The 1,153,433-nt window shown below is 42.4% G+C and overlaps 3 protein-coding genes and 9 long non-coding RNA genes across 22 annotated transcripts; 9 read left to right on the top strand and 3 right to left on the bottom strand.

Annotated features, from left to right (window-relative positions):
• Positions 1-82,436: 82,436 nt before the first annotated feature.
• LHX2 (LIM homeobox 2) lies at positions 82,437-117,219 on the bottom strand. 4 transcript variants are annotated; one of them, XM_072123420.1, is made up of 5 exons: positions 117,088-117,219; positions 105,928-106,130; positions 104,742-105,121; positions 85,945-86,150; positions 82,437-85,082 (listed from the first exon to the last, which is right to left on the bottom strand). In XM_072123420.1, exons 2-5 carry the CDS (start codon positions 106,125-106,127, stop codon positions 84,795-84,797), a joined length of 1,074 nt encoding a protein of 357 aa, XP_071979521.1. In that variant the 5' UTR covers positions 106,128-106,130; positions 117,088-117,219; the 3' UTR covers positions 82,437-84,794. The 4 variants fall into 4 exon arrangements, with proteins under 4 accessions (XP_071979521.1, XP_071979519.1, XP_071979520.1 ...); XM_072123418.1 differs by lacking the exon at positions 117,088-117,219 and adding an exon at positions 109,151-109,969; XM_072123419.1 differs by lacking the exon at positions 117,088-117,219 and adding an exon at positions 109,337-109,969.
• Positions 117,220-201,416: 84,197 nt separating this feature from the next.
• DENND1A (DENN domain containing 1A) lies at positions 201,417-659,761 on the top strand. Of its 4 annotated transcripts, XM_072125842.1 has the most exons (24): positions 201,417-201,587; positions 218,925-218,995; positions 287,464-287,507; positions 338,665-338,714; positions 341,208-341,327; positions 394,225-394,294; positions 396,726-396,806; positions 404,178-404,231; positions 424,960-425,070; positions 447,391-447,491; positions 469,434-469,479; positions 490,699-490,800; positions 520,895-521,020; positions 591,838-591,939; positions 592,016-592,103; positions 592,309-592,349; positions 593,983-594,054; positions 595,613-595,669; positions 603,488-603,619; positions 639,127-639,186; positions 647,595-647,683; positions 654,214-654,342; positions 654,697-654,949; positions 655,445-659,761. In XM_072125842.1, exons 1-24 carry the CDS (start codon positions 201,571-201,573, stop codon positions 656,657-656,659), a joined length of 3,231 nt encoding a protein of 1,076 aa, XP_071981943.1. In that variant the 5' UTR covers positions 201,417-201,570; the 3' UTR covers positions 656,660-659,761. The 4 variants fall into 4 exon arrangements, with proteins under 4 accessions (XP_071981943.1, XP_071981944.1, XP_071981945.1 ...); XM_072125843.1 differs by lacking the exon at positions 639,127-639,186 and having other exon boundaries at positions 201,418-201,587; XM_072125844.1 differs by lacking the exon at positions 654,214-654,342 and having other exon boundaries at positions 201,418-201,587.
• Positions 659,762-670,786: 11,025 nt separating this feature from the next.
• Positions 670,787-741,911, bottom strand: CRB2 (crumbs cell polarity complex component 2). 2 transcript variants are annotated; one of them, XM_072125547.1, is made up of 13 exons: positions 741,652-741,911; positions 721,896-722,558; positions 715,277-715,472; positions 715,044-715,183; positions 712,017-712,199; positions 711,613-711,726; positions 684,094-685,053; positions 683,109-683,656; positions 682,205-682,370; positions 681,239-682,097; positions 679,873-679,989; positions 678,070-678,190; positions 670,787-673,462 (listed from the first exon to the last, which is right to left on the bottom strand). In XM_072125547.1, the coding sequence occupies exons 1-13, from the start codon at positions 741,722-741,724 to the stop codon at positions 673,238-673,240; spliced, it is 4,365 nt and encodes a 1,454-aa protein (XP_071981648.1). In that variant the 5' UTR covers positions 741,725-741,911; the 3' UTR covers positions 670,787-673,237. The 2 variants fall into 2 exon arrangements, with proteins under 2 accessions (XP_071981648.1, XP_071981647.1); XM_072125546.1 differs by lacking the exon at positions 670,787-673,462 and adding an exon at positions 674,188-677,098.
• A 3,893-nt stretch (positions 741,912-745,804) lies between these two features.
• Positions 745,805-763,959, bottom strand: LOC140077924 (uncharacterized). Of its 3 annotated transcripts, none has more exons than XR_011849853.1 (3): positions 763,924-763,959; positions 762,549-762,628; positions 745,805-745,922 (listed from the first exon to the last, which is right to left on the bottom strand). It is a non-coding gene; the product is annotated as an uncharacterized lncRNA (long non-coding RNA). The 3 variants fall into 3 exon arrangements; XR_011849851.1 differs by having other exon boundaries at positions 763,899-763,948; XR_011849852.1 differs by lacking the exon at positions 763,924-763,959 and adding an exon at positions 763,737-763,826.
• A 61,702-nt stretch (positions 763,960-825,661) lies between these two features.
• On the top strand, positions 825,662-832,586 carry LOC140077242 (uncharacterized). Its single transcript, XR_011849740.1, has 2 exons — positions 825,662-826,236; positions 827,491-832,586. It is a non-coding gene; the product is annotated as an uncharacterized lncRNA (long non-coding RNA).
• An 8,832-nt stretch (positions 832,587-841,418) lies between these two features.
• LOC140077348 (uncharacterized) lies at positions 841,419-846,655 on the top strand. The gene is made up of 2 exons (XR_011849770.1): positions 841,419-841,962; positions 843,209-846,655. It is a non-coding gene; the product is annotated as an uncharacterized lncRNA (long non-coding RNA).
• Positions 846,656-897,937: 51,282 nt separating this feature from the next.
• On the top strand, positions 897,938-904,011 carry LOC140077264 (uncharacterized). Its single transcript, XR_011849742.1, has 2 exons — positions 897,938-898,391; positions 899,796-904,011. It is a non-coding gene; the product is annotated as an uncharacterized lncRNA (long non-coding RNA).
• Positions 904,012-922,608: 18,597 nt separating this feature from the next.
• Positions 922,609-929,809, top strand: LOC140077293 (uncharacterized). Its single transcript, XR_011849754.1, has 2 exons — positions 922,609-923,134; positions 924,723-929,809. It is a non-coding gene; the product is annotated as an uncharacterized lncRNA (long non-coding RNA).
• Positions 929,810-971,719: 41,910 nt separating this feature from the next.
• On the top strand, positions 971,720-974,672 carry LOC140077240 (uncharacterized). Its single transcript, XR_011849738.1, has 2 exons — positions 971,720-972,171; positions 974,097-974,672. It is a non-coding gene; the product is annotated as an uncharacterized lncRNA (long non-coding RNA).
• Positions 974,673-1,012,923: 38,251 nt separating this feature from the next.
• On the top strand, positions 1,012,924-1,017,563 carry LOC140076527 (uncharacterized). Of its 2 annotated transcripts, none has more exons than XR_011849606.1 (2): positions 1,012,924-1,016,784; positions 1,017,492-1,017,563. It is a non-coding gene; the product is annotated as an uncharacterized lncRNA (long non-coding RNA). The 2 variants fall into 2 exon arrangements; XR_011849607.1 differs by having other exon boundaries at positions 1,017,489-1,017,563.
• A 20-nt stretch (positions 1,017,564-1,017,583) lies between these two features.
• On the top strand, positions 1,017,584-1,052,237 carry LOC140076528 (uncharacterized). Its single transcript, XR_011849608.1, has 3 exons — positions 1,017,584-1,017,722; positions 1,019,602-1,019,934; positions 1,052,094-1,052,237. It is a non-coding gene; the product is annotated as an uncharacterized lncRNA (long non-coding RNA).
• Positions 1,052,238-1,126,529: 74,292 nt separating this feature from the next.
• Positions 1,126,530-1,150,543, top strand: LOC140076397 (uncharacterized). The gene is made up of 3 exons (XR_011849592.1): positions 1,126,530-1,126,632; positions 1,149,681-1,149,749; positions 1,150,339-1,150,543. It is a non-coding gene; the product is annotated as an uncharacterized lncRNA (long non-coding RNA).
• The last annotated feature ends 2,890 nt before the right edge of the window (positions 1,150,544-1,153,433 follow it).

Below are 1,153,433 nucleotides of genomic sequence, written 5' to 3'. Positions count from 1 at the left end.
GTCGCCTAAATGCTAAATTTCTACGGAGCTCAATATTATGTGCCTTTAATAATCCTGATTTGGCTCCTGAGTATAATTTGCTAATTTTCCTATAGTACCCCAGCAAATTCCTAATGTATAGTCGCAATCAAAGGAGATGTCTCATCATAGACACTGGTGGGATATCACTAGGTTAAGCTATGTCCAATTCATTTCACTATAATGGGATATTATAGGCTTAGTTTTTCATTTATTTTCATGTATAGGTGCTAGCAGCTAGGAGCTTTCTGGGTCCCCCATGTACTGATTTCTGATTGTATCTTTAAGAGTGGATATATCTGGTTCTTTGAAGATGTGGAAATGATCCTGTTTAATAAAACACGAGAATTGTGTTTCTAGGTACCAGGGTTCAGGAGATATAGGCTTTTGAAATGTGTACCCCTCAGGCCCATCAGCTGAAGGCAGAAGCTGCAGGAAAGACTTGGCTTACATATTGGGGGTCATTTACTAAGGGCCCGATTCGCGTTTTCGCGACGTGTTAACCGGATATTTCCGATTTGCGCCGATTTCCCCTGAATTTTGGCGCATCGGCGCCGGCATGCACGCGACGGAAATCGGGGGGCGTGGCCGAACGAAAACCCGACGGATTTGGAAAAACTGCCGCATTTAAAAAAAAATGTGTTGCGGAGCTTGCACTTACCTTCACTCAGCCCGGCTCGGTGTATTCCAGTGCGTTTCGGGGAACTTCAGTGCAGCAGCGCCACCTGGTGGACATCGGAGGAACTGCCTTAATAAATCCCGGCCGGACCGAAATCCAGCGCAGAGAACGCGCTGCTGGATCGCGAATGGACCGGGTAAGTAAATCTGCCCCATTTTCTCAGAAATGCACACGTACAAGCATCCACTGCATTTGTAGCTGAACTTGGGGCAAGGGTGATGGAATAAGGCTGAACATAGTTATAACATATTATCGTAAAAGTTTATTCAGTTTTACTACTTAATAGTAAAACTGAATAAAACTACAAAAAAATACCTTAATAGGAAAAATGACAAAAAAGTGTGTTTTTTCACATTTGTAGTAATTTATAAGCTAATTTTATAAGTAGAAAATATGTTATTAATGAGACTATGCTATCAAGTTAAAGTTTTCCATGTCATAAAGCAAAGTAAAATTGTAAAATGTTTCCAAAGATATCGTTATTTAAAGAAGAGCATAACAGAACTGCAAAAATCGATCTGGACATTCAGGTAGCAATAACCCTCAGTCATAAAAGGGTTAAATAAATAGGCAAATGCTTTAAGCTTGGCTTTAATACCCTGGTGAAATTCTAGGCATTTTTTGGATTCTCTTACCAAAACAATCCATAACATTGAACCAATTAACTCCTTGATTTCCTATTATTGGGGTCCGGGGTCTCCCATGTTTCTCACAGGTAATAGTAGCAACAAGTAATATATTTTTTCAGATATATTATGATTAAACCATATCTTTATGGCTTTAATATTGCATATTCCTATCTTTTCTTTTGCTATATATTTTATAGATAAATGTAAAAAAATTAAACATGAAGGGAAATTAATTTGGAGTTCAATGATGTAATGATGGTGTAGAGGGCAAACAAAATGACAATGATACCATGACATAGCAGCCTTTATCTTGTCCTATTTAATAGGGGATGACCCCTGCAGCATGCAGGCTATAAAGGTTAGTACATGAACATGTAGAAGTCACCACAGTATAAAAGCAATGCAATGGGTCAATGCATCCTGTCAGCCAAGCACATACTTGTCACCACTAGATTCTGCTATGTCATAAGTAGCAACCTAGTTTTCACAGTTCAAGAGTTTCTAAAATTACATTCGGCCTAATTATATATTCAGGAAGTCAGATGTAGAAGTGAGAACAGACAAATATTATGTCAAGCACCAATATTGTCTCTATTCAGAGGATATTTTTGATAGTGCAAAGAAAATTTAAAGGAGACTAACCAAATAAGTTCAATGGCCTTTTAGTCCAGTTAAAATTAGTTATGTTGCACTTGTCACTTGTACCTCAAACTCCAAAGTTGAGGCTGCACCACTGAACGATTCTGATAAGATACTGATAAGATAAGACACTATTCTAGCTGGAAAGGATGTACATATCAAAGGTGCGGAGGTGCGGTTCTTAATGTGCCTTTGCCTTGGCCCCTGCGGAGGCAGAGAGAGAGAGTTTAATATAATGGTGAAGAAGGGAGCCAACACATCCCTGCATCACCATTGATCCTCGGCTGCTGCCATATGTAGCAGATCCCACAGCAAGCAGGGAGCCTGGTGGCAACCAATGGTCACTCAGGTGAATTAGTCATTCCAATTGTAGCATCTAAGTGTTCAAAGGCAGAGATCCAAAGGTGGAACTGTTTGAAAGTTAAAACCCCAAGGTCCCTCGATTCTTCTTGCTCATTTACAAATATGTGATACCTCTTTGCCATGTCTGCATCTCTGTGCGCTAATACCACAGAGACTGCCACCTTGCTGTCCATGCAGCAAAGCCAAACTGGCTCCAGCCCACCAACCACTGGACTAGGACTGAACATACTTTCCAAGTTCCAGATCCACAACCAATCCACGGCCTTGTATGTGCCTGCAGGAGCTATTTTCAAGATTTTTGTTTTTCAAGTGGGATCCCTGGCCTGCCAATAAAACCATAGGCCTCCCCTTCTCCATCTGCCTGGGGATATATTACTAAACACACATTGGAAGTACCCCAGGGGGTTTCCTTCTCTATATTGCTGCCTCCCCCTCAACTTGCATCTCCCTGCTGGCCCTGCTGGGTGTGGACAAGGCCTTTTTTCATGGACTTAGCCACTGTGACATATCCTAGTGTTAAACCGCAACAGCCAACCACTCCGGTAACTGGGAATCCAGCTGTCTCTATACTGCAGTGAGGCCCTGTGGGGTATCTTTGCACATATTCTTCATGCACCTTTAGACACCTATAGGAAGGCTTGGTCCACAAACAAACAAGGTAGAGTATGTCCTAGTCAGAACTGTTTTGCACAGATCACTTATAACTGTCTGGCTTAGAGGTTGTGGATCCTCTGAACTACTGCGGACGATGACACAAGCCCCTACCTGGGACGGGAGTCTTTCACCAGAGCCCGCCGCAAAGCGGGTTGGACTTGCTGCGTCGTGGTACCACCAGGCGTGACTTGTCTGCAGTGGCAGCCAAGGTTGAGGTATGGAAACAGCAGGCAGTCTTATAGTTGGGGACAGGCAGGAGGTCAGGATGGGCAACACAGGATCAGAGTCGTAGCAACAGATCAGGGCAGGCGGCAAAGGAGCGAAGTCAGAAACGGAACCAGGGTCACAACGGAAATACTTAGAAACAGCACAAGGCTGTCCCCATACAAAACAGCTTTCCCCAAGGCTCAAGGCACAAAGATCCAGCAGGGTGTGATGGGAGAGGCAGGTTAAAATAGCCTTATGGGAAAATGGCCAGCTCCAATTAATGGTGCGCTGGCCCTTTAAATTTTGTGACGCTGGCGCGCGCCCTAGGTCGCGTGGTCGCGCATGCATGGAGCGATGCTGGGACTCGGGAGCGGGGACAGGTATATGGCGCTGCGCCTGCGGGGAGCAAGGGGCACGGGTGAGCCCGCGACCCGCAATATGGGTCGCAAGACCACCTGTGACAATAACTTTGTGTTTATGAAGATCCTTGAAAAACAGATGCCAGACTGAAACAAATACCCCATGAAAAATGGATGTTAACATTCATTTCCAAATGCTTTTGACAATGTTCGTATGCAGGTAACCTTAGTCTGTAGAAGCTTATAAATATCATTAGTATTAAGTATAAGTATTATTAAGTATTAGTATTTTTAAGTATTAGTCTTAAAAAACAATCCATAAAAGCAAACATGGGACAATTTATAGTGAATTTTTAATGTAATTGTAGTATCTTAGCAACACAACACAACAGTATGTGTTCCCTTGGTCAGGCTTACGTTGTGAAAATTGAGTAAAGAGTAAATGTGTTCCAGTAATTCTGTTCAAACAATGCACAGCTGCGGACCCACTGTTATGCATTCCCACAGTTCCCAGCCCCAAGGACCCGTGTGTAATACATATAGGTCAAAATGAACTGAGGCATGGTGTTAACATAATCTAGCCTGTGCCGTAGTGTGGAGATGCCTTGGTCATCTGAAGTGTAAACATGGTTTAATACCACAGTTAGGAATTACCATCGACCATTTATCATGTTTCAGGAGACAGCTGTACAATTCATTATCCCCAAGCAGATCTGTCTACACCCTCCGAAATCACAAATGATTGAAAGTTCAATCTCAAAAGCAAGAACAGAAAGTCTGCCGCCACTGTCTTTTTAACAAATCAGTTAATTTCATCATATATGCATTGTGTGATACATATGTCAAGCAAATGATGCAATATTTTTTAGGATTTTTCCCTTCCAAATTAAAAAAAAACCTCATGACCAATTATAAAACGAAGGCCTTTATACAGTGCCCTGAAGTGGGAAAGAATAGTTACAAATCTATCATAGTTTTGGATGCACTGTGCATTGCATAATTTTGATGGGAGCGCCTTTTCCTATGAGACTACCCTTTTTTCTTTAGGTCAAGTCTCTTAATGCGCTAATGTGAAATGAGTCTAATAACAGTCTAAAACCCTTGATAAATGTAGTTCCACGCTTTATTGATGCAAATTAGGACAGAATTAAGTCAGAACCATCCATTCAGAAATCTGGCCCAATGATCAGATTATCTAATATGTTCTAATAAAGCAAACCCTATTAGGAAATTTAGAAGCTTTAGCTTCATATCTGATGGAGGATCGATGGTAATTGATAGTTTGGTCGAAGCTAGTGAGAGAGTGACAGCTCACTTGGGCTGATTTCAGCAATCTATTTTTCCATATCTGCCAACATTTTGGTAAAATTTTCAAGAATACTTTTTGATAAAGGGGGAATTAAGTACAGTATAGTCAGAATTATCTTAATTTTTACAATGCATGATGATAGATAAGTCACATGTCCAATAAACACTATACTGGGGATATGAGAGGTGGATATTGGAGATTGAGAGATTATATAGATGTCATTAAAGGTGCTGATTACTCAGGACCCCTCACAGGAGAGGACGTTTGGTGGGCTGGAGCTGCAGGAGATGTTATGATGAGCCATATTCCTAAAGGAATCTGAATATCCTCCAGGCATTCTCCGCATGCACCAGTAAGATATTGGTTAGTTGATGGTGAAAGTATATATGGTGATATAGATCGTTCCAATTCCTTTCAGCAAGGCCAAGGCTAATAGCCCCCCCACCCCCCGATTTGTGTCGCGTGATGCGCCAAAATCCAATCGCATGCACCAAAAACCTCAGTTAAATGCGGTGCAACACGGAAACCTTCAGGAAACCCGGCGGAAATGCGTGGACCCTTAGTAAATGTGCCCCAGTGTCTTAATTTTTGCTCCTAAAGAGGCACTAGGTAGGCACTATTTTCAGGGGATGTCTTACATGTTTTACATGAACAACAATTTAAATTGTATTGTTGAACAAAAATAAAATCAACATTTATTGATATACTTTAATCATTTCATTAAAAACAGCAGCATAAAGCATCTGCATTCGATCAAGAAAGTCTTGCAAATCTATATCCATATACAACAATCTATGGTACATTTACCAATCCCAGCATTTATGAATAAAAATGCTATATTTTTTTATTTAAAAACCATCATCTCAGCAACTTCTCTAACATCATTATAACTCTCCAAAATCTGAATTTCATGCTGAATTTCTTGTGACTCATTTTCTAACAGAATCATTGGCCCAAATCTCTCATGTTTAGGACTTTCCTTCAATAAGGACTTCTTGTCCAGGTAGTTTCTTGTAGCACATTTGAAACTCAACAGTCAGTGCTTTTTATCCCATGAATTCCTCACCCATGTCACAACCTCTTGTAGAATCTAAATTATCTAACAATACTAATGTATGGCTATATGGTGTATACTCCTCTCAGCAGATAAGGCAAAATTTCCGTCTCTTCAGCATCCCGGTTCATCATGGAGGTCATATTACAGAACATGGAAGAATCAGTTCATCATGGCTTCTCTACATGCGTCTTACATATGAGCACCTCCAATGTTGGTTATGTCTTGGACACCTTCTCTTTTCATGGAGGTGAGTCTGTTCCTTGTCTGATGGGCAACGGATGAATCAGCCTGAAAAAAGGCTTGTTGTCGCTTAGGCATTTTTTTCGTATGAGCCACAGCAATGTTGTGTCAAAACTGCAAATATCCAGGTAGCAGCAATATTTAATAAAACATTATCTTCTCATGGTACTTGTCAAATTCACTTCTAATATAAATTTTTTTTTAAATCCAGTGTCACACAGACGACAGAAGGTACTTCTATGACAGAGAGTACACGGGGGGGAAGTCTCTATGGGAAGAGTCCAGAGGGAGGAGTCTGTGGATCCTCTGGACCACCACGGGACATAGAGTACTAGCCGCAACCCGGGACCGGAGTCTAATTGGCACCCTAGTCTTCACCAGAGTGCCACCAGGTTGTTCCACGGGCGCGACTAGGCCCGCAGTGGCAGCCAGGGATGACAGGGATGTAGGACACAGTCTGAGCCTGGGATGACAGCAGGAAAGCGGCTTGAAAGGATGAGCTGGAACTCATGGCAGGCAAACAGGCAGTAGCTGGCACAGGACCCAAGCGGGCAGGAATGGAGAAGTCCTTGGAGGAGAGTTGGTGGCATGGAGGCGTCTGGGAACGCTGGAGAAAGGAAACACGGAGGCTTCTGGAAATGCTGGATGAACACGGAGGTGTCTGGAAACGCTGGAGGAACACAGTGAACACGGAGGCGTCTGGAAACGCTGGAGGACATGAGCGTCTGGAAACGCTGATGGGCTTTCTTCCTCAGCAGGAACCGCTGTGGGAAGCGAGGTGTGGAAACCTTGGGAATTCCTTCTAGAATGCTGAAACGATGCTGAAGATCCGACCTCGTCCTTATAATTTGGCACCTCCCTTCACTCTCCGCCGGATCTTCAGCATTGTTTCAGCATTGTACAAGGAACTTCCAAGCTTTCCACACCTCGCTTCCCATAGTAATTCCTGCTAAAGAAGAAAGCCCATCACCTTTTCCAGACGCTCCATTTCCTACAGTGTTCCCAGACGCCTACATGTTCCCTGTGTTCCTCCAGAGTTTCCAGATGCCTCCGTGTTTCCTATCTCCAGCGTTCCCAGATGCTCTTGGTTGCTCCCGTCTTCCAGCATTCCCGGACGCCTCCAAGCCACCAACTCTTCTCCAAGGACCTCTCCGTTCCTGCCAGCCTGGGTCCTGTGCCAGCTACTGCCTGCTGTGCGTTCCAACTCATACTTACAAGCCGCTTTCCTGCTGTCATCCCAGGCTCGGACTGTGTCCTACATCCCTGTCATCCCTAGTTGCCATTGCGGGCCTAGTCGCACCCGTGGAACGACCTTGTGGCACCCCACCGCAGCAAGACCATCCCGCATCTGGTGAAGATCAGGGTGCCACTTAGACTCCAGTCCTGGGTTGTGGCTAGTACTCTCTCTCCATCTCCCGCGGTGGTCCAGAGGGTCCACTGCTCCACAGACTCCTCCCTCCGGACTCTTCCCATAGAGACTTTCCTCCCAGGTACTCCCAAGTACCTTCTGTTGTCTGTGTGACCGTTACAGCCAGTACATGACTATGTTAAAGACAACACCCTTCACCTGGAAATCGATACTGCCTGTACCACTGATCACTTTATCCATTTATCCTAACTTTAAAAATTGGATTTAAAACAATATAAACAGCCGTTCCCTTATATAAGAGATAGCCTTGTACTTCAACTAACATAGAAAATAGAATTAGGGGAAGAATCTGTATGATGCCTAATTTGCAGACAACTTCCAAGTTTCTGAATTTCAGGATATCGCTAATTTGCGTATCGGTTAACTGTGTATTAATTAAGAAATGACAGATTTAATAGACCAGCAGGCTTCAGTTCCTGAAAGGACAAATGGACCTGCTCTTGTCAATAAACGAATAAATGAGCATTTTCCATCTCTTGCAATTAAACATTTAACAGGAGAGCTCTTATCTTTCCCTATAACAAGCCAATTAACAGCCCGCTCCTTGTGTAGAGCAATGAGCAACTAATTCACTTTAATTAGATTATTGTGAAAGGGTTAATTGGCAACACTTTGCGTAACAAGTTGAGTGTTTTTACGAGCCTCCTCATTTCACTAGTAATGAAAAGGTTAATGAATGTCCCAATATCAGTGGAAAGTTTAATGAGTGCACTTGTCCCAGTAAAAGGGTGAGAAAATCAGCTAATTATTTCATGATCGCAGCATCATCATCTAAGCACAGGTAGACCGCCTGGCCGTATCGGAAAGTTTAACACCTGCGGTATGCCAAAGTGGACATTTAAGAGCTGATTTTGGAGGTCTACCCTTTCAAGCATCAAAGTTGACTGAAGATCTTAGGATTTCCAGTGGATTAAATTGAACTGAATAAAACACACCATGAGGGAGAAGAACGTGTTTTGAAAAACTAGAATAAAGGTTTGAAAAAGTTTCGTTCGGTTTGCCCTGTTGACCTCAGACTAAAACAACTCACTGGAAGCTGGTGGTGCTTCTTAGGTATCTAATACAAAAGGAGAGCTGTACTGCAGAGTTTTTGTGTGTACTTAAAGAAGAGGCTTGTGGGTTTTGAAAGGTTCTATAGAGAAGCACCGAGAAATATTACAGGGGAAGTAACAGCTTTAAAAATCTTTGTTTTCGGGCTATAGATAGAACGGTGACATGATCTCAATAATTATTGTATCCGAAATAATTGTACCTATTTCTCTATCACATTTAGAATATGGAAGAATGAGGATCACAGAAACTGGTAAAATGCCACATGGATGCTGAATCAGTGAAAGGTATTGAAATTTCAATAATCTTTCTAGAAGAAAGAACCACCATGAGTGCATTATAATTTATTGAAAAACGAATGAGGGTTAAATGGTTTGGGGGCACTAACAATTTCTCTGGATATACAAGAATAGAAAGGATCTGTAGCAAATATAAAAAAGGATAGTTGGTTCTTACTGTTGGTTTTTACTGCCCTCAAATGCACTGAAAATATCTATTACAGCCTACCTACCGTGGTACTAGCTGACATCTAAGCAAGTACTAACAATGGATCATATGAATCTCCTTGTCCCCACCATTTTTTGGGTTTCTATGACCCGCACACCACTTTGGTTGCCTCAGGTGGCGAGCAGGCTACCCGGGGGAGGACTGGGGTGTGAACACCTGGCCCATTAAGTTAACTATAGTCTACACCAGAGCAGCCCAGAGGCTCTTAGTGGATACCGTCGCTGTAGTGCTGGTGCTGCGAATTTTAAGACTGGAGTTCTAAACGCCAGTCTTAATATATCCCTCCCCAATATCCTCTGAGAGTTACCAAGTGTTCCAGCTGCCTGGTCTCTGTTTCTACACTTTGTACAGGGATAGAGGTTTTTGTAGAAATATGACTGATACAGCCAATCAATGATTAATGACATCACTCCTGTTTGCTAATTGGGTGCAGCGGTCACTTGTTTCCAGAAACTTATTTCATCCAGCCCCCACGGGTTAACCATTGAGCGTAGAAACCCCATTTAAAGGCTTGTTAGCCAGCCAACCATCATCCAGCTCTGTACTGGTGAGATGCTACAAACCCAACTGATAAGTGTCTGTTCCCTTTGGAGGACAAAGTGGATTAGTCATGTTTTGAAGCTCTTTAGTGGGTCAGACCCAGATATACAGTGGACTTGCAGTTGGCAAAATAGTGAGGTTTTCTATTAGTGGCGTAATTAGAAGCTGATGGGCCCCAGTTCAAAGTCTGTGCCAGGCCCCGACTATAATGTATGCTTTATAGTAATAGTCTTCTCATATGGGAAAGTGACACCATAAGGGCCCCCTAAAAATCTTGGGCCAAGGTGCGATCGCAACCTCTGCACTCCCTAAAGTTAAGCCCCTGTTTTCTGTCCTTTTAAATTTGCTTCAATTTCCCATGGAGCATTGTCTGTGTGATTGTCTGTGTCCAAAGGTTTCAGTATGGATGTCCTTGGTGCACACCATTACTGAATGGGGTATCAGTTGAGGTATACACATGATACTCTCATTTCCAAATTTGAGATACAATACAACTTTTCTTGGCTGCCATTGCTTAGACCTCTAATGGTGCATTTCATTATATGCCACCAGGTCTTCATCGGTTGTCACTAATAAAGGGATATATGGTATGATATCCATAACTGCAACAATTGCCCAAATACAGTTTATTTTACTCTCCCTGCCTAAGAAATCGTCTCTATTTTCAATTTGCTACATTCCAGTTCTTTAAATAAAAGTATCTCTTCTAGCTCAGATCTTTTGTCATAGTCAGCAGAAATTTGTCCCATTCAGCAAATTCTGTGTATCCATGTATTTGAGTGAACCTCATGTTGAACAATAGAAATTGCGAACACTTGATGATTGTAGCGAGATATTATTAAAAAAAAAAAACCTTCTGGGAATGTGGTGTCCTTTATTTGCCAACCCATTTATCACAGTTAGCTAAGATTGTGAAAAGATTATTAGAACCAGCAGCGAGATAAAATAAATGTGGTCTGTGTTGAATCGCTGTATGCAGTAGCATGGGATCACTAGAATACCCTATGAAGAACCTTCTATGAAGCCCCATAAGACAACTTTTCATTATACAGTATATGGGCCAAGGGCAAGAAATATACTGAATATACGTTATATTATAGATCACTAATTTCAACAAAAATGTAAGAAATCTCTAGGGCTACAAATTCATATATCATAGATAGTCTCCTGCTCGTATCTCAGGGGGAAGCGCGACTCCACATTCCCCTCTTATCCGGCAATGCTTATCTCCAAATCACAATGCCGCTGCTTTGCTTCCAAGAACAGACAGCCGATGCACCAGCTGACAAACAAATTACTTTATTAATAGTTTTATCCATTTTTTTTTTTTAATAAAGTAATTTGTTTGTCAGCTGGTGCATCGGCTGTCTGTTCTTGGAAGAAGAGCAGCATCAGTCTAATTTGGTGACAAGCATTAATGGAAGAGAAGGTATTTCTGTTCTTGGATGGGTATTTCTATGATCCAATTTTTTAAATGAATTTTTATTTTAGATGCAGAAGTGCAAATTGTAATGCTCACCAACACACCAACTTCATCCGTTGTATTGGTTTGCCCAAGAGCCATTGGTTCCTACCTCTAGTAAAGCTACAGTACACAAAAACCTTATTCACCACCAACCTGGGCAGGGGTGTAACTAGGAGAGGCTGGGCCCCATAGAAGGCTTCTGCATGGTGCCCCCGCCCCCTTAAAAAAGAATATCCATATTTGTACACTCACACATGTTTATACAATCACACACATTTATACACTGATACACACATTTATATTATTATATACACACATACAGTTTTACATTCATACACAAATCTATACACTCTTACACATATGCAAACAATGAAACACTAATGTTCACACATTTATACACTTATACATACAGTATATACACATCATATATATATATATATATATATATATATATATATACACTCGTACAGTATATACTCATTTTATACACACGCTCACATACAGTACATACACAAATAGAAAAACATATAGTATATATAAATTAAATTATACATACAGTACACACCATATATGCACATGTATACAGTATAAACATACCATATACATACATAAAGCATATATACACCATATTTGCATACATACAGTACCATATACAGATATATAGCATATACACACATAGTGAGAGATTTATCAGCAGTCTCAGAGAACAAAACTATTGAAGTTGCTTGTGACAACCAATCAGCACTCAAATTTAATTATCTCATAGCAGCTCTGATTGGTTACCATGAGCAACTGCAACAGTTTTGCTCTCAGACACTTCTGATAAATCTCTGCCATAGAGTATATACACCATACACCACATACAGACAAACATTTTGTATATTTATATTTGTTCGGGTGGGGCTTTAAAAATAATAAAGTGATAACAATAATATAATAACAACAAAAGAGAAATCTAGATCACATTTGGTGGGGCTACCATGTGCCTTCAAAACAGCATTAATTATTCTAGGTGTATTTGTACATAGTATTGGAAGGGACCTGGTAGGAAATTGTTCTAAACATCACCAAACATACGCTAAAGATACTTTTTTTTAAAGCATACTTACTTTGCAGCATTGTTTAAACACTTGTCTAAAATTTCTGAAAATTTCCGTATGCTAAAATGTATGACAAAAGATGAAAAATAATGTATTGATGAATATCCATCAATGCTTTTTTTTTATTAGATGTTAGACAAAAAGGTTACCACTGCTGCACAAGAGGACTTGCAGTGGTGTGAACACAAGTGTAGGCTTTCAATAAGTTGGAGCTGGAGAAAAAGAGTGCACTAGTCCCAGAATGTACACACAACTTTTCAGAACAATATACAATGGGGGTCATTTATCTTTATTTTTGTTCCTGTTTATTCTGTCTTTTTTGAGGCAATGTTTGCGCCTTTTTTGGGACATTTTGAAAAGAATTTATTTTTTTGTCAATTAGACACATTTATCTTCTATTCCAGTTGTGCTAAATGTCGCAAATGACATTAATAATTTAAATTAATAATTAATAATTAATTAATTATTAAGTTTTAAGGTATTGCATAAAAATCTCTCAGCCCAACTTGATGTTTCGCCAATCAGTCATCGGGGGTGCCATTGTTTTCTTTTATTAGATGTTGCAATATTGCATTTATAGAATCCAACAAAGATTATGGATGAGCATATATACTGTATACAAAATTATATTTTCACTAGGTGCACAGTTCTCCCTATTTGCTCCTTAAATTTATTCATACATGTCTATGGATGAAGACAGAAACATATGCACTTTATATTTAGCTTTTATAATTTATTATTTTATACTGATTTTATTTTAGGAATATGCTACTTTTTCTCATGACGGAAATTCAGCCCTACCAGAAAAACAAAAAAAAACCTGGAATATTTCTCCTTTAAGAACCTTTCACCCTGTGCTAGGGCTAATCTCATTGCAAAAAATCTTTGGGTTTGGAGATGTGGGCCAGTAATGCATTCCATGTCCTGCTGCAGCTCCTTAATTATTTTCTGTGTTGTGCATATTACAAAGGATAAATCATGGGCATATCGAGAAGTGTTTTCTCATTCTAAGGCATATCAGAATCTTGCTGACACTGATCCAGAGCTGAGAATGTCACTCCTGCATAAACATGATGTCATTTCCATTCCATTCATACTCCTGCCAGACAGCTGCTGTCAGCATCAGTGAAGAAAAATGCCACCTCACTTGTGACAGCTGCCACTAGAGGTACTTTGTACATAAGCCAGTCTAGAAAAAAAACAGCCAGGCATGCAGATGCTATTTAAAGCAGAAGACCATAAAACTCACCACAGAATGCTGTATAATGCCAGTGTGTGTGCCCTTTAATTAATCATCTTGTTTGTACATGGAATTTCATGTTCTCCTTCTTCTACTGTAAATAGAGGACTTCTTATTTATGGGGGGGTAATAGATCTGCACTTCAAGAATGGCATCATATTCGTTTTGCAACTTGTATAGATGACCTTCAGATGTTGTGATTACACCATGTATGCTCCGATGACGAGACACTTTCATGAAGCACGTCCTTCGACCGAGGCTAGCCTTACATTACATTGTGACCTACACCCCAAATAACTAAAACAGGATATTTATTTCCTTAAAGTCAAGTCTATTTTGAGTCCTGCATTCCTCAAGTGCATCATTTTATTGTTTCAACCTGAAAAGTCATAACATTTTTTTTTGTTTTTATTAAAACTGCTAACTGCAGACGTTTTTTGTGGGACAGTTGTATTTTCAAATGGCATGTTTGTATATTTGCTATATTCAGTATATTTATTAATTATATATAGGCCCACATTAATTAAAGCCTTTGCACCAGTTTTCTGTCTGACTTTGTATGAAAAAGAATGTGTAAACTGCTTGCACATGTGTCTAAGAAGTGTTTGCATTAGTTTTGTGTCGCACTTGCACTCTGTCCGACAAAACAGAAAAAAATGTGCGCCCAAAAGGGCATTCCGGTGCACATTTGGACTGTGTGGCACAATTGTGTCTGCGCCATTATTCTAAAGCATAACCAGAAAAAAAAATGGTGCATTCTGCTGGAGAAGTGCAGGGAGCGCCAGATTCATGAAGAATGTGTTACACCTTTCACTGCACCCTCTACTTCCTCTGCTGCAGCGAGATTTCATTTACTCTTTCTCCCTCCTCTCTCCATAGACTACTATAACTTGATACTTCTGCAAGCTGGCTGCCTAACTTAGGAGAACAAAAAGATCTATTAGAGAATTCAGGGTGAATGACCTGGAGGGAGAAAGAAGAATTATTGTCTTAGAAAGTTATATTAGAAAGTTTCTTCTATCTACCTGCACTTTTCATTTATGCAAAGTTTGTTGAAAGTTCAGTAACCATTTAAAGTGCTATGTTAATTTTGTATGTTGTCAGGCTTACTTGAGTTTCATGGAAATTAATCTAATTCGCCAGCGCTATCCTCAATTTATAATATATGATAAAGATTATATAGTGTAAATCAGCATAGCAATTTCTCTACCAATACTACCAGTAGTCCTAATTTTATTTCTAATGCTAGCGCCACGTTCAGAGCAGCTCAAGTTCATCACTCTATAGAAATCAATTTGCAGCTTTTATCCTTCACTGTAATTACACAATCCGACTCTGTAACATATTATCAGGACAGAACTGATTCGGAAATCCAGACATTGTACGCCTTTCCTACTTAAGTTTCAATCTGGCCAATTATCTGAGTGACATGTTGATCCTTAATGACAACTGCAACTACAACCTTCCTTTCGTCTGTCTATAAACAACGTGCAATTTTGAACCTTAAAGGAAAATTTACCATAAAAATACAGCATGATAAACCAGGGACCATGACTGTGGTAATCTTCTTATATTTGTTATTCATGGACTCCTCCCTTCTAAAATCAATTTTTACAATTATGCCTTGGGTGATGTTAGCAGTGCCTCTCTGTGTTGCAGTTTCACAGGCTGTTGCACTGTCCTCCCCTTCCCTTCTCAGCACTTCCCCCTCTCTCTGCCTAATGTAATCTTACAACAGCAAAGGAAGTTTCGGCATACAGTGGGAGGGGAGAAGTGGACCTGCATTTCTGCACGCCCTGTTGGTTGGTGGCAGATGGGCCAGGGGCGTGCATGAATTACGTAACAGTGGAGCCTTAGGCTCACTTGAATATCTTAAAGTCTTTTTCTCAAAAAAATGTGGCCGTTCCCAGAGATACCAAGATAAGATTATTGCAAAGGGGACGTGGACTAATCATCTACCATTAGGAAATCTGATGGTAGATGTGTTTTAAAGATGCAGATAAAATTGAATTTAACAGTGGGTCCGCCTTAATAAGTGCAAGGAAGCCTTATGAGGCTCGGAGGTGCATGTGGCATGACAAAAGCATTGTACAAGTAGACTGGCTGGATGACCTTGAGAATATTCACAACTGGGATAGCAGGGGCTGCATTGCAATTCCAGGCATTTACATTTATTCAGGAGGCATTTCTTGACAAGGTGGATTGTGAGGAACGTTACCGTATAACCAGGATGCATGGTGTAGGTATTTTCTTATACTGGATGCACAATGGGGGAATTATTTTAAAAAGGGAGATCAATGTAGGCATTCTTTAATCGAAATAATTAAGTAAACAAAAATGAAATAGGGTAGTGGCATTGCTTTTTTTTTAAATGAGATAGACATAGCAAGGGCATTTTTCTAAAGGAGATCTATCATACAAATCTAGCATGATAAACCAGGGGCTCTTGCATGGGGCACTATGGCTGTGGTAATCTTCTTATATTTGTTATCCAGGCCTCCTTCCTTCTAAAAATATACTATTAAACTTATTCTAATGAGCTAGAAGGGCTCTAGGGGGTGATACCTTTACTGTCTAGCCCTCCCCTACCAGTACCTTAGCACTTTCCACCTCCCTCTGTCTGATGTAAGAGAAACAAAGACATAGGCATAGACTGCTGCAGCTAATAGTAGGGTTATTGCCTCACCCCAAGTGCTTTATACTAGAGTGCTTTACATTAAGTATTATTTAAATTCAAGCCCTACTTTATTGTGCACATTTGATAGATTTGCAGCTAGCCCCTAGCCAAACTAGCTGGAAAAGAATTTTTCAGTGTTGCTCCTGATATATCTTTAAAATCCAGATGTGGCCGTAATTTCACTTCTCACCTCACTAAAATTTTCAACCTCTCTCTCTCTTCTGGTGTCGTTCCCTCTTCATTCAAGCATGCTGTTGTTACCCCTTTACTAAAGAAACCTTCACTGGACCCATCCAATGCTACAGACCGGTTTCATCTCCAAACTTCTGGAACTCCTGGTCTATTCTCGACTAACCCACTATCTCTCAGCTAACTCCCTCCTTGACCCCCTCCAATCTGGTTTCCGCTCTATGCAGTCCACTGAAACTGCCCTTTCTAAAGTCTCCAATGATCTCCTCACTGCAAAATGCAAAAGTGACTATTCTCTCCTCATACTCCTGGATCTATCGGCAGCGTTTGATACTGTGGACCACCAGCTCCTCCTCAGGATACTTCACTCCATTGGCCTCAAGGACACTGCACTCTCTTGGTTTTCTTCCTATCTCTCTGACCGCACTTTCAGTGTCTCCTTTTCTGGATCTTTCTCTTCTCATCTTCCTCTCAGTGTTGGTGTTCCTCAGGGCTCAGTCCTTGGTCCTCTTCTCTTCTCCCTCTATACTGCCCCCATTGGACAAACCATCAGCAGATTTGGTTTCCAGTATCATCTTTATGCTGATGACACCCAGCTACCTTATATACTCGAGTATAAGCCTAGTTTTTCAGCACAAAATTTGTGCTCAAAAACCCTAACTCGGCTTATACTCGAGTCAACTAAAACCATAAAGACAAAACTCACCTTTCTGACGTCACCCATAGGTCCTCTTCTGTCTGAGACAGTCTGAGACAGAAGAGGACCTATGGGAGACGTCGGAAAGATGAGTACAGTGTTATTTTTTTTCCTTCTACAGGGGCTGGGTAGGCTGTATGCTACAGGAGTTGGGTAGGCTGTATGCTACAGGGGCTGGCAGACTATATACTGGGAGGCTGTAACCAATGCATTTCCCACCCTCGGCTTATACTTGAGTCAATAGGTTTTCCCAGTTTTTTGTTTAAATTAGGGGTCTCGGCTTATACTCGGGTCGGCTTATACTCGAGTATATACGGTATATACTTCTGCACGTAACATTACCCCTGCCTTAATCCAGAACACAAACTAATGTCTCTCTGGTGTCTCTTACATCATGTCCTCTCTCTTCTTGAAACTTAATCTTTCTAAAACTGAATTTCTTGTCTTTCCACATCTACTAACCAACCCAATCCTGACCTCTCCATCTCGGTCTGTGGGATCACTATAGCACCGAGGCAGCAGGCCCGCTGTCTTGGGGTTGTGCTGGACTCAGACCTCTCCATTTCACCATATATTCAATCTCTTGATCGCTCTTGCCGGATGCATCTCAGAAACATCTCCAGAATCCGACCGTTTCTGACATTTGAAACTTCTAAAATGCTAATTGTTGCACTTATTCACTCTCGACTAGACTACTAGTCGAGAGTGAATAATCGGTCTTCCACTCGCTAAACTCTCTCCTCTATTCTTAATGCAGCAGCCAGGCTCGTCTTTCAGGCCAAACGCTACACGGATGCCTCCAGTTTGTGCCAATCACTGCACTGGCTGCCTTTCTCTTTCCGTATTCACTTTAAAATAATAACCCTCATCCACAAAGCTCTGCATAATGCTGCACCTCCCTATCTCTCTTCTCTCCTCTCAGTCTATCGCCCTTCCTGTGCTCTTCGATCTGCCAGTGACATTAATTCGAACCTCTCATGCACGTCTCCAGGACTTCTCCCAAGTTGCTCCAATTCTCTGGAATGCCCTTCCCCGGACTCTCAGACTAATACCCACCTGCCAAAGCTTCAAAAGTGCTCTTAAAACCCATCTCTTTAGGCAGCCTATTACACTCCCTAACTGCATGAAATGTCAACTCTCCCTTTACTAATCCATCCTATGTCCTTCTCCCGTCTGTTAATTTTCAAACAGCAGATATATACCAAGCTCCAGGCTTCTCTGCAGACTTTTTCCCCTAGGACCCTGTAAATAAGATGGCGGCTGATGGCTGGTTCAAACAGCAAAATTTGTATTTATTAAATTATTTTATATTGTTCCCTTATAAAGAATGGCTGGACCATTATACAACCTCTTGTGTCACCCCCTCATCCTCATAGTCTGTAAGCTCTTGTGAGCAGGGCCCTCACTCCTATTGTTCCATATGACTGTCTGTTCTTTGTAATGTAATATAGTTGTATATGTCCCATATGTTTTGTAAAGCGCTACGGAATTTTGGAGCAAATCGAGGTTAAAAGGTCATAAATAAACTCCAGTCCTGACCTGGCGTAGGAAAAACTTTAGAAGAAGTTGAAGAAAAGTTTGAGACTTTTGTGCGACTTTTGAATAAAAAGTCACAAAAACCCTATAGGCACAGCTGCCTGATATATTAACCTCTAAGATAAATCAAACAAGTCCAAAAGTCGGATAAAAACAAGAAAAGACAGACAGAAATGTCCCGATTAAAGACAAATGACCCCCAATGTAGTCCAAAACTTAGACAACATCATTCAACTGGGAATGTACGCTATGAAATCGGAGCAGGAAGAATCCACCTATAATCTGTTCTAAGTCAAATCTATCTTTGAAAGATGGGGGGCACTCATTTTTAACAAAGGAAGCTATATCATATTTGTAAGAAGAAAAAATTATTCCAAGCTGTCAGTTATAGATGTGTTATGATGTATCTAATATACCGCTTATGTGAAGGTAATTCTGAACCTGTTTCAGAAGCACCAACACCATTACAGAGCTATACTAACAGTAAAAGGCTCATTTTAGCTACAGTATATCTGTTACATTTTCTTCTACCCCATATAGCCCCTTTTCCCTTTCATCATTCCCCTCTTACTTGGCTTCTATGGAGACCTACCATTTCATCCTGCTAGTGAGCTGCACTCTGTCTTGGGAGAGTGGATTTAGAAGATAATTTAAAGTGGACATATGTTTTGAAGAGAATAAAAGCAGTAGGATAGTCCCTAGCCTTCTTCCATTAATGCCACTGTCAAAATCATTGAGGTAGCAGAACATACCGATAAGCACTGCCACACTGTGCCACATAGCGGTCCTATCGCCAGCCATATTTTGCATCGTTCCAGCGTATATTCATGAGGAGGGCGTCCAGGCACTCCCCTCTCTTCTGTCTCTCCTGGACGGCCCCTCATGAATTCGATGGACTACTGCAAATTAATGGCTTTCAGTTTTATGTGTTACTCAAGATCATGAGTAAGGCGTAAAGCCGAAACACAACAGTTTTCCTGTGGTGTTCAACACTTCTTTGTTACTTTGTGAAGTGTATATAAAAAGGTTTTATATACTGTGAGATTGTACTTTACATTGGATTCTTGTATGTTAGCGAATACTACTATTTCAATTTCAGGTTTCAATATTTGCAGATGATACTAAGCTGTGTAAAGTAATTAATACTCAGGACAATAGTATAATATTACAGAGGGATTTGTGGAAGCTTGAGGAATGGGCAGAGAAATGGCTGATGATGTTTAATGTAGATAAATGTAAAGTTATGCACTTGGGCCATGAAAACAGAAAGTACAATTATGTTCTAAACAGTCAATTACTTGGTAAAACTGCAGCTGAAAAGAGGGTGTTGGTGGATGTTAAACTTAATTTTAGTGACCAGAGCCAGGCGGCTGCTAATAAAGCAAATAAAGTTATGGGATGTATCAAAGGAGGAATAGATTCACATGATAAGGACATAGTTTTGCCCTTATACAAATCACTAGTCAGACCACACACGGAATAGTGTGTACAGTTTTGGACACCAGTGTATAAAAAGGACAAAGTAGAACTGGAACGGGTGCAGAGGAGAGCAACCAGGATTATTAGGGGAATGGGGGCACTGGAATGCAATGATAGATCACTAAATTTGGGGTTATTCCATTCAGAAAAAAGATGTCGGGGAGACCTCATTACAATGTACAAAGGGCAGTACAAGGATTTTCTCCAAATATCTTTTTATACCTAGGCCTGTGACCAGGACAAGAGGGCATCCTCTGCGCCTAGAGGAGAGGCGATTCTACAATCAACATAGACAAAGGTTCTTTACTGTAAGAGCAATGAGACTATGGAACTCTCTGCCGCAGGAGGTTGTTATGGCGGACTCATAAAATAGGCCTGGATGGGGAAAAACATTTGTTTCATTCTTAAAAGTTGGACTTGATGGACTTGTGTCTTTTTCTAACCTTATATACTATGATATTATGTTCTATTTATTTTTTTAGGTCCGATGACCACTCAGTCTTATATTTTGTATAAATAAAGAATATAACTATTTTGGTGTGTTACTTTTTTAGTTATTTATTGTTGTCTATGCTACCTGTAGGTATTCATGTTTGTAGCAATTGATTAGATATTTGTTTTTAGGTCTTATTTCTTGATAAGTATTCAGTTTTATATAGGCCAACCCCTTGAAAAATTCCTTTGCTCAATATTATTCTCTGCAGGCTTCTCCATGATGACATATTTCAGAAAATTTTAACCCAAATTCTCAGGTATTTAGAGGAATAAGGTTTCATTCACATCTAGTTTTTGCCCTTGTAAGGATACGTCAGGTGGATTCTCGACTCACGTGATGTCCTTGATGCAATATGAATAAAGACCAATAACTTTTGTGGAAGAGAGCTTGTTCATTTGGGATTCTCGACTTACCCTTAAAATGGAGAGCCAAGACATATACCATTGTATGCATATACCACAGGATACATTGTCAAGCTCCTACCCCCTGATTGGGGAAGGAGGAGTGAACATGAGCAGAAGCCAATGATTTTCAAGGTGTTTCCCCTCGTAACGTCCATGCCCTTATATGGGGACCTCCCTTAGTTTACACTCAGCAGAGGCTGTGGGAGGGATGCAATGCGCTGCATCCGTTCCCAATTTCCTCCTATGGTCTGATCCATCGATCAGCAAGAGGGAGCCTTTTCCAATGTATACTGTGCAGACAGAGAAAATATATGTTTATATATACATTGGGGCTCATTTACTTTTCCGTTTTGCGCGGAATTCCACCGGGATTTTGGCACATGTGATCGGATTTTGGCCTAATCGCGCCGGCTTTCACGTGACAAAAATCGGGGGGCGTGGCCTTCGGACAACCCGACGGATTCGGAAAAACCGCCGAATTTAAAAAAACGCAATGTGTCATAAGATCAGCACTTACATGCACCGAGAAGAAGCAGGTGAACTCTGGCGGACCTCGGCGCAGCAGCGACACCTACTGGATATCGGGCGCACAACCTTAGTGATTCCCGGCAGAACTCGAATCCACATCGGACAACGCACCGCGGGATCGCGACAGGACCGGGTAAGTAAATGAGCCCCAATGAGTGTACACATCGGGAACTGTCCTAGTGTATATGCTAAGCATATACAAAAAATGAAATGTGAACCTAGACTAAGGCTTTGATTTATAATCAAGGTCCAAAGGAGCTGTAATGGTTTCAGATCAGGCAAAGACATTACAAGAGACAAGTTACAAGCAGCAGGGAAGACGAGTGCACAGCAGAGAGCCGGCTATATACTTTTGTGCAGCAGCACTCAGCAGGCACTTGTCCAAATACAGTAATATACACAGTGGTGAGGTCGCTCGTGCATATTTCGAGGAAAATAGGATTTTTTTTTTTCGACTGAGGTGCCTGGAAAAGTAGGCAAATAATCTGTTTTAAAAGTTTGTTTTGCTCAGAAATCATTACCGTGTCTGCACTACTGTCAGCAGTATAAATATACCTGCTGTTTGCTGACTGCAAAAATGTGTTTGTCCAGCAGTACAAAATCTGCCATTGATGATGACTTGAATTCTCAAGGTAACAGAGATAATTGCTCCGCCAGACAGCAACAAAGCTATTTTCTTAATGATCTTGTTTGTCTTCTGTCCCTGGGACTCCCGTTGTCACAATAAGAGTATTTAATTTGTCCGCTGTATAAATACCTACAAGCTGACTGTGTAAATGCACAAAGTCAAGCAAAATTTCACCTTTGCATGCAAAATCCTTTGAGGTTTTACCTCTAGTATGTCTTCTGGTGTCAAGTGTATTTATACTGTTGCTACCTTTTTCTGTTTATGTACAGTACTAATTGTATAATACAAATTATGCAATACATTATAATGGTTATTTACAAGGAAATTATATGTAGTGGGGACATCTCAGCACACACAATAAAAGTACCATATATACTTGAGTATAAGCCGATCTGAGTACAAGCCGAGGCCCCTAATTTTACCACAAATAACTGGGAAAACTTAATGACTAAGCATATGCCTAGGGTGGGAAATGCAATGGTCACAGCTGCCCGAGTAATGTAATGCCCAGCAGCCTCCCAAAGTAATGTAATGCCCAGCAGCCCCCCCCCCCCCCGAAATGTAATGCCCAGCAGCCCTTGCAGTAATGTTATGCCCAGCAGCCTCCCCCAGTAATGTAATGCCCAGCAGCCTCCTCAGGTAATGTAATGCCCAGCAGCCTCCCAAAATAATGTAATGCCCAGCAGCCCCCCCCCCCAGAAATGTAATGCCCAGCAGCCCTTGCAGGAATGTTATGCCCAGCAGACTCCCCCAGTAATGTAATGCCCCATGCAGCCTCCCCCAGTAATTAAATGCCCAGCAGCCTCCTCAGGTAATGTTACGCACAGCAGCCTCCCCCAGTAATTAAATGCCCAGCAACCTCCTCTAGTATTGAAATGCCTAGCAGCCTCCCCCAGTAATGTACTGCCCAGCAGCCTCCGCCCGTAATGAAATGCCCAGAAGCCTCCTCCCAAAATGAAATGCCCAGCAGCCTCCCACAATAATGAAATGCCCCATGCAGCCTCCAACAGTAATGAAATACCCAGCAGCCTTCTCTAGTAATGAAATTCCCAGCAGCCTCTCCCAATAATGTATTGCCCAGCAGCCTCCGCCTATAATGAAATGCCCAGCAGGCTCCCCAGTAATGAAATGTCAAGCGGCCTCCCCCCAGTAATGTAATTCCCAGTGGCCTCCCCCAGTAATGTAATGCCTAGCAGCCTCCCCCAGTAAAGTTATGCACAGCAGCCTCCCCAGTAATGAAATGCCCAGCAGCCTCCTCTAGTAATGAAATGCCCATCAGCCTCCCCCAGTAATGTATTGCCCAGCAGCCTCCGCCCACAATGAAATGCCCAGAAGCCTTCTCCCAAAATGAAATGCCCAGCAGCCACTTACAGTAATGAAACGCCCAGCACGCTCCCCATTAATGAAATGCCAAGCGGCTTCCCCAGTAATGAAATTCCTCATGCAGCCCCCTATTAATGAAGGAATAGGAGGCGCACAGAACATAGGAAGGTGAGTATGTAAGTTTATTTTTTTTATATACTTGTCTATAAGCCGAGTTGGGGGTTTTGAAGGTTTTTTTGTTTTAAAAATTTATAAATATGCTATGAAAAGGTGTAAAGGGTTTTACAGAAAATACAAAATATTACAAAAATATTGATAAAATATCCTCTGATATATAAAATTCACAACACGTTTCTGCTTCGTACAGAAGCCTTACTCAGGTGCCAATAACATACAATGGGGCTCATTTACTAAAGGTTCGAATCGCACACTTTCCTTGGGTTTCCCGATGATTTCTAATTTGCACCGAATTGCCCTGGGATTTTGGTGCGAAAGTCACCGGCTTTCACGTGACTGAATTTAAAAAGGAATTTGTGTCAGCAACTCGCATGCACCAGGAAGAAGAAGGTGAACTCCGGCGGACCTCGGTGCAGCAGCGACACCTGGTGGATATCGGGCAGACCTTAGTGAATCCCGGCAGACCCGAATCCTCGTCAGAGATTCGCTGCTGGATCGCGACTGGCCTGGCTAAGTAAATGTGCCCCAATGTTGCAAGTCATTTTTTATATGTGCATAAAGATAGCAGGAAGCAATAGGAGACGACATAAATAAATCAACAAAATAGACAGAAATGGATGCTAAAAAATGGAAATGGAAAACAAAAGGATATTTCCTTATGATAGTTCAATGGCCTTATTAAGGCACTCAACCCGGAAGCTTATAAATCCAGTAGGATTCTCTCCTATTGAAGGCAGAAGCCATCTGTAAGGAGACTCTATATTTGGTCAATTAGAGTAATGATAATAGACTCAATCTCTTAGAGCAGAACTGTTTTAATTGCCCATGGCAACCAATCAGAGCTCAGACTTCTTTTTCCCACAACTGTTTATAAAATTAAAGCTGAGGTCTGATTGGTTTCTGCGGGCAACTAGAACAGTTTTACCTCCGAAACTTCATGATAAATCTCCCCCATAGTCTCTCTAATGTTCAGAATTTCTCAAGAGACTTTGTTTCATGGAACTGATTTTAGTTTTGTATCAGTGTCCGTTTACTCACCTACGCATGGACTGGGTAGTACAGCCAACATATTGGACACCATACTAGTTTGTTTGTACTACTCTTTGTCTTTGGATGGATTCAGGAGTTATTTTTAAGAAATATGTAAATTTTGCTCATAACAGGAAGACATGTTTTTAGGATAACTTGTGTCTGAGAATCTTTGATAGATCAATTATACCAGATGTTGATGTCTTCTTTGAGGAGCAGTTTTTACAAATGTAACATAATTGGCTAAATGGGATATTGTTTAGCCATCTTTTGATAAATGCACACTTTTGTCATTTAAATAGCTGTTAGCATCTCATTTTTTTGAAGTAGGTCTTGGATGCAAAGTTGCCAGGGTCATCCTTGAATATTTTCAGGTACAAAATGACGGTATTGGATTAATATGTGTGGTATTTGTCCATTTGTAGCTTTGTATTTTCCTTTTGTATAGAGTGCATATTGTCTATTATTTGCCACAATTGAGCAATAAACCTCCCTATTGAAAGTTAAAAAGACAATATTGGTTATACTGATATTAGTGGTGAACTTCAAACCCCAAGATTTTCTACAAAAAGAAGAGCATCTGCTGGCTTGCCTTCCCAGAGAAGGAACAAATCATCGATGTTACATTGAAGTTACTTCCCCAGTAGGCGAGAGATGTATATGGTTTGGATATCGAACTGGGCCATAAACAGATTAGAATAACTTGTGGCAGTCCAAGCCCCCATAGTGGTAAGGTATCGCTGGTGGTATAATTGGTCCTAGAACATAAAAATTTTATGTTCAGTCATTTTATATTGAAATCTTTTTTTTTAGCAGGTGTACTAGTTGGTGGGTAAGTTAGAAGTATGTTGCTTCGATACCTGAAGTATAAAGATGTTACTACATTGAGCAGATACATCAAGGTTTAGGAATATTACATTATGAACAAATTATAGTTCTTGTAGGGCCTGAATGAGGCTACTGGAATCGTTAAGATAGGATGGAAATGTGGTCATATATGCAACATCCCCCACCAGGGTCTAGCCTTTTCTTGGTGGCCAGGAAGCAGCCGGGGCCCTGAATACCGGAGTGACAGCCTTGGCCACGCTGTAATCACGGTGCTTGGTATGGGGGCCGAAGGGCTGACCTACAAACTGGCAGGTCTCCAGCAGGTGGTGCAACAAAAAGGAGGGAGAGGCTAATGCAGTGGTTTCTCCCTGGGGCAACCCCTGAGGTGTCTGTAGGATGAGTCCCTAGGTGATGGATAGGAAACCTGTGGTGGTAAGCAGCCTTATCCAGGGATCAGACGGAGGCTACGTTGTGCAAATCAACTTACAGTTCTTTATTTAACAGCAGGCAACAGACAGAAGCCCTTCCACACAACAGGGGTTTTTATACTCCCTCTGGTCCAGTGGTAGCACCTCTCCAATCACCTTCCAGCTTGTGTTACAGAAATTATTGGATAATTATATATCACCAGTGAACTGTTGCCTTGCCAGGCAGTAGATACAGCTGCAATTACCCAATACTCAGATTCTAAAACCTTCCTAGAGAGGCGATCAATATCCCTAACAGCTCTTGACCTGAGGAGGATGCTTTTTTCGCAACTGCCAGCCTGCCTATGTGTTGGCAGGGGTGTTGCATACATATTCTGTAGAAAGAGGTCCACAAAGTGGGAGAGTTGGCCAGTAAAGGCCTCTATACCCGATATGCATGTCTTCTCATCTTTGTGGAACTGGTTTGTCGCCCTTTTGTTAATGGTTCATAGTATTTCCTATCTGATAACATGTATAAGGCTTGTTGTATGTTGGCATCCCTATCTTCTCTTCATCTTCTCTTTGTCTAATCACAGCGTGAAAGTTATTTTTAAGGGTGTATAGCGCTACCAATTCAGCTGAGGATAGGTATTTATCCTTAGATTGTCATGTTTTTATTGTCCTGAATTCTTGAGCCACAGAAGAATAGAAGGATTCTTTACTGTGGTCCTTATAACTTGTATCGTTAAAATTATTTTTTTTAACATTTTGTTGAATGACAGAATGAGGGCGAAATATCTTAGAAGCATGTGTTCTAGTAAATGTATTCAAGTCAACAAAAAACTTCGAAAACGTGTGCGGCAGTAGCTTGAGAATAAAGCAACTTTGTTGTAAAATATGTGACGATAGATTGAATATTTTGACTGTGTCAGAGTGGGCAGTGTGACCACTGGTTAAATTATGGTCGGTGTGAAGTTCTTATTGTTTTTAGGTTTCTTCAGTATTTTTTTCATACATGTGGTATTGGCAGTTCTGGAAGATTTTGCAAGCTGTCCACCAGAGCATCCTCTGGATTGTTTTTAAAGGGAACCTGCAATCAGAAATTGGCTTAATAAACCAATACCAGTATGTTGTCAAGCAGCTGAGCAGCTTCTAGATGATGTTTGTTTCAAGGCCCAGATTGATGGTTACATCCAGAAAATCTACTTTAAAGTGAGATGTTAATTGGTTATATCAAGTCAGGAAGCCATGAAAACCTCCTCCCATGTGATTCACATCATGTGCTGGACTTCAGGAGATCTGGTCAATGATGTCTGTGGACAGAGGAACATAATCACAATGAAAGGACGTTCTTAGGCAGACAAAGCTGTTAAATTCTACGCCTCCTTGACTTAGTAAAATCAAAATCAGACAGAAGTGGACCCGCGCTGACATTGGGGGAGCAGCGCTGCGCATCGGGGCCACCGGAGGGTGAGTATACAAGGTTTTTTTTTAAGTGCACATTTTTTGTGCTGAAAAACTCAGCATATACACGAGTATATACGGTAGTAATCTGGTCACTCGTCCTAGAACTCCACAGAATGTACAATTTTAGGCTACCTGCAAATGAACATGTGCAGTTCCGAGGCCACAAACAACATATCCATGGCCCCGTTTCTGTAGTCTGTACATGATCCAGCGTATGATCTGTAGCTGAGCTTTATGTCTGCAAAAATGGTTTGGCAACATTATTCATATATACTACATATATAGCTGTCTTATCTTTGTTTACAATATATCTGGCACCACTTGTTGGATCGTTAACGTTAACGCTTTGGTGCAGTACTGTTACCTCTCATTTATGAAGAATTTTTGGTCTATTAGTTTTGCACTACTGTCTTATCTTCAACAGGTCCTTGAGGGCTTCTTGAAGACAGTAGCCATGGAAGAATGTAAGAAGAAAATAAAATTCTAGAAACAATGTTTTGTTGTTTTGTTTTTTTTTTTATTTTGGGATGGGCAACTGGAAAAATTTTGTTGCTTTTGTATTTTGTAGCCTTTTTCTTTTCACCTTCTGGTTAAAATCATCTTTTCTGCAATTGCAGAATATTTGTTAATTCCAAACGATTTTATTTGGTGTATGGGGTATATTATGGACTGTAAAACAGGAGATGTTTTAGATTAAGTGTTTTCTTATTTGTTTTCTTCTTTGCTTTGGTAGGCTTTTGGCAGTGTCTTGTGCTCTTAGAACATCTCTTAATATTGTTCAGCATAATTTCTAATGTTCTATTCTGAGAATTGTAAAATTTAGTATACATTATTAGTACAACAATAAACTTGTTTTATTTATTAATTGCCCCTCTTTGTCCCCTCTGATAAATACTAGTAGATATCAATGACGTTCCCCATGAAGAGCTTATATTTGTACTTGCACGTGTTGGTCGAAGTGTTGCTACGTTTCCATTTAATGGAAGGGAAACTTCCCGATGGAGCTGGAGGAAATGGTAGGCTATCCTCATCTTGCCTCATCTATCCTCATCAATTTGCCTCCACATTTTCTACAGAAAGCCCTTTCAGTGGTCAGTCTGGTGAAACGTCCCACGTTATGAAGACAGAAATACCAAGGTTTAGTGCACAGACATTGGTGGGCAATTCATAGAACTTAGTCTTCAGTTTTATCTTCCCATGAAATCTAAGTATCATTATTGTATCATTCGAAGACAATGTATTTCTATGTATTTTATATTTCTACATTCCAGATGATCACTGATAATAATTGACGTAATAATAATCTTCCAGTTTTGTAAATCCATGAAACTTTATACCTTACCTGTTCTGGCATAATACACCCTCATAGCTGAATTTCTAGTGTATGTTATACATGTGGTAAACTGTCACTGGGGGAGCTTTGGGTGACCTTGGGTGACTTTATCAGCATTCATGACCATGAACATCATACTGTATGCCATCTATAATCCAGCAGGCCACATGGCACATCTCGTGTACTAGGGCATCTCTTACCTGCTCTACAGATGACATAGGATATCATAAAACATATTATCATCAGTGCTATAATTCTTACATTATCGATAACCTATAAAATGTTGGTTACAAGGAAATTACCTGCACAGTCACTAACTTTATCAGATATTTCTATTTTTGAAAATTTATATCCATTAGCTGCAACGTTGATACATTGTGCAGCTTTTGTCCTCAGTTTTTTATTCCACGTGATCTCTGTGGTCCAGGGGAGCGAAGGATTAAGAAAACAGGAACAAAATCTATAAAATCTGTTGTTCAATCAAACACAATTGAAAAGTGCAGTTAAATCATCTCAGACCTGTCCACTTGGCTTAGTTCTTGTCCAAAATCCACTTCTAATTTGCAGTCCAGTTGCAGTTACTGTTTCTGCAACACTTATAGCCATATCCCTGAGGCCACATTCTCACATGGCATTTTGAAACACCATCCCAAGGCTGAACCTGTGATCACATGTTGAGATAAGTTTCAAAACACAATCAAAACTCCATGTTTGAACGCGGCCTGAGACTGAGCAACAACCAAAGTTTTTAACCAATAACCAAGGTCTTTTTCAAGTGTAAATGGTAAATTATAAATGAGGATTTCCCAGGATGTATGATAGGATACCTTGTTCTCGAATATGGTCAGGTTGTACAGCCTGAAAAATCGCATGACAAGTTCCTGCTAGTTATTCTCATGTACATGTTGGTAATGTTATGACACAAAGCATCCAGGTACACTCACCGGCCACTTTATTAGGTACACCAGTCCAACTGCTCGTTAACACTTAATTTCTAATCAGCCAATCACATGGCGGCAACTCAGTGCATTTAGGCATGTAGACATGGTCAAGACAATCTCCTGCAGTTCAAACCGAGCATCAGTATGGGGAAGAAAGGTGATTTGAGTGCCTTTGAACGTGGCATGGTTGTTGGTGCCAGAAGGGCTGGTCTGAGTATTTCAGAAACTGCTGATCTACTGGGATTTTCATGCACAACCATCTCTAGGGTTTACAGAGAATGGTCCAAAAAAGAAAAAACATCCAGTGAGCGGCAGTTCTGTGGGCGGAAATGCCTTGTTGATGCCAGAGGTCAGAGGAGAATGGGCAGACTGGTTCGAGCTGATAAAATGGCAACAGTGACTCAAATCGCCACCCGTTACAACCAAGGTAGGCAGAAGAGCATCTCTGAACGCACAGTACGTCGAACTTTGAGGCAGATGGGCTACAGCAGCAGAAGACCACACCGGGTGCCACTCCTTTCAGCTAAGAACAGGAAACTGAGGCTACAATTTGCACAAGCTCATCGAAATTGGACAGTAGAAGATTGGAAAAACGTTGGCTGGTCTGACGAGTCTCGATTTCTGCTGCGACATTCGGATGGTAGGGTCAGAATTTGGCGTCAACAACATGAAAGCATGGATCCATCCTGCCTTGTATCAACGGTTCAGGCTGGTGGTGGTGGTGTCATGGTGTGGGGAATATTTTCTTGGCACTCTTTGGGCCCCTTGGTACCAATTCAGCATCGTTGCAACACCACAGCCTACCTGAGTATTGTTGCTGACCATGTCCATCCCTTTAATGACCACAATGTACCCAACATCTGATGGCTACTTTCAGCAGGATAATGCGCCATGTCATAAAGCTGGAATCATCTCAGACTGGTTTCTTGAACATGACAATGAGTTCACTGTACTCCAATTTCCTCCACAGTCACCAGATCTCAATCCAATAGAGCATCTTTGGGATGTGATGGAACGGGAGATTCGCATCATGGATGTGCAGCCGACAAATCTGCGGCAACTGTGTGATGCCATCATGTCAATATGGACCAAAATCTCTGAGGAATGCTTCCAGCACCTTGTTGAATCTATGCCACGAAGAATTGAGGCAGTTCTGAAGGCAAAAGGGGGTCCAACCCGTTACTAGCATGGTGTACCTAATAAAGTGGCCGGTGAGTGTATATTACACATGACATAAACCAAAAACAATACGTCATACATAAATTAATACTGTAGAACATCTAACAGTAATATGTACCAGAAGAGCCAAAAGCATCTTTAAATAATCACATAAAATACCAAAAGAAGAAGCAAAAGAGGAAAAGAAACACAAGGCTACAAAATGAGTAATGGAAAAGTGATAATCTTTACTACATATCAAAAGACATATATACTATATAAATTATATAAAAAATAAAAGATAAATGCATCACAGGACAAGAAACATAATGCACGCCAGGTGATAGGTCCTGATAAAGAGTAGTACAGATAATAAGTTGTATAAAGTCACAGAAGCACATATAATATAGCAAGAGGTAATAGAACCTAGACACCAGTATAAGTATATATGCTTACAAAAAGCAATAAGGTGAGGAGTGTACCATAGCTACCAACAGATGTACTTCCAACGTGACAAGAGACATAACATGATCAGTGATAGATAAATAAACGCCAAAAAGTGGTGAAAATAACGTTGGAGAGACAATTACAGGACAGACTATTACCTGGCGTGCAACCTTATCTTTGTTTACAATATATCTGGCACCATTTGTTGCACTGTTATCAGCGCTCTGGTGCAGTTCTGTTGCCTCTCATTTATGAAGAATTGTGGTCTATTAGTTCATCACTACTGTCTTATCTTCAACAGGTCCATGAAGACTTCTTGAAGACAGTAGCCATCGAAGAATGTGAGTAGAAAATAAAATTCTACAAACAATCTTTTGTATGGTTTTTTTTTTTGAGGGGGGGTGGCAACTGGGAAAATTTGGTTGCTTTTGTATTTTTTAGCCTTTTTCTTTTTACCTTCTGGATAGAATCATCTTTTCTGTAATTGCAGAATATTAGTTAATTCCAGAAGATTTGTTTTGGTATATGGGGTATATTATGGACTGTAAAACGGAATTTGTGTTTTCTAATTTTTTCTCTTATTTTTTTTCTCTTTATTCTTTGTCTTGGTAGGCTTTGGGCAGTGTCTTGTGCTCTTAGAACATCTCTTAATAGTGTTCAGCATAATTTGTAATGTTCTATTCTGAAAATGGTAAAATTTAGAATTTATAATTAGTACACCAATAAACTTATTTTATTTATTAATTGCCCCTCCTTTTCCCCTCTGATAAATACTGGTAAATATCAATGACATTCCCCATGAAGAGCTTATATACTTACACTTGTTAGCTAAAGCGTTGCTGTGCTTCCGTTTGATGGAAGGGAAACTTCCTGATGGAGCTGGAGGAGATGGTAGACTATCCTCATCTTCGGTGGTACACATCACCAATTTGCCTCCACATTTTCGGGAATAAGCTCATTCATTAGGCAGACTTGTAAAATATCTCACGCTAGTGCACAGACATTGGTGGACAATTCATAGAACTTAGGGCACATCCCCATAGACGGCAATAGCGGCGCGGCACAGATCCGGCCTGCACACCGCAAAAAGATAGAGCATGCTCTATCTTTTGGCGTGTGTGCGGCCGTGCGCCGCTATTCTCTATGGAGGGAGGAGGGGTCACCTCCTCTCCAGCACAAGGCGGTAGGCGTGTGAATTGACCCTTAGTCTTCAGTTTTCTCTCCCCATGAAATCTAAGTATCATTATTGTGTATGTGAAAGGACAATGTATTTCTATACATTTTGTATTTCTACGTTCCAGATGATCACTGATAATAATTGATAAAATAATAATCTTCCAGTTTTGTAAATCCATGAAACTTTATAGCTGATTTTGTAGTGTATGTCGTATGTGTGGTATACTGTCACTGGGGGATGCTCCGGGTGAACTTGGGTGACTTTATCAGCACTGCCATTGAGGACCATGATCACGCACTGTATGCTGTCTATAATCCAGCAGGTCACATGGCACATCTCGTGTACTAGGGCATCTCTTACCTGCTTTACAGATGACATAGGATATGATAAAACATATTATCATCAGTGCTATAATCCTTACATTATCGATAACCTATAAAATGTTGGTTACAAGGAACTTACCTGCACAGTCACTGACTTTATTAGATATTTCTATCTTTGAATAATTATGTCCTTTATATGCAATGTTGATACATTGTACAGCTTTTGTCCTCAGTTTTCTATTCCACGTGATCTCTGTGGTCCAAGGAAGCTAAAGATTAAGAAAGAAGGAACAAAATCTGTTACTACTTCAAACACAATTGAGAAGTGGCGTCAAATCATCTCAGACCTGTCCATATAGTTTAGTTCTTGTCCGATACCCACAGTCAAGTTGCAGTTACTGTTTCTGCACCTCTTATAGCCATATCCCTGAGGCCTCATTCACATATTGCTGAACCTGCGATCACATGTTGAGATAAGTTTCAAAACACACAAACGCCTTGTGTGAACACGGCCTGAGACTGAGCAATAACCAAGGTTTTTTACCAATTGCCAATGTTTTTTCATGCTGCATTCATTAAAAAAAAAGTAAATGGTAAATTATAGATAAGGATTTCCCAGGAAGTTTAATTAGAAACCTTGTTCTCGAATATGTTTCGGTTGTACAGCCGGAAGTTCCTGCTTGTTATTTTCACAGTCTGTCTCGTATGTAGATGTTGGTTTTTGTTACATCACTTACAACGCATCCAGGTATGTTACACGTGAGTCTAGAAGGGATAGAAGATCATATTTTAGGCTTTGAGCACAAAACATTATTTTACTCTTCATCCCTTGTTATACTAAAAAGTATTTCCATTTTAAAAATTTCATAAAATTTGCAAAGCCAACAAGGCCAATTAGGCCTGGCAGGTGGGGAGCTTTGGCCTAGATCTACCCTAAGGGACAACTCAGTGAGCTAATGGCTTGGACTATATATCAGTAGGGGGCACCGTTGTGATTTGTAAGTCGGTATGCAACAAGAGAAGAATGGAGAGGGTCCTCTCCATAAAGCCCAGGTATTTGTTACATATGGCATTTATTCAATTTATTATTTAATTTAACATGTTAATTGATATGTGTTGGTGTTGATCCTTAAAATGCCACTTACAAAGCTGGTAGAAGCGTTTAATTGACAGTGGTGCACAAGGATTGGTAATCATCGATGCCCCTGTGTCATCAGGGGGTGACGATCTGTTGCTATAACAGTGCAGAGTTTCTGTGAGAATCCAGGACCTGTAATTTGCATAGATCTATAACAGTCTATTGCAATATATGGACAGTACAACGGACAGTAATATTTCAGTATATGGTAAAAGCGATCAGGCCTCATAGTGTTAAAGTACACTAGGGGACCGGAAAACTGTAGAAATTTTTTTCAAACAGTTAAAAAAAATGTTTTAATCCATGAAAAAATGTTTGCCAAAATTTAAAATAACCCCCATTTTCCTATATTGTAAATAAAACTAAATAAACAAACAAAATCACAAACATGTTAAGTATCACCGCAATGGTCCTGATCTATAAAAATATAAAAGCCCGTAATAGAATAGTAAATCCCGTAATGGAAAATAGCATCCAAGTATCCAAGAAAATGACACCTCCTACGACTCCGTTCACCAAAGTATGAAAAAGTTATTGGTCGCAGAATATAGCAAAATGGTGAAATTTATATTCGTAAAGTTTTTAATTTTTGAAACATAACAAACCGATTTTTGGTATATTCATTATTTCAACTCAAAGAATAAATGTTAGGTGATATTTGGAGGTCATTGTGAACCTTATAAGAATAGAGCCCACAAGAAAATGCCACCAATATTTTGTCAATTTCACTGCATATGGAATTTTTGTTTAAAGCTTCCCAGTACACGCATAGAATATTAAATACTGTTACTTGGAAGTACAAAATTCAGTACACTGAAAAATTTAAAAGTTATAGAGTTTTAAAGGAGGGAAGAGAAAATGGAAATGCCAAAACAAAAAAAGGGCATTCGTGGTGAGGGGTTAAACCATTCTCTACTGCTATTATATTGCATATAACTTACTGTTCCTCCAAAATTGATTCCTCCAGACTTTTCACTATCTGCAAAGAAGTAAAGAACAGAGAAAATCTTTTTATAATCAGATATCGATCACAAGATCACTATATAAGGGGGTTTAACATGGGCCTTTAAAGAGGAGCAGAATCTGGTCTGGTTTTTAACACTAAATGGTCATGGCCGTGAGGAACATATTGTCATGTCGGTGATCATTTTGTAGCAGTCGGGTCATGAGACCCTACAGTTTTCTTTTGACCTATGGGAGAGATATAATATCTCTAAATATCATGATTTTAATAAAAACTTTTTGGAAACTGGCCAGTGATGGGCGCAGTATCTGTTGTGACACAGTCTAAGTCATCACTGTTGAATACTGGAGATGCACCCTGGGCAAAGTCATCACCTGCTTCTTTATCATAAGTCCTGAGTCCTGTGGATAAGACATAAAAATACCAATGTACTGTGCACAATATCAGAAATGTGGACTGTGTGTATAAAACATCACAAGTACAACTTACGTTTGGGGATTGGTGTTTCCTCGCTTGTAGATTCACCATCATCTTCCGAAATAACAATGACATTGTTACATCTATATGAAGAATTATAGAGATATACAAATTAGAAAGGAATTCTAACAATGAGATGCCATATATTTTATACTGAAAAAACCCCAAAAAGTCCAGGGACCACAAGGATCATTTATGATGGCTGGATGATGGACATAGATCTCAATAGAAATGTCTCCTCCTCAGGACCTGAGCTCAGTATTGAGAAGATTTGCTGTAACCTACCTGTAGTTATCATCACTGGATAATGGTAGAAATGAATCTGATTAGGAGAAACAGAAAATGAATATGTCAGATGGTGAATGTAGAGACAGGCAAATAGCATAAATTTAATAGTTTTTCTTGGACTCCTGCAGTTAGATGAGGGTTTGAATCTTCACCACAGACCAAAATAAAGAAGCTACATTACACCAGAAAATATTGGGATCGGTTTGAGGTGTTTACTAAGGAACATAATTAAGATTTCTGGTATAACAGGCACCGACAATTGTCTAATAAGTATGAATGTTTCAGACACTGATAATTTGCTGGGCATAGTCTAAGGCGTATAACAATAAAGCACAACAGTGTCCATTGTCTCTTACTAGAATATTAGTCATAGTTCTTTGTGGGGTCAGGCTTTAGAATAAAAAAAAAAATTTAACATAGGAAAGGTTTGCAAATATTTAAGTCTTAGAATAGAAAAAAATTGTTAAAAACCTATAAGAAGACACTGAACAATCCAGAGCAAAGCTGTGCTAAATCTATTCATTGAGAAGGAACATATGAATAGAGACTTTATTGTATAAGAGCTCATTACCTGGTTCTCTGGATATAAACCCAGTATGGAAACCATGTTCCTGGTCTTGGTTTGGAAGTCTCGGTTTCTTTATGAGACAAGGTTAGAAAATGAAAGCAAGATAAGACTAAAAACCTCTAATGTGCAAAGAATTGTTAAAATATAAAGTTATTTTCTAAAGTGCTTATTCTCCCAATACCCAAACAAAACTGTTACGCGCAATTTTCAGATATATCTCAGGTTCACCCAAATATCAGCAATATTTCTTGATCCATTGAGTTGTTACATGTATTATAAGGGCACAATGGTATAAATTTTAGACACAGAACATATTAGAAAATTGCTCACCTGATCTAATTCCTTGTCACTCGTATTGTCCTCTGAATCAGAGATGACAATAATGTTTTTCAAATGCTTTTTGTTCGCCATTTCTGCAACCACAGAATAGCAGATTCTCTCTCCGTAATGCCTTCAATAACCCTCAACAGAATTAGCCACTACATGGCAAATGTCCATTGTTACCTGCGGCCCTCAAGGTGTAGAATTTTGTGGCTCGGTACAGTGCAGCCGCAACACAATAATGGTGCAAATAAATACATGTGCAAGTAGTCAGACAGAAAACAAGTGCAAACACTTGTGGGCCAGTATTTTTTATTTTTAAATTGGCTAAGAATTCCTAAATATAGCATATATATATATATATATATATATATATATATATATATATATATATATATATACATATATATATATATATATATATATATATATATATATATATATATATATATGGGTAAATAGGACTATTAATTTTCTTGATTTTTTTTCTTTTTTCTCTTATATTTGCAACCTTATTTGGCACATTTGAATATTTGCACCAGGTGTAGGAAGAACTTTAGAAGGGGTTGCAGAATAGTTTGCGACTATTGTGCGACATTTTATTAAAAAGTACCCAAAACCCCACATAATCACTTGCCTAATAGATCAACTTCTAAGATAAATCAAAAAAGCCCAAAACCAAAAAAATCCTGACTAAGGCTACAGTCATGGCCATAAGTTTTGAGAATTATACAAATGTTAATTTTTAAAAAGTCTACTGCATCAGGTTTTATAATGGCAATTTGCATATACTCCAGAATGTTATAAAGAGTGATCAGTTTAATAACAATTGATTGCAAAGTCAATATTTGCCTAGAAATTTAAATTGTTCCCCCAAAACACATTTCAACTTCATTGCAGAGCTGCCTTAAAAGGAGCAGCTACCATCATTTCAGTGATTGCTCCAGTAACACAGGTGTGGGTGCTGATGAGGACAGGGCTGCAGATCAATCCTTCATGATTAAGTAAGAATCACACCACTGGACACTTTAAAAGGAGGCTGGTGCTTGGCATCATTGTTTCTCTTCTGTTAACCATGGTTATCTCTAAAGAAACACGTGCAGTCATCATTGCACTGCACAAAACTGGCCTAACAGGGAAGAGCATCGCAGGTAGAAAGATTGCACCTCAGTCAACAATCTGTCGCATCATCAAGGAATTCAATGAGAGAGGTTCCATTGTTGCCAAAAAGCAAGCGCCAGGACCGTCTCTTAAAAGTTTTTCAGCTACGGGATCGGGCTACCAGCAATGCAGAGCTTGCTCAGGAATGGCAGCAGGCAGGTGTGAGTGCATCTGCCTGGTGTCAAGGAGGGCAGCAAAGAAGCCACTTCTCTCCAGAAAAAGCATCAGGGACAGACTGATATTCTGCAAAAGGTACAGGGAGTGGACTGCTGAGGACTGGGGGAAAGTCATTTTCTCTGATGAATCCCCTTTCCGATTGTTTGGAACATCTGGAAAATAGCCTGTTCGGAGATACCACCAGTCTTGTCTCATGTTAACTGTAAAGCATCCTGCAGCCATTCATGTGTGGGGCGGCTTCTCAGCCAAGGGAATTGGCTCTCTCACAGTCTAGCCTAAAAACACATCCATGAATAAAGAATGGGACCAGAATGTCCTCCGAGAGCAACTTCTCCCAACCGTCCAAGAGCAGTTTGGTGATCAACAATGCCTTTTCCAGCATGATGGAGCACCTTGCCATAAAGCAAAGGTGATAACTAAATGGCTCAGGGAACAAAACATAGAGATTTTGGGTCCATGGCCTGGAAACTCCCGAGATCTTAATCCCATTGAGAATTTGTGGTCAATCATCAAGAGACGGGTGGACAAACAAAAACCAACAAATTGTGACAAAATGCAAGCATTGATTGTGCAAGAATGGACGGCTATCAGTCAGGATTTGGTCCAGAAGTTGATTGAGAGCTGCCAGGGAGAATTGCAGAGGTCCTGAAGAAGAAGGGTCAACACTGCAAATATTGACTGGCTACATTACCTCATTCTAACTGTCAATAGATTTTGTTACTCATAATATGATTGCATTTGTATTTCTGTATGTGATAAAAACATCTGACAAATACACATAAAAACCAGAGGGCAACAGATCATATGAAAATATAATATTTGTGTCATTCTCAAAACTTATGGCCATGACTGTACCTTCACACGGACGTCAATGGGTGCATGGCGCCTTTCCATGGTACCATTCCATAGCAGGGAGAAAGATAGGACACATCCTATCTTTCGCCAGAATATGGCGCCATATGCCATATACAATATTGCTATATAGAGGGGCGGGGTGAGCGGCGCTCATCCCCTCCTCCTCTTCCCGGCGCCGTCATGTGCCCGCCATGCTATGGTGCGGCGGGCACACGTTAATGTGTAGCCTTAAGATGAAAGACCTCCCGCCATGAAAGTTTTACATTATGGTATGGGATAAAATTGAAGTATTTTAGAAATGACTTTATTGCATTTTACTTACAATGTATATTTCCAGAATTATCATATAAATACAGAAGAATGCGGTGGATACAAGTTTGAAAGACTCTAAAGGAAGGCTATACAGAAATGACAGTGCATTGTGAGTTGCATAGTAAATGAGTGTTCTTGTTCATAAGGTAATTTTCTTTTATCTCGCTTTGTGCACAACTAGAAGAGCCGCCGCGGCAGATTACAACTGTCTACATGTCTTAGTGCACTGTGGAGTGAATTCTCTATCCAAGATAATACTACACTACAGGGACGTGGTGTGTGTGCTAAGTATATGACCACACAATACACGTAGTGTAAATGCAAGGCTTGAGTCACCCTTAAAGAGACAGATTTGCATAGATGATAGTTTGCTATATATCATTAATATGTTGTGCACATAATCATTCATTTGACGCTGCACTGAAATGTGACCACAGTGGAAATGTATCCAGCATAGGGGTAGTTTTATATTCAAGGAAGGTTTGTTTCTGAATTAGATTTGTCAAATTTATTTATATTTATCACATTCATCGGACACTTGACAGTCAGGAAATCCGGAGAGAACGGCATGCTGGAATAACGGGTTGCTATTTTATACAAAATACACTCATAAGGGAAAATCTGATAAGAACGCATTTCATACCAAAGTACACTGGAGTAAGATGGGCCGAGTGCTTCATAATAAGTTTGGTGCATCTTTGGCTGTCTATATATCAGAAAGAAGTCTATGACTACTATAAACAGGCACAGATTTGCATTATAATTTATGTAAAATTTTGGAATGAATTATAATACTTTGTTCAAGCTCCTAACCCTGTCCTCTTTTATCAAAAGTGGCTATAGAAGTAAAAAAGAAACATAAATGCCTTGAACCAATATTACTGAATTTTTTTTGCAACAAAACTATTAAATTGTCAGGGTTTGTACCGGTGTCCTTTGGCATTTCTGGACGGTTCTCTACCGCTGTGCTATGTGGTCTGATTATTACTATACTATATACTATAAACCATACACTATAGTCGGGGGCCTGGCACAGACTTTGCACCAGGGCCCATCAGCTTTAAGTTACGCCACTGGTAGTCGGGCACCATTTAAGGCTGGTTTTGTCATTAAGTATTTTTCTAAGTATCTGCAGCTTATCTCTGGCTCTGTTCTGTTAGAACGTCTATACTATTAGCTATTACAAGTTAACTATTAGCTTGTTACTTTGTCTATGGTGAGAGATTCTGAAGTTTGTCTGTTATCTTGTATGCACTCAACACTTTCCTGTCTGTTCCCCTTTGCCTGTGTTTATGTAATTGTACATGCCTTGTGGACTTGCTCTGGTTGTTGTTTGTTATTCCTGTCCTTCCCTTTTCCCTCCTTCCTGTATTCAGTCTTGGTTGCGTGTTTGTGTGCATGCTGGGATTGCTAGTTTGTCAAGTTTCTTGCAGCAAACTTTTTGTTAGGGGGCCAAAATTTAGTACACCTTTAGTCCTTTTCCCTACATTCTGGATAGGTCTTCATGTTCAGAGAGAGAGAAGTTGGCAGATCTGGAGCTAGCCCGGGAAAGCTGACCATCACCCACAGGCAGGGACTAGATTGGCTATAGAGTAAGGGTCAGTTTTTGCTTCCCTTCTTCTTGCTGTTCTCTCTACACAATTTCTTGCTTCCTTATAAACCGTGACATTTATACGGTTCATGCATGCCTCTTGTTTTTTTCTCATTAAATTTTCCAATGGTTTTAAAGGACATTTACCGCCAGATTACCTTAGGGGTTTACAGGCACAGGTTTTCTTATGTTCTTGAACGTCCGTTGTACTGAAAAATCAACTTTATACAAATATGCTAATGAGTCGTAGGCGGTCAGGCCTATGTCAGCTGAGCTCCTCCTGGCTCCGTCCGCTAACAAATTATGCATGCCCCTTTATAAAAATTAATCCTTTGAACCTACTGTGAACGCTGCAGACAGCTGGTGATAAATATATACAAATATATAGTTTATATTTGAAGTAAAGCAAATTTGTAAAATAGCTGCCTTCAGCATGACATTTTAAGAATTTTTACCTTTTTCTGAGACATATATTTTGAGAATAAACAGTCTTCAATGCTGGATTAGAGCTACATTCACCGGCCACTTTATTAGGTACACCATGCTAGTAACGGGTTGGACCCCCTTTTGCCTTCAGAACTGCCTCAATTCTTCGTGGCATAGATTCAACAAGGTGCTGGAAGCATTCCTGAGAGATTTTGGTCCATATTGACATGATGGCATCACACAGTTGCCGCAGATTTGTCGGCTGCACATCCATGATGCGAATCTCCCGCTCCACCACATCCCAAAGATGCTCTATTGGATTGAGATCTGGTGACTGTGGAGGCCATTTGAGTACAGTGAACTCATTGTCATGTTCAAGAAACCAGTCTGAGATGATTCCAGCTTTATGACATGGCGCATTATCCTGCTGAAAGTAGCCATCAGATGTTGGGTACATTGTGGTCATAAAGGGATGGACATGGTCAGCAACAATACTCAGGTAGGATGTGGCATTGCAACGATGCTCAATTGGTACCAAGGGGCCCAAAGAGTGCCAAGAAAATATTCCCCACACCATGACACCACCACCACCAGCCTGAACCGTTGATACAAGGCAGGATGGATCCATGCTTTCATGTTGTTGACACCAAATTCTGACCCTACCATCCGAATGTCGCAGCAGAAATCAAGACTCATCAGACCAGGCAACATTTTTCCAATCTTCTACTGTCCAATTTCGTTGAGCGTGTGCAAATTGTAGCCTCAGTTTCCTGTTCTTAGCTGAAAGGAGTGGCACCCGGTGTGGTCTTCTGCTGCTGTAGCCCATCTGCCTCAAAGTTTGACGTACTGTGCGTTCAGAGATGCTCTTCTGCCTACCTTGGTTGTAACGGGTGGCAATTTGAGTCACTGTTGCCTTTCTATCAGCTTGAACCAGTCTGCCCATTCTCCGCTGACCTCTGGCATCAACAAGGCATTTCCGCCCACAGAACTGCCGCTCACTGGATGTTTTTTCTTTTTCGGACGATTCTGAGGAAACCCTAGAGATGGTTGTGCGTGAAAATCCCAGTAGATCAGCAGTTTATGAAATACTCAGACCAGCCCTTCTGGCACCAACAACCATGCCACGTTCAAAGGCACTCAAATCACCTTTCTTCCCCATACTGATGCTCGGTTTGAACTGCAGGAGATTGTCTTGACCATGTCTACATGCCTAAATGCACTGAGTTGCCGCCATGTGATTGGCTGATTAGAAATTAAGTATTGGACAGGTGTACCTAATAAAGTGGCTGGTGAGTGTATATCCTCTTCTAAGTTTCCATTGAAATTGCTGGCAACAAATGTGCTGGTGGCAAACCTGTAGAAATTTATAATTTGAACATAATGGATGGGTTTTCACCAGAAATGGCTTGCATTACCAATGTTAGTCAATGTATGCAGTTTAAAGGAAATCTACTATTAAAATCCATCACGATAAATCATGAACACTAAGTTCTAGTTCCAGGCACCGCGACTGTGGTATCCATGGCCTCCTTCATTCTAATATCAACTTTTAAAATTATTCTAATGAAACCCGAGGCTTTACAGGCTGTTACACTGTCTCAACCTTCCCCCTGCTCTCCTCAGTACAGAGATTACAGCAGGAGGTGCTCACAGCACAAGTACTGAGGGAGCAAGGGAGAGGGAAAGACAGTGTAACAGCCTGTAAATCCAGGTCACAGAAGATCTAGGATAGCCCCACAAGCTCATTAGAATAATTGTTGATTTTAGAAGGAAGGAGGTCATGAATAACACATATAAGATTACCACAGTCAAGGTACCTGGATCTATGAGTAATGTCCCTGGTATATCTTGCTTGATTTTGATGGTAGATTTCCGAAGAGTTTAAACATTGAAGGCAGGGATGAGGTAAAGCAGGACAGACATAAGATTTCCAACTTTTTTGGACAGTTTTGTTTGTTTTTTAAACCTGCTGGATTAAAAAAATAAAGATAATACAAAAATATTGTAAATATCTACCATAGTACTTTGTAACACTAAGTATACTGTAAGCAGCACCTATTAAAGAAAATCTATTCTAAGTAAAGTCATCTCTATTCATTCACATTATGCACAAATATACATTTCCTCAGATTCTTGCCATAGTTCTCTATATAATATTTCTTTTATAGTAATCTGTTTGCATGGTGTGTTTTTCTGCAATTAAAACCTGCATATATATACAAAAACAATAATAATGTTATGTCATGCCGTTCTCTCCCTAGGTAGCTGCTGGAATGTCTCATTTTCTAAACAATCCTTTGAATAATGCTCTGGGGTTTTGCATAATTATATAGTAGCACAAACATCCTGTATCAAAGATGCGGGGCCAAATTAAAATTCATAAATATTGACAATGCTGAAAAAAAAACGCTTGTTTGAAATCTCTCCTGTGCTTTTTATTTCCTAAGAATTGGATGTTCACTGCGAGCCGTGCTATTTCAATTCGGGTTCATAATATCTTATAGAAAAAAATTGTCGTTCTGTAACGTTATACTGATGTAATCTCATTTGCATAGAGGTTTTGGTGGATGAATAAATTAATTTAAATTATATTCTTGTTTTGTAAATAGTAATTATTCTTTTAACAGGCCTGTATTAACCACAAAACATTGCACAAGGCATGAAATATTCCATGGATCCATCTATAGTGATGGTTTACTTCTCATATACAGGATTTTTACTGGCAGAGACTGGGCACGATATGGTGGTAGAGGGGTCTATGTTTTCATAATAGTTTGCACCGAGGAGTTTCAAACTCAAGATATACAGGCAGTCCCCGGGTTACATACAAGATAGAGTCCATAGGTTTGTTCTTAAGTTGAATTTGTATGGAAGTCGAAATTGTATATTTTATAATTGTAGATCCAGACCAAAAAGATTTTTTCCCCAGTGACAATTGGAGTTTCAACATTTTTTGCTGTAATTGGACCAAGGATTATCAATAAAGCTTCATTACAGACACCTTACAGCTGATTATTGCAGTCTGGGACTATAGTAAAGCATCCAGAGAACTTCACTGGAGGTCACAGTGGTCAGAGGGGTCCGTCTTTAACTAGGGGTCATCTGTAAGTCCGGTGTCCTTAAGTAGGGGACCGCCTGTATTGCATTGAAGGTAGAAGGTATTAGGCTAAGTGCTTTAAGTGGTTGGCCATTACTATTACATGTACTAGGGTACTGAACCCTCCTGCAGCGAACCCTCGTATTTACTTTCATGCAGTCTTCATGTTAGATTTTTCTCTTCATAGTAAATCCTTGAAAGTGTTGGTCACTTGGTTGGCTGCTGTGAAGGGGTGTTTCTTCATCATGGAAAATTATTCTGTGATCTTCCACCACTGTGATCTTCCACCACTTAGTATACCATCAACTGAGTATTTCTTTCTCAGGATGTACTAAACTGTAGATTTTGCACTTCTAAGGCTACATTCACATGAACCTATGCGGGACGTATATACGGCTGACTTATATACGGCGTATATACGCCCCCCATACACTTCTATGGGCTCACGACCCTTTACAGGAGTGGTACAGGGCAGCACACGTGCAGCACAGTACCGCTCTGTAGCCCATAGAAAGATAGGACATGTCCTATCTTTCTATGTGATACGGCGCCGTGCGCTGTATATTCCCATGGAGAGGGGCGGGGGTGAGATGCGCTCATCCCCTGCCCCTCTCCACAGTGCCGATCGTGTGAATGTAGCATAATATTGTATCAATTTCTCAGATGTTATTTTTTCTGTTTTTGCAAACAGTAAAAAAAAGTAAAAAATAGGTTTGTGTTAGTGTCAGAATAACTATATGGGGGTTATATATCAGGGCCTCTGCGCCACATCACATTTGCCTGATACCATGGTCAGATTTCTATCCATTGGAAGTAAGCAATGAAGCTTTCTATAGAATGACAGCAAGCAGAGATCCGCAAAATTTTATTATTTTTCATCATACAAACAATAACATTAATTTTCCAAAGTGGGAATGCCTCTTTAAGGCTACATGCACACTGCCGTGTGCCCGCCGCACCGTAGCACGGCGGGCACACGGCAGCGCGGGGAGAGGAGGGGGAGGTGAGCGCAGCTCACCCCCGCCCCTCTCCATAGCGATGTGTGGCCGCGGCGCCGTAATACGGGAAAAGATAGGACATGTCCTATCTTTTCCCGGGCTACGGAGCGGTACGGTGCCGCACGTGTGTTACACCGTACCACTCCCGTAGGGCGCCGTGAGCCCATAGAAGTGTATGGGGGACGTATATCGGCCGCATATATGTCGGCCGTATATACGTCCCCCATACTGTAGTGTGAATGCAGCCTAAGAAATATGTTTTAGCTTTTGGAAATGCAGCCAGCACGTATACCTAAAGGTACGAAGGGCAATTACTCTTTTGAAGGTTATTTCTATTACCCATCCAAAATAGTAAAAAATAAACAAATATTTTTGTGCCCACAACAGATACAGACCTTCTGTATATATCTTCATTACTAGAGACTATAGGAATATTCTAAGCATTGTTAGCTTCCACAAAATGGGAAGCAGAAGTTAATTCATGAGCCAAATCACAAAGGTAACTGTAGCCATGGAGTCACATTGGTCTTTATAGCAGCTGCAGACACCACATGGTCAGATGTTTGCTATGTCACTTTGTTTTTATTAATGTAAGATTTATTGCAGTAATGAGTGTTTACCCTATTTTTTGGAGTAATGTGTGTTAAAGCCTCCCCTTTAACATAAATTATTGCTATTCCCTTTACATTCGAAAATAAATTATTGCTGTTCGCTATACATTTGAAAATCCTATAAATATGTATTAAAGCCATAATACATACCAGTAAAAAATTTACTTTTGCTGAATGTAATTACTCTTTAATTTACAATTTTGTATTTCTCCATTTTTCCCAACATTTTTCACATCTCTTAAAACCTAATTAGGCCCAGATCACAAATGTCATCAATATACACTACACTAGTGTGAGAGTGAACTACGCTGAATAGCTTGCATGCAAAGTAGATATTAAGTCATCATGAGTAGATACTGCTTTACACAAAGCTGAGCTACTGCGGTGACTACCCAGGTCTGGACAGTTTTACCTCTTGCAATGGTCAATAGGGACAGACAGAGACCTAATAATGGCCTCCAGATCTACCATCCTGTGAGTCCTACACAAGAGGCTGGGTTTAACCCCTTAACGCCGAAGCCACTTTTCACCTTCCTGACACGGCCCGTTTTTTCAAATCGGACATCTGTCACTATAATAATTTTGGAACTATTATAATTTTGGAACGCTTTAACATATCCAAGTGATTTTGAAATTGTTTTCTCGTGACACATTGTACTTCATGTTAGTTAAAAAAATTTGGTGGTATGTTTTGCATTTATTTATGAGAAAATCAGATATTTGGTGAAAATTTGGAAAAATTCTCAATTTTCGAAATTCAAAATGTTCTACTTTTTCCACACATAGTCATAACAGCAAAAAACATAATAACTAACATTCACCGAATGTCTACTTTATGCCTCCATGGTTTTTTGTACATACTCTCATTTTTGTAAGATGTTATGGGGCTTTGAACACCAGGTGCAATTTTTTAAGAAGGCAGGACCCGACTCCAGAAGAGGATCGCTCAGCCCCGGGACAATGGCAGATCCCGGGGCTGCGATCGGAGCCACAGACACACATTCCCCCCCCCCCCCCGGTAAGCACCGTGGGAGGGGGGGATCTGATTGCCATAAAATGCCCTAGACACGCCGCAGTCAGCGCAACCGCGGCGTATTAGGGGTTAACACCCGCGATCGGAGAAGTCTTAGAGGCGGGTGTCGGCTATAATATATAGCCAACACCCGAAGCTTCTGGCGCCAACAAAATAGACCAACAGTCAATATGAAATTGACAGATATAATATACAATAAAAAAGTATTTCAGTACAGTTTGCAAACAATCAGAATATGTAAAAAAGAAATTAAAGTTAAAAAAATGTTTACAAATATAACTATATCAGTAAAAAAAAAAATTTTAAATCCCCTTTACCAAGTTCACATTTATTTATTGTGTAAAAAGATGACACTCAAAACAATTGAAACTATGACCCTCAGAAAACAAATCAGCAAAAAACATAATTTTTTAAAATGGGAGGGGGGTGCGGTTTGTACATTTTTGTCAATTTTTTAACATTTAAACTACAGTCATAATTATGGAACAAAAAAATCAACATGGTGCTGTAAATTTAGTTTTAGAGAAACAAATCCCAAAAAACTAATGCATTAAATATTTTTTTATTCCCCCAGCACAATGTTTTAAATGGGTTGCTGCAACTGTTTCTGACGTTGTGAGACTGTGATTGACAGCTTGCTATGCAGAGTTTAGTTTAGTGTGAGCTTGGTAAGGGTTCAGTGGCAAGTCAGGTAGTTTAATCTTAAACCTAAGTGCGCGGGTCAGATATAGTTTGAGTGTTGTAAGGCTGAGCCAATTAGCGGCTTGGGTGATATCCAGTAACTCCACATATACATGTTACCCACTTTGTTCAGGGGCGGGTTATACTGGGCTTGTTGCACTTATACTTTTGCTATTGTGATATTGCTGTGTATTCTGATCCTTGATAAGTTTTTTAACTCCTCTTTGTCTCGTGATTCTGTACTTCGCCTTCATCTCAGTTTTGATCTGGTTATCCTGAATTTGGTTGTGTTTGTCTGCAACCCAACCCACAGATACATCATATACCAGGAGTCTATAGATGTATCCTGGGCACCATGAGGGCAGGGATTTTCTCACACACTGGCGCAAAATCTCCCACTATGTGTGCCTATGTCTGTGTAGCTTATTTAAGTGTATATGTATTCTGAAGTAAAATGTGATTAATGAAGGTTACATCAAGGATTTAGGAATGTAAGGCCCTGATCCTAAATTTACACCTGAGCCCACTGGGGTCTTGTTACACCACAGAATGACAGTAAAAGAAAAATATCAAAATATCAAAAGCTTGTAACTGGTTAAACTATGGATTACTAACATTGACCAATTAGGGGTTATTTATGATTGGTGTTCCTGGGTTTTTTTGGCGTAAAACAGTCTTTAAAAAGTTGCATTGAGCTTTTTTGGGACTTTACAGAGCTGTTTCCTCCACTTCATTAACCCCTTCCCGCCGCGGCCCTTTTTCGATTTTGCGTTTTCATTTTTCACTCCCCACATTCAAAAATCTGTAACTTTTTTATTTTTCCATGTACAGAGCTGTGTGATGGCTTATTTTCTGCGTAACAAATTACACTTAAAAATGGTGGTATTTAATATTTCATGCCATGTACCGGGAAGCGGGAAAAAAATTCCAAATGCAGTGAAATTGGTAAAAAAACGCATTTGTGCCGTATTCTTGTGGGCTTGGATTTTACGGATTTCACTGTGCACCCCAAATGACATGTCTACTTTATTCTTTGGGTCGGTACGATTACGGCGATACCAAATTTGTATAGGTTTTATAATGTTTTCATACATTTAAAAAAATTAAAACCTCCTGTACAAAATTTTTTTGGGGAATTTTGCCATCTTCTGGGGCTAATAACTTTTTCATACTTTGGTATATGGAGCTGTGGGTGGTGTCATTTTTTGCAGATTTTGATGACGTTTACAATGTTATCATTTATAGGACTTTACGACATTTAGATCACTTTATATAGAATTTAAAAAAAAAATTTTAATGGCAAAAAAGTGCCATTTTCGACTTTGGGCGCGTTTTCCGTTACGGGGTTAAACGCAGTGAAAAACCGTTATCATATTTTGATAGATCGGGCATTTTCGGACGCAGCAATACCTAATGTGTTTATGATTTTTACTGTTTATTTATTTTTATATCAATTCTAGGGAAAGGGGGGTGATTTGAATTTTTAGGTTTTTTTATTATAATTTTTTTATTTTAACTTTTTTTTTATTTTTATTTTTACTATTTTTCATACTCCCTAGGGTACTTTAACCCTAGGTTGTCTGATCGAGGATTTTACTACTCTTACATTACCATGTGCTGACAGCACATGGTAATGAATGGGTTAACCCGAAGTAGCTTCGGGTCTTCGTGAGACCCGAAGTTACCATGGCGACGGATCGCCGCTCCCCGATGACGTCTTTTTGAAGCCGCCGGCACCTTTGCCGGCGCCGATCAGCGGTAAAACTCCCGCGATCGGTGCCGGCACCGATCGCGGGTGTTACCGGTAAGCCTTTGCTGCAATATGCAGCAAAGACTTACCGGCTATGGAGAGGGCTTGGCCCGCGAGCCCTCTCCATGTACCGGGACCCGACATGTGACGTACTATTACGTCACATGTCGGTAAGGGGTTAATCTGGCTTAAACATAAAACTACTGCTAGGGCAACGCTGTGCAACACCGTGCAAAGCCAGATTCATGACTTGAGACTTTTGCAAAAATGTCCCATGAAAAGTCTCACAGTTACTCCAGTCCACTGCTGTGGCATTTTATGTAGTTTAAGACTTTTTTGGGACTTTTTGAAGAAAAATACCTGACTGAAAGTAGACCATTTATTGAAGGGCTGAAGCCACTTTAATGAATATTATGGGCAGCTGAGGTCCAAAAATAGACAGAGAACTGTCCCAAGGAGCATCGTAATGAAAAATAACCCCAATCCTGTTTAAGACTGGTATGAATGTGTGCAGCCCATGTATATGTGCCATATGTCGGCGCGATCCCATGGGCTGCACACAGTGCAGTGGATAGAAGTCCCTGTATTAAACAGCCGCTTCCGAAGTGTAGTTAATCTGGCAGAGGGAACGTACTTGCATTATATATAATATTGAATGTTAAATCTATGTCTGCTTACTTCCAGAGACAGATGTCACCCATGTCTATGTCCATTATGGAAGCGTTGACCTTTTCATGTGAATTAAGCTCAAATTTCCATTTCATTTACAAAACATTTACTGTTTTGTAATCCATACTACATTAAAGTTTCTGTCCTCTTAGCTGCATGTGGGTTTGATATGTGCCAAAAAGTTGGTTAAAGTTATATAAAAGGATATTTCCCAGTTAAAATGGGCTGGAAATAATTCTCTAGCATTTACCATTTTCTTTAATATGGAACGTTAAATCTTAAGGGAAGGAGAATATTTGGGAAATTCCCTCTACCAAATGTTTCTAGGATAAAAAGTTGCTGTGGAGGGCATTATGACACATTGGGGGTCATTTACTAAGGGCCCGATTCGCGTTTTCCCGACGTGTTACCCGAATATTTCCGATTTGCCGCGATTGTACCTGAATTGCCCCGGGATTTTGGCGCACATGATCGGATTGTGGCGCATCGGCGCCGGCATGCACGCGACGGAAATAGGGGGGACGTGGCCGAACGAAAACCCGACGTATTCGGAAAAACTGCCGCATTTAAAAACGGAAAATGTGTCGCTCGGGACACGCTTACCTTCACTCAGCCGGCCTCTGTGAATTCCGGCGCGTTCAGATGCTTTTTAAATCCCGGCCGGACCCGAATCCAGCGCAGGATTTGGGTCCGGCCGGGATTCATCAAGGTAGTTCCTCCGCCGTCCACCAGGTGGCGCTGCTGCGCTGAAAAGCATCTGAACGCACTGGAGTTCACCGGGCCGGACCAAGTGAAGGTAAGCGCGTCCCAAGCTACACATTTCTTTTTTTAAATGCGGCGGTTTTTCCGAATCTGACGGGTTTTCGCTCGGCCACGCCCCCCGATTTCCGTCGTGTGCATGCCGGTGCCGATGTGCCACAATCCGATCGTGTGCCAAAATCCCGGGGCAATACAGAGGAAATCGGCCAAATCGGAAATATTCGGGTAACATGTCGGGAAAACGCGAATCGGGCCCTTAGTAAATGACCCCCACTGATTTCAAGCCCAACTCTACTGCCAAAGGCAAACAACTAAATATAATGTATGGTTTGGCATGAGACTAGAATTTCTGAGAATCCTGTAGGGCAATACTAAGAACACAAACACAGGAACATATGATATAACAACTATAGACCCCAAGACTGAATATAAAGTTCACCTTCCCCATTCAATCACATGCATAAAACTAAAAGTAAAATATTTATTGTAATAAGTACAAATACAATTTATTTTAGAAACCCTTTATTATAAAAGTAAACAACGGAAAAAAAATTGCATTTATGTGACAAGAATTTCAGAATTGCACATACTGTAGTATATAAAATCTTAATGACCTAGGGTTCCAACATTTGGAGATGGTGAAGGCTATTTACATTTTTGCAACCAATTCTCTAAGGGGATTTACTGTCTGGTGTTTGGAGTTTCAACCCCTGGGATTCTGATTGCTCACAAGAACAAAGGTCTACAAATGCCCCCAAGTTCCCATATGAACTGATCAGCGTACAAAGGCTGCCTCATTTATCAAGTTCATGACACTCACAGTACTTTGGGAGTTACAAGTAACCGTAGGCAAGCTCCTAAAGAAGTCATATAGACATCTTCCAGCAGAGGCAAGGCCCATCGCTCCAGATTTTCCATTAAATTAGCTTGTGGAGAAGTGGGGGTATCAGGTTTATTATTTTAGATGAAGAAATAAAGATTGGGGACCCTCATAAGTCAGTTATAATAATCTATAGTATATAAGAACAGTCACTTTATGGCTGCGTTATACACTGGACCACAACTGGTGATCATCACAAATAATAATAATAATTCATTATTTTATATAGCGCCTACAGATTCCGCAGCGCTGCACAGAGCTTGCCAAACAAAGTGATAGTTTTATAATTTACCTCCTTTATAAAACAGATCAAATATGGTGATGGATCAAAAACAAGCAAATAATAATTGTCAGATATAAATAAGGTACTGAGCATGCGGGTACAGTGACTAGGGCGTGATCAGTAAATACGTCACTGGATATAATGATTGCCTCATAATACACATCATGGTTGTTACATTCTATGAAGATATCTTCTGCTAAAACTGCTTTACCTTACGACAGATATGTTACAGAATATTCCAGCTGCTGGATCTTTAAAGTTATAGGTGCTTGTATTTGCCACCAGGCACAGGGTGTGTCCCTAGGGCCCCTATAGTTTATAGAAAGGAGAGGGCTATTACCTACAAGATGACAATTGATGATGATAGTTTTATGGTTGATCGTTTTTGTTAATACTGACCAAATATCATAATTACTTAGAGTTGAGTGAATCATATTGATTGAGTATTAATCAGCTTTTAATGAGGGGTGCCTATTATGATTAGTGCCTATGGCAACCATCCATAAGGCCAGTTGAGCCACTTGCCTCAGGCAGCACCACTTTGGAAAGATGGGGGCAGCATAAGAGGCACAGCCAACTGCTATAAAACAGGAACTGACACCTAGAAATAGTGACTCTTCACATTTGATGTCAGAGTGTTTTGATGTCAGAGTGTGGGTGTGAGGAACGGCATGGAGAACCCGCATTTTATAAAAAAAAATAACTTGATATATCACTTCTGGGTGGCTGCAAAGATTTTAGATTCATCTGTGGATTTAAACATAAATGGTAGAAAGAATCACACAACAAGCAATCATAAAGATAAACTCTTTCCTGCATCTGATAAACACAAACTAGACAGCTCCAATATCAGATCAATGGCTGAGTTGAGTCACTGCAGCTTTGAGAACATTCAAATTGATAAAAGTTGATCTGTAGTAACCTGATCTGGCAACAAAAATTCTGCTTCCTATTTCATTCACTGTTTATTATTGTTTAAGGCTGGGATTACATCACATTTTTTGCCATACGTTGTAAGGACACATTTGGCACAGACGTATCCCACTGTAAGCTTATACAGTGGGATACATCACCGGAGGACCCTCCTGCAGCTGGTGATTGGCCACTACCGACGTACGGGGGTGTTTCCCCAGTGATGTCACTGTCATTATATGGACAGTAACATCAGTGGGTTCCGGCCCCCTCCTGCTCAGCAATTTATCTGCTCAGTGAAGTTGGGGGGAAGGATGCAATATGCTGCATCTGCTCCCTATAGGCTTCTATTGCCTTCACTGAGCGCATAATTCACTCAGCAGGAGGGAGCAGGATGGAAAGACATAGCTTTGCTGCACCTTTCCATTCTACCTTCTTCACTGGATAAGACGTAAAGTGGTAAGACGATCTCCTCAGTCTGCCACTATATGTCAATGGGGCTCATTTACTAAGGGTCCGCGGATTCTGTCGGGTTTCCCGAATATTTCCGATTTGCCCTGGATTGCCTGGGGTTTTTGGCGCACACGATCGGATTGTGGCACATCGGCGCCGGCTTGCATGTGACAGAAATCGGGGGGCATGATGTTGGACAACCTGACGGATTCGGACAAACCGCGGAATTTAAAAACGAAATTGTGTTGCAAGATCAAGCACTCACATGCACCAGGAAGAAGAAGGTGAACTCCGGCGGATCTCAGCAGGGAAGCGACACATGCAGGAAATTGGACACACGACCTTAGTGAATCGCAGCAGACCCGAATCCTCGTCAGACAACGCACCGCGGGATCGCGACAGGACCAGGTAAGTAAATCTGCCCCAATGTGTGCGCTCAGCGTATACGTTGGGAGTGTATACTGAAAACAGGGCGTGAACCCAGCCTTAGCTGCTCAGCTCATCCGTATGGGTGTTGGATGTTGAGATCATCACCAAACTCATATTGAGGAACTACTCTATACAAATATTCTCAATATTATTGGCCCGAAAACACCCATTTTACCTAAAAAATTATAAATAAAAACAAAAGCCAAGTTAAAGTTCTGTGCAGATTCTAACATCCCTTTAAAAAAGAGACAAGGACATTTTCCACATAATTCTAGGTTTATTTCTTCCTGTTTGAAGTGGTTCAGCTTTCACATAAGAATATCAAGATTAAGCAGCAGATCCGCGGCTACATTCGCAATGTGACAGCTCCCTCTCCCCAACTCAACTGCCAGACCGTGTGTCATGGTGAAGGATTATTGGTACAGTACGAATAACACGCTGAACTGTACTGAAACAAGCTCCTTCTCCTGGGAGATGCATTACAAGAACAGAGGCCATAAATTAACATTGCATGTCAAATTCTCAAGCCCGGAAAGCTATCAGAGCAAATTCATCCAGGGCTTTTACAGTTCAGCCTTTGTGGAAAAAAATCATTGCTGGTTTCCAGGCTATTTATAAATCTAGAACATGCATGAAAGGATCCAGTATCATGGATTACATTTAATTTTAATCCTGATTATACCATGTTAAATCTGGTGTTCTCTCCTGGAAAGTACTACTGTAATATTATGCTATGGAATATCAATCAGCATGGGATGATTAACCAGAAACGAAACTGATATAGAAATACCTCAAAGTAATCTAAAATACTTATTTTTAGGAGATGCAATTAATAGTTGTTTATTGAAGGGGATTTTACATGCAAGAAAGTTCTCAAATTTTAATCCCATAATGACGTTTATACAATAAAGATCATTAAACCCCTTTACTTCACAATTTCACAAAATTTGCTGTTTTAGCTCCTATAACTCAGTGGTGGTTAGTGTAAGATTGTAGACGGGGACTCTCTGAGCAGACACTTCATGATCCCCCTATTGCTATGAAATGCTATGTGCTGACAATGTGCTTAGATTATCAGGGCTTAAGGTTTATCTACACTTTCTTTTAGCTTCTGAAAATTCTACTAGTATCTCTGACACATAGAGAAAGAGAGATGAGACAGACCAGATTTGAGAGATGATGAGATGGATACAAAACACAATAACACTCTCAGTTCTGCTAACTCACCAGTAAAACACAAGTCAATCTGATATATGCTTCCCTCAGATAAAGACATTGTCTGTCTGTAGCTCGTAGAGTAAGTCTCTGCACACTGCTGCTTGCCGGCAGAAACTGCCTGTGTCTCAGCTGGTCAAGTAAAGCAGGGGGGGTGAGACAGGAGGCAGAGAGCACTGCAATGTGCAGACAGGAGAAGCTATTAATGAGAAGAATCTGACCATAGAAGATTTACGGCCATATCCAACCAAAATTGTATACACCAGGACTGATAGAGACAGCTTGGAATTATTTCTGTGAAATGCTGTATTTTTGTTAATAACACAGAATTAGAAAATGTGTTATTTTGTTACCCTGAGTATATTTAAGAATTTAGTCTTTGTGGGAATATCCTTTTAAATACATATTCCTGAATGGACAGTACATCACAGAAATCAATCCGCCAGAGAATGTTTTAATGGCTGCTATACATGTTCAAAAAGGGCCAAGATTAGAGATGAGTGCACCAGGGGTGTCCCACTGACCAATCACAGCTATGCCTAGTAGCTAAGGGTATCAATTTTCTGGATAAGTTGCCTGCCTGCCAATCTGACAAAATATCCTGGTCAATCCTGAACCCTGAACCCAAACTTAGATTTCATTTTCACTCATCTATAGCCAAGATGTTGTGAAAACTAGATTCTTGAGAAAGGACACTAATTTACTCTGACTGCTATATTCATTTTTTCATTACTGTGGATCAACATTGACTTTGGCCTCATGCACACACCTGAGTGGTTTTGCCATGAGCTGGACACTCAAACAACAATTAACTCATTTCCCCACTGCCTTGTATTGGGCATGTTAACTTGCAGACTATGGCCATCGGCAGTGCTCACCCATTGATTTCAGATGGGCCGCAAGCAATGGCATAAGGCTCATTGCTTGTGGTCCACAAAATACACACATTTCTGAGCATGAGACCTTATGGAATTTTTTTCCCTGCTGTGTTTCTGAATAAACACTGTGCTTGATGTATCTGCATTTTCTTCCACCTAATACATCATGATATTATGATTCTGTACTATAAGTCATTATTATAGATATTTTGTCTTCTTCAACCTTTAAGAGCTTAAATCTTAGGAAAAGTCATCTATTAATTACTAAAAATATTTATCATACCTTAATTAATAGTGCTTTGGAATAAAAACTAAGATTTTTATACATTTACAATGCATAACTTACAAGTCCCTTCTTTTGAAAGTGTTTTCTTCTTTGTATTTTATTTAGAAATGTTTGGACAGTAGACAAGTGCACAAGTTTGTACACCTAAAGGGGAAGTCGGCAATGCAGGTCACAACAGAGATATCATCTAAGAAGAATAACCCGGAAGAATAGTCAAGAACATAAGCCAAATATCAAAAAACCCAAAGTATAGCCATACATCAAGGGGAGGACAAACAAAAAAGATAGCAAGAAAATCTTAAACCAGCAATCTGGAAAGGGCACACAGGGGATTTGAGAGCTGTGAGTATGAGAGTGTTAACCATTGCCAGTTCAGAGCAAAGTTTGCATAGAGCTGCGAAAAGTAGATTTAAATAGCAATCCAGCCATAGAGCACTGTTTAGACTGCTGACTGACAAATAGGATTCAGCATTTTCCTGGCAGTACGAACTGCAGAAGACATAGACACAGACATACCAATAATACAGTAATATCCTTCCCTGAACGGAGACTGGCTCACCTTGTAAGTCCTCACAATACAGCTCAATCACCATGCCTTACTAGTAAGGTGCATAACATAAAGCAGCTAAAGAGAGTGTCTTAGGTCTAAAAAAACCTCCTGCTTTGTAGATTTTTAATAGAATCTGAAACATGTTTTTTGGCAAACCAATAAGCATGAAAATAATCACCTTGTGTGGATTTTAAAATCAGCCTGCAAGTGCATTGGGGGTAGACAAGGAGCGTAACTACAGCGGTATCCACCATAGCAGCTGCTATGGGGCCTGCAGTGTCAGGGGGCCCCGGCATCCGACCTGACACACTAAAAAATTGAGGATGTTCACCATTATATACATATACTGCACATTGTAAAGCAGAGTATGTACATAAAAGTGCACATCTTCCACAGTACAAGGCATCAATAAGAATGTCGGGGGAGAGGGGAGCAGAACGGAAAAACTAGGGATGTCTCATCTCTAATTCCTGCCATGTACTTCCCACATTTGGTCAGCAGCTACTGGGACAGACCCGTGTAAGTGTATACATATATATTTCAGTGTATACATGTTTACGTATAAGTATATAAATGTGTGAGTATACAAATATGTATATTTTCTGAGGGAGTTCAGTATTCGGCCTCTCCTAGTGGACCTACCCTGAGGGTAGGTCCAGCTTGACTACGTTTCACTACACTTTGGAGATTTTGTCATTACTCAATCTCCTTAGTAGACCTCAGAATCTAAGTATGTATTTTAAAGAATGAAACAAAACCACAATATCCATAGGAAATCCTTACAAACACTGGAAGAATATACAAGTAGTACTCAATGGTAGCTGTCATTAACCAGTAACCTTCACTGTTCATGGAGGATACCGACGTGTTCCCGTCATATGATGATCACACACAGGTGTGCAGCGTGTTACTGTCTGAGCTCCGTCTCTGCAGCTGTGGGGAAACTTGCATCACGTTTCAATATCAAATTATGAATAATCTGTGTTTACTCATAGTGTATAACACCTGATCAAATTGTTGGCATAAATACAATAATGCATTTATTATGTTGATATTATTCAGTCTGCTATTCCATGATCTGACCAGCGTGGTCTTCAGGAATATTGCTGCCTTGTCTTCATGCACTGAATTTACAGCAGAAACTGTAGTAAAAAAAAAAATGCAGATTGCGGCTTTGGCATGAATGTTAATATTTCTTTGAAGCTGTTAAAGGTCTTTGTGCATATATAATAATGTAACTGTTTTCCTTGCTTTATTCTTAATTGTCTGGAAATCTTCACAAGATGAAACCTGTGGGAGAAGAAGAAACTAGATGAGAAGCCTAGTTAATTCATGGGGCTATTTACAGCTCCTGATACTGGAATGTATAGTACAATAACCTCTTTACCAATGACATTAAAGACATGGATAACTATTTGAATAATTTATATTTTATATAAAATCATTCTCCATTTTTAACTTTATTTTGTATTCATGCGCTTATTTCCATGCCTTTGCTTTTTTATTAGGGTTGGAGCAGCCTTTTAATTTTTTTATACATAATTGCAAAATTATGGGCATAAAAATAGAGATTAAATTTACAGAATTTAACCTGTTTGGTGCCACCACTAGAGGGAGTTCTGTATATAAATGGTATACATTATAGAGATGCCTAATGGTGGCAGTCAGGAAAATGCAGTAATTTTTTTTTAATTTTAAAAGATTTTGTCAAAAATAATTTTACAGTTTTAGGCTGCATTCACACACACCTATTGGGAACTATATATACGGCCGACGTATATACGGCGTATATACGTCCCCCATACACCGCAATGGCCTCATGGTGCCATACGGGAGCAGTACAGTGCTGCACACGTGCGGCACTGTACCATTCCATAGCCCTTAGAAACATAGGACATGTCCTATCTTCTGCCAGAATACGGCGCCGTGGAGCAGCGCTCACCCCCTCCTCCTCTCCCAGCGCGCCGAGGTGTGCCCAGCGTTCTACGGTACGGCAGGCACACGTCTGTGTGAATGCAGCCTTAGAAGATCAGCTGTCTTTCCTAAGATTTCAGTATAAAGCTATTCCTAAAGCTATGGGATAAATCGTTGGACGATTACTCCTCGTGGCCCCATTCCACCACAAGCAGCTCTTAATAGAGATAAAACCATAGGCTATCTAACCAAGACACCTCAAAGGTGAGCACCCTAACTTTTAATTCACCCAATTGATACCTATATGCTACACTTGAGTCTTTGCGCCCTGTCTTTTTGATTCAGTGAATCAGTCCATCTCAGATCCTCAGTATAAAGCTATGGCAGAGAAGGGAGCAATAGGATTTACGGACACCCAGAAATAACTGTCTGTGTCTACATTCTACATATTGCACAGTATCAGATGGTGCAGGTACCTACCCCAGACTTTAACATCCACTTTGCTATTTAGCTGTACAAGACTAATGTGAACGTTACCTTTAAGTCTAAAATCTCAAAAAACATATGCAGCGAATACTGCTCTATACAATGGCCACTAGGACAATTGAAGATGTTTTTTCTCTGTGTCTAGTTCAGTCCTGGGAAGTTAGGATCTACATTAGTCCAAAGACTGTAATACTCATCTCACCCGGTTACATGGATCATCATCACATATTCTAAACATAGCAACATGACATGAATACTGTGTGAAATGTTCCTGTAAGGGTCACTATTCAGGCTCTTCCATTAGTTTAATTGTTAGTGTTAGGCTCACATTGTTTAAAAAAAAAGACTTCACATAGAAATGTCAATGTTGATAGAATTTCCTGTTTTCGCTATTATCTGATATTCCATGCAATCATATTGACCAGTCCCTCAAAATCATTGTATTACCTTACTAAAACTGTGTACAGGTAGACACATTACCTAAAAGAAGGCACGATTACATCAGCTTAATTATCCCTACAAAACAAAGAATCCATCTAAAATCCATTATGACCATCACAATAGATGGATAATAGATGATTTAGCATATTTAAGCTCTTGAATAAATGTGGCAACAATTTGTTTAAACACGAATCATAACCATATTAATAGACAAATAAATTTGTCATCTGAACCAAGGTTTACAGTCACGATAATGGTTCTATAATGATAGTAAACCTTGGTTCAGATGACATTTTTAGCCCTCCATTGTAGCCCTCCTAATGTATTCTACAACGTATCCTGCTGTATGCTCATATATTGTCTGGATCGGCTGATTTGTTTTTATCAATGTTTAAAAGGGTTGTCCGGGTGTTTTTAAAATTTTGGAGCTGGTCTGGGGGCAGATTTTTAACAAAACATACCTGTATTCACCTCCTACATCTCTCCCAATGTCACGTGCTGGACCCCGATGAGTTCCGCTTCCGGAAAGCTAAGGTGGCCGTCGTTGCCCACCTGTCCCCATATCCCAGCACCTGATACAGCGCTGGGAATATGAACAGGTGGACGCTGCAGGCCACCTTGGCCAGCCAGAAGCCATACTCAACCAAGTGCTTTCTTGACACTTACACTAAACGTGTCCAAAAATCGAGATATGACCCCAAACTCAACATCCCTTTGTACTCTAGTGTTCGCTGTCCATCTCTACACGGATCATAGGTAAGTGCTGGTTCCTGACTCTTAAGGCGACAGTAAACTCTCCCTTGACTTCTCCAAAATTCTAGGATGACAATTTTAGCTGATACTACATGCTGCTGATTGTCCAGTCATCTTGTCCTACATGCACTCACGTTACAGCGAGTACCTGACGATAATTCCAAATTGAATCATGGGAATGAGGGGCTTTTTCGAAAAAAAACCTCTGCCTTAAAATCTTTACCACCCCTAGTAAAGAAATAGAAAAAAGGAGGAGTTGTTTTGTTCACAATGCTAGAAGTAGTATCAATTGTGAATATTGCTGGAGAGAGACTTCTCACCACCCTAGGCCTTATAATTTACCGCTTCAAGTAGAATCTATCTATTATTTAGGCCTTAACCAGCAGCTGGCAAGGCTTTTTATCTCCAGCATCTTTAGTTCCTTGGGATCTTTACCTCCCACAACTATTATACACATCATTGTAGTCAATCTTTACTCTCATTCAGATTACATATTACGTTTAATGTTCATCTGACAAAGGCGATTTGAAGTATTCTTCCATGATGATAAGTGTTTCATGAAGAATCTTCTACACTACATCCAAACCGAAAATCCCAAGCCCCCGAAAAAACTTTTCTTGAAAACCATGTTTCAAGATGAAGTGATCATGAAGACAAAAGTGCCTCTTTTCACCAAGAATTCTATGTGGCTTTTAATCTTGCAAAATCTTGAATGCTATGTACCGTAAAATACCTAAATTATGACAAGTGCAATATTTTAATCATTCGATTTAATGGTGGACAAAATTTAATAAAACCTCGAGGACTCGTTAGACCAAACTCTGGCCCCACAAGGTCCAAAAAAAGACCAGCGGAATAAGAAGAATACTTTCAAAAGGTTCATCTTTATCAAAGAGAAACATTTACCAGCAGACTCAAAGTGTGGGATACTCAGAGGTATTGCTTGATACAGCGGTGATAAAGAATAAGACTCAAAGAGATAGAACATTCTTCACTACTGGAAATGAGAATGGAAAGATCAGACTGCACAGTAGCCGTGAATGTGTTCAATCACGGAACAATGACCAGAGAAAAATCAAACTTTTCCTGTGATGTATTCAGTCGTTGTAAATATAACTCTCAGTCTGTATGAATGTACAAGCTGAAAGCGAGATACTTTACCTTGGTCTCCAGTTGCTTGCAGTAGGTTGTTGGGTAGTCAGTGCACTGTTTGTACTGTAGTATGGAGAAGTGAAGATATTTCAGTCCTGGGACGCAGAGGAAAAAACGGCAAGTCTTACAAATAAAGTTTACTTAAAGGAAACCTTTCATATTGGAAATGCTATTCAATCAGCTAGTACAGGGAGAGAGGAGCAGATTCATATATAATATATAATTTGTCATTTATTATTTAAATAAGTGGGTGGTCTTGATGAGTGATTGGCAGCTATCTCAATACACACATTCATACATAGCAGGGCTACCTTGGCCTAAAAAGAGCAAGGTTTTAAAATAATAAATTACAGTATATACATTTGTTCAGCTCCCCCTGCTCTATAACATGATGCCTAGAGATAGGACACTTTGTACAATTTGCTCTGCTACTACTACTCTATAACATACTACCTGAGGATTGGACACTATGTACAATCTGCGCAGCCCCTCCTGCTCTATAACATGCTGCCTGCGTATAGGACACTTTGTACAATCTGCTTAGATCCCCCTGCTCTATAACATGCTGCCTGCAGATAGGACAATATGTACAATCTGCTCATCTTCTCCTGCTCTATAAAATACTGCTTGCAGATAGGACACTTTGTACAATCTGCTCAGATCCTCCTTCTCTATAACATGCTGCCTGCAGATAGGACACTTTTTACAATCTGCTCAGCTCCTCCAGCTCTATAACATGCTACCTGCAGATAGGACACTATATACAATCTGCTCAGCTCCTCCTGCTCTATAACATGCTGCCTGCAGATAGGACACTATGGGGCAGATTTACTTACCTGGTCCATTCGCGATCCAGCGGCGCGTTCTCTGCGGTGGATTCGGGTTCGGCCGGGATTCACTAAGGCAGTTCCTCCGACGTCCACCAGGTGGCGCTGCTGCGCTGAAGTCCGCTGAAATGCACTCAAGTACACCGGCCTATTCCTGGTGAAGGTAAGTGCAAGCTCCGCGACACTTTTTGTTTTTTAAATGCGACGGTTTTTCCGAATCCGTCGGGTTTTCGTTCGGCCACGCCCCGATTTCCGTTGCGTGCATGCCAGCGCCGATGCGCCACAATCCGATCGCGTGCGCCAAAATCCCGGGGCAATACAGGGGAAATCGGCGCAAATCGGAAATATTCGGGTAACACGTCGGGAAAACACGAATCGGGCCCTTAGTAAATGACCCCCTATGTACAATCTGCTCAGCTCCTCCTGCTCTATAATATGCTGCCTGCAGATAGGACACTATGTACACTCTGCCTAGCTTCTTATGTAGAACCTGATACCAGCAGAACCAAATGCTTTTTCTTTGTAACAGGTTCCATGTGTGCCAAAAAATTTACTTTTACTTGTGTAAATATTATTTAGGGTAGACACTTTCATGTGCCTTTAGAACTTGAGGAAGGACTTGGGGTTTAATGTCCTTTTAAAGGGCAAGTCTGCTTTAGACAAGCTCTTTAAGCTGGACGGGACCACCAACAGTAACCAGATTACCAGAGTAGTGACTCTAACACCTCTGACATTTGACTTTATTCCAGGGACAATCCAACATCAATGTTTTGCTTTCAATGCAGCAAATATAAACTGTAGAAGGCATTAGAATGTTTCAATTGAAACCAATAGTCCACAATTGTTACACATATCGCTGATGATTAGACAGGTTCCTGTCACAGTTACATAATGAAGAAGATAACAGAGCTGCCTCCGTATCCATATGCTCAGGGATTTTGAAGAATAAAGAGATAAATGACTACCCTCTCCTCCCAGCAGGCAAAAATGGTTTTCCTTCCTGTCTGATGCGGTGATGAGGCATCATGGTATTGATAGCAGAGTATAGTACAAGAGAAATTAAAAAAATAAGATCATACAGTAAGCAATACACATAGAATCAGTGGAATCAGGAGTAGTTTTTTATGTATTGGAATGTTTCTTTAAATACAAATAAGATAAGCTACACATAGAAAATGCCATCCTCTTAATCACTGCTCCCTATAGACAATTGCCTATTGTTCGTAATAATCATGTACTTTACAAACTGTACTCATTGTAACACATATTATTATTGTATAAATTAAAGTTAATTTATAATGTGAAAATTTTACCATTGAGCTGAAGGAAATCCCTTGATTCTAATTAATGAGTTTATTAATCAATTACATAAATTAAACTGTTAAAAAGATAATGGATATATATATATATATATATATATATATATATATATATGCAGACAGACTGTGGCCCACATTTACTAAAAACAGTGCAGTGTGTACTATGTGCAGTTTGCCTGTGTATAGTGCAGAGGGCACCAGATTCAGGGTTTCTGGCGCACGTTCTTCATGAATCTGGCGCTCCCTGCTCTGCTCCGACATTTTTGGTGCACCTTTAACATGGGGAGTGCAAGAAATTTCTGTTGGACTTTCCATGATGAATGTTGGGCACGGGCCGACTGAGCAGCGGAACATCCCCTTCAGTGACGAAATTTGTGTTGCATAGAGAATAGTGCAGCCACTCCATTAAAGGGTTGCGTGTAACACAAATGTGGCGCGGACATTTCTTAAATACCTGTGCAAGCAGCTTGCACATAAAAGAACGCACAAAGTCCAACAGAAAACTGGTGCAAAGCCCTTAGTAAATTTGCCCCATGGAGTTTAGATATAAGTTAGATGGATAATACATATGTAGAGAAGATCCAGCTTAGCCTTGATTGAAAGCTCCCTGCCACACCCAAGAAGCATACAAATAAAATGGGGATTGCTTATTTGTTTCACAAATTTCTCAAATGTCTCTCAAATTGTTCCTCAAATTGTCTCAAGAAAATCAAGTTCATTGCCCTACAAGGACATATCTAAAGTGTATATGTCACCTGGAAGCTAACAGAGTCCCCTAAACCAGTGGCCCCAACTGTTTGTAACCACAGACTGGCTGCATCAAATTTTTCCAGGGAGCAGGTTGGGAAACCTTATCCCCCCACCCACCCATGGCCCCTAGAAAGAAAAGATTTGTGCACCTAACTACAACCCAAATAATACCCCCTTTCCTGCAGGAGTCCTTCTTATAATACCTCCTTTCTTGCAGCCCCATCTTATAATGCTTCCTTACCTGCAGCCCCATATTATAATGACCCCTTCCGCTGCAGTACCAAATCTTTTAATGCCCCCTTTTCCTGCTGCCCCCATCTTATTATGTCATTTTCCATAACCTCTGTTTATAGTTCCATCTTTTCTGTAGCTCCCTTTTGATAGTGTTCCGGTTTTGTAGCCCCCACTTAAAAATGTCTCAATTCCTGCAGCCATCTCCTTATAGTGCTCCTTTTTAATGTAGCTCACTCCTTATAGTGCCTCTTTTTTCTGTAGCCCCCACCTTATAATGCCTCTTTTTCTGTAGCCCCCTCCTTATAGTGCCCCTTTTCTGTAGCCCCCACCTTATGATGCCTCTTTTTCTGTAGCCCCCTCCTTATAGCCCCCTCCTCCTGATGTAGCAGCCGTATCAGAGTTCATACTAAGGCTACATGCACACGATGTATACATCGGCACTGCAGAGAGTAGCATGGGCTGGGCGCAGCTCACCCCCGCCCCTCTCCATAGGACTATACAGCGCACGGCGCCGTATGACGTAGAAAGATAGGACATGTCCTATCATTCTACGGGCTACGGAGCGGTACGGTGCCACACGTGTGCTGCACCGTACCGCTCCCATACAGGGCAGTGAGCCCATAGAAGTGTATGGGGGACGTATATCGGCCGTACATACGTTGGCCGTGTATACGTCCCCCATACATGTGTGTGAATGCCGCCTAACAGTGATCTCTTCAACTTGCTGTTTACTTATCACTGGCACAAAAATAATGTTACATTTCTGGATTTGACTCTCATCTCAGGGCATAGAGCCACATATAGAAAAGAAACAGCAGGCAATACCATGTTGCATGGAAATTCTTGCCACCCCAGACATACATTTAAGGTTAGAACTGTTGGAGAAATGTTAAGAGCTAGACTAAAACCACGTCTATTAATTAAATTAAAACAAAAATCAGCAAGAGACTTGCCACTTGTGGTTACCCCGAATGGAAAGCAATCAGTAAAAATCAGTTACAAAATGAACTTTTAGACATATACAGACAAAAAATGTTTTTCGTAATAACCCTACTTTTGTTACTACATACACCCAAGAAGTGTATAAAATGCAAACTTTTTATCGCGCTTCTAAACAATAAAAATGCATACATGTTACGGCACCCTGAGTGTTTGCTTTTTGATGTGTATTGTGAATCACCTTTGTAAGTGTTCACACCTGTGGCTTGCTGCAATTGCTGGGATTCACTTCCTGCCCTTGTAATAATAATAATAATTCTTTATTTATATAGCGCAAACAGATTACGCAGCGCTGCACAAAGCATGTCAAATTGTTCCCTGTCCCCATGGGGCTCACAATCTATACAGTATGTTTTGGAGTGTGGTAGGAAACCAGAGGATCCGGAGGAAACCCACGCAAACATGGAGAGAACATACAAACTCTTTGCAGATGTTGACTTGGGTGGGATTCGAACTCAGGGCCCCAGCGCTACAAGGCAGAAGTGCTACCCACTCACAATGTCCGTCCACCTACACACACTTAATAATAATAATGTCCCACTGTCTATAGCCACCCACTTGTGTAACCTAAAAATTTTTTTTTATATATACTCACCTTTCCTTGCTCCCCCAAAGCAGCAGCAGTCTTCACTTCTCTCCTCCCTGTGTCAGATTTACATAGGTCGGAAGCCTGCAGACACAATGTCATGACATTATGAAGTCTTCCAACCTCACCCTAGCATCCAGCTGCCGCAGAGAGGAGAGAAAAGAAGACCGCTGCTGTACTGGCGGAGCAGGGAAAGGTGAGTATATATAGACCACTGCCCTAAACCTCAAATAGAGGAGGGATGAAGAATTCAGATGATATATCCATATATACAGATAGATATGAGATAGATATAATATTGACAGAGAGATGTAATAGATAGATAGACATTTTACTCTTTAATATTACTGATTCTTTCTTCTTTCTATTATGTTTGTGGCTTTTTTCTCAGTTTTTACAGTTCTTGTCATAGAAAACCTATCATTAACCTGTAAAGAAGAACTTTATTACATGAATACATTTACCCACATATAACTACCTTTAGATACAGGTTCCTATGACAGCAGCACCTCATGAGGGTAACATTGCCACTTAATGTCCCCCCCCCAAAAAAAAAAGATGATGGACTGCTGAGCTTTATGGAACTGAACAATTCTTCTAGGTGAGCTCCACTAAACTTCAGCAGAACTGTTCAATTATCCTGACAGATTATTTAGCATATTTATAGCAAGTTACCTGTGTTACATATTTCCAATGTTTATGACATTGTGCTAATTGATATAAGACAAACATTTTACACTACAGCAATGGATACAATCAAGTATTGCCATATAGTATCATTATTAGAAGCACAAATGTGTCAAATATTTTATGAATAAAAGCCTTTTTTTGTGTTTATTTCATATCCAAAACCTAAAACGTATAGTCAGATAGTGAAAGTTGAAGAGCAGCCCCTAGTGTTAGATTTGGAAATTGCAGTTTTTGAACAAATAACAATATTATACCTTGGTCATACTTAATAAAGTAACACTAACATTTTTTTTTATCATATAATTCCTAAAATATAGGGATTACAGCTACATATTTTAGTTGTTTTACCATGTCCAACATCCCCTGTGGTCTCATGCAAAAACCAGTGCAACTGTGTCTAAAATCTAGACACCAAACACAATGAAAAAACTTTATGCTATACGCTATATATTTAAATATATGTAAATTTTTGTGTAAATGTGTAAAACAATGGGGCTCATTTACTTACCCGGCCCAGTCGCGATCCCGCAGCACGTTGTCCGACGCTGATTCGGGTTCTGCCGGGATTCAATAAGGTCCGTGCGCCCGATATCCAGTAGGTGTCGCTGCTGCGCCGAGGTCCGCTGGAGTTCACCTTTTTCGTCCCGGTGCATGCAAGCGCTGATCTTGCGACACAAATTCTTTTTTAAATTCTGCGGTTTTTCCGAATCCGTCGGGTTGTCCGACGGCCGCGCCCTGTGATTTCTGTCGCGTGAAAGCCGGCGCCGATGCGACACAATCCGATCGCGTGCGCCAAAATCCTGGGGCAATTCGGCGCAAATCGGAACCTTAGTAAATGAGCCCCAATGTATCAATGTAAAACAGGAAAGATGGGTCTTAGAGGCTTGAAGTGCAAAAAAGTGAACATTCAAAAATAGAATAAAATAGGCCAAAATTGGCCATTGGGGTTGGCTATATCGCTGGTGTAGCATAAAGATAAAAACTACATTTGCTCTAAAATGACAAAAAAATACATTATCACTATGCAAAGTTTTTACTGTTTATTAAACAATTCCTTTTGTGAAGCAACTTCAGAGCCTGATAGTCTCCATTTTATCATTGTACAGTGCATCATATGGCGGCATATACTTACCACTCTACACTGCAGAGCCATAAGGAGAGAGTAAAAAATTTCACACGGCATTTATTAATAGGGTTCTGCTGCTACCTTAAGCCTCTTAGAAGAGTTTTTTCACACCAATTTAAATGTTTATTAGTTAAAGGTACTGTCCACACTTTTTCAACTGCTACGTCAGGAATTGCAACTCATTGGAGGTCATTTATCTTTATTTTTACTTGCTGTTTTTTCTGTCTTTTTTGAGACATTTTTGGGCGCATTGCCATTTTTGCGACTTTTTGGGCACATTTTGAAATGTCTGCCGGACATTAGGAGACACATTTATCTTCTATTTCAGATGTGCTAAATGTCGTATATGACATTTATCAATTCAAATTGTCTAAAATTGGTGACATTTTTTGGCGCAAAAAACTCCAGATGAAGACATACTTAAGGAAAACATAGAAAATGGAAATAATTGACCATTTAACACAAGGAAAAAGTGAGATTGATGAATTACCAAAGAAGCATACGGAAAAAGACAGGCAAAATCTAGCCAAAACAAACAAGAGATAAGATAAATGACCCCCAATGATTTAGATTGAGATAAACTGCAACACCACACATGGCCCATACACATCTTTGGCACTGCTGATGTAGAATCCCAAAAATACCTTTTTATTTGACTTGTGCACAATATACAAATTTACATAGTCATATCCTCACAGAACAGAACATTCCAAATTCACCAGGGCAATAGATATGCAAGATCTGACATTCTGCTAAACTGTCAGTACAGGGTTAACCCTTCCCCCCAAAATTTCCATACTTATGCTACAAATCTTAAAGGGCTTCCCTGGTAATGTGCAAATCACATCAGCACTGCACATGCTCCAATTCCTTAATATAGTCTTTCTTACCTTTACTTCCTCATGCACTGATCTGGGGTTCCATAGGGATCCATAGGGATCTATGTATATACTCCACATCCATTGGGGATGGAATTTTAATACTGACTATATTAGGAAATTAGAGCATACATTTTGCTCAGTTATTTCAGCTATATTTATGGTTTGCAGGATAATACATTTAACCTTCATGACCTATTTTATTAGTTTTTAACAAATTATTTAATTAATTACAAAGCAGATATCTATAGGAGATGAAAATAAATCAATTTATAAATCAATAAATCAATTTTTTATGAAAAGAAAAATAAAAAATGTGCAAAGTGCTCTCTGGAAACATCCTAATAATCGAGCCACAATAAGGCCTCATGAACAGGAACGTTTACTACACCTTCTTCAAAATCTATAGTCAAGTGTTTGGTGCCTTTTTATGTTTTCTGTATTATTTTTCTAGTTTTTTCTATGTAGAACAATTTTAAAGCACCATAAAATATATAAAATATCTTCAAGAACAGTTTTTAAAGGTTATCAACCATTTGAAAAAAAAAACCACCAAGAATACTCACCTCCACTCCTTTTGATGTTGATCCTGAAGCTATCCATCACTAGTCTTGACATCCCAGGATCACCTAAAAAAACTGAGTTAGAATTAGCAGCACGGAGCACAGGGACAAGATGTCCGGCATTCCGGGCCGATATTTATGCAAGCCCCCGCACCTCCCCCTCCCATCATGGGAGCGTAGGAGAGCAAGGCATGGTAGAGGGAGGTCATGTATAATTAGTAACCCGGAGTGCCGGACATCTTGTCCCCGTTCTCTGTGCTGCTAATTATAAGTTTCTTTTCTAGGTGATCCTGACGTGTCAAGACTAGCGACGGACAGCGCCGGGATCAACATAAGAGGAGCGGAAATGATTATTTCTAGGTGTTTTTTTGTTTTTTCAAATGGTTGATTTCTTTAATAATCCGAGCTTTTAAAACAATCACAGTTAAAATGTGTTTGCTTGTGATGATAAAACCACATAATTTTGCATCGATTTTGCAAAAAACGCAGCAAAAATCATGATTCTACTAAAACTTGTGGGTGCACATTTGTCACAATATATCCCATTGATCCCATTGGCTCTGAACCTCTAGATGTTTACATTTACTGACAATAGACAGAAATGTTAAAAACCTCAGAATAATTAGAAATTGTGCACAAACATTAACATTTCCATGAGAGCACTTTGATCACTCGAGTTGCAAGCAATTACATTAATGCAAATTCACACCTATCAGAAATTTCTGCTGCTGTCCTATTTATCTGAACAGAATCTGCAGAAAAGCATGAACTTGCCACCAAAACAACATCTATTCAGACGAACAGAAATGATTTTCTGTGACAAAATCTGCCCTGTGTGACTATATGTATGAATAGCACTGGATCCATATACCATATATATACTCGAGTATAAGCCTAGTTTTTCAACACAAAAAATGTGCTGAAAAACCCTAACTCGGCTTACACTCATGTCAAGAATAAAAACAAAAAGTGAACTCACCTTCTGACACCCCCCCCCAGGGGGTCCTCTTCTATCCATCGATGCTTTGGCATCGGCTCCATGTCCCCACACAGTCCATTGCAGGGATCATGACGTCAGCCGCACGCTCACATTCTAGTGTATGTGCCGGCATCGACAAACACTATGATGTCAGCAAGCTTCGGACGCCATAATGCATGCGACGGACTGCGTGAGGACACGGAGCATCGATGGATAGAATAAGACCTGCCGGGGGAGGGGGCATCGGTTGGGAGGTGACTACACATTGTTTTTTTCCTGCCTATATACTGGGGGTGGCAGGGACTGCAGTCTATATATTGGGGGCAGGGGGTAGTGGCTATATACTGTGGGTGACAGGAGCTGCAGGCTATATACTGGGGGCAGGGGCTTCAGGCTATATTCTGGGGGGCATGGGGCTGTAGGCCATATACTGAGTGGCAAAGGGCTGGCTGTATACTGGGGGCAAAGGGCTGGCTGTATACTGGGGACATGAGATATACTGGGAGCAAGGGGCTTCTGGCTATATACTAGGGGCACGAGCAGTCAGGTTATATACCAGGCTTATACTCCAGTCAATACCAGGCTTATACTCCAGTCAATAGGTTTTCCCAGTTTTTTGTGTTAAAATTAGGGGTCTCAGCTTATACTCAGGACGGCTTATACTCCAGTATATACGGTAATATAAATAGTTATATCTACTGGAAGGAGAGGGATTGATAGAGAGAGGGTTAAATATCACACGGCAGTCCCTTAGACAAAGGGGCACATATACTTTATTTTTGGTTTTGTGCTCCTGGCTTTTTTTCTGCATTTCTGATGGTGTCTAAGAAGTTTTGCCTTTTTAATACTGAGTAATGGTCTTTAGTTTAAAGTCGCAAATAGCTTTCCTGTGCCTGACAACAGCAGGTATGGTCTTTAACATCTAGAATCAGGTGATAACTCAGGGAACCCTGGCAAAAAACTAGACAATGGTGAACTTTGAAGCAAGGTTGTCTTATGCTCAAAAAAAAATTTGCAAAAGTGCACATGTGCCACGAAAAAGAACAAAGAGCCAAGTAAAATTAAAGGGACATGTGCCCCAAAGAGCACCCAACACTGTGGGGACAGTTTATTAATATCTTACACTAGTCTTCATCATTTGGTCTATAGAAGTAAGATGGACCAGAATTATTGAGAAACTTCCTCTCTTACTAATTCTGCTACATCCCTTGTGACAGAATATACCAGCCAGAAATTTGCATAGATTTCAACTATAACCTTTGACCCTCCTCTTCTCCTCAATTTTAATGGGATGAGCCTTGTACGTCTAGAATGATAAATTGCCTTGAGTGTTTAATTTTTTTTCAAAACTGAAATGCAAAATAACAAAAGCAATGAATATTAAAGTATTATAATTGTCTCACACATGAGCAATACCTACAAACTGAAAAGTGTGCACATTTCTAAATAGCGTTTATGAAGATGATTGTTGCTTCTGCCTGCACAGCATGGGGAGCTCTGGTGCCAATGTATGCACATCTCAACTCTTCATGTGATTGACAGGAATGGATCAATATCCCCAGTGGCCCATGCCATAAGGAAGGTCTTGTCTCTATAAGGTTTAATTCTTAAAGGTTGGACTTGAAGGACTTGAGTCTTTTTCCAGCCTTATATACTATAATACATCAAACAGATGACTAAAACACTGACTAAAGTATAAGACAACATACACAGTAACGATTCCACCAATGACAAATAACTACATATACATAATAAATACATCACATTAACCTGTATAGTTATATAGAATGTAAAGTGCTCAATACAAGTCAAGGTATTTGCTTACAAACAAGTAAGGCAGACCCTGAGTTACGTACAAGATAGGTTCTGTTTTGGTTAGGTTATGGTTTGTTCTTAAGTTGAATTTGTATGTAAGTCGGAACTGTATATTTTATTATTGTAACCCAAGCCAAATTTTTCTGGTACAATTGGATACAACCAAGTTTAACAATTTAGCTTAACTGCAGACACCATTGATAACTGTCACAGCTAATTACTGTAGCCTGGGATTAAAGTACAGTAAGGTACCAACATCCAGAGGTCCGTTTGTAACTAGGGGTCGTCTGTAAATTGGGTGTTCTTAACTAGGGGACCACCTGTATTGCACATTACCCGGAGGATAACAGTGGACAAGGGACAAATACAAAATACATATATAGAACAAGGGTGTACACAACATGACATGTTGACATGACACTCCAAAGATCTTTTTATACCTAGGCCTGTGACCAGGACAAGGGGGCATCCTCTACGCCTAGAGGAGAGGCGATTTTACCATCATCATAGACAGGGGGCATCCTCTACACCTAGAGGAGAGGAGGTTATACCATCACCATAGACAGGGGGCATCCTCTACGCCTATAGAAGAGGCGATTCTACCATCATCATAGACAGAGGGCATCCTCTACGCCTAGAGGAGAGGCGATTCTACCATCACCATAGACAAAGGTTCTTTACTGTAAGAGCAGTGAGACTGTGGAACTCTCTGCCGCAGGAGGTTGTTATGGCCGACTCTATGTACATGTTCAAGAGAGGCCTGGATGACTTTCTGGAGAGAAAAAATATCACGGGTTATGGGGATAAAACATTTATTTAATTCTTGAAGGTTGGACTTGATGGACTTGCGTCTTTTTCCAGCCTTATATACTATGATACTATGTATATCGCCTCTCTTTTGTCAGGGATATCCCATGGACTGCGCTGTTTATAGTAAAAAAAAAAAGTAGATGATATTTTATAAACTATTCAAATCCTTTTTGTATAACAAAGTGTTATCAACTTTACCTAACTATAAAGCATACTTTCTGTACTATAGTACCTAATTATCCTATCTTGTGAATCTAGTCAAATTGATAAATAACAATTAGTGAATAATAGTGACATGTTGGGTAATATAATGTATACTTATCAGGAATCAGAACAATTGCTGTTGGGAACATTGGGGCCAATAAATTAAGACTGGTGCCGTGTGGGGCAGTCATAATAATCAGTGCACTTGACCAAAATTATGAAGAGGTTTTGGCATCTTAGTAATTCTAGTACAGCACTTGGGTGTTGGAATTTAACTCTATAGCAGTTGTGGCCTGATTTGGCCTGTTTTTTGAAGAATGTTATAGTAATTTTGGCTAATCTTGTCACTCCTTGTTCCTTGCCATGCTTGGTCCACTTTTTAAAAAAAAATGCTAAAAACTGTAAACTCCATGGTGTGCAGCAGCAATTGTGACTTTTTTGTGCCTTTTATGCCAAAAAACTGGATCACATGATGCATGAGACAGACAGGCTCAAGGAGGTTGAAATCAGGGCTGAGAAGGGCTGTTATCACTTCACAAAAAAAAATTTCTTTTGCTCTTGAAATTCTGTCTTTAAAATAAAGATAAACTATTCATTCCAATGTTAAAGCAATCGTACTTTGCAGCATTTTACTCACATGCTCCGAAAATTTTGACATCATCGGGGGGCGCTAATTGCCATGACAGTCAGGTGCCTTTGAGTGGTTTCTATGGCTGTCAATTGGCATTTTCTACTGCAAGGCAAAGAGGTTATTTTACACAACTTTTACAAATTTTTTATTGAAATATAACAGAACTATATAAATTTGGTAGCTCTGTAACCGTACTAACTTAACCAATAAAGAGGTTGTGTGAAGAGGGCCACACAGTGAGTAAAAGCAAAACCTGCTAAAAAATTGCATTTTTATTGCTCAATTCCACACCATGTGGATTTTTTTCCAGGTTCTGAGTAAATAGCACAAGAATTACAATTGGTCCAGCAGATTAAATGTGGTACCACAGCTCAGCCTATTTCACTTTTCCGAATTCTTTTCACTCTTTTCTCAGCTGTAGAGAACTGAGCACTTTTTCTAGGAAAAACACTGATCATTATTTTTGGAAATCTTTATAAATTGTCACCTCCATATATCTCTGAACCCATCAGGACCTTCTGCTTCACTCTATTGCCATCCGCTCTTCTCACAAGCGTATCCAGGACATCTCCCATGCATCTCCGAATTCTACAAAAATGTGTCAGACTGTCCCCGACTTTCCAAACCTTCAAACGTTACCTGAAAACCCTCCTGTTCTGGATCACTTACAATACACAATAATCCCACTGCTCTGTTCCCTCACCTCACGTCTACATCTTCCCTTCCATCAAGATTGTGAGCCCTCATGGGCAGGGGCCTCGTTTCGGAAGGATCCTGAGGAGGCAAAACCTAGGTAAGGCAAGGTGTTTGGCGTTTTTAATGCTTTTGATATGCACGGTTTTGCTATGGTATTGTGAGAATATACAATAAAAATATTCTCCCTTTATCTTGGCGGTCTGCACTATCTACCCATAATTCCCAACATAGGATCAGCAGTGTACCATGGCCATGAAGGTGAGATGGGGTCTACCCTCGGATCCAGTAGAGGAAAACGGAGAGAAGAGTGATAAAAACCAAGGGGATCTTCCATTTTTAATCTGAGAGAAGGTGGTGAGATTGCTCATTTGAAGGTACCATATGGAGTAGAGCACACATTTATTTGACTTTGTGAATTTCTGGCTATTGTGGGAGTGTGCCTAGTCAGTGGTTTCCCTGGACTTTTAACTCCTTGTTTTCCGGACATGGAATTTCTGCAGAATAGGGTCCTCCTTCCACTTGTTTCCACTTGGAATTATAACAAATAATAATACATTGATATAGAAAACTTGTTAGAATACGTCATAGAGGATGGTTCCACTGCTGAATTACTGTCATGTTGCAAAGTGTGGATGTTTCTGAAAATTGTACAAATCCCATCCACGACGCCTCTGCTATACATCACAGTGTGTTGGCTTCTATTGAATTTGCAGCTAGCCTGCTGGAACACTGGTCGTATAGAGGACGCTACTAATTAGGATTCATACATTTCCTACATGTAATTCTTATTCTCAGTATCCTCCATATACACTATTTGATAAATTTACATTTTCCCTTTCTAAGTCACAAAAAGTTTTACAAAACAAAGTATGTCTGCTCTTTAACACATTTTCAATGCATTTTTCTCAGACCCACTTTAGTTATTCAGTGTGAATGCAAACATTACATAAAATGCCTATCTGAATAAGGTTTAAAAACAAGCCTGTTGTAATCCGTTGAATTTCAATACGTAAAGCCAGTGTCGGAAAAAAGCTGTATTGTAGAAAAGATACTTCACATGTTTGCTGTGTAGGCCATAGATTTGTAAAGACTGAGTGGAGGTAGCACAAAGGAACACAATATAGAAAATGAGGACAGAATGGAAGAACTCAGCTGTAGTCTTCTTATTGTAGGGTTTTCATGTCTTGATTTAAACCTTTTTCATTGTACACTTGGTTTCCACCAATCTTGTTTTGAGATCTCTAGCGAGGAGTGATACCAACACCTCCCAAATCTAGTACTTACCCCAAGCTTAACAAGTTATCTTAGCAAGTTAAATAAAATTAATGATTGGGTAGTTATTTTTTGTAGAGTGTCTTCTTGGTAGGAAGAATTACTATATATTAAGGTTTACATAAATGTCTTAGCTCGGTTTTATGGTTGGCCAGGAAAAGTCAAGTCAAAACATGGCAAAATTAAAAGTGGATGTAACATCAAGTCTTATGGTCTCCGTCTGGACATAAGGGCCCGTGGTCCTTCAAACGAGGACAAATATCGATCAATAAACAGTTGTAACACAAAAAAGCCCTCCAGTGTCATAGTATTAGGCATATGTACATGCATCAAAATAAACAAAGAGCAGATAAATTGATGCTAAATACTGCACCTGGGTAGAGATATGGGTCCTGTACCGAGTGTGAAATCCCGATGTGGTGCAATATGGTAGAACACTTGGTGCCTTCCTGTACAAAGCACTACCCCCTGATAAAGGTGTTTCACCAAATTGAGATAGTAAAAGTACCCATAAAATATGAAAAAGGTTGTCTGAAGCTGATTATTTTGGTGGAACTGGCAGAATTGCTTAATGCACATGAACTCTCACCTACGCCATATTGCGGTACTGAAGGATTGACTGGGTAAAATGTAATCATTCCCAATCCTTTCTATGTTCTGATGATGGCCAACCATGCTGTCCAATAGTAGGTTATTCTGTGTCTGATCAGAAAACGAAAGCACACACAGCTGAACTGAGCTCACAAGAGATTGGGGGAGATTTATGATAAGTTTCTGAGGTAAAACTGTTCAAGTTGCCCACGCTAACCAATCAGAGCTCAGCTTCCCACAGCTGTTTATAAAACTAAAGCTGAGCTCCAATTGCTTTCCATGGGCAACTAGAACAGTTCTGCTCTAATAGACTTCTGATAATTTTTTCTATGTTAATCTGACAGCTATGGAAAGTATATGATTGCCATAATAAAAGTTTATAACGCAGGGGGCAAACTCTTAGCAGTTATGTACATTAAATGGGTATTCTGAGACCAAAAATTTCTGACCTGTCTATATTAAAGATTATCAATATCATATCAGTTTAGACTGAACCCCCGATACTTCTCTTGATCTGCTGCCTGAGATCGTTGGATATATATGTCGCCCATAGGCCAGCAACGGGCGCAGGGCGCACACTTACGGCACTATACTGTTCTGTAGACAGGAGAAAGATAGGACATGTCCTATCTTTCCCTGGAATACGGCGCCGTGCCCCATGTCTCTCTATGGAGAGGAGCGGAGTGAGCGGCGTTCATCTCCTCCTCTCCCCAACCCCAACATGTGCCTGCCTTTCTACAGTACGGCAGGCACACGTTAGTGTGAATTTAGCCTAAGATGACCTTCCTCCCCACAGGCCAGTGATGTCACATCTATTTGCCATGTAGCCTGGAGGCAGCTCAGTCCTATTCAAGTGGATGGTGCTTAGCTGCAATAACAAGCCCTGCCACTGCACTATATATGGCAGTGTTGCAAAAAATAGTGGTAGGTGGCACTCAGGAGAACCACATCGGAGTAGGTCCAAACATATTCTTTTTTATTAGGCTTCAGTCGTGCATCAGTACATGGATAAAAAGAATGCGTAAGATCGACGCGTTTCGAGGTTTAAAACATCTTAGTCATGATCTCCACATGATCATGACTAAAACGTTTTAAACGTCGAAACGCGTCGATCTTATGCATTCTTTTTATCCATGTACTGATGCACGACTGAAGCCTAATAAAAAAGAATAAGTTTGCACCTACTCCGATGTGGTTCTCCTGAGTGCCGCCTACCACTATTTTTTGCAAGTTTGGAGATTTCAGCAGTCAAGGATCTGACGGCGTGCACCACCACAGGTTTTAGGTGCAGGAGGACATCTTGGTGATTGGGTGAGCGATCCGAATTTTTTTTCTGCCTTATATATATGGCAGTGTGGTTTAGTTTCTTCATTGGGCAGATCGTAGACAACACATTTTTTCGGCACACTTTGTTTTGGAACAATGCAGTTTGTCTGGAGAGAAGAGTAATGCTGAGGTTCTCATCACACAATTGTAAAGGTAATAAAACCAATCACGGTTACGACATCTCTCTCCAAGGGCCTAGAACCAGCCAGGTGCCATTTGCTTTGGCACACACCTTTGTTTGTTTTGCGTGTAACTATGTTTCAATTTATGCTCTAGAGATGCCGCATAGGGGACCGATAAAGACTTGTTTCTTCCCTCTTATAACTGTATTTTTCGTCTGCACTTGATGTCCTTATGTTAACCTGACCGCATGCAAAAGAGAGCTCTTGCTCTCATTTTGTATGGCATCCTGGACACCTCCACCCGGTGCCCACCTGAGTTTGTGGGTAATTACACACAGCTGCTGCCTGTGCTCATCCTTGATGCTCTTATCACAGAAGTTGCTTCTTTTTCAAATATATAACAAAAAATTATATCAAAGCAAGTAGCGAGGTGACACATGGATAGGGGATGCTCGGTTTTCATTTTTCAGGCTAGTTCACAAATATTCCTGGTTGTTATTTTTGTGGCTCTTTGCTTTGCTGTAGCCCCGAGATACCAAACAGTCGCTACCATTCCCCAACAGACGACAAACAGTCCCAGGGAGGATTAGCGGCAGAAACAAAACAAGCAGATGTGTTATTTTCAGTTACACGGAAAGGGGATGGAGGCCGCTTAGTATTCAAGTCACCAATCAATCCCTGGCAGCCTTTACGTTTGAAGGGAACTTGTCACCTAAAAATAAGTTACCTCTTTGATAAGTGGAATGATTAGATTTTTAAGGTGGAATGCGGCAAAATAAATAGTGTACACATTTCTTTGTTGTTTCTTTTGTTCAATTACTTTCTCTTTAGTATGACCACAACATTTATTGACAGCTTAAAGGGGAACTGTCACCCCAAATTAGTGCCCCCATCCAAACACACCTACTGAATCTACTCCCCGGCCCCTTTCTAATGATGCCCATTTTAAAGCCCTGGCATTAATCAAACTTCAGTAATCTTCGCTTAAGAATATAACACATAACATACATGATGTCTGATCGACGGACCAGCAGTCCGGCTTATTCATTCGGGGGCTAATCACTGCATTTTTCTGGGCATAACATTCTGCTCAATCCTCATAGAAGCAAGTTTATTTTTCATCAAAAATTGAGAATGTTGTACAACATATTGGTCCTTAAGAATTATTTACCAATAACCTAATTAGAACTGTGAACACCCAGATTGGTACAGGACTGGGTTTTTTTCGGTGTCCTGGGAAATATTCAAATAAGTTTTCCAGGATGGGCCAGGGAAACTGCCTCTTTTAACTACCTTGGAAGGCAGCCCCTTCAACATCAAGTGCATGATTTTCGGGAAGCCTAATGACATGATGTGAATAAAGCAAAAACAGTGTATCTATTCTGGAAGGAACAGATTCCCAACTGTAGACAGCACTGTTTCGAATGCATCTCAATCCCACATAGTGGCATAAGGCTTCTCGAAAATCATGCTTGGTATTACCTTACAAGGGAGCAAAAAGGGGCATTGTTTCCCTTGGTCCGTCCTGGAAAACATATTTGCATGTTTCCCAGAATCCCCTAGTGGAATATCAATGGTTTTAAGTTTCCACACACCTACAGGGCTCCCTTAATGGCAAAGTTTTATTTATGCCTGCTAAAGAGTCTCATGATGAACTGAGACTTGCACCCAAAATCCTATGGTTGTGGAAAGACTCACTATATATACACAAGTATAAGCCGAGCCCCCCCCCCCCCGAGGCCCCTATTTTTACCACCAAATACTGGAAAAACCTATTGACTCGAGTATAAGCTGAGGGTGGAAAATGCATTGGTCCCAGCCTCCCAGTATATAGCCAGCCCCCAGTAGTATACAGCCAGCCCCCTTTAGTATATAGCCAACCCTCTTTAGTAAACAGCCAGCCCCCTGTAGTATATAGCCAGTCCCCTGTAGTATATAGCCAACCAGCCCCCAGTAGGATATAGCCATCCAGCCCCCTGTAATATATAGCCAGCCCCTTGAGTATATAGCTAACCCCCTTTAGTATACAGCCAGCCCCCTATAGAATATAGCCAGCCCCCTGTAGTATATAGGCAGCCCCCTTTAGTATACATCCAGCCCCCTATAGAATATAGCCAGCCCCCTGTAGTATGTAGGCAGCCCCCTTTTGTATATAGCCAGCCAGCCAACTTACATAATCACCTACCGGCGTCCCCGATGCCCGGGTGCGGCTCTCCGATGCTCTGTGCAGGTCCTGCGGCTGTCATCTGTGTGCACTAACAATCGGCAAAGACGCATCCATGCACTTTGCCCCCCGGCGCACACTATGATGTCATCAGCGGTGACACCGCCACATCATAGTGTGCGCTGGCCGGCAGACCGCATGGCTGCACTTCTCCCGGCTAATAGAGCATAGAGAAGACAGAAGAGGAGCTATGGGGACCGGAGCATCAGGAAGCCTGGCAAGCATCGGGGGTGCCAGAAGTTGAGTATGCCAGTTCATTTTTTTTATTGACCCGTGTATAAGCTGAGGTGGGGGTTTTCAGCACATTTTTGTGCTGAAAACCTCAGCTTATACACAAGTATATACTGTAACAATTTTGACCAATGGGGATTTCTGATATAAATGATCAAGTTTATTCAATTATGAGTAGTGGCTAGGATATACAAGATTATTCCAGAAAATAAAATCAAAATGAAAGATCTGAATACCCCAGCAAATAATGGATCATCGGTCTATCTTGTAGGTGTTGCCCAAGACATGGACACCATCTGGAAGGCCGCCATATTGGATCAACAGCTTGTTTTTCAAAAGGGAAAGTTGTAATGCATGATATAAAAAAGACCAATATTGCCTCAGAAATCGAATGCCACAATCTGATTTTTAATATATCAGTCGTGGTTTCAAAGTTATCAGCACAAGTAAGTTGAAGCAAACAAAATGCACAACTATTTAATGTGTTGTCCATGGTGCTGAACACAGAGCTGTCAAGAACCCTCATGAAGGGGAAGATTTATCATCAAGTTTCTGAGGCAAAACTGTTCTAGTTGCCCATGGAAACCAATCAGAGCTCAGCTTTAATGTTATAAACAGCTATGGGAAAATAAAAGCTGAGCTTTGATTGGTTGTCAAGGGCAACTAGAACAGTCATGCTGTAAGAGACTTATGATAAATCTCCCCCAAAGAATCTATGGAGAATGTCTGTAGTGATAACTTTATTACCACAGGAGATATCAAAGAAAATCTGATTTCTGAAATTGATAACAGATTTCTGAGAAAATTCTGGTCTTTTCATGACCAACTTTACAGCTGAAAAACATGCCCCTCAAATAATCCAATTTGGCGGCTCTTAAGATGCTGGCCATGGTTGGGTCAGGGTCTAAAAGATACAATTAGTTGCTGGGGTATTCCTTTGCACTTTAGTTTCTGATTAAAAATGGTGTTCTACTCACCCTGTATATAGAGGTCATTGTGCAAGGAGAGGGAGGAGATAAGGAATGACATCATGTATTGTCAGTAGTAATGTAATGGTGGGTCAGTGTTATCTATATAGAGGTCATTGTACAGGGAGGGGGAGGAGATAAGCTGTGACATTATCTATTGTCAGTAGTGATGTAATGATGGGTCAGTGTTATCTATATAGAGGTCATTGTACAGGGGGAGGAGATAAGCTGTGACATCATCTATTGTCAGTAGTGATGTAATGATGGGTCAGTGTTATCTATATAGAGGTCATTGTACACGGAGGGGGAGGAGATAAGCTGTGACATCATCTATTGTCAGTAGTGATGTAATGATGGGTCAGTGTTATCTATATAGAGGTCATTGTACAGGTAGGGGGAGGAGATAAGCTGTGACATCATCTATTGTCAGTAGGGATGTAACAGGGAGGGGGAGAAGGTAAGCTGTGACATCATCTATTGTCAGTAGTGATGTAATGATGGGTCAGTGTTATCTATATAGAGGTCACTGTACAGGGAGGGGGAGGAGATAAGCTGTGACATCATCTATAGTCAGTAGTGATGTAATGATGGATCAGTGTTATCTATATAGATGTCATTGGAAAGGGAGATGGAGGAAATAAGCAGAGACATCATCTATTGTCAGTAGTGATGTAATGATGGGTCAGTGTTATCTATATAGAGGTCATTGTACAGGGAGGGGGAGGAGACACGCTGTGACATCATCTATTGTCAGTAGAGATGCAATAATGGGTCAATGTTTGTAATGTAATGACTCATTGTCATTGTATTCCTAGGACCATGCTAGAACCTAGAGTTATACTCTTTCATTCAGGCCCTGCATAATTAGCTTTGGCTGGAGTGTTTCATTAATTTAGGCTTATGCTGGATGATAAATTTGGTTTATCTTCAGATACTTTGATTTAATTTTGTGCTACACTTTTCTTGATTCATTTTAATCCTCATCCTTTTCCCATTACCCTTTGCCCCGTCCCTTGTAGGCATAATTCAATCTACTGTGACTGGAGTGTTCCTTTAAATTGATGTATTTCTACCATATTGGACAAAATTAGTAAATCTACCCCATTATCTAAGAAAGAATGACCACATAACATCTGGCCTGCACCCAGAGGTTTTATTTGAAGCTGATGATCTTGAAACCCCCCAACTATAATATATTATTTTATACACCTTATGGTCCCCCCTAAGACTTCCGGGCCGGGTTGAACCCTCTGAAGCTATGTCCATATCTGCACCAAACAAATTTAAAGAGCGATTGTTTGAGCCTTGTAAAGTAATGTAAAATAAAGATGGATAAAATAATAGTAAATCCACTTGAATGAATTATGTCACGGACAAAATTTATTCTTCATATCAAGAACACTAACGTTTCTGTATTAAACAAGAACAAAAAGGCATACGTTCATTCTATCTTAAAAATTACGCATTGCTGAGGTAAAGTTATCCATCCAAAAGATGCAACAACATCTCAGAATTGTTCTGACCTTATCCAACATTACAAAGAGGGGGAAATTTCACAATATTCTAAAGCAGCTGTACTGTAGTCTTGGCTCGCGTTGCTGTTGGTCTGTAGCCCCCACCATTTTTATTGAACCACTTGCCAATCAGGTGGTAAACAATTTTAATGGAGACGATAGATCAACATTGTGAAGGAAAGCCAAATCCGAGTACCTCTGTGCTAAGAAATGGAATGGGCCCAAAACAAAATAAATGAAGCAGCTTTTGTTTATTAGTATATTTTTTTTCCTGCTTTATACCTTTTTTTTTTTTAGAGACCAAACAAAACTTTACAAAAAAATTACACACGGGTCATCAATTTTTTACAAGGTTGGTTTGAATTGGCTTTATCAATATTATTAATGAACACTAACTATGAGTTTAGTCATAAAGGGCATCATTTCTAAATACTTCTGGAGACTCTCAGAGTCGGAGTTGGCCTGTAACATATTCCAAAGTGTTTCAGGCGGGTGGCACTGAATGGGATATGTTTTTTCTTTGTGTGAGGAGTGGTATTGTGTGCCTTTCTTAATTTCCTCATCTGCATTCAAGGAAGCTACATGGGTTTTTTTTGTAGACATCTATACTGAGTTTGTTGGAAGCTGGTGTAGTAAATTTACAGTAAGTAAAAGTGCTGTAAAATGACCAAGTGCAATTTTCTGCATTACATAGCTTGCAAAACATGTCAGACAGGTGTACTCAAAAATACAATAACATTTTATGTTCTGGTTTAGCCCATTATGTTACTCAATGAGAGTTGTAGACAATATGATGTATATATAACTAAAGTATGGTTTCCTAATCAAGGCCTCATGGGGGGATCACTAGGAAAATTCTTACGGTGCCCATACACCTTCAATAGCTGCCAACAGCTATTTCTTATGTTTCTCGCATAAACATGTTTGGTGGTCTGAATGGGGAGGTGTTGTGAATGGGGAGAATGGATAAAAGTCACTGCCTGACTTCTCAGGCACCGGCTTAATAATTGGATCGGGTGTTGAATTTTATTGTGTCCGATAATTCTTTCCCCTAGTCATCAACTGACAAGACATTTGGGAGGCTTCCATACACTTCAGATGATCAGTATGCCCTAGGAGGCTGGCCAATATTAAGCTACTAATAAGCATAAAATTAATTAACATTGGTTAAATGGGTTGGTATAGTTGGTTTTGAAATCAACTTTCTTTTATTCAAGTCTCCACATTCCAAACTCTTGAGTAGACGTCTTGAAACTTGAAATGTATGTAAACGCTAATACTGCATAGCCTGGCAGCTAATATTAAGATCACTGGTTGATGGGGAAAGATTTAAGATAATAACTTGGTTTACTCCAATTAAAAACTTTTCACAGTGAAGAATATAGCAAAATAAAGGAACTTCCAACAATGGTGGGCCGATATACTCTCATTGGGCCTTCAAGTATGTTCCTGCTAATTTGTTCTCTTTTGTCAGTGTTCACATGTCTCTCAAACTAGCCAATTGGCTTCTGCAGTAAGCCCGGCATGTTATGTAAGTTAGTTTACAGAACTGGAAGCAGACAGGCTTCAATCTGTTGACTGGGACATCATTAAAAAAGATGTTATGGTATACATTTCACACCTCAAAATTCAAGACCTCAATAAGAACATCTTTCCCTTTGACCAATGTTGCCTCCCGCACAAAAACCTGTCTGGTTGTTGGTAACAGTGCAAACTTTTGTAAGTCACTGACAGAAACCACCACATTATCTATAAATGCTGAAATTGTACACTACTCACTCGATCAAAGTTCTGTCCGAAAATGTTTAAAACAAAGTAACTTTTTTTTAAGGACTAATTGAAAGGTAACAAACTTCTTTAACAATTTTTGTTCTGGTCATAAATATACAGAGAGAAAATGTATGTTGATAAGACAGTATATAAGGCACATAACAGTCTTTGAGAATACAGAAGATTCAGCCAACTTAAATTAATGGTTCTTTCCCTTGTTTAGTCCACAAAACTGTATAGTTACACAAATGTTGTGTTGCAGATACATCTTCCAAGCAATCCTTCAGTTTATCAAAACACCAGTACAATGAACTCTTCTTCAAGACCGTCCACCAAAAATGTAAATCATTCATTGAACAAAGTCTCTATTAAAATACACTTGGAAATCGACTAAAAATATTCTTTTTCTTTAAAGAAACTTTCAAAGAGTCATCAGAAGAGATTTGTGAGTGTTGTCTGTGGAGGGCTTCGAGATTCATGTACGTCCAAGCTGCCAGGCACCGAAGTCAGTACGGAGGTCACAGTTGGCATGGTGGGGTTAGTTAAGTCTGTTAATGTGGTTGGGGTAGTGGAGGGACTCATTGAGGCATTTGAAATTTCAGAGGCTGGTCCTGATGGAGTCCCGGCTTGAAGAGTAGAATCTGATGTTTTGTCCACACCGTTATTTTCTTGCCGCAGAAGGTTTCTTCTGAATTTGGCGCGTGCATTTTGAAACCATACCTAGAAAAAAAGAAAAAAAAGATTTAGATGATTCTTGGCTAAGAATTTTTTTATTTTTTATTTTGTCCAAGTGTATAGAGCAGGATCAATATCATAAAAGTAAGTGTATTTGTACAGCATGCTCTGTTAATTGCATAGAGCACTAGGTTGTCTAAGTTAAAGCGTAGTATGTCAGACAATATAATGTCTAGGGATTTAGAAGTTTAGAGCTACAAGAACACATTGGGGGTCATTTACTAAGGGCCCGATTTGCGTTTTCCCGACGTGTTACCCGAATATTTCCGATTTGCGCTGATTCTCCCTGAATTGCCCCGGGATTTTGGCGCACGCGATCGGATTTCGGCGCATCGGCGCTGGTATGCATGCAACGGAAATCGGGGGCGTGGCCGAACGAAAACCCGACGGATTCAGAAAAACCGCCGCATTTAAAACAAAAAATCTGTCACGGAGCTTGCACTTACCTTCACTCAGCCCGAGCCGGTGAACTCCAGTGCGTTCCGATGCTTTTCAGCGCAGCGCGTCCTGGTGGACGGCGGAGGAACTACCTTAATAAATCCCATCCGGACCCGAATCCAGCGCAGAGAACGCGCCGCTGGATCGCGAATGGACCGGGTAAGTAAATCTGCCCCATTGTACCAGTATTAGTACTCATTAGACTCATTCATGATATCATCCAATATCCATATGTAGTCAACAGTGTTTTGGCCCATATGTTGGTGCTACTTACTTTCATTATGATACACATAAGATGATTCAAAATTTTAAATTCAACATTTGTTATATATATTTTTAAATGTTTTAACTGTATAGTTTTTGTACATTAATTATTTATACTGGTATTGTATACATATCTTATATATACCTGTAAAACTCTTTTGGTTAAGCCTGTCTTCTGTGCTAGTTGCTTTAAGTCCTTGGCATCTGGATTGTGGTTAATAGCAAAGTAAGATTTCATTGTCCGCAGCTGATGGTGTTTGAAAGAGGTCCTCATGCGTTTGGTTTTCTGGTTAGGGGTGTACTGTTGGTCTCTGTCCATGTGGTCTCCATCATTTTCATTGCAGCTTAGAGCTAGCAAGAAAAAAGAGAGGGGATGTTATTAACTGCAGTGATCAAACAATATTCTAGTTCTCTTACAATGGATTTTACCACTAATGTGAACAAAGTCAACTGGAATTGTAAATAAAATGTCTGAGAAAAAAAAAACTTGGAAAAATTTTGGTTGGCTAATTATCTGTATACGCTTGACTTCACCCACCTGTGACAGATGAGGAATAAGTATCATGTGACCATAGTAATCAAACTAACTACGCCAGTTCACATCCAGGGACTACTAGAAACCACAACAGTGGAAAATCGGGAATAATACAACAACATGGACGTGCGCTTTAAAACACCTTTAGTGGATAATGAAATTCAGAAATAACTAATATAATTTCAACAGTTTTTAGTTCTACCGGCTTACCGGACAGGCACGATCTCAGGCTGTGGAAGGCCAAAATGGATTAAAATTATAAAAACCTACAAAAATTTAAACTACCCAAAAACATGACCTTAAAATGTTGTCCCAACTTTTGGACCTCTACTGCTGCCAGAGTTTGGAATGACACCAAAAAAGCCTTCATTTCCACTAAATCTACAACATATTGTATTTATTGACCTACTGTATTTTTATTTTTTCGGATGAATTTTTGACCCTCCCCCAGCCAAACATATTAACACCACATGCGATATATGTAAACTTTGCTAATGACTTTTTATTGACATTGTTTACAATAATTATCATTTCACTAATTATAAAATTCAGCAAATTATTAAATACTAATAAGTTATCCAACTTTTAGATGATCCAATGTGCACATGAGTCATGTAAGATCTAGATAATTTAGAAAACTATATACAACGCGTCTGCAATTCATTTTGACATGCTTAAAATTTCTACTTAGATATATAGAACCCGAGCCTTTTTGTACTCTGGGTGAATAAAGTACCCACATATTTTTCTATTGATCTTTTGGTGTGCTGCCATTTTTTTGTTCTATTTATTGATGGATTGATCAAGTCCATAATGGTGTGCACCCGCCGTGGTTGCTTGTGCTGTTGGATACTTTTTGATACGTACTTAGATATATAGATATATGGACCATACACACAAAGGAGAATACAAAAAAGATAGATAGATAGATAGATAGATAGATAGATAGATACAATGGGAAAATACAAGCAGCGCTCAAGACGTCTTGAGTAGGTGGGTGCAGGCAACACAGGACTGGGCCTAGAGTCCTCCAGATAGAGATTTGAAGAAAACGTGCAGCACTCCGTTTGTGATGAAAAAAATAAATGTGGTTCTTTTATTCCATCACATATTACAATAGCGACGTTTCGGCTCAAGAGAGCCTTTTTCAAGCTGAAAAAGGCTCTCTTGAGCCGAAACGTCGCTATTGTAATATGTGATGGAATAAAAGAACCACATTTATTTTTTTCACCACAAACGGAGTGCTGCACGTTTTCTTCAAATCTCTAGATAGATAGATATGAGATATATAGATAGACAGGCAGATAAATAGATAGATGGTAGAGTGATAGATAATTAGATTGATTGATAGATATATGATTAGATTGATAGATAAATATAAAAACAGACAGATAGATAGATAGATAGATAGATAGATAGATGATAGATAAATAGATTGATTGATAGATAATTAGATTTATAGATAAATATATAGACAGATAGATAGATATGAGATAGATAGATATGAGATAGATAGATAAATATGAGATGGATAGGTCAGGGGGTGGATAGATAGATCATAGAATGTAAAGATGAAATTAATAGCTGTTAGATAGTTAGATAGAAGTTATAGCTAAAAAGATGGACCATAGAATAGATTGATAAAACTAGATGATCTATAGATGCACAATTTGATAAACAATAAATATCATATAACTCATAGACATAGATGCATAGCTAGTGTAGATTAAAATACTCAATATATATAATGTATTGGTGAAAATACATTAGATTAATTGTAATTCATAGATGAATGGATAAAAATAGATGATAATGGGTGATATATGATAGATAGATAGATAGATAGATAGATAGATAGATATGAGATAGATAGACAGATAGATATTAGATATATAGATATATAGCAGATAGAAACAGAATATATAGATGAAAATAAATGGCTGATAGAATCTATAGATAAAAATAAATAGATATGAGAAAGATGATAAAATATATAGATACAGATAGATTGATAACTGGCTGACAGAATGTATGGATATATATAGATTATATTATGTTATGAAGCCACTGTAAAACAAAGAGTAAATGGCTTTTATTGTTTCTAGTACTACATGGATAGGTTTGCTTCTGTAGTATCATTGCAAATTTGTAGCCTGGTATCTAGGACGCTGGACTCGTAAGATCTGTACATCATTATCATTTCTTGGAGCAACGAATCTCATTGTTTTTTGAATTATGCAAAAGAAATGGGGCAACGTCATTACTGCAGAGGTAACACCAACAGAGACTGGGAACACTGCATACTTGAGAAGGAGCGGTTTCACATTGTAAAAAGATCCTATAGTGTGATATGTAAATGCTCCTGGCATAGCTCTCCAGCATAATGCAGAATAATCTGCTAATTCTGTATGCCAGTGCCAAAAGCGTTTTATGTTAGTTAGGACCAACATGCCAAATCAGAAAAGTGATGTGGCATTTACTATGTGTAAATGCATACATAGATTAAAGTCAAAATCGATGCGGCGCGTTAGTAAGATTACAGGGTGTACATTATTGCTATACATCCTACATAACTGTTTCTTAACAAAAGAAAGGGAATTGTGGGAAAAAATATCAGTTGCAATGTAGCCCATTTAAGGGAAAGCTATAGGAGTAAAAGATGTATATAAAAGGTACAGATGTAGTAGAGCTGGAATTGTATTTGCTTCTTCAAATCAACATAATAATATTACAAAGCGTATTATCCAATGGCAAACTCAACTCTGCTTCACTAGCATAGTCAAGCTGAAAAAGAGGTCCGGAGATCATGAGGCGATAACCATCAAATCAGGTAAGACCTGGCTTTGTGCCATTGCACCCAATCTGAGTTTGGTATTGGAAAATTACAGCTCAAATCTTGCTAAGTTGCTAAGAACAACAAAGACAGATTTGCTGTTTAATAGAACTGATTAAAGCACAGATGTCATTAACAATATTAAGGCACTTAGGTTGCACCCCAAAACTGCACCGAACATGCACAGAAGAGAATGCCTAATTAAGGGTAGGATTTGCATAATCCAACTGCTTTCCCAGGACTCTTATTTGAAATTCGGGGCCATCATTAAGAGTTCAATTTTCTATGGGGCACATTTATCATATGCTGCCGCTAAGTCCCCCAGTGTATGATGGAATCCCACCCCAGACCTGGCCTCCTGATAAATCCCTATATCCCTATACCAGATCCGGCCTGCTTTGAAACTGCACCAAAGCCTGTGTCTGAATGGGCGCAGACTTGTGCTCAATGAGTTATGGACAACCTATAGCTTCTGTGCAGCCCACCACACCCCCTTCACAGGACTCCACACCCACTTGGCATAATGGGGAAGTAGGCAGGGGTGTAACTTGAGGGGGTGTCGAGGGTGCGGTTGCAACCGGGCCCAAGAGGCTTTGGGGGCCCATAATGTGTCACTTTCCCATATGAGAAGACTAGTACTATAAACCATACGTTATAGTCGGGGGCCTGGCACAGACTTCACACCAGGGTCCATCAGCTCCAAGTTACCCCACTGGAAATAGGCACAATTCCTGGCAGTGCACCAGGAAATCACCCTTATTTCAGGGCTTGGCCAGTTTTCAGTTATACAAGCCCTGATAAATGGGCCCCTATATACCTATGCTAAAGGTCAATTAGGAATACCAAGTGGAATATCCATGAAATAAACCAATCAGTTCCTAACATTCATTCTTTTCAAAACTTTTAAAATAATCAGATTGTTTGCTAAGGGAATTTGCTCCATTTTTATCTGCGCAAGTTTTTATATACAGCTGCCTTGAAATGAGTAAATTATCCAAAATTTGTTTTGAAGAAGCTTTGTTGAAATTTTTAAAAGATTCAGTCGGGGTCCATGTTGTCCTGGAAATAGGTATGTAACCCCCTCTAGTCCTCTAAAACATCCCTAAATGGAATCTACCATCAAATACAATCATGATAAACCTGGGACACTTAGTCATAGATCCAGGCACCGGGACTGTGGTAATCTTCTTATATTTTTTATCCATGACCCCTCCTTCTTTCTAATATAAACTTTTAAATTTTTTATACTAATTATATATATATATATATATATATATATATATATATATATATATATATATATATATATATAGATTGCCCCTGTGCTCTGGCTTCACAAGCTGTTGTTACACTGCAGCAGCACATCTCAGTCTCACCATCCCCTCTGTACTTCTTTCTGGCTCATTAGCATAGTTTTCAAAGTTGAAGGAAGGGGGCAATGGATAATAAAATATAAGCATATTACTACAGTCACAGAGCCTGGAGCTAAGTAAGTGTCCCTAGTTTATCATGATGGATTTTGATGGTAAATTTTAGCTCTTGGATGATCTGACCCAAGCTCTTCTTACTTTTGTCACCAATCAGCCAAACATATGCAAAATTATCATACCCACTGGTCTTAAAACTAGTCGTAATGTCAAATCAAACTAAAACGTTGATAGTTATTTGAGTTTTGTCTCACATTACAATATTAAAATACAATTTTTGATTAAAAAGTTGTATGAAAATCGAAAAAGGGGCTATTTTTGTCGAAAAACATCTCTCCTTATCTATAGACTGTGTGTGATAGCCTCGTAACTAGTATTATCTAAATACAGTTTTTTGACGATTACAAAATTTGTCTAATTTCTAAAACTAAAAAAAAACATTTAAACATACGACCTATAAGGGACCTCTGGGTTAAAAAAGAAAGGGTCAACAATTAAGGAAAACTAAATAGGGAAAAACAGTACAACTAATCCAAAAGGGTACTTTAATACTTTAGATAAGTGTTCATACATGTCTCTTGGTACACAGTAGTTACAAAGAGCAGCTCTTGTCCTATCCAGCATTATTAAATTGTGTAATGCTTCATTTCCCCTGTGGAGGCACTGCAGGAAAACCTCACACTTGCTGCCAGGTCTTCTTACAGATCACAGCTGATCACTGGAGGTTGAAATAGACTTTTTGGCTATGGGACTCCTATAACATGTTGGAAAAATGTAATAATTATAGATAGAAGATAAGAAAGAAGTAAAGAAAGAAGACAGATGATGCTGATTAGTAATAATTTTTAGAAGCATGGTTGGTAGGGTATTCCTTGCTAAAGAGTAAACCACCAGGAGTTGGAAGGTATGCCATTTGATAGGCTGCCAGATAGTTTAGCAGCTGGCAATTGTCCATGGAAGTCTGTACTTAACTCATTAACCGCTGAACAATATCTCATCACTTCACATTCCACAGAGCACAAGAAAACAAGTAGCTTTATCCACCGTACAGCACATAAGCTTCTAGCCGCTATTCTCAATCACAGATGATCTTCCAGGAGGCTCCTATTACTAATGTTACCTCCGGAATTTTCTTTGTGGTCATACACAAACACTTTTAAAAAAAAAAAGCTTTTTGACAAAAACATTTTGACCGACCAATATTCCATTTTATTATTATTATTTTTTATTATATTATTATTTTTATAAAGAGGCTTAGAACACAGAGCCTAAAAAAATGATGTGAAAAGCAAGGTATATGTGGTTACAAAACTGGTTTCAATTTTCAGCAATTCTTTGGCCTGGCTTGGAAAAAAAAAATCAATTGCTTTTGAAAACGAAGCGAGCTTTAGCCGCAGCCAAAACTAACTGACTTGTCTCCAAAGGACAGCAAAACTTGTTATTGTAATAGTGACACATGAAATCTGTTGATTGCTTGCAAAGTACTCTGGCACAGGCCTACGCCAAATCATTTCATTTCGCAATGCAGAGAGAGGGGTGTTCACTCCCAAACTATTCTGTGGAATAAACTCCAAGGAATCTGCTGCTTTAACTAATGATTTTGTTATATCAGATAGAGCAGAGAGTGGTCGATAAGTGCTACCTCCACACAGATATGTTACATCTTAGTCATGCAGATGGAAGATCCTACATATTGAATTCTTAGATATTGAGCGGCATAACTGGAACCTCAAATCAAAAGGACCTCAACATATATACAATCATATATTGGGCCCTTAGACCGAACTAGGGTTGCCATTTGGCCTATTTTTAACCATAAGGACAGATGAGACTAAGGGCCACATTTATAATAATAATAACAATAATTCTTTATTTATATAGCGCACACAGATTAAGCAGCGCTACACAGAATTTTGCCAAATTGGTCCCTGTCCTCATGGGGCTCACAATCTAATCAACCTACCAGTATGTTTTGGAGTGTGAGAGGAAACCAGAGGACCCGGAGGAAACCCACGCAGACAATAGGTCAAGTTAATGAATAATTTTATTATTAAAAAACCTCTTCTAACCACAGCCGTTTCCAGAGACCCCTATATGATTGCTAATATTTTTTAGCTCCACCCCCTGCTACAGAAGATTCCAGAACCTCTATGGCGCCACATATCATGGATAATATTTTTTAGCCACACCCCTGCTTCAGACAGTATTTTTGAATGTCAAAAATGGCAACCCTAATTCAAATATATAATTTGAGTATTGCCATACCCATATATAAATATATATAGTAGTTTAATCGGGAATAGACACTTCAATGATCATAATCCAGAAAGCAGGTCAATCCGGCTCTTTATAAGGTACAGTAGGCCTTAAACATGACATAGGGGTAGCACAAAGGAGCACATTTATCATTTGATGGTGCTAACTGCTCAAGCGTATGATGTTTCCCCCTGGCTTCCGGCTCTGGCCTCCTGAAAGATTTGGGTGGTCAGCTGTGCTGTGTCGGCATGGCAGTTCTACGTCAGACACACCCTTCTTCTTGCACCTCCATGCTCATTTGGCGTGGAGGTGACGTAAGTGGGAAAATAGGGCACACGGCCAGGAATTGCATTTATTTCAGAGCTTGTACACCAGATTTCAGGCATACAAGCCCTCATGAATTTCGCACATAGGGCAAAGGGAAATGCACTAAATGTATTAAAAGATACATACAAGATCATTCTTGGCCGCAATCATCCTAGATAACTCCACCCCCATTTTTCATTGCTTTTGAAAATAAAAGCTGCAACTTATAATAAAAATATTGAATATTTCATTTTGTTTTTCTATTGTATAAAAATAGCAAAAATACAACGACAACTTCACCTCGTAATCCTTTTCTATTCACTATAACAAAAATATGGAAGAAAAACAGAAATGAATTACAATAACTGTAATCTTAAGCATTTGTCATATTAGGAAATACCAATGTAGAGTAATAGTAAATCTGCTCCAAAGATGACATAACAAACAAAGTTCTTCTCCTTGGCTTAGGAATCCATTGAAAGTACAGAAAATAACCCAAAGTTCAAGAATGTATTTTACATTAGAACTGCTCAAGAATATGGGGCCCAGGGATATAGAAATAGCAAAGAGTTAAGATTCCTTTCCTCCCTATTTAGATATTTGGTTGGGAATTACTCTACAGAAAGAATAAGTCCAGCACTTGTAATACAATGAAGCACATTGTGCAGCAGACTGGGTTTATCCCTCTTGTCTGAGTGTGTTGAATCTCTTGAAGAACTGCAATAGGGTAAATCTCTTTGGGAAACGAGCTAGAATTTCTATGACAAACCATCAGGGTTGCAAAGGTAGTGGAGTTGAGTTTGTCACTTCAATATATTAACCTCCAGCCCTATTGAAAACCATTGATAACCCACCAGGACATTGTGATAATACATATGGTAACACACTAAATAAGCATTATGTTTACTACAACAGCTAATCCAACCCATAGTGCATGTAAACCTACTCTTCTTGGAGTCTATGATAAGAGTATGAAAAAAAAAAGTAAAAATAATAAACCAAACCCTGCTACATCGATCTAAAATAATGCCGGAAATATCAAATGTATATATCATAGCTGTCACTTCTAGCCTCGTGTACAGACATTTAGGCAGCTGTGTCTCTGTTTTTCCAGGATTGTTTAGCTTATGTAAGAGGGTGATGCGTGGTTTACTTTTATGGTGCAATAGGAGGGGATAGTTAACACATGTAAAACAAATCAAACCGAAACAGAAGTGGATGAAGTCAAGTACATTTCAAGAGTAGACTTCCAAGTTTATCACCGTACCATACAATGTAAGGAAATGATCATCAGCCAAAGTAGCGCTAAATAGTTAATCATTAGTGTGGATCCGGTTCTGTTCTGAGATGGATTTATTATTCAGTACAACTTAAAGTAATGTCATTCTACTGAGATCTCATCATTTACAAGGACATCTGAATGATGGGCAGCAGGGTCGCTGAGTGGGTAGCACTTCTGCCTTGCAGCGCTGGAGTCCTGGGTTCTAGTCCCACCCAGGGCAACATCTGCAAAGAGTTTGTATGTTCTCTCCATGTTTGCGTGGGTTTCCTCCAGTTTCCTCCCAAACTCCAAAACATACTGGTAGGTTGTTTATATTGTGAGCCCCATGGGGACCGGGACTGATTTGGCAAACTCTGTGTAATCTGTGTGAGCTATATAAAAAATAAAGAATGGATGGTGTCTGGCTTAGTTTCCTGTAAGTCACCAAGTTTCCTCCTACCATTCATTGATGTATTGGTTAGCTATAAGATTTCCTAAAAATTTGGCTTCATGTTTCCGTGTGATGTGTGTGTATTTGATGGTGATACAAATCTCTGTGTATGTTGACATGTTTGTGTATTGTATTGTATTGGTGTGTTGTCAGTATTGTGTGTATTTGTATTGCATGTAATGTGTATTTGTTTGTGTATTATCTGTATAATTCCTTTACCCATTCCCAGCCTGATTGAAAAATGTATTTAATAAACTAAGAATGACCAATTGAAAGTGAAAAATTCTACATGGAAACCATAAGGCTTCCACCTACAGCTCCAACATGGAGTCAGGAGCTCATTTCCTTTTACATTAAACCCCCCATTGTCTCAGAGAATAGAGTAAACTCACAATAGTTAGAGAAAGCTAAACCCATGACAATGCAGAGCACCCTCACAATAAACTTTCACCATACAATCCATATACTTTCTTTCTTCCCTGGGAATTAGGCCCATGTAGGGATTCAGCATTTACCCCAATGACTGCTCTCCAGGGGAGGGAGGGTAGAAATCTCCCTGCTCTCAATGTACTATTGCTATGTAAACAGCTTGTCTATTAAACAAACAACATATAGGGGACAATAGTGTCACTGTGGTCAGTACTACAGTACACTACATGGTGCATGGGCTAGGGTGGGAAGTGTACATAAACTATTATTAGATCATTAGTCATTTTAGCAGTAGCAGTATGCTAATGTTGTAACAGTATTAAACAACTAATTTACCTTTACACTACATTGGGATATCCTAATATAACAAATGTTTAAGATTACAATTATTGTAATTTATTTCTGTTTTTCTTACATATTTGTGTTATAGTGAATAGAAAAGGATTACGAGGTGAAGTTGTCGTTGTATTTTTGCTATTTTTATAGTATAGAAAAGCAAAATGAAATATACAAAAAAATGCTCCTATTAGTATCATTTCTGTAACTTCTCTTTCTACATCTGCTACGTTTAGATCGATAGATGGACAAAAATTAGATCGGATCTTAGAAGGGTTTGAATATGAATGTGAAATTTAAGAATAGTTTTAGTACAATGTTAGCAGTGAGATGTAGTTTTTTAGTCAAAATACAAAAAGAGTTTTTGTATCTTGCCAAGTTGGTGACTATTTTGCTTAGCCACGCCCCCCATAATTCATTATAAAGCAGACGTGACAATAATTTGGGTATACATGGTATAATTAATTCTTAAGGGGTTTAGTATGACTGCCCTATATTCTGTCTATGAACATGAACCCAACAATCTGATACAATGACAGCTGACCTCTTGGATTTCCGACAGTGAGGTAGAGGAAAGGATAAAGGGGTTTCAAATGAAATGTTTATAGGGTGTAGCTGGTATATAACACATTGGCCTTTTAACAGCATTGTATTAATACCTACATTCTATAAGTAAACAGGCGAGAGGTTAAAAATAAAATCACATGATCACTATGTTAAGGATTTAAGAAGGAAAACACAAAAGGAAGTTTACAGACTAAAAACTTGCAGAGTCACTCAACTGCCATGCCAAGCCATTAAACCTCCATCAAACGTGGCAGAGTTAATTACAAGTCATAGTGTAAGAATGACAGCTTGGCAGCAATGATACTGCATTATGTCTGCCACTGTGGGAACAGATATAATTAACTCATTAAATAGCCTCTGATAAGGTCATGCATAATGTATTGCCATATTTGTGGATAATATTAATATTAAGTAAAGAGGGGAAAAATTAGATTCTCTGCAATGACCTTGAGATGGTTTTACAGGAAATACTTATGTAGAATTTATGAATGACTTGTAGATTTGGAAATCCAGTGCCAGTAATCTAACCACTAACGCTGCCTATAAGCTTACATTTATTAAGGCAGATTATTTTTTCATGAGTTTGACTTTTTAGAATTTTTTCAAAATAAATTATTTTAAATTTATAGTAATTTTATTCGTTGGTGTCATTGCAGTTGCACAAAGTAGAATATATGTATATATAAAGTATTAGAAAGCAGGAAATATATCTCCTTTGAACACAAAAAGAAAAACACATCTGGATGATTTTTATGCATGTGTGTTTATTAACAAACATTTGGGGTTTTTTTTAGATTAGATTGTTGTTTATTATTATTGTCTATTACATTCTTAAATCATTGATATTTGGGATGTTTCTGTTAAATGTGTTCTTGAATGGATTACAGATCACGAAGAGCTAAAAAAAAGTGCCTTAAAATCCTGCAAGGGGGAGGGGGGTATGTGGAAAAACTTTTAGAAACATTTGTCTATTTTTAACACAAAATAACTCTTGTTTGCTTTAAATACCACATTCTTATTTCATTGTTTTATGCAAAGAAACAGAACATTTTTAAGAAGCAGGGACATCTTTTATCAGTTTTTTTATCAAAATCCAAAAAAACGCTACAAGAGTGTTATTTTTTTTGTGTCAGTTAAGATAAATTAAAAAATAGTTTCACCACTTGACTTATTTGTTCTTTCTTTCATTTATTTAATTTTAATTAATTTTAAAAAATGTAAAAAAAAAAAATGTTCAATGAAAACGTATGAGAGAAATTGTATAATTCTGGGATTATACACACTGACTGCACATTCTTGTCTTTGCACTTTTTTTGTCTAATACATGTTTTACTTCTGTTTTTAGGGATCTGATTAATTTTTAAGTTACAAAAGTAAAAATGGGCTATATAAACATGTATTTCTTTCACTTTCATTGACTGATCAGTTTAAGTTCTTTAAAAATAGTGGGATTTGCAAGCAGAAAACCCCTAATTTGAATGGAGTTTTATAGCATGCCACAGTCCAATCCTCTTGGATCAACTAAAAAGAAAAAGTAAGTATTCAAATGCTATTGTGAATCCAACCTTAACTTCGGTGGCTATTGGAAAAATAAATTCAATCCAACATGATGGATTTCATTTTTTCAATATTTAGAATCAAATATATTTATCTCCTAACAGTAATTTTAAAAACTTTTGCTAGTTACAACCAATGAGATTCAATTTTGGTTTCTTATGTGCATAGTCAATGATTTCTATATTTTAAGGGTTAGTGAATTTATTGAATGTTATTTGGTTTGTTAAATATTTTTTTTTTCTTTTTATATCATTTTTCTCTTTCTGTTGTTTTTTGTGTTAAAATATAACTATACTCTAGGTATGACAAAATTTAGCCAACACATAGTTATCAGCTTATGTAATACTGGATACACTTTTTAGGAGTCTAGGGAACAGAACAAGATGTGCATTCTGGATTCTATCCTATTGAATGGTGTCATTATTGTTTTTTGTCTCTAGTGTTAAAACATGAACCGTGCTCAAGTGGAGTTTTATCTACACTAACCAGTGCTAACCCTAGGGTGATGGCAAATTACTACACTGGGAGCTTGAACATAAGAGAATCTCACCAATTTGTAAATAATTATGTAAAAATTGTAAAGCACATAAACGAAATATAAAGTAACATTAAACTAATCATCAAGGATTTTATTCTATAGAATATTTATTCTTACAACCTAATACGAATTTTGTCCTAAATTTTAGAATTGATAACTGCCACCAGAACTGATGCTGAATATTGAACAATAATTATTCTACATCTCTGTGAAAAATTAACACTGAATTCCATTTATATCACAAGCTAAAATAAGAGTTGTGGTAGTAAAAATAATTCCCCAGAGAAAATATTAATTCTATTTAACAGTGCATCATCTTAACCCCTTCTACTCCAAAGCAAATGGCTACACATGTGATGGTGATGGTGTTCAAAAGCTAACATATTATTGTGAATTATGATATCAAATTTGTAATTACTATTTATGAAATCAATACAAGTTGTCTCTGAAGTGTATAAAAAGGTAATGTAAATCAAAAGGAAAACTAAAAATCTATAAGTCAGGGCATTCTGTGCAAAAGGGCGGCACAGCTTCAAAATACATTTAAGGTTTTCAGATCTCTGGGAAAATGATCCCTTGGCTCAGTTCAATTTCTGTTTTTTTATTCCATTTTTGGCAGATTCCGTTTAAATCCTTAAAAAATGACTGGATTCAGTTAATACCCTAATTATAAAGCTTAAAAAAAATTCTATTAGTGTGGGCATTGCCTTTGAAAGACTCTATTCATTTCTGTTTCATTACAGACATGTAAAGAATAATAGTTTGTCCTAGTTTAGTCAGGATGCATTTTTTTTTTACCAGATCCCAAAATTTCTTCAGTCAAAAAAACATGAAGAAAATACAGAGTGAATAAAGTTCCTCTACTTCTTCATCTTTCTGAATGTAGAAGCAGATGGGTTTGACAAAAAAATTGAACTTATATCAATTGATGGATCCTAACATGTATCAGTTGGGAAGTCAATGCAGATAAGATGCAAACATAAAATAAAAATTCAAAATAAAGTCAGAATTTTTTTAAGTAGATTTTTTTAAAATGTGGCTAAAAGTTATGGCTAAAATTTAAAGTTGGTCAAATTCACTTTTATACACACAGTTTTTTTTTTTTACTTTATTAAGAGGAAGTTTGTGTTTTTTTTATTTAGAATATTTAGTCATATTCCGAATTTCTTTGTTTTTCCTTTCTTGCTTGTACATCTACAACACAGATTGTCCTCATACACATAGGTTCTTAAGCCATTTCCCTGTTTATGTGCAGTGTACATTACATTTATGTATCTGTATACAGTATATCTGTTTACCATATTAGTAACATATAATTTATATAGCCTCCAATAACTAATTATATCCCTAATAAATTGTTATTCATTAAAAATATTACAACATAATTGTTCTGTTAATTTTTAGTAATGATTTTAAGTGTACTTTTGTGTCTTTGTGGGTCTCAGTGTGTACTAATTATTTTGATTTTGTTCTAGTATTGAAATCTTTTCCACTGACTCCCATAGGCACTGAAATTGTTTGCACTGCACATACTCCAAACTACCTCTAGGGGGAGCTGCAGAGCTGTAGTTTTCAGGCAGGCAGTGTCACCAGAAGAACATTAAAGCATTGTCACTTTCAGCCTGCTTTTAAATAACAGAAGCTCAATTGCTCCTTTCAATCCTATTTATCGATTTACGATAAATAAAAAAAATTATATTTTGTTTAATATTATGTATCTTTATACTACATTCACTTTTCGAGGTACAGGAGATGTAAACAATTCTACAAATATTGCAATTTTCCATTGACTATATTGACTATTGACTAAAACTAATCTAATATTTTATTGAATTTATTATAGTTGAATTTAAGGATTCTTCATTATAATTGATACAATGTCCTGATTCTGTTGTATTTTATGTCATTTTGCGAAATCCCTATCATTGCACATTTATTTGCCTATATTGGTTATATTTCCATTTACTTTCCTGTTGTAAGCCCCATGTGATAAAATAATTACAGAGTATAAGATTTCCGACTGACATAATCGCTGTGTAATTATCGATTTTCACTGGGAATTGTTAAAAAAAAAAACAGCTAAGAAACTGAGCAATGTTATAGTGTTGTATGCACACATATGACTATTGTAAGTCATAATATAAAAGTAGTATATTATTATTATATATTGTCCTTAAATACTTAAGTACTTCGTTTTGTGATTAAGACAGATATTAGACAGATAGATATTGATAGTTATGAGATAATTGATAGATAATTGATAGATGATAGATAAAAAGATGATAGATAGATGATAGGTAGATATTAGATGATAGAAATAGAATAGACAGGTATTATACATCCTTTAAAAATACATTGAATACATTTCTGTTAACCCTTTATATGCTGTATATTTCTGGTTGGGGAGATACTCTACATTGAATGTGGAAACTATAAAGATGAAGTCCAGGCTTCTACCTACCTCTAGAGGTGCAGCCCCAGCATAGAGTCAATACTCAGGAGCTCATTTCCTTTTACATTAAACCCCCCCATTGTCTCAAAGAATAGAGTAAACTCACAATAGTTAGAGAAAGCTAAACCCATGACAATGCAGAGCACCCTCACAATAAACTTTCACCATACAATCCATATACTTTCTTTTTTTCCCTGGGAATTAGGCCCATGTAGGGATTCAGCATTTACCCCAATGACTGCTCTCCAGGGGAGGGAGGGTAGAAATCTCCCTGCTCTCAATGTACCATTGCTATGTAAACAGCTTGTCTACAGTCTATTAAACAAACAACATATAGGGGACAATAGTGTAACTGAGTGGTCAGTACTACATTACACTATCGCAGTGCATGGGCTAGGGTGGGGAGTGTAGAAAAACTATTAGGTCTTGTAGTAGTAGTATTTAACTAACCCTATAAAAGTATTAAACTTCTAATCATATACTATATTATAATTACTACACAGTTTTTACTGTACTACAATTACTTCTTCTACCATTTTGTATTATTAAGATTATCAATACTACTATAGCTGCTGCTGCTACTATTACTTCTACTATTATCCCCACTACAGCTACTAATTATACTATCACTAATGCTAACATTATTACTACTGTTACAACTACTGTTGCTACTACATCTACTATTATCCCCACTACAGCTACTTATTATACTATCAATAATACTGATATTATTACTACAGTTACTACAACTACTGTTGCTACTGCTTCTTCTATTATCCCCACTACAACTACTAATTATACTATCACTAATACTAATATTATTACTACTGTTGCTACTACTTCTACTATTATCCCCACTACAGCTACTACTTATACTATATTTAATACTAATATTATTACTACTGTTACTACAACTACTGCTGTTACTACTTCTTCTATTATTCCCACTACAAATACTAATTATACTATCACTAATATTAATATTATTACTACTGTTACTACAACTACTGTTGCTACTACTTCTACTATCTTTCCCACTACAGCTGATAATTATTATCCCTAATACTATTATTATTACTACTGTTACTACAACTACTGCTGTTACTCCTTCTTATATTATCCCCACTACACTACTAATTATAATATCACTAATACTATTATTGTTACTACTGTTACTGCAACTATTGCTGTTATTCCTTCTATTATTCCCACTACAACTACTAATTATACTATCAATAATACTAATATTATTACTACTGTTACTACGTCTTCTATTATCCCCACTACAACTACTTATTATTCTATTACTCTCATTAATATTACTACTATTATTAATATTATCTCTACCATTGCTATAACAGCTGCAACTACTACTTCTATTATCCCCATAACAAGTATTAATTTTACTATACCTACCACCATTACCACTGCTATTATAAGCTACTTTGCTGCTCAAATAGAGCTTTACTATATTATTACTATTATATTTAAATGCAAATATTACAGGAATCAGGATTCTTATCAATATTATCAGTATTAATATCATTATTATTACTATTTTATCATCACCAGTCTAGTTACTGCTGTTGTTTTTACTATTTTTATATCTACATTCTTATCTACATTTTCATGTTTGACAACACTGTTCTGACTTCTACTACTACTGATATCACCAATACAAGTAGTAATATCACTACAATTACCATATGATAATACTACTGGAACTATCATAAGATCTAGTAGTGATCAGAGTATTCACAGCCCTCTGTACATGACCTATCTGTATTAGGATGACTACAAACAAGGCCTGGGAGGCCTAGAATTAACAGTTTGTGGTCACAAAGAATACAAATCCATTGCTACAAATGCACTGGCACCAGTCACAGGTAGTATATTCCACTTTATACTTTACAGGTGCTCCTGTATGAGAACTATCCCAGGCCTTGATTTACTTGACCTAAAAAAAGCCATCAATACTAGAAGCTGAGGGTGAATTCCGATCACATAGAGGGAGAGGGATAGAGGCTTTTTGAAGTCCTAGTTCCCTTCTGAGCTATTTTCTGCTTGTCAGGATCCATCCACGTCCAAATTGCCCCAGCTAAATCTCCTGGACCCTGCACAGTTATTGGGGCACAATGGCGACTCTTTACCCCTTAACAAAGAACACAGAGACTAAACAGGATTAATACAGATAGTGCTGTGTTCTCTAAATGGTTAAACGTTAACCCCTTTGGTGCCAACTGTACCAGAAACACTTTTTTGAAAAGTTTCTGACAGAAGCAGATTTCCGCCTGAGAGGTGACATTATGGACCATAGTAATTACATCTGTGGGGACTTGGTGTGGGGGAGATGGGGCAGGGTTATTACAAGTACATGCATAAATATTATCTATCTTTCTAACTCTATGTAATATAATTCTTACATATAATTCATTTATCTTCATATAGTATCTTAGTAGTATCTGTTTTATATATTTATCTACCAATATTTTCTATCTGTGTACACATTTTTCTTGCATCAGTTTTCTTCATTATGTAATTCTATTTCTATATTATCACTCTATACAAATCTAGGACTACCTTATCTATTGTTTAGCAACCAACAACTGAATATGGCAAAAATTATATGACTGTGATCCTTTGGAAAGCTTTAGATCTTATCAGAACTCAAAAACATCCCCCCAACACAACTTAAGCAGTAGTTTTAGATGGATAGATAGATAGATAGATAGATAGATAGATAGATAGATATAAGTTATGAAATAGATAGATAAATATAAGTTATGAGATAGATAGATAACTCCTGCTTTAATATATAAATACATATATATTTTTTCCTAATATATAAAAGTAAATTTAGTAAAGCAGAAATCAACCAATACATTTTGTAGATACTCTAATAAACAGATAATTATTCCCTTCATTATTACAGTATTCAATAGGAACCTACAAAATTCTTAAGTTCTATTTCTTTCTCGATTCCAAAGAACCAGGTGTCACATTCTTAACAAACGCAACTCAATTCTGCTCATTATAATATCACGTATAATAGACCTGAAGCTGGATATCCCCCCCCCCCCCAATGAAACAACAGACTATTATGTGATATTTTATAAACTAGAATTGTAACATTTTATATATCCACTTCTTCTTCTCCCTAATCAACTACTTTCCATAGAAGACATTTCATTATCCCCACAATGAACATAGGTATACATGTATATCTTATAATGAACTGTTCGCATAGGCAATAACATACAATTAATAATCATACATGACTCATGGGCTGCTGGGTATGATTTTAGAGGGGAAATTGGTCTACTCTTTATGAGGTGATGTATAAAGCAGGGACCAGAATTGTGTTACTGGGTGTAATTATTAACACAAATACAGTCAGGAAAGCCGCAATCACAGCCTATTTCTGTTATTTATTGAGCGCTTCTGTGCGGACTGGAACCTGATGCAGGAGCTGCACTGCCACTCACATCTTATTACCCAGCACTCCACTCAGGCCTGGCACCTGCAACACCTGCTTAATCCCCGAGCTAGCACAATGCACACCCCTTTTTGCATTTCTAGGGTTAAAATATACTATATTCTATATATATTTGTATATTTAAAAATATACTCTATCATTTTAACCCATTATGCACAATGCCCCCCCCCCCACCTACATACACATGAATTCTGAATATTACACAGTGCTATTATAGTCCGGATCCTCCGAGACAGTGCAGCTAGTCTTTCCTGATCACATGAGCTTCCTTGAAGAAGCTTCTTCCGCTCTACCTTATTGCCATTCATTGCATCTCTACCTGAAGTGAAGAAATGCTAAGATCCCGGCTCCTGCAATTACCAGCTTGACAGCACTCGATGCAAATAATTATCCCCAGCCAGGCTATTATTATCAGTTGAGATTTAATAAATGGAAGCTGTTTGGTGTAATCAAGAGGAAAACACAACATTAGGAATAAATGAGAATGCAGCTGCTTACCTGCGTTATAAGCTGCCAGGTCTGCACCAGGCCCTGGACTCTTCCTCTTCCTAGGCCTGCCCTTCTGCACAGTTCCCACACCATTGTAATAAGGCAGCCCCAAAGAGGTCGCCCCAGACCCCAGTCCTGAACCCTTCCCTGATGTCACATCCGAGTGATTAAAGTGGACTTGATACTCTCCCTGGATTAAAGTCTCAAAGTGAAGCCTGCAGTAGACCAGATTGTCCTTCATCCCAAAATGGTCCCCAGTGGTCAACATTTTGTTGCAAGTGTTGCAGGTAAAGCAGTTGAGGTGGTAGACTAAGTCCCTGGCTCTCATGACCATCTCAGAAGCTGAGATCCCCAAGTGACATCTGGCACATCTCTGGACTGAAAACCTCCTGAAAATACAGAGCAAGGGCACAAGTTATAGCCAATTAAACCTGGACAGTAGGACTTTCGCTGAGCTTAAAGGGACCACCATGTACAAAGGCTCTAGAACATCATTCATATATCTATCTTTATAGACATTTTCTGGTCTCAAATAACATCTTACATGGGACTGCAGATTACATAGCCATTAGTAAATAATATACATTAGGATGTGTGTGCCTTTAAGGATCACACCATCAATACTATATGTAACTTGTTATTCATAACAATGGGAAACATACAAGATCATTATTACCATACCCAATGTCAATCATCCCACATCCATGTAACCTGCTTAATCTAAAATTAAGGTGGGACTTTACCCTTTACATGCACTCACTATTGTCCCAGAAGCTGAGCCATAAAGAGATGTTTGCCTTGGTTTATAACTAAAGAGGAACCAACTCTCAGAATTTCACAGAATGAAATAGATTTATAAGAGACCTGAGAATTCTGTTTTATTATAGAAATATTATTTTAGTGGTTTATGGTAGTAATGGGGGCAGTGTTATTGTAAGAGAATGGGGTATAATCACAACCTGGTGTGGGTTTGGGTTTTACAAGTTGAGCAGTTGTTGTTTTTAATATTGTACTGGTGAAGGTTGGTCATAATAAAATGTAGAAGAATAACTTTGACTATAGATATGTAGAATGGGGAAAAAAACATGTCATTTATGTTTCCTGAATGTAATTACGTATAAAGACACATGTATCAGAGCTGAATAGATAGAGATATTAAAAATATAATCCCCTCCATATAGGGAGACATTCCTACCTGTAATAGTCCTCTTTGCAATAGATGCTGCCATCTTTACTGAAGCAGGTGAGCTCAGACTCCAGGTTTAATTTACATTCACAACACTTTAAGCAACGCATGTGCCACTGTTTGTCCACTGCCAGGAGGTAATACCTGTCCGAGATCTTCCCTCCACAGCCGGCACATAGAGCAGCCCTGTCATTACTAATGGAGGGCATCGTCTGTGGGGGGCAAATATAAAGACATTAATATCAGATCACACACTTTTCATCATACATATTGCACTGTATCAAGTGAATCAAAAATTCTTCCTTAGCTATTGCCTCTAACCCTAGCCCTACCACTATTAAAATCCAAAAGATTGTAATAATAAAATAAATTACAATTTGAATTGTGTAGAATCATCATACACTCCAATTCGATACATGAGTCCAAACAGCTTTCAATCAAAACCAGAAATAAATAATGAACATACAATCACCTTTTAACATAATATAAAACTATATACAATTCACAGGAATTCATTTAGCATTGCAAACTTATAAGGAAATCAGAAACTCTTCATTAGGCACCAATGAGGCTGAAAGGGTTAACTACAATTTGAAATCAAACTATTATTTTTTTAGGCTATTTCTTAAATCCAGTTTAAAACTTTTTTACTAAAGCATAGCACTTAAACTCACATTACATTTATATGTTATTGTATATGATATTGATCCTGAGTTTCACCCTTTATGATCTGCGCATTTATTTTTATATTTCATTTAAATGTTTTTATTTTTGGCAAATTTATATTATAAAAAGATCTTTTAATACAATTAAGAAAATTTCAAATATTAAGCCATTTTCTAAAGCAATTAATTCACATGCATTAATCCATATCCATCTACTAGACACATGTAGATAACAGTGAGTCTTAGCTTTACACTAGAGACATAGGCTGATCGCAGGAAATACCGATCATTGAACTCGACTTACTAATAATAATTTTATAAGCTATTTCCTGAAAGTCACAGAAGTCAAAACAAACTCTGTATTAGGCATTCATGGAAAAAAATGTAAATAAAAAAAATAAAAATATCCTATTTACTTATAGGGGAAATAAATGTAGGTTTTATTTCAATTCTATATTATTTTAATTCTTTATATGACCAGTTTTTGTCATACAAAATACTTAGTTAAATCCTCTTATATATACATTATGCTTGATACATTTTATTTACAATAAATTTTTATATTGATCCCTATACTTTTACAAATATATAATTTTTTTTGGTTTTTGCTTGTTCTCTTCAGTAGTTAAGAACTTAATTTCTTTGATTTACATTGCTATGTCGCCATAAAAATATTTAACAAAATAATGATAAAATAAAATCCAATTTCTGTTTTTAGCTTAAGATCATCTCCTTAATACAATTCTTTCTTTTAAACTTATATAGATGTTATTGAAACTTTGTTGCTGTTTTTGTTGTTTCTTTTTAAGCTCTATGCTGATTCAATCACATGGTTACACATCTATCAGAGGTTGTTTATTTTCTATATTTTCATGTATTTAAGCATTTTTTGGCAGTATTTTAGTACATGATTATATGTCACTTTATAAAAGTCAATTTAATGACATTTGTTTCTCTTCTTTTTATATTAAATTATTGGAATTTTTAGTAAAATTGGTTGTTTGTTCAATGATTTTACTTGCTACTAGTATTGTTATTAGTACTGGCACAGCTACTATATTGCTATTATTTCCTTACCTTAGAATTGTAGCCTGCAGCTCAGGGCCCCTCCCCACCTCGGACTTGAATCCCGGCCACTGCCTACCCTCTATGTCTTTCCTCTGTCTATAACAAAGCTGATGGTTTATTGTTATATATATTAATCTATATAAATATATACTTATACATTCACTTTGACCTATTTTTACCCTTTATTGATTGAAATATCTACAATATCACCCATGAGCTGTTATTTTTTGGCAGATAAAGTATTATTCTTTATTTCTTTGGCTGTGTGATATAACATCAAATAATAATTAAAGAATTGCAGTATTTTATGCACAAAATATTATAATTATAAGGACTATGTTTTTTCTATTTATTAATCTTCATTTGCTAATTTATATTCATCTTCTGTGCACTGTACAATGTAGAGGACACAGAAAAGAAACCCCTCACTTCATACTCGAAACATCACTTGAAGGCAGAAAATATAGATCCCTAGACTGGTCTTATTTTAAATAATTTTATATATACTGAGAATATAATCTTTACACATTAAAAAAAATTAAAATAGAGACACTTTAGTTTAATTTAAAAAAAAAAAGATTCTTTTTTTAAGTTACATTTTTTAATTTTTATTTTTATTTTAAAAACATTTCTAATTATTTTCTGTAAATGAAAATGGATAAATAAAAAATATTAAAAATGATTCACACAAAACCTAATGTATACCCTTTATAATATTAGAGTGATATATATATTTATATATATATATATATATATATATATATATATATATATATATAATTTAGCTTCCTTTATAATTTTTAGGCTATACAAGTTATATTTTTATTGTTATTGTTTAGTAGTTTTTGGTTATATTTTCAAAGTTTAATTTATTTTTTTAAATTGATATGAAAATGTATAGTTGAAATTTTAATGGCCGAACATTTAGCTACTAGCAATGTTTATGACTACAATTGAAATTACTGGATAAGAATTATTTTGCTATTCAATGATTTGCATTGTAATATCAAAGGCTTCACAAACTAAAATACAAGATATTTCATTTTAAATACCACCTAAAGGTTTAGAACTGATTTTATATTAATAATTTGAAACATAAATATTAAGGTTGCTTGACATTTTTATAGTTGTTTTTGTTATTTTTATGGAGTTACAATTATGTTAGATCCATTGACTACCATTGTGTCATAGCTGTTATACTACATTTATGAACATGTATATTAGATGTTTACGTGAAGAACAATATGATAATATTCTGCTCTGATATCTGGTTTCACATAGCTAAATAAGCAAATTATACAAAAAGATGTCTGTTTTCCTTCTTATTGTACATTGTTGGTATCAATGTTATAATGACTGCTGCATCTCCTATCATTATCATTACTAGTAGTATTACTATAACAACAGTTATTACTATTATTTATCTTTCATTTGATATAATTGTAGCCTGCAGCCTTGGCCTTTCCCCACCCCATCCTTGAATCCCGTCCGCTGCCTACCGTCTCAGTCTCCCCTCTGTCTATAGCAGAGCTGATGGCTGAGGCTTCAGTTTTGGATCTTCTGTCCATCTCGTCGATGACCCCATGCATCTCCCCCCCTGATAGACTGTGGAAAAGCATCTCTGGAGCGTGGAAAGAACACTTGTGGTGGGAATCTTTACAGATGCTGTGGTAGCTGCAACCTACTTCCATAAACTGGAGTCCTAAGCCATGCATTGACTGTCCCCCCTGAGGAGCAGACTTGTTCCTGGGATGGTTCCTTTTTCGATGAAACCCAAAACTCACAGGTGTTAAAAGTCAATGTCCTAAGAAGGTTTCCTTCCTCAAGAATGTCATGTGATGATCCCGATAGCTAGAAGGCTAACCTTGAGGACATTGCTGCTGCTGGTGCTGGAGGTGGTTGTGGTGGGGATCCTCAGGTGGCCTCTGGAGTTGTAGGACTTCTCAGTGTGGTCACAAGCACAACTGTCCTATAGCTTTAAATGCTATAAAGATCAGATGAAAAAAGATGCAGTTAGACATCTAGGCCTCTCACAGTGCAGATGGGACAGGATCCATTCATCATCTGCAACATCTTTGACTCAGTCCTCCAAAAAGGAGCAGAAGTTTGTGCACCGGAGAAATAGATTTCTTATTTATTGATCACAACTAAATTCCCCAAATCAAGTTGAGAGTGTTGTGTGGGTCCTGTGGATCTTCCTGCAGGCAGGGCTGAGTATGAGTAATGGGGGAGGAGGGTCTTCTGCATGGACTTGGTGTAATCCCTTAAAGTGAGAAGCTCTCTTCTTTATTTCTGTTCTGCAGTCCTGTGTGCACTGAGCTCTGCACCTTTTCTACAGGGCCTGTGATGTCATCACAGGCCTCATCCCCATTGGCTGCTGCCTGCCACTGGCTGCTTATTATAGACAGCACTGTGTGTATGGGGTGGGGGGCACAGCAGTTTGCATGCAGCAGAGGGTCTGTTCTCCTCTCCCTTATAATATGCTACCCTGTACCATAACGTCAGACGGACTTTGACTTGGGCACTGCATCTTCTTCCCGTTTTACGTTCCTAAATAATCCATTCTGATAGTAAGCACAATGAATATTTAAGATGGGTGCCCCAAATATTGCAAAGCAAAATTTAAGTTATCGCAAATTTAGTGTTATATTGCTTGCAATAATATTATAATTACTAAAATTCTCATTTCCAATGCAAAGATTAGATATCACACACTTTGATATAGGTCACTGATATAAAAGAGAGTTATAATGGGTATAATATAGTTATCGTATTATAATACATTCAATAACGCTTTTTAAAAAAACTACCCCCCTCTCTGTCAGGTCTCATAAAGTATCAATGTCTTTCACATTCACTATCAATGAGAATACACGAGGTCTCTCTTTTAATACAAAAGCATTTTGGAAATGTGGATGGAATTTAAAAATCCAAGGGAAAAGCAACGGGAGGAGGGGGATGAGAGGGAAGGTTAACTCCTTCAACACCAAAGGCTCCCTGTAAAAATGTCTTTAATTAGAGGCAGTTCTCCAGCAGCAGGAGGGTTAACAGAGATCAATTAGAAAAAACGAGTTGTTGATTAGAAAGCCAAACATTTAGTGTTACAAATTCGGCAGTTCAGTCTCCAAACCCATCAGAGACATAGAGGCAGGGTGTATACTGTCTATACTCCCCATCCACCCCGCTGTATGAAATATTTAGTTATACATGAAATAGATCCAATGATACAACATCGCTGCTAACGATCCACTGACACACTGCATCAGCACAGGCACAAGTGGACATGAAATACAGCAATTCTATGCTTTTAATCTCAAAATGTGTGTAGATAGGTAGAGTGATGGATGCACCGGTAGGTAGATGGATAGAGAGTGATAGATGATAGATAGATGCAAAAAGATATTTGATATGTTAGATAATATAGTACACAGTTACGTGATAGATAGATAAAAGATAGATAGATAGATAGATTGTTAAATATAGTTAAATGTATATAAATGACAAATATGTAAATATTTATTGGATAAATAATGCTACAAAATAAATAGAATATAAATAAAATATATGTAAAATGTAAATAATGATAAAATATAATATATAAATAAAATATAATATATATAAATAGATGATTTTTTTTTTATCCGTTAATATTCTAATTATAATACAAAGTCATTTCTAAACACATATTGGACTTATTCTGTTCCTCCATAGAAAATAAATGTATATTTTGCACTTTACACCCTACAATTAACCCCTTCCCCACAAAACCCTTAAACATACACACTCATATGTCTACCCCCATAGTCTGCAGTTTACCCAAACACATCATATACATTTATGCATTATATGTGTATGTGTGTGAATAGTGGGTGAAGGAGTTGCTAGCGTATTATCCTGTGGAGATTTCCTTATAAACACAAGGACCTTTCAGAATTTGTAAGTAGCTGCCTAATCTGGCGCCTGTGGGATCTGCTCAGACCAACCCAATGCAGAGGAGTCTCCTGTACCAGAGCAGCAAAGACTATTTGTTCTGGCGTCTTTATGATTTTGCTCAAAAGGAAATAAATGTTTAACCTCTTTTTGGCCATAGTGGAATTAAAGGAATTCTAGAAATTATAATTATTGGAACCAACCGTATCATCAATATCTTTTATTTTGTTTATGAGCTCAATACATATAATATTAGGATGAACATGCAAGAGAATGATAAGAAATATTGCAAGATCTTATAATGATATTAAAATATATGGAAAATACAACCCATGGTATAAACATATCAAGTACAATAGAGCACAACACGATAACATAGAATAGTAAATAATATCAAATATATATTTAATGCATTTATAACTAAAATAATTTTAGATTTTTTTTTATCTTTAAATAGATTGCTCCCTCCCCAAACCCTGGATGCCCATGCTTTTAGGCTTATGTTAGGATTGCTGAGAAGCAGCATCTCCTCTGGTCCAGAGATGATCCCACAACCTCTTATTCTGCAGGAAGATGACAGGTGAACAAACCACAAATGCTGAGACTCCCCAGCCAACGCCTGCGAGTAGTAATCAGCTATAGTATACCATCTGCCAGCTACTAGGAGCCCAGAGCCTATACCAGCTCCCAGACTAGCTAGTGTGACTAAAGCCCAACAAAGGGACTTTGCTCAAGGCACAAGGCTGGGAACCTGGTGCACAATCCATACCACCAGCTAAACCCTGTATGTGTCATGTTAATAGGATCATCTCTGCTGGGGCTGGTTGGACCTGGGATGGCCCAGGTAAGTAAGGGGTTAAAGTTAGGAATCAGTGGGAAGAAGTGAGGAGGAGGATGTGATTGATCTGTCATATGTTTCCCAAGTCTCATACGGTCATTAAGACTTAATATATAGTGGAGCATACAATAAAGCAAGGAATTAAAAGATGGTTGTAGCTGGAGGCTGCCTGCACATTGTCTGCTGTGGTGTTATGTCTTCATAGATCAGTCAGTGACACGGGGTAATTAATCATTTTACTCACATGGAAATGGGGCCTAATCCATTCATTGCCTGCACTGGTGTAACAAGCAGCAGATCACTCTTCCTCTCTACATCCAGGAGGGAGACAATGATGTATATAGAGCTGATGGGATGTGGGCTAAGGACCTCATGCTTTGTGTTCCTGATAACTGCATTGTTTATGCTCTGTGGATGTGTTCTTCACTTTCCAGGCACTGATGTGCTGCTAACACATGAGGCACTTTGCTTTTTGACAGCAAGATCAGATCTACAGTTCTTGCTGTCCCTAGAGGATACCTGTACGCTTCTTCCATAGAAAGATTCCCTCATTCCCAGTACTCCCAAAGACTGCACCAGCCATAAATAGACACAGATAATATAGCACAATGATATTAACTACATTTACAGAGGAAGGGACCTACAGTGCATTTATCACCAGTCTGCTAGTTGTGGGATGGAAGCAGGGATGTGTTTCATGGGAAGTGATAGGTAACTTGTGGTTGAGTAAAATGGGAGAAGTAGTATTGGGATGAAATAATATGTCCTGGAAGATAAATAGACAGAAATGTGATGGATAGATGGATTAATAGAGGATAGATTGATGGATAGATAGATAGACAATAGATATATAGATAGATACATAAAGTTTAGGAAGAGGCAACACTCCAAAAATAGTTTCAAAAAGGTGGGGTGTCTTTATTCCATAAGCGACGTTTCAGCTCCTTACGAGCCTTTTTCAAGCATATGCTTGAAAAAGGCTCGTAAGGAGCTGTAACATGCTTGAAAAAGGCTCATAAGGAGCTGAAACGTCGCTTATGGAATAAAGACACCCCACCTTTTTGAAACTATTTTTGGAGTGCTGCCTCTTCCTAAACTTTATATTACAGTCCCCCTGCCTGGGGACTTACGGACTGTGCACCCACCGGAGTTGCTGTGCTGCTCTAAAATTTCCCTTTTTTCTAGATAGATACATAGATAGAAATGTCATAGATAGAGGATAGATGAATGGATGGATAGACAGACAGATAGACAATAGATATACTGTTAAATTGACAGAAATGAGAAAGAAAAATTTAAGATATAGATAGATATTTAGATAAATAGAGGATACATATCAGATAAATAGTTATATAGATACAGGATAGATAGAAGATAGATAGATGAATGGATGCATGGGTAGATAGATAGATACATAGATAGATAGATACTGTGGGTAAGTAGGTAGATGGATATATAGATATCAGATGGACAGGATAGACAGAAAGACAGACAGACAGACAGATAGATAGATTAGCTGCAACTTGTAAATAAATAAATGTAACAACAGCGCAACAAACAAAGCAACTTAAATAAATTATAAAAGTAAAAGTTATACTTCAAAGTTACTGTAGTTTTAAATAGATTTTATGTCATTTTTACTCTACAAAAATTAAATTAATACTGATGGTAACTGCTAGTAAAGGATACGAGCATAAGTAAAGAATGTAAGTTCACTTCTTTAAACTTTTGGATCTACCTAATACATAAAACAGACAAGACATGTAGGGGAAAACACAGCTCAATTTCTGGGTTTCCCTATCAAGTAGCATGTGTTACATAGTGGATGGGGATTGGTGGGATGTAAGTATTAATAGTGTACAGCCAAAATTAGTGTATTAACATCATAGTATTGGAGATCTATTGGAGATAATCCTTAGAATAAACTAACAAAAAGTCACACGTGGACAGAAAATCAACGAATCAATATAATAAAGAAAACTATAGTTTGATTGTCCCTTTACTGATCCATCCATGAAGAAATTTGATGGCTCCTTGTATTAGTTAAACTCTATCTCTCATCAGTATCACAGTACAAAGCCCCTGACTTAGAGCTCTCCCACAATTGATGTAGAGGACTTTGGGTTTTATAGCTGAATTTAAGGGGGGAGGGGGTCCTGCTGCTGGAAATCTGTCTACAGTTGATTTTCTTGTAAGAGAAGTGTTGCTGAAAACCTTAAAACATCCGCATTCTTTATTACAACAGTATCCAATTACTGTGCAACCAAAGCAAGAGCTACAAGTAGCCAGGGAAATGGGGGGTTAATTGCTAAAGCCCCACTTAACACATTTCATTCCTATCCTCCTATTCCTCCCACCCCCCATCTTAGGTGTCCCACAAAATATCCTGTGCACAGCAAGCAAAGAACCCTCCATAGAAGGACCAGGAGTTGCAAATCACCCTGACAATGGGAATAGCTACTTAATGCAGTCACATTCCATCCATCAGACAACAGTCTGCATGTGCTGTGTACTATTATCATTATTAGTATTAGAATAATAGCTTGTGTTCTAGTAAATGATGAGTGATGTGCTGTAGGTAAACTACTGCCATAAATATACAGATCCCTCTACTTATCCTGCCTGACCATCACTCAAGTCATCACAACAGCTACTGCAGGATGCTGTGTACTGTATGTAAGATACATGATATATCCATCTATTTATTGTATCTTTCCATTGACACAACTTCCTAAGTTATTTTATCTGACAACTACCATTTTAATCACTTGTTCTATCTCTCTGCTTATATTTCTCTACATCTTACTCATTATTATTATTCTTATATCTTTCATCTAGATAGCAACCAGTTCTAACTCTTAACCATTCTTCAAGATGGATGGATGAATAGACAGAAAGCTATTACATATTAATTTACAAAGATAATCCAATGAAACTGTGGATTAAACTATGGAACTTTACATCCTGGGGAACAGAAATAAAATACACACAGATATATGACTTAATAAAGATTAATAAATAGATAGATGACATGAAGATGTATGATTTAGGATAGATAGATAGATAGATAGATAGATAGATAGATAGATAGATAGATAGATAGATAGATAATAAATAAATAGATAGAAGATGTAAGGCAGATAGATAGAAAGATAGATAGATAGATAGATAGATAGATAGATAATAGATAGATAGATAGATAGATAGATAGATAGATAATAGATAGATAGATGGCATGAAGATGTATGAGATGTATGACTTAGGATAGATAGATAGATAGATAGATAGATAGATAGATAGATAGATAGATAGAAGAATAAATAGGTAACAGGAGTTGAATAAGTTGCTACATTCTATTCTTAGGATAATTTGTCTGACACACAATTATTATATTTCTAATTCACACCAGCTCAGAGCATTATATCAATCCCTATACACTCTATGACTAACTAAAATGTAACTTTCATGTTTCTAATATATGTCATAGATCTATCTCTGTCACTGGGTGATAACCATTACAAAACACTGCATCACTTGTGATAATATATTTGTTATTTACATTGTTATTCTATTATTCTATTTCTGATTCTAAATAGAGGTGCATAGACTCCATATCCAGAAAGGCTCAGGTGTGCTACTGTTAGCCCCCCTACCAGCAGTAGCACTACCCCCCTTCTCCTCCCAAATCTGGTTTGTTTGTATTGTGCTGGCATTAATTAGACAGGTATGTGTTTAATTACTGTGAATAGATCTGCATTCTACAGTGACTGCACATCCTTCTGCCAGCAGCTCTATGAATTATACAGGCATATTCTATATTATTATGATGCAAATGTAGAAATCTACACCTCTGAATGGCAATCCCTTGCTATATGTATAGGGAAAGCCTACAATCCTCCCAGCATCTGCTGGATCACACAAGCCTCTTTTCTAAGAGGGACCATTTTCATATGATGATATTGTAATATGATCTGCAATGACAGAATGCATGACAGTTGTCCCACAATACATGGCAAGTCAGTCAAAGGACAGCAGCGACATTTGGATAATTAGCACCCATTGGGCAGTCAATCAGGCGCAGAGGACAAGCTGAAAAAAAAACCCACAGAGGACTTGGAAACAAAAGGTGCCCAGCCTGCCCAGGATTAACTACTCCAAAGCGATCTAAATGCTTTTGTATCCAGTGCTCCCTGCATCCTCCCAGGGATCCCACTGAGGCAGCACCAGGGTTAAACCTCCTTTCTTTCACCTCTTCTATGCAATAGCACAAAAGCCCTAGATATATCTATTTGTTCTAAGTGCATGGAAGTTGGTTTTTCCTGAGCCCTGCAAATAATAAAAGGTGAATCCTCTATTTCCAGTGCCGGAGATTAATTTCATTACAAGCTTATTTAGCTTCATGCAATAAATTAGTAGAATTCTACTAAACACTCCAATAATAGGCTCTCGGGGAGGAATTAATACAGCAATGAGACTTTATGACCACAGTCAATTCTTTGCAACTAGCAAGACCTGGCAGCAACAACGTAAGGGTCCCTGTACGCCAATGCACAAAGGCTATGGTCCCTATAGACAGTAGGGTGTGAGGGACTGGGGTGCTACAGGACCAGAGCACACCCCCTTGCCATCCCATGTCATATAACGGAAGAGAGAGGAAGGAGCTCTTACCTTGCTGGTCCAAACAGTATGGGCAGAGCAGACCTGAAGGCTCCTGTGTGCTGTTCTCTGGGTGGGGTATATTCTGCTATATGCATATGTACAGTAACACACAGAGAAGGGAGTGTGTGGGAGCCTCTATAAATCAGCCCTATTCTTTTCTGCATGGTACAGTCTGTACTACTGAGCACATATCTCCACGCAGTTGGCATATATGGCTTGGCACATAGGGGGCTGACTGTATAGAAAGATGCAATTCAGCAGTAATGATCATCCTGATCTGCAGCATCAATCCATAGCAAATAGGTAGAGGCTCCTTCCTAGTGCAACTCAGGTCATCATCGCTATTACTGTATGTGACCATACTATGATAACATATACATATTTCTATCTAAAACTTTTGCTTTTGTCACCATGCAAATCCAAATTGTGGGACATTAAAATTGCTGCTAATAACACATGAACGATTAATTATCATGCAAATGTCTATATAATTGTTTAGTGGTATAGAAATCTTAATGTATTTGGATACCATAACTCTAAAGAACTACATAAATCAATTAACATGCCTAAAAAAAAAAATTCCTGGTACACCAATGACATTGCGTAAAACACAAAAACAGAACTGAAATGTAACAATTTACGTGTAAATAGATCAATTTATATATACATATATATATATGTATATATATGTCTTATGCGGACATACTGCATCCCCTGAAAACTTTCCATGACTGATGAAGATCAAAGAACAGGTTTCAACTATTACAATCATATGTAATAAACTATACGTGAAAGCCAATGATGTTTGCCAATCGTGTAAGGTCACCCTTTCTTTGCTAATAAAAACTCTATAGATAAGAGGTATGTATTAAGATAAAGATACAGATTGTTGCGTGGAAATATTTGTATTTCTTCTTTATATGTTGGAAAATGTTTAACATCATCAAATATAAAATAAACAGTAAAGAAGTAAAACCAAAATTGCCTTTCCTTGAGAGAGTGTTATGTGGAAATGTGTTTTCTTTAAGTATTACGTGTTAGATAATGTACAAAATATCTCTTTGATGTATCTTATTGTATACAATAAATGTCTAAAATTCTACCAATTTTAGCTTCATGCTAAGGATGAATGAATGTACACCTATACATACACAGATACTAGACAATACATAAAAAGTCAGAATAGGTTCAATACAATATATCACCAGATAGACAATATATACATTGGAAGATTAAAGATAATACATATTTAGATTTGACTGAGAGGTGGATCATACAATAGATCATGTATAAATACAGTACACTGGAGAGTGATGTGAGGTTAATAAATTTAGGATCCATAGTTTGATACTATATGAACAGACAAATAAATATTAAATCATTTGAAAATATACATGGCGAAACAAAGAAAATTGATAAATAGATAGATAGATAGATAGATAGACATTTAAACACATTCAAGTTAAGCAAATGATGACAAGTGTTTAAAAGACTTACACCTATTCCACCATAATAATACAGTAGTAATTATATTTCCGAAATATTTTCTAGATAAATCGATACATTGATAGATATGAGATTGATTGATATAGACCAATAGATAGTAACTAGATTAATAGAGAAAAAAAATAATTTTTAAATAAATACAGAATGTAGAAGATGGATAGATGGATTTTAGACTGAGACGTCTATACACGATTATTTAGTGCAGTATAAATGCCAACTTCAATTACTAAGAACTACAAAAATCCATCAAAAAAACCTCTCACAGTAATAGCCGGATGTACTGCAGTCAACAGCCCCGTAATACTATATAATTAAGACATACACAAATCATAGTAGTTAACCCTTACTCCACTAACAAAACACCCACAAAACAGCGCAGAGGTTTCTATATAAAAAGTTACTGCTATGTATTCAGAGGACACAACTTGATCATAGTCATGAGAAGAAGCACTAGTGTATTTCCACTAATTGTATTTCTTGTATGACAGATGTCAGTGAGTACAATATACTTGTTTTTTATACACAAAATGGTACGACATTCAAAGATCTGAGATGAGAACACAAAACTAGTTAGATAACTTTCAGAGAGATTTGATAGAGATCAAGCAATTGATGGATAATATACATTGACAATATACAGATTTACATTATACCAATAGATGTCTAATTTTATACATAAGAAAAAAGTAGATAAAATGTGGTAAAATAGATACATAGACCAAGGTGCGAAGACAGACAGATGTATATGAAATATGTAATAGATAGAAAGAGTGATACAAAGCTGAAAAAATGGAACATTAGAATAGAACAATAGAAAAGACATTTAAATATATATATTAAAATGTATAGATCAATAGAAGATAAAGTAAGAGAATGGTTCTACTAAATAGACTTGTAATGTAGAGTAGAAAACTTTAATAAACCACAAGTTTAAATATGATAGTTACATATATAAATAAATATTATATATTTAGGCGACGTTCACACTACCGTTCAAATCTCTTTTCCTTACCTCTGTTAAAAGGTTAAGAACGGAGGTTTAATGTATTGGTCAAAAATCTCATTGACATCAATGTATGTATATTTTATGTCAGTCGTTATGGTCAGTCTGGCATGGATCTGTTATCAATGTATTTTTTGATAATTACAGCAGCCTCCATCATTTTTTACATCCAAAAAAAAGCATGGATAATGGATATCTGTCAAAACGGAACATAACGGATGACATAAAATTTACATTGATATCAATGGGATTTTTAATTGATAGGTTAAACTTCAGTTCTTTACTTTTTTTAATGGAGGTAAGGAACGGAGGTTTGAATAGTAGTGTGAAATTAGCCATATATCTATCTATGTACCTATGTATCTATCTATCTATCTATCTATCTATCTATCTGTCTATATCTATCTATCTATCTCATATCTATCCGTCTCATATTTATCTATCTATCTATCTATCTATCTGTCTATATCTATCTATCTATCTATCTATCTATCTGTCTATATCTATCTATCTATCTATATAATTTATATTGAATATTCATTTGTATAGTTGCTCTTATATTTGGTCTGATGAAGACGCCGACCTGGCATTGAAACACGTTAAAGTTTTGTGTTTTACAGGTATCCACTGTTTAACTCCTTCCTTCCTCTCTGCTCGTTATGAAAACAGATATATAGATAATATAAAGATAGATATGTAGAAAGATGCATAGATAGATAGATAGATAGATAGATAGATAGATAGATAGATAGATAGATAGATAGGAGATAGATAGATATATAGATAGGAGATATATAGATATGAGATAGATAGATAGATAGATAGATAGATAGATAGATAGATAGATAGGAGATAGATAGATAGATAGATAGATAGATAGATAGATATGAGATAGATAGGAGATAGATAGATAGGAGATAGATAGATAGATAGATATGAGATAGATAGATGAAATATAGAACAATAGCAACCAATATATACTTAGATTTAATACACATTAATGCACATTTTCGCTTAAAATGCTTCCCAGCATTAACAGAATATCCATAAGAGAGAAGTCAGCAGAGGCGCTGTGAGTTTACATCTGCTCTATCAGGCTCATGTATTTTTCTAGTTTTGTTTAACCAATATTACAAGAAATGTAAAATAAGTGATTAATTGAAATTTGCATCGCCTTCATTGCTTGTACATGGTCCCCAATGCCCCATCCTTTACAGCTGACCTAAAACTAATTGAATTTATTATCTCAAGCATATGATTGTAGTAATCTACATCCCAATGTTAAGTGCCCTAATGCAGTGCACTGTTAATGACAGTGTGTGCTCCTTCATTTCATCCTAATACCAACCTCTTAAGTGTGATTTATCTGCTATACAATAATGCACAATGTGTCACCTCCTGGTCTGGATCATACAGGAGCTGGATTACACTTAATTGCGCTGGCAATGAAAAGAGCCTGGGTGTTCATCAAAAGAAATGGGAGATAAACAATAAAATCATTAAATCTTTGCAGCACTAAGTGTAACTAATCAGTTGTGACTGAGGGACACAGCGCAAATAATGAATCTGTCATTGCAGAGGCTCTCATTAAATGTAGACAACATCAGGGTCCCTCTGCAAGGACCAGGGTCCCTCCCCAAGTGCTTCTGGGCAAGGCTGAGGGTCTTCTATAGCTACCAATATATTCATCAGATTCACATTATAACCTGTGACTAAAGGTGCACATTGGTCGTCTGGTCTATGGTATAAAGCCAATATAATATAATATACAATGGATCCACTATACATCAGTGGTATAATAACACCCTGATGTTAAACATATACTTTAATGTTAAATTTAGAATACATTTTTACTAAATAGGATGTATTGGCAGATGTATAACAACACAACTTTGTGCATACCAGGACCATGTGAATGCGACTTTAACTAACGCTACAACTATGAGCATCTCTTACTCTTGGAGGACCTGTCCTGTCCTGCATTACATTCTCATTCTAGTCATTAACATATGTAATGCATCATTCCTCCAGAAGAGGCACTGCAGGGAAACTGAACACAAAACACAGGAGGACACATTGTAATCTTACTATTATCTATAAATTGTAGGGAATGTCAAACCCATACAAGCCATAGTAAAAAATTGTTTCCAGGAAATGTTTCTGCATCTGTTTAGAAAATATATGCATGTTTATTAATAATAATAATAATAATAATAAAAAAATCTTTATATATAGCACCATCATATTCTGCAGTGTTCTGCAGATCGTGGGATACATATACAAACAAAATAAGACATTACGTAGTAATAACATGGTCTTTAGGAGTGAGGGCTCTGCCCACAAGAGCTTACAATCTAGGAAGGGATGACACAGGATGTGACAGTACTTGTATAATGGTCCAGATATTCTTTATAAGGTTTCAGAATAAATAAATAAATAAATAAATAATACATGCAAGTTTGTGTATTCAGATACGTAAAATCAGCAATGAATAAGACATGATCCAGATGGGAAAATCTATTGTTTTCAAGAAAATTTCCCAAAAAATCATCATGGATTTTTAATTCCTGTGTCATGATGGGATTAGGAAAATCCATTTAACAGCAGTCTGCCATCCTGATGTAGAATTCACATATTTCTCAAATAATAAAGCTATCTATAGACATATTGAGGCACATTTACTAAGGGCTTTGCACCAGTTTTCTGTCAGACTTTGCACATTCTTTTAGGTGCAAACTGCTCGGTATTTAAGAAGTGTTTATGGCACATTTGTGTCGCACGCAACTCTTTTGTGGCGCAGCTGCACTAGGCATCATACGACACAAATTAGGGGACCTTCTAGTGCTCAGTCGGACCGTGTGCCTGATTTATCATGCAAAGTCCGACAGAATTGTGTCGCAAGCCGTATGTTACAAGTGCACCAAAAAAAAAGTTGGTGCACTCTGTCGGCAGAGCAGGGGGCGCCAGATTCATGAAACTATCGCACCCTGGACACTACACAGGAAAACTACATTTAATGCAGACTTCACCATTCTTAGTAAATGTGTCCCAATGGCCCATATTTATTAAAACTAGAGCAGTCTGTGCAGACTGTGCACAGATTCATTAAAACTGGAGCATGGTCTTCATTAATCCGGCACCCCCTGCACTGCGCTTTTTGGTGCACTTTGTTTATGCTGCAGAATTGTGGTGCACGTCAGTAATAAATGTGGCGCAGTCCGCGAACAAGCAGTAATACGTCCCTTTAAGTGCACATTTTTTCTGTCTTGTCGGACATTGCAGCCGCGACACAACCGCCACAGACACTTTATAAATACATGTGCAAGCAGTTTGCTAGTTCTTTCTAGTGTAAAGTCAGACAGAAAACTGACGGAAACACTTTAATAAATGTGGCCCAATGATTTAGAACCTGAAATGATAGGAATAACAATAATCGTTATACAGACGGTCCCCTTCTTAAGGACACCCGACTTACAGACAACCCATAGTTACAGACAGACCTCTCTGACCTCTGGTGAAGCTCTCTGGATGCTTTACTATAGTCCCAGGCTATTTTGATAATCCTTGGTCCCATTACAGCAAAAAATGTTTAAACTCCAATTGTCGCTGGGGCCAAAAATTTTTTGGTCTGGATTTACAATTATAAAATATACAGTTTCGACTTACATACAAATTCAACTTAAGAACAAACCTCCGGACCCTATCTTGTATGTAACTGCCTGTAGTTATGTATGATTGAATAGAACCACAGTCAGGTACTGCCTGCACGGATTGGACGCTGTCAGACTGTAAAAGGAAGAATATTTGAGAAATATTTAAGAAACTTTAGTCAACTGCTACCAGGAGGAATAACAGAAGAACAGAAAAGCGTTCTGAGAAAAGATGCTGGTGATTATATGGGAAATACTAGTATTCAAAACAACAAAGACGTCATAACTGTTACATTAGTTATATATGTATAATTACAATTTGCACGATTTATGGAATGATAACAAGTATTAGAGTATCCCACTTGAAGTGATCATCCCTGAACAATTCCTGAGTTCTAGAATTTCTTATGTAAAGGGTCCTTCATAAAGACCTGACCCCCCCCCCCCCCTTTCTAACAATGAGTAACATGGTTGCCCAGACAGGAAATGAAGTTGCTTCCGAGTTCCATGCATGGGGTCAGATGAAGGAGTGTGCAGCCTTCACGCTGAGGGTTAAGCAGCTTGACATGACTCATATATACTGCATGTGGCTTAAAAGTAAATTGTTTCCCAGTATTATATCTTTAGATTCTTTTTGGCTCTGGGCAGAAACTAAAACATAAAATTTGTGTTTCTTTTATAATTCCAGTCAATCGCGTAACGGGAACTGAATTGAGTGAATCACAGCTATGGATTTGGGAAAATCATTATATACTGACAACCACAACATTATATGTAGTTATAGGGGGGCGCCCCATAAAAATGGTGGTCAGGGGGTGACTCACACTTATAAGGAAATTATATGGTTTAGTTCTCATTTTACATGTTATTGTATGAATTTTGGTTAATTGTTGTGTTATGTCCACACACAATTAGTAATGTATCCTGTCTGTACACACACATTTGTGTACATTACAGGTAATAGCATTTGTGTACATTACAGGTGGTCTCCTACATAAGAACACCCGACTTACAGATGACGCCTAGTTACAAACGGACCTTTGGATGTTGGTAATTTGCTGCACTTTAGCCTTAGGGTGATGTCACACATGGCATTTTTAGGCCATTTTTAGGTAGTGCATTTTCATATAGTAAAAAACGCATCCGTTTTTAAAAACGCATGTGTTTTTGTCCTTTTTTAATTGTGCAAATTCGGAAAACCGGACAAAAACGGGTGCGTTTTTTAAAAACCGATGCATTTTTAACGCATGTGTTTTTTACAATCTGAAAACGCATTAACTAAAAACGGCCCAAAAACGGATTAAAAACGCCATGTGTGACATTGCCCTTAGGCGACAATAAACAGCTATAATAGTTATCAAATGTGTCTGCAATTAAGATTTATTGTTAATCCTGGTTCTTATGACAAACCAACATTTTTAAAATACAATTGTCAGAAAGACCCAAAAAATTTTGGCTGGGGTAACAATTATAAAATATACCGTTCCAAATAAATACAAATTCAACTTAAGAACAAACCTACAGAACCTTTCTTGCACATAACCCGGGGACTGCCTGTATATGTCCATACATAATGTGCCCCTAAACTAGAAGTACGTACCCTTCTTGGCCAATGTATGTTGGAGAAGATTAGCTGTAGCTGTGGTATAAGCATAACGTCTACCTCAAGCGCTAAAAAGGAAACATTTCCTATATATATATATATATATATATATATATATATATATATATATATTGAAATTCAAATGATTGTTTACAATACAAACTAATATAAAAATGCATGATGATCTTTGCAACAAAAGCTATTAAAAGGGGAATCTGATCTGTTAGAGGGGACCTTTATCATTCACATATACTGTATGTGCTTTTGTTGAAAGTACAATTCCATCTTCAGGGCAGGAGGAGCTGAGCAGATTTTGCGTAGTATGCTATTTGCAGGTAGTGGGGCATATTTACTAAAAACTGTGCAAACTGCAGTTTGTCTGCGCAGTGTGCAGAGGGCGCCAGATTCATGATTTGTGGCACCCTTTCTTCATGAACCTGGCAACCTCTGCACATCTCCGACAGAATGCGCCAATTATTTTTTGGTGCACCTTTAATATGGGAGGTGCACAGTCTCAAAAATAACAACCTGAACTACTCTAGTCCGATCAGAAAGTGAACATTCGCTGATTGAAGTTAATGGGTGCTGGAAAATAAATGGACTTAACCTGTATATCAAAATTTTTCATGCATCTGTTGGTAGATAGTGCGGATAAAAAGAGGCAGTGTAGTAACTTGGAGCTGAGAAATTCTGAGATGAACACTAGGATCAAAATCAGACAGTTTTCTCACACCAAAAAAGTACGATTTGACGTACGTGCCTTAGGGTATATTCTTGCATGGGATATTTGTTGGATGTTTCTGCAGCACCTCCATAAATTTCTGTAAAGCCGCAGTCAGATGTATGGAAATTTCTGCAATATATACACCCAAAGACAACTGCCTTGGATTGTCATTTTAATTATTCTAAATATTGCTGATGTCAGCATTCTGTCACCAGATCAAATTAATATTCAGCAATGCCAGCACTGGAGATGGGGCTATGCCAACTTCTCATCCATCTTCATGAAAGAGACAATGGTTCTTCCCATTAATAAATGAAACAGCTGTACCAGAAAGTGAGCGGATATCATTAAATGACCAGGGAAGGAAACCAGAAAGTAAACGAGTAATAGGATTACGGGATTATCACTATATACAAGTCTGTGATAGTATGTAGTCGAATTGCTTAGAGTTTTAGGAACGTACTTTAAAATAGTTGTGAGCACTGTACGTGTGACCTCTTGATATGTATGAATGTCTGAGCGGGTGATATTGCTTGAGAACTGCTCTCTATAGTCCAGAAATAATAATGGTGGCCACTGTAAAATCAGCTGACTTTTCATCGGGGGCCACATAAGGTTGCCTAATAAGGCCAAAATGTCACTTCAGAACTATATAAATGTATTTAGTCCTTGACAGTTAAAGGGGCATTCTAGGAATCAGCATAATTCATATACAAGTGGGTACTTAAAATATAAGCTTATATGTAATTAGTTGTTATTTAAAATTTTGCTCCCCTTAGCGAAAAAATGCTGTGGACCTACACTATAATGAAGAATTAAAATGCTACTGGTCCTTTAATCAGTCCGTTGATTTCCTCCATGCGGAGCCGACACAGAACAAAAGATGGCTGCCGGTCACATGTCCACATCACATGTGCTGCACCTGCCTGGGTAGGTCATGTGATCAGCACTAAGTTTGGTTGTAGTGGGTTGGTTGCAGTGCATCCAGTATGACCAGTGATGATGTGCAGGGATGTCAGTTACACATTACTATGGTAACAGAGCAAGAAAGTCTATTACATCATCACTGGGAGCAGAGCAAAAGAGGGAGGAGGGGTTACTGAGAACTAAAGGATCATGGGACTTGTAGTTTCCAGTGGCAGCCATCTTGGTGATAACTCCACCTAGAGAGGCCAGAAAATGTTGTGAATCATAAAATCAAACTATAAGCTCCATTTTGTGGCATTGAGTTTTGTTATATTCATTCATCTATAGCATTATGGGTTTTTGTATCAGAGGTTCATATTTTCGGAATACCCCTGTATAGTAGTTACATTTAAGCAGTATTACCATTACTATCAGGCAACCACAGAGCTGCACATTGTTAAATAACTTGACTCAAGTACAGGCGGTCCCCTACTTAAGGACACCCGACTTACAGATGACTCATAGTTACAGACAGACCTCTCTGAGCTCTGTGACCTCTTATGAAGCTCTCTGAATGCTTTAGTATAGCCCCAGACTGCAATGATCAGTTGTATGGTGTCTGTAATGAACCTTCATTGATAATCCTTGGTTCAATTACAGCAAAAAATTTTGAAACTCCAATTGTGACTGGGCCAATTTTTTTTTGTCTGGATCTACAATTATAAAATATACAGTTTCGACTTACATACAAATTCAACTTAAGAACAAACCTATGGACCCTATCTTGTATGTAACCCGGGTACGGCCTGTATTACCAATATGTGCCCCCACAGTAGCCAAAAGTTACATCTCCTCCCTAAAGGAGCCAAATCACAGTGCTCGCTTTTAGTCATTAGTCATAGGGCAACATTTATTAAAGCTTTTGCTGCAGTTTTTTGTCTGACTTTATACTGAAAAGACCATGCAAACTGCATGCATATGTATTTATAAAGTGTCTGCGAAAAAATGTGCACCTAAAGGGACTTGTTAGGGCTTAGCAATGAAGACCGTGCACCAGATTTGATGAATCTGGCATACTCTGCACTTTCCACAGGTTTGCACTAGTTTTGATAAATGTGGGCCATAGTGCAACCAGTAGCCAATAGTGTCAGTGCCCCCAATAGCCAATAGTCACAGGCCTTCCCCACAGTAGCCAATAGTCACAATGCCTGCCCCACAGTAGCCAATAGTCACAATACCTGCCCTAAATTAGCCAATAGTCACAGTATCCCCAGTGGCTAATAGTTACATTGCTTCACTGTAGCCAATAGTCACAATAGTGTTTTCAGTAGTTACCTTGTTGTAAGGACAAGGAGAAAAGGAGGCATTATAAGGAGTGGGATACAGAAAATTGTCATTATTAGCCCCTTGACGCATGCAACCTTCATTCAAATCTCCACTCACCCTCCATTCTTCTTTCACACTGACATCTAATGTAGACTACATTATTACATATGGGATGGAAGGTGGTGGGCCCTGGCAGTCACACACTTATCTCCTATGCAGTAGATAGGAGAAGAATGTTCTTTGTGAAAAAAAACACCTCTAACTGTTAATGTTAATTTAAGAATTATATGGAGAATACATAGTAAAGTGTCTCACTGTTGTCTCAGGAGCACCGTGCAGCGGACCTCCCGTGATCAGCATGTCTTGGGGGACTCACAATCTGCAATAGGGCTGCACAAACAAAAGCATTGCAAGGGTGTGAAACATATAATGCTTAGTTTTGCTTACAGTAATTGATGTTCTGTGTGTGAAATTATGTGACTAGCAACCTACCAGTGACAGGGAGTATATACACGCTCGTGAGCTATTTTTTTTTTTTTTTTCATTTACATCCTGTGAAGTTAGAAATTTGCTGTAATTGTTTACCTATCTGCTTCCCAACATATATTTATATGGTGTTTGAAGTGTGATTGTTAAAAACGGAAAATAAAAACAACAACAAAAAACTTCATTTTTTTTTTCTCTCGATAGGTTTTTTGCATTGCGATTCACAGCGCACATAATTTTCTAAACGTTCGGCTTATGCTAATCCTGTTTATTTACACACAGAGCATCCAGGTTTTCCCTGCGTTTTCAATTAGGTTCAAGCATTCGCACCTCAATTACAACAATTTCACTTATTCATTTATTCAGAAGAATGCTTCTTTACCTCTAAAGATTTTTGTGGGCTCTGTAATTTACTCTGACACTGTTAAGTGAAAGCAATATTCTCTCGCCCTGAAAGCAAAATTAATCTATTTAACTTACAGCTAATTTGGGTCATGGAAAAAGGAAACTGAGAACTCAAAATGTAGTAAAAAAAATCTGCTCCAAACTGGTCTTCCAGTAGGGGGAGCACTATTGTAACATAGCAACAGGAGTTATAATATGTCCTCTACCTATAGAATCCCTTATACTTCATTTGCATGATTTTGTCATAGTTTATTTTTATTTTTAATGTTCTTCCAAAAACAGACACACTGGACCGTGTTTTTTGCCGCTATTACTGCTCAGCTGTATAGACATGAATGGAGCTAAGTTGTGATACCAGCACACACCATAGTCAGGAGTGGCGCTAATTTTGAAAGAACGGAGACATGTTTATTAACTTTTAAAGCTAAAATTGTTGTGGAACATAATGCTGTGGAATTACTGTTAGGTCGTCAGGTGCCAGGATAATCCATTGACCACAGCTCCTTAGACCGGGAGCAGATGAGACTAAGGGCCACATTTATAATAAAAATAATAATAAATATATAGCGCACACAGATTACACAGAGCTACACAGAGTTTTGCCAAATTGGTCCCTCTCCCCAATGGGGCTCACAATCTAATCAACCTACCAGTGTGTTTTGGAGTGTGGGAGGAAACCAGAGCACCCAGAGGAAACCCACTAACACTAAAAACAGGTGTATAAGCCGTGATGTAGTTGCGATTCCCAGCACAGCTGGTGAAATGCAACTTCTCAGACCTCTACACGCCCTGGGTGGGGAGGGGGTGATGCCGTCTCATGCAGTGGGCAGGGTTGGGGCAGTGGTCCTGATAAATCTGGCACGTGACAGGGGCACCATCATACACAACCAGCCTATGATTAGCGTGCCCCTTAATAGTTGCGAAGTTGAAATGTTTTTGGCTGATTGATGCAGAGATTCTTCAGGGGGAAAAGTTTCAAATTAAAAAACACAATTAAATACACCACTCTCAACCCCTCCCCCTACTTATGTTGAGGTCATTTTTCGTCTTGATAAATCTGGTATACAGCAGCCTGCCAGGCCGACTATATTGACGCCAAAGTTTTATGCCTAGTACACCACTTAGCAAAAAAATCACAAAATAAAAAAATTCTACATTTTATACAGGCAAACCCTGAGTAACAAAATACATGTTCAAGATTCTGTAGGTTCTGTAGATTTGTTCTTAAGTTGAATGTATATGTAAGTCGGAACTATTTATTTTATAAGTGCAAGATAAAAATTTTTATGGTTTTTTGTGACATTTGGGACATGACGATATCTAACATGTAAATATTTATATATGTATATATATTTTTCTTATTTATTTATTTTTATATCTGTTCTGCGAAAGGGGGGTAATTTGATGTTTTTTATTTTTTTGTATTTTTTTTCATATTTTCATATAAATAAACTTTGATAAAAAAAATTAGTGTACTTTTATTTCAGCCCCCTTAGGGTGCTTGAACCCTAAGGGGTTTGATCACTTATAGAATATACTGCAATACAACTGTATTGTAGCATACAGTACATTCACTGCCTCTATATTAAAAAATTTGGGTTGTCATAAGAACTAGGGTTGACAATAAAGCTTCATTGCAGACACCTTTGATTATTGCAGCCTGGAACTTAAATACAGTAAATTACCGATGTCGAGACGTCTGTTTGTCACATGGGGTTGTCTGTAAGTCAGGTGTTCTTAAGTTGGGGACCACCTGTACTGATGCAGGTTGTAGTGGAAATATATGATCTCAATCCCAGTTGAGCGCGATACACCTAAATTATTAAGAAATTTATTAATTCTGGTGCATCTTATGTCCGCCGGAATATGGCGCTATGGCGGGGTTGAGCTGCGCTCATCCTCTGCTCCTCTCCCCGGCACGATGTATGTCCGCCATACTACGGTACGGCAGGCATACATCATGTGAATGTAGCCTAAATGTGTTTTTTAAGTCTTGTCTGACTTGGCAACAAATGATTAAAGACAATTTAGTGAGACAGGGTAAACTAAGAGAAATAGTAATTAAAATGTCTGTATTTTATAAGCAGATTTCCAGGCCTCCTGTTGTTGCAGTTTAACATCTGCGTTTGTATGAGACGGAATATAATCCCTGCATCTCTTTCATAGTTGTCTTTAGAATGGGAACCCACAGATATGTTAATACAGATCTAAATTTATTAAATACGGCAAGGTTTACTTGTCATTCAAATTAACCCACCCAAAATAAAAACTTTAGTAAAAATATGATTTAAAAGCATTGCCCTTATCACTAAATGAATCCTCTCCAAAGCTACAATGTTAACAAAAATCAGTTTTTAAACTTATATGTATTTCACCTGAGATGAGTCCAATCACAGTGGGGGTCATTTACTAAGGGGCCGAATCGCGTTTTTCCGGCGGGTTACCCGAATTTTTCCGTTTTGCGCCGATTTTACCTGAATTGCCTCTGGATTTTGGCGCGCACGATCGGATTGTGGCGTATCGGCGCCGGCTTGCATGCGACGGAAATTGGGGGCGTGGGCGTGCGAAAAAGTGTCGCTTGATACGCACTTACCTGCACCCAGCGGAGGATGGTGAAATTCAGTGCACTCCAACGAACTTCAGCGCAGCAGGGACACCTAGTGGACATCGGGGGAACTACCTTAATGAATCGCCAGAAGACCCGAATCCTCCACACAAAACGCGCTGCTGGATCGCGAAATGACCGGGTAAGTAAATCTGCCCCAGTGAGTGAGCCCTGCATATTTATTGTTCCCTGCACTGCTCTGCCTCCATTTTCCTGATTGACAGGTATCACTGCTACCACCATGCTTCTGGTATGGAACAAGTACTTAGGAATCTTCCGCCAATATTCAACTACAAACAAATATAACTTTGTTTACTTATTAACAGGGGTAGTAAATGCTACACAGTGCCTTACTGGAACTTTGAGAGATAGAGACAGATAGAAAACTTGCTAAAGAGAATTCCTGAGGGAGGAGAAGCTGATAGAGAGACAGTGGATGTGTGTGCCTGGCTCTGCTACATCATTTACCACTCCATCAGGAAGGTGGGGGTGAGAGAGACACTGGCTATGTGAAGAGAAATCACCCTTGTTCCTCACCCCTCCGGCAGGAATTCTCTTCAGCTGGGTTAACAGTTTCAGCATCAGTGAGGATGCTAGCTTGACTATATACTGCAGCTCCCCAACTCCTTGACTGGAACAGAGGACATCAATAAAAGTGTTAGATAGAGGCAGCAGTGGAACTGTTTGTTTAATTGCAGCCAAATGGTAAGATCAAAAAAGTTCTTTTTTCTTTGCTTAATGTGCACTCTGCTCCCCATCTTAGCAGAAAAAAATGAAATGTAGATGTTTCACTAATTTATTAAGCAATAAAAATTTAAATATAACATAAGTATTCAGACCCTTTGCTCAGTATTGAGTAGAAACAGCTTTGGACTGGTGCAGCCAGGAGTCTTCTTGTGAATGATGCAACTAGTTTTTCACACCAGAATTTGGAGATCCTCTGCCATTATTCCCTGCAAATCTCCTCCTGGTTTCCTCCACACATACCTCTTAGAATTAAAACCAAAAAGTTCAATCTCTGACTCATCAGACCAGAGAATCTTATTTCCCGTAGGCTGGGATGTGAGGAGAAGCTTCTTTTGGCACACTCTGCCATAAAGCCCTGACCGTCGGAGGCTGCAGTGATAGTTGACTTTGTGGAGCTTCCTCCCATCTCAGTACTGCATCTCTAAAGCTCAGCCACATTGATCTTGGGTTTCTTCTTTACCTCTGTCACCAACGCTCTTCCCCCTCGATTGCTTAGTTTGGGTGGATGGCCAGATCAAGGAAGTTGAGGTCAACCCAAACTTCTTCTTTTTAAGGATTATAGAGGCCATTGTGCTCTTAGGAACCTTGAGTGCTGCAGAAATTCTTTTGTAACCTTGACCAGATCTTTGCCTTGCCACAATTCTGTCTCCTGTCTCAATTCTGTTTCTTAGACCTCATGATTCTTATGTGCTCTGACATGCACTTTGAGGTCTTATATAGACGGTGTGTGCCTTTCCCAATCAAGTCCAAACACCTTAATTAAACACAGCTCGGAGGATCAGAAGGAAATAGACAGCAAGTGAGTTAAGTATAAGTGTCACAGCAAAGGGTCTGAATACTCACGACCATGTGATATTTCAGTTTTTCTTGTTTAATAAATTAGCAAAAATATCTACTTTTCAGTTTTTTTTCTCTCAAGATGGGGTGCAGAGTGCTCATTAATGTACAAAGTAAAAATTTAAAGGGGCATGAATACTTTCCATACTTTGTAAACAGAAACATAGTTTTATGAGGGTTTGTTTTCTGCGTAACAAATTGTACTTCATAGGTGCAGTATTTCATTTTCCCTGCTATGTACCGGGAAGTGGGAAAAAAATTCCAAATGCAGTGAACATGACAATCTTCACTGTTCACTCCAAATGACACCTCCACTTTAGTCTTTGGGTCTTGGTGATTATGTGTATACACAATTTATCTAGGTTTTAATAGTTTTTTAAAGAAACCTAAACATTTTATGTCTGCTTTCATATTTTTATAATTATTTAATTTACAGAAGGCTCCTGTTCAGAGCGTAGTTATATATCTTTTTAACCAAATAAATTTTACTTGACATTGGACAACGCCCGGCGTATATGTGGATCACTCTTGCTACAGTGTCAAGTTTTTACTACTTTGGCATATGGACCTGTGTAAGGTGTCACACTCTATGGGACGTAATGATGTTTTAATTTCTACCCATTTTGGGAACTGTATGACCTTTTGATCACTTTTTATTACTTTTTTTATTTATTGCAAAATGACAAAAAAAGAGACGTTTTGGACAGTTGTGTGCTATTTTCTGTTACAGAATTCACTGCCAAAAATATCCGTCTTTCAGATTTTATTTATTATTTATTTGTACAGACAGTCCCCGGGTTACATACAAGATAGGGTCTGTAGGTTCGTTCTTAAGTTGAGTTTGTATGTAAGTCGGAACTATATATTTTATCACTGTAATCCTAGCCAGAACTTTTTTGGTCTCTGTGACAATTGAATTTTAAAAATGTTTGATTGTCATAAGAACCAGGATTAACAATAAAGCTTCATTACAGACACCTGTGATAACTGTTACAGCTGATTATTGTAGCCTAGGACTAAAGTACAGTAAATTACCAACATCCAGAGGTCCGTTTGTAACTAGGGGTCGTATGTAAGTCGAGTGTTCTTAAGTAGGGGACCGCCTGTATATCAGTTCAGTGAAAAGGGGGATGATTTGACCTTTCAGAATTTTTTTTCCCTTTTTTAATTTTCTCCTATTTTTTAGACCCCCTAGGGTACTTTTACCCTAGGTGGCTTGATTAATCCAAACATATTCTTACACGTGATTTTTACACATCATTGACACATTGTAACAGACCTACTGAAATTACATGTCCTCAGCTCTTATAAAGACTTGAGGCTGTCATGGAGATGGATCATCTCTATTTGATGAAGTCATGGGAAGCTAGGATCACAGCCACGTACCATGCAAGGGGTGTGAATGACAGCGATTGCGGATGTAAATGGTGGATGTTTGCTGCAAACACCCTTAATTATGGAGAGGACTCAGCCTGTATCCCCTATCCATATACCCCTGCCCACATATCAATAAAAAGTATCAACCACTAAGGACTCTCAATTTTCATTGTTCCAAAATTAAGCACTCTTTAAAATTACTCACTTGTGAGAAATGGGCTCCATAAAACAGACAACCACTTTAAAGGAAATCTACCATCAAAATTAAACATAAAAACCAGGGGCACTTACCCATAGATCCAGGCACAGTGACTGTGGTAATCTTCTTATATTTGTTATCTATGGCCTCCTTCCTTCTAAAATCATTCTTCAATATTTATGCTAGTGAACCAGAAGTGATAGGAGCAGCATTACCAGTGCCCCTCTGTGCTCTGGCTTCACAGACTGTTACACTGTGCAGAAGTATGTCTCACCCTCCCTCCTGCTCCCTGAGCACTTCCCTCTCCAGCTGCCTGATGTAATATAACGGCAGCAGGGAGTTTTAGCACACAGTGGGAGAGTGGAAGTGTTCCTTCACAGGTTAATAGTCTATGAAGCTACAGCACAGAGGGGCTCTGGTAATGCCCCAGGATCACTTATCACTTATTTTAAATGTGTTTTTTAGAAGATAGGAGGTCAAGGATGACAAATATAAGAAGATTACCACAGTCATGGTGCCTGGATCTATGAGTGACCCTGGTTTATCATGCTTGATGCTGATGTAGATTTCCTTTCAGAATTTTTATGGGTAGACCTTATCGTCTATTAGTTCACCAACCAGCTTGAAAAAAATGCATAGCTGTTTGCTATTTTGGCATCCAAAAATTAGTCTGAGCTATATAGCAAAAATGTAAACAGGGCCTCTCATCTTGTGGCTTGAGGCCTTCAGATCTTGTTGAAGCCTAATATCTAGTTAATGCTAAACTGTAGCGGTTGAGAAAACTAAGGTTTTGGCAGCTGATGTTCACTCATTTATGAGAAGAATTTACTCATGAAAGACATCTGCATCAGACATGAAGTGTCTCCACCATTTAATTATGCTGCAGGACACTGAGGAAGACATACAAATCTTGAAGACTTTGAACCTCCACTTCAGAGGCTCCCACAGACATCTAGTATTGGTATTTTAGTGTATGTTAACATCACATTTTTAGTATTTGCTATGCATTTTTAAGGGAATTCAGATGCAAACATACATTCAGCTGCATATTTTTTACATCATTTTTGTAACTAAACCTAAAACCTTAAAGGGGTTTTCCTACAAAACAGAAAATTCTCACATTTCAAACCCCTAGTGATTGTTAACACAATAAAGATCATTTTAAGCCCTTACTTTACAATTTTACTCAGTTTTATTGCTCTTTTAGCTCCTATCACTCTCTATGCAGGGTGTGGGCGGGGACTCTCTGAGCGGACGCGTTACTGTATTATCCATCTAGTTTTGGGGGGTGGCAATGTGGTTAGATTATCAGGGTACAAGGTGTACATTCCTCTGGCTCCTGACATTGTATTAACACACTGACACATAGAAGGACAGATGAGGCAGATCAGAGATGCATTAGATTACACAGAGGTTGATAGACCATTACATTGTTGCACTGTGAGCTCTGCTACATATCACAGCTATGTGAATGCATTCCCTTTCCCCTGGATCACTTATCTCCTTGTAGCTTGTAGTTTGCAGCCACTCTCTCTACTCACCATGTGCTGACAGGCTGTGAATCAGTGAGTGTCTCTGAGCTCCGTGCAGGGGGCGTGGCTACAGGCACACAGAAGAGACGGACAGAAATCTCAGCTCCACAATCTCCAAGATGGCTGCCGACCCTAAGAGAAGTTACAGGGTCGTGTCTAGGGGAAACTGAAATTGTGTACACCAGGACTGATAGAGACAGCTTGGTCTTATATCTGTGAAATGCTGCATTTTTGTTAATAACAGTGAATTAGGGAATGTGTTATTTTGTTATCCTGAGTATATATAAGAAACTTCATAGGAATACCCATTTAACGTGTGGTATACTAGACTAATATGTCCTCTATTAACAAAAAACTGGAGAGCAAAACAAATCATAAAAATCTTTTTTTAAACTATACTTTCCGGGTTTCCCATTTCATATGTTGTAAAGCTTTTTTGTTTTTGGACTGGGGGTGGGGGAACCAAGCCTTTTGTGTGCTTTAACCCCTTAAGGACAGTTTAGCCAGTTTAGAGCTTAAGGCTCAGCCCCATTTTTTGTAATCTGACTTGCATCGCTTTATATGGTTATAACTTTTGAACACTTTTACTTATCAAAGCGATTATGAGATTATTTTTTACCCACGTGTTGTACTTCATTTCAGTGGTAAATTTTGGCTGATAAGTTTTGCATTTATTTACAAAAAAAGAAAAAAAATTGCCATTTTTCGAAATTTCAGGCAGATCGATTTACCACCTAAATAAGGTGGAAGATAAGTTGCTGAATAATATTTTCCATATTTCTACTTTCCATTTTCATAATTTTTGAAATGCCTGAATAATTTATTTTGATGTCACGCGGCTTACAAATCGAATATCAGTTTTCCCTATTTTCAGAATTGAATATTTCGGGGATAATTACCATTTTGAATGAAATTTACAATATTTTACATTTAATAACCCTCTATGTATCAACCCATTTTCAGATTGTTAACCCCTTGAGATCTTCATAGTAATTAAATCAAAATGGAGGGGAAATTTAGAATGGGCAAATTTTGTCGGTTATACATTTATTTTGCCCTAAAAGTTACACATTTCCAAAAGATAAAAAGAGAAAACTCATCTTACAATTTGTTATGCGATTTCTCCTGAGAACAAAGACCCCCCCCACACACATGTATGGCACTGCACGTTTAGGGGTTAATGATACTCCTAAACTACACAAAGAACTAAAAATTGCAGGTTTCTTCATTCCTTTTTTACTCCCCACCTTCCACAAGCCATATCTTTTCGATTTTTCAGTTTACAAAGCTTGTTATCTGTGGGACAATTTCTGGGGGAATTTATCGTTATGACTAGTCTTCTGCTGCACCCGATTTATTACTGTGTTAATAAATTTTGTGTAGTGTTAGACTGCATGTCCTAATTTGCATCTTTTCTTAATTTTTTTGGCTTTTTACACAAGACTGCAGCGCCTTCACATCCCCTTAGTTGTACTAGTCGGGAGATTGTAAGAAAATGGTCTAAAAGCCTTAACCCCTTAACGCTGAAGCCACTTTTCACCTTCCTGACACGGCCCATTTTTTAAAATCTGACATGTGTCTATTTAAGTGGTTATAACTTTGGAACGCTTTAACATATCCATTTGATTTTGAGATTGTTTTTTCGTGACACATTGTACTTCCTGTTGGTTGAGAAATTTAATCAATATGTTTAGTATTTATTTATGAAATAAATGGAAATTTGGCAAAAATTTTGAGAAAAACAATGTTTTTCAAATTCAAAATTTTCTACTTTTTGGAAAGTTGGTCATATCACTAAAATAACTTGATAACTAACATTTTCCATATGTCTGCTTTAACTTGGCATCATTTTTCAAACATCTTTTCCTTTATTTAGGATGTTAGGAGGCTTATAACTTTAGGTGCAATTTTTCAGATTTTCACGAAAATCATCAAAACCTACTTTTGGAGGGTCAATTTAGTTAGAAGTGACTTTATAAGGCCTACATGACAGAAAACCCCCACAAATTACACCATTTTAGAAACTACACCCCTCAAAATATTCAAAACAACCTTTGGGAATTTTGTTAACCCTTTGAGCGTTTCATGAGGGTGAAAGATAAATGAAAGTGAAATTAGAGAAATGTAATTTTATCTCACTATAGATTCATTGAACACTAAAATTTGCACCTTCACAATGGGTTAAAAAGGAAAATGCATTTTACAATGTTTAGGGCAATTCCTCCTGAGTATGCCAATACCCATTTTGTCACTGTACCCTGCTGTACGGGCACAGGGGGGCACTTGGAATGGAAAGAGCGTTGTTTCGTTTTTGCAGGGCAAATATGGATGAAAAGTTTACATGTGTCAGGATGCATTTGGAGAGCCATAATGGTACCAAAACAGAGAAAAGCCCCAACATGAGACACCATTTTGGAAAGTACACCCCTTGGAGAGTTTAGCAACGTGTAATTTGTGTATTTTCCCCAACAGGTGTTTGATTCAATTAGGCCCCAAAAGTGAAAAAAGGTGAAAATTTTCTCAAAAAAGTCACTTTTACCCCAAATTTTTGTAAGCCACAAGGGATAAAAGATGAAACAACCCCATAAATGTGTAAAACTATTTCTCCTGAGCACAGAACTGCACCACTTTTGCATATAAAGTGTTGTATGGGTGCACAGTAGGGCTCAGAAGGGAAAGAGGGGCTTTGGCCTTTTAGAAGCCAGATTTGACAATCATCCTTTACATGTGTCAGGATGCATTTGGAGAGCCCTAGTGGTACCAAAACAGAGGGGAACCCCAACAAGTGTCACCATTTTGGAAAGTGCACCCTTTGGAGAATTCAGCAAGGTGTGATATGTGTATTTTCCCCTACAGGTGTTTGCTTCAATTTGGTCCCTAAAAGGAAAAAGGTGAACATTTTCCCGAAATAGTCACTTTTACGGCTAATTTTTGTATCCCATAAGGCATTAAAGATGAAACAACCCCAAAAAATGTGTACTAGCATTTCTCCCGAGTATAAAATTGCCCCACACATGCAAATAAAATGTTGTATGGGTACACAGTGAAGCTCAGAAGGGAAAGAGGGGCGTTGTCCTTTTAGAAGCCAAATTTGACAGACATCCTTTACATATGTCAGGATGCATTTAGAGAGCCGTAGTGGTACCAAAACAGAGGGGAACCCCAACAAGTATCACCATTTTGGAAAGCACACCCCTTAGAGAATTTAGCAAGGTGTAATATGTGTATTTGTCCGTAAAGGTGTTTGATTTAATTAGGACTTAAATAGATAAAAGGTGAACATTTTCCTATAAAGGTCATTTTACTCCTAATTTTATATAGCCACAAGGGATAAAAAAAATGTAATAACCCCCCAAAATGTGTAAACCTATTTCTCTCAAGTGTAGAAGTACCCCACATGTGTATATAAAATGTTGTATGGGCGCACAGTAAAAGGAAAGGGGAATGTTTGCCTTTTAGAAGCCAGATTTGACAGAAATGTTTGACATGCATTTGGAGAACCCTAGTGGTATAAAACAGAGAAGAATCCGAAAAGTGACCCTAATCTTTGAATGCACACCCCTTAGAGAATTTTGCAATGTGTAATATATGTATTTGCCCCTACAGGTGAATGATCCAATTAGGCCCTAATCATTAAAAAGGTGAAAATTTTCCTATAAATGTCACTTTACCCCTAATTTATGTAAGCCACAAGGGATAATATATTAAATAACCCCAAAAAAGGAGTGAAACTATTTCTCCCGAGTGTAGAAGTACCCCACATGAGCATATAAAATGCATTATGGGCGCACAGTAGAGGAAAAGAGGAATGTTTGTCTTTTAGAGGCCAAATTTGCAAGAAATCCTTCACATGTGTCAGGATACATTTGGAGAGCCATAGTGGTACCAAAACAGCGGAAAACCCGAAAAGTGACCCTAATTGTTGAATGTACACCCCTTGGGGAATATAGCAAGGTGTAATATGTGGTGTAGTGTAATACACGTGGTGAAATGAGCATTTTGAACATATAGGTGGTTTCCAAATATGATGTGCAATGGAGTCCAAGATGGAAATTTCAATTATTTCTGGAAAGTTCAGTGCCCGTTATGTGGCGCCCCTTATGAAATAATGGAGGGGTATAGGGAGCAACGGGACATAACAGTTGTTACAATTATTCATTTTACCGAAATTAATTCACAATAGGTTGGGCGTGAATTGTGAATGTCTAGTGTATAAGGAGGTAGTATATATCAAGGGACCAACTAAACTTTTGTCACTCTGGAGTTGTCGCAGGTCTCTTAGTAGTATATAGTGTCCATCTTAACTCCTCTTTTGGAACAGACTCTTTATTGAGTCCTATCATTAGAAGCAGCAGAATTCACCGGGAAAATGCTGTCCTGGCAAAACACAGAAACATCTAAACCAGAGATACTGGGGCCCCGTCCTTCTTGTCCCAATATTAGTTTCCTAATATCTTCCTCTTGAAAACTGAGAAATGATACGGCAGGATATGCACATTGGAACAGCACGTAAGAGTTGTACAGCATCATCTGAACAATGTGCACGGCCAGCGCTTTTCTTCGTTTTAGTAGGGAAATTATCGCCAAGTGTTGCTCTTATTCACCCTAGCGATGCCCATTGTGACGAATATTGCTGCTTTTGGCTGGACCAAATCAACCAGCCAATAGCGGCAAACATGGACAGAGGAGGGCAACAAAACCCCTCTGGACCGCAAGGCACAATTGGTGGCTTTCAGGAACAGCCGCCACCCTGCCCCGATCACCGTGTCTACAGACATAGTGACCGGTATTACTGACGTCATAAGTAAATTCGCTTCTATTGGCTCGTCTGAATTGATGAGCCAATAGCAGCGAAAATAAACTGGGGGTGTGTGGGGGGAACGTAACCCTTCTGGTCCATGGGGCAGGATGGATGGCTGTCAGGAACAGCTGGAGTCTTACCCCGATCAGTGAACAGCCGCCGTCTTAACCTGACCGGTGTTGGAAAGTCACTACTTGCCGAACCGTTCTATAACAACGCTCGTTGGGAATAGGCTATACAATCTTTATTTATTTTTTAAGCAATTTAGACAAATAAGGGCTTATTTTTTGCGAGACGAGATGCACTGTAAAAAAAACTTCATTTTAGTGGGTTTTTAGCTTATTGAAGCAATTTTATTAACTTTTTACGTGTGGAGGAAAATAAAATCATCAATTCTTGTTTTGGATTTTTAGCATTTTTTTGGGGGGGTGTTCACTGTAGCATAACAATAATATATTATCTTTATTCTACGGATCACTACGATTACGGTGATACCTCATTTATATAGTTTTATTTTTATTTGTCCAATTTTATTGAAGGAAAACTAGAATAGAAAAAATTGCATTTGTTTTAGTATTGCCATTTTTATAGCGGCATAATTATAGTATTTTTTGGTTTACGGAGCTGGTTGGAAGCTTATTTTTTGCGTGACAAGTTGCTCTTTTTATTGGTATCATTTTGGTGCTTGTAACTTTTTCGGATCACTTTTTAGAACATTTTTTGTAAAGCAATTTGATAAAAAGTTTTAATTTTTGGCAAGTTTTTGGGGGATTTTTTTTACCACGTTCACCGAGCGGGTCCAATTATGATTAGGATTTATTGTACAGATTGTTACGGACGCAACGATACCAAATAAGTGGGGTTTTTTCGTGATTTAGTGTTTTTTATACTTTATTACATGTGTAAAGGGAAATGTGGTGTTTGGGGGGACTTTCACTTTCTTTTATTATTTATTTTTATTGTAAAAAACCTTTATTTATTTATTTTTCCTTTTTTTACAGGTAATGACATCTAAGCTTGAACAAGTGATCTTCTGATCACTTGTTCAAGCTATTTTACAGATTACACAGTGCAATACAGATGTATTGCACTGTGTAATGTAAGACACTGAGCATGCTGCGCATGCCCAGTGTCTTACAGCCGGGTCCTGCCAGAAGGCACGGACCCGGCTTCCGGATCAAGATCTTGCAGCCCCGGGCACCGGCAGTCCCGGGGCTGCGATCGGAGCAGCGGACCCCCCCGGTAAGCGCCGCGGGGGGGTCCGATTCAGCTATATCCACCTTTAAATACCTCTAACACGCCGCGGTCAGCGCGACCGCGGCGTGTTAGGGGTTAACACCCGCGATCGGAGAAATCTCCGATCGCGGGTGTTAGAGGCGGGTGTCAGCTATAATATATAGCCGACACCCGCAGCTTCTGGCGCCGGCTCCGTTCAGGAGCCGGCGCCAGAAGCTTGACGTAATAGTACTGCATTTTGCGGGAACGCACCTCCCGCGATGCAGTACTATTATGTCAAATGTCGGGAAGGGGTTAATAAATGTGGTACAAGGTATTTTTGACATTAGCAGATGCAAACTTTATATAGTTTGGTTATGTCTTAATACATACCCTTGTTATATAAAATATAGGTTCTCTAGGTTTGTTCTTAAGTTTGATTTGTATGTAAGTGGGAACAGGTATATTTTATAGTTGTAGCTACAGATAAAATTTTGTTTTGTTCCAGTGATTATTGGATTTTCAATAAAGCTTCATTACAGACACTTTACAGCTGATCATTGAAGCCTGTTACTAAAGTAACATCCAGAGAGATTAACCAGCGAGCACATTGGACAGAGAGGTCCATTTATAACAAGGGGTCGATTGTAGGTTGAGTGCCCTTAAGTCGGGGACCGCCTGTACCTTAAAAAAAAAAAATTGTATACAGAGGTGGGCAAGGTTGTATTTTTTGCAGGGTGAATGAATGTTTTCATTGTAAGGCCTTTTGATTGCTTTTTATTTAAATGCCAAGAAGTGGCAACAGTTGGGTGCTATTTTCCATTACACCGACCACAGGATAATCAGGGGGATAAAACAGAGATATTATATATAATAAATATTACAAGCATTTAATCATCCCTAGCAACCATGTATTAGATCATTTTGTGAACATCTCTAAAGTGTTTCGAAAGTGAGTAGACATTCCTAATACCATATTGATTGAGTATAAGCTGTCCTGAGTATAAGCCGAGGTGCCTAATTTTGCCACCAAAAACTGTGAAAACCGAGTATAAGCCGAGGGTGGGAAATGCACTGGTTACAGCCTCCACCAAGTATATCGCCAGCCAGCCCCCAGTATATAGCCAGTCATCACATGTCCCCCAGTATATAGCCAGCCCCTGCCCCCAGTATATTGCAGGCAGCCTATGTCCCCTAGTATGTAGCCAGCAGCCCATGTCCCCCAGTATATAGCCAGAAACCCCCTGGTATATAGCCAGTAGGCCATTCCCCCTAGTATATAACGAGCAGCCCATGTCCCCCAGTATATAGCCAGCAGCCCCCTAGTATATAGCCATCAGCCCTCTACGCTGTGTATGCCCAGCCTATTAAAATAAACCTCTCTACTCATCTTTCCGATGCCTCTGAGCAGGTTCTCTTGTGTGTCCTGATGCTCCGGCTCCAGGTCACGTATACCATGACATCAGCCGCATGTGGACATCAAAGTTTGTGCCAATGGCGCATCAGAGCATCAGAAGACAGAAGAGGACCTGCTCGGGGGCATCGGAAAGGTGAGTACAGTGTTGGTTTTTCCATAGACTCGAGTATAAGCCGAGTTAGGGTTTTTCAGCATATCTTTTGTGCTGAAAAACTTGGCTTATACTCGAGTCTATACGGTAGTACTACTTACATCAGACAAATGCCTTCTTATCCTGTTGTACATCCTGAATTTTGTTTATGGACATGACACTAGGTGCACATGACACTGGGCATACTGCTTGAGTGGTGTTAATGTAAGATTTAATATTAAACATTTTTCCATTTGAAATAGAAATACATTTTGTATTAATGTGTATGAAGTCACAATCCTTCCATTTTTATGTCATCAATTTTCATGTATATTTTAACCACTTATATTTATTTTGATTGTGATCTTCTAAAAGCTTAGATACAACAAATTCTAGTGTGTGAGCTTTGTTAGATATCATTCTAAACCCCAACCAGGGGCGTAACTACAACAGTAGTAGCCATAGCAGCCGCTATGGGGCCCACAGTGTCAGGGGGCCCCGTCATCCGACCTGACACTAAAGAATGAAGAATGTGCACCATTATACACATATAACGCTGCACATTGTGGTATATATATTGTTTATGTGTGATGTGTATATGCTTTGTGTGTATATAGTGTGTGGTGTGTATAAATACAGTATGTTATGTGTGTATATGCTGTATGTCTGTATATGGCACTGTATGTGTGTATATGTGAGGTGTATATGCTCTATATGTGTGTAACAGTGTATAAATGTGTATGTATGTTATGAACTGTATGTTTATGTTTATGGGAATGTAATATATGTATATTTTTAAGCCGGCAGGGGGTCCCCTTCAGAAGTCTGCTATGGGGCCTTGCCTCTCCTAGTTACGCCAAAGACCCCAACCTAGGTACAAAACCTAGGTACAAAAATAGGTATTTACAAACGATCCCCCTTTTTTCAATTGTTTACTAAAATATGCATCAAATGAAATAGCACATTACATGACTTTATAGATGTTTATCTACTAAGATATCAGATCTCCATATATAACTAGTGTGCTTATTTATATACACTTATGCCGGGCAAGTATTATACATTTAACTTTGTTCTAGTGCTGTATCTATATAGTAAGCATGACTCTGGTTCTGTTTCTATAAACAAAGTTTATTTCTGGTATATATACAGGCAGTCCCTGGGTTATGTACAAGATAGGTCCCATAGGTTTGTTCTTAAGTTGAATTTGTATGTAAGTCAAAACTGTATATTTTATAATTGTAGATCCAGACAAAAAAATTTTTTTGCCCAGTGACAATTGCAGTTTCACAATCTTTTGCTGTAATGGGACCAAGGATTATCAATAAAGCTTCATTACAGACACCTTACAGATGATCATTGCAGTCTGGGACTATAGTAAAGCATTCAGAGAGCTTCACCAAAGGTCTGTAACTAGGGGTCATCTGTGAGTCAGGTGTCCTTAAGTAGGGGACCGCCTGTATATAGATTAGGTTTGGCTTTAGTTCTGTATCTACTTGTAATAAGCTACTGTATCTATGTAGTAAACTTGGTTCTAGAAATGTTTTTATGTAGTTACACTGGTTTTTGTACCATAGTTATCGAAATAATAATAATAATAATCATTCTTTATTTATATAGCGCACACAGATTACGCAGCGCTGCACAAAGCATGAAAAAGCATCAGATCATTTGAAAGCTTTGTATTGTTGGGGTAGCCATACACTTCATATACTCATGGTAGCCTTAAAGGGGTTGTCCACTTTCAGCAAATTCCTTCTCCGCATTTTCTTGTACACTCGTGCACATTTACTAAGAACAGGACAAACTACACTAAATGGTCAGATAGCAAAATTAAGGCGCAGTCCATGTAAGATTTTGGCGCACATCTCATTGATGTCGGCATTTTTATGACGCACGATGGATCGGTTCCGTCTACCCATTAATTACTAACTTTGCGGAGACAGACGTGTTTGCGGCACAATTAGTAAATCCCCCTCAGGGTGTGCGCCACACTTTTTTTGGACTTTACATGATAAATGTGGCACACAGTCCAACTAAGCACCGGATAACCCCCTAGTTTGTCTTGGACGCTTCTTCTCTAATATATGTGCAAGCAGTTTGCACCTAAAAGAACGTGAAAATAATGACAGAAAACAGGTGCACAGCGCTTAGTAAATGTGCCCTACTGTGTACGTGTTTGCACTAGTAGTGTAAATGCTTATTGATATGTCCGATTTTGCTGGTTTATGTATTTTTAGCATAACATTATGCTTATTGCTTAGTATTCAATTTATATTAAAAATGCAAATAGAAAATAATTTTTTAAAAAAATTCTCTTCTATGCACAAATTGCAAAAATATCCTAAAAAAAAAGATAAATATACAGCAAAAAAAATGTATTAATACAATTTTCATGGAACAGATTTACCATTGTCAGGTGCAAAAGAGTTCATTCATTTTTGCAAATAATCTTTTTCCTTTTCTATTTTTAACATCCCGGTTCAGGGAAAGTCACTCTTTTCACTTCTCCAAGATGTACATATTAATTGAAACAACAATCCATTGTGTAATATAGAAGTTCTAGCAGTGTGAATATAAGGAATCAGATGGTGGACATCTGTTGTACAAAACAGAAAATGCCTTATTTTTTTTTTTTTCTGTTTGTTAAAAGCAGATTTCTGAGATGTCTGGTCTAAATAATGCAGTCTTTAGTGTATTGTGCAGTTAGTTCACAAGGTCTAATAAAAGGAAAGCTTTGCTTGTCATCTTCAGAATGATAGATCCCACACTGGACCTGTTGGTTTGTGATGTGAGCATCTCTTTACAATGCACCGATGAGAAATAAAGACATAAGGATCATCGCAAGAACACAATGCTCAGGGATGCTCACCGTGCTTGAAAAAGATGCAAGAACAGATTGAATAGGACTAAACATGAAGAGGGTTTTTCTTTTTTTCTTTTTTTTTTCCATTTATTTTATTTTTCCAAAGCTGAATTACAGCCCTGAATATGAGCAACATATCAATGAATGTGCATTTATGGGCTGTGTAAATGGGATATTATAGTCACTGGGAACTAATGTGTAGAATAAATCAGTTTTATATGAAGACACATTGAAATTATAAGCGATCACATGATATACAATATAAACATATAACTATATAATTCACATGGTGAATAAAAATACTGAATTTTAAATGCCAAAAAAAACAAATCCATCCAAATATCTCAAGAAACAATAAGCAATGATATTGTTCTAGTATTGCCTAAAAAATTAAATATATTTTTCATGGCTGCTTGTAATTTTGATGTTCATACACTACAATATACCTAAAATGGCTTGATGGTTTTTTTTCATACCCTTAAAGTTTTTCCTATATAGCGACACTTTTCCCTGTGCTGTCTTCTTTCTAGAAAAACTATGGGAGAATTTTGAACTGTGCTAGAACGCTGGTGAAAGGTCCCAACCTTTGTCGCGTTTCCCGTTATTGGTTTACCTTCAGCCGCCATGTCCAGCCATGCTTCAGCTTCCTTAGGGTTCAAGCGGCACCTCTTCCTCCTTCATGATGAGACCCCCACAGATCACAAGAACAGGCTCTCGAGGGAAGCTACAATGGCAATCCAAATTTCTCCTTCTGTGAACACAACTGGCATCTCCTGGACCGTTGATAGCTGTGGTAGAGCAGGGAGTTCAATAAGTTACTGCTTGAATTGTGTTGGAACTTTGCAATAAATAAGTTGGTTACTTGGTCTCTAAAACGTTCACCATCAATGCTGTAGGAAGAGGCCTCTAAAGTGTCCAATGGCAAATATCGTCTTACATAAACACCAAAAAATATAGAAGGTAAAATACATAGAAAGGGTGTTGTGAGCTGAAGGGAAAACCTGAGGAAGATGTTCTCAAAACTAGTAGTTTAGTTTCACCAAGTTGAATATATAGTAAGTGGGAACTGGTATATTTTGTAAGTGTAACTCCAGACAATGAATTATTTTCTGTCCCTGTGATAATAGGATTTTCATAATCTTTGAAACAAGGATTAACAATAAAGCTTCATTGCAGACAACTTTGATAACTTTTATGTTGACCGATACACCCTGGGACTGATGTACATTAAATTACCAGCATCCATAGAACTTCACCAGAGGTCACAGTGGGCAGAAAGGTTAGTTTGGGGTTGTATTTTCTTGCTTCAGACTTTGGGGTACACCATATGTCTTTTTTGTCTTTGTCTTACAATATTATGATTGTTGACAGGTTCTCCTTTAGTCGTTTCATATTCCATATTAAGTGTATAACATATTTTAATTGAAATAGTCATCAGGTTCTGTTTACTTGGGTTTATAATGACAAATAGAATGATTGTATGTGGTGCCAAAAGAGAAGAGGGAAATTATTCCGGGCTGTAGAAACAACATGAGAAATATATTCCTATCAAGTGATTATACGGTCAGTGTTGCATGACTCATAGCAGCAAAGTGCAATGACTCTGTGATTTGTAGCTCATATTTGACAACTTCTGTCAACTGCATAGTAACAAGTAAAATGACTGCATTTACCATGGCACAGGGAGTTATTTTATTTTTTGCAAACAGAAAATGCAAAGAAAAATTTAAAAATGTCACCGATTCTACTATATAAAATGCTACATTCTTATTTTAACCAATGTGAGTCAAAAACAATAGAACTGTTTTCTCTCTTTTTTTGATTGATACGGTACCTGGCTATGTGTTATACCAAACTCTGTGAATTCTCCCTGCGAGGGGTATGTGTTTGGCCGTGACCTATTGTAAGGCACCATTGTGTTTTCCTTCCTAAAAAATTTGTTGAAAATAAAAAAATAGTACTACAATTATTAAGAATATTATGGTATAATAATAATAATTCTTTATTTATATAGCGCACACAGATTACGCAGCGCTGCAAAGAGTTTGCCAAATTGGCCCCTTTCCCGAATGGAGCTCACAATCTAATCACCCTACTAGTATGTTTTGGAGTGTGGGAGGAAACTGGAGGACCCGGAGTAAACCCATGCAAACACAGAGAGAAAATTCAAACTCTTTGCAGATGTTGACCTGACCCCAGGATGCTACCCACTCTTTTTTTATTTGTGTTTTAATACAATTTTCTAAAACAAAACGAATGTGTATGAAAAATTTTCATCCATCATCAGACGCAAATAACTTTTTCATACTATGGCGTACGGAGCAGTTTTTTTGCTAAATGAGCTGACATTTTCATTGTTACAATTTTAAGGACTATGATCACTTTTTTTACAATCTTTATGTGATGTAAAATGGTGTAAAAGTAGAGTTTTGGACATTTAGACGCTATTTTCCGTTATGGGGTTCACCACTGGCAATAGCTGTTTTTATACTTTAATAGAGCCGGCATTTTGAGGTACCTAACATGTTTGTGATTTTTACTGATTATTACGTGTTATATCAGTTCTAGGGAAAAGGGATTGATTTGAATGTTAAGGTTTTTTTTTAAATTTTTTTAGTATTTTTTTTAACTCTTTTAAATGGCGCCGGCGGCATCGGCAGGGTTATAGTATTACAGTGATCTGTTGTTGTTGGAATTATTCTATTAGTGTCTACATATTATCCCGTTGCCCATATTTTGGGATTCTGATTCTTACTATTCTTATGATATTATCATTTGCTTCCCACACTTCATATACACACTGACAGTATTGTTACATTCACATGACAACCTCACATTAAATTTCACCCATAGGACTCCGGGCCCCTGATATATCCTTATTCAATCCAAGCAGGAGGTTTGGGAGAATCTAAGTGCATTTTTTCCATTCTCAGCAGGGGTTAGGTCATGAGGAGGTTAAAAAATCCGAAACGTATCAGCCACCTGTCCTACTCCTCTGACACATGCACCATGTGCTGAGGAAGGATGTCAAAAGCAGGAAAACAAATCAGCAGATTGTCACCTAACAACCTCATTTACTTAACCCTTCCACCTCAGAACATTGCACACTATCTGTCAGGATGAGACAGGATTTCAGGACTCTTATGGTCTATTCAGCACTCAGTACAAATGATGTATCTCTAAGAAGAAAGACTCAATGCTCCAACTAAATCTCCCTGACTCCAGAGGGCTCGTTTGTGTCCTGCAAAGGGAAACTGTAACAACATATTTGAAATATTGAAGACCGAGCTCTGTAAACTGATATGACCTCTTAAAAGGTCACCAAAATAGAGCAAAAACCCCAGACAATGAGGGTCATTTATAAAATATGACATATGTAACAGCTAGGAGGTAGCTGGCTGATGCAATGATGTAAAGAGAAGGCAATACAGGAAAATACAGAATTTTGGACACTTTTTTTTGAAATGTAAAAAAAAAAATGCTGATTAATTACTTATTAATATTTTAGGAAATGTAGTATTGTGCAAGAATGTAAATATTTATTCTATTGATGACAGCATGTTATAGAGCAAGATAAGTTTGTAGATTGATATATAACCTTATGGTACAAAAAAATTGTATGTAAGCAGAAAAAAACCTGTTTTTGTAAGCTTCAAGGGATTGTCTAGCTAAATATGCATATTGTCACACTGATGACCTGCAATATTATAAGTAAGACAGCGGAATCGCTCACTGCCCTGCTGTTCCAGTCCCCTTCTAACCTATGGCAGCAGCGGGAAAATGCAGCTCAGCTCCTATGTTTTACTTAGTGCCGCCACTATACCCTGCACGAAACCTTTGCTTCGAGGTCAAGAGTACAGTCTCTTACGCTAGATACTAAAACAGGTGAGCGCTATAGGCTCCTGGTATCACACCATAATCAATATGACACTAATTCCATCTCCGGCAGCAACCTTTATGAGCATGATGACTGTCTATAGTTTAATTGGAACGCCTAGAGGACTCCCCAGACTAAATTTAAAAAATTTAATTTTTTGACTTTTCCAACAAAAATATCTATCAATTTATTCAGCTCCTTCTGCTCTCCAACTGATGGCAGGTCAAGCACCATGTTCCCTTAAATGGGTTTCCTGGTTCTTTGCCTTAGTTTTGGATGACTTTACCAGTTTGGACTCTTCAGAAGGTTAAACATAAGTGAGTTTGCTCTGCCAAACCTTAGGGGGGTTAATATACAAATATGTAGGAAATCTGCAGCAAGAGCACCCAATATACTGGGTTTGATGTAAATTCTGCAACATAGTTGCTCCATGGGCATTGCTTGTTTTTCCCTGTGAAGGAGTTGCATACAAATCAATCACTTTCTGACAAGTTTCTGCACAGATTACACCTGATCGCTGAAGGTCCTAGCAGTAAGACACAGCTTATCATTGAGGAACTCTCTTATTAAAGAGATTGTCCTAACTGGACCCCACATTTAGTAAAATAAAAAAGTCTAATACTGCAAAGCAGCAAATAGCAGGTGTAAACATAGGGGCTTATTTAGTAAGGGTCGCGGATCGCACTTTCATTGGAATGTTTGCTGGTTTCGGGATTTACGCAGCTTTGATAGGTATTTAACAGGGTTTTGTGCTGGGATTGTGTCACACATGAGCAGATTGTGGCACAGCTGCGCTGGCTTCCAAGAAATTGGGGGCATGGCCGTCGGACGATCCGACTGATTCGGACTGAGTGCGGGATTTAACTTTCAAATTGTGTCACAAGACAACGCAGTTACATACACCAGGAAGAAGATGGTGAACTCCGGCAGACCTCAGGCGCACGATCTTAGTGAATCATAGCAGAATGCATTGGGGCACATTTACTTACCCGGTTCACTAAGGTCGTGCGTCCAATTTCCTGCAGGTGTCGTGGCTGCGCCGGGGTCCTCTGGAGTTCACCTTCATCTTCCTGGTGCATGTGAGTGCTTGATTTTGCAACACTTTTCATTTTTTAAATTCTTCCGGCCACACGGAGGCCGGAAGAAGCGCAGACAGCGCGAAACGGCCGTAGCCTTCCTTTGAGCACCATGCATCACTCCCTCCCCGCTGTACCCTGGTTTTGATGTTCGGATCCTATTCCCAATAAAGAAGAACTCATTTTTCACAGAATTTGGGTGAGTGCCGTCCTTCCACTTTCTACTTACATTTATTTGTTTGGACTTGCATTCTTTCGGGACATTGGCACCACATTATTCTGGGCTTTGAGCACGAGCAAGATTATCTCCCATCCAAGTCTCTGTGAAGCCGTCTATACTGAAGGGTTGTTGGAGGTGCCGCTACCACTTTCTGTTCTTGCTTGAGAGACTTTTATAGTTATTATTTGGGTGACCATGATAGATTTGTGTGAAGCTCAGTGCAATTTTCTGCAGTTCCCTTTGCTGCATATTTTGGTGAATATACACATGTAGGGTAAGTATGATCTCATCACATCTTATTGTTTTAGGCTGCATTAACACTACCGCAAGGGGGACGTATATACGGACGATATACGTTCCCCATAGACGGCAATGGGCGCCCAACGGGAGCAGTACGGTGCGGCACCGTACCGCTCCGTACCCTGTGAAAAAATATCCCGTGCGCCATATATCCCATGCAGAGGGGCGGGGGTGAGCGCGATGCCGTGCTACGGTACGGCGGGCAACGGTAGTGTGAATCCAGCCTTAGGAAAGTATATTTTCTTTTTATAAGTATTCTGGATTTGTACATATTTTAGAGGAAATTTTAAATGTTAATTGCCAAATGCATCGCCTGGTTGTCTGCTTTCAAAATTATATACCATATAGGGTAGGTTTTATGGCACATTTACTTTTTATTCTGTTTTATTGCTACATTTTGCAGGTTGTGACTGTCTTAAAATTTCTAGCCGAAAAGCAGATATTTAGTTATTACAGTTTCAGTGATATTATGTGGATTTATTTATTTACATATCAATAGGGCACATTTGTTAAATCTACACATGTCCATCTATTACATTTAAGAGATGTGAAGGTAAATATTTTCTGTTTGGAACAAATTTTTTGCCATCAAATCCAAATTTTAAGTATTTTTTATAAAATGTTTCAGTTTGAATCAAAATTGCATGAAGGCGCCCATGTCTATAAACTGTTTGATACAATTTTGAGAATGGGGCCAGTGTCTGCTTTCAGAAAATATCAGTCCCTGTCCCCAATGGGCCTCACAGTCTAATCAACCTACCAGTAATTTTTTGGAGTGTGGGAGGAAACCGGAGCACCCAGAGGAAACCCATGCAGAAACATACAAACTCTTTGCAGATATTGACCAGCACTGCAAGGCTGTATTGCTAACCACTGAGCCACCGTGCTGCCCATCTATCTCCCTATGATCTATCTCGTATAAAATTCTCCAAAATTACAGTTTGTTTTACCATACTAAAGGGAGCCTCTTGCTGACTTTGACTGGTCATAAAATAGTTTTATTTTGGGGCCCCACTTTTAGTTTTGCCCAGGGCCCCACTTTGTCTAGAACCGGCCCTGTACATGGGCATGTGTGGGGAATTCCTTCATTATGTGTACAATGTTAGGAGTGGCAAAATCTACAGTATGGTACATCCTGAGAAAGAAAGACATCACTGGTGAAATCATCAATGGAAAAAGACCTGGACACACAAGGTAGACAACAGTGGTGGATGATCACAGAATAATTTCCATGGTGAAAAAAAACCCCTTCACAACAGCCAACCAAGTGACCAACGCTCTCCAGGATGTAGGTGATCTCCAAATCTAGCATGAAGAGAAGACTGTTTCTATTTGAGGCCTTATTTTTTTTTGCTAAACGTTCTGTCAATTTTATTTGTACATAAAGATGAGGGAACATACTCGTCCGAGCTTGATGCTCGTTCGAGCATTAGCGTACTCGAAACTGCTCGTTGCTCGGACGAATACTTCGCCCGCTCGAGAAAATGGCATCTCCCGCCGTTTTGCTTTTTGCCAGGAGACTCTGCACTCCACCCAGCATGACGTGGTACCCTTACACGTCGATAGCAGTGGTTGGCTGGCCAGATCAGGTGACCCTGGAATAGACTAGCCCCTGCCTGCGCTGCTCGGATCATTCTGTGTCTGGATGCCGCTAGGGAGAGAGCTGCTGCTGGTCAGGGAAAGCGTTAGGGTGTTCTATTAGAATAGTGTTAGGCAGGAGTGATTCTACAAGAACCCAACAGCCCTTCTTAGGGCTACAATAACGTTATACTTTTTTTTTTTTTCTATTTGCAGCTAGTACCATATTGTGAGGAATTTGCAGGGGGACTTGCTACCGTTGTGTTTAGCTCTTAGTGACACACATATCCACCTCAAACACCAAAGTGGGACAATTTATTAGGGGTTTGATTTCAATTAGGCACAGTCTGCCAGTTTCTTTTTATTTTACGTTTATTTTTTCATAACTCAGCGTCATCTCATCTGGCATAGCAGTGTGCTTTCATACTTGGCTAGAAAATAGCCATAGCAATAGGATAGCATTGTTTGGCTTTAAAAACTAAAAAACACAAAAAAAAACAAAAAAAACTAAAAAACACAAAAAAAAGTTAGCAGTGTGCTTTCATACTTGGCTAGAAAATAGCCATAGGAGAATCCAAACGGCTTACTTAGGCCTACAATAGCGTTATATATTTTATTTCTGGTTGATCTGCTGGTGGCTGGCCTTGCTGTAGTGCATCTACTACCATATTGTGAGGAATTTGCAGTGAGACTTGCGACCGTTGTGTTTAGTGCTTAGTGACGCACATATCCATCGCAAAGACCGAAGTGGGACAATTTATTAGGGGTTTGATTTCAATTAGGCACAGTCTGCCATTTACTTTTTATTTTACGTTTATTTTTTCATAACTCAGCGTCATCTCATCTGGCATAGCAGTGTGCTTTCATACTTGGCTAGAAAATAGCCATAGGAGAATCCAAACGGCTTACTTAGGCCTACAATAGCGTTATATATTTTATTTCTGGTTGATCTGCTGGTGGCTGGCCTTGCTGTAGTGCATCTACTACCATATTGTGAGGAATTTGCAGTGAGACTTGCGACCGTTGTGTTTAGCGCTTAGTGACGCACATATCCATCGCAAAGACCGAAGTGGGACAATTTATTAGGGGTTGGATTGAAATTAGGCACAGTCTGCCATTTACTTTTTATTTTACATTTATTTTTTCATAACTCAGCGTCATCTCATCTGGCATAGCAATGTGCTTTCATACTTGGCTAGAAAATAGCCATAGGAGAATCCAAACGGCTTACTTAGGCCTACAATAGCGTTATATATTTTATTTCTGGTTGAGCTGCTGGTGGCTGGCCTTGCTGTAGTGCATCTACTACCATATTGTGAGGAATTTGCAGGGAGACTTGCGACCGTTGTGTTTAGCGCTTAGTGACGCACATATCCATCGCAAAGACCGAAGTGGGACAATTTATTAGGGGTTGGATTGAAATTAGGCACAGTCTGCCATTTACTTTTTATTTTACGTTTATTTTTTCATAACTCAGCGTCATCTCATCTGGCATAGCAGTGTGCTTTCATAGTTGGCTAGAAAATAGCCATAGCAATAGGATAGCATCGTTTGGTTTTAAAAACTAAAAAACACAAAAAAAAAAATTAAAGTTATAACTTTCATTTTCAAAATGTTTAACCCGAGGGCTAGGGGTAGAGGACGAGGGCGGGGACGTGGGCGTCTAACTACTGCAGGGGTCAGAGTCCGTGGTCCTGGGCGGGGTGAGACACCACCTGCTGATGAGGGAGCAGGGGAACGCCGCAGAGCTACACTCCCTAGGTTCATGTCTGAAGTTACTGGGACTCGTGGTAGAGCACTGTTGAGGCCAGAACAGTGCGAACAGGTGATGTCGTGGATTGCCGACAATGCTTCGAGCAATTTGTCCACCAGTCAGTCTTCCACACAGTCCACCCATGTCACCGAAATCGGCACTCCTCCAGCTCCTGCACCTCAGCCTCCTCCCCCCCAGTCTGCCCCCTCCCAGGAAAATTTGGCATTTGAACCGGCATACTCTGAGGAACTGTTTTCTGGACCCTTCCCACAGTCACAAACCACTTGTCCGGTTGCTGCTGAGCAATTTTCCGATGCCCAGGTTTTCCACCAGTCGCAGTCTGTGGGTGATGATGACCTTCTTGACGTAGTGGAAGAAGTGTGTAAAAAGGTGTCCGACGATGAGGAGACACGGTTGTCAGACAGTGGTGAAGTTGTTGTCAGGGCAGGAAGTCCGAGGGGGGAGCAGACTGAGGGATCGGAGGATGATGAGGTGACAGACCCAAGCTGGGTTGAGAGGCCGGGTGAACACAGTGCTTCTGAGATGGAGGAGAGTCCTCGACCAGAACAGGTTGGAAGAGGCAGTGGTGGGGCCAGACGGAGAGGCAGGGCCAGAGCTGGTGCATCAGCGCCAAATGTGTCACGTAGTGAAGCTCCCGTGGTGAGGGCTCCCGCGGCGAGGGCTAGATTTTCAGAAGTCTGGAGGTTCTTTAAGGAAACACCGGATGACCGACGGACTGTGGTGTGCAACCTTTGCCAAACCAGGATCAGCAGGGGTTCCACCACTACTAGCTTAACTACCACCAGTATGCGCAGGCATATGAATGCTAAACACCCCACTTAGTGGCACCAAGCCCGTTCACCTCCGGCCGTGCACACCACTGCTCCTTCCCCTGTGTCAGCTGATAGTCAGCCCCCTGCCCAGGACCCTGGCACAAAAACCCCATCGTCGCCTCCACGATCCTCCAGAGCATCCACCAGCGTTCAGCTCTCCATACCCCAGACACTGGAGCGGAAAAGGAAATATAGTGCAACCCACCCGCACGCCCAAGCCCTTAATGTCCACATCTCCAGATTGCTTAGCCTGGAGATGCTGCCCTATAGGCTAGTAGAGACCGAGGCCTTTCATGGCGGCGGCCGCCCCTCGGTATTCGGTCCCCAGCCGCCACTACTTTTCCCGATGTGCCGTCCCAGCCCTGCACCAGCACGTGTCAGACAACATCATCCGTGCCCTGACCAACGCCGTTTCTGACAAGGTCCACCTGACCACGGACACGTGGACGAGTGCTGCCGGGCAGGGCCACTATATATCGACGGCACATTGGGTTAACTTGGTGGAGGCTGGGACCGAGTCTGACCCTGCGGCTGGTCATATACTGCCGACGCCGAGGATTGCGGGGCCTACCTCGGTCCAGGTCTTTCAGGCCTACTATGCCTCCTCCTCCTCCCACCCCTTCTCCACCTCCTCGTCCGAACTACCATCCATGGGCATGGCGCCATCAGTCGCTAGCTCTAGGCACAGCAGCAGTGCCGTCGCTAAACGACAGCAGGCGGTGCTCAAACTGCTGAGCCTAGGCGATAAAAGGCACACCGCCCAAGAACTATTACAGGGCATCACGGCGCAGACTGATCTGTGGCTGGCACCGCTGAACCTGAAGCCAGGCATGGTTGTGTGTGACAACGGCCGTAACCTGGTGGCGGCTCTGCAACTCGTCAGACTTACACATGTGCCATGCCTGGCCCATGTGTTAAATCTGATAGTTCAGCGTTTCCTCAAGACATACACCAATCTGTCTGATTTGCTCATGAAGGTGCGCCGCATCTGTGCGCATTTCAGGAAGTCCAGCACAGATGCTGCCACTCTCAGGGCAGCGCAGCGCCGCCTCCAACTGCCCGCTCACCGACTGTTGTGCGACGTGCCCACGAGGTGGAATTCAACATTAACCATGTTATCCAGAGTTTACCAGCAGCGCAGAGCGATTGTAGACTGCCAGATGTCAACTTCCACCAGAACTGGTAGTCAGGTCAGTCAGCTTCCTCAAGTCTACAATGAGGAGTGGATGTGGATGTCTGATATCTGTCAGGTGCTGAGTAACTTCGAGGAGTCAACACAGATGGTCAGTGGCGATGCCGCCATCATCAGCCTCACCATCCCGCTGCTTGGCCTGTTGAAAAACTCTCTGATCAGCATGAAGTCGGAAGCTTTGCGCTCGTCACAAGAGACGGGGGAAGAAGATTCCCTTGTTGATAGCCAAAGCACCCTCAGGTCTGTTTCTCAGTGCATAACGGAGGAGGTGGAGGAGGATGAGGAGGAAGAGGAGGAGAATGTTGGCGAGACACAAGAGGGGACCATTGTTCAGTCCTTCACTGTTCAGCGTGTATGGTCAGAAGAAGAGGAGTTGGAGGAGTTGGAAGAGGAGGAAATGGGCAGTCAGGCCAGTGAGGGGAGTGAATTCTTGCGCGTTGGGACTCTGGCGCATATGGCAGATTTCATGCTAGGCTGCCTATCCCGTGACCCTCGCGTTCAAAGAATTTATTCCAGCACCGATTACTGGGTATTCACTCTTCTGGACCCACGGTACAAGCAAAATCTTTCCACTCTCATCCCTGGAGAGGAAAGGAGTGTGAGAATGCATGAATACCAGCAGGCCCTGGTGCACAAGCTGAAACAGTATTTCCCTTCTGACAGCGCTAGCGGCAGAGTGCGTAGTTCTGCGGGACAAGTAGCGAGGGAGAGTAGGCGAGCAGGCAGCTTGTCCAGCACTGGCAAGGGTACGCTTTACAAGGCTTTTGCCAGCTTTATGTCACCCCAGCAAGACACTGTCACCTGTCCCCAGTCTCGGCAGAGTAGGGCTGATCTTTACAGAAAGATGGTGAGGGAGTACGTAGCTGACCATACCATCGTCCTAAATGATCACACAGCTCCCTACAACTACTGGGTTTCAAAGCTGGACATGTGGCACGAACTGGCGCTGTACGCCTTGGAGGTTCTTGCCTGCCCTGCCGCTAGCGTGTTGTCCGAGCGGGTTTTCAGTGCAGCTGGTGGCATCATCACCGATAAGCGTACACGCCTGTCGACTGACAGCGCTGACAGGCTGACGCTTATTAAGATGAATAAAGCCTGGATTTCTCATAATTTCCAATCTCCACCAGGTGAAGGAAGCTCAACCTGAATAATTTATGCACTCCTCCTCATTTTCCTCCTTCTCCTCCTCTTTGTACACTAAAGCAGAGGAAACTGGCTATTTTTGACAGGGCCCGCTGGCTCTAGCTATAGTACTTTATGCATTTAATTTTTCTGGAGGGCCACCTACCCGGTCCTCTGTTTTAAACAATTTTTGGGACTGCCACATACAGGCACTCAATCTATTCAATTTTTCTGGAGGGCCACCTACCTGCTCCTCTGGTTTGAAAACTTTTTTGGACTGCCACATACAGGCACTATCCAAATTAAATTGTTTCCATAGCAGCCTCCACACGTTGTCTCCATTGCTACCTCCAAAAGTTGTCCATATAGCTGCCTCCATACATCGTCCCCTTATCAAACGAGGTGTGTCAGGCAGAAATTTGGGTTGTTTTCATGGATTCCACATCAAAGTTGTTAACTTTGTCGCCACCCTGCTGTGTTATCCACAAAATATACTGGCAAACTTTTATGATTAACCGATATTATTTCAGCGCCTCTTGCGCATCTGTTGATTACACTGCTGTGTAATCCACAAAATATACTGCCAAACTTTTACTATTTACGGATATTATTTCAGCGCTTCTTGCGCATCTGTTTACATTCCCCTCACCCGCCATATCCCAAACTTATAAGAACGCTACTACACTTAACCTGGTGGAGGCTGGGACCGAGTCTGACCCTGGGGCTGGTCATATACTGCCGACGCCGAGGATTGCGGGGCCTACCTCGGTCCAGGTCTCAAAGGCCTACTATACCTCCTCCTCCTCCCACCCCTCCTCCACCTCCTCCTCCTCCGAATTACCATCCGTGGGCATGGCGCCATCAGTCGGTAGCTCTAGGCACAGCAGCAGTGCCGTCGCTAAGCGACAGCAGGCGGTGCTCAAACTGCTGAGCCTAAGCGATAAAAGGCACACCGCCCAAGAGCTATTACAGGGCATTCCACATCAAACTTGTTAACTTTGTCGCCACCCTGCTGTGTAATCCACAAAATATACTGGCAAACTTTTATCATGTACCGATATTATTTGAGCGCTTCTTGCTCACCTCCTTTGGTTCCTCTCTGCCACCCATTGGTTTGAAACCTGAGTCCATTTAGGGTATGTCGCCATGCCACTCTCTAGCCTGCCGCTGCTGCCGCTGCCTCTGCCTCTGCATGCCGTCCCCTATAGTGTCAGCGTCAATTATTGGATGTTTTAGATGCTATCTAGCTTCATTCTGTCACTCTGTCATGGCCATGCTGTTGCCCATAATTTTGGCATAATGGTGCGTTTAAGCAGCCTCAGAGGCATCCATGCATGCTGCCCCTGCTGTTTCCTGTCCATTTCCGTGGTGGTGTTTCCATCCTTTTCTGAGGTTTCCAGGTGTTTGGCCAAGCTTCCCTGTGCAGAGCCTTGGTCCCCTTGAAAAATGCTCGAGTCTCCCATTGACTTCAATGGGGCTCGTTATTCGAGACGAGCACTTGAGCATCGGGAAAAGTTCGTCTCGAATAACGAGTACCCGAGCATTTTAGTGCTCGCTCATCTCTATTTGTACACATTCTGGGTTAATAAATTTTTTTGTTGCAATTAATATCATTTTGTTATGTGATGGTGATTAAAATATGTCATTGTTTTTCTTTTTTTTAAAGTTTTTTGTTGTACAGGAAAAATACTGGTATAGTTTTATAGTTTAATTTGTGTGTTTTTACATTTTTTAAAGAGGGGCTATTTTTATGTGTGTGGTGTTTTTTAACAACTTTTTTAACACTATTATTTACTTATGCCTCGACACCATTGGCACCACTGCAATTTTGCAGGGTCACAGTGGGTAGCAGAGGGAGCGCACTCCCTCTAAAACTACTTATACACCTTGATTCATGTTTGACCACGGTGTCTAAGAGGTTAAATATCCGGGATAGGAGCTTTTCCGATTCAGGTTGTTAGTGTCTGGACTGGGCTGTGATAACACGGGACGAAATGTCCTGAAATCTTGCCCTAATCGTACCCCAATGGCTGCCATAAAAACTACTTTGAAGAACACGGAAAGTGTTGTGTTTAACAGATACATAAGTTCCTCAAATTTTTCAATGTTTTTTTTCAACCCACTGAATTAAAGCTGAAAGCCTGAAATTAAAGCTGCATCTGAATTGTTTTATTCAAAATCCATTGTGGTCAAAACCAAATTTGAAAAATGTCTGTCCAAATATTTATGTACGGAACTGTAATTCTCAGATTTTTTCTTGATTCCCTCGTAATCCATGATGCATATTCTACTTCCAAATGTTTAACATCATGATTTAGATTTCCTTTAGACTGTGATATCATAGTTTTAAGAATGACTTACAAAGTCTTCCATAAGGCTCGTGGCAAGATAACATGTTAAACACAAGTCTGCTGCTATACACCTTTGCTATGGAGCTGTGAAGCACATCTTTATTAGAAATAAAGGTAACACTTCCACATACCTCAAGAAGCTTAGAAACTCAATTAGCAGTATTTTATCGAAAAGAGCAGAGTATCTCATGGCTTGAACAAAAAGTTTTGAATCTGACTTTTCAACTCCGTGCATAAAAGAGCTGGATGTATTTATAAATGATAAGAACATTACTGTTTTGCAAATAAAGCTGAATAAACATGTTTCCTAGGTAACAGACTACAAACAAGCCATGTGTAGCCACATTTCATGTCATAAATATTTATTTTACATCCTCTAACTTCTTTCTACCGTGCAAGTAGAAAGAAATAGAGGAAAGACAAACCGGGTTATGACTGGAAGATCACATTGCAGATAGTTAGTACGCTATCTGTTATGATAACATATGGATATACAGGTGCTGTATACTCAGAAATGGTATTTCATAGTGTACCTAACCTTTCAACAAACTTTGTGCAATGAAAAACTTGTATAGTATATGTGGAACAAAACTACTATACATTATGCATTGTTTTCGGCAACTTTAGTCATTTGAACTGTTGGGTGAATTCTGACACTCATGATATCTCCTATACATAGCATAGACAGCATGTTATAATACCCTTTATAATTAATGCCCCTTGTATAGTCTCCTATTGTATTATAATGATCTTTATATAATGTCCCCTTATAATATAATACCCTATATATAGTGCATTATTTTCCCTTGTTTAATGCCCTTTTTATAGTACCATATTGCATATTTTATTACAGTCCCACTTATACACTGCCCCCTTTATAAATAACCCCATTATATATATGTCTATTATTAGACATCTTGTATAGTAGCCCTTTGTATTATTCCCTCACCCTTATAAAACTCCATATTGTGTAAAAGAAATTGAAAATTTACTTACCTACCTCTGTTCCCCCAGTATTATAGTACTGAGGCGTGTGATCGCTCTTTGGTGTCCACGTTACATTCAACACAGAACACGCCACACCGACTGAATGCATGCTGGCTCACGAGCATAGCATAAAGGAGGTAGAGGAGAATTGGTTTATCTATCTTTCAACTGAATCATATAGGGCATTAAAGGAAAGTAAGAAACAGCACAAATCACTGAATGAAGCATTTGGGGTGAGTAGGGCTGGTGTTAGGGGATAGCAAACTGGGCATTTACCCCCTGTCCTAAAGGAGACCCCTGCATGTGGACTTTTGTGGACAGACGATGTATCGCTATTTTAACCTCCTATCTATTATCTATTCATCTATCAATCAATCTTCTATCTCTCTTCTACTGTATCTATCTTCTATCCTCTATCTAGCTATTCAGATATAATCTATTATTTTTCTGCATCTATAAATCTATATCATGTGCAACATCCCCCACCGGGGCCTAGCCCTTGAGGTGAGGCCTGGAGACAGCCGGGGCCCGCGGTACCGGAGTGGCTGGCGGTTGCGGCCTAAGCACGCTATGGTCACGGTGCTTGGTACGGGGGAACCGGAGGGCTGTCCTACAGCCTGGCAGGTCTCCAGCAGGGTGGTGTTGGCAAGAAAAGATGAGGGAGAGGCTGCTGTAGCGGATCTCCCTGGGGCAACCCCTTAATGTCTCGAGTGTGAGTCTCTGTGTGGTGGACAGGGTGCCGGTGATGAAGGCAGCCGTATTAGCAGGGACCAGACGGAGACAGAAGTTGAAGAAAACAACTTACAGTTCTTTATTTGAACCGTCAGGAACCGCAGCAAACGTGCCTTTAACAGGTAGATGGAGTGCTGAGATGTGAGTTGGAGGGAGCCTCAGGAGATAGTTCACCAGCCTGGATGTAGAGGGCAGGCTGGGAGGTAGCTGTGTCCTGGTAGGAAGCTTCAGCTTGTCCTGTAGGGCTTCAGGTATCACCTTTAAAGGTAAGATGATACCGCTTTTCCTCACTACACTAACTCTAGTCTTAAACTCCACTCTTCAGAGGCAGGGGCTAGGCTCTTCCTGCTCTGGTATGGGCTAGACTGAGATTACTCACTCACTCACTGATCTCTAGGATTCTCCTACACTTGAATCTCTCTGAAAGAAGATCTCTAGACTAACTCCTAGAACATTCCTGGCCAGGGGGTTTTATTACCTCCCTTTGGTCAGGTGGTGGCTGCTCCTCCAATCACATCTCAGCTTACAGAGCACAGGATGTAACACAGATCATTGGACAATAGTATCTTGCGTCATACAAAACACTTAACCTCTGCCTTGCCAGGCAGGATTCACCACTGCAATACCCATATGTCCTATCAGGACCATGTAGTGTAATGTGGTTATATGCAGGTGGGACGTATTCGCAAACCCTCCCTCGCCATTGCATCGGCGAGGGTGTTGCACATGTTTCATATTTGTTTTCTATCATCAATCTACCTATCATCTGTCTATCTCCTATAACATTCTCCTACAGTCCCATAGTACACATTGGGGCTCATTTACTAAGGGTCCGCGGGCCGAATTTTCATCGGGTTTCCCAACAATTCCCGATTTGCACCGCATTTAACAGGGTTTTTTGGCGCATGTGATAGGATTTTGGCGCAACTTTCATGCAACAGAAATCAGGGGGCGTGGCCGTCGGAGAACCCAACGGATTCGCAGTACGTGCGGGATTTAAAATTCAAATTGTGTCGCATCACAATGCACTCACATACACCGGGAAGAAGAAGGTGAACTCTGGCGGACCTCAGTGGGGAAGCGACATGCAGGATATCGGACGCACGATCTTAGTGAATAGCAGCAGACTTCATCCTCGTCAGACAATGCACCTCGGGGATCGTGCAGGGACTGGGTAAGTAAGTATTATTGTGCAGGGTTGAAGGAGCGTCTTACTGACTGTGTTCATAAAATTGTTTTATTTTGGGGCCCTCACTGGGGGTGAGATAAAAACTTACTATTTTGTATCTCTTGTGTGTGCAACCCTCCTCTCTTTGAGCTCCTGTGTTTTTTACCCCCTCTTTCCCCATAGGCTCCATATAACCTAATAGTTCTGGGAGCTGCACACCCTCCTGCCAATAAGAATGAATAACAGAGATTTGAGAATTAATATCAATTTAGGACGGAGTGGTGAAGTGATAAGAACATGACGTACAGTACACTATGTTTGACAAAAGAGGAATGAAAAATTGATAATGTTGATTAGTAATGATACTTTAGTCTTAGTTATGAATATAATAATGCAGTCAAACATCTCCTGGGGGTCTTCTCTATTTGGTTTACTGATACTTAGCAATGTATTGGAATGGAGCAGTATCTTTAGTAGCAAAACAATGTGCATAGAATTAAAAATATACATGAAATTCATGAAAGTTCTAACAACAAGTCTTCAACAAATGTTACAGGCAGTAATTTCTTGATATAGGAGATGCAAATGAATCCACAGTATATTAATCCGCGCTGGTCGTATTTGCCAATGACATTGTCATGTTTCACATGGTGACGCTAGAGAGCTGAAGTATGTCCAAGAATGAAAATAAGATTACAAAAAAATACAAATAAATATGTCTACTACATTTTTGCTTTTTACCATCTAATTACATCTGCAAAACTTTCCCAGCTTCTATAAGTGTTAGCGAAATAACAGATTTTACCATTGTTACAGTATATTTCAGACGTGTAACGCTGCTCTGATCATCTGTGCCATTGCTAGAACAATTTTGTTACAATTCAGTCCCACCTCTTCTCTTACTTTGGCAGGCTGCCCGTCTGTGCCCATTTTGCAGCATGTATTAAGTGGCAGCTTGAGGGTCATGAAAATCTTTTCCTCACCTGTAACAAGCTCCTGCCTTTTTCACAGTCCGTTCTTTGGCAGGTCCTGGCTATATTTTGTACGTCAATAGTTGGTTAAACCATTAGTGCTTGAGCTTTTTAAAGTATTACAATGCTTCCGAACTGGTCTATATTTTGCTCTAGTTAGGAAGGATTCTCAAAAATGTTGCCTGCTTTCACACCAAAAATTGACCTATGGGGGAAAGGCTGCAGACCTGTTCCTGCTGCCAGGGAAGGTTTACATTGTATTAGTCTATAACATGTACTAAAAGTTTTCAAGAGGATATTTAGAAGATGCTATGAAGTTTTGTTGAATATTACGGTAAGTTTTGACTTAGGCCCCTTTCACACTTGCGTTTTTCACATGCGTGTTCTGCATGTGTATTTGACGTGTAGAACTTGCATTGCCCTCTGACCCATTGGGGCACATTTATTTACCCGGCCGCTGGAGTTCACAAGGCACGGAGTGTCCGACGGTCATGCATTCTGGTGAGATTCACTAAGATCGTGCGCCCGATATCCTGCATGTGTTGCTTCCCCACTCAAGTCCGCTGGAGTTCTCCTTCTTCTTCTTTAAATGATTGTCTTGTGACACAATTTGAATCTTAAATCCCGCACTCAGTCCGAATCAGTTGGATCATCTGACGGCCCGCCCCCTGATTTCTGTCGCATGGAAGTCGCCACCACTGCGCCACAATTCGATCGTGTGGGACACAATCCCAGTGCAAACCCCTGTTTAGTATCTGTCTTAGCTGCACAAATCCCGAAAACCATGAACAATTCAACAAAAGTGCGATCCGGGACCCTTAGTAAATAATCCCCGTTGTATTCAATGAGTTATGGCCCACATTTCTTTTCACAGACACACACAAGTTTAAACCTCAGCATGCTAGTTTTGAAAGTCACGCACATAAAAAAGGCACCATACACGTCTATAGAGTCTATGGAAACATGCAAGTGCAATGGGGATTATTTACTAAGGGTCGTGCTGCTCACTTTCGTTGGGCTGTGCACTTTTTTGGGGGTTTGCATGGCTTAGACAAGTATTTAACAGGTGTCTGCTCTGCGATTTTGACGCGCGCAACAATTTCTTTAGTGCAGCTGCGCTGGCTTCCATGTGACGGAAATCACGGAATGTGTGTCTGTGTCTGGTTATAGTAGAACTGCCTCTCCTTTAGGTGTAGAGGATTCCCCCTGTCTATGGTGATGGTAGACCCCCCCCCTCTCCTCTAGGTGTAGAGGAGGCCTCCTGTCTATGGAGATGGTAGAATGTCCTCTATTTTAGGTGTAGAACATGCCACTGTCTATGGTGATGGTAGAACCGCCTATCACAGTTGTCCCCACGATCCATGTCTCGGATCACAGGGGCACCCGTGCTCTGCTGCCGCTTCCCCATTCCCCTCGGGTCAGTACTTACCTGTCCCGGCTCCTGTTGGCTCCATCGCGGTCCCGTCCAGGCTGCAAGTCTGTCTCCTGTGTAGGCTGCGCGCTCCCGCTGCTAGGGCGCGCACGCCTACTCTCTAAGAATTTAAAGGGCCAGCGTCCTCCTTATTGGCGCTGGCATACCTGGCTCTGCTATATAGCCTGGCTACTCCCAACATCCCCTGCCGGATCTTCAGCTCATTCTTCTGAGGAGAAAGCCTTCCTGAGCGTTTCCAGACGCCTCTAAGTTGCTGTGTTCCTGTTTTCCTGTGTTTCGTGGTGTTCCCTTGTTCCGTGTTGTCCTGTGGGGGTCCTGTTGTCCTATGGCGGTCCTGGTATTCTGTAGCGGTCCTTGTATTCCCCACCTAGTATCCTGTGGCGGTCCTGGTATCCTGTGGCCATCCGAGGTCCTGCCAGCCATCCGAGGTCCTGCCAGCCTTCCGTGGTCCTGCCAGCCCTGTGTCCCTACCTTGGCTGCCACCGCGGGCTTAGTCGCACCCGTGGAGCGACCTGGTGACTTCCCGCTGCAGCAAGACCATCCAGCTTTGTGGCGGGCTCCGGCAAAGATCAGGAGTTCACTTAGACTCCGCTCCCGGGTTGCGGCTAAGGTTGTTATCCCCCGCGGTGGTCCAGGGAGTCCACTGTCTATTCCCCTGAGATTGAGACTGTTACACCGCCTCTCCTCTAGGTGTAGAGGATGCCCCCTGTCTATGATGATGGCAGAACCTCCACTCCTCTAATAAAATTAATATAAGATGTCATGGAGTCTAAACTATTGGGTTTTTAGATTAACACATAAAAGCATTATACCAATCAGATTATTATATATAGTTGATGAACATGATAATGCTAATACATATTCATCCTCATGGGATACAAATAATAGAACAGTAAAGCCATTTAAAATTCCAAAGTGGGGAGAATATATGCTGCCACATTGGGGTACATTTACCCCCGACTATTTCCGATTTGCGCTGCATTTAACAGGTTTTTGGCGCACGAGATTGGATTTTGGCGCCAAATGCAGGATATTGCGAGCACAATCTTGGTTAATCACGCTGGACTTCATCCTCGTCGGACAGTCCGGATTGGGGATAGCGACAGGACCAGGTAAGTAAATGTGCCCCACTGACTGATCCAAGAATAGAAAAGGATACAGTTTTTTTGCCCCATGAGAATCATGCTTTAGTTTTTAATGTTTTTGTATTCAATGAACAAATGCGAGCATCCACTTACAGGTGCCATAGACCCAACAGTATCTATAGTAGTAATAGACCGATAATTGAGTTTAGAATAAGTAAAACTCTCAGAAACCATCTAGTTAAAAGGAGGTTTACTGAACTCTGCAATACAGGGTGTCACGGCCGTACCCGCAATCCTCGATACGGATCGTGGGCACACCCGTGCCCCTTGGTGTGGCCTGGCAACCCCTCAGCCCGGACTTACCTCTCCAATGCTCCTGCTTCCCGACTAGGCCGCATCCTCTCTCTCTAGGGCGCGTCGGCCCTCCTAGACTTAAAGGGTCAGCGCCCTCCTGATTGGAGCTTGTTAATCCGGCTCGCCCTTATAATCCGGCACCTCCCTTCCTGCCTCGCCGGATCTACACAGTGATTTCAGCATTGTTTCTTCAGCATTCATCCTGTAAGTGAAAGCCCTATCTTCCGTGCCTAAAAGAACTCCCATGGTTTCCGTACCAAGCTTCCCTGAGCTGTTCCTGTTCTGGCATGAGATATTTCCAGCGTTCCCATAAGCTCCTGAGTGTCTTCAGCATTCCCATATGCTTCAGTGTGTCTTCAGCGTTTCCAGACGCCTCTGTGTCTTTAGCGTGTCTTCAGCGTTCCCATACACTCCAGTGTGTCTTCAGCGTTTCCAGGCGACTCTGTGTCTTCAGCGTTTCTTCAGCGTTTCCAGACGCCTCCGTGTTTCCTTTGTTTCTTCAAGTACCTCTCCGTTCATGTCTGCCTGAATCATGTGCCAGCTCCTGCCTGCTTGCCTGCCGTGAGTTCCAGCTCATCCTTCCAAGATGTACTCCTGCTGTCATCCCAGGCTTGGACTGTGTCCTGCTACCCCTGTCACCCTGGCTTCCACCGCGGGCCTAGTCACACCCGTTGAATGACACCCCACCGCAGCAAGACCATCCCGCTTTGCAGAGGGCTCTGGTGAAGACCAGGTGTCACTTAGACTCCGGTCCCGGTTATCGGCTAGCACCATCTTCATCCTCCCACAGTGGTCCAGAGGGCCCACTGGCCCACAGACTGCTCCCTCCGGACTCTTCCCACAGAGACTCTAATTCTGTTGCCTGTGTACCCTTAAACAGGGCATCATTTTTGTGCTCCAGTAGGAGATTTTAGGTTTAACCTAGCTGCTAAATCACTTACTTTGGTGGGAATATTCCTTAAATGGGGTCGATCACTTATCACTAAATCTCTAATAGACATGAACCTGTGTCTTGCCTCCTTTGAGAGCTTCAGTTTTTCCTTGTTCTCACCATACTGCTCAATGATATGTATACAACATCAATTCAATGCTCCAGTCCATCCTCATGGTTTCTCCCATGTGTATATCTCTAACACAGGCCGTCCTCAGTGACAGACATAGGAAGAGAGAGCAGGATGAGTCATAATCTCCTGCTGCAGAGTATTCTGCTATTCATCAGAGCTCACACATGTAAACAATGAGTGAAGGAGAGTCTGCAGACAGCACAAATGTAAGAAGCAGGACTGCTAAATCATTTGATGATGGGGGATTAGGGACCCTGATCAGGGATTATTATTAAAGAGGACCTGTCACCTAAATTTTCGGCACTAGGAGCTGCTTACTAAAGTAAGCAGCTCCTAGTGCTTGATCAAACGCCGCAGTGTTAGAGTGATAGCGTTACCGGAAACCTCCGGTAACGCTATCAAACACTGCGGCGGGGTATAATGTAATCATTGGACTGCTTGCAAAGCTGTCCGATGTATTCATGAGGGGGCGGTCCGAGGCGCTGTCTCTTCCCCGGACCGCCCCGCTCGCTCCATAGGCTGACAGTGACTGCCGCGCGCTAGGCGGCAGTTACCTCCCCTAGCCATGGCCCAACCCCGCCCCCTCATGAATACGTCAGACAGCTTTGCGAGCTGTCCGACAATTACATTGTACCCCGCCACAGTGTTTGATAGTGTTACCGGAGGTTTCCGGTAACGCTATCACTATAACACTGCGGCGTTTGATCAAGCACTAGAAGCTGCTTACTTTAGTAAGCAGCTCCTAGTGCCGATAAATTGGGTGACAGGTCCTCTTTAAGGCAGTAAAGGCATATGGGCAATTTATGTTGAAAAAATGGCCAATCCCTTTAAGGACCCATACAACATTTACTCTACTTTTGTAGTTTATGTTTATATTTTGTGCCCTAGTAATAGATACTATATAGGAACACTATTGGAAACCTTTTAATCAAATTTCAGTATGATTGTGAGCAGATTTCATCTAGAAGGGGATCCCCCAGGTTGATTCAGAATGTAATTGAGGAACCTCGAGATAGTGGGGGAGTGTATTAATGTTTTGGTCTCTGGACCAGTGCAGAGTAGAACTAGACAGAGCTCTGCTGCTCCCTGTGTCTGGTGCAGAATTAGACTGGAGATTTGTACATTGCACCTCCAATTAGTTGGTCTAGTTTTTTGCACCGCAATACTGAATTTTCTAGCACTCAGATCGAATTTTCTGCATGGTCACGCCCCATATTTACCAAGAACATGTAAATTTTTTGTATGAATCCGAAATTTCCTAGGAAGGTCTAAAACCTATAAATAAATAAATGTGGTGCTTGGCATTTCAGGTTCAAATTACTCCAGTATTCAGGCCTAGACAGATTGATACAGCTCACCCATTGGGGCTTATTTACTAAGGGTTGCACGCACATTTCTGTCGGACTGTGCAACTTTTTCCTATAGAGACATTGGGGGTCATTTACTAAGGGCCCGATTCGCGTTTTCCCGACGTGTTACCCGAATATTTCCGATTTGCGCCGCTTGTACATGAATTGCCCCGGGTTTTTGGCGCACGCGATCGGATTGTGGCGCATCGGGGCCGGCATGCGCGCGACAGAAATCGGGGGGGGCGTGGCCGAACGAAAACCCGACGTATTCGGAAAAACCGCCGCATTTAAATGCCGAAAATGTGTCGCTTGGGGAGCGCTCACCTTCACCTTCTATGGGATGGTGCATTCCGGGGCGTTAAGATTATTTTCGGCGCTGCAGCGCCACCTGGTGGACGGCGGAGGAACTACCATCTTAAATCCCAGCCGGACCCGAATCCTGTGCAGAGAACGCGCCGCTGGATCGCGAATGGGCCGGGTAAGTAAATGTGCCCCATTCTCTGTGCAAATCATCGTCTCTGATATACGGTAGTTTACAATTGGTTTTAATATGTGTTTTGATTTTAATAATTAATTAATTGTATTAAGCCACTGGGGGAATTTATTAAGAATAGAGTAATGAGCAGGTTAGACCTGACAAAGATTTTAGCTGTAGTCTCTAGGCTCCATTCAGCACTTATCTTTTAGGCTGTCGACACACAACAGTGGATGATCCGTAAAAAAAAAAATACACTGGGGCACATTTACTATTTTCCCTGAATTGCCCCGGGTTTTTGGTGCACGCGATTGGATTTTGGCGCATTGGCGCCGGCTTTCATTCAACACAAATCGGGGGCGTGGACGCCGGACAACCCGACTGATTCTGACAAACCGTGGAATTTCAAATTCAAATTGTGTCGCAAGATCAGCACTCACATACACCGGGAAGAAGATGGTAAACTCCGGCAGACCTCAGCGGGGAAGCGACACATTCAAGAAATCGGGAGCACGCTGTAAGTAAATCGCGGCAGCTCCGAATCCTCGTCGGACAGGACGGGTAAGTAAATGTGCCCCACTGTGTGCTGCCCGAATTTCACAGACCAACCGCATTGCATCCATCATAGTAGAAAATGATGCAAGGAGTCCCTTCTTCACCACAGAAGAGAATTACTGTAATTGTGCTGCTGTTTAGTATCTTTGTGTATGGTAAACCCCTTTTAAGAATACTCCCCCAACTTAAATAACACTATTTTTGGGTCCTATTCTAAATAATGGAAACCGCGGATTGTACTTGTTAGACATTAGATGTTTTCCAGATTTACTTTTTTATTGTAATGTTTTTTAATAGTAGAACACCAGATTATTTTTGTCAGTGTAATAGCAAAGAAAACCTTAGTCTATAGCCTACCATCTATATGTCTGTCATAAGATGTATTGCTATGTAACGCATGTGTAGCCTTCGGATCTCCTGTTGCAAGTAAGATGTGAGTAACCTTGGCATCTGTCACACACTCCCATCACTGCTTCTCTGGTTAAATATGGCTTCTCACCTATCAACAGTTGCCTCCGATCAAGTTCTGCAAATTCCAAAACAACCACCCTGGCTGTCACAAGAGACAGGATCAGTAGAATATATTTAACCACACTTCCACAAGCAATTCCTTATCTACTGTCTGAGTGACAAACAACATATACTGATCTTTTTTGTACTGACTACAGAATGATTGACGTGTCATTTATAAGATATAAAAAACATTGTAAAATATATAACAACACTAAAGCACACAGACACAGAGCTAACCATGCAGAGACAATGGCAGCTGGATGTAAGGCACAGAAAAAAACGGGACGCCTATTTTACTAGTGAGCATTTTATTGGCATCAACAATATTCTACTATAACAATATGTTCTACTTTCACAGAGAAATATAATTATCCTTTGAGGTAAATGCAGACAAAGAGAGCTGGTACCAGTCTGGTTTTCTTTGGAATGATTTACTCTTTTTTTTATTTTGAATGTTCTCTCTTCCAAATTTTTTTTTATATATATGAGCAAACTGCAAACAAATCTCAAAATGCTAAAGTAATGGTAAGAGACAAAAAAGGCAATTGATAATATATAATTAAATCATTAAAATAACATTATTTATTCATATGTACACAAAGAATAGGTGGGTACTATTATTACATTATGGATTTTATTATTATTATTATTATTATTATTATTATCACTAGGTCCTTTTAAAGGGGATATGTCATAAACTGCAAACAGTATCTCATTCTTTATTGAACATGTGTACATTTGCTGCTTGTATGAGTCCTCTGCATTCCACCATTGCAGTAAAATAAATTATTATGTCTCCTCTCTCCTAAAAGACGTAAAGTCAAGGAGGCGGGGAACGCATGAATACAGTCAAGCTCCCTCACAGCTTTAGGTAGTAAGAGTTTTCCTTATGGAGACTTTGCCGATTAAGGTTGCCTTGCAGGCATGTGGAGACTTATAGCCATTGATGCTCCACTATGGGATTTTAATTGATTCTGGGAAATATGCAAATACATTTTTCAGGATGGAACTATCACGGGTGTCCCTGCAATCCACATCTCTCTGTGGCGGCGCTACCCCTTGCCCTCACTTAACTCTCCACGCTCCTGCTTCCTCCTCGTCTGGTCAGCTCCCTAGGGTGTGCGCACCGGCTTTCGAAGATTTAAAGGGCCAGCGCACCGCTGATTGGCGCTGGCACTTCAGGGTGTTCCATAAAGGCCGGCTGCTCCCATCAACCCCCGCCATAGAGAAAGCTTCCCTAGCTTTGGTTGTTCCTGTCATTGTTCCCGTTCCCTCTTCTGCATTGATCTCCTGTTGTGACCCCGGACCTGACGCTGACATTGCTCCTGTTCTGCCAGATTTGATCTGTTGCTCCTTTCCTGACTCTGCACCGCTGCTGCCTGCCCTGAACATTTGCCTGCTTCTGACCATGAGACTGTCTGCCGTACCTCGACCTTGGCTGCCACCGCGGGCTAGTGCACCAATGATTGGTGCTGGCCAAACGGCTTCCCAGATAAATTCCCGCCCTCTTCCTGTGTCCCGTGCTGGATCTTTAAGCCTCGTGCCTGAGAGAAAGCTTCCTGCTTCTATACCTGCAATTTAGTGATTCCTTCTGCTACGTTCCTGATCATAATTCTCTGTCACCTGTCCTGACCTTCCTCTGTGTCCCCAACTTTGACATCCTGCCTGTCCACGACTCCATTTCAGCCTTTAGATTCTGTACCTCGCCTTAGCCATCACTACAGACAGGATTCTGGTGAAAACCGGGTACCACGTAGACTCCGTCCATGGTGGTTCAGTGGGTCCACTACCCCTGAATCCTGACAATTAGCAAATTTTCAAGGACAAATTATGCCAGTCCCTTTTTACCCTATTCTCTGGCAATGCATACCTTAGCAAGTGTCAACAGACTTAATATTGAAGTAGGAAACTCTACCTTAGCATCTTTAGTATCCAACAAACCTAAAATAGCTATCTCAATAGATGGTGGTACTTCTATTTTTAACATCTCCCCAATGCTGCACCTTCTCATGTGTAGTATAACAGGATTGCTGTAGAGATGGAGAACAAAATGGGTGGGTGCCACTTGGTGCAGATAAACTTATTATAAAAATTAAAGAGGGGATCATAATGAAAGTTGGCCTACTTGGCCGATTCACCTATCGGATGCAGCTACCTCCCTGGATTCAGATGTTAGCCCGAACATTCATATTTATAGGCAAAAAAGTGCAGGATTGTAGGTGCGCCTCAAGGTGAATGTGAACACATGGATGAGATTGTTTGTCATCAAACATTTATTACTAAAAACATGATAACAATGCGTTTCAACGCCATGTTGGCATCTTCAAACGGTCATAACACTGCAGGACGATAGCAGGCTATTTGCAAGTCAGGAGGTGTAATATTCTGCAAGTATCTGCGTGAGTGACCAATTAACAAGAGACGTTAAATAAGTTCTGTTTTTGTTTATTTTGATTAATATAGTCATGTATATTTAAATGTTTATTTAAAACTATTAAATTTATTTGTCTAATGCTTAAAAATACATAAAACATCATCAATGATGAAGTCTTTATACTATTAGTACAGAAAAGGCAAAATATAGTTATTATTCATGGGCCAATTTCCTATCGCTGAACTTCATTTATGTTTTCCTTATTTTGCCCTCGTGGAGGATGCAGTGAGTGTCGCAGTTAATTAGGGAGATCTCTAAATAAAAATAATTGATCTGATGCTGGTATAAAACATAACCTTCCAACCAGATTCTCATTAAAGGTCAGAGTAAAGAAATCTTTGGCATGAGAATGCGGAATTAAATTGGAAGCTTAAGAATATTTTTTAATTGCTTCTACATCACTATTAAATATCTGTAAAACAGATTTGCTACATGCTAAGCTGACCTTATAAAGTCTCTTAATTCTGTGTTTTATATATATGATGCAGCAGACTTAAGGTACATTTCTCATTTCCAACTAAAATATATTTTGCATTGGTATAGTATGTAAAGCACAAAAGACAAACAATACATACCGTAATTAGAGATGAGCGAACATACTCGTCCGAGCTTGATGCTCGTTCGAGCATTAGCGTACTCGAAACTGCTCGTTGCTCGGACGAATACTTCGCCCGCTCGAGAAAATGGCATCTCCCGCCGTTTTGCTTTTTGGCGGCCAGAAACAGAGCCAATCACAAGCCAGGAGACTCTGCACTCCACCCAGCATGACGTGGTACCCTTACACGTCGATAGCAGTGGTTGGCTGGCCAGATCAGGGGACCCTGGGATAGACTAGCCGCTGCCCGCGCTGCTCGGATCATTCTGTGTCTGTATGCCGCTAGGGAGAGAGCTGCTGCTGGTCAGGGAAAGCGTTAGGGTGTTCTATTAGAATAGTGTTAGGCAGGAGTGATTCTACAAGAACCCAACAGCCCTTCTTAGGGCTACAATAACGTTATACTTTTTTTTTTTTATTTGCTTGTGGCTGGGCTTGCTGGCACTAGTAGTGCAGCTAGTACCATATTGTGAGGAATTTGCAGGGGGACTTGCTACCGTTGTGTTTAGCTCTTAGTGACACACATATCCACCTCAAACACCAAAGTGGGACAATTTATTAGGGGTTTGATTAGAATTAGGCAGAGTCTGCTGATTTATTTATTTTTTTTACCTTTATTTCATTTTATAGCTCAAACTCATCTTGCAAAGCAGTGTGCTTTCAGTGTAGGCTACAAAATAGCCATAGGAGAACCCCAACGGCTTACTTAGGCCTACAATAGCGTTATATTTTCCTTTTTTTTGTTTGCTTGTGGCTGGGCTTGCCGGCATTAGTAGTGCAGCTAGTACCATATTGTGAGGAATTTGCTGGGAGACCTGCGACCGTTGTGTTTAGCTCTTAGTGACACGCATATCCACCTCAAACACCGAAGTGGGACAATTTATTAGGGGTTTGATTAGAATTAGGCAGAGTCTGCTGATTTATTTTATTTTTTTACCTTTATTTCATTTTATAGCTCAAACTCATCAGGCACAGCACAAAATCCAGTTGTGTGCTGTCAGTGTAGGTTAGAAACTAGCCATAGCAATAGGATAGCATCGTTTTGTTAAAAAAAAATAAAAATAAAAAAAAATAAACACACAAAAAAAAAAAAAATTAAAAGTTTACACTTTAATTTGGAAAATGTTTAACCCGAGGGCTAGGGGTAGAGGACGAGGGCGTGGACGTGGGCATCCAACTACTGCAGGGGTCAGAGGCCGTGGTCCTGGGCGGGGTGAGACACCACCTGCTGATGAGGGAGCAGGGGAACGCCGCAGAGCTACACTCCCTAGGTTCATCATGTCTCAAGTTACTGGGACTCGTGGTAGAGCACTGTTGAGGCCAGAACAGTGCGAAGAGGTGATGTCGTGGATTGCGGACAATGCTTCTAGCCATTTGTCCACCAGTCAGTCTTCCACGCAGTCCACCCATGTCACCGAAATCAGCACTCCTCCGGCTCCTCCACCTCAGCCTCCTTCCCCTCAGTCTGCCCCCTCCCAGCAAAATTTGGCATTTGAACCGGCATACTCTGAGGAACTGTTTTCTGGACCCTTTCCACAGTCACAAACCACTTGTCCGGTTGCTGCTGAGCAATTTTCCGATGCCCAGGTTTTCCACCAGTCGCAGTCTGTGGGTGATGATGACATTATTCACGTACACTACACTCCTCCTCTTTGTACACTAAAGCATAGGAAACTGGCTATTTTTTGCCAGGGCCAACTGGCTCTAGCTATAGTACTCTATGTATTTAATTTTTCTGGAGGGCCACCTACCCGGTCCTTTGTTTTAAGCAATTTTTGGGAGTGCCACATACAGGCACTAAATCTATTTAATTTTTCTGGAGGACCACCTACCTGCTCCTCTGGTTTGAAAACTTTTTTGGACTGCCACATACAGGCACTCAATTCCATCTCAAGATCCAACTAACATAGTTTTAACTGCAGCACCTTTAATCTACTACTAGTTCCCTGCCTCCATACATCGTCCCCTTATCAAACGAGCTGTGTCAGGCAGAATTTTCAGGTGTTTCACCAGATACATAGTGGAACGCGGCCCATCTGTTGCCGCCATGCTGGAGACCTGAAGTTGCAATCATAGCAGCGCAATATGGATGCCCCATACTGTCGCTCTTAATCATGGAACCATTTCCGTAAAAACAATTAAAAATAGAACCACTATGCTATTCCATTATTCCTAGGTGAAATATTCAAACGACCCGGCCTGCTTTGAAAATTATAATTTTTTCAAAGTAAACGCTTCTGGCCCCCAGGCCCATTTTGGGTGGGGAGGAGCCGAGAGACAGGGGCTTGGACAGGCGAAAGCTCGCCTGGCAGTGGACCGCCAGCTCCATCCCAAGATTAGGCAGCCTCAGAGGCATCCATGCATACTGCCCCTGCTGTTTCCTGTCCATTTTGCCTCCACGATCCTCCACAGCGTCCACCAATGTCTCATTTCAACTCTCTATACCCCAGACGCTGGAGCACGAGAGGATATGCAGCCCATCATCCCCTTATCAAACGAGCTGTGTCAGGCAGAATTTTCAGGTGTTTCACCAGATACATAGGGGAACTCGGCCCATCTGTCGCCGCCATGCTGGAGACCTGAAGTTGCAATCATAGCAGCGCAATATGAATGCCCCATACTGTCGCTCTTAATCATGGAAGTCGTCTCCATGGCTGCCTCCACATGTCGTCCCCTTATCAAAAGAGCTGTGTCAGGCTCATTTTTCGGGTGTTTCACCAGATACGTTATGGAACTTGGTCACTATGTCGACACCATGCTGTGTTATCGACTAAATATACCGTCAACCTTTTGTTCACATAGGAAATCATTTCACCTCCTTTGGTGAAACCTGAGTCCATTTAGGGTATGTCGCCATGAGACTCTCTAGCCTGCCACTGCTGCCGCTGCCTCTGCATGCCGTCCCCTATAGTGTCAGGCTCAATTATTGGATGTTTTAGATGCTATCTAGCCTCATTCGGTCACTCTGTCATGGCCATGCTGTTGCCCATAATTTTGGCATAATGGTGCGATTAAGCAGCCTCAGAGGCATCCATGCATGCTGCCCCTGCTGTTTCCTGTCCATTTCCGTGGTGTTTCCATCCTTTTCTGAGGTTCCCAGGTGTTTGGCCAAGCTTCCCTGTGCAGAGCCTTGGTCCCCTTGAAAAATGCTCGAGTCTCCCATTGACTTCAATGGGGCTCGTTATTCGAGACGAGCACTCGAGCATCGGGAAAAGTTTGTCTCGAATAACGAGTACCCGAGCATTTTAGTGCTCGCTCATCTCTAACCGTAATCCATGTGCATACCAAGAGTAAATAAAAAAGCTTCAACTTGTGAGCTATAATCAGTGTTGGACTGGGTTTCCTTAGGCCCACAAGAGAAAATCAATTTTGGGGCCCACTCTTCATTATCCCCTAGGACAGTGATGGCAAACCTTGTAGAGACCGAGTGCCCAAACTACAACCAAGACCCACTTATTTATCCCAAAGTGCCAACACAGAAATGTAAGTAGTGATTTATACTCCCTTCTCTGTCACAGCTTTCATTCATATCAGCATCCTAAGGACACCAACAAAGCAGAAAATAGAAGAAATTTGGATGATCATTGTATCTTTTCTCCAGGGTCCAATAAACAGGAAGAATTGTCAGGGCTGGAGCAGGAGCTACAATGATAATCCAGATCTGTCCACACCTTCCCACTCCTCCAGTAGTCCAAGGTAGCGCTGCCACGTTAAAATAGCTCTATGTACAGCAATTCCTGCGCTGTCTGGGACTGTAGGAAGATACCTGGAGTCATCTCTGGTGATGGCCTGGGTGCCCACAGAAAGGGCTCTGAGTGCCACCTCTGGCCCCTGTGCCATAGGTTAGCCACCACTGCCCTAGGAAATATACTCTAGCAGCCACCAAATTGTGGTGTTTTCCGATGGACCTCTAGGGTCCAGTATTAGGTTGAGCCAGGGCCCACCGGAGGATCCTCTGGTACCTCTGGTGTGCCAGTCTGAAACTATCTATAATAAAAACAATTCACATTTTTTTAAGAAAAGTGTATAAACACATTGTTAGGTTTGGGTAACACAGAAGACAGGGGATAGTGTGCCCTGAGCTTGCCCCAACCTCTGTCCCTTCCTATAGCCCCCCCACGCTAAACCATGGGGCGACTACCTGAAGACTCGAAATACACTGGATAAGTGTGGGAAGGGAAACACAAACAGACTGACAAACATAAAACACAAAAGAATGGTAAACTAGCCGGAGTCACAACGAGAGGGTACGTCAATAACAAAGTCAATGTCAAAAACTAGCCGAGGTCACAACGATTCAGATACAGATACAGAGCAATACAACCTAATGCAGCGAGCGAGTGATGAAGGGATTTCAAACACTGGTACAGGTGACTAGTGAGGCTGCAATTTATGCAGCCAGAACTCCACCTCCAGAACCTGATAGGAGCTGGACAACTACTGAGAATCAACCCCTCATGGTGCAGAATAACCAAGCACAATAGCAGGCACCATGCAGAGGTACCACAAGTCTCAGCAGTTCAGAACACAACTCCTAGACAGCGCGAGATCTTAGCAGCCGCTGCCCGAGACGAGAGGAAGAGTTTGCGCGGATACGCGCTGGAGGTTGGAGAACGCTGCTGGTACCACCAGAAGAACCAGAAGTACCAGCATTCTCTCCAGCGAACCTGACACACATACATTTTTTCTATAGGAAGCAAAGTATTAACTAGCACATGATTTGATATTAGAAGGTAGATACCGTGGGGATGATGATGACTAAATCCCATCCCCTGAGACTTAGTCCCAACAACTACTTAAACCTCACAGTTTTCCTATATGTAGTGTATCTTACTCACAGTATTCACTTTTTAGACATCTATGGCATATCTTGTTGATATGACATAACTGAAAGATATATGCAGGGGTGGTGGAGTATTTTACTTAGGATCGGGGGAGGGGGAAAAGGAAGACCCAAAAGGGGTAGACGGATCAGAGAGGGGGCAGGTTATGTTGGTGGTTGGTCTAGTGGGCGGCGTATGGGGGACTAAGGCAGTGGATAAGGAGATCCACAAGTTACAAAACAGTAGTAAGGATATATGTGCCAGTAAAATTACTTTAAATCGGAAAAATAACTGTGGAAAATTAAAGTGTATGTTCACAAATGCCAGAAGTATCACAGGCAAAATGGTCAAGCTTGAAGCTCTGGTATTAGGGGAACAGTTAGATGTTTTGGTGTAGCGGAGACATGGCTCGAGGCATCACATGATTGGGGTGTTAATATTCAAGGTTTTACACTCTTGGACATGACTTGGACAAACTGGGTGTTTGGTCATCCACTTGGCAAATGAAGTTCAATGTGGATAAATGTAAGGTTATGCACTTGGGGGCTAATAATCCAAAGGCAAAATATGTCCCTGGGGGAGTAAATCTGGGAGAGTACCTTGTTGAGAAGGACCTGTAGATCATAAATTAAATAACAACATGCATTGCCAATCATCTGCCTCTAAAGCCAGTAGGATCTTGTCATGTATCAACAGTGTTATGGACTCTAGAGATAGGGATGTAATATTAACACTGTACAAGGCATTGGTTCGGCCTCACCTGGAATATGCTGTCCAGTTCTGGGCACCGGTCCATAAAAAGAAGGCCCTGGAGCTGGAGAGGGTTCAACGTAGAGCCACAAAAATGATAAGGATATGGAGGGTCTCAGTTATGTGGAAAATAACTAGATTTATTTAGTCTGGAAAAGAGACGACTACGAGGGGACATGATTAATTTATTTAAATATATGAATGGTCCATACAAAAAATATGGTGGTAAGTTGTTTCAGATTAAATCAAATCAAAAGACGAGGGGGCACTGTCTCCGTCTGGAGAAATCAAGGTTTACTCACTAGAGGCGACCGGGCTTTTTTACTATGAGAACGGTCAATCTGTGGAATAGCCTGCCTCAGGCGCTGGTCACAGCAGGGACAGCAGAGAGCTTCAAGAAGGGTCTAGATTCCTTTTTACACCTAAATAACATTGATGGTTATGTTATATAGAATTATTTACCCTAAATTCCTTCCTCATCCAATCCCTTCCCTTCCTTGGTTGAACTTGATGGACATGTGTCTTTTTTCAACCGTATAAACTATGACGTATCAGCCATTTATAGCAAATTTGAGAAAGGATTCATAATAGGTTTAGAAACTTAGCACTTGGGTGAATAAAGTTGATGTTTTTTTTTATTTCACTTAATCTGGAGTGCTGCCATTCTTCTTTGAATATTATTCACAAAGTATAGTAGCCAAAACCACTATAAGGAGCTGGCTCACATTTTTTTCTGGAGTTTTGACTGTGGTGCTACTACGTAATTTTTGAAAATATAGCATGCCTTATGGATATTTTATAAATTAAAACAAAAATCTAAATTTTAAGAGTTTATACTTTTAAATCATGGTGAAGCCTTCAGAAAAAGTGATCATCTACCACAGTGTCTCCTGTATAGTCCCTGATAAAGAACAATCAAAAAAAGATTGGTCCTCCATATTTACTGTCTCTCCAACAGCAGAGACTTATAGCTGAATTCTCTGCAAGACCTGGTAGAGATTTATTCTGGTGTGTTGTACGGATGGCTCTGGCCTCTTAGTAGATCTGAAATGCCATGCACCAGAGGGGGGGAATATTACATCAGTTTTGAATGCCGGTCTTACTAAATTACCCCCATTAAACAAGACCTTCAATTTGGCTTCACCTTAAACCGACTCACTGGACACGTTACGCAGGAAGAAAGATTGTGTCCGCAACTTGTCATCATCCTCAGCACCTTTATCTCATCCAACTATCATGGCAGAAGGATATATTTTTATATAGTTCCTTGAATCCATAATCTGTAAGAGATCATTTGTATCGAACACAAATCACATACAGTGAATGAATGGGTATTCTGGGGGAAAAAATTCATTATTTTGCCGTTTTGAAAATACTGTATTTTCTACCTACCTCTAATAATAAGTAAACAAAGTTGTATATGTCTGTGGTTGAATTTTGGAAGACAGTCCCTAAGCACCAGTTCCATACAGTAGCATGTCCTGGCAGTGAGACCTATCAATCAGGAACAAGGAGGCGGGGCAATGCAAGTAGAATTTAATATGCAGGGGAAATTAACATGAAAAGGCGCCCAGGGATAATGAGTAGATGACCTCTGAAACGCGTCATCCGAATTAATAAAATACGTTTTAAGCAACAAATCAATCTTGTGGACCACTTCCATACCACCCATTATGCCTGGGCGCTGTTTCCAGTCAATTTCTCCTGGCGGTTTTCTACGAACAAACCTTATGTGCCTCAGATTGAGCACACACAGTAGACCGATGGGCAGCCCCTACAGGGGACAACTATAAGGTGACATCACAAACATCCCTGAGGTAAGCCCCACCTGAGGTGCGGTGAAGATACACACACAGAACACCAGGGTCTACCTTAGAGGGTGATGCCTAGGTTTTATTCCCTACCCAACATTGCAGCCATGGAAAGGAACCATTTAAGGATAAGGGCAATTCTTTTTAATCATAGTTTATTATGAAGTATTTATTTTGGGTAGATTAAATTTAAATGTCAAGTCCCTTTGAGTCTCTTGACAAAGAAACAGGTTGTTGGTAGTAGAAAGTTAAAGAAATACTTGAGTAAATGTTTTGCTATAACAAACATCAAGTTGTGCACCCACTGGGCTATCCCACCAGTTTGACTTTTGGCTACTATCTATAAAGGGATCTGGACTTTGCTGTAAATGGATCGCTAGATCGATACCTCTTGTGGTGGTACCATTGTGGATAGCAGCTGGCCTAGGTGGGTCAGGGGACAGACAGACCTTATTTCAGGACAGACGACAATCCTGCAGAATCCAAATACCTAGCCAAATTTCAGGGACAGGCAACAAATGGACAGAATCCAGGGTATAATTCAGAGTTGGGGCAGGCAAATTACAATCAGGGTCAGAACCAGCTGAGGTTATCAACACTGACGCTGCCCCCAGCCTTGGAAAGTTTCAGATGAAAATACACAGGGGCAGATTTATCAAGTGTCTGAAAGTCAGAATATTTCCAGTTGCCCGTGGCAACCAATCACAGCTCAGCTTTCATTTTAGCAGTGCTCATGAATATTTTAAAGGGGAGCTGTGATTGGTTGCCATGGGCAACTGGAAGTATTCTGATTTTTCAGACACTTGATAAATCTGCCCTACAGTGCATAAGCATAACTCTTTATTCACCAGGCCGGAAATGGCTCTAAGGATTTGACACTTTTAGATGTTTTTTTTCTTCTGTGGTTTACTGATCCTAATTTTATTTTTGTGTGATGGGCTACACCCCCAAAATGTGTATTCTCTTTTGACCTATAGGATTATTAAATTATTTAGGATTATATAGGATTATTTCATAATTAGCAATGATCACCTTTTGTGGTCAAGTCGTTAACGATAATCGTTACTTGTATACCTGCCCAATGCTGCTAGTGTACACACTTGGCTATAGTCCCACCCAGTATTTACATTACTTCTAATGTGGAGACATACCAAGTGCGTAATGACCAGACTTTATTGGTGTTAATAAGCCGGGTGCAGCCTCGGAGTGCCCAGGTTGCATGTCTGCGGCTCTAATCAGGTAAATCCAACTCCTGGTTAACATAATTAGTTCAGGGAAGCCGGACAGTGATGTGATCGAGGAGGGACACTGGTTAATTTAATCATGAAGAGCATTGTAAAGAATTTAAATTGGGAAAATAAACACAAAGTAATCGCTTTAATTAAATACACTGAGAGGCTCGCTGCTAGGCACACTTAACCTGTTCTCGAGTGGTAAGGTCAAGTGGACAATGCACATGCATGTGTAATCTGGGACATAGGATGCATATCATTAAAAAAATTCCCTATTAAAACTATAAATCTCATAGCCCATAAATATGTTTACCATTTTTGTTGCTCTTGTAAAGTCCACATTATTTACTTATTAATGAATCTTGCCATTGGCATATTTTGATACTACAGACAGTCAGCATGGATAGGATTTTAGGAAATATAATATCTAGTTTTGGTGTGTGTTTTATGGACCTTAATTTATGATTTTGAATAATAGGTGAAAAGATTGCTACGCTTTAACCCTACACATATCCTTCCAGGCTCTTAGAACAGAACTGTTTAAGTTACACATCGCAACCAATCAAAGCTCAGCTTTCATTTTTCCACAGCTGTTTATAAAATGAAAGCTTAGCTCTGATTGGTTTCCATGGGCAACTAAAACAATTTTACACCAGGAACTTGTTAATAAATCTCCCCAATATAGTATTTAATTGGCTCTGGAGATTGTGTGTAGAATTTAGTCAGATGCCACCATGACCTCTGCTTAATGTGAACGACAGCCCCATACATGTATGAATGCAACAAAATAGTCATTTCTCATTCTAATAAAAATAGTGCATGTCTATTTCCATCACTGGTTATTTTCCATATGTTGGCAAGACCAACAACAGACAATGTGATAAATGATGATACAAGGCCAAGCTGTCAATAGTGGAGCCTATCCTTTTTAAGTGGCTGTCAGTTCCTACTAATAGCAGTTCTAAACTGAAATCCCACACAATGACATATTAATGCAATGATATTTTTTCATTGAATATCTCATTTCAGTGACAAAGGCCAAAATGAAATGTGACCTATATGTGAAATGTATATATATAATAAAGTGCTTATGTGATAAAGATATAACCTACTAACAATAGTTTTAAAAAATGTGAAAAATATTTTTTATGTCATTCAGCAACACCTCTGATCCACCTTATCCTGATTATGCCCTTAGTGCATATGATGTGTGTGAGTGACATATCTGGGTATATACAAGCCCTTTGAGTAGAAGGTGACTGCTACATATGAATAGTGAGTAGGAAGGAAAAAATAACACATGGCCCACTGTTGAGCAGTAACATTGATCAAAGAGTGCTGTTAGGGTAGGAATACACATAAGGTCACTCACCTTGTCGATTTGTGCTGCCGTAAGGTTGGGTTTTATATTTTCTATGCAGCATTTTGGGTATTCCAGGTGTAAAGAGATTTCCAGAGTGAGGTAAAAAACACAGGTACATGATGTGCTTCCACAAAATTTTCCAGACACAGGGATAGGTAGGGCATAAATATGTTATGTTATGAGCTTTGAGATGATAGGTTCTCTTTAAGCTAAGGCCATCGTTAAAATAGAAGGATTGTTTTGTAAATATACTGTAGATACTGACATAGAAAATGTATTTAATTGTATTCAATTTTACAGAGATACGCACAAATTTGAAGAAAAACCTTTAAATTAAATCCTCAAAAATGGAGGCTGGTGTTTAGAAGAGCCTAGCATGATATAACAAACAATAATTTGTTTAACCCCTTAAGGACGCAGCCTGTTTGCAGGTTAAGGCTCGCAACTTTTTATTTGAAATTTGACCAGTGTCTCTTCCTGTGGTAATAACTTTTGAACACTGTTACTTATCAAAGCGATTCTGAGATTGTTTTTTCCCCACATGTTGTACTTCCTTTTAGTGGTAAATTTTGGCTGATAAGTTTTGCGTTTATTTACAAAAAAAAGAAAAAAATGATGAATTTTTAGAAAAATTTGCCATTTTCGAAATTCAAAATCACCGCGTTTTCAGACAGATCGATTTACCACCTAAATAACTTGCAGAATAACATTTCCCATTTGTCTACTTTACATTTTCATAATTTATGAGAAATTATCTTCACCCAGGTAATTTTTTTTTAATGACATCTAATTGAAGAAATGTTTATATATGGAAGATTAATGAATCTGGATGTGAATGCCCAGACGAGAAAACCCCTTTAACTAGGGGTGTAACTAGGAGAGACAGGAGCTCATAACAGATTTATGAATGGGGCCCAGCCTCCACTTTTGAAATACAGGCAGTTCCCAGGTTACGTACAAGATAGGTTTGTAGTTTTGTTCTTAAGTTGAGTTTGTATGTAAGTCGGAACTGTATATTTTATAATTGAAGCTCCAGGCAATTTTTTTTGGACAATTGGATTTTAAAAATGTTGGATTGTCATAAGAACCAGGATTAACATAAATACATAAATATGTATGTAAATTTTACATATTTATCAACAAAACCCCCTATATAACCAACCCATTTTCAAATCTGCACCCCTCAAACTATCAGAAACAGCATTTACAAAGATTGTTAACCCCTTGAGATCTTCATAGTAATTGAATCAAAATGGCGGTGAAATTTAGAATGGTCAAATTTTGTCGGTTATACGTTCATTTAGCCCTAAAATTTACACATTTCCAAAAGATAAAGAGAGAAAACTCACCATAAAATTTGTTCTACAATTTCTCCTGAGTGCAGCGACCCCCCACACGTGGCCGTTACTTGTGTTATGGGGGCACAGCGAGGCGCAGAAGGGAAGGAGCACCCTGCAGCTGCCAGGATTTTAGTTTTCTGGTTGCCCCCTTTTGTAGGCTATAAAATTTTCGCTTTTCCGTTATTTGGGCCATGTGACGGCATTTTTTTTGCGGGATGAGATGCTTTTTCCAGTGTTACCATTTTGGGGTTGGTATCACCTATTGTTGAAAATTTTGGAACTTTTTTTGAGGTCATGAGTAGAAAAGCATCAATTCTGTACTGGATTTTTTATTTATTTTTTTTTGGTGTTCACCGTATAGCAAAATAATCCTGTTATCTTTATTCTATGGGTCGATACGATTACGGGGATACCAGACATGAATATTTTTTCTTATGTTTTACTAAAAAAAACCCTAATGTGGGGAAAAATCTATCATTTTTGCATCGCCGTCTTCCAAGTGGCATAACATTGTTACGTTTTTGGCTACAGAGCTGGTTGATGGCTTGTTTTTTGCGGGACATGTTGTTCTTTGCAACAATATCATTCTGGAGTACATATGTTTTGTTGATCACCTTTAATTGCATTTTTAGTGGGATATAATAGGTAAAAATCATAATTTTTGGCGGGTTTTTGACTTTTTTTTTTAACGGCGTTCATCATATGGGTTCAATAGTTATTTAGTTTTATTCTATGGATTGTTACGGACGCGGTGATACTATATATGTGGGGTTTGTGTTATGATTTAGACTTTTTTGAGCGTTATATGTCTCTTTATATGTTTTGGGGCTTATGGGCATTTTTAGTGATTTATAAAGTAATTTTTTATTGAAAAACATTATTTTGTACATTTTTTACATGATCCACCATGGGATATGAACAAACAATCATCTGATTGCTTGTTCTTGATAATACTCTGCAATACTAATGTATTGCAGGGTATTATCAGTGCCAGCCTATGCAGATGCATAGGCTGACACTTTGCCTTTAAGATGACGTCACAGACGCCATCTTAAAGGTAAACCCTCCAGGCTTCTCTGGGGTCCCGATCGGACCCCAGAGGAGCCAAAACAACGATCGCCCCCCCCCCCGAAAACGGTGGGGGGGGGGGGGCGATCATGGGGTAAAGTCCCCCAGAAGGCATGTTAAATGCCGCGGTCGCGTTGACCGCGGCATTTAACGGGTTAAACACCCGCGATCGGAGCCCACTCCGACCGCGGGTGTTAGCCGGGGAAGTCAGCGGTAGATTACCGCTGAAATCCCGCGTCTAACGATGCCGGTTCGGCTGCTATGCAGCGCTGAACCGGCATCGGCTCTGCGCAGTAGCTGTATTGCGCTGAGCGCTAATCGCGGGACTCAGCGCAGTACAGCTACGACGCAGAGCGCTAAGGGGTTAATATATAAAAAAATTACATTACTTCACATCATTTTTCTAAAATATCTACGAGTCAATACAATAACAATCCCAATATACATAACCAATCCCTCCCATGTATCCCCAAGACTAATTTTACACTATTAATTTGTCCCCTGACTGCCAGAGATTACCAACTATGGCAAGTGGCTTTTATGGTCAGCAATTTATAGTCGGATCCAATTTTTTTTTTTTTTTGTCATCCATGCCCCTAACTGTCAGGGAGTGTAAACTAAGAGAATTAAATTATGTGCTTAATTTTTTAAGCTTCATCATTCTATGAATATTTACAGATTACCAGTGGAAACCCATGAGGAGTCAACTTGGTTACTGACACTTGAGAAGGAATAGTCAAATACAGCAAAAACTGGAAGTACATATACAAGAGTATCCTGCCATTCAAACAGGGGACATAGTCGGGTCCTATGTTAGGATCCAAGAGTCAATAAAACACTTATCCTGTGGTTAAAGGAAACCTGTCACCTCTGCTTTCCCTACAGAACCACAAATAGTACCTCGTCCTGCAGTGTGTAAGTCAACAAAAGGTGAATGCTTTTGTTGACTTCAATGTTGTAGCATGTCTGTAAATGGTACCTTTAGTCATCCATCTCCTCGTTAAACTGCAAGTTTTTTGTTTCAGGGGTTGCGGACATGACAGTTTCCCCTTACAGTCAATGAGGTGGGGGAGTAGTTAAGTAACCCCGCCTCCTGACAGCTGTTTGCACTCCCCATTGTCAATGTCACTCTCATGCTCGCCAGAGTGCTTGCGCATCCACATTGCTACTCTGATCTCTACAACAGCCCATCATATACCTGGCCACCACCACAAGCGAGGAGAGGGGATGAATAAAAGTACTTTTTACATGCGCGCTACAACATTGAAAACTATAAAAACACCTTTTCGCAAACAACTTGTCACATATCTGGCCCCTATTATGGCCGGCTAGCTGAGTGAGTCTGTGTTGGTGTAGTAGTGTGCATATGAAGCCTGTAACGTGCTGAGCAAATGCAGTGCGCATGCGCAAGACCTCTGAGAATGATGTTGAGAATAGGAAAGGGTGGGGAGTGAAAACAGCCGTCAGTTGCTTGACTGCTTCTCTATCTCATTAACTCATCTTAGTGAGGAGAGAGGATTTATAAAATTACTTTTTACATGCATGCTACAACATTGAAAAACTATAAAAATGCATACTTGCAAACTGTAGGACCAGGTACTATTTGTACCTGGTCCTACAAAGAGGTTCCTATGACAGGTTTCCTTTAAGTTAACATCAGGGGCGTAACTAAAGGGGTAGCAGCCATAGCAGATGCTATGGGGCCCACAGTGTCAAGGGGCTGACCTGACACAAAAGAATGGAGGATGTGCCCAATATCAATGTAATGCTGCACATTGTACATGACAGTACATGAGTGTATAAATGTGTGTATATGTGTGATATTGTATAAATGTGAAGAACTGTGTGTTTATATATGATTACATAAAGGTGTGTTAATGTAACTCACATGTGAGAGTAGAAATGTGAATACAGGCGGTCCCCTACTTAAGAACACCCGACTAAGAAGACCCCTAGTTACAAACGGCCCTTTGGATGTTGGCAATTTACTGACCTTTAGTCCTAGGCTACAATAAACACCTACAAAAGTTATTAAAGGTGTCTGCTATTAAACTTTATTGTTAATCCTGGTTCTTATGACAATCCAACATTTTTAAAATCCAATTGTCCAAAAAAAAATTGCCTGGAGCTTCAATTATAAAATATACAGTTCCGACTTACATACAAACTCAACTTAAGAACAAACCTACAAACCTATCTTGTACGTAACCTGGGAACTGCCTGTATTTCAAAAGTGGAGGCTGGGCCCCATTCATAAATCTGTTATGAACTCCTGTCTCTCCTAGTTACACCCCTAGTTAAAGGGGTTTTCTCGTCTGGGCATTCACATCCAGATTCATTAATCTTCCATATATAAACATTTCTTCAATTAGATGTCATTAAAAAAAAATTACCTGGGTGAAGATAATTTCTCATAAATGTAGTGATCTGGTCCCTTAGAAACAAGACTGTGTCCCTGGATACGGCCACCTCTGATGAAGGGATTGCACAAAGAAACAAAAGGTTTTTGTATATGAAATGTCCAGGAGTTACTGCATGTCCCACAGCCGTCCTGTGGTAATGAATGCTGAAGCCAGGTGGTCAGACAGGGCTCAGTAGCGCATGTCTGGCCACCGCTGACAAAATGTGAGGTGGTCATATCCAAGGAAGACATCTCGTTTCTAAGGGACAACATGTCTACATTTATGAGAAATTCTCTACACACAGGAACATTTTTTTTAATAACATCCAATTGAAGACATGTTTATATATGGCAAATGAATGAAAATAAATTTAAATGCCCAGATGGGAATACCCCTTTAAGAGTCAGCAATAGCATATTTCAATCATTTGGTATTTTGAAGCTATTTTTGTATATAAATTTTGTATTTTAATTCTTTGTTTATTGAAGTAGCAAAGTACATGTATACAATGAAAAAGGAACAAAGTGCTAAATGTCGAGGAATATAATACTTAAACAGAAAACATTACAAAATGTATACATAGCATAGTCATGTCGCTTAATCAGCACAGTGTAGATATAATATTAAGCCAAAGTAACAAGACAATATGACAATATAATATGACATAGTGTTAAGAAAAATTGCCAAGTGAGTAGGAGAGGGTCGATATCGAGTAAGGAGTTAAAGGGGAGGAGTCACACCACCTGCCCCAAATTTTGCAAAATTTCCCAGAGGGGTGTCTATACACATTTTTCATAGTGAACAAAGGAATTTTCTATATAAATTAGTATTTTACTTTATCCATGAAGGTTATAATTGAATCTGCTGCTCAGTTCATTCATTCTTTGGGCAAAATATCCCGAAAAGCTTGAATAGTGGATCCCATTTTGATCATTTTTTTTCATTGAAAAAATCTTTATTTTTATCTTTATTTTAACTTCTACAGCAGGGGTGAGATATATTGTTGGCTAGCTATATAGAATGTCACATTTTCCGATAAAGTAGTACCTATCCTTTGTATATCTTCTGCTGTGGGCTTTAATCAGGGGTTATACGGAGGGGTTTGCAGACAGGGACCGCTTCCTAATAGAATGAACATCCATATATCTTTCATTGGACAATAGCGCATTACAACACAATCTGCTCTGAATAAACCAAGTCAATGCTGTAGAAGTTCATTATTTTCTCCGGCATTATAGGAGAATGGAACACTTTGCAGACGGATTCGGGCAAGGTGTTTTTGTGACAGAAGCACTCACTAATGACCAGGAAATGCTGAACATCGCTAGGAGTTACTATGGTTATCCACAAATGTCACTAAGACTGGGGACATTTTCTAAGAGTGATGATGTCACACAGGTCCATTGCCTCTTCATTCCTCCCTGTATATTACATACTGTCAATTTGCTATGGTTAATAATTATATTTTTTTAATCTAGTTTTTAGTTTTTTTTTTAAATTTGAATATGCAATATTTTTTCAAACAACATACCGTAATTACGCATCCCAACAAAAAAACAATGAAACATAGTAAATATCTGATTTTGATATTATAGTACATATAATTATAAAACCAAAAACTCATGATGGATGGCATATAATTATTTTTTTTTACTTTTAATAGACTACATTTTTGTTTTAACCTCATGCAAATATTTCATTCTTAATTAGATAAGAGCCAAATAAGACTTAAGCAATTATTTGGTACATATCCTTTAATATAGTCGATACTGTACATGTTATTAGTGGGCAAATTCTTTTAAGTTGTTGTGGACCACATGGCATAAATTACATAAATTATTTGTGAATTGTTCTGGGCTTCAAACCCACAAGAGTATAAATGTACGTCAGAGGTGCAAAAACGGATGAGCAGGTTGGAAACTATAAAGCACTATGCAGAATGTACTAAAAGGGATTTTGCCACATTTTGCCCCATTGCCCCCCTCATTTCATTGGGTATGAAATGGTAAGATATTTCACCTGTTTGCCTAAAAAAAATCTCCTCCAAAGTCATGTGACAATCTGCTAAGAAGAGTCAAATTTTGAGTGAGATGAGTAAAGATTTAGAGGCTGCAGAAAGAACATCACTACAAACACTCCTATCTTCGGTTCTATAGTACCTTTGATGCTTTTGGTGTCATATTAAAGATAAGAATCTCACCTTTCAGATAGCATCAAGCTATTGGTTCTGTGTGCTACAAAACCAGATATACAGAGAGTTGAAGAAATAGGTGGAAACTGTATCTATATCTGCAGCTCACATTTCCAACTATGCCTTTAACTACCTGTGTAAAATCAATCCACATATATATGTAAATCTATACAAATGTATAACTTAGTTTGTATTGTGCATTTTTTCCTTTATTTGTAGTGTTCATTGTTTTTACATTATACCGGAGACACGTATAATGTATCAAAACAAACATAGAAAACTGTTGAAACTGTGAAAAATGTATATAAGTAGCAATTTGCACATGATCTCAACTTAATTCCAGACTGTCTAACTTTTATATATATATATATATATCCTTAGCATGAAAGATGAACAAATCTCTACATGATACTTTTCTCCGTAGGATACATTGGATTTGGCTTGAACAATACATAAAAACACATAAAACAAATGTATTTAATCTAGGCATGCGAATTAGGAAAAAAAAACAGTAACAATCTGATTCTAAAGAGTTTAAAGGGAAACATATTATTGATACATCACCGTGTAAACCTCCATTTATGCCTATTAATTCAAAAACATATATGTAAACATTGTCGCCAAATAAAGACTATTTTGGGAAGGCTTTCTACTTAATCCTGTTCTGCTGGGATGTCTGCCTATACAAACACAGAAGCATAAGGTCAGGCAAGGAGTTTGTATACCATAGAGGAAGATCAAGTGGCTGCTACAGAAAGAGGGAGCTTTGCTCTTCTAGGTCCAATCCCTTGCTGCATAACATAAAAGAGAACTTGGCACCTCTTGTATTGAATAATACTTAAGGACACCCGACTTACAGACAACCCATAGCTACAGACAGACCCCTCTGATGAAGCTTTCTGAATGCTTTACTATAGTCCCAGATTGCAATAATCAGCTGTAAAGTGTCTGTAATGAAGCTTTATTGATAATCCTTGGTCCCATTACAGCAAAAAATGTTTAAACTCCAATTGTCACTGGGGCCAAAATTTTTTCATCAGACACGGAAATAAACAAATAAATCCAGAAATACATGCACATAAGTGAATGTATATGAGACTGTATAGTATAAGACTACTTAGACATAGTGATCTGTCTTGTAAAATGCAAAAAATGCTGTATCATAAGTATATCATAACCCATCATAAGGCACAAAGCTTAAAGAGAACCTGTCATCAGAAAATGGCCTTATAAAACCACTAGCAGTATGTTGTCAAGCAGCTGAGCAGTTTCTAGATGATGTTTCCTTCATGGCCCCCGCCATGGCATCATCCAGAAAATCAGCTTTGAAGTGAGATGTAAATGGCCTTTATGAAGTCAAGGAGGCAGAGAGTTTACCACTTAAGTCAAGCTTTCCCTGCCTCAAATCACCCCCTCCACTGTAAGTGAATGGGCTGTTTCCAGGGACATCATTGACTACTAGACCTACTGAAGTGCTAAGCATGTCGTCAATGACAGGGGACGAGGCGTTCAGAAGCAGGGAGAGCTTTACTTTAGTGATAAGTACTACACCTCCATGACTTTTAACCACATCTTAAAGGAAACCTACCACTTCCGATGGTGGGTATAAGCCGCAAATGCCGTGCACCAGCTCAGGGTAAGCTGGTGCCGGCGCTTATTTTCGTTATGGTACTAAACCATTTAAACGCTTTATTAATCTTTATATACAAGTAGCTGTACCGCTCCGTGGTACACGCTCGGTGCACCATGCATGCGACCACTTTCTATTCAGGTGCACGAAGTGGCTGCGTGCACGGTGCGCCGAACGCGGACCACGGTGCGGTGAAGCCACTTCCTATATAAAGATTAATAAAGCGTTTGAACGCTTTACATCTATTTAATAACATAACAAAAATAAGCGCCGGCACCAGCTCACCCTGAGCTGGTGCACGGGATTTGCAGCTTATAACCACCATCGGAAGTGGTAGGTTTCCTTTAACATCTCACTTTAACCATGATTTTCTGGATGATTCCACCAAGATGAAGAAACATGAAGCTGTTTTGCAGCTTGACAACATACTGGTAGTAAAAGGGTAATAATAAGGTAATGATAATAATAGGGACTGATATGACTGTATGTTAGGTCATGAGATAAAATTAGACACAATAGCTGATACATACAATCTGGGTTAGGAATAAAAAAATGTACCATACTGCGGAAACAGGAAGTGACATCCCGGCTTAATGTTCCACCGTAGAACGCATCACAGAGGGAATAACAATCTCCTGGCGAGGACAAGAGATATGGAATGAAATGCCTTGTTGATGCCAGAGGTCAGAGGAGAATGGGCAGACTGGTTCGAGCTGATAGAAAGGCAACAGTGACTCAAATCGCCACCCGTTACAACCAAGGTAGGCAGAAGAGCATCTCTGAACGCACAGTACGTTGAACTTTGAGGCAGATGGGCTACAGCAGCAGAAGCCCACACCGGGTGCCACTCCTTTCAGCTAAGAACAGGAAACTGAGGCTACAATTTGCACAAGCTCATCGAAATTGGACAGTAGAAGATTTCTGCTGCGACATTCAGATGGTAGGGTCAGAATTTGGCGTCAACAACATGAAAGCATGGATCCATCCTGCCTTGTATCAACGGTTCAGGCTGGTGGTGGTGTCATGGTGTGGGGAATATTTTCTTGGCACTCTTTGGGCCCCTTGGTACCAATTGAGCATCGTTGCAACGCCACAGCCTACTTGAGTATTGTTGCTGACCATGTCCATCCCTTTATGACCACAATGTACCCAACATCTGATGGTTACTTTCAGCAGGATAATGCGCCATGTCATAAAGCTGGAATCATCTCAGACTGGTTTCTTGAACATGACAATGAGGTCACTGTACTCAAATGGCCTCCACAGTCACCAGATCTCAATCCAATAGAGCATCTTTGGGATGCGGTGGAACGGGAGATTGGCATCATGGATGTGCAGCCGACAAATCTGCGGCAACTGTGTGATGCCATCATGTCAATATGGACCAAAATCTCTGAGGAATGCTTCCAGCACCTTGTTGAATCTATGCCACGAAGAATTGAGGCAGTTCTGAAGGCAAAAGGGGGTCCAACCCGTTACTAGCATGGTGTACCTAATAAAGTGGCCGGTGAGTGTATATATATATAATAAAAATTACTATGAAATAATGAACTATTGGCATAAATCTGTTGCTGCAGTCCCTTCTTCGGGTTTATGGGGTCATAAATCAATGGAATTCCTGAAAATGAGATCAGAGGGGGCTTTAAACACCAAACCCTTGTGCCCTGAATGGCACAACGTGGCATCATAAAGAACATGTTTTTCTATTGTTGGATCCCTTTATCTAGAATAGTAGGGATTGGCTTGCAGTTAAAGTTGCTATAAACAGGGTTATTTAATCATAAAGCTAAAAAATAAACTTTAGAATGGACCTTACTTGGATGCTCAAATAGGAAATAGGCAACTTAAAAAAATTAACATGTAACTGGGAATATACTATTCTCACAAATGTCTGTGTACACTGGAGTACAGAGTTATTACTCATTGGATGGATGGTGTACAGCTCTAACGGTACAAGCGGCATCAGACCATTAATCCGATCCCATTTATCTTATCTGCTGGAATTACTCAACTAAGCAGAAGTTATGGCATCCAAAAACATAGAATTTTCCATCAGACTGCCAGGTGGTTATGTGTGATTGATCCCTCCAGACTCCAATGACAGTGTACTTCACAACACTTCAGCTGGCACTTGGTTTGGGAATGCTTATCTCAAATTTACGTACAGCTGCTCGACCATGGAAACACAATCCATGAAGGTCCTAACAAACAAACTCATGTGCAGACTGAGCCAGGATGGGTCTTGGTAGTGAATGCCTCAAGCTAATACAGACGGTTTATAGGAGCGATGTGCATTAGTATTGGGTATCCTGTATGGCTGCTCCTTGACCTTCCCACTGCACAGTGAGCTGAAACGTGACTTGCTCTATTTTCAAAATGCAGGTCCAGAAATATTTGGACACTGACACAATTTTCTTGATTTGGGCTCTGTACACCACCACATTGGATTTAAGATGAAACAAGAGAGACACAATTGAAGTGTAGACTTCTAGTCTTAATTTGGGGGTTGGACAAACCTATCCAGTGAAATTTGAATTCAGTAATTTCAACCATTTTTCTGTGAAGCCTTGTCATTCAGGGGTTCAAAAGTCACAGTGCCTGAATCTATGAGTAAGCGTCACTGGTTTATCATACTCAACATTGATAGATTTTATTTAATGTTAGATTGTATTCCAGGAAGTCCAATAATGGTGGGTCATGGATACTTGTGGTCTAATCATCTAAACAGCAGATGTGTGACCATTATTATTACTTACCTGATACAAAATTACTTTATACAATAATGGAAACGTTTCAGTAGGAGAAGTATAATAACCTATCCTCCAATGATGTGGAAAGCCTTATTTCAGCTATATCCTCTACATACCATTCTAAAGGTTTCATTTATATATACTGCTTCTTGTGGTCTTATTATTTATACCAGGTGTGCTCCTTGTATAACCTGTGTGTTGCTTTTTGGTATTTTTAGATGTTCATGTCCTTACATTCCACTATACACCAGAAAAGCTGTTCAAGAAGAGATTACTGGAGATTATCAATGTTGGGAAATGCTATTTAGAGCACTTCAGCTAGTGTACTTACTATCATTTTCCTAAGACGTATCTGCCCGGCAGAAATAACCACCTCTAGATATTGATTTACAATATTCTGCATGTATAAAAGTTCTAATCAATTATTATGCCCAAATTAACGAACTAGGTTCTCTTAATATACAACTGTGTAAAAATACAGTTATTTTTGCTTTCTACCACATACTTCACCAACAAATATCAGCCCTCAGGACATAATACACTGATAGAGTATGTGTGGCAAAATGATCAAGAAGCCTTGTCACAAACAATGTGGGCAAAGTACAAACAATGAATATTAAAGGAACACTACAGTCAAAGCAAATTCATTGCATAATACATGGTGCAGGGCCTGAAGGGAGGAGCAGGACTCATTTTCATTGTATTCCTAAACCCTAAAGTCCTGCTCCTCGCTTCAGGCCCTGCACAAGGTATAATTCAATGAATCTGCTGTGACTGGAGGGTTCCTTTAAATAAATATTAATATCCACTGTAATATGGTGGCCCAGACATCTGAATAAAATTGCAATATCATTAGAGGTTGTTTAACTTTTGTGATTAAAATTTTTCAAATTTTACAAAATGAAAACCTATTTTTTTTTGGACAAAAGCACCAAATTCTTACACCAATAAGTTTAAAGGAAGTTTTTTTTTCTTGTGAAAACTTTGATCTCTTTTTCTTTGAAGGGGGCAACAACAAGCGTAGGGATAGAGAAGGGTTAAGACCAAATATTTAGTTCTCAAGTTAGAAGGAGCGGACCCAATGTTCCCATTCAGCTGTGCAACCCGGACACATTGCAGTATTGGTGGCCGAACAGCCAATCGGGCAAATTGACGTCCCAACAACAAACCATGCCTATGATTGGCCTTACACAAACTATGGACCCAAATGGGAACATCAGGTCTCCTTTCTATTCTCAAGGAAATAAGCTGCAGCCTGAGTTGTCCAACAGACTTACTCCCCTGTCCAAAATGGAAACACATGCATGCCTGACCAAGAAGAACTTGCATGTGTATAAGGCTGCATTCACACAAATGCTTTTTAGCTCAGATCGGACCCGGCACCATCCAGTCGGCTGCTAAAGAGAATATAGCACATAGAATGATTACAGTTCGGTGCTACTGTTCTGTGGAGAAGAAGCGTCTCCTTGCATCATATATCACTATGATGTTTGGAGTCCTGTCCATGGTACTTTGGTTGATCAGTGAAATCCGGCCAGTGCCGTTCCATGATTTACAGAATCCTTAAACTTTGATCAAATATGGATTATTAAATCATAACGGGATCAATTCTGATGTTTGGCATTGGAACGCTTTCTTGTAGTGTTTTATGTTTACAACCTCTCAATATACACAACACATTTTGCTTTCTTCTACTTTTAACCAGTTTGATAAAGCAGACGGATGCATTGAATATGTGATGGGTGTGGACGAGGATAATGTGTGTGGGATTCTTCTCCTCCTGGTTGTACACTGTATGTTGAGAAAGCGATGACAGTTTGCACGCCACATGCTGCGCACATTATTTCAGGCATGCTATTATCATAGCGAGCAGATGTGTAAAAGCATTTAGACAAGATCTGTTTAGGACACTCTTCATGTCCCAGCACCAACATAGAGCATCGGGCTATAGCACCTTCATCTTTGTAGAGAACTGGGTTATCTAGTAGAACTCCTGACTGGCATTTAGATATTTTGCCAACATGGGGGCATCAAGCATGGGCAGTTAAATCCCATCTCTTTAGGCAGCCTATCACACTCGCTAACTGCATGCAATGTCAACTCTCCCTTTACTAGTCCATCCTGTGTCCTGTCTCCTGTCTGTTACCTGCAAACACCAGATATATACCAAGCTCCAGGCTTCTCTGCAGTCTTTTTCACTTTGGACCTTGTATATAAGAAGGCGGCTGATGGCTGGTTCAAGCAGCAGAATTTTGTAAATATTTTATATAGTTCCCTATAAAGAATGGCTGGACCATTATACAAGTTCTATTACCTCATGTGTCAACCCTCTCATCCTCATAGACTGTAAGCTCTTGTGTCAACCCTCTCATCCTCATAGACTGTAAGCTTTTGTGTCACCCCCTCATCCTCATAGACTGTAAGCTCTTGTGTCACCCCCTCATCCTTATAGACTGTAAGCTCTTGTGTCACCCCCTCATCCTCATAGACTGTAAGCTCTTGTGTCACCTCCTCACCTTCATAGACTGTAAGCTCTTGTGTTACCCCCTCATCCTCATAGACTGTAAGCTCTTGTGTCACCCCTCATCCTCATAGACTGTAAGCTCTTGTGTCACCTCCTCCTCCCCATAGACTGTAAGCTCTTGTGTCACCCCTCATCCTCATAGACTGTAAGCTCTTGTGTCACCTCCTCCTCCCCATAGACTGTAAGCTCTTGTGTCACCTCCTCATCCTCATAGACTGTAAGCGCTTGTGTCACCCCTCATCCTCATAGACTGTAAGCTCTTGTGTCAACCCTCTCATCCTCATAGACTGTAAGCTCTTGTGTCACCCCCTCATCCTCATAGACTGTAAGCTCTTGTGTCTCCCCCTCGTCCTCATAGACTGTAAGCTCTTGTGTCACCCCCTCATCCTCATAGACTGTAAGCTCTTGTGTCAACTCTCTCATCCTCATAGACTGTAAGCTCTTGTGTCACCCCCTCATCCTCATAGACTTTAAGCTCTTGTGTCACCCCCCATCCTCATAGACTTTAAGCTCTTGTGTCACCCCTCATCCTCATAGACTGTAAGCTCTTGTGTCACCTCCTCATCCAAAGAGACTGTAAGCTCTTGTGTCACCCCCTCATCCTCATAGACTGTAAGCTCTTGTGTCACCTCCTCACCTTCATAGACTGTAAGCTCTTGTGTTACCCCCTCATCCTCATAGACTGTAAGCTCTTGTGTTACCCCCTCATCCTCATAGACTGTAAGCTCTTGTGTCACCTCCTCATCCTCATAGTCTGTAAGCTCTTGTGTCAACCCTCTCATCCTCATAGACTGTAAGCTCTTGTGTCACCCCCTCATCCTCATAGACTGTAAGCTCTTGTGTCTCCCCCTCGTCCTCATAGACTGTAAGCTCTTGTGTCACCCCCTCATCCTCATAGACTGTAAGCTCTTGTCTCACCCCCTCATCCTCATAGACTGTAAGCTCTTGTGTCACCCCTCCCCCATCCTCATAGACTTTAAGCTCTTGTGTCACCCCCCCATCCTCATAGACTTTAAGCTCTTGTGTCACCCCTCATCCTCATAGACTGTAAGCTCTTGTGTCACCCCTCATCCTCATAGACTGTAAGCTCTTGTGTCACCTCCTCATCCAAAGAGACTGTAAGCTCTTGTGTCACCCCCTCATCCTCATAGACTGTAAGCTCTTGTGTCACCCCCTCATCCTCATAGACTGTAAGCTCTTGTGTCACCCCTCATCCTCATAGACTGTAAGCTCTTGTGTCATCTCCTCATCCCCATAGACTGTAAGCTCTTGTGTCACCTCCTCATCCTCATAGACTGTAAGCTCTTGTGATCAGGGCCCTCACTCCTATTGTTCCATATGACTGTTTGTACTCTGTAATTCATTATATTTGTATATGTCCCCTATTATCTGTAAAGGGCTACGGAATTTGATGCCACTATATAAATTAAGATTATTATTGTTATTATATCATTATTATTAAAGGGGTATTCCCACAGAGACAATATTCTTAAATATATAAGATTCTTAGATATAGCTGTGTGTGTATAGTGCAGAGCTATATGTATGTACAGTGCAGAGCTGTGTGTATATAGTGCAGTGCTATATATGTAAAGGCAGGGCCGCATCTGCCATGAGGCGAGATGAAAATCTCTTAAATATAGCTGTGTGTATAGTAAAGAGCTATATGTATGTAAAGTGTATAGTTTTGTGTGCATAGAGCAGCGCTATATATACATATGTACAGAACAGAGCTGTGTGTATAGTATAGAGCTGTGTGTGCAGTGCTATGTGTGTGTATAGTGCAGAGCTTTGTGTATAGTATAGAGCTGTGTGTGCAGTGCTATATGTATGTATAGTGCAGAGCTGTGTGTATAGTATAGAGCTGTGTGTGCAGTGCTATATGTATGTATAGTGCAGAGCTGTATGTATAGTGCAGAGCTGTGTGTGTATATAATGTATAGCTGTGTGTGTATAATGTATAGCTGTGTGTATATAATGTATAGCTGTGTGTGTATATGTCTAGCTGTGTGTATATATAATGTATAGCTTTGTATGTATATAATGTATAGCTGTGTGTGTATATAATGTATAGCTGTGTGTATATATAATGTATAGCTGTGTGTGTATAATGTATAGCTGTGTGTGTATATAATGTGTAGCTGTGTGTGTGTATAATGTATAGCTGTGTGTGTATATAGTGCAGTGGTGTTTGTATATAATGTATAGCTGTATGTATATAGTGCAGTGGTGTGTGTGTATAATGTATAGCTGTGTGTGTATATAATGTACAGCTGTGTGTATATATTGAATAGCTGTGTGTGTATATAATGTACAGCTGTGTGTATATATTGTACAGCTGTGTGTATATAATGTATAGCTGTGTGTATATAATGTACAGCTGTGTGTATATAATGTATAGCTGTGTGTATATAATGTACAGCTGTGTGTATATAATGTATAGCTGTGTGTATATAATGTATAGTTGTGTGTGCATATAATGTATAGCTGTGTATGTATAATGTATAGATGTGTGTATATATAATGTATAGCTGTGTGTATATATAGTGCAGTGGTGTGTGTATATAATGTATAGCTGTATATATATAGTGCAGTGGTGTGTGTGTATAATGTATAGCTGTATGTGTATATAATGTATAGCTGTGTGTATATAATGTATAGCTGTGTGTGTGTATAATGTATAGCTGTGTGTGTATATAATGTATAGCTGTGTGTATATAATGTATAGTTGTGTGTGTATATAATGTATAGCTGTGTGTGTATAATGTATAGCTGTGTGTGTATATAGTGCAGTGGTGTGTGTATATAATGTATAGCTGTGTGTATATAGTGCAGTGGTGTGTGTATATAATGTATAGCTGTGTGTGTATATAGTGCAGTGGTGTGTGTATATAATGTATAGCTGTATTTATATAGTGCAGTGGTGTGTGTGTATAATGTATAGCTGTATGTGTATATAATGTATAGCTGTGTGTATATATTGTATAGCTGTGTATATACGGTTGTACATTGCGCCTGTCTCTGGCTGATGAGTAAATTCCCACACACTCAACCCATATCTCCAGCACCAGACTCCTCCGTCCTGGACTCCTCCCACAGGCACATGACCGGTCAGGTGCTCGTGACGTCACCAAAGGTCCTTCAGCTCCTCTAGGATGTAGCATCTGCCATCATTCAAAGGTCCTTTAGCCGCCTGGATCTAGCATCCACCATGGCGCTGTGTGTGTGAGTGAGGGAGAAGACCCCGGACACCGGAGACAATGGGCTCCCGGGTGAAGTAAGTGTCCGGGGCTGGTGTTGTGCACGGAGCGCTGGGCACACATGGCTGCTGTGTGTGTATGGGGGTCTTGTAGTGGGGTGTAGGGGGATTGCTGTGACATTGGCTTCCCCTGGGATTGGGATGAGAGATGCAGGATATGCCTCACCCCAGTGTCCTGTACTTGTCACATGACACCTCACTGTCACTTAGTTTCTATGAATTTTGTCACTATATATATATATATATATATATATATATGTGTGTATGGACTCTGTATGAATAAATAGTGTAGTGTGTAACCAGGCGCGGTTATACAGTCTTATATAACGCCCCATGCGAAGGGCCATGGGGAAAAGGGATCAAAAGTAGCAGAAGAACAAGTGCAGGGGTTACAATAACAACCAATCAGGCTGTAGCTTTCATTTTACCTCAGAATTGGGAGCTGTCATCTGATTGGCCGCTGTCGACCGCTGTTCGGTTTATATCCTTTTCGCTCTAGTTTTGATAAATCTGCACCCGACGTGTACTAACGATGCATCAGGAATATCATATACAGGCGGTCCCCTACTTAAGAACACCCGACTTACAGACGACCCCTAGTTATAAATGGATCGCTGGTAATTGGTAATTTACTGTACTTTAGCCTTAGGCTACAATAAACAACTATAACAGTTATGAATGAAGATTTATTGTTAATCCTTATGACAATCCAACATTTTTAAAATCCAGTTGTTTCAGAGGCCAAAAAAAATTGGTCTGGGGTTACAATTAAAAAATATACAGTTCTGACTTATATACAAATTCAACTTAAGAACAAACCTACAGAACCTATCTTGTACGTAACCCAGGGACTGACTGTATAGATGTCACTGTGTAGGCGACAAGTGTGACAGTGGTCCCGACTATAGGACCTAACATTGGGGGCTTTGCCTTGTGACTGTTTGAGGCAGCTTGGTACAATGCTCCGCCATGTTCTCCGGCTCATAGAGTGTAATGACAGGTTATATACAAGCAGGAGATGCAAGACCCCCATCGTCGTCTTTGTGTGCTCAGAAACTGATAGGATGAGTGGTGTTTAGGTCAATCCCTTTAAGAGGGAAACGTAAGCAAAGTATCCAAAGCTGCGTCTCAAAAGATTACGTTTTCTCGTTTCCCATGACGTCCAATCAGCTTTTGGTTTCTAAGCTGTGCCGCATGTAATATGGACTGTGATTGGTTGCTATCAGTGACACTTTTCTCTAGAATGGTTCTGACGTCCAATAATCCTGTAATTATACATAATATTTCTATGGGATTATTGTATATAATTCTGCTTATTGTTGTAGAAAATTTTATCAGGTTCATGTGCGGCCCCACAAATATGGTTGGGCCATAAATCCGAGGCCGTGAAGTGGATGGATTTCACGGGGTGACCGATGTGCTGAGGATAGGATTCCAAGTGTCATGGTGATACAGGGGGTCCCCTACTTAAGAACACCCGACTTACAGACGAACCCTACTTACAAACGGACCTCTGGATGTTGGTAATTTACTGTACTTTAGCCCCAGGCTGCAATAAACAGCTATAACAGTTATTAAAGGTGTCTACAATTAAGCTTTATTGTTATTCCATTTTTACGATAAACCAACATTTTTAAACTCCAATTGTCACAGATGCCAAAAATTTTTTGGCTGGTGTTACAATTATAAAATATACAGTTCCGACTTGCATACAAATTCAACTTAAGAATAAACCTACAGAACTTCTCCTGTACATAACCCGGGGACTGCATGTATATGGTGCGAAAATTCCCTTCCTCCCAGCAAAACTTCGGCATCAAACTGCCATCGTGATAACAAAGGAAGCAGGGACTCTGCGCATCACAGCGATCTAAGCTATAAGAAGTCCCATCCTCTGCTCAGTCCATGAAATCTAGTCCGGAATGCATGGGCCAACCATGAGCCGTTGGAGAAAAAAACAAAACAAAAACCATTTGCCGGTATTTCAAGTGCAGATAAAGGAAATCTCTAACTCACTCTTAGCAGAATGAGGCTTTACAATTTATCTTGTAGCTTGAGGCTTTATGATATTGTATCTGCTCATTTTCGCTTTCAGCACTACCTGACTGCTCATTGTCATGTGTTGCCAATAATTCTGCAGAGAAGTCTTGATGAGCTAAAACGTTAAACTCTATCTTCCCCCAGGTTTATAAAGTAGGGACTACTGAAGGTGACACATCAATACAATTAGAAATCCTGTCCCAATAGTCCCTTGTCTTCAGACGTTTCCTAACTTGTTGTAATCCTTACATTTTACTTAGGTAAATCTTCCCAGTTTGTTTACAAACTTTTTCTAAAAGTTAACACCTCACCCTATGGGTTGGTCTAATTTCATCCACAATTTTTCGTTTACATTTTGGTATAATTCTTGCAGCCTCCTCTTCTGTCCCTGTGTTGAAGGGTTTTTCTGTGAATATGGAAAATCTTTTTGTGGGGAAGGGGTCAGGTTAAGAAAAAACAAGCCACATGCTTATCCATTTTCCCGTCTTGCTATGGTACTTACAATTTTGGACCCTACGTCAAACTGGAAGGGGGTTGGGGGGACTCGCTTCATTCAATGAGTGGCTTCCTTGGACACCAAATGCCACTCCTGTTTTCCAGGGGACTTTCGTTGTTGTCCCTTGATCTGACAAGGCCACCCATTGCACTTGCGAATGTGTTGTTTTTTTACTATTGCACCTGCTAGAGCTTACAGGGACCGAAAAGGGTGCTGCTAGAATTATACTAAAATATACGGTATGCTGAAAGTGTTGCTGAAATTAGGCCGACCAAAAAAAATATCAACTAATCGTGGCAACATTTTGCACTAGAAATCTGAAATTCCGGAACACAGCATATTCACCAGATAGTGACTCAATTCTCAAGGCAGCATACACCCGGCCACCTGCCTGATGTGTACACATCACCTCTTGCTACATGTAGGTCTCTGACCCGCTGAGCCATGGATTTCACAAGAGAGTTGAGACCTATTATGTTCTGTAACTAGAGTCTCCATGGTGGGACTTGGCTTTTATAGGACACCCCACAGTTGCTCAATGACATTGTGTATAATACGGATCTATTATGGCCCTGTAAGTCCAGCTCTGTGCTTGGCAATTATTTTCTCCTTCCAACCTTTAGAGCAGTGATACCAAACCTTTTGGACACAGAGTGCCCAAATTGCCACCAAAATCCACATATTTTTCACAAAGTGCCAATGCGACAATTTAAGTAGTAACTTCCTGCTGTGTCATAGGTTTAAATTGTATAGGCACCTGAGGACACCAATACAGTAGAAAGAAGGAGAAGTTCGGATTATCATTGTAGCTTGACCTTGACTGCAAGAGGCCTTGATTCCTGTCTGGTGAACTCTGCGGTGATGGAGCGGGTGCCCACAGAGAGGGCTCTGAGTGCCACCTCTGGCACCCATGCCATAGGTTCGCCACCACTGCTCTAGAGGATTGGCAGATGGATTTATTACTTATTTTCTCCTTTGGGGGTAATTTTTCTCACTAGTTTGACCTGTTGGCACCAGCATGGATACAGGTTTATTAACTTGTTGCAATCCTCTTGATAAATCTGGTGTGGAATGAAAACTAACTTACAAGATAAGATGACAGACAAGCTTTCTCTCTCTTGTGTTACTTTGTGACATTGGGGCACATGTATCATAGTTTTTCGGCTGACACCTTTTAAAGTCTCCTGAAGTTGGCCTACTTAATCATTGCAATGTATCTTAAGTTTTTTTCCCTTTGTGATACATGTGATGAATTGCCTTCAGTCTCACTTTTGTCACTTTTTGTAATTACCTACTTGATTTTTGATGCATGAAACTGCTGGGGATGTGTGGCACCTTGAGTTGCTTTACTAAATTCATACTTTTTGTAACGTGTGACATTTTAGTCCCAAATAGTAATTTACCGAAAGCACCTCTGTTTTGTGACTTATTAGGCACAAGAATTGGACAACACTACATTACATCCACAAGGCTGCTAGCTTTGGTACGCTGCTTGATTCTGTATCTTAAAAGTAGCAAAAGTAGCAAAAAGTAGCAAACTGCAAAAAGTCACACAAGAAAAAAGCAACATGAGTGATAGATGTACCCCAATGTAAAGAGAATTCAGCAATGTTTTGTTGCTGAAAATGTTGGTGTAAAAACTTGTAGATTTGCACAAAAGTTCACTACAGGCAGTCCCCGAGTTACGTACAAGATAGGGCCTAACTTTGTGATCAGTGGGATTCTCAGTGCTGAGACCCCCTCACATCGTGAGAACGAGGGGTCCGCCGGAGCTGACGGAGATAGGTGAGCGCTGTGCTCCGTACCCTCTGTCAGCTCCATAGAGATTAATGGAGCAGAATGGTCATGTGCGGCTGTCTGCTCCATTGATCTGACGGAGCGGCGAGGGGTCCGACCAGCACTGAGAGCGCCACTGATCAACAAGATAGGCCCTACTGGTAAACCCCAGTTGAATTTGTATGTCTTTTGGAACTGTATATTTTATAATTGTAGTTCCAAAAACTTTTTTGACCCAGTGACAATTGGATATCCAACATTTTTTTTGCTGTAATGGAACCAAGGATTATCAATAAAACTTCATTACAGACACATTACAGTTGATAATTGCATCATGGGAGTAAAGTAAAGCATCCAGAGAGCTTCAGCAGAGGTCTGTCTGTATCTAGGGCTTCTTCTATAAGTCAGGTGCCCTTAAGTAATGGTGTTAAAACCTGTCCAAGAGGTATGCCACAGTTCTGGTGCTGATCTATATGGATATTTCCACCTTGGTTCCCTAATATATATTGCACCCATGGACAGATGCCAGTGTTGTAATATAATAACTGATCATTGTACATACCATACAGTACGTTGTGTATTTGCTTTAGACATGGTTGTACAAGCAGTGGCCTGTGCGGCCAGGATTCCCTAGGTGTCATTACATAGTAATGTATAGTAATGGGCTGATGCTGGTATGGGATAGTTTGAGAGCGCTGTGAGTAATAGTAGTGGTTCTGGTATGCTAGGCATCTGAAGCTTTCTGTCTGGATAATCTGTAACTTCTGAAAAACTTAACTTTTTTCCCCACAGAACTAATTCCAAGTGATGCAAACCAGTGCACAAAAAGTCTGAAATACTATATGTTGAAATGGCTCAGCCCATGGAATCGTGATAGAAATATTGGACTTTCTAAGTCTCTTAGCCGTTATGCACATGAGCGTTTTAGTCTGAGGGCTAATTGTTGATTAATCAGATATCTGGTCAAATTAATTTCTACGGGCTCATAGCATTAATTTGTCCAGATATCCATTGAATTAACAGATAGCACGGGTTCTGTACTTGCCTATGGCAGGCTTTGTCACCATCAGTGGACTTCAGTGACACAGAGGCCACATATTCAGTACAGTGACTCCTCCGTTGTTTACAGCCTGCGATACACAAGTTCGTGTACATGAGAGTTTACACTGTGTAGACGATTTGGACATAACTTTGGTCTAGTAGTTATACCACTTTGTCATTAGTGACAGTAGAATCTAAGGTGCTGTTGGACGTTACTTATTAGGGAACATTCAGACATATTTGATCTATTAAATACAAACCGTGTGGTCGCTGCATCTAATGGACCAAACACTTCTCTGGAGACAGGACTCCAAGCACCATAGTTAAACAATATGCATCCCCCTAGGTCAGTGATGGCGACCCTTTTGGAGACCGAGTGCCCAAACTACAACCAAAATCCACATGGCATTTCAAGCAGTAACTTATTGCTACCTGTTCTTCAACATCATTCAATTGTATTGGCCGCCTAACGCCACCAGTACAGTTTAAAGAAGGAGAGCAAATTCAGAGCATCATTGTAGCTTCTCTCCAGGAAGAATGGAGAGTCCAGCAGGAGGACCTCCAAAGACAATGCAGTTCAGTCAACACCTTCTTACTTCTCCTGTAGTTTAAAACAGCCAGTAAAGTGTCACTTTAAAATAACATTGAGAGCAGCATCCCTTAAGTTGCTTGGGACTGCAGGAAGATCTGATGGATGTGGTCCTGTTTGGTGAAATTGTGGCAATGGCCTGAGTGCCCACAGAAAGGGCTCTGAGTGCCACCTCTGGCACCCGTGCCATAGGTTTGCCACCACTGCCCTAGGTCAATGATGGCAAATCTTTTAGAGACTGAGTGCTCAAACTACAACCAAAACTTTTTGCTTCATGCACTGTCATAGGTTTCAGTAGTCCTGAACACATGAATACAGTAGAAATGTGGATTAGCATTGTAGCTCCTCTCTGGGGTCACTGGATAGGAAGAATCAAGGGAGCAGGAGTTGATTCAGCTCTGTCCGCACCTCCACACTACTCCTCCAGTCATTTTAAAATAGCGCTGATTGTGGGTTGTCTTGGGCTGCCTAGGACTGCAGGAGGAGATCTTAGTTCTGTATGGTGACCTCTGTGCTGGGGTGACTACCTATGTGCGCACAGATGGCCCTGAGATGGCCCATGCCATAGGTGTGGCACCACTGCCCAAGGGACAGCCACGACATGCTGATAACTTTATTACGGTATCGCACAATGTGCCAGCGGGGACTCCTTGCTTCCTGTTTATATTTTGAATCCTATCCCCAGATCCGCGTTTGATCCATTATATGTGGCCACCATAGGGTCCGAGTTTCGTGGATGGAGTGCAGTCTTGTGACTGGGCTAATGCGGCATACAATTTGATTTTCTGTCTGAATCCCCCATGTGAGACAATTAATAGAACATCCATGTTTCCTAAACCTTCTCTTCCGCTCCACGGAGTCTAACCTACTGCTCCTTGTCTTTGTCTATGGATGGAAATGGTTATCCTGCGACCATGGTCTTTAGTATTGCAGCTAATGTATCTGAAGTGGCTGGGATCTGCTGACTGTTGTCTGTATCTCATGACCTTCTCTTTCTACTACCATAAATGTGGAGGGTGAAGCCCCCAGATAAGTTTTGGGTCATGTATAAATAAGCTTCTTTGCAAAGTTTACCTGTGCAGGCTACTGAAGGGGTTAATGCCGAGTTGAGAGTGTAAATTATTCATGGTTATTTGCTGTAGTGCTGGCTCAGTTAGTTTCCGTCATCATTACCAGATGTAAAAGTTGAAGACACATTTGTACATCAGGAAATCTGATCATCATAAAGCCAGGGAAGTAACGCTTGTGAGATGTGCTGCGCTCCATCCAGGGTGCCGCACTATAAATATTCCCTGTATGTGCGGGCATCACCTACCTCACTGAAACCTGGATCTTATCGTGGCGCTTGCCCTAGGGAAAGCAAATATTGTATTAATTCATCTTTGGGTCTTTTAAGGTTTTTAAGTTTTCTTTTATAGACTTCTAGAAGGATTGCCTGTTATTTCCTAGAAGAAAGTTGGTGAATCCCGTGAGGCAGATAGCCAGGGCTCCTAGGAGGTGTTACTGGCGTGTATTTTGGTTTGATGTCTATGTATTTCGCTATTGGCAGGCCAAGAGATTAATTGGTTCCTATGCTGGTTACATGGATCCTCCGAATAATTTCTAGGACAGGGTTTGCACAAAATGCTGTAGACTCTTAAAACAGCAAAATTTTGATGTTCTTCAGTAATGGGCTCCAGCGCTGATGGGTACCAGATTATGGGTTCTCTTGTTGACAGTAGACCATAGGGGTATAGTATGTTTACATGTGCAGGAATGGCTGAAATGAAAAACTCCATGATTTGTGTGAATTGGGTTTATGGGACAGCTATAGAAATCAATGAGAAAATTCTCAAGCTCATCAGAATCTTCTGAGGCTGGTGCCACACGTAACGCCACGCCGCCAGTGTTTTGTGTTAATTTAATGCAAAACACAGTCGGCTCGTTCCCGAATCGCAGACGTTTCCATAGAAACGCCGATGTGATCGGGCCGCGGCCCGCCCCGGTGGATGCGGCTTTGTCTGCGTTTTCAAACGCAGACAAAGCGTTACGTGTGGCACCAGCTTGAGGCTGCGGTCACACGTTGCGTTTAGTTTGCGTTCAATACATGCATATTCAAACAGCTGAAGAGGAGGAGCTGAACCAGGTGCTGTATATACTGGCTGTACCGCTGATCACCAGGTGCTGTATATACTGGCTGTACCGCTGATCACCAGGTGCTGTATATACTGGCTGTACCGCTGATCACCAGGTGCTGTATATACTGGCTGTACCGCTGATCACCAGGTGCTGTATATACTGGCTGTACCACTGATCACCAGGTGCTGTATATACTGGCTGTACCACTGATCACCAGGTGCTGTATATACTGGCTGTACCGCTGATCACCAGGTGCTGTATATACTGGCTGTACCGCTGATCACCAGGTGCTGTATATACTGGCTGTACCGCTGATCACCAGGGGCCGTATATACTGGCTGTACCGCTGATCACCAGGTGCTGTATATACTGGCTGTACCGCTGATCACCAGGTGCTGTATATACTGGCTGTACCACTGATCACCAGGTGCTGTATATACTGGCTGTAGCGCTGATCACCAGGTGCTGTATATACTGGCTGTAGCGCTGATCACCAGGTGCTGTATATACTGGCTGTAGCGCTGATCACCAGGTGCTGTATATACTGGCTGTAGCGCTGATCACCAGGTGCTGTATATACTGGCTGTAGCGCTGATCACCAGGTGCTGTATATACTGGCTGTAGCGCTGATCACCAGGTGCTGTATATACTGGCTGTACCGCTGATCACCAGGTACTGTATATACTGGCTGTACCGCTGATCACCAGGTGCTGTATATACTGGCTGTACCGCTGATCACCAGGTGCTGTATATACTGGCTGTACCGCTGATCACCAGGTGCTGTATATACTGGCTGTACCGCTGATCACCAGGTGCTGTATATACTGGCTGTACCGCTGATCACCAGGTGCTGTATATACTGGCTGTACCGCTGATCACCAGGTGCTGTATATACTGGCTGTACCGCTGATCACCAGGGGCCGTATATACTGGCTGTACCGCTGATCACCAGGTGCCGTATATACTGGCTGTACCGCTGATCACCAGGGGCCGTATATACTGGCTGTACCGCTGATCACCCGGGGCCGTATATACTGGCTGTACCGCTGATCACCAGGTGCTGTATATACTGGCTGTACCGCTGATCACCAGGTGCTGTATATACTGGCTGTACCGCTGATCACCAGGTGCTGTATATACTGGCTGTACCGCTGATCACCAGGTGCTGTATATACTGGCTGTACCGCTGATCACCAGGTGCTGTATATACTGGCTGTACCGCTGATCACCAGGTGCTGTATATACTGGCTGTACCGCTGATCACCAGGTGCTGTATATACTGGCTGTACCGCTGATCACCAGGTGCTGTATATACTGGCTGTACCGCTGATCACCAGGTGCCGTATATACTGGCTGTACCGCTGATCACCAGGGGCCGTATATACTGGCTGTACCGCTGATCACCAGGTGCCGTATATACTGGCTGTAGCGCTGATCACCAGGTGCCGTATATACTGGCTGTAGCGCTGATCACCAGGTGCCGTATATACTGGCTGTAGCGCTGATCACCAGGTGCTGTATATACTGGCTGTACCGCTGATCACCAGGTGCTGTATATACTGGCTGTACCGCTGATCACCAGGTGCTGTATATACTGGCTGTAGCGCTGATCACCAGGTGCTGTATATACTGGCTGTAGCGCTGATCACCAGGTGCTGTATATACTGGCTGTACCGCTGATCACCAGGGGCCGTATATACTGGCTGTAGCGCTGATCACCAGGGGCCGTATATACTGGCTGTACCGCTGATCACCAGGGGCCGTATATACTGGCTGTACCGCTGATCACCAGGTGCTGTATATACTGGCTATATCACTGATCACCAGGTGCTGTATATACTGGCTGTACCACTGATCACCAGGGGCCGTATATACTGGCTGTACCGCTGATCACCAGGTGCTGTATATACTGGCTATATCACTGATCACCAGGTGCTGTATATACTGGCTGTACCACTGATCACCAGGGGCCGTATACTTTGTAGAAAAACATTGTAAAATGGAATACAATTTTTATAAATGGGTACATGGCTCATACCTTTGAAAAAAGACACATGTCTATCAAGTTCAACCAAGGAAGGGAAGGGATTGGATGAGGAAGGTATTTAAGGGAAACAATTCTATATAACATAACCATCAATGTTACATAGATTTAAAGGCATCTAGACACTTATTGAAGCTCTCTGCTGTCCCTGCTGTGTGACCAGCGCCTTAGGCGGGCTATTTCACAGCTTCACAGTTTTAGTAGTAAAAAAGCCCCGTCACCTTTGGTGATTTAAACCTCATTTTCTCATAGCGCCCCCTTTTATTTATGGTTTGATTTGATTTAATTTGGACCAACTTTCCACCATATTTATATGGACCAAAATGTTCAGCCATTTATTGACTTCTGTGTATAAAGACATGTGGAAGAAAATATGAAAAATATATATTTTCAAATCAAGAATTCTTACCTTTTTATACTGTTCCTTTTATATTTGTAATCTGACTTGCTGGATCTTCATAATGTTGGTGGATGTGTGTGTGTGTAAGGGGAGGGGGTCGAATGGACTAAAAATGGAAATCAATAGTTACTGTATATGCAGTGGCTGGCACCATCGCCTCCTTGGATGAGTGATATGCAGAAGAATGTGATGAATATACTCTAGTCTGACCCTCGTCAAGTAGCTAATCAGTATAAAAAAGTAAAAGCAATATTATTTATTAAGAAGATATAAAATTCCAACAAATAAACATTTTGACTGGGAAAGCAGATAAGGTTTGTAATGAAATCATTGTCCCCCACTTCATATATAGATCAGAGTCATGGAAATGAAGCATGACACCTATAAGGCATTCACATACCGTATATACTCGAGTATAAGCTGAACCGAGTATAAGCCGAGGCCCCTAATTTTACCACAAATAACTGGGCATATTATAAAATCTAGTAGAAGCCTAGGGTGGGAAATGCAGTGGCCTCCCTGAGTAACGTAATGCCGTGCAGCCTCCCCCAGTAAGGACATGCCCCATGCAGCCCTCCTAATGAAATACCCTGCAGCAGCCCCCCCCACCCTCCAGTAAGGAAATGACCTGCAGCCCCTGGGTGTATAAAAAAACTGCCATACTAACCTTCTGATTCTCCGTGTGACTCCTATTCCTTGTTTTTTGAGCATGTAACTGAGCGGGCAGACCACATGAACGCCCCTCTATTCCCTCTGTTACTCGTAAAGAGAAGGAAGAGGAGCTGCACGGAGCATCGGAAGGTGAGTATTGAAGTTTGTGGGTTTGTTTTGTAGACTCGTGAATAAGCTGAGTTGGGGTTTTTCAACCCTTTTTTGTGTTGAAAAACTGTTCTTATACACGGGAATGTACATTAAGTACTGGTAGCGTTTCTCTTCATTACATACCAATTTGATATAGTATTGTTCTGCAATTCTACATCAAAATAAGTGAAAATACAGAGGGTGGAATAAAAACACCATTACAAAGGAGTGCTGCCGTTTTTTCCTTTTGATATTCATCAACTCTTGTTGGTGAGATGCAGGCACATATCTTGTTTAATCCCTGAGCTGAGTAGTTTTGCGGAAAAAAACTATTATAACATTTGGGGATCTTGGGAAAGCTGAAATGCCTTCAGCCTGCATGTTACTTAAAGCTTCATGAACTATGCAGTCAGCACTAATCAACCTGAGCTGGATGACTCAAACACAGCAGGTAGGTGATGGTGCGATTGATTACTTCTGCCTGTCAGACACAACACAGTGATGACATCATTCTCTCGAGCAGTGTATAACTAGTGTGTGAGGAGAAGCACCAAGCCCCGGCACAGAAGCGACAGAGCCTTATTATTATAATTTTATATTTGTTTTTTCAGCAAAACCACTCCGTTCAGGGATTAAACAAGATATGTTCCTGCATTAGCGTAGCTTCAGCATTCTGAAGATATGTTTGGCTCATGATGCATGAAATCAAATGGTAGATTTCCTTTAAATCTTTTTAAGCTTACTCCTTTTTATAGGCCAACATTGTGTCGGCAGTGTCCGAGGTCAGTCATCCAATAATTGACCGTAATTGTCAAGTGACCCCAACACCCCTGTTCTCGCTGTGAGTAAAAATAGATCTTCATGATCTTTAATACATACTTGTAAGACTCAGCCGTAACGGCACATTCATTTTTTTGTGTTTGATGTTGAGTACATGGACTATTTCATTTCTATGGACATAACAGGTGCCACAGAGCTGAGAGAGGGTCCTATTCCCGCTGTAGCTTGGGAAGTCATTGGCGGGTGACAGGACCTCACACACCGATGACACCCGCCACATGTAGCCTAACCCTAATACTTCCCTTAGTGCCCACCGTTTCACATGTCCTCCCCTGTCCCTTCCGAAGTTCCTCATTTTTCCATACAACACGGCAAAGTTTCCCAAAGAAACAGCTTTAGGAATATTTTCTTTGAACTGATTAGTTTTATCTTCTTGGAAAAAAAAATCTAAATCTATTTGTGGTTTTGCAGTGGGGTAGTAGTGCTGCTTCCTGTCACATCACCTTCCAGTACGTGTGAATGCACCTTAAGGACTTGACTTGCTCTGAGTTTCCTTCCTTCTATCTTTTAAATGAACAAAACAGGGGTTGGGTCCCAGCAGGAGGGAGATGGAAAGGTTTTTTCCTTCTTGCTTCTTCTGCGATCCTCTTTCACCAAATGACTGGTGTGATATATATTTCATGAAGTCTGGCCTGGTTACACAAATTACTGCAGGACAGGCTTCAGCAACCCAGAGAAGCCTCATATTCTTATAGTGAAATATTCCTATTATTGTGCAATTGATTTGTTTTTGGGCCTTTTTACACATTCCAATATACACCTGATTTGCTATAAAGATGTGACCAAGGTTTATCCAACTATAAAAATTATATACTATTTTCCCAAGAGTTATATGCAAAGGACGGACTTTCAAATACTTGCCTAAATGGGTTTCTAACAAGTTTGCAAGTTATCCCCCATCGGCAGGGTAGGGGTCAGCCAGCTGATCAGTGAACGTGTCATAAGGAATGTCCTTTGTAGCTGCTGTCAGGTTCCAGCAGCCTGTGATATGCTGTTTATAAAAATTATTTTGCTGGCATTCTGAATCATTTCAGTACTTTATAAAACTATATTTCCCATTACCTGGCTGCCGGCCTTGATGGGGAGAGCAGCTGCAGCAGCCCTTGTTTGTCTCCTTGATATATATTCTTCCTCTTCTCCTCACTCATCCAGCTCCCTCCACTTATTGTGCATGACAGGAAGAGAGGGGTTGCGAGGGTGAGCTGAAGGCCGGAGGGGCAGAGGAAGCTGGGTGAGTGAGGAGTAGAGGAAAAATTAATTGAGGAGACTGAGACACGGCCTGCTGCAGCTGCTTTCCCCCCTCCCCTGGGACTCTCCAGCCGCTGCTGCCACGGGGCCTGGGTAATGTGAAATAAAGTTTTATAAAGTACTGAAATGATAAAGAATGCAGACAAAAGCATTTTTAAAAACTGCATAGCACAGTCTATTGGAACCTGTCACCAGCTGACCAAAAAAAAATAAATTACATATTACCTGATGACAGGTTCACTTTAAACCTGTTGCACCAATGAATTGCAGCAGAATTCGGTCATGTTTTACATGAGGAATCCTGAGCTAAAAGATTAATTTATAGTGATTGATTTTACTATCGAAAAATATCGTCTTGGTCCAAAACTTATTGTCCCTGTTTTGACAATCTATTTTAATAAATTTTATGCATATGTACCCATAAGCTAGTGTTATAATTTATTTAGTATTGAATAATAATGACCCATCTCCCGGAACACTATACAGGCAGATAGGTTCTGATAGGGTTGTTGTTCAGTTGTTGTTTACTTTCTTTCCTTTAATTTGCGATTGGACTGGACATAGTTTTAGTAGACTGTTACACACATTGAAATAATTTTGACAAATTTTATTGTTTAAAAAAAAAAAATAAACAATGTTCGTAGACTCTGAAGATGCAGCACTAACAAAAGCAGCCTAAGCTTGCGAGGGTTGAGGCGTCTCCCCTGGATCCTGTAGCCCCAGGACTCTCACTTTAACAACAAGAAAGGAGAAATTTTCATGTGAAGTTGTGACTCCGGAACCGAGGGAGTGTTGTGAAATCGCACAAGATGAAGTTGTGTTTTGTGTTGGCTGCTTATTTTAATAGTCAGTTGTGCTAAATTAAATCTAGGGTGTAGGAAAATGTTGAAAATTGCTCATTCGATTGGAGTGTAAGCGATAAAAACAAAACCAAAAACTCACAATAGATGGACATGGCGGCTTTCCAAATTAGGTCCAGTTTATACTTACACCTGAGCTTTCCGTTATACTCTGCATTTATGGAAAGCTTAACGGAATCCAAAAAGGCATCCGTTCACTTTCCTCTCCCCATAGAGGAGCCATTTTACACCAATGTTTGTAAAGGCAGAATACATTGTGAGGGGGTTGGATTTTACACTATTGGGGCAAAGGAGCTGACGAATGCCCCCTAATTCAGTAATTAAGTAGTGTTCCAATTCTTTTCTCAATATAGTTAAAGGAATCTACCATTTTGCTTTTGTGCATTATGAAACAAACATACCTTGAGAATACTGTAGCTACACTGATGCAGACACATATCTTGTTTAATCCCTGAAATGAGTGGTTTTGCTGAAAAAAAAGGAGAAAAATTATGATAATGAGGCTCTGTCGCTCCTGTGGCTGCCCCAGCGCTTCTCCTCTTACCCTAATTATACACTGCTCCAGAGAATGATGTAATCACTGTTGTTCCTGACAGGCAGAAGTAATCAATCACCGCACCATCCCCGAGCTGCTGTGTTTGAGTCATCCAGCTCCGGTTGATTAGTCCTGTCTGGACAATTCAGATAGCTCTTTTTTTGTATGGAAGTCTGCACCCAACTTTCCCAAGGTTCTGTATTTTATAATAGTTTTTTGAGCAAAACAAGGGGTTCAGGGTTTAAACAAGATATGTTTCTGCATCAGTGTAGATACAGCATTCTCAAGGTATGTTCATGGTTCACAATACATGAAAACAAATGGTAGATTTCCTTTTAATTTTCCGTGCCTGTTATGTATTTAAAAAAATAACTTTGTTATGGTTGGTTTAGCACCTCTCTCTTATCACTGCTTTGTCACTGAGATTGTAGAAAACAGCAGTGAGCAGGGCAATTCTCCTGCAAGAGTTGGCAGTCGTGTGATTTCGCAGAGATGGCTGTTGGCTAAATGTCATATTATTATAGAAAATGATATTGTACTTATTTCCTTCCAGCTTTTTTGCCCTTATTGTGATACTTATCCAGTGTGTGTTTTTACAGTCCACATTTAAAAAAAATATAATCTCACTAGACCCGATATGGATCTGACGAGTGTTTTGCTCCTGGAAGTATTTCACGACCCGTTCCCTGCCAGGGTCACATGTCTTTAGGACTATGTGTAGCCTATTTGCAAACACTATGTGGGGCGCCTCTTTGGGTCTGCTGACTCATCAGTGTAATTTTCACTTTTAAAATTTTTTTTTTTTTATGTCACTGCTATGTTTTAATCCATTCGGGTTTCAACTTTTTTTTTTTTTTTTTTTTTTTTTTAATAGCAATGGTGCTGCCAGACGTGCAGTGAAAACCTGGGGGACTAAGTTACTAGGAACATTTAAAAATGCTGCTTATTTAGGTTCATAATAGAAACTGTAATGATAGTTTGAATGGATATCGGCTAATTGTGCTGATATGATATTAGGAATTTTATAAGATTTTTTTTAAAGGAACACTGATACCAGGTTTTATCCACTAGACTACCAACACCCTCTAATAGGGTATGACTTATCTGGTGTAGAATTCCCTCTTTTGTGTTAAGTCAACGGTTCCGCTATATATAAAAAAACACAATAAGACATATGCAAATGAGTTGAGAAAAGTTACTTTTTGCAGCATACGTGTCACTTTTGGGGGCTGAGAGATAATGTCACTACTGTCGGCTCTAGGTCTCGGGCTCTGTAATACCTAGAACGTGCTAGTATCATATTGAAGAGAAGAGTCATGTCTTTCAGCTTGTGGGTCTGTGAGCGACAATCGGAGATACAGGTGGGAACTGGAAATGTATCTGCAGCTTAAATATGCAATTATGTGTTTGTGTGCTTGTATCTGTAGCCCGCAGAACAACAAACCTGATGTGATTTGATGGGATGAGATTCTCTTCTTTAAAGAGGAACTGTCACCCTTAAAAAAAAAACGGCACTAGGAGCTGCTTATTGCTCCGCTGTACACTAGAAACGCTGGGCCGCTCTCAAAGCGGTCCGGTGTATTCATGAGGGGGCGGGATTAGGGGCGTTGACTGCTGCATGCATTAGCGGCATTGACTGTTGACACCTTATGAATACGCCGGGGTGCTTTGAGAGCGGTCCGGCGTTTCTAGTGTACAGCGCAGCAGTGTCTGCTAGCGTTATCGGAGGTTTCCTTTAACGCTTGCAGTGTAACACTGCTGCATCTGTTGTATCATTAGGAGCTGCTTACTTTAGTTCACGTTTATGGCACCCCTTGTTGTCCAGCGCTGACTCTCTGATGGACCGGACCATCTCTGGTAAACCTTATGTGACCAGTACAGCAATCCTGCTTCTGTACTGCTGGAACTACGTTATACGTAATATGACATATAACTCTGATTGAGAGACCATTGCAGAACCAATTTTAGGTCTGTAGTGATTTAGCTTGTCATAAGCACCTTCAAGCTGTCATTAACGTCCCCCCCCCCCCCCCCCCTCTGATTTTCGTGGCTTAGTGCTTAGCATTACAGCCTTGCATCGCTGGGGACCTGGGTTCAAGTCCCAAGGACAACATATGCAAAGAGTTTGTATGTTCTCTCTGTGTTTGTGTGGGTTTCCTCCGGGTCCTCCGGTTTCCCCCCCACACTCCAAAACATACTGGTAGGTTGATTAGATTGTGGGCCCCATTGGGGACAGGGACTGATTTGGCAAGCTCTGTGCAGCGCTTCATAATGTGTGCGCTATATAAATAAAGGAATATTATCATTTCTTTCTTGTCCATAATGGCCTTTTATTGCTTAGTTTTGTCCGTAGATTAGACTTTACAGCTGACCACACACATTGGATGTGTGTGGGGCAAACCTAATGTTGTACTCCCTTTTGTCTATCGTGCACATGTACGCGCTCGGTCAGGTGTGCATGACCATTAAGCACATGAACTACTGAAATTTTTCGTTTGAGGATTTAATCCTTAAAAAAAAATTGATCTCTTGCTTTTGTGTTTAAAACCAAAATGATTCTTTTTCAGGCAAAACCCGGAGAACACATTTGAAGTTTATGTGGAAGTCAGTCGTCCTGGAGAAAATGCACCGAAACAAGGTATTTGCCTTATTCTCTTGTCGCGTTCATTCCTTGCTTGTTGACATTCTGGTTAAACTGTTATTGTAAGGGAAATTGGTGGAAAATCACCCGAGTTTGGGAGGACGTACGAACGATGCGCACCCTGCGGAGAACCTTTCATGGAGCTTGAAGTTACTATTAATGCACAAGTCCCCGAGGAATATAAGTGATGTAACCCTTATACCGCCACGTTCTTTCATAGCTCGCACATCCACTATGTGAACTCGCCAAGGTAAAACTACACGTGAGATAGTTGCTGCAGACCGTCTCCATCCCAGACAGGCTGCGGTTTTCTGTAGGCAGGTAAGGTCTGAGCTTCCTATCTTTTAGATGTTGAAGTGTGGAGGCTCTTGAGAGACACAATTAATGATGTTATGCAGACTGGATGTGGCCCTCTGGGTTTAATGGAGGACCGTGGGGAGAATTGGGCAGGAGAAGCCTCCCTGCTCCGCTAAGCAGCCGTAATAGACAAAGTGCCCTCAGGTACCGTAGCTTCACCCTGCTTCCACACTTCTGAACAATGCTTGTGCCATTATCCTTCTTTAAGATCCTGTGGCTGTGGCATGTTGAGGTTTTCAACAATGCCGTTACTTTTACTTTTAATCTTGCACACTCGTCCCTCTAAAATATACAGTGTTTGCTGAATGGCTGATACATGATGTTATAGATCTGCCATTCTTAGCTTACCTGTCCCCCCCCCCCCCCCCGTTTTTGAAGCTTCCCGGTCGATAACCTTTCGTACGTTCTCTTAGATCACTTATTCATCCCTCTGAGATGCTTACATCCTTGTATCTTTTACCTTTTTACTTACTTCCAGTCATTTCCTTAAACTGTTTCCAAAAATATGATCAACTCTGATCCAGTATTGAAAAGATTTCAAATCGCCAAATTAAAGGATTCAAATAATTGTATTCGTACCGCAATGATGACAACCTTAATCCAGCCTTTGTATCTCAGTGGTGTGGTTACGGGGGTTTACCCACGGCCGATGTTGGTTTTCCCAGTTTTTAATATTATGGCAAATTTTAGTAATAAGATGTTTCTAGATGAGAATAACGTAGTGCTGATTGAGAAGGCAAGAGAGAATACAAGGCGCTCGGAGTAGTTTTACCTGGTAAAATTTGTAGTCGATCCTCTTAAAATGGTGGGAAGAAGCTTACCAGATGTGTTTGTGCTACAGTCAGGCACATTTCTAGTTACAGCCTTATTTGGGTACCGTTAGGTAATGCCTTCAAAATTGGACAGGTCACAGTAGCCAGACTGGTTTGGATCGTACTGGGAAGAGGGTTTTTTTTTTGTGCCCAGCCAACCCTCTACTCATGAGAGCCAAGGTGGACGCTTCTGCCATTCTGTTGCACTGATTGTTGGAGGTCTCCACACCCAGACATTCATCTTTGACTATCGGTGTGCGTCGGTAACAAAAAAAAAATAAACCTCTTCCTTCCCATTAATGCCGATTGACATGGCATATAGCCTCCTCCTATATGTAATAAACCTGTTGTTCCATAAAACTTTAATCGGTCATCACTAGAATTCAGTTGCTTTGATTGGTCACGGTCTGGCTGTGGAGACATCCCTGGATTAGTGCAACAGAATGGCAGAAGCATCCAGCTTGCCTCTCGTGAGTAGAGCTTTGGCTGGACCTATAGAAAATCTGTTTATCGAGAACTTCACCTATTCTGAATGGTGGGGACAGTGTGCAGCTGAATCTTTCTGACACTTTGCTTCCGAGACATTTGCAGGTCCTGGCATCAGGATCCTATGTCAATGATGAAATGTTTGGAATTCTACTTACCACACAAAGACTACTCGAGACTAACGGTCTTAAAACATTATGATGATAAAAGGTCCCAATAATGAAAACATTAAGACTGGTATGTCCTTGTTGAAGTGGGGTTGAGGAGCCTGAAGAAGATCTGTGGGTCATGGAGCAGACGCTTCAGGTCTCTTTGATCTGTGATGGAAATTTACTCTTGGAGTCTGGAATTGAAACAAAACCATGGTTAGGGGAAATAATGAAGATGTCAACACACTAGAAAATTAGTATTGAGCAGAAGGGCTTTTACTCTTTTATTTTCTACATTCTGTGAAGTGATGTGATCTACTTTCACATGGTGGCCAGTCCATTGTCTTATAGCCTTATCATTTCCTGAGTGTTTTCACCACACCATCTTGGGGAGTGGCTGTTGAATAATTGGTATTTAGTATCATAGACAAGGAGATATGAGTACTTGAAGGTAAAGGGGCAGACCCCCACCTCCTTAATGATACTTCCTTTTGATGAAATCGGATGGACAAGACAATTGGAAGTTGATGGAGTTCTGCATTACGGCCCATGTCAAACTGGCCACGAAGGAGTTATTACAACCCCACCATTCATAGAGTGTTGAGGATTAGGGAAGGGAAATGCAGCTTATGTGTCAAGACAAAGCTTGTAAAAGGTTCTTTCACAAACTCTACTGCACGTTTTCTCCATTCCCTCCAAAACATCCTGCTTTGTTAAAATAAGAGATGAATCTCTTGCACTGAAATCTATTAACTCCGGAGCAGTTCATCATTGTTTGAGGGCAAAGGACCCTATTAGCATCTGAAAGACCTGCGCTTCCCAGAATTTTGTTCCTACAGGAGTCTGGGAGCGGTTGAAGTACTTCCGTCTTTACTCTAGTAGTTGGTTTGTGTGCATGGCTTATTGAAGATCACAGTCATTGGCCACAGCTAATTCTTTTGTTTGGCATTTTCACTATTATTACATTTGGCAGGGAGGTTGTATCACATGCAATATTAGCTTGTTGTTTAAGGTGATCTTAAGTAGCCTTAATTCAGTCAGCTAGGTTTTCACTTTATACTTATGATGTAATCGAGTTTATTTGCTTTTACTCAATACTAGGAGTTTATGCCATCAACCAACTATGAGGTGCTAGATGTTACAACTAGTAGCAAATGTTCTTGACTTAAATGCATCTACTACCTCGATGAAAGACTGTATTCAAATGAACCTGAAGGGCTCCAGGCTTCATTAACATCTATGGAGCCCCCCAGTCTCATTTGCATACAGTCCTTCATACTGTTGGGGGGGGGTCTTCATAGACGTTGCCAAATATCACGGTGACTCAGTTTCCTCATAGTGTGGTCTTTCTGGGTCACGTCTCATCCAGGGTTAGATGTGCATAGAATTTCGATTTGTTTGTTCTGGTTTCTTCACACACTCCCAAAAGTGTAACTATAGGTTAATTTGGAGATTAGAGTATTAGCCCTGAAGGCGGTAGATGGAAATGATCACTCTCTACACCGCTGAAACATCTTTATGCATTATAGAAATAAAAATTCCTTCTTCAGATGTCCATAAGCTTGATCAAAGTAAGGGTAGTTTTACAGTGTCACATTTTCCCCTAGTAAAACAGACTGACCAGGGATGAAGCAAGTTTCTTGGTGCTCCATCATTGGTACAGTGTGAAATCAAATGATTGTAAGTGTGATTGTCAACATACATTCGTTTGTATGGTCAACCAACCAATGGTGGTTTGCTTCTAGTGGGCATATTTACCAATGGTTTAGAATGTATGTAAGCGTAAGCTTAGAACACACTGTAATCTCAATAATGTTTCGGTGCTGCTATTCTGCAGGGAAGCAGGGACTCTTTTCGTCATATACCACTGCAATGCTTTGAGTCCTGCCCTGATACTTGCTCAGTTAAATCTGGTTACTGCACAGTCTGTGATTCCTAGATTTAGGTCTAGCCTAAAGGGATACACCGTGTACAAAGGATTCAAAGACTACCTGTCATACAGATGAACCTACTCAAAATAAAGACTTAATTTAAAACTATGATTAAAAAGCTTTGCCCTTATTCCTAAATGGTTCCTGTTTCATGGATGCAATGTACCAAAAATCAGTTGGTAAACTCATATGCAACTGACCTGATGTGAATCGTAACATATTAGAATTTACTTGCATTGCCCTGCCTCCTTGTTCCTAAGAGAAAGTGAGCTATGTTACATTATTGGGCACTTAATATCATGTGACCAGGATGACGTCATCAAAGTTGCTGTTACATTTGCATCGTCTATCCCATGTATGTATCTGATCACATGAAATGGCAGCAGCCTCCATGGAGGAAGGGGAGGTGTAGCAGTCTGCTGTGATTTCATGTAAAATGTAACAAATGTAACAGGACCTTTGAAGATATCATCCTGGTCATGAGACATGCTAAGAAGAGGCATGGAACATGGTGAGGAGTAGATGGGAAGTGTCAGCTGAGCAGGACAAGCCCCCTCTAATTCCAGGTAATATAAGATATAAAAGAAGCGTGTCAACAAGTTAAAAGGGCTCTATGGGAACCTTTCTCTAGCTGTATTTGTGAAAATGTGGTGACAGGTTCCCTTTTATTGTACTGTTTAGGGACTATGTATGCAAAATAGCTGGGCATTTTTAATCATTTTACTATCATGGTGAATTTGAACTAAAATTTTATTGAAGATTTTAGTGGAACTATATATTATAACTAAAAATATTAGTTGTATAAGTGTAAGTATTTTAGTTTTGTCAAAATCTGAAAGCACTGGAAAAACTAGTGTCTTCATAATTGCATTCTCTGGATGCCCAATCTTATATATGGCTTAGATCTCCTTATACAGGCAGTTCCCAGGTTATGTACAGAATAGGTTCTTATGTTGAATTTGGAAGTATTTATAACTCCAGCCAAAATTTATTTGATATCCCTATGGATTTGATCCTAAAGGATTTAGAAAATTTTGGGTTACTTTGGGAACAAGGATTACTTCATTGCATGCACCTTAGACTCTTGACAGTTGTGACCTACCTGCTGGTGAAGCTCTACGGATGTTGTCAATGTATTCCACAACGATCCGGAACAATGTCGAGACTCTGGCGATTTATGAACTTTCTCTCCCTACAGGGATCCTCCCAGAAAGAATTTTTTTTTTTTGTTGTTGTGACATGAATGAACACCGGTAGTGGTCAATATGGACAAAGATTTCACCAAGTGTTGTTGGGGACATGTGGCCGGGGTGGGTTGGTCCATGTTCTGCTCCTCTAAATGCGTTGGACGTGTCACGATGAAAGAATCCATGCGCTACAATTCCCCTTTGCGTCTTCATAAGGGAACCCCGCTTTTGTGTGGATTTATCTTCTCCCTTTCTTCTTTCCATGCCTGACATCCTCATCAAGTTCACAGTAGGCTTGCTTTGTTTGCTTTATGTTCAACGCTTGATAAGATTTTTTTTTTTTTTTTTATATTATTCTATGCCCCATTGTTTTTTTTCTTTTTTTTTTTTTTCTCTGAAGCAAGGACAAGACTTGCCAGAGTCTGGTGACGGTTTTGTAAAGCCACAATACGGTCATTGTCTACCGGTGAATAATTGTGGCTGCTTTTTGTGCTACCAGAACTAAGGCATTGGCTGTGAACGAATTCCTTCTTAGCGTGAAAGGGGACTAATCCATGTAAATACAGAAGAAAAATAAAGCCATACAGAAAAAGGGAAAGACTGCTAAGCAGGAGGGCAGAGGTCAGCAATTTAACCTTTAACCTAACAAATAAGAAGCATGAATTGGTTTACAAAAGGGAGCTTCTGTGATCTGTCAGTATTTCTATTGAGGGCATGGCAAGAAGGGGCGACTGACAGGCACTGCCTTTTAACTGCAAGGAAAACTTAGCAGTTGGTTTATCTCTGCCGAGGGGTACGGCCTAAATTTAGTGGTCTGTCCTTGGTTCCGCTTCAAATCATCTGTAAATGCAATTCATGGTAAACTGTGCCTACAAGCAAAGGCAAAAGAAAAAGTTTTAGATCATTGTGAGTATTAGGCAAACGATATACAATGCCACAACGGAAGAAAATGTATTAAAAAAAATTCAGCAAAAATGCCAAACTTGATTTCCGTTCTTTCGACCTGCAGATTTTCACATTCAAATTAACTCGCTGATAGTTGTGTAATGCACACGTCCAATGCCCTTTGTGGTCAATGGATTTGATCTGTGAAAATCACATGATACCCTGCCTGTGGGTCAACCGTTGAGTAAGGCCCCTTTCACACTTGCGTTTTTCACGCGCGTTTTCTGCGCGTGCTTTTGACGTGCAGAACTTGCATTGCACTCTGACCCATTGTAATCAATGGGTCTTTTCAGACTTGCATTTTTCTTCACGCACACATGACATGCTCTACTTTTGCAAGTCACGCGCGTGAAAAACGCACCATACAAGTCTATGGAGACGCATCAAAAACGCATTGCACTCTGAGACACTTGCAAGTGCAATGCGTTTTTCACGCATCAATTGCCATAGAAAAGATAGAGATCAGTCCTGAGTCCATTTCATGCGCATTTTCTGCGCGTGAAAAACGCATTGAAATTGCATTGAAAACGCGCGTGAAAAACTGAGACACTGAATAATCTCTGACTGAAAACTGATTGCACTCTGATGCAAAATGTGCGTTTTTCACTGACCAAACCCTGATCGCACCCTGATCAGACTCTGACGTGATCTGCAACGCAAGTGTGGAAGGGGCCTAAAAGGTTCGACCCTATTGTGGTCAAGTTTTCATGTACTTGTTTCAAAGCGGCAACTCAGAGCTGTAATCGTGAAAATCGTTCATTGACAAGATCCCCAAATCTGTGTCACTCTGATTCCATCAAGAAATTTCTCATTAGGAAATGCCCAGCTGACAATTTTATTCAGTGCTGGCGTTTTTTATTTTGGCTCATTTTTGAACCCATTTTGGCTTATGGACACATACATATTGGTTTTCTCTACATGGCTACAGTGATTTTTAACTGATGCCTTACTGAACCATTCCTTTTAATGAGCTTTCTCAAACTTCAGTTTGTGTTTACTGACCACATTGGTGGGAATAAAAAACTGGACAGGTTCTAAATTGACCACCGATCAGTGCAAAATAAAACACTGAAGTGTGAAAAAGTCCATTGAAAAGAATGGTTCAGTAAGGCATCCGTGAAAAATGAGTGAAGCCAGATAAAGAAAACCAATCTGTATGTTTCCATAGGCCAAAATGGATTCGGTAAAATCACTGAAAAAAAAAGGCAATGTGAAACCACGAACTCTGTGCCGCTATAAATCCATCATTGACAACACCCAGCTGACAATTTAATCCGTGCTGGCAATCAACTTGCCATTAAAAATCATCAGTTTCCTCTATTAACATGAAAATTTAATCAGCCTAACTTGCTGATTGGTGGGGGTCTCAGTGATCATGAGAACAGGGGGTTTCGACAGGGTCCGAGGTGCGATTTCCCCCCCCCCCCCCGATCAGCAAGCTAGGCCCCATCCAATTTGTTTGGTGGGAAAACCCCTTTAAGTGAAAAATTGTATTCCCCCTTGAAATAAGTATTATTTCCTCTTTATCTTTGTTATACTGTTGCTCCTCAAAGTTTTGTAATACATTGGCAAATGGGTGTTAGAATTGCCAAAGACCTGTGTGTTCTTGCTGATGGTGCCACTTATGATTGGACAGTTTTAGGCCTTATTCACGCAGCCATGTGCTCGCCTGGACTGGATCCCGGGTAGAACACACGACCAGGTGGAGAAATGACAGGGAGTGAGCGCTCATCACCCCAAGTGGCTGCACTGCAAATCCGCCCAAATATTGGTCATATGCTATGTTTTGTGGCACGGGTCCCCAACTTGGTTACGGTGCAGTGAGAACTTATATTGTGGCCGTGGGATTAAGGTGTTAGACTGTGGAAAATGCCTCTAACTGGTAGTAACGCCCATTTGCCCATTTCACAGAGGTAAAACACAGGACAGACTGCTATTACTAGCTCACCTAACTTTTCAACATACTTCACGTAAATCACTAGTCTGTTGCACGTACATGAGAGGTAACACTATGTGGAATAGCTACGGATAGTGTTACTTATCTTATACATGCAACAGACTTTAGTGAAGTTTGTTGAAAATATAACACATGTTCAACATTTTTAGCAGTCTCCACCTATGAAGCTTCTGCTACTATATACTTTGCTCTGCACTACACATGGAGGACCCCTTATACTAAGAATATTTTATATGACATTTTGGAGAACTTGTGAGCAGTACTTGGGGTGAAAGAGAGACATTAATGCAACATAAAGTTACATTTCAGAGAGAAAGTCAGTTTAGAAGATGGAAAAAGAAACTTTTAGTTTTCTTTTGTATCTTATTAACATTACAATTGGGTAATGTTGAAACAAAAGTGACAATTAGAGCGGCCGTAGGCTCCTTTGATAGACTGTCCAGAGAGCTGAGCGGAGATCCCTGATGATCCTATTCAATCTACTCATCTAGGGCTTTCAGGTAATTAACCAAGATGATCTCCTGTAGGCAGATGTTTGCAAGCATTCAGCGTATCCAAGGGCAAATATTGATGTCTAGTTTTACTTGCTGCCGCTTTACGAGAAGGGGATGTGATAAAAGGATGTTTCTTAGTCCTTTCAGTGGGTTAAGACTTGGAGCAGAGTCAGAGGTTTCCATAAGCCCTGCCAGTATGGAAATGTCACCATTCCCCAAGCTTTGGAGTAGACTTTTATTTCATTCTTCCATTGTTTTGAGATGCAGCACGAAGCATGCGAAAGAGAAGCTCAGAAAATAGTCATCAATTCCAACTCTACACGTTATAAATCCACTGCTGAAATGTCTACTTAGCCCTTCGATGCTGTGTTAAATGGCAAGAAGGATGTTGGCGTTTCCCTTCTGTGATTAGACACATGAAATAATGTAATTTTTTTACAACGCTGCTCACCCCTGCCCCTCTCCATAGAGTAACATGGGGTCTGGCTATGTATTCCGTCGAAAGATGGGACATGTCCTATCTTTCTACGGGCTACGGAACGGTACTGCGCGTGTGCTGCACCGTACCGCTCCTGTACGGTGCCGTGAGGCCATTGAAGTGTATGGGGGACATATTTATGTCCCACATACGTTCGTGTGATTGTAGCCTAAATGTAATGTAGAACGTAAATCAAGATAGACACTTGACTGAAAATTCATCCACATGAGCATAAGTCTGTGAGAGATTCTCTCTCTTCACTGCATAAGTGGACTTCATACGACCATAAACATTAAATGGCTACCACCCTTCTTCCCCCATAGAGAGATACACTTGGCTGCACATCCATGTGTTCTGCATTAAGAAAGGGGGAATAAGCCATTAGTAACCACCCCTGCCTTCAACTATCAGGAAATCTACTAGCAGGGTCAAGGATTGTAATCTATGCACACCTACATGCTGGTGTGTGTCCCTTTGGCAGGATCTGCTCTATGTTTAGTTTCTTATGCCCTTGTTTTATTATGAAAATGGGTTTTAAAAATTATGCAAATTAACATTTCTCAACTATGGAGCCTGAAGTCCCTAAGGCTCATTTGCATAATTGTTAAAGCCGTAGATCGCGATAACGCCTCTACAAGTGTCATAGACACTGACTTATTCCCCCAGAAAAACCCACCATGCATGTAAATATGCTTGGTGGTTTTCTGCCAGCTGGGTGCTTGGCTGCCGGAGATTTCAGCGCAGAATCGCAGCTTACGGCCTCACCTCTTGGCAGCACAAACAATACAGTGCCGCTCCTCTCCTCCCCTGCCGAGCCATCTTGCGGCTACGATGGAAAGTTGTGACCGTAGCTCAGGTCACATGACGTTCTACATCGGCCGTGGGCTGGAGCAGTGAGTAGCTCCACCCATCCCCATGGCTATGTGCGATCGTGCAAACATAGCTATGAACAAGATTGAGCTGTCTATGTGAAAGCCCAATCCTGTACTGAGACAGCCCCTGTAGTCACAGCAGCCCCTGTATACAGTGAGAGGCTGCAGGGAAGGTGCAATGTTCTTCCTCTCTGCAAGACTCTGTATACACATCACTGATAATAGTGACCCAATGGACTGTTACCATTAGATCACTGTTATCTGTGTTCTATATGTAAAATTAGCAGGGAACACGTGTGCCTGTAAAATAAATGTTAGCAGTGTCAGCCCTGGACCACTCTGTATGGGTTATGGGCATCGACCATTTTCTTCTATAAATAGACGTCTATAATAATAATCATCATATTTGTATAACGCCATCATATTCCGTTGCTCTTTACATATCATAGGGGGTATTTACAAATAAAATAAGATAGTACAGAGTATATGTTCATAAGGAACAATAGTCTATTAACACTATATAAGACTTGGAGTTATGTATTTGTATTACTGAAAATTTCATACTCCTCCGTTGCTCCTCAAAAATGGTATAAAGCAACCTTCTGGAATAATGTTAGTCTGACCTCTGGTTAAATCTGTTGTTTTTTTTTTTTTTTTTTTGTAAAAGTGCATGAGGAGCTAAAATAAGAGCAGATCCTAACAGAGGGGACACACTAGCATGTTGGTGTGCTTGGTTTATAATCCTAGATCCTGGTTGTAGGTTTCCTTTAAGAAAATTAGAATGAGGGTGTGTTGAAATCCACTATGCCTACCCTTCTTTTACTTGACATGTGCCATCACATTTTACTTAAATTTTTTCTTTTACTTATATGAAAATAATTTCCCATAAATGTAGCTGTGTTATGCCTTAGTAACAAGATTGTTGTCCTTGGATACGACCACAGCTGCTGGAGTGATTGCCCAAAGTAACAAAGTTGCCAAAAGTTTTTGCATATAATAATAATTATTATAATTTATTATTTATAGCGCCTACAGATTACGCAGCGCTGCACAAAACTTCCCGAAATAAGTCTCATGTCTTCATTTTTTTTTAACCTCAAATTGTAGAAATGTTTAGGAATGGCAGTTAGAGTATTTTTCGGACTATAAGGCACACCATCAATAAATGCCTGTTAAAATGTCTAGGTTCATATATAAGGTGCACTGGACTATAAGGCGCACTTGATTATAAGGATGAATGACCAGCAGGTGGCAGACCTGTGCACAGTTCAAGGCAGCTGTTGTCTGTAAGTACGGTTTATATATAAGGCGCACTGGACTAACTTACCAAAAAATACGGTAAGTTAAATGTAAATGTCCAGATGTGAAGACTCCTTTAATATAATTGGCCACTCCCACCAGAATTGGTAGTTTCCTTCATATTATTTGAAACTTCTGAAGTGACATGTAATTTATTTGTATGAAGTCACAGAGGCGGAGATATACAAATTGAAGTCAGGCTCTCCCAGTCCTGGGACACACTGAACATTTTAAGAGAGCTTTCCAGTATTGTCTCGGGATACAGGGTTGTTAATCGCAGTAGAGGGAGCATCCTGAGCTCTCCGCCTCTGGGACTTTATACAGCTCATTTGCATATTACTTCAAATTTGTGTTTCTGCATGATGTTGTTTTTCTCTGCAGAGTAATTTTGGAGGGTTCAGGACCACAAAAACAGATTCATAACTTTTAGTTTAAGGCTGCAGTAAAATAAAATTTAGATGTGTTTAGGAGGACACATGGGGCGGCATTTGTCACCCACATCAAATATGACAAATAAGTACAGCTGCTTCTCTCTGCCTGGCAGCTGGCACCAAATTTTTTTTTTGGGTACATCTTGAATGCATTGATTCACATAACATATTATATTATTTGTAATGTGACACATCTGCAATGTGTTTATTCTTGCTAATTATTCTTAATCCGTTACGATTGTACTTATAATTTATACCATATTTACACTTATTTTAGCCAAACGGTTACAAAACAAAGACGACAAACTTAAAGAGCAAAACTTTTTCAAAGGTGATTCTTTACTGATTTAGGGGTAGTTTTCAATGTCTCTCTCGTTCCACCCATCCTCAAGGAATCAGTTTTATTATTTATGCATCTCTATTTGTCAGATGGGTGGAGCCAGCCTGTATGCTCTCGCTCAGTACCTCCTATTTGACAGTTGAAAGCTGTATTGACATGTTGGGTACTTAAAACTACCCTGAAACTTTGACAATTAGATTCTCTGTTGTCAGATGGGTGGCCCTGGGCTGGAGGAGCTTGTCCCTTTTGTTCTGAATATATTGACTTAATTAGTAGAGAATGGGTGGAATAATACTTAGACTTTGAAAACAGATGAAGTCCTCACTCTCTCCTATTCATAAATAATTGTGAATTCTTTATTGGTCTGTGGTGATGCTTATCTGACGCGTTTCAGACCCGTCGGTCTTTAGTCATAGATCTTTAGTCTTAGTTCTTTAGTGAGCTATGACTAAAGACCGACGTGTCTGAAACGCATCAGATAAGCGTCTCCACTTTATGAATGTGTACAAGTTTGTAACTGCTGTTCTTACCAATAAAGGATTCACAATTATTTATGAAGAAGTGAGTGTTGAACTCATCTGTTTTCAAAGTCTGTGTTACCTGGGAAAAGAAAGGCGTTCCTGGTGGGTGTGGGTGTGTTATACATACAATTGGCTGGAATAATACCTAATAAAGAGTGTTAAGAGGTGATAAAGTTGCAGGAATACCACTGGTACAATAGGGCACTATAGAGGTTTCCCAGTGTTCAAGAGCAGCATCTGAATTGAGAAGGGACACGTGCTATAAGGCATAACAATATGATTGGTTTGGTTCGGCTGATGGGACCCCAACCAGTCATGAAAACAAACACCCACATATCACTTGAAGGGGGACCCCATTCTGACTAATTGCATAAAGCAGGAAGCTTGGCATTGGTCCTGAAGGTCCATTTAAAACTATGGGAGAATCTGCAATTGTCAAACACAATACTCTTAAGCAGCTAATCAGAGTGCAAGAGAGATAGGTGAACGCTGATCTTTGTAATTTCCAACGGTGTTGAATATGTCAGGAGGCATGCTAGACCTGCTGCTTCATTCAGTTAGTGAGAACGAGACCCTCATTCCTGTGATCGGTAAAGATTCCGGCAGTTGGACCCCCACTGATCCGATTATGATCCACTATCCTCTACAATTTTTTTTTAAATTTTCTATTCCAGGTGTAATGGCCAATAACACTGCTGGCTCTGTGCATCTCAGTTCGGCCAGTCTGCTCTGAGTCGCATGTTTTAGTAGTCTACTGGATGATTACTACAACGACCACTCAGAGGTAAGGACTGTGAGGTCCTGGTGCTAGAGACTACAGGGCAGGTCAGAGCTGTTGGTGTTTGGCTTGGCCCTACCCAGTAAGGCTACATTTACACAATGTATGCCCGCCGTACATCGCCGCTGCCCCTCTCCATAGGAATATGCGGCACACGGCGCCGTATCACGTAGAAAGATAGAACATGTCCTATCGTTCTTTGGGCTACGGTACCGTGTGCTGCTCCGTACCGCTGCCGTACAAGGCCGTGAGCCCATAGAAGTGTATGGGGGATGTCAGCCGTATATATGTCCCCCATACATTTGTGTGAATGTAGCCTGAAGCTGTGGTTTTGTTTATGGTGTATTTGCTACATTGTTGGAGCACATTGTTGTTGTATGTCCTTGAAGTGTACAGATGCTACTGATTTGTACATAGTTCGTTAGGTTGAATATCGCTTGATTTTTATGCAATTTTTCTTATAATATTGATCATATTTCTTCGAGCGTCTGTGTAAAGTTTATTTTATAGATTTCCTAAGTGATCCCGGAGAGCTGGCAGGAGGCTGGAGCTGATAGATTGCGTATCTCGGGATGTTTGTGCGGAGTATGGTGTGAAATGAACTGGAGGAGCGGCTCAGTCAAGGTGTTCTCATTTCCATTTGCACTCATTAGTCCTGCCCAAGGAGTGTTAAAACGTATGAACCTGCAGAGTACTAGTGGAATCAATCACTTCATGGCAATCAGATCCGGTGCCTCGTACTTTTTGTGCTGTTTTGATCTTGGTTTCTTTTATACAAGAAATGAGCCCCCTTCAACCTGTACAATGAAACGGAATATATTTAATTTTCGGACTATAAGGCGCACCATCAATAAATGCCTGCTAAAAGTCTAGGTTCATATATAAGGCGCACGGGATTATAAGGCGCACCTGATTATAAGGATGAGTGACCAGCAGGTGGCAGACCTGTGCACAGTTCAAGGCAGCTGTTGTCTGTAAGTACGGTTCATATATAAGGCGCACTGGACTATAAGGCGCACCTTTGATTTCTGAGAAAATCAAAAGATTTTTTGTGCGCCTTATAGTCCGAAAAATACGGTAGATTGTGGAAAATAACTTTTTGATAAAGCTATCGTGATCTAGCTAGCATATCACTGATTTGGCCAATGGCTGGGCCAAGTTTGCATGTGTTTTTAATAGGGCAAGTGGAATTGGCCCATGCCAGACAGTACTTGCCAAGTCTTTTTTTTTTTTTTTTTTTTTTCAATGAGAACAGCTGGATTGCCTGATTTAGTTCCAACATCTTCTGTTAAAGGGATTTTCGGACAAGGGGACAACACAGGAAGCAAAGTCCTAGAGGACAGGATTTTACATCCTGTGTCCAAGCAGACCACTCATTTGATGAGACAGGCCCCATGACCTACTGGAACTTCAAATTGTGTAAAAGGCCCCAAACCAGAAGTACGTATCAAAGCTGCAACCAGGAGCTGGGGTGAGGATGTGCCCTGGACCCCTGGTAATTTTGGGAGCCCCGTCTTAAAATAAGATCCACTAATTGATGTTGTCATCATCCTTTTATACCAAGGAAGTGCCATTGTGAACCAGCCAGATTTCTCAGTTTCTCCTACAAATGAATGTTTCAACCCAAAGTGCAAGACTGGAAGAGTGAGGGTGAACTGGTGCGTGTCACCATTCCCAAGCATCAGGAGTTGGATCTCCATGATGTACATGCTTGTTTTTGGGATTTTGTTTTTTCCCCTTTTATTTTTTTTTATATATACAGGCAGTCCCGGGTTACACACAAGATAGGTTTATTATTACGTTGAATTTATATACAAGTCAGAACTGTAAATTTTATAATTGTAGCTCCAGGAAAAAAACTTTTTTGTACAACTGACAATTGGATTTTCGAATTGTTTTTGCTGTAATGGGACCAAGGATTATCAATAAAACTTAATTACAGACACTTTACCTCTGATCATTACAGTCTGGGACTATAGTAACATCCAGGGAGGTCACAGGGGGCAGAGTTCTGGCTATAACTAGGGGTTGTCGGGTGTCCTTGCATAGGGGACCACCTGTATATAATGACCTATAAGGGCTTATTCACACTGCCGTCTGCGGGGCCGTACATGCGGGCGCATGTACGTCCCCATAGACGGCAGTAGCGGCACGGCCGGGATCCGCTGCCACACACCGCAAAAAGATAGAGCATGCGCTGCTATTCTCTATGGAGAGAGGAAGGGGTCACCTCCTCCTCCTCTCCAGCACACGGCGGTATGCTTGCACGGCGGGCATACAGCGTGTGAATGTACCATTAGCTTGTGAGCAGGGCCCTCGCTCCTATTGTTCCATATGACTGTAGTTTCTCTGTCTTATTTTATTTGTATATGTTCCCCAGACTCTGTAAAACACTATGGAATATGATGGCGCTATATAAATAAAGATTATTATTATTAATGGGGACTGGTAAAGAGGACTTTTCACATGCCCCTCTTCTGGATGATCCTGTTTCAACCATTTGTGCTTGTAAAATGTTCTTCTTTCTGACCTGTGCTATACGTATTCTTTGCTTAGTGCACTTTATTATTGTCCTCTTGGTTCTGTAGAATCTATAGTCTGATACCCTATAAAATTCACTATTCAGGTGGTCCCCTACTTAAGGACACCCAACTTACAGACTACCCCTAGTTACAGTCGGACCCCTCGGCCCATTGTGACCTCTGGTGAAGTTCTTTGGATCTTACTTTACTCCCACGCTGCAATGATCAGCTGTAATGAAGCTTTATTTATAATCCTTGGTCCCATTAAAGCAAACAATTTTGAAAATCCAATTTCACTGGGACCAAATTTTTTTTTTGTCTGGATCTACAATTATAAAATATATAGTTTCGACTTGCATACAAATTCAACTTAAAAAACCTACGTATGGGACCTATTTTGTACGTGACCCGGGGACTGCCTGTATAGTGATATAGAGCTAAAAATTTAAATAAATGCATCCTTTTTCTAATACACTACAAGTTTCCATGTAGCACGGGCTCATCTTTCGCTGATTTTCGACCAGGCATTGTTTCTATTTTTTATTCACACTTTGCATCTTTGGTTTGATCCTGTTGCAGCGATTCTGCATGTTCACATCCCGGACTAGCAGTGTCGGGAGCAGGCAACGTTTATAATTCGTCCCACTTTTTTTTTTTTTTTTATATGCTTAGAAACTGTGACTTATAGGTGTGAATTCACAACCTTAGACTGAGCGGCTTGTGTGATGTCTGCAAATGGATGAAATGGTCACATTGCACTTTTTTTTTTTTTTTTTTTTTTTTTAGCCATTGGCATATATTGTAATTGTGTTTTATTTTTATTTTTTTATATATTCTTACTGCCGGTATTTGATTCCCCTTGGAGTATATTCTTGCTATAGTATGTTAAGCCACTCTGTGATGTATGATGATTAAATACTCCTACTTTATCGAAATGATGTCAATGCTGGGCTTCTGTGTACAATCAGAGAAGATGATGGTATATGATGGTGGTGGCGCATGGTGGTTTGGTAGGTACACCCCGTTTTTATTTTTGTCGCCCCCTTCCCTTGGGCCAATTTAAAAACCAGTTTAAATGACTTTTTAAATGACTGGCTGGAATAATTGTAACAAACTTCATGTAATTCTCTACCCTATAGTAGCTTTTCATCTTATTAATGGCCCAAGTTTATTCCTATACAGGCAGACCCCTACTTAACAACACCCTAGTTACAAACGGACCTCTGGATTTTGGTTATCTACTGTACTTTAGCCTTAGGCTACAATAAACAGCTATAACAGTTATCAAAGGTGTTTGAAATTAAGATTTGTTGTTAATCCTGGTTCTTATGTCAACCCAACATTTTTAAAATCCTATAGTCATATAGACACAAACACTTTTGCCTGGAGCTACAATTATAAAGTATAAAGTTCTGACTTGCATACAAATTCAACTTAAGAACAAACTTGCAGAACCTATCCTGTACGTAACCCGGGGAACGCCTGTATTGGTATTTCAGTGGTCGGCTATGTGAAGAAACTTGTGGTTGAACTTTACCTGGCAATATTTGGTCTGGTACTGCTCCAAATGACCTCCATTCTAATCAGCCTGTGCTCAAATACAGTCAATCAACAGGTCAAAATGAAGGGAACGGAGTGTGACTAGATCCAATAGCTTTTGCACACTCCCAAACCCCCCGAAATACACATGGTTGTGGGAAAAGTAGAGGATTGTTTTAAAGGGAACCTGTCAGCACAATATCCCCCGCCCTCAAAGCCCACCAACATTATCTTCTTATGTATTATACACATGCTCCAGAGATCCATCTATCATATTCATAGGTGTAAGCACCGGACCATTTTCCAGTGCACTCTCCGCTCCTTGACATGCCACGCCCACTTTTTGGGAAACCTGAATGCATGTTGGGAAACTGGTGCAAAGAATGTGCACACGTCAGTGCTTGATCACATAATTTACACAATTTCTTTTAGTAACATTTTTACTACGCTAGTTACATGTGCGGATCCATTCACACAGATATCGGAGTATGGCTAGCTCTGTCAGTGCCATGGAGATGAATAGAGCAGCAGGGTGCATATGTAATCGTTCATATCCTCTGTTTATTTGGGGTACAAGGGACCCCTTTTTTTGTGATCCACAGGGGCCCCACTACTGTGACCCTCACCGATCAACAAGTTATCCTGTAAATGGAGGCCAACTTGTTGTGACTGGACAACGCCTTTCAGCATTACATACTGATCAGAGGTAGAGCTATACATCTTTTTGTAGCCCCTTTGGCTCTGCCCTTCATGAATACAATCTAGAAGCTCCCTAACGTTTTGTACCTGAATATGAGTTTTCATCATTATGAAAAACCCTTTAAAAATGACCTGTGATTAACCTTTGACCTGGTCTGATGCTACAAAAGATTTCACATTCTAGAATTCATCTTAAAGGGGTATTCTCGTCTGGGCATTCACATTCAGTTTCAATAATCTTCCATATATAAACATTTCTTCAATTGGATGTTATTAAAAAAAATGTTCCTGTGTGAAGATGATTTCCTATAAACATAGTCGTGTTGTCCCTTAGAAACGAGATGGCTTCCTCGGTTACGACCACGTCACACTCTGGCAGTGGTGGCCAGACATGGGCTATAGAGCCCTGCCTGACCACCTGGATTCAGCGATCATTACCACAGGACGGCTGTGGGACATGTAGTAACCTCCAGACATTTTATATACAATAACCTTTTTATTTGTGCAATCTCTCAGGCAGAGGTGGTCGTATCCGAGGAAGCTATCTCGTTTCTAAGGGACAACATGACTACATTTATGAGAAATTATCATCACACAGGAACATTTTTTTAAATAACATCTAGAAAGAAGAAATGTGTATATATGGCAGATTTATCAAACTGAATGTGAATGCCCAGACGAGAATACCCCTTTAACCTCCGAGTTCTGCCTTTTATGCTGATTTAGATTTTGAGGTTTGTTTTCCCTGGACGATAACTTTAATGAAGATTCTTTTGCGAAAACTTTAAAGTGGTTCTCATTCATCTTGTAGTTACACAGTAGAATGTGCTAACAATTCCCCAAAGTTTCCCAAACCAGGCTTATTTTTACATTTTATCCTTTATTACACCTCTGATAACGTTAGGGGGTCTCTGCTGGATGTGTACCTTCAACCACAATTCAGATCGCAAATCACTCCCGTATTTAAGCGGCCGAAGCCAACGAACACATTTTTCGAGAAATGGAATTGTTTGTAAACAGTCATTTTCCTAATTCGCGAACGTCTCGGCCTTTTTCTCGGCTATCCCCCTGCCTTGCTTACAAGTTAAGCTTAACCAATTACTGCATATTCCTGTATAAGCAATCATGCATCATTATTTTCTATCACCCCCCCCCCGCCAGGCTCCGGCTTTTATTGTTGTTTGCATGAACATGGGCCGAGAGATCAAAGAGAGCAAGTTTTTGAGTTTGCAATCTAACTTGAACCTCCGTATAACATTGGGTATTGTCAGTAATTGTGTACAATGTAGTAAGGGACCTTCTATTGTGCCTTCAATTGGATACTTTGTATCGGGCTTTTGTGAAAGAATCGGCAGCGGCAAAGTTTGTACAAACAGATTTGAGAACTGAATTGCAACAAAACCGACCGCAGCGTCGCTATCGGCTCCTCTCGTTTGTTTTAACCTTTTTTAAACCGTCTAACAAACCTTCTACAAATTTTTTTTTTTTTTTTAACTAATAATCATGTGAAAACTTCTGGAAGGAGAAAAAAAAATCCCCCAAAAGAAATTTAATGAGAGGAAACAAAGAGACATCAAAGGGGTTTTCCCTGTGATTGTGGCGTTAGATGTATTGCCTGAATATAGGTTATACTTTTCATTATAATGCCGATTGCTCATTAGCCGCTCTTCCTAATGACGTTCTTTAGGATCCTCTTGCGCGGTATGTATTGCCTTTAAGGGAAGCCTTAAATAATCTGTTCAAATGTTTGTTTTTTCTCCTGTCGTGTCCTTGCTAGCCTTCATATTGAGGCAATGACATTATGGTTTATAACCCTAAGGAGAATAGGGAATAAATTATTGGATTATTTTAATAAGGACTCATTTACGGTAGATTTTTTTTTTTTTTTAATTTTGCTTTTAGGATCAACATTATAAAAAAGTTCAAGGTCTGAACAGCCGCGGCACGGGGTTTAAGTACTTGCTTTCTATTATTAATTTTGGATGCTCATACTTGATTATGTTGGATCTCTCCTCTTTTGGTATTTGCAACTTCCTATCTTCTTATTTAAAGGGCATCTTTAAAGGATGCAGGACTGTATGCAAATTAGACTGAGGGGCTCCAGTCTCCATTACCTGCTCTTTTTACTAACTGATCAGAATGACGTTAACAAACCCCAAACAAAAGTAGCGGAGCCTCATCAATCCCCCATTGCTCATGTTTTGGTCCTAGGACCTTGTTGGTCTCTACCTTCTGCTCGCTCTTGATACATGGAAAAGACTGCTATGCTGGTCTCTTCTTTCTATGTTTAAATCAATCATATTGTATGGTAATAGAGGTGACATTTGTCTGTCACTGATAGCACTGCACTATGACTAGATGACTGAGCGTAAACATAGTAAGGTTTTCGTTACATATTTTCTGTAGCTTACCAGTGAAAATATACATAGTCTGCGTTATTCCGCTCAGCTCCTTCTGCTCTATAACATGATGCCTGCAGATAGGGCACTATGTAAACTTGCTTAGCTCCTAATGCTCTATAACATGCTGCCTGCAGATAGGACACTATGTACAATCTTATCAGCTCCTCCTGCTCTATAACATGCTGCCTGCATGCTACATTTATTACATGTTTATAAGGACTGGTTCCCTTTAAATTGTGCATTGAGTCTGTGTGCTGCTGTTTTCTCTAGTCTATAAGAGGGTTAAGGTGTTATTTGCCAAACAGCTAGTTCATTAAAAACATTTTATAAGGAGAAAGAAACGTTCAGCACATTGCTGACCTTTGTGAAGACAAAATTCAGTGACTGGTCCAGTGCACAGTGTGTACCCCATGTATCTGTTAGCTTCTGATGGACCCTTAGGGATTAGGAACTACGGTTGCAGTAAGGTATTGAGTAGTTTACATATATGCACACTCATAAGGGGGGTTGGATTATTGAATCGCACAATTCTGTAAGTTTTGACATCTCCTGTGGCTCTGGAGCATAGAGTTTTTATAGCATATGAAAAACCTGTTTCTGCAGCAAACTTTTTGGGCAAGTAATTAGTAACAAGCGTTTCCGTGTGGAGGGTGTAGAAAACTCGGAGCAGGTCCTGTCCCCGCACGAGTTCGTGACCTGCGCCTTCCCATAGAAGCCAATCTTAACATGAAAAATATGGATGCCACACAGGCTTCATCCATGTACTGTCCGTATTTGCGGATCACTTGCTATACAAGTCATTTGACCCTTCAAGGGGTTGGGAGAAGTTAAGGACATCATTTATCATCAAAAACCGATGACCTATAAGTTACACACGGACTGTTTTTGTGGACTTGCGGTTAGGCACCAGGTAACACACTGATGACATACAGAACGCAGATTTGATGTATTTGCCGACAATGGCACAAGAAAGTTTAGGCTATCCCCCACCGCACCCCAATATCTTCCCTTTACATGTGCAGTGTAGCAGAGTAGATGATGGAGAAAGGTTTTTACCAGCTGTTGATGTTTTCTCTAAAGATGTATATAGAATAGGCTAGCAGCTGCAACCCCCCCCCCCCATAAAAAGAAAAACAAAAAAAACAAAACACCTCCACCTTTGACGTCTGGAGGGCCAATCATTGTTTAGGTCCTGAGCCATTGTGGCGGGCGCTAGGCAAATAAGCAACCCTTTCAGAAGTCACAGTATCTCAAGTGACATATTTCTTTCAGGGATACATTGCACCTTAACAATATCCTTATTGGTAACGAGGCATTCCAGACGTCCCCCGCTCCCAGTTTTCCATTCTTACTTTTTCAGCTTTGCTCTGTTTTTTTTTTTTTAAATTTCATTTTACTGTTTTGTTGCTCTATTCTCCAAATCTTATTCATCACGAGGAGAGAAAAAAAAAAATCCTCCTCTTTTGTGTAATCCATAAAGCCAGGTATTTTAAGGATATAGCTTACTAATGGTAAGAGCCATTTATGTTGTGGGTTATTGATTTTTAATTAATACTGCCTCGGCTTTTTCTCCTCTGACTGACCCGGTAACAGCTTGTGGCATTTTTTTTCCCTCCCTTCATTTCAGATTTTTCTCTTTTGTACTTCATACAATGTTATTTCTTCCTGACGTGAAAGCACCTCATACAGGTTAAATGCGCTAAAACACAAGTGTAACATTTGGTGCCGGGAAACCTTGATCTTTTGCCAAAGTATTTAAACAATTTAGTGTTTTGGTTTCTTAGCTCCAATCTGCTGCTCGAATTGCTTGCTAATTAATCCAGTTAATTCTTTGTAGACACACTGTATTCATTGCTTCCATCATTGAGGACTCTGATTTGTGTTTGAAGCCACCCTAAGTCCTCTTAGAAGGCTCTGTTGCCACAAGAGCTGGCAGATGTACATCAAGTGTTCCTCTGTTCAAACCTTTCCCCGTCGTCGGATATAGCATGACATAGGATGTAAATGAGGGTGGCTTCACTTTTGTGCAGGTGCATTCACTCCGTGTTGCTATTAATTATTTCGGCACGGAGCATGCCAAGGAGGTATTTACCATTTGAATTCAGAATTATGTTGTCAGATTTTCTCTGCTTTAGCAGGATTCCTGTTGCGATGGAAGATTAAAATTTTATTCAATATATGGCACATGGCAGCTTTTAAAGCAAACCTGTCGGATGTCTTATAGTCCCCCATCTGAGAGCAGTGTATGAGAAAGGGATAGGAGCCAAGTACTTTGATATATAGGTTTATGTGATTTTCGAGCAGGATTTGTAAGTGAAAAGCACAGTAAATCTTGGCAAGACTCCTAGGAAGGGTCCTGGTTATACTGCCCATACACAGTGATTGTCAGCTCTCCTTATATATCTGTTTGTTCAACAATGTCAATCACTAATTAGGACTCCTAGGAGAGACAGTGAGAGTCCTGCTGATCCCGCCCACACACAGTGATTGACAGCTCTCCATGTATCAGTGTGCGTACACAGAGATCAGTCACTAAGCAGGACTCCTAGGAGAGACGGTGAGAGTCCTGCTGACCCCGCCCACACACAGTGACTGACAGCTCTCCATGTATCAGTGTGTGTACATAGAGGTCAGTCACTAAGCAGGACTCCTAGGAGAGACAGTGAGTCCTGCTGTCCCCGCCCACACATAGTGATTGACAGCTCTCCATGTATCAGTGTGTGTACACAGAGGTCAATCACTAAGCAGGACTCCTAGGAGAGGCAGTGAGAGTCCTGCTTACCCCACAGTGATTGACAGTTCTTCATGTAGCAGTGTGTGTAGACTGAGGTCAATCGCTAAGCAGGACTCCTAGCAGAGACTTTGATGGTTACCCACTCAAAGTGATTAAGAGTAGAGATGAGAGGTCTTGATTTCTGGGTTCTTCCTCCAGACGCATTGCCAGATTGGCCAAACCGCTAATCCGGCAAACGAATGCCCCTAGCAACTAGCCATGGCTATTAGCTAGGGGCGTTTATTTATCGGATTGGCTATTTTTCTGCTCATCTCTAATTGGGAGTCTTCTGTGTATAAAGATACCCATACAGAAGGAGAGCTGGACATAACCTTTCTCACTGGGTCTTTTACAAATGTATCATCTAGAATAAGTAGAAGACAATCTAGTCACACTTTGCACTATCAATTAGTCTAGTTTACGTCAGAAAGTTGCTCCAACATTTTCACATCTTCAAAAATTTTTGGTGCCCATACTATTCCTACGAAGGCACGACCCCTCCAAAAAAGTAATAAATCTCTCCCATTGTCTCCTTGAGTCCGGCTCCAAATTCTATAAACCTTCAAGCTCTCAGATAGGGCAGCAGAAGTTATGCCTCATCCTTTGAAAGGTCAGGTCTATATAAGTGACCGATATCCTCGCAATGTCCATCCGGACACAGTCAACCTCTGTTCTATAGCTTGTAATGACTCCTGCAATGGACAGCAGCGACTCTTGTGTTACCTCTCAGTTTACGACAAATATCGTCCATTAATAACATTTACATTCTGCCTGCAATCTGCTCCTATTCTATAGAATATATTTCAGTTTATTATGCCCTCATTGACATAATTATGCCATCTATTGTACCCGCACTTCATTAAGTGGGTCTCTAGGCTCCCATACATCTTGCTAATCTACCATGCCTCCACGGTTTATGTCACCAGCCTTGTGCCTATGGAGCAAGGTACAGGATATTGCCTCCCTGTGTACTAGTTGTAACTCATGGCTCTGGTAATCCTTTGTTCACAATGTTTTGGGGGAGAGGATCACTAATAGTAGGCGGTCGCTGCTCAATCCTCTGCTTCAGCAAGTGGACCTGTAGACTTGGGATGCCATTATTTTTGGTTAACAATGTCTTTTATCGAATTACTTTGACGGGACCTCAGTTAATAAATGTGGTAGGTGTCAGTGATACCCACACAATAGTCTTCCAGAATATGTTTTGTGAGTCCATGGGTCTTTTAAGTATTAGTGTATCAATCAAAATTTATTGTGTACAAAGTTAAAAAAACAAAACAAGCACTATGAAAATATAAGTTGCACAGGAAATGCAGAAACATAAAAACTATATGGGTGTAGGGAAGAAAGGGAGGTGCAAGGGCCACACATGTAAGAAAAAGTTTATGAAAAATCTTGGTCCATCAAGTTCAAACAAGGAAGGGAAGGGATAGGATGATGAAGGGATTTAAGGGAAACAATTCTATATTATAACATGTTATTTAGATGTAAAAAGGTATTTGGTTCCTTCTTGAAGCTCTCTGCTGTCCCTACTGTGAGCAGGGCCTGAGCTCGGCTATTCCACATATTGACAGTTCTCAAAGTAAAAAAGCCCTGTCACTTCTGGTAATTAAACCTTGTTTTCTCTAGAAGCAAACAGTGCCCCCTTGTCTTTTGATTTGATTTAACCTGGAAAAAAACGTTCCACCAAATTTTTTGTACGGACCATTCATATACCGTATATACTCAATTATAAGCCGACCCGAGTATAAGCTGACACCCCTAATTTTGACACACAAGACTGGGAAAAACCTATTGACTCGAGTATAAGCCGAGGGTGGGAAATGCATTGGTCACAGCCCCCAGCAGCGCATAGCCTGGCAGCCCCCAGCAGCGCATAGCCTGGCAGCCCCCAGCAGCGCATAGCCTGGCAGCCCCCAGCAGCGCATAGCCTGGCAGCCCCTGTCTGTAGGAAAAAAACAAAAGGTGAACTCCCCTTCCGACACCCCCCGGCATCCATCGCGGCTCCGACATCGGCTCCCGGTCCTTCACAGGCACCACGCTCGCTGACATCATAGTGTGTGTCGATGCCGGCACACACATGCAAGTGTCAGCGTGCGGCTGATGTCACAAAGACTGCGACGGACCGGGAGCCGATATCGGAGCCACAATGGATGCCGGGGGTGTCGGAAGGCGAGTACACTTTTTTTTTTTTTCCCTCCCCTTGACTCGAGTAGGGAGCACATTTTTTGTGCTGAAAAACTCTGTTTATACTCGAATGTATATATACTGTATTTATATAAATGAATGTCCCCATAGTCATTTTTTTCAAGAACCCCCCCTTACCCCTTATAATTTTTGTGGCTCTTTGTTGTACCCTCCCCAGTTCCAAAGCCTGCTGAAACTATTAGGACTTGCCCCCCCCTTAAAAAAAACAAAAAAAAAAACCTAACTTTTAGAACGCAGAGCACAAACTAAAGAAGAAAGAACTCGTGGGTGGAAGGCCACAGCTGCAGGAGTTGAGGCATAATATCCATCTTGAGCACATCTATGGCTGAACCAGGAGAGATGGTGACTCCGGTAGCGGGCAAGTTCTCTGACACCAATAGGTGTTTATTAACCTTAAAGTTATTAAGAGAGACAAATGTCTCAAACTCTGCAAGGAAAAGATCATCCACATAAAGTGTGGTCTTGTAATGCATAGGGCCTGTGTAAAGACCATGGTTCTTTAGTATTAAGTTACGCTTTCATCTAAGTTGGAGTCCCTCAATTTGGTACATCCACACCAACGGCCAGGCTTGCAAACTTAGGTGCACTGTTGAGAGTGAGGGATGAGCTTTGCTCTCCCTTCTTCATAGAGCAGCTCAGGGCTTGCGTTGTAACACGGTGAAATAGACCTGTTTTATATTTTGCCGCGCACGGTCACAGTGCTCGCCGCACAATGACCAGGCACCAGAGACGTCAATAGGGACCGATATCTGGCAGCAAATGGTGCATAGGAATATCTGTTCCCATTACAATTGTATGAATAATTCAGTATAGCACAATCCATTTTTATCCTAGATTAGGTACATACCGTACTCCTTCTTGGTTCCTCTGTTATCTCTAGCGGCACACGCTACTTTTCTGAACTCTGGACCTCCTTCTTTTAAATAGCCTTTCATATAGTTCCACTGCTGGCCTTTATTGATGTGTGTAGCTGCTATAATGACTTGTATTAGACCCAGCAAGGCTCATACAAACATCAGTAGTGAAGGACATTGGCCATCTGTGTGTTGGTGTCATTATTACCGAGTTCCTGGCATCCTCCAGCTGTCTTCTCCTTCTGGTTGGAAAGGGTCTCCAGAGAGAGGTCATCACAGAAGGGGTCTGCACAGCTATGAACCTTATTTATGTTGGTCTTTGTGAAAAGTCATGTAGGCCTTAGCATTTCTCTAGGATGGTCTCTATACATCAGCATGTTATGACAGATAGTCAGTGTGTGCACAGAGAGATGATCACATGCAGATGTTCTCACCAGCAGTTTCATATATACGGACATCGTGTTTAACAAGGCTGATGATCAATATGCTGCTAGAAGACTTTAGGAATCCTTTAGATTATTAAAAAATGGAAAAATATTTGTGTTCGCCCATTTAATAAAAAAAAAAAAAATTAAGTTGTCTGCACTTTTTATGTTGCATGAAGCCGATACCTTGAAACGTTGACAATTTTACCAACATTATTGAATAGCAACAACTTTTTTTCTGGTTGAGGTGGATATTAAAGGGATTTCATAAGCCTTGTACATAACAAAAAAATCAATCCAACCCATAAAACACCAAACCATGGCCTTGGCTTTCCTGTTATGCACATGAACATATACATTTTTTTCTCAGGCCGAAAAAATGGAACCGCAGTCCGGGTGTCATCGGTGTGTTCAAATCTGAGCTGCATGTTATCAAGAATTGTCCATGCGTCACCGGTATTTTGGGATTGGAAACAAAACTTTACGCACACACACACAATTTTTAGCACATAAAAGTTGAAAGGGCCAGAGCTTAGGACAGAAGTGCAGCTCTCCTGCTCCTCATGAATTTAGCCCTGCACCCTCCTCCTCTTCATCTGGCTCCAGCGACAAAGGAGCTGCATTTTCTGTACACAGCAGGTGAAAGCTGCTGTCTTTAAAGTCTGGAACATCTTCCTGTGCTGGAGACGAGCAGGACGGGCTGAAGGAGACTGTGACAGCAGAGCTGCATCTAAGGTGACTTCATACTTCTTAACTAAGACCTCAGGATCCCTCAACTGGAGCCCTCCCTGCAACTACATTGCACTGCCTCCTGAGGCAATCGTCTCAACTGGCCTCATGGTAGCTGCGGCAGTGCCAGCAGAAGTTAGAAAGATCAGGGTTCTCAGTGGAAAGTCAAGTTTTTTTTAGGAACAAAAAGGAGACCATTCGCTAAACCGAGATTTATAGTTAAATACCCACACATGTGTGGGTATAAAGCTTATGAATGAGTTTGGTCTAACCGGATGAAATCTATCATCACTGAACTGAATGGACATATGCCGAGTTCAGTTCAGTGATTCTAGGTCCAGTCTGGTAATCTTCCATGCATATGTACCGAGAACAAACTTTCTCTTAAGCCTTAAGAGATGCAAGTCTCTACTCGGAGCTCTAAAAACCAAGTCTTGAGAACACTGATCTCTAGCCCTATGTCAACCGAGCAATGGAAGTATACTTCCACTTTTGCGATTAAATCAATTTTTGGAATAGTTTGGGAAAATAGTCTGAAAGAGAAAAATTATTTCAGCTCACCGAATTGTGTCCGTTAACCGCGCACATTTGCTGCTCTGGGACCACGAGACAGGGACTGGAATAGGAGAAAAAAGTTGCGTTCCACACCAGGTTCCGGTTAAAAGTATTCTTTATTTTATTTTCATTCAAATTATGAACAAATGTTTTAGTTGTATTCCAAAGCGGTGTATCCTAAGCAACCCTGGAGTTGGATGTAATGAGAAAGTGTCCAACTTGATCTGAACTTTCCGTTCGGGTGTATCCCACACGACCCAGACATATGACCAGATCCGGCAAATGGACACCTCTGGCCAATCATAGCCATGGCTAGTTGGTCAGGGGCATCAATTTGCCAGATTGGCTGTGTGGCTGCCCATCCAGCTATTTGTCCCGGTTCAACGGGATGCACCTGAACCCCAGACCGGAACTGAAATTCTTGTTCTACACATGTCTATTCAGGTGTCCATCGTGACCCTTGAATGTGCTTTATATCAAATGTAATTTAGTAGAGTCTTCCCCTGACATAGGAACAATTTTCCACTGTCTGAATAAGATGTTTCCAGGGAGAATCCACGGCCATTTTGCACCGTGGGAATATTTTCACTATTGGATAACCTCTCGTTTTGTAGCATTCAAGCCACTGACCTTATCTATACTGTTCCCTATAGTCCTGTTGTAACTGGCAGAAAATGGGCTACGAAGGTTCACTACGTCCCTGATCGCAGAGGTCAGCGGCTCGCCATTACTATGTATCATATTAGCTGTCTATTATTTTCACATCAGTCCTTCTACCATACATCTCCCTGTGCTCAGGGCTCATTCTGCTCCTGTGATATCCTTTTTAACACCTCTGCCCACGTCAATTTAGAACCGACAAGTGTGAAATTATCTGTCAATGTTGAAAGTCCCATCAGACTTCAGTGTTTGTACAGAAGGAGCTGTTTTGTACGTTGGAAAACTGAAGAAATTGTGTTGGTTTAGGGCATATGCTTCTTACATAAACCTGATTATTGCAGAACATAGTTTATCGATAACTGCTGAAAGAGAGTTGCTTTGCTTTCAGGTAGCACCTCTTCCCCCCTACCCAGTCCCCATTTTCATCAAAATAGTTTTTTATTATATACTGATAAAAAAAGTCAATACAGTAATAATAGTTCCAAAAGTGTAAGTTCTATTCATCAGGGGGCTAATAAAGAATTAGCTAAAAAATTATAGCCTGGTTTATCTTCTTATCCTATGAGACCATAGCGGGCGTTGTCCACTGGTGGTGCCAAATAGATAAATCTGCCGTTAGGGTTGGACATTTTGCACATCGCTTTAGAAATCATTTACATTATACACTCAAATATTCTACCTTTTTAAAGGGTTTGTCCACTTTCAGCAAATATTTTGAAATTGTTGGTGTAAGGAAAAGTTACACAATTGTCCAATATACTTTCTGTATCAATTCTTAACAGTCTAGATTTCTGTTTGCTGTCCTGGTATAGAAAGCTTCTTTGTTTGATTCCAGTCAATATAAATCTGTCCATGTGATGTAATGGACGAGCCGTTATTATCACAGGGAGTAATAGGAGGTGTGTGATAATAACTGCTTCTGCACCTCCATCACATCACATGGTCAGATTTCTATCCACTGGAAGTAAAAATGGAAACTTTTATAGCAGCACAGCAAGCAGAGATCTAGGAAACCATGAGGTATTGATACAGAAACCATATTGAAAAATTGTATAACTTTTCCTTACACAAACCATATCAAATATCTGCTGAAAGTGGACAACCCCTTTAAAGTTCATTATCTGAATCATACTTTATATTTATTGCTACATTAGGGCATATGGACTTTTATAGAATGGTGTCCTTTTGTTTTGGTTTTCCCCCCTGGGAGGATGGAGAACCCCCATGAATATCCAACCCTGCAATATCATTCCATGTTTGTATATTTATTATATTATCTGTGCATTTGCCATGCACAAGAGGGGGATTAAAGGGGTTGTCAGAGTTCTGAAAAAAAAACTAAGGGAGGCCGGGAGGGCGCTGCTTAAAAAAATAAAGTCCTACTTACCTTCACTGCTGTCGCACCGGTCCGGGCGCCATGTAAACAAACATGGCCGCCGGAGCAGCGCTGGACTCAGCCTCCGGCCGGACCCGACGTCCTTCCGGCCTGCATTCACAATGCTGTGAATAGGGACGGATAGGCGTGCCCGGCCATGGCCGGCCAGAAGCTGAATCCATACCGGAGGGCAAGTACTCGGACAACCCCTTTAAGACTGCCATGGGCCCTGGGCTGTATGAATATTACATACCCCTAGAAGCCTGGAATTAATTTCCTAAGAAGCTGATTTTACTGTAGTGGAGGATGTTTCCCTTCTGCCTGCTTCCATTCTGCGGTTTTGGGACCTTTGGAGGACAGTCATGAATCGCCATGCCCAATCACAGAGAGATCTTTAGAGCTGTTAAGCTGTGTTCCTACATCATGGAATTACTTTAAGGAAATCCCAAAAGAATATCCATGGCAGGTATCAATGGGCTTTACAGTTTGCACTGATGAAATGCGAAATGCCCATTCCTTTGGCACCCATTCCATTGGCCCAGCACCTGTTCTCTCCGGTCATGGTTTAACAGAAAGGGGTGGGGATTCCATTATGACTTCAAAGACGCACTGGACTCGCCCGTCAAAAAATAGTGACTTCACTGCTGATCACTCGCAGTGACCAATTATGTCATGGGTTACCAACAGCAATCCATTCCCCCTACTTCTGCTCTAGCTGTGGCGCAAGGCGGAGGGAATCGGGGGCTGGAATGGGTATTTCATTTTTTGCATTGCAAGAAAGCTGTGTAGAACATTTAATTGAGGTATATTTGAAAGTTATCCAATATACCGCCCTCGCATTACAAAAACATGAAGTGGGCAACCCCTTTAATCCCCCTTATTTAAAGCTTATTGTTATATGGTACTCCAAAGGAATCATACAGCTGGTCCTATAGAGATGTATTGATGTACTGGCTCAGAATTTGTGATAAATTGTGTGACTCAAAGAACAGTTGTGTTGGGTTTAGGGCAGTGGCTTTAATCATAGTTCGCTTGTGCTATTTGCTTGTAGAATTTTGTATTTTTAAAGGAATTCTAATCAAAAAGTTACACTGGGTTAAGAACTTTCTCTTGTTAATTGAGTGTTAACAAAAATGCAGCATTTCACAGATATAATTCCAGCCTCACTCTATCAGTCCTGGTGTTCACAATTTTGGCTGCCCTGGGAATCGACTGTAAATCTTGTATCTTCTATGGTCGGGCATGGCAGATTCTTCTCATTAATTGCTTCTGCTGTCTGCAGGATGCAGTAGGCTCTTTGCCCCTTCCATTAAAACATGAGCTCAGAGATGCTTCCTGTCGGAACACAGCAGCAAGCAGAGACTTGCTCTACAAGCTTAAAGTCAAGATAAGGTCTTTTATAGCAGGGGAAGGAGGCATATTGTAGAGATATAGCAGTGCTGACTGTGTGTGTGTTATAGGTGACTTAGCATACCCGAGAGTGTCATTGTCATTTATCTCATGGATTTCCTCATCTCTCTTCTCTCATCTCTCTTTTTCTTTGACCGATGTAGATAAACCCTGAACCCTGTTGATCTAAGCACATTGTCAGCACTCCACTGATGGCACAGAGGAATCATGAAGTGTCTGCTAAGAGAGTCCCCGCACAGTGGAATTTTACACTGACCATCACTGAGTGATAGGAGCTGGGATAGAGTGATGGGATAGGATAAAGTGGAGTAAAATTATAAAGTAGGGTTTTCTAATTTGAGAACATGAGCAAACCCCTTTAAAGACACGACTTAAAATGGCCTTCAGGACATAGAACTTTTTTTTTTTTTTTTTTTTTTTTCCTGTTCCAATTCCAAAAGAATTTTTTTCTGACATGGGCTCAAATGTATTAACTCTTTCCTGCAGCAGAACAGAATCAAGCAACTGTTTTGAAAATGGATTTTTGATTAAATCCTTTAAGCAGTGCACTGTACAGTATAATAAACATGATAAAATTATTCTGTAGGTTAGTATCTATTCTTGGGGGTACTGTCCCAGTTACAAAACTTTCTAATTCGACTGTGAATATAATCTGATTCTGATGTATTTTAGTCAGATTTCAGTCCTAGTGACATGAACCTGACATGACTGGATGACATTTGTGGGGGATTTTTCACGCTCTTACTAGGGGGGAATTATTTATGGGAGCTTTGTGTGATACTCTCCACCCCCTACCCATGGCACATTTTGTATGATATACTAAAAGGCTAAGAAATTGTGCCAGGGTGGGGCATGTCCAGCCCACTTCCCATGTCCATGCACCTTTCCACTTGGCATGAGATTGGAGTAGGGGGATAAAAAGTTGCAATTGCTAATGAAAACTGCTGAACAAGCCACAATAACTTCCACCCCCATTGATTTCAGTGGGTAGAGTTTGAAGCAGAACTGAGTAGTACTTGCTTCAATTGCATGGCACAGTAGACTCTCAATGGGGGAGATTTACAAAGCCTTTTTTAAGTCTCGTATTTAAAACATGAGTCTTGATGAATTCCGCCAATGTGTCATGGTTCTGTCTGAGCACTGTCAGATGACAGCGCTCAGATATTAAATTATTTGTGGGCAAGGGACATAGAAAATAAATCCCTAGAGCCACCCATGATTCCAGTATTCGTTTATATTGCTTGCGGTACCTTTAAATCAGGAGTAATTACTTCACACTCATTGGGCATTTAACTGCTAAATAGACCAGGATTAGCTTAGAGGTCACCACTAGAAGGAACGTGACATCAGCACTTTTGATTCATTTTTGATCTGGGAAATATGCAAATAACTTTTCTATTATATGATAAGGAACAAAGGTTCTCCTTAAGCTACCTTGTAAGGCAGCCCCCTTCACATCAAGCATGACTTTCAGGAAGCCGAATGACATGATATGAGATTAAAGCCAAACAGTATCTATTCCAAAAGGCAGCACTGTTTCGATGTGGTTGCATTTTGTCAGCATAGTGTAGGTAGGTTGGTTTAGCTGAGTGAGAGGCAGTTGACTAAGGTAAGGAAGTAAGAAATCTACTGAAACTCATTCTTGATGCAAAGGGGGCTGCCTTACAAGGTAGCTAAATAGGCTTTTTTCCCCTTATCCTAGACCACCTATTTGTATATTTCTCGGAATTCCCTAGTGGAGCATCAATGGCTATAAGTCTCCATACTCCTACAAGGTGGCTTTAATTGGGAAAATACTCTTATTTCCAGAACCTTCAGAATAAGAAGCATGCAAGATAGGGGTCCACCACTATAACCATTTTTTTATTCCACTATTTTTTTTTATTTATTTTTTTTAAACCCTGCCTCCTTGGTTCTGCAAAAAAAAAAAAAGTGGAAATAATCTTTAATTTACAACCCTGTATTTGTAACGGTATAAAGCATCTATTTCACATGTTTTACCTGTAAAAAGAAAAGTCCATACGATGTCAGTCTACAATATAGATTTCCGCAAGCTTTTATAAAAATGCACAGAAGGAGATGTTCACATAACTTCCTAGCAGTTACTATCTGAGCAGGCAGTGTTTATCCTTCCTACACTCGGCTGCATCGCCGACCTCTGCTTTAGGTGTAAAGAAGCCTTCAGATTCGTGCCAAAAGACTTCATGCACTGGGGATTGGAGGAAAATGTTAGTGCGAGCGCTTGTATCCTAATGTTTATTTAACATAGTTTTTTTTTTTTATTGATGTTTAAGTATTTTGCTTGCCATTTATTTAGTGTAATTCTGCAATCCATCCTTGGCAGAGCGTGCCAGGTGGTGAATGTGAGCTCATGAGCATTAAATGAAGTGCAATTAGCATTTCAATTGGTGCTACATGAGGATAACAGCAGGTGACTGTGTTATGTATTAGCCGAGGATGTTAATATAGGGCTGTTTGCCAGATTTTATACTTTTAACTACAAAACAAATATAGACGCTCTAGTCTGGACTCATCTAGGGCCTAGTGTGGTCTAGAACCTCATTGTATCCAATGGTATCACTTTACCAGTGTGCAGTGTCTTTGGTGGAACGATTTCGGGTACAAGTAGGTCAGAACAGTCATTTAAATAGTTTGGAAGTGCATAGACCTGAATAACAGAAAAACCAAAAAAAAGGGTACATATACAATCACCGGCCACTTTTTTAGGTACACCATGCTAGTTACGGGTTGGACCCCCTTTTGCCTTCAGAACTGCCTCAATTCTTCGTGGCATAGATTCAACAAGGTGCTGGAAGCATTCCTCAGAGATTATGGTCCATATTGACATGATGGCATCACACAGTTGCCGCAGATTTGTCGGCTGCACATCCATGATGCGAATCTCCCGTTCCACCACATCCCAAAGATGCTCTATTGGATTGAGATCTGGTGACTGTGGAGGCCATTTGAGTACAGTGAACTCATTGTCATGTTCAAGAAACCAGTCTGAGATGATTCCAGCTTTATGACATGGCGCATTATCCTGCTGAAAGTAGCCATCAGATGTTGGGTACATAGTGGTCATAAAGGGATGGACATGGTCAGCAACAATACTCAGGTAGGCTGTGGTGTTGCAACGATGCTCAATTGGTACCAAGGGGCCCAAAGAGTGCCAAGAAAATATTCCCCACACCATGACACCACCACCACCAGCCTGAACTGTGATACAAGGCAGGATGGATCCATGCTTTCATGTTGTTGACGCCAAATTCTGACCCTACCATCCGAATGTCGCAGCAGAAATCGAGACTCATCAGACCAGGCAGCGTTTTTCCAATCTTCTACTGTCCAATTTCGATGAGCTTGTGCAAATTGTAGCCTCAGTTTCCTGTTCTTAGCTGAAAGGAGTGGCACCCGGTGTGGACTTCTGCTGCTGTAGCCCATCTGCCTCAAAGTTCGACGTACTGTGCGTTCAGAGATGCTCTTCTGCCTACCTTGGTTGTAACGGGTGGCGATTTGAGTCACTGTTGCCTTTCTATCAGCTCGAACTAGTCTACCTATTCTCCTCTGATCTCTGGCATCAACAAGGCATTTCCGCCAACAGAACTGCCGCTCATTGGATGTTTTTTCTTTTTCGGACCATTCTCTGTAAACCCTAGAGATGGTTGTGTGTGAAAATCCCAGTAGATCAGCAGTTTCTGAAATACTCAGACCAGCCCTTCTGGCACCAACAACCATGCCACGTTCAAAGGCACTCAAATCACCTTTCTTCCCAATACTGATGCTCGGTTTGAACTGCAGGAGATTGTCTTGACCATGTCTACATGCCTAAATGCACTGAGTTGCCGCCATGTGATTGGCTGATTAGAAATTAAGTGTTAACGAGCAGTTGGACAGGTGTACCTAATAAAGTGGGCGGTGAATGTGTATATATATATAATTATATTTATCTTTTTTCAAAGTTTTTTGGATTTTTTTTTTTGCTGGATACTGCATTGACTGTAGGATTTGGAGAATGTATGAACTACATGTTGTACTTCCAAGAAAAGGAGATTCCACAAATCTTATTTAACAAATTCAGAAATTACACTTGGAGATTTAGCCCACTATGCAATATACTGGTCAGAAGACCCCACGTGTTTCATCAGGGGTGGAGGATGATGATGTGGTGCAACTTTAAAGCGTAACTGTAAAGGTATAATGGTTATACCAACTTATTGTATGTGAGTCCTAGTTTAAAAACAAACGGAACTTCTTTCCAAAGTTCTGGCATTTTCTGTTCTGAAAGTGTTTGACAAAAATCTTTCTCTCCAGAGGTGAAGTGGGTGGAGACAAATATCTGTCAGGCTATGCTTTCAAGCTGAGGCCAGTTAGCTTGCCCACAGATCCCATGATGCCTTGTGTTCTCTCTTAGCATTAAATCTATTTAGTTTCCCACAAGTAAATCCACTGAACACTGCACATACAGGATTAACCTGGTAGCTTTCATCACATGGAGGAGCAGATAACATTTAAGTAGTAGAAATCATTAGGACATGAAGTCGATGGCCTGTGATGTGTGACCACTAAGGGTTAGTGGCTTACCTGCACAGAGCTGATGCTGCCACTTACAAGGTGGGGGAGGGGGTCAGCATAAGGAGAGACACTGAGAAAGATCTGGAGAATCACAGAGTTGGATAGAGGACTTGTAGAGAACAGGGTAGATCTTGTACCTCGCTAATCTGTGCAGGAGACATCTATGCTATAGTGGAGGAAATGGTCACAATTCCTAGTTAACTTGGAATTGAGATTATTTTAGGGCTTGTACACCAGCTTTCTGATCTGATTGATAAATCTCCACCCGTGTGTCTATAGGAGTCTAGGAAAATATGCAAAGTTTTCCAGGATAGAAAAAAGAAAACCACGCCTCTTTTAGCTACCTTGTCAGGCAACTCCCTTGACATCAAGCATGACCTTCAGGAAGCCTGATGACATGATGTGTGATTAAAACCAAACCAGTATATCTATTCCAGAAGAAACAGACTCCCAACTGTAGACAAAGCTGTTTCGACCTGGTTGGGTCTCCTCCGTGTAGGGAACTGATTTGGCTGAGCCCAGAGGCTTGTGACTAGGGTCAGGAAGTAAGAGTCTTTCTTACGGAGACTGACAATTAAGGCCGCCGTGTAGACGTGTGGAGTCTTAAAGCCATGGATGCTCCACTAGGGGATTCTGGGAAAATATACAGGGATATTTGAGTCTATGGAGAGGCAAGGGGGCAGAGTGAGCAGTAAATGAGGGAGGAACATTGTGACATAGACTATATCTCTTGCCAATCTTACTTTGTGCTTTAATTACATCATCGCTCAATACTACTTCATTATTTCCTATGTGGTTCTTCTTGGTGAAAGATAATTAGGAAGCGCAGTGTATAGGAGACCTCATAGCAGGAACACTACACTATATAAGTCCTATGAAGTCCTAATGTACGGTTATGGACTATAAATGTATCCAGAGCTCGTGTGTTAGAAATCTATACACCTTTTTGGCCACCAAATTCTACTGCCTTATGCTTTGGACTGTAGATTAATACTTGTAAATGTTTCATTCTGGCTTAGGCTTAGTGTCAAACATTAAGGGCTGATTAACCCTTGAACTCCCCCGGTGATATTTTTACATATTAACTTTTTAAACTGTACCTTCACTCAGCAGATTATTCTTTGTGTTCTTACCATCACCATCTTTATTCATCCTTCAGACTTGGGACTTTTATGTCTTTTTGTAAACTTTTGACATCTGCTAAAAATGTGATGTGAACTGAACCTTCTGAATAGACAGGTTTTGCACTGGACACTCTTTCTGGATTAAGTTACTTAGGTAATTTGGCCGTCTTTCAGTAGCCGTGTTTGTGCGCAGCGGGTCCGGGGCTCTGAATGCTTTCTGCAATAAGCTGTACCTTTTCTGGGGCCTGGAGACTGCGACAGCTTTTCAGCTGAAGTGAGGGGGTCCATTTTCACCTCCCTGGTTTTATACACACCCAGCACCCCATGCTCCAGTTAGAGAAGTTAATGCAGTAAAATATAATGGACTACTAATGCTCCATAATACTTTTTTGGATTCTTAATGTAGTTCTATGAAAAAGACATTTCACTCTGAAAAATCACCGGCTTTAGCACACAATGAAGAGGTGGCAAATGGCAAAGGACTATTGTATGTAGCAAGTCAGACAGAAACCTGGCAGCCCAGTGTTTCTTGTGAGTAAAGAATCGGCTTAGTGTCGCTAATACAATGCAAAGCAGATTTGGGGGATTTCACGATGTTGGTCTGCTTTCACATGATGCGCTTTGATTGCGTTTTAAAAACCCACTGCAAGTGCATTGTGAGAAAGCATGTGCATCTGGTATATAGCTCCTGGTGTGCCCGCAAAGTTTATCAAAACGCAATAAAAGCGCAAAATGTGAACGCAACCATAGCATACAAATTTATCTGCACATTTTATTTTAAAATACTACTTTATTTAAAGGGAACCTATCACCATATTTTTCACAAATACTAGTGACAGGTTCCAATATTATCATATTGTGGTACATTTACTTACCCGGTCCTGTCGCGATCCCCGCTGTGCGTTGTCCGACGATAATACACTGTGCCGCGGTTCATTAAGATTTCCTGCATCTGTTGCTTTTCCGCTCAGGTTCGCAGGAGTTCACCTTCTTCTTCCTGGTGCATATAAGCGCATGTCATGCGACACAATTTTAAAGTTAAATCCTGCGTTCAGTCCGAATCCGTCAGATCGTCCAATGGCCGGCACCCCGATTTCTGCCGCATGAAAGTCGGCGCGATTACGTCAAAATACCATTCTCAATACCTGTCCCAGTAGCGCAAATCCCGAATAGTCGACGAAAGTCCGATCCCCGGACCCTTGGTAAATGAGCCCCAATATGTTGAATCGGTTTATTCATAACCCTAAAATAATAGACATTACATCCATAGAACAATGTAATTATTGCTAATACTGAATGGCGTATGAAGAATAGAATATGGTTGGGCACATACGGTAGAAATATTTGTCGGTGAGGGAGAAAGATCCTCTCTCTTCATGTGGTCTTTGACCCTTAAACATTGCAAGGCATTTAGTGATAAGGGATGGGTGACTCAGATGCGAGTATATTTACACTATGGATCTCTATGATACGACACAACCGTATAGGAGGTATCCATATCCACCTGCTGTGTTAAGGTGTCGCATGATGGCGGCTATAGGTATCTGTCACCAGGGATGAACTCTAAATGACTGTAATTTCTTATGTTGGGAGTCTAAGCATCCAGTGAGCATCTCGCTGACCTAGAGTCGTAGTATGCATAGAGCCATATTAACTAAATGACACCCTTTTTTTAGTTAAACATTGTTTCCCTCACATCCCCATATAATCAACTTTATTATATTGTCTGGCATACAGCAGGAGTCAGAGAGTGCAAGTCCTGCTCAACGAGTCCAGAAGTCCCTTTCCATGTCCCATGCCTTCTCTCCATTCAGCACTTAATGTCATATGACCAGGTGATGTCATCTAAGGTCCTTTACCCAATAAAACTAGCAAAATCTACCCCATATATGTATGTGATCACATGAAATCACAGATCACATGTTTGCACGGACTTCTACTCCTTTCCATCCTCCATGGAGGCATGCTGTGATTTTATGTGGTTAGATACATACATGGGGTAGATTTTGCAAATATATTTTGCCCTGGTCACATGATATAAATATAAATGTAGAGGAGTTGCTGAGGACTCTGTCGAGCAGGACACGTTACCTTTTGGCTTTCAGCTCTTTCTGACTATGTTAGGTAAGATAACAAAGTTGATTTTATGGGGATGTGAGGGAAACTATTTTTAGCTGTAAGAAAGATGGCATTTATTTTATGGGGCTCTAGGGGAACCTGTCACTAGCTGTGTTTGTGAAAAAAATGTGACAAGTTCCCTTTAATAGGTACAATAAAAATGGGTTGTAGCATAATAAGTTTTGTTTTCTATGCAAGTTTTTTTTTTTCCTCCTAAAGAACTTGACTGGATAGAGAAGGGGGGAGTCTGAGCTCAAAAGATGGGACCTGGTCAGCTCGGCCCGGCTGGCTTTGTCACCATGTACTGAAACTTGGTGATCTCCCTGCGCCTTGACTCTGCATATTGGACCTCTATGGGGACTGTTATCTGGCCGCCGTTTGTAAGGACAGATTACGGTCCCCAATATGGTTGTGGGGATGGGGCCTAAGCATGAGATGTGTCATTTCTAACATGCTGATATGTAGCTGCATTTAGTTCCGGGTTTGTTTCTTCAGTTTTGGTAAATATGTGACAATGTGCTTGTGTCATGAACTTTGGTATGAACTTTTTGTGCATCCTAGACTTTTATTTCTAGGAGGCGTTTTTGCTGTGGATTTACTTTTAAAGGGGTATTCTCGTCTGGGCATTCACATTTAGTTTCATTAATTTGCCATATGTAAACATTTCTTCAATTATATGTTATTAAAAAAAATGTTCCTGTGTGAAGATAATTTGTAATAAATGTAACTCATATGGTCTCTTAGGAACAAGACTGACTTCATGGAGGGATTGCACAAAAAAACAAATGCTTTTTGTATATAAAATGTCCGGGAGTTACTACATGTCGCACATCCATCCTGGTGGTCCTGCAGGACTCTATAGCGCAAGTCTGGCCACCGCTGCCAGAGTGTGACGTGGTCTTATCTGAGGAAGCCATCTTGTTTCTAAGGGACAACGTGACTACATTTATGAGTAAATATCTTAACACAGGAACATTTTTTTAATAACATCCAATTGAAGAAATGTTCACATATGGCAAATGAATTACATTAAATGTAAATGTCCAGATGGGAAAACCCCTTTAATTGTTAACGTTTTTATTTTTTATACAATTTTTAAAACGGTTTATAATTTGGTACATAACTGCAAGGGCGCCTACAGTTGCCATTTTCACCAAATGCTAGGTGTCTATTTTCATTAAATAAGTTTTCCATATTAAATTCAGGATTTATGGATATAATAGGTGTTGAACTATTTCTTCGCCTGCTACACTATGACTAAAGTGTAACATGGCGCTCGGCATTAATAAAACCTCAAAATAATAATATGGGGGATTTTTCTTAAATTATAACAGTCCGCTGTGTATAATGCATTGCCGGGACATCGATATATAAATGTTTTTTAATGAAAAAATTCCAGTTCCCTTATCCTGTCCGCCATTAGCAGGTTGACAATCGGGGTTGCAATGTACCAGCTGCTGTCCCTATGAATAGACACCAAGGAACTGCATTGTCTGTGATGATGTGCACAATGCGGTCTGCGAGTCCCTCTTAACACTTCTCCATCCTACATGTTCATCAAATGCTCATTAATTACACGAATACCGGCTTCGCCCCGTATATTTTTTTTCTATCTGGTTGCCAGGTGAATGTAGAAAGACAATCCAGGACTCTGAAAAATCAATGAAGATAATGAATGTCCAGATTTTATAAGTCGCTGGCGCTTGTAAGGAATTGAAGACTGACTTTTTGTCCCCGTGTTTCTCATTGTTTGTCAATTAAAGTGAGACGATAATGACCTGGTACAGGACTCTTCATTAAGGTATTGCCGGGTGTCAATAGATGGTATTGCTATGGAGGCAAAACTGCGAATAAAACGCTGCATCTATTTATATGCCCTTTATTCTTGCTTACCTAAAAAGTCTCATTCTAAGCTTATTTTCAGACTTTGTTCAATTATTTTTATTTTCATTAGATTTTTGTTAAAGATTTGACTTTTTGCTTTTTTTTCCCCTCCGAAGCCACCGTCACAAATAGTCCCGACGATAGCTTTAACACTTAATTTTTTTCAAATATTTTCTCCTGTAGAGTCCAGAAACCATTGTGTTCCTGAAGATTACAAAATAAAGTTACTGTACTACATTTTATGTAATTTTGCACCTCTTGTTCGGACCCCTGACACACTTTCCTGTTCTGTGAGTCAACAGTGACAACAACTTAATGCATTGAGTTACTTAGTAAAAAATCCACATCTATATAATGGTGAATCCTTAAAGGGGTTGTCCAGCAGCACAACTTTTTTTATACTATATGGCGGAGGGCTTTAAATACTCCATCTTCTGTTTGTATAGAGACAAGTAGGGGTATCCCAACCACAGCCCAACAAAGTGGTGTGGATGGTGCTGCTGGCCTTTGCATACAAACACCTGCAGGTAGTGACTAGCAGCGCAGTGGTTAAGAGGAGGGCAGAGATATATGACTATAAGGTCTTTAATTTTTTTTACAGCCCACCCAACCATATAAAAAGGGATTTTGTACTCCTCGATAGAGATGAGCCGACCCAAACATTGGGTGCGGTGTACTCCATTTGGCTGCCCTGCGTAACCCGAATATGTTATTTGATGGGCTGCAGAGCAGGCAGCTTTATGACCCTAGCTACTAGGCATGGCTGTGATTCCCAGGTGTGTCCACCAGGTGTCCTGGCCAATCACAGCCATGCCTATTTGCTTTGGTTGTAAAACTGCCTGCTCATCAGGAAACATGTCCAGGTTAGGCGGAGCTGTCAAACCTAAAGACCGGCTCCTCTCATCTCTACTCCTAGACAACCCCTTTAGCTTCATCAAGTGTATAGGACACCCAGGGCCGATTCTAGCCTTTTTGCTGCCTGCGGCAAATTTGAAAATGCTGCCCACGCCCGATGATGCTACCTTACACACTAGTAGTCAGTCAGTAACACAGACATTAGTGAAGTCTAGTATGTAGTACCTTAGCGGTGATGAGCTGCTACATCAGGAAGAGGACTTCTTTACGATTTCCCGGCCATAAGTTTTCTCTGCTGAATTCATAGTCAAATGTCTTCAGCTCTATGCAGCTCAACTCCACACTGCGCGCCTAAAAATACCTAATGTTCCTAATATATATTATCCCTTAGCTGCGGCCCTGAGGATACCCCATTGTCAATCTCGTAAAATAATTAGAAGTCATTGTTTGTATGACGCCAACCTAGTCTGCAGCGCTTTACAAGTTCTCTGTTCTGTCCATTGTTATACAGTTTTTAATCAGTTATTTATGTTTCTTAACTTCAAATTTGATAACCTGTATTATAGCAATCAATCTATTCCGCTGCTTACCTCAGCTGCCCTTCCCTTCACACACAGTAGCTCATATATGTCCATAATTATGTCCAAAATATTCCAAGTGTGTCCAGTTTAAGTTTTACCCTTATCCTTTGGCTAGAGGATAGCAATCTGATCATTGAAAGACCGACTGCTAGGACCCCTGCTGACCACAAGAATGGGGGGTACCTTCTTACAAATTGAATGATGCAGCAGATTGGGCTGCGCGCTGCCACTCCATTTTAGGGGCATTATACGTTTCCAAGCACAGCACTTGGCTTTCTCCACTCACACAAATCGAAGGGCCGGAGATGACTGAGCGCTGTGCACAGCAATTTCTAACACACTCGGGGTATTGAATGGAGTGGCAGGACGCATGCCTGACCTTCTGCTCTGTAAATAAGAACAAGAACATCAACTCCATTCTCTTTGTGGGGGTCTGTTCTCTTGATCGTTTGGCGTCCTGTGGTCCTTAGAATATCCAACGTCTCTTCAGTCTTCCAGGGGACGTCACTCCCTCTTTTGGCTCCAGGTCCGAGGAGATCACAAAGTGGATGATGGTGGTCCGGTGATCTTCCACAACTTATGGTCAGACACAATGGGGCACACTTACTTACCTGGTCTTGTTGCGATCCCCGAGGTGCATTGTCCGACGAGGATGAAGTTCACTAAGATATCCTGCATGTGTGGATTCCCCACTGAGGTCCGCCGGAGTTCACCTTCTTCTTCCTGGTGCATGTAGGTGCATGTCTTGTGACACAATTTGAATTTTAAATCCCGCCCTTAGTTCGAATCAGTCAGGCTGTTCAACTGCCCAATTTGTGTTGTGCCAAAATCCTATTACGTGCGCCAAAAACCCCTGTTAAATGCGGCGCAAATCGGAAATAGTCGGGAAACCCGACGCAAATGTGGTGTGCGGACCCGTAGTAAATGTGCCCCAATGTTTCAAACCTGAAATACCGGAGTGACATAAAATCCCTAGTTCTTTTGGAGTTTTTCCCATATTCATGACAAACACCTTTAACGCTTGGTACAAATAGAAAATCAAGTCCATGGCATAGAGTACAAAAATGACTTCTGTTATTCTCCATTAATGAGATTAGTTATCGGCAGGTCATTACTGAAACCTGAAGCTCTTTGTAATATGAGAGAAGCCAAAGAGCTTACATTTCGACCCCCTTCCATTTGTGTCACGTGTTCAGAGGCCGGTTCCTCACTCACAAAAATAGTGGCAGCAGTAGATGACTTGATCTGCGTGTTCCCACGTCTTAGATGTGTAATATTATGATGCCCTGCTGACACTCGAAGCAGCAATGTAGATCTCTGTTTCAGAAGTGCCAGCGGTTCCAGGGCAAATCTCCTGTTAATTGCAGAATAGTTTGTGTTGTTTTCCAGCCCTTTATTTTGGGGTTGATCTGCTCGCCCTTTGGTCACCACAGAAGGCTTTGAAGCTTTGATACTAGAGGTCACATCCAAGCGCAGGTCCCTGCAGTTCCTCAACTTAGAATTAGGGTAAACTAAACTCTTACTAATTGTACAGGGTGAGGGCAGACAATGAATTATTTACAGAACATTTAGCTGCCCGGGAGGATGGTTAGCGACTGGAGTTGTGGCTGTAATTGCTGAACAGTAAGACATCAGGGAGTGTCTAGGAAATGGAAGTGTTAGTAAATCAAGTTAGAGGGTCTTTTGGAAAACTTTTTTTCATTTTTAAAGGGGTTTGCCCATGAAAGAAAGTTTTCAAATATTAATCCCATAGTGATGTTTACAAAGTAGAGATCATTTTTAATCCCTTTACTTTACAATTTTACAGTTTTATTGCTGTTTTATCTCCAATAACTCCTGTAAAGTGATGGTTAGTGTAAAATTCCAGAATGTGGGTGGGGACTCTCTAAACAGACATTTCATGATTCCTTTGTGCTATGAGATGCTATGCTCCTCCCTCTTCTGTTTCTCTCTTATTATTCTGTATAGAATGATAGAACAAATAAGCTGTTGTCTGAATTATTCCTTATGATGTGCACACCTGCTTATTGATTTGAAACACAGCCAACGCACACTAAAAGAGGATGTCTTAAATCCTACCCCAACACTGACAGTGTGCTTAGATGATCAGGATACAGGGTTTATATGGACTTATTTGGCTTCTGAACATTCACTGGTATCTGACACATAGAAAAAGAGACAGCTGAGAGATGATGAGATCCATGAGATGGATAGAAAACACAATGGGGCACATTTACTTAACCGGTCCTGTCGCGATCCCCGATCCAGATGGTCCGACGAAGATGAAGTCCGGCGCCATTCACCAACATCGTGCGCCCGATATCCTGCATCTGTCGCTTCCCTGCTGAGGTCCGCAGGAGTTCACCTTCTTCATCCTGGTGCTTGTAAGTGCGTGTCTTGAGACACAATTTACGAAGTTAAATCCTGCGCGTTGTCCCAATCCGTTGGCTCGTCCAATGGCCCGCCCCCGATTGGTGTCTTGTGAAAGCCAGCGCCGATGCGCCAAAATCCGATTGTGTGCGCCAAAAATCCCTTTTAAATGCGGTGCTAATCGGAAATTTCGGGAAACCAGACGAAAATGCGCTCTGCGTACCCTTAGTTAATGAGCCCAAACGACCCTCTCAGCTCTGCGACCTCACCTTATCTGTCCGTAGCTTGTAGAGTGAGACCCCTTCCACACTAGCGTTGCATTTCACGTCAGGGTGCAATGCGTGAAAAACTGACGTTTTTGGCTGCGTTTTTGTTCCATTTTTCCTTGGAGTCATTAGCGTTTTTGCGTTTTCACGCGCGTGTTCACGTTTTTTTGCGTTTTCGGTCCGTTTTTCACGTTAATGGGAGACTCGAGCATTTTTCAAAGGGACCATGGTTCGGGAATAAAATGTTTTATTTAATTGAAAAAGAATGTCTTCTGATAAGTTAGCAGATGTATGCAAACATCTGCAATCTATTCTTCACTGTTCTGCGTGTATATTATCTCCCGACAAGTTAGCAGATGTGAAGAACAGTGAAGAATAGAATAAAAACAGTGAACACAGTATCAATTAAGTGAAAAACACAGTAAAGAACACAGTGAAGAATAGATTAGATGTTCGGCACATCTGCTTACTTGTCGGGAGATACGCGCGGAACGGTGCGAACAAAATAGCATGTGAAGAACAATATATATGTGTGAAGAAGACATTGAAGATCTATGGAAACATCTGCAATGTGTTCTTTACACACATATATATTGTTCTTCACATGCTATTTTGTTCGCACCGTTCCGCGTGTATCTCCCGACAAGTAAGCAGATGTGCCGAACATCTGTAATCTATTCTTCACTGTGTTCTTTACTGTGTTTTTCACTTAAATGATCCTGTGTTCACTATTTTTATTCTATTCTTCACTGTTCTTCACTGTGTTTTTTTAATTAAATGCTCGATCTCGAACAGGGGAATTATTCATGTCACCTAGCAACCCATCCATTTAAAACGCATTGCACTCGCATTGCACTTGCAATGCTTGCGAGTGCAATGCATTTTTGATGCGTCTCCATAGACTTGAATGGGGCGGGAAAAACGTGCGTGAAACGCAAAAGTAGAGCATGCTGCGATTTTGACGCGCGTCAAAACAAACGCAAGCACGCGCGTGAAAAACAACGCAAATGAGGAAAGGCCCATTGGAAACAATGGGACAGAGTGCAATGCACGTTCTGCGCGTCAAAAGCACGTGAAAAACGCTAGTGTGGAAGGGGCCTTAGTCTGTGCACACTGCTGCTTGCTGGCAGGAAGTGCCTGTCTGAGCTGGTTTTGTAATGCAGGGGGGAGGGGCAGAAGGCAGAGAGAACTGCAGTGTGCAGACAGGAAAAGCTATTCTCTTGTCTTCGTGGGAATACTCCTTTTACGTAAAGATGAAAAACAAAAAGTATCCCCAGTATGTAATTGGTGCACTTGCTCTAATGTATGGTGTAATCTGCAGACTGCATGTTATAAGGCAGGAGGAATTGTCCATATTGGGGTCCCATATGAAGGCAGCATTTTATAGATCAGTGGGAGCTGAGCAAATTCTACATGGTGTCCTATGTGCAGGCAGCTTGTTATAGATTAGGTGGAGCTGAGAAAATTGAAATATTTGTGTGAATAGTTCCTGTACAATTTTTTAATAATTCTCTGCTCTATCTTTGCTTAAGAGTTCAATGGGCAACCCTTATTTTCTATTAATAAAAGGCTGCCAGTTAGTAGGACCACTCACTGACCTCCTAATCCTAGCATGTGATCAAATAAATAGAAAAGTTATACTTTTCATGTACTAGGACACTATGTACACTCTACTCAGTTTTTCCTGCTCTATAACATGCAGACAGGACACCATTTGCAATCGTTTCAGCTTCTTCAGATGCAATTGGGTTAACACCTTGTGGCTGGAATTCAGGGTTGAAAGTAGTAGTTTCCAGGATTTAGGGATTCCAGTGTTTTTTGTTTTTATTTTTTGTAAATTACTTTTTGATCCAATATGTTTCCAATACTTTATCATCTGCTCTTATGCAGACTAACATATTGTGTTTATGAGTACAGGCTGTCCCTTACTTAAGAACACCTGACTTACAGACGACCCCTAGTTACAAACGGACCTCTGGATGTTGATAATTTACTTTACCTTGGTCCTAGGCTGCAATAGAGCTATAACAGTTATTAAAAGTGTCTGCAATTACAATTTATTGTTGATCCTGGTTCTGATGACAATCCAACATTTTTAAACAGAGACAGAAAAAAAATGTGGCTAGAGTTACAATTATAAATTATGCAGTTCTGACTTACATACATACAAATTCAACTTAAGAACAAACCTATAGAACCTATCTTTGTGTAACAATTTGTGTAATCTTGCAGTTTCTTTATTTTCCAAGGGGTCCGGTACACAAGGTTTTGTCCCAATTTTTAGGGACAAAAATAGTTGAGCAAACAATCAACGCATTTTTAAAAAAAAAATTCCTAGATGTTTGTAGATGGAGCCATGAGTGGGCAACCACCGCTCCATTGTGACCTCTGGGACCCTTATTCTCAAATACTTGCCTCTATCAGTCGCTGATGGCATAACCTGTGGATATGGTCTAAAAATGTGAGATGGAAAGAGCCCTTTAATAAAATTTGACTGAACAAGATATGGATTACATGCAGAAGTGATTTAACCTCAGGTCTTTGTTATTTGGAAATGATACCCAAGGGTGAGAAGAACAAAGAATTAGACGCCTGCAAAGAGTCTTCTAAAATTCCAGCAGATAAGTTCCTCTACAATCGGGAAGACGTGCCATAACAGAAGTAGACTGGTGGCCAATGAAGGAGAAAGATGCTGAACCCCATTCCTTTTGATAGCTGCAATAAATTAATTTACTGAAGAACATCTTTCTTTCATTTTGTTCTCCTTTCAAATACCGAGCATATTCCTCATTTGGTCGGTGTTAAAAATACATCTCGCTAATGAGATTTTTGGGTACAACTAGCGAAACTTGCTCATTTACATTTTTGACTCCCAGAAAAAGTTAAACATCCAACTGTAACTGTAGCTACGGCATCCACAGTTCATTTGATGTACAAAAAATTAATTGGTTCTCTTTCTGCGTCGGAGAAATAGAAGAACAGAACAAAGCACCGATATAACCACCTCGCCTTCTTGTTGCATAATATTTCATACACATAGAAAAGCTCAGGTTTGGAATATTAAATGCAGTCTAATGATCTTTGAAACATTTTTAAAAAATCCACTGATTATTTCAGCTTTTTTTTTTTTTTTGCTATGAAATCACTAAAAGGACAAATAAATCTAATTAAAATAAGAAAATAAAATACAATTGTGAAAAATATCTATAGGGCAATTCAACAAATGATACAAAAGAACTCCCTAAAAATTATAATCCTAATAATTTGGGAGCATCCTATCGTAGTCACCGATGGCATAGTTAAGAATATTTATATCAATAAGGCCCTATCCTTAGAGGTTTGTTTTGAGGCAGCCTGTCAACATATTTTCACAAATACAGCTATTGACAGGTTCCCATAGAGCGCTACTGACTAACTGACACCCCATTTAACTTTTAACAATTAACTTTGTTATATTACCTGGCATCAGAGGAGGTTTGCTCTGTTCGTTGGCCCATCCCATCTACTCCTCCCCATGTTCCATGCCTCTTCTCAAAATACAGCAATTAATGTTTCATGACCAGGGTGATGTCATCTAAGGTCTTTTTTTTCCAGTTACATTTGCAAAGTCTACTCCATGTATGTATCTGATCACATGAAATCACACCACGGACTTGTACTTTATGGAGGCTGCTGTTATTTCATGTGATCAGACACAAACATAGGGTAGACATTGCAAATGCAACATCCCCCACCGGTGCCTAGCCTTTTCTCGGGGCCTGGAGTCAGCCGGGGCCCGCAGTACCTGAGTGGCTGGTGGTTGCGGCCTAGGCACGCTAGTGTCACGGTGCTTGGTATGGGGGAACCGGAGGGCTGTCCTACAGCCTGGCAGGTCTCCAGCAGGGTGGTGTTGGCAAGAAATGATGAGGGAGAGGCTGCTATAGCGGATCTCCCTGGGGCAACCCTTTGGTGTCTAGAGTATGAGTCTCTGTGTGGCGGACAGGGTGCCTGTGATGATGGCAGCCGTAGTAGCAGGGACCAGACGGAGGCAGAGGTTGAACAAAAACAACTTACAGTTCTTTATTGGAACCGACAGGAACCGCAGCAACGTGCCTTTAACAGAGTAGTGGAGTGCTGAGTTGCAGTTGGAGGGAGCCACAGGATGTAGATCGCCAGCCTGGATGCAGAGGGCAGGCTGGGAGGTAGCTGTGTCCTGGAAGGATGCTTCAGCTTGTCCTGGGTTGCTTCAGGTATCACCCTTAAAGGTAGGATGATACCCATTTCCTCACTATACTAGCTATTAGTTCCACTCTTCAGGCAGGGGCTAGGCTCTTCCTGCTCTGGTCTGGTGTGCTAGCTGCACTGACTCTTCACTGTCTCTAAACTGAGAGCGTGAACTCTCTCCTCACACTGCACTCTCTTCTGAGAGAGGACTAACTGCTTCTTCTGGAAGTTTCCTGACCGGGTCTTATAACTCCCCTGGTCAGGTGGTGGCTGCTCCTCCAATTACATCTCAGCTTACATCTCAGCTCTCAGAGACAAAGTATAACACATGTGATTGGCTGACACATATGACATCAGACACAACACTTAACTCCTGCCTTACCAGGCAGGGTCTACCACTGCAATGTTCATCTGTGTTATCTAGTGTTATGTAGTGACATGCTGTGAGACTAATCAGACCCTACACAGGCTGCAAGCTACATGGTGGGACGTATTCGCAACCACTCCACTGCCTTGCATCGGCGAGGGTGTTGCACAAATATAACTGGGTAAAGAACCTTAGATAACATCACCCTGGTTACATGATATGAAGTACCCGAAGATGTAACGTAGCGCTCTCTCAATGTTCTACACAGCAGCATGTCCTAGCAATAAGACAATGCTATTAAATTTAATATGCAAGGCTTGCTTAGTGTGATTGCACTTACATCAGGTGAGTTGCATATATGTTTACAAACTGATTATTATTTTTTTTTTTAACATTGCACTCATGGGAAGGAAGCATTTAGGGGTAAGAGCAATGTGTTTTATCAATAGCCCCTCCATCCCCTTGGGACTACGTTACTCTAATGAAAGCATGTTTGCATTATTGAGTTTTAGCTGTGAAGGATGCTATATATGTATTTGGGTCCTGAGTCAGTGTTAATTCCTGGCAGTTCAGCAGTCATATAGTCTACATACACAGTGGAGTGGTTGAGCCCAGCTTTAATTTTTTTGGAGACCTGCTGGAGAAATTGGAAGAGTAATACTTCTGGTATCTATGGCCACTTCCTTTTTATTACTTTTGAAATGCCAAATCCAAGTTTCCATCTATCCCATGCCCTTTATTGGGCATTCAGTTGAAGGGGCACGCCAACATTCCTGTGGAATACATAACTAATTTTCCATGTGAGGAACAACAATGCCTAACAAACCCTACATTTACTGTTTATGATCTGAAAGGTGGATTAAGACTTCCATGAAGCTCATCAGTTTTACAAGAAAGTTGCAGGGTTTTTTTCGAGTCCTAGTTTTTTCATTAAGATGCAGCTAAAAGGCTACAGAAGCAAGGACATAGATTTTGTCCGTGTGCTATCCATTGATTTAGCGTATTTCGTGTGGCCAATTGCTTTTCTATGGCGTCACACACTGGCTTCACATTTTGGAGCATGTCCTACTCCTGCCTAAGCAGTCTTTTCTATTAACATCAGCTTTTTTGGAGGGAGGGGGCTGCTGTTCAAATGGTCTTGATTGTATTCTGTAATATGTATATTCATGCAACTGTATATGTATAGTGTAAAGCTTATCACTGCACTTGAATAAAGACTATTTGATTTAAAAAAAAAAATATCAGCTTTGTGAGCTGACCTCGCACACTGATCACTCGTAGGTCTGTAGTTTGCACCCCAATAATGCATGAGTTCGTCCGTCTACTGGTAAGTTACAGTGAAGGCTAACAAACACTAAGTGGCACCCTTCGCCTCTTTGCAGCCACTGAAGGGTGGCTATTCACAAATGTATACATATCTGATAACCTGAAAAATCCCCTAGAGTCAGGAGCATCTGATTTATTTTTTGCCAAAAATACCAGATGCTAATCCTGCGACCTGTGCACTTTTTATGCTAGAATGTGATGGATGCCATTATGGACACCTTGATAGGCAATGGGATTGGTTAAACTCTGACTCTGAGAGGTTTATTGCACAAGGTAACACTTAAAATAAATTGTACACTGTAGTCAAGAAGTAGAAGCAAATCCAAGACTCGACAAATCCTAAGCATCTAACACCTGATACAATAGCATTTGGAAAAATGTCTGGCCATTAGCCAGTATTCCTTCCAGAGACGTTGAATTAAACCAAACGAAGGGACCTTTGCCCACCAAGGGATCTGCAGTCCCTCTATCAAATGTCTATTAGGTGAATGTCTAATCCAAATGCTTAACATACAGTAAATCAAAAAAGGAAGAAAAATGAAAAAACATAGTAAGAGAAGAGGAAGAAAGATGGGACCGATGAAGACAAAATCATGGAGCGCAGAACGCAACAACCACACAATGGATCATGGTCTGTTACTATACTGGATCCAAGGATCCCACGTGGCATTAGGACGGGACATATTGTCTTGGAAGATACCTGACCGTTTCTCAATTACGAATTAGTTAGACTCTGATCCTGCAATGCAGCAAAAATCTGTAAAGGTTGGCTCATCTCTTGCAAGTTATGGGGAAGGCGTACTGAAATTTATTATATTTTGCCCTCTTCCTCTGTGAGATGTGTACTGGAGTGTCCCGTTTACCCTTTGACGGGGCCAACCAACCTACCTCTAATATGAATGGACCCCAATTGAAAGAAAACTTTTTTGATCTTTTTTTTTCTTTTAGCGATATTCTTCTCTTTTCTATATAGCTAAACATTCACGCTATTTATATTTGTGCTTATTGTATCCAAAATGATTCCTGAATCCTCCACCAAAACACAACAGTCGTGGAAAAACCAAGACTATGGACTGTTTAATGGCATAAACTATGATTTATGTATGTACTGCTACCAGCCTTACCCACAGGTTTAGCAAATTCTGCCGTAATGTTACTTGTGATTTATTGTATAGTGCACTTGGCATGCAATACCTGGAGGATCTTGTTCTGCCATCCAAAAAAGGCACAATGTATTTTGCGAGATGATTAAATACGCTGCTGAGGAACCCCCCAAGCTGCACCTACATACATTTCCAATTATAGCTCTATTGTCCTGGAGAAATAAGTTCATCATAGCATCACGTTTTACTTGCAATCCATTTCCCAACATAATGTGAGCAGAGTAAAAGCTGAATCACCACAAGGATGTGACTCAGCACAGCGGGGGGCCTTGTAAACCCAGTACACCCTCCATGCTATTTACCAAGCTGGGTCCCGCCGTAACCTTAAATTCTTCCTGCGTCTGCATACAAATCTTCATATCAAACCTGTTCTTTAGAGAAATGCTTTAAAACATCCATTTCCCAATTCCGTAAAGTCCATGCTCTCTGTGGGATTAAAGGTGCAGGAAACGTATACATGGAAAACAGATTCTTTCACCTACAGGTCACCGGTTCAGTTCCGGGCTGGATGAGAAGTGACTGAAAGTTATTAGCATCAAACGAGCGAAAGGAATCCTATGAGTTATTGGGCTCAGGACAGTTAAATGGACAGGTGCCCTTGTCACTCGGAGCCAGTGCTCCTCTATACAAGGCAGATTTAAAGGGCTAAGCGGTATTTTCAGTATAGTAATAACCAGATAATAAATTACAGTCTACGAGGATACTTTTGGCATCAAGTCCCTAGCAGGAACTCTGCCTATACTATAGATAGCAAGCCTGGAAATAACACTGTAGAGACATCAAGGCACAATTGATGCTGAAATAAAAAAGAATGAAGAAATTAATAGATAGAGGCAGCTATTTGTTAATGTTAGACCAAGATCTGGATGTGGTAGAGTTCTTCCAGAGCGTAATGGGGGAATTCATTTTACAATTATCTTGGCATCAGAGGGGGTATTACCTGCTGAGCCGGCCCCTCCCATATAATCCGCCCCATGCCTTTGCCTCCTTACTAGTCACAGTTCATGTCATGTGACCACATTGACATCATCTCAGGTACTTTAGCCTCATAATAATGGCAAACTGTACCCTATGCATGTATCTGACCACATGAAGTCACAGCTGACTCCATGGATTTCTACTCCTTTACATTCTCCATGGAGGCTGCTATGATCTCATGTAACCACATACATTGTGTACAATTTGCTATTCTTAGAAGGCTAAAGGACCCGCGATGATGTCACTGGTCACATGCCATGAATGTAACACAAGGCACCGTGTAAAAAAAATTTAACGCAATATTTCCCAACTGTACATAGAGCTTTATATGTCTGTAGTTGAATATTAGACGGTTCCTAAGCACAAGGAGGCAGAGCAGGGATTTTAAGACTAATGGGGTGTGGCTCACTGGCAGAGGGAGAAGAGTCAGACGCCAGACATGAGTCATAAAAGCTAATTTGCATACCAGTAAAATTTCTGTAATTAAGATATAGTGCCTCACTGGCTGTTCATTTTATGTGATATGGGAAGGACTTGTACCCCTTTATCAGCAGGCATTGTTACTCGGGGTGGTCAAAATATCATTACAGGTCCTCTTTAACTTGCTTCTGCCCATTCTCTGCCTGTCCGAGTGGTGTATAACACCGGCTCCTTTTGACCAAATAGCATCAACTGCCACCTATACTAGGACTACTCCAAAAGGTACCAACCTGGTGACCACTTCCAGATCCCTGGAACCAACATCAACTGCAATTTTTTAATCCGTTTATGTTCTGCCTGGATCACCAACCTGGATTTTCATGCGGTCTCCCTGAATGAATCGCATCAAGGTGTCCCTTATATAACCTCCGTATAGAAATCAGTTTATGGTATCCTGTAGAATTATCAACCAGAAGAAATCAATGATAATAATCAATTTGACATATAAAGACGTCAATTGACTATTGTTTATGCCGTTACCTTGGCATCAGATTTTCAGCATTCTTTCAACTATAGTCAAGAATCGAAGGCAGTGAATAATGTATTTTCTTTTCAGTAAAATATCATTTACATTGCGCTTTAATGTCCTCCTACATGTCGGTCAGAAGCCCTGGCTGATTTTACTGTTCTCAGAACAGACCAGAATATATGGTGGGGATTTATCAAAGCTTGTATGACCGGAAACTAGTCATACAAGTAATAGTAGTTGCAATTTCATGGCGCAAAACCCCCTTCCCCTTATAACACCTCAAAGACAAGTGGGAAGCTGTAAGCCTGCACCAGGAACTTGCCCGGAGCCTCTAGATATATCTGGAGGGGCAGGGTTCATATCAAGCTCTGCCCCTCCATAATCTCCAGATATTTTGGTGCTTCATCCTGTTGGACTTTTGAGAGTTTGTGGAAGCTCTGGTGTGAGACTAAAGTAAAACCACTTCAAAAGTGTTTATAGGATTGTTCGATATGTCAAGAATTCCTACAAATAAAAGATCACTCAAATTTGGGACAAAGTCGGATCAAACTCTTTAAACAGGCAATGCAATGCAAGGTATCAAAGTGATTTGTTTGTGTTCAAGAGTTTTTTAATATAGGTTCCAGGGGGGGAATACAAATATTATGCCCCCCCATTCATAATGTTCCCTTTCATTATGCCCCCTTTTTATAATACTCCCATTCATAATGTTCTTTTTTTTTTTTTTAATAATGCCCCCTCCATTTATGCCTCCATATACAGAGCCCCCTCTTCTTATGCCCCCGTAATTAGTGCCAACTCCATTATGGCCCATACAATGCCCCCATCTATAGTGCTCTCCCTTATAATGCCCTCTGTATTTTGTTCCTACTATTAACAATTAAGAACAAAAAAACCCAAAAAGTAATTTTTGGCCTCTCCAGCGACTGCTGTCCTCGGCCCTACAGTAAGGAGCCCAGTCCTGGTGATGTAGTGATGCACTGGGACCCGTGTTGTCCCTAGTGGCAGAACAGGGATTGTATTACTCCCTCACCCTGAACAGCGGTCAGCTGCAGCACATGAGCAAGCGAGAGCGGACAAGCCAGGATCCCGCCACCTGTCTAATGTGCTTCCACTGGCTCCACTATCCCCGCGTGAACGCCCGGCACAATAGTGGTCGCAGGGAAAGGGATTGTGATGGGTGGTTCCACAGGGCACTCATAAGTAATGAGCTGGACGGATGCAGTCAGCACAGTGCCAGACATGATCTAGGGCAGTGGTGGCGAACCTATGGCACGGGAGCCGGAGGTGGCATTCTGAGTGCTCTCTGTGGGCACCCAGCACAGAATTTACCAGATAGGACTTGAGGCTTCTTCCTGCAGTCCAAGACAGCCCAGGAAGCGCCACGCTCAGTGCTATTTTAAAGTGACACCTACTTGGCTGCCAGGGCTACAGGAGGAGCAAGAAGGTGTGGACAGAGATGGATTGTTGGAGCTCCTGCTTTGGGTCCCCTGATTGCCTCTTCAGGGGACCCTGGAAGGAAGCTACAATCCAAATGTTCCCTGCTTTCTATTGTATTGGTGTCCTCAGGACAGCAATAAGATTGAAACTTGTGATACAGCAGAGATCAATAGGTTACTGCTTAAATTGTCATGTTAGCACTTTGCGACATAAAAGTGGGTTTTGGTTGCAGTTTGGGCACTCTGTATCTAAAAGGTTCGCCATCACTGGTATTGGGTAAGGTTATTATGTTGCCATTTTTTTTAATTTTAAATCTCCCTTTAAAATAATGCTTAGGGGCATTAGTGTTATTTTTCCGGTCACTGCAGAAAACATTTTCACCATATTTTGCTGAATATTTAGGCTCAGTTTTTCCTTTGGAATTTTGCTGTCATGATGTATAAGGGAATGATGAATCTATTGAAGATTTATCCGGTTTCCATGTTCTGCACATTTCTCCCTGTGCGTTCCTCCTTTGACATGGGAAGAATTTGTTCTGTGTTAAAGAGCAGCAGAGCTTTGGCCGACTTACCATTTGAAGCAGATTCCCATCCCATGAACTGGAAAATTAAATCAGGTTACAGCATAGATTAACGTCCAGGGCTGTGGTTAGAAGAGAAGGACGCTAAACTCCATGAAATTAAGCAACAAGATTATATTGTTCAAGATAAATTTCAAAGCCCTCTTCCATATTGTTCTCCACCGTAATCTAATTTAAGCCTTAATACTAGATTGTACTTTTTTCTCTATTAATCTCGCTTTGCTGGAGATCAGAATAAAGTCCAAATCCATTTTTTCCCAAACCGCTGGTGAGATTTTCTATGGAAGTGATCCCGGAGCTGAGAATAATGGTGTAGGAGACGATATTCTAATTCAGAAATTCAGTAGTTGTTGAATATTTTTGTGTACTTTTTTTTTATTTTTCTATATTCCAATAACTATCTAATTTATATAAACAATTATCAGTCAAGTTACATTGACCTACACCTGGATGTCTTTAATGCACTTGCATTATAGTAAAAACCTACATGATATGCATATGTTTCCGGAGATTTTTTGAAGCATGTTGTCCGGCGAATATTTTCCTATCATTCATTCATTACGTGACTTGACAAGACAAAATAAGCTTATACTCGGGTCGGCTTTTACTTGAGTATAGACAGTAATTTTAAAAAATGCTGTGTGATCTTGGCCTATTATGTATAAGTAAAAAAAGTTAAAAATTTAGATTTGACACATTTATGGTGGCATCAGCCCACAATGTAAAAGAAAAGACAATGGGGCAAATTTACTTACCTGGTCCTGTCGTGATCTCCGATTCGGATGGTCCAACGAAAAGTGCGCCCGAGTTCCTGCATCCATCGCTTCTCCGCCGAGGTCCGCCGGAGTTCACTTTCTTTTTCCCGGTGCTTGTAAGTGCGTGTCTTGCGACACAATTGGAAATGTTAAATTTCGCTTGTACTCCGAATCCGTCGGGTTGTCTGATGGCCGCACGATTAGTGTCGCGTGCAAGCTGTTGCCGATGCGGCAAAATCCCCTGTTATATGCGGCGCAAAACGGAAATCAGGGACCCTTAGTAAATGAGCCCCACTATTTTCAGTTATCCAGAGCAGACAATGTAAATGAATTACCTACAATAAATAGTAGAGGTGGGTCCATAGCTCCACAATAAATTATGAGCATACAGGAATACACAAAATGCAGACTGTTTCCTCTTTTACAGCTAAAAGTGGGTCTAATGACCTGAATTAGAAGCATTATTAAAATACGGTTGCCGTACATTATGCTAAATGTGGGCCTAATTCTGAAACCAACATGAAATTAAAGGAAATCTATCATCAGATTTTTACATTTATAACTAATGATAGGTTTTTGGCAATTATAACTTGATGCTTGAGAAAGCACACGTTTGTTTGATACGGCCGGTTGCCAGCTCGTGGTGAAACGTCCTTTCCACACTAAATAAAGAATATCTGTTCCTCAATCACTATTGGTGAGTGCCACTACTTTCTTCTGGGATTAACGTATGTTTGGACTGTTGTGCATAGTTGAGCACCGCCACAGATTTGATATTTTTAGCACCATTTACTAGGACCCCATCTCATTAGGCTTTTGGACTCGTGATGTTAGCCTGGTTTATCAATGGTAGTGCCAGTCCGCCATATCTCCTTTTGTACATTTGTGTTTTGGAGCAATTAAAACCGCTGAGCTTCTTTTATAATACAAAATCCAGTGTACCTAAAAAGAAGCCCTTTAATAAAAGTACCTAGCTCCTTGCTAGCACCAACGCCTGAGTAATGAGGGCATCTCTATCCTTCCTCCCGAGTAATTGAGTCACATAGAAATGACTTTCACAACTCCTTCTCCCCCCTCCCTTATGGCTACGTCACTAATAATGCTGAATCATATCCAGCACTTGCACAGTCCTCTCCCCTGCTTCTGATATGCACAGTGAGCAGTGACGGTGAGCCGCATCTCCATTGTCTCACCGCACATGGACAGCTTATCCCTGCCCAAGGCAGTTGCGGTATTATATAGCGAGATACTGATGGTACGAAAACTCCATAATGTGTTGTATTTTAATTGCTACAAGAACCTGTCATTAAGCTGAAATGTGAAAACCTGATGACGGGTATGCTTTCAAAAAAATTAACTTACCTCCGCGTTCCCGTGACACCATCTCTCCGAGCTGTGCCCCTGTTTGTTTACAGGGGCACAGAAGCTGCGCTCTGACCAGCTTTTTTTAACTGAAAAAAAATTTCTGTAAAAACCCCCCAAAAGCTGAATTCACCCTTTCTCTAGAACTTAAATAGAAATGAACAAACATAAACATGTTGGGTATCTTCCCAAAATGCCCGATCGTTCAATATTAAAAACTAGTGGGGAACCCTGTACAGGCAGTGCCCGGGTTACGTACAAGATAGGTTCTTTAGGTTTGTGCTTACGTTGAATTTGTATTTGGGTTGGAACAGGTATATTTTATAATTGTGGCTCCAGACAAACATACATTTTTCTGTCCCTGTGACCATTGGTTTTTCAAAAATTTTTTGCCATCATGGATACTAGGATTATCAATAAAGCTTCATTACAGACACTTTACAGGTGATCATTCCAGTCTGGGACTAAAGGAAAGCATCCAGGGATCTTCACCTGTCCGGTGTCCTTAACTTGGGGGACCACCTGTAACGGAAAATGTCCGAAACGCCACTTCTTCACCATTTTGCAACACATAAATGTTTGAATAAATGTGATTGTGAGGTCATACAGTCCTCAAACTGGTAGTGAAAATGTCAGCTTGTCCTGCAAAAATCGACACATAACACCGTAATCATTGTTGAAACTGAGAAAATATTTTTTGGAGCGCATGAATGTATTAAAATTTTTTAAATCCTAATAAAATCAAATACAAACTTGATATCCCCATGGTCACACCAACCCAATGAAGAGAGGGGGTGGAGTCACTTGTAGCGCACAGAATTGTGCAAAAATATTTTTTTTGGAAATTTTCGCTGCATTTGTAATTTTTTTTTCCAGCTTCATAATACATTGCATGAGATATTAAATACAGACACTAGGAAGCGCAGTTTGGTAATATAATACTGTATATTTGGTCCCATGAAAAAAACTCTACAGATACAATATTAGTAAATGAGTTATGTCAGACATCTTTTATCATGTTATGGAGCATAACAATGGAATTAGAAGGACTGGTGTGACTGAAGTCTTATTATGGCCTCTAAAGATTTCATGATCCTTATGCATGTCCCACAAGACCTTCTGCAGTATTGGGACTGACACTGCTGGGTCCTAGGGGAGAGCTGTAGCTCATGTACTGGTTCTGTTACCAGGAGATCCCTCTTATATGTCTGACACGTGGTTAGGAAACACTAAGCATAAAAAAAATATTCCCCTGAGTGTACGAATAGTTCTCTAACCACGATTATTTTAAGTTTTATTTGGTTTTCCAAAAGGGGAAAAAAAAAGTCTAAATTTCCCTTTTTATGATATACTTTTTTATTTTTCAAGTTTTTGCTCTTTCATGGAATTCAAAGGAGTCCTGACTCCTAAATCCCCAATTCTTAACCTATTATATAATGTTGATACTGGAATAAGCTCTTAATACAAAGTTTTTCAGTGGGATTATTTTCCGTATAAACTATAAAACATTTTATAAAATGTTCCCAGACTGTTTCAAAGCCAATGAAAAACATCTGACATGTTATAGAGCATGAAGGCTAGTAAAAAATACATAAATAAATAAAAGTAGCCTGCTGCCAATGGGAACGTTTAACTGCATGCGCCTGAGCTTTAGGGCAAAGTTTCTGTGGGTATGCCGCTTTTGTTTGAAAGAAGTACACAGTCCTGGGAAGTACAACCAAAAAATATACAAATCCTACATTTGTATTTGTTCGTATACGGTATATCATGTTAAATATATTTAAAATGTTTTCAGATAATATAAGAATAATCTGCATAAAAATGTTTGCTTTAAGGTAGTGTTTTATTTTTTATTTTTGTTATTATTGAGTTGATATCTTTGATATAATTATTTTGCTGAACTGTTATATACAATAATTTTATACGCAACTATACAATGATTGATTCTTGCCCCACACCCCCAATTCAGGAGTAAGACACTTTTGTGTTGAAAAGCGTCGATCCAGACCAATTCTATGTACTTGCTGCTACAAGTGATATATTCTGCTAGCAGCATGTTGTAGACAAATTCAGTGTGATTTCCAACATACTTATATTACTTATATTATCCCATTTACAAGATACTTCCAGCTCAATCCATATGCTAATGAGGCAGTTGGTGCACAAAGCTTGTGTCCTCAGAACCTGACGTATTAATGCCTGAATGATGTCCTTCTTACTTTAGTATCACCCCATTCTTCTCACAAGACAAATCTGCTCCTTAACTGATGGAGAGGTGATGGTGCAGGCAGGAATAGTAGTGCTCCAGGTGCTGCGGACATGACTTTGGTGCACCAACTGCCGTATTAGCAAATGGATAAAAAGTTGAATTTCTCAAAACACGTGTAATGGAAAGAAATTTAACTTTAAGACACACCTGATTTTAAGGCGTACCATCAATAAATGCCTGCTAAAACGTCTAGGTTCATATAAGGCGCACCTGATTATAAGGATGAATGACCATCAGGTGGCAGACCTGTGCACAGTTCAAGGCAACTGTTGGCTGTAAGTACGGTTCTTATATAAGGCGCACTGGACTATAAGGCGCACCTTTGATTTCTGAGAAAATCAAACGATTTTTTGTGAGCCTTATAGTCCGAAAAATATGGTAGAATTTTTACTTTATTAAATTGCAGGGTATTTCTTCTCAAAATCATGCCATTAGATTAAAATTATTGAGGAAGAGTTAGACTGCCTTTTAAATGGTCTTTAACATTACAGCAAATTTGCATAAGTCAATGATGCTAATAAAAGAGAATATAAAATAAGGTCTATGTGAAGGGGAGGAGTGAGTCGCAGCAACTAGATCAGGGGTGCACAGCCCACGGTACTTAAAACCTTGAGTTGTGACACCTACCCCTGCTGTGTGGCAGACCAAAGGGCGCTTACCATTACGGTAAGTCAATCTGATAAGTCCTGATCTTGTCCGGGTCACCTTCTGCAGCTGTGCTCTGAATGCTGGCGCATACCATCAGCCTCAGGACTCTGGGCAGATATGTGGCTGTCCTCAATGCTCCTGCATCATCTCCTACTCTGGGTACTCACGCTGGCACGTGCTATTAGCATCTCTGTGTCAGGAGCCATAACAGATGGGTACATGCAGCATAGTAGAAGGTCCCAGGAAGAGGAACCAGGAGAGGTGAGTCTTATACTGTTACTGTTTATTGTGACCCTCAGACCAGACAAATTAGTATTCATGTACATACCTGGGAGTACGGATGCCTGCAAGATTGGTGAAGGATTTTTTTTAAGTTACCCTATCCAGTTGGATCAATGGGGTCTCAAAGCCGTTCATCATTTGAGAAAAGGATACTTGTCCCAACTGATTAAAGAACCATTGTCATAAACTATTATACTAGCTGAATACCTGGCCTGCAGTCCAAATGTGTTGTCTTAAACGTTTCACAGTTGTCATTTTACTCCGTACCACTGTAATACATAATCCTGACCTTAGCCATACTCCCCCTCACCAACTTTCCGACAGAACTTCTGGAAGTCCCGCCAGCATTAAACGGGACGGTGTTGCAGTCCCACATATCGGTTGTAGAGGGCTCCGGCTGTCTGACTTAATCCCACTCCCATTTTTGGATAAGGGTTGATTTGGAAATACATATGGTCATATACTGTACACAACAAACACAGCTTCCTAGTAGAAACTTGCATGGATACAATACAAATAGCATAGTTTTTTTTCTAGACTTTTGTTCACTTTTATACGTTTAGCGTAAAAAGCTCACAAACCCCTTTTATTGGAGAGAAACGCCTATAATAAGAAAAAGTCTGATTTCATGAGACCCTGCTGCAACATTGTGTTTTTTAAAGAGCACCTGCTATGCAAATTAACCCATCCAGAATAGAGACTTTATTAAAAGCTATGATGAAAAAGCCTTGCCCTTATTCCTGGTTCATTACCATGGCTGCAATGGTGCAGGAATCTCATTTTCACAGGTTACAGAAGCCCATCACACCTGTATTGCAAATTATATATTTCTATTTTCTCTGAGCTTTTGCATTACTATATAATTGTGTGTTTTTAACTTGCCTGGCTTCCTGACAAAATACTCTGTCTAGTTCCATTAGTTGGCTTTGGTTTGCATGCATTTAAAAAAACATGTGACTCGTTTGCTCTGCTCACTTCTCAGCTTTCAGTTTCGACCTTCATGCTCCTGTACAGCTCCTCCCTCCCCCACTGATATCAGCTCACCAGGGCTCTGAGCGTTGTTCCTGTGAAGGAGCACAAAGGTGGGGGCTGAGAGCTGAGGAGTGAGCAGCACACACTAGTCACGTGTAGATATTTGAATGCATCCAAACCACAGCCAGCCCTTGGGACTACACAGAGGATTCTGCCAGGAAGCTAGGTAAGTTAAACCACAGAATTATATCGTAATGTAAATGCATTGAGAAAGCAGAAAGGCAGATTTGCAATGCAGCTGTGATGGGTTTCTGAAGCCTGTCTTTAGTGAAAATGAGTTACCTGGTGATTGTTAAAAATGTACTTGCATTTCCCTTCCTCCTTGTTCCCGCATGACAGGCTATGATATTCTGCTTTATGGAGAGCTTTGTTACATCATCGGGCACTTAAAGTCATGTGACAAGGATGACATCATGGGTCTACTGCATACAGTATGCATGGGGTACAGTTTACTAATGTTAAGAGGCCAAAGGACTTGTGAGGATGTCATTCTGGTCACATGACATGCTGAGAAGTGATATGGGAGGGTCCGACCGAGCAAGACAAGCCTTCTCAGATACCCGGGAATGCAAAATAAAATTGATTTATTTGGATAGAAGGGAAACATTTTTTAGCTAAAAGAAGGGTGTCAGTTAATAGGGCTCTATGGGAACCTTAAAAAAAAAAAAAAAAAAAAAATAGCGTAACTAGTATTTCAGCATCAAAGGGCAATATTCAGTTTCCAACTCTGCAACTTGACTCTGCACCATCCATAGGTTCTAACTTTCTACATCTGGTTCCAAAGAAATGTAGGGGATTTTCTACATTGGCTCTTTACTGCGTCTCCCTGCTCTTACATCTCTACAGAATGATGCCTACCTGCGGCCATATAGATTCTTGCACAATAGCCGAGACATTAGTCGTCAATTTCGATCCATGATGATTATTTGATTACAGTTTTTTTTTACTTTCAAAAATTGAGGATTAACTAAACTACTGCTGCTGTCACTAGTAATTTTAGTATCAATGATGAATCATTACATACAGGCGAATGTCTTGAGACTTGATATGCCCTGAAATATGCTCATCTCCAGAACTTAAGAACCACTCCTACAAGTGCAAATCAAGCGCAAGCAATTAAAATATTAATTATATGGTGTTTTTTTTTTTTATTACTGAAATTCATTTTGCTGGATAAATGATGGAGCAGATGTTGACTATTTGCTCTACCGAACTAATGGCACTTCTGTAGCATCTAATAATGATGTATCCTAGGAGATTATTATATAAATGGGGGGCATTTTTAGCCACTTATATATATAGGTATATATTTTTTTTCTTGCTTTTTTTCTGTAAATTAAGTGATTTTTAAAAGCCACTTTGTACCAACAAATGGCACGGATGACAGTAATGTGAAAATACTGAATAAATAAGCATTTTTTTTTTGTCTGTTAATCGGATTGTCCGCTTTCCAAAATCCCTTTTTCATTTAAGGCCCGCTTATGTTAAGCTCATCACAGGGTGTCTTTCTATTGATGCTTCAAGCATTCAGCGGTAACAAGAGTTTCCCTGCAGCGCCTCCACAGGGTAAAAGAAGAATTACACATTTATTTATTTTAATAAAGAGGCTGAGTAGTACAAAAACGTAGTCTTATAAACCCTAGCGAGACGCTTGTATTTACATAGAATTTCCTAAATTTGTGTTTGAGGAATTGTCTTTTCCTTTCTTGACCTTTATTATAATAATAATAATAATAATAATAATATTTTTTTTTTTCTCTTTTTTGGCATATATTTATTTTTTATATTTCTTCTTAGTAAATATTTCCTAGTATTGATACTAGTACTAAAAATATAAATATTTTGGTGAATTATCAAGAATTTGGTCAGCGAACATTTTCTACATTTTACAACATGTTTTATTAGATGTTGCTCCATTGATACTGAAGCTGTTAAATTTTTTTCTCCAGGCCCCACCTTTTCCAAGGCAATTTGTGTCATTAGTTTTGGCTCCCTACTATCAGTCGAAAGGCGAGGGGTTGTCTTCTTCACTTCAGAGTCACCAGTCATAATTTTTTAGCAAAATAGAGTAGGGGGCATTCTATGTAAAACTTGTGGATGGAGTGCTTCAGTAACGGGGTAAAACTTGTGGGCGGGGGTTACAGAATGGGGGGGATTATGAGGAGGGCACTAGAAAATAGGGACATTATAAGTAGTAGGTGGCTACGGAACTGGGGACATAGTAATGAATGAGGATTCATAGGAAGCAGACACTATACTATGTGGAGGCCACTGAGGGGGCATTTTCTATTATGGGGGTGTTATACTTTGTCAACACCCAAGGGCTGGGGATAGGTAGGGGTGCTGCAAACTGGAAATTTCTCACAATGATCCCTTTTTTGTTTTGTTTTTTTTGCTCGTTCAGTGAGACTAACTTTTTATTTTCCATACTTTTTCTTTCTATATGCTATTTTGTTATCCTGTGTATGACTTTAAAAAATGGTAAATATCATGAATAACTGTGGATCACTAAAATTGCCTCAATTGTAGACTTTGGTGACTCATACATATAAATATGGAGAGTCAGGACTGAGAGAGGATGGAGAGACTTGTAAATAAAGCAAAATTTAATGGGGAGCCAGTAATGACGGCAGGAGACGGGCGGCACTGACGGTATTCCCAGTCACTCTGTGTTCTGTTTATTTAAAAAATGTAACCATTGGTAGAATTTATGCTTTCAGGTTTACAATGGGAACCATCCGTGCATTAACATGCTCGTAAAACAAATTTGGCCTATGAAAACTCTGTATTCAAGCCAACTCCGAGGAACATGTAAACATTAAAATTACTCATGAAAGAATTCAATTGCCCTTGAGCTACAAACCCAACAAAATGAAGTGAGCTGTAAAGATTGTAGGATCGCCTCACCCAGACACGATGATCAAAACTCTGAGCTATGAAGTCTGCATCTGTTAGCGATGTGTCCCAAGGCAACTCTTAGCTCACATATTTGCAAGCATTATGATATAGAGGGAGAAGGTGTCTGAGGCTAATTCAGCTTGAACTGCTTTACTGTACTGGCACATTCAGTCCCTCTGGCACATAGGGTTATACTGTAGATCACAGCTATTGGGTATGGTGAAGCTTTTATTATACTTAAAAGAGATGCCTCACATTAGTTATTCACATTTACAAAATTTTAGTTCGGAAATTTGCAAGATTATTGTTTACTAATTTATAGTTGGTAAAAACAATTACCCACCACCCCCTCCCCCAAACAAGTTTTGTGGGTGGTTTTAGTTGGCACACATTGAAATTCCTTGCCCCTCACTATCACGAAAATTTTTCATTGTTAAAATGACAATGTTTTATTGCAAAAGCTGTAAAGAACTTGGATTTCCACAGAATTTTGTGACATATCCCTAAGATATTCCACCCATGTCCATTTTCATTGCATCCGACTGCCATGACCCCAGCTCTGTGCCAGGGAAGATGTTTTCCATTCAACTGTTTTTTCCACTTGAATAAACTCTCATAATGTGGTATATATTGTGTATATTTCCCTTCCCTCTACAATAGTAAACTATGCACCACAATTGCAGAATTTACTTGCAGAATTGCAGAATATACGGCCATGAAATGTCTTGAAGCAAGAACTTTAACAAACTATGGGAATGGACCAGATGGTCCAACCCAACCATTTTAAGCAGCAGAGACCTAAAAATGTATCGTCAGCGATTATTTGGAACTTCTTATGGTGATGGGTTAAAGTTTAAGTTTTAATTTTAAAAACCTATTTTGAAGTCGTTGGTAGTTGCCAGAAGTTCTTTTTAGTGGGAATTTGGATACTCGTATCATCACTAATGGAGGAAGGGGTAGAGGAGACCAGCTGAATGCTGTCCCTCTCCCTGTCTGTTTTTGCTCTGCATAAAGAGACGACTGTAAAAGGACATATTATAGCAAAAGGACTGTAGCAACAGAAGCAAAGAACATGGAACTTTAGCGATGACCTTCCTATGAAACGGAGACAAAACTGTTCATGCGGATGATTATTTATAATACTGTACCCACCCATTCTCCTGAGCTTCTATTTTTGTTAACTAAATTAAAGGTGATCTCTAAACCTTGATATTCACTATGTCAGCCGGGATTTCTTTGAACTTCCAGATGAATGATTCTTGGGGACCACCAACTAGCATCTCTTAGCAAAATAGTCCCTGGTGGGCTTTATATTTAGCTCTCTTTTGCTGGTTCTCCGGACCCCATTATTGTGTTGCATGTACTTACTGAAGAATCCTCTGGTGGGCCAGTCCAATAAAAGGCATATAACACTCTATGCAATCCCCATTGGTTTGGTTCAATGAATTTATCGGCAATCTTATTTTCTTTATCTAAAGTATGTAGTTTCCCTTTAAACTGAGCGTGTTGCCAAGTTGGGTGCACATACTAACAGCATCTTCTTAGAATATTTTAAAACTACCTTCCAGTTCACAATAAATTCATAAACCTTGACAACATGGTGATATCCTTTTTATTCTTTATGGTGTGGTTCCTCCAATTCCTTTCTCTGAAATTGCCACAAGTTTCTGAGCCTACTGTGTGCACACTGCCATTTCATAGGGTAAAACTTTCCTCCCAGCTACTGGCTGATCCTTCCTGGAATGACTGTTGGAGTCTATTCACATTATGCTTTTGTATGTCTGGACAATCCCTTTGCTCCTGATCCATCTTAGAGAGAGGGGGAGTATTTCAGACTACCAAAAACATATTGGGGGTGATTTATCAAGGCTTGTATGCCAATTTTGTGGTTTACGAGCCTTGAAATAATAACAAAACCTAGTGAACCACGAAGGATTGTGATTATTTCCCCCATAAGCCAAGTGAACGAGGAGGGGACGTGAAGAGGGCTGTGTTGGGTAGCAGAGGGGGCTAGTGTGGGGCGTTCCTGCCCCACTGCTGTGCACTAGTTATAACCTGCCCCTGTTCAGGCGAAGGTTGTAGTGAAAATCTAAGCAAGGCTTGGGTCTTCCTAAGAGCTAAAACACATGTCTGTGCTCAATCTGTGCAGTGGTTGGATTTTACTGACCCAAATTTTTTGATGCTTTGAGTCCCCTCCCTGACATTCATCCATGGAATCTGGCCACCACTTGGTCCATAATTCACAGACTGACCTTGTCATTTGCTTTAGTCCTAATGTTGAGAGAGTTGTTCGAAACTACTGAGCCTCCGTGCACACAGACGGGATTGGAAACGGGAGAAACTGACAAGCTACTAATATTTTAACGAATTTTTAATATTTTTTCGAATATTTTTTTAATTGTTATCTAGAGGACTGCTTTAAGAACTCCAATCTGCTAGTTAATCCCCAAATATGTTCAGTTTAAACTTTTACCTTCTACTTATCGTTCACATGAACAGCACGTAACAGTAGACTAATAACAGGCTGTATAACGAAGTGTCTCCTGGCTGATACTTCCAAGTGTTATGAATTCTTTTTTTTGACAAATGGTGTTTGTTATACCGATGGCATTTAATGAAGGATAAAAATCAAAGTAGCAGATTGTCAGGGCTGTTTTCTGTAAATCGGAGACTAATATCTTCTTCGTCTGTCAATCACGGGGGTTTTTTTGGAACGCTCTTCAACTTCTAAATCCATATACCTGTACATAAAGCGCGTGCATATAGTGAATGTTTACATTCTGACTCAACGCCTCTGTGTCTCATTTTAGAATCAAAGGACGAATAACAAGCTCGCTGCTTTTCCCACGTCCCCCCGGTAGACCAAACGCCGCTTTGAGTTCTTACAAAGTGCTTCTGCTGGCCATTTGACAACAGTCAGCGTTCTTTAAAAATATGAGACTTTTTTTTTTTTTTCCTTTTGGAAGTCAATTTTAAACTGGTTAGTTGTAGTGTCAGGTAACAGTTTAGATTTAATGGGGCAGCCGAGGTTTTTTTCTAACTTTATTTTTGTTCCTCCTTTTTCATCTTCCGGGGGAGGCTAAAGGGAGAGTCTCCGAGAGAGTTCTTTTGCTTTTCTCTACACAGACCCAGGCTGCCCTCGCAGGATCCCCTGCCAGGATTTCTATCATCTTCTGATCAAATATTAATGTATGATTCTCTGCTTGCTCACTAATCCAAAGCCAATTAATATTATCTGTCAATTATTTACAGATCCTGAGCTGCAGAGGATCTTCCCAGAAGACTTCAGTGACCAGGTTTGGAATGCGTAATTAATTTTCTCACCCCCCCCTTCTTTTAACGTGACTCCACATCTTCCATGTCTGATACTTATTTAATGTGCTGTTGCCGCTGTCCTTTAATAAATACAGGTGAAATCTTGATTGCCTGAGCCGAGTAGATTTACTTCTAAGTAAGATGTCACAGGTTATTTATTGGGAGATGCTTGTGTGTGTCTTCATGCATTTGCGCTCGCTCGCAAAAAGTGGATTTGAAAAGTAACAAGAGGGAAGATGTTATGTAGGAGGTTTCTTAGCCATGTCCAGGAAAGTTGGGTTAAGATCTTCTATTTCTAGAGGTTAGACACTTTAATATTTAATTCTAGCTATGTTATACGGTTATCCAAAACCCATAAAGCAGCATATGTATACACAATATGAGTATTGATTTTGTACATCTGATATAAAATGGGGGGCTAAAAGAGCAAAATGTCGACCCTACACATCACACAAATGATAAATCGGATTAAACTGCTGATAAGGTCAAATGTGCACCAGTGCAAATAAGGATAAAAAAAATCTTTGTTTTTTCTTCATTTTTTAAAAAGAAAACAGTGTCAATTAGGCAGATGTTAATTTTGTTTTTTTTCAACGTTCCTTCTCCATAAATTCTGTGCCTATAACTTATGATAATTTATCTTTTTAGTAACACCCCTTATGTGTAAATCAAACACTATAAAACCATCTGCAAAGACTGTTGACTAACAGCTATTCTTCCTGAACCCACTAGAACCCCTTTCTGAATGATGTACAATCTGCTCAGTTCCCCCTGCTCTATAACATGCTGCCTGCAGATAGTACACTATGTATCAACTGCTTAGCTCCTCCGCCTCTATAACATGCTGCCTGCAGATAGGAAACTGTGTACAATCTGCTCAGCTCCTCCTGCTCTATAACATGGTACCTGCAGATAGGTCCCTAGGTACAATCTGCTCAGATCCTCCTGCTCTATAACATGCTGCCTGCAGATAGGACACTATGTACAATCTGCTCAGGTCCTCCTGCTCTATAGCATTTTCCCTGATGATAGGACCCCATGTACAATCTGCTCTCATCCTCCTGCTCTATAACATGCTGCCTGAAGATAGGACCCTAGGTACAATCTGCTCAGCTCTTCCTGCTCTATAACAGATAGGACACTATGTCCAATTTGCTCAGTGTTGTATTTTATGTGAAATGAGGCTCAAATTGGACTGTCCTGATAAAGAGATTTCACTGTGTATAAGAAAGTTAACCCTTAAAGTCGATACTGTGATAGAAGAAAAATGTAACTGTTCAAATTGCTTCTTTTTCTCCATTTTCAGCAAAAGAAGTGATCAAAAGATCTTTTTCAAAGATCAATTTCCAAAATGACATACGTGAAAATGTCAGCTTGGCCCCAAACACAGCTCCGTACACCAAAGTATAAGTGTCAGATTTTAGAATCTGGAGCTTTGCAGAAGTTTTTTTCTTAACTAATAAAACATAAGAAAAACTATGTAAATTTGTCATGTCTGTAAAGGTATTGGAGCAGAGAATAAACGGCATGCATCGTTTGGACCGCGCCGTGCAAGTAAAAATAACCCCCCCCCCAAAAAAAAAAATGGTGCAGCCGCATCAGCCTAGTACATTGAATATTAAAAGGTGCCTTTAGGAATTAAAATTCTTCCCAGACAAATAAACCCTCATATGGCAATGTTCATGGAAAGAATAATTTAAAAAAAAAAAGAGTGAAATACAGAAATTGACAAAGGCCTTTTCTGAACCTGAGAGGGGTTAACGAAATTTACCTAATAAGCATTTCTTATGTTAATGAGTGTACTGCGAATTGTAGCATAAGCCGCTTCAAACAAAATTTTAAGTATTCTGAAACATATATAGGGTAACTAATATATTCCTCCTAAATAAATCCGCTGTTTTGGTGGATTATTCTGCATAGTCTTCATCTCGGGGAGTTATTGTCAGTGTATGTTGTGTCCTTAGGCATGGATCTAAATTTACCAGGGTTTGGTTTATGGTTTGGTGTTCTTCTTCTTGCTGTAGGTCTAATACTTTAAAATATTTCCATAAATTGCATAAGTCTTCACCGTATCATTGACATATGCAAATCTCACCCCCCCCTCTTATGTATTCTGGATTTAATAATTTAGAATCGGACTCATCGCTCTCGGTGCTGCTTGTGTTAACATTACATTCAGATTCTCACTTTGATGCGCACGGTTTTCCCTTCTTTTATAATCGTGCTCTCATGTGGGGGGGGGGGGTGAGCGTTATAAAAAATAAAATTATTATTCCACAGTCATGGGCAAAATTATCTTTCTTTCAGATCCATTCATACATCCCATCTGTCCTGTGCCTTTTAATGAGCCGGATACTTCAAGATATGATTACAGCGTAATAAAAAAATAATGCCGGGCTTATATTTTGGTCCGATAAGATGGTAAAGCGCTCTCTCATCTGAGTTATATCACTAGGGTACCCTGGTTTTTTGTAATTCTATTGCTGTTACGTGGAATATTAGGGAAAGCAAAGAACAAATTAAAAGGGATTATCCCACCAATGAAAGTTCTAATGAAATGATTCATCTACAATGTTAATCATTCTACTCATTTAATAAAAATATTCTTTCTAAACTGGGTCTTTGCCTGTCCATTGAATGGGTCAGTGCCGGGCTGTAGAGTTTTCGGGTCTCAGTGTAGTGATACACAATCCTGTGGTCTAGTCTCCTCTACCTCTGTCCTAAATGCCCAATATGCTCTCCTCTATGAAGCAAATAATTTTATCTCGATAGTGATGTAGACTTAGATTGCCTCCACCACTATTGTATGTGAACATAAGGCTGCATAAGACCCCAGCATAAACTGGTAAGTTGCTGTCACTTTATCTCTGCTAATGGAGGCTCCTGGTTACTTCACAGTTTGGAATAAATAATATATACCAGATTTTTCGCACATCCCTATAAGACCCCCCCCCCAATTAACTGCTGTGTGTAGACACACACAGGAACACACTCATCCACTGCTAAACGCACACAGGAACACACTCATCCACTGCTAAACACACACAGGAACACACTCATCCACTGCTAAACACACACAGGAACACACTCCTCAACTGCTAAACATACACAGGAACACACTCATCCACTGCTGTAGACACACAGGAACACACTCATCCACTGCTAAACACACACAGGAACACACTCATCCACTGCTAAACACACACAGGAACACACTCATCCACTGCTAAACACACACAGGAACACACTCCTCAACTGCTAAACATACACAGGAACACACTCATCCACTGCTAAACACACACAGGGACACACTCATCCACTGCTAAACACACACAGGAACACACTCATCCACTGCTAAACATACACAGGAACACACTCATCAACTGCTAAACACACACAGGAACACACTCATCCACTGCTAAACACACACAGGGACACACTCATCCACTGCTAAACACACACAGGAACACACTCATCAACTGCTAAACACACACAGGGACACACTCATCCACTGCTAAACACACACAGGAACACACTCATCCACTGCTAAACACACACAGGAACACACTCATCCACTGCTAAACACACACAGGAACACACTCATCCACTGCTAAACACACACAGGGACACACTCATCCACTGCTAAACACACACAGGAACACACTCATCCACTGCTAAACACACACAGGAACACACTCATCCACTGCTAAACACACACAGGGACACACTCATCCACTGCTAAACACACACAGGAACACACTCATCAACTGCTAAACACACACAGGGACACACTCATCCACTGCTAAACACACACAGGAACACACTCATCCACTGCTAAACACACACAGGAACACACTCATCCACTGCTAAACACACACAGGAACACACTCATCCACTGCTAAACACACACAGGAACACACTCATCCACTGCTAAACACACACAGGAACACACTCATCCACTGCTAAACACACACAGGGACACACTCATCCACTGCTAAACACACACAGGAACACACTCATCCACTGCTAAACATACACAGGAACACACTCATCCACTGCTAAACACACACAGGAACACACTCATCCACTGCTAAACACACACAGGAACACACTCATCCACTGCTAAACATACACAGGAACACACTCATCCACTGCTAAACATACACAGGAACACACTCATCCACTGCTAAACACACACAGGAACACACTCATCCACTGCAAAACACACACAGGGACACACTCATCCACTGCTAAACATAAACAGGAACACACTCATCCACTGCTAAACACACACAGGAACACACTCATCCACTGCTAAACACACACAGGAACACACTCATCCACTGCTAAACACACACAGGAACACACTCATCCACTGCTAAACACACACAGGGACACACTCATCAGTGCTAAACATACACAGGAACACACTCATCCACTGCTAAACACACACAGGAACACACTCATCCACTGCTAAACACACACAGGGACACACTCATCCACTGCTAAACACACACAGGGACACACTCATCCACTGCTAAACACACTCAGGGACACACTCATCAGTGCTAAACACACACAGGGACACACTCATCCACTGCTAAACACACACAGGGACACACTCATCCACTGCTAAACACACACAGGGACACACTCATCCACTGCTAAACACACACAGGAACACACTCATCCACTGCTAAACACACACAGGAACACACTCATCCACTGCTAAACACACACAGGAACACACTCATCCACTGCTAAACACACACAGGAACACACTCATCCACTGCTAAACACACACAGGGACACACTCATCCACTGCTAAACACACACAGGAACACACTCATCCACTGCTAAACACACAGGGACACACTCATCCACTGCTAAACACACACAGGGACACACTCATCCACTGCTAAACACACACAGGAACACACTCATCCACTGCTAAACATACACAGGAACACACTCATCAACTGCTAAACACACACAGGAACACACTCATCCACTGCTAAACACACACAGGGACACACTCATCCACTGCTAAACACACACAGGAACACACTCATCAACTGCTAAACACACACAGGGACACACTCATCCACTGCTAAACACACACAGGAACACACTCATCCACTGCTAAACACACACAGGAACACACTCATCCACTGCTAAACACACACAGGAACACACTCATCCACTGCTAAACACACACAGGAACACACTCATCCACTGCTAAACACACACAGGAACACACTCATCCACTGCTAAACACACACAGGGACACACTCATCCACTGCTAAACACACACAGGAACACACTCATCCACTGCTAAACATACACAGGAACACACTCATCCACTGCTAAACACACACAGGAACACACTCATCCACTGCTAAACACACACAGGAACACACTCATCCACTGCTAAACATACACAGGAACACACTCATCCACTGCTAAACATACACAGGAACACACTCATCCACTGCTAAACACACACAGGAACACACTCATCCACTGCAAAACACACACAGGGACACACTCATCCACTGCTAAACATAAACAGGAACACACTCATCCACTGCTAAACACACACAGGAACACACTCATCCACTGCTAAACACACACAGGAACACACTCATCCACTGCTAAACACACACAGGAACACACTCATCCACTGCTAAACACACACAGGGACACACTCATCAGTGCTAAACATACACAGGAACACACTCATCCACTGCTAAACACACACAGGAACACACTCATCCACTGCTAAACACACACAGGGACACACTCATCCACTGCTAAACACACACAGGGACACACTCATCCACTGCTAAACACACTCAGGGACACACTCATCAGTGCTAAACACACACAGGGACACACTCATCCACTGCTAAACACACACAGGGACACACTCATCCACTGCTAAACACACACAGGGACACACTCATCCACTGCTAAACACACACAGGGACACACTCATCCACTGCTAAACACACACAGGAACACACTCATCCACTGCTAAACACACACAGGAACACACTCATCCACTGCTAAACACACACAGGAACACACTCATCCACTGCTAAACACACACAGGAACACACTCATCCACTGCTAAACACACACAGGGACACACTCATCCACTGCTAAACACACACAGGAACACACTCATCCACTGCTAAACACACAGGGACACACTCATCCACTGCTAAACACACACAGGGACACACTCATCCACTGCTAAACACACACAGGAACACACTCATCCACTGCTAAACACACAGGGACACACTCCTCACTGCTGTAGACACACAGGAGCACACTCAGCACTGTTAAACACACAGTGGAACACAATCTGCACTTATTTACACACACAGGAACACACTCTGTCCTACTATACACAGGAACGCACTCTGTCCTACTATACACAGGAACGCACTCTGTCCTACTATACACAGGAACGCACTCTGTCCTACTATACACAGGAACGCACTCTGTCCTACTATACACAGGAACGCACTCTGTCCTACTATACACAGGAACGCACTCTGTCCTACTATACACAGGAACGCACTCTGTCCTACTATACACAGGAACGCACTCTGTCCTACTGTACACAGGAACGCACTCTGTCCTACTGTACACAGGAACGCACTCTGCCCTACTGTACACAGGAACGCACTCTGCCCTACTGTACACAGGAACGCACTCTGCCCTACTGTACACAGGAACGCACTCTGCCCTACTGTACACAGGAACGCACTCTGCCCTACTGTACACAGGAACGCACTCTGCCCTACTGTACACAGGAACGCACTCTGCCCTACTGTACACAGGAACGCACTCTGCCCTACTCTACACAGGAACGCACTCTGCCCTACTCTACACAGGAACGCACTCTGCCCTACTCTACACAGGAACGCACTCTGCCCTACTGTACACAGGAACGCACTCTGCCCTACTGTACACAGGAACGCACTCTGCCCTACTGTACACAGGAACGCACTCTGCCCTACTGTACACAGGAACGCACTCTGCCCTACTGTACACAGGAACGCACTCTGCCCTACTGTACACAGGAACGCACTCTGCCCTACTGTACACAGGAACGCACTCTGCCCTACTGTACACAGGAACGCACTCTGCCCTACTGTACACAGGAACGCACTCTGCCCTACTGTACACAGGAACGCACTCTGCCCTACTGTACACAGGAACGCACTTGGCGTTGATATATACACACACCGGAACAAATGTGAACAAGTCTTAGGCTTCTGACCTCACTCTAGGTCCTATAGAAACACTTGTGGGGTTGCTGGAAGATGGAAGACAGTGCAGAGGCATTTCTCCCAGAGATCTGGGGAAATGCTTTGTTAGCGCTTCACTCAATTTCCAGGACAGCGGTCAGGTGGGTCTGGTAGTGCTGGATCCTCCTGACATTTTTAGCAAGATATTTTCTTGCTTAAAAGTGTGTCTTAGGTTCTGAAAAATATGGTAATAAGAATCCTTCATCTGTATATGAGCACTACTGAAGGTTGGCCTGGGGTTGGCAGTATGTAGGACTATTCTGTAGGACCAGCCGCTAGGTGGAGGGAGGTCTGTTCATGTAGCAGAAATTTGTACTGACTTTCCCAGTCATTAGAATAAACCTTGCAAAAGTCCCAGTGCTTTCCACCATTACAACCGCATTAAAAACGAATAAAACTGATTGTCTGCATCATGTCTGCCCTGTGTGATGAAGGACACCACGTTTTATAGAGGTATTGGAACAAAGCAAAGATGTGCAGCTATGCAGAAAATCTATGCTGAAAAATTGGGTTGGAATGTAAGAAGTTGAAAGATTTGCCTTAGAGGTGATCATATTAATATGTATAAATAGATCCACGGTCAATTTAATGATTTACTGTATAAACTATTCATTCCAAGTCCTGGATAGCCTGCTATGGGCAACAGATGCATGACATCCCTTTTTTTTTTTTTTGTGTTTTATATGTTTTATGTTGTTAGTTACCACTGTGGGGACTGACAAATATATGCTAGGTGTGCTTCTGTATAATAGTGACAACTTTTGCTTAGGAAACATAGCAGATGTCTTTTGACCAAACCTGCTTGTTTAGTAGTTTGCAGTTTTCTCCTCTGCAGACTTTATTTTATTACTGAACTGGTGTTTTTTTTTTTCAGACCATCTACTATAATGTCTCCAATACACTGCACTGCACGTATAGAAACATCTCCTATATAGCTTTCTCTCTTTCAGAAGTTTTAGCATCATATATTGAGCATTATAAAGCATTATAAATTAATAAAGCAAATAAATAAAGCATTATAAATTAATAAAACCATTGGGTTTTGTTAGAGGCTTACCATTTCGCTCCAGCGTGTGTCACCCCCCCCACCCCTACCCCTCTCCATAGACTTTCATGTAATGTGGCAGAACAGTTAAGGACCATTTACAGTAGCCGCACTGGACTGGAAGTAAGGACCAAGGTAAGTATATTATTTTTACACCACCTGGAGCCATATAAAAAAAAAAATCTTGACAATCTCTTAAATTTTGAACAAAAAAAAGCCTTGCACTAAATTTATCTAGGTTTTTAGACATGATAAACCAGGGACACTTACACATTACTCCAGGCCCTTCACTCTGAATCTTTTTACATGTGTTATCCATAGCCGCCTCCTTTCCAAAATCAACTGTTAAAATCTTGCTAATGAGTTTATTTTAGTCACAGTGCCTGGATCTATGAGTAAGTGTCCCTGATTTATCATGCTTGATTGTGGTAGATTTCCTTTAACCCCTTACCAACGTGTGATGTATTAGTATTGCAGGTGTATGGAGAGGGCAAATGGGAACGGGGAAGCAAGATTAATTTTGTATGTATTCTTTCTCTTGTTGGAGGAGCAAATTTTATTAAAGTGCCTCTTGGAAAACGACCAAGAAACTGATGAAAACTTGCCTTTCAGTTCTACAAAAAAAAGGTGTAAAAAAAAAAACCCCATACAGTTGAAATTAGGGGGGAGATTTATTAATCTGTCCACTACAGAATTCTGCCTTAGTTTGCACTAAAATACAGTCTGGACCACATTTATAAAGGTTTTTGGCTCTCCTACGAAATACACTATCAGACATGAATTTAGAATAAACTTTTCCTGTTTTAGTCAAATTAGAATTGCCAAAATTATTTATATTTGCCAAATGCCAGAATAATGAGAACATTTTTTAAGGCACCTGTATTTCTTTCTGCAAAGTTAAAAGTTTATGTGGATAACAATAGTATTTGGTACGATTACCCTTAAAGGGGTGGACTGAGACTGTAAAAAAACATTGGTGGGCGGGAGGGGACTTCTCAAAAAAAAAAAAAATCTGCTTGCCTCCACTTTCCCTCCCGGTGTCCTGCGCTGTAGTCTCTCTGGCCTGTGCCCCTGTAAACAAATGGGCACAAAATGAAGAAGGGACACCTATCCGTCCCTATTCCAAGTGCTGCATAACGCGGAACGGCTCAGCGTGGCCGTCTGGAAGCTGAATGATTGTTTCAGTATCACATAATGTGAAGTGCACCAGTCGATACTGGACTTTTTTTTTTTTAACCTTGGATAATGACATACTCTTACCAGTTTCAGCCATCATCTTCTTGAGGTCTTTTGCTTTTGTTCTTGTGTTTCAGAACAAAGCACATTTGTCTCTAGGACACAGAATGCATCTCCTTTTTAAACATTCCCATCTTGTTTGTACTTATAATTGTTTGTACAGATACCTTCAGGTACCTGAAAATTGCACCCAAGGATGAATGGGCCTTTCCCACGATGTTGCACAACGAAGCAGTGTGTTTCAAGTGCGCCTTAAAATATATCCACCTATCCAAAGATGTGACATAATCATGTGGGCTGCCCCGAATTGTTTAAAGGCATAGTAATCATAACAATGCATATGCTGCTTTTTATATTGTGTATGTTAACTTCTGGTTTCTAAAATCGGTACTAATCACGCATATCCACTTGTTCGAAAAGTGCAATGTCCTTTATTCGGGTGAAGAAGCATAAAATCACATGCAGGGAGAAGCAAGCCTTGGCAACGGGGCCGATTGGCTTGAGCGCCACTGAGCACGAAATGGCCCCGTTGCCAAGGCTTGCTTCTCCCTGCATGTGATTTTATGCTTCTTCACCTGAATAAAGGACATTGCACTTTTCTAACAAGTGGGTGAGTGCCGTTACATTCCTCTACATGTTGCTTATGGACTTTTATGTTTATTAACTGAGCACCACCGCATGGTCCTGTACCGAGATCTCTAGTTCCAGGATTGGTCTGTGGCTTTATGTGTGTCGAGTGGGGATACTGCTCTGATGGAAGTGCCTGACAGTTTTCCTTCATGTGAACTTTAAACACGAATATCCAGTTCACAATTGGGTCAAGGATTTCCTTCAAGCTTTTTGTTACAGAAGAGCTTAGAGGGGTTGTACCAACCTTGCAAGTTGTCCCCTGTCCACATGGTAGGAAAGAACAAACTGATTGGACCCTGATCTGATGGAATTTCAGGTTGAGCTTGTCTCATGCTGCCCCATTCTATAATATGAGATTGTTGGGAATTTCTCAGATATCTCATACGAGAATGTTGGCAATTCCTGACACTACCATACAGGTGAATGGAGCCACAGGTCACATGCTCGTCCCTCAGCTCCACCAGGACTTCCCATTCCTCGAAGAGGTTCCATTCTTTGGATTGCTGAAGATCCAGTTCCCTTGATTGATGGATCCAGCAGTCAATACCTAAGCAATCACATTATCCCGCTTTGGATTGGGAATAACTTTCAAAGTTGATTGAACCCTTTTAATAGTAACAGAAAGTGAGCAGAAAGTCTCTTCTTTTATTCCCCAAAAAGGAATACTCGCAGGATCCTGCAATATAAACCAGTGTCACTTACATGATCCATTGTGTGCCCTTCTTCAGTATCGGCTGTTCTTTAAAGTTTATATGACATCATTTTGGTGAAAATGGACAGTAAAAAGATATGCAAATGAGCCAGAAGGGCTCTGATGGACGTAATGGAAGATTCACATCCCCCCCCCCACCTGGGCCCTCTCTTCACTTAATTATGTACTCCCCTTAGTAGGGCTTATTGCCCGCCTCCTTCTGCTAGCTAGGGAGCTGGTGACATCACCCAGCTTTCTGCATTTTCCGCACACGTCTCTCGCCTATTCAGTGCTAAGCCGGCCTCTTCTTGACACTGCAGCGCATTGCAGAAACGGCCACACATGCGCAGGAATTGGCTGGGTGATGTCACTGGCGGTCAATAAGCCCTGCAAAGTAGAGTGAAGACGGAGCTCGGGGGATCTTCAATGATGTTCACCAGAGTCCCTCTGCCCAATTTACATTTTTTTTTTTTAAACTCCCCAAAATAAGTCCATAAACCGTTAAAGATCAGCAGCGGCAGAACGCGGGGGCACAGCGGACACAATATAAACGCTGGTTTATATTGTAGGATCCTGCTGGTAGACGTCCTTTAAAGTAGGGAAGGTCGATTGTCGCCATTATTTTTATCGCCATTATTTTTATTCTTTTTAGAAATAATGGAAACTGGCGGACACAAGTGTGAACTAAGTCAAAAAAAATGTAGTTGCCAAACTCTGTACCATGCTATTGAAAGGGTGGTTTTACATTTTGGGTTGCAGTGCACTGATATAAACGGGTCAGTCCTGCTCTCTTGCCATGGAGGCGCTGCAGCGGCAGACTCGAGATCTTTCTGATCCAGAGGTAAATAAAATGTTTGACTTGCTGGTGTTTTCTAACACCTAGAGCCATAAAGCCAGTTACTGCCTGGTCTGCCTGTCAGTTTGGAATAATATGTGATCCCGCTGCTTTCTAATGCACAGAAGCCGCTCATACTCGCCACCGTTGTTTCTTTTTATCGCTCGCAGGCGTAGGGGGTGCCCTAGGTATGAAACGAGACCAAATCTAAAAAGGGACGTATACAAAAGGATGGAAGCTAAAGTTTGAATGCTTGTGTTTCTGGCCAGTGTCGCTGTGTCTGTGTACTGCGGCTGGTCGCTGTTTTATTCCGTGCATCCTTTTGTACCTTACAGTAAAAGAATCTGTCACAAATTATTGTGGCTTAGAGCTTTAGAAACAGAGAGCGGGAGAAAAAGAGAGAGAGCACAGATTGACATCTGCGACTAGATAATAATGGGCAGCCGTTCCTGCTCCCCTCCAGCCACAAAGCCAGCGTCGTCTTCCTGAAGGAACAAGGAGTAAGAAGAAAGACGAGTGATGAAAGAGAGATACAAATCCACCGAGCCTCAGACGTGTTACTGTTGGGCCAGTTGTCTGCGTGCTACCATAATCCATTTTGATCTTCGCTGTCTTAATTGTCTGCTAAAGACAAACGGACAGCAAAACTTCGTCAGCCTCATCTCATCTTCCGAGGCGGAAAAAAAAATTGTAATTATATATATTTGAGTGGCCTCTGCAGGAGAAAAAAAAACAACACTTTTTTTTTTTTTGGGTAGCCAGGCAGAGCATTTATTAAAATATGTCTCCCTCATTATTTCAGCCCTCTCAGCTCCAACTGATCTCAGTGTTTCATGAAATATGTAATCTGAAATGTAAATAAGGGCACATGATGCCAAAGTAATGCGGTAATGAGCGAGCCGTCTATGGCAGGATCTGGATTGGAATGGAGAACACGGGTCTCGCTCTGACTTTACAGCACTGTCTAATTTTACCTTTTTTATATGGATAGCACTTCATAATACTTGCCTTGTAACCTACAAGTCAGAAAAATGGAAAGAAAGACATGCTTGGCTTAACTTTATCATACATATAATTCCATCTATCCTTTCATCCATTATTTCATCTATCTATGTATGTATCCATCATGTATCTATATATATGTTTCTACATCTCTATCTACTCATGGAAAGTCCAAAGCAGCACAGAAGGAGTAATAAGCAAATAATGGGTGGGTGCATGGTCAAAGGTCCTCCAAACGTAGACTAGGAAATAAAGCACCACAAAGATGCATAAATTGGTGGAAAAGAAAGTGTGGTCCTTTATTCCATATAAATGCGAATGTCCAGTTCAGTCTAAGGCTTTCTTAATCTTGAGAAAGGTTCAAACGGAGTCCAAACATCATATTTATATGAAATTAACAATAACACCATTTTTTCCCAACCAAGTTATTTTACTTTGGAGTGCAGCTTTTTTCAAGTTGTTTTCTCTCTCCCCCTCTGCTTCTGTCTTGTTTACTCTCTCTTCCTCTGACTCAGTCTCTCTGCCTTGCTTTTTTCTCACAGCTTAGATTTTGTTCAATCTCTCCGCCTCTGCCTCGTCTCGGCTCTCTCGCCGCCCCTGCCTCGTCTCGGCTCTCTCGCCGCCCCTGCCTCGTCTCGGCTCTCTCGCCGCCCCTGCCTCGTCTCGGCTCTCTCGCCGCCCCTGCCTCGTCTCGGCTCTCTCGCCGCCCCTGCCTCTCGCCGCTGCTGAGCCTGAGCCTCTCAGCCGTTCTTCATCTGAGCGTCTCAAGGCGCCGCCCCATCTACTCTTCACAGGCACTTGGTGACATCAGGCGGCTGTCTGCAATTCTTGTGATTTACCATTCTTTTAAGCTACCAGCAGCTTACAGTGCGGCTGTGCGAGGAATGGTGTTTTAGCGCATGCGCAAGATTTGCTTACAGCTGGGTGTCTCTGAAGAGTGGATGGGGACAGAGGCGTCCATATCTACTTGTCTGAGGTGTTCAGGTGACGTAAGCCTGAGCGCCTCAGGCTCATTTATATATTCTTACAAAGTTCTTTTCTCTGTAAATTAGAAACCTTATAACTAATAAAGAACTCCACCCACAGAAATCTTTATAATCAACTATATAAAAATTTTCTTTGTGGGATTTCCTTTCTCTAGTCGTCTCTCTTCCTCTTGTCCATCTCACTCCCTTAATTATTGAAGGAGGAAGAGACAATTCTCCTTGAATCTCTTTTCTGAATCCAGTACAGTGAGTGGGCCGCAGGCCAAGGCACATATGGAAATATGGAAACACGTTGTAGGGAATCTACTATGGATAGCATGCTAGCACCAGGAAAAGGGATTTGAAAAGAAATTCCTTGTTCCAAAAAAAAAAAAAACTTCCAAAATGCAGTCATAAATTGATGATGCATGTTGTGGTCTCAAGTGTATGATCTGGTTCTCTTTCGGCTAAGCCCTGATCATTTTCTATTGAGACGCCTGTTTTTCTGCAATGTAAGAGGGGAGACTTGCATGCACCATTTCCCTGGCCTGGAAAGAAAGGAACATGCAGCCCACAAGTTTTTACTGCGTATTAAGCTTTTGCTGAAAAACAATAATAAGTTTCTGCTCTCCTGCATCACTAGCATCATCTTGTGGACCGTCCTTGAATAGGACATATTTTGCAGTAATGAGGCTGCAAGGATATTGTACTTTGATTCACCTGATATTTGTGCTGGGATAACCAGGTTCTAGTGATCATGTATAAGGAGACAGTAAAAAGATTTTGCATGGTGCACTAGAAAGTTCTGTAAAGGGATCTTCCAGAAAAAAACATTGTGACAAAACCCTGGGATGTGCGTTCATCAGTCTGTCTATTGACACAGTAATGTGGGCAATGATGCAATCAGATTGTGTGTCTATCAGTGGCCATGGAGTAAGAGTTCTCTTTACGGAGACTTTGCCAATTTAAGCCTCCTTGCAGGTATGTGGAGACTTCTAGCCATTGATGCTCCAAAAGTGGATACTGGGAAATATGCAATTAAGTTTTACAGGATGGGACAAGGAAAACCACACTTCTTTTGCTACCAATGTGAGGCAGCCCACTTACCATCAAGCATGACCAGAGCTTCTATGGGACCGTTGGCCTTCTCGCCTCACAGTAACAAGAGAACAGGAGAACTGTGGACTTGAATCGATGGCAGTGGAGTGTCAGAGGATCGGCTGCACATGTCTGGAGGCTTCATAGCCTCCTGATACCAGGAACCCAGCTCCCGAGCTACCAAGCACCTGGCAAATCTTCTAAAGAAATGACCTGGCTGCCTGGCTCCCAAACGACTCAGACCCCACCAGCATAAATAGGAATGGCAGATAACAAAGGCCACAACTCTCTCTCCAAACCTCTCTACCCACATGTATCAGATTGGGAGCACCAGTACCTGTGAATGCGCCTTTGAACATTAATGCCAACCATAGCGCCAGCACAGGCCTGACCGACAACCCAGACACCAGGCTGCATTGGAGTGCAAGGTGCACACAGCACCTGATACTGGAATGGAAGTGCTAGTACTGGGATAACCTGCAAGCTATCTCCCTACGCCCAAGTTCCCTCCTCGAACCCTCCATAACTGCTTTGACTACCGGCCCCCCAACACCACAATATTAATTGCAACAGTTAAGCAATGCACCCAACCTCAGTGTATCAGCGCCGGCCATGAGGGGATACGCTGTATCAAGAGGCTCGGGATTGTCAGCCAGACAGCTTGGACGCTTCCACCAAGTGGTCCCAGGAGCAATGGACCTTGTCCCTCCCGGCTAATGCTGGTTCCATTGTTACCTTAGAACACAGTAAAGTAAGCTGTTGCAAGTAACCACATGTATTACATTGCAGTCATATATGTCTATGTTGTATGTATGTAACTAGGAACATAAGCAAGTAAGCAACAAGCAAACAAAATGTAGTCAATCATCATCCCTAGTGTAACATGTATGTAACTATATCTGATTCCCTCTCTGTTTTGTAACAAAATGTTTGAGCACTGTGTAAAAAAGAATCCCCTCCCAAAAGATCAATATAGTAATATCGTATTGTATTGTGTTTTGCAGGTATCTACCTTGACAATGATGTTGGCTTCATCTGGTGTAGCATCAGATTGTGTGCTCTTACTTGTAGTGTAAATTAAGCCAATTAAGTCTAAAAGATCCAGGATTCAGGTATCTAATTGAGTGCCAGACATCCTTCCCTCTATCACCGCTCAGCTTTAGCGCGTCTTGGTTGCTCCCTGTGCACCTACATCTGGAAGCCGATATCTTATAATGACATGTATTCCTATTTTCACCTTGTGAAAGTTACAATAGTAGTAGTGCTCGAGGCTGTGTGCCAAGCTCTCCCAACATAGTATCTAAGAAAACCTGTCACTCACTGTCATCCCACCCATATGTAGCTTCATACCGTGTAAATAGAAACGTGGAGTTGGTGAACTTGACTTCCGACTTCTCCATTTTTCCATTATCCAGCCTCCTTTAATAAACCACATTAACCACAAGGTCAAGAGAAGCAGAGGTACACAATGTTCAGGGCAGCTAATAAAAGTAGACGTGGTTGTGTTGTAACTTGGAAGTTGGCGTGAAACTATGATCACAAAAAAATGTTTTATTAAATGTGTTGCGGACACTTTATAAATACACGTGCAGGCAGTTTGCACTGAAAAGGACCATAGTCTGTAGTAGAATCCATTATTCCAAAATATTCCATTCCATTGCAATGTATATAGTCTTGGATCATTTCTATCAGGCCTTAGCAGCAATGGTTAGATTAAATACAGACCCGAAATAAAGCATACACCATCTTTGATTTTTGTGATTTTTAGCTGGGACATAATAAGAATATTTCTGGAATTTGGAAGGTCTAAAATTTTGGTAAATACACATTCAATGAAAAAATATATGTAGTGAAAATGTGTAAAAAAAAAAGTTGGGTTATATCTTTACTCTGACTTTCTTTTTTTTTTTTTTTTTTTTTGCTAAAAAGTTGAATGTTTATAATTGCACATTTTTTGATACCAGAAATGTCACAATTAGACTGGCAACTCGCTCTCCTTTTACATTATTGTATCAGCTCATCGAGCTTTGTGGGCACTGCTTATCTTTGGTTTTGCCACAACGTTGTATATTTGCTTTTGTGCTGGGTGTATTCTACACCCAACCTTAATAAGGATGTTTCACCATGAAGATATGAACATGTCACTATGTGGGGGCTGCACTTAGAATTTTCTTTCTAGACCCCATGATATCTTTAATGAGATATCATTAAAGATATCTGGCCATTATAATACTCTCCACTGTCAAAGAGGAGGAGCTGGAGCAGAGGTGGGGGCATGTGTTAAGCTAATTTTCTATTTGTCAGAGAAGATTATTATAACACATACCCCCTCCCTGACAGTGGAGAGGATTATAATGATCAGATACTGAGACTGATATCTCAGTAACTGTAAGGGCTAGAAAAAAAATGTAAACTGTTCCCTGAATCTATGACGCAACCCCTAGGGCAGCGGTGGCGAACCTATGGCACGGGTGCCAGAGGGGGCACTCAGAGCCCTCTTTCTTAGCACCCTTGCCATCACCCCAGGACAGGGTTCACCAGACAGGACTCAAGGCCTCTTGCAGTCCCAGGCAGCCCAGGAAGCCCAGGACCCCAGAAGGAAGCTACAATGATAATCCAAACTTCTTCTCCTTCCTTCTACTGTATTGTTGTCCTCAGGTGCCTATACAATTTAAACATGTGACAGAGCAGGGAGTAATAAGTTACGGCTTAAATTGTGGCTTTGGCACTTTGCGAAAAATATGTGGGTTTTGGTTGTAGTTTGGGCACTCGGTGTCTAAAAGGTTTGCCATCACTGCCCTAGGGAATGACATATTAATATCCACATGTATGAGGTGTTGAAAGATCCTTTTTAAAGGGATCCTGTCATCAGATTTTACTCCATTGAAATGTCCTTTCTAGTATTCCCTTCTTTATATGAAATTCTGCCCATTTTGCCAAGGAAAAAAAACTTCTCAAGTCGTCTGAAAATGAGTAGAAAGTCATATTTGCTAGAAATGAGTCAACATGGAGGCCTATAAAAGTTGAGAAAATCATCTTTTGGATCACATCGGGTTTGTGGTTCTGAGATCTACAGAACTGGAGAACTCTCTATGTATCCATTTCCCAGCAAACCTGATAGGATCCGAAAAGTAAGATCCTCATCTTTAATACCATATATACTAGTGTATAAGCCAAGTTTTTCAGCACAAAAAATAGCTGTATACTACTGGGGGCTGCCAGGCTGTATACTACTGGGGGCTGCCAGGCTGTATACTACTGGGGGCTGTCAGGCTGTATACTACTGGGGGCTGTCAGGCTGTATACTACTGGGGGCTGTCAGGCTGTATACTACTGGGGGCTGCCAGGCTGTATACTACTGGGGGCTGCCAGGCTGTATACTACTGGGGGCTGCCAGGCTGTATACTACTGGGGGCTGCCAGGCTGTATACTACTGGGGGCTGCCAGGCTGTATACTACTGGGGGCTGCCAGGCTGTATACTACTGGGGGCTGCCAGGCTGTATATACTACTGGGGGCTGCCAGGCTGTATATACTACTGGGGGCTGCCAGGCTGTATACTACTGGGGGCTGCCAGGCTGTATACTACTGGGGGCTGTCAGGCTGTATACTACTGGGGGCTGCCAGGCTGTATACTACTGGGGGCTGCCAGGCTGTATACTACTGGGGGCTGCCAGGCTGTATACTACTGGGGGCTGCCAGGCTGTATACTACTGGGGGCTGCCAGGCTGTATACTACTGGGGGCTGCCAGGCTGTATATACTACTGGGGGCTGCCAGGCTGTATATACTACTGGGGGCTGCCAGGCTGTATATACTACTGGGGGCTGCCAGGCTGTATACTACTGGGGGCTGCCAGGCTGTATACTACTGGGGGCTGCCAGGCTGTATACTACTGGGGGCTGCCAGGCTGTATACTACTGGGGGCTGCCAGGCTGTATACTACTGGGGGCTGCCAGGCTGTATACTACTGGGGGCTGCCAGGCTGTATACTACTGGGGGCTGCCAGGCTGTATACTACTGGGGGCTGCCAGGCTGTATACTACTGGGGGCTGCCAGGCTGTATACTACTGGGGGCTGCCAGGCTGTATACTACTGGGGGCTGCCAGGCTGTATACTACTGGGGGCTGCCAGGCTGTATACTACTGGGGATCCGGCTGGGCTGCCAGGCTGTATACTACTGGGGATCCGGCTGGGCTGGCTGTATACTACTGGGGATCCGGCTGGGCTGGCTGTATACTACAGGGGCCTGGCTGACTATATACTGGGAGGCTGTGACCAATGTATTTCCCACCCTCGGCTCGACCCTATACTCAAGTCAATGGGTTTTCCCAGTTTTTGGTGGTCAAATTAGGAGCCTCGGCGTATACTCGAGTACATATGGTTAGCATATCATAGGGGTCATATACCTAAACGACCTCCAGTACATAAGCCCATTGTGTCTACTTAGTTTTCAGTCTGATAGTACAAGGCCATTTTTACCTTCTTTTAAAATCTTTCAAGGACCAGATTTTTCTGAAGCTCTGATATGTGAGAAGTATAGTTTGTTTCCCATCACTACCTCGTAGAAGGCCCCTAGAAATAATTTCAGGATGAATTTGAAGTCCTCTCTACATTTCCAGTCCAAAGGTTTGTCACCAGGTTTGTTTTCCATATAAAATGTTCTTCATCCATAGATTTTTTTTTTTTTTTTTTTTTGTTCTCACTTATTAAATGCACATGATAATTAGTTTTCTAAATGTTGTAGCTATTTTTAGAATAGGTGAGGACGGCAGGATTCACCTAAGGAAGTGGCGTGATCTGTTGTATCTCAGAGTTTTGCACACACATCTGTTTTCTGCAGCGACAGATAATGAGATTTAGATCTCCGATTTGGTGGCCTTTTTTCTTAGCCACTGATACAACAGGAATGTAATAATAAAAAAGAAAAATAGTAAATAGGAATCACTGTATAGTAACATATCATATTTAATAGTTGTGTAGTATGCTAGTGTAATTTTTTTCAGTGAAATAAAGTTTGATGACCGTATTTTTCGGACTATAAGGCGCACAAAAAATCCTTAGATTTTCGCAGAAATTAAAGGTGCGCTTTATAGTCCAGTGCGCCTTATATATGAACTGTACTCACAGACAACTGCTGCCTTGAACTGTGCACAGGTCTGCCACCTGCTGGTCATTCATCATTATAATCCGGTGCGCCTTCTATATGAACCTAGACGTTTTACAGGCATTTATTGATGGTGCTCTTTATAATCCCGTGCGCCTTATAGTGCGGAAAATACGGTAACGGACTGTCTTATTATTATTATTTGAGTAAAACTTAAACTTTTAATTTTATATAAATTAAAGTAAATTTAATCCATCATGATAAACCAGAGACACTTACCCATAGATCCAGGAACCGTGACTATGGTAATCTTTTTATATTTATTATCCTTCCTTCTAAAATCAACTTGAAGGTCTACAGCGCTCCTTGGGGTGTTACTAGAGCCCCTCCATGCTGTAGGTTCACAGGCTGTTACACTGTGCAGCAGCGCCTCTCCCTCCCACTGCGTGAGGGAGTGGAGCAGTAGTAGGGGACAGGGTGAGACATTCTAACAGCTTGTAAAGCTACAGCATGGAGGGGCAAATAATCTGTACCTTATAGATGTGCATGTGTATATGTCAACTTTGCCGAAAACCCTACTCTTATTCTTTCTCTGGTGTAGCAGAAATCCAGTCCAGGATTCAGACTTCCCAGGCACACTACTGTGTGCATTGCTGCAGCAAGTATGAGTTGGCCAGCTATACTAGGGGTGCACCTGTGAAGCCGGCCGGGTGCAACAACAACTCGCTAAGAGCAGTGGTCTGAGGCTTAGCGGCCAGGAGTAGGTAGGGGAGTTTGACCGGATACTGTATCTCGGCTCCTCCGCCCTCTTGACTAAATATCTACAACGTAAATATCTGTACGTAGAGCATTAATTCTACTAGAAATTTGTCCCATTTACATGTATCAATGAATAAGGTATTGTTTAAGGGACTCTACAGAAGTGACAGTTTCCCTTTAAGGCCTTGGTGCACTGGGGGAGGGGCTACCACTTCTGCTGCTCTATTGTGTTCTTCTCTGTTAAATGCCAATCGCTGTGTTGAGGTTTGGTACTGATTTTGCCTTTTGCCCTATTAAGCTTATTTGTAAAAAGTTAAAAATTATGTTTACATTTACTCATCGATCACCAGGCACTGTGACTGTGGTGCTATTTTTATATTTGATATCCATGGCCGCCTCCCTTTTAAAATCAACTTTTTAAATTATGCTAAACAGTATGAGGGGCTCTGGGGGGGGGGGGGCGTTCTTTAGTCCCTCAGTCCTTTAGGCTGTTTACAATGAACACAACATTTTCCCCCATTCCTCTCCTTCCTAATCTAGCTGCAGCAGGAAATGCAGAGGGAGGGGAGACCTGCTCAGCTCATTGTAACAGCCTGTGAAAAGACATCACTGAGGGGGTCTGGAAACACCCCCCCCCCCTCCCCAGAACCCCTCTGGTTATGTAGCATAATTAAAAAAGTTGATATTTTTAGAATGGTGCCCAAGGATAACAAATTTTAGAAGGATACTACAGTCACGGTGCCTGGATCGATGAGTAAGTGTCCCTGGTTTATCACGCAGGATTTCGAAGGTAGATTTTCTATAATCGTATCACCAGTTCCCTACCACAGTCGAACCAACACAAGCTAATTGGTAACAGTCCAACTGCGGAGATTCCCACCAATCCGGAGAACGGTGTACTTGTTCTCACAAATCCCATTAAAAGCTTAACCCATTCTGTGCCAAGCTAAAAATGTTACCAAACACCTTTTTGGTTTTTTTTCTTACCGTTTTCATATTTAGAGAAGCCAAAAAAATCCTGTCCTCTCCCTGGTTGCAAGGGGCATATGTTTTCAGTGAAAAGCTCCACTTCTGCTATCACACAGCGCCACATCTCCCCACTGTACATGTTTGGTATTGCAGCTCATCCCCCTCTTTTTTTTTTTTTTTTAATTAAAATAGTTTGAGGTTTTCTAAAACAATAGGATTGTCCCCTTTTGAATAGTTGTTAATCAAATGAAATCCCTGTAAAGAAAATGCCCTTTCTGTTACTGAAGATGTCATTGTGTTCCAGTCCAGGGCAGAGGCAAGACTTCTTCTCCGCACTAGGGATTGCTTACAATGCAGGGAGCAGACCAGCTCTTGGTGATAAATTTGTTTTCTTTGTTTGCTCTATATTTGTGGCTTTTTGTGTCCCCTTGTAGATAATCTCATGTCACAGCAGCAGAGTAAATTTACTCTGGGCTCGGGAGTCTATTACATTGTAACGGCACAGCAGCTGTGTTAGTAGGTCGTGATCTTGACAGGTTTTAGCCTCCTGAATGTAAACATTAAATGGTTCATTGACTGCAAGCAGGGCTCTTGAAAACGGTCATGGATTGCAACACAACTGTCAAGCGTGTGTCAACAAACACTGAATAAACTTTGTTTGAAGAAGAATATATTACCATTACAATGTCTGCAAAAAAAATACTCCCGTCGTGTTTCCTGCGCAGACTTTCTGGATATTTTGCACTTTAAAATCTGAATTATACATGGCTTAAAAGTTGAGAGCAGCATTGTACATTTGCTGGCACCTTCATGCAATTTTGCTAATTTTCTTACCGTAATCTATTTTCAATTGTTGGACAGACAGAGCCTTCTAATCGAATAAACTTCTCCCTTTTCTTTCATCTTCATCATTTTTATTTATTTATTTTATTTTTAAAGGAATACAATGTGAAAACCAGTGCACCCCACATGTCTTGTATCCAGCATTCCCAGCCATTAGCACCTGCCAGCAAATTTGGGACAGACATGGTTTTAAAAATCCTTGTATCCTTGAAGAAGTCTTAAATATTTTATTTAGATGTGCAAATCTACCATGTTTATCTCCATTTAATGTATCTATATCTATGAAAAAATCATAAATTGAAAAACTGGTAAACAAAAGGGTCATTTGGCCATTTTTCTACATGATTTTTTTTTGTTCATGGCCCCAATAGCAGCGGCTTCCTTGGCTGATACCAAGCCGATCATTCATGAGAGATTCAGATGTCCTATCTACATAGGTCTGTAGGTTTGTTCTTAAGTTGAATTTGTATGTAAGTCGGAACTGTATATTTTATCATTGTAACCCCCAGACAGAACTTTTTTGGTCTCTGTGACAATTGGATTTTAAAAATGTTGGGTTGTCATAAGAATCAGGATTAACACTAAAGCTTCATTACAGACACCGGTGATACCTGTTATAGCTGGTTATTGTAACCTAGGACTAAAGTACAGTAAATTACCAATATCCAGAGGTCCGTCTGTAACTAGGGGTCGTATGTAAGTCGAGTGTTCTGAAGTAGGGGACCGCCTGTATCTCCTATCCATCTCTATCTATCATATCTGTCTATCTCAATTGTATCTCTTTTTCTCAGATCGATCTCCTATCTCTCTATATATCATGTATATCCTGACTTGTTTCAATGAATGCTTTTTATTCCCCCATAAAATAACAATTTTGGACTTGCCACGTACCCTATATACTTAATGTCAATGGATCATGTCATTGATGGTCCGATTCGTTCTAGAATGTGCTGACATAGGCAAGGGGACGGATAGAAGAAACTCAATAGTTGTCCAATAGTGCTATAATTTAAGGTGGAATCACAGAGGTTCTATATATCAAAAGATCCGCCGGAAAATATAGAGTCTCTGCACTATTCACCCCAGCGAGGCCCCACACGGGTGTCCTGAATATAAAAAGATTTGCTATTTTCCAGGAAGTGATGACTTCTCCTGCTTAAAGTGGTTGTCGAGCCACACCAACACCCCCCCCCCCCCCCTACTGGCTATGGCATAATCGGATGTTTTTTTGGAACTCCCAAGGATCATGAGAACGGGTCTGTTGAACACAAATGAATGGAGCGGCGGGTCGGACTTGTTGTACATTGCTGCTCCATTTACTGTCTATGGCACTGCTGGAAGTAGCTGACTTGCTCCGTTAGCACCATAGAGATGAGTGGAGCAGCAGACACATATCTGACCAGCCACTCTGTTCATTCGGACCCCTGGGACCACCACCAATCAGTAGGTTATCCCCTACTCTTTAGATGTGGCTGGGCAACCACCTTAAATTACCAGAGGCCTAAATCAGACATTGGGTAATGTGTACATAATACAATATGGGGCCTGTATGCTACATTCCTGATGTGTTTTTTTTCCTACCTGTTTTCAATGGGTTGTCAGTAGACTTTTTAGTTTTCTTCTATCAGGGTGTCTGCCAGTTTTGGAATCTTATCAGATCAGTCTATTTTGATGGCTGCTCCACAAATATTTCTTCATTTAGGCACGCCATGATTAGCGAGCAGAAACCCAACATATTGTATCGGATTTGTGATGTAAAATGTGCGGAGTATTCGCATGGGATACAGACACGAGTGCGGGAAATAACAACAAAATCTGCTCCGTTTGTTGTCGAGGAACGGGTTTAACTCATTGATTCTCTGTAAGATTCGGCTTTTCGCCTGCGCGGGATGCGAAAGGGTCATCATGGCGGAGGCCTTTTTTTATATTAACTTGTGTAAAGTGTGCGGAACAGATTCCTTATTTTAGCATTACAACTTTAAAGCTTTCTCTTTAGCAGCCTTTAATTTCTTACTTATGTATGTGACATAGCCCGTGGCATCGGTGGCTCCTGTGTATCCGCCATCCTTTTGGGATGAAAGAGGCAGGCAGCTGGAAACTCAGCAGCTACATCTCGCTGTCTACCTAGAGTAGGCCTTGATTTCAAGTTTATCTAAACAAGCTCCACTAATCCCAACTATCTAGGGGGATGCGCTGTCAAAACAAGCAGCATGGCCCTAAGGCAAACCACAACCATACAGAAATCAAGGCAGGGACTTCCAAAGCGGCAGACTGGAGGGGCCTTCCGCCTCCTCCTATAGAAAGGGACTAGAAGTGGAATTTGCATAATGCCTTTTCATGGGGATCTTTTGGCCGGCTGACAGCAGTCCAGCTTATAGGTCTGCAGCCACAATACGCAGTATGTAGGGGAGCTCTTGAATGACCTGACCATATTGTATGCACGCCACAGAAAAGCTTAAGCACATCCAAGAGAAGGGGGTGAACGGGACCCCGGCATTGTTTGACATCTGCTCTACCTCTCGTTAGTTTTGTTCAGCTCTATTCTGTGTGGACTTTGGAGAAATCTAAGACCAGCTAACACGAATCCTATAATCTTCCTCCTGAATATTTATGCAGCCTCTAAGCTGTCCCTCTCCATCTCCTGCTTTCTCTCTTTCTCGCTGGCTCATACCCCCCCCCCACACTCCTCCTCCTCCTTCATTCAAATGAGGACCGCGTTAGAGAGAGAGAAAAAAAAAAGCTAAATAAATGTTTGTTTGTGAGTGTTTGTAAAAGATTTGCATAAATTTGTCCATCCTTCTGCAATGATCAGTCTATTCCTCGGCAAGATCTGATGGCACTTATGAAAGGCTGTTATGTACTCCGTAAAGTTGTTGTTTTTCTCCCCCCCTTTGTCAATTACTCAAACCTATGAAATGCGTCGGAGAGGTGGCGCAGGGGTTAAATGTTATGTTATCAATATCTCTCCCTACTTATCCCCGCAGTACATATAATTACTAAACTGAGTAACATATGGAATAGCTTCACCTTCTACATTGTATATGTTGTTATGTATTTCTATATCTATATGAATGTTATATAGATAATTACTGATCACTCACCAATGGATGGGGACTTATTTTTGAAACAAGGTTTTCTTATAATAATAATAAAACCTTGAGGCAAGAGAGGGTGCATTACGGTTACAATTATCATTATTAGTAGTAGTAGTAGGTGGAGGAGTAGTGGTAGCTTTATTAGTATTTTTAGTTAGTAGTACAGGCGGTCCCCTACTTAAAGGGAACCTACCACCACAAATCTAGGTAGATCGGGTGGTAGGTGGATCAATGGGACGTGAGGATAGCCCTTTTAGCCCCGCACTTTTTTAGTAACTTTTATTAGCCTTGTATGCAAATTTTTTTATGCGGCTACTGGGGAGTGGAGTAACCGCATCTGTGGTTACATGGCGTGGCTACTCCATGCCCCGGTAGCCTCTCTTCCCCTCCTACTCCCCATCTTCGGCGCGCAGCTCGTCGTAGCTGCGCGCCCTTGTCCGGGGCTGCACAGGCGCGGGCCCGCTGTTCTGCACATGCGCAGAAGGCAGATTCGTCGGACGAGGGCGCGCAGCTACGAGGAGCTGCGTGCCGAAGATGGTGGAGTAGTCGCATAAAAAATTTGCATACAAGGCTAATAAAAGTTACTAAAAAAGTGCGGGGACGTGAGGATTAGCCCTTATCATACAGCAAACGAACAAGGAAGACGCCAGCTCACAGATTTAAGGCTCCTGCAGCAATCCTCCAGGTGCACGGACAGGAGTGTAAGCCATACACGGAAAGACTCAGGTTTCAAGATAGCGGATTCCAGCACAGTCACGGAGGATGCAGGTAAGTTTCAAATAATCTTTATTCCAGCATAAAAAGCTTGGTCACAAGATACATGCAGCAAAACAGACAGAGGTAAGCAGACCTACGCGTTTCGTCTATTCAGACTTGACCATGACAATGGGACCATGATTAAGTCTGAATAGACGAAACGCGTAGGTCTGCTTACCTCTGTCCGTTTGCTGCATGTATCTTGTGACCAAGCTTTTTATGCTGGAATAAAGATTATTTGAAACTTACCTGCATCCTCCGTGACTGTGCTGGATTCCGCTATCTTGAAACCCGATTAGCCCTTATCCTCACGTCCCATTGATCCACCTACCACCCGATCTACCTTTATAGGTAGATTTGTGGTGGTAGGTTCCCTTTAAGGACACCCGACTTACAGATAACCCATAGTTGCAGACAGACCCCTCTGACCTCTGGTGAAGCTCTCTGGATGCTTTACTATAGTCCCAGACTGCAATAATCAGCTGTAAGGTGTCTGTAATGAAGCTTTATTGATAATCCTTGGTCCCATTACAGCAGAAAAAATGTTTAAACTCCAATTGTCACTGGGGCCAAATTTTTTTTTGTCTGGATCTACAATTATAAAATATACAGTTTTGACTTGCATACAAATTCAGCTTATGACCCTATCTTGTACCTAACCCAGGGACTGCCGGTAGTAGTAGCGGTCGTAGTAGCGGTAGTAGTAGGTGGAGTAGTAGTAGAAGTACTAGTAGTAGGTGGAGGAGTAGTGGTAGTATTATTAGAATTTGCAGTAGTAGTAGTAATACGGGTTCTTACCGATTAAAATAACACATCTTAATCCAGTTGGAGCAGGGTAAACGAGAGGAGCCACAATTATTGGTAGTGGTAGTGATCTTGATTATATTGCACCAATATTGAAAATAATAATAAAAAAGTTAAAATAAGTATAAATGTATATAGAGCCATCATATTTTGCAACACTTTACAGATGATGGGATACACACACACACAAAATATGGCATTACAGTATACTGTAATGACATACTGTAGGTAGATGAAAACGGGGTCCTGCTCGCAAGAGCTTACAATTTATGCATTTCCTACAACGCTTTTTGTTATAGCAGAAACCCATTTTTAAGTGTTCCCTAAAACATCATTGCCGAAATGCTCCCATCTTTGACACTTGGTTCACTTCTGCTAGAAGTAGGCTGCATTCACACGAACTGAAAAAGGCTGTATATAGGCCCATCTATGTACATGGCCGTATTGTCCACCGTATCATATGTAAGCCGTATTAAAAGCAGGTCCTATCTTCTCATGTATTTCTATTCCGTATGCCCAATACAAGTCCACGGGAACATATAAAATACGAGTTACATACGTGCTGCATACAGTTGTGCACCATATGCTGCCGTATATACATGCAGTATTCAGCACCAGTGGGAGGTGGATTCTGTCATCCATCGTTTGCCAGCCCACCGTATTTTATACAATGACGATTTTTATCCGTATTTCATTGTATCTGTATAAAATATGATGGTCTGGCAAGTCTGGACTGACTATTGGCTGGTTGACAGAATGCACCTCCCACTGGTGCACAACCGTATGCAACATGTATTCTATATGTTCCCATAAACTTCTATGGTGCGCACGTAATGGAAATACATGAGAAAATAGGACATGCTCTATATTTTTATACGGCGCTCTTACGGTACGGTGGGCAGTGCGGCCATTTAAATGGATGGTTGTTTTACCCTTTAATATAAATAGGGCTGTATGCTACCCGTATATATGGCTGTTTTCATATGTTTGTGTGAATGCAGCCTAAGCCTGCGTTCACACGTGGCATTTACATTGCATTACCATAACAGCCAAGGAGAGGAGATTTTCTTCATGACATTGCTGTTAGTATTGTGTTGTGTAAACACAACTGTTAACAGTGTTCACATCTGCATTAACAAGTTAACATTTCCGGAAACGCAACGTGTGGACGTGGCCCCAGGTTTTTGCTGATAAAAGCTGGGTAAGGCCTTTATTTTGCATCATCTTGCAGGAGAACTCCCATAAGAATTTCCCTGATGTGATATGAAGCAACTGTCTGGAAATATTTTCCTTCTTTGTGTTGTGGCTTATGTGTATATTTAGCAATAATTTGCACCAAATAAAAAATGGTTCATCTCTTACGGCCACTTTTATTATTATTCCTCGCAGTTTTTGAACATTTCTAAATATAAAAGTTGTTAAAACTTTGTGTCAGTTCATTGCATTAGTAAGTGTTGTATATTTGGCGTAACTCCGGTTTATCCTGTTCACTGATTGGAATTATATATATATATATAGAACCAACAGCGCAGGTTTTAATCTTATCCAGCATTGAATATTTCTTTATTACTTCTTTATTGGTTGTGATTGGAGATGAGCGGACCCGACGTATTGCTGGCAAATTGATTCCCCGGACAACGAGTCCTGGTTACGAATCGGCTGTCCAGCTGCCAATTCGCTAATATGTCCAGGTCACACGGCCAAACTCAGAACCCCGAACACGGATGTATATGTCGACTTTGCGCCTCTCTAGTTGTGGTCTTCCAATTTTATGCAGAATCATTTGAAGATTTTGTCAAAAGTTCTGAACAAAAAAATTGCTCCTGCAAGTTTTTTTTTTTATTTTTTATAGTCATTGTGAGGTTTTGGTGCATATTTCAGTTTTTACTTTTAATTTTCTTCTTTAATAGAACAAAGCAATGACCAAGGCTGATAAAAAAAAAAAATATCCATAAGTTAAGTTAATGCCATTCACATTAGACTAAGGCTGGACGCATCTGTTGTGGCTCGGTTGGGTGAATAATAGCTATGACTTTTCCAAGCGACTGCAAATGTTGAAGGTGGGAAAGATGCTGAACTTCAAGGACTGAACCTTTTTCTCAGAGGTTTGTGTCAGTTTCTACCCCCTTCTTCGGCTCCATTCATACATTCGTGTGAGAAGCCAGCAATCCGTAAGCCGAGTGGCCTGTTTATGTGCCCGTTAATGCACCTCTATGGCGGCTGTGAACTAGCTGCCAAATACGGCCATGTGAATGGAGCCTTAGGCAGAGTTCACAACTGCGCTTGGCAGGTTCCAGTGCCCTTCCCTTCTCCTTTCACATGGCCGCACTTGGCAGGCCACTCAACTTCTGGATCGTGGCTTCTCGCACGTTGCCCCCCCTCCTTCCTCCTCGGTAGGTAAATTGGCATATGGAAGACAAACACAATACCTTGAGTGTATCTTCCGTTTTTAGTTTCTGTTACTTTTTTTTTTTTTTTGGTGTTCATATCCGAATCCTTGATATAAGTGTGAATTGAACCCAAACCATTCCACACATATCTGCTTGCTTTGCCTACCTTAGAATTAGTGTAGTTGGTAAGGTTGGGAGACATAGCTGTGAGTTTATATGGACACCTTTAGGTCTACCAGATGCGATGATCTGAAAAGTCGGCAATAGAATTTCCTTTTATTTGCCAATACGTTACTACCTATTAGGTCGAGTTATTTTTGGTTAGTATCCTATAGTATAAATATGATATTGTAATCCTGACACATTTTTTAGGCCGCTCTCTACGTAACGTGTTTCTCTTGTGCTTTAAATAGCCTCTCAGCAGTCGTGGGGTTAATAATAGACTGGCCAAGATGAAGTGCTTTATAACACACACGGAACAAATCAATGAGGATTTTGGCCAGACAAGCAGCGGAGTCCCGAGGGACGGACTGTAACTGTGAGCGGGTTTTAATTTTTATTTATTTATTCAACACAAAGTGCGAGACGCTTCCCTGGTGGCTCATTGTGGCAACTAATGTTATCATATCTTCAATCCACTTACAGCTATTTAAGATACTGGGTACACATTCTGTGAAAAGTTTTTTTTTTATGGGGTCCCTTCCCTTATCTCCGCCTTTTGGTAAAGCTTCCATCACAGCAGGAAAAATATCAAGGCTAGAAAGAATTGCAGCTGAGTAGATTTTTTTTTAGCTTTGTCAACTTTTTTTTGGAGAGAAAAAAAAATTATATTTAATATTTATTTAATTTTGTTACTTTTCTCCTTTGTGTATGTATTGTATTTTATTCATTTTATGTTCTATTTATTTATTTAATTTACATTTTTATCCTTACGAGTAAACGGCCTCCCATGGATTTTTCTACCCCATGTTTCACATAATAAGCCTGAAGATAGGGTCCACACATTGGTCAGAAGTGAAACCCCCTTCATACTCAGTTTACACGCCCCCACCAATTTTAAGACAATGGTAAACTCAACTAACATTCCATTACTTTTTAAAGGTGTTGACATTAGACGGTTAAATGCCATGTTCTTTTGGGGTCTTAATGTAAAATGTTGCAATTAAAGGATTTGTTTGGTTGAAGCAAAGTCTCATTTATTCCTAAAAACAGCGCCACACTTGACCGTGTTTGGTGCTGGTATTGCAGCCCAGCTGTGTAGAAGTAAATTGAGCTTGGCTGCAGTGCCACACGTTACCCATGGTCAGGAGGAGTGCTGTTTTTGGGTGAAAGCAGCCATGTTTTTTAACCTTAGAACAACCTTTAAGCAATCCCATATATTAATGGATTGTCTTTTGGTAAAAAAAAAAAAAAAAATCCCTAAATATAAAATTTTTACCTTTTTAGACCTAAAAAAAGAATCACGATCAACAAACTTTTGCAGACCTTGATAAAGGCTGTGTGTCGAAACGCGTCGGTCTGTGACACTTGGCTGTGCTCTTCCTTATGTTTTCTATAAAGAATAATCTTGTACTGCCCAATGTGTTGGACATATGGATTCATTCCTAAAAAGTGTCTATGAACAAACTTTTCTCCCAAGTCATAAAGTTGAACCCTAGATGATGAAAGGAGTTTATGGTCAAAGTTTAAGACCTAATAAGTTGTATTTAATAATCTAAATTGGCCATAAAAATACAGTCACAGTATAATAATAAAAAAATAATTTAAGGTTTTAAGTTTTTTTTGTTCTTTAATGGGGAAAAAAAAGTCGGATTGGATCATATGATGGACACCACTGGATCTCATTGACCATAATCGGGCTGCACTTTAGAAAGATTTGGTCGCAGCCCCAGAAAGAGCACATCTCGGGACCCCAATACATTTTTCTAATTTCTAAATTGTAATCCTTCCGCATTTCTTTTGCCTTTCTCCTTTTTTTCCTAACGTTTTAGGGGGTAGGATATTTGTTGCTACTGAATTTTAAGTGTCCGTTCTCTCTCCTATTTCCCAGCCTTCAGTCAGTGTTCTGTAAGAAAACCAGTGTTATGTGACATATGGAATATACGGAGCATGCTGCTTTTCATGCTGCCGCTGTGATTCAAGGATTTTGGGATAATGTATAAATATTTATATTGTAGGCTCCCAAGGGCAGGGATTTCTTTCAGCATTGTCAGTTTTTAATGTTTTTTTTTTTTCGCATTCATTTTATTCCTCTATTCTGTTGACTGCTGTAACACTAACACTTTGCATACACTTACTGCTACTATACAAACAGACTCCTTTTACATGCTGTTTGTGTATTGGATGTGTAGATCTATGTGTGATTCTCCTTGGAGTGAAGACTGATGTCACCTAAACTGTCGGGCTCCAGATTCGTCCAGATTGTCGTTTTTTAAAAAAAATATTATCTGTATACTTAGTAGTTTTAGCAGAGGTGTTGGCTGAAAGAAGCATGGACAATAAAATAGAGGGAATAATGGAGACCACAACAGCCGCCCTATAGACCCCTTTATAGTAAAGGCAGCTTCACACTTGCTGAGGTGGGTTTGTGAACCATGGACCGTGCAGTGTCCCCCTCAAGGACTGGACTCACTCCTGGGATGGGACTCTGCTCACCATATTGATATAAAATGTAGAGAGTTCCTGCTTCCCTGCAGCGCCAACACCGTAATGATTATATATCTGGGAAGCAGGAACTGTGGTCTTTAGGCACGTTTGCAGTCTGATGTTTCACACCTGCTAAAGTTCCTTAAAGGGGTTATCCGGGTGTTAAAAATTACATCTACTTACCTCTTCCGGCACCGCCGGTGTCCCATGCCACGGTCTATCTGAAGCCGCGCACATGGAGCTTCCGGTCCGCGAAATGGCCGGCTCCTCCCATCCGTCCCTATCTCTGCATTGTAAGCGCTGGGAGATGGTGTCGGATGGGAGCTTCCGGCCGTCAGAAAGCTCCCTGTGTGCCCCTGTATATAAACCGGCGCACAGATGAGACTGACCGCGTCGCGGGACATCAGCAGCGCTGGACAAGGTAAGTACATGTTTATTATGTTTAAATAGCCCACCCCAGCCCGGCCCTTAGTAATTTTTTAACACCCGGATAACCCCTTTAAGAAAGTTTTTTAGAGTGTTATCCGACTCTATATCGCACATAATTCTCATAGTCTATTGTGCTATGCACACGTCTGATGGTTTTCACCGTCCATTGATCCAATCCTATCTGAGAAACATCACGTGCACTGTACTCGTTTGAGTCGTTCCTTGAACCTCGCCGGTTGAAATCAATGGGTACGTGAAAAAACTGGACAACATTGGATGCCATCCTGTTGCGGTCAGTTTGTTTCAAGGAAAAGCTGTAAAAATCGGATGTAAAAATCTTACACTGTGATTGCAGTTTTGATATTTTTTTTAAAAAAAAAAATAATTGAAAAATCATTAAAAAACAAAATGCCTTATTGTCTTTTGATGCGTTCTTATATGACACTTGGTTCACTACTTCTACTAGTGAATCTCTTCTGTGCACCGGGGAACCCCAGGATCAGTGCAGTCACCGACGCTTCCTGTGTCTTGTGTACGGGGCCGAGTATAGAGTCATTGGAAAGTACAAGGCCAGGAGCGGTGCGGCTAGGTTTCATCTCTGTAGCTTCTCTGTCTTCTGGAGGATAAATGCTGGGATGAATTTGTCATATTGTAAGGGGAGCACATTTACTAATGGGTGAACGTTCCACACAGTGCTCCAGGCGTCTATAGCGGGCACAGGTGGCATAATATATACACTGTATAATCTGATCTACCATAGGACCAGGCATTTTACTGGAGAAAATAGCAGAGCAAATGTAACCAGAGCCTAAGTAAATCTTCCTCTGAGAGATTGTTCTTCAATATTATTTCCTCCTTGATCTGGCTAATACATATACAAGATGTTCTAGATAGAAGGGAACTGCTGACAGTGTGATTCCCTTTACATGCTTTAATAAGACTTCAGCATCACAATAGTATAGACTGTGCTGTTGGGATTATAGGCGGGCATGCCCCAAAAATAACCCGGGGAGTTAGCAGATACTGTGGATATATATGTATATACATATAGATACCCAAATTTATATAGAAAGAGATTCCGCCGACAATGGATTTAAATATTGAGAACTGATATTAATAGATACATATTTGATAGATATAGCATAGATGGGAAGACACTAGGTGGATGTGAGGGTGCCCTAATTGTCATGCACCCACTATTTTCTTTTGTGTTCTGTTGCTTTGGCTTTCCTTGTCTAGATAGACATATAGGTATGAGATGGGTAAGTAGATAGATAAATGGATATGAGATGGATATAAAGAGATGAGGTATGTGATGGATATAAGATGGATAGATATATTTAAAGGGAACCTGTCACCACATTTTTCACAACGGCCCTCGACTCGTTTATACGTTTTTAGATAGCAGGCCTCTGATTTTAATAGGAATCTGAGGGGAACAATTTTTAGCTTAAAAAAAAAAGGGTCTCCGTTAGTTACTAGGGCTCTATGGCAACCTACCACTAGATGTATTTGTGAAAAATGGGTTGACGGGTTCCCTTTAAGAATGTTTAATAGATATTTGTATGATGGATATTCGAAGGATGGAGAGGTGGGTAGGGGAAGGATGGAGAAGTGGGTAGGGGAAGGATGGAGAGAGGTGGGTAGGGAGAAGGATGGAGAAGTGGGTAGGGGAAGGATGGAGAAGTGGGTAGGGGAAGGATGGAGAGAGGTGGGTAGGGGAAGGATGGAGAGAGGTGGGTAGGGAGAAGGATGGAGAGAGAGAGAGAGGTGGGTAGGGAGAAGGATGGAGAGAGAGAGGTGGGTCGGGAGAAGGATGGAGAGAGAGAGAGGTGGGTCGGGAGAAGGATGGAGAGAGAGAGAGGTGGGTCGGGAGAAGGATGGAGAGAGAGAGGTGGGTCGGGAGAAGGATGGAGAGAGAGAGGGGTGGGTAGGGAGAAGGATGGAGAGAGAGAGGTGGGTAGGGAGAAGGATGGAGAGAGAGAGAGGTGGGTAGGGAGAAGGATGGAGAGAGAGAGGTGGGTAGGGAGAAGGATGGAGAGAGAGAGGTGGGTAGGGAGAAGGATGGAGAGAGAGAGGTGGGTAGGGAGAAGGATGGAGAGAGAGAGGTGGGTAGGGAGAAGGATGGAGAGAGAGAGGTGGGTCGGGAGAAGGATGGAGAGAGAGGTGGGTCGGGAGAAGGATGGAGAGAGAGAGAGGTGGGTAGGGAGAAGGATGGAGAGAGAGGTGGGTAGGGAGAAGGATGGAGAGAGAGGTGGGTAGGGAGAAGGATGGAGAGAGAGAGAGGTGGGTAGGGAGAAGGATGGAGAGAGAGAGAGGTGGGTAGGGAGAAGGATGGAGAGAGAGAGAGGTGGGTAGGGAGAAGGATGGAGAGAGAGAGAGGTGGGTAGGGAGAAGGATGGAGAGAGAGAGAGGTGGGTAGGAAGAAGGATGGAGAGAGAGAGAGGTGGGTAGGAAGAAGGATGGAGAGAGAGAACTTGATGAGTACTGTTTGGTTTATTCCTTCCTATGATGATGTATAGACTCCTGTCATGTGTCTCAGGAGAGATGTATCTCCTCCCCTAGTGTCCTCCATGTAGTAGAGGTTAGGTCCCATGTAGCACATAATCTGCGCTGGGGGGTGTAAGATTCTGCCTAGGGGGAGGGAGGGATTGAATAATGAATAGAAATAATCATGTTTTAAAAAATTCAAGGATTTTACAATTAACAAAAAAAAGTCCATCTGTGCAGTTTGAATGATAAAATTTTAATGATTTGTACATCGCTTTTCTGCAGTGACCTTTAGCGATGCTTTTTACCCTCCTGGCGTCTTTTCATGATGCGACATCTTTAGGAATATTAGTTGTGTGATAATTACTTACCCCTATGTTCTTATATAATCGTGTTTGTATGTTGCTTTTACATTCCGCACCTTCCCCAAATTAACTGGAATTTCTTCTGCTCCATTTGCTTCCAAGGCATTAGGAGGAGTTATTTTGACATGACAATATCCTCATTACTCTCCACCTTATATTACCTTCTTTTATGGCTGCAAAGAATAATTGTGGTTTAATATATTAACGCTCTGGTGAGTGGGGGGGATGCTATACATCTATAACAGAATGATACCAGCAATATAATGTTTCACTTCTGGTAAATTATATCTTATACTATATGTTATATAATGTCACATACAAAGTCTTTACATTACCCATCAATTCTAGATATGTTTTTGGCCATTTCCCTGATGAGGATGAAGGGGGGACACAAGAGCTTACAGTCTATGAGGATGAAGGGGATGACACAAGAGCTTACAATCTATGAGGATGAGGGGGTGACACAAGGGCTTACAGTCTATGGGGATGAGGGGGTGACACAAGAGCTTACAGTGTATGAGGATGAGGGGATGACACAAGAGCTTACAGTCTATGAGGATGAGGGTTGACACAAGAGCTTACAGTCTATGAGGATGAGGGATGACACAAGAGCTTACAATCTATGAGGATGAGGGGGTGACACAAGGGCTTACAGTCTATGGGGATGAGGGGGTGACACAAGAGCTTACAGTCTATGAGGATGAGGGGGTGGCACAAGAGCTTACAGTCTATGAGGATGAAGGGGGTGACACAAGAGCTTACAGTCTATGAGGATGAAGGGGTGACCCAAGAGCTTACAGTCTGTGAATAAGGGGGTGACACAAAAGCTTACAGTCTATGAGGATGAGTGGGTGACACAAGACCTTACAGTCTATGAGGATGAGGGGGTGACACAAGAGCTTACAGTCTATGAGGATGAGGGGGTGACACAAGAGCTTACAGTCTATGAGGATGAGGGGGTGACACAAGAGCTTACAGTCTATGAGGATGAGGGGGTGACACAAGAGCTTACAGTCTATGAGGATGAGGGGGTGACACAAGAGCTTACAGTCTATGAGGATGAGGGGGTGACACAAGAGCTTACAGTCTATGAGGATGAGGGGGGACACATGAGCTTACAGTCTATGAGGATGAGGGGGGACACAAGAGCTTACAGTCTATGAGGATGAGGGGGATACTAATCAAACCTGGTCCATCACGTCCCCTTTGTTTTCATGGTTTTTCTTGCGTAGTTGGTTGGACCGCTGGACAATTTATATCTGTATTGCAGCAGAAGTTTACAAGGTTGTGGCCCATGTCTACATCTACCTATACATCTCTACATGCTATGGGCAATTATATATAAGCCAGAACAGAGGCTTAGAGCATTACTTTATAAAACTATGTTGGTTCTAGTTTTCAAGGGATTACAGGTAAAGACGCTAGACTGATGTGCGGAGACCAAGCCAGCTAATAGTATGATGGGAAGGGGCAGTTTTTCATCCTGCTTCTCTCTGGTTACACAAAGCAACCGTAAAGAACATCTACCATCAAAATTCATCATGTTAAACCAGGGACACTTACCCATAGATGCAGGTGCTGTTGCTGTGACAATCTTCTTGTTTTTGTTATACATGGCCTTCTTCCTTCTAAAATCAACCTTTTAAATTATGCTAATGAGTCCGAAGGGAAAGACATTCTAACTGCCTTTGAAGCCAGAATCACAGAGGGGTTCTAGCAATGCTCATCTGAGCCCTTCTGGTTCATTAGCATAATTGTAAAAGTTCATTTTAGAAGGAAAGATGCCATGGATAACAAATATAAGAAGATTACCACAGTCACGGTAGATTGGACCGGGGTTAACCTGCGTTCTCCCACAGGTTAGGTCTACCCAGGTCTCTGAGTACTTTACTGTGCATGGGATGCGTTGAAAGAACATTGCAGTCAAAGCGAATTAATTGAATAATTCATGGTATGGGGTCTTAAGGGAGGAGCATGACTAGAACCGTACTAGAGCCATGCTCCTCCCTTCAGGCCCATATGTACAAGGTATAAGTGAAAGAATCGGCTGTGACTGGAGTGTTCCTTTAAGGACAAATCTGTTCCTTTGTATAAGTAGAGTATTCTTGATGGCACACTACCAAGTTCAGTACTTTTTATGGGCGATAGATGTGCAATGCGCTGTCAGACCCAGAGAAGTGAACGGAGAAGCAGCCGTACATGTGTACTACAGCTCTGTTAACACTGGAACGGTGAGACTTCTCCCGCATCCAGATTTCTGCTTTTGTTTCCTTACCAACTGACTGACAAGTCATATTTGCAGTGTCTGATACCCTGTACATTGCAAGGTGCAACCCATTTATAGCTTCTGGGAGTGTGGGTGCATTTTTATCTTCATTGTCCACTGTAAAAGTTGAAAAATGTTATTAAAAAATTGCATCGGTATATAGAGTAGCCATCTGAGACTCCAAATATAAACTTTCAAAAAGTTGCATTTCCATTGATGTTGACCTAAGCCAAGGAGTGCATTACCTTTCCTTTTTTCCCTAATATTTAGGATAATGTTAGATATAGATATTCCCTCCACTCCTGCGCTGGCAAGGGAAGGTGTTATTGATTAGAGTAGGACGGGGCCGCGGGTGCCTTGTCCAGGGAGAGGGTGCCAGTGTTCGTGAACAGCATTTGTCAGTCGCTTTCAATCCGCCTCCTCTCTGATGAATACAAGGCGGCTTCCTCATTACCACCGCTCCCAATTAATGACACAGAATGCAGTCTACAAGGCTTGGCAGCCCGTTTCCCAGAGACGAGAGGAATGAAAAACCCCCAAAGAAAATGAAAACTGCTGCACAAATTCTCACCCTTTGCACATGTAGCACTGAGGGGATCATGGTGAATGGGCTTCAGGAGTATACATTTTTATTAAACCCATTTGAAAACTATATAAAAGTTAAAATTCATGTAACACTTTGATCGCTGGGAGAAGCACTTTTGTCGTTTTTCCTCGTATACATGTCCTTTTGCTCCTTCAATAAAAATAAAAATCCCAAAAAATTATTTAAAAACAAAAATCGTTTATATGTTTACTAAATGTAATCAGACGACACGTAATAGTAACAATACTAAGACCTACATCTATATTTCCCCAGGTTGTTTTATTGTTTATATGTTTTTGTTATGTTTCTATCATTTTTTTACTTTTTGTTTTCTTTTTTTTTTTTTTAGTATATATTTCAGTGTTAAATTTTTTTTCTTAGTCATGATCAAAGGTTCTTTATGCCACCTCCTTCTTGATGCCTTATGCCAAGAAGGTTTTGGGCATCTGTAGTACAACAATAGGATTTTGCATATGCCCAAGGCAGGTCTCCAGTGAGCCATGTTAATGATGTTGGGATGGGTTTACATTCTTCTTGAAAATAATATCCTACTGGTCTGTTGTTCTTTTCATTCTATTCCACGGTGGTTTTACAATCGTGCAGTATTAACCATTTCTGCTTTCGGACCCTTTTACTCATTTTTTCCCATCTATGGGTCTTTATCGTGCTCCCTACATGGCACCTCTAAAATTTATAGTACAGGCGGTCCCCTACTTAAGAACACCTGACTTACAGACGACCCCTAGTTACAAACGGACTTCTGGATTATGGTAACTTACTGTAATTTAGTAACAGGTTAAAATAAACAGCTATAACAGTTATCAAATGTGTCTGTAATGAAGCTTTATTGTTAATCCTGGTTCTTATGGCAACCCAACATTTTTAAAACCCAATTGTCACAGAGACCAAAAAAAATTTTGAGTTATAAAGTATACAGTTCCGACTTAACATACAAATTCAACTTAAGAACAAACCTGCAGACCCTATCTTGTACGTAACACGGGGACTGCCTGTATACATTTTACATACAGTTATGCTATTGGATAGTAGAGGAGATTCTAAATCCACTTCTAGGTAAATACACAACATATTTTTGAAACTTTTTGCAGAGTTTAAAAATTAAAAAATAGAAAAATTGTGTTGGCTTGCGACATAGAAAGCAAACGTGTCCATAGACTTAATGTAATGACACACATCCCATAATGAAGCGCTCCCACCCTTAAAAGATGAAGTTGCTTGACTTGAATATTCAAAGCTTTGTCCTGCCATATTGCTTGCAGATATGTCTGTGGTCTCCCATGGCAGGAAGCAGCAGGGCAGCATCAATATTTGGCACCTAGCTGCAGTTTTGAGGAGAGCGGGGTCTTCCGAGAGGAGGGAGATGGATGACTTTATGTCAGCCTCTGTGTATTATCTGCAGGGGACAGGGAACAATAGAGCCCACAAGATGAAGATCTTCCTAATACATGGAAAAAGCCCATGTACCGCATGCAGGATCTGATAAGGTGGAATACCATACATTATATACACTTCTGCTCCATACAAATATATGGACAAGATGGAAAAGGGCAAATCAATCCAAAGCTTTTATCTTGTGTCCTCCATATAAATTTGTGCTCCTAAAAAGGCACTAGGTCTTATTTTCATAGGATGTCTTATTGTTCCATGTAGAACAGTGATGGGCAACCTTTTGAGCTTGGTGTGTCAAAATTCGCCAAAAAACCGAGCATAACTCTGGTGGTGTGTCACCTTGACAAAAAAACATAATTTTGTGATATTTATAGTTTAAATAACAAATATGTATACTATTTAACTTCTAGGGTACTTTAACTGTAGGTTGTCTGATTAATCCTACCATGTACTGCCATACAACAGTATACTACAGTCTGGCAGTATATGGGGATTTTCCCAATCATCTATTACTATGTGCAAATCGCACATTGTAATAGATCGGTTACAATCAGACAGGTGTGGAAATGCTTAGTAACCTGTGAACTTTCTGTCATGAAAGTTCACAGGTTATAGCGAGGGCGCAGGCGCCGCTGTCTGCATCTCCCTCATGCCCTCTTGGCATGGAGAAGGTGTGAGGAGCAAAATAATCGCAATGTCTGGGCTTGTACATCACAAAACTGACACACAAGCCCTGATGACTGTCTTCTATCATACAGTGCACTGACCTTACTTACTATATGATGAAAGTCGTTGTCCTCCCTTGCCCCTGCTGTGGAGATGGTCAGTGTAGAGGTGGCAGCTGCTGGGTCATCACACAAGGCAGCAGCGATGTGACCTCTGACTGTGATGCCATCCTCCCCCCACCACAACTATCAGGAGCTGCAGAGGAGCCTCTTGGGTGTATGGCCGGGTCACCTCTCCTGCTGTGCCCCATGCTGATACCTGTGCTGACTGGAGACTCTAGGCACAGCTCACACATGGGGAGGAGCCGGCCCGGGGGAGGAGGAGGAGGAGGGGGGAGTGCCGGAAGCTCAGTGCAATCTCTCAGCCTCCCGGCTACTGCACCTGGTCATGTAGGATGAAACTTAACTCTCAGGCAGCCGTGTGTCAGTGAAAATGGCTACGTGTGTCAGCACTGACACACGTGTCATAGGTTAGCCATCACTGATGTAGAAGAATCAACACTTCAGATTAACATTCTTAATAACTCTCATGATTAAAATCATTGTGCCCAATCTTTCATGTGTAGCACTTTTCTTAAAGGACATCTAGCTGATGGTAAATGATTACAACTCACCTGACCGCCCTGTCTGAAGGTGCACTGATCTTCTTTTATTATAACTTACAGTGGCCGCATTTAGGAGAAATTTAACGTAAAATATGCAAATGAGCAAAAAATGCTCTGCCTCTATATAATTTATTCATGACCAGGCCCTACTTGGTCCGCCTATACGGTGACATCACCGGCTTTGTAGGCGGACCAAGCAGGGGCGGGGCATGAATAAATTATATAGAGACAGAGCATGTTTTGCTCATTTGCATATTTTATAAAGTTACATTTCTCCTAAATGAGGCCATTGTAAGTTATAATAAAAGAGAGTCTGTGCACCCGGGGACGGGAAGGTAAGTGGTAATCATCTAACATCAGCATACCACTTTAACATGAAGCTGCACCATGTCACTGCTGAGCCTCTGTTTAGCATCAGAGACCGGTAGTGATGGGCAAAACCATGCTGAAACAGAACTTCGCAGAAGGGTGACAATCGTTAATTTGTTATTTTTATACCATCTGCCTTACTCGTAGATCCTGGCACCCCGTGGCTGTGGTAATCTTATATTTGTTATCCATAGCCTCCTTCCTTTTAAAATGTAATTTTAAAATTTAACTGAAGTTCTTGAAGGAGGTGTTACCAGAGCCCCTCCGTGCTGTAACTTCACAGGCTGTTAAACTGTCTCACCCTACCCCCTGGTTCCCTGGCTCTACCACCCTCCCCCTGCCTGATGTAATCTCACTGCAGCAGAGTTTCAGCACACAGTGGGAGGGGGAACGTGCTCCTGCACAGTGTAACAGCCTGTGAATCTGCAGCACGAAGCGGCTTTCATCTCAAATGAGAGTTGATTTTTGATGGAGGGAGGCCATGGATAACAAATATAAGAAGATTGCCACAGTAACTGTGCCTGGACCTATGAGTAATGTCCCTGGTTTATCATGATGGATTTTGATGGTAGATTTTCTTTTAAGGATAAAGGAGAACAAAAGGATCAGAGGGTTAAATAGCAAGTTGCCCCATAATATACCGAAGATTGGGGGATGTATGCATCTTTTCCTGTAATTGGTCTCTTTTGATGATTTCTGTAATTTTTTCTTTGATTATATTGTAATGAATACATATAAAGTTACCATGGCGTTAGGATGCAGCACACACTGAGCTCTCATGCAGCTTTACATCAGTTCAGTTTTAAAGTTCTGTTTTTGTAAATGAGAAAATCTCTTAATGAAGAGGGAACAAATGGATCCATAGCAAGTGTCTCCTTCAAAGTGCAGTGTATGATCTGTGTCCCTGGGGGGAGCGACCTCTTAGTGTCACCGCCTGCCCGGGACATTCACCACCTGCCTCCTTGTCCCAAGGTTGTAGCCTGCCCAGAATCAAATCATGGCTTGACATTTGGAGCGTTCGATGGATCTGTGCTGAATCCTGCTCCGCTCAATAGATTTAAGACGGAAGGTATTGATGGTTACACAGCCCTCATTGAGTATGGTTAGTTCTCTGGCAAAGTTTGTGAAATAAATGAGACAGGAGTGCGGTGATCAGACAGAGACAGTCACTAGGACCTTCTCAAAGACTGACGGTCTATCTGCCTGGTCCCAACGCTGTAAGATGACACGAGCTGCATTGCTTTTCTCTTCATATCTTTTTTTGAAATTTCTATGTTTAGTAACTCGCCTTTTAATATATATATTTTTTTACATTTTGTCTGTTTCTACATGGTGCGCTAAAGTCTGAAAAATTTTTAGATTTTACTGAACATTGTTATAGAAGGAAAGCATACCGTACGTAATTTGGCTGCACAATACATCAATTTGGGGTTATTTGTTATACGCCAGGTGTCTGTGCTGCATCTAAAACGTGGGGGCAATTACTTGCACGTCCTGACGCGTGCCCCAAAAGTGCATTGTCCAACTGGAATGCACTGTGCCGGGATTCACTAAGGCCCCTAAGCCACTCCTCCCTCCATAGAGAATAGCGTCGCACGGCCGCACACACGCCAAAAGATAGAGCATGCCGCATGTACGTCCCCGCAGACGGCCATGTGAATGTGCCCTAAGATCGGGCGCCCGACATCCTGCATGTGTCGCTTCCCCGCTCAGGTCTGCCGGAGTTCACCTTCTCCCTGGTGCATGTAAGTGCAACACAATTTGAAAGTTAAATCCCGCGCCGAGTCCGAATCCGTCGGATAGTCCGGTGGCCCACCCCCGATTTCTGTCGCATGAAAGCCAGTGCAATGGCGCCACAATCTGATCGTGGTTAAATACCTGTCACAGGGGCGCAAATCCTGAAAACGTCGGAAAATCTGACGAAAGTGCGGGCGCTGCCCCTTAGTAAATAAGCCCGAATATGTCGTACCAGGCGTAGAAATGGGCACAACCAGCCCTCTGCCGGGATACTCCCAAGCTGGTTTGAGTTCCCTTTCATGCCCCTCATATCTACTGACCTACGGTGACACTAGGGGGGGGGGGGGCTGTGAAATCTATATAACCTATTGGTATGTCAATGCAAATCATAATGGTCATTAGAGGCAGCGGTTTAAGACCTGGCATACATGGACGTGAACGAATGACACATTGTAGGCACAGCCATTACATTACATAGAGCTGATATAGCACATATTGACTTCTATAAGGGTCTTCTGTACTCATATGAAAGAATCAAATCCTGTATGCAAAGTCTGTCATGAGGCTGTGTTATAGTAACATAATTCCTTAAAATCTCAATTGAGTGGCATAGAAGTGGCACTGGGCATACTGTATCCTCGGACTACGAGTGTCCCAGTGTCGTTACAATTGCTACAAATGTTTCTGTGTTTCTCCATCTTCTCCTTCTGCTAAATGTGAACATTCACACAATGTAAATAATTTCCAAATCCACAAAAAAAAACCTCAGGGAGCTGTTCACCATAGTGATCCATTTGTGAGAATTAGCTCTCACCCACTTGTGGAAACCTGAGCCCCCCTGAGCAATTCATCAGCCTTCAGAAGCATTCTGGGAGCAGAGTCCCCCCCCCCCCCCTCGCTGTGTACCCCTAAGTGTGTAAATGCAGAGTAGAAGAGAGGTGAAGATTGCAAGCTGTCAGAGGAGGACTTGCTGTTCCGCTGCAGAAGTGTGATGTTAAACATCTGGCTGCCGCTTCCACATCTCCAGATTACACAGCCATTCATTACACTAAGTGTTGTTTGTCGGAGCACTTATTCCGTAGCAGATATGACAGAGCTGGGATGTGTAGCCGGGAGACCGCAGGATTGGAAAGTTTATCTCCAGTGATTTGTTCTGAGTGGTGCTATCAGGTAGGTCAGCTGCAACCTAGGAGAGAGATGATGGCCTTGTAGTTGTCAGATGGTACTGAGCCAAGTCATCTACTTCATGAAATATTGCAGGGAATGCCATCACTACTTCTTCTGAAAGCCAACCTTTCGAACCTCTGCCATCCCAATAGTGACGAGTGAGCAGTGCCCATCTATAGATGGATCCATTCATGGTTATCCATGTACAGTGCCGCTACCCTAGCATTGAAGCATTACCATTCTGATGACCTCCCAAGTCCTCCTGCTCATAAATGGGTGCAAAATGGAAGTGCCCCTGCTTTTTCTCCAGGGATTTTCTTGGTTGGACATCCATTTATCCTGTTGAGGTCTCCATGATTTAGAAGATGGGTGATACCAATAGAAAATAAACCTACATAAGGAGGTAAATAAATTCAAGCAATGAAATCCCATGCTGCCATTCCCCTCATATCTAATATGGTCACAAACTTCAGTGGAGGCACATTTATCAACGTCATTTTGGAGTAGAGAAAGGGGCAAAGATCTGGTTTGTATCTTTTTCGACTCCACTTACAGAAAACATTTTCTCACTCGAATAGGAGGTTAGACCGCCAAAGGCTCTACCGGATTTACAAGTTTTCACAGCTGAACGCTCGCTACGATTGACCCCGGTTCCCTACTGAGGTCCAATTGTAGAGACCTGTGCACCAGATTTATCTTCATTTTGTGTTAGGAACACCCTACAATTCCTGTCAATAGGGTTATTCTAGAGAATTTATTTTTAAAAAAGGTGACAAACTCCTTCCTGCTACATCTGTATTTCCCAGACAGAGCTGTAGTGACACTATTCTGGTTTCCACTCCATTGGGCAGCTGGTTAGATTGATTTTGCTTGTTTTGGGAACAATGGAGGCGGTTTGGAAATAAATGAAGTGCGGAGCATCCGTTCAGTTTTGCCAAAAGAGAAGTCCCCTTGCACGCTGATGTTTAATTTATTAGACTGGTTTCACTTTGCTTTAGGCGTATCTCGTGTCATGCCCAGAACTACTTCATCTTTGTGCTCTTTTCCATACCTCCCCGAATAAATAATTATCCCATTATCAGCCGCCGCTCATTGAATAACAGTCAGCCAGTCGCATAGGAAAGGGGGCATCAGCGGCTTCTCGGCTGTTCTGTCTTAATTAGGGATCTGAAGATGTTTTGTATAAGTTTTCCTCTGGCAGCTAAGAGATGAGCTCTTGATATATGATAAGAATACAATGAATATCCAGCTGGAAGTTGGGAAATAACCTGTTCTGGTGATCCGAGGTGGACACCTACTATGAAGACCTCCCCCTTATTCCTCTCTAGTATCAATGTAGTATTTAATATGCAACCTTATACAAAGTACGAAAGGGCATGTAAAGGGAACATGTCCTAGTATCATAGTATAGGGTTTAATAAAAACACAGGTCCATCAAGTCCAACCTGTAGTCCCATGGTGTTTATGCAGAGGGAGGTCTTCAAATTGCCACCAGCCTCTTATCCGGGATCACAATATGTCCAATATTTTGGAAGGACATTATTGTAATACTGTCACTATCCTGAATAAAGTGTGGGTGACATTTGGTAGACCTGCCTCCTGAAGACACATTCCCTTTAAGTTAATTTTGAGCTATCAAACCTTTTTTCACATGTGCTTGAAAGTTAGACATGGTCAAGAGGTCCTTGTATCCTGAGAGAGGGGGGAAAACATCTCATGTTTAGAACAAAAGGTTTGGGCCGTTGAAATCCACCTGCCCAATTCTTGGCTCTCCCCAAGATCTGCTTTTGGGAGGCCACCACCCACCTTCCCCATATTAAGTGGTTGGCTGGTACCAATACATAACCTATAGTTGGCCACACAGATGAGATGTGTGGTTTAAACATTCCTTCCAAAAAAAGCCAAATCACTGCTGCAGATACTCTACAGATTTCTGCCAAATAGTGGAATCCGCAGTGAAAATATTTGGCATTCTATAAATTATAATTGATTAAAAATTTGTGCCATGGATCCATTTTTTTGACATTGTGTGCATATTTATTCTGAAAACGTTACTGCTTCCATTTGCTTCTAGTGCATATTCTGTAGATTGGATAGTATCATGATTCATATAGCGAAGACCCAAAAATATAGCACAAGACTTATCATTGGACTAGAACAGAAGAACAGAATCATATAAAATCAATTTCAGTCCCCTGAAAGCATTGCCAGTACCCCAAACTTTCCTCTGGAAACATTTCTAGTCCCTCTGGCTCTCATCTAGAATCATTTCCAGTCCATCTGGCTCTCCTCTAGCAGCATTTCTAGTCTCTCTGGCTCTCCTCTAGCAGCATTTCTAGTCTCTCTGGCTGTCCTCTAGAAGCATGTCTAGTCCCTTTTGGCTCTCCTCTTGAAGCATTTCTAGTCTCTCTGGATGTCCTCTAGAAGCATGTCTAGTCCCTTTGGCTCTCCTCTAGAAGCATTTCTAGTCCCTCTGGCTCTCCTCTAGACGCATTTCTAGTCCCTCTGGCTCTCCTCTAGAAGCATTTCTAGTCCCTCTGGCTCTCCTCTAGAAGCATTTCTAGTCCCTCTGGCTCTCCTCTAGAAGCATTTTACAGGCCCTCTGGCTCTCCTCTAGAAGCATTTTACAGGCCCTCTGGCTCTCCTCTAGAAGCATTGCCAGTCCCTCTGGCTCTCCTGTAGAATAATTTCCAGTCCCTCTGGCACTTCTCCTGAAGCATTTCTAGTCCCTTTGGCTCTCCTCTAGAAGCATTTCCAGTCCCTCTGGTTTTCCCCTAGATGGATTGTCAGTTTCTCTGGTTTTCCCCTAGATGGATTGTCAGTTTCTCTGGTTTTCCCTAGATGGATTGTCAGTTTCTCTGGTTCTCCTCTAGAAGCATTGCCAGTGCCCCCAACCTCTTCTCTAGAATCTCAAGAATATTTTTTGGGATAGGTGGTATTCAGATGCATCATGGTCCAGAATTATTTTAGTTTTACAATGCCCCCATTATAAGCCACATCTCTCAAACCTTTGTAATACTGCCACATATATTACTAATTTCAATAAAACACAAGATAAAGTAGTAGATTGGGCGATTGTTAATGGATCGGTGGAGATCCCATGACCCTCCATCTGCGGCCATTTTGTGATCAGGAATCTCTGGATGATGAGGCTTCAGTTTACACATCAAGAAAGCGGAGCAGAAGTATTAATACCTTATATCCTGCCCCCACACTTACACACACATTTTTTTTCACTGGGGTTGGATTTAAGTTAAGATTTTTCGAAAAAGTCGTCAAAAAATTTGCCATAAATATCCGAGTGCTACTTATGAACAAAAAAAACAGTGATAAATCCCCTTTACTGAAAACCAGAAGAATAAGAATCTGTGCGGTGATAAGTGACATTGCTGTCACTCGCTCGCTGCTCCTGGGTGACACGTTGCTCCGCTGCGCTCCCTGAGCCCTGGTTTCTAGGTAACAGGCACCAGCGCTGGCAGAAGCACGGGGTTGGTTTTGCTTCCCGCACCCCATATGCTGTGCCTGGTGACTATCCCTCCAGGGGCAATACCTCTCCGAAGACTCCACATTCTTGTTTCTGATTAATTCCTCATTGTGGGATCCGCTCCTTCTTGTATTCATTGTTTTGCATTTGTAATATAAATTTGGTGTGAAGGCAGAGATGTTGCAGTTTGTGTAATGTGTTTATTATATTACTCCTCCTTAGTGGTTTTTTTTATTACTTCAATATTATTGGTTTTTAATGCCGGATTGGAGCAGGGATGCATCCAGTTTTATTTGGTAGAAAAGTAAACCATCGCCCCAAAACTTTCTATACTATAAGGACTTTTTAATTATTAATAATAATAATTCCTTTATTTATATATACACAGCCCTGCACCAAGCTTTCCAAATAGGTCCCTGTCCCCAATGGGGCTCACAATCTAATCAACCTACCAGTATGTTTTGGAGTGTGGGAGGAAACTGGAGGACCCGGAAGAAACCCACGCAAACACGGAGAGAACATACAAACTCTTTGCAGATGTTGACCCGGGGACATGAACCCAGGTCCCCAGCGCTGCAAGGCTGTAATAGGACTATTCAGACCCTTGTGATCCATTGGATAAAGGGGTAAACCAAAAACTAAATAACTTGGCTGCTTTCTTCATAAACCTCACCAGCTCTGGGTAGTACGTGGTATTGCACCTTTGCTCCATTTTTTTCTATTTAACTGAGCTGCTATACCCGCACAAACCACAGTCAGTGGTGGTGCTGTTTACAGGACATAGGAGACACATTTGTCAAATCCTGGACAACCACTTTAATGGAACAGCATTTCTGTATTTCTCCTCCTAACCAAAAAACATAAATCCAGAGGAGATGACTCTAAGCTCTTGTGTCTCAGGATGAGGGGGGGGGGGGGGCCTCATCCTCATAGACTGTAAGCTCTTGTGTCACCCCCTCATCCTCATAGACTGTAAGCTCTTGTGTCACCCCCTCATCCTCATAGACTGTGAGATCTTGTCAACTCCTCATCCTCATAGACTGTAAGCTCTTGTGTCACCCCCTCATCCTCAGACTGTAAGCTCTTGTGTCACCCCCTCATCCTCATAGACTGTAAGCTCTTGTGTCACCCCTCTTCCTCATAGACTGTGAGATCTTGTCAACTCCTCATCCTCATAGACTGTAAGCTCTTGTGTCACCCCCTCATCCTCATAGACTGTAAGCTCTTGTCAACTCCTCATCCTCATAGACTGTAAGCTCTTGTGTCACCACCTCATCCTCATAGACTGTAAGCTCTTGTGTCACCACCTCATCCTCATAGACTGTAAGCTCTTGTGTCACCACCTCATCCTCATAGACTGCAAGCTCTTGTGTCACCCCCTCATCCTCATAGACTGTAAGCTCTTGTGTCACCCCCTCATCCTCATAGACTGTAAGCTCTTGTGTCACCCCCCCCTCATCCTCATAGACTGTAAGCTCTTGTGTCACCCCCTCCTCCTCATAGACTATGAGCTCTTGTGTCACCCCCTCATCCACATAGACTGTAAGCTCTTGTGTCACCCCCTCATCCTCATAGACTGTTTGCTCTTGTGTCACCCCTTCATCCTCATAGACTGTAAGCTCTTGTGTCATCCCCTCATCCTCATAGACTGTAAGCTGTTGTATCATCCCCTCATCCTCATAGACTGTAAGCTCTTGTGTCACCCCCTCATCCTCATAGACTGTTTGCTCTTGTGTCACCCCTTCATCCTCTTAGACTGTAAGCTCTTGTGTCACCCCCTCATCCTCATAGACTGTAAGCTCTTGTGTCATCCCCTCATCCTCATAGACTGTAAGTTCTTGTGTCACCCCCTCATCCTCATAGACTGTAAGCTCTTGTGTCACCCCCTCATCCTCATAGACTGTAAGCTCTAGTGTCACCCCCCTCATCCTCATAGACTGTAAGCTCTTGTGTCACCCCCTCATCCTCATAGACTGTAAGCTGTTGTATCATCCCCTCATCCTCAGACTGTAAGCTCTTGTGTCACCCCCTCATCCTCATAGACTGTAAGCTCTTGTGTCACCCCCTCATCCTCATAGACTGTAAGCACTTGTGTCACCCCCTCATCCTCATAGACTGTAAGCTCTTGTGTCATCCCCTCATCCTCATAGACTGTAAGCTCTTGTGTCACCCCCTCATCCTCATAGACTGTAAGCTCTTGTGTCACCCCCTCATCCTCATAGACTGTAAGCTCTAGTGTCACCCCCCTCATCCTCATAGACTGTAAGCTCTAGTGTCACCCCCTCATCCTCATAGACTGTAAGCTCTTGTGTCACCCCCTCATCCTCATAGACTGTAAGCTCTTGTGTCACCCCCTCATCCTCATAGACTGTAAGCTCTAGTGTCACCCCCCTCATCCTCATAGACTGTAAGCTCTTGTGTCACCCCCTCATCCTCATAGACTGTAAGCTGTTGTATCATCCCCTCATCCTCAGACTGTAAGCTCTTGTGTCACCCCCTCATCCTCATAAGACTGTAAGCACTTGTGTCACCCCCTCATCCTCATAGACTGTAAGCTCTTGTGTCATCCCCTCATCCTCATAGACTGTAAGCTCTTGTGTCACCCCCTCATCCTCATAAGACTGTAAGCTCTTGTGTCACCCCCTCATCCTCATAGACTGTAAGCTCTTGTGTCACCCCCTCATCCTCATAGACTGTAAGCTCTTGTGTCACCCCTTTCATCCTCATAGACTGTAAGCTCTTGTGTCACCTCCTCATCCTCATAAGACTGTAAGCTCTTGTGTCACCCCCTCATCCTCATAGACTGTAAGCTGTTGTATCATCCCCTCATCCTCATAGACTGTAAGCTCTTGTGTCACCCCCTCATCCTCAGACTCTAAGCTTTTGTCACCCCCTCATCCTCATAGACTGTAAGCTCTTGTGTCACCCCCTCATCCTCATAGACTGTAAGCTCTTTTGTCACCCCCTCATCCTCATAGACTGTAAGCTCTAGTGTCACCCCCCTCATCCTCATAGACTGTAAGCTCTTGTGTCACCCCTTTCATCCTCAGACTGTTTGCTCTTGTGTCACCCCCTCATCCTCAGACTGTAAGCTCTTGTGAGCAGGGCCCTCTCTCCTATCGTTTCATATGACTGTTATTTTTTTATTTGTTAGTGTTCCCCAAAATCTGTAAATTGCTACGGAATATGGTGGCGCTATATAAATAGATTATTATTGTTATTATTTTTATGATGATGTGAACCTAACCCTAATAACTGTAGTCAGTGTGTATGGAGATTACTGACACGTCTCTCTCTCTCTTTCTTTGCAGGAAGTCCTCCAGACTGTCACCAAATTTTGCTTCCCGTTCTCCTTAGACAGGTACAGACATTAATGATGCTGTATTCTTCACTTCCTATTCTACTCAGTTTATTCTTGTACTTTATAGGTCGGATATTTGGGTACAAATGTAGCAGCAATTCCAGGTTCAAGACCTGACCTCTATGTGTTTTTGTAGCCTGTCAGAGGATTATATCCCTAAATTGACCACACTGATTGTAGGCTAGAGTTTAGGGTCGCACCCCTCCAATGGGAGAAGCCCATCTGTCATTTATATACAATATATAGCCCTATATACTTACTTATACTTGGTAGACAGTGTGTTACTTATTTAATGTTCCCAATAGGCTTGTATGCTTACTATAAGGCGATTTGCTTCATGGACCCCCGTAGTCTCTTTACAAGGTTTTGGGAAGGATAGCACCACCCCCAATGATATACCTCCCAATATAATACCTGACGCTCCTACAGAACACATTATCACCGATGAAATTTGCCTTATGATGAATTTGGCAATATGTTTATATTTTACATTTATAACCGAATTCGCAAAAGTGTGAACAAAGCCTAAACAGAGATCTGTATATGCTGCACCATGTAAGGGCGGATTACAGAGACGAGGATTATTATTCAGCAGAATGATACCTTGTATGCGGCCATGTTTATATCACTATCACGTGGGTTTTGTCGCTATATAATATGTAGAATTCTATGATACTTGTAGAACTCCTTCAGAACAGAACACAGAGGCCTGTGTGCACCACAGCATATGACAGCCCCATTATACATGACCTGCGGTTTCATGGCTGAGCTATTGCTGCTCCCACACAGAAACCGCAAAGTACACCAAGGCCATCTCTAGCCGGGGAGAAATTTGATGAACTGACTTGAAAAATGACAATTCCCTTGTATTGCCTTAGAGTAATCCTGTGATGGTGTTAGAGCCTTATCTAGTGTTATCACATGTCTATGCAGATTGCCTGGCGCTAGGCTGCGTTTCTGTTATTCCTATAAGCAGTCGTTGTAGAGAAATTAGATTGTAAGGAAATGTACAGTATATACATGTGTGTATACATTTACATAGCTGCTGTGTGTATGTGTATATATATATGATGTGATGCTTCACTGAGATTAAGGGCCGCATTATGCCTCTGTATGGAGCCATACTGTGTCTCTGATTTTATATGTAGACAATGACATGGTTGTTTGAATGGGGCACCATATGGTGGCACACCGAAATACATATTCCCCTACAGTCCCAAATTTCCTGCGATAGTCCGAGGTATTCCAATGTCATTTAAATTTTTGCTGGTCTTATTCTGATCATGCAGAAAGTTTATTGAAACCACATCCATAAGTAGTTGTGGGGGGGAGGGGATTGTGGGCAATGGGGCAACAAATTCAAGGGTTGTCCTTAAAGGGTTTCCTTGCAGGGCCTATCTTACTGATCGTCAGTGGGGTCTTAAAAATAGGGATCTGTTGTAGCCCTTTGTTGCGCTCAATAAAATAGAACATCCTGGTTGTTGATGCGCCAGCTGCTCAGCTCAACTCTATGGCACTGACCGAAATAACCGTGCGCTGCACTCGGCAATCTTCGTCAGCACCATAGAAATAAATAAAGTAGTCGGTGAGTCCGTGACCAGCTGCTCTCTTCATCTTAAAAGGGGGCGAAACGGACTCTCATTCATTAGATCTGTGTGTGTTTCATCACTGAGAGCACCACCTGTTGATAGGGCCTAACTTCCTATGACTGGAGAACCCCTTTAAATAATTAAGGGGGAGGAGTTCAGTCTCTTGCCTCATACTTGTTGTATTTGGGGATATGGCATCGGCACTGTGCACCATCGCTGGCCTCAGGGTTGAAGCTAATTTATTGGCATAGTGCTCAAATACCGATATTTTTATTGGTGTCACCATTGCAGTCTTGTGAGCAGATATCAGCTGGGTATTCCCAAAGTGGAAGGGGGGTTGCAGTAAATTCTGCCCCATTTGTTTTGCCCCTATAAAAACCAGAGCCCGCATGCCTCAGTTACCTCTGCACCTCCTAGGGCTCACACACAGAGGCCGCAACTTAAATGTGTAAAAGGAAAAAAAATGAATATATTCGGACATGCTCCAAATTTAATGTTTATTAAAAAAAAAAAGGTAATTAAAAAAAAAAAAAAGTCCTCATAATATAACCCCTTTTTTTAGACTTTATGTTGCAGCATATGTATATATTCGTGTACATGTGACATCCGCTATATACCACAGACCAGGGACACTTGGAGTTGTCGGAGGCTTTGCCGTCTAAGACTCTGTCACTGCTAATTACATCCGGATGGATTGTAGCTGTAAATCGAGGAAGGAATTTAAGGATTTAATCAGTTTCAGTGTTAATAAAACTGATTAAGTTTTTTTACAATTTTTATAGGATTAATAAACTGTTGTTAACCCCTTCATTATTTCTGTAATTCTATTATACAAGTATGTGTCTATGTACTGGGGGGGCGTTGAGACTTATTAATATCTTTCATGTCTCGTTCTCCTCCGCAGCCTCTCGGCCAGCCAAGTCGGGCAAAACTTTACATTTGTGCTGACCGACATTGACAGCAAGCATAGGTTTGGCTTCTGCCGGTTATCTTCAGGCGCTAAAAGCTGCTTTTGTATCTTAAGGTAAGGCCAGCTGTGTCTGCGTGTGCAGCACATGTCATGTCTACAGGGTTGCAGCTCATTTATCATCCGGATGAGTTTTGGAGTCTGGGTGGGTGGGTGTCAGATTCCTCGGGGATTTTGGTCGTGTGATATTAGCATCAGATGTATGTAACATAAAAATAAAGTAACGTAAAGGGACATGTAGTAGAGATGCTGATAAAATGTGGACTTTAACGTGATTTTTCTGTCCCTGGTTAGTAAGTCGGGCATGTGAATAGCTTTGGTCTCAGCCTTCAGGATAAAGTGTGATCATTAAAATTAGAAAATAAATTTTTTCTACAAAAAAAAAAAAAAATTAGATGTTTTCTTAATTTTTTGCAAAAACATATATTTTTCTTCACTCGTCTTCAGTTCCAAATCTGACAACCCAGCCCCTAACGTTTTGGGTTCTTTAGTCGATAAGTTCTGGTCATACTATTAAAAAAAATTTTTATAGTTTCACAATGTGTTTTTTTTCATTAGCAAGTGAAATTCTTCTCAAGTGCAGATCTCCCCCTGAAGGACTTGTCACCCCTGGATGTTTTTTTGGATGTTATGATGCCGGTGTAGCTGGAGCATTAGATAAGAATCACCTAAAGCATGTTTGATATGTTTTGCACAAGGTTTTTTCCCCCTCCGAAATCTGTTTTATCACTTCGGTTTACATGGTATTAAAAATGTCACAATATGCGCAACCTGTTAAAGGGGTTGGGTAGGAATGTACTTGGCCTTTGATTAGGCTCCCCCCTTCAAGCAGTGATATGGGGTTCACAATATTTATGGAGGGGGTGTGCATAGGAAAATGAGTGTGCGACCCCCCCGACCAGCTAGAGGTCTGCAGTAAATGGGATGTAACACGAAGTCCGGAAGGTGGCTGCCGGTAGGTCATGTGACCCACGGCTCTGATGGGCTGAAGGGTAAAGTTTAGCAGGGCAGGTTAATATGGGAGACTCTGTTAGGGTTGACTTACCAAGGTTAATATGTAAAGTTGTATTTCTCACTGTAAAACTGATGCACAAAGCTAAAAAGGAAGTGGCATGGGTTTGAGAGTGAGGCCTAAACCATCAAGAGAAATAAGACTATTTGGCAAGGGTAATATATGGATCGTAACGTTGTAGCTTGTGTAGTGGCCGTGTACCAAGAGGATTAGATTTGCCCGAAATCTCTTGTCCATCTTGGATGATGACGGTCATTTTTGTTTTTTATCATGTGCCCTAAAAGACAACATTCACCTTTAGAGAAGATCAAAGTTGACTTCTCTCAGGGAGCTGCTGCCTTCTTCGTTAGCCAGGAAGGAAAAGCTTGGAGACATACACCTATTTACTATTGAGCCTCCAATTATTGAGCCTTTCACTATGCCGGTTCATTCTGGTGTAAAACTGTGATATATTTGATGGTGCCTGGGACCTCAAAAGCAGTTTGTATTAGTGGTGTGGTGGTGAAGGCCTATCAGGACCATTGTCCTGTGGTAGGTCTATAGTTGGCTGGTAACCCAGCAGCACCCAATATAGGTGAGAAGACATGGGCCCTATCCAACACAGTTGGAAATTACTTCATTATTGAGCTTAAGGACACCAGGATGAGGGATTGTAAACCAAGTGCATGTAACTGCGCTTGGTTCACAATCCCTGATCCTGGTGGTAGATATCTCTTTAAATGGGTTGTATGCATGTAAATGGGGGTGGGGATTGTTGCATAACTCAGGAAATGTGTTCTATACGCTTTTTTTGTGCGGTACAAGTTTACTTTGTAGATATTGTTGTTGTCCAGCTTGACCTGTACTATCCTTTCTGGAATGGGATGATGTTTTGATTTCCTGCTTCCTCTTCATAAAATTCACAACATGTAACAGATTGCAAAACCGATGCAAAATGCACCCCCCCCCCCGTTTTTTTTTTTTAGGCTGATCCTGACACTATAAGTATATATAAGACACATTTGCGCCCCTCCTCTGTGTATATAGCGCCCCCTCTCCCTGTGTTATTGCGGTCGTGTCATGTCAGCTGATAACTGCTGCCGTTCCTGTTCATCTTCACATTTTGCTCGCTCACATCCTGTCATTTTTCACTTCATATTGTCCCTTTAACCTTTGTGCACTTTTTTTTTTTTTTTTAATCCGGGCTTTCGGCCATATCGGCAGCGCTTGTACATTTTGCGATACGTCGATGAATTAAACAGAACTGTCTGGGCTGGGAGAGGGGCGCTTATCTGGGCCCCTGTCAGAACTTATCTCCTTGCGGCATTTGTATATTTTACTTACACAAGCGCCTGTTTTTCAAGAAAGTGGTGAGGCTGCTGCAGTTTGTGAGTTGTCATTAGGGTTTACAGGACCTCGAACTCCCTTGTCCTGTGTGGTGTCAGCTAAACGTGTGGGTCAGATGGGTAAACTGCGCTCAGAACATTTCACTCTCTAATTCTTACATATAGGGGGCGCCAAATTCCCCAAGAAAAATCTTCTGCACAATCTCACCGCTAATTTATTTTAAGAAGAGAATTAGGTAATTAATGAGCTGTAGGTGTAGGAGAGCTCAATCTCTGTATTAAATGCAATATCCACCTATTTACAGGCCTACATTTGTCATTTACTGCTCTGTGGGGAAGGTACAGCTATAGGTTTTTCCTGCAGACTTGCATACATTATATTTTGCACTGATACGGATAAACCCAAAAACCACTGGGTAGGATTTCTATGGGGAGAAATATTTTTGCATAACTTATCATTTTGGTGCAAGGCCTAATAAAGGGTCCAATATTGATTTATAAGGTAGTTTACTCCAAAAGGGGGCGCTACAGAGACCTTCCTAGTTTGTCGAGATGAAAAGTTAATTTGCATGTGTAAATGAAATGAAATATGAAACCACTCGTCTTGTGGATACTTTGTCTTTTTATTTTTAGCTATGTCCCAAGGCCTGTTAAAGGGTCTGACATTGAGGTTGAATTTACACGAATGTATGCCCTCCGGGTTGGAGCTGGTTGGGCTCTGTGCGCCCATTGTTGTCTGTGGGGGACGTATGTACGGCCCCCATGCAGTCGTGTTAATGCGGTTTGACTAATAATAATAATCATCTTTATTTATATAGCACCATCATATTCCGTAGCGCCTTACAAATCATAGGGAACATATACAAATAAAATACTACATTTCAAAGTAAAAACAGTCTTGTTGAACTATATAGTGCACTTCCCACCATGAGGTGGCACCGTGGAGACAATTTTGTTGATTTGTAGATTGATATCACAACACCCCCTTCCTTACTATACCATCTGCAATACAATCAAATAATATGACCGATACAGGCAGTTATGTACAAGATGGGGTCCGGAGGTTTGTTCTTAAGTTGAATTTGTATGTAAGTCGAAACTGTATATTTTATAATTGTAGATCCAGACAAAAAAAAAATTTGGCCCCAGTGACAATTGGAGTTTAAACATTTTTTGCTGTAATGGGACCAAGGATTATCAATAAAGCTTCATTACAGACCCCTTACAGCTGATCATTGCAGTCTGGGACTATAGTAACATCCAGAGAGCTTCACCAGAGGTCACAGTGGTCTGTCTGTAACTATGAGTTGTCTGTTAGTCTTGTCTCCTTAAATAGGGGACCGCCTGTATATATATATAACTTATATCTTTGCTGCAAGGCCTAATAAAGGGTCAGACATTTACTAATTAGATACTTAACTCCAATAGGGGGCACTACAGAGACCTTTCTCCTTTTTGTCCTGATGAAATTTTAACTTGCATGTGTATATAAAATGTGAAACCACTCAACTTGTGGATAAGTCCCGTATTTTGGTTTGGTTTTTATCTTTAGCTATGTGACGAGGCCTGTAAGAGGTTCTGTCATTGACTTATAGTGCACTTCCCACCACTAGGTGGCACCGTGAAGACATTTTTGTTGATTGATATCACAATACCCCCCCTCCTTACTATACCATCTGTAAGACCCCCATATAATATGACCTATATATACATAACTTATATCTTTGGTACAAGGCCTGATGAAAGGTCAGACATTAGGTGGTACCGTGGAGACATTTTTGTTGCTTTGTAGATTATGAAGTGACACTACCCCCCCTCCTTATAATACCATCTTCTATACCCACATATAATATGACCTATATGCACAAAGGTCATATACACACACACACTTGTGTATATATATGAGACGGATATGCTTGTTAGTTAGATTGTAATATATAGGAAAGAGCCTGCGTCTATCCTCCGGGCTCCCAGGTCACTCTCCTTTGAATGAACATAATGGCGGAGGGGGCCTCTCACGTGGTGCAAAGTGAGAATTGTTTCTAATTGAGCAGAAACATGTGGAAGGATCAGGAATATCTCGGGGGATTAAAGAAAAATTCCAAATTTGTACTACTTCCAGGCTGTGCTGGGAGCAGGCTCTGCTGGGAATAGATGTTAGTTAGTGTGACCTGCGACCCTGGAATCTGTTGACAAGGGTCCCAGCCAGGACTCAGCCACAGAACGCTTTTGTTAAGACCAATTCACAGCTCCTTGAAGCTGCAGTCAGGGGAAGTCGCCAGCTCACATGGAAGGGGAGCAGAGGCGCTTTTTTTTTTTCCCATGCTTTGGAAACATAGGACGCCCGTACACCAGCATGAACCACACGGCCTCAGCTCAATTGACACTGACAGCTTCCTGGCTTGAGGTTGCCAACTGGCAGAGCATTGAGGCATTGAAGAGGAGCAGCTTGAGGGTCCTGCGCACCAGTGTTTGTGTGCACACTGGAGAAGGAGCACACCAGTCACTTGTACAGCTCTTGTGTTACCCAGTGTCCTCCTCATGTGCTTCAGGTGTCACTGCAGAGACAGAATGAAGAGCACTTCCAGACAAACAGTTTTATGCAACTTTTTTTTTTGTATATTTATATGACTGTTAACGTCTTGTGATGACCCCCTCTTGTATTTGGGTTTTACATATTTCTTTTTTTTTCATGTAGATGTACATGTTCATAGACTCCGCAGCTCAGCTACTGTCAGCGTCATAGAAGCTTCATGGAACACAAGAAACTGTATCATTCATTAATGTTCTGTGACCTGTGCAGTGCTGCTAGAGGACCCTCATCTATAGTCAGTGGGGCATCCTCTATGTTATATTATGTCTACCCCTTGGTGACATCCATATGCCACTTACTTTATAGGAAATCTACCATCATGATAAACCAGGGACACCTACTTATAGATCCAGGCACCGTGACTGTTCTAATCTTCTTATATTTGTTATCCATGGCCTCCTTCCTTCAAACATCAATTTTACAATTAAGCTAATGAGCCAGAAGGTCTCAGGTGAGTGTTTTCAAAGCCCTTAAGTGCTATAGCTTCAAAGGCTGTTACAGTGAGCAGAGCATGTTTCCCCTCCCTCTGCACTTCCTGCTGCTGCTGCTAGTTTACACAGGCTGAGGGAGAGAACAGGGGTTGTTCTGCTCATTGTAACAACCTGTGAATCTGCAGCACTGTGGGGCTCTGGTAATGCCCCCCTCATAAGCATCTTTTTAGAGAGAGGGGTAAAAAAGCACTCCCTGGTGTAATAAATTCTAAAACAAATATTGTAAAAGATTATGTTAAATCGCGATCACCTTAGCGCGTTGTGCAACCAGGCACAACACTGTAAAATCACACATCGGGTGCAGCCTAGTCCTTGCCGGTTGGGAAACACCGGATAGAAGGCACAAGGAGTAGTGGATGAAATGACTATATTCACAGCGCTTCTCCGATCCAATAGAATAGTTTTTATTTAAATATATAAAATCAATATTAATAAAGTATCAGACAACGCGTTTCGCCTCCTACTGCATGGACGCTTCCTCAGGAATTATGGATTTACTACAATACAGTTTTATTGAAGCATGCAGTATAAGTTATCTAATAATCACAAGTTCAAGCTCTAAAAAGTTATATATACATAATTGATTAAACAATAAAATCACCCCCTTAAATATAAAGGCAAATACATAAATATATTAAAAATAACAAGCACACATAGAAGCCCCGGAATATGAAAATGTTCCATATTATTACAGTATCATAATATTTATGCCATGTGAGGAATGTTTAAATAGGAAATTCATCAAAATGTCCACATTGTTGTTTTGCTGCCCAAAACTCCATCCGATAACAAAAAATTTCTGGTCATCCAAATGTCATAATTTTCCCTAAATGATTTATGCAAGTCCAATTTTGGGCTCCTGCATTTAGTTCAAGAAATCTATCATCCTTGTTATAAATATTTAGGGTTTTTGTGATCTTTTAGGATAGTCTTAACTAGCATTCAGGTTGTTGATGATTTTTTATTTTATTTTAAGGATCTGTCAACCATTCTGACCATACAAAGCTGCAGACCATGTTAGGTATTGGCCTTTGATCTGTGTTAGCATACTTTTGTGTGCATTGTCAGTAGCAGCAGGACTGTGAAAGTGTTTTTTATATACCAGGTCTGTGTTTGGAGCGCTCTTGTGCACTGGGTTGTGAGATCTGTTTAATAAACTGCAGCATAGCCCCTCCCCTTTTCTCTGAGTAAGAGCAGTAGCAGGCTCCTGGTTGGATATTAAATCAGGGAGAGGGGCAAGGAGCAGTTTGAATGAATAAAATATGTATAACATGTATCTTACCCAAGGATCTACATTTAGTTAGCACATACTTTTATGGGGTATTTGGATGCTTGGGTATTGAGGTTCAAAATTCCATGTTATTTATCAGAATAATAAATCCTCATAGACTGTAAGCTCTTGTGTTACCCCCTCATCCTCATAGACTGTAAGCTCTTGTGTCACCCCTCATCCTCATAGACTGTAAGCTCTGGTGTTACCCCCTCATCCTCATAGACTGTAATCTCTTGTGTCACTCCCTCATCCTCATAGACTGTAAGCTCTTGTGTTACCCCCTCATCCTCATAGACTGTAAGCTCTTGTGTCATCCCCTCATCCTCATAGACTGTAAGCTCTTGTGTCACCCCTCATCCTCATAGACTGTAAGCTCTTGTGTTACCCCCTCATCCTCATAGACTGTAAGCTCTTGTGTCATCCCCTCATCCTCATAGATTGTAAGCTCTTGTGTCATCCCCTCATCCTCATAGATTGTAAGCTCTTGTGTCACCTCCTCATCCTCATAGATTGTAAGCTCTTGTGTCACCTCCTCATCCTCATAGATTGTAAGCTCTTGTGTCACCCCCTCATCCTCAGACTGTAAGATCTTGTGTCACCCCCTCATCCTCATAGACTGTAAGCTCTTATGTCATCCCCTCATCCTCATAGACTGTAAGCTCTTGTGACATCCCCTCATCCTCATAGACTGTAAGCTCTTGTGTCACCTCCTCATCCTCATAGACTGTAAGCTCTTGTGTCACACCCTCATCCTCATAGACTGTAAGCTCGTGTGTCACCCCCTCATCCTCATAGACTGTAAGCTCTTGTGTCACCCCTCATCCTCATAGACTGTAAGCTCGTGTGTCACCCCCTCATCCTCATAGACTGTAAGCTCTTGTGTCACCCCCTCATCCTCATAGACTGTAAGCTCTTGTGTCACCCCCTCATCCTCATAGACTGTAAGCTCTTGTGTCACCCCCTCATTCTCATAGACTGTAAGCTCTTGTGTCACCCCCTTCATCCTCATAGACTGTAAGCTCTTGTGTCACCCCCTCATCCTCATAGACTGTAAGCTCTTGTGTCACCCCCTCATCCTCATAGACTGTAAGCTCGTGTGTCACCCCCTCATCCTCATAGACTGTAAGCTCTTATGAGCAGGGCCCTCACTCCTATTGTTCCATATGACTGTTTGCACTCTCACTTTGTAATGTAATATTATATTTGTATATGTCCTCTATGATCTGTAAAGCGCTATGGAAAATGATGGCGCTATATAAATAAAGGTTATTATTAGTTTTATCTACAACCCATTCCCCTGAATAGCACCGGGCTCTTGTGTAGAGGTTGGGTAGATTCTGGTGCTGTATTTGGGAACTGCCCCTATGTCATGATCCCTGTTTTCTGCCTGATGAAGGGCTGTCAGATGAGAGACCTAATTAATTTTTGCTATTTTAGGTTATGTTTTTTTTTAAGGTCCTATATGATTATAGAGTCTAATGGCAGCTATTTTGGACTATTCTCCCCCCTAGTAATACCTTATTTGAGTGCAGCATTATGACTCGTTTGGTTGAGCTGTGAGCGCGGCTTTACATAAGACGTGGAAGTGAAGGCATCCTGAACTCCAGCTGTTATTTCCTCCTTAGGGTGAAATCTCCAAACACCCTCCAGTTTATTCCCCTCTTGTAGGAGGATTAAGTTGTGCCACCTTTTGACATTGAGCCATCAGGATGGTTTGGCACAGTAGCAGCCGAAAGTACAAGAAGTTGTTTACAAAAGAGGCCATGGACTTAGCGTCTTTCTGTAGAGGCAGTCAGGCAGGAAGGCCTCGCACAGTCTGTTTGGCACAGTAGCCGCGCTCAGCTGGCCCCCTGCCCTCCTGCTGGTAGTCAGGGCAAAGGATGTGCCAGATCTCACATTGTAACAGAGCACTCAGGCCGCCTGCAAATCTGCTTGTAGTTAGCGTGAGGCCTTTTTGGCAGAGACGGAAGGCTGACCGATCCAGTCGGCCCTTTTTACCTTTAATATTTTCCATCTGCTCGCCAACGACAGACCTGAGAGGAGGTTTGAGTTATGAGGAGTGTGATGGGAAACCGCTTTGAAAAGTTGTTCGAGATCCTGCAGTAAAGATGTTTCCCGACTCGCTGCATTGATTTAACTCCTCGGCTTCCCCTGCGTGATGTGCAGACGTCTCTCGTGGAGGAATATTGTCTGTTTTCATGCACGGAGCAACTTTTCACCTTAACTCTTTAAAGGTTATCTAGCTAACAATATTTTTTAATTTAGATTATGATTTTATTATATATATTTGATGTTGTTTTGTCATTTTTTTTTGTTTCATTTTTAAGTTTTTTTTGTTTAGTTTTTAGTTTCACATTCTGATCAATGGCCAGGGTCAGGAATAATAAGCACACATACTTGTCCCGGTTCTGCTCCATGTCCCCACATCACTCCAGTATTTACATTTATTTATTTTGGACCTGCATCAGACGAAAGTTAAGGCGGTCACAGGACCTTCATTGACCAATGCTTGACCACTGAGATGAGCAGACCCAAAATTTTCATTCGGGTGGCCAATCATAGTCATGGCTAGCTGATCAGGGGGCATCAATTTGGCACATTTGTGTCAAATTGCTGTTCGTCCGCTAACCCAGCAATGAGTCTTGCAGGACACACATGAACCCGAATGGAAAGTTCGGAAACTGCTCCGCGCATCTCTACCAACCAATTCAGACGTAGTCACTCCCGTTCTTACAGGAGACTTCAGTTCCAGTGTTTTCCACTGTATGAGGAATCTACTCATTGGACAAAGTTCTTCTTGTACCACCCCACAAAACTTTGGTCTCCTGCCTCCTTGGGAGATTCCAATTCCTGGAAAGCATCTTTATAAGTAATAGCCTAAAGGAATGCACAGATACACTGTCGTTATGGTACCCATACCATTTATTCATTTAATACTGAGCCTAGAATGTGCTCGGAAGCAATTCTTTAAAGGAAATAATTCAGCAAATAATTGATATGGTTTGTGTAATGAAAAGTTATTCAATTTTCCAATATACTTTCTGTATCAATTCTGCACTGTTTTCTAGATCTCTGCTTGCTGTCTTTCTATAGAAAGCTTCTATGTTTACTTCCAGTGGATAGAAATCTGTCCCTGGTCATGTGATGTCACACAGGTGCATCAGCCATTATTATCCCCACGCCTCTGATTACTTTCTGTGTTTCTGGGCTTGTGCTTCTGTGTGACATGACATCACATGACCATGGACAGATTTATATCTACAGGAAGTATACATAGAAAACCGTGTGGAATTGATACAGAGAGTATATTGTAAAATTGTATAGCTTTTCATTATAAAAACAATATAAATTTTTTGAAAGTATCAATCTTTGAAAGTAAACAAACCCCCTTTACATGCCTGTAAAGAGCATATTGATGAAGGCAAATTGTATGAGCGCTGTCCCGTTAAATAGGACTGAATTGAACCCTGGCCATGTAACTGATGGACTTGGTGTCAAAGGCTGAGTAAGTGAAGAGTGACCCACCACAGGACTGGTGAGTGCTAGGGTGTATGATAATCCACTGAAACATTGATTAAAACATTTTTTGATATTGTAACAGTGGAAAAACCTTTAGGGGTGCGTCCACATGTTCAGTTTTTCAGTAGCAGTTTTGATGCCCAAATTAGGAGTGTAGTGAAAATATGATCCACACCTGTTTTTGGATTCAAAAACTGCATCTGAACATGTGACTGCACCCTAAAGGTGCGCATGACAAATATTCTCCGGTGCACAGAATTGTGGATGAGACCCGAACCAAATCTTACTCACATATGAGGAAAGAAACCCCTGTGCCAGCGTGTCCCATATCAAGGGAGATAGCAGAGTGACCCTCTACATTTCCATCAGGTTTGCCGCTAGAAATCCCCCCCCCCCATATCTCAGTTTTTCGAGTGGCGGTTTTCCGATACAAACCCCGTCACCCTGTTTCCGTGATAAGAATCCAGCAGCTGTGTCGCCTCGTGTGATGGCAGCGTTATTACACTCTAATAACACGCTCATTTCCTTGGATCATACTTGTTAAAGGAAACAAAAATATTTAAGAACAGCATTTTTAAGAAAAAAATCTGAATTAATATTTGCAGCAGATGTGCTGCCAGATATGTATTACTTCTCGTATGCGAGTAACACCAGCGATGTCAAGGCAATGGTGAGAACATGTTTTGACAGCTGCCTAGCAAAAGTCATTCGTTACAACCTTTATCTGGAAGACTTCCTAATCAATAATTACATTGGGAGATTTTTTTTCTTAATTGGTAGAATTTCCCTTTTCCCAGTCTTTTTTTTTTCTATAGGTTTCGGTATGATTTTTTTATCCGATTCTTTAAATTCCTGCTCATTCTAGACATAGGAGCCTTTGATTATTTAGTGAGTGTAACTATGGATGCAGCAATGGCTGTCAGTACCGAAGGACCTCACAGAGTAAGCAGGAATTTGTATTAAATCTCTCAGCCCCTCCTAACCTATAACATGCTATACACAATGGGTTACATGTTTATGCTTCACTTACCAATAAGTGAAACCAATAAGCCCGCATTTGGGATAATTTCAGGGTGTAGCGCAGAACCCCTTATAAATAGCCTCTATATGTCTCACCCCTCGTCCACTGTACCGTTCTTTCATTGTACTTAATTATGGATGGAAACGCCCAAAATCTAATAAACCAAAAATTCAAGAGAAATGGAAGGTATTTTCTGAATCGGTAGCTCAAAAATACCCAGAATCGGGTGTCCCCAGTATAATAAATTTGGGGATCTCCTCTTGGACCTGCACCTGCCTTGGGAAGAGTGGCCGGTTAACTCTCTTCCAACAGCCAAGTTGAATGGAAAGTGTGTTGCACAAGCTTGCTGACCCCATGCCTGGAGAGTGGGCACTCATGCTTGGCACACTTTTTGTTAAAGGACACCTGTCATCAGGTCTCTGCCACTAGTCCTGTCACCTCTACCTGTTGGAGCAGCTCACAAGGATCCCATCCCAGCCTTTATCTAGTTATTTCATACATTATTCATTATAAAATCCACTATTCTTTATTATGTAAATGAGGCTGGTCACATGGTCAGAGGCAGTGATGTCACCCCTGTTACCCCTCCCCTCTCCTCCCCCTGCTCATGTCTGTGTGTAATGTATAGTAAAGCATGGCTAGTGTGTGTGCTGCATCTGCTGACATGCTGCAACCTCCTAATATACAGGTGAGAGACACAGACATCAGCTACACATGAATCTGACATGTTCTGCTGTAACATGGCTGCCTGGAGCTGCTGTATCTCTCCTATACACACACATACACACACAGGCTGCAGGGGGCGTGGCCGGCAGCACATCATTATACAGCCTCACACCATTATACAGGCTGTCAGTCATGCACTGGGGGTGTGGCTGTGCCTCCCACTCATGAATAGAGTGGACAGCTTGAATATGCTAATGCTTCATTGGACATTTCACAGGTCATTTGCATACAGCTTTAGGGCCTCATTGCTTAGGTTTACAGGCATGAAGAGGGACAATGAAGGGATAGAGGCAATGCTCTCTAATGGCAGTTTATGAAAATATATTTAGTTTAGGGGGGTTATTTTGCATGACGGGTTCTCTTTAAGCTTCCCACATTCCCAATATAGTTGTGGGTCAATGAGCTAAAAATATTAAGGAAAAAAATGATCCCAAACTCCAGGTGCGAGAACTGGAGGAAGTCTATGCATCACACATCCCATAGTATGTGGGCCAATGTTTGTCCATCACACATGCCATAGTATGGGGGCCAATGTCTGTCCATCACACATGCCATAGTATGGGGGCCAATGTCTGTCCATCACACATGCCATAGCATGAGGGCCAATGTCTGTCCATCACACATGCCATAGCATGGGGGCCAATGTCTGTCCAACACACATGCCATAGTATGGGGGCCCATGTCTGTCCATCACACATGCCATAGCATGAGGGCCAATGTCTGTCCATCACACATGCCATAGTATGGGGGCCAATGTCTGTCCATCACACATGCCATAGCATGAGGGCCAATGTCTGTCCATCACACATGCCATAGTATGGGGGCCAATGTCTGTCCAACACACATGCCATAGTATGGGGGCCAATGTCTGTCCATCACACATGCCATAGCATGAGGGCCAATGTCTGTCCATCACACATGCCATAGTATGGGGGCCAATGTCTGTCCATCACACATGCCATAGCATGAGGGCCAATGTCTGTCCATCACACATGCCATAGCATGGGGGCCAATGTCTGTCCATCACACATGCCATAGCATGGGGGCCAATGTCTCTCCATCACACATGCCATAGTATGGGGACCAATGTCTCTCCATCACACATGCCATAGCATGGGGGCCAATGTCTGTCCATCACACATGCCATAGCATGGGGGCCAATGTCTGTCCATCACACATGCCATAGTATGGGGGCCAATGTCTGTCCATCACACATGCCATAGTATGGGGGCCAATGTCTCTCCATCACACATGCCATAGTATGGGGGCCAATGTCTCTCCATCACACATGCCATAGCATGGGGGCCAATGTCTGTCCATCACACATGCCATAGTATGGGGGCCAATGTCTCTCCATCACACATGCCATAGTATGGGGGCCAAATGCACACACAAGTTTATTTCCATCATCACTTAGTTGGTATCCTTGACCTAGAGGACAAATGTGTGACTTGCAGAAGTGCTTTCCATCATGAGAAGTGAAGCCCCCATGTAATTGAGGCATAACATAGTATCACAAATTTGCTTGTATCCAAAGGATCTAGATAGAGCTGTATCAGTCCTATAGCAGTGAATGCAGTACTGTTGTCACCTATTCACATTATTGAGGAGTCAGGTAGTCGTTCCTCAGATTATGGTACTTATCCCTAATCCTATAACTGCAGTCAGTTGGTAAAACCACTTTACGGATTTTGTCCTAGTTTGCTGGTCCTCGCAGTTTCTCCTATTTAGGGCAGATGTGTAAAAAGACAATGCGTAACGAATGTATTTTCTTCACAGCGAAGTCTTACTTTATTTAATATAAGCGGAAGGCGCGTGTGAAGTGCGAGAACAGAGCGGCATTGGATCGCTGAGCAGTTTTACTATGATTAAATGGAAACATATGACGACAAGTTGTACAAAAGCCCCGGCACCTATCAAGATCAGATTTCCTCTCCGTAACACTGATCTGTGTTGAGCATATGCAGCGAGGTATTGTGTTAGTAATACATCCTTTATCATGATTTCAGGCTCCAGCATATGGATAGGGCATAGCTGTCAGAATCGTACCACCGATAGCTTGTTATCTAACAGATTTTCTGCTTGGGGCTTTATATATTTGTCTCCAGTTACAATCATGGATGACTTTTGAGGGAATTAATGGAAATCTCTGCGCTTCCCAGCCTCTTCTATCTCAGGTGCACTCCTCTAGCCCACCATGCTGGTAATCTGGAGCGTTTTATCACTTTGGAGTGGAGATAAATAGCTGGAGAATGATCTCTACATTCCACACGTGGTTGCTGTCAGGCTCTCCCGTCTGTAGTACGGAGATAGCTAATGTTCATCCAGTGTACGGGGGCAGCCGTAATTATTCTGAGAAGTAGAAGATGTGCACGCCAAATTTCTGGAATAAACGTTGCAATATTTGGTGCAAGCCCTGCAAGTATTTTTGTCTTTTGAGGGGCTGTTCTTGGACTTGGCCATTTTGGCTAAAATTAAAATTTAGACTTTTTGTCTTAAACTCACTTTTAATACCTTGTTATGTTTGCCACCTCCTTCTTCTTTACTCCTATTTGCCTCTATGTGACATAGTCTTATCTCTCCATGCCCCAGATCCCTGTTGTCCTCCTGTGCATTTCTGTAAGACCTCCTGCGCACAACCGTAGGTGGCAATCGTGGGCTAGCCCCACACATTATGTCGGCTACCACACGGGGGCTAATATCTTCTAAGATGTATGGTAATAGTATGGTCAGGCTGTTGTGTCTCACTGCAATGTAAAGTATACAGCAGGTCCTGTTTGACTAGGCTCACACCTCCAATCTCCATCCCGGCAAAATGGGACTCACACCTTCCCCTGTTTGTGGCCTGTTTCAGCACTTGGGCATGTGCAGCTAACCTTCAGTAAACAAGTAGGTAGACAGATGAGTTCCTAGGTCTGATACTAGTCTAAGTTCACATCTGTGTTCAGCGGTTTCCATTCCCTCTTCCATTATTAAATAGCAGAAACGAAAGTCCACCTCTTTTTTCCACTATTAATGACGGAAGCGTAATGGAGGATAACTTTTTCTACATTAATGTCATCAGGGAACTTAATCTGTACAAAAGACCTTCTGTTTTTCAGTTTCCCTTAGGCAGGGTTAGCTGCAGGTTTCAGCAGGCCTTTTGGTGACAGAGCCTCAGTAGCCCCTTTGCAGTGAAGTCATGTGGTAGCTTAGCTTATTGTAATGAAATGTATGAAATGACCTAGCCTGACTCTCCTGTACCAGTATCGGCAGCCTGTTTATGGTAGCTCCCTGTTGGTATTTCAATGTATATCAGTCATGTCGCTGATATGAGAATGGGCTGTGGGTGTAGAAGTGACACTGAGGCCAGTGATTGGATGGGGCAGGTCGATGAGGCTGTTTAGATAGAGCAGCGGCTTCTAATTTGTACTACCCAGGTGTATAGTTGCTACAAATCTGATGTTATGTAAGGAAGTGGCAGCTGCTCTGATCCTAACTTTAACTTGTTGGAAGGGGTGGCCGGAGTTAGACCCTCATTGATCTCAAATTACTATCTCTAAGGAGAATCGTGGACACAAATCCCTTTGGCCAGTGATGGCAAACCTTTTCGAGAACTAAACCAAATTAAAACTAAAACTCATTTATTTATTGCAAAGTGCCAGCACAGCAACTTAAGCAGTAACTTATTGCTCTCTGTTCTACCACAAATTCGACAGAAGAAGGACCTACATCGACAAACCGCCCCTGTGTGTACCTTCTCGCCCTTTTTACAGTTCGAAGAAACCATGGATGTGTTGCACCATGTACTGTGAGTCATGTCTGGTGAACTTGTTGGGGCAATGAGGCCTGCGTGCCCAAAGAGAGGGCTCTGAGTGCCACCTCTGGCTCCCGTGCCATAGGTTCGCCACCACTGTTTTGAGCGTTGAGAATTTATTTGGTCTATGCATTTACTTTCAATCTGCCTATATTGTAGTCAGTGACGGTGATGGGAATTTTCCTACATCTTTTAGCGTCTTTTGTATTATGTATGTGTACTGATTCTGTCATAGATCTCAACTATATTTGGCTAATGATAGTAAAAAAAATAAAATAAAGAAGATTTTGATCCAATATGTCTATGGAGAACCTGGTTTGTGTTATTTCTTCTTGGCTTTAATACTAAGTGCAGCTTATGGCGGTGTAACACCTGAGGGACGGATGATCTATGTGATTACAGTATCAGACTTCTCCATTTATTCTTGCACTTGTGAGTCCGAGCTTCTCATATGTGAACGTAAAGCTTTTTTTGTCACTTGTGTTTAATGGAAATCTCCTAATAAGGGGCTCTTAAGAATTCATTATTTAAGAGGGCTGAACTACAAGGAGCAGCTCTGCGGGCCGAGTATTGATGCACTCAGACTGTCAGCGGCTCTCGGCTCTCAAGCAAACAGCTTTCCTAGATCCTTTATTTCACTAATGCTGAAAATGATGCCACATAATGTTCCATCGAGAGAACTTTTACTAGTAAATGACTTCTTTTATGGATTTTTGGTCTGTTCTAAAGCAAAATGTTTTCTATATGACCCCACTCTTGGCTCCCATTAGATCTAATATGAGGAGGCTGCCTTCTGCAAACCAGGCAGGAGGTGAGAAATTACCTTGTTAATCCATCTTTTTGTTGATGTTGAAATGTAACATTTCAGGGAATGAACAAATATCAATACTGCCCCTGTGCATTAAAACCGGAGCTCGGTGCAGTCATATAGAGCTTTCTTTTGTCGTCGAGAGTAGAAAGCAGCGGCCACCTTGCGCAGAGAAAGCAGTGTATAGATATTTTGGGTTTATTTTTGTCTGTACGTTTGACTTAATAAAGACACAAAATGTTGTTATTGTTTTATTTTTTAAATTTACTTTCGGATATTTCTGCTGTACTTTCAAGAAGTTAGACAATAAGGAATATGAGGGCTTTATTTAATCATATCTTATGATATTTCTATTAAGCCATGCCTTCCACTTAAAGGGAACCTGTCACCAGCGGGACCCATGTTAAACCCCGAAACATACCTTACAGGCTGCATTAAATGATGTCCTGATAATGATGGTGTGTCACCCGCATGCTGAAATAACTTTTATTAGTGTGGTGGGCTTCAGGGTCCAGCGTTCAGCAAGTCTCTGGTGTGCTCCATCGTCAAAACTCCTCCTATAGTTCTATTTACAGCCGATTCCTGCCCTACCTTCTCTCGTTCGAAATGCACAGTGCGTTTAGTATCCCCTCTCCGTCCCTGTGCAAATCCGGAGGGAGAAACGTGCACTACGCATGCGTCGCAAGCTCTGCACTTCGTGTCGCGTAATTGATAGCCGGCTGCGCTTTTCAGGCAACCTTTACAGACGTATGGAGACTTGAGGTATTTTGAGCCAAAATCTGGAACGAACTGTGGGCAGATAGATCACAGCTGTCCTTGAGGTATGGTATGGTGAGCACACCACATCTCATCACACCGCCAGCCATCCAGCCAGAGAGACTGCAGTGGTGAGGAGCCCTCAACCTTCCCATCTCCAACGGGCTCCAACTTCCCCCAATTAGAAGCCCATTATTTGCGCACTTTTGCATGTAGCCGTAAGATTTGCCTCTGTTCTGTGTGTCCTGGTTTGGCTCACAATAACTGATGAGGGGACGGTATTGGTCAGCACCTTCAATAGATTAATCATATCTGGATCTGGCCAGTAAGAAAGTAAAGCGCTGTCTGTATAAGGAGATAATTTGGAAGAAAAGGAAGTAAGGATGTAACATGTTCACTGCATGTTAAGACTAAAGTTTGCTGCCCAGACCATTTTACTTTGAGGTAAGAAAGTGACAATAATTTCAGCCTAGTACATTCAGCTTGTTTGTTTCTAGAGATGCTCATTGGCGGCTTTTTGACAAAATTTTAACAGTGGAGATATACAGAAGTGAAGTCCGTTTTGCCATTTGTGATTTTGGGCCAACAAAAAATTATTCATACTTGATGTGAACGGGAAGCATAGCCCTTAGTTGGATCAAACTTTTGGGTAACGCGATTTGAGAGGACCTGAAGGTGCTTTTTGGAGGCTACTTCATAGGATGGAAGATTGAATACAAGGAGGTAGACCACTGATTAATGTAAGCCAATGGATGGCCCCCAGTGCAGAAATTGGCTGGGATAGGAAGCAACACCATATTCGGAATACATTTTTTAGTGAATTGGGTACTTGACATGGATTTAGGATGGCTATTATCGAGCCATCAACTTTAAAGAAGACAAATTAGGGTAAAGGAAAATTATTTATTATCACCTTGCCTTTTTTGTTTTTTTTAGAAACTGTATGTGAATGTTCTTTATTATGGGGGTTTGGTGTTATACAGGGGGTCACTATTGGGGGTAGTCCTTTCAGCCACCTAAAATACTAGTGATATCTATAGGTAATTAGCATTTTATATTTTCTAGTTTATGATCTATTTTTGTATGTAAATTTTTTTCAGACAAATCTTTAACATTCTATATAAGTTAAATATATAAATCATAATAATATAATAATTTGCTTGTATATGAGTCCCTGTGCCATTGGCCGTCCTGTATATAACCTTTAGGATTTACAGGTTGTAGTTCTGTTTGGATAATCGTCTATTGTTCTAGTCTCAGATTTTCTTTATGAATATGTTAGATTTTATGCATGTTGTTATTTTTATTTTTATTTTTTTCGTTTGGTTCTTAAAAAAAAAAAATTGCTCCAATTCTGTTTCCTATAGAGACGCCTTTTTATCCATCTCCTCCCTTCTGAGCGCAGTTAAATAGCTGCCGGGGGAAGGATTCTTTTAAAAGCTTTTCTGCAATCTTTTAAGAAAATTAAGCAGGCATTGAGGAGCATGTGGTGTATGAATGCTCACACAGTGAGTGAGATATGGGGGTGTGGAACTGTCAGCAGCTGGTTATGGATGCAGAACGCTCATGAATCTTTTAACCCCCAAATTGCCACCGTGGGGGTGGGGGGAGTTGCCGTCTGGTGTGAAAGTCATCCAGTTGTTTTGAAAGTTTCTAAAACAGACCATGGGCTCCATTATTGGTTGAATAGACATCTCCGATAAAAAAATTGAAAAAAACAAGTCGTCTTATTGTTTAGTGATCATGTCAGCCAGTTATTTTTTTTGTGGGCAGTAGCGTTATTTCATTTGAATTTGTCCATTATTGAAGCATAATTATCCTCTTGTGGATGTGATGTAGTATTGGAGCTAAGAAATACCAGATACACCTCCTGGGCAGGTGTGGCACTGTTTCTACTAGAAGGTAGCCATGTTTTTATTAATTTTTGCAACCACTTTAAAATGATCTTATTATAAGGCCCTTTAATATCATAAGAGTGAAAAGCAAAAATGTTTAGCTTGGGGACAGCTGTAATGGGACTTCTTTTTTTCTGAGAAGCTTTGACTTGATAGGTCACTGGTTGTACCACGGATTATGCCGTTAGCACCTAAGAATGGGGTCTCTGAATGGAGCCCTGTACCAGCTTTGGATGAAGTCTTTCTTCTAGTATTAGTATGAAAGAGGACTTGTCTCTTCGTTATCTGACCCCAAACCAACTACTGGTCCTTATGGACCTGTGGTTTAGGGTCCGAAATTTAACTTTTTGAGGACTTTTACATGGAAAAAAATTTTTCGAAACAAACTTTTATACTTGCTTCGATGCGAGTCTGGTAATGAGGCACATTGGACTCGCATCAGAAGATCTCATGCTGGTGCCTCATCACGAGATGCAGGAACTGAAGCCGGAACTGTATCCCGGCTGCACTGAGCATGTGCCGTACCTACTGGCGCTTGTGGAGTGAGGCTGGGTTGTAATACGCCAGCCTCGTTTGCCAGAAAAAGCAGACCCCAAGGGAACGATGGATGAAGTGAGTAAAAAGTTCTGTTTTCTTTTTTTGTTTACTTATTTTTTTTACTTGGCTTAAAACAGTGCAATTTGGACCAGGTGGTTTAGTATCCAAAATCAACTTGACAGCAAAATTTAAAAGGAACCTTTCAACTAACTAAAATGATGCAATATGGATTCTTATTTTTCAGTCATGTGTAAGATTTTAAGGAAAATTGACCAAGGACTGTCTTTTGTAAGCTGTGGTGTCAAAATCCAAAGGTTATTTTTTTTAGCCATGTGAAAAGTTCAAATAATCTGCAGAATATGATGATGCTATATAATAATAAAAATAATAGAAGAAATAGAAATATTATTTTTATTGAAATGTGATTTCTCTAAAATACTTTCTAAAAATATCTAAAATTAGCTGCTTATTTTAAAAAGCTATTATACAGGTGTGGGTGCCTGCCGCCCCCATGGCAGTACCGTTATAAAATGAATGTTGTGACAGAATAAGAAGTTGGTTTTCTCTTCCTTTTTTCTATAATTTCGAATAGATTTTTTATCTCGAACAGTTGCGTTGGTGGTGGAATGAAATCATAGTAGTATGGGCAGTAGTATGAGGATTAATCCCGATAGCTGCGAGCTATAAGGTTGTCTGTATTACCTATTATTCAGAGTTTTTATGATTATTGATACTTTCCTCCATATGTATAAAGGTTCATTTCCCCTAGTGCTATGATAAATGTATGTCACAAGAGGGTAGAGGTAGATATCACTAGCATCATTTTAGTCGATCCGGTGCTTAACCAACATATATCAGTATGTAATTCCCTCCAGCAATGTCCACAGCCCATAATTGTGTGCTCCGTGTATCTAATATACTATAAATGGCCGATTATTGTTATCTCTAGTGCGGCTTAACAGTCCTGATAAGGGAAGATACAGCTGGGATCCGAATTGTCCGGATTACTGCAACAATCACCAGACATGTCCCAATATTATCAGAGTCGCTAATACAGGATTCTGTAATAGAGACTGGGATGTTTGAAGGGATTAAGATTAGAATAAAGGTTTTGACACCAGATTTGCATGACCTTTGGTTGAAAAGTGATAGATTGTACACGGGGATTACATAAATCACAATTATGTGCTATCTTTATCTCAGTGTCTCTTTATTTTGGGTGTGTTCACATGTCACAGATTTTGTTGCAGAGCTGGCAAGTAAATCAAACATTCTATTGAAGTTTTGGAATAACTCCAGCCTGGAAAGTGGGAATACAGGCAGTCCCTGGGTTACATACAAGATAGGGTCCGTAGGGTTGTTATTAAGTTGAATTTGTATGCAAGTCGGAACTATTTACTTTCTAATTGTAGATCCAGACAAAAACATTTTTTGCCCCAGTGACCATCGGAGTTTAAATTTTTTTGCTGTAATGGGACCACGGATTATCAATAAAGTTTCATTGCAGAAGGGGGTCAGTCTTTAACTAGGGGTCGTCTGTAAGTCTGGTGTCCTTAAGTAGGGGACAGTCTGTACTATAAATATCATCCAAAGAAATAATATCTATGTTCAATGTTTCTACAGACTTTATTTGGAATGGACATGGTTAACCAAAAAGATGCCTTGAATCAGGCTACTCCTCCAGCGGCTACTATACACTACACATCCATGGCAGGATTGCTATCCTCTTACAAATACATATCAGATTTGTCTCTCTCGTCTTGTGGCTGTACATGTAGAATAACTGCTAAAAGATCAGTCTGGAAATCCTTGGTATGGGAATAAAAGAGGTGAAGGACAGTGCACATTGCTGGCATCATGCGTAACGGAAAAGGGATGGTAAAAAAAAAAATACAGCTAATAATTTTTTTTTCTTTTGTACATGGATCAAATTACCAACTTTTCAATCAAATTCGATAATACAATTCGATAATACATTATCTTATTATAGAAATACATTTCTACCCAATCCCTGATATTCACCCAAAAGTCCCTCTTGGAATCTGTCAAGACTTATTGCAGCTCACAGAGGGGTTTCCGATTTATATTAGACATACATGGAAGTCTATGAAGAGGGGAGTGGGATTCATAAGCAGAAACCTCAATAAAAGAGTAGGCAAATGCAGAAGAGTCGCCTTTTGCTTAATAATCGCTGGGCTTCCGGCTAACCTCATGTGCTTTATGTATATTATTAGAATTTCTTTATAATGTCCTATGTTCCCCTGCTGTAGCTTCTGAGGGTGGATTCACACTGACACACATGACAAAGGATTGTAAAAAGTGTATGGCCATGGAATGACCACACTGTGAGGAATGGAACCATCATATTGATACATGATGTTTGAAGTTCTTGCTTCCCCCGAGTGAAACTGTAATGCTTACCCTTCAATCATGAGATTGTGCAGTACATGGGAGACATTATAGCAACCAGTCTCCTCTCCCCAGCTAAATAATTAGGGTTATAAGGTATAGGATGACCTGGAAATAAGGGAGGAGTTTTATTGTTGGAACCGTCTTGATTTATATAGTAGATGGACCCCCCCCCCCCCGACAGTATACACTACCTTACTGGATTATACTGTTCTGTAGAGTGATCTAAGTAACGAATGTAACACGTTCTACAGGAAAATTCACAAAAAACCATTTAATGAAGTAAAAATGAACAATGTTTGTGTAAACGACAATAACCATATGAATCGGTGGAATTGTTATATCAAGCATGAACTCCAGTATGTTGTGTAATTAGAAGTCAGCATTGAAAAACACATTCACCGAGAAACACACAAACACCAGAGAGAGATTTCTAGTGTGTTTTCTTCTCCAGCCTTGTGTTCTGCACAGCATGCCGGTTGTCTTTCATTCTAATGTAGTAACCTGTGAAATACCAGCAGAGATATAAGCAAATTACTCCATTCTCATGTGCCAGCATAGAAGGCTCAGGCTCCGCTTACATTGTACAGATAGGAAGCCAAGGTTCTAGACTGGAATTTTGGGCCTTTCTTTGGTGGTCGAAATTTACCACCACCTTCACATAGATTTCAACCTTCACATTGATGCTGTAAATTTTTAATACAGTTCCAGCTGTAAATCAGTGCAGATCAGAGACCATAGAAATCACTTCATCAATTACGGCCCTGACCTACAGGGATGATTTGCACCAGGTTGAGTCTTCACTTTGGAACTTTAAAGGGAATCTGTCATCTGGAGCCCTTTTTCTGGCTCCCACTTGTCCCCATAGAGAATAGGGTGCCCATTGCCAAAGTGATTTTATTCTAATACTGGCTTTTTCTGATAAAAATAAAAGTTAGGTGAAAGTTTACCTTTCTCTCTTAGAAAAGTGTCCTGTGTCCCATGGGAGTGGCCAGTGAGGAGCGGTTCCCTACCAACCCTCGGGAAACCGCTCTATTATGCGTCTATTTCAAGTAGGAGGGAGATGGGTGTTTTTTAAAAATTTGAAATGGATGCATGACGGAGCAGTTTTCCAAGGGTGGGTGGGGGGACCTTCTCACTGGCCCCTCCCATGGGACTCTGCTCTGCTATGTCATCTAACTTATTATAAAAAAAAAAGTTTTTTTGCCCACTATTCTTTATGGGGACAGCCAGAAAAATGGCTCCTGATGACAGGTTTCCTTTAAGATGCAATTCAGCCATGACCATCTTTCTGTGCACATGTGGATTTTGCAATTGATTTGCAATGCAAAATATGAGTTTTTCTGGGGATACAGAGAGGATTTCAGCTGCAAACATCTGAAGCTTTTGGTGTAAGTTGCAGCAGCAAATCCTTTTGCTGCCTCCATGTGGATTTCATTCTTCGTATTGCAAAGGTCAAAATCTGCACCTACCTTTGGGATAAACTGTATCTGACCCTTTAGTACTCATTTGCTCTACTATCTACTGCACAACCAACCTGTATGTGTCTATGTTGGGGTGCATTCTCTCTCTTAGATCCCTTTGATGAAGTTGATTGTTGGTTAAAAAAATACTGTTGTTTCAAAATAGGAAACGTGATGATTGTAATTATAGATGATTGATAAAATTAGGCCCTTACAACTGACCTTACTTAAACTGAGAGGAATTTGCAGCATCTTTTTGGTAGTCTCAGCCTTAGCCCGACTTAGTTGGAAGCCAGCAGAGCCAACCAGAAACAATAGAGCAAGACAAACCTCTTCTTCCACCAATGGCCCAGACCCCCAATGATGGAAACAATCAATTAATAGTTATGCACTAGTTTCTTTGTAAGTGAAGCGAAGCCTCCTGTCTTTTACCTCATCAGCCAGAGATGTCATGGACGTGTTTCCTCCGGGTCCTCTGCTTTCCTCCCACACTCCAAAACATACTAGTAGGTTGATTAGATTGTGAGTCCCATTGGGGACAGGGACTGATATGAGAAGCTCTGTGCAGCCAGATATATGTAGGAATTATTATTATTACGGACAGTTAGAGATTGCATGACCTTCCATCTGCAGCCATGTTATGGACAGGAATCTCTGGCTGATGAGGTAACAGACAGGAGGCTTCACTTTACATATCAAGAAAGCGGCAGAACTATTAATAGATGTATATTGGTAAATGACAAAATATCTGCCCCCCCCCCCCACCACACACATTTACACACAAGTTACAAAAAAAATGTGGTGAAGTCTTTTGACAAAGGAGCAGGCAACCAGTTTCTTTGTAAATCCAGAAGGGATATCTGCCAATTCGGACCTGTTTAGACTCGGTCTTACCTCGTGGATATTTCATCTATAGTCTCGACCGGCTTTCCAGCAGAGATTATAGTAAACACAGTGGGGCAAGGCTTTCACGCCTCCGTCTGCTTCCTACCTGCCCCTCTCTTCATCAAGTCTTGTCCCATGTGGGGCGCGGGATGAAAAAGCTATGAAACTGGCACGGATGGGGATTTATAAATTCCTTGTTTGCCAAAATCCTGGCAGACAAGACTTTCTTAAATTTTTCTCATGCTTCCTTGTCAGTACAGGCAGTCCCCAGGTTACGTACAAGATAGGTTCCATAGGTTTGTTCTTAAGTCGAAACTGTGTATTTATTTATTTATACTTTTTTTGCCCCATTTTCAAATTTTTTTGCTGTAATGGGACCAAGGATTATCAATAAAGCTTCATAACAGACACCTTACAGCTGATCATTACAGTCTGGGACTATAGTAACATCCAGAGACTTCACCAGAGGTCACAGTGGGCAGAGGGGTCTGTCTGTACCTATGAGTTGTCTGTAAGTTGGGTGTCCTTAAGTAGGGGACCGTCTGTACAGTGTAGGGTAATGGTTTGGCTAGGGGTGATGCCGTAGACATGGGTCAGGAAGGAAAGCCATCATCTATACCATTACCGATATACCCAGTCATAAAGCCATTACATGCTACGTTGAATGTTCTCGGTAAGAAATATGACCATGCAAGGGCTTGACCTTACTGTATGCCTGTAAAGGTGGCCTACGAGGCAATTTCAATAATAATACCACGTAGATTTCTAAACCATATTCAAACCTCTGGTGAATGGATTTCCCTCAGTTTGTAAAGTGTGTAAAGCCATTGAGGGATATAATGGGGATGAAGTGGTCGTAGCGGTGGTGTGTGTGAGTGATAGGTGTAGTTTAGACCCACAGGAGCCCGAATACTCGAGGCAGCAGACAGCCTCCACCGAGCAGATGTTGCTATGGAAATTTGTGTATGTGTTTATGTATTTAAGCCTTTAAGTGTTAGAATATGTGTCGATACGAGAAACTGGAAGCCCACAGTTTTTCTGGCAGCATGAGAATGTATAAATTAATAAATAATGGAATATTTTACCTTTTTCAGTGGTACCGCTAGTAATTTACAATTTTCTTCTGCTTTTGTTTATAACACCTGGTTTTAATGATTAATCAGAGGTCTTTATTGATGCCGCTTTATACAGTGTAGCGCTCCTTACATACTGTTAGCGGGGTTTGTGGGGTTTTTTTTCATGGTTTTCTTTTCCAACAAAAGTATTTATAGAATATACATGATTACAAAAAAGGATTGATTGGTTTTTAATGACTTAAAGATCCCTCGCATCCCACATCTCCGACGTAGAACCACAAACAACTTGTTAGAGGAGGAAGTGAGGAGCTAGAATATACAGGTATTACAATGAGTTTCCAGTAATAGTAATACTATATTTTCCATCGTAATTGCACAATGACTTAATGGGTTTTGTGGCTCTTTTTCTTCCAATGGCCAATCCATTGGATAGGCATTTATTAAAGGGGTTGTCCAGAAGTTGGAAAATATGGCTGCTTTCTTCCAAAAACAACTCTGCTCCTGTCCATGGTCTGCATGCAATATTGTAACTGTGCTTTATTGGTTTCGATAATACTGCTACGCCAGCAGAAAGCATAGTCATCAGTTTGTCGAGGAAAGCAGCCATATTCTTCAACTCTTGGACAACACCTCTTATTGAGTGGGTGCTTCAAAACCAAACACCAGATTGATCAACTTAATGCACCGCTATGTTACAGTCGGTAAGAAAACAGACTGGTCCATCTGTAATGTATAATCCGTTTAGGTGAAGTCTGGTGGTGCTCCAGATCCGCAGCGCTTAAATATCAAATCCACAGCGATTAAATATTGACCTCTACTATGCATAGATAATAGACAGTAAAGTAGCCCTTTTAAGGATTTTGCATGATGATTTGGAATAAAAAAACAAAGAACAGATTGTGTAAAAAGTAGTAAAACAGCATTTCGTTTTTTTCCGTTTTGCGCTGCATTTAACAGGCGTTTTTGGCACTTGCAATTGGATTTTGGCGCCGACTTTCATGCGACACAAATAGCGGACAGCCCGACTGATTTGGACTAAGCGCGGGATTTAAAATTCAAATTGTGTCGCATCACAATGCACTTACATACACCAGGAAGAAGAAGGTGAACTCCGGCGGACCTGAGCGGGGAAGCGACACATGCAGGATATCGGGCACATGATCTTGTTGAATCACGGCAGACTTCATCCCCGTCGGACAATGCACCTCTGGGATCACGCAGGGACCAGGTAAGTAAATGTGCCCCAATCTGTAGCCTTTCTGCATCGTATCCATGCAGTAGTAGTGTATTTCTGAGACGCTATAAGGGTTTGGCATGTTATGCTTTGTTATAATATCATATCTCCCAACCTTCCTGAGGAAGGAGCAAATTTCTGGCTCTGTTCTGGGTGACGGGAGCTATGTTTGGGGATATCAACTCAATTGGCCTAGTTAATGTTAGAGTGATAATGTGGAGAATCATCAGCATTATCTGCTGTCTGCAGGAAATTGGCAGGTGTGATCATAAGGGAAAGTAATCTAGCGTGTTGGGAAACTTGGAAAGGGGGCACAGTATGAGAGGCAGCTTGCAGAGACACAATGTAAGGTGGAGGAGGGAGCACAATGTGAGAGAGAGAGCTGTTAGGATCACTAAAGGGAATTAAACTTGGTAGGGGTGGAGTAAGGGGCTTCAGAAAAAAAAAATCTTCTGCCATGTTTGTCCCTCTTTCGCTTCCAAAAGAGTTTGGAGATATGTAATTTAGTGCCTTAGAGACAAGCTTCACTAAGGCATCAAACTATATACCGGTGTGGAGGGCTGAATTCGGCAAGTTTATTGGAGACAACACTGAATGACAACACGTTTCGAGGGTGTACCACACTCTTCATCAGATCCAATCCTCAAGAGCAGTTCTTGTGTAGTGGATGACTATCATAACTATTTTTTTTTTCCTCTACCCTTTACATATTCTAGAATGGTACTAAAATGTCTGTTAAATGACATATAGACAAGGCAGACTTTTTAAAATATTTTAAAATGTATTATTTGTATAAGAAAAGAAACCTGAAATGTTCTAGGAAAATCAATACTTAAGTTGCTAAATGGTTTCCAGTCCATGAAAAGCCCAGAACTGGTTAAAATGAGTAATCCTGGTTTCTGATGTCCGAAGACCTCCTCCTAGCTAACAAGTCTATTCCGATGCACTCGATATACAAGTGGCATCTTAGCTTGCATTATATTGCACCTGTCCTCAGATGGATGCCTTTGATGTTAGTGCTTCCTCTACAGAGCGGAGTTTATGGTTTGCACACCACTTGTACCTACTTTTAATGGACATCTTATGATTGTTCTGAGCATAGCTGATCAGCTATATGGTCCTTCAGTGATAGTCAATGCTTAGGAGAGACCATCAGGATCGGATTGGTGGGGGTCCAATTCTCAGGTGCTTGAAGTGACTGCAGGCATGAGCACTTATTCACAGTGTATTCGGACATTATATAGCATGGCTTACTATTTGGTAGGATTTTATACATACAGTACTCATTATCACACAGGCCATTAACATTGGATTCGGTGGAGTCCGATTCTCAGCACCCCAATAGCGGCCTTAAGCACTCAAGTGACTTTTTAATTTTAAATCTGGCACCCTGCTGTATACTTTGTAGCTGTGCATCATAATCCATCTTATGGAGTCACTGTAATATGCATATAAATGGGACAGAGCTATGTGTAGTACCAAGCTGAGCCACTACAGGATCTATGGCACTGTTCCTTTTCATAATTTAGGTCCATGCACTGGCAGTCTAGAAGGAAAAATCATTAATCATTTAAGGTTATGATCTAAAATATGATGGAAAAAGAGCCTGACCCTTGCCATGCCTCCTCCTTGGAGTGGTGATGCAGAAATATGCCTTTATTTTAATGTTAATATGGCTTTGTGCCATAATGGGGTGATAAATCTTCCCCACTGTCTCTTCCCTGGACAACTTATTTACAACAATATGGTGGCAACACATCCTATATAACAGGCTATACGACCCCCACCACCTCACGCCTATGTATTTTTTATGTATGGTGCCGTCCCATCTGGAATGTTCCTGAATGAGTTCTAAAAATAACCTCCTCTGTTTCCTTAGCTCACACTTTTCCCCGCTTATCACTCTCTGGACATCCCAGTTCTTGCAGTCCAGGTGTTGACATCTGGAGGAGACGGCATTGTGTTTTTCTGTGCCGGTGCGGGGAGGAGCGGCCCTTGTGCCCATCACTTCTGAATACCTGACCTTGAGTGCTAGGTACGGCAGAGATAGCCACCGTGATTTAGTAGAGCACACACCATATCCTCTGTCTAATGAGGTTTTTTAAAAATATATCAAAAGAGCTTCTAATGGCGGGATCTCGGAATTTCAAAGGAAAATATCTATTTATTATAAAGCTCCCCAATTCATTAGAATTCCTTCATAACTAGAAAAGAAACAGCTGCTCCCGGTAGCAATCAGTTTTGGCATATTTTATGCCCTGTTCTTACCCCCTACATCTTCAGCCTTCAAGACCAATGGAAGGTAGCTGACTCGTTAGCAGACTTGGTTTTAATTAGACGGTGGGCAGTAGAGTCGACGTCTCCTTTATGCTCAGTTTGTGATGATATTCTGAGGTGCGTTGGCCCATGTTTGCTAAGTGACTTGTGTCACATTATGCCGAGCGTATAGCGGTGTTCTCATTTCCCACTATATTACTCTCGGTCTTATTTACACAGTATTTTTCTCTTCTCACATTTGCATATGTTTTATTCATGTTTCCCCCTTCTTTGGCTATAAATATTACATATATTATAAATATTGTAGCTTTTGTAACCCTCCCAGATTGTCATGGAGAGCGCGGTTATCTTCATAATGATATGCACAATGCGTTGCGTGAATCCTCTGTTTAATAATCTGTATTATGTGATAGAGGTGACATTGACTAAAATGCACACTACATCTTAAGTTTATGGAGTAAGTGAGTAGCCCCCAGCTACAGAAGCCGTGTATCCGCACGTGGTCCTGTGTCACAATGTAGTACAATTACATATGGGGTGTGTGTTATCCACTACCGATTCATTTCAAATCCGGGTTCGGGTTCACGTGGTAGAGATTTTTGCTGTGGTAAGTGGTCAATTGCTGAATAGGTAGCTCATAAGAGAACATGATGTCCTACCACATGTTCATCAGCTTCTCCGAACAACAATAGGCAGAAAATATATCCATGGCATATCCAAAAATCTACAGATTTACGGCATTGATTTTGATGTAAAGCCACAACCATACTCGTGTACCAGCCACCTCCACTCCAAAAATACACACTCTTCTCTATCTTGAGTAAGCAAATATTCTACTGTATACCCTCATCATCTTCTGCAGAGATTATTGCACTGTTCATCTATGTGGCCTCTCATCTAAGTGTACATCTCTACCCTCCAACCTCAATTCTGCTTGCTGGTTAATCTACTGCACAAATGGATAAATTGACAAATGGACGCGACTATCCACCTTGGTTAAGCAGTGAATTTGTAGCCGTCATTGTTCAGTATTAATGTCGCTGTGCAGCTTCATATCACGCACTAATGTAGATCTGACTCCAGGTTTCTCCACCCATCAGCTGTGGCGCAAAAGCAAGGATTGTCAGTCCTTCGGTGTAGACCAGGGACAGCAGCATATTTTATATAGTGTCTACGTCTTTTATTGCAACTTGGTCTCTTTCACTTAAATGGGAATGTGCTTTGGAATAACCACACGCCCCTAAGATGAGGTCTTCAATTGCTAGGTCACTGGTTAGCAGAGGTGTTGGGAGACACGTTTTGTGTCAGTGCAGTGTCATTGAGCTTCATATGGCTGAGCCACCATCCTGACTACATCACATAATTGTCTTAGCATCCAGATTGTCCTGTTTGGAATCACATCTTGTTCTTCATGATTTCCCCTTGGTTGTGAAGTTGCTAGTTCTTCTTGAGTTTCTCTTGGTTGTGAAGTAGCTAGTTCTTCATGAGTTTCTCTTGGTTGTGAAGTAGCTAGTTCTTCATGAGTTTCTTTTGGTTGTGAAGTAGCTAGTTCTTCATGAGTTCCCCTTGGTTGTGAAGTAGCTAGTTCTTCATGAGTTCCCCTTGGTTGTGAAGTAGCTAGTTCTTCATGAGTTCCCCTTGGTTGTGAAGTAGCTAGTTCTTCATGAGTTCCCCTTGGTTGTGAAGTAGCTAGTTCTTCATGAGTTCCCCTTGGTTGTGAAGTAGCTAGTTCTTCATGAGTTCCCCTTGGTGGTGAAGTTGCTAGTTCTTCATGAATTTCCCTCGTTTGTGAAGTAGCCAGTTTTTCATAAGTTTCCTCCGGTTATGAAGTATCTAGTTCTTTATGAGTTTCCCCCTGGTTGTGAAGTAGCTAGTGTTTCATGAGTTTCCCTTGGTTGTCAAGTAGGGTGGGTTGTTTTTATCCTTGTGTAAAAGCTCATGATCTTTGGCGCACAATGTTGATCCCTTTTTACACAACTGTACACCATGCTATATTCCCGGAGCTTGTATTTATACCGTGTTAGAAAGAAGAAAATAGAATATGACGCAAAGGTTTAAAAATAGTCGTGAAGGTGTTACACCGCCGACTGCCGTCACCTTTTGCTCCTAACTAATAAGCGTTACGGTAGCGCGCCTCGCATGCTTATTGCCTTTTTTTGCTTATCCGTTTAATTGTCTTTAGCTTCGGCGAAGCCCTGTGAAAAATTAGATATTTCTGAAATAGTAGCGCCAATAAAAAGTTAAGCTGAGTCTTTTATTAAAGATAAATTGTTGGCTCCCGCATGTTTGTGTAATGACAGATTTTATATTTCTCATTACTGCCGCAATCTTTTACACTATTATAACATACTAAATCCTTAAGGTTTAAGTCGCGTTCAATTATTGCACTTAGAACAATAACACAGAGCCAAGGCGAGCCGGGAAAGCATATGGAATTATTTGGCGTTTCAGCTTGAAAGACTCATTCATTGACAGGCAGCTCGAAAAAAAAGGCTGCTGACACATTTATGTTCTGGTTTTTATTCTACGCTTTAATTCTTTCTTTGAAATCAAGTTTTCATCTTCGAGAGAGGCCAAATATTATTAAAAAATATAAAAATGCTGTCAGTGCTGCCCAGGAGGAGAGTGAGACATCGTAGCTGAAGAGATCCTGTTTTTTAATATTAAATTTGCCCTCACTCGTGTAGACATATAAATCTTCTACCAACCTGACTTGGCGCAGATCAAAATAACTTCACTTCCAGTTGTACAAAGGCCTAAGTGTTTGTTTTGACTGTATGTGTTGGGGGGTCTCTGTGACCGTTTGGGGGTCTGTATTTTAAAAAGGAAGTGTATATTTTGTGGTTAGAATTTTTTTTTCTTTTTATTAATAGTGGAGATTTTTGCCATCACTTTTTTTTTTCTTTGCATTTCTTCACATCCCACTTTTTCAGTGTAGATACACAGTATACTGTAAGTGTGTACCGTATATGCCGGCGTATAAGACGACCTGGTGTATAAGACGACCCCCCTACTTTCCTGTTTAAAATATAGAGTTTAAGATATATTCGCCGTATAAGACTACCCCTTTTCCAACGCATACAGTAGTATACAGCACAGCCCCCAGTAGTATACAGCACAGCCCCCAGTAGTATACAGCACAGCCCCCAGTAGTATACAGCACAGCCCCCAGTAGTATACAGCACAGCCCCCAGTAGTATACAGCACAGCCCCCAGTAGTATACAGCACTGCCCCCAGTAGTATACAGCACTGCCCCCAGTAGTATACAGCCCAGCATTTAAAAAAAAATAATCATATACTCACCCCGATGCTCCCCCGATGTCCGCGCCGTCTTCTTTCTTCTGCCGGGCGCCGCCATTGATCTTCCCCGGCAGGCGCCTAGTATGACGCGCCGCTGCTGACGTCATACTAGGCGCCGACCCGGGGAAAAACATGGCGGCGCCTAGCAGAAGAAAGAAGACGGCGCGGTGAGTATGTCCCATGCGCATCTTTTTGAGGCTGCCGGCAGCTTTGCCGGCAGCCATCGCTGTGAAAACACCCGCGATCGGTGCTAGCACCGATCGCGGGTGTTACCGGTAAGCCTTTGCTGCAATATGCAGCAAAGACTTACCGGCTATGGAGAGGGCTCAGCCCGTGAGCCCTCTCCATGCAGCGCGATCCGACCGCGATCGTCTTATACGCCGTCATTACCGGCGTATAAGACGATTACCGGCGTATAAGACGACCCCAGAGAAGACAGAAGATTTTTCTGTCTTCAAAAGTCGTCTTATACGCCGGTATATACGGTATATATTATTTATATATATATTTTTTTTATAATAAAGAAATCTTTGAAAAGGTTATTAGTTTGGTGACAATGTTCTCATTGATCACAATTGACCAAATAGAATGGGCATTCCTTTTGTCCTCTTACCCCACACAGTTCTCCTCTCCATAATACCTCTCTTACCATGGTAAGTTAGCTGGTAATGGTTATTCCCCATTACTCAACTCCCCCCGACAAACCTGAAAGGTTTCAGGGGGTTGTGCATCTGCAATGCATGGAGGAGTTGATGTCGGGATCTCGGTCATGCCCAGGGCTCCTACTGCAGGATTAGGCTTTTGTGGCACTTTCCGTGACTCCCCTGTTTATAGACAGGGCACCCAGTCCCAACATTATAGTACTTTCAACACATGTGGCTCTCCACTGACATGTAAGTTTCCCTCTTTGTTTACCCCCTTTCTCTCTTACTTCACCTTTTCTATGTTCCACTTTTGTCCCCTAGTTTACCTCTACCCCTTATCTCTTGCTCTAAATGACCTTTTGGGTGCACTCCTGGGTGGAGTTTTTGTGGCTACTGGTTTTATGGTTACACATTTCCAAACAGAAGCTTCCTCTTTTGGAATGGCTGCTTTGTTTGTGATGTGATTTTGGCTTTTATAATATCTTGGGTGGGATTTGTTCATCTTTGTTAACGATAGAGAATGTCACTAGGGTTATCCAACCAACAGGATTAAATAATATTCATTCAAATAGTGTATTGGATGCCATGACATTCATGTGTATAGAGTCTGAAAAATGAAATGGGTTTTCAAGGAGCAAAATAAAAAACCAAGAAACAAAAATAAAAAGATCCCAGAGTTATCCTGCTCTAAGGCTTACTGGGTCATAACCGCAGTCTTCTGGTCCAATCTTGATATTCTACTTTAGTGATGGCCAATAATTGACCACTTCGTGACCTTCCTCAGTATATGATTGGCTGAGCAGGGACTTCCTGTCTGTCGAAAAGGAGCCAGGAAGTAGAGAAAAGTATTAAGTATAGATGAGCGGACCCAATGTTCTTGTTTTCATTCACACAATTAGGACACATTGCCTGATTGTGGCTATGGCTAGTTGTTAGGGTTGTCAATTTGCCGGATTGACTGTCTCACCCCAAATAGGCAATGTTTTCCTGGGCAGATGAGCGAACTGCAACGGGAACATCAGATCCACTCATCTCTAGTGGTGAGCAAAGGAGCAACTATGGGAGGGGATTACTTCTACTTTGTTTTTGTATTAACCCATTGTGAGCCTACCTTTTAAAAACTTGTAGGCTACATTCACACGAACGTATGGGGGAGGGGGCGTATATATACAGCTGACGTATATATGTCCCCCATAGATGGCAGTGGGCGCATGTTCTATCTTTCCCCCGGAATATGGCGCGGTGCACCATATAATACTATGGAGAGGGGCGGGTGAGCAGCACTCACCCCCTCCTCCTCTGCCCGGCGCCGAAGTGTGCCCTTTGTACTAAGGTACGGTGGCCACACATCGTGTGAATGTAGCCTTAAACCCAAATTTTTAAAAGCTATTGTACATTTACACTTAAATTTTTATATGCATGCATAAGAAATGTATATTTTTCAGAAATGTTTCCTATAGTCAGTTGTTTGTAAAATTCAGTATATCTCACTTGTACCTCCTTGGAGACCAGTTATTCCATTACCTCACTTTTTGGTGTCTCAGATTTGTTACTTTATTAGTTGTTTTTTGAACTAGAGACATAGCGTAGACTCAGCTCCTTTACCTGACATTAAATACACACTCCTGTGCATCTTTCCTAGAAAATATTCTCAGTAGGTGGTCTGGGCCTAACACTGCCGTTTTGAGTAGTTGATATTTACTTTCCTTCACCGCTGGAATATTCTGTTTTATTTGACAAAACTAGGTCTTAAAAAATAGATGAAGAGTAAAACAGTACAAACTTTCAAAATGGCTTCTTCTCAGCGGAGACTTTTCATTTTGTTATCCACATTGTCAAGACTTTCCTCTGCCGTGAATCAGTTGTATCTTCATCGGCTTCACAGTAAAATGTTACTTGTACAAATTATATGGCACTTCGGATGCTCTCGTCAACATTCTGTAAACTTTTGGGACATCCATTCGATTCCAAACAACCCTAGTAAAATTCTAAGTTATCGACACCAGATTTGATGCGGAATTTGTTTGTAACTTAGTACGAGTTGAAAGGTGTGGGGGGGGGGGGCTGAAGAGGAGTCCCGCCCTCTTTATAAAAACACATTTTCAGGATTTGAGACATTTACAATCCTTCATTATTACCAATTTTTTGTTTGATCTGTTAGAAGGTAACGGGACAAGAGAGGCTCAACCATTTAACTATATTTTACCAGAAAGCAGGGAACAGATGGAAGAAAAACACACAGTTCTGCATGGAAGCTATAGCAATGGCAAGACGTTAGTTGGGTCGGGCATTTTAAAACTCCAAAAGTAAAGACACAATTTTTTAGGAACAGCCCTAATTTCAAGTGAATTTTGCTGTGCGGCAGTACAACGCAAAACCTATGGACCATCCTTATTGTAATCCTGTAAACACTGTTCTAAGGTTGTGGTCATTGGGGCAGATTTACTTACCTGGCCCATTCGCGATTCAGCGGCGGATTCTCCGACGTTGATTCGTGTCTTCCGGCGATTTACTAAGGTAGTGCGCCCGATGTCCACCAGGTGTTGCTGCTGCGCTGAAGTCCGTCGGAGTTCACCAAGCTAGCCTGGGTGCAGGTAAGTGCGTGTCAAGCGACACATTTACGGCGGTTTTTCCGAATCCATCGGGTTTTCCGACGGCCACGCCCCCCTGATTTCTGTTGCGCGCATGCCGGTGCCGATCGTGTGCGCCAAAAACCCGGGCAATTCAGGGAATACCGGCGCAAAACGGTAATATTTGGGTAACCCGATGGAAAAACGCAATTCGGGCCCTTAGTAAATGACCCCTATTGTTATTAATGCACCTTTTATGGTTTTTTTGCCTACAGAGAAACTTTTTTCAGAACTGATAAAAATGTCAACTATATTTTCTTTAAAAACCGTTATTATACTAGGCCCCTCCCTCTAAGCTTTTGCAGAGGTTTCTTGCAAGTTTTTTTTTTTTTTTTTTAGGTAAAAGGAAGTCTACCAACTCCCCAGAAATGATAACCTGTTGGTTACAAGCTGTGTAGACATATGCTAACTTTACTCTTTCTGTCCTTTATCACCTCTATAAGAAATTTCCATCTTAATCCGTATGCTAATTAGCACCCAAAGCGCCGCTATACCTGCTGGACCACTACCTTCTCTGTCTGATAAGCAGGAAATGTGTCCTGAGAAGTATGGAACAACAATGGTAGTAGAGGGGAGGGATTTAGGAGGGAAAAGCAATGCTGCGGATGCAGCTTTTGGTCAACTGCTTTAGCGATTGGTTAAAACCTGTTGGCAGGAAATAAGAAGAAGAGGCTGTTGGATATTTCAGGCAGCACAGAAACAGGAAATGTATTGCTTCTCTTATTTTTTTATTTTTATATCTTTAACTTTTGATATATTTTTTCTTTCCGCACTATAAAACGTCTTAGGGGATTCAATCTCTTTTCAGGTTCTTGGAACGTCTGAGGACACAGGTAAATGGTCTGAACAAAAAGCACTCACTCCCGGACCCTGGTGCCTAAGAAGCACTTGGTAGTAGGGGGCGCTCATATATATTCTGCCTTTGGGGTCTTTGAGCTGGAAGTCATGCCTTTGGCTCCCCCCCCCCCCATTATTTCTCTAGTAAGAAAGGGAAGTGGGAGCAGAGCACATGTTTGGAGCACCTCCAGGCAAAGTGAAGGATGCTTCTTTATGCGAGAAGTCAACAGAGCATTGGTTTCTCTCATTTTTTTTTTTTTTTTTTTTAAATCAGAATTTTATGTAGCAGTTGATGTCTGTATAAACTCTGTGGCACAGTGGCTTATTCAGCATCCGTATGTCATCACCTTCTTTACTACAGTCACTAAACATGCCTGCCAAGCCTAACTTGAGAGTGTTTAAACCAGTGTCCTCCTGACCTTCAGCCTCTGCCGGTGTCTGCGGTGCCTTACTGCACTTTATAAGAGACTTCATAAAATAAGTTATTTTCTTTTACTAAGGTAGTTATAGCATGAATACAGGTAGGACGAAGCACGTGAACAGGAGACCACTGCGCCTTTTGTGTATGGCGTAAGACGGGGCTCGCCGGGAGCTGATTTATAGCACATTAAAGGCAGCGGCACTTAAGGGGTCGCAACATTTTAGCTAAAGTAGCTTTATTAAAGTGCCCTCATTTATTTGCTTGACAGCTGTAATAATGGTGGGGCAGGGATTAGTTGTAGATGAAATGGTTAATTCTGACACATCAGCCCTTTTTATTATTATTATTTTTTTTTTTGGAGTGCATTTTTTCCCCTTATGGAATTTTGCTGTAAAAGTGTCATTTTGTATTAGGAGGCGATACACTAAGCGTCATAACCGGGAGCAGATCCCAAGTGGAAGGCGGATGATGGCTGCAGCTCCTTCTCTTGTTTACTTTTTTGCCGTGATGATTTATGTTACTTTGATCCTTTGAACTTTAACCGTCTCGAGTAGTCTTTAGGCTATCGCTTATTTCTTAATGTTTTCTTACACAGGACACGGCGAGCTGTGGGGTTCTGGCCATTCTCACAATCCCCCTGCTTCCCTTCCTTTGCTTAACCTCTGACCTGTAAAAACAAGAGTTAATCACAGAGTTCTAAGGTAGTTAACAGGAAGGGGAAGTTTTTGGTTACAAATTAAATATATGCAAGTCATAAGCTATAAATCGCACAACGGGGGCGACTCGTAGAAGCTGCCGAAGCTGGAAGCGACCAGGGTGTTTGGGTTATAGGCTCAAGGCTCTCTCGCTCCTTAAGGAAACTTCGTCATTCAGCGCTGATAAAGACTTGCATAGTTTCACAGTGACATATTGGCAGCAAAGTGCCCGAGCTACACGATACCACCTTGCCGTGTTCATCATGTCTCTTCTTTTCCTATATTATGAAGATTTTTATTGCTTTTATTTTCTTGTTTCTGTTTATAAATAACGAAGCAGAATTTGGATTAGACACTCGCTATTAAATATTTCCTACCTGTTCCACCAGAGTCAGTGAATTTAATTGGCTTTTTCCGATCCTCCAGGTTACTCTCTATCCATAGGATAGGGGCTAACTGGCTGATCATTAAGAGTCCCTCTGCTGGGACCCACATGATCACGAGAACGGTACTTCCAGATCTCCAGATCCTATTTTGGCTTATGGGTAGAGCAGCAAGATGATAATGATAATGCTAATGCACAATGGACATGACAGAAAAAGCTGAGCACAGGACTAAATGAGCTCAAACTTCTCCCATAGGCAGTGAATTTAAAGGGGTCGTCCCAATATTTTAAGTTTCTCCTTATCTACTGGATAGGGAATAATATACTGAAGAATCCCTCTGCTGGGACCCACATGATCACGAGAACGGTACTCCCAAATCTCCAGAGAACAGGGACCCTATTCTCGCTAATGGATGGAGCAGAAGGATGATCATGCTTCCTGACGCTCTATTCAGTTGTACGGAAATAGATGATCACATAAGCAGTGAAGAGAGCCGCAGGCCACTACTCCTTCCTATTCATTAATATGAGCTGCAACATGACTCTTTACCAGTGAAATACATGTCACCCACCTGGGCACCGCACTTTAAAAGGCGTCTTTTGCCTCTCCCCCCCCCCCCCCCCCCAAGAACCACAATCGGTTAGCAGAATGTTGTAGTGGAATGCAGTGTGATCGCAATAATTCCTTTATATTTCTTGCCATTATGCCATTCCTTAGAAACTCTCAGTTTAATCCTTATGCTAATGAGGCACTTGAGGTTCCCAGTTCATGTCTTTACCACCCGGAGCACAGCTATTTCTGCCTGGCTCATCACTTCAGATAAGCAGGAGATTTTTCTGGTGATTGGAGGTCCCCACAAGGGGAGGCGAGATGAATAAGGAAGTGATTTAGGTGGGAATAACCGTGCACTGGGTGCTAAGAACATATTGTAGATGCACCAACTGCCTCATTAGCATATGGATTCAACCGGGAATATCTTGAATATGGTATAATGGACAGAAGTAGTAAAAGTATATTTGAAATCACAGTGCATTTGTTTACAACATGCTTCCAGCAGAAGGGCAGCACGGTGGCTTAGTGGTTAGCATTACAGACTTGCAGTGCTGGGGACCTAGGTCAACATCTGTCCCCCATTGGGGGCAGGGACTGATTTGCAAACTCTGGGCAGCAATGCGTAAATAAAGAATTATTATTGTTATTATAGCAGTTTGAGATGGTAGACCCCCTTTAAACACCCGGTCACTGGGGGTGCTAGATGCCAAGTCCCTAGTGATGTTGATATCCTATCCTTTATATACAATTTTTCTATTATAGCATTGTAAATCCTTAACACAGTAGCCAAGTATACAAATGTGTTTTACTACATCAGTTTGCTGATCTGTGACTGAGATTTTGCAGATTGTAATGTGTTAAGTAAGCAGCATATCAATATAGATAAAATAATACATAAAGCCCCTCTAATTGTCCCATTTTTATGTCATACCAGAGAATATTCTCAAACAGAAAGTTCTCAGACTGATCATTAGTTGCAGAAATGTCTGTAACAAATCTGCCACTTGTGAATATAGCCCGAGCCACACTTCCCTTCATTCAGATCCTGCAAAGTGATGGATTCCTCGGACACGTCTGTAAATGAAGGTAAAGAGTTAACGAGTGAATGAAACTTCTTGTTATGTCTTAGTGTTAGAAGATTGAAGAGTCGGTAAATGTCAGCTCCACGTACCTCAACACTGCCATCATTAGACACAACACGGGCAGTGCACACACTGCACAAGTGAAAGAAGATGTGTGCACATATCCGGCATGGAATACCGGCTATTCCCTACTTTCTGACTCCCAGCCAGTGGATACAACATGCGCCGTGCAGCCAAAATCTGTATGTGTTTTACACTCTGACTGTCGTGGATCATATCATACGCCTAAGTAATAATGACTTCCAGATCACATCATATCAAAGCCGAGCTTGGCAGAATAATCCTTTTACAGCAAACTTTTATATCCTTCCCCGGAATCCTTATACTGCGTTCTGTTCCTTCAATGCACAAGTCATGTATCAATTAACTCGTGAATGAAAGACTTTGTCCTATGTGCGATAATAAGAGAGGAGACAAAGTCGAAGTTGGGTACCAGACCGGCATGGCGTGTCGCCTGCGGGGCATGTTGGGGGAATTTTTCTTGTTTTAGAGATATTACTCCATCCTTGTACATTTTCTCTGTTTCATGCTACACTTTTTTGGTAGTCCTCGGGGAACGAGTGATTCTAATTTGTTCTTAAAGGGGAACCATCACCTCTACTGGCATAATTTTTGTAGTAAATACCTTCTGTTTCTAATGAGAGATTTGTAATCGAGCTGTTTTTTCTCATAATTATGTTTGTACTGGTTGTCATTTATGGATAAATTGACAAAGGGGTGTATCCTTACAGAATCTGATACTGTCTGCACTGATTGGATGATAGCAGAATGTGCACGGACAACCCCCTCCCTCCCTCCCCCAAATGGTAACAGCAAGTTATTAACAGTGGAGTTTACTACAGAGGAGACGTAAACATAAGCAAATTTTTTTCTAACCGTTACATAAATCACTATGTATATGCAAATTATCTTTATTGTATAAACATAATACCACATGTACAATTAAAAAAGCAACAAACAGATAAAACAGCCTACACTACCTTTGATCGGTAGCTTTTTACTCCTCTACTGCTGTGTTATTTCTTAATTCATGTTGGGTATGCGTCAGCGATTTCATATTTCCTCTATGGGACCGATTTGGTTACACTATATTTGATTCATAGCCTATCATATCTGTAATTTCATTCTATATTTATTATTCACACAGTAGTGATGCTTTTTTAATTGTACATGTGGTATTATGTTTACACTATAAAGGTAATTTGCATATACTCGTGGTTCGTGATTTTTGTAGCGGTTGTAAACAGAAGTAAAACTTTTTTGGTTCTATATATGGGGGGTATCTGTGCGTAGCCCAGCTCATACATCCGTATATACATTGGAGGATTATCACAGAGGTGACACAACCAATGTTTATGGATACTATATATACTTGTGTATAAGTTGAGTTTTTCAGCACAGAAATTTGTTGAAAAAACTCCCACTTTGCTTATATACAAGTGTATAAAAGTAAAAAAAAAAAAACGTTTCTACTCCTCTTAATGTGTATACAGTGGGTAGAGCACATCGACACTTATTTGCCCTGGGCTTGAGTGGCTCTGAAGGGCATGTCATTACTGCAGGGGGCTATTGCAGTGTATTTAAATACTGGGGGTGGCTGCTGCAGGCCATCTTACTACTGGGGGTGGCTGCTGCAGGGCATCTCGCTACTGGGGAAGGTAGCTGCAGAGCATCTCACTACTGGGGAAGGTAGCTGCAGAGCATCTCACTACTGGGGGTGGTTGCTGCAGGGCATCTTACTACTGGGGAAGGTAGCTGCAGAGCATCTCACTACTGGGGAAGGTAGCTGCAGAGCATCTCACTACTGGGGAAGGTAGCTGCAGAGCATCTCACTACTGGGGAAGGTAGCTGCAGAGCATCTCACTACTGGGGGTGGTTGCTGCAGGGCATCTCACTACTGGGGGTGGTTGCTGCAGGGCATCTCACTACTGGGGGTGGTTGCTGCAGGGCATCTCACTACTGGGGGTGGTTGCTGCAGGGCATCTCACTACTGGGGGTGGTTGCTGCAGGGCATCTCACTACTGGGGGTGGTTGCTGCAGGGCATCTCACTACTGGGGGTGGTTGCTGCAGGGCATCTCACTACTGGGGGTGGTTGCTGCAGGGCATCTCACTACTGGGGGTGGTTGCTGCAGGGCATCTCACTACTTACTGGGGGTGGTTGCTGCAGGGCATCTCACTACTTACTGGGGGTGGTTGCTGCAGGGCATCTCACTACTTACTGGGGGTGGTTGCTGCAGGGCATCTCACTACTTACTGGGGGTGGTTGCTGCAGGGCATCTCACTACTGGGGGTGGTTGCCGCAGGGCATCTCACTACTGGGGGTGGTTGCTGCAGGGCATCTCACTACTTACTGGGGGTGGTTGCTGCAGGGCATCTCACTACTTACTGGGGGTGGTTGCTGCAGGGCATCTCACTACCGGGGGTGGTTGCTGCAGGGCATCTCACTACTGGGGGTGGTTGCTGCAGGGCATCTCACTACTGGGGGTGGTTGCTGCAGGGCATCTCACTACCGGGGGTGGTTGCTGCAGGGCATCTCACTACCGGGGGTGGTTGCTGCAGGGCATCTCACTACCGGGGGTGGTTGCTGCAGGGCATCTCACTACCGGGGGTGGTTGCTGCAGGGCATCTCACTACCGGGGGTGGTTGCTGCAGGGCATCTCACTACCGGGGGTGGTTGCTGCAGGGCATCTCACTACCGGGGGTGGTTGCTGCAGGGCATCTCACTACCGGGGGTGGTTGCTGCAGGGCATCTCACTACCGGGGGTGGTTGCTGCAGGGCATCTCACTACCGGGGGTGGTTGCTGCAGGGCATCTCACTACCGGGGGTGGTTGCTGCAGGGCATCTCACTACCGGGGGTGGTTGCTGCAGGGCATCTCACTACCGGGGGTGGTTGCTGCAGGGCATCTCACTACTGGGGGAGGCTGCATGGGGCATTACTTTACTTGGGGGTGAGGCTGCTTGGCATTTCATTACTGGGGAGGCTGCATGGGGCATTGCATTACTGGGGGGGAGGCTGCTGGGCATTTCATTACTAGGGTATGCTTCAGGACATCTCATCATTGGGTGGAGTGGCTGCTGTATGACATCTCATCACTGGAAGGGGTGGCTGCTGCTGGGAATTTCATTACTGGGGGAGGCTGCATGGGGCATATCACTACTGGGGAAGGCTGGATGGGGCATTTTATTACTAGGTTGCTGGGCTGTGAGGGATCAGGATTAAAAAGTTGTGCCTCCACGGGAGCTTCTTTATGAAAAAAAAGAATCTAAATGAATAAAATACACAGAGGCGCTGTATATCTCTGATAGATATAATTGTTTAGCCATTAAAAATAATTTCCACTGCAGAGCTGTATGTATGACTGAGGTCCTATGTCAGTGGTGGCGAACCTATGGCACTGGTGCCAGAGGCGGCACTCGGAGTCCTCTCTGTGGGCACCCAGGCCATCACCCCCAGCATGAAGTTCACCAGACAGAACTCAAAGAATCTTCCTACAATGATAGGGGAATTTGCCCTCCTCCTTTCAACTGCGTTGGTGTCCTTAGGAGGCTGAACAATTGAAAGTTGTCAAAGAACAAGGAGAAATAAATTACTGCTTATATTGCTGTGCTGGCACTTTGCAATAAATAAGTGGCTTTTGGTCGAAGTTTGGGCACTGAGGCTCTAAACGGTTGGCCATCACTGTCCTATGTTAACCTATTGTGATAAGATGTAATATTGGCCATAGTGTGTATAGATATGGAAGCACTAGCACACAGACACTAGACGGGTTGTATGTGATTGTACAACATCTCTTTTCAGCTTTCAGACTTTGCAGCAAAAAAAAAGAGTGAGTTTATAGGGTGAGATATAAACCTACGGTCTACAAAAGGGAGTGAAACAAACCAAAGATGAAGTCATGTATATGCAGTACGTATAGATATTCTGCACAGGCAAATAAATAATACATTTTACTCGAGGTCACCGTTACCACTTTAGCGTTGACCTCGGGTTAGATCTAATGCATAGATAAGGCTTCATAGAGCCTATGAGAATATATTAGGGGACTGCTCCATAAGATAATGGTGTTATCAGCATGGCGCTCTGACAGGGGCCTGCTGAACTTTTGGGAATTCCTACCTCAGTGCTATCAGGATTGTGAATGGGAAGCACAATGCTGTAAATCGTCTATCCCAAATATGACTCCTTTATCAAGTGAAAAGACTGTGGTGGTAAACGGTTGACTACCCAAGGTAGTTAACCCTTTACCCACGCTGCAGTCTCTCTTTTACTTGATAAAGGAGTAATATTTGATCCCGAAACGCATTGTGTTCCTGAGATGCCAAATAAAATGTTATTTTTAAAATGTATTCAAATCATGAATCTCCTTCCTGTAACTACCCAAATCGAACTCAGACTGGTGTGGCACTGGTCCGAAGGCGGCACCTGGAGGCAAGTATACCAGCACCAAAACACCAAAAATAGAATTGTGCCTAATCTAGCACAACTAAATCTGGTGAGCCTACTACAATAATACTACTCTATGAGCGCTATCTGGTCCCTTTGTCCACTTTTCTTAATTTATAGTTAGAAATGGGTTCTCTGCTAAGGATCCTCATCTTTTGGCGAGGTTAGGGGCTGGTTTTGAGATAGGGCTTGTGTCCTACATTAATGTGCTAAATTGTGATTTGAATAGGTATAATGTAATGCCAACATTCTCCAGTGGAGGCACTGCAGGAGAATTGATAAGTTTATCTTAAGCAACCTTACTAACAGTAGATCCATTTTATCCTTCAGTATCCTTACTAACAGTAGATCCATTTTATCCTTCAGTATCCTTACTAACAGTAGATCCATTTTATCCTTCAGTATCCTTACTAACAGTAGATCCATTTTATCCTTCAGTATCCTTACTAACAGTAGATCCATTTTATCCTTCAGTATCCTTACTAACAGTAGATCCATTTTATCCTTCAGTATCCTTACTAACAGTAGATCCATTTTATCCTTCAGTATCCTTACTAACAGTAGATCCATTTTATGCTTCAGTATCCTTACTAACAGTAGATCCACTAAAAATGTGTTATATTTAATGCAGCTGAAAAATAAGTCTAGTTATACTCCGGGCAGTCTATTCCATCTTTATATCACCTAAACTTTGGGACAGAAATGCCAGATTTTGGTGCAAGTAAACCATGCCCTTTTACATACTCTTTAAGTAAAACTTGAATTTAATTGAGTGTATTTATTTTCAACTACATTGCCAAAATGATGGATATATTCAAAGCTTTAAAGACAATACAAACATAGACGAGTTTGCAGAGGCTCTAATACAAAATGTACAAATAACGACAGTAAGGGAACAAGAAAGGGCTTGATGGTGTGCTTTATGTAAAAGGTAAGAAAATTGCCATCCCAGTGCCAGGTTTCTCTCAGCCGGAGGAGGGAGGATCATGACAGCTCTTGCCCAGTTCCTCTGGGATGAATGGAGCGGCAGGTCATGTATGTATCCTAGTACTTCATTCACCATCTAAGTCATTGCCAAAGATGGCTGATGTGTAGTGTTCTGCTATGTCCAGCTGGGAATGGAGCAGAAGCGCCAGTAGTGGATTATAATATAGGCAGTTCGGGGGCGTAGCTTGGGGCCAAAACCAGCCACCAAATATTATACTGATAAGTACCTTCAACCATACAATCTTCTTGTGTGTTCCTGCTCTGAATACACATGTATACTAGAGCCATTTCCGAACCATTGAAGGTCCTCTAAAAGCCCTAAAAACACAGATTTAAAGCAGACAGAAGAGACAACAACCCCCATTCTTCAATAAGCTTTTTTCTAGTACCATTTGTAGGAAGTGAATTCCAGACTTGTAGGGGCTATAATATTCATACAGCCCAGGGCCCAAGGCAGTCGTGATCCGCCCCTGAGCAGTGCACATGCTCAACCTACATATTCAGCAAGTTATCCCCGATACTGTGGTTAAGGGATCATTTTAACTTGGGCCAGACCCTCTTGGTGGCGAATGCAATATATAACTCAATCTTTTGCTTCATGCATGCAAATGTGTGCACTTTGCAGGCCACAAACATTGCAGCATGATAATTTGTTTGCTGTCCGCTGATAAAAATAGAAATAGACTTCCCAGGCCCCAAAGACCAGCAGAATTAGAACCTACGCAACAAACTGCAACATGGGCAGCCTACTTAGACATATTGAGGTACATTTACTTACCCATTCCCTGCGCGATCCTCGGGTGCATTGTCCAAAGAGGATGAGGTCTGCCGCGATTCATAAAGATTGTGCGCCCCAGATCCTGCATGTGTCGCTTCCCCGCTCAGGTCCGCCGGAGTTCACCTTCTTCTTCCCGGTGAATGTGAGTGCATGTCTTGCGACACAATTTGGATTTTAAATCCCGCGCTTAGTCCGAATCAGTCGGGTTGTCCGACGGCCACCCCCCGATTTGTGTCGCGTGGATTGGCCTTTGGATATAGCACATAGAAAGTAATGGGGCCGTATGATAGGCACTGAAAAAATTACTGTCACACGTCCCCATTTGTCTGCATTCTTGAGGCGAAAAGAATGGACTGGTGAGTCATTGATGTGCGAGGTCTAATAACTAGGAACATGACCAAGGAAAAGGGCTGCAAACAAGGACAGGATTAGGACCTGAAATGAATTTTGCAGCTCGGGCAGTCAGTACACTTGCGTAGGGTTGTGGAATTGGTGGCCATGTGTATTAGTTCATAGAAATACATCAGTCTTCGTGCTACGTGTTGGGACGCCTTGCACGGCTTCCAAAACCACATTCATGTGCAGGGTCCTTTACTTGCCGGATCACACACTTATTTGGTCCAGTTATGGGATGAAGCCGCTCCTATCGGTCACATCTTTTCTGATCCATTGAAAACGCTGCATGTCGCACGCTGTTTTTACTGCGTGAACAGAGGAATAAGTGAAGTAAGTGATTGAATTAGTTTTGGGTCATGATGGTGGCTCCATGTAATCGACTTGTTAATATCATCAGTCGCCGCTGAAAATCTTCTAGTCTTAGAGGACCTTTTATTTCCCCTTGGAGCCACAATCCCCCTGTTCTCTCACTTTTCAGCTAACTCGGGGGAGCTTCCAGTGATAAGGGTCGTGTAATCCTTCTGTTTACTAAAAGGTCCTTAATCTCGCTCTCCAAGTCCTTTTACTGAGAGGATTTCTTGGTACTCCTTCAGCTGCTGCAATTCTCTTGGAGTTTGTTTATAGCACGAGACTTTTCTGCGGCCTAATCCTCTCCGAATGTTTACACAGCGGCTGCTCCATGCTCCTTGTCTAAACGCCTAATCATTTTCCACTCGGCAATATCCAGTTCACGGCAGCCCGGGCTGATTGAAATGTATTAGCACAAGTGATAATGCTGTCATATAACATGAAAAGTTATGTTGCTTATCAGTATATTTTGATAAGCTACTTAAATTTTACAGTAGTACTTGCAGGCTTCAGACAAACATTAGTGCCGCTCACTCATCTGTCACGTAAATTGCATCGCACTTCATTTATTACTACAAGCTGCTCCGCTCCTAAACATGGGGGCACAGATCCCCTTACAGTTGGCAGAATGCAGTGTCTTGTAAAGACTTACAAAACTTTCCAAACTTTCTCAGCCCAAGCTCAGAATCTACTCTTTGTGGAGGGTAGAAATACGTAGGGGGCAATTTACTGAATTAGTTATTTAGGAGATCTTTTCTTTAAATATAAATTGAAATTAAAAAATGAATACAAATTTAAAAAAATAATTGTATTAAAATCTAAAATTTTTCAAACAATACACTAATAATTAGGACAGCTTATTGCAAACTAAAGAGTGATGCATTATGTGATCTGATTTTGTTGGCCTATAGGGGGAGATGTATCTATCTGTCTACACCAGAAAACAAGCTCAGCACATTTAACGGTTTAGACCATATTTAGGCAGTTTTCAGACTCATTTGAAAATGGGCGTGTCCTCTGTAAATAGGGAGGTGAGACCGGACAGAAAATAGCCAGTTCCCCAGAAAATTCAATTTTGTGGTGCAGCAAATTAGACCAAAAGATACACATTAATACATGTGGCACCTGGTGATCAGCGGTACAGCCAGTATATACAGCACCTGGTGATCAGTGGTACAGCCAGTATATACAGCACCTGGTGATCAGCGGTACAGCCAGTATATACAGGACCTGGTGATCAGTGGTACAGCCAGTATATACAGCACCTGGTGATCAGTGGTACAGCCAGTATATATAGCACCTGGTGATCAGTGGTACAGCCAGTATATACAGCACCTGGTGATCAGCGGTACAGCCAGTATTATACAGCACCTGGTGATCAGCGGTACAGCCAGTATATACAGCACCTGGTGATCAACGGTACAGCCAGTATATACAGCACTTGGTGATCAGCGGTACAGCCAGTATATACAGCACCTGGTGATCAGTGCTACAGCCAGTATATACAGCACCTGGTGATCAGCGGTACAGCCAGTATATACACCACCTGGTGATCAGCGGTACAGCCTGTATATACAGCACCTGGTGATCAGCGGTACAGCCAGTATATACAGCACCTGGTGATCAGCGGTACAGCCAGTATATACAGCACCTGGTGATCAGCGGTACAGCCAGTATATACAGCACCTGGTGATCAGCGGTACAGCCAGTATATACAGCACCTGGTGATTAGTGGTGCAGCCAGTATATACAGCACCTGGTGATCAGTGGTACAGCCAGTATATACAGCACCTGGTGATTAGTGGTGCAGCCAGTATATACAGTATATATTTTATGTGTAGGATGTGTAGGATGTTGCCTTTTACATATCATGTACTGCCCCTTTTAGAAGATATTGATGATGGGGTAATAAATATGGCCGCCACCTGGGTATCTGCAGTAATGGACAGAGCAGTATCCACATTATGTAATACATTATAGGACATACAAGACCAAGTAATGGCCCCTGTGTACTGGTAAGGTAAGTACTGGGCATAATATCACATACAGCCTGATGATGTCACAAGGTACATGGCAGCAGGAGATGGTATCTAAGACTCCATTATGATGTCACAGCGTGTGAGGGTCTAACGTTCCATGTTCTATGTTTCCGCCACTTGCTATAGAGAAGCGATTTGGAAAGTGTCTCTTGAGCAGGATTCTGTTGGAATACTTTTTGTTACTCTTCTGATCTTGACGCACTATTGTAGTGTCACTACAGCCATATTTGTGGCTTATTACCATCATCATGCCTAGGCGACGTTATGGTCCCGCCACTAGAGGCGTCCTGGAACAGCGCAGGCAGCGACGCCGAGCATCCCTAGACTCTGATGTGGATGACCCCGTTGCCCAGAGGACCAGGAGCAGATTGGCCGCCCAGAGAAGTCCTGACCACCACCGGAGCCGCTCTCCAGTAAGACAGGAGCTGAGAAGCCGTGCCCTCCAGCCTCCTCCATCTGCTGAGATACCATCCGAGATCTCCTGCGTGACCCGGTACACAGAGCAGCCAGAGTCCTGCCGAATCTGTTTGGAGCAATATTCTCCAGAGGACGACATTTCTTTCTTGTACTGTTCCCACTCATTCCACAAGGGGTGTATATGCACCTGGATGCGGGTAAATAACACCTGCCCCCTCTGCAGGGCTCCAGTACAGCTACTAATCCCGGCAGAGCTGGAAGGATTTGGGACAATATATATCCGTCCGAATTCTGCCATCAACCCAACAGGTTCCTTTCTGGTCCATGCAGAGGATGCCTGGAGGACTCTGACCTTCCTATGAAGACCTTTGGATCAGGCCCCTGCTAACACCTTCAGCAGCTCCTGTCGGATGATTTTCCCCACCACCGAGCACCCGTCCTGGGGAGCCCCATCTCCTCTATCCCCCTCCAATTATTCTACCTTTTATATCCACCTCTCTTATCTGTCTCCCCCATATCTATCTATCTATCTATCTATCTATCATATGGATAGATGGTGATATTTATGATAAATAAGTGATATATTTTCTTTCACCTCATGTGATGTGTGTTTTTATGAGAGTACTATATGGCCGTATTACACAGGGTGATCTATCATGTGGCTTATCTTTCATGGGAAAAAGTTATAATGCCAGAATATGGCATTTACATTTTTTGTAAATGTATGAAAACATTATAAAATCTATACAAATTTTTTATCCCCATGATCGCACCGACCCATAGAAAATAAAGGAGACGTGTCATTTGGGGCAAATGTGGTTTTTTTTTTCCAACAATTTTTCCCGCTTCCCAGTACACGGCATGGAATATTAAATACCGTCTCTATGAAGTGCAATTTGTTACGCAGAAAACAATCCATCACACACGATGCTATGACTAAGGGCATTTTTTTTGTCATCTGAAACTCCTCTGAATGTATGTAGTCACTTTTTTAATGTAGCCTAATAAAACATTGAAGATTTTTTTTTTTAGTCCAGTGCCGGAACTTCTTTAATTTTTCTCCTGTGAATGAATCCATACCTCCCGCCAGATTTTTCTCCATTTCTCTTTAATGTGAAATCGCACCGATTTACCCAATTAAAAACCATCTCCAAAGTCATGAAATTAATATGCGTTGAGTCCGTTCTAGAGGCTGCGGTGGGAGTGTCACTTTAGATGCCCCTATCTTTGATTTTATGATACCCAGATATAATAGGCTTGACTGGATCTTTATCTGCAGATCACATTCCCAACTGTGTCTTTAAAGGGAACCTGTCAGCAGAAATTGACCTAATAAACTACTACCAGTATGTTATCAAACAGCTGAACACCATCTAGATGTCTGTTTCATGGCCCAGCTTGGTGGCATCATCCAAAAAATGTACTTTGAAGTCAGATGTAATTTGGTTGTATAAAGTCAAGGAGGCGGAGAGTTTAACACTTAAGTCAAGCTTTCCTCACCTCAGAATGCCCTATTCACTGTAATTGATGGTTCTACATCCAGACACATCACTATCCAGATCTCCTGTATTCTGAGTGGAGGAGAGCTTAAAGGGGTATTTTCATTTAAGCAAATTAGTTTTGTTTTTATGACAAAAAGTTATACATTTTTCCAATATGCTTTCTGTATCAATTCCACACGGTTTTCTAGATCTCTGCTTGTTGTCATTCTATAGAAAGCTTCTATGATTACTTCCAGTAGACAGAAATCTGACCCTGGTCACACAGGTGCACGGCTCGTTATATCACAGAGAGTAATCAGTGTGTGTGATATAACGAGCCGTGCACCTGTGTGACCAGATTTCCATCCACTGGAAGTAAACATAGAAGCTTTGAATAGAATGACAGAAAGCAGAGATCTAGATAACAGTGAGGAACTCATACATAAAGCATATTGGAAAATTGTATAACTTTTGATAATACAAACAATAACATTAATTTGCTGTCATGGGAATACCCCTTTACCTTTAATGCTGAGCTCTCCGCCTTCATGACTTTATACAACCAATTTATATCTCACTTCAAAGTAGATTTTCTGGATGATGCCACCACACTGAGCCATGAAAGAAACATGACCTGGAAGGTGAAATCTGCTTCACAATATACGGATTATGGTTAATTACGTATATACTCGTGTATAAGCTGAGTTTTTCAGCATAAAAAATGTGCTGAAAAACCTCACCTTGGCTTATACACAAGTCAAGTGTGACAAGGCCGATGATTACGTCATAGTAATGCATAGAAGAAAGAAGACGAGCCGCGCCGACACCGGGGAGCCACGCTGAGCATCGGGTCTATAAGTTTTTTTTTTTTTTAAGTGCTGGCTGTTTACTGCTGGGGGCAGGCTGGGCTGGCTGTATACTACAGGGGGCAGGATGGCTGTATACCACAGGGGGGAGGCCGTGCTGACTGTATACTACAAGGGGCAGACTGAGCTGGCTGTATACCACAGGGGGCAGGCTGGGCTGGCTTTATACTATAGGGGGCTTTCTGGCTATGTACTGGAGGGGGGGGGGCTGTGACCAATGCATTTCCCACCCTTGGCTTATACTTGAGTCAATAGGTTTTACCAATTTTTGATGGTAAAATTAGGGGGGTCGGCTTATACTCGAGTATATACGGTAGATCAATTTCTGGTGACAGGTTCCCTTTAACTGCCTGTGTGCCTGGTTTTATATCTCACAGAACCACAAGCCTTTTTTAGTCCCAAAGGTGAGATATTGGGGTGTGTAAAGTGATGCTCCCCCTCCAGCCTCTATAGGCAGTACATGACTCTTCTCACCTCATTACTCTGTGACTTTAGATTTTTTTTTTTTTTTTTAACTGTTTTATTGAAACCTGTTTTTCGTTACCTTCTCCATAAGTCCAGTCATGTACACACCCGGACGGGATCTCGGGCTCACTTAGGGTCAAGTGGAGGAGTGAGGGAGGGCTCCTCTCCCCTGCTCTCTCCATTAAAAGAGGAGCGGCCTGCTTGGCTCCGTCAGTGTGGGGTGAGACACTGTGCTCACCGGACTACGACAGGGTGCCATAAACCTCAATTGGGGCAGTGATTTGCACTGTGAGTTGCACACATGTATACATGTTGTACATATGGGTGACACCATATGAAGTCATATTTTACGTCTATAGGCCTCATTCCCACGACCACAATGGTGTCCTTGATCTGGCCGCACAGTTGGGCCCACGGACACCATTACAGTCATGTGACTGAGGCCTATGGACGTATATATGTTCTGTTTGTCATCCATATGTCCAACATGTATACAGTCCGTATAATATCTGAAATACTACCAAATGATGTTGTTGGCTTGTTCACTTGATGCTGAGTTACTTGGCAACTGATCTTCAAGTATGGATGGCGTACAGATGGCACCGTAGACTTCTATAGGAAGGCACAGGCCGCAAATACAGAGCGGTATAAGACCTGCAGATGTGACGCATGGATACGGACATGTAAAATAAAAGGCAGCAGGCATGGCTAAATAGAATAACATTGAAATATGAGACTGCTGTATAAAATACGGATGAGACGCGCCCGTAGTCTCATTAGATTACGTATAAGCTTTAGGGAGAAGGCACAGAGAGTCACAGACGCTAGATCCCCTCCTATCCGATTGGATCACAAATTTACAGATATCGCAGAAAAGGAAAACCTTTAAAGAAGAAAATTGTAATTCCTATAATACTTAGAAACGGTGTTACTCCTCATGTACACATACTGGACTAGTGATCTTTGAAAAGTTTTGTTGAAAGATGAGATAAAACCGTATCTCACCTGCCTATATGCTTCCTTTCAGCTACCTCCCATGGTTTGAAGTCTTTTACAAGTTGCTCAACATCTTGGCGGATTACTCTTTGAAAAACCAGGTAACTGCATGAAAACACTTTTATCTGAGCAAGCGATAGACAGAACCTAAAGTTCTCATTGTTAGATTTATTTTTTAATGTCCATGTATAGTTTTGAGATAGACTAATATATATATATATATATATATATAATAGCGTAGTGAGTATCTTTATGCAGTCATTCTGCGAAAACGATCATTTTTTCCCTTAAATTTTTTTTTAGTCGCAATAATAACAGATGTGTTATGCTCACTGTACTTTGTATTACTATAACAGTGTTTTACTTATATTATGTTTTTTTTTTACCAAGACCATGCTACCGTCCGCAAAAAAACAAAACAAAACAAAAAAAAAAACATGGTCAAAAATCAATTATTCTGATCAAATAAATTTTTGTTTTGTTTTCTCCGCATTACTTTTAAAAGCAGGAGGCATCTCAGTCAATAAAGTGAATGTATCCCTAATCTAGCCGTACCCCCCCCCCCACCTTAATAACCTGTCTTTAGTAAGGTTTAGTGGAGCCATGGTGCATCAAACCATGGTCCCCAAATATTCTCAGATTTCAAAACTAGCCAACTTAAAATAATTCCTTTATTTATATAGCACACACAGATTACACAGCGCTGCACAGAGATTGCCAAATAGGTGTCTGTCCCCAATGGGGCTCACAATCTGATCAACCTACCAGTATGTTTTGGAGTGTGGGGGGAAGCCGGAGGACCTGGAGAAAACCCACGCAAACACGAAGAGAGAACATACAAACTCTTGAAATTATGTTGATCGGTTTTGAAGAGGGTCCCATAGCCATCTCCATGCAAGGCAGGTGTCCATTGTAATAGTAGACACCTGCCACTAACTGCCACGATCAGTGTTGGTTACTTAGCATTACCATGTTGGCACCCATACTCCCCATTCCTGTGATGTCATCGGAGAGGGCCAATTGGTTTCCATAACAGATGGGAACCTATAAATGGCTTCCATGGCTGTCACTCCTCTCTATCTTTTAGAGTCTGAGATAAGCAGAATAGTCACAATATAATGCAACACAGTACAGTTACTGTAGAGATGTATTAGTTGTATTCAGTATATTCGAATAATAAGATTTCCAATGGTTTAAAGGGAACCTGTCACCATATTTTTCACAGATACAGCTGGCAGGTTCCCATAGAGCCCCAGAAACTAACTGACACACATTCTTTTAGCTAAGAATTATTTCCCTCAGATTCCCATATATTCAACTTTATAATTTTACCTAGTATCCAAGGATGTCTATGGCGAGTTGAGGTGGGCGTGGCCTCCTCAGGCTGAATTTAGGATCTCCTCCCCTGCATTCTCTGCATGCCTCAATAATGTCATGTGAACAGGGTGAAATCATTACAGGTCTTTTAGCCTTCCAACATTCGAAAAGCAGAGCAAACCACATCACATGAAATCACAGCCTGCAGGCATGCTGTGTTTTTTATGTGGTCAGATATGTGTATGGGGTGCAGTTTGCTAATGTTAAAAGGCTAAAAGATCTGTGATGATGTCATCCTGGTCACATGACATTAGGCCACAACTCTCAACTTACTCTATAGATACTTAGATACCAGATAAGTTTAAAACTCCGACTTTATGGGGATATGAAGGAAATAATTCTTAGCTAAAAGAAGGAGGTCAGATAGTTACTAGGGCTCTATAGGAACCTGCCACGAGCAATATTTGTGAAAAACGTGGTAACAGGTTCCCTATAAGCAATCTAGGGGGTCTGAAATAATTTTTTTTTAAGTAACCAGTCAAATCACCACATTTTTCTTAGAACTTATATAAATTAAAAAAATAAAAAAAAAATAAAACATGTTTTGTATCACTGTCACAAAATGCCCGGTCCATCACAATGTAACGATGATTATCCTTAATTGAAAAATATAGACTGAATTCACACTTTTTTCGCCGTTTTACCACTTTGAAAAAATCAACCCATCCCGCAAAAAGTGGGGAAAAAAACTGAAGTATGAAAGTGTTGCGGCAATGACTTTTGTTTTATGCAGCATTTTAGAATCTAGGAATCAAGACATAACCAAACTGTATAAATTTGGTATCTCCTTAATCGTACTAACCCACATAGTACAAGGGAGGCGACATCTGGACCACACAGTGAGAGCCGTATAAACAAAACCCATAAGAAAATGTAGCAAGTGCGATTTTTTATTTGCTAATTCCACCACAGAATCTTCTTTTAGCTTCCCAGTAGACTGCACAGAATATTAGGACGTACAATTTTTCCCGCCGCTATAAATCCTTCATATAGCTTTGTTAATGGAATAAGTAAAAAGATATAACTCGTGAAGGGAGTTGATTGAAAAATAACAATGCAAAAACCTTGAAAAACCTTGTACTGAAGGGATTTAGTAACTCACTTTGTCTTTTCGAGATGATGAACTTGTATTAATGTTCACCATTTTATTTGTAGGATATCCAGCGTAATGAACTGCTAGAGACCCTCTACAGACTGCCTATCCCAGAACCTGGAACTGAAGTCCATCTGAGCGTGGTAAGACTTGCTGTGTTTCTATAAAATCTCTCCATTCATTCCACTACTTTAAAGATCTCTAAGGCTGCCTTCTCACCTGGCGTTTTGTTTGCGTTAACGCATGTGTTTTCATAAGCATCACAACAGCTGAGAAGAGGAGATTTGCCTAATTACGTTGCTGTCAACATTATGTTTACAAAACCCATGCATTAACAAAGAATAAACAAACGCATTACCCATCAATATCAAGCATGATAAACTAGGGACACTTTGGCTCCTTGCACATAAATGTTTGCTTGACTGTGCTATAATCCAGACGAGCATGAAGGTGCGTGCAGGAGAGTGGAGGGGAGAGCACTGTTCATCCCTCCCCGTAATATGGAAAGATGTAGGACATGGTCACGGTGCAATGGGACAACATGTGCTCACCGCACCGTGATCCAGCGCCAAGGACGTCTATGTCGACAATATTTGGCTACACATTGTTATCCATGGCCTCCTTCCTTGTAAAATCAACTTTTAAAAGTATGCTAATGAGCCAGAAGACGTCCTGGGGCCATTACCAGCGCCACACAATGCTGCAGATGAACAGGCTGTTACACGCTCTCCCCCTATCCCCTGCTCCCTCAGCACTTCCCCACCTCCCTCTACCTGATGCAATCTCACTGCTGCACAGGAAGTTTCTAGCACACAGTGGAAGGGGACATGCTCCTTGTACACTGTAACAGCCTCTGAGTCTACAGCTCAGAGGGGTTTCAATAAAATGCCCCAGAGCCTTTCTGGCTCATTGGAATCATTATAAAAGTTGATTTTAGAGGCCATGGATATCAAATATAAGAATTTTACCACAGTCATGGTGCCTGGATGTATGATAACTTGTCCCTGGTTTAACATGCTCGATCTTGATGGTAGGGTATTTTTTTACAGAAATGTTCACAGCAGAGCTCCCCCTTTACAGAAAAGTCCACAGTAGAGCCCCCATTTAATATAATGTCCACATTAGAGCCCCCATTTAATATAATGTCCACATTAGAGCCCCCATTTAATATAATGTCCACAGTAGAGCCCCTCTTTAATGAAATGGCCACTGCACTGCTGCTTTCAAACTGCGTTTTCAGGACCTTGAAGGAACTTTTGGAGGTCCTGAAATGTCTCATGTGTACATATGTATTGAGAGCAAGAATAGATGTATATTAGATTTCATAAGTGAAGGTCCTTCTCAGTATAAAATTTGGTTGGTGGTCCAGGGTCTCCTAAAAGGCTTGGGCCCCGGGTTACAATCCAAAGCGCCTGTATTATGTAATCCACTCCTAAACTTACACCGTTACAGGAATATTTCCATAGTAGGCCGACTTTATCTACTTTATAGTTGAAGTTAAAGATGGTAACACTCGGTATCGTCTGAATATTTCTGGCAGTTTTTGAAGAGGACTAATGGCTCTCATTAATGCGCTCGTCTTCTGCTGACAGAGAGAGTTTAACATTATCCCGGCTGCCCTTTTGTATCATTCACTCTATTTAGCAGCTGAAAAGAAAGACTCAATAATAACATTATACTAAAGAAATGTTGTAAGCAATCCCCCGGCATATTCCATGAAGGGAAGTTTGATACAATAGTATTGTATGTGACCCGCAGTCAGATGAGTATAATTCTTTACCATATCTTTCCTATATGATTAATTCAGCCATAGTACACACTGTTGTTTCCATGACAACCAAGTTGGGGGCGTTCAAGACTATCGGCAGGCTTGGGGTGGAGAATGCTCCTCCACAGAACACAGGATTTTTATATATGATGTTATCTATATAATATATATAATATGATCTTCTAATTAGACCCTTAGAAACATTGCGGCTCTTATACTATATATATTGATAATGGTTATTGGGTATAGGTTCTAATTTTGACTTGACTTGAATTTTGACTGATATTAAAGGGATTCTCCTGATTTAGTAAATTACCATATATACTTGAGTATAAGCCTAGTTTTTCAGCACAAAAAAAGTGCTGAAAACCCAAACTCTGCTTATACTCGAGTAAAAAATATATATCAAAACTCACCTTTCTGGCTTCCCCACTGCTGGCTATATATTGGGGCAGGGGGCTGGCTATATACTGGGGGATATGGGCTGGCAGGCTATATGCTGGGGGGCAGGTGTTGGCCATATAGTAATGGGCAGGGTCCGGCAGGCTATATACTGGGGAGGCTGTGACCAATGCATTTCCCACCCTCGGCTTATACTCGAGTCAATAGGGTTTCCCAGGTTTTTGTGGTAAAATTAGGGGCCTCGGCTTATACTTGGGTCGGCTTATACTCGAATATATACGGTATGTAGCCCCAATTACTAAAAGCGGGATGAGCTCCAGACCAAACCTATAGACAAGGAGAATTTTACAATGGGGAAAAAGCTGATCCTTTTTATGTCTTACACTTGCTAATAGGAGGGAATGTAATTATTTTTAAAATTTCTTCAAAATGTGAAATGCATGGAGTATTATTCTCTTGCATATAGGAAGAATATCCCACCTTACAATTGCATTGCAGTATCCGGCTTGAGCACTATACTGGCAGCTTGTATCAGGTTGCATTGTCCAGCCCAAAGAAATGCAAAAATGACAATTAGAATGTGCATAACATAATGAAGAAGCCAACAATCAAGATCTACCCTGATCCCTCATGATAAACCAGGGACCGTGACGGTAGTAATCTTCTTATATTTGTTATCTATGGCCTCTTTGCTTCTAAAATAAACTTTTAAAATTATGCTAATGAACCAGAAGGCTCTGGGGGGTGTTACCAGAGCTCCTCTATGCTATAGCTTCATAGGCTGTTCACTGTGCAGGAGCACTTCCCCTCTCCAACTGTGTGAGATGGCAGGAGGGGAGACAGTGTAACATCCTGTGAATCTGCAACCATAAGAGCCCTTCTGGCACAAAAGCCTAATATTAACAGTTGATTTTAATAGGAAGGAGGCCATGGATAACAAATATAAGAAGATTACCACAGTCGCGGTCCCTGGATCTATGAGTAATTCCCTGGTTTATCATGATGGATTTTGATGGATGATCATTGTAACGCCTGCTCTAGGTCCAAAAATTCTTCCTATTCAGGAGAACCTGATTTTGCCACTCCTTCTTTCCACTGTATTGGAGTTCTCAGGATACTGATATGATTGAAAGCTATGACAGAGAAGGGAGAAAGAGGTTAGTGGAAAGAGGTCATTAGATCCAGGATTAACAATAAAGCTTCATTACAGACACCTGTGATAACTGTTTCAGCTGATTATTGTAGCCCAGGGCTAAAGTACAATAAATTACCAATATCCAGAGGTCCGTTTGTAACTAGGGGTCAGGTGTTCTTAAGTAGTGGACCGCCTGTATATGTATTTCATGTACATGTTTTATGTGTATATATCTATATAATATAGATGTGTGTGTGTATGTATTTCGTGTACATGTTTTATGTGTGTATATATATATATATGTGTATATATATGTGTATATATTTTGTGTACATATTTTATGTTTTTATATATTTGTATATATTTTGTGTGAATATTCTGTTTGTGTATTTCTTATACATATTTTATGTTTATATAGCGTGTAATCCGTTCCCCTACCAGCCCCTTCCAGCTAGTGTCCATCACCCTTACCTCGGCGGAGCTATGACAGGTTGTAGTTGGTGAGCTTTGATAAGTCACCAGCTGGCAGGGAGCACATTGGTTCTGTGTCACAGGCCTATGTAACCTGCAGGAATGGCTTCCCCTGCCTGGCAGTCCGCTGGCATAGCTCGCTCCCTTTCTCGGGCCAGTGGGCTGTAGGAATGCTGACAGTCTCTCTCTTCCCCTACAACATATCCCAAGCAGTCAAGCAGAAGCCAGAAAAAACTATCAAAGCCGTAGCTGAAGGAGCTCTCTGCTCGGGCCTCTTCCGGCACATTAGTTATTCACAAAGTCCGAATATCACTGGGGGCGTAGTGCTGCCTCTTCCCTTTTCTCTGTGTACTGTGACCACTTTTTGATGTTTATCCCTGTGATGCGCTGTCATCTCTATAGCCCATTACTACCTGTCAAGTCTCGGGGAGCGCGCGCTGCAGGTTATGTTGTGTATATGTTTTTTTCTTCCTTTTGGGTAGATCTGTAATCTCTCCTGGTATTGTTTTCTCTTACAATCTCACAACATATGTCATCTGTTGAAGCAGTAATTTTCTTGCCTGGAAATGGAAATGTCTTAAAGCAAATCTGTCATTGATTTTTTTTCCCCTTTTTTATACTGTTCTAGCTTTTAAATGTATAGCAGTGGTGCGCCTTCCATAGTGTAATGCTATCTAAACGCTACTTTACGCTGTCAGGAAGAACCTATTTAAGTACAACGTGGAAAAGTTTTCATTACCATTTGTGTTGGTTACGTTTAGCGAAATGATTTTACTATCACAGCAAAGCCATTCACAAGCGACTCGTGCAGGTTTTCTAGAAAAAGAGACCAGATGTGATGGCAGATGTTATGGATGTGATACCTTAAATATTATGGAGTGATTAAAGTTCTATGAACAGAGTGGCAAAGTGGGATCCTAAACAACGCAACTCTATGGAGTTCAAGATGTCTTGCGATGCAATGGACGGACGATCATTAGGGGGCGCTGAAGGGGTCCAGTACATGGAGTTATCTCTAAATAAGTTATGTTAAAGAAACCCACTAGTAAAAGCTGATTCACTGAGTTATACGTGGTGCAGGATCAGAAGGGAGGAGCATGACTCTGCCCATTATTCTATGAAATAGCTTTGACTGGAGTGATTCTATAAAGAGAACCTGTCACCAGAGGGACATTTTTAGAGGACAGGTTCCCATAAAAACAGTACTGCATACCCACACATGTTTTTCTGTGTTTGGGTGGGGGTGTGGGGGATTTTTCTGGATCCCCTCTCCTATCGGCGTCGTTCCGCTAGCACCTGCCACATCCTCTCCTCCACCCTCCCCTGATTTTGGCTCATTTACTATAGCAAGTTATTCCATCATTCGTGTGATGAGCCCTCACTTTCTAGCGAGGGCTTCCCTGGGCAAGAGCTAGAACAGCTAGCTGCGGCGATCTGAAATCGGTGGTGGGGGGGGGGGGGCAGCGAAAGGATGTAGGAGGGACTGAGGTATCCAGGAGAAGACAAATGTTATCATTTAATATACCCCCCCCTCCCCCCCCCCTTCCTCCCCTGACCCTCTTGGGGAGGCAGATGTACATGGTTTATTTCAATAACAATATAAGACACAGCTATTTTAAAGACATGTGTGGGATATACTGTACTGTTTTTGTGGGGACCTGCATCTAGCTAAAAATGGCCCTCTGTTGACGGGTTCCCTTTAAAGCAAGGAAAAATACCAAAAGGGATTGAAAAGCAACAGGAGATAAATTCGTCAAAGAATGCACCATGGTCATCCCATCTATGCAGGCAATAAATATACATCCCATGTTGGGCCCAGTTCACACTTGTGTTATGATTTCTGCTGCTTCTGTCAGAGAAATTACCGTATAATAGCGGAAGACTAACCGATACTTTAAAATCATTTTAATAGTCTTTCAAAGGAAACCTACCATCCGCAATCTATCTATTAAAAGATTGAGGTAAGTGGCTAGTAAAATGCTAAACTTGAATCTATTGTTACCCAATTCTAAAATACTTCCTTAAAGGGCACCTACCACCACAAATCTACCTATAAAGGTAGATTGGGTGGTAGGTGGATCAATAGGACGTGAGGATAGCCCTTTTAAGGGCTAATCCTCACGTCCCCGCAATGATTTGAAAACTTTTATTGCCCCAATATTAAAATTTTCTTATGCGGCTACTGGGGCGTGGAGTAGCCGCATCTGAGGTTACACGAGGCGGCTACTCCACGCCCCGGTAGCCTCTTTTCTCCTCCTACCAAAAATCCTCGTAGCTGCGCGCCCTTGTCCGGCACATCTGCTGTCTGCGCATGCGCAGAACAGCAGGCCCGCGCCTGTGCAGCTCCGACTCCTTAGCAGTGACCGCGCAGGCGCGGGCCTGCTGTTCTGCGCATGCGCAGACAGCAGATGTGCCGGACGAGGGCGTGCAGCTCCTCGTAGCTGCGCGCCGAAGATTTTTGGTAGGAGGAGAAAAGAGGCTACCGGAGCGTGGAGTAGCCGCTTCGTGTAACCTCAGATGCGGCTACTCCACGCCCCAGTTGCCGCATAAGAAAATTTTAATATTGGGGCAATAAAAGTTTTCAAATCATTGCGGGGACGTGAGGATTAGCCCTTAAAAGGGCTATCCTCACGTCCTATTGATCCACCTACCACCCGATCTACCTTTATAGGTAGTTTCGTGGTGGTAGGTTCCCTTTAACTTAACTACACTTTATCTAGCCAATATGCTAATTATATGCAGAGGCTACAGGGGCGTGGAGTAGCCATTGCTCTTACTACCTGGAGAGGCTACTCCACGCCCCAGTAGCCTCTGCATATAATTAGCATATTGGCTAGATAAAGTGTAGTTAAGTTAAGAAAGTATTTTAGCATTGGGTAACAATAGGTTAGAGTTAAGTATGTTAATAGCCACCTACCATCACGTCTACCTTAAAGGTGGTTTCCCACGAAAAAAGTTAGACCCTATAGACAGGATAGAGCCTAACTTGCTGATCTGTGGGGGTTTCGGTGATGAGGAACCATCACTGAGACCCCACTGATCAGCAAGTTAGGCCCTATCCTGTCTATAGGGTCTAACTTGTTTCGTGGGAAACCCCCTTTAATAAGAAATTTTCTAAAGGTTGGTTATCTTTAATTGCCTCCGATGTCCAGACTAGCCATCCCTTTAAGGCATTTCAGCCTGGAGAGCCCACTTCAGATGAGGCAGCTCACCGTAATATGTTCTCTTCTGGACACCGTAGGAGAAACCAAAATAAAAATGGTATAAGGCTCAAAACAAGCAAAACAGGTAAGGTACTTCTGTGCTTAATGGATCCAAAATGAAACCACGTCCCCATGTGATGCTCCTGGTTTTACCCTAAGAATTTATAAGGCCTTTATAGTGAAATGCAATGAGCTTGTCACTTGTCGTAAATCTTGATTCCGGTGATAAGTGAAGCCACTGATATGTCACAGTATGGAAGTGATTGCTGTGCAGTCATCGCCCTCCATCTGGCAGATGCATTTGGTTTCAGATCCCAGGACGCGTAGGCTTTTTTTTTTTTTTTATTATGAAGTGTGGTAAAGTAAAATTTCCATCTTTCTTTCATGTTGGTGATTTCTTTGAACAGTGTTTGTGGTCAGGGTTCTCCCTTCACTTGGCTCGATCTCCTGTCTAGTGCTTTTTTTATGTCTTTTTTTTAAATTTTATATTTTTATTTTTTTGTTTAACCATTTTCTCCTTTTTTTTCCCTTCCAGCATTCCTACTTCTCCGTGCCTGATCCTCGAGAGCTGCCCAGTATTCCTGAGAACGTGAGTATCTAGCAACATGTCTTCTTCCGTGTTTTATCATTTCTTTATCCTTAGTCAGAAGCTGGACAAAGTCACTGCTTTATCTTTAGAAGGAAGATTAGGGTCTCCCTGTCCACGACTCCTTGACCTGAGGAGACTCGCCACCATCGGATCAGTCAGTCAGATGTAGAATACCAGAAATAGTTATTTTTTTAGATATAAAATATTTGAGTTTTTGTCTCTTAGCGAAAGGTTTCTTTTTCGAATACCTCCTGTTTGGCCTAAATAGCCTGGGAGCTCTGCGGTCTACGTTACAGTTGCCCTATGGTTGGACGAGGAATATAATTACGCAAATGTATTAGTCTATAGATTTAGTATGAATCCGGCATTTTTCGGGCACCAATTTGAATCCAAATCCATTCCCTACAGAAGCATCTTCTAAAATGGCATCTGGCTCCTACTGTCATAAAGTCCTGAGCCCAGGGGACGGGAGGAGGGGAAGAGAAATTCATTCTTTAAAAATTTTATGAAATAATAAAAGAGCTTTTCAAGTTTGTTTTGGAGGACTAGAGGGGGTTATATACCGATGACCAGGACATTTCAATGTTGTAAATCCAACATTAGGTGAAGGTAAATAAAACGTAGCTTTTAATATCAGTGTATTTAATATAGATGGTGGAATAAGTGATGAGAAATTAAAACGTTTCCTCAAGGTTATACTGCATAGATAAGATACAGGCAAATTAGTCAATTGTCCTGTTATAGATCAAAAAATGCACGTAGGGACTTTTCAAATGTACTGGAGGTCCAATATTATAAGGTGCTGACCTCAGTGAAGAGGAATGGCAGGCATAGGACGACTGCTCCTGGAAGGATGTATGCTGCACCCTGAGATGGTAGGTGGTCTGAGTAGTCTAGCTGCATGAAATGTGCAGGGTAGGGCCTAATATGTATGGCATAGAGAGGGATTAAATGTGGGTGTATGCCTTGGGACTAGGATACTGTCCCTATTTCACAAAGTTCTATAATGCCTCCTATGCCTCAACTCGGAGCCGAAGCCCTAGGAAACGGCCGCCCCGACAGGAACCTGTCCCTGCAATAAAGATGTTACGATACTAACTTAGTCACAAAGTCCCATAAATTGTTTACTTGCATAGGCTGTCCCTACATGGCATGTTTCACCCATGTGTATCCCTATCAGGGGACACCACAAAACATCAAGTTGTTGGTGTTGTGTTTGGAAAGGTCAAGGTCCCAGTGTGCACTGACCTAGTTCTGGGGCAGCCAGTGGGCTCATTGGCATACACCCACATTTAATCCCTCTCTATGCCATACATATTAGACCCTACCCTTCACATTTCATGCAGCTTAGACTACTCAGACCACCTACCATCTCAGGGTGTGACATACATCCTTCCTGGAGCAGTCGTCCTATGCCTGCCATTCCTCTTCACTGAGGTCAGCACCTTACAATATTGGACCTCCAGTACGCTTGAAAAGTCCCTACGTGCATTTTTTGTTTCTAAAACAGGACAATTGACTAATTTACCTGTATCTTCTCTGTGGCAGCATAACCTTGAGGCTACATTCACACGATGTATACTCGCCATACCGTAGTATGGCGCTGCTGAGAGGAGCAGGGGATGAGCGCAGCTCACCCCCGCCCCTCTCCATAGGAATACACAGGGCACGTCCTATCTTTCTACGTGCTACGGAGCGGTACGGTGCCACTCCCGAATAGTCCCGTGATACGTCGGCTGTATATATGTCCCCCATACGTTCGTGTGAATGTAGCCTGAGGATACATTTTATTTTCTCATCACTTATTCCACCGTCTATCTTAAATACACTGATATTAAAAGCTAAGTTTTATATCCCTTCACCTAAAGTTGGATTTACAGAATTTTCTAGCAGTATAGGTAACAAAAGAGGGGTCTATAACCGTCCCACCTCTCTATACTTAAAACCAGGACATTTTAAGCAACATTGTTTCACAAGGAATAGGTTAGGACTAGGGATGAGTGGACTTGAATGGCAAAGTTTGGGTTCGTACCGAACTTTGCCAGTTAGAAGCCTGGATCTGACTCAACCACATGATCCGTAACGTGCACACATGCACCGATCGCGGACGTTAACTGTTTAAATGCTGCCGGCAATGATCTCCCCAAAGTGGCGGCAAACAATGTGGCAGCATCAATTTAAATGTCACTGGTGACTTTGTAGGTGGTATTTAAACAGTTAACACCTGTGATTGGTACCAAAACCAATCGCTGGTGTTTCTGGGGTTGTGGTCCTGAACCTAGTCTGAACAGGAATTCTAAAGGACATCTACCAGGATGAAAAATTGTAAACCAAGCGCACTGACATAGTGGTGTGTGCCCCCTATGGCCGGATCCACTCTTATTTTAGCTTCTTGTGCTCTGGTTTTTACAAACAAAATACTTTAACAATTATGCAAATAAGCCTGATGGGCTCTAGACTCAATAAACAGATATGGAGCCCATAGCCCTTCATGCTCATTTTTGTAAGTCTTTTTTTGGAAAAAGAAGTACATAAGAAGCTAAAAAAAAGAGTAGATCCTGTCAGAGGGGGCACACACCAGCATGTAAAATGGAGAACCTCTGTGGCACCTAGAAATTTGATATCAAAGGGAAGATATTCCCCTTTATTGTGACACCAGAACTGTGTTTCTAGATGTCACAGTTCAGAACATAAAGATGTTTGAAGTGTGCCCCCCTACCATAACCTCTATACACGTGCTATCTCCAACCCATAAGCCACATGGTAGATCACCTTATGTAATACGGCCATATAGTACTTGCATAAAAACACACACCACATGAAGTGAAAGAAAATATAGCATTTATCATGAATATCACGCTCTATCCATATGATTGATTGATAGATAGATAGATAGATATGGGGGAGACAGATATGAGAGGTGGATATAAAAGGTAGAATAATTGGAGGGGGATAGAGGAGATGGGGCTCCCCAGGACTCCTCACAGGATGGGTGCTCGGTGGTGGGGAAAATCATCCGACTGATGGTGTTAGCAGGGACCTGATCCAAAGGTCTTCATAGGAAGGTCAGAGTCCTCCAGGCATCCTCTGCATGGACCAGAAAGGAACCTGTTGGGTCGATGGCAGAATTCGGACGGATGTAAATTGTCCCAAATCCTTCCAGCTCTGCCGGGATTAGTAGCTGTATTGGAGTCCTGCAGAGGGGGCAGGTGTTATTTACCCGCATCCAGGTGCATATACACCCCTTGTGGAATGAGTGGGAACAGTACAAGAAAGAAATGTCGTCCTCTGGAGAATATTGCTCCAAACAGATTCGGCAGGACTCTGGCTGCTCTGTGTACCGGGTCACGCAGGAGATCTCGGACGGTATCTCAGCAGATGGAGGAGGCTGGAGGGCACGGCTTCTCGGCTCCTGTCTTACTGGAGAGCGGCTCCGGTGGTGGTCAGGACTTCTCTGGGCGGCCAATCTGCTCCTGGTCCTCTGGGCAATGGGGTCATGCACATCAGGGTCTGGGGATGCTCGGCGTCGCTGCCTGCGCTGTTCCAGGACACCTCTAGTGGCGGGACGATAACGTCGCCTAGGCATGATGATGGTAATAAGCCACAAATATGGCTGTAGTGACACTACAATAATGCGTCAAGATCAGAAGAGTAACAAAAAGTATTCCAACAGAATCCTGCTCAAGAGACACTTTCCAAATCGCTTCTCTATAGCAAGTGGCGGAAACATAGAACATGGAACGTTAGACCCTCACACGCTGTGACATCATAATGGGGTCTTGGATACCATCTCCTGCTGCCATGTACATGGTGACATCATCAGGCTGTATGTGATATTATGCCCAGTACTTACCTTACCAGTACACAGGGGCCATTACTTGGTCTTGTATGTCCTGTAATGTGTTACATAATGTGGATACTGCTCTGTCCATTACTGCAGATACCCAGGTGGCGGCCATATTTATTACCACATCATCAATATCATCTAAAAGGGGCTGTACATGATATGTAAAAGGCAACATCAACATCCTACACATAAAATATATATTGTATATACTGGCTGTACCACTGATCACCACCAGGTGCTGTATATACTGGCTGTACCACTGATCACCAGGTGCTGTATATACTGGCTGTACCACTGATCACCAGGTGCTGTATATACTGGCTGTACCGCTGATCACCAGGTGCTGTATATACTGGCTGTACCACTGATCACCAGGTGCTGTATATACTGGCTGTACCACTGATCACCAGGTGCTGTATATACTGGCTGTACCACTGATCACCACCAGGTGCTGTATATACTGGCTGTACCACTGATCACCAGGTGCTGTATATACTGGCTGCACCGCTGATCACAAGGTGCTGAATATACTGGCTGTACCACTGATCACCGGGTGCTGTATATACTGGCTGTACCGCTGATCACCAGGTGCTGTATATACTGGCTGTATCACTGATCACCAGGTGCTGTATATACTGGCTGTACCACTGATCACAAGGTGCTGAATATACTGGCTGTACCACTGATCACCGGGTGCTGTATATACTGGCTGTACCACTGATCACCAGGTGCTGTATATACTGGCTGTACCACTAATCACCAGGTGCCGTATATACTGGCTGTACCGCTGATCACCAGGTGCCGTATATACTGGCTGCACCACTGATCACCAGGTGCCGTATATACTGGCTGTACCACTGATCACCACCAGGTGCTGTATATACTGGCTGTACCACTGATCACCAGGTGCTGTATATACTGGCTGCACCGCTGATCACAAGGTGCTGAATATACTGGCTGTACCACTGATCACCGGGTGCTGTATATACTGGCTGTACCACTGATCACCAGGTGCTGTATATACTGGCTGTACCACTGATCACCAGGTGCTGTATATACTGGCTGCACCGCTGATCACCAGGTGCTGTATATACTGGCTGTACCGCTGATCACCACCAGGTGCTGTATATACTGGCTGTACCACTGATCACCAGGTGCTGTATATACTGGCTGTATCGCTGATCACCAGGTGCCGTATATACTGGCTGTACCACTAATCACCAGGTGCCGTATATACTGGCTGCACCACTGATCACCGGGTGCTGTATATACTGGCTGTACCACTGATCACCAGGTGCTGTATATACTGGCTGTACCACTGATCACCAGGTGCTGTATATACTGGCTGTACCACTGATCACCAGGTGCTGTATATACTGGCTGTATCACTGATCACCAGGTGCTGTATATACTGGCTGTACCACTGATCACAAGGTGCTGAATATACTGGCTGTACCACTGATCACCGGGTGCTGTATATACTGGCTGTACCACTGATCACCAGGTGCTGTATATACTGGCTGTACCACTAATCACCAGGTGCCGTATATACTGGCTGTACCGCTGATCACCAGGTGCCGTATATACTGGCTGTACCACTGATCACCACCAGGTGCTGTATATACTGGCTGTACCACTGATCACCAGGTGCTGTATATACTGGCTGCACCGCTGATCACAAGGTGCTGTATATACTGGCTGTACCACTGATCACCGGGTGCTGTATATACTGGCTGTACCACTGATCACCAGGTGCTGTATATACTGGCTGTACCACTGATCACCAGGTGCTGTATATACTGGCTGCACCGCTGATCACCAGGTGCTGTATATACTGGCTGTACCGCTGATCACCACCAGGTGCTGTATATACTGGCTGTACCACTGATCACCAGGTGCTGTATATACTGGCTGTATCGCTGATCACCAGGTGCCGTATATACTGGCTGTACCACTAATCACCAGGTGCCGTATATACTGGCTGCACCACTGATCACCGGGTGCTGTATATACTGGCTGTACCACTGATCACCAGGTGCTGTATATACTGGCTGTACCACTGATCACCAGGTGCTGTATATACTGGCTGTACCACTGATCACCAGGTGCTGTATATACTGGCTGTACCGCTGATCACCAGATGCTGTATATACTGGCTGTACCGCTGATCACCAGGTGCTGTATATACTGGCTGTACCGCTGATCACCAGGTGCTGTATATACTGGCTGTACTGCTGATCACCAGGTGCTGTATATACAGGCTGTACCGCTGATCACCAGGTGCCGTATATACTGGCTGTACCGCTGATCACCAGGTGCTGTATACACTGGCTGTACCGCTGATCACCAGGTGCTGTATATACTGGCTGTAGCGCTGATCACCAGGTGCTGTATATACTGGCTGCACCACTGATCACCAGGTGCTGTATATACTGGCTGTACCGCTGATCACCAGGTGCTGTATATACTGGCTGTACCGCTGATCACCAGGTGCTGTATATACTGGCTATATCACTGATCACCAGGTGCTGTATATACTGGCTGTACCGCTGATCACCAGGTGCTGTATATACTGGCTGTACCGCTGATCACCAGGTGCTGTATATACTGGCTGTACCGCTGATCACCAGGTGCTGTATATACTGGCTGTACCGCTGATCACCAGGTGCTGTATATACTGGCTGTACTGCTGATCACCAGGTGCTGTATATACTGGCTGTACCGCTGATCACCAGGTGCTGTATATACTGGCTGTATCGCTGATCAGCAGGTGCTGTATATACTGGCTGTACCACTGATCACCAGGTGCTGTATAATACTGGCTGTACCGCTGATCACCAGGTGCTGTATATACTGGCTGTACCGCTGATCACCAGGTGCTGTATATACTGGCTGTACCGCTGATCACCAGGTGCTGTATATACTGGCTGTACCGCTGATCACCAGGTGCTGTATATACTGGCTGTACCGCTGATCACCAGGTGCTGTATATACTGGCTGTACTGCTGATCACCAGGTGCTGTATATACTGGCTGTACCGCTGATCACCAGGTGCTGTATATACTGGCTGTATCGCTGATCAGCAGGTGCTGTATATACAGGCTGTACCATTGATTACCAGGTACCCATACAATAAAACCAAATTATTAATAAACCTGCAAGATGCACACCGTTAATTTTTATTTGTTTATTCTTTTTAAACTCAAAATTTATGATTTTGGCCAACATATAATGCAGTAAAAAGTGACTACAAAAACCGTATCAATACAAAAATGATACTGTTGTAAAGCACAACATGTCCTGCAAAAAACAAACTGTCATCCAGTTGTATAGACCAAAAATTAAAATGGCTATGCTACTTGGAAAATAGGTTATCGATTATTTTCCCCACATTAGCTTTTATTGTAAAATATAAATATATATATATATATATATATATATATATATATATATATATATATATATAAAACTTTATACGTTTTCAGCAACAGGGCATACCCATCCCGAAATAGTACAAATGAAAAATTAGTGGCGTGCATCACCCCTGCCCTGATACCTTCCCTTAAATATAGCGTTCCTGCAATTGATTTCGGTGAGTGACGTTATTCTTTTCGATATTGGACTGTCTACTTGTGTGAAGTTTGGAAGTGCACCCCTCAGTGGAACTTGTTTGCTGGTTTGCATGTGCAGCTGTTGCTGTCGGCAGGGCCGGCGCTATGGGTAGGCAAAGTGGGCAAATGCCCAGGGCCCCATGAAAGGGGAGAATCTATTTTCTCAAATGAATCTTGAATTTTGTTTCTAGGTGCCAGGGATCCAGAGATTTTCAGGTTTAAAGTGAGAATATCAGGTGCTATTCTTATATATCACTCACTAAAATCACTCACGACGGCAGTTTAACAGTTACTATCTCCGTTTTCCTGACACACAAAGAAATACAAATTTGGATTTATATAAAAGAGGTGACTCTCTTCTTTCATAGAAAAGAAGAAGTGAGGTTCTATGTGTCACAGAGCCAGAGATACAGCCCCCTGAAGTGTGACCCCCCTCCAGATTCTTAGCCATCAGGCTACAGGGAGAATTTGCTGCACACAGGAGCTGCTGCACCTCACAGATAATGGAAATATTCACTTTATATGTTACTACATTCTGATAAGTAATAAAATCAACTAATATTCATGTTTTTATCCCTTCACTATGCAAAACTATCTAAGAACACACTTGATCTCTTATTGCCTTTTATTTCGTGAAAGTTTTTTTTTTTTTTGCGAATATTGACTGATACGATGAACATTCCATCCTCTTCGCCTAATGTCGCTTTTATATATTAACACCGCGACCCAGAACATGCCCATAAAGTTATATGTAACACCAAAAACACCCACATGTTCTGGAATAAAGTTTTTATTTCCCACCATCCGCCATTATTTACACCGATTTTGTGATGTTCTCACTCATATTCTTGTGAAGCGCAGAGGGTTCTGTTATTGTGCGGATAATACAATTTGTGACTTTTGATGTTTATGGATATATAGTTATTTATTTGGGTTACCCCAATACCCCTTGGTTGAATTCCCGTGTGAAGATGCTTATCATCTATCCCCTGTCTATATATCTATCTGTCTAGTTATCCATCTCCTATAAACTGACCAATTATATATCTCACTTTTTCTCTATCTATTAATCAATCTTCTATTTCTTTTCTACTGTATTTATCTCTCGTATCCATCTCCTGTATATAATCTATTTTATATTCTGCATCTAGAAATCATCCTTCATATTTATCTTCTATCATAATAATCATAAAGAATAGTTTTTTATTTATATAGCGCACACAGATTACGCAGCGCTGCACAGACCTTGCCAGATTCCTGTCCCCAATGGGGCCCACCATCTATTCAACCTACCAGTAATGTTTTGGAGTGTGGGAGGAAACCGGAGGACCCGGAGGAAACCCATGCAAACACGAAGATAACATACAAACTCTATGCAGATGTTGACCAGCGCTGCAAGGCTGTAGTGCTAAAAATTTTACCAGGGAGGCTCTTGCTGACTGTGACTGGTCATAAAATAGTTTTATTTTGGGGCCCCACTTTTAGTTTTGCCCAGGGCCCCACTTTGTCTAGAATCGGCCCTAGCTGTCGGACTTGGACATTGCTTTCTGCCTGTGACCAGGTGGTGCCGGCCGTTCTGCCTCTACGGTTCCCAATGAAAAATGCATTTCATCCCCGCAAATATTAAATCCTCGCATCGCACGATTAACCGAAAAACAAATATTTTACAGCTCAAAAAAGTGTGAAATGAACCAACTAAAAACTACTAAATTCTAAAGGGCAAAACTGGCTGATGCATAGCCCTCCTTCTGTCCACATGTGGGTCATCTCTGTATTCCGGATAAAATTGATTAACAATATTTGATGGGTTTTACTCTTTTTATCTTTTGTGAATGTGTAACCGACAAATTCGGACCATTCCAAATTTCACCTCCTTTTTGTTTTAATTAGTATGAGGATCTCAAGAGGTTAAAAATGGTCTTAAAAGCTGCTCCTGATTTTTAAATGGGTTGATAAATAGAGGTTTTAAAATATTATACATTTCATATTTCATTACAAACCATAAAGATCCCTAAAATAGTAAATTTTGAAATCTCCTTGGAAGTCTGGAAAACCGATGTTCGATTTGTAAGCCGCTTGACCTCAAAATAAATTATCCAGACATTTAAAAAAAATTATCAAAATGCAAAGCAGACATATGGGAAATGTTATTCAGCAAGTCATTTAGATGGTAAAACTATCTGCCTGAAAATACATTGATATCTAATATGGCACATTTAAAAAAAATTCATTATGTTTAATTTTTTTTGGACAATATGTGACGAAAACACGATCTCAAAATTGCTTTAACAAGAAAAAGTGTTCAAAAGTTATAACCAAATAAAGTGAAACACATGTCAGAATACAAAAAATGGGCCTAAGCCTTAAAGGGAAACTGGGAAAATATGTCATTCTGCCTTTTCTAAGCATGAGCGTTTAAATGTAATTGTGTGTTATAACTTACCTTGCACCCAGACATAATATTCTGTGTGGTCCCAGAGGTTAGGCTTTAATTTGGGTGCATTTCAAAAGACAACAAGTGATTTGTCCGTGCTGCTCACTCCTCAGCTCTCAGTCCCCACCTGAGCAATACCAATTGCCCTTCCAGGACCTGCCTAGGACCTAATGTCCTAGTAGTGTGATTGCTCATGCTCAGTTAGAGATCAAATGACCCTCTGTCTTTGGATAACTTTGACAGGAATGTCTGACTTTTTATGATAAAAAGAGAGGCAGCTTTACCTATCAATAAAGCAGTGTATAATTTTTCATAGATGTATATTGGTAAATTATCCTAATACTAATATCCTGTTCCCCACACTAAGGCCCCACTAACACGATTGTCTGGTGGCTGGTGATACGGCCAGACAATATACAGCCGTATCACAGTTCCCATAGAGGTCTATGGCACCTGGATTTCGGTCCATTGAGCACACAGTGTCTCATTACACCATAACCGACCGCTCGCTTCCTGGGTATGGCATGAAGCTTTATCCATATATTGCAATAAAAACATGAGTTTTCAACCCCTTTGTAGGAAATCTGCCACTATAATACACTAAAACTAAGCTACACATACTCACCAGTCCCCCTTTATGTCTTGATCCCGGTACTGGTCTTCTTAGGGCTTGACGCACCAGGACTGCATGAAAAAAAGACTTATAAAAAGCTGTCTGGAGTTGTCTGGCGCTCCAGGCTGCACATTTTTCATGCCTCTTGCATGAAGTCACCTCCTTCGTCACCACCCTCTCCAACATGGAAGAGGGAGGTATCTATCATGAAGGAGGCGTTAGCAACCCAGAGCGCCGGACATCGCATCCCCATGCTCCGGGCTGCTTTTTTTAAGTCTTTTTTTCAGGTGATCCCAGTGTTTCAAGGTTGAAGATGATCACCGCCGGTATCAAGATGAAGAGGCAAGTATGTCTATCTCGGTTTAAGTGTATTATAGTGGTTGATTTCCTTAAACCATTCTGGAGACCATGACCTGGACATCTTTGTGTAACAATCCAGACTTCCTTAGGTTCTAGATCTCTATGGTGCTAAATAGGTTGTGGATTAGAGTGTCCCCCACCAGGTAGGTGACTTCAGTGATTGATACGATTGCTCTCTACTGTCAATATCAATAAGACAATCCGTAATAGTGACCACTTCTGTTTTCATGCTTCCTGGTATACATGGGTTTGGTTTTACATTTGGTCCTGGGTTTTTCTTCGGATATTGACCTGTTTTGGTAGAATTTGTTGAGCTTTCCTTGGTATGAAGTGTATCATTACTGACACAGGCTTTCTGTATGAGGGTGTACTTACATTGCTGTGTCTCGTGCTATCAGCACTCTATCATTTACAAAGTCTTAATGTGTTTGTATAATTCTAGACAATGCATAGATTGTGTAATTCCCGGTAATGCATTATGTGTACAGCACTGGCGCATTTTAACACCGTTCTTTCTTAACTTCGCGCTAGCAAATTCCCCCGTGGAGTTTTCCCCCCTGTCATTTCTATCCAAGTAATTTTACCAAATATCGTTAAATATATTGTGCATATTTCTATCTGTATACATAAGAGCGGAGCGGAGTTTCAATTTGTTTTTGTCCTTCTCACATACACATTAGCATTCATGTAGGCGTCTTAATGTAGATAAATACAGGCGATACCCTGTCATAAATATTAATGGCTTTGCAGCAGTTGACCTGCGGTGTGCAGCATAAAATCAAAGCGTTTAAATAATTACTACATTTTAAGGAGGTTTAAGTGTTTTCAGCAGTGCTGTAAGTGTGTGTTATTTCTCACGAGTAATGGTTCTCCATGTAAGAATCAAACTGCTACAAGATGTACTAACATTGTAATTATGAGGCTTTGTGTCAGGGTTTTGTTTGCCATGATCATTGGAACAATTCGCTGGCTTGGCTGTAAAGATTTCCCATCGTATCGGCTGACTCCGGGTCAGAGGACGTGATGGTTTTTTATAAAGTGCAGCAAGTGTCTTCTCCATGGATAAGGGAGAATGGTGTAGATGAAATATAACTCTACTGTGTCCCTTCATATCAGAGTATTTGCTCGAATATCTGCTAAATAATAGAAATGAAATGGTTGTGTACGAAAATGGTTTTTTGCGCTTGGTAAGTTTGACCAAAGGAGGATGGAAATTCTGATTCTTGCCACCCCCAACCCAAACCCCAATCCGAACTCGATAAACGCTTTTTTTGTTTAACAAAAAAAAAAAAGTTTGCTCTTAGGGTGTTTGTACACATGGCTAGAGATGAGCAGGCCCAAACTTTAAGGCCAATCACAGCCATGGCTTGTAGGCAGCATCGTCAAAATGTCTAGGTCACGCGGACGCACCCAGACCCAGATTTACACTTTTAAATTTTTATCAATCCTGCTCTTCTCTACACATGACTTCTATCCTTTTTTTGGAAATTCTTGATTTAGCAGTATGCAAGTAGTGCAGTGATGCATACAGCATGCAATAGAGGCAAGAAGACAGGTCCCAAAAAGCAACAAAGAGGGAAACTGGAGCGGGTGGTAGACATGGGAGCCTCAGTAGATGTACCATGAGATTTAAGGGCAACCAACAACATACCCTAGCAACAGACAAAACACACCGACAAGGGATAAGGAAGGGTTATGGTATGGGCAAGAAGGGCGCGCAATATAGAGTGAGAGAGTAGGATGAAGGAGAAACTAAAATAAATCTGGATCCTGTAATAATTAGTATGGTACACCACTGGTAACTGGATAGAGGATGTAAGTAAGAGACCCTGTACCCAGGTGGCATGAAATTTGTCTTGATGATGTTGAAAGACATTAGATGAGGTCCTCCAGTAAAAGCAGAGGCCTGCAGGTATACATGACCTAGCGGCCATTACCAGAAAGTGAAAGAGGGAACACTTTTACACTGAGGCCGGGATCTCAGTGCCACAACTAGAAAGGGGCTGCATCCATGGTTAAGGAGAAATCTGTCATTTTGATATATCCTGAACCCCACCCCAGAAAGAGGACCGCTCAGCTCTGGACCAGATCTCTCCTCTGTACCAGGGTCCATGGATAAAAACATGGTACATAATAGAATAGGGACCCAGTACCAGCGTGAATAGATAATTTAGATCAGTGAATTGCTGTAGTTTACCTGTAAACCTTAGCAAGTATCAGTGAAGCATGACTTTGTTATGGTCAGAATATTGCCAAAATATAGCCTGTGGTTTTTATTGCTTACTTAAAGGAACTGTTTGGTTTATAAAATAAAATTGATCACTAATCCTTAGATAAGCTCTTTGATGTGATCCCCGATGTACAGCTCTGTTCTGTTCAAGTGTATGGATCTGATTGGCAATAGCAAACACATCCACACTACTACCTATGGCAGTGTGATTGGCAGGAAAGAAAGAGCACTACTGTTGTTTTATTTCACCAGTTTCGGACAACCCCCATAAATGAAACCCATAAAGGTAATTTTATTACTTTACCTTTTTGGTAATGTATGACAATTTAAGAAGGATCTTTTGTATATTCTTAGTGTATACATTGACAAATAGTGGAAGTCTGAGGCATTGTTGTTGCCTCCGTCTGACCACTATTCCTCCCCTTATGCCATAAAATGCAGGATAGAAAGATGCAGCCAGCTACGTCTTATTCGGGACGTATGCACCCAGCGGAGGCAATAGTTTGCTATGGAGAGTGGATGCAGCGTTATGCATCTCTCCTCACAGCCCAGCCGTCGTATACGTTATTTGGCAGGAGGGCGGACGCGGTGATGTCACTGTCCATATTAGGACAGCGCCATCACTGGGGGAACGCCCCGTTCATCGGCAGCAGCCAGCAATGTATACTCCTCCACCTGCAATTGGGGTGGGGGGGGGGGGGTTCCCCAGGCGACTTACCCCATTGTATGGGTAACACAGTAGGGGAATACGTCTGTGCCATACATTTTATGGACATCTCAGAATCCCCCTGATGAGTCCTTAAAACTTATGATAACAAAACATGATGTGATCCCAGCCATAGTGGTCATTCAACCAAGAAATCCAGGTTAAAAATACCGTATGTACAACATTCTTAAGCTTCTAGCAGAACCAACTGGGTTGTGTTATAGAAGAAATTATAAATGGTATTAGTAATACAGGCAATGCCCGCTTATGTACAACATAGGTTCTTAACATTTGTTTTCAAGTTGAATTTGTATGTCGGAACAGGTATATTTTAGAACATTTTGTGCTGTCATGGGATGAAGGATTATCAATAAAACTCCATTACAGACACCTTACAGCTGATCCCCGCAGTCTGGGACTATAGTAAAGCATCCAGAGAGCTTCACCAGAGAGGTCCGTCTGTAACTAGGGGTCGTCTGTAAGTTGGGCACCGCCTGTGTTACACCTGTGTAATAGTCATTAGATACATACAGTAAGTCCGTACGGTGGAAAACGGGGAATTTTGGAAGCTACATTGGTCATGGATGTCCCCTTGCCTTGTTGGAGGATACAATTCTTCGTGGTATAATTGCTTCTTAAGATGAGGTTTTGAAGCAATAACAATAGTGAAAATGGATCTGTATTTTTATGCAGCTATAAAGCTGACTAATCCATAAATATTATCTGTAAATCCCCGGTTATATAACCGCACGTGTGTTGATTGGCCGGGTTTAGGATGTGGATTTGCAGACCTGTTGCATTAGGTGAAAAGCTGTATGGAAGTGCCGGATTCTCCCTGAAACAGGCATATAGTATACATGGCACATCGTCTTATGCCAAAGCGGTGCAAAGGCTGTCAGATCCCGAGGATACAGGGGTCTCCAGGCAATATAAACAGCCAAGTCCACACACCATATAAACCCTCTGCATAAATGATCGGAGAAATCCTATTGTGTCTGTTTTTTCCAGCTCTGGCTTTTACAAGGAGAACTGTTGGGTTATTACTTTTATTGCTGGAAAATGGAAACGTTTACTGGTACAAATATGCAATAATATTGTATAATCCAAAATACAAAGGCCCGTCTGTTATGACGACACAGAGCGCCCTAATACTAGGATTAACCCTGGATGGTTAGGAAGCTTTCCCAGTGACAATATAATTTATCATATATATTATATTGTCATTTAGGCTGGTTCTGGAGTGTCACAGAGTTAAAGGGACTTTACCATAAAAAAAATCCATCACAATACACCAGGGACACTTAATTATAGATCCCTGCACCGCGACTGTGGTAATCTTCTTATATTTGTTATCTATGGTCTCCTTCCTTCTAAAATCAACTTTTACAATTATGCTAATCAGCCAGAGGGCCTTTGGTGGGTGTTTCCAGAGCCCCACAGTGCTGTAACTTTACAGACTGATACAATGAGCACTTTTTTCTGCTGGTAGATCACACAGACAGAGGAGGGAGCTGGAGAGACATGTTCTATTTATTGTAACAGCCTGTGAATCTGCTGCACTGGGGGGCTCAGGTAATGTGCTTATGAATCCTCCCTTTCTGTAGCTGCACATTCATGCCCCTTTTCCTGTACAGCTCAATTTGTAATGACCTCAATTTTGTAGCCATCTTGTTTATAATGCCCAATTTTCTGTTTTGTCCCCGTCCTTTCTCCTCCTTTCTTTTGTGCTGCGGAAATTAAAAACAAAGATCAGGTACTACTAACCTTCCCCTGCCCACAGTAGTCCTCTTCACCGCTGTGGCCATGTCTAGCGCTGAAGCTGGCCGGCGCAGTGTAATGACATCATCACACCTTCCTGCTTCACAGCCACAACAGAGAAGAAGAAGGCTGCTGTGGGGAAACATGGAAAGATTAATTTCTGATTCAATTCATTTTCTTTCCCTGCGGTCAACGCCCAAGACCAGGTGTTTCACTGCCTTCCTTGCTCTGCCACCCAGCGATAGGGGGCTGATGCTTTATCCTATGCATGTAACTTTGACCAGAATAACCCTTCCAAATTTTAGCACATGATATGACATCTCTGTAGTTAATGGTATTTTTAATTCTATGTCCAGAGCTTTTCCTGACTGTTGAAGTAGAACTACTGAACTCCTCAGGCTACATTCACACTGCCGCATGGGGGATGTATATACAGCCGATGTTTATACGGTCAATATGTGTCCCCCATAGACGGCAATGGGTGCACAGCGCCCTACGGGAGCGGTACGGTGCTGCACACGCGCGGCACCGTACCGGTCCAAACCCCGGGAAAAGATAGGACATGTCCTATTTTTACCCGTATTACGGCGCCATATATCCCTATGGAGAGGGCGGGGGTGAGCAGCGCTCACCTCCTCTCCCCGTGCTACTGCCGTGTGCCCACCGTGCTACAGTACGGCGGGCAACGGCACTATGCACGTAGCCTAAGACGACAACAACAGAGTATAATAAACACAATACTAGTTGAACCCCATCCCCACCAAACTATGTATATGTATTAACCTCCTTGTCTCCTCACGCTCAGCAGTATTGAAGCCTGCAAGCATTGGACCATCTGCTGAGCTCCTCCAGCTATATAACATTACACCTACAGATTGTCACTATGTAAGATCCCCTTAGCCATTTTTGCTCTTTAACATGCTTTTTGCAAATAGGACACCATGTACTATCTGCTCAGCTCCTCCTGCTCTATAATCTACTGCCTGCAGATAGGACACTTTGTACAATATGCTCAGCTCCTCCTGCTCTATAATCTACTGCCTGCAGATAGGACACTACAGTATGTACAATCGTCTGAGTTGTACATCTCTGTGGGTAGCAATTTTTGTACAAACTGGATCATTTTCCCTGATTTATAACTTGTTTCCTGCAGATAGGACGCTATATACATCCTGCTCAGCTTCTCCTGCTCTATAACATGCTGCCTGCAGATAGGTCACTATGTATAACATGACATTTCTCTGTGACAGATATTGCTTTGTAGTCGCAGTAGATATAGTATTCTGTATTTGAGTAAGGATTCATTAATTCGGTACTCATGAAGACATATTTGGGCACACACCTATCCATTTTTTGCATTTTAACGCTGATCATAAATATGTTTCAAAAAGGTCAATTACGTTCTTTTTATACTTTCATAAAACGTCATCGCACCTGGAAGTTTTCTTAAGGTCTATGAAGTGAGAGAGGATAGAATTTGGTCTTTATCTGGAACAAGCGCTCTGCGTTCTACGTCCAAGTGAAACACCTCTTTAAGATCAGGCTCTTGCTCTTTTATAGTCTGCAGTAAATGTGGTGTTTATAGAAGACTTTACGCAGCTCTGCCAGAAGCAGGTATATGGGTCCCCTTCCCCGGAGACTTTATGGCTAATGTAACCCTTTTTGCTCCAGAATATCAGGCTGCTGTGGCTATATTCACTTCAGATAACATTAGGCTAGATCTCACGCACACAATGGGGTGTCTTCTGCTCTTATTATCTGATTGGGTGGACACCATACATTTTCATGACCATGAATCATGGAGATGTACTGGGCAAATAAACACCAATTCCTCTTGTTCCCTGTTGGGTGCTTTGTTTGCTCTAGGAGGGGCTCAGTTTTTATATGAAGTATAATATCAATGTATAAAGTTTCATTTTGGATTTTTGCTTTTTTTTTTTTTTTTTCCTATTTTGCAGTATATGGATTTCCAAAAACATAACAGTACATAATAATTCAATGTAGCACATTGACAATAGACATGTAGGCCGCAAAAGATTGGGATTGGTACAGCGGAAAGGTGGGTCAAACACATTAGTGGATTATAACGCAGGTGGTTTGGGCTGTAGCCCAGCAACCATGGTCATAAAATGTTATACTGAGAAGGACCTACACCCATGAAATGCTCTCAATACACATGAGCCATTTCAGGACTTTTGAAAGTTCTCCGTAGGTCTCGAACCAGGCAGAAGGGACGCATCCTCTATTCCCCAAGAAGGTTGATTCTAGTATCATATGTAGGTGATTCCAGACTTGTAGGGGCTATAATACTCATACAGCCCAGGCCCATGGAAATCTGTATCCGCCCCTGGTGAGACAGGAAGATGTGGTTGGGCCGCAGACGCCAGATACACAGTCTTGGTAAATATCTTTATCGTGGATCACTGCTGTAGGCCACCTAGAGATACCATGTTATACTATGGAATTTATTTAAAAGGGGAAAACAAGTCATTCATTTCTTGCCTGTTTATACATGTTTAAGACAATCATGTTTGTGCTTGAAATCCAGTCATGGACCACAGTGCTGGGGATGGGACTGTTATCATGATGCTCCTCAAAAGTCCCTGATACAGTGGTTGGTCCTTCAAACAGGCCACTGAACAGTCTGTGATCCACTGACCTGCCAGGGCCCATATGATAGATACCTTCCACTTCGTGAAAACCGCCTTCCCCTGCCTCTCTTTATGTCATGAGACACTGTTCTACCCTGTCCAGCAGGGTCCAGCCTAGAAGATAGGATGAAGATCCAGTTTCCCATTTCTTGCTCCGCCAGACCTAATGTTCCAACCTGTGGCAAGAAAAATGTAGACTTCAAGTACTTTTGTTTATTATTATACCCCCTTTCATAGAATTATTTTATTATTACAGGGGGTTGAGGGTCCTTATCTTCTGGCCAATGAGGGTCTTGTCCTGTAGCTCTGGAAGACATGTCCTGTACAGCCCATTAAATGTATCAGGATCCAGGTTTCCCCCCAGATTACAGTTTATTGCTTAGGGGCAGTTTTGGTCATTGAATCTATTTATGATAAGTGAAAATTTAGAAATTGTTCCAAAACCCGTATCCCTTGTGTGCACAGGTTTAAATAATTACTCCCTCTTCTCCATAGGAAATGTATTCTTCACCAGTGAGAAATTTGCAACTTTACGAAAATTCCATTTTTAATAGTCGCAATAAACTCTTCAGCCCTCTAAACCTGACCACAAAAACTAGAACACTTTTTTTCTCTTTTTGCATTAAAAACATAATCCCTTGCCAAGTAGTTCATTTTTCTATTATATGATCCTTTTCCATTTAACGTGGATTGTGTTAGAGCTATCAAAACCATAACTGAATTCATGTAACTGATGTCATTACCCTGTACACTTATAATATGACCAGAAAGTTTGCTTTTGCCGGGTATATATTAATACCATCTGTTGACTTACGGGAATATATTGTCTTCAGTTCAATGAAATGGATACGTGGAATCTAAGCTCATGGTAAACGTTGATGAGATTCGTTATTGTCAAACATGCAAAACCTGTATAATACAGCAGAGAATGCTATACTATCTATTAGACTCCATTCACACTTTCTACTTCTACATTTTAGAAGAGACACAGGCTGCTGCACTATTTTCTCCACCATGTCGAAATGACAGGTGGAATGAAACCTGCCATAACAAGTGTGAACTGGGCCTAAGGCCACTTAGCCACAAGCAGGATCGGTCTGGACGGATTTCCCAGGACGGAATCTCTAGAGATGAGCGGACCCTAACTTCAGGTTCAGCAGTGCCACCTTACTCGGATATGTTGCTTGATGGGCTCTAGAGCAGCCAGTCAAGCAGCTTTTCACCCCTAGCACCTAGGCATGGCTGTGACTGGCCAGGTGGACTGGCATTTGGTGGACAGCCATGCCTAGTTGGTCGGGGCATAAATCTGCTTTATCGGCTGCTCTACAGAACATCAAGCATCATGTCTGGTTAGACAATGCTGTCCAATGGAGGACTCAGAACCTAAGCGTCATGTGCGCTCATCTCTTCTCGTATCACCAGACCGAACTGACCTGCTGATTTCAGTCCAGTGATACAAGATTAGGTTCTGGAAATTCCACCGGTGCATGAAGTGTTTTTAGCAGACGGAACTCGTTCGATGGCAAGTGGTGTAAGAGAGAAGTATTTTATAGGTTGATAGCTGAACAAATCTTCTTCTGAACAAGTATTCTGCATATGGAGCCCTACACACATTAGTCCTTATTGCGTATAGTTGGCTACATGTTGTCATGGTGTAATTCTTGAAGAAGAGACAAGAGGGGACAGAAAGAGAGCGCTAATAGTGTGACATCTTTGGAGATGAGATTAGGTGAAATGGTGAAGATTATGCTCAGTGGGTGATTAAAGTTAAGACACAATCATATTAAAAATCTATGCATATCAGCTATAGAATGCGACGGAAATCTGGTGTTTACATCAGGATGAATTACTGGGTGATTTACAGGTTAAAATAAATGATACAATAGGTACATAAAATTCATATTAAGAGAAAATTAATAAGTAAAATTGTTGAAAATGAGGAAGTGCCTGCTTCCGTTAGGCAGCCAGGCAGCATCAGGAATGGGTCAGCAGGGAATCTATAAAATGTTAATTATTTTTATCTGAATAATTTTTATCTGTGGCTGAACACACTGAAGTGTCTTAAAAAATTGGCCATCTTCAAGGATCTCTTGTTAAAAGTTAGGGATTTTCTTAAAAAGGAAGGATCCTTCGTTCTACTATCTGGAATTTGGAACATGGCTGAATTTGTTGCAGATGATGACTGTGTGTTATTAGTATCTAAAACAATTGTTTATTGTAGAGTTTCAGCCAACAAATGCTTTTTAGTTTTGCTATTACACTATAAAAAATATGTAATAAAACATATGTTGACACCCAAACATCACATCCATGTGCGTTTTAATGAAATGTTTGCTAGAGTTTATGGTTTTTGCAGTGTTTGAGCAAGATGGAGATTGGGGAGAATATTGTGACAATCGGGATTTTGTAGACTGAGTAGGCGCAGAGTAAAAAAAAGTTTTATAAGGCTCTTTATATAAACTAGTCTTTTTATCTGTGCACATTCTCATCCATGTCTTTTGTCTTCCATTATTTACAGAGGAACCTGACGGAATATTTTGTGGCCGTAGATGTGAATAATATGCTGCACCTCTACGCCAGTATGTTGTACGAACGAAGGATCCTAATCTGCTGCAGCAAACTTAGCACGGTGAGTGACTGCCCATCCAATCATGGCTGGCCTAAAATTAACAAAGCTTTTTACTAAATCGTTTAGGATTTGCTGATCAATAAAGCATGCAAAAGTGAAAGATTCGGCTAAATAGTACATGAAGTGGGTATATGTGTGTGGGATGATAGATAAAATTGGAAAGGGCAATTTTAGTGGAGCCAAAATAGACCAGCTGCTCACTGTGGCCTTTTGAATGCGGACTTCAGCGATATTTTGACTTTGGTTTAAAAAGTTAACATTATGAGACCAGCCCTTTGAAGGAAATCTTCTATCAAAATCCAGCATGATAGACCAGGGACACTTTCTCATAGATCCAAGCACTGTTACTGTGGTAATCATCCTATGACTGTGGCTGAATGGGTAGCTTCTCTGCCTTGCTGCACTGGGGTCCTGGGTTCAAATCCCACCCTGGTCAACATCTGCAAAGAGTTTGTATGTTCTCTCTGTGTTTGCATGGGTTTCCTCTGGTTTCCTCCCACACTCCAAAACATACTGGTAGGTTGATTAGATTGTGAGCCCCATGGGGACAGGGACCAATTTGTCATGCTTTGTGCAGCGCTGCGTAATCTGTGTGCGCTATATAAATAAAGAATTATTATTATGTTTGTTAACAATGCCCTCCCTCCTTCTGAAATCAACTTTTAAAATTATGTTAATGAGTCAGAAGTGCTCTGAGGGTGTTACCAGAGTCCATCAGTTCTGCAGATTCGTAGGCACTTACACAATGCAGGAGCAGTTCCCACCTCCCACCATGTCCTGAAACTTCCTCTACTGCAGGGAGATTAACTCCGCCGGAGGGGGGAAGTGTTGAGGGAGCAGAGGGGGAGGATTAGACCGGATCACAGCTTATGAAGCTAAAGTAAGTTGCTCCCCCCAGAGCCCTTCTGACTCATTAGCATAAAGTTAGTTTTTGAAGGAAGGAGGCCATAGATATGCCAAGAGTATATAAGAGTATTTTCTTTAAAATGTGTTATTGTGTGATCCTTGCACATACCTTTCCCAGGTGATAGTGGCCAATGACAACTGGTACGCATTTACAAAATTACTTGCCCTAGTTGGGCAGTTCTCGAATATTGGGGGAGAGCTTTTCACACAGCACATGCTAATGAAAGGTACAATATAACATATTTTTTTTCTGTAAAACCTATTTTTTTATACAAAGATACTTTGGCAGTGTATGTACTATGCTCTTTGGGGACCTGGGGAGTGCTAAAAATGGGTCTCCTGGTGATAGGTTCCCTTTAATGTCATACAATTTAGAAATAAGATAAGAAAAAGTGAGTTGGAGAGAACAACCTGTTGAACTTTAGGTGAAAGTTGTAAGATGGCGTCTTTCCGAGCGTTGCTTCTGTAGAGCCTCATTGAGTATTTAGTATTTCATTAGAAAACATATGTTTTAGTTAATCAGCCTTAGTTCTACAGTCCAAAAAGAAAACCAGTCAATACACATTAACAGCTCAAAGAAGAAGAAATCACTCTTCTCCCGGAGATGGAAACGCACGATCTTATCGACTGGTAAATCTTGAAATGCAGAGCTGTGAACTTTGAACAGAATAAAGCTGGGGTTTTTTTTTTTTGGTATTGATGTGCTGCCATTTTAAAGGAAATAGCACTTTTGGGTTTTCAGCATCTTTTATCTGTCAGAGGCTTGATGGAACCTAAGTGGCATTAAGCTCCCATCTTATCAAACAAACCTGTCGGGAAGTGCTGTTGTTCCAGTGCATATCAGGTTTCATCAGCACAGTGTGAATGGTCTTTAATTTCCTCCCTTTATCTTAACAGTGTAGCATCTGCACATTCGCTGCGGACCACGTGCCTAGTGGTGTGACCGAAAGCCACCGCCGGTTGAACTGCGAGTCTAACATGTACATTTTACAGATTTCTATAGAATTTACATGAGATATTAAAGAATTGAGCTTTTCATTTTAGTTTCTACATTCTATAGTTTTGCAGCCGTTATAGTCTTTTACTTGTTCCTATATAGTCAGTGGCACAGTAAGGCTCCGTTCACACCTGCATTTGCCAGGTTCCATTCCACTTATTGTTATTGATAGTGGAAAAAATAGTGCAGCAACTATAACAAAAGCTAACGGCATATGAGAAGAGGGAGAAACGGGAAGTGCTATCATGTGTAGACCATTTAAACAAGGTGCATTATTAGATGTACTCGCATCCGTTTCAGTTGTGCAGTCCGATACAGCACGTGGGTGTCGCATATACAAGAGTAAGAGTCCGCTGCTGGTAAGGGTTGTACTCCAAACTTCTTTTCCATGTTAGCCGGTCTGTGAAATGCTCGATATTCCGGAAGAACTCCCGGGTGTTTGGTTTCTCCATTGTTCCAGGGCAGGACACAAATTTATTTGTTTTCGGTTTCTATAGTTAAAAACCATAAAAGATTGTAAAACAAATCCTAATCAATGTTAAAAGTGAGCAGTAGGCGTTTCAAGTCTGAACTGAGTGTTAATGAAAACTAAAAAATTAAAAGCGATCAGAAGGTCAACAAATAGACTTTGATGCATATAACTGTTACCTTTTCAGAATTCTGGAAGAACTCCCGGATGATTGGTTTCTCCATTATTCCAGCGTAGGACACAAATCAATTTATATTCCATTTTTATTGTTAACCCCTTAACGCTGAAGCCACTTTTCACCTTCCTGACACGGCCCATTTTTTAAAATCTGACATGTGTCTTTTTAAGTGGTTATAACTTTGGAACGCTTTAACATATCCAGTTGATTTTGAGATAGTTTTTTCGTGACACATTGTACTTCATGCTGGTTGAGAAATTTAATCAATATATTTAGTATTTATTTATGAAATAAATGGAAATTTAGCAAAAATTTTGAAAAAAACAATGTTTTCCAAATTCAAAATTTTCTACTTTTTGGAAAGTTGGTCATATCACTAAAATAACTTGATAACTAATATTTTCCACATGTTTGCTTTAACTTGGCATCACTTTTCAAACCTCTTTTCCTTTATTTAGGATGTTAGGAGGCTTATAACTTTAGGTGCAATTTTTCAAATTTTCACGAAAATCATCAAAACCTACTTTTGGAGGGTCAATTTAGTTAGAAGTGACTTTATAAGGCCCACATGACAGAAAACCCCCACAAATGACACCATTTTAGAAACTACACCCCTCAAAATATTCAAAACAACCTTTGGGAATTTTGTTAACCCTATGAGCGTTTCATGAGGGTGAAAGATAAATGAAAGTGAAATTAGAGAAATGTAATTTTATCTTACTATAGATTCATTGAACACTAAAATTTGCACCTTCACAATGGGTTAAAAAAGAAAATGCATTTTACAATGTTGAGGGCAATTCCTCCTGAGTATGCCAATACCCATTTTGTCACTGTACCCTGCTGTACGGGCACAGGGGGGCACTTGGAATGGAAAAAGCGTTGTTTTGTTTTTGCAGGGCAAATATGGCTGAAAAAGTTTTCATGTGTCAGGATGCATTTGGAGAGCCATAATGGTACCAAAACAGAGGAAAGCCCTAACATGAGACACCATTTTGGAAAGTACACCCCTTGGAGAGTTTAGCAAGGTGTAATTTGTGTATTTTCCCCAACAGGTGTTTGATTCAATTAGGCCCCAAAAGGGAAAAAAGGTGAAAATTTTCTAAAAAAAAGTCACTTTTACCCCAAATTTTTGTAAGCCACAAGGGATAAAAGATGAAACAACCCCATAAATGTGTAAAACTATTTCTCCTAAGCACAGAACTGCACCACTTTTGCATATAAAGTGTTGTATGGGTACACAGAAGGGCTCAGAAGGGAAAGAGGGGCTTTGGCCTTTTAGATGCCAGATTTGACAATCATCCTTTACATGTGTCAGGATGCATTTGGAGAGCCCTAGTGGTACCAAAACAGAGGGGAACCCCAACAAGTGTCACCATTTTGGAAAGTGCACCCTTTGGAGAATTCAGCAAGTTGTAATATGTGTATTTTCCCCTACAGGTGTTTGCTTCAATTAGGTCCCTAAAAGGAAAAAGGTGAACATTTTCCCAAAAAAGTCACTTTTACGGCTAATTTTTGTATCCCATAAGGCATTAAAGATGAAACAACCCCAAAAAATGTGTACTAGCATTTTTCCCGAGTATAAAATTGCCCCACACATGCAAATAAAATGTTGTATGAGTACGCAGTGAAGCTCAGAAGGGAAAGAGGGGCGTTGGCCTTTTAGAAGCCAAATTTGACAGACATCCTTTACATGTGTCAGGATGCATTTAGAGAGCCGTAGTGGTACCAAGACAGAGGGGAACCCCAACAAGTGTCACCATTTTGGAAAGCACACCCCTTAGAGAATTTAGCAAGGTGTAATATGTGTATTTGTCCATAAAGGTGTTTGATTTAATTAGGACTTAAATAGATAAAAGGTGAACATTTTCTTATAAAGGTCATTTTACCCCTAATTTTATATAGCCACAAGGGATAAAAAAAATGTAATAACCCCCCAAAATGTGTAAACCTATTTCTCTCAAGTGTAGAAGTACCCCACATGTGTATATAAAATGTTGTATGGGCGCACAGTAAAAGGAAAGGGGGAGGTTTGCCTTTTAGAAGCCAAATTTGACAGAAATGTTTGACATGCATTTGGAGAACCCTAGTGGTATAAAACAGATAAGAATCCGAAAAGTGACCCTAATCTTTGAATGCACACCCCTTAGAGAATTTTGCAATGTGTAATATATGTATTTGCCCCTACAGGTGAATGATCCAATTAGGCCCTAATCATTAAAAAGGTGAAAATTTTCCTATAAATGTCACTTTACCCCTAATTTATGTAAGCCACAAGGGATAATATATTAAATAACCCCGAAAAAGGTGTAAAACTATTTCTCCCGAGTGTAGAAGTACCCCACATGTGCATATAAAATGCTTTATGGGTGCACAGTAGAGGAAAAGAGGGATGTTTGTCTTTTAGAGGCCAAATTTGCAAGAAATCCTTCACATGTGTCAGGATACATTTGGAGAGCCGTAGTGGTACCAAAACAGAGGAAAACCCGAAAAGTGACCCTAATTGTTGAATGTACACCCCTTGGGGAATATAGCAAGGTGTAATATGTGGTGTAGTGTAATACACGTGGTGAAATGAGCATTTTGAACATACAGGTGGTTTCCAAATATGATGTGCAATGGAGTCCAAGATGGAAATTTCAATTATTTCTGGAAAGTTCAGTGCCCGTTATGTGGCGCCCCTTATGAAATAATGGAGGGGTATAGGGAGCAACGGGACATAACAGTTGTTACAATTATTCATTTTACCAAAATTAATTCACAATAGGTTGGGCGTGAATTGTGAATGTCTAGTGTATAAGGAGGTAGTATATATCAAGGGACCAACTAAACTTTTGTCACTCTGGAGTTGTCGCAGGTCTCTTAGTAGTATGTAGTGTCCATCCTAACTTCTCTTTTGGAACAGACTCTTTATTGAGTCCTACCATTAGATGCAGCAGAATTCACCGGGAAAATGCTGTCCTGGCAAAACACAGGAACATCTAAACCAGAGGCACTGGGGCCCCGGTCCTCCTGGTCCCAATATTAGTTTCCTAATATCTTCCTCTTGAAAACAGAGAAATGATACGGCAGGACATGCACATTGGAACAGCTCGTAAGAGTTGTACAGCATAATCTGTACAATGTGCACGGCCAGCGCTTTTGTACCATATCTTCGTTTTTCGTAGGGAAATTATCGCCAAGTGTTGCTCTTATTCACCCTAGCGATGCCCATTGTGACGAATATTGCTGCTTTTGGCTGGACCAAATCGACCAGCCAATAGCGGCAAACATGGACAGAGGGGGGCAACAAAACCCCTCTGGACCGCAAGGCAAAATTGGTGGCTGTCAGGAACAGCCGCCACCCTGCAGCGATCACCGTGTCTACAGAAATGGTGATCGGTATTACTGACGTCATAAGTAAATTCGCTGCTATCGGCTCATCTGAATTGATGAGCCAATAGCAGCAATAATAAACTGGGGTGTGTGTGGGGGACGTAACCCTTCTGGTCCATGGGGCAGGATGGATGGCTGTCAGGAACAGCCGCCGTCTTACCCCGATCAGTGAACAGCCGCCGTCTTACCCTGACCGGTGTTGGAAAGTCACTACCCGCCGCACCGTTCTATAACAACGCTCGTTGGGAATAGGCTATTCAATCTTTATTTATATTTTAAGCAATTTAGACAAATAAGGGCTTATTTTTTGCGAGACGAGATGCACTGTAAAAAAAACTTAATTTTAGTGGGTTTTTAGCTTATTAAAGCAATTTTATTAACTTTTTACGTGTGGAGGAAAATAAAATCATCAATTCTTGTTTTGGATTTTTAGCATTTTTTGGGGGGGCTGTTCACTGTAGCATAACAATAATATATTATCTTTATTCTACGGATCACTACGATTACGGTGATACCTCATTTATATAGTTTTATTTATATTTGTCCAATTTTATTGAAGGAAAACTAGAATAGAAAAAAATTGCATTTGTTTTAGTATTGCCATTTTTATAGCGGCATAATTATAGTATTTTTTGGTTTACGGAGCTGGTTGTAAGCTTATTTTTTGTGTGACAAGTTGCTCTTTTTATTGGTATCATTTTGGTGCTTGTAACTTTTTCGGATCACTTTTTAGAACATTTTTTGTAAAGCAATTTGATAAACAGTTTTAATTTTTGGCAAGTTTTTGGGTTTTTTTTTTACCACGTTCACCGAGCGGGTCCAAATATGATTAGGATGTATTGTACAGATTGTTACGGACGCATCGATACCAAATAAGTGGGGTTTTTTCGTGATTTAGTGCTTTTTATACTTTATTACTTGTGTACAGGGAAATGTGGTGTTTGGGGGGACTTTCACTTTCTTTTATTATTTATTTTTATTGTAAAAAACCTTTATTTATTTTTACTTTTTTTACAGTTACTGACATCTAAGCTTGAACAAGTGATCTTCTGATCACTTGTTCAAGCTTTTTTACAGGTTACACAGTGCAATACAGATGTATTGCACTGTGTAATGTAAGACACTGAGCATGCTGCGCATGCCCAGTGTCTTACAGCCGGGTCCTGCTAGGAGGCGCGGACCCGGCTTCCGGAGGGAGATCTCGCAGCCCCGGGCATCGGCAGTCCCGGGGCTGCGATCGGAGCAGCGGACCCCCCCCCGGTAAGTGCCGCGGGGGGGTCCGATTCAACTTCAGGTAACTTCAAATGCCTCTAACACGCCGCGGTCAGCGCGACCGCGGCGTGTTAGGGGTTAACACCCGCGATCGGAGAAATCTCCGATCGCGGGTGTTAGAGGCGGGTGTCAGCTATAACATATAGCCGACACCCGCAGCTTCTGGCGCCGGCTCCGTTCAGGAGCTGGCGCCAGAAGGTTGACGTAATAGTACTGCATTTTGCGGGAACGCACCTCCTGCGATGCAGTACTATTACGTCAAATGTCGGGAAGGGGTTAAAAACTATAAAATATTATAAAACAAATCAGAATTGACGCTAAAAGTGAGCAATATGCATTTCATGTCCAAACTGGACTCTTCCTTGTTTTCGGTTCTTCTACGTTATCACTCAGTATTTAAACTCACACATGGCACCAAGAACTATGTCACGTGTCTAATTATCCAATTGAAAGTACAGACATTCCCCCGGGTTACATACAAGATAAGTTCTTTAGGTTAGTAATTAAGTAGAATTTTTATGGAAGTCAGAATTGCTATATGTAATAATTGTAGTGCAGACACCTTACAGCTGATCATTGCAGTCTGGGATTAAAGAAAATCATCCTGAGAACTTCACCAGAGGTCACAGTGGATGGAGAGGTCTGTCTGTAACTAGGGACATCTGTAAGTCGGGTGTCCTGTAGTTGCATCACGCAGTGTGTTATCCAATTGGCGCAATGTTTTTACATACAACTAGATAAAGCGTTGTGTGGGGGGACTAGAATACAATGACAGATTACAAAATTTGGGATTATTCAGTTTAGAGAAAAGACGACTGAGGGGAGACCTCATTACAATGTACAAATACCTGAACGGACAGTACAAGGATCTCTCCAAAGATCTTTTTATACCTAGGCCTGTGACCAGGACAAGGGGGCATCCTCTGCGCCTAGAGGAGAGGCGATTCTACCATCACCATAGACAAAGGTTCTTTACTGTAAGAGCAGTGAGACTGTGGAACTCTCTGCCGAAGGAGGTTGTTATGGCCGACTCTATGTACATGTTCAAGAGAGGCCTGGATGCCTTTCTGGAGAGAAAAAATATCACGGGTTATGGGGATAAAACATTTATATAATTCTTGAAGGTTGGACTTGATGGACTTGCGTCTCCTTCCAGCCTTATATACTATGATACTATGTAACTACTTTATATTGGATGATTAGACACGTGACATAGTTCTAGGCACCGAGTATGGGTTTAAATACTGAGTGATAACTTAGAAGTACAGAAAACAACTGAGGAAGTGTCCAGTTTGGACATGAAATGCATATTGCTCACTTTTCGTGTCAATTCTGATTTGTTTTATAATATTTTATAGTTTTTAACAATAAAAATGGAAAATAATTCGAATTGTGTCCTTCGCTGAAATAATCCAGGAGTTCTTCCAGAATTTTGAAAAGGTAACGGTTATATGCATCAAAGTCTATTTGTGGACCTTCTGATCGCTTTTAATTTTAAGTTTTCTTTAACACTATCCCGAAACAAAGTTTAACATAAAGCCCTGTTGCAAGGGTGAACTGGATGTAGCTATGATAATAATCTTTATATAGCGCTATCATATTCTGTAGCGCTTTACAAATCATGGGGGACACAAATAAAATACTACATTACAGAGTACAAACAGTCATATGGAATATTAGGAGTGAGGGCCCTGATCACAAGAGCAGAGAGTACAGTCTATGATGGTGAAGGGGTGTAAAAACAGGAAGTATAAGAGCTTGTATACCTGCCATCATCTGCCATCTTGTATACAGAGTCCAAATTCAATAGAACTGCAGAGAAACCTTGAGCTTGGTATCTGGTATCTGCCAGTTAATAATCAGGAGGAGGACACAGGATGGGTTAGTAATGAAGTTAGTTGGTTGTATAACTATAGGAATTATTTTCCTTAAAGGGCGTTCCATCACTTCAGTAGACTGTTGCTGGTTCCTATGGGATCCGTTATCATTAAAAAAATGATTGTCCAAGAGCTCCAGACATTAAGGACTCCACTAATGTCAGAGGACTCCAACCGTTCAGAACCACCAATCACAATTTCTTTCTTGCTGACTGTTTTTGGACAAGGTAGAGTCAATGTGAAACAGAATTGTACTGTGCTAGCCTAGCCAGCTCACCGATTCTTATAGTGGTTGGAGGAGATGTTGGTATTGGTTACACTTTCCAACATAATATTACATGGCACCCACTTAGGTAAAAGACCATGTAGATAAAAGACCAAATGTGGTTATTTAAAGGGGGTTTCCCACAAACTGAAGTTAGGCCATATTCATGGGATAGGGCCCAACTTGCTGATCAGTGGGGGTCCCAGTCCTGGGACCCCCCACAGATCACGATGAACGACTCAGACTAATGGTGCAGACGGCCGCGCATGACCGTACTGCTCTATTAATCTCTATGGTTCTGGTGGAAATTGCTCCCCGTTCTCCATCAGCTCCTTAGAGATTAATGCGCGGCCGTCTTCTCCGTTAGTCTGAGGAGCAGCAAGGGGTCTGTCGTACCCCTCGTTCTCATGATCTGTGGGGGTCTTCCACTTTCCAAGAAATCTAGCAGCAGGATCAAGTTTTGTAAATCCAACACACTTACATGCTGGTGTATTCCCCCTCTAGCAGGATCCACTCTTCTTTTAGCTTCTTATGCCCTTGTTTCTATGAAGAAAAGATTCAAAATCTTGCAAATGACCTTGAGGGGCATCGTGCTCCTTAGAGGTTAGTTAGGCCCGGAGCCACACATAAATTTTAAATCCTCTTTTTTTTTAGTTTTTTTTGTAAAAACAAGGTCATAACAAGCTGAAATAAGAGCAGAGGGCACACACCAGGTTCTTGGTTTACAATCCTTGTTACTGGGGGTAGTTTCCCTTTAACAAACATGGTCACCCAGGTTCTGTAAATCATGTACTATGTTTAGCATCAACTCATTGCCATAGTTAATAGAGGATATTGAATAATGTATCCCCTCTTTAATATCCATGCACCATAAGAGTATAGGAAATTGACTTGATCAGAAAGAACAGACACTTAAAATAACATATGTTTGTAAATGATATATTTTCCATGGTAACATGCAATGAGGAGATGTTACTAGGAAAACACTGTTTGTTTACATCCAGACCCACAGCCTTTTTCTCTTCACTTTTGACTGGTTCCTCCTTCTGACATTTTAGGGTTTTAAAATGTTTTAAGTTTATTGGGTGTCCTCACTGAGGGGGGGGGGGGGGGAGGAGGATGTCTTTTCACCAGACTGAAGACTAATTGGACATCAGAATTTGGAAGGACAGCCACCCCCCCCCCCATACGGCAACTTGCATATAAGTAACAGACCAACATACTGTCCTACAAAAATAGGTGATGATTTGCTCCATTTTGGGGAATGCAATTACTTGCCATGACAGACATGACCAACAACCTAACAGGTCATTTGTGAAGGAATTAGTCCATTTTGAAAGTTACGACAGTAAATATCTGAGCGAAAATGCCATAAATTCAGGGAAAAGACCTTGACGTCACAGCAGCAAAGCATTTGCAATGTTAGATTGTACAGAACTTGTTCCGAGTTTCCCAGACAAATGAGCTACATTGCCTTAGGTCGTCTTTGTTTCTATAAGATGTAGAATCCACCACTGATCTGATATCGATCACGTGTCCTGAAAATGGGGGGAGTGGATATGGGGAATTTAGTTGCATTTCCTATGTAGTGGACCAGCAGGGACGTTCCTGCAGGTCAGACCTGGTGTAAAACTCTTCTGCTAGGATTTATTATAAGATGTGCGCCTCCTGATAGATCAGGCGCATTATACGCTGGCACAGGTAGCATAAGGTCCCAATATGTCATCGGTATAGAATAGAATCTTTACTTTTCTATTAAAAAATATAATTTCCCCATAACAACTTGGCCACCAGTTTGTGATATCCTGAATGTTGTGGAACACAGAGATTGATCTTTGTATTAAATGTTTATATAATTTCCATGTAATCTCGGTTCCTTGAGGGCCTCCCAAAGTACACGGACTCTCAGAGCTCTGGACCAGCAGCATTTATTCATTAGTTCTCAGATATTAATATTTGATTCATAATTCCTTATAATGAGGTCCTGGTGGAGAATAGATGGATGTGTAAGGAATGAGTATTATCCCAGTGCTCCGATGGGTTATACCCATATCAAGAAGCTACTCAACCTAAAACCTAAAAAAAGGGTCATCTTTTAGTGACCTCTGGTTCTTTCTTACCAACGACCACCTTTATGTCGGGGAGGGGGTAATAGTTTCCTTTATTTTAGTTAAGAAGAAGAAAGGTGCTTGGCTCACAATGTAGAAAATGAAAGACACCAGGTAGAAAGGCCCCCAGACCTGTAACTAACAAGTCTTCCCATTAGTCTTCCAAACCTTCTTTGAGTTACTACTCTCGGAGGTTGAGAACCTAATATTGTTCGGTGCGGGTTTCAAGTCTAAGAATGGCTAAATGTCTGTTGTACGGCAAGGAGGATATTTATCTGCCATCTCACCTTTACATCGAGAAATGAATGAGAAATTTCTGCCGAATATATTGTTCTGCTGAAGAAAGCTGGATGAAAGGAGCTGGGAAATTTGCATTTGTATCTGCTGGAGGATGGAGCAAGGAAGGTTCTTTTCTCTGCGCGTTTGATCTTTTTTTTTTTTTTTTACTCTGCGCTTTCTGAAAAACGCTCATTTGCAGATCTTTTGGCCTTGCGCTCTCATGATGTCAACCATAGTTCTAGACTTCGTCGTGTCCTTCTGACCTTATTGTCGGGTACTGAAGAATGTAAGCAGCGGAGCAATGTTCTGATCTTCCACTATGTTTTCTCTTTTATACTTTAATTACATTACTTTTATTTTTTTTTCTTCCAAAAGTGTTAACGTTCCCGATTAGTCATAATTTATGCCTGAGATTTAATGAGTGTCGCTCAGTTTATCTGATGCTCTTCCTTATTTTTGACAACCGTTTCAGCTATTTAGTTTTTTTTTTCCTCTTTGCGTGTCTTTTAGTCTATAGCGTTAGTCTGTTACTGGTTGTTCATTCGTGGCTGGTTCATTATTTGACCCTTTCTGTAAAGCCAATTATTGTTTCTCAGTAACACTGAAATAAACATATATTCTTGTCTGCCACTGGCAAATATTCTGAGCTTTAGATCTGCATATTACGCCTACATGCAACTTTTACCTTCCATTCTCATAATACCATATTAATTAAATTGTTGTTGTGTAAACGGGGCTGAACACTATGATTGCTAATGCTTTTAAATACAGATTCAGCCGTAGTAGACATGTTGTGCTTATCTGTACCTGAATTCATTTCACATACATATGTACAGCCACCCACCCTTGTGCACTCAGATCGGCCACTCTCACCCCACTGCATGCAAGGTTTTGCTTGCCGAACTGTACAGTACCCTCGGGTTACTTGGTTCATCCCCAGGAGAAGCAAAAGCGCCCAGCGAACAACTTTTCATCATAAATCCAGAAGAAATGAAATACAGGCAGTCCCTGGGCTATGTACAAGATCGGTTCTGCAGCTTTGTTCTTAAGTTGAGTTTGTATGTAAGTCGGAACTGTATACTTTATTATTTTAACCCCAGGCAAAAAAATTTTGGTCTCTGTGTCAATTGGATTTGAAAAATGTTGGGTTGTCATAAGAACCGGGATTAACAATAAAGCTTCATTACAGACACCTGTGATAACTGTTATAGCTGATCATTGTAGCCTAAGGGTAAGGTACAGTAAATTACCAAAATCCAGAGGTCTGTTTGTAACTAGGGGTCGTCTGTAAGTCAGGTGTTCTTAAGTAGGGGACTGCCTGCATCACAGATAAAGTGGCTCATGCAGGTCCTGCAAATCCCACCGTTGACCTGACTTTTTATCCTGCTTAGGAAGGTGTTTTGAAATATAAATTCTCAGCCCATATAGAAAGTAAAAAATAAAACTTTACAGAGTAGGTATTGCTTTATGATAATATTCCAGCAAATTGAAGCTTTTGGGAAACATTCGGGCCATAGGAATAATGTTGCCAAATGTGTATTATTAGGTCTCTGCCCCAATAGCAATTCCTACATCACTCAAATACTCTAGAAAGGATGGACCTCGCTGTCCTTGTTTATATTTACCCCCCCCCCACGTATTACATAAAATTCTAGCAGAACTGACTGAAAAAGAAACATATTTTGCAATTGTTACTTGGTAAATCTGCACTGCTTCTCGAAAGCTCTAGTCCTAATTATAGACATATCCTTAGGCTTATAGCAGCCTTTATGAACATATATACAAGCAAAAAGTGAATTTCCTTGATATATGCAGATGTAGTTCTGCAAGTCGACTAGGTCACTGTATAGACTGGCTTCAGAAATCTAATTTTGAGAGGTTGGCCACTTCATGTGTTTTGTAGTGTGTGTGTGTGGGGGTAGGATATTGGTAACCTAGCATGTTTATATATAACATTGCTCATTGGTTTACAGAGGGACAATCTATGGAGAGCCATAAGGCACACACGTGGGAGAGTCCTTCTAAAGACAGTACACACCTCAAACAGAATTGATCACCAGTAGCTATATGCAAACACCCTAACCATAGGAGAAGCAATATAACACATTAAGTACCAATTACACCTGGTCAGGTTAGAAAAATGGAGCAATATTACAAATGGCAAAAGGTTCTTTAACCCCTTAAGGATGCAGGGTTTTTCGGCTCATTTCTCGCTCTCCAACTTCAAAAATCCATAACTTTTTCATTTTTACGTGTACAGACCTGTGTGAGGGCTTATTTTGTGCGTAACAAATTTTACTTTCCTGTGATGTTATTTATTTTAACATGCCGTGTACTGCGAAGCTGAAAAAAAATTCCAAATGTGGAAAAATTGAAAAAAAAACTACAGTATTGCAATATATGGCATTTTTGCAGGTCATACATTACAATGAGCCACTGGCTCATTGTAACGATCGCCGCCCCCCGATGACGTTCGGGGGCGCGGCGATCGGAAAAAAGATGGCGGCGCGTCTTTTAAACGCCGCCGGCGACTTTTCCGGCGGCATTGAGAGGGTTAATAGCCGTGATCGGTGCAAGCACCGACCGCGGTTATTAGCGGTGGGGGTTTTGTGCAAAATGCAAAAACCCCCACCTCTGTATGAAGAGGACTCAGCCCGTGAGCCCTCTTCATACATCCCTTACACCTCTGCGCCGTAGAGCTATGGCGCAGAGCGTTAAGGGGTTAAGCAATGGAACGTATTTGTGAGCCACAGAGATGGGGTTGGCTCCAGGCTTCAGTAGGCCCCTGGGTGACAGAGCCTCAGTAATCCCTTTGCAGTGAACTCACATGGCGGCATTAAAAATTCAAAAACTAAAAAAGTCTCCTGTTCCCTGAAATAGTCCTTATCTTATCATACAAAGCTGCCCCCTCATGGTTATTTTATATAAATCCCCCCTCACCTCCCTATGGATTCCTTATGGACAGCCTTATGTGGGCCCCCCAGGAGCCCTTGGCCCTAGCATTTTCCCCAGTATACCCAGTGCTGGCACCAGCCCTGCACAGAGAGATGATGAATGGAGAGACATTTAAGGTCCACCCTTCTGTACACCCTGTGGCATTTACAACAAGACATATAAGGTACATGGAAAGCTATTTAAGACCATAGAAAGTAAAATTGACGGTTTACTTAAAGGGAACCTGTCACCAGCTAAAAATCACATAATAATGAAACCTTTGTGGAGCCTTGGGTATCTGTTTCCTTGTATTCTTTGGGTTTGGATCCCAATGCTCTCATGGATGAGGCAATTAAAGGGGTATTCCCACAAAGGCAGGATTATTAAATATACTCAGAATAACAAAATAACACATTCTTTAATTCACTGTTATTAACAAAAATACTGCATTTTACAGATATATTTTCAATGTGTCTCAATCAGTGCTGGTGTCTACAGTTTTGGTTGTTCCTGGATCAGACTATAAATCTTTTATGTTTTAATAGCTTCTCTTGTTTGCACGACTGAAGTGCTCTCTGTCTCCTGCCCCTCCCTTGCATTACAAGCTACAGACAGATAAGGTCTTTATCTGGAGGGAGGCATATAGTAGAGCTGCCTCTGTGTGTGTTATATGTGAATTAGCAGAACTGAGTGTGTTATTGTGCTTTATATCCTTCTCATGAATCCCATCATCTATCATCTGTCTCTTTTTCTATGTATCACTTACTAGTGAAAGTTCAGAAGCCAAATAAAAGTGTATAGAAACCTGGACCCTGATAATCTAAGTACATTGTCAGCACACAGCATTTCTTAGCACAGAGGAATCATGAAGTGTCTGCTTAGAGAGTCCCCGCCCACACCCTGGAATCTTACACTGACCATCACTGAGTGAATGGAGCTAAAACAGCAATAAAACACAGTAAAATTGTAAAGAAGGGGGTTAAAAAATTATCTTTATTGTGTAAACATCACTAGGGGATTAAAATTTGAGAACTTTCTTTCATGGGCAAGCCCCTTTAAGTGTTATTTAATTCTTTAAGTCTTTCTCATTTGTGCCTAAAACCAGCTGTTAGTCGTGTCAGTGCTGTATCTATACCTGCAGTCCTTTGCAAGAGTAGTGGCAATTGATGATCTCTGCCATATATTTCCCCAGCTCAGCTATGATACATCTGTAGACGAACAGATGTTTTACATATTACATTGCAAATATGTAACGATGGCTCTTAAAATATTATTTCCCTGTCATCATGTCTCAATTGTCATCCTATTCCCTCTCAGCGAGGTGTTTGAGACGGTGTCTTCTTTCCTCCAGCCAGAGTTAATTGTGATGGAGCTCGGTTGCGGGTAACGTTTCGGTGTCAGTGTGCCGGGTGTTTTGTTGTGCTCGCTATATCGGAGGAGTGTAACCTCCAATCAGTAAGGTAATTAATGCCTTTCAAGTTGTCTCACACAGACAACTTTTGGCAGAATCAATTCATAATGTTTTGAATGTTGCGCTTGAAACACTAAACAATATGTCATCCGGCTGAATGAAAAATTAATAGTGTCGGTGATTTTTCTTTTTTTTTTTAATTTACAAATGACGGATTATTTGGGAAACCAGTAATTTTGCGGATTGGATTTGTAGAGAAGCGAGATGAAAGAGATGTTTCTCAACTACTTCTGGTGAAAAACGAGCTGGGTGCAGATGTGTAGTATCACAGCCATTCTTCAAGTAGGAACCTAGGGCATCACGTTCCGATATTGTTTCATGGAATTTACATCTGTTAATGTGTCCTCCTGATAAGGGGAGGTCAGAAGCTAAGTGCTCCGTGACGTTCTCGGGTCAAGTATTTTTTAGCTGTTTACGGTGTGTCTGTTCATTCTCTCCACGGACATATACAAATTTTTCCTTTAAAAATTCATAATTTAACAAATCCCATGGTGACATCATAAGAGGTGGGACCCTTGGCCTTTTCACACTTGGGTTCTATACTGGTCATCAATTTGCCCTGGAGAAGATTAATGGTCAATCGTTGGGCGCCGTTGACCTCATGAATTCCTCAATTACTCATTGCTCTTCTAGAAGACACTGACCTAATTTTGTGTGGAATATTTCTGAAATGCGTCTTTTACATGGGGTAATCAATGTTTTTTGTTTTTTTTCCTCCTCACCAATTGGCCGATGATATCATTTATCATGTATATAGACGTATAATCAGCCAAACCAAACAATCTTGTAGTTTGATGGCATGAATGAATCACCAGATCATCGAGGGGGCTGATGCCGTGTGAGTGACTGATCATCGGGCAGCATACCAATGTGGTCATTGAATGACAGATAACCAAAAATAATCATCTTTCTTGGGAGGGAACACACAGACTGAAAGTTCTATGACCTCCCAGCTAATTTATATACTAGTATGTTATGCTGTCTCCTGTATGATCTAAGAGAATTGTACACTTCATCAAGAAGATGGCATTGGTCAATAACATATTTCAGGAGGTTCTGTAGGAGCCTGATTCCTTACACTTTTGACATAGTTTTTGTAATTTTATGTCCCAGATGTCCAGTATCCACTGATCCACTGTACTGACACTGTTCTCTACTTATCAGGATAACCCATTTGCAGGCTACTGAATTGAATGTAATCTTTTGTCATGTTGTAGGCCTCTTTCATACTAAACCAAAAGTTATCCATGATAGAAACAGTTTTGGAATGATTTGCTTCAAGATTCTGGTAGAGCTCTGGTTTCTTAAAGGGGTTGTCCGAGTTTAAAAAAAAAAATATATCTTTGTGGCCGGGAGCAGGCTGCCTAAAATAATAAAGATATACTTACCTCCGGTGCCCTCCGGTATCCAGCGCTGCTGTCGCTCCGGTCGGGCGCCATGTAAACAAACATGGCCGCCGGAGCAGCGCTGGACTCAGCTTCCGGCCGGCCGTGGCCGGGTACGCCTATGGAACTGAGTCCAGCGCTGCTCCGGCGGCCTTGTTTGTTTACATGGCGCCCGACCCGACCTGGATACCGGAGGGCACCGGGAGGTAAGTGAAGCTTTATTGTTTTAGTCAGCCCGCTCCCGGCCACATATAGTTTTTTTTTAAAAACTCGGACAACCCCTTTTATATGTAAGGTTACCTTATCAGCCAGACATTCCTGTCCATAAAATGGCCGCAGATGGTTATGTGATCTCAATCGCCCTGCCAAGTCCTTGATCTTATCTTAATGAATACAATCTTCCTGGTGGGATGATTGTTCATCAACAGATAAAGATCACATGACGCTCCATCTGAGGCCATGTTATGGTCAGGAATCTCTGGCTGATGAGGTAACAGACAGGAGGCTTCACTTTACATATCAAGAAAGCGGCAGAACTATTAGTAGATGTATATTGGTAAATTACCTAATATCTTTCCCCCACACACTTACACACACTACAAGAAACATGAAAGTGGCCAACCCCTTCAACCCCCACGACCAGACACCATAAAATTATGTCATCCAGGTGTACGGAGGGCGGAAGGGGCTCACAGATTGCGCTCTCATCATACAAGGTGGGTGTATTCTATAGGTGGCTACCGCCATTAAATGCAACTAACCTGTTTGGTGCCGTAGTTAAATTGCACACAACAGGATATGGGGACGGACACAAGACTTTTTTTTTTATTCATTCCTAATGACCCAAAGAGGGTTGTGTCATCTGGACCGCACAGTGAAGGCTGTGAAAAGCTTTGAAAAACATACATTTTGGGGGGGTCTGCCTGTACTCTGTTACTCCCCATGACATATTCCCTTTAAATAGGACCTTTTATCTCTGTTTTAGTAAATACTTGTATTCCCCTTGTGTAAGAATTCTGGGGCAACTTATAACTTCACATTGTGCTTTTCTTTTGTTATTTTGGGTGTTGGAGATGTGTCCCTGAACAGTCTGATACTTAAAGATGTATTAGACAACACTCTGAAGATTCTTAAGTTGGAATTATTTTTAGTTAGATGTAACAAAATCAAAAAATGTTCGCAACCCTCTTATAGCTTGATAACTAGATAATGTACCCATTCAGGTTGACCAAAAAGAAGGCCTCAACTACACATTGCGGTCACATTGTGCGTTCTCCATCAGTTCTTGTTGCGTTTTGAAATGGTTACCATATGTTTGGCTAGTTTGAATCTGAATTCTTAATTTCTGGTAGTGTAGAAAAACAGATTCAAACCAGCCAGACACATGTGTTTATGCATTTTTTTTAATCTGTTCATGTTTTCATCAGTAGATAATGATAGTATATGTAGTTTCTTAATACAGTGTTGACTAGATAGGCTGTGAATCAGTGCTTCCGCCCAATTGTGTGAAAGAGACCTACGCGATGTGCATTCAAGAAGCTGGTGGGCTGCCAGTCGATGTAAGATGTGTACCACGCTCGGCATGTTTCATCAGAAAGAACAAGCTGCATTATTTTAACTCAAACTGTGCTCAGCAGAAGGCAAGACCTTGTAACTGGAAGCTTCCCAAGCCTCCACAGACACAGCTCCTTCTATTGTGAGCGGGTAAACACACACACATAAACTGTTTGCTTAATTTGTCATTTCACCGATCTAAAACAGATCCAAGGAATAATGCAAAATACAGAGATACAAAATACAGAAACATTGTACAAGACGTCACTGAGCTGTAGAATCAGGCAAAACCCATCACGGAAACCCAGTGCAATTTACTAACCTTTCCACAGTAGATCCTGCTATAGTACATTAGATAATGTGGTACACCCCTAATGACTTTGGAAACATTTCTTGTATCCATCTGTTGTCCAATATGTAGCAAGCATCGGCAGACTTCCTACACCAGGTCAGAAGAGGTTAAAGGGGTATTCCGGGAATATGAACGTTTGATATAAAAAAACTCATAATGGTATATATAAACACATATAGCAAAACTCAATAGTTTGATTTTATAATTCACAAGGTAGGTGGAGTTATCAGCAAGATAGCCTCCACTGGAAACTACAAGTCCCATGATCCTTAAGTTCTTAGTAATAGCTCCTACCTCATGTGCTCTGCTCCCCAGACTTTCTTGATCTCTTACCATAGTAATGATGTGTAACTGCCATCACTGCACATTACCTCATTGAGATGACGTCTCACACAACACTGGCCATGCTATATGCACTGCAGGTACCCGACGACAAAAATAGTGGTGATCACATGGCCTGCCCAGGAAGGTGCAGGACATGTGACAAGCTTCCATCTTTCTCTCCTGTTTCAGCTCCACGATGAAGAAATCAACGGACTGATTGAAGGGCCAGAAGCATTTTAATTCTTCATTACAATCTATGTCCACAGCATTTTTCTGCTAAGAGGAGCAAAATTTTAAATAACAACTAATTACATATAAGCTTATATTTTAAGGACCCATTTGAATATGAATTATGCGTATTTCTGGAATACCCCTTTAACCTCATATTGTGGTCTTTTTAACTGTAAAAGTTTTTTTCCACAAATCAATGGCTCTTGTAAAACAACTTTGCCCATTATTTTTGTTACTTATATGCAGCAGTTTCTTTGCTATCCCTCTCTGATTACCTCACTGCTGCAATGGCTGCTTCCTCTCCATGAGCTGATGAGCCCTGTGAGTCTGTACTTTGTTTATATTGATGTGTCTTTCGCGAACAAGGCGACTATAAGACCCTGCCCTTGTTCGTGAACAACCAGAGCCAGCTTCTGTCAGTGAGCCGTTGGCTCACTTAACCCCCATCCCGCTCACCATCCCCCTTTAACCCTATAGAATCGGGTAGCAGTGCTCACCCCGCCTTCTATACAGCACACCGCTGAATGCATATGTTAGTGTGAGTGCACATCCTCAGCAGCATACAGCATGAGGCTGCTTAGATAAGCTATGTCAGGGGAAATAGGCCAGCAGAACAGCAGGACTTGGATCCCTCATCTGTAATTCCTGCCATGTACTTCCCCAATGTAGCCAATGTAACAGCTATCTAGGTGAGAGCATTTATGTGTGGGCATACGTGTATAAATGTGTGTAAGGGTTTATAAGTGTGTGAGTATACAAACATGCATAATATTTTCTGAGGTAGTAGGGGGGCCCCATCCAGAAATCTGCTATGGGACCCTGTCTCTCCTAGTTACACCCCTGAGATGAGCTTCTGTTTGGGAAGTTGTGGGTGTCAGCTGTATATTACAGTGATCAACAATTTGATGGATAGGGGATAACAAAATTAACAAAGTTAGAAAAACCCCTTTAAAGGGAACTTGTCGTCAGAAATTGGGCACTATCAGTATGTTGTCAAGCAACTGAGCAGCTTCTAGATTAGGTTTCTTTCATGGCCCAGTGTGGTCGCATCATCCAGAGAATCAACTTTGAAGTGAGATGTAAATTGGTTTTATGAAGTCAAGGAGGTAGAGAGTTTAACACTAAAGTCAAGTTTTCCCTGCCTTAAAATGCCCACTTCACTGTAATTGATGGTCCTGTGTCCAAGGACGTCATTGATCAGATCTCAAGTCCGGTGCATGTTGTCCTTCACATGGGAGGAGGTGTTCAGAGGCCGGGAGAGCTTCACTTTAATGGTAAACTCTCCGCCTCCCTGACTTTATACTCGTACGACTTACATCTAACTTCAAAATTGATTTTCTGGATGATCCTGCCAAGCTGGGTCATGAAAGCTGCTGAACGGCTAGACAGTATACCGACAGTGGTATTTTAGGCCAGTTTCTTTTGACAGGTTCCCTTTAAATATAGTAATGACTGGGGCTTTTGTAGGGGTTTGCAGCTTTTAAATGCACATCATGTTTTCCTTTGCATTTAGATTCTAATATAGTATAATTGATAATTAAAAGCCGCATTTTAATCACTTTTTAAGGAGTTTATACGTGTACATGTTTAGGGTTGGAAAGGGAAACTATTAGCAGAAACCGGACTCTATAAAGTTGAAGCTTCTCTCCAGGATGAGGGAACAGTATTTGATCGGAGTGGGGCTTAAAGGGGGTATCCCCACTTCGGCAAATTAATGTTATTGTTTGTATGATGAAAAGTAATGTATATTTCCAATATACTTTCTGTATCAATTCTTCACAGTTTTTTTAGATCTCTTCTTCCTGTCATGTATAAAAAGCTTCTATGTTTACTTCCAGTGGACAGAAATCTGACCATGGTCACACAGGTGCACGGCTCGTTAGTAGCATAGAGAATAATCAGAGCTGTGTGATATCACGAGCCGTGCACCTGTGCGACCATGGTCAGATTTCTGTCCACTGGAAGTAAACATAGAAACTTTTTATACATGACAGGAAGCAGAGATCTAGAAAACCGTGAAGAACAGATACAGAAAGTATATTGGAAATGTGTATAACTTTTCTTTATACAAACAATATTAATTATTTGTTGAATTGGGAATAACCCTTTAATATCTGGTATTTCTCCTAATCATATGATTGAGGAGACTTCTGCATTCATAGTTGCCAAACCCCATACACTGTACAGTGGCTACAATGTTACTAAAGTCTGGTATGAAGGAGGAGAATTGAGAATAGAAGACCTTTCCTTGAATATCTTCTCATTTATCTCTTTCTATATCATGTTTTGCATTGTGTTATAGTTGTTATCTCTTTGTGTCTTACAATGTTGCTATTCTTGCAGCTGACTGCCTGTATCCATGGATCGTCTGCCATGTTATTCCCAATGTACTGGCAACACGTTTACATCCCCGTTCTTCCTCCACACCTGTTGGACTACTGCTGGTGAGTCTAAAGAGGGTTAATCGCTCTCATTCTCTGTGTGCACAGATGCCATTTCCCTGTGATAGGGTCAGGACACGGTATTGTGATAAACAAGATTTAAGAAGATTTGGTATAATAGAGGAAAAAGAAAAGATTTTTGCATAAAATCATGTACGTTGTGACATTTGTGAGACATTACCTTCTCCCTGGGAGCGATGTGTGCATGTTTTTCCTTGTAGATCTGCTCCTGAATGTACATGTCTTTGGATTCTCTTTATGGGCACTATGGGGCAGATTTATCAAGCAGTCTGAAAGTCAGAATATTTCCAATTGCCCATGGCAACCAATCACAACTCCCCTTTAAAATATTCATGAGCACTGGTGAAATGAAAGCTGAGCTGTGATTGGTTGCCATGGGCAACTGGAAATATTCTGACTTTCAGACTGCTTGATAAATCTGCCCCTATGTGTCTGTGTAAGGTTCTATACATAACAATTTTTCATATGGGCTGATGACAAATGGGAGAGTTTATTTCCAGGTTTGCTCTAAAACTTCTTCAGTAATGAGACGATGGGGCTCATTTACTAAGGGTCCGAATCGCGCGATTGCTTCGGGTATTCCGGCGATTTTCCAATTTGCGCCGAATTCCGCCTGGATTTTGGCACACGAGATCGGATTTCGGCACAATCTCGCTGGTTTGCATGCGGCGGAAATCGGGGGACGTGGCCGTCGGAAAACCTGATGGATTCAGAAGAACCGCGGTATTTTTTTAAAAAAAAGTATAGCTTAACACGCACTTACCTGCACCAAGAAATAGAAGGTGAACTCCAGCGGACCTCGGCGCAGCAGCGACATCTGGTGGACATCAGGCGCACGGCCTTAGTGAATCGCCAGAAGACCCGAATCCTCACCGGAGAACGCGCCGCTGGATCGCGACAGGACCGGGTAAGTAAATCTGCCCCAATGACATGATATTTGTATGAATGAAATAAGAAACCCAAGGAGGTGCTGCCTATAGGATCTCTACTGCCTATAGTATCTCTACTGCCTATAGTATCTTTACCTTTAATCCCAGGTTATAGAGAACCCCTCATCTCCCTTCACATGCCTGTGTTGCCCCTAATATAACTGGTGCATCTTTTCTTATGAGGCCGGTTGAACATGATTGTATGTTGGAGGGGCTCCAGGCTCCATTAACACCGATGTGGCTTGGAGCCCCTCGGGCTCATTTGCATACAGTGCTTTATCCTGATGGTAGATGCACTTTAACCCTGCAAGCACACTCATGTTCAACCGGCCTCAAATGAAAACCTGCAACAACATTGGTCAATCAGTCTTAGAAGGCAAGGATGGACTCCTTGGTCATGTATCATTATAATGCTTCCATGTGTTATAAGTCCTATCTTCTACACAGTGGTTGGTCAGTGAATTCTGGTCAGGACACAGTACGTGGACCAACCAATATGTTATGGATTTGGCCTAATTCTGCTTAATGCTGAACCTCTGTTGTTCTTCCTAGAAGATTACAGGAGGAATTACAGAGGAATGGTCTGATGTAGAGCTGAAAAAACTGATTTTTCATGGTGAATACAAACCATTTCTGGATAGTTGACAATCTCTCTTATAATGGATAGTAAGCTTTGAGGAGTTGTTTTTTTTTTTAACATTTGGAGGCTAAAAACTGCTGTGAACCTGTGCCCCTCACACAGCTGAGATTTTGTCGCAATGTAACGTATTAAAATATGGAAGAGCAATTGTTCTGCCCTCATTCAGTTCTGTGCAGTAGCACCTTACTGGTTACCTACAGGAGTCAAGCCTGTACATATACATTTGCATAATTGTCAGGTCACTGGGAGTCTGACTTTTGGTATCTTTTAGTAGGGATACAGGTGTTACATTCTGGCTGAACGACAATAAGAAAGCACTAATGTACATCCTACCTGTAGCCAGCAGAACACCCAGTGTGAATTACTGCAGCATCCTTTTAGAGTTTGGGTTGTAACCACTATTTGACCTTATCGACCACAATTGACCCAATCTAAATGTAAGTTCAAGCATCAGAGACTTCAGGGGAAGGGGAGTGTTAGTGTCCAGACATCTTGTTAGAGGCAGTTCACACCTGTGCTAAAGGAAATCTACCATCACAATCCATCATGATAAACCAGAGACACTTGCTCATTGATTTAGCCATCATGACTGTATTAATCTACTTGTATTTCTTATCCATGGCCTCCTTCCTTGTAAAAATCAACTTTTTAAATCATGCTAATGAGCCGGAAGGGCTCTCGGGCTGTTACCAGAGCCCCTCTGGGCAGTAGGTTTACAGACTGTGCAAGAGCACTTCCCTGCTCCCTTTGGTGAGATTACAGCGGACAGGGAGGAGGGGGGCACGGAGTGCGAGACAAGCTCCTGCACAGTGTGAAGCCTGTGAAGCTACAGTACAGGGGGCCTCTGGTAATGCCAGAGTTTTAATGCAGCCTCTAGTGCGCAAAACGGAGGAATACTGGAGGGCTGGCTCCATACAGGGGGCAGGGGCTGGCTATATACTGGAGGGCTGGCTACATACAGGGGGCAGGGGCTGGCTATATACTGGAGGGCTGGCTTACATACAGGGGGCAGGGGCTGGCTATATACTGGAGGGCTGGCTACATACAGGGGGCAGGGGCTGGCTATATACTGGAGGGCTGGCTTACATACAGGGGTCAGGGGCTGGCTATATACTGGAGGGCTGGCTACATACAGGGGGCAGGGGCTGGCTATATACTGGTGGGCTGCGACCATTGCATTTCCCACCCAAGGCTTATATTTGAGTCAATAGGTTTTCCCAGTTTTTTGTGTTAAAATTAGGTACCTCGGCTTATACTTGAGTCGACAAGTATATATAGTAATCGCTTGGGTCAGATAGTAAACTTATTTTTATCTATTGGAGTATATGTTTCTGATTTTGCAAAAACCTCCCTATTGAATTTGGTACTTTGAGTAATAATTTGCGTGTGAAAGGTGTGGAGTAAAGGAGCCAGATAAGAGGGAGGAATTATTAATGATAATTACCATATATACTGGAGTATAAGCCTAGTTTTTCAGCACAAAATAATCTGCTGAAAACCCAAACTCGGCTTATACTTGAGTAAAAAAAATATAGGTTTTACCAGTGTTTTGTGGTAAAATTAGGGGCCTCGGCTTATACTTGAGTATATACAGTAGTTTTCTATTTGCTTGTTTTATTAATATATATGGAAACTTTTAAACTGGTTTTTGGCCAGATCTCCTTTAAGAAACTGAACGCAAGTGAAGTGGATGTTTTGGATGCCTTTAAACTGGATGGGGGGGCACCAGGACTGAAGTCTAATGATGTTATATAATAGCCACCTCCCGGATCTCCTGGTCTTTGTAGCAGATGCTGTTGTTAGGTTTGCATGAATCTTCCTACAGCAAACATGTGCAAGGGATCTGGACAGAGAAGCGTTTTAATTGCACTTGCTTTTAATGAGTTTAATTGCTTTGTAAAGTCGCATCAACACAACGGAGAGAAGACACGTAAGTCAAACAGACGCTGCAGGATTCCTTGAGCCTGGAGCTCCTTATCCTCCAGTGAGAAAGTCCGCAGTGCGCTCTGTCCTCGGCGAGCTGATGCCTCATCACATTTTATAATTAAGTTACTAAGGAAGCCGCACGGTGGGAGACATGGAAAACAGTGGAAGGTTCTCCCACTGCTCTGTTTGTGCTTTTAACTTTTACACTAATGATGCTGCAGGAGAAAAAATGTTTGCTTGGAAACCCAAATGTGATTTTTTTTTTTATATCCCCCTTCATTTTTTTTATATTAACTCCTTTGTGACTTCCCCATAAGTTACTTTTATGTAGAAAACTTTACCATTCTAAAAGGATTCCGGTTTAAATTCCGATTCATGTCGTCCACAGACTTTTTATATGAGAGTTTAGAGAATACTTTTGTTTTAGTCGATGCTTTAGTTAGTAGTTGAGGAAATGTGTCTATGATCCTAGGACCTAACACGTGAGATTCTTATCTGTTTTCTGACCTGCCGCTATCAGACTGTCCATTTTGTCATTTGAGTCGTTTCCGATTTTTACATCCGGTTTTTACTGTCCTTTTAAATTTTTTAAGTGTTTCCTAGCAACACATATGTTATAAAATAGATCTGCGCAAATTGGGGCAGATTTACTTACTCGGTCCATTCGCGATCCAGCGGCGCGTTCTCTGCGGTGGATTCGGGTCACTAAGGCAGTTCCTCCGACGTCCACCAGGTGTCGCTGCTGCGCTGAAGTCCGCCGAGGTCCGCCGGAGTTCACGATCCATTGCTGGGTGCAGGTAAGCGCGTTTCCAGTGACACTTTTTTTTTTTTTTTTTTTTTTAAATGCGGCGGTTTCTCAGAATTTGTAAGGTTTTCGTTCGCCCCCCCCCCCATTTCCGTCACGTGCGCCTAAAACCCGGGGCAATTCTGGGAGAATCGGCGCAAATCGGAAATATTTGGGTAACCCGCCGTAAAAACGTGATTCGTGCCCTTAGTAAATGAGCCCCGTTGCGTCCAATTGCCGTCCAACTTTTTTTTTCCGTTGCAGCTATTGACGACCTGTGCAAACCATTAGCAATGTCTTGTTTTCCCAAATGCTAAATGGGGTAGCAGCAAGCTGATTCTAGCAGTCAGACCCCTCCCAATCACAAAAACGGGACCACCAGCAATCCAGAGAAAAGCGGTCTAGTTCTCACTTATGGATGGATCTGCGTTCTACCGCTCAATTCAGTAGTATTAGTAGTGTTAGAGACTGCCAAGCACAGCGATCGGGTATCTCCTGCACTTACATTACTAAGTGAGTGCCATAGATTGATGACTCGGTACAACCCCTTTAAAGGAAATCTACCATTTGTTTTTATGCATTATGAACCAAACATACTTTGAGAATGCTGTAGCAACCCTGCTGCAGAAACATATCTTGTTTTATCCCTGAATTGAGTGATTTTGCTCAAAACAACTATTATAAAAGTCAGGACCATGGGAAAGCTGGGTGCAGACTGTATGCTGTGCATAAACACATTACTTCCACATACACAGGAGCTGCCTGAACTGTCCAGACATGACTAATCTTCCTGAGCTGGATGACTCATCCACAGGAACTGGTGGATGCTGCAGCGATTGATTACTTCTGTCTGTCAGGGACAACACATGATGACGTATTCTCAGCAGGACAAGGCTGGAGCAGCACATAATTAGCGTGAGGAGAAGCCACAGAAGCAACAGAGCCTCATCATCTTTTTATTACTGTTTTTTTCAGAAAAACTACTTAGTTCAGGGATTAAACAAGATATGTTTCTGCATCAGTGTAGCTTCAGCATTCTCAAGGTATGTTTGGTTCATAATGCATAAAAACAAATGGTAAATTTCCTTTAAATGTATCATGGTTTAGTCCAAATATTGTCCAATCTAGGGTCGGAAGTGCAAAAGTCTTAACTGTATGAGAAATAGTAGTTAGAACAATGACGGAAGCAAAAATGGGAGGGACAGGAGTTGTTCCTTTGGTAGCACATAGAAAAGCTTTGTCTGTTTGTTAAAGTGCTTTTACTGTGCATTTGCACATTTTTAATTACTGTATATACTCGAGTATAAGCCTACCCAAGTATAAGCCGAGGCCCCTAATTTTACCACAAAAACCTGGTAAAACTTATATGTTTTTTTATACTCTAGTATAAGACGAGTTTGGGCTTATACTCGAGTATACTGTATATGTTTTTTTTTTTCACAAGAAGCTATATGCTCACAACCCCTGGATATATGCTATATATGTTACGGGCCCAGTTTACGCCCCTGAATGCTCCATATTATTATTTGTCAGATGCAGCAAAAATGTGAAAAAACGTCTTTTGTTTTATATATACGGTTGATTTCTGCTCCATGGTTACTGATGTATCGTCTGATCCTATTCCTATGTATTTCCTGTATCTCCTTTAAACAGAAGGAGAGCAGATTGAGGGTCAGACTTAGAAGTCTGTGATCATTGAGAACCACAGACCTTCCTCGGAGTTGTATACGTTTTTTCCAATATGCAAGCACGGCTAATTGGATGTTGCTTCGATATTTAACTCTACATTCACCGGCACAAATAACGATTGCCAAATTGCTCATAATTTTCGAGATAAAATATTCCAATTACATTAAATATTAAAAATAAGTAAAATATTTAAATCTGTAATAAGCGCCCACGTGCGGAACGGAGGCTCTAGACCCTAATTTATCCACATTAAAGGATTTAGCTAAGTGGTGATAGGGGGGTTTGGGTTAGATGGTAATGTTTAATGTTAGTGTTAGTGACAGTTTGTATAGTAAGAATATCTAATGTAAGTTCTATGTGTTGCTGCGATGTGCAGTAACCTGCGTGTAGTACAGTCTTTCCTGAGCTTGTGCTGCCATCCTGAGCCTTGAGCTCCTACTGACATCACATCAGCTGGATGCACAGGAGACCTGGGCCATATGTAATACCATATCCATACAGGTATTGCAGCTGATTGACAAAACAGTTTTTGTAATTTGTGATCACCAGAGACAACTCCATCAATTTTAAAGGAAACCTATCATGTGGATTATACCATCAGAAGAAGATCTGATGGTAGATCCCTCCTGTCTGCCTCTGCCCTAATCTGTTATTTAATAATCCTGGAATTTTACCCAATGTGATAAAAAACTCTATTTTAGTGATATGTAAATTACCTGTAGAGGCTACTGGGGCGTGGCCTAGCCTGGCCGGCACTGGGCGCTAAGGCTACTTCACGCCCCAGTAGCCTTGGCAGATAATTTACATATTACATATTTCTTCTGATTTCCTTTAAGCTGCAATTTATTTGCTGTTTTCAACAAAGTACTCAAAGAAAATTGTGGTCATTCCAAACTACTACTACTACTGAATGCGGGGTGGCACAGTGGCTGAGTGAGTAGCACTTCTGCCTTGCAGCGCTGGGATCCTGGGTTCAAATCCACACAGGTCAACATCTGCAAAGAGTTTGTATGTTCTCTCTGTGTTTGCTTGGGTTTCCTCCGGGTCCTCCGGTTTCCTCCCACACTCCAAAACATACTGGGAGGTTGTTTAGATTGTGAGCCCCATGGGGAAAGGGACCAATTTGACATGCTTTGTGCAGCGCTGCGTACTCTGTAGGTGCTATATAAATAAAGAATTATTATTATGGGGGAATTCATTAATGTGTCGCTGGCTGCAACAGTGCAGATCTCCACAACACTAGTGTTTTGCTGCAAAAGATTCATCATTGTGTTGATGAATTTGTTGCAGTTTAAGACCACTTTTAGACCTGCTTTTATCTATTCTAAACAGTGCGGCACAATTTAGGGCACACCCTTCTTATTTATTTCCCACCTGGCCCCGCCTCCTTCTCTGGAGATCATGCCCATTTCCTGTAAACCACACCCCTCTTGTCAGACAGGTTGGAAGGGGAGGGGGGCCTCAGGGCTTTATGGTGTATTGTGATCAAGGTTTTATAGCTCTGTAGTTAAACAGAATAAAACGGACTTAAGCCCAGTCCCCTATTATTTCCATAATGTTAGGTCTTCCATTCACCTTATATTCCCCATATATTTACAGGAAATCTACCATCTGGAATTCCCCCTTCCTGCACCAAACCACTTTTTAGATAATCTTGTATTTTGCCTTTACGTAATAAATCTTTATTTTGCCATTGTGCAAATTCATTTTAGGGGCTACTAAGGGCGTTGAGTAGGCACCGTGAGCATCGGAGGCAAAGGCTACTTCACACCCCCTGAAGCCTCTGGAGACCCGTCTACCAGCTTTGCTACTGCACTTGTGCGGAGCTTCCCTGCTGTCAGAGACGAGCATCATAGGGGGATCTCCAGAGGCTTCAGGGGGTGTGAAGAAGCCTTCCCCTCTGTAGCTTGGGGAGGCTACTCCACACCCCGAGTAGCCCCTAAAATGTATTTGCATAGTGATAAAATGAAAGATTTATATAAAAATGGTGCATGGCGGGGGAAATCTACTGCATGAACTAATTCCAAAAAATTCCTGATGCTAGATTTCCTCTAAATGTATGGAAAACATCCTACCATCATTGTTTCCTATAATAAAATGGCAAACATGAAGTGCTGTTGCACTTTTTTGCTCTTGACAGAAAGGTGGTACCGTTGATATGAGCTAGTGGTTACGTAGTAATGGGGGTATGACTTAGGACAGTGATAGCAAACCTTTTTGTAAACAGAATGCCCAAACTACAAATGAAACCCATTTTCAGCAGTGAGTGATTGGTACCTGTTCTGACACAACTTTCATCGTATCAGCCTCTTGAGGACACCAATATAGTTGAAAGAAGGGCAAATTCGGACTATCTTTGTAGCTTCTCTCCAGAGCTCTCCTATACAGGATGAAGCATGGGGCCAACAGGAGGACCTCCAAAGATAATCCAGCTCTGTCCACACCTTCTCACGCTTCCTGCAGTCCCAAGTTGCCAAGTATGTAGCGCAGAGTGAAGCACATCTTTACTCTGTGCTGGGTTGATGGCCTGGGTACCTACATAGAGGTCTCTGAGTGCCACTTCTGGCACCCCTGCCATAGATCCACCACCACGGACTTAGGACAAAGGTTTTAAAGTGTCAGGTTTTCTCTCCTGAATGGTAATCTGTCTGCAAGATTCATTCCCAGTGATGTTGTCATTTGTGACATGATTGAGGAGAATGATCAGAGCTGGTATTGCGGGGAGTGACCTAGCGGCTCCAGGAACGATTACAGTGGAGTCTATCGGCGCCTCATAGACACCCCCAAAGCTTTTCTGGACTAAATTGCTCCTTCAATTTTTGGAGCGCTGAAGCTGCATTAACAGAAATTCCTTGGTCTAGCAACTCGCAAACTCTTGACATTCTAGTGCGTCTTCTTTTGCCATTTTGTGTCTGAAGAAGGACCATGCCTGAAACAACATTTAATAAATCATCAATGCAAGCCACAGTGCCCTCATTTTTTAGCCATTAGATAGCAGGTATCTGTCATATCTATTTCACAGAATCATTCACTCCTATAAGAATAGGGAATGTTGAAATCCATCAGGAGGCTCTGAGAAACTTAATAGTGTCAGGTTATTCCTCTTGATTCTTTGGAGTAGACCTATCCGGACTCAAAGTTTTTTGGCACACAATTCCTTATGAACTGGCAATTTCCCTTTTCCGTCAAGTGAAAGTGGAGCAGTGTAAGGCAGGGCACGGCCAGCGGCTTTCCCACGGCTTTGTAGCCTATGACTGCTCAAGCCTGAATACTAGGGCAGTGCCTGGTGTAGCATTGCATGCCGGCACAACGAGGCTGCTGGATACATCAGGAGGCCAGAGCCCACTAACATATCCGGAGGGCAAGGGCTTTCATCAAACGAATGTTTAACAAAATTTGTGCCAGAGGCTCTTAAAAAAAACTTCAATGGTGATTCCTCTATAATAGAAGACCTTTATGGAAGAGCAAATTATTTTCTCACTGCAGTAACCATACTGTGCTGTGGTTATAAGTTTAGGCAGATTTTCCCAAAATGGATCTCATGCAATTGCATTGGGTCCTAAAAATGAGTCCACGTGGTGATGGGATACAAACGTTTCTCCCAAACTGGTTGTTAAAAAGACTACTAGTCCACTGACAATTGAGGATCAGTGGAAGCCTGACCCACATGGTTTCATCGGAGGATGCCAATACTTTTTTAACGCTGGGACAGAGTTCTGGGAGCCACTACATAACTTTTCTAGGGAAGTTGGAAGTCCCTGACTGTATGTGAACGAGAGCTTCTATAACCTTAAACAATTTGCTGTTAATCTGCCCCATGTCCCCTCTGCCTACCATTTTCCATGTGACAATTGGATGTCCTGCAAGACACAAGACCGGGGGACCGCGGGTGGAGGCCTTGGTCTTCAAACCACAAAACATATAGTTGAAGGAAACGCTGACATCTCGTTTCATGGGTTTTGGTTATATTGTTTTCTCGGAAAGCCACAAAATATGGGTTATCAGAAATTTGAGTTCTGTCTGGACGCATGTTGTGTGTTCTCAGGAATTTAACCCTGCGAGGACTGGTGGAGGACCTACCGCTTGTTGTGCTAATGGCCTTGTTATAGCTCATTGTGCTTTCCGAGCAGCAGCCCCCTCCTGCTCCTCCGGCAGCTTCATCACATCCTTCACACAGTCAAATACGAAATAGGTGCCGCCGAGCGGTGCAGATGCATGAATGGTAAATAAATTGGTGTTAAATATATGTATCAGACAATTACCATGCGTGCGATTACAGGCTTAATTAAAGTTCGTGCCCTGAGAAAGATAATCATTTGTTTTTTAAAAGCACAATTAGAGCCGTCCTGATAATTGCGGGTTTCACAATCAGACTTATATTAGCAATTTTCATGTAGCCGATTCCATTCTTCAAACGTGCAGGCGAAAATACAGCCCGTAGGAGTCTATTGATGCCGTCTATCTATCAATTTCTGTGTTCCTCAGGCCACATGACCCACATGTTTGCTTTGTCCACACCTGTGCTCCCAACAGCAGGGCCTGGCCTTCGCCCCTTTTAACATGTCTTTGTCAGGCAGTCAATGAATAGCTAATCTTCAAACCCCATGTTAAAAGCTATTGCAGCCCACACCGTTGTCCTGAAAACTCCTACCAGCATGCACCTGAAGCAAAGCTGGCAGCAGCAGCCTTTATGTGTTAATTACACATGCGAAGCCTATTATACAGAGAAAGGGGAACCTGCTGGCAGTGAAAATGAAGTGAATCTGCCCTTCCTGTGCAGTAAGTAAATTGAAGGTTCATTTCGACCGGAGATAATAGTTTTCAGATTCCATTTTGTGTATCTGAGACTTGGAGATGTACTTAACATTTAAATCATCCACAGGGGAACAAACCACCTTTAAATTTACATGTTTTAGGCTCGGAGCTCTTCACTTAAAATGCTAGTTATCCCCGCTGGCTCGATATGCAACCCAAGCAGTACTTCTTACTGTTAGAGGCTACTGGGCGTCCTGGAAAATGGATAGGGTAAGGTTACCTGCCTGCATTTCTATCATTTATTCACTCCGTTTTAGCCGCTGATTAAAAAATAAAATGGTATAAAATGTAATTCCAGATGATATTGTAATGCCCTTTATCAGGTCTGATGGGACCACGTGGCTCTAATGTCAGTTCTGGTGACCTTTAAGGCCTGGGACATGTGTCAATTATAGAATCTTCAGTGACCTCTTTAAATGGTTCTACTGCTATTGATATTCATGCAAAATTTTATATACAGGCAGTCCCCGGGTTACATACAAGATAGGGATAGGTTTGTTCTTAAGTTGAATTTGTATGTAAGTCGAAACTCTATATTTTATAATTGAAGTTCTAGACAATTTTTTTTCTTTTGTCCCAGTGATAATTGGAGTTTCAAAATTTTTGCTGTAATTGGACCAAGGATTATCAATAAACAGCTGATCATTGCAGTCTGGGACTATAGTAACGCATCCAGAGAGCTTCACCAGAGGTCACAATGGGCAGAGGGGTCCGTCTGTAACTATGGGTTGTCTGTAAGTCGGATGTCCTTAAGTAGGGGACCGCCTGAATAGACATGCAGCAAGTCAAAGCAGCACAATAGCAGAAATAGATAATAAGCTGGTGCAACACCAATAGGGCCAAGTCCTCCAATAAATATAAAAAGAAAGCTTTGGCACTCCAAAAAAGTCCACAAAAAAGTGGTCCTTTTTCTTTTCTACTGTGTGTTGCCCTTGGGTTGGGGGGAGGAGAGGAAACTTAAAGGGGAACACCCATTTTTTGATTGCATATTTGGATTCCACAGGAAAAATGGCATTGATTTGACGTTGTTCTTTTTCATTTTGAGGGACAGATGGGACAGTAATCGGCAAAAACCGGAATGCGTGCAAAAATATTAATAAGTAGGATATTTCAATAAATACACAAAAGATCCACAATCTATAAATAGACCTATACAATGTTTTTCTAAAAGCTTTCCAATTTTTCCAAAATTCGAGCACTCACTGTAGAGCATTCGATTTTTGAAAATTGTGTAGGTTACAAGAAAAATCCCCATCTTCAAAGGGGAGGAGATTTCAGTAAATCATCTCTCCAATGTGTGAGAGAGGCGGGGTTACGCTCAATGTAGTTTCCACATAAAAAATCAGATTGTCCCCACCACACCATCCCCCCCGCCCCCCAGGGGGTTGGAAATACAGGGTCACCTCTAGTATTAGCGGATAGCTTTTTAAGAAATATTTGTCTAATATTTTTAATTTTTTTTGTTTTTTGATCCATTTGCTTTGACCCATTTTGAGTTAAAGCAACGACACCACCATCTGTCGTAGATTGACTCAATATGATTTTTCTGGGAAATCTGAATCTTCAATATAAAATGGGGGTTTCCATTTAAGATTTTATAGTTGCCGGGGTTGGGGGTAGGTGGCCAAGTTTGGTATCATTAGATAGATTTTTGAAAAATATTTGACACCTCTATTATTAGTTTTTTGATTCCACTGCCCCACCTTTTTTTTTTTTTTTTTTTTGTTATACTGTGTGTGTATAAATCTACACATATATGAACACACATGCACGCTCACACTCCTATTTAAAACATTGTATTATTCACCATACATACAAAAAGCTATTCTTGTGGCTCCCTGTTTTAATGGGGTATAGATATGAACACTATTTATTTCTTCATATGACATCATACCATTCATGTCAATGCTCAATCCACACCACTCTGTGATTAAGAAATAATGCTAATTTATATATTAATTAGGCCCAATGTTATCCTATGTAAATCAAGCAGACAGAAAAATTATGTTGGTTCCTTGTAAAACTGTGTGTAGTGTGAGAGGGTGCAGCCTTTGAATTCAGGCCCAAAAGTCATAGGGGGTTGAGAAGTGTCTTCCCAAAACAGTGGGGCACATTTACTTACAGGGTCACCAGAGTCCGATGATAATGTACTGTGCCGCGATTCACTAAGATCTCATGCATGTGTCGCTTTCCCGCTCAGGTCCGACGGAGTTCACCGTATTTTTAGTGGCGCTTATAAGTGCATTTTCCTGCGACACAATTCAAGTTAAATCCTGCGCTCAGTCCGACGGCACGCCCCCTAAATTGTTTCGCATGGAAGCCAGTGCAGCTGCACCAAAAAAAAAGGGGTTGCATACACCAAAATCCCAGCGCACCCACTTCTGAAATACCCGTGCAAGCTTTTTTAGCCCCAAAAAAGGTGCACGGTCCGACAAAAGTGCATGCACAACCCTTTGTAAATGAGCCCCAGTATGCTAAACATGGTGGCCTGTTTCACATTAGGCTTAGGTCCCATCATCTTCACATCTCACGCCCTTCTGTGGTCATAGTTATATGTTATGCTGATCTGATATGATAATGGTCCTTCTCATTATTATTTCATTACCGCTCTATAGCTCTGATAGCACAGTAAGCCACTTGGATAATATATTCCCAGTAATATTCATGGCTCATTGTATAATTTTTTTGTATGGCTGATGTACACGCTGCTAAACCAAACCCCGCAGACTTTTTCTTTCTGCTTTTACAAGAAACGTACAGCGGGCATTGTTATATAATCCGTCAAAGGGAACGGCAAGAATTAAACAGCCATGACACCGTATTCAGATTCCTCCTTCTGAAACGCGGGTGAAGAATGCATCTCTGACACAAGAGCATTGTGAGCGCTTCCTTACACTCTGGTTTCCTTGGTGCCCTTGCCGGATTTCTCCCAAGCTTTGCATGGCTTTTCTAGGCCTCTGATCTTTTTTTTTTTCCTTAAAAAAAAGAAAAAAAAATATTTCACGTTTCTTAAAATCCATCTCTTCATCTGTTTCATGTCGGCTTTTATTGAAATGAATAGAATCTTGCACATTTGTTAAGTGTTTTCAGGGTGCTGTGTCGGGGAGATGTACCGAGTCTCTATCGGTCATGTCTGGGGTCAGGAACCTGAGAAAAGGCATTCTCTTTTTTTTTTTTTTTCTATTATACAAAATATGTTTCCGCTGCTTGTTCTTCTTCCTTTTGTTGGAAAGATATATACTTTTTTTTTGTTCTTCTTTCCTACCTGTTCCGCATTCAATAAAATTTGCGGCTGTATTTGATGTCACTTGTGATTGTTTGAATTATTGTCTCCGATTCACAGTAATTAACACTTTTAGCGGGGTTTATCATAGAGGGCTCACCCCCGACGGTGAAAGGATGAAGGGATTACTTGGCACTGGATACAGGCTATGAGGCTGGGCAGTGTTTGGGATTTGCATTAGTGATGGATTATTATACCATAAAGAGGAGCTACCTGCCCATCTACTGCTTGTTTATAACTTACTTTGAAAGTAATGGATCTAAAATCTTTCACATAGGTCAGACATTCATACATTGGGGCTTATTTACTAAGGGTCCGCGCATTGCATTTCCGCCTGACTTCCCAATGTTTTTGGGATTTGTGCCTCTGGGACAGGTATTTAGAAGGGGATTGTGGCGCACGCAATTGGATTTTGGTGCATAGACGCTGGCTTTAAAGCGACAAATTTGGGGGCAGGCTGACAATCCGACTGATTCGGACTGACCGGGGGATTTAACTTTCAAATTGTGTTGCAAGACAATGCACTTACATGCGCCAGGAAGAAGAAGGTGAACTCCGGCAGACCTGAGCGGGGAAGCGACACATGCTGGATATCGGGCACACAGTGCATTCCGGTTGGACAATGCACTCTTGGTGAACTCCATCAGCCGGGTAAGTAAATGTGCCCCATTGTGTTTTCCGCATATGTTAAGTGTATACACTGGGAAAGCTCCTGCCTTATACTGTGAGTGTACCTATAGACATGTACTGGCAGGTGGAGGCATCCTTTTCGCCTCCCGTCTGCACAGTACACATTACATACTGTGGGAAAGCTATGCCTTTCCGTCCTGCTTCCTCCTGTTGAGTGATGTATATGTCCAGCAGAAGCCATTGCAGGCAATGGAGAACGGATGCAAAGTATTTCATCCATCCCTGGGCTACACTGAGTGTACACTCACAAGTGAAGTAACTATCCATATAAGGGCTGTGACATCACTGGGGTAAACACCCAGAATGTAGTCAGCAACCAATCCCTGGCTGTTGCCAATGTTTACTCCTCCTGCTTTCAGGGGGAGGAACAGTACGACATACATTTGCTTACATTGGGTTATGTCCAAGGCCTCCTTTGTAAGAATACACAGTGAATCCTTATAATAGAGAAAAATCAACAAAACAGAGCTGTGCCAAGATTGCCGATAGAGCCGAAGAGGTTGAAAATCTCTTTAAGAACTAAATATACGTAACATATACAATGCAATTCTGCGCCGATAAATATGCCAGAACATAACGCCAATCAGAGCTCAATATTGTCTGTCTTTGGTGCGAGGGCACATACTCCCTGGAGGTCCATGGATGGATGGAAGGGGATGTCACTGATTTTTTTTGTCTCTCGCTATATTACTATAAATAGCAGATTACAATAAATCTGCACAAAGAGGTGTGCCCCAAAATAGTTGCAAACGGTCATACGTGTAAATCCACATCACAGTTTGCAATTGCCATCTGTATCCCTGATCCGTAACAAATTTGTTCCAAATGGAAACATAATATAATGTTCTATAGTAGGCAATTTATTGCAAACCAACGTTGTATCCAGGACAAACAACTATCATAAGACAAAAGCTTGTGCCGGGAAATACACTGTATGTAAATGTTCCAATGACACTTTCCTGCTCCCTGACTATTGCTTTGGAGGCTGCACTGCGGCTCCTTATGTAAAGGTGAATTACAGGTTAAAATAACAGCGAGAAAATGTTGTACAAGTGAAAGATGTAGAGAGCGAGCAGCTGATATTCACACTGTGACTGGGGCTGCAGATGTACAGTGTGAATTGAACTTCCATGTGGAACCTGGTCTTTAACACCTTGAGCATAGAACATACCACACAATAATCATGTGTGAAGCCAAAGCACATCCCAAAAATCTATGGAGAGGTTCAAATAGGTAGATGACAAGATCTATCCAATCAAATCCAGATGTCTTGTTCATTGACACAAATACAGAATGGAATGAAAGGCTGTGCTCCATTTATAAACAATTTAACTTCACAATTGTTCTCAGAACTGGGTTTTGTGTAGGTTATTTGTGTGAAAAATCATAATTTACAAAACAGCAGGAGTAGGATTTACTCCAATATAAAAAAGTAGAAGTATTTCAACCACAGAATTATACTTTTTAAAACCTGAGCATTACAAAAAAAATCAATAAATAAATATGTGTGTGTATATATATATGTTATGATTGTAGTTGTTGACCAAACTGTAGATATGTAGTCCTACCTGCAGGCAGCATGTTATAGAGCAGGATGAGCTGAGCAGATTGTACATAGTGTCTGATCTGCAGGCAGCATGTTATAGAGCAGGATGAGCTGAGCAGATTGTACATAGTGTCTGATCTGCAGGCAGCATGTTATAGAGCAGGATGAGCTGAGCAGATTGTACATAGTGTCTGATCTGCAGGCAGCATGTTATAGAGCAGGAGGAGCTGAGGGGATTATACACAGTGGGCCTGCGACAGTTTTCTTTGACTTTGCACATTCCTTTATGTGAAAACTGCTTGCACATGTATTTAAGAAGTGTCCCCCACAATTTATGAATTCGTTGCACCCTGGACACTCCACAGGCAAAATGCATGTACAGTTTGCACAGTTTTTAATAAATGGGGGAAGTTTCCTTTTTACAGGTAGTATGTTATAGAGCAGGAGAAACTAGGCATGTTGTACATAGTGTTGTACATGCCCTATGTTAAAGGTGCGCCACTCTTAACTATACACCGGCAAACTGCACATAGTACTGTAAAGTATAGTAAATGTGCCCCATTGGCTATTAGATTCTACAGTGTCATGTTATAGAGCAGGATGAGCCGAACAGACTGTGTAGATTGCTCTATACGCTCATCTTATGAGACCTGGATGAACATGAGCTTAATTCCATCTTCCAGTTTTCTGAAATTCACGCCGTCTCCCAAGTACCATCAGCAATAAGATGAGAATCTTCAGGATGAACAGGGGTGTATCCAAGCCTCCATCCATCAGCCAAATGAAATTGTTACAGTAAATATGAATATATATATAGTGCTTAATCTAAATATGTCTCTCTGTGGAATCCCTTAATGGTGAGCAGCCAACACAAAATCTCATCTGTCGACAGCAGATTTCAACACTTGTGACATTCTAATTAAACACGTTATCCTTCCTAGTCCACCTCCTGATTAGTTGTAGATCATGTAAAGATGGACACGGGGCTGTTAATTAAATTTCTCAGATCACAATTCTTTTCCGTGTCTACAGTGTCACCTTATCCTTTTGGACATATTATTAAGGGTTAGTTTGTTCCTCTCTCTATTGATTGCTCTTTATTGCTCTCAAAGTTCCATCTTTATCCATTTTTCAAAGGTTTCTTAAACGTAGTTATGAGTAGGAGTACACTTATTTTTATGTTAAAGGGGTTGGCCACTTACACCAAACTTTAAGAGGTTACTATGAGACCTTATATGGACACCCATATCATATTAGCCTTTTTAACATTTGTTTTAGGCTGATGGGAGTCGCAGATTACGTGAACCCCATATGCAGGACTCCGGACTACCAGTGTGGTCCCATGTCCTTCTGGTGGAAGGACAGGGGTCAATCTGTCATTACGGTCTGCACAACCCCCTCCGTCATAACCACTCCCAATATCGGTACGGATGCCTTCAGCACACCCCAACAAAAAAATTATTGCATGGGAGCAAAAGCAGCTGAATGCAGCTTTGTTGTAATGTTGACATTACAGATTATTATATTATTATGTGACATTTATTATTTATTGCTATATGCCTCCGAGGCATAGCTACAACCCCTCACCATCCATCATGATAAACCACCGTGACTGTGATATTCTTCTTTTATATTTGTTATCAATGGCCTCTTCCGTCTAAAATCAACTTTTAAAATTATGCTAATGAGCCAGAAGGGCTTTATCCAAGCCCCTCCATGCTCTTGCTTCAGATTGTTACACTTTCTTATACTTCCCCTGCTCCCTCGGCACTCCCACTTTCCACAGTGATAGATTACAGCAGGGAGATGAAGGAAGTGCTTAAGTTGAAGCAAATATAAGAAGATTACAACAGACACAAAGTAAGTGTCCCTGGTTTATCATGCTGGATTTTGATGGTAGATTTCCTTTTGAGATCAGTTTATCTCCACTGTAGCACTGTTGTGGATTGTCAATGAGGTTTGGTATGTGAACCTGCAGGTCTGGTATTAATGAACTACCAACAACATAGCTACCCCTTTTATCAGAAGGGTGGACTTTAAAAATTTAACAGAGCTCACCTGAAATAAGTCTTCAACTAGATATCAATATTATCTGACTCCGTATCTATAATGTCTGTCCATGGTGCCTAAGGCATCTCAACCCTAGCACAGATGGCATTGACCATACAGTATATGGGTTGGCATTCATTTGCATCATCTTTTACACAAACCACTATGGCTTTTTATACATATAGAACCCCTTCCGTACAGTTTACTCCTCCGACATTAATTATTAATAATACCTTTATATATAAAGTGCACACAGATTATGCAGCGCTGCACAGAGCTTGGCAAATCAATCCCTGTCCCTAATGCGGCTCACAATCTAATCAGTCTGGGAGGAAACTGGAGGACCTGGAGGAAACCCACACAAACATACAAACTCTTTGCAGATGTTGACCCTGGGACCTGAACCCAGGACCCCAGCGCTGCATGGCTGTAGTTCTAACCAGTGAGCCACTGTGCTGCCCTTATTGCTTAACCTGTGGTCCAACCCTGAGAAATCGAATCCTTTAAAATCTTTATGCCCTTTATGCTATGATCTACTCAGCATTTTGTGATAACAGAATGCCACAACTAATCTCCGACAATGTAAACCTTTATGTTGTATTACATATCCTCCGCACGTGTGGAAGGCGTTAGGTTTATCGGATCCTGCGCTCTCTATATGTTGTAGGAGAAGTGCTGGATCTTTGGATTGTTTCCTTATTGTTACCCGATGTGGATACATGATGTTTCTTTGAAGATTTTCGGCTCTGATTGCTCTACAAGATAACCTTTCGGCCTTGTGGGAAATGTTTGTTTTCCGCTCACATCACTGTGACCACTGAAAGGGGGAAAAGCGACTAATGAAAGCCACCCCATCGTGTGATATTTTTGCCACCGTTTGGAAATCTTTTCTTTTCCATAGGGATAATCCCACACTTTACACCGACAGTTGCCACAAATGCAATGGAAAATGAATGATGGAGCCGAAACCTTAGCTTTGTTCCCAAGGAAATCTTCAGCTTTGTTTGATTTATTAATAATCATATCCGTCATCACACAAAGTAACATCAGTCATCATCGTGTTATGTCACAAGGGAAGATTAAGATATTGCACAAACAAACCCAATGGAGAGAAGAACCGTGAAGAGTCACAGTATGGTGCAGTTCTCGGGAAAGCAAATGAATTTATAATTAGAATAAATTTATTTGAACACAGTTATTGACAACCTTCACCATCAGTTCTAAGTAAGCAGTAATATGGCAACATGTGAACTGTCATATTAGCCTGTAGAGGGCAGTCCTGTTATTTTCACCCTAAATACAGTAACTTGGAGAGGTGCAGCAGCAAGACAACACATGTCACCTGTCTTTCTGTCTCCCTCCCCGTCCATCTCCCCCAAGGGAATGGGTGGTCCTATAGTCTCCCTGTCTCTCTGCTTGTCTTTAAGGGAACCTGTCAGTAGAAATTGACCAAATAACCAAGTATGCAGCAGAACACCTTCCAGATGATGTTTCTTTCATGGCCCAGTGAGGTGGCATCATCTAGAAAATCTACTTTGAAATGAGACGTAAACTGGTTGTATGAAGTCAAGGAGGCGGAGTTTTTAACACTGAAGTCAAACTCTTTCTTCCCCTTCACTGTAATTGATGGTCCTTTATCCAGAGACATCACTAACCAGATCTCCTGAAGTCTGAGCATGATGTCAGTCACAGAGGAGGAGACATTTAGAGCTCCCCCCACCTTTACTTCAGTGTTAAACTCTCCGCCTCCTTGACTTTATACAACCAATTTACAGCCCACTTCAAAGTTGATTTGCAGGTGGATGCCACCACTTAGGACCATGAAAGAAACAAAAACTAGAGGGTGCTAGGCTGCTTGACATTATTCTGTTAATTGTTTATTGGGCCAAATGCTGATGACAGGTTCCCTTTAATCTTCAATCCCACAGACAACAGGTCAAATCCCTAACATTGACCTTCTATTGTAAGGAGTCTCAAGTGGAATTACCTCCTATGTAGTGTCAAAACATACCCAGAAGTTTGGGTTTTAGAGTTTAAGCCATGCCCAATGTTGCCATTACCGTAATTGTGTCAGAATCGGGCAATACAATTAATTTAATTTATTTAAATTGAATTCCTTTATTTATATAGCGCACACATTCTGCAACACAGGGCTTGTGAAATCACGTGTTAACATTGTGTTGACATTGTGTTGTGTAAACACAATTGTTAACAGCAATGTCATTCGGCAAATCTCCTCTTCTCAGCTGTTGTTTTGCAATTCAAAACAAAACGCAGGGGCCGCATGTGGCCGCAGCCAAAAAAAACCCTCAAAACTGATTGCGATGCAATTGTGGGCTATCATTGTGTTATGCCAAACCGTGGGGTCTAGTGAAGACCCCCTTGATCTTTCATTTTTAATGGCAATAACAGTGTTGTGCTGACACAGCACACTAAATTGTATGGGTAAGTCCCCCACTTATTCATTTTTATGAAAAAAAAAAAATTACCTATTCACTTTATGTACAAAAATACAAACTATAACTCTTATTTTATGATATTCTAGCTTGGGGAAAAAGAAAAATATAGCAAGGATTTTTAGTGATGTGTTATTTAAGTAATTAAAAATATAATATATGTTACCCAAAGAAAAGAACAACTCATCCCACTAAAAAGCTCAGTTGCTTTAAATAATTAAAAGTATTAAAATATAAAGTCTTTATTGTAACTTGTATTCCAAGAATTTAAAAAAAAAATCTATTCAGGTAATGCTGGAAGTATGCAGAATCCTGCTCTGTGTCAGGGGTGTAACAAGGGGTATCAGCCAGAGCAGCCGCTATGGGGCCCAAAGTGTCAGGGGGCCAGGTATCTGACACTAAAGAATGGAGGATGTGCACTATTATATAAATATTATTCTGCACATTGTACAGCATAATATGTATGTAACATATGGGTGATGTGTGTATATATACTGTGTGTGTATCTGTGATGTATATATGCTGGATGTGGCACTGTATGTGTGTATATGTTAGGTGTATATGCGGTATATGTGTGTATATCATAGTAATATGTCTGTTTTTAAGCAGGACTTGTATTTTGTAGTATATAATGATATTTAGATGTCCCAGATGGACCTCTAGTTAAAGTTTATTTCCCCTATCAATAAGCCTTGCAGCGATCAGTAGACTAGTGTGTATACACGAGGAGTAACACCAATTTTGGTAAAAATGTGACTTGGCAGCTGAATTTTCCTACATGGTCTCCTCTCTGCAGTCTCATTAGTAGTGGTATCATAACTACTAGGCAGAGACCTGGCTGATGTGACTCGCTCCTCCCTTTTCCACAAACTGCAATGTAATCTAACGGCTCCATACATTTCTGTCCATCTTGCTAGAGAAATGGAATACAGCAGAAATGTCAGTGTGAAAGGCAGTTTAGGAAGAAAGTCCAAGAGTCAATGGAAATGGAGAAGGAGACTCTGCTATGGTGACATATTACACATTTCCTTGCATTCAGTTACTTGTGTAAAGTTTTTTACTGACTATTTAATTTTTTCGGTATTGATTCAATATTGATTTTTTTTCTTTTTTCCAGTGCTCCAATGCCCTACCTCATAGGAATACACTCAAGCCTAATGGAGGTGAGTACAAAGGGAGCGGAACATGCGTCCTGCATAAAACTCTGTAGGTCCTGAGGTTTATTCCTTTAGAATTGGTCATTCTAAGTGCCAATAGCTCAATACATGGAATGCAATCTAAACTGTAATGTAATTATTGGGTAAATGTTACCAATTTGTTTTTTTTTTTATATTAATAAAAAAAAAATACTTGGCACTCCATTTGATGATGCAAAAACACTTTTTTTAATATTATGCTTAGTCCAACCTAACACAAAATCTTCCATCTTTAGTCATATAGTAGACATCATGGCACAAGCAGATTTCAAAAATCTATATCTTTTTGAACTGTGGCACCAAGAAATACAATTCTGATGTCATTTTAAAGATTAAGTTATCTACTTTAAAATTACATTGGGGCAGATTTACTAAGGGTCCGCACACCACATTTTCGTCAGGTTTCCCGACTTTTTCCGTTTTGCGCCGCATTTAACTGGGGTTTTTTGGCTCACGCAATCAGATTTTGGCGCCAACTTTCATGCAACACAAATCGGGGGTGTGGCCTTCGGAGAACCTGATTCAGACTAAACATTCAAAATTGTGTCACAATTGTGGACCTCAGCGGGGAAGCGACAGATGCAGGAAATTGGACACACGATCTTAGTGAATCGCGGCAGCTCCGAATCCTTGTCGGATAATGCTCCTCGGGGATCGCGACAGGACGGGTAAAATGGGCCCCAGTCTGTCAGATGATACAGTTATTTGAAGTATGCCCCCTCTAGCCTCCGGCAGACAGAGTTAGGGCTGCAGGAAGACAGAGCTGAGATTTTTCAGGAGTGCAATCAGTCTTTGCATCTGTAGCTGGACTGGTTTGTGCTGTGTATATATTTGTTAACATATTTTGGTAAAGGCTTATTTAATTTTACTGCTTATAAAAAAAAATAAATAAATAAAAAAAAATGTTGGGAAAAATGATGGGAAAGCTGATTTTAGGTTTTAGGTTAGGATAGGTTGGTCCACAGCTATCTGGAGCCAGCCCAACGCCCCCAGACCTGGTTGGGTAGACCACGACCGGGAACTTTCAGCTGTGGTAGCTGCAAGGCCTGCCCGTATATTATCAGGGGATCTACCTTCAATAGTGTGAGCACAGGTACGGTCTATGACATCAGGGACCATGTTACCTGCGTTACAGCGGGTGTGATCTATCTCTTGACATGCAGCTGTCCCCTTAACTATGTATCGTATCAGGGAACATATCAAGGATATTAAAAACAACAAGGATACCCCGATCGCCAAACATTTTAGGGAACAACATAATGGTGACTATAACCTGGCACACTTCCAGGCGATTGAATGGGTGAGACCCCCAAAAAGGGGAGGTGATTGGGACAACTTGATTTTACGTAAGGAGACACAGTGGATCTTTAGAATGGACTGTGTATCACCGAGAGGTCTTAATGATGTCCTATCTTTTGCAAGTTTCATTGACACATGATCTCTACTAAATATGCCCCCTTTTGAGCTCCCTCAATACATAATATATCGTGTTCTCTTTTTTTGCCCCCTTTTTCCTTTCTAAGATGAGGGGGCATCAATTATTATAATTTTTTTTTCTGGGATGTCCTTATTCTGCCCCTCTCACCCCTTAGCCGTGGGCTGTTTTGGGGTTTGTTTATATGTGTATTGGTTATCACTACTACATTTCCTGCCAGGCACCATGGACAAGTGCCTCTATCCCTATTCATTAACTATGTGGATCCCCCTGTTTGTTCCATAGGCACTGGCCTTTATCTGGTGACCTACTCCCAGCCCCTGCCCCTATTTTCCTCTGGCCACCCCTTCTCTCTCCCCGGCCTTTGACCGGGGGGTTGTCCTGGGGGACTCCTTTGTCCCCAAGGCTCGAGATGGGCTGATTGTCGACCATTATGACAGTCTGGGACCTCCCAGTTCCTTTGGGGTGTATGGCCTCATGGACCATTTTGGCTATTCCTTCTCCATATTTGGAGACACGCACCAACCATAGGCAAAGTGTAGGTCGGATCTGGATACCCCAGTTTCCGTTCTGCCTCTGCCATAGACACCCCCTTAACACCCCCCCCCCTCTCTCCACCTGTGGGCCGACAGTTATCTGCCCTTAGGGTCTAATATTATCCCATCTGACCCTGAGCTTATATGAATTTTTTCCGCGGCATTGTGGGAAATGACACATTTTTAATGGGTTTGACCATGTAGTGGTCCACTTTTAATGCAAGTTATTTTTTAGAATATCCACAGTCAGATCCCTCTCTATGTATCAGTGAATCCTCTTCCCATTTGAGAGATCTCTAATTTTTGCTATTATCTGTATTTTTCAGTGAATTCACTGATTTTATTTCCCCACTTTTTTTTGGTCATTTTTCTGTTAATTCTATAAACATGTGATTAATACATGCCCCAGGGATTGGACAACCCAGCGATCAGTAAGTAGCGACATACAGCATTTTTTTGTTGGCGGATATAAAGAAAATAAACACCAAATTTATTGTAGGCACAGCGGGGGGAGAAACTGCATTGTCAATCCGCATTTTGTACTCGGTGATAGGTTCATGTTAAGAACATCAATAGATTTAGGAATAGCTAGGAATTTTGGAATAGATGGGGACTGTATTTTGTTTGGAATGGGTTACCAGGCTCCTATGAATGAAGATGTCATTATCCCACCAAGTCATTGGAAGAGGACGAGGCAAACTTACAAATCCACCATTTATTTTGGGAGACGTGGAGTTCCCGGAAGGTAGCGGCTGGCCTTAAATTTTTTGGAGTATCTTAAACATATATTATAGATCCTTCTCAATGCACTTTTGCTGAGCAGATGAGGGAATTGTGAAGAGAGGTAAAGCTGCAGCAGGCTGTACGAGGGAGAAGTCATTATTTTATTTTTATAGTGCTAGGCATACTGAAACTGACACAATTGATTAGTGCGGAGAAAGTATTGTACGATTCCTTTATAAGTTGGGAGCTAATCCGTCAGCAGCACATCAGCTCTGTCACTAAGGCCAGATTATATTACTTGTTCTGCGTCTCGGGGAATTTGATGAAAAGCCTTGAGCGTACTCTGCTTGTTCTCTGTCAGATATTAGGACCAAGACGTGGCTCAGTTTACGTGCACTGCAGAAGCATGGCTTGATTATTTCCTGTGTTTGATCACAGTAGGGTGCCGCAGCATTCATCCCGCAAAAAGCTGTCTGCTATTTATGAGTTAATAAAGGCCAATGAAATTTCTGCACAGATAGAAATTATTAGGCTCATTATGAGGATCTTGCACTCTCGGGTCGCTCTCTCTCCTTCCCTACTATTCGGAAAGCACAAAGGAACGGAAAAAAAAAACAATTGGCAGATGATCATGCTGGAACACCATCCGTGGTGTCAGTTCTCACCTGCCGAAAAGAGCCATGAAGGACAAAGATGGCTGCTCTTATTCCCTGGGATATTGCACATATTACTAGGGGGACGTTTGCTGTCTTTTTCTATGTCGCTGCAGGCTACGAATAGACGGTGTAGGCACTTAGTGCACATTAAGGATGTCTTTTAGATGCAAGTAATCCATTGCCACACTCATTGGCTTCCTCTAAAGAGATGGCAATGGAGAGTTTTGCTTTTGTTTCATTAGAATATGCAGTTAGCTAATAGGACGTATATATAATACGACTTCATACCATAAATGCAACCTATACAGTCTTAATGGTGCCCGTAGTAAGAGGCTATTCTCTATGATATATTGACCAAAGTTTCAATAATGGTAGCGTGTTGCAATGAAAAATGTAATCCATGCGTCGACTTAAAAACCAAAATGAGCTTAATACAGTCATTTTTTTCCTGGAAAATATGCAGTATACCATATTTTACGGACTATAAGGCGCACAGAAAAATCCTTTGATTTTCTCAGAAATCAAATGTGCGCCTTATAGTCCAGTGCGCCTTATAGTCCAGTGCGCCTTATACATGAACCGTACTTACAGATAACAGCTGCCTTAAACAGTGCACAGGTCTGCCACCTGCTGGTCATTCATCATTATAATCAGGTGCGCCTTATAGTCCGGTGCACCTTATATATGAACCTAGGTGTTTTAGCAGGCATTTATTGATGGTGCACCTTATAATCCGGTGCGCCTTAGTCCGAAAAATACGGTATTTTCCCAATTTTTTTTTTCAATTCTAGGCAGTTTAACTCTTCCCAAGTTACCCCATTTATACAAACTGTAATATATATATATATATATATATATATATATGGTTTATTTACTACTTAATTTTTTTTTAAATCTTTTGGCTAGTTGTTGCACTGTGGGAGTGGCTAAATCTATTGGTTCTTTATGCTTTTCCTACTTTCAGGAGGAGACAACAGGTGCACCAGTAAGTTTAGTCATGCCCCTACCGCAGTGATATCAATTGAAAAATAGTTTGGACACTTGATAATTTTGTCTGGAAAGCTAATGTTTTGTCATACACCTTGCAGTCAATGTTCTTCAGGTAGTCTGGGAGTTGGTAGACTTCCTTTAAATCGCTGCTCCTCCGTCCCGAATAAACAAATGACTATTGAATTGATGGTAATGCTGAAGTTTTTCAAAGAATCCTCAATAATGATCTGCTCAGTTCCATTTTCTCTATCATGTTTCTTACAAATAAGACTGCATTTTTATAATAATCCAAGGCCTGATGAGATGATGGTACTTTTATTGGCACGATGCGTTTTGACTCGTAAGCAACTGACGAGGGCTCAGTCAAAATGCATTGTGCCAATAAAGGAATCTCTCTATCTTGGAAAAAGCGCCCGTCATCGAGTTGTCTATCCTTTTGTGCCTTGAAATACAAAATTTAAATGAAGCGGTCCACCTACCTGACTACCGATACACTTAATTACATGAGAACATAAGGTGAGGAGCTGCCTTGCCACATATTCTGCTCCACCATATATTGGCACTTTCCACTTGATTCCTTTGCACTCCCCCTCATCTTAGACACCGAGGCTTATTTACTAAGGGTCTGCGGACCGCACTTTTGTCGGATATTCCGTCATTTTTGGGTTTCGCGCGGCTGGGGCAGGTATTTAAAAGGGGATTGTGTCGCACACGATCAGATTTTGGTGCTGGCTTTCATGCGATAGACACCGGGGGGGGTGAGCGCGCAATTTAATTTCAAAATTGTCTCGCAAGACATGCACTTACATGCACCGGGAATAAAAAGGTGAACTCCGGCGGACCTGATCGGGGAATCGACACATGCAGGAAATCGGGCGCACAATCGAAGTGAATCGAGGCCGAGTTAATTATCGTCAAACATTCCGGATCGGGGATCACGCCAGGGACGGGTAAGTAAATGTGCCCCACCATCTCTTTGAAGTGTCCATTCGTCACAGTTCGCCAAAATTTCACACAACATATTAAAAGAGTAAACAGATTAGAATCATGGGCATTATTAAAGACCTTTTCGGTTATAAAATAATTTTTATATATTGTAAATCTGGTCCCGTACCTGTTTTTTGCACAACTATTTAACTTTTTTTTTTGTTCTATTTATGCTTATCTCGACATATTTTTAACAATATGAGAAAAGTAAATGGGAGTTAGTGGGAGGGGACCAAAAGATTTACCATTATTTAGAAATTTACTGTAAGAAATCTATGTTCATAGCAGACAAAGGTTTAAAAGACGAAAGGGCACTGTGCATCGGAATACATTTTCCTGGTTAAGAGAGGAGTCCAAAAAGAAGGCAATGAAGAAAGGGTCCATCTGCCGCTGTGTTAAAAGTTCAATTTTTATTCTTTATTTCATTAAAAGGTACTTGTGCTTCAAACAATACATGATTGTGTGACGTGTTTCGAGCCTAAACAATGCGGCTCTTATTCGTAGAAACAGCTTAGTCGTTTGCTACAACTAAAGCACATTATTTAGGTTTGAAACACGCCAATACCTACCTTTTAATGGATTAAAGATTTGAAGAGCATCTGTCAACCTAAAAGAATGCTCTAGGAGCGTCTTACAAAAGTAAGCAGCTCCTAACGCTACCCCAGTATGAGCAGTGTTAAACTAATAGCTTTATCAGAACCTTCCGATACAGCTAGTGAACACTGCACGGCCATACCCTGAGAATGACGGACTACTGTAAGCTATCAATGAGGGGGCGGTCCGAGATGCTACTTCTTCCCTGGAATCCCCCCTCCCAAACCATAGGCAGGTGATGACTTCATGCGGCAGTCACCGCCCCTCATGAATATGCCAGCTCGGTCCGGCGTTCTCAGGTTATGGCAGTGCAATGTTCGCTAGCTGTATCGGAAGGTCCTGATAAAGCTATTAGTTTTACACTGCCAATACTGGGGTAGAGCTAGGAGCTGCTTACTTTATCACCCTAAAAAAGGGTGATAGGTCCTCTTTAAAGTTGGAACTTTTATTACAGTGCTTTCTTCTTTGGCTTTTTTTTTGGACACCTCTGCTGTTTTTGTCATATTAAGTAAAAGTTTGTTATAATTCCGATTCATTTCATGGTGCTTTGCACTCATTTAAAAATGAAGGAAATTCAAGCACACTTAAGATTATGCTGGGTAAATCATCCGCAGATTTACATAAATTACCATTTTATTGTCAAATCTGAGCAAACTTCTAAATATCAACAGTTTCCATTTGACTCTGGAGCAACGTTATAAAAATTTACCGACCTCGGAAAAACCCTGCGTACAGATGGGGGGGGGGGGCAATGTCCTATGGAGACTATATTTAAATCTACACTCTTAGAAAAGGAGAAGACACTTTTTATTAAATGCCACTTATATCGCTGCCCTTTTAGAGAACACCCCCCACACCCCTCCCAATGGTTTTTAACTGTATGACTCACATAATTACAATTCTTTTTTAAAAAAAGCTTTCAACCTTCTTCATAGCAGCAATCCTCACTTCCGTCATAACATTAAGCTCTAAAATATTCACTTATCTTTAACTGCAGGTAGTTTATTGTCTAAGAAGCTGATTTTTTAGGAATTGGATCCCATAGTTTTATAAACTGATGTTACTCTCAAAGTTATTGTTTGTGTATGAGACAAGGAGAAGAAAGGGGAATGTTCTCTGGGTGGCATTTATAGATAGAGCTCAGTACTTCAAAAAGCATCCAATTTAGCTCCCAGATAAGTTCGCTTTCTCCATTATGGCATAAAAAAAAATCTCAATGGGCTATTTGATCTGCTATTTACTGGTAAGTAAAGTCTAATTTGCAGAGTTATCTGTGTAGAAGAGGAAGCCTTAGACAATTACAGGAGTCTACCTGGGAGTAGCTGCTCAGTGATACTAATAGTATTGTGCCTCCATGTGTGTTCTATGAAAAGCAAAGTAGACAAACCAAGGGAAAATCCAGAGAATTGTATCATATCATTTACTCTACCTTTCCCCACTCCAGCTGCCTAACAATGAATTTGCAAAGTGCCCTAAAATTGTACTTGTGGCTCTTTCACTTGGTATCAATTATAGTATTTAAAGGGGTGTTCCCTGCGGTTTTTCCAAATATCAGGAAAAATAGTAAAACTCTACCGTGGGTTCAAGAAGAGCCCCCGGCGCGGTACGTTCTTAGAAGGTTTATTAGATCCATAAAATCATTTAAAACAGAACGGATCCTTCATCAGTTGTATGACAGTATCTATACACATGTATGGCTTTTTGAAGTAAGGAAGTTTGGGCGCGAGTAGTTGCCGGTAACCGATGACCGAGCAGGCTAGTTAGTTGATAGCAGAGGGTATCGATTAGTATTTAAGACATATACAATAACAAAATTACATATCTCTCATTTACAACTTATTACACTATAATAAGACATTCAAAAAAGTGATGATAAAAAAAATATATAATTGAGGTTACATCAATGAATGAATTTCCTGGCAGTGGAAACCGGGGGATGTGTAGTATTTTTCCGTTGTCACTCGTTTGGCTCTCCTTGGCTCTCTCATTTGTTTTTTTTTTTTCTTCCTTATACATTTTTGAAATATTTACATAATTTACAATCATACATTATGGGGAAATTAAAACATTTTTCTGAGAGTTTACAAGAAACAAAAAATTATCAATATCAATAAAATATAATGAAGGAAAATCTGCTGAATTCCCAGATCTGCTGAATTCAGCGTTATAGCTATATTGGTCCACAGCAGTCATTTTCTAACGTTACATCGAATGTGGGCCTTACCTCCAAAAGACCATGAATGCAAACATTTCATGTAAAGTTCCTTGACTGTTTCTGATCAGACGCTACCCTCAATTTTTTATTTAAATCTGCTTTCTCTTCCTCTTTTGTATTTGTGCTTCAGCACAGCATTACAAAAGTGTATCCCCTGAGGAAGCCCGTATTGCGGGCGATACGCGTGGGGCATTCCTACCTCTTCTCCCCCAGGACCCAGATCATTGGTAATATTACTTTACAACATTTTCTTGACTTATGCACTTTATTTATTTGTCCACTTGCACTTTAGTTGCTAATTGTTTTGATGGCACATCTTGCACTTTAGCTACCATGCAGTACTTTGTGTAACTCGACATATTCTCATGTACAAGAACTTTTATTATCATGATATATTCTTTTGTTGTAAAACCATGAATTTTGGTGATACCTGTATATATACCTGGGGGTCCTGAGTCTTTTACCCACTTCTAGGGTATTTTAAGTGTTTTTATCATGTATTGTGAACTTGAATAAAATTTATATTTATCTTGCAAATTACATCTGTCTTCCTTTTGTAAAATGTATATATTACACAATTACACATAAAAATGGTCGTAAATAACCAGGGGATAAAGCAGCTCAAAAACAGTAAAGTGCTAAGCATTATAACTTTTATTCACTGTTCTCTATGCTTTCTCATAATTGGCTAGCACGATGTTTGTCCAAAATGTTAAACCACTTTTGCCTAAACAAGTATGTATTGTTCTTATGGAAATAAATACCTTTGTCATTTGGCTGCCGTCTCACCCTCACCCCGATGTGCGTTTCGCTTGTTGCTTCCACCATCTTTTCTGCCTGCTGGGAGGACAGTGTCATAACTGTATTATTGCCTGTGTATTCTTAGTAGGATGGATTTACCAGCGATATAACTAACTAGCGTATTGAGGTTCACACAGTGAACATCCTGAGATATCACAAAGACTTGACTTAATGTATCAGTGGGAATTTCCAAACTATGGCCCCCACAGAAGAAATCCACACCTCATTGGAATAGCCAGGTGCTACAGTATGGACCCTCAACCTCCAAATATAATGAAATTAAGAAATAATACTAAACTTAATTTCAATTCCTACTTATAACATCACAATACAACGCAAGTAAGATCAACGGACCCAAATAATTATACCCACCACCCCTGGTATATAGGCGTGCCTACACAGTACTGTTGTGCATCACCACAATGTAGCTATAATCATTTTGCAAGTAGAAAGCAAAATACACAAAAAGGGAGGAGACACAGTGCAACAATCACAAATATATAAATGCCAACTTGTGGGGTACAACACATAAATACTGCCAGTTATATTATCACATTTTAGCTGTCTTAATGCATCACAGCCATGTACATAGTCAAGTTATTTAACCCCTTAAGGACGGAGGGTTTTTCGCCTCATTTCTCGCTCTCCAACTTCAAAAATCCATAACTTTTTCATTTTTCCGTGTACAGACCTGTGTGAGGGCTTATTTTGTGCGTAACAAATTTTACTTTCCCGTAATGTTATTTATTTTAACATGCCGTGCACCGCGAAGCTGAAAAAAAATTCCAAATGTGGAAAAATTGAAAAAAAACCGCACGTGCGTCACGTTCTTGTGGGCTCAGTTTTTACGACTTTCACTCTTCGCTCCAAATAACACGCCTACTTTATTCTTTGGTTCGGTGCGATCGCGGTGATACCAAATTTATATAGGTTTTATTGTGTTTTAATACATTTTCAAAAATTAAACGAATGTGTACAAAAAAGAAAAAAAATTTTTTGCCATCTTCTGACGCTAATAACTTTTTCATACTACGGAAATGTGTGAGGGGTCATTTTTTGCGAAATGAGGCGACGTTTTCATTGCTACCATTTTGAGGTCTGTGCGACATTTTGATCATTTTTTATTTCATTTTTTATGTTATGTAAAAAGGTGTAAAAGTCGCATTTCGGACATTTGGGCGCCATTTCCCACCTCGGAGGTCACCGCCGGCCGTAACCGTTTTTATATTTTGATAGATCGGGCATTTTGGGACGCGGCGATACCTAATATGTCTGTGATTTTTACTGTTTGTTATGTTTTATATCCGTTCTAGGGAAAGGGGGGTGATTTGAACTTTTAATATTTTATTAATTTTTTTTATTTTTTAAACTTTTTTTTTTCTTTTTTTTTTCACTATCTTTTAGACCATCTAGGGTACATTAACCCTAGATGGTCAGATCGCTGCTACCATATACTGCAATACTTCTGTATTGCAATATATGGCATTTTTGCAGCACATTCATTACAATGAGCCACTGGCTCATTGTAACGAATCTGCAGCTGCCAGATAGCCTCGTGTCAAAAGAAGACACGAGGCTACCATGGCAACCGATCGCCGCCCCCCGATGACGTTCGGGGGCGTGGCTATCGAAAAAAAGATGGCGGCGCCCGAGCGCCGGCGTCTTTTAAACGCCGCCAGCGACTTTGCCGGCGGCGTTTAGGGGGTTAATAGCCGCGAACGGTGCAAGCACCGACCGCGGTTATTAGCGGTGGGGGTTTTGAGCAAAATGCAAAAACCCCCACCTCTGTATGAAGAGGACTCAGCCCGTGAGCCCTCTTCATACATCCCTTATACCTCTGCGCCGTAGAGCTACGGCGCAGAGCGTTAAGGGGTTAAACAAAATCTTCAAAACAAATATACAGCCGGTCCCATACTTAAGAACACCGGACTTACAGACGACCCCTAGTTACAAACAGGCCACTAGATGTTGCTAATTTACTAAATGTTAGCCTTGGGCTACAATAATCAGCTGTAACAGTTATCACAGGTGTCTGCAATGAAGCTTTATTGTTAATCCTGGTTCTTATGACAATCCAACATTTTTAAAATACAATTGTCACAATTGAGACAAAAAAAAAATTGTCTGGAGTTATAATGATAAAATATACTGTTCTGACTTGCATACAAATTCAACTTAAGAACAAACCTACAGAACCTAGACTGCCTGTATTTTACTATCAGTCCATGTGAATTTTTTTTCCTGAAGACATGGAGTCGTCATGTATCCACAAATTTTTTTTTAAGTTTTTTTTTCTCACTAATCTCATTTGCCCTATAGTCAGTGTATCACATGGTAATGACAAGTTCGCCTAATATACATGCTACATTGTATATGCCAAGTAAACACATATTAATAACTAGTTTGTCATGGAGACCAGGTTATGGTATAATTGTGTCTGCTTCATTCTTGAGAAGACAACAGGTTCATAGGGATATGACATAAACTACTAGTGTAGGTACCTAAGGCACACTATGGCCTTCATTACTCCCATTAAACCATTGTTTTCCCTTATGACATGCTGTGAGGGTGTGCTGTAATGTGTAGCATCATATTTTAGAACCCTGGGGTTTATACTCTATAACAAGTCCATATTTGCTGGGCAGTGTTACACCTGTAAGGGTCAGTCACTTATAATCCATTATGCTTTATTTCCTTAGATGTATTAGATGTGTTCCATTGTATTGATAGATATGTTCTTGATATAGGAGAATGCATGTAATTGTATGTAGGGTAGTTAGTGGAAGTATAGTATAAAGATCCATCTAGTTATTGAGCATATACAGTACATAAGAATACAAATATAATGTATTAAATTCTTGGTTTGCCTGTAAGTGATGTTATTGTGAGGTATCTAGGTATCATAACAGCATAGCCGTGAAGTGGTAGACCAGCATAGCCGTGAAGTGGTAGACCGGCATTGCCGTGATGTGGTAGACCGGCATTGCCGTGATGTGGTAGACCGGCATAGCCGTGAAGTGGTAGACCGGCATAGCCGTGAAGTGGTAGACCGGCATAGCCGTGAAGTGGTAGACCGGCATAGCCGTGAAGTGGTAGACCGGCATAGCCGTGAAGTGGTAGACCGGCATAGCCGTGAAGTGGTAGACCGGCATAGCCGTGAAGTGGTAGACCGGCATAGCCGTGAAGTGGTAGACCGGCATAGCCGTGAAGTGGTAGACCGGCATAGCCGTGAAGTGGTAGACCGGCATAGCCGTGAAGTGGTAGACCGGCATAGCCGTGAAGTGGTAGACCGGCATAGCCGTGAAGTGGTAGACCGGCATAGCCGTGAAGTGGTAGACCGGCATAGCCGTGAAGTGGTAGACCGGCATAGCCGTGAAGTGGTAGACCGGCATAGCCGTGAAGTGGTAGACCGGCATAGCCGTGATGTGGTAGACCGGCATAGCCGTGATGTGGTAGACCGGCATAGCCGTGATGTGGTAGACCGGCATAGCCGTGATGTGGTAGACCGGCATAGCCGTGATGTGGTAGACCGGCATTGCCGTGATGTGGTAGACCGGCATAGCCGTGCAAGCCAAAAGACTAGCATCACAATGAGCCGAAACCATGTGAGATGTAAATAATCTTTTCCTTCAGAAAGTTTACTAAAAGGACACAAGCATTGGAATATTCATGAGATGGGTTTCCATGGTGGTCAAGCAGATTATATGAGGTTATTTTTCAAGGCTTGAGCTTGGTTGATTATCTTCAACAAAGAGTAATAAGGTTACAAGGGTAATATAGCTTAGAAGAGCTTTGTAAACTATTGTCTAAGGATGAATTCACATTTTGTTTTGTCCCTCTGTCGTAAGTATTCTTCAGGAGGTTTTCTGATATGTCCTTATGACACAGCCATACATTGGGTACTGAAAGTATTCAGACCCCTTTACATTTTTCTTTTTTTTGTTCATGAGTGTACATTAATATGTACAACCCCCCCCCCTGAAAATTAGATACTTGCTAATTTATTGAACAAGAAAAACTGAAATATCACAGCCCCTTGGCTCAGTGTTGAGTAGAAGCAGCTTTGGCTGGGCCAGTCAGGGATGGTCACAGAGTTGTTCTGAAGCCACTGCTTCGTTATTTTAGCTGTGTGCTTAGGGTCATTGTCTTGTTGGAAGGTGAGCCTTTGGCCTGCTCGGAGGTGATGAGCAGTGCCTGGTGCACTGTGAGCTGTGAGGTCTTGTATAGATTGTGTGTGCCTTTCCTAATCAAGTCCAATCAGTTTAATTAAACACAGCTGGACTCCAATGAAGGAGTAGAACCATCTCAAGGAGGATCAGAAGGAAATGAACAGCATGTGATTTAAATATTAGTGTGTCACAGCAAAGGGTCTGAAAACTTATGACCATGTGATATTTCAGTTATTTCTGTTTAATAAATTAGCAAAAATATCTACATTTCTTTTTTGTGAAGATGTGGTGCAGCATGCACATTAATGAGCAAAAAAAAAAAAACTTTTTAGATCTTACCAATTGGCTGCAATGAATCAGAGTGAAAAAATTAAAAGGGGTCTGAATACTTTCCGTACCCTCTGTATGTACTTGGGATATATCGCTTGGTGCCTCCTGCAACCTCCTGAATGCAGGAGGAGAAGTGATCAGTCAGTGATTGGCTGTTGCCGATACTCGGAGTGTCCACTTGGTGTGGACAGTGACATCACATGGGTCCTCCCTCATTCTGAGTGTTGGCAGTGGGGATATGCAGCGCTGCTGCATCCATCCCAAATTGAGGGTCAGACTGCCGGGACCCTACCCCGATAACGACAAAGGCACCCCCAGCTATCTAGTCGAGAATGCATCCTGCGACTCCATTTAATAGCATGAGAGTGTCGGACGCTGCAGAGTATTCTGCTGCTCCATCAGTCAGTGAGCACGGGACCTCTGTTCTCGAGATAACTTGGGGTCCTGTTCTCATCCCATCAGCTTATTAGCCACTACCCCATGGACTAGCAAACTTGATACACCCCCTTTAATAAAAGTTGTTTTGACTGGATGGACTAGTTGCAAAAGCGGCCATGATTTCATCTATCAAACATATGTAGTAGTTTTGTCAGCTGTACATCCTGCTTTTGCCTGTAGATTTTAGGTGGGTGTATATGTTGTTTTTATATGATACATAAAATTTCTATAAGCGTAATGGTCCCTTATCCACATTCAGTCACTATTTCTCAGTAGTGTACTTTTCTCTTCCAAACACGTAGACAGATCCATTCTCTCCTCTTTTATCTTGTTTAATTTCTTGCCTGCTTTCTGTAAATTGAGAGAATTGCTTCCCACAATACATAATTAATCTAGTCAGCTATCCATTAAGTGCTGTGCTCGGCAGAGCAGCGTCTGTCACAGCGGATAAGAGTTATATCATCTGTTACAGGTCGCCAGGTCCCCTGAGTTACCTGTGGTATCCCATTAAAATCCGTGGACAGCAGCGTGCCCTGCTTTTCTTCTTCAATTTTCCTATCACCAGAGCCATTTGTCTTCATATAAAAGATCTGTATTTAACAATCCATAAAGCAACTTCAAAGAAAAATAAAGCGGCTCGAGCGGCATTGCGCCATTAGGAGAAATAATGGAACATGCTAAGGACGCCGGTGATCAGGGTTTAGGTTGTACTATAGTATAGTAATGTATTAACCCCCCACAGGACATATATGCCTTGTACATGTGATTTAGGCACTAGGTGCATTTTATAGATTCCATAATTGGTCTCGGTTTATTACCGCTCTTAATATAAAAGAAATATATGGCACGGATTAACTAAAGTCTACCTGCTGTGAATTTATGTTCTGTCACAATTTTAAGAGAGAGAAAAGTGATACTTTCTAGATAGTTCTTAATCATAGATGGTCAATGCATTGTCTTTTTACGTGGGACATATGCAGAGGTTATACTCATCTTTTGCTTGTGTCTTTGTTCCCCTTCATAGGAGCAGAACAGTTAAAAAGAGAAGGCAAAGAGATTTTTACAACTTCCATTTAGTTCCATTGTAGCTGCATTAATTCCAATATACTGAGATCCGGTAGGTAGACCGGGGCCCAAGCCATCTAAGGGGCCCTTGGTCACCCAAAAACCCAAATCAATTACATTTTATACCCTTCACCCATGAAATCTTTGTACATCTGTTCCTGCTCTCAATACACATGTACATAAGAAGCATTTCAGGACCTTTAAACCTTACTAACGTGTGAGGGACTGATATCCGGCCCAAGTTTTTGGAGAGATATTGGTCCCCATAGAAGCCTATGGCGCCCGGCCACGGTGCGATGGATAAACATGTGTCTTGCTGTACAATCCACGGGAAAAAGATAGGGTATGCTCCATCTTTTCTCAAATGGTGTTAACTTATCTTTTCCCATATGTACGGCCGGCACCATCCCTCACCACGGAGAGGGACTGGGTGAGCAGCACACGGCTGTATGCTAGAAAGAGGCCTTAATAATGAGGAAATCTGAGTGGACTGTGTATAATATATAGGCAGGGAGTGCACTTTCCCATGAGGCTTGTGATGGCTATTTGTTTGTGGAGGAAATCTTTGGTTTTATCACTCAGTTGGTGGCAGCTGCTTGTGATCAGGATCCCCCAGTCACCTGTCTATGATCCAGGATACTACTAGAGAAGGTTGGTGGGGAGGTGGCGGAAGAGCAGAGGATTCACACAGGGGGAGAGCAGGAGCCCACCTGCTGTGCGGGGATCAAAGGGTTGGAAGGTCAAAGGGCAGATTAGACTTAACCTCGTCTGTCTGCTCAATTGCTTTTTCAGATAGTAAATCTGAATGGGTTTTCATTAAGTCCTCCCCCACTTTGTTGTGGGCTATGAAGTTATGATAACTTTTTTTTTAATCCCCATAGCTTTTCCTGCTTCTGCAAAACATCTTGACCCATCCACGTCCCCCTTTTAGTGCTCCCCTGATGCTCAAGTCTGTTTCACATCTTATTGTATGTTCTCTGGTTCTTACATGGACATAGAGCCACACTTGGTAAATGGTTACAGACGCCTGATGGCCCAAAATTGTCCGACAGATCCATTTCACTACATCAAAAAATATATTTAATCCAATTCAAATCAAGCCCAGAGGGCAGGAGCTTATGTAACAAAACGCTTGCGGTCAGGATATGCAATACATATTTTGCATTGTTTACTAGATAAACACTTGTTGCTCATACCTGATCGCAAGCGTTTTTTTTGCTGTAAACACATCTGTGATTGGATCAAGCGCCTCCCCACTGCTTGAATTGTATCTCAAAATGCAATTCAAACATAACGGGGCAGATTTACTTACCCCGCCCATTCGCGATCCAGCGGCGCGTTCTCTGCACAGGATTCGGGTCCGGACGGGATTTATGAAGGTAGTTCCTCCGCCGTCCACTAGGTGGCGCTGCTGCGCTGAAAATCATCCGAACGCACCGGAATACACCGAGCTGGACCAGGTGAAGGTAAGCGCTTCCCAAGCGACACATTTTCGGTTTTTAAATGCGGCGGTTTTTCCGAATACGTCGGGTTTTCGGTCGGCCATGCCCCCCGATTTCCGTCGCGCGCATGCCAGCGTCGATGTGCCACAATCCAATCACGTGCGCCAAAATCCCGGGGCAATTCGGGTACAAACGGCGCAAATCGGAAATATTCGGGTAACACGTCGGGAAAACGCGAATCGGGCCCTTAGTAAATGACCCCCAACATGTTAACAAACCCTAATACTGGTCATTAGGTGTAAGATTCAGAATCTGATAGTATCAATACTGAAAAGTATAGCAATATTCAGTTATTACTCTTTTATGGCCTTTATTCCATTTAAGTGTTATAGCTAGGACACAAATAAATTTAGGAATCTTCTTTCCCACCAATGTCCAATCAAAGCAGATGGATTATGATGAAGAAAACTTCATCAATCTGCTTTATGTAGCCGCTTTCCGTGCCAGAAGCCACGCACGGGGCATCGTTGTTATACACTTTAGATGCCTCATCCATGCCATACTGCTTAAAAATTTAAAAATAGAGAAAAAAATAACTAAAATAGAGCTGCTTTTTCTACAACACATATAAAGTGAAACAAAGGTGCATTAAGGATTCTCATCTTTAAAGGAAATCAGGAAATCAGGGACACTTATTATGGATCCAGGCAATGTGACAGTTGTAAATCAACTTTTAAACTCATGCTAATGTACCAGAAGGGCTTTCGGGGATGTGATCCACGCCGCTCAGTGCTACTGATTTCTAGGTTGTTACACTGTGCACGAGCACTTCCTCCCTCCCACTGTGTGCTGAAGCTTCCTTTGCTGCAGTGAGATTACATCACGCAGAGATGGAGGGTGGGACAATGCAACATCCTGTAAATCTGCAGCTCTGAGAGGCTCTGGTAACTCCCCAGAGCCCTTCCTTCTTATATATTTGAAAGTTGGTTTTAGAAGTTAAGAAGTCATGGATAACAAATAGAAGATGATTTCTACAGTCACGGTGCCTGGATCTATTAATAAGGATGGAGCCCAGGCACCATAGCCGCCTACAGTGGACATATATCCGGCCGGACGTATATACATCCCCCCGAACGTTCGTGTGAATACACCCTAAGTGCCCCTGGTTTATCACGCTGAATGTTAGATTTCCTTTTAAGTTTCATAAAATGTTATCAATGAAAACTACAAATTGTCCCTCAAAAACAACTCTTAGAATAGTGCCGTACAAAGTAATATAATAAAAGTGCGTCAATAAATGACAATACAAGGACTACAACTAATATTGGTGACCTATCCCAAGGAGCGCTGTCTTACTTTCCCCATACACAGAACGGGGGGAATTTATTAACGGACTTGCGCCACAATTCCGGCGGTTCTGCGCCCAAAAAAAGTGTGAAAAGCCTTACACCACATTTATCAAGGCTTTTAAGACCCGTTTTTAGCCATTTTTTACGACGTGTCCGACTGAGGGGGCGTGTCCTTCAGAAAAGGGGCGGGGCTTGGTCTAAAAAGGGCTTATTTGGGTGTTCCGTGCGCCAAAAATTGTGACGCAGAGATTAGACCACTTTAAAGTAGGTCTAAACTGGAAACCAACAGTCTTATCCTGCACCAGAATCATTAACACAGTGATAAATCTGGCGCAGAAAATGACTAGGGTTTTCCTCCACTAAACGGATGGAACCTGGGACACATTGATTAATCCCCCCCAATGCCTGGACAAGCGGCACCACAAATCTCAGCATCCAAAGGTTATTTTATTTTCTTTCCAGTCTAGTGATTATTTAGAGACCTAGAAGTCGAGAATAATTGCACTGTATATTTTGTATAAAATGGTTTTGATGGGATTGTGGTTTGTTTCATCACAAAATAAACCAAAAGTAATCAACAGCTGAAGTCTATTATGTGTGTCTTCTCATAGCTCTTTGTCTGCTCTATTGCACTATGTTATGTTCATTACTTGCAATGGGATTGGCGCAGTGATGGAAATGCACATATCTGTGTACTGGTCACTTGTAAGGAGATCATAAAGATTATAGGGGGGGTCATATATAAGATTTTCTATAAGGTCTGCCCTAGTCTTTGTTGAACTCTTATCTCCTTCCTGATATCTGCTGTGTCTTGTTCCTTTCCCTTATGTATGTGCATGTGACTGACCAGGTGGAGGGTTTTTCCATCTGTAGCATTAACATGCACTTGGAGGCTCCTTTATAAACTTTTCTCTGTGCATTATTAGATATTTAAGGAAACACATGCAACCGGAGATGCCTTAAGAAACATCCTGAAGGTCTCTTGGAATCTGTGCTCTGGTTTCAGGTTCTTCTGCGAGTTTCCCTATGAGACGGCGAGCGGAGTATCGCTTACCTCTCGCTTCCTTTAGATTAAAGCATTTACTCCTTTTAACCTCAACTTTAGGGAATTGAGCAAGTGAGATATACGTCCACTCCCTGCGCCCATGTAGAGATCACAGGGGGATCACATGGACTCATTCTCATCCCATTTCTACTGTCTTGTGGTTTTTCTTTTGGACTTCTGTTTTGTTTTGCTTTGTTACCCTGTTTAATATTCCTTAGTTTTCATATCCTTTTATAATATAGAAATGCTGGGTTTTATAAAAACAATCCTCCCTGGTAACCACCTTATCACAGTGCATCCAGATTCGGGAACTAAAGTGATTGGCTGGAAGATCCTGTATCCTACTATTAAATAGCCAATCCTTCCAGTGAGTAGCCCACAGGGATTGGCCAAGGACCTTATCGTAGGTGCTCTCCTTATTGTGCATCATAGCTTCAGATTTTATGGCTTTCTACCTTTTTTGTGTTAATATTGTTGGGGTTATATGTTGTTACATATACAAGGCTGCGTTACTTTAGAAACAACACCATTGTGATGGGTAGGATATAGAGGCTTCATCCTGTAGCCTAGGGGTTTCCTGTTTTTTTTCTGTTTTTTTTTTAATCCCATTAAAAGGGATAATCCACAACATTTCTAAATGTATTATTATTATTTTTTTACTGATATAAATTTTAGCCCAAAGTTTTGAGGGTCTTTGCTCTAAATCACCTTTATCAATCATCCATCAATAGCAACCACACAGGGGTGTAACTACAGCAGCTGCTATGGGGCCCGCAGTGTCAGGGGGCCCTGGCATCTGACCTGACACACTAAAGAGTGTAGGATGTGTACTATTATATACACAATATGCTGATTTGTACAGCATAATATGTATAAAAAATTGCACATCTTCCACAGTAGTAAACATAAAGTGGCAGCTCAGATGAGAAATGTTGGGGAAGCGGAAGTGTACAGCAGAACAGAGGGAGTAGGGATCACTCTTCTGTACTTTCTGCTATCTACTTCCTCAATGTGGTCATCAGCTATTGTGACCGATATGTGTAAGTGTATAAATGTATATATAATTGCATAAGTGTATAAATGTGTGAGTATACAAATATGTATATTTTCTGATGGACTAGCGGTGCCTCATTCAGATGTTTGTTATGGTGCCCTGCCTCTCCTAGTTACTCCCATGCAATCACAGTTGGCTGTACATGAAGGTCCTGCACATAAGCGCACCATGAAGGTCCTGCACATAAGCGCACCGTGAAGGTCCTGCACGTAAGCGCACCGTGATGGTCTTGCACGTAAGCGCACCGTGATGGTCCTGCACGTAAGCGCACCATGATGGTCCTGCACGTATGCGCACCATGATGGTCCTGCACGTAAGCGCACCATGATGGTCCTGCATGTAAGCGCACCGTGATGGTCCTGCACGTAAGCGCACCGTGATGGTCCTGCACGTAAGCGCACCGTGATGGTCCTGCACGTAAGCGCACCATGATGGTCCTGCTCGTAAGCGCACCATGATGGTCCTGCTCGTAAGCGCACCATGATGGTCCTGCACGTAAGCGCACCATGATGGTCCTGCACGTAAGCGCACCATGATGGTCCTGCACATAGACGCACCATCTCCTCGCTTTGATACATTTCCTGATATGAAATGCACATTTTGTTTGGCTATAAATGACTCTTCTGTGAATGTCTCCCAATGTAACGTATGAAATGTATTATCCTCTGACTTTGAACATAAAGAAACGTCTTATCTCACAATATTTATATCACGTTATATTAACCGCCTCGGCGATATTGTAATATGGAAGTGATTCCAGGAAGACATAAATCTGTCTCCTGACACTTTGTACAGCGGATCCTGGTACAAGGTGCTGGGATCTCTCCATCACTTGTGTTAATAAAAGAGAATGAGATGAAGATTATTATTCTGCTTTCTGTGTCTTCTATTGGGGCCTCCAATACCCCCCTGTACAAGATTCTGTTGCTCCTTTCTGCCCTTCATAAGGATCAAATTTTTGTTTCAAAGTTTCCACTGGGAAATAAAGTTTTACACAAATATTAAATAACCGTTCACGTTAATCAATTTTTTTAGGTCTTTAGGTTTTTCATTTGAGATGAAACTATGGTTTTGTTGCGTTGATCTTCAAATTTGGTTCTTTCCATATGCTGCAGAAGATGGGGAATTACTTGTACCTAATAGTCGGTTTAAAAAGCTTATTGGGGTTACCCTAGCCGCTGTAGCAGAAAGAAGGGGTTCCAAGTGATGAAACACTGTATATGAAGCCAATACACTGTGATAGACCATATAAGATGCTTGTACCGATATCTGATTTCTTCAGATTTCTACTGCATAGACATATTTGCGCAATGGGTTCTTATAGAAGTTTCAATTCATTTTTCGGTTTTGCTTTCAGAAAGTGAAAGGCATGAGCCTGGAAGACGTGGTGCTTCTCAACGTAGACACAAACACTTTGGAGAGTCCCTTCGACGACCTTCAGAATCTGCCGAGTGAAGTGGTCAGTACTGAGTCCCTTTATGTTTATCATGAAGTTATATCCATGTTTTCGTTTATTTCAGAGAAAAGAACAACTTGTATAAAATACGAGAAAACTGTGAAAACATTGCTTATTCTCGCATCTATCACATTTTAAAAGTAGAAACGAGAAAACCTAAAATAGAGCAAGTACTAGACATTTGACTTACAAGCTGAAAATATACCATTGATACGTCGGGTCGGTCTGTAAACTCATGAATGTTCTAATTATAGATCTTAATTCATTTAATTGAAGGCGAAATTCAAGCTTGTGGCTGTACATACACCCCCATAGGCCCACGGAGCAATACAGTGCCGCACCCGTGTGGCACCTTACCACTCCATACACGGGGAAAAGATAGAACATGTCCTATATTTCCTGTGTGCACGGCCCTGCATCTCTAAGAAGAGGAGAAGGGGTCACCCCTCCTCATCTCCAGTGCCAGACGTGGCATGCCAATGTAGCCTTAGATGCTGCAAGCAATAGAGACCACAAAATCCCTTCCCTTTGGCCATGTCCGTCCCATATTACTTGGTAAACTTAGTGGACATATATGTTGTACTATAACGTCCAAGAATTTGCATTACTAACCCCACTCTGTTAGTTCCCTGCAATGTATTCGGGTGGGTGTTGCCCATTCTTTGTCTCCCTACATTTCCCTACATAATAGTACAATAAGGGGATCTTCTTGGCAACTGTTAGTGTTGTGATGGAATAAAGTGGTTTATACTATACAGTGATACCAATAAAAAATATAGCGCACCCACAAACTAGCCCTGAAATAGCGCTCAAAAAAAGCAGAGGTAATAACAAATGGTTGTCCAAAAAGTATTTACTATTAAAAAAAAAAAAGAAAAAAAAAAAAAGAAAGAGAAAAAGACATAGGAAAATGGACATAAATGTACAAACTAGCAGAATAACGGTAAGAGTAAGTAAGAAATAGTGCTCTTTCCTCTTATCAATAAAGTTCTGAATGTCAAAATTTGACATTGAAAAAAAATAATCACCATGTCCCATGTCACTCTAGCTGGTGAGCAAAATACTGCTTGGCCCCACATCGATCACAAGCGTACGGGACCTATCTGCAATCCGGGAGTCCTGTTCTCACTATTGGGTGGAGCGGCGAGTTGAGTATGTGTCCTGCGGCTCTGTTCATTAGTAGGGGAGTGTTCGGGTCCAGCGTCTGGCTGTCTCTGGTACTTACTTAGACAGGGAATGGGAGTCCGGGGGATTACCAAGCGCTTTGCTTGGTAATTTCTCATTTTAATGAATGCAGCAGCAGGATCGCTGTTCAGTTTATTTTTATTATGAATAGACAACAGAGAGTAACCAATAAATGACAAAATTCACCCGTCTGCGTTTCCAGTTTAGGCCACTGCTCCAAAAGTGGCTGCTATGGGAATAAACCTAGCAGAAGCTACTACCAGCCACTATCAGCTGTTAACATATTGTATTATATAAATAAATATAATAATAAACTTGACAAAAGGATTTTTAAAAATATGCAAGTGAGCCTCAGGGTCTCCAGTGTCACAGACATTCCTTCTGGCTCCATCTGCCCTTATGCCCGCCTCCATTCTCATGCCAGAGAGTTAGTCACAGATGACGGAGCCAGAAGAGGCTTATGTGACACACACAGGAGCCCCTGAGGGTCATTTTGCATATTTCTAAAAGTAATTTTTCATCAAAAATAAGCCATTAACAGCTAAATGAAGAATGGATCCTGTTTCAGCGGACACACACCAGCAATATGTAAGTGTGCTTTGGTTACAACCACTAAATCCAAGCAGTAGATTACCTTTAAAAGAGATAGAGGTCCTTCATTACACATCTGTTATTTATAGCGGAAAAAATAATAATAATCATTCTTTATTTATATAGCGCACACAGATTATGCAGCACTGCACAGAGCTTGCCAAATCGTTCCCTGTCCCTAATGGGGCTCACAATCTAAACAACCTACCAGTATGTTTTGGAGGATCCGGAGGAAACCCACGCAAACACAGCGAGAACATACAAACTCTTTGCAGATGTTGATCTGGGTGGGACTTGAACCCAGGACTCCAGCGCTGCAAGGCAAAAGTGCTACACACTCAGTCACCGTGCCATTAATAAAAGGAACAGGACCTGCCAAACGCAGATGTGTGAAGTAAAGAATACACATCTATTAAGTGTATAAAGGACACCAGATAACGCAGGATCACTATTTTGTCAATAGGTGATGAGAACTGCTCTCCTTCCACCACTTACTTCACAGTGACCTCTATCACAGAGCATGCCCACATCCATCTCCTATAGATGCCGATTAGTCATTTTAGGACTTATTTTCTCCATGTTCTGACTTTGAGACAAATTGCTACATCAACTCCGGTTAAAAAAAAAAAAAAGAGTGAGTTTTAAAAAATATTGTCGAACATTAAAGACTCAAACTGATGATTCACTCCCTTTAAGAGCTCGAAATGGAACGTTCCCCCCCGAGAAGCCCAACGAACCAAAATAACATTTTCCTTTATATTTGAGCAATGTGCAAAATGCACTTAAATAATAAATGTTATACCGCGATTTCCCCAGTAATGATAAGGCAGGGATCGTTGTGCTCACAATTTGATTTTAATAAACGGGAAATAAAGATAAAAAAAAATGAAAAAAAAATTCAGCTGAAATCCCTAAAATACGCCAGCATAGCAGAAGACACGGCAATGCCTGAGTGTTTAAGGCTTGAACTCTCTTTCTATATAATTTATGCTTTATTAATGAAAAGTTTGCCGGTTGCGCTGCTTCGTTTTTTTTTTTTTCCACTTTCCATAATAAATATTTATAATTCTTGCATATTATATGTAGTAGTCATAGACGCAGAAGGGCACTTCTTGCTGTCCTGTTATTCCACTGTTCTTTTCTATTCAAGGCCTTTTCTTCTCGCCCAATTTCCCAAGCAAATTGTTGTAGAATAACTCAATATTCATCATGTTCCTGCATATTCTTATTGTGCTCCGAGACCGGCCGTTGCTTTATTCAATTCCTAATGTTCCTCCGGCAAATGGGCCGAGTGATGCTGTTGGTTAAATGCTTTTCATTTGCTAAGACAAAGTTGGAACAATTTTGCTTGCGGTTGTATCGATGCCACCTGCTACTGAAGTACTCTTAATTAATAGATCAAAGCTCGGGTACATGGGCTGCCGAATATACAGACCGGGGAAGGTAACAGCTCTTTGATCTGTAACACGCTGTGTTTGGGGGTGGAAGGTTTTTTTTTTTCTATACTCATCGACCGTTCCAAATGAATTTATCTTTACGCAAAGTGGCGCTACTTATTATTTATATTTATGTAACCCCTTCTTATTCCTTTTTGTTTCTCAGAAATTGTACAGCGCAGTTGTAAGGTGGAAAAATATTAATTGAGTCCTAAATCCGTAAATACAGAAAATAGGACCTTTCACATCTTCCTTTTAAAGGATATCTACCATTTGAATTCAAGCATTATGAACCAAACGTATCTTGAGAATGCTGTAGTGACACGGATGCAGATACATATTTTGTTTAATCCCTGAGTTGAGTGGTTTTGCTGAAAAAAACAATTATGACCTTGACCTTGGGAAAGCTGGATGCATATTACACATTGAACTTTCTGAACAGTCAAGACAGGACTAATCAACCTGAGCTGGATCACTCATACACAGCAGCTGTGGGATGGTGCAGTGATTGATTATTCTGTCTGGCAGATGCAGTGCATAACTGTGTCACAGGTGCACACCCGTGCCCCTCTCCGTTGTGGCGCTGCCCCCCTGGCCCCGGGATCATACTCGCCTCTCCACACTACTGCTCCCGTCCGGTCTGGTCCGAGCGCACGTCCCCGCACCCTAGGGCGCGTGCGCGTTGGCACTCCAGGATTTAAGGGGCTAGCGCCCCGCTAATTGCACTACCACTTCCGGGTTTTCCTTAAAGGCTGACTGTTCCCAGATTTCCCTGCCGGATCTTTGAGCTCACAGCCTAAGAGAAAGCTCCCTGGTTTTGATCCCTGCATTACTGTACCTGCCTGCCTTGATCTCCTGTTGTCATTCTTGGACCTGACCTCCGACCTCTGCATCTCTTCTGCGTGCCCTGACTTTGTGCCTTTTTCTGTTCTGCATCCTTGGCTGCCACCGCAGGCTCTATAAGTTTTGCTCCATTAATTATAACGCAGCTGGAATTTGTTCTTTAGCACCCATTGTTTCCAGGCAATCAGTGCCACTTTGACACCCTGTATACTATTTTATACTGTATACTAATTTGTCGCTCAATAGTCAGGTGGGTGGTCCTCATGTGTCTGCTCTATCCCATATCAGTGTGATATTAAAATATAATGGGAGGGGGTAGAAACATAAAAAATGTTTGGGTGTGGTAAGGGTCTTGTAATAATGTTTTTTTTTTTCTATGAATATTGATTTGTTATCGTGTTTGAAGAATAAAAAGAGTTTGGGGAACAAAAAGATACGAATGACAAGAGCTTTACAATGAATGGGGATGTAGTTATGTGACTATATTATGATGCTTTGCTACATTGCAGTAGTCACTGTAGAAAACAGAGAAGCTCTTATGCCACAATCTCTATTACACCCAGCAACAAGCAGGGTATATTAGAAAAGAATTATATGGGCAATAATTTTCAGAACACTAGGAACATTTCGGTATTTTGTGTGACCAATCGGACTCCCTAGAAGGAGTAAGATTTTCTGGGGGAAAAAAAAAGTAAAATTCACATTTTATACTGCTGATTTGCAAAACAAGTGGTGCTGGGGCCAGAAGCTGGAGTAAGGCAAGTTTTTTTATATTGTGCCAAACCTAGGCTTTTTCAAAATTCTTAGTAAACTCTTTAAAGAAAATTTACCATCAAAACCCAGCATGATAAACAAGGGACACTTACTCATAAACCCAGGCACCATGACTACTGCTGTGGTAAACTTCTTAAATGTGTTATCCTTAGCCGCCTCCTTTCCAAAATCATCTTTTAAATTTTTTAAAGACTCTGAGTTGCTCTGGTGAGTGTTTGCAGAGCCCCTCAGTGATGTCTTTTCACTGGTTGTTACAATGAGCAGAGTGGGTTTCCCCTCCCCCTGCACTTCCTGCTGCTACTAGATTACACAGGAGGAGAGAGCCGAGGTATGGATCAAGGGGAGGGGGAGACATGCACTGCTCATTGTAACATGTAACATGGCTGTAAAACTGCAGTGTTGAGGGGCTCTGGAAACACCCACCAGAGTCCCTCAGGATCATTAGCATAATTATAAAAGTTGATGTTAGAAGGAAGGAGGCTATGGATAACAAGTATAAGAAGATTAGCACAATCACAGTGTTGGGATCTATGAGTAAGTGGCCCTGGTTTATCATGAAGGATTTGGATGGTAGATTTCCTTTAAATATAAACCATATTCTTAAAGGGACAATCCCTTTAAAGGATATGTGCACTGAGGCTACCTTTTTTCATTGACCCAGGGTTTTCAAAATGAATTTTTTTTTATCCTAACATTTTGCAACTTCAGGTCCAATGCAGAAGGTTTTACAATCTTTACAGACTCCAAATAAACCCTATTGCACAAAGTAGTGGATAGACAGGGAGCATGGCTGTAGTTTGGTTGTAGTCTGTTACCATGGAGATTCAGTGGCCTGTATCTGATTACTAGATACAAAATGTTAGTAAATATTGAGCCAAGTTTAACCCCTAGGCGCACCACGGGCTACATGCTAAGCGCACCGGGACGTAGTATAACGTCCAGCTTCTGGGACCGGCTCACGAACGGAGCCGGTACCAGAAGCAGCGGCTGTCAGCTGTCTATCACAGCTGACACCGTGCTGTAACACCCGCGATCGGAGCCGACTCCGACCGCGGGTGTTAACCCCTTACACGCCGCGGTCACGCATGACCGCAGCGTGTAAGGGTGTTCCTGCTGTGGATCGGATTCCCCGTGCCGCTTACCAGGGGATTCGATCCTCTTCTGGGCAGCCCCGAAGTCTGCCATGTGCTCCGGGGCTGCCCGATATCCCTGCCAGTCAGATCCCTTCCGCGTCTGACTGTAAAGTGTCTGAGCATGCGCCTGCATGATCTTTTGTTTTATTAAATTTACGCTTACACTTTGAGTTTTTTTTCTTGTTTAGTTGGTTTTATTTTTACATTCATTTGGCAATCCAAGCGCTAAATGGAGCCTGTAACTTTACAGTTTTATATTCTGTATTTAGAATATCCATCTTATTACATTTCATTACCCTCCTGTATTGTTCTTTCTACCTATATATATATAAATCAACCTTGCAGTTTGGTGTTACTCAATAGAAATTTAGCCATTGATATTGGGTTTTATGGAGACAGAACTGTACAGTGTGAAGCCGTGTGATGACTAAATGTTTGTGATCTTATTATTAAATTATAAGGGGGGGGGGGGGGATACGGATCAGATGCCGCACTGCAAACAGTTTAGGCTTTTATGTTTCTGTAGGGGAAAAAATAAAGAAATCAATTCTTGCTGATAACAGCCCCTCTCGCTGCTCCCTTTACAACCTGTTTGCTGTTCCATGTGCTGTTAGAAGGTGCAGAGGTCTTGGAAGGTTTGTGTAGCCCCCTGTGAAGAGCAGTTCTTGTTACTCCTCTAGGGAACAGTTGCAGCCGCAGGATAATGGGATAACTGTCTGCAACCTTAATTTGATTTAGAAGAGGAAGTGATTGCCCTCTAAGATAGACACATGGACCCGCATCATACTGGGACTGGTCCGCGTTCTTAGTATTTTATGTTCTTGCTATTTTAGTTTTTTTTTATGTTATGTCCCCCCCTTCCTTATTGTTATATTAAATACTAGTTGCTTGGTCACACATTGCAACGCCCGGGTCTTTCCCTGCTGGGAGATCTTACTGTTCCCCCCAAGCACAGCAGGATTGGCGACCATTAAACCTCTTAACATATTGTCCTTTAAAAAAAAGTAGAATGTGCATTAGCATAGAAAAATAAACTGCATCCGAAGAAAAGGCAAGATTTAATCTTTTATTTATCACCCAGGCTGCCAAAATAGCTACATTTCCTCCCAGGCCGTTAACAAGATTTAAGGATTAATAGAGACAAGAAAGTAGCTCTCCATTTACTTAATGGTGAAATATGAGCCGCTTGTCTGAGATTTTAGGCTTTTTACAAGAGCCGAAGAAAAATAAGCTTTCGCTCGTATTGTTTTGTAGGACTGAATCAAGACAAGAGCATTCTCATTTTCATTGCATGCCCCCTATTTACATGCTGTCAAATGTATGCCTTTATATGCAGGTTATTATGTTTTATCATAACTAGGAGTCCAGGGGGTGAATCCACAAATGTATGTGTCCGATGTGTTCGAGTGATGTGCTCTTTGATTTTGTTCAGCTTAGTTGGTCTGATTCTTATTGCTAGCTAGATGTGTTCAAGACTGTGGGCATTATTTGAACACCACTTGTCTATACTTAAAGAGAACCCGTCATGCAAAATAACCCCCCTAAACTAAATATATTTTCATAAACTGCTATTAGAGAGCATTGCCTCTATCCCTTCATTGTCCCTCTACATGCCTGTAAACCTAAGCAATGAGGTCCTAAAGCTGTATGCAAATGACCTGTGAAATGTCCAATGAAGCATTAGCATATTCAAGCTGTCCACTCTATTCATGAGTGGGAGGCGCAGCCACACCCCCAGTGCTTGACTGACAGCCTGTATAATGATGTGAGGCTGTATAATGATGTGCTTCCTGGTGCTGGCGCCCCCTGCAGCCTGTGTGTGTATAGGAGAGATACAGCAGCTCCATGCAGCAGCCATGTTACAGCAGAACATGTCAGATTCATGTGTAGCTGATGTCTGTGTCTCTCACCTGTATATTAGGAGGATGCAGCATGTCAGCAGATGCAGCACACACACTAGCCATGCTTTACTATACATTACACACAGACATGAGCAGGGGGAGGAGAGGGGAGGGGGAACAGGGGTGACATCACTGCCTCTGACCATGTGACCAGCCTCATTTACATAATAAAGAATAGATGATTTTACAATGAATAATGTATGAAATAACTAGATAAAGGCTGGGATGGGATCCTTGTGAGCTGCTCCAACAGGTAGAGGTGACAGGACAAGTGGCAGAGACCTGATGACAGGTGTCCTTTAAGATACCTCTTATATATAGAATACGCAGGGCTGGCGTTAAGGGGCGGCAAACTGGGCATATGCTCAGGACCCCCTGCATGTGGATTTTTGTGGGTAGAGGATGAATGCTAAGGTGAAGATGCTTATCATATATCTCCTGTCTATATATCTATCATCTGTCTAGTTATCTATCTCCTATAATTTATATATCTATATATTCTCTATATATCTATAATTTATCTATTTATCGGTCTATCTAACCATTTATCTATCTAGCTTTTTGTCTATTTATCTATATATCTTCTATCTACCTATCTATTACATATCCATCTATCAATCAATCTTCTATCTCCTACTCTATCTTATATCATCTATCTAGTTATTTATATAAAATCTACTTTATATTTATGCATCTTTAAATCTACCATCTATCTATGTCATCTTTCATATTTATCTTCTATCATCATACATATAATCCTCATACAGTCCAATATTACAGATTGTCTTCCCATACTACTGTGTGTAACTACAAAGTGTTATTATTGTGTAGGGCTAAAGGAGCCTCTTACTGACTGTGACTGGTCATAAAATAGTTTTATTTTGGGGCCCCACTTTTAGTTTTGCCAAGGGCTCCACTTTGTCTAAAACCGTCCCTGAGAATAGGCTAAGGCTATGGTCAGTATATGGACAGGGGGCATCCTCTACACCAGGGGTAGGGAACCTACGGCTCGGGAGCCACATGTGGTTCTTTGTTGGCTGCATCTGACTCTCAGACAGATCTTTAATAAATAGTGATGGCTACTGTGTGACTGATCACTGGACAGAGGCAGCGATGTTACTGCTGTGGCTACCTATCTACTGGGGGTATGTGCTGGGGCTACCTCTATACTGGGAGGCATGTACTGTGACTACCGATCTCCTGGGAAGCATGTGGTGTGGCTATCTATCTACTTGGGGGCATGTGCTGTTGCTACCTATTTATTGGAGGCATGTGCTGTGGCTACCTATTTACATGGGAGTATGTGCTGTGGCTACCTATTTACTGGGAGTATGTGCTGTGGCTACCCATCTACTGGGAGTTTGTGCTGTGGCTACCTATCTACCGCTGTGAGAGATGGTCAGAAAACAAAATAGGCAAGTCTAAAATCTTAAATTTAATATAGCTGAATTGCTGTGCTTGTATTTTGATGATTTCTCTTTTTTTTTAACAATATGTTCAGCTTTCTGGTTAATTGTGATGGTATTGCTGTATTACTGTAACTACTAAACAGCTCATCTAAGTGTCAAGAAGTATCTACTTTTTTACAGCACTGCCCTTTTAAGGCAACCATAAGGCTGATGTTGCCCCCGGTGAAAATGAGTTTGACACCCCTGGTGTAGAGGATGCCCCCTGTCTATGGTGATGGTAGAACTGCCTCTCCTCTAGGTGTAGAGGATGTCCCCTGTCTATGGTGATGGTCGAACCACCTCTCCTCTAGGTGTAGAGAATGCCCCCTGTCTATGGTGATGGTAGAAGGAGGAGAGGCAGTTCTACCATCACCATAGACAGGGGGCATCCTCTACACCAGGGGTGTCAAACTCATTTTCACCGGGGCAACATCAGCCAGAAAGCTGAACATATTGTTAAAAAAAAAGAGAAATCATCAAAATACAAGCACAGCAATTCAGCTATATTAAATTTAAGATTTTAGACTTGCCTATTTTGTTTTCTGACCATCTCTCACAGCGGTAGCCCAGTAGCCATCTCTCACAGGGTTAGCCATCTCTCACAGGGTTAGCCATCTCTCACAGGGTTAGCCATCTCTCACAGGGTTAGCCATCTCTCACAGGGTTAGCCTAGTAGCCACCTCTCACAGGGTTAGCCTAGTAGCCATCTCTCACAGGGTTAGCCTAGTAGCCATCTCTCACAGGGTTAGCCTAGTAGCCATCTCTCACAGGGGTAGCCTAGTAGCCATCTCTCACAGGGGTAGCCTAGTAGCCATCTCTCACAGGGGTAGCCTAGTAGCCATCTCTCACAGGGGTAGCCCAGTAGCCATCTCTCACAGGGGTAGCCCAGTAGCCATCTCTCACAGGGGTAGCCCAGTAGCCATCTCTCACAGGGGCAGCCCAGTGGCCATCTCTCACAGGGGCAGCCCAGTGGCCATCTCTCACAGGGGCAGCCCAGTGGCCATCTCTCACAGGGGCAGCCCAGTGGCCATCTCTCACAGGGGCAGCCCAGTGGCCATCTCTCACAGGGGCAGCCCAGTGGCCATCTCTCACAGGGGCAGCCCAGTGGCCGTCTCTCACAGGGGCAGCCCAGTGGCCGTCTCTCACAGGGGCAGCCCAGTAGCCGTCTCTCACAGGGGCAGCCCAGTAGCCATCTCTCACAGGGGCAGCCCAGTAGCCATCTCTCACAGGGGCAGCCCAGTAGCCATCTCTCACAGGGGCAGCCCAGTAGCCATCTCTCACAGGGGCAGCCCAGTGGCCATCTCTCACAGGGGCAGCCCAGTGGCCATCTCTCACAGGGGCAGCCCAGTGGCCATCTCTCACAGGGGCAGCCCAGTAGCCATCTCTCACAGGGGCAGCCCAGTAGCCATCTCTCACAGGGGCAGCCCAGTAGCCATCTCTCACAGGGGCAGCCCTGTAGCCATCTCTCACAGGGGCAGCCCTGTAGCCATCTCTCACAGGGGCAGCCCAGTAGCCATCTCTCACAGGGGCAGCCCAGTAGCCATCTCTCACAGGGGCAGCCCAGTAGCCATCTCCCACAGGGGCAGCCCAGTAGCCATCTCTCACAGGGGCAGCCATCTCTCACAGGGGTAGCCTAGTAGCCACCTCTCACAGGGGTAGCCTAGTAGCGACCTCTCACAGGGTTAGCCTAGTAGCCATCTCTCACAGGGGTAGCCTAGTAGCCATCTCTCACAGGGGTAGCCCAGTAGCCATCTCTCACAGGGGTAGCCCAGTAGCCATCTCTCACAGGGGTAGCCCAGTAGCCATCTCTCACAGGGGCAGCCCAGTAGCCATCTCTCACAGGGGCAGCCCTGTAGCCATCTCTCACAGGGGCAGCCCTGTAGCCATCTCTCACAGGGGCAGCCCTGTAGCCATCTCTCACAGGGGCAGCCCTGTAGCCATCTCTCACAGGGGCAGCCCAGTAGCCATCTCTCACAGGGGCAGCCCAGTAGCCATCTCTCACAGGGGCAGCCCAGTAGCCATCTCTCACAGGGGCAGCCCAGTAGCCATCTCTCACAGGGGCAGCCCAGTAGCCATCTCTCACAGGGGCAGCCCAGTAGCCATCTCTCACAGGGGCAGCCCAGTAGCCATCTCTCACAGGGGCAGCCCAGTAGCCATCTCTCACAGGGGCAGCCCAGTAGCCATCTCTCACAGGGGCAGCCCAGTAGCCATCTCTCACAGGGGCAGCCCAGTAGCCATCTCTCACAGGGGCAGCCCAGTAGCCCTCCCTCACACCATAAACCAGGTACAGCAGCAGCTGTGTCTAGAGAGTGGCACTGTTTCTATGCACTCTGCAGCATTCATCCAGCGGGCATTGTGTTTGACACCTGTGCTCTTCACTATAGACATTCTCTGCACCTAGAGGAGAGGAGGTTGTACCATTTTTTCCTTTATTTATATAGCGCACACAGATTATGCAGCGCTGCACAGAACTTGCCAAATCAGTCCCTGTCCCCAATGGGGCTCACAATCTAATCAACCTACCAGTATGTTTTAGAGTGTGGGAGGAAACTGGAGGACCCGGAGGATACCCACGCAAACACAGAGACAACATACAAACTCTTTGCAGATGTTGGACCTGAATGGGACTTGAAGCCAGGACCCCACTGTTACAAGGCTGAAGTGCTACCCACTGAACCACCGTGTATCCTGTTGCCCTACAGACTTTATTTTTGGATGTATAGTATATTACTATTTGTAAGTGTTAGCCTTTTACGGACTTTTACACTAACCTGTGTAAATGGTACCAGATCATCAGACCATATAGGCTATTTAGTGTCTCTTATTGGGCGTGAATGTAAACACTACTATTTACAATGTGTGTGTGTATATGTGTGTGTGTGTGTGTGTGTGTGTGTATATATATATAGCATTTATTTAATCTTCAGTAGTTCAAGACCCCTTCCGCTTCCTAGGTCACCGCTAAGTATGTGTTAGGGGGGACTAAGCAGAGTCGGTGACAGTGACGAGTGCTCACCTTCCAGAAACAGATGTGGTGTCGGTAACGCGCCCTTCAAGGAATCCACTCGTACACCAGTAATCCTCTTTCAAGGGCAATAAAAAGTGAGGGAGGAAATGAAAGACAAGCCGGCTGTAGTGAGGATCACAAGTTCAGAAGTTACTGTGGGGCTTATGTTAAATGGGTAATTTATAAAGATACAATATGTTCAATTTCCTCGTTTTAGGCGAGTTAAACAGAAAGGCTGTGATCTGAGGGATGGGATCTGCCCTGAAAGCTTTATAGGGGCTGTGGTTACCCTGTGTTCTTCACAAATGGTAGAATGTGAATGTGACCCATTGGATGGCTCTGTATGTGGAGTACAGACAGAAAGATGGTCCTTCTCCATAAATAATCCAGCACACATGGACAGGGTCTTCAAATTTGTAAGATATTGGATTTTGAAATTACAGTTGAAAAGCTGGTACTGGTTACAGGCATTCCCCGACTTACAGACGACCCCTAGTTACAGACGGACCTCTCTGGATGTTACTTTAGTCCCTGGCTGAAATGATCATCTGTAAGGTGTCTGTAATGAAGTTATTGATAATCCTTGGTCCCATTACAGCAAATATTGAAAATCTAATTGTCAAAAGGCCAAAAAAACTATTTTGTCTGGATCTACAATTATAATATATGCCAGTTACGACTCACATACAAATTCCACTTAAGTACAAACCTTGTACATAACCCGGGGATGCCTGTAAATACTAGCTGAAGAGTATAAAATATATTTATAATAGTGGGATGTTTCAGGCACCATAGACTACAGACAATATAAAATACTCCCTTACTTCTGGTGGATAACACCATACCAAATGGTCTTGTATCTCTGTACACATGATGTGGTCAGGCCTGCTGGTGCCACTAAGGGTAATTTCGCACTGCTGTGTCATGGACCGCCAGCACAGCTGAGGACAGGACTCCTTACATAATGGTGATATACGAGGCAAGGAGTTTCTGCATCTCTGTTTCTTTACTAAACATCAGCACCAAAACTGTAATCCTGTTTACAGTGTTGGTGCTGCTGTTTATTGAAGTTACAGGGAGTCATTGCATCATATATCACTATGATGTAAGGAGTCCTGTCCCCAGAATGAGACAGGACTCTGCGTGGTCAGTGGTTTATGGACTGACAACAGCCGTGTGAAACTTACCTAACATTTGGAAAGCAAAGTCTGTACAATGGAGGTAATCTCGTTGGTTATCAATTTCCCACTAAATAGCTTCACTGGCTTTCCTGGCTAGGGTGAGTCAAAGGCCAATTCTCCCGCTGGGCTAATCTAATGTAGATGACAAATCATAAAATTGTAAACCAGTCATGAGTAATCGATAGACTATTTCATAAGTTTTTGTGCTAAATTGGAGGCCAACTGGCCGAAAGAATCCATTTGATCTTTACTACTATGCACCGCACATCTATCTTTATCAGCACCGTAGAGTTGGATTATGGACAAGGACACCTCCATGATACCAACTCGGGTTGTGTAATGGGGGAGTACCAGAAATAATATATTATCAAGCAATGGGTGGTCCTTCCATTGAACACATTCCCCTTGTCCCCTGACTTTGCACGTGTCCCCTACCCAACGGATTGCTATTGACTAGATAAGAGTCGACCCAATGTTTCTGTTCCTGATCATCTAGTACTTCTTGGACATATAGGGGCACATTTACTAACCCGATCCTGTCGCGATCCTCACTGTGCTTCACTAAGGTCGTGCGTCCAATTTCCTGCATGTGTCGCTTCCCCGCTCAGGTCTGCCGGAGTTCACCTTCTTCTTCCCGGTGCATGTAAGTGCTTGATCTTGCGACACAATTTTGTTCTTAAATTCCGAGGTTTGTCCGAATCCGTCAGGTTGTCCGACGGCCCGCCGCCCGATTTCTGTCGTATGAAAGCCAGCGCCGATGTGCCACAATCCGATTGCGTGCGCCAAAAACCTTGGGTAATTCGGTGCAAAAAGGAAATATTCATGAAACCCGACAGAATTGCGGCCCGCGGACCCTTAGTAAACAAGCCCCATAAGTGGCAAACAACTGGACACCCCTTGCCGTGGCTAGTTTCTAGGGGTATCAGTTTGCCAGGTTGGCAATATGTCCGAGTTGCGCTATAGGAACCTAAACCGCGAACGTAAACATCAGGTCCTCTCATCTGTACTTGTGACCTCTGACACAGGTTATCCTATAAGGATCGTAGATCAAGTACTCCTCGACAGATGAAGCTTTTCTAGTATTATTTGACATTATTTATCAGTACCAAGTCTTCTCAAGTTAACAAGATAATTATCAGAATGTTGCAACTTTCCTTTGTAGCTCTGGACAATTAGAGTCCTGGGGAAATAGGGATAAGTTGTCTACCAATGGTTTATGCCGCACTAAGAAATTTCATAGCGCGGTCAATAACTTTAATAGTCACTCGGATCCCATAGATCTTCACTTTTTGTAAAGTATTTTATTCTTCTCGGCATTTACTTGTTCCAGTTGGGTAAATTACAATCACAAGTCGAGTCTCTGATGCTTAACCCTCTCAAGGCCGGACGCTAACCATGCCCATTGTCCTTCCCGCTTGCTGTACCCTTCATCATTTTAAGTACTTAGTTGGTACCGGAGCTGTCGATTGCAGAAACTGCAATGCGTAAATGGCCCCCCTATGCCTTGTATGTTTATATAATTTGTCAACAATTGTGGGTTTTATTAGGTTTTATGGGCCTTCATTAAAGGATGTATAGCTTGCACACTGTACAACATCAGAAGATATTCCACCATAAACCAGAAAGAAACTTCAGGCTGTGGAATGTCATAAATGTTTAAGAGACTTCCTTCCTTCCATTATTTACTATGACTCTGCTTTTATAACAGTAAGTGTTCCCTTTTATTAGTGCCGATGTCTTGCTCGAGTCTTTCTCTGGACTACTTAGAAACGCCACATTTTACCTTAAAGGCTCTTTAGACTTGTAGATCTGGAAGGTAAAGACAGTGCAGCTGTGACCGGCCGCCTATGTATCGATTGACTGAATAATTTCTTGTGGTCTTGTGGTGCGGTGAAAGGCCCTTTATTTCCCAGCAGTGAAATATACATTATAGTTGTAACCTGTGTTTTCATCATTGTTTCTCTTTTTCCTTTGTTTGACCTGCTTTGTCATTCTCTCCCAGTGCATCACAAACCTCGAATTTGACTCTTTGACCCAGCGGTCTTCTATTTTTTACTTTGCGCCTCTATCCACTGGTGTTGAGGAGGCAATTTGTGAATGTTATCATTCATTATTGAAGATCATTGCTGAGATTAAGGAAAGTTGGAAGTAGAACCTGACTGTATGTCTGCTCATGTATCTTGATATAAGCTGGTGTTTATGGAGCACCTGGATATGCTTATGCTCAGTATTAAAAGGAAAAATCCCCAAGGGGCCTACAGTCCACCTTCTCTCCTATATTCACTGGCTAAAGTCATAGGAAGTGTGGGAGAAATATTTCCTGAAACACCTTTAAACAGATGTGGTTCAGGCCTCATACACTTGAGCGTATATGGTGGACGTACGTTAGCCATACGAATGGCAGCTAGTATACGGCCGCCATGGAAGGGCATACTGCACGGCGCGGTATGATGAGCACACACGTGTCACCAAAAACAAAAAACCATAGGGCATGCTACACCCCTATTTATTTCCTGCTATTAATAATGGAATGTGTAATGGAACCTGCTGAACAAGTTAACTGTATTTGACATGAGTATTGTGTAATATTGCTGCTTTAAAGAGTGTGGAACTGTTCTATGGGTCCAAATCCATTTCATATCCACTGGTTTTAGATGCTTTCTGGATAGGATAGTTCACCAATACTTAGAACTTCCTAATTTAAAGGACTGTTGCCAAGTCTTTGTGTTATTTGCTTTCCCTCAAGAGTATAACAATCTAATTAGTGGGTGTCCGGCTACTGGGTTCTTCAGAAATCATGAGAAAATGGGCCCCCCATCTATCCTGACAGTCTCAGATTATGATATCAAGGACCTTCTCACTTAAACTGTCCCGTTTGATGGGAGGTATGTCACGGGACTCGACTACGGGGATGTAGTGGTGAAGCACGGGAGTACAATGTAAGAGGATATTTTAAGTTAATGGGTTACAGAAAGGGTGGGCATTATAAATGGGGCTAAATGAAAGAGGGAACAATAAGTCTATGGTCAACTGTCTCGTTTGATGGGAGGTATGTCACGGGACTCGACTACGGGGATGTAGTGGTGAACCATGGGAGTACAATGTAAGAGGATATTTTAAGTTAATGGGTTACAGAAAGGGGTGGGCATTATAAATGGGGCTAAATGAAAGAGGGGACAATAAGTCTATGGTCAACGGTAAAGGGGACATTATAAGTGGGGGACCAACAAAAAAACAGGTATTATAATTGGAGCACTATACAAAAGTAGACTTTAGTGGCAGTGTTTAGTTGGTGGACCAGCACCAACTAACCCATTATCAAGTATCATAAATGGGGGCCTACTTGGATGTTAAACAGTTGAGCAATGGGACCACCTGTTTATTGGAATGGTCTACCTGTGTAACATGATTTCCTTTTTTGCTGATATTTACAGGGCGGGGTATCATAGGAAGTGGATATTTTACTGTTTTCAAACCACTAAGCGGGGCATTAAACATAATGGGGGCCATTTAGTTGAGTATTTATTGTTTGTGGGTAATGTAGAGATTGAGGTTGGGGAGTCTGCGTGCTTGTCAAATTCCACTCACTCCAATAGACCAATGAATTGTCCCATTGAATGGTTCCCTACCGGGTGAAATGCCACCAGCGTTTAACCCTTAAGCTGAGGTGCATCTATCTATCTTATAAAAATAGTTTCAAAATGTTTTTTGTTTGTTTTTTTTCATTTTACCCTTGGTTATGTAACAACTAGTCCAATGGGGGACTGTAAATACAGTACCTATAGCCCCATGCTCTACCATGTATGATTCCAATACTTATAACGGAGAATACCCATTGGACATTAGTAAAGTATTTAGTAGTTTTTTTTTTTTTTTTCATTTTTAGGCTCAATTCCCCCCCACCCAAGAAGTTTATATACATAATCACATTACATTTCATAATAAAATCCCCATCCTTTAACTTCTAATTATAAACTGCGCTAATAGTTGTTTTTTTGTGTGTTATTCCGCTTTATTTATTTACCACCTTTTTATTTTTCTAGAGAGATGTCTCTTTTTCTTCTTCATTATTCGCGTGTGTGAAGAGAGCAGCGGGATTTGCTGATAAGTCTATTTTGTAGAGAACATCAGCTATGAAAAATGAGAGCTCCTTCTCATGTTTCTGATTTGTAAATCTCGTTTATTTTAAAGGTTGCCGGTATTTTTTTTTTTTTCCTTTTTTTTTTTTTTTTAATACATTTTTTTTTTTTATTTTGTAGTGTTTGCAAGAAAATGTTTCTTGGTTTATTCATGCTGACAACTGAAAAGCTTTGGACCTAATTAAAAGTATTTTCACTCGCACCTTTAGTGAACCATTTCATTATGCCGCAATGCACAGATTGCATTTTGAAATATGGTGATAGTTTAAATCTGACCTTTTAATCCCAAACTGCCAGAATTTCCTTAAAACTACACTCCCAGGGCCACGCTTTATGTATATTAGCTGTTTGGTTAGAAATTATCTTCTGTACATGCAGTGACTAACAGGCAGAGACATAACAAAATAAGTGTATTTATTTCAATGGTCTACCTGTGTAACGAGATGTCCTTTTTAGCTGATATTTGCGTCCTTTCATTTCTTGACGTTTTGATAGTCAGTCTCTCCGGCTTTAACTCCAATTGAAAATTCTCCTACTGTTTTTTTGGATGGCAGACAAACATTTTGCTCTTTGCCGGGATGATATTTATACTAAAAATAAATAAATTGTCATTTTTATGTCAAATGGGTGCCCCCCCCCCCACCTCCATAAGATTATAAAGGTGCATATAAACCTCTCTTAATGGTAAGCACAGTTTGCATTCAACGTGGAATAGTAGAAATAAGGAAGCGGCACTCAACAGATCAATCTTCTTTTATTTAAACATCCATGGGCAAGGGGTATGACAAAGCATCACTCACGGCAACGGGCCGTTTCGCGCAGTCCTGCCCTTCCTCTAGCCGTTTCTAACAGTTTGCATTCAGTGATATGGGAAAGCTCTGTGGTAGACCCTGTGTAAGTAGTAGTGGGTCATATTCAATGGATGGTACCATTCAGGAAGTTAGGTGACCGTCTCCCAACATTGGCGGCCAATTAGTTTTTACACCATAACATTTTAAAGGTACTGTGTTTTTCGGACTATAAGGCGCACTAAAAATCCTTTGATTTTCTTAGGAATCAAAGGTGCGCCTTATAGTCCAGTGCGCTTTATATATGAACCATACTTACAGACAACAGCTGCCTTGAACTGTGCACAGGTCTGCCACCTGCTGGTCACTCGTCCTTATAATCAGGTGCGCCTTATAATCCGGTGCGCCTTATATATGAACCTAGACGTTTTAGCAGGCATTTATTGGTGGTGTGCCTTATAGTCCAAAAAATACTGTTAATGGTAAGTAAAACTTGCATTCAGTGTTATGGCAAAGCTCTGGGGTGGACTCTGTGGTCATATTGAAGGGATGGCACCATTCATGAGGTTAGGTGGGCAATTCTCAACATTGGGGGCATTCACTTTTACTTAGTAAAAAGCCACATTGCCAAGCGAGCTGGGGTGTGTCAAAGTCTGGCCCACCATATTTAGTGTAGCCGGACAACCACCGGACACTACGCTGAAATCTTGACCAGGTCTAAACTGGTCAAACGCGTCTTAATAAATTCTCCCATTGTTCCCAAATACACTATAGATGAAGCATGACACAACTCTTCCAGGAACAGATACACCTACAATGTTCCTTAGTTCATATAGTTGTAATTCCTCATTATTTGTTGTCTCTAATTTTAGTGGAAATTCTCATTTTTGTTTGTCTCCAGCTGTGTGCTAGAACGGGATGGGGGTTTAGTTTCACAAACACTTAGGTTGGGGACCATTTTGTTATGAATGGACTTCTTTGGGAGAATATCTCTAATGCAGTGGAACATGCCAAAAGTTTTTTTTTTCCCCCAAGCCTGTGGTAGGATAGGACATCTGGGATAAGACAAGCGAACATGTCATTTAACTTATATTGTACTTTTATCCATAGTATTGGGGTGAGTGTGTATGATTGAGTTTTAGGATAAATTAACCCAAGTGATCAATGTATCAATGTATCTAGATGAGCTCACAGCACCAAGAAGTCCAATTAAGCCTTGATCAAAGCACATTATTTATTTATATCAACACATACAAAGAAAATACTCCATGAAGCCCCTAATTATTTATGGTGGTGTCTTTCCCTAGTTTTCAGGGGAAATGGCTACCACCCAGCACCACAAAACTAACCAAGCTGTCCATAAAGCTGTCTCATGACTTCCACCGACTAGCCTCACCTGTTCTTCCATAGGTCTGGAGATGTGTCACTTTAAGTAGACCATCTTAGAGAGAACCCACAGCTCCTAAACCGTGGGCGGTCTTGAAGTCTGAGTTAACAATGTCCACTCTAGCCCTTTTAAATGCACCAAATTTAAAGAAAAAGCCCCTTCTGACTGTCACTAAGGATTTAAAGAGAACATAGTGGGGCACATTCACTTACCCGGTTCAGTCGCGATCCGGCGTCGCGTTGTCTGACGCTGGTTCGGGTCTGCCGGGATTCACGAAGGTCGTGCACCCTATATGCAGCAGGTGTTGCTGCTGCGCTGAGGTCTGCCGGAGTTCACCTTCTTCGTCCTGGTGCATGTAAGTGCTGTCCGACGGCCACACCCCTGATTTCTGTCATGTGAAAGCCGGTGCACCACAATCTGATCGCGTGCGCCCAAATCCCGGACCCTTAGTAAATGAGCCCCTGTATGTCCTCAGAGAGGGACCCGAGGACCTTGAGACTTTTGATAACTTCATAACGGTACCTAGAAGTAAATAGTGCGGTGATCATGGGTGCACCACTGCTATATTCACATGTGCACTTGGGGACCCCAGAGTTTTACTCTCATCCTGTAGAGGGAGATAAGCAGCAACTCTATTTTTGGTGGATTTGTGATGATGCGAAAAGAATTGCATGAAACAGATGTCTCCACCCTTAATTTTTGGCTAACATGGACGAAATAGGAAAGGCCTCCCATGACTATCCCTCGAGAAGATCCCTCATTTCCATGTTTCCAACCACATGAGGCACTAGGGTAGACCTCAACTCCTGTGGTCTGCAGAAGGGCAATTGTGAATGATCCCTACTACAGGTTCCTGTCGCCATAAATCTAATATAAATCTAATGTATGTCCTCCAGTGAGGAGAACCTGCCTCTAAAAGAGCAGCGCACACTGCAGATTTTCTCAATCATTATTTTTTTTACTTGTACAATATTACAGGAAACATTTTACATCAATTAACGGCGGCTCCTTAAGGATGTTCAAAATCTTAGCAGCAAAACTAGACGGTAAAGTTAAGTCCCTGTTTATTAAACAGCAGGTAGATGTATTTTCCATTCTAAGTGACTTGTGTTTTCTGTCGCTCGTCTGGTTGGCTCATGTATATCCATAGCGTAGATGGATTCAGAACTGTTAATTAAGGACTCCGTGCTCTGTTGAAATAATAATTAGTCTTTCTAATTGAAGTTACGGAAACTTGCTGAGAGGACATTTTCTAGCAGGTTAACGGAACACTGAGAGCAGCAACGGTGTAACAAAATACCTTCTTCGCCATAATTATATTAGTCGCACAAGCGAAAGATTTTTTTTTTTTTTTTTTCATTCATTTGATCTTATGTGATTTAAAGGAAAAGCCATGTCTCTTGATAAGCTTCCAAGTGAACATTCACACGTAAAAGGGTATCAAAATTTATACCTTCAGCTGAAAGTGGAACAAAATTAGAACCCAATGTTCCGGTGGGCCGCTTTAAAGAGACGTGATGGCGTATAGCTTGGACGTGGATTTACTTTATTATCTGTTAGGGTCTGAACTTTTGGACAGCTTCTTATCCTGAGAATGATGGGGCCACATTGTTAGATTTGTTTTTTTGACACTCATAGTGGCATCTTCTACCTGATTCGACCTAGCCGGATATTGCCAACGTAAAATCAGAAAGGGCACAGCACTTAAACTGTGGCCCCTGCATTTATAGGATTATTGGGGTCTATTTATAAGAGAGGATTAACCTTTTACACAGACTATGATTTTTTTCCCTCTAAACTTAATTTAGGTGTGGATTTTAGAGGTGTGACCAAGCATCTTGACTGTCCTGTGATGGCAGGAAAGATAAGAATTAGGTCTCATGCACTTGACCGTGCGGGTCCTATCCATGCACTGATTTGTGTTCTTATCTGCAGATGGGTGGGGTGAGGAGCGAGTGGGTGGACGTCGACAAGTCAGAAGATGGAACCCAGGGGGAGATAATGTTGCAGGGCATAGTCTCACCATGAGCCCCTATTATTGTATTCTTATCTTCATTTTATGACAGTGATTGGGGTGTCATTATGAAGCACTAAATTTTTATTTCCATTTTTTTCCTCTTTTAATAGTCAGCATAGGTTTGCCTTTGTATCAGAATTAGTGAACCAGTGAGCACAATGTACAGATACTGCTCTGCCTAAAGAATTTTCCTGAGCAGCGAGCTCTCCGCTGTGCCGGGCAAACACTTCATTTATTTTGTCAAACGTATTGATTCCTGTCTATAAACAGTCATTAAAGCCAATAATATAAGTAGTGGTGTAGACCTAGGGAAGCTTACACTCTACATGGGATATGTCCTCCGCAGGAGGCGGCTGGTGTTGATGAGTGGTAAATGGATTAACACAGTATTATAGGGTAGTTAGAGGTGTTGGGGATGAGCATTAGCAATCGAGGGATTGGAGGCTAGTCTGTAAGAAAAAAAATAAAATGAATAAAATATTGCTGTATTACAATTGGTACAGAGAAATAAGGATTTCCATAAAGTTATATATCAGATGCTCAGGACTTGTTGTCGAGTAAGAAAACCAAAAACAAATAGTGTAACACGCTATGAGGCAAATCATAAATGAATGTCAAAAGAAAATACATTTTTTTTCTGTTTTGTTGAGATAAACTTGTAAAAGGATTTCCTTAAAAGTTTTTTGTAAAATTATGCTGAGAAATCCAGTGGAGACCAGTGGCCTCACCCACATCACCTCCTAACCATGATCTGTTTTCACAAAGTGAGGAGGAGGATCAGAACAAACACTATGGGGCACATTTACCGCGGAGTTCACCAAAAGTGCATTGTCCAACGATCATGCACTGTGCCGCGATTCACTAAGTTCATGCGCCCGATATTGTGCATGTGTCACTTCCCCACTCAGGTCCGCAGGAGTTCACCTTCTTCTTCCAGATGTATGTGAGTTCATTGTCTTGCGACACAATTTGAAAGTTAAATCCTGCGCTTAGTCCGAATCAGTCGGATCGTCCGACGACACCCCCCAATTTGTGTCGCATGGTAGCCAGCGCAGCTGCACCAATAAACGATCACGTGTGATACAATCCCAGCACAGATACTTGTTAAATACCTGTCAAAGCCGCGTAAATCCCAGAAAACCGGTGCAAAGTCCTGCAAAAGAGCGATCCGTGACCCTTAGTAAACAAGCCCCTATGTTCTACAGTGCAGTGACTCCTAAATAGTTAAAGGAGTCTCTGCACTAGCAGGGCATTCAACACAAGTTATTGTGATGGTCTTGCTAAGACTCCTTCAACTACAGGTAGCCCCTTCAGCCTAAGGCTAGAAGCACACAAAAAGGATGGTCTGTAAATCACGGACTATGAGCTTGTTGGATTTAACGGGCCGACTGCAGTGCAGTGGATGGGTCATCAAATCATACATATATATGATGCAAGGAGTCCCTTCTGCCTTGCAATATAGCAGCACCTAATTGTTATCATAATCACAGTTCAGTGCTGCTGTTCTGAAGAATGGACTCCCTTCCTCATACGTCACTATGAAATTTGGAGTTCTGTGGTTGGTCCATCAAGGAATGTGGTCCATGATTCACGGAATGACCACAGTCGCCGGATTCTGGCCTCAGTAGACCTATGACCACTAGTTACCTAGTCACTTTGTCTGCAATTGTTGAGTGTTCCAAGCATTCATAGCAGACACTTTCTGCTAAATCCTTTGAATTGAGGGGTAGCCCTATCTTTGGCAAAGACTCTATGCACTTTCCCCTTTTTAGTACAACAGCCAAACCAGACAAAAGCCGACTAAACATAACACCCAATAGCTGTGTAATATTCTAGATAAGTAGAGAGGAGCGGACTGGTTCGGGTGCATCCTGAATGACCCGGACACATTGCTTGCTTGGCCAATCACAGCCGTGACTAGTAGCTAGGGGTGTCAATGTGCCAGATTGGCTGCACGCTCGGCAACATGTCCTGGTCATGCGGGAAGCTCCCACACAATCCCGCTCATCTCTATAGAGAAGTATGAACCATTGGACATCACATAGTGGTTCTGGGCTAGTCTACTTGCACCCAATAATTCTTTCCGAATATTTTGGCTGGTCAAGTACATGTTTTATTACCGCTTTGGTTTCCCTTTTTGGGACCTGCCATCCAACATATATTGTAAGGTAAACCGCGGGACATGAAACGAAGCAATTATTTATTTATGGCTACATTTCCAGCTACAAAGAACGAAGACATCATGTGACGCACCAGTGATTTGCAATCTGCATGTGTGAGAAGGTGTCCGGTTGATATTTGCTCAGTTTCAATGAGTGAGCATTCACCTTTTGTGTAAATGGTAATTAGATCATTAGGAGATCTGTACTTGCACCTGAAAAGTGTGGCTTTGTGAATACGGAGTAATTACACACCTCCGACAATGAAAGAGGGAGGTCAGTCGGGGTTAAGTGCGTAATAATGCACAGGTGGAGCAGAGCCTTTGAGAAGCCAGAAGCAAAGGGGTTAGGATGATGTGTTTCAAAGGATGGAAATGTCAGTGATGCTACCATAGATACTGTTATTTTCTGCTCAGCCTTTCAAGTGCTTACCCCGCTGATTTGAATTATTAAAAACTATCAGGAATTTAGTTATGCATGACCAGACCCGGGCTATAGGTTGTTTGCTCGTCTTATCTTAAATGTCTTGTTTCCACTTAACTACTTTGGTGTTTCACCTCACAAAGGCTTAAAGAGGAGCCTACAGTTCTCCTGAAATGCTCATTTTAGCGAATTTTTGTAAATTTCTTTGAAGGTCATTTTGGAAGATCTTTTTTCTTATAACTTTGTGTGTAACTTTGTGTTGTTACCCCTTTATGCCTATTGTATTATACAATGATAAATATTGGGGTCATTTCCCAATTGGAAAAAAAAAAACTTCTTTCCGCACTTTGTTGTAGGTAGGTACGGTACACCTTTCAGTCCTGCATTTATTGACCCCCTTTTTGCTTTTTTTAAGTTGATGGTCGTGCGGAAAGTAGCCTAGATTGCCTGCTCACTTATTTGCAGCATTCCCATTGATTCCTCAGGCTTCCTCACAATTTTGATTCTCAAGTACTCAGACAGTTCTTTGGTCTTATTTCTTTTCTCCATGCTCAATGGACACAGGACAGAGGTTGAGTCAACTGTAAATGCTCAATTGGTCCACCACTCAAACCAGAAGTCAGAATGTCTAGTCAGGACTTGCATCTGTCCGGTTTTTATGACATATCTTATACATATAGGACATCCCCTTGAAGGGGAGTTTATCTATTGTATAGGGGATCAATGTCTACATGCTGGTTGTCTGGCCAATAAGACCCCCATGTATAGTTCCATATACAGTAAGTTTATATTACAGGGGCCAGCAATAATGACCTGCACAGTTAAATGAAAGGGACGGTTTTGGAAAACGGATTCCCATTCATCCTATTAGGGAATTAGAATTTTGGAGTGCAGAGAAAGTAGCTTAGAGGGAAGCAGTCAGTCAGATTCCTCATTTAAATGGGGTCAACTATTAACCGATGGTGCCACCTGTCACTGCCGGTCTGTTTACCAACCCCCACCGCATCCGCATGCCATACGAAGCAATAGTTTGAGGCAGTATCAGGCACATGGCAGCAGTCAGGATGGCACCACTAGCCTCCGTATACAAACAGAGACTAGCAGTGATGGGCACCGCTGCCGGTGAACAAGAGTTTTATTGTTTGTTACCTCTTCATGACCACCCATCTTAAATATACATATGATGAAGAGTATGGAGGGAGCTCCGTCTTTGTGCCCATCATGACCGCCTAAATGTCCAAATTGCCACTTTTTCACCATTTTGCCTCTAATAAAAATTTATATAAAAAAGGATCAAAAGTTCGTACAGCTCCGTACATCGAAGTATGAAAAAGTTACTGGTGTTAGAATATGACGATGCAATTTTTTTTTATTAATGCAAGTTTTTTTGAATTTTTTTTTTTTTAAGTATTAGGACATAACTAAACTATATAAATGTGGTATCTCGATCTGCGATCATACTGATCCAAAGAATAAGACCGAGCTGTTATCTTGACCGCACATTGAAAGCTGTACAAATAAAGCCAATTACAACTGTAACTGTTTTTTCTGCCAATTCCACCATCTTTTTTTCCAGCTTCCCAGTACTTGGCACATAAAATGGTGCCCCTAGAAAATACAATTTGTCTCTCATATAACAAGCCAATCCATAGCTTTATAAATTTGAAAAAAATCAAAAAGTCATGGTTTGTGAAAGGAGAGGAGTGAAAAACGGATGTCCAAAAAAAGGAAAATAAAACTTTGGGCTTAGGGTTAAACCCCCACAAGCCATGTATCTATTTATTCGTTTTATTCCTGGACAAACCCTTTAACATACAGCACAACATTTCTTAATTTTATTTTACTGTATAATACAACATTAATATAACACCTCATACAATACGGTAGTATACAATAGTAAGGACTCATACTATCATATGACTGTTATGTACTTTTTCATGAAATAAGTCCCCTATTATTTAAGGGAAATATGTGACACTTGTGACACAACCCAAAATTTTATTTTTAAGATTAAAAAAAAAAAAAAAAGCACCCTTTGACCATCGGACTGGAAACGGGTCCAAATTGCTTTAACGACTTAAGTTAATTATGGCCGGACAGTGAATTAAGTGACAAAATATCCAGCTTTATCCTAATGGTGTGATTCTCCATGGTCACATTAATTTTCTCAAAGGTTCCGTGCACATTCCTGCTTAATTAAAGTAACCTTCAGTGATATTTACGCGGGGCGAGGAAGAAGACTTGCACTACATATCAGTTTGATCCCTTCGTGTGCTGGTGTGACCTCACTTAGCTGTAAGTGTATCTGGCTTAAGCTGACTTCAAGGAAAATCTGCAAAAAAAATGACATTTCTAGTTTAAATGAAGGAGTTCCTGCAAGACGCCACCTTTAATTACTGATATCTGCTTTATTTTATGATTGGTGTGGGGGGGGGGTATTATATGTCTACTTCTAGGCACATTATCTGGGGCTGTATTGTTGTTCACTTACTAAATGTACTACTTACCATTAAACTTGGGTTCGGCGCTCAGCCCTTTAAGAAGGGTAAATAGTTTTACTCCACGCAGTTTGGCCGCTATTATTGGAGGGATTCACCGCAGACTAAATTTTGCTCCTTTTATCTTTTTTTATGCTTTCTGTTGATTTTTCACACACTACTTACCGGTAGTTTCTATAGGTAAAAATGCATTGAAAATTCTTTGATCGGACCACTAAAGTTGGCACAAGAAATAAGGTTTGTCTTATCAAACTACCATATATGCTCGAGTATAAGCCTAGTTTTGCAGCACAAAAAAAAACCCAAACTCGGCTTATACTCGAGTGAAAAAAATATAGGTTTTTGTGGTAAAATTAGGGGCCTCGGCTTATACTTGGGTCGGCTTATATTCGCGTATATACGGTAATTAGTATATAGAATAAGGCTTAAAATGCTGTGGATTATCCTCAGGACAAGTAATTGTTTGGAGTCCAACTCCTGTTCCCCACACCAGTCAGCCTATTTGATAAACTCCTAAATTAGAGGGCCCCGTCGACTGTATAGAGGCTACAACAGCCATATTCCCTGTGAAATCCCAGTGAAATCTAACATGAAAAAAGGATCTTTGGCATCATTATAGATATGTGATTAGCGCAATATCAAAGGACACTTGTTATAATCAGGTTACATTCATAACCTTACATCAAGACATGATCCAAGATCGGTCTAGTTTGTAAACCTACAAACTGCTGCCACGTCGTGGTACATGGACTGATCAGTACCTGAGATTTAAAGGGCCAGTGTTATTATATTAGATGTGTACCATGGAAAACAAAGACGCCATACCCCATTGGGAGGACCTGATCATTAATGTTCCATTATCTTAGCCAAGGTATACAATTCTGCTGAATTCCTTGGATGTGACCCCAACTTTGTCCTAGACTACAGTTCTGATTCTGCATTCAATTTGGTCAACTACTCCAGCTTGAATTTACTCTGATCTGTATTTGCCTTCCCCGACCTATGACCTGAACCTGTTTGATGCATGCCCTGACCTAATGCTTGTATGCTCGATTCTTCTTGACTGCTACCTGCCCTGAGCTAGCACTGTGTCTGACATTTCTTTTTCTGACCCCTGATGCTTTGCACCTATGTATTCTGATCTGCTTTGGCCATCTGTCAATTGGGATTAGGTCCGGGCTCTGGCTGGACCAATCAGGAATGGTCACAGAGATGTTCTGAATCCTCTGCTGTGTTATTTTAGCTGTGTGCTTAGGGTCATTGTCTTGTTGGAAGGTGAAGCTTCAGCTCAGTCTGAGGTCCAGAGCCTCAGGAAGAGGTTTTCATCCAGGATATCTCTGTACTTGGCCACTTTAGTCTTTCCTTCAATTACAACCAGTGGTCCTGTCCCTGCCCCAATAGCATGATGCTGCCACCACCATGTGTCACTGTGGGGATTGTATTTGGCAGGTGATAAGAAGTGCCTTGTTTTCTCCACACATACTGTTTAGAATGAACACCAAAAAGTTCAATCTTCGTCTCATCAAACCAGAGAATCTTATTTCTCATAGTCTGGGAGTCTTGTATTGCCACACTCCGCTATAAAGCCCTGGCTGGTGGAGAGCTCCAGTTGTAGGTGACTTTATGGCAGAGTATGCTTATGGAAGCCTCAGTGATTTTGAGGTTTTTCTTTACCGCTCTCACCCTGTTGTGGCCATCCCAAACTTCTTCCATTTAAGGATTATGTAGGCCACTGTGCTCTCAGGAACCTCTTAGGTCTGTGCCTTGCCATAATTCTTTCTCTGAGCTCCTTGGGCAGTTCCTTTAGACCTCATGATTCTCATTTGCTCTGACATGCACTGTGATATGTGAGATTTTAATATGCAGATGGGTGCCTTTCCTAATCAAGTCTAATCAGTTTAATTAAACACAGCTAGACTGCAATGAAGGAGTAGGACCATCCCAAGGAGGATCATAAGAAAATGGACAGCATGTGAGTTAAATATGAGCAAAGGGTCTGAATACTTATGACCATGTGATATTTCAGTTTTTCTTGTTTAATAAATTAAGAAAAATATCATTTCAGTTTTTTTCTGTCAAGATGGGGTGCAGAGTGAACAATAATGAGAAAAAAAACCCTCTTTTGATCTTGCCATTTGACTGCAAAGAAATGGAGTGAAAAATGTAAAGGGGTCTGATTACTTTGCATGCTTTAAGGCTGGGGTTACAACTTGGACAAGGTGGATCTGAAATACTAAAACTATTGGCCGCATAATCTTCTTCTTAATTCAGTACAGCTAAAGGCACTTTGTTATAGATTTATAGTTAGCATATTCAATTATTATTAATATTTTGTGTAGGTTCTTCGCCACATCCTAGGTGCCCCATGGGGATGATTCAGTAGCACTTATATTCTGTATTCTGCATATTCTGTTTTTATCATTTTAAGTTGGGCAATATCTGTGGGTTAGTTTCAGGTGACCAACATATTGCATGTTGACCCTTGCTAAAATGTAAGTTATCGTGCGCAGAATTACTTGTCCATTCACATGCTCAATCCCTGTTTTCATCACATAACATTTACTTTTGGATCATGAAGTTGCTTGTGCCGCAGCTTCTTTGAACTTGTATTGCAATGGTCTACAATCCTCATCCAATGACCACCACTGACTTCTGGTTATCTCTTTAACCTTTACTTAATGGTTAATGAGGGCTTACTATTACTGACAGTAAATCCACTGGCTCCACACATGGGACCCCCACAATCAGCAGATTCTAACAATGGAATCAACAAATAACAGCTCCATTCTCTGTATAGTGGTCTACCAGGGTAATTGCATTGAAGTAAATGGGAACTGTGCTACAGTAACCAACCTCAGCCATTCCAAAGAGTGGCAATATCCCTGTCCCTTTTTACGAATAGAGCATCTACATCTGCAAAGAGTTTGTATGTTCTCTCTGTGTTTGCGTGGGTTTCCTCCGAGTCCTCCGGTTTCCTCCCACACTCCAAAACATACTGGTAGGTTGATTAGATTGTGAGCCCCATTGGGGATATGGACCGATTTGTCAATCTCTGTGAAACGCTGCAGAATCTATGTGCGCTATATAAATAAAGAATAATCATCATTTAGCATTATATATATTTTATATGATTAGTGGATTCTGACTCTTTCCCCAATTCATACATTGTCTCCATTACATTTGGCAGGTATCTGCATTGAAGAACAGACTGAGGAAGGTGTCCACGACAACAGGAGACGGGGTGGCACGAGCTTTCCTAAAAGCCCAGGCCTCTCTTTTTGGCAGCTACAGAAGTGCACTAAAAATTGAGCCAGTAAGTGGAATGGTTTTCTTCATATGCAAAATCCTGCTGAACAGAAAGACATGGTAAATGGTTACACTGGGGAAGTATACGAGGAGGGCTTAACCCTACCGGCAGTGCCCAGATATGCTCCATCTATTCTGTATGGTCTCTGCCTTTGAGGATATTATGAGTTACATATACTTTGTAGCAAATCGGAAGACTGGAAACGCCAAAACACATCAGTGTTTGGTGAAATTGCAATATGCAATTGCAGCGTATTATAGGGCTAAATAATTTGCGCGGGGCACAGACAATTCAATCCAGAGTTTCAATGTTCCATCTACGCACGTTGCGGATTGTCATGTGGAAAATATGCATGAACATTCCCAATCCAATACACATGGTATTTCACGTGGATTTGTCTATTTGGTGTTGCTTTTTTATCGCAGACTTTCCATATGTTTTTTTTTTTTCTACCTGTTGTGTCTCGCTTGATCTGACATCATTTCAAGCAAAAATCGACAACAAATTTAATTCAGATTTTCACGCTCCCATAATCGTTACTGTAAAACAAAGACGCATACAAAAACGTGTGAGGACGTGCAAGAACAGTAACGTGATCGTTGTTTAATTTTTAGCACTAAGCAACAATTTAGAAGAGGATTAAAAAAAGCATTGTATATATTAAATTTAATTTTTATTTAATTTTTTCATCTACAAAACTGAACCACAGAAGCTCCGAGCAAATATTAACTCTTTACTGCCTGCTATGCTGATTTTAAGTGTAAAAGCTTCTTTTTTTTTTCCTTACAAATGACACCGGGGGATGTCCAACATAGATTATTTATGACTGGTATCAACAAAAGTTTACTTTGTTATCCGTAACATACTGGCCCTGGGTTTTCTTTCATTCTGCTCACTTGCTGTAGTTCGCTGTGTACTCATATAAAAACCCACTGTGTGGAGGTGTAGGAGAACCACGGTCAGGGAGAGAACATATTGATGTGTTTTGTCAGAGCAAATACATCCAACTCCCGTCTTGTTCTGGGTCTCTAATCAACCAGCAGAATGCTGAGTAACATCGATTTGGGTCTGTGTTAGAGAAGTAAAGAAAACCATTACCAGCAGAGAGAGGGGATATCGCTATACACGCCAGTGCCGTACATCATTAGTACAAGCGCAGCTAAAGTGTACGGGACAAGCGGCTACAAAGGCAACGTCTTACAAAATCAGAAGAAGAACTTCATCTACAAATACTCATCCTGGCCTTCAGTTCATCCATTCATCACTGGACTGAACTCTGTCTAAAGATACGAGATTTGGGTAGGGAAATCCCTCCAGCTCACAGAATGTTTGTCTTATATTGCACTTGCTCGACCCAAAGGTGACGCTAGACCAGGACCAGGGTAAGGAAAAATAAACATACTTGCCCTGCTCCAGCTCCTTTTCTTGGTTCCTGTGTTGCTTCTGTACTTTCATTTTCGGGCCCAGCACCTGACTGGAAGTTCTGAATGGTCCCGGGACCCACTTCATCCATCGACTAGCCCCCTCGGACCAGGAGCCAACACAGGAAGTAGGGTTGCATGGAAAATGGAAGTGACGTCTTGTGCCTGAGGAGGCTACTCATTGGAAGAAGCAAGTGCCATGAGTCCCCAGAACTTCCAGTCTGGAGCAGGGACTGAAATTGGAAGTACCAGAACTACGTAAGAACTAGGAGCCTGGGCCTCGGAGAGTTCCTGTTGATCTGTCGGAGAAATGTTTGACTAAAATCACTGAGAAATATCACTGACTGTTTAGGAACTCATCCCTTTAACATTTATTGGTGGCCCCAGGATACCTGTGTATCTGCATACATTCTAACTTTATTTACTGAACTACCCTCACACACGTGACTGGTGTGGTAGCTTGCGCTCGTATCACTTACCAAAACCCAAAATGTTTGTTGATGTTCCTGACTAAGTAGGAGCAGAAAGCGGGCTGGACCAGCGCGGCATCATTCCTATTCCTAGAAACAGGTAGTTGGAATTTACTAGCGGAGATTCCAGAACAGCTGCCAAATTTTAGCCACATTGTACAGCTGGTGGGTACAATGTGACGGCACAGATCAGTGCTAAGGGGTTTTGGTGCCCAGAGTAACAATTTATAGACAGTAGGTGAAGCCAGACCGGCTATAGATACTTCACTTGGTTTATTAACTTGTGGAAGATGCCATTAACGAGAATAAAATCATTGATGCATACATGTCACTAGGAAGGAACATTTTTCAGATGGAGTCTGTTGGCACTTTCTGCCATCCTACCCATAGCCATTTATAGGTCACGCAAGAGCAAGTTTACTGATATTTGCACCCGTATAATAAAGCTTTATTTATATAGCAGCAACATATACCGCAGCGCTGTACAGATCATGTGGTATATATAAAGTGTATAACATTATGCCATTCATTACTTGTAGCACAACAGAGTAAGGCCCCTTGCACACAGCCGTATGCTCAACCGAGCCGAGCGTAGCATCTAGCAGGGTGCATGGGAAAGGGGGGCGGGGGGAGTGAGCCAAGCAGCTACACCGTAAATACAGTAAAAGATATACATGTCCTATCTTTTCCATTGCGGCTGTACAGCTGTGGTATCTTGGAGGGCAATATGGCCATTAAAAATGGATGGTTCTATTGGCCATTAAAGGAAACCTACCATTTGATTTGATGCATCATGAAGCAAACATACCTTGAGACTGCTGTAGCTACACTGATGCAGGATCATATCTTGGTTAATCCCTGAGTTTAGTGGTTTTGCTGAAATAACAATTATAACATTCAGGACCTTGGCAAAGCTGGATTGCATAATTGCACAAGTTACACTGAGCTTGTATTACACATGGGTTTTGTCCGGAAAGGACTAATTTACCTGAGCTAGATCACTTATACCCAGTAGCTGGGGGATGGTGCAACGATTGATTATTCTGCCTGGAAGGGAGAAATGTGATTGCATCATCCTCTGGTGCAAAGCATAACTAATGTGCTAGGAAAAGCACTGAGCCCAGGCACAGAAGTGCAGAGCTTCAGTATCATAATTTTAACATAGTTTTATCAGCAAAACCACTCAGCTCAGGGATTGACCAAGATAAGATCCTGCATCAGTGTAGCTACAGCAGTCTCAAGGTATCTTTGCTTCATAATGCATCATATCAAATGGTAGATTTGTATTGATACCCTTATGAATACGGTTTCAATAGAGTCAAAACAAGGGGCCTTAATAATATTATTTTCTTTTGTTTTCATGGAGATGTGGGAGGACTTGTTTTTTTTGCAGAAACATCTTTTAGTTTTTGCCAGTGTAGCTTTTGTGAAAAATTAGGATGCTTTATGTTTTTTTTTGTCATATAAATGTTGTATTGTAAATCTATTTTAAAACAATATTATTAGTTTTTCCGTGGTGGTCTTCAAAGACCGTTTTTTTTCCAAAGGAGACCCATGAGGGCTTGTTTTATGTGAAGAAGTTGTATTTTTCATTGGTTGCAATTTTTTTCATATGTTTGATTTTCCAATCACATTGTATTCTTATCTTATTCTATTTTTTCTAGTTTGTTTTGCACTTCAAAAAAATTACCACCAGCTTTCAGAGTAGTGCAATGTATACTGTGAAAGTACACATTTAAAGTAATGGAAGCATTCCCTCCCCAATACCGCCAACATTAAAGTTTGTTTTGCGTAGACAAAGATTAGGGATGCCATACTGCGGGACAATGCTGCAGGCATCTTAATGGTGAAGTTACAGAGGAGACATTGTCCATTTGCCTTGGTAGGGAACCACAGGTAGAAAGTGATGCAGCTGTAGGCTGCTTCTCTCTTTACAGGCAATTTATGTGTTGTATACATGGAAGAAGGAATGGGGTCCTAGTACTGGTACTATTGTCCCTTGTGTATTGTAGAACTACCGTATGTGTCTTAAAAATATAGTTATTTTATTTCTTCTTAGGTGTAGCACCAAATCTGCAAAAATGCCATAGGTCGCCTTTGTTTATTAAACCTTTTTCAGGTCCGGTTATCTTTGGGTTAATCAATGTTCTGTATATACTTCATAATGGTGTTAAAAATATATTTCATATATTTCTCTAAACACAATCCAGCTATATTTCGTTTACAGGTTCCCTTACAACTATTGCCCACACAGTTTTTGAATGCATATGGGGGAGATATCACATGTGTCTGGTTGTTCATCATAGCAAATCAGAGCTCAGCTTTAACTCAGCTGTGGGAAAATGAAAGCTGAGCTCTGATTGGTTGTCATGGGCAACTAGAACAGTTCGGCTCTGACTCTTCTGATAAATCTCCCCCATAGTTCCTATGACCAGAAAATGAACTTTATTAGCCTACCTAGCACCCTTACAGGAGGAGCAGCGAGTCACAAAGGGCGTTTGTTATTGATGTGAGTCACTATTTCTCTCATTTCATCTTTCCCAGCATCTCCCTCATTCCCCACTCCCTTCAGCTAATGTCATCCAGTGCTCTACTCTCCCAAAGGGAGGGGCAATGAGATGCTGGAGACAGTGGGGCAGATTTACTTACCCGGTCCATTCGCGATCCAGCGGCGCGTTCTCTGCGCTGGATTCGGGTCCGGCCGGGATTTATTAAGGTAGTTCCTCCGCCGTCCACCAGGTGGCGCTGCTGCGCTGAAGAGCATCGGAACGCACTGGAATACACCGAGTCGGGCTGAGTGAAGGTAAGTGCAATTTTCGCGACACATTTTTCTTTTTTAAATGCGGCAGTTTTTCCGAATCCGTCTGGTTTTCGTTCAGCCACGCCCTCCGATTTCCATTGCGTGCATGCCGGCGCCGATGCGCCACAATCCGATCGCATGTGCCAAAATCCCGGGGCAATTCAGGGAAAATCGGCGCAAATCGGAAATATTCGGGTAACACGTCGGGAAATTGCGAATTGGGCCCTTAGTAAATGACCCCCAGTGAGTTGCATGAATAACACATGCCCTTGTGACTCGCTGCTCTAGGCTTACAAAGTTCATTTTCTGGGGATAGGAATAATGCATTTTTTATATCCAAAAACAGTGTTGGAAATAGTTAGCATGGTGCTATGTGAACCTGTCAGTAAGTTTATTAGTGAAAATCTGGTGACAGATTCCCTTTAAGTTGATGCCTACAAATCTTAATGGCAATGTTTTATAATGTGGCCACTTGTATATGGAGATTTATAGTTAATATACCAGTAATATATGCCTGTAATTAAGAAGATTGTATGACTCTTTTAGGCTAAGAAAATCCCCACTCTAATTACAGGTGAGCTTGGAGATGTCTTTGATACTAAGTTCACATCCCATCGATAACACTATATAAAAAAGGGGTCTGTAATATTTACTGGCATCTCAAGAGCAGTGTGAGTGCTGATGGATGACTGTCCCCGAGAGGGGGAAAATTGAATGCTGTGTCATTGATAAACTTTTTTGTCCAACAATCTCTTTAACTATTGATTATTGCAGGTGACTTTTAGCTGTGACTTCTCTATAGCAGTAGTAAGTAAATTGATCAGCAGATATCCACCTATATGTCCACCTCAGGCAGCTCCCTGTAAAGATCCATGCGCCTAACTGCCCCCTATACACGCACCATATACGGGGATAGTTTTCTACCACTATTGTAGGAGCATTTGTTTCTTTTTATGTTCATATTGAGAAGAAAGTATGTATTGTATTCATGGGAACAGCGTTTTACTGCAGCGCAGCACATTCAATTCCAATTATTTGTGTGTTTTAGGTTTTTATGAAGCTATATTGCTGGCTGATACCATCTGCTCAGACTGCCATAAACAAGTAAAGTGCGTTGTGGCAGTGACGGAGCTGATCAGAAATGACTTCATCATTACCTGTTCGGAGCTGTGCTCTTTTCTCGGCACTTCTCCGCTACATTACATACTGTATGGCACACATTAGAAAAGCTGTCTGATTGTGATGAAGTGGTGTTATACAAGGTGATCATCGTGGTAATGGATGTAAAGATTTAGAAGCGGGTCATACAGGTGTCATAATCTCTTAAAGGGAACCTGATAGCTGTAAATAAAGCCATATCTGTCGACAGCATAGTAAAGAGAAGTAGGAGCTGAGCATTGTACTATAGTGTCCTATCTGCAGGGAGCATGTTATAGAGCAGGAGGAGCTGAGTAGTGATGTGTCGTTCGCAAACGAGCTGGCTTTTAGTCGAACGATGGAAGCCGGCTCCCCTCAGTGATCTGATGGCTCTCTTAACCTTGCCCCTAACTAGCTCACCATGCCCCCTTTAACCCAATAAAATCGAGTGGGAGGTAATAGGGAGCCATTCTGGAGCCAGAAGACCCAGCTCTTCTTAGTGAGTGGAGCATAATAAGCCAATCTGCAGGCAGCATGTTATAGAGCAGGTGGAGCTGAGCAGATGGTACATAGTGTCCTATCTGCAGGCAGCATGTTATAGAGCAGGTGGAGCTTAGCAGATGGTACACAGTGTCCTATCTGCAGGCAGCATGTTATAGAGCAGGAGGAGCTGAGATTTCATATAGTGTCCTATCTTCAGGCAGCATGTTATAGAGAAGGAGGCGCTGATCTGATTGTACATAGTGTCCTATCTGCAGGCAGCATTTTATAGAGCAGGAGGAGCTGATCAGATTGTACATAGTAGTGATAGCACGTCCGGCTCTAATTAGTGATCTGGCTCATTAGGCTCAGCTCACTAATAAGAGCCAGCTTTCCTGGCTCCTGAACGGCTCCCTATTAAAGGTATAATAGGGAGTCTCAGGCCAGTCACTCACCCCTCTCCAAACCATATTTTAGGCAGCATGTCATAGAACAGAACTGAATATTCAGAAATGAAACCTGGTGGCAGTGGATGAGTCTGCATGCAGAGTCATCGGGCAGTGCGGCATATATGTAGATAGATAACAATCTGGAGTATTTGTTATTGCAGTGCCTGACAAGTGCAGCCTTTCTTATATGGCAAAAAATGACTGTATACCAACATATGTCATCCCAGGAGGTGGCCACTTTTTTGGCATCTATTGTGAACATGGAGGACTATGAGACATTGGATACTCCTGGCATGTATGTTAAGCATGCGATATATACACACTATTGCATAAATATCCAACTCCCTCATATAGATGAGTGGACGTCTGACCCGGATATATTGCTTATTGATGGCTTTTCGGCCAATCTGGCAATATACCCGGGTCAGGCAACCAAACCTGACCAGCAGATCCGCTCATCTCTAGTCGCTAACAATGTCTCGAGTCTCATGCAGCTGCAGAATATGCAAGGAAAAGCTGTATTTATATGTCCTTATATAGTAAAATGTGGACCCACTGGATGTATTAGGTGGAACATGGATCAATGGGTCAACATGTTAGGTCCAAATAGCTGCCCAAACCAAAAATAATGCCATATTGGAGCCTTGTTAGGGGTAAAATATACCTTTGTGGCCGAAAACCAATGAAAGGCGAGAATAATTTATCGATCTGTTTATATTGAAGAAAATAGTCCCGCCCCCATTGCACTTGCAGGATTATTTTCAATGTTGAAATATCACAAATGTTAAGTTTTTGCTTTGCACCATTATTATCGCTTAGGGAGACCCTATGATCAATTTAAGGTTTTTTAGTAATTGGGGAACATATTATTTGTGTTGCAGTAAACTAATTAGGTGTATTTGCTATATTTTCATATAAAAAAATTGGGATTATTTATATTTCCTCTGGATGTCGCCTCAAAAATGTACGTATCCAAATTGTGAATGCGCTTGTAACTTTGCCGTTTGCAGATTCTGTATTCCAGAGAATAGATGAAATGTGTATATGAATCGCAGCAAAATGAGTAAATGTTAATTGTTTTGCATTCTGTAAGGTATTATCATTAAAAGAAACAAAGAGAGGCAGTCACACATTCTGGAGATAATTAGCAGGATTCATGTTCATGCTTTTTCCAAGAATGCCACCTAGTGGCTAGTAAGGGAATGGTCATGGCTGGATCAAGACTTTACATCCATAGCAGGGGAATAAAAAAAATAATTTTTCAATTATTTAAATTCTAATTGAATTATTAAATATTATTGATATAAAAAATAACTACTATTAAATAACCTCAGTTTGTGTTCCTACATAAATGTATATATTTTCCATAATTGTACAGCTTATAACCTCCTTGTATCCTTAAAAAAGGGAAAGCCACAATTCAAAATAAAATAATTAGACGTAAAAATAATTTAGAGATATTACAGCTGTCACTAATAAGTTCAGGACGGTCAAACAATGATAATATTTTGCCGGTCGTAAGTCATATGATTGTGGCATAGCGTATGTCCAACTTATAACACGTCTCGGACGACTTTAACGTTTTTTTATTTTTCCTGGTGCTGTATTGAAAAAACATAATTTTTAATAATTCATCAAAATCTAGTTTCCTTGATATTAGGTGTTTATTGTACAATTAAAGTATTTCTCCTTATGGGTGTTAATTAAACTGATCAGAGACGGCCCAACTCCTTGCACCACCAACAACCAGCTTTAAAATGTGGGAACTGAAGATGATCCGTTTTTATGCAGCACCCCCACAGGAGAGATGGCGTATTACATGTTTATTACCCATGTAAAATTATAGGTTGTGTCCCCAGTCCATAGATTTGTTAGGTCCTTCATTGCAAAGTAATTTTTCTGTAGCTAATTAGGGACCCCCCATATAGTCATTCATTCATTCAACCCTGACCAAAAGTAATGGAAGGCAGATTGGAGCCATTTTTATCTTGACTCCAAACCATGTTGGATTCTATTGGAAGGCTCGGATCTGAGACTGACAGCACTTGTCAGTAAAAGCACTGCCCACCTAGCACTTGGCACCCAATTGGCAGACCAAACTGGTTTTACAGGCAAGGAGGATGTAGAGATGTGGAGTCACGTAGGAGGGCAGATTGATTTGACATATTCCCCCAAGATCAAACTCTTTGTGGATCAATTAGAATTCCAGAGCACAGATCAGAGAATGGTGTCAGTACACAAGTTACAGTATATAATACATTAAAGTCCATTTAGATAACTTCTTAGTAATTACATAGGAAGTGTGTGAAGGGAAACCAGGCTAAAGCACTGAAAACTCTGATCGATAGGTAAAGTAATGCAACTGATTGCTACTGCCTTATCGGAGGATGAATGTGAGTTGGGGAAAGTGAGGTCAAAATACAAATACAGGCAGTCCCCAACTTTAGGACACGCAACTTAAAGACCACCCTTATTTACAGACAGTATTATCTGACCACTGTGACCTCTATGGGTGTAACTGTAAGAGTAAAGGTTTCTGAAATTAATCTTTGTTACTCCTGTTACACTGATCTTAGAAATCGGTCCCTGGTGATGTGATGTCACACAGGTGCACGGCTCATTATATACTTGGTCATGTGATGTCACACAGGTGCACGGCTCATTATATCCCTGCTCATGTGATGTCACACAGGTACACGGCTCATTATATACTTGGTCATGTGATGTCACACAGGTGCACGGCTCATTATATTCCTGGTCATGTGATGTCACCCAAGTGCACGGCTCATTATATCCCTGGTCATATGATGTCACACAGGTGCACAGCTTATATCACAGGTCATATGATGTCACACAGGTGCACAGCTCATTATATCCCTGGTCATGTGATGTCACACAGGTGCACCGCTCATTATATCCCTGGTCGTGTGATGTCACCTAAGTGCACGGCTCATTATATCCCTGGTCATATGATGTCACACAGGTGCATGGCTTGTTATATCCCTAGTTATTTGATGTCACACAGGTGCACGGCTCATTGCATCCCTGGTCATGTGATGTCACACAGGTTCACATCTCATTATATCTCTGGTCAAGTGATGTCACACAGGTGCGGGGCTCGTTATATCACAGAGAGTAATCAGACCTGTGTGTTATAACCAACTATACACCTGTGTAACATCACATGACTACAGGAGGTAAACAACAAAGCAGTTGACAACCCCTTTAAGAATGTGTCACTATAGACAACAGATGGCGTAACCCCAATAAACTATACGTAATTATGTAGCTTCATTTCTAGAATGCAGATTTATGAAAAAAGCTTTGAATGCTTTGGTATAACACATTGCTTTTTGTTAAATTCATCGTCTTACTATTCACACCCATTACTATACACAAGTTTGCTTTCTTCCACCCAATATTGAGAATTTTTTTTTTTATATATACTCAATATATTTCCTGTTTTGCCTCTTAGCAAAAGTGAATATGCAAATTATTTTTACCATTAATATTAAATTTTTTTTCCACAAATTTGCACTGATGAACACGATCATTAACAAAGTTTGCGCGTCAGTCACAGCACCGTGTACATATCCCATCTTCTCCTTAGCAATATAACATCTCGAGCCGTTATTTGAGGCCAGCCGACATATACACTCCATAAAACACAAGCTAAAAGGAGACATCAGAGATTGGGGGTGGAAATGTGCAGAGTAGAGGGATTCAGAAGATTAGGAATCTAAATAATTTACAAGACAGCGGAAAGATCACATTCATATTCGGAATGATGGGCTATGATGGAAGACCAGCCTCAAATGACAAGATATTAAAAAGCATCACGGATCTTATAGGAAAACAAATATTCCCTGCTCTTAATGACTGTGCAGGAAAAGCCCATTTGTTCTCATTTGGGATGTAGGATGCTATAGTATGGTCGCTAGCGACGCGGAGGTAGAAAATGAGACTAATGAGCTTTGGCTTTTGGGAGGGAGGAGAAGCTTTTTGCGATGTAAGGCTCTTTATACCGCATCACTTTCAACTGCCTTCTGGGAAAATGATAATGAAATACCGGGTGCCTCAGCATATCAGATGTGTTCCGGGGACCTTCCGCAGAATTGCATCCACACTGTAATATTATGACGCCTATCCATGAGCCCGGGAATAGACGTGCCAAGCCCTGGAACCACTCGGAGAATTCCTAGCTGAAAAATCTAAGTAGCTTAAAAGATTAGATTAACGCAAATATGTATAGTACCAAGAGGCTTGCGACAAGGGGCATCATAGTAGAAGAGAAATCCTAGTAATGGGTGGCTGGCTGATTTGGCTACGGTGCAACTCTCGGCTCTACTACTGCTGGCACAGTTTTACATCCAACTGAGAATTGTAATTACACCAATTCTGTTCCGCACGATGACGGAGAAATGTGTGCACTCTGTGGGTACGAGTAGAGAGTAGTGTTCAATACATCCCTACAAAGTGTATATTAAGGGGGAAAATGCTTTAAAAAAATGGTGGCTCTACTGTAACGCTGGGGTAAGTAAAATAAAACCTTGGGGCATATTCCGTACCGAGGGCCAATTCATATACCAATTTGTGGTCCAGATTACAGGCCACGATGTCTGTACCAAACACAGCTAAGCTGGTCTGAAATTTGATTATAAATTTCTATAATCTGATTTTAGTTCAAGCCCTATTGAAGGTCTCCGGTCTTGTACCTACAGCATCGGTTGAGCATTGGACGGTAGTGTCATAGTGTCAGTCACAGCATCATAGATCATTATGATTTGGTGAGTTTGGTTCAGCCACACCACCAGCGCCAGCACTGGGCATTCCTGGGAAAGTGCCGAGGCCCAGAGCTGTTGGGCAGGGGAGGGGGCACATAAGGCTGTACATAAGGAATCCATCGGGGTGCAGGGGGCTTTATATAAAATAACCTTGAAGGGGTTTTGGTATGATAAGCTAGGGAATATTTTAGGGAACAGGGGACTGTTTTAGTTTCTGAATTTTTAATTCCGCCATGTGAGTTCACTGCAAAGGGGCACACTGAGGCTTTGTCGTCCAGGGGCCTATTGAAACCCGGAGCTGACCCTGCACACCACAATGGATGTAGTTAGACACAGTTTCCCAAACCACATTGCCCACCCAATTGCCCAACATGTGAAGCTAGACTTGTAAGACAAGTATCCGGATGCAAGTTCTTCTATCAAATACTATCTCTCACTTTGACAAGCCTGGTCAGTCCAATGAATACATGGATATCCATTCATTGGGATGGTGCCATGTGTAATACCACATTTAGTCTGTAGTGGCCACTGCAAGGAAAATGAGCAACCAACATCAATATTGACTGTCTGATCCCAAGATCCAGATCTGCAGCAATCAACTCATCATCCCAGTGGCTATTATAATATGAGGCTTTCCTGCTATAGGGCAATTTTTAGCTTGGGAGCAGCGTCCTATAATGTTCATTATCTGACTAAGTAGAACTCTAGCTCTGTTGTATATATTAAATAGTTAAAGCTTCCACAATGGGGGAAGACACTGATGATTGAAATGATCAATTATAGGTATACCGTAATAATTTTGTTGGGGAGGGGGTTGTTAATGAGCACCATTGTTTTTTTCCATTCTAGATAATGGGCAGACTAGGGTTTATAGTGAGGAGACTAGGGCATATACGGTAACGAGACTAGGGCATATACGGTAACGAGACTAGGGCATATACGGTGACGAGACTAGGGCATATACGGTGACGAGACTAGGGCATATACGGTGACGAGACTAGGGCATATGCGGTGACGAGACTAGGGCATATACGGTGACGAGACTAGGGCATATACGGGGACGAGACTAGGGCATATACGGTGACGAGACTAGGGCATATACGGGGACGAGACTAGGGCATATACGGGGACGAGACTAGGGCATATACGGGGACGAGACTAGGGCATATACGGGGACGAGACTAGGGCATATACGGTGACGAGACTAGGGCATATACGGGGACGAGACTAGGGCGTATATACGGGGACGAGACTAGGGTATATATACTAATGAGACTAGGGCATATACGGTGACGAGACTAGGGCATATACGGGGACGAGACTAGGGCATATACGGGGACGAGACTAGGGCATATACGGTGACGAGACTAGGGCATATACGTGACGAGACTAGGGCGTATATACGGGGACGAGACTAGGGCGTATATACGGGGACGAGACTAGGGCATATACGGTGACGAGACTAGGGCATATACGGGGACGAGACTAGGGCGTATATACGGGGACGAGACTAGGGTATATATACTAATGAGACTAGGGCATATACGGGGACGAGACTAGGGCATATACGGGGACGAGACTAGGGCGTATACGGGGACGAGACTAGGGCGTATATACGGGGACGAGACTAGGGTATATATACTGACGAGACTAGGGCATATATACGGGGACGAGACTAGGGCGTATATACGGGGACGAGACTAGGGTATATATACTGACGAGACTAGGGCATATATACGGGGACGAGACTAGGGCGTATATACGGGGACGAGACTAGGGCGTATATACGGGGACGAGACTAGGGCGTATATACGGGGACGAGACTAGGGCGTATATACGGGGACGAGACTAGGGTATATACGGGGACGAGACTAGGGCGTATATACGGGGACGAGACTAGGGCGTATATACGGGGACGAGACTAGGGCGTATATACGGGGACGAGACTAGGGCGTATATACGGGGACGAGACTAGGGCGTATATACGGGGACGAGACTAGGGCGTATATACGGGGACGAGACTAGGGCGTATATACGGGGACGAGACTAGGGTATACTAACATATATAGTAGCAAGACTAACGTATATAGCTACAAGGTGAGAGAATATAGGGAGGAGATGAGAGAATATCCCAGACAAGAGTATATGGTGCCACACCCTCAACATGGGGAATGATAAGGACTATGAGGAATAATAGAAATTACACAGATAATCCAGCATTATATCATAGAAAAGGTTCTCTATAGATACAGAGGCACACATATATATATATATCCATGCTCATTTTGTGCAGAGTAATTTTCTTAACGTGTGACTTTCTTCTTATGTGTAATGTGTGATATTCTAGTTATTTTTATGTACAGCTTTCGAGCTGGAGAGATGTCTGGTCCATCTGTTGTCTGTGCTTTTCTTGCAGTGAATGTTTTCATTTTTGTCACTTGCCTCTGCAAAGCCTTTTACAGTCGTCTCTCCTGGATGGTTTTACAAAGCCCCGGTAGACGTTGCTCCGCTTTGATTCCTCTAGGGTTCCTGACCTCTACACCCTCATCACCTCTATTTCTGGAATGAAAGGGTCCTTCCTTCCTGTGGCCTATTATAAGTCAAGAAACTTTATAGTGAAGGCGCTTCTCCTGATTCCTGTACAGAAGAGAACTTTACAGAGAAGGCAAAATCATCTAAAACAATGTAGAATAAAGTGATTTTGTTACAGGCGGTAGGTGCTGTATGCTTATAGGTGCTATAAACTTAAAGGGATTCTGCTGATCATGCAACACCTTTGTATCTTTATCACTTACTTGCAGATTTATTGAGTATGTCACCGCTTCTTGACCAGTTAGGTAAGGAACAAGTTCTGTAGCTTAATGTGAATGGGGTCAGTGTCAAGAACCATCATGGTACATGGAAAAACTGTTAAAAAACTCAAGATCACCAGATCAAGGCTTAAAAACCAAGCACACAGACATACTGGTGTGCGCCCCCTCTGGCAGAATGGGCTGTTCTTTTAGCTTCATATGCTCTTGTTTTTTTGTTTTTTTTAAAGAAGGATTTAAAAATTATGCAAACGAGCCTGAGAGGCTCCAGGCTCCATTAACTCCCAACCATTATTTGCATAATTTTAAAAGCCAGGACATAAGAAGCCAGAGGGGGCGCACCCAGTATGTCAGTGTGTTTGGTCTACAATACTTGATCTGGTGATAAAGGTTCTTTAACAGTTTTTCCATATACAACGCTAGTTCTCGACACTGACCCATTCACATTTATTCAGGAGAGGCTGAACTTATTTTTAGAGAATTAGCAGGATCCCTTACTGTCTAAACCTCGACAATCAATGAGAGATTTACCATTGCTTTTAATGCTGAGGATATTTGAAGGTCAGGATTACAATAGGTGGGGTGTCAAAATCAGCTCTCTTAGGGCCGACTCGCGGCAGGGGGGACGTGTCCAAGAAATGGCTCAAAATTCTCTTACCGCTCTCACCAAAATGAAGCTGGCCGACCTCCATTGTCCTATTTGCCAACCATTTTTGTTGGGATTACATTCGTTTTTTTTTTCTTTAGCAACAATCCCAACGGATTTCTCTTAGGGCTCATTCACATGGCCATTTTGAGGGCAGTGATCTGGTTGCATGATTTGCCCCCATAGACCTCTATGGCTCCCAGTCATGGTGCAGTAAGCACACGGTGTGTCACCGCATTGTGACGGAGTTGGGCAGCCGCGCAACAAAACATAGGACATGTTCTATATTTTTGCAGATATGTGGGGTAACCACTAGTCTTCCTATGGAGCAAGAAGGGTCGAAGAGCACTCACCCCTCTTCCTCCAAGCCCTTTGCTCGCCTGGGATCTGGTCTGGGTGAGCACATGGATGAGCCCTTAATTTGACCTGAAAATTTGTACAAACCCCACCCAGAAGTGGGTTGTCTCGATCAAGATAGGTTGGTCCTATTTAAATTGGCTAATTAGGGGCAGCTGCAAACTGCCATGGGTCCTGGGGTGATGCCACACATGGCGTTTTTGGTCCATTTTTAAACATCCGTTTTTGGCTGTTTACAACCTGTTTATCTATTAAGATAATTCGGACCAAAAACGCCATGTGTGGCATCACCCTAAGTATTATAGCCCTACAGGTCTGGAAATCACTTCCTACATCTGGAACTAGAATCATCTTCTTAGGGAATGGAGGATGTGTCCCTTCTGTGGTTTCAGGACCCTTGGAGGACCTTCCTTGGTGCAGCTCATATCATCTTCTTTTTTTTTTTTTTTGTATGGGTTATGGTTTATTTCTAACCATGGACATGACATGTATAGTTCTGCGCAGAAACTATAGACACAACATATATAGCATTTTTAGGTTTAGTCCATGCCCGTGATCGTAGAAACCAGTCTTCAGTGTGACATTTAGGACCATATCAATAAAATATTCTTTGTTTAGTGGTGACAAAACAATACAGAAAGGGAATACGAGAAAGGAGAAAAAAAAACGTTTGGGAATTACCGCCGATGACAACATTTGATACATTAAAGACAGCCTTAATTGGGCACTGTGACTGGTGTCTCATTATGGCATATAAAACAAGCCCCGTCTACCTATGTATCCTTTGTTAATGAATTATACCCAGGGTCTATGGAGACTTCTCACCCTTTGTTTAATATATCAGTCAGATGAATCAGGGACTTCCTTGCACCTCTAAGGTTTCATTGCTTTGTCTTCTATAAGGCCCATTGTTTCCCTATATAATGAGTTATATATCATAACCAAAGGCTCATTTGTGTTTTGTTCTATGTATTATCATTGAGGTCCGAAGTGTCAACCTTATTCATCACAATTGTGTCTTTTTGCAGCTTTAAGAATATTGTTTGGTTAAAAAAAAAATTCAATAACATGTTTCCATTCTTCTATGAACTGAGTATAAGAATGTGATGTTGTAATGTGCAGTATATAGGATGAAGTAAAATATAGCACACTATTGTAAAGGGGGTTATATACAGACAGTCCCTGGGTTACGTACAAGATGGGTTCCTTGGCTTTGTACTTAAGTTGAATTTGTATGTAAGTCGGAACTGTATATTTTGTAATTGTAGCTCCAGACAAAAAAAATGTCTGCCCCAGTGACAATTGGATTTTCTAAATTTTTTGCTGTAATGGGACCAAGAATTATCAATAAAGCTTCATTACAGACACATTACAGCTGATTATTGCAGTCTGGGAGTAAAGTAACATCCAGAGAGCTTCACCAGAGGTCACAGTGGGCAGAGGGGTCCGTCTGTAACCAGGGGGTCGTCTGCAAGTCTGGTGTCCTTAAGTAGGGGACCGCCTGTATGTCTATTTGGTGTGTTACAAAAAACAAGGGCAGACCCAAAGTTTGAAATCTGGATTGGTGGAGGCAAACTTCCAAATTGTTGTTTTTAGCTACTAGCCATGGACTGGCCATGGGGACACTAAAACTTGAAAGTCTGGTCCGCTCATCTCTATTCATGGCAATAAAATTTGTGCAGGTTTTACAATGGCATAAAGTTGGGTCTCCTTCTTGGGACGTTGCATCTCAAATAGGAGATATTGACGCAATCACATGACGCCCAAGTAGCCAATCAAAACATGACTTTCAGGCAGGGCCGGCTCCAGGTTTTAGTGGGCCCCTGGGCGACAGAGCCTTAGTGGGCCCCTCCGTGGGCCGCCCTCCAGTGGCCACACTTCCCCCCCCCCTCCCCACACACTGACCACCCCCCCTCCCCTGCGGACACACTGACCACCCCCCTCCCCTGCGGACACACTGACGCCCCCAACCTCCCCCTGTGGACACACTGACCCCCCCCAACCTCCCCCTGCGGACAAACTGACCCCCTCACCCCCCCCCCTGCGGACACACTGAACCCCCCCCCTGCTGACACAATGACCCCCCCCGCTGACACACTGACCCGCTTCTCCCCCTGTATACACAGTGACCCCATCTCTCGCCCCGCGGAGACACTGACCCCCCCTCGCCCCCTGTATACACACTGACCCCATCCCTCCCCCCTCCCCCTTTGGACACACTGAAACCCCCAGAAGGACAGAAGTATTTTACCTGTCCTGGTTCCCCCGGCGCAGCACCTGCAGCTGTCTTCGGCCTGGGCCTCCCGTACGCGCCGGCTCTGAAGCCGGCACACGTGACCTGATGACGTCATCATGTGCGCCGGCTTCAAAGCCGTCGCATACCCTGCGGAGCGCCGCATCATGGGAACCGGGACAGGTGAGTTTTAGATTCTGCCTCTATGCTGCGCTCCCGACCAGCGCAGCATAGAGGCAGAAAAATGATCGATCCGGATGGTGATCAATTGTACCAGTGTCTCATAGACACTGGTACAATTGATCCGGGGGCCCGAGTGGGCCCCTCCAGTACCCCGGGGCCCCGGCACTTGCCCGGGTTGGCCGGGTGCTGGCGCCGGGCCTGCTTTCAGGGCATAAGTCCGCAAGTAAAAGTGCAGCGGCCATTGACTATCCAACTTTTTTTCATATGGAAGCGTTCCCCAAAAACATTCCTGCATTTACCAAACTCTTCCTCGGCCCCAAATATAGTTGGGGATGATCCATCCAAAAACCTGCCAAACTAAATATCAGGGACATAGTACTCTACCAGAGTATTAGGTAATATAGAAAGTAGGAAAATGATCAGCCATAAGCCAACAATGGCTGTAACCGACTATGGTTTCAGCAGATACCCGTCCAGATGTTATTTACCAGATGTTAGGAATAGCGATATGGTAGATCCATCTCTGTGGATGGTGCGCTCCTCTAAGTAAGCTATGCTCTATGCTGTATGGTTACTCTTCCACTGTAAGGCCCCTTCTCCACTGGCGTTTTTCACGCGCGAGTTCTGCGCGTGCATTTGACGCTCAGAACTCGCATTGCACTCTGTCCCATTGTATTCAATGGGTCTTTCTCCATTAGCGTGGTTTTTAACGCGCGTGCTTGCGTTCGTTTGCACGCCCCATTCAAGTCTATGGAGATGCATCAAGAACGCATTGCACTCGCAATCATTGCAAGTGCAATGCGAGTGCAATGCGTTTTAAACGTAAGGGTTGCTAGGTGACCAGAATAACATTATTTCCCCTGCTCGCGATCGAGCATTTAATTAAAAAAACACAATGAAGAACAGTGAAGAATAGAATAAAATCATTGTACACAGTGAACACAGTGACCACAGGATCATTTAAGATAAAAACACAGTGCAGAACACAGTGCAGAATAGATTACAGATGTTCAGCACATCTGCTTACTTGTCGGGAGATACGCGCGGAACGGTGCGAACAAAATAGCATGTGAAGAACAATATATATGTGTGAAGAACACATTGCAGATGTATTTAAACATCTGCAATGTGTTCTTCACACATATATATTGTTCTTCACATGCTATTTTGTTCGCGCCGTTCCGCGCGTATCTCCCGACAAGTAAGCAGATGTGCCGAACATCTGTAATCTATTCTGCACCTTGTTCTGCACTGTGTTTTTATCTTAAATGATCCTGTGGTCACTGTGTTCACTGTGTACAATGTTTTTATTCTATTCTTCACTGTTCTTCACATCTGCTAAATTGTCGGGAGATAATATACGCGCGGAACAGTGAAGAATAGATCGCCGATGTTTGCAAATTATCAGAAGACATTATTTTTCAATTAAATAACACATTTTAATCCCAAACCATGGTCCCTTTGAAATATGCTCGAGTCTCCCATTGAATCGCGCGTCAAAAATGCGCCGAAAACGCAAAAAAAACGCAAATTACTCCAAGGAAAAATGGAACAAAAACGCAGCCAAAACGTCAGTTTTTCACGCATTGCACCCTGACGTGAAACGCAACGCTAGTGTGCAAGAGGCCTAATAGTCTTTTATCAGAAAAATATACAAATGAGTAGCGCGCCGTATATAAAGGTGGTGCTAGCTTCATCTGTTTTGCGATATCTGTTTATAAGGAACTGGTTCAGACAACAAGGTAATATTCCTTTTTTTATTCTTAGCTACGGATATGGATGTGTTTTAAAGTGGTTGTGTCAAGTTTGATTCTTATCCCCTATCCACCAATTTGGTCAGTGGTGATCCCACAGCTGGAATCCCTATTGATCACCAGAATTGACCTCCAATTGAATGAAGAGGCAGGCATCCTACATTCATTACAATGGGAGCATTAAAAATTGCTGAGCACAGCGCTCAGATATTTCTGGCCATCACATAGAGATGCATGTATGGGATTGCTGTTCTCTTGATTTAGGGGGGGGGGGGCTAGTTCTCACTAATTGAATGAATATGTGGCCTACTGCTGCATTCATTAATAGGGGAGCATCAGCACTTGGATATCTCTGGCAATCACATAGAGATACACGAATGGGATCCCTGTTTTCTTGATTGGGGGGTCCGATTTTCACTTATTGAATGAAGACAGCTTAAGTATTTGTCTTACTGCTCCATTCATTACTAGGGGAGCAAAGGAAATTGCTGAGCACAGCGCTCGGGTACTTGCATAGATAGAGGAACACAAATGGAATCCCTGTTCTCTTATTGGGGGGGGGGGGGTTGTCCATTCTTGTGTTTGGTGGGAATTGGTTGAGCAGTCAGACCCAAATTGATCAGCGGGTTCTCCTTTACCCTGTTGGGATAACCCCTTCAGTAGTAGTCATTAGCCCCTATCCCCAGAAAATGGAAAATGACCCTCATGGAAATTTATAGTTTACTCATTGGCTCTTAAACTAATATTTTAGTTTGTGGCATATATAAAAATATGAAATTTATCTCTATATATGGAGGCATTTACCCTAAAATCTATAAAGCTTGGAGCAAAAATGACATCTGTTCCTTTGTGTCAATTTTTCCTATTATTTGTCATTTGCTTGCACAGATTCATTGAGGAGCGTTACTGTCTGTATAATGTGCAGGGTCATCCCTGACTTGGCTTGGTTTCCATTGTGACAGATTTCATCGCTGAATGGATATAAATAGGTATATGATCTAGAATGAGAAGTGTGAGTAGCGAGGCGTCCTCCCTGTCGCTACGTGCTCCGTGCACTCTCGGCTGCCGGGTCCTGCAGGTTGGATTTCTGCCTTGGCTTGATTTTGGGATATGACAGATCTCTCAGACACTGGAGCAGAGAGCAAAGGGGTGAAATGTTGCACAGCAGTCTGAACAATGTGTCCTGTACAATCTATGACTTCTCCAGTATCGTTTCTGGGAAGGATTTCTTGGCTCCCTCAGTGGAGAGCCGTTCTTAGTTGACCCTTCTACGTTGGAGAGGTTAACTATCTTGCAGCCGGGCCACCAGCTTGTTGTCATAGGTGGAAATATCATATATATATTATATATATATATATATATATATATATATATATATATATAAACACTAAGAACTTTTCGGCAATGACATGCTTTACGCCTTTTGATCCGGGAAGGTCCAGTTGATCCGGGCAGCACAGAGCTTTTTGCTTGATTTTTAGTTTTTACGTTTTAGCCAGTTACTTTGCTTTTGTTGTTCTCTTTTTTTTATTTTAGGATACGGTGCAGCTTTTATGGTATTATTAAAATCATTATTGTCTCAGCTTCATCTATAAATATGTGGAACGGTAAACAAAGCATTTGATGCCGGCTAGCCTCGTAGCTAACCCCAATTAAAATACAGACAGACAGAGGGGAGCATATTGTTGCCTTAAAGGGAATTTGGTTACGATAATGAAAGATTATACTTTCCTTTAATACCTCATTAAGTGAAAGATAGTTGTATAAACCAAGCCACAGGCTCCTCTGCTGTCCCTTGTTTTTTTTTAAAAAATTTTTTTAAAGAAAAGCCTAAATAGCGTCCCCATTATTTCTAGTGGAGGATATCGATGTGGTCAGGATCATTAGCAGTTATGAAGGATGGAGAGCACTAAGCGGATGTGGCACATAATATTGAGCCTGTCAGAAACTCCTCATTTGTAAAGTTTCATGTGGCTACAGATGTAAATAAGGTTTTATTTGGGGATTTTTTTTTCCGGTTATAACATATATTGCTTTTGTATCATAACATGTATTGCTTTTTATCCAAGTAAAGATTCATATCGGCGACTTTGTGATATGACATAACTATTAAAATTATTTTAATCACTGATTTTTTTTTTTGATTTTTTTTTACTCATCTGAAAGCAGGATATATGATGTATATTACTTATCTGTAATATACATTTATGAAATATTTCTAGAGTATCTAACATATGTATGTATTATTAGTACATTAGTTATTATCTAAACATAACATATGTACCGTATATACTCGAGTATAAGCCGACCTGAGTATAAGCCGAGGTCCTTAATTTTACCACAAAAAACTGGGAAGACCTATTGACTTGAGTATAAGCCGAGGGTGGAAAATGCATTGGTCACAGCCCCCCCCCCCCCCCCCCCCCAGTATATAGCCACCAAGCCCCCTGTAGTATATAGCCGCCAGCCCCCAGTAGTACATAGCCTGCCAGCCGCTTCCCCAGTACATAGCCTGTGAACCCCTGCCCCAATATATAGCCTGTCAACCTCTGCCCCAATATATAGCCTGTCAGCCCCTGCCCACATATATAGCCTGACAGCCCCTGCCCACATATATAGCCTGTAAACCCCTGCCCCAATATATAGCCTGTCAGCCACTGCCCCAACATGTAGCCTGTCAGCCACTGCCCCAACATGTAGCCTGTCAGCCCCTGCCCCAACATGTAGCCTGTCAGCCCCTGCCCCAACATGTAGCCTGTCAGCCCCTGCCCCAACATGTAGCCTGTCAGCCCCTGCCCCAATATGTAGCCTGTCAGCCCCTGCCCCAATATGTAGCCTGTCAGCCCCTGCCCCAATATGTAGCCTGTCAGCCCCTGCCCCAATATGTAGCCTGTCAGCCCCTGCCCCAATATGTAGCCTGTCAGCCCCTGCCCCAATATGTAGCCTGTCAGCCCCTGCCCCAATTTGTAGCCTGTCAGCCCCTGCCCCAATTTGTAGCCTGTCAGCCCCTGCCCCAATTTGTAGCCTGTCAGCCCCTGCCCAAGTATTTAGCCAGCCCCTGTGCCCTCTTAAAGAGCCGGATCCCCGGCCGGTTATGGAGCCTGAACCCCGGCACGTTATAGAGCCGGATCCCCGTACAGTTGATTAAAAAATAAAAAATCTAAACTCACCTTTCCGGCGGAACACGCAAGTCTTCTATGCGATCCCTCTGGCTGCGGCGCGCCGCTCTGACGTCAGCCACAGCCGTCAGGCTGCCGGCACACACAATACGACCGCGGCGTCTGAAGTCAGTGACTGTGACATCGCACTGACCTGGCGCCGCAGCCAGAGGGATCGCATAGAAGACTCGCGCGGGCCTCCAGAAAAGTGAGTTTACTTTTTTTTTTTAGTCTGCTTTTTGACTCGAGTATAAGCCAAGTTTGTGTTTTTCAGCACATTTTTTGTGCTGAAAAACTCGGCTTATACTCGAGTATATATGGTATGTATTATTAGTACAAGTGAATACAAGTGAATAAAAGTTCCTCTTTCTCCACTTGTCAGGCTCTTTTCTACCTCCTTTGTCTAAATATATACTGGCAGTCCCCTACTTAAGAACACCTGCCTTACAGACGACCCCTCGTTACAAACGGACCTCTGGTAATTGGTAATTTACTGTACTTTAGCCTTAGGCTACAATGATCAGCTATAACAGTTATCAAAAGTGTCTGCAAGTAAGATTTATCGTTAATCCTAGTTCTTATGAGAATCCAACATTTTTAAAATCCAATTGTCACAGAGTCTAAAATAATTCTGACTGGGGTTACAATAATAAAATATACACTTCCGACTTACATACAAATTTAACTTAAGAACAAACCTGCAGAACCTATCTTGTACGTAACCCGGTGACTGCTTTGTATATTGTTTCTGATCGATTTGGTGAATTGGATAAGACAAAGTGGTTGGAAAAAATGGAATACAAGCCAACGAATTGCTGGAAATTGTGATTTTGTACTGACACTGTACTATTGATTTATGCAGATTTTGCTGAAAGCTGTTTTGCAGTTCCAGAAAGATTTTTAGTAACTCAGTGTTTTTAATTTTGCCTGCATTTTTTTCAAGCTCAGATCCAGTTGTTTTATAGGAAATCTACCACCAGGATTGTAAACCCAGCACACTGACATACTGGTGTGTGCTCCCGCTCTTCTTTTAGCTTCTCATGCCCTTTGTTTTAGGGGGAAAAAAGGCTTTTAAAATTCTGGGATCAATTAACAGCTATGGAGTCTGGAGCCCTTGAAGCTCATTTGCATAATTTTTAAATCCGGGGCATATACCTGCATGTAAGAGTGCTTAGTTTACAATGCTTGATTGGTATCACATGTGGATTTTCCATATTGAATATCTGCAGAATAGTGTATATGGGGTTTATCCAAATCCCATACACAGACTACGGTAAAAACCTGTATCGGCAAAGGCTTTCCATTGTAGATATATGATCCCCAGCTTGTGCTTGGGTCATAAAGGTTGAGCTCTGCCCTCTGCAAGCAGAATTGTGACATAACTATAGATCAGTATCCAGACTATTTCAGCCTTAGGCTACATCTACGGATAGTCTTAGAGGACATCTTCCTCTGTACATCATTGCATTTACCAAATCCAATAGAATCCAATTCAGTTCCACCTTATAGGCCTCTGTTCTGTGATTGGGAGAGGTACATAGATGCCATGGGTGCTGAAGCATACAGGAAATATTACCTATTATCTCCCCCTCTCCAAAGAGTTCTGGCTTCTCCAACCCAAACACCACTTTGGACTTAATGACTTCCCCCCAGTGTCCAGTCTATAGAAGATCTTTACAGATTCCTCCCCCTAGTCTGACATGGCTGATAGCTACAAACAATCCATTATCTGCACAGGATGATTTGGACTTCAGGTTTAGTAGCACAGATCTTCGTGTTTCCGCTTAGCTTCAGCGTGAACTCTTCCTTGTACTGCCATCGTTTTAATTAACTAGGTAATTTAATTTGTTAATCTCTCAACCCGGATTAATGATATTTTACCCAAGTGCTGGGCAGTTCATGCCATGGTTTCTCCGTCTCCGTGTAATTGAAAGGGTAAAGGGAACCTACTGCCAATTTTCCTTTTTTTTTCTTGTTTAAAGAAAATAATTAAATCCTTATTAAGTCCAGACCAGATAGTAAGTGAAATCATAGTTTTTTTAAATCTGTTTTTTATTTTCTGATTCTAGCAGCAGTGTTTAGTGATCTGCTTTACCCCAGCTTCATGGCCATAGGCAGCATCCGGCTCATGGATGTCTGAGAGAGCTTTCTGGACCTGCTCTATGCAGAGAGGGGAGGAAATAAGATGTGTTATCATCTATTGTCAGTAACCAGGCCCGTTTCTACCGCCAGGTGGGCGATAGCCCAAAGCACCACACAGTGCCCCCCCCCCCCCACACACACACATAAAAAATAAACTCATTACTCACCTCTCAGGTGCTCCCCGTGGCACCTCTTCTCCCCTCTTTTTTTTTTTTTTTTTTGCAGCAGAGCCAGCTCCGCAAAGTCTGCCTGCCGCATTCACCACCTCATGAACCGAGCACACGGGGCTGGCTCTGCTCCTTTTTTAAATGGCAGCTACCTATACACTGGGGATATGAGCCTGGGCTACCTATCTATATACTGGGGGCATGTGCTGGGGATAAGCCGTGACAACATCTATTGTCAGTAGTGATGTAATGATGGGTCAGTGTTATCTATATAGAGGTCATTGTACAGGGAGGGGGAGGAGATAAGCTGTGACATCATCTATTGACAGTAGTGATGTAATGATGGGTCAGTGTTATCTATATAGTGGTCATTGTGCAGGGAGGGGGAGGAGATAAGCTGTGACATCATCTATTGTCAGTAGTGATGTAATGATGGGTCAGTGTTCTCTATATAGAGGTCATTGTACAGGGAGGCGGAGGAAGAGATAAGCTGTGACATCATCTATTGTCAGTAGTGATGTAATGATGGGTCAGTGTTATCTATATAGAGGTCATTGTACAGGAAGGGGGAGGAGATAAGCTGTGACATCATCTATTGTCAGTAGTGATGTAATGATGGGTCAGTGTTATCTATATAGAGGTCATTGTACAGGAAGGGGGAGGAGATAAGCTGTGACATCATCCATTGTCAGTAGTGATGTAATGATGGGTCAGTGTTATCTATATAGAGGTCATTGTACAGGGAGGGGGAGGAGATAAGCTGTGACATCATCTATTGTCAGTAGTGATGTAATGATGGGTCAGTGTTATCTATATAGAGGTCATTGTACAGGAAGGGGGAGGAGATAAGCTGTGACATCATCTATTGTCAGTAGTGATGTAATGATGGGTCAGTGTTATCTATATAGAATCTATATATGAACGTTACTTTTTAATATCTAAAGTAGTATAGAAGTAAAAAGTGCTGTAAATTCAGAAATTTCATTGTTTAGTGTCATTTGCCCGATAACAATTGCCTCTCACACTTTGCATTAGAATTTTAGAAGCTTTAACAACTGTTCAGTAAAGGTGCGTAAGATGACTTGCAACACTGTGGCAAAGAAAGTGCTACATTTTTGTGCCTTTTTGATGTTAAACTGTGTTAACAAATAGATTTAGAATCGGACGAGAGAGACTTATCATCCAGCTTGAGATACTTTGGAAGTCTGGCTAGGGTAACCTTTAGACAGTTTTCATTTAGTCAACCCCCACCACCACCACACACACACACACACACACACACACACACCATTGTATCACATCTGCATCCTTTACTGTAAAAATCTTTAGTCTGATTTTTGTCAAAACAAAGTAAAAAAATAAAAGTTTAGAAGAATTGATTCACAGCCAGGAGAACTTCGTGTAGAGTGTCTTCCAGCACAGAAACTCTTCCTAAGGTAGAACCTGATCCTCTTCTGGTCCTCCATGCTCTGTAATTATTAAAGAAACACAAATCAGGACCATCTGATCTCTGTAACCTGCCAAAGTCATTTGTAGGGATTATCAAGGTGATTATGTTGGCTTCCGTTAGCCCATCTGTCCCTGTACATGTGGGGCACGTACAGCGCAGGTTTGTCAGATAATGAGTCGTTATACCTGGAGCCCCGGGGGTCTCTGCTTAACACTATCAGGTGTGCTCCTGTTTTGATCTAACGACAGGATAAAGGGAAGATTGCTTTAACACGGTCCTTGGGGTCCGCAGCTTGTGTAATCCTCCAAGTGATGTCAGGGTGATCAGAACTTGATCTTCAATACGTTATGATGAGCGGCAGAAAGAGAAATCCCATCCGCAGGCTTCACCAGACGCTTTTATACTATGAAAATAGAGTATGGAGGCAACATTTGGTGGGTTCATACAAGGACAGTGAGGGGAAGCGCTCTATAACGCAGAAAAAAATTATTACTGACTTAATGTAACAGGAGAAGACCACATGGAGGGGGGGGTACTTGGTGTTTATAATACGCAGTATAATTATTATAAGCTGTAACAAGCAGCAGATAAAGGGGGCCTGCTGGGGAGGGCACAGTATGAAGGGGATCTGCAGGGGAGGGCACAGTATGAAGGGGATCTTCTGGGAGGGGGCCACAGTAAAAAGGGGATCTGCTGGGGAGGGCACAGTATCAAGGGGATCTGCTGGGGAGGGCACAGTAAGAAGGGGATCTACTGGGGAGGGCACAGTAAGAAGGGGATCTGCTGGGAGGGGGCCACAGTAAGAAGGGGATCTGCTGGGAGGGGCCACAGTAAGAAGGGGATCTGCTGGGGAGGGCACAGTATGAAGGGCATCTTCTGGGAGGGGGCCACAGTAAGCAGGGGATCTGCTGGGGAGGGCACAGTATGAAGGGGATCTGCTGGGAGAGGTCCACAGTATGAAGGGGATCTGCTGGGGAGGGCACAGTAAGAAGGGGATCTGCTGGGGAGGGCACAGTAAGAAGGGGATCTGCTGGGGAGGGCACAGTAAGAAGGGGATCTGCTGGGGAGGGCACAGTAAGAAGGGGATCTGCTGGGGAGGGCACAGTAAGAAGGGGATCTGCTGGGGAGGGCACTGTAAGAAGGGGATCTGCTAAGGGGGGTGATGGTGTGGCTCAGCATGAAGGGGAGCTGCTTGCTGGGATAGTGCACAGTATAGAGGGTAGATTCTGGGCTGGGCCACAGTATGAAGGGGATCTCCTTGGAGGAGCACAGTATGAAGGGGATCTCCTGGGGCAGGTGGCGGTGGCACAATATAACAGGGGAACTGCTGGGAGACAGAGTTTCAGGGGGTCCGAATATGTGGGGTTCACAATATGATAAGGAGCTGGGTGGGGGGCACATTGTGGGCACTAATTACGGAATTGGGATATAGAACCGAAAAAACTTTCCATCACGCACGCCGCATCCTTTGTCCCTCTGCTGCTGCAAAAGTTAGGATGTATGAATGTGGGATACTGAATGTAGTCTTATCTTATATATTATGGTTACAAATGTTTTGGAATTGTAATTTCCCCTTGTACTGGAGTGTGGCCTGACCTTCCAGAAGTTCCTGCAACTGACAGAGGTTTGTCATAAATAAAGAAGTAGAATTTTTTTTTTAACAAAAATGCAGCAGACTTTCATTCCCACTAACGTTGCTTTGGAATCACCACAGATTTTCCATAGATATATATGAATTCATTATTAGTATTTATGAATTATTATCATTTTTTCATTATTATTGAAAATTATATTTTATTATTACCATATATACTCGAGTATAAGCCGACCCGAGTATAAGCCGAGGCCCCTAATTTTACCACCAAAAACTGGGAAAACCTATTGACTCGAGTATAAGCCGAGGGTGGAAAATGCATTGGTCAAAGCCTCCCAGTATATAGCCTTCCAGTCCCCAGTAGTACATAGCCAGCCAGCCCCCTTGAAGTATACAGCCTGCCAGCCCCCTTGAAGTATACAGCCTGCCAGCCCCCTTGAAGTATACAGCCTGCCAGCCCCCTTGAAGTATACAGCCTGCCAGCCCCCTTGAAGTATACAGCCTGCCAGCCCCCTTGAAGTATACAGCCTGCCAGCCCCCTTGAAGTATACAGCCTGCCAGCCCCCTTGAAGTATACAGCCTGCCAGCCCCCTTGAAGTATACAGCCTGCCAGCCCCCTTGAAGTATACAGCCTGCCAGCCCCCTTGAAGTATACAGCCTGCCAGCCCCCTTATGTATACAGCCTCCAGCCCCTCTATGTTTACAGCCTCCAGCCCCCTTATGTATACAGCCTCCAGCTGGCGTGCCGCCATATACCATGTAATACATACAGTGTGCCGCCATATACCATATAATACATACAGTGTACCGCCATATACCATATAATACATACAGCGTGCCGTCATATACCATATAATACATACAGCGTGCCGTCATATACCATATAATACATACAGCGTGCCACCATATACCATATAATACATACAGCGTGCCGTCATATACCATATAAGGCTACATTCACACTAACGTATGGGGGACGTATATACGGCCGACGTATATACGGCCGATATACGTCCCCCATACACTTCTATGGGCGCACGGCACCCTACGGGAGCGGTACGGTGCGGCACCGTACCGTTCCGTACCCGGGAAAAAGATAGGACCTGTCCTATCTTTTCCCGTAATACGGCGCCGTGCGCCATAGGTTGCTATGGAGAGGGGCGGGGGTGAGCTGCGCTCACCTCCTCCTCCTCCTCCTCTCCCCGTACACTGCCGTTGCCCGCTACGGTACGGTACGGGCAGGCAACGGCAGTGTGAATATAGCCTTATACATACAGCGTGCAGCCATATACCATATAATACATACAGCGCGCCGTCATATACCATATAATACATACAGCGTGGCGCCATATACCATATAATACATACAGCGTGCCGCCATATACCATATAATACATACAGCGTGCCCCCATATACCATATAATACATACAGCGTGCCGCCACATACCATATAATACATACAGCGTGCCCCCATATACCATATAATACATACAGCGTGCCGCCATATACCATATAATACATACAGCGTGGCGCCATATACCATATAATACATACAGCGTGCCGCCATATACCATATAATACATACAGCGTGCCACCATATACCATATAATACATACAGCGTGCCACCACATACCATATAATACATACAGCGTGCCCCCATATACCATATAATACATACAGCGTGCCGCCATATACCATATAATACATACAGCGTACCGCCATATACCATATAATACATACAGCGTGCCGCCATATACCATATAATACATACAGCGTGCCGCCATATACCATATAATACATACAGCGTGCCACCACATACCATATAATACATACAGCGTGCCACCATATACCATATAATACATACAGCGCGCCGTCATATACCATATAATACATACAGCGTGGCGCCATATACCATATAATACATACAGCGTGCCGCCATATACCATATAATACATACAGGGTGCCGCCATATACCATATAATACATACAGCGTGGCGCCATATACCATATAATAGATACAGCGTGCCGCCATATACCATATAATACATACAGGGTGCCGCCATATACCATATAATACATACAGCGTGCCGCCATATACCATATAATACATACAGGGTGCCGCCATATACCATATAATACATACAGCGTGGCGCCATATACCATATAATAGATACAGCGTGCCGCCATATACCATATAATACATACAGGGTGCCGCCATATACCATATAATACATACAGGGTGCCGCCATATTCCATATAATACATACAGCGTGCCGCCATATACCATATAATACATACAGCGCGCCGTCATATACCATATAATACATACAGCGTGGCGCCATATACCATATAATACATACAGTGTGCCGCCATATACCGTATAATACATACACTGTGCCGCCATATACCGTATAATACATACAGTGTGCCTCCATATACCATATAATACATACAGCGTGGCGCCATATAGTATATTTTACATGGTGGCACGCTGAATGTACACACATACATACACATATATAAACAGTATATACAGAAAATATACACCCATACATATACAGAATATATATATATTACACACATACAAACACACACAGAGACATCTATGCATACATTCACACACACACATATATACATACATACATAGAAGTTACCTTCACTCTTTTCTTCCTTTCTCGACGGCCTTGTCCTCGGGGGGCTGGGGGGGGGGGGGGGTTGCCGGGGATGTGAGAATCGCAGCCGGGGTGGGGGAGGGGGGAACGGGGATGTCGGAGCCGGGGGGGGGGACCGGAGTCGGGGGGCAGCGAAAACGGGGGGGGGGGGGGGCGTCGGCTAGCACGGACATTGGGCTGGGGCAGGGACTGGTACCTGTGCCGGGCGGTGAGATGTGATAGGCGGGCCGCGGGTGGGGGAAGTGTAGGCCGGCGCGCAGGTACAGGTGCCGACCGCGCGTGTTGAATGGATGGGCGGGCCGCTGGGGGAAGTGTCGGCCCACGCGCTGGAACCTGTGCCGGGTGTTTGGATGTGATAGGCGGGCCGCTGAGGGGAAGTGTCGGCCTGCGCGCCGGCACAGGAGCCGGGCCACCGCCGGGTGAATGTGATGGGCGGCGGTATTGCCCGGGGGGGACTTTAAGAGGTGCCAGCTGGAACCCATGCCAGCGGGCAGGAGCCCGACGCCGCCCCCTAGTCTAGCAGGAGGCGCGCCGCCTGAGGCGAGAATCTCAACTCGCCTCATGGCAGGTGCGCCCCTGATCGCGTGGACGCGTGTCTGCCGGCTGATACAACACAGAGAAGACCGAAGACCAGCTGCGGGGAAGACAGAAGAGGAGCCGCTGAACATCGGGAGCCACGCGGACCATCGGGCCTCCGGAGGGTGAGTATGGAAGTTTTTTTGTGTTTTATTGACTCGTGTATAAGCCGAGGGGAGGTTTTTCAGCACATTTTTTGTAACATATACGGTTACATATACGGTAACATTAATGGTTATAGAATTTTATTATTATTTATTATTACTCTTATGTATTTTATTTGGTTTAATGTGTGCTCTGTAATTTTTGCTCTGGGGGTTTTGACGTCCTATAAAAAGCGTGTTGTCTGTAAAACATCTGCCAAGAAATAAAAAAAAAACAATCGTCACAAAAAGTAACATTTTTCACAAAACCTGCCTTGAAGTGCTTTAAGGCTGCATTCACACTAACGCAAGGGTGACGTATATACAGCCGATATACGTCCCCCACAGACGGCAATGGGCGCACGGCGCTCTACGGGAGCAGTACGGTGCGACACCGTACCGCTCTGTACCCCGTAAAAAATAGGACATGTCCTATTTTTTCACGGCAAACGGTGCTGTGCGCCATGTATCCCTATGGAGAGGGGCGGGGGTGAGCAGCGCTCTTCCACTCCTCTCCCCGCACGCTGCCAACGGTAGTGTGAATCCAGCCTAAGCTGTAGTTTGCCTCCTTCAGCTTCATGTCCACCTCTGGCCGGGTGTGAGAGGGGTTTCCAAATCATCCGCTCGCTATATAAATCTTACACTCCAGTCTCAGACAACTATAAAAATAGCTGTTAATAATACGACATTTTGTCGATTTGAAAATCCATGTACCCAGAATTCCTCTGCGCACTTACACAGTTGACCAAGCAACTTTTTCTTTTGCGAGTTCAGTGACCAGGAGAAATGGATTTAGCCATTAAGTAGTAGATACAATAGAATTGCCTCTCAGCCACAGAGTCTGCAGCGCTGGCATCATTTACTGTGCCCAAGTCTAATTAAATTTTGTCAAATCTCAAAGTCACCGCTGACCTGAAATCTGTGTGCAGCCTCTTATCCAGGGGGCATGTTCTCATAGGTTGGCCGTGCCGCACGCTGCCCTTCTTTATCTAAGACTGTTTCATAATTAGGTTAAAAAGTACTTTTATAATTGGGATTCTGTGTGGAGAGGACAGAAGCAGAATTAATTTCTAAAAAAAAAAAAAAAAATGAAGTGGAAAAAAAAAAAAAAGCTGCTTAACCGTTTGAGATTTGCTGAGAGATGCTGATAAGATTTTACATATTCTTCTCTGAAGAACATCCCTGAAAAGTGTTACCTGTTCTATAATGGACGTAGATGATAAGTAGAACTAGAATGTCTCTTATAGGTAAATATGTTTTTAAATAATTAGCCCATTATGGGGATCTAATGTATTGGACCCCATCACCCTACAACAGAGAATCTAGTACTGGGTTACCATTCACAGCCCATAAACACTGCCCCACTATCATTGGGCAACAGTTGTGTATTAGACAAATCTTTGATTCATACTGGGAGATTTTTTATTTTTTTACACCCGTCCTTAAAGGAAATCTAGCATTTGTTTTTATGTATTGTGAACCAAACATACCTTGAGTATGCTGTAGCGACACTGATGCAGAAACATATCTTGTTCAATACCTGAACTGAGGTTTTGCACTAAAAACAATTATGAAATTCTTGACCTTGGGAAAGCTGGCTGCCGTACATAAACACATTACTTCCACATACACAGGGGCTGCCTGAACTAACTAGACAGGACTAATCAACCTGAGCTGATGACTCACACACTGCAGCTGGGGGATGGTACAGAGATTGATTACTTCTGCCTGTCTGTGACTATACTGTGCTGACGTATGCTCTGCTTATACTGGGCAGGACAAGGCTGGAGGAGTGCATAATTAGGGTAGGTGAGAGCGCCGGGGCAGCAACAGGAGCGACAGAGCCTCATTATCATAATTTTATAATGTTTTTTTTCTGCAAAACCGCTCAGGTTGGGGGTTAAACAAGATATGTTCCTGCATCAGGGTAGCTGCAGCATTCTCAACGTATGATTGCTTCATAATACATAAAAGCAAATGGTAGATTTCCTTTAAAGGAAATCTACCATCAAAATCAAGCAAGGATAATTCAGGGACACTTACTCATAGATCTAGGCACAGTGAGTGTGGTAATCTTCTTATTATTTTCATCCATGGTCTCTGTCCTGCTAAAATCAACTTTTATGAGCCCCTCGGTTACAATGAGCAGAGCATGTCAGCAGGCAGAATGAGGATTGAGAGAGCAAGGGGGAGTCATGTTCTTCTCATTGTAACAGCCTGTGAATCTGCAGCAATGAGGAGCTCATAAAAGTTGGTTTTAAAAGGAAGGAGGCCTTGAATAACTAATATAAGATGGTTACCACAGTCCCGGTGCCTGGATCTATGAGTGGGACATAACCTGGGGCCAATGACCAGCCATACCACCCACCAAATTTTATATTGAGAAAGACCTTCACCCATGTAATCCTCGTACACATTTGTTTCTGCTCTCAATACACATATAAACATGAGCCATTTCAGGACCTTTGAAGGCCCTACAAAGGTCCTGAAACCACAGCTTGAAAGCCGGTAGAAGGGGCACAACCTCCATTCCCCATATGTACCATATGTAGTAGCATATGTAGGCAGTGACATAGGCTATAATACTCCTACCCCTCAGGGCCCATGGCAGTCCTAATCCACCCCTGATGGACAATCATATAAAAAATAATAGAGTGACAGCGCGGATGCTCCATTGCGTAGGTTCACATGATACAATGATCACAAGTTCAGGGGTCATGTGTCCTTTACATTTAAACATATCCACAGAGTAGCTGCTGTGTTTGATTGGTCGGTGTCCATGAAGGGAAACCCCACCAGTCACTAGTACAGGGGTCCATTTATCAAGATCACGGGACCCGCTTCTTGTATTCTGTCTGGTCCCAATAGTCAGACTCCCACCAATCAGACACTTATCAGCCATCTTGTACAACCCCGTTTTTGAGTTGGATACGTCCCATGTTTTTTTTCTATTTATTTGGGTAATTTTAGTGTAAGATTCTGGCTCCCCCCCCCTACCATTCTGTTATGCTTTCTAGTGATATTTTGCATATTCAGCACAGTACTAATAACCTGTCATCTGAATGACTGTATTGATACATATCCACACAAATAATACATAGCCACGCCGCGTGGACACACACGTCCTATGCATCACATTGCCATGGAGATAATAAATTAGTGTGAATATAATCCAGTGTTTGTGTAGCGGGATTGATATAGCGGTATTATTTGTACGGTATTACACAGTGACACCTTATAGATTATATAAGCTGACAGTAAAGCTCTGCGTCTCACTCCGTAGAGATTGTTAGGCCTCGTCTTGGCAACGAAAGGATTAAATTTGTCAGTAAAGTGAATGGTACCTGAAGAGGCGAATACTAATTTCTATTTTAAGTATATATATATATATATATATATATATATATATATATATATATATATATATATATATATATATATATATATATATATATATATTTCCAGCTTTCCTTCCCAGTATAGATTTCTCCCTCCTGTTACTGGAAGGCAGACAGTCTGTCAGAATGTCACAGAAATTTACGTCTCGGCATTGAAATATCACATCCCGCAGCCTTAGCAGGTTTCACCTTTTTAACAAACAATCCCCCACCCCACCCCACCCCACCTCCACCCGACATATAATAATATTAGCAATAATAAAAAATAATGTCACTAGTATCAGGCCTTTCCATGGTGTCTGAAATGCTGTAGTATTAATTGGCTGTCAGGTCGCGGAAAAACTAATGGATTAACGCGTTTGATCGCAGTGCAGCGTTCAGAGACTGAAGTTTGATCCTGATGTCCCCAGCCTCTTTACTTAATGCAATTACAGATATGCATCCAGGACATCTGAGTGAATTGCATTTCATTAAAATGATTGGAGCGGACAGCATTAAGCTGCTTTCAGGGCCCTCTTTGACAGCTAATTACTCGAATGAGGCTTGTACACTGATAAAGAACAATAGAGCACTTGTCTGGAACACTAAAGGGGGTCTATTCTCAGGAACTCCGGCAGCTCTGCCCCCAAAAACCAGAGACGGCTGGAAGGTATTGGCAGTTGAGCTTCTTTTTTCTGGTATGGAAGGGAATCTCGTATCCTGCTGTACTCGCAGCTTAAATATTCTCTGAAGCGGGAGGCGCTTGTTAAGCCTTCTCCAACATCGGCACTGATCATCCAGCAGGATCCTTCTCCTTGGACCTAATATTCACCTGGCAAGGAAAGACAAACAAAAACACAATCCATAGGCTGTATCTCTTTTTTTTTCCCCACTGAGTATGATTCTACATACTTGTATAGGCAAGCAAAGTCAGCCAACAACTAAATGACCTGATACATTTAAAAAGCACATGTTTTGTACATGCTCAGCATATATACGCCATCATATACATAGACATAAACTAGCAGTCAAAGGCATCGTTTTTGTTGTATCCCATGGAAAACACAGGATCAATAGACGCAGCAATCTGCGTTTTTCATCATGATCCCTCCTGCAACTAAATTACCCGATAAGTAAAAAAAAAGCGCCTGTTTTGTACATGCTCAGCATATACGCCAAGAAAGCTCCTGACTTATACGTCGAGCATAAACTAGCAGAGGGAGACATCATTTTAGTCGTATCCCATGGAAAACACTGGATCAAAAGACGCAACAAACTTCCTCCTGCTGACCGACGCATACGCTCAGTGGAAACCATTAGGCTATCTACACATGTCACGTAATACAGTAGCATTAAAGCAGAAAATAGTAACGTAGACCATGGGGCTCATATACTTACCCGGTCCTGTCGCGATCCAGCGGAGCGTTCTCCGACGAGGATTCGGGTCTTCCGGCGATTCAGTAAAGTCGTGCGCCCGATGTCCATCAGGTGTCGCTGCTGCGCTGAGGTCCGCCAGAGTTCACCATCCTATTCCTGGTGCATGTAAGTGTGTGTCAAGAGACCTTTTTTTTAAAAAAAGAAAAATAGCGCGATTTTTCGGAATCTGTCGGTTTTCCAACTGCCACGTCCCGCGTGAAACCCGGCGCCGAGGCGACACAATCCGATCGCGTGCGCCAAAAACCCGTTGCAATTCGGCGCAAAACGGTAAAATTCGGAAAACCCATCGGAAAACGGCGATTCGGACCCTTAGTAAATGTGCCCCAATGTGTGTTTTTTTTTTTTTTTATTATTATTATTATTGATCAGTATGAAAAATTTAATTACAGTCATGTTACTTTTTGTAAATTTTTTTATTTTATATTGAAGTGTATGGTACAGTCAAACACCGTGATGCGGGTATGATGCAGATTTTTGCTTTAAAATGACCTCAGATCATGTGAAACAAAAGGGATAAAACAAAACGAACAATGCTAAAACCCATGTGCATATTTTCTGCATGACAATCCGCAACGTGTAAAGGTAACCTTAGAGGCAGTGGGGCTGAGCGTATGGTCAGCGAGGCGCCGGGTGATGTTACTATCTATACAAGGACAGTGACATCACTGGGGGAAACACCCTGATCATATACTCCTCCCCCACATTCAGGTAAGAAGGGCAGTAACGGGAAGAGGCAATCCTTTGTATGTCCTCCGTCAGGACACAACTGGAATCAGCCTGAAGTATCCTTACGATGGACTTCAAATGCAATGTTTTTTACACACGGGGGATTCTATTTTGTAGCTGCACCTGTTTTCCGGTGTTTTGTTTTTTTAAATTCTAACATCCCACAATTTTCACTTTTTTCTTTTACCACTTTTACCTACCCTTGCCACTTTTCTATTCTCCCACCATGTACCTCACTTCCAATGATCAGTCATCTATGTTCAAAGGATTTCTCGGTGGACTGGGGGGTGGAGCCGCTTCTGCTATGTGCAGTCCAGCAACAATCCTTCTGCACAATCCTATTGCACAAGCATCCAGTTACGATCCTTGTGCTATGAGAAGTCTATATGCATAGCACATGCATTACAATGATGAAATACATACCTGAATAGTAATATCATGGGGTAATTGATGTAATGAATGCAATGAAATCATTAAATTAATGCAGATTTAATTTTCTTAACAAACAATTAAGCAATATTATTGTGAGAATAATGTAGACCCCAGAGAGACCTGGCAAGCTCATGTTCACTTCTTCCCTAATTTATAAGAGATGGGATCTGCTCCACACCAGATCTCAGCAAGACTTTTTTAGGAATCAATGATTTACTCTCTAGTTGAAAGCCAGCAGAGCCAACCAGAAACAATAGAGCAAGACAAACCTCTTCTTCCGCCAATGGGGTCTTACAGCCCAGACCCCCAATGATGGTAACAATCTATGAATGTTTCTGCACTAGTTTCTTGATATTTGAAGTGAACTTCCTGTCTTTTGCCTCATCAGCCAGAGATGTCATGGACGGGTTTACTCCGGGTCCTCCGCTTTCCTCCTACACTCCAAAACATACTGGTAGGTTGAGTAGATTGTGAGCCCCATTGGGGACAGGGACTTATCCGGCAAGCTTTGTGCAGCGCTGCGTAATCTGTGTGCACTATATAAATAAAGAATTATTATTAATAAATCCCAGGGTTTTAATCATTACTATTATCCATAGACATACCTCATAACTTTAGGAATTCCCAAAGAAGAACATAAAAGTAGTGGCACTGAAAGTTTTTGGGTCCCAAGGCCCACCTCTAAACACACCCTGTAAGGGGAGGATTTATGATATCCTCTTTTAGTGTGCGTTGGTCGTGTGTTTCAAATCATAATGACCCCTAACCTTCTATTATACTCCCTGTATAATATCCTCTAATATGACCCAACAACTTATAATGACCCCCTTTCTGAAGCCCCCTACTGATGATGCCCCCCTTTTTTCTCCTTTTAAAATGCCCTCTTTTCTATAGCCTTATCTTTAAAACTCCCAATTTTCATAATCCTTTTCCTGACTTATATTGCCCCCGTCAGTACCCTTCCTACCTATTATAGATGCCCCATTTTCTGTTGCCTTTTATGTGGCCCTCTGCTTTCTTTTTCGGCATTAGAGGCACCAGGATGGAGCGGGGAGCCGATGGCTCCTTACCTCACCTCTGCATCCAACCATTATTGATAAGATAGAGCTGCCTAGCAGGGTGGGACAGACCTGGTAATCCGGAGTGGTGCCATAGGGACTGCTATGTGTGCCCAATTTGACAAACTGACCATTACCCATGGGTTCCCATTATTTGGGAATACATATTGGAGAATTTGCTCCATATAATAGAAGCACCAGCAGTATTTTCCTCTAACTGTGCATCATGTCTCATTATTACAATAGGATTTCAGAAATTAATGAAACCTCTGCAAAAAAAAAACATTGCATGGAGAAAATAAATGACTTTCTGTCAGATGCTTCAGCTCCGGGGCTGTCAGAAATAAATCCAGGACAGCTTGCAAATACCCTGCCTGTATGAAGAACTTCCAGCAGGCCTTTCATGACTCAACACTTCTCCCTGCCGTGATCTCGCTCTCAGTCAGAGTTCACACTTCTAAACCTGTTCTTGGAATGGGATTTTTATTTCTTTTGTGTTATGAGTTTAAAAAAAAAATCCCAGCGGCTAAACTTTCACAGACACACATTACTCTGGAGGTTCAAGGAAGGATGTGCATTCATTTAGAGACCTTGGAGAAATGGATGTTGTTTTTTGGGGTTTTTTTGTAACCTGATTTCTGCCCTCCCTAACAATGAGCAGAAAGAGATTCTCTACTCTGAAGACATAGGGGCTTATTTACTAAAATTGCCAGCAATTTAATACACATTGGGGGAGATTTATCAAAAATGAATACTGTTTCAGTTGCCCAAGGAAAGCAATCAGAGCTCAGCTTAAATTTTATAAACAGCTGTGGGAAAATGAAAGCTGAGCTGTGATTGGTTGCCATGGGCCAATAGAAGGGTACTGCTCTGATACTTGTAAAAAAAAAAAAAATTCACCCAGTTAATTCAGCAGTTCTTACCCTCTCTGCAAGGCTTTATAAACCATGTAGAGACAACCCTGTAATTGAGGCTTATCATAAGGGACTATATTGAGTTGTTATCACGCTACCCATGGTTTGGGCACATCAAACCTGATGATGGTCTTTATTTGCTAGATATTTTAAAAAATTAATCACTTAAAGGAGATTTCTATTTTTAGATTAGCCGAATAATTCCCATAATTAGAACCTGGTTGCCATTATCCTTGGGTCATAGTATCATAGTATCATAGGGGCACATTTACTTACCCGTCCCGTCACGATCCCCGAGGTGCGTTGTCCAACGAGGATTCGGATCTTCTGCGATTGACATAGCTCGTGCGCCCGATTTCCTGCATCCGTCGCTTCCCCACTGAGGTCCGCTGGAGTTCACCATCTTCTTCCCGATGTATGTGAGTGCTGATTTTGCGAAACGCTTTGTAATTTAAATACCGCAGTTTGTCCGAAACAATTGGGTTGTACGACGCCCATGCCCCCGATTTGTGCCGCATGCAAGCCGGTGCCGATGCGCCACAATTGGATCGCGTGCGCCAAAAACCTGGGGAAATTCAGCGCAAAAAAGAAAAATTCGGGAAACCCGACAGATTCGCGGTCCACCATCCTTAGTAAATGTGCCCCTGTGACTATTGCTTAGTCCCTTTAATGTTAGCCTTCTGTCATTTTTTGCTCTGGTTACAGGAAGGGGTCCTGAACCATGAACTTCCTTTCTTCTTTTCCCTAGGAAGGACGAGTATCCTTTCCTTAGGAATCTATAACTAGAACATTCACACTGGCAAAGTGTTTGATTACATAAACATTCAATGGTTGGAGATTCATCGTTGCTTATGGGGGGCATCATCCTAATTATGTAATTGCTGAAGGTTAATGTGTCATCCCGAACAGGTCATCACTGCAACCAATTACTGACCTCAGTAGTGACCTCTGCACCTGTATAATGTGGGTCTTGTTCTTACTAATGGGTGGAGCAGCAAGACAAGCATGGTTCCTGACGCTCGATTCAGTAGTGTTGTAAATTGTCAAGCCCATATCTCAGGTATCTACAGCACTCTCACAGTCAGTGAATCAGAATGCGGGATACACCTGAGCGCTGTGTTCAGCAATTTCTATAGTAGTGAATTAAGTGGTACGACACATGGTTCACCTGTTAGTGAGAACGGGATTGCTGATGATCCTTTCTTGATCTTTTGGGGTACAATCAGTTGTACCCACACTGATTTGTTTGTTATAGGCAAAGGAATAACATACAAACTTGGTGCAACCCTATTTAAGGGATTCTCCAGCGATATACAAGTTAGATCCTAGGGGTTAACCTGCTGATTGTGGGGGTCTCAATGATGGGACCACCACCGATCATGAAAACAGGGGTTTGCTGTACCCCCATCGTAGCCTGAAATGGAGAGCAACCTGTTGCACATCTCTAGCTGCAACAGGAGTAAAAGGGACCTTCTTTCTCGCAATCCTTGGGGGGCCCATCAATAAGACCCCTACCGATCAGCTCCCTGTGGATGGGGCTAACTTGTATGTCACCGGAGAACAACTTTAACTAGAAAAAAAAACACCCAACCCTATACAATTTTATTAATGTTGCACTATATTATTGTATAATGTATAGTATTGTATTGCACATTAGGACTTGTGAACCATGGGGCCGGTGTATTGAGGTGTATAAGACCCGACAAATTCTGCTCCTATTTCTTGTATGACGGCAGAACTGATCTCCAGTATATGTGTCAGGGGTATTACAGTAATGGCTTTATAACATATTGCTAGTGTGTTCCTTGATATTACAGCTCACTATACTGCCATCGGCATTCACTTCCATTATTCCCGCATCAGAAACTCTGCGGTTGTAGCGATATCGCGGGCGCAGCGAGGGTCCTCTTACTCTAGTATGTTGCCTTACAAAATGAAGAGGTGTCATTTTCTAGCAAGTGAACATAAAAGTTGGCGCCAGTTGAGAGTGGCTGGTGTTGTGTCCTGCAGGCACTTCCGAGCAAGACTGAATACGTACGTGGCCCGCATTAATTAGCTGCCAACGCTCGGGAGTCGCATTAACGCTTTCATTCCCACAACTTCCCGGTCTTACAAATTACATTGACTTGACGGGAAGCCTCTGGATTCTCATCACTTTTTATTCCTGTGTGTGTTGATCCCCCGATGGTTTTTTCGTTTCAGGCGTTGCATTCACTATCCCTTGTGTCTTTATGGTCAGGATTTTCCCATTGTTATCAAAGGGAGAAATAACAAGATGCCATTGTATGTGCGGTTTTCACATCTCACCTCGCGTATGTTCTTCCTTAGTATGAAGTAGTTTTATTTTGTTGTATTATTTTCAGGTGTAGACTTCTTTAGTTTTAGGGTATATTCACACATAGCGGAGGCTTGTGAGGAAGTCAGAATTCCTGGAATTCTGAAGTAGTGACATATACGGTATTCTCGGAGCGTTACAGGAGGCGCTACAGGCACAAGCCGGGAGGAATAACTGAGGAACAGCATGACCCAGAGTTCAAGGATGCTCCACAACCGTGATCTCTTACCCCTCCTCCCAACATACCCATTATACGGTATCCATGTAATACTTCATTTGTCTTAATGTCTCTTAAGGTTCAAAATCTGAAAATTGCTGCTCCTTTTTTTAAGTAAAAATCCTTAGCCATCGTGATGATAACTTAGATCAGATTTCCTTAGTATGTAAGCAGAATTCTAATAATATTAATAATTCTTCTTTATATCTCATCATCATATTCCACAGCGCTTTTGACTAATCAATTTTATAAAGAAATTATCTTCTTGTGAGCTGGCTTCTTGTGGCTAAAAATATACACCAGGCACATAGTCTAAGTCCTGTGTATTCATGAGGTAAGTGGTCCCCCTTCCTCTTTCTGCTCCTTAGGCCAGTGATAGGCTGCTGTCTATGTATGTATGGGAGGTGGAGCATTCCCCTCATGAATACACCAGACTCATAATTTAGGTGTCCAGTGTATAGTTCAGCTTTCCTATAAGATACCAGCTTAGAGTAGTACAGGCCTTTACATTTGCAATGAAAATGTATGATCATAAATATCTATTCTGTTTCTGTTGTGCAAGGTGAACGCACAACCCCATGTTTTTAAGTATACTAGCTATAGGAACCGGTGTTGCTCGGGATAGTAAATAGTAAAATAGTTTTGGACATTATTATCTTTAATTGACCATATACCAAACCCCACAGAATTGGTAAACTCTTAAAAATGGGACCTGTCAGTAAATTTACCCCCACACCCCAAATAAACATATTTGTATAAAGTGCTATTAGAAAGCAGTTCAACCATCCCCAATTTTTTACTCTTCTTGTCTATAAACTTTCACATTCTTTTCCCAAAGTAATCTCACTATGTATGCAATTCACCTGATCTGTGACTTCCTCCGGTCTGAGTCCGAAATATTCATAAGTCTCAGCCACAGCCGCACAGACAACATGAGGGAGCTGATTTCTCTTCATCGACAGCCAACGTCTCGCTCACCCCTCCCCCACACTCAGGAATTCTCTTCATCAAGTCACACAAAGCCAACGCCTCTCTCGGCTCCCTCATTCCTACTAAGCCTCAGGAATTCTCTTCAGCGAGTCCCACACAGTCACAGGAGGCAACTGTGCAGAATGTTGTTAATTTTGTAAATGTCATGGTGCAAATTCCATTAACGGACACACACACACACACACACACACAAAAGATTGTCAGGTAATTGGCATGATATATAAAGCTGAGTGGTATGATAGAAGCTTGGAATTTATAGTTATTTTGCCCGTGCGGATGTGATGGTACAGTTGATTTGTCATGGGCTTTCTCCAGGTCATCCGGTTTCCTCCCACACTCCAAAACATACTGGTAGGTTGATTAGATTGTGAGCCCCATGGGGACAGGGACTGATTTGTCAAGCTTTGTGTAGCACTGCGTAATCTGTGTGTGCTATATAAATAAAGAATAATAATTATTATTATTATTATTATTATTAAGCACAGCCATTCTGAATTAACATAACTGCAGTGTAAAGCATGGAGAATGGACATGTAGTTCTAATTACGCATGAAATGCGTAAAGCTAATTAGTAAATTTCCTATATGTCTGTATACATACAGCGCTCGTATCTTTCCTTAGAACTTTAGAACGCTCACACGTACCGCTAGCCTTGGCCCAATTGCATTTGATCAGTAAGGAAAACAATGCAAGACACCGGTTTTGGTAAATGATCACTTGGGTTTCCATAGTAGCGGATATGTGATCGGGCCGAGACCCGCACACACTCTCCATAGAAATCCAAAGCAGGTCATGGTAACGTGATCCAGTGCCATAGACCTCTATGGGGGCTGTGATCTGGCCACAAAATTTCTGGCCCCCATAACGGTTGTGTGCATGAGGCCCACGGGTGATGCCACACATGGCATTTTGAACCCGTTTTTGGTCCGTTTTTAAGCAGTCCGTTAAAAACCACATGTGTTTTTGACAGGTTTTACCAATTATCTTAATTAAAACTGGTCAAAAATGGATGCGTTTTCACAAAACGGACTGCTTAAAAACGGACCAAAAACGGGTTCAAAATGCCATGTGTGGCCCCACCTTAAAGGAGATAATAATAATAATAATACTTTATTATCCCAAACGGGAACTTAAAGTGTCAGCTCCGCAGTACATCAAATTGACAAGACATCACATATATAAAAAAACTCACATAAAAAGAACACATATACAATAAAACAGAGTAAAAACACCAATACACATAAGTAAATTTCACCCGATATTCAATAAATAATTACTTAAATAGATTATAAAAGTAATAAAATAGTACCCATTCTTCCAATAGTCTCACTTTCTAAAACATTCCTATTTTACCCCTAATTGCGGTATTTGATAGCTCGAGAGCGGCCGGTATAAACGTCTTTTTAAATCTCTCCGACCTGCAGCGCAAGAGAATAAAACGGGAGCTAAAACCGCTAATCTGTGCCTGCAGCACGCCATACATTGGATGGTCACTATTATTTCAAATTTTTTCCAATTTCCTTATTATCCCGCACTGTACAAGTTTCTCCCATCTATCAAATTGCAAACCTACTATCGAGGAGGCTTTCTTAATTATTTTATCCATCTTTTGACAGTCCCTACTAGAGATACAGTTGCCCCAAGCCACTAGGGCAAATGCCCTTACCATAACCGTATTATAGAAACCAACCATCATAGTCCTTGGGATGTCAAATGCCCTTAGCCTACGTAAAAAGAATAGATTACTATTAGCACGTCTAGAGACCTTATCAATATGCTCATGCCAGCTTAATTTATTGTCAATGATTACGCCCAAGTATTTATAGCTACCAACCTGCTCCACTTCTGTCCCTGCTATAATAAGTGGTTTGGGCATAACGCCCTTTTTCCTTGAAAAATCTATAACCAATTCTTCCGTCTTATTTATATTTAGTACGAGACCATTTGAGCTGCACCATTCAGTAAAAGTGTTCACTGACTCTCGATATTTCAGGACTGGAGCTCCCTGCATCTCCTGCGCCTGAAATTGAGGAGATAGGAGCTGGAGAAGATTTGAGTTATAATATATTTATATATTTCCGTGTAAATTATAGTCTATCTGTCAAGCTTTGTGAGACCCTTCCACTGGGCCACATCCCTGACACCGTTACTCTTCAGTAAAAGTCCTTCTAGTAGATAAGATGGACTGAAAGTTAAAGTTTAGGCCAGTAGCCAGAGACCCAGACCGTACCTGTGTATACGCTTTGGCAAAGCCATTCTCATGTCTCGGAACACATCTCCACGAGAATCGGTAGCACGCTACTTATTCCGGCAGATTCCACACGGGAAGGTTTGTGGATTAGCCCTATTGAGTGTGGCTAATCCTCATCAGAACCGTGGCGTCATCTCCCTGCACATTCATGGCAGAAATCCAAGTATACAGCCTCACATTTCTATTGTGGAAGTACATTTCGGATTTTATTTGACTTGCAATTATAACCCTAACGGAGGGACTCCAGAAATGCAATTTAAAAATTTTAGTTTTGTATTTTTACTTATGGAAACATCTCGGACTATAATTTTTGCTGTATATAAAAAAAAATTAATGAATGGCTGCCACCTAATGAGAAGCCAACGCACAGGCCTGACCTGCTTCCCCGGGCCTGGCATTTCACATCGCACTGGCAACGCTGCAGCTTTAAGGGAATTTTTCTACATTTGTTCCAGCGCTCAGGTGCCGGAGAAATTCTCAGCTACATCACCCAGGAGCCGCTCAGTGGCTGTTATATGCTGGAGATTACCAGGTTTAATGATTAGCTCCTACAAGACGCAGCTGATGCCAGACTCTACCCCCTTTACACCTAATTAGCCTCATTAATGAGCTCTCCTGCTCTCCACAGAGAGGCCTTCCTTCTTAGAATATGAAGCAGAAATACCTCACACAGGTAGGGTCTTCTGAAACCTTTAATTAATGCCCCAAACCTGCAAAGCCTCGCGACTCCCGTTGCCTGAGTGATGCTGCGGACCTGGATCCAGCCTGTTTACAATGGCAGTGTTACAAGCCCTTAACTCTTTTAAAGCCCCGTGAGGTCTCCCTTTTCCATATACACTGTCTTAACAAAAAAAAATCTTGCTCAACTAAGGTCTCCCATTAAATCCCTCCAAATATTACACGACATTGCAGCCAGAATAACATTTGCTCTTCTAGAATATTATTCATTAGGAGTAGGCTGTAATTGGATGTGCCGTAGGCTGGCCATACACACTAAATAACTGGTTTACTGATCCTGGTCCTAGGGTGGACACTCGTCCCCAACAAAGGGATCAGGCATGTTGAAATCCAGCATGTCTAACCCTTCTTTTCTCCTTAAAGGAAATCTACTGCCTGGAATCTAATTATCTTCCAAAGGTAGATTCCTTATGCTATTCCTATATACTGATTGAAATTCGGTCTGTATGTTTTAATTCTTTATTTAGTGTAGATGCAAATTACCTGCAGGGGCTTCTCTGGGTGTGGCAACACAACCCAGGCAAAAAAAAAAAAAAAAAAAAGATTCTATGTTTAGCAACCATTCTTGCTGCTGGAAAGCTTGCATCAGTGTGAATTAAGTCTTTTGTGTTTATTGGTAGCACTAATTTAGTCATAAAAATGTTTTACTTTTTATGTAAATGAAGCACAAGTCTCTCGGGGGCGTTAACAGAACCCCTCCAGGCTCCAGGTTCTCTGGCTTTTAGACACCCCTTGAAGCACTTGTAACTTTTAACCAGATACTCACTGCTGCTGCGAAATTTTGGCAAGCGGTTACAAGTGCTTTGAAGGGGCTGGTTGTGCTGGGGGTGGCTCTGCAGGGCTACTTGGAAAGTGGAGTAACCAAACTCCGCACCCAGTGGTAATTTGCATGAAATAAAGAATTAAAATATAGAGGCAGAATTACAATAAATGGTAAATCAGTATACAGGCAGTCCCCGGGTTACATACAAGATAGGTTCTGTAGGTTTGTTCTTAAGTTGAATTTGTATGTAAGTCGGAACTGTATATTTTATCATTGTAACCTCCATCTAATTTTTTTTGGTCTCTGTGACAATTGGATTTTAAAAATGTTGGGTTGTCATAAGAACAAGGAGTAACAATAAATCTTCATCACAGACACCGGTGATAACTGTTACAGCTGATCATTGTAGCCTAGGACTAAAGTACAGTAAATTACCAACATCCAGAGGTCCGTTTGTAACTAGGGGTTGTCTGTAAGTCGGGTGTTCTTAAGTAGGGGACTGCCTGTATAGGAAATCATCAGGAATCTACCTATTGACTCCCCTGGATTCTATCTATTCTAATTCTATTCTATTCTATTGGTTCTATATTTATTGATTAATTTACTCATTCAAACCTTACTAATCAGCATCAATGGCCATATAATCTTTGCACCCTAACTATTTTTATGGTCTCCTTTTTCTAAAAATGATGATTTAAAAATATGCTAATGAGCTACAAATGCTCACAAGAGCAACCCTGGGATCAAGCTGTACAGGCAATCACACCCCCCAGAGCACTTGCAGTTTATTAGCATATTTTTAAGACATAATATTCCCGGCCATTTATTAAAGGACATCTACCACCAGGATGAAGTATTGTAAACCCAGCACACTAACATACTGGTGTGGTCTACTCTTCTCTTAACTTCTTATGCCCTGGTTTTTACAAAAAAGAAAAGGCATTTTAAATTATGCAAATCAGTTGAGGGGCTCTGGGCCCATAAGTGTTAATGGAGCCTGGAGCCCCTCAGGCTTATCTACATAATTTTCAAAGTCTTTAATAACAAGGGCATAACAAGCTTAAAGAAGGGCAGTTTCTGCCAGAGGGGACACACACCAGTATGTCAGTGTACTTGGTTTACAATCCGTCATCCTGGTGATTGGCTTAATTGTCCTTTAATTGGCTTAGTTAAAAAATAATAAATAAATAGTGTAAAAATTTTGGTGCACGTCTCTCCTGCCCTTTTTTTGGCAAGTCATAACCACTGGTAATTCAACATGCAGGAACTTTCTGAGGAATTTTAATGAGTAAGGTGTTAGGCAAGTTTTTGGTCAGGTGTGACTAACAGCTTTTCAAGAAAGGAAAGCTTAGCGAGTGGCATCTGAGGAAAGACTGAAACTTATTTGCTGAAGCTGCACCACATGTTGAGACCTTTTTCAGGTGGATAAACCTGACAGGCTGCATATAGGCCAGGGCTAAACTGAGAGGGGTTGTCCATTCTGAGCAAATATTTGATATTGTTTGTGTAATGAAAAGTTATTAAATGTTCTCATATTCCGTATTTTTCGGACTATAAGGCGCACAAAAAATCCTTAGATTTTCTCAGAAATCAAAGGTGCGCCTTATAGTCCAGTGCGCCATATATGAACCTACTTACAGACAACAGCTGTCTTGAACTGTGCACAGGTCTGCCACCTACTGGTCATTCATCCTTATAATCAGGTGCACCTTATAGTCCGGTGCGCCTTATATATGAACCTAGATGTTTTAGCAGGCATTTATTGGTGGTGCGCCTTATAGTCCGAAAAATATGGTACTTTATGTATTAGTTCAGCACGGTTTTCTGCTTGCTGTCTTTATCTAGGAAGCTGTATTGTTCACTTCCCGTCGTTAGAGATGTGTCCATGATCATGTGATGTCAGACAGGTGCACAAGCCGTTATAATCACAGAGAGTAATCAGAGCTGTGTGATAACGGCTCATGCACCTGTGTGACATCACATGGCCATGGACAGATTTGTATTCACTGGACGTGAACATAAAAGCTTTCTATAGAGTGACAGCAAGCAGAGTTCTAGAAAACTGTGAGGAATCGATATAAAAAGTATGTTGGAAAATTGCATTACATTTTCCATTACACAAACCATATGACTTATTTGCAGAAAGTGGAAAGCCCCTTTAATCTACCTCCACACGAAAGAATACCCAAGTCTAAGCACTGTCAGGAATAGGACCTGCTCAACAATTTGTGGCTTGGTCAGGCGGCTATTATCCTTTATGCACTGTTGCTAGGCACTGTTGCATTGCTATGGTAGATAACATAGCAGTCTATGAGGATGAGGTGGTGACACAAGAGCTTACAGTCTATGAGGATGAGGGGGTGACACAAGAGCTTACAGTCTATGAGGATGAGGGGATGACACAAGAGCTTACAGTCTATGAGGATGAGGGGGTGACACAAGAGCTTACAGTCTATGAGGATGAGGAGTTGACAAGAGCTCACAGTCTATGAGGAAGAGGGGTGACACAAGAGCTTACAGTCTATGAGGATGAGGAGTTGACAAGAGCTTACAGTCTATGAGGATGAGGAGTTGACAAGAGCTTACAGTCTATGAGGATGAGGGGGAGACACAAGAGCTTACAGTCTATGAGGATGAGGGGGAGACACAAGAGCTTACAGTCTATGAGGATGAGGGGGTGACACAAGAGCTTACAGTCTATGAGGATGAGGTGGTGACACAAGAGCTTACAGTCTATGAGGATGAGGAGTTGACAAGAGCTCACAGTCTATGAGGATGAGGGGGTGACACAAGAGCTTACAGTCTATGAGGATGAGGTGGTGACACAAGAGCTTACAGTCTATGAGGATGAGGTGGTGACACAAGAGCTTACAGTCTATGAGGATGAGGAGTTGACAAGAGCTCACAGTCTATGAGGAAGAGGGGTGACACAAGAGCTTACAGTCTATGAATAGAATTTCCCCACAAACCACTACAGTTTCTATATGCAGTCAACTTGGAAATTCTTCAGACCCTATCATGTTTTGTTATGTCAGTGCCTTGTATTAAAATAAAACAAAAATTCAAACATTTTGACCTCAATAATGTGAAAGCAGAATTATAGAAATGTACTAAAAATGAAAAGTTTTCCATGCACAAAGTATCCACATCCTTTTCTACATTTGAAATGTGGTTAATTCAGGTTACACTGGTCTCTGACCTTTTCCTGGAGCTTGCCCCTAAACTGAATAATTGTAGGAGAAAGGCCTTGGTAAGACAAGTGACCAAGATCTGACTGCAGAAGTGAGTCTTCCAGAATCTGAACCAACATTGCAACACTCTACAGATCTCCCCACATTGTTAGAAGTGTATCTATAGAAAATTCCATTTACGGAGGCTCTAACGACGTCTATTGGAGCAAAAAATAAAAATTGCCTCTGCTTATAGAGATGATTGCCTGGAAGCACAGATCTGAAGAAGGGTCCTAAATAAATTTACTTGCACAGTGACCTACATAATTTTTTAAAAGGAATGAGACCCTGTTCATCCCCTGACGCTTACCATCCCTACAGTGATGTATGGTTGGTGCCATCATGTTGTAGCACCACAATGAGGGACATTGAGACTTGTTAGAATTGACAGAAAACAGAATGGAGTGAAGTACTTGAATATTCTTTTTAAAAAACACTGGCCGAAGGGTCACCTACTAACAAAACAAAACACACTGTCAAGACAATACAGGAGTGTCTATATGAAGCCCTTATTCGAACCCAGTGGATTATCCATGCAGAGACATGGTTGTCCACCAATGATCCCCCTCCACCATGCCAGAGCGGAGTTCTTCCGGGAAGAATGGCAAAGGGTACAAACCTTGCAGTTTCATTTTCAGTAGAAAAGCCATCAAAATTTCACCCTAAATTTTCTTAAATATGCATTGTTTTCCTTGTGCCATACTGAAAAAACTTATTGTTTACCAGAATCCCCTAGTGACTATAAGTCTCCACGGCCTTAATTGTCTTACAGAAGTAAGGAGAACTCTTACTTACTGACTCTACATTAAGTTGTGAAACACTATCATGGGCCACATGTCTTACCAGAACATATTGTAGAAGTCACATTAAAGTTATGGCCCTGGTTCTGCTTTTGAGCATCACAGATTTCTGCCTATAGCCATGTCCCTAGATGGACATTTTTGTGATGATGTATCCATTATGATATCAGTATCACTTTCCTGTACAGGTTATGTTTTAGCTCTTTTACAGTATGAAGTAAATATATGTGGAAGACAATATAATATAATAGCCTGGTAACAAATCCATACCATTACTCAGAAGAGTAGGATGTCACCGTGAAGGCCTTTTTTTGTATGAAGATTTGTAAGATTAGGTTCACACATGATTATGCTCCGCACATCTCAGTTGTCAAATTTTAACAACAAAGATAGCAGACATGGCAGCTAATATGAGGCCACCGAATTAAAGAGATTGCCCTATCCACATTCTACTCGTTTGGAGTCTCTCTCCATCCTCTCCATCCAATTTCTATAGGATAATCCTGCATCATGTCCTTAGGCTTCCTAAAAGTCATGCTTGGTGTTAAGGGGGCTTCCTTAACCAAGGCAACAAAAGTGTCTGGTTTGACTTTTCCCATCCTGGAAAACTTGTTTCTATATTTTTATTAGATAACCAGAAATAGCCGAGCACAACTCTATTTAGAATGAATGAAGAAGAGAGATACAAAGTCGAACCTGTAACTGGACCACTATTATGATACATCTCTTTTTTTGTACCTACTGCTAAAGATGGTCATAGAGAAGTGGGCACCACAGTTACCTGTTATGTCCATGATTAGACCAAATGGCATTTCAGCTGATGAATTTCCTGAAATGTGACTTCAACCCATGACCTCCTATGACAAATGGACCATACCGTACCGTAGAGTCCATCCACTAAAGATCAGGTTGTTTATTGGAAATTGCTCCACTATCCCTTTATGCTTCCACCATTTTGTTAACTTTTTCCAATTGTTAACATTTCCACATTATTTCTGACGTAGTTTAAAAATGTTAAAATACATTTTCTTCTTCCCTCATTTCTATTCCTATCTACACTATTTTGGACACTAAACAGGATACAATTCACATCACTTCTGGACGTTGGCAGAAAATATCCACAAATCCATGTGATATGCTAAGAGTTAATATCCGAATGCCTTATGGGAATAATTTAACGCAACAGGATCCCAGAGACAAGTGTTATTTTGTTATTTGTAATGGAAAATATCCTTCTAGCCTCACACAAGACCCCCAGGAGAGAAGAGCTGGTATGATGAAGGAAGACACGTACGGATATGATGGGCGAGGGATGCACTGCCTTGGAGGGCAATGAACTTGGCATTTTTTGGCCCTCAGTACAAGCCGCCCATCTGGTCCCTGTCAGATTATGTTAAGAGTGCATCTGGACCCAAGCCCCAGAGTTTCAGCTTGGAGCTGGTCATGTGATGGTCTCCAGGACAACTCGAGGTGTGGTGCGAATGCCGAGCACAGAGCCAGATGCTGCTCTTCACGTGTCGGCTAATTAGCCGCCTCTCAGAAAAGTGCAACCATTTCACACGCAGCCCGGCCTTGTAAACTGCTGACCAACACGACCCCAGCTTCAGTAGAGCGCCAAGTGTCAGGGCCACACCTGGGGTACAGTGCACGATCTACACTAGGTGATACCACCTCATCATCCCTCAAAAACCTGGTGCCTAATGGAGACACATTAATAATAATAGGTAATGGACGTGTCCTGCTGTGTCACAGCCAAAGATCTGCCTTCAATGATCTTTTTCCATGTACTGCCATCTGTAATGCCATCCACTATCTGCCACCGCACAGATGGACATGGTATGGATTTTCCTTTCCAGGGATTATTTCCAGAAATGGTTGCGATGTTTGTCATCATATGGTGGTTAAGCAGGTATTATCATCTCAACTAAGGTCATTAAAAAAATATAATCCCATTTTACCGCTGAACTGAGACTTTAAGCCGGTTAGACAGTCTGTACTGGAAAGGAAAAAAAAAACAGAAGGTGAAATCTGAATCCTGTAATTATGAGCTGTATCTTTCCTTTACTTGTTATTCAGTATTGGGTTTAAAGGGGTTAGAGCAATTCAGCATGTTATCCTCCATCCACAGATAATCACCTGATCAGTGTGTGTCCATCTGCCGGCAACCTCCTCGATCACAGGAATGGGTCACCTAGCCATCCGGAGAACTCACTAATGGGTGGTCGCACACTCATCCTCCTGTGCCAATCAATAGCATGGTCTCATCTATCTTAGACAGTGAATGGGAATGCTGGAGCTGAAAAGGAGTGTTTCCGACACTCCCATAGAATTGAATGGAATTGAAGGATGCAGGATCATTCTACTCCATTCTCCAGATTGCTGGGGATTTTGTTCTAGTGGTCTGTGTGGCTCCCAACAATTAGGTAATAAACCATAAACTTCTTATATAGCGTAGGGGATAATTTCCAAACCTGTTACAATCCCTTTAACAGGTTTTCCAGTGGGAAACAATGCAACGTTGATAATATTTCTTTAATTGGGATAGGCCATTAGTATGTTATCGAGATTCCAACACCAAGACCCTGCATCAATGAGCTCCTCCGGCCTTGCCTGGGGCTGGAAGCAGGTGGCTCTGCACTCCATTTAGTGACCGGACGCTATAACTGTGTGAGCTTGGCCCCCATTTGCTTCCTAAACATGAACTACAAATACGTGGACAACATTTATGATTGGTCTGGTGAAGCTAAGTGTAGTTTCTGCAACCTCCAGAAAGTTGTTGCCATCCCCGAGGAAGGCTCAGCTATCCATGCTGATGATAACATGTTGCATTACATGTCCGGTGTCCCAAACAATCCACTCTATGCTTTTATGGATGTTTATCCCCAATTTGGTTTAAAGGACTCCAATTTTTCACAAAATGAATACATAATTGTTACACTCTTCAAGACTTTACACATCTTGTTAATGTGCGCAAGAAAAAGGGAAAAACAATATTCAGATAACACTGTCTTGGTGAACTATCCTATACACACGCAGAATCGTCCTAAGCGGTGAATGTCTATGTGAACCAAGAGAAGGAAGAAAGCTGCTGCTAGAGGCGGCTTTTCTTGTATACCTCCAACAAAAGGATCAGTCATATAAAATGACCTGATCCCTGGTGGAAAATCCACCATACATATGAGACAAGAAAAATAAAAAAACAGGCGCAAGTTGATCCGATATCTATAGTGGTGTTGCGCTCACCTCTGGTGGTTGTGCAGGCAGGCACAACACCGTTGAGTATGCGTGGGATGCTGCCTCGTCCTTGTCGGTAGGATCATCTTTAGTTAGAAATACAGGGGGATATCCAAGAATGAAGAGGGACAATTCCTATCTGCTGGACGTCAGATGAAAAAAGGACTTTGCTCTGGCACAACCTACATATCTACATATTAATTCAAATATTCAGGTTGCCCCAGAGCAAAGTCCTTTTTTCATCTGACGTCCAGCGGATAAGAATTGACCCTCTTCATCCTTAGATATCCCCCTGTAATACATAAGAGATAGTTGGCAGGTCATGTCAATATTGGCAAGTTTGATGGAACATTTGTAAACTGCATGGTTAGCCTGACTACCTTGTTCACATATCTAGAAACATCCACCAAGATTCAGGGTAATCAAGGATATCTGCAAAGAGTTTGTATGTTCTCTCTGTGTTTGCATGGGTTTCCTCCGGGTCCTCCGGTTTCCTTCCACACTCTAAGACAGTGATGCCGAACCTTTGAGAGCCAAAGTGCCCAAACTTCCACCAAAAGCCACTTATTTATTGCAAAGTGCCAGCACAGGAATTTAAGCAGTAATGTATTTCTCCTTGTTCATTGACAACTTTCAATCCTTCAGCCTCCCAAGGACACCAACGCAGTTGAAAGGAGGAGGGCAAATTCCCCTATCATTGTAGGAAGATTCTATAGGAGGATTCTTTGAGTCCTGTCTGGTGAACTTCATGCTGGGGTGATGGCCTGGGTGCCCACAGAGAGGGCTCCGAGTGCCGCCTCTGGCACCAGTGCCATAGGTTTGTCACCACTGCTTTAAGACATACTGGAGGTTGATTAGATTGTGAGCCCCATTGGGGACAAGGACCGATTTGGCAAGTTACGTGTAGCGCTGCGTAATCTGTGAGCGCTATATAAATAAAGGAATTGTTATTATAATTAGGATGCATCTGTGTATAGCTTTGTATTTTGCTACATAATGTCATCACATTACCTGAATGACAATTACAATGAACCTATCACTTTTGTATTCTGTGGAATACGTTAAAGTATGCTAAGGAAATTCGCAACATGGGCAGACCATACAAATTGATTCAGGTAGAAGAGGGTGAAGCCCTCACCCCAGGCCTAAACATTTAGCAGTCATGCTGTATGGATAGATTCAAGAGAAGGACAATGCTGGCTCTTAAAAGTGTGACCTTTATGATACCTGATGGCCTAAAAACAAACATGGACATGGAGTCATTTTGAAGGTGAAGTCATAGTTACAGTGCAGTTGGGTCAGATCCTTGAACCTGTGCCCAACAGAAGAACAAAGGGGGTTTCCACCCCTTATTATTATCATTAAAGATTATTTCTAGTTTTTTCCTGCTTTTTCTTTGATTACCCAATACTCTTGGTACTGTACAGGAGTGTAATTAGGAGAGGCAGATTTCTGAATTTGTCCCTTCTTCACAATTACACCTACACATTTCTTCACTCATGCACAATGATACATATATATCTATAAGATATATATATCTTAAACACATACACACATTTATAGACTCATGCACACACATTTGAGCACCGATACATACAATTATACATACAGTTTATACCCATCTTATACACACATACATAATATACTTTTTCTTTATGTATACCCACAGTTTATACACATCAAACACACCATAGAGCATATACACATCACACATACACAGTACCATATGCAGACATACAGTGTATATAATATACTTATAAAGACAAAAGGAATTAAAGTTGTGAGATTCCAGTCCTGTCCTTCTGCTCTCTCCTCCATCTCCCTCAGCATTTCGGATCTGAGCTGCCAACTCAGGTTAGAGGTGCACTGTTGTATACATATCATGTTTTACATGGTATAATGGTGCACATTAGTGTGTTGGGCCGACTGTTGGGGCCCCCTGACACTGCGGGCCCCATAACAGCTACAATGGCTGCTACCACTGTAGTTACGCCCTGGGTCCCATTAAATTGTGGTTCCTTCTACAGTTCCAAGCAAAGCCTGGAGGTCCCTTCGCTATGCTGAGTGTGAGAGTCAGGTCACCATTCATCACATATTGATGTGTATTATGGGCAAAGAGATTTATAGCCTCCTTTTAGGTTGATATGGATTTGGACATGTTGAATTAAAAACAAATCTACGATTAAATGTGAGTTGTCTATTCTTCAGGTTGTATTGTTACAATCCTTACCCACCTATTGTGTAATCCTCCTTCTCAGATGGTGCACTCTCCATAGCCTGTACCTACAGGCAATGCTTCAGATATTCATTTTTGCTTGTCTTACTCTGAATCGCTTGCTGATTGACACAGTAAGACAGATGGCAGATGATGTGGGGGGGTGGGTATTCCAAGAAATACCTGACCTGAAGGATGCCCGATTGCCCCTTTCTTCAAAGACTCTGGTTTGGCAGAATTCTGAAGAATGAGAAAGGATACAATTAAGTAAAAGGAAAAAAAACTGGATTATGCAAGGGAAGGAGGTGAAAGAAAGCTAGTGCTCAGTCTATGTGCGGGTGTGAAAATTGGGTGAATGGGTGAGAACAGGGTCAGATTGCAAGCACAGAGACGCAGAATTTCCGTAAAATGGATTGAAGAGCAGAGAGCCACAATCCAAACTAAATAGGGTGATAATTTTATGCGCTTGGAAAGTGGATTAAACTGGAGAAGTGATAATAGTCTGAACGATCCAGAGAAGAAGAAGTAAAAAAAAAAAAAACTGGTTACGCTGCAGCCGGCATGTATAAAAATAATCTATCAGGCAGAGGAGAATGTAATTCTTGATGTTAGAGTACACAAATAGTGGGTTTTGTCTCTCCGCCCTATGAATGATACATCAGGCTGCTTATAAAAACACACCAGGGACAAGATGAAAGCCTCGTCCGTCTCTTTGAGGATTTTGGTTTGGCCATGAGGGGGTTAAGTGGTTGTGAATTCTCTTTTGTGCTTTTGTGAAGAAGGGAACAGAATTTGACTTTAAATAGGACAGGTCACACAAGAGGGTGACCCCAGCGATGCAGTGCAGGGCTCTGAACCAGAACACGGACATCCAATGTACAGTGTCCTAATGATTTACCATGCAGAGGTTGTGGACCGCTACTTTATCCAAACTTTTCACAAATTTTGTTGGACAGGTGCAGTGACGTTTATGGAAGATGCAGCTTATAGTTTTCTAATCTGTTTATGATGAAGAAGAAATAGGATGCTGCCTTGTCTTGGTAACTGTACAGCTGTTAAAGGGGCGTTGTGATGGATTAAATATTAGTCTGCATTAGGGGCATCCTCCATATTATGTTCGTAGTTCCAGTCCCAGCCTCGGGTAATGCGAAGATCAACCTCGGCCATTGCCACAGGCAAATTGCATCTGTTCCAAGCCGAGTCCGAGTGCGTCTGTTTCTGCTCCGATCCCACAACGTTTATCATGGATCCCTAGAATGCGGCTAATATGGTTTCCGAGTGCGGAATATGTGGCCACAATACAGACCCTCTGTCATACTGACTAGTGGTGGCGATGGTTATGTAGATGTCCTGTGCACCAATGGCCCAGTATTAACTTATATTGAGACATATCTTTCACATCATTCATATGTATTCTGACCATCTCTTTCTACATTACTCGCTAAGCATAACTTGCTGTGTAGCAGAATGACTTCAGGGATTCACCCCAGCGCTAATCCCGCAGCTATTCCTAAAGGAACAGAAATCGGCTAGTTTCTGATGCGGATGCCGATTTTGCCCTAGCCGGTGGGCGGAGCTCGACTTTGGCACTGACAGGTCACTTATTTGCTGTGGATAAATACAATGCACAGTGGTAAAGGCTTTGTATAGCATTGTGTGTATGGCATCGCCTTCAGTTCCATAGACTACATGGCGAGTGGATTACACTGCAGATGTGCAGCATGGAAAATTTTGCACAGCAAATCCGCAGCTAAAAAAAAAAAAAACAAAAACGTGAAGCTTCCGGAAAAAAAAATGTTATTTTATGCAGGAAATAAAATGCATTGTGTGGGACCTTTTTCAAATCACATTCCCTCTACTGTTACTGTAATGGGCTGCGGAATTTGAGCACCAAATTTTTCATGGAACAAAAAACGCTACTTGTACTGCTGCCCAAAGACAACAGGGGTTTTACACTCTTTGGGGGAGATTTATCTGGGCTTGTACGTCAGTTGTCTGGCATACAGGCCCTGCAATAATCGCAATGCCTCGCAAGCTGCCTTTCTATATGCCACCTACATACCAATTTGGCTTGAAGAGGGGACCGCGCAGCCAGTGGTGGCCATTTTTATCCATTCCTGTCCTGCGCCTTGGACCGGCTGGTAATAACAATTTTGCACCAGATGGGTGGGGCTTGTATCTCCCCCTTTAAATACAGACCATGATCCTCCAGTAAATGCACACATTTGCTTCATTGCAGCCATTGTGACTGTACTGTACAATGCTTTATACATTCGTTCATATTTTTCAAATGTGTAATAGCCACATTATACTGAAAACAACCTGAGTAAATTGACAAGTGCTTCTTTTTTTCAATTAGGCATGGTCCACTCATTGCCAGAGACAGACAGTTTTTGCAATGAAAGATAAGGCAAAGTGGTCAGCTTATTAGTGCATTTCCAGGAGGAATAGGAGAGGAACTGAGCTGTACAGTTCTAATAAACGTTACTCCAGAAATGTTATTTTTATGTGAAATATAATTATTTACTGTCCAGATAGGTAAAAGGGTAGCGTGCTGTGTCTGACTACAACTCCATGACCCTTTCTAAGGGCAACCAGAAGAATTTTAAAGGGGTTTGAATGAATATATGAATATGATGTACCCCACCCAATTACAGAATAGGTGAATGGTAGTCCTAGGGCTGGTAGCTCTTCCTCCACATTTGGTGGCTATGTACTGGTGAGGGGCTGGTTGGCTATATACTTGGGACTTTCTGGCTATATACAGGGGGGTTGTCTATATACTGGGGGGACTGGCTGGCTATATACAGGGGGAGCTGACTGGTTATATACTGGGGAGGGGCTGGATGGCTATATATTGGGGGGCTGTCTGTATATACTGGGGGGACTGGCTGGCTATTTACAGATGGGTGACTGCTTGGCTATATACAGAGGTGGCTGGCTGTATTCTGGGGGGGTCTGGCAATATACTGGGGGGGGCTGGCTGGCTATTTACTGGGGGGAGGCTGTGTACTGGGGGGGTGTGGCTGGCGGTGTTATATGGCATAGTAGTTATATTGCCATACCCTGTGTGTATACATATATATATATTATAAAAATTTATATGTGTGTGTGTATATATTTTCTACAATTTATAAGTTGCCCTTCCATCTGTCTACTACTACCGTCACATAAAGAAACCCTTCGAATATCGGAAAAAAATTATGTACAATACACACTTCACTCTTCTCATTATAAATATAGTTTCAGGGAACGCAGGTGACTTGAGTTTCACTTCTTCTCTCCCGGGGACGGAGACCATAATCCCCTGACAATGCCCATAGTGTGTCTGCTCATCAGCTTGGCACGTTTCCAACCTGGCTAGCGAGTCACTCAGACATCATGTATGCGGCTCATTGTAATCTCTGCGGAGCTGTCCACCGCTCAGACTCTCTCTCCTCCCTACACCAGGGACTCTGTGTGTGTGTGTGATTGTTTGGTGAAGATATAATTAAGAATGGTTCTTGGTGGTATTTTCTAGCTTTGTGTTTATAGATTTTTTATTATTATTTTTGTGCAGGCAATTTTTGTGATCCAATGGGAGAAGGGTTTTCGAGATTTGTGTGTGTATAAATATATATATATATAATATTTACATCTACCATTTGTAAATAACCTTTGTGTATAGTGTAAATTCTCTATTAAAATATTACCTATATTGACTTGCTAGGAGCAAATTTTTTAAAGCTTTACATTCCTTCCTCCATCACAGACTGCCTAAAATTTCTTTGAAAAAGTAGCACCATGTCAGTGGGTTCCTGCAGGTGCCATGAAACTTCTCATCATGTCATTTGTTGCATTTTTACTATTGATTGTTGCATTTTTGCTATTCTTTAGTATTACACCATCAATCCCTCTTTTGTTCTGATTTTTATGGTTGCTTTGTGTTTACCGTATTTTTCGGACTATAAGGTGCACCGGATTATAGGGCGCACCATCAATAAATGGCTGCTAAAACGTCTAGGTTCATATATAAGGCGCACCTGATTATAAGGATGAATGACCAGCAGGTGGCAGACCTGTGCACAGTTCAAGGCAGCTGTTGTCTGTCAGTACGGTTCATATATAAGGCGCACTGGACTAAAAGGCGCACCTTTGATTTCTGAGAAAATCAAAGGATCTTTTTGTGCGCCTTATAGTCCGGAAAATACAGTATTTTAAAACTTTATTAAGGATAAAAAATCAACAAAACCTCAAAGGGTTTTACAAAGAATTTTCTAAGTTCTGACATTTGTTTCTTCCAGGCAGCAGATGCTGTGTGACCGTAAGAGTAGTGATCATTGTATATGTGACTGGCCATGGAGGACTCGCCTGAGGAAACCTCCTCCTATCAGTCTTTTGATTTTTTTTTTTCCAGCATAGATGGCAAGTCCTGGGCACACGGGGCAGCCGGTGGGTGGGCTCGCTGCTCCCACTCGTCTTAAGAGACGTTTTACAGCAGTTTGTTTTGGCGTCCGGCTCCACATTCCTCGTTTTGATTCCAGTTCTCTCTCTCCTTTCATTAGACCTGCTCTTTATTGGAAGTCTACATTGCTCCCTTGTGACTTGTACGTTTACTACAAATTTATTCTCTCCACCATTGTGCCAAGATCTGTTAAAATCTGATATATATTGAGGATTGATCAAACTAGGAATTCACTTTTTTGCTAATAATTTGCTGGGACATCCACATATCTGATGATAGCTCATTGATATCAGATCAGTAGGGGTCCAACACTCTGAACCCCTACCAATCAGCTGTTCTTTGGACTAGTGGGAAATTAAGTCTCTTAGACACCAACCTAAAGTCCCATGGTCCATGGAGGCCACTCATTGAATGTTGCAGGTCCCATGACGACCTGAAACTTCCAGCTGGATGGAGTTAAGTGGAAATATGCTCTTTTTTTCCCGACCCCAGTCTTCTAAGGTTTTCCATATTCATGAAAACCCCATTAAGTCTTTGTGGCCGTGTGTATATACTAGAGCAATTTTTAGACTCGAGAAATACATTGTCCAAAAAATACCGTGGATGTCATGGCCCCATAAAAAATTAATTATCATGTAGAAGAATTCTACAAAACCCATGTGTCCAAGGTAGGGTTTCCCAAACATTTAAGCATTATTGAACATCTAATGAAACCACTATAAATTCTTAATAAGTACTTTAAAGTAGAAAAGCTTTAAAAAAAAGTTATACACAATTTTAGTGGGCACTGAGCTACTTCTAGTGTCCATGGTGTTTGCGTTTAGCTGATCGGTAGGAGTGTAGGGTGTCTTTAAGTTTGACAATCATAAGTTCTCCATTGTTTTAGTTTCTTCAATCCCCATCTCAGAGATTTATGGCATATCTATAGAAGACGGAATCTTTATGTTGAAAACCTCACTGATTGGAGAGGTGGCCTCTATTTCTTTTTACTTCTGTGAGGTAGCAAGAATAACCGGGCCTCCTTAGATCATACTTTAACATTAACACACTACCTCCCTCCCGGCCTCTCTGGTCTTCATTGTCCTGCCTGCTGGTCACCATAGGGTTAGCTTTTACCAGTTTACAGACGACCCCTAGTTAAAGACGGACCCCTCTGCCCACTGTGACCTCTGGTGAGGCTCTCTGGATGCTTTACTATAGTCCCAGACTCTAATGATCAGCTGTGAAGTGTCTGTAATGAAACTTTATGGATAATCCTTGGTCCCATTACAGCGAAAAATGTTGAAACTCAGATTGTCACTGGGGCAATTGTTGTCTGGATTTACAATTATATAATATACAGATTCGACAATACAATACTTACGACTTGGAACTGTCCCATGTCGGTGCTCGGCAGGACTACGTGCACTCAGCAAAGAAATATTGGAAATTGCGCATTTTTCACTTGGTCTACATAATAATTTTTACTTTTAGTTTGTTGAGCAATGCTTATGGTGGGTCAGTAGTGGAATTAGTAGACATCATGTAGACCTAGACCATATGATGTACCAGTACTACTTTCATCTCTGGAATCGATATACCTTGAAGTCATCTAGAATACAGAGGAACTAGAACGAGTTAGAGCGGGTATTGTTATATGGTGTTGGTTATACACCCATTGGCTGTTCGCTCCTAGTGTGCATGCTAGGCATGTGATATCTCCGCAGCTAAGAAGCTCGACTCCATGGTAGGAGCATAATAACTCAGCACAGCGTTTTCTCCAAGAATCCCTGGTATCTACTCTGATGCTGACTTCAGCTTCCAAATTCCTTGTTTTATTTTCAGACAATAGATTTTTCCCAGATGAAAAAAAAAAAAACTTTTGTTGATATTTTTGTTCTTACAAAACCAATCAATTTAATCTCACAATATCGATGTCTCATGCCTTCTTCCATCTCACTAATTTGCGTTGCGCTCCCATCTAGCCGGAGCGTGCTATCGTTTTCCCCGCTGTGTCTGAAATAAGTTGCCGTACGGGCCTTTCATTTGAGCACTATACAGATTCTCGAAAACATCAGGAAGCTGTAACAACTTTTTAACGAGCTCCAATAAAACAATCCAAAGGAGGTTTAAAAAAAAACCCTTCACCTTACATTAGTTGGAATCTGGTAGGCCCAGAAATATATGCTAGGACTAATGAGATCATCAAATACAGCTCAGAAATATAAACCAAATAACACACAATATATTACCCCTGTGGATTTAGAACATAAAGGTTCATTATGAGCAGTGATAAAATAGAGAATAGTAAAATTTGCTGGAGAGCTTCCTATTTCTAGAATTTTTAATACTTGCCGGAATCGGGCTATTCGTTTCACTAAGTCTTGGAAGTTGTACATGTACTTTCACAAATTTCTCAGCAGAGGATTTACACAAAATTTCCTTTAATTTTTCTCCAGGCCTTTACTGTGAAAAGCCAAATAATGTTTGATCCCCATTATAGTTCAGTTCTTTGAAGGTGAAGTAATGGGCGTCACTGGCTGCTGGGAAGGAAATTGTTCTTGATGAGAACATTTAGCAAATTAAAAGTATTTCCCCACAAAGACGACACCTGTCCCATGGCTTCCGAAGGGACGATGGACCATGCCTATTAAGTAGAACCAAATGTTCTAGTGCAGTGATGGCGAACCTTTTACAGAGCGAGTGCCCAGACTACAACCAAAATCCACTTATTTATCAACAAGTGCCAATATAAGCATTTATTTATTTATTTATTTGTTGAACTGTTCTCTCACAACTTTCAATCATACCACCCTCCTGAGGACATTGATACAACTGAAATCAGGAATTTGGGCTATCACTGTCGCTTCTCTCCAGGGAACCGCTGTACAGGAATATTCATGGGAACAGGAGGACCTTTAAAGATAATCTGGTCCTTTCCACACCTTCTTGCTCTTCCTTCTGTCCCAAGCAGCCAAGAGATTATAGATGTTTAGATTCTAGATGCCAGGGATCCAAAGTTATGGCCCCTATAATCTAGGATGTATCCCATACAGGCTTGACCACTGAGGTGCCTTGTGGGGACATTTGAGATATGCCCTAGGCAATTAAATGCTTAAAGTAGCACTGAGATTAGTAAATCTTGACTTGCATGGGACTGCAGTTAGATTGTTTTAGTCCTGTCTGGTAAACTCTGTGCTGGGGTGGTAGCTTGGTGCCATAGGTTCGCCACCACTGTTCTAGTGTCTGTACTGTGTTGAAGCCAGGGTGCTGGATGTGTATATGTGTCAACAGTAAAGAGGTCTTCCCAGTCATCCTCTGAATAAACCATAGATGTATGATCACTGGTGACCCACCACAAGGACAATCATCAGTCAATAGAACAAATGAGTCTCCTGTCCCTTGTCTTGCATTATTGTGGTGTAGAGGATGTTGCAGAGCGGATAGTACTGAGTATTCTATTGGTTCCATATTGGATTTGATTGTCTTCCATCCCCAGTGATCTCATCGGGGTGGTGCTCTGTTGATTTGACAGCCAGGACCATCTCAAAGGCTTCCATTGCAGTCATAGCACAATCTGTACAATCTGTTCAAACACCCTATATACTCGAGTCAAGGAAAAAAACAAAAAGTGAACTCCCCTTCTGACACTCCCCAGCATCCATCGCAGCGACGACATCGGGTCCTGGTCCGTCACAGTCTTCGTGACATCAGTCCCACTTGAGGGGGCAGGCAGGCTATATACTCGAGGGGGCAGGCAGGCAGCCTATATACTCCAGGAGACTGGCAGGCTATATACTCCATAGGGCTGGCTATATACTTCAGGGGGCTGGCTGATTATATACTCCTGGGTGCTAGCTGGCTATATACTGGGGGGGCTGTGACCAATGCATTTCCCACCCTCAGCTTATACTCGAGTCAATAGGTTTTTCCAGTTTTTTGTGTCAAAATTAGGGGTCTGGGCTTATACTCGGGTCAGCTTATACTCGAATATATACAGTATTTAAAAAAATCGCAATAAAAGAAAAGTTTAAAACGTTTTGATAAAAAAAAAACCTTCAGCTTTCATTAATCTGGTAGGCCTAGAAATATATGCTAGAACTAATGAGATAATCAAATGTGGCTTAGATATACAGGCAATCCCCTACTTAAGAACACCCGACTTACAGATGACCCCTAGTTACTAATAGACCTCTGGATGTTGGTAATTTATTGTACTTTAGCCTTGGGCTACAATAATCAGCTGTAACAGTTATCACAGGCGTCTGTAATGAAGATTTAGTGTTAATCCTGGTTCTTATGACAATCCAACATTTTTAACATCCAGTTGTCACAGAGACCAAAAAAAATTTGTCTGGGGTTACAATTATAAAATATACAGTTCCGACTTACATACAAATTCAACTTAAGAACAAACCTCCAGAACTTGTATGTAACCCGGGTCCTGCCTGTATAGGCCAAATGACACACAATATATATTACCCCTGGGGTTCAAACACCCAAGGGAGCTTAAAGAATATTGAAAAAATGTAATAAAAGAAAGGTTTAAAAAGTTTTGAAAGCTTACAATTTTTTATCACTTCTCTTTTTCTTAAATAATAGCAAATGTAAAAATAAACGCGTTCCTCTGCGTCCCTATCATTTTATTTTTTTAAATTATCCCCCACGGTACACACAAATGGCGCTGAACAGATTGTACATAGTGTCCTATCTGCAGGGGGCTTGTTATGGAGCCAGATAAAATGAGCATATATAACACACAGTGACCTATATGCAGCCAACATGTTATAGAGCAGGAGGAGCTGAACAGATTGTACATAGTGTCCTATCTTCAGGCAGCATGTTATAGAGCAGGAGGAGCTGAGCAGAATGTAAATAGTGTCCTATCTGGAGGCAGCATGGTATACAGCAGGAGTAGCTGAGCAGATTGTACATAGTGTCCTATCTACAGGCAACATGTTATAGAGCAGGAGGAGCTGAGCAGATTGTACATAGTGTCCCATCTGCAGGCAACATGTTATAGAGCAGGAGGAGCTGAGCAGATTGTACATAGTGCCCTATCTGCAGGCAACATGTTATAGAGCAGGAGGAGCTGAGCAGATTGTACATAGTGTCCCATCTGCAGGCAACATGGGGGCTTGTTATGGAGCAAGATAAACTGAACAGATTGTGCATAGTGTAAGAGGAGGAGGACACTATCTTATAGAGCCGGTGGACACTGTATATAGTACATATACCAATAGAGATATAGTTGACTCTCTTTAAACATGTAAGGAGTTAACCTTAGGGGTGTGAGAAACTTACCGAAGGAATAGAAAATAGAACAAATGATAGCGAACCTTCCTGTTCCGGATGATTAGGAATGGGGGATCAGAAGAGGACATAATGTCACGTCATAATTTCATGTCACTGGCTCCACACTAATAATAACAGTGTAGAAAATTAAAATGTAACTGTAGGGTAAATGCGGCTCCAAAATGTAGTTCAGCACCTTCCATTCAGTTGTAACCTGTGTACATGAGATCATCACTAAGTAATTATTCAGCCTTGTAAGAACGCGGAGCGTGCAGAACTTCCCTTTTAATACTTTCTAGCGCTTTGACAAAATCAGGTCTAACGCAGGTGTCTATTTAAAACACACATAACTTGTGAAGCCATCAGATCCGAGGCAGCGCTGTTCAGTAGGTAAAGAATATCCGTGGCCTTTCTCTATGTACCCCCCACCGGATGAATAACTAAAGCGGTAAATTATTATAATATATGCAGACATTTTCACATCAGATTTGTCAATAGCAATGTCTCGCCAGTATAAAGTGTATCACAAGAATGAGAAGAAATAGCATTCATAAAACATTTATAAGTGTAGCACAAGTAGGGCTGAATGTTGGCAGTTTGTTTTCCGACAAAAATAAATTAGCATACAAAAAAACCTAAAAGACCTCGGAGTAATATTACTGATGTGACTGGTGCGCTGAAGTCTGACATCTATCCTTTGGATGTGAGCGATCTCGTGAAATAATTACAGAAACTTCACGGGCAAAGCTGAAATAAGAAGTATATTGGGGAAGAAGAATGAGAATATAATTAGGAAAGATGTGCAGGACTCGGGGTCTGAGCCGGTTCATCCGGACCTTTGGGGCAATTTGTGTGGTTTCATTTTAAATATTAGTGGAGAGAGATGATTTACATAGATGAGTGGAAAATTAAAAAGCAACTGTGAAGTATAAAAACTTTTGCCTAACTCTGCACTAAGCTAAAAGGAGCAATTCTCTCATTTGCACTCATCTGCTCTCCCTGCCTTTGTTTGGCCACCACTGGAATCCGTAGCTGCAGAGGAAAGTGGGTGGATCTTGTTTGGAGGAGTCACTAGTCTGTTGGGTGCAGGAGAATTGTCAGCAACATGAAAAAACTCCAGGACCTTGAGTGATGGCATAAGCATGTGACTGATCACATGATTCAGGTCATCCAATTACATGCAGCTGGTTGTCATGCACAGTGCCGTACAGTGATTGTGCTTGGAAGTGGAAGTGCACACTTAGCGGAGTGCAACTGCTACAAGTAGCTGATAAGTGGGGGGTGCATGTTGTCCTAACTAAACGCATCTAATTTTAACCTTTCTTGAGGAAAACCCCTTTCATTTAAAAAGGAGGCCGGTTATGGAGGCTACAATATACAGGCAGTCCCCTACTTAAGGACACTCAACTTACAGACGACCCATAGTTAAAGACTGACCCCTCAGCCCACTGTGACATCTGGTGAAGCTCGATGGATGTTACTAAAGTCCTAGACTGCAGTAATCAGCTGTAAGGTGTCTGTAATGAAGCTTTATTGATAATCCTTGATCCAATTACAGTGAAAAAAACTAGAATCTACAATTGTCACCCGGACAAAAAAAAATGTCTGGATCTACAATTATAAAATATACAGTTTCGACTTGCATACAAATTCAACTTAAGAACAAACATATGGACCCCATCTTGTATGTAACCCGGGGAATGTCTGTATATACATTTGTTTGTTTAATCTCAGTCTGCACATGAGTGGAAAAAAAGGGACATGTGAACAGACCCACAGAAATCAATAGGTCACTATGCTATCAGCAAAAAAAACTGTATAATGATGTCATAAACGCCATCTGAATGATCCCTAGCTTCAAATATACTTCCATCTGCAAAACATACGAAGATTATAGTGTCATTTCTTTCTTGTATTACAAATATCTTTACAGATGAGAAACCTGAATAAGGTAACAAAAAACTATTCCAAATGAAATTAGTGGCAGAACAGAACTGTCATCTATAAGAGAATGTAGTACAACATTTAGGACCTTGTCTACTTTTTTTTTTTTTTAAAGCAAATATTATTTACCCTTGATGTCCTAAAATGTGGGTAACTAGGTCCTATTTGCATAATAACCCTCTTTTATGTAAAACTCTTCTTTCATCTTTTAGTTAGGTTAAATCAGTATCTCAAAGATGGAATGGAATGAAAGTTAACTTTTTTTTTTTTGCTCTTGGATTCTTTATGTCATCTGATATTTAGAAGTCCGTAAATTTTAATATTGAAAAAATTCTATGTAGTAATAATGAGCTTTTTAATAAAGGGGTATACCCACGAAGACAAGGTTTTTAAATGTACTCAGGATAACAAATTAACATATTCTTTAATTCACTGTTATTAACAAAAATACAACATTTCACAGATATGCGACCAACCTGTCTCTATCAGTCCTAGTGTACACAGTTCATGTTGCCCTCAGATCCCACCATAAATTTTCTGATTTTGGTCAGGCATGGTAGATTTTTCTCATGAATAGCTTCTCTTGTCTGCCTCCACTCCTCCCCCCACCCCTGAAGTTTGTCAATGTGTGTTATATGCATCTAATAGATCTCTTCATCTCTGATCTGTCTTGTCTCTCTTTTTTAATGTGTCAGATACTAGTAGAATGTTCAGAAGCTAAATAAAACTGTATATAAACCTTTACCCTGATAATCTAAGCACATTGTCAGCACACAGCATCTCATACCACACAGGAATCATGACGTGTCTGCTTAGAGAGTCCCCGCCCACACTATGGAGTTTTACACTGACCATCATTGAGTGATAGGAGCTAAAACAGCAATAAAATTTTGTAAAATTGTAATAGAAGGGCTTAAAAAGTATTCTTAATTGTGTAGACTTCGATAATTAGAATAATTCAACATGAACTTGAGTAAGGGTTTAGTTAAGTCCCAAAACAAATTGGGGGAGATTTATCAATCTAACTATGATGGAAATCTGTCTTAACTTGTGGGTATAAAACTCCTAAAACGGCGGGGTGGGGGTGATATAAATGTGACAAATGCCAAAAAGTATGCAAAGTTGCCAGAATTTTGGCATTTTTTGTGTAAATTAAACCAAACATCACACTTGAAGATGGTCCAAGATTAGGTAAAGTATAAGCAAACACTGATGTAGTACAGCTCCATTTTTTTTTCCTTTAAAGAGGACCTTTCACAATGTCCACTAACTTTCTTCATCCTCTATTACACTCCACTCCAAAGATTCTGGCCCAGTTGGAATTTTTCTGCCTCACCTTTTCAGAGCAATGAGAGTTGCTAGTTTTCACACCCAACATGATAAACAAGTAGGTGGTGCCAGGGATTTCTATCCAGGGTGGATTAAGATTGCATTGGGCCCCAGGCTGTATGAATATGATAGCCCCTACAAGTGTGGAATCACTTCCAACATATGGTACTAGACTAGACTTTTTGGGGCATGGAGGGTGAATCCCTTATGTCTTTTTTCAATCTGAGGTGTCAGGACCTTTGAAGGACCTTCAAGGTCCTGAAATGGCTCTTGAGTATTGAGAGCAAGAACAGATCTATCAGGATTTCATGGGTGAAAGTCCTTCTCAGTATAAAATCAGTGATTGGTTTGGGTGGCCATGGGCCCCCTAGAAAGCTTGGGCCCCGGGCTACCGTCCCAAACTGCCTACATTATAATCCACTTCTGAGTATCCTGACAGTAGATGGCACTGCCATTTACGGAATAGTCGGGGCAAGAGAAAGAAACTCCAATTACTCCACCAGGGTTAGCTCCAGGTTTCAGTAGCCCCCTGGGTGACAGAGCCTCGGTAGCCCTTTTGAGTGAACTCATGTGGTGGCATTAAAGGGAACCTGTCACCAGGAGACCCATTTTTAGCACTCCCTCAGGCCCCACAGAGCATAGTACATACACTGCCAAAGTGTTTTTGTATAAAAAATAGGTTTTACAGAAAAAAAGATATGTTATATAGTACCTTTCATTAGCATCTTCTGTGTGACTAGGCACTCGTCCCCTGGAAGTGGCTGGAAAGGAGCAGCCCCCCCCCCCACCGTTGGGAAACAGCTTCTCCATGTGTCCTTTTCAAATATATGAAAACACCCATCACTTTGCTTAGCGACGCCCCCTGCTCCTCTACAGCCAATCCCGAGTGAGGGGAGTTATTCATATATTTGAAAAGGTCACATGTTTTCCAAGGGTGGGGGGAACTGCTCCTTTCCAGCCACTCCCAATTGGCACACAGCAGATGCTAATGAAAGGTACAATATAACATATCTTTTTTTTCTGTAAAACCTATTTTTTTTATATACAAAAACACTTTGGCAGTGTATGTACTATGCTCTGTGGGGACTGGGGGAGGGCTAAAAATGGGTCTCCTGGTGACAGGTTTCCTTTAAACATTCAGAAACTAAAACAGTCTCCTGTTCCCTAAAAATTCCCTAGTTTATCATCCCAAACAGCCCCCTCATGGTTATTTTATATAAAGCATCCCCGCCCCCTATGGATTCATTAGATACAGCCCCCCATGGATTCCTTATGTACAGCCTTCTGTGGGCCCCCCTTTAGCTCTGGGCCCCTTAACTTACCCTGTACACCACAATCTGTCCCTTGAAGAAATCATTCATTTCAAAGAGTAAAACTGGCTTCTTTCTCTTAGAGGTTTTGCTCTGGATGAGTTATGTCATTTGTTTGTGTTTTCTTTTTAATATTTTATTTTTTACTGTGTTTTGGAGATTAATATGTAGAAATGTTTGTGACTTTAATCAGGTGAGTATTGCAGATCAGTTACGTTGTAGATTTTGAAATGTTGCATGGGAAAATTTGCATATTTGTCTCGAATATGTTGAAGATATTATAGATGGCTCCCTTTACGTGAGCGTTTCGAAATTTTCAAAAACTCATTGCCACTTTTTGTCCTATATAATTTTTTTTCATCTTTGTGCCCCCCCACAGGAGGAGCCAATTACCTTTTGTGAAGAAACATTTGTGTCCCATCGTTCCAGCGGGATGAGACCATTCCTCCAGAATGCAATTCAGCTCCAGCTCTTTAAACAGGTAGAGGATAGGAGAAAGCTCTTGCAGAATTGAAGCGCTACTTATTATAGCAGCATTTAATCTCTTCCTCTTCTAGTTCATAGATGGGCGTCTTGACCTGCTGAACACTGGAAACGGATTCAGTGATGTCTTTGAAGAGGAGATAAATATGGGCGAATATGCAGGTAAAGGATATCGGAGCAGACGGGTCTCCTACCTATTAGCTGTAGCCACCCCTCCCCCACTGTTATTCTGGCTGCCAGTGTCATTGTTTAATAGCATCCCATAATAAGGTATATTACAAGTATCCTATATTTCATACAACTTTAGCTCTTTATTTCATATATTTACTTTGGGTTTATTATTTTAATCCTTTTTTCTCCCCTTTAGGAAGCGACAAGCTCTACCATCAGTGGCTCTCAACAGTAAAGGTAAGTATATAATGTCTCCAGTCTGGCGTACAGCCACTGTTGTGAAATTAGTATCAAAATCTGCATTAGGAATTTCATGAAATAATTTGCATGACCAATTTTTAAAGGAAACTTACATCCATCATGATAAACCAGAGACACTTTCTCATAGATCCAGGCACCGTGACTGTGATAATCTAATTATGTTTTCTTATCCTTGGCCTTCTAAAATCTACTTTTAAAATTATGCTAATCAGCCTGAAGGGCTCTGGGGGTGTTACTTCTGTGCTGCAGCTTCAGGGGCTGTAACACTGTTCAAGAGCACTTCCTCCCTCCTACTGTGTGAGATTAATTCAAACAGAGGGTGATGGGAAGTGCTGAGAGAGCAAGGGGAGGGGGAGTAAAACCACAGCACAGAGGGGCTCTGCTAACACCCTCTGAACACATTGGACTCATTAGCATAATTTTAAAAGTTTATTTTTAAAGGAGGTCGTGGATAACAACTGTAAGAATATTACCAGAGTCCGGGTGCCTAGATCTTCAATTAGTGTCGCTGGTTTATCTTGCTTGATTCTGATGGTAGATTGCCTTTGTCTAAATATGTATTTGTATTTTTTTTATTTATTTTGGTTCATTTATTTTGGATTGTTGCTTATAAGAATGGTGCGGAGTAAAGGAGCTGAGAGAAGTCAACTAGGCTGTGCCTACGTCATCCACAGCGGCCGCTATGGCATTAAGAAGCCAGACAAGGGGAGAGGTATCAGGATCCCTCTTCACCCGTTCGCAATGTGAGCATTGATAATGGGTGATGGATTCCCGGCTGGGTGCCTAACACAGGACCTCATTTGGTCATGTCATAGTTGACTTCTCTCAATTATATCTCGATATACCGTATTTTCCGGACTATAAGGCGCACTTAAAAGCCTTGGATTTCCTTGGAAATCCAAAGTGCGCCTTATAGTCCGGTGCGCCCTATATGAGGGCAGCGGACCCTACTTACATAGGTCCCCGCTACCGGAGACAGCAGATCTCCAGCGGGAACTGCAGACCACGCGGCACGAACAACTTCTGCCGCATGGTCTGCAGTTCCCGCTGGAGATCTGCTGTCTCCGGTAGCGGGGATCTATGTAAGTATTCTATTCTTTACCTCCCCCTCACCTTCCCCGCTCACCTTCCCCGCGTTCCGCGTCTCTTCTCGGCGTCGCGTCCCGTCGGGTCTCCGCTCCGCCCCCGGACCTCCGCCACGCCCCCGACCCTGCGCCTTATAGTCTGATGCGCCTTATATATGGAATTATTACATATATAAGGCGCATCGGACTGTTGCGCCTTATATTCCGGTGCGTCTAATGGCCCGGAAAATACGGTACTACTGTGAACCACAGCATTATATCAACAGTCATATTGTTAACCCCCTTAAGTGGGAAAATAAAATAAAAGGAAAGTAAAAAAAAAAAAAATACACATAAAAAACAAACCCATATTTTGGTATTATTTGGCAAAGTGTAATAGAATCCGTCTTATGTCAGCAGAATCTTAATGACTCAAACAATGTACTTAAAGGGGTTGTCTGCGTTCTGAATTTATTTTTATGAGCCTTAATTAGTGTAAAAATAACAAAGAATTTATACTTATTGTAAGAATTTACTTCTTGCAGAAAGGAAGTGGAGCCTTTCTTAACACCATGAAGACCAGAGCGAATCCAGCCATGAAGAATGTCTACAAATTTGTAAGTGCCTACAGGACAGGAGACATTACACTGAACCGCTTTGTAGGGATGTTCTTAGTGTGGACAATGATGATCCCATTGACCCCATTAAATATTTATCGAAAGAAGCAGGAATAAGCCTCACATATGTAGAACGCTACATAATGTTAATTGATCATGGACCAGAAAGTTGATAGGATTTCTGTGATAGTGAGGACTATATAGGCAGTAGCCTAAACTTCCTGGGACAATCATCCGACCAAGCAGCATTATAGGGCTCTATAATGCTAAAGGTATAGACCCGGCTTTGGATTTATGGATTTTTATTTTTACTAGAAAAACATTAAAGTTCTGGATAAGTAAGAAATGGCCTTATTCCATCCATTTTTATCGGACAGCATGTGGCTACACCGTTAAAAAGTAGAGCATGTCCTTATCTGAACCAGTTTTCACAGATTGCCTGGAGAATACATTTTATGAGGACCAGTGATAGATGTGGGTCACAGGGGTCCAAGTGTGGTCCTGTGAGTATAGCCTAAGGCAAATTACGAACCGCCACTAGTGGTGTCCATGCTCTATTCCTGGATCGGTGAAAAATGGGTGCCACGAGGATCCACTGATTGTCCTGTGATAATATAGCTTAAGGCTAGTTCCCTACAGAGCTAGTGGTATCTTGCTCTATTCCATTTTCAGCTAAAGACAAATGCCACAGGGGTCCAATCATGGTCCAGTGAATATTGCAAGTGGTTTCTGCTGCCCTATTCTGTTATAGAATAACCGACGCCAAGAACTAATGATGAGCAGAAGACCGCCCGTTTATCATCTGTTCCCATTGGCTTGCATGTATGCAATTTTCCCTTTAAATTTTCCTATTAAACTTATGTTATTTATAACGGCAAAAATAGTTCTGCCACCCCCGTTATTGTTGTTAGAAATTACACAATTTAGCAATGGAAACCACGAACGGTGATGTAACCCGGGGACGAGCACAAAGCTGAGTGAAGGAGGGAAGAGCACTCCGGGGGCTGAGATGCCCCCTGACGTAATCCAGCAAAGTACAGGCGGTCCCCTACTTAAGAACACTCGACTTACATACGACCCCTAGTTACAAACAGACCTCTGGATATTGGTAATTTATTGTACTTTAGTCCTAGGCTACAATAAACAGCTATAACAGTTATCACAGGTGTCTGTAATGAAGCTTTAGTGTTACTCCTGATTCTTATGACAATCCAACATTTTTAAAAATCCAATTGTCACAGAGACCAAAAAAAGTTCTGTCTGGGATTACAATGATAAAATATACAGTTCCGACTTACATACAAACTCAACTTAAGTAACCCGGGGACTGCCTGTATAGGACATGTCACCTATTCTGTATGGTGGCCACCCGGCTCAGTCATGGTTCGGTAAGACACTGTGTGCTCTCTGCATCATGACCGGGTGTCGTATACCTCTATGGGGGCCATTATCTGGCCAGATCACGGGCCTCCATGTAATGTGCATGATGGGTGACCCTGATGGCTGCGATAGATAAGATCGGTCCATAACCTATTGTAACGATATTTGTCTCTTTTAGGCTAAAGACCATGCCAAGATGGGAATTAAAGAGGTGAAAAACCGCTTGAAGCAGAAGGTACTTGTAACTTTTTTTTTTTCCTGACAACTTAAATGGAATTTTCTAAGAAATCAAAAAATAAGGTATCAAGATTTTTTATGCTGAGGCAATCTGTGGAAACTTGTGCCAGCGTTGAGTTTACTATGTCTAACAGTCAATGTCCATAGGTAACTACTTTCCACAGTCAGTGTCGGCTCCAGGTTTCAGTAGGCCCCTGGGCGATAGAGCCTCAGTGGGCCCCTTTGAGGTAACTTTGAGGTAACTCACATTAAAAATTTAGAAACTAAAACAGTCTCCTGTTTCCCAAAATATTCCCTAGTTTATTATACCAAATAGCCCCCTCATGATTGTTTTATATAAAGCCTCTTTTGCTTCCTATGGATTAATCATATACAGACCCCCTGAACCCCATGGATTCCTTTTGTACAGCCTTATGTGGGCCCTGCAGTAGCTCTGGGCCCTGGCACTTGCCCGGCTGTGCCCAGTGCTGGTGCCGGCCCTGTCTACAGTAGTGTGTGGTGGAAAACAATGACAGGAATGTTGTGCTTATCTAACATCATTTATTGGATTGGTGATGGTCGGAACTCAACTGTTCATAAACATCTATTTATCCTGGCAAAATATCAACACGTCGCGAGCCCAGAAAGCCATGTTTTGTATTCTGCAACTTTCCTGGTGTTTTAAGGTAGTGGTGGCTTGTGCTTGGTCTACTGACTTACTCAAAACTAGCGACCCCTCCAGATTGGCCTTGATAGATAGTGAGTGTATAGTTGGGTTTTTACTGTTTTTTTAGATGCAATTTCCTAATGACTTTGGCATCAAATTTTTGGGTTATTTGCTTACTAGGCCATGTTTACTAGTCGTACGAGGTTTTCACATCTAACTCTTGAATCACTCAGCACATACACTGGAGCAATGTCATTTTTTTAAATTTAATTTTCAAAAAAATCTTGACGACTTAAGGATAAGTTCCCTCAGTTGTCATGTCCCTTACCCCACTCTCTCGATAGCTTTATGTCACCATATAGGGGTTTTTTTTCCTGAAATGATTTCCAGCTGTCTCTTCACAACTTGTTCACCGTATACTTGTTTGATGACATCTTTTCACTTTGACCTTTTATGGTTGGCTGAATTTGATCTGGATAAAGATTAGCCATCATCTGTGCCCAGCACTATATTAAGGTGTTCCTACTTCTGCTTGCCGGAGTGACCTTAACAGTTAAGGTCACAGCCTTGTTCCTTATTTGCAATTCAATCCAAAATCTGAATGGGGCCAGGGTTAAAGCTTAGAATCCTGTGTGTGAAAGGTCAATACTGGGAGGATCAGTATCGGGAGGATTGAGTACTTATATCTTACCACCCAACTTTGAAGCATGTTTATAGAGCAGAAGCAAATCCCTTTCCTACACTCTTAAAAACTTTTTAAACTAAAAAGTTGCCTAATAGAGTTTTATTGGAAAGGGCACTACAAGTCTTAGGTTAGGTTTATAGTGAGCAGACCTGACTCCTTGATTTCAGCTCTGGATTTAACTCCTTCATAATTGGCTAACTGTTTATTGAGACATTGCTATTATTTTGGGGCATGTACGCCAGTTAATTTATTCTAGGTTTAGTGTGCTAAAACCTGGTAGAGTACAGAGTGAGATTGTTCAACCAAATTAAACTAGGGTTATGGAGAATGCTCCAGATATCTTCTGACACCTTAGGGTTCAGCAATGCTAGAAAGACTTTAAATAAACAAATCATTAAAAACATTTTTAAAAAAACATTATATGCCTGCTTACTGGTCACCGTTCATGTCATGTGACCAGAGTGGCATCATCTTTAGCCTCCTAATAATAGCAAACTTTACCCCATGCATGTATCTGACCACATGAAGTCACAGCTGTCTCCATGGACTTCTACTCCTCCTCTTTTTCCATGGAGGCTGCTGGGATTTCATGTAATCGCATACATGGTGTACAGTTTGCTATTCTTAGATGTCTGAATGACCTGCAATAATGTCGCTGGTCACATTTAAAAAGGTTGACACAATATTTCCCATCTGTACATCAGTGATGGCGAATCTTTTAGAGAGCGAGTGCCCAAACTACAACCAAAATCCTCCTATTCACTATGAAGTGCCAACATGGCATTTTAAGCAATAACTTATTGCTATCTGTTTTTCCACATCTTTCCATTGTATCGGCTTCCTGAGGCCACCAATACAGTTGAAAGAAGGAGAGCAAATACAGACCATCATTGTAGCTTCTCTCCAGGGTCTCTCTGTAGAGAAAGAATGGTGGCTCCAGCAGGATGACCGCCAAAGATAATGCAGTTCTGTTAACCCCTTCTCGCTTTATAATAGCACTGAGAACAGCATCGCTTTAGTTGCCTGGGACTGCAGGAAGATTCGGTGGATTTGTTCCTTTTCGGGGCAATGACCTGACTGGCTCTGAGTGCCACCTCTGGCACCCATGCCATAGGTTCGCCACCACTGACATAGAGCTTTAGATGTCTGTAGTTGAATATTAGCAGACGGTCCCTAAGTACAAAGAGAGAGAGAGAGCAGTGATTTGAAGACACACGGAGCTGTCACTCACAATAATGGGGCGTGGCTCACTCGTATCTCTGACTCTTCTCCTTTCTCAGGACAGTCAGAAAAGCTAATTTTCATATTAGAAAAATGGCTGTAATTAAGGTACAGTGCCCCACTGGCAGCTAATTTTAGGTGATATACCGAGGACTTGTAACTCTTTATCAGCAGACATTGTTAGATATTGGGCAAAATCTGGTGACCGGTCCTCTTTAACTTAGGCTAAATTCACACTAACGTGTGCCCGCCGTACCGTTTGTCGGCGCTGGGGAGAGGGAGAGGAGAGAAACATAGGACACGGCGCTGTATTCCGGGCAAAGATAGGACTATCTTTTTCCTGGCTATGGAGCAGTACGTGCCGCATGTGTGCTGCACTGTACTGCTACAGTAAGGCGCTGTGCGCCCTTTGCTGTCTATGGGGGACATATATACGTCGGCCGTTTGTACGTCCCCCTTACGGTAGTGTGAATGTAGCCTTAGCTGTATACATGGAAGTAGTATAAAGAATTAATTATGTATTTAAAAAATAAAGTATTTTACCATAACACAAACCATATAAATTTGGTGTCTCTGTGATCCTACTGACCAAAAGAATAAAGGGTCTGTTCCATTTGGACCACACTGATCGCTTCTATGGGAACCTGTCACTAGTTGTATTTGTGAAAATGTGGTGACTGGTTCCCTTTAAGACAAAAGATAAGTGGCAAGAAATGGATGAGCGATGTAGGCCTTCTTCTGTTAAGGGTTAATTAATATTAATAATATATTTTATTTAATCATTCCATTTTGAAGCCTTATTTGGAGTTGGGACCTCTCTTATGACTGCAACTAAAACAAACACCGACTCCCCATGGCATCACCTTAGGAATAAATGGTAACCTAGTGTCAGAATTCAATAAATATTATAAAGAAATCATCCGTACAACTTTTGAGAGTTTTGATTAAAGAAGTTAATTGCATTCATGAAATTGGCATCTCAAGTTATTTGTAAAGCAATGGCACATACCCAGACAAATAATTGGGGTCCAACAGCTAGATGCCAAGAGTCCCAATCTCATCTCTAAGATCAAGGTTGTGGTTCTGGGAGAGACAAAGCGGGAGATGGACGCAGTTAACCTCTTATTACAGTTCAACGTATAAGTATGGCGGGTTTCCGGAAGGAGTTGTGGAGAGGACTCCTGGGCTGAGCCTTCTACCTACAGACCAGGTGTTTGCTACATATTGCCAGCACCAATTGCAATTCTTAACCCTTTACATGCCGCCAGCAAAGCTCCGACACTCCCCGTTCCATCATCTCTCACCATGATAGCCTGCGATCTTTCTAAGTCCGCGGAATAGTTTATTAATTTTTTTAAAACCTATTAAAACTTAATAAAGTTTACATAAATGGTATCTCTGTGATCGTACCAACCCACGGTGCCATTTGTAGCGCACAGTGAGAGCTGTAAAAACGGCATTACACGGCATGGGAAGTTAAATACTGACAAAAAGCCCTTATAAATCTTTGTATATAGGAAAAATAAAAAAGGTATGGATTTTTAAAGAAGAGGAGCAATGAAAACACAAAAACGTAAAAGGGCATCAGCAGGAAGGGGTTAAAGAAATATTTTGAGGGGAATTTCATACGGCTTCACCGACCCTTTCCTGGTGTAAACGGGGACAATCTGGACCTTCCTTCTTATTTATCACAGTGTGACAAAAATAATACAGGTGGTCCCCTTACTTAAGGACACTTTACTTACAGACGGACCACTGTGACCTCTGCTGAAGCTCTCTGGATGTTACTATACTCCCAGACTGCAATGATCAGCTGTAAGGTGTCTGTAATGAAGCTTTATTGATAATCCTTGGTCCCATTACAGCAAAAAAGTTTCAAAATCCAATTGTCACTGGGGCAAAAAAAAAAAAATTGTGTGGATCTACAATTCTAAAATAAACAGTTCTGACTTGCATACAAATTCAACTTGAGTACAAACCCAATGAACCTTAGAATCTTGTATGTAGCCAGAGGACTGCTTGTAACTTTATTTTTTTGGTACACACATGGTACTGCCGTACGCTAAATGATATCTGTGTACAAGCCGACAACTAGTCGGAAACACCACAGTCGTATCCTTCCGCTTTTAATAAAAGTTAGAACTCTGTCCACACACGTATATAGGCGTGATACCCCCTTCATAATGGATCTCTATTGTATTTTATGACATGGTAATTTGTGTCTTTATTTTTTGGCTAATTGATAGTAGTATTGGTCTTCTACCCTGCAGTGCTGCCTCTCTGTATTCCCCGGCCATGACACTTGGCTGTCAGCATTGTCTCAGAAATAGATATATCAGTGATGGGTAGGTGTCTTACACATCAGAGACACTCAAACTTCCTTTCAATTCCCCGATTGTCAGGTGTAGATCTGTATGCTGCAAATGTCAATGTCAATCTATCCATCGTTTTGCCACTGCCCATTGGATACCTGTACATGTAAATGTCACACTGGAATCTGTCAATGTGGAGGCAGCTAATGTGACATGTTTCGGGGATGGGTGTCATTTAAATATCTGTCAGGATGGGCCCAGTCTTATTTGTGACAGGCACATATCTTAAATCCAGATATTAGGAAAGTAGAACAATCCATATATATTTATGGAGAGAAGGGAGATCTTTGTCAGGTTACATTACCATCCTCAGAGACTCATCTGGTGGTCAACAATGGGACTGAATTAACTTTTCTATTGTACAAGGTACAATATGTAAAATGTTGGAAAGGTTCGTTATGCTTTAAGGAAAAGAACTAATTGAGGACTTGCTAGCGGGTCCTGCTGGTTAAAGAACATCTACCATCTGATGGTAGACTCCAATAACTCAAGTATCATCTTCTGAGCTTTATTTAAAGGTTTTCTTCTTTACTTTTCCTAAGAGTCTGGCTTATTGATCGACCTCTGTCTACACACATTAATACATGAAGTAATCACTGTGTGTGGGTGGGGTCAGCAGGACTCTCTCTGCCTCTCGTAGGAATCCTGCTTAGTGATTGACTTCTGTATACACACTGATACATGGAGAGCTGTCAATCACTGTGTGTGGGCGGGGTCAGCAGGACTCTCACTGTCTCTTCTAGGAGTCCTGCTTAGTGACTGACCTCTGTACAGGCAGTCCCCAAGTTACATACAAGATAGGGTCTGTAGGTTTGTTCTTAAGTTGAATTTGTATGTAAGTCAGAACTGTATATTTTATCATTGTAATCCCAGTCAGAACTTTTTTGGTCTCTGTGACAATTGAATTTTAAAAATGTTGGGTTGTCATAAGAATCAGGATTGACAATAAATCTTCATTACAGACACCTGTGATAACTGTCACAGCTGTTTATTGTAGCCTAGGACTAAAGTACAATAAATTACCAATATCCAGAGGTCCGTTTGTAACTATGGGTCGTATGTAAGTCGAGTGTTCTTAAGTAGGGGACCACCTGTATACACACTGATACATGGAGAGCTGTCACTCACTGTGTGTGGGAGGGGTCAGCAGGACTCTCCCTGTCTCTCCTGTCTCTGCTGCGTGACTGACCTCTGTGTACACACACTGATACATGGAGAGCTGTCAATCACTGTGTGTGAGCAGGGGGCTGCAGGACTCTCACTGTCTCTCCTAGGAGTCCTGCTTAGTGACTGACCTCTGTACACACACTGACACATGGAGAGCTGTCAATCACTGTGTGTGGGCGGGGTCAGCAGGACTCTCACCTCCTTTCCTAGGAGTCCTACTTAGTGATTGACCTCTGTGTACACACACTGATACATGGAGAGCTGTCAATCAGTGTGTGTGGGCGGGGTCAGCAGGACTTTCACTCCCTCTCCTAGGAGTCCTGCTTAGTGACTGACCTCTGTGTACACACACTGATACATGGAGATCTGTCAATCACCTTGTGTGGGCGGGGTCAGCAGGACTCTCACTGTCTCTCCTAGGAGTCCTGCTTAGTGACTGACCTCTGTGTACACACACTGATACATGGAGAGCTGTCAATCACTGTGTGTGGGCGGGGTCAGCAGGATTCTCACTGTCTCTCCTAGGAGTCCTGCTTAGTGACTGACCTCTGTGTACACACACTGATACATGGAGAGCTGTCAATCACTGTGTGTGGGCGGGGTCAGCAGGACTCTCACTGTCTCTCCTAGGAGTCCTGCTTAGTGACTGACCTCTGTGTACACACACTGATACATGGAGAGCTGTCAGACACTGTGTGTGGGCGGGGTCAGCAGGACTCTCACTGTCTCTCCTAGGAGTCCTCCTTAGTGACTGAACTCTGTGTACACACACAGATACATGGAGAGCTGTCAGTCACTGTGTGTGGGAGGGGTCAGCAGGACTCTCACTGTCTCTCCTAGTTACCTATTTGGAAAACAGGGAACTTGTTCTGGTTTACTCGCCAACTCTAGTTCCTCTTTGCAGCATGTACTCTACTTTCAACATGGAAAATAATGAACTTTTAATCCATATGGTAATGAGCAAAATAAGGTCAGGGAGGCGGGGAGCTGAATGCTTGAGTCATGCGCTCCCTGCCTCACTTAGCCTCCTTTATTGTGATTAGCATCTCTACTTTCAGAGAACTGTCCGGTGGTTATGTAGATTTGCGGCTATGCCATGTATGCTGGATTGCAGTACATGAGAGTTCTCCAAGAGGCTTCGTTTATATGCTTGGCACATGTGCTTGGGTGTGTGTGACACAATAACATATGATGACAACACAAGCCATAATTGGAATATTTTGGAGCAGAATACAGTCAGTCCCAGGGTTATGTACAAGATAGGTTAGTACTTAAGTTAAATTTGTATGTAAGTCGGAACAGTTATATTTTGGAAGTGTAACTCCAGACAAAGTATTTTTTTAGTCCGTGTGACAATTTTCAAAATTTTCGGAATTTTGGGATCAAGGATTACCAGTAAAGTTTACAGTAAACACCTTTGATAACTCTTATAGCTGGCCATTGCATTGCAGCCTGGGGCTAAAGATCAGTAAATTACCAGTATCCAGAGAACTTCACCAGAGGTCACAGGGGGCAGAAGAAGTGTGTGGCTGGGGGTCATCTGTAAGTCGGGTGTTCTTTAAGTAGGGGACCGCCTGTACAAGTATTTAGGAAAACAGACTTGGTCAAGAGTCTCCCTAATCGGCTTCATTGACAGATTTGACCTAATATGTTCATTTAGTTATGAAAAAGGGGAAAGTCCTATAATCCTCTAATAATCCTGTTTCACTTGTTATTTTTTATCAGGATCTGACTGAAAATGGATGTAGCGTAGCTGTGGAGGAACCGCTCCCAAGGATGTCGCCTTCACCATCTGCCGAGAAGAAGGATCTGAAAACCAGGGAGGAGAGAAGACCCATCACCGTACATTTTGGTCAGGTAGGTCTTGGTGCTGTGCCAATGTGCGGCACATGAGCTATAGGCAAGTTACTTATAAGGTGATAACACATTGTTCTCTTTATGGTGCATAAAATCACATCACTGGCAATCTGTATTGTCTTAACATATACAATTTGTGACCCAGAAGAAGGGGGCGTGATGGGGGAGTTATACTGTTCTACTGCTGTAGTTCCTCTGATGTCATATACGGGAATGGGTGCACTGTATATTCGGAGACATGAGCGAGGAGCTGAACATCTATGAAGTCAAGACACCACCTAGTGGAAATCACATTGAACGGACAGGATTCGCTTCTACTTAAATTGATCGCGGGCAGAGAATTAACTCATCACAGAGCCAGGTTAACACTGACAAATATAAGATAACCGAGCAAAAGGGTTTTCTCTTTGGAGAGGTATCATGCATCACTGCAATGGTCCTCTAGGTCAGAAATAATTTGCTAAAGCCTTTAGTGTTTTCAACTTGAAGGAGTTTTTTCCTCTTCTATCACTCAAAACAGAATATTTTTTCTTTTAGTTTATCTCTGTATCTAGATATTGTTGCTACGTATTCGCTATGTTTTGATTTCCTTAAAGAACGCCCCTCCTAATGCATCCCATGCTGATCTGGCGAATGCACAATTGTCAGCTTTATTCTGCTGCTCCTGTATAAGTAGATCTGGAGGTGAAATTTATGCACTGAGCATGTGCGACCAGGTGCACTGGGCACATTAGGTGGACTTTCTGAACACCAGGGGGCGACATAACAAATAGGTAAGTATAATATCTAGACACAGGAGCTTTTTACGCAAAAAAAAAAAATCTGATTGTTAAGTTTTCTATGAGCAAGTATAACATCTGGAAACTGCATATATTTAAGATAAAAGCAACAATACTGTGGCAGGCGATTGAATATCCGTAGTTGTGCCGTCCTTAATAACAGGTAGTGTCTGCAACGCTGATGTAGGTAGGATCAAAGTATTGCAAATAGCTAATGGGAGATAATCCCAGGTTACAATTTATAACCGATCCAAATAATAGGTGATAACCATTTGCTGTGGATTTGACCACAGAAACCTCCACCATCTATGAGAATGGGGGGCCCATGTAGTGGCAATTTGGAAATGCTATTTTCCTGTCCATTCCACTGTATAATACAAATGCTAGCGTACGGGGTGCACCTCGGCTTGATCGCATATGCGTTTCAATCGGTAACCAGAACCCGAGGTCTTCTATTGTTTTAAAGCAAGACCGCGGTTTCTGGTTACCGATTGCATGCGATTCCATAGAAACACATATGTGATCCACCCCGTACATTAGCGCTGCATTTCTAAACGCGGCACTAGCAGTTCGTGTGACTGCACTCTATCTTCAGAAGACCTTTGAGCTCTATATTTGTTTTCTACTATCACATAGAGATGAATGGAGCAGCAAAGTTCCAGTACATATAATTCCTTAATATGTGGACAAAGAATCCACGTTTTGATGATTTGTTTGGGTTCTAAATGTCTGATGTGGCCCACAACTGGGACCTGCTCTTCAGCTTCCCGTCCCATCTAACCAGGGGCGTAACTATAGGGTGTGCAGAGGTTGCACCTGGGCCCAAGAGGTTTAGGGGGCCCTTATGGTGTCACTTTCCCATATAAGAAGACTATTACTATAAACCAGACTTTGCACTGGGGCCCATCAGCTTCTAGTTACCCCGCTGCATCTGACCATCTATGGTGGTCTGCGAAAATAGCATGGCCCACCGATTTACACTGCTTTTGTACCCAGCAATAATGTATAGGGGTTGCTGACCATGTAGCTCACTTCAAACATTAATTCCACATCCTACTTGCACATATACTTGCCATACATACTTGCACATATATTTGCCCTTTGCCTTATAGGGTTACCAAAAATAGTCAAGGTAGATGTTAGGGAGGTCGCACTGGTTTTACAAGTAGACCTTGGTGATTTCTAAGTCACGTTCTCCTATATATGTTTGTATATATGTATCTATGTATGTGTGTGTGTGTGTGTGTATATATATATATATATATATATATATATATATGATATCATTAGTAAGGTTATACTTGGCGGTATGATTCCATGCCCCCGTTTCATCATCTCCCATTGTTCAGCCTCGGCATTCCCAGCCGCCTCTCTCGGGCCAGACCTTGGGACGGCTGTAACGTTCCTCCAGCATTTCTGTATAACATTATCATCTCAGATGTGGTTAAGACATATGTATTCTATATGATGTGTAAGCACACCCACACATAATATTATCCGTCCCGCGCCTAGGACGCCACATTTCTCCTGCTCCACAAGGCAGAGCGAGCGCTGTTTTTTTTTTTTTTTAGGCGACACACCATACTTTAATGTCATCATTAGTCAGAGTTGCCTTGAAAGTCATATAGCATTACTATGCACGCGAGCCGGGGACACAATTAAAAGATACAAAAGCTTTGCCTCTAATACAGAGAAGACGTGATGTCCCTCTCTCCATTTCTCACTTGTTTTACATATCTCCTGGCATTATGCTAGTTTATGTAGAGGAGGCAGATTTTTTTAAAATGCATGCATGCGGATTAAGGTCAAGCCCCGTGTATCACTAATGCAGTTTCTCCTGGCTGTACGACTGCAGCTCCTGAATCCGGCAACAGCAGTAAGATGCCTTAATTGAGACACGCTGTCAGAGTGACAAACACATTTGCATACACTCTATTTATTCTCGCTGGAAAGGTCTGCAAGCTGCTGCCGCTTGAACATTTTTAATCAGCTTTTCTGTTAGCGAGCCGGCAGCTAGCTGTCCTAGTCTTGGCTGCTTCTTTATTATTTGACAGGTTAACTAGATGGGGGATGGGCATTGGGGGTTCATACTATCTGTTTTTTTTTATTATATTATTATTATTTCTTTATTTTTGTTGCTTTGTCGTTTTACGTTTTTTTTCCAAACTTAACTTCGTCTTGCCGGCTGGGGGATTGTATCGGTCGGATTTAGTCCTAATTAATGTATGTTTTGAAAAGCGTTACACAACGTCAGCCGGGGATCATTTCTTAAAGGAGCGCCACTTGAATTAAGTGTACGGTTCTGCCCTATGCGAGTTCTCTTTGGAAATGTTTTTCGGCTCTTTTTAATTATGGTATAGATGTAGCAGAGCTGAATTTGGCTTTTATGGTTTTTGTATAATTGTATACATATACTATATTTTACTATGTTTTACCTTAGGGAGCTCCTATTATGATCCAGAGCATGAGATAACTGGTTCCAGACTGCCCACTGTAGAGTTTCAGTGGGTGGTCCGAGTCCCTAAAAACCTGCTCCATTGTGCATTTACGGTGCAGGCAGTAGGAGGATGCCCGAACAATGTGGTGGCAAAATGCTGGGTGGCAACTAATTTTTTCGAAGAAAACCAATATTTGTACATTTTGTAGGGTCTTCTGACTTCTCTTTTTCCTCATACACATTGAAGATTTAACGCACTGTATAGAGAATAGAGGCAGCAGCAGCTTTATGCAACCAGGTAAATTGTTGAATAGTCTTTCCAAAGGTTATAGTCTGGCCCGTTAAAGAGAATGGGGTAGGATCAGCACAGTAGTCAGATATACAGGATGAAGCTATTTACTTAAGCATGCTATGTCTCCTCCATTCTCTGTACCCCCGCTGTCCTGGGGTGAGAGGAGAGCGACGGCATCCACTGAAAACTTATATCCATCTTGGCAGGTAGTGTGTATATTAGTCATAAGGCTTTATTAGATTATAGGTCTATCTGTGTAGCAGTGCATAGGTGCATGGTCTTGTAATAATCTATGTTTTAGAACAGTGGTAGAGAGGAGAGCTAAGCTGAGGTGAGGGAAGCTGCTTTGGCCTCCGTGCCCTTAGCTGATGTCACAACCAGGAAGTGCCTTCCCACTTCAGGAGGAACTGTAGATGATTTTATAACACAGGCTGATAGATATGCCAGGCTAGATCTCTGGCTAGGACGAAGCCAGCAGCACGATATCAATATTGTTGGAATTAAAGGCTCTCTCCTGCTGTGCTAAAACTATGTATGACCATATAATTTTGTCTCAATGTCAATGTTACAACAAAAATGATAGAAATTGTCTGAAAAGCTAATGTTTTATGAGAATACAGCCATAAATATGCAGTGTTTAAAGTGGTTTTCCACCAAGTAAAAACTATGGCCTGGCTAAAAGGCCTTGGATAAAAAACTTCTACTCCGCCAATTCCAGCTCCAATGCTCTCCTGTTGTTTCCAGTCTCTTCGAGTTGTCTCTCTTATTGTGAAGCTGTTAATTGTCATCACATGCCTCAATGACCGTAATAGTAAATGGTTTGGTGGAACAGGAAGCAGTAAACAAAAGCTGTTTCTGACCCCCAAGTTTTAGAACAAATTATACTTTATCTCTATGCAAACTAGTCTCTTGGTGCACATGGAGAAGAGCCGTGACAGCAGAATCACCCGGTTTTCTTGTCTCTCTAACTTGTAGACTCCCTTTAAAGGACAACTACCACCAGGATGAAAGAGTGTATGCATATGAGCCTGAAGGGCTCCAGGCTCTATTAACACCAATGGAGCCCGGAGCTCCTCAGGCTCATTTGCATACAGCCCTTCAATCTTGGTTGTAGATGCCCTTTAAGGGTTGGAGGACCCCTTTTTGGGTTAGGTACGTGTAATTCTGAATCTGTCATTGAATTCAAACTCTAGATTAGAGTAGGTGTGTGTTCTCTATGGGTAGAAGTGAGTCACTTCCAGACTCCTCTGGTGGTGCATGGTGCCCCTCTGGTGGTGCACAGCGTGCCCCCTGCCTGTGCCAGCTCATTCCTCTGAACAGCAGCTTTGTTAACTCTATAGAATAGTTGCCTGACATTATCTGATAAAATGCTTTTAATCGTTGTGAAAGTGGAATTAGCCGATGGTGCGGAGGCATCGGTGCGTAACACACCCCTGACCTATCCTTCTTACTAATAAATGGCTTTGTACACTCACCAGCTTCCACGTATGAATTAACGCACCGCGCAAATGTAAACAGAGATCCACTTAACAAATATATGGAAAGTCAAAGATTTAAAGGCCGTGGCGGATGTATATAAGGCACATTTACATCTGCCAGAGCAGGAGATATTCTTTCTAAGCTACATGAAGTGCATACATATTTGTTGTAGGCTCTGTGTACATAGGCTCATACTGATGAGTCTCACAAGGTCTTTGAGGGGCTTACTACCAGCATGTTATTGTGTATGCTGTGCATGTCTATGGGATCCATGTGCACGCATACATACATACATACATGCACACGCACACACACACACTCTCACACACACACACACTCTCACACACACACACTCTCACACACACACACTCTCACACACACACACTCTCACACACACACACTCTCACACACACACACTCATACAGACATACACACATACATACATACACACACACATACACACACATACACTCTCACACACACACACACACTCATACAGACATACATACATACATACATACATACACACACACATACACATACATACATATATACACACATACATACATACACACATACACACACACACTCATACACACACACACTCATACACACACACACACTCATACACACACTCATACACACACACACACTCATACACACACACACACTCATACACACACACACACTCATACACACACACACACACTCATACACACACACACATGTGTACTCTTAGTTTATAATTCCTATAAATTACCCTTCACACTGGATTATAAAAAATAGCACACAAATTTTGCGAGAGCCTGTCTGCTTTCTCTATATGGTTTTTAATACTTGTATATTTCTTCCCTCGATTATTTGGGATCTAAAATATTTACACAGACATCCAATACCAGATTTAAAAATGGTTCCGCGGCTGGTTCTGCATTTACCGTTATCTGCTGGCCGTATGCATTGGGAAAGCTCCAGACACGTAACTTGGGGGGGGGGGGGGGTCCCATTCACATACGGATGTCAAATGTGTGTTATTTGGGCACCTATTGGGCTGATAGATAGTTATAATATGTTTGTATTAAGTAGCACAGCGTATACTGCATGTTGTGCTGAATTTCTGTGTATGACATATGTTGCTCTATGAGTATACAGCAGTGCCCTTCAGTGATACAGCCCAGAAGTTTCCTTTCAAAAATCATGTTAGAAACAGATGGACGCAGTCAGGGAGATTTATCACAAGTGTCAGAGAGCAGAACTCTTCCAATCGGAGCTCAGCTTTCATTTCCCCACAGCTGTTTATAAAATGAAAGCTGAGCTCTGATTGGTTTCCATGGACAACTAGAACAGTTTAACCTCAGAAACGTCTGATAAATCTCCCCAAATGATTTGCAATGTAATAAAGAGCCTAAGGGACGTGTTGCAAATTCAGCAAAAATATTACAGGAAAAGTGTAAATGCATGTGCCCAGATTAATGCCCATTATTACCCCCCACCCCAGGTCTTTCTACAACTTGCACAACTAATGCAATCTCTGCTAGTCTACTATATATATATATATATATATATAATATATATATATATATATATATATATATATATATATATAGCACTCAGTAAGTTCATACAGCCCGTAGCCAGGCTATTAACCCATTCATTAAAGGCGAGGGTTCACTCGGACAAGCACTTTGCAGCGATGTCCATATCCCTCGCTAAGCCTCCAGCGCGGCACTGAAACGGTCTGTTTTCTGTATTTTAATTAAGTGCTAAGGAATCCTGGGAAGAAAAAAACCCCTCTCCCTAAATCAGAGGTGAGCTGGAAAAAGTAAGCAGGGGAAGAGGACAATGTGACATGTACATAGCTTTGTACTTAATGATACGCTGGGCTCCACTGCTGGAAGGTTGTGAGAGGTGAGACCAGAACCGTAGAGAGAAATGTCTTAAAATGTGGGAGACTTTGTCCAGACAGAATTATTCATAATGGGAGAAGGATCCTTTGTTATTTTGATCTTGCATGTTGGTGGCAGAATTCTGAAGGCCCGCGAGCTTGACAGAGGTCACCAGGGGAAGCAGAAGCTGCAGAGATTTTCCTTTGTCAGGTTCTCTGCCTCCCCCCCCTGCGCCCTCCTCCATGAGCCACCCCACAAAGAGGAGTGATAATGGCCAGCCACTGTGCTGGAATGAAAGGGAATAGAGGCAGCCGGCAGATGAAAATCCCATAAACAGTGTTCAGCGGAGGTATAATTGGGCTCTTCTCACGTTACGTCTTCCATAGCTGGAGCAACATCACCAGTGGGCAAACTATAGAGCCCTTCCATGCTAATGACATTCATGTCCATCAGTCACCCAGTGCAAATCTCACACCCTGCCTTGACAACATCTTTATCTCTCACTTGTTTAACCCCTACAAGTACAAAATGTTAAGTATATTCCTATTTTTTTTCCTCCTTTTTCCACAGACCATCTTAAATATCTTGTTACTATCGGTACAATCAAAACTCCATACCATAGTTCACAACAAAAGACCCCAGACAGACTAATGGATTGACAGTTTCTATAAGTCACAGCTATGATACACATTTATCAACCCTGAACTTTTTGTAAATAAAGATAAAGTTGTTGTCCAACCACAGACACTTATCCCCCTATCCATAGTCTGAGGTCTGATCACTTAAAGAGCTTGTGCCAATTTGATTGTCATAGGGGATAACAATCTGATTGGTGAGGGGCCGACAGCTGGAACCTCCAACAATCACAGGAATTCACAGTGGAGATAACCGAGTGCTGTACTCTGCAATTTCTGCTATTATTGAATTGGGTAGCAGGAGACATGGTCTACTTGTGTACCCTTTTGAAGTAGTTGGAATGGGACCCCCATTCTTGTATTCTTGATAAGTCTTGTGGTGGTTTCAAGAATTTATTAGAATGAGGGTCCCAACAATTAGATTGTTGTCACCTATCCTATGGTAAGGAGATCGCATTCAAAGTTGTTACAAGCCCTTTAAATCTACAGAGATCAGAAGCCTGGAGTCACTTCCTATATATGGTATTAGAATCAGCTTCTTGGGAAATGGAGGATGTGTCCTTTCAGTCTGCTCTCAATCTGTGCTTCCAGGCTCTCTGAAGGACTCTCAAAGGTCCTGAAAAGTCTCTGGTGTACATGTGTATTGAGATCACGAACTGATGTATGAGGATTCCACGGGTGCAGGTTCTTCTCAGTTTGAAATTTGGTTGTTGTCCATGGACCCAATAGAAGACTTGGGCCATACAGCCTATAATATAATCCACAAATGATCAGAAGAATGGGGTGTCACGTGTACCAGTATGTGGAAGCTAAATGAAGTGTCAGTGATAATTTGTTACCAGTCTCCCTATAATATTATGGGACTTCCAGGACCACAGTCACCAGCACCTATGGCACCTAAGCAATTGGACTGCAGTGATCTGACCCCTATCCCATTCCCTTGGATAGTGGATACCACAACCTCCTTAAGGATTCCAATTTCTAACAATTTGGGTTCAATACAATATCAAAAGGCTTGATGTAGACATTTGTATTCTGATCATTCCAAAATCATGTCTTTTTTGTAAAGCTTCTCATCGTTATATTGTATCAATAGGAGATTTATAAATTTTTTTAAATATATAAGTAACCATATGTATATACGGAATACACATGTGCCAAATATAAAGGATAATAAAGGCCTAAATAGTAAGGCCCCCAAGAAGTGACAACAAAACCTATTCATAGACTCTTCTCCAGCTCGCTCTCCCTTCACCCCATTGCCTAGATGCCACAATTAGCTCCTACTTCATTATCCAGTAATTTGCTGTAATTATATACGTGTTAATATGTATACAGCCGATAGACTACCCCGGGATCGCCTTAGTCTTCAAACTTAACCTCATTAACCCTTCTGTCACCAGAAGGGACACCCAGGCAGTGGCGGGCATTGACAGACCAGTAGCAGTTGTTTTCGCCTGGAGAATATGCATGTAAATATTTGTTTAAATTGTGATTTTAAGCCAAATGGAAGTTCTTTTCTCTTTGCCCTGAGCAGTGTTCAAAGCCGCGCTCCGTGCAATTCCCCTAATATCATCCTTTCACAGTCAAGACGGTGTAGGAGGCTGGTTTTGTAAATCGGAAGCGTCTCCTAGCATTTCTCCCCATTCTAAATGTGCGTTAGTGCTGCCTGAATTACATGCCTTCTCTACTGCTCTCAGCTCCCATCACTGAGCCGGTATCCAGCGCTCACAGCGAGACGCAAAGCTTCATATTAAACCGCCCCAGGGCTGTGCCACTTCAACATCCACCTAATTGATTGATCTGTGGGAAAATTAGAGCTTGGATTTCAATTCTGATTGATTGAAGAGGAAATGTTCTAAAAGATCCTTTTACAATAGCAAATAGTTTAATAGATTTTGATAGACATTTCCTTCAGCAGATCAGGTATCAAACGGAGGGAGATAAAGAAAGATGACGTCTACTGTAAAATATCTCGATATTACTCATTATCCGATGTGACATGTTTTTAGCTGAACTGTATAATTCTAGCCTTGTTTTTTCCCCCCCTCTTCTATCTCATCCTTATTTCATTGTTAAAATCCCGACTGTAACAGTTCTTTCCATGCCTCTCGGTGTCTATGAGAGTGGTTTGGATGTCATGAAGGCCTTGGAGCACAGCTGGCTGGAAAACGCCACGTGCCGTGACGCCACGCCTGATGCTCGTGTCAGGCACAACTTTACAAGGCGACAACAGGGGAAAAGTTTGGAGAAAGTTACAGAGTAGTCCTAAAACAGCTTCGACAGATCATAGGTGGACTCGGAATTTCTGTGTCCCCAATAAGTTATGGGGTCCCCTCACTCCAAATTACAGAACAGATCAATTTCTACCTGCTGTTGATGTCTTGGTGGTGGGAATATTGTTCACATTCAGATATTCCCCACTTTCCTGAACCAGCTCAACACTACCAAAATGTCAAGTCCAGTTGACTTTTGGTGCCCTATTCAAATTCATCAGTTGCCTGATACATAAAACTACACCTGGTAACGAACCAGGAGTGATATTTCACTGATATCCCCCAACCACCACCTTACAGTCATTCCCTTGTCTTAGGGCATTCGGCAGTAACTAAAATCTCAAAGGACTCAAAACTACTACAAAATCTACTGGTAGCCCTCACCACTCCCAAACAAGAGCTGTCAATATTTTTGTCTCTCCACTGTCAGATCGGAAGGACCTGCCAAGCTGTTCTCTCCAGCCCTGGTTCACTTATCTGACTGGAAGAAACTAGTTGGTAAAGCTTTAGAGAAGTTCCAGCACTCAATATTATAATGTGGCTCTTTATTTTTTGATGGTCGGTCCTGGGCTATAGTGGACAGCTTGGAACTGCCAGTTCAGAAATAGAGATAAGCCGACTCAACGTTTCAGTTTGGCTGCCCAAATTTCCTTGGCCGTTCATAGCCATGGCTAGTTTAATGGGGCATTCGTTTGCTGGACTGTCCGGTTGGCCACCAAACCGGCAATACGTCCAGGTCAGACGGCTGAACCCAAACGCCGAACCGGAACGTCAAGTCCACTCATCTCTATTCAGAAACAAAAATATTGACGTTGGTTGCATGGAAACTGTAAAGAAATTAGTACAACTGTGGCAGAAAACCTTCATAACTCTAATATCAGAATAGTCTTCTGATAATATGGGGACCAGCTTACATGTTAATGTATATGATACATTGTCATACCTGTCGTGGTGTCTACACTAGATTCCAGCATTTGTCAGTTCTACTATTTTAATACTGGACATAAGTAATTAGCATTAGGCAGAAAGCTTCTATTATGTGATAAATGTCATGTGACATTGATTTCTGTCTTATACAGCCACTAAAGGTCATGTATAAAATGTGCCTACAGGGTCTAATGAACCACAATACAAGAGACACCATAACATATATTCCTGCAAGTAGTTATCAACATTTCCCTGTCTGTGAAATATGACGTGGACCTTATGAAATCCCTACTCTATCACATATCATAACATTTTTTGTTATAAACACTTTGAGAAATGGTTAGGTTTGGAGATTTTGTAAAGATTTCTCCTAAAGTATCCTAAGAGTTAAGAGGTTTTCGCACGAAAGAAAATTCTCACAACAAAGATCATTTTAACCCCTTTCTTTACAATTTTACTCAGTTTTATTGCTCTATAGGCTGCTCAGTGCAAAATCCCAGGTTGTGGGCGGGGACTCTCTAAGCAGACACATGATGATCCATCTAGTTCTGTGGGGTGACAATGTGGTTACATTATCAGGGTACAGGTGTAAATACACTTTCATCTGGTGTCTGACATTGTACAAGTATCCAATACATAGAAAGAGAGATGAGACAGATCAGAAGTGCATGAGATTACATACAGGCATAACAGAAAGAGGCTGACAGACTCTTACACTGTTACACTGTGAGCTCTGCTACATCTCACAGATATGTGCCTGCCTCCCCCGTCCCCTGGATCACTCATCTCCTTGTAGGTTGTAGTTTGCAGCTTGTCTCTTCTCACAAACTCCTGCCAGGATGTCAGTCAGTGTCTCTGAGCTCTGTACAGGAGGCGTGGCTACAGGCTCACAGCAGAGAGAGACAAAAGTCATTTGCATGATGTCACACAGAAATCCAAGATGGCAGCCACCCGACCCTAAGTCAGAAGTTACAGAGTCGTGTCTAGGGGCAACTGAAATTGTGTACAGCAGGACTTACAGAGACAGGTTGGACTTATATCTGTGAAATGCTGCATTTTTGTTAATAACAGTGAATTAGAGAATGTGTTATTTTGTTATCCTGAGTACATATATGAAACTCGTCTTTTTGGAAAACCCCTTTAAGATGTTTTTCTGTTACTCAGCTCTTTCTATGACTGTGAAACTATGAAGGTTCCACACTTTTGGCCCCTTATTGATAAATGGTGGGGGGGGGGGTGATCTAATCCAATATATGTCTTACCTCGACACAGCTTTGATTGGTGTCACACCCCGATTGTGGCTATCTGCTGCAGACATAATGCAGCAGAAACTTATTTATACGCTAAAATTCTTACTTCTCACAGGGGTGTGTTGCTGTGCTCCTAGCTCTCTTCATTGAGCTTTACCACAGCCACTTTTTGCTGCTCTGAGTAAAAGTGACAGGCAGCAGTTGAACAGTACAGCAGTCTCTAAGAGCAGAGGGGAGGGGCTGCAGACCTGATTGATGCAGATAGCAAAGAGCACAGACGTGTGAGGACATTCGTATTCACAGTATCTTGGCTTAAGTATAAAGGTCTGGTTCAGCATCACCCTCCTACCTGTTCATGAACTTCACCCCATTGGGTACAAATGAGAGGGACCCCCACATGCTGGGCCTTCATTTTTGATTAGAGAATTATTTTTAAATGTGAATTAGTAGTATCACATTAACCAAAGATAAAATATGACCCATAGACCTTATCTCACTGGGCCATTTTCTCTTTTGAGCCTGGTTTAGATTTAGATGTACCCCCCTATTTATATGTCATTACCCAGTTGTGCACTCGGGAAACAACCCCCCATCCCCCCATCTTGTTGACTGGGTATTCTTGTCCATATTTGCATTCATTGTGCTGATGCTGCATGTGTATGATATGTCGAAAACACAGGGGGCTATTTTTGCGGAGGCAACACATTGTGCATGTTTTCCGTTTGTTTCAGCACTTTGAAAGCACACATCACGGTGGGAAGGGCGAGCTGGCGTCTCCTCTCTCCCATGCGCCCTTTATTATGTGTGTCAGAGCAGCAGCTGCACAAATCCATAAGCAGTGTGATTAGTGAGTGACACGCAGTGCTGGGCCCGGCATTGCTCCAGAAATGACCAACAGCAAGTCCCAGGTGCTCTCCACCTTTATATTAATACCCCTCTGCTGTATAAATGAGAAGACGCTGGGCAGAGGAGCTGCCCTGGAGGATTTGATTTGACAGTCAGATTTCCCGGCAAGTTGCTCTCTTCGTTAGGCGGCAAGAAGTACCTAATAAGCCGCTGGAAAGAGATGCCTGTGTTCCTGTCTGAGGGACAGCTTTGGCGCACACACATCCAGCAGGGCTGATCATTACAAGGGCGTTCGGCACCATGAATAAAAAGTGTCACCAGCACTCCCCCTTCCTCCCGGTATAGTATGTCAGCCCTGTCACACACACAGCGCAGGTGGCACAGCTCCGTCTTAGCAAATTGGAGAGCAGATCCCTCCTCGGCTTGCTGTCTGAAGCTGCGGAGGAACAGCTGTGAGCCTTTAACTGGGATCTAAAGGCAGCAGGACAAGTCAGGGACTCCCCATCTTTCTAAAACCTGTCGGGTATCAAACAGTATGAGCTACTGTATTCATTACCGCCTGACTCTTCACATACATTGTGTTTGAGCTTTCCTTTGCCATATCCTCAGCGGTGCATTTTTGGGGCTCATGGATCAGTGTGAGGTTGGCCCTAAAAATGACACTGAGGAGGGGAAGCTATGCTCCCTATGTGAATATTGGGAATAGACAATTTTATGGCACCGCTAATGACTCATCCAGACATCATATGTTATAATGAAAGGGATATAGAGAAATGGTCAGTAATATTTGCAGGAAGCTTTGCATGGGCGTCACAGAGAGATAAAAATATAGGCCGCGGCTGTAGGGTGTATTCCCCTTGTCTCTAAAATATTATATTCATATTGAACACTAAAACTGTGATACATGGAGTTTAAAGAAATAGATCTAAAGAGACGCAGCATCTTTTTGTAGAACTATGTGTTGAGGCTATCTTCTCCCTTTCCTTCTGGAGTGTATGCAGACATAGACAAACGGCCATTACTTTCAAGCCCGTTGAGAAACTTGCTCCATGCACTTGGGGGGGTCTACCGGGCCGAACCACGTTGAGTTCCGTCCAGGTCACGCAGCGACATGGAGTTATGTTCTCAGACCAAACTTGTCCATGGGTAATGTTCTTTACCCATACAAGTATAGTGCCGGGCTACACAGTTTGTGTCAGCCCTGGGTGGACGTTCTCCTTTTTTGTAGCAATAGGGCAAATCAAAGTAATTTGATTAATTTGCTGAATCACAATTATTATTTTTATCTGAATCCCTGATGCTGTGTTTGTTGAGATAAATGCTGTACTGGGGTAGATCTTAGAGCTTATGCCGGGTGACTGAAAAAGATGGGGGGACATAGGGAAAAAAGTTGGGGCAACAAAGTGATATAGCATAGAGAAAAATAGGTCAAATGAGAGAAATGGGAGAAACACAGATGGGGTGTGGTGAGAATAGGGGCAAATGGAGCAATATAGTTGATGGGAGCAAAGAGAAATAAGCAGGGGAAGATGGCTCAGAGACGGGGATTAGAGAAATGGTAAGATGCAACATAGATAAATGGGGGCATATAGATAAGAGGGGGAAGCCTAGAAAGATAGGGGAATATATTATAAAGTCAAGATTAAAATAATGAGCTTAAAAAAATAATAATGATTGGAGATTTGTATTTTAGCCATTGGAAATCCCATTCGATTGGATGATTTCCCATAGAACACGGGCATCAAACACAATGCCTCCAGTCCAAATCTGACCCGCGCCCTCATCGGAAGCACAGCATAGGGTCAGGGTTCTGCCGTCTTCAGAGATGAAGCTGTTCTGAAGCAAGACAATGGCTGCCACTAGGAGGGGCACTTGAGCTGCTAGGGGCAGTGTTGGGGCTCAGTGGCTGTTACCCCCTATGTGGCTACTGGGCGGCTCTGGCTGCTGGGGAACAGTGTGGCTGCTGGGGGGGCACTGTGGCTACTTTTTTGACAATCTGTCTGCTGGTGGGGTACTACGGCTACTGGGGGTTCATCTTTGTGGTTGTCCACAAACGCTGGCTGCTGGAGGCACTTTAGCTACTGGGGACAGTGTGAGGGCCCTATGGCCGCTGGGGAGCAGTATGGGGGCTCTGGCTATTGAGGGGCACCATGACGGCTGGAGAGCAGTGTGCGGGCTCTGGCTACTGGGGGACACTATGTCAGCTGGGGTGCAGTGTGGGGGCTCTGGCTGCTGGGGAGCAATATGGCGGCTGTGTGGTTACTGGGGTGCACTATGGCTGCTGGGGATCAGTGTGGGGGCTCTGGCTACTGGGGGCATTATGGCTGGGGGGAAGCAGTGTGGCGGCACTCTCTACTGAGGGGCACTGTGGCTGCTGGGGAACAGTGTGGGGCCCTTAGCTACTGGGAAGCAGTGTGGGGGCTCTGGCTACTGGGGAGCACCATGGCTGCTGGGGAGCAGTGTGGTTACTAGAGGCACACTGGCTGCTGGGAACACTGTGTCTGCTGGGGAGCAGTGAAGAGCTACTGGCTTCTGGGGGGCACTGTGGAATCTCGATGTGGGGGCTTTAGCTACTGGGGGGCACTGTGGCTGCTCGGGAGCAGTCTAGAGGTACTGGCTGCTGGGGGGCACTGTGGCTTCTGGATTTGGGGGCACTATGGCTCCTGGGGAGCAGTGTGGAGACTCTGTGGCTGCTGGGGGGGCTCTGGCAGCTGGGGAACAGTGTGGTTACTGAAGGCACACTGGCTGCTGGGAGCACTGTGGCTGATAGAGGGGCACTCGGGCTGCTGGGGGGTGCCCTGTGGCTACTGGGGTTTCATCTTTGTGGTTGTCCTCTAATGGCTGATTCTTATGGTAATTATGTACAAATGTAACTACTAAACAGCTTGGCCCCAGTGAAAATGAGTTTGACTCCCTTCCAATAGATTTTCTGAAGCAGACAACTACTTTTACTTGCCGTCCTATAGTGGTGTACATAGTAGGACGACATGTTCATGTACGATACCCATGTTTCAGGGACAGAGCCCGGCATTCCCTGTGTAGCTTTGACTCCCGATCAGAATGATACATAGAATAGGATGTATACATGTCCCATCCCTCCTATGGTAGGTGCAATGGCTCTGCAGGCAGTATATTGTATGTGTATGAGAATCCTGCAGTAATAATGAATGTTTTATTCCAAGCAGGGAGCCGCTCACCCACATTTCTCTAGTAGTTAACATTGCATAACTGTCTAGGATAGGAGGGGTGATATCCTGAGGAATGACCTTCTGTCCTTATCTTAGTGCCTCATTGCTTTCAGTACATTTGCTATAATAACATGTATATCTTTAAAACGTCTCCTGAGACTGGAAATGAATTATATTTCAGCAGCTGACAGAGTAATGTTTGCAGCGCTTCTTCCCTGCTCGGTGTCAGAGGGAGACGTCAGCTTTATTGTCACCAGTGTAAGAGCCAGAGAAACCTGACAGGTAGTCAAAGCACAAATGCCAGGACAAATTAACAGCGAAGACTACAAGACACCATTCCCGCTCAAGCGCGGGGGCTACTTTCTACTTCGGTACCAAATAAGCTGGTCCTTGTTTAAGTTTTTAGATTCTGTCTTGCACCTCTTCAGCTCGAATTCATTTCCTAATTTAATTTCAGATTCCCAATTTTTGCCATGCCAAGTCATCAGCAGAATACAGGCTACCATTTATGGGCTGCGGGCAGGGGGTGACAGCTCTGCAAGACAAGCAAAGGGGAATGGCAAAGGAGGATTAACTTTGGCTAAGGATATGGTATTTGTGAAGTTGAGCAATGCTAGGAAGCATGGGTGACGGACTGTATAAGGGATAGAGAGATGCAGAGAAAAGAGAGATGGGTGGAGAAAGGAACAAATAGATAGGAGGGGGATTGAGGGATGTAGAGAGAGATGGATAGGAGATTGATAGATGGATAAATAGATAAGGGAGGGATAGGTAGACAGGTAGATGGATGGATTAGGTAGGATTGTCACATAGGCAAGAGAAAGCTACAGATAAAAGAAGATGAATGGAAAGATAGGAGAGAGATGATAAGATGGGGAAGGATGGATAGAAGATAGAGATGGAGAAAGGGGGATAAGATAAGATAAGATAATCCTTTATTAGTCCCACAGTGGGGAAATTCACAGTGGGATGGATGGATAGATGGGAGATAGATGGGAAATAAGGAGAGGCAGGGGTGGATGGATGGGAGATAGGGAGAGGGAAGTGGGTAGATGGGAAAATGGGGAGGGAAAGGGGGAGAGGGGGGGTGGATAGATGGGAGGTGGGGAGAGGGAAGTGGGTAGATGGGAAATAGGGAGAGAGGGAGGTGGATAGATGGGAGATGGGGAAATGGGGAGGGAAAGGGGGTGAGGGAGGTGGATAGATGGGAGATGGGGGAAGAGGGAGGTGGAAAGATGGGAGATGGGAAAATGGGGAGGGAAAGGGGGAGAGGGGGTTGGATAGATGGGAGAGAGGTGGATAGATGGAAGATAGGGAGAGGGAAGTGGGTAGATGGGAGATAGATGGAGAGAGGGTGGTGGTTAGATGAGAGTTAGGTGAATAGATGGGTGATAGAGGGGGTTGAATAGATGGGGAAAGGGAGGTGCATAAATAGGATATAGAAAAACTGAGAGGGGGGGGGGGTGAATAGATGGGACATAGGACAAAGTAGATGGCTTGGAGACAGATGGAATATGTACTTTCCATAGTACACAATACACAACATACTGTACATGAGACTGATAGATAACTTGTGTATTCTGGCTACCATGAGTAAGACGTGAGGTAGCTCTACTTTGAAGTAAGGCAGTACGTGGACACTGCCCCAGTAATGCCCGCACCGTCACCTGTGACATAGCGGGTATCTTGTGCTGTACATGAGTCCTATCTGGGATATATATGACTGCTCGCAGCTCAGCATATTTTGAGGTACGGTTATGAGGGGGGTGAAGTAACACCTCTAATATGCTGCTAAGGAATCTGCTTTGAATATTTTATGCAAAAAATATTAGCGAGAATTAGCCATCAGACAAAGCTGGAAAATCTCTTGGGCATCAGCTGCTAATTCACACGTACAAAAACATTTTGTTTTTATGTTTTCACTGGTGTGAAAATATTACACTCTGTACTGTGAAATCATGGTGGACTGTGGGTAAACTGTTCATACCCGTCCCTTGGGCTCTATATTTTGCCTTTTTTTTTTTCCTCCTTCTGACAAGTACCAGTACAGTAGTCTGAATACTGCTGCCAAATATTTTACGTCCACCGTACAAGATGGAAACTGAGTTTTTTTCCTGATACTGGAGCGAAAGCGCTTTCTACTTGATATTCTTCTCTCTTCTGTTTTTCTGTATTGATCCCTGGGATGATTACAAACAGCACATGGCGTGAAGATCTCCCATGGTGTCAGCGCAATTCGCATTTTTATGTGATCACTGTAACCTATAAGTGTAGTATTCTAACTACAAAAACCACGACATAGTAATACATAATACAAAGTGTAAATCTGTCTGTAGAATCAGGGGCTAAACTACTGGACCCCAATGCATAATCTGTACCAGACCCTATAATGACTATAATGTCTTATTTATAGTAATGATCTCTCTATATTAGGGGGTAAAAACACCTTGTGCGGCTCCTAACACTTCTAAGCCCCGGTGCGACTGTATCTTCCACAAAGAATAATCCTCATCGACCTGGAATGACTCCTGACACTACACGCACCTCTAACACAGGCAGTGAGAACTCTATTATTTTTGTCATCTATTTATACGCACAAAGTGATGAGTTCTTAAGGAGTCACTGATAACAAGGTGTTTCCTGTTCCAAAATCGGATAACCGTGTAGTACCTTGGAATTAAAGAATATTCCCATCGAGGCGGATGCTCAGTAAAGGGTCCAACTGGGCAGCACATGGTACCGTGCTTCTCGAATTAAGATGTCCTTCACAATTTTAGGTTTTCTGTAAACCAATAAAGAGCCTTGAAACCTGAATAGGGATTAAGGTCTAACTAGTCTCTTCTAAACGTAGGAGGAACACATCTGAGAGCTCTTGGCCCTCATCAGTGCAGTGCAAGGTGGGAGGTTGATGCTGACTTAGAGAACCATTTCTCCTTGGGGACACTACAAGTAGCCATAGCAAGTTAGGCCCAGTTCACATCTCAGTTGGATGAGTTCCTCCAATTATTTTAAGCCAAATTGGGGTGTGCTTTCATACACACAGCCATGGTATCCCCAGACACCTGTGTGAACTAACCCCCCAAGCCAAAAATTAAGGAGAAGGTCTTATTATTTCCAGTGTTCTCCTGCAGTATTTTTTACTTCCGTCATCCTGTGAGTTGACTCACACGTGGATGACAGACAAGTCCATTGTTGGCAGCCCGAGAACAGCAGACGTTTGCAGGTAGTCCTATAGATCTTGCTCACTGGGAAACTGATAGGGGCACATGGGTCTATACAGAATTTTTTTTGGAATTTCCAAAAAGTTTTTAGATTTCTACGAACTTTAAAACACTACTGTAGATGTCATCTAAAACCGGTTTCAGTTCTTCTTTAATTCACTGCCCCTCATTCCCCGTGTTGGCTAATACCACAATAGCACATCATGGACAAATGTGCCACTGGTGAATATATTGACCCTAAAATATATAAAGTGAGCATATAAGTCCATTTGGGAGAGGCCATTGTTCAACCCTGCGGGATATGGATGAAGCAGTGTCATTGCCTTTAATACCCTAACATGGCTTCTGTAATAATTCATGCACAGAACATATTTTGGCATCTTTAACAAAGAGGTTTGGCGCAGTATGGTAGCCCCGTTCAAAGACGCGCTGAGAAGTTTTCTACTTGGTGCTCTCATTTCCATATCCAGGCTTCTCAGAAGGTGCTCATTTAAATCCATTTGCCTTGTTCTTTTGCAATGTCTGTCTCTGCGCTCATCCGCCGTGCATACAAGCCATGCGCTAATTAAGATGATTTTCCAGCGTGAGTTCCCCTTCTGACCTTTCAGAAACAATGTGTTTTGCTGCATCAACAAATTAACTGCAAATCAGATGTTGCTTTTGTAAATAATATCCGCTCCCTCCGAGTGGGTTCCCACATATGGCTGATCGTCCTGTACAATGGATGGCAGCTGTACATCTACCCAGAAGAGGAGGAGACCCTTATTATCTTGTCATCTAATTATGTGAAGGTAAAAAGTTCTTGTTTAGTGATAAACCAATGGAGCGGAGTTATGTAGACTGGCACTGCCATCCCTTTCCATAGGTTTATCTGAATCTTGGGAAATCCAGATACCTCTTAAACTGTAAGTCGGTGTCCAACCCAAGGGCACTGAATGCAGCTGACATAAAATTGGAACCTCACGTAAAACACATGCAAAAAAGTCATTGGGGCACATTTACTAAGGGACCATATTTCCGTTGGCTTTCCCGACTATTTCCGTTTTGCGCCGCATTTAACAGGAGTTTTTGGTGCACGCGATCGGAATTTGGCACAATCACGCCGACTTTCATGCAACACAAATCGGGGGGCCTGGCCGATCGGACCACTTGACTGATTTGTGTTGCGCAGGATTTAAAATTCTAATTGTGTTGCAAGACATGCACTCACATACACTGGGAAGAAGAAGGTGAACTCCGGCGGACCTGAGCGGGGAAGCGACACATGCAAGATCTCGGGCGCAGGATCTTGTTGAATTGAGGCAGACTTCATCCTCGTCTGACAGCGCACCGCAGGGATTGCGCAGGGACCGGGTAAGTAAATGTGCCCCATTGTGTTGCAAAGTCATGTAAATTAAGCATGTGTCCACTCTTGGTACACATAGGCATCTGTGTCTTCAGTTTTACCATGGTGGTTGGCTTCTGGTCGTCACCAGACGTTCATGACTTCTTGGCAGATAGTTGAAACTACCATTGCAATGTTATGTGGTTTTTTTATTTTATAGAACTAAGGAAATAGTTTTTATTTGATCATGACAACTTGCAATTCCAGCGTGGTTCAAAGACAACTCAACTCTACCCTAACTCTAAAAGGTTAGATGCCCTTCTATACATAGTTGAAAAACTGCTCGACATGGCAATCAGGGGTTAACCCCAGCCCTTCTCGTCGGAACCCCGAGCTTATCAGATTTGCATGTTTCATTTTTAGAATATGCTGCAGCTTTTCCATCCCGCAGGGGATCCTGCTCAGGCTGTGGACGAGCTTACTGTATGTGCAGCCCGGAGAGAGCGAGAAAACTTTCTATTGGAAAAATTGGCTTAAGGCAAGGATTATCTGTGTTTGAAACATTACTTCTCAGGGCTATCTCGTGTCCTTGGAGTAGCTGAAGGACATATGTGGGATAGGTAAATCTCCACGTTGCAGAAATTTGCAATTAAAACGAGCCTTTGAGCTCCAAGTGGTCAGCTTCCAGCCCGGCGATAAAGCGTGTTTATCTCCCCGACATTGTCAGTACTGAGCGATGCTGCCCTCACAAATATTGCTTGTGCTCCCTTCAGAGCTACTGTTTATTCTGTGAGCAGTCTTTTTGTATGACAGTTTCATGCTTGTCTAGTTTAACGGGTTATGAGATGCTAGTCGTTCACGAGTAGTGATATTATAATGTACAGTAAAGCAACCTGATCATTTATCCACTGATCTCAGCCCCCATTTCCTGGTTCTGAAAATTTGTCAGGAAACGTTCCGACACACCATGGCAGCCTTCTGGAGCTGAAACCTCCTCTCCCCTCAGTGGGTTATCCAGATGATAATGTGTGAAGTATTGTTATGTGTTTAATGAAAATACTTTTATTTTTATAAGCTGTGGATGAATATTGACACTAACCAATGAACAATGGACATTACTTCTCATCTTTAACTAACCAAGCCCAGGTCCTGCCCCATTAAAAGTTATGTATAATCCTTTGAGAAGCAAATAAAGCTTTCTCACAATTGCCTAGCGTTTCATGGCATCAGTACACAGAGATTGAGACATTATACCATACGGTGTCTTGGTTTGATTTCTTTTGAGCTCACTCTGTGAATTTTATTAGTCATTAGAGAACCAGAGTTTGTGTAAACAGGGGAAGAACTTGACAATGTGATGGCAGAAACTCATACGCAACCAAGAAATGTATAAAACTTGTTTCGGCCATCATCACAGAAGACCTCTCCCTGATACAATCACCTGTTCTGAAACTGTGAAGATGTTACGATGAGGTGAAACGTCACAAATGGACACCCTGATATTTTTATTTTGTTTTGTTGCTCATCATTGGCCATAAATCTTACTACCTCGTATACACTTTGGATGAGCAAATACAGTGGAAGAACTTTGCTCATCTGCATTGTATTCTAGAGAACCTAAGTTACATCAAAGAACCATTAATGTTCCATCAAACACCAAGCTGGAAGCTTGATGGGCGAGACTCTTCTCTGCTATGTATTACTTGCCTTCTTAGCAGTTACATCATTCAGCTCTTGTTCTGCAGGTGATGGTTCCCATTTCATTTATTCACAACCTGAAATTTTATTAGTTCTCCAGGAGTCCACCGTATTGTGTAGGCCTCTTCTTCCCATTGCCACCATATTACGACTAAGGTTATACTATATCTTTTGACAGAATAAGGGTTAAGTGTTTATGCAGTTTAATACTATTTCATAGCCTAAAACATTTTTCTCCTTTCATCTTCACTAAATTATTTGTATTAACTTGTATTGTGTTATATGTAGCTTTAAAAGTGCACCAGAAAGTAACTTTTATAACCTTAAAGGGAACTTGTAAAGCTGACCTACCTGAAGAGAAGAGGGCATTCTGAGGCGGGGAGAACTTGCCTACTTTCCGCCTACATGACTTTATATGGACATTTTACATCTCACTTCAAAGTTGATTTTCCTGGATGATGCTCCCACCTTGAACCAGGAAAGGAACATAATCTGGAGGTGATACTCTGCTTCTCTACATACTGGTAGTGGTATATTAGCTTAATTTCAGCTGACAGCTTACCTTTAAATCTACTGTATACATTATTCCTATATTGCACATTAATGGGGCACATTTACTTACCTGGTCCCTGCACGATCCCCACTGTGCGTTGTCCGCCGGAATGCCCATCTGCCGCGATTCATGAAGATCGTGCGCACGCTTTCCTGGATGTGTCGCTTACCCGATCTGGTCTGCTGGAGTTCACCTTCTCCCCCCGGTGTATGTAAGTGCTCGTCTTGCGACACAAATTGAATTGTTAAATGCCACGCGTAGTCCGAATCCGTTCATAAAGTAGCTTAGAAATGTTGGGAAACACTGGACCATCAGCACCCTGATTGACTATGATCAGCTTCTAAATATTTAATGCAGCTAAAGGGAACCTACCACCACGATTCTACCTATAAAGGTAGATCGGGTGGTAGGTGGATGTAAGGGACGTGAGGATAGCCCTTTTTAGAGCTAATCCTCACGTCCCCGCTAACTTTTAATAAACTTTATTCCCTTAATATGTAAATTTACTTATGCGGCTACTGGGGCGTGGAGTAGCAGTACATGAGGCTACACGACGCCGCTACTCCACGCCCCAGTAGCCACGTTACTCCTCCTACCCTGTTGTGTGCGGCGCAGCTCCTCGTAGGTCCACGGCTGAGCAGCCATAGCTCCCAGGCCGGAGCTACTGCGCATGCCTCGTGCCTGGCTACTCTACGCCCCAGTAGCCGCATAAGTAAATTTACATATTAAGGGAATAAAGTTTATTAAAAGTTAGCGGGGACGTGAGGATTAGCTCTAAAAAGAGCTATCCTCACGTCCCTTACATCCACCTACCACCCGATCTACCTTTATAGGTAAAATCGTGGTGGTAGGTGCCCTTTAAAGGAAACCTGTCAGCAGAAATTAACCTAATAAACTACTACCGGTATGTTGCCAAGCATCTGAATACCTTCTTAATCAGGTTTCATTAATTTTCCAGATGGTGGCATCATCCAGAAAATCAACTTTTGAAGTGAGTATAAATTGGTTGCATGAAGTCAAGGAAGCGGAGATTTTAACACTGAAGTCAAGCTCTCTCTTCCTTAGAACGCCGCCTTCATTGTAATTGATGGTCCTGTACCCAGAGACATCAGTAACCAGATCTCCTGAAGTCCTCTGCATGATGTCAATCACAGGGGAGCAGGCGTTTTGAAGCAGGGAGAGCTTGACTTCCGTGTTAAACTCTCCGCCTCCTTGACTTTACACAACCAATTTACATCTCGCTTCAGAGTTGATTGTGTGGATAATGTAACAACGCTGGGCCATGAAAGAAACACTATCTGAAAGGTGTAAACTGGCTAGACAACATACTGGTAACCATTTATTAGACCAATTTCTGATGACAGGTTCCCTTTAAATCGGATCTTTGCTCCTGTCCAATTTTGTCAAATACTGAACAATAACCTATTGTTTTCATATTCAATTGATTATTGAGGTGTCATGAGGAACCCAAAGCCTGGTGGAGGAAAGTCTGAGCTGGAGCCTAGTTTTAGTTTTCTTTCCCGAATATTCACTTTACCGAGGATCTGTCACAGGGCCGACACGTACATCCTTTCCATAGTCTTTCCATACACTATAGGCAAGCGCTACCATGTATCGACACTGGTTCTTATGTTTTTCCAGTCCGCATTTGCAGCCATGTTACATGTAAAGACAGACATCTGTACAGTGGTGCAGTAATTTGCATTAGGGTCCAAAGTTCATTGCCCCAAATCGGTCAGGGACGGAGATCTGGAACATGAGCTCCGGGGATCACGTGGCCACGAATTTCATTATGGACTGAACTTGTGGCCCTGTTACAGATCTGCTTTCAGCATTTCACCTGCAGCTTTATGCCGTAAAGAAGTGACAGCAGAAGAGCGTCAGCTCCTGGGATACATGAAGCGGCTCCGGCATGATGGGAAGCTGCGGCAGCACTGAGCGCTGCTATGGGAACTGTCAGATTGTTATGTTACAAGCTTTATTTACAGGCGCTTTTTTTGTTGTCAGATTTTGAGCACGGGTCACTGAAATCTATGAAGAAATACTAAAGATAAAAATGCAAATTTTTCCCAATCTGCTGAATTTGTTGTTATTGTCACAGGAGGAGCCCTTTGGTCTTCCATTGTACAAGACAAAATTAGTTTGGGGGCCGTTAACACATATCATAATGTAACCAAACCTCCGCATCCTGAGGAAGGGATGTGACAACCTCTCAAGGGGCGACCCTTGTTCCATCAAATAGTTGTATGAAAATTGCCCATAATGGCAAATCCTGGTGCAGAGTAAGATTATATAACGTTGTGCTGTCTAACTGCAAGACAATTTCAATCAAGACAATCCAGTATGTCTGGAATGAGTAAACCCAACCTTTTAGGATGTTTGAAATACCAAAATATGTATGAGGCTCCTCCCATCTTAATCATATGCAATAGTATTTTTGTATGTTAAAGGGAACCTCTCATCAGTTCTGAACATACACAGACCACGTTAGGTGTTATGCTTGGATATCTGTGCAGCGCTACCTTTTGTGTGTGTGGAAATAGCAGTGGTTCTGTGAAAAATGGATCTAAATTCCAGGATTGTAGCTGGACTTGGCACGCTCTGGTGTGTGTGAGATCTATACACTGCACTGCTGCGTAGCCCCTCCGCCTGCTTTAGTAGGATACAATTAAGTATTGATTAGGGGCTGTGCAGCAGAATAATGAAGAGATGTTACACGCCCCAGTGCAACAAAAAGCTCAAAGTACAGCTACAATCCTGGAATATAGATGCATTTTTTACATGGACGCTCCTACTTCTAAGACACACAGTAGTTTGTTATGTACTACTGGTTCAGATTGCGGCATTTATCTGACAGACAGAAGGACCGAGGCAGAGGGAGACTTTGGGTGAGCTGATTTGTATATTCACAAAAAGGTGGGCAGCACGGTGGCTTAGTGGGTAGCACTTCTGCCTTACAGCACTGGAGTCCTGGGTTCTAGTCCCACCCAGGTCAGCATCTGCAAAGAGTTTGTATGTTCTCCCCGTGTTTGTGTGGGTTTCCTCCGGGTCCTCCGGTTTCCTCCCACACTCCAAAACATACTGGTAGGTTGATTAGATTGTGAGCCCCATTGGGGACAGGGACTGATTTGAAAAGCTTTGTGCAGCGCTGCCTAATCTGTGTGCACTATATAAATAAAGAATTATTATTATTAAACGTATGATTACACAGATAGCCAGGAACATCACTAAACACTGCTGACAGATTCCCTTTAACTATTAACCCTCTTGGATCATTACATGTCTGTGCTGCTCTTTCTTTTCACTGTCAAAATCTATAACCAAAAAAAAAAAAAAGGATAAATCTGTTGTTACTTTGTGATCCCTTTGTGTAGAAATGCGGAATATTTAGCAGAGCCGGTGCACACAGGTACAGCTCCCCATCCATCCATGTGTGTGTGTTACTGTCTGGCACATCTGCTCGCAGCCCAACTTGGGCAGGAAGAACGTCCCACTCTTCTGTCTCTGCACATTTTAGAACCTGTGATGGGAACCATATGATCATGTTTTTGTCTCTTTACTAGAAGTGGGAAGAGTGAAGCGTTCCAGAGGAGCCCATGCCAGACGCAGATTTTCTAGGCTGGCTACGTCCCAGTGCTTCCACCTCCATGTTTAGATGGTGCTACAGAAGGATATTAACCGCTTCAGTGCCGCTGCAGCATTTCTGCAATATGGAAAAATCCAAATTTTCGGTGTAATTTGACGTCGGTATAAAAGGCGTGTGCAGCGCAGAAGTGCATCCGTGGAGCGCCGTTTATAGCGGAGCATTGCAGAAGTAGAATGTTATTTTTGGCAACTGTAAATATCTCATTAGGGGGGAGGGTAACACGTATGAGCTGTATACATAATATATGTAGTGTGTACATGTATGTGGAGGAGAGCAGTATGTGGGTGACAGCACACAGCCCGTGGGGCGTCACGTTCCTTTGGTAATTGTTTGCAGTCTGCATTGGGTCCTATACGCACTGTTCTTTTCTACAAATACTGTTCCTTTCGTTCTTAGCAACATGTTCCGAGCCATATGTAGCGAAATGTTCTCATCGAAAGCAATGACCCGTTCCTGACTGATGGGTTTCATACGTCTTTAACTGGATGTCTCATTTTATCGGAATACGTAACATTAATTTGATGAACCATCAGCGCATAAATACTGCACATTAACCTTAAATCCTTGTGAATAGCGTATTCATCCCAACACCCACATTGGTGTGAATAGTAATGTTATTGGCTAAAAAATGGAAGTGAATAATGAAACGATTTAGTGGGTGCACCCTACTACTAAGGTAGGTGTCTGTGCTGCTGCCCTATATGATTCTGGTTATAGGAAGCATATATGGATATACTGGTACATGGTTATAGGAGGCATATATGGATATATGTGGTTATAGGAGGCATATATGGATATTTATGGTTATAGGAGGCATATATGGATATATGTGGTTATAGGAGGCATATATGGATATATGTGGTTATAGGAGGCATATATGTGGTTATAGGAGGCATATATGGATGTATATGGTTATAGGAGGCATATATGGATGTATGTGGTTATAGGTGGCATATATGGATATATGTGGTTATAGGAGGCATATATGGATGTATATGGTTATAGGTGGCATATATGGATGTATATGGTTATAGGAGGCATATATGGATGTATATGGTTATAGGAGGCATATATGGATGTATATGGTTATAGGAGGCATATATGGATGTATATGGTTATAGGAGGCATATATGGATATATGTGGTTATAGGAGGCATATATGGAAGTATATGGTTATAGGAGGTATATATGGATGTATATGGTTATAGGAGGCGTATATGGATATATGTGGTTATAGGAGGCATATATGGAAGTATATGGTTATAGGAGGCATATATGGATGTATATGGTTATAGGAGGCATATATGGATATATATGGTTATAGGAGGCATATATGGATGTATATGGTTATAGGTGGCATATATGGATGTATATGGTTATAGGAGGCATATATGGATGTATATGGTTATAGGAGGCATATATGGATGTATATGGTTATAGGAGGCATATATGGATGTATATGGTTATAGGAGGCATATATGGATATATGTGGTTATAGGAGGCATATATGGAAGTATATGGTTATAGGAGGTATATATGGATGTATATGGTTATAGGAGGCGTATATGGATATATGTGGTTATAGGAGGCATATATGGAAGTATATGGTTATAGGAGGCATATATGGATGTATATGTTTATAGGTGGCATGTATGGATATATGTGGTTATAGGTGGCATATATGGATATATGTGGTTATAGGAGGCATATATGGAAGTATATGGTTATAGGAGGCATATATGGATGTATGTGGTTATAGGTGGCATGTATGGATATATGTGGTTATAGGTGGCATATATGGATACATATGGTTATATGAGGCATATATGGAAGTATATGGTTATAGGAGGCATATATGGATATTTATGGTTATAGGTGGCATATATGGATATATATGGTTATAGGAGGCATATATGGATATATATGGTTATAGGAGGCATATATGGATATATATGGTTATAGGAGGCATATATGGATATATATGGTTATAGGAGGCATATATGGATGTATATGGTTATTGGAGGCATATATGGATGTATGTGGTTATAGGAGGCATGTATGAATATATGTGGTTATAGGTGGCATATATGGAAGTATATGGTTATAGGAGGCATATATGGTTATAGGAGGCAAATATGGAAGTATATGGTTATAGGAGGCATATATGGATGTATGTGGTTATAGGTGGCATGTATGGATATATGTGGTTATAGGTGGCATATATGGATACATATGGTTATATGAGGCATATATGGAAGTATATGGTTATAGGAGGCATATATGGGTGTATATGGTTATAGGTGGCAGATATGGATATTTATGGTTATAGGTGGCATATATGGATATATATGGTTATAGGAGGCATATATGGATATATATGGTTATAGGAGGCATATATGGATATATATGGTTATAGGAGGCATATATGGATGTATATGGTTATAGGAGGCATATATGGATGTATGTGGTTATAGGAGGCATGTATGAATATATGTGGTTATAGGTGGCATATATGGAAGTATATGGTTATAGGAGGCATATATGGTTATATATGGTTATATGAGGCAAATATGGAAGTATATGGTTATAGGAGGCATATATGGTTATAGGTGGCATATATGGATATATGTGGTTATATGAGGCATATATGGATACATGTGGTTATATGAGGCATATATGGAAGTATATGGTTATAGGAGGCATATATGGTTATAGGTGGCATATATGGATATATGTGGTTATATGAGGCATATATGGATATATATGGTTATATGAGGCATATATGGATGTATATGGTTATAGGAGGCATATATGGATATATATGGTTATAGGAGGCATATATGGATGGATATGGTTATAGGTGGCATGTATGGATATATGTGGTTATAGGTGGCATATATGGATATATGTGGTTATAGGAGGCATATATGGAAGTATATGGTTATAGGAGACATATATGGATGTATATGGTTATAGGTGGCATGTATGGATATATGTGGTTATAGGTGGCATATATGGATACATATGGTTATAGGAGGCATATATGGAAGTATATGGTTATAGGAGGCATATATGGGTGTATATGGTTATAGGTGGCATATATGGGTGTATATGGTTATAGGTGGCATATATGGATATTTATGGTTATAGGTGGCATATATGGATATATATGGTTATAGGAGGCATATATGGATATATATGGTTATAGTAGGCATATATGGATATATATGGTTATAGGAGGCATATATGGATATATATGGTTATAGGAGGCATATATGGATGTATATGGTTATAGGAGGCATATATGGATGTATATGGTTATAGGAGGCATGTATGAATATATGTGGTTATAGGTGGCATATATGGAAGTATATGGTTATAGGTGGCATATATGGTTATAGGAGGCATATATGGTTATAGGTGGCATATATGGATATATGTGGTTATATGAGGCATATATGGATATATATGGTTATATGAGGCATATATGGATGTATATGGTTATAGGAGGCATATATGGATGGATATGGTTATAGGTGGCATGTATGGGTGTATTTATCTATAGGAGGCATATATGGATATATGTGGTTATATGAGGCATATATGGAAGTATATGGTTATAGGAGGCATATATGGGTGCATATGGTTATAGGTGGCATATATGGATATTTATGGTTATAGGAGGCATATATGGATATATATGGTTATAGGAGGCATATATGGATATATGTGGTTATAGGAGGCATATATGGATGTATATGGTTATAGGAGGCATATATGGATGTATATGGTTATAGGAGGCATATATGGATGTATATGGTTATAGGAGGCATATATGGATGTATATGGTTATAGGAGGCATATATGGATGTATATGGTTATAGGTGGCATATATGGATGTATATGGTTATAGGAGGCATATATGGAAGTATATGGTTATAGGTGGCATGTATGGATATATGTGGTTATAGGAGGCATATTTGGAAGTATATGGTTATAGGAGGCATATGTGGATGTATATGGTTATAGGTGGCATGTATGGATATATGTGGTTATAGGTGGCATATATGGATACATATGGTTATATGAGGCATATATGGAAGTATATGGTTATAGGAGGCATATATGGGTGTATATGGTTATAGGTGGCATATATGGATATTTATGATTATCGGTGGCATATATGGATATATATGGTTATAGGAGGCATATATGGATATATATGGTTATAGGAGGCATATATGGATGTATATGGTTATAGGAGGCATATATGGATGTATATGGTTATAGGAGGCATATATGGATGTATATGGTTTTAGGAGGCATATATGGATGTATATGGTTATAGGAGGCATATATGGATATTTATGGTTAAAGGTGGCATATATGGATGTATATGGTTATAGGTGACATTTATGGGTGTATATGGTTATAGGTGGCATATATGGATATTTATGGTTATAGGAGGCATATATGGATGTATATGGTTTTAGGAGGCATATATGGATGTATATGGTTATAGGAGGCATATATGGATATTTTTGGTTAAAGGTGGCATATATGGAAGTATATGGTTATAGGAGGCATATATGGGTGTATATGGTTATAGGTGGCATATATGGATATTTATGGTTATAGGAGGCATATATGGATGTATATGGTTATAGGAGGCATATATGGATGTATATGGTTATAGGAGGCATATATGGATATATATGGTTATAGGAGGCATATATGGATATATATGGTTATAGGAGGCATATATGGATATATATGGTTATAGGAGGCATATATGGGTGTATATGGTTATAGGTGGCATTTATGGGTGTATATGGTTATAGGAGGCATATATGGATGTATATGGTTATAGGTGGCATATATGGATATTTATGGTTATAGGTGGCATATATGGATATATATGGTTATATGAGGCATATATGGATGTATATGGTTATATGAGGCATATATGGATGTATATGGTTATTGGAGGCATATATGGATGTATATGGTTATTGGAGGCATATATGGATGTATATGGTTATAGGAGCCATATATGGATGGATATGGTTATAGGTGGCATGTATGGGTGTATTTATCTATAGGAGGCATATATGGATATATGTGGTTATAGGAGGCATATATTGATGTATATGGTTATAGGAGGCATATATGGATGTATATGGTTATAGGAGGCATATATGGATGTATATGGTTATAGGAGGCATATATGGATGTATATGGTTATAGGTGGCATATATGGATATTTATGGTTATAGGTGGCATATATGGATATATATGGTTATATGAGGCATATATGGATGTATATGGTTATATGAGGCATATATGGATGTATATGGTTATTGGAGGCATATATGAATGTATATGGTTATAGGAGCCATATATGGATGGATATGGTTATAGGTGGCATGTATGGGTGTATTTATCTATAGGAGGCATATATGGATATATGTGGTTATAGGAGGCATATATGGATGTATATGGTTATAGGAGGCATATATGGATGTATATGGTTATAGGAGGCATATATGGATGTATATGGTTATAGGAGGCATATATGGATGTATATGGTTATAGTAGGCATATATGGATGTATATGGTTATAGGAGGCATATATGGATATATGTGGTTATAGGAGGCATATATGGAAGTATATGGTTATAGGAGGCATATATGGATGTATATGGTTATAGGAGGCATATATGGATATATGTGGTTATAGGAGGCATATATGAAAGTATATGGTTATAGGAGGCATATATGGATGTATATGGTTATAGGTGGCATGTATGGATATATGTGGTTATAGGAGGCATATATGGAAGTATATGGTTATAGGTGGCATGTATGGATATATGTGGTTATAGGTAGCATATATGGATACATATGGTAATATGAGGCATATATGGAAGTATATGGTTATAGGAGGCATATATGGGTGTATATGGTTATAGGTGGCATATATGGATATTTATGATTATCGGTGGCATATATGGATATATATGGTTATAGGAGGCATATATGGATGTATATGGTTATAGGAGGCATATATGGATGTATATGGTTTTAGGAGGCATATATGGAAGTATATGGTTATAGGAGGCATATATGGGTGTATATGGTTATAGGAGGCATATATGGGTGTATATGGTTATAGGTGGCATATATGGATATTTATGGTTATAGGAGGCATATATGGATGTATATGGTTATAGGAGGCATATATGGATATATATGGTTATAGGAGGCATATATGGATATATATGGTTATAGGAGGCATATATGGATACATATGGTTATAGGTGGCATTTATAGGTGTATATGGTTATAGGAGGCATATATGGATGTATATGGTTATAGGTGGCATATATGGATATTTATGGTTATAGGTGGCATATATGGATATATATGGTTATATGAGGCATATATGGATGTATTTGGTTATTGGAGGCATATATGGATGTATATGGTTATTGGAGGCATATATGGATGTATATGGTTATAGGAGCCATATATGGATGGATATGGTTATAGGTGGCATGTATGGGTGTATTTATCTATAGGAGGCATATATGGATATATGTGGTTATAGGAGGCATATATGGATGTATATGGTTATAGGTGGCATGTATGGATATATGTGGTTATAGGTGGCATATATGGATACATATGGTTATATGAGGCATATATGGATACATATGGTTATAGGAGGCATATATGGGTGTATATGGTTATAGGTGGCATATATGGATGTTTATGGTTATAGGAGGCATATATGGATATATATGGTTATAGGAGGCATATATGGATATATATGGTTATAGGAGGCATATATGGATGTATATGGTTATAGGAGGCATATATGGATGTATATGGTTATAGGAGGCATGTATGGGTGTATATGGTTATAGGTGGCATATATGGATATACACTCACCGGCCACTTTATTAGGTACACCATGCTAGTAACGGTTTGGACCCCCTTTTGCCTTCAGAACTGCCTCAATTCTTCGTGGCATAGATTCAACAAGGTGCTGGAAGCATTCCTCAGAGATTTTGGTCCATATTGACATGATGGCATCACACAGTTGCCGCAGATTTGTCGGCTGCACATCCATGATGCGAATCTCCCGTTCCACCACATCCCAAAGATGCTCTATTGGATTGAGATCTGGTGACTGTGGAGGCCATTTGAGTACAGTGAACTCATTGTCATGTTCAAGAAACCAGCCTGAGATGATTCCAGCTTTATGACATGGCGCATTATCCTGCTGAAAGTAGCCATCAGATGTTACAGGGTACATTGTGGTCATAAAGGGATGGACATGGTCAGCAACAATACTCAGGTAGGCTGTGGCGTTTCAACGATGCTCAATTGGTACCAAGGGGCCCAAAGAGTGCCAAGAAAATATTCCCCACACCATGACACCACCAGCCTGAACCGTTGATACAAGGCAGGATGGATCCATGTTTTTATGTTGTTGACGCCAAATTCTGACCCTACCATCCGAATGTCGCAGCAGAAATCGAGACTCATCAGACCAGGCAACGTTTTTCCAATCTTCTACTGTCCAATTTCGATGAGCTTGTGAAAATTGTAGCCTCAGTTTCCTGTTCTTAGCTGAAAGGAGTGGCACCCGGTGTGGTCTTCTGCTGCTGTAGCCCATCTGCCTCAAAGTTCGACGTACTGTGCGTTCAGAGATGCTCTTCTGCCTACCTTGGTTGTAACTGGTGGCGATTTGAGTCACTGTTGCCTTTCTATCAGCTCGAACCAGTCTGCCCATTCTCCTCTGACCTCTGGCATCAACAAGGCATTTCCGCCCACAGAACTGCCGCTCACTGGATGTTTTTTTTTTTTTCGGACCATTTTCTGTAAACCCTAGAGATGGTTGTGCGTGAAAATCCCAGTAGATCAGCAGTTTCTGAAATACTCAGACCAGCCCTTCTGGCACCAACAACCATGCCACGTTCAAAGGCACTCAAATCACCTTTCTTCCCCATCCTGATGCTCGGTTTGAACTGCAGGAGATTGTCTTGACCATGTCTACATGCCTAAATGCACTGAGTTGCTGCCATGTGATTGGCTGATTAGAAATTAAGTGTTAACGAGCAGTTGGACAGGTGTACCTAATAAAGTGGCCGGTGAGTGTATATGGTTATAGGAGGAATATATGGATGTATATGGTTATAGGTGGCATGTATGGATATATATGGTTATAGGTGGCATGTATGGGTGTATATGGTTATAGGTGGCATGTATGGATATATATGGTTATAGGAGGCATATATGGATATATATGGTTATAGGAGGCATATATGGATATATGTGGTTATAGGTGGCATATATGGAAATCACTTGGACCCATCTGCTTTATTCTGGAGGGACTCCGGAGGGAGAACTCAATAACCAAGGCTTGAGTGGACTAGTAGCTTAAAGCTAGATTAAAGTTAGAGAAGCACTCTTCCCACCCCCACCCCTTCCACTGTGTGATGTTACAGCAGGCAGAGGGAGGGGTAAAGTGTTAAGAGAGAAGAGGGAGGGAGTGAGACAGTGTAACGGCCTGTGAAGCTCCAGCACAGAGGGTCCTTAAGAGTCCTTCAGGCTCATAAGCATAATTTGAAAAGTTACCGTACTTTTAGGAGGAAGGAGACTGGGATAACAAATCTAAACAAATTATCAGAGTAAGTTGAGTTACCTCTAAGGACAGACTTAAAGATGTGGTGAATATTTGAAAAGGTTCATAACTTTTTACATACATTGAATTCTTGGGGTCATGCATATAAAACCCATGGATTCTCTGTGTACCGAAGGGTACAGTCATTAGTACTGCGTCTGGCTGAGTGAGGGCCGCTGACCACTTGTCCACTTAGGCAATCATTTCATGTATGCAGTATAATATTATTATTATTATTATTATTATTATTATTATTATTATTATTATCCATGTTGATGCACATTTGTAGCTGCTCTTCCAGGTGATGTAACTTGATGGATATTACAGTAGAACATATGGATGTCCTTCATTACTGAAATGTAAGTTTCCATTTTAATACAGCAGGAAAAGCTTCCCCCTCCTCGACCTCCTCCACCGAGGATCCAGCGCAACACCGTGCCCGTGAGTAGAGTTTGCGAGTCTCTACTATCACTCACAACTTTGCCTGACTCGCTCTCTATAACTCTAATAAAGTTTCCTAGTTGGGTCTATCATATACTAATGAGCAAAAATGACATACAGGGTTATATCAACTCTGTGTACTTCAGAGCATCGAAACTTGCATTTCTCCAAACTACACGTCATTTAAAAAAGGCGTACAATTTGTGGACTGCCATTTTCTAATCTTATAAGGCCCCCTTTAATTTTTCTTTTCTAAGCTTCTAATAAGACCTTAAAAAAATGTTGGTCTTTTGGAAGATAGTCAAAGGTTAATTTAAAAAAAAAAAAAAAACACTACTATTTTTTTAGAAGAAGATTACTAGGGCGTTTACAATTAATGGATCTGAATGTAAGGGATAACCTAGCAGGGCAAGCAAAGCCATTTCCAGAGTATAGTGCAGCACAAGAGAAGTCTTGCATCTGTGTATAACAGGAAAGTATGAATAAGGACATAGGAGGTCAGAAAAAGAGCAGGAAGGAAGGTTTATGGATGAGCATTGGCTTGCACAGGGGGCATAAGGAGACAAGCGATTTGGAGAACGCCAGCTGAATCTTAGATTTAGGTCAATTTGAACCAATAAAAAAAAAACTTATGGCAAAGCTACCTAAATACAGCCAAAATGTATGAGGCTCTATGGCCTGCCAGGGACCACCATCACCACATCAGTATGACCCTATACAGCTCCCATCTGAAGATGTGTAGATTACCCTAAAACGGTTATCCTGCTAATTTCATGTTAGGTCCGGAATCGGGTAGCCGTGCGGACTGTAAATGAGTGGAGTGGCTGAAAAAAAAAAGTGTTTTCCTAGCTCAGTCCCCAAAGACATTAACAGGGCTAGCCACTTATTGTAAACTTTAATTGTAAAAGTATAGGATAAGTGTCATATAGGGTCACCCATATGACACTTGGCCTGTTTGGTGTTCTCACCCATTAGCCTCGAGTCACATGGACTGCCGGCAGCAAGTCTTGGGACTTTCTGTGATGCCCATTGTACTCCAGGCACCCCTCCAACAACTTGTATAAGAGTGATTACGATGCATACAGTAAGGTCTGCACAGCCCTCCCCATCTGCTGGAAATGCGAGCAGGACACGGGAAGTCCTGAGTCCTGCTGTCAGCAGGTCACATGTCCTGCGGCTCCCGGCAGTGAACTGGAGACTTTAACAGGTTATGTATAATATGGTTCCCTTTAATGGAGCAGAGCCACTTTTGTAACTAGCTAAACCATTTATTGAGAGGGCACAAGGGACTCCCATTGTTCTGATATGTGTAACTCCCAGAGGTGAAATCTCCGCCAACCAGGTAGAACTTCCCTCTCCCAGGTATAGGTGGGAAATTAAAATATCTGACATACCCTTATGAGAGAGCTCAGCACAAAGACACAGAGATCCTGTTGTTTTGGAGGCCAATGTTCTTGACCACAACATGGCAGATGGTGCACAGCTAAATGCAAGTTTTGGAATTATTATTATTATTTTTTTTAATCATTTTTGCTCTCTATTATCTTAAATTCACATTTGGTCAAACCTGGGCACTTACTGCTAACAATGCATGTTCTGCTACTCTTGTAGTGTAGCAAGCCTCTACTGCATGGCGTCTTATGTATTTATCTTATGACTTGTGAATTTGGTGAAGGAAAAAGGAATGCTTTGGAAAATGTGTCAACTACGTCACATTTTTCTGAAAATCTTACTGTGCCTTCTTGAAGGGTTGTGATGTAGACCTGTAATGTCACCTCTCCCATCATGTCCGTCATAGTAAATATCATTCCTGGAGTTCTTTTTCTAGGTCTTTGAATTTTAATATTCTCATAGGAGTGGCAATATCTACTGTAAGGGTATGTCCACATAGGGGAGTCTGATACTGGTTTACAGACATGGTCGTTTGTACAGATTCCATACGGAATATAGGGCAATATAGTGTAAAATTATAATGGGCAACACAAGGGGGTAAAACTAAGACTCAAAAACCATCATCAGTTTTTGTGCTGAAAAACTAGGCTTATACTCGAGTATATATGGGTATATACTCGAGTATAATGATATACTTTTCCTCTCCTGGGCATAGTGCTCAGTGCCTCAGCCTTCCTCTGACAGCTCCTTACCCCTGCTCTACAAGTTGGCAGAAGCTTCACTATTTCCTATTCTTGGCAATGATTTGTTCATTTGTCGTCCCTTTGAGAAATAACACATGGTTGGCATTTATATTACTTAGGAACAGTCTTATTTTAAATTCTAAAAATTTCATCTGTTGCCGCTTGGATAGCTTCTACGTATTGTTATAGATGCCCTAAAAATCGAAGGCTTTGGTACCTGAGGTTTTTGTTATACATCAATAAATTGACAGGAAAAGACATCAACAAATATGTTATTCTCTTATTACCTGTCCTTCATCCGTATGTCATTCTAAAATTGAGTTGGAGGAAAATTGTTGTTGTTTTGGATTTTTTTGGAAAAAACAGCTGAGAATGGTTAAAATAAGTCATAATCTTATCGATCAGCCGATGCCACCTGGTCCACCGCCAGTTCCATTTCCTTCTCCCTTATTGGCTGCAGCAGTGACCTGCCTCGTGTTCTCATTGGCCAAGCAGCATTTCCTGTTTCAAGATTACGCAGGAAGTAGAAAGACTGGTGGAGGAGCTGAAGAAATTTAGCATAGCGAGGCATTGGTGAAATTAATTAATCTATTGTATCATTTTATAGAATTCTCAGCTAGAGCAGGAGTTGTCAGATCATTCATCTCATCTGTTTTTTATATGGAGAACACGGATATCGTAAGATACATGAAAATATGTCGCAGAACCTTAAGAAAAACAGACTTAACCCCAAAAAGCCATAAACAAACAATGGAAGTGTTTTCTTTAATTAGTGCAGGGCACACCCCATTGGCTGTTCTCTTCGTTAATGAGTCACAATAATTAATCATTTTCTCATCTTCTTTTCTGTGTAACGCTTCGACTATTTCAATTTTGCTGACTACGAATGTGTTTTAATTGTTCGCACTAATTCTCTTCTTCTAAATGCGCCCACATACAGGAAAGTGTTCCAAATTTTTAAAGGGAACCTTTACATTAAGACACTTATGGATTTGTTTTATGCATCTTAACAGTAACTTTTTGGATCCTTTGTATACTGATTGGACAAACGTGCCCTGAGCTGTAGTTTAATACCACCAGTATGAAGATCAGGCACTAGATAGATGCAATGCAAATTGACTGATGCCCTAGAGCAGTGATGGCAAACCTTTTAGATGCCGAGTGCCCAAACCACAACCGAAACCCACATATTTTTCGCAAAGTGCAGATTCAGCAATTTAAGCAGTAACTTTTTACTCCCTGCTCTCTTACATGTTTAAATTGTATAGGCACCTGAGGACACAAATACAGTAGAAAAAGGAGAAGAAGTTTGTATTATAATTGTAGCTTCCTTCTAGGGTTCTGGGCTGCATGGGACTGCAGGAGGCCTTGAGTCCTATCTGGCGAACTCTGCATTGGGGTGATGGTGCAGGTGCCCATGGAGAGGGCTCTGAGTGCCACCTCTGGCACCCGTGCCATAGGTTTGCCACCACATCTACAGTGCCGAATATTCACCTCCTACCTCTAACCAACTAATACAGACATGTTCCACCCATTTTTATCAGGTCTTTTGGGAAAATACCAGCAAAATCAGGACTGTATTGCACTTATGTTGTTAGGTCTAATTAATTTCCTAATCATTATTGGAGTAGTTTTCCCGATACCGGATAAACGACAAACTTTTGACTACACAAAGCCACCAATAGGGGGAGCCTCAGTAGCATCTCTGCTTGCTTTCATTTAGCAGGAAGCTTCATAGTTTACTTCATCCAGATAAAAACTGGCCCCTGGTCATGTGCTGTCACACAGGTGCTCGGCTCATTATTACTCAAAGCTCTCATTACTATATGTGATACAAAGAGCCGTGCACCTGTGTTACATCACATGACCATTAAAGGAAATCTACCACCAGGATGAAGTATTGTAATCCAAGCACATTGGCATGCAGGTGTGTGCCTCTTTTGCCAGGATCTGCTCTTCTTTCTGCTTCTTAAGCCTTAGTTTAAAAAAAAAAAGTTTTAAAAAATATGCGAATGAGCCTGTGGGGCACCAGTTCCACAGATATCAATAAGCTCCAGGATTATTTGCATAATTCTTAAAACCTTTTTTTGTAAAAACAAGGGCATTAGGAGCTAAAAGAAGAGCAGATCTTGGTAGAGGAGGCACACACCAGCATGTAAGTGTGCTTGGTTTACAATCCTTCATCCTGGTGGTAGATTTCCTTTAACTAGTTTTGATCTATAGGAAGTAAACAATGAAGCTTCCTATAGAATGGCAGTAAGCAGAGATCTAGAAAACCATGTGGAATTGTTACACAAAGTACAGTGAACACTTGTATAACTTTTCATTACACAAAACACATCAATTATTTGCTGAAAGTGGACAACACCTTTAACCTGTATAATAAACTGTATGTGATCATTCAGTAACCTAAAACCCTTCAAATACAGTGGGGAAAAAAGTATTTAGGCAGCCACCAATTGTGCAAGTTTTCCCACTTAATTGACACCATAGGTAGAACATCAACAATTAGAGACAAAATGAGAAAACAAATCTAGAAAATCACATTGTCTGAGTTTTAAAGAATTTATTTGCAAATTATGGTGGAAACTAAGTATTTGGTTACCTACAAACAAGCAGGATTTCTGGCTCTCATACACCTGTAACTTCTTTAACTGATATCTACCACCAGGATGAAGGATTGTAAACTAAGAACACTGACATACTAGTGTGTTCCTGCTCTGGCAGGACCTTCTCTTCTTTAAGCCTCTTATGCTCTTGTTTTTAAGAAACAAAAGACTTTAAAAATTCCGTAAATAACCCTGAGGCTCCATTACCACCTATCGAACTCGGAGCCCCTCTGGCTCATTCGCATAGTTTTTAAAGCCTTTTTTGTAAAACCGAAGTATAAGTAGCTAAAAGAAGAGCAGATCCTGCCAGAGGGGGCGCACATCAGCATATAAGTGTTCTTGATTTACAATCCATTATCTTGTTGGTAGATGCTAGAGAGCATTTGGATGTTCTAGAAAAGTATTGGGGGGATTTCGTATGGTCAGATAAAGCCAAAGTAGATCTGTTTGGTACAAACAAATCTCGTCATGTTTGGAGGTGAGTTGTATCCAAAGAACACCTACCTACAGTGCAGCATTGGGGGGTGGCAGCATAATGCAGAGGGGCTGTCTCTCTGCAAAGGGACCAGGAACCAGGATAAACCTGTACCCTGATCATCTAAGCACATTGTCAGTACACCGCATCTCACAGCACTAGAGGAATCATGAAGTGTCTGCTTAGAGAGTCCCCGCCCACACTCTGGAAAGGGAATTAAAATTTGTGAACTTTCTTTTATGGGCAAACCCCTTTAAGAAAAAGGGCTGTTTTTACTTGTGTTTATACATTTGATGGAGGGTTCATATTTTTGGTGTAAATCACTGCTATCCATGTTTGCAGTGGATCCTTCAGTAAAGAAGAGCCATGCTCCAGGACTTGTAGGTTTTTAGGTAGTTTATGACAGTGAAGCACATCTTGCGGGAGAATTTCACAAATTGCTTGAAATTGATTCTTGAATTGAAGTATTTGTGGGAAATTACCTTCCATTTCCAGGTATAAACCATAACATGTCCGGTATTAAGTCACCTCTACATTTCCATGTTATCGCTGCAGTTTTGTCTTTCACTGTTCCTTTTGTATTGTGAGGCGCTGACACCAATTGCTTCCATATACCTTATATATGTTTATTGCCCATACATTATACATATGCTAATGAGCCCAAAGGGTTCCTAGGGGGTGTTACACTGTCTCACTCTGTAACGTTACAGCACAGAGGGGCTCTGGTAACACCCTCAGGCTCATCAGCATTATTTTAAAAGTTGATTTTAGAAGGAAGGAGGCCATGGATGACAAATATAAGAAGATTACCACAGTCACAGTACATGGATCTGTGAGGAAGTGCCCCTGGTTTATCATGGCTGATTTTGATGGCAAATTCCGTTAAAGATCCAGTTCTAATTTCGTTTCCGTTTTGAGACCCTTAAATCTCCATTTAAGGGAGTATGACTGAAATATGAAAAATGGAAGCCCTTCATTTCCCAATAAGACTTTAATGTATCTTTAATAGGTGGGACTTGGACTAATGTATTTTGCTAACCGTATTTACTATGATACATCAGTTATATATAGTGGGGAAAAAAGGATGCTATTTATTATGGATTGTGTAACTGAACCTTCCGAACACAGGTGTGAGCGTCTGAATGATACATTTCTATATAATGTGTACAGTATACAGGCAGTCCCCAGGTTACATACAGGATAGGTTCTGCAGGTTTGTTCTTAAGTTAAATTTGTTTGTAAGTCAGAACTGTATATTTTATAATTGTAACACTAGTCAAAATTTTTTGGTCTCTGTGACAATTGGATTTTAAAAATGTTGGATTGTCATAAGAATCAGGATTAACAATAAATCTTCATTACAGACACTTGTGATAACTTATAGCTGTTTATTGTAGCCTAAGGCTAAAGTACATAAATTAACTAGGAGTTGTCTGTAAGTCGGGTCTTCTTAAGTAGGGGACCGCCTGTATATGTACGGATGGCGTGCGGGGGAAGAGATCTAATAGGAGCAGTTTAGGCTCCGGGATACATGGATATGTTTATCACAGGTTGTAAAACGTCAGAGAGTAATACAAGGTCCTGCATCTGTACTAACTTATAGTACGCCCCTCCATGTCCTGGTAACCGCCCGGTCACGGTACAGTAGTGGAGTTGGTTTTGATCTTCAGTGCATCCAGCAGACTGACTTCTTCTTACTAATTGTGGTACTAATGTTTTGCCAGTCTGTGCGTTGGCTCCCTGCATCTCCTTGGATCCGGTTCAGGATTCTGTTTCTTGTAGAAGCTTCTCCACAGTTTGCGATCTGCTGCTTTCTTCTCCTCTTTCATCTGCAGTTTGTGTGCGTCTGTGACTCCTAATACTCCGTGGCTTCATTAGTATTAGTACATGCTTTACATGTTCCAAGAGGATGTGACACGGGGGGAGAATTCATGGGATAAAAATCACTAACTGTTGCGTTGCAAATGTGCTACGAGTAGCTACCTGGACAAGAAGAGCAAGAAGCAAAGTGCTGAACGTGAGAGATTGGGGCCAATGATACTAATAGGAATGGAGTCACAATCAATTTTGCATGAAATTTAGGGTTTGGAGAGTTAGAAGAAAGTTATGGACATAATGATCTTTAAATAAAAAAATGTAACATTTTGTACATAAATAGCGGAATCGTTATGATAGATTGTCGTACACAGAAATAGAGTCACAAGACTTTCCTGCTAGAATCACATGTCTCTACTGATGTATGTGATGACCCAACTACAGTAGATGAATAAATAATATAAGGACGTTTTAGTACTACATCACTCATGCGGTTATCACTATATGCTAATATCTCAATAACAAGCCGCCCTAATTCCAGATGAAGGAAACGGGGTGTGTGGGGGCGGGGGAGTTGCTACATCACTACAGTGAATAAGTATATGTGTCCTCAAGTGGCCAACGCTAGGTATAACCTGTGCCGACATGTTATAACGCCCTCCTTATTGGCCTCCTGTGGACTCCACCATCCTGTGATCCTCCACACTGTCGCTACTCTTGGCCTAAACTATATAATGACCACTGCCCTGTGATCCTCCCTACTGTGGACCCCCACTGTATAATTTCCTCCTGAAAACACAGACTTTAAACCATGTGCCTAGGACCACACATGAAATCTGGGACTGTCCCTCTGAATCCGGGATGGTTAGAAGGAATCAATAAAAATATGTAACATTCTCCAACAAGGTAAGTCAACTGTCCTTTGTCTTACGAGAAATTTTATTCAATGTACAGTAGATCCCCGATATGTCATAGGGAGTAAGGAAAGTCGAAGAGCAGCCACATGGAAGTCCCCACAGCTGCTCTCCTCAATATACCAGTATGTTCACATACAGCGTTCATCATTGTCCATTTTTGATTGCAACCCCCTATACTCTAGGATTCCACCTCCTATACTCCAGGATTCCACCTCCTATACTCCAGGATTCCACCTCCTATACTCCAGGATTCCACCTCCTATAAGCATTGTTGCGTGTGTTACACCCGAATCGGTTTCTTGATGACCGTAAAAGGCTTTGTACAAAAGATTTGGCAGATTTTCATGCTCTCTGCTTTAGAAAACCGGACAGCAGTGACATGGTTTCCTGGCAGGATCATTGGGAGGATCTGCAAATCTTAAAGTTGTCTAAAGGTTGTGTAATATTTTCATTACAGGTCCGTCCCCCGAGACCAAATGTTGCCCGCCGGCCCAAAAGCAATGCAGCAGTGGAGAACCGCAGGACATCGATCTCCAGCCCTGACCAGTAAGTCACTCCTCTCTCTACATGTCAGGGTCACGTGTTTTTCTTCAAATGTAATGAAGTGTCTCATATCATCAATAGCTGCTGTGCATCAGATTGTGTTTTAGCTATGGGGATTTTGGGGTCCAATCACATGGATCAGGTGATATAGAAATAATAGCTATATATGAAGCCAACCCTATTCCTTTTCCTTCACATTTTACCTGGCATCAGGGTGGGGGGGGGGGGGTTGTCCTGCTGAACCGGCTTCTCCCATCTTCTCCAACTGATGCCTTATGCCTCCCTACTATTCAGCGCTTCATGTCATGTGACCAGGGTGATGTCATCTAAGGACCTTTACCCAGTAACAATAACATCTACCTCATGAATGTATCTGATGAAATCACATGATGAAATCACATGAAATCAAGGCATGGTCCTTGAGGATTGGGAGGAGTAGTAATTCATGGAGGATTGCTGTTATTTCATGTGATCAAATACATACATGAGGTAGATGTTAATGTTACTGGGTAAAAGACCATAGATGACATCACCCCGATCACATGACAAGAAGTGCTAAATTATGTAACAGAGCTCTCTCTTTTAACATTCCAGCAAGGCACCGTGTAAAACACCAATTTTTTTTTTTAACCCCTAATGATAAGTAAACAGGGCTATAAATGTCTGTAGTGGAATATTGGCAGACAGTCCCTAAGTACTAGTTCCATACAGCAGGTTGTCCTAGCAGTGAGACCTGTCAATCAGAAACGAGGAGGCCGGACAATGCCCGTAGAATGTAATATGTAGGATCCATTAACATAATTGTACTCAAGTGAGTTGCAAACTGATTTTTTAACATTGCAGCCATATGGAAAGGAACTATTTGAGGGGTAACGGCAATGTTTGTTAATCAAAGTTTTTATGAAGTATTTATTTTGGGTGGCATGTTCCCTTTAAGATAATCCTATCCCCTTTGCTGGCATTTCCTGCCCGTTGGATTCCCATCAAGGGGCTATACCCAAATGTGTAGCGTTATGTAATTGCAAATAGGATTATTTGGCGACCGTCCCTGCACATAGTGATGGCGCCTCTGTTTATAGCACGTATAAGCGCCGGCGTTAGGCCGTTTTTCTATCTGTGGAATCCAGGCAGTGGCAAGGGTTTTTTTTTCACTATGCCCATTTTCTGTCTTTAATAAAATGCCTTATTTTGCACCCCCCTCCCCCCTTGCCTACTTTCATTAGTGTTCACTGGAGCAAGGTGTAACTGGACCTCTTGGTTAATGCGCGATGTATATTTTTAGTCATGTTTTCGAGTTGTCATATCGCCATACCCATCTGATTTTGTGATCACAATACAAACTGAAGGTAGCAGTTTGCACAAAAGAATAAAAAATGCTAATTTCTTTGTATAAGGTAATTTCTTTTCACAGCCCAGGAATTTTTTTCCCCTTGATTTTGGGTAAAATGACACTGAAGGTGGACCACTAGTGCCCTCTTGTGGAGATAGATGGTAATATGTAGAATCTGTTCTCCAAAATTGTGTCGATTCCTGTAAAAAAAAAAAAAAAGATTCAGTTTTTTAAAAAAAATTCTGCTTCTAAACTTTATGGATTATTAGATACTGTTATTTTTTTTTTTTTAAGAATGGGCAGGAGCATACAAACCCGACTGCAGACTGTAAGAGGCAGGACCAAATGAATCTTTTGGACTTCCACCAACTTTGGGATAGGGCGTCTTACCACTGGGCCCCCCACCAATCACAAGAATAGGACCACCCGGGTTCCCTATGTGAATGGAGGGGCAAGTAACACAGGCACCTCGCCGCTCTATTCTGCTCTATGGTCTCTAGGAGATAGACAAGGGCAGCATTCAGGATATCCAAAAAAACTATGAACTGGGCAACCAATCTAGAGAAGCAATAGCTCACATCGGGCTATTCTTCATATACCCTTTGTAAGGGATTCTTTTAAAGGTTTCCCAGAAAAACAGTGAACATGTCCTCCAAAATCATAAGAAATGTATGGAGCTTCAGTCTCACACGGGTCCTCCATCGCTCGATGAGGAACGTGTGCCCACCACAGTGTGCCCATTGTGTATTGTTCACGGTGGCTGGTTAGCATTGAGTTGCTAATCTATTGTAGTGCCAGCTCCAATGTGCACAACCATTTACTGCCATGGAGCCACCCAGTGCCAAACACCTTGTTGCTCACTATACTGGAGTCATCCATGATTGGCCACAACGTGCAGCTCCAGCCATTGTGTCCCCCTCTCTTCAGTGGCAGCCACAGTGTACACAACCGTACATTGCAATGGAGCCACCCTGTTCAGCACGGTTATGGCAGGATTGGTCACCTTACACAATGCCAACCCCTTTATTCAGTTCAAGGAAACCTACCACTTGAAGTGGCAGGTATAAGAGGGAACTAGCGAGCACCAGCTCAGGATGAGCTGGTGCCGGAGCTTATTTTTGTTAGCGTTTTAAACCGCAGTATCGCGGTTTAAAACACTTTTTAAACTTTATGGCCGAAGCTGCTTCGGCGCAGGGAGGTACGCGCTCGGCGCACCATGCGCGCGACCGTTCACGCGGCTACATAGGAAGCGCGTATCTCCCTGCGCCGAAGCAGCTTCGGCCATAAAGTTTCAAAAGTGTTTTAACCAGTTAAGGACCGGGCCCTTTCCCGTTTTTTCATTTCCATTTTTCACTCCCCACTTTCAAAAATCTATAACTTTTTTATTTTTACACGTAAAAAGCTATGTGACGGCTTGTTTTTTGCGTTACAAATTGCACTTCATAGTGATCACATTGAATATTCCATGCCATGTACTGGGAAGTGGGAAAAAAATTCCAAATGCAGTGAAAATGGTGAAAAAATGCATTTGTGTCGTATTCTTGTGGGCTTGGATGTTACGGCTTTCACTTCACGCCACAAATGACGCATCTAATTTATTATTTGGGTCGGTACGATTACAGGGATACCAAATTTGTATAGGTTTTATAATGTTTTCATTTTTTTTTTATTTTGCCGTCTTCTTGTGCTTATAACATTTTCATACTTTGTTGTATGGAGTTGAGGGTGGTGTCATCTTTTGCGACTTTTGATGATGTTTTCAGTTATATTATTTTTAGGACTGTATGACCTTTTGATCACTTTTTATAGAATTTTAAATTTTTTTTTAAATGGCAAAAAAGTGCCAGTTTTGACTTTGGACGCGATTTTCCGTAACGGGGTTAAACGCAGTGAAAAACCGTTATCATATTTTGATAGATCGGGCATTTTCAGATGCGGCGATACCTAATGTGTTTATGATTTTTACTGTTTATTTATATTTATATCAGTTCTAGGGAAAGGGGGGTGATTTGCATTTTTAGGGTTTTTTTATTATAATTTTTTTTTTAACTTTTTTTTTTATTTTTACTATTTTTCAGACTCCCTAGGGTACTTTAACCCTAGGTTGTCTGATCGATCCTACCATATACTGCCATACTACAGGGTTAACCCGAAGTAGCTTCGGGTCTTCGTGAGACCCGAAGCTACTATGGCGACGGATCGCCGCCCCCAATGCCGACACGGGGAGCGGCGATCAGCAAGAAAACACCCGCGATCGGTGCCGGTAATATGCAGCAGAGACTTACCGGCTATGGAGAGGGCTCGGCCCGCGAGCCCTCTCCATGCATCGGAACGCGACCGCCGCCATGAATACATGGCGGGCGGTCGTGAACCGGTTAAACCACAATACTGCGGTTTAAAACGCTAACAAAAATAAGCTCGGTAGTTCCCTCTTATACCTGCCACTTCAAGTGGTAGGTTTCCTTTAAGTTAAGTCCACCCACACATTAGCAGCCATTGTACTCCCTAGTGTATAATGTCTGTCATGGAGAGCTCCCAGAGTGGGTCACCCCATACCATGCCAGTTACTGTGTTCCCTACCGCACTATGCCAGACACGACATGCTCTTACATTCCCAGATGATTGTGAGGTATCACAGGACAGGAGGACAACCTTCATGCCTGGCAGTAGTCATCTAAAATTCTCTATATGACATATATTGATTAATACCATTTTTGCTTTTTTTTTATTCTCCCAGTTTAATCTGTATGCTAATGAGGCTGTAAGTGTTCCCGGGGCGTGGCCTCTTCTTCCCCTCTTCTCCCAATTTCGTCTTCTCTTCTGCTTATCTGATGTAGAGGTTAATGGTCCGGGCAGTAACGGCAGTACTCCTGGTGCTGAGGGCAGGTCCTTGGTGCACCCACTGCCTCATTAGCATATGGATTAACATGGGAATTTCTCAGAAATTGTATAATGGACAGAAATAAATGATAGAGCATTTCAATACAACTTGCTTAGAGAAGTGGTAGTCTCACATTGTAGATGGGGCTATGGTTATATACAGCATATTAATCTACACTTACATAGCAGTCTGAGTCTTAGGTTTCTGGTTCTGATCTTCTAGTGAAATTTGTATGCAAATCTGAGACATGTAAACCTGCAGATCCTGTGTAGTGCTCGGACATGTCATGATTGCTACCACCTCTTCTCCATAACATGAATAGACTACGACCATATGACCACACTGAGCTCCATCTTCTTGTTGTATGATAGATAATGAATAAGGTATCCTGATATCTTGCTCGGGATCTCCATTATAGTCTGAGAGTCAATAGCTGTTCATCTAAAAACCTCCTAGTCCTCTAGTCCCATAGAAAATGTATTTATTATTATTTTTCCTCCTTCCTCCCATTATTATCTCCAGTTCATTTAAATGTCAATTAAATTTGAGATATCTCCATTTGTCAGCAGTTCCTAGTCCTGGCCACAGTGATGTGAGGCAGGCCTGTCCGTGATTTCTCACCATGCCTATCCTCCTCATTAAAAATAAAGCCATGCACATGTAATAATGCACACAGGCTCGGCGCTACCCGCGGCTATTGCAGGATGTGTGTCTGACATGGTATTTAAAAAGAAGCAAGCTGTCACCAGTGTCACGTGCAGGTGTTAACACAAGGGGGGGGGGTGAAATGTTCCGTGCCGTTACAGGCGGTGGTCTTGATCAATGATGATGAGCGTCTGACATACCGTAGAGTGAGCCTCAACTCAGCAAAATCTCAATTATCTTCAATGGCCGAGAAGTCTAAACATCTTCAAGTGTTAAAGAGTCTTTGGAAATAACGAAAAATGTATCCTGTTATCGGGAGGTAGAAGAGCGCGTAGAAGTCATTCTGGACCTGGCAACTTCTAAAAACATTTAACTTAACATTTTTTTTATTGATCATCCATAATGATAAAGACCTAAAACCTAATAAGGAGCACATAGGTCCCATCATGTTGCCAAAACAGTAGACCCTCCGTAAATGTTGCCGGTTGGGCTTTGACACATACGTTAGATCAGATTAAGATCTGGAGAATTTGGAGTCCTAGTCCAAAACTTCCACTTCTCTGCATGCTCCTCAAACCATTCCTGAATAATTCTTGCAGGGGCATAGCCATCACAATATGGATCTTGTAAAAAATACTCAGATTTGCCCATATTTTCTATTTCCCAGGAGTCAATTTAGAATAGATTATTCTAATCTATTAGACAATGGTGGCCGGCCAGGGATGCATACGACAAGGTGATAAGTCCTATAACACTTCACCTCTGGTTTTAATGCATTCCTGACAATACCCAGTATAGTGCCTAGTTTTCAGAGAAAGTCCTGCTTAAATTTGGGCATGCCATGCGCAAAAAGTGGACAAAATTCCATCCCAGAGTGGGTGCCCAAATTTGTGAGATTAGCCTCATGACCTCTACACCATGGCTCATGACTACTTATGGTGTATCACTGCTGTGATATGTCATCTCTTGTATTACCTGTGTACTATTATCCTACCATATCTACAGAGCCTTCCAGTGAAGAGAAGCTGCTCACCACAACACGTTGCCATCCTCTACATATTAGTAATTTTTAGGTAAACCCACGTTACCTAAACATTACAATTGTGTGGACCCCACTAACATTCCCAACCATCCCTTCCAGTCACACCTACTGGTACCTACACAATTGACGAAACCAAGAGCATTTTGGCCGACTAACGGGCATTTTCGGGCAGCCCTAACATGAGATTTTTTTTTAAGGTAAACGTCCACTTGAGTTGTGGTGACGGTATACCCTAAATATTGGTCTATGTAAGAGGGCACGGTCTCGTTTTATCTTTTCCTACTATATGGAGGAGATGAAGTTTCACCATAGTCGTAGACAGGGATTCTTTACTGTAAGATTACTGTAAGTTCAGGAGGGTCTGGATGCTTTTCTGGGATCCAATAATGTCACAACTAATGGGTGTTAATTTTCTGGTTTTTTGGAAGCCGCTAATTTCCTCCTCATGAAAGATTATCCTTTGGACTTCATGGACCTGTATCTTCTTTTTTTTTTTTTATTCATAACTACATCAAGTTACCTCAAGTATACCAGTTCATATTTGATATGTGTTGCTATACTGTGTCCTAAAGTTGAGTCTTCTAAGTGGATGGATCATTGACCTTGCTAATTGTCTTCTCCTCATGTCTTCTCAGCGTTGTGAAGCCCACACGCCACTATACTGTCTTCCTTTCTGAAGATTCCTCTGATGATGAGTTCCTGCAGGAGGAGGATCCTGTTTCCGCTTTCTCTGAAAACTTTATCTTCTCTGCTCCTTTTGAATGGTCTCTGTCCTACTCTCTTACATCTCTTTTTTATCACTTAACGTAGATCAACATGAAGAACATCAGGTCCATGATAAGATATATGTGGAATACATAACACGGGTATCTTAATGGTCATTTTTATAGATATATGGAGATGATGTTTCCCAAGAGTAGATAATATTGATGTATTTTAGGTGAAAATTCTGTATATTAATGAGGAGAAAAACCATACACTGTTAGACTGTATATGATACCAATCAAGCATGCTCGTATAGAGTGACCTCCACATGTAGGTCAGCATCATTTTTATTTTTTCAGTACTTAAGTTGTGTACATGACATCTGATGGCTGACAGCTTTCTATTTGTCTTAGGCCTCAACAGTATCGAACATTGAAGGAGTCTGATGCCGATGGAGATGAGACCATCAGCCCTGAAAAAGACAATGATTCAGTGCTGGAGCAGGAGACCTCACACACAGAGGTCCCAAATATCAATCTACTGGAAGATATCTTTAGTAATTTCGATGTGGATTCACAACCACCACTTCTAAGTCAAGCCAAGAGTTTGGAAGACTTGAGAACCCCCAAGGAGGACCATGAAGACCATTTCACATTTGATTATCAGGTGATTTGTTCTTCTTTAATAAGGAGTAAGATGACATGGGTCAGCACTAAAATTCTGCCAAGGATAAAATTATGTTTAATGTCTAACTTAAATGTATTGAAGGAATTTTTTTAGAGATTTTATTATTGATGACCAATCCCAAGGTCTTCGATAATTACAAACTATCTTTACATTCGGTCATCACTTTTAGATCAGTGGGGCGATGATTCCCTGCATCTCCACATCAGTTGTGGTTTTCAAGATTTCTGCTTGTAGCCATTATATGGGATCCTTTCTCATAAAATCTGATATCCCGAAGATGAACGGACAATGTTTGTAATTTCTTGCTATTTGCTGGGCTGCACCTTGAAAGATTTTGCAGCCTGTGAAAGCAAACAATGGCTCTTTTAAATCTATGTAAGCAGAAATACTGAAAACCATGATTGACCATAAACCCACGAATATGATACAGATCAAAGCCGCAATGTCTAACCAAAATATCACTTTGTTTGACAGAGAATGGATCTCACAGTACCAGAGAGAAACCGCTTGGTGCCACCAATGAAATACAGTCACCCGTACAACAAACTGTGGAGCATGGGGCAGGATGACATGGCTATCCCTAACAAATATCTCCAGATTTCACCGGAAAAACACACATCCCTTCCTGGGAGTGATACAAGTACTCCACAGAAGGAAATGACATCACTACCATTGGATAAAGAGGGAACATTAAGCAGCAGCCAAAGTAATATCACCATCCCAAGACCACATGGAAGGAAAACACCAGAGTTGGGAATCGTTCCACCCCCACCAGCACTCAGAGTCCCGAAGCAGCACAGCGTACCAGCAGTAGCCGAGTCCAGCAAACTACAGCTTGGTGAGAATATCAGCTTCCCGTTACAAAACCTTCAAGGACCCTTTGGAGAACCATCAGTGTTGGATGGACAAAGACCAGTCTCTGATTCTAGTTCTATCGATTTGTTACAACCTGTCAAAGTTTCCTCTGATATATCTGTAAATGATGATATTCTTAGTCTTTTAGATCCGTTAATAGCAGGTCAGGGACAGAGTGAGACCATGCCTCCTCTCGGTGGTGGTCTTCAGATCTCAGAAGCACCACATTACTCCAGCACTCCATGTTTTACCTCTTTACAAAGTGATTTCACTCCTGCAGCTTTTCCTCACCACGTGGGATTTTCCACGCCACAACCTGCATTCATACATTCACCACTTAATCCATTTATCCAACCAATGCCACCGGACCATTCCGTCTCTGTGATTGGCATAACAGCGAGACCATTTACCCCACCAGTTGTCTCCAACTCTCTCTTCTCTAGGTCCGTTTTTTATCACAGTCAAAGACGTCCAACTCCAGCCTTGGCAGGAAATAATCTACTGAGCCATGTTCCATCTGGCCCTTCTCTAATGCAACAAAGTCAACCAACCTCGGAAACAAGGCATAACATTCCACCAATTATCACTGGCCCAAGTGGCCATAGAACTTTACCTATAACTAAGACTTCCACCAGACCTCAAGGCGCTAAGCCCAGGGAGTATCCAGCAATCCCTCCTAGACCTTTAAAAATTGCAGACCCTGTCCTTCTCCCCTCTAAGCCAGGTCAGGCAAAGGATCCTTTCGATGAGCTTCTCAACAAAACAAAAGAAGCAGTAACTCCATCACCCGGCAAAGTAGAACAGCTCCGAAAACGATGGGAGACTTTTGAGTAGGATTGAAATTTATGGGTTTAGCTTAAGGCGCAAGTGGTCCAAGTTGTTAAAGAACACGTGGAACAACCATGAGATCAAATATTTGCTCTCAAATTTCAGACATTTTGGAATTAAAGGCTTTAATCACAATTGACTCATTGAACTCTTTAGATTTGGGTAATCCCCATTTTTTGCTTGTTGTCCGCTTGACTACTTTCCTATTTGGAATTGATGTAGAACTACTGAATCCAGCGCATTATCATGAAAAAAAAAGCTCCTGATGCAGAACAAGTATCGCAGTATGATGTCTGTCAAGGACTATAAATTGACACTTTACTTATCTAGTTAACTCCCCGCCGAGTCCCCGGGAAGTGCTATATGATGTGTTAGCACACGTTGTTACCATGTGCTGCCATTTATGAAGCAGCACAGTTTTTAGTCTTCTATAGAAAATTTGATCATTGTGATAGCGAATGTTATCGTTGTGGTGAAATGCACCGTTTTTTGTATTACGATTTTACCACCCTTAAGGATCAAAACGTCGGTAGCTGTGCAGTGTAATACATACACTTGTCTTGAGCGGTTTCTGTGACTTAGTACACAAGGTCATCAGTCTCCACAACAAGATATGACAGTAGTTGCTACTCTCCATCCTCGGCACGTCGGTCCATATAATGGTAGCTTAGACGTTTCCGTACTATGTCCCACTAATGGATGTCTCGGAGCACCAAAAATTACAGTAATTTAGAACACTGAATGTACTAGTAACTAGTGTAGCTTGTACACTATAGGGTCTACACGTACTCCTCAATACTCGAAGATCACCACACCAGGTCTGGGCAACGTTTCTCTTTAAGCCGAGCCATATCAAAGTGAAGTGTTAGGTGTCAATATACGCAACGTATTGGTCTGTATATTGTTAGGTACAACACCGGTCACTCTGTACACTATGAATGTTGCACTAGGCACCGTAGATTCTCACCATAGCCCTTCACTACAGTTATGTCAACTTTTTGATTATGATTTTTATAAGATTTATTTGGGCACTTATCAATCTAAACCCATAGTCACCCTCGGAAATGGGAAGCAGGAACCCTTGCATGTTACTTCTATATGAATACATATGGAGCATGATTATATTTCTCAGTGTTAAATGCTTTTTTATCTTTCATCCAAAAAATTGTACAAATTTCGGACGTTCTGGCAGTTTTTCCCCCGCAGTCAGGATAAACAGGAGTGATTTTTTTTTTTGTGAGAAAATTATGTACATATATATATTTTTGTTGTTGTTGAGAATGTTGTTTTTCAGCTGCCTTAACCCTGAGCTGAAGTGTCATTTATTAACTTTTTGTGGAAAAATTTTTGCAATGTGAAATTCTTAATCGGGAGCAACATCGGAACATTTTCAGACAGTGCGCCCATCTACAGTACTTAATACTGCCAAAGTGAGCTGAACTGCAACCCCATGGTTGTGAGGTGTAATGTTCTCATCTGTAGACCAGCCTCCACCCCAAATGAAAATATCTCCAAGGGTCAGGTGAGAGATGATATATTGTCAGTGATATTTAAAACCATCCTCATTCTGCAGTGACTAGAGAAACCATCAATTGTGGCCAGGGGGGAACCTAAACTCTTCTGCCGAAGGCGAGCTATGGAATAGTGACCCCATCTGCCCCCATCTAGTAGATGTATATTAGGTTTTTTTCAGTATGGGGGGGGGGGATTCCATGCTTACATCAGATCCTACTTCATTGCATCTGACTGCATCCCTGATGCTGCTCCCAATCTTGCTGTAAGTGGTGGTGCCTGAGGCAAGAGACTCAACTCGCCTCATGGCTGGTGCGCCCCTGATTGTGGCTCCTGGAAAATTATCTCTAGTCTTCAAGTCAGTCTTAAGAATTCATTATTCCATGCAGTTACGTAATAAGGTTAGGACTATATAGAACCTATACAGAAATACTATACTGTCTGTGCAGTCTATACTCTATACAGAAACACTATATACACTCTCGTAAAGGATATTTATGAGTGATCTGATGGAGAAATCAAGATATTGACATAGGAACAAGTCCTCCATTTATTCTTTATGGCAGAAGGACACTCATTCAGACCATTAGAGATTAGATGTATACAGCAGGGGTCTATACACTGGACTTACTGTAATGCGAGATCAGCATTAGGACCAATTCTGCTGGGTCTAGCTACATTTTCCCATCCCTATCTGCCTAATGGTGTCATAAGGACTGTGGATGATGCACTAATGGTAGTTACAGTATAGACACTAAAATGTGGTTGTCAGAATAAGCCTTAAAATAACAATAAAAATACTCCCCACCCCCCGAGCGGGTATGGAAAGTATTCAGAGCCCCTTTTCATTTTTCACTCTTTATTTCATTGCAATCAGAAACATTCTTTTTTTTGGTCATTAATATATGCTTTGCCCCCACCTTGACAGTAAAAAAACAGAAATGTTGATATTTTTGGTAATTTATTAAACAAGAAAACCTGAAATATCACAACTTCATAAGTATTCAGCCCCTTTGCTCAGTGTTGAGTAGAAGCAGCTTTGGAGCTGGTGCAGCCAGGAGTCTTCTTGGGAAGATACAACAAGTTTTTCCCCCCTGGATTTGGGGATCCTCTGCCTCTTCCTTGCAAATTCTCTCCAGTTCCCTCAGGTTGGATGGTGAATGTTCATGGACTCCATTTTCAGGTCTCTCCAGAGATGCTCAATTGGGTTTAGGTCCGGCTGTGGCTGGGCCAGTCAGGAATGGTCACAGAGATGTTCTGATGCCTCTGCTTTGTTATTGTCATTGTCTTGTTGGAAGGAGGACCTTCGGCCCAGTCTGAGGTCCAGAGCACTCTGGAAGAGGTTATCATCCAGAATATCTCTGTACTTGGCTGCATTTATGTTACCGTATTTTCTGGGCCATTAGGCGCACCGGAATATAAGGCGCAACAGTCCGATGCGCCTTATATATGTAATAATTCCATATATAAGGCGCATCGGACTATAAGGCGCAGGGTCGGGGCGTGGCGGAGGTCCGGGGGCGGAGCGGAGACCCGACGGGACGCGACGCCGAGAAGAGATGCGGAACGCGAGGAAGGTGAGGGGGAGGTGGAGAATAGCATACTTACATAGGTCCCCGCTACCGGAGACAGCAGATCTCCAGCGGGAACTGCAGGCCACGCGGCAGAAGCTGTTCGTGCCGCGTGGTCTGCAGTTCCCGCTGGAGATCTGCTGTCTCCGGTAGCGGGGACCTATGTAAGTAGAGTCCGCTGCCCTCATATAGGGCGCACCGGACTATAAGGCGCACTTTGGATTTCCAAGGAAATCCAAGGCTTTTAAGTGCGCCTTATAGTCCGGAAAATACGGTAACTTCAATTACAACCAGTAATGTCCCTGCCCCCATAGCATGTTGCTGCCACCACCATGTGTCAAAGTTGGGATTGTATTTGGCAGATGATGAGCAGTGCCTGGTTTTCTCCACAAATACCACTTAGAATTAACACCAAAAAGTTCAATCTGTGTCTCATCAGACCAGAGAATCTTATTTCTCATAGTCTGGGAGTACTATATGTGTCTTTTTGCAAACTGTATGTGGCTTTTCTTATGTCTTGCACTGCAGAAAGGCTTTCGTCAGCAGACTCCGCCACAGTGATCTTGGGGTTCTTCTTTACCTCTCACACCAAGGCTCTTCTCAGACGATTGTTTAGTTTTGCTGGAAGAGTTTGGAAGACAAAGAGTTGTGGTTGTCCTAAACTTCATCCGTTCAAGGATTATGGAGGCCATTGTTCTCTTAGGCACCTAGACTGCTGCAGAAATTCTTTGGCCAGATCTGTGCCTTGCCACAATTCTGTCTGTGAGCTCCTTGGGCAGTTCCTTGGACCTCATGATTCTCATGTGCTCTGACATGCTCTGCGAGGTCTTGTATACAAAGGTGTGTGCCTTTCCTAATCAAGTCCAATCAGTTTAATTAAACACAGCTAGACTCTAATGAAGGAGTAAAACCATCTCAAGGAGCATCAGAAGGAAATGGACGGCATGTGAGTGTAATATACACTCACCGGCCACTTTATTAGGTACACCATGCTAGTAACGGGTTGGACCCCCTTTTGCCTTCAGAACTGCCTCAATTCTTCGTGGCATAGATTCAACAAGGTGCTGGAAGCATTCCTCAGAGATTTTGGTCCATATTGACATGATGGCATCACACAGTTGCCGCAGATTTGTCGGCTGCACATCCATGATGCGAATCTCCCGTTCCACCACATCCCAAAGATGCTCTATTGGATTGAGATCTGATGACTGTGGAGGCCATTTGAGTACAGTGAACTCATTGTCATGTTCAAGAAACCAGTCTGAGATGATTCCAGCTTTATGACATGGCGCATTATCCTGCTGAAAGTAGCCATCAGATGTTGGGTACATTGTGGTCATAAAGGGATGGACATGGTCAGCAACAATACTCAGGTAGGCTGTGGCGTTGCAACGATGCTCAATTGGTACCAAGGGGCCCAAAGAGTGCCAAGAAAATATTCCCCACACCATGACACCACCACCACCAGCCTGAACCGTTGATACAAGGCAGGATGGATCCATGCTTTCATGTTGTTGACGCCAATTCTGCCCATTCTCCTCTGACCTCTGGCATCAACAAGGCATTTCCGGCCACAGAACTGCCGCTCACTGGATGTTTTTTCTTTTTTGGACCATTCTCTGTAAACCTTAGAGATGGTTGTGCGTGAAAATCCCAGTAGATCAGCAGTTTCTGAAATACTCAGACCAGCCCTTCTGGCACCAACAACCATGCCACGTTCAAAGGCACTCAAATCACCTTTCTTCCCCATACTGATGCTCGGTTTGAACTGCAGGAGATTGTCTTGACCATGTCTACATGCCTAAATGCACTGAGTTGCCGCCATGTGATTGGCTGATTAGAAATGAAGTGTTAACGAGCAGTTGGACAGGTGTACCTAATAAAGTGGCCGGTGAGTGTATGTCACAGCAAAAGGTGACCATTTTAGTTTAATAAATTAGCAAAAATACCTACATTTTGTTTTTTTCTGTCAAGATGGAGTGCAGAGTGTACATGTGTACAAGTGTACAATGAGCAATAAAAGAACTTTTTTGATCTTACCAATTGGTTGAGTGAATACAGAGTGAAAAAAATTAAAAGGTTCTCAATACTATCCGTACCTGCTCTATATGAAGGTTATCAGTGGACTTCTTACATTTCTACTTAGCAGTCCTGATAAATTATTTTTGCAGGACATAACATGCAAGCTACCTGCCACCACTAGAGGGAGCAGTGGTGCCTACTGCTTTATTATTGGATATCAATGCATGGACAGGTATGCATTGATCTCTTAAGCTCCCTCTAGTGGCGGTATTGATCTTGGAATAAGAAGTCATATTTTTTTAGATTCAGAAGTCAAAAGGATCCACATCACTTATGACTTTTTAACCTCAAGCTCTGTATATGTTTAGCTATAATGTCCAGATCACTACTGAAGGTCACTGCCATAAAGTGTTTGCATAAAGTTTCCAACATTCTTAGCCGCCTCTTAGGAAGAACAAGGGAATCCTTTATCAATTTGCTGTATACTTAGGTTTGGTGCTTTACATTATCGACCAAAAATTCTTTTACCCCAGTATACAAGAGACCACGATGTATTTATAGCTAGGAAAAGTCGCCACTTTGATCCTCCGATCGGCACCGCTGTCTCAGTTCATGGTGTCTCTTAGCTCTTGACTGCCAGATAGACCCTCACGATATATAGTTATGTCGTCTATGTTACTATCTCTCTTCTGCTTGCACTTCTCACTGATATCTCTGCTGTGGGAGTGACCCAGGCTGGTGCACCGACTGTACCAAGTGCACCACCCCACCTGCTGGTCAAGAGATGTTACTACAACCCTTATTTTGTGTTTCTTTTGCTGTGTATCAGGTATCAGTTTTGTAATAATTCAAATTGCATTGAAATATTTTAGATCAAGATAGTAATCTATTGTGTTTTGGGGGCTGGGTGAGACTGGACTTAAACCATGTATACCCTGTATGTAGATGAGACATGATAAGATGAATGCACTGTGTAAACATGTTACTGCACTAATAATCGGGTTGCCAGTGTTTCTGACACACGTGTATTACTTGCTGGAAGTCAATGTTCTGGTCACTAATGCCTCTTCTGTATTGTTGCTGGAAGTTTCCCTCGTAGTAAAGGATTAAAGTGGACCGATCCTAATATATTCAGTATGGCAGGTAATAATACTGCAAAATGTTCTTGTATAGAGAAGTAATTCAAGAGAAACTACATCTGATCTCAAATTGTACCAATAAATATCTATACCAGGCTCATACTCATGAAGAGACAAATAGATTAAGTATATGTTCTTATGGCTGATTGGGGCGGCTACACCCCCCTATTAGCCAAAACAGCACGAAAAATAATGTCATTGATGGACACATTGTTAATGGGTCTAGTGTATTCATGAGCAGAACACAAACCCCACCTCCTATGAGTCAGTAGTTCAGTATTCAGAGAGGCGGGGCTTTCCACTTATAAATACACAATACTCATTAACTCATGAATACATAAGACTCATAAACTATGTGTTCACTCTGCTCTCCGCTTGTATAAGGCAAACGGCGTCATGACCATGATACAAACTCTCCTCTATTATGATGTGAGTCCAGTTAAGATACCAGCTATATGAAGATATTTTAGGAGGCTGGAGATTATAGGTCCACTTCAATCGCTTGTCTATTTATTGCTACCCACATAACATATAACAATGCTTGGAGGCTACATATTCTGCATGTGACTTACAGTACATATTTTTTTTACCTATCTTAGTGTTTTGGTTTTTTTTTGTTTGTTTTTAAAATATAAATCTTTTATTTTGCTGTGGGCAGAGACGGGAGAGTTGTGTGTTTTAGGTCAGGCAGTGAACGGGTTAAACATGCATTTTCTTTTATAGCGTTGACATGCATGCACATTTCAGTGATGAGCGAACTCGGAAAAGTATTTTTCTATCATTTATACCTTTTTATTCTATGTGTAAAACCTAAAATTACAAAAAAAAAAACTGTTTTTTTTTTTTTTAAGCTCGGTGAAATAGTGTGCACTTTACAAATCCGTGAAAATGAACTTGTGAAACTTACAGGAAAATAAATATCTACAGCCAGCTACCACCCTGCCGCCTCGTATCATTTCTATGCCCGCTGTGTGTGTCTGATAGGAGTTCACCAGTCATTCTACTTATCATTTCAGGAGTTTTACGTATTTATGATCGGTTTCTTAGATTTCACTGAATTCTTGTATTATTCCACAGTACAGGCAGTCCCCTTAAGGACACCTGACTTACAGATGACCCCTAGTTACAGACGGACCTCTCTGCCCACTGTGACCTCTGGTGAAGCTCTCTGGATGCTATTACTATAGTCCCAGACTGCAATGATCAGCTGTAAGGTGTCTGTAATGAAGCTTATTGATAATCCTTGGTCCCATTACAGCAGAAAATTTTGAAAATCCAATTGTCACTGGGGCAAAAAAAAAAAAAAAATTGTCTGGAACTACAATTAGCAAATATACAGTTTCGACTTGCATACAAATTCCACTTAAGAACAAACCTATGGAACCTATCCTGTACATCAGTGATTTTCAACCTTTTTTGAGCCACGGCACACTTTTTATTCTTAGAAAATCCTGGGGCACACCACCAACCAAAATAGCACAAAATGACACTAAAACAGTCATAAAAGGCCTCCCTTTACTAATAAAAAAAACCCCTAGCGGCCTCCCTTTACTAATAAAAACCTCTAGCGGCCTCCCTTTACTAATAAAAAACCCCTAGCGGCCTCCCTTTACTAATAAAAAACCCCTAGCGGCCTCCCTTTACTAATAAAAACCCCTAGCGGCCTCCCTTTACTAATAAAAACCTCTAGCGGCCTCCCTTTACTAATAAAAAACCCCTAGCGGCCTCCCTTTACTAATAAAAAACCCCTAGCGGCCTCCCTTTACTAATAAAAAACCCCTAGCGGCCTCCCTTTACTAATAAAAACCCCTAGCGGCCTCCCTTTACTAATAAAAACCTCTAGCGGCCTCCCTTTACTAATATAAAACCCCTAGCGGCCTCCCTTTACTAATAAAAACCTCTAGCGGCCTCCCTTTACTAATAAAAAACCCCTAGCGGCCTCCCTTTACTAATAAAAAACCCCTAGCGGCCTCCCTTTACTAATAAAAAACCCCTAGCGGCCTCCCTTTACTAATAAAAACCCCTAGCGGCCTCCCTTTACTAATAAAAACCTCTAGCGGCCTCCCTTTACTAATAAAAACCTCTAGCGGCCTCCCTTTACTAATAAAAAACCCCTAGCGGCCTCCCTTTACTAATATAAAACCCCTAGCGGCCTCCCTTTACTAATAAAAACCCCTAGCGGCCTCCCTTTACTAATAAAAACCTCTAGCGGCCTCCCTTTACTAATTAAGAGCCCCTAGCGGCCTCCCTTTACTAATTAAAAGGCCCTAGAGGCCTCTCTTTACTAATTAAAAGGCCCTAGAGGCCCCCCTTTACTAATTAAAAGGCCCTAGAGGCCCCCTTTACTAATTAAAAGGCCCTAGAGGCCTCTCTTTACTAATTAAAAGGCCCTAGAGGCCTCCCTTTGCTAATTAAAAGGCCCTAGAGACCCCCCCCCCCCCTTTACTAATTAAAAGGCCCTAGAGGCCCGCTTTACTAATTCAAAGGCCCTAGAGGCCTCCCTTAACTAATAAAAAGCCCCAGCCTCCCTTTACTAATAATAAAAAAAGACCCTAGCTGCCTTCCCTATACAACTAGTAACCTTATATACTTACCCTTGATGTCTTCTTCCGTGTACCTTCACTCCTAATGGCGATCCGCCCACCTTCTGTAGCTCCTGCACCGCGCGCCTCTGGTCACGTGACTTATGCGACCTGGTGTCAGGTCGCGTCAGTCACGTGACATGGGCTGCGCGGTGCAGGAGCTACACAAGATGGGCGGATCACCGACGCGGGGCTTGTAGGTAAGTATGGGGGCCGAAACACGGGGGCGCGGCAGCAACGCTACACAGGGGCACCATAGTTCGGGGAACTTTCCCCGCGGCACACTCAACCATGTGTCGCGGCACACTAGTGTGCCACGGCACACAGGTTGAAAATCACTGCTGTACGTAACCTGGGGACTGCCTGTAATACGAAAAAATCTGTTAATCAGCCACAGGGGGCAGGATTTTTGTATCCTGAGCAAATCAGAGACACTTTGGTTTATCTTTAACATAGAAACGTCTCCGTTGTTAGCCTTGATCTCTTTATAGCTTTAGAGACCGAGGGTCCAAAATACATGTAAGAACCCACATATTTTTTACATGGTGCCAGCACAGCAATTTAAGCAGTAAATTATAGCTTCCTGCTCTATCACTGTTTTCAATCATATCAGCGCCATGAGGTCACCAATACGGTTGGTAGGAGGGAGAATTTGATTTATCATTGAAGGATCTCTCCAGGCTCCACCTGAACAGGAAGAATCGCAGGACCTGCAGTAGGAGCTTCAGTGATAATCCAGTCCTGTCCACACCTTATCCTCCTCCTCTCATACTCCTGGGCAGTGCAGAATATGTCGCTGTATAACAGCACTGGGCACGGCGTGACGGAGGCTGCCAGGAACTAGAGGAGAAGGAGGCCTTGAGTTGTGTCTATAGAACTCCGTTCTGGGCCCAAAACAGAGGTCCCCAAAAGAAGGGCCATAGATATTGGTTTGGAAGAAGCTACATGGGTAGTTCACGTCTACTTGAGCTATGGAGACAGCTGGACAGGGCACCTTGATGGTTTCCAAATCTTCTGACGGTGCGGTCACACGTTGCGTTTACTGCATGTGTTTAAAAACGCATTGCTACAGCAGCTGAAGGGAGATTTGCCTAATTAAACAGCTGTTAACGCATGTGTTAACATTGTGGTTGGCGCATGCGTTTTGTAAACGCAAGTGTTAAGAGCTGTTTAATTGGGCAAATCTCCCTTCAGCTGTAGCAATGCGTTTTTAAACACATGCAGTAAACGCCACCTGTGACCGCACCCTGAAAGGTGAGAAGTTAATCTTCTCCAGGTGGTCAGGAGACATTTCGGACCATATTGTGGAGGGGGCGCACTCTATCGGACAATAATGACACATCCGCCGTATAAGGTAAGGGCTTCAGTATGTTCAAATTTCTGTCAACTTTCTGCCCCCCCCCCCCCAATCAACAATTTTGCGTATAAATATTGCACAATTTGGAACCTTTCTCTTTACTGTAGATTTCCTTCAGATTTCGGACGCATGTGGATTTAACCTTCTAGTTGCCAACAATGGCCGACATCACAGCAGATAATACAGAAGTATAAAGGTTAGTATATTTTTTATTTTTAGCTGTAACTAAACATGTTTTTACCTTGTCCTTTAATGGGGTAGTTTCCATCAGTCCCGGGGTCAGTGTATCCTTAGCAACTAAATGCAATAATTTAATTGGATGTGAAACATACATTATATTAATTAATGACAATCAGAGATCAAAGCTACAAAATGATCAGGAGAGACCATTAAAGGGGTTTTCCCACCAAGCAAGTTAGACCCTATCCATAGGATAGGGCCTAACTTACTAATCTGTGGGGGTCTTAGTGATGAGACTCCCACAGATCAGGAGAACAGGGGGTCCCAGGTACCTCTGTCGGACCCCTCATTGCTCCACAAGATGAATGGAGCAGACGGCCGCGCATGACCGTTCTGCTTCGTTCTTCTCTATGGAGCTGACGGAGTTCACAGAGCGATCACGTAAGAGGTCCTCATGCATGATTCAAAGGGGTTGGCCAGTTATACCAAAACTTTCACAGGGTAAGTATAAGACCACAAAAGAAGAGAAACAAACACCAAAATGTAGAAAGCATAAAATTACACTTTATTAGATCAATTAAAGCAAATCCACGTAAAAAGACAACATTCACAGAAAAAGTCCACCTATGGTCAAATAATCACATATATATAATAATATATAATAATACATCACAGTAACCTGTATAGAGTTATAGAAGGTAAAGTCATCAGAACAAGTCAAGGTATTTGCTTACAAACAAGTATTGCACATTACCCTGAGGAATTACAGAGGACAAGGGACATATACACAATACATACACGGGTGTATACAGACGAAAGGTGGACACCACCGGACGTTTCACCTTGCTCCGTTTAGGGTGGGGTCCACCTTTGGTCTGTATACACCCGTGTATGTATTGTGTATGTGTCCCTTGTCCTCTGTTATTCTTCTGGGTAATGTGCAATTGTTTTGTAAGCAAATCCCTTAACTTGTTCTGATGACTTTACCTTTATACAGGTTAATGTGATGTATCTATTATGTATATTTAGTTATTTTGGCCACTGTTGGACTTTTTCTGTGTTTGTTGTCTTTTTAATTGTTTTTTTTTTAATTGATCTAATAAAGTGTCATTTTATGCTTTCTACATTTTGTTTTTTGTTTCTCTTTTTTTGTGATGTTCTAAGATTTTGGGAACAACCTACTTAATCTAGTGGGCGTACATTGTATCCGTGCTCCCTATTACTTGTATCAGGACACTGAGTATAGGACACTAATAGGGTCAACCATATCGTACTTACCATTCTTACACATGACCACAGCAGGACTCAGGACTTCCTGTGTCCTGCTGAATAACTGCGGATCCACACGATTGGCCAACACCTTTAAGGTAGTAATCTGTTATGAGTTATTCCTTTAGCTTAGACCCTTTTGAACCTTATACTTTTGAACCCTAAATAGGCAGCAGATTGGAAAGATATCCCATCCACTGCCTGCATAGGAATGGCCATTCCACTATTCTAAAAGTTGTGGTTGATTTTTTTAGTCTTTCTACTGATATTACAGGTTTACGAAATCCAGAAAAAAAATAAATAAAAAAGGCCCACGATCCTGCATGGCCATAAAAGTGTTTTCTTTCCGCTACTTCTCACATCTGTTCCCATAATGCATCACTTATAGTAGTCAGAAGTGAACGTACAAACTTTCCAACTTTCCCTACACATGACTGACAAGTGGCAGTCACTGAAATGGCCACGAACTAGAAGCACCGGCACTGCCCCCCGCGCCCTCCCGCCTCCTAATGAGAGAAGTTGGGCTCATTAGGAGTTTTTTAATAACTAATTAGTAGGATTAGGTCTAATGGGTTTTATACTGGACGCGAAGCTCCTATACAGTAGGAAGCGGAACCTAAATAGATACGTCTAAAAACATACAAAGTTTATATCTCAAAATATCCACTACATTTAATTATGAGTTGAAATGAAATGTGAGAGGTGAAGGTTTTCCTGGTGGGGAAGGACGGTATCCAGGCATCAGGAGAAATTAATGATATGTAGATTATCAAACAGCCGAGCGCAGGTAATTAAAGAGACGAGGAATCGGCGGATGTCACTTCCATGACAGCTGGATTACATCAACTCCTCCAGATGCCTCGCATCTTATACAGAGGGGCTTCTGACCGAGCCCGTACGAAATTATACCAGGAATTGTTACCTCTGCACATGAATGGATCCAGGAACATACGCGAGTCAGTCCAAATCCACGTAGGATAGGACCTCAAATTCTTTTACGGGTTCTGTAATACCTGCACACGGGTTTAATCATGTCCAACAAGCCGGGACAGAACTGAGTATCAGAGAGCTGGACTTTGACCGATGTAACAAAGAAACAATTGTCCTGGAAAAAATTCCAAATGATATTGATGAAAATACCCCATTATAATCTGTTTTTTTTTTTTTTTTTTTAATTACAGCTTTTACTGTGCGCTCCAAATGACATCTACCGTTTATTCTTTGTATCGGTATAATCACAGAGTTACCACATTTATATAGGTTTTATTATGTTTTAATAGATTTTTTTTTAATTCTTTTGTACCAAAAATTTTTTTTTTGCCCTATTCTGGCGCTAATAACTTTTTTTGCTACCATCTTGTGCATGACCATTTGAGCACTTTTTATTTAGATTTTTTATGTGTTCTAAAATGACGTAAAAAAAGTTAAAAAATGTGGGCATTATTTTCAGTTACGGGGTTCACTGTAATAGTCTGTCTATACCCAACGTGTATTATTTTATGTGTTCTTTTTTATATCAGTCATAGGGAAAGGTGTTAACTGTAATTTTAGGTCCCCTAGGGTACTTTAATGTTAGGAAGTCTGATCATTCCTACCATATACTGCAATACATTTTTATTGCAGTATATTGGGATTTTTCTCTTGATCTGTAACAGTCTGCCCCTTACACACCATTACAGATCATACTGAATGACAAGCCCTGGAGCCTCAGAGACTCCGGGATGTCATGCTAATAGATCACTGCCCCACTCTCTGATGACCTCATGGGGGATGATGATTCTACTCAAGATGGTGGCTGCATAATGCAGCAAACACCCTGCATCTTTGATGAGGGTTCAGCCTGTAAGTCCTGTTACTGGCACCTTGACATATAGATCAGTCATAGGTGTGAACAGGGTTTTCCAGGGTTATAGACATTAGTGGCCTATCCTTAGCTGAGAGATGGTGGTGCCAGGGGATTTGACACCTGTCACCCTTGCTGCTACAAGGACAGGGTGCCTGGTAACCCAGACTGCTTGGAAGACAATAGGGATGAGAGAAGGATGTGCAATATTATTGTAGGTTCCCCAGTGAGTAATTTGCACAAAATAAAAAAAATAGTGCCACTTTTATCAAGGATTTTAGGCACGTGTACAGGACCACAATAGTGTGGCTTCTTGCCAAAAAGTCTGTTAGCCATCAAATTTATAGCATTATTTTTGGCAAACTAATAGAAGGTGCAAAGTAGGACTCTCCAGCTGTATACTGCACCAGATCCAGCACCAGACACAGGGATTAACCTGGCGCAGCAGAGATCTTTCTAGTCATACCCTGCACTGTTTGCATGTTGCTTGGAGAAGCCAGGACTCTATCCTATCATCTATCACTATGATGCCCATAGTCCCGTCCCCAGCACTGGGTCAGCCTGTATCCGTCCACCGCTGGTATGAGATTCATGGACGGATCACAGTCGTCTGAAGCAGCCATAAGATTGTATAACAAGATAAGAAGACGACACACAATTAGGAAGAAAAAATGTATTTACATAAAATAACTTAGATATTTACAACATAAAATCAATCACATCATTGTCCCCATTCCAGGAAAATATCAGTCCACAGCCTTCATTACAAGCCCCTGCACACCTCCTTGTAACCTCCTGAGATATCTCCATCCTATGGATTCCATCTTTCCCCCTTCTACAGGACGACATATTCAGTAGGATCAGGCCAGTGATATGTACGGAGGCTTTCCTCGTTAGTTACTTGTCTGTGTGTATGAGATGAACTTATTATATATATCAAGGCACATAGGTTACACCTCTAGTGCACCAGGAAATAGGGGGCGCTATAGCAAGGATTCACACCGGGCATCAGGTACTGTAGCTACATATAAAGGGGCTCTATTCTCATGTGTCCAGTGTTGTACGATCACAGAGGATGTATAGAAATTCAGATATCAGTGGCTGATGCTACAGGCAGTAAATAATGTGCATGCACCAGGGAGTGTATTTGGATACGATTTTTGTACAGCAAATAGTCTTTATTAAATACCATTATGGTTATGTATCACAGTTGTTACTGATTACTAACAAAACCCTGTGCACTCCAAACCTTCTATTACTTCTTGTGAATGGACTAAATGTACAGATAAATTTGATTGTAACTGCAGGATCAGACTACACACGGGTTTGTTTGTAGTCTGTTACTATAGAGATGCAGGAGTTTACATAGGAGTTACATAAATAAGGCAGAACTTCCACCATTGGTGAGAATACGGGACACAAGTATTTACTTCTAAAGAGAGCCAAGAACATTTTTGGGATAGATGGTGATTGCAAATTTTAGACCCCTTCCATTTGATTATGATTTATCAAAGGAGAAATAGAGTTATCATCACCAACTAAATAATTAGCTGTTTTGTGATAGAAATCTGTTGAGTCCTATAAGGCCCCTTTTTAACATTACTAAAAATTTTTATCTTGCCTATTTTTTTCCCAGGAACATGGGAAACTAGACTTGCATTCAATACAATAAATTATACAACTTTATAATAAATAATAATAATAATAGTGTTTCACTTTAACGATGGAATTGGTACATTTAAACCTCAACTCTGACATCATAGCCCTGGTCCTGGGACAACCCCTTTAAATATATTAGCTTGAGAGTTAAAGCAAGAAAATTGCATGTGCCATTTACACGGAGAATCTTGAGTGGTATTTAGTAGGGGAAATGCACCAGGATTTTGGCATTTTTATTTGCGCAGTAAACTGGTCTTTGGGCAGTGCACCACATTTCTTATTTGTTTTAGATACTTTATTAAAGAAAATCTCAAATTTGCTTTTATGAATTGTGAAACAAACATACCCTGAGAATGCTGTACACTGATGCAGAAACATATCTTGTTTAATCCCTGAACCGAGTGGTTCTGCTTAAAATAAATTTAAAAATTCAGGACCTTAGGAAAGCTGGGTGCAGACTGTCTTCCGTGCATAAAAGAGTTTCCTAAACTATCTGGACAGGACTGATCAACCTGAGCTGGATGACTCATACACAGCAGCTGGAGAATGGTGCAGAGATTTGATTACTCCTGCCTGTCAGGAATAAAACAGTGAATACAGCATTCCCTGAAGCAGTGTATAATTAAGGTAAAAGGAGAAGCTCCGGGGAAGCCACAGGAGCGTCAGAGCCTCATTATCATAATTTTATAATTGTTTTTTCATCTATTTTTTTTCAGGGATTAAACAAGATCTGTTTCTGAATCAGTGCAGCTGCAGCATTCTCAAGGAATGTTTGGTTCAAAAGGCATAGAATCAAATGATAGGTTTCCTTTAAGCCTCATTCTGTAAAAGAGCTTGTATGTCCGTTTCCTGGTGCACAAGCCCAGAAATAATCTTAATTTCTAGTTCACCATCAGGAATTGTGACCCTCCCCCCCTTATTTAGGCTACCTCCACGCCAATTGAGTGTCAATGGGAGACCTGCTTGGTGGTGGAGTGGGCCATGCCCCATGCGTGCTGACTAGCTATAATCACTGGCACATATGATAAATGTTCCCCACAAAGTTTTAAAAAAGCACTAGATTTATCACCCAGCATCAGCCATTGAGATTTATCTGGCACAGACTGTGTAGTCTAATCAATATTTCATATACCTATTCTCTGACTGTACAGTAGGTATGTACAAGGTCTGTCATGACTCCTATATACATCTCTATATCTGTGGAACTCTGAAAGGCAAGAAACTTCTTGAGGTTCTAAAGTTCTTCATCTTGACCTAAATTAAGCTCATGACTCTTTCTCTACAATGTGGTTCCTAAGGATTGAGTTTTATCTGATATTTTATTTTTACCTTATAATCACAGATTCCTTCCAGAGTTGTAGTCAGGAGCAGGTCTCTGGAGGAAGGCCTACAACTACCTGGTGCTCCCACCAATGTCAAAAGGTTGGGAGTGGGGACTGTGTTTCCCATCTCAGATGAGTCTCTCCGTAGGTGGCAGCTTGAGGACGTTCCACATTTCCACTCTGGCTCCGTCTTTTTCTTGCCGGCTTGGACTGTAGGTGCCTTGTGTGGCTCTCTTCTTTCTCATCGCTATCATAATAATAGCGATGACAAGTAGCAGGATGAGAAGCATTCCGGTTCCTATAGCTGAACCAACCAGGGTGGAGGCCTCAGCTTTTCGGATCAAACGTGGTTTCTGCATAGAATATAGAATGGTGAAAACAAAGCCCAAAAACAGCACATAAATAGAGAATGGACCTCACAGAAGGACACAGTGGACACACACATGGGTTAGATGGAATGGGTTGTCTAGCATGGACAACCTTAGAACCCTCCCAGAAGAGAGCGTAACTACCAGGATTGTCTCTCACCAAGAAGGACCATCTGTTGGGTTCATGAACATCCCATTCAAGAACCACATGATGACGTGGTATTCAACGAAGTATCGGACTGGCAGCATAGGAAATACTACAAGTAAGTGGCCACCAGTAAAGGTAATGCTTACAATTTTGTAATATACATTGCAGTAGACATACTGCACATTCATCAATAAATAGAACTCTTAAAGGGGTAGTATAAAAGGGGTAGATTGTCAGGGATCTGGCTTCTAGGGCCACCATTCACTTCTATTGGACCACCACAGCATAGCAGTCCCATAGGGGATGAATGAATTGGCAGACGTATTCCCGAGGGAAAGCGAGTCGTGTTCTCCTGATCATGAGGTGGTAGCAGATTAGCGATCCCCTATACTTACAAAAATTCCCCTTAATAAAAGCAGGCGAAAAGTTGTCATCAATATATCACATTAGACATTTATATGTTGAGTGTAAAGATCTGGAACCTTATGTGAGACAACATGTCCATTATTATCCACTGTTCTAGCTCAGCAGAGTCACACAGAACACGACTTTACAGAATGTATTGATTTATTCTATTTTTTATTATTTTTTTTTTTGGAATAGAGTTCATTCATTTGCTGTTGCGTTTGGCAGTGTATTTACACGTTGTATGGAGCTCGGGCATCGCCATTTTTTATACAAAATATACAAATCAGTTATCATACAGTTTATACATCGGCATTTACAGTGTTTATGCAGATTTGTTCTTTAATAGACTATGGAACCCAGGATGGTGGTGTAGTCACAAGAATTGTTTAGGTCGACTAAACTAGCGTAACAATTGTTCCTGGATAGACAATTCCTTTAAGCAGCCTACTGTCCTGTGACGCCTCATAGACATGGCCATACATGTACAGCAGTAAACCCTCTGATACTGTGCTATTGGCTCTGTATTTGGGATCCATCCTTATTATAGCCAGGTCAATGAGGCCACGTGAACTACTCACAATCAGATAAAGTGAACATACAACAAGCATGACCAGGTTCCTGGTTCCATAGATCAAATCATAAATTCGTATAAAGATACCAGTCTCGACCACCAGAAATCAATCTGTCTAGCCGACACCTACCGGCTACTAGTAACCAGGACGTGTGGCTCTAACCTATGAAAACATAGAAAAATAATTTCTTAACAGAATAAAAATAAAATCCAGTGTCATATGACCATAGCAAAAAAATCTAAAAGGAAAAAAAAACAAGCCATAAATAGTTATTTAGGTGCACACCTCGATGATATCAAGTCCTGTAATACAATTTAATTAGAGGACGCTTGTTACTTTCGAAGTCCCCCACCCATGGGGGAAAAATGCTGCAACAGCAGTTGACTTTATCATAACCAACAAGATGATGGCGGCCTCATCTATTACAGTGTGATGGGGTCCCTTAAGGATCAAGACAATTCAGAGCTTTAACTAAGAGCATTTTTTCACCCGAAACGCGTCAGCCTGTCTGCGTGTATGTAGTCACTCTTGATGTAACCTAATAAAACATCTAAAGATTTTTTTTTTTTTTAGTTCAAGGCCCGGAACTTCTTAAATTTTTCTTCTTAGTTCAGAGCTTTCTAGGATTTAAAAATCATGTTTTTCATTAATGATGATTAAAATAGACTTTGGTTTTTCTAATGGTGGGAGACTTCAAGGGCAACATATAAAGTTTCAGAAGTCTGTATCTTAATACTTGACTTTTCTTTATGGTCAACTTTACCAATACTCTTCCCACTTCCCGGATTGATCTTATTTACAATGTTTTGGTGTTGATACTTATTATTATGGACACTGACTTTTGTTCTTTGAGTAAGGGCAATGCGATACTGGAACCCCCTAACCTGTGATGGCGAACCTTTTAGGCACCTAGTGCCAAAACTACAAGCAAAAGCCAGATATTTTCACAAAGTGCCAAATGCCAATTTAAAGTAATTCACAGGTTTCAAATGTATTGGCGCCCTGATTACACCAATACAAGAGAAAGAAGGAGAAATTTGGATTGTTATTGTAGTTCCCCTCTAAAGTCCTCTTAACAGGATGAATCATGGGTCCGGAGAAGAGGCTACAATGATAATCAAGCTCTGTCCACACCTCCTTGATTCAGGTCTGGAGTCTTGTATGTTGACCATTGTGCTGGGCGATGGCCTGGGTACCCAAAGAGAGGGCTCTGAGTGCCACCTCTGGCACCTGTGCCATAGGTTCGCCACCACTAACCTAACTACAGGACATTGGTAAGTGTGTGCTGCTTCTGCTGGATTCAAGGTTGAGTAACTAGTGTTGGTGTTGTTCAAGCACTGGAACCTATACAGAAGACAAGAGCAGAAGCCTCTTACTATCGCACAGAGATTGTGTGGAGGAACTGCAGCACATATTTTTTTAAAATGTCTGCACCAGTTCTCTGTGGGCACTGTTTTGGAAAACACCTTTAACACCTCAAGAACATCCATCCTTGGATGAGTACGCTTGTGCTACCAATGGGGAGAGCAGCGAGTTTCTACTAGACATCTTGAGTGGCTTAGTACCTTCTTGAACAAAAGGCAAATACCTGCCTTTGGTAGACCTGTACACACATTACATGATTGGTCAGTCCCACCAAAACTATGAATGAAGCCAACAAGAATGTATCACGTGTGGCCATTTTTCGGCTCCTTTAACACTTTTAGAGTGGGGTCCTGATGGAAATCTTGGCTAGAAGGCCAGAACATAATGTGAATGGCTCCTCATTTCATATAATAAAGTAATAATGCATAGAATTACCCAAACCTCTGCCCTGATACGGTGGGTCACTTCTAACACCAAGGATGGACAGTGCTGATTCCTCTTTACAGGAAAAGTACACAGGCTCAAGGCACAAATACATTAAATTGTCTCATTGTCATAAAAAAATATCATTATAGAATACATAGAAAGTTCAAGTATAATAGAAGCCTCGCTACCAACGAAGTGGACCACATGTACAGACCATTGCCGGATAGCGGTCTACCGGGGCTTCCATAGTGGAATCATGGCATCTACCTGTACATTAGGCAGAATTGTTTCTCTGGAGAACCTCCAAGTCTTATCTGAAGACCGGCTGATGAAGAGGAAGGAAAAATATTTCGCCTCGAAGATGTATAATCCAAAGAAAATAGTGTCTTGTTTTATCAAAAAACAAGCAGAAGGAGCCTCTTCGCAACCATACTCTACAGCAGTAGTTGTGTCCGCATTGTCCCTTCTTCTGGGTCATATCAATCGCTCTTCAGGGGGCACTTTTAGGACACTATCCATTTCTAGCCGGGCACCGGCCACCTCCTGTTGGCTTGGACTGTATGTGCCCTCCGATTGTCTCCTCTTCCTCGCTGTCAGCATCATGAATATGCCCACAATAATAAAAAGAAGCACAACACCACAAGATACAGGGACCGCGACTCCGAGGAGAGGGAAGGGGGAGGCCATGGTGGTATCGCTTTTCTGTAAGAAATGAACAGTATATTATGTCACAGGAGCCCTACCTCAGCAGGTACAGTGTATAACCAGAAGGTATTTAATCAATGTAGCTGTAGGAGGGCTTAGTTTTTGCAGGATGGATTGTACTTTAACAGTAATATGGGGTACATATAATATACAAAAAACCTTCAACTCATTGGGTTTTATTGTTGAGATATGATCATGTCAGGGTGTATTTTATGTAGCAATTTTATTCCTTAGGCAACGACTCTTGCACATAATCGCCAAATGAAAATGTGGGTATTCTGGGAGCCATAACATTTCACTACTCACTTCAATTAAGTTGTGTGAGGGCTTTATGGAAAAATGTTATTCCGTTTTATAAGTGAACATTTGTAATTGGTGGCGAAAGGAGTTATCCACAGCCCCACTTGGATACTTTACTGTATACTTGAGTATTGAAGTGTGTTCAGATTTTGGGGGTCTGACTGTTAAGACCGCTAGATAGATATTGGATATCCCGCACAATACAGGTCCCCCTTTTGCCGATGCCTGGGGGAGCTGTTGATAAAACATTTATAGGACAAAGCACAAACTACATTTGGAAGGAAGACATGAGCAGCACATACATAAACATGCAGGTTATTCACAAAGTTTGGACACCATACAACAAGCATCAGATCCGGCCTTCATCTTATCTAGGAAAAGGTGTGGAAGTGGCCCAAATGTACAAGATTACATCCCCCGAGGTAAATCTCATCACAGAAATAGTGGAGGGTCTCCCACCAGAGCGAGGATTACAAATTGTGAAGGACGTAACGTGACCACACAGAACATGCAGACGCATTGTTAACCGACACATAAGACACGTGCAGATACCTGACCAAGGCAACAGCAATGAAGGAACTCAGGTGGGCGCTGCCTGCGGGTGCTGGGCACTGGCATTGCTTTAGGAAGTTAAGTAATGTGATTGGTCATGCAGGACGTCCACCTACCTCGCAGCGGACCCCGCTGAAGCTGACGTTACAGATGCACTTGTAGTTGTTGATGGAGTCCTGGCAGGCACCGCCGTTCAGACATGGGTTAGGCTCGCAGTCATTGATATTGATCTCACATCTGGACAAACAGGAAAATTAGAGAAGATCATTCAGCTACATAGTAGATATTACAGTACCGTATTTTTCAGACTATAAGGCACACAAAATAGTCCAATGCGCCTTAAATATGAAGCTACTTACAGACAACAGCTGCCTTGAGCTGTGCACAGGTCTGCCACCTGCTGGTCATTCATCCTTATAATCCGGCGTCGCATTTATTGATAGTGCGCCTTATAATCAAGTGCGCCTTATAGTCCGAAAAATACTGTATATAGTATACAACATGGACCACACTATGCAGGCCGGGCCGACTGCATTACATTCCACATAATTGTGTTTGGTACCAGTAGCTCCGCAATTACCTCTGTTACCCTAATCTACTACATGTGCAGATGAATGGATTGTTACTACAACCCTCAGTGAAGACACAGATGTTTCTCATAACTACCGTCCTTTACATACATTATTGTGGATAACAAAGGACAATCTCATGGCAGCGTGAACATAACCCGACTGATCAGTCTTCATGCTCATATGTATACAGGGGTACATGATGGGGTCATAGCTGATTATGGGTGCTGGATTTCTCAGCCTTACACTGTGGACCGGTGGTACGGCCTTAAAGGGGTAATACCATCTGGGCATTTATATTTAATTGAATTCATTTGCCATATGTAAACATTTCTCAATTAAATGTTATTAAAAAAAATGTTCCTCTGTGAAGAGAATTTCTCATAAATGATGCCATGATGTCCCTCCGAGGAAGCTAACTCGTTTCTGATACGACCACCACATTTAGGCAGCAGTGGCCAGACATGCGCTATTGAGCCCTGCCTGACCTCCTGGATTCAGCAATCATTACCACAGGACGGCTGTAGGACCTGCAGTAACTCCCAGACATTTCATATACAAAAACCTTTTGTTTCTTTGTGCAATCCCTCCAGCAGAGGTGGCCGTATCCAAGGACACAGTCTTGTTTCTAAGGGATCATATCACTACATTTATGAGAAATTCTCTTCATATAGGTAATTGTTTTTTAATATCTAATTGAAGAAATGTTTATATATGGCAGATTAATGAAACAGAATGTGAATGCCTCTTTAATGCCGCAATAGAACATATGAGAAGGAATATACAGATTTCCAGAGACAATAATGTGAACAAGGGTGTTGGGTAAGTATCTCATTTGACTGGGGTATGAGTAAAGCAGCCAGTTCTGGTTACGCCCCTGTAGGTCCATCTAATGAAACCATAGGAGACAGGGCCCCATTGCAGACTTCTGAATAGGCCCCCCCTAAAAAATATACATATTTGTATACTCACGCATGTGAGTTACAATCACACAGTATATACACACACCATATTGTATGTAGGTGTGTACATGCTGTATGTATGCATGCATATATCATATACACCTATGCATCATAAGCACAGACATACACTTTATACACATCACACACACGTACAGAGAATATACACATCACAAATACACACATGTATACAATACCATATACAGACATACAGTATATACACACATTATACACACCCAATACCCCTACAATACCCATGATAACGGGGCCCCTTGACACTGTGGGCCCCATAGCAGCTGACGTAGTTTACATTTGGATGGTACAGAGACCTGTTCTTGAAATGGTCAGATGTGGCCAGTTATCTATATGATATCATTTATATGATTCTTACCTTTTCCCTTGAAATCCTGGCCTGCAGGTACAGTTTGCCCCCCAGCGTCCATTATTGCATTTACCACCATTCACACACGTGACGTTTATTCCACATCTCTCCGGAGGGAAAGGCCATCTGCCAATAAAGAAGATCACGTGAGATTTCTTCTAAAACTCTATAGAGCATTCTCCTACTTACAGCTCTCCTCATGTGGCAGGATCTCCATGGTGTCCACCAGTCACAATACAATACTCGGGCAGCAGCTATCACAGGCATGCCATGGCCCCACAAACATCTGATAGTGATGACACAATAGGCCGTACAGCTTCAGATACCAGTTCATATCATGTTTTTTGCGTATTTTGTTATTTCTCAAAGGGAGACTACGTCCTCCAGTGACAACCTGGCCTTTATCATTTTTGGGTTTCCATTATTCACTCCTCACGTTCCAAAAGCCAAAACCCGATGTTGTGACGGGAGGCAGTGATGAATCCAAGATGGCAGATGCATGCGCCACTTCCTGTGTTTCTCTCACTTGCGATCAGTACATAAAGCAGCAAATACCTGACAAATTAAGAGACGGCTCACAAGCTGAGGACGCCATGACGTACTATTTGGTCGTGGATCCTTAAAGGGAACATGCAATTTAAATGAATCCACCCAAAATATATACTGGGGGGGGGGATTTATTATACTACAGGGACCTTGTGCTGGGGTATGATAGCGGCCACTATCCCCCGCATCGTGTCACCGGATACATCAAGGGGCTTAGACTTCTTGATGTATCCGTCAGGCGGGACGGCTTCTAGGCGAATGTTTTGAGTAAACATTTTTTTAGCTAAAAGAGGCGTGGCATGTAGTTAATACAGTTCTATGGGAATCTGTAACTAGCTGTATTTGTGAAAAATGTGATGACAGGTTCCCTTTGAAGGGTTATAGCATTATAATCTCCTGACAGACCGTTGTACAGAAACGAACATTGATCTCCAACACAACAGTTGTTTCTGTCCATTATCTGGTTTCTGAAAAATTCCAGTTTTTAGTCCAAATGCTAATAAGGCATTAGGTGCACCTGGGGATTGTCCTCAGCATCAGGAGCACTGCAATCCCTGCCTGGACCACTACCTTCTCCGTCAAACAAGCAGGAGATTTGTTTTATGGGAAGTGTAAGTGTTTTAGAGAAGAACAGTGCTCCAGGCGCTGAGGACACAACCTTATTAGCATACAGATTAAACTGAGAATATCTTGGTAATGGCAGAATAGATAGAAATAATAAAGTTATGTTGGAAATTATAGTGTATTTCTCTACAACAAGCTGCCAGCAGATTATAACACTTGGTGGAGTTGGTAGACCAAGTCTTTCAGTTGATCTCCTGACACTTACTCGCAGAATGGTCCAACATATGAGGCCGGGCATTGACAAGTGTAGCTGTTCACGCCATCAATGCAGATCCCCCCATGTAAACACAGATGCTGCTGACAGTCATCCACATTGCTTTCACAGTTTTTGCCGGTAAATCCTGATAAACAGTCACACCGATAGTCGTTCACCAGGTCATGGCACGAACCATGAGCACAGGGGTTGGACTTGCAGTCGTCAATATTGCGCTCGCAAAGAGCCCCCTCCCATCCTGCTGCACATGCACAGCGGAATGCATGGAATAGATCTTGGCATTGTCCACCATGCTGACAGGGGGTATCACTGCACACATCTGCCCCTTTACATCCCAGCTCCAGGGACACTTGTTCTCTCTTAATGAATGGTTGAGGAGACACTTGATCAGCAAATGGAAGATACAGGCCTCCGATGGAAACTTGTCCAAGGCATCCAGTATAATTTTTAGCCAGTTTGATTGAAATGTCTTCTGCTAAGAAACCCAAACTGGCAGCATTGGCCGGTATGGACATACTTTCCCCATTGTCTAGGCTTATCGTCCATTGAGGAGCCACATCTGTAGGCGCTTTCATGATTATTTTAACGCTGTGCCATAAAGCATCAGAAATTATTGTCTTTGAATCAAAGCGGATTCCTTCTACACTGTTGCCATTTTGCAAAGAGATGGACAGCCGGCCCTTCTCAATGCCGATAGATAGTGAGTCCAAATCCTTGGAGGATTCAAGTAAAACAGCGTCTGTGTCCCTGGTCCTGAAGTCCAATATCACTGATGCATCTTGATATTTTGATGAAATGTTGGATGTAAAGATCACTGAGCTTTCTTCTTTGAATGTGGCGTTGACCAGACCTGCGGACACAGAGGTGAAATCATCTCAGTCATGATCACTCGATATCTATACAATATAATACAGTAAGAGGAGTTATAATATAGGTATTAAAATGGAGAATCCATACATGAATATCCTCCAGGAAAGTCCTTGCAGGTGGACTCTGGCGGACATGGTCCCTGTTGGCACCACACCGGCTCTTCACACGTTACTCCAGTGAAGTTGGCTGAACACTTACAGGTAAAGTCATTCCAGGTCACTGTGCAGGTGCCATTATTCTTACATGGGCTGGACTAAGGAAAGGAAGGTAAAAAAGGGAGAAATTATGGAGTTTTAATCACTTTTATGTTTTCATGGTGCAGACCGAAACAAAGGATGAGTTGTTTTTTTTTTAATACCACAGAAAAGTGGTTTAATAATAAAATATCACCAAACTATGGAGATTTCAAACCATATACATAGAGGGAGCATTCATTAAGACTGGAGTTTAGAATGCAAGTCTCAAATTTCCCCCAATTAGCGGTCCAGTTCTGGCATCTTAGTGGATACGGACGCAAACTCCGCCAGTTATGACCTGTAGACCAGATCGGAACTGGCATTGTTTGTTGCTCACGCTCCTAATTGCCCACCAAAAGTGGCGTGGGGGTCTGAGAAGCCAGAAAACTGGAGGAAAGGGGAGATTCATGTGGTTTCTTTGGCTAATAAGCCATAATGAATATCCCCCAATTATACTGTATTCCTGGACAGTACTGTACTGGAATTCAGGCTCTGTCCCAGGCAGTTGGAGGTATGTTCTCGGACATCAACTCCTCCTGTACACATCCAGTTGAATACCAGAGCAAAGGTGTGGTGTAGGGCAACAAAAATTCTCGGCAGTGCGACACATCTTTTGTCCTACTTTCACCACTGTAAAAGTTGGGAGGAATTGCCTGACCACAGTCCTCTGATAAAGTTACAAGTGTTTACATGTGTAATACTGACAAGACTAAAACACAAATAATTAGAATAAATCTTAGATTTCTCGTGCTCACCTGACACACATCATCGGACACACAGTTCTTTGTAACATTGCTGACAAAATCTGGATAAACAGGATCATCTTCAGCATCAAATGAGAAAAACTCCAAGCGTTGGCCATTGATTCGAACATCTTGGAGACATCCTTTAAAATATCCACCCCACTGCTCGATGTTTCCATCCGGTGGCATTCCTCCAACAAGTACGGTGTCTCCGTCCAAAACGGATAGCAACGGCAGCTTATCCAGGTCTTCCTGGAATTTGACACCATTCAGTGTGACAATCCCATCCATGGCCGATATATTTATCAATTGTTTTTTGCCATTACTGATATATTCCTTGAAAGAAAGGGTTTCAAAGAAAAGTTTCACATTGATTCGTCCAGATTTCAGGTAGACAGAGAGGTAATCTATTTTACCATTACTGATCTGCAGCACCAGACCATCTGGCTTAAGGGTTCGAATAAATGCAGATATATTAAGAGATTCTCCAATATTTTGGCCGATTGTGAAGTTGGCAAAACTAGGAACATCATCCAAGAAGAACGTCCCAGAATTGTATTCTGTGAAAAGAAGATCAAGGCGATCAAGCGAAAGAGTCGAGGTGAATCCACTGAATATAGAAAACTGATCAACGTTTTAACATGTGACTTTATGTCATAAAAGTTAAAAACATTTCCCTCCCCCTGTGTTTTGCCTGGATGTGGACCTATTGTGCATATTTTTGGGGCAATCACTAAAGAACTGACCAGGAACAATATCATAGGTCAAATAGTCTTAAAAGGTATTCTACAAAAGACAAATTACTGTAGGGTGAGTGGTAAGAGAGTCTGACTGCTGAGCCACCCACAGTAATGGGTCCCCTGGGTGGATGAAACATTAAAAATAAAAATTTGCTTACATAATCGAGACTGTAACTAGTAATATCTATAATATTAAGTATAGAGAACAAACTGGACAAATCTGAATAAAGGGAGGCAAGATACAGTAAAGTACATACCTTGTGCGCACGTTGGACCGGTGTACGGTCTGACGCAGTCACACTTGTAGCTGATCCATAGGTCAATGCATTGGGATCCATGGTGACAAGGGTTGGCATGGCACCAGTCAGTTTTATTACATCCCAGTATGAGATCATGGGATTGGTTGTCTCTAATACTCTGCGGTAGAACGATCGATGAGTCGATGAAGAGATCCTCTAAACATCCGGTGAAATTTTGCTTGCTCTGTGTATTGCCTAGCAGAGAGTCTTGTGTGAGTCCTCCTATGTATAGGACTGTGAATGTCTCCTGCATCTGGGGATCATACTCCAAGCTTAAATATATAGATGTGAAACATATACCGTTATCGCATCCTTGATGGTAAAGATGTAAAACTAGTACCCCGTATGAATTCATGATAACCTCCGCTTTGTGCCAGTGACCATCATCTACTTTCTGGTTCTTGATCACCAAAACTGAAGAAGAATTCCTACTGCTGTATGTAACCTGCAGCAGTCCATGGTAGAGCTCAAGTATTAGATAGTTGGTTTCATTGCCCCGATAAATAAGGACCATATCTGGCAAAGTTGTTCTAAAGCGTAATGTGATGTGGATAGTGTTGTCTTTAGCATTCCTCTCGCTGATGTCGGAGGCATCCGCTTCGTACATAATATACCCGCTCGATGAGAAGGAGAACGTGGTGGGAATAGAACAATGCTCTCCATAAAAGCCTGGTTGACAATTGCATGAATAGTGATGGACATCGTCTTCATAGAGTGGAATGCACACGGCATCATTTTGGCAGCTATGATTTAGACACCCCTGCAGCTCTACAGAACAGTTTTTACCTCCCCAAGTGGTTCCACCTAGTACAGGGGGTGGACATACACAGGTATAGTCTGCAACTCCATCTTCACAGGTGGCTCCATTCTCACATGGGCTGTTTTCACAGTCATCGATGTTTACATTGCAGAACACACCTATAAAATATGAGCAGACCATCAGTAGCCATAGAGAATAGCGTCTATAAGGCCCCTTCCACACTAGCGAGTGTGATGCGATGAACTCGCATCACACTCGCAACGCAAGCTGCCGGGAACGCACGGCCCGAACGCTGCACCGCGGGAGTGAACTGACATGCTGAGTTCACTCCCGGTGTGCAGCGTTCGGGCCCTGCGTTCCCGGCAGCTTGCGTTGCGAGTGTGATGCGAGTTCATCTCATCACACTCGCTAGTGTGGAAGGGGCCTTAGGGGTCTGACAGACACCAATACTAAAGAGTATGTGACCCTCCATCTATAGGATCTCCCAACCAATTCAAAGAAATACTGAAAGGGAGGGGCGAGCTGAAAAATGTTGATTGGGAGCAGTGCGTTTACTATATCAGCAGGACAGCCGGCTATATGAAGGAAGTCAGAGACTATAAAACAAAATAAAAGGAAAAGTTGTAGAATTCTGCCTTTTGGAAGCGAAGGAACAGCAACAACTTTATTGCACTCACTGTGTCCAGCTTTCTTTAATAAATTTATCCAACCAATTATCCTGAACTATGTTACAAGACTTGTGATTGCGTTTTCCAGCGTCACATCACAGCTACAATAAGGTAGATTGACATGTGGAAGGTTTATTTGTGACTGAACATCTGCTCCACACACCTGAAAGCGTTTTTTACTACCGACAGCAAACACCCGGATTTCTGTGAACTCTGTGTACTCAACACTACAGTCGGAGAAATCTGCAGCAAATGTATGGTAGGTGAGGGGAAGAGGTGAATGCCCTGCAGCCCCCGCACACAGATCAGGTGCAAACCTACAGTGTAACAGTCTCTTATCAATCAAAACTAAATTTCACATCATTAATAGAAGTGCAATCCTCTAAGATCATCAGGCACTGTAACCATTTTATGAGGAAACTATTCCTCAGCAAGTTCCCTTTCTATATGGGTGAAGGTTGACACCATAGTATCATAGTATATAAGGCTGGAAAAAGACACAAGTCCATCTGGTCCAACCTTTAAGAATTAAAGAAATGTTTTATCCCCATAACCCGTGATATTTTTCCTCTCCAGAAAGTCATCCAGGACTCTCCTGAACATGTACATAGAGTCGGCCATAACAACCTCCTGCGGCAGAGAGTTCCATAGTCTCACTGCTCTTACAGTAAAGAACCTTTGTCTAAGGTGATGGTAAAATCGCCTTTCCTCTAGGTGTAGAGGATGCCCCCTGTCTATGGTGATGGTAGAACTGCCTCTCCTCTAGGTGTAGAGGATGCCCCTGTCTATGGTGATGGTAGAACCTCCTCTCCTCTAGGTGTAGAGGATGCCCCCTGACTATGGTGATGGTAGAACCTCCTCTCCTCTAAGTGTAGAGGATGCCCCCTGTCTATGGTGATGGTAGAACCTCCTCTCCTCTAGGTGTAGGGGATGTCCCCTGTCTATGGTGATGGTAGAACTGCCTCTCCTCTAGGTGTAGAGGATGCCCCCTGTCTATGGTGATGGTAGAACCTCCTCTCCTCTAGGTGTAGAGGATGCCCCTGTCTATGGTGATGGTAGAACCACCTCTCCTGTAGATGTAGAGGATGCCCCCTGTCTATGGTGATGGTAGATCCTCCTCTAGGTGTAGAGGATGCCCCCTGTCTATGGTGATGGTACAGGATGCCCTGTCCTCTTGGTGTAGAGGATGCCTCCTGTCTATGGTGATGGTAGAACCACCTCTCCTGTAGATGTAGAGGATGCCCCCTGTCTATGGTGATGGTAGATCCTCCTCTCCTCTAGGTGTAGAGGATGCCCCCTGTCTATGGTGATGGTAGAACCTCCTCTCCTCTAGGTGTATAGGATGCCTCCTGTCTATGGTGATGGTAGAACCACCTCTCCTCTAGGTGTAGAGGATGCCTCCTGTCTATGGTGATGGTAGAACCTCCTCTCCTCTCGGTGTAGAGGATGACCTCTGTCTATGGTGATGGTAGAATCGCCTCTCCTCTAGGTGTAGAGGATGCCCCCTGTCTATGTTGATGATAGAACTGCCTCTCCTCTTGGTGTAGAGGATGTCCCCTGTCTATGGTGATGGTAGTACTGGATCTCATCTAGGTGTAGAGGATGCCCCCTGTCTATGGTGATGGTAGAACCTCCTTTCCTCTAGGTGTAGAGGATGCCCCCTGTCTATGGTGATGGTAGAACCTCCTCTCCTCTAGGTGTAGAGAATTCCCCCTGTCTATGGTGATGCTAGAACTGCCTCTCCTCTAGGTGTAGAGGATGCCCCCTGTCTATGGTGATGGTAGAACATCTTCTCCTCTAGGTGTAGAGGATGTCCCCTGTCTATGGTGATGGTAGAATCGCCTCTCCTCTGGGCGTAGAGGATGCCCCCTTGTCCTGGTCACAGGCCTAGGTATAAAAAGATCTTTGAAGAGATCCTTGTACTTATCCATTCAGGTATTTGGACATTGTAATGAGGTCTCCCCTCAGTCGTCTTTTTTTTAAACTGAATAATCCCAAATTTTATAATCTGTCATTGTATTCTAATCCCCCCATTCCCCTAATAATCCTGGTTGCTCTCCTCTCCACCTGTTCCAGCTCTACTATGTCCTTTTTATACACTGGTTCCCAAAATTAACTGCTGCCTGTGGTGCCTGGGCATTACCATATTCTTTTCGATCGCCATTATGTCATCAGGGAGAGACAATCAGTTTCTATGACAGCCTGGAGCTTTTATAAGTCTCTAGGACCTGCCCTTGCTTCAGATCTATAACAGTGTGCTAGTGGCACACTTTTACAGATCTGTAGCAAATTCTCCATGTACTTTAATACAGCAGCAGTATTTCAGTATATGGTAGGAGCAATCAGACTCAAAGGTTATAGGACCCTAGGGAGTCTAAAAATAGTAAAAAATGATAATGTTAAAAATATTATTAAGATACAATAAAACCTGTATAAATTTGATATCTCTGCGATCCTACAGAGTTCACAAGGAAAATGGAATATTGACTATTGTAACTATTGTAAGTACAATTTGTTATGCAGAAAACATATGTAAAGCCCTGTACAGGGCTGTACATAGAAAAAAAAAATAATAATTTTAGAAGGTCGAGTGGTTCGATGGAAATGCAAAACAAAAACAAAAAAAAATGTCAGGAAGTACCCCAAGGGGTCTGTAAATACAGGGAAAAAAAAATGTAAAAAACCCCCCAAAACTAAGAATTCCCCCATTTCCCCAAGAGCTGATATAAAAAAAAAAGCAAAAAATTATCATAAACATGTTAGATATCACCTGGTCCCAAAAGTCCTGATCTATCAAAAAATAAAAATGGTTAATCAGGAAGTGAACCCCGTAAGGGGAACGGAAAACCAGTAAAACCAGTGGGCACACGTTACAGTTACCGCACCAGAAGGGGCCAGTCCTGTTTGACAGCCATGGGGGAGCGAGCGGGTTCGAGATGACGGTGAACAAGGTCTGTCTCGAAGATTTTTCCCCCTCCGATATGTAACTGATGGATATGGTGATTTATATGTCTAATTCCCTGCACTCATTCCAGCTTCTCACATCCCAGAATGGAATATTATGTACCGTCACTCGGTAGTACAATTTGCTACACAGAAAACAAGCCCTGAAGCTGCTCTGAACATCGAGAAAGAAAAAAAAAAAGATTTTGGTAAGAAGGGGTTAAAGCTGCTGTTCCCCAATGCAAAATAATTAATAATATTATTACAGGCAGTCCCCGGGTTACATACAAGATAGGGTCCAGAGGTTTGTTCTTAAGTTGAATTTGTATGTAAGTCGGAACTGTATATTTTATCATTGAAGTTCTAGACAATTTTTTTTTCTTTTGCCCCAGTGACAATTGGAGTTTCAAAATTTTTGCTGTAATGGGACCAAGGATTATCAATAAAGCTTCATTACAGACACCTTACAGCTGATCATTGCAGTCTGGGACTATAGTAACATCCAGAGAACTTCACTGGAGGCCACAGTGGGCAGAGGGGTCCATCTGTAACTATGGGTTGTCTGTAAGTCGGGTGTCCTTAAGTAAGGGACCGCCTGTATAGAGAAGAGACATCTTATGAAAGGCCAAAACTAGAGGGAGCCCATAAGAAATGGTCACTGGGACAAAATAATTTTGTCTGGAGCAACTATTAAAAAATATACCGGATCCGACTTACATACAAATTTAACTTAAGTACAAACTTAAAGAACCTACCTTGTACGTAACCTGCCTATCATGTATTTTGTGGGACAAGCTCTAAACAAGTTTTTGGTTTATTTACTCCATTGCCAGATCTTCTGGGTGAACTTGTAAATGTATGATCTTATCTGCTTCTATAAACTTCTGAATGGAAACCTGAGACTACGACATTGAAGAAGCTTCTTCATCCCCCCCCCCCCCTCCCGTCACTATATGTCACCACATGTCACCACCGTATGTTACCCATGTGCATATTACCCCAATACTCTAATAAACATGACATGTGGCGGATGTATCAGCGTTTGTGCTGATCTTGGAGCCAGATAACAATGGATGTGATCCTCACTCCCCGGAGTTATGCAGGTTATGTGACTGCGGGGGTGGGGTGGGGGTGAGACACCTCTGACAAGGGGGCACAAGGCCTCCCTCTGATGTAGCCTGGCATTCACAAACTCTTTTCAAACAAAGAATTAATCCAACTTTAATGAAACTTTGCGTTATCCGGAATACAATAACAACAGGGGCGCAGGGAAAATCAGAAGCAGCCGCCAAAGTCCGGAGAAACAAAAGTCCAAGACACACGTGTAGTCATCATTCAGAGCGCTAGGACCCAATAATAATTCCTTTATTTATATAGTACACACAGATTACACAGCAAAGCTAGTACTCAGGCGGCCATATTGTGCTGCACATGTGCAATGCAAACTGGGTTGTAGGTGGGACGCCATTAAGTGTAGGGGTCACAAAGGGGTGTAGGAACCATATACCAGGCAGATGTCATTATGAGGGGAATTATATAGAGTTTTTATAAAGTGTGGGGGCTACAATATAGACAGTAAAGTGTGGGGGGGGGGGTTAAGAGCAAGGCACATTATGCATCGTAGGGACTATAATCAAAATATTTCACAGTGCGGTAGCCAGCGTAGGGGACATTTAGCAGTATGTTACACTAGGGGGCACTATATGTGTGGTACTCATAATTGCAAGGGGGCTCTGTATAGCACAATTACAGTATTAGGGTCACACTTAGGGGTATCAGAAGGATAACATTGTAAGGGGACAATGGGAAAGGGAGAAATGTGTCGCACCCGTACTTATGGGGGGGGGGGGGGGCAGGCTTTAGATGAAGCCTGCTCCATCTGGCTAAAAACATTTTTTTTTGTCTTGTCTTTATTTTTCCCCCAGGAGTGGGGGCTTGCGCTTTCATGCAATGTAGGCTACACCCACATATAGGTATTTACACTTGTACAATACATTACAAATTAGACCCCCCTGGTGGCCAGAGCCAAGAAGCAACATTATATGTACCTAGACTTGTTCTACTTATGAACAGCCAAGTGATCAGAGCAGAAAAAGCTTCCACTTTAATCAGGATTAAGGGTAACCTCATGTTCTGGAAAAATAAGTAGAGGGATGCACATACTAACATGTACAAAGCCCAACCGTGGTCAGGAGAGAATCCCACACATATTGCTGAGCCTCTACACTTGACTCATCTCAAGCAACATATGACTCCTGTATTGGTGCAGAGGGAACCTACATGAAGTGGGCACTGAAAGCTACCGGCAGGCTGTATACAGAGGGGGCTGAGAGATATAGACACAATTCAGGTTAATAAAAAATGAAATTAATGGTTTCTATAAGTACAACACCTAACCTTAGACAATGTAAAGAGGATAAACACATATATCAATGTCTTATCTTGACCCTTAGACTTAATTCACACATTTTGGTTTCTTATATTCACTCCTTACAGGATTACTGTACATCACATAAGGACTATTCCATTACACTTCTGTATTTGGGATTTTCTGATCTCAAAGAGATGCAGAAGATGCTTCATGTGCTAATGCTGGGGAGCATGGTGAACCCAAGGATGAACAATTTCAGGTCATACAAACTTCAGTAGGGGTAGGGTAAATGGCAGATCCATGAATTCTGCACCAAATTGTACCAAAAATCAAGATTCTTCATAGCTCATAAACTACTGTATGAGGAACTGCACCTATAATACTGGTCAATCTGTAAACATAGAACACTATCTGTAGTACAATCTGCAGTTGGCATGTTATAGAGCAGAAGGAGCTGAGCAGCTTGTATGTAGTATGCTATCTGCAGTTGGCATGTTATAGAGCAGGAGGAGCTGAGCAGCTTGTATGTAGTGTCCTATATGCAGACAGCATGTTATATAGCAGGAGGAGTTGAGCAGCTTCTATGTAGTGTCCTATATGCAGTCAGCATGTTATAGAGCAGGAGGAGCTGAGCAGCTTGTATGTAGTATGCTATCTGCAGTTGGCATGTTATAGAGCAGGAGGAGCTGAGCAGCTTGTATGTAGTGTCCTATATGCAGACAGCATGTTATATAGCAGGAGGAGTTGAGCAGCTTCTATGTAGTGTCCTATATGCAGTCAGCATGTTATAGAGCAGGAGGAGCTGAGCAGCTTGTATGTAGTATGCTATCTGCAGTTGGCATGTTATAGAGCAGGAGGAGCTGAGCAGCTTGTATGTAGTGTCCTATATGCAGACAGCATGTTATATAGCAGGAGGAGTTGAGCAGCTTCTATGTAGTGTCCTATCTGCAGTTGGCATGTTATAGAGCAGGAGGAGCTGAGCAGCTTGTATGTAGTGTCTTATATGCAGTCAGCATGTTATAGAGCAGGAGGAGCTGAGCAGCTTGTATGTAGTGTCCTATATGCAGACAGCATGTTATATAGCAGGAGGAGTTGAGCAGCTTGTATGTAGTGTCCTATATGCAGACAGCATGTTATATAGCAGGAGGAGTTGAGCAGCTTCTATGTAGTGTCCTATATGCAGTCAGCATGTTATATAGCAGGAGGAGTTGAGCAGCTTCTATGTAGTGTCCTATATGCAGTCAGCATGTTATAGAGCAGGAGGAGCTGAGCAGCTTGTATGTAGTGTCTTATATGCAGTCAGCATGTTATAGAGCAGGAGGAGCTGAGCAGCTTGTATGTAGTGTCCTATATGCAGTCGGCATGTTATAGAGCAGGAGGAGCTGAGCAGCTTGTATGTAGTATGCTATCTGTAGACAGCATGTTATATAGCAGGAGGAGCTGAGCAGATTGTATGTAGTGTCCTATATGCAGTCGGCATGTTATAGAGCAGGAGGAGCTGAGCAGCTTGTATGTAGTGTCCTATAGTAGCACCACCTTTTGGACACCCAAGCCAAGAATTGCCCTTCTGCTATATAACATAGCTAGAACACTAGCTGGACCCGATATCCCGGTGGCTGTGTAACATGATTGTCTCACTGCTCTACATTTGAATGTGGCCATTTCTGAAACTTGTGAACTAAATCCTAATTGATCTTTGTAATTTTCTTGGAAGATGCTCAACCTCAAATCTCACGTGACATATGGCCCCAAGATTATCACTGCACACACCCAGTGCTTTGTGACTGCAGATTAACCTCATTTGGATGCAGGTCCTTCATCAGACAGGCGCTTAGCACTACTTACATTGCTGGGAACCTTCTAAGGCTCACATACATGGACAGGTCACTGTGTGCCGCAAACTCCGCACACTCTTCTACTGCTGCAAAGCGATTTCTAACAATTTTCCATAGGTATCCAAGGAATTTCTGCTGCATTAAAGTATATTTTTATTCATTATCTTAGGTGCTGGGTGGAGTCTGTAACTCCATCAATAATAATAATTCTTTATTTATATAGCCCCTACAGATTACGCAGCGCTGCACAAAGCATGACAAATTGGTCACGTCCTGACGAGTCAGCCCTACATCCAGTAAGATTAATGGGAGTTCATTCAATCAGGAGATCAGTGGGGTCTCATCTCCCAGACCTCTACCTTAGTAACTCATGGCACAGTCATTATTGTTACCAATTTTATAATTATTCTACAATAAATTTCTCTTCAATTACAAAACCTGAGCCATAACCAACCCCTGATCCTGACTCAAAGAGAGGTTAACCCTTTATTTCATGTCCTACCCCCCCCCCCCCCCCCAGCACTTCCTTTTCATGTTCATCAGGAGTGAATGCACACAGGAATTCTGAAAATTCTGTGTCCCAGATCTGACACAAGCCGCCCGTTACACAATGCGTGGGGCTGTACCAGGCAGCGCTGGCTCCAGAGTAGATTCACTACCCCCATCATGTCAGGTCTATGAAGATATATAGTTGCTACTTAACCAAAATGCAATTACAAAAAGATAAATATTTTAGTACTCAGGGCTGATACAGAAATGTATTATTTTTCTACGCAGAACTGCATAAATAAAATAAAATAAAAAAAACAACGTAAAAAAAAAAAAAAACAAACGTCCAAATGTGCTCAGCGTTCCAGGCCGGAATCCTTAAACCAACATATTCGGCTGCTGTACAGTCAGGGTTAAAAACAGACCTAAAACAGTAATTACCATCTAATGAGTTTTTACACTCCCCATTAATTACCTTAAATACAGAGTCGTTGTGGTCGGTGGCGAATTACTAAGCAGCTTGCGTTGGGGTGTGTTATCAGGATTATATTTTATAACAAATCTAACGCTTTGTGATGACATAAGACATAGGCCCCGGTAAAGCATCGACATAAATTACAGGTTACGTTTATATGTGTGTATATGACGTGTGCTATCGGGAAATAATCTCTAATACTTGTGCATAATAGTATATAGAATTCAGATTTACAAACACAATTCTCATTCTTACAGCTAAAACCAACCTAAAGTCCTATAGTAATAAAAAAAATTCTAAATCTCAATCTTTCCAAAAATGAAAACATTCCGCTCAGCTAAAGTATCGCACAATGAATATTACATGATATATTCTACAGACAAACTATTACCTGTACAAAGTAGACAGAATTCACGACTACTACACCGCAATACTCATTCTTAAAGCTAAAACTAACAAAGTCACCAATGGTAAATACTATAGTAACAAAGAATTTCTATATTACAACATTCCGCACCACTACAGAATCCTCCAGCGAATATTACAGGATAGATTCTACATGTAAACTATCCCGATAGTCATCTCAAAACCAAAACTTTTACATTATTCTAACAATTTGATAAATTACGGAGCTAGATTCAGAGTAAGTTGTCTATGTTTCATAGTTGTAGGTCTAAATTCAGAATGAAAATTAATATTATGATCATAAAATGACTCAAACGAAGGCCATAAGAGTAGGTTACTGGTATGCGGTCCTACTCCTCGGGGTAGTAGTTGGATTACTCCACTTCTTACACTAGTTTTTCCGTAACCCTCGGATCCCCTTGGTCAGCGTGAATGCTCTTATGGCCGCTGTGATCCCCACCTCCCGGCCTGATCTCTTTTACCTGTAAGAAGACAGAGTGCACTCCAGATGGCTGCAGCAGTCCTGCTCATGGTGTGATCACAGACATTGGGAGAGTGAGAAGCAGAAGAGAGGCAGCGATGGGCGCAGCGTGGAGCCAGCACCAGCCTCTCCCCCTCATACCAGTCAGGCAAAAAGGATTGGATTTGTATCCAGCCACACATCTAATCCGTTCCTGGTGCACACTACCAGCTGGCTCCTGTCACTGCTGACTCATGGGATGTCCTACTGACAGTACCCAGCCTCACATACATGGGGGGCACCTGCTTACCATCAACAGATCAGCCATCAGGAAAAACTTTTCACTGCGGATCAACATGCACAAGGATAAAACAAAAACTTCATGTTTTGTGCACCATGAAGTTTGTCCTCTTCTTCCTGCTCAGCAAATATATGAAGTTTCCGGCATATTAGGCACATTCATTTTAAGTACACATCAACTCTCCACAAATTTTTACTAAATTATAAGTGTAGAATGTATACACGAGAAACAATAGATTTACAATGTACAATGACCTCTATATAGATAACACTGACCCATCATGACATCACTACTGACAATAGATGATGTCACAGCAGTGGCCTAACTAACGCCGTAGCGGACGCTACGGGGCCCGTGAGGTTAAGGGGCCCGGGGATGCATGGCCTGTGTCCCTGCAGTGCGGGTGCATGTCGAATCGTGCCCCAAGGCCCCTACCTCAGTGTCCACTCCAAAACCTGGCCCCCCTGCCACCTCCCTGACCTGCCCACCGCCCCCTAGCACAGGTGACCGCACGCCCATCCCCCTGCATGGTGGCACAGCCGGCTGCTAACAGAGTGGGCGGATGCCCCTCCTCCCCACCCTATGGCCCAGTCTACAACCCCCCGCCCGAACTCCCTCCCCTCCCTTCCACGGCCGAAAAAGCAAATTAGCTGCCGGATATACCTCCCTCATAGGAGTCTACAGCTCCTGGGATCGGTACGGTGAGCATGACAAATACTCACTGTTTCGAGACATCGGGGGAGCAGCAGCACGGAGACATCGGGGGAGCAGCAGCACGGAGACATCGGGCAGCACGGAGACATCGGGCAGCACGGAGACACCGGGGAGCAGCAGCACGGATCCCGGGACAGCGCATCTCCTGACAAGTAAGCAGATGTGCCGAACATCTGCAATCTATTCTTCACTGTGTTTTTCACTTAAATGATCCGGTGTTCACTGTTTTTATTCTATTTGCAACACCCTCGCCGATGCAATGGCGAGGGAGGGTTTGCGAATACGTCCCACCTGCATGTAATCACCTTACACTACATGGTCCTGAGAGGACATAGGGGATATTGCAGTGGTGAATCCTGCCTGGCAAGGCAGAGGTTAAGTATTTTGTATGATGCAAGATGCTGTTGTCCAATGATATGTGTTACATCCTGTGCTCTGTAAGCTGAGATGTGATTGGAGGAGCAGCCACCACCTGACCAAAGGGAGGTAACAAAACCTCTGGCCAGGAATGTTCTGGGTCTCAGATTCTAGAGGACTTTAGGAGAATCCTAGAGATCAGTAAGTGAGTGAGAGTAATCTCTGTCTAGCCCATACCAGAGCAGGAAGAGCCTAGCCCCTGCCTCTGAAGAGTGGAGCATTAGACTAGAGTTAGTGTAGTGAGGAAAAGGGGTATCATCTTACCTTTAAAGGTGATACCTGAAGCCCTACAGGACAAGCTGAAGCTTCCTACCAGGACACAGCTGCCTCCCAGCCTGCTCTCTACATCCAGGCTGGTGAACTATCTCCTGAGGCTCCCTCCAACTCACATCTCGGCACCCTACCTACCTGTTAAAGGCACGTTTGCTGCGGTTCCTGCGGTTCAAATAAAGAACTGTAAGTTGTTTTCTTCAACTTCTGTCTCCGTCTGGTCCCTGCTAATACGGCTGCCTTCATCACCGGCACCCTGTCCATCACCCAGAGACTCACACTCGGGACATTAAGGGGTTGCCCCAGGGAGATCCGCTATAGCAGCCGCTCCCTCATCTTTTCTTGCCAACACCACCCTGCTGGAGACCTGCCAGGCTGTAGGACAGCCCTCCGGTTACCCCGTACCAAGCACCGTGACCATAGCGTGCTTAGGCCGCAACCGCCAGCCACTCCGGTACCGCGGGCCCCGGCTGTCTCCAGGCCTCACCGCAAGGGCTAGGCCCCGGTGGGGGATGTTGCAAGTGGCGTCACGAACAGGATATATACTTCTGTGCCTTATCCTGGCACTAAAGACTGTACTTTATTAAGAAAAAGACTGTGCTGCCTAACCCTGATGCCATCCGGGTTTAGGCCCAAGTATTTGTGTGTTTCTACATTGAACTTTATACTGCTGCCATGTGCTGTCGAGCGCCGCTCCAGCACTCAAGAGGTTAATTCCTGCAAGAACTGTGTCAGCTCTGCTACATCCGGCGCTGCTGCGCCTGAAGCATTTTACCTCAGAGGCGTGTGGCGCAGCAAGTATTTCCAGCCCGCCAAATCCTCACTGGCGGGAACTCCAGAGGCGTCATTAGGCTCCGCCCCCTGCGCGAGTGGCGCGAAGCACCGTGGAGGAGGAGCTGGAGCGTGTGCGGCCGGCAACGAAGAGGGTTAATCGGCCATCTTGGATTTCGGCGCAGGCCGCGCCTGAAGCCTGCCAGCAGTTTGCACCTCATCCGGAGTTCCGGCGCACGTGTCCTGCGACTGGAGGAGAACACCGCTGAGCATCACCGAGCCCCTGCTGCCTGCCAGACATCGGGAACGGAGACCTTCGTGTACCGGAGCTGTCCTGTCACCGCGACTGATCCTGAGTGAGTACCGCTGGGGAAGTTAAAGGGGGGTAGAGATTGTTTCCGACGCTAGGTTATTGGCTCACCTCCCAGGGAATAGTGACTGTGTCTTAAAGTGCCCACGTCCCATTCTAGCCATCGCCCATAGCAACGGACTTTGTGTAACCCTACAGGCTTCCCTCAGCTAGGCCAGTCATGTCCACCCAGGACGAAGATACAGGACTGGAGCAAGTCCCGTCCCCTGGTCCCTCCTCCGGGTACCGGAGCATGTTAAGTCCTCCAGAGAGTCCCTTCAGCCCCGCTACAGCTAGTGTCCCTGGGACTCCCACCATGATGCCTCTGACTATGCCCTACTATCTGGGGGCCCCCTGGTTACCCTACTACGAGGGAGAAGCACATACTCTCCCTGAATTCAGGGACAAGTTGTTAGCCACCTTCGCCTTGCTCCCATTCACAGAGGAACAGAAAGTGGGCATCCTCATCGGGCAGTTGAAAGGACCCGCTCTCCGGGAAGTCAAGTCTTGGCCCCGAGAACAGTGTCAGAATGTGGTCCGGATTCTTGATAGGCTACGCAACACCTTTGATAAGTGTACTGTCTCCGAGTTGAAGCAGAAATTCTTCGGGAAAAGACAGAAGCCCCAAGAGTCCCTCCGAGACTTTGCCCTCTCCCTACAGGAGACATGGAAGGCCATCACCTGCCTTGAGCCCAAAGACGCTGAAACCTCTGATCAAACCTTAAGGGAACAATTTATTAATGGACTTGTTGATAGAAATCAAAGGTGTCAACTAAAGATCATCTCTTCTCAACATGCCCAGGCCTCCTTCCTTGAGTTTAAGGAAATTGCCATTGACATATTAGGGGACCGACCGCCTACTGGACCGCAGAAAGAGCCTGAATCCGTGGAAATGGAGGAATCTGCTCTAGCTTGCTATCCAACGCAGTCGACATCACCTACTCCTGCGGCTACGGAAGTTGCTGACTTAGCAGGACAGGTCTCTAATCTGGCGGACACCCTGCATAAAATCCTCGATCGGTTGACCCAGGTGGAAGTGACTGTCTCCGCTATGAGGAGGAAACCTCCAGAGAACCCGGTACGGTCAGCTACTCCTCGTGAATCTCCGACTAAACAGCGCCCAAAAGAAGCGAAGTCGTTAAGCACCTGGAGTCAGAAGAAACCCCGTCAGCGGTGCAGCTACTGCCATAAATATGGGCATGAAGAGAATGATTGTCGTCAGTTAAACGACAAACCCTTGGAGCTAAGGGACGACCTCCAAGGGAAGAACTTGTAAGTCCCCGAGATGCTAACTGGATGCCCAGGTTCGTGGGGACTCGCCCCATGGTTCATGTAACCATCAATGGAGTTACCCTACCGGCCTTAATTGATACCGGCTCTCAAGTGACCACCCTCCGGAGTGCTGCCTTCGAGAAATGCCGAGGAGGAGCATCCTTAGTCCAGCCTCCCAAGGCTTACTTGAACATTATTGCTACGAACGGAAAACCCGTTCCCATCCGCGGCTACTGGGAGCCCACACTAACCATTGGAGACACTGAGTTAACCAGACAGGGCGTAGTGGTGACACGAGTCCCCGAAAATGGTAACTTCTCCCTGGTACTGGGTACCAATGTCCTCCGCAACTGCTACCCTGAAGTGCTGAAGGCTCTCCACGACTCCCTGCCAACAGTGCCCAACGGTTCCCGGAAGGTAATTCAGGAGACTATGCAGGTTCTAGCGGCGCAACAGAAGTTTGCTGGCCCTAATGGAGAAATCTGCAGAGCCCGGATCAAGGATCCCCAACCTGTCCGCCTTCAACCTGGGACTGAGACGTTAGTATGGTGTCGAGCCTGCATGGGCGTCCAAGGTCAAGACTACCAGGCGATAGTAGAACCTCTATCAGCTGATGAAGACCTGCCCATTCTAGCCGCCAGGAGCCTAGTCACTGTATCCCGAGGACAAGTACCCATTCGATTACTAAATGTGGGGGACTCCCCAGTGGATCTGAGGAAGTACCAAGCCGTAGCCACTCTCTTCAGCGTGCATCCTGAAGACTTGGTGGAAACCTCTCTGTCTGCCTCCCAACAGTTGGAACTGAAGCAAAGTGCTGAAGGTGAGCCTGCCGAGCAATCCTGGTGGCTTGAGCTCAATATTGGAGACGACGATTTTACTCCTGCAGACCAAGTACAAGGTGTCCTGGATGTCGTTATGAAGCACCACCAGGCCTTCAGCAAACACCCACTGGATTTTGGGCAGACTACTCTGATCCAACACACCATCCCTACTGGCTCTCATCCTCCTATCAAGGAACGATATCGGCCCATACCTCCAGCCCGTTACCAAGAGGTGAAGAAGCTGGTACAAGAGATGAAGACAGCCAACGTTATCCGGGAGAGTCGCAGCCCATGGGCTGCCCCGCTGGTCCTTGTGAAGAAGAAGGATGGAACCCTTCGATTCTGTGTGGACTATAGGAAGATCAACAATATCACCCACAAGGACGCCTATCCTCTGCCTCGAATCGAGGAATCCCTCGCAGCCCTAGGGTCAGCTGCCTACTTCTCTACCCTGGACCTGACCAGTGGCTACTGGCAAGTGGCCATGGCGCCGGAAGACAGAGAGAAGACGGCTTTCACCACCCCAATGGGCCTGTTCGAGTTCAACAACATGCCGTTCGGGCTATGCAACGCCCCAGGCACATTTCAACGGCTGATGGAGAGATGTTTGGGTCATCGCAACTTCGAGACCGTCCTGCTATATTTGGACGACATTATCATCTACTCCAAGACTTATGAAGACCACCTCCACCATCTGGCTGAAGTCTTCCAAATCCTGACCCAACATGGGTTGAAGGTCAAGCCATCCAAGTGCCACCTGCTACAACCTAGCGTCAAGTACCTGGGACATGTGGTGAGCGCTCATGGAATTGAGCCAGATCCAGAGAAGATTGCAGCTGTTCACGACTGGCCTACCCCATCAACTGTACGGGACATCAAAAGCTTCCTGGGATTTGCCAGTTATTACAGGCGTTTCATCCCGAAGTTTGCCCAGCTGGCGGCTCCCCTGCAAGAGCTTCTAAGGGGCCTGCCAAAAGAGAGCCAACGTTCCCGAGTAGCCATTGAGTGGACGGCCGAACGAGAAGCTGCCTTCCAGATGCTCAAGCAACGGTTGACTGAGCCCCCGGTGTTGGGATATCCAGACTATAGTCTGCCTTTCACCCTACACACTGATGCCAGCAAACAAGGTCTAGGGGCGGTATTATCCCAGCTCCAAAACGGAACTGAAAGGGTCATAGCCTACGCCAGCCGTTCCCTCCGAGAACCGGAGCAAAACGACCAGAACTATAGTTCCTTCAAGTTGGAGTTTCTGGCGTTAGTCTGGGCTGTGACCGAAAAGTTCAAGGACTATCTAGCTGCATCATCTTTCACTGTCTTCACAGACAATAATCCTTTGGCGCATCTGAACACCGCACGTCTTGGAGCACTGGAACAGCGGTGGGCCTCCAGACTTGCCAATTTCAGCTTTACCATCAAGTACCGGGCTGGTAAGACCAATGACAACGCCGACGCTCTGTCCCGTCTCCCTGACCAGTGGGAGGGACCCTCCACGGATGCTCAGTGGGAAGATGTCGAGATGCCAGCATTCTATGCCCGGTTTGTGCGTCAAGATGCCCAGAGAGTTTACTCCCTACCGACAGAGGCAGCGCCAGCTACTCCTCAAGAAGAGTCAGAGCCCCCTGCGGAAAAGGACCTCTGGATGAGTCTTCAGGCTGATAGCCGTGCCATAGGAGAAGTAATGGACTCTCTCTCTAGTGGGCGAGTGCCTGAAAGAATCCGGCGCAGAAGAGCTGATGGAGAACTGTCTCAATTGTGGCGCCAGAGAAAGACTCTGAGCATGCACCAGGGTCTGCTAAAGAGAAGAACTCTGGACCCTATCACTTATGATCGGATATACCAGATCCTGATTCCCAGGAGGGACGCCAAGATAGTACTGGAAATGTACCATGACCAGTCCGGACACTTTGGCGCTCAGAAGACTGAAGCCACCCTCCGAAGGCGATTCTTCTGGGTCAACATGAAGTCCGACATTGAAGCCTGGTGTCGAGAATGCCCAGCCTGCGCCATCGCTCGAGGAGAGCGACACAATCAAAGGGCCCCTCTACGTCCCATTGTGAGCCAACGGCCCTTGGAGATCCTGGCATTGGACCACGTGAAGTTGGAGCCCAGCAGATCCGGTCACAGTTATGCTCTTACGATCATCGACCACTATACCAAATTTGTGGTTGCAGTACCTGTCAGAGATCTGTCTGCAAGGACTACCGCAGCGGCCCTGTGGAAGAGCTTCATCCTCCCCTACGGCTGTCCGGACCAGATCCTTACAGACCAAGGAACAGCATTTGAGTCCCAAGTCTTCCAGGAGCTGTGCACTCTATATGGCTGCAAGAAGCTGAGGACCACAGCCTATCCTCCCCAAGGCAACGGGCTTTGTGAAAAGATGAATCAGACTCTAATCAATATGCTGAGGACTCTGACCCCTGCAAGAAGGGCTGACTGGCCAAAACTATTGCCCGAATTAGTGTACCTGTACAACAACACCACTCATTGCTCCACAGGATACACCCCGTATTATCTGATGTTCGGGAGACACGGCCATCTCCCTGCTGATATGACTTGGGACATGGAGTCCCCGGATTCCCAGTCTTTACTTCCCCAGACTGACTGGGTTCACGAACACCAGAGGCGCCTGGCGGATGCCAGAGAAGTTGTGGATCTGCGGTTAGAAGAGGCCCGGGAGAAACAAAAAAGGGACTTTGATCGTAATGCCTGTGCTGAGCCTTTTGCCCCAGGAGATCGAGTGTGGCTGCGCAACAACCATCCTACCAGTAAGCTAGATGGGCGTTGGGAGCGTGAGCCATACCTAGTTAGGGACAGTCTCTCCCCTGAAGTCTACGAGATTTCAAGAGGAGACCGTCCACCACTCCGGGTACATAGGAACCGGCTGAAGAGATGTCTTCGTTCTTTTGCCCCTATGTCTACACCTCTCACCTCGACCCCCAACTTACAGACCTCCTTGTGTTCACCTACCCCCAGTTTCTTGGAACTTGTGACTGTGCCTCAATTCTGTTTTGTTTCCACTCCAGTAAGAGGTACCCCAGAGAGACCATCATCCCCACCGCAGTCTCCAATACTGCTGCCTGTGGAGGATGATCCGGCTCCACTGTCTGCAACCCCTGAAACATCAGAGCCAGCTGAGACTCCGACTCCAGCGCCTGAATCAGAGGACGACGATGAGGAGATTGTTATCTTCTCCAGGCCGGAACTTCGAAGGTCTCAAAGGGAGACAAAAGGTAAAGCTCCTGCGTACCTGCAGGAGTACCAGCTGGTGACACGCAGAAGCAGGAGGCAGGTACGTTTTTCTGACACCGAAGTACTTACCACCGAAGAAGATGCTGAGTAACCCCTGAAGGGCTGTAGCCCACTTCAGGTACTGTACCATGTACATATTGTGTATTTATCTCCATTTTCCCTAAAGAGCCAGAGACTTTCCTGAGACTCTCATCCCTATTTATCTCAGTCAAGAGACATTCCTTGAACTGATTATTGTCCTGTGCTATGATAGCACCCCTTCCTCTGCCACAGCAGAGAATTTCTTCAAAGGACTCTGTCCCTCTACACATAGAGGAGACCCTTTGCTTCTCAGTGCACTTTTCCCCACATCAAGGGCTGTACCCAGAAGATGGACTTTGTCACTAGAGACCTTCTGTGAGACTTTGGCCAGATACTCCAAGGAAAAGTTGCCACGTTATTTATTAACATTTTGCACTTAATGCCTTCCTTTTTAGGTATGGACATTCTGCTTGCACTCTTTATGCCTTTTCTTTGCAGGAAAAGAGACATTCACTATTTTGCTACCCTGAGTAGCCTATCTACCTATGTAATGTTGGTAACGTTCAAGATGTGTACCCATTGGGCTCCTAAGCCAATGTGAATTAACCTGTTTGCACACTGTCATATATGCCAGTAGTCTGCATTAACCCTTTCATAGGCTTTTCAGGTTGTAGTGTGGCTGTGTCGGACCGTCTCTATGTAGTACAATGTTTTATTGTGTCACATATGCCAATGTATGCATATATACACTATATAATTGCCGCCAGGGAAGAAGCGTTGATAAAACAAATATACAGGCCTTGGTGCAAGGAGTGGATTACAGGACATGACACCACACCTTTCCTACTGTACAGTTCGGTTTAATGGCGTCAGCGACCAACTGTCATACAGCTATATGTTTTTGTCTCAGTCCGACACCAACCCAGGTGCCTGTCTCCAGGACCATGGGCGGTTTGTCCCTACATCTCACATAGCCTGCACTTCCCAGAAGTGCCTTTAGCCCCCTCTGTGCCCCAAAACATCTGTAGTCGAGCCGAGGGCGGCTCTTTCAATTGCCCCCGGGGTATGCAACACCCTCGCCGATGCAATGGCGAGGGAGGGTTTGCGAATACGTCCCACCTGCATGTAATCACCTTACACTACATGGTCCTGAGAGGACATAGGGGATATTGCAGTGGTGAATCCTGCCTGGCAAGGCAGAGGTTAAGTATTTTGTATGATGCAAGATGCTGTTGTCCAATGATATGTGTTACATCCTGTGCTCTGTAAGCTGAGATGTGATTGGAGGAGCAGCCACCACCTGACCAAAGGGAGGTAACAAAACCTCTGGCCAGGAATGTTCTGGGTCTCAGATTCTAGAGGACTTTAGGAGAATCCTAGAGATCAGTAAGTGAGTGAGAGTAATCTCTGTCTAGCCCATACCAGAGCAGGAAGAGCCTAGCCCCTGCCTCTGAAGAGTGGAGCATTAGACTAGAGTTAGTGTAGTGAGGAAAAGGGGTATCATCTTACCTTTAAAGGTGATACCTGAAGCCCTACAGGACAAGCTGAAGCTTCCTACCAGGACACAGCTGCCTCCCAGCCTGCTCTCTACATCCAGGCTGGTGAACTATCTCCTGAGGCTCCCTCCAACTCACATCTCGGCACCCTACCTACCTGTTAAAGGCACGTTTGCTGCGGTTCCTGCGGTTCAAATAAAGAACTGTAAGTTGTTTTCTTCAACTTCTGTCTCCGTCTGGTCCCTGCTAATACGGCTGCCTTCATCACCGGCACCCTGTCCATCACCCAGAGACTCACACTCGGGACATTAAGGGGTTGCCCCAGGGAGCAGCCGCTCCCTCATCTTTTCTTGCCAACACCACCCTGCTGGAGACCTGCCAGGCTGTAGGACAGCCCTCCGGTTACCCCGTACCAAGCACCGTGACCATAGCGTGCTTAGGCCGCAACCGCCAGCCACTCCGGTACCGCGGGCCCCGGCTGTCTCCAGGCCTCACCGCAAGGGCTAGGCCCCGGTGGGGGATGTTGCATATTCTTCACTGTTCTTCACATCTGGTAACTTGTCGGGAGATAATATATGCGCGGAACAGTGAAGAATAGATTGCAGATGTTTGCATACATCTGCTAACTTATCAGAAGACATTCTTTTTCAATTAAATAACACATTTTATTCCCGAACCATGGTCCCTTTGAAAAATGCTCGAGTCTCCCATTGACTTCAATGGGGCTCGTTATTCGAGACGAGCACTCGAGCATCAGGAAAAGTTCATCTCTAATAACGAGCACTCGAGCATTTTAGTGTTCGCTCATCTCTATGCTCTATGGCCGTAAGAACGACCATGCGGCTCAATTTTATATGGAGAGGGGAGAGGTGAGCCGCGATCACCTCTCCTCCTCTCCAGCACTCCAGAGGTGTGCCTGCCACGAGATAGCCAGGTGGGCACAAGTTTATGTGAATGCAGCCTAAATGTGTATTCATTTTTTTTTTAAGGGGAAGGGGGGCCCCAGCCTCTCCTATTTACACCCCTGTGTCACAGCTTATCTCCTCCCCCTCCCTGTACAATGACCTCTATATAGATAACACTGACCGCTTATTACATCACTACTGACAATAGATGATGTCACAGCTTATCTCCTCCTCCTCCCTGTACAATGACCTCTATATAGATAACACTGACCCATCATTACATCACTACTGACAATATATGATGTCACAGCTTATCTCCTCCTCCTCCTCCCTGTACAATGACCTCTATATAGATAACACTGACCCATCATTACATCACTACTGACAATATATGATGTCACAGCTTATCTCCTCCTCCTCCCTGTACAATGACCTCTATATAGATAACACTGACCGCTTATTACATCACTACTGACAATAGATGATGTCACAGCTTATCTCCTCCTCCTCCCTGTACAATGACCTCCATATAGATAACACTGACCCATCATTACATCACTACTGACAATAGATGATGTCACAGCTTATCTCCTCCTCCTCCCTGTACAATGACCTCTATATAGATAACACTGACCCATCATTACATCACTACTGACAATAGATGATGTCACAGCTTATCTCCTCCTCCTCCTCCCTGTACAATGACCTCTATATAGATAAGCTGTGACATCATCTATTGTCAGTAGTGATGTAATGATGGGTCAGTGTTATCTCCTCCCCCTCCCTGTACAGTGACCTCTAGATAGATAACACTGACTCATCATTACATCACTACTGACAATAGATGATGTCACAGCTTATCTCCTCCCCCCTTTCCTCAAAAAAGGACCAAATAACAATAAAATTTAAGTACAAATATCTGTGCTTAAAAAAGGTTTTTAAATATTTGACTCGTGAAAATACAGATAAGAATTGGTAGGATTTTGGTCCATTTTCCTATCTGCCATTCTGGAAGACCATCTAATGGGTATAGTAAACTTAGGAACGCACCAATCAGCTGATCCGTGGAGCCTTCAAATTCCAAAACATCATCAGAGAATGGACCCAAAGTTTCAGCTCATAGGGGACAGAGTTGGACTTCTAGCACAGTTCTCATTTGTTGTTCCAGCACCGGATGTTGGACCCCACTGATCTGATCAGCCTATCAATATTACAATCCTGGAAAACCAATTTAAAGGGAGCCAGTCACCATATTTTGAGCTATTCCAACAATTGACAGGTTCTTATAGTACTCTATAAAGCAGGGCTTTCTATCATCATAACATCAACTTTTCAAGCCTGCCAGAACAAGGAGCGGATCAGAGGAGACAGTTCTTCCTTCTTGTTGGAGCTCAAACACCCCTTCCATCCTCACTCTTACCAACTATTCCCCTCCTCCGACATCATCCTCATTCCTTGATCCAGCAAGGTAAATGAAGTCAGAGGAGGGGAGGAGTAGCTGGGATTATGGACACATGGGTTGGTTGGGCTCCGGCAGGGAGGAGGACATAGGAGGAAGTGAGGAGTAACTGGAAATGAGAGGGGTGGGGTAGCTGGACTTGGAGAAAAAAAAAGAACCATCCCCTCTGACTCGCTGCTCGTTCAGGCAAGCAGCCTGGTAAAATTAAAAAGTTGTTTTTATGGTGATAGAAAGACCTGCTTTGCAGCTAAAGGAGGGTGGCCATTACTTTATGGAGCACTTTGGGAACTTGTCAAAAGCTAGAAAATCTCAAAATGTGGCGATAGGTTCCCTTTAAAATAATTGTGCTGATATAAACAGCTCATCTTTTATAAATTGGAATATTTCCCTCCACAAAGGTCCCAGTTTTGGACAAGACCAGGCCACATGCACAAAATCCGCACCCTCTTCTGTACATCGGATACAAGAGGAGTTTTGTCTAACTTTCATATTATATAGGAGTTTGTACACCAGTTGTATTATACACCCAAAGTTAAACTGCACCATCCTGTGGTTCCAAGATAAAGGAGACAATTCCCCTATAACAATTTTTCCAAAATTCTAAATTCACTTTCCCAATATCCCTTTCCCATTTTTTGAAAGAAGGGATGTCTTCCTTTTCCAACCCTCTAACTCCTATCCCCTTTTCCACACTGCGCCCGTAGTTCTTTTAAATTTAACATCTGTGATTCGTTCATTATCTGTGAAAACTATATCACTCCTTTTTGTGTCCAATAAACTTTTCCAGGAATACACCTAAATTTTTCAAAATTAAAATTGTCCCAAATAGGTGAAAAAGACATAACCCCCCCTAAATTCAATATCCTTTTTAATGCCTTCCAAACTTTATCTAATAACCCTGCAATAGCTATACCTCTAAATTCACCCTGTGCTAATTCCCCACTCTCTAATAGAGTGAAGATTGTGTCTCTATTTGTGTCTGTTTTACATATCTTTACCGGGATCTGTCCAAGTGTCTATCCTGGGGGTATAAAGTTTAGAGCAGGGGTAGGGAACCTACGGCTCGGGAGCCAGATACAGCTCTTTTGTTGGCTGCATCTGGCTCTCAGACAGATCTGTAATAAATAGTGATGGCTGCTATCGTGGGTGCTATCGTGGCCATAGTCTAAGCCTGGGTCAAAGAGAAGAGTGTGGGAGCAATGAGGAGCTGGCTGCAGGGAGCACTGGTAAGTGAATATTCTTTTTTTTTTTTTTTGGTTTTTTTGCTGTGACTACCTATCTACCGGGGAGCATGTGCTGTGGCTACCTATCTACTGGGGAGCATGTGCTGTGGCTATCTATTGTGGGGCATGTGCTGTGGCTAGCTATCTACCGGGGAGCATGTGCTGTGGCTAGCTATTTTGGGGCATGTGCTGTGACTACCTATCTACCGGGGAGCATGTGCTGTGGCTAGCTATTGTGGGGCATGTGCTGTGACTACCTATCTACCGGGGAGCATGTGCTGTGGCTACCCATCTACTGGGAGGCATGTGGTGGGACTACCTATCTACTGGGAGGCATGTGGTGGGTGTCAGGATTTGGAGTAATGAACCCCTTGGACCACCATGAATGATGATAAGCAAAGCAGACACCTGGGACCAATCAGCGGCGCTCTACATTTGCAAGTGCCGGCGCGTGGAGAGGTGATTGAGCTCGGAAAGGGGCGCCACCACAGAGAGGGGCACGGGTATGCACCCGTAACACTGGGACCACCTATCTACTGGGGGGCATGTGCATATTGTACGGCTCTTACAGAATAACATTTTAAAATATGTGACATTCATGGCTCTCTCAGCCAAAAAGGTTCCTGACCCCTGGTTAAGAGGGACGGGACCTGGGAAAGAGACAGTTATTATTGGCAAGACTGGGGATAGCAAGAAAATGCAAACCCCATCCTTTAGGGAATGGATAGAGCTGATCAGAAAGGTAAAAGCTTGGGAAAAAAAAATCAGCTATACCATATATAGCTTTATATAGATGGAGTAAGATTTGGATGGTGGGGGGGGGGGGGAGTTCCAAGAATTGTGACTTATATATTTTCTTATTCTTTTTCCTTTTTTCACCTGGCCGGAAGGGGAGGGAGGGGTGGGGGAGGGTTAGACTAACTTAAGAGCGTTGACTTTTAGAACTTGACATGAGTATGTATTTAATGTTTGCTGATTTTAGATTTTTTTGTATTTGTGATACCCTCCAATAAAGATCAAAAAAGAAAAAACTTTTCTTAACTTGACTTTTCTGTCTATAATGACTACATGACAAGGCATCACTTTATGGCACACATGTTGCTGAGGATTGCCATAGTGGAGTCATCTCCAGAGCCATGGTGCATGGAGCATTTTTCTCTGGTAAGATGTCTTACAAAGATAGACAAAGACTGGCAAAAAGTCAGTGTCCATTTAAACCAAACTTTCCATTGACTAAAGTGAAGATCCCATTGTGTGTAATATAGATCATCATTTCTCTATGTACACGTAAGGGCTGTACCACCCTAAGCCAAGGCTATGTTCACACTGTGGTCGCCCTTTATTTCATCTTATCCATCAGAGAATCAGAAAGCGCAGAGAAGTATTTTATCACCGGATATAAATGAACGTCTTCGTTCAATCCTGTGTTAAAAGGGATGAACCAAGGTGGCATGTTATGGAAAGGATAAGGGATAACAAGCCGATTGTTGGGATGTGAATGGTGGAACCAGCAGCGATCATGAGAACAGAGCTCCCGTGAATGTGTCCCACTGCTCCATGCAATATTATGGGAGTGTGGTAAACTGCAGAGCATGGCGCTCAGCTACCTCAGGCACTGAAAGTGCTGGAGATACCTGAGCGCTGTGCTCTGCAATAGCCCAAACTCCTATATTATTCAATATAGCATCAGGATCCATACTCCACCTTTCACTCAATTCATAAGTGATAACAGGACCTGGGTCTCCATATTTCTGGGGTTCCTGATCTCATGACATTCATACGCTCACTGATAAGCTTGTAAACCCCTATTTATAGAAAAAGGGGTTAACTTGGAAACTTGTAGAAGCCATTTTAAGTGTCGATACAGGAAGGGGGGGGGGGGGTCCAGTCGTACCCGTAAGTGTCACAGCGGCACAATCTCCCACCCTGCTCAGTGTTCTTCTCATGGTGAAGGGTCTGTGATCCTAATATGAACTAATAAGCTGACTCTGGAGGGATTAATGGACAGAGCGCAGGGGATTAGCAGCTTTATTTGCTTGTCAGGCCACACTGTTTATTCCAGGCCTCGCGTTGCTCACTAAACCTGTGGCTCATGTTCACTTAAAGGTACAGGACCACTACGATTGACACTGCGCAAATTATAAACAATTAGTTTCATTTCAGTTAATTTAAAATATAATTACTGAATATCCCCCCTAGGTAATTGTAAAACAGCGTGAGAGAGTTATGTATTATACCTCACTGCCAGCGCCGACTGCAGAGTCATTGCATGTGTGGCTGATAGAAGAGCATGCAAGTGATTATATACAAAAACCGACTCATTATTAGAGAGGTCGGAGCTCCAGGCTGGCATGATGCTGACGTTCCAAGAGCGCCAATGATGAGCTGACTCTGTGAGGTCGCTAACATGTTGCTGCTGGTAGGGGCCCCCTGAAGAGGTAAAGTGATGAAGGCCTTGTGGTGCGTTCCCCGGTAGCCCTACCCATAATCCGACGTTGTATGTATATTTGGTGCTGAATGCATGTGGACTCTCCTGGCTATTATATTTAGTAATTACCCTTATAATAATAATTCTTTATTTATATAGCGCCTACAGATTATGCAGCGCTGCACAAAGCATGTCAAATTGGTCCCTGTCCCCATGGGGCTCACAATCTAAACAACCTAACAGTATGTTTTTGTAGTGTGGGAGGAAACCGGAGAACCTGGAGGAAACCCACGCAAACACAGAGAGAACATTCAACAATTGAACTGTTTTTATGAATAATTTTATAAAATTTCTCTCCTCTCCTGACATTTTAGATCCTTTCTCAATTTCGCGTTGCCACTTTTGGTCTGTGTCGCTGCATTGATGTACCTTTATTGTGCAAATGTATTAATTCCATCTAATATGTAGCCAATCTAGACTCATAAGACAGTGGCAAAGACACAAGAGAGAGTAACCATCTCAACCCATTAACCTCTACATCATCGTGTTCCTTCAGGATGAATTGTTTATATCCAGCGGCTCCCACTGCATTCCCCACCTCTGGTGCCCCCAGGATCGCTGACATGGCAGGACAGGACGCAGGGCGGGGATGGCAGACTCCTCCACTGGTCACAGTCTGAAACTTCGAGCCGAATGCCTTGTTCTTAAGACCTCATTTCCTTGCATTACAGAAAATATGTTTCCCTAAGGCCTGCACCTCGTATCCACAGAATGAGGCACCGGTGTGATAGTCCACATCTGTTACATGTTATGAGTTCACCTTTATCAGAGACTTCTATCACGTATTAGTAGTATAACATGACAAGATATTATTGGTAATGGGTGCAGAATAATAATGGGGTCAGCCTACCTTGAGTCAATCAGGAGAGCGCCCGGCCCCCAGAGAGAGCGCCCGCCCCCCAGAGAAAGCACGACCACTTTTGTACCTCCCAACATAGACAGAGGAGATCCCTACAGACAATCCCTAAAAGAATTTAGTATGTTCTTTTTCAGATGCCATGTTATGGTACTAGGAGTGACATTGAAGTCATGATACTGAGTTGCAATACCAACCCCAGCCTCTGTACAATGTATGGCGCTGTACTTGGTATGAAGTGTAGATGCTGCAGTACTTGACCTCATAAATGAGTGATCACCATCATAAAGCGTTCACTATGTATAGGACAGGTTCACCATCTGGAGGACATAGCCTCAGCAATCACAGAAGCAAAAGCCACAAGTGGGTGTAAAACCTACACATACACCTACACAGTGGTGCCAGGAGCATCTTATATATCGGAGCAGTAGACAGAATACGTATATGTAAATGTCTTACCAGTGTATCCAGGAGCACACAGACAAGCGAATCCATTGACCAGATCGATGCAGATTCCGTCGTTCTCACATGGAATCGGGTCACAATCGTCAATATTCACAGAACAAGTTTCCCCTAGAAATGAAGTCAATGTGGTCAGCAGCAATCTACTTTGTCCATCCCATTACAGCTTGTGAGCACAATATAATATTATAAGTCACAGTACTTATAGAGCGTAAGCTCTTGTGCACGGGGCCCTCACTTTTACTGTATGACGGATGACTACATCATTACTCTGGTCTGTACATGCACCTCCATAGGCTGCAGAATATATTGACCGCCATTCAGGTCCATATCACTTTACACAAGGCGGTGTGATGTTTGGTGCTGCGGATGAGCCCCAATGTGTAATGAAAGCTTCTTACCTGTGAATCCTGGCTGACACCTGCACACATAGCCCGCAGCGCCGTCATAGCCGAAATCTGCGCTAAACTCTGGTTGCGAACCATAAAGGGACTGATTTGATCGTTCCATACACAGGGAGTCGTGTAGACATGGACCATCAGCACATTCATCAATGTCCACCTCACAGTGGTCTCCAGTATATCCTAAAAACCAAGGGGAGATCATTAACACATATGTTGTATTTCACACACACACACACACACACACTACAAACAGACCCTACGCCACAGATTATAGGTACATACAGCATAGATTAAATAAATGTAGTTTAATTATCTGCCAATCACCTATGAATAATTTATCCAATAATCCCCTTCTGCCTCTAAGCATTTTCTCATGCTGCACAGCTTCTCTGGAATTCTAATAATAATAATAATAATAATAATAATAATAATAATAATAATAATAATTATTATTATTATAATTAATTATTCATATAGCGCACACAGATTACGCAGCGCTGCACAAAGCATGTCGATTGGTCCCTGTCCCCATGGGGCTCACAATCTAAACAACCTAACAGTATGTTTTGGAGTGTGGGAAAAAACCGGAGGACACCCACGCAAACACAGAGAGATCTTACAAAGTCTTTGCAGATTTGACCTGGGTGGGATTCAAACCCAGGGCCCCAGCGCTGCAAGGCAGAAGTGCTACTCACTCAGCCACCGTGCCACCCAATATAAAAGTCTGATGCTGGATGATCTATCCTAGTATAAGACTGTCTAGTCGTACTTTGCACCTCGTATTAGTTGGCTTATATGATTGCTGCCTTCAGATAGTACACCATCTACAATCTGCACAGCACCTCCTGCTGTGTAATATGCTGCCTGAAGAAAGGACACTATGTAGAATCTGTGCATCCCCTCCTGCTCTATAGCATTCTGCCTACATATAGGACACTATAAACAGCCAGCTAAGCTCCTTCTGTTCACTACAAACAAAGTGCACAGCTACTGCTGCTCTATAACAAGCGGCCTACAATGTGCTCAGCTTTGACTCCTGTATAAAATGCTACCAGCAGATAGGGCACTGTACAATCTGTTATGCAGCATCCCCTGCTCTCTAATAGGCTGCCCACAATAGGACACTATATACAATTGCAACATCCCCCACCGGGGCCTAGCCTTTTCTTGGGGCCTGGAGACAGTCTGGGCCCGCAGTACCTGAGTGGCTGGCGGTTGCGGCCTAGGCACGCTTGTGTCACGGTGCTTGGTATGGGGAACCGGAGGGCTGTCCTACAGCCTGGCAGGTCTCCAGCAGGGTGGTGTTGGCAAGAAATGATGAGGGAGAGGCTGCTGTAGCGGATCTCCCTGGGGCAACCCTTTGGTGTCTAGAGTTTGAGTCTCTGGGTAGTGGACAGGGTGCCTGTGAGGATGGCAGCTGTAGTAGCAGGGACCAGACGGAGGCAGAGGTTGAACAAAAACAACTTACAGTTCTTTATTGGAACCGACAGGAACTTCAGCAACGTGCCTTTAACAGAGTGATGGAGTACTGAGATGCTTTTGGAGGAAGCCACAGGAGGTAGTTCACCAGCCTGGATGCAGAGGGCAGGCTGGGAGGTAGCTGTGTCCTAATAGGAAGCTTCAGCTCGTCCTGGAGTGCTTCAGGTATCACCCTTGAAGGTAGGATGATACCCCTTTCCTCACTATACTAGCTAATTTATTAGCTCCACTCTTCAGAAGCAGGGGCTAAGCTCTTCCTGCTCTTATCTGGTATGCTGGCTGACTAGATCTCTAGCTGGTGTCCTGCAGACCCTCAGGTCTCACCAGGACTGGTCTCTTCTCCCTTCTGGGAGAGACTGCTCTCCTCTCTCTCCTGAGAGAGACTCCTCTAGAACATTCCTGGCCAGGGGTTTTATTATCTCCCCTTGGTCAGGTGGTGGCAGCTCCTCCAATCACATCTCAGCTTACAGAGGACAGGATATAATACAAGACATTGGATGATAGGTTTATACACATCTTGCATCATACACAAAGTTAACTTTTGCCTTGCCAGGCAGGATTAACCACTGCAATGTCCCCTGTGTGATGTGATGACATGCTGTGGAGCTTATTCGCAAGCACTCCTTCGCCATTGCATCGGCGAGGGTGTTGCACAATGTGCTCAGCTCCTTTTGCTCTATGACATGCCGTCTATAGATCGGACACAATATACAATTTGCTAAGCTCCTCCTATTCTACATCATGATGCCTACAGACAGGACACTATGGGGGTCATTTATTAAGGGCCCGATTCACGTTTTCCCGACGTGTTACCCGAATATTTCCGATTTGCGGCGATTGTACCTGAATTGCCCCGGGATTGTGGCGCACGCGATCGGATTGTGGCGCATCGGCGCCGGCATGCGCACGACGGAAATCGGGGGCGTGGCCGAACGAAAACCCGACGTATTCGGAAAAACCGCCGCATTTAAAAACCGAAAAAGTGTCGCTTGGGGAGCGCTTACCTTCACCTGGTCCGAGGTGGTGCATTCCGGCGCGATGAGATGACTTTCAGCGCAGCAGCGCCACCTGGTGGACGGCGGAGGAACTACCTTATTAAATCCTGGCCGGACCCGAATCCACCGCAGAGAACGCACCGCTGGATCGCGAACGGACCGGGTAAGTAAATCTGCCCCTATATGTAAATTGCTCAGCTCTATCTCCTCTATTAAATACTGTCTACAATCTGCTCAGCTACCCCAGCAGTATAACATGCTGCCTGCAGATAGGACACGGTTTAATCTGATCAGCACCTTCTGCTCTACAACTTGTTGCCTGCAGATAGGACACTGTACAATCTGCTCTGCTCCTCCTGCTCTATGACATGCTGCCTTCAATCTGCTCCGCTTCTCCTTATCTATAACTTGTTGCCTGCAGATAGGACACTTTAATCTATTAAATGTATTAAAGGAATGCCTTGACTGCCTGTATTATGTACACCCATGATTGCAGGTCTTCTCACAAAATTTATGGATTGTGAGATTATCTGCACATATAAGCACATACCTGCCCAGCAGAGACATGTATAGCCTTTGACCCCTTCCTGGCAGGAGGCATTATTCATACAGGGGTTGGAGGCGCACTCCGGGATGTCTACCTCACACGTCTCTCCTACAAAGCCTGTGTCGGTGCAGTTACAATAGAACCTGTAATGGAGAGCAGTAGGTTATGTAGCTGACTGTTCACCTCTTTATGTGGTTATAAATGGAGTAATAAATTTGCACAGAGGATCAGGCTACCTGTTAATGGCATCGATGCACAGCCCCCCATGCTCACACGGCTGGCTTTGGCACTCGTCAATATCTAGATGGCACAAGAGTCCTTCATACCCTGCGGGGCAATCACAGGTGAAGAGGCCGATGTGATCCTGGCACGTGGCGCCATTCTGGCAGGGGTTGGACTGACACTCGTCAATCTCCGTCTCACAGTTGACACCTTTGGAAATAAAGAAGGATCACATTAGAATGAGGTCACATTACATGAAGGTCATACAGGGTTATGTTCACCAGTGCCAAGCCTGTAGGATCTTAAAAGGGTTTCCAACAAAACAAATTAGGCCCTAACCACAGGATAGAGCCCAACTTACTGATCGGTGGGGGTCTCAGTGATGGGCCCCCCACAGATCATGAGAACATGGGGTACGATGTACCCCAGTCAGACCCCTTGTGACTCCCCGAGAGCCTGGACACGCATGTCTGGGCTGCCCCGTTCATCTCTATGGAGAACACAGAGATTGGCAAGTACAGCGCTCGGCAATCTCAGTCAACTGCATCCCCGTTCTTGTAATCTGCGGGGGTCTCATCACAGAGCCCCCTGCCGATTACGCAGCGCTGCACAAAGCATGTCAAATTGGTCCCTGTCCCCATGGGGCTTACAATCTAAACAACCTACCAATATGTTTTGGAGTGTGGGAGGAAACTGGAGTACCCGGAGGAAACCCACGCAAACACAGAGAGAACATACAAACTCTTTGCAGATGTTGACCTGGAACCCAGGACCCAAGCGCTGCAAGGCATAAGTGCTACTCACTCAGCCACCGTGCCGCCCACAGCAAGTTAGCCCTATCCTAAGGGAATCAGTCATCAGTTCTGACCACATAAAGCAGCAAACAATGTTAGGTATTGTCCCTGGAGAGATGTGTTAATTTTACCTTTGTGTATGTTAGTAGCAGCAGAACTGTAAATTGCTTTTTTTATATTCCAGGATTGTAGCTGGATTTGGAGCAATGGAGGAATGTCCTCACATTACTGTAATAGTTAATATTAACCATAATAGTACATTTTGGTGCTGGTGCCACAGCTGTTTCAGAACTTATGTCAAGCAATAACAATTGTGGATAATCTGTGCTGAGCTGTTCCATTTAAGATGAAGGCTATATCATGAAATAATTGAACATCAGTAATGTCACATCAGATAACACTGCATGTGTAGTGCACATCTTGTGGCAGCAGGTGGCGGTATAATACCATGAAATGACTAAATGTGACTGCACAGTATACAGCTCTAAGGAGACACTTTTGTAAAATTGTAATCGATATAAAGATCACTGTAAATTCTTACTACACCATCCATTATGTACCAAATTCTGGAGTGCTATTAACTTGGTCATTCGCAAAATTAAAGGGGTTGTCCTCGTTCAGCAAATACTTGATATGGTTTGTGTAACAAAACATTATACAATTTTTCCAACATACTTTTTGTATCAATTCCTTCACATTTTTATAGATCTCTGCTTCCTGTTGTTCTATGGAAAGCTTCTAAGTTTACTTTCAATAGACAGAAATCTGACCATGGTCACACAGGTGCAGGCCTTATTACATTTCTGGTCATGTGATGTCACACAGGTGCATGGCTCATTACATCCCTGATCATGTGATGTCACACAGGTGCACGGCTTAATATATCACACAGCTCTGATTACTCTCCGGTTTTTATCCACTGGAAGTAAACATAGAAGCTTCCTATAGGATGACAGAAAGCAGAGATCTAGAAAACTGTGAGGAATTGGTGCACAAAGTATATTGGAAAATTGTATAACTTTTCATTACACAAACCATTTCAATTATTTTCTGTAAGTGGACAACAACTTTAAAGGAAACCTACCATTTGATTTGATGCATTATGAAGCAAACACGCCTTGAGAATGCTGTAGCTACACTGATTCAGGATCATATCTTGGTTAATACCTGAGCTGAGTGGTTTTGCTGAAAAAACTATTATAACATTCAGGACCTTAGGTAAGCTGGGTCAGGCTGGCTGACATAAACACATTACATACGGGATGTATTGTAATTACAAATGGAAATTAGTCAAGACATGACTAATCAACCTGAGCTGGATCACTCATACACAGCAGCTGGGATATAGTGCAGCAATTGATTATTCTGCCTTCAGGCACAACACAGGGATTACATCATCCTCTCTTGCTGAGAAAAACTCACTGCTAGGAGAAGCACTGAAGCAGCCATAGAAGCGACAAAGCTTCATTATCATAATGTTATATTTGTTTCATCAGCAAAACCACTCAGAACAGAGATTAACCAAGATATGATCCTGCACAAGTGTAGCTACAGGTAGGTTTGCTTCATAATGCATTAAATCAAATGGTAGGTTTCCTTTAAGGTGAAGCCTCAGTTTTGGAGATTAAAACATTTACATAGCTGGACATTTCATAACATAAAGTCAGTACTTAACATTCTACATTTTGGTTAGTTGTGTAGGTGTACGTATTACTTTGGGGCCATGTACAGTAAAATATGAGAATTTTGTGTAATGGATTATTAAGATGCTGTTTGGTTACGTAGTTGTGTGCGCTATAGAGCAGTATTTTATCTTCTGTGTGCGCTATATAGCAGTATTTTATCTTCTATGTGCGCTATATAGCAGTATTTTATCTTCTATGTGCGCTATATAGCAGTATTTTATCTTCTATGTGCGCTATATAGCAGTATTTTATCTTCTATGTGCGCTATATAGCAGTATTTTATCTTCTATGTGCGCTATATAGCAGTATTTTATCTTCTATGTGCGCTATATAGCAGTATTTTATCTTCTATGTGCGCTATATAGCAGTATTTTATCTTCTATGTTAATGTACAATTTGTGTATTTTAAACACTAACCATTATTGAGACTCAAGGTTTGTATGGCAATGTTGGACTTGGTTCTGCTCTTAAACCTCGTCCTGACAGGGGCAGCTTCTAGGACCATTTAGATTATTCTCGCTGTGAGACTTAATTAACCAGTAAATTTTATTGGCTATGTGACCAAATCAGGAGGAAACCACACAATGGTGGGAATGTGGTCAGAAGCTGGGATGAGGAGAGACCGTCTGCGGCTGCACTCCCATCATGGTGATGGCTCATAAAGCAGCGGTTATTAGAGGCTGCTGTTGTTGAACCATTAAATCTGTTCTAATACAGGAAGGTAAAAGTAGGTGGCCGGCCTCATCACATTCTCTCAGGATGCGTTCACATGTTTAAACAACGCAAGACAACGGGTGCTGGTTATCGATCACAAGCATTTGCTTTGAAACACATATGCGATTGGGCAGAGCCACATCCTTGGGCGTTTGCATTGCATTTGTAAACACAATACAAACATGTGGCCATACCATGAAGACAAAATATTATCTTGAAATTGGTGCAGAGGCCACTGCAAGTGAGGGTGCGGTCACAGGGCCCATTCTTCGTGAATTTTTAAATGCACTGCAAATACAGTGGATTCAGACCAGCCAAACGCATGGTAACATGCAAAAACACATGTGTTTTTAGTAGATTTAAGAACACACCTAGAATGCAACGAGAAACCGCACCCTAAATGGGACTTCATGTACATTACAGACCAAAAGTTTGGACACACCTTCTCATTCAAAGAGTTTTTCATGACTATAAAAATTGTAGAGTCACACTGAAGACATCAAAACTATGAATTTACACATGTGGAATTATATACTTAACACAAAAGTGTGAAACTACTGAAAATATGTCTTATATTCTAGGTTCCTTTTGCTTTGATTACTGCTTTGCACACTCTTGGCATTCTCTTGATGAGCTGCAAGAGGTAGTCACCTGAAAAGATTTTCACATCACAGGTGTGCCCTGTCAGGCGCAAAGGATTTGGGGATGCACGTGGTGAGGCCCCTCACCCGATAGAACTTAAAACCCTGCAGCACTAGGCACCACCACAAGACACAGACGCTGCTGAGATGTGAGAGTCCACGCCATTGATGCCACATGCCTACTTCACCACAACTGACCACCTAGAAAATAGAGTATGTTGGAGTGTGTGATTTCAGGTGCACCAGAGCAACGATACTATAACTGCACATTGTACTTGATGCTAAAATGCGAGTCTAAAAATGTGAGCGCTCCCCACTTAACCCTGTTGCGTCTGGTCTCATCCACCCGTGTGTATCAACCCTGAATGGGAGAGGATATGTGGTATCCAGTGGCTGGTGGTTGTCAGCCAGGCAGCTTAATGCACCACCACAATGTCACCTCAGCAGTAATGGACAGTGTCCCTCCCGACCAATGCTGGTTTCACTGCTACCCAGAACACAGTAGTAGCCGTTTGTAACCTTTAGTATTGTCTACTATTGTATCTGTCTATATTGTATGCATGTAAATAATAACATGAAGCAAGTAAGCAACAAGCAAGAAATCTTAGTCTGTGTAACATGTATGCAACTGTACGTAACCGTGCTGTATCCCTATCGGTTGTAACAATATGCTGAGCACTGTGTACAAAAGAATCATATCGAAAGACTGTTGGGAGACCATTTCAGGTCACTACCTCTTGAAGCTCATCACGAGAATACGAAGATTGTGCAAAGCAGTAATTAAAGCAAAAAGTTAGCTACTTTGAAGAACCCAGAATAGAAGACATATTTTAAGTGTCACACTTTTTTGCCAAGTATATAATTCCACATGTGTTAATTCATAGTTTTGATGCCCCCAGTGTGAATTTCCAATTTTTATAGTAACTCTTTGATTGAGAAGGTGTGTCCAAACTTTTGGTCTGTACTGTATGTCCATCTGCTACATAGTGCGTCTTACAGTGTAAACATTGTGTTAACATGTTTTGAAATTGCAATGTTAACAAGATGCAAATGCTTTGTGTTAACCTTGAGGCAAATCTCTCCTCAGCTGTTATATTGCATTTCAAAATGCAATGTAAATGCCTCGAGTGAACACAGCCCAAGGATCACTGGTCAGTCATGGCCGTGCCTATTATATAGTATTTTCTGGCACCAAAATTTTGAAGTGTAGATCTTCTTTCTCATCCACTACCTCTCCTGTGCCTCTGCATCTGCTTGCCTAAGAGGATTAGGTTAGTTCTGTAACTTTCAGAAATGTTACAATCCTTGTACAATGATTGATCACAAAAAGCATTCTTGGCCTGCGCACCTCTCGTTCCCACACTAGTATAGCGGTCACTCCTCTGCCTGACAGTGCTGGGCTGTGGTGGGCAGCGAGGGGCTGCAGGAAACAAAGGCCTGGATTCTACACCACAAGGACACTACTCCTGCACATGGTGGACATTGTATACATGAGAGTAGAAGGATCTGTCAGATGCTGCTGATACCTATTATTATTTTATATATATAATATAAAATTACCTAAAAGGGCAATCCACAATCCCCCAAACCCACAAGATAAGAAAGCGTTTATATATCCAACCCCTGATCACAGCTACAGCTGATACTCATTAAAATGTTGTTGTGACGGATCGAGAACGCACCTTGTGACCACAACCTTTGGTTTTATTCACTTGTTTAGAAACACAAAATGCATATGCAAGTGGATGGGGCTCAACCCAAAACCAAAGCCTCTGCCCTTTCCCTTTGAATTGTGCTTCAAAAGGGTACCGCCATATGTACCGCTAGTGCTGCATTTACAAGCGCATGCGTTAGCCCGATCTAATTGTTTTCGGTATGATGCATGGCTCCCTGCACTAGCGTTGACCGTACCCTGAAACTCATTGGGGGAGATATATCAATCTGTCAGAAGTAATTTGCACCTGAAAGTTTAAGCACCACACTCAGGGTGAAGACACACATGGCGTTTTTAGGCTGTTTTTGGGCCGTTTTTAGTTTTTAGTGCGTTTTCAGATCGTAAAAAACACATGCGTTTTTGAAAAATGCATGCGTTTTTTCCAATCATAAAAAAACACTCTACTAAAAACGTCCCAAAAACAGCCTGAGGGTGTGTCTTCACCCTCAGGTTGGTGTTGTGAATCAGTTTTTGGCCCGTTTTTAAGCATGCATTTTCAGTCTGTTAAAAAACGCATCCATTTTTGTCAGTTTCCCAATTAAGATAATTGGGGAAAAATGGACAAAAAACTGTCAAAAATGGATGTGTTTTCAAAAAATGCATGTGTTTTTCATCGGACTGAAAGCGCATGCTTAAAAACGTGCCAAAACCGGATTCGAACGCCACGTGTGACCCCACCCTTAGGGTGCAGTTACAAGTGGCGCCCTGAAGCATGCATTTTTAAGTTACTATGCGTTTTCCAGCTTTGAAAGCGTTTTTCTTCATTGCTGGAAGTGTCATCAGTGGTGTTAACATGGGGACACAGCTCCGCCACGTGTGCATGGATCATGAGGGTGCTGTCAGATGATAGCGTTTTGATTCCATTTTGAAACGGAAGCAAATTGCACAGGGGCGAACCATGGGCGATTGCACATGGGTTACTTTACTTTACTTCTAGTGCCCCTGCACACAAACGTATTCGATTCCTGGAAAAGGTCGCTTGCGCTGGGCAGATGCCAGGGAGTGGAGCGGAGTCCTTGCATCACAGTATATAATGATATTACTATAAAGGATAATATACAGTCTCAGCGATGTCTCATGCTCACCTGTGTATCCAGTGGCACAGTCACACGCATAACTATCCACCTGGTTGAGGCAGGAGCCATTGTTCTGGCAGGGCTTGGATGCACACTCGTTTATATCTATTTCACAATGATGTCCTTGGAATCCTGGCACACAGTAACAAAAGTACTTGTTTTCCTTCTCCACACAGATGGCATCATTCTGACATGGGTTTGATGAGCAGCCACCTACTACACTCTCACAGTGATGCCCTGTGTAGCCTGGTGGGCAGTGACACGTGTAACTGTCTGTGGTGGCCTCACACCGGGCATTGTGGTCACAGGGGTTGGAGTCACACGGTGACCCTTTATGCTGGCACTGCAGACCACTATATCCTGCTTGGCATGTGCAGGTGAATGCCCCAACATCATCCGAGCAGTGCGAGTTTGGAAGGGCACATGGGTTATTGTTACAGTCAATGGTGCAGTTAGATCCAGGGCTGCAGATACACTTGTAATCTGGGTATCCAGGGTTAGGGACACACACGTGGCTGTTAGGGCAGTGAAATACATCACATGCATTATATAATTCTCCACAGTCTGGTCCAGTGTAGGCCGGAGGCTCTGTGGGGCACAGACATTGACCCAGCGTCTCTTGGCAAGAGCCACCATTCAGGCAGGGAGTTAGTAGACAGTCTTGTGCCAAACCTGGAGATCACAGAGAGAAATACATGTTATCGTGTCTGGTTCACGCTACCATGATGCATTCAAGCAGAAAAAGACAATTCCTTGAAGCTAGATGTATACATATGTCGACTGCATTCAGAAAATTTACAAAATTGCGTTAGGATCAAATTTCCTTATGAAAATATATTTACTCACCGGGTCACAGTGGTTTTATCTACATAAATGGTATGTAAGTGCTGAACAATGCAATTTATAGGTTCCATTCTGGCTAATCCTTATAGGGGATGTACCAATTTAGTTGCTAACCCCTATCCACAGGAGAGAGACTAAAAATCTGATTTGTGAGGATCCAACTGCTGGGACCCCACTGAATCCAAGAACAGACCCCTCATGCTTCCTTCAGTACCATGGCTGTACCGGACTGAACTCCAGGTATCTACGGTAAATGGGAGTGCTACCTGCTTTTAGAACAACACAATACGGCTTCACTAAATGTAATCCATTTTTTTTTACCCATTGTTCTTATGTTGACTGTTGCTGCGACTGATCCGCTAAGACAGTGATGGGCAACCTTTTGAGCTTGGTGTGTCAAAATTCGCCAAAAAACCGAGCATAACTCGGGTGGTGTGTCACTTTGACAAAAAAAACATAATTTTGTGATATTTATAGTTTAAATAATAAATATGTATACTATTTAACTTCTAGGGTACTTTAACTGTAGGTTGTCTGATTGATCCTACCATGTACTGCCATTCTACAGTATGGCAGTATATGGGGATTTTCCCGATCATCTACTTCTATGTGCAAATCACACATTGTAATAGATCGGTTACAATCAGACAGGTGTGGAAATGCTTAGTAACCTGTGAACTTTCAGTCAGGAAAGTTCACAGGCTATAGCGAGGGCGCAGGCGCCGCTGTCTGCATCTCCCTTATGCCCTCTTGGCATGGAGAAGGTGTGAGGAGCAAAATAATCGCAATGTCTGGCGATTTGCAAGGCGTTGCAATTATTTCAGGGCTTGTACGTCACAAAAATGACACACAAGCCCTGATGACTGTCTTCCATCATACAGTGCACTGACCTTACTTACTATATGATGAAAGTGGTTGTCCTCCCTTGCCCCTGATGTGGAGATGGTCAGTGTAGAGGTGACCGCTGCTGCCTTGTGTCATGTCCCAGCAGCTATGTGACCTCTGACTGTGCTGCCATCCTCCCCCCACCACAACTATCAGGGGCTGCAGAGGAGCCTCCTGGGTGTATGGCCGGGTTACCTCTCCTGCTGTGCCCCATGCTGATACCTGTGCTGACTGGAGACACAAGGCACAGCTCACACATGGGGAGAGATCGGTCCGGGGAGGAGGAGGAGTGCTGGAAGCTCAGTGCAATCTCTCAGCCTCCCGGCTACTGCACCTGGTCATGTAGGATGAAACTTAACTCTCAGGCAGCCGCGTGTCAGTGAAAATGGCTATGCGTGTCAGCACTGACACGCGTGTCATAGGTTAGCCATCACTGCGCTAAGAAGTAAAACATGTGGTAGTCAGAACCGTTTTTTCCACAGATCACTCCTAGGGCAGATTTATTTTTCCTTAGGCTGCATTAGCACTTTGCGTTTTGTATACATTAACGCATACATTTTGAAACGCATCAGAGCAGCCGAGAAGAGGAGATTTGCCTGATCACATTGCCGTCAACATTGCTTTATAAAAATCATGCGCTAACACAACGTTAGTATGTTAAAAACATGTGCTAACTCGATGGCATATTTACATATTTGGGTTCAAACTATGTGGGGTTCGGCCCGATCGCATATACCGATCCATTGAAATGCATTCAAATCGGTAATGAGTACCTGGTATTTTGCATATTAACAATGCAAAACACTGGGTGCTTGTTACCGCGCCAATGGAAACATATATGCAATATCGCCGTATAGAAATGCAATCCAACCAAAATGTGAGAATGCAGCCTCAGTGTTTTCCCAACCCCTCACACCAGTTTTCTGAAAACAAACCAATTTTATAAAGTTTACAAGGATCCAAGAAATGTAACAAATCCTTACTTACTTATAGCTTTTCATGTTACGTGGAATTTGTTGCCTTTAAAATGCTAGAAAGTGAACAGTGATAATCCAATAGTGCAGAGAAAAAGGAAGCAAACAGCTGCTAAATGAGGGTCATGCTGCACTAATAACATGAAATATGAAAGGTCCTGGTCTTTAGCAGTTTGCCAATTGAAGGCTTTGCTATGAGAAGCTGCTCTGGGAATGTAGAAGCAATTAGTGCCGAGAGGGCACCGAGGCTCTGCTCCAAGACAATGCCTAGAGTTTATGGGAATTTACTCCCATTATGCGTCTAACAAGTGACCCCAGTCAATGGGCAGCCTCCTGGTGACACGGCTGAGATAATGCAAATCGAGAGGTAGAATGACATTCCTTTGCCATTGACAAGGTGACAATTGTAATGGGGAGAGATTCACCCTCCGTCTCACTTGTTGCTCATGTTATCCTTATTGGCGACTTCAGCTCCTTGGATGAATGTGGTTTCCATTTTCTACACCACATGTAACATGTCCCCTTATTCAGATTTCATAACCGTTAACAGAGGAGTTTAAAGGGAACCTGTCATCAGGAGCCCATTTTCTGACTCCCCTATGTGCCCATAGAGAATAATGTCCACATTGCCAAAAAGTTTTTATAGTAAAAATGGTCTTTTTTGGAAAAAAAGATAATTGTTAACTTTGATCTAACTTATGTATGCAGAGCAGTGTCCCGTGTCCCATTGGAGTGGCCTGTGAGGAGTGGGGCAGACATGCATGACGTCCTGGAAGGGGGGGCGGGGGGAGACCTGGGCGTTTTTTTCAATTTGAAATCTAGGTATGAGGGAGCAGTTTCCTGAGGGTGGGGGAGGGGGATGCTCCTCACTGGCCACTCCCAGGGGACTAGGGACACAACTCCGCATACAGAAAGACAGTTTTACTATAAAACCTCTTTAGGAATGTATACACTATTCTCTATGAGGACACGGGGGAGCCAAAAAAAGAGCTCCTGATGACAGGTTCCCTTTAATCATGTATTGCTGAGAACAGTAAAAAAAATTACAAATTTAATTCTGACTGCAAAATATCTAACCTAAATCCCCCTTAGGCTACATCCACACAGCTGTGTGCTCGCCAGGACTGGATCCCAGGTGAGCGCAGAGCTGGGCGGAAAAGTGACTCCTCCCCTCTCCATTAAAAGAGTTGCTGTTGCGCCGGCCCAGACATGTCTTATGATTTAAAGCGGCTGTCTGGCTTGGTCGCGATATGGTAAATGCCATAGTCCTCAATGACTGCAATGATTTGGCTGCAAATTGTGCAGCCAGATAACAGGGGCCATTGCAGGCCATTATAGGCTGCATAGAGCTATGTAACCATATATGAAGAGCTTTTGGCTTTTTGTAATAAACTGTTCCAGTGCCCCTCCCCTCTGCTCTGAGTGACTGCTGTAGGTAACCGCCAAAATTGTGATACAGCCATTAATCCCAGCAGAGAGGAGGGGCTGTCGAGCAGCACAGTATAGAGAGCAGGAAGCTCTTCAGGCTGATAGACCCACCTATAGCCATTTTAAGAGCTGCAAATTTGGATTAGAACTACAATTTTCACAGGCCTGTCACTACTAACTATATACAAAATGGTATGGTTACACAGATCTCCTTTAAAAGGAAATCTACGATAATAAATCAAGAATGATACACCAGGGACACTTACTCCTAGATCCAGACACCAGGATTTACAGGCTGTTACACAAACTCCCTGTGCTTAATGTAATCTCACTGCAGCAGAGGAAGGAGTAGGAACACACAGTGGGGGGGGGGGTTAAGGAGGGTAGGGGAGTGCTCCTGCACAGTGTAACAGCTGTTCTCAACCACCCATTTTTATGAAATGTTACTGGAAGCAAAGAGCTAGGTAACCTGCAGAAAGGGGGTAAAGCGATACACGATGCAGAATGTGCAAATTAGGAATATAACAGGCTCTGGTCATTGGGTGTCTTGTAATCTGTATTTCCCAGTAGCTCATCTCTGCAGCCTCGTCCCTTTCCATGTATTAGACCTTGCTTGTATTTATTTTCTTTCATACAAACACTGTAGAAAATTAAAGGCTGGGTTCACACCACGTTTTTACCCCGTTGTAAGGACACTTCAGCCGAATTCCTGACATGTCCGTACAATGGAGGGCTAAGATTTATCCCACTCTATGCTCAAAGTGGGATACACCGTCCTGTAAGTCCCCGTTGAAAGTGAAGTGGGAGGAAAAGTGAACAACCAGTATTAGGGCGACACAGTGAGTGGGTAGCACTTCTGCCTTGCAGCGCTGGGGTCCTGGGTTCGAATCCCACCCAGGTCAACATCTGCAAAGAGCTTGTATGTTCTTGTGGGTTTCCTCCCACACTCCAAAAAAAGCATACTGTCAGGGTGATTAGATTGTGAGCCCCATGGGGACAGGGACAAATTTGACATGCTATGTGCCGCTATATAAATAAAGAATTATTATTACATGAATGTGTGCAGTGTATATGTCTGGAGCTTTCCTGGTATATATATATTAAACATGGTGTGAATGTAGCGATAACGACCACCTTTAAAGCCCCCTAAGGATTTTCCATTTTTTAAATGAATGTTAATGGAGCTGTAGCAGGGTTCTTTTTAACAATGTGAGTTTTTAAAGGTTCTCCAAGAATTCTAAAATTATTGGCCATGGAATCCAAACTCTGGCTTCCATTGGTTTTTAAAGAATTTCAAAATGTAGTAGTAGCACTTTGCAGAGTTTGAACTATGTTGGGTCCGTTTGCTCTTTTCAAGTAAAGCAAAACTAATAGAAAACACAATACAATGATCAACTACGAGTGGTGGAAACGTGCTCCACCAAACTAATTCTGTGCATCTTCATGTTTATTGTGCGGTCGAAATTTATTTTAAGTGTTAGACTGATTGATAAATTTATTGAACAACATTTTGGAAGGGGCAAACTTACATTTTTTGTAGTGGATTATTTTAGGCGCTGCACTATGAATAAACATGGCATGCGTTCTAGATGCTTCAAAAAAAATGATGTCTTGTCATTGTGGTTGTTTAAGACACACATATGCCCGAAATAGGTCAGTTAGACTGACATCCTATAAGACAGGGGTAGGGAACCTATGGCTCGGGAGCCAGATATGGCTCTTTTGTTGGCTGCATCTGGCTCTCAGACAGATCTATAATAAATAGTGATGGCTGCTGTGTGTCTGTTAGACTGATCACTGGACACAGGTAGCGCGATGTTACCGCTGCCTACGTACTTTGTACGACCCAGGCCCCATGGGAGCAATGAGGAGCTGGCTGCAGGGAGTGCTGGAAAGTGACTGTGACTTTGCTGTGACTAAATATCTACTAGGAGGCATGTGGTGGGTGTCAGGATTTGGAGTAGTGAACCCCCTGGACCACCGTGGACAATGATGTAAGCAGACACCTGGGACCGGAATCTATGTGGCCCCCAGTCTTCACCAGAGCCCGCCGCAAAGTAGGATGGTCTTGCTGCAGCGTGGTGCCACCAGGTTGTTCCACAGGCGTGACTTGTCCATGGTGGCAGCCAAGGTCGAGGTACAGGATCACTAGGCAGTTTCATGGTCAAGAGCAGACAGACAGTCAAGGCAGGCGGCAATGATGCGAGGTCAGGGATGGAGCAAGAGGTTAGGGCTGGCAGCGAAGGAGCAGGATGAGGAACAGGTCCGGGGTCACAACGGGAGGTCAACACTTGGGAAGGAAAAATGGGGAAAGCTCCATCATAGGCATGAAGCACTAAGATCTAGTGGGGAATGCTGCGAGCCGCCGGTCTTTATAGGAAACAGGGAAGTGGGAAGCGCCAATCAGTGGTGCGCTGGCCCTTTTAATCTCTGAGTGCCGGTGTGCGCACTGGCCGGCCGGCACGGAAAGTGGCGAGGTGAGTGAGCTCAGAAAGGGGCCCCGCCATGGAGAGGGGCACAAGTGTGCCTACGACCAGAGACGTAGATCGCAGGGGCACCCGTGACACTTGGACTAGCTATCTGCTTGGGGGCATGTGCATGTGGTATGGCTCTTACGGAATAACATTTTAAAATGTGTGGGGTTCATGGCTCTCTCAGCCAAAAAGGTTCCTGACCCCTGCTATAAGAGGTGAGAATGAAATCTGGTAATCCATATCCCTGGACATAAACTTCACAATGAAACACGATGCTGAACTTAAAAGGACCTGTCCTGTTCAGTGTACCCTTATGATCCGAGCTTCAAAAAAGGCTACAATGATTTGTAGAGGTTTTGACCCCTTCCTGGAGATGCTTGTACCCATATCTTACCCTCTGTACATTTTCTCAGGGAACAGGATTAGAAAGAGTAAACAAAAAAAAAAAAAAAACATATAAATCATCTACCGTATTTAGGAATCTGTACAATTATGGGTAAACTAGGCAAAGTACTTAATTCCGAACTGGACAGTATTAATGATCCAAACAAAGGTCAAAGCTCTGATCGGCATCATGAAAGTTTGCCAGAAGTTACAAAAGAAGAAGAAAGTGATGTCATAACATGGCGTTGTCAATTCAAGACACTTTTTGAATGAACAATTTTTTTGGCTATTAAAAAGGAACATAAAGAACAGTTCAAATGTCATTGAGCATTTTAGTCAAGTAATAGGTCAAGTCAAATCAGGTCGACAACTTACGTGGAGAGTGAAAAGGGATTGTGAGGTGAACTAGGCCGACCTTATCTGCTGTCACAGTCCATTATTTCCCTCCCACTTAAAGGGTTTATGACCAAGCAGTTTATAAAGTGAAGCTTGACTGTACCTTTGCATTCCCATGTCTAGGAAAGTAATATTTTAAGGGGTTTTATACCACATTCATATGTAATTTGGTTAGTGAAAACATGTAGTGATTTGTCTAGTCCAAGCTTGCTTGAGCCAAATCTACCATACCCTTGGATATACCCAGCCTAGGCTATTCTCGGCATCACCTCCCCAGCATCCTGTGCTTTTGGACCTGATGAAGTGAATGGAGCGTTCCCAGAGAATGTAGTCCACCAACCTTACTAATAAACACTTATTGTTATACAGGCAGTCCCCGGGATACATACAAGATAGGTTCCATATGTTTGTTCTTAAGTTGAATTTGTATGTAAGTCGAAACTGTATATTTTATAATGGTAGCTCCAGACACAATTTTTTTTTTGCCCCAGTGACAATTGGAGTTGAAAATTTTTTTGCTGTAATTGGACCAAGGATTAGCAATAAAGCTTCATTACAGACACCTTACAGCTGATCATTGCAGTCTGGGAAGCATTCAGAGAGCTTCACCAGATGTCACAGTGGGAAGAAAGGTCCGTCTGCAACTAGGGGTCATCTGTAAGTCAGGTGTCCTTAAGTAGGGGACCGCCTGTATACACCAGTCTGAGCAACACCTCAATTTTGTAATTTCTGTACTGTTTTCCTAATTCCTGAGACCAATCCAGTCCCATCAGGAGATGGTGCAGCTCCAACACACTACAGTGCACAACTTTGGTCTTACATCTGTTTAATACCAGACAAAAATGGCCAATTTATGAAGAACCAGCGGACTATGTAATATGTATAAAGCCTCCTGATGCCAGGATGCTCAATCTCAACATGCCCAATCTTTTTGTATGTGTAAAGAACCCCCCAGCCCTATGAGGGTTGGGATTAGATCTGATACACAATTCTAAAGAGTGGCCCAAAATTTAGACATCCATATCCAACTGTTTTCAACACACCACCCACCAATTGCTCTGGTCTCTGTATCTAAACACTAACTGAAATCAGATGCACTGTCAAGTGGTGAACCCCCACCAACCTGATATTGGATGACCCATCCTGAAAAATGGGCCTGATCGATGCAGGTTTTGGACAACCATTTTGAGAAGAGAATAACATTTCGAACTTCTTTCACCATAGTTCACAAAGAAATAACACAATCCCCCAAACCTTTATTATGCAAGATAAATTGTATGTGGAAAAGATGTAGATAGTATAGAAAGATGTGTATAATTGTATACATCTTTGTTGCATGATCCTCAATATTTCCAAAATGTGGAATTACCAAATTAGAAAAAAATAGTTTTTCACAGAAAAAAAAAAAAAAAACAAAAAAACTTTAAAATATAACTTATGGTAGATAGAGCTATTTTTGCACAGTTAGGAACTGAGTCATTGAAGGTCCTATGTATCGGGTGCATGGACATGTCAAAGTATACATTAACCATGCATGAGATGTACCTGCAACATAACGTTCTTCTGAGACAGCTCCACTGATAACAGGACCCAAAGCTTCACTTAACATTCCAGGCCAAGAAATTGGGGGCTGAGGTTATCAGTTGACTAAGGCTGGATGAAAACACCTTCTGAGAACTTAAGAAAGAAGCCGTCTGAATCTCCAGACACAGATTCTACATTCATACACAGCAAATACCAACTAAATCTATGCAGACACATGTAACACTCATGGATTACGCATGGCTGATGACGGAAGAAAAAGAATGCCCTGGCACCCAAAGGCAATTACTGGTTACTATAACATACAGCTAGAAGCGATGGCAGTCCATGGGCTTTGGTCTACATTTTTGGTCTGCTTGAATCCCAATGGTGAAGATAAGAAAATTGGTTGGACTAAATTCCATTATTTGCAATAGGAAAAGAAGACTTGGCTTAGTCAAACATGGCAGGGATCTTAACAGGAAGAGAAAAAAATTTACCTCAACATGCCTGATCCAAGAGGCACAATCCTTCTTTTCCCCTCCACAGTGGGAGAGGTGGGACAACCCAATAAAATATTAGAGGGTCAGTCAGTCCCACCAAAAGATATGTATGGCCTCCTCAGATATGTTAGAATGGCAAGAAAGGTCATTATCATTAATCAATATGGCGTATTCCCTTGATTGATATGACATAGACATATAAATATATAGATATATATCCAAATGACCATAGATGTCTACATGGAACTATGAGGGGAATACAAGTTTTACATATATTCAAGAAAAAGTTGTAGTAACACTCTTGTTTAGTTCCCAAAAAGTTGGTCCAGGGATTATTGCAATTTTCATATTTCAGAAGGGATTTTTACCTAAACATAGGACAATCTGTCTCTATCCTCTGGTCTTTTTTTCAACCTTATCAACTATGTACTACTAGATACAGAGTCTGGCTTTGAGTGGACTGGTGATTTCACCCCTAGACCTCTGTAAATCTGCACTCCAGTGAACACTGAATCCTTAGGTCAACAAGTCTGTCTACCCCACACAGTGCCAATGGAGCATGTAACACATCACTGAAAGGAATGTTTGTCTTACATTGTGACTATACAACACTCTGCAGATAGCGGATACAAGGACACTCAGCTGTTTTTCTCTTGTGAAGCTTCATCCGGGGTGTTAATACCGGAAAAAAAACTGAAAATACATGAACTGTAATGTATTTCCTTCAAGTATACTGGAAATATCTGGAGGAGAAAGTAGGGATCATCTGCTGCTTCTATGGAGAGAACTATAGGGGTTTCAACATTTCATTTGGCTTCTTGGCTCTAACTGAGATATTGGGGCACATTTACTTACCCGGTCCTAACGCGATCCCCGATCCAGACTGTCCGACGAGGATGAAGTCCGGCACGATTCACCAAGATAGTCGCCCGATATCCTGCCTGTGTCGCTTCTGTGCCGAGGTCCGTCGGAGTTCACCTTCTTCTTCCCGGTGTATGTAAGTGCATGTCTTGCGACACAATTTGAATTGTAAATCCCACGCTTAGTCCGAATCAGTCGGGTTGTCCGACAGCCACGCCTCCCGGTTTGTGTCACGTGAAAGTCGCCGTGATTGCGCCAAAAACTCATTCGGCGCAAATCGGAAATAGTCGGGAGACCCGACGGAAATGTGGTGTGCGGACCCATAGTAAATGTGCCCCATTGTATTGCTAATAAGACGATATTAGGTAGTTAAAGGATATGGCCAACAATTTTCAAACCTCAACAGGGAGTCCTAAAAAAATAAATTATTGCGAGGCCATTGGCCTCTGCCCATTTATCATCATACGCTACATGATGATCGTTATCTACAACTATTTTAATAATCACTCAAAAAAGTTGCTGGAGCCATGCACCTAATTTATTACAAGATTTGGGCATCCTCATAAATTAAGCGAGTGCTAGGGTTATCCAGATGAGTGTAGGGAATGCGGATACTGATAAATGTCCCTGGGAGGATAGATCAATCTAAAGTTAGTTATAAAGTGAGGCTGAAGTTGAATTGTGGGACAATATGGTGAAGCAGGCTGCCAGGTTATTAATCAGAGAATTCTGCTCCCCCTGAGTCACAGGCACGGTGCCCCCCTGCTGGAATGTCACATCAGTCTCCGACACCTCATCAGTTTCTTATCTGAGCCTCCCACTGCTTTGTGACACCACACAATGATGCCTACCACTTGCTGACTGTAGAAGTTATACAGGTGTTTGTGTGAATGTGCACAGGATTGTCGGGTGCAGGGAGGTGGCACGGGGATGGCAAGATGCCACAGAACAAATGACGTTCCATTACTGCTGAACAGATAGGAAATGAATAAAGGGTCTACGGCCTCCCGGACATCATCTGACGTTGTAGCGGAGCACCTCAGAAGTGCCTGGATACAAGCAGGAATCTTCTGACAGCAAGCAGATATAGAAAATGAGTGAAATAGTAATAATACGTTGTGAACAAAGTTTTTGATGGATGAATGTAAAATGTCCAACGCTGGGTAATACTGGATGAGCCCTCTTATTCAGGTCTTGGTGACTTGTTTCCAAACGTGCATAATCCTTTGTTCTCACGGGCAATAAGTCACCACCAGAGAAGATTGCCCGCTGCTTATTACCCTCATACCAATGAGAAGACATGCATACTCTGCCCTATTTGCTTCTATAAGGAGGGGTTGAGAGGAATAATTTTTAACTGAAGGATCATTTGTCAGAGTAAGGCCCAGTTCACACCTGCCGTTAGACCCTAACTATTATTTTCGGGCACTAAAATGATAATAACAGAAGTATCTTTTAAAATGGCAATAGATTTCAGTAGACTTTTAATGGCTTCCTTTAGTGTGTTTGCACCATTTCCGTTATACGAGACGAAAAAAAAAATAGTGCTGCAGTGTAATTTCGCTCAAATAATAGAAGCTCTCATGGAAGTGGTGCTCTAATGGAAGCCATTAAGAAAAGGCTTCTTAGATAAAAATAAAAAAAAAAATAGATATCAATTGGACATCTTGAAGGGGTTAAACTAAGTATTTTAAGGGGTATTCACATATAATTTGATTTATCTGCTATATATGTAAACATTTCTTCAATTGGATGGTATTTTTAAAAAAATGTACCCGTGTTCAGATAAATTCTAATAAATGTAGCCATGTTGTTCTTAGAAAAGAGATTCTTGTCCTTGGATACGACCACCTCTGCTGGAGAGATTGTATATGAAATGGCTGGAAGATACAGCTGTCCTGTGCTAATCAACACAGAATCCAGGTGGTCAGGCAGGACTCAATAGTGCATGCCTGGCCACTGCTGGAAGAGTGCGGTGGTGGTCATATCCAAGGTCTACGATTTTGTTTCTAAGGGACAACATGGCTTCATCTATGGGAAATTATCTTCACACAGGTAGATTCTTTTTAATAACATGCAATTGAAGAAATAATGCTATAAATAAATGAACAGAACTCAAATGTCATTGATCACAAAATGGAGGTTAAATACTTTTCTTATATGGTTCACAAAATTTTATGGGTTTTCTAAAATAGGAGGAGTTATCTCCAAGATGGCCACCATCTACAACTCCCATGATCTCTCACTTCTCAGTAACCCCTCTCCCTGTTATGCTTTTCCCCCAGTGATGATCTAACAGACTGCCCTGCTCTCTTGACATAGTAATGATGTGTGTAACTGCAGTCACTGCACATCACCTCACTGAGATGATGACTCCCCACAACGTAGTGATAATCACATGACCTGACCAGGCCGGTGCAGGACATGTAATGTAGACATGTGACCAGCGGCCATCTACTGTCCCGTCTCTCCTCCACAGGGACAAAATCAATGGACTGATTAAAGGGCCAGTAGCATTTTAATTCCTTTTTAATGATCCATTTGAATACAAATTATGCTCATTCCTCTAAAACCCCTTTAAGATGTATGGGAATGGAGGATATAGCACAGCACTCAGCTATATCCCACAGCACCAATTTACTGAGAATTGAGTGTCAGGACACATGCTCCTCCTGCTGCTCCATCAGTGAGAACAGGATCCCACTTGTGGTCAGTGGAGGTCCCAGTAGACCAGGGTTGTCAAACTAATTTTCTCCGGGAGCCACATCGGCCTTGTGGTTGCCTTAAAGGGGCAGAATGTAATTTTATTACTGTATAAATGTATCTACTTGAGCCGTCTAGTAGTTACATGTATACAGCATGACCATTACAATCAGCCACTTGAAGGCAACCACAAAGCTGAAAATATTGTTAAATTATCTTAGACCCTGACATGGCAAGTATTTACCCCCACAGCAACTAGTAGTCAGAATGCCCCCCTATTGCTGCCTACCAGAGTGCCACCCATAGAAGCCCCTGCCCTACCACCGATGTGGTGGATTTTTTACTCACCTTTCCCCTGTCCCCCTAAAGCAGTGGTAGTCGTGTGTAGTGGCTGTACCTGATGGCTCTGAAGCTGGCTTACATGATGTGCTGACATCATCACGTCTACTGACTCCAGAGCCGTTGTATACGCGATTAGAGAAAAAGACTGCGCTGCTTCAGTGGTACGGTGGAAAGGTGACTGCCCCTATGCTGCTCTCAGGACTAGGTCCAATAACACAAGGCCGTGAGCCCGATTTGGCCAACGGGTCTTGTGTTTGACACCTTTGCAATAAATAGTTATCCCTTATCCTCTGGAAACTTAAATACTTGTGACAACCCCTTTAACAGATCTGTTAGACTTTTGTTATTATTGTTTTAGTGATGGAAGTTGGTCCAAATGCAGGTGTGAATGAGGACAAAGAAGTTTCAGAAAGCAAAGTGGATTTGATAAAACAGCAGCTTTCTGTACTTTTCTTAAAACAGATTCGTTTTTTTATATAACTTTATATTACACAACAGTTTTCTGCGGTCATGGTTGATATGGACACGTCAGCCACATACAGTATTCGTAATGAGAATCACAAGGGCTACATGGCCTTGACATACTTAAAACAGCAACAAAGTTGCCGTCTGTCAATGAATGCTCTGCTGACAGTGGAGTAAATGCCGATTGTTATGTTACTGAGCAAACCATTGATGATACACATCAGTTCAGATCGGGAATACTGTGTGATAAGTCATTCACTTACATAAACGTGATAAGACTTGAGTTATTCACTGTGGCATTACCAGGTCTTTGTGTATTTGTCCAGGCAGTCCCTCGGTTACGTACATGATAGGTTCTGCAGGGTTTGTTCTTAAGTTGAATTTGTATGCAAGTAGGAACTGTATATTTTATAATTGGAACCCCCAAAAAAAAAATTTTAGATCTCTGTGACAATTGGATTTTAAAAATGTTGGGTTGTCATAAGAACCAGGATTAATAATAAAGCTTCATTACAGGCATACTTCATAACTGTGTAGTCCAAGGATAAATTACAGTAAATTACCAACATCCAGAAGTCCGTTTGTAACTAGGGGTTGTCTGTAAGTCGGGTGTTCTTAAGTAGGGAACCGCATGTACAATGTTCTTTAGAAAGTGATAACAAGTGGTGCATTTAAGTTATTTGATGGACAACTTACTAAAAAGTTTTAAACAAAAAGAGGGAAACCATCAAGTGAAATATTCTCTGTATATGGGGAGAGTTAATATTTAGCTGGCATATCTTATCTTTATGCCGTGTAGAGCACTTCCGATATACTGCTCACTGCAGGACAAAGAAGAAGGAGCAGAATAAAGACAGATTCTCTGGCAGCAAATAGAAAAAAGTTTTTTGCCCTGCTTGTCAGGAAAGGAGCAAAACCTCAGTTACAATGGTTACAAGAAATGCTTGCAAACAGTGTATAGACTGACAAAGTATACATGATATAGCTCAGGGCTACCCACCAATAATGTAAGCACAGCATAGATCAACCTTGCATCTATGAGATTTCTTTAAAGACTCTTGAGAAATGATCTAAAGGTAAGGAATGTCTTTACAGCCATTGTGGGGTTAAGTATCTGTGATGTGGCCATGCTAACAGGATTAGACTGAAGCAGAGAGACAGACACTAATCTGGGTAAATCTCAATTTACTCTGAATTTAGTAAGTGCCATTTTCCCTTCTTTAGGTGTGATGCTGCGGATGTGTAGATATCTATACATAAGGACACTGTGCTCTTTAAACAACCAAATGATGATGTTATGTATTTGGGATGGTAAAGGAGACAACAGGGAACTAAAAAGCAGCTGTCCAATGTCTATGTGGATTTTTTAATATACGTAATAGTGTATTGTTATCTAATTTTGCTAGTAATAAAAAGTAAATAATGACACTGAATATTATACAAACTACAGTATCACATAAAGATTGTGGAGGATCACAGCGAGAGGTCTGTAAATCTGTAGAGTGGAGCCAATGCTGAGATATGCTGGAAAAATCATGTACACAGCCATTACCCTTAATACAAGGTGATTTATTTAAGAGGTAGTCTCTATAGGGTTGGTGGGGGGGGGGGGGGTCCTACCAATAGAACCCACAATAATAATGATTATTTCGGGGGGGGGGGGGTGATGTTCCTCTGTCTGAATGGCAGGTAGTGTGTTCACTCCATTCATTCTCCATCACACCAACACTCGGAGTGTACCTTTCATTATCAACAGGGGTTCCAACATTTGGACCTCTACTGCAGCAATACAAAAGTTAAAAGCTGAAAGTGGCTGCAGAAAAACTACAGTATAAAAACAACCCCAAAATTTGTAAAAAATAAAAATAGGACCAATTTTGCATTATCCCAGCAGTGTTTTTGTCATATGAAATCTTAGATTTTATTTTATTTTTTTATTGCAATACCACCGTAAAGCTATTTTTTTTTTAGCCAATTTATGATGCATCATTTAAAAAAAAAAAAAAAAAAAAAATCAAAGATGCATCACTGGACATTGCCTATTAGGCTAATTTTTGGGGTGCTTCCCAAGTATTGTAATTTTCCTTATATTTACAGTGACATCACTGGGGACCTGCCTCCAGCTGAGCAGTGTATATGCTCAGCGGAGGCAGTGCCGATATGCAGTACTGTTGCATCTGCCCCGAGTTTAATGGCCTCCACTGTGCGTATACATCACTCGGGGAGGGTGCAGGTTTTTCATTGTGAGTTTTGCACAGGATATGTCATATACCACACAGACATGGATAAAAACTATGCCACCGCTTCCTGTATTAGCCAATGGTAACACCTGACGCATAAGCTGAGCATATGGAAAACACGAGTGTGAATCTAACCTTAGTCCTTAAGTAACCAGTTCTCAGCAGAAACAATGCAATATGGATACACATCTCTACAATTGCAGATATATGGGATGTTGGCTTGGAGGATGGCCAGAAGTGTCATGTGAACCCACCGGGTTATCATCTATTTATGAAATGAAGTGTATTTCTTCACTTACTCCCTGTATGGTCGGTGCCTGCTTAGACGGATTACACTTGCTCCACTGAATTTTGTGTATTCTGACTCTTGCATTGCAGGGGCTAAATGAAAAAGCATGACCAGTTCAACATCTAATTCCTTGTAGTAGAGAACCAAAGCAAAGCTGAATGTCAGAGGGTAAAGAACAGACACTATGCCATTACATGCCCCAATGCAAACTAAGGAATTATTAAACAGGAATAGGGCATACTGAAAAAAAACTTATCCAAATAGGTGTATATATACACTGTACATAAGATTTACAGTTATAGGGGTTCTCTATTAATTGCTGATCTGTTGACGGTCTGGAGAATGGGGGGTACGTGGTTCCCCTGTTGCGCCCGAGATGATCGGAGTCCTGCACGCCAGCTGCTCCATTCATCTCTATGGTGCCAATGGATATAGCCGAGACCATAGAGATGAATAGAGCAGCCAGCACATGCAGGAGTGGCTGCTCTACTCATCTCAAGCTACAATAGGGGTACAAATGACCCTCATTCCTGTGATCTGTGGGGGTCCCATCACCAAGACTGCTACCGATCAGTAAGTGGGGCCCTCCTAACTTCCTTTGACTAGAGAACCCCTTTCAGGCTACATTCACATGGAGTATTTTCCCCAAAATGCTCAGTGTATAAACCAGGGAAGCTCCGGTGTAAGTTGCGTATATCCATAGGTAGCCTTTATGCCTCCATCTGCTCAGTAGGTGTTGCATACCGTGAGCAAAACAGGATGGAAAGATGCAGCAAGCTAGGTACCTCCTTCTTGCTTCCTCCAACTGAGCATCATATACACCCAGCAGATGCCATAATAAGCTATTGAGGATGGAAGCAACATATGGCACCCACCCCCAGCTTCTGCTGAGCAAACGCACAGGTAGGTCCACAGTGATGGCATCACTAGGGGACATACTCTGAACGTTGGCAGTGAAATACGTCCTAGCCTTTCGTTGTAAGGGTATGCCGGTAATCCTCCAAAGGCCAAAAACTGTGTTGCAAACCTGACTGATTTGGCAATCTCTGTGCAGCCCTGTGGAATCTGTGTGCGCTATATAAATAAAGGAATTATGAATTATTATTATTAAGCAGGGTTAAGATTGGAAAGTCTTGGAAACAGCACCACTCCTGTACATAGGTTGTGTGTGGTATTACATGTCTATGAACTAAAGTGGTGCCGTTTCTAGAAGAAATGGGTTTCTATTTTGTCATTTTAATGTTATTTGAGAAAAAAACGAAATGTTGAGCTATTGCCTCATGACAATGAGTCTGCATTGACAATTTTGCTGGGTAAACGGCATGTGATAACTGCAGTGTACAGGCAGTCCCCGGGTTACGTACAAGATAGGGTCCGGAGGTTTGTTCTTAAGTTGAATTTGTATGCAAGTCGAAACTGTATATTTTATAATTGTAGATCCAGACAAATCCCAGTGATAATTGGAGTTTAAACATTTTTTGCTGTAATGGGACCAAGGATTATCAATAAAGCTTCATTACAGACACATTACAGCTGATTATTGCAATCTAGAAATATAGTAAAGCATTCAGAAAGCTTCACCAGAGGTCAGAGGGGTCTGTCTGTAACTATGGGTTGTCTGTAAGTCGGGTGTCCTTAAGTAGGGGACCGTCTGTATTCTGGATCCTGGGTCACAGTGGGTATCGTTCCTTGTGCAATGGCCATGATGTGTTACTTCAGCTAATCTCTGTGAATCACTCTGAATAGCTGAATGTTTAGGAGACCCTGTTGTTCAGATATTGGCAACCAAAGGAAAGATCAGCAATATCTAGGCTAGGGATATAATGAAGCCAAAAGTTCCCCAAATACACTAAAAAAAAATCCCTCTTTTTATCTAGGTCTTTTTCAGGATGCCTCCTCCTCAGAGATTTGGTGGTGTGTGGCAATAGCTATTTTGGAAGAGAAGTGTTGGGCTACATTCACATCAGAGTCAGACGTCCTCCATTGCACATTTGATCAAAAACCACAAACAAAAAATCCTGCACGCACAATGAACATCTGAAGGACCCCCATAATAGTCAATTAAGGTCCATCAGGATCTACTTGTGTCCCTCATGCTCCATATCCATCACTAGCAGGACCTTGGCTTTTTTATTTGATAATATACCAAAAACAGAACAAAACATGGCCATCACCCGTTACACAACAACGCACACAAAAATGAAAAATGAAGTTGTTTTTAGAATGGATGGTACTCTTTTTTTCACTGATCACTTAGACTATAGTTTAGAAGGATCCTTGAAAAAAGTGGATGAAAATCAGCCTTGAAAAACAGGCAAAAATGTCTGTTGTCATAGGTAATATCTGGCACGTTTGTGGGCACGAAGAATTAAGGTTTGTAAACTAAGAGAAGGTTAAGACTGAACACATTGCACAGAAATATGATGCAAGGACTCCCTGTCAGCTACTATAACAGTTCTTACAGTAGCAGTGCTGCAGCTCAGCCAGCTGACAGGGTGTACTTGTATCATATGATGTAAGGACTTCTATCCTGTGTATGATGCTCAGAACATGAAATTGGTCCATCCACACGCCAAATGGGTTTGTGTGCAGCCAGACTTAATCAGCGGCTTGGACTACTTTACAGCCCTAAAATTATTTACCGTTTACTATATGTGCACCTGACATAAGAGATGACCAGAGAATTTTTTGCAGGGTACCTTCTGTAACCTGGGATTTATAGTCTCAGTTTGCCCACATAGAAAACCAGTAGTGTAGCATGAATATACAATATATGCCGCTGATGTGTAAGCATGTACACAATTGTATATACAAGATTCTAGCTCTCAACAATAAAAATTCAATTAAAAAAAGAATCCCTCTGCATAGTAAAAGTTCATTATATCAAAAAACGCAGTCCTACACAGTCAAGAATGACGACCATTGTTAGAAATGGTGACCTAGGGTGACCTGCCTTTGGAGTATTACAGTGTATACAATGTAACAGGCTTCCAATACTAAAAAGATGCTCCCTGCATTCTGAAAAGGAATGAATGGGACTAGATGCTGCACTTTCGGCATGGATCTGTATAGGGGAAGGGGCAAGTAGCAGTCACATAGTGAGAACTTTGCTTTTGTGTGTGGAGACTAAGGAGTCCTGGCCGGCTGCTGGATACTTCACATGCTCAACAAGTTACCAAGGTTACTGGTAACAAAAGAATATCCACTGCCTCCATCACAAGAGCTTCACAGGGAAGACAATGGCGTGCAAGAAGCGTCTATACATAGACATGTGCAAGAACTATATAGAGGCAAGAGAGGAAACTAATATCGCTACAATAGAAGGAAAGTAGTTGTAGTCAGATTAGTAACGAGGATGCTAAATAAGTAAAAAAGTGACATTAATTCATCTGCATTCTATAAAGAATACTTGTTTCTCATGTGGATACAAATGTATGTAGGAAGGATGCAGGCTTACCATGTGCACACATAGAGAGGAGCAGCAGGGTACAGGTCGTCTGTAATCTTAGATTAACTCTCCTCAACTCCATGCTAAGTAGTAGATTTGCGGTCTGGAAGGAGAAAAATCCTGAAACATGGAAGAGTGGAGGTAAAGAAGCCGCCTCGCCTCTGCTGGGGTCAGGGTGTTGCCTGCTGGAGGCTTGGACAGACTGAGCTGAAGTTTGGGACTAGCACTACTTGCTGTGGACAGAGACACTGATGCCCGACTCTCTGAGACTGGATGCTCCTAAATAGTGGGCTGGATCTCCCGGAAGGGGCTTAAGAGGAGTTACACAAAATGAGAAGAGGCTTCGCATCATCAAGTGCACTCACCAAGATTTCACCTACTAAAGCTAATTTAGGGTTAACATATAGATACAGTGTATCAATATATATTGTTATATAGATTTCCCCCCCATCATATTACTAGGCACTAGTCATACTGCCATATGTATGCATGTTTATACAGGTTTAGGCTACATTCACACGACCGTATGATTTCTCCAGTCCCATATTTACGGGCCGCATGAGCCGGTATATACGTGACGTTTTTTATCCGTATACAGCACGTATGTAACCAGTATTTTATACGTCCCCATAGACTTCTAGGACATACAGAACTGAAAAACGGGAGAACATAGGACATGCTCTATATTTTTATACGGCTAGTATATGGTACGGTATGGTGTGAAAAAACGGAAATATAAATGGTTGGGCGTATTGTCCATTGAAATGAATGTGGCCGTATGCAACCCGTAAAGAAACGGCATGGATACAGCTGTTTTCATACGTCCGTGATGTTTTCATCACTTAGTTAAGCATTTTTAATACAATATGAAAGTTGCATTTACAACATTAAAAAAATAAATATAGATGCTTGTTTAATCCAAATCAAAATGTTAAAAGGTAAATATTTTCCTACAAAATTATTTGTCTGCTCAGTTCCTCCTGCTCTAGAATATCATTCACAGTCAACATCTAAACCATTTCCCTTCCCCTATTTGCTGTGTTTTTTTGGGACACCCGTAACTTTTTCATACTTTGATAATGACATTTTCATTTATACCATCTGGATACCTATACAGTCTTTTGATAACTTTTTATTCGAAATTTCCTAGCACCATTCATGGCGATTAGCAGCAGGTGACATCGGTGTCTGATAGGGTATAGCCGCCGGGTTTAGGGTTAATTAGAATGATTAATGTTATTAATAATTGCGCGTGATTCCAATTGAAAAATAGTTGAACACAAGGAGGAGACTGGCCATTAAGCATCTCGGTGCACCGACTACTCTGGGGCTGGTGCGGGGCCGATCTGGGACTGGTGGGGCCAGTCTGAAAATAATAAGCATTGTACTCACCTTTCCAACACTCGCCCGCAGCTCCGCTACTCAATGCAGTATGGCGAGCAGTGACAGCTCCGGTGGGAACACAGATGCCAAAATCATATTCTGTGTTCAGCAAGAGCTCAAGGACCTGTCACTGCTGGCCCGACTGCATCAGCGGAGATGCAGGGGAGCGTCGGATAGGTGAGTACATGGTTTATTATTTTTATGTGCTGGGCAGGGGACTGGCTGTATACAGGCTAGAGGGGGGGGTGCAGGCTGGCTGCATACAGGGGGGCAGGCTGGCTATAAACAGGGGGGCCTGACTGAATATATACAGGGGGCTAACTGGCGGTTTTTTATGGCATATTAGTCATAGTAATAGTAGTTTTAGTCCTGTACCTACAGGGCAGTATTATAGTAGCTACATTCTTGTCCATAGGGGGCAGTATAATAGTAGCTACATTCTTGTCCATAGGGGGCAGTATAATAGTAGTTATATTCTTGTACATAGGGGACAGTATAATAGTAGTTATATTCTTGTACATAGGGAGCAGTATTATAGTAGTTATATTCTTGTACATAGGAGGCAGTATTATAGTAGTTATATCCTGTACATATGAGGCAGTATTATAGTAATTATATTCTTGTACATAGGGGGCAGTATTATAGTAGTTATATTCTTGTACATAGGAGGCAGTATTATAGTAGTTATATTCTTGTACATAGGAGGCAGTATTATAGTAGTTATATTCTTGTACATAGGAGGCAGTATTATAGTAGTTATATTCTTGTACATAGGAGGCAGTATTATAGTAGTTATATTCTTGTACATAGGAGGCAGTATTATAGTAGTTATATCCTGTACATAGGAGGCAGTATTATAGTAGTTATATTCTTGTACATAGGGGGCCGTATTATAGAAGTTATATTCTTGTACATAGGGGGCCAGTATTATAGCAGTAATATTCCTGTACCTAGGGGGCAGTATTATAGTAGCTACATTCTTGTCCATAGGGGGCAGTATAATAGTAGTTATATTCTTGTCCATAGGGGGCAATATTATAGCAGTTATATTCTTGTACATAGGGGGCAGTATTATAGTAGTTATATTCTTGTACATAGGGGGCAGTATTATAGTAGTTATATTCTTGTACATAGGGGGCAGTATTATAGTAGTTATATTCTTGTACATAGGGGGCAGTATTATAGTAGTTATATTCTTGTACATAGGGGGCAGTATTATAGTAGTTATATTCTTGTTATATTCTTGTACATAGGGGGCCAGTATTATAGCAGTAATATTCCTGTACCTAGGGGGCAGTATTATAGTAGCTATATTCCTGTACCTAGGGGGCACTATTATAGCAGTAATATTCCTGTACCTAGGGGGCAGTATTATAGCAGTAATATTCCTGTACCTAGGGGGCAGTATTATAGTAGCTATATTCCTGTACCTAGGGGGCACTATTATAGTAGCTATATTCCTGTACCTAGGGGGCACTATTATAGTAGCTATATTCCTGTACCTAGGGGGCACTATTATAGTAGCTATATTCCTGTACCTAGGAGGCACTATTATAGTAGCTATATTCATGTACCTAGGGGGCACTATTATAGTAGCTATATTCATGTACCTAGGGGGCAGTATTATAGTAGCTATATTCATGTACCTAAAGGGGCACTATTATAGTAGTTATATTCTTATACATAGGAGGCATTATTATAGTAGTTATATTCTTATACATAGGGGGTAGTATTAAAGTAGTTATATTATTGTACATAAAATGCAGTATTATAAATTAATTTTAAATTTAACTTTTACTTTACGTATCATACTAGCTACATTCTTGTTTATCAGAGAAGTTATTATAGTAGGGTGTTTTTTGGGTATATAAGTCAGTATTAAGTTGTGTTCTTTTAAAAAACACAAACTTTATTTCTGTACAAGCGAGGCAGTATCAGTCTCTTTCTCTGTGCTGTACATGTTGATTATCTATCCATCAATCAACAGTTTGTGTGGAGTTAAGTAACATCACATGGTCACGCCAACATGTTTTGACTCTGCCCACAGAATGGGGCCACGTTTAAAATTTTTTTCCAGGGCCACAGTCCGCCCCTATTAAACACTATCTATTCTGTAGCCATTCCGCAACGTGTGTCCCTGGCCTCAAGTAGAATCCTCAGCACAATTTGCTTAGCAATGCCAGATAAAAATGTTGCATGTAATACATAGATTTTCCATTTTTAGATTATGAAACTAATAAATATACATACATTTCAGGGAAAAAAAACAGCAGCAGAGATTTATGATTCAATGGCTTTTGGATATTGGATGGACCTTCAATTCATCTTAAAACAACACAAGATAGGAAACAATGAGGAGAATGTATTATGCCATGCTTTCCACCATGTGGTCTTCAGAAAAGGACGTGGTCTTGTGGAAAATAAGCCGTACGACAAAAATTAAGACTTTGGTGCATGGAATTTAGACCAACTCAGAGGAGGTATAAAAGTAGAACACAACAGTTGTAAACTGCCCCAGAATTTAATATCCCAGTGATAAAACTGGCAGGGCAAAAAAACTAGCGTTTGCATTGGCGGATCCTGTGCCCATTGATACATTCCCTTCACGGTGTCTGGAATAAATACATAAAACACTTTATTTTATGGGGTCAAACTGACCACAGCTTTATTTAAATCACAGTACTAAAACAATTAGAAGAAGGTCTAGGGGAGGGATTTGCCCAAACCAGTACACTTTAAGGGGAACAATGACCCCTCAATGCTGTGCATCACCACCGTGCCCACTCCTGGATACCATAAAGAAGCTGGCCACTTCCAAAGATCAGCCTGTTCACCATCATAAGTCAAAATGAGTTCACCTGCAACTTCTACCCGACTTCTCCATCATCAACTCGAAGCTGTGACAGATAGAAAAATCTGCTAGAACTTTATTACATAAAATTGACTTATTTTTTTATAAAGATGTTTCTATTCCCGTATTTCTTTTTAAATCAAAGCCATGAAAGTATACCTTATATTATAATGACCAGCCAACTACAAATTGTGGCCAACCTCCAACTCACAAGGAGTAATCCCACAGCACTCAGGAGAGGAAAAACCCTATGTGGAGGAAACCTTTAGGGTACCAATGGCTGAAGTATTGCACTTCCTTTGAGCTTAGAAGGACAACACCAATAAAACAATCGAATTGCAATAGAACAGTGTTATGAAATACGCAATATCAGTATCCAACAAATAATGTGTAATAAAGATTAAATAATTATACATGAAGTAGTAATGTAACAAGGCTGGTGGAAGTGAGGGAAAAGTTTTCTCTTGGTCTTCTGGAGAGAAAAAGAGGAAGAGATGGACCGGACAGGAAGTGACATCTACCACAGGGTCCCACCCCTCTTGTAGTACCGCACTACCTCGTAGAACAGACCATCCATATTAAATCAATACCGTTACATAAGATGCAGGCGTTACAGATCATGTCCTCTTCGGCTTATGGCTCCAAGCTCTTATTTGCAGTGGATCCCAGTAAGAAACTCAGCCTTTGCAATGCCAAGGTTGAAAGCGGCTCCCATGCCATACAAAACGATAGCATAACAACACATTAAAAACTACTTGAGTTTTAGATGGTTTTGAATTCTCGCATATTGGCTGCAGAATTACTGCAGGGTAAATGGCCTTCGTGTTCCCCAATGTATGTAGCAGCATCATACCAAACCTATGGGGCTTTTATTATGTTATCTAGTAACCTATTACACCCCCCCTTATGGAAATGGTTTTCTCGAGATTCAGCATCGCACCAGTCTATGCAAATTCATTGAATTACTGCAGATTTTCATTTTTAGTTTTATTATATTAAAAAGTCATATAATATTCTGTAATATACGGCAGACCTCATCATAGAGTATCTAATGGGGACTAAAGTGTCTCTGACAATCCCACAGGTCTCAGCAGTCATATCTCCCACAATCAGACATTTCTCCTTTACCCAGTGAATAGGAGATAAAATGATGTCTATAACAAACCTCTTTTATGAACATCTCCAGACTATTGTGTCTACAGCTGCTGCAGTAAAGCACATCTCAAAATGATGTTAAAAGAAGCTAAGGCAAGATGGCTGCCCTTATCAGAATAGGGAATAAAAAAAAAGAAAAAAAAAAAAAGAAACTGCAAGTAGGGTAGTGATCAGAAACCTACAAGAATACAATAAGTTTAGCCATTTCCAGCCTTGTAAAGTCATTTTTAATGCAGATTCTAGAAGATTGCCAGTCAGTCTCAGGACATCCTAGTGCATCCCAACACATTCACCACTGAAACAAACAATAGGGGGTCAGTAGAGGTAGCCGCATAAGGGCTTTAGTCTGTAGAAGGATCTTTTATGCCTTGGAGTCATAGTGACAGCCATAAACTTATCTAGGCAAGTATATCGGCACAGTAGAAAGTAAAACTGGGATTCAAGGAGGTGCAACCAACAGAGAAAGAATTGCTACCTAGTATTATACTACTAAGTGCTCCTATTGAAGACAAGGATCTATGTACAGATGGAAGTGTTAATGGGATTTATTATAGAAGTCAATGCACAGTAAAGGGAACAAGAAGCAGGCAGCTCTGTTCTCTGTGTAGCGGCTGGATGTCAATAATGCAGATCTGCTTGGCTAATACACGGAGCCGTCCTGGCCAATGGAACCCATCAGCACCATGAACACCTCTACAATAATAATAATAATAATAATAATAATAATAATAATACTACTACTAATTCCTTTATTTATATAGTGCACACAGATTACGCAGCGCTGCACAGAGTCTGCCAATTAAGTCCTTGTCCCCAAATGGGGCTCACAATCTAATCAACCTACCAGTATGTTCTGGAGTGTGGGAAGAAACCGGAGGAAACCCACGCAAACACAGAAAGAACATACAAACTCTTTGCAGATGTTGACCCTGGGACTTGAACACAGGTCCCCAGCGCTGCAAGGCTGTAATGCCAATCACCAAGCCACCGTACAATGTGAAGGAGCTGGGTCCCCTTCCTCTCAATTACCCCTTGGATGCTGCAGTCAGCATTGACATTGATGGCATGCAAGGAGTTAAAGGGCCAGATTTAATTTATCTCTATTCAAATAATAAACCCCTATCAAATGAAGTAAATGATCAGGTACCAAAACTTGGTTAACAAAATGCAATATGCTTTATTAGATAATCACAGAAAGCTTTCCCGTAGGAATAAAATATGGGAACACAAGAAAAGACAAACAGACTAAAATTGCACAAAACCCGGATCAAACTATGAAAAAAGAGTGGTACAATCATACATGGTACAACATACTAAGAGAGAGGACCTAATTCGTCCAAATGCCTTGCAATATAGTGCATGATCTCCTAATAAGGGATTATATCCTACATGCCTCAACAATCTGAGGATCGTCAGGGAGAGAATCGTGCATCTGTAAATAGACCAAAGATAGACCACTCATGTGAGGTATACAGACCGCGCTAGTGTGCAGAGTAGCGGGTCTCTGCACACTAGCGCGGTCTGTATACCTCACATGAGTGGTCTATCTTTGGTCTATTTACAGATGCACGATTCTCTCCCTGACGATCCTCAGATTGTTGAGGCATGTAGGATATAATCCCTTATTAGGAGATCATGCACTATATTGCAAGGCATTTGGACGAATTAGGTCCTCTCTCTTAGTATGTTGTACCATGTATGATTGTACCACTCTTTTTTCATAGTTTGATCCGGGTTTTGTGCAATTTTAGTCTGTTTGTCTTTTCTTGTGTTCCCATATTTTATTCCTACGGGAAAGCTTTCTGTGATTATCTAATAAAGCATATTGCATTTTGTTAACCAAGTTTTGGTACCTGATCATTTACTTCATTTGATAGGGGTTTATGTTCTAGGGAGGGAGGTGGTGTGTTTTTGCCCTAACAACCACCCCCACACACTGTTTGGTGTATCTATTCAAATAATGTACATGAGACATTATGGTCAAAGTTTGTTAAACTCTGTGGCGAGTCCAGTATTTGGGGCCTCAATAATCAGCCACTTACCGGTGTAGGAGAACTTTGTAACCTTTTTAAGTCTTTGTAAACTTTGTGACCTGGTTTTAGGAATTACTCAATGACATTAGGGAAAGTGGACTAAAACTTAGGGCTTCCTTCCGTTTTACTTTGCAATGCCCTATAAGGCATACAGTAAATTTATGGGACAAAATATCTCAAGAGTCAAAATGAGAGGATTTAGATATCCAAATTCCTGATGGGATTGCATTTTTCCACTTGAAAGACCCAAAAACGCTTCTTGTAATTTGCTCACACAGCAGCCAAGAAAGCATAAAATGGATAAATGCAATTTGCCATGTTCACTGGTGTAACTAGAAATGTTTGGGCCCCAGAGCTGTACCCACCCCCAACTTTATGTATCCTTTTCTTTTTAACCCCACCCTCCCCAAAGACCTGATACACCCCCTTTCGGAAGCTAAAACACAAAGTTTTCCCAACTATTCTGTAACCTCCCCTTCTACAGTCAATTTGGAAAATAACATTGATACTTACCTTTCTCTGTTACCTCTGGTGCCTATGTCCAGCAGTGGCAGGAGCTCAATGGTGGAGATTTTTCATTGGCGTTGCTACGGTTATTTTAAAAAGCCCCAAAGAGTGTTTTTGTGACTTTTCATTGCTACAAAGTTGCACTGTGGCTGAGTGGGTAGCACTTCTGCCTTGCAGCACAGGGGTCCTGGGTTCGAATCCCACCCAGGTCAACATCTGCAAAGAGTTTGTATGTTCTCCCTGTATTTGCGTGGGTTTCCTCCGGGTCCTCCAGTTTCCTCCCACACAACAAAAACACTGTTAGGCTGTTAATTTGTGAGCCCCATGGGGACCGGGACCAATTTGTCATGCTTTGTGCAGCGCTGCATAATCTGTGTGTGCTATAAAAATAAAGAATTATTATTATTATTATTCCCTCCAGTCACTAGACTGGTATAAACATAGAACTACTGCTAGTGCAAAACCAGATTCATTACTTGCAACTTTTTAAAAAAATTAAAAAAAAAAAAAAAAAAAAAAAGTCACTCTAGCCCCTGCTGGTGTATGTGCTGCGACTTTTGATGCATTTTGCACCTTTTTCAAAGGAAAATACCAAACACAATTAGAACATTTATCAAAGGGCCAAAACCAATTTAATGAATCTAATGGGCAGCAAAGTTTCAAAAGACAGACAAAGAACTATCCCAAGGAGCTGGTCTAATTATAAATCTCCCCCAATGACTTTCTATTCCAAAACTTGGATGCAAAATGGCAGCCTCCGAGTAGGCTAACTGGGCCCCTTACTGCATAGGCCCCGAAGCAGCAGCTACAACAGTAGTTCTGTCAGTGCGTACATTAATGTATATGCCTGTGCTTGCAGTGGAGGATTTATTCTTCTATTTTGGTATTATCACATAAAGGATGATTCACATTGATCCCTCCCCTCTCCATAGCAATGCCTTACGTACCTACCATAAAGATAGGACACGTTCTAACTTTTTCCAGTGTACGGAGCTGCACGGATAAGAGTTCCAATCACTGGGATCATGACAACAACGGTGCATATGTCTGACCTGTCCTCCATTTCCTTCACATCTATGAAGCTGCTGTGGTGGAAGTCTCATAGAAGAGTTTCCTGGTGTAATGGAAGGTCCTCTGTCTTTGATATATTTATGGGTACACTTATTTTGCAACCATTTTTATTTTTGTCAAAATACCTGCTAAATATAAAATAAACCATGTCCAGGAATGACCATGGTCACAGGCTTCAAAGTGTAGACCACTCCCATCCTGCGGCCATGAGTCCCTACTCTTCAATCTTTTGAGGGCACAAAACTGCAGAGTTTGAAGCAATAAAAGGATAGGATACACGAGTTTACACTCAGTTTTAAGCAAAATCTCATTTGGTTTTGTACTAAAAGTGCACCTGTTTTATGAGCTGTGTACAAAGCCTCAGTGTGTGGCTGTTGCCTTTACAGCCAATCGCTCAAGTCTTGTGTCCTTTATGGTGTAATTTAGGCCAATAAATACCCCCCTCCCCCCTCTGCCTCCGCGGCCTTCCCCACCTGTGTTCAGCTTACAGTATGTAAACCTCGACTCCCTGAATACCAGCAGGGCGGAGTGATAGGAGGCAGAGAGGCTCGGTATATGTATACATGCTGTACATTCAATGCAAAGATATGCTGTTGATAAATAATGTCATTCATTTATGAAGAAATGTTGATATTCACACCAGGGCCAGAGCAGGAGAAAAATGATATATTATAAAGTGATGAAGAAGTTTGCAATGTTGTAATTTTCAACATTCTGATTTAGTGTTATATACAGGGGTATAAATGGTTTATGCATAAACCAGAAATTATTTTCTGTACTGCGACATCACTATTCAGTTTCTTTGTACTATGACATCACTAATTTCTTTGTAGCATGAAGTCGTAGTACAAATAAACTAAAATAGCGATATCACTATTAAGTTCCTCTGTACTATGATGTCACAGTTTAGTTTCTTGATATCACTTATCATACAATACAAGGCATCAAAACTATTAATTAACACATGTGGAATGATATACTGAACAAAAAAGTGTGAAACTACTGAAATATGTCTTATATTGTAGGTTCCTTTTGCTTTGATTACGGCTTTGCACACTCTTGGCATTCTCTTGATGAGCTTCAAGAGGTAGTCACATCACAGGTGCCGGTCAGGTTTAATAAGTGGTTCTTTCCTTATAAATGGTGTTGGGACCATCAGTTGCGTTGTGCAGAAGTCTGGTGGATACACAGCTGATAGCCCTACTGAATAGACTGTTAGAATTTGTATTATGGCTTGAAAAAAGCAGCTGAGAAAAACAAGTGGGCATCATTACTTTAAAAAAATGAAGATCAGTCAGTCTGAAAAATTGGGTAAACTTTGAAAGTGTTCACAAGTGCAGTTGCAAAAACCATCAAGCTCTATGAAGAAATTGGCTCACATAAGGACCGCCCCAGGAAAGGAAGACCAATGGTCACCTCTGCTTCAGAGGATAAGTTCATCCAAGTAACCAGCCTCAGAAATCGCAGGTTAACAGCAGCTCAACGCCACACAGAGTTCTAGCAGCAGACACATCTCTACAACAACTGGTAAGAGGAGACTGTGTGCAGAAGCCTTCATGGTAAAATAGCTGCTAGGAAACCACTGCTAAGGACAGGCAGCAAGCACAAGAGACTTGTTTGGGCTAAAGAACACAAGGAATGGACATTAGATTAGTGGAAATCTGAGCTTTGGTCTGATGAGATCAAATTTGAGATCTTTGGTTCCAACCACCGAGTCTTTGTGCGACGCCGAAATGGAGTCTTCATGCCTGGTTTCCACTGTGAAGCATGGAGGAGAGGTGTGTGTGTGTGTGTGTGTGTGTGTATGTGTGTAGAATATTTAATAATTCATTGTGGGGGGGGGCAGAATATGTAATAATTCATTGTGGGGGGGGGGGCAAAATATGTAATAATCACTTGTGGGGGGGGGGGCAGAATATGTAAGAATCACTGAAATGTCGGTTAGCAGAAAGGGTTTTGAGGTTTGTTTTTTTTTTTTTTTTTGGTATAATTGGGGGGGGGGGGGCATTAGGAATTTTGTCCTGGGGCCCAGTGTACTCTAGTTACGCCACTGTGGACCATCATTTATTTTGCAACAGGCCAAGGACCCCAAACACACCTCCAAGTCGTGTAAGGGCTATTTAGCCAAGAAGTAGAGTGATGGGGCGCCACACCAGATGACCTGGCCTGCACAGTCACCAGATCTGAACCCAATGGAGATGGTTTAGGGTGAGCTGGACTACAGAGTTAAGGCAAAAGGGCCAACAAGTGCTAAGCAGCTCTGAGAACTCCTTCAAGACTGTTTGGAGACCATTTCAAGTGACTACCTCTTGAAGCTCATCAAGAGAATGCCAAGAGTGTGCAAAGCAGTAATCACAGCAAAAGGAGGCTACTAGAAGAACCTAGAATATAAGACATATTTTCTGTTAAGTATTTTTTGTTAAGTATATAATCCCACATGTGTTAATTTATAGTTGTAATGCCTTCATCTATAATTTATATAGTCAGGAAAATACAGAACCCTCTTTGAATGAGAAGGTATGTCCAAACTTTTGGTCTGTACTGTAGACAAATATAGCATGTTATAGAGAAATGCACTGTTATTTTCAACGAAACATTATTATTCCTGTTCATTATGCAGTTCATGAGAAATTACTATTTTAATACATATGCTAATTAGGTAGTTGGTGGACCCAGATTGTGTCCTTAGCTTCAGGAGCACTGCTATTCCTACCTGGACTATTACCCTCTCTCAGGTAAGCAAGAGACATGTGGTGACACTGGAAGAGGGGAGTGTTTTAGGTAGGGACAGCACTGATCCGTGTGCTGAGGACACGCATAAGGTGCATCGACTGCCTCATTAGCATTGGAATAAAACTGGGCAACAGCACAGTCCTTAGTTGGTATCTGACCTAGGTTGACTAAAAGGTAGTGGTGCAGAATTAACATTGTATGAAAGGGGGAGAATTATCAGGGCTTCTATGCCATAAAACTAGTGCAGAAACACTGAAATAATAGCTGTTGGCAAGAACCGTCAGCATTTGCGGTTATTTCCTCCTATACCCCATCACTAGGCAATGCCTGTGCACTTGGAGCAGAAGGCCAACTTTTAGAAGTGAAAGAAATATATGCAGCATCCAAATTATGCCAGGTAGGATCTGGCGTGGAAATGAACTCATGAGCTCCTGCCTCTTGACATATCGAGCAGCCAAGGAGGGGAGGGATTTCATCATATGCTGGCACAAATCTTTGCTAGTCCCTTATCAAAGTGGCAAATAAAGTAGAGGGTCACTTTAAGGAAAACATACTATTTTTTACATGATTAACAATTTCTACATTTAAGGTGGAGGCTATGATCAGTGAATAATACTCAAAAAAACCATCTAAGCCACAATGAAAAGACTTAAGATAAAGCCTCCAAACCATTGTGTCACTAAATTCCTATCAGCTGAGTCATTAGGAGATGAATGAAGAGCCTGCCAGCCCCTTTATACTCCCGAAACTCACTGCTCTCATGTTGTTGAATCAGTCCGGAATGACTTATTTGTATCAGCACTCAGTAAAAGTGCAAACAAAGAACAAACAGAGTTGTGATGCAAATGACGTGCTCTACGTGTATGTGGAGGGCACCAAGTATTACAATTCTGTCTACCATTATCAGTACACCATATCCATATGGTATGTCTCCACCGCTACAGAGCCTGGAACTCCATCTACCAATACATGCATTTTAAAAAGTTTAGTAAAATGTGGAGATAAGATAAGAGCATTAGTTGGATCTCATCCAGTCATGAACTGGCCCACCAGTGCACAGACAACCCTCCGGTGGGCCCAGGATTTAACTTAATACTAGTTTGGAGAGTAGTGACTATGGGCCACATTTATCACTTGTTTTTTCTGTTGTTTTTGCGCCTTTTCGTTTAGGCGCACCGTTTTTGCGCCTGTTTTGCGATTAAACGTCAAATTAGCCGCGCAGCTAAAATAACCAGCTTTCCCTCATCTATCGTTCATTTCCAGATGTTTTGCTGCGCCTAATGATATTCATCACGTGCGACTTTTGCAATTAGGCGCACAAACGGGCGCAAAAACACTCCAGCCCGAAGGTGGCGTTATCTGAGAAGAAAGCACTGAGCACCTTTGCAGAACAGCTCATTTCTAGCAGCAGAGCTCAGCCAGACACTGGAACATATAATAGATACATGAGATACACTGCAGACAGGAGCTGCGGACTCTATTTACATTTCATCACCTTCTATTGACAAAATATTCTGCAAAACGCTGAGCTCACAGCAAGAGAGCTCAGAAGTTTGCAGAACTTTGCAGAATGTTGCAGATACTACATACAAGTGTCCCCCGTGTAATTCTGCACAGTATCTGAGGGGAATACTGGCCAGAATTACAGGGGTGCAGCAGGAGACCAGCACTGGGGGATCCCCTCTAGGAGAAGCCCCTGCTGAGGAGGTCACTGGGTGCAGGGTGTCACACACCTGGGTGCTGCTGTGAGTGTTATCTTCATTCTGGGCTGTGGGAGAAGCAGAGAGGAGCTTGTAGCAGGATCACATGTAAGTGTCCGAATCTAACATTGCGCCTAAACTGCGCCTTAACTGCGCCTAAACTGTTTTAAAGTAAAGTGATTAATAAGAGGCAGGAAATTAACTTATCACAGATGGTTGTAGCTTGTGATAATTCTGGCAAAACAGTGCGCCTGAATTTAGGCGCAGCTACTACACTTAGGCGCACAAAAGTGATAAATGTGGCCCTATTTCTTTTATTTTCATTTAGAGGGCCTCAAGTATAATAGTTTGAGAGGGAATGAGCAAAATCCGTAAAATAAAAAAAAATAAAAAAAAAATAGGCACCTCTTGACTTCTTGGATGGAGTATTGTGTGTGTATGGACACACTGTTGGTTCCTCTGGTGGGCCACTCTGGTTATAAGTACAGGGCAGGACATTGCCAATAGCACTGGTCAGTGGAGAATCCTGTGAGACTCAAGCCTTAAAGGGGTTTTCCCATCTGGGAATTCACATTTAATTTAAATTTATTCGCCATATATAAACATTTCTTCAATCTGATGTTATTAAAAAAAAAGTTCCTGTGTGAAGATAATTTGGGAGATGGCTTCCTTGGATACGACCACCTCACATTTTGGCAGCAGTGGCCAGACGTGGGCCATTGAGCCCTGTCTGACCACCTGACTTAATCGTTCATTACCACAGGACGGCTGTGCGACATGTAGTACCTCCAGGACATTTCATATACAAACACCCTTGGTGTCTTTGTGCAATCCCTCCAGCAGAGGTGGCCGTATCCAATGAGTTAGTCTTGTTTCTAAGGGATCATATGACTACATTTATGAGAAATTATCTTCACACAGGTAAAATTTTTTTAATAACATCTAATTGAAGAAATGTTTATGTATGGCAGATTAATAATATTGAATGTGAATGCCCAGATGAGAATACCCCTTTAACATCCATCAGTCATAACTTTCCAATGGAGGAATCCAAGCTGTTTCGTTATAGGTATGGGACGAAGAGGCAGCCTGGCATGGGGCACCTCCGGGTACCCTATTAGCAGAAAAATCAGCACCAAACGAAGGCCAAAGTGAAGAGCAGAAATTATTATGCTATTATTATTTGAATATTTTATACACCAAGACTGGTGGGGAGCACAATAATGCTCAGAGTGAAGGTCAGAGGGCAAATTTGCTCTAACTTAACAATTTTGGAATAACCTTTTAATTATTACAAATAGCATAATTTTTTAACATTGTAAAGTAGGATAAATTAATTTTTAAGGTTTGTGGACATTCTGCTATAAGTAATTTCATTACCTCCAGGAATCTATTCTGTGAATTATATGTTATTACTGGAGACAAAACCCTTAAATATTTCTTGTACGTGCCAAATCTACCATGCTCCAATGTCTCCAGATTCAGCACCCACGTTACTCCCTTGCTTCTGGCATTGCTTTCTATACATTTATCAAACAACACAGTTATCTTGTCTGGATATGTTTTCTGGACCATACATGAAATATATAGTATTCTATGGATTGATAAAAATGCTGAAATACATTTTGTTGTACTTCATAAATCCAGTGTAAGAATGCTGCAGTTATGCAATAGACATTAATATATTTATATGACAGTTTTTCAGAAAATCCACCCATACACCTGTTATTTCTGGGTTATTCTTCTTTACATGGATGGATGCAAAGGCAGGCACAGTGCTTTTTGCACACTGCCGCCTGCGATGCAGGCCCGCCAGCGCACACTGCCCCTGCCCCAGTAAATAGGCCCGCCAGCGCACACTGCCCCTGCCCCAGTAAATAGGCCCGCCGGCGCACACTGCCCCTGCCCCAGTAAATAGGCCCGCCGGCGCACACTGCCCCTGCCCCAGTAAATAGGCCCGCCGGCGCACACTGCCCCTGCCCCAGTAAATAGGCCCGCCGGCGCACACTGCCCCTGCCCCAGTAAATAGGCCCGCCGGCGCACACTGCCCCTGCCCCAGTAAATAGGCCCGCCGGCGCACACTGCCCCTGCCCCAGTAAATAGGCCCGCCGGCGCACACTGCCCCTGCCCCAGTAAATAGGCCCGCCGGCGCACACTGCCCCTGCCCCAGTAAATAGGCCCGCCGACGCACACTGCCCATGCCCCAGTAAATAGGCCCGCCGCCGCACACTGCCCCTGCCCCAGTATATAGGCCCGCCACCGCACACTGCCCCTGCATATAGGCAGCCAGCACACTGCCCCTGCCCCAGTATATAGGCCCGCCGGCGCACACTACCCCTGCCCCAGTATATAGGCAGCCAGCACACAAACCTGGCTCTACCAGCATTAATGGTGAGGAATCGTGGGGAGTTGTGGGCAACACCGTAAGGGAAGTACCTCCATTTTCCCCCAGTTGCCCGCCCAGTGGAAGAAACGCGCCTGAAAATGATTATATGACTTCCATTTCGTTTGGGCTATACTCCAAGAGACATATCAGGCTGCAAGGTTTAGGATCTGGAACCAATGCTGAACAAATGTTTGAAGGAACAATGGGCAGCACTAACATGGCAGCCTCGCCAGTCTTTATATGGGTCCATTGACCTCCAAGTTATTAACTTCAGGGTATCTGCACATGTAATACAATAGCATTGTAGGGTATGGGACTTATGACAAGTTGTTACTATTATTTATTTATATAGCACCATTAATTTCATGACAATCAGTAATGGATTCACATCTATTACATAAAGAGCAAATGCAAGTAAAAAAAAAAATGACAAAAACTTCAAGATATGAAACAAGTGGAAGGAGGACCCTGCCCTTGAGGGCTCATAATGTAAAAGGAAGAGTAGATGGAGACACCGTAGTGAGGGAGCAGAGCAATCCCAAACATACCGTGGAGTACAGTATACAGAACAGTAATGGAAAACTAAGGTCTTATTCACACGTGTGCTCTCCGGGAACAGATCCCAAGTGTAGCACGGCCAGGCAGAGTGCATACTCCTCACCTCTGACCTCTCAGTTGAAAGGCGAATTACCATGTGGCTTGGTCATAGTGCAACGAGATACAGTGCGCTCTCCACACTGTGACTGGGTACCATAGAAATCTATGGGGGCCATGATTTGGCCGCAAACTTTGTAAATGGGGCCTAAAGCAGTATAATGTGTATGATGTGAAGACTGTCCCTGGGGCGCTCCTACAAGTATGTAAGAGTGTTTTACGGAATGTATCATCTGTCCTTACAGTGCTAGAGATTAAATGATAAGGGTATTACAATCTATGTATATAAATGGCGGCATTATTCTATAGGTAGAGGCAGTGTGTACGCCATGTATAGAGGATGGGGCAGTGAGTGGCAGATCAGACAGTTCTCGCTCTTTAAACGCTCTCTCCTGTCACATAAAGCTGTCTGTCTAATGTCACCTACATCTGGAAGGCTTTAGGCCTCTCGCTCCTTTATCAGGCTGTCAGGCTGTTTGTTTACCCGTCTTATCCTTTGTAGTGAAGCTCCTAAAATGAGATCGGAGCCAAATGAGCTCTGGGCCTCGTGTAGGTGAATAAAACAAAACCATACGGTATGCGGATAACTAGTCTAGTGATGTGCACTACATGGCGGGTGATAGCAAGAACGACCAGATAAAAGAAGAAATTTAGAATTAAAATATTATATATATAATAAAATTGAATATAATACACAATATAAATCTAAGGCAACATTCACACCACTTGGAATTAAAATAGACCTGATCTCCTCTTACAGTATCAGAAATTATGATTCTGCATAAAGTCATGTCTAGGGCCCCCCCCAATTCAGCTCCACTGAGAGGGGCAAATGAGGGAATCAATTGCTTCCAAATTTGCTATGCTAAAAAATGAGTGTCTATGATAAGTTCCCCTTACGCATCACAATCTGATGCTATCTAACCAACCAGTTAGTATAGAAATATCCGAATATATCAGCCTAATGTATCTAGCCAATGTAAACCATGGGGTGCGAGTACACTTTCATGCATATACTGCTTATACTTGCTTATTCTGTGCTCATAGCCATGCGTGTACACTACTAGAGGAACATAGGGTCTCATTCAGACTACTTGCAAGCACCAAGGTTTACATTGGCTAGGTTCATTACACATATACAATTAGGTCATTTATACACTGACTGGTAGGATAGATAGCATAATATTGTTATCCATAAGGGAAACTTGGTCATACCAATTTTTTTTTGCATGGCAGTGAAGATTTGTGTTTAATGCAACAAAATGTTATATTATTTAAAGGACATCTACCATCAGGATGAAAGATTGTAAACTAAGCACACCAACATACTGGTGTGTGCTCCCTCTGGCAGGAACGGCTCTTCTTTAAGCTTGTTGTGCCCTGGTTTCTACTCATGACTCATTTGCACAATTTTTAATCCCATTTTTTTCTTAAAAAACAGGGGCATAGGAAGCATAAAGGAGAGCAGATCCTGCCAGAGCGGGCACACACCAGTATGTCAGTGTGCTTAGTTTACAATCCTTCATCCTGGTAGTAGAAGTCCTGTAAGTTGGAGTATATATATGCCCTTTTGTATACACCAATCTTTTTTCATATATTTAATTTAGCTTTCAGGTGTGGGACCTACATGTTAATAACTAGGACTACCAATTTTAGTGCATAGATGTCGGCTATTACCTAGTTCCCTCCAACCAACTGCTGTATAATAACGACGGGCGGTCATGGTCCCAAAAGCCCACACGATAGTACATTTATGCCACAGGTGGCTACCCAAGCGATCAGGCATCCGAAGGTCGGGTGCAAGCAGTTACTAGGGACCCCAGGGGAGAAGACATAGGTGCTAATTACTTACTCTCCTGCTCTCATACTGTCCATAGAGGAGAAGCAGCGGCTTATCTGCTGCCTCCAAGTGTCCTGATGGTCTCAAGAAAAAAAGCAACACCCAGTGACAGTGACAAATGTCAGTGTATCTGTTTACCTTTTCACCAGTAGTTTTACCTCAACTGCAATGTAAGATTACAAGAAATTACAAATAAGATGTAACTTCTTCAATTATAGAGATAACTATAAAGGGATTATAATTACATTTACATCCGGAAAGAACGGTAAAGATCATTGTTATTCTTTCATTTCAGCTCATCTGCAGTAGGATGTAACGCAACGCGGGCAGGATCAAAATCTAATAAGAAGTCATTCAGGTTTATCCCACAGGATTAATGAAGTGCAGCAATGTGATCCTGCTGTCAGACTGCTGGAAGGAAGGTATATACCGTATATTGGAGCCGGATTATTATAGGATACACTGCCGCAAACAAGTCTGGATATTAACATTGTGCAGAATCCTCTGTCCATATCTGGAAGCTATTGTTACAAATCTATGTTAAATTATTACATAACACAAGTGAAATAAAGACATAAGTCCATAACGTTTACCGTGGAAGGAAAGAGGCAGAGCTGAGGGGGAGGGATGTGAGGGAACACAATTATAGATAACTATTAATGTTATTCCATAGTAACCAGACATCTAGGGTTTTTCGGAAGCTTCCTGCTGTCTCTGCTGTGACCTGCTCCTTAGCTCGGCTATTCTACAGATTACACAGTTGTCATAGTAAAGAAGCCTTTATATATTAGAACAATCCTTCTACATGAGAGATATTTAGATTAGTGCACCCGTCCTGACAAAGCTACAAGTAATAGTACATATACTAATAGATATACTTATAACATCTATTCTGGTGCTATACAATGACAAAAAGTACAGTGATGGTCAATCTGTCAGGAAAAATACTAAATGTTACTCCAAAGTAAGGTATTTAATTCCTAGCAAGTTTTAGAGCAGAATTGGAGTGAGTAGTAGTAGTAGGCAGTAAGGTGGCTTTCAAAAAAACGTATTGTAGGCCTGGAGAGACGAAGGGGTGAGTGCTCCTCACCCCTCCCCTCTCCATAGTGAGACGTGCTGCCAGGCCGTACATGCTCTATCTTGTGCTATGTACAATGCACTTATATGGCGGCTTTATGCTAGCTGCAGTTCCTGCAATCAGAATCTTCATTCACTTCATGTAATGTGGGAACATTACCTTCATAAACTATGATATACTATCATACTTGTATCTATAATACAGTTGGTTGGGGATTGTGAGAGTCTGACCATCATAAACCTTCAGGCACCTGAGAATTACCAAACTATTTTACTCACCTCCAACCCGGGGAGAAGTTTCACATAAAGCCCAGATGGTGCCCTACTTCTTGTCCTATAACCATCACTTAATATTTATGTTCAGAAACAATGTGCTGTGAATTATTCTTAAATTTCCAAACTAAATTGTTTGTGTCAGAAATGTATTCAGTGAGTCCACAGTGCTCATCCTATTTATCCAGACGATCAGACATTTTATCAGTCTAGGAGAAAATCTTTGTACATGGAAAATCAGTCACATGAACACTGGGCTCAGCAGTAGGAGGAATACTATACAATATCAATGTACAAGTGCTGGAGGGCACCTGCCCCCAACTATAATGGAAGCTACACAACTACTGTACATGCACTCTGACCAGCCTCTATGTAAAATAATAGCTCTATCTAGTGGACAAAACCAGTAACTGCAATCACATTGATCTAAACACAACAGCTACTCAGTATTATAATAATAATAATTATTTATTTAGCGCCCGCAGAATACGCAGCGCTGCACAAAGCATGTCAAATCGGTCCCTGTCCCCATGGGACTCACAATCAACCTACCAGTATGTTTTAGAGCAGTGATGGCAAACCTTTTAGAGACCGAGTGCCCAAACTACAACAAAGACCCGCTTATTTATCGCAAAGTGCCAACATAGAAATGTAATTTGTGGTTTATACTCGCTTCTCTGTCACAGTTTTCATTTATACCATCACCTTTAGGACACTTATAAAGCAGAAAATAGTCCCAGATACCGCTGTCACTTTAATATAGCTCTGTGCACAGCAAGTCCTGGGCTGTCTGGGACTGCAGGAAGATACCTGGAGTCATCTCTGGTGATGGCCTGAGTGCCCACAGAAAGGGCTCTGAGTGCCACCTCTGGCACCCGTGCCATAGGTTAGCCATCACTGTTTTAGAGTGTGGGAGGAAACTGGAGGACCCAGAGGAAACCCACACAAACACAGAGAGAACATCCAAACTCTTTGCAGATGTTGACCTGGGTTGGATTTAAACCCAGGACCCCAAGCGCTGCAAGGCAGAAGTGCTACTCACTTAACCTCCGGGTTAGAAATCCCTTTTTGTTTTGTTTTTTGTTGTAAGCTTGATGTACACAGATCTCAGAATGAATAATGCACCTAGCTGCATTTATTATTTATTATCAACAGCTAGCACAGGTCCCCAAATCTCATGTGCATGAGGCCCTAGCACAATGAAGTATTAGACCATAGCCGGCAGAATGGTTCAAACACTCACCGCTTCCCTTTAAAGAGCAACGCTACATCTTTGGGTCATGCTCACAGCAGGAAGAAATAGTCCATACAATTTCCAAGAATCTAAAATATTAATAAGAGGATAACAGTTTTACATGAGGGATTGATCAGAGCCCTTCCTCAGTAAACACTTAAGAAGCCCTTTGGTTAGTGTGAGTCATATTGGATCAGTGCTGGTGTGAATGCAGTGCCATTATCCAGCCACTGGATGGTGCTGTTGCACCATTACTATAAGAAGTGCTGTGAAAAATCGCAATGCTATCGCTAGTGAGAACCCGATGTTTTGCAAAACACTGGGCAGAGATTTGCAGAATTACACTACTGTTAACATTTGCCTTTACAAAAAGAGAGCAGAACTATTCTAGCTGCCCATGGCAGCCAATCAGAGCTCAGGTTTCATTTTCCACACAGCTGTTTATAAAATTAAAGCTGAGCTCTGATTGGATTGGTTTCCATGGGCAACTAGAACAGTTTTACCTCAGAAACTTGATGATAAATCTCCCCTAGTGTTTAGGGTGCAGTCACATGTCCCGCTTTGCCTCTATGGAAACGCATGCAATCAGTAAACAGCACCCGGTGTCTTGCATTTAAAGAAAGTTTCACCGGATTTACCTTAAAAATCCATGGCACATTCCTAGGTGACATTTTTATCGCGTTTAAATGCATCCAAAACAAAAGTGGGAGGAGGGGTCTGCCTGAAACGCATGCGTTTCAATGCAAACACATGTGCGTTTTGGCAAACCCTCTACCACTTTCGTTTTGGATGCGTTTAAAAACCCCACGTGGGAAGCGCCCTCAGGGTGCGATCACACGGCGCGTTTAATGCATCCGTTTAAAAACGCATTGCAAGAGCTGAAGAGAGATTTGCCTTAACAGCTGTTAACACTTGCGTTTACAAAACGCATGCATTAAGGCACACGGTAACATCGCGTTAATGCATGTGTTTGTTAACACATAAACTTATGTGAGTGTTAACATTTACAAACACAAGTGTAAACAGCTGTTTAATTAGACAAATCTCTCTTCAGCTGCTGCAATGCGTTTTAAAACGCGCCACGTGACCGCACCCTCAAAAAAAGACAGACCCACATACCTCATATATCAATCACTAAAATAAATAGGCTGTGTTTGCACGTGGCATGCGAAATACAAACGCTGAGTATGAGCGCACACTGAGGCTGCGGTCACACGTTCCATTAGCCTCGGCCCCATAGCATATGGAAACAACATTCAATGGATGCACAACGGACATGCAACACACTCGCCAGTGTAAATCCAGCCCAAAACCGCATGGAAACTGATTATGCTGCAGTTTTAACTGCAAAGTGTGAACTCAAATAGAAAGCTGAAGCGTTTACTTCCAATGGATAGAAACCAGTCCCTGGTCATGTGACGTCACACAGGTGGACAGCTCGTTATATCACACAGCTCTGATTACCATCTGTGATATCATGAACCGTTCACCTGTGTGACATCACATGACCAGGGGCTGGAAGTGTGAGGGCGCGGTCACACGTTGCGTTTTGACCTGCGTTTTCATTGCGTTTGAAACGCATATACAACAGCTGAGGAGAGGTGATTTGCCTAATTACATCACTGTTAACATTTCCGTTTACAAAACGCATTGTAAGCGCGATGTTAACGCATGCGTTTTGTTAACATATGTGATAACATTGTGTTAACAAACGTAAACGGTAATGTAATTAGGCAAATTAACTCTCAACAGCTGTTGTAATGCGTTTCAAACGCAATGAAAACGCAACCAAAACGCAACGTGTGAACGCGCCATGAGTGTTTTTCTCACGTTTTTAAAAGCATCCAAAATGAAAGTGGGAGGGGGTTTGGCCAAAACGCATGGATTCTCAGGCAGACCCCCCCTCCCACTTTCGTTTTGGATGCTTTTAAAAACGCAAGAAAAACGCCACGTGGGAAGGCGCCCTGAGGGTGGTGGCACACATGGCGTTTTGAACTCTGGGCCGTTTTTTAAGCAGTCTGTGAAAAAAGGCATCAGTTTTTTCTGTTTTTGTGTGTGTTGGATGTGTTTTTAAAAAGCATACATTTTTTTAACAGACTGTTTTAACCCCTTCATGCTCCGCGCATGGGCGCCGCCATCTTACCTCCGATCGCCGCTCCCCCGAACGTCATCGGGGGGCGGCGATCGGTTGCCATGGTGGCCTCGGGTCTTCGTTTGACCCGAGGATACATGGCTTCTGCACATACATTACAATGAGCCTGTGGCTCATTGTAATGTATAGTGAGCAGAAATGCCATATACTGCGATACAGAAGTATTGCAGTATATGGCAGGAGCGATCAGACCATCTAGGGTTAATGCACCCTAGAGGGTCTAAGAAATAGTGGGGAAAAAAAAAAAAAAAGTTTAAAAAATGTAAAAAAATAATAAAATATTAAAAGTTCAAATCACCCCCCTTTCCCTAGAACTGATATAAAATATAATAAATAGTAAAAATCACAGACACATTAGGTATCGCCGTGTCCCAAAATGCCCGATCTATCAAAATATAAAAACGGTTATTGACGGCGGTGACCTCCGGAACGGCAAATGGCGCCCAAATGTCCAAAACGCGACTTTTACACCTTTTTAGATGACATAAAAAATGATCAAAGTCCTCAAAATGGTAGCAATAAAAACGTTGGCTCATTTCACAAAAAATGACCCCTCACACATCTCCGTGCGCCAAAGTATGAAAAAGTTATCCGCGTCAGAAGATGGCAAAAAATTTTTTTTCTTTTTTTGTACACATTCGTTTAATTTTTGAAAATGTATTAAAACGCAATAAAACCTGTATAAATTTGGTATCACCGCGATCGTACCGAACCAAAGAATAAAGTTGGCGTGTTATTTGGAGCGCAGAGTGAAATTCGTAAAAACTGAGCCCACAAGAACATGACGCACATGCAGTTTTTATCAATTTTTCCACATTTGGAATTTTGTTTGCGGCTTCCCACTACATGGCATGGAATAATAAATAACATCATGGGAAAGTAAAATTTGTTACGCACAAAATAAGCCCTCACACAGCTCTATACACGGAAAAATGAAAAAGTTATGGATTTTTGAAGATGGAGAGCAAGAAATTAGCGAAAATACCCTGTGTCCTTAAGGGGTTAAAACGTCCAAAAGCGGGTTCAAAACGCCACGTGTGCCACTACTCTAAAGGCGCGGTCACACAGTGTGTTGCGTTTTCGTTGTGTTTTCATTGCGTTTTGAAACAGCTGAGATGATTTACCTAATTACATTACTATTAACATTTGCATTTACAAAACACAGTGTAAATGCAGCATTAATAATAATAATAATAATAATAATAATAATCTTTATTTATATAGCGCCATCATATTACGTAGCGCTTTACAAATCATAGGAAACAAATACAAATGTAATGTAACAGAGCACAACATTTGTATGGAACAACAGGAGTGAGGTCCCTGCTCGCCAGAGCTTACGGTTTATGAAGATGATGGGGTAACACGAGGTAAAAGAATATTTAATGGTCAAGCCATTCTTCTTAGGGAATAGAACAAAATATAATAAATGGAATTGCTGTCGCTTGAACCACTCAGCCGTCATCTTATATACCAGGTCCAGGGTGAATGGGACTGTAGAGAAGTCTGGTGCCTGTTGGTTGCTGGATAACAGATGGGAGGACGACACAGGACGGGTTAGTAGAAGAGTTAAAACTTCATGCAGTTAATGAGTGTTATAGGCTTGCCTAAAGAAATGGGTTTTAAGAGCACGTTTGAAACTTTGGATGTTAGGTATTAGTGTGATAGTCCAGGGCAGAGCATTCCATAGAATTGGTGCAGCTCTAGAGAAGTCTTGGAGACGCGAGTGGGAGGTCCGCACTAGGGTAGAGGTTAATCTAAGATCACTGGCAGATCTAAGAGCACGAGTTGGGCAATAGACTGAGATAAGAGAGGAGAGGTAGGGGGGTGCAGCATTATACAGAGCTTTGTGGATGAGGGTTATTATTTTAAACTGTATTCGAAAGGAGACTGGCAGCCAGTGCAGCGACTGGCATGAACTGTAGACATCCGTGTAGCGTTTAGTCTGAAAGACGAGCCTGGCTGCTGCATTGAGAATCGATTGGAGAGGAGAGAGTTTGGTGAGTGGAAGACCGATTAGTAGAGAGTTACAGTAGTCTAGTCGAGAGTGAATGAGAGCAACAGTTAGCGCATGCATTAACAAAACGCAAACGTAAACGCATTGTTAATGCATGCCTTAACATCGCGTTTACAATGCATTTTGTAAGCGCGCATGTTAAGAGTAATGGAATTAGGGTGATGCCACACATGGCATTTTTAACCCGTTTTATGGTCCGTTTTTAAGCAGTCCGCATATGCGATCAGCTCGAGCCCTGCCCCCTGTGTGCTAGTGTCGCATTATGAACGCGACGCTATCGGAACATGTGACCATGCCCTATGGGTGATGGAGTCCATAAAAAAACGCATGCGTTTTTGACAGGTTTTACCAATTATCTTAATTAAAACTGCTAAAAAACTGATGCGTTTTCAAAAATGCATGCGTTTTTCAATGCATGGGATTTTTAACGGACTGCTTAAAAATGGACTAAAATTGTGAAGAACAATATAAATGTGTGAAGAACACATTGCAGATGTATGGAAACATCTGCATTGTGTTCTTCACATGCTATTTTGTTCGCACCGTTTCGCGCATAGTAACAGATGTGCCGAGCATCTGTAATCTATTCTTCACTGTGTTCTTTACTGTGTTTTTCACTTAAATGATCCTGTGTTCACTGTTTTTATTCTATTCTTCACTGTTCTTCACTGTGTTTTTTTAATTAAATGCTCGATCTCGAGTAGGGGAATTATTCATGTCACCTAGCAACCCATCCGTTTAAAACGCTTTGCACTCGCATTGACGCGCATTTTGACGCGCGTCAAAACAGAAGCACACAAGTGCGTGAAAAAAAACGCAAATGAGGAAAGGCCCATTGGAAACAATGGGACAGAGTGCAATGCAAGTTCTCCGCGTGTGGGAGGGGCCTTAGGGTGAAACCGTTTTTGGTCCGTTTTTAAGCAATCCGTTAAAAAAGCATCCGTTTATGACAGGTTTTCTGAATTTGTGCAATAAAAAAACTACAAAAACGGATGTGGGTTTTAACGGACTGCTTAAAAATGGACCAAAAACGGTTTCAAAACCCCATGTGTGGCATCACCCTAAGGCCCATTCCACACTTGCGAGTTTGATGCGATGAACTCGCATCACACTCGCAACGCATGCTGCCGGGAACGTACAGCCCGAAAGCTGCACACCGGGAGTGAACTGACATGCTGAGTGTGGAACGGGCCTAAGAGGTCCCACAGAGAACCAGAGCCAATAGCAGTCACATACCCAACCTCCATTGAAGCTACACCACTGGTGTACAGATAATAATAATAAAAATTTCTTTATTTATATAGCGCACACAGATTATGCAGCGCTGCACAGAGTTTGCCAAATTGGTCCCTGTCCCCAATGGGGCTCACAATCTAATCAACCTACCAGCATGTTTTTGGAGTGTGGGAGGAAATCGGAGGACCTGGTAGAAACCCATGCAAACACAGAGAGAACATATAAACTCTTTGCAGATGTTGATCTGGGACTTGAACCCAGGACTCTAGCGCTGCAAGTTATACCTGTTCTTTGACATCACTGTATAGTATCCCTGACGTTGGCCTGGATGGGACTTGAACCCCAGTGCTGCAAGGCTGTAGTGCTAACCACTGAGCCACTATGCTGCCCCCGTACATTACTGTTATCCTGACAGCACAGCTATATCTTACACAAAAGAAAAGGAGAAAACCGGCCATCTAATATCTATTTATAAAATGTGCAATTTTTGGATGATTGCTATAAAATAATATTTACATATCCAGAGCGAGAGCCATTTCCAGCCGTAAGTAATGCTAAATGAATGGGTGTAGTATACACACGTACAATCAGATAATTCAGGGTTTGCCACACACTGGAGTGACGATTTTGTAGCGTGATATATTTTTATGTCACTTTGTGAGTAAATATCCAATTACCTACCTGTTCCCTGTAGAGATGTGTTATTGGAAGAAACTGTGCTTTTCTAGATGTTAAAAAATTATCTGATTGCCGCTAGAAACAAATCGAGCTTTGTGTAGGCAAAGAGCTGTAATTTTAGCAGGAAAACACTGGGCTGGATTCCATCTCAGACACATTTTCGATGACAGTAATAGCAGTTAATATGAAGCCTTTTGTTACTTGCAATCTTTTCACTTTTCTCTTATACACTCTGTCATTATTAACTCCAAATTGTCCTACAAAAGCTCCCGGCATACCAGCGCCTCATTCATATTAATATTGGAACCATTTTTTTTGGCTAGATACAGAAATGATCTTTCCATTAATTAAATATTTCTAAAAAGGGGATTTATCAGTGGTTCTGACCATACAAAGCTGCAGGTAGTGTGTGGCATTGTCCCTGGAGATCTGTCCCTTTGTGTGTAGCAGGAGGACTTTAAAATGTGCGTTTACATTCCACGATTGTAGCTGGACTTGGAGCACTAGACAAGTCTAGATTTCTCCACTAAACAGCTTCATAAAACCAATCGCTCTGCTATGAGTAAAAGCATTAGAAAGCTTCTGGTTGACTACTACAGCAGATACTCAGAGCAATATAGATGTGCTGTAGAGCAGCTCAAAGCAGAGATTCTCCCAGGGCCACAAGTTCAGCTGTTTATCACACACAATGTTATTATAACACACATCTCCGGGATAGTACCTAAATCTGCCTAAAGTTTTGCATGGGCAACATTGCTGACACATTTCTTTGACATTGTTGGTACCTTCCTCCTTCAGAGCTGCACAAATCAGCAGAAGAGGAAGCAGTACTGCTGCAGGGGAACTGGGAAGGGGGTATAGTAGGAGTAACAGAGAGCCACAATATTTGGAGGAGCACGGGGACAAAATGTATGGAGGAACAGGTGGCCACTATGTGAGGGGTTTGGGGTACAAAAAAGTGATGCATTATAAGCAGGGGAAAAAATCTGCATTATACAGTGTGGGGGCCACTGTGGGGGTATTAGGTTGGGCTGTGCATGCCGCATCTTTTGTCCCTCTTCCACCTTCACAAAAGTTGTGAGGTATGTGTTGTTTATTATTTATTTCACTTCACAATGAGAGTGGGGCCACACTGTGAGGGGGCACAATGATAGGAAGGCCATAATAATACAGGAAGCAGAGAGGTGGACCACAGTATGAGGGGTGACATAAGAGGCAAGACAATGGGTGTGACTTAAGATAACATGCTTTTTGTTCCTCTTTCTCCAACACTAAGGCGCACATTGTCTTACCCGTCCCGTTGACGCCGCCTATCCGGAATGTCCGACAAGGATTCGGAGCTGCCGCAATTCACTAAGATCGTGCGTCCAATTTCCTGCATGTGTTGCTTCCCCTGCTGAGGTCCGCCGGAGTTCACCTTCTTCTTCCCGGTGTATGTGAGTGCTGATCTTGCGACACAAACTGGTTTTTAAATTCTGCTGTTGGTCCGAATCAGTCGGGTTGTCTGACGTCCACGCACCGACTTGTGTCGCATGAAAGCTGGCGCCGAAACGCCACAATCTGATCGCGTGTGAAAAAAGCCTCGTAAAAATTTGCGAAACCTGGCGAAAATGCGTCCGACGGACCCTTAGTAAATGTGCCCCTAAATTTGTAAAGTAAAGGAAAGCTGGTGACTCTTTATTTTTTCCCCAGTGCATTCGTGTGACTTTTTATCCCACATGGGACTTTGATGCTCATAGTGATATACGATAATTGGCGTCCGGTCCTTTGAGGTCGGTCCGTGAAATCCAGCAGACGCATGCTTTGTGATTCGCTGACAGTGCAGTCATGTGCTGTTGGTCTTACCTTAGTGCAGAACCCTATCATTTTCTAACCCCATTCTGTTTCCCACTTTACTCTAGTCACTCATAGATATGCCGGTCACATAGTCTGTGGCGGTTTCATATTCATGCCGTTAGGTCCTTGTATAAAATACTTGTATACGGGCCGTGGACGCTAGTGATGTACATTAATGGTGACCTGTTGAATAAAAACTAGAGATAAGGTCCTCACCCTGCCCATGATGAGTGTGGTGCATTATTTCCCTCCATCATAGTCCGCTAGGTTACAGATTGCACCAGCACTTTCCTCCTGCTTGGTGCGCAGCTAAAATGATCAAAATACTGAGAGCCATTAGTACAAACATTAGAACACATCTTCTAAATGAAATCACATGCCCGGGTAGGACAGAGATAGCTCGTAGCTCCCGAGCTTATTATGAATATCCACTTTATGAAGGTAAGTGATTTTATTAATGCATAAGGATCGTGAGGACACAAATAGCATTTCTAAACACAAAACTGTAATTTCCATATTTTTCTACTTTTATCTGTTCAATCTGACCTTCATTAAAGGAAACCTACCATGAGGAAGCTACTATCAAAAGTAGATCTGATGGTAGATTCATCCTGCCTGTCTCTGCCCTAATCTGTAATTTCATAATCCTGGAACCTAATCTAACTTGTTAAAAACTCTATTTTAGTAACATGTAAATTAACTGCGGAGGCTACTGGGGCGTGGAGTAGCATTGGCTCCCATGTACCGTATATACAAGCTGACCCAAATATAAGCTGAGGCCCCTAATTTTACCACAAAAAATGGGAAAGCCAATTGACTCCAGTATAAGTCTAGGGTGGGAAATGCATTGGTCACAGCCTACCCCAGTATATAGCAATCCAGCCCACTGCCTCCAGTATATAGCCAGCCAGCCCAATTGCCCCCCAGTATAAAGCCAGCTAGCCCCCTAGCCCTAGTATATAGCCATCCAGCCCCCATCCCCCAGTATATAGCCAGCCAGGCCCCTAGCCCCAGTATATAGCCAGACACCCCCTTCCCTCCCAGTATATAGCCAGGCGGTCCCCATCCCCCAGTATATAGCCAGCCCCATCCCCCAGTATATAGCCAGCCTGCCCCCTAGTCCCAGTATATAGCCAGTCAGCCCCTTTCCTCCCAGTATATAGCCAGGCAGTCCCCATCCCCCAGTATATAGCCAGCCAGCCCATTGCCTCCCAGTATACAGCCAGCTAGCCCCCTAGCTCCAGTATATAGACAGGCAGCCCCATCCCCCAGTATATAGCCAGCCCCAGTATATAGCCATCCACCAGTATATAGACAGCCAGTCCCCTGTATATAGCCAGCCCCTGTCTACAGAATATAGCCAACTATCCCCAGTATATAGCCAACTAGCCTGTCCAAAAATTGTGCTGATACTCATAGTTGAGTATACTTAATTTACAAAACTTGTCTTAAATGGATTTTGTGATAAAAAACCTCAAGAAGTAAAATCGAAAAAAAAATCTGTTTCCATCTAAGCGCCTGTGACCATTGATGTTCATCTGTATTATCCACAATGTGAGTTGTGGGTACTGGAAAATCCCTTTAACTGTATCTTCTCTTCTGCAGCTTCTCTTCTCTGTTATGCAGCTTCTAAAAGCAACAAAAAGTCTCACAATACAAAAGTTGCAGATAAGCCGAAAATATCAATGAACGTTAACGTCCCAGACTGCATTATTAGTCTTTTTGAGTTCTGGAATTTTGCCCAGTTTTTCTGTCTCTTCTAGACATTATACTTGCTCCATTAAACATTAAAAGAGCAAATGGCCTTGGTTACATGATCAGATCACAATCTCTTGAGCGTAGTATTTTTTTTTTACCAGGATTAGACAAATACTGCCACAATTTGAGAGAGCATTTAATGATATTCCATAGTGTAAGAAGTAGAAAATACATGGAGGTACCATGTGCACAGGCAGGCGTCTTGTACAACATGTAGGGCTTTCAAGGTCATAAAATACTGATGTGCAATGCATCCACTAGATGGCAGCAGACTGATGGTGTTAACCTTCACTTTCCTATGAAGTTGCTCAAGTAACTATTGTAAACTTATTGCAACTTTTTGAGCACTCTCTATGACACAGATCTACATGAGACACTGTTTTTTTGTCTCAAGGTATTAAGAGAGGCACTAAGGGCCCATTTGCGTGGCGTTCCTGTACCAAATTCCACTATGTGACCCTATCTACATGATAGATAGATGCAAAACATATTCGAAATATATAGTATAAGACTTACAGATTCATTCATTCATGCCTTTGTTTATATAGCGCACTTAGATTACGCAGTGCTGCACAGAGTTTTCGAGTGTGGGAGGAAACTAGAGGACCCAGAGGAAACCCACGCAAACACGGAGAGAACATACAAACTCTTTGCAGATGTTGACCCTGGGACCTGGGACTTGAACTGTGATTATGTACTAAATGATCTCAAGAGTTAGGCCCACATATCTTTGTCAAGAGATAGATCTAAAGACAATTCCAAGTTTTCCATTGACAGACCCTTACCTTTCACTTGTAACTTTTGGAACATTGTAATTTTTGGAACATTGGCTATTTTCTGCCCGGCCATGCCCCCTTTTCCAGAGACCACAACTCTTTTCCAAAGGCCACATCCCATTTGTCAGACAAGTCAGAAAAGGCGGAAAAATGGTGTAAAAGACTGTATAAAGGTTGACCCAGCTCACTTTTGGCTTTAAAAGCCCAATTTGTTTTGAGCCCAGATTTTACTGAGATCACTGTCACCCCTATAGCCATGCTCCTGCCCCTTTACAATAATAATAATTATTTATATAGCGCCTACAGATTACGCAGCGCTGCACAAATTGGTCCCTGTCCCCATTGTAAAATAGAGTCAAAGAGGTCCGTGCGTGCAACGTCTCCACCAGGCAAAAGGCACCAACATATTGCTGCTGTGGACTACCATCAAAATCCATCCAGATAAACCAGGGACACTTACTCATAGATCCAGGCCTCCTTTCTTCTGAGGAGCTACCCTAAGGCTCCTAATGATATGTTTTTACAGACTGTTACACTGTTTCCCCCTGCTCCCTCATGCTAAGATAACAGCACAAGTTCTGAGGAAGCAGAGACGAGAGTAAGGCAGTGGGGGTCATTTACTAAGGGCCCGATTCGCGTTTTCCTGACGTGTTACCCGAATATTTCCGATTTGCGCCGATTGTACCTGAATTGCCCCGTGATTTTGGCGCACGCGATTGGATTGTGGCGCATTGGCGTGCACGCGACGGAAATCGGGGGGCATGGCCGAACGAAAACCAGACGTTTTCGGAAAAACAGCCGCATTTAAAAACTGAAAATGTGGATCGATGAGTAAGTGCCCCAGGTTTCTCCTGCCTGATTTTGATGGTAGACATTTTTATCCAAATTTCCAAACGCTGCCACTTTTCTTTCTTATTGCTGGATGAACATTGGGTCAAACTTTTGGACTAGTACCCTACTAAAATTGCATAATCATTACTGCTGCTTTTTTCTCTACTTTTGGACTACCACAATATGTATTCATTCTTATGTTATAGTAATACTCACTTGCACTGTGACATCCACTTCACATCTGATTTAGTGATGTCCTTAAAGGGATTATCCAAAGGTTGAAATACATGGCTGTTTTTTTTTCCAAAAACAGCGCCAGAACAGGTCATTGTTTGTGCTGGTATTACAGCTCAGTTGTATAGAGATGAATAGAGCTTTGTTGTAATACCACACACTGGGGCACATTTACTTGCCCGTCCTGTCGTGATCCCGGAGGTGCGTTGTCCGACGAGGATTCGGAGCTGCTGCGATTCATTAAGATCGTGCGTCCAATTTCCTGCATGTGTCGGTTCCCCGCTCAGGTCCACCAGAGTTCACCTTCTTCTTCCCGATGCTTGTAAGTGCATGGCTTGCGACACAATTTTGAATGTTAAATCCTGTGCTTAGTCTGAATCAGTCGGGTTGTCCGACGGCCACGCCCTGATTTGTGTCGCATGAAAGTCACGCCAAAATTCAATTGCGTGCGCCAAAAACCCCAGTTAAATGCGACGCAAAATTCGGTCCGCGGACCCTTAGTAAATGTGCCTCACTATCTATGGTCAGGAGAGAACTTGAGAGAAAGTAGCCATTTTTTGTAAAATCCTGAAAACCCCTTTAAGTCATTTTGAGTTTTCTTAATTATATTGCATGTACAGAAATATTTAGAAATCACCCATACGTTTTCAGGTTTCTTGCCACCTAAAGGAAGGACTTCCTTGTCATCAGACCACACTTTGTTCATTCTCTTCTTATCTTATGAGACGATAGTGCTAGCTATTAGTCAGACTATGACAATGGGGCACATTTACTAAGGGTCCGAATCACGTTTCTCCGCCAGGTTTTCCGAATGTTAAAGTTTTGCGCCGAATTCCCCAGGGTTTTTGGCGCACGCGATTGGATTGTGTTGCATCGGCGCCAGCTTGCATGTGACGAAAAACGAGGGGCGTGGGTGTCGGAAAAAACGCTGAATTTAAAAAGAAAAAAGTGTTGCTTGACACGCACTTACATGCACCAGGAAGAGGATGGTGAACTCCGGCGGACCTCGGCGCAGCTGCGACACCTAGTGGATATCGGGCGCACGACCTTAGTGAATCCCGGCAAGCTCTGAATCCTCGTCGGAGAACGTGCCGCGGGATCGTGAATGGACCGGGTAAGTAAATATTATCTAATAAACTACCTAGAGGACCCCTTTAAGTTTAGAGCTAGAATGTGCCCACTTTTTCTTTGATGTAACCCTTTCTATAATTTAGAGACTACTTTGTGCTTATTGTTACCCCCAATGTTCTCCTCTGTACAGCACCTGCAGACGTTGGTTGCACTATAATATTGGGCGATCACAGGTTTATACACAGTCAGCTTCTGTCTCCTTTATTTGAGCTAATTTGATTCATTTCTTACTTCAACCTTGGAAAGTTCTTGAATATCAATTTGCTGCCAGAAACAAATGTGGGGGATTTTAAAATTGGATTAAAAGAAGTTTATATTGTTAACAATAGATGACATTAATAAATTGATTCTAGAATGGCCCTTCTGGAAATGCATCCTATTGAGGTATGTTAATACCCCTGATATGCATCTTAGGCAGCATCAATGGTGTCTCAATCCGCTTCCTGTATAACCGATGCTATCACACTGAGGAATGCAGATATGAGCCCTGAGAACGATACAGAATGGAGCACATGGGGATGTTCATGTATGAAATCCTCTTCCCACCAGTAGAGGGCTCTGTCCATCCTTGGAAAATGTTTTCCTACATGGAAGTCTTTAGAGGCCAGCGATACAGGTGACTGTGACTACACAGAGGCAGCGCACGTGTCAAATGCATCGCTCAGGTGTATGCCTGGTCATTAGAGATGAGCGAGCACTAAAATGCTCGGGTGCTCGTTATTCGAGACAAACTTTTCCAGATGCTCGAATGCTCGTCTCGAATAACGAGCCCCATTGAAGTCAATGGGAGACCCGAGCATTTTTTTTATAAAACTGAACAGTAAAAGAACAGTGCAAAAAAAAAAAAATTCAGATGTTTGCAGATGTTTTACTTGTAAGAACACATTGAAATAACACTATTCTTCACTTTGCAGGTGTTCGCGCGTGTCTCCCGCTAAGTTAGGAGATGTTCGGAACATCTGGAATGTGAAGAATAGTGTTCTTTCAATGTGTTCTGCACTTAAATGTTCCTGTATTCACTGTTTTTAATGTTTTAATTCTATTCTTCACATTGCAGGTGTGCGCGCGTGTCTCCCGATAGGTTTGGAGATACGCGCGCACAGCTGCAAAGTGAAGAATATAATTAAAACATTAAAAACAGTGAATACAGGACCATTTAAGTGCACAACACATTGAAAGAACACTATTCTTCACATTCCAGATGTTCCGAACATCTCCTAACTTAGCGGGAGACACGCGCGAACACCTGGAAAGTGAAGAATAGTGTTATTTCAATGTGTTCTTACAAGTAAAACATATGGAAACATGTGTAATATTTTTTTTTTACAATAAAAATACTTTTATTCAATTTATTTTATTAATTTACTGCTCGATCTCGAGCCGGCGAGATACTTGTCCGAGTAACGAGCCGGTCCGAGTATGCTAATACTCGACCGAGCAGTATACTCGGACGAGTATACTCGCTCATCTCTACTGGTCATGTTTTCAGAAAAATTTATGACACAATAAATAATTCAGTTTTTAAAGAGAAAAATAGCCAAAATAGGAAACAAGATCATACATATATATATATATATATTTCTTATGTATGGTTTATATTTATATTATATTACTTACCGTATATATACTCTCATATAGGCCGACCCAAGTATAAGCCAAGGTATCTAATTTTAACACAAAAAACTGAAAAAAAAACTATTGACTCGAGTATAAGCCTAGGGTGGGAAATACATTTGTCACAGCCTCCAGCCAGTATATAGCTATTCAGCCCTCTGCCCCCTGTATATAGTCAGCAGCCACTGTCCCCAGTATAGAGCCAGCCTGACCCGGCCCCTAGTACACAGCCAGCCAGCCCTTGCACCCTAGTATGTAGCCTGACAGCCCCTGCTCCCTAGTATATAGCTTGCATCTCCTGCCCGAGGTATGCCCAGGTTGTAAAAGAAAAAACAAACACTGTACTCACCTTTCCGACGACCCCCTGCAGGTCTTCTTCTTTTTCTGAATGATGGGCACAACGGCGGCTGAGTGGGTAGCACTTCTGCCTTGTAGTGCTGGAGTCCTGGGTTCAAGTCCCAGCCATGAGAGCATCTGCAAAGAGTTTGTATGTTCTCTCCGTGTTTGCGTGGGTTTCCTCTGGGTCCTACAGTTTGCCAATTTGGCAAGGTCTGTGCAGCGCTGCGTAATCTGTGTGCGCTATATAAATAAAGAATTATTATTATTATGCTCCTGCGCTGTGTCCTTGGTGGACGTCTCACAGACCATGACATCAGCAAGCGACTGACGTCATGGTCTGTGCATTGGCAGCACTGAGCCGGAGCATCGCTGGAGAAAGAAGACGACCTATGGTCAAGGGGCGTCGGAAAGGTGAGTACAGTGGTTTCTTTTAGAGACACCAGTATAATACGGTAGAGTATATTCGATATATTAAAATGTGTTCCACTGAAGGGAGGAAGTCTTAGACTCTTCATTTAATATATTTGGGTCTATAGTGCCCAGAACTATGGATTTGGTAATATACTAAAAGGCATAATCTCATCTTTTAGATCACAACAAACTTTGATGTGTGAGCTACAGAACCAGACTTACAGACAGCTAAACAAATAGTGTAAAATACACTCACCGGCCACTTTATTAGGTACACCATGCTGGTAGCGGGTTGGATCCCCTTTTGCCTTCAGAACTGCCTCAATTCTTAGTGGCATAGATTCAACAAGGTGCTGGAAGCATTCCTCAGAGATTTTGGTCCATATTGACATGATGGCATCACACAGTTGCCGCAGATTTGTCGGCTGCACATCCATGATGCGAATCTCCCGTTCCACCACATCCCAAAGATGCTCTATTGGATTGAGATCTGGTGACTGTGGAGGCCATTTGAGTACAGTGACCTCATTGTCATGTTCAAGAAACCAGTCTGAGATGATTCCAGCTTTATGACATGGCGCATTATCCTGCTGAAAGTAGCCATCAGATGTTGGGTACATTGTGGTCATAAAGGGATGGACATGGTCAGCAACAATACTCAGGTAGGCTGTGGCGTGCAACGATGCTCTATTGGTACCAAGGGGCCCAAAGAGTGCCAAGAAAATATTCCCCACACCATGACACCACCACCACCAGTCTGAACCATTGATACAAGGCAGGATGGATCCATGCTTTCATGTTGTTGACGTCAAATTCTGACCCTACCATCCGAATGTCGTAGCAGAAATCGAGACTCATCAGACCAGGCAACGTTTTTCCAATCTTCTACTGTCCAATTTCGATGAGCTTGTGCAAATTGTAGCCTCAGTTTCCTGTTCTTAGCTGAAAGGAGTGGCACCCGGTGTGGTCTTCTGCTGCTGTAGCCCATCTGCCTCAAAGTTTGACGTACTGTGTGCATTCAGAGATGCTCTTCTGCCTACCTTGGTTGTAACGGGTGGCGATTTGAGTCACTGTTGCCTTTCTATCAGCTCGAACCAGTCTGCCCATTCTCCTCTGACCTCTGGCATCAACAAGGCATTTCCGCCCACAGAACTGCCACTCACTGGATGTTTTTTCTTTTTCGGACCATTCTCTGTAAACCTAGACATGGTTGTGCGTGAAAATCCCAGTAGATCAGCAGTTTCTGAAATACTCAGACCAGCCCTTCTGGCACCAACAACCATGCCACGTTCAAAGGCCTCAAATCACCTTTCTTTCCCATACTGATGCTCGGTTTGAACTGCAGGAGATTGTCTTGACCATGTCTACATGCCTAAATGCACTGAGTTGCAGCCATGTGATTGGCTGATTAGAAATTAAGTTCTAACGAGCAGTTGGACAGGTGTACCTAATAATGTGGCCGGTGAGTGTATGAGCTTCAGATAAAGAGCCACTTCCCTTCTTCCACTTTTTAACTGTCTGAATATTCAGTTCTCTAACGCACAGGACCACAAACTTGATGTCACATGAAACATGAGATTCTTGTTTTTTAATATGATCATAAAACCATCAAGTATATTTTAGAAACTATAGAACTGAAGATATGAGAGTCTAAAGTGACCCTCACTCTGCAGCCTCTAAAAGTGACTCATCTAAGCAGGGCTGTCAATACAAATTTGGCCCTAGACAGTCAAAGTGTACATATCAAAAAAGCCATCAGTCAATCTTTAAAGGGGCTGTCTTATTAAGGCAGCCCATGCCCATATGCCTTACTCTCAATTCTGGAGAACCAAACTAAAGACCTGCTCTAAAGGACATCTGCACATTACATCAGATAACTTTGCATGTTTCATTGCAAGGTTGAGGTAAAAACTAAAGAAAACTCTACTGTATTTACTGTGCTCCTAATTTATGCTAGCAGAGATGCCCTCTAAATCCCAGTACTCTGATTTGTTTACAAGGACGTATACAAATATCACCTCAGCAGCAAATCACTGGCCTCAGCCAGCGTCGGCTCCAGGTTTCAGTAGGTCCTTAGGCGACAGAGCCCCTCTGCAGTGAACTCACATGGCGGTAATAAAAATCCCAAAACTAAAACAGTCTTCTGTTCCCCATTTTATCATATAAACAGCCCCCTCATGGTTATTTTATATAAGCCTCCCACACTTTGGATTCATTATATACAGCTCCCCCTCATCCCCATGGATTCCTTATGTACAGCCTTATGTGGGCCCCCTAACCAGCTCTGGGCCCCTGCACTTGCCCAGGTATGTGCAATGCTGACGCTGGCCTCAGTGGTACACATCATGAGACTACCGAAGCTAGTGATTGGGTGCAGCTATGACACGTGTATATGCTGCCATATCCTGATAAACTCGACGTCATCCTCTCTCCGCAGAGTGTGGCTGAGGAAGTGCTGATTTGTGTTTTATCTGTCGTTATTCTTAGTTTGAACAGTGGTTTATGTTTGCTGGCTGTATTCATTGAATTGCACCACACCCATCACTCTGCAGCTTTGCTCTGGTTCATCAACAGTTAACTTGCTGGGACAATCATTCCTGGGGACAGGACTATGGTTTCACATAAATCACTCACTCACAATTTGTTCAGTGCTTGCTGTCTTCTCTGTAGTAAGCTTCTGGTATTATGACTTTATGTATTCTGGTATCCTGATCTTTGGCCTGTATTCAGACTACCGTTCTGCTTTGCAATTTTGTACTGCATTTGACTCTTAGTTGTGACCTGGCTCTGGAGACTATTCTTCTGTGTTTCTTTGCCTTGTCTTTGTCTCTGCACTTTGGAGCAGAAAGGGGACGTGACAGATGTGTGGGCCAGACAATAGGAAAGGACGGCTGGTAAGTGGTTTTAGTGTTAAGGCCCATTCCCAGAGCCTGCATTACAGTCCTAATAACTCCTAGTTGCGTCACCTGGCTGTAACTGCTCTTTACTATGCATAGAAACATGAGTGGAAATTGTGTCTACAGAAAGTGGCTTCTTACGACTGGTAACTAGATCAGGAGTCTCCCAGTTACATGGCTGGCATAAGGGAAAGCTATGTGGAGCTCAGCTGGGGGAAGAGTAATTTACACCTCAGAGGTAATGGAGATATATGTCATCAGCTGCCGTCTGATACTTACTGATGGCAGATAAACTCCTGTTCCCCTTGTGCTTTGGTATCAGGTAAACACAAGGTGACATAATGAATTTAATTGTGAATAGAACTGATGGAGTCATTCGGGGAACTACAAAGATCTTTTGTCATTGAACAGTGGGAAGCAATTGTGTTGTAATTGTCACATGAAAGATCAGGGTTATTGGAAAAATAATTGTTCTCAAATCAAGAATATGCAGTAAATGTGCATCTTCATGGCTGGTAAACAATTGTATTTATCTAAGTATAACACTCCTGCATCATATGTTCTTGCATATGCTGTTCCTTTTTTATTCCTCTTAGAAATTAACTAGTTAAAGACCGCCCACTGTATATTTAGGTTGAGTGGTCCATTTCCCTAAACCCTGTGCCATAGCATATTCACAACACAGGCTTTAGGAGGCTGCACAAGTGACCGGCAGCCAAATGTGGGGTTCGCACTGCAGATAGCTGCAGGGGACCCTAGAGAGAAGGCAGATCTTCCTGGTTTTATCATACACCATGCCTCTATTTCACATGATCACCAGGATACCAGTGCTAAAAGGCTGTTACTGGGTCTATCTACACCCGGCACAGCCCACTTTAGAAGTGCGCTTTTTACTTGCAACCCCAATTACACAAAAAAATTGTAAATGTAAGACCACTAAGCTACTTATATAACTACTCAGATGAAAATGTAATATTTTGACAAGGGAAATTATATATCTAAGCAGGGGCTTAACTACAGTGGTAGCAGCCACTATGGGACCCGCAGTATCAGGGGGCCCGGTCAGCCATCTGACACACTAAAGTGTGGATGATGTGCACCATTATATACAAATTATGCTACACAAATTGTACAGCATAATGGGGCAGATTTACTTTCTCGGTCCTGTCGCAATCCCGCGGTGTGTTGTCCGACAAGGATTTGGGTCTGCCACGATTCACAAAGGTCGTGCGCCCGAGTTCTTGCATCCGTTGCTTCTGCTCCAAGGTCCGCCGGAGTTCACCTGCTTATTCCTGGTGCATGTGAGTGCTGATCTTGTGACAAAATTCCTTTTTTAAATTCTGCGGTTTATCCGAATCCATCGGGTTGTCCGACGCAATTCGATTCGATTTGTAAATGAGCCCCAATATGTATATAACATATATACACCATACATCTGCTGTATATGTGATATTTATACATGTATGCTGTGTGTATATACTGTATGTGTGTATATATGTTGCATGTTTATATATGACACTCTATTTGTGTGTATATTCCCTATATGTGTGCGCATGAGTGTATGAATGTGTGACTGTAACTCACATGTGTGGGAATGGGGGCCGGCTATGGGACCCTGCCTCTCTAGTCACGCCACAGGGACACTACAGGGAGCAAGTAGAATAATTCATCATTACTTGCCACTGCCAACTACCTCACCCCACCTGAATTAATGATTCTTCCCATTCTCACTGCATCCAGGACACTGGGGAACAAGGGAGGCCTGTTCCATTTTCAATGTTAAAAAAAGTGCGCAAAATCCATAAACGAGCATAATTATAATGCTCAAATGTAAACTTTTGGCAATCATCATAGCGAAGACAAAACCACAAATCAATAATCGATACATATTGATATATTCAAGTATAAAAGATGTTCCGGTGTTTACATCCAAGCCTCAGGGATAAGGTTTTCCACATTCTGCTGCCTTGACTAAATATGCTTTTTATGACATTATTATGGCATAATTGTAGGCAAGCAACACGGACAGTCCTTCCAATAGAGAAAGAAATGCCTTCAGTTTTATGACTACAGATAGCGTTAGGACTATTAAAAAGGAATGTGAACGTCTGTTCTGGATCATTAAAGACCAGAAAAATCAAAACTAACCCATCAATGTACATCCTGCTCCCCTCCCCCGCACAAGGATAATGCTATGTCAGAGAGAATCTCCAAGGCTATGAAGTAAATACAACGTTGCTTTTTACTAGACCACATACATATCATAAAATACTATATTACTTATACTTTACAAATTGTACCAACGTGTTTTAGTGTTGGAGTTTCTATAGTATTATCTCTTTTGCTGTGTGATCTTGTAAATGGTTATGATGAATGAGATCTGCATAGATTATAAATCATCCCAAACCAGTTGTGCTATTTTGAGTGAAAGTGAGAAATAATATCTGTATGAATGGCCTGGAGGAGAAGAAATCTCCATTCCTAGGGGTGAAGGAAGATTTATGGAGCCGTATTGTGGGAATTAAGATTAATTTTGTGAAACTTTCTCATTTTTTTTTAGTTTAGACAGGTGATTCCCTCCCCCCATCCACGTCTTTGAGTTTAGGCAGAATCTCGGAATCGTGAATTGACATTATCCCAGTGTAAGTTACCACGGGTTAGGTTAATATTTCAAAGGGATGAATGACCGATCAAGAGGTGAAGAAACTTGATTTAGTTTTTTCCAATATAAAGGCAATAATGGGAGTAATGTATCTTTTTTTTCATTTCACGAAGGAAATGTTATTGTGTTATTATGAGCTACGGAAACATCACTTATTCTAGAAACAATTTTTACTTTTCTTACTTTTTGTGTATAAATCTGTAGCTTCAGATGTTGTGTTATGTCACATCTAACAAATAGACTCAAGTGCTCTCAATTATTATCATTGTCTATTAGTCAAAAGGGTTGGTCCACCAAAGACATTTAATAGTGTGAGATCACTTTGGGCATAACAACCATTGACTTCTATGAGGTTGCCCAAGGTCATTGTCCAGACTGCCCATTAGTAGTGAATGGGGCACATGGCAATGGCACTCCATTCACAGGAAAGGCTTGGAGGGACTTTCTATCTTCAGTTTTCCTGATCTCTTGACTTGACTCATTCCCTATCATGTGGATATGGGATAAATGTCTTTGGCAGGGCAAAACATTTAAAGGGGTTGGCCACTAATAAAAAGGTTTACCAGGGAAACTAGAATACCTTAATGGAGTCACCTATTTTGAACTTTTGATGTGCTTTATGCTCTGTAGTCAGTGTGGACCAGGTCGGGAATAGTAGAGCAATGGGGGAGCGAATAAATTCTAAGACAAGTGTTACGGGTTCCCCTGCGACCTGAGACATGGGCACCCATGTCACCCATGTGCCTCTGTGTGCTCCCCGGGACTGCCGGCAGTCTACCTTAACTTTCCCTGTTCCAGTGGCAACTCCCGCAGCTCGGTGCGCGCTTCCCTGCCTCCTAGGGCAGTTCCGTAAAAATTTTAAGTACCAGCTAATTGGCTGGCTGCCAATTCTGTTAAATAGCCAGCCCCTTCCTGTGTCCCCTGCCGGTTCTTTGTGCTCCTGTGCCTAAGAGAAAGCTTTGTTCCATGCCCTTTACGATTATACTGATTTCTCGTTGTGGCCTCATTCCGTTCCTGACTCCGATTCCGTGCTGCCTGTTCTGACCTTCTGCTATGTCCCTGACTCCGATCCTGTGCTGCCTGTCTTGACCTCCTACCTGTCCCCCAACCACGAGTTAGCCTTATAATTCTGTACGCCCCCTAGGCCGTCACCGCAGACTAAGTCGCACCTGTGGAACGACCTGGTGGAACCACAAGTCAACAAGTCCAACCTGCTTTGCGGTGGGCTCTGGTGAAAACCTTGTACCACTTAAACTCTGCTCCCAGGTGTCGGCTTACGTCATCGTCTGCGGTTGTCCAGTGGGTCCACTACCCCTGGTGCCTGATAACAAGGTCCTCTGGTGATGTAGCCCCAGACTGATTAGCATAATTAAAATAACTCTATATTGTCCAAAATTGCAGCGTATGCAGCTATAATAAAAGAGTTTCTAAAACTCTTCCTAAAGCTCCTACCCAAAGAACCTTCCAAACATTGACAAAACTCATAAGACTTATTCACCCAGAACTAGATAGTTTATGATGAATGACATAACAGGACATTAAAGGGGTCGTCCAGATATTACCTTGAAGTGAAATGTAGTAACGACGCCGAATTGTGTTTCGCTGGGCCTAACAGATGACAAGTGAGGGGTCAGATGTCAGCCCCACCTATCACACATTGATGGCTTATGGTAATTCTTAAACAACCCCTCTGACCAACATTACTGAATAACTGTAAGGCTGCTGCAAACAGAGATCAATCTCTTCATGAATTCTCTCTTCTCTCACTTGATGGTCTGTACCTGGGGTGAAGCATGATGATTTTCCTCACCATTTTGCAATATCACTTGGTTTCCTTCAGTTGTTATGAAGTAATTACTTTCCCGTTTCTTTTCTCAATAGGTGATACAACATTAATCTTCCTTTCTCTTCCTGGATGTCCAGATATACACGTCCGGAGATAACTGTTGTCATCAGGGTGATGATTTTATTTCTCGTTTCAGTGTAGTGCGCTCCCGCTCTCTATTACTGTCTTGTGTTTATAGGACTTGGACACATTACGCAGCAATGTATGAAGGTATAATATGAAGATGGCTGGCGTCCAACACCCATTGACATTAACCATGAAGTCCCTCAGTGTTCCTGAATTCTAAGTGCAGTGTGAGTCATATATTTTGTACTGCATATTAAGTCATTAAATTCACATTTTCTGATTTAAAAGTTATATATTGCATTTAAGATAAAAAGTTATTATTATTTGTAAGCAATGACAGCACTTACCCTTCCGAAGAGCAGGTGTCCAAAGCCCCATGTTCTTCACAGCCATAATGAAGGGGAAGTCAAATAAACTATAGGGCTACAAGTGTGGACCTGATACTGAGGGTTTTTAGTACAGTAGAGAGTAGGTGACTGGCAGAGAAGGGGAAGTGTTGATGCCTGACACCACCCTGCGGGCTGAGCGCTGTAGTCTGGGTGCACACACATCAGTCCCTATTCATTACCATTGCATTGCTTACCTGCTACCCACCAGAATCATTAAAGTGGCTTTGGCCCTTTAATAAATGTTCTTATAGTCTACTTTATGTCTGGTATTTTTTTCCCCAAAAAGTCCCAAAAATGTCTGAAAATGCATAAAAAGCACATAGACCAGCAGGGGACTGGAGTAACTGCAAAACTTTTTGGGACTTTTTGCAAAAGTCTCAAGTCATGAATCCGGTTTTGCTCGGTGTTGTACTAGCAATAGTTCTATGTTTAAGCCAGCTTAATAAAGAGGTGGAAATAGTCCTGGGAGATTTTTTTCGGCAGTGAAAAGTCCCAAAACCCCCAATGTAAGGTTTTTTTGAGACTATCTACAGCCCAGTAAAAACCAATGATAAATAGCCCCCAGTGTCTTATATTAATTTTTGCTCTGAAAGAGGCACTATGGGGCACATTTACTAAGGGTCCGCACACCGCTTTTCCGTTGGGTTGCCCGACTATTTCCGATTTGCGCTGCATTTAACAGGCGTTTTGGCGCATGCGTTCGGATTTTGGCACGATCGAGTTTTTTAATCGCGCCAACTTTCATGCGACACAAATCAGGGGGTGTGGCCATTGGACAACTCGACTGATTTGGACTAAGCGCAGGATTTAAAATTCAAATTGTGAACTCCGGTAGACCTGATCGGGGAAGCGACACATGCAGGATATTGGGCGTGCAATCTTAATGATTAGCGCTGGACTTCATCCTCTTCGGACAACGCACCCTGGGGATCGCGACAGGACCGGGTATGTAAATGTGCCACAATGTCTTATTATGAGGGGATGACCAATAGTTCACTTTTATTCTTGAACATACATCTATCTAACTCTCCAAACTCTGAATTTCAGCCTGAATTTCTCGTGACTCCATTCCTATTAGTATAATTGGCCTCAATCTCTCACGTTTAGCACTTTCCTTCTTGTCCAGGTAGCTGCTTATAGCACATTTGTCACAGTCAGTTATTTTATCCCATGAATTCTTCACCCATGTCACATCCTCTTGGAACATGTAAAGCATGTACTAATACTAATGTATGGCGTGGGGGGAACTGTAGCAATGACAGCCTCTAGGTCTTATCTTCATGGGAGGCCTTATGTTTCTAAGCATGAAAAAAATTGCACTAGTTCTTATTTTCAAGGCTGTTTTATTTTTAGGGAAACAGGGTAGTAATTCATTAGTAGCAGCAACAAAAAATGGAAATGCTTTGTCACAACTGTTACATATTGTTGCCTTGGCTTATACAACAAAATGGATCTGTAGCACACTATAGAACAGTGGTGGCGAACCTATGGCACTGGTGCCAGAGGCGGCACTCGGAGCCCTCTCTGTGGGCACCCAGGCCATCGCCCCAGCATGAAGTTCACCAGACAGGACTTAAAGAATCTTCCTATAGAATCTTCCTACAATAATAGACAAATTTGCCCTCCTCCTTTCAACTGTGTTGGTGTTTTTAGGAGACAGAACGATTAAAAGTTGTCAAAGAACAAGGAGAAATAAATCTACTGCTTAAATTGCTGTGCTGGCACTTGGCTTTTGGTTGAAGTTTGGCACTCAGGCTCTAAAAGGTTTGCCATCACTGCTATAGAACATATATTCTGGTGAGGATAATTTCGTCTTCTTTCTTACCCCACTTCTGCAGCAGTTGAGAGACTTACATTTATCTGTTAACTCTGCAATGATATCAGGTAGTAGGTAGAAATGGGCAGATATCTACAAACTACAACTGCACAAAAGCCCAGGAGATACTGTGGGCCTAAGACATCTTATAAGCATTTGCTTCTGTGTAGTGGATGACAAGTAAGGGAGTGAATGAATATAATAATTACCTGTGTATTAGCTACATTAGGGTGATCCAACAACAAGGGACTCCTTACAGTCAGGCTACTTTCACATGATCATGTGCCATGTAATAATTCATTTATCTATATAGCGCACACAGATTACGCAGCGCTGCACAGCGCTTGCCTGTCCCCATGGGGCTCACAATCCAATCAACCTACCAGTTTGTTTTGGAGTGTGGGAAGAAACTGCAGGACCCGGAGGAAATCCACACAAACACTGAGAGAATATACAAACTTGAAGATGTTGACTCGGATGGGATTTGAACCCCAGTGCTTCAAGGCTGTAGTGCTAACCACTGAGCCATCGCGCTGCCCTAGCACACGTTCGACTGGAGAGGCGGAGGAATGAGCGCTACTCACCCCTCCTCTTTCCATAGGGATGCCTGTTGCAGGTACTGAGGAAAGATAGAGAATCGATATACGTCCCCAGATTGTCATTGTCAAAGAGGCCTTCCTCTTTGACAAGTTACCTTAACAAGTTAACAAGTGAGCAAGTTACCTTAACTTGCTCCCTTATCCTGTATGATATATCTCATGCATCTTGCTATTGTAGGTGCAATAAAAACTTTTTACACCATTTTAAATAAGATCTGTATGTCATCTTTATTTGACTGGCTCTGTAATCATAAGTTTCTATAATGCTTTGAGTCACTGCCTCCCATACAGTGTTCAGTTTTGTTAATATAGTACAAAAAACAGACTGTGTGCCTTTTTCACTAATGAGGTATGAAATGTGCCTTAAAGTGTAATCAGATAAAGTGTCTAATGACTTAACTCTTTACAGACAGTTTATGGATAGTCAAATCTTCCAGAGGTATTGAGGGAAATATTCCAATGAATCATTAGCCTCCTTATCTGTCTGAAGTGGATGGACCTCTGAAGGCTTTCAGATGAACTTTTCTCTACAGGAGAAAGAGCAGTAACAAGGCGCAGCTGCTTTACTTAAAGGGAACCTGTCATCAGAAATCACCCTAATAAACCAGTCCCAGTCTGTTGACAAGCAGCTAAACAGCTTCTAGATCATGTTTCTTTCCTGACCCAGCTTGGTGGAATAAATCAGAAAATCAACTTGATGTAAGTCGTATGTATAAAGTCAGGAGGCAGAGAGGTTAACACTAAAGTCAAGCTCTCCCGGCCTCTGAATACCTCCTCCCATGTGAAGGACAACATGCACTGGACTTCAGGAGAATTCAATGATGTCCTTGGGCGCAGGACCATCAATTACAGTGAAGGGGACATTTTAAGGCAGGGAAAACTTGACTTCAGTGTTAAACTCTCTGCCTCCTTGACGTTATAACACCGATATACATCTCATTTCAAATTTGATTTTCTGCAGAATGCCACCACGATATGCCATAAAAGAAACCTGATCTAGAAGCTGCTCAGCTAGTGGTTAATTAGGCCAATTTCTGATGACAGGTTCCCTTTAACTCCTTCCTTCATTCAGACGTTCCTTGGCGTTTGCTTCATTAAGCACCAATGGCTGGGAGTGATTAGACCCCCTAGGGTTCAAGTGCCCTAAGGTGTCTAAACATGCAGTAAGAAAATTACAAAAATCTAAAAGTTCAAATCAACGCCCTTTCCCCAGAACTGATATAAAAATTTACATGTATCACCATGTTCCTAAATCGCGCATCTATCAAAATATTAAAACCGTTATTCCCAGTGGTAAAACCCGTAAAAATGTCCGAATCACCTTTTGTTTTACATTTTGCATCACATCAAATTTAAAGGTCGTACAGTTCTCAATATGGGAGCAATAAAAATGTCATTTCGTTCCGCAGTAATTCACACCTTAGGCTGGATTCACACTACCGTCGCCTGCCGTAGCGTAGCACGGCGGGCACACGGCAGTGCGAAGGGATACATGGGGCACGGCGCCATATGCCATGAAAAAATAGGACATGGGGTACGGAGAGGTACAGTGCCGCACGTGTGCTGCACCGTACCGCTCCCGTAGGGCGTCGGCCGTATATACGTCCCCCATGCGGCAGTGTGAATGAGGCATTACACGGCTCCGTACAACAAAGTATGAAAAAGTTATCAGCATCAGAACAAGGCAAAATCAAGATTTATTTTCTTGTACGGAAGATTATCTATTAAAACATATTAAAACCTATATAAATTTGGTATCTCCCTGATTGTACCAACCCAAAGAATGGAGCACACAGACGTAACAGAGCCCACAACAAAATCATGCGAATGTCTTTTTTAGCCTATATTTGGAATATTAAATACTATTACTAGAAAGGACAATTTGTTGTGCACAAAACGAGCCCTGATACAGTTCTGTACAAGTAAAAATAATAAAGTTAGGGATTTTTTAGGGTGGGGAGCAGATAATGGGAACAAAAATGAAAAAGAACAGTGGCGTTAAGGGGTTAATAACACATATTACAATGTTAATTATTATCAACTGTTCTGTTAATTTCTGAAATGAAAAAAAAATGTACAGCTTTACTTAAATTTCGAGCACAATATGGATGCTAGATTTTTTTTTATAAGTTAAACCCCAAATTTTAGTTGATTTTGCAAAAAAAATAGTTCCTGCTTGGGGACCCCTGTAGCCTGTGTTTGCCCTTGAGGGTATATAGACACCTATACAATTCAGCCCTTTAGCAGAATTGTGTAAGTTGTGCAGTTTATTTAACCTAAATATAAAGTGTAGGAAGATTTTATATTGTAGCAGTGGTGCCAATCATTAGACGGGAGTCAGTTTCTTGCATTGAGAGTGACAGGAGGACATCACTTGTCACAAGAGCTGAACATCGCCCTTGGCAAGTTATCAATACAAAGCCTCTGCAGTGACATGTGCGGAGCTCTTATAGATGGCTGATGTGCTCATTCTCTTCCATCCAGGTAAACGAGGAATGATTAATTAAATGCAGCTAAGAACATCTGGCAATTTTCCTCTCAGCTGTAGGTCTTTCAATAACCTACATTAGAAGAGGTATTTACCGTTTCTATTGGCGCTAGATTGCTGCCTCCTACCGGAAAATGAGGAATAGGTCATTAGGTCTTGATGCCAATTTTAAAATTCGGGTCCCTCGTTTTTGTAGACTTCCATCAATCCTACAATCATTGCCCTACAATAGAAAGGGTCAACAGACCGGGTTCATTTTCTTCTTTGATGTTTCCTCCGCACAAATGAGACCGACTGCCAAGAGCAAACAGCAAGAGCGTACATCACACGTCCATATATATGGAGCACTTAGCGGTAACAAATGACATCTCTCACCGGCATGACAAGTATATGTGCTCGGAGGATACTTTACTAACAATGCAACCTGAATCTATTGTATCGACTCAATGTGGTTGCTCTACAGGTAGATTTTGTTGCAATACATTGGAATATAATGCTGGAGCTAGAGGCAGTGTTCAGAGCTCCTGGGCAATGATGGTCATGGGTACCTCATCAATCACTGTAATTACACTGTAGTTACATTATAGCTAAATTAAAGATGTTTTTTTGCAGGAATTCTATAACAATGGCCTTCAAGATCAGTGTGGAACGACACCTGGCACTTTTGACTGTACAAGTCAGTCTATCTATGGTCTAATATGCATGACTTATCCAATTATTATAAATATTCCAGAATGTTCCTTTAACACAATGCTTCGGAGATGCTTTTATCTTACTAGTTACTTTTGTTTTGCACACTACATGTAAGAACTGCATGAGGGTTGTAACCATCAGACACATAGGTCACCATAAGCATTGTATACAGAAATGATGGAGCTGCACTTTTATTTTTTAACCCAATGAATGAAAAGTATGAACGTACACGGTAATTGCATGCAAGAGCATATATACTGTATTGTATGAAGACAATGATTTCTTGTGTGAGAGTGCCCATTAATGGTTATGTTCATCCACTTATTATAAAGAATCTACCACCTCCTTCAAGCATTATAATCTGCTGGCACAATGTTGTAGGGAAAGGCACTGTGATTTTAATCGGAGATTTATTATTTCCTTCCATTATGTCATTTCCAAGATATTCTCACATTAATCTATATACTAATGAGGCAATTGGTGCACCCAGGGCATCTCCTCAGCTCCCAGACAGCTCCCATCACTCTCCTATCCTCCCAATGTTACCACATGCTTCTCACAAGTCTCCTGCTTATCTGATGGAGGGGGTAGTGATCCATTGATGAAAAGCTACTTAATAGACAAAAATAAAAAAAGTACTTTTGAATACACAGTGATTTTTTTAAGTAACTTTTTATTCAAAAAAGATTTTTTTATAATATAATAAAATACAGCTTATTAGCTTAGACACTTTAAAATACAAATGCTGGTATTTATACTTCTCTTGCTCTTTCCATGTTAATGTTGGGTGAGTATTGGTTAGTGCTTATTGGTGATTAACAAAGTCCCTCAAAGTCCTCAAATTTACATAGTTCGAACTTAAAGGGAACTTGTTGAAAGCAAATGGCCTAATACACCACAATCACCATGGGGGTTATTTACTAAGGGCTTTGCGGCCGCACTTTCGTCGGGTTTCCCGACTTTTTCTGCTTTGCGACAAATTCCGCCCGGCTTTCACGCGACAGAGATTGGGGGGCGTGAAAAACCGCGGAATTTAAAAAAACTAATTGTGTCGCAAAATCAAGCACTCACATGCACTGAGAAAAATCAGGTGACCTCCGGTGGACCTCGGCGCAGCAGCGACACCTAGTGGAAATCGGGTGCATGACCTTAGTGAATCGCCGGAAGACCCAAATCCTCGTCGGAAAATGTGCCACTGGATGGCGACAGGACTGGGTAAGTAAATGACCCCCAATGTTGTCAATCAGCATAACACCTTCCAGTTTTTGTGTCTTTCATGGCCCAGTGTTGTGACATCATCCAGAAAATCAACTTTTTAGTGAGATGTAGATTGGTTGTTTAACGTCAAGGAAGCGGAAAGTTAAACCTGAAGTCAAGGAGGGAAGCTCTGAATGTCTCCTCCTCTGTAATTGACATCACACATCAGACTTCAGAAGATCTGGTTAGAGATGTCTATGGATCTAGGACCTTCAATTATAGTAAATGGGGGTTTCCGAGGAAGAGAGAGCTTGACTTCAGTGTTAAAATTGGGATATTTGTTGTATTTGCAATAGCTTTTTCATATGCATGAGTGATTTGTTGTATGACTTCATTTCTGTTGGGGCGTATAGGATCTTTCGAATAGCGGGTTATTATTAACATTGTTGTCATTACTACATGAGCTATTACTATGATAGTTTTGTGGCTAAGTTCCTTCAGGTTTAAGAGCAGTAGAGCTTGTTGTGGTTGTAGCTTAATATGATGGTTGTACGTAGACCATGCTAGACAGTAAATCCCACAAGGGAACAATTATTGGGCTTTCCCATAAAGTATGTAGCAAAGTTCCTTTGCTTCCGCAGTCCTGCCAGCACGGTGGGGACGAGGTAGGATAGATTGTATGGAGAATGGATGGAGTGGAATACCATATGTGCATGGTAGAGATTAGAGCTTCTTGGTGTGTAACAAATCTGAATGTAGCTTGTATCATTTGTAATACTTCCTTCCACTGTGTCAGGGGGAAGGAGGGGGAGGAAGTTTGTAAGTCTCTTTCCCACTTGCGCATAAACGGGAGTTTATCGTGTGGCGGTGATTCATGTAGGAGTCCAAGAGCAGCATTGGTTGTTTTTTATAATGAACAAACAACCGGTATAAAATATGTAGCTGGTTGGGAGATCAAACTTTGATGTAACAGTCTGGAAAGGTAATATGTTATTGTGTCCCCAAATATCTAGTAATGTTTTGATGCCCTTATTATCAATGGGCAAATCCAAGTTTTGTACTTTTATGTGGGAGGGATGTATTTGGGCCGGCGCGGGGCGTTACTGTGAAAAGTCGCCGGCTACATCTATTTCTACGCCAGGCCCTGTCTGGCATAGAATAAACGCTGCACGGCAGCCTGCCCTATACATCAAGAGGAGGAAGCCTCTTGATGTATCCTGCTGCGAAAATGCAGGATACATCAGCATATGATAAATATCCCCCAATGTGTTGTTTTTAGTCTTGCCTGAGTTTTTGATTCAATATTGGAGTACTGGGCCGTTTTCCCGAATTTCTTCAAGACCAATTGTCCTAATTTATTCTGTCAACGCTTTTCAGGTGTCAACAGTTAGCAATAGTGATTGTACATGTGAGGTTTCACAGTGTTTATGATTTCCTCGAATTATTTTGGTGAATTGTGCCTTTAGTACTTGTAGTTGTTCCTTGGATACACTTGATAGGGGTATATTTTTTAGGAAATTGTCTATTACTTCTAAGTTAGAGATGTGGGTGGAGGTTGTATAGGTTTGAGTAGTATGTTTAAAGGCGTCTGCTATGCCTCTTGGTGACATATTTTTCTCTTTAGTTTGTGGGTGGTTTATAAAAGGGATTTTTGGTTGTTTCATTCTCTGCTTCAGTTTTTTAGCTGACAATGCTCCCTCTTTAGCTAGAACTTCGTAGAAAGTATATGTTGGGTTAGCTTTGTGTATGGTTTCTAATGTCTCTGTTCTGTTTGAAGTGTTTTTAATGTCTCTGTTTCTTTCTTTTTTGAATCTTATACTTATTTTTGTTAACTCCCCTCTAAAGCTTTTTTGTGTTACCCATACAGAAAAGAAGTCTGTGTTCTCTTTGGTGCAGAATCCAAGAAATCCTAATATTTTTGGTTGGAGAATATAGATGTGTTTGCTTTCCATACAAAATCATTTATGTTGCATTGTTGGCCAGAAATTGTCAGGCTTATAGGTGCAGGTGACCAGTGAATGGACCCAATTTTATTTTCTAATAGTGACTGCTCCACGATAAATATGTTTATTCTCAATTATGTTTGGTGTCTTGCAGAATAGAAGATGAAGTCTCTCTGGGTCGTGTGCTGCGTCCTCCATGCATCAAAAAGGTAATTTTACCATAGCCATGAGTTGAGTTATGGCTCCACCCATTATAACTTCTCCCTTCTTGTATTGTTAAATTTTCTTCAATTATTTCCCTAGAAAAGTGTTATGTTTCTTATGTGGTTCACAGAGGTCGCACTAACATATTTCTAGAAGGGTAATAATACTCCTCTTACTATTTTTGAGGAGTATTTTTAGCCGGGAAGGAGTATGAAATTTTCAGTAATACAAGTATATAACGCATAGCTGTATATAATGTTGATAGACGCTAATTATATAAGAAAATCTTGTGTCAGTATCTTCTGTGTTTAAATAGCAAATTGAGGCAGTTGTAGTGATGTTACATCATGTACTGACCAGACTGGAGCGGACGCCACCAACCCCCCAACCAAAGTCGCCGAAACCTCCCACCACCAGACTGCGGCCCGCCGAGACCTCCCACCACCAGACTGCGGCCCGCCGAGACCTCCCACCACCAGACTGCAGCCCGCCGAGACCTCCCACCACCAGACTGCGGCCCGCCGAGACCTCCCACCACCAGACTGCGGCCCGCCGAGACCTCCCACCACCAGACTGCAGCCCGCCGAGATCTCCCACCACCAGACTGCGGCCCGCCGAGACCTCCCACCACCAGACTGCGGCCCGCCGAGACCTCCCACCACCCGACTGCGGCCGCCGAAACCTCCCACCACCCGACTGCGGCCGCCGAAACCTCCCACCACCACACTGCGGCCCGCCGAGACCTCCCACCACCAGACTGCGGCCCGCCGAGACCTCCCACCACCAGACTGCGGCCCGCCGAGACCTCCCACCACCACACTGCGGCCGCCGAGACCTCCCACCACCACACTGCGGCCCGCCGAGACCTCCCACCACCACACTGCTGCCCGCCGAGACCTCCCACCACCACACTGCGGCCCGCCGAGACCTCCCACCACCACACTGCGGCCCGCCGAGACCTCCCACCACCACACTGCGGCCCGCCGAGACCTCCCACCACCACACTGCGGCCCGCCGAGACCTCCCACCACCACACTGCGGACCGCCGAGACCTCCCACCACCACACTGCGGAACGCCGAGACCTCCCACCACCACACTGCGGCCCGTCAAGACCTCCCACCACCACACTGCGGCTAACGCCGCTGACACCAAACGTACAGACTGCGGCTAACGCACAATGGGGGTCATTTACTAAGGGCCCGATTCGCGTTTTCCCGACGTGTTACCCGAATATTTCCGTTTTGCGCCGATTGTACCTGAATTGCCCCGGGTTTTTGGCGCACGCGATCGGAATTTGGCGCATCGGCGCCGGCATGCGCGCGACGGAAATCGGGGGGCGTGGCCGAACGAAAACCCGACGTATTCGGAAAAACCGCCGCATTTAAAAAAAAAATTGTGTCGCGAAAATTTCACTCACCTTCATCCTGGGTAGGCCGGTGTATTTCGAGGCATTCCAGCGGACTTCAGCGCAGCAGTGCCACCTGGTGGACGGCGGAGGAACTGCATTGATGAATCCCGGCCGGACCCGAATCCAGCGCAGAGAACGCGCCGCTGGATCGCGAACGGACCGGGTAAGTAAATGTGCCCCAATGTATCCCTCTCCCCATGTGACCAGACTGTGGCAGCCGCCGCCGACACTGCAAATCCATGATAGTTGCTTTGTAAAATGTTTTTTTTAAAAAGAAATTTTGGTTTATTTTTTTTGGTGTCTGTGTTGGGGGGTGGCAGTTTTTTTAGGTTTTTTATTAATTGAATTTGTGTCTGTCATTTTTTACGTGTTTTTACTGTTTATGCAGTCCTGTTTCACATACACCTCATGCCACCTCAGCACCAGACATGCAGTCCCACGTAACACACACCTGCCACCTCAGCACCAGACATGCAGTCCTACGTAACACACACCTGCCACCTCAGCACCAGACATGCAGTCCCACGTAACATATACCTAATGCCACCTCAGCACCAGACATGCAGTCCCACGTAACATACACCTGCCACCTCAGCGACTGCCAGACACGCAGTCCCATGTAACATATACCTCATGCCACCTCAGCACCAGACATGCAGTCCCACGTAACATACACCTGCCACCTCAGCACCTGCCAGACACGCAGTCCCATGTAACATATACCTCATGCCACCTCAGCACCAGACATGCAGTCCCACGTAACACACACCTGCCACCTCAGCACCCGGCAGACACGCAGTCCTACGTAACACACACCTGCCACCTCAGCACCCGCCACACGCAGTCCCACGTAACATATACCTCATGCCACCTCAGCACCCGCCAGACACGCAGTCCCATGTAACATATACCTCATGCCACCTCAGCACCAGACATGCAGTCCCACGTAACACACACCTGCCACCTCAGCACCCGCCAGACACGCAGTCCTACGTAACACACACCTGCCACCTCAGCACCCGCCAGACATGCAGTCCCACGTAACATATACCTCATGCCACCTCAGCACCCGCCAGACACGCAGTCCCATGTAACATATACCTCATGCCACCTCAGCACCAGACATGCAGTCCCACGTAACACACACCTGCCACCTGAGCACCCGCCAGACACGCAGTCCTACGTAACACAAACCTCATGCCACATCAGCACCCACCAGACACGCAGTCCTACGTAACATAAACCTCATGCCACCTCAGCACCCGCCAGACACGCAGTCCTACGTAACACACACCTGCCACCTCAGCACCCGCCAGACATGCAGTCCTACGTAACACACACCTGCCACCTCAGCACCCGCAGACACGCAGTCCTACGTAACACACACCTGCCACCTCAGCACCCGCCAGACACGCAGTCCTACGTAACACACACCTGCCACCTCAGCACCCGCCAGACACGCAGTCCTACGTAACATAAACCTCATGCCACCTCAGCACCCGCCAGACACGCAGTCCTACGTAACATAAACCTCATGCCACCTCAGCACCCGCCAGACATGCAGACCTATGTAAAATAAACCTCATGCCAACTCAGCACCTGCAAGCCATGCAGTCCCATGTAACATACAGGTCTTCCCTGACCTTATCACATCCACTCCTGTCAGGCCCCCTGACCTCCATACACTTGTATGCACACAGTACCTGTACACATTCTACTTGCAGGCTTCCATTACAGCTCGACTTCCTGTGAGGAGACTGCGTGGTAAGCCACGCCCATTTCCCGGAGGCTCCGCCCCTCCCGTGACATCACGGCTACTCAGAGCAGCTCCATTCTACAGGCTACCAGCACTGTAGTGTGTGCTGAGCAGTGCCGGCCCGCGCGCTGCCAGTGTAATGTCCTGCACACCAGTGCTGTGCGCTCCGGACCGCTCAGCTCACACACTACAGCCAGGGATAATTGCCAAGCGTACTTTTACGCTTGGCAATTATTCTGGGGAGTAATGGCGCCTCATCATGCGTCTATGACGCTTGGTGAGGCGTTAATGCGATCTCTGGTGGTCCATATATATTAAAGGGAACCTGTCACCACTGTTTAAAAGAAAAATCATCTAACACAGGTTCCCATAGAGTCCTTAAGTCCCAAGGGCACCCGGTTTTTAGCTAACACCAGCGTTCCTCACAAAAGTGAAAGTATCCAATATTTTATGTTGATTAGAGATGAGCGAGCACTAAAATGCTTGAGCACTCGTTATTCGAGTCAAACTTTTTCCGATGCTCGAATAATGAACCCCATTGAAGTCAATGGGAGACTCGAGCATTTTTCAAGGGGACCAAGGCTCTGCACAGGGAAGCTTGGCCAAAAACCTGGAAACCTCAGAAAATGATGGAAACACCACGGAAATGGACAGGAAACAGCAGGGGCAGCATGCATGGATGCCTCTGAGGCTGCTTAATCGCACCATTATGCCAAAATTATGGGCAACAGCATGGCCATGACAGAGTGATCAAATGAGGCTAGATAGCATCTAAAACATCCAATAATTGACCCTGACACTATAGGGGAGGGCATGCGGAGGCAGCGGCAGCAGCGGCAGGCTAGAGAGTGGCATGGCGACATTAGGGTTCAGAAAGCAAACTGAAATGCGGATTGCTTAATGTGAACAAAAAAACATATTAGAATACCCCACACTTGACGTACAGTACGCTTCACCGGCAGGGAGAATGTGGATTGGGATTTCTGGAGACTAGCTTGCTAGATAGTAGCAGGCAGACTAAGCTAGATGAAATTGCATTTGCACCACTGACAGCACACAAAAGGATTTTGTGCTGTGACTTTCACTTTTGAAAAAAAAAAAAAAAATCGGCAGACTGTGCCTAATTCAATCAAACCACCAATAAATTGTCCCACTTCGGTGTTTGAAATGGATATGTGTGTCACTAAGAATCAAAAATAACGTTTGCAAGTCTCCCTGCAAATTCGTCACAATATGGTACTAGCTGCACTACTAGTGCCAGCAAGCCCAGCCACAAGCAAATAAAAAATAACGTTATTGTAGCCCTAAGAAGGGCTGTTGGGTTCTCGTAGACTCACTCCTGCCTAACACTATTCTAATAGAACACCCTAACGCTTTCCCTGACCAGCAGCAGCTCTCTCCCTAGCGGCATCCAGACACAGAATGATCCGAGCAGTGCGGGCAGCGGCTAGTCTATTCCAGGGTCACCTGATCTGGCCAGCCAACCACTGCTATCTACGTGTAAGGGTACCACGTCATGCTGGGTGGAGTGCAGAGTCTCCTGGCTTGTGATTGGCTCTGTTTCTGGCCACCAAAAATCTAAACGGCGGGAGATGCCATTTTCTCGAGCAGGCAAAAAGTATGCTCGCTCATCTCTAGTATCGATCCCTGGACTTTCATTTGCGTTCTATTTTAATCTCACATTTCCTTTAGAACGCACATAGTTTTCCCTTTACTTTCTACTCCATATAACATTTGCCTCCTTGGCCTATTTAACTTACTCTATGTGTCATTTCTCCATTGGGTTGTTACTCTTTGTTACGCTTTTACAATTTCATCTAATATTATTGCCAAACTAGATTGAAACCTCTACTGTAGCACATTCAGTGCTTTATTCCTTTGCCCTTGCAGTCACCGTTTTAAGCTGTTCCACTGCAGTCACTGTAAAGAATTATGGAGGACTAGACAGGTTTCCTGATCTATTTCTTCCAGCAGATTGTAAACTCTCATTAACCAGATTGCCAATGAAGCCATCTGAAGTTGTGTTTTCTTTCCATGTCTGTGCTTTACTCTTACAGTGTTGAATGGTTTTATCTATTGTGTTTTTAGAAGTGTATATTCACTTTCTTCCTACCATAAGCCATGCTGTGCACGAAAGATTAAAGATGTGAGCGACAGATGGCCTCTTATAAACTGGTTCACGGACTATATATAGCTTTCATACAATGCAGTCAGAGGCTACAAGGAAATTTCTCACTATATCTTACATGTTAGCAAGAAGCGAGTTTTAGATTTTAGTTCCTGATGCTGTCTGCAACTTATTCTTTTTAATTATTTTTAGTTGAATAGTGTGGGGTCACCTTTGATCAGTGAAGCCTACAGGCAGACTCACGAGCAGGGTCCTGCTAAAGCAAGTATATACCTATGAAGACTGCTCTCTAATACTTTCTCGTACTCAGCGAGCATCATGGAGAACATTATGCCGTAGGACTAAATTGTTACTGCTGTGAATAATTCAATTGGTGTGAGATAATCAGTGAATCCATATTTGCATTACCCTATCTGCTCTCCTATGTTCTGTCCATGGACTTCCATGTAGAGCTGTAGATTGTTTCCTCTATAAGCAGACTGTCTTGGTAGGCCAAGATGCATTCAGCAGATGTTAGTGACATTCTAATAAATTAATAGAAATTGCCAACCACTGTGTTACCTTTCAGCTTGGGATCAGTGCACACCCCTGGTTGGACAAAGCACCTTCCCCTTTGGTGGATACCCAAGTGTTAAGGTTCCTTAATGACACCTCTGTTTTCTGACTTTGATTCTGCTCCAAGATTGTGTACTCTGTTTCTGCACTTTGCTATGATCTACGGCCTTTATATGTTTGCTGTTAGGTGTATGTTTGCTGCGTACCCTAAACTTTGGCATGTTTGTCTATTCTTTGCCTGACCTGTGTACTCTGACCTACTAGGCCACAAGTCACCTAGATTGTGACTTCTCTGAGATACTTCTATTCTTTGCCTGACCTGTGTACTCTGACCTACTAGGCCACAAGTCACCTAGATTGTGACGTCTCTGAGATACTTCTTGTATATTCTTGTATCTCAGAGAACTCACAATCTAGGTGACTTGTGGCCTAATAGGTCAGAGTACACAGGTCAGGCAAAGAATAGACAAACATGCCAAAGGTTAGGTCTCAGAGAAGTCACAATCTAGGTGATTTGTGGCCTAGTAGGTCAGAGTACACTGGTCAGGCAAAGAATAGACAAAGGTTAGGGTAGGCAGCAAACATACACCATGTATACTTCTCATAACGAAATCCAGATACCTTTGAAACCCAACCCAACCCAACTCACTTGAATGACATTTTGGGGTTAAAATGTTTGGCCAATAGCACCCCATCATACCTCCCATATGTCATGTATTGTTAAGGTAAACCTAGCTGATAGATCAAATCCTGTCATTTCCTCATTTCTACTTGCTTATTTTCCTAAAATATACTGTAATAGAAATAATGAACTCAAGATAGCGCCGGAATCGTGGACCGCAACTCAAAGTTTTGAACCAAGGAATGCGGACCTGACGTCAATGTGCGACAGCAGGGAAGTTCTCAAATCAAGAGACTTCATAAGCTAGGAACTCAGCTAATGTTTTGATTTGTATTCTCCTACTTTTTTCTGTTTCTTTCCTAATTTTCTATATAGACTGATAGAACAAATAAAGCTTGCGCGGTGCTGATTTTTGCCCAGGGTGATAGCATGAGCTGGTCTTGCATCAGCTGATTAATTTCCTTGCGACCGTGCCCACATGCAATAATTCAATAATTAGAAAGCCAACAGCCAACGCACACTAAAAGAGGATATCTTAAATTCTACCCTAATAGTATAATACTGGTAATTTTTTTAATGATAATTTAGCCCTCTCAATAACAAGGGCTCGGGTGTAACTTACGCATCTACAAGATAGGCCTGTGGGGTATAAGAGAACAGTCATGGAGAGAACAGGTATAGGCTGCAGACAATTCTAAATGGACATAGAATGAAAGTATTATTGCTTTATTTTGTCCACGTTACCTACAGAAGGAGGGCATTTACGTCCTAATCAGTGGAGTCTTATGGGACAACACATATCTATAGCTTATTGATGTGTTAAGCGGAACATATCGATTTTAAGGTACACATTGTGGCCTCACAGTCTACATTTTAGTATCTGTCCATCAGTCAATCAATAACTGACCCCTGTGGGTTTTCCTTTTCATTTATTTTTTTGGTAGGTGAGACATCCACCACCCAATATTATAGTTGACTCCATGATGAAGCATTTTATACACTGACACTACAATAAAAGCTTCCATAATTTTTTTTCTTTTAATGATACTTCTGAGGATTATCGACCTTGAAAAGCCTGAAATTTACATTCATTTTGCTTTGTAGTCTGACATATTTCACTGTGATCTGATCATGTCCAAATTATAAGTGAATACAAGTTCTCTGGTAGAATTATTCACATGAGGATTATTGGACGTGCTGGGAGATGAAGCGGTGGGCCAGCCTGTTATCAGACATTCATGCACACCTCCCCTGAATATTAATTTCATTGCTGATCTCCAGCAGTCAGTGGGGACTTATTATATTTCCATCGCAACATTAGCGGGACTGAAAACAATTTAGGGACGTCATATTATCTATGGCAGGTGCTTCTAGGTAAAGGCAAATACATGATTCTGCAGAAACCCAGCAAGTCCCAGGTCCTTCATTAACATTTCTAATTCGCAAGCAAGAAAACAGAATCAGTTCAAGGCTCTTGGGAGAGAGTCAGTAAGTATCAGGAGGAGCACACATTGTACCGTCGCACAGCAACACTAGGAAACATGTACTGTCTGGAATAATTTATTAGTGAATGGCAAATGTCTAAGCTGATAACATTCTGGCTGAACTGGGTCAGGTATCAAGAAAACGGTGGCGCATCTTGCTGAGATGTGATGATGGTGCCTAAATACTCAAGGGTGTGAGTTCATTAAGACTAGTTTTCTAATAAGCCAATCCTAACGCACTAGAAATATTAAGAGGCTCCCGCTTCTCAATAATTCTGGCGCATCTTGGGAGGGCCTGTCCGTCAATCACATACATATTCTGTATGAGGGAATATGTTAATTGGGTTGCATTATTAATAATTATTCCCAATCCACAGTAAAGGGGATAAACACATGACTGTGGGGGGTCTTGGATGGTGTTCTGATGTTCTCTTGTCCCGGACACGCCATATGTCCATCTAGAAGAGCAATAAAAGTCAATTCAACACAAGACAGAGTAATAATAATAATAATTCTTTATTTATATAGCGCACACAGATTACGCAGAGCTGCACAAAGCATGACAAATTGGTCCCTGTCCCCATGGGGCTCACAATCTAAACAACCTCCAAACATGGAGAGAACGGACAAACTTTTTGCAGATGTTGACCTGGGTGGGACTAGAACCCAGTACTCCAGCACTGCAAGGTGTAAGTGCCACCCACTCAGCCACTGTGCCACCCTAACCGTCCTGTGCTCAATTAACTTCTATGCCAACTAGAGATGAGCGAGCACTAAAATGCTCGGGTGCTCGTTATTCGAGACGAACTTTTCCTGATGCTCGAGTGCTCGTCTCGAATAACGAACCCCATTGAAGTCAATGGGAGACCCGAGCATTTTTCAAAGGGACCATGGTTTGGGAATAAAATGTGTTATTTAATTGAAAAAGAATGTCTTCTGATAAGTTAGCAGATGTATGCAAACATCTGCAATCTATTCTTCACTGTTCTGCGCGTATATTATCTCCCGACAAGTTAGCAGATGTGAAGAACAGTGAAGAATAGAATAAAAACAGTGACCACAGGATCATTTAAGTGAAAAACAGTGAAGAATAGATTGCAGATGTTCGGCACATCTGCTTACTTGTCGGTAGATACGCTGTCCCGGGATCCGCTCCTCTTCTTCCACTGAAGTCTCCCCGATCTCTCTGCCCTTCCCGATGTCTCTGTGCCGCTGCCCCGCTGTCTCGGTGCCTGCCGCTGCCCCGCTGTCTCGGTGCCTGCTGCTGCCCCGCTGTCTCGGTGCCTGCCGCTGCCCGTGCTGCTCCCCGTGCCTGCCACTGCCCGTGCTGCTCCCCGTGCCTGCCGCTGCCCGTGCTGCTCCCCGTGCCTGCCGCTGCCGTTGCTGCTCCCCGTGCCTGCCGCTGCCCGTGCTGCTCCCCGTGCCTGCCGCTGCCCGTGCTGCTCCCCGTGCCTGCCGCTGCCCGTGCTGCTCCCCGTGCCTGCCGCTGCCCGTGCTGCTCCCCGTGCCTGCCGCTGCCCGTGCTGCTCCCCGTGCCTGCCGCTGCCTGTGCTGCCTCCGTGCCTGCCGCTGCCTGTGCTGCTTCCCAGTGTCTTTGTGCTGCTCCCCGGTGTCTTTGTGCTGCTCCCCGGTGTCTTTGTGCTGCTCCCCGGTGTCTCTGTGCTGCTCCCCGGTGTCTCTGTGCTGCTCCCTGGTGTCTCTGTGCTGCTCACTGTGTTCTTCAATGTGTTCTTCACATACTATTTTGTTCGCACCGTTCCGCGCGTATCTTCTGACAAGTAAGCAGATGTGCCGAACATCTGTAATCTATTCTTCACTGTGTTCTTCGCTGTGTTTTTCACTTAAATGATCCTGTGGTCACTGTGTTCACTGTTTTTATTCTATTCTTCACTGTTCTTAACTGTGTTTTTTTAATTAAATGCTCGATCTCGAGCAGGGGAAATACTCGTCCGAGCAACGAGCCGTTTCGAGTACCTTAACACTCGAACGAGCATCAAGCTCGGACGAGTATACTCGCTCATCTCTAATGCCAACAGGATGGCTGACTGAAAATCCTGAAAATATCTAGAAAACGGACTCCTTAATCAGCAGGACCCTAACAGCCAAGCAACTCCTTGTGATCATGTATTTATTCCCTTTACAGGGGCATAACTAGGAGAGGTAGGGCCCCATAGCAGACTTCTGAATGGGGCTTCCCCCTACCCCTTCATAAAATATACATATTTGTATGCTCAAAGATTTATGCAATGATATATATATATATATATATATATATATATATATATATATATATATACATATACAGGTCTGTCCCAGTAGCTGCTGATTACATGGGCGAATTACATGGCAGGAATTAGAGATGATAGATCCCTAGTCCTGTCATTTTGCTATTTGCTATCATTTCTTATGATTTCTGCTGATTCATACTGTGGAAGATGTTCACTGTTATGTACATATATTGCTGTCACATTGTGCAGTACATGTATATAATGGTGCACATCCTCCATTTTTTACTGTGTCATTTGGGATGCTATGGCCCCCTGACACTGCGGGCCCCATAGCGGCTGCTACTACTGCTGTAGTTACGCCCCTGCCACTTTATTGTTCTTGCAGTTTCTCATGGTAAAGTAATGGTGATCCGGTGATTAGCATGAATGATTCGGCAAGAAAACCTGTTGAACTTTATAGGGAGATCACTTTACCAAGCAAAAAATCTTCCCAGTGCTTTCTTAAAAACATTTTTTTTATAAATCCGTTAGAATGACACAAAAATCCATCAAAATGACACATCCCTGTGAAGACCCCAAAAGCTGGAGCGTGTCGGCAGTATTTCACCCTTAGGCCTCATGAACACAACTGTATGTGGATAATGGACCGCAAACAGGTCCTATTTGCAGCTCACTTTGGCTGTTGGACATCAAGCAAAACATTCCATGCAAATTTACTTAGGAAACGACTGGATGCAGCCATGATGCAGTGACACACGATTCATGCACCAAAAGAAATTTATTAGCTTGAATCCTTGAATCCTCGTAAAACAACACGTGACCAAACATTACTCGTGTATCGTCCCTCCTCATTTAGTAACATGTCATTCAGTACAATTTCAGACAATGAATGTGTTCAGTATAATATTCAATATTGTATTTTATGTGACACTGAAGAAGAAATAGTTGTACTTCTATCAAATGTACGAGTATCGGAAAAACAGAGTTCCCGTTTTTGCCTTTCCTGTTAAAGGTCATTTCCTATCTAGGATATAGTCGGCGGCCATCTGAAGGCCCCTTATTCCATGGCATCTGCCTCTTCCTGTCCGGCAGCATTATTTTAAACAATTCTAGTTAAAACTCTACAACATTTTGGATGCGTTCCTGCGTGTTATGTGCGCCATCGTGTCCAGCATCCCCTTGTCCAAGATAATAGCATTTTACAACCAATAATTACTTTGCCAAAGACCAATTGTTCTTGGATAGGCCTCAAGAAGCCCTTCATCAGTGTAGATCCTGCTGTACGGAGAATTTTATAAACAGCAGCTGCCTGGAAACATGGCAAACATCTGTCACATCCACAATACAAAACAATTAAAAGACCGAAATTGTGCCGTTTATCATCTCCGTTGTTTGAGATTAGTACTATATGTAGAAGTTCCCCGTCATTGCCTTGAATTATGTACTCCATAGGCAGTTATACATTACCTATAAAAGGAACAATCTTATTGTTTGCTTATGGCTTTATATGTAGACAAGATGAGCAAAAATGTAAAAGAGCACATATACAAGTAAATCAGAAATGACAGTGATATCCAACAATATTATTACAGTAGGATGGCTTTTTCAGTTTTTTTGCGGCAGATATATTTGGATATCTGCATAGGAAGAGTGGGCATTTTGGAATAACGTTTTACATTTTTTCCTTTGGTATAGGATATTTGAGGATCAGGATATGAAGGGCTGTTGCATTGGTAAACCCCAGTCATTCACCAACGTGTTGCTAATGGAGCCAACAGCTTCCCATATCGGAAAGATAAATGTTTTAGAGATTGAATAGAGGACCACCCAAGCCATATATACCTAAGAGAACCTCAATAGCCGTACTGAATGTAGTAACCAACAATTAATATGGTACAAATCATTAAATCTTTATTAGTATTGCTTATAATACAAAATAGCAAACATATTATTAAAAACACTCCACTAAAAGAAAGGCATTTATAAAAAGCCGTCAGTGTGATAATATCTGGAAAGGAAGACAATTTACACATATAATAGCTTACAAGGCCTTGGGGTCCGTTACAATTATCAAAATATGTCAAACATTTTAGGGGAATGGGTTAAAATCCAAAACCCAAAATCACTCCAAAGGCATTAAAGTTCGCTATACAATATACCGGTAATATCAAAAATACCCACCAGAGGCAATGCTCCACAAATCATATAAGTATCATACTGTCCCAGCACCCCGACGTACGTTTCGCACCCTGCTTCGTCAGGGATCTATTGTCCAGCCATGTTTCACCTATTACTATATCATATTTTCCCTCCAACATTAGGAGTTCCAGTTCCTCCATTATGTTTGTGAGGCTTCTGGCATTAGGGTACATACACTTTTTATGGTTTTCCCTATCCCTTTGGTTCTTATTCCCAGATCTTATCCCAGCCCCCTCTCTCCCCCATTTACCATAACTCTTCCCAGTTCCCTATCTACACTGCCTTGCTCTGTACACTTGTACTTATTACCCCTATCTCAAGTTTAAACACTCCTCCAACTTTCTTACCATTTTTGCCATCACAACAGCTGCACCTTCCCTTTGGCCTGTAGCCAACAGCAAAGTCAGCCCAATTCTCCATGAACCAAAACCCCTCCTTCCTACACCAACATTTGAACCACTTGTTAACCTCTCTTATCTCCCGCTGCCTGATACAGGCAGTATTTCAGAGAAAACTACCTTTGAGGTCCCTGCACTTAACTTATGGCCTAAGTCCCTGAAATAATAATAATAATTGCTTTATTTATATAGCGTTGATTAACCCCTACAGGACCCAGCCTCTTTTGGCCTTAAGGACGCGGCCCCATTCTTCAAATCTGACCTGTGTCACTATAAGTGGTTATAGCTTTGGAACGCTATGAGATATCCAGGGGATTTTGAGATTGTTTTCTCGTGACACATTGTACTTCAAATTAGTTTAAAAATGTAGATGAAATCTTTTGCGTTTAGTTATGAAAAAAAACAAAATTTGGCAAAAATTTGGAAAAATTCTTTATTTTCAACGTTCTAAATTCTCTACTTTTGATGCAGATAGTCATAGCTCCCAAATCAATTCATAACTAACATTTCCCAAATGTCTGCTTTATGTTGGATGGTTTTTTAAGATTCCACATATTTTACTAGAATGTTATGAGGCTCAGAATTTAGGTATCATTTTTCACATTTTTTGTAAAAATCACCAAAACCTGTATTTAGATGGACCTGCTCAACTTCTAATTGAGACTGAGAGGCCTAAATAATAGCTAGACTCATAAATTACCCCATTATGGAAACTACACCCCTCAACGTATGAAAAACCACTTTTAAGAAGTTTGTTAACGCTTTACGTGTTTTATAGGGGTTAAAACAAAATGGAGGTGCAGTCTGCAAATTGTAATATTTTTTCACAATACACCCATTTTGGGTGGAAAATTAAACATTTACAATGGATTAAATGAATAAAGGCTCCACAAAGTTTGTTACCCAATCTCTCCAGAGTACACGGATACCCCATATGGGATGGTAACCTGCTGTATGGGCACACGGCCGGGCATAGAAGGGAAGGAGGCGCCATCCAGATCAGATTTGCTATGTCACATTGTACAGGCTATAATTTTTTCTTTTTTTTATTGAGGACCTATAGGGGCTTATTTCTTTTGCCACATGAGATGCACTTTTCTGGTACGTAATTTGGGGGAATCTATAGGCTAATTGGTGAGATTTTATTAACTCTTTGTTGGTGGAGGAAATGAAAATCATCACTTTTCAGGAAGATTTTTATGGGTTTTTTTTTGGCCGTTTACCATACCATAAAAATAGTATATTATTTTTATTCTATGGGTCGCCACGATTACAAAAGACCTCATTTATATAGATTTTTTATTTTTTCCCATTTTTACTGAATAAAAAGTAATGTTGTTAATTTTAGCATCACCGTCTTTCATATGCATAACTTTTTTATTTTTCGCCTCACAAATCTGTTTAATGGTTTATTTTTTGCGAGAAGGATTGCTCTTTTTAGTGGTCTTATTTTAGAGTGCATAACATTTTTTAAATCACTTTTTAGAGCATTTTTTATAGGGTATTAATTGAAAATGATCTTTTTTCTGGAGATTTTTTTTTTTTTTTTTTTACGGGGTTCACTTCGTGGATCTAATAATGATTCTGTTTTATTATGCAGATTGTTACGGACGCAGGGATACCAAATATGTGGGGGTTTTGTGTATTTCATTCAATTATAATAAATAAAAGCCTATTTGGAGAAAATCTTGTTCATTTTAGCATCGCCATCTTTTCATATGCATAACTTTTTTATTTTTCGGCTGACAAATCTGGTTAGGGGCTTATTTTTTGCGACAAGAGTTGTTCTTTTTAGTGGGCTTATTCTGGAGTGCATAAAATTTTTTAAATTACTTTTTAGAGCATTTTTTTTATAGGGTATTAATTAAAAATGATCTTTTTTCGGAACTTTTTTGCGTTTTTTTCTACGGCGTGTACCGTGCGGGTCCATTAACGATTCTGTTTTATTATACAGATTGTTACGGATGCGGCAATACCAAATATGCGGGGGGTTTTTGTGTTTTTTATACTTTATTAAGTGTTTTTATAGGAAAGTGACATATTAGGGGCTTACCATATATTTTAATGCATTTATTTTTTATTTATTCTAATGTATTAACTTTAGTGTTTTTGACTTTTTTTTACTTATAAATACTTGAACTTAAACCAGTGATGCTCTGATCACTGGTTTAAGTTCAATACACTGCTCTACAATACTATTTCATTGTAGAGCAGTGTAAACTGTCTGAGCATGCAGGCGCATGCTCAGACAGTTTGCAGTCAGACCCGGAAGGGGTCTGACTGCCATGGAGACCGGGCAGCTCCGGGGCACATGCCAGTCCTCGGAGCTGCCCAGAAGTGGATCGGATCCCCCGGTAAGCGGCACGGGGGATCCGATACATAGCGCAAAACCCCTTACACGCCGCGGTCATGCTTGACCGCGGCGTGTAAGGGGTTAACACCCACAATCGGAGCCGGCTCCGATCGCGGGTGTTAGCGCAGGCTGTCAGCTGTGATAGACAGCTGACAGCCGCTGCTTCTGGTACCGGCTCCGTTCGGTACCAGTATCTAGCCCCGGGGACGTACTATAACGTCCTGGTGCGCCTAGGGGTTAAGCAGCGCTGCACAGAACTTACCAAATCAGTCCCTGTCCCCAATGGGGCTCACAACATAATTAACCTACTGGTATGTTTTGGAGTTTGGGAGGAATCTGGAGGACCCGGAGGAAACCCACGCAAACACGGAGATAAAAAGACAGAATCGCAAGGCAGTAGCAAAAGGCAAGAGAAGTGGACAAAGTGTGAATTAACCCTCAATCTGAAATTAGTATAATTCCAACGTGGTAGATTGGAGGAACACTATGACCATGGATATGTTTTATACACTACAATATCCCTTTCCTGTTTGACTGCAATAATATCATACATGTGTCTAGTATGTGGCTATTTTAAGTTTTGCACTAAGCACCTTCTCATTGCACTAAGTTGCACTATTACCTGAAAGTGCAATAATCTGCAATGTGGTTTTGCACAGATAACCACCCATTGGTATCCTAATGCTCCACTAATTTTTATGTCCCTATTAGAGATGAGCGAGTATACTCGTCCGAGCTTGATGCTCGTTCGAGTATTAAGGTACTCGAAACGGCTCGTTGCTCGGACGAGTATTTCCCCTGCTCGAGATCGAGCATTTAATTAAAAAAACACAGTGAAGAACAATGAAGAATAGAATAAAAACAGTGAACACAGTGAACACAGGATCATTTAAGTGAAAAAGACAGTGAAGAACACAGTGAAGAATAGATTGCAGATGTTCGGCACATCTGCTTACTTGTCGGAAGATACGCGCGGAACGGCAGCAGGGAGACATCAAGCAGCAGGGAGACATCAAGCAGCACGGGGAGACATCGGGCAGCGGGGAGACATCGGGCAGCACGGGGGAGACATCGGGCAGCACGGGGAGACATCGGGCAGCACGGGGCAGACATGGGGCAGCACGGGGGAGACATCGGGCAGCACGGGGGAGACATCGGGCAGCACGGGGGAGACATCGGGCAGCACGGGGAGACATCGGGCAGCACGGGGCAGACATCGGGCAGCACGGGGGAGACATCGGGCAGCACGGGGGAGACATCGGCCAGCACGGGGGAGACATCGGCCAGCACGGGGAGACATCGGGCAGCACGGGGGAGACATCGGGCAGCACGGGGGAGACATCGGGCAGCACGGGGGAGACATCGGGCAGCACGGGGGAGACATCGGGCAGCACGGGGAGACATCGGGCAGCACGGGGGAGACATCGGGCAGCACGGGGGAGACATCGGGCAGCACGGGGGAGACATCGGGCAGCACGGGGAGACATCGGGCAGCACGGGGAGACTTCAGTGGAAGAAGAGGAGCGATCCCGGAACAGCGTATCACCCCGACAAGTAAGCAGATGTGCCGAACATCTGTAATCTATTCTTCACTGTGTTTTTCACTGCGTTTTTCACTTAAATGATCCTGTGTTCACTGTTTTTATTCTATTCTTCACTGTTCTTCACATCTGGTAACTTGTCGGGAGATAATATACGCGCGGAACAGTGAAGAATAGATTGCAGATGTTTGCATACATCTGATCACTTATCAGAAGACATTCTTTTTCAATTAAATAACACATTTTATTCCTGAACCATGGTCCCTTTGAAAAATGCTCGAGTCTCCCATTGACTTCAATGGGGCTCGTTATTCGAGACGAGCACTCGAGCATCTGGAAAAGTTTGTCTCGAATAACGAGCACCCGAGCATTTTAGTGCTCGCTCATCTCTAGTCTCTATGTGATGTCCTCCCTAAATCCCAAATGATGTACCTGTGAATAACATGTTTGTTTAATTATGAATTTAATAAAAGTTGTATTTATTATTTTTTTGCAGAAAATTGGCTTAGTGTTTTTTTAGGTGTATGATCCCAGATACTGTAAGATAGGAGTAGTAGTGCTGTTCTATGTCCAAAGTAGGAAATGAGTGACAAAGCAGACAATCATACACAGACAGACACACATACTTTAGTCAAACAGGCAGGCAATATGTGGAGAATGGGGCCCCCCAAAGAGCCACCCTCCACCTCTGGTAGATACCTGGATCCTGCGCTTCAATTTGATCAGTATACAGCAGTGATGGCGAACCTTTTAGAGGCCGAGTGCCCACTCTGTAACCCAAAACCCTGCTTATTTATCGCGAGGTGCCAACCAAAAATTAAAGCAGTAACTTATTTCTCCCTTTTCAACATCTTTCAATCATATTGGCCTCCTGAGGACAGCAATACAGTAGAAAGATGGAAAATTTTCATCATTTTAGCTTCTTTCCAGTGTCCCTCTGTACACAGATAATTCGCCCCTGTCTAATTCTCCCTCTTCCTTCAGTCCCAAGTAGCGAAGTAAGTATCAAAATATGACTGAAAGCAGCATCTTTTAAGTTGCTTGGAACTGCAGGAAGATTCTTGAGTCTTGTCTAGTGTGCTGGGGTGATGGCCCGGGTGCCCACAAAAAGGGCTCTGAGTGCCGCCTCTGGCACCAGTGCCATAGGTTCGCCACCACTGGTATACAGTATTTGTATTGTGTGGCTCACATTTTTTGTACTATTGTATTGTATGGGTTGTGCTGGGGTGTTTAATATTAAATTAGCATCTTACCCCTGGAATAAAGTATTAGGAAAAGAACAATAGTTTTTAAAGCCCAGTCTAGAACTTGTTACTTACATGACACAAAATGTTATCATTAAGCTGAGAGATGAATCAGTGCAATGGGAAAGATTGCAGGGCAAGAGGTGTTTGTAATGTACCAAGAGAAGGCAAAGTGTCATATAATTCCGGTAACAAATATAATGTGTGCTCACACCAAGAAACCTGTCATCTGAAATGATTCCTGTTTTTTTCCCACGCTATAATAGGTGAAAGCACTTTCTACCCATTACCTGATGCCATCTTACACCTAGGATGTGCAGTGCCACCTAAGTTTTCCATTGATGAGACCTATTTGAACATGAAATATAATTGATGTAATATCACAGTTCAGACATAAAAGTCGCTCTAATGTTTGACCGCAGTTTGTTTTACCTTATCCCCAAAGGTAGGTATTTTTTTAGACGTATATTTTCTTCTGTCTGTATTTAATAGCAAATGGAGCTAGTATAGGTCATGGAAAATGTTGCGGTGATACGAGAAAGTTGTGTGCAGGGATAAGAAGAGTCAAAGAGTAAAAAGTAGCAGAATGGAAGTACAGAAACTGCCATCTTGGCAATTTCCAGTGCCTTTACCTTCTCTGCCCACTGAATATGGACCAGAGCTCTCTTTTCAAGGTATTATATATAAAAGTTAAAGGCCCACATTTATTAAAGTGTTTGCAGGAGTTTTCTGTCTGACTTTGCACCATTGGATCTATACCCTTGACACACTGAGACCACAGGGTCTCAATGTGGATTTTAAACTTTGGTCCCTATGATCCTGTTGATCCAGCTGTAGTTCCTTTTCTATAGTCCATCATCAGAGTAGCAATGAGTAACTTTCTGTGATATAACAATTTTGACATTATATGTCTTTTTTTTCTTCTTTTAGAATATGAGCCTATCCCAGATGTCTCCTCGTGGAAGCCTCCCTACACAACTCCCAAAACATTCTTTTGTTATTTGGTGCTTCAAGAGCGCAAATCGATGCGCCGTTCATGCAATTGTCAAGTGCTATGGTAAACGTATTTCCATCCATTTCCCTATATTTTGTACATTGTTGTTCTTTCATAGGTTACGGTTGGTGTGTCTAGCCAGGGACCACACTGTCTTTTATACAAGTACAGTCAAAAACCTAGGGGATTGATGATGCCGTCTGCCCCGTTTATTATTAGGGGTATATTCAGCAAGGTCGTCCCTTATATTTGCGAGTTATACAATCGTTGGTGAATCAATATCAACGTGCATCCAACATGGTTGTTATCACAGCCAATTGGTCCTGATTTATGGCTGACACATCGTGGACTTTTCCTTTATGTAAATTGCATGAATATTGCATTCCAGAATCATCTATGTTTTATCTGATAATTTTTCATTTTTGGTTTCCATAGCACCAGACGTTCTTGCTGGGGCATAATACACATGCGCAGAACCAGGCGCATAGTGTGCGTTCCACCGTGCGACATATTTTTTATGCGCACAATTTGGCGCTCAGCTTGCGTTCCATGGAGCATTTTTCCTCCTTTTTTAAAAAAAATTTTTTTCTTCCTTTTTTTCAAAAAAATTTTTTTCCTTTTTTTCAAAAAAATTTTTTCAAAAAAATTTTTTTTTCAAAAAATTTTTTTCTATATGTATCGGAGAACATTGTTGCTGATCAGGGAAGGTCGACACGTGGAAACAACTGGGAAGCATTGCTGTCAACACAGAAGCACTTGAGCACCTTTACACAGACAAGACCAATGGCTGGACTAATCTGTGTCACTAATAAAGCTGTTTGTTATATATAACACAATTTTAACGTCTATCACATACATATACATGTATTTTACATTGTGCACTATGTTTAATGTTCACGATATGTAATTTGACTATGTAATAAGCATTATATCACAGTTATACAAAAATGGTGGGAGTATCCCAATTTGTCATGTGATCACCTGTTGTATTTAAATATGGCCACCATTTCACTGTTTGAATGGCTTGAGAAAGGCTCTTGCAGAGCCGAAACGTCGCTGTCACAGTTGCTCACTATGGAATAAAGACACTTTTTTACTTTTATCTACAACGGAGTGCTGCCCGCTTTCTTTATACTATTACTGGAGGACCTGAGGCCCGGTCCTGGGTTGCCTGCACCCAATTCTCTTTTTCTCTGAAGGTTTGTGCTGCTTGGACTTTCTTTAGGTATTTTTTTAGACGTATATTTTCTTCTGTCTGTATTTAATAGCAAATGGAGCTAGTATAGGTCATGGAAAATGTTGCGGTGATACGAGAAAGTTGTGTGCAGGGATAAGAAGAGTCAAAGAGTAAAAAGTAGCAGAATGGAAGTACAGAAACTGCCATCTTGGCAATTTCCAGTGCCTTTACCTTCTCTGCCCACTGAATATGGACCAGAGCTCTCTTTTCAAGGTATTATATATAAAAGTTAAAGGCCCACATTTATTAAAGTGTTTGCAGGAGTTTTCTGTCTGACTTTGCACTGAAAAGAACATGTAAACTGGCGCTGCCCGTTTGAGGCATTCAGCCTCTTGATGTATCCGGCGGGTCCTGCGCAGCACTTATCTCTATGTAAGGCTGGATTCACACGACCGGTGCCCGCCGTACCGTAGCACGGCGGGCACACGGCAGCGCGCGGGGAGAGGAGGAGGGGGAGAGCGCTGCTCACCCCCGCCCCTCTCCATAGGGATATATGGCGCACGGCGCAGTATGCCCTGAAAAAATAGGACATGTCCTATTTTTTCACGGGGCACGGAGCAGTACGGTGCCGCACGTGTGCTGCACCGTACCGCTCCCGTAGGGCGCCGTGCGCCCATTGCCGTCTATGGGGGACGTATATCGGCCGTATATACGTCGGCCGTATATACGTCCCCCTTGCGGTAGTGTGAATGCAGCCTAAGGCCCTGTCTGGCTTAGAAATAAATGCAGCCAGCTACTTTTCACATGGGAAAATTCGCTGGCTGCTGTGAGTACGCAGGCTTGGGGACAGTAACACCCTGCGCCGACCCACTCCCCGCGCCCACCCTACGATTCTAGCAATATATGTAAATACCCCCCCTTGTGTTTGTTTGTTTCACCAGGAATGTCATTTTAGGTGGTGACAGGTTCCAATAGCCTATGCTATGCTGATATTAAAAATGCTTTTGTTAGTATTCTGAATAATTTCAGTTTATAATATTTCAGCTTCAGCATCACCTGGCTCCCTGTCAGCAGTGTGTGGTGAGTCCCAGGGTAGGAGGGGCAGCTGCAGCCTGTGCATTTTCCTTTACTGTCTGCTTAATGCACATGACAGGAAGCGTGGGGGGAGGAGCTGTATGAGTGTGGAGGAGAGGAGCCTGACACAGACACACACAAGCTGCAGCTTCCCCCTCCCCAGGGACTCACCACACACTGCTGGCAGGGAGCCAGGTAATGTAAAATAGACTCCTGAAATGATTCAGAATGCTGACAAAGGCATCTTTTAAATTAGCAAAACATAGGCTATTGGAACCTGTCACAAGCTAAAAATCACATTCCTGATGACAAGTTTGCTTTAATGATATGGTTTATCATGGAAGCAGAGGTATACACTAGTTATTGGGCAGTGTGCAGGGGTAGCACTTGGAGCCCCCGGGGCTGATATAAATACTTGCCTCACAATAAAAACTACCTATTTATTCCACACTTACTTTTTTGTCCTTTAACAACCTCATTAACCAGTGAGATTCTAAGCTGCTGCCCATGCGTCACAAGTTTTACTTATTTATCCACACATATGGCTTCAACATTTTGACTTCTTTTCTGCCGAATAAATAATGACAAAGTGAAATCTGTTCTTTGCAGAGATCTCTTACTCTCATACTCATTTTTAGACTTGGTGAAGATCAGATGATAGATTGTGATGTGCTACAATGTAAACTCACGGATGTACATAAACATGACCAGGTACATTCGGAATTTGTCCCATCTAATGAGATGTATAGCGTCTCATCCTGTACAGATTGTAACATCTTCTTATTTGTGTTTTATATAGAGGTGTTTGACAGGGCTGACAATATAAAGTACAGCACTCATGAATAAATCTATATATAAAGCAGGAGCTGTAAGATCATTTACAAGTACACATAGCGTTAAAATTGTTATTTGTGACACCTTTAAGTGCAAATAAATGAAGTGTTAAATGTGGAGCACGCCTGCCCCGGATAAGTACATTTTATACTTAGTCACGAGCCGGTCACATGCAACATAGAGCGATGGATCCAAGATAATTACTTCTAATGAATCTGCTTTGCCAAAAAAAAACTGAAAATCTATGACAACAAGGAAAATAGGCATGGATTGTGTGATACATTCCGTAGGAAGCATTGTTCTGTGAAGCCTTCCAATGACCCATGGGACCTGGTATCCGCCAGTACGTCCCGGCTAATTCTAATACGTCCCCTAATTCTGCCTGGGTTGGTATTTACACCTCTGTCAGAAGTTAATTAGCTCAGCACAGGCTGCGGCAAGCGGAAAATAATTAACAAGGAACATAGACTGTAATGGGGAATAAATAGAATAACATTTGAATATTTGCAAAGTCATCATACAAGAAAGATTGTGCACGACTTGTACATGACTTCCTTATGCTCTGCCACTCATTCAGCTATTAAAGGAGAAGAACAAGATTAATAAGACAATTGGGCAAATTTACTTACCCGGTCCTGTCGCGGTCCCCGTCCGGACGGTCCGACGAAGATGAAGTTCGGCGCGATTCACCAAGATCATGCGCCCGAGATCCTGCCGCTTCCCCGCTGAGGTCTGCTGGAGTTCACCATCTTCTCCCCGGGGTATGTGAGTGCATGTCTTGCGACAAAATTTTCGATGTTAAATCCCGCGCACTGTCTGAATCCGTGGGATCGTCTGAAGGCCCGTCCCCCCCAATTTGTGTCGCATGAAAGCCGGTGCCAATGTGCCAAAATCCGATCGTGCGCGGCGCAAGTCGGAAATCGTCGGGAAACCTGACAAAAATGCGGTCCACGGACCCTTAGTAGATGAACCCCAATGGAGCACATTTACTTACCTATCCTGACGCATTCCCCGAAAGTGCATTATCCGACCGGAATGCACTGTGCCACGATTCACTAAGATTGTGCGCCCAATATCCTGCATGTGTCGCTTCCCCGCTCAAGGCCGTCGGAGTTCACCTTCTTCTTCCTGGTGCATGTAAGTGCATTGTCTTGCGACACAATTTGAAAATTGAATCCTGCGCTCAGTTCGAATCAGTCGAATCGCCCAACGGACCACCCCCCGATTTCTATTGCATGAAAGCCTGTGCAGCTGTGCCACAATCCGATTGGGTGCGACACAATCCCCATTTAAATACCCGTCACAGCGGCGCAAATCCCGAAAACTTCGGAAAATCCGACAAAAGTGCGGCTGCGGACCCTTAGTAAATAAGCCCCAGTGTTTCTTTTTTTTTTCTTGCCCATGACCATCCCGGGCATTGCAGAAGAAGTGAATGGGACTCATCCCCAATAACAGACATCCATAGACATGAATGTTGCCTAACCATGGTATGTTCTATTTTATCCAGTTGTATGTCATAGTTAGGCATCTTTTAGAGGACAATAAGTTAAGTGGGTTTTTTTTCTAGATTTTTTTGTATTTTCATTTTTTACTACTACTATTATTATTATTATTATTATGGTAGTTTGCAGTAGGGAAGTGCACTTTGATTTCCGACAAAACTTTATAATTTTTATCCATTATGTATTATTTCTATCTTATTGATTATGCTAATAAGACAGTAAATGTCACCAGGTCGTGCCCTTTAGCACCTAGAACCATTCATACCTGGGCAACCTCCCTGTCCTAGTGGTATTTGAAAAATGAAGGTCACCCAGCACTGTGTTTACGACTTTATTCTTCAAAAGTTATAATTCATTCCAATACCGTAATTACAATAGAGCATTAGGGCTTTTTGAGCCCTCGCATGGTTCTTAGTTGTAGTCCAAACGCTTCAGCTCTTATGCGTCTTCTGTATTGGAATGAATTTTAGCTTTTCATAGTTTATACGGTTGAAAAAAGACACATGTCCAAGTTCAACCAAGGAAGGGATTGGATGAGGAAGGGATTTAGGGGAAATAATTCTATATAACATAACCATCAATGTTATTTAGGCATCTAGAACCTTCTTGGAGCTCTCCGCTGTCCCTGCTGTGACTTTATTTTGAAGAATAAAGTTGAAAACTTTTAACACAGTGCTGGATGACCTTCATTTATTGAATACCATTGTGGATACTCTGGAGTCTGTGCGCAGTGACAGGACTTACCTTTCATGAGGGCAGAGTTGAAAGATTCGGAGGAGGGGGGTAAGCTGTAACGCCTTTTTCTTTTGGACTTATATCTCTGTCCTAGTGATTGGCCCAAACAAACATTGAAGTCCTTCAAGGGCTTAGGTACTACCCTGGGTACATAAACTCTAATAAGCTCAGTACTGGCTCTTTGAAAATCTTGCCCGCACTTCTATTCAGCCAGCTGTAGCAACGCACATGCGCAAGTGATGTCAATGCACTCTGCAGCCTCTTAAAGTGGGACAATGAAGGACCATGGGCGTGAATAAATTAATTCCCTGCGGCCCTGAGAGGGGCTCTGGGTTGGTACAGATGTGGAGATTCAAAATTTGTGTCATTTCCTTTTTAAAAGGGACAGGCAATTTTTGGGTGCTGGTGGTGTTTGGTGCTTTTTTTAGACTGTTTTTCTTAAATATAAATCTTTTTGTTGCTGTTACATTTTTATTTTACTGCGTCACACAAGGGGACACTCACATGAGATCATTTGATCTCTTATATATCTCTTAGATATACTTAAAGGGGTATTCTCGTCTGGGCACTCACATTCAGTTTCACTAATCTTCCATATATTAACATTTCTTTAATTGGATGTTATTAAAAAAATGTTCCTGTGTGAAGATAATTTCTCATAAATGTAGTCATGTTGTCCCTCAGAAACCAGATAGCTTCCTCGGATACGACCACGTCTCACTCTGGCAGCGGTGGCCAGACTTGCGCCATAGAGTCCTGCCGGACCACCTTGATTCAGCAATCATAACTACAGGACGGCTGTGTGACCTGCAGTAACTCCCGGACATTTCATATACAAAACCTTTTTGTTTATTTGTGCAATCTCTGAGGCAGAGGTGGCCGTATCCGAGGAAGCCATCTCGTTTCTAAGGGACCATATCACTACATTTATGAGAAATTATCTTCACACAGGAACATTTTTTTTAAATAACATCTAATTGAAGAAATGTTTACATATGGAATGCCCAGACGAGAATACCCCTTTAAGTAGTGCAGTGCATTAAATATACCTGACAGGCATCTCTTTGGTCAGGCCTCCAGCCTGATAGTTAACCCAAGCAGCTCTGGGGTCCTTCAGCGGACCCTGGATTGCCACATGACATCAAATGCACACCGCAATTGTTGCTGTGGGGAGCTCACTCCCTCTAGTCCATGTTTCAGAGCTATCTAAGAGGTTAAACACCTGGGATCTAAGCTATTCTACAACAGGTGTTAGTGCTGGGATTGGGCTGTAATAACGCAGCCCCAGTGCCAGCAGGATGATAGGTCCTGCAGGCTCCTTCTGGTGTAGTGCCATAGAAAGGCGTCACATCAGCTGCTGACCATATGGGAGAGCTACTCGGCACAAATAAAAGAACCATAGTCCTTTCTGCCCCCTCCCACTACTCCCACATTTCCGAGATGCAGACTTATGCTGTGCACTGTGAAAGATGTGCATTATTATATGTATATTATGGTGTACAACATGCAGCATAATATGTATATAATGGTGCACATCCTCCATTCTTCAGTGTCCATTCAGATATCGGGCCCCCCTGACCCAGTGGGCCCAATGGCAGCTGCTATGGCTGCTACTGCACTATTTAGACCCCTGATTATATAACTGGTGGTAACTTTGTCATTATTTTTTGCCCATACAATTCAGTCCACTAATAGTGGTATATTTTAATATTTCTCTCTAGTTTATTCTGTTTTGTTTATTGTTCATTGATTTTGTTCATTAATAAAAAAAAAAAAAACTATTAACACTTCCCTTATGTAAAGCATTCTTACTTAGCATCATTTTTCTACAACTGCCTAAAACATTTGCACAATGCTGTATATGATCACGCCCTATGGGAGGGGATACCACAATAAATACCTGGTGTTTTTCCTCACTCGCTGCCGCTGATATCAATGCGACAGCGTGAGCCCACGCCGCTCTGTCTCACAATATCATGAATGACAGTGAATGTGTGTGACCCCTGATGATAGGAGCACTAGAAACGCGTTGGGTCTAAAATTGAATGAATGGTGTTGCTGTGGAGAGCAGGGACGAATAAATATACCTAGACTAGTGGACTGCCTGAGTTACCAGTGGCAAGCCCTTGGCTCTATAGTATAGGTTCCGTACCCTAGTTTATCCTCTCTGATTAACACACCGATTGTTATCTGTCTCTAGGGTCTAAGATCATCCTATTGGACCCTGAGCTTATATAATCTTTTTTCCGCGGCATTGTGGGAAATGACACACTTTTAATGGGTTTGACCATTTAGTGGTCTAATTTTAATGCAACTGTGAATAAAAGTTAATTTTTAATATCCACAGTCAGATCCCTCTATGTATCAGTGAATGATACAAATATTGCATGAACTGGGCAGTTCCCCTCCCCTGTACCTCTTTGGGCATTGTAGAATTTTTTTTTAGTATGACATGTATGATTAATATTATGTTACTATGTATTTATTGCAAATAAAAACCAATTACCATTTTTAATTCATATTAGTGAAATGCGGTTCTGCATTCATGAGTATAATTATATGTATCATGTAGATTATTTTTGTGATAATACTTTATTTACATGATATCATTTTCAAAGATGTAATTATCCTAACATTGCAATTATCCTAAACTGAATTCTCAGAAATAACCAATCATTTGTAACTGTGTAACATCAACATTCCGAGTAAGTCTATTTCTAGTGGCGATTAGAAACACAAGTACAAGCTAAAGCCACTACATCTGGATAGGACTGAGTTGCACCTTCATAGTAACCCCTTCATATTATAGAATATCAGGCATTTTGGGGTCAGACCCCCAAAAATCAGGCATTACTCATTACTCCATTGTTTCTTCCCACTAGAAAAATTCTATTTATGCAGTTGTTAAGTATTTCTTGTCATCATGCAAGACCATGGAGTAGTGTTACCAATTGGTTCACAATCACAATCTATGTAGGGGGGATGGCCAAAACCTACATGCCCTGATATACAGTATAGTGGAGCCTTCAGACTTCACCCCTTTTGTCCATTGCCACAATGTTTGCTTTTCTAGTCAAACTTTGCTACTGGTGTCTTTGATGTATATTGAAAAAAATGTACCTTTTGGATGTACTTTCAGCTGCCATACAATACATTTTGTATTCTGTATTTTATTCATTTTGTATTTCTTGTATTCTGCATTTCTTAGCTGTTCCTTCTTATATAGGTTCTACTTCTCGGCTGTCCCTAGACTAGTGGTGGGGACTAGCCACTGTAATGTGTTTCATACATCAAGGAAACTGGAGATTTAGTCTTTTTGTCTGTATCCCTCTTTCTCCTACCCTTCTTTCCCCCATTACACATACTGTAGGCTACTATAGGCACAAGTAAACTGATCCCTGGAAATTAAGGTCAAGGATCAAGAGTTCTTACAGAGACTTTGCCAATTTTGGTCGCCTTGTAGGCTTGTGGAGATTTATAGCCATTTATGCTCCACTATGCAAATAGGTTTTACAGAATGGGACATGGAAAACCGCATCTCTTTTGCAGCCTTTTAAGGCAGCCCCCTTATCTGCACGCATGACTTTGAAATAGCCCAATGACATGATATGGAAACCAAAATACAGGGTCGGACTGACCCACCTGTGTGCCCCAGTGGGCCCCAACACCTGCAGGCCCCCCCCCCTCGCTGCGCCAACTCCGTCCTTCCCGCATTGATTCCGCCCCTTTTTTCCGGTTCGGGACTTTAACTGTGCCCGATGGAGTCAAAATTAAAGATGATGCAGAGAGCTGTGAGCTCTCCACATCATCATATTGCCTCTCTGTTGCTGTGTACAGGCAGGTCGACAGGCGCGATATGATGACATCATCACCTGCCAGCCTGTTGTACACAGCAGGAGAGAAGAGGAGGAGCTGCTGGGGAACCTGGAAAGGTGAGGTATGTGATGTTTGTTTTTTTAACTATTTTACAAAGAGGAGAGGGGGCTACACTATGAGGGAGGCGATAAGTGGGGCTCACAAAAATATGGGGAGAGAAGTGGGGGCCCCATTGAAAAGAGGGAGATGAGAGGGGCCAAAAAAAAGGCTAAAATTGGAGGGGGCACAGAAGATGGGGGGGGGGGGGGCAACAAGTTGGGGGAGGGCCCACAATGAGAGGTGGAGTTGTGAGTGGGTCAGAAAAGAAGGGGAAGATGAGAGAGGGAGATATCAGGGGCCCCAGAATAAGAAGGGGAGGCACAAGGGGACAATATTAAGAGGAGGGAGGTGAAAGGGGCCATAAATGAAGGGGGGGGTGAGAAAGGGGGTACAAAAGATCAGGGGGGGCCTCAATGAGAGGGGAAGATACCAGGGGGCACACAATAAGAGGGGGTAGATGAGGGGGCTACAAAATGAGAGGGAGATGAAAGGGGGCCCATGATAAGAGTACGAGACATTAAGAGGAGTGAGGTGAGAAAACCACAAATGAGAGGGGGAACAGAAGATGAGGGGGGCAACAGGATAGGGGGAGATTAGAGTGGGTTAGAAAAAGAGGAGGAGATGAAGGGGGATACCAGGAGATCCACAATAAGAGGGGAGTGAGGGGCTACATAATGAGGGGAAGATGTAAGGGTCAACATTAAGAGAAGGGAGATGAGAGGGGGGCTCAAAATAAGAGAGCAGGAAAAGAGGGGCTACATAATGAGGGATGGATTAAGCGATTTCACAATAAGAGGGGCATATACAAGGGGGCCCATAGTTAGAGAGGGAGAAGAGAAAGACTACAATAACAGGGTGAAATGAGAGGGGACCCACATTTTTTTAGTATATATCCCCTGCCCCTCAGAATATAGCCTGCAGCCCCGGCCCCTAGTATAATGCATGCAACCCCTGCCCCCCAGTATATAGCCTGGAGCCCCTGCCCCTCCAGTATATAGCCTACAGCCCCTTCCCACCCATTATATAGCCAGTAGTCCCTGTTCCCCAGTATATAGCCTGTAACCGCCGCCCCCCCCAGAATATAGCCTGTAGCCCCTGCCCCCCTAGTATATGGCCTACAGCTCATGTCCCCCAGTATATAGCCAGCAGCCCCTAACCACATTATATAGACAGCAGCTATATGGAGGGGGGGTTATTGGAGCCATGTAGTTATGTATGGTACAGTCCCTGCAGTGTATTAGCTTTTGGTGAATTGCTTTGTATATATATATATTATACTGTGTGTAATATGTACATAATGGGGCACATTTACTTACCCGGTCCTGTCGCGATTCCCAACCCGGATGGTCCAACGAAGATGAAGTCCGGCGCGATTCACCAAGATCGTGTGCCCGAGATCCTGCATGTGTCACTTCCCTGCTGAGGTCCGCCGGAGTTCACCTTCTTCTTCTCGGTGTATGCAAGTGCATGGCTTGCCACACAATTTGAGATGTTAAATTCTGTGTGTGTGTCTGACAGCCCACCCCCCGATTTGTGTGCGTGAAAGCCAGCGCCGATTCACCAAAATCCGATCGTGCACCAAAAACCCTAGTTAAATGAGCAAAACTGAAAAATTCGGGAAACTCGACAGAAATGCGGTCCACGGATCCTTAGTAAATGTGCCCCATGATCTGTAAAAGTGTGTGCAACATATATATCAGTGATGGCTAACCTATGGCACTGGTGCCAGAGGTGGCACTCAGAGCCCTTTCTGTGGGCACCCAGGCCATCACCAGAGATGACTCCAGGTATCTTCCTGCAGTCCCAGACAGCCCAGGACTTGCTGTGCACAGAGATATTTTAAAGTGACAGCTGTACCTGGGACTATTTTCTGCTATATTGGTGTCATCAGGGTGCTGGTATCAATGAAAACTGTGACAGAGAAGGGAGTATAAACCACTTTGCGATAAATTAGTGGGTCTTTGTTGTAGTTTGGGCACTCAGTCTCTAAAAGGCTCGCCATCGCTGATATATATGGTGTGTGTAATTGTAGTGAATACATTGAGGCACATTTACTTACTCGGTCCATTCGCGATCCAGTGGCGCGTTCTCCATCGAGGATTCGGGTCTTCCGGCGATTCACTAAGGTAGTGCGCCCGATGTCCACCAGGTGTCGCTGCTGAGCTGAAGTCCGCCGGAGTTCGCCGGAGTTCACCTTCCTATCCTGGATGCAGGTAAGCGTGTGTCAAGCGCACACATTTTTTTAAAAAAATTCAGCGTTTTTTCCGAATCCGTCGGGTTTTCCGATGGCCACGGCCCCGATTTCCGTCGCGTGCATGTCGGCAACAATGCGCCACAATACGATTGCATGCGGCAAAAACCTGGAGCAAATCGGTAATTTTCAGGAAAACCGACGAAAATTAGCGATTCGGGCTTTAGTAAATGACCCCCATTGTGTATGTATGTTGTGCATATAAAGTGTATGTGAGATCATAAGTGACTGAGAGCAGAACTTTATTAGTTGGCCATGGCAACCAATCAGAGCTCAGCTTTCATTTTCCCACAGCTGTTTATAATATAAAAACTGAGCTGCCATTGGTTGACAGTTTTACCTCAGACACATGTGGTAAATGTGCCCTGTGTCTGTATATTTCGGTCTAGTATATATTTGTACTCTGATGCATAATGTGCAGGATGGGGATGGATTTATGTATATGGGGCCTAATACTAAATTTGCACCAAATCCCACTGGAGTATGGTTATGACTGCTGGCAAAAAATTTGCGCTGCACAGTACAATATTTTTGCTGGTGAGACCCTGGCATCAACATAGATTTACCCGAATAAAAAAAATCCCTAATACAAACATAATAATAATTATTATTAACCCCTTAGTGTGGAGGTGACATTAGGGGGGAAATAGGCGCAATTCCTGGCCCCACAGGCCCTGATAAACACTCCCCAATATTCTGAGTATTGTATAGATGTGTTGGCACGTCACTGGGCATGGATGGCAGGGGAAGTAACGATACAAGATGGGGATAATGTCCAATCAGCCTCCAGGATTAGAAAACTGACTGCAACATTTCAGATATAACAAAGGTGTCTGAGAGTAAAACTGTTCAGGTTGCTCTCGGAAACCAATCAGCACTCAGCGTTCATTTTGCAACAGCAGTTTATAAACTGAGAGCTGAGCTCTGATTGGTTGCCATGGGGAACTGAAAAAGTATTCTGTCACACACTTCTGATACACGTCTTTATTTTGATGTTATTTATCAGTAACTTCTTCACTGAAAAGCTTGATAGCAAAATAATGCAGCGGTCATATCCCCTCAGCGTCATAGCCCCTGCTGCTTGAAACCATCAAAAGGAAGCTATCACCTAAAACTGACCAATTAGAGACAAGATGACGAAGCCCCTCCCACTTGAAATTGACCAATCAATAGTAAGATTATGCTGAAACTGACCAATCAGGAGCAGTGTTATACAACTGTGCCCAATGGAATTGTCTTGGTTATGATGTCACAACCACCTGGAGTCAAAGAATTGTAAACAAGACTGTGCGGCCATATTCCCCCCACAGCAACCATTCAAGAGCCGGATGGTACAAGCCTGCCACCCAATTTGGGTAAAAACTCCAGCGCACAGCCAGTGGGGACCGACCAGCCAGAGGTGCTGCGACCATAGGACGTCTACAGGAGCCACATGAGACCAGGAAAGGACAGAGAAGACAACTAAAGAGGAAGAATAATTCACAGGTCACTTATGTGTTTTATCCATTGTAAATAGGATGTTCTATGTTGTGAGGAGCCATTAGATGGGGGGATTATGGGGGGACACTGCTGCTACATACTGTATGGGGGGCACAGCCGCTGCCAATGGGGGAGGGGAGGGTAAGAACACAGTCCCATTGCCATAGGTGGTAGTGTCTTGGTGCTAGTAGGGATCAGTGGGTACGGGCACAGTGCTGCTAAAAGCAATATAGGAGTGGGGAGCCACTGCAAGTGGGAGTGGGTAAGGGCACATTGCTGCTGCCAAAGTGCCGGGTATGGTTATGAATACAGTGCAGATGCCTAGTAGAAAAGGTGCCATTCAGGGGCGGACTGGAGGGCCTAGGGCCCACTAGTGAAATAGATTCTGGGGGCCCACCTACTGCTACATGGAAATGTTACCTGTACGTTTATAGATTGCGTTTTGAAAGGCACAAAACATCCATCAGGTATAATAGATCCCAAAACACATCAGTATTAATGATAGTAAAAAGTATTTTGAGATGTGTTTGTGCAACGCAATGCAAACACATAATGTGAACGCAGCATAAAAACGTGCACAAGATGTGATTGAATTGTGATTTAAAATGCATTTTAGGGGGTTTGAGCGTTCCTCACCCCTCCCCTCTCCATAGAAAGCCCATTGGCCAGGTCATGGTGCAGTGAGACACAGGGGGACATTTACTTACCTGTCCTGTCGCGAACCCCGAAAGTGCATTCTCCGTCCGAAATGCACTCAGCCGCAAGTCACTAAAATGGTGCGCCCGATATCCTGCATGTGTCGCTGACATGCTTTGTGCAGCGCTGCGTATTCTTGCTGGTGCATGTATTGCTACACTATTTTAGAGTTAAATCCTGCACTCAGTCCGAATCAGTCAGATCGTACAACGGCCTGCCCCCGCCCATTTCTGTCGCAGCTGCGCCAAAAACTGATCATGTGCGCCAAAATTCACAGTTAAATACCTGTCCCAGCGGCGCAATCCCCGAAAAAGTCGGAATTTCCGACGGAAGAGCGTCCGCGGACCCTTAGTAAATAAGCCACACAGTGTACTTACTGCATGGTGATTGGGATCTCTATGGGGGTCCTGATCTGGCCACAAATTGTAGATCCAGGTCATGGCCCCCATTATGGTTATGTGCATGAGGCCTAAGGGTGAAAAGGGAAAAGCTAGCTTACCTGTTTTATATTGTGGCTGAGACTTTGATGTGTATCATAAGTTATTCTAAATTATTTATTCACAGATCATTACTATTGTCCTATAGACCTGCACAAGATCTTCATCCCTGAAAACCTGCACATGACATTTTCGGCTCCATGCATCAGCAAACATTCTCGGCTCCACGCATAACCGAAGAACTGCAAACCTGATCCTGATCTGCACAAGACCTTCAAGACTCCCCTCATCACTGAAGACCTGCACAAGACCTTCAAGACTCCCCTCATCACTGAAGACCTGCACTAGACCTTCAAGACTCCCCTCATCACTGAAGACCTGCACAAGACCTTCAAGACTCCCCTCATCACTGAAGACCTGCACTAGACCTTCAAGACTCCCCTCATCACTGAAGACCTGCACTAGACCTTCAAGACTCCCCTCATCACTGAAGACCTGCACTAGACCTTCAAGACTCCCCTCATCACTGAAGACCTGCACAAGACCTTCAAGACTCCCCTCATCACTGAAGACCTGCAAACCTGATCTGACCAAACCGAAGCCAGAATCCAGAATTTCTGCCGTAGGCCCAAAGGAAAGCAAGGACTCCACAACGATGAAAAAGAATTACATGAGTATTTTTAGAGATTACCCTACTCAAATCATGCCCTGTCAGCAAGGTGTTCTCAGCAGCTGTGCCACCTCCTCCATGACTATGAGCTGAAACCCAACTCATCAGAACCACAATGCGTGGCACTTGAAGGTGCAGATAGTTTGCTCTGTACTTTAAAAGGGTTGTCCACTTTGAAGGAAATCCACCACTCAGACACGATTAATGCTAAATACACTTACTGGTCGGCCTTTTTTCATGCACTCCAGAACATATCTTGATTAGTCCCAAAACACCTTTATTACAAAAAAAATATTGACTTTTCAAAATATGCAAATTAGTGGGGGGAGCTCCTGTGGACATCACACAAGTGACCTGGCACTCTATCAGTTGCTAATTATGCACGCCTACTGCATGTTATCATATCTACTAACGCCAATCCCCGAGAGCCAGTGATGTTACCCAGCTCTCGGAAGGTTTTGTGATGACATGGCTGCTGCTTAACAGGGATGGGGACCGCGCATGTAGGAGGCTTCACAAGAGCTAGGTGATATTACCATCACTCGTTAAGGGGGACAGGAGTGGGTAGACATGATAGCATGCATTACATGTGCATAATTAGGAACTAAAAGAGCTCCAGGCCACATGTGTGACATCCGCAGGAGCGTCCGGTGCTAATTAGCATATTGTATAAAGTCGATTTCTTAATGCAATCAATTTTAGTGTTTCGGGACTAATAAAGATATGTTCTGGAGTGCGCAAAAAAAGGCCGACCAGTAAATGTATTCAGTTTAACTTGTGCTAGGTATCCTTTAAGCAAATTTCAGCAAATAATTAATATTGTTTGGTTAATGAAAATATATACAATTTTCCAATATAATTTGTATCAGTTCTTTGTGATTTTTAAGATCTCGGCTTGTTGTCAGTTTAATGTAATTTATTAGGAAGCTCCATTGTTTACTTCGGTTCATGGTCAGGCACCTGTGTGGCATCACATGACTGATGTTTGTCCACATGAGTTACATAATAATACTTCCTGTTAAATGGCATTAAACAGACAGCAAGCAGAGATGTTGAAAACCATGAATTGATACAGAAATTATAATGGAAAATTGTATACATTTTCATTACACAAACAATATCCATTGTTTACTAAAATTTTCTTTAAGTGGACAACCCCTTTAAGTTCTCTTCCCACCAGTTCATTTCCCTTTTTTCTGCCCTCCATTTTCACCTCACATGGACATTCACTAGGTGATGGTGTGAGGTGGAAAAGCAGGGTAAGGTAAGGAGATTTGGGCTTCGGGTATATTCAGGATGGAGGGGGCACAGCACTTGCACCTGAGAATTGCTCTATATTGGTGGTTCTATTGTTAAAAAAAAGTTTTTATGCCCTTATTAAAGTTTTCCAGATCTCAACAATGTATTATATAATGTGATACAGAACATGGTATATGCACAGTTGTGGTGAAAACAGCCTCGGGGCCCTCCCCCAGCATAACCAACACACAGATTAACCAGTAACAATACGGTAACACATCGCCCATACACACTAATACACATAGCGATACTGACCAATGACACGCTCTCAATTTAGAATGCAAAAGAAAGGAAACAAGTTCCACAGTTCAAATAACATTTTGTTATATTATAATTCTTACATTGGCTGATGGACAAGACCCAAAATCTGATATGTAGTACAGGATGGAGACAACCGTCTGCGGCTCCGGCTCGACTGCCCTTTTCTTTGAGTGGCCCCTCAATGTTGGGAAATGGGCGGAGGACATTGTCTCCATTAGAATGGGCCTCCCTGGTGCTGGACTCCTCTACCAGAGTCTTAGCGGACGGTGATATCACCAGACCCTAGACATGTAGTGGATGTGCGGTGTATATGCACTCAGGGGCGAACTATACGTACAACAACATATCAGTAACATGGGCACTTTTTACTTGGATGTGTCCACAGCTTTTCTTTTTAAAAAACAATTTTATTACCATTTTTGGTGGCACATAGACAATAATGCAGTACAGTAACACATAATCACATACAGAACATGATACATGACAGTAGTTGTGATACAAACAGCCCAGGCCAAATCCTCCTCCCTCCCCCAGCGTAACCAACAAAAGGAACAACCAGTAACAATATGGCCACACATCACCCATTATATACTCATACAAATAGTGATACCAGCCAATGACATGTTTCAGGATCAGAATTCGAAAACTAGTTTTTATAAACAATTTTATTAACATTTTTCGCAAATAATGGCAATAATGAAGTGCAGTAACACATAATGACATACAGTACATAATATATGTACATAACATTCTGATAAGCCATGAATTCTACATTGGCTGATGGACAAGACCGAAAATCTGATATGTAGTACAGGATGGAGACAACCGTCTGCAGCTCCGGCTCGACTGCCCCTTTCTTTGAGTGGCCCCTCAATGTTGGGAAATGGGCGGAGGACATTGTCTCCATTAGAATGGGCCTCCCTGGTGCTGGACTCCTCTACCAGAGTCTTAGCGGACGGTGATATCACCAGACCCTAGACATGTAGTGGATGTGCGGTGTATATGCATTCAGGGGCGAACTATACGTACAATAACATATCAGTAACATGGTCATTTTTTAACTTGGACGTGTCCACAGCTTTTTTTTTTTTAAAACACAATTTTATTACCATCTTTGGTGGCACATAGGCAATAATGCAGTACAGTAACACATAATCACAAACAGAACATGATACATGCACAGTAGATGTGATAAAAACAGCCCAGGCCAAATCCCTCCCTCCCCCAGCGTAAACAAGAAAAGGAATAACCAATAACAATACGGCCACACATCGCCCATTATATACTCATACAAATCGTGATACCAGCCAACGACATGTTTTAGGATCAGAATCCTAAAAATAGTTAACCATTTTTGGGTGCACATAGCAATAATAAAGTATAGCAACACATGAGATACAGAGAATAATATATGCACATAACATTCTGATAAGCCATGAATTCTACATTGGCTGATGGACAAGACCGAAAATCTGATATGTAGTACAGGATGGAGACAACCGTCTGCGGCTCCGGCTCGACTGCCCTTTTCTTTGAGTGGCCCCTCAATTTTGGGAAATGGGCGGAGGACATTGTCTCCATTAGAATGGGCCTCCCTGGTGCTGGACTCCTCTACCAGAGTCTTAGCGGACGGTGATATCACCAGACCCTAGACATGTAGTGGATGTGCGGTGTATATGCACTCAGGGGCGAACTATACGTACAATAACATATCAGTAACATGGTCATTTTTTTACTTGGACGAGTCCACAGCTTTTTTTTTTTCAATAAACAATTTAATTAACATTTTTGGTGGCACATAGACAATAATAAAGTACAGTAACACATCATGACATACAGAACATGATACATGCACAGTAGTTGTGATACAAACAGCCCAGGCCAAATCCTCCTCCCTCTCCCAGCGTAACCAACAAAAGGAATAACCAATAACCATATGGCCACACATCGCCCATTATATACTCATGCAAATAGTGATACTGGCCAATGACATGTTTTAGGATCAGAAATCGAAAACTAGTTTTTATTATCAATTTTATTACCATTTTTGGGTGCACATAGGCGATAATGAAGTACAGTAACACATAATGACATACACTACATAATATATGCACATAACATTCTGATAAGCCATTAATTCTACATTAGCTGATGGATAAAACCAAAAATCTGATATGTAGTACAGGATGGAGACAACCGTCTGCGGCTCCGGCTCGACTGCCCTTTTCTTTGAGTGGCCCCTCAATATTGGGAAATGGGCGGAGGACATTGTCTCCATTAGAATGGGCCTCCCTGGTGCTGGACTCCTCTACCAGAGTCTTAGCGGACGGTGATATCACCAGACCCTAGACATGTAGTGGATGTGCGGTGTATATGCACTCAGGGGCGAACTATGCGTACAGTAACATATCAGTAACATGGGCACTTTTTCTCGGATGTGTCCACAGCTTTTTTATTTAATAAACAATTTTATTAACATTTTTGGCAACACATACTGTAGGCAATAATGCAGTACAGTAACACATAATGACACACAGAACAACCAATGACAATATACATTTTCACATAGTATCACTAACTCTATTAGTATCTGGATGGGCTGACAGCTTATACAAGTCTAATCATCCCAGTCTATTCTCCTCCATGACTCCTCTACGTCCTATGGGAAAGATGTAGATGCCACAACCTGTGGATGTGTCCACAGTTTCCATAACATTCTGATAAATTATAAATTTGGAAAAATGAATAAGTAACATTGAACCACCAGACTGATAGATTTTGATAATATGGTGATATTTTTTCCCTGAACCCTAATGTGATTTGTGTGACGGTAATCTCTGAACAATGCTGTGGAATGTTGTCCTCCTATAAGTAATAATCAATGTGAGTCAACGAGGGTTGGACCTTGATTGTTATTGACTTGCAATGTTATGAGATTGTTAAATGAATGATCATATATTGTGAAAAATAAAACTCAATTTCCTTGTATCTGATATCTCTGTTTGTACACACTTAATGCTTCTAGTACTAATGCACTCATTGTACTTACACTGCTTGTATATAGAGGTTGTACCATTAGGATGGTCAGTGGTGCCACAATACTCCAAGGGGCCCCAATGCAAAATTAGGAATTGAGCCCCATATACCTAAACTTTGCTGATCCTTCCCATGTCACAAATGAAACTTTGGAATACACAAATTCCATAAATAGGCTGCAAACATATACACACATACACTCAGGGGCGTAAATACAGAGATAGCAGCCATAGCAGCTGCTATGGGGCCCGGCATCCAACCTGACACACTGAAGAGTGGAGGATGTGCACCATTATATACATACTGTGCTGCACATTGTACAGCATAATGGGGCACATTCACTAAGAACATTGCAAGCTGCAGTATGTACAGTGTGCAGAGGGCACCAGATTCATGTATTGTGTCACCCATTCTTCCTGAATCTGGTGCCCCCTGCACTGCCCCAACAGAGTGCACCAACTTTACTTTTGGGTGTGCGACACTTCTGTCAGACTTTGCATGTTAAATGTGGTGCAGGGTCCGGCACTGTGCACTGGAGCGCCCATTTCAGTGACGAAATTTGTGTCACATGAGGAATAGTGCAGCCACGACACAAAAATGTTTCATGTGACACATGTGGTGCTGACACTTCTTAAATACCTGTGCAAGCAGTTTGCACATGAAAGAAGATATCACCAAATTATTGAACTGTACAAAAACTAACTCAATCAGACATCACTTTAATATTATACTTTATTGAAACCTGATAAAATCACATAAGACAATAGTGAGTAAGACTACAATGGATTAAATAAGCATGTGTCCAAAATAACGGTCACCGAGGGCCTAAAGGTAGGTTATACAATAGTAAATTCATTAAGACTTGCAGACTGGACAATAGCAACAGTCAAAGGGTAAAAAAACACATATATAACCCAAGATTACAAGCAGGATTAACCCCTTAAGGACGCAGGGTTTTTTCGCTCATTCCATTTTTCCGTGTCCAGAGCTGTGTGAGGGCTTATTTTGTGCGTAACAAATTTTACTTCTCCATTGACATTATTTATTATTCCATGCCGTTTACTGTGAATTTGGAAAAAAATTCCAAATGTGGAAAAATTGGAAAAATATTAAGTTTGCGTCATGTTCATGGGCTCAGTTTTTAGAAATTTAACCGTGCGCTCCAAATAACACATCTAAGTTGTTCTTTGGTTTGGTGAGATCACGGTGATACCGAATTTATATCGGTTTTATTGTGTTTTAACACATTTTCAAAAATGAAACTAATGTGTATGAAAAAGAAAAAAATTTTTTTGCCATCTTCTGGCGCTAATAACTTTTTCATACTACAGTGTACGGAGTTGTGTAATTTTTTCCAGAATGAGCCGATGTTTTCATTGCTACCATTTTGACGTCTGTGCGACATTTGGGTCACTTTTAATTCCGTTTTTTATGTGAAGTAAAATGGTGTAAAAGTTGTGTTTCGGACATTTGGCCGCTATTTTCCGTTATGGGGGTCACCGACGGCAATAACTGCTTTTATATTTTGATAGATCAGACATTTTGGGACGCGGCGATACCTATTGTTTCTGTGATTTCTACTGCTTTTTACATTTTGAATGCTGCAGGCATCTTTGCCGGCGGCGGCCGCGATTGGTGCAAGCAGTGGGGGTTATAAGCGGTGGGGCTTGCTGCAATATGCAACAACCCCCACCTGTGTATGAAGAGGGCTTCCCGTATCTACAGCGCAGAGCGGCATGGGGTTAAGGACTAAGAATACCAAAAAAGAGGAACACACGCAAATGCATCCGACACAAATCCACACACAAATAATTCAACACAAATTAGGGGGGGGTTCGGTGCTCAGTCGGTTTTTGAGCCAGATTTATCATACAAAGTCCAAATGAATTGTGTTTCAAGCCCCATGTATAAGGGTGCAGCTGCCACTGGGCCCGGAGATGAAGGGGAAGGGATAGATAATCGATAAGGAGGGAGGAGGGATAGAGAATCAATTACATGCAAGCCTATAAGAGGGACCTGTACTATGCATGAACTAATAAAGAGTAGATGAAGAATTTAGCATGAACTAATATAAGGGGGAGCTGGACTGTGCATTAATTAATTTGGGGACATCTGAAAGTTATTTCAAAAGGGGCCCACTTTTTTTGTAATGTGTAAGTGTGGGAGCAGGACAGGCCCCGACACCTGCTGGCTCTGCCCCTCGCCATGCCGACGCCGCCCCTTTTTTCGGTTCGGGACTTTAACTGTGCCCGATGGAGAAGAAAGCAATGATGATGCAGAGAGTTGTAAGCTGTGTACAGGCAGGTCGACAGACGCGATATGATGATGTCATCACCTGCCGGCCTGTTGTACAGAGCAGCAGAGAAGAGGTGGAGCTGCTGGGGAACCTGGAAAGGTGAGGTATGTGGTGTTTGTTTTTTTTTAACTATTTTACAAAGAGGAGAGGGGGCCACACTATGAGGGGGGAGATAAGTGGGGCCCACAAAAATATGGGGAGATAAGTGGGGGCCCCCTTAAAAAGAGGGAGGCAACAAGATGGGGGAGGGCCCACAATGAGAGCTGGAGTTGTGAGTGGGTCAGAAAAAGAGGGGGAGGTGAGTGAGGGAGATACCAGGGGCCCCACAATAAGAACGGGAGGTACAAGGAGACAATATTAAGAGGAGGGAGGTGAGAGGGGCTATAAATGAAGGAGGGGTGAGAAAGGGGGTACCGAAGATCAGTGGGGCGCACAATGAGAGGGGGAGATACCAGGGGACACACAATAAGAGGGGGAAGTTGAGGGGGCTACAAAATGAGAGGGAGATAAAAGGGGGCCCATTATAACCTGGATAATATTGTTCATAATATGATTGATTTTGTATGACGCTTTACTAAGAGCGTTAGTGGAGGGGCAACGAACACTCTAAATTTCAGGAGGGCAAATTTTCAGCAACTAAAGGAAGACCTTATAGGCATAGACTGGGACAATGTTATGAAAGACAAACCCCCCCCCCCCCAAAAAAAATGGGACTTTTTCCCATATATTCTAAAAAAGTCCTGTGAGAAACACATACCATATGGGAAAAAGCATAAGAGGAACAAGAAAAAGCCAATGTGACTAACTAGTCCTGTAAGGAAAGCAATAAGCGAGAAAGATAAGGCGTTTAAGGTGCTAAAACGTGAAGGTAGCAATGAGGCATTACAGGAATATAGAGAGAAAAATAAATCCTGTAAAAAGCAGATAAAGGCCACAAAAATAGAGACTGAGAGAAATATTGCCAGGGAGAGCAAAAATAATCCCAAATTATTTTTCAAGTGTATAAATGATAAGAAACTAAAAACATAAAGTGTGGGCCCCCTTAGGAATAACATGGGGGTTATGGTGGAAGGAGATGAGGAATGGGCCAATCTAATGAATGTCGCCTTCTCGACTGTCTTTACCCAGGAAAATCCCCTGGTGGAAGACACGATAAGGAATAAATTCTCTTTGGAATGTCAACAGTTTAAACCAGGAAGAGGTATGGCGTCACCTCACAACCACTAAGATAGATAAATCACCGGGGCCAGATGGCATACACCCCCGGGTTCTGCATGAACTATGTACCGTGATATACAGACCACTGAGATTCACTGAGGACTGGTTATGTTCCACAGGACTGGCACATAGCAAATGTGGTACCAGTATACAAAAAAGGATCAAAAAGCGATCCTGGAAACTACAGACCTGTGAGTCTAACTTCTGTGGTGGGGAAAATATTTGAGGGGTTTGTTAGAGATGCTATCCTGGAGTATCTCACTGTGCACAACCTTATAACCCAGAGTAAGCATGGGTTTATGAGAGATCGGTCCTGTCAGACTAATCTAATTGGTTTCTACAAGAAAGTAAGTTCCAGACTGGATCTAGGGGACACTGTGGATGTTGTATATCTGGACTTTTCTAAGGCATTTGACAACGTGCCACATAAAAGGTTGGTATATAAAATGAGAATGCTGGGACTAGGGGAAAATCTGTGTATTTGGGTATGTCATCGGCTTAGTGATAGAAAACAGAGGGTCGTCATTAATGGCACATTCTCAGATTGGGTTGAAGTTACCAGTGGAGTGCCACAGGGGTCAGTATTGAGGCCACTTCTTTTTATTAATGACTTTTTTTATTAATGACCTTGTAGTGGGTTTACACAGTTAAGTTTCAATATTTGCAGATGATACTAAGCTGTGTAAAGTAATAAATACTGAGGTCGATAGTTTAGCATTACAGAGGGATTTATGGAAGCTTGAGGAATGGGCAGAGAAATGGTTGATGAGGTTTAATGTAGATAAATGTAAAGTTATGCACTTGGGCCATAGAAACAAAAAGTAAAATTATGTTCTAAACAGTCAATTACTTGGTAAAACTAGAGCTGAAAAGGACTTGGGGGTATTGTTGGATGGTAAACTTAATTTTAGTGACCAAGCAAATAAAATTATATGATGTATCAAAAGAGGAATAGATTCTCATGATGAAGACATAGTTTTGCCCTTATACAAATCCCTGGTCAGACCACACATAGAATATTGTGTACAGTTTTTGGCACCAGTGTATAAAAAGGACATAGTAGAGCTGGAACGGGTGCAGAGGAGAGCAAGAAAAAGATTATTAGGGGAATGGGGGGACTAGAATACAATGAAGGATTAAAAATTTGGGATTATTCAGTTTAGAAAAAAGACGACTGAGGGGAGACCTCATTACAATGTACAAATACCTGAACGGACAGTACAAGGATCTCTCCAAAGATCTTTTTTTACCTAGGCCTGTGACCAGGACAAGGGGGCATCCTCTGCGCCTACAGGAGAGGCGATTCTACAATCAACATAGACAAAGGTTCTTTACTGTAAGAGCAGTGAGACTATGGAAGTCTCTGCCGCAGGAGGTTGTTATGGGGGACTCTATGTACATGTTCAAGAGAGGCCTGGATGACTTTCTGGAGAGAAAAAATATCACGGGTTATGGGGATAAAACATTTATTTAATTCTTAAAGTTTGAACTTGATGGAATGGTGTCTTTTTCCTGCCTTATATACTATGATACTATGAATAAGAGTAGGAGATACGACATTAAGATGAGGGAGGTGAGAAAACCACAAATGAGAGGGGGGAAAAGAAGATGGGGGGGGGCAAGATAGGGGGAGATTAGAGTGTGTTAGAAAAAAAGAGGGGGAGATGAGGAGGCATACCAGGGGATCCACAATGAGAGGGGGGTGAGGGGCTACAAAATGAGGGGGAGATACAAGGGTCAACATTAAGAGAAGGGAGATGAAAGGCTGCAAAGAAAATGCGGGGGACCAACAATAAGAGCAGGTCAGAAAAAGAGGTGGGCTCAAAATAAGAGAGCGGGAGATAAGGGGCTACATAATGAGGGTTGGATTGAGCAATTTTACAATAAAAGGGGTATATACAAGGGGGCCCATAATTAGAGGGGGGAGAAGAGAAAGACCACAATAACAGGGAGGACATGAGAGGGGACCAGCAATTTTTTAGTATATAGCCACTGCCACTCAGTATATAGCCTGCAGCCCCTGCCTCCCAGTATATTGCATGTAACCCCTGACCCCCAGTATATTGCCTAAAGCCCCTGCCCCAAGAATATAGCCTGTAGCCCCTGCCGCCAGTAGATATCCTACAGCCCCTGCCCCCGGTAAATAGCATGCAGCCCTGCCCCCCCCCCCCCAGTATATAGCCTGTAGCCCCTGTCCGCCAGTAGATATCCTACAGCCCCTGCCCCCGGTAAACAGCATGCAGTCCCTGCCCCCCCCAGTATATAGCCTGTAACCCCCGCTCCCAGTATATAGCCTGTAGCCCCAGCCCCCCAGTATTTAGCCGGCAGCCCCTGCCCCCTAGTATATAGCCTGCAGCCCCTGCCCCCCAGTATATAGCCTGAAGCCCCCTGTCCCCTAGTATTTAGCCTGCAGCCCCTGTCCAAGGTATATAACCTATAGCTGCTGCCCCCAGTATATAACTTGCAGGCCCTGCCTTCACTATATATCCAGCAGCCCATGCCCCGAGTATATAGCCTGTAGCCCCTGCCCACAGTATATAGCCTGCAGCCTCTGTCCCGAGAATATAGCCTTCAGCCCCTGCCCTATGTATATAGCCTGTGGTTCCTGCCCCCAGTATTAACCTGTAGCTGCTGCCCCAAGTATATAGAACCTGCCCCACAGCATATTGCCAGCAGCCCCTGCCCTCAGTATATACTCTGTAGCCCCTGCCCTAAGTATATAGCCTGTAAACCCTCCCTAGGAATGTCCAGCATATAATAAAAAAAAACAAAATGTGTACTCGCCTTCAGACAACCCCCGGCAGGTCCTCTTCTCTCCATTGATGCTTCACCTCCTGTTCCCCTGCCCGATAAGGTCACGTGTGTCATGACCTTAGCTGTTCACTGACATCATAGCGTGTGCCAATGGCAGGGCACACACAAATGTCAGCAAGCAGCTGACGTTATGACACTAGTGACGGCACCACACAGAGACACAGAACCGAAGCCGGAACATCCACGGATAGAAAAGGACCCGCTGGGGGGGGTTTGTAAGTACAAATTTTGTTTTTTTTTAATAGACTCAAGTATAAGCTGAGTTAGGTTTTTCAGCACATTTTTTGTGCTGAAAAACTCGGCTTGTACTCCAGTATTTATAATCACTGTTTCCATGTAGCAGTAGGTGTGCACCCAAAATCTATTTTACTGGTGGGCCCTTGGTCACCCAGTCCGACCCTTTAGCAGGATAAAGTAATTAACCAATATACATATATTAAAAGTTCTACTGAACATAAAATGGCCGAACAATCATGTGATCTCTAACTGTCCATGAACAATCACCCTTCCAGGTCCTTATCCTGAATACTATCATAATGTCGTGGCAGGGCGATTGTTCATGGAAAGATAGAGATCACATAACCCTCCATCTGTGGCCATTTTATGGTCAGGAATGTCCGGCTGATGAGATAAAAGACAGGAGGCTTTACTTAGCATATCCAGAAAATGGAGCAGAACCTTTAATAGATGTAAATTGGTAAATTACCGTATATACTCGTGTATAAGCCGAGTTTTTCAGCACAAAAAATGTGCTGAAAAACCTAATCTCGGCTTATACACGAGTTAATAAAAAAAAACATGAGTTAATAAAAAAAAAAAATTAATACTCACCCTCCGGCTCCCGGTCCTCGGCGGCGGCTCCTGGTACTCGGCGGCAGCTCCTGGTCCTCTGCGGCGGCTTCTCTCTTCGATCTTCACGTGCCGGCAGTCGCGTCTATGCGACTTGCCGGCGGGCGCACAATATGATGTAGTGGTGTCGCCGCTGATGACGTCATCTGCGGCGACACCGCCGCATCGCACTGTGCGCCCACTGGCAAGTCACATGGACGCGACTGCCGGCACGTGAAGATCGAAGAGAGAAGCCGCCGCAGAGGATCGGGAGCTGCCGCCGAGGACCGGGAGCCGCCGCCCAGGACCGGGAGCCGCCGCCGAGGACCGGGAGCCGCCACTTCAAATCAAAGGTGAGTATCGTCGGAGGGTGAGTATTAAGTTTATTTTTTTTTATATACTGAGGGCAGGCTGTATACTTTTTGGGGCAGGCTGTATACTTCATGGGGGCAGGCTGTATACTCGGGTCGGCTTATACTCGAGTATATACGGTACCTAATATCTTCCTCCCCCCACATACAAACACACTACTAAAAACATGAGGGTAAGTGGTTAACCCCTAAAATTTTGGGGCACGCGATCGGATTGTGGCGCATCGGCGCCGGCATGCACGCAACAGAAATCGGGGCTTGGCCGTAAGAAATCCTGACGGATTCGGAAAAACCGCTGTATTTTTTTTTTTAAAAGTGTCGCTTTACATGCACTTACCTGCACCGAGGGTAGGACGGTGAACTTCAGTGCACTCCGACGGACTTCAGCACAGCAGCGACCTGGTGGACATGGGGGGAACTGCATTAGTGAATCGCCGGAAGACCCAAATCCTCCACAGAGAACGCGCCGCTGGATTGCGACAGTTTCAGGTAAGTAAATCTGCCCCATTCTGTATGTATGTTGTGCATATAAAGTGTATGTGAGATTTATCATAAGTGACTGAGAGCAGAACTTCTCTAGTTGGCCATGACAACCAATCAGAGCTGTTTATAATATAAAAACTGAGCTGCCATTGGTTGCCATGAGGACAGTTTTACCTCAGACACATGTGATAAATGTGCCCTGTGTCTGTATATTTCGGTCTAGTATATATTTGTACTCTGAAGCATAATGTGCAGGATGGGGATGGATTTATGTATATGGGGCCTAATCTTAAATTTGCACCAAATCCCACTGGAGTCTGGTTATGATTGCTGGCAGATAATTTGCGCTGCACAGTACAATATTTTTGCTGGTGAGACTCTGCCATCAACATAGATTTACCCAATTAAAAATAATCCCTAATACAAACGTAATAGTTATTATTATTAACCCCTTCAAGCGGAGGTGACATGAGGGGGGAAATAGGGGCAATTCCTGGCCGCACAAGCCCTGATAAACACTCCCCAATATGATGAGTATTGTATAGATGTGTTGGCACGTCACTGGGCAGGGATGGCAGGGGAAGTAACGATACAAGATGGGGATAATGTCCAATCAGCCTCCAGGATTAGAAAACTGACTGCAACATTTCAGATATAACAAAGGTGTCTGAGAGTAAAACTGTTTTGGTTGCTCACGGAAACCAATCAGCACTCAGCTTTCATTTTGCAACAGCAGTTTATAAACTGAGAGCTGAGCTCTGATTGGTTGCCATGGGGAACTGAAAAAGTATTCTGTCACACACTTCTGATACACGTCTTTATTTTGATGTTATTTATCAGTAACTTCTTCACTGAAAAGCTTGATAGCAAAATAATGCAGCGGTCATATCCCCTCAGCGTCATAGCCCCTGCTGCTTGAAACCATCAGAAGGAAACTATCACCTAAAACTGACCAATTAGAGACAAGATGATGAAGCCCCGCCCACTGGAAATTGACCAATCAAAAGTAAGATTATGCTGAAAGTGACCAATCAGAAGCAGTGTTATACAACTGTGCCCAATTGAATTGTCTTGGTTATGATGTCACAGCCACCTGGAGCCAAAGAATTGTAAACAAGGCTGTGCGGCCATATTTCCCCCCACAGCAACCAATCAAGAGCCAGATGGTACAGGCCTGCCACCCAATTTGGGTAAAAACTCCAGCGCACAGCCAGTGGGGAGCGACCAGCCAGAGGTGCTGCGACCATAGGATGTCTACAGGAGCCACATGAGACCAGGAAAGGACAGAGAAGACATCAACTAAAGAGGAAGAATAATTCACAGGTCACTTATATGTTTTATCCATTGTAAATAGGATGTTCTATGTTGTGAGGAGCCATTAGATAGGGAGATTATGGGGGGACACTGCTGCTACATACTGTATGGGGGACACAGCCACTGCCAATGGGGGAGGGGAGGGTAAGAACACAGTCCCATTGCCATAGGTGCTAGTGTCTTGGTGCTAGTAGGGATCAGTGGGTACGGGCACAGTGCTGCTAAAAGCAATATAGGAGTGGGGAGCCACTACAAGTGGGAGTGGGTAAGGGCACATTGCTGCTGCCAAAGTGGCGGGTATGGTTATGAATACAGTGCTGAGGCCTAGTAAAAAAAGGTGCCATTCAGGGGCGGACGGGAGGGCCTAGGGCCCACTAGTGAAATAGATTCTGGGGGCCCACCTACTGTTAGTGTTTGTCATGATTAAGAGCGGAGTCTCCGCTCGAAACGCGTAGACATTAAGACGCAATAATACATTGGAACCTTTTTTGGATACGTGCAAAATAAAGCCTTGTTGAATTGGAATTTGTGGCTGGACCGTGACCTTCTTATTTGGAGTACTACAGTGGCCTAAGCAGCGAGGTGGTCCCTGCCGACCAAACTTCAAGTGCCCATTATTAGAGGAGGTGAGCTGGTGTTTTCTTTTTCTGTGTAAAATATTATAGGCCCACCTACTGCTACATGGAAATGTTACCTGTATATTCTAAGGTTACGTTCATAGAATGTGTTTTCATTGCGTTTTGAAAGGCACAAAACATCCGTCAGGTATAATAGATCCCAAAACACATCAGTATTAATGATAGTAAAAAGTATATTGAGATGTGTTTGTGCAATGCGATGCAAACATATAGGGGCAGATTTACTTACCCGGACCATTCGCGATCCAGCGGTGCGTTCTCTGTGGTGGATTCGGGTCCGGCAGGGATTCACTAAGGTAGTTCCTCCGAAAAAAATCCCTGGTAAAATACCTATCCCAGTAGCGCAATCCCCGAAAACATCTGAATTTCCAACGGAATTGCGTCCGCGGACCCTTAGTAAATAAGTCACACAGTGTACTTACTGCATGGTGATTGGGTGCCATAGATCTCTATGAGGGTCCTGATCTGGCCTCAAATTGTAGATCCAGGTCACGGCCCCCATTATGGTTGTGTGCATGAGGCCTAAGGGTGCAAAGGGAAAAGCTAACTTACCTGTTTTATATTGTGGCTGAGACTTTGATGTGTATCATAAGTTATTCTAAATTATTTATTCACAGATCATTACTATAGTCCTGTAGACCTGCACAAGATCTTCATCCCTGAAAACCTGCACATGACATTTTCGGCTCCATGCATTAGCGAAGATTCTCGGCTCCACGCATCACCGAAGAACTGTAAACCTGAACCTGATCCGCACAAGACCTTCAAGACTCCCCTCATCACTGAAGACCTGCACAAGACCTTCAAGACTCCCCTCATCTCTGAAGACCTGCAAACCTGAGCCTCAGAAAATTCAGCGCTCCTGAAGCCAGACTCCAGAACTTCTGCCGTAGGCCCAAAGGAAAGCAAGGACTCCACAACGATGAAAAAGAATTACATGAGTATTTTTAGAGATTACCCTACTCAAATCATGCCCTGTCAGCAAGGTGTTCTCAGCAGCTGTGCCACCTCCGCCATGACTATGCGCTGAAACCCAACTCATCAGAACCACAATGCGTGGCACTTGAAGGTGCAGATAGTTTGCTCTGTACTTTAAAAGGGTTGTCCACTTTGAAGGAAATCCACCACTCAGGTAGACACAATTAATGCTAAATACACTTACTGGTCGGCCTTTTCTAATGCACTCCAGAACATATCTTGATTAGTCCCGAAACACCTTTATTACGAAAGAAAAATTTGACTTTTCAAACTATGCAAATTAGTGGCGGGGGCTCCTGTGGACATCACACAGGCGACCCGGCACTCTATCAGTTGCTAATTATGCACGCCTACTGCATGTTATCTACTAACGCCATTCCCCGAGAGCCAGTGACGTTACCCAGCTCTCGGAAGGTTTTGTGATGACACGGCTGCTGCTTAACAGGGACGGGGACCACGCATGTGGGAGGCTTCACAAGAGCTGGGTGACATTACGTCTCTCGGGGAGGGGGACAGAAGTGGGTAGACATGATATCACGCAGTACGTGTGCATAATTAGGAACTAAAAGAGCTCCAGGCCACATGTGTGACATCCGCAGGAGCGTCCGGTGCTGATTAGCATATTGTATAAAGTCGATTTCTTAATGCAATCAAATTTAATGTTTCGGGACTAATAAAGATATGTTCTGGAGTGCGCGAAAAAAGTCCAACCAGTAAATGTATTCAGTTTAACTTGTGCTAGGTGTCCTTTAAGCAAATTTAAGCAAATAATTAATATTGTTTGGTTAATGAAAATATATATAATTTTCCAATATAATTTGTATCAGTTCTTTGTGATTTTTAAGATCTCGGCTTGCTGTCAGTTTAATGTAATTCATTAGGAAGCTTCATTGTTTACTTTGGTCCATGGTCATGTCAGGCACCTGTGTGGCATCACATGACCGATGTTTATCCACATGAGTTACATAATAATACTTCCTGTTAAAGGGCATTAAACAGACAAGCAGAGATGTTGAAAACCATGAATTGATACAGAAATTATAATGGAAAATTGTATACATTTTCATTACACAAACAATATCCATTGTTTACTGAAATTTTCTTTAAGTGGACAACCCCTTTAAGTTCTCTTCCCACCAGTTCATTTCCCTTTGTCCATTTTTCTGCCCTCCATTTTCACCTCACATGGACATTCACTAGGTGATGGTGTGAGGTGGAAAAGCAGGGTAAGGTAAGGAGATTTGGGCTTCGGGTATATTCAGGATGGAGGGGGCACAGCACTTGCAACTGAGAATTGCTCTATATTGGTGGTTCTATTGTTAAAAAAAAGTTTTTATGCCCTTATTAAAGTTTTCCAGATCTCAACAATGTATTATATAATGTGATACAGAACATGGTATATGCACAGTTGTGGTGAAAACAGCCTAGGGACCCTCCCCCAGCATAACCAACACACAGATTAACCAATAACAATACGGTAACACATCGCCCATACATAATAATACACATAGCGATACTGACCAACGACACGTTCTCAATTTTGTTATATTATGAATTCTACATTAGCTGATGGACAAGACTAAAAATCTGATATGTAGTACAGGATGGAGACAACCGTCTGCGGCTCCGGCTCGACTGCCCTTTTCTTTGAGTGGCCCCTCAATGTTGGGAAATGGGCGGAGGACATTGTCTCCATTAGAATGGGCCTCCCTGGTGCTGGACTCCTCTACCAGAATCTTAGCGGACGGTGATATCACCAGACCCTAGACATGTAGTGGATGTGCGGTGTATATGCACTCAGGGGCGAACTATACGTACAACAACATATCAGTAACATGGGCACTTTATACCTGGATGTGTCCACAGCTTTTCTTTTTAATAAACAATTTTATTAACATTTTTGGCGGCACATAGACAATAATAAAGTACAGTAACACATCATGACATACAGAACATGATACATGACAGTAGTTGTGATACCAACAGCCCAGGCCAAATCCTCCTCCCTCTCCCAGCATAACCAACAAAAGGAATAACCAATAACAATACGGCCACACATCGCCCATTATATACTCATGCAGATAGTGATACCAGCCAATGACATGTTTTAGGATCAGAATCCTAAAAATAGTTAACCATTTTTGGCAGCACATAGCAATAATGAAGTACAGTAACACATAATGACATACACTACATAATATATGCACATAACATTCTGATAAGCCATGAATTCTACATTTGCTGTTGGACAAGACTAAAAATCTGATATGTAGTACAGGATGGAGACAACCGTCTGCGGCTCCGGCTCGACTGCCCTTTTCTTTGAGTGGCCCCTCAATGTTGGGAAATGGGCGGAGGACATTGTCTCCATTAGAATGGGCCTCCCTGGTGCTGGACTCCTCTACCAGAGTCTTAGCGGACGGTGATATCACCAGACCCTAGACATGTAGTGGATGTGCGGTGTATATGCACTCAGGGGCGAACTATGCGTACAATAACATATCAGTAACATGGTCACTTTTTCTCGGATGTGTCCACAGCTTTTTTATTTAATAAGCAATTTTATTAACATTTTTGGCAACACATACTGTAGGCAATAATGCAGTACAGTAACACATAATGACACACAGAACAACCAATGACAATATACATTTTCACATAGTATCACTAACTCTATTAGTATCTGGATGGGCTGACAGCTTATACAAGTCTTATGATCCCAGTCTATTCTCCTCCATGACTCCTCTACGTCCTATGGGCAAGATGTAGATGCCACAACCTGTGGATATGTCCACAGTTCCCATAAGATTCTAATAAATTATAAATTTGGATAATTGAATAAGTAAAATTGAACCACCAGACCGATAGATTTTGATAATATGGTGATATTTTATCCCTGAACCATAATGTGATTTGAGTGATGGTAATCTCTGAACAATGCTGTGGAATGTTGTCCTCCTATAAGTAATAACCAATGTGAGTCAACGAGGGTTGGACCTTGATTGTTATTGACTTGCAATGTTATGAGATTGTTAAATGAATGATCATATATTGTGAAAAATAAAACTCAATTTCCTTGTATCTGATATCTCTGTTTGTACACACTTAATGCTTCTAGTACTAATGCTCTCATTGTATGTACACTGCTTGTATATAGAGGTTGTACCATTAGGATGGTCAGTGGTGCAACAAGACTGCAAGGGGCCCCGATGCAAAATTAGGAATCGAGCCCCATATACCTAAACTTCGCTGATCCTTCCCATGTCACAAATGAAACTTTGGAATACACAAATTCCATAAATAGGCTCCAAAAATATACACATATACACTCAGGGGCGTAAATACAGAGATAGCAGCCCTAGCAGCTGCTATGGGGCCCGGCATCCAACCTGACACACTGAAGAGTGGAGGATGTGCACCATTATATACATACTACGCTGCACATTGTACAGCATAATGGGGCACATTCACTAAGAACATTGCAAGCTGCACTATGTACAGTGTGCAGAGGGCACCAGATTCATGTATTGTGTCACCCATTCTTCCTGAATCTGGTGCCCCCTGCACTGCCCCAACAGAGTGCACCAACTTTATTTTTGGGTGTGCGACACTTCTGTCAGACTTTGCATGTTAAATGTGGTGCACGGTCCGACTCTGCACTGGAGCGCCCATTTCAGTGACGAAATTTGTGTCACATGAGGAATAGTGCAGCCACGACACAAAAATGTTGCGTGTGACACATGTGGTGCTGACACTTCTTAACCCCTACGGGACGCAGCCTCTTTTGGCCTTAAGGACGCGGCCCCATTCTTCAAATCTGACCTGTGTCACTATAAGTGGTTATAGTTTTGGAACGCTATGAGATATCCAGGGGATTTTGAGATTGTTTTCTCGTGACACATTGTACTTCAAATTAGTTTAAAAATTTGGATGAAATCTTTTGCGTTTAGTCATGAAAAAAAACAAAATTTGGCAAAAATTTGGAAAAATTCTTTATTTTCAACATTCTAAATTCTCTACTTTTGATTCATAACTTACATTTCCCAAATGTCTGCTTTATGTTGGCATGGTTTTTTAAGATTCCACATATTTTACTAGAATGTTATGAGGCTCAGAATTTAGGTATCATTTTTCACATTTTTTGTAAAATCACCAAAACCTGTATTAGATGAACCTGCTCAACTTCTAATTGACACTGAGAGGCCTAAATAATAGTGAGACTCGTAAATTACCCCATTGTGGAAACTACACATCTCAACGTATGAAAAACCACTTTTAAGAAGTTTGTTAACCCTTTACGTGTTTTATAGGGGTTAAAACAAAATGGAGGTGCAGTCTGCAAATTGTAATATTTGTTCACAATACACCCATTTTGGGTGGAAAATTAAACATTTACAATGGATTAAATGAATAAAGGCTCCACAAAGTTTGTTACCCAATCTCTCCCGAGTACAGTGATACCCCATATGTGGTGGTAACCTGCTGTATGGGCGCACGGCCGGGCATAGAAGGGAAGGAGGCGCCATCCAGATCAGATTTGCTATGTCACATTGTACAGGCTATAATTTTTTTCTTTTTTTAATGTGGACCTATAGGGGCTTATTTCTTTTGCCACATGAGATGCACTTTTCTGGTAATTTGGGGGAATCTATAGGCTAATTGGTGAGATTTTATTAACTCTTTGTTGGTGGAGGAAATGAGAATCATCACTTTTCAGGAAGATTTTTATGGGGTTTTTTTTGCCTGTTTACCATACCATAAAAATAGTATATTATGTTTATTCTATGGGTCGCCACGATTACAAAAAGACCTCATTTATATAGATTTTTTATTTTTTTACCATTTTTACTGAATAAAAAGTAATTTGGCAAAAATGTTGTTAATTTTAGCATCACCGTCTTTCATATGCATAACTTTTTATCACAAATCTGTTTAAGGGCTTATTTTTTGCGAGAAGGATTGTTCTTTTTAGTGGTCTTATTTTAGAGTGCATAACATTTTTTAAATCCCTTTTTAGAGCATTTTTATAGGGTATTAATTGAAAATGATCTTTTTTCTGGAGCTTTTTTTTGTTTTGTTTTTTACGGGGTTCACTTTGCGGATCTAATAACGATTCTGTTTTATTATACAGATTGTTACGGACGCAGGGATACCAAATATGTGGGGGTTTTGTGTATTTTATTCAATTGTACTGAATAAAAACCAATTTGGAGAAAATCTTGTTCATTTTAGCATCACCATCTTTTCATATGCACAACTTTTTTATTTTTCGGCTGACAAATCTGGTTAGGGGCTTATTTTTTGCGAAAAGAGTTGTTCTTTTTAGTGGGCTTATTTTGGAGTGCATAACATTTTTTAAATTACTTTTTAGAGCATTTTTTTCGCAACGTTTTTGCGTTGTTTTTCTACGGCGTGTACCGTGCGGGTCCAGTAACGATTCTGTTTTATTATACAGATTGTTACGGACGCGGCAATACCAAATATGCGGGGGGGTTTTGTGTTTTTGTGTTTTTTATACTTTATTAAGTGTTTTTATAGGAAAGTGACATTTTAGGGGCTTACCGTATATTTTAATGCATTTATTTTTTATTTATTCTAATGTATTAACTTTAGTGTTTTTGACTTTTTTTTAATTATACATACTTGAACTTGAACCAGTGATGCTCTGATCACTGGTTTAAGTTCAATACACTGCTCTACAATACTATTTTATTGTAGAGCAGTGTAAACTGTCTGAGCAAGCTTGCGCATGCTCAGACAGTTTACAGTCAGACCCGGAAGGGGTTTGACTGCCAGGGAGACCGGGCAGCTCCGGGGCACATGCCAGTCCTCGGAGCTGCCCAGAAGTGGATCGGATCCCCCGGTAAGCGGCACGGGGGATCCGATCCACAGCGCAAACACCCTTACACGCCGCGGTAATTGTGGCCCCCTGCCCAATTGGATTCTCCTTCCTAATAATTCCTCTTCCCTGATTGTGGCTCCTGTCCTCACATTGCCCACTGAAAGAAACCCCTACCTAAAAGTGCCTTCCCTCTAAATAAGTCCACATTCTTAGTGATGCCCCCAAACTCCCCAGTAATGCCCGGATTATTGCCCACAGTCAACGTAAAATGCCCACAGTAATTCCCTGGAGGCCACAGTATTACCCACGCTATACATAAATGCCCCCCTATTGCCCCTAGTGCATAATAATGCCCGCTTATAAAGTAATGTCCCCAGTCTACATTAATGCTCCCATACAAAGTAATACCCCTAGTCCAAATAATGCCCCCTATTCACAGTAATGCCCCCATATAAAGTAATACCCTCAGTCCAAATAATGCCCCCTATTCACAGTAATTCCCCCATATAAAGTAATAGCCTCAGTCCAAATAATGCCCCCTATTCACAGTAATGCCCCCATATAAAGTAATAGCCTCAGTCCAAATAATGCCACCTATTCACAGTAATGCCCCCATATAAAGTAATAGCCTCAGTCCAAATAATGCCCCCTATTCACAGTAATGCCCCTATATAAAGTAATACCCTCAGTCCAAATAATGCCACCTATTCACAGTAATGTACCCATATAAAGTAATACCCTCAGTCCAAATAATGCCCCCTATTCACAGTAATGCCCCCATATAAAGTAATAGCCTCAGTCCAAATAATGCCCCCTATTCGCAGTAATGCCCCCATATAAAGTAATGAATACCAACATAAGATATCCCAGTCCCCTATGTACTTATCCTACTACTAACAAATAAACAAGCAAGCAATACCAATGGGAGTATATAGGATGCCTCAGTAACTGAACATAACTAATTCGAAATTCCAATATAGCTTTATTTAATCGGTCATCAAAAAAACAAACAGTTAAAAAACACACACATAAAAACCACAAAAGATGTGGCGGTGGCCATAAATAATGCAGTACATGTTAAATACATCCAAAATTGCAAACACCAGTATATACACAATCAGGCTATAACCAATAGTATTACCCACCAGGGTGTAATGAACAGCCAACAATTGTAAAGGTAGTAAATCTGACCACCGCCACAGCACCCCGACGCGCGTTTCGCCGTCGCTTCCTCTAGGGGGTGTGCTGTGGTGTGGTAGGTGCCCAGTATATATATATCCCCGACTTGAACATAAGGAAATACCTTGGGGCCAATGAGGGTGTAGGACAAGATTGACAGCAGGTGGGTGATTTAGCGCTTCATTGCGGTCTCCATACACTCCATCCGGAGGCGGGGCCAGGTTCCGAGAGACGAATGACGCGCAGGATCTGCGCATCATCGTGACCAGAAGTCCGGTGCCGCCATCAAGACACGCGCATGCGCCGAAATGATGCGCATCCCGCCGCCATCTTGGAGCCTGGCAAAGGTAAGGGCAGTAATTAAAGAGCATTAATTGAAAAGGTATGGCTCCTTATATCCACTAGTTATAATATAATTCATACCTGGATTATATTCAGTGTTATACTAAAGTGCAATGATATAATTCATATTGAAATATATTTATTTAAAGTGCCAGGACCTATAATGTAAACAATAGACTGGGATTGTGCAAATAATATCACTGACAATAGTGAGATAAAGTGCATTGTAGAGTAAATATTAAATATTGAATAGGGCTAATGCAGACCAATTGACACATTGGGGCAGATTTACTTACCCGGTCCGTTCGCGATCCAGCGGCGCTTTCTCGGCGCTGGATTCGGGTCCGGCCGGGATTCATCAAAGCAGTTCCTCCGACGTCCACCAGGTGGCGCTGCTGCGCTGAAGTCCGCTGGAATGCCTCGAAATACACCGGCCTATCCAGGATGAAGGTGAGTGTAATTTTCGCGACACAATTTTTTTTATAAATGCGGCGGTTTTTCCGAATACGTCGGGTTTTCGTTCGGCCACGCCCCCCGATTTCCGTCGCGCGCATGCCGGCGCCGATGCGCCACAATCCGATCGCGTGCGCCACAATCCCGGGGCAATTCAGGTACAATCGGCGCAAATCGGAAATATTCGGGTAACACGTCGGGAAAACCCGAATCGGGCCCTTAGTAAATGACCCCCATTATATGTAAGAATAAGAAAATGTAAAATTTGAAATGGTGATATAGTGTACATATCTGGTGTATATGTATGAGAGTGCACGACAAACAAAAGTGTCAAAATTACAAAGGTACTGAAGGTGAGAGGTGAACAAACTACGTGGGTCAAAAAGACCAGTGTCACGATTGTGCAAGTGCAGAATATATATACACATAAAAGCAAGGTGGGTTGTTGAATAAGAAGCCATGAAAATAAAGTGCAGTGAAAGCAGGTTGTGAAGTATGTTGTGAAGTATGTGAGGCATGGGGATTAAAGTACATACCTGAGGTGAACAATAGATGAGTGAGAGGTGAAAATGATGTGAACATTGTGCCCAGGGAAAAGGAATAAGTGCAAGTGATGTATAAAATTATAGATATACATATAGAGCTGCCCAATAGTAATGATAAGGGAAGCTAATTGCTAAAAGTGCCATAAAACAGAAATGAAAAGAAATCACATATGAAAAGTGAAGTCTAAGAAAAAAGTGAAACAGAAGTCATCCCAAATAATAATTGTAAAGGGTGGAATTAGGCTCCATCCTTTACACGTATATTGAAATAAGATATAAGACAAAAGATGTGCAAAATAGACACTAAGAATTTTATTGAGTACAACATTAAAACACACTTAAAAAGCCCAATGAAGGGTACAAACCACATAACAATCCCCAGTACAAAATAAATAGATGAATCTAAAGGTAAGTAGTTAAATATTAAAGTGCACGGTGTATATGTCACACATAAATCCGGACCATAAAAATATATATAGAATAGAAATTGAATATGCATAGGTAGCTGTCATAGACAATGGTACATATGGTGGGTCCAGACCTAAATAAAGTGCAGTGCATAGACATACAAACGGCTACATTACCATAAATAAGCAATTGAATCTGGGGATGGATGAACGCCCCACGCGTATCGCCCGGCTTGCGGGCTTCGTCAGGGGATACTGACATGTGTGTGGTGGCCTGTTTATATATGCCGGCCGTATCACCGCAGCCCAGCCCTCTCCGCTGTTATAATGAGGTAACATCCGGTCACATGGGCCGGAAGTATCAGTATGCGTGTCACCTAGCCGGAAATACTCAGGGAGACCAAAACGCTTGCGTTCCATTACTTCCAGAACCAGCGAGGCGCTTATTGAGATCCTGCCACAAACCGCAAAGGTATGTTTTAAAACAGCACATAAGTGTTCAATAGTGCATAAAGAGCCTTGGTGAACAAATATCATAAATAAATGAATGGATAAGTTGATAAAATAATAATGCATACTATCTTGGTGCACATATAAAAGGTGAAAATATAAGTGATATATAAATATTTTGGAGCCCTCGGCAAAACAATAAATATTTCTTCAAAGCATCAACGTACATTGAAAAAATAAAAAAACAAATAAGCTAAAAGAATCTTAAGTGTATAAAACAGAGCAACAGTAATCAGATTCCGACACCTATATATTGTGGTAGAAAGCTAATAGCCATATCACATAAAGCATAATATCGACGATGGCATGCAAAGTTGTTGAATTTAACAAACTCCATGGTTGAAAAAACAAGGCGCAGAGTCAGGTCGCGGAATCCGATATACAGCTAAGTTTACATAGAAAACAATGATCAGTGAACAAACCGTGACACCAAGAATTAAAGCTACCCTTCAGTGGGTATACATATCGGCGAAGGCGTAAATATAAGCCATGAACTTTGTATTCAGATCGTATATATAATGATATATCCTGCTGACTATTGTCGATATATAGATGGACCAAAAGCGGCACAGATATAAACGAGTGAAAAGTACCCGGTTGCTCCGGTAGACAGCCAGACGGCTTGGGTACTAAAAACATATAGTTCTGAGAAGGTAGCAAGCGCCGGCGAAATATAGAAAAGCGTGCTTAATATAGCACAACTTCCAGAGTTGTCGAGACATGCCGCTATGCGACAGCGATTTGTGCTGCCTAGTGACTAAGGGAAAGGCAGGGAAAAACTCAAGATCACAGGTGATGATTCCAGGTGGGCGGACTATGATGGAGAGTCTTCTCAGGGCTGGAAACCGTCTGTAGATAGTGGAGTACTCAAGAGAAATCAAGCAGTTTATCATCATAATATAATCGGATCTGTAACTTTGGAAAGAAAGAAGAGGCAATGAATGTGAGAATAATCAAAAGGTGACCGTGAAAAAATAAAAATTCGGGGACCCAATTAAACACAAACCATAAGGGGACCAAAAGTGATAAACAAAGTGATGCTGATGCGAAATGTGAAATATGTGAGGGTGTAATGACCAAGGGGGGTGTGTGGAAGTGAAATGACAAAGATGGACTAGTGTGAAAATGTAATAATCTAAGCATATAAGAAAGAAATAGTGACTATGAACATAAGTAAAAATGTGGTGTAGATACAGGAAAGTAATGATAATAATATAATGAATAATGGCCCATTGTAGGTACAGGGAACACGCTACGTATTAGAGCAACTCCTCATTAAGTCCCTTAGGGGAGACCGTGTCCAATGTAAATATCCACCTGGACTCACTGCGTAATAGAAGGGGAACGATGTCTCCTCCCCTATTGTTGAGTGTTACCTTCTCAAGTCCAACAATCCGAAGACCCCGTGGGCTCCCCCCGTGGTACTGCAAGAAATGGAGTGCAACCGAGGTTAATTTCTTACCTTTTTGTTGGTCAGACTGTGCCAGACGAATTGTAGATAAGTGCTGTTGGCACCTCTTTCGAAGCTCTTGTGATGTCTGGCCCACATACAGTTTGTGGCAAGGGCAGATCAAAACATAAATAATTCCTCTTGTTTTGCAGTTAATGTAACTTCTGATTTTATATTTTTTCTCACATGTTATGTCTTCAAAGAACGTGGTTCGAGGAACAAAGGGGCAAATGGAACATTCCCCACACGGAAAAGAACCATAAAGACGTACACCCCGTCCCAAGGGGGCTGACGGCCGCTGGAAATGGCTGTTCGTCAAAGCATCTTTGAGATTTCTCGATCGTCTAGCCGTGATATGTGGTTTTTCCGTGAGAAAGGGGGTGAGTCTATTATCGCTTTTAAGAATACCCCAATTTTTCTCAAGGATTCCATAAATCTCCGTCCACTGGTTGTTGAAGGTTGTAAGGGCCAGATGACTATATTTCCACCCTTGTCTGCTTCCTTAATTAGGAAGGACTTCTGCTGTTTCAGGTTATTAAGGGCAAGGCGCTCTGACTTAGAAAGATTTTCAGATCTGTTATTGTCTGGTTTTAAAGCCCTGATGTCACGTAGGGTAGTCTCGTAGAAAATTTGTAAAGCCGGGAATAATCTGAAACTGGGTGTATTTTGAGACGGAGCTCGATGGGTAAATTTAAGGCATGGCATGGATGCCATTGCCTACTTTCTTGACAAACAATGGTCAATGGATAGGAGGCACGATTCTTTTTTATTGGACTATATCTGGTTCTACACCAGAATTACTTTTTGTTTGATCGTGTCTTCTACAAACAGGTGTCGGGCACGGCAATGGGGGCGAAATGTGCCCCCTCTTATGCAAATTTATTTATGGGGTGGTGGAAGGAGAATACGGTTTACCACCTCGAGGCATTTAAATCTTGGGTAGCGGGGTGGTACCGTTACATTGATGATATCCTTTGGACAGGTACCTATGAGGACTCCAACAAGTTCATTTGCCAACTTAACACCAACCCCTGGAATATCAAACTAACTGCATACATCTCGGAGGCTACAGTAGACTTCTTGGATATCAAGATTACTTACGAACATCCCAAACTCACAACTTCTCTCTATCGCAAGATAACGGCCTCTAATAGCCTATTGTACTTCTCTAGCTTCCACCCGTTTCATTTAAAAAACGGCATACCCTCCGGTCAATTCTTTCGTGTCAAACGTAATTGCAGTAATGACAAAGACTTCAGACAGCATGCACTTGATTTAACTTCCCGCTTCAAGAACAGAGGCTACCCCCACAAAGTCATCTCCAAGGGTTTTCTCCGTGCCAAGAACAGTGAACGACAACAATTGCTTCAAACTAAAACCGACCACTAGATCCAAGACCGAGGTTGATTACAACCTTTGACAACCAGTGGACGGAGATTTATGGAATCCTTGAGAAAAATTGGGGTATTCTTAAAAGCGATAATAGACTCACCCCCTTTCTCACGGAAAAACCACATATCACGGCTAGACGATCGAGAAATCTCAAAGATGCTTTGACGAACAGCCATTTCCAGCGGCCGTCAGCCCCCTTGGGACGGGGTGTACGTCTTTATGGTTCTTTTCCGTGTGGGGAATGTTCCATTTGCCCCTTTGTTCCTCGAACCACGTTCTTTGAAGACATAACATGTGAGAAAAAATATAAAATCAGAAGTTACATTAACTGCAAAACAAGAGGAATTATTTATGTTTTGATCTGCCCTTGCCACAAACTGTATGTGGGCCAGACATCACAAGAGCTTCGAAAGAGGTGCCAACAGCACTTATCTACAATTCGTCTGGCACAGTCTGACCAACAAAAAGGTAAGAAATTAACCTCGGTTGCACTCCATTTCTTGCAGTACCACGGGGGGAGCCCACGGGGTCTTCGGATTGTTGGACTTGAGAAGGTAACACTCAACAATAGGGGAGGAGACATCGTTCCCCTTCTATTACGCAGTGAGTCCAGGTGGATATTTACATTGGACACGGTCTCCCCTAAGGGACTTAATGAGGAGTTGCTCTTCATGGGCCATTACAAAACATAGGTTCACGGTAATACGTAGCGTGTTCCCTGTACCTACAATGGGCCATTATTCATTATATTATTATCATTACTTTCCTGTATCTACACCACATTTTTACTTATGTTCATAGTCACTATTTCTTTCTTATATGCTTAGATTATTACATTTTCACACTAGTACATCTTTGTCATTTCACTTCCACACACCCCCCTTGGTCATTACACCCTCACATATTTCACATTTCGCATCAGCATCACTTTGTTTATCACTTTTGGTCCCCTTATGGTTTGTGTTTAATTGGGTCCCCGAATTTTTATTTTTTCACGGTCACCTTTTGATTATTCTCACATTCATTGCCTCTTCTTTCTTTCCAAAGTTACAGATCCAATTATATTATGATTAGAGATGAGCGAGCACTAAAATGCTCGGGTACTCGTTATTCGAGACGAACTTTTCCCGATGCTCGAGTGCTCGTCTCGAATAACGAGCCCCATTGAAGTCAATGGGAGACTCGAGCATTTTTCAAGGGGACCAAGGCTCTGCACAGGGAAGCTTGGCCAAACACCTGGGAACCTCAGAAAAGGATGGAAACACCACGGAAATGGACAGGAAACAGCAGGGGCAGCATGCATGGATGCCTCTGAGGCTGCTTAATCGCACCATTATGCCAAAATTATGGGCAACAGCATGGCCATGACAGAGTGACAGAATGAAGCTAGATAGCATGTAAAACATCCAATAATTGACCCTGACACTATAGGGGACGGCATGCAGAGGCAGCGGCAGCAGCAGCAGCGGCAGGCTAGAGAGTGGCATGGCGACATACCCTAAATGGACTCAGGCTTCAAACCAATGGGTGGCAGAGAGGAACCAAAGGAGGTGAGCAAGAAGCGCTCAAATAATATCGGTACATGATAAAAGTTTGCCAGTATATTTTGTGGATTACACAGCAGGGTGGCGACAAAGTTAACATGGAAGCCATGAAAACAACCCAAAATTCTGCCTGACACAGCTCGTTTGATAAGGGGACCATGTATGGAGGCAGTGAACTAGTAGTAGATTAAAGGTGCTGCAGTTAAAACTATGTTAGTTGGACCTCTCCGCTGCCAGGCGAGCTTTCGCCAATCCAAGCCCCTGTCTATAGGCTACTCCCCAAACAGCACTTCTAAGAACCTTTTGTATAAGATCAAGTGTAGTAGCGTTCTTATAAGTTTGGGATATGGCGGGTGAGGGGAATGTAAACAGATGCGCAAGAAGCGCATGATGCGCATGGAGCTGGCGCTCCGCTGCCAGGTGAGCTTTCGCCAATCCAAGCCCCTGTCTCTAGGCTACTCCCCAAACAGCACTTCTAAGAACCTTTTGTATAAGATCAAGTGTAGTAGCGTTCTTATAAGTTTGGGATATGGCGGGTGAGGGGAATGTAAACAGATGCGCAAGAAGCGCTGAAATAATATTGGTAAATGATAAAAGTTTGCCAGTATATTTTGTGGATTACACAGCAGGGTGGCGACAAAGTTAACAAGTTTGATGTGGAATGCCCTATAATAGCTCTTGGGCGGTGTGCCTTTTATCGCCTAGGCTCAGCAGTTTGAGCACCGCCTGCTGTCGCTTAGCGACGGCACTGCTGCCGTGCCTAGAGCTACCGACTGATGGCGCCATGGCCACGGATGGTAATTCGGAGGAGGAGGAGGTGGAGGAGGGGTGGGAGGAGGAGGAGGTATACTAGGCCTTTGAGACCTGGACCGAGGTAGGCCCCGCAATTCTCTGCGTCGGCAGTATATGACCAGCCCCAGGGTCAGACTCGGTCCCAGCCTGCACCAAGTTAAGTGTAGTAGCGTTCTTATAAGTTTGGGATATGGCGGGTGAGGGGAATGTAAACAGATGCGCAAGAAGCGCATGATGCGCATGGAGCTGGCGCTCCGCTGCCAGGCGAGCTTTCGCCAATCCAAGCCCCTGTCTCTAGGCTACTCCCCAAACAGCACTTCTAAGAACCTTTTGTATAAGATCAAGTGTAGTAGCGTTCTTATAAGTTTAGGATATGGCGGGTGAGGGGAATGTAAACAGATGCGCAAGAAGCGCTGAAATAATATTGGTAAATGATAAAAGTTTGCCAGTATATTTTGTGGATAACACAGCAGGGTGGCGACAAAGTTAACAACTTTGATGTGGAATCCATGAAAATAACCCAAATTTCTGCCTGACACACCTCGTTTGATAAGGGGACGATGTATGGAGGCAGCTATATGGACGACTTTTGGAGGTAGCAATGGAGACAACGTGTGGAGGCTGCTATGGAGACAATTTAATTTGGATAGTGCCTGTATGTGGCAGTCCAAAAAAGTTTTCAAACCAGAGGAGCAGGTAGGTGGCCCTCCAGAAAAATGAAATAGATTGAGTGCCTGTATGTGGCAGTCCAAAAAAGTTTTCAAACCAGAGGAGCAGGTAGGTGGCCCTCCAGAAAAATGAAATAGATTGAGTGCATGTATGTGGTAGTCCAAAAAGTTTTCAAACCAGAGGAGCAGGTAGGTGGCCCTCCAGAAAAATTGAATAGATTGAGTGCCTGTATGTGGCAGTCCAAAAAAGTTTTCAAACCAGAGGAGCAGGTAGGTGGCCCTCCAGAAAAATTGAATAGATTGAGTGCCTGTATGTGGCAGTCCAAAAAACTTTTCAAACCAGAGGAGCAGGTAGGTGGCCCTCCAGTAAAATGGAATAGATTGAGTGCCTGTATGTGGCAGTCCAAAAAAGTTTTCAAACCAGAGGAGCAGGTAGGTGGCCCTCCAGAAAAATGGAATAGATTGAGTGCCTGTATGTGGCAGTCCAAAAAAGTTTTCAAACCAGAGGAGCAGGTAGGTGGCCCTCCAGAAAAATGAAATAGATTGAGTGCCTGTACGTGGCAGTCCAAAAAAGTTTTCAAACCAGAGGAGCAGGTAGGTGGCCCTCCAGAAAAATTGAATAGATTGAGTGCCTGTATGTGGCACTCCCAAAAATTGTTTAAAACAGAGGACCGGGTAGGTGGCCCTCCAGAAAAATTAAATGCATAAAGTACTATAGCTAGAGCCAGTGGGCCCTGTCAAAAAATAGCCAGTTTCCTCTGCTTTAGTGTACAAAGAGGAGGAGAAGGAGGAAAATGAGGAGGAGGAGTGCATAAATTATTCAGGTTGAGCTTCCTTCACCCGGTGGAGATTGGAAATTATGAGAAATCCAGGCTTTATTCATCTTAATAAGCGTCAGCCTGTCAGCGCTGTCAGTCGACAGGCATGTACGCTTATCGGTGATGATGCCACAAGCTGCACTGAAAACCCGCTCGGACAACACGCTAGCGGCAGGGCAGGCAAGAACCTCCAAGGCGTACAGCGCCAGTTCGTGCCACATGTCCAGCTTTGAAACCCAGTAGTTGTAGGGAGCTGTGTGATCATTTAGGACGATGGTATGGTCAGCTACGTACTCCCTCACCATCTTTCTGTAAAGATCAGCCCTACTCTGCCGAGACTGGGGACAGGTGACAGTGTCTTGCTGGGGTGACATAAAGCTGGCAAAAGCCTTGTAAAGCTGGACAAGCTGCCTGCTCGCCTACTCTCCCTCGCTACTTGTCCCGCAGAACTAAGCACTCTGCCGCTAGCGCTGTCAGAAGGGAAATACTGTTTCAGCTTGTGCACCAGGGCCTGCTGGTATTCATGCATTCTCACACTCCTTTCCTCTCCAGGGATGAGAGTGGAAAGATTTTGCTTGTACCGTGGGTCCAGGAGAGTGAATACCCAGTAATCGGTGCTGGAATAAATTCTTTGAACGCGAGGGTCACGGGATAGGCAGCCTAGCATGAAATCTGCCATATGCGCCAGAGTACCAACACGTAAGAATTCACTCCCCTCATTGGCCTGACTGTGCATTTCCTCCTCCTCCAACTCCTCCAACTCCTCTTCTTCTGCCCATACATGCTGAACAGTGAAGGACTCAACAATGGTCCCCTCTTGTGTCTCACCAACATTCTCCTCCTCTTCCTCCTCATCCTCCTCCACCTCCACCTCCTCCGATATGCGCTGAGAAACAGACCTAAGGGTGCTTTTGCTATCAACAAGGGAATCTTCTTCCCCCGTCTCTTGTGACGAGCGCAAAGCTTCCGACTTCATGCTGATCAGAGAGTTTTTCAACAGGCCAAGCAGCGGGATGGTGAGGCTGATGATGGCGGCATCGCCACTGACCATCTGTGTTGACTCCTCAAAGTTACCCAGCACCTGACAGATATCAGACATCCACGTCCACTCCTCATTGTAGACTTGAGGAAGCTGACTGACCTGACTACCAGTTCTGGTGGAAGTTGACATCTGGCAGTCTACAATCGCTCTGCGCTGCTGGTAAACTCTGGATAACATGGTTAATGTTGAATTCCACCTCGTGGGCATGTCGCACAACAGTCGGTGAGCGGGCAGTTGGAGGCGGCGATGCGCTGCCGTGAGAGTGGCAGCATCTGTGCTGGACTTCCTGAAATGCGCACAGATGCGGCGCACCTTCGTGAGCAAATCAGACAGATTGGGGTATGTCTTGAGGAAACGCTGAACTATCAGATTTAACACATGGGCCAGGCATGGCACATGTGTCAGTCTGCCGAGTTGCAGAGCCGCCACCAGGTTACGGCCGTTGTCACACACAACCATGCCTGGCTTCAGGTTCAGCGGTGCCAGCCACAGATCAGTCTGCGCCGTGATGCCCTGTAATAGCTCTTGGGCGGTGTGCCTTTTATCGCCTAGGCTCAGCAGTTTGAGCACCGCCTGCTGTCGCTTAGCGACGGCACTGCTGCTGTGCCTAGAGCTACCGACTGATGGCGGCATGCCCACAGATGGTAGTTCGGAGGAGGAGGTGGAGGAGGGGTGGGAGGAGGAGGAGGCATAGTAGGCCTGAAAGACCTGGACCGAGGTAGGCCCCGCAATCCTCGGCGTCGGCAGTATATGACCAGCCGCAGGGTCAGACTCGGTCCCAGCCTCCACCAAGTTAACCCAATGTGCCGTCAGCGATATATAGTGGCCCTGCCCGGCAGCACTCGTCCACGTGTCCGTGGTCAGGTGGACCTTGTCAGAAACGGCGTTGGTCAGGGCACGGATGATGTTGTCTGACACGTGCTGTTGCAGGGCTGGGACGGCACATCGGGAAAAGTAGTGGCGGCTGGGGACCGAATACCGAGGGGCGGCCGCCGCCATGAGGTTGCGAAAGGCCTCGGTCTCTACTAGCCTATAGGGCAGCATCTCCAGGCTAAGCAATCTGGAGATGTGGACATTAAGGGCTTGGGCGTGCGGGTGGGTTGCACTATATTTACGTTTCCGCTCCAGCGTCTGGGGTATAGAGAGCTGAACGCTGGTGGATGCTGTGGAGGATCGTGGAGGCGACGATGGGGTTTTTGTGCCAGGGTCCTGGGCAGGGGGCTGACTATCAGCTGACACAGGGGAAGGAGCAGTGGTGTGCACGGCCGGAGGTGAACGGGCTTGGTGCCAATGAGTGGGGTGTTTAGCATTCATATGCCTGCGCATACTGGTGGTAGTTAAGCTAGTAGTGGTGGAACCCCTGCTGATCCTGGTTTGGCAAAGGTTGCACACCACAGTCCGTCGGTCATCCGGTGTTTCCTTAAAGAACCTCCAGACTTCTGAAAATCTAGCCCTCGCCGCGGGAGCCCTCGCCACGGGAGCTTCACTACGTGACACATTTGGCGCTGATGCACCTGCTCTGGCCCTGCCTCTCCGTCTGGCCCCACCACTGCCTCTTCCAACCTGTTCTGGTCGAGGACTCTCCTCCGTCTCAGAAGCACTGTGTTCACCCGGCCTCTCAACCCAGCTTGGGTCTGTCACCTCATCATCCTCCGATCCCTCAGTCTGCTCCCCCCTCGGACTTCCTGCCCTGACAACAACTTCACCACTGTCTGACAACCGTGTCTCCTCATCGTCGGACACCTCTTTACACACTTCTTCCACTACGTCAAGAAGGTCATCATCACCCACAGACTGCGACTGGTGGAAAACCTGGGCATCGGAAAATTGCTCAGCAGCAACCGGACAAGTGGTTTGTGACTGTGGGAAGGGTCCAGAAAACAGTTCCTCAGAGTATGCCAGTTCAAATGGCAAATTTTCCTGGGAGGGGGCAGACTGGGGGGGAGGAGGCTGAGGTGCAGGAGCTGGAGGAGTGCCGATTTCGGTGACATGGGTGGACTGCGTGGAAGACTGACTGGTGGACAAATTGCTCGAAGCATTGTCGGCAATCCACGACATCACCTGTTCGCACTGTTCTGGCCTCAACAGTGCTCTACCACGAGTCCCAGTAACTTGAGACATGAACCTAGGGAGTGTAGCTCTGCGGCGTTCCCCTGCTCCCTCATCAGCAGGTGGTGTCTCACCCCGCCCAGGACCATGGCCTCTGACCCCTGCAGTAGTTGGACGCCCACGTCCCCGCCCTCGTCCTCTACCCCTAGCCCTCGGGTTAAACATTTTGAAAATGAAAGTTATAACTTTAATTTTTTTTTAACTTTTTTTTGTGTTTTTTGTGTGTTTTTTAGTTTTTTTTTGTGTTTTTTAGTTTTTAAAACCAAGCAATGCTATCCTATTGCTATGGCTATTTTCTAGCCAAGTATGAAAGCACACTGCTATGCCAGATGAGATGACGCTGAGTTATGAAAAAATAAACGTAAAATAAAAAGTAAATGGCAGACTGTGCCTAATTGAAATCAAACCCCTAATAAATTTTCCCACTTCGGTCTTTGCGATGGATATGTGCGTCACTAAGCGCTAAACACAACGGTCGCAAGTCTCACTACAAATTCCTCACAATATGGTAGTAGATGCACTACAGCAAGGCCAGCCACCAGCAGATCAACCAGAAATAAAATATATAACGCTATTGTAGGCCTAAATAAGCCGTTTGGATTCTCCTATGGCTATTTTCTAGCCAAGTATGAAAGCACACTGCTATGCCAGATGAGATGACGCTGAGTTATGAAAAAATAAACGTAAAATAAAAAGTAAATGGCAGACTGTGCCTAATTGAAATCAAACCCCTAATAAATTTTCCCACTTTGGTGTTTGAGGTGGATATGTGTGTCACTAAGAGCTAAACACAACGGTAGCAAGTCCCCCTGCAAATTCCTCACAATATGGTACTAGCTGCACTACTAGTGCCAGCAAGCCCAGCCACAAGTAAACAAACAAAAAAAAAGTATAACGTTATTGTAGCCCTAAGAAGGGCTGTTGGGTTCTTGTTGAATCACTCCTGCCTAACACTATTCTAATAGAACACCCTAACGCTTTCCCTGACCAGCAGCAGCTCTCTCCCTAGCGGCATCCAGACACAGAATAATCCGAGCAGCGCGGGCAGCGGCTAGTCTATCCCAGGGTCACCTGATCTGGCCAGCCAACCACTGCTATCGACGTGTAAGGGTACCACGTCATGCTGGGTGGAGTGCAGAGTCTCCTGGCTTGTGATTGGCTCTGTTTCTGGCCGCCAAAAAGCAAAACGGCGGGAGCTGCCATTTTCTCGAGCGGGCGAAGTATTCGTCCGAGCAACGAGCAGTTTCGAGTACGCTAATGCTCGAACGAGCATCAAGCTCGGACGAGTATGTTCGCTCATCTCTAATTATGATGATAAACTGCTTGATTTCTCTTGAGTACTCCACTATCTACAGAAGGTTTCCAGCCCTGAGAAGACTCTCCATCATAGTCCGCCCACCTGGAATCATCACCTGTGATCTTGAGTTTTTCCCTGCCTTTCCCACTGTTCTAGTTGCTACCCTATATTTGGATATACTATCCCCTTTTTGGCTCATTTTTTATGTAGATCGCTGTCGCTATATTATGAAATAACATTTTCGACGTTATGTGATCCATGGAACAAACATATTGGGTAGTAGCCCTAGTCACTAGGCAGCACAAATCGCTGTCGCATAGCGGCATGTCTCGACAACTCTGGAAGTTGTGCTATATTAAGCACGCTTTTCTATATTTCGCCGGCGCTTGCTACCTTCTCAGAACTATATGTTTTTAGTACCCAAGCCGTCTGGCTGTCTACCGGAGCAACCGGGTACTTTTCACTCGTTTATATCTGTGCCGCTTTTGGTCCATCTATATATCGACAATAGTCAGCAGGATATATCATTATATATACGATCTGAATACAAAGTTCATGGCTTATATTTACGCCTTCGCCGATATGTATACCCACTGAAGGGTAGCTTTAATTCTTGGTGTCACGGTTTGTTCACTGATCATTGTTTTCTATGTAAACTTAGCTGTATATCGGATTCCGCGACCTGACTCTGCGCCTTGTTTTTTCAACCATGGAGTTTGTTAAATTCAACAACTTTGCATGCCATCGTCGATATTATGCTTTATGTGATATGGCTATTAGCTTTCTACCACAATATATAGGTGTCGGAATCTGATTACTGTTGCTCTGTTTTATACACTTAAGATTCTTTTAGCTTATTTGTTTTTTTATTTTTTCAATGTACGTTGATGCTTTGAAGAAATATTTATTGTTTTGCCGAGGGCTCCAAAATATTTATATATCACTTATATTTTCACTAGAGATGAGCGAGCACTAAAATGCTTGGGTACTCGTTATTCGAGACGAACTTTTCCCGATGCTCGAGTGCTCGTTTCGAGTAACGAGCCCCATTGAAGTCAATGGGAGACTCGAGCATTTTTCAAGGGGACCAAGGCTCTGCACAGGGAAGCTTGGCCAAACACCTGGGAACCTCAGAAAAGGATGGAAACACCACGGAAATGGACAGGAAACAGCAGGGGCAGCATGCATGGATGCCTCTGAGGCTGCTTAATCGCACCATTATGCCAAAATTATGGGCAACAGCATGGCCATGACAGAGTGACAGAATGAAGCTAGATAGCATCTAAAACATCCAATAATTGACCCTGACACTATAGGGGACGGCATGCAGAGGCAGCGGCAGCAGCGGAAGGCTAGAGAGTGGCATGGCGACATACCCTAAATGGACTCAGGCTTCAAACCAATGGGTAGCAGAGAGGAACCAAAGAAGGTGAGCAAGAAGCGCTCAAATAATATTGGTACATGATAAAAGTTTGCCAGTATATTTTGTGGATTACACAGCAGGGTGGCGACAAAGTTAACATGGAAGCCATGAAAACAATCCAAAATTCTGCCTGACACAGCTCGTTTGATAAGGGGACGATGTATGGAGGCAGTGAACTAGTAGTAGATTAAAGGTACTGCAGTTAAAACTATGTTAGTTGGTTCTTGGCATGGAGCTGGCGCTCCGCTGCCAGGCGAGCTTTCGCCAATCCAAGCCCCTGTCTCTAGGCTACTCCCCAAACAGCACTTCTAAGAACCTTTCGGATAAGATCAAGTGTAGTAGCGTTCTTATAAGTTTGGGATATGGCGGGTGAGGGGAATGTAAACATCTGCGCAAGAAGCGCTGAAATAATATCCGTAAATGAAAAAAGTTTTCCAGTATATTTTGTGGCTTACACAGCAGGGTGGCGACAAAGTTAACAAGTTTGATGTGGAATGCCCTGCAATAGCTCTTGGGCGGTGTGCCTTTTATCACCTAGGCTCAGCAGTTTGAGCACCGCCTGCTGTCGCTTAGCAACGGCACTGCTGCTGTGCCTAGAGCTACCGACTGATGGCGCCATGCCCACGGATGGTAATTCGGAGGAGGAGGAGGTGGAGGAGGGGTGGGAGGAGGAGGAGGCATAGTAGGCCTCAAACACCTGGACCGAGGTAGGCCCCGCAATCCTCGGCGTCGGCAGTATATGACCAGCCGCAGGGTCACACTCGGTCCCAGCCTCCACCAAGTTAACCCAATGTGCCGTCAGAGATATATAGTGGCCCTGCCCGGCAGCACTCGTCCACGTGTCCGTGGTCAGGTGGACCTTGTCAGAAACGGCGTTGGTCAGGGCACGGATTATGTTGTCTGACACGTGCTGGTGCAGGGCTGGGACGGCACATCGGGAAAAGTAGTGGCGGCTGGGGACCGAATACCGAGGGGCGGCCGCCGCCATGAGGCTGCGAAAGGCCTCGGTCTCTACTAGCCTATAGGGCAGCATCTCCAGGCTTAGCAATCTGGAAATGTGCACATTAAGGGCTTGGGCGTGCGGGTGGGTTGCACTATATTTGCGTTTCCGCTCCAGCGTCTGGGGTATGGAGAGCTGAACGCTGGTGGATGCTGTGGAGGATCGTGGAGGTGACGATGGGGTTTTTGTGGCAGGGTCCTGGGCAGGGGGCTGACTATCAGCTGACACAGGGGAAGGAGCAGTGGTGTGCACGGCCGGAGGTGAACGCGCTTGTTGCCACTGAGTGGGGTGTTTAGCATTCATATGCCTGCGCATACTGGTGGTAGTTAAGCTAGTAGTGGTGGAACCCCTGCTGATCCTGGTTTGGCAAATGTGGCACACCACAGTCCGTCGGTCATCCGGTGTTTCCTTAAAGAACCTCCAGACTTCTGAAAATCTAGCCCTCGCCGCAGGAGCCCTCGCCACGGGAGCTTCACTAGTTGACACATTTGGCGCTGATGCACCAGCTCTGGCCCTGCCTCTCCGTCTGGCCCCACCACTGCCTCTTCCAACCTGTTCTGGTCGAGGACTCTCCTCCGTCTCAGAAGCACTGTGTTCACCCGGCCTCTCAACCCAGCTTGGGTCTGTCACCTCATCATCCTCCGATCCCTCAGTCTGCTCCCCCCTCGGACTTCCTGCCCTGACAACAACTTCCCCACTGTCTGACAACCGTGTCTCCTCATCGTCGGACACCTCTTTACACACTTCTTCCACTACGTCAAGAAGGTCATCATCACCCACAGACTGCGACTGGTGGAAAACCTGGGCATCAGAAAATTGCTCATCAGCAACCGGACAAGTGGTTTGTGACTGTGGGAAGGGTCCAGAAAACAGTTCCTCAGAGTATGCCGGTTCAAATGGCAAATTTTGCTGGGAGGGGGCAGACTGGGGGGGAGGAGGCTGAGGTGCAGGAGCTGGAGGAGTGCCGATTTCGGTGACATGGGTGGACTGCGTGGAAGACTGACTGGTGGACAAATTGCTCGAAGCATTGTCGGCAATCCACGACATCACCTGTTCGCACTGTTCTGGCCTCAACAGTGCTCTACCACGAGTCCCAGTAACTTGAGACATGAACCTAGGGAGTGTAGCTCTGCGGCGTTCCCCTGCTCCCTCATAAGCAGGTGGTGTCTCACCCCGCCCAGGACCACGGCCTCTGACCCCTGCAGTAGTTGGACGCCCACGTCCCCGCCCTCGTCCTCTACCCCTAGCCCTCGGGTTAAACATTTTGAAAATGAGAGTTATAACTTGTATTTTTTTTTTAACTTTTTTTTTTTTTTTTTTTGTGTTTTTTAGTTTTTAAAACCAAACGATGCTATCCTATTGCTATGGCTATTTTCTAGCCAAGTATTACAGCACACTACTATGCCAGATGAGATGACGCTGAGTTATGAAAAAAATAAACGTAAAATAAAAAAGGAAATGGCAGACTGTGCCTAGTTGAAATACAACCCCGGGCCCTAATAAATTTTCCCACTTCGGTCTTTGCGATGGATATGTGCGTCACTAAAACACAGTGGTCGCAAGTCTGACTCCAAATTGCTCCCAATTTGATAGTAGATGCACTGCAGCAAGTACAGCCACCAGCAGATCAACCAGAAATCAAATATATATAACGCTACTGTAGGCGTAATTAAGACGTTTGTATTCTCCTATGGCTATTTTCTAGCCAAGTATTACAGCACACTACTATGCCAGATGAGATGACGCTGAGTTATGAAAAAAATAAACGTAAAATAAAAAAGGAAATGGCAGACTGTGCCTAGTTGAAATACAACCCCGGGCCCTAATAAATTTTCCCACTTCGGTCTTTGCGATGGATATGTGCGTCACTAAAACACAGTGGTCGCAAGTCTGACTCCAAATTGCTCCCAATTTGATAGTAGATGCACTGCAGCAAGTACAGCCACCAGCAGATCAACCAGAAATCAAATATATATAACGCTACTGTAGGCGTAATTAAGACGTTTGTATTCTCCTATGGCTATTTTCTAGCCAAGTATTACAGCACACTACTATGCCAGATGAGATGACGCTGAGTTATGAAAAAAATAAACGTAAAATAAAAAAGGAAATGGCAGACTGTGCCTAGTTGAAATACAACCCCGGGCCCTAATAAATTTTCCCACTTCGGTCTTTGCGATGGATATGTGCGTCACTAAAACACAGTGGTCGCAAGTCTGACTCCAAATTGCTCCCAATTTGATAGTAGATGCACTGCAGCAAGTACAGCCACCAGCAGATCAACCAGAAATCAAATATATATAACGCTACTGTAGGCGTAATTAAGACGTTTGTATTCTCCTATGGCTATTTTCTAGCCAAGTATTACAGCACACTACTATGCCAGATGAGATGACGCTGAGTTATGAAAAAAATAAACGTAAAATAAAAAAGGAAATGGCAGACTGTGCCTAGTTGAAATACAACCCCGGGCCCTAATAAATTTTCCCACTTCGGTCTTTGCGATGGATATGTGCGTCACTAAAACACAGTGGTCGCAAGTCTGACTCCAAATTGCTCCCAATTTGATAGTAGATGCACTGCAGCAAGTACAGCCACCAGCAGATCAACCAGAAATCAAATATATATAACGCTACTGTAGGCGTAATTAAGACGTTTGTATTCTCCTATGGCTATTTTCTAGCCAAGTATTACAGCACACTACTATGCCAGATGAGATGACGCTGAGTTATGAAAAAAATAAACGTAAAATAAAAAGAAACTGGCAGACTGTGCCTAATTGAAATACAACCCCGGGCCCTAATAAATTTTCCCACTTCGGTCTTTGCGATGGATATGTGCGTCACTAAAACACAGTGGTCGCAAGTCTGACTCCAAATTGCTCCCAATTTGATAGTAGATGCACTGCAGCAAGTACAGCCACCAGCAGATCAACCAGAAATCAAATATATATAACGCTACTGTAGGCGTAATTAAGACGTTTGTATTCTCCTATGGCTATTTTCTAGCCAAGTATAACAGCACACTACTATGCCAGATGAGATGACGCTGAGTTATGAAAAAAATAAACGTAAAATAAAAAGAAACTGGCAGACTGTGCCTAATTGAAATACAACCCCGGGCCCTAATAAATTTTCCCACTTCGGTCTTTGCGATGGATATGTGCGTCACTAAAACACAGTGGTCGCAAGTCTGACTCCAAATTGCTCCCAATTTGATAGTAGATGCACTGCAGCAAGTACAGCCACCAGCAGATCAACCAGAAATCAAATATATATAACGCTACTGCAGGCGTAATTAAGACGTTTGTATTCTCCTATGGCTATTTTCTAGCCAAGTATTACAGCACACTACTATGCCAGATGAGATGACGCTGAGTTATGAAAAAAATAAACGTAAAATAAAAAGAAACTGGCAGACTGTGCCTAATTCTACTCAAACCCCTAATAAATTTTCCCACTTTGGTGTTTGAGGTGGATATGTGTGTCACTAAGAGCTAAACACAACGGTAGCAAGTCCCCCTGCTAATTCCTCACAATATGGTACTAGCTGCAAATAAAAAAAAAAAAAAATTATAACGTTATTGTAGCCCTAAGAAGGGCTGTTGGGTTCTTTAAGAATCACTCCTGCCTAACAGTAAGCTAATAGAACACCCTAACGCTTTCCCTGAGCAGCAGCAGCTCTCTCCCTAGCGGCATCCAGACAGAGAATGATCCGAGCAGCGCGGGCAGCGGCTAGTCTATCCCAGGGTCACCTGATCTGGCCAGCCAACCACTGCTATCTACGTGTAAGGGTACCACGTCATGCTGGGTGGAGTGCAGAGTCTCCTGGCTTGTGATTGGCTCTGTTTCTGGCCGCCAAAAAGCAAAACGACGGGAGCTGCCATTTTCTCGAGCGGGCGAAATACTCGTCCGAGCAACGAGCAGTTACGAGTACGCTAATGCTCGATCGAGCATCAAGCTCGGACGAGTATGTTCGCTCATCTCTAATTTTCACCTTTTATATGTGCACCAAGATAGTATGCATTATTATTTTATCAACTTATCCATTCATTTATTTATGATATTTGTTCACCAAGGCTCTTTATGCACTATTGAACACTTATGTGCTGTTTTAAAACATACCTTTGCGGTTTGTGGCAGGATCTCAATAAGCGCCTCGCTGGTTCTGGAAGTAATGGAACGCAAGCGTTTTGGTCTCCCTGAGTATTTCCGGCTAGGTGACACGCATACTGATACTTCCGGCCCATGTGACCGGATGTTACCTCATTATAACAGCGGAGAGGGCTGGGCTGCGGTGATACGGCCGGCATATATAAACAGGCCACCACTCACATGTCAGTATCCCCTGACGAAGCCCGCAAGCCGGGCGATACGCGTGGGGCGTTCATCCATCCCCAGATTCAATTGCTTATTTATGGTAATGTAGCCGTTTGTATGTCTATGCACTGCACTTTATTTAGGTCTGGACCCACCATATGTACCATTGTCTATGACAGCTACCTATGCATATTCAATTTCTATTCTATATATATTTTTATGGCCCGGATTTATGTGTGACATATACACCGTGCACTTTAATATTTAACTACTTACCTTTAGATTCATCTATTTATTTTGTACTGGGGATTGTTATGTGGTTTGTACCCTTCATTGGGCTTTTTAAGTGTGTTTTAATGTTGTACTCAATAAAATTCTTAGTGTCTATTTTGCACATCTCTTGTCTTATATCTTATTTCAATTGTTTTTTAGATGTGTGACACGATATTCATATTCTTGGTATATTTATTCCCCATTCTTCCCAAAATATTACACGTATATTGTTCATTGTAAATCCACAAGCCAATATCCAACAGCTCAAGTCCTATTAAAACCGCCCAATGGGTTACTACTAGAGATGAGTGAACATACTCGTCCGAGCTTGATGCTCGTTCGAGCATTAGCGTACTCGAAACTGCTCGTTGCTCGGACGAATACTTTGCCCGCTCGAGAAAATGGCAGCTCCTGCCGTTTTGCTTTTTGGCGGCCAGAAACAGAGCCAATCACAAGCCAGGAGACTCTGCACTCCACCCAGCATGACGTGGTACCCTTACACGTCGATAGCAGTGGTTGGCTGGCCAGATCAGGTGACCCTGGAATAGACTAGCCCCTGCCTGCGCTGCTCGTATCATTCTGTGTCTGGATGCCGCTAGGGAGAGAGCTGCTGATGGTCAGGGAAAGCGTTAGGCTGTTCTATTAGAATAGTGTTAGGCAGGAGTGATTCTACAAGAACCCAACAGCCCTTCTTAGGGCTACAATAACGTTATACTTTTTTTTTTTTTATTTGCAGCTAGTACCATATTGTGAGGAATTTGCAGGGGGACTTGCTACCGTTGTGTTTAGCTCTTAGTAACACACATATCCACCTCAAACACCAAAGTGGGAAAATTTATTAGGGGTTTGATTTCAATTAGGCACAGTCTGACATTTACTTTTTATTTTACGTTTATTTTTTCATAACTCAGCGTCATCTCATCTGGCATAGCAGTGTGCTTTCATACTTGGCTAGAAAATAGCCATAGGAGAATCCAAACGGCTTACTTAGGCCTACAATAGCGTTATATATATTTTATTTCTGGTTGATCTGCTGGTGGCTGTCCTTGCTGTAGTGCATCTACTACCATATTGTGAGGAATTTGTAGTGAGACTTGCGACCGTTGTGTTTAGCGCTTAGTGACGCACATATCCAACGCAAAGACCGAAGTGGGAAAATTTATTAGGGGTTTGATTTCAATTAGGCACAGTCTGCCATTTACTTTTTATTTTACGTTTATTTTTTCATAACTCAGCGTCATCTCATCTGGCATAGCCGTGTGCTTTCATACTTGGTTAGAAAATAGCCATAGGAGAATCCAAACGGCTTACTTAGGCCTACAATAGCGTTATATATTTTATTTCTGGTTGATCTGCTAGTGGCTGTCCTTGCTGTAGTGCATCTACTACCATATTGTGAGGAATTTGTAGTGAAACTTGCGACCGTTGTGTTTAGCGCTTAGTGACGCACATATCCATCGCAAAGACCGAAGTGGGAAAATTTATTAGGGGTTTGATTTCAATTAGGCACAGTCTGCCATTTACTTTTTATTTTACGTTTATTTTTTCATAACTCAGCGTCATCTCATCTGGCATAGCAGTGTGCTTTCATACTTGGCTAGAAAATAGCCATAGGAGAATCCAAATGGCTTACTTAGGCCTACAATAGCGTTATATATATTTAATTTCTGGTTGATCTGCTGGTGGCTGTCCTTGCTGTAGTGCATCTACTACCATATTGTGAGGAATTTGTAGTGAGACTTGCGACCGTTGTGTTTAGCGCTTAGTGACGCACATATCCTTCGCAAAGACCGAAGTGGGAAAATTTATTAGGGGTTTGATTTCAATTAGGCACAGTCTGCCATTTACTTTTTATTTTACGTTTATTTTTTCATAACTCAGCGTCATCTCATCTGGCATAGCCGTGTGCTTTCATACTTGGTTAGAAAATAGCCATAGGAGAATCCAAACGGCTTACTTAGGCCTACAATAGCGTTATATATTTTATTTCTGGTTGATCTGCTAGTGGCTGTCCTTGCTGTAGTGCATCTACTACCATATTGTGAGGAATTTGTAGTGAGACTTGCGACCGTTGTGTTTAGCGCTTAGTGACGCACATATCCATCGCAAAGACCGAAGTGGGAAAATTTATTAGGGGTTTGATTTCAATTAGGCACAGTCTGCCATTTACTTTTTATTTTACGTTTATTTTTTCATAACTCAGCGTCATCTCATCTGGCATAGCAGTGTGCTTTCATACTTGGCTAGAAAATAGCCATAGGAGAATCCAAATGGCTTACTTAGGCCTACAATAGCGTTATATATATTTTATTTCTGGTTGATCTGCTGGTGGCTGTCCTTGCTGTAGTGCATCTACTACCATATTGTGAGGAATTTGTAGTGAGACTTGCGACCGTTGTGTTTAGCGCTTAGTGACGCACATATCCTTCGCAAAGACCGAAGTGGGAAAATTTATTAGGGGTTTGATTTCAATTAGGCACAGTCTGCCATTTACTTTTTATTTTACGTTTATTTTTTCATAACTCAGCGTCATCTCATCTGGCATAGCAGTGTGCTTTCATACTTGGCTAGAAAATAGCCATAGGAGAATCCAAACGGCTTATTTAGGCCTACAATAGCGTTATATATTTTATTTCTGGTTGATCTGCTGGTGGCTGGCCTTGCTGTAGTGCATCTACTACCATATTGTGAGGAATTTGTAGTGAGACTTGCGACCGTTGTGTTTAGCGCTTAGTGACGCACATATCCATCGCAAAGACCGAAGTGGGAAAATTTATTAGGGGTTTGATTTCAATTAGGCACAGTCTGACATTTACTTTATATTTTACGTTTATTTTTTCATAACTCAGCGTCATCTCATCTGGCATAGCAGTGTGCTTTCATACTTGGCTAGAAAATAGCCATAGGAGAATCCAAACGGCTTACTTAGGCCTACAATAGCGTTATATATATTTTATTTCTGGTTGATCTGCTGGTGGCTGTCCTTGCTGTAGTGCATCTACTACCATATTGTGAGGAATTTGTAGTGAGACTTGCGACCGTTGTGTTTAGCGCTTAGTGACGCACATATCCTTCGCAAAGACCGAAATGGGAAAATTTATTAGGGGTTTGATTTCAATTAGGCACAGTCTGACATTTACTTTTTATTTTACGTTTATTTTTTCATAACTCACCGTCATCTCATCTGGCATAGCAGTGTGCTTTCATACTTGGCTAGAAAATAGCCATAGGAGAATCCAAACGGCTTACTTAGGCCTACAATAGCGTTATATATTTTATTTCTGGTTGATCTGCTGGTGGCTGGCCTTGCTGTAGTGCATCTACTACCATATTGTGAGGAATTTGTAGTGAGACTTGCGACCGTTGTGTTTAGCGCTTAGTGACGCACATATCCATCGCAAAGACCGAAGTGGGAAAATTTATTAGGGGTTTGATTTCAATTAGGCACAGTCTGCCATTTACTTTTTATTTTACGTTTATTGTTTCATAACTCAGCGTCATCTCATCTGGCATAGCAGTGTGCTTTCATACTTGGCTAGAAAATAGCCATAGCAATAGGATAGCATCGTTTGGTTTTAAAAACTAAAAAACACAAAAAAACACAAAAAAAAGTTTAAAAAAATTAAAGTTATAACTTTCATTTTCAAAATGTTTAACCCGAGGGCTAGGGCTAGAGGACGAGGGCGGGGACGTGGGCGTCCAACTACTGCAGGGGTCAGAGGCCGTGGTCCTGGGCGGGGTGAGACACCACCTGCTGATGAGGGAGCAGGGGAACGCCGCAGAGCTACACTCCCTAGGTTCATGTCTCAAGTTACTGGGACTCGTGGTAGAGCACTGTTGAGGCCAGAACAGTGCGAACAGGTGATGTCGTGGATTGCCGACAATGCTTCGAGCAATTTGTCCACCAGTCAGTCTTCCACGCAGTCCACCCATGTCACCAAAATCGGCACTCCTCCAGCTCCTGCACCTCAGCCTCCTCCCCCCCAGTCTGCCCCCTCCCAGGAAAATTTGGCATTTGAACCGGCATACTCTGAGGAACTGTTTTCTGGACCCTTCCCACAGTCACAAACCACTTGTCCGGTTGCTGCTGAGCAATTTTCCAATGCCCAGGTTTTCCACCAGTCGCAGTCTGTGGGTGATGATGACCTTCTTGACGTAGTGGAAGAAGTGTGTAAAGAGGTGTCCGACGATGAGGAGACACGGTTGTCAGACAGTGGTGAAGTTGTTGTCAGGGCAGGAAGTCCGAGGGGGGAGCAGACTGAGGGATCGGAGGATGATGAGGTGACAGACCCAAGCTGGGTTGAGAGGCCGGGTGAACACAGTGCTTCTGAGACGGAGGAGAGTCCTCGACCAGAACAGGTTGGAAGAGGCAGTGGTGGGGCCAGACGGAGAGGCAGGGCCAGAGCAGGTGCATCAGCGCCAAATGTGTCACGTAGTGAAGCTCCCGTGGCGAGGGCTCCCGCGGCGAGGGCTAAATTTTCAGAAGTCTGGAGGTTCTTTAAGGAAACACCGGATGACCGACGGACTGTGGTGTGCAACCTTTGCCAAACCAGGATCAGCAGGGGTTCCACCACTACTAGCTTAACTACCACCAGTATGCGCAGGCATATGAATGCTAAACACCCCACTCAGTGGCACCAAGCCCGTTCACCTCCGGCCGTGCACACCACTGCTCCTTCCCCTGTGTCAGCTGATAGTCAGCCCCCTGCCGAGGACCCTGGCACAAAAACCCCATCGTCGCCTCCACGATCCTCCACAGCATCCACCAGCGTTCAGCTCTCCATACCCCAGACGCTGGAGCAGAAACGGAAATATAGTGCAACCCACCCGCACGCCCAAGCCCTTAATGTCCACATCTCCAGATTGCTTAGCCTGCAGATGCTGCCCTATAGGCTAGTAGAGACCGAGGCCTTTCGCAACCTCATGGCGGCGGCCGCTCCTCAGTATTCGGTCCCCAGCCGCCACTACTTTTCCCGATGTGCCGTCCCAGCCCTGCACCAGCACGTGTCAGACAACATCATCCGTGCCCTGACCAACGCCGTTTCTGACAAGGTCCACCTGACCACGGACACGTGGACGAGTGCTGCTGGGCAGGGCCACTATATATCGCTGACGGCACATTGGGTTAACTTGGTGGAGGCTGGGACCGAGTCTGACCCTGCGGCTGGTCATATACTGCCGACGCCGAGGATTGCGGGGCCTACCTCGGTCCAGGTCTTTCAGGCCTACTATGCCTCCTCCTCCTCCCACCCCTCCTCCACCTCCTCCTCCGAACTACCATCTGTGGGCATGGCGCCATCAGTCGCTAGCTCTAGGCACAGCAGCAGTGCCGTCGCTAAGCGACAGCAGGCGGTGCTCAGACTGCTGAGCGTAGGCGATAAAAGGCACACCGCCCAAGAACTATTACAGGGCATCACGGCGCAGACTGATCTGTGGCTGGCACCGCTGAACCTGAAGCCAGGCATGGTTGTGTGTGACAACGGCTGTAACCTGGTGGCGGCTCTGCAACTCGGCAGACTGACACATGTGCCATGCCTGGCCCATGTGTTAAATCTGATAGTTCAGCGTTTCCTCAAGACATACCCCAATCTGTCTGATTTGCTCACGAAGGTGCACCGCATCTGTGCGCATTTCAGGAAGTCCAGCACAGATGCTGCCACTCTCAGGGCAGCGCAGAGCCGCCTCCAACTGCCCGCTCACCGACTGTTGTGCGACGTGCCCACGAGGTGGAATTCAACATTAACCATGTTATCCAGAGTTTACCAGCAGCGCAGAACGATTGTAGACTGCCAGATGTCAACTTCCACCAGAACTGGTAGTCAGGTCAGTCAGCTTCCTCAAGTCTACAATGAGGAGTGGACGTGGATGTCTGATATCTGTCAGGTGCTGAGTAACTTTGAGGAGTCAACACAGATGGTCAGTGGCGATGCCGCCATCATCAGCCTCACCATCCCGCTGCTTGGCCTGTTGAAAAACTCTCTGATCAGCATGAAGTCGGAAGCTTTGCGCTCGTCACAAGAGACGGGGGAAGAAGATTCCCTTGTTGATAGCCAAAGCACCCTCAGGTCTGTTTCTCAGCGCATATCGGAGGAGGTGGAGGAGGATGAGGAGGAAGAGGAGGAGAATGTTGGCGAGACACAAGAGGGGAGCATTGCTCAGACCTTCACTGTTCAGCGTGTATGGGCAGAAGAAGAGGAGTTGGAGGAGTTGGAGGAGGAGGAGATGGACAGTCAGGCCAGTGAGGGGAGTGAATTCTTGCGAGTTGGGACTCTGGCGCATATGGCAGATTTCATGCTAGGCTGCCTATCCCGTGACCCTCGCGTTCAAAGAATTTATTCCAGCACCGATTACTGGGTATTCACTCTCCTGGACCCACGGTACAAGCAAAATCTTTCCACTCTCATCCCTGGAGAGGAAAGGAGTGTGAGAATGCATAAATACCAGCAGGCCCTGGTGCACAAGCTGAAACAGTATTTCCCTTCTGACAGCGCTAGCGGCAGAGTGCGTAGTTCTGCGGGACAAGTAGCGAGGGAGAGTAGGCGAGCAGGCAGCTTGTCCAGCACTGGCAAGGGTACGCTTTACAAGGCTTTTGCCAGCTTTATGTCACCCCAGCAAGACACTGTCACCTGTCCCCAGTCTCGGCAGAGTAGGGCTGATCTTTACAGAAAGATGGTGAGGGAGTACGTAGCTGACCATACCATCGTCCTAAATGATCACACAGCTCCCTACAACTACTGGGTTTCAAAGCTGGACATGTGGCACGAACTGGCGCTGTACGCCTTGGAGGTTCTTGCCTGCCCTGCCGCTAGCGTGTTGTCCCAGCGGGTTTTCGGTGCAGCTGGTGGCATCATCACCGATAAGCGTACACGCCTGTCGACTGACAGCGCTGACAGGCTGACGCTTATTAAGATGAATAAAGCCTGGATTTCTCATCATTTCCAATCTCCACCAGGTGAAGGAAGCTCAACCTGAATAATTTATGCACTCCTCCTCCTCATTTTCCTCCTTCTCCTCCTCTTTGTACTCTAAAGCAGAGGAAACTGGCTATTTTTTGACAGGGCCCACTGGCTCTAGCTATAGTACTTTATGCATTTAATTTTTCTGGAGGGCCACCTACCCGGTCCTCTGTTTTAAACAATTTTTGGGACTGCCACATACAGGCACTCAATCTATTCAATTTTTCTGGAGGGCCACCTACCTGCTCCTCTGGTTTGAAAACTTTTTTGGACTGCCACATACAGGCACTCAATCTATTTCATTTTTCTGGAGGGCCACCTACCTGCTCCTCTGGTTTGAAAACTTTTTTGGACTGCCACATACAGGCACTCAATCTATTTCATTTTTCTGGAGGGCTACCTACCTGCTCCTCTGGTTTGAAAACTTTTTTGGACTGCCACATACAGGCACTATCCAAATTAAATTGTCTCCATAGCAGCCTCCACACGTTGTCTCCATTGCTACCTCCAAAAGTCGTCCATATAGCTGCCTCCATACATCGTCCCCTTATCAAACGAGGTGTGTCAGGCAGAAATTTGGGTTGTTTTCATGGATTCCACATCAAAGTTGTTAACTTTGTCGCCACCCTGCTGTGTTATCCACAAAATATACTGGCGAACTTTTATCATTTACCGATATTATTTCAGCGCTTCTTGCGCATCTGTTGATTACACTGCTGTGTAATCCACAAAATATACTGCCAAACTTTTACCATTTACGGATATTTATTCAGCGCTTCTTGCGCATCTGTTTACATTCCCCTCACCCGCCATATCCCAAACTTATAAGAACGCTACTACACTTAACTTGGTGGAGGCTGGGACCGAGTCTGACCCTGGGGCTGGTCATATACTGCCGACGCCGAGGATTGCGGGGCCTACCTCGGTCCAGGTCTCAAAGGCCTACTATACCTCCTCCTCCTCCCACCCCTCCTCCACCTCCTCCTCCTCCGAATTACCATCCGTGGGCATGGCGCCATCAGTCGGTAGCTCTAGGCACAGCAGCAGTGCCGTCGCTAAGCGACAGCAGGCGGTGCTCAAACTGCTGAGCCTAGGCGATAAAAGGCACACCGCCCAAGAGCTATTACAGGGCATTCCACATCAAACTTGTTAACTTTGTCGCCACCCTGCTGTGTAATCCACAAAATATACTGGCAAACTTTTATCATTTACCGATATTATTTCAGCGCTTCTTGCGCATCTGTTTACATTCCCCTCACCCGCCATATCCCAAACTTATAAGAACGCTACTACACTTGATCTTATACAAAAGGTTCTTAGAAGTGCTGTTTGGGGAGTAGCCTAGAGTCAGGGGCTTGGATTGGCGAAAGCTCGCCTGGAAGCGGAGCGCCAGCTCCATCCCAAGATCCAACTAACATAGTTTTAACTGCAGCACCTTTAATCTACTACTAGTTCACTGCCTCCATAATAATAATAATAATAATAATAATCTTTATTTATATAGCGCCATCATATTCCGTAGTGCTTTACAAATCATAGGAAACAAATGCAAATGTAATGTAACAGAGCACAACATTTGTATGGAACAACAGGAGTGAGGTCCCTGCTCGCCAGAGCTTACGGTTTATGAAGATGATGGGGTAACACGAGGTAAAAGAATATTTAATGGTCAAGCCATTCTTCTTAGGGAATAGAACAAAATATAATAAATGGAATTGCTGTCGCTTGAACCACTCAGCCGTCATCTTATATACCAGGTCCAGGGTGAATGGGACTGCAGAGAAGTCTGGTGCCTGTTGGTTGCTGGATAACAGATGGGAGGACGACACAGGACGGGTTAGTAGAAGAGTTTAAACTTCATGCAGTTAATGAGTGTTATAGGCTTGCCTAAAGAAATGGGTTTTAAGAGCACGTTTGAAACTTTGGAGGTTAGGTATTAGCATGATAGTCCGGGGCAGAGCATTCCATAGAATTGGTGCAGCTCTAGAGAAGTCTTGGAGACGCGAGTGGGAGGTCCGCACTAGGGTAGAGGTTAATCTAAGATCACTGGCGGATCTAAGAGCACGGGTTGGGCGATAGACTGAGATAAGAGAGGAGAGGTAGGGGGGTGCAGCATTATACAGAGCTTTATGGATGAGGGTTATTATTTTAAACTGTATTCGAAAGGAGACTGGCAGCCAGTGCAGCGACTGGCATGAACTGTAGGCATACATGGTCCCCTTATCAAACGAGCTGTGTCGGGCAGAATTTTGGGTTGTTTTCATGGCTTCCACAACAAACTTGTTAACTTTGTCGCCACCCTGCTGTGTAATCCACAAAATATACTGGCAAACTTTTATCATTTACCAATATTATTTCAGCGCTTCTTGCGCATCTGTTTACATTCCCCTCACCCGCCATATCCTAAACTTATAAGAACGCTACTACACTTGATCTTATACAAAAGGTTCTTAGAAGTGCTGTTTGGGGAGTAGCCTAGAGACAGGGGCTTGGATTGGCGAAAGCTCGCCTGGCTGCGGAGCGCCAGCTCCATCTCAAGATCCAACTAACATAGTTTTAACTGCAGCACCTTTAATCTACTACTAGTTCACTGCCTCCATACATCGTCCCCTTATCAAACGAGCTGTGTCGGGCAGAATTTTGGGTTGTTTTCATGGCTTCCACGTCAAACTTGTTAACTTTGTCGCCACCCTGCTGTGTAATCCACAAAATATACTGGCAAACTTTTATCATTTACCAATATTATTTTAGCGCTTCTTGCGCATCTGTTTACATTCCCCTCACCCGCCATATCCTAAACTTATAAGAACGCTACTACACTTGATCTTATACAAAAGGTTCTTAGAAGTGCTGTTTGGGGAGTAGCATAGAGACAGGGGCTTGGATTGGCGAAAGATCGCCTGGCTGCGGAGCGCCAGCTCCATCTCAAGATCCAACTAACATAGTTTTAACTGCAGCACCTTTAATCTACTACTAGTTCACTGCCTCCATACATCGTCCCCTTATCAAACGAGCTGTGTCGGGCAGAATTTTGGGTTGTTTTCATGGCTTCCACATCAAACTTGTTAACTTTGTCGCCACCCTGCTGTGTAATCCACAAAATATACTGGCAAACTTTTATCATTTACCAATATTATTTCAGCGCTTCTTGCGCATCTGTTTACATTCCCCTCACCCACCATATCCTAAACTTATAAGAACGCTACTATACTTGATCTTATACAAAAGGTTCTTAGAAGTGCTGTTTGGGGAGTAGCCTAGAGACAGGGGCTTGGATTGGCGAAAGCTCGCCTGGCAGCGGAGCGCCAGCTCCATCTCAAGATCCAACTAACATAGTTTTAACTGCAGCACCTTTAATCTACTACTAGTTCACTGCCTCCATACATCGTCCCCTTATCAAACGAGCTGTGTCAGGCAGAATTTTCAGGTGTTTCACCAGATACATAGTGGAACGCGGCCCATCTGTCGCCGCCATGCTGGAGACCTGAAGTTGCAATCATAGCAGCGCAATATGGATGCCCCATACTGTCGCTCTTAATCATGGAACCATTTCCGTAAAAACAATTAAAAATAGAACCACTATGCTATTCCATTATTCCTAGGTGAAATATTCAAACGACCCGGCCTGCTTTGAAAATTATAATTTTTTCAAAGTAAACGCTTCTGGCCCCCAGGCCCATTTTGGGTGGGGAGGAGCCGAGAGACAGGGGCTTGGACAGGCGAAAGCTCGCCTGGCGGTGGACCGCCAGCTCCATCCCAAGATTAGGCAGCCTCAGAGGCATCCATGCATGCTGCCCCTGCTGTTTCCTGTCCATTTTGCCTCCACGATCCTCCACAGCGTCCACCAATGTCTCATTTCAACTCTCTATACCCCAGACGCTGGAGCACGAGAGCATATGCAGCACATCATCCCCTTATCAAACGAGCTGTGTCAGGCAGAAATTTCAGGTGTTTCACCAGATACATAGTGGAACTCGGCCCATCTGTCGCCGCCATACTGGAGACCTAAAGTTGCAATCATAGCAGCGCAATATGAATGCCCCATACTGTCGCTCTTAATCATGGAAGTTGTCTCCATGGCTGCCTCCACATGTCGTCCCCTTATCAAAAGAGCTGTGTCAGGCTCATTTTTCGGGTGTTTCACCAGATACGTTATGGAACTTGGTCACTATGTCGCCACCATGCTGTGTTATCGACTAAATATACCTTCAATCTTTTGTTCACATAGGAAATCATTTCACCTCCTTTGGTGAAACCTGAGTCCATTTAGGGTATGTCGCCATGAGACTCTCTAGCCTGCCACTGCTGCCGCTGCCTCTGCATGCCGTCCCCTATAGTGGCAGGGTCAATTATTGCATGTTTTAGATGCTATCTAGCCTCATTCGGTCACTCTGTCATGGCCATGCTGTTGCCCATAATTTTGGCATAATGGTGCGATTAAGCAGCCTCAGAGGCATCCATGCATGCTGCCCCTGCTGTTTCCTGTCCATTTCCGTGGTGTTTCCATCCTTTTCTGAGGTTCCCAGGTGTTTGGCCAAGCTTCCCTATGCAGAGCCTTGGTCCCCTTGAAAAATGCTCGAGTCTCCCATTGACTTCAATGGGGCTCGTTATTCGAGACGAGCACTCGAGCATCGGGAAAAGTTCGTCTCGAATAACGAGTACCCGAGCATTTTAGTGCTCGCTCATCTCTAGTTACTACGAATCCCGCACACGCCTCAATATGCTAAGGCCACTATACAACACTACATGAAATATGATACTCACAATTCACTAAAGGGGATAGAGAACATTAATGCTCCCATACAAAGTAATACCCCTAGTCCAAATAATGCCCCCTATTCACAGTAATGCCCCCATATAAAGTAATACCCTCAGTCCAAATAATGCCCCCTATTCACAGTAATTCCCCCATATAAAGTAATACCCTCAGTCCAAATAATGCCCCCTATTCACAGTAATGCCCCCATATAAAGTAATAGCCTCAGTCCAAATAATGCCCCCTATTCACAGTAATGCCCCCATATAAAGTAATACCCTCAGTCCAAATAATGCCCCATATTCACAGTAATTCCCCCATATAAAGTAATACCCTCAGTCCACATAATGCCCCCTGTTCACAGTAATGTCCCCATATAAAGTAATGCTCCCAGCCCACATAATGCCCGCTGTTCACAGTAATGCCCTTTATAAAGAAATGCCCACACTGTTTACTAATTAAAAAAAAAAAATCACTAATACTCACCTGTCTTCCCTTCGTGTCCTTTCTGTCTTCAGTGCAGGATGATCGTCGGTGATGTCATCACATCGCGTCTCCTGCTGTCGGCTGCTGTATTGAGCTGCATGAAGCAGGAGATGCAATTGCAACATCCCCCACCGGGGCCTAGCCTTTTCTCGGGGCCTGGAGTCAGCCGGGGCCCGCAGTACCTGAGTGGCTGGCGGTTGCGGCCTAGGCACGCTATTGTCACGGTGCTTGGTTTGGGGAACCGGAGGGCTGTCCTACAGCCTGGCAGGTCTCCAGCAGGGTGCTGTTGGCAAGAAATGATGAGGGAGAGGCTGCTATAGCGGATCTCCCTGGGGCAACCCCTTTTGTGTATAGAGTATAAGTCTCTGTGTAGTGGACAGGGTGCCCGTGATGGTGACAGCCGTAGTAGCAGGGACCAGACGGAGGCAGAGGTTGAACAAAAACAACTTACAGTTCTTTATTGGAACCGACAGGAACATCAGCAACGTGCCTTCAACAGACTGGTGGGATGCTGGAGAGGTATTTGGAGGGAGCCACAGGATGTAGATCACCAGCCTGGATGCAATGGCAGGCTGGGAGGTAGCTGTGTCCTGGAAGGATGCTTCAGCTTTATCCTGGATTGCTTCAGGTATCACCCTTGAAGGTAGGATGATACCCCTTTCCTCTCTCTCTCTGTCTAACTTGTTCAGACTCCCTGGTCTGACTGACTACTACTCAGAGTGTTCTCTAGAACATTCCTGGCCCGGGGTTTTATTATTCCCACTGGTCAGGTGGTGGCTGCTCCTCCAATTACCTCTCAGCTCACAGAGATAGAGTGTAATAAATGTGACTGGCTAACACATATGACATCACATAACACACTTAACTCCTGCCTTACCAGGCAGGATCTACCACTGCAATGTTCCCCTGTGTCCTATAAGGACTATGTGGTGTGATGTAGTGACATGCTGTGGGGCTGACTAGACCCTACACAGGCTGAAAGCTACATGGTGGGACGTATTCGCAACCACTCCTCTGCCTTGCATCGGCGAGGGTGTTGCATACCCCCGGGGCAATGGAAAGAGCCGCCCTCGGCTCGACTACGGATGGTTTGGGGCGCAGAGGTAGATAGGGGCACTTCTATGAAGTGCAGGCTACATGATATGTAGGGACAAACCGCCCATGGTCCTGGAGACAGGCACCTGGGTTGGTGTCAGATTAAGACACGGATATGTAAATGCTAAGTATGACAGTTGGTCGCTAACGCCATTAAACCAAACTGTACAGTAGGAAAGGTGTGGTGTCATGTACTGTAATCCACTCCTTGCACCAGGGCCTGTATATTTGTTATATAAACACTTCTTCCCTAGCGACAAATATATAGTGTGTATATGCATTACATTGGCATATGTGACACAATTAAACATTATACTACATAGAGACGGTCCGACACAGCCACACTACAATCTGAAAAGCCTATAAAAGGTTAGTGCAATATAAAAATAAATAAAGCAGCAACTTTTCCTTGAGGTTGGCAAAAGTCTCACAGAAGGTCTTAAGATCAAAGTCCATCTTCTGGGTACAGCCCTTGAGGTGGGAAAAGTGCAATAAAGATGCAAAGGGTCTCCTCTAGGTGGAGAGGGACAGAGTCCTTTGAAGGAATCTCTGCTGTGGCAGAGGAAGGGGTGCTATCGTAGCACATGACAGTGGGGTCGAGGTGAGAGGTGTGGACATAGGGGCAAAAGGACGAAGACATCTCTTCAGCCGGTTCCTATGTACCCGGAGTGGTGGACGGTCTCCTCTTGAAATCTCGTAGACTTCAGGGGAGAGACTGTCCCTAACTAGGTATGGCTCACGCTCCCAACGCCCATCTAGCTTACTGGTAGGATGGTTGTTGCGCAGCCACACTCGATCTCCTGGGGCAAAAGGCTCAGCACAGGCATTATGATCGAAGTCCCTTTTTTGTTTCTCCCGGGCCTCTTCCAACCGCAGATCCACAACTTCTCTGGCATCCGCCAGGCGCCTCTGGTGTTCGTGAACCCAGTCAGTCTGGGGGAGTAAAGAATGGGAATCAGGGGACTCCATGTCCCAGGTCATATCCGCAGGGAGATGGCCGTGCCTCCCGAACATCAGATAATACGGGGTGTATCCTGTGGAGCAATGAGTGGTATTGTTGTACAGGTACACTAATTCGGGCAACAGTTTTGGCCAGTCAGCCCTTTTTGCAGGGGTCAGAGTCCTCAGCATATTGATTAGAGTCTGATTCATCTTTTCACAAAGCCCGTTGCCTTGGGGATGATAGGCTGTGGTCCTCAGCTTTTTGCAGCCATATAGAGTGCACAGCTCCTGGAAGACTTGGGACTCAAATGCTGTTCCTTGGTCCGTAAGGATCTGGTCCGGACAGCAAATAGGGGAGGATGAAGCTCTTCCACAGGGCTGCTGCGGTGGTCCTTGCAGACAGATCACTGACAGGTACTGCAACCACAAATTTGGTATAGTGGTCGATGATCGTGAGAGCATAACTGTGACCGGATCTGCTGGGCTCCAACTTCACATGATCCAATGCCAGGATCTCTAAGGGTCGTTGGCTCACAATGGGATGTAGAGGGGCCCTTTGATTGTGTCGCTCTCCTCGAGCGATGGCGCAGGCTGGGCATTCTCGACACCAGGCTTCGATGTCGGGCTTCATGTTGACCCAGTAGAAGCGCTTTCGGAGGGTGGCTTCAGTCTTCTGAGCGCCAAAGTGTCCGGACTGGTCATGGTACATATCCAGTACTATCTTGGCGTCCCTCCTGGGAATCACAATCTGGTACAGCCGGTCATAAGTGGTAGGGTCCAGAGTTCTTCTCTTTAGCAGACCCTGATGCATGTTCAGAGTCTTTCTCTGACACCACAATTGAGACAGTTCTCCATCAGCTCTTCTGCGGCGGATTCTTTTAGGCACTCGCCCACTAGAGAGATAGTCCATTACTTCTCCTATGGCGCGGCTATCCGCCTGAAGACTTATCCAGAGGTCCTTCTCCGCAGGGGGCTCTGACTCTTCTTGGGGAGTATCTGGCGCTGCCTCTGACGGTAAGGAGTAAACTCTCTGGGCATCTTGACGCACAAACCGGGCATAGAACGCTGTCATCTCGACATCTTCCCACGGAGCATCCGTGGAGGGTCCCTCCCACTGGTCAGGGAGATGGGACAGAGCGTCGACGTTGTCATTGGTCTTACCAGCCCGGTACTTGATGGTAAAGTTGAAGTTGGCAAGTCTGGAGGCCCACCGTTGTTCCAGTGCTCCAAGACGAGCGGTGTTCAGATGCGCCAAGGGATTATTGTCTGTGAAGACAGTGAAGAAGGATGCAGCCAGGTACTTGAACTTTTCGGTCACAGCCCAGACTAACGCCAGAAACTCCAACTTGAAGGAACTGTAGTTCTGGTAGTTTTGCTCCGGTTCTCGGAGGGAACGGCTGGCGTAGGCTATGACCCTTTCAGTTCCGTTTTGGAGCTGGGATAGTACAGCCCCTAGGCCTTGCTTGCAGGCATCAGTGTATAGGGTGAAAGGCAGACTGTAGTCTGGATATCCCAACACCGGAGGCTCAGTCAACCGTTGCTTGAGCATCTGGAAGGCAGCTTCTCGTTCGGCTGTCCACTCAATGGATACTCGGGAACGTTGGCTCTCTTTTGGCAGGCCCCTTAGAAGTTCTTGCAGGGGAGCCGCCAGCTGGGCAAACTTCGGGATGAAACGCCTGTAATAACTGGCAAATCCCAGGAAGCTTTTGATGTCCCGTATGGTTGATGGGGTAGGCCAGTCGTGGACAGCTGCAATCTTCTCTGGATCCGGCTCAATTCCATGAGCGCTCACTACATGTCCCAGGTACTTGACTCTAGGTTGTAGCAGGTGGCACTTGGATGGCTTGACCTTCAACCCATGTTGGGTCAGGATTTGGAAGACTTCAGCCAGATGGTGGAGGTGGTCTTCATAAGTCTTGGAGTAGATGATGATGTCGTCCAAGTATAGCAGGACGGTCTCGAAGTTTCGATGACCCAAACATCTCTCCATCAGCCGTTGAAATGTGCCTGGGGCGTTGTATAGTCCGAACGGCATGTTGTTGAACTCGAACAGGCCCATTGGGGTGGTGAAAGCCGTCTTCTCTCTGTCTTCTGGCGCCATGGCCACTTGCCAGTAGCCACTGGTCAGGTCCAGGGTAGAGAAGAAGGCAGCTGACCCTAGGGTTGCGAGGGATTCCTCGATTCGAGGCAGAGGATAGGCATCCTTGTGGGTGATATTGTTGATCTTCCTATAGTCAACACAGAATCGAAAGGTTCCATCCTTCGTTTTCACAGGGACCAGCGGGGCAGCCCATGGGCTGTGACTCTCCCGGATAACGTTGGCTGTCTTCATCTCTTGTACCAGCTTTTTTACCTCTTGGTAGCGGGCTGGAGGTATGGGCCGGTATCGTTCCTTGATAGGAGGATGAGAGCCAGTAGGGATGGTATGTTGGATCAGGGTAGTCTGCCCAAAATCCAGTGGGTGTTTGCTGAAGGCCTGGTGGTGCTTCATAACGACATCCAGGACGCCTTGTACTTGGTCTGCAGGAGTAAAATCGTCGTCTCCAATATTGAGCTCAAGCCACCAGGATTGCTCGGCAGGCTCACCTTCAGCACTTTGCTTCAGTTCCAACTGTTGGGAGGCAGACAGAGAGGTTTCCACCAAGTCTTCAGGATGGACGCTGAAGAGAGTGGCTACGGCCTGGTACTTTCTCAGATCCACTGGGGAGTCTCCCACATTTAGTAGTCGAATGGGTACTTGTCCTCGCCATACAGTGACTAGGCTCCGGGCGGCTAGAATGGGCAGGTCTTCATCAGCTGGTAGAGGTTCTACTATCGCCTGGTAGTCTTGACCTTGGACGCCCATGCAGGCTTGACACCATACTAACGTCTCAGTCCCAGGTTGAAGGCGGAAAGGTTGGGGATCCTTGATCCGGGCTCTGCAGATTTCAACATTAGGGCCAGCAAACTTCTGTTGCGCCGCTAGAACCTGCATAGTCTCCTGAATTACCTTCCGGGAACCGTTGGGCACTGTTGGCAGGGAGTCGTGGAGAGCCTTCAGCACTTCAGGGTAGCAGTTGCGGAGGACATTGGTACCCAGTACCAGAGAGAAGTTACCGTTTTCGGGCACTCTCGTCACCACTACGCCCTGTCTGGTTAACTCAGTGTCTCCAATGGTTAGCGTGGGCTCCCAGTAGCCGCGGATGGGAACGGGTTTTCCGTTCGTAGCAATAATGTTCAAGTAAGCCTTGGGAGGCTGGACTAAGGATGCTTTTCCTCGGCATTTCTCGAAGGCAGCACTCCGGAGGGTGGTCACTTGAGAGCCGGTATCAATTAAGGCCGGTAGGGTAACTCCGTTGATGGTTACATGAACCATGGGGCGAGTCCCCACAAACCTGGGCATCCAGTTGGCATCTCGGGGACTTACAGGTTCTTCCCTTGGAGGTCGTCCCTTAGCTCCAAGGGTTTGTCGTTTAACTGACGACATCCATCCTCTTCATGCCCATATTTACGGCAGTAGCTGCACCGCTGGCGGGGTTCCTTCTGACTCCAGGTGCTTAACGACTTCGCTTCTCTTGGGCGCTGTTTGGCCGGGGAGTCACGAGGGGTAGCTGACCGTACAGAGTTCTCTGGAGGTTTCTTCCTCATAGCGGAGACAGTCACTTCCAACTGGGTCAACCGATTGAGTATTTTATGCAGGGTGTCTGCCAGATTAGAGACCTGTCCTGCTAAGTCAGCAACTTCCGTAGCCACAGGAGTAGGTGATGTCGACTGCGTTGGATAGCAAGCTAGAGCAGATCCCTCCATTTCCACGGATTCAGGCTCTTTCTGCGATCCAGTAGGCGGTCGGTCCCCTAATATGTCAATGGCAATTTCCTTAAACTCAAGAAAGGAGGCCTGGGCATGTTGAGAAGAGATGATCTTTAGTTGACACCTTTGATTTCTATCAACAAGTCCATTAATGAATTGTTCCCTCAGGGTTTGGTCAGAGGTTTCAGCGTCTTTAAGATCAAGACGGGTTATGGCCTTCCATGTCTCCTGTAGGGAGAGGGCAAAGTCTCGGAGGGACTCTTGGGGCTTCTGTCTTTTCCCGAAGAACTGCTGCTTCAACTCTGAGGCAGTACACTTGTCAAAGGTGTTGCGCAGCCTATCAAGAATTTGGACCACATTCTGACACTGTTCTCGGGGCCAAGACTTAACTTCTCGGAGAGTGGGTCCTTTCAACTGCCCGGTTAGGATGCCCACTTTCTGTTCCTCTGTGAACGGGCACAGGGCGAAGGTGGCTAACAATTTGTCTCTGAAATCAGAGAGAGTGTGTGATTCTCCCTTGTAGTGGGGTAACCAGGGGGCCCCCGGATAGTAGGGCATAGTCAGAGGCATCATGGTGGGGGTCCCAGGGACCCTGGCTGTAGCAGGGGTGAAAGGACTCTCTGGAGGGCTTAACATGCTCCGGTACCCTGAGGAGGGACCAGGGGATGGGACCTGCTCCAGTCCCGTGTCTTCGTCCTGGGCGGACATGACTGGCTTAGCTGAGGGAAGTCTGCAGGGTTACACAATGTCCGTTGCTATGGGCGATGGCTAGAATGGGACGTGGGCACTTTAAGACACAGTCACTATTCCTTGGGAGGTGAGCCAATAACCTAGCGTCGGAAACAATCTCTACCCCCCTTTAACTTCCCCAGCGGTACTCACTCAGGATCAGCCGCGGTGACAGGACAGCTCCGGTGCATGAAGGACTCCGTTCCCGATGTCCGGCAGCAAGCAGGAGCTCGGTGATGCTCAGCGGTGTTCTCCTCCAGTCGCAGGACACGTGCGCCGGAACTCCGGATGGGGCGCACTCTGCTGGCGGGCTTCAGGCGCGGCCTGCGCCGAAATCCAAGATGGCTGATTAACCCTCTTCGTTGCCGGCCGCACACGCTCCAGCTCCTCCTCCACGGTACTTCGCGCCACTCGCGCAGGGGGCGGAGCCTAGTGACGCCTCTGGAGTTCCCGCCAGTGAGGATTTGGCGGGCTGGAAATACTTGCTGCGCCACACGTCTCTGAGGTAAATGCTTCAGGCGCAGCAGCACCGGCCTCTTGAGTGCTGGAGCGGAGCTCGAGAGCACGTGGCAGCAGTATAACACAGTTCAAAGTAGTAATGCACACAATTACTTGGCAAAACCTTAAAGAACACATGAGTGATATCCGGTCCACATAAACTAGATTACGCCATTTAAAATTAAAAACTTCTTTTAATAATCAATATCATTTAAAAACATCAATGTAACAGTATGACTACAGTATATTGTCCTCGGGATTCAACTATTGCATCCACGCAACACAAATCAGCAATTTAAGCACTATAAAACCAGGCATCTTAATGTGTATAAATTAATGGAAAAATCTTATAAAGTGCCTGTGCAAAGGAAGTTATTAGTGATCCAACCTAACATGGAGTTGTAAAGTTATGGTAAAGTGCTAAGTGCTTAATCTAACAAGATGATAGCAGGATCGGCTTACCCATGCTGTGTGTGGCGGGGACGCCAGTACCCCGACGCGCGTTTCGCGTTACCGCTTCCTCAGGGGGCCTGTGTATGTCTGTGTGTGGTCTCTTGGTATTTAAGTGTAACAGAGTGTCACGTGGGGAGCGGAGGAACACGCCCACACCCTGGCCGGGAACAGACACAGCAAGAAGCCACGCCTACGACCGCGTCATCGCGGGAGTGGCTCATGTCACGTCATGTGGACCGCCCAGGTGCTGACGTCACCTCTATCTCGCCTCTGCCTCCCTGGTCCTAGCCCCCCAGTGTAAGACGGAGAACACAACCTCGGCTCTGGGAACATGTTACCCAGGGACCGCGGTGACCCTCCACCACACGGAGTATCCAGGCATCCAGGGAGAGCAGTTTTTGGACACGCTGTATGAACAAGAATGAAGACTAATGTCTGGTAAGTAAAATAACTGAAAAATATTGAGTACAGAAAACATCATAATGTATATGGAAAACATTTAAATGGATATTGCCTGTGAACTAAAGAGTGGAAAAATAAGAGACTAAATGTGAAAATTGATAAATAATTAATGGCTATAAGGTGTAATAGTGTATTAAAGTATGAGTGTAACAAAGTGATGGTGTAAAATAAAGTGAAATTAATGTGAAAGTTCAAGATTGAATACATGAATGTGTTCAATTTGGGGTATGTTTGCAACTTTGAGTGAGGGCAGGGGGGGGGTGGCGGGGTGTGGTGTGTGTTGGGGGGGGGGGCGGGGAGGTGCGGGGGGTTCATGGTGGGTGTAGTTGACATTGAAGAGGGTGGGCACGTGATGGGTTCGGTGTGGTTTTTTATTTATGTCTGGAGGGATATGTATGGGGATGGGAGGGAGGTGGGGCATCACTATGCACTGACATTCACACCATCACAAACATAATCAAATTCTTGGAATAAATCCAACCTGAACACGTGAATTTATATAATAATACAATACACTATAATACTGTACAACACATTCATGTATTCAATCTTGAACTTTCACATTAATTTCACTTTATTTTACACCATCACTTTGTTACACTCATACTTTAATACACTATTACACCTTATAGCCATTAATTATTTATCAATTTTCACATTTAGTCTCTTATTTTTCCACTCTTTAGTTCACAGGCAATATCCATTTAAATGTTTTCCATATACATTATGATGTTTTCTGTACTCAATATTTTTCAGTTATTTTACTTACCAGACATTAGTCTTCATTCTTGTTCATACAGCGTGTCCAAAAACTGCTCTCCCTGGATGCCTGGATACTCCGTGTGGTGGAGGGTCACCGCGGTCCCTGGGTAACATGTTCCCAGAGCCGAGGTTGTGCCAATAATTTCTTTATGTTGCCACCTCTAATGCCCAAATGGAGTCTTTCAATTCCACGGACCTTAAAGGTCCTAGGATCACAGTTGTGGTGTGTCCTAAAATGTCTGGGAATTGTTTTCAGTAGCCACTATACACCCAAAATTGTGAGACCATTTGGGGAAGGAAGCAGGAAGTTGGGATGTTTCCCATGCGGTGATTGTGTAGCCTGCCAAAACATCTTGAGGACGCAAGAATTTGACTCCTCTGATGGAAGTAGGACATTTAAGATAATGGAATACATTTCCTGCAGCAGTACCAACGTCATATACTATGCAACTTGTGGTTGCTCTTTGGTGTATATAGGGATGACAATCAGAGAATTGCGGGTCCGGACAAGGGAACACGTAAGGGACATAATGAAGGCCCAACAAGCGAGGACACCTTTAGAATTGAGCCAACTGAAAACAATTCCCAGACATTTTAGGACACACCACAACTGTGATCCTAGGACCTTTAAGGTCCGTGGAATTGAAAGACTCCTTTTGGGCATTAGAGGTGGCAACATAAAGAAATTATTGGCACAGAGGGAGTGCAAATGGATTGTACTTTTAGATACGAAGGTTCCAAAAGGTCTTAACGAAGCATTAAGCTTCTCTCCATTCTTGTAAGATTCACAATAATGCTTTTCCTGAAATTGCCCTGTTTCAACCACATTGTCCACTATATATCTATAGACTAGAGTGGCTCAAGAAATTTATACCTTTCTTATGTTCCCATATTTTCCCTCCTTCTATTTTTTGTTCCCCCTCCCCCCCACCTGTTTTTATCTTGTTTGTTTTGAAAACAGAATGACTAAAAGACATTTTTCTATACAACGATTTATTGTAGAACACACAAACACGATGCTTAACATACTTTCCTGTGATGCGCTGTCTGGTGGTCTCTGAGATGGAATTGGACGTGATGAAAATGCTTGACGCCCCCCCAAAAAAAAAAGCGAAAGAGAAAAAAAGAAGATCTAAGAAGAAGAAAAGAAGAAAAAACAAGAAAAATGATACAAGAGATGGAGATACACATCAAAACGCAGAAGTAGGATCCTTGTTGGGTCCCCTTCTACAGGACTTTGATAGGACTATACATATGTCTGGAGCTTGAGTAAGATCCGAAGTCTAATGGACACAATCATATCGCTATCTGGCTTTCACTTTTTTTGGGGGGGGTGTGTGGGGGGGGGGGTAGGTGGGGGATGTGAATTTTTGTGGGAGGCACTGTGATAGATTTGGGGTATGTTTGCAACTTTGAGTGAGGGCAGGGGGGGGTGGTGGCGGGGTGTGGTGTGTGTTGGGGGGGGGGCGGGGAGGTGCGGGGGGTTCATGGTGGGTGTAGTTGACATTGAAGAGGGTGGGCACGTGATGGGTTCGGTGTGGTTTTTTATTTATGTCTGGAGGGATATGTATGGGGATGGGAGGGAGGTGGGGCATCACTATGCACTGACATTCACACCATCACAAACATAATCAAATTCTTGGAATAAATCCAACCTGAACACGTGAATTTATATAATAATACAATACACTATAATACTGTACAACACATTCATGTATTCAATCTTGAACTTTCACATTAATTTCACTTTATTTTACACCATCACTTTGTTACACTCATACTTTAATACACTATTACACCTTATAGCCATTAATTATTTATCAATTTTCACATTTAGTCTCTTATTTTTCCACTCTTTAGTTCACAGGCAATATCCATTTAAATGTTTTCCATATACATTATGATGTTTTCTGTACTCAATATTTTTCAGTTATTTTACATACACAGGCCCCCTGAGGAAGCGGTAACGCGAAACGCGCGTCGGGGTACTGGCGTCCCCGCCACACACAGCATGGGTAAGCCGATCCTGCTATCATCTTGTTAGATTAAGCACTTAGCACTTTACCATAACTTTACAACTCCATGTTAGGTTGGATCACTAATAACTTCCTTTGCACAGGCACTTTATAAGATTTTTCCATTAATTTATACACATTAAGATGCCTGGTTTTATAGTGCTTAAATTGCTGATTTGTGTTGCGTGGATGCAATAGTTGAATCCCGAGGACAATATACTGTAGTCATACTGTTACATTGATGTTTTTAAATGATATTGATTATTAAAAGAAGTTTTTAATTTTAAATGGCGTAATCTAGTTTATGTGGACCGGATATCACTCATGTGTTCTTTAAGGTTTTGCCTAGTTAGAGATGGAGTGGGTTCGTACAAAAGAATATATGGACAAATGTCTTTTCATTATTTGGTGCTAATCTTTTGGTTTAGTACACAATTACTTGGGCCTAAACCCGGATGGCAGCAGGGTTAGGCAGCACAGTCTTTGTAATAAAGTACAGTCTATAGTGCCAGAATAAGGCACAGAAGTATATATCCTGTGGTTCGTGACGCCACTTGCAACATCCCCCACCGGGGCCTAGCCTTTTCTCGGGGCCTGGAGTCAGCCGGGGCCCGCAGTACCTGAGTGGCTGGCGGTTGCGGCCTAGGCACGCTATTGTCACGGTGCTTGGTATGGGGAACCGGAGGGCTGTCCTACAGCCTGGCAGGTCTCCAGCAGGGTGGTGTTGGCAAGAAATGATGAGGGAGAGGCTGCTATAGCGGATCTCCCTGCGGCAACCCCTTTTGTGTATAGAGTATAAGTCTCTGTGTAGTGGACAGGGTGCCCGTGATGGTGACAGCCGTAGTAGCAGGGACCAGACGGAGGCAGAGGTTGAACAAAAACAACTTACAGTTCTTTATTGGAACCGACAGGAACATCAGCAACGTGCCTTCAACAGACTGGGGGGATGCTGGAGAGGTATTTGGAGGGAGCCACAGGATGTAGATCACCAGCCTGGATGCAATGGCAGGCTGGGAGGTAGCTGTGTCCTGGAAGGGTGCTTCAGCTTTATCCTGGATTGCTTCAGGTATCACCCTTGAAGGTAGGATGATACCCCTTTCCTCTCTCTCTCTGTCTAACTTGTTCAGACTCCCTGGTCTGACTGACTACTACTCAGAGTGTTCTCTAGAACATTCCTGGCCCGGGGTTTTATTATTCCCACTGGTCAGGTGGTGGCTGCTCCTCCAATTACCTCTCAGCTCACAGAGATAGAGTGTAATACATGTGACTGGCTAACACATATGACATCACATAACACACTTAACTCCTGCCTTACCAGGCAGGATCTACCACTGCAATGTTCCCCTGTGTCCTATAAGGACTATGTGGTGTGATGTAGTGACATGCTGTTCGGCTGACTAGACCCTACACAGGCTGCAAGCTACATGGTGGGACGTATTCGCAACCACTCCTACTATCCATCTCTATCTGTAATGCCCCTATATAAAGTAATACCCTCAGTCCAAATAATGCCACCTATTCACAGTAATGCCCCCATATAAAGTAATACCCTCAGTCCAAATAATGCCCCATATTCACAGTAATTCCCCCATATAAAGTAATACCCTCAGTCCACATAATGCCCCCTGTTAACAGTAATGGCCCCATATAAAGTAATGCTCCCAGCCCACATAATGCCCGCTGTTCACAGCAATGCCCTTTATAAAGAAATGCCCACACTGTTTACTAATTAACAAAAAAAAAATCACTAATACTCACCTGTCTTCCCTTCGTGTCCTTTCTGTCTTCAGTGCAGGACGATCGGCGGTGATGTCATCACATCGCGTCTCCTGCTGCCGGCTGCTGTATTGAGCTGCATGAAGCAGGAGACGCAATGTAGTCACATTATCGCGTCTCCTGACAGCTCCCTGCACCATTCTACTATCCATCTCTATCTGTGTCCTGATGACACAGATAGGGATGAGAATGAAAAAATTTCCCCGGACAGCGGGACCAGTGACCTGCTGATCTGGGAGATCCGGGGCACGTGCCTCGAATCTTTTGACCTAGCGACGCCCTGCTGGTGCTATATTTGAATATAATTAGCGTCATTATACTGTAAGTGTGAAATGTGTGAAAGGAGCAATAAATCATGGAGAAGTGGTTCTTCAATGCAGGATGTGAGGGGTGTGCATTGATGAAGACCAAGATGGAGCGGTCTAATACAGAGAAAGAAGAAAGGAGCTGCGACTGATTTTTATAGTGATTTATTTATATAGAGGGTGTTGTAGTTATTGGGGCCATGTAGCTATGTACAGTTCCTGCAGTGTATTAGCTTTTTGTAAATTTTCACTTGTGGTAAAGTCATTGCTTTGTATATATTATAAATTATTAAGAATAATTATTACAGATATATTATACTGTATTTACATAATGAGGCACATTTACTTACCCGGTCCTGTCGTGATCCCCGATCCGGATGGTCCGATATCCTGCATGTGTCGCTTCCCTGCTGAGGTCCGCCGGAGTTCACCTTCTTCTTCCTGGTGTATGTGAGTACATTGTCTTGCGACACAACTTGAGATCGTCTGACGGCCCGCCCCCCTGATTTGTGTCGCTTGAAAGCCGGCGTCGGTGCGCCAAAATCCGATCGCGTACGCCAAAAACCCCAGTTAAATGCGGCGCGAAACATAAAAATTCGGGAAACCCCACGGAAATGCGTTCCGCAGACCCTTAGTGAATGTGCCCCATATTCTGTAAAAGTGTGTGCAGCATATATATGGTGTGTGTAATTGTAGTGAATACAATGGGGCAAATTTACTTACCTGGTCCTGTCGCGATCCCCGATTCTGATGGTCCGAAGAGGATGAAGTCCGGCGCGATTCCTGAAGATCGTGTACCTGAGTTCATGCATCCGTCGCTTCCCCGCTGAGGTTCCCCTGGAGTTCACCTTCTTCTTCCCGGTGCATGTAAGTGCGTGTCTTGCGACACAATTCTAAATATTAAATCTTGCACTTAGTCTGAATCCGTCGGGTTGTCCGACGGCCACGCCCCCGATTTCTGTTGTGTGCAAGCCGGCGCCGATGCACCAAAATCCAATCGCATGCGGCAAAATCCCGGGGGAATTCGGCACAAAATGGAAATCGTCGGGAAACCTGATGAAAATGCGCCCCGCAGACTCTTAGTAAATGAGCCCCATTCTGTATGTATGTTGTGCATATAAAGTGTATGTGAGATTTATTATAAGTGACTGAGAGAAGAACTTCTCTAGTTGGCCATGACAACCAATCAGAGCTCAGCTTTCATTTTCCTACAGCTATTTATAATCTAAAAACTGAGCTGCCATTGGTTGACAGTTTTACCTCAGACTCATGTGATAAATGTGCCTTGTGTCTGTATATTTCGGTCTAGTATATATTTGTACTCTGATGCATAATGTGCAGGATGGGGATGGATTTATGTATGTGGGGCCTAATCCTAAATTTGCTCCAAATCCCACTGGAGTCTGGTTATGATTGCTGGCAGATAATTTGCGCTGCACAGTACAATGTTTTTGCTGGTGAGACCCTGGCATCAACATAGATTTACCCAAATAAAAATAATCCCTAATACAAACATAATAATAATTATTATTAACCGCTTAGAGCGGAGGTGACATGAGGGGGGAAATAGGTGCAATTCCTGGCCGCACAAGCCCTGATAAATGCTCCCCAATATGCAGAGTATTGTATAGATGTGTTGGCACGTCACTGGGCATGGATGGCAGGGGAAGTAACAATACAAGATGGGGATAATGTCCAATCAGCCTCCAGGATTACTGACTGCAACATTTCAGATATAACAAAGGTGTCTGAGAGTAAAACTGTTCAGGTTGCTCACGGAAACCAATCAGCACTCAGCTTTCATTTTGCAACAGCAGTTTATAAACTGAGAGCTGAGCTCTGATTGGTTGCCATGGGGAACTGAAAAAGTATTCTGTCACGCACTTCTGATACATGTGTTTATTTTGATGTTATTTATCAGTAACTTCTTCACTGATAGCAAAATAATGCAGTGGTCATATCCCCTCAGCGTCATAGCCCCTGCTGCTTGAAACCATTAGAGGGAAACCATCACCTAAAACAAACCAATTAGAGACAAGATGATGAAGCCCCGCCCACTTGAAATTGACCAATCAATAGTAAGATTATGCTGAAAGTGACCAATCAGGAGCAATGTTATACAACTGTGCCCAATGGAATTGTCTTGGTTATGATGTCACAGCCACCTGGAGCCAAAGAATTGTAAACAAGACTGTGCGGCCATATTTCCCCCACAGCAACCAATCAAGAGCCAGATGGTACAGGCCTGCCACCCAATTTGGGGAAAACTCCAGCGCACAGCCAGTGGGGACCGACCAGCCAGAGGTGGTGTGACCATAGGACGTCTACAGGAGCCACATGAGACCAGGAAAGGACAGAGAAGACATCAACTAAAGAGGAAGAATAATTCACAGGTCACTTATATGTTTTATCCATTGTAAATAGGATGTTCTATGTTGTGAGGAGCCATTAGATGGGGGGAATATGGGGGGACACTGCTGCTACATACTGTATGGGGGACACAGCCGCTGCCATTGGGGGAGGGGAGGGTAAGAACACAGTCCCATTGCCATAGGTGATAGTGTCTTGGTGTTAGTAGGGATCAGTGGGTACGGGCACAGTGCTGCTAAAAGCAATATAGGAGTGGGTAACCACTGCAAGTGGGAGTGGGTAAGGGCACATTGCTGCTGCCAAAGTGGCGGGTATGGCTATGAATACAGTGCTGAGGCCTAGTAGAAAAGGTGCCATTCAGGGGCGGACGGGAGGGCCTAGGGCCAAATAGTGAAATAGATTCTGGGGCCCACCTACTGCTACATGGAAGTGTTACCTGTATATTCTAAGGCTACAGTTATAGAATGTGTTTTCATTGCGTTTTGAAAGGCACAAAACATCCGTCAGGTCAAATAGATACCAAAACACATCAGTATTAATGTATAGTAAAAAGTATTTTGTTTGTGCAATGCGATGGAAACACATAATGTGAACGCAGCTTAAAAACATGTGCACAGGATGTGATTGAATTGTGATTTAAAATGCATTTTAGGGGGTTTGAGCGCTCCTCATCCCTCCCCTCTCCATAGAAAGCCTATTGGACAGCTCATGGTGCAGTGAGGCACAGGGGGACATTTACTTACCTGTCCTGTTGCGAACCCTAAAAGTGCATTCTCCGTCCGGAATGCACTGTGCCGCGATTCACTAAAATCGTGCGCCCAATTTCCTGCATGTGTCGCTTCCCCGCTCAGGGACGCCGGAGTTCACCTTCTTCTTCCCGGTGCATGTAAGTGCATGTATTGCAACACAGTTTCAAAGTTAAATCCCGCACTCCGTCCAAATCAGTCAGATCGTACGACGACCCGCCCCCCGAATTCTGTTGCATGAAAGCCGGCGTGGCTGCACCAAAATCTGATCACGTGCGCAGAAATCCCCAGTTAAATACCTGTCCCAGCAGCGCAATCCCCAAAAATGTCAGAATTTCCGACTGAAGTGCGTCCATGGACCTGATCACGTGCGCAGAAATCCCCAGTTAAATACCTGTCCCAGCAGCGCAATCCCCAAAAATGTCAGAATTTCCGACTGAAGTGCGTCCATGGACCTTTAGTAAATAAGCCCCACAGTGTACTTACTGCATGGTGATTGGGTGCCATAGATCTCTATGGGGGTCCTGATTTGGCCACAAATTGTAGATCCAGGTCATGGCCCCCATTATGGTTGTGTGCATGAGGCCTAAGGGCGCAAAGGGAAAAGCTAGCTTACCTGTTTTATATTGAGGCCATGACTTTGATGTGTATCATAAGTTATTCTAAATTATTTATTCACAGATGATTACTATTGTCCTATAGACCTGCACAAGATCTTCATCCCTGAAAACCTGCACGTGACATTTTCGGCTCCATGCATCAGCGAACATTCTCGGCTCCACGCATAACCGAAGAACTGCAAACCTGATCCTGATCTGCACAAGACCTTCAAGACTCCCCTCATCACTGAAGACCTGCACAAGACCTTCAAGACTCCCCTCATCACTGAAGACCTGCACAAGACCTTCAAGACTCCCCTCATCACTGAAGACCTGCACAAGACCTTCAAGACTCCCCTCATCACTGAAGACCTGCAAACCTGATCTGACCAAACCGAAGCCAGAATCCAGAACTTCTGCCGTGGGCCCAAAGGAAAGCAAGGACTCCACAACGATGAAAAAGAATTACATGAGTATTTTTAGAGATTACCCTACTCAAATCATGCCCTGTCAGCAAGGTGCCACCTCCACCATGAATATGAGCTGAAACCCAACTCATCAGAACCACAATGTGTGGCACTTAAAGGTGCAGATAGTTTGCTTTACATTAAAAGGGTTGTCCACTTTGAAGGAAATCCACCACTCAGGTAGACACAATTTACACTAAATACACTTACTGGTCGGCCTTTTTTCATGCACTCCAGAACATATCTTGATTAGTCACAAAACACCTTTATTACGAAAAAAAATTTGACTTTTCAAACTATGCAAATTAGTGGGGGGCTCCTGTGGACATCACGCAGGCGACCCGGCACTCTATCAGTTGCTAATTATGCACGCCTACTGCATGTTATCTTATCTACCAACGCCACTCCCCGGGAGCCAGTGACGTTACCCAGCTCTCGGGAAGTCTTGTGATGACACGCCTGTTGCTTAACATGGACGGGGACAGCGCATGTGGGAGGCTTCACAAGAGCTAGGTGATATTACGTCTCTCTGTGAGGGGGGCAGGAGTGGGTAGACATGATAGCACGCGGTACATGTGCATAATTAGGAACTAAAAGAGCTCCAGGCCACATGAGTGACATCCGCAGGAGCGTCCGGTGCTAATTAGCATATTGTATAAAGTCGATTTTTTTTTATGCAATCAAATTTAATGTTTCGGGACTAATAAAGATATGTTTTGGAGTGCGCGAAAAAAGTCCGACCAGTAAATGTATTCAGTTTAACTTGTGCTAGGTATCCTTTAAGCAAATTTAAGCAAATAATTAATATTGTTTGGTTAATGAAAATATATACAAATTTCCAATATAATTTCTGTATCAGTTCTTTGTGATTCTTAAGATCTCGTCTTGCTGTCTGTTTAATGTAAATCATTAGGAAGCTTCATTGTTTACTTCGGTCCATGGTCATGTCAGGCACCTGTGTATCACATGACTGATGTTTATCCACATGAGTTACATAATAATGCTTCCTGTTAAAGGGCATTAAACAGACAGCAAGCAGAGATCTTCAAAACCATGAATAATTGATACAGAAATTATAATGGAAAATTGTATACATTTTCATTACACAGACAATATCCATTGTTTACTGAAATTTTCTTTAAGTGGACAACCCCTTTAAGTTCTCTTCCCACCAGTTCATTTCCCTTTGTCCATTTTTCTGCCCTCCATTTTCACCTCACATGGACATTCACTAGGTGATGGTGTGAGGTGGAAAAGTAGGGAAAGGCAAGGAGAGTTGGTCTTCAGGTATATTCAGTATGGAGGGGGCACAGCACTTGCACCTGAGAATTGCTCTATACTGGTGGTTCTATTGTTAAAAAAAGGTTTTATGCCTTTATTAAAGTTTTCCAGATCTCAACAATGTATTCTATAATGTGATACAGAACATGGTATATGCACAGTTGTGGTGAAAACAGACTAAGAACGCTCCCCCAGCATAACCAACACACAGATTAACCAATAACAATACGGTAACACATCGCCCATACATACTAATACACATAGCGATACTGACCAACGACACGTTCTCAATTTTGTTATATTATGAATTCTACATTAGCTGATGGACAAGACTAAAAATCTGATATGTAGTACAGGATGGAGACAACCGTCTGCGGCTCCGGCTCGACTGCCCTTTTCTTTGAGTGGCCCCTCAATGTTGGGAAATGGGCGGAGGACATTGTCTCCATTAGAATGGGCCTCCCTGGTGCTGGACTCCTCTACCAGAGTCTTAGCGGACGGTGATATCACCAGACCCTAGACATGTAGTGGATGTGCGGTGTATATGCACTCAGGGGCGAACTATACGTACAACAACATATCAGTAACATGGTCACTTTTTACTTAGACGTGTCCACAGCTTTTTTCTTAATACACAATTTTATTAACATTTTTGGCGGCACATAGGCAATAATGCAGTACAGTAACACATAATCACATACAGAACATGACACATGCACAGTAGTTGTGATATAAACAGCCCAGGCCAAATCCTCCTCCCTCTCCCAGCGTAACGAACAAAAGCAATAACCAATAACAATATGGCCACACATCGCCCATTATATACTCATGCAGATAGTGATACCAGCCAATGACATGTTTTTGGATCAGAATTCGAAAACTAGTTTTTATAAACAATTTTATTAAAATTTTTGGGTGCACATAGCAATAATGCAGTACAGTAACACATAATGACATACACTACATTATAAATGCACATAACATTCTGATAAGCCATGAATCTTACATTGGCTGTTGGACAAGACCAAAAATCTGATATATAGTACAGGATGGAGACAACCGTCTGCGGCTCCGGCTCGACTGCCCTTTTCTTTGAGTGGCCCCTCAATGTTGGGAAATGGGCGGAGGACATTGTCTCCATTAGAATGGGCCTCCCTGGTGCTGGACTCCTCTACCAGAGTCTTAGCGGACGGTGATATCACCAGACCCTAGACATGTAGTGGATGTGCGGTGTATATGCACTCAGGGGCGAACTATACGTACAATAACATATCAGTAACATGGTCACTTTTTACTTAGACGTGTCCACAGCTTTTTTTTTAATACACAATTTTATTAACATTTTTGGCGGCACATAGACAATAATGCAGTACAGTAACACATAATCACATACAGAAGATGATACATGCACAGTAGTTGTGATACCAACAGCCCAGGCCAAATCCCCCTCCCTCTTCCAGCGTAACCAACTAAAGGAATAACCAGTAACAATACGGCCACACATTGTCCATCCATATTCTCATGCAAATAGTGATACCAGCCAATGACATGTTTTTGGATCAGAAATCGAAAACTAGTTTTTATAAACAATTTTATTCACAATTTTGGATGTACATAGGCGATAATTAAGTACAGTAACACATAATGACATACACTACATAATATATGCACATAACATTCTGATAAAGCATGAATCCTACATTGGCTGATGGATAAGACCAAAAATCTGATATGTAGTACAGGATGGAGACAACCGTCTGCGGCTCCGGCTCGACTGCCCTTTTCTTTGAGTGGCCCCTCAATATTGGGAAATGGGCGGAGGACATTGTCTCCATTAGAATGGGCCTCCCTGGTGCTGGACTCCTCTACCAGAGTCTTAGCGGACGGTGATATCACCAGACCCTAGACATGTAGTGGATGTGCGGTGTATATGCACTCAGGGGCGAACTATGCGTACAGTAACATATCAGTAACATGGGCACTTTTTCTCGGATGTGTCCACAGCTTTTTTATTTAATAAACAATTTTATTAACATTTTTGGCAACACATACTGTAGGCAATAATGCAGTACAGTAACACATAATGACACACAGAACAACCAATGACAATATACATTTTCACATAGTATCACTAACTCTATTAGTATCTGGATGGGCTGACAGCTTATACAAGTCTAATCATCCCAGTCTATTCTCCTCCATGACTCCTCTACGTCCTATGGGCAAGATGTAGATGCCACAACCTGTGGATATGTCCACAGTTCCCATAAGATTCTAATAAATTATAAATTTGGATAATTGAATAAGTAAAATTGAACCACCAGACCGATAGATTTTGATAATATGGTGATATTTTATCCCTGAACCCTAATGTGATTTGAGTGCTGGTAATCTCTGAACAATGCTGTGGAATGTTGTCCTCCTATAAGTAATAACCAATGTGAGTCAACGAGGGTTGGACCTTGATTGTTATTGACTTGCAATGTTATGAGATTGTTAAATGAATGATCATATATTGTGAAAAATAAAACTCAATTTCCTTGTATCTGATATCTCTGTTTGTACACACTTAATGCTTCTAGTACTAATGCTCTCATTGTATGTACACTGCTTGTATATAGTGGTTGTACCATTAGGATGGTCAGTGGTGCAACAAGACTGCAAGGGGCCCCGATGCAAAATTAGGAATCGAGCCCCATATACCTAAACTTTGCTGATCCTTCCCATGTCACAAATGAAACTTTGGAATACACAAATTCCATAAATAGGCTCCAAAAATATACACACATACACTCAGGGGCGTAACTACAGAGATAGCAGCCATAGCAGCTGCTATGGGGCCCGGCATCCAACCTGACACACTGAAGAGTGGAGGATGTGCACCATTATATACATACTGTGCTGCACATTGTACAGCATAATGGGGCACATTTACTAAGAACATTGCAAGCTGCACTATGTACAGTGTGCAGAGGGCACCAGATTCATGTCTTGTGTCACCTATTCTTCCTGAATCTGGTGCCCCCTGCACTGCCCCAACAGAGTGCACCAACTTTACTTTTGGGTGTGCGACACTTCTGTCAGACTTTGCATGTTAAATGTGGTGCACGGTCCGACTCTGCACTGGAACGCCCATTTCAGTGACGAAATTTGTGTTGCATGAGGAATAGTGCAGCCACGACACAAAAATGTTGCGTGTGACACATGTGGCGCTGACACTTCTTAACCCCTACGGGACGCAGCCTCTTTTGGCCTTAAGGACGCGGCCCCATTCTTCAAATCTGACCTGTGTCACTATAAGTGGTTATAGTTTTGGAACGCTATGAGATATCCAGGGGATTTTGAGATTGTTTTCTCGTGACACATTGTACTTCAAATTAGTTTAAAAATTTGGATGAAATCTTTTGCGTTTAGTCATGAAAAAAAACAAAATTTGGCAAAAATTTGGAAAAATTCTTTATTTTCAACATTCTAAATTCTCTACTTTTGATTCATAACTTACATTTCCCAAATGTCTGCTTTATGTTGGCATGGTTTTTTAAGATTCCACATATTTTACTAGAATGTTATGAGGCTCAGAATTTAGGTACCATTTTTTACATTTTTTGTAAAATCACCAAAACCTGTATTAGATGAACCTGCTCAACTTCTAATTGACACTGAGTGGCCTAAATAATAGTGAGACTCGTAAATTACCCCATTGTGGAAACTACACACCTCAACGTATGAAAAACCACTTTTAAGAAGTTTGTTAACACTTTACGTGTTTTATAGGGGTTTAAAACAAAATGGAGGTGCAGTCTGCAAATTGTAATTTTTGTTCACAATACACCCATTTTGGGTGGAAAATTAAACATTTACAATGAATTAAATGAATAAAGGCTCCACAAAGTTTGTTACCCAATCTCTCCCGAGTACACGGATACCCCATATGTGGTGGTAACCTGCTGTATGGGCGCACGGCCGGGCATAGAAGGGAAGGAGGCGCCATCCAGATAGGGTATTAATTGAAAATGATCTTTTTTCTGGAGCTTTTTTTTGTTTTGTTTTTTACGGGGTTCACTTTGCGGATCTAATAACAATTCTGTTTTATTATGCAGATTGTTACGGACGCAGCGATACCAAATATGTGGGGGTTTTGTGTATTTTATTCAATTGTACTGAATAAAAACCAATTTGGAGAAAATCTTGTTCATTTTAGCATCACCATCTTTTCATATGCATAACTTTTTTATTTTTCGGCTGACAAATCTGGTTAGGGGCTTATTTTTTGCGAAAAGAGTTGTTCTTTTTAGTGGGCTTATTTTGGAGTGCATAACATTTTTTAAATTACTTTTTAGAGCATTTTTTTTATAGGGTATTAATTAAAAATGATCTTTTTTCGGAACGTTTTTGCGTTGTTTTTCTACGGCGTGTACCGTTCGGGTCCAGTAACGATTCTGTTTTATTATACAGATTGTTACGGACGCGGCAATACCAAATATGCGGGGGGGGGGGTTTGTGTTTTTTATACTTTATTAAGTGTTTTTATAGGAAAGTGACATTTTAGGGGCTTACCATATATTTTAATGCATTTATTTTTTATTTATTCTAATGTATTAACTTTAGTGTTTTTGACTTTTTTTTAATTATACATACTTGAACTTGAACCAGTGATGCTCTGATCACTGGTTTAAGTTCAATACACTGCTCTACAATACTATTTTATTGTAGAGCAGTGTAAACTGTCTGAGCAAGCTTGCGCATGCTCAGAGAGTTTACAGTCAGACCCTGAAGGGGTTTGACTGCCAGGGAGACCGGGCAGCTTCGGGGCACATGCCAGTCCACGGAGCTGCCCAGAAGTGGATCGGATCCCCCGGTAAGCGGCACGGGGGATCCGATCCACAGTGCAAACACCCTTACACGCCGCGGTCATGTTTGACCGCGGCGTGTAAGGGGTTAACACCCGCGATCGGAGCCGGCTCCGATCGCGGGTGCTAGCGCAGGCTGTCAGCTGTACTAGACAGCTGACAGCCGCTGCTTCTGGTACCGGCTCTGTTCGTGAGCCGGTGCCAGAAGCAGGACGTTATGGAACGTCCCCGTGCGCTAAGCATCTAGCCCCGGGGACGTACTATAACGTCCAGGTGCGCCTAGGGGTTAATTACCTGTCCAATCAGATTGCACATGAAAGAAGATATCACCAAATTATTAAACAGTACAAAAACTAACTTAATCAGATATCACTTTAATATTATACTTTATTGAAACCTGATAAAATCACATAATACATAAGACAATAGTGAGTAAGACCACAATGGATTAAAAAAGCATGTGTCCAAAATAACGGTCACCGAGGGCCTAAAGGTAAGTTATACAAATGTAAATTCATTAAGACTTGCAGACTGGACAATAGCAACAGTTAAAGGGTAAATAAAACACATATATAACCCAAGATTACAAGCAGGATTAACCCCTTAAGGGCGCAGGTTTTTTTCGCTCATTTCTTGCTTTCCACCTTCAAAAATCCTTTTTCATTTTTCCGTGTACAGAGCTGTGTGAGGGCTTATTTTGTGCGTAACCAATTTTACCTCTCCATTAACATTATTTATTATTCCATGCCGTTTACTGTGAATTTGGAAAAAAATTCCAAATGTGGAAAAATTGGAAAAATATTAAGTTTGCGTCATGTTCATTGGCTCGGTTTTTAGAAATTTAACTGTGCGCTCCAAATAACACCTCTAATTTATTCTTTGGGTCGGTGTGATTACGGTGATACCGTATTTATATCGGTTTTTTTTGCCATCTCCTGGTGCTAATAACTTTTTCATACTACAGTGTATGGAGATGTGTTAGGTGTTATTTTTTTGCGAAATGAGCCGATGTTTTCATTGCTACCATTTTGAGGTCTGTTTGACATTTGGGTCACTTTTTATTCCATTTTTTATGTGGAGTAAAATGGTGTAAAAGTTGCGTTTCGGACATTTGGCCGCTATTTTCCGTTATGGAGGTCACCGCCGGCAATAACTGCTTTTATATTTTGATAGATCAGACATTTTGCGACGCGGCGATACCTATTGTTTCTGTGATTTTTACTGTTTATTACATTTTGAATGCTGCAGGCATCTTTGCCGGCGCCTTCGGAGGAGTTAATAGCCGAGATCGGTGCAAGCAGTGGGGGTTATAAGCAGTGGGACTTGCTGCAATATGCAACAACCCCCACCTGTGTATGAAGAGGGTTCCCCGCGGCTACGGCACAGAGCGTCAAGTGGTTAAGGACTAAGAATACCAAAAAAGAGGAACACACGCAAATGCATCCGACACAAATGCAAACACAAATAATTCAACGCAAATTAGGGGGCGTTCCGGTGCTTAGTTGGATCGTCGGCCAGATTTATCATACAAAGTCCGAATTAATTGTGTTGCACGCCCCATGTATTAGGGTGCAACTGCCACTGGGCCCGGAGATGAAGGGGAAGGGATAGAGGATCAATAAGGAGGGAGGAGGGATAGAGAATCAATTACATACAAGCCTATAAGAGGCACCTGTACTATGCATGAACTAATAAAGAGGAGATGATGAATTTAGCATGAATTAATAAAAGGGGGAGCTGAACTGTGCATTAGTCAATTTGGGGACATCTGAAAACTATTTCAAAGAGTTGGCCACTTGAATTTTTTGTAAAGTGTGGGAGCAGGACAGGGTCGGACTGACCCACCGGTGTAAAGCCCCGGTGGGCCCCGACACCTGCTGTCTACGCCCCTCGCGGCACTAACTCCGCCGCCTTTTTCTGGTTCGGGACTTTAACTGTGCCAAATGTCAGCAAGCAGCTGACGTCATGACAGTAGTGACGGCACCGCACAGAGACACAGAACTGAAGCCGGAGCATCAATGGATAGAAAAGGTCCTGCTGCGGGGGGAATGGGGGGAAGGGGGGTAGTGTTTTGGGAAGATGAGTACACATTTTGGTTTATTTTATAGACTCAAGTATAAGCCAATTTAGGTTTTTCAGCTGAAAAACTCGGCTTGTACTCGAGTATTTAAGGTCAATATTTTCATGTAGTAGTAGGTGTGCACTCAAAATCTATTTAACTGGGCGGCCCTTGTCCCCCACTCAGACCCTGGAGCAGGATATTAAGTAATTTCCCAATATACATATATTAAAAGTTCTATTGAACATGAAATGGCTGAACAATCATGTGATCTCTAACTGTCCATGAACAATCACCCTTCCAGGTCCTTAATCTTATATTCATGAATAGTATCATAATGTCGTGGCAGGGCGATTGTTCATGGAAAGATACAGATCACGTGACCCTTTTATTCCTGGCCATTTTATGGTCAGGAATGTCTGGCTGATGAAATGGAAGACAGGAGGCTTTACTTAGCATATCCAGAAAATGGAGCAGAACTTTTAATAGTTTTTTTCTATTGGTAAATTACCTAATATCCTACCCCCCCCCCCCCCATTCACTACAAAAAAAACATGAGGGTAAAATAATGGGGGGGGGGGGGATTACTATAAGTTTGCTGGATTACATTACATATTACATATTATTTAATGTGGCGGTGCTGCTGTTATAAATTCTAATCAATGTGGGGTGCCTGGCTGTATACTTATTAATCAGAGGTGTTGATGGTGTGGTACATATTAATGAATGGGTTGTTTTGCTACCTATTATTTAGTAATGGGGTGCTGCAGTTCTACATAGTAATGAGGGTGCGCTAGTGTAGCATAAAATTAGTGAGGGGATGCTGGTGCTCAGGAGCGTTGCTCGGGTAGCAAAAGATCCGGGGCACGGGTCCCAATGCATATGTACAAATTTTCTGAAGTGTCCACTGCCGTACCTGTTCTTGCACCAACAATAACTGTACCTATACAGTTACAGTAAACACAGGCAAAATTCCTACCTATTCCATTCACTGAATGCCGGTGACATGTCCTCGCATTGTACCTGTTCTCTATCTTCTCCATCAGGCCCGACATATCCATATCTCCACTTTAAACTCCACATTCACGTTTAGACACTGTACATTAGCCACATTTTATAATAAACCATCTAATATCCTGGTATATGGTCCCATACATTACATTATCCCTCTCTGTTGTGTTACTTGTACTAAATAATGACACCCATTGTGCCACCCACCCAATAAATGTTACAGAAATGTGGCCTGACTATGTGCTATAATGCCACCCACTTAATCTCTGTATACCCCACTAATTCCCTCATACTGTGACTCCTAATACTAAAGAATGCCCCCTCAAAGACCCTATACTTTACACCCCATAAATGTGGCCCCCTGCCCAATTGGATTCTCCTTCCTAATAATTCCTCTTCCCCGATTGTGGCTCATGTCCTCACATTGCCCACTGAAAGGAACCCCTACCTAAAAGTGCCTTCCCTCTAAATAAGTCCACATTCTTAGTAATGCCCCCAAATTCCCCAGTAATGCCCGGATTATTGCCCACAGTCAACGTAAAATGCCCACAGTAATTCCCTGGAGGCCACAGTATTACCCACGCTATACATTAATGCCCCCCTAATGCCCCTAGTCCATAATAATGCCAGCTTATAAAGTAATGTCCCCAGTCTACATTAATGCTCCCATACAAAGTAATACCCCTAGTCCAAATAATGCCCCCTATTCACAGTAATGCCCCCATATAAAGTAATACCCTCAGTCCAAATAATGCCCCTATTCACAGTAATGCCCCCATATAAAGTAATACCCCTAGTCCAAATAATGCCCCCTATTCACAGTAATGCCCCAATATAAAGTAATATCCTCAGTCCAAATAATGCCCCTATTCACAGTAATGCCCCCATATAAAGTAATACCCTCAGTCCAAATAATGCCCCCTATTCACAGTAATGCCCCCATATAAAGTAATAGCCTCAGTCCAAATAATGCCCCCTATTCGCAGTAATGCCGCCATATAAAGTAATACCCTCAGTCCAAATAATGCCCCCTATTCACAGTAATGCCCCCATATAAAGTAATAGCCTCAGTCCAAATAATGCCCCCTATTCGCAGTAATGCCCCCATATAAAGTAATAGCCTCAGTCCAAATAATGCCCCCTATTCGCAGTAATGCCCTCATATAAAGTAATACCCTCAGTCCAAATAATGCCCCCTATTCACAGTAATGCCCCCATATAAAGTAATACCCTCAGTCCAAATAATGCCACCTATTCACAGTAATGCCCCCATATAAAGTAATACCCTCAGTCCAAATAATGCCCCCTATTCACAGTAATTCCCCCATATAAAGTAATACCCTCAGTCCAAATAATGCCCCCTATTCACAGTAATTCCCCCATATAAAGTAATACCCTCAGTCCAAATAATGCCCCCTATTCACAGTAATTCCCCCATATAAAGTAATACCCTCAGTCCACATAATGCCCCCTGTTCACAGTAATGCCCCCATATAAAGTAATGCTCCCAGTCCACATAATGCACCCTATTCACAGTAATGCCCTTTATAAAGTAATGCTCCCAGCCCACATAATGCCCGCTGTTCACAGTAATGCCCTTTATAAAGAAATGCCCACACTGTTTACTAATTAACAAAAAAAAATCACTAATACTCACCTCTGTCTTCCCTTCGTGTCCTTTCTGTCTTCAGTGCAGGACGATCGGCGGTGATGTCATCACATCGCGTCTCCTGCTGCCGGCTGCTGTATTGAGCTGCATGAAGCAGGAGATGCAATGTAGTCACATTATCGCGTCTCCTGCTCAGTGTAGTGCTGCAGGGAGCTGACAGCTCCCTGCATCATCACACTATCCATCTCTATCTGTGTCCTGATGACACAGATAGGGATGAGAATGAAAACATTTCCCCGGACAGCGGGACCAGTGACCTGCTGATCTGGGAGATCCAGGGCACGTGCCTCGAATCTTTTGACCTAGCGACGCCCTGCCGGTGCTATATTTGAATATAATTAGCGTCATTATACTGTAAGTGTGAAATGTGTGAAAGGAGCAATAAATCATGGAGAAGTGGTTCTTCAATGCAGGATGTGAGGGGTGTGCATTGATGAAGACCAAGATGGAGCGGTCTAATACAGAGCAAGAAGAAAGGAGCCGCGACTGATTTATATAGTGAGTTATTTATATAGAGGGTGTTGTAGTTATTGGGGCCATGTAGCTATGTACAGTTCCTGCAGTGTATTAGCTTTTTGTAAATTTTCACTTGTGGTAAAGTCATTGCTTTGTATATATTATAAATTATTAAGAATAATTATTACAGATATATTATACTGTGTGTAATATGTACATAATGGGGTACATTTACTTACCCGGTCCTGTCGTGATCCCCGATCCGGATGGTCCGATATCCTGCATGTGTCGCTTCCCTGCTGAGGTCCGCCGGAGTTCACCTTCTTCTTCCTGGTGTATGTGAGTGCATTGTCTTGCGACACAATTTGAGATCGTCTGACAGCCCGCCCCCCTGATTTGTGTTGCTTAAAAGCCGGCGTTGTTGCGTCAAAATCCGATTGCGTACACCAAAAACCCCAGTTAAATTCGGCGCGAAACATAAAAATTCGGGAAACCCCACGGAAATGCGTTCCGCAGACCCTTAGTGAATGTGCCCCATGTTCTGTAAAAGTGTGTGCAGCATATATATGGTGTGTGTAATTGTAGTGAATACAATGGGGCAAATTTACTTACCTGGTCCTGTCGCGATCCCCGATTCTGATGGTCCGAAGAGGATGAAGTCCGGCGCGATTCCTGAAGATCGTGTACCTGAGTTCATGCATCCGTCGCTTCCCCGCTGAGGTCCGCCGGAGTTCACCTTCTTCTTCCCGGTGCATGTAAGTGCGTGTCTTGCGACACAATTCTAAATATTAAATCTTGCAGTTAGTCTAAATCCGTCGGGTTGTCCGACGGCCACGCCCCCGATTTCTGTTGTGTGCAAGCCGGCGCCGATGCACCAAAATCCAATCGCATGCGGCAAAATCCCGGGGGAATTCGGCGCAAAATGGAAATCGTCGGGAAACCTGATGAAAATGCGCCCTGCAGACTCTTAGTAAATGAGCCCCATTCTGTATGTATGTTGTGCATATAAAGTGTATGTGAGATTTATCATAAATGTCTGAGAGCAGAACTTCTCTAGTTGGCCATGACAACCAATCAGAGCTCCGCTTTCATTTTCCTGCAGCTGTTTATAATCTAAAAACTGAGCTGCCATTGGTTGACAGTTTTACCTCAGACACATGTGATAAATGTGCCCTGTGTCTGTATATTTCGGTCTAGTATATATTTGAGAGATTGGGAACAAGCGGCCGGTGTTTTGTATTTAATTAACGCAAAACACCGGCGGCTCGTTCCCGATCGCAGGCGTTTCCATAGAAACGCCGATGCGATCGGGCCGCAGGAGGGTGCAGCTTTGTCTGCGTTTGCGTTTGCAAACGCAGACAAAGCGGTACCTGTGGCACTAGCCTCAGGGTGAAAAGGGAAAATCTAACTTACCTGTTTTAAATTGCGGCTGAGACTTTGATGTGCATCATAAGTTATTCTAATTATTTATTCACAGATCATTACTATTGTCCTGTAGACCTGCACAAGATCTTCATCCCTGAAAACCTGCACGTGACATTCTCGGCTCCATGCATCACCGAAGAACTGCAAACCTCAACCTAATCCGCACAAGACCTTCAAGACTCCCCTCATCACTGAAGACCTGCAAACCTGAGCCTCAGAAAATTCAGCGCTTCTGAAGCCAGACTCCAGAACTTCTGCCGTAGGCCCAAAGGAAAGCAAAGACTCCACAACGATGAAAAATAATTACATGAGTATTTTTAGAGATTACCCTACTCAAATCATGCCCTGTCAGCAAGGTGTTCTCAGCAGCTGTGCCACCTCCGCCATGACTATGCGCTGAAACCCAACTCATCAGAACCACAATGCGTGGCACTTGAAGGTGCAGATAGTTTGCTCTGTACTTTAAAAGGGTTGTCCACTTTGAAGGAAATCCACCACTCAGGCAGACACGATTTAAACTAAATACACTTACTGGTCGGCCTTTTCACCTTTATTACGGAAAAATAAATTGACTTTTTAAAATATACAAATTAGTGGCGGGCGCTCCTGTGGACATCACACAAGTGACCTGGCACTCTATCAGTTGCTAATTATGCACGCCTACTGCATGTTATCATATCTACTAACGCCACTCCCCGAGAGCCAGTGACGTTACCCAGCTCTCGGGAAGTCTTATGATGACACGCCTGCTACTTAACAGGGACGGGGACCGCGCATGTGGGAGGCTTCACAAGAGCTGTGTGACATTACGTCTCTCGGGGAGGGGGACAGAAGTGGGTAGACATGATAGCATGCAGTACGTGTGCATAATTAGGAACTAAAAGAGCTCCAGACCGCATGTGTGACATCCGCAGGAGCGTCCGGTGCTAATTAGCATATTGTATAAAGGCGATTTCTTAATGCAATCAATTTTAGTGTTTCGGGACTAATAAAGATATGTTCTGGAGTGCGCAAAAAAAGGCCGACCAGTAAATGTATTCAGTATAACTTGTGCTAGGTGTCCTTTAAGCAAATTTCAGCAAATAATTAATATTGTTTGGTTAATGAAAATATATACAATTTTCCAATATAATTTGTATCAGTTCTTTGTGATTTTTAAGATCTCGTCTTGCTGTTTAATGTAAATCATCAGAAAGCTTCATTGTTTACTCCGGTCCATGGTCATGTCAGGCACCTGTGTATCACATGACCGATGTTTATCCACATGAGTTACATAATCCATTTTCACCTCACATGGACATTCACTAGGTGATGGTGTGAGGTGGAAAAGCAGGGAAAGGCAAGGAGAGTTGGGCTTCAGGTATTTTCAGGATGGAGGGGGCACAGCACTTGCACCTGAGAATTGCTCTATATTGTTGGTTCTATTGTTAAAAAAAAGTTTTCCAAATCTCAACAATGTATTATATAATGTGATACAGAACATGGTATATGCACAGTTGTGGTGCAAACAGCCTAGGAACCCTCCCCCAGCATAACCAACACACAGATTAACCAATAACAATACGGTAACACATCGCCCATACATACTAATACACATAGCAATACTGACCAATGACACATTCTCAATTTAAATGCAAAAGAAAGGAAACAAGTTCCATAATTCAAATAACATTTTGTTATATCATGAATTGTACATTAGCTGATGGACAAAATCAAAAATCTGATATGTAGTACAGGATGGAGACAACCGTCTGCGGCTCCGGCTCGACTGCCCTTTTCTTTGAGTGGCCCCTCAATGTTGGGAAATGGGCGGAGGACATTGTCTCCATTAGAATGGGCCTCCCTGGTGCTGGACTCCTCTACCAGAGTCTTAGCGGACGGTGATATCACCAGACCCTAGACATGTAGAGGATGTGCGGTGTATATGCACTCAGGGGCGAACTATACGTACAATAACATATCAGTAACATGGGCACTTTTTACTTGGACGTGTCCACAGCTTTTTTTTAATAAACAATTTTATTAACATTTTTGGCGGCACATAGACAGTAATGCAGTACAGTAACACATAATCACATACAGAACATGATACATGCACAGTAGTTGTGATACAAACAGCCCAGGCCAAATCCCCTCCCTCTCCCAGCCTAACCAACAAAAGGAATAACCAATAACAATACGGCCACACATCGCCCATCCATATTCTCATGCAAATAGTGATACCAGCCAATGACATGTTTTAGGATCAGAAATCGAAAACTAGTTTTTATTATCAATTTTATTACCATTTTTGGGTGCACATAGGCAGTAATGCAGTACAGTAACACATAATGAGATACAGAACATGATACATGAACAGTAATACATGAACAATATACAGTATCACTAATTCTATTAGTATCTGGATGGGCTGACAGCTTATCTAATCATCCCAGTCTATTCTCCTCCATGACTCCTCTACGTCCTATGGGCAAGATGTAGATGCCACAACCTGTGGATATGTCCACTGTTTCCATAACTTTCTGATAAATTATTAATTTGAATAAATGAATAAGTAAAATTGAACCACCAGACTGATAGATTTTGATAATATGGTGATATTTTATCCCTGAACCTTAATGTGATTTGAGTGACGGTAATCTCTGAACAATGCTGTGGAATGTTGTCCTCCTATAAGTAATAACCAATGTGAGTCAACGAGGGTTGGACCTTGATTGTTATTGACTTGCAATGTTATGAGATTGTTAAATGAATGATCATATATTGTGAAAAATAAAATTCAATTTCCTTGTATCTGATATCTCTGTTTGTACACACTTAATGCTTCTAGTACTAATGCTCTCATTGTACTTACACTGCTTGTATATAGAGGTTGTACCATTAGGATGCTCAGTGGTGCAACAAGACTCCAAGGGGCCCTGATGCAAAACTTTGCTGATCCTTCCCGTGTCACAAATGAAACTTTGGAATACACAAATGCCATAAATAGGCTCCAAACATATACACACATACACTCAGGGGCGTAACTACAGTGATAGCAGCCATAGCAGCTGCTATGGGGCCCGCAGTGTTAAGGGGCCCCGGCATCCAACCTGACACACTAAAGAATGAAGGATGTACACCATTATATACATACTACGCTGCACATTGTACAGCATAATGGGGCATATTTATCAAGAACATTTCAAGCTGCACAGAGGGCACCAGATTCATAAAATAATAATTCTTTATTTATATAGCGCACACAGATTACGCAGCGCTGCACAAGCATGACAAATTGGTCCCTGTCCCCATGGGGCTCACAATCTAACTAACCTAACAGTATGTTTTGGAGTGTGGGCGGAAACCGGAGTACCCGGAGGAAACCCACGCAAACACGGAGAGAACATACAAACTCTTTGCAGATGTTGACCTGGGTGGGATTCGAACCCAGGACCCCAGTGCTGCAAGGCAGAAGTGCTATTCACTCAGCCACCGTGCCGCCCATGTATTGTGTCTCCCATTCTTCATGAATCTGGTGCCCCCTGTACTGCCCCAACAGAGTGCACCAACTTTATTTTTGGTGCACCTTCAACATGGGGTGTGCGACACTTCTGTCAGACTTTGCATGTTAAATGTGGTGCCCAGTCGACTGTGCACTGGACTGCCCATTTCAGGGACGAAATTTGGAATAGTGCAGCCACGACACAAAAATGTTTCATGTGACACATGTGGCGCTGACACTTCTTAAATACCTGTGCAAGCAGTTTGCACATGAAAGAAGATATCACCAAATTATTGAACAGTACAAAAACTAACTCAATCAGAAATCACTTTAATATTATACTTTATTGAAACCTGATAAAATCACATAAGACAATAGTGAGTAATACCACAATGGATTAAATAAGCATGTGTCCAAAATAACGGCCACCCTGGGCCTAAAGGTAGGTTATACAATAGTAAATTCATTAAGACTTGCAGACTGGACAATAGCAACAGTCAAAGGGTAAATAAAACACATATATAACCCAAGATTACAAGCAGGATTAACCCCATAAGGATGGGTTTTTTAAACTCATTTCTTGCTCTCCAGAAGAAATTTTTTTTGCCATCTTCTGGCGCTAATAACTTTTTTATACTACAGTGTACGGAGCTGTGTGAGGTGTCATTTTTTTGTAAAATGAGCCGATGTTTTCATTGCTACCATTTTGAGGTCTGTTCGACATTTGGGTCACTTTTTATTCCCTTTTTTATGTGAAGCAAAATGGTGTAAAAGTTGTGTTTCGGACATTTGGCCACTATTTTCCGTTATGGAGGTCACCGCCGGCAATTGCTGTTTTTATATTTTGATAGAGCAGGGATTTTGGGATGCGGCGATACCTATTGTTTCTGTGATTTTTACTGTTTATTACATTTTGAATGCTGCAGGCATCTTTGCCGGTGCCATCGGAGGAGTTAATTGCCATGATCGGCGCAAGCAGTGGGGGTTATAAGCAGTGGGACTTGCTGCAATATGTAACAACCCCCACCTGTGTATGAAGAGGGCTCCCCGCAGCTACGGCGCAGCTACGGCGCAGAGGGTCAAGTGGTTAAGGACTAAGAATATCAAAAAAGAGGAACACACGCAAATGCATCAGACACAAATCCACACGCAAATTATTCGACACAAATTAGGGTGGGTTCCGATGCTCGGATCGGATCGTGAGCCAGATTTATCATACAAAGTCCGAATGAATTGTGTTGCACGCCCCATGTATTAAGGTGCAACTGCCACTGGGCCCGGAGATGAAGGGGAAGGGAAAGAGAATCGATAAGATGGGAGGAGGGATAGAGAATCAATTACATACAAGCCTATAAGAGGGACCTGTACTATGCATGAACTAATAAAGAGGAGATGATGAATTTAGGATGAATTAATAAAAGGGGGAGCTGAACTGTGCATTAGTCAATTTGGGGACATCTGAAAGCTATTTCAAAGGGTTGGCCACTTGTTTTTTTGTAATGTGTAAGTGTGGGAGCAGGACAGGGTCGGACTGACCCACCGGTGTAAAGCCCCGGTGGGCCCCGACACCTGCTGTCTACGCCCCTTGCCGCGGCGACTCTGCCCCTTGCCGCACCGACTTTGCCCCCTTTTTCCGGTTTGGGACTTTAACTGTGCCAAATGTCAGCAAGCAGCTGACGTCATGACACTAGTGACGGCACCGCACGGAAGCACAGAACCGAAGCCGGAGCATCAATGGATAGAAAAGGTCCTGCTGCGGGGGGAGTGGGGGAGGGGCGTAATGTTTTGGGAAGGTGAGTACACATTTTGTTTTTTTTTAATAGACTCAAGTATAAGCCGAGTTAGGTTTTTCAGCACATTCTTTGTTCTGAAAAACTCGGCTTGTACTCGAGTACTTATGGTCAATATTTTCATGTAGCAGTAGGTGTGCACCCAAAATCTATTTAACTGGGCGGCCCTTGGTCCCCCAGTCAGACCCTGGAGCAGAATATTAAGTAATTTCCCAATATACATATATTAAAAGTTCTACTGAACATGAATGGCCGAACAATCATGTGATCTCTAACTGTCCATGAACAATCACCCTTCCAGGTCCTTAATCTTATATTCATGAATAGTATCATAATGTTGTGGCAGGGCGATTGTTCATGGAAAGACACAGATCACGTGACCCTTTTATTCCTGGCCATTTTATGGTCAGGAATGTTTGGTTGATGAGATGGAAGACAGGAGGCTTTACTTAGCATATCCAGAAAATGGAGCAGAACTTTTAATATTTTTTTTATTGGTAAATTACCTAATATACTACCCCCCCCCCCCCCCCCACACACACACACACACTACAACATGAGGGTAAGTGGTTAACCCCTAAAATAATGGGGGGGGGGGGCCTGCTATGAGATTGCTGGGTTACATATTATTTAATGTGCCAGTGCTGCTGTTATAAATTCTAATCAATGTGGGGTGCTGGGCTGCATAGTTATTAATCAGAGGTGTTAATGCTGTGTAACATATTAATTAATGCTGTGTTTTGCTAAATATTATTTAGTAATGGGGTGCTGCTGTTCTACATAGTAATGGCTGGTGTTGCATAAAATTAGTGAGGGGACGCTGGTGCTCAGGGGCGTTGCTCAGGTAGCAAAAGATCTGGGGCACGGGTCCTAATGCACAAATTTTGTGAAGTGTCCACTGCCGTACATAACCCCTTTACATGTTCTTGCACCAACAATAACTGTACCTATACAGTTACAGGAAACACAGGCAAAATTCCTACCTATTCCATTCACTGAATGCCGGGGACATGTCCTCGCATTGTACCTGTTCTCTATCTTCTCCATCAGGCCCGGCATATCCATATCTCCACTTTCAGCAACATGCCCTCCCTGTGTGGTTTACCACAAACACATCTTATGTTATTCAGTTTCCTCTTGTCCCTACATGTCGGTCCCCCACAGTGTCATCCTGCTGCTGCCCCTAAAACTCTGTAACAGTATTTTTAAGTACCAGTTTACAAATAATGCTTCCTAGTATAACACGCTGTAAAATTCCCCCCATTCCAGGCCCTACACCATAAAAAGGCCTCTTTACGATTCCTGAGCTGTATAATACCCCCTTCCCTCAGTGTGGCCCTCACAATTTATAATGCGGGGCATTGTGGCAGTATACTGTCCTGATTTTGGCTTCGAAACATAGTAATGACCCACGAGCATTAAACTCCACATTCACGTTTAGACACTGTGCATTAGCCACATTTGATAATGAACAGTCTAATATCCTGGTATATGGTCCCATACATTACATTATCCCTCTCTGTTGTGTCACTTCTACTTAATAATGACACCCATTGTGCCACCCACCCAATAATACCCCACTAATTCCCTCATACTGTGACTTCTTATACTAAAGAATGCCCCCTCAAAGACCCTATACTTTACACCCCATAATTGTGGCCCCCTGCCCAATTGGATGCTCCTTCCTAATAATTCCTCTTCCCCGATTGTGGCTCCTGTCCTCACATTGCCCACAGAAAGGAACCCCTACCTAAAAGTGCCTTCCCTCTAAATAAGTCCACATTCCTTAGTGATGCCCCCAAACTCCCCAGTAATGCCCGGATTATTGCCCACAGTCAACGTAAAATGCCCACAGTAATTCCCTGCAGGCCACAGTATTACCCACGCTCTACATTAATGCCCCCCAGTCCAAAAATGCCCCCTCTATAAAAAAATGCCCCCCTAATAAAGTAAAGCCCCCTTTCCACAGTAATTTCCCCTTTATAATAAAATGCTTCCAGTCCACAGTAATACCCCCTTTATATAGAAATGCTTACAGTCCACAGTAATAGCCCCTTTGTATAGAAATGCTCCCTTTATAAAGTAATGTTCCTAGTCCATAGTAATTCCCCAAGTCCATAATAATGCCCCCAGTCCATAATAATGCCCGCTTATAAAGTAATGTCCCCAGTCTACAGTAATGCTCTCATATAAAGTAATACCCTCAGTCCACATAATGCCCCCTATTCACAGTAATGTCCCCATATAAAGTAATGCTCCCAGTCCACATAATGCCCGCTGTTCACAGTAAGCCCTTTATAAAGAAATGCCCACACTGTTTACTAATTAAAAAAAAAAAAAATCACTAATACTCACCTGTCTTCCCTTCGTGTCCTTTCTGTCTTCAGTGCAGGACGATCGGCGGTGATGTCATCACATCGCGTCTCCTGCTGCCGGCTGCTGTATTGAGCTGCATGAAGCAGGAGACGCAATGTAGTCACATTATCGCGTCTCCTGCTCAGTGTAGTGCTGCAGGGAGCTGACAGCTCCCTGCACCATCACACTATCCATCTCTATCTGTGTCCTGATGACACAGATAGGGATGAGAATGAAAAAATTTCCCCGGACAGCGGGACCAGTGACCTGCTGATCTGGGGAGATCCGGGGCTTCGGCACGAGCCCCGAATTTTTTGACCTAGCGACACCCCTGCTGGTGCTATATTTTAATATAATTAGGGTCATTACACTGTAAGTGTGAAATGTGTGAAAGGAGCTGAAAATTCATCACCATTAATCATGGAGAAGTGGTTCTTCAACGAAGGATGTGAGGGGTCTGCAAGGATGAAGACCAAGATGGAGCGGTCTAATACAGAGCTGCGACTGATTTATATAGTGAGTGATTTATATAGAGGGTGTTGTAGTTATTGGGGCCATGTAGTTATGTACGGTACAGTCCCTGCAGTGTATTAGCTTTTGGTAAATTTTTACGTGTAATAAACTCATTGCTTTGTATATATTATAGATTATTACAGATATATTATACTGTGTGTAATATGTACATAATGGGGCACATTTACTTACCCGGTCCTGTCCGGCCAAATTCCGATCACGTGCGCCAAAAACCCCAGTTAAATGCGTCGCGAAACGGAAAAGTTCTGGAAACCCGACAGAAATGCGTTCCGCAGACCCTTAGTGAATGTGCCCCTGATCATTAAAAATGAGTGCAGCATATATATGGTGTGTTTAATTGTTGTGAATACAATGGGGCAAATTTACATAACTGGTCCTCTTGCGATCCCCGATTCTGACGGTCCAACGAGGATGAAGTCCGGCGCGATTCTTGAAGATCGTGTACCCGAGTTTCTGCACCTGTCGCTTCCCCGCTGAGGTCCGCTGGAGTTCACCTTCTTCTTCCCGGTGCATGTAAGTGCGTGTCTTGTGACACAATTCTAAATGTTAAATCTTGCGCTTAGTCTGAATCCATCAGGTTGTCTGACGGCCACACCCCCCATTTCTATTGCATGCAAGCCAGCGCCGATGCGCCACAATCTGATTGCGTGCGCCAAAATCCCGGGGCAATACAAGGAAAATCGGCGCAAATCGGAAATATTCGGGTAACACGTCGGGAAAACGCGAATCGGGCCCTTAGTAAATGACCCCTATTGTGTATGTATGTTGTGCATATAAAGTGTATGTGAGATTTATCATAAGTGACTGAGAGAAGAACTTCTCTAGTTGGCCATGGCAACCAATCAGAGCTCAGCTTTCATTTTCCCACAGCTGTTTATGATATATAAAAACTGAGCTGCCATTGGTTGATAGTTTTACCCCAGACACATGTGGTAAATGTGCCTTGTGTCTGTATATTTCGTACTCTGAAGCATAATGTGCAGGATGGGGATGGATTTATGTATATGAGGCCTAATCCTAAATTTACACCAAATCCCACTGGAGTCTGGTTATGATTGCTGGCAGATAATTTGCGCTGCACAGTACAATATTTTTGCTGGTGAGACCCTGGCATCAACATAGATTTACCCAATTAAAAATAATCCCTAATACAAACATAATAATTATTATTATTAACCCCTAAGTGTGGAGGTGACATGAGGGGGAAATAGGGGCAATTCCTGGCCGCACAAGCCCTGATAAACACTCCCCAATATGCAGAGTATTGTATAGATGTGTTGGCACGTCACTGGGCATGGATGGCAGGGGAAGTAACGATACAAGATGGGGATAATGTCCAATCAGCCTCCAGGATTAGAAAACTGACTGCAACATTTCAGATATAACAAAGGTGTCTGAGAGTAAAACTGTTCTGGTTGCTCACGGAAACCAATCAGCACTCAGCTTTCATTTTGCAACAGCAGTTTATAAACTGAGAGCTGAGCTCTGATTGGTTGCCATGGGGAACTGAAAAAGTATTCTGTCACGCACTTCTGATACACGTCTTTATTTTGATGCTATTTATCAGTAACTTCTTCACTGATAGCAAAATAATGCAGTGGTCATATCCCCTCAGCATCATAGCCCCTGCTGCTTGAAACCATCAGAAGGAAACTATCACCTAAAACTAACCAATTAGAGACAAGATGATGAAGCCCCTCCCACTTGAAATTGACCAATCAAAAGGAAGATTATGCTGAAAGTGACCAATCAGGAGCAGTGTTATACAACTGTGCCCAATGGAATTGTCTTGGTTATGATGTCACAGCCACCTGGAGCCAAACAATTGCAAACAAGATTGTGCCGCCATATTCCCCCCACAGCAACCAATCAAGAGCCGGATGGTACAGGCCTGCCACCCAATTTGGGGAAAAACTCCAGCGCACAGTCAGTGGGGGCCGACCAGCCAGAGGTGCTGCGACCATAGGACGTCTACAGGAGCCACATGAGACCAGAAAAGGACCGAGAAGACATCAACTAAAGAGGAAGAATAATTCACAGGTCACTTATATGTTTTATCCATTGTAAATAGGATGTTCTATGTTGTGAGGAGCCATTAGATGGGGGGATTATGGGGGGACACTGCTGCTACATACTGTATGGGGGACACAGCCGCTGCCAATGGGGGAGGGGAGGGTAAGAACACAGTCCCATTGCCATAGGTGGTAGTGTCTTGGTGCTAGCAGGGATCAGTGGGTACGGGCACAATGCTGCTAAAAGCAATATAAGAGTGGGGAGCCACTACAAGTGGGAGTGGGTAAGGGCACATTGCTGCTGCGACAGTGGCGGGTATGGCTATGAATACAGTGCAGATGCCTAGTAGAAAAGGTGCCATTTAGGGGCGGACGGGAGGTCCTAGGGCCCACTAGTGAAATAGATTCTGGGGCCCACCTACTGCTACATGGAAATGTTACCTGTATATTCTAAGGTTACGTTCATAGAATGCGTTTTCATTGCGTTTTGAAAGGCACAAAACATCCGTCAGGTAACATAGATCTCAAAACACATCAGTATTAATGTATAGTAAAAAGTATTTTTAGATGTGTTGCTGCAACGCGATGGAAACACATAATGTGAATGCAGCATAAAAACATGTGCACAAGATGTGATTGAATTGTGATTTAAAATGCATTTTAGGGGGTTTGAGCGCTTCTCACTCCTCCCCTCTCCATAGAAAGCCCATTGGCCAGGTCATGGTGCAGGACAGGGGCACATTTACTTTCCTGTCCTGTCGCGAACCCCGAAAGTGCATTTTCTGTCCAGAATGCACTCTGCTGCGATTCACTAAAATCGTGCGCCAGATATCCTGCATGTGTCGCTTCCCCGCTCAGGTCCGACGGAGTTAACCTTCTTCTTCCCGGTGCATGTAAGTGCATGTATTGCAACACAATTTTAAAGTTAAATCCTGCGCTCAGTCCAAATCAGTCAGATCGTACAACGGCCCGCCCCCAATTTCTTTCGCATGAAAGCCGGCGCGACTGCGCCAAGATCCGATTGCGTGTGATACAATCCCCGGTAAAATACCTGTTCCAGCAGCACAATCCAACGGAATTTCCAATGGAAGTGTGTCCGCGGACCCTTAGTAAATAAGCCCCACAGTGTACTTACTGCATGGTGATTGAGTGCCATAGATGTCTATAGGGTCCTGATCTGGCCACAAATTGTAGATCTAGGTCACGGCCCCCATTACGGTTGTGTGCGTGAGGTCTAAGACTGGTGCCACAGGTACTGCTTTGTCTGCATTTGCAAACGCAGACAAAGCTGCACCCTCCGGGGCGGCCCACGGCCCGTTCACATCGCCGTTTCTATGGAAACACATGCGATTGGGAACAAGCGGCCGGTGTTTTGCATTTAATTAACGCAAAACACCGGCGGCTCGTTCCCGATCGCAGGTGTTTCTATAGAAACGCTGATGCGATCAGGCCGCAGGCCCCGGAGGGTGCAGCTTTGTTTGCGTTTGCAAACGCAGACAAAGCGGTACCGGTGTCACCAGCCTCAGGGTGAAAAGGGAAAATCTAACTTACCTGTTTTAAATTGTGGCTGAGACTTTGATGTGTATCATAAGTTATTCTAAATTATTTATTCACAGATCATTACTATTGTCCTGTAGACCTGCACAAGATCTTCATCCCTGAAAACCTGCACATGACATTCTCGGCTCCACGCATCACCGAAGAACTGCAAACCTGAACCTGATCCACACAAGACCTTCAAGACTCCCCTCATCACTGAAGACCTGCACAAGACCTTCAAGACTCCCCTCATCACTGAAGACCTGCACAAGACCTTCAAGACTCCCCTCATCACTGAGGACCTGCACAAGACCTTCAAGACTCCCCTCATCACTGAAGACCTGCACAAGACCTTCAAGACTCCCCTCATCACTGAAGACCTGCACAAGACCTTCAAGACTCCCCTCATCACTGAAGACCTGCACAAGACCTTCAAGACTCCCCTCATCACTGAAGACCTGCACAAGACCTTCAAGACTCCCCTCATCACTGAAGACCTGCAAACCTGATCCGACCAAACTGAAGCCAGAATCCAGAATTTCTGCCATGGGCCCAAAGGAAAGCAAAGACTCCACAACGATGAAAAAGAATTACATGAGTATTTTTAGAGATTACCCTACTCAAATCATACCCTGTCAGAAAGGTGTTCTCAGCAGCTGTGCCACCTCCTCCATGACTATGAGCTGAAACACAACTCATCAGAACCACAATGCGTGGCACTTGAAGGTGCAGATAGTTTGCTCTGTACTTTAAAATGGTTGTCCACTTTGAAGGAAATCCACCACTCAGGTAGACACGATTTAAGCTAAATACACTTACTGGTCGGCCTTTTCTAATGCACTCCAGAACATATCTTGATTAGTCCCGAAACACTTTTATTACGAAAAAAAAAATTTGACTTTTCAAACTATGCAAATTAGTGGTGGGCTCCTGTGGACATCACACAAGTGACCTGGCACTCTATCAGTTGCTAATTATGCACGCCTACTGCATGTTATCTACTAACCCCATTCCCCGAGAGCCAGTGACGTTACCCAGTTCTCAGGAAGGACAGCGCATGTGATATTACGTCTCTCGGGGAGGGGGACAGGAGTGGGTAGACATGATAGCATGCATTACATGTGCATAATTAGGAACTAAAAGAGCTCCAGGCCGCATGTGTGACATCCACAGGAGCGTCCGCTGCTAATTAGCATATTGTATAAAGTCGATTTCTTAATGCAATCAATTTTAGTGTTTCAGGACTAATAAAGATATGTTCTGGAGTGCGCAAAAAAAGGCCGACCAGTAAATGTATTCAGTTTAACTTGTGCTAGGTATCCTTTAAGCAAATTTCAGCAAATAATTAATATTGTTTGGTTAATGAAAATATATACAATTTTCCAATATAATTTGTATCAGTTCTTTGTGGTTTTTAAGATCTCGTCTTGCTGTCTGTTTAATGTAATTCATTAGGAAGCTTCATTGTTTACTCCGGTCCATGGTCATGTCAGGCACCTGTGTATCACATGACCGATGTTTATCCACATGAGTTACATAATAATGCTTCCTGTTAAATGGCAGCCAGTAGAGATCTTGAAAACCATGAATAATTCATACAGAAATTATCATGGAAAATTTTATACTTTTTCATTACACAAACAATATCAATTGTTTACTGAAATTTTCTTTCATTGGACAACCCCTTTAATCGACAAAGTTAATTTCCCTTTGTCCATTTTTCTGCCCTCCATTTTCCCCTCACATGGACATTCACTAGGTGATGGTGTGAGGTGGAAAAGCAGGGAAAGGCAAGGAGAGTTGGGCTTCAGGTATATTCAGTATGGAGGGGGCACAGCACTTGCACCTGAGAATTGCTCTATATTGTTGGTTCTATTGTTCAAAAAAGTTTTAATGCCCTTATTAAAGTTTTCCAGATCTCAACAATGTATTATATAATGTGATACAGAACATGGTATATGCACAGTTGTGGTGAAAACAGCCTAGGAACCCTCCCCCAGCATAACCAACACACAGATTAACCAATAACAGTATGGTAACACATCGCCCATCCACATACTAATACACATAGCGATACTGACCAACGACAAGTTCTCAATTTAGAATGCAAAAGAAAGGAAACAAGTTCCACAGTTCAAATAACATTTTGTTATATCATGAATTGTACATTAGCTGATGGACGAGACCAAAAATCTGATATGCAGTACAGGATGGAGACAACCGTCTGCAGCTCCGGCTCGACTGCCCTTTTCTTTGAGTGGCCCCTCAATATTCGGAAATGGGCGGAGGACATTGTCTCCATTAGAATGGGCCTCCCTGGTGCTGGACTCCTCTACCAGAGTCTTAGTGGACGGTGATATCACCAGACCCTAGACATGTAGTGGATGTGCGGTGTATATGCACTCAGGGGCGAACTATACGTACAATAACATATCAGTAACATGGTCACTTTTTTACTTGGATGTGTCCACAGCTTTTTTTTTAATAAAAATTTTATTAACATTTTGGCGGCACAAACTTTAGGTAATAATGAAGTACAATATTACATCATGAGATACACAACATAATACATGTACAGTAGTTGTGATACAAACGCCCAAGCCAAATCCTCCTCCCTCTCGTAGCGTAACCAACAAAAGCAATAACCAATAACAATATGGCCACACATCGCCCATTATATACTCATGCAGATAGTGATACCAACCAATGACATGTTTTAGGATCAGAATCCAAAAAACAATTTTTATAAACAATTTTATTAACATTTTTGGGTGCACATAGTAATAATAAAGTACAGTAACACATAATGACATACACTACATAATATATGCACATAACATTCTGATAAGCCATGATTTCTACATTAGCTGATGGACAAGATCAAAAATCTGATATGTAGTACAGGATGGAGACAACCGTCTGCGGCTCCGGCTCGACTGCCCTTTTCTTTGAGTGGCCCCTCAATGTTGGGAAATGGGCGGAGGACATTGTCTCCATTAGAATGGGCCTCCCTGGTGCTGGACTCCTCTACCAGAGTCTTAGCGGACGGTGATATCACCAGACCCTAGACATGTAGTGGATGTGCGGTGTATATGCACTCAGGGGCGAACTATACGTACAACAACATATCAGTAACATGGTCACTTTTTACTTAGACGTGTCCACAGCTTTCTTTTTAATAAACATTTTTTTTTACATTTTTGGCGGCACATAGACAATAATGCAGTACAGTAACACATAATGACATACAGAACATGATACATGCACAGTAGTTGTGATACAAACAGTCCAGGCCAAATCCCTCCCCCTCCCCCAGCGTAACCAACAAAAACAATAACCAATAACAATATGGCCACACATCGCCCATTATATACTCATGCAAATAGTGATACTGGCCAATGACATGTTTTAGGATCAGAATCCAAAAAGTAGATTTTATAAAAAAATTTTATTAACATTTTTGGGTGCACATAGGCGATAATGAAATACAGTAACACATAATGACATACACTACATAATATATGCACATAACATTCTGATAAGCCATGAATTCTACATTGGCTGATGGACAAGACCAAAAATCTGATATGTAGTACAGGATGGAGACAACCGTCTGCAGCTCCGGCTCGACTGCCCTTTTCTTTGAGTGGCCCCTCAATGTTGGGAAATGGGCGGAGGACATTGTCTCCATTAGAATGGGCCTCCCTGGTGCTGGACTCCTCTACCAGAGTCTTAGCGGACGGTGATATCACCAGACCCTAGACATGTAGTGGATGTGCGGTGTATATGCACTCAGGGGCGAACTATACGTACAACAACATATCAGTAACATGGGCACTTTTTACTTAGACGTGTCCACAGCTTTTTTTTTAATACACAATTTTATTAACATTTTTGGTGGCTCATAGGCAGTAATGCAGTACAGTATTACATCATGACATACAGAACATAATACATGACAGTAGTTGTGATACAAACAGTCCAGGCCAAATCCTCCTCCCTCCCCCAGCGTAACCAACAAAAGGAATAACCAATGACAATATGGCCACACATCGCCCATTATATACTCATGCAAATAGTGATACCAGCCAATGAGTAGTTGTAGGATCAGAATTCGAAAACTAGTTTTTATAAACAGTTTTATTAACATTTTTGGGTGCACATAGGCAATAATGAAGTACAGTAACACATATGAGATACACTACATAATATATGCACATAACATTCTGATAAGCCATGAATCTTACATTGGCTGATGGACAAGACCAAAAATCTGATATGCAGTACAGGATGGAGACAACCGTCTGCAGCTCCGGCTCGACTGCCCTTTTCTTTGAGTGGCCCCTCAATGTTGGGAAATGGGCGGAGGACATTGTCTCCATTAGAATGGGCCTCCCTGGTGCTGGACTCCTCTACCAGAGTCTTAGCGGACGGTGATATCACCAGACCCTAGACATGTAGTGGATGTGCGGTGTATATGCACTCAGGGGCGAACTATACGTACAAAAACATATCAGTAACATGGGCACTTTTTAGTGGATTTTTCCACAGCTTTATTTTTAATAAAAATTTTATTAACATTTTGGCGGCACAAACTTTAGGTAATAATGCAGTACAGTATTACATCATGAGATACACAACATAATACATGACAGTAGTTGTGATATAAACAGCCCAGGCCAAATTCCCCTCCCTCCCCCAGCGTAACCAACAAAAGAAATAGCCAATAACAATATACAGTATCACTAACTCTATTAGTATCTGGATGGGCTGACAGCTTATACAAGCCTTATGATCCCAGTCTATTCTCCTCTATGACTCCTCTACGTCCTATGGGCAAGATGTAGATGCCACAACCTGTGGATGTGTCCACAGTTTCCATAACATTCTGTTAAATTATTAATTTGGATAGAGAAATAAGTAAAATTGAACCACCAGACTGATAGAGTTTGATAATATGGTGATATTTTATCCCTGAACCATAATGTGATTTGAGTGATGGTAATCTCTGAACAATGCTGTGGAATGTTGTCCTCCTATAAGTAATAATCAATGTGAGTCAACGAGGGTTGGACCTTGATTGTTATTGACTTGCAATGTTATGAGATTGTTAAATGAATGATCATATATTGTGAAAAATAAAACTCAATTTCCTTGTATCTGATATCTCTGTTTGTACACACTTAATGCTTCTAGTACTAATGCTCTCATTGTATGTACACTGCTTGTATATAGAGGTTGTACCATTAGGATGGTCAGTGGTGCCACAATACTCCAAGGGGCCCCAATGCAAAATTAGGAATTGAGCCCCATATACCTAAACTTTGCTGATCCTTCCCGTGTCACAAATGAAACTTTGGAATACACAAATGCCATAAATAAACTCCAAACATATACACACATACACTCAGGGGCATAACTACAGTGATAGCAGCCATAGCAGCTGCTATGGGGCCCGCAGTGTTAAGGGGCCCCGGCAGGGCTGATTCTAGCTTTTTTGCTGCCTGAGGCGAATCTTGAAAATGCTGCCCCCCCCCCCCCCCGCTCACGTGCAAGCGTGTGGGCGCCTGGTGATGCTACCTTACACACTAGTAGTCAATAGTCACAGATATTAGTGACCTCTAGTACCTTACAGGTGCCCATCTACTCCATCCGGAAGGGTACTTCTTTACGCTTTCTTCCGGCTTTGGTTTTCCTCTGAATTCACAAAGAACGGTCTTCAACTCCATGCAGCACAACTCCCCATGGCGCCCCTAAAAATACCACAGTCACTTACAGTATAATAGATTGTGATTCCAATATATATTATCCTCACAACATGACTGAACAAACTATTCCCAACATAAAACATCCTTTAGTCACCCAAATTAGAGCATAAAGAGCAATTCAATTAGGTTCCCCAATTTAGCCTCCCCAATTAATGAACAGCCACCCCCCCCCCCTTGTATACATAGCCTCGCTACCCCCCCCCCCCCCCTGTGTACATGGCCTCTCCTCTACCCCCCTGTATATACGGCCTCAGCTACCCCCCTGGATACAGTCTCAGCTCCCCACCCGTACACAGTCTCAACTGTATACGTGCCCCACATAATTACCCCCAGAAATGTCCCCCACACAACCCCCCGAAATTTCCCCCACAGCTACCCCAATGTAATGTGTCCCACAGCCCCCCAGTAAGTAATGTCCTCACACAGCCCCCCAGTAAGTAATGTCCTCACACAGCCCCTCAGTAAGTAATGTCCTCACACACAGCCCCCCCAGTAAGTAATGTCCTCACACAGCCCCCCAGTAAGTAATGTCCTCACACAGCCCCCCCCAGTAAGTAATGTCCTCACACACAGCCCCCCAGTAAGTAATGTCCTCACACACAGCCCCCCCCCAGTAAGTAATGTCCTCACACAGCCCCCCAGTAAGTAATGTCCTCATACAGCCCCCCCAGTAAGTAATGTCCTCACACACAGCCCCCCAGTAAGTAATGTCCTCACACAGCCCCCCAGTAAGTAATGTGCCCACACAGCCCCCCCGTAAGTAATGTCCTCACACAGCCCCCCAGTAAGTAATGGGCCCACACAGCCCTCCAGTAAGTAATGTGCCCACACAGCCCCCCAGTAAGTAATGTCCTCACACACAGCCCCCCAGAAAGTAATGTCCTCACACAGCCCCCCCCAGTAAGTAATATCCTCACACAGCCCCCCAGTAAATAATGTCCTCACACACAGCCCCCCAGTAAGTAATGTCCTCATACAGCCCCCCCAGTAAGTAATGTGCCCACACAGCCCCCCAGTAAGTAATGTTCTCACACACAGCCCCCCAGTAAGTAATGTCCTCACACAGCCCCCCCAGTAAGTAATGTCCTCACACACAGCCCCCCAGTAAGTAATGTCCTCACACAGCCCCCCAGTAAGTAATGTGCCCACACAGCCCCCCCGTAAGTAATGTCCTCACACAGCCCCCCAGTAAGTAATGGGCCCACACAGCCCCCCAGTAAGTAATGTGCCCACACAGCCCCCCAGTAAGTAATGTCCTCACACACAGCCCCCCAGAAAGTAATGTCCTCACACAGCCCCCCCAGTAAGTAATATCCTCACACAGCCCCCCAGTAAGTAATGTCCTCACACACAGCCCCCCAGTAAGTAATGTCCTCACACAGCCCCCCAGTAAGTAATGTGCCCACACAGCCCCCCAGTAAGTAATGTCCTCACACAACCCCCCAGTAAGTAATGTGCCCACATAGCCCCCCAGTAAGTAATGTCCTCACACAGCCCCCCAGTAAGTAATGTGCCCACACAGCCCCCCAGTAAGTAATGTGCCCACACAGCCCCCCAGTAAGTAATGTCGTAACACACAGCCCCCCAGTAAGTAATGTCCTCACACAGCCTCCCAGTAAGTAATGTCCTCACACAGCCCCCCAGTAAGTAATGTCTTCACACAGCCTCCCAGTAAGTAATGTCCTCACACAGCCCCCCAGTAAGTAATGTCCTCACACAGCCCCCCAGTAAGTAATGTCCTCACACACAGCCCCCCCAGTAAGTAATGTCCCCCACACAGCCCCCCAGTAAGTAATGTCCTCACACAGCCCCCCAGTAAGTAATATCCTAACACACAGCCCCCCAGTAAGTAATGTCCTCACACAGCCCCCCCAGTAAGTAATGTCCTCACACACAGCCCCCCAGTAAGTAATGTGCCCACACAGCCCCCCATGTTCTCCCCCTTCCCTGGCCCCTGTCATGTCTCCCCCTCACCTCACTCAGGCAGCTCTCTCTGTGGGGTCACTGCTTTCCCCGGCAGGTCATGTGACTACACATGGTCTCATCACGATCTGTGTCCTGAGGACACACATTGTGATGAGAGATGGGTGGATGTTCTAGCAATCCCCCTACTGTACTCACCATTCAGTGCTCCCACGCAGCTCCCTCATCTTCTCCAGCCAGCTGCCGCTCTGTGAAGGGACACAGGTCGGCACGTGGTGACATCAACACGCTGACCTGTGTCTTGCAGAGCGGTGCGCACAGGCGGCGATGTAATTTATTTTACAGGTGGCATGGACCTGCCAGCCATTGGCAAGTCCGTGCTACCAGCGGCAAAATGCCGCTCTTAAATGCGGTCCACTATCTGCCGCCTGGGCCCCGGCATTCAACCTGACACACTAAAGAATGAAGGATGTACATTGTACAGCATAATGAGGCACATTTACTGAGAACATTTCAAGCTGCACTATGTGCAGCGGGCACCAGATTCTTCATGAATCTGGTGCCCGCTGCACTGCCCCAACAGAGTGCACCAACTTTATTTTTGGTGCACCTTCAACATGGAGTGTGCAACACTTCTGTCAGACTTTGCATGTTAAATGTGGTGCACGGTCCGACTGTGCACTGGAACGACCATTTAAGTGACGAAATTTGTACCGCATGTGGAATAGTGCAGCCACGACACAAAAATGTTTAGTGTTACACATATGTGGCGCTGACACTTCTTAAATACCTGTACAATCCAAACAAGACAAGAAAAAGATGGGATGCTTACACAAGGCTAGACAGAAATAACAAAATGTTATTGGATAAGTAACAATTTTAAACACAATCAAGACGGGACAACAATAAATATAAAAACACTTAAAAAGTACACCAGAGGGGTGTACAAAGCTGCCAAGGGCCAAGTTGCCCTATAAACCCCCTACTACAGTCTGCCAATAGTAGAACTACAGTAACCATAAGGACTACTGGACTACAGGAGAAACTAGATAAGGAGATCAAAGAGATCCAGATATTTAGTACAAATCCGGAATTTTCTGTTCTGGAAAATAAATTACAGAAGAATGTGATTTCTCTCACTAATGACATAAAAGAACGAAAACACAAAAAGTTCATACGGGATGTAAAAGATTTTGAGGCAGGTCAGATTTATGCTCAAAGAAACCCCAATCAATTTAGGGGAAGAACAACTACAAATACTGACATCTCAGAATCTGAAGTGTCCTCCTCAGACATTGGGGCAGATTTACTTACCCGGCCCATTCGCGATCCAGCGGCGCGTTCTCTGCACAGGATTCGGGTCCGGATGGGATTTATGAAGGTAGTTCCTCCGCCGTCCACCCGGTGGCGCTGCTGCGCTGAAAATCATCTCAACGCGCCGGAATGCACCACCTCGGACCAGGTGAAGGTAAGCGCTTCCCAAGCGACACTTTTTCGGTTTTTAAATGCGGTGGTTTTTCCGAATCCGTCGGGTTTTCGTTCGGCCATGCCCCCCGATTTCCGTCGCACGCATGCCGGCGCCGATGCGCCACAATCCAATCGCGTGCGCCAAAATCCCGGGGCAATTCAGGTACAATCGGCGCAAATCGGAAATATTCGGGTAACACGTCGGGAAAACGCGAATCGGGCCCTTAGTAAATGACCCCCATTGACTCAAATCAATCAAGAGAAGGGGGTAGAAATAAACGTAAAATCAATCATCGGAGGGGTGGACACTCGAAAAGGGCTCCCAATAAGAAAACAGAGCAATGGCCATCTCAGTCTTTTTCCTCATCTACTGTGTCATGCTCATACAATCCATTCCCACCAACAGTACACACACAACAAGCACAGATAAGGGATACGCAAGCATCGATTCCGAGTACATCAGAACCACCACACACTGCAACCCACTCAGGGGTAAATCAGATCTATCCCACACTAAGGGAACCAACTGCATGTGGAAATGTACAAACATCTATGCCAGTAGAAATCTCGGGAGTACCCAACACAAGTATTGGGGTGCACACCACAGTTGGGACAAACCTAGGAACAACAATGAATCCTTCAATTCTGGTCACTACGAATACAAACACGGCACTCAAGATCTCTTTTTTAGGGACACCGGTCCCGAATATGCAACTGCGGGATCGAGAAAAGTGGGGGTTCAACGGGAAACGAGTCATCAATAAGAAACTATGGACATAAAAACACTAAATGAAAAGGACAAGTTAGTGATCAATATCTCCTCCTATGTCCTGGATGATGATGAGCTAAGACTATTAAGAAAAGAATTGTCCTCACCCCAACTCCACCTTTTGATGCCTTTACTTGGATAAAGGACATTAACTTGTTTGCACGGAAGCTGGCGTTGCACAAGCAACATCTCAAATGGGATAATGAAGAATCTGAAAACCGTAGAGATGAGAAAGTATTAGAAACCCTCTTAGATTTAGAGGAAGAAAATATAAACTGTCCAACAGGGATTAATCCACCCCTTACGTCCTTAAAATCTAAATCCAGAAATACACCACCATTTTCACTATATCCCATGATAGAAACATTCGTACAACTAGTCACTAAAGATATCCAAAAAACTAAATTTAATAAGAATGGAACAAATTCGAACCTAAGCCGACAAAAACAACAAGCCCTTTGTAGACTAAGAGACAATAATAAAATTATCCTAAAACCATCCGACAAAGGGGGTAACACAGTCGTAGGCAGACCCCCCCCCCCTCTCTGCCTACACCTGCCTGCCTTGCTTTATTGTCTTTTTCTACGACAACATGGTATTGTATATGTTGGGCATGTAGGGATCGATGCATCAGAGCTTTGTTACATTGTTCAAATTGCACTTTTCATGCATCATTTTTTGCACTTTAGCTCTATATGGTTGTTCATATTCTGGTCCTTATGGTTACTGTAGTTCTACTATTGGCAGACTGTAGTAGGGGATTTCTAGGGCAACTTGGCCCTTGGCAGCTTTGTACACCCCTCTGGTGTACTTTTTAAGTGTTTTTATATTTATTGTTGTCCCGTCTTGATTGTGTTTAAAATTGTTACTTATACAATAAACATTTTGTGTTATTTCTGTCTAGCCTTGTGTACGCATCCCACCTTTTTCTTGTCTTGTTTGGATTGTATAGCTATCGGGGTGCGTTGGCTTACATACATTCGTATAGCTTGGTATTGCCTGTCCTACACAATTTCCTTCTTAAATACCTGTGCAAGCAGTTTGCACATGAAAGAAGATATCACCAAATTATTGAACAGTACAAAAACTAACTTAATCAGACATCACTTTAATATTATACTTTATTGAAACCTGATAAAATCACAAAAGACAATAGTAAGACCACAATGGATTAAATAAGCATGTGTCCAAAATAACGGTCACCGAGGGCCTAAAGGTAGGTTATACAATAGTAAATTCATTAAGACTTGCAGACTGGACAATAGCAACAGTCAAAGGGTAAATAAAACACATATATAACCCAAGATTACAAGCAGGATTAACCCCTTAAGGACGCAGGTTTTTTTTGCTCATTTCTTGCTCTCCACTTTCAAAAATCCATAGCTTTTTCATTTTTCCATCTACAGAGCTGTGTGAGGGCTTATTTTGTGCGTAACAAATTTGACATCTCTATTAACATTATTTATTATTCCATGTCGTGTACTGAGAAACTGGAAAAAAATTCCAAATGTGGAAAAATTGGAAAATTGGCCGCAATTTTCCATTATGGAGGTCACCGCCGGCAATAACTGTTTCTATATTTTGATATATCGGGCATTTTGGGACGGGCATTGGGGGTCATTTACTAAGGGCCCGACTCGCGTTTTCCCGACGTGTTACCCAAATATTTCCAATTTGCGCCGATTTTCCCTGTATTGCCCCGGGATTTTGGCGCACGCGATCGGATTGTGGCGCATCGGCGCCGGCATGCACGCGACGGAAATCGGGGGGCGTGGCCGAGCGAAAACCCGACGGATTTGGAAAAACCGCTGCATTTAAAACAATAAAAGTGTCGCTTGGGACGCGCGTACCTTCACTTGGTCCGGCCCGGTGAACTTTAGTGCGTTCAGATGCTTTTCAGCGCAGCAGCGCCACCTGGTGGACGTCGGAGGAACTACCTTGATGAATCCCGGCCGAACCCGAATCCACCGCAGAGAACGCGCCGCTGGATCGCGAATAAACCGGGTAAGTAAATCTGCTCCATTGTGTCTGTGATTTTTACTGTTTATTAAATTTTGAATGCTGCAGGCATCTTTGCCGGCGGCATCGGAGGAGTTAATAGCCACGATCGGTGCAAGCAGTGAGGGTTATAAGCGGTGGGGCTTGCTGCAATATGCAACAACCCCCACCTGTGTATGAAGAGGGCTCAGCCCGTGAGCCCTCTTCATACACTTGCCGTACAGCTGAGCGTCCAGGGGTTAAGGACTAGGAATACCATACCAAAAAAGAGGACCACACGCAAATGCATCCAACACAAATTAGGGAGGGTTCCGGTGCTCAGTCGGATCGTGAGCCAGATTTATCATACAAAGTCCAAAAGAATTGTGTTGCACGCCCAGGGCCGATTCTAGCATATTTGCTGCCTGAGGCGAATATTAAAATGCTGCCCCCCCCCCCCACTCCCTGTTAAGTAAATGCTGAAAACGTTACTAACAATTAACAACCCTACAGACAGCTCCCTGACACTGTGTGACTGACTACAGGTTCTGAGAGACATTGGTGGCATCTAGTACCTTATAGATGACAATCTCTTCCATCAGTAGAATTCCGGGTTCTCCAATCCATGATTCAAGGCTGAATTCATGGCCAGATATCTTCAGCTCCGCGCAGCATCTCCACCCGGCGTCCCTAAAAATACCACAGTCACTTACAGTATAAAGTCTCCTGGATAACAACACTGTGCTCCTAAATAATATATACCCCTCACAACTCAACTGACCACACGCTCCACACATATAACACATCCCTTCATTATATATATATATTATTCTACTGGAATTATAGCATGCTAAGCACCAATCAATATACAACACCCCCAATTTTTAATACAGACCTTGCCCCCCCCCCAACATTTGGTTTATATGATGCAAAGTAATCTGTATCCTATAACTAATAAATATATAGCACCCCCTAATGAATATATATATATATATATATATATATATATATATATATATATATATATATATAATAAATTTATTTTTATATATACCTGCTCTCATATATTTAAAGGCCTCGTTATTCACCCCCCAATTAAATTATATACAGCTCCCAAATACAGATCCCCTACAGCTTAAATAAAATCTTGCCCCACATATACAGTCCCCTCCCAGCTTAGTAATATACTGTATCCCATATACAGCCCCCCCAGCTTAGTAATATACTGTACCCGATATACAGCCCCCCAGCTTAGTAATATACTGTATCCCATATACAGCCCCCCCAGCTTAGTAATATACTGTACCCGATATACAGCCCCCCCAGCTTAGTAATATACTGTACCCGATATACAGCCCCCCAGCTTAGTAATATACTGTATCCCATATACAGCCCCTGCAGCTTAGTAATAAACTGTACCCCATATACAGCCCCCCCAGCTTAGTAATATACTGTATCCCATATACATCCCCCCAGCTTAGTAATATACTGTACCCGATATACAGCCCCCCAGCTTAGTAATATACTGTACCCCATATACAGCCCCCCAGCTTAGTAATATACTGTATCCCATATACAGCCCCCCAGCTTAGTAATATACTGTATCCCATATACATCCCCCCAGCTTAGTAATATACTGTACCCCATATACATCCCCCCAGCTTAGTAATATACCGTATCCCATATACATCCCCCCAGCTTAGTAATATACTGTACCCCATATACATCCCCCAGCTTAGTAATATACTGTATCCCATATACATCCTCCCAGCTTAGTAATATACTGTACCCCATATACATCCTCCCAGCTTAGTAATATACTGTATCCCATATACATCCCCCCAGCTTAGTAATATACTGTACCCCATATACATCCCCCCAGCTTAGTAATATACCGTATCCCATATACATCCCCCCAGCTTAGTAATATACTGTACCCCATATACATCCCCCAGCTTAGTAATATACTGTATCCCATATACATCCTCCCAGCTTAGTAATATACTGTACCCCATATACATCCCCCAGCTTAGTAATATACTGTATCCCATATACATCCTCCCAGCTTAGTAATATACTGTACCCGATATACATCCTTCCAGCTTAGTAATATACTGTATCCCATATACATCCCCCCAGCTTAGTAATATACTGTATCCCATATACAGCCCCCCTGCTTAATAATATACTGTACCCCATATACAGCCCCCTCCCAGCTTAGTAATATACTGTATCCCATATACATCCCCCCAGCTTAGTAATATACTGTACCCGATATACAGCCCCCCCAGCTTAGTAATATACTGTATCCCTTATACATCCTCCCAGCTTAGTAATATACTGTATACCATATACATCCCCCAGCTTAGTAATATACTGTATCCCATATACAGCCCCCCAGCTTAGTAATATACTGTATCCCATGTACAGCCCCCCAGCTTAGTAATATACTGTACCCGATATACATCCCCCCAGCTTAGTAATATACTGTACCCCATATACAACCCCCCAGCTTAGTAATATACTGTATCCCATATACAGCCCCCCAGCTTAGTAATATACTGTATCCCATATACAGCCCCCCCAGCTTAGTAATATACTGTATCCCATATACATCCTCCCAGCTTAGTAATATACCGTATCCCATATACATCCCCCAGCTTAGTAATATACTGTACCCCATATACATCCTCCCAGCTTAGTAATATTCCGTATCCCATATACATCCCCCCAGCTTAGTAATATACTGTATCCCATATACATCCCCCCAGCTTAGTAATATACTGTAACCCATATACAGCCCCCCCAGCTTAGTAATATACTGTATCCCTTATACATCCTCCCAGCTTAGTAATATACTGTATCCCATATACAGCCCCCCAGCTTAGTAATATACTGTATCCCATATACAGCCCCCCCAGCTTAGTAATATACTGTATCCCATATACATCCTCCCAGCTTAGTAATATACCGTATCCCATATACATCCCCCAGCTTAGTAATATACTGTACCCCATATACATCCTCCCAGCTTAGTAATATTCCGTATCCCATATACATCCCCCCAGCTTAGTAATATACTGTATCCCATATACATCCCCCCAGCTTAGTAATATACTGTATCCCATATACAGCCCCCAGCTTAGTAATATACTGTACCCCATATACATCCCCCCAGCTTAGTAATATACTGTATCCCATATACATCCTCCCAGCTTAGTAATATACTGTATCCCATATACATCCCCCAGCTTAGTAATATACTGTATCCCATATACATCCTCCCAGTTTAGTAATATACTGTACCCCATATACAGCCTCCCAGCTTAGTAATATACTGTACCCCATATACATCCCCCCAACTTAGTAATATACTGTATCCCATATACATCCCCCCAGCTTAATAATATACTGTACCCCATATACAGCCACCCAGTTTAGTAATATACTGTATCCCATGTACAGCCCCCCAGCTTAGTAATATACTGTACCCGATATACATCCTTCCAGCTTAGTAATATACTGTACCCGATATACAGCCCCCCCAGCTTAGTAATATACTGTATCCCATATACATCCTCCCAGCTTAGTAATATACTGTATCCCATATACAGCCCCCCAGCTTAGTAATATACTGTATCCCATATACAGCCCCCCCAGCTTAGTAATATACTGTATCCCATATACATCCTCCCAGCTTAGTAATATACCGTATCCCATATACATCCACCCAGCTTAGTAATATACTGTACCCCATATACATCCTCCCAGCTTAGTAATATTCCGTATCCCATATACATCCCCCCAGCTTAGTAATATACTGTATCCCATATACATCCCCCAGCTTAGTAATATACTGTACCCCATATACAGCCTCCCAGCTTAGTAATATACTGTATCCCATATACATCCCCCCAGCTCAGTAATATACTGTATCCCATATACATCCCCCCAGCTTAGTAATATACCGTATCCCATATACATCCCCCCAGCTTAGTAATATACTGTATACCATATACATCCTCCCAGCTTAGTAATATACTGTATCCCATATACATCCCCCCAGCTTAGTAATATACTGTACCCGATATACAGCCCCCCCCAGCTTAGTAATATACCGTATCCCATATACATCCCCCCAGCTTAGTAATATACTGTATACCATATACAGCCTCCCAGCTTAGTAATATACTGTATCCCATATACATCCCCCCAGCTTAGTAATATACTGTATCCCATATACACCCCCCAGCTTAGTAATATACCGTATCCCATATACATCCCCCCAGCTTAGTAATATACTGTATACCATATACATCCTCCAGCTTAGTAATATACTGTATCCCATATACATCCTCCCAGCTTAGTAATATACTGTACCCCATATACATCCTCCCAGCTTAGTAATATACTGTATCCCATATACATCCCCCCAGCTTAGTAATATACTGTACCCCATATACATCCCCCCAGCTTAGTAATATACCGTATCCCATATACATCCCCCCAGCTTAGTAATATACTGTACCCCATATACATCCCCCAGCTTAGTAATATACTGTATCCCATATACATCCTCCCAGCTTAGTAATATACTGTATCCCATATACATCCCCCAGCTTAGTAATATACTGTATCCCATATACATCCCCCCAGCTTAGTAATATACTGTACCCGATATACAGCCCCCCCCCAGCTTAGTAATATACCGTATCCCATATACATCCCCCCAGCTTAGTAATATACTGTATACCATATACATCCTCCCAGCTTAGTAATATACTGTATCCCATATACATCCCCCCAGCTTAGTAATATACTGTAACCCATATACAGCCCCCCAGCTTAGTAATATACTGTATCCCATATACATCCCCCCAGCTTAGTAATATAGTGATATATGATATATAATATATATAGCATCACCCCCCCCCAGTATAAAATAATTATAGCCCCAAATAATATATATAGCATCCCCCCAGTATAAAATAATTATGGCCCCAAATAATATATTTAGCATCCGCCAGTATAAAATATTTATAGCGCCAAATAATATTTATAGCATCCCCCCCAGTATAAAATATTATAGACCCAAATAATATATATAGCATCCCCCAGTATAAAATAATTATAGCCCCAAATCCCCAAATAAAATATACAGAACCCCCCTAGTATAAAATAATTATGGCCCCATATAATATATATAGCATCCCCCCCTTGTATAAAATAATTATAGCCCCAAATAATATCTATAGCATCCCCCCCAGTATTAAAACAATCGTAGCCCCAAATAATATATATATATATATATATAGCATCCCCCCCAGTATAAAATAATTATAGCCCCAAATAAAATACATAGCATTCCATCGAGTCCCCCCCACCCCCAAAGTATAAAATAATTATGGCCCCATATGATATATATAGCATCCCCCCCTAGTATAAAATAATTATGGCCCCATATGATATATATAGCTCCCCCCCCCAGTATAAAATAATTATGGCCCCATATGATATATATAGCATCCCCCCCTAGTATAAAATAATTATGGCCCCAAATAATATATATAGCACCACCCCCCCTAGTATAAAATAATTATGGCCCAAATAATATATATAGCACCCCCTCCCTAGTATAAAATAATTATGGACCCAAATAATATATATAGCACCACCCCCCCTAGTATAAAATAATTATGGACCCAAATAATATATATAGCACCCCCCCTAGTATAAAATAATTATGGCCCCAAATAATATATATAGCACCCCCCCCTAGTATAAAATAATTATGGCCCCAGATAATATATATAGCACCCCCCCCCTTAGTATAAAATAATTATGGCTTCATAAGTATTAAACGTTTTCTAGCCCCATATAGTACCCCCCCCCTCCCAATATAACATGAAACCTCCCCACATTTAATTAAAGTACATTAAAAATAATAAAATACATACTCACCTGCAGGCAGCTGCTCCCTCGGCGCGGCTCCGGTCTTCACGCGGCTCTCCTGTGAGCCACGGCTCCGCACAGTGACATAGGCGCCGTGACGTCATGACGGCTGTGTCACTGCTTAGAACGGAGCGTCGCTCCGCATATAAATCGCGTCTGGGTCTTAAAGAGACAGGCGCGATTTATTTAGCTTGTGGGCGATTCGGGCGTTAATGGACGCCCGAATCGCCCACTTTAGAGCGGCAAATTTCGCCGCCCTTTACAGGGACCCGCATTCTGCCGCCTGAAGAGAGATTTTCATCTCGCCTCATGGCTGATGCGGCCCTGTGCACGCCCCATGTATAAGGGTGCAGCTGCCGCTGGGCCTGGAGATGAAGGGGAAGGGATAGAGAATTGATAAGATGGGAGGAGGGATAGAGAATCAATTACATACAAGCCTATAAGAGGGACCTGTACTATGCATGAACTAATAAAGAGGAGATGATGAATTTAGGATGAATTAATAAAAGGGGGAGCTGAACTGTGCATTAGTGAATTAGTGAAATGTGTAAGTGTGGGAGCAGGACAGGCTCGGACTGACCCACCGCTGTGAAGCCCCGGTGGGCCCCGACACCTGCTGTCTACGCCCCTCGCCATGGCGACTCCGCCCCTTGCCGCCCCGACTCTGCCCCCTTTTTCCGGTTCGGGACTTTAACTGTGCCAAATGTCAGCAAGCAGCTAACGTCATGACACTAGTGACGGCACCGCACGGAAACACAGAACCGAAGCCGGAGCATCAATGGATATAAAAGGTCCTGCTGCGGGGGAATGGGGGGAGGGGGCGTAGTGTTTTGGGAAGGTGAGAACACATTTTGCCATTTTGCCAAGCCAAGTTAGGTTTTTCAGCACATTCTTTGTGCTGAAAAACTCGGCTTGTACTCGAGTATTTATGGTCAATATTTTCATGTAGCAGTAGGTGTGCACCCAAAATCTATTTAACTGGGCGGCCCTTGGTCCCCCAGTCAGACCCTGGAGCAGGATATTAAGTAATTTCCCAATATACATATATTAAAAGTTCTACTGAACATGAAATGGGCGAACAATCATGTGATCTCTAACTGTCCATGAACAATCACCCTTCCAGGTCCTTAATCTTATAATCATGAATAGTATCATAATGTTGTGGCAGGGCGATTGTTCATGGAAAGACACAGATCACGTGACCCTTTTATTCCTGGCCATTTTATGGTCAGGAATGTTTGGTTGATGAGATGGAAGACAGGAGGCTTTACTTAGCATATCCAGAAAATGGAGCAGAACTTTAAATAGTTTTTTTTATTGGTAAATTACCTATTAGCCTACACACACCCCACACACACACACTACAAAAAAACATGAGGGTAAGTGGTTAACCCCTAAAATAATGGGGGGGGGGCTGCTATGAGATTGCTGGGTTACATATCATTTAATGTGGTGGTCCTGCTGTTATAAATTCTAATCAATGTGGGGTGCTGGGCTGCATAGTAATTAATCAGAGGTGTTAATGCTGTGTAACACATTAATTAATGCTGTGTTTTGCTAAATATTATTTAGTAATGGGGTGCTGCTGTTCTACATAGTAATGAGGGTGCGCTGGTGTTGCATAAAATTAGTGAGGGGACGCTGGTGCTTAGGGGTGTTACTCGGGTAGCAAAAGATCTGGGGCACGGGTCCTAACGCACAAATTTTCTGAAGTGTCCACTGCCGTACATAACCCCTTTACATGTACTTGTACCAACAATAACTGTACCTATACAGTTACCGGAAACACAGGCAAAATTCCTACCTATTCCATTCACTGAATGCCGGTGACATGTCCTCGCATTGTACCTGTTCTCTATCTTCTCCATCAGGCCCGGCATATCCATATCTCCACTTTCAGCAACATGCCCTCCCTGTGTGGTTTACCACAAACACATCTTATGTTATTCAGTTTCCTCTTGTCCCTACATGTCGGTCCCCCACAGTGTCATCCTGCTGCTGCCCCTAAAACTCTGTAACAGTATTTTTAAGTACCAGTATACAAATAATGCTTCCTAGTATAACACGCTGTAAAATTCCCCCCATTCCAGGCCCTACACCATAAAAAGGCCTCTTTACGATTCCTGAGCTGTATAATACCCCCTTCCCTTAGTGTGGCCCTCACAATTTATAATGCTGGACATTGTGGCAGTATACTGTCCTGATTTTGGCTTCGAAACTTAGTAATGACCCAAGAGCATTAAACTCCACATTCACGTTTAGACACTGTGCATTAGCCACATTTTATAATGAACAGTCTAATATCCTGGTATATGGTCCCATACATTACATTATCCCTCTCTGTTCTGTACTTTATAATGACACCTATTGTGCCACCCACCCAATAAATGTTACAGAAATGTGGCCTGACTATGTGCTATAATGCCACCCACTTAATCTCTGTATACCCCACTAATTCCCTCTTACTGTGACTCCTAACACTAAAGAATGCCCCCTCAAAGACCCTATACTTTACACCCCATAATTGTGGCCCCCTGCCCATTTGGATTCTCCTTCCTAATAATTCCTCTTCCCTGATTGTGGCTCCTGTCCTCACATTGCCCACTGAAAGGAACCCCTACCTAAAAGTGCCTTCCCTCTAAATAAGTCCACATTCCTTAGTGATGCCCCCAAACTCCCCAGTAATGCCCGGATTATTGCCCACAGTCAACGTAAAATGCCCACAGTAATTCCCTGCAGGCCACAGTATTACCCACGCTCTACATTAAATGCCCCCCTGGGGGGCGTGGCTGGAGCCTGACCGAGATGGCCGCACATTAAAAGAGCTCTGCAGCCCCGGTGCCGATATAACCCCAAAGGAGGGGTTCTACCCTGGCCACTAAGCACAAAAAGACCCCCAGAAGGGGAAAGAAGCCACCAGGACCACAAAAAGGGAGAAAAGTGGGTGAAACACCGCTCACCCGGTTCCTTTTGCGCGCCGCAGACAGCTCCGGAGCAGGACCACGTGTCAGGCGGAGGTCCGGCACCACACACGCCGCGGACCAGCACCCGGAGGAACCGACCAATATGCCTCCGAAGCCGACGGCAAGTAAGCGCGGAGCGGCGGTGTCCTCCGCTCCACCGCCCGCACATAAGGGCCGCAGCACGCCCGAGGAAGCCTCCCGGAATGCGCCGAGCCGCCATCTTGGCGCCCAACCAGCAGGGCAGCGCGGCTCTCCTGAGGCGCAGCAGCGCCAGAAAACAGCAGAGAGCCCGCAGCAGCGTGATTTGGGCGCATGCCAGCGCCACATTGGAAGGGGGGACCCCCCTCAACCTAAAGGTACTGTTTCACCTCCAGCACAGTCCCCAGATCACAACTGCAGCCAGAGGTTGCCAGGCGGGGAGGAAGAGGATGGGATTAGAAGATCCTCTGGGGATCCCCTGCTAAGATCCCCCCACTTACCGCTACCAGGAGAATTCATCCCCGGTTTCCCATATGTCCCCAGAACACAAGGGATGGAAGACGAGTTAGGTGCTACCCCCACTCTCGCCCGCTATGCTGCACCTTCTCCAGAGTGGGCGTCATCACCTGAGCAATATAGTAGGGACACTATGCCAGATAAGAGACCATCGACATCAGAACCACCCTGGCACGCTCACCTCCAGAATCTGCCTACTAAAGAGGACTTTAAATCTTTAATTGCCGAAGTCAAAGAGGCATTCAAGTCTGAAATTTCGGAGATACGGCGTGATATTCAGGGTATGACACAAAAGATTGATAAATTAGAAGCTGAACAAGTAGACTCAAGGCGCCAGATTACGCAGACGCAACATGCAGTGCATTCTCACTCTGTCGCAATGCAGGACATGGCCAGGCACCTGGAGGATCTCGACAACAGAGGCAGGCGCAACAATATTCGGGTGCGGGGTCTATCGGAGGTGGAGGGTAAAGAGGATGTTCGGAACACGCTACAAGCTCTCTTTTCAACATTAATAGGAGAACCGGACACACAGGTGAAGCTCGACAGAGCTCATAGAGCATTGAGGCCTAAAGTGGCGGGAGCGAATCCAAGAGACATCATTTGTTGTGTGCACGAATTTGAGGTAAAGGAACGTCTCATGCTGGCGGCGAGAAAGAAGAAGAACTTGGTCTTCAATGGGGATGCTATACAGCTCTACCAGGATCTTTCCGGGATCACCCTTCAAAAGAGGCGGATCTTACGACCATTACTAGATATCCTGCGAGAGAACGACATATCCTATCGTTGGAATTTCCCCTTTGCCCTGTCTGCCACCAAAGATGGAATAACGGCAACGCTTTCAGTAATGGAGGAACTGCAGGAATTCTGCGCCATCTGGAACATCCCGACCCCACGATTGGAAGATTGGGGGAGTCTCCCCCCTCAACTGCGCCAATCGCAAAACAAGAACCAACCGCAACAAAAGAGAAGACGACCACGAACCAGAGCCCTGTCTCAGGACTCTTATGAATAGAAGAGAATGCTCGCTGAATACATATCCTTTGTGGTTCTTGCATCTGAGGGTCTGATGAGGGTCCTATGTTAGCTTATGTTTGCTTATGTTAACCTATGTTTGCATATATTAGGGGTATCTATCCCCTCCTTAGTTATATAGGTAGTAATGGGCATTTAGGCACCGGGGTTAATCTCTGGATAGATAGTAGTATTTTTTTACATTTTCAAATTTTGTGTGATATTATAATTGAAGTATTCCCCCTCTTCAAAAGGGTTCCATTGCCACGTTATCCCCTAACTGGTGGGTCTCTGCTGGATCTCACCCTCTGGCCCTGACCAAGGGTTTATACGGGAGGTGGTGATTCCAGACCAGCCGACTATACTCCCCCGACTTAGGGGTAGACCGGCTGAGTAGACCTACACCAGGGTCAGGAGATTTCTCCTCCCCTTGGTTATACAACTAGGAGTTTATCCTTGGTTTTTTTTTTTATTACTTCCTTATTACTTTTTGACTTGTTTCTTATTTGTCTTAACTGTTTGTCTTGTGGTGTGTAAGTTTTGTCCCCCCATTGTCGAACCCCCGTGTCTTCCCCCCCCTACTGACATATTAGGCCTACATACACGGGTACTCTCCTCCACTCCCATACCAGAGTCTTATTGTGTAAGCTACACATAACTCGTGCAACCCCCTCCCTCCCCTAGGACCTGTTTTACTGCATATTACATAGAAGCGTACCGGACACCTTGGTCGGGAACTTTGCCTGGCTCATCCATCATGGTCCAGCTATTGACACTAAATGTAAAAGGGCTCAACTCGGCCCGGAAACGCCGACTTACACTCAACGAGCTTAAGAGAAGTAGGGCAGATGTAGTGTTCTTGCAGGAGACGCACTATGATACGACGGGGAATTTTAACTTTGCTAAGCATCTTTACCCAGTATCCTATATGGCGTCCACCGAGAATAAAAAAGCGGGAGTGGCGATCCTATTTTCAGCCTCATGTCCCATAGTACCTGACATTGTGACATCAGATCCTATGGGTCGCTTCATTATTGTGCAGGGTAAAATGTTCGGCTCACCGGTGCTCTTATGCAATATATATGCCCCCAACTCATCGCAGGTCCGTTTCATCACCAAAGTCCTGAATAAAATAGCTAAACTCCCAGCGGCACCTTTACTGATAGGAGGGGACTTTAATGTTATTTTCTCAGAAAACATGGACCGGCTGGCAGTCAACCCCTCCCCTGCCAATAGATCGCAAAGCACCACCTCAGCGGCTTTTCGCAGAGTCATCAGGAGATTTGCTCTGTTTGACTTATGGAGAGTGGGCAACCCAGGGGACCGTTCTTTTACCTTTTATTCTGCCCCACATGGCACCCATACCCGTATAGACTACTGGTTTGGAGATATACAATTCCTGCGAATGATGCATACTGCAGAGGTGGGAGACATATCGTGGTCAGATCACGCACCAGTTTTTTTACGACTTAATGAAGGCCTATCTACAACTAGGGTATGTCACTGGCGCCTCAATGAATCCCTTCTTAAAAAAACTCTGATCCAGGAGGAGTTGACTGGAGCACTGAGGGAATATTTCCAGTTTAATGAGGATTCCATCCCTTCTGTCCCTATAATGTGGGAGGCACACAAAGCGGTTTTCCGCGGTCATTGTATAGAACAGGGAGCTAGACTAAAAAGAAATAGGGCCCATCTAGAAAAGGAGTTAAGAAAACAGATAGCCAAACAGGAGGCAGCCTTGTTAGCTAATCCGACTAGGAGGAGACTCCAACAGTTAATTGAGGTTAGGGAACAGCTGCGAGAGGTCCAGACGCAAGCAGTAGAGAAATTGTTGGTGTTCACTAGACAAAGATACTACGAGCAAGCAAACAAACATCACTCTCTTCTGGCAAAACAACTAAGGGAAAAGAGGGAACACCAAACCCCCCATATTATACGGGATTGTGGGGGGAATTTACTACATGACCCGAGAGCGATCGCCTCTTGCTTCCAAGAATTTTACTCAAAATTATACTCCCTACCAAATACCCTGCCCCGGGACGAGACCCTTAGGAAAAAATCGCTAGTAGATTTTTTGAATTCTTGCTCCATTCCTGGAATCCCCTCGGAGGCTATAGAGACACTCGGTTCAGAGTTCACATCGGAAGAGATTGAGGAGGTCATTAAGGGAATGCCCAATGGAAAATCCCCGGGTCCAGATGGACTTACGTATCTTTATTATCAAACCTTTTCCCCTGTGTTGCTGCCACATATGACGAAAGTGTTTAATGCATTCCTGCAAGGCGCACCTATGCCTACAACCTTTACTCATTCTTACATCACTCTTATTCCCAAACCCGGGAAAGATGCAACTGACTGCGCCAATTATAGGCCGATTGCATTACTGAACGCAGATTTAAAAATTTTTACAAAACTGCTGGCCAATCGTTTGATACAGTGGATCCCTCAAGTAATCCATAAAGATCAGGTAGGCTTTGTACCGGGACGGCAAGGTGGTGACAACACGAGGAGAACAATTGACCTCATAGATGTGGTCAATAAACAAAAAGACCAAGCTCTGATCCTTAGCCTAGACGCTGAGAAGGCGTTTGACCGCCTTAGTTGGCCCTTCATGTTCCAAGTACTTGAGCACGTGGGAATAAGGGGTCCCTTCCTGCAGGCCTTGAGGGGACTATATTCAAACCCCACAGCTGAAATTAAGCTCCCACATGCGTCCTCCCCACCTCTGCAGATAAGGAACGGCACCCGACAGGGTTGTCCACTTTCTCCTCTCCTGTTCATACTTTGTATTGAGCCTTTGGCATCTATCATCCGACAAGACCCTAATATCCATGGTATTATGGTCAGAGACAAGGAATTCAAACTGTCTTTATTTGCGGATGATATTCTGCTAACGATAACTCAACCTTTAATCTCTCTACCCAACTTACAGGCACGGTTGCAGCAGTATGGCCGCCTTTCCGGCTATAAAGTAAATACCTCAAAAACAGAGGCCTTGCCCCTTAACCTTGACCAACCCCTGGTAGACCAACTGAAGGCCGCGTTTAGATATAACTGGAAAGCAGATGCTATAAAGTATCTGGGGATACTCCTGACCCCCTTTTATAATACGCTTTATGCGCAGAACTTCCCCAGTAGTTTTCGGGAAATAAGGACTCTACTTGACAATTGGAATAGCCTCCCCCTCTCCCTTTTTGGTAGAATAGCGGCGGTCAAAATGACCATCCTACCCAAGCTGCTTTATCTCTTTGAAACCCTGCCAGTTCCTGTCCCGCTGGGCGTTCTGAGGGCCCTGCAAGCCTCCATAGTGCACTTTATTTGGGCAAAAAAAAGACATAGAATCTCCAGGACTGTCCTAGTCGCTCACAAGTCTAAGGGGGGCCTATCGGTACCGGATATCACCAGATACTACTGGGCAACACATCTGCGGCGCATTCCAGCATGGTCCACTTTGCTGGCATTCTCCAAATGGATGGAGATAGAGAAACTGTGGTTGGCCCCTTTCCATCCCAATTCTTACCTCTGGCCCAAAGAAGCACCTGCGCTGCCTGACTCCCAACTAGGCCCCATCTCCTTCACGATTAAACTGTGGAGAGCTTGTCTGGCTAGATTCCCATTGGTTTCCAAATGCTCTCCCATGCAATCTTTCTTACACACCCCCCTTATGCAACAGGCAGGAGTCGGGCAGGAAACTAAACCTTGGCACGAGAAGGGGTTGTTTAGGTTTGCAGACATTGTGGACTATCGAGACAGGAAGATTTTGCCTTTTGCGGCTTTGCAGGATAAATTCCATCTCCCACACGCTGCAAATTTTCATTACATACGAATTAGGCACCTTCTACAGGCTTTGAACAGCACTGAAATGGTTTCGGCACCCACTACATTTGAACACATCTGCAAAACCGCCACCCACACTTCGGGTCTCATATCCGACATTTACATGATCCTACTGCACCCGAATGCAGATGAACCTATTACGCACCCATACATGGCCAAATGGGAGAGCATAGTGGGGAGCCCAATTTCTCAGGATACATGGCAACTAATCTGGAACAGAGCGGCTAAGACCTCCTTGTGTGCTACACACAAGGAGAATCAGTATAAATTGATGTTGCAATGGTATCATACCCCATCCGTGCTACACAGGCTCTTTCCCGATACGCCGGACACATGCTGGCGATGTGGCTCGACTGGGGGCTCTCTTCAGCACATCTATTGGACATGCCCATTGTTGCAGCCCTTTTGGCAGGAGGTCAAGTCTCTCCTCAAGGAGGTCGTAGCAGTAGACATTCCACTCTCCCCACTGTACTACCTGCTGAACGTTTCCCCTCAACCCATGGCTAAGACGGTTACGAAATTGAGTCTGCACATACTTACAGCGGCAAGGTGCTTGATAGCACAATTCTGGAAAAGACAGGCCCCCCCCTCCCGAATGGACCTCCTCTCTAGAGTGAGGGAAACACGTAGTATGGAGTATCTGACTGCCTCTTTGAACAATCGTATCCCACTATTTGACAAGACCTGGGAACGGTGGGACCGATACTGGTTGGAGGAGCGAGCGGGAGGTGAAGAGTGATGTGGTCCTCCCCTTTTGTTTTCACCCAATTGTTACCTGTCGTGGTGAGTGCGTATGACTGTCCTTTGTCGATATCCCCCTCCCCCCCAAACCCATCTCAACCGATTAGGCGTAAGACTGAGGCCATACTGAGCAAGTGTGTAAACACAAGGAAACACTGTATGGTCAGGCCTAGTGTCCTGATACACAAATGGATGATATAGGCTGTTACTGTATATTGAAACAAAACTTGTCTTTCGGTTGTACTGTTATTTGAAATACTTTATTGTAAAATATGTACATATTAGCTTTGATGTTAAATTTCTTTGAAAAAACGACAATAAAAATACAATTATAAAAAAAAAAAAAAAATGCCCCCCTAATGCCCCTAGTCCATAATAATGCCCGCTTATAAAGTAATGTCCCCAGTCTACATTAATGCTCCCATACAAAGTAATACCCCTATTCCAAATAATGCCCCCTATTCACAGTAATGCCTCCATATAAAGTAATACCCTCAGTCCAAATAATGCCCCTATTCACAGTAATGCCCCCATATAAAGTAATACCCTCAGTCCAAATAATGCCCCCTATTCACAGTAATTCCCCCATATAAAGTAATACCCTCAGTCCACATAATGTCCCCTGTTCACAGTAATGTCCCCATATAAAGTAATGCCCCCAGCCCACATAATGCCCGCTGTTCACAGTAATGCCCTTTATAAAGAAATGCCCACACTGTTTACTAATTAACAAAAAAAAAATCACTAATACTCACCTGTCTTCCCTTCGTGTCCTTTCTGTCTTCAGTGCAGGACGATCGGCGGTGATGTCATCACATCGCGTCTCCTGCTGCCGGCTGCTGTATTGAGCTGCATGAAGCAGGAGACGCAATGTAGTCACATTATCGCGTCTCCTGCTCAGTGTAGTGCTGCAGGGAGCTGACAGCTCCCTGCACCATTACACTATCCATCTCTATCTGTGTCCTGATGACACAGATAGGGATGAGAATGAAAACATTTCCCCGGACAGCGGGACCAGTGACCTGCTGATCTGGGAGATCCAGGGCACGTGCTTCGAATCTTTTGACCCAGCGATGCCCTGCTGGTGCTATATTTTAATATAATTAGGCATTATACTGTAAGTGTGAAATGTGTGAAAGGAGCAATAAATCATGGAGAAGTGGTTCTTCAATGCAGGATGTGAGGGGTGTGCATTGATGAAGACCAAGATGGAGCGGTCTAATACAGAGAAAGAAGAAAGGAGCCGCAACTGATTTATATAGTGAGTGATTTATATAGAGGGTGTTGTAGTTATTGGGGCCATGTAGCTATGTACAGTTCCTGCAGTGTATTAGCTTTTGGTAAATTTTTACTTGTGGTAAAGTCATCGTTTTGTATATATTATAAGTAGAGATGAGCGAACACTAAAATGCTCGGGTACTCGTTATTCGAGACGAACTTTTCCCGATGCTCGAGTGCTCGTCTCGAATAACGAACCCCATTGAAGTCAATGGGAGACTCGAGCATTTTTCAAGGGGACCAAGGCTCTGCACAGGGAAGCTTGGCCAAACACCTGGGAACCTCAGAAAAGGATGGAAACACCACGGAAATGGACAGGAAACAGCAGGGGCAGCATGCATGGATGCCTCTGAGGCTGCCTAATCGCACCATTATGCCAAAATTATGGGCAACAGCATGGCCATGACAGAGTGACAGAATGAAGCTAGATAGCATCTAAAACATCCAATAATTGACCCTGACACTATAGGGGACGGCATGCAGAGGCAGCGGCAGCAGGCTAGAGAGTGTCATGGCGACATACCCTAAATGGACTCAGGCTTCAAACCAATGGGTGGCAGAGAGGAACCAAAGGAGGTGAGCAAGAAGCGCTCAAATAATATCGGTACATGATAAAAGTTTGCCAGTATATTTTGTGGATTACACAGCAGGGTGGCGACAAAGTTAACATGGAAGCCATGAAAACAACCCAAAATTCTGCCTGACACAGCTCGTTTGATAAGGGGACCATGTATGGAGGCAGTGAACTAGTAGTAGATTAAAGGTGCTGCAGTTAAAACTATGTTAGTTGGATCTTGGCATGGAGCTGGCGCTCCGCTGCCAGGCGAGCTTTCGCCAATCCAAGCCCCTGTCTATAGGCTACTCCCCAAACAGCACTTCTAAGAACCTTTTGTATAAGATCAAGTGTAGTAGCGTTCTTATAAGTTTAGGATATGGCGGGTGAGGGGAATGTAAACAGATGCGCAAGAAGCGCTGAAATAATATCCCTAAATGGTAAAAGTTTGCAAGTATATTTTGTGGATTACACAGCAGGGTGGCGACAAAGTTAACAACTTTGATGTGGAATGCCCTGTAATAGCTCTTGGGCGGTGTGCCTTTTATCGCCTAGGCTCAGCAGTTTCAGCACCGCCTGCTGTCGCTTAGCGACGGCACTGCTGCTGTGCCTAGAGCTACCGACTGATGGCGCCATGCCCACGGATGGTAATTCGGAGGAGGAGGAGGTGGAGGAGGGGTGGGAGGAGGTATAGTAGGCCTTTGAGACCTGGACCGAGGTAGGCCCCGCAATTCTCTGCGTCGGCAGTATATGACCAGCCCCAGGGTCAGACACGGTCCCAGCCTGCACCAAGTTAAGTGTAGTAGCGTTCTTATAAGTTTGGGATATGGCGGGTGAGGGGAATGTAAACAGATGCGCAAGAAGCGCATGATGCGCATGGAGCTGGCGTTCCGCTGCCAGGCGAGCTTTCGCCAATCCAAGCCCCTGTCTCTAGGCTACTCCCCAAACAGCACTTCTAAGAACCTTTTGTATAAGATCAAGTGTAGTAGCGTTCTTATAAGTTTAGGATATGGCGGGTGAGGGGAATGTAAACAGATGCGCAAGAAGCGCTGAAATAATATCCCTAAATGGTAAAAGTTTGCCAGTATATTTTGTGGATAACACAGCAGGGTGGCGACAAAGTTAACAACTTTGATGTGGAATCCATGAAAACAACCCAAATTTCTGCCTGACACACCTCGTTTGATAAAGGGACGATGTATGGAGGCAGCTATATGGACGACTTTTGGAGGTAGCAATGGAGACAACGTGTGGAGGCTGCTATGGAGACAATTTAATTTGGATAGTGCCTGTATGTGGCAGTCCCAAACATTTTTCAAACCAGAGGAGCAGGTAGGTGGCCCTCCAGTAAAATGGGATAGATTGAGTGCCTGTATGTGGCAGTCCCAAAAATGTTTCAAACCAGAGGAGCAGGTAGGTGGCCCTCCAGTAAAATGGAATAGATTGAGTGCCTGTATGTGGCAGTCCCAAAAATTCTTCAAACCAGAGGAGCAGGTAGGTGGCCCTCCAGTAAAATGGAATAGATTGAGTGCCTGTATGTGGCAGTCCCAAAAATTGTTCAAACCAGAGGAGCAGGTAGGTGGCCCTGCAGTAAAATGGAATAGATTGAGTGCCTGTATGTGGCAGTCCCAAAAATTGTTCAAACCAGAGGAGCAGGTAGGTGGCCCTGCAGTAAAATGGAATAGATTGAGTGCCTGTATGTGGCAGTCCCAAAAATGTTTCAAACCAGAGGAGCAGGTAGGTGGCCCTCCAGTAAAATGGAATAGATTGAGTGCCTGTATGTGGCAGTCCCAAAAAATTTTTAAAACAGAGGACCGGGTAGGTGGCCCTCCAGAAAAATGGAATAGATTGAGTGCCTGTATGTGGCACTCACAAAAATTGTTTCAAACAGAGGACCGGGTAGGTGGCCCTCCAGAAAAATTAAATGCATGAAGTACTATAGCAAGAGCTAGTGGGCCCTGTCAAAAAATAGCCATTTTCCTCTGCTTTACTGTACAAAGAGGAGGAGAAGGAGGAAAATGAGGAGGAGGAGGAGGAGTGGATCAATTATTCAGGTTGAGCTTCCTTCACCTGGTGGAGATTGGAAATTCTGAGAAATCCAGCCTTTATTCATTTTAATAAGCGTCAGCCTGTCAGCGCTGTCAGTCGACAGGCGTGTACGCTTATCGGTGATGATGCCACCAGCTGCACTGAAAACCCGCTCGGACAAGACGCTAGCGGCAGGGCAGGCAAGAACCTCCAAGGCGTACAGCGCCAGTTCGTGCCACATATCCAGCTTTGAAACCCAGTAGTTGTAGGGATCTGTGTGATCATTTAGGACGATGGTATGGTCAGCTACGTACTCCCTCACCATCTTTCTGTAAAGATCAGCCCTACTCTGCCGAGACTGGGGACAGGTGACAGTGTCTTGCTGGGGTGACATAAAGCTGGCAAAAGCCTTGTAAAGCGTACCCTTGCCAGTGCTGGACAAGCTGCCTGCTCGCCTACTCTCCCTCGCTACTTGTCCCGCAGAACTACGCACTCTGCCGCTAGCGCTGTCAGAAGGGAAATACTGTTTCAGCTTGTGCACCAGGGCCTGCTGGTATTCATGCATTCTCACACTCCTTTCCTCTCCAGGGATGAGAGTGGGAAGATTTTGCTTGTACCGTGGGTCCAGGAGAGTGAACACCCAGTAATCGGTGCTGGAATAAATTCTTTGAACGCGAGGGTCACGGGATAGGCAGCCTAGCATGAAATCTGCCATATGCGCCAGAGTACCAACGCGTAAGAATTCACTCCCCTCACTGGCCTGACTGTCCATTTCCTCCTCCTCCAACTCCTCCAACTCCTCTTCTTCTGCCCATACACGCTGAACAGTGAAGGACTCAACAATGGTCCCCTCTTGTGTCTCGCCAACATTCTCCTCCTCTTCCTCCTCATCCTCCTCCACCTCCACCTCCTCCGATATGCGCTGAGAAACAGACCTCAGGGTGCTTTGGCTATCAACAAGGGAATATTCTTCCCCCGTCTCTTGTGACGAGCGCAAAGCTTCCGACTTCATGCTGACCAGAGAGTTTTTCAACAGGCCAAGCAGCGGGATGGTGAGGCTGATGATGGCGGCATCGCCACTGACCATCTGTGTTGACTCCTCAAAGTTACTCAGCACCTGACAGATATCAGACATCCACGTCCACTCCTCATTGTAGACTTGAGGAAGCTGACTGACCTGACTACCAGTTCTGGTGGAAGTTGACATCTGGCAGTCTACAATCGCTCTGCGCTGCTGGTAAACTCTGGATAACATGGTCAGTGTTGAATTCCACCTCGTGGGCACGTCGCACAACAGTCGGTGAGCGGGCAGTTGGAGGCGGCGCTGCGCTGCCCTGAGAGTGGCAGCATCTGGGCTGGACTTCCTGAAATGCGCACAGATGCGGCGCACCTTCGTGAGCAAATCAGACAGATTGGGGTATGTCTTGAGGAAACGCTGCACTATCAGATTTAACACATGGGCCAGGCATGGCACATGTGTCAGTCTGCCGAGTTGCAGAGCCGCCACCAGGTTACGGCCGTTGTCACACACAACCATTCCCGGCTTGAGGTTCAGCGGTGCCAGCCACAGATCAGTCTGCGCCGTGATGCCCTGTAATAGCTCTTGGGCGGTGTGCCTTTTGTCGCCTAGGCTCAGCAGTTTGAGCACCGCCTGCTGTCGCTTAGCGACGGCACTGCTGCTGTGCCTAGAGCTACCGACTGATGGCGCCGTGCCCACGGATGGTAGTTCGGAGGAGGAGGTGGAGGAGGGGTGGGAGGAGGAGGAGGCATAGTAGGCCTGAAACACCTGGACCGAGGTAGGCCCCGCAATCCTCGGCGTCGGCAGTATATGAGCAGCCCCAGGGTCAGACTCGGTCCCAGCCTCCACCAAGTTAACCCAATGTGCCGTCAGCGATATATAGTGGCCCTGCCCGGCAGCACTCGTCCACGTGTCCGTGGTCAGGTGGACCTTGTCAGAAACGGCGTTGGTCAGGGCACGGATGATGTTGTCTGACACGTGCTGGTGCAGGGCTGGGACGGCACATCGGGAAAAGTAGTGGCGGCTGGGGACCGAATACCGAGGGGCGGCCGCCGCCATGAGGTTGCGAAAGGCCTCGGTCTCTACTAGCCTATAGGGCACCATCTCCAGGCTAAGCAATCTGGAGATGTGCACATTAAGGGCTTGGGCGTGCGGGTGGGTTGCACTATATTTGCGTTTCCGCTCCAGCGTCTGGGGTATGGAGAGCTGAACGCTGGTGGATGCTGTGGAGGATCGTGGAGGCGACGATGGGGTTTTTGTGCCAGGGTCCTGGGCAGGGGGCTGACTAGCAGCTGACACAGGGGAAGGAGCAGTGGTGTGCACGGCCGGAGGTGAACGGGCTTGTTGCCACTGAGTGGGGTGCTTAGCATTCATATGCCTGCGCATACTGGTGGTAGTTAAGCTAGTAGTGGTGGAACCCCTGCTGAGCCTGGTTTGGCAAATGTTGCACACCACAGTCCGTCGGTCATCCGGTGTTTCCTTAAAGAACCTCCACACTTCTGAAGATCTAGCCCTCGCCGCAAGAGCCCTCACCACGGGAGCTTCACTAGTTGACAGTGGCGCTGATGCACCAGCTCTGGCCCTGCCTCTCCGTCTGGCCCCACCACTGCCTCTTCCAACCTGTTCAGGTCGAGGACTCTCCTCCGTCTCAGAAGCACTGTGTTCACCCGGCCTCTCAACCCAGCTTGGGTCTGTCACCTCATCATCCTCCGATCCCTCAGTCTGCTCCCCCCTCGGACTTCCTGCCCTGACAACAACTTCCCCACTGTCTGACAACCGTGTCTCCTCATCGTCGGACACCTCTTTACACACTTCCACTACGTCAAGAAGGTCATCATCACCCACAGACTGTGACTGGTGGAAAACCTGGGCATCGGAAAATTGCTCAGCAGCAACCGGACAAGTGGTTTGTGACTGTGGGAAGGGTCCAGAAAACAGTTCCTCAGAGTATGCCGGTTCAAATGCCAAATTTTCCTGGGAGGGGGCAGACTGGGGGGGAGGAGGCTGAGGTGCAGGAGCTGGAGGAGTGGGGATTTCGGTGACATGGGTGGACTGCGTGGAAGACTGACTGGTGGTGGACAAATTGCTCGAAGCATTGTCAGCAATCCACGACATCACCTGTTCGCACTGTTCTGGCCTCAACAGTGCTCTACCACGAGTCCCAGTAACTTCAGACATGAACCTAGGGAGTGTAGCTCTGCGGCGTTCCCCTGCTCCCTCATCAGCAGGTGGTGTCTCACCCCGCCCAGGACCACGGCCTCTGACCCCTGCAGTAGTTGGACGCCCACGTCCCCGCCCTCGTCCTCTACCCCTAGCCCTCGGGTTAAACATTTTTAAAATGAGAGTTATAACTTTTTTTTTTTTTTTACTTCTTTTTGTTTTTTTTTGTGTTTTTTGTTTTTCTTGAGTTTTTAAAACCAAACAATCCTATCCTATTGCTATGGCTATTTTCTAGCCAAGTATCAAAGGAAGCACACTACTATGCCAGATGAGATGACACTGAGTTAGTGCCTAATAGAAATCCAACCCCTACTGAATTTTGCCACTTCGGCCTTTGCTATGGATATGTGCGCCACTAAGCGCAGAACACAGCGGTCGCAAGTCTCACTACAAATTGCTCAGAATTGGCAAGTACATGCACTGCAGAAACTACAGCCACCAGCAGATCAACCAGAAATCAAATATATAGAACGCTACTGTAGGCTTCAAGAAGCTGTTTGTATTCTCCTATGGCTATTTTCTAGCCAAGTATCAAAGGAAGCACACTACTATGCCAGATGAGATGACACTGAGTTATTGCCTAATAGAAATCCAACCCCTACTGAATTTTGCCACTTCGGCCTTTGCTATGGATATGTGCGCCACTAAGCGCAGAACACAGCGGTCGCAAGTCTCACTACAAATTGCTCAGAATTGGCAAGTACATGCACTGCAGAAACTACAGCCACCAGCAGATCAACCAGAAATCAAATATATAGAACGCTACTGTAGGCTTCAAGAAGCTGTTTGTATTCTCCTATGGCTATTTTCTAGCCAAGTATCAAAGGAAGCACACTACTATGCCAGATGAGATGACACTGAGTTATTGCCTAATAGAAATCCAACCCCTACTGAATTTTGCCACTTCGGCCTTTGCTATGGATATGTGCGCCACTAAGCGCAGAACACAGCGGTCGCAAGTCTCACTACAAATTGCTCAGAATTGGCAAGTACATGCACTGCAGAAACTACAGCCACCAGCAGATCAACCAGAAATCAAATATATAGAACGCTACTGTAGGCTTCAAGAAGCTGTTTGTATTCTCCTATGGCTATTTTCTAGCCAAGTATCAAAGGAAGCACACTACTATGCCAGATGAGATGACACTGAGTTATTGCCTAATAGAAATCCAACCCCTACTGAATTTTCCCACTTCGGTCTTTGCTATGGATATGTGTGCCACTAAGAGCTAAACACAACGGTAGCAAGTCCCCCTGCTAATTCCTCACAAAATGATAAAAGATGCAAATTAAAATAAAAAAAGTAGAACGTTATTGTAGCCCTAAGAAGGGCTGTTGGGTTCTTTGAGAATCACTCCTGCCTAACAGTAAGCTAATAGAACACCCTAACGCTTTCCCTGACCAGCAGCAGCTCTCTCCCTAGCGGCATCCAGAGACAGAATGATCCGAGCAGCGCGGCCAGCGGCTAGTCTATCCCAGGGTCACCTGATCTGGCCAGCCAACCACTGCTATCGACGTGTAAGGGTACCACGTCATGCTGGGTGGAGTGCAGAGTCTCCTGGCTTGTGATTGGCTCTGTTTCTGGCCGCCAAAAAGCAAAACGGCGGGAGCTGCCATTTTCTCGAGCGGGCGAAGTATTCGTCCGAGTAACGAGCAGTTTCGAGTACCCTAATGCTCGACCGAGCATCAAGCTCGGACGAGCATGTTCGCTCATCTCTAATTATAAGTAGAGATGAGCGAACATGCTCGTCCGAGCTTGATGCTCGGTCGAGCATTAGGGTACTCGAAACTGCTCGTTGCTCGGACGAATACTTTGCCCGCTCGAGAAAATGGCAGCTCCCGCCGTTTTGCTTTTTGGCGGCCAGAAACAGAGCCAATCACAAGCCAGGAGACTCTGCACTCCACCCAGCATGACGTGGTACCCTTACACGTCGATAGCAGTGGTTGGCTGGCCAGATCAGGTGACCCTGGGATAGACTAGCCGCTGGCCGCGCTGCTCGGATCATTCTGTCTCTGGATGCCGCTAGGGAGAGAGCTGCTGCTGGTCAGGGAAAGCGTTAGGGTGTTCTATTAGCTTACTGTTAGGCAGGAGTGATTCTCAAAGAACCCAACAGCCCTTCTTAGGGCTACAATAACGTTCTACTTTTTTTATTTTAATTTGCATCTTTTACCATTTTGTGAGGAATTAGCAGGGGGACTTGCTACCGTTGTGTTTAGCTCTTAGTGGCACACATATCCATAGCAAAGACCGAAGTGGGAAAATTCAGTAGGGGTTGGATTTCTATTAGGCAATAACTCAGTGTCATCTCATCTGGCATAGTAGTGTGCTTCCTTTGATACTTGGCTAGAAAATAGCCATAGGAGAATACAAATAGCTTCTTGAAGCCTACAGTAGCGTTCTATATATTTGATTTCTGGTTGATCTGCTGGTGGCTGTAGTTTCTGCAGTGCATGTACTTGCCAATTCTGAGCAATTTGTAGTGAGACTTGCGACCGCTGTGTTCTGCGCTTAGTGGCGCACATATCCATAGCAAAGGCTGAAGTGGGAAAATTCAGTAGGGGTTGGATTTCTATTAGGCAATAACTCAGTGTCATCTCATCTGGCATAGTAGTGTGCTTCCTTTGATACTTGGCTAGAAAATAGCCATAGGAGAATACAAATAGCTTCTTGAAGCCTACAGTAGCGTTCTATATATTTGATTTCTGGTTGATCTGCTGGTGGCTGTAGTTTCTGCAGTGCATGTACTTGCCAATTCTGAGCAATTTGTAGTGAGACTTGCGACCGCTGTGTTCTGCGCTTAGTGGCGCACATATCCATAGCAAAGGCTGAAGTGGGAAAATTCAGTAGGGGTTGGATTTCTATTAGGCAATAACTCAGTGTCATCTCATCTGGCATAGTAGTGTGCTTCCTTTGATACTTGGCTAGAAAATAGCCATAGGAGAATACAAATAGCTTCTTGAAGCCTACAGTAGCGTTCTATATATTTGATTTCTGGTTGATCTGCTGGTGGCTGTAGTTTCTGCAGTGCATGTACTTGCCAATTCTGAGCAATTTGTAGTGAGACTTGCGACCGCTGTGTTCTGCGCTTAGTGGCGCACATATCCATAGCAAAGGCTGAAGTGGGAAAATTCAGTAGGGGTTGGATTTCTATTAGGCAATAACTCAGTGTCATCTCATCTGGCATAGTAGTGTGCTTCCTTTGATACTTGGCTAGAAAATAGCCATAGGAGAATACAAATAGCTTCTTGAAGCCTACAGTAGCGTTCTATATATTTGATTTCTGGTTGATCTGCTGGTGGCTGTAGTTTATGCAGTGCATGTACTTGCCAATTCTGAGCAATTTGTAGTGAGACTTGCGACCGCTGTGTTCTGCGCTTAGTGGCGCACATATCCATAGCAAAGGCTGAAGTGGGAAAATTCAGTAGGGGTTGGATTTCTATTAGGCAATAACTCAGTGTCATCTCATCTGGCATAGTAGTGTGCTTCCTTTGATACTTGGCTAGAAAATAGCCATAGGAGAATACAAATAGCTTCTTGAAGCCTACAGTAGCGTTCTATATATTTGATTTCTGGTTGATCTGCTGGTGGCTGTAGTTTCTGCAGTGCATGTACTTGCCAATTCTGAGCAATTTGTAGTGAGACTTGCGACCGCTGTGTTCTGCGCTTAGTGGCGCACATATCCATAGCAAAGGCTGAAGTGGGAAAATTCAGTAGGGGTTGGATTTCTATTAGGCAATAACTCAGTGTCATCTCATCTGGCATAGTAGTGTGCTTCCTTTGATACTTGGCTAGAAAATAGCCATAGGAGAATACAAATAGCTTCTTGAAGCCTACAGTAGCGTTCTATATATTTGATTTCTGGTTGATCTGCTGGTGGCTGTAGTTTCTGCAGTGCATGTACTTGCCAATTCTGAGCAATTTGTAGTGAGACTTGCGACCGCTGTGTTCTGCGCTTAGTGGCGCACATATCCATAGCAAAGGCTGAAGTGGGAAAATTCAGTAGGGGTTGGATTTCTATTAGGCAATAACTCAGTGTCATCTCATCTGGCATAGTAGTGTGCTTCCTTTGATACTTGGCTAGAAAATAGCCATAGCAATAGGATAGGATTGTTTGGTTCTAAAAACTCAAAAAAAAACAAAAAACACAAAAAAAAACAAAAAACACAAAAAAAACACACAAAAAAAAAAAAAAAAAGTAAAAAAAAAAAAAAAGTTATAACTCTCATTTTAAAAATGTTTAACCCCAGGGCTAGGGGTAGAGGACGAGGGCGGGGACGTGGGCGTCCAACTACTGCAGGGGTCAGAGGCCGTGGTCCTGGGCGGGGTGAGACACCACCTGCTGATGAGGGAGCAGGGGAACGCCGCAGAGCTACACTCCCTAGGTTCATGTCTGAAGTTACTGGGACTCGTGGTAGAGCACTGTTGAGGCCAGAACAGTGCGAACAGGTGATGTCGTGGATTGCTGACAATGCTTCGAGCAATTTGTCCACCACCAGTCAGTCTTCCACGCAGTCCACCCATGTCACCGAAATCCCCACTCCTCCAGCTCCTGCACCTCAGCCTCCTCCCCCCCAGTCTGCCCCCTCCCAGGAAAATTTGCCATTTGAACCGGCATACTCTGAGGAACTGTTTTCTGGACCCTTCCCACAGTCACAAACCACTTGTCCGGTTGCTGCTGAGCAATTTTCCGATGCCCAGGTTTTCCACCAGTCACAGTCTGTGGGTGATGATGACCTTCTTGACGTAGTGGAAGTGTGTAAAGAGGTGTCCGACGATGAGGAGACACGGTTGTCAGACAGTGGGGAAGTTGTTGTCAGGGCAGGAAGTCCGAGGGGGGAGCAGACTGAGGGATCGGAGGATGATGAGGTGACAGACCCAAGCTGGGTTGAGAGGCCGGGTGAACACAGTGCTTCTGAGACGGAGGAGAGTCCTCGACCTGAACAGGTTGGAAGAGGCAGTGGTGGGGCCAGACGGAGAGGCAGGGCCAGAGCTGGTGCATCAGCGCCACTGTCAACTAGTGAAGCTCCCGTGGTGAGGGCTCTTGCGGCGAGGGCTAGATCTTCAGAAGTGTGGAGGTTCTTTAAGGAAACACCGGATGACCGACGGACTGTGGTGTGCAACATTTGCCAAACCAGGCTCAGCAGGGGTTCCACCACTACTAGCTTAACTACCACCAGTATGCGCAGGCATATGAATGCTAAGCACCCCACTCAGTGGCAACAAGCCCGTTCACCTCCGGCCGTGCACACCACTGCTCCTTCCCCTGTGTCAGCTGCTAGTCAGCCCCCTGCCCAGGACCCTGGCCCAAAAACCCCATCGTCGCCTCCACGATCCTCCACAGCATCCACCAGCGTTCAGCTCTCCATACCCCAGACGCTGGAGCGGAAACGCAAATATAGTGCAACCCACCCGCACGCCCAAGCCCTTAATGTGCACATCTCCAGATTGCTTAGCCTGGAGATGCTGCCCTATAGGCTAGTAGAGACCGAGGCCTTTCGCAACCTCATGGCGGCGGCCGCCCCTCGGTATTCGGTCCCCAGCCGCCACTACTTTTCCCGATGTGCCGTCCCAGCCCTGCACCAGCACGTGTCAGACAACATCATCCGTGCCCTGACCAACGCCGTTTCTGACAAGGTCCACCTGACCACGGACACGTGGACGAGTGCTGCCGGGCAGGGCCACTATATATCGCTGACGGCACATTGGGTTAACTTGGTGGAGGCTGGGACCGAGACTGACCCTGGGGCTGCTCATATACTGCCGACGCCGAGGATTGCGGGGCCTACCTCGGTCCAGGTGTTTCAGGCCTACTATGCCTCCTCCTCCTCCCACCCCTCCTCCACCTCCTCCTCCGAACTACCATCCGTGGGCACGGCGCCATCAGTCGGTAGCTCTAGGCACAGCAGCAGTGCCGTCGCTAAGCGACAGCAGGCGGTGCTCAAACTGCTGAGCCTAGGCGACAAAAGGCACACCGCCCAAGAGCTATTACAGGGCATCACGGCGCAGACTGATCTGTGGCTGGCACCGCTGAACCTCAAGCCGGGAATGGTTGTGTGTGACAACGGCCGTAACCTGGTGGCGGCTCTGCAACTCGGCAGACTGACACATGTGCCATGCCTGGCCCATGTGTTAAATCTGATAGTGCAGCGTTTCCTCAAGACATACCCCAATCTGTCTGATTTGCTCACGAAGGTGCGCCGCATCTGTGCGCATTTCAGGAAGTCCAGCCCAGATGCTGCCACTCTCAGGGCAGCGCAGCGCCGCCTCCAACTGCCCGCTCACCGACTGTTGTGCGACGTGCCCACGAGGTGGAATTCAACACTGACCATGTTATCCAGAGTTTACCAGCAGCGCAGAGCGATTGTAGACTGCCAGATGTCAACTTCCACCAGAACTGGTAGTCAGGTCAGTCAGCTTCCTCAAGTCTACAATGAGGAGTGGACGTGGATGTCTGATATCTGTCAGGTGCTGAGTAACTTTGAGGAGTCAACACAGATGGTCAGTGGCGATGCCGCCATCATCAGCCTCACCATCCCGCTGCTTGGCCTGTTGAAAAACTCTCTGGTCAGCATGAAGTCGGAAGCTTTGCGCTCGTCACAAGAGACGGGGGAAGAATATTCCCTTGTTGATAGCCAAAGCACCCTGAGGTCTGTTTCTCAGCGCATATCGGAGGAGGTGGAGGTGGAGGAGGATGAGGAGGAAGAGGAGGAGAATGTTGGCGAGACACAAGAGGGGACCATTGTTGAGTCCTTCACTGTTCAGCGTGTATGGGCAGAAGAAGAGGAGTTGGAGGAGTTGGAGGAGGAGGAAATGGACAGTCAGGCCAGTGAGGGGAGTGAATTCTTACGCGTTGGTACTCTGGCGCATATGGCAGATTTCATGCTAGGCTGCCTATCCCGTGACCCTCGCGTTCAAAGAATTTATTCCAGCACCGATTACTGGGTGTTCACTCTCCTGGACCCACGGTACAAGCAAAATCTTGCCACTCTCATCCCTGCAGAGGAAAGGAGTGTGAGAATGCATGAATACCAGCAGGCCCTGGTGCACAAGCTGAAACAGTATTTCCCTTCTGACAGCGCTAGCGGCAGAGTGCGTAGTTCTGCGGGACAAGTAGCGAGGGAGAGTAGGCGAGCAGGCAGCTTGTCCAGCACTGGCAAGGGTACGCTTTACAAGGCTTTTGCCAGCTTTATGTCACCCCAGCAAGACACTGTCACCTGTCCCCAGTCTCGGCAGAGTAGGGCTGATCTTTACAGAAAGATGGTGAGGGAGTACGTAGCTGACCATACCATCGTCCTAAATGATCACACAGCTCCCTACAACTACTGGGTTTCAAAGCTGGACATGTGGCACGAACTGGCGCTGTACGCCTTGGAGGTTCTTGCCTGCCCTGCCGCTAGCGTCTTGTCCGAGCGGGTTTTCAGTGCAGCTGGTGGCATCATCACCGATAAGCGTACACGCCTGTCGACTGACAGCGCTGACAGGCTGACGCTTATTAAAATGAATAAAGGCTGGATTTCTCAGAATTTCCAATCTCCACCAGGTGAAGGAAGCTCAACCTGAATAATTGATCCACTCCTCCTCCTCCTCCTCATTTTCCTCCTTCTCCTCCTCTTTGTACAGTAAAGCAGAGGAAAATGGCTATTTTTTGACAGGGCCCACTGGCTCTTGCTATACTTCATGCATTTAATTTTTCTGGAGGGCCACCTACCCGGTCCTCTGTTTGAAACAATTTTTGTGAGTGCCACATACAGGCACTCAATCTATTCCATTTTTCTGGAGGGCCACCTACCCGGTCCTCTGGTTTGAACAATTTTTGGGACTGCCACATACAGGCACTCAATCTATTCCATTTTACTGGAGGGCCACCTACCTGCTCCTCTGGTTTGAATAATTTTTGGGACTGCCACATACAGGCACTCAATCTATTCCATTTTACTGGAGGGCCACCTACCTGCTCCTCTGGTTTGAAACATTTTTGGGACTGCCACATACAGGCACTCAATCTATCCCATTTTACTGGAGGGCCACCTACCTGCTCCTCTGGTTTGAAGAATTTTTGGGACTGCCACATACAGGCACTCAATCTATTCCATTTTACTGGAGGGCCACCTACCTGCTCCTCTGGTTTGAAACATTTTTGGGACTGCCACATACAGGCACTCAATCTATCCCATTTTACTGGAGGGCCACCTACCTGCTCCTCTGGTTTGAAGAATTTTTGGGACTGCCACATACAGGCACTCAATCTATTCCATTTTACTGGAGGGCCACCTACCTGCTCCTCTGGTTTGAAACATTTTTGGGACTGCCACATACAGGCACTCAATCTATCCCATTTTACTGGAGGGCCACCTACCTGCTCCTCTGGTTTGAAGAATTTTTGGGACTGCCACATACAGGCACTCAATCTATTCCATTTTACTGGAGGGCCACCTACCTGCTCCTCTGGTTTGAAACATTTTTGGGACTGCCACATACAGGCACTCAATCTATCCCATTTTACTGGAGGGCCACCTACCTGCTCCTCTGGTTTGAAGAATTTTTGGGACTGCCACATACAGGCACTCAATCTATTCCATTTTACTGGAGGGCCACCTACCTGCTCCTCTGGTTTGAAACATTTTTGGGACTGCCACATACAGGCACTCTATCTATCCCATTTTACTGGAGGGCCACCTACCTGCTCCTCTGGTTTGAACAATTTTTGGGACTGCCACATACAGGCACTCAATCTATTCCATTTTACTGGAGGGCCACCTACCTGCTCCTCTGGTTTGAAACATTTTTGGGACTGCCACATACAGGCACTCAATCTATCCCATTTTACTGGAGGGCCACCTACCTGCTCCTCTGGTTTGAAACATTTTTGGGACTGCCACATACAGGCACTCAATCTATCCCATTTTACTGGAGGGCCACCTACCTGCTCCTCTGGTTTGAAGAATTTTTGGGACTGCCACATACAGGCACTCAATCTATTCCATTTTACTGGAGGGCCACCTACCTGCTCCTCTGGTTTGAAACATTTTTGGGACTGCCACATACAGGCACTCAATCTATCCCATTTTACTGGAGGGCCACCTACCTGCTCCTCTGGTTTGAACAATTTTTGGGACTGCCACATACAGGCACTCAATCTATTCCATTTTACTGGAGGGCCACCTACCTGCTCCTCTGGTTTGAACAATTTTTGGGACTGCCACATACAGGCACTCAATCTATCCCATTTTACTGGAGGGCCACCTACCTGCTCCTCTGGTTTGAAAAATGTTTGGGACTGCCACATACAGGCACTCAATCTATCCCATTTTACTGGAGGGCCACCTACCTGCTCCTCTGGTTTGAAACATTTTTGGGACTGCCACATACAGGCACTCAATCTATCCCATTTTACTGGAGGGCCACCTACCTGCTCCTCTGGTTTGAAGAATTTTTGGGACTGCCACATACAGGCACTCAATCTATTCCATTTTACTGGAGGGCCACCTACCTGCTCCTCTGGTTTGAAACATTTTTGGGACTGCCACATACAGGCACTCAATCTATCCCATTTTACTGGAGGGCCACCTACCTGCTCCTCTGGTTTGAACAATTTTTGGGACTGCCACATACAGGCACTCAATCTATTCCATTTTACTGGAGGGCCACCTACCTGCTCCTCTGGTTTGAACAATTTTTGGGACTGCCACATACAGGCACTCAATCTATCCCATTTTACTGGAGGGCCACCTACCTGCTCCTCTGGTTTGAAAAATGTTTGGGACTGCCACATACAGGCACTATCCAAATTAAATTGTCTCCATAGCAGCCTCCACACGTTGTCTCCATTCCTACCTCCAAAAGTCGTCCATATAGCTGCCTCCATACATCGTCCCTTTATCAAACGAGGTGTGTCAGGCAGAAATTTGGGTTGTTTTCATGGATTCCACATCAAAGTTGTTAACTTTGTCGCCACCCTGCTGTGTAATCCACAAAATATACTTGCAAACTTTTACCATTTAGGGATATTATTTCAGCGCTTCTTGCGCATCTGTTTACATTCCCCTCACCCGCCATATCCTAAACTTATAAGAACGCTACTACACTTGATCTTATACAAAAGTGCTGTTTGGGGAGTAGCCTAGAGACAGGGGCTTGGATTTGCGAAAGCTCGCCTGGCAGCGGAGCGCCAGCTCCATGCGCATCATGCGCTTCTTGCGCATCTGTTTACATTCCCCTCACCCGGCATATCCTAAACTTATAAGAACGCTACTACACTTGATCTTATACAAAAGGTTCTTAGAAGTGCTGTTTGGGGAGTAGCCTAGAGACAGGGGCTTGGATTGGCGAAAGCTCGCCTGGCAGCGGAGCGCCAGCTCCATGCCAAGATCCAACTAACATAGTTTTAACTGCAGCACCTTTAATCTACTACTAGTTCACTGCCTCCATACATGGTCCCCTTATCAAACGAGCTGTGTCAGGCAGAATTTTGGGTTGTTTTCATGGCTTCCATGTTAACTTTGTCGCCACCCTGCTGTGTAATCCACAAAATATACTGGCAAACTTTTATCATGTACCGATATTATTTGAGCACTTCTTGCTCACCTCCTTTGGTTCCTCTCTGCCACCCATTGGTTTGAAGCCTGAGTCCATTTAGGGTATGTCGCCATGACACTCTCTAGCCTGCTGCCGCTGCCTCTGCATGCCGTCCCCTATAGTGTCAGGGTCAATTATTGCATGTTTTAGATGCTATCTAGCTTCATTCTGTCACTCTGTCATGGCCATGCTGTTGCCCATAATTTTGGCATAATGGTGCGTTTAAGCAGCCTCAGAGGCATCCATGCATGCTGCCCCTGCTGTTTCCTGTCCATTTCCGTGGTGTTTCCATCCTTTTCTGAGGTTCCCAGGTGTTTGGCCAAGCTTCCCTGTGCAGAGCCTTGGTCCCCTTGAAAAATGCTCGAGTCTCCCATTGACTTCAATGGGGTTCGTTATTCGAGACGAGCACTCGAGCATCGGGAAAAGTTCGTCTCGAATAACGAGTACCCGAGCATTTTAGTGTTCGCTCATCTCTAATTATAAGTTATTAAGAATTATAGATAATTACAGATACTGTATATTATACTGTATGTACATAATGAGGCACATTTACTTACCCGGTCCTGTCGTGATCCCCGATCCGGATGGTCCGATATCCTGCATGTGTCGCTTCCCTGCTGAGGTCAGCCGGAGTTCACCTTCTTCTTCCTGGTGTATGTGAGTGCATTGTCTTGCGACACAATTTAAGATCGTCTGACGGCCGGCCCCCCTGATTTGTGTTGCTTGAAAGCCAGCGTCGGTGCTCCAAAATCCGATCGCGTACACCAAAAACCCCAGTTAAATGCGGCACGAAACATAAAAATTCGGGAAACCCGACGGAAATGCGTTCCGTAGACCCTTAGTGAATGTGCCCCATGTTCTGTAAAAGTGTGTGCAGCATATATATGATGGGGGATACAAATGAAGACAGCGGGAGAGCAGCACTCCGTGGTGGTTAATGTTTATTCAAACACCAGTGGTAATAAGGCACAACGTTTCGGCTAACTCCATGTAGCCATTTTCAAGCAAGCTTGAAAATGGCTACATGGAGTTAGCCGAAACGTTGTGCCTTATTACCACTGGTGTTTGAATAAACATTAACCACCACGGAGTGCTGCTCTCCCGCTGTCTTCATTTGGATTTTCTGGAGCCTTGAGTCGGGCTCTTGGAGCTTGCACCCACCTGGATTTTAATCCGTTTGCTTTGCTGTGCCGCCCTCACCTCCCTTCTGTGTTGTATGATGGGGGATATTTATCATACGCTGGCGCTCGAGGCAGGGCCTGGCGTAGAAAAAAACGCATCCGGTGACTTTTCACCTATGAAAAGTCGCCGGCAGCAGCGAGTGCACAGTAGGGACAGTAACGCCCCGCGCCGGCCCACTCCCGTCTGGCCGTGCCCCCCCTTCACGCCCCACTGGCGTGAAGGTGGCGGATTGGGGAAAATAATCGCAAAAGCTAGCAATAAGCTAGCATTTGCGATTATTTCAGGGCCTCTGCGCACCGTCCTGATAAATATGCCCCGGTGTGTAGTGAATACAATGGGGCAAATTTAATTACCTGGTCCTGTCGCGATCCCCGATTCTGATGGTCCGAAGAGGATGAAGTCCGGCGCGATTCCTGAAGATCGTGTACCTGAGTTCATGCACCCGTCGCTTCCCCGCTGAGGTCCGCCGGAGTTCACCTTCTTCTTCCCGGTGCATGTAAGTGCGTGTCTTGCGACACAATTCTAAATATTAAATCTTGCACTTAGTCTGAATCCGTCGGGTTGTCCGACGGCCACGCCCCCGATTTCTGTTGTGTGCAAGCCGGCGCCGATGCACCAAAATCCAATCGCATGCGGCAAAATCCCGGGGGAATTCGGCGCAAAATGGAAATCGTCGGGAAACCTGATGAAATGTGCAGGATGGGGATGGATTTATGTATATGGGGCCTAATCCTAAATTTGCACCAAATCCCACTGGAGTCTGGTTATGATTGCTGGCAGATAATTTGCGCTGCACAGTACAATATTTTTGCTGGTGAGACCCTGACATCAACATAGATTTACCCGAATAAAAATAATCCCTAATACAAACGTAATTATTATCATTATTAACCCCTTAGAGCGGAGGTGACATGAGGGGGGAAATAGGCGCAATTCCTGGCCCCACAGGCCCTGATAAACACTCCCCAATATGCTGAGTATTGTATAGATGTGTTGGCACGTCACTGGGCAGGGATGGCAGGGGAAGTAACGATACAAGATGGGGATAATGTCCAATCAGCCTCCAGGATTAGAAAACTGACTACAACATTTCAGATATAACAAAGGTGTCTGAGAGTAAAACTGTTCAGGTTGCTCACGGAAACCAATCAGCACTCAGCTTTCATTTTGCAACAGCAGTTTATAAACTGAGAGCTGAGCTCTGATTGGTTGCCATGGGGAACTGAAAAAGTATTCTGTCACACACTTCTGATACATGTCTTTATTTTGATGCTATTTATCAGTAACTTCTTCACTGAAAAGCTTGATAGCAAAATAATGCAGCGGTCATATCCCCTCAGCATCATAGCCCCTGCTGCTAGAAACCATCAGAAGGAAGCTATCACCTAAAACTAACCAATTAGAGACAAGATGATGAAGCCCCGCCCACTTGAAATTGACCAATCAATAGTAAGATTATGCTGAAAGTGACCAATCAGGAGCAGTGTTATACAACTGTGCCCAATGGAATTGTCTTGGTTATGATGTCACAGCCACCTGGAGCCAAAGAATTGTGAACAAGACTGTGCGGCCATATTCCCCCCACAGCAACCAATCAAGAGCCAGATGGTACAGGCCTGCCACCCAATTTGGGGAAAAACTCCAGCGCACAGCCAGTGGGGACCGACCAGCCAGAGGTCCTGCGACCATAGGACGTCTACAGGAGCCACATGAGACCAGGAAAGGACAGAGAAGACATCAACTAAAGAGGAAGAATAATTCACAGGTCACTTATGTGTTTTATCCATTGTAAATAGGATGTTCTATGTTGTGAGGAGCCATTAGATGGGGGGATTATGGGGGGACACTGCTGCTACATACTGTATGGGGGACACAGCCGCTGCCAATGGGGGAGGGGAGGGTAAGAACACAGTCCCATTGCCATAGGTCAGTGATGGCAAACCTTTTAGAGACCGAGCGCCCAAACTACGATAAAGACCCGCTTATTTATCGCAAAGTGCCAACACAGAAATGTAATTTATGATTTATACTCCCTTCTCTGTCAGAGTATTCATTGATACCAGCACCTGAGGACACCAATAAAGCAGAAAATAGTCCCAGGTAGTCCTGTCACTTTAAAATAGCTCTGTGCACAGCAAGTCCTGGGCTGTCTGGGACTGCAGGAAGATACCTGGAGTCATCTCTGGTGATGGCCTGAGTGCCCACAGAAAGGGCTCTGAGTGCCACCTCTGGCACCAGTGCCATAGGTTAGCCATCACTGCCATAGGTGATAGTGTCTTGGTGCTAGTAGGGATCAGTGGGTACAGGCACAATGCTGCTAAAAGCAATATAGGAGTGGGGAGCCACTACAAGTGGGAGTGGGTAAGGGAAACGCATATACAACTGCTGAGGAGGGGTGATTTGCCTAATTACATCACTGTTAACATTTCCGTTTACAAAACGCATCATAAACGCGATGTTAACGCGTGTGTTAACAACACGTTAACACATGCGTTTTGTTAACACATGCGTTAACATTGCGTTTACAAACGTAAACGGTAATGTAATTAGGCAAATCACCTCTCATCAGCTGTTGTATATGCGTTTCAAACGCAATGAAAACGCGACCAAAACGCAACGTGTGAACGCGCCCTCAGCGCACATTGCTGCTGCCAAAGTGGCGGGTATGGCTATGAATACAGTGCTAAGGCCTAGTAGAAAAGGTGCCATTCAGGGGCGGACGGGAGGGCCTAGGGCCCACCAGTGATATAGATTCTGGGGGCCCACCTACTGCTACATGGAAATGTTACCTGTATATTCTAAGGTTATGTTTATAGAATGTGTTTTCATTGCGTTTTGAAAGGCACAAAACATCTGTCAGGTAACATAGATCCCAAAGCACATCAGTATTAATGTATAGTAAAAATCATTTTGAGATGTGTTTGTGCAACGTGATGCAAACACATAATGTGAACGCAGCTTAAAAACATGCACAAGATGTGATTGAATTGTGATATAAAATGCATTTTAGGGGGTTTGAGCGCTCCTCATCCCTCCCCTCTCCATAGAAAGCCCATTGGCCATGTCATGGTGCAGTGAGGCACAGGGGGACATTTACTTACCTGTCCTGTCGCGAACCCTGAAAGCGCATTCTCCGTCCGGAATGCACTGTGCCGCGATTCACTAAAATCGTGCGCCCAATATCCTGCATGTGTCGCTTCCCCGCTCAGGGCCGCCGGAGTTCACCTTCTTCTTCCCGGTGCATGTAAGTGCATGTGTTGCAACACAGTTTTAAAGTTAAATCCCGCACTCCGTCCAAATCAGTCAGATCGTACGACGGCCCGCCCCCCGAATTCTGTTGCATGAAAGCCGGCGTGGCTGCACCAAAATCTGATCACGTGTGCAGAAATCCCCAGTTAAATACCTGTCCCAGCAGCGCAATCCCCGAAAATGTCAGAATTTCCGACGGAAGTGCGTCCATGGACCCTTAGTAAATAAGCCCCACAGTGTACTTACTGCATGGTGATTGGGTGCCATAGATCTCTATGGGGGTCCTGATCTGGCCACAAATTGTAGATCCAGGTCATGGCCCCCATTATGGTTGTGTGCATGAGGCCTAAGGGTGCAAAGGGAAAAGCTAACTTACCTGTTTTATATTGCGGCCATGACTTTGATGTGTATCATAAGTTATTCTAAATTTTTTATTCTCAGATCATTACTATAGTCCTGTAGACCTTCACAAGATCTTCATCCCTGAAACATTTTCGGCTCCATGCATCAGTGAACATTCTCGGCTCCACGCATAACCGAAGAACTGCAAACCTGAACCTAATCCGCACAAGACCTTCAAGACTCCCCTCATCACTGAAGACCTGCACAAGACCTTCAAGACTCCCCTCATCACTGAAGACCTGCACAAGACCTTCAAGACTCCCCTCATCACTGAAGACCTGCACAAGACCTTCAAGACTCCCCTCATCACTGAAGACCTGCAAACCTGATCTGACCAAACCGAAGCCAGAATCCAGAATTTCTGCCGTGGGCCCAAAGGAAAGCAAGGACTCCACAACGATGAAAAAGAATTACATGAGTATTTTTAGAGATTACCCTACTCAAATCATGCCCTGTCAGCAAGGTGTTCTCAGCAGCTGTGCCACCTCCTCCATGACTATGAGCTGAAACCCAACTCATCAGAACCACAATGTGTGGCACTTGAAGGTGCAGATAGTTTGCTTTACATTAAAAGGGTTGTCCACTTTGAAGGAAATCCACCACTCAGGTAGACACGATTTACACTAAATACACTTACTGGTCGGCCTTTTCTAATGCACTCCAGATTATATCTTGATTAGTCCCGAAACACCTTTATTACAAAAAAAAATTGACTTTTCAAACTATGCAAATTAGTGGCGGGGGCTCCTGTGGACATCACACAAGTGACCTGGCACTCTATCAGTTGCTAATTATGCACGCCTACTGCATGTTATCTTATCTACTAACGCCACTCCCCGAGAGCCAGTGACGTTACCCAGCGCTCGGGAAGTCTTGTGATGACACGCCTGCTGCTTAACAGGGACGGGAACGGCGCATGTGGGAGGCTTCACAAGAGCTAGGTGATATTACGTCTCTCGGGGAGGTGGACAGGAGTGGGTAGACATGATAGCACGCGGTACATATGCATAATTAGGAACTAAAAGAGCTCCAGGCCACATGTGTGACATCCGCAGGAGCGTCCGGTGCTAATTAGCAATTTAGCAATTTTAGTGTTTCGGGACTAATAAAGATATGTTCTGGAGTGCACGAAAAAAGGCCGACCAGTAAGTGTATTCAGTATAACTTGTGCTAGGTATCCTTTAAGCAAATTTGAGCAAATAATTAATATTGTTTGGTTAATGAAAATATATACAAATTTCCAATATAATTTGTATCAGTTCTTTGTGATTTTTAAGATCTCGTCTTGCTGTCTGTTTAATGTAATTCATTAGGAAGCTCCATTGTTTACTTCGGTCCATGGTCATGTCAGGCACCTGTGTGGCATCACATGACTGATGTTTATCCACAAGAGTTACATAATAATGCTTCCTGTTACATGGCATTAAACAGACAGCAAGCAGAGATCTTGAAAACCATGAATTGATACAGAAATTATAATGGAAAATTGTATACATTTTCATTACACAAACAATATCCATTGTTTACTGAAATTTTCTTTAAGTGGACAACCCCTTTAAGTTCTCTTCCCACCAGTTCATTTCCCTTTGTCCATTTTTCTGCCCTCCATTTTCACCTCACATGGACATTCACTAGGTGATGGTGTGAGGTGGAAAAGTAGGGAAAGGCAAGGAGAGTTGGTCTTCAGGTATATTCAGGATGGAGGGGGCACAGCACTTGCACCTGAGAATTGCTCTATATTGTTGGTTCTATTGTTAAAAAAAAGTTTTAATGCCCTTATTAAAGTTTTCCAGATCTCAACAATGTATTATATAATGTGATACAGAACATGGTATATGCACAGTTGTGGTGAAAACAGACTAAGAACGCTCCCCCAGCATAACCAACACACAGATTAACCAATAACAATACGGTAACACATCGCCCATCCACATACTAATACACATAGCGATACTGACCAATGACACGCTCTCAATTTAGAATGCAAAAGAAAGGAAACAAGTTCCATAATTCAAATAACATTTTGTTATATTATGAATTGTACATTAGCTGATGGACGAGACCAAAAATCTGATATGTAGTACAGGATGGAGACAACCGTCTGCGGCTCCGGCTCGACTGCCCTTTTCTTTGAGTGGCCCCTCAATGTTGGGAAATGGGCGGAGGACATTGTCTCCATTAGAATGGGCCTCCCTGGTGCTGGACTCCTCTACCAGAGTCTTAGCGGACGGTGATATCACCAGACCCTAGACATGTAGTGGATGTGCGGTGTATATGCACTCAGGGGCGAACTATACGTACAATAACATATCAGTAACATGGTCACTTTTTACTTAGACGTGTCCACAGCTTTTTTTTTTTATAAACAATTTTATAAACATTTTTGGTGGCACATAGGCAGTAATGCAGTACAGTATTACATCATGAGATACAGAACATGATACATGCACAGAAGTTGTGATATAAACAGCCCAGGCCAAATCCCCCCCCTAACCCAATAACAATATGGCCACACATCGCCCATCCATATTCTCATGCAGATAGTGATACCAGCCAATGACATGTTTTAGGATCAGAATCCAAAAAGTAGTTTTTATAGAAAATTTTATTAACATCTTTGGGTGCACATAGTAATAATGCAGTACAGTAACACATAATGACATACACTACATAATATATGTACATAACATTCTGATAAATCATGAATTTTACATTGGCTGATGGATAAGACCAAAAATCTGATATGTAGTACAGGATGGAGACAACCGTCTGCGGCTCCGGCTCGACTGCCCTTTTCTTTGAGTGGCCCCTCAATGTTGGGAAATGGGCGGAGGACATTGTCTCCATTAGAATGGGCCTCCCTGGTGCTGGACTCCTCTACCAGAGTCTTAGCGGACGGTGATATCACCAGACCCTAGACATGTAGTGGATGTGCGGTGTATATGCACTCAGGGGCGAACTATACGTACAACAACATATCAGTAACATGGGCACTTTATACCTGGACGTGTCCACAGCTTTTCTTTTTATAGACAATTTTATTAACATTTTTGGCGGCACATAGACAATAATGCAGTACAGTAACACATAATCACATACAGAACATGATACATGCACAGTAGTTGTGATATAAACAGCCCAGGCCAAATCCTCCTCCCTCTCGTAGCGTAACCAACAAAAGCAATATCCAATAACAATACAGCCACACATCACCCATCCATATTCTCATGCAGATAGTGATACCAGCCAATGACATGTTTTAGGATTAGAATCCAAAAACTAGTTTTTATAAACAATTTTATTAACATTTTTGGGTGCACATAGGCGATAATGAAGTACAGTAACACATAATGACATACAGTACATAATATATGCACATAACATTCTGATAAGCCTTGATTTCTACATTAGCTGATGGACAAGATCAAAAATCTGATATGTAGTACAGGATGGAGACAACCGTCTGCAGCTCCGGCTCGACTGCCCTTTTCTTTGAGTGGCCCCTCAATGTTGGGAAATGGGCGGAGGACATTGTCTCCATTAGAATGGGCCTCCCTGGTGCTGGACTCCTCTACCAGAGTCTTAGCGGACGGTGATATCACCAGACCCTAGACATGTAGTGGATGTGCGGTGTATATGCACTCAGGGGCGAACTATACGTACAATAACATATCAGTAACATGGTCACTTTTTTCGGATGTGTCCACAGCTTTTATTTTTAATAAACAATTTTATTAACATTTTTGGCGGCACATAGACAATAATGCAGTACAGTAACACATCATGAGATACAGAACATGATGCATGCACAGTAGTTGTGACAAAAACAGCCCAGGCCAAATCCCCCCCCCCCCCCCCCCCAGCATAACCAACAAAAGGAACAACCGATAACAATATACAGTATCACTAACTCTATTAGTATCTGGATGGGCTGACAGCTTATCTAATCATCCCAGTCTATTCTCCTCCATGACTCCTCTACGTCCTATGGGCAAGATGTAGATGCCACAACCTGTGGATGTGTCCACAGTTTCCATAACATTCTGATAAATTATAAATTTGGATAAATGAATAAGTAAAATTGAACCACCAGACCGATAGATTTTGATAATATGGTGATATTTTATCCCTGAACCCTAATGTGATTTGAGTGCTGGTAATCTCTGAACAATGCTGTGGAATGTTGTCCTCCTATAAGTAATAACCAATGTGAGTCAACGAGGGTTGGACCTTGATTGTTATTGACTTGCAATGTTATGAGATTGTTAAATGAATGATCATATATTGTGAAAAATAAAACTCAATTTCCTTGTATCTGATATCTCTGTTTGTACACACTTAATGCTTCTAGTACTATTGCTCTCATTGTACTTACACCTCTCGCATATAGAGGCTGCAGCATTTGGATGGTCAGTGGTGCAACAAGACTCCAGGGGGCCCCGATGCAAAATTAGAAATGGGGCCCCATATACCTAAACTTTGCTGATCCTTCCCATGTCACAAATTTAAAGGAAACCTACCACTTAAAAGTGGTAGGTTTATGCACATATACATGGCGTGAGCTGGTGCCAGAGCATATTTTTGTTAGGGGAACAAAGCCCCTATCGCAGAATTATAAGTTATATTAACTTATAACTCGGCGCACCGCTCTTGGGCTCGGCACACCATGCGCGCGCCCGTGCGTGCACCGGATTCTGAAGTGCAGGAGAGCCGGGGCTGTTCATCAAAATGTGTTTAAACCACAATATAGCGGTTTAAAACACTAGCAAAGGTAAGCTCCGGCACCAGCTCACCCTGAGCTGGTGCCCGGTGTTTACATCTAATACCTACCATCAGCAGTGGTAGGTTTCCTTTAAGTCCTGCAAATATCCGGATTTTGCTGTAATGAAGTCACATGGCTGCTACTCAGAGTAGACATGGTGTAGTAGGCAGTTAACCTAGGTGGGTCAAAAGACACCAAAGTGTGGCACCAAGGTACAAGCAGAGATTTGACCAAAGTACATTATAAGGTCAGGGCAGAGTATGTACAAGCTGGTAAATAAGTGATGGGTTGGGGCAGGTGGCACCAAATCAAAGCTGATGTTAGAAAGCAGGTAAATAGGCAGATGATTCTTGATTTTTTTTCTATTTAGGTTATTTGGGTAACACTGCCTTAATATCAGATGGACGGCAGGTTTAGAATAGAGCCAGCATACTCCCCAAGTAATGGACACAGCCCATGACCAGAAAAATCCTGGTCACAGTAGAATGGGCAAAGGTTTTAGAATAAGATCATTTGAGAAGAGGGAAGGAGGAAACTATCTGAAAAGTGGATAAAGATGTATCGTTCTAAAAAAAAATATGACAATATTTCTCAATTGTAATATTGATTTATGCTGCTTGTTTTGAAACTTAGTAACAATTTAAAAAACAACTACAATTTATGAAATCAATTTTATTTTCTTCCTGCAAATGTCAAACTTCATTAAATAATTGTGTTGATTTGAATGTAGATGCATCTGTTGCACAGCAAAGTGTCACGAGAAATTGGTCTGTGATGCTGGCAAGTATATTATTGTGTTGTAACATTTCAATCCTGCGCTCATCAGAAGATACATTGAGCTGTTCCAGCTTATTTCCTATGACTTTGGATACATGGAGACCAGTCGTCTCATTAGCCGTCAGAATCCTAGTGAAATGTCTTTCAGATCTGGCTGCTTATCAACTCATCTAACAATGACAAACATCTGTTCTTGATGACTGATTGCATCCAATTAGTTTGACTTCTTCTTGCTCAAGCACAATTTCCTATGATATATTTTAAATGAGCGCCTCAGTACGTCATAAATCACATTGAAATACTTCTTATACAGTTTGCATTGTTCAGTCAACCAATTGAGACCAGTAAATTTTAACGTTTTAGTGTAATTTAAATTGCAAATACTTTGATTTATGAAAATGTATCCATTTGGTATCTATTCTGCCTATTGAACCTATACATGCCAATCACCGATCAATATACAAACATAGATATACTGTACATAAATATTGTCAATCTCCTGTCCAGCAAACCGCACAACCACAACCAGCGCAAGCTGTCATACTGTGTAAGTAGAGGCAAACGCACCCTGAAATGTCCCTGTGGGCTATGGCCTTGCCTACAACAGATACATTTCCCTGATAAGGGCAAACCTGCTAACAGGAACCTGCTAACAGACCGTAAAGACACTCTTTAAGTTGATAGGGAAAGCTTTGTCTGTCAGCTGTTGCATGGTGGAGCGGATGAAGCCAGAGACAGACCAGTATTCACACAAGGACACAGAGGGCAAACAAGCGGAGTCAGAGAGAAGTGGGTCAAAACCAAGATGGCAGCGAAGGCACAGAATCAAATTAGAGAGAGAGGTTGAGAAAAAGTAGCAAAGGTCAGATACACAGAATAGCAAAGGAAATAGGGCTAGCAGAAACAGCAAGGTGTAATGGAGCTGGGTAAGTATTTAAAGGAGTTGCCCCCAGTAGCTGACTGGACTGGCAGTCCATCACTCTAGTAATGACAGGGCTGGGATGCACAGTAGCTAGGTGTAGCTCAATCTGTCCCAAACAGTAGAAAACTAGCAATAGTTCACACTCAAAATACAGAGAAACAGAAATATCCACTATTAAATTTCGATTTGGTAACTTTAACAGTGGCTATAGCACGTAGAAACACAATCAATCATTGGCCCAGATAGATTCACTCCTTCATGCTCTGCTCCGTACATTTACGGCGCAGGTGTGTGGAGGCTATATGAAGAGGGCTCACGGGCTGAGCCTTGTTCATATAGTGGTGGGGTTTGCTGCATATTGCAGCAAACACCCACTGCTAATACCTAAAGTCATCAGGGGGTTGATCGGTAGCTTTGACAGCAACAGGTCTTTGTCAGACTCGAGGCTGCACTGTTTCAGTAGATTCCTTACAATCAGCCAGTGGCTCATCGTAATGACTACTGTGTAAAAATGCCATAAATTGCAATACAGTAGTATTGCAGTATATGGTAGAAACAATCAGACCATCTAGGGTTAAAGTGCCATAGAGGGTCTAAGAAAAAATAAAATTTTAAAAAACAATGAAAAAAAATTACTTCTAATCACCCCCTTTCCCTAGAACTGATATAAAATGAAATAAACAGTAAAAATCACAAACATGTTAGGTATCACCGCGTCTCAAAATGTCCGATCTATCAAAATCTAAAAACGGTTATTGGCGGCAGTGAACCCCATAATGGAAAATAGTCTGAAACGCGACTTTTACACCATTTTAAATCACATTAAAATGTAATAAAAGTGATCAGAAGGTTGTGCAGTCCTCAAAATAGTTGCAATGAAAACATCGGCTCAATTCATAAAAAATGACACCTCCCATATCTCCATACACCAAAGAATGAAAAAGTTATTAACGTCAGAAGATGATGAAAATTAATATAAGGCCCTGTCTTATTTTTGGACAAACACGTTAGTATACTGGTAGGTTATTATTCAGTTTAAAGGAACCCAGCCACACAGGCGCAGTGCTTCTAAAGCAAGCGCTCTTACATGTTGATGTTTGCCTCCTGAAACAGGAGCCATTTTTTGCTTCGTTTTTCAGAAAAAACTCTTTTTAACTGTACTTTGCCTGAATTGTTGCAGCAAGTTGGATGAATAAAGTTACCTAATGATTTTACTGTACCCAGTGAATGCCGATCCACTTTTTTAATTAGCTGTGTGTAATTACCAGACAACAGAGCCAGAGGGGTTCTTCTGTGATGTAGTCGGGAACCCCTGAGGCTCTTTTTATTAAAGTACTTTTTTTCCTCAAAAACTAAGCTACTAAAAGCAAAAAGAAGAACAGATCCTGTTCGGGAGGCACACGACAGCACGTAAGTTTAGAAGCTTAGTAGAAGTTTAGAAGTTTCGTTGGTTTAGAAGCTCTGCATCCATGTGCAGAGAGGGATAAATAATGCAGTTTTGAGACTCACAGAGGTCTTCACTGGTAAATATGCTACCATGTTTGTCTAATATTGAGATCAAATATAATACAGTAAACAATGTGGATCCTAAATGTATTGACCTGGCTGTCATGCACTGGGGTGTGGGACTAGTCACTGGGGCTAATGTCTGTGGACTCCCTGGACCACCGCGGGGGATAGCGATGCTAGCCGCAACCCGGGAGTGGAGTCCTGGTATTCGCCAGAACCCGCCACAAAGCTTTTTTTTGCTACGGCGAGGAGCCACCAAGTCACTCCACGGGTGCGACTAGGCCCGCGGTGGCAGCCAAGGTAGGGACCTCGGGAAGGCAGGACCTCGGGAAGGCAGGACCTCGGAAGGACGGCTGGCAGGACCTCGGAAGGACGGCTGGCAGGACCTCGGAAGGACGGCTGGCAGGACCTCGGAAGACCACAGGATAACCGGACCGCCACAAGATAACCGGACCGCCACAGGATAACCGGACCGCCACAGGATTAACCCCTTCACGCTCCGTGGCGGATATATCCGCCACGGAGCGCAGTGACTTAGCGCTCAGTGGCGGATATATCCGCCACGGCGCTTATGCCGGCTCGGCTCTGGATCAGAGCCGAACCGGCATGGGGAAACACGGGGTGCCGGCTGTAACTAATAGCCGGCACCCCAGTGTAACACCCGCGATCGGAGTCGGCTCCGATCGCGGGTGTGTAACCCGTTAACATGTCTCTGGGGTGTCTTTCCCCCACGATCGGCCCCCCCGAACCGTTTTCGGGGGGCACCGATCGCTGCTATGGATGTGCTGGGGTCCGATCTGGTCCCCAGCACAGCCTGCAGGCACTGCCAGTAAGATGGCGTCTGTGACGTCATCTTACTGGCATAGTGCCAGCCTATGCAAGTGCATAGGCTGACACTGATAATACTCTGCAATACATGATTATTGCAGAGTATTATCATGAACAAGCAATCAGATGATTGCTTGGTCATTTCCCATGGTGGAAAAAGTGAAAAAGTTAAAAAAAAAATGTTATTCAATAAAAAATAAAGTAATAAATCAATAAAAATGCCCATAAGCCCCATAACATATAAAGAGACATATAACCCCAAAAAAGTCTAAATCATAACAAAAACCCCACATATATAGTATCACCGCGTCCGTAACAACCTGTAGAATACAAGTAAATCATTATTGAACCCCCACGATAAACGCCGTAAAAAAAAACTGCTATAAACCTTCCAAAAATTATGATTTTTAGCTATTCAATCCCACAAAAAATGCTATAAAATGTGATCAAAAAACCATGTGTACTCCGACATGATACTGGTGCAAAGTACAACATGTCCCGCAAAAAATAAGCCATCAACCAGCTCCGTAGCCAAAAAAGTAACAATGTTATGCCACTTGGAAGACGGCAATACATAAATGATAGATTTTTCCCCACATTAGGGTTTTGTTTGACAAATTTAGTAAAACGTAAGAAAATATATTCATGTCTGGTATCCCCGTAATCGTATCGACCCATAGAATGAAGATAATATGATTATTAGTCTATACGGTGAACACAAAAAAAAAAAAAGTAAAAAATCCAGTACAGAATTGATGCTTTTCTACTCCTGCCCTCAAAAAAAGTTCCTAAATTTTCAACAATAGGTGATACTAACCCCAAAATGGTAACAATGGAAAAAGCATCTCATCGCGCAAAAAAAATGGCATCACATGGCCCAAATAACGAAAAAGCGAAAATTTTATAGCCTTCAAAAGGGGCCAATGAGGAAACTAAAATCCTGGCAGCTGCAGGGCTCTCCTTCCCTTCTGCGTCTCGCTGTGCCCCCATAACACAAGTAATGGCCACATGTGGGGGGTCTTTGTACTCAAGAGAAATTGTAGAACAAATTGTATGGTGGGTTTTCTCTTTTTATATTTTGGAAATGTGTAAATTTTAGTGCTAAATGAACGTATAAGGGAACAATTTGACCATTCTAAATTTCACCTCCATTTTGATTCAATTACTATGAAGATCTCAAGGGGTTAACAATCTTCGTAAAAGCGGTTTCTGATAGCTTGAGGGGTGCAGATTTGAAAATGGGTTGGTTATATAGGGGGTTTTGATGCTAAATATGTAAAATTTCATTCAAAACTGTATTTATCCCCAAAATAGTCAATTCTGAAAATCCGGAAAAGCGATATTCTTTTTGTAAGCCGCGTGACATCAAAATAAATTATCCAGACATTTCAGAAATTATGAAAATGTAAAGTAGACAAATGGGAAATGTTATTCAGCAACTTATTTAGGTGGTAAATCTATCTGCCTGAAAACGCAATGATTTTGAATTTCGAAAATGGCAAATTTTTCAAAAAATTTATCATATTTGCTTTTTTTTTGTAAGTAAACGCAAAACTTATCAGCCAAAATTTACCACTAAAATGAAGTACAACATGTGGGGAAAAAACAATCTCAGAATCGTTTTGATAAGTAACAGTGTTCAAAAGTTATAACCATATAAAGCGACGCAGGTCAGAATCCAAAAAATCGGGCTGAGCCTTAAGCTACAAAATGGCTGCGTCCTTAAGGGGTTAAAGGACCGTTGACATAGCGGGGCTTATTTACTAAGGGTCCGCGGCCGCACTTTAGTCAGATTTTCCGTCATTTTCGGGGCCATGAGGAAAGTTCTAATAATGCTATAATCATTCTCCATGCTACTTACCCTTGTGTTCTAGTCCTGATTTATGGTTGTGGTCTGTAGTGCCAGTCATTCTCCTGCCCACGTTTGGTATAGTTTTTTTTTTCTTTTCAAAATGTTTGGTATAGTTATTATCAAATCTAAAAAAAAAAAAAAGACTGTCTTGTCTATCAGATATTTCTAGTAGTTTGAGCAATTGTGCACGTATACCACTTGAAACACATGTACAGTTGTTTGTACTGCACTTTAGAGTAAATTGAACCATTTTCAGCTCAATTCTAAAACAGTTAAATGTCAGGAACAATTCCTTCCATTACTTTGTAGTGGCACATAATCCCTCTGTAAAGTGATATTATAGATCTGTGTCTGACCGGTGAAGATCTGTGAGATCTGAACTAATAAAACCTCAGGTGCAGTGCGGTTACATTTCTTATAAAACGCTAAGAATAACTTTCAAGCACTCATATTTTTGGTCTTTAGAGGATTAAATCAGCTCATTTTTTAATGCAAAAGACAAATTGCCAATAACTTATTTGCACTTCTAGGGGGATATGTATGTGTCAGAATTGGGGTACTCAATTGCAACACTCAAGTGCTGGACTTTATTGGTGGTGGCAACGCGTTTCAGCCCAGAACACAGGCCTTTGTTAGTTATATGATAAAATAAAACATTCAATTATATTTATACTAAACAGAAAGTCCAGGAAACCGGAACCAGGGGTGTGGTAATATCATATATCTTGTGGTACTTGGATCCTGTATGGTTAAAATCCATGGATATATGTATAATTCAATATTAAAACATAGTAATATGTATAACAGAAGAATTATCAATGAAGTAATTAGCATTTGTGCTAAAGGCAGAAGAGTTCAGGGGGCTTATCAGAGCACCCCAAGGCTCCAGCTCCACAGCAATAGCAACTCCTCCAACAACACTGCTACCATTCACCATTTTCTCTGATTCTTTCCCTTTCAGCCACATCACTCTTGGATACAGTGTTGAGGCTTATTCACATGGCCGTCTGCGGGGACGTACATACGGCCGCAAATTTGCGGCCTCATGTACGTCCCCATAGACGGCAATAGCGGCACGGCGGGGATATGGTGCCACACATGTGTGGCACCGATCCGGGCCGCAAAAAGATAGAGCATGCTCTATCTTCCGGCGTGTTTGCGTCGATGAGCCGCTGTTTTCTATGGAGGGAGGAGGGGCCACGTGTGAATGTATCCTCACTTGGGTCCAGACTATCCAGTTGGGGGATAGTGGAGTTTGGGTCCCAGAATCATTTTAACAGGTAGGCCCAAGGACCCCCAGTCTGACACTGCTTAGATGCAATGTGATATCACTCATGCACAGAAGGATATGGACATGGCCTGCAAACAAGGAAAAGTTATGCCTGTGGATCCTGGACCTTATCTGTCTGTAGTTTTGGGGGCCCCTCAGGCTCATTTGCATAATAAAAATCATAAAAACAAGTGCATGAGAAGCTAAAAGGAAAGAAGATCCTGCCAGAGTGGGCACACACCTGCATGTAAGTGTGCTTAGTTTACAATCCTTCATACTGGTGCGAGATGTCCTTTATGGTCCAATGAGGGTTTTATTAAACACTTGCACTTTTAACAAGCATTGGCTGGCACGCCAGATCCAGTATATGTTACAAATGTAGTCGGGTCCATTGAGTGTATAATGATAACGAAAATGAGTAATCATTACAATCAGATGATAAAAAAGATGGAACAAAACAAGTAGAACCCAAACCAGACATAGACGGGAAGGGGTAACAGGACTAAGATGGGGTCAAAACAACAAGGGGAGAAACAAAGTGAGAAGGAGGGAAAAAAAGGCTTGCACAGGCATTTAAGTAGCGGGTGCATTGCAATTGTGTCGCACACAATCCTTTTTGGGCGCAGCTGCGCTGGCTTCCATGTAGCATGATTTAGGGGGACGATCCAACTGATTTGGACAGATCGCAGGATTTAACTTTTAAATTGTCTCACTAGCCCGTAGATGCACCACTAAAAAGATGGTGAACTCTGTCAGACCTGAGCGGGGAAGCAACACATTCGTGAAATCGAGTGCACGATCTTAGTGAATCGCGGCACAGTGCATTGTGAGTCGGACAATGCAATGTGAACTCCGGGGATGGGGTAAGTAAATGTGCCCCATTGTGTCTCAGATGGGGGATTTGAGATCTCCATTGCCAGGGGATGATCTGCCGAATGGCCATGAGAAAGTGGCATAGAAAGCTCTTTTTGAATTTAGAGATGGGGCCCGGGTATAGTGTGAACAGGGGCAATAATTGCATCTATAGTGTCAAGAGGAAGGGGGACAGAGATGTCCATAAGAGCAGCTGGTATGTCAGGCAGGTCAGGATTGCCAACCAATGGGTTGAATGGGCCCGGGTCCTTCATTAGGGCTGAAGAGCAAGCAAATTTGCAGCAAGATTTAAGTAGCATGTGCAGGAGAGGAGCGATACATCAGCTGCCTGTAAAGGGGTGCCTGTGTTTCACCAAAATGCTCCAAGTGTCTTTGGGTGATTCCATTCCAGTTCCATCTCAACCCACAGTTTAGATGAGCGTTTATGGAAGATGTCAAGTACATATGTGGCACTGGAAGTCAGGAAGCACCGTGCCCCTGTCAGATGTTTCTGATGAAGAAGGACCTCGGAAGTGGGATAGGGATGGTCTAAAATACATAAGATGTCCATTAAATGTAGTATTCCATGATGATCATAGGGAATAGGACACCACCAATCAATCATCTAATCAGATATCTCATTAAAAATGTCATCAACATTAATAGTTATAAAGTTAAAAAAAGTATGTTCTGCAATGCAGAAGGGATGTTCTACAGGATAGGACTATCCTCATTCAGATTACATTAATTTGTAATGATTAGAAGTAATTAAGGAACATTTACTAATTAATGAAACCACTTAATCAGATAAACATTGACACTGGATGAAAAATTAAATACGCCTCAGGGTATCAGTCTGGGCCCGATCTCATATAATGATGCTATATAAACACAAATATTGTAAATTGCAAAGGCCATACTAGGATTCCTTCCACTGCTGTCAAAGCAGTGACGTTGCGTCCATAATGCTACAGTGTGCGTCGTGCATAGGGCTGCGCCGGGTCTGAGTTGTTGTTGACGTGTCACCGCTGAGCCTATGTGAGGTGTTGCGCTGGCCCATAGGCAAGGGCGTAACTTAAAAAGAGTGGTGGGGAGATTGCAGTTGCTTAGGGCAGCACTGTGGCCTAGTGGTTAACACTACAACCTTGCAGCGCTTGGGTTCAAGACCCATCCAGGTCAACATCTGTAAAGAGTTTGTAAAACTGGTAGATTGATTAAATTGTGAGCCGCATTGGGGACAGGGACCAAATTGGCCAATTCTGTGCAGCGCTGCGTAATCTGTGTATACTATATAAATAAAGGAATTATTATTATTAGGGGGCTAGAAGGTGTCACTTTCCCACATGAGAAGACTAGTACTATAAACCATACATTATAGTCATTGGCCTGGCACAGAATTTTCACTGGAGCTTCAAGTTATGCTACTGCCCGTAGCAAAGGGCCAAGGTAAATAGTAGTTCTAATATTTTTTACACCTAGAGCCAATAGCAAAAAAAAACATTTATCCCATACAACCCCTATAAAGCTTTGCTTTGAAAGAAAGAGTTTCCTTGGGGAACTGACTCTGACTTCTCATGGATCTCTTCTCTAAATTATTTCTCTGCAGTATTTTCTCTATTGTTTGTAAATGATAACTTCAATCTAAATCTCTGTACATCCTATAATTTCCATCATAAAGTACTGATCTCCTCTAGCAGCCTCTTAGCATATTTTCCTTTGGGCTTCTCTATCATTTACAATTTTGCTTTGTCATAAATTCCTCATAAGTTTTAGGCAGTTCTCACAGGGCGATCTATAGGGTAATAGGGCCCTGCATTGTAACATATTCATAGCAAGTGATAACCGCCCTGGAGACGCCGTTTTAGGAGTCATATTTATAAGGATGTATATTTTAATGCCTCAGATTTGTGGTATAAATGTTTTTTGTCTTATAAAATCTGAATGGGATTTGTGTAACAAGGCTCCCCGCTCCACCATTGTCCTTTAGCTTTAAAGGAAATCTAACACCAGGATGAAGGATTGTAAACCAAGCACACTGGCATACTGGTGTGTGCCCCCTCTTGCAGGATCTACTCTTCTTTAAGCTTCCTATGCTGTTGTTTTTAAGGAAAAAAGGCTTTAAATATTATGCAAATGAACCCGAGGGGCTCCAGTCTCTATTAACACCTATGGAGCTTTCAGCCCCTCAGGCTCATTTGCATAATTTTTAAAGCATTTATTGGTAAAACCCAGGGTATAAGAAGATAAAAGAAGAGCAGTTCCTGCCAGAAGGGGCACACAGCAGTATGTCAGTGTGCTTGGTTTACAATCCTTCATCCTGGTGGTAGATTTCCTTTAACATGTCTTTGCGGAAACCATTGTTGGTTTCAAAGCCAGTCTTTAGCAAAGAAGAGGAGAGGGTTCTACAGATATAATTTAATAATGCTTGTAACACTTAGCGTAATAACACATTGTCAGGCAAGAGGAGCTGGTGGTGATCAGATGCAGTAAAAAATTATGTCCTCAATGTAACTGTACATTGTGAAGCGGTTAGAGATGTATGTGAGGGCTCACAGATTGGGCTGGTGTCTGCTGATGTATACATGCATATATATGCTGGCACCAATCGCAAATGGTTATTCTATTCATCACAAGAGTTGAAGACAGCTATAGCACCTAAACCGTGGTGGTGTGGAGGGGACAGGTCATTCAGCAAAATCTGTTACAGTCTGCCAGGGGCAAAATGTATTGGATGAGCAGTATGTTCACAGCAGTGCAGGTGTGGTACAGTATATTGTATAAACATTCAGAACACAAGAAGTAAAAAACAGAAACACAAAAATGTAAACAATGCGGCCCTGTAGGGGTTAACATATTAATTACCTACATTTAAAATCACCAGAAAAACCCACACAAACTGTTAAGACCAACAGAGGCAGTGTGATGAAATAAAATTGTAACACTTTATGTTCTAAGGGTTGATCTAGCCTGAACATAGGTCATCAATATCAAGAGTCTGGACAATCCCTTTAAATACATTAACAACATGTGCCCTATTATTCAATAATTTAGATTTAAACAATTTATTTGACTTGTCTAGAGTCATTTTTCATTATCCCGAGCAGTTCCTGTCCAAGTGTTCTGCAAGTTGTAATCCTGCTTAGAAGTACAATGTAATGAGAGCGCTCCATAACAAGCCATAAATAAAGTCCCTCCTGATCTCATAATCCCTCTGACAATTTAAAGGCTATTTATTATGTGAGTAGAATGGATAATGTGCAAGAGCAGATTCTGGTTTAATGTTTGCTCACGAACAAATTAAAACATACACATAAAATATGGTTTTTCCCTTTAATTCCTTCCTCATCCAGTCCCTTCCCTTCCTTGGTTGAACCTATGTCTTTTTTTCAACCTTACAAACTATGTGACAATGTAACTAAAGAAGATCTCTACCACCAGGATGAAGGATTGTAAGCCCAGCACACTGACATACTGGTGTGTGCCCCCACTGACAGAATCCACTCTTCTTATAGCTTCTTATTCCCTGGTTTATACAAATATAGGCTTTAAAAATTATGTAAATGAGCTACGATTTGCATAATTATTAAAGCTTTGTCTTTGTAAAGGGTATAAGAAGCTAAAAGAGAGGGCACACACCAGCGTTTAAGTGTGCTTGGTTTACAACCTATCATCTAGCATTTCCCCCTAGTATAACAAGGGATGGAGATGCACACAAGCCACTTGGAGGAGGTAGTAAAGTTTCCTCATCAAAAGCTTTAGAGGCTTACAGAGGTCAGAGCCGTGCTGGTGACTGCAGTTCTGTAGAGGGAAGAATTTGCAACAAGAATCAATTTCAAAGTAAATGCCACATGTATTTATTAGATGACAAATTAGGAAACATTTTTTTATTTTCAACTATTAATTTTTATATTTTAAACTTCCCTTCTGGTGGTAATATTGATGTTTCTGTATAGACAATGCAACAACAATGGCGGAAAACAAGGCACAGAAGACTAATCGGTAGAGATGAGCGAACATACTCGTCCGAGCTTGATGCTTGTTCGAGCATTAGCGTACTCGAAACTGCTCGTTGCTCGGACGAATACTTCGCCCGCTCGAGAAAATGGCATCTCCCGCCGTTGTGATTTTTGGCGGCCAGAAACAGAGCCAATCACAAGCCAGGAGACTCTGCACTCCACCCAGCATGACGTGGTACCCTTACACGTCGATAGCAGTGGTTGGCTGGCCAGATCAGGTGACCCTGGGATAGACTAGCCGCTGCCCGCGCTGCTCGGATCATTTTCTGTCTGGATGCCGTTAGGGAGAGAGCTGCTGCTGGTCAGGGAAAGCGTTAGGGTGTTCTATTAGAATAGTGTTAGGCAGGAGTGATTCTACAAGAACCCAACAGCCGTTCTTAGGGCTACAATAACGTTTTATTTTACTTTTTTTTGGTTTGCCTGTGGCTGGGCTTGCTGCCATTAGTAGTGCAGCTAGTACCATATTGTGAGTAATTTGCAGGGAGACCTGCGACCGTTGTGTTTAGCTCTTAGTGACACACATATCCACCTCAAACACCGAAGTGGGACAATTTATTAGGGGTTTGATTTGAATTAGGCAGAGTCTTCTTATTTTTTTTTTTTACCTTTATTTCTTTTTATAGCTCAAAGTAATCTTGCAAAGCAGTGTGCTTTCAGTGTAGGCTAGAAAATAGCCATAGGAGAACCCCAACGGCTTACTTAGGCCTACAATAGCGTTATATTTTCCTTTTTTTGGTTTGCTTGTGGCTGGGCTTGCTGGCATTAGTAGTGCAGCTAGTACCATATTGTGAGGAATTTGCTGGGAGACTTGCGACCGTTGTGTTTAGCTCTTTGTGACACACATATCCACCTCAAACACCGAAGTGGGACAATTTATTAGGGGTTTGATTTGAATTAGGCACAGTCTGCTGATTTATTTTTTTTTACCTTTATTTCTTTTTAGAACTCAAAGTCATCAGGCACAGCACAAAATCCAGTTGTGTGCTGTCAGTGTAGGTTAGAAACTAGCCATAGCAATAGGATAGCATCGTTTTGTTTAAAAAAATAAAAAATAAACACAAAAAAAAAAAAATTTAAAGTTTACACTTTAATTTGGAAAATGTCTAACCCGAGGGCTAGGGGTAGAGGACGAGGGCGTGGACGTGGGCGTCCAACTACTGCAGGGGTCAGAGGCTGTGGTCCTGGGCGGGATGAGACACCACCTGCTGATGAGGGAGCAGGGGAACGCCACAGAGCTACACTCCCTAGGTTCATCATGTCTCAAGTTACTGGGACTCGTGGTAGAGCACTGTTGAGGCCAGAACAGTGCGAAGAGGTGATGTCGTGGATTGCGGACAATGCTTCTAGCCATTTGTCCACCAGTCAGTCTTCCATGCAGTCCAACCATGTCACCGAAATCAGCACTCCTCCAGCTCCTCCACCTCAGCCTCCTTCCCCCCAGTCTGCCCCCTCCCAACAAAATTTGGCATTTGAACCGGCATACTCTGAGGAACTGTTTTCTGGACCCTTCCCACAGTCACAAACCACTTGTCCGGTTGCTGCTGAGCAATTTTTCCGATGCCCAGGTTTTCCACCGGTCGCAGTCTGTGGGTGATGATGACATTATTGACGTAGTGGAAGAAGTGTGTAAAGAGGTGTCGGACGATGAGGAGACACGGTTGTCAGACAGTGGTGAAGTTGTTGTCAGGGCAGGAAGTCCGAGGGGGGAGCAGACTGAGGGATCGGAGGATGATGAGGTGACAGACCCAAGCTGGGTTGATAGGCCGGGTGAACACAGTGCTTCTGAGACGGAGGCGAGTCCTATAGCAGAACAGGTTGGAAGAGGCAGTGGTGGGGCCAGACGGAGAGGCAGGGCCAGAGCTGGTGCATCAGCGCCAAATGTTTCCCGTAGTCAAGCTCCCGTGGCGAGGGCTAGATTTTCAGAAGTCTGGAGGTTCTTTAAAGAAATACCGGATGACCGACGGACTGTGGTGTGCAACCTGTGCCAAACCAGGATCAGCAGGGGTTCCACCACTACTAGCTTAACTACCACCAGTATGCGCAGGCATATGAATGCTAAACACCCCACTCAATGGCACCAAGCCCGTTCACCTCCGGCCGGGCACACCTCTGCTCCTTCCCCTGTGTCATCTGCTAGTCAGCCCCCTGCCCAGGACCCCGGCCCAAACACCTCCCATGAGAAAACCCCATCTTTGCCTCCACGATCCTCCACAGCATCCACCAGCGTTCAGCTCTCCATACCCCAGACGCTGGAGCGCAAAAGGAAGTATAGTGCAACCCACCCACACGCCCAAGCCCTCAACGTCCACATCTCCAAACTGCTTAGCCTGGAGATGCTGCCCTATAGGCTGGTAGAGACCGAGGCCTTTCAAAACCTCATGGCGGAGGTCGCCCCTCGGTATTCGGTCCCCAGCCGCCACTACTTTTCCCGATGTGCCGTCCCAGCCCTGCACAAGCACGTGTCAGAGAACATCATCCGTGCCCTGACCAACGCCGTTTCTGACAAGGTCCATCTGACCACGGACACGTGGGCGAGTGCTGCCGGGCAGGGCCACTATATATCGCTGACGGCAACTTGGTGGAGGCTGGGACCGAGTCTGACCCTGGGGCTGATCATATACTGCCGACGCCGAGGATTGTGGGGCCTACCTCGGTCCAGGTCTCAAAGGCCTACTATGCCTCCTCCTCCTCCCATCCCTCCTCCACCTCCTCCGACGAATTACCATCCGTGGGCATGGCGCCATCAGTCGGTAGCTCTAGGCACAGCAGCAGTGCCATCGCTAAGCGACAGCAGGCGGTGCTCAAACTACTGAGCCTAGGCGATAAAAGGCACACCGCCCAAGAGCTATTACAGGGCATCACGGCGCAGACTGATCTGTGGCTGGCACCGCTGAACCTGAAGCCCGGCATGGTTGTGTGTGACAACGGCCGTAACCTGGTGGCGGCTCTGCAACTCGGCAGACTGACACATGTGCCATGCCTGGCCCATGTGTTAAATCTCATAGTTCAGCGTTTCCTCAAGACATACCCCAATCTGTCTGATTTGCTCACGAAGGTGCGCCGCATCTGTGCGCATTTCAGGAAGTCCAGGACAGATGCTGCCACTCTCAGGGCAGCGCAGCGCCGCCTCCAACTGCCTGTTCACCGACTGTTGTGCGACGTGCCCACGAGGTGGAATTCAACATTAACCATGTTATCCAGAGTTTACCAGCAGCGCAGAGCGATTGTAGACTGCCAGATGTCAACTTCCAGCAGAACTGGTAGTCAGGTCAGTCAGCTTCCTAAAGTCTACAATGAGGAGTGGATGTGGATATCTGATATCTGTCAGGTGCTGAGTAACTTTGAGGAGTCAACACAGATGGTCAGTGGCGATGCCGCCATCATCAGCCTCACCATCCCGCTGCTTGGCCTGTTGAAAAACTCTGGTCAGCATGAAGTCGGAAGCTTTGCGCTCGTCACAAGAGACGGGGGAAGAAGATACCCTTGTTGATAGCCAAAGCACCCTTAGGTCTGTTTCTCAGCGCATATCGGAGGAGGTGGAGGAGGATGAGGAGGAGAATGTTGGCGAGACAGAAGAGGGGACCATTGTTCAGTCCTTCACTGTTCAGCGTGTATGGGCAGAAGAAGAGGAGTTGGAGGAGGAGGAAATGGAGAGTCAGGCCAGTGAGGGGAGTGAATTCTTGCGCGTTGGGACTCTGGCGCATATGGCAGATTTCATGCTAGGCTGCCTATCCCGTGACCCTCGCATTCAAAGAATTTATTCCAGCACCGATTACTGGGTATTCACTCTCCTGGACCCACGGTACAAGCAAAATCTTTACACTCTCATCCCTGGAGAGGAAAGGAGTGTGAGAATGCATGAATACCAGCAGGCCCTGGTGCACAAGCTGAAACAGTATTTCCCTTCTGACAGCGCTAGCGGCAGAGGGCGTACTTCTGTGGGACAAGTAGCAAGGGAGAGTAGGCGAGCAGGCAGCTTGTCCAGCACTGGCAGGGGTACGCTTTACAAGGCCTTTGCCAGTTTTATGTCACCCCAGCAAGACACTGTCACCTGTCCCCAGTCTCGGCAGAATAGGGCTGATCTTTACAGAAAGATGGTGAGGGAGTACGTAGCTGACCATACCATCGTCCTAAATGATCACACAGATCCCTACAACTACTGGGTTTCAAAGCTGGATATGTGGCACGAACTGGCGCTGTACGCCTTGGAGGTTCTTGCCTGCCCTGCCGCTAGCGTGTTGTCCGAGCGGGTTTTCAGTGCAGCTGGTGGCATTATCACCGATAAGTGTACACGCCTGTCGACTGACAGCGCTGACAGGCTGACGCTTATCAAGATGAATAAAGCCTGGATTTCTCCGGATTTTCATTCTCCACCAGGTGAAAGAAGCTCAACCTGAATAATGTATGCACTCCTCCTCCTCATTGTCCTCCTTCTCCTCCTCTTTGTACACTAAAGTAGAGGAAACTGGCTATTTTTTTCCAGGGCCAACTGGCTCTAGCTATAGTATGTATTTATAGTATGTATTTAATTTTTCTGGAGGGCCACCTACCCGGTCCTCTGTTTTAAACAATTTTTGGGAGTGCCACATACAGGCACTCAATCTATTTAATTTTTCTGGAGGACCACCTACATGCTCCTCTGGTTTGAAAACTTTTTTGGACTGCCACATACAGGCACTCAATTTATTTAATTTTTCTGGAGAACCACCTACCTGCTCCTCTGGTTTGAAAACTTTTTTGGACTGCCACATACAGGCACTCAATTTATTTAATTTTTCTGGAGAACCACCTACCTGCTCCTCTGGTTTGAAAACTTTTTTGGACTGCCACATACAGGCACTATCCAAATTAAATTGTGTCCATAGCAGCCTCCACATGTCGTCTTTTTAGCTGCCTCCACACGTTGTCTCCATTGCTACCTCCACACGTCATCGCCATAGCTGCCTCCAAAAGTCGTCCATATAGCTGCCTCCATACATGGTCTCCTTATCAAACGAACTGTGTCAGGCAGAATTTTGGGTTGTTTTCATGGCTTCCACATCAAACTTGTTAACTTTGTCGCCACCCTGCTGTGTAATCCACAAAATATACTGGCAAACTTTTATCATTTCCACAGGAGGTAAGAAGAAATGGCACTCACCGATCTCAAGCAGTGAAGGCTTTATTAAGGAAGAAGTCAGGGCAGGGGTGATGTACGCCACGACAGGCGACCTGTCGTGGCGTGCATCACCCCTGCCCTGACTTCTTCCTTAATAAAGCCTTCACTGCTTGAGATCGGTGAGTGCCATTTCTTCCTACCTCCTGTGGATATTGATATTGTGCCTTCTGTGAAGCCTGGATGTGCACCCCGCAGCAGGATTCCCCTTGCCGGTCCTGATGTGTGGCTGTATCTGTCGGACGTGGACTGTGATCCTATATCTGTGTTTTAGGTGGTGCCAGTCATTTTTTCCTTTCCATTGATTATCGAAACTTTTATCACTTACCGATGTTATTTCAGCGCTTCTTGCGCATCTGTTTACATTCCCCTCACCCGCCATAACCCAAACTTATAAGAACGCTACTACACTTGATCTTATAAAAAAGGTTCTTAGAAGTGCTGTTTGGGGAGTAGCCTAGAGACAGGGGCTTGGATTGGCGAAAGCTCGCCTGGCAGCGGAGCGCCAGCTCCATCCCAAGATCCAACTAACATAGTTTTAACTGCAGCACCTTTAATCTACTACTAGTTCACTGCCTCCATACATGGTCCTTTTATCAAACGAGCTGTGTCAGGCAGAATTTTGGGTTGTTTTCATGGCTTCCACATCAAACTTGTTAACTTTGTCGCCACCCTGCTGTGTAATCCACAAAATATACTGGCAAACTTTTATCATTTACCAATATTATTTCAGCGCTTCTTGCGCATCTGTTTACATTCCCCTCACCCGCCATAACCCAAACTTATAAGAACGCTACTACACTTGATCTTATACAAAAGGTTCTTAGAAGTGCTGTTTGGGGAGTAGCCTAGAGACAGGGGCTTGGATTGGCAAAAGCTCGCCTGGCAGCGGAGCGCCAGCTCCATCCCAAGATCCAACTAACATAGTTTTAACTGCAGCACCTTTAATCTACTACTAGTTCACTGCCTCCATACATGGTCCCTTTATCAAACGAGCGGTGTCAGGCAGAATTTTGGGTTGTTTTCATGGCTTCCACATCAAACTTGTTAACTTTGTCGCCACCCTGCTGTGTAATCCACAAAATATACTGGCAAACTTTTATCATTTACCGATATTATTTCAGCGCTTCTTGCGCATCTGTTTACATTCCCCTCACCCGCCATATCCTCAACTTATAAGAACGCTACTACACTTGATCTTATACAAAAGGCTCTTAGAAGTGCTGTTTGGGGAGTAGCCGAGAGACAGGGGCTTGGATTGGCGATAGCTCGCCTGGCAGCGGAGCGCCAGCTCCATCCCAAGATCCAACTAACACAGTTTTAACTGCAGCACCTTTAATCTACTACTAGTTCACTGCCTCTATATATATCGTCCCCTTATCAAACGAGCTGTGTCAGGCAGAATTTTCAGGTGTTTCACCAGATACATAGTGGAACTCGGCCCATCTGTCGCCGCCATGCTGGAGACCTGAAGTTGCAATCATAGCAGCGCAATATGAATGCCCCATACTGTCGCTCTTAATCATGGAAGTCGTCTCCATGGCTGCCTCCACATGTTGTCCCCTTATCAAAAGAGCTGTGTCAGGCTCATTTTTCGGGTGTTTCACCAGATACGTTATGGAACTTGGTCACTATGTCGCCACCATGCTGTGTTATCGACTAAATATACCGTCAACCCTTTGTTCACATAGGAAATCATTTCAGCGCTTCTTGCTCACCTCCTTTGGTGAAGCCTGAGTCCATTTAGGGTATGTCGCCATGACACTCTCTAGCCTGCCGCTGCTGCCTCTGCATGCTGTCCCCTATAGTGTCAGCGTCAATTATTGCATGTTTTAGATGCTATCTAGCCTCATTCGGTCACTCTGTCATGGCCATGCTGTTGCCCATAATTTTGGCATAATGGTACGATTAAGCAGCCTCAGAGGCATCCATGCATGCTGCCCCTGCTGTTTCCTGTCCATTTCCGTGGTGTTTCCATCCTTTTCTGAGGTTCCCAGGTGTTTGGCCAAGCTTCCCTGTGCAGAGCCTTGGTCCCCTTGAAAAATGCTCGAGTCTCCCATTGACTTCAATGCGGCTCGTTATTCGAGACGAGCACTCGAGCATCGGGAAAAGTTCGTCTCGAATAATGAGTACCCGAGCATTTTAGTGCTTGCTCATCTCTACTAATGGGGGAGGGGGGGTGTTAGTATTCTGTGTACACCACTGGTGTAAAAGTGGTGCATTTTTGACATGGCACTTTGTACCACGAAATGCTGAACTTTTTCTTTTTGTACTCCTCTTGGATCAAATTGGACTGGGGTTGATACTTACTATATTTGTTTTGTTTTCAAGTTCTTGGCTAATAAAGACTTCAAGTCTGATGCACCTCCCAAGTTATGGAAGCACCAGCCTTAAAGTAAATCTACAATAAAATGGAAGTATGATAAAACAGGGACACTTACTCATAGATCCAGGCACCGTGACCGTGGTAATCTTCTTATATATATTCAATGGCCTCCATCCTTCCTTCAAAAATCAATGTTTAAAGTATGGTAATGAACCAGAAGGGCTCTGGGAGGTTTTTCCAGAGCCCATTTGTGCAGCAGCTGCATAGACTATTACGCTGTGCGGGAGAACCCTTTCCCTCCAATTGTGTAAGATTAAAGCGGGCAGAAGGAGAAGTGCTGAGGGAGCAGGGGGGATGGTAAGACACTTTAAGAGCCTGTGAAGGTACAATATATAGCCAATTCCCAGAAAAATGCCAAGCGAAACACATGCAGAACCTTATATCGACATGAACTAGTACAATAGAGGTCTCATTTGTCATTCAGTCCAAATATACTCTGCTGACCCTGTCCCAGTCTAAACAGTAAAACACAGTGAACAAGACATCAGAACAACCCTAAGGCTATATTCACACGAAGGTATGGGGAAGTATATACGGCCGACGTATGTATGGCGTATATCGGTCCCCCATTCACGGCAATGGGCGTACATCGCCATACGGGAATGATATGGTGCAGCACGACATGTCCTATCTTTCGCCGGAATCTGGCGCAGTGTGCCACATGTTACTATGGAGAGGGGAGGGGGTGAGCAGCTCGTGTAGCATTATATTATTATAATGAAACTTTTATTTCAATATTTTATGTTCTTTGTTTAATCTGATTTGAAATTGTCAACCCCCGATAACCTCCTTCCCCCCATTGATAATTCTGCTTCTAACTCTGCAAATCCTATGCACCTTTTTGGATACTATTATTATTAAATATACAAAGCGGCATCCAGGTAAATATTACAGCTCATAGACAAGATTCTTTAGATTTGTTTGATGCATAAACTCAATTTGCTTCAATGATGTGTTATGGAGCTGGTAAAACACGCTGCCGCCATCTAGATAAAGGATATGATTACTATAAATAATGACAGAAGTAAGATTACACTCGTATTCATCTGGGAATATTATGTATGTAATGTGAAAATACGGAATAAAAATAATAACCTTTGCAGCTGTTAAACAGAACATGTGGTTTGTAAATCCATCAATCACTTTTTGCAATTACTTGTGTGGTTCCAGGTTATTATATTGTTGATTTCGTTAGAATCTTTGGTGTATTTTCAAATTACGAGTTATCGGTAAGTAAGAGATGAGCTACTAAAAGATTTATACAAAGGAGATCATCTGGAGGGATTGTGCTTTATCTCTTGCTGTTGCACTATTTATCCTGCTGAGCTTTTTTTTCAGGAATCAATGGCTATTGATTGTGTTACAGTAAATAGTTATTCCCAAAACTCCCCTACATACAGGCTGCATTGTCCTTCAGGTCCCATGATTAATACATTGCAGTATAAAGTCTCTACAGGACAGCTTGTTATGTATATACTAGGACACAACAAACTGGTGCACAAAAGTGTGTCACTGTAATTAAGACTGCCCGAAAGTAGAACATTGCTATTTGTTCTGTGTATGTACATATGTATATATTGTGATCTATTTCATCCTATAATCCTACAGTTTGTTGATCCAGAAGTAGGCACACAAAAACCTTGTAATTGGTCCATATTAAGGAACAATTTTCTACCATATATTTCAGTATGCTAATCTCACTCCGGCACTGTGGTGCAACGGGGTCCCGGATAGAGGTGAGTATAGTACCTTTGTTATTATTACAACTCCTCCCCCGCCTACCCTAAATTTAGAAGCTCCCTCAGAGCCTGGAGGCTGGAGAAGAAGCATTCATTTAGGTGCCTATATTTTGAGTTCTGCATTTTCGCAGCAAAATACATCGGGCAGGGTCCTGCGCAGCCGATGACTTTTCATTTGTGAAAAATGATTCCATGATTCTGGTATCAGATTAAAGATGAGAGCTAGTAGTGTAAGGGGTTAAATATGATGACAGGTTCTCTTTAAGTTTAGCACCTTGTACCTGTGTGACCATGGTCAGATTTCTGTCTAGCTTGTGATGGGTAGCTTGTGATGGGTAGCTTGTGATGTTACCGCTTTGTACAGTTCAATACCACACGATTTGGCCATCACTGCATTGGCACATCATCTGTACAAATCCAGTTCATATTCGGTTGAGTTATGTGAATTTATTGTTGATGCCACAAAGTTTTTACTCTCCCATAACTATTTTTCATTTGATGGAAGCTTCTTTCTCCAGACGAGGGGGTCGCCAATAGGGGCACGTTTCTCGCCCTCATTGGGGAACCTCTTCATGTCTTGGTGGGAGGAAGAATTCATCTATTCAGACAGAAACATTTTTGGGGATAGCATCGTCTGGTACGGGCGGTACATCGACGACATACTGTTAGTGTGGTCCGGTGGTGTGCCGTCCGTGCCAGACTTTGTCTCCTACATCAATAATAATGTCAATCTAAATTTTACATACAGTGTTGATGAAACCAGGATATCCTTTTTAGACCTTCTATTAGTAGGTTGTCACAAGGCAGGATAGTATCCACGCTTTATAGAAAACCTACAGCAGGTAATACTATTCTTAATGCATCCAGCAATCACCCTGCCCATACAGTTTAAGCTATCCCTGTAGGTGAGTTCACCAGATTGAGGAGAGCATGCTCTGACCACAAGGACTTTCTGTACCAAGCTAATTTACTAAGTGCCAGATTATCCACCCGGAACTACCCCAGATGGATGGTACAAAGGTTTTGAGATAGAAAAATGTAAAAATCATTCTGCCATGCTGTCTTGTACTAGAAATGATAGGATAGTCAAGAACCAATCCAACAATTCCAATAACTCTGCGGTTACCTTTTCTACCCAATATAGCACCGACTTTAATCAGGTAGTCAATGTCCTCAAGAAAAATCTCCCAATATTATACCAGGATGACAAACTTAGTGCCATTCTAAAGAATGGGTGCAATTTTGTGTCCAGGAAGGGACAAACTTTGGGCTCCATTCTCTCCCCGAGTCTATTTACTAGTGAGAATTCGGATACAGGGACGTGGTTGGATACAAAAGGCTTTTTCCGTTGTGGCACATCTCGATGTAATGTTTGTATTTATTCCAAACGCTCTGACTACTTTATGTCTACTGACGGCATATGTAAATATCCTATCAAGACATTCATTAATTGTGACACAACTTTTGTTGTATATATTATAGAGTGTACCAAATGCAAAGTTTTCTATGTAGGTTCCACCACCCGCAAATTGAAAACTAGGATAGCGGAACATCTAAGAGACAGCACAAAAGATTTATCTTGCAATATGTCGGGTGCATCCAGGTACTTTGCGAGTGTACACTCAGGCGAAACGGTTACTTTTCGTTTTTTAGGTGTCAAGAAAATTATTTCCCCTAAAAGAGGACGTAATAAAAAGAGTATTTTGTTACAAAGAGAAGTCCTCTGGATTTTCAGGCTAGGTACACGATTTCCAACCGGCCTGAACTTCAGAACGGACTTCTCATATTTCTATTAAAAAGCTCATACCGCATTCGCCCAAATTTCCATTCAACCGCCTGTGTATATTTCCTGTCTCATGCCTCAGAATGTGATTTTCTCTTTTTTAGTTACCCTATATCTAAATTCTTTCATTATGGCACTAACATGTTTGGGAATGTCTTCAATGATACATATTCATATGATATCCTGTATTCCTTTTTGAATTTTGTATGATAGCGATTATTTTATGGAGAGAATTCATTGTATTCTTCCCCCAGTGCCGTTTGTTGCACACGCCTATTCTATGACATGATGCATCACATGACACGTTATTTGCCGCACACGCCCATTTACTGACGTGGTGCATCATATGACTCGTACACACCCTCGTTTTGTGATTGGTGGTTGTTTCCTTTATATTTGTTAAGTGATTCATTGTTTGTATGCCATGACTAAGGGCACAAGTTGCCCGAAACGCGTCGGCTGTTGCCTACCTACCACATCATGTTTTTAATTCTACTGGAATAAAGATTACGCTTTTATGGAAGTGCTACGACCAATTTCTTCTTTCAAGATTTCTGTCTACTGGAAGTAAACACAGAAGCTTTTTATAGAATGACAGCAAGCAGAGATCTAGAAAACATTGAGGAATTGATTCAGAAAGTGTATTGGAAAATTGTAAAACCTTTTATAATAAGATTATAATAAGATTAATTTGCTGAAATTGGAAAACCAAGCATTGCAATATATTTGCCATATCAGATATTGAGTTTTGAGATGCTACATTTCTACAGGGACATCATGACACACACAATCAAAGGAGTGAAACTTTGTTGGAGAGCATCAGCACGGAGCGGATTATAAAGACATTTCTAAAGCTCCGAGACTCAATTTATCCACTGTAGGAGCCTTTAGCTTCAATTTAAGAGGAGTGGTGAATCTCCTGAGGAGTGAGGAGGGCACAGCGATAACTTATCCAGGTCACAAAACTTTCAAGAAGTACTGAAGATCCATCCAGATCTCAGACGTGAAATGTTTTATTGATCCGGGAGGGGACATTGAGGCTTTGAAGGAACTGCAAAAATAAAAGTTCCCAAATCAAGTAACTTTTTACTGTATATACTGTAAGTTTATGTAATCTTTTGTATGTAATGTTTTCTTGTTGGTTCTCTTTGTCTAATATTAATATTTGTATATCAATACAATCAAAAATAGTAGACACAGGGATCAGGCAATGTACAGTAATAAATAATAATATATATTGTAATTGCTTTATAATGATTATCACAGGCATATACAGTAGCGCCGTTCACAGTGCCCCGTGGGCATTTACAAAAGCTTTATTTCGCAGAGCAGTTGATGTTTTGTGTCCAGTTTAAGGGGAATATTAAAATATGGCCAGTGTTACATACTATGATGAGAACATTCAGCACCGAGAACTTGTTACTATTAGGACATATCCTGATTTACTGACCAAACGCAGAATGTAATGCGAATGTTTACAGGGACTCGATAAATATTGTCTGGCTTGGTTTTCCTGGAAATCAATGGTAAGAACAAATATTAGACTAAAGATAGCTTTTCGCACTAAGAAGTGCTGAAAGTGGAGGAGCTGGGAAGACTGTACATGGGGCCACATTTATCACTTTTGTGCGCCTAAGTGTAGTAGTTGCGCCTAAATTCTGGCGCACTGTTTTGCCAGAATTATCACAAGCTACAGCCAACTGTGATAAGGTAATTTCCTGCCTCTTATTAATCACTTTACTTTAACACAGTTTAGGCGCAATTTTGGCGCAGTTTAGGCGCAATGTTAGATTCAGGGACTTACATGTGATCCTGCTACAAGCTCCTCTCTGCTTCTCCCACATCCCAGAATGAAGATAACACTCACAGCAGCACCCAGGTGTGTGACACCCAGCACCCAGTGACCTCCTCAGCAGTGGCTTCTCCTGGAGGGGATCCCCCAGGGCTGGTCTTCTTCTGCACCCCTGTAATTCTGCACAGCATCCCCCTTAGACACTGTGCAGAATTACATGGGGGACGCTTGTATGTAGTATCTGCAAACTTCTGCAAGCTTCTGCAAACTTCTCTTGCTCTTGCTGTGAGCTCAGCATTTTTCAGAATGTTTTGTAAATAGAAGGTGATGACCTGTAAATAGAGTCTGCAGCTCCTGTCTGCAGTGTATGTAGTGTGTCTATTATCTGTACCAGTGTCTGGCTGAGCTTTGCTGCTAGAAATGAGCTGTTCTGCAAAGGGGCTCAGTGCTTTCTTCTCAGTTAACGCCACCTTCGGACTGGAGTGTTTTTGCGCCTAAATGAAAACGTTGCAAGTGATGAATATCATTAGGTGCAGTAAAACATCTGGATTGGTAAGATAGATGAGGGAAAGCTGGTTATTTTTTCTGTGCGGATAGTTTGGTGTTTAATTGCAAAAATGGTACAAAAACGGTGCACCTGAATGAAAAGGCGCAAAAACAACAGAAAAAATGAGTGATACATGTGGCCCACGGTGTCCTATCTGCAGGCAACCTGTTAACGAGCAGAAGGAGCTGAGCAGATTGTACATGGTGCCCCATCGCAAGCATCATATTATAGAGCAGGATGATAGCAATTTGTACGTAGTATCCTATCGAAAGGCAGCATGTTATAGAGCAGGAGGAGCTGAAAAGATTATACGGTGTCCTATCTACAGGCAGCATTTTATAGAGCAGGGGGAGCTGAGCAAATTGTATATCGTGTCCTATCTGCAGACAGCATTTAATACAGCAGCAGGAACTGAGCGGATTGTACAGTGTTTTACAGCATGCAGCATGTTATACAGCAGGATGACCTGAGCAAATGTACATGGTGTGCTATCTGCAGACAGCATGTTATAGAGTAGGAGCAGCTGAGCAGATTTTGCATAGTGTCCCATTTGCGAGCAGCATGTTATAAAGCATGAAGAGCTGAGCGGATTGTACATAGTGTCCTTTCTCCAAGCATCATGTTATAGAGGAGGAGGAGCTGAGCAGATTGTACATAGTATCATATCTGCAGGCAGCATGTTATAGAGCAGGAGGATCTGACAAGATTGTACATAGTGTCCTGTCTCCAAGCAGCATGTTATAGAGCAGGATGAGCTGAGCAGATTGTACATAGTGTCCTGTCTGAAGGCAGCATGTTATAGAGCAAGAGGAGCTGAGCAGATTGTACATAGTGTCCTGTCTCCAAGCAGCATGTTGTAGAGCAGTAGGAGCTGAGCAGATAGTACATAGGGGCTCATTTACTTACCCGGTCCTGTCGCGATCCAGCGGCGCGTTCCCCAACGAGGATTCGGGTCTTCCAGCGATTCAGCAAGCTCGTGCGTCCCACTTCCTGCAGGCATCACTGCTGCGCTGGGGACGCCCCCTGATTTCGCGTGAAAGCCGAAGTTCACAAGTGTTTCAAAATACGCAGGCACATTGTGGGAACGCCCTGTTACATGCACAGAAGATGCTAGAATTACCTTACACTGGAGAACTTCAGATACCTACCGTGTTTCCCCGATTGTAAGACACCCCCGAAAGTAGGACGTAGAGAGAGAGGGATACTGTATGGGGCTGTAACCCGATGGGAGATGTGTGGGATACTGTATGGGGTTGTAACCCGATGGGAGATGTGTGGGATACTGTATGGGGCTGTAACCCTATGGGAGATGTGTGGGATACTGTATGGGGCTGTAACCCTATGGGAGATCGACATTTTTTTCCAATATAAGACTCCGAAAGTAAGACATAGTGGGACTTTTGTGGTTAAAAAGAATTTAAGACACAGTCTTACTTTCGGGGGAAACACGGTAGTATTGTGTCACCTGCTCATCACTAAATAGTTGAGCTAGAATAAACTCTTTGTACGTGTAGGTGTTAATTTGGGGAATTGATTTTGCCATCGGTGTATATTCTCCATATAACATTACATAATATTTTGCCGCTTTAAGAAGAAATCATCTAACCTTTACCACTAACTTTTGATGGATTGCTCCGCATTTGTTCCCATTTTCTTTTTATTACTACAGTAAGTAGTGTACTGAGATGCCTGGACATTGCTCCCATGGAACATGATTCGTCTTGATTCATACTGATGCTCATGTTCCTTGGCAGATTTTACACTTTTGATCTTTTAGTAGCTTGTTTCATAGTTTTTCAAACACTACGTCTGTCCACTATTGCAGAGGACATCAAAGGCTACATGTAAAGAGAGAAGAGACTGATGAGATGGCCTGAGATCCATATAAATATGTATCCTTGTGATCAATACTTGTAATGCTCTGCTTTGCCTAGGCAGCACATCTTGTAGGGTCCTTCACTTAGCTGAATACAGAACAGCTGTAGATTACCTGGGGTTGCTTGCTTCTCCCTCATGGGACTACATCTCGGTCTGACAAATGTGAGTTCTCATTTTGAACAATTCCATGTAATCACTTCGGCCTTGAGTTCAGGGCGAACAGAAAACGTGGAGCGTTGTTCAAGGCAGACAAACAATCAGCGCTGATTTACCACTTAGGAAGTCTGACTCATCATGGGTAGTTTACCATTATTTAACAGTAGAATATAGTGAGACTCCTCATCAGCGGATACACAACTGCACAACCTCTCATGGCAAGCCGAAAACTCTCTGAAAACTTCATTTAGGCGCCATTGTCAACTGCAGGGGGAGAAAAAATTTAAAGTTTTACAGTAATCTCATGCTTTGAAAGGATGGAAATTTCCAAGAAATGTTCATTTGTGACACACTCATACAATAGATCTAGAGAAATGGGGCGATGGGGCACCTGGAAAGATGAGGACCATTCGGAATGGTGTTGTCCCCATGGATGGTGCAATGTTGGTAGGGAAGGAAATGTCTCATATACTCTAGTCCTGTAAAAAGATTGAAGTTTTACTACATGGATAATGGTCTAATGCAGTTCCAGCAATAGGAGAACAGAAGCCTCATTCTTACTTGTGAGAGGATGCTCATCCTGACGTTCAATTCCATGGGAGCAGGGCCGGCGCCAGCACTGGGCATATTGGGTAAGTGCTGGGGCGCAGAGCTGTTGTGGGGGCCCACATAAGGCTGTACATAAGGAATCCATGGGGGAGAGGGGGGCTGTATCTAATAAATCTATAGAGGATGAGGGGGGCTTTATATAAAATAACCATGAGGGGACTGTTTGGGATGATGAACTAGGGGATATTTTAGGGAACTGTTTTAGTTTGAGAATTTTTAATGCTTCCATGGGAGTTTACTGCAAAGGGGCCAACTGAGGCTCTGCCGCCGAGGGGCCTACTGAAACCTAAAGTGGACCCTGCATAAGAGTGTTGAAAATTGCCTCGCACAGCGTTGGGATATCACCACCACACACAGAAAAAGATATAGCTTCTTAACTAGAACAATGTGGTCCCAGTGCAGACCTTTTCATGTGTGCATTAATGTGAACTGTTATATCGGTATATAGTGATATGTATAACTTTGTACACATGTCAATGCACTAGTAAAATGTAGCTCAGGTGAATTTAAAGTTAGAGTCAGGTTGCCTAGAGATGGCCTAGCATTGTGCTCCATGATTTCTGACACTCCCATAGTATTGAATGAAGCATCAGGATGCAGGCTATTCCTGGTGTTCCACCAATTAGTGGGAAACTTGTTCTCTATATTGATGAGCATCCTGTTTTTGTAATTGTGGTGGTCCTAGCATTTGGCCCTTCACAAATCAGATTGTTATTTCCTATCCTATGGATAGTGGATATCTTAAAGACATTGTAAAATCCTATTAGGTGCCAAGCTGCTGGACATTGTGTCAGGATTAGTGGTAGTGGATCCTGTGTACCACCGCGGACGATGGCACAAGCCACTGACTGGGAGCGCCGTCTAAGTGGCACCCAGTTTTCACCAGAGCTCGCTGCAAAGCGGGTTAGACTTGCTATTGCGTGGTACCACCAGGTTGCTCCACAGGTACGACTTAGTCCATGGTGGCGGCCAAGGCGAAGTACAGAATCGTGACACAGTATCGTGGCCAAGTACAGGCAGGAGGTCAGGACAGGCGGCACAGGATTGGAGTTAGGAGCGGAAGCGGGTCATAACGGGAATTCAGCAAACAGTCGCAAGGCATAGGGATAAAGCTTATAGTTTCAAAGTTTCATAACTTTCTCTAAGGCTATGAGGGACAAAGATCCAGCAGGGGACAAAGGAGGGGCTGGATATTTAACAGAATTGGCAGCCGGCCAGTGCCAATTAGCGGCACACTGGCACTTTAAATTTTACAGAGACGACACACTCGCTGAGACGCGGGAGACGCCGCTGGAACCCAGAGAGGTAAGTAGGGCAAAGGGGCACACTGAGGTATACGGGTGCGTCTGCAACCCGAGACATGGGTCGCAGGGGTACCCTTGACGCAGTGTAGCTTTGTGTAATGTTTTAGCCTCAGGAATTAGTCTGTGCCAGAGGGAAATTTAGATGACTTATTTTGGTAAATCACTTAGTGGCCACCTCCCTATATTCATGTTATGCACTAGTTGCTCCTTTATATTTGTGTAATGCACTGGTCACTCCTTTATATACAGTATTTGTGTAACATGCTAATCTCTCTTGTATATATACGTAACATGCTGGTCGCTGCTTTATATTTGTGTAATGTGCAGGTCACAACCTTTGTTTGTATAATGTGCTGTTTGCCCTTTTATATTTGTGTGATACTCAGTGTGCAGAATATTAATTTAGTAGTAGAAATAAATGGGTAAGATAATGTACTACTCATCACTGAATATTTTTGTGGTGTTAAACCAATCGTCTGTGCTTCACTTATTTTCTACTACAAAAAAAAATTATGCTTGGAATCCAAGGTTCCGCTTTATATTTTATAGTGTTGTACATTATTATATTAGTGTTATATTGTATAGTATTGAAGTTTTAATAGTATTTGTATGGTATAGTATTAGTATATATTATTAGTATTATATAGTATTAGTATTGTATAGTATACATTATTGTATAGTGAACTATTGTATAGCTTTATATGTATATATATTAGTCAGTTGTATACAGAAGAATAACCGGCGGAGGGCATGGACGGAGTGTACATTCTGAGCAGTAATACGGAATAAACCGAAGTACTGTATGATTATTAATAGTATGTGGGTGATTAATAAAATCTGCATATCCGGCTATATGTTTCTATTTTTCTTGTTACTATCAAGTCCCGTTTCTTTTAATCTTCCCCACAACGCCAGCCATATTTCTTGGGCATATGTTCCCTTTTATCCCAGCTATTATTAGCAGGGGAAGTTATGCTTTATTTTATCTTACTTTGAAAGTTCACTTACCATAAAATGCTGCAGGAAGCGTTTTCACACAAAGAAAACAAGAACTGTATCTATTTCTGTAAGAAATTTGCAGCACAAATAGAGTGTGAGTTTTATATTTAGACTAAAGCTGACAATGGGGCTATAAATATTAGGCAGCAACTCAACTAAGAATGTCATATCCAGCACAATAATAACGGCACCTACTTATTTTATACCATAGTAAATGTAGAGCTCATGAGGTTATATAGCTGTATATACTGATAAAGTGGTTAAGCTTAAGGCAGAGACAATATAGAAAATGAATGGAGTATGCATTTGAAGTTTTTTTTTTCCAATAAGTTAATGGGGTGCCTAATTATTACCATTGTCAGCCTTTGCACAGTGTTGTTGGCCTATTTACAGTATTGTCGTCCTATGCACAATATTGTTGGCGTATGGACAGTATTGTCGGCTTGTGCACAGTATTGTTGGCATATGCACAGTATTGTTGGCCTATACACAATATTGTCGGCGAATGTACAGTATTGTTGGCCTATGCTCAGTATTGTCGTCCTATGCACAATATTGTCGGCGTATGTACAGTATTGTCGGCTTGTGCACAGTATTGTTGGCATATGCACAGTATTGTTGGCCTATATACAATATTGTAGGCGAATGTACAGTATTGTTGGCCTATGCTCACTATTGTCGGCCTATGTACAGTATCGTTGGCCTATGCACAGTATCGTTGGCCTATGTACAGTATCGTTGGCCTATGCACAGTGTTGTTGGCCTATGCACAGTGTTGTTGGCCTATGCACAGTGTTGTTGGCCTATGCACAGTATTGTCGGCCTATGCACAGTTTCGTTAACCTATGCACAGTGTTGTTAGCCTATGCACAGTATTGTCGGCTTATGCACAGTATCGTTGGCCTATGCACAGTATCGTTGGCCTATGTACAGTATTGTTGGCCTACGCACAGTATTGTCGGCTTATGCACAGTATCGTTGGCCTATGCACAGTATTGTTGGCCTATGTACAGTATTGTTGGCCTATGCACAGTATTGTGGGCCTATGCACAGTGTTGTTGGCCTATGCACAGTATTGTTGGCCTATGCACAGTATCGTTGGCCTATGCACAGTGTTGTTAGCCTATGCACAGTATTGTCGGCTTATGCACAGTATCGTTGGCCTATGCACAGTATCGTTGGCCTATGTACAGTATTGTTGGCCTATGCACAGTATTGTTGGCCTATGCACAGTATTGTTGGCCTATGCACAGTGTTGTTAGCCTATGCACAGTATTGTCGGCTTATGCACAGTATCGTTGGCCTATGCACAGTATCGTTGGCCTATGTACAGTATTGTTGGCCTATGCACAGTATTGTCGGCTTATGCACAGTATCGTTGGCCTATGCACAGTATCGTTGGCCTATGTACAGTATTGTTGGCCTATGCACTGTATTGTCGGCCTATGCACCTGGCCTCTGTGATTATCAGTAATCCAGTCTGGAAGAATGCCAGAGCATGGAGCCAACTGCTTCCGGTCTTCTGCTCTGTGTTGATGGTGGACTAAACCACTGCTCTGTAGTGGACATAATTATTAGGGGAGATTTATCAGAAGTGTCTTAGTTTCCTATGGTAACCAGAGCTCAGCTGATTTTCACACAGCTGTTTAAAAAATTGAAGCTAAGCTGTGATTGGTTTGGTGACCTGCACTATGTTGCTGCCTATGCTTTTTATCTAGCATGTATGAAGTATACTTACCTAATTAACACATGGGAAATTTGTGTGGAGATACAAAGTAATCCGTTCATGGGCATGAACTGAGATATGCTCTTTCCTAGAGAGACACTGGCTGCATTTTATTGGCAAAAGAGAAATCAGCTCACACTCACCCCTCCCTTGGGAATTTTCTCTGCAGGGGGACCGAGGAGGCACGGCTGAGAAGGAAGGACATGAATATGGCAGGCACAGCTTAGAGAAAAGATGATGACTGAACTCATGTGGGTTCATTTGCATAGATGGTGAGTAAAACGGACTGTGGAACTTTTCAGGCATGGGGAATAACAATATATGGATAGTTGTACTGCTCTAAAATAGCCATTTTTCAAAGATATGTTTAGTTAGTATTACTTAGTATGACAGATTCCTCGGTCAGGGTAATTAGATAAAATCTAAGGATAGTTTGCCAGGTGAAGAACAGCCGAGCAACAATTTGTTCATAATTTGTGAGGAGAATGATACATTATTCACAAATACTGGATGTCATTTATCCTTCTACCTGCAGTTAAGCAATATCCATGTCTAGATACAAAAAATGAAAATCAAAAAGGATCTCTCTGCTTGAGCCCATCATCCCCTACGGTCTTCCTGGCTGCCTCTGCTACAGTTCGTTCCCACCTAATGTTTCTATATGTTTGTCAGTGTTGTAATGAATTGTTTATGTATAGCGCTATACCATGTGATGGCATTTCATTAGTGGGGAGAAGGTGTTGAATATTGATGGAGTACTTTGCATAAGGAATGATAAAGACTTGGATGCATCTTGTTGTTTTATTGGAAACATGGTAGCATACATGGAGTACATTTAAACAATTTCCAATGTAAGATTTTGTTTTGTAAAAGTAAAATAAAAAAAAATTAAAAATTACATATTTTACTGGGAGAGTGTAATGCATACCATGCCCTTTAGATGGTCATTACCGGCAAAGAGATAGCTTTTGATCTACACCAATATCTACATCAAAAGATATCACTCATCATTGGAAATGAAATAGAAATCTTAATGTGTCCGACTTGTTTTCTTTTTGATCCCATTAGTTTTAATAGGAATGTATCACCTTTTTACTAATTAAAACAGATAGTTAATTACTTTGCTCTGATTGGTGCTCTATCTTTCTGCACTCGACCCCCAGACAGAGGCGGCGTGCGTCAGTGTGTCAGTCATCCGGGGAGACGCCAGCATCTACAGACAGGTAAAAAAGTCTGCTATACTTGTTGATTGTACTTTTTTAACATCTGGCACCAGTCTATTTTTCCCATGTTGATAATAAACTATTGGGTTAGATTATACTTTTGATTATAAAATCATATATATAAAATCATAAAATCATTATAACATCAAACCTCCTTATTCTGTGGGATAAGATTTGGTGAATTGTATATACAGGCAGTCCCCGGGTTACATACGAGATAGGGTCTGTAGGTTTGTTCTTAAGTTGAATCTGTATATTTTATCATTGTAATCCCAGCCAGAACTTTTTTGGTCTCTGTGAAAATTGGATTTTAAAAATGTTGGTTTGTCATAAGAACCAGGATTAACCCAAAAGTTTCATTACAGACACATATATAATATATAATAAATGCCATTCCTAGGAGCCCACAATCCTAGTGTATGATCTGTTCTACAGAGCTTATAGTCTATTAGATAGGAAATATAGTTTTACTATATAATACCTCAAAGATCTAATATACAGTAAATGCCTGGTTTCTATGAGCGTACATGCATTCGGCAAGGTCTTTTAAGGCCTTCCCTTAAAGGGGCTTTCCCAAAAAAACAAATTAGGCCCTATCCAATGGATAGGGCCTAACTTTCTGATCGGTGGAGGTCTTAGTGATGGGACCTCTACAGATAACTAGAATGAAGGGTCCAATGTACCCCAATCAGACCCCTCATTGTTCTCCGAGATGAGCGGAGCAGTCGGACGCGCATGTTCGGCCTGACCTGTTCAACTCTATGGAGCTGACAAAAGTACAGCACTCGGCTACATCCGTAAACTCCAAAGAGATGAACAGGGCAGCCCAGAAATGCAGTCTTGCTTCTCCACTTATCTCATGGTGGGTAGGCTCACTGTAAATATGTTATGGTGACGCAGCACCATTAAGATCTTCAGAAATCTACAATGGATGTTTTGAAATATTTTTTGTCCATTTTTCTTGCTAGTTTTGTCTGCTACAGAACGAATTTGTTTTCTAAATTTTAGCAATGTGGCCAATAATTCAGGAAGCCAAAAGCTCCAGAGATATTTAGAAATATTTTACTGCAGACAGACTGTGCTTCTGTGGTTTTTGAGTAAAATGAGTAAAGTTTTAGTTTTAGAACCAAATTATTTCATATGCCACATTGGCCAACTAGATGAGGAAAAGTTGTTCTATAATAGGACATTGGAGGACATTGGCCCAGGTTTATCAAACTGGCCGTGCCAGTTTTCTGCCGCAGTTTGCATATAAATACATGGTAGTTAATTTGTTGAAAAGAAAGCCTTTCCTATTTCATTCCAATGATGTACTGCCTTAAGAAGTCTGTCGACTTTGCAAAACGTGTGTGAAGGATCTACAACACCCCTGCCAATGCATAGACAGGTGGGAAGTTGTGAATAGCGCCCTCTCTAGGTTAGGAGCTGTTAGGGACACTGATCACCTCTCTTGGAAGGTTCTGGAATCTAGACATTGTGTAATTGAAACTGTGGGTTCTGCCTGGAAAGGCAACAGTTAATACTGTTATTTGTATTGTCCAATAAGGTACCTATAAAGCAAGCTGGAAGCTGGTTGGAGGAGTCTTACCACCTGACCAGGGGAGTATAAAAACCTCTGCTGGGTGAGAGCACATGGTCTTGGAATCCTGTCAGTAGAAAGAGAAGCAGGTCCAGTGTGCAGCTCCCCCCAGAGCTGCTGTCCAGACCCACTACCAGGAAGAAGAGGTATCTCAGGCCCTCATACCTGAGGGCGAGTAAGGAGACTCAAACCCAGAACTGCAGCTTCCACTGGTGGACACAGTTCCCCGTACATCAAGCCAGCCTGCATTTTCTACCAGGCTTAGAGTAACCTTCTTGCGGACCAGTGACCTCCCACCAGCTCACCAGCTTGCGGAATCTACTGCTGTTCATCGTTTTGGGTGTTGTCTGCTTTTCAATGAAAAAACGTAAGTTGATTTGCAGAACGTTGCCTTGTCTGATCCCTGGATAAGGCTGTCTACCAACATGGGCTTCCCCATCCATCACCCAGCGATTCATCCTACAGATACTCAGGGGTTGCCCCAGGGAGAAACCAATAAATCAGCCTCTCCCTCCATATTTCTTACACACCACCTGCTGGAGACCTGCCAGGGTGTAGGTCATCTCTCCGGTCCCCATACCAAGCACCTTTACCACAAGGTGCTCCAGGCTGCACTAGCCAGCCACTCCGGTATTCTGGGCCTGGCTGCCTCCAGGCCCCAAGAAATGGCTAGACCCCGGTGGGAGATGTTGCAGTACGTAGAGGCATGTCTAGAAGTCAAGCATTTCTCACCAAGAGTTACCCAAGAATAGCCCCCATGAGCCTATAAAAAATATGCAAACACAAGTTCAGACAGTGTTAGGGTGCTGTCATACGGTGCGTTCATGCTCCATTCTTAGAGCTTTTGAAAAAGCACTGAAATGCACCAAGAACGTTTCAAGAACTAATCAAGAATGCAGTGTGTGACAGCACCCAAATTTTGGAACCGAATCAAAGCACACTGGAGAGGCCTGTGGATGATTGCATATGTGTTTGTATGTAAATACATGCGTATGGCAATCAGTGCCCGGTGTCTTGCATTTACACAATACAAGACACCAGGCGCTGATTGCCGACTGTGTGCGTTTGCATAGAAACGCATATGTGATAGTCCACGGGCCGCCCCAGGGCGTTTTGACTCCGTTACCAAAACGGAATCAAAACTATAACGTGTGGCACCACCCTAAGGCTTCATACACATGACCATGTGCTCACCTGGGACATAACCCAAACAGGTGAGTGACAGCCGCTGCAAAACACCAAAATATAGGACACTGTAGGTTCACAGCACCGTGACCAGGTGCCATCGACATCTATGGGGGCCACAATTCGGCTGCAAATTGTGCGGTTGCGGTCGCGTGCATGAGGCCTTAGGTAGAGATAAGAGTGTTATCCATTTTTTGGTTGGATGTAGACATTTCCTTATTCATATTGATGTCCAAAAGGTTTCCATTAGGGCTTGGTTATTTTTGAATAGAAATGCAGGCCACACTATTTCTGGCATTAAAATAGCAGAAGCCCTGAAAGATATCAATACTTCCAGTGTGAACAGAGCATTAACTGTCAACTAAATAAATCCATCTAAATCCTTATGCAGCAAGTCTTATAGAAAGTGTAGTTAATAAATCACCTATTCAAACAGGCATAAAGGGAAGCGCTTTTAGATTGTTAAATTAAAAATCTGTTGTCAAATTCAGCTGGTTTTCTGTCTCTTCATTACTCAGTTATATAATGGTCTGACTTCTTGTTTCTGCAGCTTTATGGATCAGCAATCAAAGCAAGCAGGGGGAATGAGCACAGCTCAGGTCTGCTCATCAGCCTCGAAAGCCACTGCACACACCAAAGAAATGAAGCACTTAAGTTTCTTTCCTAATTTTTTTTTGTTGGAGTGGATTCCTTTTAGAAGATGCTTTATCAAAAGCAACCAAAAGCTCATGTTCTCAAAGATGTTAGATATAAACTATTGGAGCAAAATTGGCCTTATAAGTCATTATAATTATTATTAGAAATTCTTAGTTATATGACCATTCAAATTAACCCACCTAATATGAATACTTAATTAAAACTAGGATTAAAAACATTACCCTTATTCCTAAATGATTCTTTTCCAGGGTTGCAATGCTGAAAAATCTGTATGCAAACTGGGATCTTGCATATATAGTGTTCACTGCCATGTCCTGGTTGACATGTCTCACTGCTACAAACATGCTTCTGGTATGAACTAGAACTTGGGGGCCATCTGCTAATATTAAGCCACAGACATCTACTGCTCCCTTTACTTTTCCCTCCAGGGGTTGTAGGACATTCTACACAATCGCTTGCTGTAACATTAAGAGAGAGACAGACAGGGGCTGTGTGACTCATCACTGCTACATCATTAACCACTCCCTCAGAAAAGTGGGGGTTGAGAAGGACCCGGCTGTATGAAGAGAAATCAACATCATGCTGTCCTTAGGAAATGACTTATGAGTCACATGTCCTCATCTTTGAGGGAGCCAGGTTAGCAATGTCAGTGAGGGGATGAGGTAACTTGACTGTATACTGCAGCTTCCTGCCTCCATGACTGGAACAAAGGACATCAATAAAAGTTATTTTTTTTAAAGAATGGCAGCTCTGATCCCACGGATAGAGGCATCCGTGAAACATGTATAAAGACATCTACAAGGTTCTCTGTGCGGTTTGTCTGGAGTCCCTGGTGACAAGTTCTCTTAAAAAAAATTTTGAATAATCCATTAGTGAATTCTAGTGGAATCTGTACTTTGGACATGGTTACAAAACATCTTTTACTGTGGAGGATCAGGAGTTTCTGTGTATTGCAAAGAAATATAATTTATTTACTTAGGAACAATGTAATACTTATTTTCTCCTGCGGGAATGCTGTAGGGAAAGTGAACTTCTACTAGAACTTGCTGTTGTATTGCGCGCAAATAATCGCTAATGTTTGTCTTTAGGAGTTTATCATTGTGACCTCTACACAACTGGCATGTCAGGCTTCTTCAGACTGCACGCAAAGGGGAAAATAGAACTGCGTTTGAGCAGTATTGTATTTGCCTTGGACATACTACACATAGGTAAACAACATAGGTAAGCAATATATGAAATTTCTCTGCTGGGGATTATTATAATATAATTATAATAATAATACATTGTCCCTGCAAAAGGGGAAAAGAAGATGTCACAACCAGTTTAACAGTACAGTACATAAAATGCAGTACAATATAAAAACATAAAAAAACAACAAAAAACACCAATCACCCCCAACCTATACATATATTAAAGTCTATCTATCTATCTAAAATATAAAAATGAATATGTATGAACAAAAATAGTCTTATGGACTCAGGCGGTCCCCTACTTAAGGACACCCGACTTACAGATGACCCCTAGTTACAGACGGACCCCTCTGCCCCCTGTGACCTCTGGTGAAGCTCTCTGGATGTTACTATAGTCCCAGGCTGCAATGATCAGCTGTAAGGTGTCTGTAATGAAGCTTTATTGATAATCCTTGGTCCCATTACAGCAAAAAATTTTGAAAATCCAATTGTCACTGGGGCAAAAAAAATTTGGTCTGGATCTTCGATTATAAACTATACAGTTTCGACTTACATACAAATTTAACTTAAGTACAACCTATGGAATCCCATCTTGTACGTAACCCGGGGAATGCCTGTAGTAGTAATCACTAGCAGAAAAGGAAATAACATATTTTAGATAGAAAATAGAAAAACTGGACAAAATTGAGGATTTTGAGTTACAGGCACAACCCTTCTTGTCCTGATTTTATCCAGCAGAGATCTACAGAACAAGCTCATCTAAGGGTGACGCAGCCGAAGCTCTGCACATATAAATAAGGTTGTGGGGGGGTGGTGGGGGGGGGAAATCGTATAATATTTGAACAAGAGAGAGACTCTTGTTTTCTCAGTTCAGCCGTTAATGAATATTACATTGAAGGGACCGGCTCATATATTTTAACCCTATGAATTAGATCATAGATCATCAGAAGATAATGAAAACTACAAAAGGTAATTAATTTTTCATCCAATTAGTTTCTTTCATTTTTTTGTTTTCCTCTGAGGGAACATGCTATTTATTTGGATTCTCTGTATAGACAGTGCAGCAGGGTGGATCTACTTTATGTCAGTTGCAATAAGTAGAAGGTGAAAAACACCCCTAGATGAATATGTATTGCCTCTCACTCAGAGACCATGAAATGACAGGGGCAAATATTACAATGGTCACTCAAATTTTCAACAAACTTTGCATAAATGAAGAGAATAATGGATCACAAGGAACTCTGTAACATGTCTTATCAGAGAAACATTCTTCTTTCTGCAATTACTTTGGCTCTTTAATTCTCCTCCCTCCTGGTTTTCAGTCTGAAATTCTCTCTTGCTAGCAAGATGGAAAGAACCTTAGTGAGGTATAAGACAGAAGTGAATCAGAGCAGCTAGGTCTCCACCAGCAGCTCTGAGTAACTACTGCAAAATTGCAGATATTTCTATTGCATAAAAAGTCAAAATGCTATTAATTCCACACATCCTCACCGAATCATGACGTGCCCGCTCCGGGACTCGAAACGTGTCTTATGTTTTATATATTCTTAAGAAGAATGCATTTTAATTATATGTATTTTAAAAATTTTATAAATAAAAGCCTATAAACTTTTCCGCGAACTGGAGCACCCAAATTGGAGTTTATTTGGAGCCCCAAATCCCTGTTTGAGATGCAACATAATACTCATTGATTTTGGTTATCCGAGGCTGCCCTGTGGATTAAAGGGGTATTCCCATTTTAGCAAGTAAATGTTATTGTTTGAATAATAAAAGTTATGCAAATTTTTTTGTTTTCTAGATCTCTGTTTGCTGTCATTCTATAGAAAGCTTCATTGTATATTTCTAGTGGACAGAAATCTGACCATGGTCAAATTGATTTGACCACCTGTTTGGAATTTCAGGAAATACCATTTTATTGAGTTTTCCATGCTCAACTTCAAATTCCTTTAAAGGGGTTGTCCGAGAGTTCTGAAAAAAAAACTAAAGGTGGCCGGGAGGGGGTTGCTTAAAAAAATAAAGATGTACTTACTTTCCGGCACCCTCCGGTATTCAGCTGGACTCAGCTTCCGGCTGGCCGTGGCCGGCCACGCCTATCCGTCCCTATTCGCAGCATTGTGAATGCGGGCCGGAAGGTTGTCGAGTCCAGCCAGAAGCTGAGTCCAGCGCTGCTCCGGCGGCCATGTTTGTTTACATGGCGCCCGGACCGGAACGACAGCAGCGCTGGATACCAGAGGGTGCCGGAAGGTAAGTACATCTTTATTTTTTTAAGCAGCCCCCTCCCGGCCACCTTTCGTTTTTTTTCAGAAGTCGGACAACCCCTTTAAGCTGTGGTACTTATAGACAGCAATACCCATTTCATGTTTTTTCTATTGTATAATACACCATATAAACATTATATAATACACTAGAATTCTCCTGTACTTCAATTTATTGGATCTGAGTCTGCTTATTACACACAGCCCTGTCTAGCTCTAATAGGCTTCTGTAGTTGGAAAACTCGGAAGCCTTGATCCATACCTCCCAACCATCCCAGATCCAGGGGACCGTCCCAGCTTTCAGGCTCTGTCCTGCCCGGTGGGTGGTATGTAGAGTGACACCAACAGAGTTGAATACAGGGCTTATGCAGACAGCAGTAGCAGGAGTGGAGAGAGGAGAGATGTTAGGGAATGAGGAAAGATGAAATAAGTAGAGTGGGTACAAAAAGACCCCTGCTGTAAACTTTTCACTCATTTCATTGCAGCCAATTGGTAAGATCAAAAATGTTCTTTTTTTTGCTCATCAATGTACACTCTGTACCCCATCTTGACAGAAAAACAGAAATGTAGAAATATTTGTTTATTTATTAAAGGCGAAAAAACTAAATATCATATGGTCACCTGCCAAATACAATCCCAACATTGACACATGGTGGAGGCAGCATCATGCTATGGGGACAGGGATAGGAAAGATGAATGCGGCCAAGTACAGAGATATCCCGGATGAAAACCTCTTCCAGATGCTCTGGACCTCAGACTGGGCAGAAGGTTCACCTTCCAACAAGACAATGACCCTAAGCTCACAGCTAAAATAACAAAGCAGAGACTTCAGAACGTCTCTGTGACCATTCCACCAATGTTCACCATCCAACCTGAGGGAACTGGAGAGGATCTGCAAAGAAGAGGCAGAGGATCCACAAATCCAGGTGTGTAAAACTTGTTTTCAGTGGCTGAACATTTGCTTCCTTTTTTAAACCAACTACTGGTTTTCAACTTCAAAACTATGTAGAAAGTTTTTCTGCAGTACTGTACTTGTTAATTGATATAATAGTACAGTTAGTATAATAATATAATACAGTTGTAGCCTAAAACATATACCATACATATATGGCAAACCTGGCGCTGAATATTGGTGATGAGCGGACCTGTGAAAATTAGAATTTTAAAACCCTTCTAAAATTTGTGCCACAGTCTTCCATAGTCTGCTGAGTGTGGCTTAGGCGGTGTTAATTTTCAACTGTGTTTTGTCTGTGTGAAATGTTGCTGCAGTATTGGGACTGATTGAACCACGACGGATTAATCTGCAGCTCATCTCTGTCCAGCAACATTAGATAGACGGCTGGTCCAGTCAGCTGCTAGGGGCGGCGTCCAGGAACTCTTTAAAATATCTGCCCAGTTCCATTACACCATGATGGTTTTACTATTCTACTGACACTTGTTGTCCGTTTCCCTTGCTTTTACTATACTGTGTTATTTTGACTATTCTCTGGCTATTTCTTTTTGTGCTTCACTGCCATCTTGGAGTTCTGTCTGGCTTTGATTGCCTGTCTGTTATGTTTTGCCTCTCCCTCTGTGTTTGATCCTCTTTTCTATGCACCAAGTCCCTAACCTATAGGGTTTGTCAGGTTTGTTAGGTAGTTGACAGGGGTTGTGGTTGACTCTAGGGCCCGCACCCCGTTCTCCACCTTGACAACCCTGTCCGGGCCAAACCTGGGCCCCATACCAGTGTTAACTGTCTAAATGCTGCTGAAGAAGCCACAAACAGCTAATTCTTGTGAAACCATTGTTCTTTAGGAAAATATACACAGATGCATTGTCCAGAGACAGAGCAGATAATGTGCAATAGCTTTTACTTAGTAAAAGCATCATGATTCACAAAAATATCTGGAACAGACTTCAAACAAGCATTTCACCAAAACAGCGAGCGAGATAATGGCACAGTAACTCTTAACTCTATTAGGCTGGAATACCTGAAATACCCAGCTCCATCCTGCTAATGGTTTCTGTTAAATACAGCATATTGATTGTTTCCAAACCCAATATCTGTCTTGTCCCATCCTGCGGCCAAGCGACTGGATGGACTATTAGGCAGTCAGAGGAATAGGTGACCCGGGACTATAAGGATATGGATATTTTCTAATTAATTCTGGGGGTTATATATCTTATAGTTAGTTCGGGGGGGGGGGGGGTGTCACTGTCCAACATTTTTTTTTGAAGGTTGACTGTAAATATCTGATATGGCGGCAGGATTATATCTTATAAATATTGGGCCACTGTATATATAGTTATATAATTCATTTAAGGGAGTTGATGTGCTGTAGTTAATATAACTAATTTGGAGGAAATGCTTTCTAACATATAAAGCTGGATGCATGTATGTGTGTATGTATGTGTGTATGTATGTGTGTATGTATGTATGTATGTGTATGTATGTCCGCTAAAGGAATCTCCACCGTCGTATTTACAATCACCAAATTTTAGCATAATAGTATAAACTAAAACTAGTTTGTTAGGAATGGGGACAAGTCTTTGTTTTTTACTTACTATGTCATTCTTTATAGAAAATGTAATATTATACCACATTGGGGCAGATTTACTTACCTGGTCCATTCGCGATCCAGCGGCGCGTTCTCTGCGGTGGATTTGGGTCCGGCCGCGATTCATTAAGGCAGTTCATCCGACGTCCACCAGGTGGCGCTGCTGCGCTGAAGAGCATCGGAACGCACTCGAGTTCACCTGCCTATTCCTAGTGAAGGTAAGTGCAAGCTCTGCGACCCTTTTTTTTTTTTTTAAATGTGGCGGTTTTTCCGAATCCGCTAGGGTTTTTGTTCGGCCACGCCCCCCGATTTCCTTCGCGTGCATGCCAGCGCCGATGCGCCACAATCCGATCGCGTATTTTTTCTGCACTATGTGAAGTGCATCATTTCATAATAGATATTCTCTGAAGTGTGTTTAACTCTGTTATCTTTTACAAACAATTAATTTTCATAATCTAAGAAGCATTAGCCTTGAAATACAGGGGTGAAATAAAATCTAATTTGTTACACAGTGAAAATTTGCTTCATAATTATTTTCTCATTTAGCGGTGTACTCAATGGCTGGGCGACTCCTCGCTTCTTATTCAACAGGTTTTTCGTTGTATATAACAATATATAAAACTGCATTGTATATAAATATATATATATTTGGATTAAAGTTGAATGACTCCTTGGGAGGGGATTTATCACAGGATGTAACCCCTTCCCCTCCCACTGTATCAGTTATAGCTTAAGGCTTCTACCTCCGGATATATCTGGTGGGGTGATGGGCACAACCGATATTTGGGGTGCTGGACAGTGCGATAGGGGTGATGTGGAGTCATGGCTAGTGGTGGGTACATCTCTTGTAATGCATCAAATAGCTAATGTAATGATTTGGGGATCACTTTATAGATTTTCAACTTTATTTGAATCACATTTTTTGGTCTACTATATGAAATGGTTGTTTAATTGTATATATTACATATATATATAACATGGCCTACGGGCTTAATCCCCTCCCCTATTGTGTATGTCACATTTTCATATGTTTGTTTTTATATGTATCCTTTTTTATGGGGTATTATAAAGATTGTAATGTAGTGTTTTTTAATTGAAGTATAGATATGATTTGAGGAGGTATTTATAGGTTCCCACACCCAGCAACCATTGCCCTTCATTTTACAGCATACATGATACATTCACCAAGTTCTGAAGGAGACACTTGTCCTTTGAATGAATTCTTAGGGCACTTGTTGCATGTGCAACTTCCCCCACTGGGGCCTAGCCTTTTCTTGGGGCCCGGAAGCAGCCGGGGCCCAGAATACCTGAGTGGCTGGTGACCACGCCCACTGATGTCACGGTGCTTGGTATGGGGACCGGAGGGCGGTCCTACAGCCTGGCAGGTCTCCAGCAGATGGTGTGTGCAAGAAATATGGAGGGAGAGGCTGATGTACTGGTTCTCCCTGGGACAACCCCTGAGTGTCTGTAAGATTTGTCCCTGGGTAATGGATGGGGAGCCCGTGGTGGTAACAGCCGTATTCAGGGATCAGATGGAGGTAATGTTGTCCAAACTGTGGAAGCTGCATCTTTGGATTAGAGTCTCCTGACATAGTTCCTGGGATTGGTTTCTGTGGCAGCACTAAAGGTCTACTACACTCTGACTCTCTCTCTTCACTCAGACCATGTGGTCAGTCTCTGCAGACTGGACCATGAGGTCTGGACAGACTAGCTAAGACCATGTGCTCCCCCCTGCACAAGGGTTATATACTCCCCCTGGTCAGGTGGTAGCACCTCTCCAATCACATTCCAATTTACAATACAGCCACATAATTGGATAACATTTTACACCCATTTAACTATTGCGTTTCCAGGCAGAGGTAACAGCTGCTATTAGGCCCCTTTCACACTTGCGTTTTTCACGCGCGTTTTCTGCGCGTGCTTTTGACGTGCAGAACTTGCATTGCACTCTGACCCATTGTAATCAATGAGTCTTTTCAGACTTGCATTTTTTTTCACGCACACAAGTGCGTTTTTTTTAACGCGCGTTTAAATCTCGACATGCTCTACTTTTGCAAGTCACGCGCGTAAAAAACGCACCATACAAGTCTATGGAGACGCATCAAAAACGCATTGCACTCTGAGACACTTGCAAGTGCAATGCAAGTGCAATGCGTTTTTCACGCATCAATTGACATAGAAAAGATAGAGCTCAGTCCTGAGTGCATTTCACGCGCATTTTCTGCGCGTGAAAAACGCATTGAAATTGCATTGCAATTGCATCAAAAACGCGCGTGAAAAACTGAGACACTGAACAAACTCTGACTGAAAACTGATTGCACTCTGATGCAAAATGCGCGTTTTTCACTGACCAAACCCTGATCGCACCCTGATCAAACTCTGACGTGAAATGCAACGCGAGTGTGGAAGGGGCCTTACACAATGATCAGGTTCTAGAACCTTCATAGAGGGTTTGTGACTCCCCCTAACAGCTCCTGACCTGGAGAGGGCGCTATTTGCAACTACCGGCCTGACTATGCATTGGCAGGGGTATTGCATATGTGCTTCAGTATTGGGATCTGTCCATCTACATACTCTTTATGCTTTAGTGTAGCACCTAATGAACTCTCTGCTGGGTGATTCAGGCACTTTTTTTTTTATCCCTGTCTTGTAAAATTATTCATCTTTTGCCATTTTCCTTTCACTTGAAGCTTTAAAAAAAAGAGAAGAAAGAAACACTTGGCACTTTCAAATCATATTGAGATATAAATAATTTAGTCTTCAATCCACACTTAAAGTTTCTGAAGCAAATGACAACAGTAAGAATATGACAAAAGGCAAAGCAAGACGGCGCAAATATTGATAGTAGAAGCACATACTGGGTCACTTCAGTTTTCTCAGCTGCTGACATATTTCATGTACAATCATGTTCAAATGTATTCAGATCGAGATGTGGATTTTAAAATTACTTCTCTTCCGTCCATGCAGAATGTGTTTGAATCCATGTAACTCATCCAGGATCCTAAAACTATCAGCTACAGGCAGGAAATAAAATAATAAGAAATTGGTTATTTTTATAATTTTACAACATTTCCTGTAAGATTACCCACTAAATACAGACAAATTATAGAGAATTAAATAGAAAAATTATAGATAATTAAGTAGACAAATTATCATCTAATTTGTCTGAGAAATCTGCAGGATCGGGGATTACTTGGAATTGATTGTTTAACCCCCTTACCGATGTGTGACGTAATAGTACGTTAAATGTCTGTTGCTGCGGTATGGAGAGAGCTCACAGGCTGCATATTGCAGCAAACACCCACCGGTAACACCCAATCATACAAAGACCCACTGGTCATACAAAGACCAGTGGCTGTCTCGTTTTAACAGATTCCTTACCATGTGCGATTTGCACAAATGATGATCATAAATGATGTGAAAAATCCCCTTATACTGTAGTATGGCAGTATGTGGTAGGATCAATAAGACAACCTAGGCTTAAAGTGCCCCAGAAAGTCTGAAAAATGGTAAAAAAAATAAAAAAATATAAATTAAAAACCTAAAAATCCAAATCACCCCTCTTCCCCTAGAAATGATATAAATAAAAAAAAAAGTAAAAATCATAAACATATTTGATCTATCAAAATATAATAATGGTTATTTCTGTTGTTTTAACCAGATAGGTATAAAATGCCACTTTTTGCCTCCATTTTGAAAAATACCAATTTTTTAAATAAAAAGAGATCAAAAGGCCATACGGTCCTTAGTGTGGTAGCATTGAAAACATCATCAAAAGCCACAAAAAATGACATCACCCACAGCTCCGTACATGGAAGTATAAAAAAGTTATTAATGGCAAAATGAAGAATTTTCTTTTGTACAGGAGGTTTTAATTTTTGAAACAGATGATCACAATAACAGGGTCCTCTACAATAAATGTATGATTGGTCACGCATGCTCAGCATACCCATTGATTTCTATAAACTGCCAAGGTAACTGAAGAAATGTAGCAATAATTATCTTTGAACGGATATGCACATCAGCCTGTGAATGCACTGATGGGGTGGCTTATTTGCCAGATTTGTCTACAGACAGTTATCATTCAGATCATAGAATCGTTGGCTCCAATCTCTCATGTTTAGCACTTTCCTTCTTGTCCCTGAAGCTTCTTGTATCGTATTTGCAGCACAACACTCAGTGATTTTATCCCATGAAATTTTCCCCATGTCACATCCTCTTGCCGTATCTAAAAGATCTACTAATACTAACGTACGTCATGGGGCGAGATATAGAAATGACTGCCGATAGGTCTTATATTCAGGGGAGGTCTAAAGTTTCTAGTGCACTATGTCATTTTTTCGGGTGGTGTATTATTTTCAGGGAAACAGGGTATTAGATACCAGACAATTCTGTTATACATCCTGCATGGCTCATACCAGTATAATACAATATAACACACTGTGCTTTTCTCTATTAAACTACCCAGCTCCAATGGACTTTCCAGCAACCCTAATGGTATCCAATAGTAACTGTACCATATTTAAAGGAGAACTCTAGTTTATAAGAATTACAGTGATTAACCCCTCAGCAGTCCTAGAGCTTCTTGTTCCACCAGCACTAATAGTATTTCATTATTTGAGTTTCAGTTGCCTCCTGGTTTTTCGTGAGTACAATACTTACTGAATTGTGTCAATAATACTGATTTGATGGCTGCCGCAGGGAGGAAAATCATAATCTCTGGCTGTGAGTATTGCAGTTCTATACAAACCAGTCATAGTGACATAAAATTGTGCTGCTACAAGTTGCTACATCATCCAATGATTCCAGAGACTGGAAAATATGCTGGGATTCGCTGCCACTAAAATAGTTCCATATTCTCTATAAGAAGTAGTGCAGTCTCCATCATCACCATATGATCTCCCCTGTGTGGAGGTGTGGACAATAGTCCAAGACTTAAAAGAGATAACCACCCAAAACCACCTACCTGAAAGACCAAGGTGCACATATACTAAAAACAGTGCAAAGTGCAGTTCTCTTGTGGCATTTTTTTTCCGTGCACCTTTAACTTAGGGCGTGCAATACACTTATATTGGATTTTGCATGATAAATGTATTGGATGGCCTGACTGAGCCCTGAAACGCCCATTTCAGTGCAGAAATTTGTGTTGCATGAAGAATAGTGCAGCCATGACTCAAAACAGTCGCATGCAACACAAATGTAGCACAGATACTTCTTAAATACCTGTGCCAGCAGTTTGCACTGAAAACAACATGCAAAGTCCGACAGGAAACTGTTGCACGGCCCTTAGTAAATGTGGGACTATGTGTATGGAGAGGAGTTTCCAGTTATAAATAAACACCAATAACCTGAGTTATTATTATTCCTCATCTGTTGATTTTAGTAAGGCTACATTCGCACGGGAACACGTCAGCGCGCTGGAGAGGAGGGATGACCACTGCTCACCCCACCCCTCTCCATAGAGGAGCACTGGGTGAACGCTGTAACATGTCAGTACATAGGACATGTCCTATATTTCACTTGACTGCACCGTGATACCAGGCACCATAAACGTCAATGGGGACCCATATGTGGCCGCATATTGGTCCCTATTACATTCATGAGAATGTACCATAATATTCAAGCAGAGGAGGTATTATCTGAGGCAGTAAAGTGGGGAAGGGTTGGTCGGGGTTAAGGTTTTTTTTATTTGGGGTGTGAAAACAAAGAAGCTATACTTACCTTTCTCTGGCGCTCTGGTGCAGTACAGCACCTCCTGTCACCACTAGAGATGAGCGAGTATACTCGTCCGAGCTTGATGCTCGTTCGAGTATTAACCCCTTAACGCTGAAGCCACTTTTCACCTTCCTGACACGGCCCATTTTTTAAAATCTGACATGTGTCTATTTAAGTGGTTATAACTTTGGAACGCTTTAACATATCCAGTTGATTTTGAGATTGTTTTTTCGTGACATATTGTACTTCATGCTGGTTGAGAAATTTAGTCAATATATTTAGTATTTATTTATGAAATAAATGGAAATTTGGCAAAAATTTTGAAAAAAACAATGTTTTCCAAATTCAAAATTTTCTACTTTTTGGAAAGTTGGTCATATCACTAAAATAACTTGATAACTAACATTTTCCATATGTCTGCTTTAACTTGGCATCATTTTTCAAACCTCTTTTCCTTTATTTAGGATGTTAGGAGGCTTATAACTTTAGGTGCAATTTTTCAGATTTTCACGAAAATCATCAAAACCTACTTTTGGAGGGTCAGTTTAGTTAGAAGTGACTTTATAAGGCCCACATGACAGAAAACCCCCACAAATGACACCATTTTAGAAACTACACCCCTCAAAATATTCAAAACAACCTTTGGGAATTTTGTTAACCCTATGAACGTTTCATGAGGGTGAAAGATAAATTAAAGTGAAATTACAGAAATGTAATTTTATCGTACTATAGATTCATTGAACACTACAATTTGCACCTTCACAATGGGTTAAAAAGGAAAATGCATTATACAATGTTGAGGGCAATTCCTCCTGAGTATGCCAATACCCATTTTGTCACTGTACCCTGCTGTACGGGCACAGGGGGGCACTTGGAATGGAAAGAGCGTTGTTTTGTTTTTGCAGGGCAAATATGGCTGAAAAAGTTTTCACGTGTCAGGATGCATTTGGAGAGCCATAATGGTACCAAAACAGAGGAAAGCCCCAACATGAGACACCATTTTGGAAAGTACACCCCCTGGAGAGTTTAGCAACGTGTAATTTGTGTATTTTCCCCAACAGGTGTTTGATTCAATTAGGCCCCAAAACGGAAAAAAGGTGAAAATTTTCTAGAAAAAGTCACTTTTACCCCAAATTTTTGTAAGCCACAAGGGATAAAAGATGAAACAACCCCATAAATGTGTAAAACTATTTCTCCTAAGCACAGAACTGCACCACTTTTGCATGTAAAGTGTTGTATGGGTACACAGTAGGGCTCAGAAGGGAAAGAGGGGCTTTGGCCTTTTAGAAGCCAGATTTGACAATCATCCTTTACATGTGTCAGGATGCATTTGGAGAGCCCTAGTGGTACCAAAACAGAGGGGAACCCCAACAAGTGTCACCATTTTGGGAAGTGCACCCTTTGGAGAATTCAGCAAGGTGTAATATGTGTATTTTCCCCTACAGGTGTTTGCTTCAATTAGGTCCCTAAAAGGAAAAAGGTGAACATTTTCCCAAAAAAGTCACTTTTACGGCTAATTTTTGTATCCCATAAGGCATTAAAGATGAAACAACCTCAAAAAATGTGTACTAGCATTTCTCCCGAGTATAAAATTGCCCCACACATGCAAATAAAATGTTGTATGGGTACGCAGTGAAGCTCAGAAGGGAAAGAGGGGCGTTGGCCTTTTAGAAGCCAAATTTGACAGACATCCTTTACATGTGTCAGGATGCATTTAGAGAGCCGTAGTGGTACCAAAACAGAGGGGAACCCCAACAAGTATCACCATTTTGGAAAGTACACCCCTTAGAGAATTTAGCAAGGTGTAATATGTGTATTTGTCCGTAAAGGTGTTTGATTTAATTAGGACTTATATAGATAAAAGGTGAACATTTTCTTATAAAGGTCATTTTACTCCTAATTTTATATAGCCACAAGGGATAAAAAAATGCAATAACCCCCCAAAATGTGTAAACCTATTTCTCTCAAGTGTAGAAGTACCCCACATGTGTATATAAAATGTTGTATGGGCGCACAGTAAAAGGAAAGGGGAATGTTTGCCTTTTAGAAGCCAAATTTGACAGAAATGTTTGACATGCATTTGGAGAACCCTAGTCGTATAAAACAGAGAAGAATCCGAAAAGTGACCCTAATTTTTGAACGCACACCCCTTAGAGAATTTTGCAATGTGTAATATATGTATCTGCCCCTACAGGTGAATGATCCAATTAGGCCCTAATCATTAAAAAGGTGAAAATTTTCCTATAAATGTCACTTTACCCCTAATTTATGTAAGCCACAAGGGATAATATATTAAATAACCCCAAAAAAGGTGTAAAACTATTTCTCCCGAGTGTAGAAGTACCCCACATGTGCATATACAATGCTTTATGGGCGCACAGTAGAGGAAAAGAGGGAGGTTTGTCTTTTAGAGGCCAAATTTGACAGAAATCCTTCATATGTGTCAGGATACATTTGGAGAGCCGTAGTGGTACCAAAACAGAGCAAAACCCGAAAAGTGACCCTAATTGTTGAATGTACACCCCTTGGGGAATATAGCAAGGTGTAATATGTGGTGTAGTGTAATACACGTGGTGAAATGAGCATTTTGAACATACAGGTGGTTTCCAAATACGATGTGCAATGGAGTCCAAGATGGAAATTTCAATTATTTCTGGAAAGTTCAGTGCCCGTTATGTGGCGCCCCTTATGAAATAATGGAGGGGTATAGGGAGCAACGGGACATAACAGTTGTTATTATTCATTTTACCGAAATTAATTCACAATAGGTTGGGCGTGAATTGTGAATGTCTAGTGTATAAGGAGGTAGAATATATCAAGGGACCAACTAAACTTTTGTCACTCTGGAGTTGTCGCAGGTCTCTTAGTAGTATGTAGTGTCCATCCTTAGTATGTAGTGTCCATCCTTACTCCTCTTTTGGAACAGACTCTATTGAGTCCTACCTTTAGAAGCAGCAGAATTCACCGGGAAAATGCTGTCCTGGCAAAACACAGGAACATCTAAACCAGAGGTACTGGGGCCCCGTCCTTCTTGTCCCAATATTAGTTTCCTAATATCTTCCTCTTGAAAACGGAGAAATTATACAGCAGGACCTGCACATTGGAACAGCTCGTAAGAGTTGTACAGCATCATCTGTACAATGTGCACGGCCAGCGCTTTTGTACCATATCTTCGTTTTTCGTAGGGAAATTATCGCCAAGTGTTGCTCTTATTCACCCTAGCGATGCCCATTGTGACGAATATTGCTGCTTTTGGCTGGACCAAATCGACCAGCCAATAGCGGCAAACATGGACAGAGGGGGGCAACAAAACCCCTCTGGACCGCAAGGCACAATTGGTGGCTTTCAGGAACAGCCGCCACCCTGCCCCGATCACCGTGTCTACAGACACGGTGATCGGTATTACTGACGTCATAAGTAAATTCGCTTCTATTGGCTCGTCTGAATTGATGAGCCAATAGCAGCGATAATAAACTGGGGGGGTGTGGGGGGGACGTAACCCTTCTGGTCCATGGGGCAGGATGGATGGCTGTGAGGAACAGCCGCCGTCTTACCCCGATCAGTGAACAGCCGCCGTCTTACCCTGACCGGTGTTGGCAAGTCACTACCCGCCGCACCGTTCTATAACAACGCTCGTTGGGAATAGGCTATACAATCTTTATTTATTTTTTAAGCAATTTAGACAAATAAGGGCTTATTTTTTGCGAGACGAGATGCACTGTAAAAAAAAGCTTAATTTTAGTGGGTTTTTAGCTTATTGAAGCAATTTTATTAACTTTTTACGTGTGGAGGAAAATAAAATCATCAATTCTTGTTTTGGATTTTTAGCATTTTTTGGGGGGGGGGTGTTCACTGTAGCATAACAATAATATATTATCTTTATTCTACGGATCACTACGATTACGGTGATACCTCATTTATATAGTTTTATTTTTATTTGTCCAATTTTATTGAAGGAAAACTAGAATAGAAAAAATTGCATTTGTTTTAGTATTGCCATTTTTATAGCGGCATAATTATAGTATTTTTTGGTTAACGGAGCTGGTTGTAAGCTTATTTTTTGCGTGACAAGTTGCTCTTTTTATTGGTATCATTTTGGTGCTTGTAACTTTTTCGGATCACTTTTTAGAACAATTTTTGTAAAGCAATTTGATAAAAAGTTTTAATTTTTGGCAAGTTTTTGGGTTTTTTTTTTTACCACGTTCACCGAGCGGGTCCAATTATGATTAGGATTTATTGTACAGATTGTTACGGACGCGGCGATACCAAATAAGTGGGGTTTTTTTGTGATTTAGTGTTTTTTATACTTTATTACTTGTGTAAAGGGAAATGTGGTGTTTGGGGGGACTTTCACTTTCTTTTATTATTTATTTTTATTGTAAATAACCTTTATTTATTTATTTTTACTTTTTTTACTGTTCCTGACATCTAAGCTTGAACAAGTGATCTTCTGATCACTTGTTCAAGCTTTTTTACAGGTTACACAGTGCAATACAGATGTGTGCCAGGAGGCACGGACCCGGCTTCCGGAGGAAGATCTCGCAGCCCCGGGCACCGGCAGTCCCGGGGCTGCGATCGGAGCAGCGGACCCCCCCGGTAAGCGCCGCGGGGGGGTCCGATTCAACTCTAATTAACTTTAAATGCCTCTGACACGCCGCGGTCAGCGCGACCGCGGCGTGTTAGGGGTTAACACCCGCGATCGGAGAAATCTCCGATCGCGGGTGTTAGAGGCGGGTGTCAGCTATAACATATAGCCGACACCCGCAGCTTCTGGCGCCGGCTCCGTTCAGGAGCCGGCGCCAGAAGCTTGACGTAATAGTACTGCATTTTGCGGGAACGCACCTCCCGCGATGCAGTACTATTACGTCAAATGTCGGGAAGGGGTTAAGGTACGAGTATTTCCCCTGCTCGAGATCGAGCATTTAATTAAAAAAACACAGTGAAGAACAATGAAGTGAAAAACACAGTGAAGAATAGATTACAGATAATCGGCACATCTGCTTACTTGTCGGAAGATACGCGCGGAATGGTGCGAACAAAATAGTATGTGAAGAACAATATATATGTGTGAAGAACACATTGAAGAACACGGTGAGCAGGACAGAGACACCGGGGAGCAGCACAGAGACACTGGGGAGCAGCAGCACGGAGACATCGGGGAGCAGCACGGAGACATCGGGGCAGAGGCAGCACGGAGACATGGGGCAGCACGGAGACATGGGGCAGCAGGGAGACATTGGGCAGCAGGGAGACATCGGGCAGCAGGGAGACATGGGGCAGCACGGAGACATCGGGCAGCAGGGAGACATCGGGCAGCAGGGAGACATCGGGCAGCAGGGAGACATGGGGCAGCACGGAGACATGGGGCAGCACGGAGACATCGGGCAGCAGGGAGACATCGGGCAGCACGGAGACATCGGGCAGCACGGAGAGATCGGGGAGACTTCAGTGGAAGAAGAGCAGCGGATCCCGGGACAGCGGATGTGCCGAACATCTGCAATCTATTCTTCACTGTGCTTTTCACTTAAATGATCCTGTGGTCACTGTTTTTATTCTATTCTTCACTGTTCTTCACATCTGCTAACTTGTCGGGAGATAATATACGCGTGGAACAGTGAAGAATAGATTGCAGATGTTTGCATACATCTGATAACTTATCAGAAGACATTCTTTTTCAATTAATTAACACATTTTATTCCCAAACCATGGTCCCTTTGAAAAATGCTCGAGTCTCCCATTGACTTCAATGGGGCTCGTTATTCGAGACGAGCACTCTAGCATCTGGAAAAGTTTGTCTCGAATAACGAGCACTCGAGCATTTTAGTGCTCGCTCATCTCTAGTCACCACCAGTCCCCAATCACGTCAACCAGAGCCTCTTTATACAAAGTCGCTTGCCTGACAAAGAGCTCATCGTTAGTCCGAAACACATCTCAAGGTTGCTTTTCCTCTCTTAAGTTGTAGCCTTCACCCCGTTTCTTGTATTCCTATATCATTTTATGTTTTTTAATAGATTTTTTAATAGATTTTATGACTTTTAATAGATTTTCTGTAAAAGAATATAGAACAATCAGTCAGATGTTCCATCCAGTCCATGACAGATTATGTGAATCTATCTGACATTGAGGTTAGCGGGCACCCTGTTTTTCGCTACGGTGTATGTTTATTATACAAACAAAGACCAGTGGTAAAATGAGGTGCCACACTGCAATTGAACACCAGAGAGAGGTAAGTACACCTTGTTTAATCTTTTTATACCTCCTTGGACCCATATAAAAAAAACCTTAATCCTGGACAACCCCTTTGCTGGCTGTATGTTGATAAAATATTATATATTATGAAATGGTGTGCTGGGAGTTGCAGTTGAAGGACATCTACCTTCAGTTTCACTGATGGTAGACTAGTCCTACTAACCAGTTCCTGAGGAATTGTTTGGCGGGACCAGAGAGGAAGTACAACGGGGTAGTGAATAAATTATATAACACAAGGTGCTTTTTCGCAGCCCGATACATCAAGAGGCTCCGGCCTCTTGATGTATCCAGCAGGGTCATGCCCCAGCTGCAGCGAGTGCGCAGGCGTGAGGACAGTAACACCCTGCGCTGGGCCCCCTTCACGTCCTTTCACGCCCCACTGGCGTAAAGGTGGCGGAATGGGGTAAATAGTCACAAATGCTAGCAATAAACTAGCATTTGCGATTATCTCACGGCTTCTAACGTGGCGCAGAGGCCCTGATAAATAAGCCCCTATGAGTTGTTGCGTGCACGCTTGGCAGCGATAAAGCAAAGCTGTCTGTGCCTGAATGTAGCAGAGCTGTACATGTGCATGTTGCTGAGCCGTTTGTGTGGGAACTATTGCTGAGATAATGCAGATAGAAAGACAGCTGTTATGCCAAAGAAATAAATTTTATTTAATGAAATAACACATGAAAGTAAAAACAATTAAAATTCCCCTGAGGAAGCCCGCTTGACGGGCGATACGCGTGGGGCACCTGTGACCCCCCGGTTTCTCCAGCCCGGCACTCCACCTTTGGTAATGTGACTTCATTTATCTTGATTTAACACTGTTTGTCAAGCACTTTATATCTACGCTATATACCTGTGGTTTATCCTTAGTCACGCTATTATTGCATCCCATATTGGGGCTGGTAACTGGGGGATCATTTGTACTTCCCTAGCTGTGGGAATTTTAATTGTTTTTACTTTCATGTGTTATTTCATTAAATAAAATTTATTTCTTTGGCATAACATCTGTCTTTCTATCTGCATTATTTTGACTCATGGTTTCAGATGTTGGTAACACTATTTCCCAGGACCCATTTTCTTGGTGAATCAACTATTGCTGAGATATATATGGGACAACCGGGGAATTTTTAATTGGTGTCAAACATATTTTTGGAGTGACTTTTATAATAAGGTACATCTTATAGTGCAAAACTATAGTAAGTAGAATATCTATAGTACATGATGTAATAATGCTCCTATATACTATACATCCATGTGGTATATGTCAATGTGTGGTTATGAGACCTGGTGACTTCATGAATTTCTGAGATTATTACCTCAGGAATCAGAATTATCCTCTGATCCACTTGATGTTGGATCTGGTTCTACACTAGTACACGATGTGTGAGTTGTATTGGATCCCATCAGTGAGATTTGAGTTGACAACGCCAGTATTTTTACTCCTAATGTTGCAGACATGTTTCATCCAGTTCTTGTGCAGGAAGAGGAAGGAAGTAATATCTATTCCTTAAGCAAATACTGCACATGGTAACAACGACTGTAATAAAACTGCAGGAGCTATATACATCCCCCTTCCTAAAGTTATGTCTCCATTTGATTATTGCTCTAGGGAAGTTTTTACCGATAAATAATCCTACCTAGATCAATTTGCTGAACATATTTTAATAAAATAATGGCAAATCCTTTCCTCTATGTGTAGAGGATGCCCCCTTACCATTGCTTCAGAGTTTCAGATCTAGAAGCAAAAAAATCATTAGAAATATCTCTTCATTGTCACATTTTACATGCCCTTGAGCCAGTAGCGTCAATAGGACTGGCAATGGGAGGGAACATAACGATGTCTCTATTTTTTTATTTGGGCTTCTATTATTAGATTTTATTACGGCAGATGTCATCTGATAAAGGAACAAATGATTTTTGCAAGAACCCACAAGGAGGATGAACAAGTAAAGAGCTTAGCAATATATTTCCCGGGAGGAAGCTAATGACAAAAATAGCTACGGTATTTTATACTTTGATATTTTCATTTACATATTGGTTCTAGTTCTCCTACCTTGTGCCTCCAGCATTCAAAGAGATCATTCTTTGACAGTTCCCCCATGATGGCTGAAGATTTTATCCAATATGGTTCGGATTCAAAATTTAATAGAGAAAGTTGTTTATTGTATAATACAGCAGTCACCCACTCTATATAGAGAGAGCTCAGTCATCGACTTCTCCCTGAACTCCATGCTTATGTTAACCTTTTGGAAGATATAAAAAGGTAGACTTATGGTGCCCATTCTTCATGAATCTGGCACCCCCTGCACTGCTCTGACAGTGTGCACCACTTTTTTTGGTGCACCTTCAACATGGGGTGTGCTACAGATTTCTGTTGGACTTTACATGTTAAATGTGGCACACGGTCCGACTTAGCCCATTTCAGTACAGAATTTTGTGTCATGTTGGATATAGTGCAGCCACGCCACAAATGTCTCTAAGACACTTCATAAATATATGTGCAAGCAGTTTGCACATTAAAGAACGTGCAAAGTCCAATAGAAAACTGGTGCAGGGGCTTTAGTAAATCTGGGCCAATGCGCTCATACAAACAGCCATGGTTTCCACTGCCCCATGTGTTAACCATCTGCCAAAGTGGCAAATTATAGCCGGTTCTATTCCTACTATTCTACTTTTCTCCTGTTATCATTCTGTGAGTGGACCACACATGCTGACACATGGGCCAGAAACAATGGATCCAGTGTTTTTAGCCCAATAATGGACAAGTCCTGGTAGCCTTCAAAGGGGTTAGGCTCTCTCCATAATTACCACAGGCTGCAACGGAGACAGACATGTAAAACCATTGCCAATGCTTATATAAAATCTATGGGGACAGTAACTGCATGAAAATAGGTGAACATAACTTCTTCTTTTATCCCATAATAAGGTGGATCTTGCACCTATAATATATTTATTGAGGGTTAATAGCAATGCATATATATTTAGTAATTTTTATATATATCTATATAGAGAGAAAAATAAGGAAAACCAAGTCCGCACAGTGCAAACAATCTCAACAGGGGTGCAGAGCCTCCATGGATTCTGGCAAGATCCCTTGTAGTATCAACCACCTTCATCAAGGCTTGATGAAGGTGGTTCACACTGAAATGTCACCACTGTCTCAATGAATTTCACCTTTTTGGAATTTTTTTAAATCGGGAGTACTACCTACTTTTTACCTATTGTGTGTATGTATATATATATATATATATATATATATATTGTATGTACTGTATAGGCTACAACCACTGCCTCTATCCGAATGATAAAAATTTCATAAAGGGTATAATTTCCCATTTATAAAAGGCAAAGTAAAAAATATGCCATAATAACTGGAAATATATTCTGCTCTTCAAGCGGTCTGGTATTTCATACAACAATCTATTTATAATACAAAAAATGCACAAGCGCAGCACTAAAACCATTATTTCCTATGTTGTGGTATTATGCCTGCTCCTATAGACACAACAAGCCTGATATTACCAAATGGAAATTACATTTATAAAAGTAGTAAATATACAGCAGAATTTAGGAACAAAATGTAATATATTTCCCCTTCTAAATAAAAAGAAATGAAGAAAAAACACAGGAGCCGGGTCTTTCAGCTTTAAACAATTCTAGCTGCAGGCAGATTTAGCTCATCCATTACACTGCCTTTACCAGAGATAATAAAGTCTGAAATGTACCTCAATAATCTGTGTAATGAGGATTAATATGTATGATTTATTCATAGGTCCTGTAAAATACAATGGTATTGATATTAAGTGACAAAAGATGGTCAATATGTGGCGTAGGTTTCGCCAGTGCAAAGACAGACAATACATTGGGGCAGATTTACTTACCCGGTCTTGTCACTATCTCGCAGTGCGTTGTTCGACGAGGATTCGGGTCTGCCGCGATTCACTAAGGTCGTGCGTCCAATTTCCTGCATGTGTCGCTTCTGCGCTGAGATCCGCTAGAGTTCACCTTCTTCTTCCCGGTGCATGTCTTGCGACACAATTCTAAATGTTAAATCTTGTGCATTGTCCGAATCTGCCGGGTTGTCCGACGGCCACAGCCCCCATTTCTGTTGCATGCAAGCCGGCGCCGATGCGCCAAAATCCAATCACATGCACCAAAATCCCGGTGGTAATTTGGTGAAAAGCGGAAATCGTTGGGAAACCTGCCGAAAATGCGCTCTGCCGACCCTTAGTAAATGAGCCCCATTGTTTTGTTTTTTTGCTGTGCCACATGTATTACTATGATGTAAAATTCTGGTCCAGTTTAAAACTGTTGTGTTCTACTTTCCATCTTCATAGAGTTGCTAAACTGTGCGCCGTAATGTGTTGCAAATTCTAAAATTATTTGTCGCACGGGCTATTTTCTGCCTGACCACGTCCTTTTTCACAAACACCCCTCCCCCCCCCCCCCTTTGGTTTTCAGGACTACTTCCTATACCTCCTGATCATCTGTCTGCTTGCTTTCTTAGGGCTCATGAACACGACCGTCAGGGGGCTTGCGACCGTACATATGTCCCCCAGAGACGGCTATGGTGCACAGGCTTGGTACGGTGATCGCTTGTTGATTCGGCTACTATTTTCTATGGAGAGGGGCAGAAGCAGGCAGCGCTCACCCCCTCCTCCCTTCCCGCGTGCCGACAGGTGCCCGCCGGTATACAGTACGGTGGGCACACATTAGTGTGTATGAGCCCTTAGTCTGTCAATACTGAACTGCGCTATGTAATCAAGCTCGTCCGATCACGCGTTCGGACAACTAAGCTGCCATAGTTAGATTTGATTGACTTGCGTCTTTTTCCAGCTTTATATACTATGATAGTTGTCCACCATCAAAAGTATACTGTAGCTCTTAATATTTCCAGCACTGGATAGTGGCTAGTACAAAAGTATATAAGTTTCATCTGTTAATAATTTGATCCAAACTAGAAAATATTTGCTCCAAGCATAAGCATATAAATATTGTAATATTATAATCTGCAAGGTTGTAATCTGCATTCATAGCATTTGTATGATTGTACTGATAATGCCGCTGCTGCTCATAGCATAGATATAGCCTGGCCATTTTTACCTAGCATCCCAGATTTCTGTGACTCTGGTATTGTGCACATGCGTATTGTCTCTATCTGGCACAAAACAAGAACTATGGCCGCTACACTGTAGTTCAGACACTGATCTTATTTATGATGAATCCTACATAGGGATTTTATGGATAGAGGATGGGCCCTCAAGATCACCACCTCTGCTAGGCCCATCACACGCCAGTCTGACACTGTATGAAAGCAAACCACAAATAGTTCCATAAAAGCACATTCCAACTTGATAAATCATTAAGACCAACACACCGTGCCTAATGGTTCCATATTATCTATGCTTCCTATTCCTACCAGTCACCTGTTTCTCTCAATGAGCCATTCAGTTAATATATATCAGTGGTGGCGAACCTATGGCGCGGGTGCCAGAGGTGGCACTCAGAGCCCTTTCTGTGGGCACCCAGGCCTTCACACCAACACAGAGTTTGCCAGCTAAGACTCAAGACTTTTTCCTGCGGTCCAAGACAGCCGAGGATGTGCCATATTTTAAAGCAACATCCTTGGCTGCTAGGACTACAGGAGGAGCGAGAAGGTGTGGATAGAGATGGATTGTCATTCGAGCTCCTCCTCTGGGTCCCCTGATTCTTCCTCTTCAGGGGACCCTGGAGGGAAGCTACAATCCAAATTACTCCATCATCTTTCTATTGTATTGGTGAACTCAGGAAACCAATACGATAAAACCTGTGATACAGCAGGGATCAATAAGTTACTGCTTAAATTGTCATAATGGCACTTTGCGATATACAAGTGGGTTTTGGTTGTAGTTTTTGCGCTTTTGCACTCTGTCTCCAAAAGGTTCGCCATCACTAATATATATGCTGATGTCGTTGGGTGCACTATGTATTGAGTTCTTCTCTTTCCAAATCAATACCTACAACATGAAATAAGTACCTCACATTACTTCTTCTTTTATAAAGACTTAATCTAAGGAAGTCTGAAATTATGTTAAGGTCAAGAAGCTATTTGCTGGTTCAAAGCACCGGCACTATCCTAAGAGTCACCGCCACCTAAAGATAAGAGTAGAATATTATGAGTTCCCATCACATATATAATATGGGTATTCAAGAACATTGTTGCAAGTGTAACCTCTACACCCACAAATTTGTAGTAGTCACCGCTATGCGCGCCTTTGACTTCCAGACTGTGTCTGAAAATGTCAATATAATAAATACCCTCTAGTGAAGTATATGAGTTTTTTAGACAAATATACATTTTGGTAAGGCAGAATACTTGGGCGATGACTTCTTTCCTATGTTTGTCAAGGAGATATCCACTATTTTAAATTGGAATATTTTGTCTGTTTTATTTTATGATGTTTTGTGAAATGTGGATGTTGATACTTTTTATTCCTTGTGGGATAACAAAGTTTATTAAGAACATGAGCAGAACACCCGAGGGTGAAAAGTCCAGTTTACCCAAAAGGAGACAATCCCAGCTTCCTTGGACCCGGACTCGGTGCTTGCTACCACATCCACGCCATAGGATCCACGCAATGCAAAAGGTAAGCAAAAGGTTCGGCACTCGGAAGAAGTTGATCGTATGCACTAAAGCTGTTATGTTCCTGAGACTGAAATAAAGAGAAACTACATTTTATTTATCCTGGTGGCTTCTTCCGAGTGCCAAACCTTTTGCTTACCTTTTGCATAACAAAGTTTATTATTACAAACATTTTCTTTATGGCACCGCTACATTTACTTTTTAGAAATAAAGCAGACTGGACCTAAATAGAGATGAGCGAACATGCTCGTCCGAGCTTGATGCTCGGTCGAGCATTAGGGTACTCGAAACTGCTCGTTGCTCGGACGAATACTTTGCCCGCTCGAGAAAATGGCAGCTCCCGCCGTTTTGCTTTTTGGCGGCCAGAAACAGAGCCAATCACAAGCCAGGAGACTCTGCACTCCACCCAGCATGACGTGGTACCCTTACACGTCGATAGCAGTGGTTGGCTGGCCAGATCAGGTGACCCTGGGATAGACTAGCCGCTGGCCGCGCTGCTCGGATCATTCTGTCTCTGGATGCCGCTAGGGAGAGAGCTGCTGCTGGTCAGGGAAAGCGTTAGGGTGTTCTATTAGCTTACTGTTAGGCAGGAGTGATTCTCAAAGAACCCAACAGCCCTTCTTAGGGCTACAATAACGTTCTACTTTTTTTATTTTAATTTGCATCTTTTACCATTTTGTGAGGAATTAGCAGGGGGACTTGCTACCGTTGTGTTTAGCTCTTAGTGGCACACATATCCATAGCAAAGACCGAAGTGGGAAAATTCAGTAGGGGTTGGATTTCTATTAGGCAATAACTCAGTGTCATCTCATCTGGCATAGTAGTGTGCTTCCTTTGATACTTGGCTAGAAAATAGCCATAGGAGAATACAAATAGCTTCTTGAAGCCTACAGTAGCGTTCTATATATTTGATTTCTGGTTGATCTGCTGGTGGCTGTAGTTTCTGCAGTGCATGTACTTGCCAATTCTGAGCAATTTGTAGTGAGACTTGCGACCGCTGTGTTCTGCGCTTAGTGGCGCACATATCCATAGCAAAGGCTGAAGTGGGAAAATTCAGTAGGGGTTGGATTTCTATTAGGCAATAACTCAGTGTCATCTCATCTGGCATAGTAGTGTGCTTCCTTTGATACTTGGCTAGAAAATAGCCATAGGAGAATACAAATAGCTTCTTGAAGCCTACAGTAGCGTTCTATATATTTGATTTCTGGTTGATCTGCTGGTGGCTGTAGTTTCTGCAGTGCATGTACTTGCCAATTCTGAGCAATTTGTAGTGAGACTTGCGACCGCTGTGTTCTGCGCTTAGTGGCGCACATATCCATAGCAAAGGCTGAAGTGGGAAAATTCAGTAGGGGTTGGATTTCTATTAGGCAATAACTCAGTGTCATCTCATCTGGCATAGTAGTGTGCTTCCTTTGATACTTGGCTAGAAAATAGCCATAGGAGAATACAAATAGCTTCTTGAAGCCTACAGTAGCGTTCTATATATTTGATTTCTGGTTGATCTGCTGGTGGCTGTAGTTTCTGCAGTGCATGTACTTGCCAATTCTGAGCAATTTGTAGTGAGACTTGCGACCGCTGTGTTCTGCGCTTAGTGGCGCACATATCCATAGCAAAGGCTGAAGTGGGAAAATTCAGTAGGGGTTGGATTTCTATTAGGCAATAACTCAGTGTCATCTCATCTGGCATAGTAGTGTGCTTCCTTTGATACTTGGCTAGAAAATAGCCATAGGAGAATACAAATAGCTTCTTGAAGCCTACAGTAGCGTTCTATATATTTGATTTCTGGTTGATCTGCTGGTGGCTGTAGTTTCTGCAGTGCATGTACTTGCCAATTCTGAGCAATTTGTAGTGAGACTTGCGACCGCTGTGTTCTGCGCTTAGTGGCGCACATATCCATAGCAAAGGCTGAAGTGGGAAAATTCAGTAGGGGTTGGATTTCTATTAGGCAATAACTCAGTGTCATCTCATCTGGCATAGTAGTGTGCTTCCTTTGATACTTGGCTAGAAAATAGCCATAGGAGAATACAAATAGCTTCTTGAAGCCTACAGTAGCGTTCTATATATTTGATTTCTGGTTGATCTGCTGGTGGCTGTAGTTTCTGCAGTGCATGTACTTGCCAATTCTGAGCAATTTGTAGTGAGACTTGCGACCGCTGTGTTCTGCGCTTAGTGGCGCACATATCCATAGCAAAGGCTGAAGTGGCAAAATTCAGTAGGGGTTGGATTTCTATTAGGCAATAACTCAGTGTCATCTCATCTGGCATAGTAGTGTGCTTCCTTTGATACTTGGCTAGAAAATAGCCATAGCAATAGGATAGGATTGTTTGGTTCTAAAAACTCAAAAAAAAACAAAAAACACAAAAAAAAACAAAAAACACAAAAAAAACACACAAAAAAAAAAAAAAAAAGTAAAAAAAAAAAAAAAGTTATAACTCTCATTTTAAAAATGTTTAACCCCAGGGCTAGGGGTAGAGGACGAGGGCGGGGACGTGGGCGTCCAACTACTGCAGGGGTCAGAGGCCGTGGTCCTGGGCGGGGTGAGACACCACCTGCTGATGAGGGAGCAGGGGAACGCCGCAGAGCTACACTCCCTAGGTTCATGTCTGAAGTTACTGGGACTCGTGGTAGAGCACTGTTGAGGCCAGAACAGTGCGAACAGGTGATGTCGTGGATTGCTGACAATGCTTCGAGCAATTTGTCCACCACCAGTCAGTCTTCCACGCAGTCCACCCATGTCACCGAAATCCCCACTCCTCCAGCTCCTGCACCTCAGCCTCCTCCCCCCCAGTCTGCCCCCTCCCAGGAAAATTTGCCATTTGAACCGGCATACTCTGAGGAACTGTTTTCTGGACCCTTCCCACAGTCACAAACCACTTGTCCGGTTGCTGCTGAGCAATTTTCCGATGCCCAGGTTTTCCACCAGTCACAGTCTGTGGGTGATGATGACCTTCTTGACGTAGTGGAAGTGTGTAAAGAGGTGTCCGACGATGAGGAGACACGGTTGTCAGACAGTGGGGAAGTTGTTGTCAGGGCAGGAAGTCCGAGGGGGGAGCAGACTGAGGGATCGGAGGATGATGAGGTGACAGACCCAAGCTGGGTTGAGAGGCCGGGTGAACACAGTGCTTCTGAGACGGAGGAGAGTCCTCGACCTGAACAGGTTGGAAGAGGCAGTGGTGGGGCCAGACGGAGAGGCAGGGCCAGAGCTGGTGCATCAGCGCCACTGTCAACTAGTGAAGCTCCCGTGGTGAGGGCTCTTGCGGCGAGGGCTAGATCTTCAGAAGTGTGGAGGTTCTTTAAGGAAACACCGGATGACCGACGGACTGTGGTGTGCAACATTTGCCAAACCAGGCTCAGCAGGGGTTCCACCACTACTAGCTTAACTACCACCAGTATGCGCAGGCATATGAATGCTAAGCACCCCACTCAGTGGCAACAAGCCCGTTCACCTCCGGCCGTGCACACCACTGCTCCTTCCCCTGTGTCAGCTGCTAGTCAGCCCCCTGCCCAGGACCCTGGCCCAAAAACCCCATCGTCGCCTCCACGATCCTCCACAGCATCCACCAGCGTTCAGCTCTCCATACCCCAGACGCTGGAGCGGAAACGCAAATATAGTGCAACCCACCCGCACGCCCAAGCCCTTAATGTGCACATCTCCAGATTGCTTAGCCTGGAGATGCTGCCCTATAGGCTAGTAGAGACCGAGGCCTTTCGCAACCTCATGGCGGCGGCCGCCCCTCGGTATTCGGTCCCCAGCCGCCACTACTTTTCCCGATGTGCCGTCCCAGCCCTGCACCAGCACGTGTCAGACAACATCATCCGTGCCCTGACCAACGCCGTTTCTGACAAGGTCCACCTGACCACGGACACGTGGACGAGTGCTGCCGGGCAGGGCCACTATATATCGCTGACGGCACATTGGGTTAACTTGGTGGAGGCTGGGACCGAGACTGACCCTGGGGCTGCTCATATACTGCCGACGCCGAGGATTGCGGGGCCTACCTCGGTCCAGGTGTTTCAGGCCTACTATGCCTCCTCCTCCTCCCACCCCTCCTCCACCTCCTCCTCCGAACTACCATCCGTGGGCACGGCGCCATCAGTCGGTAGCTCTAGGCACAGCAGCAGTGCCGTCGCTAAGCGACAGCAGGCGGTGCTCAAACTGCTGAGCCTAGGCGACAAAAGGCACACCGCCCAAGAGCTATTACAGGGCATCACGGCGCAGACTGATCTGTGGCTGGCACCGCTGAACCTCAAGCCGGGAATGGTTGTGTGTGACAACGGCCGTAACCTGGTGGCGGCTCTGCAACTCGGCAGACTGACACATGTGCCATGCCTGGCCCATGTGTTAAATCTGATAGTGCAGCGTTTCCTCAAGACATACCCCAATCTGTCTGATTTGCTCACGAAGGTGCGCCGCATCTGTGCGCATTTCAGGAAGTCCAGCCCAGATGCTGCCACTCTCAGGGCAGCGCAGCGCCGCCTCCAACTGCCCGCTCACCGACTGTTGTGCGACGTGCCCACGAGGTGGAATTCAACACTGACCATGTTATCCAGAGTTTACCAGCAGCGCAGAGCGATTGTAGACTGCCAGATGTCAACTTCCACCAGAACTGGTAGTCAGGTCAGTCAGCTTCCTCAAGTCTACAATGAGGAGTGGACGTGGATGTCTGATATCTGTCAGGTGCTGAGTAACTTTGAGGAGTCAACACAGATGGTCAGTGGCGATGCCGCCATCATCAGCCTCACCATCCCGCTGCTTGGCCTGTTGAAAAACTCTCTGGTCAGCATGAAGTCGGAAGCTTTGCGCTCGTCACAAGAGACGGGGGAAGAATATTCCCTTGTTGATAGCCAAAGCACCCTGAGGTCTGTTTCTCAGCGCATATCGGAGGAGGTGGAGGTGGAGGAGGATGAGGAGGAAGAGGAGGAGAATGTTGGCGAGACACAAGAGGGGACCATTGTTGAGTCCTTCACTGTTCAGCGTGTATGGGCAGAAGAAGAGGAGTTGGAGGAGTTGGAGGAGGAGGAAATGGACAGTCAGGCCAGTGAGGGGAGTGAATTCTTACGCGTTGGTACTCTGGCGCATATGGCAGATTTCATGCTAGGCTGCCTATCCCGTGACCCTCGCGTTCAAAGAATTTATTCCAGCACCGATTACTGGGTGTTCACTCTCCTGGACCCACGGTACAAGCAAAATCTTGCCACTCTCATCCCTGCAGAGGAAAGGAGTGTGAGAATGCATGAATACCAGCAGGCCCTGGTGCACAAGCTGAAACAGTATTTCCCTTCTGACAGCGCTAGCGGCAGAGTGCGTAGTTCTGCGGGACAAGTAGCGAGGGAGAGTAGGCGAGCAGGCAGCTTGTCCAGCACTGGCAAGGGTACGCTTTACAAGGCTTTTGCCAGCTTTATGTCACCCCAGCAAGACACTGTCACCTGTCCCCAGTCTCGGCAGAGTAGGGCTGATCTTTACAGAAAGATGGTGAGGGAGTACGTAGCTGACCATACCATCGTCCTAAATGATCACACAGCTCCCTACAACTACTGGGTTTCAAAGCTGGACATGTGGCACGAACTGGCGCTGTACGCCTTGGAGGTTCTTGCCTGCCCTGCCGCTAGCGTCTTGTCCGAGCGGGTTTTCAGTGCAGCTGGTGGCATCATCACCGATAAGCGTACACGCCTGTCGACTGACAGCGCTGACAGGCTGACGCTTATTAAAATGAATAAAGGCTGGATTTCTCAGAATTTCCAATCTCCACCAGGTGAAGGAAGCTCAACCTGAATAATTGATCCACTCCTCCTCCTCCTCCTCATTTTCCTCCTTCTCCTCCTCTTTGTACAGTAAAGCAGAGGAAAATGGCTATTTTTTGACAGGGCCCACTGGCTCTTGCTATACTTCATGCATTTAATTTTTCTGGAGGGCCACCTACCCGGTCCTCTGTTTGAAACAATTTTTGTGAGTGCCACATACAGGCACTCAATCTATTCCATTTTTCTGGAGGGCCACCTACCCGGTCCTCTGGTTTGAACAATTTTTGGGACTGCCACATACAGGCACTCAATCTATTCCATTTTACTGGAGGGCCACCTACCTGCTCCTCTGGTTTGAAGAATTTTTGGGACTGCCACATACAGGCACTCAATCTATTCCATTTTACTGGAGGGCCACCTACCTGCTCCTCTGGTTTGAAACATTTTTGGGACTGCCACATACAGGCACTCAATCTATCCCATTTTACTGGAGGGCCACCTACCTGCTCCTCTGGTTTGAACAATTTTTGGGACTGCCACATACAGGCACTCAATCTATTCCATTTTACTGGAGGGCCACCTACCTGCTCCTCTGGTTTGAAACATTTTTGGGACTGCCACATACAGGCACTCAATCTATCCCATTTTACTGGAGGGCCACCTACCTGCTCCTCTGGTTTGAAACATTTTTGGGACTGCCACATACAGGCACTCAATCTATCCCATTTTACTGGAGGGCCACCTACCTGCTCCTCTGGTTTGAAACATTTTTGGGACTGCCACATACAGGCACTCAATCTATCCCATTTTACTGGAGGGCCACCTACCTGCTCCTCTGGTTTGAAACATTTTTGGGACTGCCACATACAGGCACTCAATCTATTCCATTTTACTGGAGGGCCACCTACCTGCTCCTCTGGTTTGAACAATTTTTGGGACTGCCACATACAGGCACTCAATCTATCCCATTTTACTGGAGGGCCACCTACCTGCTCCTCTGGTTTGAAAAATGTTTGGGACTGCCACATACAGGCACTATCCAAATTAAATTGTCTCCATAGCAGCCTCCACACGTTGTCTCCATTCCTACCTCCAAAAGTCGTCCATATAGCTGCCTCCATACATCGTCCCTTTATCAAACGAGGTGTGTCAGGCAGAAATTTGGGTTGTTTTCATGGATTCCACATCAAAGTTGTTAACTTTGTCGCCACCCTGCTGTGTAATCCACAAAATATACTTGCAAACTTTTACCATTTAGGGATATTATTTCAGCGCTTCTTGCGCATCTGTTTACATTCCCCTCACCCGCCATATCCTAAACTTATAAGAACGCTACTACACTTGATCTTATACAAAAGTGCTGTTTGGGGAGTAGCCTAGAGACAGGGGCTTGGATTTGCGAAAGCTCGCCTGGCAGCGGAGCGCCAGCTCCATGCGCATCATGCGCTTCTTGCGCATCTGTTTACATTCCCCTCACCCGGCATATCCTAAACTTATAAGAACGCTACTACACTTGATCTTATACAAAAGGTTCTTAGAAGTGCTGTTTGGGGAGTAGCCTAGAGACAGGGGCTTGGATTGGCGAAAGCTCGCCTGGCAGCGGAGCGCCAGCTCCATGCCAAGATCCAACTAACATAGTTTTAACTGCAGCACCTTTAATCTACTACTAGTTCACTGCCTCCATACATGGTCCCCTTATCAAACGAGCTGTGTCAGGCAGAATTTTGGGTTGTTTTCATGGCTTCCATGTTAACTTTGTCGCCACCCTGCTGTGTAATCCACAAAATATACTGGCAAACTTTTATCATGTACCGATATTATTTGAGCACTTCTTGCTCACCTCCTTTGGTTCCTCTCTGCCACCCATTGGTTTGAAGCCTGAGTCCATTTAGGGTATGTCGCCATGACACTCTCTAGCCTGCTGCCGCTGCCTCTGCATGCCGTCCCCTATAGTGTCAGGGTCAATTATTGCATGTTTTAGATGTTATCTAGCTTCATTCTGTCACTCTGTCATGGCCATGCTGTTGCCCATAATTTTGGCATAATGGTGCGTTTAAGCAGCCTCAGAGGCATCCATGCATGCTGCCCCTGCTGTTTCCTGTCCATTTCCGTGGTGTTTCCATCCTTTTCTGAGGTTCCCAGGTGTTTGGCCAAGCTTCCCTGTGCAGAGCCTTGGTCCCCTTGAAAAATGCTCGAGTCTCCCATTGACTTCAATGGGGTTCGTTATTCGAGACGAGCACTCGAGCATCGGGAAAAGTTCGTCTCGAATAACGAGTACCCGAGCATTTTAGTGTTCGCTCATCTCTAGACCTAAACTAAAGTTGTCAATCAGCAACTTTGCTGCAGGTAGTGTTTCCCTTTGACAGCTGGTTCAAGACCACCCGTAGATCACATGCAGTCTCATCTGCATTTCCAATAAAATTTTGTTTCAGTTGACATTAGACCTGTTATATTTGTACATCACTTCACTATTTGGCATTATCATCAATTTCATGGACATAAAAGTATCATATAGTATCTTTATTGTGTACCTACAGCTCCTATGTGAATAATTGAAATTGATACAAACATTTTTTGTAGCAATTCTAACTCTAGGTCTAGTTAATCTCCCGAGGGGAACAGGTACTTTGTGTTCCACTTAATACTATAGAAGCAATTAAAATAGCACTATCCCTCTCTTCATTATTCAGGAAATTCAAACTCTAGTTTCGAGTACCTAATTGCCCCAAAGTCGGGCTCTATCCAGAAAACTTTGGGGTCATGGTTTGATTACATGAATCTGTAGAGTCCGGATTAAGTCTGTAGTAGCCATTATGAGTCTGGTGCATGTTACCGGAAGAACGTTGTTCATTGGCGTACCGACCACGGTCACAGCGGGGGGGGGGGGGGGGCGGACGACCGCCTCAATGGCGACCGTGGTCGGTACGCCACTGGCAGTCGGGCAGAGGCTCCTGCCCGTCACTGAATAGTGCTCAATGTGGCCGGAAGCAGCTGCTCAAGCACTATAACTGGAGCAATGTGGCGGGAAAACCACCCCGGCGCACATCACTCCATGGATGCACGGCCCCATGATGACGTCATCACTCGGCCATGCACCCCTTTCTGTCTGGCCGCGGGCAGAAGAAAGAAGATGCGGGACCTGCTGCCTGAGGTGAGTACAGGGTTTATTTTTAAATCAAACAGTTGTAAAAGGGGCTTATTGTATAAAATCTTTAATTTTATATGATAATTCATTGTGGGTTTTTTTTTTTAGGTATAATTGGGGGGGGGGGCATTAGGAATTTTGCCCCGAGGCCCAGTGGACTCTAGTTACGCCACTGATGGTGATACTATGCTAATGACCTTTTCTTTACTCGTATAGACTGGGAAAACTCCTAGCTTTCTATTTGGAATGCCTTCTCGACCCCTCTACCCTTCTGTACCTTCCCTCCCATATTCTCTTCTTCTCCCCCCCTTCTGTTCTGTTTAGACTGTTATTAAAACCCTCAGCGCTGGATACAGTTGAGGTTAAATTTTCGTAAATTTACTACTGTACTTTCTATATGCAAGAGATGCTTGCCTCGCTCCTATCTAGCTTCCTGTTTATTGTATTATTTTATGTTGAAAAAATTTCTAATAAAAATATGTTCAAAACAAAATTGAGACATTTTCTAATCCTGTAGTATGTATTTCTTAAAGAAGATATAGAAACATGTAACTGCCTAGAGATTTTAGTGTATAACATACATCAACTGAAATAGACATGAAAAGTTGCTCCAAGCTCAGTGACCCTGATAAATGAGCCACAAACCCATAAACAATTCTGAGCCTTAAGGCTGATCTGTGGACATGCTCCTATCTGGTTCCATTCTAGTACTAATCTGTATTATTTCTGGTGACAGAAAGCTATTTATTTTGTCAGATTTCCGCTGCTTGGGTATGCAGTTTCTTTAAAGGTACTTTCAATTCTTTCTGGATTTTCCTTTTGAGGAAGGTATATCATGCACTTTGTGTACAAACACAGTCCAAAAGGAATTACATTAGTTGGAACTGCAGAGGAGCAGACCCAATGTTTCCGTTCAGTTTCAGCCTGCAGGACCCTGACATATTGCCAGATTGGTCGCCAATCCATCAATAAGTCTGGGTCACATGGCCAAAACCCAAATGGAGACATTGGGGCTCATCTACTTACCCAGTCCATTCATGATCCCGTGGCGCGTTGTCCGACGTGGATTCGTGTCATGCCGGGATTCACTAAGGTTGTGCGCCCGATATCCAGCAGGTGTCGCTGCTGCGCCGAGGTCCGCCGGAGTTCACCATCTTCTTCCTGGTGCCTGTAAGTGCGTGTAAAGCGACACATTTTTTTTTTTAATACTGCAGTTTTTCCGAATCCGTCTGGTTTTCCGCCGACCACGCCCCCCGATTTCCGCCGCATGCACCCCCGATTTCCGTCGCATGCAACCCAGCGCCGTTGCGACACAATCCGATCGTGTGCGCCAAAACCCAGGGCAATTTGCCGCAAATCCGAAATAATCGGGAAAACCCGACGGAATCGCGGCCAAAGGACCCTTAGTAAATGAGCTCTATTGGGTCTGCTCATCTCCAGTTGGCACTGTTGAAAGATCCAGTATGTTGAAAGGGTCCATAGCAGAGATTGCTAACAGCGGTGGTGCATTGTTTTAAAAGAAGCTTTCCACATGTGTTAGATCTACATTCTACACAATCTTAGAATGTAAACGTTCTTCCTTACAGATGGTAGTTAACAATGTCCCAATGCAACTTTATTTAAAAGGGCACCGGTCCCAAAAGCCTTCATGCAACTTTACATAAAATAATTACAGCTTCTTTTTATCAAAAAAGAGTTCAAGAAGTTCAAAGTTTAAACACACCACAAATCTACATCACTTTTAACAACTATATGTATTCATACTCTTGGATTCCTTCTAGAATAGATATACTGGTTTGGCTTTTATCCCACATCATGTCATTAGGCTTCCTGGAAGTCATGCTTGATGTTAAGGGGGCTGCCTTACAAGGTAGCAAAAATAGGCATTGTTTTCCTTACCAGAATTGTTTTCCTATTCCTATTCCTGGTGGAGCATTAATGGCTATAAGTCTCCACATGCCTATAAGGCGGCCTTAATCGGCAAAGTCTCCATAAGGAGAACTCATACTCCCTGACCCCAGTCAATAGCCTTTCACTCAGCCCAACCAGTTTACTGCACTCCACTGAAGAGATACAACAACATTGAAACAGTGCTGTCTACTCCTGTGTGCTGTTAATGCTAAAGAGTGAATCTTAATTTGTTGTATATTGTGCACTGTGCTGCGAGACAGTATAGGCTATATGTATGCGCCCTTGTAAATACTGTGCAAATGTATGTAATATGACTTATGCTCTTTCAATAAAGCCTTTTACTAAAGATTTCCTTGGAGAGGAACAAAACTGAGTTTCGTACCAATTTTTGCATGCTCTAGCTTGCTGGAGCTTCCTTGTTTGGGTGCAAAAAACATTAGCAAAAAAAAAGTCTGTGCTGCCTTTGGGCCCTCTGCCTTATTTGCATGTTTTCAAAAGGTGCTAGCCCTTGCCCACTTAGCTCCGCCTTTGCCAGATGATAGGCACTGGAGGAGGAGGGGCCATAGACAAAGCCATAGCCAGTGCTTTCTACAATTGGGAATCTGTTCCTTCTAGAATAGATATACTGGTTTGGCTTTAATCCTACATCATATCATTAGGTTTCTTGAAAGTCATGCTTGATGGTAGGGTGCTGCCATACAAGGTAGCAAAAGAAGCGTGCTTTTCCTTATTGCATCCACCTTTTTGCATATTTTGTATATTTTATTCTATACTCATTCAATATTCTATACTCCCTCTGTAAGTCATTCTGTATTCATGTGCATTTACTCTATGCTTAGGCAGTAGCTATAATAACATGAACCAAACTTCATGGTATCATACACTTGGGGTCATTTCGAGGCTAGGCTATACAGTTGCAGGATCAGAGCAATGTCTAATACTCCGCTCTCTGCTTTTACTTACAGATTTATTGAACCAGCCTGCAATTTTAACATTTTTCACAAAAACATAACACCCATAGCAATTACCATACCATAAAGATAAATATTATTATGTAAGGTTTAGAAAGAGATATCGGCTAAATATAGAAAGCAAAATTTTTTATGGTTGGCCGAGCAACTGCAGATCTGCATATTGTCCACATCTAATAAGCTGTATCTGTTTCCTTCCTAGGACAGCTGACACCGAGACAGATTTTTGTCACTCGTTAAGTCAGCGGCTGACAACATGCCATTGTGAGTAAAATTTTATAGACAGCTGACAAACCGAGGAGGTGGAAAACGAATACAATGATTTCATGATTTCCAGAGATTGAAATAGTAATAGTAAAGTCATTTTTATATATAGTAAATTTATTTGGTGTTTTTATCTTTTTCATTGTTGAAATATAATATGCTAAATACAATACTTTTATAAAAAGCATTAGCTAACATGGCAGACTATGGATGTAGTGTTTCAGCATATGACTGCGTGTTGCCTTTTTGATGCAATGTTCCGTAGGTTTATAAATTTTACATGGACCTTTTTTGACATTTATTTTTCATGTGCGCCGTCCTCTCGTGTAAATTTTTTATCCGCATCACCCAAGTGTATTTAAATACTCTACGTTGTCTTTTCTGCTCTTTATTAGAAATGAGAGAGTCATCCAAGATTCAATTCATAGAAGCTTTATTGAATCTTCAACTGAAGATTCGGTTAGGGGCTGAATCAAATTGATCTTAACTGTTCTTGAAATTGGTATTTAACTTCCTCTAGTTCTCTAAACAGATTTTTTTTTTTTTAGAAATAGCTCCATTTTTACTTTGTTGATGTTTTTAAATACATTTTTACATTTTTTTCCTCACCCATCCCTCGTCTCTACGGTCAAGGATGAATGGTCAAGGTTTCAATAGCCTATGCGCTATTGATTTTAAAAAGGCCTTTGTCAGCATTCTGGATCATTTCAGTACTTTATAAAACTTTATTTCACATTACCTGGCTCCTTGCCAGCAGCATGTGGTGAGTCCCGGGGGGGGGGGGGAATAGCTGCAGCCTCTGTTCTTATGTCTTGATCCCCTTTCCTTCACACTCATCCAGCTCCCTCCCCTCTCCCCACTTCCAATTATGTGCATTGAGGGAGCCAAGTATTGTGAAAATAAAGTTTACTAAAGTACCGAAAACACTCAGAACGCTGGCAAAGGCATTTTTAAAATCAGTGTGGCTTAGTCTATTGGAACCTGTTCTTAAGCATAATATACCATAGGCTATTGGAAGTATATTATTAAGGCTTATTATGGGAGTGTTTTTTGGCTTCTTCTTTTGACAGGCCATTTTTCTTTTGGTTTCTCTTTTTGTAAACATCCCATTGGATAACATATTACAGATATACAATATTCTTCCCTGGAAGAATTACCTCTAAAGGAGAATCGGCCGATATGGAAGATTCATAGTCGGAAACAATAGAGGATCCCGAGATTTCCATAGTGTGGATCTGCAGGAATTCAATATAGATATATTCATGTTTACTGGTTTTATTTAGCCTTTAATGCACAATTAGACTACTCAAACCAGTGACATTGTGGCATATTACCTGTCTTCATAGTTTTAGCTAGGTGCTTATCATTTTGGGACACATGTACTTTAAAAATAATAATTTTCCATATTGGCAAGATAATTCTGTGCTAGAAGCAAAGTCTCCTTATAAAGCCTACAAAAGAACAAAAAGGACTAATTGGTTAAATGGGTCATTACTTCTTGTCCTCCTCCTCCTTAATTGTATTAATGACCTTGTGGCCCCGAAGAGTAAACTTTCCATGCTAGCGGATGACATTAACATGTGTCATCCTCTAGAATAATGTGTCTGATGTGGAAAGGAATATAATTGGGAAGGATCGATGAAGTTGGAAATTACAATAGGTTAAAGCACATGGGCCAGTGACTATTTTAAACTTTATGAGACGTACATCAAGTGAGTGGTCAATGAAAAGGAGCTCTCAAAGGAAATATAGATAAGATGTATAGATAATAAGATGTGGATGACATATGATTTCATGACTTAAAATGCATAAGGTGTTCTGGGGCCTCCATCAATCACCAGAATAGGGGTCATGTTTTCCCAAATAAGTGGATAAGCTTGAGCATAGAGTATAAATGAAAAGGCAGCGCATATACTTGATCTGCCGTACCATTTATTGAGGGAACTGGGACTCCTATGCTCGTGATTGGGGGAGGTTTCAGTGGGAGTAACATTATATATACTAATTAATTAGTAATATTATATTAGAAACCAAACTGGTATATACTTATTTCCTGTTGTGGTTTTCATAAATATAGGCAGTTCAAGGGTTACATATAAGATAGGTTCTTAAGTTGAACTTGTATGTAAGTCAGAACAGGTTAAAAAAAAGTGTCCCACTGACAATTGAATTTTCAAAATTTTGTGCTGTCTTGGAAATACTGATTGTCAATAAAGCTTCATTACAGACACCTTACTGGTCATTGCACCCTGGGTAAAAGTAAAGCATCCAGAGAACTTCACCAGGTCACAGTGGGCAGAGAGGTCCGTAACAAGTCGGATGTCCTTGAGTCTGGGACTGCCTGTATACAACTAGAACTTGTGTTGGTGTCAATTAAAGGGTATATTTATTGTTTTGGCATAAAGTGAATGTACTGTGGAAATACTGTATATTAATCATATGATATATATAACATGTATATCCAAATACAATGACACAGAACAACATTTTTGAAAAAAACACCTATGTAACTTGGAATCAATTAAAATAAATATAAGAATAAAACGAAGAAACATACAAAGTAAAAGGTAAAGAGATGTAAAATGTGGATCCATCTCATAAAAGTAAAGCTGATCATAAATTTGAGATAGCTGCCAGAGGAAGACCCAATCAGCTCAAGCCTTTGCCCATGAGTGTGTTTAATGCGTCAAACTCACATCAAATAGACATTGCGTGCTTGCTGCAATGTCTGGACTGAACGGTCAGAAACCGGAAGCACATGATGCAAGTTTGATGCAAGTTGCACGCATTAACCTCACTCATGGGCAAGAGGCCTAAGACTATTCCTCCCAACCACTCCATACAGTTATAGTGGTTCTTCAGCTAAGTGTACATGTACTATGAATGGGTACAGGCAAAAGTGCTAAACGACACCTCTTGGGTCTAATCCTCTAAGTCCTTAATATCTCACATCCAGATTAAGTTGAGCACCCTCATAAATGTTGGATGGTTGGCCCAACAATAATCCAATGTGTATGGGCAGCTTAAAGTGGTTGTCCAAGATTGTCTTTTTAGTGTCCCAAACCAAGGTCCACAAGCAACATAATACACCTTACTCACCTCCTTTACCCTGCAGGCAATCCAGCACTGTACAACCTGTGTTTCTCCAGCTCTTCGTGTTGAGTCAGGAGGCTTGTGACTACATCCAATCGAATCAAATGTTTGAGCGGTGATATTGTCCTAAAACAAAAAGCATTGATTATTGTTATGTTAAATGTAAAATAGAAAATTTTAATTAGTAAATACCTTTAATATCCTGTAATTTTAAGCATACACCACCAGTTCAGATATTGTACCTCAAACAAACTACTGGGCAGCATTAAGAAAGTAAAGAAAGAGCACAAAGGCATTAGAGGTTTGGCCGGCATCCAAATACATTGCAAGGTTAGTAAACATAAACAGGTTTGGATCCATTACTAGACTGTCATAATGTTCCTGCTTCTCATCTCGGAGTCTTGATGGCCACTGGGACATAGTGTAGGACTGGATGATTTAGTATGTTCTAAAAAAGTTGAGAGCAGTTTAATAAGGATCAGATTTCCCATTAATATAGAGTGATAGTGACAGGGAGATAAATGACAGAAGTGACTTATAGTTGGCAATCATTGCTCACTCCTCCAATATTCCTCCCAAAAACAGTGTAACACATCTCCTCATAAACCTCTTGTGTATAAGTCTATTCACTTGTCTCATTACTACTACACATAAGCTCCTGGCAAGACTCTGAAGTGAAGATCACATTACACATCACATCACTCTCCTTGGTTCGGCTAATTTCCTCTCCGTCTCTCCAGCAGCCCTGTTTATCAGTACTAATTACAGTTTAGCATCTGACAACTTCATAACTCATTGTAAACATTTAATCCATGAGACGTCATGCCAATAGCAAAGCCGGTATCTCTGCCAAGTACGATTGCCATGCAACATCGTGTGAGCATTTCAATAGCTTCAGACTTTCTCTAAATGTTTTCCTTCCTAAGGGTGTCTACCCTCTTTACATCAGTAGTTGATCGGTGCCTAACATTTATTGACCCAACAAGTTTAAAGGAAACCTACCACTTAAAAGTGGTAGTTCTAAGACACAGATACATGGCACCAGCTCAGGGTGAGCTGGTGCCGAAGCATATTTTCATTAGTACAATGAACCCCCTGTCACTGATTAATAAGTTATATTAAAATTTGTCTCGGCGCACCGCAGTAGGGCACGGCGCACCATAAGCGCGTCTGTGTGTGCAGTGGATTCTGAAGTGCCGGAGAGCCGGTGACGTCACCGAGCTCTCCGGCAAACTCGCGCCTGCGCAACTTCGCATGGGGAAACAGGCTGTGCAGGCCTTAAGTTGTGCAGGCGCGAGTGTGCCAGAGAGCGCCAAACAACAAATCCTTTGTCCATTTCTGGAGTCCATGGGCAGATCTATTAAATAGGCTGTTCCTTTTTATGTCCTACTTTGCACATATAAGAATGTCTTTGGAGCTTGCACGTGTATTTAAGAAGTGTCTGTGCCAGTTTGGTGTCGCGACGAGACTGTGTCTGATAATACAGAAAAATGTGCACATAAAGGGGCGTGTTAGTGCTTAGTCGGAGTTGCCGATACATTTACAGTGGGTACTGAAAGTATTCAGTAAAAGCTTCATTGCAGCCAATTGGTAAGATAAAAAAAGTTCTTTTTTTGCTCATCAATGTACACTCTGCTCTCCATTTTTGCTCATTTATTAAACAATACAAACGGAAATATCACACGGTGATAAGTATTCAGATCCTTTGCTCAGTATTGAGTAGAAGCAGCTTTGGAGCTGGTGCAGCCAGGAGTCTTCTTGGGAATGATGCAACAATTTTTTCACACCTGGATTTGAGGATCCTCAGCCTCTTCCTTTGCAGAACCTCTCCAGTTTACTCAGGTTTGATGGGGAACGTTGGTAAAAGCCATTTTTAAGTCTTTTCAGAGATTCTCAATTGGGTTTAGATCTGGGCTCTGGCTGGACCAGTCAGGAGAGTTCTTCTGAAGCCTCTGCTTTGTTATTTTAGCTGTGTGCTTAGGGTCATTGTCTTGTTGGAAGGAGAACCTTCAACCCAGTCTGAGGTCCAGAGCACTCTGGAAGAGGTTTCCATCCAGAATATCTCTGTACTTGGCCACATTCATCTTTCCTTAGATTTCAAACAGTTGTCCTTTCCCTTCCCCATAGAATGATTGTATTTGGCAGGCCATGAGCAGCGCCTGGTTTCCTCCACACATACCGCGTAGAATTAACACCAAAACGTTTAATCTTCGTCTCATCAGACCAGAGAATCTCATTTAGTCTGGGAGTCCTTCATATGTTTTGCACACTGTATGCGGCTTTCATATGTCTTACAATGAGGAGAGGCTTCTGTTGGCACCCTCTGCCATTAAGCCCTGACTGGTGGAGGCTGCAGTGATAGGTGACTTTGTGGTGACTTTCTCCCATCTCCCTATTGCATCTCTGGAGATCGGCCACAGTGATCTTGGGGTTTTGTACCTCTCTCACCAAGGCTCTTGTCTCACGATTGCTTATTTTGGCTGGATGGCAAGGTCGAGGAAGTATTGTCAGAGTGCTACCACATTACAGGGCGGGTCTCCCGCCATTTCCCCTATAGCGCCATTGCCTGCATAGCAGCAACCATTAAAGGAAACCTACCACATGAAATTCAACTTGTAAGCTTCAAATACCAAGCACCAGCTCACCCTGAGCATATTTTCGTTATTCTCCTAAACCGCTGTATTGCAGTTTAAACACTTTAGTTATCTTTATATGTGAAGCCGGTTCGCTGCACCGTGGAAGTGCCGGAGAGCAGGTGACGAGCGCGTACCATCATGTGGCAAAGCTGCTTCACATAACTAAGTTCAGATAACTAAAGTTTTTAAACCGCAATACAGCGGTTTAGGAGAATAACAAAAATATGCTCCGGCACCAGCTCACCTTCAGCTGGTGCTCGATATTTGAAGCTTACAAGTTGAATTTCACGTGGTAGGTTTCCTTTAAGTTCCACTTTCAGCAAACTGTGTCTGTCTGTGTCTTAAAACTTAGACAGATATTAACTAGATATAAAAGAGAACCTCTACAACCTCCTCAACTTTTGCCTGGAACCATTACATGTATAATTTGCACTGACAGCAGGAAACATTAAAGGTTCCCATACTCAGTATACAGCAATTTGTATAATCAATAGAGGTAACCCCAAGCGTTACATAGATGGCCCCCTTTAATTAACAGGAACTAAAAGATGGTAAAACGCATTGGCCGCAGGGAGCTATATATAGATATGCTTATTTTCAGCCATAAAAATTGGCAGGCTAAAGGATAACAGATATCCTTGTGCAGTCCATCTTTATGACCCTGACAGTGACCTTTTCGATAGTAGATATTCTCTCTTGCTGTTTTATTGCAGGTTCATTTACTATATGTTTCCAGTAGGCCATTGAGAATGGAAATTACATTCAAGGCTATAGGAAATATAATTAAAACCTGAGAAAGATAACCGCACACATCAATAGCGTTCACTTGCTCTGAGTGGTCTGGCTCAGCATGGGAGCTCCGCTCTCTGTGTTTTCTGAAAGACTTTTAACTGTGTCAATGCTGCCGCCTGTTTAGTAATATGAAACAAACTTATACAAATATTCTATATCAATGATTACTATTGAACTTAAAGAAAAAAGTATAATAAAAAATGTATATAAAACCTGTGCCCCTAGGTAAAAGCGTATTTTTTCCTTTAATTTTTTTAAACATTTAAGATGGAAATATTGATTTTAAAACACAAGGAAAATTTATGGAAAAATCTATTGTAATATATCATTCTTCTGACTGTGTTTGAACCCCCCCCCCTCCCACTAAACTGAATAAGACAAAATTATATAGTGTTCATACAGTTGTGTTTAGCATTAAAAATGTACCAAAAATGGACATAAAACCATAGAATTTGTCACCTTTATTATGTTTTTATTCACATTTTTTAAAATGCATTTATATAAAACCTTTGGAAGTCATTGGTGACAAATCCACCTTAAAAACTAAGGGGAGAAAATAGTAAACCTTCCAAAACAATTGGTTATTATGGTTTAATACTTACACCATTAACTCAGGCACTTATACTCTCCATTAAACTAGTCTGGAACCTATGTTTTCTTTATACTGCCCTCCCTATTCTTTCTTATATCTTGCCAAGAATGTAATACAATCTGTATACTCTGTATTTGGAAGAAGATGTTTTGTGTTTTACCAGTTGCATCTGGTATGTTCAATGAAGCTACTAAGCCTAAGCCTATGTAATACCTATGCTACTTTGTTAAGTTTTAAAAATTAATAAAAATACTGTGAATTTAAAAAAAAAGGTGAGATTATTTCCTGATTAGAGGAAATCAACCATTTGTTTTCATGCATTGTGAACCAAACATACCTTGTGAATGCTGTATCTACACTGATGCAGACACATATCTTGTTTAATCTCTGAACTGAGTGGTTTTTCTGTAAAAACAATTATAAAATTAAGATAATGAGGCTCTGTAGCTCCTATGGCTGCCCTGCCACTTCTCCTCTCACCCTAATTATGCACTGCTCCTACAATGATTTAATCACTGTGTTGTCCCTGACAGGCAGAAGTAATCAATCTCTGCACCATTCCCCAGGTGCAGTGTATGAGTCATCCAGCTCAGGTTGATTAGTCCTGTCTGGAAAGTTAAGGAAGCTCTGTATAATGTGTTTATCAGTCCTGCATCACCCAGCTTTCCCAAGGTTCCAAGCAAAACCACTCGGATCAAGGATTAAACAAGATATGTTTCTGCATCAGTGTTGCTACAACATTCTCAAGGTATGTTTGGTTCACAATGCAGGAAAACAAATGGTAGATATAATTGAAATCAAATCTACCATTGGATTCTAACTTTATTAACCATTCATGCTGCTGGAGATCACCTCTTGGCCCCAGGGTCTCTGGCTTATACACAACCCCAAAGCAATTGTAAACTACTTCCTTCTTCCTCTATGCTTCCCCCTCCTGAACTATGCCAGAAATCTCATGGTATCACATACTCACTGCTGCTGTGAGATTTCCAGCACATACAGGGGGGGGGGGGGTATATCATAATGGAAGCAAGGAGGTGGGTTACAAGTCCTATAGAGGGCATGTATAAGCCAGAAAGGGGGTCTCTAGTGATGCCCCAGTGTTGAGCAAATTGGTGGGGTGCTCCTCCTTTGGACTGATCTACAACTGTTAGTATTCTATAATTTGGTATAAGTTATAATGCAGGTAGGTGTCAGAGTCTTCCTCAGTTCGTACTGTCAGTTTGAGAAGATGCTGAAGATATCTGGTTACTTCAGTCGCAGTCTGAATAGGGCTCTAGTGGCTGGGCTGCTGATTGAACCTACCCCACCTTGCTCTCTGCAAGCTTGTTCTGGACCAGAAATGGTTAACATGTTCTGATTCTGTTGGGGGGGCTGGAGTTTTAGGGTTGTTTATTAGTCCAGTTTTCTCATTACAGTACCTTTTCGGATATATAACCTAAATTAGTGGCATGTGGCTATTAAAGGGGTTTTTCCATTTCAGCAAATAAATGTTATTGTAGTTATAATGAAAAATTATACAAGACAGAAATCTGACCATGGTCACACAGGTGCACGGCTCTTTATATATGACATGGCTCTGATTACTCTCGTCAACACAGAGCCGTGCACCTGTGTGACCATGGTCAGATTTCTGTCCACTCGAAGTAAACATAGAAGCAGAGATCTAGAAAACCGTAAGGAATTGATACAGAAAGTATATTGGAAAAATGTATAATTTTTTTCATCATGCAAACAATAACATTAATACCCCTTTTAGTTTGGCGCATCATACTTGAAATACTTGAAATAAAAAATGAAATATATCATGACATTCTTAGAATGAGCCCCTAAAATAATTTCAAATCCAGCCAAAAATGATTTTGGATTAACATACGGATTTACCCTCCAAGTCCCCTCCCCCTTTGTTAGCAGAATTAATCAGCAAGAAATGGAGCAGAAATCAATATGTGATAAATATTTGACTGCCTTTTCGGTGTTGAATTCTTGAAACAACCTTGACATACATGTTGCAGTGACTGATAAGGGGATGACATTTTAGCCGTATTCCTCTGCTCATTCATTAGTGGCTGTGGCACATTGTTAGGATTCTTCATTAGAAGTCTGTGTATCTTTTTCTATTGATATGTAGTCACCCAGTCTGGACAGTAACGTGATATGATCCATTGCATGGCCATTAATTATTTTAATGAAATACTTCATGTGTCGTGCTTGGTTCCTCTTTCTAATGGCTCATGGCATAACATCAGATCTAAAGGACCACGACAAGGGTCACATTCAGGAATGAAAGATCTAAGAACATTGTGGCCTACAAGCAATGCACGGGATTGTCCGGGGTTAAGAAAATGGATCTGCTTTATCTCCATCTACTTTTCCAATACGTGGTACCAGCTCTAGTCATCTCAGCTTGTTATTGCTTCCAAGTACCAGGTGTTTTTGACCCTAGTTTTAGGAATTCAGGGATGTGTACATTTTTTTTCCAATTTTAGAAAATGTAAAATTATTATTCAATAACTCATTCCTATAGTTATATCTGATTATGTTATTATTCAGTAATATCTTATTTTATTTGGATATGTCCCCAATGCTCTGTACAGTGCTGCGGAATATGAAGGTTATTCTTACATTCTTATTATTCTTATAATAATGTTTAATGGATTCCATTATTCTCCACACAAGGGTGCATCATCCAGTACTGTGTCAATGTACCATACAGCACACAGGGGATTCATACTTTCTAAAGGACCTTAGATGACATCAAATTTCAATGTCAGACATTGGAGAGGGTCAAAGGGAACCTGTCACCAGCCGAATCGCTTATAAACCACCAAATGTACCTAATATTGGCTGTTGTCTGTTTTCTGCACATCTTTATAAAGGGCCAACTCTGCCTTTATTTAGAAAAATAAAGTTATATCCACAAACAGCTATTAGCCAAGGGGGTGGGGTTCGGGGAACAGCAGTTAAGCAGCCACCTAACCTCAATGCCGCCTTGTTAGGTAACTCCCGCCTCTTTACCTCCCTGGTCCTGCCTCCTGGCTCTTTGTTGCCTCCCCGTCCCCGTCAAATGTCAGTGGACTTGTCATCTCCCCTCCAGCCTTGCACATAAAAGGAGGGAGAAACACTGCGCAAGTGCCACTTTCGGTCCACTTTGGAAGCGCGTAGCTGCTAGCCGGCTGTGCTGCAATGTAAAGGGGGACAAGTACTGCAGCAGAAATATCTGTAAATGTGCAGAAAGAGTTTTGCATGCCATAACATGTATTTGACGTCTCCCTTATTGTGATGCCATCAAAGATCCCGTTCAATGCTTTAGCATAGGAAAGGTCAGCACCACTTCCTACAGGATTGGTTATCAAATGAACTACTCACCTATGAGTAGTTGCCCACAAAACATAGTCCTCATCAAACACAAGTGCCACACAAGCGCCAGCATATGACAGATTCCCCCCTGAGTGTCTTTCACCCTCAAACCACATCTTCTCTTTACCCACTCTCTGTTGGCATCCCTAAAGGCTCTCTCCTGGGACCCCTACTCTTCTCCATCTGAACCTCAAGCCTAGGACAGCTCATTGAGTTCCATGCCATTCAATAGCACTCCTATGATGATGACAACACATCTATCTCTGGTCCTGAAATCTTCTAGCCAGAATTCCAAAGTGTCAATCAGCCATATACTCCTTCTTTTCTTCCCATTTTCTAAAATATAACATGGACAAAAGGGAAATCATTCAGTACATGGCCCACACTCTCCCTGGTCCCTAAAGCCCGCTGGCTTGGAGTCATCTTTGACTCTGCCTTATCCTTTTAGCCTCACACACTGGCTCTTACTGCAACCTGCCGTCTCTACCTCAAGAACATCTTTTGTATCTCACTCTTCCTCAATCCAAACCTGCTTGGACTATTGCAACATTCTTCTCTGTTGTCTCCCAGCTACCTCTCTATTGCCCCCTTTAATCCATCCTAAACTCTGCTGCCCGGGTAATCCACCTGTCTCCTCACTTCCCCTCTGCCTCTCCTCTCTGCCGGTCCTTCCACTGGTTACCCATTGCTTAGAAAATACTAACCATGACTTACAAAGCCATCTACTACATGTCCCCTCCATGTATCTCTGAACTAATCAGCCAATAACATCCCATACATAATCTCCGCTCCTCACAGGACCTCCAGCTTCACTCTATTACAATTCGCTTTTCTCACAACCTTCTCTAGGACTTCTCCTGTGCATCCCCCAACTTTCTACCAAAATGTGTCAGACTGTCCCCCACCCTCCAAACCTCCAAACATAACCCCATTGTTCTGCTCCCTCACCTCATGTCTACATCTACCCTCTCATATAGATTGTGATCCCTCACAGGTAGGGTCGTCCTTCCACTTGTCTCCTGATCTCTGTAGTTTTTTGCATTTGTACTTGTCTTAATATAATGTAAGTGAACCCCTTACTAATTGTACAGCACCCTGGAATTAATGGTGTTCTATAAAAAAATGAATAAATAGTAATAATAATAATAAAACATGGATGTAACACACCAAAGACATTTTTTGGCAAACAGATTAAACAGATGCTTTTTTTTCTAATTCTAGGCAACTCTTTAAAATAGTTTCACATCCAAATCTTACAAGTTTAGTTAAACGCAAAGGCCAAATCTCGATAAAACCCTGGCGTTATTATAATCCATTTTCTGGAGCTGAGGAGTGGTATAAATATTTATACAATAAAGGCAGTGTAAATTACTAGGAATGATGGATTCTTGGCAACATTCTTTACAAGTGAATTCAGATGAATTCCAGAATGTTTCTCATATTATATTCTCTCCTTGGCCACAATTCAGGTTATTTTCCATAATAGAAAACCTCATGTTGTTGCGAGCAGATTAAACAACTAGTTGACGTAAAGCAGCCAGTCCCAATAGAAAGAGAGGAGGGTTTATCTAAAATTACCTTTGCTTATCTTTATGGCTACAAATTGGCCAAAGAAAAGAGCACTTCATCTCCAATGTAATTATTCCAGTAACATCTGATGTGATTCTTCGCTCCCTGCATTCGTTGCAATTATTTCTAAAATGAATAGCTTCTTGTAGTTGCAGATGGGACATCTCATAAGATGAGTTGATCTAGCAATAACAATAAGCAGAATGTGTTTTTTGATTTAGATTGAGTCTCTAGTAACGCGTCCACTAGTACTGCCATAGAAGGCATTTTTGGGACTTTGGGCACGCAAGTGCATAAGAGGACCCCAAAATGTTCTACATTGGTCCACATTGAGCAAATTTTGAGAAAAGTCATGAAAAGTTCTAATACTGATGGACAATTCTTTAGATAGACCATCAATGTGTGATTAATGGAAACCAGGTGGTAAACCCCCTTTAGCACATTGGTCATCTGTCAAACATAAATACATTAGCTACAATTGTCCTACTTTTTTGATCCGATATTTTATTGTAAATAGATATTTCATGTGTTTTTGTGTGATCCTACCCTCTTCATAGCCTGGTTGATGTTGTACTAGGCAACAGTATACTGAAGCATAGGCTGACACTGTGCCTTTACGATCCTGTCACAGGCTTTAAGATCCCATCACTGCCTGAAGACAGCCCTTACAGTGATTGGTGCCCCCTCAAAGAATACAAAGGGGGGGGGGGCTATCAAGGGGGATAGGCTGTTTATACACCATGTCCGCTCTGACCATGGAATTTAACGGCATAAACACCTGCGATCAGAACTCACTCCAATGCTTTGGAGTTGAGCTTTAGGCATCTTTCACGCGGGTGTATTCTCGCCCAGCCATAGCCCTGGCGAGCATACAGCCACATGCTGCTCATCCCTCCTCTCTCCATGGCAAGGCACAGTATGGTACAGTATGGTGGCACATGTGTGTTCTTACCGTACCGTAGCTGGGCTCCATAGACGTCTAGGGGGACCGACATTCGGACCATATACGCCCGCAATGTTCATGTGAAACGGGCCTTATAGAGAGTTCTAGTGAATGTTAAAAGTTATAAAGCAAAAGTTCTTCAATATTTAGGCAAATCTGTAAGAAATCCATAATTTCAAAAAATCCTTATACGTAAATTTATTTTGAGGCCGCAGATACAGCAATATCTGGCTAATTGTCTAAAACCGTTAAAAAAACCGTGGTTTCATATGTTTAAAAACTATTCTAGTTACTCCAATTGCAATACACCAGGATGAATGGAAAATGAAAGAACTTGCCCTTGAATGTCACCCCTATAATTTTGTGCTGCATGTTTTAATATTTGTAAGTCTACACTGGAGAATTCTGTCATTTTTACCTCGAAACTCTGAGCACTTAAGTGGAACAGAACATAAGGAATTTAACTCAACACAAAACAATACAAGTAATCAGTCGACGCTTCCCACAATGAACAGAAGATTTTAATTAGATTTTCTTTTTAAAACTGTCACCGTTTACAATCTCTATTTCTTCTAAAAGCCGGTAATCATTGGCAATTTGTCACAAAAAAGGATTTCTTTCCTTCTAAGAAAAAAAACGGCTAAATGAAGGGTAAAAAAAAATCAACGAAAAAAAATTGAAAATTAATGACATTTCCAGCGCTAATTCATTAAAGCACAGCCCCATCATTGTTTGGAATCTCTCTTTCAACCTTTAAGTTAATTAAAATATGCAAAATAGCTCTTTACAATACTTGTTTTGGAATGTTCCATTCTAGGGAGAGGGTTGGATAGCTAATATTAAAAGCGGTCACGTTTACTTTAAAGAGGACCTGTCACCCAATTTATCGGCACTAGGAGCTGCTTACTAAAGTGCTCGATCAAACGCCCCAGTGTTAGAGTGATAGCGTTACCGGAAACCTCCATTCGCTTTCCAGCGGCGGCTTCTCTGACGAGCGTTCGGGTCTTCCGGCGATTCACGAAGGTTCTGCGCCCGATGTCCACCAGGTGGCGCTGCTGCACCGAAGTCCGCCGAGGTTCCCCGGAGTTCATCGTCTTCATCGTGGTGCATGTGAGTATGGCCCGTGCAACCAATTTTTTTTTAAATGCGTCGGTTTTTCTGAAACGGGTTACCGTTCGGCCACGCCCCCCGATTTCCGTCGCGTGCATGCCAGCGCCGATGCGCCACAATCCGATCGCGTGCGCCAAAATCCAGGGGCAATTCAGGAAAAATCGGCGCAAAACGGAAATATTCGGGTAACACGTCTGGAAAACGCGAATCGGGCCCTTTGTAAATGACCCCCATTGTGTTGCTTTAAACACTGTGTAAATACAGTATTAACTGAATATTAGCAAAATGATAACACAATACACACCATCTACATGAGCATAGAGCTCATACGCTCTCTGACACTGATTGGACGGTATGAGAGAAGATTAGCATAACACACGCCCCCTCCTTCAGCCCTGGCTTCTCTTCTCTGACAGAACACAGATTACAATGGTCAGATACTGGGACTGATATCTCTGCAACCGTGGAGGCTAGAAAGAAACATCAAAGTGCCCCTGAATCTGTGTAGCAGCCTCTACACATGGTGGTGAGAGGCAGTGAGAGGTCCTTTAACCCCTTCCCGACGCGCGCCGTACTAGTACGGCGCGCGCCGGGTCCCGGTGCATGGAGAGGGCTCGCGGGCCGAGCCCTCTCCATAGCCGGTAAGTCTTTGCTGCATATTGCAGCAAAGGCTTACCGGTAACACCCGCGATCGGTGCTAGCACCGATCGCGGGTGCTTTCACCGCGATCGCCTCCGGCAATGCTGCCGGAGGCTTCAAAAAGATGGCGGATCTCCGCTCCCCGATGACGTCACGGGGAGCGGTGATCCGTTGCCATGACAGCATCGGGCCTCACGAAGGCCCGAAGCTGTCTCGTTTTAACCTATTCATTACAATGTGCTATCAGCACATTGTAATGAATGAGGAGTAAAATCCCCATATACTGCCATATTGCAGTATGGCAGTATATGGTAGGATCGATCAGACAACCTAGGGTTAAAGTACCCTAGGGAGTCTGAAAAATAGTTAAAGTAAAAGTTAAAAAAAGTTAAAAAAAAAAAAATTATATTAAAAAAACCTAAAAATTCAAATCACCCCCCTTTCCCTAGAACTGATATTAATATTAATAAACAGTAAAAATCATAAACACATTAGGTATCACCGCGTCCGAAAATGTCCGATCTATCAAAATATTATAACGGTTTTTCACTGCGTTTAACCCCGTAACGGAAAATAGCGTCCAAAGTCAAAAATGACATTTTTTTGCCATTTTGGAAAAAATTAATAAAAAGTGATCAAAAGGTAGCACAGTCCTAACAATGATAGCAATGAAAACGCCATCAAAAGTCGCAAAAAATGACACCACCCACAGCTTCGTACACCAAAGTATGAAAAAGTTATTAGCGCCAGAAGATGGCAAAATCAAAAAAAAAAATTTTGTACAGGAGGTTTTAATTTTTTTAAATGTATGAAAACATTATAAAACCTGTACAAATGTGGTATCCCTGTGATCGTAGCAACCCAAAGAATAAAGTAGACATGTCATTTGGGACGCAGAGTGAAAGCTGTGAAATCCAAGCCCACAAGAAAACGTCGCAAATGTGTTTTTTCACCATTTTCACTGCATTTGGAATTTTTTTCCCGCTTCCCAGTACGCGCCATGGAATATTAAATACCGTCACTACGAAGTGCAATTTGTTACGCAGAAAATAAGCCATAACAGAGCTCTTTATGTGGAAAAATAAAAAAGTTATAGATTTTTGAAGGTGGGGTGTGAAAAATGGAAGTGAAAAAACTAAAAAAGGCCAAGTCGTTAAGGGGTTAAAGACTCTGAAAAAAAGAAAATCTGAAAAATAGGAAATTGCCCTTTCTCAGTAGCTACAGCTACAATTGTGGTCAGCAGTAGGAGAAGTTTTAAAATAAAAAGTGAACCTATGCTTACCTTTCCTTTCCCCTATCGTTGCAGGCATATGAGGCTGCAGGGTGACATCCCTTCAATGCTGCGGCCATCAAGTGGTTACCTTAGATCAGGAGCATAACTAGGAGAGACTGTACCCCATAGCAGACTTCAGTATGGGGCCCTCCTTACCCTTAAAAAAATGTATACACATTTGTAAACACACATGTTCATGCAATCACACACATTTGTACACTCATATAAACACACATTTATATACCTATGTAGACAGACAGGGGGGTTATTTATCTTTAGTCAGGACATTTGTGTCTTTTTTTTGGTTATTCCGGGTTTTGGACCTGTTTGAAAAGTTGCACAAAAGTCACATGACAGTTGCAGTGGGGCAGATTTACTTACCCGGTCCATTCGCGATCCAGCGGCGCGTTCTCTGCTCTGGATTCGGGTCCGGCCGGGATTTATGAAGGCAGTTCTTCCGCCGTCCACCAGGTGGCGCTGCTGCGCTGAAAGTCATCTCATCGCGCCGGAATGCACCACCTCGGACCAGGTGAAGGTAAGCGCTCCCCAAGCGACACTTTTTCGGTTTTTAAATGCGGCAGTTTTTCCGAATACGTCGGGTTTTCGTTCGGCCGCGCCCCCCCCATTTCCGTCGCGCGCATGCCGGCGCCGATGCGCCACAATCCGATCGCGTGCGCCAAAATCCCGGGGCAATTCAGGTACAATCGGCGCAAATCGGAAATATTCGGGTAACACGTCGGGAAAACGTGAATCGGGCCCTTAGTAAATGACCCCCAATGTCTTTTAAAGTATTCCTTCCCATGGTCTGGACTAGAGTTTATTTGTGACTTTTTGAACACGATTTGCACAGAAATTGTGCCATTTTCATATGCATAGATCTGGATTTAAATATATATCAATTGCAACACTGAAAAACATTTGCATGTCTAACTTTGTCAGGCGAGTGGAAAATTCACACATTTTGGTGCAAATATGCAAAAGTCGCAAATATAAGAGAAAAGAAAAGCCTAAGATAAATGACCCCCATAAAGCTCTACACTCATACACACACACATTTCTACACTTGCACACACATACATAAATGTATACAATCAAAAAGGCTAGTATCCGCCCTGTCCCTGACATTTCTCATCTGACCTCCTGGCCCAGCTATTTACTGTGGAAGATGTGCACTGTTATAGACATATTGGGGGTCATTTACTAAGGGCCCGATTCGCGTTTTCCCGACGTGTTACCCGAATATTTCCAATTTGCGCCAATTTTCCATGTATTGCCCCAGGTTTTTGGCGCACGCGATCAGATTGTGGCGCATCGGCGTCGGCATGCACGCAACGTAAATCGGGGGCGTGGCCAAACGAAAACCCGACGGATTCAGAGAAACCGCCGCATTTAAAAAAAAGAAAGTGTCGCGGGACACGCACTTAGCTTCACCAAGTATAGGATTGTGCACTCCGGTGGACCTTGGCGGACTTCAGCGCAGAAGCGACACCTGGTGGACGTCGGAGGAACTGCCTTAGTGAATCGCCGGAAGACCCGAATCCACCGCAGAGAACGCGCCGGGTAAGTAAATCTGCCCCATTATACTGTACAATTTGCAGCATATTATGTATATAATGGTGCACATCCTCCATACTTTAGTGTGTCAGGTTGGATGCTGGGGCCCCCTGCCACTGTGGGCCCCATAGCAGCTGCTATGGCTGCTACCACTATAGCTACATCCCTGGGTTAGATAGAGAAATATTAAATATTACATGTAAAAAATAACACAATCTAAAAAGTTTTTTTTCTACTCAATTCGTCATTTTCTTTTATGTCATGCTACAAGATATTTCACTTTCAGGCAGTAGCCAGTTTTTTCTTTGTAAAGAAACGAGCTAAAGATTTCTTCTGATGGATTCATCATAAATGTCTTAACCAGATTGTATTGTTACGTCAATTGCGGAATTAGCCAGATTTTTCATTCTACCTTTTTTATCCACATGATCTCCCTTGCTTAGATTTTTGTTCCAAACCATTTCCTCTATAATCTATCATTCAGCTCCAGCTCTGTTTTTTTCTTGGATGGCACTCGCTGTGTTCTCCATGTTTTTTTATGGGATGCCTCATCCTCTGGCAAAATCATAAAGCAATCTTATTATATTATAAATAGCCTGAATAAATGTTCAAATAAACATCCCATTCCTACTATTTATGTTTGAAGGTCGGTTATAAACCTTAGAAATGTACAGTGATTTGAGAAAATATTACTTTCCAGATGGCCATTGTTATAGCAATAAACACTTTGCATAGTTTTTGATTTATTATTTTAGCAGGATTGGCAGGAAATCACCTATAATTACACGTGGAAGAAATTACTCTAGAAGATGGGGAACAGCTCCCTCTCCAAGACACCAGGGAGTGAGTGCAAAGATGAGGTATATACTGTATAATATATACTGTATACCAGTATTCCACCTCTATAATTCTTGTGCATCCTCTGCTGACTCTATTCCAGTCTACACAGTAAAGCTACATTTTAGAACAGGGACAAGGAATGTCAAATTACTGTGTCTATTGTGTGTGCCCAGTATGAAGCTATTGTCACGATTTATAAGGAAGCAGGAAACCATATAAAGGGAGCAGCAAGAACTAGGGAAACAGGGAAGGATAAACTGTCCCTAAAGCTAAGCTAGTCCCTGCCTGCAGGTGATGGTCAACTTACCTGGACTAGCTATGGACCCGACTTCTCTCTTTCTGAACACACAGACCTTTCCAGATACAGTAGTATGGAATAGGACTAAAGGATACTAGGGTACAGTGTTCTAAATTTGGGCCCCCCTAACAAAACAATTGCTGCAAGAAAAACTTGGTGAACAAGAAATCCCAGCGTGCCCACAGACATACAACCGAGACTGAATGCAGGTAGAAGGGCAATAGGGAGGATAAGAATAGTGGGTAACAACCAGAGCAGGTCCAAAAAACACTCACTAGAAAAACACAGACAAAGGGGAACAGACGGGATAGTAGTGATTGCAAACAAGAGAAAAGACAAACTTCACAGAATCTCTCACCACAGTCAAAGAAACAAGCTCCTAGAAAGTATTGCTATTTCTACAGAACAGAACCAGGGATAAGCTGCAGATACAACTATACCCAGCAAATATCGAATGACAAAACCAGCATCAAATGGAGCCCTACTACTACACAATTACATTACCACAGCTGAGAACTAAAACAGCAGCAGGTAATGCAGAAACATAACAAGAAGAAGACAGGCTATATAGCACAATGGTAGAGCACTGACTAATAAGGCCAAAGTATGCCAGTTCAAATCCTGACAGCTAGGACATTTCAATATTATTTATATGGATAAACCTATATAATTTGTAGGAAATGTGAAACAATGTGAAAATTATGCTAATGAGCCAGAAGGGTTGTAGCTTCACTGGCCTTCACACAGTGCAGGTGCACAGTGTAACAACTTGTGAAGCTACAGCATGGAGCCCTGATAACAACCCCAGTGCTCTTCTGGCTAATGAGCATAATTTTAAAAGTCGATTTTAGAAGGAAGAAGGCGATCGATGGATAAGAAATATAAAATGATTACCACAGTCCCGGTGCCTGGATATATGAGTAAGTGTCCCTGGTTTGTCATGCTTGATTTTGATGCTAGATTTTCTTTAATGCATCAGAGCTCAAAGACGCTATTTCAACAGACCATTTTTAATGGATCACCTACAGGTGATATTTATCAGGGCTTGTGTGCCAATTTTCTTACGTATTAGTCTTGAAATAGTTGTAATTCCCGGTGCACAGGAAAGGGACCGTCCCCGGCCACAGAGTGGGTCAGTGGAGGGCATTCCTGGCCACTACCTGCGCACTAGTTATAGCCTGCAACACGAACTGGCGCAGGTTATGGTGCAATTCCAAACTACACCGGAACTTGCGCCGCCATCTTTGTTTTGATCGTCACTTTTGAAAATCCCCATATACTGCCACACTGTAGTATGGCAGCATACAGTAGAATCAATCAGGCAACTGAGGGTTAAATTACCTGAAAAAATATATTTAAAAAATGTAATAAAACTTAAAAGTTTTAATCACCCCCCCTTTCCCTAAAACTGTTATAAAAATAAATAAAAATAGCGCCCAAATGTCCAAAACACCACTTTTTCGCCATTTTGCAACATAATAAAAAAATTTACAAAAAGTGATGAAAAGGTTGTACAGTCCCCAAAATGCTAGAAATTAAAATGCCAGCTCATCTCACAAAAAATGACACCTCACACAGCTCCCTCTACCAAAGTATGCAAAAGTTATTAGTGTTAGAACATGGCAAAACTGAAAAGAAACATTTTTGTCCACAAGGTTTTAATTTTTTTTAAATGTGTTAAAACTCAATACAACCTGTATAAATTTAGTATCTCTATGATCATACTAAGGCTGGATTCACACTACTGTTGCCCGCCGCACCGTACCGGGGTACGGAGCGGTACGGTGCCGCCGTGCGCCCATTGCCGTCAATGGGGGACGTATATCGGCCGTACATACGTTGGCCGTATATACGTCCCCCATGCGGCAGTGTGAATGAGGCCTAAACCAAAGAATAAAGCAGAGGTGTTTTTTGGAGTACACTGTGAGAGTTGTAAAAACCGATACCACAAGAAAATGGTGCAAATGTAGTTTTCACTGATTTCACTGTATTTGGAATTTTTTTCCCCGCTCCCCAGCTTGGAATAATAAATACCATTACAGCAAAGTGCAAATAAGCCCTCATACAGCTCTGAATGAAAAAAAAAATGTAGATTTTTGAAGGTGGGGAGAGAAAAATGAACGAAAAAAGGCTGCACCCCTCTGGGGTTAAAAAATATACTTATTTATATACTCACATATTGAAGTTACAATCACACATTTATCCACTCAAATCAGCATGTATATAGACCATATACACATACATACAGTGCCATATGCAAACGTACAGCATATATACACACATTCAATATATTCACACACCATATACACATACAGCATATATATACATTACATATTTGTTATATACCTATCATGGTGTACAATGTGCAGCATAATGGGGCAGATTACATTTGTGATCCAGCGGCGCGTTCTCTGCGGAGGATTCGGGTCTTCTGGTGATTCACTGAGGCAGTTCCTCCAACGTCCACCAGGTGTCGCTGCTGCGCTGAAGTTCCTCGGAATGCACTGAACTTCACCAAGCTGGCCGAGTGCAGGTAAGCGCGTGTCCAGGGACACTTTTTTTTTTAAATGCAGCGGTTTTTCCGAATCCGTCAGGTTTTCGTTCGGCCACGCCTCCCGATTTCCGTCGCGTGCATGCCGGCGCCGATGCGCCACAATCCAATCGCGTGCGCCAAAATCCCGGGGCAATACAGGGAAAATCGGTGCAAAACGGAAAAATTTGCGTAACCCGCCGGAAAAACGCGATTCGGGCCCTTAGTAAATGACCCCCAATATGTATAAAATGGTGCATATCCGACCTATATGGCTGCTACTGCTGCAGTTACGCCCCTGCTTAGGGCATCCATTATTGTCAGTTTGCACTACATCTGTCAGGCTTCTGGTGTTATTGTTTTAGTGAAAACTGAAAATGGCTAAATATGTAAAAGATTTATGAAACGGGACTGGATCTTTTCATAATTAAAAAAAAATACTTTGAGGACAAGTAGGGGTATATACCACTTTCCAGGACAATTAAAGCAATATCTGTGAAAAGATAATACAAATCGTGTGGAAAAAATGTCAGTTTCTCACAGTCGAGAGTCGGCACGTTGATGTGCAGGAAGGCAAATCCATCCTGTTGGAATCACATGATGTTTTGTGCAAAATTTTTTATTTTTCTGCCCTGGTCCCAAGGCAGCTTAGACACTATTGTGCTGTAATGTGAGATATTGGAATGTTATTTACCATTTTGTTATGTAATTTCCCATTGCACCAAGAGGCACCAAGGGAACCTTCATTCATGCTGCACTATAGTCAGTCTATTGTGTCTCCATAGTTTCCTGACTTCTGTTTTAGTCATTATTACCTTTGAAAACCATGTGTCCATTGCAATAATATTTATCCAACTCATTGCGGGTAGTCTTCTTCCTCCTTAACTTTTAGCTTCTTCCAGTCAAGCAAAAATTGCCTTTTCCAAAGACGACGTCAGCGGCATAATATGTTTATGATTAGAAGACGAGGGTTCATTGCTGGTTTTTCTTTTCCAAGTTCTTGGCAAAGCTGTGTATATGGTACTGCTGATTTAGTTGTTCAGGATTCAAGGGAAAGATTAACCCTTTGTAAACTACAGCTATAAGCACACGATATTAAGGAACAGAAGAACTAAACAGGTCATCAGTAATAGTTGTTCATATGTCTGTTAAAAGGGTTGTCTGGGAAAAAAAAAGAAGGTATACATGGCAGCACTCACCGATTTCTCTACAGTGGCATGAATGGGATCAGATTTCATGCTTCTTTGCTTGAAGCCACACCCAGGCTGTGTTCCTCTTAAAAAAAGCTGGGTGGTGCCATTAGATCCTATGTGCTAGGATCAGCTATGACCTGAGTGATGGATGGCTAAACCAGTAGCTGCTGGGGGCGGTGTCCAGGTATATATCTGCACATTTCCTGCAAGTTGCTGGTTATTTCAGTCCTTTTCCTCTTGTCAATTGCTAGTGCTTTACATTGCTTTTTGTGTATCCAACCTCTGCTACGTTTATTCAAATAATCTCTCCCTATACCTTCTTTTTTTGATCGCCATTTTGGATTTGACCCAGTTCTGTCTGATTTTGCTTGTCTATTTTCTGTGTTTTTTTTTTTTCTTCAGTGTCTTGTGTATGCTGGGGTGAACACTGGACTGTCTCTGGCTTTAGTTACCTGTCTGCTTCACCATTCAGCAGCTGTAGGACTTAGTAAGTTTTCCCTTTCACCTAGTAGGATCTCCAGGGTCCATTAGGAGGTTCACCCTTATCCGGACAGTTTATCTGCTGTAGGCAGGGCCATATTCTGCAGGAACCATGCAAGGTCCGTTCACCACCACTTACCCAGTATAACAGCTTGTGGTTGCGTGGTTTGCTGGACAGGTTCTTGACAATACATGGCTGGGGGGCTGTAAAATTAATTAACCTCTGATACTCACCCCCTCCAGTTCTCTCATTCACTTACAGTCCCGCAATCACTACCACATGCCTGATACTGCCTGAAACTCCTGCTGTAGGAGGCTCATGGTGATAGTCGGGAAGCACCACTGGCGTATGTAAACAAACAGAGATGGGGTTCACTAAAAACGAACAGGAGTGTGGAGAGAGGTGAGTATAAGAGATTTTTTTATAGCCAAATATATTTTCTTATTACCGGACATTCCATTTAACTCCAAAAATAATTTGCTAGCCTTAAAGGCCCCTATATGTCATGAACACAGTACGACATAGCTGTTCTGCAGAGGTAGAAGGAACTCCTTGCATCTCACTATAAGGCAGATTCCTGTCCTTTTCACTGTGGTTGGTCTGTGAAACCAAGTCAGCCCATGGAATTTCTATTTAAAGGACCAGTTTTTACCTCTTATAACTACTAGCCCTCTAAGGTCGGGTATGAAATGTACTTTACTGAATTCCCTCTTTTATGTGAAATCCCACCCATTTACCTATAATAAATCTCCCCCAAAGTCAGACAAATATGAGTCAATTTTAGTGGTTGCACTGGTAGTGTCACTTTAGAAACCCCTATCTTTGTTTTTCTAGTACCTAGAAACATGCTGTTACACCTGATGACCAGCAGGTGGCAGACCTGTGCACAGTTCAAGGCAGCTGTTGTCTGTCAGTATGGTTCATATATAAGGCACACTGGACTATAAGGCGCACCTTTGATTTCTGAGAAAAATATTGATATTCCGAAATATACGGAATACACTACCTAAGGGGGCAGGTGGTTTAGTGGGGTAAAGCTAGATGAAAGGTTCCCTTTAACTACTGTATGGCTTCAATAAGTCAGTATCTGGGAAAGATGGGTGATCTGCCCATCCGTGGACCTCTGCAACGGAATCACTTTGGATGATAATTCTTCTGAGGTCAGCATGTACCCTGTTATTATAAGCTTTTCTCAGAATACCCCTTCATGTGAACAGTCTCCCTATCCCCTGACTGTAATGATTAACATCCTTTTATTATTGAATTAGTTTCTATCAGATGCATTGACCTGTGTCAATTACAAAGCCAGTCATCTTTCATTTATCTTTCATACTGCTAGAATTGTATTATGTAACTATAGTTTTACATATTCCCTGAGTATTATACTTAATGTGAGGTCTGCTGACCTTAAGCAGGACTTGCATTGTCTGGTAAGATGTGCTGTGACCTTGATACTGTACTCCACTGGGTTTTTCCTCTGTGTGATCTACAGTAAGTGATGGTATAGATCAAGAAGCAGAAAATGTATGAACATGATCCAAGAGCTCTGAGAATTGCTATAATTTGAGCACCTGCAGACCTGGCATAGCACCTGAACATCTCACTATAATTTCAATTCTAAGTCAGCTGAATCCACCTTGGACCCATGACATTGCAATTTTGCAGATTGTCATCACTTGGAGCTATGTGCCAATCTACGATATGTCAAACTGCAGTGTGATTTATGTATCTTTAAGCCGCAGTTTCACATTCAGGCAAATGCCAATGGAAAATGTGACCCTTTTTGCTATTTGACAAAGAAATTGCAAAAAATCAATTCTACTTCTGACACTGCTGCATTTACATAAATATGGATTTTTGAGCCCTGTTTGCCATTTCTAGGGATTTCCTTTAAACTTCATAATATTGTGATGCTCTCACTGCGCAACATAGATAAAGGTCAGAATATTTAGGAATATTTTTCTAATATAGTTTGTTAAAAATTTCTGCCTAGTTTGTCTAAAAATAGTCTGCAGAGCTCCCTCATTAGTTAGTTTTTTTACCTCCGTAGAGAACCATATTCCAGCCTACATAGTAAGTGTCTATGGAGGCCAACTACAGGCTTAGATCAAATATACCTGTGTTTTTTCTACAGCTCTGAGCAGTGAATTTTAACCCTTTCTGTCTGGTTATAGTAATCTATGAGCATTATTTTGTAAAAGTAGAACTTATGATTGCCTGCTATGCTATCATTCCTTATCTAGCATTAAGTGAAAGTAAAAGACAGAAAATAGTCACCAGGGACACAGTCACCAGATTATCCACATTAAAATACAACACCCCTCACGTAGGGTTTGAAATATAATTTCTTTAGGATTCCTTTTTTTAAAGTGAAATCTTATCCGTTTACCTATAAAAAAAATTCTTCTTCCTATTTCTTTGACTGCCAGTAGCTCACAGAACCACAGGCCTGAAGCAATCAGCAAAAATGTTATTATTATCTAAAATATGAGAATGAAGCACAGTGGCTCAGTGGTTATCACTACAGCCTTGCAGCGTTCGGGTCCCATTCAGATCAACATCTGCAAAGAGTTTGTATGTTCTCTCCGAGTTTGCGTGGGTTTCCTCCAGGTCCTCCATTTTCCCCACACACTCCAAAACATACTGGTTGGTTGACTAGATTGTGAGCCCCATTGGGGACAGGGACTGAGTTGGGAATCTCTGTGTATCGCTGCGTAATCTGTGTGCGCTATATAAATAAAGGAATGATTTAATTTTATTAATTAATTTAAACTATAGGCATCTGAAATGATGCTCCTCCTGCAGCCTTTATACCTAAGGCAAAATATGGCTCTTCTCTGGTCATTCGCATAGGTCTTTAGAGGGGATTTTGTTATAGGTAAATGGGCAAAATTTGGATATTTCTTAATCTACCCGAGGGGACAAATAGTTTGATGATGTAAAATCTGGTCCTTTTAATAACAAACACAAAGAATAGCAATAATAATCCCCATAAACTGGCTGGAATACAGATCTTCCTTGTCAACTGTGAGATAAAAGCTGTTAATAATGGGCCCTTTGCAGCCTGTATCTTTATAATCTTACAAAAAAAAAATCTATTAAAAAATTATATGATAAGAAAAAAAGTTCTCAAACGGCAGTTACTTTCTTTTACCACTGTCCTACAAAACCAAAACCTTTTTTTATTTTTTCCATCAAAATAAATGCCTTGAATTTTCTATCGCATTAAAGGGAACCTGTCACCAGGAGACCCATTTTTAGCACTCCCCCAGTCCCCACAGAGCATAGTACATACGCTGCCAAAGTGTTTTTGTATTAAAAATTGGTTTTACAGAAAAAAAGATATGCTATATTGTACCTTTCATTAGCATCTGCTGTGTGACTAGGCAGTTGCCAAATGGGAGGGTCTGGAAAGGAGCAGTCCCTCCTCCCACCCTTGGGGAACAGCTCCTCCATGTGACCTTTTCAAATATATGAAAACACCCATCACTGGGTTTAGCGACGCCCCCTGCTCCTCTACAGCCAATCCCGAGTGTGGGAAGTTATTCATATATTTGAAAAGGTCACATGTTTCCCAAGGGTGGGGGGTGGGGGGCAACTGCTCCTTTCCAGACCCTCCTATTGGGCAACTGCCTAGTCACACAGCAGATGCTAATGAAAGGTACAATATAACATATCTTTTTTTCTGTAAAACCAATTTTTAATACAAAAACACTTTGGCAGTGTATGTACTATGCTCTGTGGAGACTGGGGGAGTGCTAAAAATGGGTCTCCTGGTGACAGGTTCCCTTTAAGTCAAAATACCCATTTAAGCCAATTTCTTGGAAAGGCATTTTCGGAAAAGTAGGAGCACAAATAAGATGTATCTAGGGATGCAGGAAAAGGTGAAAGGGGCATATTGTAGGTCTAGTAAACTTTCATTCACTAGAACATATAAATAGTATCTACCGCTTCTATATTATCCAGCCTTTCCTCCTGGGACTCTCTTGTACCCACACATGCCGTAACTCTACCAAGCCTAGATAGACTGGAGAGGATTAACACGAACGTCCATCCATTACCCGGAAGGTGCGTAGAATAAAAATGCATTCTGTTTCTAGATGAAATCCCAGCTTTCTACGACATGTGATCCAATTAATTCTCCCTCGCATCTGCTGCCGTAAGGCTAACAGGTCTGAATAGGTGCATTGCTCATTGAACTTGTTCTGCGGTCTCTAGGGGCTAGCTTCTGAATTCTTTATACTTTCATTTCCCAGCTCCAGTAATCTATCCTGGGACTGGAAATTGGAACAGCACTTAGTGTCCACTGATTCATCTGTGGGCTACCTGGATCTTCAACATAATGCATCCTGATGGGTAGTAATATCAAGCTGCCACATGGAGGCAGAGGTTATAAATGGTAATTGCATTTCTGATTAAGTAAGTATGCACCATGCATGATGATTTTATAACAAGGTGACTCCTCTACAAGGCTCCTTTTACTTTGTTCTGCCATCTGCTCTATCAGCCTTGATCTGTGAATCAATAGTGATTTTAATAATGTCTATGACTTTCCAAACATAAGCAATAAATGTCAAAACACGTGAGTTATGTCATTAGATTGGATAGAGTTATGTGTCGGAATTAGATTGGCCACAGACCTAAAAAGAAAACAAAACAGTTACAAAAACAAAATAAATACAATGCCACAATATGATACATTTTATGATTGATACATTGTAAATAGAGATGAAAGAGCAGCCACCAAGAAGCTATTGCCTGGAAAAGTATCATGTGCTCTATAAAACACAGTCGCTAGGGGATTGGGACTATAACCTGAAATGAAAAAGTTCCATTTATTAAAAGTATAAAGAAATCTATTGATATTTTACACAGCAATAATGGAAAGGCATTTTAGCTATTGTAATCTGTAAGGTAGAGAAGATATGATCCATGTGATACATAAAAGAGTTTCTGCACACGAACAACTAGAGAATGTCAATCCTTTCCATGAATAAGAGGGATATCTTCAGATCAGGATAGAATGTAGCCGTCATCTCAAATGCTAAGGAAACTTGTTGCTCTGTTGGAAAATTGGGGGATTACTGCAGATTGCAGCTTTATTTGGGAAGAGCTGCATAGGTTACTGTTACTTTATTACAGATAGAAATACAATCAACAGGGAAGATTTCATTTTTTTAATGAAATGCTCCTTATTAGAGATGAGCGAACATGCTCGTCCGAGCTTGATGCTCGGTCGAGCATTAGGGTACTCGAAACTGCTCGTTACTCGGACGAATACTTCGCCCGCTCGAGAAAATGGCAGCTCCCGCCGTTTTGCTTTTTGGCGGCCAGAAACAGAGCCAATCACAAGCCAGGAGACTCTGCACTCCACCCAGCATGACGTGGTACCCTTACACGTCGATAGCAGTGGTTGGCTGGCCAGATCAGGTGACCCTGGGATAGACTAGCCGCTGGCCGCGCTGCTCGGATCATTCTGTCTCTGGATGCCGCTAGGGAGAGAGCTGCTGCTGGTCAGGGAAAGCGTTAGGGTGTTCTATTAGCTTACTGTTAGGCAGGAGTGATTCTCAAAGAACCCAACAGCCCTTCTTAGGGCTACAATAACGTTCTACTTTTTTTATTTTAATTTGCATCTTTTACCATTTTGTGAGGAATTAGCAGGGGGACTTGCTACCGTTGTGTTTAGCTCTTAGTGGCACACATATCCATAGCAAAGACCGAAGTGGGAAAATTCAGTAGGGGTTGGATTTCTATTAGGCAATAACTCAGTGTCATCTCATCTGGCATAGTAGTGTGCTTCCTTTGATACTTGGCTAGAAAATAGCCATAGGAGAATACAAACAGCTTCTTGAAGCCTACAGTAGCGTTCTATATATTTGATTTCTGGTTGATCTGCTGGTGGCTGTAGTTTCTGCAGTGCATGTACTTGCCAATTCTGAGCAATTTGTAGTGAGACTTGCGACCGCTGTGTTCTGCGCTTAGTGGCGCACATATCCATAGCAAAGGCCGAAGTGGCAAAATTCAGTAGGGGTTGGATTTCTATTAGGCAATAACTCAGTGTCATCTCATCTGGCATAGTAGTGTGCTTCCTTTGATACTTGGCTAGAAAATAGCCATAGGAGAATACAAACAGCTTCTTGAAGCCTACAGTAGCGTTCTATATATTTGATTTCTGGTTGATCTGCTGGTGGCTGTAGTTTCTGCAGTGCATGTACTTGCCAATTCTGAGCAATTTGTAGTGAGACTTGCGACCGCTGTGTTCTGCGCTTAGTGGCGCACATATCCATAGCAAAGGCCGAAGTGGCAAAATTCAGTAGGGGTTGGATTTCTATTAGGCAATAACTCAGTGTCATCTCATCTGGCATAGTAGTGTGCTTCCTTTGATACTTGGCTAGAAAATAGCCATAGGAGAATACAAACAGCTTCTTGAAGCCTACAGTAGCGTTCTATATATTTGATTTCTGGTTGATCTGCTGGTGGCTGTAGTTTCTGCAGTGCATGTACTTGCCAATTCTGAGCAATTTGTAGTGAGACTTGCGACCGCTGTGTTCTGCGCTTAGTGGCGCACATATCCATAGCAAAGGCCGAAGTGGCAAAATTCAGTAGGGGTTGGATTTCTATTAGGCAATAACTCAGTGTCATCTCATCTGGCATAGTAGTGTGCTTCCTTTGATACTTGGCTAGAAAATAGCCATAGGAGAATACAAACAGCTTCTTGAAGCCTACAGTAGCGTTCTATATATTTGATTTCTGGTTGATCTGCTGGTGGCTGTAGTTTCTGCAGTGCATGTACTTGCCAATTCTGAGCAATTTGTAGTGAGACTTGCGACCGCTGTGTTCTGCGCTTAGTGGCGCACATATCCATAGCAAAGGCCGAAGTGGGAAAATTCAGTAGGGGTTGGATTTCTATTAGGCAATAACTCAGTGTCATCTCATCTGGCATAGTAGTGTGCTTCCTTTAAAAATTGGCTAGAAAATAGCCATAGCAATAGGATAGGATTGTTTGGTTTTAAAAACTCAAAAAAAAACAAAAAACACAAAAAAAAAAAAAAAACACAAAAAAACACAAAAAAAAACAAAAAGAAGTAAAAAAAAAAAAAAAGTTATAACTCTCATTTTAAAAATGTTTAACCCGAGGGCTAGGGGTAGAGGACGAGGGCGGGGACGTGGGCGTCCAACTACTGCAGGGGTCAGAGGCCGTGGTCCTGGGCGGGGTGAGACACCACCTGCTGATGAGGGAGCAGGGGAACGCCGCAGAGCTACACTCCCTAGGTTCATGTCTGAAGTTACTGGGACTCGTGGTAGAGCACTGTTGAGGCCAGAACAGTGCGAACAGGTGATGTCATGGATTGCTGACAATGCTTCGAGCAATTTGTCCACCACCAGTCAGTCTTCCACGCAGTCCACCCATGTCACCGAAATCCCCACTCCTCCAGCTCCTGCACCTCAGCCTCCTCCCCCCCAGTCTGCCCCCTCCCAGGAAAATTTGCCATTTGAACCGGCATACTCTGAGGAACTGTTTTCTGGACCCTTCCCACAGTCACAAACCACTTGTCCGGTTGCTGCTGAGCAATTTTCCGATGCCCAGGTTTTCCACCAGTCACAGTCTGTGGGTGATGATGACCTTCTTGACGTAGTGGAAGTGTGTAAAGAGGTGTCCGACGATGAGGAGACACGGTTGTCAGACAGTGGGTAAGTTGTTGTCAGGGCAGGAAGTCCGAGGGGGGAGCAGACTGAGGGATCGGAGGATGATGAGGTGACAGACCCAAGCTGGGTTGAGAGGCCGGGTGAACACAGTGCTTCTGAGACGGAGGAGAGTCCTCGACCTGAACAGGTTGGAAGAGGCAGTGGTGGGGCCAGACGGAGAGGCAGGGCCAGAGCTGGTGCATCAGCGCCACTGTCAACTAGTGAAGCTCCCGTGGTGAGGGCTCTTGCGGCGAGGGCTAGATCTTCAGAAGTGTGGAGGTTCTTTAAGGAAACACCGGATGACCGACGGACTGTGGTGTGCAACATTTGCCAAACCAGGCTCAGCAGGGGTTCCACCACTACTAGCTTAACTACCACCAGTATGCGCAGGCATATGAATGCTAAGCACCCCACTCAGTGGCAACAAGCCCGTTCACCTCCGGCCGTGCACACCACTGCTCCTTCCCCTGTGTCAGCTGCTAGTCAGCCCCCTGCCCAGGACCCTGGCACAAAAACCCCATCGTCGCCTCCACGATCCTCCACAGCATCCACCAGCGTTCAGCTCTCCATACCCCAGACGCTGGAGCGGAAACGCAAATATAGTGCAACCCACCCGCACGCCCAAGCCCTTAATGTGCACATCTCCAGATTGCTTAGCCTGGAGATGCTGCCCTATAGGCTAGTAGAGACCGAGGCCTTTCGCAACCTCATGGCGGCGGCCGCCCCTCGGTATTCGGTCCCCAGCCGCCACTACTTTTCCCGATGTGCCGTCCCAGCCCTGCACCAGCACGTGTCAGACAACATCATCCGTGCCCTGACCAACGCCGTTTCTGACAAGGTCCACCTGACCACGGACACGTGGACGAGTGCTGCCGGGCAGGGCCACTATATATCGCTGACGGCACATTGGGTTAACTTGGTGGAGGCTGGGACCGAGTCTGACCCTGGGGCTGCTCATATACTGCCGACGCCGAGGATTGCGGGGCCTACCTCGGTCCAGGTGTTTCAGGCCTACTATGCCTCCTCCTCCTCCCACCCCTCCTCCACCTCCTCCTCCGAACTACCATCCGTGGGCACGGCGCCATCAGTCGGTAGCTCTAGGCACAGCAGCAGTGCCGTCGCTAAGCGACAGCAGGCGGTGCTCAAACTGCTGAGCCTAGGCGACAAAAGGCACACCGCCCAAGAGCTATTACAGGGCATCACGGCGCAGACTGATCTGTGGCTGGCACCGCTGAACCTCAAGCCGGGAATGGTTGTGTGTGACAACGGCCGTAACCTGGTGGCGGCTCTGCAACTCGGCAGACTGACACATGTGCCATGCCTGGCCCATGTGTTAAATCTCATAGTGCAGCGTTTCCTCAAGACATACCCCAATCTGTCTGATTTGCTCACGAAGGTGCGCCGCATCTGTGCGCATTTCAGGAAGTCCAGCCCAGATGCTGCCACTCTCAGGGCAGCGCAGCGCCGCCTCCAACTGCCCGCTCACCGACTGTTGTGCGACGTGCCCACGAGGTGGAATTCAACACTGACCATGTTATCCAGAGTTTACCAGCAGCGCAGAGCGATTGTAGACTGCCAGATGTCAACTTCCACCAGAACTGGTAGTCAGGTCAGTCAGCTTCCTCAAGTCTACAATGAGGAGTGGACGTGGATGTCTGATATCTGTCAGGTGCTGAGTAACTTTGAGGAGTCAACACAGATGGTCAGTGGCGATGCCGCCATCATCAGCCTCACCATCCCGCTGCTTGGCCTGTTGAAAAACTCTCTGGTCAGCATGAAGTCGGAAGCTTTGCGCTCGTCACAAGAGACGGGGGAAGAATATTCCCTTGTTGATAGCCAAAGCACCCTGAGGTCTGTTTCTCAGCGCATATCGGAGGAGGTGGAGGTGGAGGAGGATGAGGAGGAAGAGGAGGAGAATGTTGGCGAGACACAAGAGGGGACCATTGTTGAGTCCTTCACTGTTCAGCGTGTATGGGCAGAAGAAGAGGAGTTGGAGGAGTTGGAGGAGGAGGAAATGGACAGTCAGGCCAGTGAGGGGAGTGAATTCTTACGCGTTGGTACTCTGGCGCATATGGCAGATTTCATGCTAGGCTGCCTATCCCGTGACCCTCGCGTTCAAAGAATTTATTCCAGCACCGATTACTGGGTGTTCACTCTCCTGGACCCACGGTACAAGCAAAATCTTCCCACTCTCATCCCTGGAGAGGAAAGGAGTGTGAGAATGCATGAATACCAGCAGGCCCTGGTGCACAAGCTGAAACAGTATTTCCCTTCTGACAGCGCTAGCGGCAGAGTGCGTAGTTCTGCGGGACAAGTAGCGAGGGAGAGTAGGCGAGCAGGCAGCTTGTCCAGCACTGGCAAGGGTACGCTTTACAAGGCTTTTGCCAGCTTTATGTCACCCCAGCAAGACACTGTCACCTGTCCCCAGTCTCGGCAGAGTAGGGCTGATCTTTACAGAAAGATGGTGAGGGAGTACGTAGCTGACCATACCATCGTCCTAAATGATCACACAGCTCCCTACAACTACTGGGTTTCAAAGCTGGACATGTGGCACGAACTGGCGCTGTACGCCTTGGAGGTTCTTGCCTGCCCTGCCGCTAGCGTCTTGTCCGAGCGGGTTTTCAGTGCAGCTGGTGGCATCATCACCGATAAGCGTACACGCCTGTCGACTGACAGCGCTGACAGGCTGACGCTTATTAAAATGAATAAAGGCTGGATTTCTCAGAATTTCCAATCTCCACCAGGTGAAGGAAGCTCAACCTGAATAATTGATCCACTCCTCCTCCTCCTCCTCATTTTCCTCCTTCTCCTCCTCTTTGTACAGTAAAGCAGAGGAAAATGGCTATTTTTTGACAGGGCCCACTGGCTCTTGCTATAGTACTTCATGCATTTAATTTTTCTGGAGGGCCACCTACCCGGTCCTCTGTTTGAAACAATTTTTGTGAGTGCCACATACAGGCACTCAATCTATTCCATTTTTCTGGAGGGCCACCTACCCGGTCCTCTGTTTTAAAAAATTTTTGGGACTGCCACATACAGGCACTCAATCTATTCCATTTTACTGGAGGGCCACCTACCTGCTCCTCTGGTTTGAAACATTTTTGGGACTGCCACATACAGGCACTCAATCTATTCCATTTTACTGCAGGGCCACCTACCTGCTCCTCTGGTTTGAACAATTTTTGGGACTGCCACATACAGGCACTCAATCTATTCCATTTTACTGGAGGGCCACCTACCTGCTCCTCTGGTTTGAAACATTTTTGGGACTGCCACATACAGGCACTCAATCTATTCCATTTTACTGCAGGGCCACCTACCTGCTCCTCTGGTTTGAACAATTTTTGGGACTGCCACATACAGGCACTCAATCTATTCCATTTTACTGGAGGGCCACCTACCTGCTCCTCTGGTTTGAAACATTTTTGGGACTGCCACATACAGGCACTCAATCTATTCCATTTTACTGCAGGGCCACCTACCTGCTCCTCTGGTTTGAACAATTTTTGGGACTGCCACATACAGGCACTCAATCTATTCCATTTTACTGCAGGGCCACCTACCTGCTCCTCTGGTTTGAACAATTTTTGGGACTGCCACATACAGGCACTCAATCTATTCCATTTTACTGGAGGGCCACCTACCTGCTCCTCTGGTTTGAAGAATTTTTGGGACTGCCACATACAGGCACTCAATCTATTCCATTTTACTGGAGGGCCACCTACCTGCTCCTCTGGTTTGAAACATTTTTGGGACTGCCACATACAGGCACTCAATCTATCCCATTTTACTGGAGGGCCACCTACCTGCTCCTCTGGTTTGAAAAATGTTTGGGACTGCCACATACAGGCACTATCCAAATTAAATTGTCTCCATAGCAGCCTCCACACGTTGTCTCCATTGCTACCTCCAAAAGTCGTCCATATAGCTGCCTCCATACATCGTCCCTTTATCAAACGAGGTGTGTCAGGCAGAAATTTGGGTTGTTTTCATGGATTCCACATCAAAGTTGTTAACTTTGTCGCCACCCTGCTGTGTTATCCACAAAATATACTGGCAAACTTTTACCATTTAGGGATATTATTTCAGCGCTTCTTGCGCATCTGTTTACATTCCCCTCACCCGGCATATCCTAAACTTATAAGAACGCTACTACACTTGATCTTATACAAAAGGTTCTTAGAAGTGCTGTTTGGGGAGTAGCCTAGAGACAGGGGCTTGGATTGGCGAAAGCTCGCCTGGCAGCGGAACGCCAGCTCCATGCGCATCATGCGCTTCTTGCGCATCTGTTTACATTCCCCTCACCCGCCATATCCCAAACTTATAAGAACGCTACTACACTTAACTTGGTGCAGGCTGGGACCGAGTCTGACCCTGGGGCTGGTCATATACTGCCGACGCAGAGAATTGCGGGGCCTACCTCGGTCCAGGTCTCAAAGGCCTACTATACCTCCTCCCACCCCTCCTCCACCTCCTCCTCCTCCGAATTACCATCCGTGGGCATGGCGCCATCAGTCGGTAGCTCTAGGCACAGCAGCAGTGCCGTCGCTAAGCGACAGCAGGCGGTGCTGAAACTGCTGAGCCTAGGCGATAAAAGGCACACCGCCCAAGAGCTATTACAGGGCATTCCACATCAAAGTTGTTAACTTTGTCGCCACCCTGCTGTGTAATCCACAAAATATACTTGCAAACTTTTACAATTTAGGGATATTATTTCAGCGCTTCTTGCGCATCTGTTTACATTCCCCTCACCCGCCATATCCTAAACTTATAAGAACGCTACTACACTTGATCTTATACAAAAGGTTCTTAGAAGTGCTGTTTGGGGAGTAGCCTATAGACAGGGGCTTGGATTGGCGAAAGCTCGCCTGGCAGCGGAGCGCAAGCTCCATGCCAAGATCCAACTAACATAGTTTTAACTGCAGCACCTTTAATCTACTACTAGTTCACTGCCTCCATACATGGTCCCCTTATCAAACGAGCTGTGTCAGGCAGAATTTTGGGTTGTTTTCATGGCTTCCATGTTAACTTTGTCGCCACCCTGCTGTGTAATCCACAAAATATACTGGCAAACTTTTATCATGTACCGATATTATTTGAGCGCTTCTTGCTCACCTCCTTTGGTTCCTCTCTGCCACCCATTGGTTTGAAGCCTGAGTCCATTTAGGGTATGTCGCCATGACACTCTCTAGCCTGCTGCCGCTGCCTCTGCATGCCGTCCCCTATAGTGTCAGGGTCAATTATTGGATGTTTTAGATGCTATCTAGCTTCATTCTGTCACTCTGTCATGGCCATGCTGTTGCCCATAATTTTGGCATAATGGTGCGATTAAGCAGCCTCAGAGGCATCCATGCATGCTGCCCCTGCTGTTTCCTGTCCATTTCCGTGGTGTTTCCATCCTTTTCTGAGGTTCCCAGGTGTTTGGCCAAGCTTCCCTGTGCAGAGCCTTGGTCCCCTTGAAAAATGCTCGAGTCTCCCATTGACTTCAATGGGGTTCGTTATTCGAGACGAGCACTCGAGCATCGGGAAAAGTTCGTCTCGAATAACGAGTACCCGAGCATTTTAGTGTTCGCTCATCTCTACTCCTTATCCATAAGCGGATGTGTCCCAAAAGGATCGGACAGTAAAGGCTCAGTAGCCCCAAAGTGGTGTTTTTGATTTTACATATATCACTATATATCTGCATAGTAGAAGCAGAGCTAAGTCCCTAGTTTTGTATAGCAGGGCTGAGTTCATGAATAAAGCAAGGGGCATGGACAAAAACTGGAAATGGGAACACAGAGCTTGAAAGTTACCAGGAGTAGACCTTAGATGCAACCAGAAACACCTTGATCATTTACCAGGAGTAGACCTTGGAGTGAACTAGGAGACACTGCTAGCGGCATGTTAGCCATGTCGCTGGATAAAGATCACGGCACAGGGAGATGTTTACTGAAGAATGGCTGAAACATAATGTATAATCATAAGAAAAACGATATTTGGGGAAAGAAGCCATCATAATACAGAGCATCTGCTTTTACCTTACCAACCTTTAGAAAAGTTTAACACGGTAAATGAGTGACCCTAATAGGGTCACCTATAATATACTAGAAAATCTACCATAGGAAATGTACTTTCTGAGATATTCCCTGTCCAGGGAGCAGCTGCATCCTACTTTTCACTAATTCAGGGTTGCAGAATTAATTTCTAAGGTTACGGGGCCGTGAAGTAGCCTCCGACAGCTCTTGGGGTGAAGGCTGCTCCACGCCCCTACAGACCTGCCTGTACCTGCTCCAGCCAATCACCGGCATCATTTGAGTCCTGCACAAGAGCAGAGCTCCCCAACATCAGGTGCATTTACCTTTATGGAAGCTGCCAGGAGCCTTCAGGAGTCGGACAGCAGAAAGGTTTTTTTTGGGATGTCCTGTGTCCAGCAGAGATGGGTCCTATAAGAGGAAGTTAGAACCAAGCAGATCCAGGGGAGGTTTAACAGTTAGCATAATATGGGTTTAACAGCATAATATGGGCGACCCTAGGGTTAAACCTAAAGGGGGCTAATCAAATTATAAATCAAAACAATGCCTTGAGTTGTGTTTTTATTTCATTTTATTACCTGCCTATCTAGCTAAAAAAAGATTATTTGCTTACATTTGGGCTTATGAGAGGTCTGTAAAAAATCTTGTACCTAGTCAGTGTTGGACTGGGATGCCAAGTTTCCAACAGTCAAATTCGTTCTTGGGGCCACCAATTGCATAGCTACATGTAAAGTTTGTTACATTTCCATATAATTGTATGAATACATAGGATGGTTGGGATGATTATCTGTATGAAGTTATTTGAGGATACCTTGTCCAGCACTATGAGCCTGTGCCTAGTAGGTTCAACTTCGGGTGATCACTTAATGAGATATCTCCAAAAAGCCAAACCAAAGACATTAGATGCATACATTTGTAAACTGTAACATTGTTTTTACAGAATCTATAGCAGTCGTGGGTAAGGATGGATCATGCAAGGTCAAACTTTGTATTTATGGGGGGACTCGGGGTGCAATATAATTTATCCTACAATTATCAGATGTCTGCCTGTAGTCTCAAAGGGGCAAATTAATCTCTATGATTTCTCAGTGGAGAATTATGTAAATGTTCTGTTTCCTAACAAGCATGTTGTGTCGAGCAGTGGAGATAATCTGTGATGTAGAAACAGTAAGTGCTCTCTTCCGGGAGTCATAAAGTTTAGGTAAAAAGGCTCTCCGTTATCACAAATTGATAGCTGATTAAACAAAATTACCAAACAATTTCTAATTGTTTCTAGTTACATAAACATTAATATTATGACTGTAACATATCTTCTTAAGACTGACTATCAAATTTAGAACATTTTGGTTACTATTGGTTCTATTTCTCATATCACTAGAGTTCTAATTACTTAATGAGATTATGATAATAATTAGATTTAATGATAATATTATAAGGATGAGGTTGAAGAAAGACCCAGGGCCAACTAGTCCAAACCGTTATCCCACAGTGTTGTACCAGTGGAAGGCAAAAACCATACTTGCCCAATAGTGGAGTAAAACATTCCTTTCCGACTCCAATATAGCATTCAGCACTTCTGGTCTGGTTCTCCACCCAAGCTGCCTTATGTGTATAAAAGCACAAATGTCCTTACTATGGATATTCCCTGAGGAAGCCTGTTGTCAGGCGGAACGCGTGGGCTTCCTCTTCCTACCTCCCAGTGGACCATTTAGATCTCTCATAAGATGGTAATACAACCTTGCACACCATGTTACTACTATATTCTTTGCTTATATGATAACTATTTGTCAGTAATGCTTTTTCTTCTCCACCATTACTTTTTTGACAAAATTCACTAATATTATTTTATTAGTATTGGAGCTGAAGTAGCTAACCACCGTCTATGCATATAAACACTACATTCTGAGAGCTAGGTTTTCTTGTTACTTGTCTGGCTTTTTATAGCTTTTTAGATGTTTTTAACATTGTAAAATTCAATAAAGTTACCATTTGATCCACATGCACATCGCTTTCTCTTTTTTGTCACTCACTAATCAGATATATGTTGCATAAAAAATTCTGACAGCACCAAAACTAGTGGAGGAGAGCCTTTTAAAAGAAAAAAAGCTAAAATTGGTGTCCACTGTTTGGCATTGGCATCTAGTTGAAGAATCTTAGAATCCTTACTTCCTCAGATCAAAGATACTGTAATTCCTGGAATTTTCTATATTTTTTGAGCAAATCCAACAATCAGACGAGTTGACGTACAATAGTTGCCGGCCTGATCATCTGTTCAGATGAAATAATGGAAACAGTAGGGCAGATTTACTTACCCGGTCCATTCGTGATCCAGCGGCGCGTTCTCTGCAGAGGATTCGGGTCTTCCGGCGATTCACTAAGGTAGTTCCTCCGACGTCCACCAGGTGTTGCTGCTGCTCTGAAGTTCATCGGAATGCACTGAACTTCACAAAGCCGGGCTGGGTGCAGGTAAGCGCGTGTCCAGCGACATTTTTTTTTTAAAAGGGGTTGTCCGAGTTCTTGAAAAAAGCTAAAAGTGGCCGGGAGAGGGCTGCTTAAAAAAAATCTTGGCGCACGCGATCAGATTGTGGTGCATTGGCGCCGGCATGCATGCAACGGAAATGGGGGGCGTGGCCGTACGAAGACCCGATGGATTCGGAGAAACCGCCGCATTTAAAGGGGTTGTCCGAGTTCTTGAAAAAAACTAAAAGTGGCCGGGAGAGGGCTGCTTAAAAAAAATAAGTCCTACTTACCTTCCGGTGCCCTCCGGTATCCAGCGCTGCTGTCACTCCAGTCCAGGCGCCATGAAAACAAACATGGCCGCCGGAGCAGCGCTGGACTCAGCTTCCGGCCGGCCGTGGCCGGGCACGCCTATCCGTCCCTATACACAGCATTGTGTATGGGGGCCGGAAGGTTGTCGGGTCCGGCCGGAAGCTGAGTCCAGCGCTGCTCCGGCGCCAATGCACCACAATCCGATCGCGTGCGCCAAAATCCCGGGCAATACAGGGAAAATCGGCGCAAAACTGAAAAATTTGCGTAACCTGCCTGAAAAACGTGATTCGGGCCTTTAGTAAATGACCCCCAATGTGCTCTGTGTGGTCAAGGCCTTATTTACATGGTAAAAACCAATGATCTATAAAGTCATCACTTTCCCAAATGTTTTTAGGAATGGTATCATTTTCATCTGGAAGCTTGAAATGGAAATGAAATACTATAAATAGTTTGTGTCGCTGACAGCCGCCATGTAGTTCCCAGAGCTTAGCGAAATAATCTAATTGGTGGATTATTTTGTAAATGTAATGTAATAAACTCCAAGTTTAAAAATATCGTACTCTTATATGGCAGAGCAGTATTTGAAGAGGAGGTAAAAAGGAAATGACTTCCTAATAGCTGAGAAAAATTATAGAACTTTGATCACTAGCAGAAAATAATAAGACTGCCACAACATTGTCACCTCTGTGGATCACATCAAAACACACAAAGCCATGCATAATACATTCAGAAACCTGGAGATCTTACATATAGCTGTTATTACAGAATGCTATGGGAAACATTGTACAACTGTCGGAGCTGTCTTTGTCTTTTAAGGCCCTGCTGAAGATTCCCTTAGAGATCTGACTGATAAGAGTGACAGTTCTCCAACAGATTGGAACCAATAAGTGTGCAGTGACCCCGAAGTATAGGAAGCTTCAGAACCTTTACGAGATCATTCACTCAGAATTGATACAATTCACAATAATGGCCAAGAAAATTGCATTGGCAACTGGGAAGCTTTAGGAGCACCTGCCGCAAGCCTGGAGAAAAAATAGGTCTGTGAGCAAGTAATGAGAAGACACAATCTAGTATTCAACCAACCCAAAACGAAACCACAAAGCAATTCCTCAGCACAATAAAAGTTGGCATCCATGGACACAGCAATTCTTCAAAAAGTTAACTTGTTGCAAAGCTTCCTGCGTTATGAAATGAAAGAGTCTTGTGCTAGTCTTAAGGTGAAGTCTTGGGGAATTGGGTCCTTTACGAGGCTAGTTGTGAAATTTTGTTTTTATGTTCATTCAATTCTGAACTTTTTTATCCAATCGTTGTAGCTTCTTTTCCTCTACACCACCTTTGACCAATATCAGATATGCTTCCCAAACAATAATGAGGCTACAGTCCGAGTTTTAGACTAGATGGTTATAAAATGCACCAGATTTATTCCAATGCCTGGATGATACATCTGGGGAATAGTTGGGCTTTAGAGTCTACATTTTTCACTATCCTCTAATTGGCTTAATTTGGTGCACTGTTTGTTGCCATGGCCTTTTTCCAATTAGCCTCGTCAAACAAGGTGGATAAACTCTCAGGAAGTGTCTAATACAGTTGTGTGAGTTATGTACATCCGGTTCTTTTTGTTGCATATTCAAACAGAAGACCATCATTTCAATATTCAGATGAAAATTCCCTTTGATTGTGTAGTGACAACAGCAGGTCGACAAATCTCAATTCCTTTGTAGTATAATAAAGTGGTCTCTAAAGGACATCTACCACCAGGATGAAAGACTGTATGCAAATGAGCCTAAGGGGCTCCATGCTCCATTAACAACTCTGGAACCCATCAGGCATACAGTCCTTCATTCTGGTGATAGATGTCCTTTAAGAATGTAACAGATTCACATAAACTGAGCTTTTTATACAATACTTTTTGCAAGGTGGAGCAAAACTCTAGTTAAAAGTGGTGTTCTGAGATTTAGTTAGTAAACACAGACCATTAGTTTCAGATGATTGTAGGGATGAGAATAACTTAAGCCTCCATAACTTAAGCCTTAACTTAGTGCTGTAACCTGTATGTACATCAGCCCATCTACCTCCACAGGTAGCAATGCAAGGACTACGGAGATCGACCCACTAACACCAATTGGAATTTATTTGATACTGAGCACACAACACAACAAGTTAGCTTTGCAGAGGTCAGCCATGGATATAATGTATATAACCCAATGCTAATTTGTAGCATTATAACCTCTGGACTCTCAGTGGCCATTCAGCCATCGATTTCATGCTCTCTCTTCAGCTGTGACTTGAATTTCATGAAAAGCAAATCAGAATACTGGTAAAGAAACAAACATGAAAACCAAAGAGAAAACAGCAAAATTCAAACACACAGGAAACTGGACCACTGCCACGCTGAAAAGAGTCTCCGCCCCAGGGCATCCCAAGCTAAGGGGGGCCGAGTGTACCTAGCTGTTGTTGTATAGGACGACTCTGCCTAACACGAATGAGAATAACCCAATAAAAGGTACACCCCCTTAAAAGGGAAGCAAGGGGGTTGAGAGTTGAGAACAGGAGGGGGCAAGCCCCCTCAAACAGCTGTAGCCCCCTAAATCACCACTCCAAAGTCCCTAATGCCCTCCCTACTGTGGTTTGGCATACACCAGCAGTGCAGCAATGTCTTCTATTGCAGAATTAGACAAACATCTTATTTTGATAAAATTTGCTAATAATGGCCCATCAATTCTCTGAATCCAGAAACTTGCTTTACTATGTATATGCCTTTTTCTTTCCTTTTGTACTAGACTGGTATGTGAATTATTAGTCATTTAGAAAAAAATGTTAAGGTCTCGCTGCATATATATATATATATATATATATATATATATATATATATATTCTACTATACACCAACATTGTCAAATGAACTAGAATGTTGCCCCTTTAAGCAAACAGCTCCGACATTGCCAGAGATATGAGACTCTCTTGCTCTGAAATAATCAAGCTAAGGTCCCTCTTTAGTTGCACTTCATATAGGACATTTTGCTTTTGTTACATTAGTTGGTAGATATTTAAAATCTAATGTTTTGCTCTATTGTCTCAAATTAGTTACTATTATGTTATTTTACTATTATTATAGCACATTTCCATCAATGTACATGTATTTCTTAGTTGGCCATTGACTTTATTTTGTTGACTAATGATTTTACTTAAAGAACACATTTTTGTGTTGCCATGTTTTATAACTGAATTTTACATTGTATGTATCCTCACATACTTTAATGAATAGATATATGTGCACTTATGAATAATAGCAAATGTATTGTATAAAGTGATTAAAAACAGAAGTCACTGAGTGCTTCATGTTTATTCTTTGCCATTGAGTTTTGTGAAAGGTCATTGAGAATAAAGTAGCGCCATCCATTGTCCTGGCATATGCTCTGCGTCCAGCCTGTTAATGGCCACATACAGACTAATGGCCCTCTTTGTGCTGTGAATTAGGAAAACTCAAATTAGTTCTGGGTCAGCATCTAAGGTAATGAAAGTTTTACAAAAAACATAGATGAAAGAGACAGAGGGTAGAGGTTAACATTGGTTGCTTTTTTTACCTTTCATGTCAGTTGGGTTACATCAGCTAAATATAAATTGATGGCATAAGGAGCATCTATAGGAGATTGAGGCTTTATATTTATGCATTGTTTGTAAAGGCAAGTACAAAGGGTTATGTATACGTACAAGATAGGTTCTGTAGGTTTGTTCTTAAGTTGAATTGGTATGTAAGTTGGAACTGTATATTTTATAATTGTAACCGCAGCCAGAATTTTTTTGTTCTCTGTGACAATTGGATTTTAAAAATGTTGGGTTGTCATAAGAACCAGGATTAACAAAAAAGCTTAATTGTAGACACCTGTGATAACTGTTATAGCTGTTTATTGTAGCCTAAGGATAAAGTACAGTAATTTAACGACATCCAGAGGTACGTTTGTAACTAGGGATCGGGGGTAAGTCGGCTGTTCTTAAGTAGGGGACCGCCTATAGTTTTAACTTTAAAAATTAGGTTTATTTCAAATCGTATTGAATGAATACAGACATAAACATTGATGTACAAATCCAAAGCATAAAAATACAGAGCACATTAGAGCTCCAAGGTGGGACTAGCATTCTGGCAGTAGACATTCCAGCATTAATAAGATATACTACGTCAGAGAATAACTCAAAAAACAAAAAGACCCAAAAGTGGGGCCTATGACCCAATGTTCGCTAAAACTTCACTTTATTTTATTATCTCCAACGTAGTCCATCTTGTTTCAACTGTGTATCCTTATACAGCAGTCACCCCAAAAAATTAGGAACCCGTTTGTGAATGACAGCACTGTTTGTGAATTGAATAACTTAGACGAGGATTCTGATAGTGAGGACATTCTAAAATGTATACAATTATGCTAATCAGCTTGAAGGACTCCTGGGGGTGTTATCAAAATTATTAGCATCATTTTAAAAGTTGATATTAGAAAAAAGGAGACAATGGATAATAAATATAAGAAGATTACCGCAGTCACTGCACCTGGATCTAAGAGTAAGTGTCCCTGGTTTACTGTACTTGATTTTCACAGTAAATTTCCTTTAATTCAGACAACTTCTGAACAATTTTGACATTCACTCACTACTTAATTTTCTATTCTATCACATTTACAAAAAATACTATGGAGAGTCATCCAACTGTAGATGAGGAATATTATTCTGTTAAATGTCAGGATGAGAGTGGCAATATGCTATTTCTGCCTCCGAAACATGTAAAATATGTTTTGAACGGTCCCCCTTGATTTAAAGGTTACAAAGTATCCTGTTGACGTGCCTGTAATGATACACTATTATGAAGGAGGCTGGTTGAGTAGGGTAGCAAATGCTTTCCACTTTTACTGCCCTATAGGGCACTTAAAGGGGTTGTCCACTTTCAGCGAATAATTGATATGGTTTGTGTAAGGAAAAGTTATACAATTTTTCAATATACTTTCTGTATTAATTCCTCATAGTTTTCTAGATCACTGCTTGCTGTCATTATATAGGTTTATTCATGGTTTATCTACAGTGGGCAGAAGTCTGTCCATGGTCATGTGATGTCACACAGGTGCACGGCTGGTTAATATCACAGGGAATAATCAGAGCACCTGGAACAGATTTCTATCCACTAGAAGTAAACATAGAAGCTTTCTATAGCAGCACAGCAAGCAGAGATCTAGAATATTGTGAGGAATGGATACAGAACGTATATTGGAATGTTGCATAACTTTTCCTCACAAACAATATCAATTATTTGATGAAAGAGAACAACCCCTTTAAAGCATTGCACTGCACATGCTCAAATCACAGTTTTGCATAAAATAGGGGTACAGATAGAGGGGAGGGTGTAACCAGAGACAACAAGTCATTTTAATATTTTCGGATCCAGAACAAAGGCAGTGAACTAAGCTATTGCTTCCATAGAAGGAAAGTCTAGCTACAAGTTAAAAGAAACCTACCACCACAAATCTACCTATAAAGGTAGATTGGGTGGTAGGTGGATCAATGGGACGTGAGGATAGCCCTTTAAAGGGCTAATCCTCACGTCCCCACACTTTTTTGATAACTTTTATTACACATATATTCAAATTTACTTATGCGGCTACTGGGGCGTGGAGTAGCCGCATCTGAGGTTACACGAGGCGGCTACTCCACGCCCCGGTAGCCACTTTACCCCTCCTATTCACCCATCTTCGGCGCGCAGCTCCGCGTAGCTGCGCGCCCTCGTCCGGCGATCCTGCCGTCTGCGCATGCGCAGAAGAGCAGGCCCGCGCCTGCGCGGTCACTGCTCCGAAACAGGCGCGGGCCTGCTCTTCTGCGCATGCGCAGACGGCAGGATCGCCGGACGAGGGCGCACAGCTACGCGGAGCTGCACGCCGAGGATGGGTGAGTAGGAGGGGTAAAGTGGCTACCGGGGCGTGGAGTAGCCGCCTCGTGTAACCTCAGATGCGGCTACTCCACGCCCCAGTAGCCGCATAAGTAAATTTGAATATATGTGTGATAAAAGTTATCAAAAAAGTGTGGGGACGTGAGGATTAGCCCTTAAAAGGGCTATCCTCACGTCCCATTGATGCACCTACCACCCAATCTACCTTTATAGGTAGATTTGTGGTAGTAGGTGCCCTTTAAGGGTCCTAATTAAGACGTCATTCTACTCAGCTTATAGCAGCAGCTGTATAACAAAAACCCATAACATATGTCACATGTGTGGACTGGAATTTCTGATGCAATCTTTTTATATTTTTCAAATTTATCATAAAATATCAGTATCTACCATATTTGGTATCCATTTCTTACCTGTTTTTAATTTAAGTTCCCCAAATCATGCAAAATCCACTTCCTGTTTTGAAGACTGTCTCCCTTTTTTCCAGTTATAAAAATAGATTATGTACAGATGTGAAATGGATTGCTATCTCCTCTCATCAATTTCCTATCCACTCACAGAAAATCAGACGTCGGGTCATAGCTGGGTCATAAATGGAACACAAATTTCTAGGTCCCCAAAAAAGGAAATGAACAAATCAAGGATGATGATTGCAAATTTGAGACCAGGAGGCCACCTATGTGTTTTCCAATTTCATTATCCAAAAATACTGAATTTAAATGGCCCAGTTGAGAATCTAATCTTATTTCTAATAGGTTTCATTGTATGTTTACACTATGTGCAGGTGTATGGAGGTAGATAATTGTATGAGGGTATCAGGCAGCCCTTGAAATAGATTTATGTTTAGACTTTAGGTAGGTGAATAATACAGAATTTTACCAGGGTAAATATAAGGCCATTATAGGGTCCCCCATATTGTACTTGTCCTTCTAAACTTTCTCTGTAGCCTTGGGGAGCCCGAGGTCACGTGACCAGCTGGCAGCAGGACCAAAAACTTTCTCAGGATTAACTTTTTGGTGGAACAAGGTGGCCATGCAGTCATTTCTGTAAGTCATATTGTGTATACTGTAATGACTGCACAGAAGAACATGAGAGATCATCGGAAGTCCTGAATCCTGCTGCCGGTGAGTCACTTGACCCTGGGATTCCATGGACTACAGGGAAAGTTAACAAGAATAAGCTTATGACCCCAATATGAGGGTCCCAATATGACCCCAATATGAGGGTCTTAAATTTATCCTGGTAAACGTTTGTATTAGTGGTCAACCCCTTTAATATCCCTCATTTTAAGCAATAAGTCATAATCCTAATACAGGCAGTCCCCGGGTGGTTGCATACAAGATAGGTTCTGTAGGTTTGTTCTTAAGTTGAGTTTGTATGTAAGTCGGAACTGTATACTTTATAATTGTAACCCCAGACAAATTTTTTTTGGTCTCTGGATTTTAAAAATGTTGGATTGCCATAAGAACCAGGATTAACAATAAATCTTAATTACAGGCACCATTGATAACTGTTATGGCTGATTATTGTAGCCTGGGGCTAAAGTACAGTAAATTACCAAAATCCAGAGGTCCGTTTGTAACTAGGGGTCGTATGTAAGTCAGGCGGTCTTAAGTAGGGGACCGCCTGTATAGCAAATCATTCCTAGTTTTGTGATACTATCAGTGGAAAGATCTTAGAATCTATCAATATGCTATAAACAGTATTTTGGGGTAATAGTTTTAGTTGATTCATTATTTTTCCTAAATGTCTAAATTTGTCACAATCCATCATTTTACAAGACATTCAATTACTTATTGCACTCTCTGTATTTCGCACATTTCAATGAAAGTTTAGTGATTTTTATACGGAATACTTTCATTTCTATGACAACCTGCAAAGCACTCGGCGTCAGTCCTGTTACTTGTGTCTTCATATAGCGGGTAAAATCTGCCCTGCTGCTTCCCTCATCAAGAGCCGGCTAGTCTGAAATGGATTTTGAGCGAGTAAAGAATGACAAAGGTTCATGCCAAGCTCTTTGTAATCATAGCGCTCAGCGGACGCTTGTTTCATGAGATATTTAGTATAAGCTATTCAATGGGTACTGAAGGTTTTGTATCTACCTTTCTCATCGGATTACATTGCAGGTTTTTCATTTTCTTTGTTCGTATTCTTAAATCTTGTAGACAAACAATAGTGAAAAACTTTTATATGGTTAAAATTGTTGAATAAAACGGCGAAATAAAACCGCTCCAAAGAATTGATATCAAAAGTAATGATATAAATGTCCATCAGAAATAGAGAAATACATATGGTCTCCACTCCCATTGAGACACAGGCACAAAATATGCCTAAATCTTTCAAGTGTGGGGCAATAATTGATGCCTCCTGAATGGATACTCTTCACGATTTCTTTATGTCACAGGAGGAAGCGGAAACTTTTTATATGAATAACAACTTTAAAAACTGCAACATCCAATAAATGCTTTACACTCGAAAGGAATTCGAATAAATAATGGTTTGTCTATTTGTAGCCACAATATTCATGGACAATGTTGTAAAAGTGAAGATAATCAAATTAATGGTGTGAATCGAATCCCCATCTGAGCTGTGTGATAATAAATCATGTCATGTATACCCCGGATCAAAGTCTCCAGATGTCTCTACCAATATAATAAGCATGCCATCAATAGCCATCGATATTCCCACAGCATGGAGAAATCAATCATGTCACGGCACAGGGGATGCACAATGAAATTAATGAAAAGGATGAAATGCTTGAGAGTAATAAGTACTGGAATGACAATGTAAAAGCTGATGATTATTTATGTGTACATGTGGTAGGACTTTATACTGTATGGTGCGGACGCATTGTGGCTACCTACCATTGTACTGGTGTTGTCAGAGAACTCATTTATCACAGCAGTGCAGGCTGGGTAGAAACCAGTGGCGTAACTAGAAGAGACAGGGCCCCTGAGCAGGCTACTGCAAGGGGCCCCCCTTCCCACTTAGTGTACTCACACATATAAGTACACTCATGTGCATATACACATACATACAGTGCCATATGCAACATACTCACATACAGTGTATACAGACACCATATACACATCACAGATACTGCATATATACATCACAGTATATGTTATATACATATTATGCTGGACATGTGCAGTACAATATAGATATAATGGGACACATCCTCGATTCTTTATTGTGTCAAGTCGGATGACGGGGGCCCCCTGACACTGCGGGCCCCATAGCGGCTGCTATGGCTGCTACCGCTGTAGTTACGCCCCTGGTTGAAACAAAACCCTCTGCTGCCTGAGGTGAGTTATATATTGGGTCTGCACTCCACCCCATGCAGTAGAAATATATCAGTTTTTTGTTTTAATAGATGGGCACACCATGCAGTGTCTCACACCCGTCTTGACACTGGGTGTGAAGAGACTCTATTTTTAAGAGGCAGTTTTTGCTTTGTAGCAGGTGACTGCACCCCTGATGATCCTCCCCCCCTCTTCCCCCGGTACTGCCTGAGATGAGATGGCTGCTCATGGCTGTTGCACCCGGAGTGGTTGTATAGAAGAGTTCCATTGACTTACACATAATTATTGGTGAAAAATAAGACAGTGTTCTTTACATCCTTACATGATTTCTTAACTTGATATCTACGTAAATATGAAGCAATCGCTACAAAGAAGTGGCACCCATTGTCGCCAACAATGCAGAACTGCCAGATTACACAACTTCTTTGTCCCCAAAACCATTAAACTGTTGAATCGTGCACTGGGAGCTAGTAAGTAGTGCTCAAAACCCACCACCACCACCACTCTAGACGTCTTTGTCCCTCCCTAAAATGACTGGACCTTTGGTACATATCAATAAATCGAATTCATCACATACAGCATATTGTAATATGATAAAATTCAACATCTGTGAGAAATTTTGGATTAATCCTTGCTGATACCAGGCCATCTTTATATTTTTTATGCTTCCAAAATAATGATTACTGTATATACTCGTGTATAAGCCATGTTTTTAAGCACAAAAAATGTGCTCACGTTGGCTTATACACAAATCTATAGAAAAAAAACTTACATACTCACCCTCTGGCTCCTGGCAGCTCCTCTTTTGTCTTCTCTATGGTGTATTAGCTGGTAGAGACGCGCCCATGTGATCTGCCGGCCGGCGAACACTATAATGCGGCGGTGTCGCCGCTGATGACATCATAGTGTGTGCTTGTTACAGCAAAGAGAAGAAAGAAGAGGAGCCTCGGGGACCGGAGCATCGGGGAGCTACGCCAGGCATCGGGACCGCCCAAAGATGAGTTTGTTTTTTTATGTGCTTGGCAAACTGAGGGCTGGCTGGCTGTATACTACATGGGACTGGCTGTATACTACATGGGACTGGCTGTATACTACATGGGGGTGGCTGGCTGTATACTACATGGGGCTGGCTGGATGTATGCTACATGGGGCTGGCTGGCCGTATACTACATGGGGCTCAATATATACTGGGAGGCTGTGACCAATGAATTTCCCACCCATGGCTTATACATGAGTCAATAGGTTTTCCCAGTTTTTGATGGTAAAATTAGGGGTCTCGGGTTATACTCGGGTCGGCTTAACTCTAGTATATATGGTATGTGGGTTTATAATTTGATGGGTGACTGAGCGACTAACTTTGTGAACATTTTCTCCCAGATGTGATCACATGGCGCTCATGTCAAGTCCTATTGAAGCCTACCCTGCTAACAGCTCAATGAAGCTGTTATGTATTATCTATCACAACTTTTATACAATGCTTTGTAGAAAATTAAGAGATTACAGTCTTTTCAATCTACAAATATTTAACCCACTTTCCAGCTGTCTCTGCATGATTGGCTTGCAAATCCTAACAGTAAGGGATACCTAGGAGATGCTCCCTCAGTGCGCAATGAGCAAAAATCAAAGATAGAAAAAGCAAATAATAGGAGTCAGCAGGGGACAGGTGCAGTACAAAATCATAAGAGCAGAGAAGAGTCAAAATACAAACCAAATACCAAGAGGCAGAGATCGGAATCACAAGAAAAGTTTGGAGCTTACTACTACAAGGGTGGGAAGAACATTTATATGATATCAGAGTCTTGGCTGAAAACAGTGATTGGGTCAGAGCTTTGAGATCCATACAAAAACAGAAGCAGAAGAAAATCGGGAACCTGTCAATATGAGCGGGTTAAAAATCAATGAACTGGAGCCAAACTGCAGGAGAGTGATGGGTGTGGAGCTAATAAATCTAAATATTCATCAAGCCTAAACCCATGTCCACACTGACAGTGTTCAAGAAAGACACAATCCTCAGCTGGACAGTGGGAGACCTCGACAAAGATGTTACAGGTTACTTGATCACCATTTTATAGCTTGTATGTCTGCTGTAAGGCAGGAGATTTCCTGATTGGTGGGTGAACCTGAACTTCTGACCAGTTTAGGAAACATCTATAAAGGTAATAGGATTGTAGCTGGATAGATTGACACCCAGTAACCTCCAATGTTTCCTATATAGAGATAATGTTAATGGCCACTACATGCCTGAGCGGTACTAAATAAGGGAGAGTGATCTGGAAAATTGAATAGGAGGGTGAGTGTAATGAACTGTAACATAGTGATTTCTCAGTAATGAAGATTAGCTAATCGTAAAGCTACAGGAAAACAGAAACCAGTATTTGCATATCAATCACCTAAGTATCCAAATCTCTTAGGCTATAAAAGAAAGAGAACATAGATAAAAAAAAAAATATTCTGCAACATGGTTCCTATAGAGAGAGACCTGGACCAGGCCGTCTACATCCTTGGATGATCACAATTGGTTTAAGGATTTTCATTCCCCAGGTTATTTAGAGAAAAGACCACTAGGACCCCAACTGTTCATAACGACAATGGTCCTATTCTTCGCTTCCTAGGGTCTTCATCGACAGGCAGGATGAGCATCATTGTGCTGTCTTCATGCTAGCTTTAATGCAAAGTTTTCCTTATCCCATTCATATTTATTTCTGAAATTCCCCTGCGGACAATGCAAGGCCTACAATAGAGATGAGCGAACACTAAAATGCTCGGGTACTCGTTATTCGAGACGAACTTTTCCCGATGCTCGAGTGCTCGTCTCGAATAACGAACCCCATTGAAGTCAATGGGAGACTCGAGCATTTTTCAAGGGGACCAAGGCTCTGCACAGGGAAGCTTGGCCAAACACCTGGGAACCTCAGAAAAGGATGGAAACACCACGGAAATGGACAGGAAACAGCAGGGGCAGCATGCATGGATGCCTCTGAGGCTGCATAATCGCACCATTATGCCAAAATTATGGGCAACAGCATGGCCATGACAGAGTGACAGAATGAAGCTAGATAGCATCTAAAACATCCAATAATTGACCCTGACACTATAGGGGACGGCATGCAGAGGCAGCGGCAGCAGGCTAGAGAGTGTCATGGCGACATACCCTAAATGGACTCAGGCTTCAAACCAATGGGTGGCAGAGAGGAACCAAAGGAGGTGAGCAAGAAGCGCTCAAATAATATCGGTACATGATAAAAGTTTGCCAGTATATTTTGTGGATTACACAGCAGGGTGGCGACAAAGTTAACATGGAAGCCATGAAAACAACCCAAAATTCCGCCTGACACAGCTCGTTTGATAAGGGGACGATGTATGGAGGCAGTGAACTAGTAGTAGATTAAAGGTGCTGCAGTTAAAACTATGTTAGTTGGATCTTGGCATGGAGCTGGCGCTCCGCTGCCAGGCGAGCTTTCGCCAATCCAAGCCCCTGTCTCTAGGCTACTCCCCAAACAGCACTTCTAAGAACCTTTTGTATAAGATCAAGTGTAGTAGCGTTCTTATAAGTTTAGGATATGCCGGGTGAGGGGAATGTAAACAGATGCGCAAGAAGCGCTGAAATAATATCCCTAAATGGTAAAAGTTTGCAAGTATATTTTGGGGATTACACAGCAGGGTGGCGACAAAGTTAACAACTTTGATGTGGAATGCCCTGTAATAGCTCTTGGGCGGTGTGCCTTTTATCGCCTAGGCTCAGCAGTTTCAGCACCGCCTGCTGTCGCTTAGCGACGGCACTGCTGCTGTGCCTAGAGCTACCGACTGATGGCGCCATGCCCACGGATGGTAATTCGGAGGAGGAGGAGGTGGAGGAGGGGTGGGAGGAGGTATAGTAGGCCTTTGAGACCTGGACCGAGGTAGGCCCCGCAATTCTCTGCGTCGGCAGTATATGACCAGCCCCAGGGTCAGACTCGGTCCCAGCCTGCACCAAGTTAAGTGTAGTAGCGTTCTTATAAGTTTGGGATATGGCGGGTGAGGGGAATGTAAACAGATGCGCAAGAAGCGCATGATGCGCATGGAGCTGGCGTTCCGCTGCCAGGCGAGCTTTCGCCAATCCAAGCCCCTGTCTCTAGGCTACTCCCCAAACAGCACTTCTGAGAACCTTTTGTATAAGATCAAGTGTAGTAGCGTTCTTATAAGTTTAGGATATGCCGGGTGAGGGGAATGTAAACAGATGCGCAAGAAGCGCTGAAATAATATCCCTAAATGGTAAAAGTTTGCCAGTATATTTTGGGGATTACACAGCAGGGTGGCGACAAAGTTAACAACTTTGATGTGGAATCCATGAAAACAACCCAAATTTCTGCCTGACACACCTCGTTTGATAAAGGGACGATGTATGGAGGCAGCTATATGGACGACTTTTGGAGGTAGCAATGGAGACAACGTGTGGAGGCTGCTATGGAGACAATTTAATTTGGATAGTGCCTGTATGTGGCAGTCCCAAACATTTTTCAAACCAGAGGAGCAGGTAGGTGGCCCTCCAGTAAAATGGGATAGATTGAGTGCCTGTATGTGGCAGTCCCAAAAATGTTTCAAACCAGAGGAGCAGGTAGGTGGCCCTCCAGTAAAATGGAATAGATTGAGTGCCTGTATGTGGCAGTCCCAAAAATTGTTCAAACCAGAGGAGCAGGTAGGTGGCCCTGCAGTAAAATGGAATAGATTGAGTGCCTGTATGTGGCAGTCCCAAAAATTGTTCAAACCAGAGGAGCAGGTAGGTGGCCCTGCAGTAAAATGGAATAGATTGAGTGCCTGTATGTGGCAGTCCCAAAAATGTTTCAAACCAGAGGAGCAGGTAGGTGGCCCTCCAGTAAAATGGAATAGATTGAGTGCCTGTATGTGGCAGTCCCAAAAATTGTTCAAACCAGAGGAGCAGGTAGGTGGCCCTGCAGTAAAATGGAATAGATTGAGTGCCTGTATGTGGCAGTCCCAAAAATGTTTCAAACCAGAGGAGCAGGTAGGTGGCCCTCCAGTAAAATGGAATAGATTGAGTGCCTGTATGTGGCAGTCCCAAAAATTGTTCAAACCAGAGGAGCAGGTAGGTGGCCCTGCAGTAAAATGGAATAGATTGAGTGCCTGTATGTGGCAGTCCCAAAAATTGTTCAAACCAGAGGAGCAGGTAGGTGGCCCTGCAGTAAAATGGAATAGATTGAGTGCCTGTATGTGGCAGTCCCAAAAATGTTTCAAACCAGAGGAGCAGGTAGGTGGCCCTCCAGTAAAATGGAATAGATTGAGTGCCTGTATGTGGCAGTCCCAAAAATTGTTCAAACCAGAGGAGCAGGTAGGTGGCCCTGCAGTAAAATGGAATAGATTGAGTGCCTGTATGTGGCAGTCCCAAAAATTGTTCAAACCAGAGGAGCAGGTAGGTGGCCCTGCAGTAAAATGGAATAGATTGAGTGCCTGTATGTGGCAGTCCCAAAAATGTTTCAAACCAGAGGAGCAGGTAGGTGGCCCTCCAGTAAAATGGAATAGATTGAGTGCCTGTATGTGGCAGTCCCAAAAATTGTTCAAACCAGAGGAGCAGGTAGGTGGCCCTGCAGTAAAATGGAATAGATTGAGTGCCTGTATGTGGCAGTCCCAAAAATTGTTCAAACCAGAGGAGCAGGTAGGTGGCCCTGCAGTAAAATGGAATAGATTGAGTGCCTGTATGTGGCAGTCCCAAAAATTTTTTAAAACAGAGGACCGGGTAGGTGGCCCTCCAGAAAAATGGAATAGATTGAGTGCCTGTATGTGGCACTCACAAAAATTGTTTCAAACAGAGGACCGGGTAGGTGGCCCTCCAGAAAAATTAAATGCATAAAGTACTATAGGTAGAGCCAGTGGGCCCTGTCAAAAAATAGCCAGTTTCCTCTGCTTTACTGTACAAAGAGCAGGAGAAGGAGGAAAATGAGGAGGAGGAGGAGGAGTGGATAAATTATTCAGGTTGAGCTTCCTTCACCTGCTGGAGATTTGAAATTAGGAGAAATCCATGCTTTATTCATCTTGATAAGCGTCAGCCTGTCAGCGCTGTCAGTCGACAGGCGTGTACGCTTATCGGTGATGATGCCACCAGCTGCACTGAAAACCCGCTCGGACAAGACGCTAGCGGCAGGGCAGGCAAGAACCTCCAAGGCGTAGAGCGCCAATTCGTGCCACATGTCCAGCTTTGAAACCCAGTAGTTGTAGGGAGCTGTGTGATCATTTAGGACGATGGTATGGTCAGCTACGTACTCCCTCACCATCTTTCTGTAAAGATCAGCCCTACTCTGCCGAGACTGGGGACAGGTGACAGTGTCTTGCTGGGGTGACATAAAGCTGGCAAAAGCCTTGTAAAGCGTACCCTTGCCAGTGCTGGACAAGCTGCCTGCTCGCCTACTCTCCCTCGCTACTTGTCCCGCAGAACTACGCACTCTGCCGCTAGCGCTGTCAGAAGGGAAATACTGTTTCAGCTTGTGCACCAGGGCCTGCTGGTATTCATGCATTCTCACACTCCTTTCCTCTCCAGGGATGAGAGTGGGAAGATTTTGCTTGTACCGTGGGTCCAGGAGAGTGAACACCCAGTAATCGGTGCTGGAATAAATTCTTTGAACGCGAGGGTCACGGGATAGGCAGCCTAGCATGAAATCTGCCATATGCGCCAGAGTACCAACGCGTAAGAATTCACTCCCCTCACTGGCCTGACTGTCCATTTCCTCCTCCTCCAACTCCTCCAACTCCTCTTCTTCTGCCCATACACGCTGAACAGTGAAGGACTCAACAATGGTCCCCTCTTGTGTCTCGCCAACATTCTCCTCCTCTTCCTCCTCATCCTCCTCCACCTCCACCTCCTCCGATATGCGCTGAGAAACAGACCTCAGGGTGCTTTGGCTATCAACAAGGGAATATTCTTCCCCCGTCTCTTGTGACGAGCGCAAAGCTTCCGACTTCATGCTGACCAGAGAGTTTTTCAACAGGCCAAGCAGCGGGATGGTGAGGCTGATGATGGCGGCATCGCCACTGACCATCTGTGTTGACTCCTCAAAGTTACTCAGCACCTGACAGATATCAGACATCCACGTCCACTCCTCATTGTAGACTTGAGGAAGCTGACTGACCTGACTACCAGTTCTGGTGGAAGTTGACATCTGGCAGTCTACAATCGCTCTGCGCTGCTGGTAAACTCTGGATAACATGGTCAGTGTTGAATTCCACCTCGTGGGCACGTCGCACAACAGTCGGTGAGCGGGCAGTTGGAGGCGGCGCTGCGCTGCCCTGAGAGTGGCAGCATCTGGGCTGGACTTCCTGAAATGCGCACAGATGCGGCGCACCTTCGTGAGCAAATCAGACAGATTGGGGTATGTCTTGAGGAAACGCTGCACTATCAGATTTAACACATGGGCCAGGCATGGCACATGTGTCAGTCTGCCGAGTTGCAGAGCCGCCACCAGGTTACGGCCGTTGTCACACACAACCATTCCCGGCTTGAGGTTCAGCGGTGCCAGCCACAGATCAGTCTGCGCCGTGATGCCCTGTAATAGCTCTTGGGCGGTGTGCCTTTTGTCGCCTAGGCTCAGCAGTTTGAGCACCGCCTGCTGTCGCTTAGCGACGGCACTGCTGCTGTGCCTAGAGCTACCGACTGATGGCGCCGTGCCCACGGATGGTAGTTCGGAGGAGGAGGTGGAGGAGGGGTGGGAGGAGGAGGAGGCATAGTAGGCCTGAAACACCTGGACCGAGGTAGGCCCCGCAATCCTCGGCGTCGGCAGTATATGAGCAGCCCCAGGGTCAGACTCGGTCCCAGCCTCCACCAAGTTAACCCAATGTGCCGTCAGCGATATATAGTGGCCCTGCCCGGCAGCACTCGTCCACGTGTCCGTGGTCAGGTGGACCTTGTCAGAAACGGCGTTGGTCAGGGCACGGATGATGTTGTCTGACACGTGCTGGTGCAGGGCTGGGACGGCACATCGGGAAAAGTAGTGGCGGCTGGGGACCGAATACCGAGGGGCGACCGCCGCCATGAGGTTGCGAAAGGCCTCGGTCTCTACTAGCCTATAGGGCAGCATCTCCAGGCTAAGCAATCTGGAGATGTGCACATTAAGGGCTTGGGCGTGCGGGTGGGTTGCACTATATTTGCGTTTCCGCTCCAGCGTCTGGGGTATGGAGAGCTGAACGCTGGTGGATGCTGTGGAGGATCGTGGAGGCGACGATGGGGTTTTTGTGCCAGGGTCCTGGGCAGGGGGCTGACTAGCAGCTGACACAGGGGAAGGAGCAGTGGTGTGCACGGCCGGAGGTGAACGGGCTTGTTGCCACTGAGTGGGGTGCTTAGCATTCATATGCCTGCGCATACTGGTGGTAGTTAAGCTAGTAGTGGTGGAACCCCTGCTGAGCCTGGTTTGGCAAATGTTGCACACCACAGTCCGTCGGTCATCCGGTGTTTCCTTAAAGAACCTCCACACTTCTGAAGATCTAGCCCTCGCCGCAAGAGCCCTCACCACGGGAGCTTCACTAGTTGACAGTGGCGCTGATGCACCAGCTCTGGCCCTGCCTCTCCGTCTGGCCCCACCACTGCCTCTTCCAACCTGTTCAGGTCGAGGACTCTCCTCCGTCTCAGAAGCACTGTGTTCACCCGGCCTCTCAACCCAGCTTGGGTCTGTCACCTCATCATCCTCCGATCCCTCAGTCTGCTCCCCCCTCGGACTTCCTGCCCTGACAACAACTTCCCCACTGTCTGACAACCGTGTCTCCTCATCGTCGGACACCTCTTTACACACTTCCACTACGTCAAGAAGGTCATCATCACCCACAGACTGTGACTGGTGGAAAACCTGGGCATCGGAAAATTGCTCAGCAGCAACCGGACAAGTGGTTTGTGACTGTGGGAAGGGTCCAGAAAACAGTTCCTCAGAGTATGCCGGTTCAAATGCCAAATTTTCCTGGGAGGGGGCAGACTGGGGGGGAGGAGGCTGAGGTGCAGGAGCTGGAGGAGTGGCGATTTCGGTGACATGGGTGGACTGCGTGGAAGACTGACTGGTGGTGGACAAATTGCTCGAAGCATTGTCAGCAATCCACGACATCACCTGTTCGCACTGTTCTGGCCTCAACAGTGCTCTACCACGAGTCCCAGTAACTTCAGACATGAACCTAGGGAGTGTAGCTCTGCGGCGTTCCCCTGCTCCCTCATCAGCAGGTGGTGTCTCACCCCGCCCAGGACCACGGCCTCTGACCCCTGCAGTAGTTGGACGCCCACGTCCCCGCCCTCGTCCTCTACCCCTAGCCCTCGGGTTAAACATTTTTAAAATGAGAGTTATAACTTTATTTTTTTTTTTATTTTTTTTTGTTTTTTTTTGTGTTTTTTTTTTTTTTTTTGTGTTTTTTGTTTTTTTTTGAGTTTTTAAAACCAAACAATGCTATCCTAAGTATCAAAGGAAGCACAGTACTATGCCAGATGAGATGACACTGAGTTATTGCCTAATAGAAATCCAACCCCTACTGAATTTTGCCACTTCGGCCTTTGCTATGGATATGTGCGCCACTAAGCGCAGAACACAGCGGTCGCAAGTCCCACTACAAATTGCTCAGAATTGGCAAGTACATGCACTGCAGAAACTACAGCCACCAGCAGATCAACCAGAAATCAAATATATAGAACGCTACTGTAGGCTTCAAGATCAAGAAGCTGTTTGTATTCTCCTATGGCTATTTTCTAGCCAAGTATCAAAGGAAGCACAGTACTATGCCGGATGAGATGACACTGAGTTATTGCCTAATAGAAATCCAACCCCTACTGAATTTTGCCACTTCGGCCTTTGCTATGGATATGTGCGCCACTAAGCGCAGAACACAGCGGTCGCAAGTCCCACTACAAATTGCTCAGAATTGGCAAGTACATGCACTGCAGAAACTACAGCCACCAGCAGATCAACCAGAAATCAAATATATAGAACGCTACTGTAGGCTTCAAGATCAAGAAGCTGTTTGTATTCTCCTATGGCTATTTTCTAGCCAAGTATCAAAGGAAGCACAGTACTATGCCGGATGAGATGACACTGAGTTATTGCCTAATAGAAATCCAACCCCTACTGAATTTTGCCACCTCGGCCTTTGCTATGGATATGTGCGCCACTAAGCGCAGAACACAGCGGTCGCAAGTCCCACTACAAATTGCTCAGAATTGGCAAGTACATGCACTGCAGAAACTACAGCCACCAGCAGATCAACCAGAAATCAAATATATAGAACGCTACTGTAGGCTTCAAGATCAAGAAGCTGTTTGTATTCTCCTATGGCTATTTTCTAGCCAAGTATCAAAGGAAGCACAGTACTATGCCGGATGAGATGACACTGAGTTATTGCCTAATAGAAATCCAACCCCTACTGAATTTTGCCACTTCGGCCTTTGCTATGGATATGTGCGCCACTAAGCGCAGAACACAGCGGTCGCAAGTCTCACTACAAATTGCTCAGAATTGGCAAGTACATGCACTGCAGAAACTACAGCCACCAGCAGATCAACCAGAAATCAAATATATAGAACGCTACTGTAGGCTTCAAGATCAAGAAGCTGTTTGTATTCTCCTATGGCTATTTTCTAGCCAAGTATCAAAGGAAGCACAGTACTATGCCGGATGAGATGACACTGAGTTATTGCCTAATAGAAATCCAACCCCTACTGAATTTTGCCACTTCGGCCTTTGCTATGGATATGTGCGCCACTAAGCGCAGAACACAGCGGTCGCAAGTCCCACTACAAATTGCTCAGAATTGGCAAGTACATGCACTGCAGAAACTACAGCCACCAGCAGATCAACCAGAAATCAAATATATAGAACGCTACTGTAGGCTTCAAGAAGCTGTTTGTATTCTCCTATGGCTATTTTCTAGCCAAGTATCAAAGGAAGCACAGTACTATGCCAGATGAGATGACACTGAGTTATTGCCTAATAGAAATCCAACCCCTACTGAATTTTGCCACTTCGGCCTTTGCTATGGATATGTGCGCCACTAAGCGCAGAACACAGCGGTCGCAAGTCTCACTACAAATTGCTCAGAATTGGCAAGTACATGCACTGCAGAAACTACAGCCACCAGCAGATCAACCAGAAATCAAATATATAGAACGCTACTGTAGGCTTCAAGAAGCTGTTTGTATTCTCCTATGGCTATTTTCTAGCCAAGTATCAAAGGAAGCACAGTACTATGCCAGATGAGATGACACTGAGTTATTGCCTAATAGAAATCCAACCCCTACTTAATTTTGCCACTTCAGCCTTTGCTATGGATATGTGCGCCACTAAGCGCAGAACACAGCGGTCGCAAGTCTCACTACAAATTGCTCAGAATTGGCAAGTACATGCACTGCAGAAACTACAGCCACCAGCAGATCAACCAGAAATCAAATATATAGAACGCTACTGTAGGCTTCAAGAAGCTGTTTGTATTCTCCTATGGCTATTTTCTAGCCAAGTATCAAAGGAAGCACAGTACTATGCCAGATGAGATGACACTGAGTTATTGCCTAATAGAAATCCAACCCCTACTGAATTTTGCCACTTCAGCCTTTGCTATGGATATGTGCGCCACTAAGCGCAGAACACAGCGGTCGCAAGTCTCACTACAAATTGCTCAGAATTGGCAAGTACATGCACTGCAGAAACTACAGCCACCAGCAGATCAACCAGAAATCAAATATATAGAACGCTACTGTAGGCTTCAAGAAGCTGTTTGTATTCTCCTATGGCTATTTTCTAGCCAAGTATCAAAGGAAGCACAGTACTATGCCAGATGAGATGACACTGAGTTATTGCCTAATAGAAATCCAACCCCTACTGAATTTTCCCACTTCGGTCTTTGCTATGGATATGTGTGCCACTAAGAGCTAAACACAACGGTAGCAAGTCCCCCTGCTAATTCCTCACAAAATGGTAAAAGATGCAAATTAAAATAAAAAAAGTAGAACGTTATTGTAGCCCTAAGAAGGGCTGTTGGGTTCTTTGAGAATCACTCCTGCCTAACAGTAAGCTAATAGAACACCCTAACGCTTTCCCTGAGCAGCAGCAGCTCTCTCCCTAGCGGCATCCAGAGACAGAATGATCCGAGCAGCGCGGCCAGCGGCTAGTCTATCCCAGGGTCACCTGATCTGGCCAGCCAACCACTGCTATCGACGTGTAAGGGTACCACGTCATGCTGGGTGGAGTGCAGAGTCTCCTGGCTTGTGATTGGCTCTGTTTCTGGCCGCCAAAAAGCAAAACGGCGGGAGCTGCCATTTTCTCGAGCGGGCGAAGTATTCGTCCGAGTAACGAGCAGTTTCGAGTACCCTAATGCTCGACCGAGCATCAAGCTCGGACGAGCATGTTCGCTCATCTCTAGCCTACAACTACCAAGGTGGTCCTAAAAGGCAATAGTTTTTTCTCTGACTTGCGTTCCCAGCCTCTCACTCAGCCAAACACTTTCCTACACTGTGCTGATGAAATGCAAAAACTTTGAAAGAGTTCTGTCCACAAAGGCGTGTGCATAGGCAACATCATATTTATTTACATTGTCATCGGGAAGCGAAGATCTGTCACAATAACAGCCTCAGGTCTTTATAAGGCCTGAGGCTATTTAAATTCAGAAGATCTTTTACAATGTGCCAGTGGCACATTGTAACACATGATGTGCAAAATCCAGATATACTACCATACCAATCAGACAAGGTTAAAGTACTTGTTTTTTCACCACATTTGGAATTTTTGAAGGTGGGGAGTGAAAAATAAAAACGCAAAAACAAAAAAGGGCCTGGTCCTTAATTAAGATAGCTCTGAGGCAAAGTTTTCCTTATCCCATAATAGATAACAGATCTGCATATTTAGTTCCCATTCCATTTATGCTCTCTGGAATTCTGTACTAAGCGGTCCCATAGAAAACAAATTCAGCATCAATGACCTACCATTGAAATGGGACCCCATCTTTATTTTAAATACAGTAAAGTGCCTACCAATCATCTTGTCAGTGATTGTCATGTGGACACGGGGAGCGTTCAGTTAGCAGTGATTCTGCAGGAACTATTCTCGACACGTTAGTGAGAATGTTTATTTGCATTAATACCCATTCGTATACATGGCATCCGTGTGACATGTGCCACCAGGGAGTGTGCCACCTAGAAGATCACATACTTTCAGTGACCTTTCACTGCAATGTCTGGTTTGCAAAATATTTCAAGACTTTTATTCCTGGAAGGCGTCTGTGTATTGTAGAAGTGTAATAGGGTTTCCTTTTATGGGTTTGTATAGGTATTGTATACCGCAGCCGAATGTCTGTAGAATGTGATATGGTAATATGTGCTTGAGATAAGTTATACGTGGAAACTTTCCATGATGACAGATTAGCTGTTTTTGAGTTATTTTGGAGTAGGCCTAGACAATTATACATTACTGTCCAAAATAATTGTTTTAGGACTATTTTTCTTAGTTTTTTACATGGAATATTCTCAATATTCATGCAGAAATATACACAGCGCAGTTGTTTTTTGGGAATTTTTGTCTTTGTTCCATCCAGGAATGTATGTATTTTCAAAATACTCTTACCTCACCTCATTTGAAATATTTGTAAGCTGATCATAATAATAATTGTTATGTATATTCTGGAGATCTATACTGTCTCAATGCATCTTAAATGAGTAATGAAGCAGCTTAGCAAACGTCTATTATTAATAATTCCTACAGTTTTGTCTCTACAACTCCCATACAGAGCTGCCTGTCTCCACAGTAACAACAAACAAACCCAGCGAATTCTGACCCTGTGGTTAAAAGCCCATATTTATCAATTTCACTACATTAGGAATTTTTTCCAGCTAGAAAGTACAAAAAAAATTAAAATAGATTATGACTGGGGAGAAAAACTGAAACACAAAACCAGAACAGGTCTGAGTCCCTAAGAAGTTAAGGGGTTTCTCAGTGGCATAACTAGAAGCTGTTGGGCCCCAGTGCAAAGTCTGTGCCAGGCCCCCGACTATTATGTATGGTTTATAGTAATAGTCTACTCATATGGGAAAGTGACACCATTATGGCCCCCTAAACCTCTTGGGCCCAGGTGCGATCGCAACCTCTGCACCCCCTAAAGTTACGCCCCTGGGGTTTCTTGCGTGAATGTTCCCAGGTCTACATAAGCACCTAAGTCAAACAATTAAAATGAGAAGGAAGCCACTAGTCTTCTATAATGTGCAGACAAGTAGGTCGTAGAAAACGACCTTCTAAACTTAAAGGGTTATTCTCGTCTGGGCATTCACATTCAGTTTCATTAATCTTTCATATATATATATATTTCTTCAATTAGATATTTTTTAAAAATTACGTGTGTGAAGATAATTTCCCATAAATAAAGTGATATTGAACCTTAAAAAACAAGACTGTGTCCTTGGATACGGCCACCTCTGCTAGAGTAATTGCACAAGGAAACGAAAGGTTATTGTATATAAAATGTCCGGGAGTTACTGCATGTCCCACAGCCGTCCTGTGGTAATGATTGCTGAATCCAGGTGGTCAGGCAGGACTCAATAGCGCATGTCTGCCCACTGCTTCCAAAACGTGAGGTGGTCGTATCCGAGGAAGCTATCTCATTTCTAAGGGACAACATGGTGACACTTATGAGAAATTATCTTCACACAGTAACATTTTTTTAATTAACATCCAATTGAAGAAATGTTTACATATAGCAAATGAATTTAATTAAATGTGAATGCCCAGATGGGAATACCCCTTTAACATAGACATAACATTAAGTGCTGATGTAACATGTGCCAGAGTCATCCTTTGTCCATAAAGTAACGCTAAGGATGATTTATACTTGCTGGCCACCTCTATTGATTTGCACCAACCCCAATGGTCTTCTGCAGCTCTGCTACGATTCCTTAATAGTTAAACTGCTGTTACTGACAGACTTGCCTTTAGTCCTTTGCTTGCTATAAACTCAGTTCCAAGTAAGCTCCTGGTAATCTGTTATTTATGTACTGTGTATTCTTGTATTTTGACCATCTGTCTGTATTTAGACTTTTTCGTGATTTTGTACTGTGTTTGTTCTCTTGCTTTTGACCCAGATCTGGGGACTATTCTTCTGTGTTTGTATTGTTTTGTCTTCTTCTCCGCACTCTTCTCTTCTCTTGCACTCTGATGCAGTAATGGAACATTGACTAGTTGTCCGTAACCACTTAGGGTAAGTGGGGCCAGTAGGCAGAGAAAGCTGGGAAGGGTGTTTAATCTCATAGGCCAATGTCTCTGTCGGTGTCACCTATCTGTTCCTAGAGCCTGCCTTAAAGCTGACCTCTATTATGAATGCTCTACTACATTGTCAAATATTTATTAACATTTTCTTCCTTCTAAAATGACATTTTAGAATTATGCTAATGAGCCTGAAGAGCTCTAGGGGAGATTCCAGAGCCCCTCAGGGCTTCAGATTCACAGGGTGTTACAATGAGCAGAATGTGTCTCACTCAACCTGCTCTTTCCCTCTGCCTGTGTAATCCAACATCAGCAGGAAGTGAATGGTGAGAGGAAACCTGCTCTGTTCATTATAACAGCCTGTGAAGCTACAGCACTAAGGTGCTCTCAACACACCCACCAAAGCCCCTCAGACGTATTAGCATAATTTTGAAAGGAGAACATGGATAACGAATTTTAAAAAATTTTTTACCCCAGTCATGGTGCTTTTAAATGTTTTTAACTTGTCTGTAGTATGAATTTAAATAAAGATATTTGATATTTTTCCAAAAACTATATATTGAGTCGGTACCTTTAACCCCTTCACGCTCCGCGGCGGATATATCCGCCACGGAGCGCAGTGACTTAGCGCTCAGTGGCGGATATATCCGCCACGGCGCTTATGCCGGCTCGGCTCTGGATCAGAGCCGAACCGGCATCGGGAAACACGGGGTGCCGGCTGTAACTAATAGCCGGCACCCCAGTGTAACACCCGCGATCGGAGTTGTCTCCGATCGCGGGTGCTTAACCCTTTAGATGCCGCGGTCAGCGCGACCGCGGCATCTAACAAGTATCTGGGGTGTCTTTCCCCCACGATCGGCCCCCCCGAACCGTTTTCGGGGGGCGCCGATCGTTGCTATAGTAACTCTGGGGTCCGATCTGGACCCCAGAGTTACTAGCAAGAATTGCCAGTAAGATGGCGTCTGTGACGTCATCTTACTGGCAAAGTGCCAGCCTATGCAAGTGCATAGGCTGACACTGATAATACTCTGCAATACATGCGTATTGCAGAATATTATCATGAACAAGCAATCAGATGATTGCTTGTTCATATCCCATGGTATAAAAGTAAAAAAGTAAAAAAAAAAGTTATTCAATAAAAAAATAAAGTCATAAATCACTAAAAATGCCCCAAACCCCCAAAACATATAAAGAGACATATAACTCAAAAAAAAAGTCTAAATCATAACACAAACCCCACATATATAGTATCACCGCGTCCGTAACAACCCGCAGAATAAAAGTAAATCATTATTGAACCCCCACGATAAACGCCGTAAAAAAAAACTGTTATAAACCCTCCAAAAATTATGATTTTTACCTATTCAATCCCACAAAAAATGCTATAAAATGCGACCAAAAAACCATATGTACTCAGACATGATACTGGTGCAAAGTACAACATGTCCCGCAAAAAACAAGCCATCAACCAGCTCCGTAGCCAAAAACGTAACAAAGTTATGCCACTTGGAAGATGGCAATACAAAAATTATAGATTTTTCCCCACATTAGGGTTTTGTTTGACAAATTTAGTAAAACGTAAGAAAATATATTCATGTCTGGTATCCCCGTAATCGTATCGACCCATAGAATAAAGATAACATGATTATTAGTCTATACGGTGAACACCAAAAAAAAAAAAGTCAAAAATCCAGTACAGAATTGATGCTTTTCTACTCCTGCCCTCAAAAAAAGTTCCTAAATTTTCAACAATAGGTGATACCAACCCCAAAATGGTAACAATGGAAAAAGCATCTCATCCCGCAAAAAAAATGCCGTCACATGGCCCCAATAACGAAAAAGCGAAAATTTTATAGCCTTCAAAAGGGGCCAATGAGGAAACTAAAATCCTGGCAGCTGCAGCGCCCTCCTTCCCTTCTGCGCCTTGCTGTGCGCCCATAAAACAAGTCACAGCCACATGTGGGGGGTCTTTGTACTCAGGAGAAATTGCAGAACAAATTGTATGGAGAGTTTTCTCTTTTTATATTTTGGAAATGTGTAAATTTTAGTGCTAAATGAACGTATAAGGGAACAGTATGACCATTCTAAATTTCACCTCCATTTTGATTCAATTACTATGAAGATCTCAAGGGGTTAACAATCTTCGTAAAAGCTGTTTCTGATAGCTTGAGGGGTGCAGATTTGAAAATGGGTAGATTATATAGGGGGTTTTGATGCTAAATATGTAAAATTTCATTCAAAACTGTATTTATCCCCAAAATAGTCAATTCTGAAAATCCGGAAAAGCGATATTCGATTTGTAAGCCGCGTGACATCAAAATAAATTATCCAGACATTTCAGAAATTATGAAAATGTAAAGTAGACAAATGGGAAATGTTATTCAGCAACTTATTTAGGTGGTAAATCTATCTGCCTGAAAACGCAATGATTTAGAATTTCGAAAATGGCAAATTTTTCAAAAAATTTATCATATTTTCTTTTTTTTGTAAATAAACGCAAAACTTATCTGCCAGAATTTACCACTAAAATGAAGTACAACATGTGGGGAAAAAACAATCTCAGAATCGTTTTGATAAGTAACAGTGTTCAAAAGTTATAACCATATAAAGCGAAGCAAGTCAGAATCCAAAAAATCGGGCTGAGCCTTAAGCTGTAAAATGGCTGCGTCCTTAAGGGGTTAACATGTCACTCTGTTTGTTTGCACTGAAATGCTTGTTTTTGACATGTGGTACCAATATCGGCCATTAACTGGTTTCATCACAGTCATGGTGCCTGGATCTATAAGTAAGTATCCGTTGTTTATAATGCTTGATTTTGATGGTAGATTTCTTTAATTCAAATATATTCTTGGCCTGCGTTTTCCTACTTACGCCAATTTCTCTGGAATTCGTCAAATATTCTGAAGATGTCCAATAATTAATTGTGTGAAGTGTAGCTACATATTTGCTGATGAGGCTCACCCGATACGCAATCTTTATTTGATTTGAGTGCTTTATTGTAATCTATTAAGTAGCACTTCAGTGTAATTCATTAATTCAAGATTGTTATTCTGGTTCCCACAAACTTTTCACATTCTGTTTTACCCTCTGAAAGAATACCGAGCCCCATCATGCCACAATAAAATTGTTGTGTTATTGCATCAATCTGTACTACATTTAGAAAAAAATAACTATAAAATACTTACATGTTGGTATTACACATCATCATTCCTCCATAGATTGATTCTTAGTAAACCTAATCTTGTACTGTAATGTACAGGCAGCTACTGTAAATTTAGATCTCTTGGGGTATTCCAACTCACTTGTTTTGGTTATCTGGTTTCTCTGGTTAGAACCCTGGACCCCTGGTTCTGAGATAAGAGCGGATGCACATGAGTGCCATGAGTTTTTTTTGAAAGGACGTCGCGCGGCTGTACTAAATTCAATAATTTTTAATGAATCACTTGAAAATGAGACTGATGCATTAAAAAATAGAGCATGCCATAGTCAGAACCCTTTTTCAAAGATCACTTTTAGATTCTAATTTATGAGCATCCGTAAAAATATGGATACCAGACTGATGCAAATAAGACATGAAAGAGGAAAGAAAACTTCAATTTTTCACGGATGCAGGTAGCCTTAGACCACCAAAGGTTACGAAACTGCCCCAGACCATTGACCCCTTCTGTATTTAAGCTTTCTATGGTATTTGGATATTATGGGGGCATTTATCATACGCCGGCACTTATGCCTCTTGATGTACTATGCAGGCTTTCTACACCAGGAGGGCCTGGCGTAGAAATAAACGCAGCCGGTGACTTTTCACATTTGAACGCCCCACGCCAGCCCACTCCTGGCTGCCCGTGCCCCCCCTTCACACCGCACTAGGGAGAAGGTGGCGGATTGGGGCAAATAGTCACAAGTTCTAGCATTAAGCATTGACGTGGCGCAGAGGTCCTGATAAATATGCACTTATATTTCTATGGTATTTGAATTTATTGTACAGGCAGTCCCCGGGTTACATACAAGAAAGGATCTGGAGGTTTGTTCTTAAGTTGAATTTGTATGTAAGTACTTTATCATTGTAACCGTGTACAAATATTTTGGTCTCTGTGACAATTGGATTTTAAAAATGTTGGATTGTCATAAGAACCAGGATTAACAATAAAGCTTCATTACAGACACCTGTGATAACTGTTATAGTTGTCTATTGTAACCTAGGACTAAAGTACAGTAAATTACCAATATCCAGAGGTCTGTTTGTAACTAGGGGTTGTCTTAAATTCGGGTGTTCTTAAGTAGGGGACCGCCTGTATTTGATATTGAAGTTCACTACCCCCTTGTTTTTTTATGCAGTATATTATATACAGTATAAAGTTCCAGGAAGCCAAATGTTTTGATGGGTTAATGGATTTTAAATACAGGCGGTCCCATACTTAAGAACACTCGACTTACATACAACCCCTAGTTACAAACAGACCTCTGGATGTTGGTAATTTATTGTACTTTAGTCCTAGGCTACAATAAACAGCTATAACAGTTATCACCAGTGTATGTGATGAAGCTTTAGTGTTAATATTGATTCTTATGACAATCCAACATTTTAAAAATACAATTGTCACAGAGACCAAAAAAGTTCTGGCTGGGATTACAATGATAAAATATACAGTTCCGACTTACATACAAATTCAACTTAAGAACAAACCTACAGACCCTATCTTGTATGTAACCCGGGGACTGCCTGTATGCAATGATGTGAGGTTTGTCATTCAACATTTTGTACCTCTTTAAGCATTGGATGGTAGTTCTAATGAATGACTTCCTTATGTGATGATTGAGTACAACAAAATGTAATCAAAAAATCTTTTCCTCAATTGTGGTGTTTAAACCCTGTGATAACTGAGTGTTCATCATAATACGTCCCTTTAAGAGTGGAGAGGCTGTTGTGATTCAACACAGGTCATCAGAAGTATCTTGTTCCATAGAAGGCTTGGGCTGTGGGGTATAATAAATAAGTGCCCTTCTCAAGGGTAATCTGATTTGCACTAAAGTGTCCTCAAGATGCGTGCTTCTCATGATAATTGTGGGGCTTCAAGTGCATTTTATATTCAGAGCGGTTTGTGAAGAGGCAACACTTCTAATACTGTATACACTGGAGGAATATACGGTACTTATGTACTGAGCAATACACTAGTCACAACAGGTTTTCCTTAAGAAAAACCTGAGAAATAATATTGCTTTCATCTCATGTTCGCTTGTAGGTAAAATACCTCTGTGCACCTGTATGTTCATTTTATGTATTATATTTATTTATGGTATTGGGGCATAGAACAATCAAGCTTAGCTAAGGAGACTAGTGAAACTTGTTAGGTAATAGTAACATAGCAAATAAGGTTAGAAAAAGACGTCAGTCCATCAAGTCCCATCTATTGTCCATCATACTCAAACCCCCTCCCCACTGGAGAAAACTAGCAACTGAGAAAAAAGGCGGGAAAAGAGAAGCTGAGCTTAGGGATTTTTGTGGAGAGTGAGGAGAAAGCTATGATCCTGAGGTAAAAGTTACAGATGATAAAAAGAGGGACAAGAGTACCTCAGCTATGATCCTGAGGTAAAAGTTACAGACGATAAAAAGAGGTACAAGAGTACCTCAGCTATGATCCTGTGGTAAAAGTTACAGACGATAAAAAGAGGTACAAGAGTACCTCAGCTATGATCCTGTGGTAAAAGTTAGAGACAATAAAAAGAGGTACAAGAGCATTGACGAGCAGAGGATTGCTGCTGTGCAGGAAGAAATTAGGAAGCTAACATAAGGGGGCGTTATAACTAAATAGCTACAAAATAGGGGGCACTTTAATTGTGGGCCAGCGAAAAAGGTGGAATTAGACAATTTGGGGTCATAGGAAGTGACTATTATGCAGGGTGTGGTGTCACAGGAAATAGGCATTACACCAAAAGGTTACCACAAAGTAGGACATTATATAGTGTGGAGGTGAGTAATGTACTTTATGGACACTGCTTTTTACAAGTAAATTTTACAATTCACTATGGGGGAGATTTATCATCAACTGTTCTAGTTCTCCATGGAAACCAATCAGGGCTCAGCTTTAATTTTATAAACAGCTATGCAAAATGAAAAATGAGCTCTGATTGGCTGCCATGGGCAACTAGAACAGTCCTACTCTAAGAAATGTATGATAAAGCACCTTCTATGCGCAGTTTGCAGGTTTAGTGTGTGGCGCACGTTCTTCATGAATCTGGTGCCCTATGCACTGCCCTGACAGAGTGCACCTTTTTTTTTTTTTGTGCACATTTAACATAGGGTGTGTGACACAATTCTGTCGGACCCTGCATTATAAATGTGTTGCATGGTCCAACTGGGCACTGAACGCCCCTTTATGTGCAAAAGTTTTGGTTGCGTCCGGTATAGTGCAGCCTGACATAAATGTGTGGCGTGTGACATTTTGGACTAAACAGAACATGCGAAAACTGTTGCATGGGCTTTAATAAATTGGACCAACTGTCTTATTTTTCTATGTCTTTTTTAGCTCAACTTTGGGCAGTTTATTATGGGGGCTGCTGGACCCTCACCTACCTGATATCGATGATGTATTCTAAGAACATGCCATCAATACCAGAAAACTCTAGTTTGTCGGGTGTAATAATGCCCCAGCACCACCTGCAGCCCATCGCTTACATTTTTGGAGATGTCTATGTGCAATATGTTACGAGACCCAGTTACACAACATCTGTGTATACGCAATTAAGCGCCATAAGGCAATTGTTCCAGTTGCTCGCAGTGTTATGGGTGGGAAGCATATCACAGCTTCCCTTGGCTCTTTATCGGGCAGTTGACATTTATACTGTTCCAATGGAAATATTTCCATGTCCTGATTTCTCCAGTTGAAGAACAATTAGAGATAAGACAGATGTGTGCTTCATCCTCTGCCGTGTTTACTTTCAGGCAACTCATTGCTAGAACATCCAAAGCCTAACAATAACATTTTCTGTTTCACCATCCTCTATCCAAAAACACACAAAAGCTGAATAAAACCGGTGATGATGAACACAAGAGCTAGTACTGGCTCATGTACAGTATGCAGCAATGAAGAGGAGAGGATATAGATTATATATTGGTCCAATTATTAGGGTCATTCCAAAGTGTCACAATTTGTATAATTCTGCAGCAGAATCTGCATCAATAAATTGACATGCAGATTGTGGGAAATGTTTTGGTGTAAAAACAATCAAACAAACCGAAATATTGAAAGAAAATGCTATGTAGCCTATGGACAGACAGGGAAAACATGTAGAAATATATATTATCAGCAGTGAATGGGATTTATACAAATACAATGGGGCAGATTTACTTACCCGGCCCATTCGCGATCCAGCGGCTCATTCTGTGCGGTGGATTCGGGTCTTCCGGCGATCCACCAGATGTCGCTGCTGCGCTGAAGTTCCCCGAGGTCCGCCGGAATGCACGAGCTTATACCTGGTGAAGGTAAGCGCGAGTCCTGCGACACAATTTTTTTTAAAAATGCAGCGGTTTTTCCGAATCCGCCGGGTTTTTGTTTGGCCACGCCCCCCCATTTCCGTCGCGTGCATGCCGGAGCCGATGCGCCACAATCCGATCGCATGCGACAAAATCCTGGGGCAATACAGGGAAAATTGGTGCAAATCGGAAATATTCGGGTAACACGCCGGGAAAACGCAAATCGGGCCCTTAGTAAATGACCCCCAATAAGTAATAAAATCCTGCAGCAGACACTTAGTTCCACTGCCATTTGTAACATGGAACATTTTATTACTATATATTCAGAAAGCACAATACAATCTATACAATACAAAAATCATAACATTCAGGACCTTGGGAAAGCTGGATTGCTTCAGCCTGCCGTTGAAAAATACATTAAACAAGCTTTCCGAACTGTCCAGACAGGACTAATCAACCTGACCTGGATCACTCATACACAGCAGATGGGGGATGGTGCAGCAATTGATTATTCTGCCTTCAGGCACAACACAGTGATTACATCATTCTATCAAACAGTGCATACTTAATGTGAGAAGAGAAGCACCAAGGATCCACTCAGCAAAACCACTCAGCTCAGGGATTAAACAAAATATGTGCCTGCATCAGTGTATCTACAGCATTCTCAAGGCATGTTTGGTTTATAATGGTCAGACTCAGAGCTGGTGGATCCTCTGAACCAGTGCGGACAATGACACAAGCCACTACCTAGGACTGGAGTCTAAGTGGCACCCGGTTTTCACCAGAGCCCGCCGCAAAGCGGGTTGGACTTGCTGCGGCGTGGTACCACCAGGTCGTTCCACAGGAGTGACTTGTCCGCGGTGGCAGCCAAGGTCGAGGTACAGAAACGGAAGGCAATCTCTTAGTTGGGGACAGGCAGGTTCAATGTCGGAGACATAGCAACAGGTCAGGGCAGGCGGCAAAGGAGCAAAGTCAGAAACGGTACCGGGGTCACTACGTGAAATCACATCTGGCAGATTACTCAGGAACAGGCAGGCTATTACAGTTTTCCTAAAAATGACCAGCGCGCTGTCCCTTAATGGTGCGCTGGCCCGTTAAATTCAGAGTAGCCGGCGTGCAAGCACCCTAGGGACCGGGAATGGGCACACATGGTGGAGGGAGTCGTAGCAGGAGCCAGGAGAGGTGAGACACGCACACGGGGGCAGAGGGACACGGTGAGCCCGCGACCACCCGTGACAATAATACAAGAAATCAAATGGTAGATTTCCTTTAAACCAAAAACCTGCTACATCTTTCACTCAGTGTAGGGGGCAGGGGCTGCTGAACAGGGAAATCGACTATCAAAATCCACCATGATAAATCAGGCACACTTACTCCATAGATCCAGGCACCTTGACAGTGGTAATCTTCTTATATTTGTTATCCATGGCCTCCTTCCTTCTAAAATCAACTTTTAAAATTATGCCAATGACCGCAAGCGCTCTGAGGGTTGTTACCAGAGCCCTTCTGTGTTGCCACTTCACAGGCTTTTACACCGTCTCCCCTCCCCCTCCCTCTGCCTGATCACAGTGGGGAAGCGGGAATCAGTAATTCTTCCCCTACTCCTACATTACAAGGATTTACTGGCAGATGTCACTTCCAATTACAAATATTCATTGCAACTATATTTTATATAAAGATTTAGTCTCTTGAACGAAGGTTAATTTTGATGCTATTGACTAAAGATATGGATTTTATCATCCGAAACAAATGTAAAATGTCTTGTACAAGAGTATGGTTTCTTGGAAAATAAAATTGAATTCTATTCCAGTAATGGTAGATTTTATCTTTGGCTTTGTGTTGCTTATTTACTAACAGTGTTATTTCAACAGGAAGAGCACTGGAGCCAATGTACTAAACTTTCAGACATGAGGACTGCACCATACGTGTTGTGTTTACACATTGGCAGCAGGAAAGGGAATGATATCAACAGTATCCAAAGGAATGAGATGGGAGGGCACAAGCAGCTTAGTCAATCTATTTATCCACAGATGTAGACATCACTCTGTCATAGAAAATAAAACATGTTCCCTGCACTGACTCGTGTGCAAACAAGTGTACACTTAGTCATATTCTTATAGGACTCTGTGTTTTGGTATTTTTTCCAAGATTCCAGCACTGGTTGTTTAATTTTGAACTATTTTCCATAAATTCCAAATTGCTTTTGAGAAATAATTACAAAAAAGGTTATGTAAGGTCAAGTTCAACATCTGGAGCTACCTCAAATACGCAGTGCTAGCATTGTCCCCTTTAGGACACAGCCAATTTTGACTTAAAGTACAAATGTAAAGTATAATAACATTTGCCAAACTCTGCACTAAGCAAAAATATACAATTCTCTAATTTTCTCTACTTAACTAGCTGCTGGTGTTTAGCTGCTAGTAGAGGCTTTACGTTGCCCCCACTGGCTGTTCTCCATTTGCCATGCTTACTGATAAAGATGGGAAACCGTATAGGACAAGAGGAGGCTTGTTGAGAGGAGTAGTAGAGTAGTGCAAAAAAAGAGGACTTTGAGTGATGTCACAAGCATTTGACTCTTCACATGCCTCAGGTTGGCCAGTTACAAACATGGAATTCTTTGCCCACTTCAGGAATAGCTGAATATGATTTATAAAAAGGAATGATAGATATACCAGGCTGTATATCAGGATAGGAAGAAGCCCACAGCAGGATACAGGTATTGTTGGAATTGTTGTCAAAGACTTTCTCCAGCTGTGCTAAAGCTATTTTTGTCAGTAACTTTACAGTTACGCTTTATGGCTCAGCCCCATTTTTTGTACTGTAACGTGCGTTGCTTTATATGGTTATTAGTTCTGAATGCTTTAACTTACCATAGTGATTTTTCGTCACATGTTGTACTTCATGTTAGTGGTAAATTTTGACAGTAAAGTTTTGGATTTTATTTATAAAAAAAAATGTCAAACAAAATGGTGAATTTTTTGAAAAATTACCCATTTTCAAAATTGTTTCATTTTTAGCAAGTTTATCCCTTTTTCCCTTTTGTGAGCTATAAAATATTTGTTTTTTCATGAATGTTTTCATGTTAGGGCTTATTTTTTGCAGGGTCAGATACATTTTTCATCTAGCGCCACCTGGTGGACGGCGGAGGAACTACCATCATAAATCCCGGCCGGACCCGAATCCAGCGCAGAGAACGCGCCGCTGTATCGCGAATGGGCCGGGTAAGTAAATCTGCCCCATAGTGTTTACCTTCACAAGGAGGAGTCATATACAGGATCTTATAACAGGTTCCCTTCAAAGGGGTTATCCAGGTTTAAGAAATTACCTAGGGCAGTGCTGGGGCGGGCTATTTAAAAATAATAAAGGTGTACTTACCTCCTCCGGTGCGGCTGATGTCCCGCGCTGTGGTCCGTCTGATCCGTGCCCCTGTTTGTTTGCAGGGGCACGGAAGCCACGCACAGGGGGCTTCAGGCCAGCGAGGTGGCCGGCCACGCCCATCTATCCATATCTCTCAGCACTGTTGGGCACTGGGAGATGGCGTCGGATGAGAGCATCCAGGCAGAAACTCCCTGTCTGACCCTGTAAACAACCCGACGCACAGATCAGAAGGACCGCGGTGCGGTACTGCAGCAGCACTGGAGGAGGTAAGTACACTATTATTTTTAAATAGCCCGCCCCAGCGGGCCCTAAGTAGTTTCTCAACCCTGGATAACCCCTTTAAGAAAACTTTGCATATTTCTCTTGATCCCCAAATGCAGGATATTTTCAAAGATAAGGAAAACACTACCTCTTTTTGGTACCTTGAAAGGCAGCCCCCATAACACCAACATGACCTACAAGAAGCCTAAGAACATGATATGGGATTAAGCCAAATCAGTAGATCTATTCCAGAAGGAACAGATTCCCAATGCAGGGAATCGAGAAGCAGCACCATCCTGAGTACAGTGCTGAAGGGTTTATGTATCATTTAGGCATCTGTAATCCAATCCAGTGATATGGGAGGCCCTTGTAAAAGTAAGGGCTCTTTTTTGATCTAGGTTCTTAATAGTCTGAATACAAATTAAAAATGGCTCCCTTTTGATTCCATCTGTATGAGCCTGGCTGTGCTATCTCTTGGTTATGCAGAGGACATGGGTTATTGAAAGCTTGGTGTTTTCTATAGTCATCAGAAAGTCTGTGGGTGTATCAGGTGTTAGTGAAAAGAAAGATTAAGCTTTGATGAAATAGAAAAAATCTCTTAGTACAGGAGCTGAACATATGTCTGCATCTAGCCTGCAGCGAAAAGGGCTTATACAGCTTTTCAGCCATGGTGATCTGAAACAAAGGCCCGATTCCCTTTAACATTGGGATACATGGAGACAGCTATTTCCACCTGCACAAGCTCCGTTTTCAACCATCTGGCAACCTTTGTCTTCTGTTTCCTAATGATAAAAAAATATTTGTTATATAATATTAAAGATACATTGAAAGCAGCTGTACCAGGTTTTCTACTGATCATTTATCCACAGGATAGTTAATAGGTTTCTGATTGTTGGGAGATCAGACCACTGGAACCTTTAAATATTACAGTAATGGAGGCTCCATTTACTTCTTACTGTGTACAACTAGGATCTTAAAAAAAAAAAAGATGACCTCACAAAAAAACTTTAAAAAAATTGGATTACCCCACCTCCCCAGAGTACATATATAAATAAACTAATACATTCATAAAAAATGTTAGGTATCCCCACAAACTCAAAATGCATGAAATATTAAAACCTAAAATTAGTTGTCCGGGAGCAAAATAAAACCAATTGGTGGCTGGGGAGGGGGGCTGGTTAAAAGAAAATATACATGTTAACACCTCCGCAGTCCCTCCCAACGGCCCGTGCTGCCATCATTCCAGTGCGGCTTCCGTGCCCTTGTTTTGTTCAGCTTCCGGCCGGCCGAGGTGGTCGACCACGCCAACCCATCCCTATTCCCTGGTCGGTAGCTGAGCGCAGCCTGGCTTCCGTGCCCGTTTGTATACATGGGGCACAGACTGGAGAAATAGCAGCGCGGGATGGCAGGAAGGACGGCAGAGGTAAGTAAATGTTAGGTTTTTTTTATTAACCAGCCCCCTTCAGACACCAATCGTTTTTTTAATGCTCTCGGACAACCCCTTTAACAGTAAAAAACATTAAAATATCCAAACCTGCGCATTTATACCGTATAAAAACTTGAATAAAATGTGTTCAAAAGGTTGTACAGTTCTCAAAGTATCAAAGGGAACATCAGCTTGTCCTGCAAAAATGACACCAAACAAAGCTTCTTACACCAAAGATTAAAAAAAAGTAACAAGTATCAGAATAGGGTGATTCAAAGACATTTTTAGAAGTTTTTACATTTCTTTTTAATGGTATCAGACAACACTAAACAATATAAAATTTGTATCTATACGATTGTACTGACCTAATTAATAAAGGACATGTGATATCTAGGCCGCACAGTAAAGGCTATTAAAATGTAACTCCGAAGTTACCTGGCCATAAATAGTTTTAGCACAGCTGTAGAGAACCTATGACAACAACTCCAACGATACCTATATCTGTACACATTGGGGCACATTTATATACCCGGCCGCTGGATTCACCAAAAGTGCATTGTCCGACAATAATGCACTGTGCCGCAATTCACTAAGATCGTGCGCCCGATATCCTGCATGTGTTGCTTCCCCAGAATGTGTCGCTTTTGCAGAACAACACATGAAGGACTTGCAAAATATGAGAAGTAAGATTCCCTGGTCTTATGAAGAAAGAACTTTTTGGTGTTACCTCTAACCCGTATGTCGGGAGAAAACCAGGCGCTGCTCATCCCCTGCCAACTACAATCCCAGCAGTGACACATGGTGGTGGTAGCATCAAGCTATGGGGGCAGGGACAGGACGATTGGTTGCAATTGAAGGAAGGACAAATACGGCCAAGTACAGAGATATCCTGGATGAAAACCTCTTCCAGAGTGCTCTGGACCTCAGACTGGCCCGAAGGTTCACCTTCCAACAAGACAATGACCCTAAGCTCACAGCTAAAATAACAAAGCAGAGGCTTCAGAACATCTCTGTGACCATTCCTGACTGGCCCAGCCAGAGCCCTGAGCTAAACCCAATTGAGCATCTGTGGAGAGACTTGAAAATGGCCTTTACCAACGTTCACCATCCAACCTGAGGGAACAGGAGAGGATCTGCAAGGAAGAGGCAGAGGATCCCAAAATCCAGGTGTCAAAAACTTGTTCCCAAGAAGACTCCCGGCTGTACTAGCTCCAAAGCTGCTTCTAGTCAATACTGAGCAAAGGAGCTGAATACTTATCACCGTGTGATATCTCAGTATTTCTGTTTTTTTCTGTCAAGATGGGGTGCAGAGTGTACATTATTACATGAGCAAAAAAAAGATGTACAAGTCACTTCCTGTCCTGTATCTCTCTTTCTCTCCTTAGAAGAACAGAAAGAAACATCACCTTCATACCCGCCCTCTTCCATCGCTAGTCTACAACTGGTTATTTAACTATTACATGCATTAGGCTATGACTGTAACTGTTATTTGTTTAACTTTGACAGTTTATTTTCTACCATGTGAAATTCTTATTTGTTGCCTGAGGAAATGAAGTTGGGCTATCTTCCTAAGCCATAGGGAAGGGCAATCCTTCAGCCATGGTTCCCTAGAGGTTTCCTCCACAGGGCTTCTTCTCTGCTGGGCGCTGTCAGATGACAGATTTAAGTTTCTGCCTTGACATTGATATTTCTCAATAATATGTTCATAGCTTTGGTTAAAAAGGAAATATATAATCTTAAAAAAACACATAAATAGAAAAATATGGATATAAAAAAAATATGAAGGATTTTAGGTCATTAAGTAGTGCATTTTGTTATTTGTCGCAGCTTTTATTTTGTGGCGGAGGAGTCAAGTGGAAGGTGCAGGCAGGTTATTGGTGGACTGATTTAACTTTTTAGGGGATGCAAAACCTCATGGTGGTGAACAGGCTGAGCTTTGGAAGTGCCAGCCTCAAGGGCCGCTAATGGTAAAAGCAGCCAGGGGCGGACAAGTTAGTGAAGAACACAAGGGATAGTCCTCACTGAGGTCATTGGTGCTCTTAAAGTGTACTGGCTCTGCTAGAATGGCAAGCCAGAGAGGTCCACCCCTTTATTGCTGTCTGGCCGGGTGCTGTATGTCAGGCAGTGAATTGGGGGTATTGGGGAATCCCACCCCTGACATCTGAATCCTCCCGATTCTTTTATTCCAGTGATTTAAATAAAGCTGTGGCCATTTTGACCCATTATGTTATGTGGTTGCATTTCTTTTTTTGCCTATGGCATACGAACCCATTGATTCCTATGGGTCTGTTCACATGTCCATTTTTTTCACGGATGTGTAGACAGTGGGTGTGGAGACAAAATACGGACATGTGCACCCGTTTTGGCATGTGTATGTCATCCATTGCGTATCCATGAAATTCTATGGAGGTACGTGGTATGCATGTGCAGGCTGCAATTTTTTTTCTTACTTTTTGCACTTGCATGAAATAAACAGACATATGAACAGACCTATAGGGGTCAATGGGTCCGTATGCCATTTGCAAAAAAAAAATGGATATCATCCGGACCTTAAAAAGTGTTCTAAGGCTTGCAATACATATGAGAAACCTATAGAGTGAATGTTTAGCTGCTTGATGCTGCATATGGACTATTGTGTATATGTTGTGGAGGTGTAACTGAAGCTGCAATGTTCCACTGCAAAACCTGTACTAGGTCAACAACTAAATATGGTTTTTGGTAAAGGTCTCTTCAGATGGGAATGCTTTCAGCTTATGGCCTCCCTCAAACACCTCAACTCAGATGTGAACAAAATATCTGCACCTCTGCAAGCTCTGGGCCCCGGCACTTGCCCTGATATGCCCAGTGATGGCGCAGGTCCTGTGGCCAGCTCACATTTATTGAGAATAATTTTAAAAATTGTATATATACTGGTGGCTGATATTTATACAATCGTCCCTTTTACAAAGAAGGTTCATGAACGAAGATGTTACAGTACATATTAATTACAGAACATTTCATTTCATGAATATCACTTTACCAGTTAAGCAATAACCATTATCTTGTCTAATTCATTGATGCTTAGGCAGCGCAAGTGATTCATTTGTTGTCAGGCGCTAATTGCATGTGGTGGCTTTTGGATGGAGTGTCGTGTTAATTGTACAGTGATCTGCAGCCTCCTGTGGCACTCAAGAAATGCTCCTCTCTAGGGGATAGACTATTCCTTCGCACTTAGCCGAGTGCTACTAAATAAATAAACATCTCCAAAATAGAATGGTGCCGATGGAAATCTTCCCCCGGCAGGTACAGCCTTGCCTTCATCCTGTGCCTTAGAAAACTCGACAAACACTTTCAAGATGCGGGGACATGGAAACGGAGATATGATAATATTTTTACCACTCTGAAACCAGGCAAGAGCTTTAATGGTAGAAAGGAGGGGATAGAGATAGCACGATGATGGATAATTATGGAAGAAGGAAGGCTATGATCATCCTGACCGGCTCCCTGGGAGGCACTGAAGCCATGGACAGTCTTTACATTCTTTGTGTGACTGAGGAGAGACAATAATGAAAGGAAATGCTGACGAGATGACCATTAACCAGAGTTTTATTGATGTTTTCAAGAGCCCGATGGGACTGTGTCTTTTTTTGTGGGCAACCACAAATTAGTTCAAACCGTTAAACACAAGAGGTTAACAGATTTGGGATGAAAAGGAAAGAAATCCACCCTTCACCTCAAAAGAATAATAATGAATCCCTGCTCTATTTCACATGTCAGAATAATCTATACATGTTAGGAATCTTTTATCCTATATACGGAATTCAACACCAACCGTTCAGTAAAAATGTATTGCCCATGCCTCTTAACATTTTGTCCTGATATTCTTCATTATGTTTGGGGGAGTTTATCAACTCCCCCAAACACACTGATCTGCTGGTAGAATGTTATAGGGAAAAGTCTAATATTTCTCTCTTCACATTTAAATCCATATGCTAATGAGACAGGTGGTGCAACCAAGGAAAATGTATTGGGAAAATGTATTGACTTGAGTATAAGCCTGGGGTGGGAAATTTAGCTGCTGCTATCTAATAAAATGTCCAGTAGTCTCCCCTTTCAAACAATAAAATGTCCAGTAGAGTGCCCCCTATTCATGTAATGTCCAGTAGAGTGCCCCATTCATGTAATGTCCAGTAGAGTGCCCCCTATTCATGTAATGACAAGTAGAGTGCCCCCTATTCATGTAATGACAAGTAGAGTGCCCCCATTCATGTAATTTCCAGTAGAGTGCCCCCTTAAAAAAATTTAGTACTCACCCTCCTATGTCCTCTTCTCCCTGCAGTACATCTCAGTTCCTGGGATGGCAGATGCAGGTCTATGCGATCTGCCAACACACAAACTATGACGTCTACTACTACTGCCGCGTCAAAGTATCTGTGCTGGTAGATCACATAGATCTACTGCCTGGAACCAAAGAGGTGCTACAGGGAGAAGAGGACGCTGGGGGACAGCGTCGGAAGATGAGTACTAAATGTATTTTTATAAACCCAAGTATAAGCCGAGTGGTATAAAAAAATTGACTTTCTCTGAGTCAATACGTACACAGCAATACCAAATTTATTGGGTTTTTTTTCTAAAATGACCTTCGTATAATGAGATTATATTTTGATCGCCGTGAATCACGGCAGAGTTCATATTCGTCGGATATTCCGAATCGGGAGTCACGCAGGGACCGGGTAAGTAAATGTGCCCCAATGTTCTACAATCTTCTTCTGTTGCGGTGCCGTAGGAAATCGTTGCATCAGAAGAAGTACCTTAACCCCTTCATATATGTCCTATTTGCGCATGCCCCATGCAGAAAGGACAATAAACGTCTTGAAAGTGACAGTGAAGTTGTACTAAAAAAAAAATATTGTTATGTACAGCTTTCTATTCTATTTGTAACTTTAAGAGTGAATATCTCCGGTTCTCTTAAGCATCTGCAAAAAACCCTGGTGGGGCCTTGCCTTTTCTTGGGGGCCTTTGGGCAGCCGGGCCCAGAATACCGGAGTGTCTGGCTAGTGCTTGGTATGAGGCCAGAGGGCTGTCCTAGAGCCTGGCAGGTCTCCAGTAGGTGGCGTGTGCAAGAAATATGGAGGGAGAGGCTGATGCAATGGTTTCTTCCTGGGGCAACCCCTGAAGTGTCTGTAGGATGAGGCCATGGGTGATGGATGGGAAAAGCCTGTGTTGGTAAGCAGCCTTATTCAGGAATAAGATGGAGGCAACGTTGTGCAAATCAACTTACAGCTCTTTATTGAATAGCAGGCAATGGCCAAAATGGCTAATAGCAGATTTTTTAAGCTGACAGGGTCATGGAGAGCTCGTCCGCAGGAAAGATGCACACAGCCTGATAGTAGATGTAGGCTGGGATGGTTCAGATGGAACTGAGTCCAAGTGGTTGAAGCTGCAGTTCTGGGCTTAAGTCTCCAGACTTGCCCTGTGTGCCAGGAAGTAGGCCTGAGGTACTAAAAGTTCCTGGGATTAATGGCTGTGTCAGCACTGAAGGTGTCTCTCCTGAATGACTGACTGAACAGACCATGTGCTCTCACCCAGCAGGGGTTTATATACTCCCTTGATCAGTTGGTAGCACCTCTCCAATCACCTTCCAGCTTGTGTTACAGACACATCATTAGATAATAACATACACCAGTTAACTGTTGCCGGACATGGAGAGGGCGCTATTGGCAACAACCACCTTGGCTATACGTTGGCAGGGGTGTTGCACATCCATGGACAATCCATATATCATATTTAAGAGGAGACTCTTCTGTTTAATATGACATGTGTCGCTGTTAAATATGTGTTTCTATGTGCAAAGGTTCAGAAGATATAGGCGTTTGAAGTGAGCCCCCTCAAACTTGTCAGCTAAGGGAAGAATATAGAAGAAGCTTCAGGTGACTTTCACTTTGCAGAAGTACATGCACCCTCTGCATCTGTAGATGAACCTGGGAAAGGGTGCTGGAATAATACTGTACATATTTATAACATATTTTGGTAAAAGTTACCGTATATACTCGCATATAAGACGAGTTTTTCAGCTCAAAAAATCAGCTGAAAAACCTCGCCTCGGCTTAGTCAATGATTAAAAAAAATTAATACTCACCCTCCGGTGTCCCCGATGTTTGTCTTGGCTCCTGGCGGCTCCCAATCCCTGTCACGGCTCCCGGCGGCTCTCCGTGTCTCCTCTTCTGTCTTCCATCTTATCTAGCATGGACGCGACTCTGCCGGCCGTCGCACACTGTGATGCAGCGCTGTAGCCTCTGATGACGTCATCAGCATCACAGTGTGCGACGGCGGGCACAATCTCCCGGCCAGAGAAGATAGAAGAGTGAAGAAGCCGCCGGGAGCCGTGATGGGGATCGGAAGCCGCCGGGAGCCGCAACGCACATCGGGGACAATGGAGGGTGAGTATTAAGTTTATTTTTTTATCTGTATGCTACACAGGCGGTATACTGATGGGGGCAGGCTGTATACTACTGGGGCAGGCTGGCTGTAAACTACTGGGGGCAGGCTGTATACTACTGGGGGCAGTGCTGTATACTACTGGGGGCAGTGCTGTATACTACTGGGGCAGGCTGGCTGTAAACTACTGGGGGCAGGCTGTATACTACTGGGGGCAGGCTGTATACTACATGGGGGCATGCTGTATGCTACATGGGGGCAGGCTGTATGCTACATGGGGACAGGCTGTATACTACATGGGGGCAGGCTGTATACTACATGGGGGCAGGCTGTATACTACATGGGGCAGCCTGTATACTACATGGGGGCATGCTGTCTGCTACATGGGGGCAGGCTGTATGCTATATGGGGACAGACTGTATACTACATGGGGGCAGGCTGTATACTACATGGGGCAGGCTGTATACTACATGGGGCAGGCTGTATACTACATGGGGGCTGGTTGGCTGTATACTACATAGAGGCTGGCTGGCTGTATACTACACCCTCAGCTTATACTCGAGTCAATATGTTTCCCCAGTTTTCTGTGGTAAAATTAGGGGTCTCGGCTTATACTCGGGTCGGCTTATACTCGAGTATATACTACTTATTTAAAAATAACTTGATTTGGAAAAATCACAAAAAAAACTTATTTTTTCACTTGTATCCCACTCAGGTCAACATCTGCAAAGAGTTTGTATGTTCTCTCCGTGTTTGCGTGGGTTTCCTCCGGGTACTCCGGTTTCCTCCCACACTTCAAAACATACTGTTAGGCTGTTTAGATTGTGAGCCCCATGGGGACAGGGACCAATTTGACATGCTTGTGCAGCGCTGCGTAATCTGTGTGCGCTATATAAATAAAGAATTATTATTATTATTATTATTATTTTGTAGTCAATTATTGTCAAATTTTATAAAGAAAAAAATATGTAATTAATAAAACTATCCTATCAAGTTAAAGTCTCACATGTCATGAAAAAAAAAAGAAAAATTGTTATTGTATGTAACACTTTTCCAGAGATATCGTCATTTAAATAAGCGCAGGGCAGAATGTCAAAAATTGACCTGGACATTCAGGCAAGAATGACCATCGGTCACGAAGGGATAAACAGTCTCCATAAAAATCTGATACCGTACTAGCGTTAAGGTGTTCATTCTGTTTGGACTCTTGCTGCACTCTGACCCGTGGTTGGGATTGCTATTCTGATCTGGATTCTCCCAACAACAGTAGCACAGGTGTATTGGGTCTCATTTACATTTTCTTTTTGCATCTGTGTTCTATGCAATGAGCATAAAACTGATGCTCACCCTTTCCATTGCATAACCACAGCACCCTGTAGTTCCAGTACACAACGGGAAGATGTCTGCTTGGACATCAATTACTTGAATACAGCAGAGATTTCCAGGCAATGTAGTTGAATCACTATTTAACACTATTAAAATTACTAGGTCTATAGACCTGTGTTTTGGGGGTTTTTATTGCTCAAAACACATCACCAATACATGCTATGCTTTAAATGGAAAAGCAATGGGAGGTCTGAAGTGTGAACACCTATAGAGAACACAACGGACCTATTTTTTTATTGTGGTCAAACATTTAGATTTAGAAATTTTACTTACAAGGTTTTTTACTACTAAGGTGCCATCAATCAGTAGGGGCCTGAAAATGTCCAAAGTGCTTTGTATGAAAGAAATGCTGATACACATTCTTGATCATACACCATTCAATTTTTGGGAACTGTGCAGAGGCCCATTTTTCATGATCACTTCGGATCCCAGGAATCAGAACCATAGTGATTGGACTCTTTGGTTAGAAGTTATCTACATATGGTTATCTATATAAGATGGGAAACCCATGTTAATCGTGAAGATAGGCTTAAACTATTGATGCACCAAATTAATCTGGTCCATGCTCATGTCATAGTTGATCTAATTTTACTTCTCGTTATACTTAATCATTGTGTTCACACTTTGCTCTACTGTTTGCCTAGCTATACTTTTATTTTGGATACTTACTGTTGTCAAAAAAACCCATGTAATTTTTTTCCCTCCTACATTCTTTAAAGGAAATCAACCATTTCAAATAACAAAAAAAATATTTAAAAACTCACCTGTGCTCCTCTTTATTTTGATCCCGGCACTTATCTTCTCTAACCTTAACACGTCGGAATCACCTAGAAAAGAGAGTTATAAAAAGAAGCACGAAGCACAGGGACGAAATATCCTGCTCTTCGGGCTGCTAATTATGCACACCCCTGCACCTCCCACTCCCATCCTGGGAGAGGGAGATGACGTCACACAAGAGGCGTGAATTCACTCCTCCTGTGTGAGATGCTTCCCTCTCCCAAATTGGATAATTAGCAGACCGTAGCCCCGGACATCTAGTCCCCGTGCTCTGTACGGCTTTTTATAACTCTTTTCAAGGTGATCCCGACTTGTCAAGCTCTATCTTGTCCCCCGTTTACTGCAGGGAGGGCCATGTCTTGCAATGGAGAAAGGAGGGGTGAGCAGAGCTGCGGCTGTATGCTTGAAGGGCTTTGGCTGTGTGAAAGAGGCTTAAAGCTACATCCACCTGACCACATTTTCTGGCCATGTGCTAGTTGTACCCTGTTTTTTATGGCTAACACAGCCCCATTTTTTTCAATTGAAAATTTATTCATTCATTCGATTGACCATTCTTCTGACTGAACCGCAAACCGTCCTCTCGTCTTTCAATGGAGAGGGGAGGGGTGAGGAGCACTCACTCCCCCTCCCGGGTTCCAACCACAATAAGCACGTAGCACATAGCCTAAGATTGAGGTCACAAGTTCCAGTTGACTCACGTGTAGAAGCACAAGTCAACCCAAACATAGAGGTGTCTGGCCCCATTGCATATGTGTTTCAACTGAAACGCATGCAAGCACCTACCACTTCTAAAAGTGAGTTATCCTAAATGTGTGAGCACAGTCTTAACTCTATATAATATATAGAGTTAATATACACTCACTGGCCACTTTATTAGGTACACCATGCTAGTAACGGGTTGGACCCCCTTTTGCCTTCAGAACTGCCTCAATTCTTCGTGGCATAGATTCAACAAGGTGCTGGAAGCATTCCTCAGAGATTTTGGTCCATATTGACATGATGTCATCACACAGTTGCCGCAGATTTGTCGGCTGCACATCCATGATGCGAATCTCCCGTTCCACCACATCCCAAAGATGCTCTATTGGATTGAGATCTGGTGGCTGTGGAGGCCATTTGAGTACAGTGAACTCATTGTCATGTTCAAGAAACCAGTCTGAGATGATTCCAGCTTTATGACATGGCGCATTATACTGCTGAAAGTAGCCATCAGATGTTGGGTACATTGTGGTCATAAAGGGATGGACATGGTCAGCAACAATACTCAGGTAGGCTGTGGCGTTGCAACGATGCTCAATTGGTACCAAGGGGCCCAAAGAGTGCCAAGAAAATATTCCCCACACCATGACACCACCACCACCAGCCTGAACCGTTGATACAAGGCAGGATGGATCCATGCTTTCATGTTGTTGACGCCAAATTCTGACCCTACCATCCGAATGTCGCAGCAGAAATCGAGACTCATCAGACCAGGCAACGTTTTTCCAATCTTCTACTGTCCAATTTCGATGAGCTTGTGCAAATTGTAGCCTCAGTTTCCTGTTCTTAGCTGAAAGGAGTGGCACCCGTTGTGGTCTTCTGCTGCTGTAGCCCATTTGCCTCAAAGTTCGACGTACTGTGCGTTCAGAGATGCTCTTCTGCCTACCTTGGTTGTAACGGGTGGTGATTTGAGTCACTGTTGCCTTTCTATCAGCTCGAACCAGTCTGCCCATTCTCCTCTGACCTCTGGCATCAACAAGGCATTTCCGCCCACAGAACTGCCGCTCACTGGATGTTTTTTCTTTTTCGGACCATTCTCTGTAAACCCTAGAGATGGTTGTGCGTGAAAATCCCAGTAGATCAGCAGTTTCTGAAATACTCAGACCAGCCCTTCTGGCACCAACAACCATGCCACGTTCAAAGGCACTCAAATCACCTTTCTTCCCCATACTGATGGTCGGTTTGAACTGCAGGAGATTGTCTTGACCATGTCTACATGCCTAAATGCACTGAGTTGCCACCATGTGATTGGCTGATTAGAAATTAAGTGTTAACGAGCAGTTGGACAGGTGTACCTAATAAAGTGGCCGGTGAATGTATATAATAGTAAAGCATTAGTGTATTTTAATATACAGGAATAAAAGCATTGCAGTCATTTCTATCATTGATTCACTGATAACTATAACAGAAATACTGTATATCCCCTTGTAAACACTAGGTAGCAATGCACTCAGTTTACGCTACAGCTAAGCGCTGTGTTTTTACTTTTACATCATCTGGCTCCCAAAGACTTTAATTTAAAAGTGGTTCATGAGTTTTGTCTTGCTGCGCTATTCTTTCCTAGTCAATGCCTGGTGGATTGATACATGCATCAGTGATGCCATTCCGTTTCCCTTGAATAATCCACTTAAGTGCTGTGTGAACAGGGCCTTGTCAGCCTGTAATAAAGTCTGAATACAGAGAGGCATTCTTCCTTTATTTGATCTAGTCTGACTATGCTGCCATAACACCTTCCTTGCACTATAGTGTTCAATTCCAGCAGTCTGGCCTTAATACAATTCTATAGTGGAGTTTTCTTCAGGCGGCCCATAAATCACTGAAGCGAGTCAGGAGCACTATGTACACTCTCCCAGGGGAACAGAAGATGCTATTTAAACTCCAGCACATTTTTCTGCAGCGCTCGACATCCCATCGGTGACATTAGCACTAGAACACGAGAAGTATATTCCATCATAAATTGCTCACTGCAAAGAAATGACCAAGTTTTGAGAAAATCTGCTCGTTGTATACAGTATATATGTCACATGCACATGTTTAGGAAGAGGCACAATCAATACACTTAAAAAGTAAATACAGCACATCAATAAATTGGATCAATAGTATGAAAGCAAGAGGCAAAGAGAGGCCTAGCACAAGGAACAGGTCCACTATTAAAATGACACATAAATAGTTCCCTTTTAAATACAATAAAAAAGTAAAAATACTTAAAAAAATAAATAAAAAAGCAATAATGTTTGTGTACTGGATATAATATGCAATTGGCTGATGTCTACAGGTTTATTTTCAAGTATTATCTCTTTCAAGAATCCTTCTGCTCTCCTATGTTATGGCGACAATACAAAAGCAATAAAAAAAGGCAATATAAAACAATACAAAAGATAATATAAAATAATATACAAGACAATATAAAATAATATAGAAGACTATTTAAAACAATAGAGACGATATTATAAAGCAATATAGAGCATAAAATAATGTATGAGACAATGTAAAACAACACAGAAGATAATATAAAACAATATAGAAGATAATGTAAAACAATACCGAAGATATTATGAAACAATATAAAAGGCAATTTAAAAAAAAACATTAAAGACAATATAAAACAACATAGATGTGATATAAATACATTTCCTCAAGTTGTTTCTTAAAAAATAGCCCTCCCCTTCAGGGTCGGCGCCAGCATAGGGCATATCTGGGCAAGTGCAGGGACCCAAAGCTGCTGAGGGGGGGGGGGGGGGTGTCGCCCACATAAGGCTGTATATAAAGAAACCATGGGGATGAGGAGGGCTTTATATAAAATACCCATCGGGGGCTGTTTGGTATGATTAACTAGGGAATATTTTAACTGTAGAAACTGGAGTTGAGTACGATTGGTGGGGATGACTCCCCGATCGTACAATGGCGGACCGGTCCAGAGAAAGAGAAGAAAACAAGCACAAGAGACTCAAGTGTGTTCTTCCTATAAACGATGGTTGATGTCAAAGAATGACTCTCACCTTGTGTATCTGAACTGAGGGTATATCAAATCGTAAAGTGGTCCTTTCGGAGGGTCCTTTGATGGCGGTGGAAGGAGACGCTGCTGGCCTCGAGACACAAGTCCGTTCACCCAGAATGGCGGACATGCAAGTGATAGGAATCCACAGCAAGATTGTTTTGTGTAGGTTGGCGCTGCGTCGCTAAGTAAAGCAGTTGTTATCATATAAAAGTTGATCTTTTATTGGTAGAACCACAACGTGTTTCGGCTGTGGACAGGAGCCTTCGTCAGGTGCTTTACTGAGGGACGCAGACAAACTTCCTGTGGATTCCTAGGAAATATTTTAGGGAACAGGAGACTGTTTTTGTTTCAGAATTTCTAATGCCGCCATGTGAGTGCACTGCACAGGGGCCCACTGAGGCTGTCATCCAGGGGCCTACTGAACCCTGGAGCTGACCCTGCTTCTGTAAATAATATAGCACACAATATAAAAATGCAGCTTTTTATTTATCTGTACATTTCCACAAACTGTTTCTTTAAGAAATCCCAACACCCCGCGGCCACACTATACAAAATCATCAATAAAAATAAATAATCCTTCCGAAATTTTGAGGATTGTTCAGCTGCACAGAGAAGTCTCTCAACATGTGGATGTGTGGGGGCTGCTGTATTGATTGCTTGGCTCAGGCAAAATACAACACTGTTCCGAACCCCTGTGGAGCAGCTCCCCCAGAGGATAAATTATGAAGAAATATGGTAAAATATCTTCTTTGAGTTAATAAACAGCATAGTATTATGAGTAAAACCTTGCAGCGTGATAACAAATAGGCCAGTAAAAGCATGTACTGTATATTTATAAATATTTTAGGTGTATTTTAGGAGGTTTTCTAAGGTAAGAGAAAAGGTTTAATATATCTGATTAATCTGCATGGTTTTCACTTGAAAAGTCAATATAACTACTATCTATGCCCCCTATATATCCACATATAGACATCTCAGGTCTCGTAGGAAGCGCGTAATTCAGACAAAGCTAATGAACAAAAAACACTACTTTTGGAAAATAGGAGTCCCCTTTTGTATGTTAGAAACCACATAGTATAGACTATATTGGTTATGTACAGATGTGAGGGAAACCTATAGCGGGAATTAAAATTGAGCACCACTTAGGATAGAAAGACTAAGAGCTTTTTTATCATTGGCGTTGTTTTTCACCTCCGTGGTTTAGTGATTTCCACGGATGCCTCACAAAGCCACTGATCTGTTTTCTGTGGAAAAAAAAATTAAGAAAAAATTATGTCCAATTTTTTTCACTGATATGGATTACGGAAGGCAATAAGGCAATATGCTTACAAAAAAAGCAAAAGGAAGAAAAACAGAGACACAACAGAAACAAAATACAAAGCACAATGGGGCTCATTTACTAAGGGCCCCGCAGACCGCACTTTCGTCGGACATCCGGACAATTTCCATTTTACGCTGCTGGGACAGGGAAATTAAAGGTGTTTTTGGCGCACGCAATCAAATTTTGCCACAATCACGCCGGCTGTCATTGTGTCACAAGCCAAGCACTGGACCGGGAAGAAGAAGGTGAACTGCGGCAGACCTGATCGGGAAAGCGCCACATGCAGGATATCGGGCGCACGATCTTCATGAATCCCGGCAGAGTTCATCCTTGTCGGACAGTCCGGATCGGGGATCGCGCAGGGACCAGGTTAGTAAATGTGCACCATGCCAATGTGAAAGAGCCCTTATACAGGCTTTCCTTCCATCCCATTTCCATAATCTATTTGTTCATTCATCACTATTATCATTGTAGGGTCTGAGAAGGGGTGCACCAGACAGCAGATAGATTGGGCCTGAGGACAAAATTGGCTCCAGTTGTTCTATTTAAACGGATGGGGTAAGCTGCCATAGCAAACACAACATACATTCAGTGTATGAAGATGAGCATGGTAGGAGGTGCAGGTCTACTATAAATCATCTACTCTAGATTGGAACTGGACTCTTGAAGAGACCTTCAATAGCCAGGAGGGAGTATGTTCATACCCAGGCTGCACTAAGAACCAGAACTGCAGAGGGAAGCCAAATGACATCACAGTAGATGTATCACCTGCACCCCCTTCTCTCCATTAAGCAGAAAGCGGCCATTAAAGGTACTGGGCACCTTTCCATTGTCTTCCCCTCCTGATAAAGGGTATTGAGCCTCTGAGTGGCAGATATGGCAACTCACATTTGTAAATTCTCAGAGGATATTTTATGCTCTGGCAGATCTTTTGAGCTCAGATGAAAAGCTTTGTGTGTGACCGGAGTAGCTAAAATAACATGGAGCCCTGTGGAGAAGAATTTCACATGAAGGTTTTATCCACGTGTTCCCACATGCAGCAGTCAGTGATGAAAAAGCAGCTTCGGGTCTAAGTCTCTAAGGCTCTATACAGTTTTTAGACACAGTGCAAGGCTCCTGCATATTCCTGTGCTTTTAAAAGAACAATCGTTGACTCTAGGACCTAATCAAATACACCATAAAATGTTTCCAGACAAAATATATAGCGGATATGGAAAGTATTCAGACCAGTTTAATTTTTCACTCTTTGCTTCATTGCAAGATAAAACATGTTTTTCCCCCCTGGATTTGGGGATCTTCTGCCTCCTCCTTGCAAATCTTTTCCTGTTCTCTCAGGTTGGATGGTGAACGTTGGTGGAAGCCATTTTCAAGTTTCTCCAGCAATGCACAATTGGATTTAGGTCCGAGGTCTGGCTGGACCAGTCAGGAATGGTCACAGAGATGTCCTGTTATTTTAGCTGTGTGCTTAGGGTCATTGTCTTGTTGGAAGGTTCGGCCCAGTCTGAGGTCCAGTACCCTCTGGAAGAGGTTTTCATCCAGGATATCTCTGTACTTCGTGGAAGTCATGTTTTCTTCAATTGCAACCAGTGGTCCTGTTCCTGCACCCTTAGCATGATGCTGCCACCACCATGTGTCACTGCTGGAATTGTAGCAATATACAAGGACCTTATTGATGTCTCGACTCACAATGCATTTCAGGGCTGATGCACCCCACTTTTGGGTAGATAAAATAGGGTAGGATAGATAAAATAAAACAAGCATGTTTCACCATCGAAGCAACAACATCGAGAGCCAGCTGTCACACTACACATGGGAAAACAACAATATACTCATGTGATGTCCCAGTCCTGAGACAGTATAGTTATTATTTATTTAATTAACCCTGTCTGTGATCCAGCCTCATTTGATCACCTTCCACAGAAACTGAATTTCAGGAGATTGATACTGAGCGATCTCCTCATCACTGGGACCCCACAGGATGGGTGCAGAGGGAGTTATCAGTGAGCAGTCAACAGCCCCTGTTCTGCGTGTGCACGGTTCATGCGGATATGCTGTAAATATCTGTAAGGGGAATATCCATTTAATCACCTAACATCCTCCCTTTTCATTTTCCATCCAATGCACCAGCCTTAGAAAAGTTCAATAGCGCACAAAAAATGCATGTGGCAAAAAGACGAAAAATGGATTTTTCACCACAGCTCTCTAAATTACTTTGTGCCATCTCCCCACGGATGTTGTGCACAATTTATTCTGTCAGTCAAGCAATAGAGGTTTCAGAACTGGCAATACTTGAGACCGTTCATGGATAACACCTTTTACAACAACAGTGTCTCCGCTGACAGCAAGATCCGCTGACTAACCGGTGATAAAGGTAATCTCCGAAGGAAAAGGCAGTGTCACTTTTTTCCCAACTTTATGGAGCAGAACATCTAAAGTACAAGTATATAAAACTAATAGTAATTAATGCTGTCAGTTTACAAGGAGGATCTAGTAACTTCAGATCAGGGTAAAAAAAAATAGGGGGCACATATATCTTGGATACTAGTAAACTAATAAAGGTGGTACTAATAAAGGTGATTACCATCGTTTACTTCATAGTATATAAGGTTGCAAAAAGAACAACCTATATAAAAAAAGAACCAACCTAAAGGTCATAGGGGGCATATGGTGTATGGCTAGTAATTTGCCCATTTCTACCCTAAAGCCACCTTCATGCCATGTGGTGGACATAGAGGGAGTGAAGGTGAGGGCAGCCAGCGGCATAGGGGGCCTGCACACTACCCATAGCAAATAATGCTGTTACATGGGAGAACCCAAAAATCTATCCAATACAATGACGAATTATTGAGCCCATGAGGCCTCTGTGATGCTTCATTTGACCTTTGCTGATCCTGCAGGAAAAATGAACACTCTGGGAAACCTCTGCTACTTTAATTACTTTTCCTATTATTATTTTACTTATCTTTGTGATTGACATATGCACTAAAGGCCGCGTGACTATGCAAGTTCTTTCTAGTGTAAACTGCTTGAACAGGTATTTAAGGAGCCACATATGTGTTGCACATGATCTATCAAACTATAATAACGTTTTTTCCCGGTGTTTAACCCTGTAATGGAATATAGCGCCAAAAGTCAAAAATGGCACTTTGCCATTTACAAAAATATTTAAAAATTCAACAAAAAGTGATCAAAAGGCGGTACAGTACTTAAAATGGTAGCATTGGAAAAATCAAAAGTAACAAAAAGTGTCACCACAAACAGCTCCATACACAAAAGTATGAAAAAGTTATTAGCGGCAGAAGAAGGCAATTATTTTTTGTACAGGAATTTTTGTAGATGTAAAGCAAACATTATAAAACTTATATAAATTTGTTATCCCGGTGATCGTACTGATCCAAAGAATAAAGCAGACATGTTATCTGGGGCGCTTAGTAAAAAGGCCATAAAATCCAAGCCCACAAGAAAATAGCGAAAAATGCATTTTTTCACCAGTTTCACTGCATTGGGAATTGTTTTCCAGGTATGGAATATTAAATACCGTCACTATGAAGTAAAATTTGTTGCGCAGAAAAAGAGCCTTTACACTGCTCTTTACATGGAAAAATAAAAAACGTTATAGATTTTTGAAGGTGGGGAGTGAAAAATGGAAACGCAAAAAAATATAAAAATGCCTTCTTTTTAAGGGTTAATAGAAATGGTATAAAACGTCCATGTTTAATGCTGACAATTGCCTCAATATAAAATACAGATCGCCTCCCGAATTGAGCCTCCCGAACGAAATTCTAAACTTGCATAAACACTAGAACTACAATTATCTATTCCCTGTACGTAAGCTGCGGCTCTACCTGCCAGCGCTGCCCATCACTTTTGCTGCATTACCGTACTTGTCCACTGGCGAGATACACTCATTTCCATATGAAATGCATTATCAGGGAAATGACAGGATTCCTTCCCGCTTTGCTAATATATGCGTTGTGTCAAAATACTTCTTTTCTGATCCTGATACATTAGCCAGAAGGCGGCCCCCCTGCCATGAGCCTGCGTCCTCTCTATATACCTCACTATATACTATAGCAAAGCAGCGGATAGCTTGGGTTGTGAGAGCTATGACCTTGCTGAGAGTCACCCGGTCAGACATCAATTAATGACTGCAGAATACAGGAGCAGCACTCTCTGCATTCAGCCAGTCCCCTGGGAGGCAGCGATTTGCTTAAGGGTACAGGCAACATCAGCCTTAAAATACCTTTCCTATGGGAAGATGATGCAGAATTCCTCATAACCTTCAGCATGTATACAAGTATATGGAACCTGGGAGAACAGCCCCCGCAACATGGGAAGCATTTAGTCTGACAGCATGAAAATGACTACAGGGGGGGGGGGAACCCAAATTGCATTGGTTTCAGACCTAATGACAGAATTTGGGAATATTATATTAAAAAAGAAGTGTTCTGCTGGTGTCTCCGTCTGTAAATTAGAAAAGCTGCAAGTTCCAGAATAAAATGTTATTTTATTTAGCAACCAATCTCGGCACATTTTTAATTTCACCAAAGCAGTTTTGTAGCTGTGATTGGTTTCCACAAAAATTATTTCCTTTAGACAGTTTGGAGATACATAATAATTCTTTATTTATATAGCGCACACAGATTACGCAGCGCTGCACAAAGCATGACAAATTGGTCCCTGTCCCCATGGGGCTCACAATCTAAACAACCTAACAGTATGTTTTGGAGTGTGGGAGGAAACCGGAGGATCCGGAGGAAACCCACGCAAACATGGAGAGAACATACAAACACTTTGCAGATGTTGACCTGGGTGGGATTCGAACCCAGGACTCCAGCGCTGCAAGGCATAAGTGCTACTCACTCAGTCACCGTGCTGCCCTACACATTGCAGCAAAGAAGATTTTTAAAAATTCCCCTCATTGTAAATCTCCCTCCATTAACTTCAATACACCACAGCAGCTTGCACAATCATAATCCACAAGATATTTGGATTATGATTGTGCAGAGATAAAGCATGTCCCTGCGGAAATTCATCTTTTTATGATTAGGATTTTTTAATGAATGTGACACAATAGAGAATAAGTTGTGAATGTGTCCTTGTGTAACTTTTATGTCCAAGGGTTATGCTATAATAGGTAATAATAGGTCCCGGATGTAAGAAGACTCCTTGAAGGGGTTGGCCACTTTTACCTTCACTTTAACAGTTGCTTCGCTGCTTTCTGCTATAAACATTCCTATCCATAAAATGGCCACAGATGGAGGGTCATTCTAACTGTCCATGAGCAATCGCCCTGCCAGGACCCTAATCTTATATGGGTGAATGCTCATGGCCAGTAAGAGATCAAATGACCCTCTATCTGTAGCCATTTCAAAGTCATTAATATCTGGCTAATGAGGTATATTGGTAAATTACCGAATATCCTGCCCCACACACATTACAAAAAAACAAGATGTAAATCTGCCAACCCCTTTAGGAGACTTTCCCATGAAATTTACAATCAAAATCAAACATGATAAACCAGAGACACTTACTCCATAGATCCAATAACCATGACAGTGATATTTTTCTTATGTTTGTTATCCATGAGCTTCTTCTTGCTAAAATTATGCTAATGAGTATGAAGAGTTCTTGGGGGTTGTTACCAGAGACTCTCTGTACTGTAGCTTAACAGGCTATCGCGCTGTCTCGCCTTCCCCTCTCAGGATGTCCCCCTGCCTACTATAATCTCACACAGTAGGAGGAGGGATTGCTGCAGCATAGAGGGGCTCTGGTAACAACCCTTGAGTCTCATTAACATAAACCTAAAAGGAAGGAGGCCATGGATACTAAATATAGGAAAATTACAGCAGTCATAGTGTATAAGTAAGTGACCCTGATTTATCATGCTTAATTTTGATGGTAGAGGTCACTTCAGAGGGGGTGTGGAGAATTACAGCCATTGATGCTGCACTGGGGGATTCTGGTAAACATGCAGACATATGCAAACATTGCCTCTTGGCTACCTATAAGGCAGCTCCTCTAACATCAAGCATGACTTTTTCACAAAGCCCATAATGCAGGGCAATACCTGGACATTTAAAGCAAATCTACCACCAGGATGAAGGATTGTAAACCAAGCACACTTACATACCAGTGCGTGCCCCCTTTGGCAGGATCTGCTCTTCTTTAAGCTTCCTTTGGCTTTGTTTTTAAGAAAAAAAAGGGTTAAAAAATTATGCAAATTAGCTTGAGGGGCTCCTGGCTACATAAACATCTATGTTTGCGTAATTTTTTATAGCTTTATTTAGTAAAAACCATTGCATAAGAAGGTAAAAGAAGAGCAGATACTACCAGAGGGGGCACATATCAGTATGTCAGTGTGCTTGGTTTTTAATCCTTCATCCTGATGGTAGATGTCCTTTAAGGTCTGGGTGTATGAATATGCATAATATAAAATAATTAAAACTCATTTGAATAAAATTGTGAATGCAATCACTCTTAATAAATACTGTTTTGCCATATAATCCCTAGGACAAAAGCACATGTAGTTCTGAGCAGTAATGTGATGTTGGGACAATCCTCTCAGAAAGATTTCCCATGGGACAGCACACAGACTCCTCAGAGTCTCATAAGGGTGTGATCATCAATGATCTGCTTGTAGGAGGAAAGGACTTCTGATGATGCAGAAAAAAAATCCCATAATTAGTGACTGCTATAATGAGATGGAGGGATACAATCCGGACCAACTCTGTTACCTATAATCCTGCCACCACCTGCAGACCACCATAGAAATATCTAGTGTGTAAACACTTGCTTCAGACAATTTAGTGTTAGTCGTGATCATTTCATTAACATAAATAAGAGATATTTATATACACTGATTCTTCATGTATTGGTCCATCAGAAAAGTAAGCAAATCATCCCATGCCAGGCGAACCAGACAAACCCACCAGCAGAGGGGGCTGCCTACAGACCGATATTTCTCGTTTGGCTGGTATACTTTTCCCATGGAGCATTGCAACCTGCTCCATACCTTGGTTGTGAAACTCTGTTTGCTGTATTTCTAGTGTTTCGTGTTATGTGTTTGCACTTTGGCATAAGGAGGGACCACCTTGAAGTTGTCCCATACCGTTTAGGGTACGTTGATGCAAGTAGGAGGGTCTTTTGGGAGGGCTTCAGAATCAGGACTATCTTGTCCATGTCCCAAATTACACTCAGCTGCAAATAAAGGCATGTACACTGATGCTTGTCTTCAGTTTGACCTTTATCAATATGTGTAATATTGTAAAATTGCACGAAAAATAAGTCTCCAGACACCACTGTGTCTTTTCAATGAGAAGGAGAACCCTCTCTGTGAGTTTCATGTGAGCCATTGGGGGGAATTTATTAATGTGTCCCCAGATTTGACAAGTCTTGTGTTGTACCAGATTGATCATTGTGATAATGAATCAGTATAAGACTGTTGAATTTTACTTTTATACCTGCTTTTAGCTGGTCTAAACTGTGCACGACATTTTGGTGCACATACTCACCGGTGGCGCACTGGTTGTGTCTTTATTTCTAGGGATGCCAAGCACCAGAGAAGATGCCAACAAGCCATTTCATCATGGCCTGGCTAGCAAACAGGATGTAGGTAATATTATATTTGATAAATAACTATGTCAATATTTCCGTAGCCAGCTGAGATATAACCGGTGCCACCTTCCCGTCAGTGTCACTTCACCAGCCTCACCAATAAATTATAATGTTCCTATAGAAAATGCATAATGCGAACAGATTGATTGTTCTATAGTTACAGCAGATGATCCAAATCTTTTGGAAATGTAACGTAAATGACTGGGGTTTGACATTTTCTGGGTGACACAATGTAATTAAAATAAAGCAAGGATCAGTAAACCCTGTCATAATGTTGTTATTGTTATTGAATGGCTTGATGGAATACGGCACAGCAGCCATTGTGTGTATGTCACTGCAAGGCACGGCATATAACTGATGTAAGACATCAGAAGATATTGCAAGGGCACGGAAGGACAGTTCATGATATCATGAGCTTCCAGAGCTGTGATGGAAAAAATATGAAACGTGTTGCATGTATGGCAAGTTCAAGTGCTAAGCATCTTAGGAATCATGGAGCCTTAGGCTCAGGGCGCCCTTATGTTCCAGCACTGGGGTCAAGCACAAACATTTTTCATGCTTTTCTTGTATCTTTGCTTATTTCCCAGACAAGAAGAGTAGAAGAAAAACATCAAGATACATCAAAAAGCAGATGATGAAAGTCACTTAAAAAGCAATATACACTGGCAGGAAGTATCAGCCGCTTCATTTAACCCTCTGCTAGTGGTTCAGTCTTATTAGTCACTTCCTGAGGAACACTGATCTTGTCACTGCAATGACTAAGTGACATATGGAACTGAACCCTAATACATACAGTATGTTATCCCATTCCCATAAGTAGTGTTCATTTTCCAAGAAAAAAAGCTAGTTGGTAGGAAGTGGAAATTCCCTACTGGCCAAGCAGTGTTTCCAAGCACATTGGTGCCCAAAGAAGACAGAAAATTTAGATTGTGATACCTTCATCTCTGCCTTTCTCTGACTACGGTTTTCTCTGTGTCTGTCTCTGTATTTGTTTCTGAGAGTCTTTGACTGTTTATGGCAACCAATAAGAGCTCAAGTTTTATTTTCCCCACAGCTGATCTTTGATTGGTTTCCATGTGCAAATGGAACAGTTTTATCCCACACATAAGCTGTCTTATACTAATTGCCTATAGTAACCAATAAAAGCTCAGAGCTCATATTAATGACCTGTGGCAAAATAGCAACTAATCACAGTTACACCTCTACTGTAACTGCCAATGCAGGCAGCTGACAATAGCTCCTGTATTTTGGTGGTTAATAAGTGTATTTTGGAAAGCGTTGGGTAAAAAATTCTTGTCTATGACGTTCCCTGAGTCACAAAGAGCAGCTGTGCAAAATTTTGTGATTGTAAACCTAAGGCAGATTTCTTTAGAGGACATATATATAATATTACCTACACACACACTCATATATATGTTACTGTATAAAGTCCTTGACTTGTCCTCTGCAGTCAGATTTTCTCTATTGTATGATATATTCAGCTTTTCTTCATTCACAAAAGGTGCATCTTGATCATTATTCAGATTTTATTGACCCAAGTGTTGCATTTCCTTACTGTTAGTTTTTTTATACCTTTGCATCGTTATCGTTGTCTTTGCTTTACATGATCTAGCATCCATTGGCAGCAGCAGATTCCTTGCACGAAGCAATAATCAGACGGTGGGTCTGTGTAACACAACAATCGTCCTCTATCTTACATTCCTTCTATATTCGCTATGGTTTGCACTTGGTCATTGCAGAGAGATTTCCAAGGACACAATTTCAGTGTCTGAACATCTGCACTGCAGCATCACATAAGCCTCTTCTCTGCTTAGCGAGACTAAACACTATTATTACTGAAATTAACTCCAGGGCATTCACAGAAAGTGGAGAATGTGTTACTTTACAGCCAAAAAAGACATGATACCGAACTGTAATAAAGTCATAATGAAACGCAATAGATCAAAGCCAAACATCATAATGTGGCCATGGACTCACACATTATACCACAGATATGAGAACTACATCCTAAAGTATTACTAAAGTCATATAGAGCCAAACATAGAACAAGCAAAATGCCAGCTGCTCCAGGTGCCTCAGTGTACACAGGGATCAGATTTTCCATACAGATGAATGATCCCTTTGACTCTATGGAGGTAAAGGAGCTAGAGGCCGGGGTGGTGACATACCTGACAATTAACAAGTACTTCAATTTTCAGTATCTGTAGCTTTCACATGGACAAAAGTCTTTTCCTGCCTGAGATCCCATATATCTATCAATAGCTTCTTTGTGTTTTTTAGTTCCTACAGTTTCACTTATTGATTAAAATTGATATTATCTCCAAGAATGGAGATGTTTGGTCTCTATGGAGGACAGTGAAATAACATTTTAGATGCTGGGTTTTCATACAAAATCCAAGCAAATGCAAAACAAGAGAATAGCAACGACAAGCAAAACAGTGAACCAAAATTGATATATGGCGATGAGCAGCACCCGAGCCACAATGTTCAGCCAGAAGTCCCGATTTATTTACCTCCCACCGGTAACACCCGCGATCACTTTTATTGATTAGCCACAAACAAACCTCCAAAATGTTGGATTAACTAAAATCCGAGGAAATTTGCAGCAAGTTCCGTTCATGGCTCATCTCTAGTCAGGGTGTAACTAACCTCTGATACTCATAAAGCGAGCCAATGATCTGGTAACATACATGATTTTTCCTACAGTAACAAATATTTTCTTAAACCTCAGCCCATTTAAAAATGTAGACATGTAAATTGCAGTAGACTACATGCAAACAGACGTGTGCACAAACGTGTTGCATATAGGGGAAGTTTTGTTGCCCATTTTGGCCGGGGTTGGCGATGGGAGGGGTATAATTTTCGTAGCAAAGGAAATCACCAACTCCAGGGGCGTAACTGCAGTGGTAGCAGCCGCTATGGGGCTCACAGTGTCAGGGGGCCCCCCTCATCCAACCTGACACTAAAAAGTGGACTATGTACACCATTATATACATATTATGCTGTACTTTGTACACTTTAATATGTATATACATCTGTATATGGCACTGTATGTGTGTATATGTGATATGTATATGCTGTATATAGGCGCCAGAGTGTATGTATAAAGGTATATAAATGTGTGTGTATATATGAGTGTTATATGCATATTATAAAGCGGGAAGGGGGGCCCCATTCAGAAGTCTATGGGGCCTTGCCTCTCCTAGTTACACCCCTGACCACACAAATCAGGAATTGGACCTACTCTACAATTTACGGCACATCCGCCAGGCTCAGTCACAGTATTCTTCACCACACCATGCCCGTGCACAATCCACACTACTATTTACATCATGTATCTTTCTGGTAAAGTTAATTAATGTTGGAAGTTCTATCCTAAAGTGAGAGTTCCCTAAAAAAAATCTTTTTAGAATTACCTCCTAGGAAAACTGTGCTGTTATATCGGAATGGTGACTATGTAGACGACACATAGACCATATGTACAACCAGATTTGTGATGCAATCAATAATGTAGCATTTATATATATTTATATAACCAGTATAAGTACCTGCACTGTGCATAGCGACAATCTGCAATCCCCACCACACCAAACAATCCTCTTTTCTTCTAGCAATCTCATTTACTGCACTCACGGTAATAAAATATCTGCATTCATGTCCAATACATTTTACAGATACACTT

This window comes from Engystomops pustulosus, chromosome 9, assembly GCF_040894005.1.
Source record: "Engystomops pustulosus chromosome 9, aEngPut4.maternal, whole genome shotgun sequence".
Lineage (NCBI taxonomy): Eukaryota > Metazoa > Chordata > Amphibia > Anura > Leptodactylidae > Engystomops > Engystomops pustulosus.
Note: the sequence above shows the minus strand (reverse complement) of the source record. Positions and strands in the feature narration are given on the sequence as shown.

Bases quoted from the DNA above. Each gene is read 5' to 3' on its own strand.
- LHX2 (XM_072123418.1), bottom strand. From the start codon at position 109,366: ATGCATGGCTTAGGACTCCAGTTTATGGAAGTAGGTTGCAGCTACCAC. The intron at 106,131-109,150 runs GTAGGCAGCGGA...TGCCCCCCACAG, and splicing joins ACAGAGGGGAGACTGAGACG to ACGATGCCCTCCATTAGTAA. The intron at 85,083-85,944 runs GTATATATAAGA...CTTTTTTTCTAG, and splicing joins TAACCAAAAGAGTTTTACAG to GTATGGTTTCAAAATGCACG.
- DENND1A (XM_072125842.1), top strand. The intron at 404,232-424,959 runs GTGAGTATCTAG...CATTATTTACAG, and splicing joins TGCCCAGTATTCCTGAGAAC to AGGAACCTGACGGAATATTT. The intron at 447,492-469,433 runs GTGAGTCTAAAG...TCTTTTTTCCAG, and splicing joins CACCTGTTGGACTACTGCTG to TGCTCCAATGCCCTACCTCA.
- CRB2 (XM_072125546.1), bottom strand. From the start codon at position 741,724: ATGGAGTTGAGGAGAGTTAATCTAAGATTACAGACGACCTGTACCCTG. The intron at 712,200-715,043 runs GTATGTGCTTAT...CTTGGTTTTTAG, and splicing joins TACATGTCTCTGCTGGGCAG to GATATACTGGAGACCACTGT. The intron at 678,191-679,872 runs GTAAGAATCATA...CTGTTTGTCCAG, and splicing joins CCAGGATTTCAAGGGAAAAG to ATGTGAGATCAATATCAATG.